Source organism: Carettochelys insculpta, chromosome 3 (genome assembly GCF_033958435.1).
Source record: "Carettochelys insculpta isolate YL-2023 chromosome 3, ASM3395843v1, whole genome shotgun sequence".
NCBI lineage: Eukaryota > Metazoa > Chordata > Testudines > Carettochelyidae > Carettochelys > Carettochelys insculpta.
The window spans coordinates 31,249,715-32,324,838 of NC_134139.1; the positions used below are offsets into that span (position 1 = coordinate 31,249,715).

Genomic DNA, 1,075,124 nt, shown 5'->3' on the forward strand with positions numbered 1-1,075,124 from the left:
CCTGGGTTTAGCAGGTCAATGCTCAAACCACTGAGCTCTCCCTCCCTCTGTATTTAACTGGTGTGTGCTGGGATTGAGATTTAGCGAACAAGAAAAAAAAATTCACTACAGAGATGTGTTTGTAGGGCCAAGTTTTAAAATGCATTCCATAGGAAAAATATGGCCATGGATCTGGCGATGTGGCATTTACTGCCCAGTTGATCCTGAAAGGGTGGCTTATGATTAAAAGGTCAGGGAGGGCTACATAAGGAGAGATAAAACTCAGCCATGGGGAAGAGAGCCGACTGTTCTCACAATCCCCACCTTTTTTTTTTTTTTTTTTTTTAATTATGACTTAGAGTTCTACTACACTAAGATCAGACTGTCATGATGCATGGAGCAGCTCCTGGCCAGGGCTCCCTGTAAGCTGAGTGCCTGGGAAGCCACTTGAGAGATTCAAATACCACCCCAATGATTAGCATGGTACCTACAGTGAGGTTTTTTCATTTCTACAGTTGTGACATGTTTGCATAGACTTTGGTGCACAGAATTTATTGCACACATGGATGGAAAAGATTAGAGGAAACATTGCTCATAACTATGAGTGCCACCTCAAGGCAACGAAGGGTCCTGTGGCACCTTATAGACTAACAGAAATAGATATGTGGACAAAGTTGGCAATGTGCCTTGTTGCAAAAGTTACTATATGACATGGTAGAGGTAGAGGCCAAATCTCAAACCTCCCTGCTCAGAGTAGTGGGGGCCAAAGTTGAAGCCCAATGGCTTCAATCAAAGGCTGGGGAGCCTGTAACCTGAGCCCTGCTGCCTAGAGTTGAAACCCTCTGGCTCAAACTTTGGCCATGCACAGCAGAGCTCGGGGATCAGCTTCCGTCTGGCCTCCAGTAAGTCTAACACCAAACCTAGTGACCCCCTTAAAACGGGGTCATGCCCCAGTCCAGGATGCCAATCCAGAGTTTGAGGAACACTACCCTAGATCTTACACCAATACCAACACTTGTAGCCAATCTAAATCTTTTAAACTAGGAAGGAATAAGTTATTTAGAGGTTAAAACAAGGAAATATGAACAAACAAGTGACAGTCTAAATTCTAAGGCTAGGTCTAAACGTGAAGCCAACATCGAAATAGCTTATTTCGATGTAGCGACATCGAAATAGGCTATTTCGATGAGTAACGTCTACACGTCCTCCAGGGCTGGCAACGTCGATGTTCAACTTCGATGTTGCGCGGCACCACATCGAAATAGGCGCTGCGAGGGAACGTCTACACACCAAAGTAGCACACATCGAAATAAGGGTGCCAGGCACAGCTGCAGACAGGGTCACAGGGCGGACTCAACAGCAAGCCGCTCCCTTAAAGGGCCCCTCCCAGACACACTTGCACGAAACAACACAAGATACACAGAGCCTACAACTGGTTGCAGACCCTGTGCCTGCAGCATGGATCCCCAGCTGCCGCAACAGCAGCCAGAAGCCCTGGGCTAAGGGCTGCTGCCCACGGTGACCATAGAGCATCTCTCAACCCCTCAGCTGATGGCCGCCATGGCGGACCCCACTATTTCGAAGTTGCGGGACGTGCAACGACTACACGGTCCCTACTTTGACGTTGAACGTCGAAGTAGGGCGCTATTCCTATCCCCTCATGGGGTTAGCGACTTCGACGTCTCGCCGCCTAACATCGAAGTTAACTTCGAAATAGCGCCCGGGGCGTGTAGCTGTGACGGGCGCTATTTCGAAGTTAGTGCCGCTACTTCGAAGTAGCGTGCATGTGTAGACACGGCTTAAAAGTGACAAAGTTGAAATGATCTGTCAGTTGAAAGTGAGTGTCAGGGCAGACCCTTGGGTAATCCCCGAGATTCTCTGTCTTCAATTTGGAGTCTCTAGCCCTGTCAGAGTTCAGACAGCCAAAAATATGAAAAATCTTTACAATCAACTATTTTTAGGGATGCCAAGTGACTAAAAATTAATCGTGAGTAACCACAAGATTAATGATGCTGTTAATCAACAACAGAATAATGTGTATTTAAAACAACAAGCAGTCTTTAAGGAGGCGCGGGCCTAACAAATTTATTAGGTCATTTCATTAGGTCAATCGTAGCATGTGATATAGAAGTGTGAATATCAAGTGGCAAAGGGGAGAAATTGCCCTTGTAATAAGATCTTAGCTGTCTAACTCATTACAAGGGCAATTTCCCCATCTTTGATAGTCATGCTTCTAAATCACCTGCTATGAATGAGACAGACCCACATCCATCTTAATTTGCTTAATTTACTGATCCTATTAATGACAGGTAACTTTTTTTTCCTATACAGTAGACCCTCACTTTGTGGGGACTCAACTTACGTGCTTTTATATTGACAAGTTGAGACTGGGGGGGACCCTGCTTTCTTGTACGGTGCCTTGCCACTTACCCCAGCACTGCCAACCAGCTCAGGGGCTCCTTAGGAGGCAGCTCCTGCCTTGTGGCTGCCCGGTACAGCCACGCTGGGGACAGAGATGGGCAGGCAGGGCTGGAGCTGCCCAGGGCCAAGCCATGCTGCAGCACGAGCTGCCTAGGGCTCCAGCACTGCAGCTGGAGTTGCCATTGCCCAAGCAGTGCTGAGGCCCAGCTGCACCGCAGCTGGAGCTGCTGCTGCCGCCAACTGAGCAACACCAGGACTGGTGGCTGGAGCAGAAGACTCCCTGCCCTGCCCCTAACCCAGCCCCCCACCCACAGGGGAGTCAGAGCCTCTGGCTGGAACAGAGGCTTCAGGCACCCGCTTTCCCCCAGCCAGGGGAATTCCGGGGATCTCCCCAACCCCACCCCAATTTACGTGGGATTTAATTTACACAGAGGTTGCCCAGGATGCAACCTCCATGTAAATCAAAGGTTTACTGCATGCATCTTGGAGTCTGTAATTTCCACTCCAACTCATTTGATGAAGTGGGTTTTACCTTCAAAAACTCATAACCTAATAAATCTATTAGTCTCTACGATGCCGCAGGAACAGACCAACACCTGTCACCCGTTGTGGAGGGCACTTTTAAGGTGGCCAGAAGTAAGGAGCATAGAGCTCCACTAGTGCTAGTCAGGGCATCCCTACACACCAGTATGCCTCTTTCAAAAGATGAGCCCACAAAGCATCTACATGTTTTCTTTCAAAACGGTCTTTCAAAAGGCGGCGCTCTTCCTATCTGGGACCAGGAGAGCACCTCCGAAAGGAGCACCACTTTTTGATTTACTTTAAAAAGAACGTTTTGTGTGTAGCTGCTCCAGGAGATCTTTCAAAAGAGCCCAAGTTTTTGAAAATACTCATTAGTGTAGACACAGCCCTACTGTTTTCATTTCCCGCTTCCAGCATTCAAAGTGAATGGGATGAGGCCTTCTGCATATATTCCTTGATTAATGTGATAGGACCATTAAGTAAGTCTTTGCTTTGTGATGTTTCTTGATGGACTATCTAATTTTGATAGTCCTTCTGGGTAGTCTGGGTGGGACCAATTCCTGGGCCTGAGTTCAAATGTTCAGAGAAAACATTTTCAAAGTTATGAAGCAAAGTTTACATATTTTCTTACAACAAAAGAATCAGATAGTACAAGTGAAATTAACACACATACAATTTACAAGCACTTCATGGAGTCAAATATGAAATACATTCTCATAAGACTAATATCTGTTTTTACCAAAACACATGGATTAGGGTTCCAACTACAAGTCTGTTAGCTCATGCCTGCCAAGGGGGCAAGAGCTGGCTTCTGACTTGCCAACACCTTCCAGATGACCTGATTTCCATGGTGCAGGCTGAAACATATCAAATTATGATGCAAATAGGCCTGACTGAACTGGCTGGGCTAGCCCCAGGCCTCCTTGCACTTAAAAGGGGTGGGCCATCCTAAAATACCCATCTAAAAAGGTGGTGTTCTTCTGACGTGTAATTAGTAGTTGGCTTGTATCTTGGTGTACAAAAATTTATATTTCTTATGCATTTTTATAAAAACTTTACCTCTATCAGACTAATAGCTCATGGTAAATATGAAGTTTTGATGAAAATCCTCCACCTGAACAAGGAAATTATCTAGATCAACAAGCCCTAGCAGCTCCAGCACCAGAAAAAATACAATAAACTAAAGCAAAGAAGCAAATGTGGAGCTGGTTGGTGCAACAGAACCCTGGGATTTAAAGACACACACACACACACACACACACTTATGCACTAGGAAGCCAGTTATGATCCTTTAACACTAGGAGATGTACTAGGCATGTGCTCTGCAGATGTCACACATAAGGCATCTTACACGAAGAGCAAACAGGTATGACTCTGGGGCAGAAAAAGTACTCTTAACAACCACCAAGAAGTCCTAAACTGACTATGAATAAGCCTCAGCTGGGGAGGGCTAGACAAGAGCCTGAGAGGTAGTAAACTGGTTTTGAGTCACTGTTTCTAAGTGAAAGAAGAAAAGCCTTGAGCAACGGAACGGAACGGAACGGAACGGAACACTTGTCAGGGCTGAGATTTCATCTTCCACCACTGGTACATCTGGCTATCCACTCCTATTTGGCACGCATACGTTTCCCAGTAAAGCATTATTTTACTTTTAAGAAGGATCAAAAGAACAATTTATGAGTTAATGTAACAGATGATACTGTAGCTTTTTTTTTATTAGGCACAGTCAATCTACACTGATCACACACAGTTTACTAGTTGTGTTCAAAATGTAATTAGTAAGTACAGAATCAAAGCTAAATGCTTTAGTACAGACTGACAAGAAGGCAGATTTTTAATTCATTCAACTATTTATTGCTCCTCAGTACATATGAAATTTAAAGAAAATGCACTGATAACTTCAGATTAAATGCCGCTGCACTTCACCCGCAGTATTAGATGTAGGTGTTATAACTCAAAAGACAGCATCTCTTAATAAAATAAACATTCAAATGTATTCACAGTTTCATTTCTTTTAACCTAAAATCACTGAGAATTGCCTACCACTGTAAGAATCATTGCATTTTAATTCTTCTTATCAAGAACAAAGGAGCTGAAGTTACATATATGTAGTTATTTGTTATTCCATTCATAGATCCAACACCATTTTAATTAAAGCTATTCATTCTCATTACACTTTTTACTTAAAAGGTAAAATAAGAAAAATAAAACAGAACAGTGAAAATAGTCAATTTGCGTTAGAAACAACTGATTTTCCATTTTGTATATTTTATTCAACAAATGCAGTTTCGCTTTAATTTTAAATTGCAAAACACAGCAAATTCAGTAGGTTCATGAAGGTTACATAACATACTGATATAAAAATTATGCTTCACTTACTCCAGTGAGTATTTAATTTACCACTCTGCATCTCCAATGGCTTTTGCGAACACATAGTCTTTACCCCCAAAGCACATCACTCCATCTTTCAAATAGAACTTCCATTTATTCTTACTTCGATGAATCTGATAAAAAATGAAAATCAGTGCCTCCAAAAGTGTTACTTGAACATCTTCCAAAAAACTGATTAGTTTCTAAAAATTAAACCCGTTAAGGCTGTTAATGCAGATACGGGGAGAGGATGAAGGACTGAACTTAACCTTTGCTAGCACTGAATACCTAAAAAGACACCACCTTCTCTGAACAGAACTCCAATATGGAGTACTGTGAAAGTTTGACACCAAGGAAAAGATTGAGACATTTTCAAATATCAACACCGAGATTGCATAAGTATCCAGTCATGAAAATGGGTATTTGTGGGTGAGCTCCTCACTTCCATGTACTGTATTCTGCACACAGTACTACACATGGTAGGACAGTAGGAAAAGGCCAAAACACAGCAACCAAAAACACAGCTAACAAGAATGTGTGAAACATTTAAAGTTGATATTCATAATTTTAAGTCTGCTAATATTCTGCCCGATACTGTAGACCTGTAATAAAAGTTATGTGCAAAACAAGTTCTTTGTAGTTCATCTTAAAGGGCATGGAATTAAATGGCTTTAATAGACTCCTCAGATTCTCAATCTGAACCCGCTTTCAAGCCCAGGAAACAGAGTGCCTCCTGATTTTCTGGTAAAGACACTCGTGATAGAAGAAGGTTGGTTTGCTTTTTCCCCCACAAAAGAGGTGGTCCATGTTAAAATTACTGTCCTCCCACTACATTTAACAGCCCTGAAGATAACTAAACAGAATTACACAATAATGCTATTCCGCCTGTCAGCCAAAGGGACCATAGTTTCAATCACTACTCCCTCCCTTAGAAATTTTTTTCTAATAAAACTGATCTGTCTGGGAAAAAGTAGCCAACATACTATTTTGCAGTACAGGTTGAACCTCTCTAGTCTGGCACCTCTCTTGTCCAGCAACATCCATGATCCAGCATGATTTCAGTTAGCCAGATGTCCATTAGGCATGCTGCCAAGTTTCCCGTGGTCCCATAAAGTTTGTTTACACCCACCAGCCCTGCTCTCAGTGCTCTGTGTAGTTATTTAGCTCTAATTTTCCATTAACTGTCTTCTAAGAGCCTAGTAAGCAGTGGAAGTATTTGTAATGCTGCTAGACAATATTAACCTCCTGTGGTTTGAAAAATTCTCTCATCCGGCACTAGTCAGGTCCTGACAGTGTCAGACTAGAGAGGTTCAACATGAACTGACTAGTGCCGGATGAGAGAATTTGCCAAACCACAGGAAGTCAATATTGTCTAGCAGCATTACGAATACTTCCGTTGTTTACTGGGCTCCTAGAAGGCAGGTAATGGAAAATTAGAGCTAAATAACTGCCCAGAACACAGAGCAGGACTGGTGGCTGTAAACAAACTTTATGGGACCACGGGAAACTTGGCAGCATGCCTAATGGACATCTGGCTAACTGAAATCATGCTGGATCATGGATGTTGCTGGACAAGAGTGTGCCAGACGAGAGAGGTTTAACCTGTATTAAACAAAAAACAATATGGACTCAGATTTTCATTTCAATCCATAGCTCTCAATTTCTCAATCATGTCAATTATGAAATCCCTGCATGGCAACTCCAATTTCAAGTTCATGTATGTATTTTAGAGGCGTGCATCTGTCTGCAAGTCCATTTGGTCAAGAACTCCTCTAAGTGGCAAGAGCTAGGACCATCAAAGTTGGTATGCAGCTTCCTCTTATTCCAACGTAAAGCAAGACCAGGATTTGGTTGTGCCAGGAAAATGGGATGTGCCTGGACTACTGTTTTCCAATACGGCAGGGTGGCCACTGGGGGCAACAAGAACATAGGACAGCTGTACTGCAGAATGAGCACTAGGGATTGCCACACCAGAAGGAAGCCACCAGCTGAGGACAGGGCTCACCATCTTCCCAGCCACTGGCCAAAGTAAGTGCCCTTGCCACTGCCCCAAAACCCCTTCTCCTCCCTGGCCCTCAGCTACAGCACCGGATGTAGGGGAGAAGCCCTGAAGGCCCCACTACCACCGTCAGTCAGCACAGCCCTGGCCCCCTCCAAGCACTTCATCGCCAGGCCACCCACTCAGCCTGCAAGTCTCCCATCCCATCTAAAGCTGCTCTGTGAAGTTCAAATGAGAGATCTGCACAGCCTCCCACCACACCTCCAGGGCCATACCTGGGCAATGCTGGATAGGTCTTTTAGTTTAGTATAAATATATTTCAAACCAAGTGTTCCATTCATCCACATAAAATCTTATTTTTAGAGAGGAACTTTTCAAAATTCTAGCATTTATAGTATTCTTAAAAGTCTTGGGGAGACTAATCATAGCATCACAATACAAACAATGTATGTCAGATTCATATGAGCTTTCTACACAAATTCTGACCACCTAAATTTTTCAAAAGTGACTAGCGATTTTGGTGCCCAATTTGTCATACCTTAAATGACCTGATTTTCCAAGATGAAGTGTTCATCACTTTCTAATCTCGGATTTCTTGAAGGCATTTCAAGATGGGCAGCTAAAAACTGGTAATCCCTTTTAAAAATGTAGGCCTCCATTTCCAAAAGCCACATATTTGATAAAATTAAATTTGTTGAAGATTAAAATGTCCCATGCTTGATTTCAAGATAAGATGTAATTCTAGCTAAGTTTGGTATTCCAGTTTGAGTTCAGTTTGAGTTTCAGGGACACACACACACACACAGTCACATGCATTCTAAAGGTTTTGTTTGACCACCAACAGTTTATAAAGAACTTCATTACGATCACCACCACCACAAGACAGGCCCTTTGTCTTCATTAAAAAGTTAACTGCTTTATTTATTTGAAAAGATGGATTTATGTGAGATGGGGGTTTTTTTAAGTCACCTTAGTAAGATTTTTATTACCAGATAAAGAAACATACATTTCAATTCTCCTTCCTATTGCCCACTAAAAGACCCCAATCGACACTTAACTTTACTCTGAGTAGTTTTATTGAAATCACTTGGATAATTCATCTAAAATTTAAGATATTGCATGAGATTGCTGCACTGGGATCTCAAACACCCCAAAACATCAATCTGAAAACCACAAAAATCAAACACAAGCAGGACAGACAGGTAAGTTGTCAGTGAAAACTTGTAATAACCAAGAACAAGCTTAGTCAACAAACACTCCGAATAAAAGCTATCACATCCCAAACAGCAAGTATGTAACAGCCTGCTCTGAGCAGTTGCACACCCACACCATTCCTTATCCAGGAACAGGAACACTGAGTTCAGGAATCACACACACAAGTCAGTCATCACAGGATCTTATTTTGCACTTTATGCTGCACGATTTGGTATCCTTCTCCTTTCACAACCCTCGTAGGAAGTTTCACCTTTCACAGGGAAAAGAGATGAATTTTCGCATAATAGTGCAAAAAAGTTTGATATTTGTAGTTTCTATACATGCATTTCAACCATAATTAAATGATATAAAATGTTGACCAAAAAAAACCTTCCATATTTTCCATACACATCCCCAAAAATAATTCTTATCAGAAATGGACAGGCTAAAATTGTTTTAACTTTCTGGAAAAATTAAGGAACAAAACAGCTATATACTGTACCTTGTCATACTGACACACTACTACGTTATCCGTGTCAAACAAGTCTGGTATGTCCTGCTCACTGACATCATCCCCAGAATTTAAGGGGTCCTAGAGATTAAAAGTCACCACATTTAAACCTCATTTGTTATTGTCTTTTTAAAAGTCTAACGTACTTGATAGAACAGAAGACACTGGGTACAAAACATTCCCTTGCATTTAGATTCCCACGAAATTGACTCAGATCTATAATTACAAGAAAGAGACCTGAGGCTGACAAAGTTAGCCTGACCTTCTCCCAGAAATTGAAACGCTAATCAACATCCATTTGTCAGGAGAAAGAACTTTCTGAAAGGTGCTTCAAGGAGAAAAAGTCATAATACGTATAATTGTTCTGTAAATAAGCATTCTTCAGCTGTCCTCTGTCTCCTGGGAAATACACAATCTGCAGTATGCACAGCCTAATTTCTCTTCCAATTTTGTGTAGTGTTTTAGAAGAAATGGAAACCCAGGATTCATAGATTTAAAGTCCAAAAGAGACCACTGTGATTTCTAGTGTGACCTTCTGGTTAACACAAATCATAGAACTTTGATAAGACAAGTGCTTTTCGCTTGGTTTGTTTGTTTTAATTTGCTTTGTTTGTTTTTTTTTTAAATCCAGTCTTGATTTAAAGTTTTTGAGTGGAGAATCCATTACGAACCCCATTAAACTATTCCAAACATTAATTGCCCTCACTACTATTTTCAGTCTGAATTTATCTAGATTTAATATCAGGCCATTGTTGTAGGCTCATGTCTACTAGACTGAAAGGCTATTATCAAATTTTGTTTCCCCTCACAGGTACTTACAGTCACCCCTTAAATTTTTCTTGGTTAAGCTAAATGTACTGAACTGCAACTGTCTATTACTATAAAGCTACATTGTACCATTCTTTAAATCATTCCTGAGGCTCTTATCTGACCACCTTCAGTTATCAACATATTACTATAATTGTGGATATCTGAGTAGCACAGCAGTCACACCAGTGTTTGTTAATGTAAACTCTATATTCCCCAATTTACACATCCAAGGATTACATTGTCACTTTTGGCCACAACACTGCACTGGAAGCTCGTATTCAGATGATTATCCACCATGACCCCCAAAATCTATTCCCACAGTCAGTGTTTAGCAGGGTAGAGGCTTAGAATGAAATCTTAATCATACTTAAGCCAATGGCAAAACTAAATTCCCTTTGATTACAAAGAGGCCAGAATTTCATTTCTAGAGCCAAATTTCAGCAATTAAAAGCATGTTAATTCCGCCAACAAGCAGCAGACATCACAACAGCGCCTTTTATTTTTCATGATCTGCAAAAGAAGCTCCCAGACCACCCCTAGCATTTTATTTTATGCTGCTCTGGAAACACAGGTTAACTATGTATTCTGCCTCAAACTTAAAATGGATATTCTGGATCGAAGGTGTTGTCTAAACATACCAAAAGACTGGTGCTATCGGGACTGGTCCCCCAGGGGTTGATTTAGAGGGTCTAGTAAAGACACGCTAAATCAACTGCTGATCATGCTCTTGATGACTCCGGTACTCCACCAGAACAAGAAGCATAAGGTTTGTCAATAGGAGAGAGTTTCTCCTGTCAAACCCCTTTCCCCCTGTAGTGGAGATGACCAGTAACTCAAAGGCTTCTATACTACTAGATAAAATTGAATTTAAAGGAGTTAGCTCGACTTTAAAACATCACTGTCTTCAACGTAAATGTTGTTAGCTCAGCTTAGTCTGCCCTAATATCGATAATAAAATGTCAATATTAACAGACAGGTATAACCTTAATCTTGAGTTTAAAATGTCGAATATAGGCTAGTGTGGAAGCACCATGTCTTTCATTTGACTTTACTAGCCTCCACAAGTGTCCCATATATATCTCACAAAACTATGTGCTGCACCTGGCTCCCAGCTCCTCACTACCACTGGGAGCTGGGAAACAGAACAAGACTGCTGCTCTGTCAGTCTCCCAGGTCCTACAGCTTTGTTGGAACCAGGAAATTGACCAGGGCTGCTGTGCTGTCAGTTTCCCTCATCTCCTGAAGCTGTAGAGACCCAGGAAATTGACAGCACTGCTGTACCTGGGTCCTGTCTCAGCATGCAGGGCTGAAGGAACTGTGGGATAGATTCCCACCATGCACTGCTGCAACAGTCCATGTTTGGTGATTTCATTGTGGAAGCAATGTGTTGAATTTGTTGGGAGCCTATGGAAAGTGAAGATACTCAATAAAATAAAAAAATTATAAAATGGATTTTTAATACATTTAAATTTATCTTGTAGTACAGACATAGCCTAAGGTACACTGATTCCATCTATGCTATTCATGTAGCTGTAGCTGCATACTTTATAGTTCAATATTGCCACCTAGTGTAGACCTGGCCTAAGCAACCAGACATGTATATAGGCACAATACTCTGACTTGCTTTAGAATGTTTATGTTAATTACCTCCTCGATTATGTCTATCTGGGGCTCTTCAACATCACTGTTGCTGCTGGAATCAGTATTTGAAATACTGTCACCTTCTTCCTCCTCCTCCTCCTCAAGCACTTTCAGATCCTCTGCATCAATAATACCAATAAATTCATTCTCTTCCAGATCTCTGGTATCTTCTATTTCTTCCTTGGGAAAAACATCATCAGTTCCATCTAGCTGAATGATCCCTTCAATGTCACTGCAGATATCCTTTTCTGGGTGTATATCAGATTCCATCTGTACAGAAGGTTCCATCTGACAGCAATAAGAAAGTTGAATGAGAGCTTGAAATCTAATGTCTCATTTTTACAAGAATTTTTTCACGATAACATCCAATAGCTCCCATTTTTCTCTAGATCTATAGTGTACTAGAAGTTTGAAAAGCCTTTCGCCTTAAGTTTTTAAATGGGAGTAGACCTCTTCTTAAGGGTGGGGGGGGGACCACACATCTAGCCCCAACCATAAGTGCTGGTCATAAACACTTTTTTTTTTTTTTTTTTTTTTTTTTTTAAATGAACCCCATTTAAAATACTTGTTCAATAATAAGGAATCCATTTTTTCCAAACATGATTTTAAAATATGGTCTCTAAACAAGCAACTTTCCCTTTAAAAATAAATACTAAATATTAGAGCTATTCAAAAATCAAAACCTGTTCCAAGGAAAATTCTGACATATTAAAAAAAAGCCATCTAATTCACCATAAAAAGTAATAATGCTAAAATATTAAAGTTGTTAAATATAGTTTCCAAAAATATTTAACAATTTTTTAATATTTTAACATTATTACTTTTTATGGTGAATTAGATGGCTTTTTTCAAAATATCAGAATTTCCCTTGGAACAGGTTTTGATTTTTGAATAGCTCTAATATTTAGCATTTTTTTCCCAAAAATAATTTTGTCAGGTTAATTGAAATGTTTCATTTAGATAAAAATCTCATTTTCATTTGATTTTTTTCAGATTTTATATTTTACAATATTTTATCATCTTACAAAAATTGAAGTTTTGTTAAAGTCATTTTGGAAAAAAAAAAAAAAAAAAAAAAAAAAAATCACTTCTTTCCTAAAACAAAGTTTTGTTAAAAATAAAAATGCTCCTGTGGAACATTTCAGTTTCAACTAACTGAAAAATATTTTAGACAAATTTTCCATGAGAAAAGATACCATCCCAGCTTAAAAAAAAAACAAAAAAAAACCAAACACACCAACATGTATTTCTATACAGGCGTTCCTTTGGTACCAAGGCATTCAGTGCGTCAGCTAACACTAAAGACTTTCAGGAATAAATACTTCAGGGCTTGTCTTCATGCACAGAGTTACAATAGCAGAGATGTACTACTGTTGCGCATTAGTAAAGATACCGGTATGCCAACTGGAGAGCTTCGCCCACCAAAGTAGCTAATCCACCTCCGAGAGGTAACAGCTTCTCCCATCAATACAGCCCTCTTTACACCAGGGCTCAGTTGGTATAACTGGGTCACTCTGGGGTGTGAATATATACTGATATAGGTCTATAGTGTAGACCAAGCCTAGGGCCACATCTGCACCAATCGCTCTCAAGCTTTCCAAACCACTGAACCCCTTTAGGAGTATAATCTGTCTTGTGCATCCCCAAGTTTCACCACACTTTAAGATTGCTTGCTTATAAAGAAATCAGACATAAAAATACAGAATTTTCATAGACCACTATTACTTAAGAAGTTTTTTACTTGCTTGTTTTTAATCAGTTACAATATTCATTGTCAATTGATTTATATGTTCAGATTATAGTATATAAAGCAGTATAAATAAGTGTGAAATTTTAGTTTGTACTGACATCACTACAGATTGAACCTCACCCAGCACACTCAGGACCTGACTGGAACCAGAAGAGAGAATTTGCTGGCTGACAGGAGCACATTACTAACACTTCCACTGCTTACTGGGCTCTTAGAAGATATTTAGGAGTAAATTACAGCTAAACAACAGCACAGAACACTGAAAGCTAGGATTGGTGGCTGTAAACAACCTTTAATGGGACCACAGGAAACTTAGCCACATCCATGGTAACTGGTTGTCTGGTTAACTAAAATCATTCTGGATTATGGAGTTCGCTGGAAGACAGAGTTCTGGATTAGAGAGGTTCAACCTATAGAGCTTTTTATGCAACCTGTTCTAAAGCTAAGCAAATATCAGAATGAGCTGATGTACCACCTGGAAGACCACTATGTACCCCTAGATGGCCCTTCCCATGTGGTCTTGGCACAGCTATGACTAGGCAGCTCTTTATGATACTAAACCCACAAGTGCCACCTTGCAGCTTCCACTGATCAAATTTCCCAATCAATAAGAGCTGTGATGTCAGTGCTCAGGGTGAGGGCAGAGCAGAGGTGCCTAGCCATGCCTCTGCCAGGAACAGCATGCTATCAGGAAACTGCTCAAAGCGAGCACTCCCCACATCTGACACCCCAAAACCTTTTGCAGGCCCCTAACACCTGTTCTTCACCCACTCCCACACCTGAAATCCCACTCAGAGCCCACACACCTCCTGTGCCCCAACCCCACATCTTCTCATGCACTCTGAGCCCCTCATAGACATTCCTCTACCTAAGAGCAGCAGGAACATGTAGCCACTTCCAGGAAGCAGCAAAGAACTTACCAGCCCCACACCAACTAGAAGATAACCAAGATTTTCTATGAAGATGAGAATCATAAGCCCAAGTCATCATTTGGCACTTCAATCACCCTGACATCTGCAGGGAGACCAATACAGTTGTATACAGACAATCTGGGAAGTTTTTGGAGAATTCTGGGGACAACGCCGTGGTGCAAATGCTGAAGGAAACAACTGGGGCCATGCCCAGCTCAAGCTATTGCTCACACATAGGGAGGAATTGATAAAAGAAGTAGATGTGGGTGGCAACTTGTGCAGCAGTGATCATGAGATGGTAGAGTTCAGAACCCTGACCAAAGGAAGAAAGGAGAGCAGCAAAACACAGACCCTGGACTTTCAAAAAAGCACACTTAGTGCCTCTCTGGAACCTGACGGGCAGGTTCCCTGGGATACTAACATGAAGATGAAAGGGGTCCAGGAGAGGTGGCTGTATTTTCAAGACAACTTATTGAAGGCACAGGAACACACCATTCCAAGGTGCAGCAAGAAAAGCAAATAGGATAGGTGACCAGTTTGTCTTAACAGTGAAATCTCTGGGGAGCTTAAACATAAAAAGGAAACTGACAAGAAGGTGGAAACTTGGACAGATGACAAGGGTAGAGTATAAATACACTGTTTGAGCATGCAGGGGCATAATCAAGAAGGCCAGAGCACAGCTGGAACTGCAGCTAGCAAAGGCTGTGAAAGGTAACAAGAAAGGTTTCTAACAGATTAGCAATAAGGTGGTGGTCAGGGAAGGGACAGAACCCTTTCTGTATGGGGTAGATAACCTAGTGACAGATAATGTGCAAAAAGCTGAAGTATACAATGCCTCTTTTGCCTCCATCCTCAGACAAAGTCAGCTCCCAGACTGCTGCACTGGGCAGCGGTATGGGGAAGAGGTGGGCAGCCCTCACGAGAGAAAGAATAGATTAAAAACTATTTAGAAAAACAATTGGGAATAGTCAACATGGATGATTCACCAAGGGCAAGGCATGCCTGATCAACCTGAATGCCTTCTATAATGAGGTAACTGGCTCTGTGGATATGGAGAAGGCAGTGGATGAAATATACCATAACTTCTGCTAAAGTTTTGATACTGTCTCCCCCAGCATTCTTGCTAGCAAGTTAAAGACTGGATTGAATAAATGGACTGCAAAGTGGAAGGGGAAAGGAAAAAAAAACAACCTTCTAGCTCATTAGGCTAAACAGGTAGATATCTACAGCTCAATGTCTGGTTGGCTATCAGCATCAAGCAGATTGCACCAAGGGTTGGTTTTGTTCAACAGCTTTATTAGTTGCCTGGATGACCTCACCAAGTTTGCAGATAACATTAAGTTAATGAGAGAGGTATAGGATGGAAGGTAGGGATAAAGTCCAGAGTGACCTAGGAGTTATATGTTAGTACTTTTAGCAGCAGTGCTGCAATTAAACATATTTCAGATAACAGTGTATCAGTAGAAAGCAAAAGATTTAAAAACACCCAATAAAACCATTTCCATAGATGGTTTTCTAATAAGCACCAACAAATACCAACAAGACACCATAGATCAGTGTTTGCCAAATGGTGTTTCACAGAACCCCAGGGCTCTGCAAGAAAATTCCATTAAAACAGCTGACTCCTCTGCAGCTCCCTGCCCTGCTGCAGCTGAAACAGTAGAACTAAATTTAATTGATTTAACAGCCAGCAGGGCAGTGAGAGGAATCCAGCTGTTAAAGCAACTGAATAGTCCCATTAGCAATAGTTCCATTATTTCAGAGGTGGCAGGGCATCACAAAGAGCCCCTTACTTGCCCCACTACCTGAGCAGCCACACCACTCCGGGGCTCAGCTCACCCCTGCCAGCGGAACACCTTCACGCCAGCCTTCCATCTGCTGAGCGCATGTGGCTGCCCAGTGTAGGCTCCCCAGCCAGCGCCCTGGATGAGTTAATCCCGGGAGCCGGTTTGGGGCTCAGGTGGGTTAATCCTGGAGATAGTGGGGTGTAACTTTTGACAGCAACTTCTGTCAACAGATCACTCTAGGGTAGACATAGCATTAAAAGTAAAAAAATTGAAAATTAAAAAAAAAAAACCACAAAGTTAAAGGACAGCCGTCAGCTGGCAACTCAGGAGACTGCTGCAACTGAAAAAGTGTGATAAGCTTATGTAACATTTAACATTTTATTTAATAAAATGCAAGCACCATTATGTTTGTGTTTGCAATTTGGTTCTTACAATTCCTAGTGTGATGACACAGGCAGTGAGTACTGTGTACTATGTCCTAAATTAATAAAACTCAAGATATCTAAAAAAATTAAAGCATACTCTGATGTTAACTTACATCTCAGTACAGCATTTTACAACATGTTTTAGAGATCAGCTTTGCACCATTGTTTAAGAAATATGCAAAGTAGTATCAGTGAGAAATGATTTAATTAATTTTTTTGGCAATTTAAAAATCGGTGATATAAAATTGACATGATTTAAATTAATCCGTCCTACTTAACAGTAGAAAGGGATAAGTATTTAATGTAGTCTGTGAAATTATATGCATTGAAAAAGCCTACCCAAAACAAAAGGTCAGAGGGGTCAGGTTTGCAACCTCTTGCAATCTAAGCATGAGTCTCACAAAATATGGTGTTTTAAATTGTTTAACACAATACATGAGAATTTCATTTGAAACAAACAAAAAGTCCAGGTTTTTAATCACTCGTGGACATGGTGAAAAAAAGATTGAAAATGTGACCTGAGCATAAACAGAATATTGTACAACTCAGAGAGCACCATCCCTCCTACACCCTGAATAAAGCGAGAGTCCTCAACAAAAAGCAGTCTTTAATTATAGGGTCACAAGCAATCAACGCATATCGTATGCACAAAGGGTTACAATACACAGCCTTCTTTCTTACTTTTCAGTGCTTGACTTTGCATGTGTAATGTTCTTGTCAGTTTTTGTTTGCTGTATGTAATCATTACACTTGTTTAAAGGTTTCTGCTGACTTGAGACATGAAACCCAAGCTTGGAGTTACCTGCTTACATGAACAGAACCTTACTTTCATTAAAGTTGTGGACTCCTACAATAATAATAACTTCAACCAGACCAGTACTGTATTACAAAGGCAAGGTTATTAAAAGTATCTTTTAAATTTTTGATCATAGCATGAAACATCTTAATAGGAGCCTGATCTTCAAAGGATAGGCATTCCGCATTTTCTGAAAAAAAATCAGAACCCTTGAACAGTGACATAGCACTTTGAATGATTTAGTACTAATGATTATAAGAGCTAAATAAGGGGGTGGTCCACACCTTCAAATCATCTAGAACCATTTAGGCTGTCCTGTGACGTCAACACTAAAAGATGAAATCCTACACAGATACTTCTAAGATCATACACTGAAGTATTATTGCATTATTCAACATCTCCAGAAGCCTTCTTTTCAACCATTCTTCTCAGCCTTCCAGATTATATTAGTTTGTTTAAAAATGAAGATTCAGTTAGAGCTGGCTGAGTAATTCTGAATGATCCATTAGTCTTTACTCATATTTTTTCCAATGATTTTATAGAATACCCATATGTGGTACAGGTAAATATTTCAGTGTTTCAGGTTTTCCTACCAACAACTTTTACCAAATGCAAACTGGAAATTTGCACACAGGATCATTCTAACTAAAAAAGTCTCTTCTATTCATCAGATTGAGAAATAAAATCAAGACCTCAGGGCTTATGTGACCATGTCAAAGCTTTAAGTTTGTAATCAATCCACAGAGTACAACATTTGGACAATTCAAACAAATTCAAGAAAATCACAATGTGCTTGTGGCTATTCCATAAACTGTAAAAGACACTCAACAAGGTTAGTTATCTAATGCAAATTATTTGCACGTTAGTTGAATCAAGCACAGGCCCCAACTCTATTAGTATACTCATCCCTCGCTATATGAGCACAATTGGCTCCCAACTTTCTGCTCACAGGCAAAAACTCTTAAGAGGGACACTAAATTACATTAAAATACATGTAAAAGTCTCTGATTGGTTTCTAGTGCTCCTAATTGGGGGAAGGAGTGGCAGCATGCACCTTGAAAGGTAAGTAAACTTTGGGGGGGGGGGGGTGAAGGGGGGTGTTGGAAAGTTGCAGTATCTGTGGAGGATGTGGTGGGCTGGGAGGCTCCAGGCCTGGATGGGTGTTGGGAGCTGGCAGGGCTCGGGGTGTGTGGGGAGTTGCAGGCGAGGGGTGTTGGGAGTGGGCCAGGCAGGGCTGCGGGTCTCCCCGCACCCCAGCCAAGGATCCTGCAGCTGGCTCCACTCCAGCCACAGGGCTGCGGGTCTCCCCACGCCCCGGCCAAGGGCCCCCTGACTGGATCAGAGCCAGCTGTGGGTCTCCCCACGCCCCAGCCAGGGACCCCAGAGATGGCTCGAATAAGCAGTAGAAGTTCACTCTTTTGGTGAGCAAAGGTATATATTTATGTCCCTCGTTTTAGTGAGTACTTGTTAAAAAATGAGGGATGAGCGTACTCTGAGGCTGAAGTGCTCATTAAAAAAAAAAAAAAAAGACGAGTGCACAGCACTCACCTGCAGCCAAGCTGCCTCCTGATTTCCTCCTCCCCCCACTACCTCTTTTGGGCTTGTGGGCCAACTGATCAACTCCCCTCCCTCTGTTCCAGTGTCTCCTGCCTGCCATGAACAGCTATGTCATGGCATTCTGAGAGCGAAGAACAGACCACACTTAGGGAAAGAAAGAGGTGGGCTTGGTGGAGTAGAAGTGGGAACAGGTGGGGTGGAGACGCTCCCTGGGGCAAGAAGGGAAGTCAGCGTCTATGATCATGATTGTTTTTAATTGAAGAAAATGCATTTTTTCTTCCATGTTTTCAGTCATATCACAAAATGCAAGTTGTAGATTCTGAATGTAAACACAGTCCGACAGGAGCTCCTCCTCATTTGCTAGCCAACCTCTCTTCAAAAGGCTATTTGCCTGCCATCGCTTGGATCTGACCTACAATTTCAAGGTGACAATGATATGGCAATTTTTCAAGAGGTCATTGGCATGAATGTTCCCATTTAATCTAAATATTTCACCAGTGTTAATGCACAAAAATCGGAAAGTAAAAATGAGCAGGTTATTCCTGTTGTCCAAATAGAGTGAAGTATTTGGAAACAAATATAATTATGTAATTTGTTTATGAAAGTTAGATTTTTGACTTCCATTTAAGATGTAGAGACGTTGCTACTAACACTAGTTTGATTGTGCCCTTTTAATATATACCTTCTTCAAATAAGTATTTAATGAAAGTAGATATTTTCATCAAGTTAAAATTAATTCCAAATTTTTAACAGTGAAAGTCCTACCTCTTCTGTGACAGAAATCCTGTCCTGCTCTTTTAGAAGGACATTGGAATCCAAGTCATTACCCAGAATGATCATCTCAATGATATCATCAGACACCTGTTGCTTCACTGAATCTAGAGGCTCCGTTGATAACTGGTCTTGCACACTCTGAATTATGCTGAATGAACTCTTTACTGCTGGTTCAGTGGTGGAATCCACTTCAGATTCTGAAGTAAACACAGCTGTTTCAAGGTTGGTGTACTGGGATTTTTCTGTTGAGTTTGTCTCATTTAACATTGTGTTAGTTGTAAGTTGCTGCTGCCTCCTGTCAGTTTGCTGTAATACAGCAGCATTTGCAGAGTTTTCTAAGCGTGTTCCTTCCACTCCCCTTTGCTGGCATACAGTAGGCTGCTGGAGTATGGCTTCCTGAGTTTGCAGTCTTTCTGCAGTTGTCTGAGCAGAAGAGGCATTCACATTTGCAACAGTGGCGATACTGGCCTGCAATACAGAAGGCTGCCCAAGCTGCTGAAATATTTGCTGAATAGGATGCTGCAGAATACTTGTACCTCCTGGGGCATGTGTAACCATAACTGGCATGTTTACCTTATAGAGGTGCCCTAAAAAGAAAAATATTAGCAGTGGATTATTAAATTACCTGTTAAGACCTAAACTGATGCTCACCTACTGTTATCAATGCTAGAATTCAGATACCAGAACTCCCTATTCCCAACTTCATTCAGTTGTAAGGTCTATTCTGCCCTCAAAACTGTATGACACTAATATACACACCAAGGTGGGCAAGAAGCACCCACAGACCAGGCAATTTTCACAAAGGTTAGCTCCTGATGGGCTGCTGGTCACTTATTTACCTGTGTGTCCACAAGTATAGCTGCTTGCAGCTTCCACTGTCAGGGGTTTGCTATTCCTGGCCACTGGAAGCTGTAGGAAGTGGTGTCGGCCAAGCTACTGCTTCCCACAGCTCCAACTGCCAGGAGCAGAGAAACCCAGCCAATGTGAGCTGCCATACCTGCATATGCATGGGTAAATGGACTTCCAGGTAATCAAACATTCTAGAGCAAGGGTCAGCAACTTTTCTGACATGGAGTGATGAAATTTGACCTTTTGACCTCTATGGTCCAAGTGCCAGTGATGCTTTTTAAAGTCACTAATAGTCCTAGTTACAACAGCTTCCTTAATAAATTAAGATGCAAAGCTTTATCAATTAAGTGGTGATCAGTAGCGTTAGCTGATCTTTTGTTACAGGGGAGGAGGGGCAGAGCTAAGCTCCTGCCACATGTGCCGATGAATCTCTATACCCATGCCGGAGGTTTCTGCTCCCTGGTGTAGAGTAAGGCCTGGGTTTACACTAGTACAACAATCTCAGGGAAAAATCCTCACCTCAAGCAACAAAGATATAACAGCCTAACACCTGAGGTGGACCTGACCAGGAAGAAGGAAGAATTCTTCCATCAGCCTAGATACTGCCTCACAGGGAGGCAATGATGGCAGAAGCGCCCTGATCAGCATAGGTCGGGTCTACTCTAAAATGCAAAAGTGGTGCTGCTGCACCACTGTAGCATTTTACGTTTGTTAAAAAGGTATCCCGAGGCAAGAGACAGAACTGCCAACACTTGCAGCTCTGTTTGCACGGGATACTTTAAGAATCTCAGCACCTGATCTTAGAACCTGAACTATCAATGTATTTTCTCTTAGTGATGGGAAGTGTTCCCTGTAAATTATACATTTGTGCAACCACTCAAGAGATTGAAATGCCACTAGCTGATTAGCGGAGTGCCTACAGCTAGGTTTTTGGTTTCTATTGGTGGTGTATGTTTCTCAGTGCACGTGAAATTAATTCTGCCCAAGGATGGAAAAAATCCACACATGGATGGGGGGGTGGGGATTATCAGATGGAGCGGTCCTGGTGGGCTATGTAGGAAGTGTTCCAAAGTGCTGGAGTGGCAAAATGTATGGGTATTGCTGAAGTCCATAGGGTTAGGTAGATATGGAGAAAGAGTATGTCCTTTTACATTTCTGTTCTATTCTGAACAACAATTTAAGAGAAAAAGCAGTCCAGTAGCACTTTAAAGACTAACAAAATAATTTATTAGGTGATGAGCTTTTGTGGGACAGACCCACTTCTTCAGACCACAGCCATACCAGAACAGGCTCAATATTTGAGGCAGAGAATCAAAAATAGGAATCAAAATTGACAAATCAGAATCATCAAGGTGAGCAAACCAGAGAGCAGAGGGGCAGAAGGGAGGGGGAAGTCAAGAATTAGATAAAGCCGAGTCCTTATAATGGGCCAGATAATTGCCATCCCAGTTCAAACCACATGTTAAAGTGTTGAATTTGAATATGAGAGAATTCAACAGCCTCTCTTTCCAAATAGCTGTTAAAGTTCCTTTTCAGTAGAACACAGATTTTCAGGTCATTAACAGAATGGCCCACTCCATTAAAGTGCTGGCTGACAGGTTTATGAACCAGGAGTGTTTTTAGGTCTGTTTTATGCCCATTAATTCTTCTTCTAAGAGAGTTTGAAGTCTATCCAATATATAAAGTATGTGGGCACTGTTGGCACACTGGCACCCTTACCACCGGACTATACAGTTATGTGGACTCCCTCCTCAAACCCTATGCCACCAACACTCCCAGCTATCTCTAAGATACCACTGACTTTCTGAGGAAATTACAAAACATGGGAAAGGTTGCTGACAACACCAGCCTTGCCACCATGGATGTAGAGGCTCTGTATGTTAATATTCCACACCAAGATGGATTACAAGCGATCAGGAATACCATCCCTGATGTCACCACAGCCAAACTTTGTTCTCACACACAATTATTTCTGATTTGGGGATAACTTATACCTCCATATTAGTGGAACTGCTATGGCCACTGACAGCCCCACAATATGCTAATATATTTATGGCTGACCTGGAACAACGATTCCTCGGCTCTCGTCCCCTAGTACCCCTCCTTTACTTATGATATATCGATGACATCTTTATCATTTGGACACATGGTATAGAGACTCCAGAAAAATTCCACAGAGACTAACAATCTGCACCCCACCATCAACTTATGCCTTGACTACTCCACGCGAGAGATACATTTCCCGGACACTACAGTACAAATCAAATGATGGCCTGATCGGTACCACACTCCACTGGAAACCCACTGACTACTATACTTACCTACGTGCTTCTAGCTTCCATCCTGCACACACAGCTAGAACCATTGTTTACAGTCAAGCTCTTGGGTACAATTGCATTTGCTCTGATCCTACTGACACAGACCAAAAACTATAAGATCTTTACCAAATATTCATAAACCTGAATTACCCACCAGGACAAATAAAAAAACAAAATTGACAAGGTCAGACAAATACCCAGAGACCAGCTACTCCACAATAGGCCCAAAAAAGCCAAGAACAGAACACCACTGGTCATTACCTACAGCCCCCAACTCAAACTATTGCAACACATTATTAAAGACCTACAACCTATCCTTAATCAGGATGCCACACTCCAGAAGGCCCTAGGTGACATGCCTGTTCTCTCCTACAGACAAACTCCCAACCTTATGAGGATTCTCACCAACAACCACAGACTATACCACAAGAATACCAATATTGGAACTTTTCCTTGCAACAAGCCCCATTGCCAAAATTTGTCCACATATCCATTCTGGAGATTCTATCACTGGACCTAAGCAGGTTATTCTCAGAATCACAGGCACATTCACGTTCCTCAACTATCATCATACATCATGTGTCAACAATGCCCACATGCTTTGTATATTGGACAGACTTCAAAAACTCTTAGACAAAGAGCTAATGGGCATAAAACAGACCTAAAAACACTTCTGATTCACAAACCTGTCAGCCAGCACTTTAATGGAGTGGGCCATTCTGTTAATGACCTGAAAGTCTGTGTTTTACTGAAAAGGAACTTAACAGCCATTTGGAAAGAGAGGCTGTTGAACTCTTTTATATTCAAATTTGACACATTAACATGTGGTTTGAACTGGGATGGCAATTATCTGTACCCATTATAAGGACTTTTACATACTTTGCTTTACCTAATTCTTTACTCCCCCCAACCCCTTTTGCCCCTCTACTCTCCGATTTGCTCACCTTGATAGTATTTTTCTGATTTGTCAACCCTGATTACTATTTTTGATTCTCTGTGCCTTAAATATTGAGTCTTTTTTGGTATGGCTATGATCTGAAGAAGTGGGTCTGTCCCACGAAAGCCCATCACCTAATAATTTATTTTGTTAGTCTTCAGAGTGCTACTGGACTGCTTTTTTGTTTTGATAGTATATAGACTAGCATGACTATCTCTCTGCTACAATTTAAGAGAAAGTGGTTACACCCAGTAGTGTAGTTTGACGTATTATTATTCTAGATTTTGGGTTGTGTTGTTTTTTTTTTTTGGAGTGGGGGAGGGCTCCAGTCAGGTCAGTGGAGCTACACTGAGGGGCACAAATTCCCCATCTGCTCAAGAGTTGCAGACTGGAGGGGACAATGCCCTGTCTACCTCCTAAACTATACCCATGTTTGCATGACTGAGGGCTGCCTTCCCCTCAAAGTGTTCTGCTGAGTGCAGAGAGGGTTAATTTCCTCTACAAAGCCCTCTAGGCCATAGCATGTAATCTTGCCAGAAATTTAAAAAAAAAAGTGGGAACTGGGGAGATAGGATGAAGGCAGCTGATCAAAACCAAGTAGTTAAGAAAAATCCACCCTGAGATGACTGAATCTGTCTGGACAAGCCACTGGGCTTTCCATGTCTCCCTCAGTCAGAGAGGAAGACATGCCCACATCTGGGCTAGCACAGGAGAACTTACAGACAGCACACAAATAGAAAGAAAATGGTGTCAACTGGGAATGATGTTAGATAGCATCACAGAGGTGCATTATTATACATTTCAGATTTACCAGAGACTCTGGAACTGGCCAACAAAACAACATTTTTTATAAGCAGGTACAGGTTCAGAAAAAAAGTAAAAGAAAGGAAGATAAATTCTTTTGTCCACCTGTGCTTTACTTTGGCAACCAGTTTATACCCATATACTTATCTTTGATATCTGTGTGCAGTCTATATATTATAATTTGTGTTTCAGCTCAGCTTTTCTTCATCTTACCAGATGCAGTCTGTAGCGTGACTCCAGCAGGTACATGGATAGGATAAGCAATACCCGAAGGCAGAGTCAAAGCTGAACCAGTTCGTGATGCACCCTAGACACACAGGAAATTTACTAGGAAAATTAAATTAAGCTTTGTGCTCTATCCTTTAAGGCCCTACCAGTCAGACTCAGCAAAATTCAGATCAAGAAACCTAAGCTACAATCTTTCCCCATGATCCTCCATATTGAAAAATGGTTTTAACCCTTCGGCTACAGCAAGGTAGGCAGTGTTTAGTAATTGAGTACTTAAGAAAACTAGACATGTGCGGAGTACCTCCCCATTTATGTACTCCCCACCATGTGTGCCCCTTCCCAGCTGTTATTTCTTTTCTAGGGAAACTCCCCCTTGCAATCCCTCACACGCACTCCAAGCACCAGTGTACTACTTCCCTGCTCCCATAATATCCAGTTAGGAGAGTCTCAATGCATTTCAAGATTAACAGTATGTGACTATGAGGCAGCCCTACCATCACCCAAATAAAACATGTCCCCTCCACCCACCCACAATGCATATACACAAAGCCCTCTACTAGGGCAGCTGAACCTATTCTCAGAGCTCCCCACTTCACAGGAATATACCCAAAAATACACAGGAATACACCCAACTTCTAAAAATGGCAGTCATCCCTTCCACAAACTTTCAACAGTTGTCCTACCAGCACAGAAGAACACCCATCCACCCCCTTCACTCTTCTGGCAATGGTGGTTGCTCTGAAGATGGCTAGGATTCCATCAAAACCACAAAAGCTAAATTTTCTATTTATTTTTTAAATGAACACAAATGCAGCAGATACTGAATTCATACATCCCGCAAAGATTCCTTCTCTCATGTACTGCACAACATGTAGTGCATGAACAAAATCAAAGCACTGTTAGGAACTGAAAATTGCCCATGGGCTGTCTAGACCTAGACACTAAAAATATTCCACTTCAGCCTCTAAGTCCTTTAACAAAAGCAGAGAGCCCTAACTTTAAAGTATTAAATAGTGTCAGGTTCAAAACAAAAAAGCATTAAAGCTACATACCAGGTCTGTTGTTGTGAATTGTTGAATACCTCTGCCACCAGGGATCACTAAAGAAGCTAAACAAAAAATAAATAAATTATACAAAAACATTATGATACAATAAAATAAGAACACCACAACATTAGCATTCAATAATTTCATATGCCTTCCATCAACACAAATGACACCAAGCACAAGACAGATTAATTTATATATGGCACCAAACCAGTAAATATATTGAAGTGAACTGTGAATAGCGTTCGATACATTTAGAAGTTCAGCAAATCTATTATACATTAGAAGTTTCATAAAACCTTGCTGAGTTAAGCAGACTGTAGAGTTATATTAAAAGATTTTAAATTATCTACAGTGCAGAAATTCAGCATTTCCATTTATTACACCACAATCTAACCTGACCGAATATATATCAAATGCATTGCATTATGAGCACTGACAATTATAAGCAAGTTTCCTGAACCATGGCAGCTCCAACGGTGCTAGTAGCAGAAGGATAGGATTTTTAAAAGCAATCAGCATTGATTTATCTGCTGCCATTATAATCAATGATAAAACTCTCAAAACAACAAAATGAGTAGAATTAAACCAGTGCTGACCGCTTTTAAAACTTCCACACAAAGCATAAACAGAATCCATACTTTTTTACAGTTGTGTTACATTTAATGCAGCCATTTCTACTTTAAGTATTTCCCACATCCACAGAAAAAGTTAGAAGATACTGCTTCCAATAGTGAGTTACTCTAGAAATCAATCCTCTTGGGCCATCTGTACTTTAAATATATAAACGTATCATTTTTTATAAATGAGATTATAAGATGAGGTTGCCTGCAACTCACAGGGGACTGGACTCAATGGCCAGGAATACCATGTCCTTATATATTATTATGATGCCCTAAAACATTAAGGCTCCACAAGCAAGCACTCAAAAAGTATGAAATGCTGGAATCAAAGTTGTCTATTCAACTTTGAATTGATCACTTGAGTATATGCATTATGATACAATCTTGACTTACGTATTCACATACAGGTTAAACCTAATCTGGCACCCTCATGACCTGACCAGTGCCAGATGAGATAATTTGCCAGATCATGGGAGACCAATATTGTCTAGCAGCATTACCAAAACTTCTACTGCTTACTGAGCTTCCAGGAGATGTTTAGGGATAAATTAAAGCTAAACAAACAGCACAGAACACTGACAGCCAGGACTGGTGGCTGTCAACAAACTTTACAGGACCATGGGAAGTTTGGTCACACGCTGGGTAAGTGGTCATCCAGATAAATAAAATTATGATGGATTATGGACGTTAATGGATGAGAAGTTAAACCTGTACTCTTCTTCCTTCCTGATCCCTGCCCTATTAATGTTCTGTCATACTAGGGGACCCCTCAGTTGTTCATCTAGGCAGCTTTAAGTACTCTTGGAATCACTGGAATAGTACAGAGGTATTTAAAGGACTAAGAGCTGGCCATATACCAGCTGTATTTTGTATTACACAAAGCCTCTTTTTAGCATGAATTATTCAATGCTGGAAGACTATTAAAAAAACCAGAAGCTGAATTAGAATTAGACGACATTTCTTACAGAAATGCTACACATTTTAAAAAGATGTGTTACACCAACTGAAATCCAGATATTTTTTTCAGTGAAGCTATTTCAGATTTGCACTGGGGCCTATGAGGAGAGGAGAATCATAGCCCTCTCTCCTTTAGGCCAGAAGTGTATCAGAAGATGACTTGCTCTTCAGTGGGTCAAATTCTGCTTTTAGTTTCATAGTGTCTCACTGTCACTCTGGATTAGCATGGATTAAAAAAAAAAAAAAAATCGGTGATTTAAAAAATCCCATTTAAATAAAATCAGATTTTTAAAATCATTAAAACTGAATTTCTCATTTTAAAAATAACAGCTACAATCAAATCACAAACATGCAACACATACATTTATGGTGTCATAAAAAGGAATTAATGTCTCTAGTCTGTCCAGGCTAACGATCAGCTCTTGCTTCTTGAAAGTTCTGGTCTTTCAATTTCTGTTTCTCAGCAAACTAAAGTAGCACGTGCATAGAAAGACCCAGGCTGGACGGGATTGTTGTTGGTTTGTGCTTATGCGGTGGTGGATCAGGCCAAAGCACAGCAGAGGAGTCAGTTAAGACATGGTCTTAAAGAGAAAGCGAGAAAGACAATATGTAGGAAGGGACAGAGGCAGCATAGAAAGGAACAGCGGAGCACCTGGAACATAATGGCCACGGTAAGTTTATTCTCTATTTTAAATGGTAAGTCTATTTTCCCTGTTTTACTTCAGCATAACTCAGCTTTCCTACAGCAACTCTGCATCTGACTAAGCAGGACTTTGTCCACAAAAGCTTATGCTACAAAATATCTGTTCATCTATAAGATGCCTTCTCATTGTTTATCCTAGCATTTATGTAACATTAAGATTTAGTTTAATAAAGTATAATTGCTACTGTGTTTGTGTATGTATGATTTGAATGATCTTATCATTCCTAATGTACTGCTGCTGGATCTGCAGCTTGACACAGGTAATGAGTATTATGTACCCTCCTAAATTAATAAATATCAAGTTACCTAAAAAATTGCTGTAATTATATCCTCTTAGATGTTGTAAAATGATGTACTGAGATGTTAATTAGCATGTTTCAGTGACAAGATCTGCACCATCATTTAAGAAATGTGACATAGTATCAATGGGAAACTTGATTTAAACCCATGATTTAAAACACCTTGATTTAAACCAATCACCCTGTTCTTGATCTACACAAAGAGCTCAGAATGTTGCCTACAACACAATAATCAAGTGAAGAAGTTATTAAAATGATATCCAACCTGTTGATGTCTGAAATGTGCGATGTAAACTGTGTGGCAACTGCAAGGTAAACTGGGGTGAATGGTGGCTATGTTTAAAGAAGCCTTCTGTCGCTTTAGACTGCGTCACCTTCGTTTCCCAAACCTGTGAGAAAAGATGTTAATAAGAGTAATTATTGAGCTGCCAGAATCAGTTTTCATCCATTAATATACAGTAGACCCCTGACTTACACAGAGGTTGTGTTCTTGCACCACCCTGTGTAAGTCAAATTTCAAGTTACTCGGAGGAGCCAGGAAACTGACCAGCACAGCAGTGCTGGACAGTTTCCTGTCTCATGTGAGCAAGAGCAACAAGGAGCTGGGAGCCAGACTTCAACTCCACTCCACTCAAAGGAGCAAGGAAACTGATCAGAGATGCGGCCCTGATCAGTTTCCCCACTCCTGTTAGAGGCAGCAGCCTCCCTGCTTCTGTTGGTGGTAAGAGTCAGATTGCCACTCCTCATAGAAGTATCCCCAAGTCCTGTCAGCAGTGACAGCCAAGGGTCAGGGGCAGCAGCCTGATTATCACCCCGACAGGAGCAAGTTAGGCTGCTGCTCCTGACAGGAGAGGTTTCCCTGCTCCTGTCATGGGCAGCAGCTCGCTCCCGCTCCCCCCCTCTCTCCCCCTCTCTCAGTAGCAGCACCTGACAGTCAGACTGGTTAGTTTCCCAGCTCTCAAAACCACGCACCACCTCCCCGCTGCTCAGAGTCACGTTAACCTAAGATTCGTGCATCTCATGATCCTACTGTATTTACAGTTTTCATGTACTTTAACTATTCAGGACAATCCTGAAAAATCAAAGGGTTGAATCTAAGAAACCATTTATCAGCATAATGTTAAGAACAAGAACAAGATTTAGACTCGTATTTCTCAAGATGCATATATCTACAACTGAATTTGATAGTGGGTACTTTAACTTGTGGGATCTTAGAAGAATAAAGAGGAGCATACTAAGACATCCCAAGAAAAACACATTATTTCTTCCACTCATAATTACCCAACAAACCTGCTTCAAGTCTTTCAAAACCTGTTCCTCCACACCTTCTTCTGCAAAGAGTTCCCGGACACCTTCAATCACATCTTCAATAATCGATCTGTAGAGTTTAGGCTGAACAAAACACAATTCAGAGAATTCAAAACATAGGCTGACGTACTATAACTCCAGGTGAAGTACAGACTCTAAGTAGAGGCATGTTTTATAAACTGGCTTTATGAACCACAGCAACTGCTAAGAGAACTACAAAAACCAGAATATTGAATTTTATAGATATTTCTTTTAGTTTATAGTTATTTTAAAATCAGCCTCCAAGGAAGGGCCCCAAAACCATTACAAGAACAATTCCAGCATTTTCTCAAACTAGCATGCTCTATTTCAGACTAGCTTTGCAGTGTAAGACCATTAAAGTAGCACTGGCTGAAAGCTGCATAAAGAAACACTAGACAGAGATGAATAATATATGGAAGAAAATGTTAAGAACATCACCCCGTTTGGCTAGTTTCTAGAATATAAGCAGCCACAGTTGCAAGCTGAAAATAGAGGGTGGAGGTTGCTTGCTTGATGGTTAATTGTAATACCAATTATTCTGCTAACTCATGCTATACAATCTTTATCACAAGATAACTGTAACGTGGCATTTTCCAAAGGTGCAAAAAAAGTGTGATTTGAAAGTAGTTACACTAAAGTCAGTTGGGTTGAGCAATTTCAAGTATCAGGACCAGAGCTGGAGAAGATTTTTGACTCCCTGTTCAAGCCAACAGTTTGTCTCTATAGATCATGATCCTACAGTCAGATTAAGGTTTTTTTTTTTTACATTGCCAGGTGAAAGGAACCAGTAAGGCAGGAAACAGCAGAGTGAGGGCACATTAAAGATCTTGGAAAAATTCCAAGCACATTTCAACATATCAGCTGTAGGAAAAAAATAAAGAAAAATCTGCTCTTCAACAAATTATTAGCAAAACTCCAAATAGCCCATGTGCCAAATGTCTGCCATCCTCTGCCAATTCAGTAGATATCTTGAGGTTGAATTCCTTAAAATCACTTCACTTTCAAATGATCTAATTCTCAAAGGAAACTGACCAACATATATTTTTATTACAGAAACTTTACAAAAAGTCTCAGTCTGATAAGTTTCAAATGCGCTCCTATAAAGCAATCAGAGGCACCATTTTGGCATGACAGGACTGCGGCTGCATCTGTACATACTGGGAACACTGCTTGCTCTTCTTGCTGTTCCCCTACCAGGGAGTGAGGGAAAGTACACAGCTGCTGTGCATTCCTCTCACTCCTGGCAGGTGAGGGGTGGGGCAGAGGAAAATGTCACACCTTCTGTATGAACTAGATCAGTGTTTCTTAAACTTCTGAAACAGTGGAACACCCATGAAAATTTTCTTCAAAAAAAAAAAAAATGTCAGACCAAAACAAAAAACATAAACAAACACAAAATGAAGTACAGTAATCAGGTATCACAGCAATGAAGCAGAACATTGCATCTGATTTTAACAACAGAAAATATAAACCATCAGTGTAGGATACCAAAAAGCATCAGATGCTCCATCACACCAGCAAGTGGTTGATGGAACATACTTTAAGAACCACTCTGGTACATACTTCCAGATACACCTGGTGCTCAAAGGGGAAGCTCAAAAACAAGGCAGGAGAAAAGTAAGTTTGAGTGGCATATTCAGCTTTCTCACCCGGCCCAGCTAACCAGGGAAAGACTTAGGAGGCATTCACCCAAACCAGGGCACGTTTACTCTAAGGCAATGGAATTACTACCAACAGCCCAGTCTGCCACCCGCGTTTTGTTTCAATAAGGGCGGCTTCCAGGCCTTCACCTCCACTCCAGTCGCCAGACTGACACGGCCCATTTTAACTTCAGCAACACCAAAGCAAGGCAGTCGCTGGGTGAAGAGCCGGGCTGCTTGCCCGCCCCTGGCAGTGAGGGGGACTTGGATGTCGTCCCCAGGCGGGAGGCTGAAGCTGGGGCGCTCCCTTGGACACTCAGCCCGCACAGGGTTGCTCCGCACACAGCGGGGAGGGGTGCTGCCGGCACCCGGCTTTCCCTCGGCCGGCCGCGGGCCACAAGCCCGACCCTGGAAGTCTCCCGCCGCCGGCAGCGTGCGCCGCGCCCAGCATATCGGGTCAGGCCGTGGGGGAGCGGCCTCGTGCAGGGCGGAGGGCAAAGCCGGCCGGGCCGCGCCCAGAAAGCACCAATATCCCGCCGCGCCCTTACCACGGGGTTGGCGTGTGCCATGGTTACGCCGGCCAGGCCCACACCCATCCCCCTGCGGGCTCCCCACAGATAAAGCCGCGCGCGTAACGCCCGTGCGGCTGCTCCCGGCCGCCCCTGCGGTCCCCATGGCAACCGAGCCAGAGCGTGGCCTCGGTTGGAAATGGCGCTGCACTCTCCTCCAGTGCGCAGGGCGCCAGGCACTGGGCTAGCTACCCCGGCCGGCCACGGGACAGCGGCAACGCCCCTGCGCACCACGTGGCTCCGGCGGACCCGGGGCCAGCGATGAAGCCCCAGTGCAGGGCTCGCCAAAGAGAAATTGCCACTACGTGGCTGTCTTGTAGTCACTGTTGTGTTGTGGTGCAGCATCCCACAGAGACCTTGTAACACGCCAGGCCACCCTGCAGTCACACTCATGCACCTCTGTGTCAGGACATCCCACAGAGACCTTGTAACACACCAGGCCACCCTGCAGTCACACCCATGCACCTCTGTGACAGGGCATCCCGCAGAGACCTTGTAACACTCCAGGCCACGCTGCATTCCCACCTGCACACCTCTGTGTGACAGCATCCCACGGAGATGTCACACCTACATACACACCAGGCCACCCTGCAGTCGCACAGATGCACCTCTGTGTCACGGCATCTTGCGGAGACCTTGTAACACGCCAGGCCACCCTGCAGTCACACCTACGCATCACTGTGTCACAGTATCTACAAAGATGGCTTCACACCCAGATACGCGCCAGGCCACCATGCAGTCACACCTGCGCACCTCTATGCACATCCCATAGAGACATTGTCACTTCCAGAGACATGGTCAGGCCACCCTGCTGTTGTACCAGTGCACCTCTGAGTCATGGCATCCTATGGAAACAATGTCACACCTACATGCAAAGTAATCAAGGAGGTCTCTTAGGGACACAGGAACCATGGGAACGCCCCACCATTGTCCCAGGTGGGAGCCCAGAGTAAGCCCCCCACCCTTGCAGGGCCTGCCTCTGCTTTGCCTCCTCCCACCGCTTGCTCAAGCCCTGCCCCTACTCCACTCATTCCCAAGCCCCACCCCTGCTTCACCACCATTCCACAGTTTTCTGTCCCCATTGCACCCCTTCCTCGAAACCCCCCACCTGCCAAGCTGCATGACCTGGTGTATTACTGGGGGACCTGGCAGGGAGCAGCAGCAGAGGTTGGGCCCCGACACATTCACCATGGCAGCAGGAGCCACAGCAAGAGGAGCAACCTTTCAGCTTCTTCTGCACCCCACCAACTCCCAGCTGATCTGCTCCACTTCACCACCGCAGTGGGAAGCAGAGTGCCCCACCTGGCTCCAGCCCACTCCACTCCCTGCCAAGCAGGGAGCCAAGTAGAGTACAGCACCCTCATGCCTGGGAACGCTGGTTCCCGCTGCTGTGGTGAGTGCAGGGAGAGCCTGATCTCTGCTTCCACCCCACACCAGCCACCTGGGTAATCCCTTAGATTGCTCTGGGCCCCGCAGTTAATCAGTCAGGGGCACTGTCCCATCCAGATGACCATTGTAGCTGCCCCAGTGTCGCACAGTGTATGGGGGGGGATGCTCTGGCTTTGATGCCACCCTGCTGTCGCACCAGGACACTGGTGTGCGATGGCATCACATGGAGACATTGTCACACTCAGATATGCTGCCATCCTGATGTCACATCAGTGTACTTCTGTGTCCTGGCATCTAACAGACAATTTATCGCACCTAGCTATGGCTGCCGTGCTACCCGGCTGTCACACCAGCACACCTCTGTGTGATGGTGTCACAGAAGGACATTCTCACATCCAGATACTTTGCAATGCCACTCTGTAGTCACACCAGTGTACCTCTGTGCAACATCACACAGATACGTATGCTGCACTGCCACCTTGCTGTCATACCAGAACACCTGTGTATGATATTTTCACACCCAGATATGCTGCCAGACTGCCCTGCTCTCACACCAGGACACTACTATGTCACACTGTCACACCCAGATAGGCTGAGATATACTTTGCTATCATACCAGCACACCTCTGTGTGATATCTTGGCCTGAAAACATTTTCTGCTGTCACACCAGCACGCCTCTGCATCATAGCATTGCATGCAAACATAGTCACACCCAGATACCAGGCAATGCCAGCAGATGTCACCCCAGCTCATCTTTGCATCATGATGTCACACTGAGACATACCTTATTTTCATTGTCCGAAAATGACCCAGCCAGACTTGGTTTCCTTACCTTCCTCACTTTGCAATATATGATACTGAACCACACCCTCTATAACCAGTTATCCTTTCCCAGCACCAGAGCAACACACTGCACCATGCAGCTGTTGCTCTAAATGAGGGAGATGGAGCGTGCGGCTGTATATCTGGGCTGTGATGGCATTGTATTTTGCCATCAGCTTTTTGTTTTCCTGATATTTTTTATCATCGATTCACTTTTAATTCAGTCACCTGCACCTTTTAAGGTTCTAATTTGACCATTGAACTCATGGCTCACAATTGCAGTACTATATAGCAGTACTTTCTTATGTATTTTATTTTTAGGTACAGGTTTACAACGCATGTACCTTTCCTATAGCCTACTAAATTTCCAGAAAGCATCCTCTCCAGTGAAAGACCCCTCCTGCCATGGGTTTTTTCCTTCTCCAAAAAAGGATACACTGTTTCTACAGAAGCTTTATTCAGCTGCTTGTCCAAGTGGTTTCAGTACAAACACAATTAAGCTCCTCCATTCACACTGAGATTCTTCAGCTGCTCCCATCTTGACCTTCGTATTGAGTTCTCAGCAGTCCGCAGCCCACATTTTCCAGGGGAGTGGCTGGTAGTCATACCTCTCTTCCTGCACCAGAGTTGTCACAATGGAGGCTTACACATTTATCTGGAGCAGGCAGGTAGGACATCCTGAAAATCCTGTAAGAGGTGCTGCATGGGCATGAGGCCTTTTCCCATAATGACAGTTTAGACTCCAGGAATTCCCCAGTAGGGACCCCAGTTCTGGTTTGGGGGTGAAATGAACAAGACCTGCCTGTTCCTTCAACAGGTACACATGGTATTTGCACATCCTTTCTTCAGCGTGGCAACCTGATAGTCCACAGGTCCTATATGACAAGACACCTCAAAAGGGCCTTAGGTTTTGTTTCTGTAGAGCTGGGGGGGGAGAACCTCTAGCCCATGGTTTCCCAAACTGGGGGACATACCTCCCTGGTGGGGGCTTGAAGAAGTTCCAGGGGGTCTCAAGGCAGCCCAGCCTCCCCATCACTCCCCCAACCTGAAGAAAGAGCTGGCCTTTGCTTCGGACTCTCAGCCCCTCCCATTTTACATGGGTGACCTGGAACAGCCGCTATAAAAAGCAGGCAGCTGGCGAAGGCCCATGTGGAGCTAGCTGCCTCTTGAAAAGTTGAGTGAATGTGGGTTGGGGGAGGAGTAGGAGGGGGTTAGATGGGGAACTGGGGGTGCCTGTTTTGGATGAGGGGGATGGGGTAAGAACAGGGGCCTGGTGGTGCCTGGCTTTGTGAGAGGGGAGGGGATCCCATGGTTCTCTTGTGGGGCTCAGGCAGCTGGCCCTGGAAGCGTGGTGCTTAGGCAGCTGGCCCCTGGCAGCACGTGGTTCAGGCATACTGGGCTAGCATGTGGGCAGATGGCCCCAGCAACGTGGGGCTTGGGTGGCTGGGGATGGTGCACGGGGTGGCTGGCCCTGCCAACCTGGGGCTTGGGCAGGTGGCTCGGGCAGCTGGCCTGCAGCTGAGGCAGGTGGCTGGTGGGCGAATGGCTGGCCATAGTGATGCAGGGTTTGGGCAGGCGGTTCTGGCAGTGCAGGTCTTGAGCTGGTAGGTGGCTAGTGTGGGCAGCTCTGGTGGATGGCATGGGGCTCAGGGAGCTGCCCAGCTGGGGCTGCACCAGGCACCTGCAAAGTGCCAAGAAAAACTATTTGTGCTTATTTTTAATTTTAAATAACATTTTTATATCAAGTCTTTGTGTTTATTTTAAATTATGTATTGCATTTTTTGTTAAAAGGGGTTTACAGGTTTATTGGAAACCACCATCTCTTTTGAGGGGATTATGTGTGATGTTTCATCATTGTTCATTGATTAAAACCTAAAACAGAAGCCCTAACTATGAAACATTGTGAGGACACAATGCAGCTACACCAGCACACATCTGTATGATAACGTCACATTGTCACACACTGATACATTGGAATGACATCACATTGGCATATACTGCTCCTGTGCTGATGGCACCATATGTTCACATAAGCATATCACTGCATGATGGGATTACTTTGGCACATTGCCATATACTTTAAAATGGCTCTGTGCCAGCACATGGTGAGTTTGCATCTGACATCATATAAGTGAATTCCCAGCAGACTGATTGAAGGTACAACAGTGGGGATCAAAAGTTAATTAATTAATGTTTGTAAAACACTTTGAAGAAGAAAATTGCTATACCCAGTAAACTCTTTCATATCTGCCACTCTGTCATTTGGAACTCTCAAAGAAACAGCATTTTACCCACATGTAAACTTTAGTTAAGTTTTTTGTAAGTACAGTATAGTGAAAGTAAATACAAATAAATACAGAAAATACAGTATAAGTTTACACTGTACAATACTACTATTGTTGATAAGTAAAATACTCTACTTACTTTTTTGTTTGCTTCTTAATGTCTAATCTTGTTTTTCTTTAGTGTTATGCATTGCTAGATATACCTCTCTGTTGTCCAGAATATTTGAATATTCGGCAACCTCCTGGTCCTGGGGCTGCCAAATATGAAAGAGTTTACTGTGCATGCAGTATTACAGATTGTCTGTCTTTCTGCACATTTCAGCAGTGCAAAAATGAAGCAGATGGGAATGATGAGTAGATATACTGTGGCATCATTTACAAAACACATAATAAAGCAGCCACTCATAAATTTGCACTGATGAGTAGGAAACCTATTATGCATCACCAGAGTTTGTAAATAAGCAAGTAATAAAAACCCCAAATCCCTTAAATACATCATTATGAGCTGTACTTTGTTCATTTATTTTGATACATGTAATTCAGTTTCAATTATTTATAATACTATTTACCAGGACAGATGTAAATGTACTGGTGTATGTTTTGCATAAGGTATGGAATTATGGCAGTGAAAATCCTGATGACAGCCGCTGCCATCTGCACTTTACTGAAAAGTGCCAAAACCCCAGAGCTGACTTTTTTCTTCTTAAGTACCTGCAGCTGAGCAAAATTAAAATGTAATGAGTTGGTATCGTAGCTAGTTCAGTGTTTCCAATTCTCATACTTTTCTCATGTCACCTTATATCTTTTTCCAGAAGCCCCAGGTTCTAGAATTATGTAACTGAGTGAATCTCATTTTTTAAATGTAAGTATTTGTCTAGGTTCATGATGGTGTATAAAAGTTTGAAAACAAGATCCAGATGCAACCTAAACATTCAAAAACCAGAAAACAAATGCTTATGATTTCGAAGCAGTCCTGTGGCATCTTAGAGACTAAAAAAGTTATTGTGTCATGAGCTTTTGTGGGTAAAACCCACTTCTTCAGCTGGACATGGAGAGAAAAAAAAACTGAATCCAGCGTTTATATAGTAGGGAGGTGGGAGGAGGAAAGTTGATTTTCAGGGTAGAATTTCAGCCTTCCACATAGAGAAAGGGGATTTTGCTTCCAAAATAGAAGAATTGTATGGGATTTAGAAAGATTATATTATCCTGGGGTAATAGTGATGGCCTCAGAATTTAGCTAACAGATAGAAAGACATCTGATGCTATTATTTAAATAGCACCAACCTCATATTACTGCATAAACATTATTGCCTGTATTTACATCAAGCTATCTGTTTATGAATAAATCAAATTTATACATGTAGCTCTTCTGGGAAAAAAGGTGTATTATTCTGATATACATACACACGCACACATATATATAAAGTTTATCTAGACTATTCTCAGGAATCCCATGTCATCTGGTTTTCCTTTTCCTTGCTTTTAGGATTACTTGATAGCTAAGTGGATATAGTGCAATTTGGCTATACGAAGACTGAGTGAAATTTCAGATTAGGTTCAGTTTTTAAGACTTAAAAATGAAGGGATTTTAATGAAAATGCTGGCAGACCCTTATTATATAGCTAGAATGATACCTGCAACTATAACAAGAACCAATACCCATAATACTATTGCAAACTGAAATCTCTCAAATGAGACAAAGAGAAAATGCAATTTTCTACTGAAATAATCTTTATACTGCAATGGGATATATATAATGACACTGACAACTTGTGGAATTAAATGGTAGTTGTTTATTCAGGTGTTCTTTATGTCCCACCTCAGAACAGCAAAAAGGTAAGCATAGTATTCTACTTACAGAACAAGTTAAATAATAAAACACATTTTTAAAGCCATCTGGGGCAATGCACATGAAGGACATGTCTCAACTACAGAGTTATTATTCCAAAATAGGATAACCCAGAATAATGCATCCACACTACAGGGAAGCCCCAGAATTAGCAAAACTTATTCTAAAATAGTGCATCCACACACGGTTCGATACCTTTCACCAGCGACTCAACAAGCATCTCAATTATCTTACACATTAGAAGGACAATTTCCCACCTTTGATATTCATGGGGATGGCAGACATCCCACTGAAATTAATTTACACTTCCCAGGGTTTTTCTCCTCACCCGCTCTTCCTCTCCAGACCCTTACTTTTTAATTTTTATATTTAGCTGATTTCTTATTTTCCTCAGTTTTTCCTCTCAGTTCTGCTCCAAAATCTGAAGAAGTGGGTCTTTCCCATGAAAGCTCATTACCTAATAAATAATATTGTTAATCTTTAAGGTGCTACAGGACTGCCTGCTTTGTTTAGTGAAGAAATGTTGTATAAAGCCTCCTCTCAGTCCAGCACAATGCAGGTATAAGTTCTGTAACCTTCAGTCATCACTAGTTTTAAGTCTTGCAACTTTCTGTAACCTTTGTTTTGTAGCAGCTGCTACATCTATATTAATTACTATAAATAAGTAAGAAATGGTTTGTAGATGCCCTAAATCTGTAAGAAATCCCGGCTGTCCCTTTGTAAAAGAAACTGCTTTCTCTGAAGTGAGCTTTCCTTTGTGTGAGCGAGGAAAGTGTGAATGTGGGTGCGTGCACAATGAAATCAAAGAAATCTGAAGATGACCAGAGACTACAAAACAGACTATAAGAGCTGAGCCCTGCAAAAGACCCCACCCAAGAAAGAGAAAGAATCCCCATCAAGAGAAGATCAATGTCCCATCTGCTCTTAGCTGATGGCTCATGATCATACAGAGTCCTGGGGCAGGTGGAACATATAGATATATATGTAAGATGGATTGCAAAGCTATAAGGAGATTCTTCCTGTCATCACCACTCTGCAGGTGCTAGTCTCAGCAGGCTGGGGAGGCAGGAGGAGGCCTTGGCCCTGAGCCCCTGCCCCTCTCCCCAGGATGGAGAGAACTGACTGCTCCTGATACTACCCTGACAAGAGAGCAAACTGACTGGAGGGTTGTGTGATCAGCTCGCTGCCCTGGATTCATAACTGCAAGGAGACACACTGGACCCACTATGTTTTGGATTCCTCTGCTGTCTCTATTCAACTCTTTGCCTGCGTGAGTTCTCCCATGTTCGCATATGAGAGCAGGAGGGTATGAGTGTGTGCCTGAAAGCTAGTTCCCCCCTTTTCCTTTAATCCAACAGTGATTAATACATTTAATAAAATACATATGAGTGTCACCCTGTGGTGGTTTCTTGTGAAAGTAAGGTCATAAAAACAAGGCCTCCTGGAGAAAATATGACAAAGAACTTTGGAAGATGAGCTAAAAAGGCACAGGGCACAGATGGGGAACCATTGAAAGGTTTGCCAGAGACAGGCAAGAGTGGATGAACTTCATCTCTACCCTGAACACCAGAGGCAGAATGGGAACATGATGATAATTAAAAATAACAGAATAATAGCCAAAAGGCCTGACAGATGTTTTAAAGGGGCACTCCTCATTATAGAGCCATTTATGATTTTATGGGGCTCTTCAAAAAACTTTCTTATTTTGCTTTATTAAAAGAAAGCATAACAAAAGGCTTCCATGAACCCTTCACTCTTCCTCTTCCTTTGAATAACATCATAACAAGGGCTCGGTTTTACACTATGCTGAGTACCTCCAATTTCCATAGGTTTCTAGGACATGAGGGTGCTCAGGAGCTTACAAGAGTGTACAGCAGATCACAGGGCCTAGATTTCTTGTTATATAAATTGAGGTAATGGTGCTCTGTTTTCATACCCAGGAAGGAGAGGATGATTGCCTATACTTGTTCAGGAATAGAATATTCCCCCCTCCTATGTATCAGTGCTCAGTAGCTTTGCACAACTTGTCTTTTTCAGTAGGGTTCCCCCTTCGCTCTGAAATGCTGGAGACTGGCCACTGCTGCAGACAGGAAGATGAACTGGGTGAGCCACCTGTCCAATCTGGAGTGGACAAAACTATGTTTCTTCACACATTCTTTTTGTTGCTACACACAGAGCAAAATACAGTTCTTTAGAAAAACTTCATTGGATAGTTAAATCAGTAACCACCTCAGTACAAAGCAGAGGGAGGCTAGCATTCAGGGATTCTAATCATTAGTCCATAAAATAGGAATTAAAGAGTTAGGGTCAATTTTTCAAAGAGGTTAATCTTGCAATTGTGTACCTACTTTATGCGTGCACTTATCATAACCAGAAGTGTAATTTGGTTTGTTAGACATACAAACAGTTGCATGGTCAATGCAGTAGTAAAATATTTGCCAGCCTAGCTCACAAAAACTGAGCTGTAGTATGAAGAGTTAAAGACCAAGTTAAGCTATGCAATCTGACAGAGAAGTCTGCCTTTGATCTTTGCAATTCTGAAAGGGGCAGTTGTATTTTGTATTCTACTTCTGAAGAAGCATGTTCCATCAAAACTTAAAACTAGGACCATGCTTGCCTTGATAGTGGCCTGATAACTGATACCTTTTCTTTGTGTCCATAAACTCTTGCAGGATTAGATGTCAGCTTTAAAGGCAAAATTCTAGAACTAACTCAACTCCTGATAAGAAGCACCTATATATTTGCATCGCTATGACAATGTGTTTGCAGACAGTGTCCTGTACTTGGACTGCCATATCCCTCTACAAGACTCATGGTCAGCAGTGGGGCTGGGTGTGAACATCTGTGCTGGGTCACAATCCCTGGCCTCTTGACCATGCACCACAATTTCTGTAGAACCAGCTTTCTTTAAGACTTCTCCATGCCACATCACAGCCCTGATTTATCCTGCCCAGTGGTCCTTCCCCAGCCTTGATCAACCTTGATGTTTCAGAGGAAGAAACCCTTACCAAATACAGTGTGTATGGGAGGGAGTGGCTTTAAGGGATTATGTCACAGTTCAGAACAACTGCATTAGTATTTCCTACTTCTGGTTCAGCAAGGTTATCAACTCTAGGTGCCCAACTCCTGAGTAGTCACCTCTCTTGGTCAGAGACCCACAACTCTCTTCCTCCTTACTGGTGTTTCTCTAGGCTATGTACCGTGAATTCCCCAGCAAGCCGGATAGCCTAAATGGCCAGTGTCTGCATATTTGTTTCTCCTCAGAGTCTATAAAGAAGATAATTGCCCATAGGAAACAGTTATCTCATAACCCTTTCCAAGCAAGCACATTTATTCTTATGGTGGAGTAATGCCAAAAGAAAATATACTAAACCAATAGAAGAACCAAAGAACACATGCTAATAGACTTGGCAGAAATCTTCCGAACTCCAGCAAAGGTTCTGGCAGGTGATCAGCCCTTTAAACCCTACCAAGGGATTTTTCTGTGGTTACAAATTCATAACAGCTTTAAACTCAGAACAAGCACACTCATGAACCTGTGAGTCAATCCTTTATACAGATTGGGCCTTTAATCTTGGGATTCTAGGAAAAAGTAGTCAGCAAACAATCACTCTCTCCTCAGGCTGTAGCTTCAAAGGGCTGGCTATTAGTATAAGAGGGAGTGGGAAATTTTTCATTCACCTCTCCCTAGAAATTACCCAAGATAATCCATTTCACACATTGTCCCAAAAACTCATTCTTGTCTAGCATGTTGTTGAATGTAGTCCTTTGATCAGCCAGGCCCACACTAATACATAACCCTTGTACTAAATGTATTACATCCAAAGTTACTTAAACTTAACAAGAGCTCACGGAGATATTGCAGGAAATTGATGTATCTGTCACGTCTTGCTCCTTGGTAAAATGTGGGTGGTGAATCTTACCTGCACTGGAAAAGTTCTTTGTAACTAATGGATGAAAAAGCAGTGTGTAAATGCTAAATATTCTAGTTGTTATTTATTATTATAACATTATTATTCCTGGGCCGCTTTTAGTTGTGGAGTTATAAGATTTGCTGAAAATATCTGTTCAACCTAGTACATATTGGTACTTTAGTTGCATAATATGATTTATTTATTTTTGCTGTTATTATTTTATATCTTTCTTTAGAGCTCCTATTTTGAAACTCCTATATTTTTCATCTTCAAAAGATTGAAAAGCAATTGAAACAAATCAGTTCTCTTTAATGGAAGTGATAATAGTGTGACCTCCTCTATATCGCTGGGCAAAAATTATACCCTACATCTGTGCTCTAAAGCCAACAACTGAATGGCCATGTCTACACATGCCCCTCCCTTTTGGAAGGGGCATTTAAATGGCATGGATCTGAACTGGTTAATAAGGCACTGATATGAATATTCAGTGCCTCATTAACATAATGGCAGCCAGTCACGCTTCAAAAGTGCTGCTTTCAAAACTCAAACGGGCCATGTAGATGTGGACATGTCTAAAATAAACCCCAAACTTCAAAATTCCCTTATTCCCAAAATTAATTGGGAATAAGGGAATTTCAACATCTGGGGGTTATTTTGAAGTGCCCACGTCTACATAGCCAGTTTGCGTTTTGAAAGCAGCACTTGCAAAGTGCGACTGGTCATCATTATGCTAATAGATTGCTGAATGTTCATATTAACACCTCATTAACCAGTTTCAGTCTGTGTTATTTAAATGTCCCTTTTGAAAGGGAGAGGCACGTGGAGACACGGCCAATGAGACAGGAAGTATTACAACCTATAGGAGACTAGACTATTATACCATAGGCAGATAACAGGAGGGACCAAGAAGCATCAGTGCATGAGGCTGTCACAATGTCAGGGAAATGATTAAGTGAGATACACTCAGACAATCCTGGCAAGTGACCCACACCCACATGCTTCAGAAGAAGGTGGAAAAAAAGCCAAGGTCATTGGCGGTGTGACCTGCAGAAAAAATTCCTTTCCGGCCCCACATATGGTGATCAGATAGACCCTGGTCATGTAAGCAAGAAATAGCCAGCCAAGCACCTGAGAAAGACTTCTCCATGCCACATCACAGCCCTGATTTATCCTGCCCGATGTTCCTTCCCCAGCCATGATCAACCTTGATGTTTCAGAGGAAGAAACCCTTACCAAATACAGTGTGTATGGGAGGGGGCGGCTTCCGGTCCCAAATTCTGAAGCATGAGCATTAGGAACATCGGGCATATGCTGGAAGTGAGCCCCAAGGCTGTGGAGCCATGTGCCTACCATCACAAACATGGCATGCAATTATGCACATAAACATATTCAGCTCTCTCTTCAAATCAGGTAAGTTGTGTGCCCCCCACATCTGCTATTGGATGCTGTTCCAGAATCTCACCCCCCTGACTTGGAAAACTTCTTCTAACTTGCAGCCTGACTTTGTTCATGGTCATTTTATATCCATTGTGTTTGTGCCAACATTATCCTTTAGCTTAAACAGCTCTTCTCTCTCCCTGGTATTTTAGTCCTGGGGAATTCTGCAATTTTACTATGGCTCCAAATGCAACAGTTGCAAAACTCCCCCTGGGCTAGCATTTACTGCCCTAATGTATTTCTGAAGAGCAGTCATATCTCCTCTCAGCCTTCTCTTTGTCATGCTCTTCCATTGGTCAGGCACTCCATCCCTCTAAACAAGCTAGCTGTACTTCTCTGCACTTGTTCCAATTTGAATGGATCTTTCTTGGACATGGATGAAACCTCAAATCAGTGCCTTGCATATTAGCATTTATTCTTATTTGTCTTATTAGGAAATGCATTGCCTCATACATTTTAGGATTGCCATTGACTTTTGCACAGATGACAAGCATCGGTGGTAGCTGTGTTATTCTGCATCTCCAAAACCAACAAGAAATCCTGTGGCACCTTATAGACTAACAGGTATTTTGGAGCATAAGCTTTTGTGGGCAGTTCTTTGCCCACGAAAGCTTATGCTCCAAAATATCTGTTAGTCTATAAGGTACCACAGGACTTCTTGTTGTTTTTCACAGATGCTTCACATTGGTTACTCATAGTCATCCTCATGGCCGATGTCATGGTGGGGAAGGACAAATGCCCCAGTTCCTAGTGATTTAAAAGGGCCTAGGTCTCCCATGTGCTGCCACTACTACCATGGCAGCAGCAATGGCCAGAGCCTATAAACTGCTGCTGAAACCCCAGCCCTCATGGGCCAGGCAACTCTGAAGAGACTCTGCCCCTTCTGCTGGAGGCACCAGGTACTATTTCTTCTCATTTCTGTCATTCCAGTCTTAAGGTTCATCCAAATCAAGGATTTCAAACTCATGGCCCATAGGCCATCCATGGCCCAAGCATTTTTGCCATCCAGCCCGGGAGTCCCTATGCCCTGCATATGTATCTGTACACATTCCCCAAGCCCTGCACCTTCCCAGCATCACCTTGCCCTCTCCCCGCATTGCACCCTTTCCCCCAAAGGACATAGCCTCTGTGTTTACTGGCGCACTGAAACAGGGTGGCAACAGGATATGATGGAGTGGACTCAAGCTACAAAGTGGGCTCAACAGGAGCCTGCAGTCTAGTGGACTCCAGTGAAAGTGGCTGATCAGACAGGGCTTTCTGATGCACTCTATCTTCCTCCCTCATCCAAATTCCTGTTCTGCCACAATGCTAGTGTTAGCGCCTGTACTACAATTTTCTCCTAGAGCTTGGCAGCCTGCCTGTGCTTTCCACTTGCCATGAAGCCTTAAGGATTGTGTTTGCGGGTGGCCTGCATCTTTCTGCTTAAGCCCTTTCTGCCTTCTCAGTCAATCTATACTTTGGAGGACATCAGAATTCTTGTGGCCCTAGAAAGGCAAAGGCATATTTTATTCCAAGCTGCCTGTGGCAAGCCAGGTGTGCATACCATAGAATTTTTTAAACTTATGGCAGCTGAACAGCACTTCTACAAGTAGAGTAGGCTGGTCACATGCTGAGGTGGCTGTGAATAATACACCCTTCCTTCCTTGCAGTGTGACTACCTATCTGGTGATGTTGGGGTGATGGAGTGCTAAGCCCCTGAAGTACAATACACCATTAGTTGACATATGCTGCTACCTACAGCTGATGATAAGTTTTGCACTGGTTTATAAAAATCAGAAATCCCTGCTGCTATTTTTATAAAAATAAAGATGGAGCCTGAAACTAATGCAGTTCCGAGGTGATTTCTGCCTCTTCCATTTTTGCTGATGCTTCCACAATGGGCTGTTCTGCTCCAGCTGAGCCAAAAAGTGCACAGTTCAGCCATTCATTACTATCATGGGTCCATTCAAGGGGCAATGATGCACCTTTGGCCTTACAAAGATTGTGAAGAGCACAGCAAGCCACGGTGATGTGGATAGCATCGATAATTCTGCCGTCCAAATGGGTTCGCATCAGTGGGATTTCAGCCTGACAAATATATAACACTTAACCACCATTCTACACCTGCGGGAAGTGCAGTGAAACTCTGTTTTACCAGGCCCTCTGAGATCAAAGTATAGTTTCATAAACCAAGGCAAAAGCTGGTAAGGAAGTTCCCACAAATAAAAATGGAGCAGTAATTCTTTTTTATGACAATGTTATTTAGTGGAAATGGTATCCTATCTTTTCCATAAATGTGGTTTCCTGGCTAGTGAAAAGTCTTGGCATCATGAATTTTTATGGTACAGCCCAAATTCACATCAATCAGTTAGCCTCTGTGGTCCACAAGGACCTGCATGACAATGGAGTACCTGGGTGGTCCAAGTACTAATGTGCTTCTGGAGGAAGGCAAACTGTGGATACTTGAGTGCCATCAATAGCCCTAGCACAGTTTTGAAAGCTCCTTCTCTGCAAAACAACAATTACTGCAGGGGTAATGTTTATGCTCGGCACCTTCGTAATAAATAACATGCCTGTCTCAGAAATGTGCACAACCACTTTACCCTGTTTAGTTATTGACTTCAGTGAGGCCAGGATTTCACTCCAGGTGCCTTTGGTTTCTGTTTTCCCTCAGGAGTGACAATGTAAAAAACCCAAATCTGGAAAGGCAGTGTGATTCAGTGGACAGAGGCACTGGGCTGTGACTTAGAAAACCTGGATTCATTCCCACTATTGAGCTATTGAGTGACTGTATGCCAGTTACTCACCATTCTGGACCTCTTCCTTTTGTCCTTCTTCTGTATTGCCACTTTAGCCTGTAAATGCTTCTTTTATTGTTTGTACAATGCCTAGCACAATGGGGCCCAATCTCTTTGGGTCCCTGATCCTGATTCAGGAAGATGCTTAATTGTGAATATAACAAGTCCCACCCACTTCAACAAAACATTTAAGCTTATCTTTAAAAATAAGAATGTGCTTAAATACTTTGCTGAAAGTTATTTACTTTCTGAAATATGGCTCTAAATGGTACTGTAACAGAAATAAGAAATAATAGTTATACTAATAAGCTTTTCAATCTAAAGTGAAGATTGTACTATTTAATGTGGGACTCCTGCTATTCCCCAACACATGTAAAGCTGGAAGAAGTAGGTAGAAATCTTGGCTACGATAATGCTTTCCTTTGAATGTTCTCTGTGTCCATACTCCAGTTTTGTTTTGATTTTTTTTCCATTTTCTCTGCATTTGTTTTTTTCCTTCTGCTTATTTTTCACTTTGGTTTCTCCTCCCCACACAGGACTTTTCTCTCTCTGCTGCTTTCTGCTCCTTTTCAGACAATCTAGAATGGGAAGAAGGCAATTGTGGTTGTGTCTACACTATGAAATAAATTTGAAGTTAAGGCAGTTAGCTCGATACTACCACATGACTGTCTTCACTGTAAATACCATTAGCTTGATTTAGGGAGCACTGATATCGATATCATAACATTGTTGGAACTGGCTGGGTGTAGCATCAAGTTTGAATTTAAAAGTTCAAATTAAGGCCAGTGTGGAAGTGCTACATCCTAAAATCGAATTTATTAGCCTCCAGAGATGTCCCATATATACCCCACAGTGCCCCACAGTGCTCTGCTCTGACCGCTTCCATCTCCACTGCTCTCCAGGTACGCAGAAATTAGGAAACAGGAAGACTGTGAATTTTAATTTGGGACCAGAAAGCCCATGGCTCTGGGGTCATGTTTGTAGGACAGGCTGAGAAACATCTTTTTATCTTTGCTATTAACGCTGTGAGCACATCTATCCACTACAAATAGCCCAGCTCAACACGGTTCTGTCCCTGCCTCTGCTAGCTCAGCACTTGGTTGTTGGGTTTTTTTTTGTGCTGCCTGGTGCCAGCCTCTGTCCCACCACGCCACATGGCAGCAAGGCTGTTGTGGAGGTCATGCTTGTATGAGAGGCCGAGAAACTTCTTCTCAGTGGTTTACATTTGTGCAGACCCTCCCCCACAGGTGCCATGCAGTCGGGGTCTTTCCTACATCATGTGGGTAGCCTCTGACCCAATAAAAGGACTTGCCTGCTGTTCAGTGCTGAACATGTTGCCAGGCAGCACCATGTCCTGGCTTGTGTGTGGTGAAGGATACAAGGGCAAAAAAGATTTTCAGGGGCTTGTAGACTCCCAAGGGAAGTCTACCCTGGTGGCTAAGATTTTCAGCGGCTGGCAGCTGCCCAGGGGGCCCCCCACCAAAAATATTTTCAGGGCCTTGCTACCACTGGGGGGAAGTCTCCCCTGACAGCTAAGAATTTCAGGGACTTGCAGCCACCCAGGGGGATGGCTTCATCTGGCCGCCCCACTCAAAATGCCCACACCACCCACCACAACAAGGACACTGGGGCTAGCTGTCACCAGGGGGAAGTCTCCCGCTCAGCAGCTACGAATTGGCTGCCACCCAGGGGGAATGGTTCAAGTGGCCCTAGAGCCATGGACCTCACACACCACCACCAGAAGAGATTTTTGGGGGCCATGTCATGTGGCTGTTCAGCCTCCCAAATACACATGGCAATGAAATTTGGTGAGCCCCATCCCCCGTGCTGGCAATGTCTGTGTAGTGAAAAGGGAAGCCACAAATCTTTTTTCCTAATCTTTTCTATTGTCTTTCTTCTAACTTTGGACCCCTTCACGCAGGGAAGAGTGGGTGGAGAGCTACTTGAGAACACAGGCTGGGCACAGAAGCTGTATAAAGAACTGGGAACCCAAAAATCCACCCTCAGCCACTCTCTTTTTTCAAAACCTTCACTATCTACTCTTTCTTCAAGCTTAGCATTGTCCCTGTGTTATTTTCAGGGATCAAATGTACTCAAGGGAGTGGGAACAGTGGGCGCAGGGCCAGTTCAGAAGACACTCACCTGCTGCTTTTTATAAAATCTTTCATAATTCAGTTACAGCTACAGTCTGAAAAAGCAATTCAGTTATAGAAGAAAGAGAGTCCTCTGAATTTGTCGATCTTTGTTGATGCACTAGTTTTCCTTCCTGCCACCTGGAAAAATGGACGTTTGCTTACCACAGGAGGGGAATGAGGGCAGTGCAATGTGGGAAGATGATGTCAAATACATATAACCACTTGTGGGGCATTTTCTTTCCCATGCTGCACCAGCAAAAATACCCAGAATGCTATGGGGATGAGAGAATTGTGGGACAGGTGCAAAAGTCGATGTTTGCCAATTGAGTGTGGCAGCAATAAGTTGTCTTTGTGAGGAGCACGTGGGGAAGTGAAGATAATCAAATCTGAATTCATAAAATCCAGCATTACAAAACTGATCTTAATACATTTGGATTTATCTCGTAGTGTAGACGTAGCCTGTATGTGCAGATAGCTGCCTATGCAATCACCCATCTCTGCTTGCAAATGTGTGTTTATAAAATGTACATTTTATGGACACAGTTTTGAAATTTTTCTCTCAGACAGGAATAGTACCAACCCACACTGGAAATGCATCCACCTCCAAGAGCAAAAGCAGCTCTTCACCCCAGCAACAATAGACCAGAGTGGTTTTAGGCATGACTTACTTAACTGAAGGTATCAAGGAAGCAGAATGTAGCACTGAAAATGACATGCTAAGTGCGACTGAGTATTTACTTGGGGTGGCTGAATAATGCATTGGTATAAAAGAGAGCTGTATTCTCCCTAACAGTTTGCTACGGAAACATTTTCTACTAGTGAAACTAAAAAAACTGGTTTAATTATTAGCTCCATTGCTAGCATGCTGAGTTCAGCATGCTGCTCATGTCCTCCAGAGATAATGATGCTCAGCCACACCCAAAGGCTTGCACACAAAGATGTTCATTACAATGGAAAGCTATGGGCAGACATTTCTCTTTAAAGGGCTGTGTCTAACTGAGATAAACCCAGGTTTGGGAGTGAGGGCAGGGGTACCTTCGCAAACCCAACTATGGGAAGTGCTGCAGTTTTTTATATCCTGCTTGCTGGGAGGAGCAGTCTTAATGGTCTCAGTATCCAAGCAGTCCCAGAGAGTAAGGGTAGATGCCCTTCTTATGTATTGGGCTTTCTAGGTGGAGCACCAGATGTGAAACATGAAACTGACCCACATACAAGCTTTGGCTTAAATGAGGATATGTCAATAAGGCTACGACTACACTGTTGCCATGACTCAAAATAGCTTATGCAGTTTGCATTATTTCAAACTCAGTGCCGCCCAAACAGCACCAAAGTTCAAAATAAGGGGCTATTTCGAAGTTTCCACTTCCCCTCTCATGATGAGGGGTAGCAGAAATGGAATACTGTGCTCAAAATATTTTGACCGCCATGTTTAGCTCTAAAGTTGCTATTTCAGAACACAATTGTATCCCGAAATAGCAACAATAGTGTAGCCATAGCCTAAGTTGGTATCTACTCTTGAGTCTAAAGCACCACAATAGGCTATGCTTTGTTCATTATTGGGAATCTAAGGATGGAATAGCCTATGTCCTCCTTGTGGGGAATCTGTATGAGGATTTATCAAAGTTCAGCCCAACACTAGGCACCACTTCTAATCCCTTTCTATTTGCCAGGCAAGTTTGATGCTTGAGATTCTGGTTGTGAGAAGGCTGGCAAGCAGACAAATGTATTGTCATTATTATTTGTGTTACTGTGGCAATGGACCAGGATCCAACCATTCCAGCTGCTATACAAGCACAACAAAAAGATAGTAACAGAGAGAAAGCCATGCTAGTCTATATACTATCAAAACAAAAGAAGCAGTAAAAGCACTTTAAAGACTAACAAAATAATTTATTAGGTGGTGAGCTTTCGTGGGACAGACCCACAGAGAACCAAAAATAGTATTATTTTTGGTTCTCTGTGCCTTAAATATTGAGTCTGTTCTGGTATGGCTATGGTCTGAAGAAGTGGGTCTGTCCCACGAAAGCTCACCACCGAATAAATTATTTTGTTAGTCTTTAAAGTGCTACTTTACTACTTTTTTTGTTTTAACAAAAAGAAAGTCTCTGCCTTAAAGAATTCACAATCTAAGATGAGACAACAGCTGGATATAGACAGGCTGACAGGGGAATTGCATGAAACAAGGAGACAATATTGGTCAGCATGACAGGCAGTGGTCTCTGCACACCAGCAGCCTAACTGCTAGCTCCATATGTTGGTTAAATGGCAAATGTGTTACTGGGAGCAGATACTGTGTTTGACTGACAAAGACCTAAAGGAGAACCCGGTATAGCTTGGAAGCTTGTCTTTTACACCGACAGAAGTTGGGCAGTAAGTTATTACCTCACTCACCTTGTATCTCAAATAAAGACCTCGCTCCTCATTCTCCACCATCACCAGAGCGTACAAAGATAACCATCTTGACATAAACAGACTGTTGGTTATGCAGGCAGGTGGGGTGGCGGGGGACGTCTTGGGCATTCACTACACTGTAGCCTGGGAAAGGGTTTCTGAGGCTGAGAAGGAATTAATTAATTAATTAATTAATTAAGCAGATAAGCCACACTTGAGGAGAATTAGGTGACCTAAGGAACCCCTGATTGATGATGGAGCCCAGATGAGCAGTAAGCAGGGCTAGTGTAAAGCCAGGAAGCTGAATATTAGAGAGAGGAAAAGAGGAAATGGGGAGGGAGGGAGGAAGGAAGGAAGGAATAAGAGCTCTGAAGCTCCAGGCCTGGCTTGAAGGGTTTTCCCAAAGGTGTGGGGAGAGAAGGAGCAGGAAACATAGGCTTGAAAGAGGCAGAGTAGGAAACGACTCAGGGAAATAGCAGTGGGGTAGGCTGTTGTAGGCTTAGGCCACTGATTAGAGCTGTTATGTCCAATACATTTGCTCCTAGCCACTTGTGGTGAAGAGGACACTGCACTGTGGTGAATATGGGGGTTGGCCAACCCGCATCCCTTAGAGCCTTTAAATGTGATTCCTTCTGAGAGCTGCACACAGGAGCTGCGTCTACACGTGCACGCTACTTCGAAGTAGCGGCACCAACTTCGAAATAGCGCCCGTTGCGTCTACACGCGTCGGGCGCTATTTCGAAGTTAACTTCGACATTAGGCGGCGAGACATCGAAGTCGCTAACCTCATGAGGAGATAGGAATAGCGCCCTACTTCGACGTTCAACGTTGAAGTAGGGACCGTGTAGACGATCCGCGTCCCGCAACGTCGAAATTGCTGGGTCCTCCATGGCGGCCATCAGCTGGGGGGTTGAGAGATGCTCTCTCTCCAGCCCCTGCGGGGCTCTATGGTCACCGTGGGCAGCAGCCCTTAGCCCAGGGCTTCTGGCTGCTTCTGCGGCAGCTGGGGATCTATGCTGCAGGCACAGGGTCTGCAACCAGTTGTGAGTGTGGAGTGTGGAGTGTGGAGTGTGAGTGTGGAGAAAGTGAATATAGAGTGTGGAGAAAGTGAATATAGAAAAATTATTTACCTTTTCCCATAATACAAGAACTAGGGGACACCAAATGAAATTGATGGGTAGTGGGTTCAAAACTAATAAAAGGAAATTTTTCTTCACACAGCGCACAGTCAACCTGTGGAACTCCTTGCCCGAGGCGGCTGTGAAGGCCAGGACTCTATTAGGGTTTAAAAAAGAGCTTGATAAATTTTTGCAGGTCAGGTCCATAAATGGCTATTAGCCAGGGATAAAGTATGGTGCCCTAGCCTTCATAACAAGGGCAGGAGATGGATGGCAGGAGATAAATCACTTGTCTTCTGTTCTCCTTCTCTGGGGCGCCTGGCATTGGCCACCGTCGGCAGATGGGATGCTGGGCTTGATGGACCTTTGGTCTGACCCAGTATGGCCATTCTTATGTTCTTATGTTCTTATGTTCTTATCTTGTGTTGTTTAGTGCAACTGTGTCTGGGAGGGGCCCTTTAAGGGAGCGGCTTGCTGTTGAGTCCGCCCTGTGACCCTGTCTGCAGCTGTGCCTGGCATCCCTATTTCGATGTGTGCTACTTTGACGTGTAGACGTTCCCTCGCTGCGCCTATTTCGATGTTGGGCTGAGCAACGTCGAAGTTGAACATCGACGTTGCTGGCCCTGGAGGACGTGTAGACGTTATTCATCGAAATAGACTATTTCGATGTCGCCACATCGAAATAAGCTATTTCAATGTTGGCTGCACGTGTAGACGTAGCCAGGGAGTGCTATCTGCCTGCTCTGCACACATGCCCCACTGCTCTGTGGGAGAAGAGTGTGGTGGCCCTGGCAATGACTCCAGTGGCTCTGGTGAATCACCAGCATTGAATTAGAGTGAGGGGGGTGAGGGTACCTGGCTCTAAGGGCAGTATTCAGTTAAGGTGGGGAGGGCTGGGAGTGCCTGGCTTTAGGGGATGGGAAGGGTGAATGTGGTAAATATGAAAAGACAACAACCACACATGTATTGACCTTTGAATTCCTATTGGACATCATTGGATTAGAGGATCTTTGAGCCTGGGTTCTTCTACCAGCCACTGGGAAAGTGGCACAGTTAGGACAGTAGGTTTGAAAATCTCCTAGGACAAACCTTTGTTGGATTTTGATAACCCAAAAGGGGGAAAACCCTATAGTGACCTGCCTGGAGGACCAAGGCATGAAGATAGAGCCCATAGAGTAAGAGGCTGTATCAAGAGCAACTGACTGAAGAGAGCATGAGACCTGGGCAGAGCTAATCCCCTGAACAGACATGAGGAGGCAACCTGGATGTAAGTAACGATCCCTTTACAGTGTGGTTAAAAATTTGGATCAGCTGGAGAGTACAGTTATGAGGCCTTCATGAATCCACTCATTAAGTGGAACCTAACTATTTCCTGTATCAACCTATAGCATCATGCAACAACTTTGTAGGACAGTCCACGTCCTGAATATTTAGGTACAGTACCAGAGTAACACTACATATAATTAATGAGATAAGTTTCTATTAATTCAGAATGAAACACTACAGCAACAGATATGACCCATTAATAAAATAGAATTGAGTAAGGGTTTGTTAAGATCTAGCATTTCAGAAGAGAAATGCCTTTGACACCATTAATAACACATTCTAGAGGACAACTCACTGACAGTTGCCAAAGGTAGCTCTAAATTGTCCTACTGGTGAGCTCCCTCACACAAATAAACATGATAAATATGGTTCACAAGACCGTAACCCATTGCATTGTAATCTGGATGTGTAGTTGTGATCCAGAGTCATTTAAGCTGTTATTCTTGGTGCCTCCATGATGGCACTGAGGCACCAGATGTTCTGAGTATCAGAAGGGCTGGATCACATATTTCACAGGTTAATTACATGGGGACTTGGTGAACAAGTCCTTCTGGCGTGGCTACAATCAGCTCCATATTCTTGAGGGCTAATGTTTGCCTTGTAATCATAACAATGGCAGTCCTGTTGCATAGCTTCTGCAGAAGCAGCTGAACAGTAATTAATTCTCCTGTAGTGTGGAGGCTCTCTTCTCCAACAGGCAGTCTGTGTTTTCACAAAAGATGAGACAGAAGGATCTGAATTAGTTCTGTGATGTGCTAAAAATGCCCCTTGGGGCAGGGAGATCCTTTGAGCTAAGGTTGCTATGTAGTGTCAGCTTCAGAAATCTCTCCTGAGTGGACAGATGTCTCTGGAAGAACCACATTTTCACCCTGCAACTAGGCAAATAGATTTCTCTGATGCTTATTTCAGGTCCACCATGCAGACCTCATGGATGTATGATTTACTATTTAATGAAGGTAAATATAAAGTAGGGAAATTCAAGTTGTGCTCCAAGGTACATGCCATTCTCAATCACCTTTTTACTATATGGATGGCTTTATGAACTGTATAGAAAAGCAGTGTCAGAGGTTTAGAACAAGAGTTTTAAAATGGGATGCTTAAAGTTAGGCTGCTAAAAACTCATATAAGTGCTTAAATGACAGGCCTGATTTTCAAATGAGTGCTCTGAAGCTCTGAAATGCAGGCTCTGGGTCTAAATATGGATCCAGGTGCCTACCTTTAAGGGTTAAAGTTTTAATACATTGGCCTTAGTTTTTACGGTCTCGTTTGAAGGTCACAGCGAAAATGTCACTGCACTGCACTTCTATCTACCAGGCTGCTGAGAATGAATAACTGAACTTGCTAGGATCTGAAGCTACGGTCCTAGGCAGGGGTGTAAGCATTCCTTATAGCTGCTTAGACCCGTAAGTCACTCCTATAGATGTTAGAGCACCTCTCAGCTTCTTTCAAAGATAATCAGGGAGAATTATTATTTAACAATGTGATTTATTAAAAATATGACAATGGACTAATCACTTCAGGAACAGGATAAAAGTATTACCCACCAATCAGCAGAAAGATAGCTTGTCTTTACATACATTCAATATTTATAGATTTCCCTCCCCCATGTCCCGTTGAATCATTATTTGTCTTTCCTGAAGAGACCAGATGATTGAATGTCATCCACATTTCCAAACTAAGTAATTCTTTTCTAGAAAGTGATTAATACAGGGAATATAGTTCTATTTAGAATCTAATTCAAAATGGACAAGAGCTCAAACTGCCACATAATAAGTCAATAGCTCTAATAATTTTGGAATAATTCTGAACTTCATAGCTGACTGGAGCAACAAATTTATTATCTAATACATTTATTAGGTCATGTGAGATTTTGTAAGTAAAACTACTTTATCAATGACCCCAGAGAGGGACCCATGTGAATCTTATCTCTACAAAACAAATAAACAGTCTTGTAGCACTTTCAAGACTAACAAAATGATTTATTAGGTGATGCGCTTTTGTAGGACAGACCCACTTCTTCAGATCTGGAAACTCTGTACCCATTTCTGCAGATCTGGAAATTTCCAGATCTGAAGAAGTGGGTCTGTCTCAGGAAAGCTCATCACCTAATAAATCATTTTGTTAGTCTTTTAAGTGCTACAAGGCTGCTTTTTTGTTTTATCAATGACAATAATCATAGATTGGGTCTATATTTAATTACGGCAGATGGTCTGGAGGTGTTGCAGACTGTGACATGCAACTTAATCAAATGAATAGATTACTAACAGGAACACAAGCTGATTAAATCTAATCAAGAAGGGAAAATTCAAAAGTTGTGAATGAATCATTTTCTCCCGCCTCGTAAGGGTTAGGAGTTTAAAACAAAAAGTAAAATCCTATCTCAATTCAAGTCAATGAGCGTTTTGCCACAGACGTCAATGGAAACTGAATGTCACCCAGTGTCTCCTTGAAAGTGGTAAGATATGAAGAGCATCTAGGCTGATAAGAAGAAAAAAATATAGCTGTTAAAACCACAATTCAAGAAATCACTTAAGCATCTGTTTTTGTCTAATCCCTATTGAAGAAAGCACTTACACATTTTAAGCACATACTTGAGTATTTTTCCTGAACAGGGATGCTTTTGTGAATTAGACCTACAGATGGGACTGAAATAGGGCTATGTGTGTACCTGATTTACTTTTCATTTGTATTGTCTTCCATCACAATACATAAACTTGTTCACGTAGACAACTGTAGAATAAATGCTGCTGTTATCGCTGATTGAGTATAATCCAAAGGTACAGTTTAAGGGCATCTAACTGAGATGTTGCCTACAGGAACAGCAATCTAAAATGAACAGTCTCTGAATTGGAATAGACAGTCATGTTTACCGAACACAGTCCCAAAAGCCTCTCTTAGAAGTAGACAGCTCAGGTGGCTGTGCAGAAGAGGAACAAGTGTCCATAGTTCTCCCCAGCCCCCAACACACACACTTTTTATTACGAACATGCATATCTCAAAGACACTTTAGGCAAAATATATCCTGAAGCACAATGTTTCCCAAACTTAAATCATTTGTAAACCACTTTTGGGACTTTGGCCTTATAGGTGTATCCCCTCTCCCAGTGCCGTCCCCATGCTTATCTCCTGATTCTTAGTAATTTATTTTCTGCCATGTACCCCTTGAAATCCATTCATGTACCACCAGTGGTACACATACCCCACTTGGGGAAACACTGCTGTAGCATATCATTTAAATGTTATGGTCTGTTGAATGTGTGTATTCTATTTCTGTGTCTGCATTTTGCTTGTATGTGAAGTTAGAAATGTGAAGTCTGAATCTGTTTTAAAAATCTAATGAGGACCGTAAGTGATACTTGGAAAACATAATGGCTCGGTGCTCAAACCAATGACCTGTGAATAATCTGACTTTTCCTACAAGCCTGGGTTGTCGTTGGTCCTGCCACGAAACATGGCCAGGCTAGCTGATGATAGAACCAATTTTGGATCTTGCACTTGTCTCCCCTTGAGTGGAAAAGTTTGAACTGAACACGAAGAATCCCCTTGGGCAAAGGGGATATAAAAGTGGGAAATTAAACAGGGGAGATGTTACATACCAAGAGACCTGCCCTCCCCGCCTCCACCTGACCACACAAGAAGCTTGCTGGAAACATCCAAGACTGAAGAGAGGGAAGGATCAGGCTCAAGCGAGGTGGCTGCCTAACTTCTTTAAAGATCAGAAGTACTGTTAAGGTAAGAATTTGCATATAACAAGTTTCTTAGTGTATTAGATTTAGCTGGGGTCTTTTGTTTATTTTGCTTAGTAACTTTGGTCCGTCTGTTATGACTTGAATCCTATTTTTCGTACTTAATAAAAACACTTTTTTCTGTATTATCAAACTAGTGTAAATAATTGATACTGGGAGCGGGGAGCAACTAATGTGCACACCTTTTGTTGATACAGAGCAAATCTCATCTTACCCCATTTAAAACCTTATACATTTATTTTGAGGTTTGGTCCTATTAGGAGCTGTACTTCTGGGTGCTGACAGATCCCTTTAGCTAAGTCATCCAGAGCTGAACTGGTTCAGTATCTGTGTTCCTCTGCCGTAGGGCTGTTACCCCAATTCTGTGTCTTTGTTGGGGGAGACCAGAACTTCTGGCCCTGCAGGACAGGGTGGGGAGTGCCCCACAAGGCAGGTGGGCCCAGTGATATGATCAGCACATGGGGTGATAGCCCCAAGGGGACCTTGTGATCTAACTCATCTCACACAAGTCAGTAGACTGAGGACCAGTGTTGATAGAGCATAGAAGAATGGATGATTATCAAAAGGAACCCTGGCATTATCTCTGTAGCATCACAGCACCTCCCAAAGTTTGTGGGTGAAATCCTGGCTTCACTGAAGTCAGTGGTAATTTTGCCATTGATTTCAGTTGGGCCAGGATTTTACCCCAAAGATTTGATTACTGCATAAAATACAACCTAATGTATGTGTGTATAGGCATTGGAATTTCAGCCATGTAATTGCAACATCAAACCACAACAGAAATTTTCTGTCTCTGCTCTAAAGCAGTGGTTAATCAATCTTTTCACTAGTGCAGATCCCCAATCAGCAACTCCCACTGCTTATGGACTCTCATAAAACTCAGTTCCAGCTGCTTGGTACACTTCATTAAATGAAAAAGGAAACCACAACATAGATTTTTCAGACAGCAATTAATAACATAATAGGAAGATAATTCATTTTAAAAAATTGTAACATTGCAATTTGTTTAACTTATTTTCTATGAGCACTTATCTATCTTTTATTTTTTTCATGGACTCCCTACAATAGCCTCACAGACCCCCAAGGGTCCTTGGACCCTATATTGGGAACCACTACTCTAGAGGCTTGTGACGCGAGTGTCACCTTTTCATGAATGGCATAGATGATGCAATACTTCAGATGGCTGAAGTCTTGGCACAAATGACTTCTGATTTGGCACAAATGTTCAAAGAAAAATAAATGGATTTATTTACAGAGCAAATAATGCAATAGTTCTTTTCTTTCCACAGCTTGCAGCTGCTTTTCGATATTTGTGGAAAAGTCAGCTCTTTCAATGGAATTCACTGCAAAGCACTTTGCACAGTAACTGGCCAAGAAGCTTTTAGTGTAGACTTCCTATCTAGCCAATGGCCAGAGGGAAACAAGCCAGAGGTGAGAGATTCTGAATTATTCTCCTCTTGAAACACAGGTAAAGTTCCTGAATACATTTGGAAACTGTTTTCTTCACAGGTGTGAAAGGGAAGCAAACTGTGTAGATCAGGGGTTCCCAAAATTGTAGCATCCCTGGGGCTGTGCAAGATATCTTGGGGGTGCGGGGGAGGTAAATGGGAAAACAATTGTGTAATGGGGGTTTATTTACTAATTTTACTTCATTGTCATAATAGGCGAGTCAGGCGAAACTAAAACTGTGGGAAATTGTTATATGAAATAGAGTAGTTATCATACTTCAAGACATACCAGTGAGAACACAGAGATGCTGATGTACAGAGCCCTCACCTGCTGTCACCCTACAGTGCAAGTTCAGTTGCTCAGCAACTGTTCAGTTTAACTGAGCTCAGAATTGAGAGAGGTTTTTCTTTCAGTTGTATATATTGCATTGTACATCTCTCAATGACCAGGGTAATCCTTCCAGTTTATGGTGCCCTATGCAGAGGTGGGCTGAGGGTTGGAGAGGTGTGGTACTCTAGGAGTTAACTCAAGTAGGGAAAAGTGATCTCCTGTGAGCATACCTGAATATGACTCAGATCTGTGCATTCCTACTTAACCTGCAATTTATGAGGCAGTCCCATGGATTTGTCCAATGCCCTACAAACCCCAGAGTTAGGGTTTACTCCTTTTGAGATCAATGCAATTTTGGAGTCATACTTCTGTTGCAATGGGGAGGAATGGCAGTATGTGGCAACCTAGTTTATGGGAATGATATTTGGGGTATGTTCAAAGAGATGCAATATTGTGAGGAGAAAAGGAAGTGGCAGTACACTGAAGAGGGTAGATACATTTGCCTGGCATCTGTGTTAAGATCTTTTCTAGTTTTGACGTCTGAGATCATGTAACTTGGATTGTGGAGAACTAAACCCTTAGGCCTTCTATACACATCAGAAAGGAATGAACAGACCTGCTGTTGGGGGAGAGGTAAAAGGGGACAACTGCTCAGGTCCCAGCAATTGCAAAGGGCCTCAGGCTCTGCAGCTGTGGTGTCTGGAGCTCTCGGCCCTTTAAATTGCCACCAGAATGCCATGTGGTACTCTCCACATGGTGGTGGGAAAGGTTGACAGAGGAACATAGCGCCCAGCCCCTCTTCTTCTGTCTGAGGTCCCACGAGATTCTTTTGGGAGTTCTGAGCCACTTCCTCAGCTGTCCATTGCCCAGGGGCCAAACGATCCTGTCAGATGCCCAGGGGGTGAAGAAAGGGCTTCAACAATAGGACCATAATGTTTAAAACTAGAAGGGACCACCAGATCATCTCTGCTCTTCTGCTGTTTATCATAAACCAGCAAATGCCACCCAGCCCCCTCCTCACCAAGTCCAACACACAGAATAAGATTAGTTATCAGAAGAGTGAACTTTTGTGTGCCACAGGCAGAGGAAAGCAAGGTGCACCAGTGTCTAAAGTCCTTTGAATTCCAGGGAACTAATTAAGTGAGATGCAATTAGAGAGGGTTTCCACCATGCCCAACCACATCATTTACACCCTCCTTTCCAAATTATCATCAAGAATTCAGAGACTAAATCATCCGGGATCCTTTAGCATTTGTTTTTCTGGTGGGGCCTCATAACTGTACTCTCCAGCTGATCCAAATTTTTAACCACACTGTAAAGGGATCGTTACTTACATCCACATTGCCTCTTCATGTCTGTTCAGGGGATTAGCTCTGCCCAGGTCTCATGCTCTCTTCTGTCAGTTGCTCTTGATACAGCCTCTCACTCTGTGGGCTCTATCTTCATGCCTTGGTCCTCCAGGCAGGTCACTATAGGGTTTTCCCCCTTTTGGGTTATCAAAATCCAACAAAGGTTTGTCCTAGGAGATTTTCAAACCTACTGTCCTAACTGTGCCACTTTCCCAGTGGCTGGTAGAAGAACCTAGGCTCAAAGATCTCTAATCCAATGATGTCCAATAGGAATTCAAAGGTCAATACATGTGTGGTTGTTGTCTTTTCATATTCACCACATTCACCCTTCCCATCCCCTAAAGCCAGGCACTCCCAACAGAAAAATGAATACCTATTGGCCACATCTACACAGGCAACCATCCAATGGAGTTTGTCCAGTCCCAAGCAATGTCCAACTACTATTTTCTGAGTGCCACAGCTGTAGTGAACTCTGAGAGTTCAGTCTCATAGAAGAGCTGAGATCACGGGAGGCAGAGAATCTCTGCATGTAGAAAAGATTAACAGAGACTATGGCTACGCTAGAGGCATAACCTGAAATAACTTATGCAAATTGCATAAGTTACTTTGAATGAACTTATTTCAAACATGGTGTCATCCCAATGGCACTGAAGTTTGAAATAAGCAGCTATTTCGAAGTTTCTGCTATCCTTCTCATGACAACGGGCAGCGGAAATGGAATACCATGCTCAAAATAGCAGTGTTTAACCGCAGGGCTGCTATTTCAGAATTTTAACCATGATTAAACATCATGCTCAAAATAGCACTTCCGTTCTGAGCACAGTATTCTGTTTTCCCGTTTCCATTTCTCTGTTTCCACTACTCCTTGTCATGAAAGGGGTAGCAGAAACTTCGAAATAGCCGCTTATAAGTGTATCCTGAAATAGCAACCATAGTGTAGCCATAGCCAGAGAGATTTTGTTTGTAGGATACACCATTAACAAGAGAATGGATGAAATGTTGCAATCAGAAAGTGCCATGGCAACAGGGGGTCTTTTATATATAAAACAGATTTATTTGGAGATTTGGTCCTCTTTGAAGCTGTACTCATGGGTGCTGAGAGGACACTTTAGCTGAGTCTTCCAGAGATGAACTGGTTCTGTGTCTGCATTGTTCTGCTGGAAGTCTGTTATCCCAGTTCTGTGTCTTTGCTAGGGGAGACCAGAATTTCTGGCCCAGCAGGACAGGGTAGGGAGTGCCCCAGATGGCAGGTGGGCTCAGTGATATATTTTGTTTCAGGAAGAAGGGTTCTTTCAAAGATGGGGTTTATTTTTGAAAGAGCCCCATCTACACTGCTTTTTTTTCTTTCAAAAGAATCTCTTCCAAAAAGAGATTATGCAAATGAGGCATGAGATTTGTAAATAAGTGCCTCATTTGTATTTTTTATTTCCCTCATTTGCATTTGTCTTTTGAAAGAGGAATGCAAGAGTAGATATAGCCTAGGTGACAGCCCCAAGGGGACCTTGTGATCCAACACATCTTACACACACAAAACAATACAATGAGGGCTAGAATTGACAGAGCATAGAAGAATGAAGGATTATGAAAAGAAACAATGAGATTATCTGTCTTTGTCATTGTAGCATCATAGCACCTCCCAAAGTTTATGGATGAAATCCTGGCTTCACTGACATCAGTGGGAATTTTGCCATCAATTTCACCCCAAAGGTCTGATTACTGCATAAAATACAACCTACTGTAAGTGTGTGTGTTTTATATATCTACATCTATATCTATTGGCAGGGGACCTTCAAGAGGAATTTTGTGTGTGACTGCTCCAGAAGCTTGTGGCTCAAGTGTCACCTTTTCATGAATGTCATAGAATGATGCAATGCCTCAGATGGCTGGAATATTGGCACAAATGACTTGTGATTTGGCACAAGTATTCAAAGAAAAATAAATGACTTTTTTACACAGCAAGTAATGTAATAATTGTTTTCTTTCCAAAGCTCACAGCTGCTCTTAGATATTTATGAGAAGGTCAGCTTTTTCAATGGAATTCACTGCAAAGCACTTTGCATACTAACTAGCCAAGAAGCTCTTCGTGTAGTCTTCATTTCTAGCCAGTGTCCAGGCAGTAACAAGTCATAAGTGGGAGATTCTGAATTTTTCTCCTCTTGAAACATAGGTAAAGTGACCGAATACATGTGGAAACTGTTTTCTCCACAGATATGGACAGGAAGCAAACCCTGTAGACCAGGGTTTCCCGAAATTACAGTATGTGTCTACCCTTGAGGGGGATGAGATCTCTCCGGGTCCATGGCAGAAATTGTATAATGGTGGATTTTATTTACTAATTTTATTTCATTGTCATAATAGGCTACTCAGGTGAACTTTAAATCTGTGGGAAAATTTGTATATGAAATACAGCAGTTAATTTAATTTACCTTTCACGTTCATTGTGAAATTCATTTCAGGACACAGGGACCATGTTACTTGGTTAAGTGAAAATCCAATCTGGAGAGGATCAAAAAGTGGGGGGTGGAATTTAATGAAAAAAATGAAATTCCAAAGTTATTTTCATTTCATGTGATTTGAAACAGAATAATTGCTGTTTTCTACATTTATTTCTGATTTTTAAAAAAGATATTTCAAATTTGAGGTTTTCCCTTTCTCTCTCTTCATACCTCCTTGCATGTAGAAAAAATAGACGCAGAGGCTGTGTCTATGCTAGACACACATCTACAGAAGTTACTGTCAGAAGAGAGGTTCTGACAAAACTTCTGTCAACAAATTGCATCAGCATATAAAAGTGGGTCAATCTTTTGATCTGCTGTGTTGACAAAAGTGTCTACAAGGCTTTTTTGTTGACAGTTTCTGTCAATGAAACATATTTTGTGTGTAGCTGCTCTACTAGTTGTGTTGACAAAACCCATTTTATCTACGAAACTCTCTAATGTAGACGTAACCAGAGAGATTTTCCTTGCTGCTTTTATTAAAGTGGTGAGCTAAATGGTTTGGCAGATATCCCATAAACAAGAGAATGGATGGAATGTTGGAATCAGAAAATGTTATGGCAGGTTGGTGGCTTGGCTATGAGAAATGATGGTTGGGTTGAGTGGGCTATTAGGAATAACACTAGTGGTTGGCTGTTGGATCTGGCAGGTGAAAGAATGGTGATTGGATTTGTGAGTTTATGGAATGGCCATTTGAACTAGTAGCTTGAGGCTGGTTCTACGTGGAGCTCTGCCCAGCACTGCTGCTGGCAGACCTATGCAAAGTGAGCTTCTCAGGATTGCAAATGGCTGCCATTTCCATACTCCCAAAGCTCATTACCATAGCCATGCAAGTTTGGTGCCAGGAGAAGCAGGTGCCAGCACTGCACAGGCTGTGTGCATGTGCCTCTGCTGGCTAAACCCCCCTCTGGCGCCAGTCCCTTATGCCAAACTGAGGCATAAGGGACTGACGACAGAAGGGGGTTTAGCCGGCAGAGGCATATCCACATGGCCTCTGCAGTAGCGGCATCCCCTTCAGCCAACACTGAACTTTCCTGTGCCTATGGTAATGAGCTTGCAATCCCAAGAAGCTCACTTTACATAGCTCTGCTGGCAGCGGCGCTGGGCAGAGCTCCATGTACACGTAGCCTGAGTGGTTGGTGGTTGGCACCTTCTGACTCATAAGAACAGCTGTCATGATGAGGTTCTTCTGGTCAAAGGGAAGAGCTGCCGATGGCTAAAGTAAGAAGTAGCATGTGCTATGTCTTAAGTGTCTTATGACACTCTCCAATATACGGGAGCCAGCAAAACTATCTACTAACACACTGCAAACCAGTATGATTAAAATATTTTAAAAAAGAAATATTTCAAAAATAGTAACAAAGAGAAAGCCGTGTTAGTCTATATACTATCAAAACAAAAAAGCAGTAAAGTAGCACTTTAAAGACAAACAAAATAATTTATTATTTGAGCTTCCGTGTGACAGACCCACTTCTTTAGACCATAGCCATACCAGAACAGACTCGGTATTTAAGGCACAGAGAACCAAAAATAGTTTTGGTTCTCCGTGCCTTAAATATTGAGTCTGTTCTGGTATGGCTATGGTCTGAAAAAGTGGGTCTGTCCCATGAAAGATCACCAAATATATTATTTCAAAAATAGTTAATGACTCACAGGAGAGAGAGAATTGTAGGAATGATTTATGATGACCAGGGGCCAAAAGATTCATTTATGTGGCACTTGTAGTCTTTGACCTTCTCCACAACATCCAGGTCTCCAGTTCAACCCCAGCTACGTCTCAAGATACATATTCTAGCCCCATAAGCCGACATCCAGTTGTGCATGAGCACTCAAAGGCCGCGTCTACACGTGCACGCTACTTCGAAGTAGCGGCGCCAACTTCGAAATAGCGCCCGTCACGGCTACACGTGTTGGGCGCTATTTCGAAGTTGAAATCGATGCTAGGCGGTGAGATTTCGAAGTCGCTAACCGCATGAGGGGATGGGAATAGCGCCCTACTTCGAAGTTGAACGTCGAAGTAGGGCATGTGTAGCCGATCCACGTCCCACAACATCGAAATAGCGGGGTCTGCCATGGTGGCCATCAGCTGAGGGGTTGAGAGACGCTCTCTCTCCAGCCCCTGCGGGGCTCTATGGTCACCGTGTGCAGCAGCCCTTAGCCCAGGGCTTCTGGCTGCTGCTGCTGCAGCTGGGGATCCATGCTGCATGCACAGGGTCTGCAACCAGTTGTCGGCTCTGTGGATCTTGTGTTGTTTCGTGCAACTGTCTGGGAGGGGCCCTTTAAGGGAGCGGCTTGCTGTTGAGTCCGCCCTGTGACCCTGCCTGCAGGTGTTCCTGGCACCCTTATTTCGGTGTGCTACTTTGGTGTGTAGACGTTCCCTCGCAGCGCCTATTTCGATGTGGTGCTGCCCAACGTCGAAGTTGAACGTCGACGTTGCCAGCCCTGGAGGTCGTGTAGACGTTATTCATCGAAATAGCTTATTTCGATGTAGCGCGCACATGTAGACGTAGCCAAAGGATGAAAAGATACAGAATGGTCATTGTGAGAGTGAAAAATCTTTACACAATGAAAACACTTTGCAGTTTGTGTATTAGGCAAAGAGGGAATGTTTGTTATTATTTTAATTTATTTATGGTTCCGTTCTTTCATACTCATAAGAACAGGAACAAATGTTTTGTTAAGAATCAGTTACAGATTTAAGGTGCAGTGAGCCAGAAGCGCAGATAATTTCTATTCCAAGTCTGCCCCACTGAAGGTAGGTAGGCAGGCATCCGTCAGTCCCGGAGGACTATGGTGTGTTGTTGCACCCGGGGTTGGATCGACAGCACCATCTAGTGTGGCTGTAAAGTCCCCCTGAAGGCCAACAAACAAAAATTTCATGCTTCTCCGTTTCCCCAACTTTGATGCTTCATGTAGGAAAGTGGGACTGCTTCACATGAGCATTATCCCAACAGGCACCGCCCGCCGGGGCGCCGCACACGAGCACTCCCAGACCGGGTCCCTGACGAGGAATGAGGGGTGAGAAATGACACAAGCTGCTGTGTCCGCTGTGAATTGCCGCAGGCGGGCCGGAGACACTGGCTGCGCTGCAGACAGGTGTTATGGCTGTAGGCTGGGGGCGATACAAGGGCCCCTCCGGCTGCTGTCTGCGGTGCGCGGGTACTGCCCCGTCAGAGGAGCCGCGGGGAGGCGACCCCCGGGAGCAGGGCTCGCTCTGATGGTCTCAGAGGAGCCGGGGCGGGGGTGGGTGCTCGGCACGCAGATGAAAGCGCAGCTCCCTCCGCGGGGCCTCTCGCCCCGTTTGCAGAAGTGGGGGCGGAGGGACCCCGCTGGTGCCCAGTGAGGGGCAGGGGGAGCCGCCCCTCTCCCGCTGCTGGCGCTGCTTTCGCCGGGTGGGGGGGATACTTTGTGCTCTCCGGGCCCCACGCGTGGGCGGCCCGGCCGGCTCCAGCGCCGCGGGGCTGCGTGCAGACGCTCCCTGGGTGGGGCAGCTTCCCAGCCGAGGAGCGGCGCCGCACTGGGGAGCAACCGCCTCAGGCCTGGGCCGTGTGGAGAGCGGGACCCCCTTTTGCACCAGTCCCGCAAACAGCTTCTGGGAAGGGGTGGAACTAGCGAGACACCGCAAGAGCGACAGACAGAAGCAGCCAATTAGCTTTCTGGCTCCGCCTCATTGGCCTCCTCCCCGCTTCTGCCCAGGGAGCCGTGGCTGCCGGAGCCAATGGGCGCTGTGCAGGGGCGCGGCTAGCCGCTTGTCGTGAGGGCTGCGAACCAATAAGAATGGAGAGGGGAGGAGGCCCCTCCCCTCGTTGCCGGGGCCACAGCCAATAAGAGGCGAGAGGGACGGCCGTAGCGAGCTGGGGTTCCGTGTGGAAAGAGTAGGGGGCTCGGGTGCAAAGTTTCGTTTCAAACCGTCTGCAAAGCGTGGCCGCCGGGGGGAAGCTGGAGCCGCCCCGCCCGCCTCGCTCTGCTGCCGCCCCTTGCTTTTAAGTCGCGGCGCGGCTCGCCGGCTCCGCTGAGTGCTGTATCCGCCGCCGCGTCTCCTCGCTGCGCCCGGCTGCCTCTCGGCTCCCTTCCCCAGCCCGGGGTCGCCTGTCAGCCCCGCTAGGGCGGCCAGCCTCCCCTGCCGGGCGTTGCTCCCCGCCGAGGCGGACGGTCCAGCATGGCGGGCAGTGGGGCGGGCGAGCCCCGGCAGCCCCGCTACCGCCGGGTGCGGCTGCTGTGCATGTTGGCGCTCACCTTCCTCTTCTTCGTGGTGGAGGTGGTGGTGAGCCGCGTCACCGCCTCGCTGGCCATGCTCTCGGACTCCTTCCACATGCTCTCCGACGTCATGGCCCTGGTGGTGGCCCTGGTGGCCGTGCGCTTCGCCCAGCGCACCCGCGCCACCCACAAGAACACCTTCGGCTGGGTGCGAGCCGAGGTGATGGGCGCCTTGGTCAACGCCGTCTTCCTCACCGCGCTCTGCTTCACCATCCTGCTGGAGGCCATCGAGCGCTTCACCGAGCCGCACGAGATCCAGCAGCCGCTGGTGGTGATCGGCGTAGGCGCGGCGGGGCTTGTCGTCAACCTGCTGGGGCTGTGCCTCTTCCACCAGCACGGAGGTGGGGGCCATGGGCACTCGCATGGGGGCAGCCAGCCCCACCGCCATGGGAGCCGGGCCAAGCTGGAGCGCTCCGCTGGCGAGGGGGATGCGGCGCTGCGCAAGGAGGAGACCAACACTCTGGTGGGAAATTGCAGCAGCACCAATGGAGTCAACCAGGAGAAGCTAGGTAAGCAGGACTGCCTACAGTGGGAGCTCTTCCTTAGCCTCAGGGCTGCAGGGGGAAATCCTCCACTATACACGTAGAAAGGAGTGGCTGGGGGAGGTGAAGTAGGACAAAGTGAGGGGCACGTGACTTTGTCAAGTAGTGTTGTAGAAATGTAATGACGTTCCATAATAGCAGTGGATTTTGGAGATAACCGACATGTTGGTGGAAAAAAAGGTAAGTGACTGCCCTATTAGTTAGTAGTTTACTTGGTAATTTCTTTGAATATGGACAGAGATAGCTGTGTTTGACTGTTTTCGTTAGAATACGGACAAGTAGCACTTTAAAGACTAACAAAATAACCTATTAGGTGATGAGCTTTTGTGGGACAGACCCACTTCTTCAGATTACAGCCACACCAGAACGTATCTCCATTAGCTAGCCAGGGAATCTACAGATACTCCCCTCCCCTGACCTGAGGTACTCTCATGCACCTGCCTTCTCCAGCAGCTTCCTTTCTTCCTTGTGCCATTGTTAGCAGCCCAGGATACTTTGTGTTGTGAGGGAAATTCTCCTGTACCAGATGCCTGTCAGGTAAACAGTGAATTACTTTAGAGACTTTTTGTTCTCTAATTAGACTACGGCTACGTTGGAGCCATAACTCAAAATAACTTAAACACAGTGCTGTCCAAGTGGCACCAAAGTTTGAAATAAGCAGCTGTTTTGGAATTTGTGCTATCCTCACAATGAGGGGTAGTGGGAATAGAACAGTGTGCTCGAAATAGCACTGCTATTTCGAGCCTGGTGTTTAGCTGCAGGTTTGCTATTTTGGGTTACAAGTGTATCCCAAAATAGCAACCACAGTTTAGCCACAGCCTCAGTGTCTAGCGTTACATATATCAATAAGCCACTGGTAGTAAAGTTGGGCTGTATTGCTAAACTATAGGATGGGTTTTGTGAGAATATGGGATGGTTGCTGTAGTACTTAATCATTAACTTGGCCACTTAATAAGCCTCAGTGCTACATCACTTCATGGGTATGTATTATAGGGCAGCTCTAGAATAGGCAAGTAAGTCCACGGTAGATAAGCAACTCCTCACTATGGCAATTGCATGGCTAGGGTCAACTTATCTGCAATTGACTTAACTGGCCCTCTTAAGGAAGGAGGTCCACGGGAGAAACTCTCCCATCAACCTCCCATATGCTTCATGATGGTGAGGTGTACAGGGGTTGGCTGATGAACCCAGGTATTTGGATTTTGCACACTTCTACCAGGCTCATGAAATTGAACTCTGGAATATTGACCCTGGTCAGGTCAATTTTCCACATAGTATAGCCATACACCTAATTGCAACATACATTAAACAATTTGGGGCTTGTTAGCACTGGCAAACTATTACACGGTAACATTTTTCACTAAGGGTGTTTAAAAAAAAATGCACACCCCAGTGCGGCATGTTACAGTGTTGTAACACACCAGTCTAAAGAGGGTCCAAGTGCTTTTAGCTCGTCCTCTCAAGTAAGTGGCTTACCTAGAATAGGGGTGGGGAATCTTCTTGAGGTTGGGAGCAAATGACCTGCAGAAAAATGAGTTGGGGGTCACACAAGTGAGCAGCAAAAATAACTAAGACGCATCACACTCACAACTCAGACCTGGTATGGGGCTGGAATGTGAGTGCTGCCTTGTCTCACTGCACGAGTTGGGGGAGAAATGAGCCAGCCCCAGGTGAGGCTCAGACTAAATAAGTGGAACAGGGGGGCATATGTTCCCCTCCCCAACCTAGAATGCTGGGAGAGCTCTCTCCCAGCATTGCAACTGTGACTGCACCAGCGTTTAATAGTCTGTGTAGACAAAGCCTGGGTCAGAGACAAGGTGGATACAGTAATATCTATTTTTTTTTTTTTTTTTTTTTTTTTGTTGGCTTGAAATATGAGCTTATGCAAAGGTTTCTCTTTCTCAAACCCGAAGAGTTCTGTGGAAAGGTTTGTCTCTGACAGTTAATGGTCTGCTAAGCATATTACCTCACCCACTTACTTGGAATAAAATCTTATGGCAGTTAAAGTTGTCTTTGATAGAACTTCATTAGAATATTGTAGTTTGTGACCCAGAAATGCTTGGAAATACAGAAAATTTACTTACATTTCAGGAAAAATACTAACTTTTTTGTCTTGTTATACCTGGACACTGCATACCTTTTGCAGTTTTGAATCGGTTGACCCTCTAGTCCAGCACCTTTGGGACCCGAATGGTGTGAACAAGAGAATTTGCCAGATATGGGAGGTCAATATTGTCTACTACATTACCAACACTTCACTGCTTACTGGGTTCTTAGATGACATTTAGGGGTAACTTACAGATCAATAACAGTACAGAACACTGAGACTGATGTCTGTAAACAAACTTTCTGGGACCATGGGGAAACTTGGCCACACCCATGATAAATGATCGTTTGGCTAACTGTAATCATACTGGATTATGGGTGTTGCCACAAAAGAACGTGATGGAACAGAGAGGTTCAACCTGTAATATCCACTAAGTGCATGCTATCCTGTCATAGGTCTTTACAGCACTAGAAAATGTCTAATGCTGATGTCAAGCAGGACCACCTGAAATGTAAAATGTGTAAATTTTTGTTAGTTAACATGTTTTAACACTATCTTCCAAAATGTATAAAATACACATGGTTATATATTTTTTGTAGTCACCTCTCACAGTTCAAACTCTGAATTAACTGCAACACCTCTCCTCTTACCTGTTTTTATACAGGCATATCCCTTCTACTAGAGTGCAACAGTTTCACAACTTAAATCTGTTTATTTCTGTCCAGTGTTCTGCTATAAGTTACAAGGACACAAATTGAATTGCCAGAATATAACTATAGTGAATCATAGGCTACGTCTACACTAGCCCCAAACTTCGAAATGGCCATTTCGAAGTTTACTAATGAAGCGCTGAAATACATATTCAGCGCTTCATTAGCATGCGGGCGGCTGTGGCGCTTCAAAATTGACACGGCTCGCTGCTGCACGGCTCGTCCCGACGGGGCTCCTTTTCGAAAGGATCCCACCTACTTTGAAGTCCCCTTATTCCCATCTGCTTATAGGAATAAGGGGACTTCGAAGTAGGTGGGGTCCTTTCGAAGACGAGCCCTGTTGGGACGAGCCGCATCAATTTCGAAGCGCCGCGGCTGCCTGCATGCTAATGAAGCACTCAATATGTATTTCACTGCTTCGTTAGTAAACTTCGAAATGGCCATTTGCGTGGCCATTTTGAAGTTTGGGGCTAGTGTAGACACAGCCGTGGTGTGGTAGAAGATTTCAAAAACAAAAACAGAAGAATTCACTTTGCCTGTCATATTTCACTGTAATAGTGTGGTTTCTAAATGTATTGTCAGTTAATACCATAGTGCAGTAAACACTTAGTCTATAGTATCTGATATTGTCATAATATGTAACTGTTCCACTGTTTACCAGGTGACATGGTGAAAGATGGCAAGGCAGAACTACAAGCAAATGGGAGTGCTGGTTCTCACTCTCTGGACATGGAGGTTGAAGACTCCAGTGGACAGCTTAACATGCGTGGAGTTTTTCTGCATGTGCTTGGAGATGCTTTGGGTTCAGTGATTGTGGTGGTGAATGCTTTGGTCTTTTACTTTTCTTGGAATCCATGCCCCAAAGATGGGCCGTGTTTGAATCCATGTGTCAATAGCCATTGTATGGAAAATGCTACTATAGCTCCACCTCTTGACAGTGCTGATCTGCTCAAGCAAGAGGGTATTCATGTAGCTGGTCCCTGCTGGGTGCTGTATTTAGATCCCTCTCTTTGTCTGATAATGGTTTGTATACTCCTTTACACAACTTATCCATTGCTTAAGGAATCTGCCCTTATTCTTTTACAAACTGTTCCCAAACAAATTGATATTTATTCTTTGAACTTGAAACTACGTAAACTTGAAGGAGTTGAAGCAGTCCATGAACTACATGTTTGGCAGCTGGCAGGCAGCAGGATCATTGGCACTGCTCACATAAAATGTCACGATCCTGCCTCATACATGAAAGTGGCAAAGCACATTAAAGAGATTTTTCATGATGAAGGGATCCATGCCACTACAATTCAGCCTGAGTTTGCCAGTGTAGGCTCTGAAACAGGTGTTGGCAAATGTGAGTTTCCCTGCAGAACTCAATGTGCGCTGAAGCAGTGTTGTGGGAGTGCAGAAAGCAGTACTGAGAAGAAGACAGCAAAGACCTCTTCAATTGCGATTTCATGTTCAGAAATAATCATTGAATCTCCACACCACAAAACTAGGAGGACTAAATCTGAAACTATACCAGCTGTTAAGCTAGAGGCAGATGATGACCAGGACACAGAATTTGAATCATCTTTGTAATTCCCATAGTTGGGCTATTTTAAGTATTGATGGCTTCAACTTCAGCTTTATTGCAAGAGGAAGAGACTAATATGAGATACAATTGTCTCAAACAGTGTAAATGCTGATTTCTTTTTTTCCTGTTCTTGTCACATTGCTAAATCTAGAATGCTTTGTTTTAAAGAACAAAATAACAATGCCATGACACAATGTGTTTGTGTTGACTTGGTAATAAGCAGCACTGAAAATGTGCCTGTGCTGGTTTTTTTTTTTTTTTTGGAAAACTACTTTCAGTGTTTCAGCAGAAGTTTTTGTTTCAGTTTAAAATATTTTCTCCCCTAAAAATTTACTTGAGGATAAGTAAATTGGAACATAGTTTGTGTTGGACTTCTCGTGGGAACTTCTTTCCTTTCATATTTTATTTGTAGATATTTTAATATATTGTTTGTAACCCCATATGAAAACCAAAGTTCATAGAATGTCTTAAGGATATTGCAACATCAAACTTGAAACCATGTTGTCAGTTTCTTTCACACTTTTCTGTAAGTCTTTACAGTGAACAATCTCAGTGCTTTCCTCATGGATTTATTGCATACCATAAATAGTAGTATATTTTAAAGGAAATGTATCAATCACGTGATTGATACAAAACTGTCCAATTTTTCCCTCCATTGGGATTGTAAGAACTTTTAATATTGGCTGGTTTTTGTTTAAAAAAAAAAAAAATCCAGTTAAAGTTGTTCTATTAAAATGTAAGTTCAATCTGCTGAATGCTTCTCTGATCAGACTGAGCAGTAAAATAATTCTTAGCTAATTCATAAAATATGCAGTGAGTGTTCTTCCTTAAGTTCAGTTGCACTCCTGATTTTGTTAAATTATTGCATAAACGTAAGTTTGTGAGAACCTTTAAGTTCCAGTGCTGTAACATTGGAGTTGGAGCTCTTATTTTAAGGACATTTATCACAATAATGCCAACCAACACTTTTAAATTGAAGTGTCTGTCAACATTGGCATAATTCCTGGGTTTAAATTGAGTACACTAAAAATTCACTTGGATGAAATTTTGCTGAGAGTCTCAGTGCAGGAGTAAGCCCTTTTTGCAGTGGGTGACAGCATGGCCCATTGTCAGTTTAAGCTTTTCCACTCAGTGGGGCCAGTATGTTTTGCCCTTTTTAAAGTAGTGCATGTCAAATAATTTTATCCATGGAATTTTTAGCTTAAAAATGTTTAATGGAACTAAATAATGGACGAGTTCTGAAGAAGCTGTTAGTGTGCCATCAACACATACTTTCTCGAACTGTATTATTGACTGTATTGGAGAGAACAGAAGGTAATATAAATGGGGACAAGGTAGGACTTTGATCCCATGTCAAGAGTCATGTCTCAGGCCAAAATGGACCTTTAAATCCACCTTTTGAGTTATATATATGGGAAGTAATTAGTAATTTAGCACAGGATTGAGAGTTTGAAGATTTGAGTTTCTTTTCCCACTTCTGCCACTTACATTCTGTGATGTTGACTTACTTGTTTAACCTCTCTGCCTCATTTTACCAGTTTGTAAAACATTGATAATACCTACCTCAAGGGGTATCGTTAGGCTTAATACATTCGTTTCTAAAGAGCTTTGAGTTTTTCTGATGGACAGCACTATAGAAGTGCAAAGTTTTTTGTTGCTTATTTTCCAACAGTGGCTCCTTTTACATATGTGCAGGCACAACAGGATTATTTGACAGCTTTGGCCTTATTTATAGATTTGTGCATACTGTGTTTTTGAGGTTTTAAACAGTATTTAAATTAATATATTTTATATTAAAATGTTTTGGTTAGTGAAGAAAATGCAGGTTCTCTCTTTTCTCAAATATAGAGCTCTTCACTAATTTGCACTTCTCTAATGTTCCCTATAAAACTCACTTGTAAGTGGTTCACAACTTACTGATACCCATCCAGGGGGAGACCAGGCCTGGTCAAGACAGTGGGCTTACTCAGCTTCTCAGCAAAGCATTATAATGAGGTCTTATGTTAAGATTGTCCAATGAATCATTGTCAAACTGCATCTCTGAGATGAACAAAGTGCACTTGAAATCCTTGCTTTTTTCACTATAAGCTGTTTCACTAACTAGTATGCTTAATGGGTTGTATTGATCTCCCAATCATGGGGAATTTGCAAGGTCCTGTTGTAAAACTATCACTAACACAATATAAAAGTTTATTGCTGAAAGTACAGTAATACCTAAAGATGACAACCATATCAGGACTAGTAGCCTCCCTCTATAAAAGGAAAACAAATGGTCATGAATTTTAGTAAGTCAGATAAATACATAGCCATTTCATGTAAAATACTTAATCTGTTTGTGCCAGAAGTCCTATTTTTCTAGTGCTGTGTCCATTGCAGGCAATGGACATGTCCTTAAATAAGAGGGAAGAGTCCCTCTCTCTTCCCATGAGCTTGGGTACAGTATATATTCCATTAATCCCAAGATGGGAGTTGCACAGCAATGGGAGTGTGGTTTGTACATTCATTGTTGCTGTAAGGAGCCCAAACTGTATTGCAAGTTATCAGGCTACATCTCAATCTTTTAACCTGATTTATGCAGACTTGATTTAATTCTAAACACTGTAACTCCAGAATACTCTTAGCTTTTTTGAATTAATTTTTTAAGCATGAAATTAATGAATCTCCTATGAGTAAGCACATCACAGGTAGGACAAGAAAGCAGCTAATTGTCTGGTGCATTCCTTTTGTTTCTTATAAAGGGCTTGACATGTCAATGTCTTTTTGCCCTTCCTGTAAAATGTGTCACATACTCTACCAAGTAACATTGGATATATCTACATCTGGTAAAAGGTTTCATTTATAAATATCCTTCCTTTAGAATAGACTACTTACATGTGTGTAGTGTACAAATAGTGGTTGAGACAGCTTGAGCAAAACTATGTAAGGGCTTGATACGGCAAACATTTAATTTAGTGAGTAGCTCTGAACTCGGAGGGAATACTTGTCAGGGAAGTTACTTGCCTGTGAATGTCTGCAGGATTGGGCCCTACATATGCAACAGGGGATAGGGCTTTTCTAAAGTATCAAAAGCTAGTAGACTTTTAGTGATTATTTTTAAAATCTGTTTAAAATGGGTGGTACTTACAGGGGGGTTTTCTCCTGAAAATTGTTCATGGCTTTTAGCTTCTAACTCTGGGTCTGACTCTTACAACTATTGATCACTCAGTGCTTGTACTGACTTCAGTTGGAACGGAAGTTGCCTAGCACTTCTGAAAAGTAGGTAATTAAGTAACTCAATGGATAGTTAAGAAGGAAACATTTCTTTCTACAATGCACATTCTAACTTATTTGGCAATAGGAAACAGTTTCTGGATTTTTGTACCTAGATATCCTGATTTTTTTTTTTTTTCTTTTGTGTGTGGCGGGAAGGATAAATGCTCTGTTTAGAAGTATTTAAAGCAGCATACATATAATGGATTTATTTTGTAATGCAGCATCAGTTATTTAGCCTCCTGATTTTTATGTTGCTTACTGAATTCTGTGATGCTTAATTTGTCTTTGTACCTCATGTGCCTGAGTGAGAATGTCCTAAAAGCTTTCCAAGCCTGATGCAGCCTTACTGATAAACAGGAGACGTGATTCTTCTTTGACTTTCAGTTTTGTGAAATTAACTGCCTGTATGAGTTACCTTTCAGCCTTGTATAAATGTAAGCCAGGTATCTTTTTTCCATTAATTGTATAGCTGAATAGTCACTTTAAAAATGCATCACAACACCTTTTTAGGTTGTATTTCTCAAAGCATATGGGTTTAGTTAGATTCTTTTCTCGCACCAGGAGTCTAAATTTGTAACCACTGTGGAGAGGACTTAATTGATTATATTTGGATCTATTTCAATTTTTTCAGTGAAAAAATGGCTTTGGCTTTTATTAAACAATGTTAAGAGAACATACTGTAAAATTGTGAAGTTGTGTGAGAATGTATCTAATGTGAAGCACTTAATTTCTGTTTGGCTTACAAGTGCAGGCTTCTTGACCGAAAGCAGTATCCTTTATATGCATCCAGTCTTTGAAGATGCGAACACTCTAAGTCGAAACAGTTGGGAAGTGAGTTGTAAAAACATTGTACTTCCTGTCATGGCTTCTGGTGCAAATATATGAATACTTACTGAGTTTGTCTTCACAAAGCAACTTTCAGCACTTTTTTTCCTAGAGGTAGAATTGGAATCTTCAAATATCAAAATCTCCCCACATCACTTCATAACAGTAGTTAAACTTTTAACACAAGCTTTCTGTCAAATTTAAGATAGGTTTGCGAAATTGCAGGCTAGCACGCTTTTTGCTTTGCTTTAAAAACTTGTAGATTTTAATAACTAGCACACAACACTTTGTTCTATAAGTTCAGTTTTTCAGTACAAAAATATAGCAGTCTAAAGGAGTTGTTGTGAGAAGGGGGACTGCAGCAAAATGTATGTAGCACCCATTGATAGTCTTAGGGCATGAATGCTCTTAAATTCTGTCTTTAACAGAAGACTGACATGCATCAGTATGTTCTTCATGAAGCCTTTATTTTATGCAAATTTACTTTTTGTATGGGGAAAAATTATGCAGTTTTATGCAATTGTCATCCCCCTAACCTCAGACTTGTATGTTTGGGTTCTTTCACTTGAAAATGTTGTGATGTCTATGAATATATGTAATAGTGCACATCATTTTACACTGCTGTTTCTACCTCCTGAGGCTTTGTGAACTGTTCATATTATAAATGTTCTGAGACAAGCTACTGTGGGTTTTTTATATAAAAGTTCAGTGGGAAGCTGTAACTGTAGTCTTGCAAGTGTGGCTTTCATCCCTCCAATCCGGGGTTGTGCCCAGTTGCTATTTAGGTGGGAAACCTAGAGAAAAATGTTGCCACAACCAGTGGTAATTGTAAATTAAGAGCCATTTTCATGGGTATTGTGACAATACCCTAGCATAGTGGTAAGGAACAGTGTACTGTTGTGAAGGTGCAAGATATACTGACCTCTTCAGTTTGTGTGGTTTAAAAACCAAAAACAATAGTCATTGTAAATCCAAATTTTAAAACAGGACAGTCTTCCTTGCTGTTCTGATTAAATCTTAAGGGAGTGAGTTAAGTTTGACAGGGAGACAGCAAGTGCATCTTACCTAACTTGTTAGTAACTATAGCAAAAAGACCCCCCATCTCCTATTGTAGATGTGGCTCCAATTCGGTGGTGGATGTAGTATGTAGATCTGAGTGCATTTGTATAAATCTGGGTAAAGTGCCATCCATTTGGCCAGAGGTGAGATTAACAGTGCCTATCATTGGAGGCCTTAACCTTTTCTTAGCATGTGAGATTGCAAAATAAAAAAATCATATTTAAAAAATGGAAACAAGGACAAACTACAAAGGATAATATAGGCAAACAACACAAGAATGCAGGAGCAAGATTAGAAAGGCTAAGGCACAAAATGAGCTCAAACTCACTACAGGCATAAAGGGAAACAAGAAGGCTTTTATAAATTAAAAACAAGAGGAAGACCAGGGATGAGGTCAGGCCATTGCTCAGTGAGGAGGGAGAAACTGTAACAGGGAACTTGGAAAGGGCAGAGATGCTTAATGACTTTGTTTTGGTCTTTACTGAGAAGTCTGAGGAAGGATTGCCTAACATAGTGAATGCTAGTGGGAAAGGGTGAGGGTTAGAAGTTGAAATAAAAAAAAAAGTTGTCTGCAAGTCACCAGAGTCTGATGAAATGCACCCTAGATACTCAAGGAGCTGATAAAGGCTCAGATATCTCCTCTATCACCTTTGGAAAATCATGGGAGGCAGAGACTCCAGAAGCCTGGAAAAGGGTATACCTAGACTTTAGTAAAGCATTTGGTAGGATCTCACATGATATTCTTATCAAAAAACTAGACAAATACAACTTAGATGAGGTCACTATATAAGGTGGGTGCATAACTGGCTGGATAACTGTACTCTGAGTAGTTCTTAATGGGTCTCAATCCTGCTGGAAAAGTATAACAAGTGGGGTTCCGCAGGGGTCTGATTTAGATATTGGCATAGAAAGTACACTTACGTTCCCAGATCATACCAAGCTGGGAGGGGCTGCAACTGCTTTGGAGGCTAGGGTCATAATTCAAAATGATCTGGAAAAATTGGAGAAATAGTCTGAGGTAAACAAGATGAAGCTTAATAAGGACAAATGCAAAGTGCTTCACTTGGGAAGAAACAATCAGTGTCACATACAGAATGGGGAGAGACTGTCTAGGAATGAGTACAGCAGAAAGGGATCTAGGAGTTATAGTCTGGGATGCATTAACAGGTGTGTTGTGAACAAGACAAGAGAAGTCATTCTTCTCTACTCTGCACTGGTTAGGCCTCAGCTGGAGTATTGTGCCAGTTCTGGGCATCACAGTTCAAGAAAGATGTGGAGAAATTAGAGAGGGTCCAGAAAAGAGCAACAAGAAAGGCCGAAAGAATTGGGCTGCTTTAGTTTGGAAAAGAGAAGATAGTGGTTTTCAGGTATCTAAAAGGGTGTCATAAGGAGGAGGGAGAAAACTGTTCTTTTTGGCCTCTGAGGATAGAACAAGAGGCAATGGACTTAAACTGCAGCAAGGGAGATTTAGGTTGGACACTAGGGGAAAAAGTTCGTAACTGTCAGGGTGGTCAAACAGCGGAATAAATTACCAAGGGAGGTTGTGGAATCTCCATCGCTGGAGATATTTAAGAACAGGTTAGATAAATGTCTATCAGGGATGGTTTAGACAGTACTTGGCTCTGCCATGAGGGTAGGGGGGCTGGACTCGATGGCCTCTCAAGGTCCCTTCCAGTCCTAGCATCCTATGAAATCAGGCGTCAGTCACACATTCCTCTTCAAGCAGATAGTTATTTCTAACTTTTCAAAGATATTGCCTGGTACCTTAGCCCCATTTATTAGTAGGGATGAGCATGCAAACTTTCTAGCTGTGCTTTTTGAACATCTTCCCTGTATACAGATACAATTTCCCTGCCCTTCTGGACTGTTTACTCAGACACGCTACAGTCTCAAAGAGCAGCTACTAAGACCGGTCAGCTCAAACCTTCTGAGAACAAGGGCAGGCCCAATCCATCACATTAGCCCTTGAACAACCTCTTACCAGCTAGTCTTCTTGCATGGGAACATCAACCAAATTTTTACTTTGTTACAATCCTAGACATAGAGGAGAGGAAGGGATTTCAATAGGTCATCTAGTCGAGTTAGCTGCAGTGAGGCAGGACTGAGTGTTTTCTAGACCATGTCTGATCTGTTCTTAAAGATCTCCAGTGACAGACTCCTCACCCTCCCTAGGGCAGGGTTTCCCAACCTATGGGGTGGGACCTAAATGTGGGACATGCTTACATTTGAACAGGATCACAGACTGGGCTGGGGGGCTCCACAGGTGGCTCTTAAGAAGCCATTCACACTGAGGTGGTACTCAACTTCTTCCTTAGATTAACAACTGTCAGGCAATTAAGCCAGTCAATTCAATAGAGAACTATTTCAGCTGCAAGGTAGAGAACTGCATACCTGAGGAGCAGCACTCAGCTCAGGGGAGGGAAGCCTAGGTTCAAGGTTGAGAGGGAGGGCAGAGCTGATCAGCTCCCTGGTTTCCAGCCTCTGCAGGAAGTGGGGTCCTCCAGCAGGGGTCTTACAGCTGACACTACCAGTGGGGCTGTGCCCCAGCCAGCTTCCAACCATGCCCCAGCCCCAACCAGAATTCCTCCCCTTCATTGTAGGGGCCTGTCCCCTAGCCCCAGATGTGGTTCCTGAAGCTGGTTCTACTAGCTAGGGTTCTGCCCTAGCCAGCTTCCAGCTGGGTCTAGGGTCTCCTCCTGGCTGGCACTCCCTGCTGGGGCTCTGCCTCAGCTGGCTGACAGCCATGGAAGGTCTGGGTCCCTCGCCTCGACCAGGCTTCCTGTGGCTGGCGCTCTGCACCCTAGCTGGCTTCTGACTGAAGGGATAGGAATTTCTCCTGTGCTGGCCAGGGGTCCTCTGGCTGCTGCTGACAGCCCAGGGCTCTATACACCAGCCTGCTTCCAGCTGCAGGGATGGGGGTGATTCCCCTTCCCCCATACAGGCCAGGCCAGGCCTCCCATGGCTGGTGCTGATGGCCCAGGGCTCTGTGCCCCAGCCAGCTTCCAGCTGTGATAGTCCCTGTGCCTCCCCTAGCCCCTCAGTGTAACAACTCTAGCCCCTGATTGTGGGGTTTAAGCCAGTGTAGAGCAGTTTGAGGATGTTTCTTTCCACTGCCACAACTCTGATTAACTATGGTAAGCGTAGTGTTATTATTTAATATATTTTCCCTTTTCTGTGAAATAACTGTTACCCTCCTCCCCAATTTTTGAATTGCCTTGGGTCACCAAGTCTTCCTGAATTGTCAAAATGAGTCTTAATTACCCTGACTGGTATAATTCCCTAATCTCCCTTTCTGCAATTTAAGCACATTACTGTCATCTGTGGTTAACAATAATGAATTATTGTCATTAATGACCCTTAACATCCTCGAAGACTTTCATGTCCCCTCTCCCCATTTTTCTCCAGACCAAACAAACTCAATCTGTCCTCATAGGTCATGTTTTGTAAACTGTCACTATTTTGCTCACTGATGGACTCACTTTCCCCTACCCCTCTATTTGCACATCTCTTTTCTGAAGTGTAGTACCTGGAACTGGACAGAGCGTGCCAGTTGAGGCCTTACAATGCTGAGAAGAGTGCAAGAATTATAGTGTCTTGCTTACAGCACTCCTTCAACCCAGAATGTTCGCTTTTTCTACAATAGCAGTACAACATTAACCTATGTTTAGGTTGTGATCCATTATGGCTCTCATCTTTTCTGTAGTATTCCCTCTGGGGAAGTCAAAACCTCTTTTGTTTGGGATTGGGGTTTCCCGTCTAGAATGTACCCTCTAACATCTACAGGAACGCCTTCTCTGCAATGGTCTACTTACATTAGGAGAGAGAACTTTTCTTGGGTGTCAGCCTTCTCTCCTGAGCTCCATGTTTTCTAGCTTTTGCATATACAATGGGTATGTTCAAGAAATACTGTGTCCTGGTGCCATCTTAATGCTCTGAAACAACAATGGGTCAGTGTAGGAGTGAGGCGTCATCAGTCTGGCCTCTTGCTTAAACAGCTCTTGATTGTTTATGGGATCCTTGGACATATTTGCTGCTGCTCCTAGTAAGGGGCCAGTGATTTAAGATCTTAATTCTATCATGTACTGATCTGTGGGGATGTTGAACTCCTGACAGGCCCTCTCAGAATTTAGAAAGAAGTCTTCACATTATCTCCACCCTGGTACATGGGGAATTTCCTAGGGTGGTGAACACTAATTGGAGCAGGAGCTGGGGCAGGATGGTTGTATAGAAGTAAGATTCTCCATGCACCTCATCTCTACTTCTGCATTGCTTCATTTGTAGAAAGAACTCCATCTTCTCCTTAGGCAGAGTTCTGTCCCCCTCCTTAAGGATATTCTCCCACCTTGAGGACAGAGATATGGGGGGTGAGAGGGCTGACTGCCACACTCTTCTCCTACTCTAAACAGTTATTTCCACCTGGATTCAGGGACATTCCCCTGCCCCTCCTCATTGTACAAGTCTTTCCCAGAGTTGGACATCTGCCCTGATTTGAGGTTGTCTTTGCCTTGGTGTGCTGCTTTAGGGGGGTCTGGTCTGTCTCACATACCGACCTTACAGAGGGATTTGTTCCTTCTTCCTTCTAATGCACAGTCTCAACGGTGGACCAGGAGGTGTGGTGCTGCAAATCAACAACTCCTGTGAAGGCAGAGGAAGACGCCCCACTGCCTTGTGGGTTATCCTGGGAAGGAGTAAGGCTAAGGGAGTAAACCCTGACAGAAAATCCAGAGGGGAGTCCTAAGGCGGTTCTGTGTCAACTTCTGGCATTGTCCCAGCAAGTTCTGCAGCTGAGCGGGTACCAAACATAAAGGTTATCCTCTCCTTTGGACTATATCAGTAAAGCTGAGAGGTGCGAGCTGGTGTCTGGGCAGCCCAGGGTCTCCATAAAAATTGCCCAAGCTCGCACCTGGAGAGGTACTCCAGCATCGCTTAACAGCATTGAACCAACACGGGAGGCAACAGATACTGGTTATAAGCTCTTGCTCAACTGGCATAGAGAACGAGCGCCAGGGGTTGCTTCCAACGGTGGGAAGAGATCATCGCATCTCATTGGACAGCCACCGCCTGCCTTAAGCTGGGCAGCCCCCAGCCAGTAGGTTACTGTCTCACCACAGTTCACTTGCCTCACTGGGTGCATGAGGCTTAAGGTTCCCAAACCTGACAAGTGACTGAAATGAGCACCAGATAAACCAACAAGAAAATTATTAAGAAAAGGAAATCATCAACATTTCAAGCTTACTTGTTGGAATGTACGGACCATGTTGACCGGTTTGACTGAAGATCTTCAGGACGTCAGTGACACCCGAAAGACTGCTGTCATCAACGAGGAACTGAAGAGGCTCCAATTTGACATTGCCACTTTGCAGGAGATGCGACTCACAGCTTCAGGATCCCTAAAGGAAAAGGCGTACACCTTTTTCTGGCAGGGCAAAGCCCAAGAGGAATCCAGGGAGCACGGTGTTGGCTTTGCCGTCAGAAACACCCTTTTGCAAATGGTGGAACTAGTCACGGGTGGATCAGAAAGACTCCTTCAGGTCAAACTTCAAACCTGAGCCAGTCCCGTCCACCTGATCAGTGCTTACGCTCCAACCCTGAATACCACACCAGAAGCAAAGGACAAGTTCTATGACAAGCTCAGTGCTGCCATAGTGCAAATACCTACTCGTGACCAATTGTACCGTATGCATGACTTCAATGCAAGAGTTGGAGCCAATCGTGACTCATGGCCCTCTTGCCTAGGTCACCGGTGTGGGGAAAAATGAATGACAACGGACAGCGTCTCCTCGAACTTTGCACGTACCACAATCTGTGGATCACAAACACATATTTCCGAACCAAGCCACAGCACAGAGTATCATGGAGACACCCATGCTCGAAACACTGGCACCAATTAGACCTGGTCATCACCAGATGAGACAACATCAAAAATATCCTCCTGACATGCAGCTACCATAGTGCCGACTGCAATACAAATCATTTGCTAGTCTGCTCCAAGCTCAAGCTGAGACCCAACAAGCTGCACCATTCTAAACCAACTAGAAGGCCCCACATTGATGCCAGAAAGACGGCAAACTCAGAAAAATCTGAAATGTTCAGAGAGACTCTTGAGGAGAATCTGCGCAGCAGCCCTGGGGGTGCTGATGCAACACCCAGATGGCAGCATTTGAGGGACACAATCTATAATACGGCCTTGTCAGTGTTTGGAAGAAGAGCTGGAAACACAAACAAATGGTTCAAAGCTAACTCCGATGAGATGATTTCAGTCATCGAAAAGATGCACTTCGGGAGTATAAACGATCACCCAGTCAGAGTACCCTGCAAGCACTCAGAGTAGCCAGAAAAATAGTACAGCAGACAGCCAGGCACTGTGCCAACAACTACTGGCTTCAGCTATGCAGCAGTATCCAGACCTGTGCCGACTCTGGTAATCTCAGGGGAATGTACGAGGGCATCAAGAAAGCAATGGGACCCATCCAGAACAAGACAGCACCTCTGAAATCCAAATCTGGTGAAGTCATCACTGACAAAGCCAAACAGGTGGAGCGCTGAGTCGAGCACTACTCCGAACTGTACTCATGTGACAACACTGTGGTTGATACAGCCCTCAACGCCGTCGAGCTCCTGTCAGTCATGGACGAGCTGGACCAGGAACCAGCTATGGTCGAATTGAAGAAAGCTATTGACAGCACTGCAGTAGGAAAGTCCCCAGGCCAGGTTGGTGTACCACCAGAGGTAATCAAGTGTGCCTCGGACACGCTCCTGGAACCCCTACATGAGCTGCTGTGCCTGTGCTGGAGGGAGGGTGAGGTTCCACAGGATATGCGGGATGCCAACATTGTAACCTTGTATAAGAACAAAGGAGACAGAAGCGACTGCAACAATTGCCATGGAATCTCCCTCCTAAGTATCACTGGTAAATTGTTCGCTCTTGTCATCCTTGGCAGACTCCAGAAGCTCGCTGAGAGGGTGTATCCTGAATCCCAGTGAAGATTCTGCGCTGAAAGGGCTACCATTGACGTGATCTTCTCCCTGAGGCAGCTGCAGGAGAAATGCAGGGAGCAGAGGAAGCCACTCTGTCGCTTTCATCGACCTGACCCAGGCTTTCAACTCGGTCAGTAGGGATGGACTGTTTAAATTGCTCTACAAGATAGGGGCTGCGTCTACACGTGCACGCTACTTCGAAGTAGCGGCAGTAACTTCGAAATAGCGCCCGTCACGTCTACACGTGTTGGGCGCTATTTTGAAGTTGAAATCGACGTTAGGCGGCGAGACGTCGAAGTCGCTAACCCCATGAGGGGATGGGAATAGCGCCCTACTTCGACGTTCAACATCGAAGTAGGGACGTGTAGACGATCCGCGTCCCGCAACATCGAAATAGCGGGGTCCTCCATGGCAGCCATCAGCTGGGGGGTTGAGAGATACTCTCTCTCCAGCCCTTGCGGGGCTCTGTGGTCACTGTGGGCAGCAGCCCTTAGCCCAGGGCTTCTGGCTGCTGCTGCTGCAGCTGGGGGTCCGTGCTGCATATACAGGGTCTGCAACTAGTTGTTGGCTCTGTGTATCTTGCACTGTTTAATGAAAGTGTGTCTGGGAGGGGCCCTTTAAGGGAGCGACTTGCTGTTGAGTCCGCCCCGTGACCCTGTCTGCAGCTGTGCCTGGCTCCCTTATTTCGATGTGTGCTACTTTGGCGTGTAGACGTTCCCTCGCTGTGCCTATTTCGATGTTGGGCTGAGCAACGTCGAAGTTGAACATCGACATTGCCAGCCCTGGAGGACGTGTAGACGTTATTCATCGAAATAGCCTATTTCGATGTCGCAACATCGAAATAAGCTATTTCGAAGTTGGGTGCACGTGTAGACGTAGCCAGGCTGTCCACCATGGCTACTCAAGATGATCCAGTCTTTCCACGAAGACATGAAAGGAACCATCCAATATAATGGCACATCATCGGATGCCTTCAGCATCAGGAGTGGCAACAAACAAGGATGCATCCTTGCTTTGACGTTGTTCGTGATCTTCTTCACGCTCTTCCTGAAGCACGCCTTTGGATCCTCCACAGAGGGCATCTTTTTGCACACAAGATCTGACAGGAAACTGTTTAATCTTGCAATGCTGAAGGATAAGTCTAAGGTACGGGAAGTGCTCATTAGAGACATGCTGTTTGCAGATGACGCTGCTGTAGTGACACACACAGAAGGCCAGCTTCAAAAACTGCTGGATCAGTTCTCCAAAGCATGCAAGGACTTCAGGCTTACCATCAGCCTAAAGAAGACAAACGTACTTGGTCAGGACATTGCTAAACCTCCATCAATCAGCATCGACAACTACACGCTACGTTGCTGAACCTCCATCAATCAGCATTGACAACTGTACGTTAGCGGTCGTCCACAAGTTCGTTTACCTCGGGTCCACCATCACTGACACCCTGTCATTGGAGACTGAGCTAAACAGGAGGATTGGAAAAGCAGCCACAACTCTGCTCAGACTTAGCAAGAGAGTGTGGAACAACAACAAGCTGTACACTCACACCAAAATGCAAGTCTGAAGAGCCTGCATCCTCAGCACCCTCCTCTATGGCAGCGAGTCTTGGACCCTGTATGCCTGCCAGGAAAAGAGGCTGAATGTCTTCCACTTGTGCTGCCTCAGGCACGTTCTTGGGATATCATGGAAGGACAGAGTGCCCAACAATGCCATCCTCAAGCAAGCTGGAATTCCAACCATACCTACCCTCCTCAGGCAGTGGTGGCTCTGCTGGCTTGGCCACGTCCACAGGATGAATGATGGAAAGATCCCAAGAGACATCCTGTACAGCGAGCTAGCCTCTGGCAAAAGACCTCCCGAATGCCCCCAGTTGCGCTACAAAGACGTCTGTAAGAGGGACCTCAAGGAGGTAGACATTGACCCAAATAGTTGGGAAGAGCTGGCAGATGACCGCAGCAGCTGGAAGCAGGAACTACACAAGGGCTTTCAGAAGGGTGAGATGAAGATCAGACATCTGGCAGAGGAGAAGCGAGCCTGTAGAAAGGACAGCAAGGACCTGCCAGACACCCACTACATATGCAGCAGATGTAGCAAGGACTGTCACTCTCGTGTGGGCCTCCACAGTCACAGTCAATGCTGCAAATGACAATCTTAAATGGAGTTACGAAGGGCACGATCCATAGTCTACGCAGACTGAAGTATGCCTTGGAGCTGCTTTAGGAAGATTGGTTGTTCCAGAGCTACTCTGCCCCTTCAAGTGCACTGCAATTTCACGAACCAGGCTGCTTCTCTGCCCTACTTTAGCCTAGTTGTACAGTTTCTCTGAAAGCTAAGAAAAAATACTGTTTAGGTTGGACTGTGTGGCTTTACGGGGTTAGCCTTCTGTGTGCCTTTCTCCAAGGCAGCTAAAGAAAAGGGCAAGGAGGAAAACCCTTCAAAGCTTGCAAGCAGTCAAAAGAAAAAAAGTGTGTCATTGTAAAATTTTGGGGTTTCAAAATGATCCCACCTCACAGTCCACAATGTCACTGCTGATTCCCCACCCTGGTACTTCAACTGCAGGTAATGGGGGGCCAGCTACCCAAATAAAACACTGCTACACCCCATCTCTGCAGTTCCCAGACACAAGTGTCCTGATTTCAGTTTTCCCTAAAATTAGCTAGTAGCTGCCACCACTAAATGTACAAAATTCCCTTTCCAAGAAAGAAATCACTCCATCTCTTCAGCGTGGAGAATCAGCCCTGACAACTTTGTATGTGTGCAACTGATTATTCCTTCTTACATGTAGTAATCTGCATTTGTCCTTACCGATTTTTACCTCATTTACTGCAGATTGTTTTTCCAGTTTGTCAAGGTTTTTAATTCTGTCCTCCAGAATGCTTTCAACTTCTATAAGCTTGGTAGCATCTGCAAATATGAGTAGGCTGTATGCTGTTACAAAAAATTGTTAATAAAAAAGCAAAAATCTCTGAAGTTCACTATATGTCTTCCTTAGTAGAGCTAAACACTTACCAAGTAAATTGGATACCGTGATAACACATGCTATAGAAAGATTTCAATATTTTCTTTAAATTTCACTTGGATTTAACATGTCTGGTGTGGATTAAGGGCTCATGCACCTTCCAGAGGGAAAAATAATGGTATTTTATTTTCTCATTGGTGAAGTTTATAATGGGATGCAAAGTGTTCCACTTAAGTAAGAACGATAGCAGACTTACAGAATGGGAAGTGACTGCCTAGGAAGGAGTACAGTAAACCCTTGATTTAACAGACTAATGGGGGGAGGGGTGCTTGCTATTCCCAAAAGTCCATTAAATGCGAAAGTTCAGTGCCCACCCACCTCACCAGACTGCCCCAGCCCCCATCGTCCTTCCTCAATAAACCAGAGCCAGACCCACTGGCCCTCACCCCGCACACCTGGAGGGACCTCACCATGTATGGCCAGAGGGGCCACTGCCAGAACTGCCATGTGCTCCTCCCACCAGGGGTAGGGTGTGTAGACGAGTGCCAGTCTGCCCATGCATGAACCCAATGCCTCGTGGGAGTAGGACATGGTGGGTTCAGTGGAGGAGGAGGAGGTGGTTCCTTCAGGCCATGGCAGCAGTAAATCTCTTAATTTGGAGGAGGGGGTGATTTTATGGACTTCACTGTACTTTGGAAACAATGGGAGGACATCTGTTGTTCTCAAAGTCTGCTAAATCAGGGTCCATAAAATCGAGGGTTTGCTGTACTGCAGAAAGGGCTCTGTGGGTCTTAGTGGAACACAAGCTAAATATGACTGGTTAACACTGTTGCAAAAATCATCCTGGAACGTCTCAGCTGCAGTGCTCTGTGCTGGTAAGGTCTCAGCGGAAGTATTGAGTCCAGTTCTGGTTGATACATTTCAAGAAAGATGTTGTCAAATTAGGGGAAGTTCAGAGAAGAGCAACAAAACCAATTTAAGAGCTAGAAAACATGACCTGAGGCATGGAAAGTGGATGAAGCTTCCCTTTGGTACCAGGCAGACACAGTCTGGTTTCATCTCATTGCCCTGGGGGGTAAGTGTGAACTGAAAGAAAATTGTAACTGCTGTGCCTGATAGATACCACATAAAGAATCAGATCTGGTGCTCATGGGACATGTGCACACTTAGTTGGATCCACACGGATGCATATGCTAAGAACAATCTTGTTTTCTTCCATGAAGCATTGTCATGAATGAAAATGAGATTTACCACTGTAACTGACTTGATAAAAGATGTGCACAAGTTATAACAATGGTTAAAGCCTGCCTGCCCACTCTTCTGAAACCACTAAAACTCTGAACATTAATGTATTTTATTATTGGCTCCTTGTTAGCGCTCATCACTGTAGTGTGCAAATGCATCACAATTCTTAATTAGTTCAGCTTCACGACATCTCCGATACAGAGCAATACTACTTTCCAGCTGTGTCTACACTATAAAAATAACTTCGAAATTGCTTACTTCGAAGTACAACTTCAAAGTAAGCAACTTCAGAGCTGAGCATCTACACACACCCTACTTTGAACTTAAACTTCAAAGTAGGGCACTACTCCATTCCTGATCATGGAATAAGGACTTCAAAGTTGGGCTCCCTACTTTGAAGTTAACTTCGGAGTAAGGGAAAATGTGTGTAGGCTCTTCTGGCTACTTCAAGGTAGTGTCTAACTTCAAAGTTAACTTGGCAGTTAGTTCCTAGTGTAGACACACCCTCTTGTTTACCAGATGGGGGATCTAACCCAATGAAATAAAGTGTGTTGCCGGCAATACTTGAACTATAATCCTAGTCTTCTTGCTCAAAGGCTTGTACCTTAAGCATAAGATCATCTTTCTGCTTTCAAAGACCCTGGAAATTCTTTGTACTTGAGCAGCAAATGGGGAATCTGGCTATTAATGGAAAAGTTCCACTTCCTTACTGGTAGTGATGGCTGAATGCATATGCTCCTCCACCATACTATCCCATCCCTTTATCAGTCTAGTAGTGGCTGCTCCTTACACTGTTTTACTTACTTTTAAAGTCACCACCAGAAAGTGATGCAACCTTGGGTAGCATAGAATCATAGAAGATTAGGATAGGATAGATCTCAAGAAGTTATCTAGTCCAATCCCCAGCTCAAAGCAGAATCAACCCCACTAACTCGTCCCAACCAGGGCTTTGTCAAGCAGGGCCTTAAAAAGCTTTAAGGATAGAGATTTTGCTATCTCCCTAGCCAACCTATTCCAGTGTTTCAACATCCACCTAGTCAAATAGTTTTTCCTAATATCCAAACTAGACCTCCCCTACTGCAACTTGAGACCATTGCTCCTCAGTCTGTCATCTGCCACTGCTGAGAATAGCCTGTCTCCATCCTCTCTGGCGTCCCCCTTTAGGTACTTAAATCCCCTCATTGCCTTTTGCAGACTAAATAAGCCCAGATCACTCAGCCGCTCCTCATAAGTCATATACCCTGGCCTCCTAATAGTTTTTGTTGTCCTCTGCTGGACTCTCTACAATTTGTCCACATCCTTTCTGTAGTGGAGAACCCACAACTGGATGCAATACTCCAGATGTGGCCTCACGAATGCCAAACAGAGGGAAGTAAGCACTTCCCTTGATTTGCTGGCAACATTCCTATTAATGCAACCCAATGTGCCTTCTTGGCAACAAGAGCACACTGTTGACTCATCATCATTATCATAAGTTTATTTAATTCCTGTTATGTTACACAGCATAACTAGATATGTCAGTTTGCGGTGAGGAATACAGCTTTAATTCTGCTGTGTGAGGATTTAGACACATTTCATTAGTTTGCATGGCAGGTGAAACTGGAGAGACAAGGTGAGTGAGATCTTTTGTTGGACTTATTTTTGTTAATGAAAGAGACAAGGTTTGGTCTTTGCATAAGTTTGAGAGCTTGCCTCTTCCACCAACAGTAGACGGTCCAATAAAAGATATTACCTCACCCATCTTGTTTCTCTAATGCCCCCGAACAACAGTGGCAACATAGCAATAGCTGAAACTCCGGATTCTGCAACGAGCTGAGACTGTATCTCAGAGTTGTGCAATAGGAGAGTGTACTCATTTTTTTTTCTCTTACCACAAACAATAACACTCTGGCAGTATTTTCACTGAACCCTGCGTTTTGGTTTTGAGGAAGTGGATTAGATTAATTTTTAAAATCTGCTTTTCAAGCATTTGTAATTCCACCAACCAATACACTCTGAATGCTGCCCTCCAGTTGTTGGAATTACTAGAACTAGAGGCGCCGATGCCCCAGTTCCTAGGGTGTGCTTGATCCCAACTCTGCCCTGGGCCGTTCCCCCAAACCCAACCCTCCCCACATCTTTTTTCTCCTCCATCTCTTCCTTCCCCCTTTCCTCCTCCACTTCCCCCTCCCCTCCCCCAGCACCTCCTGAATGCCATTTAACAGCTGATTGTAGTGGGAGATGCTGGAAGGAAGGTGGAGGGGCCATGATGGGTGGGAGGGCTGGTAGGGGAGTGGAAGGAGCTGATTCACCACACTGTCACTATTTTTGTGCCATCATTTCTCAGTCCTGGAGCACCCACAGAGTCAGCAGGTATCGAGAACAAGCTTCCTGTTTCTTAAAATTAGAGCTAGAATTACAATGAAATTATTGTTTTCATAACACTGAAAACTTTGATTTTGCTGAGAGTCATATTTTCCAGCAAGAAAATCTAAATGAAATGTTTCCTTTTGGATCACTTTGACTCAAATCAAAATTTTCATTTTTGCTGAACTGTTCCAAAGTGTTTAGTTTCAAATCAGTTCAGTAAAATTATAACCTGCATTTTCTCCCCAGTGCATGCCTTGTGGGAGGTATAATTCAAGCCCACATTCTCTCTTATGGCCTGGGCTACCTGGAGGATTTTATCTTGCAGAATGCAATAGGGAATCCCATCTTACTGAGCTGTGTGGAACAGCATAGGATTCACAGGCTTCTTTTCAATCTAAAAATCGTAATGAAATGTATTGATGTTTTCATCATGTTCAGATTTAAACTGTTCAGCATTTCTGTTCTGCAAAAAGCTTCAAATGTTCAGCTTTTTGTCCTGAAGTGGAATGAAACATTGAAATGTCAGACTGACCTGAGAGATTGAAATTCCCAGTGCTCTGCTTAAACAGTACAGAAGTAGGTATCCAAAACGTGGTGTCTGGAGCACTCGCTAAATATGCGCAAGCTCTCCTTATTTCCAGTGGTGAAAAATGTCCTTCCCTGATACTGTTTTTTCCAACTAAATGATAGCTGTAAAAACCATAGCAAGAGAGGAGGTGACCCATATAGAAGACCACCTACTGACGGGGAAGTAGGACCTATGTTGTGTCTCCTTTCCCTCCACCCCCTCCTTCCATCTGGCACAGGAGAAAATGGCAGGGAGGAGACAGCCAGTGATGCCAAAAAGTAGGAAATGAAGCTGTGAATGCTGGGATTACTGCACTAGAGAAAGAGGGTAAAATGGGTCCCAGCCAGGGCCACCAATCCTTCCAGAACTTCCCAGCCCAGAACTGTCTAGGAGAAACACCCATCCCCCCATTTTGGGGTATTAGGACTCAGGTATTGTCTCCCTCTTTCTCCCCAAGGTCCATCGGTTGAGGGGAGAGGGGTGACTGCACAGAGGGGTTAACCAGAGACTCCAGCTGTCAGGCACAAAAGCAGGGACCTAGAGAAATTCCTCTTTTTGACTAGACTTCCTCTGCCTTGTGCAGGTTGGCAGTTTGTGCCAATGTTTTCACTTCTCAGTCTCTTCACCTCTGCTTCTGGGAGTGGGGGGTAGGCAGGAGCAGGGTGGGGGCGGGTAATGATGTAGGGGTAGGGGACAGGAAGGGAGTGCGATAGGGGTCTGGGCAGGAGGGGTTGCCAGAGCAGTCGAAAGATGTGGAGTCTGGGCAATGGGGGTGCAGCTTACCTGGACAGCACCTCCAGATGCATATGGCTCTGCGCCTTCTCCCCACCACTCTCAGGCACTGGCCTCCATTGCTCTGACTGGCCAGAATTTGGCCAATCAGAGCAGCAAAATAAAGCTTCCAGAAGTGCTGCAGCTGCCCCCCCCACCCCGCTTCCCCAACTGGGGGATCAGCAGCAAGTGGCAACAGTGCCACTTGTATCCCCTTCCTGCCCCGCTACCCCTGTTCCCCAGCAGAGCCCATGGCCTGGATCTGGCCCTGCCTTGCCTCATCTGGTCCCCCAGGCTCAGGGATCCCCACCCCACATCCTGCCACAGGCCAGATGAGAAGGGGAGTCCCGAGCCTCAGGGTCTGGGTCCAGGGAAGCCATGCTCTGCATCTGGATGGCAGGCCAGGGGTCACCACTCCTGCAGTAAAAGTTGCATCTCCCTGGTCCAGCCCTTGGGTCAATGCTCCCCTGCTGTCTGCAGGCCTAGCTCCAGGGCTCCCCTCTGGGTGTCATTTCACTTCTAGCTGCCAGCCACTGACCCCTCAGCCTCTGGCTTCCCAGCTCTCGCTTCGCTCCTGCTTCCCAGCTACCACTGGCTTCCCAGTCCTGCTCCCAGCCGCCACAGCTCCCCAGCTGCATCAGCCTGGCCATGGTGCACTGGCCATGGTTGCGGCTCCCTGGCAGCAGTGGCTAGGTCCCGGCCATGGCTCCCCAGTTGCTTTCCAGCCCCCTAGTCACAATAGCCAAGTCCGCACTGGGTTTCTGGTCCGCACCAGCTCCCCACCCTGGCTGCAACTGCTTGGACATCGCCAGAGCTTCCAGCAGTGGGACTCACAGCTAGTACATATGTAATTGTGCATGCTGTGCAGCTGGACTTCATCAATAAAACTTGCAGTTAGTTGGTTAAATACTGAACCACTGGGCCTGATAAAAGACTATTGAAATCAATGGAAGTCGTTCCACTGATTTCAGGGCCTTTTGGATCAGACTCTGGGGAGTTATCTAACCTTAAAGTGCCACAATATCACCATAGCACTTCCATGTAGATATTACCTATGCCAGTGGGAGGGACTCTTCCATCAGTGTAATTAACTCCCCCCCCGCCCCCAAGGGAAGAATTCTTCTATTTACCTTGAGCTGTGTATGTTGGGGGGTTAGGTCAGTTTAACTATGCTGTTCAGGGGTTGCATTTTTCACTCCGTGGTGCAAATAGTTAGGTCCAGTGGGTTTTTTTTTTTTTTTTGGTACACAGCCAGCTCCCTGCTCCATCCCCCCAGCCAAGCCCATGGCTGAGGGTACTGAGGTGCTAGTACTAGTACTGGCAAGTACCAGCACAAAAAAAAAAAAATCACTGGTTGGAGCAACTTAATTTTCAAGTGTTGACCAGGCCTTAGAATATTAAATTAGGAGTTGAACTTCTAAGACACCCGAGTCCCACATCTATTTAAAAACAACAAACAAAAAAAAAAGTAGGTGACTATTTTCAGCTAATTTTATTTTTCTTTCCTACCTTTCAGTCCTCTGAAGATGCCTCTTTGCTATTGCTTCACCATCAGATTTTAGGAGGTGTGAACCAAAATTTGAGGGAAGGAGAAAGAACTACATCGAGGCTTTTCAGAATTTGGTTTTTACTTTTTTTTATAATTTTGATGAAGGAGATTGATTATTTTAAGCATTTCTGTTTTATCTATTGATATTTTCACAGTTGTAGTAAATGGTGGAGGGTCAGACATTTGGAGAAGTCAGATAATTATTGATAGCAGACACTGAGATTTAAAAAATTAAACTGCTAACATACATGTCAAAATATAAAAAGTAAATATTCCTAAATCAAACTGTCACTGCTCATGCAGCCACATTTTCTTTACTTTGCCTGCTTGCGAAGGTTTATTAACAATGGAATACATTTGTGTGTGTGTGTGGGTGTGTGAGAGAGAGAGAGAAATTGATGTTTATGAGCATTTACTGATAAAAATCTAATCCTTCCAAGCTAAACTATATCCTCTCTCTACATGGAGTGTCAATCTATTCTACTCCTATTAAAATTACACAGGTGCATGATTAAGTGTGTTTATGATTTTTATTTGATTTTTGGCAAATTTGTGAATGTTAGAAATTGAAAGCAGCATAAACGCTCTGGCATAGCAGAATTCTATAAATGCTATCTTCTGCCACTAAGACCTTGTATGTATTAGGAAAATGCACGCGTCTAATAAATTAGAATTTTTAAAAATCTAGTTAAACCAGCACAAAACTCTAACATAAATGCACTTAAAATGGTTTAAGTGTTGTTTATATGGATCTAAAATGTGTAAGTTTCTGATTTTAAGAAAAATTGCTATAAGCAAGAGTTAAACTGGGTTGTGTGTCCTATGTAAAGAGTTTAAAATGGTTTAACAAGATTGATTTGAAACTACTGCATTTTTTTAGACTAGATAAGGTTAATTACAACTTTTAAATCTATCTTTCATATATCATCATTTCCAGTGGCTGTGAGAAACTTGAAGGAAATAACTGCTCTTAGGAGCAGTGGAACAACTGATTTAAACTATATAGTATATAGAGTCTTATGACTAAAGCTACTGATTGGTTTGGTCATCTATGAATTGTTCACGCATCTAGTTTATACTAAAATATTCTCTTACTGTTACGTCATCTTCACTTAATCTTTTCTCCCCACCACCAGCTTTTTTGTCTCACCTACCTCTTACATCTTGTCTTTGAGAGGGGAAGGTCTTGGAACTATCACTTAGCTGTACAACGGAACTCCAGCTTGGTGGAGACCTCCAGGTGCTATCCTGCTACACATTAACACTAGTGAAAGTCTCTTGCTATCAGACGCCAGGACTAGTTTACAAACTACTTACTAAATGAACAGTAATTCATGCCAAAGCCATGGTATCCATGACTATAAGATGATGTCAGCATTGACCTTCTATGCAGCATTATAATGAATAGCTTCCAACAAAAGAGCGAGAGGGGGAGAAACCTATGCTTTTGCATATAGTAAAGCTGTACTATTGCAACACCCGGGCAGAAAAACAGGACAGAATGAATGTAGCTTCCCTTGATAATGGAAGTCAAGCTGGCACGTAGGAAAGAAAGTTTATAAACTCTTTTTATTTGCATAACTTCTTGGTAGATTTGCAAAAACAGACTTCTGTTATCTGTTGATTATTAAAACAAAGAAAAGTCTTGGAAAGAAGTTGTTTGTGGACACGGGAGGATTGCAGGATGCTTAATAAATACTCTGTTATAATAGCTCTCCTTTTAGCATTAACAACCTCATGACTTTAGTTGTCTCATGATCAGAGCTGTGTTTGCAGATTAGAGGACAGAAAGCTGGGTGGACTTTTCAAGTAAAAGTGTTCTGCACAGTGGGATGCTTTAACCTTTCGCATCCGGAATCCTGCTGTAAAGCAAACAAGCTGGAAGGCATACTGGGGAAGACTGCCACGTCGACAGAGCAGGAGGGACACTGAAACAGCTGGGCTCTGCATGGTTTTTATTCTGTTTAACAGAATTGGGTTCTCCCAAAGATTCTACAAAGATTCAGCTCTCTTACCTGGAGAGGCAATTTCTTCAAAAGGCTAAAGGAAATGTACGTTCTAGGTCATACGCTGCTGCTGTAGCTTGGTGCTGCTCCACTGACTTGAAGGGCAGGATATCAGCCTAAAGCAGCAGGAAGTGTGCCCCAAGACCTTTATTCACTGTAAAACAATGTTACTACGCAGAGTTTTAAGCACCAGAAACAGCAACGTAACACCAAGTCCTGGACAGCTACCCCACCCCACCTCCTCTAGTGTTCTCTTATACCTCCCTTGCATAAGTGTGTTTTCCTTTCTAGAAGAGAGAAATATTTTTCCACATCACCTGTCATTCTTCAGTTTTGTTTGTGATCTTAGAAGGTGCTCTTGGGAAGCAACTTCTGCCATGTCAATGTGATGAGAATGCGCAAAGAACCTGTGCGGGAGAATGTTTAAAGTGGAAAAGCCATTGCACAGGGGCAGTTCCACTCTCTCAACCTCAGAAGCCTGGTTCCAGTGGTACGAAAAGTCGTCACGGCTGGGACTTCCTAGGCTGCGGTGGATGGCCATGCCCTCTTTGGTGTCTTGTCATGCCCTTCGCTCTCCACAGAGCAGTGCAGAACCGCCTCCCTGGTCATTGGATCTTGCTGTTGATCTCATCCGCCCAGTCCACAGAGGCCAACTTTGCACGCTGGGATAGGCAATTCCCTATCTCACCGCAGGTTTCAGACCTGCTGGCTACCCTCACCTGGTTTAGCCACCTGTTGAAGCGGTTTATCGGGGTGTGGCTGCTGCATGCTACAGCTTCTTGGAGCCACAGGTGAGAGCTGGGTGCCAGGTGGGTTGTCAACGTATCCACCATTTTAAATTAATTTTGTGTATTTTGGCCTCAGTGCCCTGAAAGCTGTTTGCAACTCACATATATGGTGCAATGAACAGAACCCCTCTGATATGCAGCCTCATAGATAACAGAGAGAGGAAAGAGATCGTAGTCACTGCACTAAGGCAAACCCTACTCTTAGGGAAAAGCGCATTGGATCTTGACTTTGTAAGCAGAAGAGACAGGACCTATGTTTCGAAAGTCTCATCAGAGAGTTCCACACCTAGTTAATTGCACAGTGTTCAGTTTAATTCCCTTAGGTTGATGAACAGGTAAGTCTTCAAATATGTTAAATGCTGTTATGAAGAGGACAGTGATCAATTTTTCTTCATCTTCACTGGAGGCAGCAATAGGCTTAATCTTCAGTAAGAAAGATGTAGTTTAGTTAGAAAGTTTTCCCTAACATCTAGAGGGTGGTTCAGCTCTGGAATAAGATTCCAAGGGATATTGTGGAATCCCCATCACTGGAGGTTTTTAAGAACGGGTTGGAAAAATGCCCGTCTGGTCTGGTCTACATTTTCCTGGTCCTGCCTGTGCACTGGGTGCTGGATTTGATGAATTCTCAAGGTCCCTTCCAGTCCTGTATATTTAAGAAACTGTCCCATCTTGCTGAGTGTCCAATGCATGGTTCAAAAATATCTAAATACTGCAGAGCTGGGGTAACAGAAATGCTCAAAGGCCAGATTTTCAAAGGCATTTAGGCTCTATAAGATGCAAATAGATGTCTAGTAGGATTTACAGAAGGGTCTAAGCAGGTTAGGTATCATGCGGGTTAAGCATCTGACCTGCTGAGGCACTTTGGAAAATCCCACTAGATGTGTATCTACTTCTTTAGAAGCCTAAATACCTTCGTAAATCTGTCCATAACCTGTAGAAGCCTAAGTCCAGCTAATTTTCAATGAGAATTAGGCTTCTTTCAAGCAACTGTGCAAGTCTGTTTTTTCTCTGTGTGTTTGCAACTTCTATTACTGTTAATGAAATGAGGGTGCACTGAGAGAATGGAACTCTAACTATGTATTTCACTAGTTGCATTAACATCTTGCAGTTAGGGCTGGGGCATAATATCTCAAGGAACACATCTAGAGCCATTCCTTTCAGTGCAATCAGCAAATAAATAGGCTCCGGCGGTATGGACTTGAATGCCTTATAAGCTTGTGTTGTTCACCATCATATCTGTATGGGTAAGTGGCCACAAGCAGATTCCTTGCTGTGCCAGTTCTCTAGGGCAGATCTCTCTCTAACTGCTTTACAGCTCACTAGATCATACATGGAGTCAGAGGATGGATTGGAGCTCAAGCAGCTGCGTGGAGAGCAATGGGGCAGAAGGGCTCTCAGTTGAGAGGGGAGGAAAGTAGCATCATGAGAAATGGTTGGTGTATCTGGCTAGAAGCTGGTGGAGCAGGAGGCTGAAACACTGAATGGAACCCACAGGATGGGCTCTTTTGATGGGGCTGTTCTTTATAGAGAGTCTCCAGAATATTTTGCACCCCAAAGACGTTTGCCTTGGAGGAAGGGCTCACCCTGGAATGCTGATACATCGGTATTAAGGCAGTACCACACAGTGCTAGGTGCGCTGCATATAATTACCAGGAACCTCCCCCCCACCCCCGCCCCCAAAGAGCTTTGAATACTGATGTTTCAAGTCCAGGAGTGTGAGAGCAGGTGGAGCAAAGGGAGACAGGTGAAAGCCCTCCTGTCTGGGCATCAGGAAGGCAGTGATATCCGAGAGAGAGGCTCAGAGAACAGGTGCCTGGAGCTCAGCAGAAAGATGGTGCCTCTGTGGGCCTGGCTGGTAACAGAAGTAGAAGGGGTGAAGCAGAAAGGGGACCGTGCTGGAATGCTGATATTTGGGGGTTGGAAAGGTTGTGGAAGCTCAGCAGGGGGATTTGTGATGGGAAGTAGACCAGCCCCTGGGGTAGCGGGATTGTCTTTTTGCTCTGACATTGGAGAAGTGGAAGATAGTAGGAGGATGGGACAGGCTGGCTGCTGGTGTGGAGGGGTCGAGAGTTACAGGCAGCTCACTGGAACAAATGGACTAGAGAACCTGTGTTTGGAGATGTGCAGCTCAGCAGGATGCTGGATCCGGAGCACTAGTGTGTAAAGGTTAGGAAGCAGGTGACAGGGGACATGGACTGGTGTTACAAATGTTTAGGGTAATGTAAGGGTAAGTATCACTTAAGCTTCTGGGATTGGCCGTGCAATCACTTGTACTAAACCTCCTGTGCATGGCTGGTGTCAGCTGGAACCCAGATGAGCAGCAACCTGCTAAATGTTCCCCTAGAGCTGTACCCTCCCTCTGCCTAACTTGCCTCCAGCATGTTTTCAAATATTCCAGAGAAGGGAGCGGCACCTCAGTGTGAGGTGTGGCTGTGGTGTTGTTTAGTGACTGTAAGTCTAGGTTCACTGGGGGAGTTTTGCTGCTGGGACAAGTGGTGTGCACATCACAGTTGTGCAACCCTACCCAGACATGACCTGTCCTTACACACACTATCAATCCATTACTCTACCCGGGGCTTGTCTGCTGGAATCGCCCAGCAAACGCCCCAGAAAACACAAACACCCCAGTGGAGTCCTCCCATAGCAGAGTTCTTCAAATACTTGGTGACTTTGAGCACAGTAACTGCCGTGGACATGGTGCTTATGAGCAAACAGGGCTCGTCTACACAATGGGGTAATGCGGTCTATGGGGGCGTGATTTGTTTTAGAAAACTAATGTGATGCCCATTGGTTGATCCACGCAGCGCCTGCCGTGTCCTTTAGCACAGTGCTTTTGGAAACAATACTCCATGAAAGCATGCTAGGGAGCCTTTAGTGCACCCAGCAGGATTTGCACTGATTGATTGGACTTTGTGTACTCCAGCCTGCCAGGCTCATTGAGGCTTCATTTGTCCTTTGAAGAAGAAAATAGCCAACAGCAAACTTGTTACTCTAGCTGTTGCCAAAATGCTGTAAATTGCTTCTTGCAGAAATGAAACTATTGCCAAATGCATCTGAGGAAGCTATCTGAGCAGCACAATAGGCATTGCTAGTGGGAGAAAATGGGCAGCACCAGTTACTAATATAATTAATTTCTACAGAATCAACAAATAGATCCATAATCATCTACCCAATTTTTGGAGCAGGGGTGGAATGCAGCTCTCTCATCAGCCAAGCCCTAACCTTGGCTCCAAACCCCCATGAATTGTGGGAAAGCTGGGAACGGATCTGCATCTGAAGTCATGGTGTCAAGACTGACAGTACTAAGAATGACTGACAGTACTAAGAATGAAACTGCCCACTGGCTGTTGAAGAGACTGGATTCATCAGTGCCAGTTGTTCAGGGAGCTGTCCCAGTTCATTTATTGCTACAGTACACACTGAGACAAGGACTGTGTCATGATTATCTGCAGGAAGGTGGTGAGGCATTTAGAAGTAGATGGAAAGGTGTTCACCAAAAGAGGAGGAGGAGGCGGGAGTGCCGTTTCTCACCTCAGCAAAGCACGCAACAGTGCATGGGCTTCAACCAGAATGTTGGTTGAGAACACCTTTGAACCACAGGAAGGGCTGGATCTGGCTTCATTCCCAAGCATAAACTGACCCCTGTTCTTTGCAGGCCCTAAGCAAAATCCTAGGTTTGAACACACATAGATGTTGTGTATGCTACACTTGGGCTGAGCTTTGCCTGTTGTGCTCTTCTTGCTGGGAAATGTTCAACCCACAGACATGCACATACTAAACATCCTTCTGCCTTTCTTATTGCATCACCCTAGTTCCTCATTGAAAAAGTCCTTTTAAATAGTGATTCAGCTGGTAATATTCTTAAAAAATATTTCAAACCCCTCTATGTTTAACAGAATCATAGAATGCCAGGACTGGAAGGGACCTTGTGAGGTCACCAAGTCCGGCCCCCTGCCCTCATGGCAGGACCAAGTACTGTCTAGAGAATCCCTGATAGGCCTTTATCTAACCTGAATAGAGAATAGTTTTACTTAACTCAATTATAGACTGATGATATTATTTCTGAAATTATACTGGATGATTTTGCCCCAAAAATCTATACTAAAGGTTATGATTTTCACTTCAGGTCTGTAGGATTTTCCCATAAGAGGCATGCTGAACTTTCTCTATTAGCTGCAATGGGCGATTCTATATCTGTCCTGCATTATGACTGGTTATTTGATGCTTCAGTAAAGAAGCCCATGGGCATGTTAGGCTAACCTAGTAGGTGACTGAATCCACGTATGCCCTGTGCTCTAAGATAGAGTGGGAGAAATTGAGGGAGTGTGCCCATAAGACTGTGTCTGAATACTCAGTATGGTCATGTGGTTACCAGTAAAGAGAACTGAGTGGGACGGATGAGAAGTGAGGAAACCGCTGGCAGCTGGAGGAGGCAGACAGCTGGCAGGAGGAAGTCTAGATGTTTACTAGAGAAGCTGGTAGCAGCTCTGAGAAGCCTGTATTCGGTGGAAGGGATATGGTAGAAGCAGCTGGAGAAGGTGCTATACTTCTCAGGTGGGATTTCCAGAAGCACTCAGCATTGGCCTAGCTGCCCCCATTGAAATCAGTGAGAGCTTTAGTCTTGATTTTAATGGGAGGAGAGGGCCAGTGCTGAATGATCTGGGAAGTCCCACCTTACAGGGAACTGCAGGTAGCTGGAGTAGAGGCAGATTGGCAAGTGCAGGTGACACTCATCTGAAATTCCAGCTTCTTTAAAGCTCTGGTGTGATAGAGCCTCAGATGGCACGTGAAATGACTTGCCTTGGTGGCTTGGCAATAGGATGCCATGCAAAGGGTGAGGTGTGGCATCAGGAAGAGGCTCCTCTATTACTCCTTGTAGCAGTAGGCAACAAAGGATTATAGAATGAGTTTCCTTAGCAGAGCCAGAAAGAACAAGTATCTTTCTGACTAAAGACTTCCAGGGTGGCTGCTCCCACCACGGCTAGAGAACTGGTGTTGATCTCCAAACACAAAGCACTTCTGTGGGAAACAAAGAGCTTTCTCTTCTGTTGTGTAACCCTGACATGCATGTAGGGAAGGACAGCAGCACTGTTCCACTTAATGCTCCTCACAGGGAGAAGAAATCCATAGACAAAATTTAGTCCTGGCTTAGGCTGTCACTACTCCCATTAAAGTCAGTGGGAGCTGTGCTTGTTTACACAAAGATGAATTTGGCCTTTTGTGCCTAATAGGAAAAGGAATTCCCTTGAAAGGAAGAGGAGGGGTAAGACTGGGTAGAACACAGTAGACCCCTGAGTTACACAAGGGTTGCGCTCCTGGGCACCCTCACATAAATCAAATTTCACACAAGTCCTGGGCTTGCAGGAGCCAGGAAACCATTGGTCAGTTTCCTGGCTCCCACCATTCTTGGAGCCAGGCGCATCTTCTCCCCTGCTTCCCCAAGCTGGGGAAGACAGGCAGGCAGGCAGGCAATGACAGCAGCGCAGCATCACAAGAAGCCACACTGGCACAGCTGTCTGTCCACCCAGGTTCCCCCAGCAGGAGGAGCCGGGTGGTAGACAGCCACAGCAGAGTGGATTCTCTCTGACTTCCCCCAGCTTGAGGAGCTGGGGGCTGGATTGGGGAGCTGGTGAAGAAGCTGTGCTCCTGCCAGTCCCCAGTTCCTGGGAACTCTAGGACTTCAGCTTGCACTTAACTCATGTTAACACAAGTTAAACACAAGTGAAAGTCCTGCATATCGGGGGTTTACTGTACACGGTTGGGTGTGGTAAATACTTTGATGCTGTGGAAAAAGGAAAAGATGCCTCCAGTTTAAGGGCTGATTTCCAGGTCTGTTACAGAGAGGGATATATCATCTTTTTCTTAAGATATTCTACACAGGCAATGTAATATGCTGAGAAATATTCAGGCATTGCCCATTTGGGAATTTTGCAGTTGTCCGGGGGTATACTGGGACAGAAATTTTGGGCAGGTTAGGGCTGCTGCTAAATTTCAAGGCAGTAAGTACTTTTGCTCAATGAAAGCATCACAAGATTCATTATAAACCTCACTGTGCTGGAGCAGTCAGCTGGATATCAGAGGCATTTCCAATGACTGACAGCTTTTTAGCAGGCATTGATGAAAGACTTAAGGATTGGTTCTTCTTTGCATTAATCATCTAACCTCTGACTGTTAATAAGATTTTGTTTTTCTGTCTTGGTATGTTTAAAGAAAACCAAACATTTTTGCTTAAATGCCCTACTGAGAAAAACAGATTAGTATCACAGACTCTTGGGAGTTAGAGCAATTTGCCCAAGTAAAGACTACAAGATTATTATGTCTCATATTTATAAATTTAAAGGAAAAAGCTACATTCACATTGTCCAGGGACCCCCAGGCAAAAATATTCCCTCAATTTATATTTCTTAAAAATACACTCCAGTCTAGTTTTAAATGACTCAGGAGCAGACCAGAACTAATAGGTCAAATGGGTGAGTAATTAGATTCCATAACTGCATGGAAGCTATGTCTCCATTGCCTTTGCAGTGTGACAACCTCAAGGACATACTGATAAGATATAAGGCAACTGGACTGTTCTGATTAATTGTGATTCATGTTTATTTGTAAGAGAGTGTGGTGCTTTACAATATCTAACAAGCCCAAATTCCTGCTGCAAATGTTTTACAAGCTAAAACAGACCTTATGTAAAATTGTTGTCTTTGGAGTTGAGTCTGCAGACAAAAGCACATGTGTGTTGGAGCTGACTTCTTTTACTGAATAGTGCAATCAATTGTTTAATTTAAATCACACGATCCTGATGTCAAAGTCAATTGCAAAACGCCCGTCGACTTTAATGAAGAAGGAGCAAGCCCTTAGCTTTTAAATTGCTTGAGACAAGCCGAGCTTTTATGTTTTACCCTGTGCTCACTAAATGAGGATACCAGGAAGGACTGTATTTCTAGCCCATCTGTCTGAAAGCTCGTTCTTACCAGACTTTCCATCCAGGTCTGCAGAGATAAGATTCTTCAGTGGAACATCTGGGTACACACCTGAGCTGAATCACTTAGGCTGGGTCAGCTGCTCACAGTTTCCTAATTCCAACACACAGGGCTGAGAAACACTTAATCTCCTGTACGTTTCCAACATGGGGGTGCTGAGAGAATGGAAAAGGTCATTCATAGAGATGACTAGTGAACACTCATATTTAGAAATACGAGTAGTTCCTCTGCCAATAGGGGACAACTGCCCCAGGGCCTAGCACTACAGAAGGGCTCAGAGCTCCTGACCACCACTCCTGTGGCAGCTGCTAGAACCCTGGGCCCTTTAAATAATCAGAGCATAACTGCCCCCAGGTGGCCTCAAACCTGGGATCTCTTGAGCTTTAGGCAGGCAGCTCTACAGCTTGAGCTAGAGGCTGGCTATTGTGGATGCTTATTCTTTCTTTGTTAAGTGACCTAAGTTTACGACATAGGACAGTTAACCACACATAGGTGTGTGGGTTACAAGAGCACCACTAGCTGCATGGTGCTGAGAGCTACCTAGCCCCACCCTTTCCACCTGAGGCCATGAAGCAGGGTGCTCTCCTGCCTCTCTATGGGCCCATGAGGTTGTTGGCCTGGCCCGCCATACTTCAGTTGACTCTCCTTCCTGTAGCACATATGTGGCATCTTGCTCAATGATACTGAAACCCTGCTGATTTACCTACATATTTTTAATGTACTGATGGCCCAGTTGCCCATTTCTCAGCTTTTCCACTGTGTCTATCGGGCTTATGGGAGCAGACAAGGGGAGGGTGGGGGAGCTTTTCAATTTTTTCAGTCCCATAGGTAAGAATCAAGTGGATTTCATATGCTTCAATCCAAATCATAGGCATCTCATTGCTTTTCTAATTACTTTGTGGAGGATGGATGCTAATGAGGCCAATTCAATAGAGACTGGGAGTGGCTAGCTCACTACAGAAGGTAAAATTCCCTCTTTTGTATTCATAGCTTCTCATCTATTGTTGGGGGTGTGTAACACATCCTGTGACGCCCAGCCCCTTGGTCTAGGGCGGGCAGCAACAAAAGAGGGGGATTAGGGCACCAGCCCGCACTCAGTTCGGGCAGTCAGCGGCTCACCACTACCCCCGTACAGGCCCCAGCCCTCAGTTTGGGGTGGGGCAGCAGTTCACAAGAGTTATATAGTTCTGAGCTCAGCCCTCAGTTTGGGGTGGGGCAGCAGTTCACAAGAGTTAAGCACCAGCCCAGCCCTCAGTTTGGGGCAGGGCAGTACCACAAGGGAAAACACCAGCCCAGCCCTCAGTTTGGGGCAGGGCAGCAGCACAAGGGCTACAGACAGGCTCAGCGGGGGCTGGCCCTGTCAGGGAGGGGGGGGGGGGGGGTCGCAGGCCCTCCCACTCCACTGCGACCCGGCCCGGGGGTCGCTCACATGCAACCCCAGCAGTGGGGATCCAGACCGCAACACACTGCCATTGGTTCGTGAGCAACGTTCCCCAGGCCACTTCCTACCTCACCCTCTGTTGGTGGCAGGTCCCAGTCCATCTGGTTGAGGGGTCCTCCTAGGTCAGTCTCCTCTGGGTCATCCACCTGTGGGGGCTCCGGCCAATCGTCCATGACCACGTCGTTAGGGTAGTCAGGCGGTGGCAATACAGGAGATGCAAGGCAGTCCTGGGTCTGAGTGTTGTAGGGGTCTGCCAGGGCTCTGGGGCAGCCTGCTCCCGGGGCCTTTTCCACGGCAGGGGGTCTCCACCGGCAGGAAGGTCCTGGTAGGTCCGGGAAGTCTCCTTGGGGCATACAGACCCAGGGTTGCGTGGAGCCTCTGGGGGCCTGCTCCTCCTCCGGCCTGGCCGAGCAGCCGCAGGCCCTCTCCCTTTGGCCCTGGGGAGCTCGTGCAGGCACGTTCTCCCTGCCCGGAGGTCCAGCACTGACTGGCTCCCGAGTCCCGCCTTTGGCTCTTCTAGCCCTTGGCCCCGCCCTCTGAGGGGCGGGCCTCTGGTCTCCTGACTCCGGCCCCGCCCACCAGGGCCTCTGCATAGCTTCCCCGGCCTCCGGGTCTGCAGGAGGCCATACTGACCCACTACAGGGTGGGCCAGATCTGCCCTGACTGACTAGGCCACCTTAGCTCTGGTCCTCCACATAGTGATACAACACTCGCTTTGTATGTCACACAGCTGATAAAGTGGTTCCAGCCCATCAAATCTTGTGCTCAAATAAGCAATAGCTTTTATGAAGGGGCAGCTCAGTGGTTTGTGCATTAGCCTCCTAAACCCAGGCTGGTGAACTCAATCCTTGAGGAGGCCATTTAGGGGCCTGGAGTAAATAGATTAAAAAAAAAAGTCAGGGATGGTGCTTGTTCCTGCAGAGAGGACAGGGCACAATAACCTCTCGAGGTCCCTTTCAGCTCTATGAGATATGCATAGCTCCATATTTTAATGTTTAATTTTTTTAAGGTGCCAAAGGACTTCTCATTGTTTTTGTGATATAGACTAGCATGGCTCCCCCTTTGAAAGTGTTTGACAGCGTTCTTTTTTAACCTGAGGTTAGTGGTGGAGACTGGGTTAGATCAAATCTCCAGCCCTAAACTTTCTGTCTTTGGCCTTGTCCACACTATAAAGTAGAACCATTAACATTCACAGCACTGAGTGTCGTTCAACTGTAAGTGTGGACAAAGAAAACCAGAGTTCACCACTGTATTAACTAGAAGTTGCTGTTAATCCTTGGTGGAAAGCAGGATTAACAACATTTAGCTGACACAGTGATGAACATGTTCAGCTGCAGCAGGTATTAATTACTATTTACAGAACCATATCTAGGTGAGGGTGTAGACAGTGCCATTGGGACAGGGCGGTGCTTACTCCAAACACAATTAGAACCCAATCATGCAATAGGATTTTTTCTATAGACCCAAATAGGCATCTGACTAGGCCACTAAAGAATGAGGTTAAGAATTTTAAAACTGTTTTAGCCCTGGCTTACACTTCAGAATTACTTTGGTGCAACTATATTGCTCAGGGATCTGTATAACCTACCCCTCTGAGCAATATAGCTGTACTAACCAGAGCTTCTCCTCCTGCCATAGCTACCTCGTCTCATGGAGGTGGATTAACTAAACCAGCGGGAGAACTATCTCCCATCAGTTTAGAGAAGGGTTTCCCAACCTATGGGTCGCAACCAAAACATGAGTCATGATTATATTTGAAAAGGGTTGCCAGCTGGGCTAGGCAGCTCCACAGGTGACTCTTAAGAAGTCATTCAGGCCGAAGTGATACTCAGCTTCGCAATTGGCTTAACAGTCAAACCAATCAATTAAACTGAGTACCATTTCAGCACTGCAGGGCAGAGAATCTCATAAGAAAAAGGAATAGGGGAGGGAGCCAAATGAGTAGCCCCCTGCTCAGGTGGGGTGGTGGGCTTGGGTTGGTGTTTGGGAGGGAGGTCTAAGAGCTGATCAACAAGCCCATGAATATGCCCCAATCCCCAGCATGGTTCCCATGGCTGGTACTTCCTGGCTAGGACTCTGCCCCAGCTATCTTCCAGCTATGGGGGGCTCTGGCCCAGCTGGGATTCCCACAGCTGGTGCTTGCCAGATGGGGCTCAGCACCCCAGACACCTTCTAGGCACAGGTGTCAAGGTTCCCCTCCCTGGCCTGGCTTCCTGTGGCTGGTCCTGGCTGCCTAGGCTCAGGCTCAGCCCCAGCCAGCTTCCAGCCCCAGGGGTCCCTACATACACCCAGCTGGGGTTCCCAGCCAGCTTCTATCTGTGGGGGTGGAAAGCCTCCCTGTACCCAGATGGGTTTCCTGCGGCTGGGGCTCTGTGCCCAAGCTGGCTTCCAGCCATGGGGGGTTGGGGGTCCCTGTGCCTCCCCTAGCCCCCTGCAGCCCCTCAACATGATACCCCTAGTCCCTTCCAGCCTCTGAGTGACTTCTAACCCCTGAATGTGACTCTGCTATCCTCCAGCCCCCTCCAGCCTGACTGTGACACTTCAACCCCTGAGTGTGACTCCCTTAGTCCTCTCCAGCTCCTGAATGACTCCTGGCCCCTCAGTGTGACTCCCCTAGCCCCCTCTAGTCCCTGAGTGTGACTCCCCAAGCCCCTGATTGTGGGGTGTAAGCTGGGGGAGCAGTTTGGGGATGTCTTTCTGCCACCACAGCTGTGGCTAACCATAGTAAATATAGTGTTGTTATTTTATTACTATTTCTGCTTTTCTATGAACTAACTATTACGAATATATGAACAGGAGGGGGCACGATTTTATATTCTTGCCTTAGGTGCAAAATTAGCTAGTTACGACCTGGTGCATGCCCCCTGCCCCCACCCCTGTTCCTGAATTGCATTGGGTCACCAAGCCTTCCTGAACTGTGAAAATGGGTCCCTGTCTGGAAAAGGCTGGGAACCACTGGCTTAGAGAGTTTTCATTAAAGCACAACTCAATGCAGCTGTGCCACTGCAGCATTCTAAGTGTAGACCTGCCCTTAAAAGATTTATATTGTCTATGACAATGAAACAAGAAAGGAGATACTACATGTCTTAGATGGTTACACAAACTTCAACATACAGGGCTGCACAAGTCCCCAGTATCTTAGCTTCTCCCTTCCTTTTACCACAAGGATCAAGAGTTTTCTAAATAGTCAAGTCTTTGAGATCACCTGTACGCAATCACAGCTGAAATATTTCTCTGGGTCTGTTGATCCCTGGCTATTTTCATCATAATAACATCTTGATTACTATGTTCTGCCTGCAAGTTATATTTGTAACTCTCTTTGGCACATCCTGCTTTCGGGGTGGAATTTTCATCAATATTTTCCTGGGCTCATACATTGAGGAAAGTAATTGAGATTGAAAAGTGGGACCTAAACCACGATCTAATGAGCTGTTAAACTGAGTCCTCTTCTGTGGATAGGGAAAAAAGGGAATCCCTTCTCTCCCTTTATTCTTTCATTCTGTATTACTTTTGTTCTCTGACTCAATTAAATTATCTAAAACAGGAAAATGGGTCCAGCAGTGCAAGGAAAGTATATGGCTCAGAGGCTGGGGGAGAAGTGACAGTACAGTCGGCATGAGAAATATGCTGACTAATACAGAATCTTTTAGGTTTGATTGCTTATAGCCCTGTGACTGCTAATGAACTCGAAGAAGGTTCCTTAAAAGGAGTTGTCATAAGGTTTCATTTCCCATCAACAAATTCTCATATCCAAATGTTTATGCCCTTCCCCACTGCATGCCTGCTAGCGGCAGTGATTGCTTTGAACATAGTGGCTGGATTGTGCAGCTAGTTGGCTGATGGTAAAGTTTTGTAAGGTGGAAGCCTGTAGACTTAGCCTGAATAGGTATGTGGAATCGTTCTAGAAAATGTGTTACGTAAAACTAAATACACAGAGCAGTGCCTGAGTTTGGGGAACTGGAACACTTTGTTCAGTTCTGAAATACGCGCAGTCAATTGTGGCTGCTTACCCAATAACAACTCCGATAGAGGGCTGCTACAGAGTACGGAAAAGGCAGTCCCCAAAGGGTGAAAGACATGCTAATTAAGGGTGGAGAGCTGCAGGACAATTAGGAGCATCTGGCAGGGCAGGGCTGAGCAGTCCACACAGATTGGGGCCAGCTGACTCTACTTCAAACCTGCAGGAAGTCTTTAAAAGCCTCTCCAGTTAGAAGGAAGGAGAGCCCATGCGCAAGTGGCTTACAAGATGCCAAGAGTTGTTGAGTAGAGACAGTGGGGGAGGGAGTCTCAGGAGGAAGTGGCTGGCCTCCATAACTCAGAAACCAGCTGCTAGCCCAAACACTGGCCAGGGAGAGAGGGACCATTGCCACACAACCCCTGGGTGGGGTATTTCCTGAGAGGTGATGATTCCATGGAAGGATATGGGAACCAGGTTCAGTGACTGATCTATAGTGTATAGCACCTGAGAGCCTATATACCTTTGTGGATTTGGGCCTAACCCTCAAAGCAACATGGAGAGCTGTAATGGTCTGTGCCTCCGAGGCCATGTCTACACTAGCCAAAAACTTCGAAACGGCCATGCAAATGGCCATTTCAAAGTTTACTAACGAAGCGCTGAAATACATATTCAGTGCCTCATTAGCATGCAGGCAGCCGCGGCACTTCAAAATTGACGCAGCTTGCTGCCACGGGGCTTCTTTTCGAAAGGACCCTGCCTTCTTTGAAGTCCCTTTATTCCCATCTGCTCATAGGAATAAGGGGACTTCGAAGTAGCCAGGGTCCTTTCGAAAAGGAGCCCCACCTGGACGAGCCACGCAACAGCAAGCTGCATCAATTTTGAAGTGCCGCAGCCGCCCGCATGCTAATGAGGTGTTGAATATGTATTTCAGCACTTCATTGGTAAACTTCGATATGGCCATTTGCATGGCGATTTTGAAGTTTTTGGCTAGTGTAGACATAGCCCTAGTTGGTGAAGAGGTGCTGCCATGGGATGTGGGAATCTGGTGTAACAAGGAATGAAAAAGTTAAAGCAACCTACAGTCATGGCAGAGGAGAAAGCTCACCTTGGTTTGCTGTGGGGGCCCTTGTTTTAACAAAGTTTTTTGTTTGCTTGTTTGTTTGGTTTTGGGGGGGTTCATACACATAAGGGGGAAAACCCCAACAGATTTATTTAATCTCTTGTGTAGCAAAACTGTGGGTTTAGCCAGAGCTAATCTTGCCCTTTGTCTCCTGGAGTCATTAGTACCCTCCCAGGCAATAGAGGTATCCCAGGTGATATAATGTGAAGACAATCCCTAGCCACTCACTTCTCCCACAATTAGCAGAACTTTGAACTCTGTTCTCCTGTTTGTTATAGTGACTGAGGCATTGAAGGTAATATTTAAAGCTGGACTGCATGGATTTTGTGAGATTTTGCAAATGGAAAAATATCTATAATTATCACTGAAACTTTTTACAGAGTTACATTTCCCTTCAAAGCCTGCCTGAGGCAGCTGAGCTGTAAACTTCCTGGTTTCTTTGCCAAGGCAAATGACTCTATAGTGATTGTCAGTGGGGAAGGCTGAAAGAAAATCTTCATTTCAGTTGCTTTTGCTTATGGTGGTTCTGACATGATGCATTCTGACAAGGAATCCACGGAGGGTCCAGCTCAGACTTTTGGGATCTTTGAACAGTAACATTGTGAAAGTGCAGAGGATACTTTTCAATCAAGTCTTTGGGTGCAGGGATTCTTTTTGGGCTTGTGTTTATACAGCCCCCAGTGCAATAGGGCCCTGGTTTATGACTCGGGCAATACAAATAATAATTACTGCCATACACTTCCCCTCTTCTTGAGTCTCAATGACAAATTTTATAACACTGCGCCACGCCTTTGCAATTTACCACTACAGTTGCATGCTCACTTCTACTCTGGCACAACACTGTGATTTAAACACTGGGCTGGCTATTGGGAATGCTGAAATCTGTTGCTGGTTTTGCCATATCATTCCTATGTGCACTCATCCCCTTCGGCCCTGTCATTTTGTAAGGTAGGAAAGCAAAGCTAATTTTACCTGGGGGAGAGAGAGGTTGTGTTGGAAGAAGAAGGTATCTGGGTGAGAGATGCTGCTGGAGCCAATCTCTCAAGTTCTGTGGCATTTTAAAACATCTGTCAAACATTTTGTTTTTTTGATCTCTGTCCACTGCAGTTGACAAGGGTGTAACGTCACTAGAGGAATTGGAACTCAATGACAGGCGTAATTATTAGTTCCATAATGCTGTGGGTGTGCAAGAAATAGTTTAAAAAGGAATGAGAAGCTGGCAACTATTGCAAATGGCAGAGCACACTAGCTGAATCTACAGGCCTACAACACCCCAAGGATTAGAGCACAAAACTTCCCTTCCAAATTAAGAGCTACACCCCCTGAAATACAATTGATAAATGGCCTTGGGGTTCAAACAGAAGAAATGTCTAGAGACAACTCCTGTGACAACCGCATAGTCACAAGTTTCCATCTGATCATTTGGTTTTCGGTCAGTGTTCTTTGCTCTTCAGTTATGTGCCAATGCACTCTTAAGGCAATTGGGTTTAATGGATGTAAATGATTTATACTGCCAAGGTAATCGTCGTTAATTTCACTGGGTGGACCCCTTGGGTTGGGGCGTGTGCACGTTATAAGAACTGCCTTTCTTCAGGACAGGAAGAATTTTAAAGGGCCAGGGGTCTCTTTAATTGATTTTGAAGATATTTTTTATTTGTTTAAAGATATAGGTGATGTTTAGGCCTAGTTTACACTTCTGGCAATGCAGGACTGCCAGCCTTGGCCTGGAGTCTCTGGGAATTAAAGATCTATCTTTACGTAACGATTACATCATTCAGAGGAAGGCCAGGGCTACATCCAACCAAAACTGGCAAACCTAGAGTCCACCTCTCCTACTCAGCATTTTTGACCAACATAGCTATACAGCAAATGTTCTAGGATAAACAGTTTTGCTGACCGAAATGTTCTTTTGATAACTCCATTTAAGAAACTGGCATAAACTATACTGGCAAAGGCACTCTGTTGATTTAAGCTTTGTCTCCACTTGGCAAATTTGCCATGTAAACAAGGTCGTGTATCTATATTAGCAACCCTTTCCAAATGTAGACAAGACCTTAAACAGGGTGAGCGATTAGGCTATCAACCTACACACCCATAACACAGCAGGATTTTTCCTCAGCTCATGTTTGTGTGCCCCTATCTGGGGAACTGGTTTAAACTACATATGCAGTCTGAGGAGCAATCTTGCAGTGGTATGGGTGTGCAGGTTAGATAGCCTAATAAGCCACTTTGGCCTGCTTTCAGGAGTTCTTTATGTAGGGCCTTGCTGATGCTGGAAAGAATTTGCCAGTATAGATATGCCAGCATAGGTACGTGGCAAATGCACCTAAAGGAGACACAGTTTATACTGACAGCAGAGTGCCTTTCCCTGTACAGTTTTACTCGGGAGTAGCAGGGGTGGAGGAAATCACACCCCTAACCAACACAGCTATGCCAGCAAATCTGGAAATGTAGACCAGGCTTATGTTCCACACATCTTTGAAAACAAATTACAAATATTTTCAAAGTATGGTCATTAGCATCCTGGGCCTGTGAAATCTACGTGCCCTGCAGAAAGGCAATGTCCTGTTGCAGAAATTCATGTTAGTCAATGGACTTCATCCTCTAGTGCAGGAGAAATTTGAAAGCTTCCAGGCTTGCACTTACATGCAGAGAGCCAGAGTCACCAATGCTGTTGCAAAAGGAGCCGGAGGGCAGGCAGAAAACACTCCTGGGGAATAGCCCTAGCACACAGGGCTCTTCTCAAGAGGGTGAGGCTTGTGGCAGCTTCTCCCCCACTCTGCCCTCTTAGCTCCTTCCCCCAAGCAACAGGCCTGGGAATTACTGGGGCTGGGTGCCAGGCAGTGGAGGCAGCAGGGGTAACCTCCTTTCCCCTCCTCCCACCTGCACTCATCATACCTGCTCTGCCCTGCTGCACCATGCTGCCCTCCTGGCCTCCTGCAGGCAGCGGGAACCAGAGGAGTGCACTGTAATAGAAGAGAGGGTGGGAGGGGAGGCAACCCCTGCTGCTCCTGCCACAGCCAGCCCTCAGCCCCAGGTAACCCCCTGTCCCTCCAATCCATAAAACGGTTGGGACTTCCGCCCCGGGATCCCCTGAAGCAGCTGCCCTAGCTCATCCTATGGAGGAGACAGGTCTGCTAGCACAGAACGCTAATATGCTGTGCTCAAAGCCATCTCTGTGTTGTAGTGGACGCAGGCTCCTGGGCTGCTCTGCTATGGGGCATGGCCAAAGAAAGCGGAAGGGGGTAGGCATTGGCTTGAGGACAGAAGAGTTGTGCTGACAGTGAAGGGTGGGCCTGGCTTTTGGAGTTTCTATGCTTCTGCTGTGGCCCATAAGGCTGTTCCAGTCTGTGCTGGGGCTGATGCAGTCCCTGCAACCATTGAATAGGGCAAGATCCAGTCCAAGCACAGGGATGTATCTCTCCACTGAAGGGTCTTTCAGAACCCCCTTGGCATTATCTGCTAGTCTCCAAAGGTTCATAGTTTTCTAATGCTATTTCCTAATATTCAGCCTCCATTTTCCCTCCTGCCACACAGTCCCATTACTACAGGTTGAACGTCTCTCATCCAGAACTCTCTCATCTGGTAACATCCATAATCCAGCATGATTTTTGGTCACTGAATGGCCACTTAACATGGGTGTGGCCGAGTTTCCTGTGGTCCCATAAAGTTTGTTTACAGCCACCGGTCCTGGCTCTCAGTGTTCTGTGCTGTTATTTAGCTCTAATTTACCCTCAAATGTCTTCTAAGAGCCCATTAAGCAGTGGAAGGGTTGGTAGTTCTGGTAAGCAATATCAGCCTCCTGGGGTCCAGCAAATTCTCACTTCTAGCACTGGTCAGGTCCTGAAGGTGCTGGACAAGAGAGGTTTAACCTGTACTACTTATTCTGCTCTTCTTGATGAGTGGGTGTAAGTGACCTCAGCCTTATTTGGACATACTCTTTATTCCAGATGGACAATGCTCGTATGCCCCCTCTGCTTCCACTCTCTTCTGGAAAATGGCTTCTTTCTTAGCTTCCCTCAAAGCTCCTGATTACCATTTGCACCCGTGCAGTCACTTGTAGGATTGGGCCTGAAGGGCTGATCCTAAAAGGACTTGTGCACACATTTAGCTTTCTGCACTATGGTTCACTTTCCACTAGTACACTTACAATGGGGCTGGGTCTATGCATGTGTATAAGGCTTTGTTGGGTCTGGATGCAAAGAACTGTCAAATGCACAGAGGACACAGGCAGCAAAAAGAAATAGGAAGGAAAAATATTTTCTAACTTCTTCAGTTAGGTTAATCGCTGGGGCCACAGGAATCAGTGTAACATATTCAGACAGAAACGCGACTTCCAGCCAAAGTTTTCCCATCAATATATATTTTTTTTTAAATCTCTACTGGAATTCAGCAGGCAAGAGGGATTTTTGGCCCCCATCCTGCAATTTGTTCCCCATGTAGCTCCAGAGGAAGAGTGAAGTCTCTGCTCTACAGTCTTGTCTGAGGGCCAGTGGCCCTTTAGCTCACTTGGCAGAGCACAGGGCTTTCACCCCTCTGGTTGTAGGTTCAAACCCCTCTACCAATGACCCAGGTCCATTGGCATTATACCTGGGTGCAATGAAGATTTCAGCAGTGCTTGTACAACTGCAGCAGTCCTTCAGCACACAAGTTCCAGGACTGAGCCCCTTGCTGGTAATAAATGGTCTCAAATGTAGCCCAGTATGGGTTCAAACCTTCCTTGGTCTCCCCACACCTGCTCCATCTATTTCAATGAAGCTCCAATATTAAAACATCAACTTGAACAATATTTCCTTATTTTTCATTACAAACATAGCAGTACCCTTGACCAATCATGCAGGAATGGGGCCTTTTGCTACATGGGCGGGTGCAAAGATCCAGGGCTCCTGCTCCCCAGGCTTAGACAGGTGCCTGGCTGGAATCACAAAGTCCTATTCTACCATTAAACTTCCTGAGGGCGTAGTCCTCTTTCCCCGCAATAAGGTGAAATCTATTGTTTTCGTGCCGTCTTCTGCTGACCTCAGTGATAACGTGCCTAAAGGAAAAAAACTCACTGTGCTGGCTCGCATATGTAGGAGTTGAGGCAAATGTTTACTCAGTTCAGCTCATGTAGGTTCACGCTCAGAGAAATATGATGTGCTGCTGTACTTTGAGATGATCTTAAGCAAGGGCTGGGATTTGGCAGCGTCATTGCCAGAGACGCTGAACGTAACAGGCACTCAGGCAGCACAGGCTGCTTCCCATGCTCAGGAGGAGCAGCAGGCCTGCCTTTGAATGTCCTGGTAACCGAGGAGGAGTTGGGGTGGGCCTGTGGAAAATACAGGAGCAAGCTTTGAAACAGCAGGGGGATCCAGGTACAGTGAGGTAAAGAACAGCGTTAGCTCAAGTTTACCACGTGACTGTCTTCACTGTAAATACCGTTGGCTTGATTGAGGCTGCACTAAGCTCAAGATTTCGAAACCGCACTTAGCTGACGGGTATACCATCAAGCTCGAATTCAGAAGTTCGATTAAAGGCCAGCATGGAAGTGCCGCATATTACAAGTGAATTAATGAGCCTCCAGAGGTGTCCCGTATGTAACCCACAGTGCTCCACTCTGGCCGCTGCTCTCCAGTAACAGGACGACCGTGAATTTCCCGGCGGGAGCAGCGAGCTTTTAGGTGTGGGCTCATGTTAGTACGAGAGCCTGAGAAATGTCTCTCTTTGCTATTAGCGCTGCGAGCTCATCTGCCCATTCAAATAGCCCTGCAGGGAGTTTGCAGCTCTCTCTGTACACTTAGTTTTTTCTGTGCTACCTGGCACCAGCCGCTGCCCTGCTGCACCACATGGCAACAAGGCTGTGGTGGGGGTCAGATTTGCATAACATGCCTAGAAACTACTTCTCTGCGGTTGACATTTGTGCGTGAACCCGCTTCCCCGCCCCCAACAGGCACCCTGCAGTCAGGGTCTTTCCTGTGCTCTCCCACATCACGTGGGTAGCCCCCAACCCAGTAAAAGGATGTGCCTGCCATTTGGTGCTGGCCGGGGTGCTGCCAGTCACGCATTTAGGGCTCCAAGGGCAGGAAAAATACTCAGGGCTTTGCTGTTGCCATGGGGAAAGTCTCCCTTGGTGGCTAAGATACTGGAGGCTTTGCTGCTGCCATGGAGAAGGGCCACTTCAACAGGCCCCCCACACCCATTGCTGCCACTGGGGGGAGATCTCATGAGCTGAGGGGGATGGTTTCCCATGAAGGGACCATGTCAACTGGGCCCTCAGCACTTGCCCTCCCCACCCCCAAAAACACAAGCTGTCCCCTCCCGTCACTGAGCTGCTCCCGCCCCGTCACCTTGTTATACCTACAGTGACATTTTGTCTGTGTGGTTCTGTTTGGTTCCAATGATCCCAGTAGAGAACACAGTTGTTGCCCAGAAGCCTTACAGTGCACCAGAAAGCGAAAGGTCTCCCCAGCAGAAAGGTGATGAGGGGGAAACCAAAAATTCTCTTTTCCTGCACTTTTCTGTCCTCTTTCGTCCAACTTCAAGGGTCCCTGCATGATTTCCAGGGAGCTGGGGGGGGGCAATGAGGAAAATGCAAAGGGGGAAGATGGCATCAGACTAGTGCACATACCCAAAATGCTATGAGGTAGAGGGACCTGGGGGACAGCTTCCCACAATGCACTACTGCACTAGTCTATGTTAGCCAATCTAAGCATGGTGGCAATGGTTCGACTTTGTGAGGAGCACGTGGGAAGTGAGGATGGTCAAATTTGAACTTATAAATTCTAGAATTACAAAATCAATATTAATAAATGCAGCTTTATCTCATAGGGTGGACGCAAGTCAGTGTCCTGCAGAGTTACAAAAATCTTGGAAATCATTCATACGGTGGGGGCGAGTGCCCCATTCCTACAAGAAAAGGGCTAAGGCAGGCTTGAGGGAGCCAGCATAGCATCCCCAGCCAATGGGCGAAGAGCAGCTGGGGGGGAGCCAATCAGACAGCAGCTTGTTGGAGCAGTCCTGCATATAAGGAGCTGCTCCAGCAGAGCTGGGTTGGATAGATACTGACCAGGGAAGATGCAGGATCAGCTCCCAGTATGAGCAAGCACCTTAGTTAGACCTGTATTGGGTAGGCTAGGGGGAGCTAATGAGAGGCTCCAGCTCAGTGCCTGATATCTGTCCAGCTACTGGCCCTGACAGAGAGGCCCTGAAGGTGCAAGGGGCTGCAGGGGAAGTGTCCCAGGAAGTAAGGCAGCAAAGGGGAGAGAGAAGAGGGGCAGAACAAGGCTGCTGCCAGAGAGGCCCTGGGCTGGGACTCAACTTAGTGTGTGGGCCTGTGTCCCTTCCCTCCCCCTTTGTACCACACGTAGCCACAACAACTGTGGCCGCTATGGGCTGTGGCTTGTGCTTGAGGTAGGGGCTAGATAGAGGCTGCAGCTGGCCACACCAGTGAGGACACTGAACAAGGGCTGCTGAGACCCCTGGAAGGAGGCAAGGGACTGTAGTGGGCACAGCTGGAGGGCAGTGCCCCGAAGAGGACTCAGCAATCCTGGGAGTGACACAGACTCTGAGGTGAGCACAAGGTAGAGCGGGGAGCAGAAGCAGACAACACACCCGCCCGAGGAGGGTGCCATGCTGGGGAACAAGCTAATTCCCTGAACAAGCAGCAGGAGGAGCTGTGGCAGTGAGTTTGCCCCAGGACAATTCCTTTTTAGCCGGAGGAACATAACCCTGTCTGAATGAGTCTCAGTTTGGAGGGATCACTCGGACTCAAAGCACTGAGACTTGACATTGCGATACATGGCTGGCGTCTGCACTGCATAAGGAGCCACAGAGCACTGGCTAAACTACTTGGCCAATTTTATCCATGGTGCAACTCCACTAAGGTGGATGGAAATACATCCAGGGAAAATTAAGCCCAATCTTCTTATCATGGCGTGCCCTGGGCAGTCTCCTCTGTGGCATTGTGCTGGCCTACGTATTTTTCGGGGACGTTCGTGAATGTTACTTAGGTGTACCAGGTTTTGCAGTTCTGCATGTTCCCTTCTCTGGGCTTCCACTACTGGTTCCCCAAGCTAGTCACTTTTCCTCCCAGATTTATGAGAGCTGGTAACAACGCCACTGCCAGGCCCTGTGCTTTGCCAAAGCTGGAATGCCACGGGAAAGAGGTAGCCACTGTGGGCAGGCAGGGCAAATTCATGCATCACCCTGGATAAATCTTAATTATCTGAGGACTTCATTGCGTCAAACGAACAAGTGCTTGTGTGTTATTGTGGGGTCTGAAGGACTGATTCTTACCTGAGCCCTGGCTGGAGGTGGGATGATCTCTGGTTAGCTTATCAGCATGTGTGTAGGGTCTTTCCTCATTTGAACGTTTTCCATATTACACTTCCACCTTAAATAAACTGTGCGTGCATTGCACAGGCTGCCTGTGAACTTCTAACTGTGGGCAATTGTACTGTTTGTAACAGGTAAGGAAAAGGCAAAACGGGCCTGGTTAGGTCATATGACTTGCTGGGGAACTCAGAGTGTAGGCAGGGAGCTCTGCAGTCTGGAAGTACCCCAGTCAGGTGGGGTGGGGTGGGGAGAGAAGTGTGTGTCTCTGCCCAAGAGAGGTGATGGCTGAAGAGTCAGGAGCCTAATGTACGTGCCTTGGGTGGACCACAGGAGGAAGGATAGGCACCGTCGCCCAGGAGTGTGGCATCTCTGTGCAGCACAGCCGTTGGCACGTTTCGGGGATAGCTCTGCGCCTTGCTTATTTCAAGTCCTGGGCAGGACTATGGTGGGAGATTTCCCCCCAGTATTACAGGCACATCAAGGCTCATCTGACAGCTTCTGTGGGCATCCAGGCAAGGTAGGGGTGGGGAGGGCCCAGCCTCATGACCACAGAAGGGACAGAGCCTTTGACAGAAGGGACGGGGCTGGAGGCCGTCAGTGCTGCCTGGAGTGTGTCTCCAAGCCCTTCCTTCCCACAACCGAGCCCTCAGAGCCATGATTTAAAAGGCCCATGGCTCTGGCCACCACAGCTGCCACAATAGCAGTGGCAGCTGGGAACCCCAGGCCCCTTTGAATCACAGGGTCCCAGGGCAGTGCATACTTTGCCACCCATCCACCCCCTGTCAGCAGGCCCAGGCTTGTCTGGTATGCGGGTCTTGGAAACCCCATTTGGGAAGACAGACATAGAAGAAGTGGCTTGAAGGGCAGTTCTTGGAACAGGGGACCAGGATGGCCACATGTGGTGTGAGCTTCCAGGAGCACCAGGCCACCTGGCAGAGCTCATGGAACCACTCTGCACTGTCAGGGTTGCTACCTTTCAAGGTTATTCCTGTGTCACTATGAAACTGCCTGAATTGAGGCATTACTTACCTCCTCAAAGTGATTAACCCCAACAGATCAAGAGGATCCAGAATTCCCTGTGCACACAGAATAATCCAAATTTCCAGAGACAGAAAAATGTAGCTGGAACTCAAGGCCCTAATTCATCAAAACATTAAAAAACACAAGTTTAACTTTAATTTAAATGCTTTATTTCAGTGGGATTTAAGCATGTGCTTAACAGTAAGCATGTGCTTAACCACCTTGTTGAATAGGAACAAGATTACTCAAATGCTTAATGTTAAGGATCAGAGAGGTGGCCGTGTTAGTCTGTATCTTCAAAAACAAGAAGTCCTGTGGCACCTCATAGACTAACAGATATTTTGGAGCATAAGTTTTTTGTAGGCAAACACTCGCTTCTTCAGCTGCCTGACAAAGCGCGTCTTTGCCCACAGAAGCTTGTGCTCCAAAATACGTTTGCCTATAAAGTGTCATGGGACTTGCTAATGTTAAGCATGTGCTTCTGTGCTCTGATGAATTAAATTCAAAAGGAGCCAACTTCTCTGAGGTGATTTTATGCACCCTCTGTTTTCACATAGCCCAGAGGTATAGTTAGTTTATCACTGGGATTGAGGCAGCCCCTGTAATCTCAGGACCACTGCTGAGAGGGCATGAAATCTCTGCTCTACAGTCTTGGCTGAGAGCCAGCTGTAGAGCAGAGACCTCATCTCCCTTGGCCAGGGTCTTGGTGCCCCCAGAGTTACATACTTCCTTCAACTGAGAAAGCACTTCTGAAACTTTGTAGCAGTTTATCTCTGATGAGCCCCCCCACTTGTAAGGCTGATGGACCCAGGTCATCAGCAGGAGGGAATGAACCCGCAACCTTAGGGGCTAAAGCCCTGTGCTCAACCACATGTGGTGAAAACCATCTGGCTCTTAGCCCAAGCTGTAGAGCAGAGACTTCACTCCCCCTTGTCAGTGGTCTCCATGCCCTGGGGTTATACAGTCTAATGCCCCAACCAGGACAGGGACTTGTTGTGGTAGAAGCTCTACACATACCTCTGTCTCGTGTCATTCAATCACTTCTGTTCATTATCTCCAAATGAAACAGATGTGCACAAAAATAATAGCAGTGTTGTTAAAAGGTTCAGTTGAACTCTTGAACCTCAACAAAGTTTTTTCAGTATTGGTTTGATTTGAATTCTAACAGGAGATTCAAGTGTGCATTATAGCTAAACTGACTTTTTATCCCTCGAAGATGTGGTGTCACTTCATCGCTTAAATCCTTCATTCCCTGAGACATGTCTGGAAAACTTCTTTGCTTAAGAGGCAACTCTGTTGTCCTGCGTGAAGCTTGGCTATGGAAGAATACTGCTGGCATCTCTTGAGATGGGTTTAACTTAGTATAACACAAAGGAAGCAGCCTTCAGCTTCTTGATGGACTGGAAGGGTTATGGGTCTAGTGAGCATTTCTAGCACTTCTAAATATTGTGGGTGTACAGCATGAGTCTAATTGCACTGAATTCTCCATGGGGCCTTTGGAGCGGTATAGTTAATTACCGATGTTGTCCTAAAGGAATTGCTAGTGGGATGTGGTAAGAAGAGACTTCTTTTGTTTAATCAGTTTGCCTATGGTGCCATGGTCTATAATGATACTTAGAGATGAGTTAGTCTATCAAGAATATATTTCCCAGTGCAAATGGTTGTCTATATGGACAATTTCAGAACTTTTTAACTTGAAAACTGGTGATTTTTTTTCTTTTTTTTTCTAAAATAAAATTCATATTAGCTCTCACCATTTGTTAGATCTCTCACAACAATTAGCTTCAATCAGAAAATCATACGGACTTTGACCACATTGTGACCAAGTTCCTTTATGAATCAGCTTCTTTTCTGTGCTTTGGACTTCCTACTGAACATATGGTTCAATGAGCCCATCAGCAGACCCACACACCTTTTCTAAATTCTGGTCCCAGTAGGCTTCTTCCTTTTGAGAGTGCCAGTGGTTTAGTTGTCATATGAGCACAGTACTTGGGGAAACCCCGAGGTTTTAATCTTTGCTTTGACACAGACTGCCTGCGGCAAATCACTGTCCAGGATTCAAGATCATGGTGCTGAGTTGGAGAGCTCTTTCCTGAGGCATGGCCTTATGAGCACTTGTGCAAAAACATAGCTATTAGCTATGGCTGGAATGTCTTATAAATATTTCCTAGTGCAGACAAGGTCCCAAAGAGCAAATCCATCCTGCAGTTAACCTGTGCAAAGTCACTGATGTCAGTGGGATTGTAATTATGAACAGAATTTGGCCATTAAACTCTCTGGTGGTGCTCTTCAAATTTTGAGGCTTCGCGTTAGTCACTGCTAAATGAGTGACGATATTTTCAAAAATATTAAGCACCCGTTGACTTCAAAATTTGCTATCAGTGATCAGATTCAGGAGCCTAATTTACACATCTGTGTGTGACAATCTAAGTTTCTGTCTCAGCTTCTTTTCAAAAGACTCGACCACTCATAGGGATGTCATGAAGTTTCATTAGTTAACATTTGCAAGTTCTTTGCAGATTGGAAGAGCTAAGTCTTGATGTTGTTCCTTTCATTTGAGCCACCAAGGCCCCATTTTTTGTCATGCTTCCTTCTTTTTCCCAAGGCTGCAAGCTCCTGGACTGAATCATTGCCATGCACATGGAGGTCAATCAGGCTATCAAAAATGCTTTAAGTCATGCCACCGGGGTGGTGATACTCTGGAGATTCAATGATGGTAGAGAAGTTCATTAGGCAATTAAGTGTCACATGCTTTGATAACATTCGTACAATGGCGTAGCCAGAGGGGCCCACTTGGGTGGCCGGTTTTTGATTGGATAGGCAATAATGGAGCGCAGCGGTTAAGCCCCAGAGCTGCAGCCCCTTTCTGCTGCAGGAGCACTTGGTAGAGTGGGGTAAGCCCCAGTGGCCTGGCCTGGACCTTCTCCATGGCCAGATCACCAACTGGAGCACAGCCAGCATTGGTGCCCCAGCCCTACTCGCCAGGATTATGGGTAGGTCTGGATGAAAAGTGATTGGGCCTTGGACCGCTCAGGCCCAGCTATGACTGCACCACTGCCTTCACGCATCAAATATGAGTTTCTGGTCACATCCTTCAACATGATGCCGAACAGCAGCAGAGCTGAAGAGGCTGCAGTTCAGCTGCAAGCTGAGGATGCTGATAATGATGAAGCATTGCTAATAGCTCGTGTCCTATAAACATCCAGGTGTTTGTCCATGTATGCCATAGTGTGAAAGTTTGAATTGCCTGAGACATTGCTAGCAGTTACTGACAGGAGCTGTGCATCTGCCCATCCATCCCTCTAGCCTTTCCTCATGGAATTTGTTTCCTCGTGCTATGAATATTTACAAAATCTGCCTTAACCTTCTCTGCAGTTTTTTGGGGGTGTATTATCCTTTCTCTGCATGTTGCTCCCTATTATGCCAAGTGAACTCTCTGAATGTCATGTGAAATGTACTGTCCACTGACATATGCAGTGTGGGTTCTGTGACGTTTACCCCTCTCTTGATATACAGTGCAAATTAATACGTTGATAAAAATAACCACAACGCTTATTCTGTGAGGTGCCCATCACCACCTGTGCAGTACAGAGCCCCCTTGTCTCCTTAGTTGTTGAGGTTCACTTCCCACATCACAGGAGGTTCAGCACTTGACAGCAGTGGGGCCCACCTTTGCAAAGGGGCTATTTTAAGCAAGTGAAAATAACACATCTATTTCCATTTGGCATCACACTAAATGAGATTGAGTCCACTGAGAAGTACAGGTGATGGGCCAGAAGTCGAAACCCATCAGACAGCCCCTTTGAGGACTTGGGGCGAACTTGAATCTGTACAGAAAGGCACAACTGGCTCCTTGTCAATTTCATGGACGGATGGAAAACCCCAAATGTGAATACTGCTGAAGCTTTGTGTAGCTGAGATCCAGTCTGAGATCTCAATATACGCTTGTCTGCTTGGAGCTATCCCAAGTATTCATGGTTTTGCTGAGGCACTGGTTATCAAATGCTGGTCCAGCAGGTAGCTGGCTGGCTCAGGCTTCTGGCTCTCTGCTCTCCAGCTGCTAAATGGCATCAAGAGAAGTTAAACAACATTAAATATTTCCTTTGGTATTCAGCTTCCATGTAATCAATATATGTAGTTGCCCCAGGATGCTGCAAGGTCACAAATGGGAAGAGGGTTGGTTGACATGCTGGCTAATGAGAGAGGAAGTGATCCATAGCTAGGTGATTGTAGCTTAATTTCTCTCCCTCCACCCCGCCCCCACACATGCCTCACAAGATATTTTTATGGAATTTTTCCCTTAAAAAGCACTTAAAGATGCATTTTATTTTAATTACACACTTTATTTTATTTATGCATTTTTATTTTGTTTGTTCATGAATTATGTATACAATTATCCCTGATTTCAAAACAGAGCCCACCCTCCCCCATATGCTAAGGGACAGACAAACTGAAAGACATAATAACTCGCCTTGACCAAATACTACAAGGCGAGATTTTTTTTTCTTTTTAAAAAAAGGTCTAAGCATAGTGGATTACTTCACTGCACATGTGTTCTTGTCTTTAGCAGCTCTGCAAGGCCTGGTGCTTGTTGTGGCCAGTGAAGCAATACCATGTGCTATTTCTGGCTCAACGGGAGGCAGGGCATTCCAGGAATCTCACAAAAGAATCCACTGTTCTGAAAGATCCACCCTCATTTTGGAAACTGACAAGGTCCTGATGATTTTGCTAAATGACACAAGCAACCCGGGGTTTACTATACCACAGCCTTGCCGAATTCTGTCCATCCACTTGTCCTCAGTTATTAGCTTTTTGATGAGTGAGTAAAATGTGTTTAGGTTTTTTCCTCATTCCCCAGCTGTGAGTGAATAATGTAATGTACTTGGGCTGGTAAATGTTTGTGATAGTTGTGGGGAGCTGCCATGTTGGGTCAGCGCATCCAGTCCGGTAGCCTGTCTGCTCCCAGGAGCTGATGCCACATGCTTTTAGAGAGAATGAGTAGAACAGTGCAGTTTATCAAGTGCTCCATTTCCAGTTGTCCAGTCCCAGCTTCTGGTAATCCGAAATTATGGGAACTCCAGAGCACAGGATTGCATTCCTGACTATCTTGGCCAATACCAATTAGTGGCATTAACCTCCATGGACTTATCTAATTCTTTTTGGAAGACAGTTATACTTCTGGACTTCACAACATCCCCTGGCTGCCACTTCCAGCTAGTCCCTGCTTCCCGGCACCTGCCAGACCACAGATATTGCCAGACAAGAGAATAGCAGATTTCAGAGGTGTAACCTATATTTAATTCAAACCTCATCATTTTGCATGTGTAGCTGGGATTATGCTTTGTAAAGTTCACTACTTTGCATTTATTAAGAGATTGAAATAACTGTCAATATAGGCATTTACTCCTCTCAAAACCAGGACTAGGGCCTGTATTCTAGCCTGTATTCAATTTCATCAGCCTTTTTGTTTCCCAGTCACTCAATGTTGTGAAATCCCTTTGTAACTCCTCTCCTAGTTTTAGTTCCCGGAGGAAGTTTAATTACCCTTCCCCAAGTGGCTGGAATACAAGCCTAGTCCTGGTTTTGAAAGGAGTAAATGCCTATATTGACAGTTATTTCAATCTCTTCATAATCAGTTTATTCTGGGGCTTTTCTGTAGTGTGGATATGTTAGTCTGGAATAGGTTAACTCCAGAATAACCCTATAGTGTAGACATGCCCTAGGTCAAATAGATATATACAACATTTATAGGTGCACCAGTTGATGACTAATCCTTCAACCCATCTTGTCTGGTACATCTCAGTATAACAGTAATTTAAAGTGTTCATGCTCCCAAGATCTCACATCTGTCACATGTAGGTCTTCAGAGTCTAAGAAAGCCTTTTTTAATTTCTAATTATTGCAAGGGTGCATTAGAAGTTATCACTTCCCCCTTTAACAGAGAGGATCAGTCTGTAGTGGATTTTCTTTGTCCTTTACTTTTGTGCTTTTCAAGTTCTCCCACTTCTCTTCCCCCCACCTTTTTTTTGCATCTGAAGATCTTGGGTTACATTAGATCTGGACCCATCAGCAGTGGATGTTTCCCATCTAACCCATGGACACTGATGTTCTCTTTTTAGGTTGAGAGTCTGATCTGGGCAACAGAATAGCCAGAGGACTCAAAACTTAACCATGTCAAGTCTGAAGCCTCGTGTTCCACAGTCCAGCTCTTGGTGATCCCAGCTGAGCAGAAAGGAGGGTTTTAGAATATCACCAGTGGTTTTCTGCTCATGCAGTTGGTTTCTTTTAATTAGTCATGGATATATCCTAATGGATGGATAAGACAAACAGCATGCTGTGGGGAAAAGAACAGAGCATGACCTTGGATGGAGTAGTAGTAGTAGCATCCTTCAGTCTATGTAGACTATGGATCGCGCCCTTCGTAGTTCCATTTGGGATCATCATTTGCAGCGTCGACTGTGACTGGGAAGGCCCACACGAGGGTGACAGTCCTTGCTGCATCTGTTGCATGTGTAATGGGTGTCTGGCAGGCCCTTACTGTGCTTTCTGTGGGCTTGCTTCTCCTCTGCTAGCTGTCTGATCCTCATCTCACACTTCTGAAGGCCCTTGTGTAGTTCCTGCCTCCATCTGCTGTGATCGTCTGGCAGCTCCTCCCAGCTGTCCAGCTCAATGTCTACCTCCCTGAGGTCCCTCTTGCAAATATCTTTGCAGCGCAACTGGGGGCATCTGGGAGGTCTTTTACCAGAGGCTAGCTCACCATACAGGATGTCTTTTGGGATCCTTCCATTATTCATCCTGTGGACGTGGCCAAGCCTGCGGAGCCACCGCTGCCTGAGGAGGGTGTGCGTGGTTGGGATTCCAGCTTGCTCAAGGACGGCGGTGTTGGACACTCTGTCCTTCCATGATATCCCAAGGATGCGCCTGAGGCAGCGCAAGTGGAAGACGTTCAGCCTCTTTTTCCTGGCGGGCATACAAGGTCCAAGACTCGCTGCCATAGAGGAGGGTGCTGAGGATGCAGGCTCTGTAGACTTGCATTTTGGTGCGGGAAAACAACTTGATGTTATTCCACACTCTCTTGCTGAGTCTGGACAGAGTTGTGGCTGCTTTTCTGATCCTCCTATTTAGCTCAGTCTCCAATGACCGGGTGTCAGTGATGGTGGACCCGAGGTAAACGAACTCGTGGACGACCGCTAACGTACAATTGTCAATGCTGATTGATGGAGGTTCAGCAACATCCTGACCAAGTACGTTTGTCTCCTTTAGGCTGATGGAAAGCCCAAAGTCCTTGCATGCTTTGGAGAACCTATCCAGCAGTTTCTGAAGCTGGTCTTCTGTGTGTGACACTACAGCAGTGTCATCTGCGAACAGCATATCTCTGATGAGGACTTCCCGCACCTTAGATTTAGCTTTCAGCCTTGAAAGATTAAACAGTTTCCTATCAGATCTTAGCCGTGTCTACACGTGCACGCTACTTCGAAGTAGCAGCACTAACTTTGAAATAGCGCCCATCACGGCTACATGTGTTGGGCGCTATTTCGATGTTAACATCGACGTTAGGCGGCGAGACGTCGAAGACGCTAACCCCATGAGGGGATGGGAATAGCGCCCAATAGCGTTCAACGTCGAAGTAGGGACCGTGTAGTCGTTGCATGTCCCACAACTTCGAAATTGCGGGGTCTGCCATGGCGGCCATCAGCTGAGGGGTTGAGAGACGCTCTCTCTCCAGCCCCTGCGGGGCTCTATGGTCACTGTGTGCAGCAGCCCTTAGCCCAGGGCTTCTGGCTGCTGCTGCTGCAGCTGGGGATCCATGCTGCATGCACAGGGTCTGCAACCAGTTGTCGGCTCTGTGGATCTTGTGTTGTTTAGTGCATCTGTGTCTGGGAGGGGCCCTTTAAGGGAGTGGCTTGCTGTTGAGTCCACCCTGTGACCTTGTCTGCAGCTGTGCCTGGCACCCGTATTTCGATGTGTGTTACTTTGGTGTGTAGACGTTCCCTCACAGCGCCTATTTCGATGTGGTGCTGCGCAACGTCGATGTTGAACATCAACGTTGCCAGCCCTGGAGGACGTGTAGACATTATTCATCGAAATAGCTTATTTCGATGTCGCCATATCGAAATAGGCTACTTCGATGTAGGCTTCACGTGTAGACGTAGCCCTTGTGTGCAAAAAGGTGTCCTCTGTTGAAGATCCAAAGGCGTGCTTCAGGAGGAGTGTGAAGAAGATCCCGAACAATACCAGAGCAAGGACACATCCTTGTTTGACGCCGCTCCTGATGCTGAAAACATCTGATAACGTGACGTCATATTGGATGGTTCCTCTTATGTTTTCGTGGAAAGACTGGATCATCTTGAGTAACCATGGTGGACAGCCTGTCTTGTGGAGCAGTTTGAACAGTCCATCCCTGCTGACCAAGTCAAAGGCCTTGGTCAGGTTGATGAAGGCTATGTAGAGTGGCTTCCTTCGCTCCCTGCATTTCTCCTGCAGCTGCCTCAGAAAGAAGACCATGTCAATGGTAGATCTCTCTGTGTGGAATCCGCACTGTGATTCAGGATGCACCCTCTCAGTCTCCTTTGTTCTTATACAAGGTTACGATGTTAGCATCACGCATATCCTGTGGGACCTCTCCCTCTCTCCAGCACAGGCACAGTAGCTCATGTAGGGGTTGCAGGAGGGTGTCCATGCCACACTTGATTACCTCTGGTGGTATACCATCCTGGCCAGGGGCCTTTCCTGCTGCAGTGCTGTCGATGGCTTTCTTCAGTTTGTCCACAGTTGGTTCCTGATCCAGTTCGTCCATTACCGGTAGGAGCTCGACAGCATTGAGGTCTGTATCAACCACAATGTTCTCGCGTGAGTACAGCTTGGAGTAGTGCTTGACCCAGCACTCCATCTGTTTGGCTTTGTCAGTGATGACTTCACTAGATTTGGATTTCAGAGGTGCCACCTTGTTCTGGGTGGGTCCTAATGCCTTCTTGATGCCCTCATACACTCCCCTGAGATTACCAGAGTTAGCACTGGTCTGGATGTTGCTGCATAGCTTGAGCCAGTAGCTGTTGGCACAGCGCCTGGCCGTCTGCTGTACTGTTTTTCTGGCTGCTCTGAGTGCTTGCAGGGTACTCTGGCTTGGCGAGTGTTTGTACTCCAGGAGTGCAGCGCGCTTCTTTTCAATGGCTGGCATCATCTCATTGGAGTTAGCTTCGAACCAGTCATTTGTGTTTCTAGCTCTTCTTCCAAACACCGACAAGGCCATGATGTAAATTGTATCCCTCAGATGCTGCCATCTGGATGTCACATCGGCACCCCCAGGGCTGACGTGCAGATTCTCCTTGAGGGTCACTCTTAACTTTTCGGCTCTCTCTGAGTTTGCTGTCTTTCTGGCATCAATGCGGGGCCTTCCAGTTGGTTTAGAGTGGTACAGCTTCTTGGGTCTCACCTTGAGTTTGGAGCAAACTAGCGAGTGATCTGTATCGCAGTCGGCACTATGATAGCTGCTTGTCAGAAGGATGTTTTTGAGGTTATCCTGTCTGGTGATGACCATGTCTAGTTGATGCCAGTGTTTCGAGCGTGGGTGTCTCCATGACACTCTGCTGTGGCTTGGATTGGAAAAATGTGTTTGTGATGCACAGATTGTGGTATGTGCAAAGTTTGAGAAGGCGCTGTCCATTTTCATTCATTTTTCCCACACCGAAGTGGCCTAAGCTGGAAGGCCATGAGTCACGATCGGCTCCAATTCTTGCATTGAAGTCACCCAAAACGTACAGTTGTTCGTGAGCAGATATTTGTGCTATGGCAGCACTAAGCATGTCATAGAACTTGTCTTTTACTTCTGGTGTGGCGTACAGGGTTGGAGTGTAAGCGCTGATCAGGTGGACAGGACCGGTGCAAGTTTGAAGTATGACCTGAAGGAGACTTTCTGATCCGCCCATGACTAATTCCACCATTTGTAGAAGGGTGTTTCTGATAGCGAAGCCAACACCATGCTCCCTGGGCTCTTCTTGGGCTTTACCCTGCCAGAAAAAAGTGTAGTCCTTTTCCCTTAGAGATCCCGAATCTGCGAGTCGTGTCTCTTACAGAGCAGCAATGTCAACTTGGAGCCTCTTCAGGTCCTCACTGATGACAGCGGTCTTTTGGGTGTTGCTGATGTCCTGAAGATCTTCAGTCAAACCGGTCAGCATGGTCCGCACATTCCAGCAAGCAAGCTTAAAACTTTGATGGTTTCCTTTTCACGTTGATTTTCTTATTGGTTTGCCTGGTGCTCAAATTTCAGTCACTTGTCAGGCTTGGGAACCTTAAGCCTCATGCACGCAGTGAGGCAGGTGAACTGTGGCGGGACAGTACCCTACTGGCTGGGGGCTGCCCAGCTTGAGGCAGGCAGTGACTGTCCCACCGTCGAAGGCAACCCCTGGCTTTCGTTCTCTATGCCAATCGAGCAAGAGCTTATAACGTGTATCTGTTACCTCCCATGTTGGTTCAACTGTGTTAAGCGATGCTGGAATACCTCTCCAGGAGCGAGCCTGGGCAATTTTTTTTTTTTGGGACCCTGGGCTGCCCAGATGCCAGTGTCCCCCTCTCTGCTTTACTGATATAGTCCAAAGGAGAGGATAACCTCTACATCTGGTACCAGCTCAGCTGCAGGAGTTGCTGGGTCAATGCCAGAAGTTGGCACAGAACCGCCTTAGGACTCCCCTCCGGATTTTCTGTCAGGGTTTACCCCCTTAGCCTTGCTCCTTCCCAGGATAACCCACAAGACAGTGGGGACTGTTGCAGTTACCCCCGCTGTGAAGTCTGTTAACTCTGAGTGGTGGTGGGTGGAGGAATCTGCACACTAGAACGTGTAGCTGCTGGGGAAAAAAATCTGGAAACAAAATGTAACTATTTGTAAACGATCAAGATCACCATGTAGGCATCTGCAGAGCCTGCACCTACATAGTCAGACTCTAGTGTCATTAGTGATCAAACGTCACCAAATCATGGCTGCTAGATGCTCTTGTTCTCGTGCCTACTGGGCTAATGTTCCACCACAGCTAGCAGTCTCAGCAGCAATATCAAGGACTGAAGGGATACTGAAAGCTGAATGCCCTGCTCATTGCTAGAGGACGTTCCCTCTGAAACAGATTTGAGGCGTATTGTTGGACAAGTGATATATGTCCATCCTGCACTTGCCCCATGGGGAAATAGATTACTTCACACTCCAGGGATGTCAGCCTGATGTCTTTCATGAGTACCAAATTCACTAACTTTAGGGTGCTGTTCTGCACCTATAACGGATGAAAAGCCCAGTGCCTTGTCACCTGTTATTTCAGGAAGTCATCAGTTGAAGGGCTGAACTTGTAGGTACTTTATTTAGCACGGGAATGGGGCTGAAATATTCTTGCTTTAGGATTCGCTGACTTAGTTGGTTCCATAAGGTCTATTCTAACCTTAATTATGGTCCTCAGGTTTACAATTTCTATTTCTTTTGGGCAAATAAGTGATACCAAGTGCTTTTGGGATTCAAATCCAATCCAGCTGGCATTCTCGCTGCTAGAATCTGAAAATGTGCCCATTATGTGCCTGAGGAGTGGATGGCATATTTCCCAAGACGAGTTAAAAAAGGTGGCAGGACTGGCCTGGCCCACAGAGTTACATTTCTTTTCTTCCTTTTAAATTCCCAGAATCCAGAGATGATGCCAAATTGTTGATAGTGGTGGAGGGGCCTGCACACTTAAAAGGTTCTGGAGGTACTGCAGGGCAGAAATGGAGGTGGGGGCACATACTCCTCCTATGCGTTGCCTTTGTCAAAGTTCTGGTCTAAACTGGGAGTGTAAAATAATCCCAGCAAGCCACAGGCAGTGTCATTTTCTGCAGCCAGTTTTGCTCAGCTGACCAGTGACCAAATGTTCATGAGTCTTGTCAGTGTTTGGAAAATAAGCTTGTCTTTAGACATCTCCAGCACTCAAGGAAGCATCCTTGGAGCATCAGGCTGGCATTTACAGGTACTTCTTCTACACACCAATATTTGGGTGGCAACTGAATGGGAGCAACTTGATCTGTTGCAGATGGCTGAGTTCTTCCATGCATGTGACTAACATGAAAAAGTCAGCATGGTCAGGAAGAAAGAGCAAGGGGAAGCACCAGGCAATCCTGTGTTCTTACCCTGGCTCTGCTGCTATGGGCTTTTACACCTGGCCAAGAACCTTTCTGTCCTCCCTGTCCCATAGTAAGGTAACAGGTGATACCCACCCCCAAGGCACAGTTGTGAGGATCAGTTAAATAATTTCAATATTGTGGTTTGATTTGTATAAGCGCTTGTCCTTCGATCACCGACAAGGAAACTACTCAAGCATCATTTGGACAACAGAGGCCAACAGGGCTGCATTTACAGCCTCGAGTGTCTGTAAGAACCTCAGTGCTTTTGGTTGCTGTGGCACCAGCAGTGTCCATACTCTACCACTTTGTAGTCAGCACCTAGACAGTTTAGTTGCATTTGCTTTTAAATAGGAATGTTATGCTATAGTTAGGGCTCCACAAACCACTCAGGAAGCCGGATGGCCTAGCGGAGAGAGAACCATGCTGGGCTCTGGGAGATGTCCAGGTATATTCCGGATTTAAAATTCATGAATCTATACTGAGAAAAGAGAGTCAAAGGCCTGCAAATGGGCTACGCATGCAAATTATATACAAGTAGAGGCCTCCTGTTAAAACTAGAAAAAATTAATACAAATAGGGATTTTCCCCTTCTTTCTGCTTAACCATCATGGCTCAAGTGAAAATATTTTAAAAAAAATAAAGTGCAATGCAAACAAATCACCTGTAGTGGGGGAAAAAGCCCAAACTTAAAAACCAGGCAAGCATTCTGCTTAAGTAATCTGATGTGGCTGGTTTCCAAGCAGACAGGAATAGATAATCAAAAATGAGCACACATGCTTTAGCTCAAGATATTGCTGCTGTTCACAGCTCTGGCCTTGCAGAATTAGCTGACGTGCCCCAGACAGCTCTTAATGAATCAGAACAAACACTTGTTTCAGTCACTAGAACAGCTAGATTCAAATGCTGCCCACATGCAGGCCCACCGATGGCGGGGGAGGGGGGACAAAGGGGGCAGTTGCCCCATGGTCCACCATTTCAAAAGGGGCCTGGAGCTCTGGCGGCTGCTGCTGCTGCTGCTGCTGCTGCTACTTTACCTTCCCACTCTCCTCTATTTAGATTGTAAGTTCTTTGGGACAGGGACTGTCGTTCACTGTGTGTGCACGGTGCCCAACCCAACCTTTGTTAGGGTCTTTTGACAGTATTGTAATGTAAACAATTGTGCTGATAATGGTTCCAGCAGCTGATCATTGTTTGAAATACCCTATTCTAAAGCCTAAGGGGAGAAGAGGTTTTCTGGTGTTCCGTGACTGGAATCATTATGGCTGTTTGCAGCTTTAGAAGCAGAATATAAGTTGTCGTTGACTTCAATCCATGGCTACTGCATGACCATCATAACTATGAAAAAAGATGCACTATGTTAGCTGTCCTTGGCCCCAGCAGTCAGTTAATCAGTTACTCTGGAGAAACTGCTGCAGTAACACAGTGACCTAAAGAACTGCATAAACTTATGTAACCTTGATTCCAGCAGGGTAGGAAAAAAGGATATTTTTTTTAAAAACAAATAAGCTTATTTTGTTCTCCTGTTCTATTGCATTGCTTGAACTGCCCGCTGCACACAGTCCTTGCCTCTACCAATATTCCATGACTCACACAGGTGCAATCTATCTGCCACAAATAATTGAAGTTGTATTGTATCAGCATAAATGGATTGTAGGGCACCACTGATACAATGGTAGTGACATTTTGACTAATGATGTATGAGGACCCTAAACATAAGTAAAAGGGCAGAGCAAAGCTTGGAGCAGCATTTAGCCAGGCCAAAGATCGGTGTGTGTGTGAGACCACACTTAACCAGTGAAGTGTGATACTTTATTATTGTTAACATTCGCACTTATTCTCTGTATTACAGTAGCTGAGAGGTCCTGTGCAGGCTGGGCCCCATTGCGATCAGAACGGCACAGATTATAGCAAAAGATAGTCCCTGCCCCAAAGAGCTGATACCTTTAAGACAGTCGTTTGTTTCACCCTTCTGCAAGGGACTAAGTTGGAAGGTGGTAGGATGTGGGAGGAGACCTGGGATAGCATTAATACAGATGTTGCTTCACAGTAACCATGTGGTGCCTTTATAGGTGTGGTAGTTTTGTTGATGTTAGTGCTTGTTTTGTGTAGGCATCATGGTAGAAGTAAAGCTTCAGGAGGGACTCAGAGGAAGATACGGTAGTGGCTTAACAGATTTTTGGGCAGGAAGGCATTCCCCGCAGAAGGGACAGCGTGCAAGAAGAGGCAGAGGTGCTTGTAGGAGAATCAGTGGGCAAAGGAAGATCCCACTGAGATGGGCTTGAGCGTAAATTCCTTATGCAGGGAGATTAAAGGCTCTTTTGAATAGAGGACCTGGATTGTTCTTCTTTTCCTCCCATTTTCTTTAGCCAATCAAGTTTGTGGAGCACTGGGATTAGCTGGGAGGTAGGAACGGTGTCTTTAGCCTCTGTTTGTCAGAGGCTGGGATTGGGTGATTGGGGAGGGAATCACTTGATTACTTGTTCTGAGACACCTGGCACAGGCTACCATCACACAGGATACTGGGCTAGATGGACCCAGTATGGCTGTTCTTGTGCAGACTTTTAATTCAAACACTCTCTACAGTTCATAGACAGAGGACCAAATGCTGTCATGTTTTTACCTGCTGAGCCCCGAATATAACTGCTAAAAGGATGACACCAAAGAGCTTCATCTGTGAGCACCCCTCCCCCATGCTTGTCTTTTTAACAGCAGAAGAGCCACGCAAGTCTGGCTGAGTGCCCACAGCCTGTATGGCACAGCCAGCACATCCCACAGCGCACCACTAGATGTCACTGCGGCTTAGAATTCAAGGCAGCATTTGCAGATCAGATGAGGAGGGCTGCTGGTGAAATGAAAGGGGGAGGCGGAGGTCAGTAAATGGCCCAGATGAGCCTCAGAAGATCTGAGAGGATGGCTCAGTCCAGATAAAACCCTCTGTTAGAAATCCTTTCCCAAGACTTATGGATCTGTGAAAGTAGCCCAGAAATCTCAGGACAACAGGCTTGCCCAGCAGATTTCCCCTGTTTCTTGGCTCTGGGCAATGAGCGCCTTAGTTCTGTGTGGTCTAATAGCCTCCTGCCATTCCAAGGATCTGCACACTGTGTGCACATCCTGTCTCAATTCCCTGGGTGCGGAATAGTTTGACAGCACTGCCACAGCAGAGGCTGAATCCCCTAGGGTGCACCCTTACTGGAGTAGAACAATTGTGAATTGCAAAGGAAGAAAAATCTGCAAATGTCTCAATCTGTCTTTGAAGAGCTGACCAACAGGGGAGAACCTTCATATATATAGCATATGCATGGCCCAATCGCCTCTACTGAGCACTTTGTACAACGTGGGCCTGAAGGGAGCTGTCAGACGTGTGGGTAAAGTGTAGTGGAAGGATATGGTGGAAATGCCAGCAGGACTTTACTGTATGCCTGGATTTCAGTTTGCCTTTGTTACAATATTTACTGATTCCCCCCGCCCCTTATGCCCTACTGTGGGGTTTATAACTGCTATAAACATATGCAAAAAATCCCTTCCTTGTGTGCTTGCTGCACCTCTCATGTGACCTTACCTCATTTTAGTCCCACAATGCCTTGTATGTTGACCAAAGCTGCTGTCCCCTCATACCGACTGACAATTTTATCAGAAACAAAGCATCATGACTGAGGTTCTTGAGGGAGCTATTTATACCTAAGGAAACCCCCCTTGGCATTTTAAGTTTCTTGCCTGAATATTTTTGTGTGCACGATCCTGTTGCAGCTGTGTTGGTCCCAGGATAGTACGGAGACAACAGCTGGGCCAGTAAAAGAGATTACCTCTCACCTTGTCTCTGTTTTATGTCTGTCCTTTTGGGTTTAGGCATGCGTTGCACCCTTCTTTGAGCTGTGGCAGGCTCAGATGTAATCTTACCCACCTATGTGTAATTTCCCTTAAGTTCTAATTTCTTTGACTACTCTCTGCCTCTGGGTCTCAAAACATGGAGAGGTCGGTTTTGGAACGTAGCCACTGGTGAAAGATCTCATGATCCCATAACAACTCATTTTACGTGATCGCCAGCCAGATGCTGAACTTTCAGCTTCTTACCAAAGAGCCAGTTGAGCCTGGTGACACTTCCCACAGCTGAACCTTTTCTCCTGTCATGGCAAACACCTGTCTGCTGCAGTAGCCCCACTCTGGCATCGTTCAGAGGCTGTGCTGAGCAAGGCAGCATCCTCTAGCAGTGTTTAGCTTAGATTCCCTCTCACCAGCTCCTGTTGATTTTCAGTTTCTTGTTTTTTCTACTTCCCCTGAATTCAAAATTTCTTCAGATCGTTACAAAACCTTAGGCTGGCTTCCTCTGCCAGCTGTCTAAGTTACCAGATGGAAAAGAATATGTAATGGGCTCTGAATCAAAGCACTCCTGGCCACACAGATGCAGTGAAGAGAGAGCAGAGGTAAGCTTGCAGAAGGCTGTGAGGCACACTGTGTGTGTGTGAGAGAGAGAGAGAGAGAGAGAGAGAGGGGGGCGGGGATTTGATGAAAGAGAAGAGTTAAAAGGATTAGAGCAGATCAAAGGACAGCAGGAAAGAACAATGTGCTTATTTCCTAGTCATCACACACCATATTGTGGAATAGGAGGGAGGAGGATTATCAAGCAATCACTCTAATGAAGCTTTCTGAAGGGTCATGCCTTAACTGCAAATCTCACCAGGAAAGGGTAGCTTCTGGAATCCTACACAGGCTCATCTTTTGTTGTTGCAGCTTCCTTCCCATCTGCTGGGCTTTAGCCCTCCTTCCGAGATGAATTTTTCCAGCAGTTTTGTCTCATGAGACTATACGTAACTCCAGAGCAGCTAGAGGCACCAGCAGCTCAACAATACTCTTTTTTCCATGCACATGTGGAATAATTTTATGTGCACTAAGGCATGTGCAAATGTGCACCGCTAGTAGAAACAAAAATCCTAGCTGTGGGCACTTTGCTAAGCAGCAGGGCCACATTTGAATTGTTCCTGAGTCTTTGCACATACCCATAGTTTACAGGGAACACTGTCACCTGTACCTAAATTCTGGCAATACAAAGGTTGGGGTGGGGGAGACACTTCAACATCTCAGCTGATCAGATTGCCCACCAAATGCTACTCAGGAGGAAGATTAGAGACCAACTGGTCATCACTGCTGCACATCCAAGACAAAGGGTGAAGAGAGGCATGAAAAGAGAATTGACTCAGCCCAAATCACACAGCAAGGACTAGAACCCAAGGCTAGTCTGGCCCTTTACAGACATACGTGAGTTGCTCATTTTGAGGGTGTTTGGGTGTAGCTCTCTCCTGGTTCAGGTCAGATGCTGATTGCCTTACTCTTGTGAAATAAGTCGCACCTTCCCCCTCCCTGAGGTCCCCCCTCCAGGCAAAGTTTGGCAAGTACTAGTCATTAGTGAATGATCTCAGGACCTTAATCTCCACAGATGTTGTTTCTGAAGAATTAAAATCAGGCTTGGATTAACCCAAAGCCATGTGATCAGGAAGGGCATAGTTAATGGGAAAGGAAGTAAGTCCAAACAGAGACATACAAGATTGACATTTATAATTAACAATTGATTTATTAATAAGGATTCCAGTTTTCCCTGCAAAATGACTGTAATGTTTTACAACATCCTAAAATCTCCTTGTATAAATGAAACCAGTACAGGGATAGACCAAACCAAAGAAGGAGAGGAAAGAAACGAAAGTGGAATTGGTCAGACAGATACGAGATCATTGAATAGCAGCACGTGAGGAGTTGGGGGAGCATATTCTAGCTGAATGAAGTGGGGAGCAAGCTGCACACCCTGTGACTAAGCACAGCAATGACCAATCACCTGCTCCTCACAGGCCTGCAGCAGGAATCCAAAAGCAGCGAAGGACATCTGAGTGCAGATGCTCACCAGTACACAGCTCACCAAGGATGTTTCAAATACAGACAGGGGCTACCCCGTCGAAGGTTTTAAAAGTCAACATTGCCTGCTCCAAGCCAACGCCCCACCACTCCCATATATATATGGCCATGCATATGAATCATGCAGGGTGCTCATAATATGCACCCTACATCCCATGGGCTCAAACCGCCAAGTAAATGTGCCACTTCATTCTGCGCAAGCTGGAAGTGTTGTTGAAGCTAGGTGGTAAGCCGTGCTCAGAGGGAATTACAGTAATCAGGCCTTGTGGGCATGAGGGCACGTCTGCCTGCTGGGAGAGCTTAATAGGATAAGCAAGGGCACAGCCTGCGCATATTGATCAGCTGACTATAAATTCACCTCCCAACCATGTGGGGTACGTGGGGCTTGCCAGGGAAAGAAAGTGGGTGAAAAAGAACAGCATGATGGCACTCGAATGCTGACCCTTGAACTAGTCCTCCTCAGTGAAGCCTGGAGGTCTGACTCCTCCTTTTTACAGCCTCCACAAAACATCAAGACTTCTTTGGTGTTGAGAATGTTTCCTCTTCGGGGTCAAAACCTGAGGCAGCCACAATTAGTAGTCCCTGTTGAAAAGATTGTCTTTGGCAGGAGAAGACTGAAAGTCCGTTTCTTTGCACTGAAAGGACTCCACAGCTGCACTGCACTATAAGCAGAGTCACTCTGTCAAAATCTGTTTGTGCTTAGGTCCCACGCTACAGAGCACATTCCACGCAGCTCTCGGGGTGGGGAGGTGGTGCTTCAGGTGGTGATGAGGGCTGACTCCTCTGGACCCACCCAAGTCCCAGTCCTTTTGGGAGCTCGGCGCCAGCCACCCCACTTTGCCCAGGGGCTCGGCATGGCTGTTGCCCCCCTGACTCCCAACCCCCTGCATCTCCACGGCAACATTGAATTATGCTGTTATCACCACATGCACCAGTTTGCTGTATCCATTTGGTAATTTTAATTTTTCATAGTCACACATTTGAATGCCAGAAGGGACCATTCGATCACTTTGCCTGACATCCTACAAACCACAGGCTTGCTGTGTAGTTACTCCTGCATTGAGCCCAGTACCTTGCAAGAGAGGTTATATTGAACTTTGTAGCTGGCTAAACTAAAGCATTTCTTCCAGAAAGCCAGCCTTTCTTGACTTGAAGATTTCAACAGATGGAAAGCCCGGCAACCTCCCTTGTCACTCTCATTTCTGTGCCTTCTAATATGAATTCGTCTGACTTTAACCAAAACTAAGCTTCTGTGAAAGGTTAATATGCAAACACAGCAAAATGCGTGCTCACTGTATCATGGATTGTTCCCCAGTCCTTCCTTTTACTGGCCTACTTCCCAGCAATCAATAAAAGTTTAAAATATAACCTAAAATATGAATATTGCCCATTGGTTACAATTAAAGCATGTGCATGCATACGCCCGCACGCGCGCACACACAGTGTAATTGTCCCTTTGTTCTACCTTTGGTGAGTGCATCCCACTATCTGAAATGAGAACAGGGCCGACCTGTTAACTAACTATTATCCTACAATTCGGAATAATGCTGCTAAAAATGAAACATAAAATTACGCTGTCATTTTTCTGTCGCTCACTCGAGACATTAAAATGCTCTGCAGTAATGCTCTTAATTTCCATTTGAATACCTGGCTGACAAATGCATATCACTTCAGCAATAACCGGAGCTCCGCTGCAGGGTGAGTTCTGACTTCAATGTTTGCTTTCATGCACCATGCAGATCTGTGGTCATGCAACTGTCTGGTCATTTGAAGGAAAACTCCGCTGCTTCCACCACAGGTGGAGAAGACCTTCTTGGAGCAGAACAAGTGTAATTGCCCTGCTGAGAGCATACAGGATTTCAGGAGGCTGTGAGGGGGTTGCTTATGCCCAGTACAACTAGAGTCTGGCTATACAGAAGTTCCCTGTATGGCCATAGGCAACGGATTTGGGGTCAGCATTGATGGATTCAATGTTATGTGGATCTTCCAGTCCACCTAACCCACTACACTAATAAAAGAAAGTTCTTCACTCAGCACATAGTTGACCTGTGGAACTCCTTGCCAGAGGAGACTGGGAAGTCTAGGACTATAACAGAATTTAAGAAAGAGCTAGATAAAGTCATGGAGGTTAGGTCCATAAAAGGCTATCAGCCAAGGGTAGGAATGGTGTCCCTGGCCTCTGATTGTCAGAGGCTGGAGACAGCTGGCAGGAGACAAATCGCTTCATCATTGTCTTTGGTCCACCCCCTCTGGGGCACTTGGCACTGGCCACTATCAGCAGACAGGCTACTAGGCTGGATGGACCTTTGGTCTGACCTAGTATGGCCATTCTTATGGGAGGGACTACAAGGGCTACTGAGGCTACCCCAGGTGTTCTGTTGTGTTGTACTCCAGTACACCACTGTGAATGAGCCTGTCCTGCCTGTCACACCCATCAGAACTCCAAACACAGGGGCTGGACGGGGTAGGTGGCCACTTGGAGGAAGGTGCTTTAACAATTAGATATTATGCCGCTGCTCTAAGCCACTGAACTTCATTAGCCAGCAGCGATTCAGTACCAAGCAGAGTCAGTTTTAAAACTGTGGGCAAGATCTGTTTGGCTCAGCAAAGGAGGGGCCTCCTCACAGAATGGCCCCTACCCCCGAGTTTTCTGTCTGTCTGTCCTGCAGAAGGCAATGGTGCTTCAGCCCCGCTCCTCTCTCCTGCTTGGCAGTCCCCTTATGCTGGGCCCATGACAGAGTGGTTTTTATACCAGCTAAAAACCTCCCACTCACTGAGAGAAGTCTCAGATTGGCCAGAGACAAACAGGTCTGGCTCCTGCATGGTGCTGAGCAGCACCAAGCATTTGGCATGAGGAAGAAAATCTGGCCCAGGATTTCAATTTGTGCCATCTGGATGCATCTATCCTAGCAAAAATCTTATGTGCAGTACAGCACCACCTGTGGTTACAGTAGTGGAAGCTTCTATATAGGCGGAATTCAAATATTTTTGTCATGACAGCACCTAGAAAAGAGAGAGCCTCAATGCCCATGCGTGGTCAAGTACCAAAGCAGCAGGATGGTAACCCACTACACTGATTCTTGCCCACTGTGGACCCAGCCCTTCCTTTGTGTATGCAGATGACATCACTGACCTGCCCACAATGCAGGAGAACTGAACACAGGTGAGTTTTACACATGTAATTCCATCTGTACTGCGCACAAGGGATAGAGTGAAAGAAAGACACAGGCTAGCAACTTTGCATGCAGATAAATCTCTTGTGATGGTACTTTGAAAATCTGGCCCTCAATATTTTCACTTCAGGTGACCTGTCAAATTTGATCAGTGTTTTCATCTGAGTTAAGGTGGTTGGTGTTTTCCCCATGTGAGTAGTGTTTGAATTTGGCTGGTTTTGTGCCTGAGACAAGTATTTTTGTTCTGATTCATTAACAGATGTCTGGGGCAGGTCAGCTAATTCTGCAAGGCCAGAAATGTGAACAGCAGCAGCATCTTGAGCTAAAGCATGTGTGCTCATTTGTGATTATCTATTCCTGTCTGTTTGGAAATTGGCCACAGAAGATTAATTAAACAAAATGCTTGCCTGTTTTTTCTCCAGGAGGTTTGTTTTCATAGCACTTTAATATATCTTTTAACATTTTTTTTGAGCCATGATGGTTAAACGTAGAGAGAGGAAAAAAATCTCTTATTATTTTTTCCAGTTTTAGCTGAAGAACTCTACTTCTATGACTATCCTTTGCATGCACAGCCCATTTACAGTGTTTTGAATACCTTCTATCAGTATAGATTAATGGATTTTAAATCTTAAATTTTAAATCCAGAATGGACTGTTTTGATGATCTAGTCTGATCACTTGCAAAATACACTGAAGAATTTCACCCAGTAATTCTTGCATCAAGCTCATATCTTGCGTCTGACTTGGACTATATTTTTAGAAATACTGTCAGTGGATCTCATCTTCACCTCTAGAAAAGGTCAAACTTAAACTCCGACTCCAAGTGTAACTGACTCCTCTTGAATTGTCAGCAAGGTTTAAACCTGGACCTTCAGTGCTGAAAGTAGGAGCTTGAACCTCTTGAGCTGAAAGACTAAGGCCCTTGAGGCTTATCTATACTTCACAATGGATCTTCCAGAGTTCAGTTTTGCACAACTGGTAAAGATGTGCAAAACTGGTCTGTCTGGGATCAGCAGTCATCCCTGGTACACCATGCTATTGCATAGAGTAAGGGAGGTTGATGGGAGAGTACTAGAGGCTAGGTCTACTCTAGGGAAATAAGCCAATCTGGAACATGTCAATTTTAGCTACCCAAATGCCATAGCTAGAATTGCATATCTGAAATTGACTTATTTCCATAGTATAGACATAGCCTTAGCTAGTTGCTGTAGAACACCACTAACCTCTTATGGGCTGTGTCTACACGTGCCCCAAACTTCGAAATGGCCATGCAAATGGCCATTTCGAAGTTTACTAATGAAGCGCTGAAATGCATATTCAGCGCTTCATTAGCATGCGGGCGGCAGCGGCGCTTCGAAATTGACGCTCCTTGCCGCCGCGCGTGCGTCCAGACGGGGCTCCTTTTCGAAAGGATGCTGCCTACGTCGAAGTCCCCTTATTCCCATGAGCTAATGGGAATAAGGGGACTTCGAAGTAGGCGGCGTCCTTTCGAAAAGGAGCCCCGTCTGGATGCGCCGTGCGGCGGCAAGGAGCATCAATTTCGAAGCGCCGCTGCCGCCCGCATGCTAATGAAGCGCTGAATATGCATTTCAGCGCTTCATTAGTAAACTTCGAAATGGCCATTTGCATGGCCATTTCGAAGTTTGGGGCACGTGTAGACACAGCCATGCAGCCCCAGCACTACAGGGAGACAAGAACACACTTTCCTAGCATGGGCCACAAAATACCACTGAACTTTGAATTTGAACTGTTTGCATCTCAGACCAATTCTAAACCACCCCTTTCATAAGCCCCAAAAATTCACTCTCAAATTTTAAATATATTATAGCACAAAACAAAAGCAAAGAACTCGAGTGAAATTAATCCTCCTATTTTTACTCCAGTTCCTATGTACATGGCTGCACTCATGGTCTGGTGGGAATAATGGTGACATTTCCTAATGTTAGACAAACTCCTGCTCCCATTGAAAGCAATTAGAATTTTGCCACTAACTTCAGTGAGAGCAGGATCAGACCCTTGCTGTGACTAAGAGGCATTCAGGGACATGTCCTTATCTGTCTGTCACTTGCACAGACATGTTCAAGCACAGGGCTGCTGCCTGGTAATGAATATTTGAGCCCTACACTGTTATGAGTTCAAGCTTCATTTTAAATGAACATGGCTGTTCCTAACAATGCTAGCAAGTTCAGAAAGTGCTACGAACAATGGAGTGAAAAAGGACACATGAGGAAGGTTTTGTTGAGAACCCAGGCTGGTGTTTGTAAAAGTCCTGACAAGTGGAGGATGAATCGTGAAACCCTTCCAGTGGCTAACAGTCTGTGCACCTGTTGTCTGAAGTTCTCCACGAGAAAGCTTGAACCTTCTTTTAGGAGCTATACCCTTGGTTCTAACACCATCATGTATGTTTGCGCGTGTTTAAAAATGGTGTGACTTTGGTGCTTCTGACAGAGAGAGCAGAGTAAAAGTTGTCTGGGGTTACCAATGCACCTTGTTTTTTGACCTGTAATATTCTTCCTGACCTCATGCTGTATTTTTCTCCATCAGATATTGCCACTCGTGTCAAATTATTTGAAAATATTATACTGCAAGTAGATAACCACCAAGGATTGAGGCTGTTTACCTCACTGTCATCTCTAATATGGGTTCCCTCAAGACAGAATGCTCTTGAACGCTCACTGGTGCTTTGCCAATGCCCTAGCTCCCAGAAGAGAGTGTCAACAGCAGTTCGAAACTTGGGTTTAGAGAGAGACCCATGCTGAGACATTTGAATTAAAGTGCCCCCAAGCACAAGGGAGTTCAAAATCCGTTTGGTTTAGAGTCCATTTGAAAGGAGAGAGGCTCCAGGTACTGCAAACCAAGGTTCTGCCACTAAGGAAGTAACTTAACAAATCCCCTAAAAGTAATTGAAAGTTGTACTTCATGTCTGATCACCAACACAAGTTATTTTTCTCAGTTTCATTCCATGCCGTCCTGAAGCCTGAGTTAGATTTTTCTGGTTCTAACACTCGGATGTTATGAATGAGTACGATGTGCCTAATCAATGAAGTAAAGGAGCCCAGGCTGAAAGCCAAGCACGAGACTCTTCAGCCACCCTATCACAAGCTTCCAAAGGAGAGCCATGACTCATCTTCCTTCATCCTGCGTCACACCTCCACACACCTGCTTGTGTGCCGGTGATGATAACACTATGTTTATTAAGTGAGGTGAAGCAGGATTTGGAGTATTTCTGCCGCTGGTTAATAACATTAACCTGTCCTAGGACTTAGGGAATTGTTTTGACATTGTCAGTAGTAGTTTAAGGGGGAAACTGCCCGGCAATGTAGGCCCTATGTTAAAGATTACATTGTAATTTGGACTACATGCCCATGCAGAGAGGAAAAGGGAATTAAAAGCCATCATCATACCCCTTAAGAGATTATAAGGCCAGTTCTGTACTCAACCCAGGCCAGAGCGTACATGCTTGAAGCAAGGTTCTGGGCTATGGGTGATATCATTCTGAAGCTCAGGCAGTTTCCCATCACCATCACAAAAAATTGCGTATGACTTTTAGGACATTTTGTTGCATGCACTTATGTGGCATGCAGCATGCCAGGCCCAGACTTTCGCCTCTCCAGGAGTGGCTAGCTTTAGTGTTTTGGTCGGTTTGGGACAGTTTGGACAAGGTCATGGCTCTGCCTCTCTGGGTATCCCACTCCCTTTTGTGGTTGCTCTACTCGTGACTTGTGTGTGCTGGGGTTCCCTTTGCTAGCTCCCAGCCAGCTCTCTCATTGGTGATAGAGGCAGCAGTCTTGGGCTGGGGAGCACATCTAGGAGACCTCAAAACGCCAGGCCTCTGGTTGAACAAAACTTGCTCTCCACATCAATGTAAGAAAGCTGAGAACCGAGTGCCTGGCATGCCAGACTTTCAGAGCCCACCTAACAGAGAGATGTGTATTGGTTATGGCAGACAAACCCACAGAGACATTTTTATATCAACAAGCAGAATGGTGCATGCTCCTCTCCCCTGTGCCAGGAAGCCCTCACGCTGTGGGACTTCTGTGTAGAGTATTTGATACACCTGCAAGCTTTGTACCTCCCCAAGGTGGAGAATGTTGGCAGACCACCTCAGCAGGTTGTTTCACAGCCACAAGTGGTCTCTCCATCTGTATGTTGTGCATTCCCTCTTCAAATGGTGGGGCTTTCTCCAGGTCAACGTCTTTGCTGCACAAATCAACAGAAAGTGTCAGCAATTCTGCTCCTGGGACCATACTCCAAGCTCCACAGTAGATGTGTTCCTCTTAGCGTGGGGACACCATCTCCTACATGCATTCCTACCAATTCCACTCCTTTACTTCACAGGTGCTTCTCAAGATACAGACAGAACAAGCTTTGATGACACTTATAGCTCCAGCCTGGCTCTACCACCACTGGTACACATCACAGCTGGAAATGTCTGTGGAAGCCCCAGTTATGCTTTCCCAGACCTAATGTCTCAGGCTCAAGGCTGCCTTTAGCTCCCAAACCCCGAGTTATTGCACCTCATGGAACATGATGGAGCTTGCCTGCTCCACCCAGGTTAAACAAATCCTCCATGGCAATAGAAAACCCTCCACCAGGGCTAGCTACCTTGCCAAGAGGAAGAGATCTGCCATTTGGGTGGCGCAGCATGATTCCTCCCTGAAACTCACCCCTACACAGCTCATTACCTCCTCCATCTCAAACAGCAGGGGCTGTGCACAAGGGTGAAAGTAACTTACATTTCTTAACAAAAAGCAGTCAAGTAGCACTTTAAAGACTAGCAAAATAGTTTATTAGGTGAGCTTTTGTGGGACAGACCCACTTCTTCAGACTATAGCCATACCAGAACAGACTCAATATTTAAGGCACAGAGAACTAAAAACAGTAAGCAAGGAGGACAAATCAGAAAAAGATAATCAAGGTGAGCAAATCAGAGAGTGGAGGGGTCGGGGGGGAGGTCAAGAATTAGATTAAGCCAAGTATGCAGACGAGCCCCTATAGTGACTCAGAAAGTTCCCATCGTGATTTAAACCATGTGTTAATGTGCCAAATCTGAATATAAAAGCCAGCTTGGCTGCTTCCCTTTGAAGAACAGTGCGAAAGTTGTTTTTCAGTAATACACATACCTATAGGTCATTGACAGAATGCCCCATTCCATTAAAATGTTGACTAACTGGTTTGTGGATCTGGAGTGTTTTGATGTCTGTTTTGTGCCCATCAACCCTTTGTCTAAGGGAGTTAGAAGTCTGTCCAATGTACAAAGCATCTGGGCATTGTTGGCACATGATGGCATATATGATGTTAGTAGAGGAGCACGAGAAAGTGCCCGTGATTCTGTGAGTAACCTGGTTAGGTCCAGTGATGATATTTCCAGAGAAGATATGTGGACAAAGCTGCAGTGGGCTTTGTTGCAGGGAAAGGTTCCAGGACTGGTGTTCCTGGGGTATAGACTGTGGCTGTTAGTGAGGATCCTCATAAGGTTGGGAGGTTGTCTGTAGGAGAGAACAGGCATGTCAGGCAGGGCCTTCGGGAGTGTGGCATCCTGATTAAGGATAGGTTGTAGGTCTTTAATAATTCGTTGCAGTGGTCTGAGTTGGGGGCTGTAGGTGATAGCCAGTGGTGTTCTGTTCTTGGCTTTTTTGCGCTGATCTTGGAGTAGCTGGTCTCTGGGTATTCGTCTGGCCCTGTCGATTTGTTTTTTTCACTTCTCCTGGTGGGTAATTCAGGTTTATGAATATTTGGTAAAGATCTTGTAGTTTTTGGTCTCTGTCAGTTGGATCAGAGCAAATGCGATTGTATCTAAGAGCTTGACTGTAAACAATGGATCTAGTCATGTGCAGGATGGAAGCTAGAAGGGTGTAGGTAAGTATAGCGATCAGTAGGTTTTCGGTGCAGTGTGGTACTGATCAGGCCATCCTTCATTAGTACTGTATTGTCCAGGAAAAGTATCTCTTGCGTGTTGTAATCGAGGCATAAGTTGATGGTGGGGTGCAGATTGTTAAAGTCTCTGTGGAATTCTTCTAGAGTCTCTGTACCATGGGTCCAAATCATAAAGATGCCATCAATGTATCTTAAGTAGAGAAGGGGTAATAGGGGACGAGAGCTGAGGAATCGTTGTTCCAGGTCAGCCATAAATATATTAGCATATTGTGGGGCCATGGAGGTGCCCATAGCAGTTCCACTAACCTGGAGGTATAAATTGTCCCCAAATGAGAAATGATTGTGTGTGAGAACAAAGTTACAGAGGTCAGACACCAGATTGGCTGTGGTGGCATCAGGGATGGTATTCCTGATTGCTTGTAATCCGTCTTTATGTGGAATATTAGTGTACAGAGCCTCTACATCCATTGTGGTAAGGATGGCGTTATCAGGAACTTTTCTGATGTTTTGTAATTTCCTCAGGAAGTCGGTGGTATCTCGGATATAGCTGGGAGCGTTGGTGGCATAGGGTTTGAGGAGGGATTCCATGTAACTGGATAGTCGGGTGGTAAGGGTGCCAATACCTAAAGTGATCGGATGTCTAGGGTTTCCAGGTTTGTGGATTTTGGGAAGTAAATAGAATAATCCAGGCTGTGGCTCAGATGGTGTGTCTGAGTTAATGAGGTCCCGACTAGCAGCAGGGAGTTCCTTCAGTAGTTGTTGTAATTTCCTTTGGAATTCCAAAGTGGGATCAGCGGAGAGAGGTCTGTAAAATGTGGTGTTGGAGAGTTGTGTGGCTGCCTCCTGTTCATAGTCTGACTTTTTCAGGATGACAACAGCACCCCTTTTGTCAGCTGGTTTGGTTATGATGTCTGGGTTATTTTTGAGACTGTGGACAGCATGGCGTTCAGCATAGTTGAGATTGTGTCTCATTTGGCATTGTGTGTGTATAATGTCAGCCTGAGCACAGTAGCGGAAGCACTGTACGTAGAAATACAGACTTTCACTACGACCCTCAGGGGGAGTCCACGTAGAGTTCTTCTTCTTTTGTTGTTGGTAGGGGGGGTCAAGAGAGTCAGACTGTTGTTCATAGGTGTGCTGGAAAAATTCCTTTAGACGGAGGCGGTGAAAGAAGGCTTCAAGGTCACCACAGAATTATATTAAGTTCATGGAGGAGGTAGGGCAGAAGGAAAGACCCCGGCATAAGACAGACTCCTCTGCTGGGCTGAGTTGGTAGTTTGAAGGGTTAACAATGTTGTTGGTTGAGCTGTTGTTATTGTGGTTGAAGTATCCTGAGGAATGAAGTAATGAAGAAAATTTATTCTCTTTTCTTTTTTGTAGAAAGTGGAAGTGTGTTTTATAAATATCTTGTCTGGCACTGGGAAGCAGCCGATCTGGCTTTTATATTCAAATTCGGCACATTAACACATGGTTTAAACCGGGACGGGAACTTTCTGAGTCACTATAGGGGCTCGTCTGCATACTTGGCTTAATCTAATTCTTGACCTCCCCCCCGCCCGACCCCTCCACTCTCTCATTTTCTCACCTTGATTTTCTGATTTGTCCTCCTTGCTTACTGTTTTTGGTTCTCTGTGCCTTAAATATTGAGTCTGTTCTGGTCTGGCTATGGTCTGAAGAAGTGGGTCTGTCCCACGAAAGCTCACCTAATAAACTATCTTACATTTCATACAGTACCATTGTATCACAACCCGCCCTTATGGGAGTGAAGGGCTCAGGGTCTGGGGTTGGGATGTGGCCAGGTGCAGGAGTCAGTGCAGGAGGTTTTGGTGTGGGCAGTGCAGAAGTCAGGGAAAGGGGATGGAAGGGGTTGGGGACTCAGGGCAGGGGGCTGAGTGGGTGTGAGGGGTGCAGGAGTCAGGGAAGAGGGTGGGGTGATGGGTACTCAGGGCAGCAGGTTGTGGGTGCGGGGGGATGCAAGAGTCAGGGCAGGAGCTGTGGAGCAGCTCGGTCTGGGTTGTACATGTAGAGGGAAGTGTGGGGGGTGGGGGGAATCAGGGCGGAGGTAATCGTGGTCACAGTCAGTTACCTGGTCCTGGCCCCACACTCTCCTGTTCCCAGCCAAAGGGAGTTGTGGCTGTGGAGATGCAGTGCGGGCAATGGCAGGGGTATATGAAGATCCCCTGCCACTCTCTTCCCCTCTCCCCAGGGGGCTGAACACCACAAAGACAACACATGCCAGCACAGTGCGGGGCCAGCAGCAAAAAGCTGGGAGCTACACCAGGAGCCCAGCCAGGAGCATGCACCCCTACAGTGCCCCCAGCCAACCCTTTCATGGTACACACTTGCCTGCTGCTTCCAGCCAGCAGGGCACAGGACAAACAGGACAGGCTGGGAGTCCCATAGGGAGCTGGTGGGAACCCAGCTGGAAGCATGAGCTTCCACCTGCAGTGGAGCACCACCAGTGCCAACCCCTTTCTTACCAGGGCTGTGCCCTGGGGTACACCAGCCTGCTTTCACTTTTGGCTGTCCATGTCATCAATATACACCAACCCTCTGGTCATAGCTTTCTGAAAGGTCTTGCCAGGCTATATACACCTCAGGCAGCTGATCCAACCTTGGGACCCTAACTTGGTCCTTTCCAAACTGATGGGTCCACCCTTTGAATCATTGGCGACGTGCTCCCTGCTCTGTCTCTCCTACAACTATTCATGGCTGTGGTGGACAGGATCAAAGGCAATGTCCTATCTCTTGTCAAAGGATCTCTTCATGGATCAAGTCAGGTATACATGAATGCTATAGTCCAGCAAGAGATGTTGCCACTCCAATTACTGTGCACTCCACAGGCCTCTTCAGCTGAATTTCTGGCACAGATTCCTACTGGAAAATTTGCACAGCAGAGATGCGATCCTGTATACATACTTTCACCATGCACTGTGCAATCACCCAGCAGGCCTGAGACAGTGCAGCCTTCAGTAGAGCCATGCTCCAATTAGTGGGTGATGCTGGCTCCAGCTCCTGAACTTGGGCTTGTGAGGCCCCTGACTGGAATGTCCATGCCACAAGCACTCAGACAAGAAAACCGGCTACTCCCCTTCTCGTAACTGTTGTTTTTCGAGAAGTGATGTTCATGTCCATTCCAACACCACCTCCCACCCCTGCATCAGAGTAGCCAGTAAGAAGGAAATGAGGGGTAGTTGAGTCAACAGACTCTGACACTGGTGCCATGAAGGCATGACTTCAGGGAGTGTCTGGGCCAACCCTGTAGATTCTGCTAGCAGGAAAATATTCTGGCTCTTGTGCTTGCAGTGTGCATATAACTGATTGGCATGGCCATGAACAACACATCTTGAAGAACAGCAGTTACAAGGCAAGTAACCATTTTTTCCTGGTATTTCCTTTATTTTCAGGTTATCCTAGCACGTACACTACTGGGCTTCATAATCATTATGTAACCCCAGAAGCACTGAGACCATTGACAAGGGAGAGTGAAGTTTTTGGTCTACAACATTGGCTGAGAGGCAGGTGGCTTTTAGCTCATGCCGTAGAGCACATGGCTTTAGACCCTAAGGTCAAAGGTTCATTCCCGCCTCCTGACAACCCAGGTCCGTCCACCTTACAACTATGAGAGTAATCTGCAATTCTTACCATGACTCAGTCAGTGTAATTTCTGATTTGCTGGCCCGTCAGACTGTCACAGCCTACCCGAATTGGTGTCTTTGTCTCCAGTTCATCCATAATTCATGTAGTACAGTTCCTGATTTCCAGGCTACTTGCAACAGTTTATCCCACAGCTAGCTCATTGCAGGCAAATGTTATTTCTCAGCCCTCTGCCTTTACTTAGAGGAGGGTACAGCTATATAGTCTGCTTGCAGAGTGTATCATGTAGGCACTGTTTATGTGCCTTCTCCTTTCCTAGACAAAGCATCATGAACCCATTCAAAGGCTTAGAAGGCCTGTAGGAAAAGTGTTCATTACAAATTCCAATGCGAACACACTGAGACATCACATCTTAGGGGGTGGCACACAGATGACCATATGCACCCTTCCCAGTGGTGACCTCCCGCCACATTCTCTCTCAAAGCTGCTCTGTTCTGATGACTGCAGGGATGGTCCCACCCCTCCCCTGCAGCAGTGCAGCCTGAAAGCAGAGCCATCTTCCTAGCTTGCACTATTCCTAGGCTGCATGGCTCCCTGGGAGGTGGGGATCTGGCCTGCACTCACCGGAAGCAATGCAGCACTTCTGTAGGAAGAGGCAGGCAGGGCTGGAGAGAGATTGGGGACATGGGCAGAGCAGGGGCAAGAAGAGGAGGGAAGGGGTGGGACATGGGTGGAGGGGGGGCAGGAGAGAGGGATAAGGGGGCTGGAGGCAGGCAAGGGGGTAATGTGGCTGGTGAATCACTGCACCACTCACCTCTGGGTTATATAAAGCGACATAGCACACTTACCGAAGAACAACATTGTTATTCTGCTCCTGCTGATTGCAGAATCAGAGAAGTGGCATGCTGGGACAGATCCTCACCTATTAAAGCAGGGTAATTCTGCTGAGCTCATTGTAGCTACATCAATTTATATCTGTGGAGGATCTTTCCCACTAACTAGGGTGCTAGTCTCCGTCTTTCTTCTATTGGATAGGTGTCCTCGGAATGGTGCCTCTTATTGGCACCACTGTTGACAGTCAAGTGGAGAGTTCAGGGACTGAGTGTTAGTGGGAACTGAATGATGACTCTGCAGGTCGTCTCTCCAAGTCAGGGATCTGAAGAAGTGGGTCTGTCCCACCTAATAAATCATTTTACTACCCTTTAAAGTGCTACATCGCTGCTGGTTTGTTTTCTCCAAGTCAGGGTTGAGGCACATGTTGAAGGCAGGAGTTGCCCATGCTGGACCTATTCTGTAATAAAAAGAGGACTGGTCTTTAGCATGATTAAGCCTTCCATGAACACTTTCATAATGAAACACACATAAGGAACCTAATGGCTCTAACAGCAAGAAAATTTCTTAAAAAAAAGTCCTTGGTTAAATCCTGTCACAAACTACATCTGATTTATGGAAGCTCTGAAACCCTAGGAGATTTAACCAGTCGTGTTGCTGCTTAAGATGGCATTCCTCTTTCTTACTATTTCATTTCATTTGTTCTTGTCATTCAGAAATCTGCTTTTCCTGCCTTTTGTCTGTCAGAGATCAGTACACCAGGGCAGAAAAAATAAAACTCTATTCTGTGAGCTCAGTGAACTCTTCTGCTTAATGAAACTTCAGGTTTTCTTCATGCTGCTGCTGCCTTTTATGTTCAAATTTTGAACCTTGTATTTTAACATTACAACAGTGAAACAGCGTCTGCCTGTTGGCTTCTTTTCTACACTTTCAGCATTTCACACAAAGGACTCAGTCAAGACTAGTAGGTGTAGGAAAACCAGTAACAATCCCATAGTAAATGTCCAGTGCCTTCAAAATGACACCAGCTGACAATGCTGGAATAGAAAACTAACTCAGTCTGAGCTGACAAGAGAGCTGGACTCAGCACTTTCAGTGCTAAAAGCACATACTACGGGCACTTGTGTTAAAGGGTTGAGAACCTGATTCAGTGCTCACTGAACACCATGGAAAGCCCTCCACTGACTTCAATGGACTTTAGATCAGGCCCTTATAAAGAAGTCTGTACTTTATTCCTGCCCTTCTTAGCTCTTGCATTTCAACTGCCAACGAGGCACCATGGGTTTTGAGTGTTGCATGTGATCACATATTTAGTGCATTTCTAGAAAGGCTGCTTCTAGTTGCTGTTTGTCTATTTTACACACAGGCACAAGGGCTGGTTCTCTCACCAAGGGGTACAAGCAACTCCCATTTGACTTCAAGAATCGAGCCCCAGGATTGAGCATGGCATTCCATGTGCCTTCCCAATGAAGTGTTTCAACAGCAATAATGAATTGTTCTGCAAAGCGTTGTACGGTTTCTGGGATACTGGACTCGGACATTACCAAGCTAATCCTCCTGTAGCTTTCTACTCTCTCACTGAGAACACATTAGAAGTTATTTCTGTCGGCATTTTAGTAGCTGAGCAACTGTGCAGGGATGTTTCATGCGCTGCCTGACTTGTGTTTTATGATTTGTTATAAGCCCTTCAGCAGAGAGGATCATTCCAATATTTTGTTAGTATCTCCTAAAGCATCAGGGGTGTGGTAGATGAATGTTTACAGCAGAGAATGACACAACCCAAGAAATACAGCTCCAGATCCCAATCAAAAGTTCAAAGGGGTTAAATCTTGGCATTCCATTTTGGGCTCATCTCTAATCTACAGTTTACCTGGGATTATGACAGACAAATTACAAGGCAACAGTGTTGGCAGGGATGAAACAGCAGCAAGGGAGAGAGAACACAGGCCAAAAATAACCCTGAAATATAGGCTGTGACCCAGATTCATAGTTGGTATCAATGAACATCAGCCAGTGGAGCTGTATGATTTACACCAGTTGAGGATTTGACCTGTGGTATCGCTAATTACCAGATACAATGCATGTCAATCAGAAATATCCTGCATCAACAGAACCCGATAACTCAGTTATAGGTACCAAATTCAGCCCGAATAGAACAGCTTTGACTTCTGAGATGACTCTCACACACAACCCTCCCTCTCTCCCAAACCGACTTGTTTCAAACCAATCGCTAACTGAAGCAGACTTCTGCCTTGTGTGTTCTGGAGTGTCAGCTCATACTTAGTTACTAGCTTGGCTGAAAACATTAACAAGGACTCACAGCTCATCTCCGCATGTATTTGAGGGCACTCCCCAGATTTCTCTTTTGTTTTGATGTTCATCTTATTTGTATTAGCACTCTGGACCAACCCAAGAAAAGGACCAGAAGGCTCCACATCCAAGCACAGCTCTGACCATTTACTGATAACCAGAAGAAACTCAACTTACAGACATTCAAGAAGAAGGACGACAGAACAATATTTCTTGGGCAGAGGGTAAGAATGGGGACCAGTATTTATAAGGCAGTGTGGCCAAACTGTGACTGCCTTTTGTACACAAGCACATGCCAGAAAAACATGACAAGGGGAGCAGACACTGCTAATTTTTGGCACCAACACCTTCCAGTTCTAGTTCTCCCCAAAATATATTGCCCTATGCAGAATATGGGACACCTGGTAAAATTACTCCTCTTCAAGTGAGTTTGACAGTAGTTATTCAGAACCATAAAGTGCACACATTCAAATTAACATCAAATTGAGCTCTCTCTCACACACACACACATACACAATCTGGTACACTTCTCTCACGCTGGGGGTGACTGACCCTCCTTTCCCCGCCAAGTGGTCTCTGCTCTCCCTGCCTGGCTGACAGACCCTCCATTCTACTAGTGGGAAGGGTTGAGAGCTGCTTTCACATGAAAGGAGGGGATGGGAGAGGGATGATCTGGCCCATGTCTTTGCAAAGATCATCGCTTCCCTCTGTGCTGGAAGCAGCTTGTTCCTTCCTGCCCACTGTGTCGAAAGGAAGCTAACGCATCCAGGCTGCTGCTGGCCACCAACCTCACCCAGCCACCTCCTAAACCCAAGCTATAGCACAGGCAGGAAGGGATGAAGCCCTGAGGGCGTGTGGTGTACCAGGACCTAGGGAACCTGACTGCATGGTCTGTAGCAAATGCTGGCACTCATTATACCACTTTTATGTCTGTCTTAATGCCACTGACACCCAAAAACTGTGATAAGAGGTGGGGAGAGGGAATCAGGCCCTTATGTAAATTTGTTATGATGAAAACTGGATTCTCATTCAGTGATGAAAAGAGCTGAACTTCCAGTGTATTTCTTTAAGCTCTGTTTCCAGAAAGAACTTAAGTACATGCTTAAGTGCCTAAGCAGGAGTAAAGGTTCCAAGGGTCAGTCCTTTGCTCAGCACATCTTGTTTCACACATATATAAATCTGTTGAATCTTCCAAAGGAAAGGGAGGGCTGAGAAGGCACTTCCCCTACAATGGGCTCTGCAGCGTAACAATGGTGCTTTGCACAGATAAGGGGGAGAGTGACAATTTTTGACATGTATCAATAAGAGACACCAGAGCACTGAACAAAACTGAAGAAAATAATTTAAAAGGGCTGTATTTGGAAACACTAATGTACCTTTTGAATAGCTACATCTCTGCTCAGAACAAGAGCATTTCAGAAAGTTGCCAAGCAACACAAAAGCCGTACATTGTAAGCACTACATAACCTAGACACTTGTGCCTAAAACAATACAACTCTGAAGGACAAACCTGGAAAAAATATCTTCTTTATGAACCTTTGATGTAGTTTCCTCTCTTTCTCCCACTTTTCCCACCCCCACAAAAATTTCCTGAGGTAGGTACAAAGAAAATCACTCTCCAAGTGCAGCAAAAGAAGAATGTATGGACAATGTTCAAGCAATACTACGATGTTGCAGCTTGATAATAAGGCAATTCCGACTACATTAGGTGCTAGTAATCTGGTATGGACTGTAGCGTTTCCAACTAAGTCTTGGTATATACACAATGAGTGAAATTCTCCCTTTTGCAGCGGGACAGCACAAGTCCACACACCCTTTATGTGCCCAGGAGCCACAGAGTGCAAAGGTGGTAGCTACATTCCTCAGGAGACTTGTAGCTATCCAAGATGGGGTTTTGCTGGAGCTGGTGAGGGGAGCATGGAGGGAAGGATACTACAAGATGGGCAGGGAGTATACTATCATTTTACAACTGGATTGCCAGCTCGGAAAGTACAGACCAGGATTGTTTCTTAGGGATAATACGGGAACAGAGCTGGACAGGAATTTCATGGGAGGGAGGAGTCAAAGGAGGACGTTGCTGAAAGTAGGCATTTAATGCTAACTTTGCACCTCCTGCTGCTTCCAGTCTGACTTAGTTGGCTGACTCGGTCCACTATCTAAGATGACAATTGCCGGGGCTGACTGCACTGAGTTTCTTACACATTACCACACACCCAGCTGAGGCTGTACTCCTACAAGCTCTAACTTCAGTCAGTTGTCTGGCCAGCCTGTCAAACAACTGAGGTACTGAGAACACAAGGTGAATTTCAATCTATCAAAGGCAATTACAAGTCATTGTATCAGAGGGATAGCAATGTTAGTGTGTATCCACAAAAACAATGAGAAGTCCTGTGACACCTTATAGATTAACAGATGTATTGGAGCATAAGCTGTCATGGACAAAGACCCGCTTTGTCAGATGCATATTTAATATGTGTATAATTAATTGATCTGTCTGAGGTATGCCAGGCCAATTCAAGTGGAGAAACAGAGTACATGAACATCCTAGAAATGTGTGTGTCAGGGGAAGGGGGAGTTAGTTTCACCCTCAGGCCGAAAAGGATATTAGAGAGACAGGGTGTGTGAGGAAGTATCTTTTACTAGAACAACTTCTGTTGATGACAGAAATGCTTTCAAGATACATATACCTCAAAGGGCTCTGTGATCTGAGGAACAGCCCTGTGTAGCTTGAAAGCTTGTCTCTCGCCAACTGCAGCTGGTCCAGTGAAATCATTTCACTCACCTTGTCTGCCTAATAGAATAGCGGAACAGCTGTTCTCCTGGAGCTTAAGCAGCAGGAAGCCTTTACGTCAATCTGTTCAATCCTTTCAGTGCCTGTGAGGTTCTGAATGGTCCTTGTGAGCAGCATGGCTAATGACATAGGCAAGAGTTCCTGTGTGCCTGTGGATTGTTCTGTACGTTGACTCACTGGCCTAGAGAGCACAGTGGATCCCTTGTCTTACTGATTGAAATGTCAGCTTCAGGTACTCTCTATCCCTCTTCCTGACCCAAAGGCAACAGTCTTTTCAATAAACCAAATACTCCGGGAACCTGGATATTACTCAGCCCCTCAAGAAAGGGAGTACAAGAGAAGAGCATCTGCTCTTCACCCCAAGACCTCCATTCCTGCCTTGCTCAAGGAATCCATTCTGCTCTCACCTCCTCACTTAACATGCCATTTGAAGGAAAGTCCCCCTATTTAGAGGAACTGACAGGTGTTTCTCAATCCCATTTTCCTTTTTGCCAAGACCTAATAGAGTTGTTACCACCTCTCTCTCTCTTTTTCTGCCGTTCTTTTTCCCTTCACAGCTTCCCTTTCTTTTTCTCTGGTTGCCCCTTTTCTTAAGGGCTGACACAACTCTCTTTCCTTCTCAACCTCGGGTGTCTCTATCTCATTACCTCACACACCATTAGATGACTCTGGGTTGTTTTGAGGTGTGGCAGTTTCTTGTCCAGAGCCAAGAAAAGAGATGTTTGGGCCAAAAGACCATTGCCTCTGTAGTCCTGTAGATGTGAAATGCTTATGTGGCCGGCTGAATTAGGAGTTATGGTGCAAACATGGAGGAAAGTACATAGTACATGTGCTGTGTGTGTCAGGGAAGGGAAGGGTTGACCTCCAGTCATTATCCAGCTTGCCCCCTCCCCCACTGCTCCTCGCTCGACAGCTCTCCATAAAAGAATGGCAAGTGAACCCTGCCAAGTGGAAAAGCACTATCTAAAGTTCTCTTATATTGCAATTCCTAATAACTGGTAACTGAAAGTTCCCTGTTCTCCTTCTGGCAGTTACGAGCTATCACACAATCTATATTTTTGCTAACTTTGGTTGCTGTATGTGAACTGAAGTGCCAGAAGAAGAAAGCTGAAAGTCATTAAGCTCCTAAGTGTGGGTAATCTTTGGAAAAATACACTTTGAACAGCTCACAAGTTGTCTTGTGGTTATACAATAAACAGTCTGCCAGTTGTCTTTTGCAGATAATCACTGATTTCTCTGAGATTAGATCTTGAGCAAAGCTCTAATGTAACTGCATGCCTTAGTTCTCCTAACCATCTTATAGAACAGCAGCTTGCCATTACTGGTACAGTAAACTATTTCATCTCTGGTACCCTTGGGTCCAGGAGGTTGCTGGATGTTCAAATATTCTGGATAAATAGAGAGGTATACCTAGCAATGTATAACACTAAAGAAAAACAGCAGTAGATATTAAGAAACAAACAAAAATGTATGCAGAGTATTTTATTTACCAACAACAGTAGTATTGTGCACTGTAAACGTATAGGCTGGGTCTACACTTGTCCCCAATTTCGAAGGAGGCATGTTAATCGGGGTGATGGGAGATTACTAATGAAGTGCTGCAGTCAATACGCAGTCAATACGCAGCACTTCATTAGGCTAATTCTCCCCTGTGGCAGGTTCGAAATGTCACATTTCAAAGTTCTCACATGTGTGTAGCCGCGGGCATTTTGAAGTGCCTGCAGCTAAACACACGCCAGCATTTTGAAGTTTTATGCTTCGAAATTGCCGCAGGGGAGAATTGGCCTAACGAAGTGCTCCATACTTACCGCAGGACTTCATTAGTAATCTCCCATCACCCTGATTAACATGCCTCCTTCAAAGTTGGGGGCAAGAGTAGATGAGCCTATAGTGTATTTATTTGTATTTACTTTCACTATACTGTACTTATGGAAAACATAACTGAAATTTACTTATGGTTAAAATGTCATTTATTTGAGAGTTCTGGGTGATAGAATGCCAGTTTTCTGTAAATAGCTTGTTTAATTATTTAAAATGGCAACAGAATTCAGAAAGCTGATATGATACAGTGACAGGGCAGTTCCCTGGCAATTCATTAAATGTAAACATGTCTTCATCAGATTGAAGGGTTGTATCATGCAGAAGATTTAATATTTAATATATTAGTAGTAATAGTAGTGGTATTAAATATTCAATGCATTAGTTGATCTCCACTAGCCAGAGCCTGCATTATCCTACATATAGCTTTGATAATTGCTGATCAACAACTGTTACGTATTTCACTTCCATTTTCAGCTTTCACATTGCATGTATATATCTTTACATTCCAATGGTATAGTGAGTTATGGCACAATGTGATACCCCAACTATGCCTGCATGTAAAGCTTCAGAACAAATGACTGATTGCACTCAAACTTAATGCCTGCTGCAAGGAGTACAGTTTTGTCAGAGGCATCTGATTCCTTAAGTCAGTATCTATTTATGAAATTGGAAGGGAATGTCATTGCTGAATAAATGTATTTAACTTCTTCACCAGCGCAGCCATTTTGGCACATCCAATGATGTTTCACTGGATTGTTGGGTCATTGGCACATGACATGGGAGAGCATGGCAGAAGATGCAGAAGAAGGTGAAGAAATTGTATAACCTAATTTAGAAACCAATCAAACATCACAAGCTCTAACTTTAGAATAAACTTCAGAATTTGGGGAATCACAGTTTTAAATAGGACCTCTGTTTCTATGGTTGCATAAATTGGTACATGCAGTTCATATGATATATATCCATGAGTAACTGATTAATGCCTGCAAACTATAAGTATTTACCATAGTATAAATTTCACTGCACTCTATCAGCCTGTATTTCAATTGCAGAAATGTGGCTCTGGCAATTAGCAGATCAATAGCTCTGTTGCTACGTTACCAAATCCTAGCAGAAAAATTAGAACCAATAACTAATTTTCACCTGGAATTTCCACATGGATATACATCTACATGGCAGAAAGAGCAGCCAAGCTGAGGTCTAAACATTAGACCAGTAAGGTTTCAGCCCAGAGCCTCGAAGGTATTAAAGTGCCTAACTGGCATTACTTTTAAGGAAAGTTTGACATGTAAGTACTTTTAAATGTCTGGGCCTCATCTAGTTGTTAGATTAATTCCTGCTGACTCTGGTATGATATAAAGTCAGAGTCACAGACATTTTTTTTAAAATACAAATACAATCATAAAGCATGCAAATCTTGGTTATTTTCGACATCGGTGTACATGCAATTACTCCATTCAAATTGTATTTTTTGCACCTCCCCAACCTACATACTAGTGTCATCAATTAATTTATCAAGCATCGTCTGTGTTATAATATTTAATGCTCTGTTTGTGTTTCTACATATGTGTTGTTACTGAATATTCCATGACATTTTGCCATTTCCATTGGTGCTGACAAAAAACATGGAACCAATACTTATTTGGTTAAGATACCAACAAGAAGTCTTGTGGCACCTTACAGACTAACAGATATTTTGGAGCATAAGGTTCCGTGGAGAAGACCCGCTTTATCAGATGCATGAGTGGGGGATGGTGGTTACACAGAGGTATTTAAAGAGTGGGGTCCCAGAACAAGTGACGGCCAGAGCTGACAAGGTCTAATCAGCAAGGTGGAAATGGCTCATGATCAACAGTAGGTATCAAAAGAGGAAAAAACTAGTCAGATCAGACAGGGGCATATGAGCCATTGTCAGAGTCTAATGGGGAGATCTTAACACCCAGGGCAGAGAAGCTGCCTTTGTAAGCTGCGAGCCACTAGTAGATGTGCAGGTAAAGGAGCCCCTGATGGTATGGTTGATGTTAGGTCCTGTGATGATGTCACTGGTATAGATATGTGAGCAGAGCTGGCAGTGAGGACCGTTGCAGGGGCTGGTTCCAGGCCTGTAGCCACTGGTTTGTCATTTGTAGAGGCTGGTGAGGATTTGTTTAAGGTTGGCAGGCTGCCTGTAGGCGAGGAGAGGCCTGCCTCCCAAGGTCTGTGAGAGTGAAAGGTCATTGTTCAGGATGGGTTGCAGATCACTGATGATGTGTTGGAGAGGCCTTAGGTGGGGACTGTATGTGATGGTCTGTGGTGTTCTCTTATTCTCCTTGCGAGGCCTGTCTTGTAGCAGGTGGCTTCTGGGTACCTGTCTGGCTCTGTCAATTTGTTTCCTCATTTCCTCAGGAGGGTATTGTAGTTTGAGGAAAACTTGGTAGAGGTCTTGTAGATGTTTGTCTCTGTCCGATGGATCAGAGCAAATACGGTTGTACCTTAGTGCCTTGCTGTAAACAATGGGTTGTGTAGTATGTCCTGGAGTGGCTCCTTTACCTGCACATCTACTAATATAATATATACCATCATGTGCCAGCAATGCCCCATTGCAATTTACATTGGCTAAACTGGACAGTCTCTCCATAAAAGAATAAATGGACATAAATCAGACATCAGGAACAGTAATGTACAGAAGACTGTGGGGGAACACTTCGATGTCCCTGGACACTCAGCAGATTTAAGAGTGACAGTCCTGAAATAAAGAAATTTCAAAAATCAAATGAAGAGACAAATCTCTGAGCTGCAATTTATTTGCAAATTTGACTCCATTAACCAAGGATTAAACAGAGACTGGGAGTGGCTCGCAATTTACAAAGGCATCTTCTCTGCCCTGGGTGTTAAGATCTCCCCATTAGACTGACAATGGCTCATACCCCCTGTCTGATCTGACTTGTTTTGTCCTCTTTTAATACCTACTATTGATAATGGGCCATTTCCACCTTGCTGAATAGACCTTGTCAGCTCTGGCCCTCCCTTTTTCTGGGACCCCATTCTTTAAATACCCCTCTGTAACCACGCCCCCGCCAACTCATGCATCTGATGAAGCGGGTCTTTGCCCACGAAAGACCTCTTGTTGTTCTCAAAGCTTCAGACTAACACGGCTACCTCTCTGATACTTGGTTAAGATAATTATTAAATGCCATCAAGCAACTAAACAGTTCTACTTTTGCAATCAACAGACATTAAAATCCTATTGAATGACTGTTTAGAAGAGGTAACAGAAATGGGGAAAAGAAAGACTGATTCTTCTAATATTGTACACCAAAATCTCTGGTATATAGCCCTTTATGGGGCTTTGGTCATGCACAGGGGCCAGAAAGCCACAGGCTGTTCCCTGCTGAAGATATCACCTATTCCTACATTATCCACTCTACAGCCCTCAGCTCAGAGGATAATTTGGGGCTGGAAGGACATGCCCTGTGCTCTGGTAATTCTCCACAGACAAAAGGGCTCTTTTAGGCCATGGATAACCATCATATATTAAAGCAGCCTCAGACCGTCCTAAAGTATAGCAGGGTCAATACACAGCCAAACCTCTTCCCCATGCCTGATGTGCTCAGGCTCCTTTGAAGTATGCAAGGTCAACATATGGCAATAGCTGGGCTCAGTAGACAATAGATGCAGCTAAGAATCTGCCTGATTCATTTTTAATTCCTAGCACCATGGAAGTTAAAGAGAGAAGTCGTCCAGTCCATCCCCTTACAGTGAAGCTCCACTAGATATTTTTCTAGTATTTAGTCAGGACCTCCATGAATGGGACTTCCATACTTTGGAAATTGTTCCCCAGTCATGTAAATCTCATTGTCTGAAACCTGGTATCTGCCAAAGTTTTTCTTTTCTGAATTTCATTTTGTTGTGTTGAGTTATACCTTGTGTATGATGCCACATAATCCCACCATAGCCTTCACATTTCAGCATTTCAGGCCCTTCTTTTCTGTGAGTCCATCCAAACAATCTCACACATTCTAACTTGGAGCTGGAATAGCGCTACAGACGCTGCTGGAAATGGAAGAAACAGTAACTGTTTTTTCAAGACCTCCCTTGTTTGTTAGCCAAAGATCCTGTTGTTTTCCCCTACAAGAAGGCAAAAGAAGACCGAATATCCAGGAAAGGTATAACCAGTGTATAGCAGGACACAATATCATGTCTATTCCTCTGACTCTGACGTGGGCACTAGAAAGAGGGGAATTCAGCCCCTTGAGAGAACTCCTCTTTCCAGGACAAAAGAATATGCTTATTTGAAGACAAAATACCCATACTGGGCATCTCTTCTGTTAACAGGTCCCCACCTGTCTGTTAACAGATTATTCTGGAAAGGTCCATAGTTCAACGCTTCATCCAACTCTGCCAGAAGGTGAGGTTCCACGAAAGGCCTCTTTTGCAGGATTCAGTGATATGAGACAGTGATTCCTTTCTGAGCTGATGTTTCTCTGCATCATCTAAAATGAATGGATTTTTCTCTTTGCTGATAGTGTGCTTTTGCATGGGCAGACTGACTGGATTTGAACCAGTTAACATGAAGAAATGCTTCTCTGTGAATGAAAAGACACCTTTACTGAGAGAAAATAAATGCTACAAAAATACAGCTCTGGATTTGGTGCCTTTCACAACTACAGGCTTTAAACTTTGAAGTAAATGTTGCCCTAGTCCTACTTCTTCCCTTATACAGTGTATTACATTTGACTAGTAGTGAACCCAGGGGTAATTTTGCCCCGCCCGATCCCTTCCTCAGTGGGTCCCATTTTGTTCTGACTTGTAAACACAGTATAATATCATGTATGAATAAGTACGTAAAGTTGCCCTTTTGTGTCTGTGCCCACAAAGAAGATAAAGACCCTACTATTTCGTCTAGTTAAGGGAATCATCCATTAGCTCCAGCTTTTAAGGCCTGTGCTCTTGGTGCTGAAAACCAACGTTCTATTTTTAACTCCATAAGGCTGTGGTTGTACAAAATTTGATTAGCTGCTCAACAAACCAACAAAAACAACTTTATAGCTACAGTTGCACAATAGCATTCTGTGGACAGAAGTCACTGTCGGAAGAGATTTCCCGACAAAACTTCTGTTGACAGAGTGCAGCCGCACACAAAAGCCAATTGGAAGAGTGCTCCGCTCTGCCAACAGAGCAGTTGGACGGCCTGGCTGCTCTCTCAACAAAACAGGCACCTGGAAGCACAGCAGGTAAGGCTGCCCATTGTTGTGGATGCCTGGTCTGTCGAGAGAAGGCCCCTCTGAATGTCCACACAGATTTTTTGTCGCAGAATCTGTTGACAGCAGCATTACACCTCATGGATGAGAGGCAGAACACTGCTGGCGAAAGTGCTGAGTTTTGTTGACAAAATGCATTTTGTGTGTGCACATTCCACCAGTTTTGTTGACAAAAAAATAGCAGGTGAAAGGGATTTGAATGATTTTTCTATTGTGAGACCCCCATATGTTCCCAAAGAAAGTCATAAATTGTTCCTGAAGCACAGATATTTGTGATTCCTTGCAGGGCATTCCTGGGAATACAGCACATTCAAAGTATAGCTACTATTTTATTGGGCAAGTCGAAGTTTTTAGCCAGGGTATGTTCTGCAACTGAGAGGCAGTTAGAAACACTGACTTTTTTAAGAGATTTTTGTGAGTGAAAACCGAAAAGTACTTTTGCCATCTATGCGCTGGATGGAGCATATGTTGAGTATTGTTATAAAACATTATGTACCAGGGAGTTGGCTGGACTGGATTTGAGGTTGAGGACAGATGCATAATCCTCCCTGATTAATGAGGGCAGAAGACTCTGATAATCTCTGTTAGTCTGATTGTGGCATTCAATCAAATAATAAACAGTACTTAATTAAAAAAATCATCGTGTTATTTTTTTAAATTTCACGTGTACAGTATATTGCTACAGGGGGACTGCTTAGCTGGTCTGAACCTTAGGTCATCCAATCTCTTTGCTTTAAGCATATCCTCAGAGTCTGTAGTGATGTACGCATTGGACCAAGTAAGGACTTCACAGTTTGGGCCCTGATTCAGGGAAGTGCTTAAACATGCACTTAAATCCATTGCTGTTCAAGACAGCACAAAAGCATATGCTTAAAGTCAAGCACATGTTTAAGTCCCACATCTGCTTAAAAGATATTCTGAACAGGGATACTTCCCTGAATCAGGACCTTGGCTCAAAGTGATTGTTCAGCCTAATTTGGCTTCCCCTGAAGTCCATGGGTGTCTGTTCACTGACTTCAGCAAGAGGAAGACTGGCCCCTTAATGAGTTTTCAGTCTGCTGTGTGATGCCATAAATGGTCTGTGTATCACACAGAAAGTGAGAGCCAAGCTGTATGGGATGGAGACATGCCATATTCTTCTCCCTTTGTTTCACATTTGCCTGCTGTGCCTTCCCTGCACAGGATACAAGGTGCTTGACAATGACTAGAAGACCCTTGTTCTCATCTGACTCCACTGAGAACTCCAGTCTCCTTCCTGTCTCCCAGACAATATCAGTGTCACCTTTGACTGTCCTCTCTCCTGTCACACAGTTGGTCTCCTGCTAAATCTGGTCACTTCCTCATAGGATTCCCTAATCTACACATCTCTTACTCTCCCCACTGCTCCCTCTCCCCCTTGTCCACTTTTAGGTCATCTTGATTACTGCCTTTCCCTCACCCCCAATGCCACCTACATCACCTTTCTGCTCTTTTCACTCAGACCACATCACTATCCTTCACTCCATGAATCCCTCCCCTGGTTTCCCATCTCCAACCACATCCAGTCCCAACTTCTTGCACTCAGCTGGTAGGTCCTATGTTATCTTTCCCCCACTCCCATCTCTGCTGTCATTCCTCCACAACCCTTCTCATTCCCTGCTCTCTTCTAATCATTCCTGCCTTCTGCACCATGCTGCCCCTCTGCCAGGAACAGCCTCACTGCCTTCACCTGCCAGGGACCTTTAATCCTATTCCTCTTTGTATACTTCCATCTTCAAGAAACTGCCTCCACCTGATCCGTTATCCTGAGATTCTCCCTGTTCTGAACTGTTGCTATGGCCCTTGCCTGTGTTTTTCATAAAACAAAACAGCAGAAATGTGGCATTTCAAAGACTAACAAAATGATTTATTTGATAATGAGCTTTCATGGGACAAACCCACTCATAGACAGTATTCTGGGGTGCGGGCAAATGTCTATTTCTGCAGACCAGATTTAGCCAGGCTCCAGCATGGGAGGAGGGTTATTAAGCAGGAGGGACACACAGATGGCTCTCCACACTGAGTAAATGTGCAGTGATACAGAAATGTTTTAAGCTAAACATAATCCTTTAGATGTCATTCTCCATTCCCCCATCCCTTCCAGACACACCCACCTTTCCAGAGCTCCAAGCCCCTACTCCTCAATCTCAATGTCTCACTGCCTCTCTCTCATCCTTGCCAGCCCCTTCTGTTTCTCCGTCCCCAGTAAAAGATCTGATCAAGTGACCTGGCAATGCTGCATTCTGCAAAGCTGTAGCTGTGTGTTATTAAACACCCTGGATGAAAAATTATGTCAATTGACTGAAAAACCCAGCTGGTCTGTCCCATTGTTTTATCACTGTGTTGAAGCTACAGGCAGTGGTGTGGGGTGGGAGGGCTGTACTTTTTAAGACTGACACTGGGGATATAGACCTCAGACCACAGTAACTGGTGCCTTAGCAATCCCTTGGCTGCACAGATGTTAACAGTAATAGCACCACTTCCTCCCTGAGTGCTGAGGAATTTAGAGATGGTCTCAAGTCCTCTATCAATCCCCTCGCTCTGAACAGTTCCCAGTGGTGGGAGTGTCTGAGTGCTGACCTACAACCAGAAACCAACTTCCCCAATGGTCCCAGGCAGGGGTGAAAATGACAGCACTATTCAAGTCAGTTACACAATTGGGGCTCATATTCCTGTACGACCACCAATGCAATACGTGCCAGCAATGCCCCTCTGCTATGTATATTGGACAAACTGACAACCACTTTGCCAAAGAATGAATGGACACAAATCAGACATTAGAAATCTGAATACACATAAGTCAGTCAGTGAGCATTTCAATGGAGTGGGCCATTCTGTTAAAGACCTGAGAACATATGTCCTACAGCAAAGAGACTTTAACACCAGATTACAAAGGGAAACACCTGAACTGGAGTTCATTCTCAAATTGAAGTCCTGTGGCACCTTATAGACTAACAGATATTTTGGAGCAGAAGTTTACTTGGGCAAAGGCCCACTTCATCAGATGCATGAATGTGGTGGGGGGGTTCAAATAAGGATTTAAAGAGGGGGTCTCATTAAGGGGGAGGGCCAGAGCTGACAAGGTCTATTCAGTCACACTAACTCAGCTACCTCTCTCGTAATTCTCAAGTTGGATACTTTATGCCTTGGTCTGAACAAAGACATCAATCACCTTACAGGTGACAAGGACAGTTTCCCCATCTTTGATCTTCACAGTGGCTTCAGGCAACTCACTTAACAGACACTTGCAGTAAGTAAGTTTCTTCCCCTCTCCTGGGCAGCTGATTCCTCCGTTTTCATTTCAGGTTTCCTATCTGTCTTTGTAATTCTCCTTGTCTCAGGATTCCCCAGAGCTGAAGACGGGGATCTGCGCCTCCAAAGCTGGTCACCTAGTCACTCCTGGTGTCAGTCTCCGAAGAGCCACAGAACTGCCTTTCTGTTTGGGGAACACCCTTACAGGCACTGTCCTCTTGCAGCCTGGGCTCCTGCCAGCTCTTTAACTAGCTCCCGGCCGGCGCGCAGGGAACTCCCGCTCACTTTCACCTCTAGCCCGCCCCTCAGGGACCTGCACTCGGAGCTGCCACGCGAGGAGGAGAGCGCGGGGAGCCCCGCCAGGCGCTAAGCAAAATCAGAGCCCGCCCCGCAGCTGGCGGGTCCCACGGGAGCGGCGCGGCACCTCCCCCCCGACACCCAGCGGAGCAGGGGCCCCCCGCCTCGCGCCCCCCAGGCTTAGCTCGGTCTCTGTGGCAACCGCAGCTGGGGGGAGAGGGGCCGGGCGCTCAGCGCCAGCTGATCCCGGCTGCAGCGGCCCCGCGGGCGGGGCGGGGCGAGACAGGGGGCCGGCAGCGCCTCCCACCTGCCCCCGCCGCGCCTGTCAGTCGGAGTCTGCAGCCGGGCTCAGCGCACCGCCCGTGGCCACCGGGCTTCCCGCCGAGCGGCTCCGCGCGCCGGCCCGGGTAAGCAGCCGGGTCCCGGGGCCGGCGCGTCCCGTCCGCTGACGGTGCAGCGGCCGGGCTGGGCCCAGGCAGCGGAGCGCGGGCGGGGGGCCGGGGCGGCGGCAGCTCGCGGCTCCCGAGCTGGCCCGACCCCAGGCGGCGGGGCGGGGCGCTGCGCGGCGGGTCCGTCAGTCCCTCTCGCGCGCCTGCCGGGAGCCCGGCGCTGGGCAACGGGCGGTGCGTGTTCGCCGCGGGCTGGGCACGGAAAGTACCACGGCGTAGCTGGGGGCGGGGGAGGCTTCCCAGACCGGCCCCAACAGGGGAAGCGGCGCTCCCGCCGGCTTCAGAGCGCGCAAGGGACGGTACCGCCAAGGCAGTTACAAGTCACGGCTCAGCCGCTATCGCAGCCCGGCTGTCGCGACAGTCCCTACCAGGCGGCCCCTTTACCTCGGGGTCACGGCGCTCGTGCTGGCCCGTCCCCTGGGCGCTGTCCCTATTTAACAGGATCTCCCTGCCAGAGACGCCAGTGTTTTGCAGGCACCACCCCGCCAGGCGCAGTGAGCAGCGCTCCGCCTGTGAAAGTGGAGGGACGGAAGAGCTGGGGCCGTAAAACATGTGTTGGGTTGTTGCTGAGTTGGCGGAAGGTAACGAAATGTGGTTTTCAAGGTAGCGCTCAGCTGCTTTTCAAGTGGAAGCGTCTTTAGGACTTCTGTGAGCTGCATCACCAGAGGAGCTGGCAGCCCTCTGATTTAGCTTAAAAGCCGAGATCTCAGTCCGTAAATATGATAGGTCTGACCCAGAGCCCTTGAAATGCACAGGAGTCGTTCCCCTGTCTTTAACTGGGGTTGGATTGGCTCTGTCATCTGGTGTTGTCAAGAGAAAATCAGTTAACGACGCCGAGGTTATGATTGAGCTTAGTTTAAATCGTGGTCACTCTGATGCTGGTTTAAGCGCAGAGTAACGGGTTGCATTGACAGACAAGGAACGCTAGAGAAAAGCAGTGTTAGTTAATTGTTTGGTTTTAGATGTTTGTACAGAGCCGTAGGCAGCTGGTGTTTTTACACACTCCAGACCAAATCTGCTCTCAGTTACACCTGAATAAATTCAGAAAAATTTCACTTAAGTACGTTGTGGTATTCTGGATTTATACCATTATAATGGAGGGATAGGGTGTGCTCTCGTCTTGCATTGCTAAATACCAGTTAAGTTTCATCTTAAGTTGAAAATGGTCAAGAGCAGTTACCTCCTAGAAGTCTGCTCGGTGTCTTGGTGGACAGGTATTACTGTCCCAGTGGCCACTGTGGATAGGCTTCTCTGCAGAGAAGCCCAGGACTAAATGGGCTTCACAGAGTAAGGGAAGCTGGCCCTTTGCTCTCTATGCAGTACTTGTTCTGTGGAGAGAAGGGTCCAGTTTTCAGTGCTGGAAATCTGGCATTGTTGTCATGAGTGTTAGTTTATGTATTTTTAAGAGGCTACTGTACTACACCAAACTTTGAGACTGAGCCTGGTATCCAGCAATATTGAAATAGACAAAATTCCCATGTAGGTTAATAGGAGTTTTTGTCTGTCTGGGAATGAGTAAGATCTTCAGGAATTAGCCCACAGTAAATATTGTCAGCAGGAATTGTATAACAGTGTCTTTGCATTAGCTCTATTGTACCCAGATACATATGCTGCTATGAATGTGCATTCCCTCCATGTGCCACCATGGTATCTGTTCTGAATAAAATATCTGTCTAAAATTTTCCAGATTATGGATTAGTAGTAGAGTGCATACTGTTCCATCTGCATATTCACAGCACATAGTCTGCTCTGTGCTGGGAGTATAGGAATAATACAGGAAACTGGTGACTTTAACAGGTCTATTGATAACGTATTGATGTGGAGTTCTAGGACACAGCACATGAGCAATAACTCTTTCATTTACATAAAGATAAGCCAAAGCACAATGCGTAATGTTTAAATAGCCATGTGCTGTAAACCACAATGCAAGGGATCCCTGAGCTGAAGTTGCATCCTTGACTCACCCTTTTGTGGAAAAGGAATACTGTTTCAATAACTAAGGATTACCAAAGGATGAGTCAGGGATGTATATTTAGTTTTAATTCTAAAATCCTTTTACATTGTGGATTTATGCAAGATCCTTGACATAATTTGCACATAACTTTGCAATTAGGTAAGACACAAGATGATAGGAAAGTCATGTTGCTCATGCTATGTATTCTACTAGGGTTCTTTCCTACCTCTTATTTGCCTCGTGGAGAAGAACAATTTTGTCCATTGAAGGCATAACTGGGTGCAATATGATAGTCTGTGTTATGCAGAAAGACAGAGTGCATTATATTTTCTAGACTTAAGGTGTTTGAGCCATGTCTGGGAAAAAATTGACAGTCCTTAAGCAGCAAACATCACTGTTATCCAGCCGTTGGCCCAGTAGTCTGAGAAAACAGTGTCTGTCTTAATGCTGCACTTCCTAGCTTACTAGGCTTCTGCCACTCTACTGATATAATTTGTAAATTTTAAAAATCAAAACAAAAACCCTTTTGCTTCTGCAGATGCCATAAAGGTTATCTTTTGTGGAGATTCCCAGCCATAGTTAAGATATTCTCCTGTTGGCCTTTTTTACTTGACATATATAGGTCAATTACTGTAAAGCAACATCCTCTTGACTTCAGTGGAGTTATGTGGATTTACACAAGTGATATCCATTAAGGACAGTGGAGCAAACCTTTTATATCATCTGCAGATCAGGTATAGATACATATATTTTTCTGCTTGGTTGCACATGTTCCTTGTTATATTTTCCCATGACTGGATGAAACATGTGCTATCTTTGTAACTTCTGAACATGACCATACCAGTGTTCATGCCACAGTCCGTGTCATGTTCCTTTACTTTCTTGTAACTAAAGTGTATATTGAATGCATATTGAAAAAGATTTTCTTCTATAACAACAAATCTCTAGGAATAAAAACATTTCAGAATTATGACAAGTATCAGAGAGGTAGCTGTGTTAGTCTGTAGCTTCGAGAACAACAAGAAGTCTTGTGGCACGTTATAGACTAACAGATATTTTGGAGCATAAGCTTTCGTGGGCAAAGACCACTGATGCATCTGATGAAGTGGGTCTTTGCCCGCAAAAGCTTATGCTCCAAAATATCTGTTAGTCTATAACGTGCCACAAGACTTCTCATTTCAGAATTACGCAAACGTTATGGAAGGTCATTTGCTTTTAATTTTAAATAAATGTTCCTTATGTAATCTTATGGTTATTGTTAAATGTAGAAAATACTAAACAGTTGCAATATGACTCTTTCCCTTTAAATAAATTATGCCTTTATATTCCCTGGTTTGTGTTTAGCCTTTTATCCCATGGCACATTGTGTAACATTTTCTTGTTCTTCATTAAATTACGCTTTAAGTGGTACAATATACTCTGGGCCAGAGCCTTTCTTCAGTGTAAATACATGGACTCCATAACATAAAATACAAAAAATCATATGCTGTACTTGGAGCTACTCCTCACATGCCTCTGAAAGTTAATTAGCCACGTCACATCTCTATCAAATGCAACCTTATATAATGCCAGGGCCCAATCCTTACACTGACTTGTCCTATTGATGTTACTGACTACACAACTCATTAAGAGCTACTCATGTAAGAAAAGGGTGGGAGAATGGGGCCTTACCTGGCAGCCCATTGCTAGCAATCCAAACTGTCATCTTCTGATTAGCTCATCCACAGAAATGTCAGACTTTTTACAGCCCCGCAAAGCCTATAGCCAGGAAGACTGATAAAAATATTTAGACCTGGTGTACGCTTAAAATTGACCTGGCTACGTTATGTGTGAAAGATCCACATCCTTGAATGCCAAAGTTAGCCTGACCTAAGCCCCAGTATAGGTAAGGTTAGGTCAATGAAAGAATTCCTTCATCTAAATTACCAGTACTCTGGGAGATGGATTAACTACAGTGATGGAAAGTCCTCTTCCACCAATGTAGGAAACACTTATCATACAGACCTATAGACTCCAGCATGGCCTTTTAGTGTTATACTTACAGGCAGCTCAGTTATCCTGTCGCCCCTGGTATTTGAATCAGGGTCATGTCCTCTGGCACCTGTTAATTACAGGGAGCATTCCTCTTATATCCTATATATTGTGTCCTCCGTAACACTTGGATAGTCCAGCTTTGAAAGCAAAACAAAGAGTATTTTATCCATTGTGGTACAAAGCAGACTAACTGAAATGTGTGCAAGAATTATGTCTTTTAATTCCACTTGTCAGGAACAAGAAAGATGTTGCATAACTCATTATATTTATGCTGCTATAGGACCTTGTATGTGAGAAGGTCAATGTGCTTTATGGCACTAACAAATTAAGCTTCACAACATCCCTATGGGACAGATACGTGAGTATGCCCATCTTACCAGTGAGAAAAAAGAGAGGTGGGCGTCCAGTACAATGTCACACGCAGGAAATCTGTGGCACAGCCAGAAATATGATGAAGATTTCCTGACTTCCAGTCTCTCCTCTTAAGTAAAAAACTTTCCCTCTATTTTTATGGTTTGCTACATAGATTAGAGGTTGCGACCCCAGTTTGAGAATGCCATAGAGGTTGCAAAATGGTATCAGAAGGTCACAATCACTCAGCCTATTTCTAAGTATAAATGTGAGAGGGTCTCAGCTAGATCCTAGGTATATGGAGAAAGGGAGAAGGTCCCAGGGAATGTGGTATGGAAAAAGAGGTCTCAGTATGGAAAAGGTAGAGAAGTACTGATGTATTTCATTCTACTGCAAACTATGTCAGGAAGAAAGCAGATATTTTTATTACAATGGTATGGTGTGTTATATAATTAATATTACAGAGGCGTCAGTTGCAAATTCATAATTAGGGCTGTGCTGTGCTTTTCACTTAAAGCAGAATTAAAATTCCCATTTCAGATGTCAGTGATTGAATGTAGTCTCCAGATTTAATACTCACTGTTCAGAGGAGGGTTGGATTGATGCTGGGTGTTTGGAGAAGGTGGTTATTAACTTTTCCTCACCCACTTTTACTTTATTGCCTCCCTGTGACCCACTGTCCCTCAAAACTATCTCCACACATTTACTCACAGATTATCATCACATCTCTGACACTAGGCTTGTCACAGTCGTAAAATGTATCTCCACAATTTAGCCTAACTTTTCACAAACCCTACGGAATGCCCAAAGGTGCCTCAGTGTCTGCCAAGCACCGCCACCACCCAGTTGTCTGCTCTCTGAGGCTGCTTCTACACATGCCGTCTCCCATCAGAGGTGGCATTGTAATGAGGCAATTTGAAGCAGGCTAATGAGGTCCTAATGTGCATATTTAGTGCCTCCTTAACATAATGTCAGCCACACAGATTTCAAAGTGCAGACTTCGAATTGCAGATGGACGGTGAAGATGGGGGCAGCTTTGAAATAAGCGCCCCGCTGCGACATTCCCTTGCTCCCACAGAACTAGATCGGAGTAAGGGAATGTCAAAGTGAGATGCTTATTTCGAAGCTGCCCCTATCGGCACTGTCAATCTCCAGTTTGCAGCCTGCACTTTGAAATTTGCCTGGCTGCCATTATGCTAACGAGGCACTGAATATGCACGTTAGCACCTCATTAGCCTGCTTCGAATTGGCTCATTACCATGGCACCTCTGATGGGAGGTGGCATGCGTAGAAGCAGCCTGACTGCCTAGTGTCATGCCTCAGGAAGTTCCTTCTCCCTCAGTATCCTCAGAGCTGGTGAGCTAGCAAGGCAATCTGCGCAGCTGGGAGCATTGTGGACTCCCAGCCCATTAGTAAGCCAGGGGCTGTGTTTTGCCAGGCTAATAGGTTGATAATATAGGACCAGATCTGTAGCCAAATGAGGTCAGTGTGAGTCTTTTCATTGATTTCACTGAGCTTTGAAGTAGCCTCATAGACAGTCATCCAAGCCCTTAACAGTAGAGTTCCTCCTCCCTCCTCTATACATATCCCCCAGACTCCTGCAGGCCAGTAGATTTTGCTGGTGGCATTCCTGTACTAACAGGCCTGTGTAATGGGTTGGTCCGTCAATGTGCCTCAAAGATCCACGCCCAGCTTTTCAACCACATTTGACTGCAAATCTCTCCTTCTGCCTCCTCCCTCCATTTTGCTTTTGGTGTTGTCTTCTCAGCATATGTGCAACATGCCTCAGATGGCATGTGACCATGGAATCATCACCGAATTCAGTCCGCTAATTGGATCATTAGCTGCCCTGACGTGGGCTGGGTGCTGACAGGAAGTACAGTGTGAACACTGGTCCACACCCTCTTTTGTTGATGTTACAGGCTGCGGGGGGGTCCATGCCTGAATGAGAATGGGAGACATTTGCTTGCTGAACTTGTCTTTCTGCCGTGGAAGCACATTCTCCATCTAATGAACCTCCTGCGAGTCACCACTGAGCAGACCTCCTCTAACAAAACTTAGCAAGTGTGCCAGACCGGGATGCGCAATAGCTGAGCCGAACTGATCTGCAGGAGCCTGAAAGGGATCAGGGTCTGCCAAGCTATATGAGCAGCTTGGTCAGAATACCCAGCCAGCAAGCCAAATAAGTATACACCAGAGCCTAGGAGAGCAGAGGGAGTGGTAGAGAGCAGACTAGGAAGCCCAGAAGTGATACCACTATGGGCTTGGTACTTCCATAGCTCCTCAGTTCATTGTCTGCCTTGGCATCCTGGTTGATTTCCTTTCTCTCTGGCCCTTCCACTTCCATAGGTATAAATGTTTGCCATAGAGCGCAATGGGGAGCATTGAGGGAGTCAAGGGAGGGAGGCTTGGAAAAGGCACAGAGGCAACCACAGGAAACTGATGGCGATACAGTGGCTGGAGCAGCGGGAGGATGGGGAGAGAGGTCTAGTACATATAAAACGGGGACACAAGGTTGGTTGGAAGAAATGCACAGGCAGTTGATGAGTTGGAGCACAGACGTGGTATTGAGGTGCAGGTTAGGAGACTTCATTTTATTTATAGCTAGCAGATGTACAGGGCATTGCTCAGGCCTTTACCTGAAGTAATTTTCTGAAAATCAATGAGAAATGTACATGCTTTATTTCAATTATGGCATTTTTCAAAAATGAAGAAGAACGAAGCCGGAGTGAGGGGTCGGGGCAAGGAACAGCAGGGTGCCTTAGGGCATAGAGTTGGGAGGTGTCAGGAGGCTCAAGATGGGAGGCTCAAGGCAGGGTGTGGGAGGTGCAGAAGTCAAGGCTGGTGGGAGGTGCAGAAGTTAGAGCAGGGGTCTCAGAAGCAGGGGCTCGGAGGTGGGTGGAGGTTACTGGGGCCACCCATGGTAGGGAGGGTGCTGGTGCTCTGGGATCTGGGGCAGCACTCCCCAGCCAGCAGATGCTCCTGATGGGGCTGGAGCTGCACTCCCTGGTGAGCAGCTCCTACCGGGAGGGAAGCATCTGGGGCTGTGTGATAGTTGGGTGGGGCTGGTGCTCTGCAGGTTGGCCTGGACCTCCAGCTGCCCTCCTATGGCCTAAATGCTATTGGTGGGGGCAGACTCCTGGTGCTGACTCCTATCCAGCAGCTCTCCTGCAGCCTGCGGGGTGTGGGGTGGGGCGGGGTGGGGAGGCAGGCTTTGCTGGGATCTTCCCTCCAGCTGCCTCCCATGGTCTGCAGACTGTCTGGGGAGGCCAGGCTCTGGGGGCTGCCTCTTCACTAGCTGTTCCCTTCCCCTTCAGCATCCCCCCCACTGCCTGCAGGCTGTTCAGGTAGGGCTGAGTTCTGGGGGCTGCCCTTGGCCTCCAGCACCCCCTCCTGTGGTCTGCAGGCTGTCTAGGGGCTGACTCCCTGCTCCAGAACCCCTCTGTGGCCTGTAGGCTCTCCTCAGGCTCTGAGTTTGGGGCAGGGGAGCTACTGACCTGGTCTTTGTGGTAGGCAAGATGGCAGAGCCCCAGCCCTGCTGGCCTCTCTCTTGGTGCTGCAGCTGCTCCGGGTAGCCACTCTCACTATCACATCCCTCCTGTCTGTGCCCCTCCCTTTTGCCCCCCTCACCCATTCTCTTTCCATGTTCTGGAAAACAGCCCCTTCCCAACACTTCCCAATTTCCAGGCGCAGCCAAACCCGACCTCAGTTTAAGTTAAGGTAATAGGAAGCTGCATACCAAATTTCATGGTTGTTGCTCTTACAGTTTAAGAGGAGTACTTGAACAAACCTAGCACCAATCGACAGATGACCACACTCTAATCTATATGTAACTCCTGCTCAGGTGTTAGTTTACAGCTAAGGTTACTCAGATGCATTTCCTCTTCGCGCAATCACTGAAAATTAAAGAAACGCCCATTGGTGCCAACATTAACACCTAGTTACAGGTATATGTGTAGAGGTATTGTATAATGCAGGTATGTGTACAACCAGACGTGCATAGTTATACATGTATTGAAAAAGTCATCTTGTAAAATATATTGGCTAATATCAAACATGGTCAACTCTGAGAAGGAGGTGGTATTTGAAAGGGAAATATAGAATTTACTTGGCAGAATTCCTGAAACTCTGCACTACTTCTGGGGTAGCAACTTTTATAAACAGTTTTATATTTTAAGTTATTAGTATTTGACCAGTTTATAACCTGAGCGTGGTCAAAGCCAGCTCTCTGAAATGTGATTGGACTCTACTCTGATTAGCAACAAAGCTGACTTACTGTCCAGCGAAAGGATTTGTATACAGATGCACTGTTTTTATTTAATCCCGATGGTTGAGCTGCACTTTAGCTCTTTTCCCTAGAAGGGAGCCACAGTGAGCTCCCTTGGTTGCCCACATCCAGCAACCTGACTGTAAGCCCTGGTCCTTTGTGCCTTTCCTAATAGAAAAGATATTTCATGTTGTGTACTGATTAGCCCCGGTGTGAACTTTAAATTAAAAACAGCAGCTGCAATTAGCGGAGTGCAGGGTCCCCTCCGTGGGCTGCAAAGACCAATGGCTGGATGAGTAGGGATGGCTTGTCAGTTCCATCGAGTGCATGTGGCCAGTTTCCAGCAACAGAGAGGAAGTTAGGATAAACAGTTTCATGCAAACAAGAACCACCCAGGGATGACCAGCCCTGGCTGCTGCTGTACATGAGATGCTTGGACTGGATTTTCCTTCTGTTAGAAAACAATGTAAATAGAAGGTGATCTGCACTTCTGCCCTGTGTCCTTTTTATTAGGGTGTGCGATGCTTCAAGAGCACCTGTGACACTGGGGACTACAACCCCTATTGAAAGTCTCAGGGACACGTGCTCCCAAGTCAGTGAGGTACCTTGTGGGGGCTGGATAAATCATGCTGCAGTCTTTGCTCAGGCAAGCTGCCATTGATGCCAATGTGCCTGAACCACTGGCGTAGAGGAGGTAGTGGTGGGATGCAAGGGACCCCTGCAATAAAGGGAGGGGGAAGGTAGCACTTGAAGAGCTTATTGTGGGGAGTGGAGAGATGCAGGAAGCCTCTGGTGCCTGCTATGCATTCAGCTGGCAGACACAGTGTAGTCTGTGACCCCCGCAACCCACCATTTAATCAGGCCTCACAAGCTGCTGTGGGCAAATCAGTCTGATTTCACCATTTTACAGATGTACAAACCAAGGCACACAGAGGGTGCATGACTTGCCCTAGGTCAGACTGCAATTCATGTCCACACCAAGAAAAATCTGTTTGTCAACCATTGGCCCACACCACACTGCCATTAGCTAGGAGGAATTCCTTAGGACCAGGGCACTAAGAGATGCCATTGGGTACAATAATATGCGGTGTTCATTAGCAGCAGGGAGCAGCTCACACCTCCAGTAGGGGACCACAGCAGGAAGAGAAGGGACTGTGGCCCAAGTGAGTGCAAGATGTACTGGTTCAACACACTCTCTCAACCTGCTGGCAGGACTCCGGACCCCTGGCTGAAAATTGGAGCTACCTCTGCCAGTAGAAATTCTTGGGGAAAGTGATGGTGGTAACATAACTTGTCCTCCTTTGATGCAAATTCTTCCTGGGGTGGAGGCTTCTGCTGGAACCAAAAGGTGTGACTGGTAGGAAGGAACCATAGTAATGGTTTTGGTGTTAAAAGCATGAGAGAGAGAGTTAGTTAGTCCAGGAGACTCTCAGCTTTGCCACCGTCTGCTCTCTGAGCTTGGGCAAGTCATTTTGCCTTTCTGTTCTCCAGTGGAGGTGATCATTTTACCTGCTTTTGTAAAGCACTTTCCTAGCCTCAGATTCTCAGTTGGCCAGATGGGAGCTATCATGATACTCAACACCTCTTTCCACTGGCACCAATGAAGCTGTGCACAGCACTTGATCACCTCTTGAGAGTTTCTGCTACTAGCTGACATCTGCACCAACAGCCAACGCCCAGCTGCAGATTGCGTGTGGTGTGAAGTTGCTCTGTCCCAAAAAGAGCTGGGGAACAATTGTCCAATAGGGCACAGTCCCTCTCTCAGCTCTCAAATGTGCAGAGGGTTGGTGCTGGAAGCTGCTCAGGCTTTGGCCATGCCCCTTCTCCCTTTTTAGTGTAAGAGTCTTCCCCGTGTTAAATGAATAGAACAGATAGTGTGCTCTTCTAAGCTTAGACATTAGGCATGTGACTACCTGGCCCTTTAATGGGCATAGTGGAGGGGTCATGTCTCCTTCCACCTTCCTTCTCCTCCGTCAAACCTGCACAAATGCCAGGCACAATGTGGCCCCCATTGGTGAGACTTTTCAGACATGCACAGTCACATTTACTGGCCTGCATGGGGAGCTTCCTGGTGCTGAGGGACTGGAAAATCCAGCACCGCAAACCAGAGGGGTGCAGCATACGCAGTGAAAACTTTAACACTAATGTATTTTTCTTGACAGGTAGAAAAATTGGGGCAGCATGTCACTGGCTTCCTGGTTCAGATGGAATGAGCCACAGAGCCAGATTTCCCAAAGAAATCCCACAGAGATGGTGGTGGAAACGCTAATGATGGAACTAGGCTGGCAGATCAAGCAGGCAGAGAAACAGCAACGAGAGCGAGAGAATGAGTATCGCAAGATAAAGACAGGCGTGGACTACGGCTGGCTGGTTAGCTATCCAAAGAACAGCTATGATATCAGCCCAGGGGAGCGGCTGCAACTGGAGGACATGTGTGCCAAAATACATCCCTCCTACTGTGGGCCCATCATACTCAGGTATCATGGACTTTGTACTCACAGGACTGCTGCACATCCCACACAGTGAGGCAGATTTGCTCGTGGTTACAACACAGGCTTGGTAGTTGGCATACCTGTGTTTTAATGTGGGCTATCCCAGTGACTCATTGTATGACCGCTGTCCAAATAACCATTGCGTATCCTTTTCCCCATATGTGAAACAGGTATAATAATGCCTTGCAGTGTTGGTCTGTGAATCCGGTGCTTTCCGAGGCTACGTCTACACGTGCCCCAGACTTCGAAATGGCCATGCAAATGGCCATTTCGAAGTTTACTAATGAAGCGCTGAAATGCATATTCAGCGCTTCATTAGCATGCGGGCGGCAGCGGCGCTTCGAAATTGACGCGCCTTGCCGCCGCGCGGCGCGTCCAGACGGGGCTCCTTTTCGAAAGGACGCCATCTTCTTCGAAGTCCCCTTATTCCCATGACTGGGAACGAGCTCATGGGAATAAGGGGACTTCGAAGAAGGTGGCGTCCTTTCGAAAAGGAGCCCCGTCTGGACGCGCCGCGCGGCGGCAAGGCGCGTCAATTTCGAAGCGCCGCTGCCGCCCGCATGCTAATGAAGCGCTGAATATGCATTTCAGCGCTTCATTAGTAAACTTCGAAATGGCCATTTGCATGGCCATTTCGAAGTTTGGGGCACGTGTAGACACGGCCTCGATACTGTCAAAAGATGCTACTGACAGGCATTGTTTATTATCATGAGAACCTTGTCTTTTGCATTGGCAGTCAGAAAGCGAAACTATCTGTAGGAGCTCCATGATATTTATTGCCACATGCCACAGGTGTTTATTTCCAATGGAAGCAGCATGGGATGCTAGGCGAGACGGAATAGTTTAGGGTCAAACGCTATTATTACAGGGGTGAGCTAGGAACATACTTCCTGCTGCTTCCCTTTATTTAATGGGAAGAAGGATTCTTTCAAAGATGGGGTTTACATTCGAAAGAGCAGCGTCTATGCTGGCTTTCTTCTTTTGAAAGAAGCTCTTTAGAAATAAGAATATGCAAACGAGGTGCCAAATATGCAAATTATACCTCATTTGCATTTTCGATTTGCCTCATTTGCATACCTCTTTTGAAAGAGGCATGCAAGTGTAGACGCACCGCCTGTGTGTGGGAGAAGGCCCCCCAGAGCATCCACACAGCTTTTTTGTCAAGAGAACCTGTCAGCAAAAGGCACTCTTTCTCATCTGGGAGAGGCAGAAGGTTGTCGGCAGAAGTGCTGACTTTTGTCGATATAGTGTCAACAAAATGCATTTTGTGTGTGGAAGTTCCACAAGTTTTGTCAACTAAACTGTTTTTTTTCTGCGAACTCACTAGTGTAGCCATAGCCTACCTGTTTGGCTAGTCTCTTGCAGAAGGTGAAACTGACTAAAACAAAAGTGAAACCACCAACTCTGTTTTCCTTGTCCAAAATGGAGAGGAATGTAAAAAATTTCATACTTACAAGCAACTCAGATTCTACTAAGCTAAGGTATTACAGCCACAGGTTTTTAACGTGTTATAATTTAATACGGACTGTCAATAAGGAAGCAGATTTCATAGTTTATTTGACACTGAATGATAAATGACTGAGATCAAAAGTTTATTTATTTACAATTTACTGGCTTAGCTACAAAGCTGATTTGTTTGGAGGATGAAGGTTGGTGTGAACAATGGAATCTTTTGAACCGTAAGTAGTGTCCTACACTGAAGCTGTTTATTGCTGCAATATGTAACCAAAATATTGTTTAACAAAATAAAGTGAGGAATCACCTAGAAGCAAATCATCAGTGTTTAGCAGTTAATCATTTATTCAAGCAATTCAAACAACTTATAGCACTTAAGCACTTAAATCCCCCTGAAACGTACTTACAGTGAAGCCTCATATTTAACTGCACTGCTGAACTGTGGTCATACAAGTTCCATAAGCAGGCAAGGTTGTTTTGCTCATAATATGGCTGATGTTCAACACCACCTGGACTAAAACCAACTTCCTCTGCTAAATTCCCTGTCCTGTGAAACTGCTTTTAGCCTCTGAGATAGTTTAAAGAACTGCTTTGTTTGATTAATCATAAAAGAGTGAGCACTTAAGGTTTGACAGTCTCTTTGAGGTTGCTTAAGATAGGTTTCACTGCTGTGTGAGTGTGTTTAAGATTTGAATAGCATGTTTCAGATTAATTACCATCAGCATCAAAAATTATGCTTTGTAAATAAAGATACAATCTTCTGATGAGTAAGAGAACGCTTTTACCTACCCAGCACCAGGGGATTTTGCTAATCGTAAAGGATTGCTTTGACATTATTCTCTGAAAGAATGCTAGGGTGATAACCAGGCTAGAAGACTGGTGGATCTGGCAGTCTTGTGAGTCTGATTCTAATGAACATCTGCATGTAAGGACTCTGTTCTCTAGTGTAACAATAAACCCTGGAACTGATGGATCTTGACCTCTGTGCCCTGTGAAAACAATCTTACCACTACTTCTAGGTCATGCTTTTTACACTGAGGCAGGACTGCTGGATCAGTCAAAACTGCATTCCACTTTCACTGACGCTCCTGCTAACCTGACTACTGGTAGGAGGATGCTTAGTAAATGATGTTCTCTATATCTGAGAAAAGATTCAGGAATGCCCTAAGTGCAATTCTTTATAACATCAGAGATACCGACTTAGGAGATATCTGAGCATTGATTATTTTTGAAAAGTCAAGGAAGATGGGAGAGTCTCCAGAGGACTGGGAAAGGACATATTCAGTGTCCATCTATGCACAGGACAGACACAGGAGTTAGGAACCAGTGAGCTGAACTGTAGTACCTAGAAAGATAATGTCACAAATTAATAAGAAATCAGGCTGCAGATACCTAGAAGATAAAGTGATAAATAACAGCACATTTAGGAAGGAACAAAGTGGGAAAAGACTGCCTAGGAAGGAGTACTGCAGAATGGGATCTGAAGGTCAGAATGGATTACAAGCTAAATATGAGTTAACAACATAACACTGCAAAAAATCAAATGTTATTCTCAAATGTATTAGCAGACAAGCAAAATATGAGAAGTAATTCTTCCGCTCTGCTCTGCACTGATGAGACTTCATCTGGAGTATTGCATCCAGTTGTTGGTATCACATTTCAGTAAAGATGTACACAAATTAGAGAAAGCCCACAGAGTAGCAAAGAAAATGACTAAAGGTCTAGAAAAACGTGACCTAGGAAGGACTACTGAAAAAAAATGTTTGTTCAGTTTGGAGATGAAAAGACAGAGGGGACGTGATAACTATTTTCAAGTACATGAAAAATTGTTGCAAGGAGGTGGGAGAAAACTTGTTCTCCCTAACTGCTAAAGACTGGACAAGAAGCAGTGGCCTTAAATTGTAGCAAGCTCAGTTTAGATTTGACATTAGGAAAAGCTCCCTAACTTTAAAGATAGATTTTTAAAACCAGTTTAGAAAAACACCTTTCAGGGATGATCTAGATAATACTTGAATGCAGGGGCCTGGACTAGATGACCTTTTAGGGTCCCTGCCAGTCCCTTGAGGCTATGTGCTTGTTTTGATATGTAATGGAGCCTAAACATTTTAGGGAGAAAACATAATAATCACTGTGCTTAAGCCACATGCTCTGGGCAACCTCTGTAGCAAATGTCTCTGGTTCTCTCCAGGCATGAGATGATACCTAGCTGACCATCCTTCCTTCTGATGTTGGTGATGGCTCCTCTTCTGCAGCATCCCAGTGAATATGACTGGGGAGACATGCAGATGTCTTACCACAAGAGCAGATTGTTAACCATATGCCAGCTAAGCATGAGTTCCTTTGGCAAAGTCTTAGAGGGTGGGCAGTGGTGTTTAGCGTGGAATATTCTGAATCCCTTATCATCCTTCCTTCTTATGTTGGGAACTGTCAGAATTTGATTTTTCCACAATTACTGTGTAGTCATAAGACGGTATCTTTAATTGGTGCTGAAGAAGTAGAAAGCCACGTGAGAAAAAGACACATAAGCCATGGGTGCCAACTCTGTGGGTGCTCTGGGGCTGCAGCAAAAAATGGTGAATGCTAAGCACCCACCAGCAGCCCTCCCGATCAGCTCCTACCCTCCCACCAGTGTTCCTTCTCATTTTTTCCACCCATAGGCAGAATAAATTGTATGTGCACCAAGGCTATGACTACACAGCAGTGTTATTCCTGAATAAATTATTGCTGGCGGGGTAGTCCGGAATAGCTTATTTCAAAAACACAGCTACACCCAGAGAGCGTTTTGAAATAGCGCTTAGCTATTAGGCCATCTACACGCAATAGCACTCAGCTATTAGAGCAACTACACACGGTGGAGCCTATTTTGAAACAGTGCTATTGGACACACTATGGCCTATTTCAAAATACGCTCTATTCCCGGTCTGCACAGCCCCTATTTCAAAATACCTATTTTGGAATCAGTGCTATGCCTCGTACAATGAGGTTTACCAGTTTTGACATAAGGCAGCTGGTATTTCAAAAGAATTTTGTTGTGTAGTGCAGACTCTCACATGGCGAGTTTGCAATAGAGGCTGTTTCGAAATAACTTTGCGGTGTAGACACACCACCGATGTGCACCAGCACAGACAACACATGCTACCAGCTCTGGGCGCTCTGCTGATCAGTCGGGCAGCACCTGAATGTCTCCTGGGTGGCTGTCCAAGTGCTCAGTTTATAGGGAACACTGTCTCCCGCCTGCCAGCGGTCCTGTGAGTCAGTGCCTCCCCTTCCCTTCCAGTGTCTCTGCCCACTGCGCTCAGCTCTTACGCTGCATGTAGGAAGCACTGTGGGGAAGGAGTGAAGGTGGCTCATGCTTGAATACGGGGGGGTGGAATGTGGTGCGAAGAGATGGGATGTGGTGGTTTGGGACAGGGCAGGAAGAGGCAGAGGGTAGGTGCTTGGGAAGGGGTAGAGTGAGGGTGGAAGAAAGGCCGGCACTTGGGAAAGGGATTGAATTGAATGCAGTCTGGGGCAGAGCCGGTGGGTCAAGCTTCCCTCCCCGCAGTATATTAGAGAGTCGCCACCTCTGGCATAAATCTATGATATGAGTATGAGAAACAGAACCTGACGTGGAAACCATGAGAAGTCCTGTGGGACCTCATAGACTAAGATATTTTGGAGCATAAGCTTTCGTGGGCAAAGACCTGCTTCGTCAGATGCATCTTACAAGCGGGGCTTTGCCCACAAAAGCTTATGCTCCAAAAATCTTTCAGTCTATAAGGTGCCACAGGACTTCTTGTTGATTTCTGCAGATACAAATGAACACAGCAGCTCCTCTGCTACTTAGAACCTGATGTGGAAAATTGCCACCCTGTACACCAGTTATTGATTGCAGCCTAGTCATTTGAGGGACCTCTCAGAAAGATACCAATTCCAGGTTCAGTCCTGCAGTGCCAACTCACCAGGCTCTCCTACAGAATTTTGCCTCTGTGAGAGCTGAGGATTCCTAATTGCCTTACCATAAAGAGCCAACAAGCAACACAGTTAAATCACAGGGAAGGTGGAAAGGAGCTGCAACAGTGATAGTCAAAACATATTTTTTAAATTGGAAAAAATTACAGAAAGGTAAGTTTTGCAATAACAAGCTATTTACTACAGGGGCTTATGAATGAAAACATTATTAATTAGCTATTGTGAGCTATGCCATATCCTTGAATAAGGTTATCTGTCTCAGAAAGAGCAGGTGTCGCTCTGGTGATGCACAGGTTGCCATGGTTAATGTATATTTTTGCCCAGCAGTAGCATAATTAGATGTAAACCTCAACTTCTGAATGAGCTGGCTCCTGCCCTGAGCCTGTGGTACCCTGCCCACTCTTCCCCCTGAGACACAGTGACCTCTTTGTTCCACACAACATATTTTGCACCTTATAGGTAGGACCAGGCATTACTTTGCAGATCCTTTTTCTGCATTATGTACACCTAGCATACTGTCATTTTAAGGGGTAGAGTTAAGTGTCTCAGTCTTAGGGCAACTGCATTGCCCTGTGGCTAATACGGGACACTGGCCTCTGGGATGGGTGGGGGTGGTCTGCCATGTCAGGGCTCCTCAGTGACAGGGTAGTAGCCCTACAGTGAGGCACTGGGAATGGGTGTTACACAGCCTCCTGAAAAGGGTGAGTGGAGAATGGGGGGGCTCCACAACCTCCGAGCAGGGAGGCACCAGGGAATGAAGCGGCTGCCCCGTGGCAGAGCTCACCAGCAGTAGGGGCTGCCTCCGTGGGGTGCCAGGGAACAGAGCAGCCACTCAGCGGAGGAGCACCCTGGCAGTGGGGGCTGCCACCTCAAGACACTGGATGCCAGGGAACAGAAGCCCAGCAAAATATGGCACAATTTGCCCATTTTCTTAACAAGTCAGGACACTGGTAAAACAGCTTAAGTAAGGGACTGGCCTGGGAAAAATGGGCTGGATGGTCACCCTACTTAACCCACATTTACATTTTGGTTAAAACCCCCAAAACCTAAAATAAATTAATTCAATTTTTGAAAAAAGATCAGTGAAAATGTCCTTTTTGGGGTGGGGTTTGTGTTTCTGTTCATTGAAACATGCTCCTGCTCAGATGCTGTAAAAGTCAGAAGTGAAACTAACCATCATAGTCTCATTGCCCATGCTGTCCAACTGACAGCCAGGATGGTGAATAGTTAATCTCAGTTAGAAAATTAGTTACTAGTCAGAGGTCTGAGTACTAATACAGGAATGTAGCATCAAATTCATTCTGGTAGGTGAATGAGTCCTGGAGGACGCTTCTCCTGCATGCTGATACTACTTCACTGGTGTGGAAAGAATCTCATGGATAGTCCCATCTCTAGAAGTTTGTAGCTGTAATAGAGAGAATAAAGTAAATCCCGTTGCTAGATGCATCTAGCAAAGAGACAAGAACACAGCCTGAGGGCAGTGCTTGAAAGTGATGCTTTCTCAGTGTGCCAGCAAATTGTCTATCAATTAACACCACTACACATTAACACATAAGCATCATCCTGTCCCCCATTTGTTCAGTCCCTGCATCCAAGTCTGTTCAGCCTTTTATTTTAAATTGTAAACTCATGCAGCTTATGTGGGTTCTAAACATTCATGTCTTTAGGGGTCGGTGAAACCAGGCCCTCTTAGCCCACCTGGGTGTGTTGCAGTTCTCATACCCTCTCATGGGCAAAGTTCTAAGGGTTTTATTGCATTAAGGAACTGCTCCAAAGTCACTGAAGACAATGGGAGATCTTCCATCCACTTCAGCTGGCTTTGGAGCAGACATTTTAGACTCAGTCTTGTAATGCCTGTTAGCGTTCACTGGGACTGCACTCTGAAAAGGTACTGCGGAAGCACTGTTGTTAAACACCCTGTTTACTGTGTTACCGTTGTAAGAGAAGCACATTGAGATGTTTGCCTGAGTAAAAGTATTGTTAAAACAGCGTAGTCATGCATCACAATAATATTCTTACATAGGAAATGTCAAATAGCTTGAATTTACACTTGGATTTATTTCAGCCCACATGGAAAAGTCCTTTGAAATACAACGGAGTGATAATCTTTCTGTAGAATTTCAAATCAACTTGTATAATTCTATACCAGAGATATAATCCACAGTATATTCAATAGGATGGTTCCAAACATTAGTTTTTTTAGAACAATTTCTGCAGCATCAGAATTAATTTCTATAGAAGCCGCTCGTTCTCGCCACTATTAAATTCTACAGAAGGATCTGGAAATATTTTACAAGCATCATACTATTTTTATATTAGCTGCAGCGCTCCGCGTTAAATGCTTACATTCATCTGTTGTTGATGAGTATACAGCAATTCACTAGCATTTGACTAGAGCTAAAATATATATATGCTACCACTGTGTGAGTCTGGGGTGTGGAACTGCATGCGCTCCAGGCACAGGTGGGAACACAGCCTAGGGTTAGGTCATGGGGGTTGGGATTCAGTCTTGGGTTCTGCTGTACCTAGTTCTGCCACTGATTCACTCTGTGGCCTTAGGTAAGTCATGGCTTTTCGGTGCCTCAGCTTTCCCACCATGCAAATGAAATAGTACTTTCCATCCTCCAGTTAGGGAGTGAGGCTAAATTCATTAGTGGCTGTGAACTGGTTTGAGATCCTCCCTGAAGTTACTGTAGAAGCTTCATAAACACATCTTGATTTGCAGCACAGACCAGCACTGACTTAGCTTTGTACTGGATTAACAACTGTCTTATAAGCCATTATGGGCGGAAGAAATAGCCCCAAAGTAAAGTGCTAGAAGTGACCAACTCCATTCCCAAGGGGAGTTGAATTTCTGTATCGAATGGTGGACGACTGGGCAGCTTTTTAAAATTAAAGTTGTATATTGATTGTACTTTTTCAGGTTCCGGCAACTTATTGCTGAATATGAGCCAGAGGTACAGGAAGTAGCCCGGCTCTTCCGCTCTGTCCTGCAGGAAGCCACTGAGAAAATCAGAGAAGAAGAAGAGGCCAAGAAGCTTGCGAGGCAATGGAACACAAAGCACAAAACCAGCCTCTCCCTCATGACATTTAAATCCCGGGCCAGGATTTCCCCATTCAGCAGCAACATCAAGACCATTTCAGAAGATGTGGAGCGAGGCAGTGAACCAACCAGACGAGTGTGGAGTATGCCAGAGTTTAGGAGTGCCAAGGATTACTGACTCTATTACTAACCAGAATGAGATGAGGGAGACACCTGGGCTGGTTTTCAAGGAGTTAACCATCATCAAGCCATATGTGATTTCACTTTTATCCCAGTTTGCACACGTTGTCTGCCTCTCTCTCTCTCTCTCTCTCTCTCTCTCTCTCGGGAGTTGAGGCCATAGTGACGGATGCTGCGACACATTGTTTCATCTCCCATACTAGCTTTGACTATAATTTAGTGGCTTACAGTAAGTTGATAGGCAGTAGGCAGTTCTTATTTCAGTTTTATTGTTTCTGCTTGGTGGAGAACAGCTTGGTGCATTGCCACCACTCTTCCATATGGATGTCTGCAAATGCAGTTCACCCAGTCCCAGGACTGTTCATATGAGTAATCCCATTTAACTAAGTGGGGCTATGTGCATCAGTAAGGCTTGCAGGTTCTGACCTATCATGTTAGGGTCCCTTGCTTAAATGCTGTTCATATCTGTGCTGTAGAGAGGCCTCTTAAATCAACACTGATTCCAGCTGATTTTTACTCAGTTTGATTGTGAACTAATCTGTCTCTTCCTGCAGAATAATTAACAAACTTCCTAGCCATGACATCGGGGAGGGGCTCACATGTTCCATAGCAGTCTATTTTTGCACAAAATTGAAGATGCTCAGTTTTTTGCATGCACACTTTTTTCACAGGTGCAGCTCACTCAGATGTCTATCAGCTTTGCAGACACTGCTGTGTGCGTGCACAAACAAGGGCTCTGGCACATGTAGCGCCGGACACAAATACAAAGCTGTCCATTAAAAGCCTCTAAATTCCTTTTAAATTTCATTTTTTGTTGAAAGATTAGGGTCTAAATCCAGCTATTAGAACTCAACTGGATCAAAACTCTCACATAGAGACTCCCAGGCAATTCCAGTAAGTGCTGTAGCTCATATTCTATTTAATAAGTAGATGCACTGAAATGACTGGCAAGGCTGAGCCAGAAAGCAGATTACTGGCGTATATAACCAGGGGATGGGAGGGAGAATTGGTATGCACATGTAGAGATCGTTCTGTGTCGCGGAATGTTAGAGGTCATTCCGTCAAATTGCTGAGGTGATTTATTTCTGCTGTAGGGACAGAACATAGGTTCATTTCTAATATGTTTGTCCTGGCTATTAAGGAGAGCCTTTCTGTATGTAACGGGTGGCTGACCAGTCAGGCAATAAATCTTTTCAAGGAGAACTAACCTCACAGCCTAAAGCAAAACAGAAGGTCCCGAAAATACCAAATGATGATTTCTGAGCAGGCCCCCAACCTGCCATTCTTAGGAAGACCTCCTAGCAGAAGGGCTGGTTGGGCTGCCTGTGACGTCACCAAGGCTGTGTCAGGTCTAACTGACCATTTAGAGGGAAAACGCCAAGGGAAGGATATGAGGGAAAGAGTGTCCCTGCAAGTTTTGCTGAGGGCAGGTTGCCCCAGATCCGCATGCTGGAAGGACGGTTTGCCCTACTTCCAGAACATGCTAGTCACCCGACATTGGCTGGGGGTGGTGGTTAGTCTCCAAGGGCCCTGTGGCACTAAACTCTGTTTCCCCTCCAACCCACACCTTCGCAGTGGGGTTTCCCACACTGTCACATGGTCCCAGAACTCCTCGAGCTGGCATGCCACATGGGTGCCCTGAAGACGGTAATGCCAGTGCAGGGTATATGAACTCAGGGCGTGTTCCATGAAAAGGCTCATGCCCCTTGGTCAACCTCTCCCTATACAAATATGGGCCCTCGGACTACCTCTGGAGGACCACCTGGCACACAGGGCAGGGAAGCGAACTGAAGCCGGGGGGGGGTTGCTCTGTGCGCAGTGGTCCCTCCCTTGCTGAGCCCTGGGGAAACACTCCATCTTTTAGACAGGGTACACCAAGCTACTGAGCATTTTCTTCCCATTCACACAAACAGGAACAGCTTAAACCAGTCCCTAGGGGCAGGCCTGCATACGGCAAGGGCACGTGCAGCGCATAAGCTGGCTTTGACCAGAACAACTGAAGCAGAAACCTGTGGTTTTCATAGGCAATATGGTGTACACTGAGCAGGTTAGCGCCAGCACAGCCTGGTTTGGTCACGGGGCTGGTTTTACACCATTGATACGAAGCACAGCCAGCGGAGCCGGGGGGTCCTGGGCAAGCTGTGGGACAGGTGGCAGCCATGCTCCCAGAAGGGGCAGGGCCGAGTGCAGACAGCCCTCAGTCCTGCCCAGAGACTGATGTGCCCCCCACCCCAGCCTTTAGCGCTGCCGAGCACGTACAGCACAGCACAGCACAGCAATTTAAATGGCCCCGGGGCTCTGGCCAGCACCACTGCTACCGTAGCAGCAGTCACAACTGGAGCCCTGGGCTCCACTGCATGACTGGGGCAACTGCCACCTTTGGCACCCCCCCCACGCCACCCCTGCCAGCAGGCCTCAGTAGAGTTTTGCTGGTGACACGCCCCCCCCGTCCCCCACTGCTAGCAGAGCATCGCTGGCACAGTAGACTGGTTTGCCTACATACCGGTGAGTTGTGCTCCCGGTGTGGGCACAGCCTGCAGCGGGGGGAGGAGGGGGGAGTGAGCACGCGCGGATGTTATTAAAAGCAGCTCTTGCTAGCTGTAGAGTAAGTTTATCGGCTACTGGCGCCAGGGGCTGCAGGGCCCAGGCTGGTGGACCGTGCTGGGCTAGGTCTGACTTAGAGCATTAATGCTGTGGCTGACTTGAGTCATTTCTGCGACCTCGAGCCGCCTTCCATCGCTTTGGGAAACTTGTGCTCTCCCAGAGTGCTGGCGCTCACCTTGCCGTGCTGCCTGTTGAGCGAGGGGGCAGCTAAGCTGGAACCAGCAGCACTGGGTGCAGGAAGAGAGCAGTTTGACTTGGCTGGGTCACCAAGGGCATCTTCTCTCCAGTGCCCAGAGAGTGATGGATATGGCTGTGGTGCTCACTTGAGCACTAGGTGGAGGAAGGAAGCAGGTGGGGAGTGGGTCAGGAGGCACCTCTGCCAACCAGCACGAGCCCAAGGTGGAATGGGCAGCCGTTGGGACCACAGCCACCTTCCTGAGTGCTCTGTGCAAACAGGGCCCAGCCTGCCAGACTCTTACTCGCATGCCCAGAGCCCGTGAAGGTGGTCCCGCATGCCGAGCTGCAGTTAGGCTGCAGGGAAGGAAGAACACCCAGCACAGGCTGCCTGGTGCACGCAGCATTTCTCTAGGGCCCTCCATGTAGCTGTTGTGCCTACACCAGCACACTGGGTGCCAGAGTTTTGCCCAAAGTGCAAGTGTAACATTTCAAATCACGAGTTAAAAGCAGAGCTGAGGAGGGCAACAGAAACCAAGGTCATGGACCATATCTTCAGCAGCTGTCCAAATATGTACTATCATAGCCCCTAGCTTAGCTCCGTGTGAACCATGTTAGGCTGAGTATTTGGGCTAGATGCCTGCTTTTGCCCAGTGCTGGAAATTCAAGTCTCTCTTTAGATACATGGCCCCTGGAGACAGAGCACCAGGGCTGGGGTTGTGTTGGTGAAACTCAGAGCTTCCAAAAAATGAGATCCAGCGTGAGCTGGGCTCCTTCCACTCGGGATCAGAGAGAGCGAGCAGAAAATCAGAGCATTGGTTTGTGACTTGGTGTTGTGTGAGTAGTCCCAAGTGATAGTGTGTGTTCTGGTTTTTTTTTAAGCTCTACATTTTGATGATAGAATTAGCTTGATCTTAGCTCTCTAGTAGCTATAGACTGTGAACTAAACCTAAGAGAAAAGCACTAATCCAAACACTTTTTAAAAAATGATCATCACCTTTTGTATGTATTAGCAAAACTGCTTATTGTATTAAATGCTCTTTGATTGCATCCTCTGGCACTGTAGTCATTTTCTAGACACTTCTATGTTCTGTATTAGCACCTTCAGTACTGGGTGTATTAATGCAAAATGTCATGGATTTCTGAGCAGGAAGGGTGTTAGCCGATGGCCAAGGATGTTTGGTGAGGTGCCAGCTATGCCCGTTTTATACCATCCGTGACTTTAACCGCTAGGACGCACTGTCCCTTCGCGGCGGGCAGCCCGGGCTAGGCTAACGGATGCCCCAAGGTCCTAAACACCCGTGACTTTAACTGCTAGAGCTCAGAGCTCCTTCGCAGTGGGCAGTCAACACTGACTGACAGGTGCCCCAATGGCAGCACTAAGAGCCTTTCCACACCCGTGACTTTAACTGCTAGAGCTCAGAGCTCCTTCGCAGTGGGCAGTCAGGATTGACTGACAGGCGCCCCAAGAGTTTGCCCCGTGGAGGCGGCACAACTCAACGCTAGGCTCTTAGTACTCTCACCTAATGGCCAGGCTTTATAGCCAAAACGGCTGAGGTTCTTTAATTGTGTTGGCTGCTTTACAGTAAACCAGAGAAACAAGTCAGGCTTATGCACAAATGGTTACCAAAATTTATTAAACTAGATTCTAATCATGTGGTTACAAAATTGCTAGTGCCTACTTATTTAAATGTATAGATGTTACACACACAAACAAGTTACAAAGCTGAAGCCACAATCCCAAAGAAAGAAAACAAAGTATAGAGCTCTATTTCAAAATATGTGTACACTAAAGATAGGAGATCAGGTGTGGGTGCTTCTTACCCTCCTTGCATCTCTCGATTCCAGTGGTGCCAAGCCAGGATCGGTCACTCAATTCCGCGGAAAGACGAATAAGGGACAAGGCTCAGGGACCCTCTTAGCTGCAGAAGCCTTGGGAGGCTGTCACTTATCTGACCAGCAGATAGATAGTGAAAAGCACTCAAAAATCATGGTGCTGTAGGTCCCATACTTATACCTCTGTACTCCTTTATTCTCTTTCTCCTTTCTTATGCCAAATTGGGGCTGGTCTGTCTGGGCGACGCCAGCTCTCGCAAGAGTAGTTTACACTTGCAAGGGAGAGAAACAATAAGTTTCGACTACTGGACATTCTTTTATTAGGGTAAATATTTTCCCACCTAGGATGTGGGGGTGTGTGCATCACGTTATTTAGTAGGGGCTAAGAGCCATGTCTGTCACAGCTTCTCTGTCTGCTGTGAGCCTAATCGTTGTATATGTTCCCAGAGGCACATTGTAGCAGCACACCTGTGCTTCTCACAGCTTCAAAGGCTGTGCTGGAATTTATGTTAAGTGCCCTGTTGTTTTGGCTCCCTTGTGTTCCCAGCAATGCTGGTCTGAGAGGGGGCTGGCTGTCTGGCTACAAAGGGGCATTCAGAAAAAATTATACATGGCTGCTATTACAAAACAGATCATGTCAGTAGTGTACTCGCTCCCATAGTGGGAAACAGCTCACATTCATCTCCTCACTCATCAAGCTAGAAAAATAAAGGACAACAGTAAACAGGCATGTATGCTTGCAGCAATTTACAAGGCATACACAATCCCTGAGTATGTGAGTACTGACATCATCAGAGTACACTATAAACTTACATTTGCATTAGAACCCTTGAGAGATGGGTAGAGTTTCAGTGGCTTACTCAATCCCACAGCTGGAGCCTATGTTAGACCTGACTCCCTCCCAGGTTAGTATCAGACCCCTCGATGATTCTTCCATTCTAACCACAGTGTCTATTTCCCGCATAAGAAAACAACTCTTCTTTTCCAGCAGGCCCAACACTTGAGCTTACCTTTCGCAGGACTCCCATTCACTTTACAGCTGATTCGCTAAAATCAAGACACGCAGATGCCAAAAATGTGAAAGTCCAATCACTGGGCAAGATCAAACATTTAGCGAGGAATGAATAAATGAAGTGCCAGATTCCTTCCAGGTGTGATCATGTAGGCTGTGTCTACACTTGCATTCCTCTTTTGAAAGAGGCATGCAAATGAGGTAAATTGAAAATGCAAATAAGGTATACATTTGCATAGCTGACACCTCATTTGCATATTCTTATTTCAAAATAGCTTCTTTTGAAAGAAGAAAACCAGTGTAGATGCTGCTCTTTCGAAAGTAAACCCATCTTCGAAAGAATCCTTCTTCCCTTTTTTATGGGAAGGATTCTTTTGAAGATGGGGTTTACTTTCGAAAGAGCAGCATCTACACTGGTTTTCTTCTTTCAAAAGAAGCTATTTTGAAAAAACATGCAAATGAGGCATCCGATATGCAAATTTATTCCTCATTTGCATTTTTGATTTACCTCATATGCCTCTTTCAAAAGAGGAATGCAAGTGTAGACACAGCCGTAGCTGGCCACGGGGTTAGAGCAGGGCTGGGGGTTAGGCCACTGGACCATGTTTGTACACCTCCTCTAGAGAGATGGAGAGGCAGCCAGGAGGGGCGTTGAGTACATGGCTGTCGTGCCCTGCTCCTGGCTTGCCTAAAGCTCAAAGAGCCCTTCCTGCGTTGGCATGCTACAGTCACAGCTATGACGAGCTCGTTTAGGGCATGGTCAACTTGTTTTAGCTGATATGGACCCAGGCTTGCCCCTAATGTCACAAACATTTCTCCTCACCACAACGTCCCCTTCTCCTTTCTCATCCAACTGCCTCTTCCAGCCCCTGACCCCCCCGCATCCTTAACACCATGTGCACCTACAAACTAAACTAGCACTAAAGCCAGATCACCATGAGCCAGGCAGGGCAACCACAGGCAGCTGCATGGTCTTATCCCTGCAACACAGCCTGCCCTTCGTCTAGGCACACTTGCCCAGGTTTGCCTCTTTGGAGCAGGGCCAGGGTCTGCCTCCCTGCAAAGTGCCATGCACACTTACAGAGCCAGCTAAGCAATAATAAACAGTGTCAACAGGATAATCCTACGTGTGAATGACTGCACAGTAGCAGGCCCAAAGCCAGCATGCCCTGCTGGAGCGCTCTGGGCTAGCTGTGGGCTGACCCAAGGGTGCTGCATTCCCCACGGTTCTGGGAGAGGAGCAAGAGCATGTGTGGCCCTGTGGTGCTCTGAGGAGCTGGCGGCAGGGTTGAGGGTGGTTCTTACTCTCTTGTGCAAGCATGCGGCTCAAGTAGCACACTAGCCACGCGCAAGCACTGGGAAGGGAAAAAAAAGCTGCAAACGTCTGTTCTCGTAGCAACAAGAAGTCTCGTGCCACCTTAGTCTATAAGGTGCCACGAGACTGCTTGTTGTTCTCGAAGCCACAGACTAACACAGCGACCTCTCTGATACTTGTTCTCATAGTGTTGGCCGTGTGCTGTTTTCCACCATTAAATGCAAATGACATTTAAAGAACAGTAAAATGCAACCTAAAGTTTTCTTGTTGCTAAAGAAAGGGGTGAGATATCGGACTGGAATCTGGCTACAGCCAGCACAAAGCAATTAAATAGCAGCAGAAGCAGGCAGGAGTGGGTAACCTGGTTCCAGTTCAGGCCTGCCAATGGGAGGAGGAGGGTAAAGGGGGCAATTGTCCAGGGGCCCAGGCGATTTAAAAGGACCTTGCCCGCCCCCCCCAGCCCTCAGTAGTGGCAGTGTAGTGGGGGCTAAGGCAGGTCTCCCACCTGCCCTCACACTGCACCACTCCCACAAGCAGCTGATATGTTCCTGCAGCCCTGGGGACGCTGTCTCCACACACTGCCCGACCTGGGCACCGGCTCCATAGCTTCCATTGGCTGGGAAACTGCAGCCAATGGGAGGAGTTTCAGGAGCAGTGCTTGTAGACAGCAGTGTGCAGAGCCATTCTGTTCCCCACCCCCGGAAGGCACTGCCGGAGGGGTGTTATGGGCACTTCTGGGAACCGACTGAGGTAAGCCACATCTCCCCTCCTCCTCTCTCATCCTACCCCTGCCCTAGCCCTGAGCCTGTGCCCCTCACCCCCTCTTGCACCACAACTCTCTGCTCCAGGCTGGTGAAAGGGTGGGGGACAGGGAGCAAAGGAGGAATGGAGTGAGCGGGGGGGCAGGAGGGAAATGGCCAGGGCCTCAGAGCAAGGGACAGGACATGCATGGGGGTCTCTGGGAAGGGGCAAGGTGGGGTCTTTGGGTTTGTGTGGTAGAACAGTTGGCAACCTCGCTGGGCAGGCACGTCGGAGCCCTGGCTGTGCCAGAAGAGTGCAACCAGCAGCGCAGGCACAGCGCTGCCCACGTCAGGCAAGTTGCGGCCACGTGGGCATGACTTGCGTCTACATGGAAACCCACTGACCATTCTGCCTGGGGCCCAGAATTACTGTCGGCAGGCCTGCGCCAGCAGGACACAACATGCTCTCAGCACAGTGTGTCTACCTCCCCGTGCTCCACTTTCCCACGTAAGCAGGGACAAGGGACACATACAGATGTTGAGATTTAAGGAGATAAACCGTTAAGAGTAAACAACTGCAAAGGAGCTGAAATTCTCCGCCACTAAAGGGCTTACACATGTAACCCAGCATTTAAATCTGACAAAACCTGTTACCCATCATGCCTGTTTATGTTCACTGATGTACCCCAAAGTGGGGTGTTCATTTAAGTGACTAAAATAATTGGTTTTGAAACCAATAATGGGTTCTCCTCTACACTTGGTTAATAGGAGGTAGCGCAGAGGGCTCTGGTCTCAATAGTACAACCAAAAGTGGGGAAACAACAACAACAACAGGAAGTCATTAGAAAACAAGCTCAAATAAGCAGGGGTCAAAGCCCTGTAGTAAAACTTCAGGGGTTTCAGACAAGTTTTGTAATAAGGAAAAGAAAATCCCTCTTACAGTTTAAAACATTCCCTAAGCATCAAATGGCCAAAGATGCCCTCTGCTGGGGCACTTCAGATATGTCACCAAACAGAAACAACAGTACCACTGAAAACTAACTACTGGCAAGAACTGTTTCACTTTTTTAAAGTACAGATTCTTTTGCACTGAAATAACACGATAGCTAATTTAAGCATTGTGCATCTCTACTGTTGCTTCAGCATCAATATATTTTCTGTACTGTAATGTCTTCCCCCGACAAAAAACTGTTTGAAGTCTGAAAATATATTTCATTATAGTCACATGAAGACCTACATCCCAACTTCCACCAAAAATTCATTTACTAAAAATAAAATAAAATAAAATAAAATAAAAATGGACACCTTTGAAATATTTGGGTCATTTTACAAATATAGACCTGAGCAAGAATAATCCCTAATCTTCTAAAATAACCCTTTATGAAGCCTGATCTTCCCATCCCATATCTACACTCCCTTGTTTCATTCCATCATGGAAATAACTGTGGGGTATAGACAGAAATTTCCTGTTTAGGATTTTTGTTAAGGCCCAGATTTTTCAAGAGATCTAAAAGAAGTGGCTGAATTTTCAATAGCAGTTAGCATCTCTAGCACTCTGAGAGCAATTACGCATTTTTTAAAATCTAGCCGCTTCATTCAGTGCTTAAATGAGATGAACTTTTTTGAAAATGCAGCCTTGGCTGTCAAGAATTTTTGAAAGCCTGTCCCTTTATATTAGTAAAGATTTCAAGAGGAATATGTTTCCTAGGAATATAAAATAATGGCAGAGTGCTCTATGTACTGGTTAACACAGCATTGGTCCAGTATGAAATTGTAGCACATATTGTGCTATGGTAGAGGGGAAGTGTGTGCTTTGAGCGGGACACTATCTGTTGCCAGTAGAGCTGTCAAGTGATTAAAAAAATTAATTGTGATTGTGTGATTAATCATGCTGTTAATAATAGATTACAATTTATTTAAATATTTTGGATGTTTTCAACATTTTCAAATATACTGATTTCTATTATGACATGGAATACAAAATGTAGTGTTCACTTTATATTTACTTTTTATTCCCAATATTTGCACTGTAAAAACAATATTTATTTCCAGTTCCTCCACTACAAGTGCCGTAGTGCAACCTCTTTTTCATCAAAGTTGAACTTACAAATATGGAGTTATGTAAACAAAATGCATTAAAAATAAAGCAATGTAAAACTTTAACACCTACCAGTCCACTCAGTCCTATTTCTAGTTTCACCAGTTGTGCAGACAAAGAAAATCAATCTGCTGGTGGCATCTGACTCAGAGGCTAAAAATGAATATGCAGTGGTCTGCAATGTTTCAGACTGCTAACAAGCAAAATCTGTCATCAGCATGGAAACATGGCCTCTGGAATGGTAGCCGAAGCATGAAGGGGCATACTGTTATCATATCTGGCACACAAATATGTTGCAAAGCTGGCTGCAAAAGTACCTACTGAACAGCTGTTCTCACATTCTGGTGACACTGTAAAAAAGCAGGACAGCATTATCTCCTGTAAATGTAAACAAACGGTGTGTCTCAAAATTTTAAAAAGCTCCTAAAATGATTTTTAACAGCAGGACTGGGAAATTTCTAAAGCAAACAATTGAGGGGAGGATCATGGCAGCTGGATTTCACAGAACCAATGAAAAAGAGGATAAGATTAAAACTCAAATTTGTGTCTGGAAATTACTCCATTTTTTTTTTTACCACATACTGGCAAGTTTAAATCTACTGGTTAGTTGTGGCCCAGGGATGCGAGTGTGGGGTGATGGCACAAGTACGTAAGAAGCTTTTGTTCACACTGATGACTTTAAAGTTTTATTACCAGTAAGTTGTACATCTTTAATTTTTTTAACATAGATAAGTGTCTGACATTTCCAGTCCCCCGGTTATTGCAACTCCATACATATTGTCTGTTCTGTACTGTAGTAGAGTCTCAACAGTTGTGAGGTTCTGTGTTGAGAACCCTTGTGAGTGCTGAATTCCACGAATATAGCTCCCGCCTGGAGCCCAGCTGCCGGCGCTCCTGCCTGAAGCCCCAGGGGAAGCGGCCGCTAGCAAATAATTCAATTCGCGAACATCAAGTTCATGAATCTTGAGACCCTACTATATATCTGTGCCCACACTAGCCAGTCTCATAACCCTCTTTATTGCCCTATCCTCTTCTTTCTCTAGGACTACCCCCATTCTGAGACCAGGTGCTCCATACCACCCATCTGTATGCCCAGGCTCCCTCCCCAGGTCACCCAGTCCCCACATACACGCTCAAGTAATTTCAGCCACTTCCAAGTTTCATCCAGCTCTCTTACCCTACATTTCATGCTCCCACCCTTCCTCCAGTTCAACCCAGTAGCTGCAGCAACACTGACGTGCATATCAATGTTTATATTTACAAACCTTTGAAATATCTGAATGGTACACAGTACCATATGGATGTGACACAAGGTGACCATTTGTCCTGTATTAGACAGGATGGTCCCATATTTGGAACACCAAAAAGATGTCCCTACTTATTTTTTAAAAGGGACTAATTGTCCCATATTTGGGCCCTCCATGGTGACCTTTTCTGCAGGCAGCTGCTGGAGCAAGTCACTTCCCCGAGCCCCAGGGAAGCAGGGGAGCATGGGCAGCTGCCGCATCTCTGGGGCTTTCTTGGGGTTTGGGGAGCGCAAGCGGCTGCTGCTTCCCTAAGGCTTCCAGGGAGGGCCAGTGGCTTCCCCTTCCCAAGCACTGGGGGCTGCTGCTTCCCTGGGGCTTCTGGGGAGGGCCAGCGGCTGCCACCTCCTTTCCCAGCTCCCCGGGGGTTGGTGGAACCAGGAGGAGCTGCCCCTCCCTCCCATATTTTCCAGTCCCATATTTGGGACAAAGAGATATGATTACCCTAATGTGACCCTCACGGCAGCCTTAGGTAACCCATGGTGTCAGCTCTTGCCAGGTATGCTTCACTTAAAGCCCCAGCTCCTGGATGTAAGCATGGACACTGGCTGGGTGCGCTATGCAGGACCAATGGAATGATTCTGTTGTCCCTTGTGGCCTTCAACTCTTGACACAAGGAACTCACAATTCATTTTAAAAAATATTTATGTTCCTAACAGAGAAAAGCTTGGACATGTGACCAGGGTGAACCCTGTAAGCTCAGAAACACCCCCCCCCCCCCAAAAAAAAAAAAAAAAAGCCCCTTGTTATTTAACCTCGTGTGTCTGACTTCTGACCGCAAACACTGGGGGACAGCAATACCACACCACACACACCACACAGAGAAACAGAGAAACACTACAGTACCATGTTATTATGGCAGAGCTTCCCCTGTGCAATCCTTCCTGCACTAGTCCAATAAACAGGCAAACCAAATTAGGCCTTCAACAAACCTCACACTCAGGGCACAACAGCACAGGCAGGCTTATTTTAGATGGGATTTGAAACACTGAAATACTTTAAGGTTTTTTTAAGCAGTGCAATCCTATATAAACAAGATGGTCAGTTTTGTCAATTCCTTCTAGCTTCTTGATCTTTCTGAACTGGGCTAGACACTTTTTATAAGGGTCTGACCCCTTTCCACTGCTACCTCTTCATCCCCCTGCTCTAATAAGATACGAAAGGGGGCTATAGGGTTGGATCTGTATGACCCATCTTTGCAGTTTTCCCACTAATCCTCCCAAACAAACAAAAATAATTAAACTCTCCTCAGCAAGCCTGACAAGACAAAGATGGAGTCTGGAGGTACTGAAGCCCTAAACTAGATTTTTACCAAAAATCAATACCACAGCTCCTTAATTTAAAATGCTGCTCTCCCCCCATACTTCCCAGAGAAATGATAGCCTTCCATATAACATGCCTGTGAAAGTGCAGGGACTTGATTTCTTAGGGGAATGGGACAGAAATCAGAATTATAATGAGAAGTCAGTTTCAACCTTAATGACCGAGACTTTAGTGCTACTCCATACTTCTCTGCACTTCTACCATACTCTTCAGAGTAAGCAACAGAACTGAGCTTTCCTAATCCTCAATCTCCTTCCCTAGGCCCCAGTTCAGAACAGCAGTCAAGTATGTTTAAAACACACTGAAGCCAACAGGACTAGGCACCCACTGAAGTACTGTTCTGAATGGGGATGGACGTAAACGTGTTCTCAACAATTTTTGCTACATTGGGATTCTAATCACCAGCGAATTACAATAAAATTTTAACATCAAATACTTTCTAAAACTGGCTTCTGGATCGTACTAAGATTTCACAAATGTATTCATATAAAAACAAAATTCTCCTTGGAACACTGCTGTGATTCCTCAGGTGTCAAACCCTGGCACGCTAGGCCCACCTTTGCCCCAAGTGTTTTTGCATGGTTGTTTTTTTAATCTAAGGCCCGTGTATCATATGACCATTCTACATGTGAAACGCCCATTGAAGTATAATGTCCTTAACATTGTTGCAAAGTACACTGGGGCCTCTCCCCCTGAAGCATCAGCACCTGTACAAGTGATTAGAAGTTAGAATGCATAGCTATCGGTATACAGCAAGGGTACGCAACAGCATAGTGTTCAACACATAATGGATCTGGGCCAGAGGAAGAGTCCTTTCTGCTTCTATTACAGCATAAAATATACAGGCAATGGTTTTATTACTCCAGAATATTTTAATTGTAAATTTGTTATCTAGCTTGTGACAAATGGCAACACATCAGAAGGCTCAAGTCTCAAACTTTTTGAGAAAGCAACATATTGAAGAATGACTAATAAAAAGAGATTAATTTATGTACAGGTACTATTCACAACGAGTCATCATGATCTTTAGAACAATTAAATAACTACTAAAATAACTACGGGAACATCTAATTTTTCAAGCCAATGACTTAAGCAACTAGAGACACTATAGATGTCTGAAATTCCAAGTGTGCCCTGCATTTAGCTCTGGGATGTATCTAATATACTCAAGTACAATAATATCATTTCACTTCAGATTGGCAGCAACAATGTATTTTAAGCACTCACACAACATTGCAAATTGGCTTTTACTTTAGTATCTTAAAAGGAGGACGTTGATATTAATAAACAACTACTATTCGTTCTGCCAATTATGACGGATTGTCCAACAGCACAAGAGTCTGGACTTGTCACAAATGGGGCCCTTTTCCCTGAGTTTCCTTTGTGTTTTGCTAGGCATGATGACCGGTTGGCTTGTGAGACTGACAAGTCCTTGCTCAGCATTCTTTCCATTACAAGGCAGAGTTTAGGAAATCAAGGAGTTCCGCACGGTTTCGGTCTCTCTGCAGATGAGAAAAGCAGTTTTTACAAATCACGGATTTGTTCAGTAAACAATTTCCTTATTTAAGAAGTCAGCTTAGAAGTGTACATTTCCATCACACAGAACCTTAAAGGAGCAACCCAGAGAGACAGACAGATTCTTCTTGTCACTGGTTTTCTCACAGATACTAAACAGTACTGTACTCAACGGGCCTGACACTCCACTGCTTTGCGTTCTGTGTAGTAATTTACACCCAGGTAAAGTGGATATCAACTGCTACCAAAACCAGATGCCTGGATATCACGTATATGTGTTGCACAGATATATGGCTATACTGGGTGCAAGGCATTGGAGAATGAGGCCAGATATGCAGTCTCAAGATGCCTAGTGAGGGCGGGCCCGTATATGGATTTCACTGTTTTCCTCAAAATAGCAATAGCTATTTTATGAAGAGTCACAGTTTAGAATGCCATACTTATGAGCACAACTTTTACTGCAAAGACTAAATTGTTTGAACAAGTGGCACAAATGTTGTTCTAACCTCATCAACAGTAGGTATTACAGCCACTCTAAGGAGTCACATAAGGAAGTATGAAGTACATCATCTAGATATCAGGCAGCTTGATTCTTAGGATAAAATGGCAAAATAAAGTCAGATTTGGCATAGCATGAGGTCAACAATAGGCAAATGAAATAGAGAGAAAACCATGCTTGACAAGGTCCTGGCTGTGATGACTTAGTGGCGGTTGATCCTGCTTGAAGCAGGGGGCTGGACCAGATGAACTCCTGAGGTCCCTTCCAACCCCAGGATTCTAAGATGCTATGATCCAGCTATAAGAAAAACACAGACCTCAGGGCTACTTACTTAACCTAGACAGGCACCTTTTACATGCCTACATATCAAAACAATCCATGCACACATCATAAAACTATTTCATGATCAGAGGACTAAAATCTCGTCTCTGTCTGATGCCACATAATTACATTAAAACTGCACTCAATTTAAAGCTCTTGAAATTTCGAGTAACTCATGTAGGAAATGCAACTGTTCTAGGAAAACACAAAAACATACTGTAGTGTCTCTTTTGGGACATGCAAACCATTATCAGCCATTACCTCTTTATCCTTTTTACTCTTCTTTATTTTCATTTTAATTTTTTTTCCTGTTATCATACTGTAGTTTTCAGTCTTCTTTTTGTCCTTAAGGTACTAAAATGAGATCATGCACTGTGATTTGGGATACTTTTCAAAGATTAAAAATATACCCATGCTTTTCTAAACAATACTATATTAATAAGCACATTTTAGCATCATGCTGGAACAGACACTCATTTCACTGTCTTGAAGAGCAGAAGCTAGGGATGGGGCAGCCAGCTGTATTCTATTTACAGATGGGCATTCTATATCATAACTTGCACATGAGGAGGAATGGGAGTGTAACAGGGCATTATGAGACAGATACCAGAACATGTACCTTGGAAAGCTGGACAGGCCCTGATTTCTCTTTCTTCTTTTTCTTTTCTTTCTTTTTCTTCATCTTGCTCTCTTTTTTCCTCTTCTGCAAGTACGAGACATTCACACAAAGTTCACACGTTTTGCAAAAGCATAAGATTTAAAAACCAACCCAAATATGTATAAATTCACAAACTGGCTGCTGTCTTGGAAGCTGCTTTTGCTACAATACCTGGCATCTGGGCCAACCCTTGGAGATACTGTATATTAACTGGGGAGGAGGAGGGGGCAGCAGCAAAGAGATTGATAATTGTGAAAGCCTAGTGACTTGCATGATCCCAGGAAACAGAAAGTGGTGGTGGTGTTCCTGGACCCCATTGGTGGGGCGTCTAGTCCTCCCTCACTAAATATCTGAAATGCCAGAGAAAATGTGATAGAAACAAAAAGTCTAAGACAATAACAAATGCAGATAACATTATTATGCCTGAACTGCTGATATTTTCTTGACTATCACAAGCTCATTAAGCTTAAACAGAATTTAAGATACGGAGTGTGTTCCACGTGACTTTCAAAAGGTACCATTTGTTTCTGACGCCCATGAACATTAGGTAGAATCAAAACTAATGCCCTTCTAAACATAATACTGACTTCATTCTCTTTTGGTGCTGCAGAATGATGGGGAGGGGTGCAAAAATATAGTCCAAAGGCAACTGCCTTTACCCATAATCCCAATTTGGCATTTTTTTTACTGCAGCAAAGTTACTACAGTAGAATTAGATGCTGTTTTCTATAGCACTGGTCACCTGAGGTTCCCAAAGTGTTTAACAAGACATTTTATAAGAGTAGTGCAGGAACTGCATAGAAGACACAGCAGCTCAGTAGTATAATTCATAACAGGGACACAAGTTTCTCTCAGAGTCGCTTAAATACCTACACCCAGTTCAGAGACTACAATAAGCTCCATTTAATTTCTCCTCTGAAACATTTAATCTATACATTGACACTATTCATTTAACATCAACGCAGAAATGTTTCCTTATAAATGAACAGACAATTATGTCCTTTATTTGACTCTCAGATGAGTTTCAATCACACCAGAATACAGAAGCATCTAAAATTTTCTCCCTGGATAGCTCTTTGTTTCTGCCAGTAAATAGTTACCTTTTTGTTATGTTTTTCTTTTTTCCTTTTCTTTGATTTAGACTTGGGAGACTCTTTAAAAAAAAATAGGATTTTATTGATTATTCACAGCTAAAACCCTGAAATGAATACAATAGAAAAGAGACAGCATTGCAAGCATGAGTAAGAAAAGAATACTGAAGTCTAACTAAAATATATGAATCTTGACACAAAATAATGCAAAACACTAACTCAGTTTGCTGGCACCTCATGATAGTGCCAAAAAGTGGAAGATGTTGCCCAATGACATAGACAACTATTTCTGGGTATCCCCTTGCTCCTCAGTTGTCCATGGACTTTCTGGTGCATTTTATGGCTACGTCTACACTAGCCCCAAACTTCGAAATGGCCACGCAAATGGCCATTTTGAAGTTTACTAATGAAGCGCTGAAATGCATATTCAGCACTTCATTAGCATGCGGGCAGCTGCGGCACTTCGAAATTGACGCGCCTCGCCGCTGCGTGCCTCGTCCGGACGGGGCTCCTTTTCGAAAGGACCCCACCTACTTCGAAGTCCCCTTATTCCCATGAGCTGATGAGAATAAGGGGACTTCGAAGTAGGCGGGGTCCTTTCGAAAAGGAGGCCCATGGGGACGAGACACGCAGCGGCGAGGCGCATCAATTTCAAAGTGCCGCAGCCGCCCACATGCTAATGAAGCGCTGAATATGCATTTCAGCGCTTCATTAGTAAACTTCAAAATGGCCATTTGCGTGGCCATTTCGAAGTTTGGGGCTAGTGTAGACACAGCCTATACGTGCAAGCCACAACTGGACAGAAGTGAATGAACACATGGGATACATTTGTCTGTTCTATATGCTAGTATTCATTGCATTGATTGAGATTTGCTCTTATGACAATGTCTTATTATAGTCAAATTTGGGCTCCAGTATGCCCATCGTAGTTCTATTTTGTATGGAACACTTTGTTTCCGGTATTTTTGCTTGTAATCATTTGATTCTGTTCTTTGTTCAATAGAGCAATACTAGCTTTCTCTATAAACCAATCTAAATGCTGGGTGTTGAGTGGAGCCAGGCTGTGCAGTGTAAGTGGTGAGCTGTGAGGTATTGTTCCTTTGGGTGCTGGCTGTTTGGAGGACTTGTGGTTTGGCGCATGCCTATCAGGAGCCTGTCTACAAAGACCAGGGCCCACGGATGCCTGGAAGGGAGTGCTTGTGTTGCTAGAGACTGGTGGTGTTGGGGAACTGATCTCTGGCAGGCACAGACAAGTCTTCCCCATGCTAAGGCCAGGTGACAGGGAGCTGCCTTCCAACCTATGTTCCCTCTAAATTTTTGTGCAGAATGAATTTTGCAATGCACACCGAGGCCTGTGAAGATGTGCACCATCAGTAGAAATGTACGCTGTCAGAGCTCTGCTAATGAACTGGGTGACATTTGAATCTCTGCTTGGTGACTGCCTAAGTGCTCAGCTTACAGGGTATACTGCTTACAATGCTAGGTATCCCCAAGAAGTGTTTCACAAGGGGCATGTCTGTTACAGAATCTAACCATGTAAAATCTAAGCATCTGGAGTTCCTGCTCTGTGAGTAGTTCACATTTGGCACCAGCCAGTGACAGGTGAAAATTCCTGATACAAGGACGTGCTGATTTAACAAGAGATGTAGTACAACCTCCTTATAAGCACTCTGTGTCTATGAACAGGCATGGTTGACTACCAGCCAAACAGATGCCTAACACAGAGCCATACTGCGCTGTAATTTGGGTTCATATTTAGTGCAGGTATGAATCAAATACATATACACTGGTTTTGTTGACTCAGTTTACAGGCAGTCCAGGATAGTGCAGGTGCAGCCTATTTATAAGCTGCATTGTATAAAACAAGGAGGTTACATGAGCTTATTTGTGGAACTCCAGCCTAGACTTGTAACAATCAGCAAGTAACTAGTTATTGTTCATGCTGCTTGTTTAACCCTCCTCCTCATTTCAGGGCATCCATTTTGAATTCCATGTGGTGTTGGAGGGAAGGAGAGTAGCAGACACTAGGGGAATGATGTGAGTTTCACACTGAACAGAAGCAGGCCAAACCCCTGGCTTATATTTATAATTTAACAGGATCATAAGCCAAAAATTCCTCCTGTCAATATAGCAACAGCAGCAGACATGGCAGGAGAAACTTACTAGGCTCCAGCACTTGTTCTGATGCTGCTTGTGCTAGGGAATGGTTCCCAAGGCCATCTTCAAACAGTTCCTCTGAGTATAGGCCTTTTGTGTTTTACCTGCTCAGGTGACACAGCCTCTATGGTTACTAGTCCAACACCAAGGTAATTTCTTAACCTTCATTAGGTAACACCTGCGGCTGAGAAGTTATTAAGGTGCCATCCCTGCTCAGGAGGTTGTGATGCGCAGCACTCATAGTTCCTAGTCCGCACAAGAATGCCTCAGAAAAGAGGCAAAAAGACAGGGCGTTCCCATAAGTACCATTAAAATCTTTGTTCATGTCTACATTACAGACTTTTGCCACACCAATTTACCTGAGCATAAAGCCAGAGCAGCTAGCTAGCTGGCAGCGTGCGTAGGCACCAGGAGAGCCTGCATGGGATTATCACTGTCTGTCACTTCTGACGGAAGCATTGAACCTGCACAGTTCTGCACTATTGTCATAAGCCTTGCAAGCACAAGATGCACAATCCTTTGGTACCTGCACAGGCACATGGAATGTGATGTTTTTGTGCAGGGCAGATTACTACGGGACATAATGGGAACCCACTCAAGATTATTGGTAGCATTCATGGAGCAGCTGTAACTCACCCCAGACTTCAAATGCAAGGATAAAGTAAGAGCTTCGTGGTCAGTGGAAAAGTGAGTGGAAACCTGCAACATCAGCTTCCTACTGGACAGTGGAAAATCATTTTAGAGTTGGAAAATCCACTGCGAGAGCTGTTGTATGCAAGTCTGCAGAGATATTAGTTATCTCTTGACATGCAGGACCATAATGGACGAATTCCCGGTGTAGCCAGACAGAACCCCCACTTTTGCTTTACTCCATCTTGCCTTCCCTAGGTGCTTCAGAGCACGAAAGCGTTAAAAGGAATAGCCCAGCAGCGCAGATGGGCTTATCTTAGCCAGGGTCTTTGAAGCTCCGGAGCAAAGCTGATAATAAGAACAATGGGCTAATTAACAGCCGGCCTCGGGCTGCCCTTGGCTAATTACCATCAGTTGATTCACCTGCACCCTTGGTCCCAGATGAAGAAAATCTCCAGCCCATTAAGAAACAAATGCCCTCAATTGTCTCTACCTTGCAGGTGTGAACTAAACCCTTGAACTCCCTGTGAGAGCCAGCATTAGACAGTTTAATTAAAACAAGGAAGAAGCCTACACGACCCAATGGGTATAAAAGAGGGGTCCGGCAGACCCTGTATTTGAGCTCCAATCATCTTTCCTGCCGGACAGGAGGGTGTGGTCTCCCCAGGGACGCCTAACTCCTGGAGAAAAAGGGGCAAAGGACTTCTTCCCAAGGGACAGAGAGAAACTGGCCAAGCCACGTTGGTAATGCAGGGGTGAGACTAACACCTGCTAGGTATTTTACTTTTTATTTCTTTTGTGCGCATTTAACAAGTATGGATCTATGAATTAGAGTGTATGCTAGCTATTTGTAATCAAAGTATAAACCTTGTAACAACAGTAACCACAAGAGCTTAACTTGCTAGGTAAACAAATAAAGCAACATTGTAACAGTAAGAGATTAACTTGTTAGATAAATAAATAAAGTAATTGATTAAGTGGTAACCTGAATCCTCCTGTTACTGTGCAAACCAAACACATACAAAGAACCCAGCTGCTTTCAGCTGCTCTAAGCCTGGTCACCAGTGGGCTCTGCCCCAGCATTTGAAATCTCATATTAATACAAGGGCATAAGTGGCATCTCACCTGACCATCAGCTAACACCCAGCAACAAAGTTCTTGCACTTCAGTGGAGAGAGAAGACAGCACACATACCTATTTTGATACCAGATCACCTTGGCACAGAGTACATCAACAAAAAGTAAACAGACACATTAACATGTGGTTTGAACTGAGACTGTAATTTTCTGGGTCACTATAAGGGCTCATTTGCATACTTAGATTAAGCTAATTCTTGACTTCCCTCTCCCCCTTCTGCCCCTCTACTGTCTGATTTGCTCACCTTGGAAATTTTTTCTGATTTGTCCACCTTGATTACTGTTTTTGGTTCTCTGTGCCTCAAATATTGAGTCTGTTCTGGTCTGGCTATGGCCTGAAGAAGTGGGTCTGTCCCACAAAAGCTCACCTAATAAATTATGTTGTTAGTCTTTAAAGTGCTACTTGACTGCTTTTTCGTATCAACAAAAAGGGCTATATTTCTACGTTTTTTTAAAGTGCTGGTCAACCATGGGGAATGCTTCTCGGGAAGAGCTGCCTGATCATGGGAGATACATAACTCTTGCATCATTAAAAACAGCACTGTTTAGGAAGGTACCAAAAAAAAAAAAAAAAAAAAAAAAAAGACATTCCTTTGTGACCAGCTGAACTACCGCTTTTCTCTTGTGGCTCATGAAGCCATACACCAGAAACACTGACAGTAGCAATGAATGCATCAACAATGAGCTCAAAAGTTGCAAAACGACCACTGAAAATGCTTTTAGAAGATAAAGGGTTGCTAGTGCTGCCTTTTTAGCAGGTTAGATCTCAAAGAAGAAAATAACACATGTATATAACAGCCTGCTGTGCTCTATATAAGATTTGCAAAGCTAAGGGTGAAGTTTACCAGGGTTAAATGTTGAAGCAGATTGCCTGGAAGCTGGTTTTGAGGAGCTCAACAGAGGACTACTTCAAATCATAGATGCTCTGAAGAAGCATTTTGACAAGGAGTCTCAGCAATGTGTCTTTCTGTAACGCAGTGGTTCCCAAACTTTGACATGACAGCCCTGCCCCTTTTGGTTTTCACTAAACCCTCATGACACCCCTCCCCCTACCTTTTAATTAAAATAAAAAATTAAGCCTTTGAACTCATTTATAGTATTGTTGATGATCAACTAACTTTTAATTTTACCCTTGTATCTGGTGTATATGTGGAAGATTCAATAAAATGAAATGTTTTTATACATTTTTTCAAAATTTCCAAACAAAAATAATGTCAGTGTATATATTTTAAAACACTTATATCAAACATTTCAAATTCAAACCATTTCAAAACTACATCTTTGAATGGCAGTGAACACAATAAGACAGCAACATACCGATAGTTCATGGTTAACCACATGACTTTTCTAGTAATTAATGTAATAAATTTCTGTTTTTCCAAGTTTGCTTTAAGCAAATAAAAACAATGAGTTGAATTAATTTAATGAGACATACTGGTTTTCCCTCACAAGCTCAAATTCTAGGTTTCAAGGATGAAAAAGCACAATGCAAGACATTTTTTAATTCCAGCTAATAGTGTTATTTTGCTTTTAATAAACATTGGGGGTGGGGGGGGGGAACAGCTTCAGAAAGATAAGCAGAAGAGAATGATCAAATGAAGTGCTTCTTCTCCAGCTTTGTGTGAAAGGCGGAGGTATTTTAACAAAACTTTTCCAGACTCATGGTTTCGAAATTATCCTTTGCACTTTAATTACAGTTCAAGACAATGGCTTGTTCTTGCATTTGGCAACAAATCCACAACATTGTTGAATTTCCAATTTCCAAACAACTATCCAAAGGTGGCTCCTGGAAAATAGTGTATAAACTCCTCAGCAAGGCAATCAAAATGAGAATTTTGTTCTTTTATTCCAGGGGGTAATGCTGATCAAGATCTTCCTATTCAGTTACAATTTCATTCATTCCAACTTGGGTGCCAAATTTAATGAATGTCCATGTTTTAATTAAATAGTTATAAATGACTGAAAAGTGCTACACATACAAACATGGTGAACTATTATGGGCCTCTAATTGCTATTTAAAAGAGTAGAATTTACATTCTGCTGGAAAAAAGAACAAACAGATGCCACCCTGACAATGAGTATCAGCACACTCAGCAGAACATGTGACTTGAAGAGGATGTGAGTGATTTTTCAAGAAAGCAACTGAAAGGCGGAGAACATTGGTGTCTGTAGAAATGTCATGATCATTCTCTTCTACAAGGAAGTTAGATTTAGGCTGCCCTGTTAAAATAATTCTCTTCCTTTTAAAAACAGATAGATGCTACACAGTGCTCTTTCTCTGGTGATGAATAATGCTGACAAATGCCAAAATTTAACTGCTCTTTTTTTTTACATTTTTGGAATGTGTTAACATATCTGATGCCTACTTACAGAACAGATGATTAAATGCAGCTAAAATAATTGAGTATGTCAAATTCAGATGATTTTTTTTCCTCAGGGCCCCTCCTGACCACTTTGGGAACCACTGCTGTAATTCATTCAGCCAATGTTTACTTGCTGTCTTGAATGACCCTCATAAGGATTACTGCTGAAGCATTAAATGTAGTTTGTAACTACGCTGACTGCAACCATATATGAATTTCAGCAGCAACCAGTGTGTGCAGAACACCACAAAAAACGATTCATTTTATTTCTAAGTCTACATTTTTATTAAACAATTCAGATTTCCATTTCCTACAAGGGACGTGACCATGAAGAATACTCTCAAATGAGGACCTCAAAGCTGTGTACTAGTCCAGTTGTCATTATGAAACACATCTCAAGGGAACAAGTAAAAGGGGTACCACAAGAGGCGGGAACATGCAAGGATGTATGTGGGAGTCTGGGGACAGCATGGAATACAGTTCTGTAAGGGCTACAGAGGATGTTGAGCACGGATGTGCTCTGCCTGCAATGCAATCAGGGATCTCAGTATCTCTGTTTGGTCCTCCATCAGCTTTATCATCCGCTCCTGCCCTCGTCTCCTCTCCTGGCTCTCCATTCTGAGTTTTTCATTGATTGTCTCCATCCATGCTCTGCTCTCACTGTCTGCAGCATCAGTTGATTGTAGCAGTTCTCTAAATACGTCCTCTTTACTCTTCCTTGTTTTCCTCCTTGTCTGACGGAAACCCTCTGTCCGTGCGTAAGAAGTGGTCCTCAAGGGCACATCTGCAGGAACAAAACAAACATAGGAGTACGTTCACAGCCTGAAATCGTAGAAGTTACATACATCTCTGCTTCACCTTCCCTTAGCAAGCACACAGCATATTGAGAGCTCAAAACACAAAGAATTTGGTTTGGGGTGGGGGCAAGATGGACAAAAGGTGTGGGTGGTTTCCAAAGGGGATCACTACAAGCACCTATGAACACTATTTTGAATACTGGCACCATTTTCCATAGGCAGGAGTGATGTAAGCTGATATCTCATTCCTGAAGGTAACAAAAGATGCAAAGGTGCATCTCCTACAAGCATATGGCTTCAGGATGCTGCCTGCCTGCGTGCTGTTTGGTACCTGAAGTAGTAATTGCCAACTTGTGTGGCAAAGTCTCCTACAGCGGGGAAAGAAACAAAACAGCTCTGCTTAGGAAACTATCTTCAGGAAAGCATCCTAGAAATCACTATGGAGGATTCCCCGGACATCCTGGTATGTATTAAACTTTTCCACAGGGCTCCCAATGCACAGCTGCACAGGGAATGACAAGTAGATGCAAAGAGTATCTAGTGTTTTCTTCTATCCCTTATGCCACTTTTACCATGTTTAAAAAAAAAAAAATAATAATAATAATGCAGACTTCAACCTCCTGGCACCATGCAGTATCAAAGCAAAAATGAGTACTTACCAGAGCTCCCCTCTCCTGCATCAGGCATGCCACAGCAGGGGTGCCGGGACTGGATACACCCCTATGGAGTCAAGAAAGAGGTCCTGTCTTGGCTTGCCATGCTATTGGATGACCCTGTCAGATGTCCAACATCCTCCTCCAACTCCACCTCCTTGTCCACCACTTTGTCCTCAGGATTAACTCTGCTGGCCACTGCCTCTGGTCCCTTCAAAATATCCTAGGGACTCTTGATGATGGCAGAGGGATAGCTGCCAAGGATGTTGTGCAGCTCCTGGTAGATGTGTCAAGTCTTCAGAACTGCACCAGAGAGATGACTAGACTCTCTTGCCTTCTGGTACATGTGCCTTAACTCCTTGATCATAGCATGGCACTGTTGTGTGTCCCTTTTGTGTCCCTTCTCCTGGATGCCATGAGCAATCTACCCATAGATATTGAAATTAGTAGAGCTAGAGTAGAACTGCAGTCACCATGCCTTCTTTCTCCACAAACCCCACAACTCCAGTGTATTGCAGGCAGCAGCACATTTGTTCCAGAGAGTTGGCACACACAACTGTGCATTCACTATGTGAGCTGTCCATGCTGAGCAAAACAGGAATTCCTGGGGCTTTAAAGGGGAAGGGAAGCACGCTTGGCATACCCACAGGTCAGCAAAGCTCAAACTGCTGACTAGAATGGCCATGAAGCTCATTGTAGAGCATATTCTGGAGACCAAATAGGGCAACATAAGCAAACACAGCGCTCTTGCGAGCACTGCACTGAGTTGCAAAAAACTCTATGCACCTTATCGAGTTAGTTTTATTATGTCTGCAAAGCAGAAGAGTTAAATCGGTTGGAGAAGCGTTACAGTGCATACACCATCACTGTTTTGCCAACAAAAGCTGCCTTTGGTTGACAAAACTGTGTACTGCAGAAAAGGTTGAAAGGTGGGTGACACTCTGGGAAAGGAAAGCTGTATATCAGCACATCTCTTTGTACATCTCAGTAGACACCGTTCAAATTCTTCAGGCACTCAAGGATCCTCTTGTGAAAGGAACCTAGTTGGTACCAAAAAGGCAGGGCACTGAGTGGCTGGTTAATGTGAAACTGATGTTACTCTGGAAAGTACAGCAGGATGATCCATGTGATCCTTTACCCATTGCCTGAAGAAGATAGTTTCTTCAAGGAGCACCTGTGACTGGGGGACTTGGAGAAAGGTATCCATGTCAGTGCCTAATGGAGTTGTTTACTGAAAGATTTCTCAGAGAGTACCTTCTGCAGATGATCTTCAAGGATGTAGGAACCTAAGCAGTACTCACGCCAGACATAAAGGCTAACTGGTCCCTGATTTCAGGGACAACTTCAGGTCTCTTAAGCCCTCTGAAGCTGGTCCAATGTCTCTGCTACTTGGAGTAAAGAACTGTGAAAATTGTCAGGCACTCAGGCTGTCTGAGGCCAATATACAAGAGGGCCTGAAGAAATGCTTCAAAGAAGACTGAACCTGTCATTCTGCTTCCTAGATGTGCTCTTAAAACCTGTGCAGACTTTGGACTTAGATGCAACACGTAACTCTGCAATAGTTGGGATGTCAATAGTTAAGGCAAAAAGACCTACTATGGGTCTAGCTGGGTTTACACAGCCTGAGACTTTGGGCATACCCCAAAACAGAGAAGGCAGAAGACAAGATAGGGCCAAACTTAGCTGTGTGTGAGGGAGAGGTGGGGAATCCCCAAAGCACATCATGTGTTTGGCAAATTAATAAACCAAAACAAAATGAAGATAGATAAGTCAGTTAGTTAAAACTTTGAAGCAAATGGATACCACAATGCTTCCATTTCTAGATGCAGGTCGCTGAGAAGGAACTAGGAGAATGGCAGGCCTGCCCTCTGTATGTTCTCAGATTGCACCACATGGTACAGATGTGGACCCCACAGACTTTACTACCAACTATCTCTTATTGAAAGCAGAGATGCCTAAAGTGGAGCATGCACGGGGAGAGCGACTCAAAAGAATATCTGCATACCTACTTAAAATTAATCACAAAAACAGGGGGAGAGAAGAGGTACTATCTTTCATGGGACCAAGTTCCATTAATGAGACAAGCTTTCAATCCACAACTTCATAAGAGTCCTGTGAGTAAACTTCACACCTTTAAGAGTTTGAGGACTGAGACCAAAATTCAGATTTAAAACCAAAAAAAACACCCTTTGATCTGGATGAAGGGGCAAAGTAGAAAAAACCTTCACATTGTTTTAAAATGAACGTGGCATTATCTCAAACCTTACCTGTTACTTTGAGCGAAAAGAATTCATATCTAATGTAATTTAAATTAACAAATGAACAGCACCTGCAGCATGAAGAAAGGCACTTGAGTAGCTACAGGAAGTGGTTACTTGAAAACAATCTGAAGAAACAGAGACTGAGAAGGCTGTGCACTACTCTGTACCGTTATTTCCTGGTAATTAAGATACATTTTAAAGTAAGTCTCAAATGTGTGTAGCAGCACTGTCAGAATGAGTAAATACGCATTGATGTGCTGTAGCGGCAACTTACCTCTGCCACTTGAACTCCTTCGACTACTTGAAGAAGGGGAAGATCCTGATGACGAGCATGAGGATGATGTAGTAGTATTAGATGATGTTGATGAGATGGATGATGACCTGCTTCTGCTGCGTTTTCGCTTTCTCTTGTCTTTCCCTTATGAGAATACAAGACCTGGTTCATTAGGTTTCAAAGAAGGATGACATACAAGCTAGTAAATCAAGCCCAGAAGACACATTTTTACAAAAAATTAAAATTCAAGACAAGCTTTGGTGACTTCATTTAAAAGTCTGCCTTTTGTCATTTCTAACATAATTTAGCTAAACAGAATGCCAAGCACAGCAGTTTAACCTTTTTTCTCATGCAAAGCATATTACAGAATACGGTGTGTTATCTGGCACTCAGCAATTATTTCTGGTATCTCTCAATACAAGTATTTAATCTAGTAAACAGGACAAATTAATATTTAGCATGCTATGCAACTGCATATTCTGCACTCTACTTCTATTCAAAAAAGAGGCAGAAGACAACTAAACAAACTGACAGTAGGGATTTATTTTAAAAAACAGTTTCCAGGTTGTGTCACAGGATCATTACAGATTGAAGGACAAAGATCCTAATGACACTGTGCAAGATTCTGGCCACAGTCTTTGTTCAGAACCTTTAACACAAGCCTAAACACAAAGAAGGCTGGGGCCTAATGAACAAGTCATGGCACAGGTAGTAAAACAAGCCTTTATTTGTGTAACTTGACATTAAACAAGAGCGGATGCAGGATAAACGTTGGGTGTGAAAGCATTAATAGGGGCTTATTTTGAATTATAGCCTCGTAATTCATTGAAGAGGGACCTGGAAGTATGCTCCCCAGTTGAGGGAGAGATAACATTATGTCTTCCTCAGCTTAAGCTGATGGCAAACATGGTCATCATAAGTGAAAAGGTTTAGCATATCAGTGTAAGTGATGTTGTCTGTCCTTCTCAGATGCCAATCTGAGTCCTGAAAGGGGATAGCATTTATAATTGTGCCAATATATGCACTACTTATTGCTCCTTTATGTCTCAAGGCTATGTAGGAATATACCCACGGAAAATAAAAATCAGAATGTGCTATCTGACATTCCTAAATACCAGGAATTGGAATTAAACCTGTCTTCTACAAGAGAAAACTTAAGGGATAAACACTTTTGTATTCACATGTAAACCTGACCCCTGGGCAGAGCACTCATGCAATCTTTTAGACCAGGGTTTCCCAATCTGTACATAGTTGGGACCCATTTCTTTTCAGTACCTCTTTTTGTGGCTCAAAAATATAAACACATTTAAAAAAAGAATAAGAAATTAATAAATTCTGTTTATTATTTATTCATAACAACAACAGTGGTAATTTGTATATTTTCTAAGGACCGGTATTTTTTACCCCCACAAGGGCTGGTACTGGGCCACAGACCACACTTTGGGAAACACTGTTTTAGACTACTGGCTTTTTGTGCTCATTATATCTTGCTGCTAGCATCTGTCCCAAGGGGTTGGGAAATCTCACCTAGTTGTTACCCTCCACCCACTGACCCACTATATGATTCATTGTAATCAGCTGTTTGTCAGTCTCACAGACCCTAACAAGTGAAGTGACACTCTGCCAGCTGTGTGTAATAAAGGCCTTGTGCTTGAATCTACATGGCATCAAACTTCTCTGTTCCTTCACAGATTCAGCCCAATCTCCGACACCACCTACGAATACAATAATAATTGATGTTGATAATAATGACCCTGAAGCACTGCAAGATCCTGAAGTGCCTTCTGACTCACAAAGATTAAGTTACCTTCAGTACAAATTTAGTGCTAAGTGTATTTTCGGTGACCTGGGTGTACCTCATGTGCTGCCTATAGTAATATGCAGTATAAAAGTAACCCACTGTTTTTAAAACCTTTAAATGTATACACCTAAGTGTTTCGAGAACCCAATCATTCTGCAGTGCAATATACTACTACTGGATTGGTGACTATATGTATACTATTTCATAATTTATACATTTTATTGTTTTTGAATTCTTTGAAAATAGGTGTTCCACTGATAAAGTTTAACTCTCAGTTAACCAGATTAACTGACAGCCCCCAATTCCCACCACATGCTGCATAACAGAACTTTTACTGTATATAATACAGGTTGAACCTCTCCAATCCAGAACTCTCTCATCCAGCAAACTCTGTAATTCAGCATCATTTCAGTTAGCCAGACCAACACTTACCATGGGTGAGACCAATTTGCCCCATGATCCTACAAAGTTTGTTTACAGCCACCAGTCCTGGCTTCAGTGTTCTGTGCTATTATTTAGCTGTAATTTACCCCTAAATGTCTCGTAAGAGCCCAGAAAGCAGTGAAACTGTTGATAATGTGCCAGAAAATATTGACCTCCTATAGTCTGGAAAGTTCTCTCATCCAGCACTGGTTGGGTCCCGAAGGTGCCAGACAAGAGAGGTTCAACCTGTACACGAGTCTTTTTGCAGCAGCTATTGTCCTAGACTAGAATTTGATTTCATGACTCCCACCTCTGACTTTCATCTCTTCTCGTGATGTAGCACATGGAGTTCCACATTTCTCCTCATGTCTGTTATCCATATCTAGTGAAAAGAAACACATTGAATAATAGCTCCAAAAACTTTCTTTGCAACATACATGTACAATGGAATCAAGATCAGGGAATATGTTCATGATCAATCCCTATTATTTAGTTAGGGGAAGAAAGAAATATCAAAGACCCTACTCCAGGATGACACATGCATGTAGGGTCTAATCTTATGCCAGGACTGGCACAGCTCCTCCCATGTACATATTATTTTTCTGATATATTTTATTATATGAATACACACACACACACACACACACGCGCGCGCGCATGTAAGTAAAAGCAGTATGAATACAAATTTTCTTTACAGAATTTAAGAACATTGTACCTTGATTAACGCTAAAAAATCCCGTGACAGTAATTGTTCCAAGTATATTTTAAAACAAATTTTGCAGACATTTAAGTTCATACATAATTTAAAAAAACACTATATCCTGCCTTCTATTCAGAAGTCTCACCACAAAGAGACATATGCTAAACACAATGCAAAACCACTGAAATGCAGTCAAGTTTAGTGTGAAGTTCTGCAGACAGATATCACAACAGGTAATTTTACGCCAAAGGGATCTCACAACATGAATAACCATACACATCTCAAAAATGTATGCACATTAGAGCTAACTTAAACATGTCAGGGCTGACAGCCCCCAAAATTAACCTATTCTAATTAAATAATAATTTTCCAAAGCTTTTAATAACAAACATTCGTGCTGAGGTACTCAGAAGATTCTGATGTTCAGCATTTGATAATAGTGGCTTATGTACAAATGCAATCCTGAAAAATACAGTAAACCCTCAAGTTATGCGGGGGTTGCAGAAACGCAACCCCCGCAACCCCCCACATAACTTGAGTTTTTGCACAAGTTGAAGGGAGAGAGGAATCAGGCTGCCATCTGGTTCTCGGCTCCCAGAGTGGCAGAAAGCCAGGAACTAGGGGGCAGCCTGGATCCCCTCTCCCTGCTGCTTGTGGGACTGGGAAACTGACCCGCTGGCCAGTTTCCTGGGTCCTGCAAGTAGTGGAGAGCTGGGAACCAGGCAACAGCAGGCTCTCAGCTCTCCCTGCTTGCAGAGAGGGGAAAATGAGCAGGGCAGCAGCCTTGATCAGTTTCCTAATTTCAGCCAGGCAAGAGGAGCCAGGAACCAGGGGCAGTCTGGCTTCCTGCTCCCCTCCTCTTTGGAGCCAGGAAACTAAGAAAGGCTGTTGCACTGATCAGTTTCCTGGCTCTGCAAGTGGAGGGGAGCCAGAAGCCAGGCTGCCACCTTGTTACCAGCTCCCCGCTACTCTGGGCTTGGGAAGCCACTCCTGTAAGACGTTGCAGCCTGACTCATGGCTGGTGTCCCACTCCTGTCAGGGGTGGCAGTCATGTTAACCCAAGACATGCACAACTTGCTTGTGCGTATCTCAAGTGTTTACTGTATCAGAAACCAAAATCAAACCAAACTGCTCTTCTTTGCTAGGCTAAGTAGTACACAGTGCAGGTTCATTTACATTTGCAGATGTGCAGGTGCATGGCTTTCCAAGAGGACTTCTAACATTTAAAACTGTTCTTAACCCAATATATGCTGTAATGGAAAGCATCCCACTTTGTGGGCCATGAAATGCAACTCATTTTTTGAGAGTAATGACTGACAATATATAGATTCAGGAAGATTAGCTTTACAGACTTTCAATCCCTTTTTGCTACTATAAAGATGGTCTTTCAAATACCAGTTTTTAAGGAAGCTCTATCAACCGCCTCCCAACTAGTGAGCAAGTTAACAATATGCACAACCACAACGTGCCCAACTCCAGCAACATTCGGTGCTCCAGTTAAAACCCAGGTCTACGACTCGGGTTGTTACAAGGGAATCTCGGCTCCCATTAAAAGAGCAAAGGTTTGGCTCTCAGGGCTGCAGGGAAATACATGACCCCAGGAACCCGTAAAGCGGCTGAGAGCAGAAGACAACACAGGGTCCTCTCCTCCCCTTCCAGCCCAATTTTGAAACCCACAGTGCGTTGTCTTGCGGTTCGAGTCGGACGCTGTGAACGCCAGGAGTGACCACCAAGCATCCACGGGCGGAGCGGGTAATTGCAACCTGAGCCTCCGGGGCAGGCACGTAGCCGCTCCTCCCCTCTCCGCAGCCACATACAGGTCGACGCGTACGCTAAGGCCGCGCTGAAAGCACCTCAGCGCCGCGCTTCCTCCGCCTGCGGTCGGCACCAGGGAACTCCAGCAGCGGGGGAATAGGGAGGAGGCAGTCCGGGGCCGCGCGCGGGGCTGGGGCGGGAGGGGTACGAGGAACCGGCAAGCCGGCGCGGCGCGGCGCGGCCCGGGCACCCTGCAGTTCTGGCGGGGCGCGAAACGCCGCGCGGGAGGAGCGGGGAAGAGGCGCAGAAAGCGGGCATGGGGAGGGGAAGCAGACGCTGCTTCCCCAGGCGCGAGCACTGCACCGCTCGCAGCACTTACCGAGACACAGACTCCACCTCTTCGCCTGAGCTCCCCAGGCACCGGAAACTCCGAGCTGGCCTGAGCCGGAAGGGATAAGGCGGGATCTGCATCCGGGTAATGCTGATGGAGAAGGGCGGGACTAGCTCCCTTGTGGGAGGCGTGTCTCGACCACCGCTCCTCTAACTTGCGCGCAGGACGGGCGCCTTGTGACCGCCTCAACGGGGAGTGGGGGGCGGGACTCCCAGGGGCGCTCGAGGGAACCCAACGGGCGTGGGCGTCGTATGCAAATGAGTTACGTAGGGCCGTTAGTGCGGCCCCTCCGGTGCCCTGCTCGAGGCAGGATGCTGTGGCCGGCTCCCCACAGTAGCACTTCCTCGCGTGCCCGGGTGTGGTAGCGGGCCCAGTCCGGCGTCTCCGGCTGCCTGCCTATTTAAATCTTCCCGGCTCCGGGGGCGGGGCCGGGGCTGGCGGTGATTATTAGTCCGCGGCGAAAGCGCTGATAGTCTCTGCAGCCCCCGGCTACCTGCGTGAAGGGAGACTCTTGAGCTCGGCGCCGCTTCCCAGGCAGCAGCCTGTGCTGTATGGCTCATTCAGGAGGGCAGTGTTTGTAAGGGGGCAGGGACCAGGAGCAGCACTGGCATTCACACGTCCTTCTAAGAAGCTGCATCTCTTCCCTGCCTCAGCGCCGCAGGCATCTGCCGAAAGCAGCTTTTGGGGAAGAGATGTTGCCGAAAAAGCTGCTGCTGATAGGCTGCTTCTACACGCTAAAAAAACGGCAGGAAATATGCTAATGAGGCACCGATGTAAATCCGCCACGCCTCCTTAGCATAAGGTCGCATGATTTGGAGTCCAGAAGACGCTCTTCTGGACTCCAAAACAACGTGTAGCAGCGTGGTCCCCGCGGGGGCGGGGCGTGTCTTCCGCAAGGAAATCCTCGTCCGAGAGACCTCTTCCCAAAATGTTTTGGGAGGGGGCCTGCGGAAGGAGGACTTCCTTCAGGAAGACTCCTCCCCCCCACCAGGGCCACGCTTCTAAACGTTGTTTTGGAGTCTGGAAGAACGTCTGCTGGACTCCAAATCATGTGAACTTATGCTAGTGAGGTGTGGGGAGTTTGCATCCGTGCCTCATTAGCATATTTTGCGTCATTTATTAGTGGTGGCATGTGTAGAAACGGCCAGAGAGTGTATCCACCAAAGCTGGCAGCAGGTCACCAGTTCTTTCCCAGTGCTCTTGGTGGAGCTTTGTGCAGACATGCTGAAATGGGCCCCGCTGGGCAGCCATTTCTCTGCTCCTGCTGCAAGCTTCCCTGCCTCTTTGAGGGTCAGCAACATTCTTGCAGTGCCTTCTGCAGTTGCCCTTTATGTTTGGATGCCACAGCTTTCCTCCTAGTACTATGGAGCCAGAGCTGCCCTGAGCACGTGATGGCCCCACATAGCCATGTTGCAGTTTTTGCTGCACTTCCTGTTCCTGAGCGAGCTGGACCCCCCCTTCATTCTTGGGACCCTCTCCCTGGCTGTAGGAACCTGGCAACTGCCCGCCATGTTGGAGATGCATTTCTAGAGCTGCGACACCAGTTCAGTTGTGGGACTGGCTGGTCATGGAGCAGTGGGATGACAGAAATGGCTCCAAAACTTCCCCATGCAGAAGACTGCCTTTTTGGAGCTCTATGCCTGGGTTGACCCTGCCATCCATAGATATGACACTTACCCATAGCCCACCATGCCCCTGGAAAAGCAGGTTTCAATCGCCATCTAGAAGCTTGCCACCCCCAACAGCTATCAGTTGGCAGGCAACCAGTTTGGCATAGGGAAGTCCACCTTTGGGACCCTCGAAGGCTGTAGTCTCTGTGGTGGGGGAGATTACCAGAAAAGGGGGACCCTCAGGAAAGGGGTTGTGTGTGAAGGGGGGTAGGGGAAAAGTCCTGTCCAGGGTGGGGGTGCTGTCCCACCCTCATACAGCCCTGCTACTGTTGGGGTGTCCCCAAGCGGGGGTGTGTGGCTCTGGGAGGGCTTGAGTGGGGGGAGGAGTGAGCAGCTCTCAAGGGCTCAGGCACTCCCTCATTCCATCTTGTGTATAGCTTTCCATGGGGCCTGCTCACACACCTGCAGCTCGCAGTGCCTGTGTGGTATGTGTGGCACTCCTCTGTGTACCAAGAATCAGGCCAGCACCCTTGTAGCTATCCAAGAGGTGCTTGCACCCTGCCCTATTTTGCTAAGTACATTAATGGGCTGCAGTCTTCCCCTAAAGCATGGGGTATAATTTGCTCCTGGAGACCTGGTGGATTGTTAGTCTAACAGAGTGAATTATAAATTGGTATGTGCAGCTGCTTTAGTATGTTAAAATATGGTTCTTGGACACACAGCAAAAACTCCAGGATACAAACATCGAATATCCTATTCTCTTTAAAAAAATAAAAATTCTGGCTGCAGTACCTAATACCATAGTAACTTTAGAGGGATACTGAAGTTCAGTTTATTTTGTACATATTTTACTGGTACAAGTATGACAATGGAATAGAAAAATGACAATATATTAGTAAAGAGTTATCCCAAAAAGCTGAAAACTGGTCAATAAATACTTTAAAAACATACCAGATGTTGCTGTAGAAATGTTATATACTTATGTTAAATATCTCATACATTTGCACTGAAAGATTTTTGGTGTTTTCTATGCAAGTTATAACTTGTCTAACATCTATGCTATGCAACATTCATTCTTTACTAAGAAACAAATGATAGCTAAACTCCACTTTATCAGAAGTAAAAAGTCTGAAAAAAATTCCAACCTCAACTGTTTTTATAAATAACTTGATTAAAATGCAGTCACCATTAAAAATGTAATTTACTTAAATTCTTTATAAAAGAGGCAGTCTTTTAAAAGGAAGCTGATACTGTAAACCCAGAATGGGTTGCTTGTGCTTCAGCATATAGTTCTTTAAATTATTTTTAAAACTACATTCATGGCAAAAAAGTAAATATAGTCAACAATTAGAGAATGAGACACTGAATATGGATTTGGATGGTGGTTTAACATGCTTTAAATTCTGTCCAAGAACACTCTTAACATTTAGCAACATCTCAAGACCATCATCTAATCTAATAACCATTTAAAATAGAGTTCTAATCATACTTCGTTATTTGCATACTCAAAACGCGTCACAGCTATCTTCTAATTAGATCTCACAACCTTGTGATGTAAGTTTTATTCCCATTTTACAGTTGGTGAAATGGAAGCAGAGGGAGTTAAGTGACTTGCTCAAGTCCAGACCATGCCCTCCCCTCCTCCCATCTCTGGGTTTTATCCTACTTTTACTACTAACATTCTAGGGGATGTATGGAAACAGAGGGTATCACTTCCATCAGTCCTAGTAGTCATTATTCATGTTAGATCATTTTGAAAGTTACAGCACAGAGGTTACTGTAAAAATCAACTTTAGATCCACTTCAATGCACCATGTTGGGTCACAAAGTTCTAGCATTTTGCACCTTTTTCACACAAGCCCACTCTTCTCAAAAATTATTAAAGATAGAAGACCAAATCCTGCTCACTAGTACAGGTGCAGCCACCATTAAACTCAGTAAGAGGAGCAGTTATAGAAATTGATCCATAATATCTATTTCTGAGAACATCTAGAATACCAATAATAGTCCAGTATATACCGGCATTGTACACAATAACATCAAAATTGAAATATACCACTAACGTGGAAAGGTAGCAGCATGTAAGGAGAACAGATATTTCATTTTAATCCAACATTGACAATGTTCCTATCTGGACAATGTCCCATAATCCATCTGAGAACACCAGAAGTTACATTTCTACCAGATGAAGGCTTCATCTGGGAAGATGAAGGCAAAACTATAATGTTTTATGCTAATTACCTAAAGCTACAACATTCAGCCCATATTAAGATTTTCACATGAAATGTCAGGGCACATAAGTGATTTTACCCATCCTAGTCCTTTTTCTGCATTTTCTACCTTGTTCCCTACAGCCCTCACTCCACTTTGGTTTTTATCTTCTCCCCACAGGCTTACTCGAATTCCTTCCTCATGTCTTGCTGTCTTCTCAGAACAGTGCTTAAATTTGCCCCAGCTGTTGGATTGCAGACACATCTCTACCAATCTGATTTGCAAGTGAAGAGACAGATATATAAATTCTGTTTCTTGTACCAAAAATGATAATGGATGCACAATTCGAGCCCTCCTAAAAGTGTCCATAAAGCTCCCTCCTTCATAGTTGTTCCAGTATTCCTCAGTGCTTTAACTTGGCTTGTTTACACAGCTAGTGAGTCTCCAAGAATATGCCAAATTCACCTGACATGGAGAGGGAACTCAGACAGTAAAATTCCTCTCTCCCACTTCATCTGAGCTGCAAAACAGAGCCCAATAGTTAAATTTCTAAAGTACGGAGTAGCCGCAGTTGGGGCTGCATTTTCGTAAGACCTCAGCTCCCAGTTAGGCTTCTTAGATTGTGAACTCTTTGGGGCATGTAAAGGCTTTATGTTTTGTGTTTGTATAATACCTAGTGCAGTGGAGGTCCTGCTCCATAAGTAAGGCCCTAAGCTCTATGGGAATACACATACTAATAAATGAAGTGTTCAGATTTCCAGAAGTGGTCAGCACCTCACAATTCTGTTTGAGGGCTACAGTACATGGTGTACTTTTGAAGAGTTCATTTTCAATTTGAAATAATGCTTCTCCACATACATCCTCTTCTCTTTCTTTGGAGAATGCTGCATGTTAGCAGAAAGCCTTCAAGTGCAGCTTTCCAAAGTTCCAAGCCATGTGGTGCTAAGCCAGAAAAAAACAAATCCTCTACAGGCACCAGAAGAGTGAAAGTTTCAGAGCCCCTGACACTGCCCTTCAGTAGTGAACCCAACTGATACGCTGCTCTTGGAGGTTAGTAGTGTGAAACCCCCATAACCACCATACCCTGGTAGGTAATAAAGCAGTGTTTCTGTTGAGATCTAATGGGGAGTTGGAGATGCTTATCACAAATCAGGATCTGGCCCAAACCAAAGAGCAGGTGCACAGGGGACACTAATGACATGACTGGGAGTTGTGAGTACTCTCTACAGCTATGCAAGCAGGCCAGAACTGTAAGGCATCTTCGTCCAGATTTTCCAATAAGCAGGAGCTCTGAAATCCGCTGGATGTTTTTATTACCTGGATCAGATTTTTCTCCCTCAGTTTGCAAAAGTAAGGTGCTGCTGGGATCAGGATTCAGCTCTTCACATTTAGTGCTGAAATTATTCCCTTTCAAATGTATAAGAAATGCACATAGACACCCTTATGATGGGGAGTCCTATTGATGTTTGTGATAGTGACTGGAACCCAAAAAGCTTGCCTTGGTTCCACATGGCCTATAGGGTAAGTAAAATTGTGGGCAGGCCCCTTCGGTTGGTGGGGGGGGTTGTGAAATTTTGAAAAAGGGATGCAGCATGACTGGTTGTTGGGTCTCAGGCTTATCTATCTCATTAAAAATGAACTATGATTTTGTTTTTCTGTGCGAGTATTTACATTTATATACCAAATAATAAATAAAGATTTTTACATTCTACATACTTACCTTACACATGCCGAAAGGGTTTTTTTTCATATGAATATAAGTGAAATTTCTGTCTGGATTACATTAGACAGGTTGAGGGAGGTGGGTGTCTGCTAATTGCAGGGATGAAAAGTGGGGCCCAATGTAAAAAGTCTGCTTACCCCATGTAAAAATGCCAATTTTGAGATATAAGCCACTCCCAAAATATATTGGCCAGAGTCAAAATACTGGTTTAACTATGTATGTCTGGTTCACACCATCAAACTGGACTTACGGGTCCCCTAAATACAGTTTCAAAAAAGTAAAGGCTGGTGCTTTGGCAATTGAGTAGCTATTATTGTGCAGTCAAAATATATGAAAAACATCAATAGCTGGACAAATGGCAATTCACTGTTCTGTGAAATTGGCCAACAGTCACCAAGAGAAAGTGTTTTTATAATTAAAACAGTCCTATCCTCCAGGTATTTTATAATTCCTCTAGGTCAGTTAAATCCACAACAACTTTCAAGAACAGAGTGTCATCTTTGACATACATGTTCTTTGCATTTTCCAGCACAGCATGTGCCACAAATTTTGGACACCCAGTGGCAATATTCATTTCTCCATCTGGCCTTTTGAAACTGCTGCTCTGAGGGTCAGCTTTGAAGACTTCAACAATGTGGTTTCTTTTCCCACTCTGATCCAGAAGCATAAGTGTCACTTTTTGCTTGAAAGGCCATGGTAACAATGAGTCAAACTCCCCTCTCATCACTACGAAGTAGAGGGAGACATGTGTCCCTTTTCCTGAGCCATCCCCATTTAGATATGCTCTGGCACATAACCTGTACCCACAGCGGCTGGTGTAAAAAGGCTGGCTGAAAATAGAGACAGTGCGGCCTTCCATGGCTTCTTTTTTCTTTATCTTGTAGTCCATGATTTTCCAGATTAGTTTTCCATTGTAACATGTACCCTCCAAAAGCTTAAACCGCTCTTCATTTTTATTGAGCTGTGCTTTGTGAATACTGATGTGGACATCATGTTTGTTGGACTGGCCTTCCAAAACAACTGGGGAAGGAAGACACATGAAACATCCAGTTAGGGAAAACTGTCATTGAAACAAAGTAAATTGTAGACCAGGGGACAGAGTCCAGAGATTAGGAATAACTGAGGAATCACAGGAACTACACAATGACAATTAACTTTGTGACACTGGCCATTTCAGTTGCTCTGCTGCCATTAACGTACTTTGAGTCAAAAGAATTCTCATAATTCCACCACAGAAGACCCTCCTTTGAAGACTGCAGATACACATGCATCCTAGAGATGCAAAGTTTGGATGTGGATCCCAACTTCCCTCAAGTTTGGATATGTTTATTTATATGACAGTCTGGTTCAGATCTTTTGGATACCCACATCTGCGTTCTACAGGTGGAGCATCTCTCATCTGGCACCTTCAGGACGTGACCTGTACCCAACGAGAGAATTTGCCAGACCATGGGAGGTCAATACCATCTATCAGCATTACCAACACTTCCACTGCTTAGTGGGCTCTTAAAAGATATTTAGGGATAAAATTACAGCTAAATAGCATCACAGAATACTGAGAGCCAGGACTGTAAACAAACTTTATGGGACCATAGGAAATGACCACACCCCAAGATAAGTTGTTATCCAGCTAACTAAAATGATGCGGGATTACAAATTATGCCAGATGAGAATGCTGGATTAGAGAGGTTCAAACCTGTAGTTGTTTATTCAGAAAGCATATTTTTGTAATTAGAATAAATCATGCGTTTTAGCAACTTTTTGTAATTCCTTCAGGTCAGTTAAATTCACAAACTTTCAGGAAGGGAGCGTCATCTTTACTATGGGGCCTAATTCTGAGCTCACAGCTGAGAGTGAGAAGTTAACACCACAGAAGTGAAAGAAGAACCAAGCCCCATGTGTCCTACCATAGCAGAACATTAGAGGCTGTGCTACAAAAGCAGTGTACATAGAACCATGTTCTGCACAAATTTTCTGAGCCTGACGTAACGATGCAGTCCACTAGAATTTAAGGGAATAACGGGATAACAGATGGCAGCATAAGCACCATGGAAGTTACCAAAAAGTATAACGTTCCAGTAGTGTATTTCCCCTAAGACTCTCAGACAAATATTTTAAACTTCAGAATCTTATAACAATTTCAGCGTAAGATTATTATACTTTCTGGTGACTGCTAAGACAGTTGCAGACATTGTCATCCAAAGGGCTACATACAAAAAAACAATGAAAAGTTATGGTCAGTAGAAGACTGGACAGAGGGTGCAACTGAATGCAAGTTACTGCAAAGATGTGCCTGTCATCCACATCAAATATCAAGGATATGTATTACAGAAACACCACAACAGTTTGATTTAACCTTTTGCTTATGCTGATGTTCATCTTCAAGCTAATGTGTGCAAACAAGGTGATAGTGAAGGTGATCCAAACTGATTTAAAAAAAAAAAAAAATCACAGCCTTTAGTAACATCAGCTTTTACTTAAAAAAACAAAAAACAAAAAACAAAAAAACCAAGTATACCTAAACGCTGATCATATGTCTCCATAAAGGCAATCTTCTGCTTTACATTTTCAATAGTCTCCAACAATGGCCTCAGATCAAATTTACTTTGCTGCTGGTTTGCCATTTGTATTAGTTGCCTCACTTGTGTTTCCAGCCAAGCAGATTTATCAATATGACTGGCAAGAGTCTTCAGGTTTAATGCAAGAGGAGGGGAATGAACACACATCAATATAATTAATAATTTCATTTTAAATTAAAAATGTCTTTGTACAATACAAATAATACACATTACATTCAAGAATATTCTTGTTTGCCTTTGGAATCTTTCAAATATTTCCTCATGATTAACTCAGCATTCTTTCATTAAGAATCAAGTTCTAATTAATTACCATTCACCATTTATTGCCTCAACTGATTTGATTACTCAAATTTACACCAACATAACTAAGATTGAATCTGGCCCTATGAGTCCTAGTCAGCACTCCTTCCTTACTCTAGCCAAAGTCCCAGAGAATCCCCATATTAATTTTTATGGGAAGGCCCTATGTACTATATTTTTAAAAACAATAGTGGCTTAAATCCATAGATGGGGTACAATGCATTCCAAAGATCAATGCAAATTCATGCAATAAAAGGTCTTTGAGACCCAGTGCTTGTTATTTTCCTAGAACTAATGACAACTATTGCTGGATAATGGTATTCCAGGCCATAAAAAAAGCAATTTGCCAGAAAGATAAATGTCTCACCTGGGTGCTTACCATCAAATTGCTGTTTTTACCAAGCAGCTGTGCAAACTGTCTGAATTCCTTTTCACATTTTTTAACTGTGTCTGCTAGCTGTTGGATTTTAATCTCTTTGAATTCCAAACTCTTATATAGGTCAGTTATCTAAACAATGGAAAATGAAGAGTGAAAACTCAAGCTTAAGTATACAGGAAGCAGATTAAAATGTATGGAAGGTATATAGGTACAAATGGAAGGGTTTATTGATGTGACTGCATTAACGTGCCTAGAGGTAACTATTTCCATGTTTAAAAATGTTGACCTGGAATCGCTGAATAGGGTAGTAATGAGGATGGAATCCCTGCCTTCGTGTCTAAAAGAACCAGATTATTTTTAGTTCGGATCCTGTAGGGAACTCAGGCCAATAAATGCTGGCTAGCCACTAGAGGGGGCTAGAAAGGCAGGGCGTGTTAGAATGGATTAAAAATGTACTGCTCTAATATTATTGGTGTCCAGTCAGAGTGGCAGAGGAATTGAGGTAACTGTTGGCTCCAAATATGGCAATAATATGGTACAATGTAGAATCCTGAATCATTTACTGGTTTTGCTCCTTTCTTGTCAAATAAAATGCAGACAGTGGTCTGAATTCATTCCAAGGTTTATATTGCCTTCCATTGATGTAAGCTCCAGGTGCTGGTTCCCAAACAATGGAATATCTCTTGGGGGTAAACAGCAGCTGGTCATTGTGAATTCCAAGGAGGTAGCCTGCAACTTTCATTACACTGGTAGGGGGCAGTACTGCCCATAAATATGGCCTGAAGATCAACAGGGCACCTTGCCAATGCATATTTTCAACCTTCCTCCCACTCCTTACTGGAGAGTCTACTATGGAGCCCCCAGACAAAATATAAGATGCTATCTCCACAGCTCTTCCCCCACAAAGGGAGAGTGTGGGGTGCAAATCAGCAAGGACAGCTGTGGCAGTGAATGCAAAAGAGTCAGTGCAGAGGGGGGTTAATCAGGCTTACTGATTTCACTGATAAGGGTTTCTGACTGGGTTGTAAAATGTGGGGTGAAAAGATTAATATTCTTTAAAAATGGAGGCTGGGCCAATTCCAACACATGTACAACCTGAACTCCTCCTTTTACTAGTTAAAAACTGTTCAAGTGTTCATTGCATATGAATTACCTGTTCTTCCAATTGGGAATTCTTATCTAAAATTTGTAGCATGTGTTCCCTCAGAGCAGCATTCTCATGTTCTGCAAGCTTTCCTCTTTTAATCTGTGGATGAAGTTGAAAAATAAAGTACAACCCCAACCAAGAAAAAGATAAACAGAATTGTTAAATAGGAAGGCCTATTGGGACAAATGGTTAAATGTTTCTTTGCATGCTTCAAAAAGAGATGAACAACTGCCATGTGATAATTTGATATCTTAAATCACATTTAAAGAAACAGGACAGAAAAATAGCTATTTAGGCTACCACGGTTTAGTGCTTTTGCAGGCAAATCACAATCACAGTACAAATAGAAGTCTAGATTACAGTACCTTTACAGGACAGCCATATTGTTTATAGGGACAATCTACTTCTGCCTCAGGGCACACAGAGAAGTGCTTATCGATCTGCAAGTATTAACAAAATAAACCGGTAGTGATAAAATTATTAAATACAATCATTGACTCTAAACTCCTGTGTAAGGGGTGAAAAAGAAGAAAGTGGTATTAAGATATTACTGCACTCATTAGGCCTCAGCTGGAGTACTGTGTCCAGTTCTGGGCATCGCAGTTCAAGAAAGATGTGAAAAAATTAGACAGGGTCCAGAAAAAAGTGACAAGAATGATTAAAGGTCTTGAGAATGTGACCTATTAAGAAAGACTGAAAGAATTGGGCTTGTTTAGCTTGAAAAAGAGAAGATTGAGGGGAGACATGATAGTGGTTTTCAGGTATCTAAAAGGGCATCATAAGGAAGAGGGAGAAAACTTGTTCTTTTTGGCCTCCAAGGATAGAACAAGAGGCAATGGACTTAAACTGCAGCAAGGGAGGTTTAGGTTGGACATTAGGAAAAAGTTCCTAACTGTCAGGGTGGGCAAACAATGGAATACATTGCTAAGGGAGGTTGTGGAATCTCCATCGCTGGAGATATTTAAGAACAGGTTAGATAGATGTCTATCTGGGATGGTTTAGACAGTACTTGGCCCTGCCATTGGGGCAGGGGCTGGACTCGATGGCCTCTGAAGATCCCTTCCAGTCCTAGTATTATATAATTCTATGATATTATTGGTCACATCCCATGGAAGCTGATTAATCAGCGTCAACAAACAAAACAAATGGTTTACAATAATACAACGTGAAAAAGTTCTGCAAAGCCTGGCACATTCTATGATATACTTTGGTATGGTAATGTACCAATTTTAGGAACCAACCAAAAGTAGCATCTGGAGGAATGAAACAAATTCATATTATGAAATGTGGACCAGTAACCCTATGATGCAAGTTCTAGTTTTCACAAAACTATGTAATTTGCCAATTTACAACAGATGATGAAACAAATAATACCTCCTTTTTCAGAATTATCTGAGAACAGTTGTGGAAACAAGACACAGGATAATCAGGACAATCATTCTTCTCATGGTTCTGAAAAAAAAAAGATTGATCAGGAGTTGCTTATACATCAGACATGTTACTCATAAATAACTCAATTTTTAAAAGATTGTACAGTGCATGCAAAGTAAGAATAGGCAAGATATATATTCTTCACAGAAGCACATACTTACCATCAACACACCATTGCTGGCACTTAAAATAATTACATACATACACACATATACATACACCTGGACAAATGGCATGGTTACAAGAAAATCAGTCATTCAATCGCCTTATTTCAACCCTCAGACTCATTCAGAGGGTGCTTGGGCTCCCCAAAGGGAACACTGCCAGGATTTTTTAGTAGGAGCAACAACATACTCTTCACTAGCTTTGATATCAAAAATTACTAAATCATTTTTGCTGAAATAGTTACAATCCAGATTTAGACATCTGTGGTCAAATTTTTCCTTTCTGTAATTTCCAGACTGAGGGGACAAATTTGGCCCATTGGCTTCAGCACATGTAGAAAAAAATTACTAATTTGTCAACAAGAATATGTGTAAATGCTTTTAAAAAATATTTTTAAAGGGAACAAACGAAAGCGGAAGTGAATCCAAGTTTATACCTTCAGTTATCAATAATGTTACAAGATACATGTATTATATATCCTGCAGACACTTAAATGAATTTGGTTTCATAAGCATAAAACCTCATAGCAACTTTGGAACATTTTTTCCACAGTATTTTAAAAAGCTGAACTTATACAATGGGTACTTGGAAAATCCTTCATAATCTTACCTTTAAATTAATCAAAACCACGTATTTGTTACAGTACTGGCACATTTCTTCTCGAAATTTACAGTGCAAAATTAAGTGATCTTTTAAATCTTTCCGAAGAATTTGATCATGACATCCATCATTAGTGCACTGAACACTTTCAAACAAGCACTGCTGAAGGTGATCCTGTACCATGCAACAAAACAGCATATTGTAAAAGTTACATGAGTACAGAATATACTTAGTATGCTAGAATTGTGCCCTCACTTAAAATACCAAAACGCTATATCTACACTACAGAGATCTTTTGAAAGAAGCCCTTCCAGAAGATCCCTTCCAAAAGAACTTCTTTCAAAAGAGTGTGTCCACACACAAAAAGGCAGATCAAAAGAGCAATCTTATCTTTCGAAAGGGAACATCCACACAGCCTCCACTATTTCAAAAGAATAGGCCAAGGATCAAAAAATCAGACCCTACGAGGACTGCTCTTTCAAAAAATAGGGCCTGTGGAGTATCTACACATACTTTCTTTCGAAAGAACCTTTCGAAAAGGGACGCTCTTCCTGCAATGGAAAAGGAAGAGCGATTTTGAAAGGAGTGCCGCAGTCTCTCAGTTCACTTTCGAAAGAACGCTTTTTTGTGTGGACACTCCCCGGGATCTTTCAAAAGAGCCCCCTTCTTTCGAAAATCTTTTGAAAGAACTTGCTAGTGCAGACACAGCCAAAGTGTCTGCTAGAGTTATTAATATACTAAATAGGTTGGTTTGAAGAAAACAAAAATCAACACTTTCCCAGTAATGGTTCCTGTAATTGTAGTCAGAGAAAGGTTGGAGATTCAGAGCAAGTATTTGCACTGGATTTCTACTCTTTGTTCAGTTAGTATCTCAAACAAACCAAGTTGAATCGATTTATGTCAACAAGCAACAGCAACATTTGTCTAGGTTCTTAGAGATTATCCATCACCATGCAAACTACATCCTTGGCCATTTCTACACAGGCCACTTCCTTAGTTTCTACACAGGCCCTTCCTTCCTAAAAATTTTCAGGAAGAAGGGGCCTCCAGCAGGTGAACTTCCTTCTGGACGCCCTCCCCGGGGCCACACTTCTACATGGCATTTTGAAGTCCAGAAGAACGGTCTTCTGGACTCCAAATCATGTGATGTTATGCTAATGAGGAGCAGGGAATTTGCATCTTTCACTCCCTGTATTAGAAACGGCCCTTGAATGTCCTTTCCTCTCATTTGCTACAGAATTTTTTTGAACAAAATTACTGTTTTTTCTCTTTCATAGAAGCAAAGAAAACCTTCTGAATGTAACCAAATGTAGTATTCTTACGGGGTCAGCTGAAAGACAGATATTGGCACAAAAACAAGGGATCTGTGTTAACAGGAGTCCTGATAAGCCAATTACTTAAAATATAACTCATATGGACTTAACAACTGCACTTGGTTCAGCTTAGTATTTAAGTTTCATGTTTACATATAGACTGCTTTTTTGTGCTGGCATTTGCCAGTACCGAGTACCAGGACTTCTGCATCCCCAGACATGGGACTGGCTGGGGTGGAGTGGGAACCCAGCTGAATACCGGCGCCTCTGTCTGTACAAACAAGGCACTGCATATATTAGTATAACAAACAGGTCAAATCAAGAAGTATGTACTTCTGCCAAAGTCCAGTTACAATAATCTCAATGATGTAATAATGCTGAAAACAAATGACAATATCTTAAAGGGGAAGGATCAAATTAATTTACGACAAGTCAAAGTTTTGATTGACTAATGACTTCAGAATTTTGACCAACATAAATACAGATACTTTAATACTAACCTGGTATCGTCCCAGAATTATTTTTGAATTGCATTCAGGAGCATTTTTGCAAAATACTTGCAAGTTGAGAACTTCTCTTTTACAGCAATTGTCTTTGAACACCTGCAACGGAAGCAGCCTACATTCACAAAATACACCAGCTGGCATCATCCAGAACACAAAGGACAGCAACCTACCACATTTAACCTTTTCAATGAGAGACATCCACTCCAGCTGCTAGTGTGGGTCCAGACAATGTCAAGCTGAAAACATATACTGAGAATAGCCGTAAAAGGAAATCACTGACAATACCAGGAGACTAAAAACAACAGTGGAATGCTTTGAAGCATGAAATAAAAACAGGCTGATTTTATGGATTATGCATTGAGCTACCTATTGCAGCTCTGGAAACCCAGCATTGAAGCTAACCTTGATCTTTCATTCTAGGACCTGCATTGGCCTGAAGCTGTTGTAGAGGTGATGCATTTAGCTTTTGGGAAGAGGGGTACAGTGCATGGCTCCTTAAGTGTCTTCCACTTGTTGGATGAGAGCCAAATTAAGCTCTCAGAGCAGACTGTCAGCCTTCTTTTTGCGATCTTCAAATGAGAAGCACGAAAATAAGCACAACGTATTACTATTATATTAATGATCCAAAATCGTCTTTTGTGTTACTGTTGCCACCACACCTTGTGCATACAGTAAAAGGGGATGGGGTTAATCCAGTGAATAAAATTGTGGGTGAAATACCTACAATATCCCTGGCATGCAGAATGACGGGCACGTTCTAATACCCTAGTTCCTTGCTAGGTGGAAGATTTGAAATCCGCTAGGAACACACAATGGCAGAAACACATGGGTTGATGAAACGCTCGTGCTCAAATTCTGGGTCTCAGCACTGTAAACAGGGACAAATAAATATATTCCAAAGAGGATGTGGCTTAAAAATCAGCCATTGTGTATGCTTTCCCCCTGCCCCCAAAATAATACCAAAAAATGAAGTCTGCGGTTACTGAGTTACACTGAAATAGACAAGGAGCCAGATTATGTTGAAATTAAAACACAGTTAAATGACAAGAATAGGATGAGATATTAAAAGGATAAGAAGCTCATTCTCTTCTCTAAATACATTATAAAGCCAGACACACCTGATGAGTCCACGAAATCTGTGAGTATAGGCCACATATATACAGTTTAAGGCAGGACTCCCAATACAGAGTACTAAATGGCTTTATTTTGGGGGGGCGGGGGGAAATCAGTGAAGCATGAGGTAAAAGCTTCAGCTATAAAGGCAATACTATCTTACTTCGGCAACAAAGCAACACCAAATTAAGAGCTTCCTTCCACATTGTTTCCAGAGCTGCAGGTGACAGTGCCCTGAGTCTTACAGGGTCAGAGCTGCATTTGGTCCCCACTTTATCTGTTGATTCTGCTGGAGGCCTTTCCCCCCCCCCGAAACAGACTAGCTGTCAAAGCAACCATAACAAGTAGAATTATTCCTTGTCTTACCTCATGCACTTTTATTGTTTCTTTGTCTACAGGACAGGTGGGTACTGCATTCATTTCTCTGAATTTAAGACAAAAAGGGAGAAAAATATTAATTCATAGAAGGTTTAATTCTGTCTACATAGGACTGGCCATCCAGATTCAGACTAGTGGTTTATCAACTTCTCCTTATCTCACCAGCCAACACCTGGTGGTTCAGGGGAAAAAATGGAAAATGCCTCATAATGTACCTTGTTAATTTTCAGTACTGCATATGGAGATTAAATAATGCCGGAATAGCACTTTGAAAATGTATTATGCTAAGAATTATAAAGTCAAGTTCTACCCCCAGATTAACTGGGAACTGGATTTAATATGAGCAAAATTTATACTGTTTTTAATTGACAGGATTTTATTACCCCATGACTATTCATTGCTGGCAAACAATGTTGTATCTGGGAAAAATCTCACAGTGTAGGTGAAAGATTTATTCTCTTGGTCAATTCCGATTTCAATATACCCCCGCTGTGCAATTAGATCTGTGTGGGTGAACCCCTTTTACCTGTGCTTAGTCCCCATGAAGTTACTAGACACTTTCCCTTTACCGAGATGATTGCAGAATTGGACGGATTCTAATTTCATATCAGATTTATAATGGCATAACTCCATTAAACTCAATGGAGTCACAACAGTGTAGAGTGAAATCAGTGTAACCACCACTACAAACAACTGCTAACTTCCTGCCACTACAGGGAAGGCGGTGGATGTGATATCCCTGCACGTTAGCAAAGCTTTTGATATGCTCTCTCACTGCACTTTTGGCAGCAAGTTAAAGAAGTATGGTTTGGATCAATGGACTGTTAGATGGATAGAAACCTGGTTAGATCATTGGGCTCAATGGGTTGTGATCAATGGCTTGATGTCTGGTTGGCAATCTGTATCAAGCAGAGTCCCCCAAAGGTCGGTCCTGGGGCTGGTTTTGTTCAACATCTTCATTAATGACCTGGACAAGGGGATGGATCGCACCCTCAGTAAGGTCATGGATGACAGTAAGCTAGGGGGAGAGGTAGATATGCTGGAGGGTAAGGATAAGGTCCACAGTGACCTAGAAAAATTGGGAGAGTGGGCCAAGAGAAATCTGCTGAGGTTTAACAAGGGAAGTGCAGACTCCTGCACTTAGGACACAAGAATCCCAAACATTGCTACAGGTTGGGGACCTACTGGCTAAGCAGCATTTCTGCAGAAAAGAACCTGGGCATTACAATAGATGAGAAGCTGGATATGAGTCAACAATGTGCCCTTGTAGCAATAAGGCTAATGGCATATTGGGCTGCATTAGTAGGAACATTGCCTACAGATCTAGGGAATTGATTATTTCCTTTTATTTGACACTAGTGAGGGCACGTTTGGAATATTGTGTCCAATTCTGGGCCCCTCCAGTACAAAAAGAATGTGGACACATTTGAGAGAGTCCAGCAGAGGGCAACAAAAATTATTAGGGGGCTACAGCACATGACTTATGAGGAGAGGCTGAGGGATTTGGGCTTTTTAGTTTACAGAAGAGAAGAGGGAGGGGGGATTTGATAGCAGCCTTCAACAACCAGAAGGGGGGATTATAAAGAGGACAGAGATAGGCTGTTTTCAGAGGTGACAGATGACAGAACGAGGAGCAGCGGTCTCAAGTTGCAGTGGAAGAGGTCTAGGTTGCATATTAGGAAAAACTATTTCACCAAGAGGCTGGTGAAGCACTAGCCTAGGTTAGCTAGAGGTTCTTAAGTCCCAGCTTCAGAAAGCCCTGACTGGGATGATTTAACTGGGATTGGTTCTACTTTAAGTAGCAGGTTGGACTTGATGACCTTCTGAGGTTTCTTCCAACTCTATGATTCTATGAGCCGCAGGTAATGGCAGGCATCTAGATATTATGGTGACAGGCAGTTCTATGACTGTTCAACTACTCTGCTGCACATTCTCCCACCTGTCATATCATACAGCTTAAAATCTCAAAATTTTTTATCGGAAAATAAAGACATCAGACTCAAAACATGATTTATTTTCTTTGCGATTGCCAGAAAGATCTCATGTTCTTTACCACCAACAACCCGAAGGCCGTGCCTACACCAAACACAACTTCGAAATTTCAAAGATTACTAATGAGGCACTGAAATGCATATTCAGTGCCTCATTAGCATGCCATCAGCTGCGGCTCTTCAAAATTGCCATGTTTTGCTGCTGCACGGCTCATCTGGATGGCAGTCCTTTTCAAAAGGACCCCGCCAACTTCAAAATCCCCTTATTCCTATCAGCAGATAGGATCTTCGAGAAGTTTTGTTTCAGTGTAGACGTAGCGAAACTCTACTAAGGACCTTTTAAAAATAAATGCTGAAACACAAAACACGTATGTGCACCCTCCTTGATCCCCAAATAACAGATGATACAGTGAGACGCATGTATCTTTAGGCCAATGGCAGTAAGTGCCATTGCCACTTTGCTTTCAAACACAGCCGGCATGCTCAGTAGGTTCCAAGCAATTGACCAGAATAAGGCTCAGCTCAACCCTACTGTGTGGGTTTAACCGCTTCCAATGTTGTCTACTTCACGATTCATTCACACCCTGTCCCTTGATTCTCAAGTGTCTCCCATATAGCTGAGGTTTTATCTTCACACAAGAGTTAAACAAATTTAGTTAAAATTATAAGGAATCTGAGGTAAACTGTTGCACCCCTTTTTCTGTGTACACATTTCAGGTTCTAAATCGATTTAATTCCATCAATATAACTTTTATGTTTAGAGAGCACCTCAGAAGCAGTGTTTCCTCTATTTTTCATGTCCATGTGCCAAAGGACTTTTGTTGTGTGCACCAATATGGAGGTGATATATCACAGAGCAAAAGTCATTCTGCCTATGGAAAATGAGAGGCATGAGTGGCACCAAGGGTTTGTACTGCGCAAGGAGGCTCTGACTGGGGGTGTGTGTTCTGGGGTGGAGCCAGGGATGAGGGGTTCCGGGCACAGGCTGCCCCATGAAGAAAGGGCTACCCCCAACCCTCTCTCCACCACAGCAGCTTGGGCAAGATGAGAGGCATCTCTCCATGGATGCCATAGCTCCTGTGGGCACGTCCAGGGGAGGGGTGCCTGTTCCCCAGCCGGGGCAAGTCCAGGTTAGCCAGGGAAGGGGAACCTGCTCCCCAGCAGTGGCCACTCTAGAGCAGCTCTGGTTTGGGTGCTTTGGCTGGGTGAGAAGCCCCATCCCCTGGCCCCAGCGCAGAGCATCCAGGGCTGGGGATGGAGGATAAAAAGGAGGTACCCCTCCTAGGCCCCAGCACAGAGCTGCAGTGACTGGGGGAAAGGCACCCCTCCCCTCTGGCCCCAACATAGAAAGGGGTGGGGCACTTGTGTCCCAGCCACTGCAGCGCTGGGCTTGGACTGCCCAAGAGAAGCAGAGCTCTTTGTGACCACCGTGAACCCCTGCATGGGGCATGTTAGGCTGCTGCACAGCCACTTGGCTACACAGTATAAAGGGAACTTAGCTCAGAGGGGTAGCACACTGCCAGTCTCTGTGAGTGAGCAGAACCAACTTAAGCCTTCTCCTGAATATCAACATCTTCTACTAGACCACAATGTTTCTGTCTAATGTTGCCAACCAAGAGAGACTACATACTATTACATATGCACAGCACCTTCTCATATAATTTGTCTTGAGGTTTGGTATTAAGCCCAAGGTCATGGCAGTCAAGAGTCTAGGAGTCTTTCCGATGACCTCCACTGGCTTTGGATTAAGTCCTTAGTATTGTCATGGCATTTGCTGTTGACTTTCTTAATATGTTGTCTATTGTTAATTGTTGGGGAAAAATTATTTGTAGACGGAAGAGAGAGAACTTTATTGCTCTTACCTCAGAGAAATAATGCAATGCTGGCAAAATCTGTGACCACATCCTGTCTGGTGAGGATTGTGAAGGACTAAGTGGCAATAGGCACATTTGTACCGTTCTTCTAAGGTTTCAACAAACTGGTAGTCAGTGGCAGGTTCAAAGTCTAGAGAAATGCCGCTGGTGGAATTCTGGCGTGCGCAGCTGTTTGAGAAACCTGTAAGTTCTTCAGAGGCCATGGAAGTTATACTGGAAAGTCAAGGAGAAAGTTTTGATTGAAACACCTTTGTGATGAGTCAAATCATCTCCACTGCAGTTTGCAAGATGAATATTAACATGTTTTTGGACTCACTCTCTTGCTGAAGATTTCAGATTCAAATGCAGGATCTGTATTAGCAGTACTAAAATATCAGCAATACAAAAAAACAAGGCACTCCAGCACACTCAGCAAACGGACAAAAGAATGATGATTTTACTGTAAGTACCGATTTCACGGGAGGTCAAAAACTTGGGGCCAAATACTTCTCTTTATAATTAATCACCAGTTTATATAGTTCTAAGTTTCAAAATCTTCCTTTAGGTATTTGTGTCTTATTAATTGCATTAAGTCATGTCTGAAAAGCAATAGTGAGAAAAGCATGTATGCAATCAGAATAGTAACTTCAATTTTTAGCTCTCTATCTTGCCACAGTTTGAAATAGATACACCATTAATTTCCAATCTAAATGGTTCAGAAAAAAGAAATTGGACCTTAAAATCTGTCTCAGTCTACCAGTAACTTTTTCCAACTGATCTAGGCCTGACAATAGCAGATCCTTACCCTTGAACATAATTTTTATTACTTAAGAACCAACATTCATAAGAATTTTTGTTCTGCTGTTTACTGAACAACAGAAAAGTTTACTTTGTAATGTTAACCTAAATAAATATTGGTTACTATATTTAGCTCTGGAACGCATGTAGCAGCAGAACATACCTGTCACATTAACGTAGATTGAAATTACAAGTTCTTCTCACAACACTGTTGGCATTTTTCTTTTTCTTCCTAACTCTTAACATAGAGGACAATTAACTCATGCAAACATGCTTTATGATGGGGGTTTTAAGTGTTTACTTTTCATTTACCTCACTGTCTGGAGGACAAAACTGAAATACAAGTTAAATAACTGTGTATCAGTTTGTAAGAAACTCAGCCAAGATCTTATCTCCTACCTAGGGCTGTCAAGTGATTAAAAATATAATTGTGTTTAATTAAGCAAATAAAATTAATCACCATTAATTACACTGTTAAACAATTATAAAATAACCAAAATATTTAAATAAATGGTATTGTCTACATTTTCAAATTCATTGGTTCCAGTTACAACACCAAATGCAAAGGGCACAGTACCCACTGTTTTTGACAACTACTTGCACTGTAAAAAACAAAATAGTGTTTTTTCAATTCACCTAATACAAATGCCGTAGTGCAATCTCTGTCATGAAAACTGAACTTACAAATTACAAACAATGTAAAACTTCCAGAGTTTATGAGTCCACTGAGCTCTACTTCTTGTTCAGCCAGTCGCTCAGACCAACTAGTTTTTTACATTTATGGGAGACACCGCTACCTGCTTCTCATTTACAGTGTCACCTGAAAGCAAGAACAGGTGTTCACATAACATTGTTGCAAATGGTGTCACAAGATATTTACGTGCCAAATGCAGTAAAGCAAGCACATCAAACATGCGGACTGCAAGCCACATGTAGCCCAAAAGAATTTTTTTGTATCCCATGACAGAGGAGTTGGGGTGATGTGCGTGAGCCAGCAGATGAGTGAGTTGGGCCCCAGCAGACAGACACACACCCACATGTCATGCAGCACCCCTGGCCTGGCCCCACCTCACTGGAACATGCTCAGCAGCCACACATTAGCAGGCACACATGGCTCAGCTCATCCCCCTAGCAGCAAACACAATGGAAAGGGCAGGCAGGGCTGCATCCAAGCCTGGCACTGCAGCCTGTGTCCTCTGGTGCTGGGGGGAGAACCACTTCCGAAGTCACCCTGTGCAGGCCCTCCTAGGTGCTGTGGCACTGGGTCTCCCATGGCTCTGCCTCCTGCCAGCCAGCCGGAGCCTTAGCTCCTCCTGCCTGCAGTGCTGGTTACACCCAATGCTGCCTTGTCGCCACATCGGGAGACTCCTGTCAAGGTCGCCTCACACCCCCTTGTGGGCTGTCCACCAACGTCTTCCCCACGAAACTGGGCATGGGGAGCCACCCGTCTCCATGGTAGGGTCAGCCCTGCTCTCCAGGGCTTGGGGAGGGAAGGGAAGAGGGCCCTTCTCAGCAGCGCTAGACTGAGGCACACGTCGGAAATTGTGTGTGTGTTTGAATGGGAGAGGGGTCAGCCAAGAGTTGCAGGGAGGTGAACCCTAGGGAGGCTGCTCAGCTGGTTCTGAAGCAACTGCCCTGGCCTGTGGCTGGCACTAGCAAAGCTGGACATGGCTTAGGGGCCAGTATCAGTGGGAGACACATTTGAATCACACCACTTCACATGCAGTGTGCACATGAGGTCATGGCAGTTAGTGCAGGTGTGATCTTGAAAATTTTATGCATCACATAAAAATAATTAGAGTATCTTCAATTTATATTTAAATTAAAATTATTATAGATGAGCAAATAATTTTACACATCAAATTTTGTGAGTTGTTAATAAAATTATAAAACAATAACATTCATATTAAGTATTAAATTCTCAGTTAAAATTATTGTATTGTATTCAAACAAAACCTGAAAAATATTATAAAATATACCTAAAACATAATCTACAAAAAAAATAATTACACCTCTCCAACAGAAGTACAACATTGTCTTCGGTGGCCCTGAAAGCTATCCATTTTCATTTAAGCAGCCCTCAGTAGACTTTGAGTTTGACATGCTTGCAGTAAAGATTCCTATGTTCCTCCATGCTTCAACCACAATGCCAGAGGACATGCATCTATGCTGATGACAGGGTCTGCTCAACAACAATCCAAAGCTGAGTGGACCAACACATACTCATTTGCATCATCTGAGACAGGTGCCGCCCGCAGAAGGCTGAGGGTGTTTTTGGTTTTGTTTTTTGTGGTGGTTCTGGTTCTGAAATTTCCGCATCAGAACTGCTCTATTAAGACTTCTGAAAGCATCTTCCCAAACTCATCCTTCTCAGATTTTGGAAAGCACTTTACATTCTTAAATCTTGACTGCTGTAGCTATATTCTGAATAGGAGCTGCAAAGGAAAGCCTAAATCTACCTGGAAAGCTGGAAAGGGTTAAGCTAAACTGCCTTTGAGGGAGGGAGCTAAGGGGAAGGTGGGAAAGAGCCTATGGGAGCTAGCTAGCTAGCTAGTTCCAAACCTGAAACTGAATCACAACAGCATCTTCTTGGTTAGAAAACAGAGACATTAAAAAAAGAGGTGGATCTCTCTAGGAACAGAGGGGAAGAAATAAGCTCTTCCTGAACAGATCCCCTGAGAACATCAGAATGAGTGAGTAGGGAAAAGTTTATGTAGTCACTTAAGGTTTACCATTTTCCTTGTTTGGGGGGTTGGAAACTATGTTTAAGCTGCTTATTTATTCCTTTTGCTCTCTCCTGTAACCAAGCATAAAACCCAGGGTTAAAAAAACCCTGTGTTTGCTCCAAGTCATGGCTTATAACACCATGCTATTTACAATGATTGCAAAGACAGTCTTGTTTTAATAACGGCTTTTCAGTCTCTGGGAACAGTAGAGACAGAAGTGTCATGGTGGCTGAATCATCTGCGACAAGTTATTTTTAGAAACCTCACATTAGTACCTTCTTTGCATTTTGACACATCTGCTGTGAAAGTGTTCTTATAATGAATCTGTGCTGGGTCTTCTTCCGAGGTGTCCATAACATTAAATATATGGGAAAATGCAATTAACACAGAGCAGGAGACATGCATGCTCTCCCTCCAAAGAGTGCATTCACAAATTTAATTAATGTGTGGGTTTTTTTAACAAGCGTATCAGTGCTGAAGCATATCCTCTGGAATTGTGGATGAAACATGAAGGGACATACAAATGTTTAGTATATCTGGTACATTAATGCCTGCTACAAAAGTGCCATGTGAACATCTGTTCTCACTTTCGGGCAATATTGTGACTAAGAAGCAGGCAGCATTATCTCACATACGTGCAACCAAACTTATTTGTCTCGGAGGAATAAGAAACAGGAAACATATAGGCACTGAAGTTTTACACAGTTTTGTTTTGGAGTGCAGTTATGTAACGAGAAATGTTTATATTAGTATATAAAATAAAAAGATTGCATTACAGTACTTGCATGAAGTAAACAGAAAAATAGTATTTGTTTATGAATTTTACTATGCAAATAATAGGAATAGAAAAAATAAAGTGAGCACTGTGCACTTTGTATTGTGTTGTAACATAAAATCAATATTTTTGAAAATATGAAAAACATCCAAAATATTTAATACATTTCAATTGGCATTCCATTGTTTGCAGTGCTATTAAAACTGTGAATAATTTTAATCATGATTGATGTTGAGTTAAATCACTTGATTAACAGTTAACTGCAATTAATCAACAACCCTACTTCTAGCTTCAAAGGATCCAGCTGCCTCAAAGGAAAGTGAAGAATCACAAGGGAAAAGTATGGATAAAACATCCTGCAGGGTACATTTCTTACTACCTCTGTCACTTAATGGCTAGAGTGCACAAAATACTTTTTCCTCTGATTTTTAAACCCTTCTCATTATCTATGTATGCACCCAATAATTTTTTGAATCCTACTATGCTAGAATAAGAATCCTCACATGCTAATGAATTCCATGGGTTAACTGGATGTTGTGTTATAAAATACCCCACCATCACCTCCTTGTATGAGTTTTAATTTTGTGGAGGCTTTTACAATGATTGTACTTTTGTATTTCTCTTCTCTTGTCATATTTTTGCCCCTTAAACTAGAGTTTCTCAACAAGTGGGTAACAAAAGGAAAGAAAGAGGATGAAAACTGTATCACAATCTATGCCAGTAAAATAACATTTCAAGAGTAAATATTGGGTGGCCAACATTTCTAAGTTCGTAGGGTCAAACACAGAAACTGATAAATTTTTTTTTACTTTTACAGTACATGCATTTTTTTAGTACTATTTCAAATAAGCAGTGTTTCTCAACCTTTTCAGGTTGGCCACTACTCCATCCTTTTCCATTTTAAATCATTAGGAAGTCTCTAACATTTGAAACTACCTGAATTACAGCCAACACAAGAAATTATCCATCATGCAGGCATTGAAATCGAGAGGATTCACATCATATTAAATCAGAAAAATGTTAACAAAACTAGAAGTAATCATCAACAACATAACACAGCAAGCCGTCTCTTAGCAAAAATAACCAGGAGGTCTCCAGCACAGGAAAGTTTAATATTAAATAAACCTTGGCACAGACCAGTGAATAGAACAATAGCTTCCAGGCAAACAAGTTATTGGTAAACACAGTAGGGTCTCAACATTCGCAAGGTGTCCATGTTGAGAACCCTCATGAACGAATTTCACAAATATGGCTCCCACCTGGAGCCTGGCTTCCGGCACTCCTGCCCATGGCCCCGGGAGAAGCGGTGAATGCTGGCGCTCCTGCCAGGGACCCCGAGGGAAGCAGTGGCTGCCTGTGCTCCATGCCCCGGAGCAGCAGCAGCTGCCAGCGCTCCTGCCTGGAGCCCTGGAGGAAATGGCCGCTCGCAAATAATTGAATTTGCGAACATTAAGTTTGCGAATCTTGAGACCCTATTGTACACTAAAGGGAGAAAGGTCAAGACTTGAAACAGAAAGTCTACAGTATGAATATAACTACTCTTGTGAAAATATCCTGGAGTTACAGCCACAACTACTGATAAACCTCTCTATATTACATAGACTTACAGGAATGGACATCACATCATCTAATCCAGATCCCTGCACTTATGGCAGGACTGAGTGTTATCTGTTCCTGACAGGAGTCTGTCTAACCTGGTCTTAAAAAATCTTCAGTGATGGACATTACAAAACCTCCAAGCAATGCCTGACCACCCTGATACTCAGGAAGCTTTTTTGTTAAAAAAAAATTAAGCCCATTACTTCTTGTTTAATACTTGGCAGTTAAGATGGTTACTCATTTTTTGTAATTGTTATTCTTTGAGATGTGTTGTTCATGTTCATTCCACTCGTGTTGTGTACGTGCACACATGCGCAAGAGCTTGTAGACTTTTGCCTAGCAGCGACCTGTCAGGTCAGCTGAGGCGTCCAATATATAGCTTTGCTGACCTGCTCTCCTCATCCCTTGCAGCAACCTCTTGCCAGCTACTCTGAGAGAGGGGAAGGAGGGAGGGTATTGGAATGGACACGAACACCACCCAGGTATGGAAATACTTGTGTCACTCGCATAAAAAGGCCAGAAAGACTGACATGTATTTTGTGAAAACTCGAGGGGCTGAGGACAAGTCGAATGGTAGACAGGTGAATTGGTAATGAACATTTTTCACTAAGAATCTGAGGTCTTTCCTGTTAGGCACTATGATTGTTATATGTATGCATCTTTTAAGTCAAGGGCAGCACACCAGTCTGCCATACCCAGGGAGGGGATGACTGAGGCGAGAGAGACCATGCGGAACCGGAACTTCCTTATGAACTCGTTGAGTTTCCGCAGGTCGAGAATGGGTCTAACCCTGCCCTTTGCCTTTGGTATTAAGAAATACCCAGAAGAAAATCCCTTGTCCCTGTATTCCTGAGGAATGTCCTCTATCACCCAAATGCAAAGAGCAACTGCACCTCCTGTACAAGGAGCTGCTCATGAAAGGGAACCCTAAAGAGTGATGGGGAGAGAGTGGGAGGGTTGATAAGAGATGGTGAGGGGTGGGGAAGAGAGTTGGATAGAATATCCCCGTTCCACCATGCTGAATTCCCAGCTGCCCAAAGCAATATGGAGACCAGACACAGCAGAGAGGGCATAGTTGGGAAGTAAATGTCAGATGACCTGGATCTGGGGAAGGAGCTGGTATGCTGTCCTTGGGTGCACCTTCAGAAAGGTCTTCTTCAAGCCTGACAGCCTGATGGAGGCTTATATTGGCCAGAGGCCTGGCCAGAAGATGAGTTCTGCCTCCTCCTACCACTACAATTCCTCCTACAGAAATGTTCCTGACAGTCTGAGGATTGGAGGGAACATAGTGACTGAGATCTGAAACGTCTGTGTTGTAGGGCAGGCGTGTGTATCTTAGGACTTAGAGACTTCAGTGTGCAGCCTTCTTTCATTTTTTTCAGAAAATAAAATTGGGTCCTGCAAGGTTTGCTGGACCTCAGAGGGGAGGCCTGAAACCTCGAGTCAGGAGCTCCTTCTCATCCCTGTTTCCAGGGTTCGGGCTGCAGGGTCTGCTGCATCAAGAGCCACTTTTAAAGACGATCTCGCTACTAATTTGCCCTCTTCCACTAGGGAGGTGAACTCCTGCCACGAGTCCTGCGGCAACAGTTCAGTATATTTAGAAAGGGCTGCACACATTATGAGCATAGTGACTGATCAAGGCTTGATGGTTTGATATCCTAAGTTGCAGACCTTCTGTGGAATGCTCACTAACTTGTGGGACCCCAGTTTTGAGATACCTAGAAGCCAATTTTTAAAAGTGCCACACACTCACAATTTAACTGAAGTCATTGAAAGTTTGTGGCAAAACCAGGCCCAGATGTCTCAGAATTAATATTTTAAAAACTTTTGAAGTACTGAAAATTAATGGACACATTTAAAAATTTTGGCCTAAGCAATTTCGCTGAAGGCCCCAGGAGTCAATGCCAGACCAGAGATTAGGACTGTGGAGAACCCACTACTCAATACAGTGTTCAGGTCAAAGCCCACACCTCCTTTTTCAAACACTTCCAGAATCCACATTTGATTGTCTTCAACCCTTCCCCTACGCACCTGAAACAAAATTCTCTCACCAGATTTACATGGAGACAATATCAAACAAGATAAATTCTTCCCATATGAACTACCAATAGCTGTGTGGTATCCAGGAATGTCAACAGACACACAAATCAGTGATAAGAAAAACCACAAGGCTAATTTTACCAACAAAAACCTTAAAACAATACACTAATTAGAAATGCAATTGTGATCAGAAGTCGAATCCAAATACTCATGCATAAAACTCTCTGTCAATTAATTCAACAGCACTAGTTTCCATCTCCTCCTAAGAATTATTTCACCACTCTAACTTCTAACTACTTTGCTGGAATTAACATATTCCCTTCTTCAGGCATCTTTAAAGAGAACATATAAGATCTGAAAATCACTACTTTTAGCAAGGTAAAATACTAATGGCTTGTATACACCAGCAAGTTTTGTCAAAGAAAAGGGCCTTTTATTGAGCGTTCAAACTGTAATACTTTTGTTGTGAAAAATTGCTGGTTTTGTCAACAAAAGACTTCCAGTTCCAGAGGAACTTTTGTCTTTTTCCTTCCCTGTGTTGTCAACAAACATGCAGTACGGACACCTTGAGGCATTTTGTCACTGATTCTGCTCTGCATGTAGTGGTCTCATGGTATCTTCCCTGATCATCACACCAAATGCTCCCCAGAATGAACCACCACAGAGCTGTTGGATCTGACCAGTTTACAGGGAGAAGAGTCTGTCAGATTGCATCTGCGAGTGACCCATAGGTACTGAAACACGTATAGGCACATTTCTAAAGACTTCTATGAAAAAGAATATGAGAGTAACACACTGCAGTGCACATCAAAGATTAAAGAACGGAGACAAGCCTGAAACCAAGAACTGCGATAAGTCTCGTGAGGTGATCTGATGCTCTTTTGCGTCACCAAAGACCTACCATTTCCCCGAACGCAATTATAGGAGGAGACCCTACCTCTACTACCTCACGAGCTCCATGGATACTTCGGAGGACACAGAGGCAGTGCACAGAGGATCTAACCTGGAGGATGACAATGTAGATGAAAAGACTGAGGTAGCTGAGAACTAGGGGCTCTGCCTAGGTCACCGACTGCGTCTGGCAGCCAGGAATCGTTCTCCACTGTTGGCAGTCAGTCAGTCTAAGCAGCCTCCTTTATGGAGAGCAGGAACAAGGGACGAAATGCAGGGTAAGTTGCTGTGACTTGTGGAGTGTAGGGATGAGGCCAGGGAAAAGTGTGAGGCTGGCTGTGTTTCTGTGAGTTGCATGTATCTGTGCACAGCTAACCCATACAGCTGAGCAGCACGTTGATGCTCACCCTGATTTCAAGGGAATCCTGCAGAGAAAGGCTATCAAAACTTTTGGAGAGGTATTTGTAGATTTTCTCCTTAAGATTCCATGGCAGTGCTGCTCTGTCTCCTCCTCCACTGTAGGAGACTTGCCTGTACCACTCGCCAATCATCTGTGCAGGAGCCAAAGCAGAGCACAGGTGGACTGCATAAGAACCAGAGCAAAAGCCATGAGCCTGGAGAAGTCACGCCCTCATTTCCTGGCTTACTCTGAGCAAGGAGATGTCTGCCATGATGTTACCTACCTGAGGACAAGTTGTGGCATAAATTAGAAGTACATTTGTTACTACAAAGGGAATTTTCTAGCCCCGGTTATAACGTATGTTGCCTGTATGCAGTGATTACACCAGTGTTTCCTCTCACTCACCATGGCTCAGGTGCTTTGTGAGATGTGTTCCTTTCAAGGGCCAGTGGGACACTGCGTGAAAATGATGGAAAAGAGGTTTGCACAAGTGAAAAGTTAGTATGTAGGACTCAATGTTAACAGACTCCTTTTTGTATTTTGTATCTGATACCAGAGATTTCGGCAGCCCCATCGCACACCGCCTTGGACTGCTTGCCACGAATATGGCAATGCCTTCATAGAAATAAGGATTTGGTTTGTGAGGTGCTATATCAGTCATCTAAGCTGGGTCTACACTAGAGAGTTTTGTTGACAGAAAGGGCCTTCTGGCCCTCGACAGAACTAGGCATTTGAGTCAACAGCATTATCCCCCAGAAAACTGAGGCAAAACAATCAGTCGACAGAGTACCATCGACAGAAGTGCGGTGTACACACTTCTGTTGACAGTAACAGAGAGGGAGCCGTGCTAGTCTATACACTACCAAAACAAAAAGCAGTCAAGTAGCACTTTAAAGACTAGCAAAATAATTTATTAGGTGAGCTTTCATGGCCAGACCCACTTCTTCAGACCATAGCCAGACCAGACCAGACTCAATATTTAAGGCACAGAGAACGAAAAAAAGTAATCAAGGAGGACAAATCAGAAAAAAATGATCAAGGTGAGCAAATCAGAGAGTGCAGGGGTGGTGGGGGGAGGGAAAAGGTCAAGAATTAGATTAAGCCAAGTATGCAGACAAGCTCCTATAGTGACTCAGAAAGTTCCCATCTCGGTTCAAATCACGTGTTAATGGGCCGAATTTGAATATAAAAGCCAGCTTGGCTGTTTCTCTTTGAATAGCAGTGCGAAAATTTTTTTTCAGTAACACGCATACTCTTAAGTCATTAATAATGTTGACTAACTGGTTTGTGGATCTGGAGTGTTTTGATGTCTGTTTTGTGCCCATTGACCCTTTGTCTAAGGGAGTTAGACGTCTGTCCAATATACAAAGCATCTGGGCATTGTTGGCACATGATGGCATCTATGATGTTAGTAGAGGAGCATGAGAAAGTGCCCATGATTCTGTGAGTAACGTGGTTAGGTCCAGTGATGGTATTTCCAGAGAAGATATGTGGACAAAGCTGGCAGCGGGCTTTGTTGTAAGGAAAGGTTCCAGGACTAGTATGGGAGGGGTAGCCGTGTTAGTCTGGATCTGTAACAGCAACGAAGGGTCCTGTGGCACCTTATAGACTAACAGAAAAGTTTTCTGTTAGTCTATAAGGTGCCACAGGACCCTTCGTTGCTGTTCCAGGACTGTTATGCCTGGGGTATAGACTGTGGCTGTTTGGGAGGATCCTCATAAGGTTGGGAGGTTGTCTGTAGGAGAGAACAGGCATGTCACCCAGGAATCACGCATAGCACTTGGAAAGGGAACTTAGGATCTCTGAGAACAACCCAGCCTTTCCCAGGCAGGCTAAAGAATGCACAGACGGTCACAAAGGAACAGACTGAGATCACAATGTGCTTGGTGAAACAGCACAGTTAGCGTGGGTTGGTCCCCCTGCCCTGCAGCAGATTCAAAATTCTGTGTGCAGCAACCCCCCCCACACCCCCACCCCTGCCTGCCATTTCCTTTCATTCTCTGGAAGTACAAATTTTCCCATGGTCTCCACGGTTTGGAGAAGGTTTCCCCTCCTCCAACTGTAATTATGATACCTGGACTTACACATGGTCACAAGTTGTGACCCTTTGCTCGTATATTCCTTACCAGAGGGGAGGGAGAGGGTTCATTGCGTTTCAGTGCACTGCTTTCTAATGAATAAAGGAATGCTTTCAGAATGAGTCAATGCTTTTATTTTCTGCTTACCAATGTTACATACCAGTCAGCACACTCTAAGTGCAGGCATTAAAGGCATGTTCCCAATTATGCATTGCAATAAAGGGGGAGTGAGGGAATGGAAGCAACTATTACAGAGCTTAATACCAATGCCCTTCATTTTCAAAGTGCACCTGGCAAAGGCTCCCTGATGTTGACGCAGCCGTTTGAGCTTCTCTGAGAGCTCTAATGTCTGGCTGCTCAAACTCTGCAGCCAAGCACTATGTATGTGTGCTCCATCCCTGAGCAAACAATGCCTCCTTACTTTCACACAGATTATGCAAAGTACAACACACTGCAATAACCATGGAAATATTGTCCTCAGTGAGGTCCAGCCTGCCATAGAGATATCTCCATCTGGCCTTCAATCTCCCAAAGGTATTCTACCACCATGTGGCAACAGCTCAGCCTGTTGTTATAATGCTCTTTACTGCTGTCCAGGTGCTCTATGTATGGTTTCATCAGCCAGGACTGCAAGGGGTAGGGTAGGTCTCCCACGATCACAGTGGGTATTTCCACATCCCCCACTGTAACCTTGCGGTCTGGAAAGGACCCGACCTTCATCTTTCAGTACAGCCCAGTGTTCCTGAAGATTTGTTTATCATATTTCTTTTCCCATGTTGATGTCTGTGAAATGCCCACAGTGATCCACAAGCACCTGCAGCACCATCGAGAAGTATGACTTCCTGTTGATGGTAGCAAGGTGCACGGGCACTAAAGTCAGAAGGTGCGTGCAACCTATGCCTCACCAACAGTTGGGAAATCCCACGTCCACAAACCCAGACACAATGCCATATAAACTTTCCAGAGTCACAGTCCTGCACAGCAGAATGCAATTTATTATCCTGCACACTTGCAGCAGTACAGCTCCAATGGCAGACTTCCCCACTCCTGATTTGTAACTGACTGGTAGCAAACTGGGAGTCATCAGCTTCCAAACAGCAATTACCACAGGCTGCTGCATGACAATGCAATTCCACCATCAGTGCTGGTTTCCCTAGTCCAGAAGCACAGTCTACCCTGCATAGCTGCTCTGAGTGCCAAAAGCAATAACAGGTTGCCACTGTCCACATCATGTGCACTATCAAGCTTCTCCAAGTCTTCCTCTGTCAGTAACTTCAAGATGATGTCCACTGCACAAGAGCTCTGTAATCCATTCTTTCACTTGGCAGATGCTGGAGTGCACAGCAGGAAACAGCAATGTGGCGGGGGGCTTGAAAGGATGCCAGAAGACCTGAACAAAGCAGTGCCTGATGGGACATTTTGTATGGCCCTAAGATGCCCTGCACTCTATTCTGAGGTCTCGTAACGTCTACTAACAGATGGTGTCACCAGGCACTATGGGATACACACCCATAGTGCCTTGCTCCTGCTGACAACCAGGGAGCTTGGACATGGACACAATCTGTAAACAGAAGGCACAAGTGTAAAAACACTTTAGCAACTTGGTTTTTTTGACAACTTCTGCATGTCCACATTAGCTTCCTCAACAAAAGTTGATAGTGTAGGCATACCCCAAGACTACATCCCTTCCCTTCCAAACCTCTTTTTTCATGACGTCTTCTCCTCCATTTCAATCTTGCTTTAAGTTATAAATTCAGAGAAAATTAGAATAGTGCAAGTGTCCAGTGAACCATTCTTTCCTTATGTATGTCTGCTCTCAGAAATGTCAGCTAAGAAGTCTGCTTGATCCAATACAGCCTAAGCACATATAGGACCACAAAGGTAAAGTATTCTATCTGCTCCCTCTAGGGGATGGGTAGGGGAGCTAGTTGTGGCTTCAGGTTCAGCACGTAGTGATGGGGACAAGAAGCTGTGGTAAACATGGCTGCAATTCCTTGTCCAATAAATTCTGCTTTTATTTTCTCATCTAGGCTTCTATTACTAACTAATCCTTCAACAAAAGCTGACTATGAAAGGAGTCACTATCTGTAGCCATCCAGGTCTTGCACAGCTCATACAGATCATGGATTCATGTTAGAAGACTTATCCCTTCACCCTCCCACTTCTCTGGACCTTCTCATGTGAACAGAGAACAGCAACACCATCAGTCCAGAGACGCTGATAATTTGATGTTTATTGGGATTAGCTTTCAGCAATCATGAATGAAGTTTCCTTTTTTCCCCAACTTACTTGCCGTTTGCCCGCAATTTATATAGTAATAGCTATACCTTAACCAATCATTTTACTGAAATTTAACTAACCAATCCTAATATATTGTAAAACGATTATTTAACCAATTTATCCAAAAACTTTAACTGATTTACACCAAGTAAAATTACACAGCAGACGACAACAAAGAACCAGTCAGAGATCACACAGATAAAAAGTAGAAAAGTGGGGACCATAATGACAAAATGAAGAAATGAGGACTTCACAATCCCAACTATTGATACGTGGATCCTTGCCAGCCAGAAAGCTATAAGCCTAAGGTTTCTTTAATTCTTCTAGGCTCTTCCCTTTATCTGGATGTGTCAAAAGCAATCCGGTCTATAACAGCTCAAAATTGCCTTCTTTCAATGTGACTGGTTTAGAATGGGAGGATGTGACCATCTGCTTCCCAACTTATCATTGCTCCTGCTGCTTGGCCTAAGTACAAAAGCCTCAGACTCACAGTGAGATAGGGGCAGACTGTGATTGTGATTATTTGTTACCTTTATTACTAGATAAGTGATAAGAATACACCTAAATTCTTAAAGTAAAGGCCTTCACAAGCAGGCTATAGTCTAATAGTTCACACTCCTGAATTGAGGCATAAGGGCCAAATTCACTTTTGGTGTATTTCACTGAGCTGCACCTATTTACATCAGAGGTGAATATGGCCCAGCGTGACTTGTTCAGCAGTAACAGAGAGGTAGCCATGTTAGTCTGTACTCTTAACAAAACAAAACAGCAGAAATGTAGCACTTGAAAGATTAATAAAACTATTCAGTGATGAGTTTTTGTGGGACAGAAGTGGGTCTGTCCCACAAAAACTCATCACTGAATACATCATTTTGTTAGTGTTTAAAGTGATACATTTCTGCTGTTTTGTTTTGTGAAGCAGTGTAGCTATACATTACTACTGTGTAAACAAGCCTGTTCATAAAGATCATTTAACATGATAAGATCTGAACAATTACAAATAAATATGATGCATATATAAGTGTGTGCGTCCTGTGTAACTTACACTAGACACAGGAAACGAGGGTGGAGAAACTGTAATTCCACTTCCGGCTTTAGATATCTGATGCCTGCTTTCTTTCAGCTCACAACAAAGCAGAACAGGCAAAGGAAAAAGTAATCTTTGCATTATATAGCACTCTGGGTTAAATTAAATAACTTCCTGCTTAAACTGACGTCTGACTAACACAGTAGGTACTGTATGCATTAACTTTTGCACATCAAGCAGCTAAATATGCAAAGTGAATGTATTGCAGTATTACAATGCAAACACACCCCATCAGCACCTTGTTTTAAAAATATTAGATGGGAGTGAATAATATCTGGACACTTGCATCAGAAGGGAAACAGACCCAAAACATACCCGTAAATAGACTTTCATCATGTCACTACAACGAAGTAAAACAAATTAAACCTTTATATACACAATAACCTTAAATACAAAGAAGGATTTGATTCAGATTAATTTCTATATATGGTATTAAATAATGAATTTTGACCCTACCTTGCAAAAATGGTTTAAATAGTGGTCACTAAGCCCATGTCCGATATTAATGATTGCTGTTACCCCTATTTTTTTGCTTTTATCAACTCAACCCTGTAGCCACCATAATAAAAGCCAACCTCACTGAAAGCATTTAAGAATTTTAGAATATTGCCTAACTAGGATAAACACATTGTATACAAAATGCTGCATACAGATGTTATTTTACTATAGGTTTCTCCTTTTCGTAAATCTTTAAATCACACTGTTTTGGAAAAACAGTATGGGAGGTTTTCACTATAAAAGAATAAACCATCTCAAATCAAGGCAATTCCCCTTTAACCAGCACCAGACCAAATACAGCTATGCATCTTCCATTTATAGGGACCATGTGTAATCTAAATAATTTATTTATGAATATATGCAGAACACACAATAGCGCTGTGTCTACACTTGCATTCCTCTTTTGAAAGAGGTATGCAAATGAGGGAAGTCAAAAATGCAAATGAGGTACAGATTTGCATACATGGCACTTCATTTGCACATTCTTATTTCGAAATTGCTTCTTTCAAATGAAGAACACCAGTGTAGACACTGCTCTTTTGAAAGTAAACCCCATCTTCGATAGAATCCTCCTTCCCATAAATAAAGGGAAGGAGGATTCTTTAAAAAATGGGGTTTACTTTCAAAAGAGCAGTGTCTACACTGGTGTTCTTCTTTCGAAAGAAGCTATTTCAAATAACAATCTGTAAATGAGGTGCCAGATATGCAAATCTGCACCTCATCTTCATTTTCAATTTTCCTCATTTGTATACCTCTTTCGAAAGAGGAATGGAAGTGTAGACGCAGCCTAGGAGTAGAACATGGTATGACAGTCAATCAGGATGATGCTACTTCCCAAAATGTTGCCTTCATACCAACAATTATTGAAACCAGTCAACCATTCCACTCAACCTTCAGCCTTCTACTCCATGCGGTGGGTACTCCTCCCTCCCTCCACCCATTCCATCCCTTCCTCCAAGCCCCCCATGCCCGCCCCTCTCTGCCACATCGCACTCTTTCCCACTAAGGCCGCATCTCACCCTTTCCTCCAAGGCCCTGTTCCAGACCTGCCTCTTCCCCACCCCACCCTCAAACATTCCACATCTTTACTACTCACCCTCCCTCTCAGTGCATCCTGTGGCATGTGGGAGGCACTGGGAAGGGGACGGAGGAGTTGTTCAGTGGGACTGCCACCAGGCAATGCTGGGGAAACAAGCTAGGCCAGCAACCAAAATATGTGACAAAAGGCCAAAGTGTGGCATTCCTATACTGTGTGCACCATCACTGATATGTTTTAACTCTAAAACTGGTTTTCAGTGATGGTCTCTCACAAAGTAAATTAAATATTTTTTTCTGTTTTCATTTAAAAAAACCAAATTCAATCACATGCAACCACTGAGTCTGCCTGTATGGGTCATCAGCTGGATCTGAATCCCAGATCTTCAGATTCTTCTACCAGTTGAGCTACACACAGTAACTGTTTCTCTCTCTGGCTGGGGCCACACTAGCCGCTGCTTTCAGAGGGGCTATGGTAATGTGGCACTTTGGAATAAGCTAATGATGCACTGCTCTGAATATGCAGCACCTCATTAGGATAGTGGCAGACATGTGCTTCGAAACTGTCAGTTTCGAAATGCACACCACCCATGTAGTCAGGGGCCTTTCAAAATGACCCTCTGATTTCAAAAGCCCCTTCTTCCCAAACCAAATGAGAAGAAGAGGCTTTCAAAATCAGGGTGCCATCTTGAAAGGTCCCCAGCTGCACAGGCAGTGTGCATTTCAGAAAAGTCAGTTTTGAAGTGAGCACAGCCACCACTATGTTAATAAGGCACTGAATATTCATAGCTATGCCTAATTAGCATATTCCAAAGTGCCACATTACCATAGCCCATCCGAAAGGAGCAGCCAGCATGGCCACAGCTTCTGTGAACCAGCCACGATAACTAGCAGTAGAACAGCCACTAAAGTAGTCCAGATTTTGCAAGACAATTCTTATTTTGGCTGGAATAGCAGAGATCAGGAATTCTGGTTTCAAGGCTTAGTGCTAAGATAGGAGAACGATATAATCATTTGAGAGAGGATAACCAGATCACATTATTTGGTACATGCATTCTGAAAGGTGTTGTGGCTTAGTGTATATGAGTTGCATCTCCTATACAAGAGAACTGGATTCTATGCTCAAATCTCGTTTGTAAACCTTGCTTTTTAAGGTTAGGGTGTCAGACACTGCTCAGCAGTAAGGTCTGTAAAGTACATGGAAGCATAAACAACCATAAGAGATAAAATTTAAACCCATGATCTCTTGGCATCCACCTCTGTATATCCCCTTAGCTCCAAGACTATTTGGCAAGGCAAACACAATCTCTCTGTCCCGCCATAAGAAAATGGTCTTCCTCTGTGGTGCAGAAGGACAGAATACCTGATCCAGCCAAAATGTGGAATGCCTTGCAAAACCTGGTATACTTTAGAGGTCTAAGATCAATTCACTGCAGTGGAGGTGTGAGGAAAGGAACATGAAAGAAAATAATGGAATATCACACATTAAATTATCCACTCCAAGTGCCTGATGGGCAAAGTGATCAAACTGACTCCATTACTGGGCTATACAGTTATAGTATTCACCAGTGTGATTTACTGGTAATTTGGAGCCTTTGCATACAGTAAATATAGGGCACAGGGGACAAGAGCGTGCTTGAAATGAATATAAAATGGATTAAAGAACAAATGCATATAATTAAGTACAATTTAAAGGTATGGCAAATTATACTGAATCACGAGAAAATAACAGCTAGTCATACATGTTGTTTACGTTGGATAGGCCTACAACATAGGAGGAGCAAATATTTTAAGCGCTAGCAATGCAATTTAGATCCATGGATCCCCACAGCTCTGTGGAGTCCTCTCCATATGCAAGGAAAGCCTTCTGGATGTGTAACTTCTCACTTTTGTGTATCCATGAGGAAGAAGACCAGGCCTTCCCCACTGCACTGGAGGGCTGGTTCCCATTGCATAGTCTTCATAAGCTACATATTCTGCCACTGAACTAAGCCCTTAAGCCATGTCTATACATGCCCCTCCCTTTCGGAGGGAATAACGAATTGGGAAAAGGGAATTTTGAAGTGTGGGGTTTATTTCAAAGCACCCGCACCTCTCCAGCCAACCTGCATTTCGAAAGCAGCACTTTCGAAGCGCAACTGGCTGCCATTATGCTGATGAGGCACTGAATATGCATGTCAGCACTTCATTAACCTGTTCCAAAGTGCCTCATTAACATGCCTCTCCCTAAAGAGAGGGGCATGTGTAGACCCACCCACAGTGGCCACAACCGATACACAAGGGCTAATACTTCTAATAGCAATAATTCCTGATTGGATACTGGCCTAACGGCCCCTGGGGAATGCTGCAGCAGAAAGCACAAAAACTAAATCAATTCACTTTGTGAAAAACAGGTTTTTTAAATCAAACCTGAAATCCAATGTCCCCTTACTGTAAGCTCACAGTAAAACCTCATCAATGATGTTTGCTAATCATCAGATCCAAGTTCTCATTAACACCCTGCAGTTTCACTCTACTTTTTTGTGACAATTCAACAGCCAAATATTGTACTGACAGCCCATAAGACTAAGAGTTTCTTATTATTTACAAAATACATTATGGTTGATATTATAATTAATTCAAACAAATATACGTGTAAAAAACCCACTCCAAAATACTTTTTGTGCTGCAGTAGTTCTGAGTTTGTGTTTCTCTGCTGACTTGCTTATTTGTAATGTTTGTAATTTACTAAGGATCTCCCAGTCATCAATATTAATTAGTGAAAGATGGACTCTGTAATAGATCTACATTGTTATATTTGGTGATAATGTGGCCAGGATTAGTTTTAAGTATGCTGTTGATTTTTAAACCAAGGAAAAGAAATTTGGCCATAACAGCTAGTAACAGTTGTAACTATAACAAGGTAATACTCAAGAGCTATGAACTAAGTAAAATTGGTACAGGTTGAACCTCTCTTGTCCAGCACCCTCATGACCTGACCTGACCTGTACCAAACGAGAGAATTTGCTGGACCACGTGAGGTCAATACAGTCTAGCAGCATTACCAACACTTCCACCGCTTGCTGGACTTTTAACAGTCATTTAAAGATACATTACAGCCAAACAACAGCACAGAACACTGAGAGCTTATAAACAAACATTATGGGACCATGGAAAACTTGGACACATGCATGGTAAATCCTCATCCAGCTGGATAACTGGATGTTGCCAGACAAGAGTGCCGGATTATAGAAGTTCAACCCATATTACGTTTAGTATATACTGCAGTAATCCAGCCACTCATTAAAACACTTTCATTTTCCTACTAAGTCTCTCAAGTATATTGAATACAACATTAATGTTATCAAACTGAACACTGATAGAAGAGTAACCTTTCTTGCTATAACATGGTGAAATTTAACAATTAATCCTTTTCTTTTCTACATTCACTTTTAAATTGCTGTTCCAAGGCATGGGTGTCTTCGTGTCTCTTCTGGTAACAACATAATTTGATATACATTCTTAAAGGATCATTGATGATACATACTAGTATTGCTGGAACTGTATGAATATACTCATACTAAACCATTGTCAGCACCCTTCAAATTCTGAAGCTTTACATTACCAAATCTACACATTATTTAAACATTGGATTTAAAAAAAGTTAAATGTTTGAGAAGTGTTTTGAAGATGGTAAGTATTACAAATATCATTATTAGTCTACTGCTAACAGTTACAATATTTTGATATTTTCATACCTGAAAACAGTAGTTGTTCCTGAGCAGAAAGTGAACTGTTCTGTGGTTAAAACACTACTATGATAGGGTTTAAACAGCAAGAGAGTGGAAATCCCCCACAACTAACTTTGCAAAGATCATCTCTACAAACAAAACAACAAACACAGAAAATGTTAGGAGAAACCGGTAAACCATTTAAGATTATTCTCCTTTAAACTAGGGATGTAAAATCCCATTTAATTAGTTTACCCTTTAAATGTTAAATTTATCCAAGTAAACAGAGCAGGGGTAGGGCTGTTTCTGCAGATCAGGGCTGTTCCAGTCAGGCTGGAGCCCCGTGCCTGTCATGCACACTGGGCCGCCATGGACAGGGGCTGCTCTGTCTAGGCTGAAGTGCCCCACCAAGCTGAGCATACTGCAGACAAGGGCTGGTCCAGCCATGCCGGAGCTACCCCTCACTACGGCAAGCTACCTGGGTCTGGAGCAATTCCTGGCTCACAGTGGATAGGGAGCTGCTCCAGCCCCCACCAGTTAACTGTCAAATATTAACACTCCTACTTTAAGCTACTGCTGCATTGACTGAAATAATACAGCCTGAATTCTTGTCTCTGGAGAAACATAAGCTTAGAAATACCTTTTTCCACATTTATAGCTTTCATAAAAATGTAGCCAGTTGCAGTGGAGCTGTAACTGATTTGACAAGTCTTTGGTCACAAGGAAACATGGCATTCGTTAAGGCATGCACAAAATGAAGGGCCCAGTCTTGCAGTTCCCTACTCAATCAACCCTTACTCGCACAGGTAGACCCACTCACATTATGTGAATAAGGATGTGTCAACAAGGGAAATTGCTACCAGTTTAATTTAAGGTGCTGTTGTAAATGGCTTTAGGTAGAGCTGTGCGAAAAAGCTGTGTGGATATTCATATTTTGGTTTAAATGAGACTTTTCAATTTAACTTGTCGACTCAATCAAAACAAGAGTCTATAGCGGAGTTTGCACTAGTTTAACTCAGTTGGTTTAGAAACAAATTTAAACTAGACGTGTGCACTGTTGTTCCTGCCTACCAAGCTAAATGCATAAGCTGAGGGCTCCTCTCACTCCTCCATTACTCACATCTCACCAGCTTCCTTTGTGCTTACCTCCCAACTAAGGCTGCTTCTAAGCTGCCTGGTAGCACAGCGGCTCACTGAGGGCTGTCTAGCACAGAGCCGCCTGGCTGGGGGAGGGGCACTTCCCCTTCAGCTACAGAGCAGTGTGGAGGTATAAGGAGGAAAGAGGGAGGAACGCAGGCAAGGAAGAAGGAAGGGAAGCAGAGGAAATTCAGGAGTTCTGTTTTCCCAGTTAAATTGCAGCTGCCAGGAGAGGAGAGAGACTACGCAGATTACAGCAGATTTTGAGAAACCCACCACTCTCTCCCAAGACTCAGCCTGCATGGGGGACAGAAGGGGTGGGTGGGTGCTGGCCTGGCTGAGTTGAGGGTGGGGAGTTTGCGGTATGTTCTCTGACTCCCAGCTGGGCTGCAGCAGCTGATGCCTGCAGCTCTGAGGAAGAAATCTCTTCCAGCCCCCAGCTGGGCAGGGGAGCAGAGTGCATGGGGGTGGGTAGGGTAAAGAGGGAGTGGGTTTTCGCTTCTTTGAGTGCTTGGTCATATGTATTCCAGTTAGGTGACTTTACAAGCCAAATACAGGAGGAGGGGCTGGAGTCACCGCATGGTCAACTCAAGAACAATGGCCCCAAAAGGCTGTCTAGGCTGTTGCACAATAGCATAGTGTGACATAGAAGTGCATGCAGAGGACCATGCTGCAGCTCGAGGCATTTCCTGGAAAGGCAGACAAGCCAGGAAGGAGGTTGAAGAGGCCAGGACTCACTCAGAGTGCACTGTAACAGGTGGCAGGACAACCGTAGCGAGGTCATAAGATGGTCATATAAGGAAATGATCCAGAAGGAGAAGTGCCAGGACAAAAGTGGAAGCCCTTTAATGCAATCAGCAACTAGCACAAAAAACTAGGTCTGGCAGAAGGGCTTGGTCCATTTGATGTAGGAGGCAAGTGTCTCTGCCTCATGGTGAGAATGCAGTCACTGCTCCTGCAGGGAGCCATGAGGTGTAGGATAGAAAACAGGAAGGAAAATGTTCCGAACAGTATGAAAGCTGGAGACCACATTTGGGAGGAAAGCTGGGTGAGAGCAGAGTTGAACCTTGTCCTTACGGAACACCACATACGGAGGCTCTGACATGAGGGCCTGGAGCTCAGACACCCTTCTGGCGGAGGTGACAACGACCAAGAAGGGCTATTACCAGGAGAGGTAAAAGAGGGAGCTTGTGGCCAAAATTTCAAAGGAGAGGCCCTTTCCCCCCTGGACACCAAGTTAAGAAGGTTCCAGGTCAGAACAGAGGCAGGCAGAGGCAATCCATGCCCTTGAGGAAGTGCCCCGCCATGGAGTACACAACAAGAGTACCATCCTTCCCTGGATGGAAGGCTGAGATACTCACCAGGTGGACCTTGAGGAAGAAGAGGCAAGATCCTGCTGCTTGAGAGAAACAAGGGAAGTCCAGCAACTGCGGGACACAGGTAGATACAGGAATGAGGTTGTGATGACGACACCAGCAGGGGAAGCACCGTGTGCATGAGTGGGAATGAGGGGAAGGTGTAAACCGGCCCTGAGTTCCACAGTATCAGGCATGCATCCATTAAAGAGCCAGGGCTGAGGCTGCAGAAGGAGCAGAACTGAGGACACTTGTGGTCACTCCAGGACATGAAGAGGTCCAGCCGCACAAAGGCACACTTTTGGAATACAGAATGGAGGATGCCCATGAGAGTCAATCACTTGAGCGTGCGGAACCAGCAACTGAAGAAGCCCACCAGCTGGACTGGGACCACCAGGAGATAAGACAACTCCAGGTGGATAGAGTGGGCTATGCATAGTTCCCACAGGCACAGAGCCTCTGAACAAAGTGGGAAGGAGCGTGCACCCTCCTGACAATTGATATAGTGCATGGCTTTGGTGTTGTCTGTCAGAACTGCCACACAGCAGCCACAGAGGTGAGGTAAGAAGGCAGTCTTTGCCCACAAAAGCTTACTCACCAAAATATCTGTTAGTCTATAAGGTGCCACAGGACTTCTTGTTGTTTTTGAACACACAGACTAACACGGCTACCTCTCCAATACTATACAAGCAAGGTGAATGGCCCAAAGCTCACGTACATTGATGTGGAGAGAGAACTCTAGTAGTAGTAGTAGTAGTAGTAGTAGTAGTAGCAGCAGCAGCAGCAGCACCCTTCAGTCTACGTAGACTATGGATCGTGCCCTTCGTAGTTCCGTTTGGCATCCTCATTTGCAGCGTCGGCTGTGACTGTGAAGACCCACACGAGAGTGACAGTCCTTGCTGCATCTGTTGCATATGTAATGGGTGTCTGGCAGGTCCTTGCTGTGCTTTCTGTGGGCTCGCTTCTCCTTTGCTAGCTGTCTGATCCTCAACTCACCCTTCTGAAGGCCCTTGTTTAGTTCCTGCCTCCATCTGCCGTGATCATCTGCCAGCTCCTCCCAGCCGTCTGGCTTGATGTCTACTTCCCCGAGGTCTCTCCTGCAAACATCTTTGTAGCGCAGCTGGGGGCATCCAGGAGGTCTTTTGCCAGAGGCTAGCTCGCCATACAGGATGTCTTTTGGGATCCTTCCATCATTCATCCTGTGGACGTGGCCAAGCCAGCGGAGGGGCCGCTGCCCGAGAAGGGTGTGCATAGTTGGGATTCCAGCTTGCTCAAGGACAGCTTCATGAACCTAACCAAGGCCTTCAACTTGGTCAGCCGGGATGGACTGTTCAAACTGCTCCACAAGATAGGTTGTCCACCACGGTTACTCAAGGTGATCCAGTCTTTCCACAAAGACATGAGAGGAACCGTCCAATACGATGGCACATTATTGGATGCTTTCAGCATCAGAAGCGGCATCAAACAAGGATGCGTCCTTGCTCCGACATTGTTCGGGATCTTCTTTGTGCTCCTCCTTAAACACGCCTTTGGATCTTCAACAGAGGGCATCTTTTTGCACACAAGATCTGATGGGAAACTGTTTAATCTTGCAAGGCTGAAAGCTAAATCTAAGATGCGGGAAGTCCTCATCAGAGATATGCTGTTCGCAGATGACACTGCTGTCGTGTCACACACAGAAGACCAGCTTCAGAAGCTGCTGGATCAGTTCTCCAAAGCATGCAAGGACTCTGGGCTCTCCACCAGCCTAAAGAAGACAAATGTATTTGCTCAGGACGCTGCTGATTCTCCATCAATCAGCATTGACAACTATATGTTAGAGGTCGTCCACGAGTTCGTTTACCTTGGGTCCACCATCGCTGACACCCTGTCCTTGGAGACTGAGCTAAATAGGAGGATCAGTAAAGCAGTCACAACTCTGTCCAGACTCAGCGAGACAGTGTGGAACAACAAGCTGTACACTCACACCAAAATACAAATCTACAGAGCCTGCATTCTCAGCACTTTCCTTTATGACAGCAAGACTTGGACCCTGTACACCCGCCAGGAAAAGAAGCTGAACGTCTTCCACTTGCGCTGCCTCAGACGCATCCTTGGAATATCGTGGAAGGACAGAGTGTCCAACACTACCGTCCTTGAGCAAGCTGGAGAGAGAACTCTTCTGCTAGCCAAACTGCCTGAGTGGCAAGATGATCCAGATGGGCCGCCCAGCACAAAGTGGACTCATCGGTTACCAGAGACATGTTAGGTTGTTGAGGGGGTGGGGTGAAAAGGAATGCCAACCAGCATGTTTTGGTGATTTGGCCACCAATGGGGGGCACTGTAGACATGTCTGGCAGCATGATGACTATATCCATGCCATCCCAACCAGGGCAATACACCAATGCCTATCATACCTGGAGAGGGCAAAGGCATAGCCTGGCAAATGGGACTAAGTATGTGCATGCCACCAAGTTGCCCAGCAAGCAGAGACACATCCTGACCGTGGTGACGGGAAACTCGGACAGTGAGGGCAAAAGCTGAGCAAGAGCCCAGAAATAATGGTTGGGAAGAAATGTCCTTGCCTCGATGGCATTGAGAACTGCCCCAATGAACTCTATGTTTTGGGTCAGGATCAACAAGGACTTGACAAATTGAGCAAGGAGTCCCAGCTTGTCTAGAGCTTCTCTAGTGAAAGCCACTTGGGCCTCCACTTGGTGGAACAAATGGCCCTACAGGAGCCAATTGTCCAGGTACAGGTAGACCTGAATACTGTCGAGGCAGAAGAAGGCCACCGTCATCACCGTACATTTGGTGAACACTCTGGAGGCCATGGAGAGTCCAAAGGGAAGGGCCATAAACTGAAGGTGCGAGTGACTCACAGTAAAACAGAGATAGCACCGATAGGAAGGCTCGATCACGACATAGAAATGTGTGTCCTTTAAGTAAAGAGTGGTACCAGTCCCCCAGATACAAGGAGGAAATAATGGTGCCTAGGGAAAGCATGTGGAACTAATAGGAAACAATGAACTTGTTGAGTTCCCTGAGTTCCAGGATAGGCCGTAAGCCCACTTTGCCTTTGGGACTGGAAAATAATGGGAATAGAACCCTTCATCCTTGTATTGAGGAACGTCTTACACCACCCACAGGGCCAGGAGCGACTGTACCTCCTGGAGGAGGTGGTCATGAAAGGGGTCCGTGAAGAAGGACAGGCAGGGAGGCAGGAAGGCAGAGAAGAATGAAAAGGGATGGCATAATCTGATGTGACTTCCCTGAGGACCCATCGGTCCAATGTCACAGCCAACCAGGCTGAAAGGAATGGAGAGAAACTATAGAGGAACAGGAGGGAAGGATCTGGCGGTACCTATACTCTGATCTCAAGCACACCATCAAAATGACAGCTTAACCCTGGAGGAGGGCTTGGACTGGCACTGGTTGTCTCCAGACTGAGCACAGGAGGGCTTACAGTGGAAGGAGCGAGGCTTGCAGTGGTAGAAGACTGAGCACCTACAGGACTGGAAAGGCCTCAGTTGGGGCTGTGGCTTTAATGGCTTTCACTGCATAGCCAGTGCATGCACACCCAAGGACTTTATGGTATTCCTGGAGTCCTTGATGCTATGCAGGTGAGAGTTGGTCTGTTCTGCAAACAGCCCTGCTCCATCAGAAGGGAGTCTGTTTGATAGCTAGCAGAAAACCAGATGGCTGCAACCGGGCCATTCAACACATGGCAATGTCTGAAGCAACAGTTGGGCTGCTGTATCCCCAAGTCCAAGGAAGCCTGACGACAGTTACGGGACATCATTTTACCTTCTTGCAAGATGGCAAGGAACTCCTCCCACAAGCGGTCGGGCAGAGAGTCCTTAAATTTAAGGAGAGAGGCCCAAAAGTTGTAGCTGTAACAGCTCAAAGTAACCAGCTAGTAAGCCATCCTGAGCAACAGCCCCCCGCCCCACCAATGGAGTGCAACTTTCTTCCGAATAGGTCCACATACTTAGTGTCCTTGGATTTTGGGGCTGGAAATCCACAAAGGAGCAAGGGGGAAGATGAGTGTACAGGTTCTCAAACCTCTTGACTGACCTTAAGTATTTGAACTCCACCTCTTCAGCAGCAGGTGGGAAGGAGGCCATAGTTTGCCAAATGGTGGGGCGGAGGACAAAATGGTCTTGTCAAATGAAAGGCCACATGCGGAGGACTTTCTGAAGTGAGGATGTCTATCTTCCAACTCAGTGACTTCCACCATGAAAAGGTTGAGGCTGGTAGCCACCTGAAAAGCTGTAAGGAGCTGCTTGGACTGAAGATATTGAAGTCGACAGAACTGGTGCCAATGACTTGGGCATCTTGGAGGATTGGAGACTGGAAGTGGTGCAACACCTCAGAGAATGCTGGTGCCCAGATAAGTCCTTTTTTGGTGCTAGGCCCTGAGTGGATGACAGCACTGAACAGCTGAGCGTGGACCCTTGTCCTGGAGGTTGAAGTGCCGACTCCACGTCAATTAAACTGGTGCATCTTCTTCATAGACAAGGCCTAAAACTACTAGCATGGTTAAAGTTTCTAGGATCAGGACTTAGACAGCCCCCCATCCCCCCCAACATTTTCACAAATGACATCTGCCCTCAGAACATATGATGACTGGGCTGGAGAGTAAGTGTGACTTTGCACTTGTGGAGATCAGAACAACTGCACTTACATAGATTTTTCCCCAGAAGTCTGATAGATGTACAAGGAAGTGATACTCCTACTTTATTTTCACTTGCATGAGATAGCATTTGGAGGAAAACAATATTATGTGAGCACACCACCAGAAAGTGTCATCTGCTTCTAGGAAAGCTTTGGGGGAAGGCTCTGAACAGAGAAGTTGACATGGACTAGGATCCTAGCTTTAGTCACTCTCACTCTGCAAATGAGAAAAAAGCACTAGCCTCATGCTATTGTTCACATACCCTTTTCCAACTTCTACAGCTAGAAGTATTTTGCAGAACCTATGAGGAAAAAGGACAACAGAAACAGTAAAGGATTGCAAAGTATCACCAAAAAAGCAGTCCTGTAGCATCTTAAAGACTGACATTTGTATTTATTTAGTCTTTAAAGTGCCTCAGGACTGCTTGTTTTTTGTGAAGCTACAGACTAACACAACTACCCCTCAGATTATGTTAAGTATGTGGGGGAGAGGATGAAGTAAGGGAGCAAAACAGACAGAAAAGAGATAATGAGAGAGAAAAAAGAAATGTGGTAGGAAACAGAATGAAAATGGGAAGTGTAGTGGAATTAAAAGAACACAGGAGCAGGAAGAGAGAGAGAGAGAAGAAAAGGATTATGGGTGACAAAGAAAGGTCATAACACAACATTTAAAAATATCAAATTGAAGTGCACAAGAACCAAAGTAAGGAGTCACTTTCACAAACAGACAAGCTGTGGTTTTAATATAATAGAGTTCTTAGGGATGGGCTATCATAATTTGTCCATTAATTCACTGACAGCTACTGTACAAGGCTTCAACTAACCATCTAGTAATGCAAGGCCTTAAGGACTTTTGTTTTAAAATGTTCACCACTCTTGACAACTTTATTTGGACCAAACATACTATCTAATCTGAATGTGAACAGAAATCCCAGAGTCAACTCAGTTTATTCACTACAATAAAGTTAAATTCTTATTCTAATTTACCCTGACAAAAGATTGGCTTCCCCGCTCCATTACGTTATTAATGGTTCTTTCAGCTCACTCTTCTTCCTGAGCTCTTTTTTCATTCAGACTCACCACTATGTGTGATGTGACTAAGAAAACAGAGAGAAAACTTTTAACATTAAGAGATTATCCAAGGTCTAAAAACAAAAGTGATTTTCAGCAACAGAGCCACGTGGTATCAAAGATGGGCTGCTCTTAAAATGCTGGGAAATATTAGGCATAAAAAGAACCAAAGAAAATCAGATTCAAAATACCATGCATGGTGAACAGAGAAGGATATAAAAATTTTCTTATTAAGCATCCTACATACTGTATGATAACTCTGCCATGAAGCCTCTATGAGTTCCATGCCAGTCCAAAGCATGGATGAAGGAAGAGGGTTGGTCAGATGTGTGTCGATGTTCTGATTGTCAAACAACAGTACGAATGAAATCTGATGCCAGTGCAACTAAATGATAAGAGATGCTGGCTCAGATGTTGCCTGGATAAACAAGGTCCACGATACCAATCAAGCAATCGGAATTGGGTCGATAAGTTGGCTACTGAAAGAAAATTACAACTAACACATATGCTATCCATTGGAACATGGAACATCTGAACACTGTGGGCAACTGGAAAAATAGAGCTGCTTCAGAAGGTGATGGAGAGATACCAATGCAATATACTTGGACTGGCAGAGATGCATTGGACAGCATCAGGAGAGCTATGCGGTTGCGAAGTCATTTGGTCAGAAAACAAAACGAAGCATGAAGCAGGACTTGGATTCCTTCTTAGCCAAACAGCTACAAGAGCGTTATTAGAATACAAACCAGTAGGTGTAAGAATGATGGTAGCGAGATTCAAAGCAAAACTGTTCAACATCTCAGTCATTCAGGTGTATGCACCCACGTCGGACAGTACGGAGGAAGAGACTGAGCTATTCTATAACTCTTGACAAAGACGGTAGAGGAGATACCGAAGAAAGATGTGTTGCTCATCGGAGGAGATTGGAATGCAAAGGTTGGAACAGATAACGAAGGTTGGAAGAGAGTCATGGGAAGGTTTGGAGAAAGAAATGACCGAGGTGAGAACCTATTAGAGTTTGCTACAGAGCACGAGATGGTAATCTGCAACAAAAGAGTCCAACAAAAGGACTGCAGGAAGCGGATGTGGCGATCACATGATAGGAAGTCCAAGAACATAACAGATACGATTTTGATAAGAAGAAGATGGATAACATCAGTACAGCAGTGGCAAACTTTCCAAGGAGTGGATATAGACTCAGATCACAGTCCTGTGATCACAAACATCAAGATAATACTCAGAAGAAAATGTAAGACACAGTTTAAGAAAAAAAGAGATGTGGCAAGGCTATATGAGGAAGAAACAGGGAATACATACAGAGCAATGCTTGAAGAGAAGATTAAGAATGTCGCCACAAAGACCTAGGTAACAGAGTCGCAAGGATAGCCATTGCTATAGAAGAGGCAATTGAGCAGACGGTTCCAGAAGAAGAAAAGATCAGTAAGAAGTGGATTACCCAGGAGACCCTGAAGCTGGTTCAAGAGAAGAGAGCATTGAAGATCAGAAGAGATGTCTCTAAGATGGCAGAACAGAAATATAGGGTGAAATGCAATGAGGTAAGGAAAGCAGCCAGAAAGAATAAGGAGAAATGATTAGAGGAGCAACGTGAAGATATAGAGGTATTACGGCAAATGTAAGACCAGGGAGGTGTATAAGACAATTAGGAATATTAATAGGAAATGGCAACCGAAGCAGATGGCGATCAAAGATGAGAACGAAGAAGTGCTCATGAACAGGGAGCTTCATGGGAGCTCATGAACAGGGAGAAGATTTGTGCAATATTTTGTCCATCGCTGTACAATCTATACAATGCACAGTTGGACCCAAGTGTCTCAGAGGGACCAACTGAAGAACTGAAAGAGAGGTCTCCATTGATCATCGACAGCGAGACCAATATTTTGAAGGAGAAAGTAGAAAAAGCAGTGAAATGACTAAAGAACAACAAGAGCCCTGGAAATGATAAGATCACAGGAAAGATCATCAAATACAGCGGAGAAAGCCTGATTCAGGAAATACACCAACTACATAATATAGCATGGAAAGAAGAGAAGCACCTAAGGAATGGACAAGATCTGTGCTAGTGACTGTACCCAAGAAAGAAAATACATTGGAGTGCAAGAACTACAGAACGATTGCCCTAACGAGTCATCTAGGCAAGGTACTGATGATAATACTGACTGAGAGACTAAGATCGCAGATAGAAGAACATATAGCAGATGAGCAAGCGGGGTTCAAAAGAGACAGAAGAACCATACAGCTCATACTGGCATTAAGACTGATAGTGGAAAAAGCTCGACGAAAGAACAAGAACGTATACACTTGCTTCATCTATTTTCAAAAGGCATTTGACAGTATAGATCAGAAAGTGCCTTGGGCGGTGTTGGAGTCATACGGAGTGGATAGCAGATTGATACGGTTGTTGACGGATATCAATGAAAATGCGGAGGCAGTGGTGAGAACATGTGGGGAGTTGGGAAGTTGGTTTAAAAGAAGTAGAGGTACAAGACAAGCAGATCCAATATTGCCAAGTATCTTCATCGTACATCTGGAGAGAGTGATGGACAAGACCAAGGAAGAGGTAGAAGGGATATCCGTGCACAGGAAAAGAATTAACAACTTGAGGTTTGTGGATGATATAGTTATCATTGAGGAAGATGAGGAGAAGCTAGCAAAAACGGTGCAGGTGTTAAACGAAGAAGGGAAACGGTACGGACTGATTATGAACATTGATAAGACAAAAATAATGGTATTTGGAAACAAGGAAATAGTAAGGAAGAAGCTACGACTACTTGGGCATATTTGCAGAATGAACGATGAATGAAAAATCAAGACCCTGGTGTTCAGTATAATGGACAGTTCAAATAGGAGAGGCAGACCCCACAGAGAATGGATCGATATATAATAGATTGGTGCGGAGCTAGTCTACAGAAACTAAGCCACTCCACACTGGACAGGGAAAGATGGAAGGAAATAGTGAGAGAGGCATCAGACACCAACGGGCGCTGAGCCCACAGTTGATGATGATGATGATGATGATAGGAGGAGGAGGATACTGTATGATTAGATGACTATAACTTTGCTATCATTTACAGACCAAAAGCAAGCAAGTTATTCTGAGCAAATCCCTCCCCTTAGCAGCCAGTACAAGAAATTTGACTGGGCACCAGGGACCTCTGGAGGGAAAACAACAACAAATCTTTGCTGCAAATTGTGCAGCAGGAAGAGAGATCCACACTGTGGAGGTAGTTTTACTGTTTTGTACTATAAGGGATATAACGTTTAGATATGTGGTTCTCAACTCACAGCCACATCCCAGACATGAACTAAAAAAATTTCAAAATTTGTGGCTCCAGCCTGGTAGGGGGTGGGGCTGATTGGGGGAGACACAACATCTGGCAGTCTGATGCTGGTGAGTGCAGATGGGGTGAGGTGGGCTTCGGGGCAGGTTTTGCAGTTGCTCTAAGGTCTGGTTATGGTCTGAAGAAGTGGGTCTGTCCCACGAAAGCTCACCTAATGAACTATTTTGCTAGTCTTTAAAGTGCTACTTGACTGCTTTTTGTTTTGCTCTAAGGCAGTGTTTCTTAAACTTTTTGAGACCACGGAACACCAAATAATAAGATTTTTAAGCAGAACATGTATGAAAATTTGCTTAAAATACCTGTCAGATCAAAAAAAAACCATAAAAGCAATATATACAGCAAAAACAAAAATGAAGTCATTTAACTAGGTATCATGGCAATGAGGAAGTAGCATTGCATCTGGTTTTAATAACAAATATCACTAGTGTATATCAAAGAAGTGTCAGACACTTGCAGCACACCTGCAACTTGTTCCCAGAACACCAGGGTTCCACAGAACATAGAAACACAGATCTGAGGGGTGGGGAGGGGTGCTGGGAATTAAGAGGTTTACAGGGGCTGAAGCATGCCCAGATCCTGGCTGTTGGCCCACACCGAGCGCTCTGCTCCTGGCCAGATGCTGGGTGTCCAACCTCCCCAGCCTGGGGGGTCTGCTTTCCAGCTGTCCAGCAGGTTCTGGGACCCAGGGTCCAGATCTTGCTATGGCAGGGCCCAGCTGCCACCTGGCTCCATACAGTGGGTTAACCAAGGTCCAGCTGCCACACGTCCCCACCCAGGACTCTGCTCCACTGGGTGGAAAGGTCTTGGAAGCTGGAGGTCTAGATATAGGGGCTCAGGAAATTTGAGGTGCGGGGCTGTGGGTCTCAAACTGCAGCCTACAATGATAAATAGGTTGGGAGCTACTAATTTAAGATATGGTGGCTCTACCAACCTTCCTCTCATTGGTAAAGCCCTGCAGATCCACAGATATCTAAAACCACCAATGTGGACATCAGCAGACCATTTTTGCAGATATGATGCAGATACAAAATTTGTGTCTGCTCAGACCTCTACTCATTGGGAAGGAAGACTTCATTCTCAAGTGACCTCCTCTGGCTGGCCCTGGCACGGTACTGATAAGGTCTGACCATTGATCTTTAAGGGAAGAAGAAAAGCCATAAAACAGAGGCTGAGGATAGTGGTCATCGCTGAAATAAATAGAGGTGGAGTTCACTAGCAATAGCAAGTAGTCTACATTTGTACACTCATCCACTAAATTTCTGATTTAAGTGGTTGTAAGATATACCTGTTATATTTGGGGGACAATAACCCTCTTTTAATTTACTCTTTTTGATATATCATTAAAGGCCTGTAGTGTCTATATAGGCACAAGTTCAGTTACTCCAGATTTAACTTAAGCTAGAGTATATCCTAAAAAGTCAGCGCTGAAAAACTCAATATGATTGCGCGTTTGTATTTTATAATGCATGTGTAGGATGAAACTTGTTTGTAAGTTGCTCTGCTCCTTGTGGTTTATGTAGTCAGCAGGGGTTTTTGTGTAACCATTTTATTTTGCATCACAGCACTACCTTCCACTAAATTATCTCAATGCAATTTACAGTTAATGAACTTCACCTCCACACACCCACAGGAGGTAAAGAACACACACACAAGAAAAAACTTGCTTAACTTGAACTATGAGCTGTCCCTATGAAGTTAACCAGGCTCGGACTGCACAAAATTTAGCATGTCTTTGCAGGACTGCGGTCTATGTATCTAAATGATTGGCCAAGGTCATCTAATCAGTACGTACTTCAACTAAAACCAGACCCAGATCTACCTCCTATTTCTCTGCTCTCACCACAGATTCCTTTTGTTTTTAAGTCACTCTTGACAGAAGGGTCAACATTAAGGAAGTTGTTTTAGGTTGTTTTAGACTGAGCATATCATTTGTCAAAACAAAGGAACTGTGCAGTGAAGTTATCTGAAAACAATGCCAATGCAAACAAGGTATTTATCAAAGAGGGACAGAAAACTGAAGTTTTCATCTTGCGTGTTAATTTTTGCACTATGGTATTATCTTAAGTCTTCAAATAGAATGGTTTAAAATAGAAGTGTGTATTACTGCTCCCAGTCTAGAGCCACCAACTGACCTGAATACCTTGATAGAATTATTTATTAGTAGACAAACCACTTGAACCTTTCATTAATCCCATAATTAGCAGAGGAATTTATGAAAGGAAACATTATACTAACCAATGTCAGCCAAAACCAAAAACCAAAGCAGTACAAGCTTCGATACGTGTCGTAAGGCCAGCTCCCATCTCTGTTGGTTCTCAGATGAAGCCTTGTGCCTTACAAGTAAACATACCTCTTGCATACCTGTAAGCAAATACAGGCTGAACCTCTCTAGTACAGAACTCTGTCATCCAGCAACACCCGTAATCCAACATGTTGTTAGTTAGCCAGATGACCACTTATCATGGATGTGGTCAAGCTTCCCATGGTCCCATAAAAAGTTTGTTTACAGCCTGGCATTCAGTGTTCCGTGCTGTTATTTGACTGTAATTTACCACTACATGTCTTCTAAGAGCCCAGTAAGCAGTGGAAGAGTTGGTAATTCTAATCTCCCTGGTTAGGGAAATTCTCTTGTTTGACACCAGTTAGGTCCCAAGGGTGCCAGACCAGATGAAAGCTTATGCTCCAAATTATCAGTTTGAAGTTGCTTTTCTCCCCTCATCTGCCAGAATCCATATCTGTTAACCTTCAGGGCATGCTGATGCTACAAAATACACTCTTTTTCTTTTGCACTTTAATGGAGAAGGAGATGAACTACACTCACAGGCTTTACCTACTTACATGCCTCCAGCTTCCATCCAAGACACATCACGTGCTCCATCTCTACAGCCAAGTCAACTGTATCTGCTCTAATCCCACTATCACAGATAAAAACCTACAAAATCTTTATCAAGCATTCTTAAAACAATTTCCCACTGGGAAAGTAAAGAAACAAATAGGCAGATCCAGGCGAGAACCCAGAAGTTACCTACCTCATGATAGGCCCAATAAGTAAATTAAAAGAACACGGTTCACGTCTGCCAACCTTTCCTCCCCTATATAAACTTTGGATTCTGATTTTCCACTCCATTCATCCGCAGAAGTGAGTTTTATCACGACCTCATACATTTGTTAGTCCCTAAGGTGCTCATTATTTTTCTTAAACAGGAGATATTATGCCTTCCCTGGCATTTTCTATTTTGTTGGCAGGTAGGGTTCCATGCCATTACGTAACTTAACACAAGAAAGAGACACTTGTTCGTTTTCATAAATAAAAAAGAAAATTAGGTACTGTGGTGATAAAGGGATTACAAATACAAAGAGAAGATCAAGAATTTCTAGTAAATTACCTGTGTTCAGGTTATGGTGACCTCATCACACTAAATGCCTTATAAATACTATTTCTAAAGTAATGAGAAAAGACGAGGAAACGTGTTTGAGAGACCTTTTATACTGATTGTCTGAGCTATAATCAAGAATAAGTGACAATCCCGTAGGAAGCCGCTAGGGCTGGTGGGGATGCACACACCAAGAACAGGAGACGGTATCGCCGCAAAGTAAAATTTTGCTTAGAAACAAACGAGGCTGCATGTCTGTGCCAGTTTAACCTGAGCCCCTCCTCACCGCACTTCAGGCTGTCTCAGCCCAGCAACCCTGACACTCCATCAGGAAACCTTGATCCCTGCCAGGACGTACGGAAGCACGAGCGCCGCTAGAACCGGGGTTTAACCCTAACCCAAGGGTGCCAGAGTTGACTTCACAGCAAGTTCCCAGCTTTGCCCGGCTCCGCCACCCCGGCAGCAGCTGCGTTTCCTGTGCTCCCCCGCCAGGAGACAGGGGTGCCTGCTGGGGACCAGTGACAACCAACCTCCAGCTATGCTACGGGAAGCGGCAGAGCCGCCCCAGGCCAGTTCCGAACCCCGGGCAGCGGGGCTCTGAGGCGCGGAAGGATCGACGCTCGCAGGTGGCGACAATTCGGTTGCGACCCGGCGGCCCCGCGGCGCGCGGCCGCAGTAGGAAGGCGCCGGAGCGTTGCTAGGGGAAGCGGAACTTTCGCATTAGCGCGCTGCAGCTCCTGGGCTGGGGCTCGCACCCGCGAGCCACCCCCGCCCTCCCACGTGGGGCAGCGCTGTCAGCGCAGCCGGGCTGGGCTTTCTCGGGCCGCGGCCCCCCTCAGTCCCGCTCCGCGCGATACTCACCACGAGCGGCTCGCTGGCACCCACCGGCTCCGGCACTGCAAACTTTCCCGCCCGCCGAGCAGGCTCCGGCAGCCCCCGCCCGACTGCGGCGGCGCGGCGCCGAGAGAAGCCGGGGCTGCGGCTCGCTGCTTTCAGTTTCACGGCAAGTGCGCCCCCCGCTGCCTCAGGAGCCGGGGAGAGAAAGGGGCCGGCCGCCGCCTGAGCCCGCGCGGGGTTCGGCTCCCCTGGGGAGGGGCCGGCTAAGCCGCGCCACGCAGCGGGGAGGGGTTTAGAGGCGCCAAGCATCGCTTACAAAGCAGCCTCGCAGCAAGGCATCACTGCGGCTTTGTTCCGGCTCGGCTCTAGCCTCACCCGCCCGAGGTGTGAAAAGCGCGTTTCCGGGCCGGACGGCTTGAACCCCACAATCGCTGGAGAGTGCAGGGAAATGCCGGACCTCAGACAGCTCCCCGCCCAGCACGTGCAGGCGTGGCTAAGAGCAGAGCTCGTCCTTGGTAACATGCTCTGCGGGCGGGGGGAATGGCCAAGCATCAGAGAGGTACCGAGTTAGTCTGTATCTTCGAGAAGAAGATTAACATATTTTAGAGCATAAGCTTTTGGCGAAGACCCGCTTTGGCAGATGCCAGTAGATGCGCCTGGACAAGCAGGTACCTTTCACTAACATCGCCGAGCTCCTGCTCCGGCTAGACTCAGACAAGTAAGGTGTTGTGGCTCAGAGCCATTTTATCAGGCTGGAGCTTCCCCTCTACCAAACCCATAGACCAGCCCAGAACCTAGCCCCTGTACATCCACTACTGCCCCTCTGCCATGTATATTGGACAAAGCAGACAGTCCTTGTTGTAACGGATGAATGGATGTAAATATGACAAGCATTAGAAAATGCAAAGCCAGAGGGGAAACACCTCAGCCTCCCTGCACATCAACAATGGATTTAACAGTAGCCCTTTTTCTATAAAAGAATTTTATCACAAGAAGTGGAATTCATTTGCAAATTTGACATTTTAACTAGACCTGAATCAGGATCTCAAGTCGCTTAGGCATTACAAGGGCAATTTTTCTTCGATAGTCACAGTAATAGAACACATCCTACTTACTGTGCTTTATCCACTGGTCCTACAATCTTTCCCACACTATATGAACACTGCATTCTATTCTATTCTATTTTTGTCTGAAGAAGGTTTTACCCGTGACCTACTTAACTAGTAAGTCTAACGTGCAATGGGACTGGTGGTTATCTCTAAGGCATTCTGAGAATTTCAATTTTTTTTTTTTTTTTTTTTTTTTTTTTTAAAAAGAGGAAAAAAAAAAAACCAAGGCAGACAAAGGCTACACTATTTGCCCTTGGTCTACTAGCACAACAAATGCAGATAGGAACAGAACCCAGCTCTCATTCCCCATCTGGGGCTAACACCACCCAAGCTCCCTTTCTAAACTAAACTAAACAGGACTTCCCAATCGAGTGGAGAAACATTTATTAACCTTTGTACTCCATCTATGAATAAAAGCAAGCAACAGGATAAAAATATATTAATATGCACCTTACTAGAATTTAAGCCCAGTAGCTTTAGCTCATTACGGCTATTTGCATTTCTTTTCTACAGCACCTTTTTGTCCACAGCTTCTGAAAGTGCTTTACAAACAAACCTTAATCTTGCACTAAGATCTGTCTGAACAGGCCCCTAAATATACATGGGCAACCCACACAGATCCAGTTGCATGGGGGGGGGGCAGAAATCCAGTTAAGGCCCCATTTCAGCAAGAGCTTAAAACATGATTGTAACTTCATTCACATAAAAATAGTTCTATTCACTTACATGGGACTACTCCTGTGTAAAATTACATAGCTGTTAAGTCCTTGTAGCTATAAGGCCAAAATTTCAAATCTCACAGAAAAAGGGTAATAAGTAGAAAATATGATTCACCCATTTCCAAAATGGAACATACAGTAAAGCTAAACAATGGCAGCATTAAAGCATCTAAGTATATTAGCAAGGTGAAGCTAGGTAGCCAAACACCCATTTTAAAACACAAACAAACTTACATTTAAGAATTAAAGCAACAGTATACATTGGTAAATAACATATGGAAATGACACCAATTTCTTAATTAAATTGAAACCGCTATTAGTCTACTCTTACTATGTGCTGTTTAGAGAATATTCACTTCTATCCCTGAAGTTACTGCTTTTCAATTATGAAGTGCACCCAGTATACATATATACATACTTTTAAGGTATTGAACATTTTGGGATATTTGACTGAAAGACATTATGTAGTACATAGCAATGCAAAAGCACTGCCAGACCATCAGGTTGATCCCCCTGCAGAGGCTGAAGCATGTAACATGCTGAAGAAAAGTGAATTGATTAACACCTTGAATCTCCTAGTAGTTTTCAGGCACCCTAAAGAATTGAAAAATTGAAGAATGGACTTCAGCAATCTGAAATTAGGCACCATTGCTAGAGGAGAATGCTACTGAAGAAGCAAGCTCTTCAGAGGGCTAACTCACCAAAGCTTCATTAATGTAAAGAACATTTAATAAGGTGAACACAACAGAGCATATTTTTAAAAAAATGCAGGTTCAATTTTTGAGATGTCAAAGCTGATAGCATCCTAAGAGCTGTGCAGGTAACTTGCATGCACTTCATAAAATATCCCTTTAACAGTACTCCCTTGTAAAAGACTTAAATCTGGCTTCCCATTCTTCTCTCCATTTAAACAAGCAAGCAAAGATTCATACTAATTTGTACCAGTCTATAAATACAATTTTAACAGGACATACTGTACAGAATTGACAAGTTTGTCCATTAACCTTCACTTACTATCGTGCTCTGGGAAGTTTATCTTCATGACACCCTGCAACTACTTTTGCAAGCCAGCCAAATTCAGCTCTAATTTTCACTTTCAATTAGACCTTCCACTGAGTCATGCTGACATTTAAACAAAAAAAGCCACCCAATTTTTAGATTAAAATAATAAAATGCTTGTTTTGTACACTAGTTATTTATTCCAGCACACTATTTGCTCTTCATTTGTTTTAAAAAGCTTCCAGAGCAATCCCTCAAATGTCATCACTGGCTTTCCAGTACAGTAAGCCCTTGATTTAAAGGGCTAATCAGGGGGATGGGGTGTCCATTAATGCTGAAGGTCCATTATATCCAAATAGTTATACTGCATGATGATGCACTGATCTTCCCAGCCCATCACTCACTCCTGTCCTCTGACACCCCCACCCTGTTTCCTCCACACTTCCTGCCTTATTCTTCCCCCACACCTTTATCTCCCTCTCCCAATTACCAGGAGAGGAGCTGAATCCTTCCACCTCCTGCAGCTCTCAGCACCGTGGCTCTCCAACTCCCAGCTGCTCACACAAAGGTAAAGTGTGGCTGCCCCCAGCCTGCCAGCGGGCAGTAGTCTCTGATACCATGGGTCCACACACACAGGGCTGGGGGAGGAGAGCTCCTGCTCCCTGCCACAGCCTCTCCAGCCCCTGGTGGCTCCAGCTGCTGCAATGGTCCTTCCAGCCCCAGCCACTCCAGCAGCTCCTCCAGGCCCAGCAGTGGCTCTGGGGAGTCTCCAGCATTTATTTAGGGGGAAGAGGCATACAGCATCCACTATTTCCAAAGTCCATTAGATCAGGATCCGTTAAATTGAAATTTTATTGTATAAACACAATTTTGAAGATCCTTGTCTTTCCCATAGTTTCTCCCTTATCACAAGCAAAACCTATTTTTGTTTCTCCTATCATTCCTTACTCTGAGGTTCAGACATTCTTTCAAGCTGCTCCTTCTCTTTTACTGGCAAGATGCACAAGCCCACTCCAGTCATCTTGATATGTGAGGCACACTTTTTCTCCAAGAGATCCTCTTACAGTTGCAATGTCACTATGGGGTCCATCTGCCCTTCCTCATAACTTAATGGCTGTCCCATGTTTTAAATTCCAAGTGGGGACTGTCTTGTAAATGCTATGTACACGTCCTTGATATTAACAAAAGGTAATGTTCCAATTCGTAATCCATGTGATTTAAAGCTGAACAACTAAGACTGGAGCATTGTGTGCCTCATTCCATTTCTATGAATCAGATTCTTGAGCTTAGAAACATTTGGTTTCAGGTCATTCCCTGTACTTTTGCCATTTATTTTTAAGTTTAGATTTATTAAATGAAAATAAACTGAAGTTACATAGTTCAGGAACAAAAAGGCAGTCAGGTAGCACTTTAAAGACTAACAAAATAATTTATTAGGTGAGCTTTCGTGTGATACTCACTTCTTCAGACCACAGCCATAGCCATGGTCTGAAGAAGTGAGTCTGTCCCACAAAAGCTCACCTAATAAATTATTTTTAGTCTTTGAAGTGCTACTTGTCTATATACTATCAAAACAAAAAGGGCAGTCTAGCACGGCTTTCTCTCTGTTACTGTTTAGGAACAATGTAGGATACACTTTCTCTGCCAAACTTGAAGGTGTGCAACCATTCTATTTCTTAAAAGTAACAAAATTAAGACAGCCTGAAAGTTAGTTGAGTACATTTCCTAACGTAGTTCTAAAAAGACAAAAATCAGGAGATTAGTGGTATGGCAAAAACAAAATCTCCACCGAAATTACCACCATTGTATAACTTTATTTCTAATTAAAAAAATAAGTGAATTTAGAAGATAAATCACAGTATAAGGGCCCTAACATTTCAGACCATTACAAGGTACATAAAAATAGAAGACACAGAGTCCTTTAAAACTTTAATCCTTTGATTAAGCAGCAAGCATATTACTCTTCCAGGCAAAAACACTGTTTAAAAACAAACCCCACCCCCAAAACAAGACGTGCAAACTGTATGCACATATTCTGCAAAGCACACAATAAAAAATGACATTTGTTTAGTATTACAACGGCTACGGTTTCCCTACTGTGTGCCAGTGTATGTAAACTAAAATACACTACACCCTTGCCCCCAAATACAGCTCCTTTGCCCAGTTACAGAATATTTAAACAGGATAAAGTTGAATTACAATGTACTGAATTGTTTGACAGCAGTCAGTGATGTCTACCTGTACTGCAACACCCAACATTTTGCATAATGAAATTCTACTAACAGACAAGACAAAAGTTAGCAAAGGCACAGTACACACACTAGGGAGACTTGATATCAATACTTTAAAAAAAATACCGAAAGATGCATTCTACTCAGGTAACAATTAAAAGCAGATATTTAAACAGTTATGTCAAAACGCACAAGACAGGGTTCTTGTCAGCTGGAAAGTCTGGAGGTCTGCCAGACTTCACGTAGTTGCTTATGGGGGGGGGGCTTCTGACCCCAAAACAAAAAGTTCCAATGATCATGAAGAACTCTTCATAGTTTTATAATGCTGTTTTTCTTTCTGGAACAGCCACTATATAAGGTTCACATGGTTGCTGAGAATCTAATTTTGATGTGAAAAAATCCGAGAAAAGGATTTCTGTATTTAGAACTAAACCACATTAGCAGAGACAGATGTTTCAAAAACAAACAAACAGTCTTCTAAGTGTACCATTTCTGAAAAGTGTTTTATATAGGGTGCACATCTTAAATCACAATTACGACTGCACATCTGATTTTAATATTAAAGTTACAAATGTAATAGGTAAAAGGCTGCACAAGAACTTCCCTTTGCACAGACACAAGATTTCAGCAAAACTGTTAAACCTCAAAACATCAGGACAGTTGAGCTACTGAATCTATAAGAGACTGAGAAATTTTCAATTTCAAACTGAAGATCCAGTTAAAGGCCCAGTGTCTATTTGGATAACAACAGAGTTGTAGATGAAAGAGAGACAGTGTTTAAAAGCAAACAAACACTTTTCTATAACCAGCCCATGGTGGCTACCAAACAGCATTTGAGAGCACTAACATTAAATACTTCCTTACCTTAGTTTCTGGCCTAGGTTTTGTCAGGACAGCTAACAAACTTATAATTTCACATTTTATCTTTTGTCACTAAAGATGAAAAATTATATTTTCAGATAACTGGGGTATTTTAAATTTCTCCAGTGAAGTCTCCCAACTCCTAACAAAAAAAAAAAAATGTAGAAGGATCAATAAACATCAAATGCAGACCAGCATTCCTATTTAGTACACGTTAAAAAAAAAAAAAAAAAAAAAAAAACTAAACAAAAGCAAAACCCAAACTCAGAAGGGAGAAAGATTAGCTCAGATAACCATTTAATAGTCTATGAAATTAGGTTGTTTCATGTAGTCTCGCTGCCACAATATTTGAGGACACATTCCCTGCCAATTGACATTACCAGTCTTTCAGTTAAAGCCTTAAGTAAAGAGCAATAATACAGAGTGTGTAATTCTAGGTATGACCATTTACAAAGGGATTCAAAACCACTGTACTTCAGCTGTAAGCGTAATAAATGGAGTAACCACATAGACAGTGATATTTTTCCATCACGTCCTTGAACCTGGAAGTTGATAGCACATCCACTTCCTACAATTTCATATTAAGAAATCAGATGCCTAGTATCAAAAGTCTTATAAGATTAGAATACACACACGCTGCTAGATTTAACGTTTGGTACACTAGCTGAGCAGATCTTCAGATTACTCTTTCAAAAGGAGTATTTAATGAAAAAGTATATTGTTAAAGAAAGTAAAGTCTGTTTTGAGAAAGCTATAAAACAGTCTATAGTTTAAAAGTGCATGAAATACTTCTATTCTCTCAACTGCAGCTAACTATTAATTCTTGCACTCCTAACATAGGAAAACATTAAAATAATCCCTCCCACACACAATTTCTACAGTCAGTTAAGAAGTTGTCACAGTTCCTAAATTTGCCACTCTTTGCATTTCTGTACTAAGATGTTTCAATATAAAGAACTTTAATAAAATAAATAGAGTAAAAATCAGGTAAAACAAGATCTTGGTGCACAGAACATTTATTTGCTTAAGAGATTAGCTTCCTTTGACAGTTATCCATATGAATAAAGGCTGAACTGTAGCCATTGCTGTACAAGTTTTTGCACAGATTACTTTATACAGATGGTCATTTATGTGGTTAGATGGTTGTTCATAGAATTCCACTGCTAAGATTAACAACTTGCTCCTTTGTGTAAAACTGCTTCACAATGCCTTTGAAGGCTTGTTGTTTTCTCCCCTCATTAACTGTGAGTAGTGGACATTGATAAAAATTTATTGAAGGAGTTATGATAGTTCTGCTCTATTGCACTTTTTAGTGCAGAGTGGACTGCGATTCTGTCTGAATTCCAATAAGTGAAGGTGGCTGTTGGCCGCTGACTGTGGATAATACCGGCCTTGGATTTAGGCGAGGAGGCATAGAATTAGCTGGGCGAATGAGTGGTGGAGGGGGCTGATTTAGGGTTGGTCTCGGCTGAATAAATCGAGCCTGTTGCTGAAGTGGTGGAGGCTGACGATGGAGAGCGGGAGCAGCAGGAAGCGTTGGACGAAGTAACGGAGGAGGCTGGTTCAAAGCTGCTACAGGGGTTGCTGGAGCTGGAGCAGATGCCTGGGAGGGAGGTGAAGGGCCTAAACATTGAGTGATCTGCGTGGCTTGTCCCTACACAAAAAACAAAATGGTACGTTAAAATGCCATCCTGCCCAGAATAAAATACACTTTGGGTTACCAATGTCCACTATATAGAAAGCACAAGCTTTTTTTTGACATTGAAAAACAAAAAAAAGTTACCAGTCATTTTAATTTCTAAACTGCTGTACAGTGGAACTAAACAAAGTATTGAAGAAAAAGTGAAGTTTTCTTTTCTACAATCAGATATCCTTTATGTTAATATTGTCACAAGAAATTCACTGGTAGAGGCCCAATCCACTTCTCAATGAAGCTGATCTAAGAACAGGTTCTCAAGTACATTTGTGTATCACCAATCACGTCAACCTCATGTTATATTTCACTGAATTAAGTGCTATTCCTCTACCCATGCTTACTATTTGTGATACACAAAACACACCTCATCTTCTTCATCAGTGCTCTTTCCTGATGGTACATTAGAAGTATTTTTTGTGTCCTCCCCTAAAGTAGAAGCATCACCATTAGAAGCCAGGGTTCCTTGTTCAGCTTCCCATTCCTGCAACACCTCCTCTAAGTTAAACCGACGCCTGTAGTTTACAAAGAAGTTCTTCACTTGACCAACAGTCTTGTTGCCAATTACATCTGCAATAGCTTGAAAATCTTTACCATATTTGCGTACACCTGAAAGGCAAAGTAGAAGGCGAAAGATTTATACGATCTGAAGAGAAACCAGAGTACATGTGTGAAAGATCAGTCAAGCAGAACTATTTGTAAAGTATGTATACAAAATATGGCTTTTGGGGGCTACAGCTAAGGGCTTACCTTAATTCTGAGCACTTCTCAGGCAGAAGATAGACTATGGCTCACATTTAAAATAAATACAAGTTTAAAAAAGATCCCCAAGACACAGTGACTCTTCATTATAAAGATAGCCTTGAAAGAATAAATCATTCACTAAGGTTAGGATTTTTAGGAAAAATCAGTGACAAATCCTGGTAGTTGGTAGGGACCTCCATGCAGCCACACAGGGCTGGCCTCTGATGTATGAAATAGAGCCTTTCATACTTTAGAGGGGGAGACAGCACTCTGTGAGCTTCAGCTGATAGTTATCATTACAGGGCTTTTTGGTAGGCTTCCCACAGCTAGCCGTATACTATGCTAGCTCCTCTTCCAAGAGCCCACGTGGCATCTGACCCAAAGGAACAGAGAATTCAACACCATGAGTCTGCTGACTCAGCACAAAGAAGAACAAGGACAGCAGAGTTTGAATCCTTGCTCTGACAGACTGCTCTCCAAAAGGAACACCTTGTTCTTTAGCAGTTTATTAAGTGGGGGGGGGGGGGGGGGAATGCAGGTGGGTTGTGGACAGACCTCTGAATATAGGACAAATTGGCAGATATGCCCTGGGCTTATTTCAGACAACAACTGCCCTTTTAAAAAAAAATAAATAAATAAGAAGCGTTGGCAAAATAAGTCCGAGCAAAAGCAACTTAGATCTAATTCTTCTGCAGTGGAAGGCTAAGAATACCTTAACTCTTTCCTTTTTCATTCACTTTATGGCCGTATCTACACCAGCCCCAAACTTTGAAATGGCCACGCAAATGGCCATTTCGAAGTTTACTAATAAAGCACTGAAATGCATATTCAGCGATTCATTAGCATGCGGGCGGCCACGGCACTTCGAAATTGACGCACCTCGCTGCCACGTGGCTCATCCCGATGGGGCTCCTTTTCGAAAGGACCCCGCCTACTTCAAAGTCCCCTTATTCCCATGAGCAGTTATTTCATATTAGAAAATCTCAAATGTATGCTCTTAGTAACTTGATAAAAATTACACAGAACTTTGCTCTTTCTACTTTTCTTTTTGAAAATGTTTCTGATGTACTGTATTGTGTTCAACCAGAGAAAATTCAGTGCCAATAAGTAGCTCAACTACAGCTGAAGCAAAGACAAAGCTTTCATTTTAGCCACTAAGGGACAAATAAAATTATGGGCGATTCCCCATGTATACACTAGTCAGCTCCTGCTATCCAGTTAGAGATCTGATGCAGGGGCGGGGGGGAGAGGAGAGATGGAATCTAGCTGCAGGGAGTCACAGTGTGTCAGACAGAGCAGTACTACTGTCCCTAAAGAGGGACAATCTGAACAAAAAAGAGTGACAACCATTTGGCTCAGTTCAGTGGCATGGGATGTCCGATAAAGTCAAACTATGTTCCTTCCCTTCATTATTCGATCCTTTGCCAGGACAGCGTCATTTAGGATAGGTCCTCACCACCACTTACTTCATAACTTACGTTGCTCCAGGTGTGAATATGCCACTCTCCTGGGCAAGGTAAGTTACAAGTACCTAAGCACCAGTGCAGCCAGCACTCTGACAGTGGAAATTCTACTGCCAACAGTTACCACGTCTTGCAAGATGGACTTACTATACTAACAAAAGAACTCTGTCCTGTCAGCATAGAGCACCTTCATCAATCATGCTGCAGTTGCACAGTGTTCCTAGTGAAGGATATCTAATTCACAATGACGACTAGAAGACTCACTGTGACTTATTTACCAATTTACAGAATTCACTAAGTGAACAAAAGGATAACAAAATAAAATACATCTCTCTCATTTAATCACTGCAGTTCAGGTTTCTTTCAGATTCCTTAACAGACCAGTATCCAATAGCGTTATTGAGACTGAGTCATACAAGACTTCAGTACAGTACTCTTAACTCTTCATTGGCAAAGAGAGGAAAACCTAACATACTGACAAAGCACAAATTTACCTTGACCAGGACTTTCCTCTTTCTAGGTCATAACTGCAAACTAATGCACACACTGCTCATCATTACACAATCAAATTTCAAACTCCACCATAACTTACTTCCAAAGCTTTGCTCCTCACACCCAGAAGACTGACTGAACTTGATAACTTGTCTGGTCTTATAAAATAAATCTCAAAAAAGCAGAAATTTTAGCCCCCGTCTGGAAGTCTGAATGACAATGAAAAAGGCCTGCTGCTCAAGCCCCATGATCCCAAGCTAACTGGCATGGGCCAGCCCTGGCTTTTAATTTGCTGTATAGACATACCCTAAAAGGGAGCACATTCTTAGGAGTGAAGTTAAGCCATGATTTGGCACAGCATTTAAATAGGTTCATAAAGCTAAGCACTCACTGAAACCAATGCTTTGCCAGACTGGACCCTTAGTGAGTGGCATGAGCAAGTAATTACTACTCAACATATCACTCTACAGTTACTGGACTAGAACTAAAATTGTTGAGGACAATTGGCTAAACAGGCAATGGGAGCGGAAGCTTCAGCACAGAGAGCACAGGCCACTGGCTGCACAGAGGTGTGGGGCAGGGAGGAGTCACCCTGTGGCCTCTTATTCCCTTTAGACATGTAGTGGGCTGTGAGGTTGCACCCAAACCTGATGCAGTGCAAGGGATAGGCCTGAACCAGAAACACTCTGGTTCTCTGTCCCCTGCATGCCAGGTACTCCCCCAAGCCCCAACAGTAAGCGAGAGGGACAGCATCTCACACCAAGGCCGGCCCTACCACCCGATCCAGGTGTGGGTCAAGCAGGATCAGCCCAGCAGGATGCCAGTCTGGAGGAGCACACTGAGGGGTTCCAGGCATGAGGTGAATGGGTTCTGTGTGGGGCAATTTGGGTGTGAATGGCTCCATGGGGCCTCTGGATGTTTGTGTGGGAAGGTGGAATCTGGATGCACAGGGTCCAGATGCATGGGGCTCAGCAAGAGATAGGGATCCAGGTGAAGGAAGCTGGGATTCAGCAGGGGGATATGGATGCTTAGGGCATGGGACTTGAGGGGTGAAAGCCCAACTGCAGTTGGCTGGGGCTCAGTTGTGGTGGTGGGGGCGGGACTTGAATGCAGCGGTCAGGTCTTGGACCCAGGTGCATGACAGTTGGGGAACAATGAGGGCAGGAAGCAGAGGCTGGTGTGTGCGTGCAGAGCTTCCTGCAGTTGGGGGAAAGCTCCTGGGGCTGAGTCTGACCTGGCTCCAGGAACAGCCTGGGCAAGTGAAGTGGAAATTCTGTACCCTTGCCAGGATTAGCAGCTGGAGTCCGTTACAAAGAAGCAGCAACTGGCCAGGTATCCAAGGCCTGCCCCTCTCTTGCCCCAGGTACACTGTGTTAGCGAGCAAGAGAGACAGACAGTCTTGTATACATGCCCTGTCCCACCCCCTGAGGAAGCGATTTACATTTTCTCTGGCCACTCCTGAGGTCTAAACCAGACAGTTGAAGACCACTGCCCAGGAGGGGTGCGTGAATCAATTATCCTGCAGTGAAAACGTTAAATCTGCAGGGGACATTAATTACCACCCCCAAAGTAGTCCCAGGACCAACATGCCAGTGGTGCCCTAACTTTTCCACCCGCACTCCCCTACCAATAATGGAATCCGTTTGCATCCCTTCTCCATTACTGCTCAGCAAAGCAGCTTGGGCTGACAGCAGAGCTAGGAGCACAACTGGAGATGGGGGACCCTGCAACTGGGGACTCATCGGCACCTGGAGCATGTCTGGCAATGCTCCCTCCCTTTCCCCTTAGGCCCTGCCTGCACCCAGTCTTCCACTGTGACCCACAGTTTGAGGGCCACTACAGTATATATAAAACAAAACTTTCAGGAAGAGTTGGTACTGATCTTATTTGGGTCATTTCTCCTAAGCATGGAACAGATCTAGTAGTTTATGTATTTGCAACAATTTGATTTCAGAAAGCTTGTGTCATGGAAATACAACACTTCAAGTTAGTGTCATGGCCCCTTCAAGCTGTATCAAATGTTAAGTTTGCAAATGCAAAACCCTTAAGTTTTTGCAGACCAAACTGTAGGACAAATAACTGAGGAGATCTCAGCCATTTCAAAACTATGTTCTACACAGAAATATTAGGACTTGCTCAAAATAACCAATACTGAACTAGAATGCAGTGGCTTATAAAAGAAAGAGACCATTAAACTTGAAAAAATCCTAAAGCCTGCAGAAGGTGTCAAAATACTAAACAAGTTATTGAATACTGAATGATCAGCACATTATAATACACTATATTCTAACAAAAGATGTGGTAAGTTAATTAGTCTAAGCATTATTTTAAGCAGGTGAACAATACAGAGCTTGATTATTTCAGTGGTGTAACACTGGAAAGATGTATTTTCTGATACTACTATATAAGAGAACTTCTCACACTTGAAGTTACACGAGTTTCAGTTTTATATTCATATTTCCATCTTAATGCTTTTTTGGGACTGTGCAGTGCACTGTTACAAAACAAATCGAAGATTTTGTGCTTAGGTAAGAGATTACTGCATGTTAACGACACACAGTATTCTGTTCGTAAAGTGCATGGCTAGCCATTAAGAAAATACTAGTAAAGCATTGTTCTTCACAGCAGGATGTGTGATGGGAGAACTGCATCTTGTCTCTTCATGCCTAGTTAAAGGTGACCAGCAAATGAAATAAACTGTGCTTCTGCCTTTTTGCCTCTTTTTGGATGTATAAAAGCAGCCTGAAAAAATATTTTCCCCTACTTGTTTTCTATTTAATTTCACATTCATAAAAAAGGAGGAGAAGAAAGGATTCAAGTCTCACAACGTCAAAGATGAAAAGAGGCAGGCAGCAGTGTCTGCAGCCCGGGGCAGTTGAGAGGAACTGAGCACATAGTCAAAAGAGCGTGAATGGAGTAACGCAGCAACCGCGCATACATGGACCGGCTGGACACAGCTTTGAAGAGTCTCCGATCTGCAGCACCAGGATGAAGGACCCACGGGCACATCACTCGAAGAAGTGTTACTGTCTTGCGATGGTGTAGGTTTATACATTCAGAGAAGGGATTTTTAGTCAGAACAGTGGGCTTAAAAACAAAAACAAAACAAAACCAAACCACAAAACCCCCCAGTCTCCTAACTTCAACAACTAATTAAACTTTGACTCTACTCAAAGTTCAGCAGGTCACACCCCTTCTATTAAAGAAAGGGCTTGCAATAACATCATTGCATCCTCCCACCACTGGTCTTCCAGCGAAGTCAGAGACTTCACATTCCCAACATTTCTAGGTGGGGGGAAAAAAAGGGAGCAAACTCCCTCCTTTGGTGCCTTTTTAAAAGAAGGATAACAGAGAACTTTTACGTGTTCTTTATATATAAAGCAGAAAAAGGGCACAAGCCCAATTTAAGAAATCTGCGGGTCATTTAAGATTTAATAGTTAGCACTCATTACTACTTTCTTATAACATACCTTGTACTGCAAGAAGCTGTTCTTCTGTGGTCCAACGGGCATTGATTTTCTGATTCAACTATTAAAATTAGAGAAAATGCATACTGAGGTCATTCCAAAAACGTTGTAAAATATCTGAAAGTTATAAAATATTTTAATGATTGAAACTGATTGTCTTACTGTAAACAGGGAAGATTATCTAAAACCATTGTTACAGAGTAGTAATAATCTTCACAAACCTAAAGACATTGTTCCCCAACCCTAATACTTGTGACATGTTGATGAAAGTAGAAACTAATTAGCTGACCATTTTACCAGAAACGATGGTTCCTAATGGCACATGATCCAGCTCCTTAAGCCTCAGATGTAACTACATTAACCTCACTGCCTCTGTTGTCCCTCTACTCACTGCCACCTACTTCCCAAGTTACAAGATGGAGGAAGTCAGCAAAATATGATTTGCTCAAGAGGGAACCCATACACAGAACTGCAAGAATTTTGGGTATTCCAGTAAAATTGTTGCTGAAATACCAACAGTGCAGTAGCAGATGACTCAGACCTGTGTGTTAATGTTTTCTACCAATCCAAGTGCAATGCTACATATTCTACTACATTATATTAATTCACCTCAGGAGGTTTGAATTCTTCAATCCCACCTTCCATTTTCTGTTTCAGTGCACTGTTTACTTGTTTAGCATTCTGAACCTTGATTTTTTTTTTTAAAAAAAAAAAAAAAAGAAAGAAAAAATTAATCAGATCCACAAACAAAGCTGATCACTTTATACAAACATCTTCACTAGGATTGCCATACTTATGCATCTTAATGCTCTAATGCTTCTCTACTTTAAACTGCTGATTCACAGACAAATCATATTTTACCCTGGACAGTGAATGAGAGAAGAAACTAAGAAAGTATTCTTTGAAAGGCTGGTTAAGATTTCCACCAGGATTACGATAAAACGGAGGAAGATAAAAAGCTAACTTTTATAAAATTACAGGTCTGTATAGAAAAAGGAATATTACAGGATTTTCATTTGTTTCTCTTACACTTTTATTACTTGAGAATAATTCTACACACAAGTTATTTCTCAGGCTAGGTTTTTCCTTCCCTAAATAGAAGTCTAAAAAGTGGTATTTCTTGTTACCTTCTTGTTGCAGACTGCTTTTTACTGACTTTAGATTATGATATCCTTGATATAGTTCATTTTGGAATTATGACACAATTAAGTTGGAGAATAATTTTTCTGTACAGTGTACTTTAACTCATCACTTGCACATTACTAGTAACAAATTAAAATGGGCTGAAGCAATGCACAGGTGAACACACACATCAGAAATTGGATTTGCATGGCTAGTTTGACAGCATGTAAGTGCTTGTATGCATGGAAGAGCATTTAGCAGTGATAGGAAACCTAAGCAATGAGTGAGTCACGTGAGTGGCCCACCTCCTCCTCAGGGGGCTGCATGATTGTTGCAAACAAGAAAGTCTTTCAGGATAAGGTAGTTTTGCTAGCTGCACTTGAGTAACTCAAATTTGTGGAGCGTACTGATTGAACCATAGCAGTGCTCTGATCAGATGCAGAGCGAATGCATGGCTCAGTCAATGTTGCCCGCAAGAAACATGTACCTCATTTCACGTCTTTTATGTGCATGTCACCAGCAAAACTGATAAAGGAAAAACACCTACGTGGATGGAAACCTGCAGATTCTGGCAACCTTGCATAAGGGCAACTGTAAACAAAACATCTGGTGGGCCACACACAGAACCACAATGGGCCACGTATGGCCTGTGGGCCCCAGGTTGGCCACAAACGGCACAGACTATAGAAATAAAATCCGTTGCATTTGGTCCCACCACAGAAAGAGCTGCACCCTTCTAGCATTTAAAAACAGATAGATACATATGGATCCATGATTTTCCATTGTTTTGACAATTTCCCCATCCTCTACACACTAAAAAAAGTGAATATACAATAAATGTATCACTTGCATGCCCATTAGATTTTATTCACCTTGAAGTGAGATAAAGTGTTAAAATGCAGTAAGTTTGATTCACTCCCATCTAAAAATTAAGTAAGTGCTGAGAAGATTAGTCCTTTACAAGAATTAAATGTATAGTACATGTGTTTTTTTTAAGAAAGGAAGTCCTACGTGATTATAGCCTCAATAGTGGGCAATGGTAGCATTAAAACAGGAGAAGCTATTTTTAACCTACAACTTATCAGTGAAAAATTAAACAACATAGGAAAAATCAGTTCAGGTATGTGTTGAAGCAACAGATATATGGATTTCAGAGATCTCATAAAGAGAGGGATTAGGACAGTGGTTATTCACTGGTGGCCCAGTCAGCATACAGCAGCAGCCCTGTGACAGACAATCAATCACAGGAACAAAAAGAGTTCAGTGCAAACAAAAGAAGACAGGTGACCCAAAATACCTGGCGCTTCAATGAAATTAGCTCCATGTCCAGCTGTCTAAGAATTGTGTTGGCTGCATTGGGGCTACAGGAAACCGCTACCACATCTTCCTGAGTCAGATACATGCCCTTCGGTGGACGACATTTTGAACGCTGAGAGTGATGGCGATGCTGTAAACTCTGATACTCTCTTCTACCCAGTCCTATTTTACTGGTCTGAACAGGTTGTTCATTATTGCCCTTAAAAAGTTGGAAGGGGTAGGTGATTAAAGTATTCAACTTTTAAATATAATTCAAGCATATTTTACAGTTTACAAAAAACAAAAACCACACACCCAGGCCATTTCTACAGATATCTGAAAAGGGCATGAAAGCTGTACAATCCAGTTATGTTCGCACGTTAGTTGTTGGATAGTCTTTGTCAATCTTTAACTTTGTAACATTTCTTTCAAACCTTACAGAGTATAGTTTCATTACAAAAACTATATTTTCAGTTAGGTTAGAGAAATGTTAGCACACAAAACTATGAAGAATAATGAAAAGCAGGACTGTAAAAGGGTTCAGAAAGAATTAGATAAATTCACAGAGGATAGGTTAATCAATGGCTATTAACCAGCATGGGCAGGAATGGTGCCTCTAGCGTCTGTTTGTCAGAGTCTGAATATGGATAGCAGGGAGGGATCACTTGATGATTATCTGTTCTATTCACTCCCTCTGGGGCATCTGGCATTGATCACTGTTGGAAGAAAAGATACTGGGCTAGATGGACTTTTGGTATGACCCAGCATGGCCGTTCTTATGTTAGTGGAGTTTCTGAATCAAACACTTTTTTTTTTTTTAAAGTTACAGGTTATAAGAAATGCTGTACATAAACGGAGGCTCCTGAATCTCCATATAGTCCGTATAAAAATAAGGTTACGAAGACAAGCATAAAAACTAGTTAAAAAAAAAAACTATCAAATTATTGTCTTGCTGCAACAGATATGTTTCACATGAAGATTTCTAGGTCCAGAATGAACTCTGTCAAATTATGAGAGCACAAGAAAGAAACACACTCTACATAGCTTGGTGGTTAGAGCTCAGGTTCAAGTCCCCTATATTGACTTGAGAACAGAGTTTCCATCCCAAATTACTCTGCGGGCATTCTAATTCAGAATGAACAAATTTGGAAACATTTAATTATTTAATGAAATGGAACTGTTTTCTGGACAGCCCTGCCAAATTCCAGAACGAAACATTGCCTGTGCAACCCTAATTCTTGTCCCCACCCTGTGTCTGTGTGCATTACGACGCTTCCTTTAATAATGTGATCACAAGCTGGTTTTCCTTCAGGACACCCTGCTTCATTCAAACCACAGGATTTTATCTTCATTGTTCAGTGTGTGGCTGTAAGCCAAGGTGAGGCAAACTGCAGCCCATGGGTCACCTCTGTCCATCAGCTATTTTAGTTGGACCCCTGAGCTCCCATTGGGAACTAGGGTTGGAGGCTTGCCCTGTTCTGTGGCTCCACAAAGCAGCAACACTTCCCCCTTCTGGCACCTATATGTAAAGGCAGCCAGGATTCTCCATGTGCTGCCCTGCTCCAAGCAGCACCACAGCTCTCACAGAACGGGAACCCAGGCCAAAGGGAGCTCGTGGCGTACATGGAAAAGCCAGAGCAGCTTGGCCACACCTCCACATGGGAGCCAGATGCAAGGGGGACATACCACTGTTTCCAAGAGCTGCCTGAGGTGGTAACTATTGCCTGGAGCCCTGCACCCCAGTCCCCCTGCACTCTCATCCCTTTCCAGCCCTGATCCCTCTACTGCCCTTGGAACCCCCAGTGCCAGCCAAGGGCTCCCACCTACATCCCAAACCCATCATCCCTAGCCCCCCAACCCCATTTTCACAAGCATTTGCAGCCCTCCAAACAAACAACTTCCATAGCCTGGAGTGGACCATGGACAAAGAAATTATGCGTCAACCTCTATGGGTCTCATTTACAGCATACTATTTAACTCTTACTATGAATACAATTAATTTCCTTATGGGCTTTTCTGAAGTGCTCATATATACAGAGAGATCTTGGATACACAGTATTCAGGAGCTTCACAAACAATTTATTCTCACAAAATTCTTGTGGGTTGAAGTATTAACCCCATTTTACAGATGGAGCCTAAGGTCAAAGGGTAAAAAATAAATATTCAGGTGCCAATTAAAGATTTTTTTTGCATTGTACAGTACCTGAGACTTTCTAATCCAGTGTCTATTGACTAATGCAATCAATGTACATCTGCAAATTGGGAACACCTCATTAGAAAGCATCTTTGGAAATATTTAGCTAAAATGATTTGCTCAGCATCACACAGGATCTGTATGGCAGAGGCAGGGATAGAATTCAGGGCAGCATTCAATAATAATGCTTAACATCTGAGTACTAAAACCATCCTCTCTAGTCCTGCAACCCCCAAACTCATGCACAACACACCTTTCAACTTCTACAACAAATGAGGCAGGGGTCCTACAGACAACAGCCTCCTTTACTACACAACTCTGATTCATCTCCAAAGCAGGCCCATCTGGCACACTGATGGAATGAGGCAGAGTTCCTGTGGAAAAAACAGTATGTCATCTTGTAACTGAAGTCTGTCAATGCATATGCACAAGACTGTCGAAACAGGATTGTGTGGACAATCCTAATTCAGGCATTTCCTAACTTAAGTGTGTTGGCTTTTGCAACTTAAATAATATTTTTAAATAGTTTGCAATTTCCTAGGTTTTAAAAGGAACACCAAAAAAAAAAATCCATCAAAATCATACACCATGGCTCATCAGCCAAGTTGGAACCTTCTGATTCATCACAGAGACCACTGCCAACTATGCTGAAGTAATGACAGTAGTGATAGGCTGTCATCCTGTATGTGAACACACACTGGAAGGGAATGGGATCCACTGTCAGATATTCCCCGACATCAGAAGACTAGTAAAATTCAAGGAACTCCAATCTGACTTCAGATGTGCGGGGTGAAGGGATGTCCTAGAGGGCACAGACTTCTGCCCTTATTCCCGCAGGCCTGATCTCTTTTGCTCAGTGTTCTGTAACCTACCCTTTTCTAGTCCAGTCTTTTCACCCATCCCTGGCTCCTGAACTCAGTCCCTTTCTCCTTTGTGTACTCGGCCCGCTTCTACTCTTCAAGCTTCCTATCCCAGTCCCATTGCAAAAATCCTCTACCTGCCTCTCTGCACTGACTGGCTCCTAATTCCAGTTTCCCTCTCTAGGATCCTAGCCAAATCTTGCACTTCTAGCACCTTGTCTAACTTTGTCCAGCCAGTGCCAAGTCTCCCTCCACATGTCAGTTCCTTATTTATTCAGTTTAATGTTCCAATTTTTCAAAAGCTTGTAACTTTGCAAAATGTGCATGGAATTTCACAGGCACAACAAAAAAAGTATCAACTGCTTTATTTCAAATCCCTGCTTACAAAGCACAGGGGGCACACAGGACTACATTTTAAAAGGTACTTAGATTACCAATACTGAGCATAGCAGTACTTAAGGCTGTGTCTAGACTAGCCCCCAACTTCAAAGGGGGCATGATTACCAATGAAGCACTGCAGTGCATATGCAGCACTTCATTAGGGCTAAATCTCCCCCTCAGCAATTTCAAAGTGCCCACTTGCATGTAAAGGAGTACCTGAGGAGTAAAGGGACTTCAAAGTAGAAGCTACGCACAAGCCGGCACTTCTCCCCTGCAGCAACTTCGATTTAGCCTAATGAAGTGCCCTAATTTTAGCCTAGTGCACTACAGCATGTCATTAGTCATCTCCCTAAACCCTCATTACCATGCCCACTTCAAAGTTGGGGGCCAGTCTAGACACAGCCTAAATGATTTAAGAGCCCACACTTCAGTTTTAAAAAGGAGTTAGGCACATAGGAGTCGAAATCTGACTACACCAAGGACAGCAACACCTAAATACTTTAACAACCCTGGCCCTACAGAATTTAAAAAGAGGTCACCACATTATTCCCTAGTTTTGGTCTCTAGACTAGCTGAACCATTTTGGCTAAAAATTTTCCAAAAACCTAAGGCAAAGACCCTGGATGTTTTCCTCTTCCTCTGCAGCATGGGTCACCTGCCAGTTTAAACTATAGTAAAGGGGAGATTCTTTGCAAACTGAAGTCCATCAAACCATGATTTAAAGAATTAAGTAACTCATCCAGATGTTACATATCTATTACAGGGATGGGTGGGAAAGGTTCTGAGGGCTGTAGTGTACAGGAGACAACTACATGATCACAATGGTCCCCTTGTCACCTTAATGTCTGATGGCACAGCTGATAGTTTCATAGTCAGCTATAATTATATACAGAAAAAGTTGCAGGGTCAAGTACTCAAAAGCTAGGAAGTGCAAAAATCAAGGCTCAGAAGTTAGTGCTGTCAGAAAGAAACCTTAGACTCTGCAACCTAATGAATGTCCTTTTAACTCTGCATTTACTAGGCACTTCTCTATTATCTTAGTTAAAGACTATTAAATTAATTCCTGAACTGCTCTACAGGTGCTGTGGGGGAAAGGGGAAACTCGAGCTCTTCTCAAATCAGCTTACCTACTTCATCATTTATAGGACTATCACTATTCCCTTTCAGTTTCCTGCCATCCCATATTGTATTTTGTATCTGCATATTGTATTTGTTCCTACTTCCCTCTCCTCTAAGTCTAATATAGATTTTCCCCTTCAACTAATACGTTTGTCCAACCCAAAAATCAAGATTTATTTTGTAGTCTGTTTCTAGTTCTAGCTGGCCAGTTCCTACAAACTTTTTAGTTATTCCTCATTTAATGGCTCAAATGCAGTAATTCATGAAAACAAATGCAGTAATTCTTTAAAAGTAGCTTGCCCTCTTACTGAGGTGCAATGTCCAAAAGAGATGACATTAGAGCACCTCCCCCATTAGGAAGGGAGAACAAGAGAGGCAGAAAGAATTTCTCCAATAGATTTATGCCCTACCACTTCCAACAGCTGCTGAAGATCACACACCACCACCATACAGTGGCAAAACTGGGACATAAAAACCCACATTTCTGGGCTCTCAATCCAGTGCTCTGTCCTGTTGGACCACTCTGTTTCAAGTTATTTTTGGCAGAAATATTAAGTCGCATGAGCAGCATGATTCCCATGGTGTCTTTAAAACAAAGACTTGCTAATTTTAGATGTTCTTGCTTGCACTCAAAAAAACCCCATTATTTTCTTAACAGCACATATTTTAACATTTAGAAAATGTTCTCTTCTCTGTGGTATGGAAGATCCAAACATGATCAAATAACTAAGGAAACTTATGACGCACAAAGTGCTGTAAATTTGTATAATTCTTCCTCTAGATTTTCTGTTTTAATAATCTTTTGAGTCTTATTTGCAAGAACAGCAAGTAAAGGGACATCATTTGCTAGAGGAGGCTGTGAAGGCCAGCACTCTAACAGAGTTTAAAAAAAAAGAGCTTGATAAATTTTTGGAGATTAGGTCCATAAATGGCTATTAGCCAAGGGTAAAGTATGGTGCCCCTAGCCTTTAGTCAAAGGCTGGAGACAAATCACTTGATCATTGTCTTCGGTTCACCTCCTCTGGGGCACCTGGCACTGGCCACTGTCGGGAGACAGGATACTGGACTGGATGGACCTTTGGTCTGACCCAGTATGGCCGTTCTTATGTTCTTACTCTTCTTACCGTAAAGTTTTCAAATATTAAAGATACTTTTTCAGATATCAAAAGAATTTCCTTCCCTCTTAAAAGGGCAAAGTAAGATCACATCAACCATAATTTCTACTAGAAAAAGGTATTAAAACAAGTGAAAGATAGATATATCTTCATTGCTTTGAATGAAAAGAACATCTACTGTGAAAAATACCACATTGTATTTGGTATGTAGTTATTCGGCATTGGTAAGAAAGCGGAAAGAGTATTTGACAGGATAAGACCTGAGCTATTCTCTGAAATTTCTTCTCACTGGCTGATCAGCAATTTATTTCTCTCACCAAAGAGGGATATGCTACATAAAAACATAGAAATGTCTCAGCAAAAGAAACAGTAAATGTTAGCTTCATTCAAAATCTTCTATATTTTAAACATGATATGGGACTTCACCATGTTGCTAGTTACCTTCTGTACAGAACATACAGAAAAATTACCAATATCAGTTTTAAATTAGCATGTTACCTCCTTTTTGGTTTCTTTTTTGGGATCATAATCACTATCGTTTCCGTCCATTGGATGTGCTTCTTCCACATCATCATCACTGAGGACAGACAAGAGATAAGTAAACACAGTGCTATTAGCCCTGTTAATCCACTATTTTTGCAAATGCTATCATACCACTAACACATGCTCTCAATGTTAAAATTATACAACAGATCTGAGTTACTATGATTTTGGAATTTCTTTTTAAGATGTTGCGCACCCTCGAAATTCTTTCCTTTTATTGCTTGTGTACGGTACCACAATTAAAGCAACAAAATCAGAAAAATGCTACAGAAAAGACCTGGATCCAAGCTCATACTATTCAAGCAGTAGCACTTCCAGTGAAACGAAGAGGGACAAAACCCCACACAGGAAGTTCAGTATGTCTCTAATAAATGAAAAGTCTAACTAGACAAAGTAAACTGATTTGATTTTGCAGTATTTAAGTGACAAGGTCCCTAGTTATTTTGAATTTATTTAAAAGGCTTGCCTCCTTAGGATGATATGTAGTCAGAGTCTTTGCTGCTATTAAAAAAATCCTAAACAGACCTAAAAACTATATTTATCATAAAAATGAAGAACGGTAATTGCATGTTAAGTTTTTTTTAAATTGAAGCTAGTTAAAAGGTTTCAAACATAATAAACCACATAATACAAGTAAAACAGTATTACTGGACACCATCAGCAATTTGTATTATTACCTTTTCCTTCCTCACTGATCCCACCCCCAATCAAAAACTTCCACATCTTGTTTCACAGGATTTTTTTTCCCCCACAAGATAACTTAGTAACCAGCATTTTGCCACATTTGTCAAAGAGCTATTTACTTCCTAGAGCTTAAGTTTAAAACAAAACAGTTTGTCTGATGAATGCCAGTAAGACTAAACTAGCATACGCTCACCATTAGAAATGGTCCCTCCAGGTTAGAGTTGAAGCACATCATCAGGAAATGATGCTATAGCCGTACTTAAACAAAGAACTTAATTCTCAGGCAATTATGTATATAAAAGTGCTCAACTCACCTGTCACCTTGATTATTTCTGTTAGCTAGTTTTCGAGCCTGCCGATCCATCAAGCTTGTCCTAGAGCGAGTTTTTTTCCATGAATAGTAATATTTTACGAGGCTTGCAATAGTTTTGTCTGGAAGCTAGAAGAATTGTTTCAAATAGTAAAAAAGATAAACTATGTAAACTAGCAGCTGAAGCACAAATATCTCACAAAAATTCTTATAAATACTTTATTAATTTTCCAGGCATTTAGAGAAAAATGTTTTCCCATTTAAAAAACTCTCATGCCACTTTTGTAAATAAATTGAGAGAGTTTTGACAGCTGTAAGGGTTGAATAATATAGATGCAAAAACCGAATTTAAGTTTCTTAGACTATGTCTACAATACATGATAAAGTCAATTTTAAGGCAGTTAGCTTGATTTTACAGTGTCACTGTCTTCACTGTAAATACCATTAGGTCAACTTCAGGGAGCACTCTGGTTGATATTATAACACCATCAAAAAACACCTTGGGAGTAGTGTCAAGTTTGAATTTAAAAGTTCAAATTAAGACTAGCGCAGAAACACTATGGCCTTTCAGAGGGGCTATGGTAATATTGCACTTTGGAATATGATAATGAGGCACTTCCAGGAATATGCAGCACCTCATTAGCATAATGGTAGCCACACGCACTTTGAAACTGCCACGTTCAAAAATGCACGCTGCCAGTATAGCCGGGAGCCTTTCTAAACGACCCCCCTGATTTCAAAAGCCCCTCCTTCCCAAAACCAAATGGGAAGATGGGGCTTTCAAAATCAAGGGGCTGTTTTGAAAGGCCCCGAGCTATACAGGCAGTGTGCATTTTTGAACGTGACAGTTTCAAAGTATGTGTGGCTACCATTATGCTAATGAGGTGCTGCATATTCCTGGAAGTGCCTCATTATCATATTCCAAAGTGCAACATTACCATAGCCCCTCTGAAAGGCCATAGTGTTTCCGCACTAGCCTTAATTTGAACTTTTAAATTCAAACTATGTTTCGAAACATGCGCAGCTGCTAATATGCCAATGATCTGCTGCAAATTCATGGCAATGCCTCATTAGCATATTCCAAAGTGCCACACGCGCATAGCCCCTCCAAAAGGAGGAGCTAGTGTGACCACAGCTGCAGTCTTCAAATCAACTTTATTAACCTCCAGAGGTGTCCCACCTGTATCCCACAATGGCCCACAGTTGTCAGCTTAGGCCAGTTCCATCCTTGCTGCTCGGGAAGTCAGTAAAAGGAAGCCCACAAATTTGAATTCAACACCAGCAAGCCCTGGAAATCTAAGAGATGCCCGGAAGCCTGAATTTCTTTTAGCCATTGCATCACATCAGTAGCCATCTCTTGCCATCATGAGTAATCAGGTTTGTGATCTCAGTTCTCAGGGTCAAAAGAGAACTCCAGCATGGACCCATAATAAGATCATGGATCTCCTTGATGTTTGGAGAGAGGAGTCAGTGGAGGGCAGACTTCGAGTGTCCAAGCACAACATGGGCACTGATTAAAACATTTTTTTTTAAAATGGGATGATCGACAGAGGTTAGTCCTGAGATGCCCAGCAAGGCCAGGTGAGGATGAAAGAACTCTGGCAGGAGGAAGAGGACAATGGAGAGAAGGACAAGGGAAACCAGTGGGGGTCTAAGGAAGCTGTTTCCCACGGCTTGAAGCTCTTCACCCTTGACCTCGAGCTGATCTCCTTTACACCATTCCCTGAAACTCCAGGGCCCAGCTGCTCTGGTGGGTATTTTCTTCCTAGAATGCTACAAGTGGCTTGCAGCTGGATTTAGATATAGGTTTTTCTATGGATCTATGCTCCTCAGAACAGCATTTTAATATTTCTGAGGGGGTAGATTGCTTATCCTTTTTGGAGATCTCCAGGAAGGCTTCATCCAGATGCTCTTGTATTTTTTTCCCCACAAGGTTTTTCAGCCGGCCTGACTTATTGCAACTACCATAATAGCCCACTTTGCGATGCCAGGCAAAGCAGATAATGATCTGATATCATGGCACCACACAGCATTTTGGCAAATCTTCCAGGCTTGAGCTCACACAGTATGAGCACCTCTTCTTTTCTGCCATCTGTTATTCCTATGAGAGTGATGGCATCTTTGGCAACCTAAAGGAACACGTGAACTTAAAACTGATTTCTTTGTAATGCTCCATGACCTTTTACATTTCCCTGTACTGCACTGCTGCATCACGTGGCTGGTGGGCGCACTATCTTCCCGCCTCCACGCAGCTGGCAGGTTCTCCTGGCCTTCGCCCCTCCTATCACTCTGCTGGCTTGATTGGGAGCCACCGATAAATGTTTTTTCGCCCGTGCCATGTGTCTAGAAAACTTTCCCCCACCTTTGTACTTTATATGGATCCCTCCCCACCCAGCTGGCCATGCAGCTGGAATCAAACTCTTCCCCCTTACCACACAGCTGCCAGGCTCTGTGGACCCTGGCATGTCCAGCACAGGCAGGTTTTCCTCGCAGAGGATTGCTCCAGGGACCGCCAAGAAAACATTTTCCCCTGCTCCCAGACACCAGCCAGCTTCCCCTGCTTTAACCCTTCCCGCCACACCTCCAATAAAGTAGATGATAGCTTACCATTCCCCCAATGAAATGGCATGGCTAAGTGATGGCTTGTACAATGCAGAATTTGATCCTTGTCACCCTTAAGAAGCCAAAAGCAGCCTTGCCAAAAGAAAATGTCACTGATTGTAAAGATAATGGGTAAGTGCTTTACGTGAACTATATCTCAATTTTGACCTTTGTTTTCCAGTAGACATCCTCAGTGTGGGAGACAGGGCAAGGAAGCACTAGAAGTCCAAGCAGAACCTTATCCCGCAGTAGCTGGAGCTGGCTGAAATAGCATCTGCTGCCAGCCTGAGCGCCACAGCACAGCAGCAGAAGAGTGTCCTGGAGTTCAGGAGAGAGCAATCAGCACTCCTGGGAGGACACAGCACAGTTCCTCATGGCTGTGAGACCAAACCGAGGTCCTGCGTGCCTTGCTGGAGCTGCAGAGGGACTCCCTAAGCAGTATTCAGTTTGCAGGCTCCACTCCCTGCTGCCTGGACTCCCCAGAATCCAGATTGCCCACCGTCCCCCCCCCCAAAAGACACACACACACACTGTCACAGTCCCTGAATGTGGGAAGTAAGGGAAAGGACAGTCTGCTGCTCCACCCCCAAGACCCACTGCAAAAAGTTGTTCCAACTCCCTTGACACCCCTTCTTTTCCCTGCCACTTAACCCTCTCCTGCCAAATAAATGTACTCTTTCATAAAAAGACAACCATGGTCTGATTTATTGGTTCACATGTGCGGTAGGGTGCACATATCATTGCAAGTAGGCCATCAAAGGGATCTGGACAGAGGTGGAGAGGGCTGATAGCACAGCTGCCTGCCGTTACGCAAAGGTCCACAGAGGACTCATGGCAGACGGACGTGGGGGGGGGCCCCGCAAAAATCGGGTCCGAGAGTGGGTTCTCGGTGGTGCCTGCAAATCACAAAGTTCCATAAAAGCGGACTTGTGCATGCGAAAGTTCTGCACCCACTGCTGGTCGTCCCAGATTTCCCAAACCAATGTAGTCCCACCAGTGTGTGCTGGTTTAATGAATCCAAGACGGCCGCTCTACGTTCAGCAATGCATCCAGGGCAGCTAGCATTCCTAAGTTCAGGGTCTGCAGTTAACTGATCTCATCTCCACCCTTTTTATCCACAACTATCATCTCAGCCCACTGCCCTCATTGAGGCAACGGTGTGACATTACTCGAAGTGGTCATAATGGCCTGTGCAACGACTTGAAGCATTCAAGGATCCATGCTCGAGCTCTGCCAGGATCTTCTGTTCACTTTTTGCATGGTTGGTGGGTGCTCTAAATTCTGGAAGAGTGCTTTGCATTCTGAGATAGCAACAAATACCAACAAACAACTCCCACCTACCCCCGCTGCAAAAAGTGGTACAAAACCCCCAGAATGCAACAGAGCTAAAGCATTGTGGGATAGATACCCACAATGCACTGCTCACAGTCAAACTTGAACAAGGCAATGTAGCTGCGGTAAGTCGACACGGAGAAATGGTAAGTCAACTTTCCAGAACATTTGTGGATAATTAACTTTGAGTTTATAAGATTGAGATTAAAAAGTCAAATTTATTAAAAATTGATTTCATAGTGTAGACATTGCTTAAGTTGTTTGGAGTAGGGACCCTATTTTTAATATTTATATGGTACTTAGCACAATGGGGCTTCTGTACTGGTATAAGCCTTCAGACTTTTTATTAAATAGCTATAAACCAGAAATATTACCTTACCATTTGCTGGATCCTATGAAAGCTCTTCCCATGAAAACTAAAAGCTTGTTCAAACAGAACTTTATCTTCAACTGTCCACTCATCAGGGAAAGGAGTGAAATTAGGGAGATCAGCAAGGGACTTCTCAATATTATGTTTATGCCAGAACAACATGCCAAGTGCCTTTGGAAAAAAAAAATCTGTTTTTTATTTTAGCTTATTTGCATCAAAGCTCCTAAGAAACCTATGTTAAATATGACTAAGTATCTAACATAAGAACCACCACTCTTCAAAGGAGTTCACATTTAAGCATCTCTTTTATTGTGCCTATGTAATATCACTTATAAGATTCTCTCCACAGATATTTTGCATTTCATCCATGCTGCAATACCTGGACCAAATCAGTCAGTCGGACAGCATCAACTCTATATTAGCATAAAACAATGGGAAGCTCAAAATCTGACAACCTTACTCCCTCTATGAAGAGATATATCCTATGCAGTTGTTTACAGATACTCATGGGCCAAACTTCATGCACACTCAAATAAGAAGATTTCTGCCGTTCAATGACGAGAAAGCCACCAAGCACTCTACTCTCACCTGCTACATGTGCACATGCAGTTTAAAAAAATATTCATTAGGGAAATAAGGCATCTGCAGTTTTAAAAGGCTGACCATGAGCAAATAAACATGAATTTGAAATTCTGGATACATCTTCAATGTCCTTTTTAACAATCCCCCACCAGTCTCAAATAAAAGAAACTGTATAACTTGCACGGGCACTTCCATTGTCCATGAGTGCGTATGAAGCACCATAAAACAGAATTTTAAATACATCTCTTTATTGGGTGTAAATAGCATGCAATTTCTTTGTGTTTTCTGATAAAGACTCTAGAACTGACGACTTTCCTCTCTCAAAGAACCCCCACAACCTTCACAGAATTTACAAGTCTTGTTCAGGACTTTGGAAATACTCCATCAGAACTAAATCAGTTCAGCACAAGTGCATATGTGATCAATAGCAAGCTGAGTGACTTGATTTAACAGCTCTACCAGTTTCCCATTTCACAGTAAGCACAAAGCTACCATTCCTTTGAGCATGCAGACTGACTTATTTAAAAGACACAATAAACCCTCGAGTTATGCAGGGATTGCGTTTCTGCAAAGCCCATGTAACTCAAATTTTCATGTAAGTTGAGGAGAGATGGGAACACAGCCCAGTTCCCAGATCACCTGGGCTTGCAGGAGCCGGGAAACTGTCCATCCCACCAGGGAGGAACCAGGGAGCAGCCTAGTTTCTGTCTCCCTGCCGCTTGCAGGACCCAGGAAAATGACTGCTGGTCATTTTCCCAGGTCCTGCAAGCAGCAGGGAGCTGGGAACCAGGGAGCAGCCTGGCTCCCAGCTCCCCTTTGCTTGCAGAGAGGGAAAACTGAGCAGGGCAGCAGCCTTGGTCCGTTTTCTGGTTTCAACCAGTGGAGGGGAGCCTGGAACCTGGCTCCCAGCTCCACTCCTCTGAACCAGGAAACTAACCAGGGCTGCTGCCCTGCTCATTTTCCTGGTTCTGCAAATGGAGGGGAGCCAGGCTGCCACCTGGTTCCTAGCTCCCCACCATTTCAGGGATCGGGAAACCGCTCCTGTCAGGGGCGGTAGTTGTGTTAATCTGAGACATGCACAATCTCAAGGGTTTACTATACAGTGTTCTTAAAGAGCAATGCAAAACACAGTAGAAGCTAAAATTTTTTTAAAAACATTCTGAAGACCATAACATTATCTGCCTCTCCTTCCAGCAGTACAGACCTCAACAGCCAAGTATTCCAAGGATTTCTGATTACCAAGGTTTCAGTATTATTTGTGCTACTCTTCCTCCAAAAGAGGGTTATGAAACAGGATGCTTTACTAGTACATCAGTAAGTAAACATGTTTTTCCCCCCCCCCCAATACCTTTACTTTTAGTATATTCATTCATTTGGTAATGTTTAATATACAAACGTGCTATAGCGCAGTTGAAGTGTGAACTACTAATGTTTATGTATACTATTTTTCATGGGGTAGTGGTTAAACAAACAGCAAAACTAAGTAGTTACAGAACTTTAACTACAACCTCCAAACACTGCAGGTACGTCTACACTACATTCCTCTTTCAAAAGAGGAATGCAAATGACGGAAATCAGAAATGCAAATGAAGGGCTGATTTACATATCACACTTCAGTTGTGTACAGTAAACCCTCAAGTTACACAGGCAGCTAGACAGGCTAAAAGCCTTCTCCCTGCCTTCCTACAGGAGTACCCTGGTGCAATGGTCAGTTTCCTGGATCCTGCAGGTGGCAAGGAGCTGGGAACCAAGGGGCATCCTGGCTCCCAGCTCCCCTCCCCTTGCAGAGCTGGAAAACTGACCAGGGCAGCAGCCCTAGTTAGTTTCCTGGCTCCAAGGAGTGGAGGGGAGCCAGGAAGGCAGACAGAGAGACACAGAGCAGCTTCATGCTGTGCTTAACTTGCGTTAAAGCGAGTTACACACAACTTGAAACTGTGTATTTTGAAAAAAGGAAAAAAAGCAGACCAGGTTCTTTCAAAAATAAACCCCATTTTCAAAAGAACACTTATTCTTGGGTTTTTTTTGTTTGTTTTTAAAAAGAATGAAGGTTCTTTCAAAATTGGGGTTTATTTTTGAAAGAAACCCACCAACACTGTTTTTTCTTTTTGAAAGAATCTCTTCCGAAAAGAAATTATGCAAATGAAGCATAAAATATGTAAATCAGCCCTTCATTTGCATTTCCCGTTTCCGTCACTTGCCCTCCTCTTTCGAAAGAGGTATGTAGTGTAGACGTGGCTTGCAAGTTTTGGAACTTTGATAGTGTTTTTCCTGCTTTGAAACATGCCAGCTGAATTATTTTTGTATGACCCCACAGGCTGAAATGCTCTGGAACTGCAAAATGGAGAGTGCTGAATCAACATGAACATTTAAAATATTTAAGTTCAAAATGCAATAGCCCATACCAAAAATTGCTTGCCCAAGAACACACAAAAAAAAACCAGGTTACATAAACACACAGTTACATGACATACACAGTGTACTGAAACATACCAAATATTTCAAAACTGTGTATTATAAACTGAGCATGTCATGAAAATAAAGAGCTCAATCTTTTGCAGACAGTCCACACCACAACAGTATGCAGATCCATAAAACTGCAGTTTGCTGCTGCACCTGAAGAGAAATAGCATTAGTTTATGGAAGCCATATGAAAAAAAAAAGTGAGTTGTGTGCTATACAGCAAACATCACCTTTAAAAAAAAAAAAAATACCCACCACACAACACAGTCACATCTTACCTGTTCCACATTGTATCCATGTTTTTCCTTTGCTATTGCAATATATTCATCTACTGCAAGAAAGCAATAACAGAATTAATTTCTCCAAAAGTGTTAGTTCTGCTGTAAGACTTCCAAAAGTTTGAACATTTGCTACTTTTTACAACCTGCTTGTTTTCACAGGGTTTGATTCTACAAAAAATTATGCACGTGCTTTACTTTGCACACTGCAAGCACTTCCATGGAAGTCAGTGAAGTTTCCTGAAGTGCGTAAAATTGAAGCATTTCAAGAACTATTTTCCTATATACAGTACCTGTAATATAGGCCCTACAGTTAAACTGTACATAATGGTATCCAACATATTTATATCAATTTTAAATATTTAGTCAATTGCCACAGAGTTGTTGATCAAGTGATCTTGCATATCTCACACTGCTGGGGGACTTTCAAAGAGAGGAAAAGGTTTCAGAGTGAAGAATTGGGAGATACTGGCTACGTCTACACTTAGTATTCTTGGATCTGGGTATTAGCATGGCCATTTTGAAGTTTTTACTAATGAGGCGATGAATATGCATTTCAACACCTCATCAGCATACCGGCAGCCACGACACTTCAGAAGTGCCACATTTCGCTGCCGCATGTGTCGCCTACACCAGAGTCCCTTCCTAGGAATAAGGGGATTTCAATGTTAGTGGGGTCCTTTCGAAAGGGACCCTGGTGTAGACGAGCCACGCAGCAGCAAAATGCAACACTTTTGAAGTGCTGCGGCCGCCAACATGCATTTCAACGCCTCATTAGTATTCTTCAATCTGGCCAAATTTTTACTAAGTGTAGACGGCCACTATGTTAAAGAAAACTTTGGTAAACTTTAAAAAAAAGTCAAAAGAGAGAGAAACCCAGCAGCAGCCATATAATCTCACAGGTCTTGAGTTTATTTCTCCATTTTCCTTGATTTATTAGCATTATTTGTACCCACCCAGTGGAGTCAATTGTCTGTAGAAGTCCAACCATTACTTTTCCAAGAGTAAATTTGTTATACTCTGGTTATGCCTAGCCAAACTGCTTGGACCAAGCATGTATAACAACCTTAAATAGTCTTCATTATTAATTAACCCAACCACACAACAGAAGAATAAAAGGGACATTCCTTGTATTAAAAAGATAAATTCAGAGATTTGGAAAGGATATAAATCACCAAGCTCTTGGGCATATCTCCATCTGCTACTAGGAGAAAACTCTGGGGTAGAGGTTCTCATAACTGCCTACTACACGGTTTCTTACTCTGAAGCATACACAGTAAACCTACGAATGCATGATTTCAAGTTGTGCTTAACATGCATTAATGCAAGTTAAGTGGATCTCAAAATCTCACCTCCCCTGGCCCTGGTTCAAACCCCCACTCCCAGCTATAATCACCCCCTACACCCGGCTCCAGCTCAACCCCCAAGGCCTCAGTTCATGACCCAAACACAGCTCCAGCTCACCACCCCCACGCATGGCTCCAGTTCAGCCCTCCCCCACCCCGCCCCGGTTCAAACACCAATCCCCCCCCCCAGCTCCAGCTTAACCACCTCAGCCCCAGTTCAACCCCCCCACAGCCCAGTTCACCACCCAAGAACAGCTCCAGCTCAACCCCCCATGCCCTGGTTCAATAGCCATCCCCCTCCATGCACGGCTCCAGCTCGCCTCCACTCCCTGCAGCCCTAACCCACCCCAGGCTGAACCCCCTGCCCCCCTCACATGGTCCCAACCCACCAGCAGGTTTAATCCTCCCCAACTACCCCACCCGCACCCCAGGACTTACCTCTCAAAAGGAGCTCCAGGTGCTCCTGCTGCTTCCCCAGCGGCAGAACGTGTGTTCCATCAGGGAAGAAGCTGCCCCCTGACTTATGAGAGGGTAGGTGGGAATGGAACCCTCGTGCAAATAGAGGGACCACTGTACAGCTAGAGGCAGGATACTGGGCAAGACTGCCATTGATCCTATAAGATGGTTCCTACATTTGATTATCTGCTTTGGTGATATGGCATGCTAAGGAGTACTTTGCCAATAAGAGGGCCACAGGTACCTATTATCATCTTTCCCCTGTACTGGGCCCCTACTTCATTTCACCCAGTAACTCATCCATGAACACTGCCATAGCAATACCTTTTCTCCTGGCCGGGTACAATGGAAAAAAAAGTCTCAAAATGGCATCTTTTGCTCCACTATGAATATACGTTAGAGAATTATGATAATAGGAACATTTCAAGAAGTTTAAAAACTTAACTAGGCATCAAAGCCTTCTTCCCAAAAAGATTAAATGTGGAATGTTTTCTCTTTCCCCAAACCCACTGAATGAGAAATACGTGGGAGAGGAGACATCAGCTGTATCGTTTCATACAGTGTAATTTATACAACATTCCCACACTGAAAGACGATTTATGTTCTAAAAAAATTAGAAATGGACTGTTCAATATCAGAAGCAATTACTCTGCTCTAGCTAAGAGTACAAATTTCCTTAGGAAAAGAGAACTTACACTTGGCATCTGGAATACTATGGTACGGAGACCACACAAGCATCCCTCCATTGTCTTTATCAGTGTATTTTGTAGCACCTGTAAGAAAGACTGTCTTTAGTGCTTCTTAATATGACCTAAATAACAGTGTATTCACAGTTATTGTCTTGCACATATAAGAGGAATAGAGCCACTGAAGCAAACAAGCTGCCATTCACATCTGGATATTACATTATGCCAATTAACCGAATTTGACACAAGCTATTTGCCAGGGTGGGACTGCATGCATAGTTCAGGGTTCACAATGCTTGGCTGGTTACTTCGCTAGTTGGAGGCAGTAATAAGTGCATTTGTTTCCTTGACACTGACAACATATCCACAGTCTGATGACCACATATTGACTGGGCTCCTTTAAAAGGGACTAAAATACTTGCTGAATGTAGCTGCTGGATGATGCTTGCCACTTAGAGCAAAAGAGCTACACTGACTACTGTATTCGTACACAGAACAAACAACCCCATACATAATATAAGCCTTGATAATTGTCTCTGCTTCTAAGTTTCTGCCCAGCAGTTAGAATACATGCTCACCTGCTTTACAGAGAGTCATTTTCCCTCAGGTTGTGTCTACACTTCCATTCCTCTTTCAAAAGGGGTACGCAAATGAGGTAAATAAAAAATGGACGAGGTACAAATCTGTCTGACACCTCATTTGGATATGCTTATTTCAAAATAGCTTATTTTGAAGAAGAAAACCAGAGTAAACACTGTTCTTTCAAAAGTAAACCACATCTTCAAAAGAATCCTTCTTCCCATTAAAAAAGGAAAGGATTCTTTCAAAGATGGGGTTTACTTTCAAAAGAGCAGTGTCTACATTGGTCTTCTTTCAAAAGAAGTTATTTTGAAATATGAATATGCAAATGAGGCATCAGATATGCAAATTTGTGTCATTTGCATTTTACTTTACCTCATTTACATACCCCTTTCGAAAAAGGGATGCAAGTGTGCAGACAGCCTCAAGGAGCAGTCTTCCTGAGGAAATCCAGACCCCTCCCCATCTCTCCTTCCTACCTACTGAACTATTTAAATTAGTAAATTAGTATTAGTAAATTGGTTCCTCCTCAGACCCTACAGATTCCTTCCTTTTTTCTAGCTAGTAGGCAAATGGTAATTTTACAGGAAAGATGAACATAGTATTTTCTGGATGTGAACTATACTTAGTATTCTTCATTTAGATTAGTAGCATTTGTATTTGGTACTGTCTTTAGCGACTTTACATCAACGTTATATCAAAACTTAATAAGCAAATGTTTCATTTTAAATACAACTAACATTCATTGTTTAAAAAGTCAGTTCCTTACAACCACTTTCTACTCAAACTATAATTCAGAAACGTGCATCTGTCTGTCCATGGCTGTTTGTTCAAGAACTCCTCCTAAATGATAAGAGCTAGGACCAACAAATTTGATGCACAGCTTCCTCTTACCATAACTTAAGGAAGGTCAGGACTTGGTTGTGCCAGGATCAGAGGATGTGCTTGGAATCAGATTGTTTCTCATTAAATGGAAAGGAGTCTGAAAGCATGGACAGTTATGTTCCTTTATGACCACAGGGGGCAGTAAGCACAGGGGACAGTTATACTGTAGCACAGAGTGACAATGTGGGGAAGGGAAGGGGGAGTGTCCTATCAGTAAGAGTGACAAGCTAGGGCCAGGGTGCCACAAAATGCAGGCCACTGGCCATGAGTAAGTGGCCCCCTGTCCCAAAGCCTCAGCCCAAACTCCTCCTCCTCCCCTTCGCCCCAGTGCCAGTCCTGGGGAATGGAAGGGGATACTACTGCCCAGTGCCCAACCTACTCCCAGAAAGAAACCTCCAACCAGGACTAGACAGCACAACCTCAGCTGCCAGGGCAACTCCCATGAGGGAACACCACCAGTAAGGCAGCACAGCCCAGGTCAGCCCAGGAAAAAGCCACTGGTCAGGGCCAACCAACGTAACCCTCAACACCATGGCCTTATAGTTTTTCCCCCCCTACCCACCCGCCTAAACAGCTGCCAGTAGGGTAGCGCAGCCCCAGACACCTAGGGAGGAGCTGCCATCTGGGACTCAACAGCGCAGGACACGCTGCTGTGGCTTCCCTGGACTCCAGCTGCTGGCTGGGCCCCAGCTGGTCTCACAGGGCTCAAGCAATGCCAGATACATCTGCTAGTTGTTTATAAGAAAGAATGGCATTTTGAGTTAATATGAATACAAGTAACGTCACATTTAGGCTGTGTCTACACTAGCCCCAGAACTTTGAAAGGAGCACGATAATGAACCTAATTGAAATATGCTAATGAATATGCAGTGCCTCATTAATTAGTTGCAACCGCAGCACTTTGAAAGTGCTGTTTTTGATTGCGTGTGGCTAGTCTACACGGGGTCCTTTTTGAAAGGACCCCACTCACTTTGAAATCCCCTTATTCCTATAACCAAATAGGAATAAAGGGGATTTTGAAGTGTGCAGGGTCCTTTCAAAAAGCATCCCATCTAGATGACCTGCACGTGATGGAAAGCAGCACTTCCAAAGCGCTGTGGCCGCCATTATGCTATGAGGCACTGCATATTCATGGCAGTGCCTCATTAGCATTTTTCAGTTAGGATTATTATCATGCCCCTTTCGAAGTTCTGGCGCTAGTGTACACATAGCCTTAGTTTTACAAATATATTAAAGCTATTTCCTTCACCTACAGCACATGTCAAACATTTAATCTGAGCCAACAATAGTAACTGATCTCTTGTATTCAAGGTAATTAAGTACATTGAAACGAGAGGACTACCAGAATACGTGCTTGTGAAATGCTTACGTTTAAAATTGACCATAAAATATATATATCAATTTATGACCAGAACACCGACAGCTATTACACAAGTTTAGACGAAGATTCAAACCTTGAAGTTATCACAGAACTACAGAAACGTAGGGATGAAAAAACACTTGAGAAGTCATCCAGTTCAGCTTCTCCATACTGAAAAAGGGCCAAGTAAGCCTAAACCACCTTTAACAAACAAGTACCTGTCCAAACATGGGGTTCTTCTGCGCACACCCATAAAAGCTCCAAAACTCAATGGAACAAGTTTAGGTTGTAAGCCTTGATGAATTCACAAAAAAAAAAAAAAAAAGCAGAAGTCTATCAAATTCAGCAGAAAAAACTAATAGATTTGGTACCTCCTTTTCCCCTCCTCTTGCAAATACCCTCAAAACCTTCCTCTGCTGCCCACCTCCTTTCTTTTCTTCATCAAAAGTATATTCAAACTGATTCATACATCACATTTTCCATCACAGCAGTTTCTTTATTCTGTCCTCCTGGAGGAACCCAAGATTTAGAAAAGAAACCTGATTCATGATATTGACACTGCTATGGTGTCAGGGAGGTACCAGTAAAAAACAGGGGCATGGTTGATATGGGATTGCGGGCATGGAAGACAAGGAAAAAGGCTTCTGTTTTAGCAGAAGTAGAAAACAGAATGAGTAGTTCCAGTGATAAACTAACAGAAGATAACAAAAATCTGGTTCTGTTGGGCAGAAGAAAATTAAAAATAGATTGTTTACTGGTAATCAGCCGATTTCAGAATTTAGGCCAGTTACTTTATCAAATACTTCTCCCATATAATACATTTCTCTTATTCCTATTAAACATCTAAAACGATACAAGAATGTCTCTTTCAGTGACAACTACACTATGTCTCTCCACTGTTCCATTTAAAGATAACATACATGTAGTTTTCTTCAATCATACAATACTATTTCAACATTAAGGACAAACATTTAAAAAAAAAAGTTGACACAGTAATCTCTCATGCTATTCTGCTCTCAACCAGAATCTCCTTTTCATGTTCTATAGTCACATGACAGCATCAATACTAACCCTGAATATTATGACTAAGATTTAATGGAGTCCACCCAAGCAGAACACTTAACATCTAGTTTACCATTGCTGGAGTGTCACAACTTTAACATATTTTGTCATTTAATACAGCTATCTGCAACAATATATTTTTTAAAAAATTGATCAAATAAAGCTCAGGATTCACTACTCATACATGTTTTCAAAATCCATTTGTTTTGTGGCACTGTGTACAACTATCAGAGGGCAAAGTTGGGCCTTAGGCTTTATATGCAATTTTAATCAGCCACTGATTTTTCCCCTCACTGCTTTAACAGAATGAGATTTTAAAAATCAATTTGATGGCTACCTGCTTAAAAAATCTAATGGAGAGCACTCAATTAGAACATTTAATTAATACATTAATGTACTCTTCATAAGAGATACCTTAATGCCAAGACCAAACACAACAGAAGAGACATTCAGCTTTAAAGCAGCAGCGTTAAATACATTTATATATTTAAATATAATATACGCATCATAAAACATAAATTGTCATATTTGCTATACACAAAAATGTTTGTTTTCTTTAAAAAAAAAAAAAACAGGACTCACTCCACAGCATGCACATCTTTTTTCCAGAATGACGTCTGGCTGTCAAATTAATGATGCCATAACCCCATATCAAAAGGAGAACAGTTGTTCAGGTAGATTTATAGGGCCACAACTCTTTCGGTAACACACAGCCTACTGAGGTTCACACTTATTCTCACAATTCATGGGAGCAGTCATTCCAAGTTCAATATTAAATTTTGTAGTACTAGTATCAAGACAAGACAGGAGATAGTTTAGCAAGATTTCCATTACTAGATCAGAAATAAAAGAATTACGGTTCTTTTAATTACAAAGATTTTCTGTAAGTTGATATAAATTTTTAAGTCCCTCTGTCCAGAATTTTTGCCTGGGAGGCAGAAGTATGCATAAGCCTAAAAAAACATTCCTTTATTTTTGATTATAAACACATTTAATATAGTATTTAGGGTTCCCCCCCACACTAACCAACAGCAGAGACCACTTCTACAATGTCTCCCATGCACTTATAAGAGTCCCAAATGCATACAACTCAGTTTTATGCTAGTAGTTTCAAATCTACTGCATGTACGCATAATACATACACAGTTTACAAGCATTTTAGTTGCAGAATTTTGTTGTCCTGTGAAAACTGAAACATGTTCTCTTCACTGCCCTGTTAAAGTATTAAAATAGTTGCTAAAGGTTTTGCTACTGTAGGTGATCTGTTGCCTGAACAAAACTAAACCTCATACTGGGGTGATCATTTTTGTCAGTTAAAACCAACATGTTTAGATTTACTGATGTAAAACTAACAAGCTCTAACGATAACATTTGTTAACACAAACAGAAACCTCAGGTATGAAACATGGTACTAGTTTCCAGAGAAAACCTTTTTACATGCCCCAAAATCCTAATGGATGTACCCCGCTCCTAAGACAAAATCATTTTCAAAACTGCTTCCAGACCCAAGAACCAGGCTAAGGGCAACTAGTTCCCAACGACAGAAGCTCCAACTTGGGAGGTACCATGGGAGGAGCTCTGGCCCAATCCTCTTCCCGGCAGGAATCATCTGACACCAATGGAGCCTGTTTGGAGAACAGGAAAGTAGACAGGCTTCACTGTGACCACCACAGCAGGACTGACAGATGCGCTTAACACATTATTATTATTATAAATGCACATAAAATAGGTGTCTGATATTTAGCTCATTAACACATAATGTCAAACTCTGTCTGTCTAGCCAATATCCCTTTTTTCCTGCACCTACTGTGTGGGCAAGCAAAGCTATCCAGTCTGCAAGATTAGAGGTCTTGAGACTACCCCACCTTACACAAAAAGGCACTTGAAAACCAGCCAAACAAGTCTATATTTTATAAGTACCAGAATAACCAGGTATCCACTGTTGTTCCCAAGATGCAAGCCTTCCCAACTCAGTCCAATAGATACCATATTAAGAGCATTATAAAACAAATATTTTTCCCCAGTCCCCCCTATAACCTGCACCTATCATTTAGCACAGGTGGGAGAAGAAGAGGCACTGATGCTTTGTCTGTAGCCCTACCAGTCCTGGTAAATTAAGCACATTTTTTCCCTTTCCAATGTCTTCCCCCTTAGTTCACACAGAGCAGATAATGCCCCTGCAATGCTCCTGCAACTGACACAAAATAGCAAACACAAAGCCTAAATAAAAAAAAAAATCCACCTTAACCTTTGCAAATTCGATGTGTCCACACAGTATTCAAGTGAAACGCACAAAGGAACACCTCGCTATTATAAACCATAATGTTAACCCCCATTTTCAAAATAGCAGCAACAAGATGTCAGGTTATAGTACAAAAGCTATTTACCAGGATCAAAGTCGGGGATGCGAGCTTGATATTCTGCTCCGACCCGCATTCCTACATCTGCAATGCAAGAGAAAAATACATTACTGGGATTTCCTCTTTAAAGAGCGGGAGGAAGGGAGAATGATAGTGAAATGAAAACAACTGTGATAATTCAATGAGCTAAACGGACTGGGCTCCATCCGAAGCTACCAACAATCTTACAAATTCAAAGGCTGCCTGCGACCCCACCTCCTCCACCAGGGATGCAAAACAGACCCCTCCCCCACCCTGCGGCTTAAAGTCTATTACTTAGTGAAGGTGGGAGTTATTTACGGGGCTTCGGGCGGACCGCCGCAGACGCTCCGCGCCACTGCACCGCCACCCCAGCCCCACATGTGTAGTTGCAGTGCAAGGCGCGCGCGCACGCGCTGCGCACACGCGAGCCATGGCAAGGCACCGCGCGCCCGCCCTGCACGCGAGCAAAGCGCCGAGATGCGCAGCCTCCCGCGGTGGCCGGCGCGGCGCCCCGCCCCCTCCCCGTGGCTCAGCCTCGCCCCGGCCCCACTAGGCCCGGCGGGGAGTCTGTAGCTCGCACCGTGCTCGTCGCCGCTGTCGCCGCCTCCGCTCTCCGGCTCCGAGTAGTGCCCGTTGGAGGGGCTGTTGCTCTTGGTGCCGTTGGGGGCCGCCCGGCTCTTGCCCCCCAAGAACTCAGCTCCCTTCTCCATCATGCCCGGCATGGCGGGGCGGGGAGCAGCGGCGGCGCTGCCTGATGGGGGGAAAGTTAAGACAGAGCCGCCATGTTGCCCCTCCCCGCCCCCCCGCCTCTCCAGCCGGCGCCTCCGCCCCCTCACGCTCCCCCCGCCTTGCTCGGCCCGGCCCCTACGCAGCCTAGGACCGGAGATCCCTCCGCCTCGGCCTGAACGGATCTATCCCGAGAAGCAGGGGCAGGGAACGGCGGAAGGATTATGTCTCGCGGGGGCGGACTGTGGCTAGGCCTGTCTGCTGCGTGCGTGCGATCTGCCGCTGGCCGGGCTGTGGGGACTACTTCGCCCCCGGCCGCGCCCGAGGCGCCGGGAGGGGTGGGAGTGCAATGCTCGAGTCGCGTCGCAGGGAGAGCGCGGCGGGAGGTGCACGCTCTGCCCGCCGTATGGGTGTGTTAGGAGGGGAGGGGAGGGGAGGGGAGCCCGGGCTCGGAGAGCTGCGCCCTGGGGAGTTCGCGGTGAGCTGGGACACCTGGTCCCTGGGGAAAAGGGAAGAGGTGAGTTATGATGTGCCAGGAGGGTGCTACAGGCGCGGAGTTTTTCATTTCCTCGGGGGCCAGTGGATCTCCGCCCTGCCCTGTCTCCTGCGAGCTCCATCCCCGCAGTGCTTACTTAGTGTCTGCTGCTGAACAGCTGATCTCCTGGAGGAAGGAGAAGGAACTTCCCAGCTCGTCCTTCTGATCGGCGCTGAGCTGCCACTATTGCTTTTTCTGTGGGTGCTTCATCCCTGGAGCTCCCCCATGGCACCTATGGGGACTGCTGTAGGCTGGGGGAGTTTGAAAGGAAAGTCGGCGAAGAAGGTCTCTGTACAAAGTAAGGTAGTGGGTCTGAGTTCCACCCAGCAGGGGAGAGTTGAGCATTACTGGAGTAGGTGACAGCTGAATAGGTGGTGAATTAAGCGAGGCCTAAGTGTGGAACCTGCATAGAACAGGAGGTTGGTCATGGCCTGCAGAGTTGCATTCAAGGTACACTGCCCCTTGATGACTTAGTGGGGCTTGAGATGACTTAGTGGGGGTTGATCCTGCTTGAAGCAGGGGGCTGGACTAGATGAGCTCCTGAGGTCCCTTCCAGCCCTATGATTCTGTGACCTAGACGTATGATTTTCAGCTCCAGATGACAGGGGGGTAAACTAGTGGGCTAAAAATACAAGTGCAGTAGCAGTGGTGAGAGGAGTTAGTGGCACTGAGTAGGATTCCAGCCAAGAAATTAGATGTGAACTCAGGCATCGAGCCTGTCCAGTAATGTGCTGCCACAGCTATACTTCTATTTTTTAGCCCACTCATTCACCAGAACTAGCACAGGTATGTTTCCTTGAGCTGGAAACTTCCTTTAGCTCAAAGTTCAGGCTAGCCAAGAGCTCTGCAGAGTGGAGGCAGATGAGCAGGGCAGAGGTGAAACGCAAGAGTTCTGCACAGCATCGTGGCCAGCACAGAGCTGTAACAGCTGATGGGTGCACAAAGTGTGACTGAGTAGAACTGGGATAAAGGAAGGGAAGGAGCAAGCAGGTAGCTAGTTGCACAAGTAAACATACTCTAGATAGGTGTTTCTCACAATGGGGTCCACAAAGGAATTCTAGGGCCTCCAGTGTCCTATTAATCAACTTCTCCCCCTCTCACCTCTTCTCCCTCAACTCCATGCCCCACCCCAAGTTAAGGAAGGCTCCCTAACTGCTCTAGTCTTGCCTCACTTCTATAAGTGGCACCAGGTCCCTGTGGCCATTAGGTGCATGAGCATCTCTAGGGATATCTCCTGCTGCCCCAGTGAAATGCCAGCTCCCATTGCCTGGGAACTATAAACAAAGGAAGCTGTGGCAGCAGCACCTGCGGGTGTAAGGGCGCTGCATGGAGCCTCTCTGGCTGTCCATATGCCTGAGGGCCACAGGAACCTGGGAGCCATGGTAAATGCCACCAGGATCTTACACCCCTCCCAACACCTTAACCCTCTACCCTAGCCCCTTCCTGCACCCCAAACCCCTTGTCCCTGGTCACACCCCAGGGCCCATACTGAACCTGGTGAAAATTAGGGTGGGAGAAAGTAAGTGATGTAAAAGGGAATGGAGTAAGAAAGGGGGGTGGGGTCTGCAAAAAATTGATAAAAATGGGGGGCCTTAGGTTGCTAAAGCTTGACAACCACTGGTTTAGATGCCTGTTAAAACTCCACATCTAGGGTATGGAGTTAGGCAGAGCCTGATGCCAGAGCACTTGCCCAAAAGCGAGAGGAGTAAATTAGGAAGCTGAAGGGTGAGAGTAGATCACAGTTTGAGAAGTGAAAATTCCGCAAAGGGATGTGCAAGTGCAAGAGGGAATGCTGAATTGGGCATACAGTGAGAATGCCTCACAGGAGGGCAGCAGAGACTCAGGTGAGATGTGCATAGGATCTAAGAGGGTGACTGGATGATATACAGTAAAGCACTGGGCAACCTGCTACCCTGACAGGCTGCTTGTGTCCCATATGCCACTGGTGGGCCTCCAGACAGTCTGTTTACCCATAGGCATTACCACCCACAGCACCTATTGGCTACAGTTCACTGTTCCTGGTGAGGGCCATCTGCAGCTTTGACTATGTGTGAATGAAAGGTAAACAACTTGTCTAAAAAACTGCCAGCAGCTTGCCCTGAGGAGCCATATGCAGGTTGCCCACCACTTGGTCTACAGATTTCAGATATAGAGCACAGCACAGTAAAAGCTGTGCAGGCCAGCATCTGCCAAAATTAAAACCATGGCATCAGTGAAAACAGGATTGTGCGAAGGATAGGAGTATGGAGATTTTTAAATTTACATTGCTAAGCTTAAGAACACAATGGAGGTAGGGAGCTTTCTCATAACCCATTTCTTTATGATATGGTAAAAATTTATATTCACTTTGACCAGATTTAAATAACTACGTAAGTTACAACTGTGGAGAAACAGGCCTGGAAAGTTTTGTAAAGCATGGGTGAGCTGGTGAGCAGAAAGAAGCACAGCAGCATCATGAAAATGAGTTAGCAGACGAACAGTTCCAAGTGACGTACTTTTTTTGCATGAAGCATTTCTTTATTTGTCTTTCCAGGCTCTGCATGTTCTCTTTATTATGCAGAGCTACTGCTCCCAAATTCTTTGTTACTACTTTCTATTCCACGTGGGCATTTGCCAATTTCAGGATGATCAAAGTGAAACTCCATAGAGATTGAACTCCAGAAATGCTGGAAGTGCAATTTGTCACTCAGTCTAAAACACCAGAGTTTTTTTGTCTTCTCCTATCCCTTGTTGCATAAATAAATTTAATATAGAGATGGTTATGATTTGCATTTCTTCCATTTATCTATTAAGGGTTTTTTTCTTCTCAATAATTTTCGGATAAACCTTGACTAATCAGCAACATCATTTTGGATGCTATTTCACGTGAGCCATATACAGCTTTAAAAAGTGTGCACATGGGTTTGCTTGGCCTGATAACCGTGAATGAAAGTGGTTCTAGCAACGTAGTGGCACGTTAAAGCTCTGCCTGGCATGACCAGAACTGTACATTTCCATTTTTTCAATGTCCAGCCATGTCCATGGTCTATGTTCCACACTACAGCTTTTTTCACGGTACACACTCTATTAATACAATGGGATTTGGATTGTCTTGTATGTACATGGAGAGAGAACAAGTGCGCAAGAGAGAGGAAGGTAGGACTATGATCTGGACTAGATTGGGTGACATCAGCTATATCTACTGGCATGTTTAAAACCGTAAATGGATTAAAGCAGTATATTGGACACCTCTACAGAGGTGTGGAACAAACTATTTGGGACCTACTATGTCTTTTCCAGCTGTGTCTCTTATTCTATTAAACATGAATATAAATTTTCCAGGCTTCCAATGACTGTTCATGAGGGAAGTTAAAAAATGGAAGAAAATCAGGACTCCAGCATCGCTAAGTAACACACCATTGCAAAGAAGCATTGTGGCAATGTCATAGGGTTAGGGTTATAAGAATATTTAAATGTTCTGCAGACTAAGTTGAGGAGAGTTTTCCATGAATAAGAATAGGAATTGAAGAAAGGTGGACAAACTGGCACTGGAGGCTGGGATCTTAATGCTTAGATTAGGCTCCTGTTAACTAGTGCACCATACCAGCTCTTCTTTCATTGTTCTTCAGAATCTAATCTTTATTTTAATAAGAGTCCAGTCTCTCTTCATTACAGTTGCTGAGATGCATTTTTCATTTGAGGAACATGAAGGAGTAGTAAAGAGGAAAGGGAATGCAGTGAGATGGGATGGGGCCTGGGGAACGTGGTTAGAACTGGAATAGAGGGAGCTGTTTCTGGTGAAATGCTGAAAACTGTGTGGGAGATGGGTGTGACCAGTACTTTATATCATCCTTTCTTGCTGAAGAGGGATTAGAATTGAGTGTTCACCATTGCAGCTATCTTGAGAAAAAGATTAGGAAAGAGCAGGGGCTCTAAGAGATTTACAGCAGGTTCCTGAGGTATTTTGGGAGGTTTACTTTTTGTTGCACAGTTCCCCTATGCTTCAAGGAGGCCTTTCAAAATTTACTGGAAAAAACTGTCAGAGCTGTGCAATAGGTACTCAGCAGGCAATGCAGTTGTATAATGTAGACCAGCAGGAGTACAGAGGTGTTGCAAAACTTCACACGAAACAAAGTGGCTAGTTTATAGATACACTGGATCTCTGTTATTTGTATTGATGTTGTTCTACTGATTCAGTTACAGTAAACTCTTTCATGTTGGCAGCCCTGGGACTGGGAGATTCCTGGATCTTCAAATATTTTAGCTAACAGAGAGGTATACTTAGCAATGCAAAACACTAAAGGAAAACAAGATTATATATTAAGAAACAAACAAATATATGCAGACTACTTTATTTGCCAACAGTAGTATTGTACGCTGTAAACTTGTACTGTGTTTACTATATTTATTTGTATTTACTTTCACAATACATTTACGGTACTTACAAAAAACGTAACTAAATCTATTTATGGTTAAAATGCCAGTTATTTGAGAATTCTGGATAATAGAATACCGGATATGAAAGAGTTTACTGAATTTGTGATTCAGTTCTCTAGTATAGCCAAGGCCAGAGAGATTCTATTTTAAGTATGTCTGAAAGAGTTATGGATTGGACTAATGTAACTTGTAGTTATGATATTTTGCAAAAATAATTTTTTCCTATTTGTAATTAACATTATAAAATATTGTCATAAGATCTTTCTAGGAGCTGTTAAAAGTCTATTTTTAAGTAAACAATGACTAATAATTTTGGGAGCTTATATCTGCTGCTTTCAAAAATAATGTTTTTTCTGTACCCTGTTTGTGAAGAGGGATTGGTCTGTGTGTTTTGATTCAATCTATATTATACTAAATTAACATATTAAAATGCTGGATGGCACCAGAGAATATTAGAAGCATTGAGATCTATAATTCTGCACTGTTGACAGATGAGTCCTCGGGGATGCTGCACAGGTGCCCTGGTAGACACCCTGTCCACACCAATAAATGCTCTGTGTTTCCCATCTCCAACCCTTCTTAAAGCTGCGGGGAGCCTGGGGAACCCCATGACAGGAAGCTAATAGTGCTGCAGCAGCAGAGCTACAGACTGCTGAGTCCAACACCCTCACAGCCACACTTTTGGTGAGAGTTTTGGAGCTGGCAGAGCAGCAGGGAGCCCAAGACGCCCCCCCCCACAACCTGGCCCTCACAGGAGCAGCCTCAGGGCTGCCAGGACCCTCCCCAGGGATCAAAGATGTGGGCCCCCTCTGCCCTGCCCACCCACCTGAAGTGAATATCCATCTGGCCCAGAGATCCAGGCCCTCCTGGATCTCTGGGCTGATGAGGAGACCCTCCAGGACCCCCGTACCAAGCACCAAAACACAGATCTATGACTGCATTTCTGAGGCTGTGGCCAAACGGGCCACCCCTGTTGCACCCCCGAGCAAGTGAGGGCTAAAATAAAAGAATTCAGGCAGGGATACATCCAGGCATGGGACAGTGTCGGCTGGTTGGGGGCAGAACCAGCCTCATGCCCCTACTATCAGGAGCTCAGCTGGATTGGTGTGGGAGAGAACCTCACACTCTGACCTGAGCCTCAACTCTCTGCTCAAGCCCCCCTCCCCATCTGGGCAGGAGCCTGTGGAGCAGGAGCAGCCAACAGAGGGCCAACCCCCACAGCAGCTGGACTCTGAGGTGAGTAGCCTTGTGATATCACTGGACTCAGTCCCCAGCAGCCAGGCTATCTCCCTGGCATCCTCCAAGCTCGGTGAGGGTCCCTCGTGAGTGCCGTGTGTGTCACATACCCAAGGGCATGGAAGGCAGGTGCAGATGGGCCATGCTGTGAGCGTTGCTTGGCCAGCTTGGACAGGACCTCGCGCTGTGGTCCCAGCATGTGGAACCACACGTGGCAGCAGTGTACGCCACCCAGGCTCAGCAGACAGCCCGAGGGCACGGTTGGCATTCTGCTGCCAGGCTCATGGGAGGCCAAAGAAGCATCAGGCCCTGAGGGTGGGGAGGCCCTCAAAGCACCTGTGGTGACTGAAAGCAGGCTAGCCTCAAGGGTGCTGGCCTGACCCCAGACATGCCAAGAAGTATGGCAGCCAGGCAGGCCTGCAGTCATGAAGCAGCACCCGCCCCCACCCCACACTCCTGCTGTATGTGAACTGTCCATGGTGGTTGACCAGAGCCTGCAGCGCCCTGGAGAAGTAGCCCTTCTGGTTGATGAACTGGGGCGCATGATGTTCCAGGGCGCAGATTGGGATGTGGGTCCCATCGATAGTTCCGATGCAGTTTGGGGACCCCATGGCAGTGAACCTGGCCACAACCTGGTCAGGGTACCCCAGACAGATGACCCTCTGCAGCTGGATCAAGTTGATGGCCCTCATGACTTGCAACTGAGCACACGTGACCAGGACTGAAGGAGGGAGTCTCTGGCCCCGTCCTGTCCATTCCCCCCAAACGCTGTGGGAGCCCTCCCTTTGAGGCCACCCCGGCAGCTGCAGGGCTCTATGAGGGCAGGGCAGCACAATCCCCCAGGAACGGGGCTTCCCCGCCTCACACCACCAATCCTGTTGCCCAAGGGTCCTCCTTTAGTGGGATGCCCTCCCCCTACCCTCTGTGGGAATTGCAGCCCCAGGGTGTGTTAGGGCCCTGACAGTGGACTTCCCCCATGCCAAACTGGTTGCCCACTGACTGGTTGCTGTTGCTGTTGGGGTGGTGAGCTTCCAGTGGGCGATTGCGACCCACTTCTCCATGGGGATGGCGGGCTGCACCTGGGTGTTGCATCTCCGGAGGACTGGGGTGAGCCAGGAGCAGAGCTCCAAGAAGGTGGCCTTTCATATGCAGAAGTTTTGGAGCCATCCCACTGCTCTGTGACCATCCAGGCTCACCAATGTGAACTGGTGTGATGCCTCCACAGCCACCTGTGCACCGGGGGAGGGGGGGAGACGGGTGGGGAGAGGAGGCAGGTGCAGGTGTACAAATCCTGCAGCCAGGGCATCAGCCCTGAAGGTGCTCTCAGTCATCTTCGCTGAGGAACAGGAAGGCAGCTGCCAGAAAGTTCAGCACCAGCCGCAGCACGCCTGTGTGGGGCCATCAGAAGCAGGGGCAGCTCCAACAGCATGGCAGACAGGGACCAGCTGTGTCACTCCCAGACTCAGGGCAAGCACACTGGGCACTCGGAGAGCTCTGCTGTTCCTCACAGTTATAGGCAAGCCCCCAGCAAGCTCAGGGAACAGCTGTACAGAGGGGTCCTTTAAGTACCCATCTCCAAAGGGCTCTGGCAATGGCTCCCAGAAGGAACTGACATGGTTGCAGGTGGCAGTTTTGCCAAGAGACGTCTGGCCAGCCTCTGTTACCAGAGCAGATCGCTCTTTCAACGCGCCTTGGTGTCTGCACGTGCTCTGTCGACAGAAGTTTTGTTGCAAGATATCTTCCAACACAAACGTCTGCCAACAAAACCCTGCAGTCTAGACTCAGCCTGAGACTTATGGTTCCTCCGTGAGTTGTGATGCCTGTGCTGACCTATCTTGTGCAATTTTTTAAAGTTATAGATCCTAGTTAAATTTTCTGCTGTCTTCTATTGTGCCACAGCCTATGCCCATCTTTTGGTGTAAATGAATACATGTGGACATTGAGGGATGCATAAGTTTTGGAGTTCTGATTCGTGTTATGCTACACAAGCACTTTCATTTAGTACAGGAACATTTGTGACAATTAAGTTGGATCTATTTTATTTACTCTGTGTCACACTGGTCATATTGTATACAGAGGAATCCTCTTATTTATAACATTCTGAATTCATCTAGATCATCTATATTTAAGGACTGAACACCTACAGATGAGAGACTCTTTATAAACTGAGGTTCATGATCATAGTTGAGCTAAATATATCATAAAAATTAACCAGGATTAGAGAATATATAAAAAAGGTACAGCAGACAGCCCAACATCTACAAAATTTGTTACTAGATCTGAGTTGAGGTTAGTTAATATTACTCACTAGAAAGCAGTTGTTCAGATGAAGGACTGGAAAAATTCTATTAAGATTTCATCAGAATCTCAGTAGTTGAAGAACTTGTGTCAGTACAGACAGTGTCAGAAGAACAGATAGATCATTTTACAATCAGGTGACAGTCCAGATTTGAAAGAAAATTGGATTTAGCTATAAAATGTCTAGGTTACTTAAGAAATACAAATTGTGGTATTTTATAAGCACTTTGATGACTTAAGTGCACAAGCCGCCTCAAAGGCACCATTGAAAATTATCTTTTAATGAGACTTCTGCACCTAAGTAATTTAGGAGCTTTTGAAAAATACCACTTACTACCAAACAAAGAAGCAGTGTTCTGCTTACATACAAGGGAGATACTATCAAAAGCACGTTCACATCTCAACATGAGCTATAAGAGGTAAAAGGTTTAATGAAATGTAAAATCAGCTAGATATTCAAATTAAGTGAGTAGGAAGAAAGCAAAATACAAGCTTTGCGAAAAGTAGGTGTTATTTAGGCACAATGTTTTTGTAATTTGGTTTCCATGTACTAACTAAAAAGAGAGAAATTTTGATCCTAACTACATATATAACTAGCAAAATAGTAAAAAGACAGCCACTTCCTAATCTGTGTGTAAATATATATAAACCTTTAGAACAAGTTTGCAAATATACGTAGTACCGAATTTATGAAACGTGCTGTGTATGCATGAATTTCCTCTTTTACTGAATACTTTCTGTATTGCTAAGTCCAAGGGAGCTCTTAAGAGAGGACTATAACAATATAGCTCTGGAAGTTTCCTTATGAAAGTCAGATTTAAAGTAGGTACTTTTGTCCAGAGGATTCCACCGATGAACAATATGGCTTCCTTAACTTTTTTTCAAATGACACTAATTATTTTTGGATATATTTGTTTTTGAGATTATCTGCTAAGTAAAACCCACCACAAATACCAAGAACATGCCTGCAGAGCTTGCATGACATTTTCTAGACTTTAAGTATTAAAAAAAAGTTAAAATTTAAAGGAAGTATTGCTGTTGTGATGGAGTGCAGTCATGGAAGACCTCCTGGGTTGTTCCCCTCTATATTGATCATGCCGCTGACACCTGCCTTCTTTCTTTTTGGGGCTCCCCACTACCCTGTCTCACTGGGCCAGATCATCTGGTCCGCCCAGACAAGGCACTGAGTGATACCATCCACCTGGAAAGCAATGCAGACACTAACTTCAGCTCTCGGATGACACAGTTTTAGAGCATAGCACCCAGGAAACCAACCAAAAAAGGGATCAAACCCCAACATAAATCTGTCTCTGTGCATCATCATTGAGGACTTTATCAATAAAAGGGAGATATGCAAAGTGATGTCCCCTCACATGTGAATTATTTGAACTGGGCTTGATCACAAGAGTGTTTATTAAGCAGAAAAAGAAGGATTTAAGTGGTTATAAGTGAAAACAGATCAAAGTAAGTTACTAAATTCAAATGAAAAGAACGCACATAGCTAGTTATAACTTCACTAAGAAACTTATCACAGGTAGATGCTTACCCTAAACAGCTGTTCCCATATCCAGTAAAATCTTCAAAACAGAGCTGTTCTTTTACTCTGATTTGGGTTAACAGCCTTTCATAGTTCTTTGTTTCCCCTTAGGGAGAGTCAGACAGATAGTATTTCAATGGTGTTAAAGCTCTCTCCACAAGCTTGGATATTTTCTGGAATCTGGATGTAAAAATGCTTTTTGCCAAGCTCATGCTGAAATCATGACCATATAGATCAATTACTTGTGGAGTTTACTGTTATATATTACAATCTGGGGATTGCTCTAAGCCATTGGTTGCCAACTTGGAAGTTAGACAAGATGGGTGGAATAATTTCTTTATTGGATCAATATCTGTTTGTGAGAGCCACTCATTCTTGTTCAGGTGTTCGAAGCTCACAAGCAAGATATAACTAATAGGGTTCAGCAATGTTATCTTCAGCAATCCTTGACTTTAACAGGAGTCATGGCAGATAAGAACTACAAGTTCCACTATGCAATGGGTGCAGGGTTCTTAGATCAAAATGTACATGTAATGTCAGTTTGCTGCGGCCTAAATACTGGAGACAAAATATCAGAATTTTCGGAAGCCTCTTCCATTCATCACTAGTTTGCACACTGAGCAACTGACCAAACAGTGATTGGCCACTCACCATCTGTCTACCTTCTTGCTTGTGATTCCGTATTATAATGATTCACTATCATTCCTTACATGATACTGTTTGCAGTTATTTCCATCTCTGTGCCTGATGTGACCAAAATACATAAGTTTTCTTCTGTTGATTTCCAGCTGCAGAGTCTGTCTCTCTACAATACTATTTCTAATAGAAATGTTTGTCATCTTTTCCATCCATGAGATACAAGGGTCTTTGACAGAATCACAGTTCAAAGGGTTTAGCTTTCTTCTTGTCAGTAACATTAGCTTCAGAGACACACCTCTGTAAGTCAATAGGAAAAAAAACCAGACAAACCTTTGATCAGTTGACCTTTCATATATGTCAAGATGCCATAGTTTTTCCACACTTTTGTAACAGAGGCTACAAATAAGTTCATGATCAAAATCATAGATAAAAATACAATGTGGCACTATAGAGGTTTGTCATTAGTTCAGCATGTGCCCCTACCAAAATATGGGGAGCCCTGCATACTCACATTTCAAGGTTTGGCTTTCAGGTTCTTAAGTGGGTTGCCTCAGTTAAGTAGTATTTGGGTGCCCCTGGGCTGGAATGATCCAGGCTTAGGCAGCCTAAAGAAAATTCAAAAACCACAACAGAAATGCAAACAAAAATCTTACTGGTCCAGAAACAAAGCAATCAGCAGCAGATTTCCCTCCATTAGACCACACAGCTATGTGCCCTCTCAAGTTTTTATTTTGAGGAAAAAATTCTCATGCAGAACATGACTTGTTTAAAAAATATTCTTTTCCATGAAAAGCCAGAGAGTGTTCAATAATTCCCAAACTGAAAAAAAATCTGCTTTTTTATTTTGTTAATTTCTCATTGTCATTGAAGTATTTTTGATAATTACTTAATCCTCAGTCTTGCAACCCTTTAGCATGTGAGTAATCTCATTGAACTCAGTGGTACCACTCAGATGAAGTTATTCACATGTATAACTGTGTGTGGGATTGGAACCCTAGTTTGTAAACATTCTGGATTAGGGACCCTTTCAGGACTGCTGAGTACATTATTGGGCCTATAAATAAATCACTGAGAATTAAGCTATTTTACTTTGTTTTACTTTATAGTGGCTTATCTATTCTCAGAGTTCAGCTTTTATTTCTTTCCCATCTTTATGAGACAGCAATATAGTATCTTTTACAGTTTTTGTATTTGTAGTTTATTGCTCTGTCCTAGTGAAAGCCATATGGCAGTAGTAAGTCAATTCAACTTGATGTAAGGACCCTGTAATGCAGTTGGGGAGGACCATGCATGGCATGGGGTAAGTGCATCCATCTTACTTATGGAGTGCACCTAGAATTCCATTCCATTGTCGATAGGCTCACCCACAGGCATGTGGCTGGGTTGCTTGCCGCCTGCAGCCAGTAAACTAGTCCACTCAACAGGGTGGTGTGGCCTAGTGGGCCAAGTCAGTACATTCACCTCACTCAATAAGGTAGCATGGCTCTCTGATTAGAAGTAGGAGAGCAGTTGTGAGGTTTATATCCCCAGTAGGAGGAGTACAGCCCAGGGCCCTGTTAATGGCTGCAGCTCCAGCAGGGAAGAGCTCTACCCAAAACACGCTGACTGCCAGTTGCAGCTCACTCCTCAATTGACCATCACCTTCCACTGGGCTACTTCCTGCCCTCAGCTCCCAGCTGCAGTGCAGGTCGTCATCCCCTTCTTGGTCTGGAGCTGGCCCACTCCTGTGAGTCTCTAGTCCCTGTAAGCCCTCCAGGAGCTTCTCTCCACCAGCCTGGGTTGCAAGCCCCCAATTCTGGGTTTTCACTGCAGCTTGTGTGGAGCAAGCAGTGCATGTCCTCGGCCATCAGCCTCAGCTGAGCTGCTTATTTTATACCTGTGCAGCTGAAGCATGTCCAGTAAGGCAGAAGGGGCATTGCCTTCTCAGGTCTCAGTGCAGGGTTAGCTCTCCCCTGCGCACTGTAAGGTAAGGGTACCCCATCCCAGACCCCTTGATTTTCAGAGTCAGTGGTTGTTTATTACATATTTAATGTTGTTTGAATTTAGGAGTTACTTTGTTTAACTTGGCAGATAAGTTGTGTAGAGAACAGTATGGATCAGGAAAATGCTTTTCAATACAAATGATTTAGATTCTGAACATGCAGGGCTTAATTAACCATTGCATTTTTCCATTAAAATCAGTGTTACGCTGGTATAAAAATAGAGTAATATAGTCCCTGGGCCTCAAATGCATTTAGGCCCATAACTTCCATTGCTTTCAATGAAACTGGGAGACTGTATACAAGGGCTATCAAGCGATTTGAAAAGCAAATCACAATTAAGGGCATGATTAATTCCCCTGTTAATATCACCATTTAAATATTGTGGATGTTTTCTACATTTTCAAATATTGATTTCAATTACAGCACAGAATACAAAGTATACAATTCTCACTTTACTTTTATTACAACATTCACACTGTACAGTTGAAAAATAGAATTTTTCAGTTCACCTAGGTACCATAATACAAGATTGAACTTACAAATATAGAATTATGTACAAAACAGCTGCATTCGAAAATAAAACAATGCAAAACTTTAGAGAGAGACTGAAGTCCAGTCCGTACTCCATCTTGTTCAGCCAATCTTTCAGACAAGTAAGTTTGAGTCACAATTTACAGGAGGCATTGCTGCATGCTTCTTATTTACATTATTTACAGTGAGAACAGGTGTTCACATGTACTCTTGTAGCCAGCATTGCAAGATATTCACCAGCCAGATGCACTAAAGAGCATTATGTTCCTTCATGCTTCAACCATTATTCCAGAGGACATGTCTCCATGCTGATGGATTCTGCTTGATAATGATCCAAAGCAGAGGAGACTAATGCATGTTCATTTTCATCATCTGAGTCAGCTACCACCAGCAGAAGGTTGATTTTCTTTTTCAGTGATTCAAGTTCTGAAGATTCTGCATTGGAATGTTGCTCTTTTAAGACTTCTGAAAGCACTCTAAACTGCATTTCTCTTAGATTTTTGATGGCACTTCAGATTCTTAAGATTTTAGATTAAGTGCTGTAGTTATTTTTAGAAATCTCACATTGGTACTTCTCATTTTGTCTAATCTGCTGTGAAAGTGGTCTTAATATGAGTATGTGCTGAGTCATCATCTAAGACTGCTATGACATGAAATGTATGGCAGAATACAGGTAACACAGAACAGGGAACATACAGTTCTTCCCCAAGAAGTACAGTCACAAACTTAACAAATGCATTATTTTTAATGAGCATCAGCAGCGTGGAAACATGCCCTTTGGAATGTGACTGAAGCACGAAGGGGTATGTGAATGTTCAGTGTACCTGGTACACAAATACCATACAGTACCCGCTACAAATGTGCTACAACACCTGTTCTCACTTTCAGGTACCGTTGTAAATAAGCATGACAGCATTATCTTCTGTAAATGTAAGCAAACTTGTTTCTCTTAGTGGTTGGCTGAACAAGAAGTAGAAATGAATGGACTTGCAAGCTCTCAAGTTTTACTGTTTTATTTTGAGTGCAGTTAGATAACAATCTATGTTTGTAAGTTGCACTTTAATGATAAACAGATTGCTCTACAGTACTTATAGAAGGGGTGTATGGGGTGTACAGGGAGGGGTAGTACCTCTGTTGGAGGGACTTGTTGTACCCCTGTAGCCGGACAGACCCCCCCCTTTTGCTCTACTCCATCTTGCCTTCCCTAGGTGCTTCAGAGCACAAAAGGATTAAAAGGAATAGCCCAGCCCTGGAATGCCCAAGAGCGCAGATGGGCTTATCTTAAACAGGGTCTTTGAAGCTCCGGAGCAAAGCTAAAAACAATGGGCTAATTAACAGCTGGGCCTCGGACTGCCCTTGGCTAATTACCATCAGTTGATTCGCCCACACTGTCCCAGACACGAGGAAAATCTCCAGCCCATTAAGAAAGAAATGCCTTCCATTGTCTACCTCACAGGTGTGAACTACGCCCTTGAACTCCCTGTGAGAGCCAGCATCAGACAGTTTAATTCAATTGAAACAAGGAAGAAGCCTACATGACCCAATGGGTATAAAAGAGGAGTCCAGCAGACCCCCTATTTGAGCTCCAATCATCTTTCCTGCCGGACAAGAGGGTGGGGGGTCTCCCCAGGTCCCTGGGGACCCCCGACTCCTGGAGAAAAAGGGACAAAGGACTTCTTCCCAAGGAATTGAGAGAGAAACTGGCCAAGCCACATTGGTAACGCAGGGGTGAGAATAAGACCTGCTAGGTATTTTATCTTTTTCTTTTGTGCGCATTTAACAAGTATGGATCTATGAATTAGAGTGTATGCTAGCTATTTGTAATCAAAGTATAAACCTTGTAACAACAGTAACCACAAGAGCTTAACTTGCTAGGTAAACAAGCAAGCATTGTAACAGTAAGAGATTAGCTTGTTAGATAAATAAACAAAGTAATTGATTAAGTGGTAACCTGACCCCTCCTGTTACTGTGCAAACCTGGAACAAACAGTGGCTAGCTGTACTGGATGGATGTAAAGGACATGTTTTTCATGGTCCCCCTACAGCGTGCAGATCAGGACAGATTTGCTTTCTCCTGGAAAGGCATCCAATATACTTTCACTAGGATGCCACAGGGATTCAAACATTCACCCACAATATGCCATGGTGCATTATCAAAAGTCCTAGATAGTATAACCATGCCACATAATGTCCAAATATTACAGTATATTGATGACATTTTGATTGGTGGGGATTCATGTGAGGAAGTACAGGAAGTCATGGCAGGGGTCACAGGCAAATTACACTCCATATGAGAAAGTGCTCCTGGCAGCCTACACGGCTTTAAAGGAAACTGAGGAACTGACTCAAACTCGAAACATAACTGTTCACACCCCTCTTCCAATTATTAAACCCATATTGGAAGGAAAGGAGCTACCACCAGGTGTGGCACAGAAAAGGACAATTCAAAGGTGGGCACTGTACATACATCACAGGGTAGGTGATGCAGACACTGCACAAAACCCCACCATGATTAAAGAATCTTTATGGAAGGTGGGCATGCCCGAGGAATACCACCTACCCCCACAACCGTCTCCTATTAAAGATGTGGCTCCATTTAACCCCTCTCACCCTGAGGGAACATGGTTCACTGATGGGAGTGCTAAATTAGTTAAGGGAAAGTGGAAGGGAAAAGCTGCAGCAGTGTCAGCAGATAACTCCACCACACCCTCAACTACTACGAAGGGTCCTGTGGCATATTATAGACGAACAGAAAAGTTTTGAGCATGAGCTTTTGTGAGCACAGACTCACTTCATCAGATGCTGGACCAGCATCTGATGAAGTGAGTCTGTGCTCATGAAAGCTCATGCTCAAAACTTTTCTGTTAGTCTATAAGGTGCCACAGGACCCTTTGTTGCTGTTACAGATCCCGACTAACACGGCTACCCCTCCGATACTTGACACCCTTAACTACTGAGATTGACGGCTCCGTCCAACTAGCAGAGCTGGTAGCAATTAAACTTGCTTGCAAAGCTGGGGCTCACACTGTATATACTGACTCGTATGCTGTGTGGGCAGGCGCCACCCAGTGGATAACTAACTGGAAGAATAATAATTGGGAAATAGGAGGAAAGCCTGTAAGGGGACTGGAATACTGGAAATGGCTTTATAATCATGCCACCCACCAACCCCTAAGCACAGGACATGTGTCAGCCCACCAAAAGAATAGAACTCCAGCTGCACAGCTGAATAACCTGGCTGATGCAGCAGCCCAGATCTTTACCACCCAAGTAGATTGGGACCACTCATACATCTGGTTACATGAAACTCTGGGACACACAGGGAGTGAGGAACTGGTACGGCAAGAACATACCAGGGGGTGGCTCATTACCCACCAACAAGCCAGAGACTTGGTACAAGCCTGTGCCCTATGTGCTGTAACCAGGAAACACATAACTGAAGGGCAGCAATTTGCCAGACTAAGAGATGGAAAGACTCTGTGGGCAACCTGGCAAGCCGATTATATTGGTCCACTACCCACCACAAGGCAAAGGTGGAAATACATCTTAACTGGGTAGAAGTCATTTCAGGAATTGGTTTTGCTTACCCAACTCGATTAGCAACAGCACTGTCAACCATTATGGGACTAAACCGCCTAACAGCAATCATCCCAATACCCCGAGAAATCCAATCAGACAATGGCTCACACTTTAAGAATAAACTTGTACAAGAGTGGGCCCTCCAGAAAGGAGTTCAATGGGTCTTTCACCTCCCATACCGACCCCAATCCAATGGCATAGTTGAACGATGGAATGGGCTACTAAAGCACCACCTACAGCCCACAGACGGTACATGGGAGAGCAGACTAGATGCAATAGTGCAATGACTGAACAATCGGCAAACCCCTGCGGGTAGCCCGATAAGTAAAGGATTTTTCCCTACAGGAAGAGCTTCTCTGACTCAGACATTGCTCAAGGATTCTAAGTATACACCTGGAGACACTGTTGTGATTAAACACCCTAGCATGGGAACACAACAGGTGTCCTCCAGTCATACAGAGGAAAAGGTGTATGGACCACCTTGGATCTGGAAAGGTGCCAATAACAATCACTGAGGCTTGGATTGTATCCAAGACCGGTTGAACTTGTGTTCTCTTCCAGGGGAGATAAACGCAATTACTAGCTCAAACAGATATACCTCAAGGACTCTTATCTTATCTGTGTAGCAGACCTCAACCCGGACAACAGCATGATGCTCACGCTTGTTATGGTGCTACTGGTAATCCCAGCGGTCTCCACTGTACCCGAGCGTCCCCGCAAGAACACTATCCAGACCATCGCCTCTGCTGCTGGTGCCACAAACTGCTGGATGTGTACCCTGCTAAACTCCTTCACAGGACTGGGAGTTGAATTTGTTCCCTTAAACCTAAATGACTGGTGGAACAAGAGCGACATCTTCAGGTGGGGACCAGCCTGGTTTAATGATGGCAACAACCTTCAAAATGACTCTGGGAAGGGACAAAGGGGGCAGCGCGGACACTGGCAATCCACAGTATGGGGCCAGCCACTAGAATATGTAACTGGAACCCCTAAAGAAAATGGTAATGGTACTGGACCTCACCTAGGGTGGCTGGAGGACCAACAATGCACTCACACTTTGGCTTTTAATAACAAAATGGGAATTGGAATATTTATACAAACTCAGGCAGCACAACCCCTCACGGACACTTAACCTGTTGGGGACTTCTTGTGAATGTCTCCCTTGGAGGTACACCTGTACATAATAATGTTACCATTGTTCCCCCAAATTTTAGCCAGTACCCCAAGGGGAAAACCTGGCATAATAATTCTTTGTATATAATTCCTACTACTGGACATTATTTTGTGTATTGTTAAACTTGTAGTTAATGTAGCTATATCCTCTGCGCATGTCCGATATATGGCATTGGCAAGTGATCCTGATCAATCCCTTGACTGTAAATCACCTAATCAGGCCATCCCTATAGGCCGATTTTAGTTTCCTCCAAGGAGAGCAAGAGGTGCTGGCACCACCACCACCTTGAGCTCTGGGACATAGTGAGGCGAATCAAGGGGGTGGAATGTAGCCAGACAGAACCCCCACTTTTGCTCTACTCCATCTTGCCTTCCCTAGGTGCTTCAGAGCACAAAAGGATTAAAAGGAATAGCCCAGCCCTGGAATGCCCGAGAGCACAGATGGGCTTATCTTAGCCAGGGTCTTTGAAGCTCCGGAGCAAAGCTAAGAACAATGGGCTACTTAACAGCCGGGCCTCGGACTGCCCTTGGCTAATTACCATCAGTTGATTCGCCCACACTGTCCCAGACACGAGGAAAATCTCCAGCCCATTAAGAAAGAAATGCCCTCCATTGTCTACCTCATAGGTGTGAACTACGCCCTTGAACTCCCTGTGAGAGCCAGCATCAGACAGTTTAATTCAATTGAAACAAGGAAGAAGCCTACATGACCCAATGGGTATAAAAGAGGGGTCCAGCAGACCCCCTATTTGAGCTCCAATCATCTTTCCTGCCGGACAGGAGGGTGTGGATCTCCCCAGGTCCCCGGGGACCCCCGACTCCTGGAGAAAAAGGGACAAAGGACTTCTTCCCAAGGGATTGAGAGAGAAACTAGCCAAGCCACATTAGTAATGCAGGGGTGAGAATAAGACCTGCTAGGTATTTTATCTTTTTCTTTTGCGCACATTTAACAAGTATGGATCTATGAATTAGAGCGTATGCTAGCTATTTGTAATCAAAGTATAAACCTTGTAACAACAGTAACCACAAGAGCTTAACTCGCTACGTAAACAAACAAACAAACATTGTAACAGTAAGAGATTAGCTTGTTAGATAAATAAACAAGGAATTGATTAAGTGGTAACCTGACCCCTCCTGTTACTGTGCAAACCGAACACAAAACAAAGAACCCAGCTGCTTTCAGCTGCTCTCAGCCTGGTCACTGGTGGGTTCTGCCATAAACAAGGGCATAAGCAGCACCTCACCTGGCCATCGGCTAACAACCCCTTTGGGGGTAGTCCGTCCACTTTGGTCCCCGCCTGTCACTCAGCTCTCACTTGTGGCTCCAAATAGCTGCAGCATGCGTAGCGGCCACACCCTGGGCAACGGCTTCAACAGGCCGGCCGAACCAGGTGAGTGTAACCGATGGGGCAAAAACCCTTGGTGAATTTGTGGATGTGCCTACCCAGCATATGAAGTCAGTTCCGTCGGACTGGTTGGAAGGGATCATTTAGATCCAACGGCCAAAAGGGAAGTTCTGCAACGCTTTGTGGAAAGTGAAGGGCTTGACAAGGCACGAAAGACATCAAGGCCATCCCCTGCAACCAAAGAAGTTACCAGTCATGACGATTCTACATACCACTGGTGCCTGGCCTCCAAGGTCGCAAGAGTAGGATTGCTCCTGTGCAATGGCTCTACCACTTAAAAAGCTTTCACGCACAGGTCCTGTGCAAATCATCATATCGTCACATCACCCAAGTCCTGCTGTGATGGGGGAGGGGCGAAGTGACAGGTGGAGGTTACCACTGGGAGTCGTAGTCCCAATCCCGCACGTAGGCAGCCTGTGGACAAGTGGTCGTCCAGCTCTGTACCTGGGGCAGCAGAGTTGCCCGGCAGCATCCCAGGCATCTGAGCAGTCCTCTTTAGGACAGCACTGCTCACCCTAGTAAGGGAGGGCCTAGAAAAGGTGGCCTAAAAATTGCCTACCCTACAACAATAACTGGCCAGCAAGCCGCGGCTGGCAGTTCAACCCTACTTGTGGTTGAAACCAAAAGAAAAATTTGAGAAAACTTAACATTGGTGTATGGAATGTTCGTACTCTCATGGATCGAGAAGCTGTTGCAAGACCTGAGAGAAGGACAGCTCTCATTGCTCGTGAACTAGCCTGCTATAACATCGATACAGCAGCATTAAGTGAAACAAGATTGTCTGGGGAAGGTTTCTTGAGTGAACCAGGAAGTGGTTATACCTTCTTCTGGAAGGGTAAGACTGAGACAGAGGATAGAATACATGGAGTCGGTCCGGCAATAAAAACCTCATTGATGCGTCAACTCCCAGACCTTCCCGTGGGTATCAATGAAAGATTGCTGAAACTACGCTTCCCACTAAACACCAAACATCATGCCACTATGATCAGTGCATATGCACCCACTCTAACATGCCCTGACAACTCAAAGGAACAATTCTATGAAGATCTTGACAGACTGATCAAGGCCACACCTGCAACAGACAAACTACACCTACTTGGAGATTTCAATGCCCGAGTCGGGGCTGACAATGAGAACTGGAAAGGGGTAGCTGGGCCACATGGTGTAGGCAAAATGAACAACAATCGACTACTCCTTTTGAGCCTTTGTTCTGAAAATGACCTGACTATTACTCACACTCTGTTCCGACAATCGGATAAATACAAAACGACATGGATGCACCCTAGGTCTAAACATTGGCACCTGATAGATTACGCCATTGTCAGAAGGCAAGACATCTGAGATGTACTGATCACCAGAGTAATGTGAGGCACAGAGTGCTGGACAGATCACAGATTAGTCAGGATGTCTCTTCAACTTTACATCGCTCCCTCTTGGCACAAATGCCTTAAGCATGTGCGACCTGCCTGTAACATAGCCAAATTGAAGGATGCCCAATGTTTAAACCATTTTCGGAAGAGTCTTGATGACAAATTAACATCCCACAGTCAACTGGTTGGTACTGTAACCGAAAAGTGGGATCAGTTCAAGCAGATAGTGACTGACACAGCAATAACATCGCTTGAACCAAAGAAAAGAATACATCAGGATTGGTTTGATGAGAACCAAGAAGAAATATGTTCAGCACTGGAAGAAAAGAGAAAAGCCTTTGTTGAATGGCAGAATGACCCCTCCTCAGCCTCCAAAAGGGACCATTTCAAGCACCTTCAGAGCAAAACACAGAAAGACCTCTGTCAGATACAAGACAGCTGGTGGGAGAGCAAAGCCAAAGAAATTGAGCACTATGCTGAGGCCCACAACTCAAAGATGTTCTTCAGTGGTATTAAGACTGTCTATAGACCTTCTAAACCAAGGACTACCTCATTGCTCTCATCAGGCAACACAACGCTGGTCAAAGACAAAGAGGGCATCAACGAAAGATGGCGAGAACACTTTAGCAACCTCCTTAACAGACCATCGACCGTGAATAACAACGTCCTCAATGAAATTCCACAACAACCCGTCCTGACAGATCTTGACTTTCCGCCCACTATAGATGAAATTAAGAAAGCTGTTAGCCAGATGAGTTCAGGTAAAGCTCCTGGAAAAGATGGGATACCAGCAGAGAGATATAAAGCGACAAGTCCAGCAGCACTAGTAGCGTTCCATAGCGTGATCATTAGCATCTGGGAGGATGAAAACATACCACAGGACCTCCGCAATGCTATTATTGTCTCCCTTTTCAAGAATAAAGGCAGCAAAGCAGAATGCGGAAACTACAGAGGCATATCCCTCCTCTCCGTTGGAGGGAAGATCATTGCCTGCATCATCCTGAACTGCCTAATAGCCAGTATTTCCAAGGCAAATCTACCTGAAAGTCAATGCAGTTTTTGACCTGGCCGGAGCACAGCCGATGTGGTGTTTGCTCTCAGACAAATACAAGAAAAGTGCATTGAACAGAACGTGCACCTGTATGCTGTCTTCATAGATCTGACAAAGGCGTTTGATACTGTCAACAGGGAAACCCTTTGGGCCATTCTAATATGACTTGGCTGCCCAAGAAAATTCGTCCAGATTATACTCCTTTTCCATGACGACATGACAGGCGAAGTACTGTCTGAAGGAGCCACATCAGCCCCCTTCACCATCACCAACAGTGTCCTTAACCATGCAATGAAAGATTTGGACCGAGGTATATACTTGAAATACCAGCATGATGGTTCACTTTTTGACCTCCGTTGCCTGAACGCAAAGACTAAGACAGTGCAGAAACTCCTTTCTGAGGCACTCTTTGCTGATGTCTGTGCCCTTATGGCTCACACTGAAAACGATCTTCAGTACATTGTCAACAAGTTTGCTGGGGCCTCGCAAATTTTCGGGCTATCTGTCAGCCTCAGAAAGACAGAAGTTCTCCATCAAACTGCACCTGGATCAAATGCTCCTGTCCTGAGTATCTCCATTGACGGCACTCAGCTTAAAGTAGTGGAGAACTTTAAATACCTGGGTAGTGTCATATCCAGTGATGGATCACTGGATAATGAGATCAACGCGCAAATATCCAAAGCGAGCCAGACATTTGGCTGTCTGCGTGTCAAAGTTCTAAACCACCATAACATCTGGATGTCAACTAAACTGCTTGTGTACAGAGCTGTTGTTCTTTCATCTCTTTTGTACAGGTATGAAACACGGACACTATATAGGCGTCACATCAAGCAGCTCGAAGCATTCCACATGTGCTGCCTCCGTAACATCATGAAGATCCGCTGGCAAGACAAAGTGCCCAATCTTGAGGTCCTCAAGAGAGCCCAGATGACAAGCATCGAAATGATGATTATGAAGTCACAACTACGTTGGACTGGTCATGTCAGCCTCATGGATGCCAACAGAATCCCTCGCCAGCTTCTGTATGGTGAACTCTCCAAGGGCATCCGGCGTATAGGTCATCCACGGAAACGCTACAAGGATACCATCAAAGCCAATCTGCAGTACAGCAGTATCAAACCTAGGGACCTTGAGGACGCCACCAGTGACAGAACACAGTGGCGTGCAACAGTCAGAAATACCTGCATTGCCTTTGAGGAAGACCGCTGCCAGCATCCACAAGAGGAATGCAAACGATGTCACAGAGCATCAGCAATGCACAACCCACAGATTGCAAACTTCCCATGCACCATCTGTGGCAAAATGTGCACCTCTAGAATCGGCTTATACAGTCACCAGAGGGCACACCATAAGACCAATAACAGATGATCTGCACACATTTGTCATCATCGGACTGATGGACTACCGTTATTACTTACAGAAGGTGAATTGAAAAATCCTATTTCAGAGAATACTAGATTTGGACAGGAACTCAAAAGGTCATTAAGTCCAGTCCCCTGCGCTCACAGCAGGACCATCTTGACCATCCCTGGCAGATGTTTGTCTAACCTGCTCTTACGTCTCTCCAATTATAGAGATTCCATAGCCCCCTTAAACAATTTGTTCCAGTGCTTAACCACCCTGACAGGAACTTTTTCTTAACGTCCAATCTAAACCTCCTATGCTGCAGTTTAAACCCATTGCTTCTGTTCTATTGCCAGGGATTAAGGAGAATAATTTTTCCCACCTTCTTATAGCACCTTTTTAGGTACTGAAAGCTCAGTATTCTCTTTTCCAAATTAAATAAACTCAGTCAGTCATCTCTCATTGGTCATGTTTTCTACATCTTTAATCATTTGTATTGCTCCTGTGTGACTTTCTCCACAGCTTCCAGTATTTATTATATCTACAGCTTCTACAACTTATTATATGCTTTGCACGTGTGTGACGTTGGAGTGCCCAAAAGTTCATCTTTTGCAGTGTAAATTTTAGGTCCGATTCAGTCTGTTGTATCACGATCTCCCAGCTAAGTCTGAAATGGCTATTGGTTTACCCATGTGTTAGACCCTTGTAGCTTTTGGTACAAAAATTAACTACTGGACAGAGCAGAACAAGAGAAACAAAAGGCCATAGAACAGGCCAGAAAACACCAATGAGCAAATTGTTATAGGCCTAACCAGGAACCATAAGGTAAGTGGCCTAGATTAGAAGAAGGCCTAAATTTCCACAGTTTTATTATCTGGTTTAATACCAATTTCTGCCTTCAAATGCACTTTTGCAACTTTCATTGATGTCAGTGGGAACTGTGCACATATCCAAAAGCAAATAATGGCATCAGACCAGGACAATCACATCACTTTTATGTATTCATCTCAGTGGTATCTGCCTATGTGAAATTTACTCTACCTTGCGTATCAAGTACTTTCACATTACAGTTAGGAACATAGGCTATGTCTACAGTGCATATCAAACCTGTGCCTTATCATGTTGATGTGTCTACATGTGCTACGCCCACTTAAGCAATGTGTTTGGAGGCATATTGCAATGGATCCCAATGTTCCTATCACTCTTGGCAACTGTAGCTGCTGTAGGGCTTAGTTCATAGTGGATTATGAGAGAACTTGTCTGTTTATACAGTAGTCATGACTGGATATGGTTTAAACTTGCCATCACCACATGCAGCTGAGCCATTCTTGGATCTACACACTTCCTGAAATAGGGTTCTGACCCAGTGGAAGAACTTCTCCAAGCTCCAACTGTCAGTCCTTTTTCAGGAATCAGAGCTTCTGAAATTCTCATGAATATTTTCGTGTTGATATGCGACCTACCAACGTCACCACTGAAAGGTGGGTATTGACATACCGGTCATGATCCTGATGCTGCTGCTCATGACTGGTGTTATAATCTCATATTGCCCAGGAATAGACCAGTGGTTCTGGAATAGGGTTGTAAGCATAGACTGGTGGAATTATAGTCATGCAGAGGTAGGATAAGAGGAATAGCTCCAGAACTTTTGCATGAAGAGGCAGACATCCTTGGAAGTTTGTCATCTGTTTTACTCTGGTCTTCTACAAGGAAATATACACGAGTTTATGTCAGTCCAAAAGTGGGTTGCTGGAAGCATCTAGAAGATAGCTAGCATAGAGCATTACATGTCTGTTGCCAACCCCCAAACTGGTTAGCAAGTCAACTGTGGGAGCTGTTTTGGCAGAAATTTGTAATGCCACAGGGACTTCAATGTAATCACAGGTGGTGAGCGTTAAACATTTTCCTGAAGTAATGGCTGGCTTTGAGAGAATACACTTACCACACTGTGCCAGGGCCATTACTGAGATTAATGTCCCTAGCTTGCCCTCTGCAAGGAGCACATGTATATATAAATGGCAGAGAATGCTACCCCATTGTTATGCAGACCCTGGTCAGCCACAGAAGCTGTGTGAATTGCATGGACACCAGTGTGCAATGCACTGGCACTGTTGCCTGAGAATTTTTTGGAGATTTTTCTATGAACAAACTGGGACAGTATTCCCACCAAATTACATTGTTATAAGCGGTGTCCCCACTGTTATTTGTGGGGCCCTGCTTACCCTCTTTTCAGGGGACATAGCAAATGAAATTTCAGCTACACACTTGGTAGGATCTTGATGGAACGTGTTCAGCAGATTGAAATCCCACTGATACTTTCTTCAGAACCATTTGGCTTCCAGCGTCATCAATGCCACATGATGATTGCTGTGTTGTGTGCAATGACTATGAGGACAAAAGACAAGTTGAATCTTTTCACTAGGGTTGAACTCTGTATATTTCTGAGATTGCTGAATTGGAACACACAGCCAGCAAGCGCACCTGATAGTGGGGCTGGATTCTGGGTGACTTGTGCATCCACATAATGGATTTGCAAGGTCCCAGGCATGGGAAACCAAATAGTATTTGTAATAGTGCTGTTTCTGTGTGTGGCAGTGCTGAGAAAGGGATTTTTAAAAATAATTTATATTATTAATTTTGTGAACACTTTAGTTTGCCTCTACCCACCATGGACTGCTCAATGTGTTGAAATGTATGATCATCTTTAACACATTTTATAAAAGCTGACCATGTACTTCAACTCCTAGCAGATGGATTATTGTGATTACTTAATTTTGAGACTATATATTTCAACCCCAGGTTTATAGGTTATTGCAATAAAGTTCCGCTTCATTACATCCAATAAAACTTGCTCTTGAAACTTTGTTTACACATTCAATACTTTGTACTTACATACTTGTTTAACATGGCAATGTTAAAAGTCATACCAGCTGTCATCCAAATAAACAAGATAATCAAACCTAGCACAAAAACTGAACAGAGCCTGTTAGTACATGAAATGGAGAACTATTTCTGGGAGTCCATGTCCCTTGGTTCTCCTTGATTGTTAGTGTATTTTGCTGATGTGGGCTGTGGCTGGAGTGGAGGTATGCACAGGGTACAATTATGATTGTAAAAATGTTGCTTGAGCTCCAGCACCTTTTTCATCACAAATTAAGCACTGGACATAACTCCATGCTTCAGTGTCCCTCTGCCAGACACTGGGACTGGATGACAGGGGATGGATCATGTGATGATTCTCCTATTTTATTCATTTCCTTTAAAGCACCTGACTTTGGCCACTGTTGAAAAACAGGACTACTGGGCTAGAAGTACCATTGGTCTAACCCAGTGTGACCATTCTTGTATTCTTACAATCCTTTCAAGGTGGAGCAAGCTCTAGAAAATGTTATTTGAGAGGTCCCTGAGTAGAAGTACAAACTTTTCCAGGCCAGTGGATGACAGATCTATATATGCAGAGGAGATTTTTAGGCACACAGTGACAGATCAGCATTTCTAAATAGAGGGAGATCATGAGCTACAGAAGCAGCCTTAATAAGCAGAGTAACATTGCACAGAGTAGGAGCTCTGGATGGTCAGTTAAGTTTGCATCGTTACCAGCCAGAAACAGATGACAATCATGGTTAAAAACCAACCAAACAAAAAACCAACCAAACAAAAAAAAAAAACACACCACAAGCTGCTCATTTAGCATGGAGACATAACACAGCCCTCTTACAAACATCCAAACAAAAATCCAACCGACTTGCCCCATGGCAACTCCTTCCACAGACAGGCGAGCAAACAGCTTGTGCTATAAATCTGAGTGTAAAAATCACAGGAATCTGTGGACTAACTACACAGTATTGTATTTCTTGGGCTGATGTTTCTGACAGCTATGGGCCAAATGCACACCCAGTTTTGTTTTTCGGGACTGCATGCATGTGGTCAATTTACAAGGTATGCTGCATTTGCAGGGAGGGGTACATAAAGCTTATGGGTGTTCTCCAACCCATTTTTCTAGCAAACAGTGGGTAGTAAAAATTTCATGGTACGTACTTGTATAATTTTCCACCTTATAACCTTATCCCTGTCACAAACATTGCTGGAAGAGAGCAAGATGAAGCACACAAAGTGACCCAGTGCTGACACTAGTTCCTGAGAAGGTTATACATGCAGGTTACCTCCAGCACATCCTGAATCTATATTGAGAGCAGCTGTTGGGGGACAGTGCTCGGGAGCAGCACATAGCTGAAGTTTCTGGCAAGTTTCCGCTTTCATGATTGTTATTAATGTTTGTCTAGGAAGGATTTCTGGTTCGTGGCCCTATGAAATTATTAACACAAGACAGGGTCATAGTGTGATACCTTCATGGTGGAACACCAAACACACAGAGTTCAAAATGGACACTGGTAACTGACAGGGGAGAGGGAGTTAAAGAGACATTCTGCAGGGATTTCTTGCATGAGAGAACGTGCGTGAGCTGTATGAGAAAGAGTACAGAGAGAGGCAGCTGGGGAGAGTGCTTAAATTTCTCCATACAGAGAAAGAAGTAGAAAGAAGCTTCTGGAAGTTTCCTGTGAGGACTAAGAATTGCCAGTGACAATGTGAGGAGACAGCAACGAAGAGTCCTGTGGCACCTTATAGACTAACAGAAATGCACAGGGCATCTGAAGAAGTGAGTCTGTGCTCACAAAAGCTCATGCTCAAAACTTTTGTTAGTCTATAAGGTGCCACAGGACCCTTCGTTGCTGTCACAGATCCAGACTAACACGGCCACCCCTCCGAAATGTGAGGAGAGAGGCTCAGAGAAGTTGCCCTGGAACTCGCTATCCTGCCAGAGGGACAGGCTAGCTGTGAAACCCAGCCTAGCTACAACAAGAAAGGCTTGGGAGGGGTGTACACCAAATGTCTAGGGAAGGCCTTGTTTTAAGTTTCTTAACTTCTCAGGCTTCTTCTAGGGAATGCACTTTACTATACCCAGAAGGTGAAGCTGCATGAGATGGGAGAAAGGCTTTGGTAGGCAGTAAACAACAGGGGTCATGTGAGAACTCTGAAGGTATGACATCTAGACTCTCCTTTCAGACTATTAAAAGAAAAAAGCAGTCATGTAGCACTTTAAAGACTAGCAAATTAATTTATTAGGTAATGAACTTTCATGGGACAGACCCACTTCTCTCAGACTATTGTAGTGCACATTTGAAGTTTGCAGGAAACTAAAAGAGCCCTCACTAGGGGTGGCTTTTGTGGAAATCTTTGCCAAGTGCAACAAGAAGTCTGGTGGCACCTTATAGACTAACAGATATTTTGGAGCATAAGCTTTCGTGGGCAAAGACCCACTTAATCAGATGCAAGTTACAGGACCTGCAGGGTCATGTTTCTACCACAAGGTGGCATCAGGAGACCTCTACCTGTTACTACAAACCCTTGTTCTAGGATTCTGGAATGAACCTTGTCTGTGCTCACGAAAGCTCATGCTCAAAACTTTTCTGTTAGTCTATAAGGTGCCACAGGACCCTTCGTTGTGAGAGACTGTCAGTGCTAGGGCCTACAGCTGTTAGCTGGGTCAAGTAGCAATCCACTGTCTTGTGTTCTAGCATCCTAGAAAAGCTCTAGTCTAAAATCTACCTTTCTGACTGATTTTCACTGGGAGGTTTGATGGGGAAGGGCAAACTTTGTCACACGTATAGGCTAAATAAATATTTACGTGGTGTATAATACTGGGTAATTATCTCACTCACTTAAAATAAAGGGGGTTCCAGATACTATGCTTGTATCCCCATGTTTAGGAACAAGTCTTAAATTTGTACTTTGGACAGAATGGAAGGTCACTGAGCATAATACATACCTGAGAACAGTTCCTGTTAAAGATTAATAGTTATCTCATCAGTGAGCTGTTTAGTGTCTCTTCCAGATGTTTAGTATATCTGTGCTGAATACTCTTAAAGACATTCAGTTTCAGCTCTTATCTGGGGAGAAGAGGGTTGTAGAAATTATTTATTTTTTTCCACCTCAAACAGTTGACAATAATAGCCCAGTGAAACTCAGTGAATGTTCTTATTTTGCTGGACATGTTAGGCAGTCTGGTTCACGGACAGCTGGTAGCTCTAAGAGTGGGGAGGGTCAAGCTTATTCAATTTTGAAGAAATGCCTAAATGCCTTTACTGAACAAAAAAAAAACAAAACAGTGCCTTTTTTTAAAGTCTTAAAGGTACCTGCATAGCCATCTCTTTGGGGGCCATTACACTATAAAGACAGTCAGATGATCCAAGCAACATATTTTATCTGTTTGCAATATTAGAAATTTCTCTAGAAAGTACTGATTTATATACAAAAGTTGGAATGTGCAGTGTGAAAGTACAGTGCCCCTATTAACCAAAGGGAAATTCACTTAATCTACTTGAAGCCTGAATAGTCAGGTTTCATTGCGGGTGAAGTGTGGAGAGGATAGGCAATAAAGCAGGGATTCCCAGCCCATGCGTTGGGACCCAAATATGGATCACCATTAGATTTTCTAAGGTTCACCAGCAGGGTGGCTCTGAGCTGCATGTGGCTGTTTATGGAACCATTTGGGGCTCCTGCCGCTGCTGCCTAACTCCTCCTCTGTCTCTCATTCCTTACCCTGCCACACTGAAATGGAACTCAGTTTAATTGGTTTAACAGCCAGCAGGAGGGAGCTGGCCATTAAACCAATTAAATTGAGTTCCATTGCAGTGTGGCAGGGTAGGGAACTGCCTGCACTGCAGGTGGGGGAAGGGAGTAGGAGTGCTGGGGAGAGCCATGAAGAGGTGGTGGCAGCCCAGCAAAGGAGCAGCAGTGTCAGTGCATGGAGTTTGTGTGAAATGGGGAGGGGGCAGTTTTGGGGCTGAGAGGGGTTTAAGCCAGGGGTGCATTTTTCCCAGGGGAGAACCTTCCCCCACCCAATCCATTTTGAATTGCCTCTGGTCACAAACTCTTACTGAATTGTCAAAATGGGTCCCTGTTTCACAAAGGTTGGGAAGCACTGCAATAAGGAGAAGACTGCTTGCTTTCCACCTAGCACAGTGCAGAGTTAGAAAACTGATGTAATCCTGATAGTAGCCTTTTGTGCTGAATCTGTATAGAGTGGGGAGAGCACGCCAAGAATTTGGAAAGTGGTCAAGGGCTGCTCTCATACATGATGATGGAGGAATGTGGGGTCTGTGACTGAGAATGGATGCAGAAAAGAGCTTGGGGCAGGGGAATTGAGGTGCAGGAGAATGTATATGGTCTGGAAGAGAGTTTGAGTGAAGGGCAGGGCTGTGGCCTGGAGCAGTGTAGAAGAGAGTGCAGGGTCTGGGAGGGGCTTATGACCTAGGGAAGGACTGCAGGAGCCTAGGTGGTCATCTGGGAGGAGGTATGAGTGCAGGAGCAGGGGTGCAGAGGGTTAGAGTGTAGCCTGAGTCAGGAATGGGGCAGAATGTGGGGAGGGAGATAGAGGAGTGCTAGAGTCAGGCTCTGGCCAAGAAACACTTACCTAGGCAGCTCCCAGACATCAAGGCCTCTCAGGTAGGCTCTCTGCCTATCATGTTGCCAACTACAGAAGCTATGTACTTCCCTGAGGGATGCTGGGACAGGCTTTGTGGGTTTCTCCTGCCTCAGGCACAGACTTGCAGCTCCCATTGGTTGTATTTTGCCCATCCTTGGTATAGATGGTAATAAGTAGGTTATAAAAGTTTTGAAAATCAATTCCTTGGAGGGAAGGGAATATTTATTTGCAGAATGAATTAATGCCCAGAACCTTAACTGCAGTCAATTATGCTTGGTGTAGTTCAGAAAGGTAGAAGTGTGTGAGTTTTAGACTTTACCTGTTTGCTCCTTTGATCCTAGGTCTGCTCAGCTGTGATACACCTGCAGCTAGAGATAAATGGACATGACTGGGAAGGGGAAAACCTGGGGAAATATTCTATTGGCTGAATAAAATGTCTTTAGAAATGCTTTATGCTCCTGGTGCTAACAGGAGTGGACTGTATTTTAGTACCTGATACATGAATTTGAAAATCCCACTAGGCATTTATGTGCATATTTAGGTACTTTTCCTCTAAAATGGGGTCCTTTGAGATGACAAACATAAAATTCCACAATGCTACCTTCAATGGCGTGATTCTTTATCATGGAGAGTGTGTGAGTGAGAGAGAGACTGGGGTGTGTCCTATATACACAAGGAAGCAGAGTCTGAGGGGACTGCACTTTGAAGGCATTGTAGATAGTAAGAGTCAACAGCATTAGAAACAAGTAGCATTGTAGATAGTAAGAGTCAACAGCATTAGAAACAAGACATGTATCTTTTTCTCTCAATTTTCTTTCAGACAGCTGAGTATGCCTTTGGTCCCGTTTATCACTAGAATGGTAAAGCTAGGAGAATAGTTTAATCCATTAAAGAGAGATCTTTACAGATGTTTCAAAGAGTTTGATCTATCAAAGCTCACACTATTTAAGTATCTCTTCAGTCTAACTGAGCTGATATTTAGTCACATAATATAAGCCATCCTTTTAAAATAATTTTAGGAATGAAAACCCAGCATGATTACTAAATGGAGAGGGTGGGGGGAAGACTCCTCAGCTGCTCTACTAAATGGGTGTAGGTTTGAGTTCAGCTGAGGATCACCTGGCCTTGTGACTATTCTGAAAATCACCCTGTGATATCTCAAATTGGGCATCCAGCCTAGAATTAGTCCTTAGCTTCCAGACCTTAGTTTCTCCAGCTGTAAAAGGGGATAGCAACTCTCAGTTCCCTCGGAGGTTTGTTGAGGGGCTGAGCGTTCCCAAAGCTATTGATGTCGCACTTTGGTCCAATTTCCCCTCTGCGATTGTGTGTGCCTGGTGGAGGTGAGCAATAAGGCTGTATTTATTACTGAGCTCCGGTGGGGGAGCAGAGAGGGTTACCGGCCATTGTTTGGTGTGGTAGTCAGTCCTTGTTACTCTTCCTGACCCCCGCGGTTGATTCCCCGCCTTATGGGGGCCTTATAATGCTGTAACGCCGGAGGGTGGCTCTGTGCCCAGTTTTACCAGGCAGTGTGGCTGCTCCTGCCCTCTACCGTGGCAGACTAGATTCATGCCCTAGGTCGGACTTCTTGCCTCTGCTCTCCCCCATTCAAAGCAAATTCAGGCGAATTTGTGATTTAAGCGCCTGACGTCCCATCACTTTCACCCCCAGCTCTGCTGGGACCTGGGGCTGAAGGGCCGCCCTAGCAATGCCGGTGGGAAACCCCCCTTCCCCTTACGCGGCTCTTTGCCGCCCAAGGGCGGCCGGCGCCGTATTGCGGCGCGTCCAGGCGAGGGCGCTGCAGCACAGGCGTTGGCCGCCTCCTCCGGCCGCCTGCAGAGCTCGGGCACAGCATCGCTTGGGCGTCGCTGAGATCGCGCTCGGCAGAGGGCGCTGCCGGGCCAGGCGGGGGCAGAGCCCAGCCGGCGCCGCAGGGATGGATGCGGTGTGGGCGGCAGTCGGTAGACGCTGATGCTGCAAAGCCGGGGAGCATGAGGCGCTGCGAGCGGCAGGAGCGCGGAGCGAGAGCGCTTAGCTCCGCGCAGCCCTGAGCGAAGCCTGGCCGCTAGACTCCCGCAGAGATGACCATGGCTGGGGGCCGGCGGGGGCTGGTGGCGCCCCAGAACACCTTCCTGGAGAACATCGTGCGAAGGTCTAACGGTGAGGGGAGCACCGGGCACCGGGACGGGAACGCCCGGGCGGATCCGCCCCGCCCCGCTGCGGACGTGCGGGGGCAAGGGCAGAGAAAACGCCCTAGGTCCCTGCCGCGCGGGCACCTCCTGCCAAAGTGCTGCCGAAAGTAGCGGGAGAGTCCGGCCAGACCGCCCCGGGGGAGGGGGAGGAAGCCCAGGCGCTCGGGTGGCTTGATCCAGGGATCGCTCTGCAGGAGAGCGGCGGGGGCGGGAGGTTGGGGAGGCTCGCGCCTGCTGTCCCAATGGGGAGCCCTCCTCACTCACTCGGCCACCCATCGCCCGCCCCGCCGCGCGCCGCTGGGGCTGCGCCTGGACCTCGCCGCGAGCCGCTCCCGCGCCGGCGGTGGTGCCCCTTGCGCGGGGTCCGCATCCCTCCTGTCCACTGCGCCGAGGTGCTGCTCCAGGGCCGGGGAACCAGCGTGTCTGTCTCGGCAGAGCCCGCTAGCGTTGGGCAATCGGCGACTGCCGTAGTTTTAATTTGCGCTCCGGGGAGAGAGCTCTGTGCTGTTGGCTTAGTTCGCCTCTGGCTCTTGGTGGCTACCAGGTGCTGCTGGAATCACAGAGATGAGCCGTGGGTCGGTTTAAACGAAGGATACAGCAAAGAGCCCGTTATGTGTCTGTAAGGATAGAGGCGAGTTTCTTAACGCACTCGCCTTACACACAGCAATGTATGCAGCATAGCTCCTCTGCCAGCCATGCACCACACTGCTCTGTTGGATCAGTGTAGCCCTCTGTCACTTCTCCAGTAGTAATGGGGGGAATAGGAGTTAGGCTGTCTATGGGTTGGCCATTGAAAATGTCACAGCTCTTCTAGAGCCAAACCTCAAAACCATCACCTCTACTCTGGGCCTGATTCTGCCGAAATTACTCACTCAAGTGGTTTACACTCACCCAAGGAATGTCAGGGGTGTCAAGGAAATACAGGGGATGTAGGAGATCGGTTGACTCCCAGGGGAATTCGTTTGGTCTAAGAAATTCCTTTTGAATAACTAAATGATGCAGAAATTCAAGACGGTCTCTAAGGGGTGGGGTGGGGGGGAAGAAAGGACAAAAAAAAGAAAGAAAAGCTTCAGTCATCTTGAAAGATAAGGGAGGTGTGTCTTACTGAGTTGAAATTAAGTTTGTCTTTTAAGTAGAGAAAATCGTATCAGCAATTTTGTGAGGCAACAGGTGTATTCCCCCCACCCCCAGACAACAGTAGTCAAAACATTGGTGCAAGGGGAAATGTGGAGAATTGCACAACTCCATGTGAATGTTATTTATGTGAGCTGGGTCTTACTAAAAGGCTGTTACCTCCAAAAGGCATCAATCATGCTAACTTTACACACAATACTTAACTAAGAACATGTATGTCTGCAGGATCTTGCCCTAAGTTCTGTCAATTTTTAACTCTCCTTCATTTCACTGGAGATATTAAATAGTAACAAAGAGGAAGCTGTGCCAGTCTATACACCATCAAAACAAAATGCAGTCAAGTAGCACTTTAAAGACTAGCAAAATGGGAAAGCTCACCTAATAAACCATTTTGCTAGTCTTTAAAGTGCTACCTGACTGCTTTTTGTGGAGATATTAAGCAATTTAAGGGCTTGATAAATAAGTTGGATTGTAGAATCAGGTCCCACACCAAGAAAACACAATTAATGAATTACAGTATTTTAAAAAAACCAACTACATTATAGTAAAGCAAAGAAAGGCAATTCCACATTTGCTGTATGGCTGGAACTTGGATGACTTTGTTTATCTAAAAAAAAAAAAACCAATCAACCAAATGAAAAAAAACCCTGGAGGCTCTTGTTGAAGCAGCAGCCTTTGGGAATGCCTGAGTGAGAAGAATCTGGGTATTAGGCATGCCTCTTCCCTCATAGCTGTGACACTCTAAATAGGTAGCTTTCCACCGCTCTCTAGAGAAATGTTTGATTACTGTATTCTTAGAACAACAACAACAAAAATTACCCATCCTTATTGAATATCCTGTTTTAAACCAAACTCTTCTGGCTCGTGATGAAATAGAACCAATAATCTTCCCACTTTAATTACTTAAACATTAGCCTAGAGACTGTCTTGGGTCTTTGAATAATTACATCATTAGAAAAGTCAATTTCATTTTATTCAGCAGAATAAATGAGTCATCTGCTTGAACATATGGTCAGTTTTCCATCCCTACAACTTCACAATCAATTGAAGCAGTGTCAAAATTTACCTGTTGACACTATTATTTGTGTATCACTATGACTGAGCAAGGTAGTTCATGGGACAAATAGACAGGTCCCTGCTCTCAGGTGTGCATTAGTCCCTGAGGGCTGTAATACTATTAGACTAATAGCAGGAGTGGAAGGCACATAGCTGCACCACACGAAGGACTTGAGGAAGAATTTGACTCAAATTACAGTCCCTTCCCTTGCTCTAAAGAGTGTGTAACTTAGTGCAGTCTTTTTCCCACCCGGTGCTGGCTCAGCTATGCCAGTGGGTTTAAGGGAGGCATGGAGAGTCCAGGCTCCTCCCATTTCCTCTTCCACTGTACCTTTTTCTGACCCCCTTGAAGGCGAGTATAGATTTGTGTGCCTCTTACTCCAAAGCTATGAGGCAGCAGGAGCTAAAGTGAGTATAAAGAAAGTTAAGGGTTTGCTATTTCTTTATTCCCCTGCTTTGTCACATTTGGCTGGGTCACAAGCTTACTGACAAGAAATAAATACAAAATGATGGGATTTGCCATTGAAATGTGGGGAGTTTTATCAAACTCCTACTTAGCTGGCAGCTCAGAGCAGGTTACACACTGCCTTCAACTATTGAGTGGATAAACATACACAAGTGTGTGCTCTTGGGAATCTGTTTTCCCACTCAAATGTGGAGGACTTAGCATTGATGTTAGTTCTATGGCTAATTGTGATGTCTACAGACCTTGCTGTGAAGGGGTGTAGAGTAGATCTCACTGTTTATATCAGAGATACAAACAAATTGAGGACCACATTTGTACTCTCTTTAGAGACACATAGAAGCTAGCTACCTAAAGAGACTAGATAGCAGTAATAAAGCAATTATCTGCAACCATTTATTGGGAATAATAATCAAAATAGAAAACTAATTATGTCATTTCACCAGGAGTTTAAAATGTAATTCTATTTGCAGTATTTCATATGAGATGTAAGGCTTAAAAGCTGATGTGTCTCCATTGCCAAATATAGCTCAGAAAGGGAATATGTGTGCTTTGAATAACTAGTGGTTTTACTGCACAAGTGTGTTTGGGTCTTTTCATTCTTTCTTAGTACAGTAAAATTCCTTTAATCTGGCCTCTGGTGGTCTGGAAATCCTGAAGGTTTGGCAATGGCAAAAATAGTCCCGTTTAAAGAGATAATCTGGCAAAATTTGATGGTCTGGCATACAGGAATCCCCCGCTTTATGTGGCTTCACATTGTGCTGGGCTCTCGGCCTGCCCAGCTTTCCACAGCTGCCAGCAGCTACATTGGCTAAAAGCCCCTTCCCCCTCTATCCCTTTTAAAAAATAAGTGGGGACACCTTTTGGAGTCCCAGATACGGGACGGTTCTGCCCAGTATGGGCTGGTTGGTCACCCTATGAAGCTGCAAGAGTGCGGGGGTGGTGAAGAAGCTGCAGGAGTGAGGGGGTGGTGAAACTGAGAAGTGCAAGGTGGTGAAGAAGCTACAGAAGCGTGGGGTGGTGGCGTCCAATAGTCTGGAAAATTTGGTAACCTGGCACCTGTCCAATCCTAGATGTGCCGGATTAAAGGAATTTTACTGTATTTTACTCATCTATAATGTGTCTTCTAGAGGAAGAGTGTCACTCCCAGGTGCAGTGATTTAGGGATTGGGAGTTTGAACGTCTCCCCACCCTCACACGTGCCTTCCCTGAGTTGCCACCGCAGATGCAGGAGAGAGAGCTGTTCTGTAGTTCATTGCTGTCTCCCCAGCCCTGCATAGGAGAGGACTGAGACAGGCAGGGAAGGGAAGAAGACTCCTTGTTTCCCTACATGTCACCCAGCGGGCTGAGTCAGAATGAAGGGGATATTAACATTTAAATAGCTGCAGTAAACTACTTCCCTCATAGTGGAGAAAGGAGGATCCCTCCCTGAGTTGATCCTGGGATATTGTAGGCATGCACCACCCCATACATATGTTGTTTACAATTCTGCTTGTGAGCAGCTTGTCTTATGTTTAGTATTTTAAAATAGTGCTTGTGAATGCAAGCTATTGATAGTTAGGGAAATGTGCATAGGATTTAGGCTTGGTAAACAAAATTGGTTGGGGTTTTGCTTTGTTTGTTTTGGTTTTGAGGAAGTAAAAAGCCAAAAAAAAAAGGGGGATCCAGAGCAACCCTTGGGGTAGAAAATTGCCTATACTGTAAAATAGTTCAGTATAGAAGGACAAACTAGGCTGCTAATGGATATTACTATTGTCATATTCATGTTGTTCCTGAGACATCACACTATTCCCATGGTATACAACTTGCTACAATGGTATCACAGTTATCATCTTGGTCTGCAGCCAATGTACTTCATTCAAATGATGCAGTATGTTCCAGGGAATTAATTTTTATAAAATGATATGTTAATGCTTTATCAAGAATCTAGTGAAAAATCCTTTAAGATTACAGAATTATAGACCTAAATTTTGCTATCCTTACTGTGGCAAAATTCTCATCAAGGTTAGAGGGAGTTTTGCATTATAAAAGCTACAGAGTCAAGCCTTATAGTTCACACTATTGAATTTCAGTAGAGTGCAGACACGTATGCTAAATATTAACAATAAAGTAAGGAAATATAATTGTGCCTTGGAGACATGTTCAGATTATGACATAGCTAAACAAAATATTAAATAAGAGATCTGTTCTAAATCTCACTTTAGATCATACAACCCTAAGGCCAGTGAGAGCCGCTAGGGGTTTCAACCTTTGAGTTACTTGTATTATGCAAACAAAGATTGGCAATGACCTTGAGCTAAAACTAATGATAACATATTGAAATACGGCAATCTATTTTTATGCTAACAGATGCTGGTGTACCTACCTGAGTGTAAAAATTAAGCTCCAATATGCATGGATTTACCTATATATAGAAATAATATTTTACAAAGTATTTTGAGAAGTCTGTGTACAGTAATATGGTGCTATATAATACAGTAAATAAAAGTTGCATCAAATACTCATTTGTTTTCTTTTGTATAACAATTTTGCTTCAAATATGTATAGAACAAATTTAACAATTTTTATACATCTCTTATTGCCTAAACATTATCTTACATAACAATTTTTATGCAAGGTAATGCTTAGGCCTGTGGTGTACAATACGTTTGCCACTCGCCACATGTGGTGAACAGGACAGCATGGTGTGGCAATTCCAGGCTCCAGAGCCGTATGCTGTTCTTGGAGCCACTAAATACAGCTCCTCAGAGTCACACATGTGGAGTGCCCTCTGTCCACCCCGCGTATGCACCCCACCGCTTGGTGGGACAAGCACGTGGCAACAGCAGCCCCTCACATGGGCTTGTGCAGACATGGCTCCTACGGCCCCTGGCATGGGTGGCCATGGATCCTGTGGCCCCCAGCATGGGAGATGAGGGGGCTGGGGGTGCCAGTCTCTGGGGGGAGGAAAGGGCATTGTTAGAGCTGGGGGAGGCTGAGGGTGCCTGGCTCTTGGGGAGGCCATTGATGGAGCATGGGGGTTCTGCTAGGGACCCTGTCTGGGGGAAGGCATTTATTTAGAGCTGGGGGTGGGGGGGGCTGTGGTGAATACGGAAGGATGTCAACCACAAGGGTGGCAATCCTTGAATTACTACTGGACACCACTCATTTAGGCAATAACATAGATGTATCTTGTTTTTGAAAAGGATGTACCAAAATTTTATGTATAAAGTTTCAGGCTTTTGGTTCTACCTAATTACCCTTTGAGCCAAAAGTACCTCAAACTGAGGCCTAGCACAATCAGCTTTTAGTTGTGGTCTTGAGGCACTACTGTAATGCCAATAATATAAATAAGTCATGTAATACTGAGAGGGGGCTGCTCTAATGGGAGTAGCTTAGAGCTGCCCAGGCATTGCTCTAAGACCTAGAGAAGGATCTTTCTTTCCCCCTGGTTCTGGGACTGCTGGGGAGATTGAATGTGGCTTTTGGGCCCCCTGTCCTTGCTCACTGTACCTGTAGGACAAGGCCCAGATCCTCAGCTCCCACATACCAAGATTTCCCACTGTCATCACTGGTTTTAAGAGGGTCAGCTTTATAAAAATCAGTTATGTGTTTGTTTTTTCCAATGGGGGTGTTTTATGTGTTTTTAATATTAGGTATTAAACAATGTTTTAAAAACACATATATTCATGCACAGGTAACTTTTTCTCCAAAGCAGGCTGTTAAATCTTCTTTGTGGTCAGATAACATTAATTTGGGTCAGGCAATTAGTCCAATTAATAGAGAGAATGAGACACTGAGAAGTTTTTGGCAGTGGTGCTGGAACAATTTTTGGGGAGGGGATGCTGAGTTGCTCATGCCGACTCTCCCAGACTGGTCAAATCGCATGCTGTTCATGGCAATGTGTATGATCAGGAAGGTCTGGGAGAGCTGGAAACCCTACTTGTCTTACTGTCCCCAGGGTAGAGCCACAGCTGGGGCTACTGCTGAGTCTCATGGTGAGGCCACAAGCAGAACCCCAGCCTGGTGGCAGGACCCTGAGCTGCTGTGGAGCCTCCAAGGCCAGTGGTCTGGACTAGTGGGCTGTGGAGCCCACGAGGGCAGGGCCTGTGGGCTACAGGACCCCTGAGTGCTGGTGCAGACTACGAGGATGGCGTAAAGTGGCAAATTCAGTGGGGTCAGCAGGACCCTACAGGAGCTACTTGGAGGCCAGGACTTGGGGCTTGTGTAGCCAGTGGTGGGTTGGCAGAAGAGCCGGCCCTTGGGTTCAGAGAAGCTGGGTGAAAAACCTGGAAGTATTGCAGCCCCCTCTTCCCATCCCTACTTCCCATGCCTATAATATTTGGTCTACACAGACTTTTTTGAGCTAAAATGTAGCCAAGCAGGAGAAAATAGCATGATTGTGGATAGTCTCTCTTAGATTCACAGGTAAAGGAGACCCTTCCCATATGGATCTCTCCAGTCCTGTGCTGAAGTCACTGGGTCACTTCTGAGGCATCAATTTCCCCCTTCCCATGCTCCTCAGGACCTCGGAGAGGATGCTGTGCAGGTCTAGGATGTCTGTGGAGGAACTGGGGCAGAGCTTGGATGGAGGATGACAGAGGTGGGGCCAGGGACAAGCATTTTGTGTCCTCCAGGAAAATTCCCTGGAAAAAAGAATACAGGTTAGGGCTCCTATCTCTTCCAGGGTGCCCACTTCCCATTACCAGGCCAACGAGAAGAGTCCCTAGTAGCACTGCTTTAATGGAGCCAAGGGTGGGGGGTGGGTAGGAGCTGAAAGAATTGCTGGGCCCCTGGGCAAGGTCTGAGGGGGGCAGTTGTGCACTCCCAGAAGGGCTGGGGCCTGGGGCAGTGGTGGAAAAAGTACCCAAAAGTCACTTGAGTAAATACTGCTACTTTTGAAAAAAATGGAGCTAAGTACAAATGAAAGTATACTTCTGGAAAACTACTTGGCTATGTCTATACTTGCGCTGTTTTTCGAAGGGAGCGTTGTAATCGGGATGATGGGAGATCACTAATGAAGTGCTGCACTGAATATGCAGCACTTCATTGGGCTAATTCTCTCCTGCGGCAACTTCGAAGTGTCAGACTTTGAAGTGCCAGTATGCCACGTAGCTGCAGGGAGTAAAGGGGAGTTCTTGGGGGAGTAGAGGCACTCCGAAGTAGCACGGGCACTTCAAAATTGCTGCAGGGGAGAATTAGCCTAATAAAGTGTTGCAGATGCATCGCAGCACTGCATTAGTAATCTCCCATCAGCCTGATTACCAAGTGTAGACATAGCCCTTGAGTAAAAGTGCGAGCATGTTGTAGCTTAATTGTAGTCAAGTATCCAGGAGTTAAAAAGTAGCTGTCCTATGATAATCTGTGGTTAACCACGAGTTAGCATAGGCAACCGTTATTTTTCACGTATATTTAATGTATACATAAATGTATATGTGTACCCACATGTGCATACACACACATTCGTGTGTGTACATATCATAAAACATTAGAACTGGAAGTGACCTCAAGAGGTCATCCAGTCCCCTGCCCTCGCAATAGGACCAAGCACCATCTATATCATCCCTGTTGAATATTTATCCAACCTGCTCTTAAATATCTACAATAATGAAGACTCTATAACCACCATAGGCAATTTATTCTTATACTTGTACTTTAATTTTATTCCCCCCCTCCCCTCCTGTACTTTCTAGCTGATTCATCAGTTATTTCATTTTTTCTATCTTTCTGTTAAATGAAAATGGAGATGAAGGGAATTTGTCAGAATTTTCCAGACCTGAAGAAGTGGGTCTGCCCCACAAAAGCTCATCGCCTAATAAATTATTTTGTTAGTCTTTAAAGTGCTACAGGATGGCGTTTTTGTTTCATTTAAACAAAGTCAGCATCAGCATGGCTGATTTACTACCCATTAATTAAAGACAAATGCATAAAACTGACACTACTTAAGGACCCATTTCTGCAAGTCTGTGTGGACAAGATTCCATCCAATGAGAGATTTTGCTTGGGCAGGGTCTTTAGGATTGGCCTAGTGGCTCTGATTAAAAGTATTTAAGCATGTGAGTCGGCCCTCTGGGGCTTCACCAGAACTTCTCAGCTGCTAAAAATAAGACTATGTTTCAGTACCTTGCTGAATGAAGGCCGATGTCATGAAACAATGGGTTTTCCCTTTACCTTGCCAGGTTTCAAGTGGAAAAAAATAATTAAATTGGGAGCAGTACAAACCAAGAGTTAGTAACATAACTAACTTCTATAGTACGCTAATGCTGTCTCAGTTTTGCCCAATGTAGTACTAATGCTTTTCCTTGCTGGTTATTACTAAGCTAAGAGTGTCTATTTTTTATAGTATTTGGAAATGTATGACCTGATCTAGTAAGAAAAAAGAATAAAATGTAAGGATGGTGGATATACTTTCTAAAAGTAACGTTCTGTAAGTCCCAAAGTTTCCACCGTAGTAATTCAACTCTTCAATCCATTTCTATATTAAATCCTAGAATAAGATCATAAAATAAATCTTAATGAAACCTGTTTGCTAGAGAATTTAATGGATTTTTGTAATATATATAGTTAAGACCCTGTATAAAATTAGGTATGGTCAAATGTTTTTAAAGCTCTCGATGGCTGAATATGTCAGTAAATCAATTGAAAATAACAAGGAGTCCCATGGCACCCTAAAGATTTATGCCGAAATAAATCTGCTTGGCTACAGTTACATTACAGCGATCTGTTGACAGAAGTCACTGTCAGAAGAGATTTTCCAAGAAAACTTCTGTCAACAAAGTGCCGCCACACACAGAACCAATCGTAAGAGCACTCTGCTCTGTTGACAGAGCGTCTGGACTGCCCAGATGCTCTCTCTACAAAACAGATACCTGGAAGCACAGCAGACAGGGCTGCCCATTGTTCTGGGTGCCCTGTCTGTTGAGAGAAGGCCCCGCAGAGCGTTCACACAGCTTTTTTGTTGACAGAACCTGCCTACAAAAGGTACTCTTCCTTGCCTGGGAGAGGCAGAAGGTTTTCGGCAAGAAACTGTTGACAAATCCCATTTTGTGTGTGGACGCCCCACTAGTTTTGTCGACAAAACCAGGGTTTTACCGGCACAAATCGCTAGTGTAACCATAGCTTTTGTTTTTTGAGGTGTCACAGGATTCCTTGTTGCTTTTGCAGATACAGGCTAATATGGCTATACCTCTGAGTAAATTGTCTATTTTAAACTATCCAAATATCCATAAAACTAATGTTTGCCCAAAACTAATGTATGCCCATAAAACTAATATACACTTTTTAAGAACAGAAAGAGAAAAAAACAATTAAATGATGTCTAATTGTTAAACATTGTCTTTGTTAATCCAAATAGTACATTAATGGTTTGTGCAACTGTGTGTAGGGTGAAGTTTTAACATTAATTTTGACTAACTTTAATTTTGGAAATTTACTTCATTCTAGATGCTATAGTTTCTTTAACATTTTTTTTTTTTAAAACAACACCTTTCAGTTTGGACATTATCTTACAGACATACAGGTAGAGAATTATACTATGAACTATAAACACTTGACAGCTTTGGTGCATTCTGTCCATTTCAACCAATACTTCTCTATTGTTCTGTACCAATGTTTTTTAATTTACAAAGAGGGAAAAGTCTTGCCAAAAGTGTTTTTTTCCCCCTTAAAAAAGGCTATTGTGTAGACTTGATTTGATATTTGACTGTTTTTCTGAAGGCATGTAATCATCAAAAGTACAAGTACAAGTGCTATTGCTGTTGGTGGGATGTATTGCTCTTTGCCATTGAAACTCTTCTGGTGGTAGAGGGCTATTGTGAAATGTTTACTGTAGCAATGTAAAATAATAAATGTTGGCATGGAACTATTAATCACTGTGAAGTGCTGGCTGAGAGTAGCTTTCGTTTTCTCTGATTGTTCAAATGGGGATATTTGGAGTTGTTTTAGTTACTGTCTTCTTTGTTTTTTGTGCAAAGTATGATAAAAAATGTCTTCTGTGATTCTTTATTCAGGCTTTCTCTATTCCGTACTCTGTGTGCAAATAGCAGGCTTAGAATGCAGCACTGAAATGTGTGCACTGCACCAAAGCTTTGCTCATGCCCTAGCAATGAAACCTTAAAACTCTTTTTGTCTCATTAAAGTGTGTATTATGTTAACACAATATATGTGTGCAAATGGCCATATTTAGGATTTTGTAATATGTAGTTTTGAACCGTAGAAATAGTCTGTAACTGAAAATAGCCCGAGGCATAAAATTGAAGACTTAGGGTATGTCTGCACTTACAGGAAGATCAACATGCTGTTGCTCAGTTTAGCACGCCTAGTGTGGATGTGCTAAATTGAACTGTCACGGCAATGCCATTGACCGTGGGACTCCTGGTAGTCATGAGGAGTAAGGGAAATTGACAGGAGAGTTCCTACCATTGACCTCCTGCTGTGTGGACAGTGGCAAAAATCAGTTTTAGATAAGTTGACTCCAGCTATGCAGTTCTCGTAACTGGAGCTGCATATCTAAAATCAATTTTACCTCCTACTATAGAGCGGGCCTTACATTATACCAGCCATAGATTTCAGTATTTAGCACAGAAGAACCAGGTTAATAGGGGAAATCAGGGAAAATGTTACTTAATATGATTAAATATCAACCCGTCCCCATCTAATAAATAAGTCCAGTAGATATTGAGTCGTCATATGCATTCATGCAACTCCGTTGACTTCAGTGGAGAAGCATGGATGTGAGAATAACACGTTATCCCATTGGCTTTACTCTGATACATCAGTACGTAGACAGCAATATAAGTTGCTAACCTGCATTTGAATAAATAATATTTTATTGAGGGCCCAGTACAGGACAGGTTGAACCACTCTAGTCTGGCACCCTCAGGACCTGAGGGGTGTTGAACAAGAGAATTTGCCAGATCACGGGAGGTCAATATGGTCTACCAGCATTACCAGCACTTCCACTGTTTGTTGGACTCTTAAATGGCGTCTATGACTAAATTACCGCTAAATAATAGCACAGAACCCTGCGAGCTAGGATTGGTAGGACAATGGGAAATTTGGCCACATTCATGCTAGATGGTTGTCTGGGTAACTAAAATCATGCTGGATTATGGATGTTGTTGGAAGAGAGACTGCTGGTCTAGAGAGGTTAAACCTGTACTACTTATTCAGGCAAAAACTGTGTAGTCAGTAGCTGTGTCCCCTCTGATCTGAACCTAAGGTTTACGCCCTAAGCCACCTGTGCTCACAGATGTAGTTATATATGTTCTTGGAGTTCTTTTCAGAAAATTAATTTCCTTACCAAATTTTCTTGATGTTGGGCCTTATTCTGCCTTTGATGGACCTATCCTCCATGAACTAATCTAACTCTTTTTGTTAACCCAGTTATGCTTTGGTCTCCATGCCATCCCAAAAGATGTGGCATCCTGCTATTGGCTGTGACGTGCCATCTCTGTAGTTCAACACTCAGATAACTAATGTAGCATACGCTAAGTGCTTTGTCTGGAGCTAGGACAAGAAACTGCTGCTGATGTCAGTGAAGAGAATTACTCTTTTATCTGAAAAGTTGAGGTCCATGCTTTTAGCACTGGACATCTGGGTTCAGAGTCTACTGAAGGCCTATGAAGAGTTATCATAACAGCATGGGACATAATAAAAGTCAGGTGACCACAGAGTGGTTACCTGTAGTCTCAAGTCCCAGTCCTGCATAGCTACCCACCCAAGGTGCTCTTAATCAGGGAAATAGTTCTATTGATTTCAAGGTGCTATAGATCTTCACTGGATGACTTCTAATGGATCTGCTCAGCAGAGTAACCATGCATCTCTTTGGTTAGAATTTATAAGTTCCGTTGCCAAATAAGGAGGAGACTGAGTCTGTTCTCTTGTTACATCTCCGAGAGCTTTGTGCCTTATGGATCCAGGATGTTCCAGACTGTGTATGGCTTGTAGTTCAACGCAGAATCCCCAGAGTGCTTCCAGTTCCATCCTTTTGTGGATCACAAGGGGGAACCGTTAGAGGTCTTACAGCATGTGCTGTGTCAGTGGCATTTTTGCCCTGCCAGCTGCTGCTGCTGCTGCTGCTGCTGCACAGCCCTCTCTGGCACTGCAGTGATGTGTAGAGAATGCTATGTGGCCAAATTAACATTGTGATAACACCTGGGCCTGATTTACCAATATATTTTGCAGCATTTCCCCCATGCAGAACATCCCTAAACATAACTTAAGTTGCCAGTGGAGGATTCTTTGTCATACCCTTTTGCCTCCCCTCCTGGTAATTGGCATACGTGTAGCTGGGAAAACCCTTTGTCCAGCTGCAGAAATGGTTCCAGTAGGGAGCTGGCAGAAATGAGCCACTCTAATCTACACTGTGGATCGGATTGGTGCCCAGCCAGCTCCAGGACTTGGCGTGGGGGCAGGGCAGGGTGGCTTGGGAGCAGAGCACGTTTGCTGTCCTGCTGAGTACTCCTCAACCAGACTGAAGAATTGGGGTCCTGACCTCTTGGGATTTGAACATTTCATTTAATAAACCTTGTGATACATCTGAGCTAGGGCTGTGTGTGATGTGTGTCCTTCACTGCATACTCACATGTGGAAATGGTGCCCCAAATCCATATAACGGGTAAATCTTGCCCCTGGGAGCAGTCCAAAGAACCAGTCTAGGAGATCCCCTTGGGTGGTGAGAGAGGAAGCCTCACAAAGAGCTGTCCCTCAGCCCCTACTGTAATCTCAGGGGTTCAGCAGCTCCTGTGCATATTTTTACACCCCTTCTATGAAGAGATGTGACATATGTTTTCATCTAATCATATCCTTCTTATTGCCTATTCTTTTCCTGGCCTCACGCTCCCCTTGGAAGTTCCTAAAGATCTGTAATGTGGTGTATGGGGGTCCACCAGGAAGTCCCTCTTTCCTGTCAGATGGCAACACCACAGCAGTTCCACTGCCTCCAGGACCTGTGCCCCTTGCTGACAGGAAGGCAAGGCTTGCCTCCGTATATGATGTATGTCGTCTTAGGTGAAGGAGAGAGTGCTTAGCTGATTACCAGCTCTTTCAAAGCAGTGTCTTGTCAGAGGCCTCTCAGAAACATAAAGTCAAATCACTACAACTGAGTACTGAATGTATAGCATTGGTGCTGTTAGAAGGGCTGTGCTCAGCTGCCTAGGGGCTGTTGATTAGAAGATAATGTGCAGGGTAGGGCCCAAAAATGGAATCCTGCAATCCTTTGAAAATGCAGCTGAGACTTTACATGCATGGAGGGCCAGACAGAGCAGGCCCCAAATTGCCACGAGCCCATTTTGTGGCAGGTGGGATGTGGAGAGGAGGGTTGTACAACTGAAGACAGAGTAACTTATATTCTTCTGAGTGCTGCCCCTTTGGGTGCTCTGAGCTAGGCGTCAGGGCGTCCTTGCACCGATAATTGGAACTTTTTCCTGGCAGTGCCTGGCCACGTTGCATATGCACATTTATCTTGTGGTGTGGTTGGTGCCTGTTTCTCACACACACAACTTGGCTCCCCTCAGTCCCTTCTCTACCGTTCTCAGCAGCAGATGGAGCCCTTGGAGTGCTGACTTCTTCACTCTGAAAATCAAGCGTACAACTTAAAACCAGTTATTTCCTTCACCTAACCATAATCCTAACTTCCTTATTTATTTTTTTTTCCTTTAAACCCCTGAATGTCCCTTCCTGGGGTTACAATCCCCTTCAACAGCGCTCATCCTGCTGAGCTCTCCTGGTTTCAAGAAGTGTGACGCTTGTCAGATTCCATGCCAGTCTTTGATGGACACGCCTCCAGTGTCTGGTGCCTTGGGGAAGACCATATTCCCTGAAAGTGCTCGCACTGTAAGAATCTTAAGGTGAGAGCTATGTGCAACAGAGAACTCTACTTCAAAATGATACTTCTCATGATACAACCTACTGAAGAGAACTCCTTCCATGGGCTCGCATAAGACTGCTGGCAGAGACAAGGTTCAAATTTTCCTAGTTCCAGGAAGCAAGCTTCTTACTCTCCTAACCAGGACTCTCCCAAGAGAAGAGCATCCCTGGTGAGATCCCTGTCCTCTAGGCTGAGCTCCTTGAGAGTCGAGACATTGAGGCACCACGTACTTCTGGTACAACGACCACCAGTAAGACAGAGCAGCAACATACAACAGTCATCGCTGATGTATTTCCTCCACCATATGGATATGAAGATTAAGTTGGGACCACAATACCCACTCCTTGGCATGGACCATTCACCAACCCACAGAGAGGACCACTTACCTCTCTGTGCTGCCCTCTTCCTCACTCACAGCAAAACAGGAGCTAGGGAGAATGGTGGCAGGTTCCCATCTCAGCACTCCTTGCCCACTCAAAAAAGACCTCCCTGGGAACCTAGCCATACAAAGATTGCGCAGGGGTTCTGGTGCAACCCTGATATGGACAATCATGGTCATACTCACTGTTACCTTACCCCAGGCATGGGCCACCATAGGATGCCTGGGCAAGCTATTGACACCACTACACAGCTCCATCCACATCAGCCAGATGGGTAATCAGATCCCCTCCCCCTCAGACCACCAAAATAGTTTCTGACATAGGGGATGAAGAACTCCATCAGGACAAGCAGATGGACTGCACCAAGAATGAGGAGGTGTCCCTAGCCAACAATTCTTCTTCACCAGATGAAGCAGTCATACCACCTACACCAACAGCAGCAGATGATCTAAAACAGTTCCAAGAACTGTTCAAGCATGCCATGGCACAGGAAATCACACCACAGGAAAAACAGCACAAACTGGTGCAGATCCTCCAGCCATCTGTCACAACCAAGACCACTCTCCCAATAGTTGAGGTGATCATGTTACCTGTAAAGGCAGTCTGGCAAACACCCAATTCTGCATACTCTATTAATAAACAGGCAGTCAGGAAATACTTTGTTCCAGCTAAGGACATGGACTTCCTTTTTTCTCACCCACAGCCAAACTCCCTTGTGGTTGATGCTGTGCACCACCGACCAAAACAGCCACAATTCTGGTCTACCCTCCCAGAATAAAGACTGCAAATGTCGCGATCTGTTCAAACATAAAATATATTCATTGGCCACCCTCCAATTCCAGATTGCCAACTGTTCAGTGATCCTAGTGAATTATGACCATTTTAATTACGGCACACTGCAGGGCCTGCTTGACCGCCTGCTAAAAGAGAAACACCCATAACTGCAAGCCATCATTCAAGAGGGCTAAACAATAGCATGAACTGGCCTCCAAGTGACCATGTATATTGCAGACATAGCAGCTCAAACCACTGCTGCAGTGATTGTCATACACAGAGCATCACAACCACAGGCTTCCAGGATCCCTAAAGAACTACATATGAAGGTGGAAGACCTTCCCGTCAATGGGACACATCTGTTTGAAAAACTTCATGTGTTTTTATGCATACCATGAAAGACTCCCCAGCCACAATGCATGCCCTGGGCATCTATACCCCACCATACAGGAGATACCACTACACACCATACCAGAGATCTCGCAACACTTCATTCAGCAGGCAGCACTAATGCCCTTTTGACCAACGGGTAAAACGGCATTCCCAGAGGTGCAGAACATCACACGCGCACGCTAAAACAACTCAGTACTCTACTTTGCAACTACAGTTTTGAAAATTTGGCTGAGGGTCTGAATGACCTCTCCCTAGTATCAGAAACAACCACCTCTCCCAGCCATGTATTTGGCCATTGCTTCCACCCATTTTACAACCCATGGGCCAATATGACTTCAGACCACTGGGTATTAGAGATCATGCATTCTGGTTACTCTATTCCCCTTTATCTTCCTTCCCTGTCCCTCATCAGAGACCCCTCTCACAAGCACCTCTTACAACTAGAAGTATATCACCTCCCTCATACAGGTGTTGTGGAGGCAGTTCCAACCCCATACCATGGGAGGGGATTTTACTCCAACTACATTTTGTCTCTCTCAAAAAAAAAAAAAAAAAAAAAACCAAAACAACAACAACAAAACCCCAGAGGCTGGAGACTGGTTCCAGGTTTCAGAAAGCACACAAATTTGTATGCAGCCACAGATTCAAGAAGGTCACCCTCACTACAGTTATACCAGAACTGGACAGGGGTGACTGGTTTTCAGAGCCTCAACCTTCAAGACACATGCTTCCATATCACAATCCATCCTGCGCACAGATGCTTCCTCAGGTTAATGGTAGGTCTTCAACACTGCCAGTATCAGGTGCTACCATTTGGTCTTTCCACTGCCTCCTGAGTCTTCTCAAAGACACTCACAGTGGTGGTGGCACACCTTAGATGACATGGTGTCATATTTCTCTATGTCGACAATAGCCACCTCCAGGGCACCACACAGCATGAGACTAATTCTGCACACAACTGTGGGCCTCCTCCAATGCCTTGGCCTCCAGATCAACACACACAAGTTGCAAAAACACAGGAGTTCCCAGGAGAACTCCTAGATCGCGCACAAACCACAGGAGTACTTCCCCAGCATAGATTAGATATACTCATAGCCAGTGCTTTTCTTTTTTTTAGTTTTTCCTGGTGCCAGTACTTGCCAGGCTGAGTACTGGCACCCTCCTTTTTGTTTTGTTTTGTTTTTGTAAAGGCACTGCTCCTAACTACAGTTACACACAGCCCCTATGCTATGGCAAGAACTTGCCTCTAAATCTTAGGACATATTGTAGCTGACATATGTGGCAAAACATGCCGGATTTCACAGGCGCTGCCTTCAGAGTTGGCTCATTACAGAATATACACCTGCCTGTCACAGCCTGAGCAAGAGATTCATGCTTCCATCTCATGTATTCACTTCTCTGCACTGGTGGACACAACCTGGGAACTTGCTGATGGGCATCACCTTCCATCTGGATCTTCTGGGGTGCGTTATTACCACAAATGCCTCCTTTATGGCTTGGGACACTCACCTAGATCACCAAACCATCCAAGGCAAATGGTCCTCACAAAAGTCCCAGCTGCACACCAACCTCCTAGAATGCTATGCAGTGCAGAATACATGCCAGCCCTTCCTATCATTAATACAGAACGATATGGATTCTCAGAGACAATGGTGTATGCATGTTCTACATCAAATGGTGGCGAGGGTGGGGAGGGAATGAAGTCTTATTCCCTGTGCATGGAAGCCCTCAAACTATGGAATTGTATCTGCCAAACATAATTCCAACTGCATCCTATCTCCCAGGGTCCCAAGATACCGTGGCCGACAACTTCAGCTACCACTTCTGAGAGCAACATGAATGGGAGATCGATCCCACTGTGCTTGAGTTGATATTCCACAAATGGGGGTACACTCAGCTCAACCTCTTCGGAACTCAAAAGAATTGCAAATGTTGACAATTCTGTTCCAGAGTGGGATTCAAAGCAGGGTAACTGGGTGTTGTTTTTCTTAATTACGTGGAACACAACACTCCTCTGTTCCTTCCTATACATACCTCTCCTCCCACAAGTCATACAAAAGCTTTTCACAGCCCAGGCATACATTATCCTCATCACACTGACATGGCCTAGATAGACCTAGTTTCCTTACCTAAGTGATTCACATTGTGTGATCCACACACACCATCCTGTCGACTGTATCTCCTATCACAACCCCAGGGCCTCATAGTTTACCTGAATCCAGTGACTCTCTGACTCCAAGCTTAGCTGCTCCATGGTTCCAACTTGGAGAATAAACCTTTTCTGACAGAGTAAAACAAATATTACTAAATAGTTATTTTACCATAATAAGACGCTTACTTGCATAAGTCTAAAAGATTCTCCCTATGGTGCCATCAACACCAACTGTCTCCTACCACAGTGCCCCTCTCTACAATACTCGACTACATGTTCAGCTCTCGCAGAATCAAGCCTATCCCTGGGTTCCCTTAAAGTTCACCTAGTGACTGTCACAGTCTTACATGAACTGATAGATGGCTCATCCATCTCTTCACTCCCACTCTCCAAGCATTTTTTTCTGGGTATCCAAAAATGTGTCCCAAAGCGTGGAACCCTATGCCACCTTGGGACCTTTTAAACACGTCCTAAAGATCCTTGCAAGAACTCCACTCAAACCCTTAGCCTTGTGCTCCCTTCTCTACATGTCCATGAAGGTGGCATTCCTGTAGTGATCATGGCAGCCAGATGGGTGGGAGAAATGGAAACCCTTATGGTGAGCCCTCCTTACACTGTCTGCACAGATGATGGAATCCCATTACACCCACACCTGAATCTGTTGCCAAAAGAAGCTTCCACTTTCCACATCAATGAGCCCATACATTTACCTGCATTTTTTCCTTGTCTATATTAGGATGCTCATGAAGCATCCCTCCACATGCTCAATGTCAGATGGGCCATTGTCTTGTACTTCAAAAGGACTAAATCTTTCTGCAAATCCACAAGACTACCTCCATAGCAGAATGATGAAAAGGCACAGCAATCTCTTCCCAAGAACTCTCTAAATGGATCCCCCCAAATATACACCTGCTACACAGAACAATAAATACCTCCCACAGGCAGTCACAGTGCATTCCATCTGAGCTGTGGCATCTTTGATGACATTCTTTAAGATGTCTCATTAACAGATATATGCAGAGCTGCAACTTGGTCACCTAAACGCACCTTTGCAAACCATTATGCTACCACAAGCAGCCCCATTTCTACTGTCAGTCTTGCTGTTTTCTCTTCCATGTCTTGGTCATGATACCAAAGTCTGCTGTCTGTGCAGAGGATAGTGCTCCACAGATACCTAGACTAGACCACCTACTGGGACAGCACTCAGAGAAGTTCCTCACTTCATGCAGTACTGACGGGTCTTCAGGATGTGTCCCTGTGGGTGCTCCACTATCCACCCTCCTCCCCTCTACTTTGCAGTTCACCTACTGACTTCTGAGGTAGAAAAGGAACAGAGGGGGCTGTGTCACGCATGAGAAGTGGAAGCCAGTAGCACCATGAGATGATCAGTATGCATGTGCAGTGAGGGAAGGCACTGCTAGGAAATAATGCATGAGAATGCACTGACATCTAGAATGGAGCACCCAGAGAGGCGCACGTCTTGAAAAAACATCATTACTGCACGAGGTGAGTAACTTTTTCTGTGATGCTCCATTCCTTTCTGTGAGGATGAAATCTATTTGCTCATGGCCTGTGTATGGGAAGACGAAAGAGTTTGGTCAGACAGAACCCCTCTCTCAATTGAATGGGCAGGATGCTGGGGTGCTGCTGTCCCCTGTTGCTGCCTGCACCATGCTTTCTTCACACTGCATTGACATGGGCAAATATTGAGTAACTCTGCGTGCAGTCTGCTTTTAGCTCTCCTCCTGCACCCCATATCTTCAGCCAGTGCACAGCTGACCTTCCTCATGCATGCGGGCCTCCAAGTGCTCATTGCATGTCCACAGCCCCACGGTTGGGTACTCTGGGGTTTCTGTGATGTGCAGGCTTTGTGTGGGCTCTTCACTGACAGATCTCTTGCCTGGTGAATGCAAATGGAGTGGGACAAAAGAACTGGCTGAGGAAAGGAAGGATCATCCAGTGGTTCTGGTGCTGACCTAGTACTTAGTCCAACAGGTTCATTTCCCAGTGCACCACTGTCTTCCTGAATGACCTTGAGCAAGTCACTTAGCTCCCCATCTGCAAAATGAGCATTGTGAGTTTGAAGCACTCATGTGACAATAATGGTGGTAGTGGGGTGGGGTGAGCACGCAAATACTTAAGATAGAGAAAAAGTCAGGTCCTCTAGTTATAGAATTTATCTGGAGTCCAGTTTTGTGCTCAGATGCATGGGGAGAGCCACCCTATAAACTAATAGGAGCCCTGTACACAGCCCTGAGAATAGAATGTCCTTTTTGGAAAGGGGAAATGATACTCATTTTAGTTTGACTGGGCAAAGTCATCAAAATCATCGATGTTGGGACAGAACATAACCTGAAATTCATATTTGCATATTGCACTGCTGCTTCTTATGTTTCCTCATGAATTTTTAATAAATGTATCCTGATAAGATGCAGTATTCACAGTTTAAAAAAAAATGCTCAAAAGTACTTTGATTCAGCATGACTCATAGTAAGGGGTAAAGTACATGTATTGCTTGTGGAACAAGCTGCTTTGACTAAGAAAAAAACAGGTATTTAAAATGGCTATGGGAAACAAAGCAATTAAAATGTTCTGCATATATATTACCAGCATATTTCACACTCATGTTCGTATAAGGATACTTCTGTTGCAAGTAGAATTGGTCAAGGAAAATAGGACAAATAAGTGGTTTTTATTTGAACAATTTTATGCTTGCTACAAAATACTGAAAAGGGGAAAAAGAAACCTCCTCTTCCACAACTGATAGTTAAATTGTGTTAAGTCTTTCACTTTTGGGAATCCTTGATGACAGCCATGTATATGTTATTGGCCAGAGAGTGCTTTAAATACAAATATGGAGAACTTACAGGTAACCCTTTTCATTGTGTGTTTAAATTCACATGGGTATCCAGCTACTCTTTGCAAAAACCGTGGGTCTCATTCTCCCTTCACTGTCTCCTTGTGTCATCATTGATATCTGCAAAAATTCAGTACTGACATGATTGCTCCACTCACTCATGTAGAGAATAGTGTTTTTGATCTCACTTTGTGCAGATGTAGCTGACTGTGCAAGGCCCAACACTGTGGTGAATCTGGCTGTATTCACAGCAGTCCGTTGTGAATTATTTGAATGGTAAAGCAGTGTCCAGAGACCTAGTAAGCATGAAGGCTTGAATCCTCACTGTCTCTGTGCTGGGTGAAATTCACCCTGGCATGGATGGACAGCAAAAGGCCTTGAAGGCCATGTTCCATCTGCTGGTAAGGCTCTGGGCCCTGTTCGCCACGGAAAAGGATGTTTTATTCAGTCTCGGATAGGTCCACACTGACCACAGCAAAGGATACAGGCAATAGGATGGGCCACTGAATTCAGATTCAGAACACATGCCACATATATGTTGCACAGAGGTCGTGGCTGTTAATCCAGTGGATGGGGCTGAATTGCGGGGTTGTAGAGGAGAAGAAGAGCAGTATTGTAATCCCATATGTTACACCTGGATTGGGGATAGGATTCATCACCTTACACTGTCTAATTTTACTTGAATAAAGTCCAGTCATTCAGGCTTTGTGTTAGTAAGGTGACTGTAATTCACAAATAATCCTTTTGACTCCAGTAGGAATAGTATGTAAGCAGTATTGCATCCCAAACAAATAAATATATATAGGAATGGTGCCCCTGAACTGTCTAACTGATGATGTGTTCTTTCAAACAGATACTAATTTTGTCTTGGGTAATGCCCAGATAGTGGATTGGCCCATTGTATACAGCAATGATGGATTTTGCAAGCTATCAGGATATCACAGAGCAGAAGTTATGCAAAAAAGCAGTACCTGCAGGTATTTGAGTGCAGATTTATTTTCTATTAAACAACTTGTACTATTGTGTTGTTGCTTGAGAAAAAATAATCTGTTAATTCCATTTTTCTCTTTAATTTCCCTAAAATACATCTGTCAGCTATGCTTTGCAGGGGAACTAATAGGACATACTCAAACAAGGGCAGTTTTTGGCCCTGTTTCACACTGTAAGCAAATGGCTTTGTTCAACTCTCTGGCGTCTTACTTGAATTCCTTGTTTTGTTTGCAGTTTTATGTATGGGGAGCTGACAGACAAAGACACAATTGACAAGGTCCGGCAAACATTTGAGAACTACGAAATGAACTCCTTTGAAATCTTGATGTACAAAAAGAACAGTAAGTTTTATTTTCTAAAGGGATAGGGGAGTGTTGGTGAGGGGGAGGGATTTTTAATTCTTATGAAAGCTGCCAGTTTGCCAGCCTGGGAACTACAGTCTTAATAAGATTAATATCTGCAGACTGATCCACAAGGGCAAACTCTTTCACCTGCACAGTGTCCCAGCCATGTCAAGGGCTCAAGGGTCTTCCCACATTGCAGGATTGAGGCCTTCACTTGTTTACACCTATAATTTTACAACTACTTCAGCTTCCAGAAGAACATTTAGGGTGTCAACATTAGAATTGTATAGCTAAAACGGTATGAACTTTCCCATGATGATGACAAAACCCCACTGATCCAATCTGACCACTCTAAACACAAATCTATAGAGGTTCCAACTTGGAATTCACCAGCTCAACTCTATCCCAAATACCCAATTTAAAAAAATTATTTTATTATTTTTAGTTAGCCCAGGTATTTGATTGTAGCATTCAATGGGGAGGAAGTCATCTCCTTTATTCACCGAACAAATACAGTAAAGGCTGCTGCAATGTAACTTCCCCTACTATGTCTTGCCAATGCACATCCACCGTAGCAACAGGAACCAGCCCTTTGTGGAAGAGTAATCCAGCTGCTCTGTGTGGATGGTCCTTGGTCTCCTGAAATCTAGTGCCAACTGTGATGTAGCCGTCTGAGAAAATCAATCACTTCATGTAGGCCAGTGAAGGGTAATAAGCAGGCCCCATCACTGTCCATTCTGGTCAGTTTCATGGCTGCAGAATTTTAAAAATTGTAAATGTCATGATTTCAGCTATTTACATCAGTAATTTCTGATCCAAAAAGAAGTTATGTGTTTGAAGGGTCGCAAGGTAACCTAATGAAAGATCCCACTTTTTAGACATAAAAGGCAGCCGATCTTATTTTGTATTGCTTTTTAGGATGTAATATAGGCAAGATTACAAAATTGTACATTTTTCAACCTTTATTCATATTTAAAGATTTTTGATCTATTGAGGCACAGACCTTGAGAGAGAACATATACATCACTAGAACCAAGATATAACATAAGGCAGAAGATCTCAAATCTTTTTCACAATCTGGGTTGCCTCTTAAAAGAAAGATTGCTTTGTGGCTATCTTGCTCCCTCATTCATTATTACAGAGACCACAACCCTTTCTCACCTGCACATCTAGCCTCCATTTGTGATCACATAGTGGTGTGGTGTAAATACAGCAGTTGCCTATTTGGAATAATAATGTGAGATAGATATTGATGTAGAGCTGATCAAACAATGGTGAATATTTTATGAAAAACAGAGAAACTTTCAAAAGGGTTTTCTTTCAGTGGGTTTTGTAAAGGACAGGGTTCCTATCCCCCCCAACCTTTTCACAACAAAGTTTTGGCTTTGAACACAGGATGTTTATTTTGTTTTGTAGTCTTCTCTTTTTCTTACCTTTTAAAAACCTGATTTTGTTCTTTTTGTTGCCTTTTTTCCCATTTAGCCACTGAAATATGGTCTGGAAAGGAAAAATAAATAGCTCTCTTTTTCTTACTGAATAGACAGAATATTTTCCAAAAATGAAAGAAAATTTAGAAAAGGCTATTAAACAGTTTTGTTTGAAAAGCGTAACTTATTTCTAATTTATTCTTAGTTGCTTTTAAATATAATTTATGAACTGGAAACAAAGAATACAAAACAGCATTTTCAGATGGATCACAAGTGTCTATTGGGGACTAATTAGCATGTTGGCATGCAATCCATACACAATGGCTTTGTGAATGTGAGCAGAGGTGGGATTACTACTCTGGTTTTGCGGAGATTTATGTCCTGGTCCTAAACCATTGATTTTTTTACAAATGGGAGCGGGAGCAGGCATATAGTCAATAGATAGAAGTCATTTAATAATTTAACCAGAGCTGGTGTATGCTATTGGCACCACAATCTCAGAGGCAGTGACTATAAAGCAAAAGCACTCAAAAGCAGTGTCAATATTTACTTATCAGCACTTAAAAAAAAAAAAAAGACCATTGTAGGCAAGTTCATACGATCATTGTGCTAGCACAGTAAGACTGTGAGCTTGCGCTGTTTCACAATAATGATTTAGCCTCTTGCATTCTATGATGTATCCTAAAGACAGCGAGTGTGTATTTTGCCTTCATGTGAATATATGTTAGTACTTTTTCTCAAAGTATGCAGGATTACTACTCTTCACTGAACTTTAATGTTTGGAGAGGAATTCATAGACTTGTATGGGTTTTTAATTTTGCAGCATGTGTATGTGGAACCATATAGTGGTTATTTAAGATACTGCTTTATAGAACTGTAACTGCAGGAAATCTATGAATGAAATGCAAGGAGTTAAAATGATCAGGTGTGCAGAGACTATCTTCCTCTTAGTCACACTGGGGAAGACCAACCGAGGAGCACTGGTGGATCTGAGGGGGGAAGCTGGCCCTTTGAAGGTAATTTGTAAACTCAGACTTCCCAGAAACAATACACAGGCTTACAAGAACATGATGAAAGACACTTGAAGAGCTAAGGTACTGACAGAACTTGAGAGCTCCTGCCTCACTTCTGCAGAATGTCAGCATCCAGAGGATCTAACAGAGTTAAGACCTCTTTGGCTGGGTCTACACGTGCCCCTTCCTTTCAAAAGGGGCATGTTAATGAGTGGTTTCGAAAGATGCTAATGAGGCACTGCAATGAATATACAGTGCCTCATTAGCATAATGGTGGCCGCAGCGATTCAAAAGTGTGGCTCTTCGAATCGCGCACCACCCGTGGAGACAGGACCTTCCAAAAGGACCCTCCCCCCCGTTTTCAAAAGCCCTTCTTCTGATCGCCAGATCTGCTATCTGCTCTTGGGAATAAGGGGACTTCAAAGTAGGCGGCGTCCTTTCGAAAAGGAGCCCCGTCGGGACGAGCCGCATGGCGGCAAGCCACGTCAATTTAGAAACGCCGCAGCCGCCTGCATGCTAATGAAGCGCTGAATATGCATTTCAGCGCTTCATTAGTAAACTTCGAAATGGCCATTTGCATGGCCATTTCGAAGTTTGGGGCTAGTGTAGACGTAGCCAGAGTGTCAGAACTGGAGTAAGGGTTACCTAGACTGCCTTTACAACTGTTAGCATGTTTTGCCTTATGAAGGCCCATGAGCTTGGCATCCTCACCTCGTGGTACTCTAAAGGATATCTACACAATACCAGTCAACAAAGGCATCTTTTTCCATTTCTGGCCAATGACCAAGAAGATTTGGCTGTTTCCTGCTGCTGCTGGCCTAGATACAGAGAGCTAGAAACTCCACCTGGCTCTCAATAAAACATTTAGAAAGAAACAGCAGCTGGTGCATAATTTGGGAAGCTAGGTCATGAGGAGGAATGTTACTGGCTATGTTTGCTTCCAGTTCACGGCCAGATCCAGTTCAAGTATATGGTAATGATCTATAAAGCCCTTAGAGATCACACTGTCTCAATGATTCCTCTTATGAGACCCACCATTGTAGTTACTTTTTGGCATTTTGTCATTGAAAGGACAGACATGAAATTGAGGGTGTCCAAGTCAGAACCTTCTTGATGGGTTGGGTATAGCTCCACAATCAGGAAAATTTCTTTGGCTCGTTCATTTTGTGCTGTAAAAATCAGCTCTTCAGTACCTTGTTCCTCTGTAGGCAAAAGCAGCACATATCAGACAAGAAACCACTATTTAAACCTGAGTAGGAGGGTAAATTCCCTGTGTTTTCTGGGGAGAACCCACACTTTTCTACAGCTTGTATACATTATCTGAATGCCTAGATGTTTTAGAAATGACAAATGGACGTGAATGTGGATGTGTAACACAAGCTAAATATTAGGAAGGTTTAAAATAAAGCCTAGACCATAGCAATAGCATGCAGTTCAGCAAGACAATTTGAGGCACCTCTGGCAGGGCAGAAGCACGAGTGCAAAAGCTAGGGATTGTTGGCTATGGGAAGAGATTGGCTTGCTTCCAGCTGCACTGTAGGCATACCCTGAGCATTCAAAGGTGTAGGAGAGCCTGGAACACAAGTGACTGAAGATGGACATGGGGCGTGATGGAACAGATGAAGGTGTGTCTTGGAGAGCTGGGTGTGTGTTTGGTCAGTTGGGGGCCAATGTGTGTAAGTAAGTAGGAAGAAGGACAGCTGTGGAAAGGAGGAAGGAATGCACTTGAATGGTAAACTGGGAGAGATAGGGCTATGGCTAACAGAAGATCAGTGTATAGAAATGTGAGTGCAATGGAAATAAAAAACATTGCAAAAGGTACTGACTTCCCAGTAGATGAGACTCTTCAGGTTAGTTAATAACGTGCTAATTATATTTACTAGGACTCTTATTGTTGTCACTCTTTTGTTACTGCTCTAGGTTTATTTGCCTAAGGCTTGCTCAGGTATTTTAGCACCTTTCTTAAAACAGAAACCTTAAAATTCCTGTGCCCCAGTCCTCCCCAACCATGGCCTTCAGTGACTCAAAGTCCATCTGTTGGCTTACCCTGCTTTTTGATTTGAGAACCCTGCCTTAATTACCCTGCAGTTCACAGGACTTGCAATGCATATGGTCTGTAAGCTCATTCGATGTATAAAGCTGTTTGCAGTAACCAGGCATAGCAGGATATATCTAAAAGTTGAGTTTTTTCTATGAGAATTATCCATGCACCTCTGAGTTTCCCTTATCTTCAATGGCACAGGAAGACAGCTACATGAAGAGGCTGGAAGGAGGATAGGTGATGCATTGAGAGCAGCAAGCTCCAAGTACATTAGCACCATTGGAAAATTGCCAGTTGCCTATTTCAGTAAGCAATCTGTGAACTTACTGATCATCTTGTGCTCCTGGGGCAGCAACAAGAGCCATAAGTAGCCACAGTTATTGCTACAATCTGAGTGAATTATGGACTATCATGTAAATACAGTTTGTACTGTGGAAAAAATCCTGGATAGCTCAGATGATAAGTAATGTGATCTGCATCTCTCCAAGTTGCTAGAATCAAAAGAACTGAAAGAGGGTAATGGTGGGGAAGGGATGGTACTCTTTCAAGCTACCCATGCCAGGTGCAGAAATAAGATGCTGCTTGCTATACCTTGTGCAGATGGTCAAAAAGTAATTGTGTAGCTCTTTAATCTCCACTTGTGTCCTAAATTTCGCTTCCTGAGGTTGGCTTACCTATGTCTATGGGCTGTGTTTGGGTCATTGGGCTGAGGTCCTGCTTGACTGAGGGGAAAAAATAAATAGTAGTATCTCCTAAGCACCACCCACTTGTGGCATCAACATGGGACCTCGCTGACAGTGAGTTGTACGGATCTGTGAATCCTCCATTTGCATTCTTACCTGCAGGGCAGAGTAAGTAGTGACTTCTCAGTTACCCGTCTTGGTTAACTCGTCAGTGAGATGACTGGGGTAGCTCACACCTTTCAGAGCTAAGGTTCCAGGTGCTCCACAGGTTCATGTGGACATCTCTGTATGGATTACACTTGGTTTGCTCTCTTGAGGTGTTCATCATAACAGTTGGGAGAAGTTCTCTTCCTTTTAGAAGAGCTGTGATTCTGGGGGAAAAAGGCTGCAATTTCATAGAGGAGGCGATGTACTGCATGGGCACATAGTGGCTCTGTTTTGAGCCTTCAGGTTGCTAACATCCCAAAGTCTGTAACACCAGACAGCTGTGGTTTACGTGAAATGAGTCTGTTGATGTCAGTGTGGTGCTAGTGGACAGGGATCCCATCACTACAATAGACATCATCTTGGCAGCTTCAGCAGAAATACCTGGGATTAAATGAACCTGGGGACTGAATAATCTTTTCCCCTCTACGGATGGTCTGTCTGTGTCATAGTGGAGGCATGCTGGCAGAGAACCTGGTCTCACTTCTGTCTGTGTGATAGCCCTACTGTGATACTGACTCCAATCAGAGCTGTCTTTAGCGCTTAACACAGTTAGGTAATTACAAAAGCAAAGCTATATTGAAGAGTTGCTTACTCTTATTCACAATCTGTGGCGCTGATCACGTGCACACTAGTGGAACTCCAGTGGCATGACTGGTGTTACTCCCACTTTATAGTGGGCGAAGCATGAGCATTGTCAGAACGAGCAGACTTTGAGATGGCCTTAGTGGCCATTTCCTTTGCACAGATGACTCAGGTAGCACAGAGCTAGCAAAGCTACTTCTATGCCACCATCCTCCCAGCTCCCGGCGTTGGAGGTGTGGCTGGATCAAGGCTGTATTTTGGTGCTCCCGAGCTGTCCAAATGGCTGTCTGGGACTCTTCTAGGTAGGCCTAATGTAGAGCCAAACTGGCGCTCCTACCAACCCCAGGATAGGATGTGAGGTGTCAAGGCACCATGTAGTCACCTTTAGCCAGGTCCTCTGCATTGAGAACAACTCGACTGGTCTCGGGGATTGAACCTTTTCGTTTGGAATGTTTTCATCCATGGCTCTCAAAGCACTTTATAAATGGGGGTAAAATATTGTAACTATTTTGTTTCTAGGAAATCCCAGGCACAAAGATGATGAGTGACTTGGCCAAGATCATACAACAAATCGGAAGTAGAGTTGCAGCTACAGCCATCCTGGTAGTTGCTCTGTTGATTTTCATTTGGGGTGTTTGCAAAAAAGTAATATTCACAAGTGGCTTCTTTTAAAGTCTGAACGTCAAACATGCCACATTCAGTGTGCTGCCTGCTATTGACCAACTTTTTGACATTTTTTTTTTCCAGGGACACCAGTCTGGTTCTTTGTGAAAATTGCTCCAATTCGAAATGAGCAGGATAAAGTGGTTTTATTTCTTTGCACTTTCAGTGATATAACAGCGTTCAAACAGCCCATTGAGGATGATTCATGTAAAGGTTTGTGGGTTTTTTTGTCCTATAATTGTGCATTGTGCTGCTTCTCTTGGCGTGTGTTGACCTTGAAGTAACTGAAAACCTCTAGTACCCATAGTAAAAACTGGACTTTAAAACAAGTAGCAGCCATGCCATGTCAAATACAGCCCCATGTGGAATGGCTGAAAACTTTAGAGTGATCTAAGTAGGACTGGCTCAGGTGAATTTTTGGATGACTGACCACAAGGGAACCACTGTTGGAAGTTGGCACTGGGGCTCTAGTGGTGCTTTTCCTTTTAATTCATTGCTGACCAGTACTTCAGCATGGTATTATATGTGCACTGAGCTGTTACAAGTGCCAGATTTTGGATGAGGTGCAAAACTGAGGTATTTACCACTTATAATTAGCACCCTGCATGGATACAAAATTTGTATTTGCATCTGCAAAAATGGGACATGAATATCCACACCCACATTCATGAATGCGGCTACCTGTAAATATAAGTAGATATCTGCACCTTTGCAGGGCTTTAGTTATAGTTATGGCTAATAAAGGGTGCCCAGTCCCTTGTCTGAGGCACTCAGCAACCACAGTCCGTGGTGAGAACAGGGGCTGTTCAGCGTCTCTCAGATCCCTTGGCTCTCTGTGCAAGAGCAGAGGCATTAACTCTGTTACTCAATCTAGCCAGACTTGAGTAATTTCATTCCACCTGTCCAAATGAGGGCCTGATCTGGTTTCCACAGAACTCAATGAAAAGACTCCCTGTAGGAGCTGGATCAGGCCCAAATCCTAAGCTATTAGGTGGAGTTGTTGCATGTTAACGTTCATTGCTCAGTTTCACACCCCGCCCCTCCCCAAAGCTGTAGTCCTTCAGCAAGGCCGTGGTCCTGTGCGTTCATGGGTAAGGCTCTGTGCCCATGCAGAGCTGAATATGAGCTTGCAGGAGAAGAGTTTATAAAGCAAGATGGATCCTCAGAAGTGAGAGGTATAAAAATCCAAGTTTTCTTGTTGACTGAATTTCTTTTTGATGTTCAATACTATCTGTAGTGAGAAACTTAAAAGAGAGTTGCAATTATTTACATTTGATTTTAAAAATGTACCACTTCTCAAAATGGAAACAATTGTCACCATCACTAATGAAGAACAGCCTTTAAAACAGATTCTGCATGGATCCACTGCTATGTGGTTTTCTTTTGTCTTTGTTGCTCTAATCAAATTAGAAAATAAGTTTTGTAGTCAGGAAGGTCTGACCCATGGAAAATAGGTGTCTGCCAGGCATCTGGTGATCTTCACTTCACTCTGACAAGAACTGACTGCAGAGATAAATCAGTATTAGGAGTAAAACTAGCTCTAGCTTATTCACTGGCAATGAAGGCCACGCTACATTTAACCAGACAATGGAGTGAGTTTCAGGAATAATAGCCTGTAGTTATCCCCTGCACTTCTGTTGAAACCAACATTCTGCCAAAGAGCCTAATGTGCTAGTAAGTGATAGACTTAGAGATTCCTTTTCTTTCTGAAGATAAGGACATGTTTGTCTTTGTTTTCTTTAAAGAGGAGTAAATAGAGGAAAGAAGACTCTAATGTAACATTTGAAGAATTTATAGTGGAAATGATGATACTTAGCAGTTTTATGGGCAAAGAAATGTAGAGATATTAAACTAATTAATCCACACAATATCCAAGTTAGGTGGGTATGTCCATTTTACAATTGGGGAGACTGAGGCAGACAGCTAAGTGCCAGTTTTTTGAAATGTGAGTGCCTAAAGCCAGGCTTGGAAGTAAAGGAGGTCTGATTTTCAGCAGGGCTAAGGGCCTGCAACTCCTCCAGAATCCATCAGTTGTGGATGAAGTGACCTGTCCAAGGTCACACAGTGAGCCAGTGGCACAGCTGGTATTAAAACTTGAGAGCTGCTGACTCCCAACCTTATGCACAGATCCCAGACCTTGCTGTCTCTTCAGAGAACCAAAGCCACATGATGCTATTTGTAAGTCTTTCAACTATTAGTCCCAAGTCTTCTGAAGTCAAAGAAGTTCTACCAGTTTTATGTTTGTCATGAGTAGAAAACCCATTATTACTAACTGTGCATGTCAAAAGATGTGATACTATGGAAATGAAGCTTCAGGAACTGTGCAGCCTTAATTTCCCTCCAACTCTCTTTACTCCCTTCTACTTATTCTTCCTAGAGGATTACTCCTCCACACTGTTGCTATGTACAGTATACTTGCAATGATTTGATGTATTAGAAGCCCAGTGCTTTGCAAAGATACATATTGTCAGACTAATGGAATTTATTGAGCCTTTATTTCTTGCATTAAAAAGTTGCATGTCTGATAAGTTGCTCAAAGTTTTGTGAAAGGGAATAAGAGTATTTTTGGAAGATGTGAGGGGTAGAAAAATCGGTTATGATTTCAGAAGAACCTTAAAGGCATAACATTAGGGTCTTAGTTTTGAAAAGATCACATTATTTGGGCTCCATTCAAACTTGTATTGCATTTACTCTAGCCACATATTTTAAATGAAAAATGTCTTTCTGCAGAAAATTTTCATTTGAGTAGAAATTTTCCTGATTGTTTTCTTCAAAAAACAGGATACCTAAAACTGAATATTTTTTTTTTATTGAAAATGACTTTTTTGGTCTAAGCTTTATGTTGTTGTTTGTAGGGAGGGGAGGGAGGCAATTGAAAATGCTTAGGACATGTTGGAAAAATAATTTCTGGCTATGAAAAGCTGCTAATTTAGCGCGAGTGTGCATCCAGATTTAGGTATTTCATGTGCAAATCTCCACTTAAACACCTAATGGTCAGTTTACAAATGCAAAGACCTCATTTGCGTGTGCAGTAATGTTCAGTTTCATATGCGGTGGATGTGTAACTCTCAGGCTTGATCATTTGAAATCAGGCCCTGTAGGTTTGCTTACCAAAGTAATGCTACTTTGTGCAAAAAAGCAGCGCTTTCTTTATCTCTACAGACTTAGGCTATGGCTACACTGTGAGTTTTTAAAATAATTTATGCAATTTGAGCATATAATATATTCCAAACTTGGTTTCATCCAAGCAGCACTGAAGTTCAGAATATAAGGGGCTATTTTGAATGTTCTGTTACCCCATGTACAAGGTAGGGACTGGAATCAGAATAGCACACTGGCAATAGCAGCCTGCCCTGTAGCCATTGCCTTCAAGATCATCTTATGGCTTGGTCTTAGCACACTTAGCTATGAATGTCTTAGTAGCCCGCTACTGAATGTTTACTTTCAAGAATATTTTTAGAGCTGTCAGAGTCTTTGGCTACATCTACATGAGACTCCTCTGTTGACAGAAGTCACTGTCAGAACAGATTTCCCAGCAGAATTTCTGTTGACAGATTGCATCTACGCAGAAAAGCAGATTGGAAGGGCAATGTGCTCTGTTGACAGTGCTGCCAGACTGCCTGCCCCTCTCTCGACAGAATGGCTAACAGGAAGTTCTGCAAGCAGGGCTGCCTGGTGAATCGGAGCGTCTACACAGCCGTTTTGTTGACAGAACACTGTTGAGAGAGGCGTTGTACCTGAACAGGGAGAGGTATAACACTACCGATGGATGTGCTGAGTTTTGTCAACAAACTGTCGACAAAGCGCATTTTATGTGTAGACGCTCCACGTTTTTTTTCCAAATAAAGCCCATTTTTCCCAGGAAAAGCCTCTTGTCTAGACATAGCCGTTGTGATTTAGTGACGGATGTGTGGCTAGCAGTGATGACTGGAGATTGACAAACGATCAGGCATCTTTTATCAGAAAATGGTTAGAGGAAGGCAGAGAAGAAAACAGTACTGAGATCACCAATTCATATTTTAAAAAACTAATCACAGGCATTAAAAAGGATGGAATTTGAAAAATGAAAGTCTTGTACTATGCACACTTCTAATTATGGGCTCTTTTGGTTTTTTTGGATCAAAGAACTCATTCACTTTTAATAGCTGCATAACTTATGCCTGCCGTGGAAATTAAGAAATTTGCTTTTAAACATAACTTCTTTAAAATAGTATAAATAAAATATAGCTACAATATCAGAAAAATAAAATGTCAGTGGTTTTTGAAGATAGAAATAAATAAAAACTCTTGCTCCCCACACACATTCCCCTTAAAGTTGTTGGGGGAAAAATGTAGCCCTTGTGCAAATCCAGTCAAGTCAGCTGAGTTAGAATTGGCTGAATTTCGTACTTGTTGCTTTATGTGGCCCTCTAGAATGTGTGATCAGGTTGAATCTCTCTAGTCCAGCACACTCTCGTTCATCAGCATCCGTAATCCAGTGTGACTTTAGTTAGCCAGAAGACCACTTATCATGGGTGTGGCCAAATTTCTCGTGGTCCCATAAAGCTTGTTTACAGCCACCAGTCCGGATATTCAGTGTTCTTTGCAGTGTAGCTGTAATTTTCTCCTATATGTCTTCTAAGAGCCAGTAAGCAGTGGAAGTGTTGGTAATTCTGCTAGATAATATTGACCTCTTGTAGTCTGGCAGATTCTCTCATTCAGCACCAGTCAGGTCCCGAGGAAGTTGGACTAGAGAGATTCAACCTGTATATCTAAAACTAATCTATTCTTTTGCCATCCTGGTTTATGATGACATGAGGTTTGCAGCACTCCAATTGGCAAATATTCAAAATGATCTCTCAGTTTGAATATGGTTTTATGGACCTAGTAATTTGTGCATGAAAATGGGATTTGTATGTACATAATGAACAGTCAGGCGTTCAGCTGGTTGGCAGGACCATGCAAAGGGATATGTGCAAAGGGATATGTGCAAAGGGATATGTGCAAATTTTGTGCATGAAAATGGGATTTGTATGTACATAATGAACAGTCAGACGTTCAGCTGGTTGGCAGGACCATGCAAAGGGATATGTGCAAAGGGATATGTGCAAATTTAGGGTCTGTGTTGAGGTCCATTTGAAAGAGGAAAGAGCTCTGCTGCTTAGATCCAATCTTTTGTTTTCTTTCTAACATAAACTGATATTGGTTTTAACAGCTATGAGCCCTGTAGGGAAGTCTGCTAGACTTCTATCTCCCAACCGGCTGTGTTTTCATTATCACTACCATTGCATAAGAAGTTTTATTTCACTTTGTATTTTATAATCCTTTGAATCCGAAGCAGGCTCTGGAAGAACACAGCTGATTTTGTTGGCTTGGTTTATTTTCATTCAGAAAATCTTTATCTCCGTAGCATTTTCTGGCCTTGGAGGTTTTTGTCTTTTGTTTGGGGATGGAGGGGAGTTTTTTTTTTTTTTTATTAAAAGTATTTATGTGAATGTAATTTATATTTGCAATTTTTTTGTTAATAGAAACATTAAGTTTTAGTTTCAATTTCTGAATGAACTTTATCTTAAAAAAATCAAACAGGGAAGTGATTAAAAACAGACTCTTGTTTATGTTGCTTAGTTCCATTAGGGCTATTGAACAAACAAGCAGTCCTGTAGCATTTTAAAGACTAACAAAATAATTTATTAGGTGATGAGCTTTCCTGGGGTGGACCCACTTCTTCAGATCTGGAGATAGGACAGTTAAGAATGGTCCAGAACTCTCTAGAAACTTAGAAGATAATGATTAATGAACAGTCATTGATGATTAAAGGTGTCTGGTGGATGAAGTCAGCTGTAATTGGAGATTGCACGGAAGAGCATGTGTGGAAGTGAGAACTATTCCGGAGCTTGATTTGCTCAAGTCTAGACAATTCTGAATGCAAATGAGGCATGTGATAATTTAGTTACCTGATCATACAAATCTGTAGATTCCATTTTACTCTTCCAGTGTTCACAATCAACGTTCCCTGTAAGGCGAGTGCTTGGGCAGCCGCCAAGGAGAAATTCAGGTGCCCCGCAGCTGATTAACAGAATGCGCATACCTGGCCAGCATGTGTTTCTCGTGGTGGTGCACATCAGCACATGCCCTGGTGCACACAACAAAATTTATTCTACCCACATTTGGAAAAAATTAGAGGGAACACGATTCGCAATGCTGGAACCACTTCCTTGTGAACTTAATCCTAACCCCAGTAGCTGAAAATTGTTAATCAATGGTCCAACTTGACTAGTATTTTGTAATTACTGTAATATTCAGACTATGAAAGGATGTGATTCATCTTGAGTAAGCTGAAGGAAGTAGTAGGAAATAACTGAACGAGTTGAAATAACAAAAACTGATAATTCTTGAAAAATAAAATGTAAACATTTCCATGTTTTTGAAGCAAATTACAAAGGATTCCGGTTCCTCTCAACATGCAGAAAATTGGCCTTTTCAGATTTTTTCGAAGATGAAATGTGTCATTGAATGAAACTTTATCTCTTAAAGTTGAAGAGGAAAATGTTGCATTTGATGATCCTACAAATAGATCTTTTCAGTGCTGTTGTACCCATTGAAACCTTGCGGCAGTAATAATGTAAGTCCCTGTTCCAGGCATTCCAGCAGCTCTTTCATATTAACTTGATTTAGGAGAGAACACTCTTCTCTTCAATATCCTAAAAGCAGCAAAGCTCCTTGGTAGTGATGATGTAAACACAAATGAAAGGAACAAGTTGGTATAATAGAGCTTGGAACTTCTTTTATGCAGAGCTTCACCTTCAGTGTAGCACGAATCAAACAATCTAAAGAAACGACTGAAGTGTGCTTCATCACATGTCAGCTTCTCCAGACTAAATGGAACTCATTGGTCCACAATCCAGTGCTGCAAATGAAGAAACAGGAAGAAAGCAAAATGAACAGTTTAAACAAGTAATATTGGCACTAATTCAAGATGGTTTGTTGAACCTGAGAACTAACCCAACAACTCATTTGGGGAAAAATGTATTTCTACTCAGCGCTACAGATTCTATATCTTAAAACAAAGCCACAGAGTATTGTGTTCCAGCTACCGAAAAAACCCTATATTATAAGCACAAATGTTGCTGCCATTTTCTCAGAGAACAAAAGCTAAATTGAAAAGATGAGAAGATTTTTAGGTGTTCTCTTCCTCCATTACAACAGGGATTCGGAGTCACTAAACTTGTGGAGCTCTGCCCTGGAGCACCTCTTGTTTCCAGAAGTGATATAGACCTATATTCCTTTCTCTTAAGGACCTTGCTTGTGGAACTATGCATGGAACTTGGTGGAGAGATCACAGGCAGCAGGAGGGAAGATGGCAGTGATGTCAAGAATCCAGTCTATGTGCAGACGGCTAGACTGCTAGCTGCAGCACCTCTGTAAATAGTCCTCTTAATTAAAATCCCAGTTTGTTTTAGAAACAGGGAGTCCTTTCCTGTACCCAGCATATGGCATATAAAATGTCAAATGACGCACCTTCGGACCAGCGGGTTCTGGGTTCATCTAGTGAGTCAATGCATAAATTAACAGACAACTGCTATGACCTCTGGATATTACAATGTGTATTTACAGGAAACCCAGGACTGGCAGACATACTAGTCACAGAATGTACAGCAGTATGTTAACGGAATGTAAAGGGAACAGGCCAGGGAATCCAGAGAGCAAATAATTAAGTAACCAGCTAATGCCTCAGCAATGAACATGTGCAATGCCCACAAATTAAGAATACCAGAATGCCTCAAAGTCTCCCACAGGCTGCAGCTATTGGAGCTCATTGAAAAGGTCTGGCATGCCTTCCTGGGAAGCTAATAGTTCTCCCCTTCCAAATTGAGTGGGTCCCAATGCTGAGGTGGCTTAGCAGGCACAGCTGGTAGTTAGACCTCACAAACAAAGCAGAGTCTTGCAGTTCAGTCTCTCCTTTGTGGGAGCTGGAGGTCAGTCCCAAGCCCTCTGAGCAGGGGAGACAAAATGGAGTTTCCCATTCTGTTGCATGGTGAAACTTCTGGGCTGCATTCCCTGCGGCTGCTATAACCTGACTTCCTGTTTCTGGCTGTTTTCTACAAAGCCTCCCCAGCCCAGTCCCAGTTCACAGGTGCAGGCTGAGAGATGCTCTTTGGGGTCTGCACTTGCATGGCAATTGGGCTCATCTCAAACATGTGGTCCGTCCAGGCTCAACTCACAGCTCCAGCCAGGACAGTCTTTCTGGTGCCTGCAGTTGGTTACAAGGCTTGTCTAATGGAGCTCCTGGTCTGGCCCTCACAGACTGTGCCTCTCAAACAGCTGAGATCAGCAGTCCATGTACATAGTTTCTATGCTACAACTGGGAGAGAGCCTTCCAGCAGGGTCAGAGAAACTTGGGCTAGTGGGACTTGCACTAATATACTAAAAATGACTGCCTGGATGTGGCATTCCCAGCAGTTGCACAGTCTACCACCCAAGTTTAGACCAAAGTGAGAGGGTGGGGTTGAGCATGGGTAGCTAGCCTGAGCCTCTGCTGGTGCCACAATTTACATGTAATTAATTTTAGTGTGCTCGCACTAATCCCACTAACACAAGTCTGTTTACCAAAGTGGGAGTCTTCACCCCATGTGTTATAGACATGCACTTGGGAATTGTTTCTCTCATGCTTCTAAATGGCTAGCGGATTTCACTTACAAAAGCAACTGAAGTGGATTTAGGAGGAACTTGGCAGGTCACAATTGGAAAACACTACTCTTGTGGTCTCAGTGTAAATCCTGGCTTGAGCTAGTTAACAACAAAAAATGTAGAACTCCACAAGAACTAACTACAGAACACAGCAAAGTGGGTTTAAACCGTTGCCGTAGAATACTATCATCTCTTTCTAAATAAGGGACAGAAATGAATAAAAAAGTGAATGAATCTCTAGCTTCATAATAGCTAATGTTACTTTAAAAGGATAATATAGGGTTTGGCCATTTTGATAAGCTTGCATCCACATGGCATTGCTTAAATTGCTGTAAAAATTAATCACATTTACTAATCCTTTGTTCTACCATAAAAATGTCACTAAGCTCAGCTGAGCTGAAGGCATGTGATCTTACTTACCATGTGTTCTTCAGGCACAGGGCCCAATTCATCTTCCAACTACAAATCAGAGTAATTCCATTGAAATTAATAGCTACAATGATGTAAATTTGGCATAAGAGGAGAATTTGGGTCTATAGTCTCATTATAGACAACGCTTCCCGCTCTGCTTAATATAATTAAGTTTGTGTGCAACTTCTCTTTACATGATGCTGTTTTCGGTTGCTTATAACTTTGCCAAATATTAACTCTTTGAACTGAAATTGTCATCACTAAGTGTCTGCCACAGAATGATTTTTTTCCAGAAAGTTTCATCCCCAATCATTGAGCCCTATCAGAGAATGAGATTAAGTTAAAATTATGTTACCTTGACAATGATTCAAAAATCCTGTGATTGTTTGAGACATTCTAATGCCTTCATGCTTTGGAGCAAAGACTTGAAATTTGGCAGGAGAATTAATTGCTGTGGGCCAGATATTTGCCTTTTGTCATCCCCATGAAAATAGCACAAATTGGACAAATTATAAACTCTGTCTGCATATGCTCAACAGAGACTTGTAAAAGTTTATCAACTAAATTCTTGGAGGGTTCTATTTGTACTGGGCATACTCCAACCCAGGGCTGCAGGGCTCAGAAGGACTTTGGGCAAGGAGCTTGGGGGTAGACTGGGATGTGGAGCCTGATGTGAGAAAAAGATTGGGCCTTGGATAGGAAGGCCAGAGAATTAGAGTGGGATTGGGATAACAAGGTAAAAGTTGGGGAAATTAAATCAGATGCTGCAGTGGGGCAGTGAGGAAAAGACACTGAGAATAGGGGAAGACTGAGAGAGACACTGGCAGAAGGTGACCATTAAAATAGACTCACCTCCTGAATGTGGACTGGAACCCCAGATTTCCAAGTCACCTCGTTCTTCTGTAGTCAGCAAATATCTGTGAATCCCACAAGCAAGTTCATCTGTCTCTACCTCTGGTTTACATAAAGGATGACAACTCACTACTGCTACTGGTAACTTCACTAACTCAAGGGGCAGATAGCTGCGCAATGGATCTAAATACTGGAATCTCACTGATCAGCTTTGTGGGTGTCAATAGGATTCCACTGTTTGTTTGCAATCTCCTTGGTTTTTAACAAAGCAAACACACAGGCAGGGCAGAATTTGAATAGCTGGAGTAAACAAGGCCTAAGAACACATTGTTCAGTGAAGACAAAGTAAAACATTGAATAGCTACTCACTAACTGAATACTGTCTACCTTGTGTACTGAATGAGGCGGGAATCCTGGTGGTAAAATTGTGTGTGATTATGTAATTAAAGACGGTCTTAATGCATATGGACAATGGAGTCAAATAACTTTTGTATGGACAGCCTTAATACTGGCATTTCCTCACTATTGCCAACTTGGTTTTGCAACATTAAGATACTTTGTAACATTTGTATGTTTGTAATCTTTACATGCTGTACAGTATCCCTCATTTCAGCACCATGGACAGCATCAATTGCTAATAATACTCATATGGTGTAATGCTTTACTCAGACCCCATACTGAAAATCTAAGCCCATAAACCCATCTGACTGTATTTACTGCTACTCAGATGAATTCTCCCCCTATTTATATACACCACTGTAAATTCAGTGATCTTGAGTCTTCACTGACTTACATCACTGTAAATCTGGAGTAACTCCAGTAAGGTCAACAGTGTCGTTCTGGTATCTAGGTTACATCAACGGAAGGTCTTAGGACCAGATGCTCAGTTGTTATAAATAAAAATAGACCTTATAAAGGTAATGGAGACAAAACAACTTGCACCAGATCCATTAGCTTCAGAAGATCTCTGCTCATTGGCATTTATACCAGCTGTGGAGCTGGTTCTTATGCGTAACTTCCCTCAACATGTTCTCAGAATAGCTGCTGACCCACTCAAACTTTTTCCAGAATAAAAACTAAGTAATGGCTTCAGGATTGGGCCTACTAATGTTAATTGGACTCATTCTTGGGAAGAATATTCCTGTAGAAATGTGCTGTTTTAAAAAGTGCCATGAAAATTTATCAGTCTGAGTATTGTGTGAAAAAAAAAACAGATTTGAAGCCAATTGCTATAAATTGAGGTCATGACATTGGAGTAACTAGATCTGTGCTGGTTCACCTCAGCTGAGGATATGCCTCTGCATTTGGAAGGGTGATCTTTTTTTCTCTAAAGCAGTGGTTCCCAACCGTTTCAGTACCATGGCACTTCGATGACACAAACAATTCCACAGCACACCCACTTTTTCCCTTGTGAGAAAGTCCACCATGTTAGGAGTAATGGCTAAATATTGCAGAGGTTATTTGATTACTTGCAGGAAAGGAGGTGGCTCCAGAGAACAAATTCCTCCCTCTGTCAGCCCCTTTGAGTCATGGCTAGTCATTTTCCCCTCCCACCTCTCTTTGCAGAATCTCAACAGTGGAGCGAGGGAATTGATGACCCCGCACCAGGTGGGGGCTCAAAGAGCAAGGCTGCCTGAGTCCCAGTTGGTGCATTGTCAATTTCCCTCCTGCAACTGCCTTGCAACCCTTCTGCAAGGGGAAACTGACCAACCCTTTGCCAGCTGGGAATCATGCAGCCTTTCTGCTTGAGCCCCAGCCAGCCCAGGATTGGTTAATTTCTGCTACCTTCCCTTTGCAGTGTGTGTGTGGCAGGGTGGGGAACTGACCACCCAACTCCAGCTGGGGACACAAGTAGAAAGGCTGCCTGATTCCCAGTTAGTGCAGGGTTGGTCAATTCTGCCCTCAGAGTGGCTTTGCATAGTGACTCCAGGATTGAAATTGATGACTCTGCATCACCTGGGACTCAGGCAGCCTTGCTGCTTGAGCCCTCAGCTGCCATGGGGTCATCTAAGTGTGCCCTGAAAATTCATCAGCCGCCCCACTACCTTGGCTCTGAAAAGAGCTGTGGGGAGGGGAAATTGATGAAATTTCCACAGCACACTCCAACAGTTCTTGTGGCACTGCTCTAAAGAGATCTCCTTCTTTATGGGGTAAACACTGTGCTTCATGCTCCAGTGAGATTGGGTGCAATGGATGAAAATGAAAAGTCTAATTATTGCTGAATTCTACAGGAAATAAGTTGATTCCAGTCAGCTCTATCCATCATACCTCCTTTAGAAAAATCTTCAGTGCTGGTTTTGTAAGAAGCATTCTTTGCCTTGATAAGCATTTCTTTGTCTGATTCCACCCCTTTTTTAGGTTTGCTCCTTTGCACTTTCCTTATGAACCATGTATCAAGTCAGCTTTGCAGCCTCAGGCTAAGAAGGTTCAGCTGAACAGCAAATCAACATAATTTGTTTCTTTCTTGTGCCTCCACTTTATTTAGCAAAGATGCAGTTCAGCAAACACTTTCACAACAGAGCATTGACAAGAAATACTCAAAGTGCTCTACAGCACTTTAATCACTCAAATCCCAATTATTTTAATAGGGGACTTGCAGATTAGCAACCCTTATTGCTTTTTAATAGTATAATTTTGTCTCTGAATGGAGTCAGAAGGTTATGCAGGCTTTCCTAGGACCAGAAGCATATTAAGGAAGACAGTCTGCAAGGTGCTAAGCACCGCTAATGAGAAAGGGGTTTGAAGATGGTCAGTGACTCCTAGAGGTCACTAAGTACCTTGCAGGATTGGGACCTAATAATTTTTGTCTTTTAGGAAGCTAGAGAGGTCCAAATGCAAGTTATGGCTGAGTTTCTGTGGTTACTTTGCAATGACCCATAAAGGTCATTGTTACTGCTAACTCTGTTAGGGGCCCTATATTTTGAGGGGTTTATGAATCCATTGTAAAAAAATTGTTCAGGCTAAAATACAGCATATAAATTCTTCTGTCCCAAGCAGCTAAACATTTTCACAGAGTTTGAAACAAAGTATTTGTTTTTTTTCCTTCCTTTGATCTTCAGAGGTCATAAAATACATCCCATGTTGCAGATTTAATCTACGCTTTTTGTTTGACCAAGTAAATCTGGTCTGTTCCCTTTGCTTACATCCACGCCATCCCCTACATATGGGGTCATAGTTACGACTTGTTATAAATCTCAGTGTTCCTGATTCTGATCTCTCATTTGGATAGGCCAGGAGCATCTCCTCTATTGTTGTGAGAGCTGAATCAGATCATTTCAAGAGGTGATTATTGCAGGGCAGAATTTTGCTCCCAGGACAATATCCAATCTGTATAACCATTGAGTGACCACAGTTTTTTAGGCCACAGACCACATTGACATCTGTTTCCTGACTTGCTTCCACCTGGTATGTGGTTAAATTATACCACCTTTATAACTGCTGAATTTGATCCCATGAGTTAAGAGAGTCTTCCTGAAACACAATTGCTTATTGTAACCATTGTGTAATCTCTGTTGTGTTTTCTCAAGGCTGGGGGAAGTTTGCTCGCTTGACACGAGCCCTCACAAGCAGCCGGGGCGTCTTGCAACAGCTTGCTCCAAGTGTGCAGAAAGGAGAGAACGTTCACAAGCATTCTCGACTTGCTGAGGTAAAGTTTCATTTCCCTGAGAGAGAATAAGGCACATGTCACAAAGTTGTGAGTGCTGAATCAGGATGCCTGTGGATGGTTGTCAGGGAACAAGACTCGTAATCCTAAAATCACAGTCTTCTAGTGCAGTTTACAGATGACCCACGTAAACGCACTGTAAGTCAATTACTTCCATCTTTACTGTGTGGAAGATGGAAGTAAATCTCATTTTGTCCCAGATTACCAAGACTTTATGGAGAAATTATACTAGACCTAGTCTACATACCTTTTGCATAAGGTGATGAGGAGAAGGAAAGTGAGATTCCCATGGAAAAAAGGGGCTCTGAGAGAAAGAAATGCCTGCATAATATTTCCATGTCCTAATGTAGCCGACAAGGTTCTCCCTCTACTAACTATGTGCCATCTGGGCTCTTTTTCCATGGGAATCAGGCTAGGCAAAGGGAAGTCACTAAGATCCCCTGGGCAACTAGTCAGTAAGTATTGTTCATAAAATGTCATGTAAACTAAGCATAATAGGGACATCAGAGAGGTCATGAAAAAGTTTGGCTTAAATTTCACCATTTTCCCCAAGGATCTAAAAGTGTAGGAAGGGATGAGAGAACATACAGGAGGAATCTGGATCTGTGGATTTGTGGTCTTCAGAAGTCAGATGGCATCTTCTGTGGCTGTTCGTCAATACTGTAGCCATCCACCCTGGCCATTAATTTAGGAATACATTTCAAAAGTGCTTGTCATTTTCTATCCAGTTCCACATATGAACCTCTTTCCTTCCTCTGAATCTGTTAAAGTAAAGAGTTGAATAGGGTGGCAGGTGTTTTTAACACGTATCCCGTGTAAACAATGCTTGTTAGCTCTTATAAAGTGATTTTTATCTTTGGACCACAAAGAAAGTCGAAGAGAAGGTGCATATCTTTAATCCCATTTTACAGGATGTGGAACTGAATGACAAAGAGATGAAGTGATTTTGCTCAAGATTACCGAGCTCATCAGTAGTAAAACTGAGATGAAAACTCAGGACTCCTGACTCTGAGGCCAGTGCCCAATCAGTTAGGCTACGCTGCTGTTGTTGTGTAGAAGCTTTAGAAGGTCACTTTGTCTATAATTGGCTCGGTGGCCTTTTCACTAATCTGCAGGGTCTGAGATTGCCTAAATATATTTATGCCACTCCTATGGAATTAATTTAATTTAGAAGGGGAATTCTGTAAGGGAAATGGTTAGATTCTGCACAATAATTTTCTCAGTCCTGTTAAACTCCACAATATTATGATAATAAAGGAGAGAGAAATCTTGTGTCCTTTGGTAGCAAGGACCTGTGTTGAGTGCACAGCTTTATTATCTGGGGAACCCCTCTACCTCCCCTACAACCCTGCTGCTATTGGTTACTGATGTCTGCAGTTCATGCTCCCAGTATTGTGCTCTTAATCTTAAACATATACACAGCTCCTGGAACATAGTTATGCCCTCAGGGATACAGCTCTTCTTCATGCCGTTTGGAATTGCACCCATGTAAGAATCTGACCCAACGCCCACTGAAGTCCTTTACAAATAGTTGGTTTTTGATCAACAGAATCCTGAAAATTGTAGACTGGTCATAAACTATGCATGAGTCACTGCCAGGGTGGACAGAACCAGCTGCATAACTGCATACAGCTTAGAGAAGTGAAGGAGACTTTTGAGTTCACCCTATAAATAATTGAAGGAGGTAGAGTGTCAGACAAGGATTTGAAAGAAGTTTAAAGGGCATCGTGAAAAGGTCAGTTGTGAGGTGGGCTTTAGTCAGTGCAGATGGCCAAGTCTAGAACTTACAGCCATCTCCAAAAGCATATACCTTTGCCATGGGGACTTAAGGAGAAGGTAGTAGCGTCAAGGTTTGTATTCTATTGATAGAGCTCTAGCCACGAGAGGGAGAGACAGTCACAAACATCCTGCAGTGGGTTCATGAGCTTTGTCTACACAGGGACGTCCAGCATCCATTGTCAGCTGCAGGTGAAGCTGCACTGGTAAGGATAGCACTTTAGAGAGGGTCATCTTGATGTGGTATTGAAAGTAATTTGAGCCCGATGTGCCCCATTATGTCAGTCAACCATATGGTTGGCTGTCAGTACCAAGAAAATTGCCACAATTGCTCACAAGGGCTGCGTCTACATGTGCACGCTACCTCGAAGTAGCGGCAGTAACTTCGAAATAGCGCCCGTCACGTCTACACGTGTTGGGCGCTATTTCGAAGTTGAAATCGACGTTAGGCGGTGAGACGTCGAAGTCGCTAACCCCATGAGCGGATGGGAATAGCGCCCTACTTCGACGTTCAACATCGAAGTAGGGACGTGTAGACGATCCGCGTCCCGCAACATCGAAATAGCGGGGTCCTCCATGGCGGCCATCAGCTGGGGGGTTGAGAGATACTCTCTCTCCAGCCCTTGCGGGGCTCTGTGGTCACCGTGGGCAGCAGCCCTTAGCCCAGGGCTTCTGGCTGCTGCTGCTGCAGCTGGGGGTCCGTGCTGCATATACAGGGTCTGCAACTAGTTGGCTCTGTGTATCTTGCACTGTTTAATGAAAGTGTGTCTGGGAGGGGCCCTTTAAGGGAGCGACTTGCTGTTGAGTCCGCCCCGTGACCCTGTCTGCAGCTGTGCCTGGCTCCCTTATTTCGATGTGTGCTACTTTGGCGTGTAGACGTTCCCTCGCTGTGCCTATTTCGATGTTGGGCTGAGCAACGTCGAAGTTGAACATCGACGTTGCCAGCCCTGGAGGACGTGTAGACGTTATTCATCGAAATAGCCTATTTCGATGTTGCAACATCGAAATAAGCTATTTCGAAGTTGGGTGCACGTGTAGACGTAGCCAAGAGGTACAAAATGTGTTAGTGTAAATAAGACTTCACTATATCTATATCTGCCATGGTTTAATGGGAACTGGGGGTACTCTGAGAACCTACTACAAAATGTACTGTGATCTCTGTTGAAAATAGGTGAGCTCCTGGTCATTATCTGCCCTATAACTTAACATGAGCATGAAATGCACTTGTATGTGACTGTGACAATGCAGACTAAGGAGTTGTGTATTTGGTCTTTGGTTCTTCTCTGTGCTCAGATAACCTAGAATGAAAAACTGATGTCAGTAGTAGTCCTATATGGCTGGCACCACTGGCAAAAGTCATCACCTTGTGGCAATTAGGTATTGCATAATTTCAGGCAGCTTCTCTCCCACACCTCTGCCTTTCTTGCACACTGGAATCAGTCACTATTTCCTTCACTCCAGATGTTTGCCTTTTGCCACTTTGCTTTAAAAAAACAAGGCCAGTTTCTCATCTCACTGAATAATAATAATGTCATAATGTCATAACTGTCATATAGCACTTTTCACTGGTACAATTCCTTGCTGAATAAGGTGCCCAATAAGACTTTGTACTGTTGCAGATGGCAGGGAATTATTGTATGTATGTAAAATGAGTTTCTTTAATTACCACTTGACTATTGCCCCTGTTGTTTTAAAATGATCATGGGGTCTGATTCTGATCTCAGTTACCTCATTGTATTTTGGGTGTAATGGCAGATAAAAATTGTTAAATTTATAATGGCTTAAAGAGGGGTTCACTTTCATTCTCAACACTCATTTTCAGGGATTTTTAATTCATTAATATCTCTCTCAAGTAGAAATTGAGAACCTAGGTGCTTTGCCCACTAGCTTTGGGTTTGTGTGAGTGTGAATGAGTGCAAATGGGACATTTGGCTGAAAGCATAATAGGTCTTAAAATAAATTACAGTGGTAACTTGTCGATTAACTTTGAGAACTGACACTTGGCACATTCCCCATTGCTGTAACAAATCTATGTTTAAACATTTTTATATTGTGGTATGTTAAAATATTAATACAGCCTGGCAAATTTTGATGAAAGTTAGCACTTCTCCACTTGAAATAATATTCTATGGTTTTAAAGAGCTATTAAGACATCAGGCATTGTTACCAAAAATAATATACACAGATGATATTATGGTAGTAACTGATGAGCCATAAGTAACTGAGGGCAGTACTTCTGTTAATAATTTTCTTTTGCTGTGGTATAAACCCTAATTAGAAAAAGCCCTCCTACCAACAGGACTATTTCATTTATTTAGATAGGTATTTCTGACAGTAAAGAGGTATTTACTTACTACATTATTGGACTGCAACCAGCATCAGTTGCTTACATTTTTTCCCTAGCTATTTTTAAATTTATTTCCTCCTCCCTACTTTTTGCCCGGGAGCAGAAATGCATGGCTACTAGCTGGAATAAGATTGTTACACATAGGCTGGTAACTACCACGGATACTGGGACACATCTCCTGGGTGGGCGCTCCAAAGAGGATTGTGCTTCAGGGTGGCACGGGCCTTTCCAGAGCTCACAGATGTGCAAGGAGAGCATCCATGTACACTGGGGTGAACAATAATTTTTGGTTGAGTGGGGGAACTCCAAGATACCAGTAAGTGATCAAGGGCCGCCTTTTTCTGTGGAGGGGTTCAGGGTCTGGGACTGAGGTTGGGTGCAGAAGGGAGTGCAGGGAAAAGGACTGGGGTGCAGGATAGGGTGTGGGGTCTAAGAGGGAGCTCAGGTGAAGGAGGAAGTTGTGCCCTAGGGCAGGGGATTGGGTTCAGGGTCTGGGAGCGGGGTATGGGTGCAGGAGAGGATTCTGGCCTGGGGGAGAGATGTGGGGGTGGTGGGTGGAGAGACAGAGGCAGACGCTGGATGGGAAGCACTTATGTGAGCAGCTCCAGCCATCAGCGCTCTAAGGCAGGCTTCACAGACCACCTGCCTCCCTGTGCTGTGGGGGAGTCGATGTATGCTGCTTCCCATGCCCCTCAGGAACATCCCTCACCTCCTGTTGGCCCATGTTCAGTGCTTCTGTGGGTGTCCAGCCATTAGGGGGCAGAGAAATGTTGTTTGCGGACAGGGACGGTGTGCAAAGCTCTCCCCTAGTCGCAGGCCAGATTAAATGGCTTGGTGAGCCAGATGTAGCCCATGGGCTGGATTTTGCCCACCCCACTATGCATAATCCTTTAAGCTGGTGCATCACATGCCTCTGGTATGGTTGGCTGGCTTTGCTGGCTGGTGGAGAGCATGTGGGGACAAAGCCCTGCTCTTGTATGCTCTTTTGGGGTGACTTGCATTCTTGGAGGCATTTTGAAGGCATGGTTAGGCTGTGCTTCGCCGCTCGTATGAGGGTCCCAAGGCAGGAAAACAGCACTTGCCCGTTGCCCATATACACAGCAGTCAGGCAACATCTAGCCCTTTGATTGTAACCTTCTTGGCTCTTTCTGTGTTCTTACTACAGTCCTGGACCCGCTGCTGGTGCTTAATGACCTAAGCAATCCTGTGACGCATTTCGAACACTCGAGTTCATTAGAGGGTTTATTCCTCCTTCAAATATTTTTTTTAAAGTTTGGTGCCTGTGAAAGGTTCCAGGTTGGCAGCTCCAGGCACTGAAGGCGTTTGTTTATTTACAGAACAGAGAGCACTGGCAAAAGCAGTGCAAGCCGACTTACTGCTGTACTCTGTCTCCACGGGTTAGAGTAGGGTCGGGGCTAGGGTTCAGTCTCTGCCTGTGGATTTCCTTTGGAGAAGGGCAAAAAAGCCCCAGATGTTCAGATGTTTATCTGCAACATGCATATATCTCTGTGAGGAACTCGGCTAAACCTGCAACTAGCTACTAATTTAAACATGTCGTGCAGCCTTCAGTTGTTAGCTCTGTTTGGTACTTATCAGCCCGAATCAGCTTTGAATCGGACACCTAGACGTGAAATATCTTTTCCTAAGCCCCAAGTCTTTCGGTCCGGTAAAGAACAGCACGATCTACAAAACACAAAGGAAAATCGACTTAAGTTCATGTATTTTTATTTTGCGTGCTGAAGTCATTGGGTTTCCCCTAATATATAAGGGGAGAATAATTACATTGATAGTTAATAATATTAAAGAAAACTGAAACAGTCAAGTCGTGTTGCTTCATAATGACTTAAGCCCCATGGTCTGATTCTCCTTATACTTAATTCAGTTGTGTATCAGCATAACTTCCCCTGACTTTTGCTGAGGTTACTCCTAATGTACATTAGAACAATTGGGACCAGAATTTGGCCCTTAATTTCTAAGTCAGACACAGATAGAAACAAAGAAAGGTAAGAGCTATCATATATATACCTGTGTGAATACATGAGTAAGCGTTTTTCTAATATCAGAGGGGTGGCCATGTTAGTCTGTATCTTCGAGAACAAGAAGTCCTGTGGCACTTTATAGATTAACAGATTATTTTGGAGCATAATCTTTTGTGGGCAAAGATCCGCTTCATCAGATGCATGAAACCCCTCCCTCATGCATCTGATGAAGCGGGTCTTTGCCTGCGAAAGCTTATGCTCCGAAATATCTGTTTTTCTAATGTATATAAAACAAGATTTTCAAAAGCTCTGAGCATTAATTAAGAGCTGGAAGTTTTACTGTTGAATTTAAGGAGCTCAGAATTAGGCCAGTCCTGATTGCCTTTGAACCTGTAGAACCTAAATACTAAAATAAAATTTACTCAGTTTCTGTGGCAGTTGGGACTGCATGCCTGACCTTTGCTCCTTTGATTGCCTTTGATCAGCCTTTCCCTGTGTGACTCACACGGGAGTGGGCCTGACCTAGGCCAGCAGGCTTTAAAAGCCAGAGACAAGTGCGACCAGGGGAGCGAAGCGGACAGGGAGCTGCATACAAGGGAGTTTGGGAGGGAGTTTGACAGAAGGAGGCCTACGATGGTTAGGAAGACCTGCATCACCTATGCCAGCACTACAACTGTCTCCTTCACCTGTTCCTGTAGCCAGACAGACTGCCTGACCATGGACGCCTCTACCCAGATCCTGGTGCGGCCTTGCAGGGACTGTGGCTTGTCATTCCCACTCACTGATAGCCAGGCTGGGGGACCATCCAGTGCGAAAGGTGCCTGCTGGTGGAATCTCTCAGGTGACAGGTGGAGGAGCTACAGGAGGAGGTGGCCAGGTTGAGGAGTATCCGACTCCACGAGCAGTTCCTGGATAGTATTCATGTAGAGACAGGTGAGGTATCTGTCCCAGTACACAGGACAGCTGATAAACCACTGGTGAAGGAGGAGATAGATCAGGGTGGACACTGGCAGCTTGTTACTTCTGGCAGTAGGCAGTGTTCCCCCCCTGCTCAGAACCCTCCCACCATGCTACTAGGAAACCGTTATGCTGTACTTAATACACGAGACAACGAATCACCCCATACAGCAGAGGAGAAGCCTCGTACCCCCAAGGCTGGGAAGTCTGCTGCCACCACTGTGAGGAGGAAACGTAGAGTAGTGGTGGCCAGGATTCTCTTCTGAGGGGGACGGAGGCACCCATCTGTTGCCCTGATATTTCATCTCGGGAGGTATGCTGCCTGCCGGGGCCCTGTATCTGAGACTTTATGGAGGCGTTGTCAAGGATTATCTGGCCCTCTGACTACTATCCCATGCTTCTCATCCATGTGGGCACTAATGATACTGTGAGGTATGATGCTGAGCAGGTCAAGAGTGACTTCAGGGTTCTGGGGGCACGGGTGAGGGAGTTTGGGGCACAGGTGGTATTCTCCTCAATCCTGCCTGTCAGTGGTAGGGGCCCAGGCAGAGACTGGTGCATCCTAGAGGTGAATGCCTGGCTTCGAAGATGGTGTCGCCAGGAAGGCTTTGGCTTCCTTGACCACGGGATGCTATTCTAGGAAGGACTGCTAGGCAGAGATGGCGTTCACCTTTCAAGGAGGGGAAAGACCGGATTTGGACACAGACTAGCTAACCTAGTGAGGAGGGCTTTAAACTAGGTTCGACGGGGACAGGGGAGCAAAGCCCACAGGTAAGTGGAGAACATGGAAACCTGGGAGATGGGTTGGAAATGGGAGGGAACATGGGCTACAATGTCAGGGTAAAAAGAGGGTCAGGGCAAAACAGGGAGGCAAGATCAAGTCAATATCTTAGATGCCTATATACAAATGCAGGAAGTATGGGTAATGAGCAGGAAGAATTGGAAGTGCTAATAAATAAATACAACTATGACATTGTTGGCATCACAGAAACTTGGTGGGATAATACACATGATTGGTATATTGGTATTGAAGGGTACAGCCTGCTTAGGAAGGTTAGACAGGGAAGAAAGAGAGGCGGTGTTGCCTTATATATTAAAAATGTACACGCATGGGCTGAGATGCAGATGGACATAGGAGATGGACGTGTTGAGAGTCTCTAGGTTAGACTAAGAGGGGTAAAAAACAAGGGTGATGTCCTGCTAGGGGTCTACTACAGGCCACCGACTGAGGTGGAGGAGGCTTTTTTTAAACAACTAACCAAGTCATGCAGGGGCCAGAATTTGGTGGTGATAGGGGACTTCAACTATCCAGAAGTCGAGAAACTAATACAGTGGGGCACAGACTATCCAATAAGTTCTTGGACTGCACTGGAGACAATTTTTTATTCCAAAAGGTTGAAAAAGCTACAGGAGGGAAGCTGTTCTAGATTTGATTTTAACAAATAGGGAGGAATTGGTTGAGAATTTGAAAGTGAAAGGCAGCTTGGGTGAAAGTGATCATGAAATCATAGAGTTCACAATTCTAAGGAAGGGTAGAAGGGAAAACAGGAAAATAGAGGTAATGGATTTCAGGAGGGCAGATTTTGGTAAACTGAGAGAGCTGGTAGGTAAGGTTCCATGGGAAACAAAACTGAGGGGAAAAACAGCTGAGGAGAGTTGGCAGTTTTTCAAAGGGACATTATTAAGGGCCAAAAAGCAAGTTATCCCACTGTATAGGAAAGATAAAAAATATGGCAAAAGACTGCCTTGGCTTAACCAGGAGATCTTTCATGATCTCAAAATAAAAAAGGAATCATATAAAAAAATGGAAACAAGGACAAATTACAAAGGATAAATATAGGGAAACAACACAAGAATGCAGGAGCAAGATTAGAAAGGCCAAGGCACAAAATGAGCTCAAACTAACTACAGGCATAAAGGGAAACAAGAAGGCTTTATTTATAAATACATTAGAAACAAGAGGAAGACTAGGGAAAGGGTAGGGCCATTGCTCAATGAGGAGGGAGAAACAGTAACACGGAACTTGGAAATGGCAGAAATGCTTAATGACTTCTTTATTTCGGTCTTCACTGAGAAGTCTGATGAAGGAATGTCTAACATAGTGAATGCTAGTGGGAAAGGGGTAGGGTTAGAAGTTGAAATAAAAAAAGAACAAGTTAAAAATCACTTAGAAAAATTAGAGGTCTGCAAGTCATCAGGGATGGATGAAATGCACCCTAGAATTCTCAAGGAGCTGATAGAGGAGGTAGCTGAACCTTTAGCTATCATTTTTGGAAAATCATGGGAGACAGGAGAGATTCCAGAAGACTGGAAAAGGGCAAATATAGTGCCCATCTATAAAAATGGGAATAAGAGTAACCCAGGAAACTACAGGCCAGTCAGCTTAACTTCTGTGCCAGGAAAGATAATGGAGCAGGTAATTAAAGAAATCATCTGCAAGCACTTGGAAGGTGGTAAGGTGATAGGGAACAGCCAGCATGGGTTTGTAAACAACAAATCATGTGAAACCAATCTGATAGCTTTCTTTGATAAGATAATGAGCCTTGTGGATAGGGGAGAAGCTGTGGATGTGGTATCCCTAGACTTTGGTAAAGCATTTGGTGTGGTCTTGTGTGATATTCTTATAAAAACAATAGGCAAATACAACTTAGATGAGGCTACTATAAGGTGGGTGCATAACTGGCTGGGTAGCCATACTCAGAGACTAGTTGTTAATGGCTCTCAATCCTGCTGGAAAAGTATAACAAGTGGGGTTCCACAGGGGTCTGTATTAGGACCAGTTCTGTTCAATATCTACATCAACGATTTAGATATTGGCATAGAAAGTGTGCTTATTAAGTTTGCAGATGATACCAAGCTGGGAGGGGTTGCAACTTCTTTGGAGGATAGGGTCATAATTCAAAATGATCTGGATAAATTGGAGAAATGGACTGAGGTAAACAGGATGAAGTTTAATAAGGACAAATGCAAAGTGCTTCATTTGGGAAGGAACAATCAGTGTCACACATACAGAATGGGGAGAGACTGTCTAGGAATGACTACAGCAGAAAGGGATCTAGGGGTTATAGTGGACAACAAGCTAAATATGAGTCAACAGTGTGATGATGTTGCAAACAAAGCAAACATGATTCTGGGATGCATTAACAAGTGTGTTGTGAACAAGACACAAGAAGTCATTCTTCCAGTCTACTCTGTGCTGGTTAGACATCAGCTGGAGTATTGTGTCCAGTTCTAGGCACTGCAGTTCAAGAAAGATGTGGAGAAATTAGAGAGGGTCCAGAAAAGAGCAACAAGAATGATTAAAGGGCTAGAGAACGTGACCTATTGAAAAAAGGCTGAAAGAATTGGGCTTGTTTAGTTTGGAAAAGAGAAAGTTGAGGGGGACATGATAGCGGTTTTCAAACATCTAAAAGGGTGTCATAAGGAGGAGGGAGAAAACTTGTTCTTGGCCTCTGAGAATAGAACAAGAGGCAATGGACTTAAACTGCAGCAAGGGAGGTTTGGGTTGGACATTAGGAAAAAGTTCCTAACTGTCAGGGTGGTCAAACAGTGGAATAAATTACCAAGGGAGGTTGTGGAATCTCCATCGCTGGAGATATTTAAGAACAGGTTAGACAGATGTCTATCAGGGATGGTTTAGACAGTACTTGGTCCTGCCATGAAGGCAGAAGGCTGGACTCGAGGGCCTCTCAAGGTCCCCTCCAGTCCTGGTATTCTATGATTCTCATACTAAGGGCAAGTTTATTTTTACTTTCCAGGGATTTTTGCTTTTGAGATTCATGTATTTGTTTCCAAATTTAAAATCTGGTTGTCAGGAGGTTTGTCAGATTTCCTGCTTGCGGCTATATTAAAGTAACAAGGTCAGTAAAAATTAATGTAGATATATGCCAAAAATGACAACCCTAGTCTCCAAGGACTTTTTGATGGCATAAGTAGTATGGCCCAAGAAGCACCCTTGTGTCACATGGCAAAGAACCATCTGGCATATGTACCAGTGAGTTTCAGCTGGTCTAACCCAGACAGTGTACCCCAACTCATTTCCATGATTTATTTGAGATATAGATTAACATTCATGAGCTGGTGACACTCATGATTAATGCCATTGTGAAATGTATGTGTAGACACTAGAGTTGGAATTATGGCTATTCACTGTGTTTTCAAGTCTCTGGTCAAACAAAGGGAGAGTATCCATTTTTTCCCAGGCAGGAAGAAGACAGCTACTTACCTGTCTTTAATCATAGGAGAATTAAAATAGTGGAAGCCCAATTTACACATGAATCAGGAGAGAGGGAAACCCACAGGAAGGAATGACATCATCCTGAGCCTGCGGACAAAAAAGTGAGTTTAGGATGATATAAGGAGTGAGAAGAAGCCAGTTTGACAATCAGTGCTGGACAGACACCAAAGGCCACAGCTCTTGTAGGATGAGCAACATGGGTCCTTTGGCCAGGAGTGTTGAAGCTTGTGGGAACAGAATGTAGGGAAGAAACCTCTTAGGCAAAGCCCTTTCACCTAGGAAGGCAAAGGAAACCAGCACTTTGTTCTTCTGTGGAAGGCCCTGACAGAGAGACAGTCAGTCCTGGTTGGAAATAAAGATTGGCAAGAAATCTACTATGAACCAAGGCTGTCACCTGTCAAATTTACATTTTAGACTTCTAGATGTCTTTACTTTTGTTTTTAACTGTGTCTACTTTTATCTTTTACTTGGTATCACTTAATCCATACTCTTCTGTTTATAAAATTGTTATTTTTACTAGAAACCAATTCAGTGTTTGAAACAAAGGGTGTGTTTTACCCCCGTTAAATGAATAAGATGTGATGTATTGACTCCAACAGGGCTGCAAACTTGCTATCTTCTGTGAAAGCACAGTGGTAGGGGCTGTGCATTGCAGAGGAGCATCTCTGAGGAGCCTGGAAGCTGGTGTTCACTGATGATTACGCCCCCCCCACCCCCGACAACATCTGGACTAGGAGATCCTTGAGGAGTTTGTCTATGAGGAAGATGGATTGGTGTGGGTGTGGCAGGGAAGTGAGAGACAATATAGTCATCAGCAAAACTCATTCTTGTTTAAGCGGTGACAGCACGCAGTGACTCACAGCTTTAGGAATCCTCAGCAGTTTTGTTGCAGGAAACAATTGTGGTTTTGCCCTGCATTTAAAAAGATGGTAAACATGTTTTAACTAAGGCTGGTACCATTAAGTATAGGAAGTAAAATCTACTTAACTGACCTGCAGAATGTTACTGTTCTATACAAGCAATTGGCAGAGATGGTATATGCATGATGACCAATTATTAATGGATGGGTAATCTGGACAAGTTACCTTGTCTATCAGACTTAGGACTCTATCTTACCATTGCTACTTGTGCAGAACTCCCACTGAAGCCAATAGTTGGCTTCATCCACAGCGCTTCCAAAGTGTGCATCCATAGCTGTGTTCCAAAGGGGAAGGCCCGAGGTATTTGCAGTGCTGCCTCTTTGGCACAGGTTTTGTCAGAGGAAGACACCTCATCATTGTGGCTGAAGTGCTCTGAGTCCTGCTGGCAAAGCTGTCCGTGGGATGTCCTGAATAAGCTCATCTGTGGGCACCTGCCCAAACTGCTGCTTCACCCCATACCTTGGACTTTGTGGGGGGAGAAGGGTGGGAATGGTCAGCTGCAGCCTCCTGACAGAGAGGGATTCTTGCCACCTTGCCTCACCTCAAGCTTCTCCAACTGCCTGAGGGCAGATTTCTTGTCACATGGGGCCTTCAGTGACTGAGGTCCAGGACCGGCAGGATATAGCTCCAAGGAGGCTTTGTGATAGGTGGATCAAATCCTAGCCTGGAGTGCTCTAAAAAGCTTCTAATTACCACCTCACACACTGACCCTCTCCATGGCTGTTGATGTTGCTCTGTTTGATCTTGGGCTGTCAGTTTCGAATCTGTCTATGGCTCAGATCAACCCATGCTGCCTCCTCCTGGAGAAGCTGGACTTTTATAATCCACAGGCCTGATTTTTCCACAGCCTTGCACCTGGTGTGGTCATTTTCCTCAGTGCAAAAAGAGAGTGAAATGCTAACATGGGGTGCGGTGCAGTTTTCCACTCCTTCCACACAGGTATAAATGACCATAAATGGTGCAGAACAACAAAGAATCAGGCCTTAGGCTGCTTATACAAATGGAATCTCAGAGCTGATTGCTTTCCTTCCCTCACCCCGCCCTTTGGTGTAATCTATTGGAAATAGCCATCAGTTCACAAATGATAACTTTAAAAGGCTCAGCAAAGGCTGCAAATAAGTCTGCATATAAATGATATTAAACAAGCTGATGTGTGGATAACTCCTGCTCAGGCATATTGTCTGATCTCCTCCTACAGACAGCAGCAATGTTAATTTCTTTCCCCTCATTCCTGTTGCTCTGGACCATTTTTCAAAGCAGATTAATGGGCATGCTTACCAGTAAACAGGAGGAAGGAATGCAAGATCCAAAATACTTTCCTAGACTTCTCTTGTTTGCACTGACTCACCTTCATCTGGCAATGGCTTTGTCTTCCTCTTAATATTCACCTATCGCTGAGCCAAGGCAAGGCTTTTCATCTGAGAAAAATAGGAGGGGCCTGATTCTGGTCTCACTCTGGTTTTGTGCCTGCGTGTACACACATTGACTCAAATGGAGTCACTCTTGATTTACACCAGTGTGAGAGGAGCATCAGCCCAGTACCTTCTAGACTTGATTTTATTCGGTCAGTTCAGTATGTAACAGGTAACCCTAAGAAAGATAGTGGAGTTACACAGGGGCAAAACCTATCCAAAGTCCCATTATTGAAAATGACTTGACTTGCAGCTGAGCATATGCTCAATGGGCTTTAAGCATATGCTGAAAGTTAAGTCTTTGCTTTAATGCTGTGCTGAGTCAGGGCTTATAGGAGGTCATACTCAGATCCCACGCCTTCAGGTGTTCAGAACTCCTGATGTCTGTATTGTTTTAATGGAAAGTGAAAGTTAAATCCGTTATAATTTATTGGGCTAATGGGACAATTTTGTGGTGTTTGAAGGCAAAGTGAACTTTACTCTTATACCCCACAAAGTAGCACAGCAAATGGCAATTAATTCATGCTACTCAGTACAGAATTAAATCAACAGTCTTGAGAGACAGTGTAGTCTAGTGGCTGTAGTACTGGGCTGGGAATAAGGAGGCTCGGAACTATTCCTTGTGTATGCAACTCCTTGCCTCTGCTCTTCCTTTCCCAGCTTTTATCTGTCTTATCTGTTTAGACTCTAATTCTTCAGGGAAGAATGCGTTTTTTGCAGTGTGTTTTCAGAGCCACGTGCAATGGGGCCTTATAATGGGGCTGCCTGCCCCCTTAGGTACCTGTAAAGTGCAGCAGGGAGTGAGCCCACCAGCCAGGGTACAAATGTCTGTCTAGCTGGGCAGGGAGCTCTCCCCCAGCTGCGAGGGAGGTGGGCCCGACAGACTCGTTGGGCTCTGGACAAGGTGGGTGGGGCAGCTCTGCAGAGCCTCCAGTGAAGGGGGCAGGGCTGGGGGCAGCCAGACCTCAATTTTGCCTGGAGTACACCCCACTGGCTCCCACATCCAACAGCTAGCCTTGAGAGCTGGCCAGAGCATGCTGCATGGTGCTCTGGAGGCAATAGAAAGGGCCTGGCTCCAGCACTGGGGTCCTTTTGTGGCAGAGGTGACAGGAGAGCCCTTTTGAATTGCCAGGCCCTGGGGCAACTATGACCTATTTTCCTCCCCCTCGGCACACACACACACACAGGGGCCTGCATGCAGCAGCAGTACAGACTCAGGGCTTGTCTACACAGGCATTATTTTTGCAGAAACAGTCTTTTGTCTGGAAAAAACCCTTGTGCCCACACTGCAAAGCTTGTGATTCTGCAATAACAGGGCATTTAATGCAAAATAGTAACTCCACCAAAACAAAATGCTGCCCCCCCCACCCTCAATTTTGAAATTGACAATTCAGTGTATGCTAAGCAGAGGTAATTATGACTTAATTGGCCTCCAGGAAGGCATCCCATCATTGCTGTTATTTTGAAATTGGGCTCTCTTGTGTGAACACTCGATTTTGAAATGCTCTGGCAGTGTGAATGCTCTTTTCAGAGAACTTATTTTGATGTTCTAAAGTCAAAATAAGTTATTGATGAGAAACCCTGCAGTGTAGACAAAGCCATAGTCTGCGGGCTCTAGGGGATTAGGTTAGCCAGCCCTGTTCCATTAGGCTTGCTTCTGCCTCCTAGCCCCTGAGCCCTGGACCTGTTGGTGTCAGGTGACATTGAAATACCTGGGCCTTGTGGAAAAGCTGAGGAAAATGAAAAAGAGAAAAGTGAGTTTGTGGGAAGACCCATAGGAAACAAGTTGAGCTCTTGTGGGAAGGTCTAAAAGGACTCCAGGGAAGTAGTTAGCATTGTATGGGTAGCTCCCAGTGGTGGTGAGACTGCGAAGGGAGTACAGGGAATCATGCTCCACACCAGAGCATGGAGACTCAAAGGGAGCCAAGATAGTGCTCAGAAGAAGAACCAAGGTGGGGCAAAAGTACTTCTGGATTGTTCAAACTGAAATTTGAATGTGACCTTGCTGGAGGACTGAACCACGTGGGTTCCCTGTGGGAGAGACAAAACCTTGGTTATGGGAAAATGACACAGAGTGCCAGCAGAAGTCACACTTGGCCAGCAGAGTTGTTATGGGGCAGCTGTGCCATGCAACAGACATTGTTGTAGGTTTGGCATCAAATGGCTACTGGAATGCAAATGGGAAACTACAACACTATAAAAAGTAGTAGAGAAAGGGTGTAAAAGTAACTGGTTTATATAAAAGGCTTCTGTTTTACTTGTGTAACCTACATGCCCAGGTGTGGTTCACTGTCCCAGATACTGGCACCTAGGCCACTTATGCAGAGAGAAAGAATGAGTCTCCTCTGCAACCTTAGCTGGGAGGCAGCTGGTTTTTAGCTCAAACTGTGGAGGCCCAGGTACTAAGCTCCAGAGGTCCCAGCTTCAAGTCTGCCTCTGGGTGGTTACACTTGCAACTCTAGTGTTAAAAGGAGCCATGTCTTTTTGTAACAGGCACTATTTCTATGAAATGTTTTGCTGCACTCAATCAAAAAGTGAAAAATATTTCCTTTTTTCTGAAATATCTGTCACTCCAGGTACTTCAGCTGGGCTCTGAAATCCTTCCACAGTACAAACAAGAGGCACCAAAGACTCCACCACATATCATTCTACATTATTGTGTATTCAAGACAACCTGGGACTGGATCATCCTGATTTTAACCTTCTACACGGCTATTTTGGTCCCTTACAACGTCTCCTTTAAAACCAAACAGAACAACGTGGCTTGGCTGGTGGTAGATAGCATTGTGGATGTTATTTTTTTAGTAGACATTGTACTTAATTTCCATACCACCTTTGTCGGGCCAGCCGGAGAGGTGATCTCTGACCCAAAGCTTATCCGCATGAACTACCTGAAGACCTGGTTTGTGATTGATCTGCTTTCATGCTTGCCATATGACGTCATCAATGCCTTTGAGAATGTTGATGAGGTTAGTATATAAGCCTCATTTTCAGTGCTTAATTTTTTCTTTTAATTTTTGTCCCTCTGCCTCCTCCCTCCCCCTTAAAGAAGGAACGAATACTTGTAAATAGTCTGGTTTAGTGTCCGAGCATGTATCCCTTTAGCAGTTGTCCACAATTACTGCTGCTTATTCATAGTTAAGCAATGTAATATATATGTTCTCTTGCACATACTACCTCTATCCCAGGGCTGGGTATAAAGGTGTTGCAACCCAGGGTGAAAAATCATTTTGGTCCCTTGCCCTAAGCGGACCAGACCACTATGTATGCCAAGAAAGGGGAAGTGATGCGGTGCCCCTAGAAGTTAGTGCTCAGAGCAACAGCCCTGATTGCTGGCACTAGCTCCCTCCATTAGTGATTGAATAACATCCCTTTGGCAATTAGAGGAAAATTTACAGGGGAAAGCAAGAAGACATCCACTGTTTTTATCCACCGTCTTTAATGTGATGTAACAGCTAGAAAGGAAGAGGGCAGGCAGTATGGTTTGTCTACTGAGCTCTCTGCCAACTACTATTAGTCCATGCACCAGGGTTTGAAGGATATGGCATACCAAACATTGATCTGAAACTACTGTTCTCCAGCCTGTTTTCTTGACTTAATATCTAGGGAAAGGCCAGAAGAGGGATCCTGGCACCCTCCCTCCCTTCTCACTCAGCTTCCTTGGGGCCAGCCACAAGCCAGCAGGGAAGCGAGACCCCTTCTTGGGCTAAACCCACCAATGACTTAAAGCTACAACCTACCCCTAGTTTAACAGTTTTACTTCTTGTCATTTCGACTAGACTGCATATAAAACACTGTTCACCTTTTATATTAGATACATGTACAAACAGTTGATAAAGATTAGTTAAATAACAAATAGATCTTTTAATAAATGGTTAATTAGTATAGATGAGTTCAACAGGTTGTTTATAACCAACTCTGACACTATCTAGCAATGTGCTTATAACCAGACATAACACACAGTACTTAGAGTGGTCAGAACGGGGTTAATGGGATTCCACGACATGTTATGTGCCAGAGCCATGGCATGTCCCCTTATTTAGTGGGACTTTCTCCCCCACGTTCTGTTGTGATGCAGTTAAATAAAACAGCAAATTTACAGTCTGCAATTCCTGTGAGTAGACTTATTTTTGTTGTATTGAGGAATCTCTTTACAAAATGACTCATCTGTAGCATGTGTCTACCATCTATTAATTGTTTGTTCATCCCTTATAAACCATTTTTAAACAGAACCTCAATGTGAAACGTGACCTATCTCTGCCATGCAATCAGGACAGTCCTTAGTGTCCAGTGAAATATCAGGATAATAGCAACGTTACTTCTTGTATAATTACATCAAAAAGCTGCGAGGGGACAAAAAATCATTCATCTAATTAGATCTTTATATAATACTTGTTTTTCCCCCCTTTGACTGGAGATTGGTGGACAAACTATAGAGTGCAGTGAAGCAAATATAATGGTATGTGAGATTTAATTCCCTGAAGATAGTTTTTGTTTTCCCTATAGCCACAGACTGAAATAACAAAAATGAAATTGCCCCCAAAACCTTGTAAGCTCTGTGCTTAAAATACTCATTAATCACAAATTGTGTCAAAGGGAAGATTTATGAGCAAGATGTGGACATTTTACTATTGCAGATAATTGTGGTAGTGGTAAAGCCCTAGAAATATTGGTCATCTGGTCAGCAACTACCATCCACAGTAGAATTTATATATTTGTGTGTCATCTATAGTAGAGTTAAAAAAATAAAACCAAACAACTAGACACCTTTCTTTACATTCCTAGGACAGTAGCAAATCATCGCTGAACTGCTGGAAAAGCCCTGGATCACCTGAGCTCTGATTCTGGCAGTATGGCTTCCAGAACACACCCAGGTGTGAATGTCTTTTAGAGGTTGTCACCCTGAAATGAAAAGCCATAAATTGAACAGAGAGATGCACATAGTTACTGCAATGATTTGATGGCATCGTTATTACTGTTATACTTGGAACTTGGTTCTCCAGCATCCTAGGATAAAGCTGCCATTCAGATGGGAACAACTGCTTTCATACCCTGAGATTATCCTATGGGTCTTCAAACAACTGCTTAATCAGAAAAACACAATGTTATTCCTTAACATTCTAGGTATCAAACTCAAGCAAAGAAAAAGGGTAGTGATGCTCAGTGGTCTTAGGCACTAGATTTAGGCTCTAGTATCCTTGGAGGAGTTGGTTCAAATCCCCCTACTGCCAACTCTTTAGGCACTTTCCTCCCTCCCACTGAACTAGCCATAAATACACAGCCTCAGACAACTCAGACCTGTCTATCAGTGACTCCACTCTTAACCTCTCCTGTGCCTGCACCAGGCTCTGTTTAGGGGGGGAGGGATAGCTCAGTGGATAGAGCATTGGCCTTGTAAACCCAGACTTGAGTTTTCAGCCCTTGAGGGGGGCCTTTCAAGGGTCTAGGGGCAGGTTAGATTAAAAAAATGAGTGCAAGGGAGTGGACTCAATGACCTCTCAAGGTCCCTTCCAGTTCTATGAGATATACATATCTCCTTGTTTCAATTACAATTAGTGTGTGCACAGTGGTAAAACCACCTGTGGGTAGAGAAGTGTGACTTGTTACCCTGGTAACATGATCCTGTCATGAAATCTCATGAGAATAGTGGACTCCATTCACTATATGGTTCACTACCCCATATAACTCTCTAACAACTGAAAGTTTATAGTGGAAGTATTGAAGGGCCTTAAACTCTAGCTGTACAACCATGAACCGCTACTCAGTTATTAGCTGACATTAGCTAAGTTGAGAACCATCCATCATTCATATGCAAGGAGGTGACAGATATGCATACTGAAAAGTCACAAGGAAAGAGGTATTAACGATAAATGAACTAGGGAAAAATCTAACATTCAGGCAAAGAATACATAGCAAGGAGTTTTGATGATGAAGTGGAAAAACACAACCCAGGAATAATGGAAATAGATGAAATTACTTGGCATATTTCAAGGGAGCTTGAAAGCTACACAGTGAGTCAGGAGAGTGAAAAACTGAATCCATTACTGATTAAATGATTGCAAAATTTCTGTATAAAACAGCTGGTAGCATGTTAATTTGGCACAAAAGGTGCTTTAGTAGTAGAATTGTAAGCAAACCAGCTGCATAAGAATCACTGGAGCAACTGTGGTTGGAAACATGCATCATCCCTGACCTTGAAGAGGATAAAAATGTAGATGTTGAAAGGTATAATTTGGGCTCTGCGACAGGGTGACCTGTCCCTTTAAGGACCAGAGTCCTGGGGCCACCCAGTCCTGTTTATCAATCAGACACAGCTGAGAAGTGGGGAGGGGGAGTTATCCTTTGTGAGAAGCTGCAGGAGAGGAGTGGTGGTCTTTCTTCAGAAAACTCTTGGTAGGTGGGCAGAAAGCTCCAGCGAGAAGAGGTTGTTTTTGGTTTGAGAGTTGTTTGGTGTTTTGGACAATAATTGGAGTCTAGAGGCAAGAGCTAAAGACTGATTGGAAAGCAGCTGTGAGTGCCCTAGGCTGGCCAGGAAGGTTATCAATTTACAGGTTGAAAAAGGAGCCAGCCTGGGAAGAAAGGACTTCAAATCAGGTGAGTTATATGGAATCTTGCTAACTTTGAAACATTCCAGATGCTTTTAGAAAGATTCTTACAATGACACTTAAGTAGTGTGAAAGTTACAGGAGCATGTAAGTGGATTCCTAGTTTGTTCATCTGCTTTTCCTGTTTATTTCATTTTTGGCAAGGAAACAACAAAGCACTTTGGATGTGGGTCATATGATAGTGGTAATTAAATGAATCTTCTCAAAGACCATGTCTACTTACAGTGCTGCGTAGAGTACAGACACTGCACGGCAGGGCCAACTCATCTGGGTATAAGTAGCAATATGGATGGTGAGGTACTGCTGAGTTGAGGCACGTCAGAGCCTTAGGATATATCCTATGCTGCTGTCTACCAGTAGAGAGGTAGGCAACCCCTGCCCTCCAAAAAATGGGTGGGAGAAGGGCTCCAGTAGCTCCTTTCACTGCCATTTGTCCATACATACCATAGCCTAGGCACAGATTGCCTTTCACAGTAGGGCGTTAAACGTTATGCATGTCACTGCCATTGTAGACAAGGCGTAACTGTGTGGCTGAACAAAGCAAAAGGAAACCAATTCCTAGCTCAACTTCCATGTTGTTATACAAGAGCCACACAATGCAGTTCATTTCTTGGGTGTGCATCTTGGGAAATGGATACTGGCTGCACTAGACATGGCTGGAATCAACTGGCAGTGCAATGAAACATTTAAACTGTTATCAAGGAGGATGATGTAAGTCTATCCTGTTCTGCTGTGCTCTTAAACATTTCCTTCCTTACCCTGCTTCTCAAGCTCCTATAGCCCCCCCACCCCAACATCACTGGCGTTTTGACACCTCTCTCTCCTTTATAGTATGAACGCCAACTGAATAGCAGTGTTTGCAGTGGGGTGAATTTCACTCTTTACTGCATATTGCACTTCAAAACCTGGAAAACAGGCAGGGTCACTACCAAGGCCCTCTAAAGAGTACAAAGCAGGGACTTCTTCACCTCCCCACCTTAGAATATGCTGGGGTGTTTTTTTACCAGTCTCAATTTTGTTGGCTTTCAGATACTTTAGTGGAATCTTGATTCAAGCTCGCTCTTTCTCTTCTGACTTGCCTCTGCCAAGCCCACATTCCAAATGAGCAACAGATCTTTTGGTCTCCTGGACCTCCAGTGTAACCCAAGAGGAGTCAACAGAAATAACCCAAGATAATTCTAATGGGGAATTTTCATCAGGGTATATTAGAGGGGAATTGAGGTCTTACTTCATATTAACAAGTAAAAGTGAAAACATGGTAATTAGCTCAACTCTTACAGGCTTGAATTACATGTTAACAATGATGGCTGTATGTGAATAGGGAAATCACAGATGGTATCTGTTTTTAAAGTTCTGAGCATTAAATTGTCCAGTAAGTGGAATCCTACATTCCTCACAAACAACTAGCATATAACATGAATAAATCATGATACTGGCATCCACCCTTCCCTCTATCTCTCAGGTATGTTTCCGACAGTCAATGAATCCAATAGAACAACCAATTTACCCTCAGAACTACCATTGACGTATGTGGGGAAGTTTACAGTTTCTGGTTGCTATTGTGTTGACTGCAGCTTTAAGGTTTGGAAAAATTGTGTGTAGCAAAGTTTTGAAAGAACCTTATCAGCTGGAGCTGAAGTTACGGAGCATTCTGGTCTGGATGGAACATTACGGCAAAGATCCTCTCACAGAGCTAAGTTGACAATTTTCATTGCAGGTTCATTTTTTGACTTTTGATTTAACTGCGAACAATTTAGTTGTAGGCTCAGATTTGGGTGGCTTTTGTTCTGTGTGTTGTGGGAGGGGGGCAAGTAGCAGCAAAAAAGCAATTTACTGTGGAAAACTCAAGTTTTATAGCCAGGCTTTGTTCTGATACTCCACTGTCTGCCTGGAGAAACACCACTAGCTGGAGTTATACTGCTGTAGGTCATGGGTAACTGAGAACAGAATTTGGTCCAGGGACTATATTCTTATTGCTCAAATGACATTACTGGTGGCTGTGATCAACTGGAAATGTTCTACTTCATGACTGCATTGACTTCAATGACAAAATAACTTCTCAAAGGAATCTGTTTAGCTGGCTCCCCTCAGGAGCAACTGCTGTGTCCGTGCTTAAAAGCAGAAACAACTAATTTGTTAAAGCTGAGGCTTGAGCTTTTATTTTCATTTAGGGCTTGATCCTGCCCCCACTGAAATCAATGAATCCAGTATTAAGTAAACAAATGCCAGATGAAGAGAGAGCTTTGACAAAGATGCTATTATACAGCTCAGTCACTGGGCTAGGTTTTGCCTTCTGTTGAACTGGGGAGAAGAACATGGGGGAATTGTCTTCCCCCACCACTCTAATGAATAGAAAAAGATCTCTTCAGAGCCACAGGGGAGAATACTGGTGAAAATGCCAGTGTGTGCACTACAGCACCATGTGGATGCAGTTGGGTGGTAAGAGGACATATTTAGTTATAATTAGCAACATGCATTAGCTGGTAACAGCAAAGAATAGCCTACCCTGTGCCCCTGAGACCTGCTCTATGGACTCCTGACTGGCAAGATAACTGCATCAGCCAGCATCCCCTGCTTTCCCTTGTAGTTCTGGCCTGGGTAGGATTTATCTCCAAGTCACAGATAAGCAGGGGTGTAATTTATACATTGGGTGCCAAGGCTACTTTCTCAGATCTTGATAAAGCATGACGTGATTTATCACACTGCAGAAGAATGAGTAGCTGATGTGGGCTGCTATTCTGTCTATATAAAGCTAAAACATTAATATATCAAATTACATCTTCAGTGATAAGATGGTGATAGCCTTTGTCAGAGGAGAAGAGCTAATTGAGCTTGTTAAATTTTGCATGACTTCAGAAAACTGCTGTTCGAGTGATACTTAAACTGCTTAGAAGGGGAAATGTTCTAGGCAACTGGAATCAGTGATCCTGTTTTCTTCAGTTGAGAGTGTATTTATTGATCTGAGGCAGCAAGTCAGATGAGCAGGCAAAGTGTATTTATTTGAGTAGCTGAATGGTTGCTTTATTAGCTATTTCATATCACGGATCAGATTAGCATTTCAGATGGACTGGTACCAGATGCCAAAAGTAGTTCTAACCCTAGATATGGGTTGGACATTTTTCTTTCAGAACAGGGAAAAAGCTTCTGGAGTTAACTTGTTTTATACCACCATCCCTGCAACAAAGGCCAATGGATCCATTAATTTGAGGCTGACTTTTTGACACTGACCCTCAAATTACAATGCTTAATGAAATATTAGTTTAGTGACATACCTCATTTATTTTTGTTTTACTGTGATCAGTGTAAAACAATATGTAACTTTTCCTGGACATTTTAGCCTGTGATCAGTTTTATACCTGTCCCTGCATTTACTTCCCATGCATTTTCTGTTTTCTTGATCTCTCCTTTCCATCTCTGTATTGTGGGCATGGTGGGTGCCCCGTGTCTGTCTGGATGCTGGAAAATCAGTCTCAGAGCTCTGACCAAAACAAGCTTCATGGATCTTAGATCTCCAGCTGTTCCTGTATTGAAATCCCTCACAGTAACCAAAAGGCTTAGGCTTTAATTACAGCTTGTGAGAATAATGTTATCTCATGACTTGACTGCAAAACATTGTCATCTGTAGGAAAGGTCATGTTCAATGACTTAATTTATGACAAATCAGAAAGTGAATAATGACAAAATGAACCATTCTAATCCTGTGTTATTTAGTAAGGGCTATCATGACACTTCAGCTGTCTAAAGCTGTGCATTGGAGAAAATGAATCTAGAATCACATTCAGAATAATGGAACAAGATTGGCTTCAATAGCTGTAGCTCCAGCTATGCTATTGGGGAATTTGGCCATCTGTAATTTTGCACAAACGACTCATTTACTGTTTCTCTAGCTTTCCTCCAATCCTTATAGTGGTTTATTCTGTGACCTCCACATCTCACTCCACTGGTATTAAACCTCCTCCTTCCCATAAACCTCCCCTTAGCTCTTAAGCGTGGCAGACAGGATTTTCAGAAGTGGCGTGTTAGCCAGTTGAAAGTAAGGCGGGGGGCAGAGTCAGGCTAACAATGAAACATCTTTAAAAAATGGTGTTCTCTGTGCGTGGTTAACATGCGGTTTCCAGCCAGTGTGCCTCTAATGAGAGGGAAGCATATTCCTGCATTCTGTGCAGGAAGAAGGCTACACAACATTTTGAATAGAATTGGGTGTCTGCCATCCTTAATGTGTCCTCCAGGAGATATAAATAGAAAACTATTTCCATGCGCCCCTCAAACTACTCATCCTCCATCACGCCATGAGGGAATTATAAAGTAAGTTCACTTTAACTGAAGTGTGTTTCTTCAAAAAAAAAAAAAAAAAAAAAAGTGATTTTAAAGTTATTTACATAAAATACTATTTTCATCAACTAGAGTCATGTTCTCCAGTGATTTCAGGCCTGTGTAAGCTTAATTATGGGAGAAAAAAATCTCTCTCTCTCCCATACAAATTAATAGCAACATGTAATGTTTTGCAAACTGAATTAAACTTCCCTTTACCCATGTGAGCTAGAGATGACATGTATCTCTGTTTTACAGATGGGGGGAAATGAAGACGTGAGACCTTGTGTGACTTACCTAAGGTCTCGCAAGGAATCTGTTGCAAAGCCAGAGCTAAAAATCTCAGTCCTGTGAATCACTCCAAGATTGTTTTTATGAGATGTGAAACATACTGGGTCCTTGCATCACACACACAACTGAAAAGAGTGAGGAAAATGAGAGCAAAACCTTGCATTATATGAAGCAGTGATGCACAACTGGAAAATCAGGTGCTCATGGTTAGAGTACCTAATGAGCGGCTTTAATTTGTGGCATCTGACTACCAAAATGTTATTTTGGCAGCATTTCAAGTATAATCTTTTCACTAATTCTTCTTGGCCTAAAAAGCATGAGTCATAAGTGTGTTTCTCTATAGTACCAGCCTGGCTTGTCCGTAAGCTACACGTAAAGTGTTTTCTTCTGCTGTAGTTTTAAGCTGAAAAGTGATTTTGCAAAAGTGACATCACCGGGCTTCATGTTTGTAAATGCAACAGATCTTCTCAGGAGATACTGAGAGACAAAAGTGAGGATTTTTTCCCTTTGAACACCAGTGCCATACACTCACCCTGACATCAGAGGAGACTCAAGCTGAACTTGTTCTCATGAATCACCAATAACAAAAACAAAATTTCAGCGGGTCATGTTATGCTGTGATGAACAACTGTGCACCTTTATCACCTTCAGTGTGTTTGCATGGCTGGAACTTACTCAAACTGCATAACTGTTGTATCAATACTAACAAAGAGGAAGCCGTGCTAGTCTGTACACTATCAAAACAAAAAGCAGCCAAGTAGACTTTAAAGACTAGCAAAATGGTTTATTAGGTGAGCTTTCGTGGGACAGACCCACTTCTTCAGACCATAGCCAGACCAGAACAGACTCAATATTTAAGGCACAGAGAACCAAAAACAGTAAGCAAGGAGGACAATCCTTGCTTACTGTTTTTGGTTCTCTGTGCCTTAAATATTGAGTCTGTTCTGGTCTGGCTATGGTCTGAAGAAGTGGGCCTGTCCCACGAAAGCTCACCTAATAAACCATTTTGCTAGTCTTTAAAGTCTACTTGACTGCTTTTTGTTCTATCAATGATACACTAGTAGGGAGGGAATCTGGCTTGCTCTCAGTTGCATTGACTCTGTGTAGCAAACAGGACTAAAGCAGTTAAAAAAGAATCCCTTATTTTTCCTTCTCCGCCTTGGTTACTTAGAATGCACTGACTGAATGATGAGGTGCAGTTTTTACATAGCTGTCTAATAGTGTAGTGCAATCTTTCTCTTAAATTATTTCCAGGGAGTTTTCCCACAGGGGATTAGAATCTTATCCTAAACCCATGTTGTCTGTATGGGTTTCCCCTCTCGAGGCTCCTTTGTGGAACAGAAATTGGTGCTGATGTGCAGCACAGGCCAGTTTCAGATAATTAAAACTGGAAATTATTTCCTTTTTGGCAGATGGAACTCAATGTATATTTCTTAACCTGTCCCCCAAGTGTGTATATGAGCAGTAAAATGGAGAGAATTAGAAGCATCAAGCAGGAGTATATTGAGTTCAGGCATCTCTCTTGTGTGACCTTTTTGAAGCTAACCAGTTGTCTGCGTATGATGAAAGAGGTTGTTTCTGTGTCGATAAGAGCAGCATTAAAATTGACAATAACTGTAAAGTGCTATTTTACTCTGGAACATGGCAATCAAAAATGGCACATTCATAGCCAAGCAATTGTATTTGTGCACATTCAAATCTTACCTGCTGACCTCAGTGACAAAAACAAGTCTTTACTGCTTTACGGCAGTGCAGCTAAGATAGACCTGGGTTCTATTTCTTTTACTGCACTTATTCTAAAGCAGGGGTCTGAGAACCCTTAGGTACACAGGCAGGTTTTGGGCATTCACCAAGCAGGTTAGACTCATTGAGGCCCAGAGCAGAAACTTAACACCCCACTGCATGGAGCTGAAACCCAGGACCCTGAACCCTGCCACTTGAAACTGAAGCCAAAGCCTGAGCAGTGTAACTTTGCAGGGGTTCCTGTGGCTTGGGGAAGGGATGCAGGGAGTTGTTCTGCTTACACTGCCTAATGCCAGCCCTGTTCTTGTATTCAGAAAAACAGTTATTGAGGCACAAGTGGGCCTGAGAGGAGCAAGGGAGTCTGAGCTCAGAAAGAAAAGGTTGAGAACTCATTTTAGTGAACGAACATACAATTTTTACTAATTTCAAATTACTTGCACACTTGAAAATTGAGAGCACAATGAATGTGAATCTTTCTTTGGTGGATAGTCACAGAAAGGTAGCTGTGTTTAATCTGTATCTTCACAAAACAAAAAAGCAGTTCTCTAGCACTTTAAAGATTAACAAAATAATTTACTAGGTGATAAGCTTTCGTGGGGCAGACCCACTTCTTCAGCTCTGGAATTACCACTGAAAATGAACTGGTACAACAAATATGTAACAGTATATTTGTTGTACCTGTTCATTTTCAGCGCTAATTTCAGATCTGAAGAAGTGGGTCTGCCCCATGAAAGCTCATCCCCTAATAAATTATTTTGTTAGTCTTTAAAGTGCTAGAGATCTAGTTTATTTTTTTATGTCTTCCTTAGGTGGTTTCTTTTAATTTTGTTTTGTTTAAAAATTAGATGCAAAAATATGCTTTTATATAAAACATGTTACAAGAAGCAAAAACTGATATTACCATAGGAACTTCTAGCTATTCCATTTTGCACAGTACACTTTTAATATCCTATATAGTAACTAAATGTATATTCAGTATGAGAACACGAATGCTAGTATAAAAACAACATTAGCAAGAGCTAGTCTGAAATTATGGAAGATCTATTTTCCACAGATTGGTGTGGATTTACCCATTTTTCATTTTGGAGTAATGAACGGAGAATGAGCTGAATGAACTGTTCTTGGTTTTTTTTTTGTTTTTTTTTTGTTGTATTATGAGGTCAAAATGTTTTCGGTTTTGTCATTTGCCTACACAGGCAACGCTGAATATTTTTGGTGTTTTGTGCCAAGTTGGAATGAGGCCACATTTTGAAATCTCCATCCTTTCTGAAACAGAATTTCTGCATTCAAGACAGCTCTAACTTCAGGATTTTGGAACTGGTTTTTCAGTGATGATGTGTAATTTTTTTTATTCCCAATTTTACACAAACTGTGTTAATCTAAATCATATTGCCTATGCATCTACTCTATGAGATATATTTGAATGTAAGGCAGTTAGCTTGATATAATCATGTGACTGTCTGCACTGTAAATACCATTAGCTCAAATGAGGGAGCGCTAATATCAATATATGTCATTGGTACCTGCTGGGTGTAGCATCAAGCTCGAATTCAAAAGGTTGATTAAAGACAAGTGTGAAAGTGCCACGCCTTAAAAGTGAATTTATTAGTCTCCAGAGGTGGCCAGTAAATAGCCCACAATGCCCTTCCGTGCTCTGTTCTGGCCACTGCTCTCCAGGTATGTAGGAATTAGGTAACGGACTGTGAATTTCAAATCGGGACCTGGAAGCCTGTGGCTGTGGGCTCATGTTTGTATGGGAGCCTGAGAAATGTCTTTCTTTGCTGTGAGTGCATCTACACATAACCCCAGCATGGAGTTCATGGTTTTGTCTCTACACCTTATTTTTTTCCCCCGCACTGCCTGGTGCCAGCTGCTGCCCTGCTACACCACATGTCAGCAAGGCTGTTGTGGGCGTTGTGCTTGCATGAGGCCAAGAAACTACTTCTTCTCAGTGGCTTACAAACCCAGATGCGATGCAGTTGGGGTCTTTCCCGTGGTCAGCCACATCCCATGGCTAGCCCTGACCCAATAAAAGGACATGCCTTTGGTTTGGTGCTGACTGTGCTGCCAGGCAGCACCATGTCCTGGCTTGTGCATGGTTAGAGCTCCAAGGGTGGGAAAGATTTTCTGGGGCCTGCAGCCATCTGGGGGGACTGCTTCAACTGTCCCACACCCACCAAAAACATTTTCAAGGCCTTTCTGCTGCTGGGGGAATGTCTCCCCTGATGGCTAAGATATTGGTTGCGGGGGGACTACTTCAACTGGCCCCCAACCAAAAATATTTTCGGGGCCTTTCTGCCGCTGAGGGGAACCTCCCCCAGCGGCTAAGATATTTGGGGGCTTGGTGCTATCAGAGGGAAGTCTCCCCTGGTGCCCAACATATTTGTTGGGACTACTTCAACTGGGCCCCCACTGAAACCCCTCTGTACCATAGCAAGGATCCAGGGGGCTTGCCACTGTTGGGAGGTGGGGGTGTGTGTCTCCTCCAGTGGTTACGATATCTGGGGACTTGCTGCCCTTGGAGGGAGGGGGAGTCTCCCCCAGAAGCTAAGATTTTCAGGGGCATTGGAACATTTCAACTGGCTCTGCAGACGACATCTTTCTTTCTTTCCCTCCCCGCCACCAAAAATATTTTTGGGGCTTGCTGCCCATTGCAGACACCTGCTGCTGTTTTGCAAAATCTTTGATATTTCAGTTTATAAAATCTTTTCCCTAACCATTCCTATCGTCTTTCTTCATGTTTTGACCCCCCCCAAAACACAGGGAACAGTGGGTGGAGGACCAGCTGAGATTCCTGTTTCTGTTATAAGTTCAGTGTATGAGATTTTCCTGCAATCACATGTTGCTAAAGTCTGTGTAGAGAAGAGGGAAGACAGATCTTTTTTTCCTCCCTTTTTCTATCCTCTTTCTTCTGAGTTTGCACCCCTTCACGCAGGGAAGAGTGGGTAGAGGGCCAGGTGAGAGTACAGACTGTCTCTGTGTTGGGATCAGATGCAATCAAGAGAGAGGGGATGCTCAGTGGATGGCCCGTTGAGAACAGACTGTGCACGGAATCTGTATAATGAACTGGGAAGCCAAATACCTACCCCTCAGCAAGTTTTTTTTTCTTTTTTTCTCTTAAAATTTTACTATCAATGCTTTCTTCAAGCTTTTCAGGTTCCCTGTGTTATTTTCAGGGATTGGATGCAATTATGGGACGGGGGAAGTCTGTGGTTGGCCAGTTGAGAAGTTGCTGCTTTTTATGAAATCCTTGATAATTCATTAACAGAAGAAAGATTTCTGTTAACTTTGCCATCTTTGTTGATGCCCTACTTTTCCTTCCTTCCGACTGGAAAAACGGACGTTTGCGTAATAGAGGAGGGGAATGAGGACAATGCAATGTGGGAAGGTGATGCCAAATACCAGCGAGCATACCCAGAATGCTGGGGGGATGAGGGAACGGTGAGATAGGTTCCCACAATGCACTACTGCAATAGTCGAAGTTTGCCAAGTGGCAGCAATTAAGTTGACTGTGAGGAGGTGAGGATAGTCCAAATTGAATTTGCAAATTTCAGAGTTAAAAATTGATATTAATAAATTTGATTTTATCTCATAATGTAGATGCAGCCTAAGTCTATGTAAGCTTCTATTTGTTTACGCTTGCAATGTAAATAGCTAAAGTCTCTAAACCTTACCAGTTGTAGTCTGCATTTTATTGTGAACACACAACTGAAGACCCGATTTATTTGTGTATGAACAGCTGTGCCTGAAATAACTGAGGCCCAGCTGTAAATCAGGTTTTGAATAATAATGGTATATTACATTAATGGGTTTTGCATGTATAACTATTACAACAAAAAAAAAGGCTTTTGGTGTTTGGGGTGGTTGTGGGGGGGACACAGAGCTGTGTCTTTTCATCAGAGGAGAGATATTTAAAGAAGGCCTATGCAAATAATTGGCTGGAAGTGCCATTTTGTTGCAGCTATTTCTGCAGAGCCATCTGTCACGTCTATTTTGGACATGGGGCCTTATGTGTCTTCATGTGTTTAACCTTTGAATTTCAAGCCACTGATCATGCTCGTGCTGTCAGTGAAGTAGAGCTAAGAATGGCACAAATGGGGAAAAGTGAATTTAACCTGTCCTCCTGGGGAACAAGTCCTGCGTGTACAGCTTTGAAAGCTAATGGGATTTGCTTTATGGTTAGAACTAATAAACATGAATGGAACACATTACTTTATGGCCTTATACTAAATCTCTCCTTCGGATTATTTTTGAGCAAAATAGGCAGAAGCGCTTGAATTTTCATTATTTGTTAAAGTACACAGCAATGACTGCATATGTCACTTTTTCAAAAGGAGTAAAGGTAATCTTGGTGTTCACAAAAGAAAAAAATCATTGCTTCATTCGTCAAAAGCTGTACATTAACATGTAAATAGCATATTAGTAACTAAATTAATTTTTCTCACTAACTTAAGCTAAGCTATAGGTAGTCATGACTGAACAACTTCCAGTAAAACCAGATAACCAGAATTATGTAACTATGCATTTCCAGAAACCTATATTAAAACAACTTAAAACTTTATCTTAAATCTTTTCAGTAAGAGGTAGTTCCCATGTCTGGTAAATCAGTTCTGTGCATTCCCTCAAAATTCAGGCTTTTCAGTTTGCCTTCTATAAACCACTAGTGTAAATCTGGATGATGATTATGATACTGAACAACAATATGTAGTGCTTTAGACATGAGATTTTCAAAAACACTGCAGTGTTGGCCTATCTGTCGTCCCATTGAAGCTTTATCTTATCTGTTACAAAGATGTGTCACGAAGAATATTTACTGAAGCTTTCAAAAGTGACAAGATGTTGGCAAGCGGGGGCAGAAATTGTTTGGTGCAAGATCAACTTAGTTAGTGAGTTAAAGCCTGTTATGTCTGCTGGCCTGTAGGGCAGCAATGAAGGTACTCCACTTCTGTCTGTCTTTGGCCATTTTCTCTGGTGTGTCACAGTTGTAGTTCATTCTCTTCATGTCTGCCTCAACAGTAAGCTGCCATGTTTTGGGCGTCCCACGTTTCCGTCTCTTCCTTCAGGAGTCCAGTGAAGTGCTAGCTCTGCAATGGCGTCTGCCTCCCTTTTCACCACATGCCCTATCCATCTCTGGCTGTGTCTACACGTGCCCCAAACTTCGAAATGGCCATGCAAATGGCCATTTCGAAGTTTACTAATGAAGCGCTGAAATGCATATTCAGCGCTTCATTAGCATGCGGGCGGCAGCGGCGCTTCGAAATTGACGAGCCTTGCCGCCGCGCGGCGCGTCCAGACGGGGCTCCTTTTCGAAAGGACGCCACCTTCTTCGAAGTCCCCTTATTCCCATGAGCTCATGGAATAAGGGGACTTCGAAGTAGGCAGGGCCCTTTCGAAAAGGAGCCCTGTCTGGACGCGCCACGCAGCAGCGAGGCTCATCAATTTCGAAGCGCCGCTGCCGCCCGCATGCTAATGAAGCGCTGAATATGCATTTCAGCGCTTCATTAGTAAACTTCGAAATGGCCATTTGCATGGCCATTTCGAAGTTTGGGGCATGTGTAGACACAGCCCTCCAGAGTCTTCTCCTGATCATAGTGGTCATGTCCTCCAGGTGGCATCGCAGGAGCAGGTTGTGCTTGGAGATTCTTCAGCCAAAAGAGGCAAAGTACCTGGCAAAGGCTAGTGGTGTGAAAGGATGAGAGTTTGACGAGGTCGCACGCTGTCATCTGCCAGTACTCTGACCACTATAGTAGTGTTGATATGACACAGCTGTGGTACAGCTTAAGCTTGGTGTGGACAAATTTTCAGAGTGGAGTCTCCAGTTTCAGAAAATCTGGCTTCTTTAAAATGTTCTGATGGGCATCCCAATATTGAAAAATCCAAACTGTCTAGACACTTAACTTTTTTACCTTTTGTAGTTAATCTTTATGGCAAATCTGAGGTAGATACGGTAAGTATTATCCTCCATGTCTTCCAGAAGGAGGAGCCAAGGCTGAGAATTGAAGCAACTTGCCTGAAGCTACACAGTAATCAGTGTCAAAGCTTGGATTAGAACTAAGGAGCTCTTTGTCATCAAACATTGAGCTCATTCCACTACACATGGATTTGAGATATGCTATTTGATTTATAAGACCAACAATAAAGAATTTAGGCTGGTCTCTGTTTCTAGATTATGACTGAACTGTTCATATTCTGAGTCATATCTAAAGTCAGCTTCTAAGTAGTATCTAAATATTTGTAGCCAATATCATGATAAAACTTGAATTGCAAATGAGACTTCCCTATCATATAGATGCCTATGAATTTATAGTAACAAAGAGGAAGCCATGCTAGTCTATAGACTATCAAAACAAAAAGCAGTCAAGTAGCACTTTAAAGACTAGCAAAATGGTTTATTAGGTGAGCTTTCATGGGACAGACCCACTTCTTCAGACCAGAACAGACTCAATATACTGGTCTGGCTCTGGTCTGAAGAAGTGGGTCTGTCCCATTTAAGCTCACCTAATAAACCATTTTGCTAGTCTTTAAAGTGCTACTTGACTGCTTTTTGTTTTGACTATGAATTTATAGTAAGGCTAAGACATAGTTTATATTTTATCAACTCTATCTTGCTAATTTATGCGTTGTGAAGCTGTCTGGAATGAGAGAGCCAAAGAGAAATTCAAGGCATGTGAAAGTGAACCAAAACAAAAGGTAAAGTTTTCATGTTCTCCTGAAAACACAAGCCACTGAGCTTTGAGTGCTTCACTTCAGTGTTGCTTTATAGGCAGGTATCAGCAGCAAGTTTTAGATGCCTAGGTTATGAATGGTGTTGATAGCAAACGTAATAATGAATTCTAATAGCCTGATCTGCTTTATTCTTTTAGGGAATCAGTAGCCTGTTCAGTTCACTGAAAGTAGTGAGACTTCTTCGGCTGGGTCGTGTGGCTCGGAAGTTGGATCATTACATTGAGTATGGAGCAGCGGTCTTGGTTCTGCTGGTGTGTGTGTTTGGTCTTGCAGCTCACTGGCTGGCCTGCATTTGGTACAGCATTGGAGATTATGAAGTTATCAACGAGGATACAAACACAATCCGAGCTGAGAGTTGGCTCTACCAACTAGGGGTGTCCATAGGAACGCCTTATCGGTTTAACACAACAGGTTCAGGAAAATGGGAAGGGGGGCCAACCAAGGATTCTGTTTATATCTCCTCGCTGTACTTCACAATGACTAGCCTCACCAGTGTTGGATTTGGGAACATTGCCCCCACTACAGATGGAGAGAAGATCTTTGCAGTTGCTATGATGATGATTGGCTGTAAGTACCAGCAATTTCATTTTTTTCCCCTCATAACAATGGCCTATAAATTCTTTCTCTGCATGTAAACCTTCATAAAAATGTTGTAGGCAGTATCCTAAGGGTTTCTAACCAATTTTTAAAACTCAGTTTTGTGACAATTTGTGTCAAACCTAATGATTTTTTCTAGTATGGTATTTTAAAATCAAGGCTGGGAAATCTTGTGTAAATGTTGCACAATGCTAAAATTGGTTGTTTCTGAAACAAAAGTATGGTTGAATTTATGCTACAGTTAGAACATGTAAGTTCTGTGTATTGTAACTAATCAAGTAAATAGTCTTCCTAAATTAAATTACCAAATCTATGCTAAGCTAGGAAAAATATGCTACTTGACATTAGAGAGAACTTTTAAAGGAGAGTATTGATATTGATTTGAAGTAACTCATTTTGTTAAAGAAAATTAAGTGAAAAAGTAACTAAACTTAATATTAACAAAACTCTCAGTATATAATAGAGACACTAGATCTGATCCTGCTCATTTATGTTGAAGTTATGTATAGAGCATTACATAAGTGTCTAATGGACCAGGGCTGTTATATATTTGGGAGGCGGTGAGGGAGTTACAAACTAGAAAAAGGCATGCTTCCTTTATTAAGTGCTATGATTTTCAGCTGTAAAAATATAATTTGCTTTTTACTCCCAAGTACTTCTTTTCACTGTTAATGTTTAAATGAGCTGTTTAAAACAGCAGTAGTGGACTTTCCATAAACCCTGCAGGCTGTTATGCTGCTGCCTTATGAGAATATGCTATATAGGCAATGTAATGAACTGAACAATGTAAAACTGACTTCAAAACATCTATCTTTTTATTTTTTTAAAATATACTTCTTTTCAATACTCGCACTATGAGCTTTGACTCTGCTTATGCTCTGAAGCTGGCTTTCCAAGGGGAGGGGGAACATTTATTGGGTGATAACGCACAACTCTTTAATAAAATCCAGCATTTTAATGGGCCTGTTTAGGAGATGCACATGTTTAAATTAGTCTCAAAAGCAGGGTGCAAAGTAGTGATTTGTGGAAAGTTGTTATATGTAGATATACTGGTTCTGTATTCTAAAGCATGCTTTTGTAACTCAGTAATTAGAAGTAAGATGTAAAAAGGAAACGCAGAATGTGATCATGTAATTAAAGACCATATATATGCGATCAAGAATTAAATGTATTCTTTGTTGAGGATTCTTAGAAACTAAGTGCTCAATCCTGCAAATGTTTATATGTCTGAATAACTTTATTCTGTGAATGGTTGCATTGAAGTCAGTGGGACTATTCATGCATGTAACACTAGTTGTATGTGTAAATGTTTGCATGATTGGTATCTATGTAAATAATTTCAAAAAATATCTTTAAATTCACTACTGCTTGGATTTTACAGTATCTAAATCCTCTTGTATAGCTCTGGTATTGAGAGCTGGAAATGCTTCCTTTACTGTCTTATACAAATCAGACTCAAGATACCAGAATAGAACCTATGATAGCTGAGTATACAGGGCGCCAATAGCAACACACATGTTCAAGTTTCCTGACACTTTTCCCAAATAAAAGAATGTTGCAATTCCTACCCCCACCCCAAAACCTTTAACATCTATAGTGTTTACAGATGGGCTTTGAAATCAGAGAGATTGAGGGGGGCAGTTAAATGTATTTTGTTACACTGACAACATTTTATGTAGACAATTTTCAATAGTTTTAGAACTCGCATGAAATTTCATTCAACTTTAATTATTAGTCTAGTGTCTCGAATAGTAACGTTCTAAAGGAGAGAAACCTGTGCTGCTGCCAAAAGTTTAACAGTACAAACTGCACTGTGAACCGTGGCAGCAGACAGCTCCTCTCTATAATGGTGAGAGAGAGCTGGGCTGAACTCCCCTTACAACCTACCTTGGGCCATAGTGGTCCTTGTCACTACTCTCTCGGGGTATCGCACTGGGCAGCTACTGCTGCTTACAGATCCTGGCAAGGGAGGCAGATAATTGGGCCTGGCTCCTTCCAGACCCAGTACAGGGTGCAGCAGCATATTTCAAACTTTGATAGCCTCCTCCTGCTGTCAGCTAATGTAATCTGTGCTGGAATGTCAGGGCTCAAGCCCTGATGATTGATGGGCATGGCGGTAAGGAGAAGGGAATGGATTTGGAGTAACTGCTGATTGACTTTTTCACCCTTTTCTCCCCTGAGTAAAATGAGGCATAGAAAATTATTTAAGTCTTGTAAAGTTTTGTTTTAATTTTAAGCTTTCAAACTGCTTGTGCAGCCTTAATTCAATCTCCTTGAGGATTATGATATAGTCTTGATTGCATCCTGTTGTGTTGCAGAGGATCCCTACCTCACTCAGCATGGACCTGCTTTCGGGGTGAAGCAGGGCTATGAAGTGAATTGTTCTGTTTGATTGATCCCTGCCTCACTTGTTGCACAAGTCAGAAGCTGTGAAGTAAATGAATTTACAGCCTGGATTCAAAAGGATGATTGCATGGTTAAGGCAGTAAAACACCATGCAAGAGAATTCAGTTCTATCCCTGCCTATGTTGCAGAGCTCTTATGTGTGTGTGGGGGGGGTGCAATTCCCTTAGGCCAACATTTGGCAAGTGGATGCTAACTGTATTGTGTAATTTATGGGCACCTAGACTGAAAGAGCTGGGGTTTGATTTGCAGAACTGCAGATCATTCATACTTACTGCTGAGCTCTGTCAGGCTGTGGGTACACTGCACCTCCAGAAGTGTAGTCTGGAGAAATGAGTGAAGAGTTGGGTTCAGGCAGTCATGAATTCTCATCTTGGTTGTGTGGTGGTGTTTTGTTTTTTGACACTGATTCATCCAACTCCTACTTGTCTCCATTCTTCCACCTGTATAATAAAGAGTATAGTATGTGGAGATTAATATTTGATTTACTTCGCTGTAACAGTAGTGAGCATCCTAGAAATTACGATGAAACAAGTAATTCCATTTTTGGTGCAAGGTTTTGGGTAGTGATTGGTAAATAAAACAGGGGCTATGTGCTGGATGATAAAAAGAAATACTGAACATGCACATTCCTTAATTACTATCCATCCTGAAGATAGAATGAGGCAGGTTTCTTGGGGGGCGGGGTGAGAAATAATAGAGGATCACGGAATTAGACTATCATTGTGTGTGCGCATATGAATGGAAGGGGGTTCAGTTTGGGAGTAAAGGCACTTCCAAGTAGCATGGGCAGTTTGAAGTGCCGGCAGCTACATGGCATGCAGGCACTTCAAAGTTTGACACTTTGAAGTTGCCCCAGGGAGAATTAAGCTAATGAAGTGCTGCATATAATGGGAAGAAGTGGATTTCAGAATCAGGAGGTTATTCTGAAAGGCCCCCATCTGCATGGGTGGTGCGTATTCAGAAAGCAGCACTTTCAAAGTGCGTATGGCTGCTGTTATGCTAATGAGGTGCTGCACATTTGGCAGATGCTAGTAAGGCACTGCCATGAAGTGCCTAATTATCGTTCCCCCTCCAAAAGAAGGGGGCTAGTGTGGCCACAGCTTTAGACTGTGTCTACATGTCTACACTTGCATTCCTCTTTCAAAAGAGGCATGCAAATGAAGAAATTGAAAATGCAAATGAGGTGCAGATTTACATATCTGACATCTTATTTGCCTATGCTTCTTCCAAAAGAAGGAAAGCGGGGTGTATGTGGCTCTTTTGAACGTAAACTCCATCTTCGAAAGAACCCTTTTTATGGGAAGAAGGGTTCCTTCAAAGATGGGGCTTTGCTTTTGAAAAAGCCATGTCTACGCTACTTCTTTTGAAAGAAGCATACTCAAGTGAGGTGCTAGATATGTAAATCTACACCTCATTTGCGTGCCTCTTTTGAAAGCACAATGATAGTGTAGACACAGCCTTAGAGCGTATGCAGATAATCACCATGATGGCTACTGCCAACTCCACTGGAATAGAAGAATGGTGATGTGCACAAAGATGTTTTTTGGTGGGGACCTTTAACTGTGTAAAATGGAACCCTGGGGGTGAGCCTGAATGACAGCCATAAAAAGAGATGAAAGGTTAGCTTGAGAGGCTGTGGGATTTGCTGAATAAAGGAAGTGAGTTAATGGGGCATTGCTGAAAGAGGGCTGAGCCAAGGCTGCAGGGGCAATCTTGATTATGCATTTCTTGGTTTTCAGAAAGGCAAATGTCTGCCCAAGCTGATGCTCTGACAGAGGATGGCATGCCGCCAGGCAACCGTAACTCTGTGTTGACAAAGTGTTTTCTCATTGGTGTTTTCTAGTGGCTCTTTTCTTTTTTAACAGGAAAGGATGTGGTTTTGGAAGGAGTTTGTGGTCAGGCAGTGGTAAATATGCTATCCTTCAATTTGCATACAGAACCAGCCCAGTCCCCCTCCCACAAATCACCTATGGTCCTAACTCATTCCCTGTGCTTCCCCTTCTAGTCTGTCCCTCTCAACACTACTGTACCTAGCCTTCTCTTTTCTCCCTTTTTCCCCTTCCGCTGTAATCAGGAATGCCCCGCCTTGCCATCCTAGCTGCATGGTACACAAACATTTCTTTTGACACTCTTCCTACAACCCAACTCGTGTGGTGCCTGGAGTGAAGGAGAAACATTACTATGCAACTGTGTTCCTGGTGGTTTCAGAACGGTTGGAGAGTGTCAGACTCAGATGAGCTAGGCCCAGCTACTGGCCTGCTCCCTGTCTTGGCAGCTGGGCAACCAATGTACTGTCTTGACTGTCACCTTTGCACCTCATAGGTGGCTGATGGAGAACACTGGCCGCCACCTCGGCTCAGCAGTTGCTCAATGCATGGCAGGCCTGCATATGTGCTTGCCCTTGTTCTAGACCCTCCTCCCCTCCAGCTTTGGATACCGACTTTGGGCTCTGCATCTGCCTCTAGTTTATGGCTCTAGCTTACCCTTCGGCTCTGGCGTCTGGCTTCTGTCTCTTAGCTTGTTTCCTGTTCACTGCCCACCCTAGACCCATCTCTCACTCACAGATTAAATTTTTGCTTCCATCACTAGGACTGACTGCCTGCAGCACAGTTGGCTATAGTAACTCATTGCAAAGTCTTTGGACCCAACTCAAGCCAGGTTTTTTCCGAGTGGAACTGGGGATTCAGTTAAAGGGCTACTGGCAATGAAAGCAGCATTTGAGCAATGGCCATATGGAAGCTGATAGATTCCAAGTCCAAGTTCTTATCAATCACACAACATTTCTGCACTTAAATCCCTGCCAGGTCTACTGGCCCTGCTTTTTCATGCTATTTGACTTTTTTGTGATCTATTGCCCCATGAGCGGTAAAAGGAGGGCAGATGCATTAACCTGAAACAGGGAACATAGTGAACGTGACCAGTCATGATTCTCAAACATTGTTTCATATCTGGTATGACTCTGTGTGACCTGTTACCCTCAAACGTTCCCTGCTTCCCAATGATCTTTTTGCAGTCACATCACCAAGCCCTAGACTAGGGTCTGCAACTGAAATAGCAAGAAGAGCCAGTTTTTTCAAATTCAGTTACAAAATCAAGAGCCACAATGTATGTGAATGAGACAGTCCCGAAGAATTAATGTCTATTTATCGCCCCTGTTTTAAGATTAGTGCACACACAATGATTTGTACCAGTTAGAGAGTCATTACCTCATCTCCAGGCTTTACTCCCATTCTGCAAACCCACCCCCATCCTCTGGATTAACCCCTTTTGAGCCCCAACCTCACCACGCCTGCCTGCAGGCTTAACTCACCTCAGCGCATGCAGTTTTGCAGTGGCCATGGCTGCCGCCTCCCTTCGTGGCTGCCTGCCGTCTCTTCCTCGGCGTGGTTGCATGACTCCAGCGGGTCAGGCTCAGCCTCCCTCCCCTCAGCTCTTCTACCAGCTTAGACTTCACCGCACATGGGGCAGCTCCCTGCCCTGCTGGCTTTCACTTCCAGACTCCCTGCCACAGCAGACTGCTCAATGCCTCCAGCTGCTGCCACTTGAACAGCACAACTAAATTAAGTTGTTCAAGCAGCGTCAGCTCCTTGGAGTCACAAGTGGCTCCGGAGCCCTAGGTTGCCAACCCTTGGCTTAACTCCATCCTCTATGGTTCCCCCACTTCTGGTAGTTGAAGGCTGTTGTGAAATCCCTTCCCTCACTCTTCTCTTCTGTAGACTAAATAAGCCCAGTTCCCTCAGTCTCTCCTCGTAAGTCATGTGCCCCAGCTGTACTTCTTACCATCGCCTAAAAATACCTTGAAGTCCCAGGCCTAACTTTAGCTTTGGGGTCCTCTGTACCCCTAAACCTGGCTGTCAGTAGGTTCACCAGGAGAAAGGCTATAGTTACAAATGGTGGCACTCCCTAGATAAAGGATGAGAGGGTAGGGCACCCCATTGCACAGGGCACGTGAGTTTCATAGATTCCTCAAGTTACTGAGGACCGGTTCTGCCTGGGCCAGGTTTAGGGATACAGAGGACCCCGAAGCTAAGGTTAGGCCTGGGGCTGCAAGGGGTTTTTGGGTGATGGTGAAGAGTAGAGCTGGTAGGCATGTCAAGACTATTGTTATGGTTGCTGAGAGTAGGTCTGCCAGGGCTAGGTGCAGGTAGGGTTGTGCACCCCGGGCTAGGAAAGGTTTTACTCTTAATCACTGATTGCTAGGGTTAGGCTTGGGTCATTATAGTTCCCCGGCATCAGTTAGTGATACAAAGGTTATTGGTTACCAGGCAGTGGTTAGGTCCCGGAAGAGTGAGTTCTCTTGGCTTGGTAAGTTATAGAAGTCAGGGCTCCTTGAGCAAGGCTTAGAACTGAAAATAGTTTGGGTTGCTGGGCTTGGTGTTGGAAGTGAAGGAAGAGAACAAGCAGTACAAAGGTTTAAAAATGAAAATTATTATGCTTTTAAATTAACTGTCTGACCCATCTCCTATGCCGTTAGATGTTAACTGGTATTGTACACTGTTAAGTGCTATCTGCAACCTCCTTTCCCCATCCCTGAATGAGTGCAAAAGGATGATTGTGGTAAACGAAAAGCCCATGGGAAAGGTCTGTGGTGACCAACAGGTGCAAAATAACAAGTGGTCAGCAAAAGGCAAAATGACAAATGTATATGGGGCACGTGCATACCAAATAAGGAATGAGCAGCACTCCATAAGAGAGAGAGGGATGTGGTGGTGGGGGTCAACCATCAAGCAGAACCTCCTGATGGTACCCTCTCTGCTCAGATTGCCTGGACAGCAAACCAGCTCAGGAGCTGCCACGAGAAGAGAGCATGAATCTCTTCCTGCTCATGCAGGAAGTGTGAGTGAGTTTGAAAGTATGAGTGAGTTCCCTTGTCCCCTGCCAACATTTATACAATCAGCAAACCCTTTATGCTTCTGTAAGGTGATCCCTTGTCCTTGGTGCCAAAAAGCAGTCACAACCTTATCCCTTGCAACACTTCGGTAAGCTGGGGCCCCTTGGGTTCTCAGCTGGGTTCAGCGTTACACACAGTATGGCTCTTGGGACAAGGGCTAGAGTAGGCAAGGCTCCCCAGACTAGGGCTAGGGTAACAGTGGGTTGGGTGGGGTTCCATGGGTAAAGGTGAGGTCTAGGGCCAGTAGGACACTCTAGCATATGTTTAGTGTTACAAAAGATAGGGCTGCTCTGGCTTCATTGGTGTAGGGTCTCCCTGGGCTAGTGTGTGGGTCACCAGTGAAAGGGATCCTTGGGTTTGGGTTGGGCCTGGAATCAGTAGGGCTTTCTCCTTCTCCTCTGGTTATGGCCAATTCTCTGGAGGCCAACTTGCTTTCAGGGAATTAGGTGTGGGGTATTTTGCTGTTATCCCTGGAAGCAGGCATTGAGCCACGTTCACTTTGATCCTCTTTTCCTGGGATGGTGTTTGTGTGTAAACAAATGAAGCTCTGTTTAGACTAATACATAGATTTATTTTCTCTTCAACTGAGAAGTTGATCTCAAAGGCCTTGGGCATCTGCTTTGGCTGAGTAGCCAAGGGACACCAGTCTTGGAAGAAATGATAAGGATATGGAAGGTATTTAAAAGCGTGTTATTTGTACTTTCTACACTAAAAAAAGCTTATTTTCATGATAGTGTGCATAGTACAATCTCTCCTCTTGTAATAGTCACACACCAACCCTTCCTTTTCTCTTCTCCACGCCTGTTTGCATACACTTCTCGACATTGTTCCCTACATTTTTGCTCTAACACAATTGATCTATAAATCTCCATAAACCATTCATTCTTTATAGTGGGACTCTTGACCAAGCACTTTGTAAATGGATTGCAATTGCCAAACATGAGCAGCCTGTGATTAGTAAGTGAAGAGAGAAAATTTAAGTTAGATCAACCACATTGCATTTTCCCTTTTCCTTTGTTCTTTATTTTGTACACGGAAATGTAATTACCAAGAAGCCAATATGTTTATTACATCACATTCCTGCTTTGCTTTCTTTTTATTGTAGTTTGCCATAGACCAGGCAAATGTTTCAACAGAATGTACAGAGATATGTTCTCTTACAGTTTACTAGGGCCCAGTGGGAGTTCTGAGTGGGCAGGAGCTTCGCACATACAGCACATAGGGGTTACGACAGTACATAATAAAAGGAAGTGATTAGAAATTTATAAATACCTGAGTACGATGGCTGAGTAGGCAAGTGTGTTGATATATGTAAGAACTGATACATATGTCATTTAGCCACAGAACATAACTAAGCACCTTCGTCTTCAGTTTGAACAACTTTTTTACCAACTAAATCTCAGGTTTTACCAAAAGTGGTATTGGTTTTATGCTGGTTTTCATCCTACTTTTCTGTCATTCAGATATATTTAAAAATGTTTTTATTAAGAAAATACAATACACTGAATGAGGTGTAAGTATCACAATGCATTAGTCTGTATATATGCACAGCTGCGCATTGAGGTAAGGCTATGTGTTAGCCAAGAAGATGGACCCATGTGCATGCTTTGAAATGTGTGCACAGCTGAGCATACTGATGACTCTTATCTCCACCACATACACATTTCAGCGTGTTAGTAGATCTTTAAACCATTATCTCAAATCAGAAGAAAATGAAAATCTGTATAGGAATAATTTCAGAACCCGGGTAAATTGATAAAAACAAAAGCAGGAGAAAAGGATGAAGTTGAGTGTATATACCATAAATGGTGTGGCCCGATTATTACATGTAAATATTTATAGGCTAATGGTTCTAAGTCTACAACGGTAAACTGTTTATTCAAATAAGGGGTTTTAATTTGGGAATTAGAGATGTATTGTTTTCTTAAACTCAGAGGTGGCATTGAGTTTTGAGTTGTTTATAGCTCTGCAGTAAACCACACTGAATTCCATTAATCAAAGCTCTAATCTACTAATGCTTTTCTCCTCTGTCCTTCTGTCCATAAACATAAAAGCAATATTTACCGAGAAAAATTAAGATTTTTTTGATCCATTTTGTTATTTTAGTAGTAATAAAATCAGATAATTTCTTAGGAGACATTTACATAAAACTCAAAAATAAAAAGCCCTAAACACAGTATAAATTACTCCTGGGGTAATTCTGTGCCCCCAAAATGAAAATTCTACAAACACTATTTTAAATTCTGCACAAGTCTGTATTTTATTTGTCAAAATAATAATGTAATCACACTCCTGCTCTAAGCCCAAGTTGCCTGTGCCAGGAGTGGTCAGCAATGCTGGGGGTTATGCAAAAATTCTTCAGGAAAACAACATTTTGCTGGGAACTTTAACTCTGTATAAATTCTGCATCGTGCAATGCCACAGAATTCCATTAGGAGTAAAATTATTTTGCACTAGAAGACATTTAATTCCCCTTACTAAGTAGTAGTAACTCCTGAGGTTGTGGTAAGTGATAGTTCTATAAAATATATGTTCTCTAAGTATGTTGATTAAATTGACCTGCATACATTGATCTCAGGATATATTGATGTAACATAGTCGCTGACAAATATTAAAGCTATTGATAGAGGAAATGGCTATTGATTTAACTTCTCTGCATAATTGCAAATCAATCAAAATAAATGTTTGCTACTCCCTTTGCATGGGTAACAAAATACTTGGAATCCAGTTTGTCTTCCAAGTACTGTCAGTTCCTCTGGAATACCACCCTATAAAATAAGCCATTTTAAAGTAACTCCCGGGGCTGTGGGGAAAAAGAAAGTTCACTTTAATACTGAGGAAAAAGTACTGTTTCACTTTCTCTCCTCCCCAGGCCTTTGAGAAACCATTTTTGTATATATTTATTAGGTGAAGCTGCCAGGCTTACAAGGACTTACAAGGACTTGCTTACTGTTTTTGGTTCTCTGTGCCTTAAATATTGAGTCTGTTCTGGTCTGGCTCTGGTCTGAAGAAGTGGGTCTGTCCCACGAAAGCTCACCTAATAAACTATTTTGCTAGTCTTTAAAGCGCTACTTGACTGCTTTTTGTTTTGGTATGGCTATGATCTGAAGAAGTGGGTCTGTCCCACGAAAGTTCATCACCTAATAAATTATTCTGTTAGTCTTTAAAATGCTACTGGACTGCTTTTTTGTTTCAATAGTATATAGACTAGCACAGCTTTCTCTCTGTTACTATTCTGTGCCAGTAGTTAGTGCTGGCTGCGTCTCTTTTGCTGTGTTGAAAAGAGGATATAGAACTATTAGAGAATATCCTTAATTCTCATTTTGCTAATTCATAAACGGTCTGCACAAAAAACAGTGTTCTCTCTTGTTGACAAAGATTTACTAGTCAAGCACTGTGGAGAGGACACGCAGGGAATATACTCAAGCACGTTTTCTAGCAAGTGGTAACATAAGCAGCTAAAGTTAATCCACCTTTATCTAAGCACATGGAGCATCTTACGATGTGATGGCTTTGGCATGCATTTTAAATCCTAGTGGTTAGCTTACTTGTAAATTTTGCTCGGGCTCTCTCTGCCATTTCAAGAAATAAGCCAGATGCACATGGGTTTGTGAAAGGTGCATTTAATGCACCAGTTAGGGTTAAAAATGTTTTAAAGATCAAGTAATGAGGTGGTGGTTGTGGGAGGTGGGAAAAGAGCCCAGGGAGCCACCTTTCTTTGAGTGTGTCTGTGTAGCAAAGTTGTTTCAAAATAATGGCTGCTATTTTGAAATCACTTTGTGAATGTCTCCACAATGCAACCACTATTTCAAACTAATTTTGAAATAATGGTTGGCTTATTTCAAACTTGATAAATCTCATTCCACGAGGATCATAGTCTATTTTGAAGTAGCGGTTGCACAGACAGGGAATAAGGGCTCTCCAAACTCAACTATTCCAGAATAGTTTATTTCAAAATAAAGATGCTGTGTAGCCATAGTATTTTGGATTAGAGCCCCCGGAAGCATGCTATTTCAGAATAAGTTTTGAGTCAACTGTGTGATGCTGTTGCAAAAAACCAAACCTGATTCTGAGATGCATTAACAGGAGAGTTGAGAGCAAGACGCAGCCGTTCTTCCACTCTATGCAGTGCTCACTTGGAGTATTGTGTCCAGTTCCACGCACCACCTTTCAAGGAAGATGTGGAGAAACTGGAGAAGGTCCAGAGAAGAGCAACAAGAATGATTAAAGGTCTATAGAACATGAGCTATGATGGAAGACTGAAAGAACTGGGCTTGTTTAATCTAGAAAAGAGAAGACTTAGAGGGGCTATGATCCTAGTTTGTCAAGTAACTAAAAGAGGGTTTCAAGGAGGAGGGAGGAAAATTGTACTCCTTGGCAGCTGAGGCTAGGACAAGAAACAACGGGCTTAAACTGCAGTGAGGGAGGTTTAGGTTGGACATTCGGAAAAAACTTCCAGTGTCAGGGTGGTTAAACGCTGGAATAATCTACCTAGGGAGGTTGTGGAATCTCCGTCACTGGAGATATGTAAGAGGTGTTTAGATAGATATTTATCGGGGATGGTCTAGACAGTGCTTGGTCCTGCTGTGAGGGCAGGAGATTGGACTTGATGACCTTGTGAGGTCCCTTCCAGTTCTAGCATTCTATGATTATTTTGGGGCTTAGAGCACGAAGAAGGGGTTTCACCATGATTGCACCTTGGAGCATGTGGTCTGATTCCATCAGTACATATAGCGAGCCAGCCAGTAAGTGCAGTCACTGCATCCTGGATACCACAGCCAGAGGCTCTGTTTACTCTGTAGTTGTGTCTAAGTCAAGCCCTGGCAGAGACTGAATGGCATTAGCAACCAGCTGTAGCAAAGGGGCTACGTTCATTCCTTTCCACATGACGTTGGACTGTCATTGATCTCTTCACTGGTAATACTTCAGCACAGAGGCATCCATTATTTGCTTCAGCATGTCAGATGCTTGCTGTTGGGGTTCTGCTCTGTCCCGCTCAACTTCCTGCCTTGTGAGTTGAGATATGGCTTCTTCCCCTGTAGCCAGATGTGGGCAGCACCTGAATGGAAAATGTTGTCTTCTTGGACTGAGCCGTTGATCAACGGATCTTATCTTCTATGATGCTGTTGGTGAGAGACTAAACCAATCTTTGATCAGCAGAGCCGATTGCAGATATTGCATAAAAAGACACCAACTGCAGGGATTGTACATTCTTTTTGGATCCTTTGCTTTTCCTGTAGTGCCTGGATATTCGGACTCTCAAAGCAATTAAAAGCCTGTACAGTAGTTTGCCGCCAGGACAATCTGTCCTGAATTAGAGTTGCCAGATCATTGGGAGATGTGCTGCACGACTTCACATTGGCCTTTGAGACTTTCCATGAGCAAGCTGGCCATAGGAGACCATCGTTGGTATCATCCATCCTCATAGTGTGACCAATCCCATGAAACTGTCCGTTCATAAGCATTGCTTCCATGTCCATCACATCACACGGCTTAAGAACCTCCATGTTAGGGGTTTAGTCCCACCAATTCACGTAGGCAGTTTTTCTGCAGACAGTGCATATGGAACTGATTGAGTTTCAAAACATGGTGCTATATTGTCCATGATTCCAAACCATAAAGCAAGATATTCAAGACAACTGCCTGAAAAACCGATATCAGGATATGGTGTTTAATACCACGGTCATTCCATAGGCATTTGGCCAATTTTCCAAATGGCTTTGGCTAATTGAGCAGATCTGTCATGATCCACGTTTATGCTAGAGGACAGTACCCAGTGGAGCTGGCATGTCTCAGACTGCCTTGATTTTGTTTGGCTCTGCTTTCAGCCCTAATGCTGTGAGCAGTTGTCCAGTCTGTGCCATTTTATGTGAAAACAAAAAGCAGTCAAGTAGCACTTTAAAGACTAGCAAAATAGTTCATTAGGTGAGCTTTCGTGGGACAGACCCACTTCTTCAGACCATAGCCATACCAGAACAGACTCAATATTAAAGACACAGAGAACCAAAAACCAGTAATCAAGGAGGAGAAATCAGAAAAAAATGATCAAGGTGAGCAAATCAGAGAGGGGAGGTGTGGTGGGGGGAAGGTCAAGAATTAGATTAAGCCAAGCTATCTTTTGTGGTTTGAATCATTTGGGGGGGTTGTTCCTATGTTTTTATCCCTGCATTGGTGTAGCAAAGCTTTTGTCATTTTCTGTCATGGTTTCTTTCCGCTTCTGTATATCACTCCCTTTGGCTACATTGAGGATCTTGTCTGCAGTTATTTTCTCCCCAGGCAGTCCTTGCTGTGCTTGTGGGAGTCATCCTCTTTGAAATAGCAACGAAGGGTCCTGTGGCACCTTATAGACTAACAGAAAAGTTTTGAGCATGAGCTTTCGTGAGCACAGACTCGCTTCATCAGATGCTGGTCTTGGAAATCTGCAGGTCCAGGTATAGGCTTATGCTCGTTGGTAGGGGTCGCCATCTGTAATGACCAAGCGGTGTTGCAAAGGTTGTCGACTTTGTGGCTTATGTGCCAAGAACAAAGGCACATCACAGACCATAGAGTATTTGGAAAGTTCTGGCAAGATGTCATCAGCTGGGGGCAGTAGATAGTGGCATCTTTTCAGTGCCTGATTCAGTGACTACTTTGGGTCTGTGCAGAAGTACATTTTCCTGATGGCTTCTTTAACACCACCCTGTTGCTTAACCAGGTTGTACTGGCCTCTAACGATGCCTTTATGCTGCTGTTCATCAGACTTTTAAGCACTTTGCATATTGGATTATGTAGTACTACTTTGCAGTAGGCTCACATCTTCCACTCTAAGGGTTACTTCCAGTTGCAGCTTTCCTTTAAATCTTCCCCATATGCTTTTAAAACTTTCTCTATTGTCCATGGGACTTTCCCTTTTTGTCTTCTTGCCCTGCAGCTATAGATTTCTGGTATTGCACCCTGATGAGAACATGGCTTGGGTAGTTGTTCCCCAGGAGGGGCCTGTGGGGTTTACCATCCACCATCACAACCTTCAGGCATTAGTACAGTCTATTGTTTACCTACATCCTGCCTTATACTCTCATTGTACATTATTAAATCATGCCTGTTCTTTTCAGATGACTGGGTTGAAATCCAGTTAACTCTGGGACTTTTACTTTTGTTAGCCCCACTATTCCAGCTGAAATCACATGGGGAAGGTTCTCTATTATGGTTTTTGCATGCATGGAAGGGGGTATAGTGTCCCTAGTTTTCCTGTCCCAACAGCCTGAACTTGACATGCACTCAGACTTGAGGAGACAATCAAGATCTCCACTGGCTGACAGTCCATCCTGCTCTCATACCACTCTTTTCCTGGGACTTTCCTCAGCTCTTGCTGCTAAAATAGTTCAATTTTTCACATTCTTGCAATGCTGGCCTGTCGGGGGGCAGTTCTCCTTTACCCACTCCATGCTGTGTCTTGAAGTACATGCACCTTGCTATGGTTGTGAAACCCGGGCCACTTGCCCTTCTTTGCTGTTGTTCGTTGAGTGTATTTCTGGTGGTGTTGTGCCTCCTCCTGCACTTATCCATTCTTTTGGGGCTTCGGCCACATGCCCCAGGGCTCACGCTGGCTGCAGCACTGCAGAGAACTGCTGGTTCAGGTGCTGCCAGGATGTTTCCTTCACAAAGAATGATGCTGAATACAGACTCAGTTGAGCAAGTAAAGCAGGTGAAGGCAGAACATCTGCTGCATTCTGGGTGTTTGTCTTTGTTTCTGTCATGAGTTCAGGTGCAATCTTTCAGATCATAACCCTGACCTAGATGGGCAAGAAACAGAAGGAAGTCCTGCTGTAATAAATGCTCTTTAGTAGATTCAGCCCCTGTTGGGCTGTCTGGGTTTACAACAAACATCCTATTAAAAATTTCAGCACCATATTTAAATTTCAGACATCTTTTTAACTACTGAAGTTTGACACCAGCTGACCGTTTCTTAAAATTAATGATGGCTGCATTGGAGGATCTTTCAGCTTCTCTCTCTGTCCTGTTCCAGCATCACTTAAAGCTTGTGCAGCAGTTTGAATTTTCTAAGACCTAGAATTATTATTCTTTACCAATAGTGGCTTAGACTGAAGGGGGAGCCCTGACTCCTGTCAGACCTAGTGTTGTGTTCTCTGCTTCACTGTTGGTTTGCTGATGTCTGTCAAGATGTCTGACAAGCTGGTGCAGGCTTCAGTATAACTACTGATAAAACTCGTGGGTGGGTGGTTTGTTTGTTTTTTTGTTTTGTTTGTTTGTTTTGTTTTTTGTTATGCCAGCATCTCCTGACTCATCCGTTATCTTTAGTCACGTGATTCACCCTATGTTATATGCTCGATTCTCTGCTGTGTCAAACTTTTGGCTTGGTGCTGTAAATAGAGAGTGACCTTCGGAGAGCTTGCAACAGCTCTGATTTCAGGTCAGAGCAGCCTTGAGGACGAAGCCTCTTTGGGGCTACCAAGGGGATGTATATTACAGCAGGCTTTTGGCCTAGGTACATGATGTGAAAAAGTGATCCCTTTTTAAATGTTGACCACCAAGTAATTTTCTTTTATAAATTACTGAAATGGTTTAGTGAAAAAAGAAATAGTAGTCCTATACTGACTGACTATTTTTACCAACATCTCAGGTATGTGACTCACCTGATCTTAGTGAGGTCTTATACACAGTGGAGGACACCCACGTTAAAAACAAGCAAAATAGCCAATATCGTTAGCAAAGCTATATTATTAAAGAAAAGCAAAGAAAACATTATACAAACCAACTCAAGTGCCAGAACACAAGTGCCAGCCAATGGCTAGCGCCCCATGTCTGTAATAAAAAATGGTAACCACATCTACAGAAATGATCTGTGGCTACCTGCATCCATGTCTGTGAATGCAGACACCTGCAATTTTTAGGATTCTAGGTACAATACCTGCATCCATAGCTGTATCTGTGAAAATGAGCCACGAGTACCCACATCCGTCTGTGCAGATACTTGTGGATATAGAGTGGATAACAGGTGTCTAGCAATGGGTACTTCCATTACAATCTCTTCTGTATGTCTTTCAGTAGACAGCATTTTAACAGAAGTTATACTCTTGAGCATGAAGATCCTCTGGGGAATGTTTTTCATTTGGTAAGTCATTGTCTTAATGCAAGTGTGATGTGCCTCAGGTGGCATGTGACCAAGACTCATCACCAAATTTTATCTGCTGGTTGGATCATTAGCTTCTTCACCTTGAGCTGGGTACTGACAGGAAACACAATGTAAATGCTGTTTTAAGTGTATTGCTTTTTGCAGAGCTATAGTGAGTATATTCTTGGTATCTCATAGATACTTAAATTATTTTGCTTGTTTCTAAACAGTTTAAGGGCAGCTGAGTCTTGTCTGATTATTATTAATAGAGTTTATGCTTGTGCAATATAAACAATCTTAAGTAAATCCTATGAAATCAGACAAAATATTTTACATCACTTGTTTAAAACAGTCAATTTAAGGAAGTGTCGAAAAACAGGCCACTTTAGAGGAAAAAAAACTTAAGTCCAATTAAATCCACCTATTTTTGTGTTTATAACGTTTAGCCCCTGTCACCTCTAGAGGAATGCATAGTCTTACCATTTGGTAGCTGACAGGAGAAACTGTTAATATTTGTAAGTTACAGCTGCATTTCAGTATCCCAATGAAATCAAACTATACATTTACCATTTCAACATTTAAAAAATAATAAACAAAGGTTTGAAATATGTAAAACATTTCCACATGGCTGCTGGAACTTCGAATTTTTTTTTAAATTGCTCCAGGAATATAAAGAGAGAGCTCCCATTTTTCAGTCCTCCTTCAACCTATGAAAATGCCACATCAAATGCTTTCAAGTTATGTAAACAGTCAGCTCTCAGCGAGGTTGCTGCTCCCAGGCTGGGACTGCCTGGCCCAAGTTTCAGCTTCTTGTGAACTTGATTATAACTTGGTGACTTGGCTAAAAGCTCTGAAACACAGGTTTTAGACCAGAAGTGTTACCTGTTTAGTAACTACATTTGTGCTGATATGAACAACTGTATTAGTGTACTGAACTCCATACAGCATGATAGAAAGGATTATCTATGTTCAAATGCTGTGTTATTTTGAAAGTGTCATAGAAATAACGTATTAAAAAAAACTTTATTATACACTCAGTTGCACTTTGTTCCCTGGCATGATTTCTGGAAATGTAAATTAATTCTAGGTTAGAGATGACTTCATGCTACTCAGAATCAAGCAACAAATACCTGTTTCCCTTTTCATTAGCAGATCCTATTATGTTAGGATTTTTTTTTTTTATAGTGAGCTTCTTGTGGAAAAAATACATCAGTTTGTGGAGCTTCTCACTACTTTTCATCACCTCCAGGATGTAATTTTAATACACCAGACATTAGCTTTTTAAGACTCTCTAGCAAAATAAGTAAGTGTTTGAAATACATTAACGTGGCTGAAATTGTAACTTTCTGTCTTTTTTGTTTTCCTGCTCTCACCTTCTGTATATCCCTGCACTGAACTCCTAACTCCACTTCATAGTGTGAAAGTGACTGGATGTCTTGTCTTTTTTTTTATGTTGTATATTAGTGATATGAGGAGATGATGTGCAACACAACAGGTCACTGAATCTAAAAATGACTTTACTGTGAGTGCTGGGAGATAATGCAAAGTGATTTCACATGTGGGATAATTTAGTTACTGTCTTAATGGACAAATTTCGAGTCCATGAGTTTGTCACAGTGACCTGGTGTCCTTCATACTGCAGACCTGTGTGGGCATTTAAGCTAGTCCAGGAGTTTGCCTTTACTCATTTCATTAGTATCATTGGTCTTCCTCCACTAACAAGTTCCGGGCACTTGAAATAACTCTTTCCCAACTTTTCTCAGGAAGTCCTGCCAAGTCTTATGATACTGAGGGAGCAGCACTGTCTGTGTTTGATACATGCAAAATGCAGGCTTAAGATGAGGGGAAAAGACACAGAGAAAAAATTCAGGAAAATAACCAGGCATGCCAAAGAATTGTAGGACTGGGAGGAACCTCAAGTGGTCATCTAGTCCTGTCCCCTGCACTCATAGCGGGCTAAGTATTATCTAGAACAGTGTTTTTCATATGGAGATCTGTGGACCCCTGGAGGCCCTCAGGAATACTCCAGGGATCTGCCAGCCCTATCAACTCTTCCTCCTACCTCCCTCAACTTCTTTTGCTCCTTCCTCCTGCATGCTGGGGAGCAGCTGTTCAGCAGTATGCTGTTTAGTTCTGGAAGGGAGTGGGGAGAAGCAAGAACAGAGTGCACTCAGGCAAGTGGGTAGGAAGAGGCAGGGAAGAAGGTAGAACAAGGATGAACCCCTGAGGGTAAGGGGAAAAGTGGAGGCGGGGCCAGGGGCTGAGCAAGGGCCTTGGAGGCCTGCAAAAAAATTAAATAAAAATGAGGATCCTTGGATTGCTAAAATTGGAAAACTGCTAATTTAGACTATCTCTGACAGTTGTCTTGTCTAACCTGTTCTTAAAAACCTCCAGTGATAGAGAGTCCGCCAACATGGGACATAACATTGTTTGTTGTGAAAATAAAATTTAATACATTGTGGGGCTGATTCTGCTGTACTGACTCAAACAAAATTCACACACCTCTTCCAGAGGCATGCTGATATTTTGTACCATTAGAATAGCAGTACTGCTGGAGGTTCTTTGGTGTTTAAGCCTCATGGCATCTAGGGATACTTTGCGTGGTGAGGATTGAAGGTTAGGGCTCAGTATGTGATTTCTATTTAAATTGCTTCTTCAAATTATATTGTCAGATGAGTTTGGTTAGATTCTACCAGTAGAAATCTAGAATAACTTCTACAGCTTTTAATGGAATTAGTTCAGATTTATGTTGGCATGAATGAATCAGAATCTGGCTTGGTACTAGTGTTACAGAAATGAGTTGTAAGACAAGAAGTAGTATCCTTTCCCTCATGACTGACCAGCAATATTCAAAGACCCTAAATCCAGGGGGACATTTGATGGATGGAAGTGATGACTGATCTTTGAGCATTACAAAAGTTTAATTAGTAGACATAGGCCCACCTCAGAATAATGCAAAGCTGTTAGATGGGGAAAAAGGTAACTTTCTCTGCAAAATAGCAAATCCGGTCAATAGAGTCCATCTCTTATCCAATATGTAGAACGTGATAGGAAACCTGGAGCATTTTTCAAATGCCTTTTTATATCTATTGTAAATAAGCTTTCAAAACAGCCTGGTTATTTTACTTTCTAATTGTTCCCAGTCTCAGCCAGACTTGCTACAGGCAACAAAATGTCAAGCAACGGAGACAAATTTTAGCACTGTAATATTTAATTATGTGGTTTATGGATCATGACTTGTCCCTCCCTGCTCTGATGTGCTATCAGTGTGCTATATGTCTAGCTTGAGAATGAATAGGAATTAGTTTTGCTTACCAGATCATGGGTTTCAACGCATTTGGCTGCTTTTATTTTTTTAAGGTGGAATCTTTCAGTTTAACAGAATAAATAAGGTGCAAGCCGATTTAGAGTCTTGTGGGTCATGGGCAATTTATCTCTCAAAGCTGAAAGCTCTCAATATTTCTGAAAAATTCTAGAGTGAAGGTTAAGTCAGTGTCTCAAGAAATATCTTCCCTTCAACTGCAGCCTGGTGGCATAAGCTGTGCTCTCCTAAAAAAGCAGCAAACATATTTGAAAATGTCAAAGCCTTGTAGTTTGCTTTTTATCCACAGTCCACTAACTTCACTGCAACCAGTGTGAAAAAGCTTCAGGGAGACGAGTAACATAATATAATATCTTCCTGACTAGGATCCAAGACCTAAGACAGCCAGTAGGTTCTAAAATGTTAAATATCTTGTAGGAGAGAGTGAAACAGTTGGTAATTTGAAATCTTAAGGCCTTAATCTTTTCTGATTTATTCAAGGGTGAGCTGGGAGTATTTCCTTGTATTAACCGAGAAAACAAGCATAATGGTACATGCAAATCTCTATGGTGAACTTGACTCAATGGACAAGCAAAAGAATTTATCATTTTAGCTTCAAAATCAAGAGCAGACTCAAACAATTTGATCAAATCAGGAGAATGGGATGAATCATGATCACCATTTGTTTCAATGCTGTTTGTTAATGGGATTTGGAAGGTGTAGAGGATTTCAGACCTCCGAAATAGAGGCTAGAGATAGTGACAACTACGAATTAGCCAACAAAGGGAGTTTTTAAAAGGGCAAACTAAAGAGGAAATCCTATTGCAGTGTCATGTTACCCTCTGCAATTAAGTCTAAATTGGCTTCCCTAACTAAGTGGGGAGTGTTGAGCTTTGCTATAGAAAATATGAAAAATAACACAACTCTTGGAGAATTTCTGCTCCCTGAATATATTTGAAAGATGTGGGTCCTTCCAGCCCATTTATTTGTAACTTGAAAGAGCCTAAGTAAGGGTGTACGTACAGAGAAAAATCAAATTTCATTAAGCTTGAATGCTTCCAGAAAAAAATGGCATCTTGTATAATTCAAGATTAAGTCTTTGGCTGTTATTACTCATTAGGAAACCATGATCCCACACACAAATTAATATTTCCAACATCAGAACCTGTCTTTATTTCTAACAGCGTTCTAAGCGTGGTTGTGCATTAAGTGGCTACTGCAAGACCATTTTAGAATGAAGAAACTTGAGAGAGTTGTTTATGCACTAAGTGAAATGAGTGGTGTTCCTCTAGGTCAGTGTGTTTTATTGTCTGTATAAGCATTGTCAGTATTGAATATTATGTCATATACAGTGGGTGAGATTCTGGGCCTGTTGTGCCAATGTAAATCCGGGTATCTCCATTGATTTTTCAATGCAGTTACTCCAGGTTTATAATGGCATAACTAAGATGCAACACCTGATCCTCTTATTTCCTTATTTGTATTGAACTAGCAAAAAAGGGGGAAAAAAAGCTTCTCTTAGGATTGTGGCTTTATCTTGTTAGCCACAGTACAAACTCATGGGAGGACACGGTCTCTCTCCCAAGGAGTTTAGGATTAATTTGAAACACATCCATAAATGAATATAATAAATATGAGAGAAGAGGAGAAGGAGGTTAATAAGATCCCCTGGTCACATAGCTTAGTGATGTACACACGTTAATGGTTCTAAAAGTATTTGAAATAGAAATCACAGTGAAACGTTTGAGGCTTTGAGACATTCTGGGAAGCAAGGAAATCAGGTGAACCAGAATATTGCTGCAGGCTTTGAGCTGTTTGCTAGTGTTTTGTAGTTACAAGGAACAGCAATATCGGGAGAAGATGACCATTTTGTATGATTCAGCTCACTACACGGCACTGTTGCCCCTGCTGAGATACAGAAACTCCTAACCTTGAGCATTTTAAACAAACCTAAAAAATCCATTTTGATATCATTGTAAATTTTACCTTCTAGCAGTTTTCACCGATTCTTTGTAGTTATTAGGATGACAAGACCTGGCTGTGATGTGTTTCCAGCTAAGATTTGAAATGTGATGGACTAAGGTCTGTGATTTGGAGAAGTATGAGGAGGACAGCCCAGTGGTTTGAGAGGCAGAACAGGGACAAGATTCTCACTCCTAGACTAGAAAGTTTGTGCTGTAGCTTGTTGTGGGCAATTAGATCCAGTAGTTGGAGCCAGAGTCTGTACCATGAGATAGGAATCAAGAGTAGGCTGGGTCAGGTACAAGTAAGTCAGAAGCAGGAGACAAATTGGAGATCAGAGCCATGAGGCTGCAACTAGTGTCAGGCCAAGTCATACATACCAGAGTTTCTAAGGCAGGAGACATATTGAAGGTTAGACACCAAATGCAGGTGACAGGAATCATGCAAGGTTGAGATGCCAGGAAGACGAGCTGGGAGAACAGGACATACAAAGCATGTTTTCCAGAGCAAGGTGGAGCCTGCTGCTGGCTTATCTAGGGACAGCAGGCCAATCAGCTGCTCTGGGACTGCACCAATCAAACCTCAGAGGTGAATGCTTGTACTAGGGCTGGGAGTTGTTGGTCTAGGCAAGCAATTGTCAAGAGGCTGCCAGAGGGAAGGCTGGAGCCTGGGTGCTCATGTAAACCCTCTGGCTCAAGGTGCAAGACCTACGACAGGTGTCAGAAACCCCTGGCACTGGTGCCAAGAGTGGCACATTAGCCTTTTTTCATCTGCACGTGGGGATAGAGCTCATCTGTGTCCCCTGCCCCGTGCAGCTGGGAGTTACTGTGGATTAGTAAAAGACCAGCTAATGCTACCAACCGCCATATAATCAGTAAAGCTCTGCATCTTAATTTGTTTGTTGATGCTGTTGTAAGTAGGACTGTTAGTGACTTTAAAAAGTATCACCAGCCCTCAGACCATACATAGAGGTCAAAAGGTCAGATTCTGGCACTCCATCTCAGAGTTACATCACTCTCACTCCTAGTACTGCTCTGTAGGTGATGTGTGTCTAAGTTTCTCAGGGTGGATCCTATGGAATACAGAGTTGGGGGCAGGGGGATGTGAATGCTGTCAGCTGGCTCCCAAGTGCATTCCTCTGGGCTGTAGGCTTCCCAATCCAAGACCATAAATCGACCCACTTGATCTTAGAGCTGAGGACTTTGTGATCAACATGTTCCTTCTGTCCCTGTATTTCCACTGTTGGGGACAGTGATTAGACTGTATGGAGTAAAGTGCTTGTGGTGCATGTCTTCAGAAGTGAGATGTGGAATATGGGAATGAGCGAGTTGGAGCTCAAAGGTGGTCAGGCTGATTTGTAGCCAAATCTGGGACGGTCCAAGGAACTGTTAGTCTAGTTTCCAAGGGAATCTGTCAGTGCAGAGGTGCTCTGTACAAAGCTGTCACTGTTGTCCTACAGGAAAGGTGGGAGCCCCTTTGTCTACACTTCTCTGCATGATTTTTGTGCTCCTTAGCCTTTTCAAAATGGCTTTTCACCTCTTCTTGTGTAATGGATGTGTTTTACAAAGTACAAGACAGGTGTTTTACAAAGTACAAGACAGATGTTTTGGTGGTGGGGATATAGGTAGTTGTGAGTGAAATTGGGAATAATACCCATAGCTGATGTGTGGGCAGACTACTCACAGGAAGTTACAAAGGACTCCATTTTGGGGCACACTGGGGACCATGAAAAGAAATGAGAAGTTGTCAGGTTTTATATTGCCCTTAGCCTCCTGCCAATGTAGAGTTATGGTACAGTTGAGGAGGTGTCACTCTTGCAGGTCCTGGTGGAACATAGATATATAAACCCTTACAAATTGGGTCCCCTCCTGGCCACCATGTGGTTCTCTGCTGACAATGACCAACTTGTTGGGTGAAATTCCAGAGACGGAGGAAGAGTGGATGAGTCTGAGCTGACACTGGCAGTGAGTTGCACTGAGGAAATTATGAAACTTGAGAATGTGGGCTAGTTCCAGACAGGGGCTTCCTGGACTGGAACCATATGTTTGGGAAAAGTTGATAGAGTTCGTACCCTGAACAGAAATGGCCAGACAAGATAAAGTTGAACCATGAGAATAATGGGGTTCACCAGAGTGGTCTTTGACTTGGGGCTTTATCCCTGTGCAGCTAGTCCAGGTTCTTATGATCAGGGAACACTTGGAATGGATTATGGTTCCCTTCCAAGTACGGTCACCATTCTTCAAAGACCCTCTTAGTTGCCAGGTGCATCTTGTCCAAGATCTCATAGATTTGCTCATCAGGGATAAGCTTCCTTGAGTAATAAGTGATGGGGTATAGTATTTGCTTGGGTCCATGCCTTTGGGAGATATCTTGCTCAGTGACCCTAGTAGAGGTGTAGGTTTCCACAGTGGATGCTAGTGTCGTATTTGAGCTGGCCAACACTTGAACAGAAGCAAGCTTCAACAACTCGAATGTGTGCTGGGCCTTGGGTAATTTATGTAATTGGAAACAAGCAGTCCTTTAGTACCTTAAAAATGAACAAATTCATTTATTAGGTAATGAGCTTTTGAGGGTAAGACCCACTTATTTAGATTTTCAGTCATACCCACAAAAGACAATGAATAAATTCCTTAGTTTTTAAGTTGCTACAGGATTGTGTGTGTGTTTTTTTTTTTTTGTGAGGCCACAGACAAACACAGCTACCCCACCAAGACTCTTTATTTATGTAATGGAGATCTTTTCCCTCAAAAGAGGGTGGTAAGGAAATCAGCTTGTTTTGAAAAATTTGAGATGAACCTCTGATAGACAGTCACAAAGTTTTTTTTTTGTGTTTTTTTTGTTTTTTTTTAAAGAAAGTTATAGGCATGCACATTGTAGAGGGATGCCCTTTTGCAGACATCCTTGATCTTGTGTTGATCTATTTTGATGCCTTCTGGGGTCAGGAAGTTGGCTGATGTCAGGTGAAGGGTACACTGCTCAAGTTTCACATAGAGATCTTATTCTTAGAGTTTCTCCAAGACTGTGGATGTGAGTGATATAATGGTTTAGATCTAAGAAGACTAAAGTACACCCTCACAACAGGTCCAGTAGATTTCATAGTACACCATTAGTGGAGTGTTGGAATGTCATTGGGGCATTCATCAGTTTGAACTGCATAACTAAATGTTGGAAGTGGACATAGAGGGTCCAAAATGCCCTCTTCCATTATGTCCTCTCTTGGGTACCAATAACACTAAATTCTCCAGAGATCCAGTTTAGTTAATGTGGTCAGCCTTCACATGACCCCACAGTTCAGGGATCAGGATGGTGGGCAGTGGGTCTAGATTTTTATCTGATGTCGGGCTCAATAATTTCCAGAGGTGCTGGTTACCATCCTTTCTTTTTTAGGAAAAGGATTGGGGCACCAGATGGTGAAGCTGACTTGTGAATGGAGTAAATATTCTCACAGTGCCACCAGTTCAGGCTCCAGCATTGCACATATCTACCAAAATGGTATCTTCAAGCATGGCAGAAGGTGTATGAGCAGTCACTGTCCATTTCTCCTGAATAAATTAAGGTCTGCTTGGATTCCATTAGGGGTCTCCCAAGAGACTCCGCTGGACAGACGTCTGTGGCTACATCTACACTAGCCCCAAACTTCAAAATGGCCATGCAAATGGCCATTTTGAAGTTTACTAATGAAGCGCTGAAATGCACATTCAGCGCTTCATTAGCATGCGGGCGGCTGCGGCACTTCGAAATTGACGCGCCTCGCCGCCGCGTGGCTCGTCCCAACAGGGCTCCTTTTTGAAAGGACCCCCCCACTTCGAAGTCCCCTTATTCCCATGAGCTCATGGGAATAAGGGGACTTCGAAGTAGGTGGGGTTCTTTCGAAAAGGAGCCCTGTTGGGACGAACCACGCGGCGGCGAGGCGCGTCAATTTCGAAGTGCCGCAGCCGCCCGCATGCTAATGAAGCGCTGAATGTGCATTTCAGCGCTTCATTAGTAAACTTCAAAATGGCCATTTGCATGGCCATTTCGAAGTTCGGGGCTAGTGTAGACACGGCCTGTAAAAGATAAACTTCTGGCTAAGTATGTGTCATTGAGGACTAGGGAACAGGGACGTTCTCCCATTTTTCATTTGTTTTTAAGATCTGGTTCCCCCACTGTGCATAGGGTAGCTTTTTTACCATTACTCCTCATCATTTATACTGGGCAAGCTGAGGTGGTATTCTAGGTTCACTGCAACAGAAACGTAGGTTGTACTGATACATACTTTTTTTTCCTTTGGGTGTGAGTCAATGACAAGACAGCTGAGTGTGCACAGGTTTTTCAGGCAATACAGAAGATGAGATCACAGAACATATGTAAGGGGGCAGTAGGGACCCTCCTTTTTTGTCCCTTCACTCTGGCAGCCAATTGCCTGTAGGAAGGCCCATAAGTTTGTGTTTGAGTCTCTTTGGTGTCTTCCCACAAGTCCCACTGGAATTTTTTCCACTCCATGTCCACTGTGGGTCAGCAGAGGTGCATGACATAGTGATCAGTGTCTTACTCCTAACAAAGACCCCTCAGGACAACCTCAGCCATTTGAGCTTACTGTTGATCATCAAATAGGTTAACATCAATTGGAGAGAGAGCATTGGTCTGTGGCCTTCGAGCACTGAGGTGGCTCAATCTAATACATCTCCTGTTAACAGGCTGGTTAGCAAGGCCCGCTTGGCCAAGTCAGCAACAGAAGGCAGCTTTGGTTTGTGAAACCACAGAACTACCAGTGTTTCCCATCAAACCATTGGATCAAAGGTACTACAAGCTCCTGTTTGGGACAAGGTGCTGCAGTCTGTTGTTGCAGTGCTTTGATGTCTTTTTTTTTTTTTTTTTTTTTTTAAACTTCGTGCAGTCATTGTTATCTGAGGTCAGCTGTGCAACTTGGTCCTGCAGAATAGGATTATCTGTTTGGAGGCACAGGGGCCATTCAGATGAGTCTGACTATGGTGGTGCTGCCATGTTCAGCCTTCTCACACCAGTCTGAGTACCACAGGGTTATTGTGATCTGAACAAGCTATTGCAGCCAGGTCAGGAATGGCCAGTGCTAGCCGTAGGCGCTAGAGTTGAAAACTTCTTGACAGAAGTCAAAAGTCAGCTGGCTCATGACACCAGCTGGACAGAAGCTGGAAACATGCTGGAAGTCAGGAACCACAAGTCAGATACTAACACTCAAACTGGTCAGGGTGTCTGGAAATCAAGCAAGGGGCATGGAGCACTGTGGAGCCCTGTTGTCTGGATCGCTCCCACTACCCCTACTTCTGGTTTAAGTAGGGCCAGTGGGTCTATCATCCACTCTGGGACTCTGCTGATTTGACCTCAGTGGTGGACCCTCGCCCTGGGGTTAGTCTTTATGAGCCTTGGGTAAACAATGGTCAAACAGTAGGTTGAAATGTGGCTGTTCCCCTGACTCCAGCGGGCCTAGGTTTGAGACCCATGGGTGATGGTTTGGATCAAGGGAATGAGGAAAGTAAGAGTTATGTAAACAGGGAGGTGGGGGAGAAAGTAGTGAGAGACAAAGGACAGCAAAACCTGTGGAAGGTTTTTGAACTTATCAGGGCAACTTTCCACTGGCTCCTGAAATGGAGTTGATTGGGGATTGAGGTGAGGGAGAGCTTATATGCAAGAGAGACTGGTCAGTGATGTTCTCAGTCAACTGGATTCAAAGAGCTGGGACTTGGAGAAGGGCATCATAGAGGTCAGATCAGTGGATGAAGGTATGGCTGGGGATTCTGTCAAACTAAGGTACATGGGCAATGCAGTGCAAGTGTTGACCTGCAGACAAGGAAATGTGGCTGGCAGAACCATAAAGCTCTAAGCCTGACCATACTAGTTTATTTGTCCTGCATCCATAACCTTGTATTACTGACGTCTGTATCTGTAGCCTAGTGCTGCAAAAATACACACTACCTTACAATCAAAGATTTCATTTTTCTTATGTAGCAGTGCCCAGAATAGATGACGCACAACAATCTTTTGCCTGGGGCATGTGCAGTCCAATTCACCCATCCCTGATAACAGAAAAGTTCCTCTCCTCAACAGTGAGTTGGCACTTGGCTATACAGAGTTGTTGTATTTATGTTTTTACATGCTATGCGGGGGCATGCCATCCAACCTCTGGTTGCATTCCCCTTCTGGTAGAACCATCGCTTTCCAGCTACAGCAAGACTTTTTTCTTTTCACTGTTTGAAATACCCATTAATTGCTGGTCATTTTAAATGCAACAGGCATGGCCACATCTAACAATTCAGTGGAATGTATCTGCATGCAAATGAGAACTCACTTGCTGTAATTATATCTGAAAAGCAGCATATTGCTGTGCCTGGTCCTAGCAAAGCTCAGTAGTAAAGAAAGTTTGCTGTCCTCTGCTCCAGTGCTGAAGCTGATAGTGGATAGCTGCCTGGCCTACTCTTAGCCATGCACTCATTTGGGGGGACAGTATATGCATAAGCGACATTGAAGGAGATGATTGACAATCAGACCTGATTCTCTTCTCTCACCAGTTTTAACTCCATTGACTATGACGCACCTCTTGACCCTTTCTGGTGTGGATGAGAACTCTTTGGGGCTCTTGAGCATTTGCCATTGGGGCTTGTTCCTCTTCCAGCTGTTCTGATTAGAGAGAGACAACCCTGTTCACAGACTGGGTCTCTCCCAGGCTTTTTTAGCTGCAGGAGTCTGTTTTGCAAACTAGTCGCCCATCCTCACTGAACATGTAAAAGTCATATTTTCAAATGTGAAAAGTTGTGCCTGTTCAATTAGGCAGATGTTGAGAGTTGCTGAGATCCTGCAGCTCCTATTGACTTGAGCTCTGAAAAATCAGGTCATTGACACCTCAAACTTGGTACCTAGAAGTTGGACAGCTCAAAAGCAGTTGCCCCTTTGGAAAATGTTGGCTATAAAGGACCAGGAGAATAACATTAATAAAATCACATAGTTACATAGGACACTTACATACACAAGAACAGTGGAAGTGCAGAAGAAAGACCTTAATGTTGCTGAATAATACTGTGAAATTAAAATGTAAATGGGCAAATGAATTACATTAATAGGAAAAAGTGGTAATATAAGGCTGATTCGTCGGTTCGAAACCTTTAATCAGCTGTGAAACAACTGCATTTTGACATGTAGGGCATTATGCTAATATGCAATTAATTTATCTGGTCTAGACAGGAAAGAGTTGCAAGTCCCAGAAATATGGTGTCCTTAGTGAAAGAGAAGAATGCAGCTGGCTGATATTAGTTGACAAATTTAATGCTGTTATCTCTGGCATAACAAAACAGTGCTCTGCTTGTATATTCCTAGAGCAATCCTGATGCTGTTATTTCTTATCACTGTGTAGCGAATACACGGGTGCACTGCAGCTCAGGCGTTGGGCTTTTAACATTTCAATCAGATAAGTAAACAGAGAAAGAAAACTATGATCAGCAATTCATAGCATCTTGATTGACAAGTATCTTTCTATTGAAAGAAAAAGACATCTGTAAAAAGTTCTTTGTTTCAGTGTCTGGTTTCTGCCACACATTACCAAGTATTTTATGTAATTGTTGGGATTTCTGTTCCTTCTCATCACTTCTGATTTTCTTCTGTCACTATTCATCTGCTACTGTCATGGTATTTATACAAACAGAATAATAGTGACCTGTATCATTAAAGTTGCGTAAGTCTGTTCATTTTTATGTTGCTCATACCTTTTAGAATCTTTCCTCTGTCCAGCTGAAATTGTCAAAGCCTGTTCTCCGTGTGTGTTTATATTTTAAGTTTGCACAAAAATGGCATAGCCACTTTTGGGAATGAGGACTTTGGAGTGAGGGAGGGGGGAAAATATAATCTCCCATTTTATAAGGCAAAATGTTGATCTCTCAGCACTAGTGTCAAATTTATTGTGTATTGAAAACTGTGTTCAGAGCTGTAGGCTTTAACTTCAATTTGTAGAAATAACCAAGAGCTTATGTCCAAACTCATCAGTCAGTCTTTAAGGTGTTGTAAGACTCCTTGTTTTTGCATATACAGACTAACACAGCTACCTCTCTGAGATGTTAATTTGTACAAAATTCTCTTGTCATACTTGCATGAATATAGGGAGGGTTGTAATCAGAACCAGTGAAATGGAGTGAGTTGTGCTTCTGTGTTAGGGAGCAGCCTGCTTTTTCGCTTTCTGGTTTTGGTTCTTGTATAATTATAGTTCTAGATTTTAAGAAATGAAGTACTGTTACATCGCAGTCTTCCTGGAAGAGTATTTTGTTTTTTCTTCCTTCTCTGTTTGTGTGTTGTGAGCATAGCAAAATTGAGTGCGGCTAGAAAGCTGACATTTTGGCAGGAAGATAGTCCTTAAGGAGAAGAGGTGGTGTGTTTTTATTTTTTTTTTTGGCATCCTGGTGAAAGTTGTTTCCATTTAGCTGAGTTAAAAGGGTTTGAAAAATCATAACTGAATCTTGCAGTTATTTTTTTAACAAATCCGAGTGTTTTTAATAACAATCTTTTCATGCTCTGGTCTGAAGGAAGGAGAAATGGTTAAAAACACCAACAAAAAACAACCCCCTACGTGGGAGAAACAGTCTCTGCTTGCTGACAATACTGCTGTCTAGGACTGGGGATAAGATGGTGTGTATGTAGCAGTATCAATGTTGGGACAGTGCAGAGCTGCAGTGTCCAATGGTAGTCCTGGCAAGGATTGTGCTTGGAATGTAGGAGGTCCTGCCTCCTTCCCATGCACTTTGGGCCAAATTGTGTCCCAAGTGAAATTTGCTTGGATTGCAGTTTTCCCAAGCCTTTGCCTGGGGCATAACATGGGAGATGGGCTTCTTATTTTGACTCCATAGATCAGCTGTACAAGGGCCAGACACTTGGAATGAGATTCACACTTGCCAGGTACATTGCTTTAGTCCTCTGAGACAGTGAAAGTGCTGCTTTTCCGAGTGGCTGGCATTTTCTTCCCACCTTGCACTGGTGGACATGAGTGCACAAGATCTCGGGCAACAGCAAATCCGGCTTGGCTCTTAACAAGGCAGGACTGCTTTTTAGATGTTCCTTATTGCGCCTTGTAGTTAGTTATGGTCACCTGTCCCCTGGCTGCCATGCCTCAGGGATTGAAGTGCGCACACTCTGTATGCCTTGTTGCTGCAGATTAGATTTATGGACAATGTAGCAGGACACTGCAGGGTCCTCTTGTTCCTTGCCCCTGCCATGCTCACATAGTCACTCCAAGACCCTGGGGTTCAGTTACCACTGGTGCCATTTATTTACAAGCTGTGCTCCCACCCCCGTTTCACCATACGCAGCTTGGGTTCTAATGTCTGCACCCAGGAGGGACAGGCTATTGCTCAGCTTCCACTCCCTCACTCTTATCTTGACTTCCTTCCTCCCAGTCTTTTGCATAGTTGTAGGCTAATTAGTCAGGCAGTTATCTCCCATCCACCAATCGGGTGCAGGTTTTCTCTAGCCAGCTCCAATTAGCTTCCTTTAATAGTAGCTGTCTTGACAGAAAGCTGACTCAGCAGTTTTTGCCGAGCACCGTGCTACAGACATCCATGAGCAAAATCTGTTTTTCGTACTACCCTGCCCTTTGCCTCCACCTCCTGCCTATTTGGAAACCAACAAAACATGTAGTGTTACATTTATCCCCCTAATTTAATGTCATTTTCATTGTGGACTTACACTAGGGTTAATTTTATCTCACATTAATGTTAAGAAGTTTTCCCCTCTCTGATATTAATAATACTAATGGGAGAGGGCACCATATGCAATCCCTAATAACTGGGGGCCCTGTACTTGCTGTGTCCCCTAATCTTGGATGGTATCTGACCTGAAATTCCAATTTTAACCATTAGGTCAGACCCTCACCTGGTGTAAGCTGATGTAGCTCCACTGAAGTCCCTGGAGTCACACTGATTTATAACAAAACAAAAAAAGCAGTCCAGTAGCACTTTAAAGACTAACAAAATAATTTATTAGGTGATGAGTTTTCATGGGACAGGCCCACTTCTTCAGACCGTAGCCAGACCAGAACAGACTCAATGTTTAAGGGACAGAGAACCAAACATAGTTACCAAGTTGATTTATAACAAGTGAGACGTTGATGAGCAAAGCTTTGAGAATAGCTTGGTACAATGCACTCACTCTCTAGTGAGATGCAGGCTATCATGAATTCTTACTTGCAAAGCTGTGAAACCAAATGGTGTAGAAAAACACAGGATTATCAGGTATTAGCTACTTGTTCAGCAAAAGGGACCCAGGAACACTTTGCACTTGATATATTATCACCTGTAAATCCCAAGTATTTTACAGAGCTGGATAAAGAGCCTCTTGTCCATTTCACCAAGAGTGTAATTTGGGCACCGTGAAATTAAGGCTGTCTTTCTAAAAAATGCCCTTTATTTTGGGGTGCCCAACTTGCTGCATCTAGGCCTACGTCCAAAAAAAAAAAAAACTGTCCAAGCCTAAAATGTAGGCATCATGGAGATCCTCAAAACCTTGGCTAAGCCTAATTCCATAGGAGCCTAAAATCACAGGGGGAGGGGGAAACATTGAACCCAGTGGGTAGGGTACCTACCTGGACAGTGGGAGATAACAGTTCAGAGCCCAGGCCACTCACTTGATGAGGAGAAAGGTGAGGAACCCTCTTTACAGCCTATCAGGTGAGTGTCTGAACAACCTGGATTATAGGGCGCTTCTCACTCTGTCTTTGGTCCGGTGTGTATTACTTGACTATAACAATAAAGAGATCACGAGAAGTCCGGTGGCAACTTATAAGCAAAGCGGGTGTTTGCCCATGAAAGCTTATACTCAGAAAAATGTTCGCCTATCAGGTGCCACAGGACTTGTTGTTTTTGTGGATATAGACTAACATGACTACCCCCTGATAATGAAGAGACTGAGATCTGAACAACCTGTAGCTCAGTGGTTAGTGCCTCAAATCAGAGTTGAGAGAGAGCTGTTCAGATCTTTCCTTTCTCCCCATCAGATGGTGTTTGTATGCGGGGCGGGGAGGTAGGGCAACGAAGCAGAGTCTGTGTGAGTGTCGAACTGTTGGGCTAAACATTACGAAGGACGTCATCACTTCTTCCCTTTTCCCCAGTTTATGTACAATTAAGTATACACCACAGCTATTATTTCAATAAGTGACTTAGGGCCCTGACCCCAGGAGATGGTTCCTGCCTGTAGAGCGAAGGCAGAGACAGGCACCTTTCTCCCGCCCAGAGCTGGGTGTCCAATTCCATGAAGAGGTGCCCCTTTCATCAGTATTTCCCACTGTCCGGCTTAGATGAATCCCTGCCTAGCGAGCTTTGGGGTTCTCTGGTGTCTCTGTCTCCGCATTATATCGAGTCTAGTGTGTAACCCAGGCTTATGGATTCCACAGGGTGGCAAGGTGCCTGTAAGGTCTAGTCTAAACGACGAGGTCAGGTCAATGGAAGCTGCCTTGTGGCGGCTAGTTGTAGATGCCTTTCCAACTGTGTAAGTGCTGTGTTGCACTGGTGTAGAAACACCAGCTCCCCAAGCAGTGTTTGAATCCAGGCCAATGCATGGAGGTCAATGCAGCATGAGCGTCAACATTGCCTTACTTACATCAACCCCAACTCCAGCAGCTGTCCCACAATGCCCAGCGCTGATCACTCTGATTACAATTGTGAAGTCTACTGTTCAGCAGCCTCCCCCACCCCCATCACTGAAAACCCTGGTGAATGTTGTGAAATTTGTCCGGCTTGGTGAGCACACCTCTGTCTGCTGCTCTGCATTCTCATGCACAACTGCCCAGGGACCATGCCAGCTAGGCCCTCCAGACACACCTGGCCTGGAGTAGCTGAGAGATTGGATCTCCTGGGCCAGTAGAGAGAAGAATCTGTGTAGACGACGCAACTCCGAATCCATCATAGAAATATCGGCATCTGTGGTCAGATTGCTCAGGGAATGCAGGCACAGGAGTGCAACAGGGGCCTGAAGCAGTGCTGTGTGAAAGCCAAGAAGCTGCCACAGGCCTAGCAGAAGGCCAAAGAGGCCCACAAAATTGATCTGGTATTGAACCACAGACCTGCTGCTTTTACAAAGAGCTGAATGCCCAGCTTGAAGGTAGGCTCCCCATGGCCCCACACTGCAGTGGATGTCTGAGAAGCCTGACAAGTCCCCTGCTGTGAAACGTGAGGAGGAGGAGGAGTATGGGGAACAGGCAAGTGAGGGATGCTGCTGTCTCATGATCCAAGACCTGTTTTTGACTTCACTGCAATCCAGCCAGCCCTTGCAGTGGAGTACTGGCAAGCCCGAGGCACGGGAAGGAGCATCAGGAAAATATGTAAATAAACTCTCCATTACAGTTATGGCACTCCTAGCATATCAGAACATAGCTGTCAACTTTTCATTCATTTACTCATACTAGAAGTTTGGACAATCAGGTGCCAAGTATAAAAACCAGGGCAGGGACTGGAAGGTAATAGTGGAAAAAATCCTGAATATCAGGGCTGTCTTTCTTTTTTTAAAAATCAAGATATTTGGTGACCCTAGAAGAGGTACAACAATGAATGGTAGAGTTGCTGTCTGCCTTCCATTCCCCAGTAGAGTTAGGTCGGCGGGGAGGTGAACCATGAGGACCAATATGTTTGTGCTCAGCATGCCCCTTGAGTCCTCCTAAGAGATCTTGATGAAACTTCCGTGGAGGTACTGTGCAATCCTCTCTGGATGGTTTGAGGGATTGGCAGCTTTCTCTTTTCCTCTGCAGTAGCACACTTTCCTATGCCCGTCCATGATAACTTCAGCAGGCACCATTGCAGTACACAGACAAATGGTACATGGGCTCAGATGACTACAGGAGCAGCAGCTGTGATGTTTGTTACCCTCCAGTGTGAGAGATGACCTGAAGTGACCACTAGTGCCAGGATTCAGTACCACTGTGCAATATTCAGTTTTATGCAACTGAGCAATTCCCTCATCATTTGCCACCCCCAGTGGGTCATGCTCACCATGGCTGAGAGTGGCACTGGGCATAAACAGTTCAAATGATGTGTCCATAAGCTCATCTTAACAGTTGAGTGGAGCCAGGGAAGGTCTTGAGTTTCCCTTTCTGTTCCAACTACTGTATACTGAGAGGTGAGACCTGTGTGCTTTAGCTGTAGCTGGAGCCATGGCAGCCATGAGGAGTTCTCTCCCCACACCAGCAGAATGACTGACTGACTGACACCCCAATAAGGAGGAGGGGGAAAAAAGGATGCAGGAGGACTTAATGATACCTTTCTGATTTAGTAGCCTTTTACATGCAGTTAGTACAGGTGCAAATGATTATACTAAGTGCAAGGCTGGGAAGAACTGGGTCTTCCAGGCCTGATTATTCAGAGGTGCTGGGTGCCCACAGATTCCACTGAGTCAAACCAGAGTTGCAGGTACTCTGTGTTTGTGAAAATTTGTCCCATATGAAGTCTCTCAGTGTGGGCACCTACAAATTGATGTACCCCAAGTGGTAACCATATTTGAAACCTTTGGTCTAGGCCACGATCCTCAAGTGCATTTTGGCTCCTGACTCCCAGTGTAGTCAAAAAGAAGTAGTAGATTCCTAATTCCCTTTTGAGAACCTGGACCTAAGTGATTTACCATGGAATAACTAGGAATTCTGTGGCACTTTACAGACTAACAGATTTATTTGGGGCATAAACTTTTATGATTAAAAACTACTTCATCAGATGCATGACTCCGTGCAGATAATGAAGTGTGTTTTACCCACAAAAGCTTATGCCGTAATAAATCTGTTAGGCTTTAAGATGCCACAGGATTCCTTGTTGTTTTTGAAGATGTAGCCTAAGATGGCTATACACTTAGTCACAGCCAGTGCTCAAACCTGCTTTTCTTGGTAGCCCACTCTCGTCAACGTGTGTCTTCGCAGCACTTACCTGAACAGGATCCTGATCTGCAACTGCTGCTTCCTGCTGTTACTGCAAAAATCTGTAAACATGCATTGGAAAATAACGCTCCTTTTTGGGTAGGTGTAATTGGGCCAAACACTGCCCCCCACAAATCTCTGTGACCACTTTGACGCCTAGCCCAAGTTATGTTACCATGATCTTGAACAGAATGAAAGGTGTACTAAGAAGGAGTGAAAGTTATGCTGGTCTGAGCATTTGTTTGGTGACAGCTGTGCTGTATTGCCATTGTTTGTAATGTTGCCACCCCATATTTGGAACTCTGTATTGTGTTTCTCTTTGTGACCCTCCAAACTGTGGTGTTTTGTCTGCTTCTCCAGCCCTGCCTAATTCTTGGGGGTAGAGTTCCATTTTGTGTTCCCTTTTGATAAGTGACACCAGGGGTGACGGCATCTGCTATTAATTGCTATCACTGTGCTTATTAGTTATGCAGGGTTGGCAATTTGTAAGCTAATTGGTGATGCCTGTTTGCTGCGATTAACCTCATTATGATTTTGATTACATTAATTAAACTTTTGTTCGGGACAGCAGCTGGTTAATCATTTGCCTTCAGGCTGCCCCCTTAGTGGGGTCATTCGGAAACCTGCTGCTTTTGTCTGTGACAGCAGAGGGTGGGAGGACAGGCGCGGTGAACGGGAGCAACAGTCAGGAGAAAGAGCCTTGCGATTTTTGTCTCGACTTTGCACTTTCTCTTAAAACCACGACTCAGCCCTAATGCGGAATGTTAACTATTGATTGGTCTTTGCTGCTGCTATTCTTAGACACTGCTGAAGGTGTACATCTTCAGAGCTGGCAGGGAGAGCTGATCAATTTGCCCTTCAGCACACACACAAATTGCATTCAAGTTAATGGGTGTTATGTGGGATGCACTCGCATGCAGAAAGAAGAGTGGACTTCTTGGCTTTGCCACGGAGCTCAAAATATGTCCTTTCCATGGCTTTATTTATGCCATCCTCCACCACCTCCCCCCATAAAAAAAGGAAAGAAAGAAAAAGAAAAGAGGGGGGGAAACAAGTTGAAGCTCAAAAGTCATTTTGGGGAAGAATCTGGATGTCTTCTCCATCACTACCCACTGCCACCGCAGAACATAACAGCATGAAGAGGGAGGTAGGGTGTGGGAAGCCTGTGTGAGGACATGGGACGTCCAGTGGGATGTAAAGCTTAGCATTGTTTGCGTGACCTGTGGCCTAGCATGCAGCTGGGATGTGAGACTGGAGGGAGCAGACAAGGCTGGGCGTTGTGAATATATCTTTGTGAACTTGCTGGGCATTCCCTGTCCCATAAAAGGGGAGTGTGTTGGTGAATCACAGGCTGCTCCAGCCCAGAGTAGCAGCTGCAACTGGCTTAACTGTACCCTGTGTTGTGGAAGGGAATGATTTCTTCAGCCCAAAGTAGATCCTCAGTCCCCATTACTTAGACTATGCACTGGGAAGTATATCTGGAGCAACTGAAATTGAGGATAGATGGCCTAGCCAGTGACAGAGCCAGGGAAAGCTGACACAGAATTCAGCATTTTGTAGACTAGAAATCTCCTTTGGTATGTGGTCTTCTCCATCCCTCAAACAGCCGCTAAATATCCCAAGGTTCCAGCAGAATTTTATTTGACTTCGGTTACTGACTCTTTTTACTAAACTCCATGTTTGGGGGGGGGTGTGTGTGGTGGTTTTTTTTTTTTTGTGTCTAGTCCTTTGGGCAGCAGCTTCAGACAGATCTTGCTGTACAAGTGAATGCATTTTAAAAGGAAACCGTTTTTTTTAACCTGCCAAGATCCGAGTTCAGAGTTCTGAATTTCTCTTGTTAGAGGCAAAGCTGGCCCCTAAGGCCCAAAGCAACAGACTGTGGAACTGCTTTCTTCCCTTTATAGGCTGTTTTTGATGCAATCAGTTCCAGCAGGGGAAACAACTATGAACTTGATCCTGGCAGGTATGCATATAAGTTAATAAAAATTCCCACACTTTGTTTTCAAGCAATATATGTTTGTCACTGATTCCACACTTAAATCCATTAGTATTGTGGAACTTAAGTAACTTTTTCTAGTTATTTATAAAGCACTTACTGCCCTAGATTTATTTTGGTATTTCTCAGTACCTGAAATCTTAATCTTTAATTAAATTAGTGTTTCATTATTAACATTATTAGTGTGGGAAAGCTTTGGTGAAGACGCAACCAAGGAGCTGTTAAGAGGGCAGGAAGAGATCGTAGAGAGACTGGCTCTGGTCTAATGTCATGTGCAAATAGGAGCTCCGGAGCTCTACCTGGAGCTCAAGGAAGTATCGGATAAAATGCTTATGCTGTCTTATACATCATACATTAAAGAGAGTATGGTCTGGGGGTTGGAGACTTGTCAAACTTCCCTGCCTTGCTAGTGTGTAGGCTGCTGTCAGTAGCAAATGCCAGGAAGCAGCAGGTAGGGCCTGATGAGTGGGAGCGGGAGCAGGCCTAAAGTTCTGATTCTGTAAGGGAAGACCCCTTATTACATGAGAGCCAGTGAGGCTGTGTATGTGCACAGGAGTCTACCTATACAGCTACATCAGCAGGACCTGGTCTGTCTGCAAGCTTCAAAAGCCATAGGGGACTTACTGTGCAGGAATCAGTGTTTGAACTGTTGATATTTTTTCCAAAACTTTTTTTTTTTTAAAAACTGGTCTGTAAAATAAACTCCCATGCAAAGAGTCTGTACCCGATAATGTTTACAACTGAGTAGAAAACAACACACTAGTTGCAATGTACAACATTTATTAGCTGGCTATGCCATTTTGTTGGTTTTTTCTTTCTTCATGAGAGATGGCATTTTATTCCACTTGCTTTGATTTCAGATGTTATCTAAATTAATATTTGACTAGAGTTTTCATCTTTGTATAAGTCACCCCGTAGAGATAGAAATCTGCAAATGTTTAGTACATTCTAGATGAATATTTAAGCTGTAATTCTTAAAACACCCTCTATCTGTCTTGGGTAAGGTTGTCAACCCTCCGGGATTAGCCTGGAGTCCCCTGGCATGAAAGATGATTCTTTATTCATAGATTATCATGTGATTTAAATCTCCAGGACTATGTCCAATCAAAATTGGCAATCCCAGTGTTGAGTATGGCAGCACAGATGATCCTTTGTCAATGTCTGATCCAAAGTCAGCAGACGTCAATGGAGGTCTTTCCATTGATCTCAATGAACTTCAAATCAGGTCCTCAAAGAATGTGACAAGGCTGGGTAATGTAATGTTACAGAAGACTTGGAAAATGTAGGTCAGTTCCACAGCTGGCATAAATTGTTGTACCTCCATTGACTGAAATGTAGGACGGCTGATTTATACCAGCAGAATATTTAGCCTGTAGATGTACTACAATGAGGTATTACATGGTTTATAGCTGGTTGTATACTACTCCTTGGGACACCATTTTAGCAGCGCATGCTCCTTCCAGTTCACATGCAGAAATCCCACTGATGTCAGGAAAAGTTCTGCATGTGGGATAAATGATGGCTGTGCCCTGTGCAGACTTTTAGGGTCAGATTTTCTGGTGTGATGAGAAACCACTATTCACATTCACCTCAACTGAACTTTAAATGCTTTCCATCATTCAAGGCCATGTAGTGCTCATTGACCACGACATACACAGCTCAAGAACAGAATATTACTAGGCTTGGCAGGATTATTTGTTGCCAGTAAATGAGTACACACAAACTGATGGCTAAATATTTCTATTGATGATGAATAGAACTTAGGCAAAATAAAAAAAGGGCTTGAGTTACAGTAACCACTTGAAATATGCAGCTTCCAGTTGCGCATACCTTGCTTTAACATGAGTTATGCACAACTTGAAGCTACTCTGTGATCCCTTCCCTCAGCAGCACTGCTGTCAGCCTGACTACCACACTGCTGGAGGAAAGCAGGGGGAAGGCTTTTAGCTTGCCTAGCTTCTCGCAGGGGTGTGCAGCTAAGCAAGCTGAAAGCCTTCCCCCTGCTTTCCTCCAGCAGTGCGGCTGTCACCGTGCCACTGGAGGAAGGCAGAGAGAAATAGCCAGGAAATGAACCAGCCCTTGTGGGCTGGTCAGTTTGTCAGTCCCACAAGCAGAGGGGAGCTGGGAACCAAGCAGCAGCCTGATTCTCAGCTGCCCTGTGCTGGTAGAATTGAGAAACTGACAAGTCATGAGCTGGTCAGTTACAATTTAATTTAATAATTGGAGGTACACATCTCCTAGAGCTGGAAGGCACCTCAGGAGGTCATCTAGTCCAGTCCCCTGTCCTCTTGGGAGGACCAAGCACCATCCTTGACATCTATTTGCTGCAATCCTTAAATGGCCTCCTCAAGGATTGAACTTTCAACCGCAGGTTTAGCAGGCCAATGCTCAAACCACTGAGCTACCCCTCCCCCCAGTTTCTTGGGTCCTGCAGGGGGCAGGGAGATGGGAACCAGGCTGTCCCCTGGTTCCCAGCTCCCTACCCTTCTGGGAGCCAGGAAATTGACCAGCCCTTGCGGGCTGGTCTGTTGCCCAGCTTTTGCAAGCCCAGGGGATCTGGGAACCAGGCAGCAGGCTGTTTCTCTCTCTTCCCCCCCCCCCAACCCCAACTTGCATCAAAATGTGAGTTATGCAGGGGTTGCAAGAATGCAACCCGTGCGTAACTCTAGGGTTTACTGTACTTACCCTGCTTGGGTTTAAAGATAATTAGCTTGCGTATTTCAATGTGTTGACTGCTTGTGTTTTAACAGTTGAAAAGCTTTAACTTTTTTTGAATCTCAGTGCCCTCTCAGGGAGCCAGCAGCCTCCAGGGGCCCCTGGGCAAAGTGTGTGTGTGGGTGTGTGTTGGGGAGGGCTCTGCTCCTGTAAGGGGCAGGGCTGAGGCCAAAGGCAGGCAGCCCTCAGCACCACCCAGAATGCACCCTACTACCTTTCCCCTCAGCCCTTAATGCTGCACACAGTGTACCACTTAAGAAGTGATAAAGGGATCAGGGCTGTGGTCACTGCTACAGTGTCAGCAGCAGTGGTCAGAACCTCAGGCTGCTTTGAATTGCCAAGCTCTGGGGCAACCGCCCTTTTTGCCCTCCATTGGTGGCCCTGGACACCCCCTAATTTCCTGCAACTCTGAAAATTTAAATAAATAAAAACCTTTTAAAAAGTTTAAAATGTCAGTTACATATTGAAATTATAAATAAGAATGAATGAATGAATGAATGAATTCTGCTAAGCTGCTAATGCTTGGGAATCAGAAGGCCATTGTTCAGTCTGCACAACCAGCAATCATTCTGACATTTTTTTGCTTAAAAGGATTTGTTTCTAAGGCCTAACATTGTTCTGATACTTTTTCTTTTAGGGCAGACCTTTGATCTTATTTTGAGGCTTCACAGCTCAGCATAATTCCAAACCCTTGAATAGGCAAAACATTACGTACTGCTAATGTTAACAGCTGAGAAAGTTACACATACGTACATGACTTCATACTTCCAGCAAAGAAAGGGTGTGCAGATAAATCTGCTAAAAGTGAAAAGCAGGTGCTCTGGAAAGTGTTATTCCTCTCTCAGCCAGGGAGAGATTAAAAGCTTTAGTTTGGGGAGGTGCCTAAAGACACAGCGATAAAAGACTGGTTACCCAACCAGGAAAGACCAGGGTGTTTCAGAGTGAATTGAAGATGGAATCTTTTATACCAATAACACCTGTTCCTGTAGTTTGCATTTTAAAAATGGGTCCAGTTTTCTAGACTGTGGACTTTAATAGTAGGACCAGATTTTTTCACTGCCTTGCACCATGTGTAATCATTTGTACCTGTAAAAAATGCTGCTCTTGCAGCATTTTACATTTGCTCTGGAAGGTGTAAATAACTACAGTGGAGAATTAAACATTTTAACTCACATGTACCTCTGATGCAAATAGTGGCGTTGCTGGAGTTAAACAAGGACAAACTGGCTTTTATTGTGTAGCTGTATATGGAGTGTTCTTGGAAGAACAACCTCAGTAAAATCCGAACAGTTTACTTATGAATTCAATGAGAGCAGAACTGGGCTGGGATTTGTAAATCAGGAAATGTTACTGTTTACGGAGAACTTGAAATCAAGTCCTCTTCTCACAGTGGCTTCAGAGGTAATTGGAAATACTCTGCAGCTCACAGGATCAAGCCTTAGGTTGGTAAGAGATACTGTTTATAACTGAGAAGCATTTTAAACTGATGGAGCCTATGCAGTGAATAACTTCCTAGAAGGCAGAACAGCAGCAAGCCTACAGAAGTCGATTCCTTCATGCATGGAGAGCCTGATCCCTTGTGACTGCCTCTGATGATTAAATAACTGTTTTAGAGTAGAATGAAGTTGAATGTCATTTGCCTGGAGCCCATCCTCCTGCAATGCTTCTTTTTAATGAGCATCCACACTTCTGACATGCATCTTCTGGCAATTAAAGCTTTTCTTACAAGATTTACTTTTATTTTAAGGTTGTTTTTCTTTAAGATTCTCTGGTATTTGTAATTTAAAATCCTTTTGCTTGTGTGTTTGTAAAACATCAGGTTAAGGCTGGTAAAGGGCTTTAGTTTGATTTGTAAGACAATGGAATTATGTTACACCGGTCTCATTAAAGTTACAGCTCTGTCAGTCTTTACAATGATAACATAATATAGAACAAAATTTGCGCTTTCATAGTCAGTCTGCTTTTCAAACGCTAATCTTCCCACCCCCCTGTGACCACACATTCCCAAAGTAATGCAGCAGCCCCATACAGTAAGTATTAGTCCCACCCTGGAGATGAATTTACTGAGGCAGAAAGGGTAAGTGACAACAAAAGAGAGTTGGTTTTGGCACATTGTAGAAATCCTTGCTCCAACAGCACTTCTTCTGTCAGTGCTTGAAAGGGGGCCTATGTCATGTGTTTTCAGTAGCAAATTAAAAATAAATTACTGTTTAAGGAACTCATTTATATCACAGATATGATGGTGATACCCATATGTAGTACCCAAAGGCAGTGACACCTCATTTGTGGGGAGTGAAGTCTCTGCTCTACAGCCTCAGCTGAGAGCCAGCTGGCCTGTATCTCGTGGTAGAGTGCAGGGCTTTAGCCCCTATGCTCACAGGTTCTAGCCCTTGGGCCAGCAACCCAGTTCTGTGGGCATTACACATATAATCAATGTACTTTGATTATGCTCTTATTTCCCTCATCTGCACTCTGCTCACTACACCATCTGCCCTAGGAGTGTTGCTAACATTCAATATGTGAGGAACATCAAACAGCCAAGAAGAGAGCATGTGTGTGCATACACACATGATTTCCTCTCTTCCCCATCCTTGCTCTTGGCTACACTGCTCTATTCTCTGAAGTCCTCTGCTGTCATTTTTGGCTTTAGAAAATGGATTTCTTGTCCTCCACACGAAAACCTATTTACTTTAGCTTTTCACAAGCAAAAAGTTTTGGGCTTTTCTAGTCTTGTTCCAGATGATCCACCCTCTCTCGTAAGTCCCACGTGTTTCTTGTGCTGCTCCCTTGGCTTGAGTGAAAATGTTCATTCTTGGCAACTTTCTGTTTTATCCCTTTGAGGAAGTTGAAATTGTGTGGAAAAAACCCCTACAACTTCATTTGTTTTTATAAAAATATTCAAAATGAATAATTTTTGTTTATTTAGCCTTTAATGAAGGCCACATTTTCCTTGTGCTATCATTATTTCAGCCAATAACCTTCTCCGTTTTGACCATGTAGTCCAAACAGAGAGAAACATCTAGTGCTGTGATCATATCACTGATACACTTTCAAACAGAGCTTTCAGGGAAGGTCATTAACCATATCCTGCCCAGCCATGGTGATGTCATTGCTCTTAATTAAAAAAGTATTCATTCAAATGGTTTTTGCATTCCATAACATCCATTTGTCCTAGGGAAAGGAAGATACAGCTTTGTCTTTGGAAAAATTTCTATCTTTTTCTTTTCCTCTCCTCTGGGAGCTGATTATCTAAATGTACAAAGAAAATAGATGCTAGTTAGCTTTTACACATTGTAGAAAGGATCTTGTTTTCCTCCACCACGTGTAATCTTTAACCACTGCAACACATTATTAGAGACCTACAACCTATCCTTAATCAGGATGCCACGCTCCAGAAGGCCCTAGGTGATAGGCCTGTTCTTTCCTACAGACAGCCTCCCAACCTTATGAGGTTTCTCACCAACAGCCACAGTCTGTACTGCAGGAACACCAGTCCTGGAACTTTTCCTTGCAACAAAGCCCGCTGCCAGCTTTGTCCACATATCTATTCTGGAGATAACATCACTGGACCTAACCAGGTTATTCACAGAATCACGGGCACATTCTCATGTTCCTCAACTAACATCACATATGCCATCATGTGCCAACAATGCCCAGATGCTTTGTATGTTGGACAGACTTCTAACTCTCTTAGACAAAGAGTTAATGGGCAGAAAACACACAAAAACACTCCTGATCCACAAACCAGAATTTTCACAACAGTCTTAAGAGTTCAGCAGCTTCTCTTTCTTTTTCAAATTCGACACATTAACATGTGGTTTGAACCAGGATGGGAGTTTTCTGGGTCATTATAGGGGCTCTTTTGCATACTTGGCTTAATTTAATTCTTGACTCCCCCACCCCTCTACTCTCTGATTTGCTCACCTTGATAAATTTTTTTTCTGATTTGTCAACCTTGATTACTATTTTTGGTTCTCTGTGCCTTAAATATTGTGTCTGTTCTGGTATGGCTATGGTCTGAAGAAGTGGGTCTGTCCCACTTCTGCTCACCTCATAAATTAGTTCATTAGTCTTTCAAGTGCTACTTTACTGCTTTTTTGTTTTTTTCACGTGTAATCAAGTTGGCAAAGAGAGAGCTAATTCTAGAGGGACTGAGCAGAGTGAAAAGGTCCCACCCTTTAACTCATTAATTCCAAAAAATAAAGCAGGCATATTTGAATAGTAGCATTGTATATTGGATAAACCACTGTTCTACACTGGCCATGGAAGAGCCGTTTAAGTCAATATTCTGGGATGCTGTTTCTCACTTGCGCAGAATGGCGCATTCTGGGATCATTGTCGACCCTAGAACGCTTTGCAAGCCACACTGATTAAGGAATATCAGAGGGAGGAGCATTCTGCAGTGAGGACAGGGACCAATGTAGACAGCAGCCAAATCGATTTTTAGATATGCAATTGAAGTACCTAAAATTGTGTAGCATCCATCATCATTCATGGTAAGTGTAGACCGGCTGTACAGAAGACTTGCAATGTTACCTTATCCAAATCACATCTTCTCTCTGTGCTTCTAATTACTGTCTAATCTTTAATGGTTTGTCCTTTAGATTGTAAGCTCTGTGGAGCAGAGTTTGTGTGTGTTCTATACAAGGCCAAGCACAAAAAGACTTCACTCTTGGGGGGGGGCCCCTACGTGTCACTGTCATACATAGTAAGCACATTAATCTCTTTTCTTACATAAACCTTGACTTATGCATTCCTGTTAAACTTATACAAAATTGCATATAGACCTTAAGAGCCGTGATGGGTTTCAGGGCATTGTTTCACTGCGGTTGACCTTTGTTTCTTATACTGGAATTGGTTCAGAAACGGGCAACAGAAATTATTAGGGATATGAAACCGCTGACATAGGAGGGAGAGACTGGAACTTTTCAGCTTGGAGAAAAGATGACTATGGTGGGAAATGATAGAGGCCTATAAAATCACAACTGATGTGGAGAAAGTGAATAAAGAAGTTATTTATTCCTTGCCATAACACAAGAACTAGGTGGTCACCAAAGGAAATAGTAAGCAGCCGGTTTAAAACAAAAAGTAATGTTTCTTCACATAGTGCATAGTCAACCTGTGAAACTCCTTGCCAGAGGATGTTGTGAAGGCTGAAGTGTTAACAGGGTTCATAACAGAACTAGATAAATTCATGGGGGATAGGCCCATCAATTGCTACAGGCAAGGATGGGCAGGGATGGTGTCCCTAGCCTCTGTCCCAAGCTGGGAATGGGCAACATGGGATGGAATCACTTGATGATGACCTGTTCTGCTCATTCCCTCTGAGGCACCTGACGTTGGCCATTTCCAGAAGACAGAATACTGGGTGAGATGGGCCTTTGGTCTGACCCAGTATGTACGTTTTTACGTTCATATTGCTTACGCCACCTTTTCTTCGGTCTGTGGGGAACTCACTGTCAGCCTCACACTTAGTCATCACATCTCTACAGCTGATGCACAAAATTCTCTCTCTAACTCATTCCCTTACCCCACAACCACCTATACATTTACTTGTCTGAATTCTGCTAGCTCCTACTTTACTGTAACTTCATGCTGCCAAATACTCTAAAGCTCTTTCAGTGTCACTTTTTTCACTTAGTTTAGGTCTTTATTACAGCTGCACTGAATTTAAGTCACAGGGCTAAAAACCCTGGGGTCCATCTCCCTGAGTTCTCCACTCTTCAGTAAAGCTGATTGGGAGTTTGTCCACTACTCTGTTTTGCCACAAAATGCTGATTTTGACAAATCTTCAATGAAGCATACCAGTTTTGTCTAAAGTTTGTTGTGAAGGGTTTTCAGGCTCTGAATGTATGAGAGATGGGGAGAAGCTGACTCCATAATAGTCAGTAGTCCAAAAGATAGGACCCTCATGGGGGAGGCAGACCTCTATCTGGAAGGAAGCCGAAGGAATAAGAGGAGCTAGCCAGCTGAAGCCAGTGGGATCTGATTGTTGAAGAAGAGTAGGGTACTGGGGAGTCAGAGAGAGATGGAATTCAAAACCTCAATCACAACCTTATCGCTGAATGTCAGTAAGCACATCCATCCTTAGGGTGGATGAGGGTAACCCCAAAAGGCCCTCCTGCCAAACAATGTTGCTAATTCACAGGTAGCGTGCTGATGATTGGCAGAAAAGAACGTGCTTTGAATTGGAAATATCCTCAGGAATTTCAAATGATCTTGGATTAGTAAAGCGTTTTCTTACCATTGCCTGTATTCTTGCTGATTACAACAGGTGAAAGCTGAGTCTGCAGTCCAGAGTCCCTAATATCTGGCAGCAGATAGTAACTATTAACAGCCACAATTTTTGCATTAGTAAAAAAAGGGATTCCATCAGCCTTAGACTCCTGCCTGAAATGAAGAAAGGAATACAGACACTAGGATGCACAATATATTAACAGTGTTTAGCTTCATGTTGTCAGCCCTTAAAACAAGAACAGGCAGCTTTATTGCCAAAATCAGTTAAGAGCTAAAATGTATTTCTGCATTTTTATTGCTTTACAATTTGATAACTTCAGTGCTTCTAAATGATGTGAAATATATTTGTCACAGTCATTTGCCCAACTCACGCTGTTATGTTTGTCAAATACAGTGTGAAGCTTAAGTTCGTGACATTGCTTCTAATGACTGTAAGAAACTTGGGATGATTTTATGGCAGTCTATTTAAGGGATGATGTGCATGGCAGGGTTGTACAGAAAGCAATAAACTGCCTAGGTAGGTTTAAATGCTGATGTGAGGTGAAGACCATTTTAAACTGCAACAACTCGTGTTGTGAATATGCTCCATCATGAACATTTTATCCAGTCTACTAAGAGTAAAGACAGAAATTTCTCTAGGTATAGCAGCAGGGTAATGGTGCATTTGGACAGGCAGGATCTCGAGCTTTACAGTCTAGACTCATAGATTTTTTTTTTTTTAAGGCTGGAAGGGAGTTGTGCTCCTCAGCTATGTCTACAATACAGTGATCTGTCAACGGAGTCGGTGAAGAGATCTTCTGGCAAAACTTCTCTTGACAGATCACATCCACACACAAAAGCAAATCAAAAAAGCAGTCTGCTCTGTCGACAGAGTGTGCCCAGACTGCCTGGGCGCTCTCTCGACAGAGTGGCCAACCGGATCAGCAAACAGGGCTCCCTGGTGAACTGGAAGCCCTGTCTTGCAACAAAGGCCCCCCCTTGCCCCAGAGTGTCGACATGGCTTTTTTGTTGACAGAAACTGTCAACAAAGGTGTTATTCCTCACCGTGGAGAGACAGAACCCTGCTGGCAGAAGTGCTGAGTTTTGAGTGCAGACGCTCTGTAAATTTTGTTGACAGAACTCTCTGGTGTAGTCTTTAGTCTCACCTCCTACAGGCCACAGAATTTCACGTAAGTAATTTATGCCCTGAGTCCAGTGTTTTGTCACTGAACTAGAACATAACATTTAGCTCTAATCATTCATTTCCTTGTCCTCCATGCTTCATCTTCCCAAACCAGTATCCCAAAATTGGAAATCTTGCAAGTAGGAGTTGATTACATTACTTTTGGCTGAATGAAGCTTCATGGACATCCTTCTGTGAGTACTAGCCAGCACAATTTTCATAATATCTAGCAATAGGTTCTGTAGTGATTTCGTGCATTTTCATAAACGTTCGGTGATTTCTGTTAGGTTTGCTGTCTGGCCCTGGGATCTTGCCAACCAATACAAGCACAGAGAGCTGAGTAACCCTCTGGATTATTCAGCGTCTGAGTAGCTTTCCACTCTGGCACCCTGTACTGCTGCTCTGTGAGGGATTTTGATATGTACAGATTCCCCAGAGGGGTTAGTCATGGAATTATATCACCTATTATAATTTCAGTGCAGGTATGCACTGATGTAGTTTGTTTCTGTCCCAGGCTATTTGCGAGACAATGTGGTTGAGGTTTTGTTTTTAGTTGGAACAACTTCTGGTGGTGAGAGACGAGCTTACGCCAACCTTTTCTTCAGCTGTTTCTTCTGACCTGAAGAAAAGCTCTGTGTAGCCTAAAACAAAATGGTCTAGTAAGAGATATTACCTCATTCACCTTGTAATGTGTGCACTGCGTTAAAATCAGAGGTGGAAAAAGTACCCACAAGTTACTTGAATAAAAATACAGCTGCTTTGGGGAGGCAGGAATGTATTTACGTACACTCATCCCTCACTGTACAAGCACAACTGGTTCCTAACTTTTTGTTCTTAGGCGAAAACTCTTAAGGGGGCACTAAATTCCCATTAAAATATGTGTAAAAGTCTCTGATTGGTTCCAAGTGCTCGGAGTGGCAGCAGGTGGTGCTGCTGCTTTTGAAAGGTAAGTGAACTTGGGGTTGTGAGGGGGTAAAGGCTGGGAGCAATTTGGGGGCAAGAGTGGGAGGGAGGGTTAAAACCTGGTGGCAGGTTGGGTCCACGGGGGCTCGGGGTTCAGGCTGCTGCAGGTTAGGTCTGTGAGGCTGGCGGGGGGTGGATAAGGCTGCAGTGGTTCGAGTGCAGAGAGCCAGTATGGGGTTTAAGTTTCAGTGGTTTGGGCATGTGGGGGTCAGCTGGGGGGGGTAGGTTTTGGCGGTTCGGGTGCATGGGGCCAGCAGGGGGATGGTAAATTTTGGCAGTTTCGGTGCACGGGAGTCAGGCTGCAGTGGTTTGGAAACGTGGGGAAGGGGTAAATCTCGTATTAGCGGGGGGGATTTCACTGGTTGAGTGAACTAGGGGAGGTATGCGTGTCCCTCATTTAAGCGAGTACTCATAAATAAATTACTCATTTAACAAGCGATGCGTGTACAAGTCCCTGGTGTCCCTCTGGAAAACAACTTGAGTAAAAACACATACATGTGCACACACATGCACAAATATGTCACATCTTTCTTGTACTCAAATATTCAGCAGTGAAAGCAGCTGCACTTTTACTCAAGTAACTTTTTGGGTACTTTGCCCACCTCTGGTTAAAATAAATATATCAACATGTGCCCTAAATGTGCTTATGAGGCCCTGAACTTGCAGACACTTAAACATTTGTAAGGTTAAGCTTGAGCATGTTTGCAGGATCAGTGTGAAAACAGACAGCAGCCATTGTCCATTACTTCCAAGGCAAGGATACAATCCCCTTGACTGTTTTGCAGTGGACTTGCTCCCTCAAGCATAGCAATGCACAATTTGTCCTTTAAAATCCAAAGCAGATGATTCTGGTTCCTTCCCCCACCTCTCCCAAGTGCCCCAAGCCTCATTGTTAATTTAACTTTCACTCTTCAGTACACCACACGTCCAAAAGAAGCCACCCAACATTGAAGTCTGTCAATTATGATGTTTTTTCCATCTTTTATTTTTGTATGCATCGCATGCAGCTGTTGATTTTAGGCTGTGGGTACATTTAATGGTAATGTGTGTGGGATGATTGTGACTCATACCAAAGTCATTTGAATGACTGAGTCTTTTCAGTTACCACAGATGAATCTTGAAAAGGGGAATGTCTTTATTTTTATTTCTATCAAATTCACTGGACCGCCAGCCATGTTGAAAATTTAATCGGGTCATTTTAAATGTTAAGATACTTTGGTGGCTTTGTGTTTGCATTCTACATGTATGTAAAATGAATCTTCAGCATTTTCCACTGAAGAACACACCAAAAGGTGTCAAAGAGAGATGCTGGTTATGGATCCAATAGGCCTCATGTTTGTTTGGAAGACGCTTGTAGACATCCTCCAAAATATGGACTTTTATATTGATTATGCGGGGGGCCGGGGGGACGAAGGGAAATGCTTAATAGGGATTGTGATCATCTGGTGCATGCTGGAAGGCATCCCAGAGTCCTGCAGTATCTCTAGGCATCTGCTTGCTCAAGACAGGACAGCAGCATGATTTCTATTGCTAAGTCCCAGCAGAGGTTTCAAAGGCCTAGTCTGCAAGGCCTCTCTGAACTGAAACAGTCAGTCTAGCTGAACCTGCTTAAGCAAACAAGCTGTGACTTCCCTGGCACAAAAGCATGAGTCTTGGGTCATTTTACATGAGAATAACATGTAATGGTTATTTCACTGTAGACTCTTAAGTAGAGACAAAGTACTTGTAGTTTTACATATGCTTGTTGTACTAGTACTGCCCCTCTTTGCCTACTGATTGTTGCTCTGGCTTTGTTTACCTCCATGTTAAGATTGCAGTGCTTGGCCTCTATTATGATTCCAGCTTTCCAATGCAATGGCTTTTTCTCATGTTCGGGACCCAACAGCCAGTATTGCTTGTGTGTTTCCTACATCAGCCTCACATAGCTAAGTTTGAGAAGCTGAAATTTAACTATTCCTTTGTGAGCTTTCACCTTATTCAGTTAAGTGCATAGTCCCCCAACTCAGCAGGACACATCCTTAATTTTAAGCACATGCTTATGTCTCTGCAGAAGACAGCTGGGATTACTCATATGTTCAGAGCTATACAGGTACTCAAGTGCACTGCTAAATTGTTTGAGCTCAACAAGAAATGAGTGTCTGTAACTCCTTAAAGGCAATAATGGGTGTTCAGTATCCCTCAGGATTGGACTACGGTAAACCCTTGATTTAATGGACTGATGTCAGAGGGAGTTGTCTGTTAATGCCAAGAGCCCATTAAATCCAACAGTTTACTGCTCCGCCAGCTCCGCCCCCAAATAAATGCTGGTGACTCACTAGCGCTACCACTGCTGGAGGGGCCTGTAGTGGCTGGAGGAGCTGCCACAGCTGGAGCCACAATGTGCCCTACCCACCAGGGGTGGGGCACGTATGCGAGTGCCTGGTGGCTGCTCCAGTGGAGACTCCAGCTCTGGTGGCTTTGGTGAGTCACCAGCATTTATCTTCTTTGTTGGGAGGAGGCTAATGGACATCCATTTTTCCCAAAATCCACTAAATCGGGGTCTGCTGAATCAAGGATTTACTTTAATTTAATTCAGATAATTGAAAATGGTCCATGCATTATTTTGTAGAAACTATAGACAAAAAAATGATACCTTTAAATGACTCAGTCATCATTTAAATGGGGATCTGTTCATCAGCGCAGAGGAATAAAATGGAAATCCACTTTAATTTTCAGGACAATTTCATTCTGATTGTTCATAAAATTCTGTAAAACAGTACAATGGTGCCCCTTCTTTTTAAACTGCAGGGGATTTAATCAGCTCTTCTACGACTTTAATAATTCTCCCTGTGATTAAATCTGCTAGTGAATACATTGAGCCAAATTCATCCCTTGTGTCAGTGAAATTATCCCAGCAGTGGATCTGGCTTATTCTTGGAATGCAGATGTTCTCAGATCTCTTTCAGAAAACTTTTGGTACTAAATATTTGTTCTGTTTATACGGTACTGAACAGAGGGGCAATCTTACTGGCTAATAAATCCAAATAACTTTTCATGTGACCCAGAATTTGGCCTGCCTGGAAAGATGAGTACTTCAGCCCTTAGGAAAAGTACCCAGGAGTCACTAATGACTCAGTGCTTGTACCTTTCTCTTGCATCTTACCCAAAAGACTCGCACCTCTGTTAGGAAATGTCTGTCCCCTGCTGTGTCCCTATGTCTGCTTTGCTCCTTCCTATTGAAAGCGAAAGCAAAGAGATGCAGAAGCAGCACCTGCGGGGTGGACTTCCTGAGGCACCAGCAGTAAGTGGAGAAGGCCCTTCAGCAGGAGGCTCAGCCAACTAACAAGACAGTGATTATATTTTGATGCCTGAGGCTACATCTACACCGAGATGCATTCAAATTTAAGACAGTTAGCTCATTATTGCCATGTGACTGTCTTCACTGTAAATACCATTAGCTCAATTTAGGGAGCATTAACACTGATATCATAACGTCACTGGTACCTGCTGGGTGTAGCGTCAAGTTCGAATTCAAAAGTTTGAATAATGGCCAGTGTAGAAGTGCTGCATCTTACAATCAAATTTATTAGCTTCCAGAGGTGTCCCATATGTAACCCACAATGCCCCACAGTGCTCTGCTCTGGCCACTGCTCTCCAGGTGTGCAGGAATTAGATAACAGGAAGACCGTGAATTTCAAATTAGGACCAGGAAGCCTGTGGCTGTGGGGTCATGTGTGTATGAGAGCCTAAGAAATGTCTGTCTTTACTGTTAGCTCTGTGAGTGCATCTACCCATTACAAATAGCCCCAGCACGGAGTTCATGGTTCTGCCTCTACACTTGGCATTTTTTTCTGCGCTGCATGGCACCAGCTGCTGCCCCACTGCACCGTGGGGCAGCATTGTGGTTGTGGGGGTTGTGCTTATGTAAGAGGCCAAGAAACTTCTCAGCAGTTTACAGTTGTATGATCCCTGTGTCCCTCCCCAACAGGTGCCACACAGTCTGGGTCTTTCCCGCACTCAACCACATCAGGTGGTAGCCCGTGACCCTATAAAAGGGCGTGCCTGCCATTTGGTGCTGACCACGCTGCCAGGCAGCCCCATGTCCCGGCTTGCGTGCAGCTGAGGGCTTCAAGGGTGGGTAAGAATTTCAGGAGGTTGCAGCTGCCCAGGAGGAGTCTTCCCTGGTGGCGAAGATTTTTGGGGCCTTTCTGTCACATGGGGCAGCTACTTCAACTGGCTCCCTCATCAAAAATATTTTTGGGCCTTTCTGCTGCCGGGGAGAAATCTCCCCCGGCAGCTATGATTTTCGGGGGCTTGCTGCCATACGGTGGGGGGCTATTTCAACTGGCCCCCCACTGAAACCACTCCCCACCCCCACAAGGACACAGGGCAAGTTGCCATGGGGGCAAAGGGAAGTATCCCCCAGCGACTAAGATTTTTGGGGCATTACTGCCATCCCCTGTGTTGGCAATGTCTGTGTAGTGAAGAGGGCAGACAAAAATCCTTCTTCTTAGCCTTTTCTGTCCTCTTTCTTCTAACTTTGCACCGCTTCACACAGGGAAGAATGGATGGATAGCCAGTTGAGAATACAGATAATGCACAGAAGCTGTATAATGAGCTGGGAAGCAAAATACCCTTTCCTCAGCAGCTCTTTTATTCAAAATCTTTAATATCTACTCTTTCTTCACGCTTTTCATTGTCCCTGCGTTATTTTCAGGGATCAGATGTGATCAAGAGTGGGGGGCCCAGTCTGTGGATGGCCAGATGAGAAGGGACACCCCTGCTGATTTTTATAAAATCGTTGATAATTCCATTACAGAAGAAAGAGATTTTTGTTAATTTGCCATGTATTTGTTGATGCCCTACTTTTCCTTCCTGCTGACTGGAAAAATGGACTTTTGCTTACCAACGAAGGGGAATGAGGGCAATGCAATGTGGGAAGATGTCAAATACTTGTGACCATACCCAGAATGCTACAAGGATGAGAGAACTGAGATAGGTTCCCACAATGCACTACTGCAACAGCTGATGTTTGCTTATTGAAAGTGGCAGCAAAAAGTCCACTTTATAGGAGCACGTGGGGAAGTGAGGATAGGCAAACTCTAATTTATAAAATCCAGCATTACAAAATCAATATTCATAAAGTCAAATTTATCTTGTAGTGTAGATGTAGCCTGAAAGATTGGGAATGGAAAAGTGAGGAAGGGAGCTCAGTCAGGAGACAGAAAGGGGAGGGAGAGAGCAGGTTCATGGCATGACTGATGGTAACTAGGAAGAGAGATGGTAGCTTAACTTTCTCCTGATTTAAAGGTTATAATTAGTGCTCCTGGGCAAGATGCACTTTTCATTGGTCCCATTCAAACACTGTATTCATATAGTTTGTTCAGCTGAGATGCAGATTTTCTGATCTTGTGTGCTCTAATTTAGAGCCCTAAAGGTGGAAATGCACAAATTTTGCTCCTGCACTCCTTGGCTGGGGAATCTATTCCCTCTCAACATGCAAATGCACTAGGTCTGTCACAGGGCTTAGGAGTCATGAAAAGAGGCATAGGTTTACTGCTGCTCTTTGGAAACGTGCTTAGAATAACGTCCTGATGATGATCTACTGTAGAAAGCACACCAGCGTTCTCTGAAGGATGTGCTGTGTATGCAGCTTGTTGTTTTTGCGATGTGTAGTTCATTTTTGCTTTTCTTTTACAAGGATGCAAAAATGTCCAAGGTCATGGGGTCAGATGATTCTTTCTGTTTGCACTTGCAGGAGCTGCTGAGGTGGAGGTGCAGCTTCACCCTGACTTGCAGCACCAGTGGCAAAGGGGACCTGGGTAGAGTTGGAGCGGAGGGGGAATGCTACCTCTGCGGTATCACCTCCCTTTTCTTCAGACCCTCCAACAGTCCCCTTTTTTCTCCCCATACCATGCTATGGTTGTCAGAAGTCAGCTGGGTGTGGTGTCCTGACAGGTTTCTTGCTCTGCCCAGTGATGACACATAACTATTTGACTGCATGCTAGGCCCCTCTGCATATTGTGCTTGTTTTGTGCAAATAACCAACACAGTAGACTCTGAGAGAAGTCCCAAAGACCACAAAATCAAATAAGGATTGAAGGCATCAGGCCAGGTTTACTATAAGCAAAGCACAGTATTGGCTTCCCTGATCGGATCTCTACAGGTAGGCTAAGAATGTGTGCCCATGACAGTGGACTTGACTCAGGCTTATGTCTACAGTAGACATAGAAGTCAACAGCCAATACGCAACTTTATCTACGCCAGTTGTGTAGCTAAAATCAATTTGTCGATGATTGAATTTCATGTCTGTGTGCACGGAGGAAGGTTGATGGGAATGTTTCTCCCTTTGACCTTCCTTATTCCTCACCTCTTGCGAGGGGTTCAGAGATCAGCTTTGACCTCTGGAAGCGTCGTTTCACTTGTGTGCAAAATGAAATTCTGGAATATCAAGCCTGAGTGGGTCGATCTTCCGTGGTAGTGTGGCCATAGCCTCAGTCAGTAGTCTGATTGGACTAAGATAGCTTCCTTGGGGTACATGTTTATACATAGGTACAATCAAATTATGCATTGCTCCTTGGATATCAGATTGCCACCCTCTGGCTTTATCTGGACATTGCCCATTATCTTGTACATGGGTGTTCAATCACTATCTACCAGGCTGTCATTTTAGACCTTGTCCTGGACCTGGGTCTGTGTGTGTGTCATTTGTGGGGAGTGTATTGAAACCCAGCTGTTTCCTCACAAGGTGTTCAGTTATGACTCCTTTGGAATATGCTTCCCACCTGTGCCCAGTGCTGTTTGCTGTTTTTTCACCATTAACCCCATTTGTGCTAGATTGTGTGAGCAAGGCCTGCCTTCTGCTCACACTTCAGTTTGCTTTATAGCTGCAAGATCTTGGTGTTGTAGCCTCGCACCAGGCCTGTGATGGGCTTATGTTTCAGGCCCTTATCTTACCACACGTGACTATGTTGCAGGGATTAGTCTGTCTGGGGATGTTCTTTTTAGGTAGTCTAATTACAGCAAGACTTCACACATCCACACCTTGCCAATATGCAAACTGAAACCCTTGTCTCCAGTGAGATGCACAGGAGCCTGTTTTACACAATATGCTACAGAGCACTGACTAACGGAACATGTTCTCATACTTAATTATGCTGCACACTAGCCTTCGGTGCCTACAGCTTCATCTGCTAATGGTACCTCTTCCTCTGCCTCTCTCCTAAGCTTTTACTCCCTTGTTTCATTTCATCAGGACTGAAATCAAGCTGGATTCTGCAGTAAGTTCCGTGTTGGGTAAGACTGAGGCCCGAGGCCATGATCCACCAAAGACTTGTGGAAGTGCTTAATTGTATGCGCTGAAAGCAGTCCTGTGGCAATCCAATGGATTGTTCAAAGCATATGCAGTTATGTATGCGCATGTGTGTCTGCGGGATTGAGGCCACGGAGATGCTGGGGCAGTGATCCAATTATCTTAACTTGTTCTATGAGGTACCAAGTATACTTTTGCATGCAATGTATAAAATAATGGTTGTCCCTTTTGGCTTGAGTGTTCTGGATTTTGTGAGGTTGAAAAATCAGTTACAAGTCAGCGTTGGATGTTGGCTCAGTCCTGGCTCAGAGAGAAGTGTGTCACTGGGAGAAGGGTGACAGGTTAGTATTAGATCTCTTTCTATTGGCTGTGGTTCACATTTTGGTTTTGTCCAGCTTTTTGTGCATTTGGATTTTGTGTATGCTTTCCTACACTCATTTGAGCCCAATGGGTGGAAGCCATTACACTTCCTGGTGTAATCTTGTACATTTGTTAAAAAAAAAAAAATAGAGACACAATCCTGTTTCCCTGAACACAGGAGAAACTAACAGGCAGTTTCCATGCTCAGAAATCCCCAAAACTGCCATGCCAGTGAATTCTGTGCCCCAAATCCTTCCTCTTATCTTTTCAGGGTCATACTCACAACTGTTTCCCAGGGCTTTCTGCCTCTAACACCAGAACTACCTCCAGCCCATCTCCAAGCTTCTGTGGTATGTTTAAACCACTGAAGATAAGATCAAAACATGGGTGAGCATACCCATCAGTGTTCCCTCTAATTTTTTCCATCCATGGATGGAATAAATTTTATGTGCACCAAGGCATGCGTGGATGTGCACCACCAATAGAGCCCCAGCAAAGTGTCATATGTCATAGGCATCAACGCCCAGCAGTGCCATTGGTAGAGCTCCCATGAGGCTTGTAATGTGCAGGGCCAGAGGTGGGGCAGGAAATGCAGGACACCCAGAGTCCCACACAACAGGGGTCAGGATTCTAGGCATGGAGAAGGGCAGCAGTGAGCAGTGGAATGTTCCAACCTCACACAAAGCTGATGGGATCCAGGGGTACGAGGACTGGGTCGGGTATGAAAACAAGTAAACAGGCTTGGATCAGAGTTCCGATTGGCCATGGGCTAGTTGGGCTCAGATCAGGCTTCAAAATTAGGCCCAAGAGTACCTCTGCCTTGATGACAATTGCCGTGGGCGGTCTCCACAGACTCTGGCCAGTTTTACAACATAAGAGGGAATGCTTCTTCCTTTTGAACTTTAGAGAGTGCTTGGCAAACCTCTTGTTTTGAATGAGGTTTGTGATTGTCTTTGGATCTAAGACTCATCTGCTGGCAACCATTAGCACCTTTCAGCATAAAAATAATTAATACTAAACTGCAGCTGTCAAAACAAATAAACCTGGTGTATTTTGTGAGGCAGTATCCTTGTTTTAATTGGCTGTGCCTTAAGTGTTTTGCAGTGTTTTATCTAGTGATGGTCATAAATTACTGCGGTTCTCCTGTACCCGAACTGGCACTGGCCCATGGCACTGAAGTGAAGGCCTGCTTCTCCTCCTGTACAGCGTGTGCTGGGGTCTTGGTTTTATCTCTCATCCAAAATTCAGCCCCTTGCTCATTTGAATCCCGCGGGTGGAAGCAAGTCCAAAATAGAAATCTTAGTTAAACTCTGTGAAATGCAAAAGTGTTTGAGTGGCTGAGAAGACCACCTGCTGTGGCCCACTGTCCCAAGTTGTTAAAACCAAAATGAAACTTGACCTTTGAAAGCTGTGCTTTAAGTAGAAACACCAAAATTCAGTTTTGTTGAAAGGCTCCAGGGTCGGAATTGTGTTTTGCCCAAAACTGTGTCATTTCCACGCCCCCCCACCACATTAAACCAGAAATTAGCTGAATTTTCAATAATTTTAGGCTTTGTGGTGACAGTTGTTTGGCAAAGTGCCTTCTTGTCTGCAGTATCTGCCACCCTGAGCCTGTCTCTTTAGAAATGTCCGAGGCAAGAGTTACTCGTATCTGTACCTTGGCTTTATTCCTAAGAGGGTCTGAGTCCTGTGTTTCTACTGCAGTGCATTACTGGTAATCTGTTTTAAGGTGCACAGGTGTTTCAATTGCTCTGTCCCCTGCTTCTTTCCTAAGTGGCTTCTCTGAGCAGCTGTTCTCGTGTTTGTGTCCTGGCTTGTGCTACTCACGTTTTCAATAGATTGCATTGCTCTTTGCTTTGGAGTTGGAAGAAGAGAGGAAATAAAATCCTACATCCCTGTTGCTTTGTGCTTTTTTTTTTTTTTTATTCTTTTTCTTTTCCCCCGATCAGCCATATTTTTACTACTGGAGTAAACTTTATGGGCTGTGTTCCCACAGAAGAGCTATTTTGATAGGTGTGGAAGTGCAGCTTGCTTCTGCTGTTCCATTAGTTATTAGCAGAGGCCACTTCTCCAGTAGAACACACAAGTATGAGTGAACTGGTGAGAGGCCTCAACTCATCCTGCAGCACAATTGGTTCCAGTCTCTCCCCCTCCTTGGAAGGAGGAATATAGCTTCTCCTCCTCTCATCAAATGAGGCTTCTTATAATCATGAGGACCTGCCCTGGGTTTCCAATTTCTTTGCTGCTGGCCCTACTCTTCAAACTTTCTCAATTAACACAATGGCACACTTCCTCCCTACTCTTGCCTCGGCAAGTGCTGCAAGTTGCCTCTGAATTGTGCATTCCCAGCCTGAGGTTGAGATTGTGAACTGGCAGTGGAGTTAGGTGAGGCAAGCCACAAGTGTGTGTGGGAGAGAGATGGGCGGTCTCACAGTGACTGGAATTTCCTCTTCTACACAGTTCCAGTAGTTGTTTCCCTTGAATCTGGAAACAGTTTTTCAGAATGTGATTGCAGGATTTCATGTGCTGATTCCATAAGAACTAATATAAATATTTTTATCAAGTGATACTATTAGGGTAATTATGGAATAAGACATATTGGCTGAATAATTTTTTAATTGACCAGTTAACCAACCATACCACATTTCTCTGGGAGTTTTTTAATTTTGATTTGCTTAACTAAAGAACAGACCTCAGAATTATGCATTGAATTATGCAGCTTACTGCAAGGTATGAAACCTTACTTTTATCACCAACTTTTAACTTAACTATTCTGGGGAGATGATATCAGGATCCATTTGCAACTACGGGATTTTAATAAAGTTTCTTATTCATTTTGCCATTCAAGCTTATATTGCTCAAAAGTTAGGGAGCTCTTAGGGACAGTTCAGCCAAAACTGATTCTAAAATTAGAAATGTAAACAATTACTTACTGAAATGTCAGCTCAGTTTGAAATTCCTCCCCAGATTGTGATAATATGCAGCCAGCAGTTTCCCTTTCACCCCTGTGCACAAATATCCTACACTAAGCACAAGTGCGTATTTAATGATTCTAAACTACTTCTGGTTTATTCGGGGACTCCCAGTATACACAAATAACTGGTAATCATCTTGATAAAGGAACAGATCTAATGTAATCCTAATCATGCATTAAAAACAATCAGCCTTTTCATTTACAGTTCATACATTCATTAGTTTTTTTTGGTGGATATGATGTGAATTTTGTGTGATATCACAAATCCTTATCTGAATAATCAGTGGATTGTAATTGCTTAAGTCAGACTCATTTTTTTCAGCTAATTTTTGATTGCATTCAGTGTCCTGTGAGAAGTCATGCTTTGCTGAACTAGTGCAATGAATATTTCAGGCACAGCTCCCGCTCATCCATGAAACATACATTATACATTTTAATTGTTTACTGGCTTGTAAGCACTTAGAAGGGTATCCAACATAGAACAGCCTAGTCAGTAACTGAGTCTTTATTACTTATCAGGTGGAACAGCTATGCAGACAGATTCTCCAGCTCATTTTGACAGTTCAGTGGCTGGTTTCTTGAAACAGGCAGTTCAGTATAGAATTGTAAGATGGTGGGAAGAGCGTTGACTCACAGACTTTGATCAGATTTGTTGCTGTATAGTTTGTATGCATATAATCTGTTCCTGTAATTGATCTGTACAGAAGACTTTTCTTGTGCCACAGTGGGCCATATTCACTCCTGTGCTGATATAGGTAAGAGGGTGGAAAGGAAGCAGTTTGTGCCTCCCACTTAGGGGCAGCTGGGGAGGATTCAGACCTTGGTGTAGGCTGGGAAAGCCCTCAGGGTTGTCCTAATTTGTATCCCTTTATAGGCCAGTCCTGGGCTATGGTTCATCCTGCCCCCTTCTGCAACCACCACACACCCCTTGCTCAGGTCCTTCTCCTTTGTTTCCTGCCTCATCTCCACTCTGTTCCAAACTCAACACACGTTCGGTGCTGTTGAGGAGGCAGTGCAGAGCCAGACAAAGCCGCTGTAGAACGACAGTATTGTACGTCAGGCCCCATGCCACCAGAGAGCTCCCCCTACATCAGTCTAGTTCCAGGCCATCGATAGTGGCTTAATGCAACCATTTAATCTGCAAGTTTAGGGTTGCCAGTTTGGATGGACTTTATTCCTGGAGGCTTCATCACATAACATAATCTTTGATTAGAGATTAACTCCTGGAGACTCTGGGACAATTCTGGAGAACTGTCAAACCCTTCTGCAATTTAGTTCCATTTGAAAACAGGAGTTTATTTTTGCCCACCAGTTCTTTGAAAGTGAGAATCTTTGAGTTCTTTCTGTGACTCTGAATATCTTATGATGGATTCATTTCATTATTCTTGTCAGAAGAAGTGAAGGTATGTAGTGAGCTATCTTCTGTAGAAACATGATGGGGCAATATGCAATGTGCTAATGTTATAGTCCAGACTGAAAGAAACCTCATCCTTCTTGTGCCCACTTAATTCTAATCAAATGGTTAACTAATGATATATTAAAGATCATCAGATTTGGAATATTTTTAATAAAAAATTCATGTATGCAGCAATAATTTCCGTTGGCAAGGTAATTGTAATATTGGAACAGCGTGGCTGCAATTAGCAATTGAAATAGCTGTTTAATTGCACATACCACGCTAATCAAAAAGAAGGATTGGGTTTTAGTTTTCACCAGATGTCACAGAGATTTGGGTTCAATTTATGCCTAGGGGCCAAGGGATTGTGAAGTCCTGTTCCCTGAGCTAGCAGGGGTCACTGCTCCATAGGCAACAACAGGCAGAGTTTTCTCCAGTAAAGGGCCAGTGGTGGAAGCTGCCCAGGGGATATCGAATCCACAGCTAACTTTGGTGACTGCCTCAGTGCCAGCAAAAGTGACCAGATGTCCAGTTTTTAAAGGGACAGTCCTGTATTTAAGCCTTCCTGCAAGTGTCCCAACTTTTTTAATAAACCACAAGTTGTCCCATATTTTCTCTTCCTCTCCTCCCACCTCTGTGTCAGCACCGTTTGGTCCTACTGTTGGCCAGATCCTTGTGAGCAAGCCATCATCAGCCACCGGCCCACCAGTGATGAACAGTTTGGGGAAGGGGGATCCAGTGGCAGATGATGGAGATAGACATGCAAAGCTGGTGGCGGGGTCAAGCAGCAGCGTGCATGGCTGGTGCTCCTTTCCAGTGCAGGGCTTGCTGTGTGCCGGCTCTCAGCCGGAGGGGCCCTGTCTCCAGTCACGTTTTCAGGCTGGCACTAGCTGACTGCTGTGAACTGGAGTCTGTTGCCAGGCAGCGTTTGCTTATGTCAAACCTCTACTGCCTACCCATCAGCCCTTCATGTGCTCCCCCTCTCATTGTCCTCTCTGCTCTTATCACCCCCAACCCTGCTGCTGCTCCTTATCCCTCTGGGTGTGCAGCACCCCATTCCCAGCAGCGTGTGGAGAACAGGCCCCTGATTAGCTCACCTCACCTACCGCCTGCTGGCAGGCTCCCTCCGTCCCCCATTGCCTCTGGCTGGACCAGCACCCAGGAAAGCCCAAGAACTGGACCAGGAGGAGCTGAGCCCTTCAAGTGCCAGTGCTGTGTGGCTCTTGCACTGTGGCTCTGGCTTGCGGGGGTGGGGGGGCATGATTTCCAGCCTGTTCTCGCCCTTAACCTGCAGGTTCCACATTGTGTGTGTGTGTGTGTGTGTGTGTGTGTGTGTGTGTGTGTGTGTGCGCGCGCGCGCGCACACACGCACACACGCACACACGCACACACACACACACACAAGCTTAGCACCTTCTTCACACACTTCCACCACTCATCATGGGCCCTGCCCCAAGGAGCGAGGGGCTGTGCCATCCCCTAGCCACCCTCCTTTGACAGAAATCTGGGGAGGGTATGTGACCCCACATACCCCATTCCCAGTATAGCCTCGGGAACATGGGGCACCAGGTACCAGGAGAGTCAGGTCTGCCCTGGAGCCCCAGCCAGGCACGGAGGGTGGGGAGCTTGGGGCAGAAATGGGAGTTTCAGCCAGTCACTCACACCCATGGCCCAATGTGAGAGAGGTGTATGGAAATGTTTGTGTGAGACTCTCCCATATGTGAGCGGGGCCAGGGGTTGGGTGGGGGGTGGTCTGTCACTTCTCCTGTCATGAGCCCTGTAGCCTTAAAGATGAGAAGAAATGCCTTAAAGATAAACAAAAGGACTCCAGCTAATCAGTGTTTGTTTCTAACAGGGCCTCAGTCAACTTGGTGTTTATTTGAATGCTTGTACTGCACTGTTCAGATTGCTTGCTGTTTATCCTGCTTGAATACAAATAATTTCACCAGGGATCCTGTATTCAGCATAGGAAATATGGTTACCCTAGTGCCACCTGTTTTTGGGACTGTATTGCCTGGCTGCTGGTTCCCTAATGGAAGAGGGTTTATAAATTGCTTGGGCTGTCACTGATTCCCTCCAGCTGGACTCTCCACTGCTGAGGCCCCTGTGTTCAGCAGTATGCCAGATAAACCAGCAAAAGTCAGAGCTGAATCTAGCCCATGATCTGACTGGTTGCATAATGTGCTGCAGCATATGCCGAAGGCTGGATTTTGATTGGTGCAAGAAAAAACATTTAACAAGTACGTGAAGTGACATGTACTGTCCAATGTTTGTAGCTGTAAAGGGTGGGGCAGAATTTGAAGAGCTCATGAAGGAGGTCTGCTCTTCCAGCACACCAGATCTCCAATCAGGGTTTTCTTCATCCCTGTGGTACAGGTTTGCCTGGAGCAGGAAGTATGGAGCCTTTGGCTCTTCCTGCTCTTTACAAGAGGCATCAGCATCTCCCATACCGCCATTCTGTGTGATGCCCATTTACCTGGAAGTGGTGAAAAAAGTGGGGAAAGAATCTGGGTCTATGAAAGCTGAGATGGACCAGAACATTGCATCGGCATGCGAGCTGAGGGCCAGATGTGAGGATTGAGTCTCTCTCCTTAACAGGCTTATTTGGGAAAGTGTGAGCCTGTACTTGAAACAATCATGTTTAGGGGTCTCTGGATCCATGGTCTGCTGGTCTGACTTTTATATAGATATAAATTTGGGATCCAGACCTAGAGTTGGATCTGGTTTTGATTTGGGCCTATCACTACAAGGATTTGTGTTTTCTAGGTCCATAATGTACTTGGGTAGGGGCTTTGCTCCATCAGCGAGGTAGGTAAATAGGACCCAGAGCTACCTTTTTTTATACTTTTCAGCATGAAGTACAGGTTAGGTCATACTCTGACGTGATCACTGCTTGCTTCATTCCATTTTCAATTTAGTTATATCTTTTTGTATTAATAAACAGTAGCAGGGCCTGCCCCTTTGTGGTGGTTACCAAGCCAGGAACTCAGCGGCAGCCCTGGGGCCAAGAGCTGGTCAGGTTGTGGAGCTACAGCGTGTGGGGGTTCCCCTGACAGCCTTTGGGCTGGGAACCAGCAGGAGCACAGAGCTCCCCTGGCAGCTCTGGGATTGCGGGAAAACCTGGCAGCCCCCTTGGCAGCTCCAGTCTCAGGGATGACCGGGGGAATCCCAACAGCCCCAGGGCCAGCAGCTGGCCAGGATGCAGAGCTCTGCCTGCAGCTCCAGCCCTGGGGATCCATCCAGGGTCGGGGGATCCCCAGCCGCCCTGTGGCTGCAAGCTGGTTGGGGTGTGGAGCTCTGCCGGCAGCTTCAGCCCCAGGGACCCATCTTGACTGGGAAAACACCGGCAGCCTCGGGGTTGTGAGCTGGCAGGGACACAGAGCTCTGTCAGCAGTTCCAGCCCCGGGGATTTGGTCAGGGCCAGGGATACCTCAGCAACTCCAGGGCCAGGAGGCCACCAGGGCACAGATCTCCATTGGCAGCCTTGGGGACCTGGCCAGAGCTGGGGGGAACCCCAGTGGACCAGGAGCCACCTAGGACTCAGAGCACCATTGGCAGCTCCATCCCCGGAGACCTGGCCAGGGTGGAACTGATGACGCGTCCCCTTTTGTAATGATACAGAATATTCTTGAAAGAATAATTCTACTTCTACAAAACACTGTATTCCCACTTGCCATATTTTGTGGGATGCCTTCTGCTGCTTGTTGGCCTGAAAATATTTTTGTATTGTACCACCAGCAGAGAAATCACATGATAAATGTTGGCTCTCAACAAGTGGTTATAGTGCATGAAACAGTGCAATTGGATATTGATTAGATCTCCTATTTAAAATGATATATTTAGTTTACATTCCCTGATTGTGTTGTGCCTTGTGATTTTACAACATAATGTAATGCAATATAAGGTAATTATCATAGGTGTAAAACCCAACAGTTAACATAACCAGAGGGGGAATTGGATCTGTTACCTACTATTAATTTCAGTAATAACAAAACCTCATTCTGCCGGGGCAAAAATTTAGACCAGAAAGTTGTTAACTTTCCTATTGTAGGAAATGTAAAAAGAATGAGGAAAATGCTAACAAGTGGCCAAATTCCTTAAGTCCTCCTTCAGTGTTTATTCAATGGAAATTCAGGCAAAATTCCTAATGATTCGTGGTCTTACCTCCCTGCATAACACAGGCCCATTGGACTTCCCAGAATTTCTGTTTCAACTAGAGAACGTCATTCAGAAAAAATCTGATTCTGATTTTAAAATTGCCATTGATGAGGAATACACTAGAAATCTTGGTAAATTGTTCCAATTATTTGTAACCATCAAGGAGATGAAAAATTCTTTTTTTTCCAATTTGGACCAAAAATTCAAATTTTGTTTGTCTCTGGTTGACCAAAAACAATTTTTGCTGAAATAAAATTTCTAGTCTAGTCTCAATTTGTTCAATGTGCTCTGAAGCATATTTTAATTTTGGAGGTTATTTTTATACTTTGAGTTAAAGCAGTCTAAATTAAACATTGTTTTGAAACAAAGAGTTCAAATGTTTCTCTTAGCAAATGTTGCAGCAGTGTTTTGATGTTTTTGAAAAAAAAATCTTAGTTTTTCTACCAAAATTATTTACTGGGTCAACCTGAATTTGTGACCATTTATAGTCAACTAGAAACTGCAGTTTTCATCAAAGAAACTGCTCTTTGAAATACTTTTTGCACAGCCCTAATTAAAATTTTTCTTTTTTTTTTTTTTTTTTTTTTTTTAAATTTTGCCATAATCTTGCTACATACCTTTCTGTTCTAGATTGAAGAGTTTTTGTAGGTACTGAATGACAATAAATCACTTCCTGACTTTAATGGAAGGGTTTGTCAGATAGAGGCTAAATAAACACTGATCATGAGATGCTCCAAGGGGTAGGTCCAGAGTTCTTGGTTATCTGACTCAGAAAGCTGGCCTTTGTGTCTTGCTTTGTGGTGGTCTGCTGTGCTAGTTCTGTGTGGTTAAGTTAGCAAATATATGGTTACGTATAGTTATGTCTGGCCAAATCCTGAAGACCTCACAAGGTTTTTAAATAGTGCTTATCCTAAGGCACTATGGATCCTAGTAGAGATGTGATTGAATTGAAACTGAGTAAGGACATTTGGCCCATGAATACATAATTAATTGAGCTCCCATACTTACAAAAGGGCACTTGATCACTGTGTATATAATGATGATTGAAGTAGATGGAGTGATCTGGTTACATTCCTCAACCCCTATTCACCTGTGCAAAAGGGCAGGTGGAAAATGGACAAGCTGGTTCAAGCAGGGAGGACTTGAGATTTGAAAATGGTTGTCTTCAAGGGGGCACTTCCACACATGGCATGTTCTCTGGAGAAGGCTCTGCACTGGGCTAAATCTAGATAAAACCTGTTCATTCAATCTTAGAGGCCTAGAGCAGTGGTTCCCAACCTTTTCACTTGTGTGGATCCCCCAGTTACCCCCCAAACTGTTCGTGGACCCTCAGTCACATCCTCAAACCATTCACTGACCCCATCAAAACCAATTCTAGCTGCTCTGTACACTTCATTAAATGAAAAAGGAAACCACAACAGAGAATGTGAATTGAGTGTAACTGGTGCTGACTGAGTTCACAGGCTGTCTGAAGCAGTAACCCAAATTGATTTGAGAGCTATCCCATTCACCTTCCTGGGTTGTTAATTCTGACAACCCCTATCCAATTGCCAACATGAGCCCATTGAGGATGCTGTTTATGGAGGCCCTCACAGCTGCCACCCCATCATGGCTCTACTGTGCTCGCATTACGAGCCCCTCCCCACTCACGCCCTGGTCCTTCCACCTCTGGGACAGACTATACTGTGCCTGAATACAGAGGACTGGGGAGGCCCAGTCTGTCCAAAGGGATGGTGGTTTATGCCACTACCACTTCTTGGAGGGCCAGGACCACAGCTGTGGGAGTGTGGCCCAGGGGTATGGGGAAGATCAAAGCATGACCTCTGCATTGTGGAGTGCTTAGACTCCCCGATTGTCTTAATCCAGTCCTGCTAAACAAAGTAAAGCCATTTAAACAGGCCTAAATGAAGTGATTCCATCTTGGAGCAGTGAGGGCAGAGAGAAAAAGGGAAAGAAGACCGGGAGCAGGGGAATGAAAAATGAAGAAGCAGAGGAATGGGGAGGAGAGGTAGAATCAGGGACCTGCTACTCATTTAGGATTCAGTCAGTGCTCGGATACCCTCTCTGGCTGATTGTTTCCTTGGTTGTCTAATCTACTCTGTTTTCTCAACTCCCCTCACATTGAGCTGATCTGATGTGTCTGTATGTGCCACAATGCACCTCAGGCCTCTTTTCCAGGTGATAATTACATACAGGTAGCGTGGGTAGGGCACAGAGATGAAGAAAGAGACCTCTGACCTGTAACTTCCGGCCAGTAGAATGCAAGCATTCAGGTCAAGATTCACCCCAGCTCATGCCTTGGGTGAGTGGATTTTGAAGTGCTGTGTCTGTGTCTGACTCTAACCTTAAAAAAGAAATAAAAGTACCCCTTTTTATCTCTAACAAATTGAGTAAATAAACCATTGGGCACTGTAAGTTAAGTGACTGTAATGAGCTGAAGGCATACCGCAGATTCTGTTTGGGGAAGAGGATTGCTCTCATTCTCATTCTTTCCTGAGACCTTCCTGTTCCTTCTTCCTGAGGAATATTAAAACATAATAAAAAAAAAAAACCTGCCTTATTACACTTGCATTTATAAATCACTGACCCATGGTAGTCGCATATTATATTCCACCTTGCGTTCTGATGCACTCTTGTTATCACTCAGAGGAGGATAATGATGGCATGTCTGACTACTCTAGTAATGCATTTAAAGCTGGAAAATCTGTTACTGATGACATTTTAATGCAGGAACAATAGACCATAGATAAAAGTTTTCAACTATTTATTGTCAAACTATTTGTCTTAATTTTGTGATCTTACTCTTTGTGTTTATATGGTTTTTGAAGCTACTGAATTGTTTGATGGACAAAGACAAATGTATAGAATATGTTTCAGCAATTCCCCCTACCTCCCAATATTCACCATCAGAAATTATTCCACCCTCCTGAATGTGTAGTGCTACAGGTGGTACAAAGATGTTTGGCTTTGTGTGTTATAAGGATCTACCGCCTAACTTGAAGTGATTGCATACACTTCTGTGGACCTGACATTACCGTTGCCCTTGAACATATGACCCATAGACACCATAAGAGGGTAGATACCAGCATAAAATATTATTATGTAGCTCTCAAGTCTGCTGCTTTGTAACACTTAAGGAAAACGCCTACCTTACTACTTTTTTTTTTCCCTTTGTTTGTAGCACTTCTGTATGCAACCATTTTTGGGAATGTGACAACTATCTTCCAGCAAATGTATGCCAACACAAACCGGTACCATGAAATGCTGAACAGTGTCCGGGACTTCCTTAAACTCTACCAAGTGCCCAAAGGTCTGAGTGAACGTGTGATGGACTATATCGTTTCCACGTGGTCAATGTCCAGGGGGATAGATACTGAAAAGGTGAGAGAATGCAGCCTGAAGGAAAGAGATTGGCCACTGAAAGCTCTTCCACGCTTGCTCACCATTTAATCCCCAGTATTGATACGCTTAGCTGTTGAATTATTTAGATGGCAAGATTACATCAAACAAACAAAATTTGCATCAATGGTGATTGGCTTGGCAGTCTCAGAGGGTTAGAATGTACGCGGACCGTGCCTGAGGATCCAGGAGGACTGGGCACAGGCAGCGGTGCTTTCCTTTCCACCGTCATGCTGGGGGCCTGGCACTCTTGCAGGGCGCTGCACTCAGAGGCTGGCCCTTAAGGGATGCAAGCCACCCAAAGGGAGCTGGGGAAACAAACCAGTGAGACAGGGTCGGGCCAGAGAGTTAGCTTACAAAGGGAGAGACAGCTCTAAAAAGCAGAAACAACCCTGGCTAAGCGGGTACCATCACAGGCAGAGTGGGAGCAGCAGGGAAAAGGCTGCTATAAATCAAAAGCCAACTGGTCCCACCTGAGGCTGCCACGGTCCTTTTAAAAGCCTTTAAAAGTAGGGAGGCAGGAGAGAGTGGAAGAGGTTGGAGAATGGTGAGGAGACTAGAGCAGGTGAGGAGAGAGCTGGAGTGGTGAAGGAGAAAACCACCAGCACCGGAGGCAGCAGGGGAGGTGAGGAGCTCCCACAGGGAGTGTCTGGAGCACCCTGCCCCTGGTAACCTCGGGGCTCAGCTGTACACTGGGAGGGACTGGTTGTTCAGCCCGATCAGACCAGGGGGCTCCTACCTCCTCCCTTTCAGGCTAAGGGACCAAAGCCCAAACCCTGGCAATTGCAAGCAGGTCGCATACCATGGGACTCTGGAACAAGCAAAGGTCTGGGGCCCAGGGGTGGTACTGACCCTGTCACACAAAGTATCACTTCTGAAGGGAGCTGCCTCACTTCAGAGGGGCATGTTGCAACTATATGGACCTGTGCAGAAAGCACACAGTCGGTTCCTGTTGTGTATTATTGGTTAGCAAGTAGATATACAGGATGTAAGCTATTAATATAGGTCAGCTATTCTGGAAATAGAGTAGAGTTTAAGATCTACATTTTACTAATGAAATTTTCTTATCTGAATTCATTGGATTTATAGACACAGTTCCCGCTGAGTGTAGCAAAAGAACAAATACCCCTTCACTAAAACAAAAAAAAACCCACAGTATTCTCTTTATTACTTTCCTATTAGGTGCCTACTTTATGGAAGTAGATATTGTTTTCCTTTTGTAAATAGTGAAAGGAGCATGATGTGTTTTCCAGGGCTGTTCATTCTGGAAATTTACAACAATGGTGCGACCACCAGCCATATAGTTGGTTGTTCAAAATAGTGGATGCTGCTATTTTAAAAACAAGCAAATTCATTGCTCCCGAGCTTTTAAGATGTTGTTCAAGATGAGAAGATACAGTCTGGAGATAGGACACACATACTGCTTTCTGTGGGATTCAGGGAATAATATAAAACCACCTGGGAAGGATGGTCAAGTAACACTGAAGGCACATACAACAGTAATTCTGCATGTAAAATATTCAAGATTCATCCTTGGCTTCCTTTGCTTAAAACAGAAACACTAGATTCATATTGCTGAGGATACCTTCGGAAGTAGCAGGACACAAATTAAATCACATCTGACTCATTTCTCCTTCTAGAATTATTTCAATACCAAAAAAGTCTCCAGTTATCAGAATATCAAAGAGCAGATGATATAGGTTTCAGTAACTGCCATTTTGGAAGCTTACGTGCCAGTATTTATTGTTCTAAAACCAGCATTTTATATCTAAGACCCGTGATATACCACTGACAGTTGTACCAATTCATAAATTCCCAAGTCTGCGCACCATTGGTTTTTTTTTTTGCATTCATGCACAACTTCAGAATGCTGCACAATGAATAAAATATGGTATCAAAAACACATTTCTGCACAGCTGCCATTGTCAGTGTGTAATGTAATGCAACCCACTATAAGTAAAGCAAATATTTAAAGGCAAACTTATCCTCAGAATCAACCTTTGTAATACAGTGCTTGAATGGTGCTGATGGTACATAAGTCTGGGGATGAATAATGAACTAAAACCAAAGGCAAACCTGCAAGACTTGCAAATGTCTTTCTAATCAAGCTTAACAAAACTAGTGTCAAATATTAACTAACCATGATTATCCACTTTTGGCTTTTTTGTGTTATTCACACTGATGGAAAGCTGTTTACCACCCCAGGAATTCCCAGGTATGTTAAACCTACTTTAGATACCCTGGTTTCTCTGAAACTCTGAAGGCAATCCCGAGAACATCTCTAAAAGGGAGCGAGAAATACAAGAGTCTCCTAGTAGATGAGGGACAAGAAGCATTTCAGACTAGAGTTTCCCAAAATGATAATTTCCACCAAAGTTATCAGTAGATTCCAGCCACTTGTTTTAAGCTGCCATCGAGCCCTGTTGAGGAGTTGCTTGGATGAATTCATATACCACGGTGTACCGCCATCTCCGTGGATGTCCACTGCCTCTGTCTCCATCCACTATTTCCTTACACAGCCACATTAGGCAGTCAGTAATGGAGTTATTTTAGAGTACAGAAAATCCTCGAGATATGCACAACTTGGTTGCACATGTCTCAGGTTAACGCGACTGCTGTCCTTGACAGAAGCGGGAAACCGCTCCTGTCAGGGGTGTCAGCCGTGAGTTAGGCTTCTGTCCCTGACAGGAGTGGGGAAACTGCTTCTGTCAGGAGCAGCAGCCTGACTTTTGCCACCCCTGACGAGTGGTTTCCTGTCAGGAGCGGCGGCTACCTGACTCACGGCTGTCCCTGAAAGGAGCAAGGAAACCGCTTCTGTCAGGAGCGGCAGCCTAACTCTTGGCTCCCAGCTCCTCTCCCCTTGCAGAGCTGGGAAGCTGACCAGCAGCCCTGGTCAGTTTCCAGGCTTCAAGCAGTGGAGGGGAGTCAGGAGCCAGGCTGCCCCTGGTTCCCGGCTCTCCTCCACTGGCTGGAGTCAGAAAACTGACTGAGTCTGCTGCCCTGGTCAGTTTCTTGGCTCTGTGAGGGGAGGGGAGCTGGGAGCCAGGCTGTTGCCTGGTTCCCAGTTCCCCACTACTTGTAGGACCCAGGAAACTGACCAGCCAGCTCCCTGCCACTCTGGGAGCCAGGAAACTGACCAGCCCTACAAGCCCAGGGGATCCGGGAACCACCTCTCCCCTTGACTTGCATGGAAAGTTTGAGTTATGTGGGGGTTGCAGGAACACAACCCTCGTGTAACTTGCAGGTTTACTGTAATAGGTAAACCCTTGTAGTTGGTACCTTTTTTGATGACTGTAGTTACTGTATCTTGTCTTTAATGGATGCCATAATTTGTTTAGTTTGTTCAACTCTGCTATGCCTGGATATGGTGCAAGTAACTCATTTAGAATATTTGCAGCTTTTATTCTAGTTGCTTTATCAGTAACCATGTCTTACAAGCATAAAACAATATAGGTGCCATGAGCATTGTACGTGAACTAGTTTTAGCTGTCATGGCCTTGGCAACTTTCAAACATTTTTATTCAGGTACACAAGTGTTCTCCTGGTGGTATCTATTCACTTGTCAATGTCTTCTTCATAATGGGTGTCATGTGTTATGATGGAACTTAGGTAGCAGAAATTCTTCATTTGTTCAGTGTGTACACTGTTAATAGTTACCTCTTTCTTCAGGTTTTTTGACTTTTCCATTGGTTTGGTCATTTAATCCCTATTCTGCAGCTGTTGTGTATAGGTTAGTTGTGACTTCCTGGTTCTATTTCTCCATCAACATTGCCATTATGATATTGATTGCAAAGTCAAGGTGACTGGTTGTTTGCCCTGGTACTCTGTGGCCTCCACCAATGTTGTTAAGGGAATTGGAAAAGACATTTTCTAAGTATGGTGCGAAAGGTACTATACTGAGGACGCATACTTAGTTGACTCCAGTTTTCATGTCAAATGTTAGATCGCAGTCATCTGTACTGCAGATTTGTATCTTACGCCGTCATAAAATCGTTAGCAGAATCAGAATATTCTTATAATTGAGGCAATTAAAACAGCACATAACAATAAGATAACTGGAAGTGTGTGCACATCATGTGCATACACACTTCCTCAGCTAACCTCTGGCAAGTTTCTGCAAATATGACATGCATGTGTGAAGGTAAACATTGCAAGTGTGAATTGGGTAGCTGCTCTGCTAATTACCTCATTTGTGAATGTGCAAGCCAAATGTTTCCTCACTCCTAATGTGGGAGTGGAGAACTTGAACAGTTGCTGCAATACCATGGTTCTGCTGCTAAGCAAGGGGTAGATTGGAGAGCATCAAATAGGGTCCACATCAAAGCACCATGGAAATGTATTTCTCAGCCTGGGGTTGCATCTATGGTATTTATTTGTTCTTGGAAGTGGGACTAGGACACTTACCCTGTGTCTACACATGCCCCTTCCTTTCGAAAGGGGCATGTTAATGAGCGGGTTCGAAAGATGCTAATGAGGCACTGCAATGAATATGCAGCTCCTCATTAGCATAATGGCGGCCACAGCGATTCGAAAATGTGGCTTTTCGAATTGCTCACCGCCTGTGGAGACGGGACCTTCCAAAAGGACCCCTACAGTTTTCGAAAGCCCTTTTTCTGATCAGCAGATGGGAAAAAGGGCTTTCGAAACCTGGGGGGGTCCTTTCGGAAAGTCCCATCTCCTTGGGCAGCGCGCGCTTCAAAAAGCCACACTTTTGAATCGCCACGGCTGCCATTATGCTAATGAGGCGCTGCATATTCATAGCAGCGCCTCATTAGCATCTTTTGAACCCGCTCATTAACATGCCCCTTTCGAAAGGAAGGGGCACGTATAGACCCAGGCTTAGAGTTTTAGTGGCTGTAGATGAATTTTCCTCTGGCACACTGCATTGTTATGTGTAGAATTCATCCCTCCAGTTCTATGTAGGACCCATGACCAAAAGTCTGGAATCTAAATTTTGGCCAGTGATAAAGATTTTGTCTTGGAGGCATATTTGCACCCACAACTAAGAAGCTGAGTGCAGAGATGCATGCACATAATTAACGTGCCATGTAGGTGTCTACCTTTGGAAAAATATAGGCCTTGAAACTGAGTTTTGTACTGTTGTGACCCCTTAATATGGGCTCTGATACAGTCTTAACTATTTTCTGTTTTACCTTTGCTCCTAATACCGATGAGGTTTTGTACTGAGACCACCATCTTTCTTCCATCAAGGGAGGGATGTATGGAAGTAAATTTTGGAGCTCATGAAAGCTGTTCCTTAAAGTTAAGCCTACAGACAAAGAATTGTGGTCATCCTTGCCAGCAGATGAGTTGTTTGTGTTGCTGTAGTTGTTGGTCACTATGAGTTAATGCACTTAGTGGTCTAGTTAACTTAGTAACAGAGGGGAAGATTGGCTCAATTTAATTCTTGACCTTCCCCCCAACACCTCCACTCTCTGATTTGCTCACCTTGATTATCTTTTTCTGATTCGTCCTCCTTGCATACTGTTTTTGGTTCTCTGTGCCTTAAATATTGAGTCTGGTCTGGTCTGGCTACGGTCTGAAGAAGTGGGTCTGTCCCACAAAAATTCACCTAATAAACTGTTTTGCTAGTCTTTAAAGTGCTACTTGTCTGCTTTCTATTTAACTTAAAGGAATCGGATTTCCCCTTACTTCACATGCTCCAAGTAGGTAATGCCCTATGCAGATGTGTGCAGATGTTTTCATGAAATTTTCCTATTAAGAATGAAATATCTATTAAATACAAGCCCATGGCATTAGCAATCTTTCCTACAGCAGCTTTGGGCCTAGCTGTCTTGTTTTAAAATCTGCAGTATTTATTCTAGTAATTCAGTGTCCAACAGAGAATGCCGCTGAGATAAAACAGTATTCTCTCTCTGATATTGTAAAGTTGGTTAAGTTAATGTTACGGAGCATTTTGAATCCAGGGTTGAAATGTCGGAGAAGAATGTTGTGGTTCTTAAACTCTGCTATAGTTTAAAACAAATAGCATAGCACAGTGAAGACCTCCAGCTGATACAATGCTCTAGGACTCTGGCACAGAAACTGATGATCTAATCTCCTTTTAGGTTTTACAGATCTGCCCTAAGGATATGCGAGCAGATATCTGTGTGCATCTGAACCGCAAAGTTTTCAAGGAGCACCCAGCATTCAGACTGGCTAGCGATGGGTGCCTTCGAGCCCTGGCCATGGAGTTTCAGACTGTACACTGTGCCCCTGGGGATCTGATCTACCATGCTGGAGAGAGCGTGGACAGCCTTTGCTTTGTGGTTTCAGGGTCTTTGGAAGTAATCCAGGATGATGAAGTTGTTGCTATTTTGGGTATGTCTCATCGTTTATAGTGTATTCGTGTGTGTGCATACATAATATAATGCTAATCTCCTGCATTTCTATAGCACCTTCCATTAGTGTCTCAATGTAATTTCAAATCATTAATTAACTTAGCCTGACAGTATCCTGATGATGTACCTGTGTGTTATCCCTTTTTAACAGAGGCAGAGAAGAGATTGTGACTTATTTGAGGTCACTTAGAACCAGGTACACAGGCATAAGAGCACCCTTTCTGCCTTCTGTGAGTCTGTAAAGGTTCATCTGCATCACCTGTGACAGTTCTTCAAAGTGCTCAGGATGGTTCTAATTCTGTCCCACTGGAGTCAATGGGAGTTTTAACTTGGCCTTCAGTGTGAGCAGAGTTAGCTCAGCGCTAAGTGCTTTTGAAAATTATGCTTATAATTGTTTAAACTCAGGAAACAGTGTTCTGGTTTCAGCATCTCAATAATAATAAAATGAATATTTTAAAATTAAAAAGAGTTCTTATGGGATGACTCAGGAGAAGGTTTACAGACAATGCTGTCACACTTAACCAGGTATGTGTTACAGTAAGCAAATGCTAATGTTTATAATCCCTTTTCAAAAGAAGATTCTATCTCTCAAGGTCAAAATAATCTAAAAATGTAGAGGATTTGAACTAGGAGTGGCACATTCGGTGGGAAGCATTAAAACCATACAAAGGGCTTGCAGTGATATGAGCAACACTCCGAAGCAAGGCTAGGAGAGAGACAGCTAATCCAGTAGACACAGTGAAATCACGAGGTGACTAGAGCATTGAAAATGTGGTATTTATCTCTTGATTCTGTCATACCTCTTTTGTGATAAGGTAAAACCTGCTGGTGGCTTCAATCAGTATCTGTCACTCGTACCAGCCTTAAAAACAATAACCAAAAATTCACCAACCTTGTAACTTTAATTTTTCAGAACAAATGTACTGAACTCTTCTATGAGAAATGTCTGCTGGCAAAATAAGGCTACGGTGCTGGGCTCTGTTCACCACTGTACCAGAGCAGAGCTGCATAAGTAGTGTGGTTAGCTTAGAGGCCTGGAGAACTTTGTAATGTTTACACAGTGCTTATTTTGTAAAAAGTGGGGGAAAAAAACCTACCGTGTTCCCGCAGCTGGGGCTACAAGAGGGGTAGTGGGAGCTCTGGCTCCCAGCTCTATTTTGCTGTGGAGGCTCTGCCTCCCAGCCCTATGGCAGCCTCCCGGTCCCCACACTCCATCAGGGCTAGTGGGGTCTCTGGATCCCCAACTCTATGAGAGCCTACTGGCCCCTGGGTTACTGCAGGGCCAGTGGTGGCTCCGGCTCCCAGCCCTGGGGCTGGTAGGGGCTCTGGCAGCTCTGTGGCTGGGAGCCATCTGGAGTGCAGAGCTCTGCCGGGAGCCCCAGCCCTGGGAACCCTGACGAGGAGGTGCCAGTACACAATATGGGCACATACGGCCTCAAAAAAAGCCCTGGTTTTACATGCATTTTTGAATATGAACAAAATGAGTAAAGGCAGTGATTTAATCAGGTCTATTTTGTTCTATAGCTAAATAGCTCACCTATCATAACTAAACAGCCCACCTTTCAACTGTAAATATCAAGTATCAAATAGGAAGCCATAGACTAAATGAAATTTGTGAAAAACTGCTTAGGATCATTTTAACTAATGAACACGGGGGAAATTAAAATGTCCTCATAGTTATTCCAGGAACCCCTCATCCTCCCAAAAGGTAAATTTAATAAAATAAGTTTTGCAGTTAGGAATACATGCTGTGTCTTCATTGCAATAGAGACCTAAGTTACATCTCTAAATTACTCTGTGTGAATGTTGCAAAGTAATATCTCAAACTAGGACAAGCCACCCTTCATCTTCTAAGAAGCTGAACCACTTTATAGCCAACATTTTCTACTACTAAAATTGTTTACTCTCGAAGGACAGCATATTAAAAGTATGCTCCACATCCATGACATTTGGGGTACTTCGTGTTCTCTTGCATAAAATCACTGTAAATCAAATTGTGTAATTTCCAAATACAAAATGTGGTTTCAGCTCAGACTCATCACAGAATGGAATTATTGACTTCAAAATGGTTGATGCAAAGACTGGCATAAGAGAAAATTAAATACAAGGCAGAAGAGGAGAATTTGGCGTTTTCTGTGGCCATCTAATTAACATGCATTCCTTGGTATTTAGAAGGGGAGGGAAAGGCAGATAAAGAGCATTAATTTTCAGGATTTAATTTATTTGCAACATTTGATGTAAATTGTCAAACAGTTCATACATTTTATAGGACTCACAGTTTGTGATGCTAATTTTTGTTTGTTTGTTTTTAAATTTTCTTGTGTAGAAACTTTAATGGAATTCATATAACCCGATAACTATATGACACATCACAAAAATATATGAAAAGAAGGTCCCTGGAATAGAAAACTTGCCATAAACTCACTCACTGCTTTCTGTGGTTGATGTCATAGCTGGGGAAAGGGGAGAGACAGCAGGGAAAGCCACTGTTTGGACAAGGGTTATTTTGTATGCTTACGGCGTGGTTTTTTGGTTTGTTTTTTTTTAAGAAAAAGCAGCCATGAGACCAGAGGTATGTAGATATGGTGAGAGTGGAGATTATCTGGGTAGCTTCCCTAAAACTAGCTTTTGCAAATAGTGTTAGACAGATTTCTCAACCCTTAGGTCCTCTGATTGCCTTTAGGATCTTCTTTTGTATGGGAGTACAATTTGAAGTTAAATTATACCTTCGGATGCATGCATAAAATGCCATAGACAGTCAAGCATATACCTTGCTGAAATGAGAGCATAGAGTCTGGCCAATCATATTTTTAAATGTTCTGCATTTTTTCTGTCTAACTTTGTTAGTTGTGTTTTTTTTTAAAGCTTTCTGTCTGCTCCCCATGTCATTACTTAGTACTATGGGGGTACTCAGTAAATTTACAGAAGGCAGAAAGTGCCAGACAAATAACAGAATGCCTGCTTGGAACAGTAGTATAGGTAGCGCATGTAGGGCTTGTCTATACGTACTGGGAGATTGACCTGTTCAGAGTCGATCTTCTGGGGTTCAATTCTGCGTATCTGGGAAAGATGTGTAAAATCTATCTCTCTGGGGTTGATAGTTGACCCCCGTACTCCTCCTATCACAAGGAGAAATGGTCCCATCAACCTCCCTCAGTGAGGACAGACCTTACAGTAAACTTCTGTAGTTAGGATTGCACATCTGGAGTCAGCTGTAGTGTAGACCAAGCCATACCCTGACATCTCATTGTATCCTCTTGCAGTTGCTTATAACTTTGCTAAATTTTAATGTTTGGATCTGAAATCTTCAGTGCTTGATGTTTTCCTTGGGCTGAATTTCTCAGAAAAAATGGTTCAACTCCCTCTCAGAACAAGGCTGGAGAAAAGTACGTTTTGTCCACGTAAGAAAATTCTTACAAGTGTTTTGCTGAGGTGTGCTACAGCCTGAGTGCTATGGAGTCCGAGGACATGAAATTTGGCAGGGAGATAGTCTCTTGTTTTCCCAGTGAAAATCTGCCTGAAGCTGGCTAAGATGCAGGCCTTTGAAGAGAGCAGAATTTGAACATGCTCATAGAGACTTGTTAAAGTTTGGCAGCAAAATTCTTTGAGGAGTCCAATAGTACAGAACAAGGTCCAGTCTAGGACTAAGCAAGACTCTTCCTGCAGTGTGTGTGGGGGCGGGGGGGAATAATATGTAATTATGTAATTAAATTCAGTGTCATAATTACTTACAAGAGGGCCAAATTAAGGTACAAATGCAGTCTAGTTTCTGGTATTTCCTAATTTTTAAGTGATTGACTTTGCAACTTTAACATGCATTTAGTGTAATTGCTGCATGTAAGACAATTTTGCAGGCAGGCAGGCATGCAGTCCAGTCTGCCAGTATGACTCATACATAACTTGAGAGCCCTTGAGGAGTTGTATCTGGAATACTTTATGGGGAGGCTGGGCTTTGATGGAGGATTTGGAAGGAAGAGAAAAGGCTGGCATATGTTAACCAGGAAGATGCCTCATGCCGAGGCAATGGCACGAGACAAGGTTTGTAGTTGTAAATAGAGGAAGGAGAAAATGTTTGTCTACTGTTAGAGCTGGCAGTGTGATCCCCAGCCCTCATGGAGCTAGTGTGCTAAAAATCGCAGTCTTGATTTGCACTGGCATTGGCAAGCAGCAGAAGTGACTATCTGCCCTAAGTACATACTTGAACACCTAGACCAAGCTGCTGCCCATGTTACTGGGGTTACCCTTTTCAGCACACTGTAGTAGGTAGTCTGTCATGTCCAACGATGGCGTCTTGAGCTTGCATGGGCTCATCGGCTGTGGACTTCCATGTGGCTGAGGAGTCCAAGCTTTGAACGGCATGGGTGTTCACAGTGGGGTGCAAGGGAATTGTCCTGGCTCTGTTGGTGCAGCTGCTTCTGTTGCTTTCTTCCTCTCATGAGCATCAATGAGGTGTACGTGTCGTTGCTCTTCAAAGTTGTCATATGCGTGTCATACGAGAGCATGCCAGCCTGTTCGGTCTTTTGCATGCTGCTCTAGCTGATCTGGTTTTAAACCAGTATGAGCATTGTTGGCCTTCACGCAGTCTTTATACCTCTTGCAAGGCTTGCCTTGATTCCTTCTGCCCTGGGATAGTTCACCGTAGAGGAGTTGCTTAGGGATTCTTGACTCCTCCATTCGTATGATGTGCCCTGTCCAGTGAAGCTGGGCTTTCAGAATCATGGCTTCAATGCTCGTGGTTCCTGCTCTGTCTGGACTTCCAGGTTCGTAACTCTGTCCTGCCATTGAATGTGCAGTATTGACCTTGGGCTGTGTGTGTGGAAGTGCTCCAGCAGTTTTACATGTTTTCTGTACAAGGTCCAGGTTTCACAGCCATACAAGAGACTGGTCAGGACTACAGCCTTGTACACTTCCAGTTTAGTGGACTGTCGGATATTGTGCTGATTCAACACTCGCGCTCTCGGATGTCCTAGTGCCCGGCTGGCCTGGCAGATTCTGGGATTGATTTCTTTGTCTGGGGAGCCATCATTGGCTATCACATTGCCCAGGTACTTGAACTCCTCTACTGTTTTTAACTCTGTTCCTTCAATAAAGATTGAAGAGTGGAGAACAGCGGATCCTGGAGCAGGTTGAAACAGTACTTGGGTCTTTCCTATGCTGATGGTCAAAACAGAGGCGAGTGGTATCAGCAAACTTGTTGACGATGAGCTGGCGATCAGATTCCTTGTGTGCCGTAAGTGCACAGTTGTCAGCAAAAAGGGGCTTCAAGGATGAGCCTCTCAAGTTTCTTGGTTTTAGCATTCAGATGACAAAGGTCATCAAGTCTGTATTTTATGTAGACTCCATGGTCCAGGTCCCTAACTGCATGGCTCAGGACACATTGAATAACACTGGGGCCAGCATGCACCCTTGCTTCACACCATTGGGTATCTCAAATGGATCTGAGGATTCGCCATTTGAAAGAACAAAGTCAGTCATGTCATCATGGAACAGGTGTATGAGGTTAACAGATCTTCTCGGGCAGCCGAGTGTTGACAGGATAATCCACAGGGCTTCTCTGACGGTGTCAAATGCCTTGGTCAGGTCTATAAAGACAGCATACACATCCAAGTTCTGCTCTATGCACTTTTCCTGGACCTGACAAACAGCAAAGATCACATCAATGGTTTTGTGGCCTGGGTGAAAACCACACTGGGCCTCTGGTAGGTTCACCTCTGAGATGGTCGTGATCAGATGGTTGAAGATGACTCGAGCCAAGATCTTCCCAGCAGTACAGAGGAGGGAGCTGCCCCAGTAATTTCCACAGTCAGCTTTGTTGCCCTTGTTCTTGAAGGGCGAGATGATTGTGGCATTCTTAAAGTTTTGGGCATGTTGTCGTCTTCCCAGATGCTGATCAAGATGTTGTGAAAGGCTTCAAGTGACACTGGTCCTGCCGCTTTGAAAATTTCAGCAGGGATACCGTCCATCCCAGGGTCTTTGCCAGAGTTGGTCTGGCTGATTGCCTTTTTGACCCCTCATTGTAGGGGGCGGGTCAAGACTGTCTATTGTGGGTTTCTGAGGAATCTGGTCTAGGGCCACAGGGTTGACAATGGAGGGCCTGTTGGGAAGGTTGCTGAAGTGCTCTCTCCACCTATTGTTGATGCTGTTCTTCTCCCTCTGCAGACAGGAGAGGTGTAGTGCTTGACTTTGAAGGTCCATATATAGCTTTGATAACACTGAACAACATCTTGGAGTTCTTGGTGTCCGTGTAGTATTGGACTGCATCAGCTTTACTCTCCACCACTCATCTTGCATTTTGCGAAGTGCTGTTTGCGCCTGACTCTGAAGGTGTTTGAAACCATCACATTTGGAGATTGAGGACTGATCCTTTTGCCATAGCAGAAATGCATTCTGTTTTTCCTCTAAGATCTTCAGGACAGCTGTGTCATTTTCATCAAACCAGTCTTGGTGAACTCTCTCTCTTTTTCAGTCCTAATGTTGACTTGGCTGACTCTATCACCAGGGTTTTGAACTGGTCCAACTTTTGTGTTGGGTCTCCAGTCAGAGGTCCATGGAACATCAGCACTTCATCAAGGCAGGCTGCGAATTTCTCACGATGACCAGTATGTTGCTGCTTCCCAGTGGTGAAGGAGGGTCTGACAACCTTGAGCTTCTTGTGGTGCAGTGGTATGATGTGCAGCATAAGGACTGATCTGATGAGTCTATCATCAATCCAGCACTCAGCTCCCCACATGACCCTGGTGATCTTAACATCTCAAATCTCCTGCCTGCGACTGATGACATAGTCAATCAGGTGCCACTGTTTTGATCTCGGGTGCATCTACTTGGTCTTGTATTTATCGGCTTGCCTTAAGAGTGTTGGTAATCGTTAGGTCGTTTTCTGCACACAAGCTCAGCAGAAGGCAGCCATTGGCATTCATGTTACCAACACCATGATGCCCCAGCACCCCTTTCCAGGTCCTATAGTCCTTGCTGACCCTGATGTTGAAGTCACCCAACAGGAGAAGCTTGTCACTAGGAGGAGTTGCTTTCACAAGGTGGTCAAGGTCCTCATAGAAACTTTCTTTTGCTTTGTTGCTGCTAGTCAGTGTGGGGGCATAAACGCTAATGACTCTAACATGGCGAGAGGTGTTGAGGGAGAAGTGGAGCTTGATTTAGATGCTCACTGATGCAAGTTGGTAGGTCAGGAAGCTGGTGCAGAAGTGATGTCTTGATGGCACGACCCACTCTGTGGATTCTGTCTTCATTTTCTGGCCTGCCTTTCCAGAAGAAGGTGTAACCTCCTTTTGGTTCGCAGATGGAGCCTTCCTCTGCCAGCCTGGTCTTGCTCAGGGTGGTTATGTCAATGTTGTAACATGCCAGTTCTCTTGCTACGAGGGCTGTCCTTCTGTGAGGCCTCATAGCATTCTCCCTGTCCAAGAGGATGCAAACGTTCCATGCTGCAAATATTTCTTTTCACTGTTTTTCGACCGCTGTTAGGGTAAAACTGCCAGCTGCGGCATGCTGGCCATTTTGGTTGGGACAGGCAATTTTTGGGACACCTTTTCTAGTCCCCTCCCTCATTTTGAGGGTGAGCAGTGCTGTTCCTAAAAAGACCTGCTCAGTCTCCTGGGATGCTGGCGAACTCCTCTGTCATCCCAGGGTCAGAGTTGAGAGACCAAAGTCCACAGGGCACCTACGTGCAGGCTTGGAGCTACAACTCCCAGTGTTCACATCCACCTGTTGCTTTGCCCCTCCAAAAACGCCATAGGTAGACAGAAGTGATGAGAATGTATGCAAAGAACCTGGGTGGAAGAATGTTTAAAGAGGAAAAGCCATTGTACAGGGGCAGTTCCACACTCTCAACCTCAGAAGCCTTGTTCCAGTGGTACGAAAAGTCATCACAGCTGAGGCTTCCAAAGCTGTGGTGGATGGCCATGCTGTCTTTTGGTGCCTTGTCATGCCCTTTACTTTCCACAGAGCATTGCAGAACCGCCTTCCTGGTAGTTGGATCTTGCTGTTGATCTCATCCACCCAGTTTGCTGGGGGCCAACTTTGCATGCTGGGATAGGCAATTCCCTTTCTCACTGCAGGTTTCAGACCTGCTGGCTACCCTCACCTGTTGAAGCGGTTTATCAGGGGGTGGCTGCTGCATGCTACAGCTTCTTGGAGCCACAGGTGAGAGCTGGGTGCCAGGTAGGGACTCAAAGGTGCACAAACTGTCCTGAGCAGACACAACAAGTCCCTACACCAGAGGTGCTACCCCTCCCTGGACACCCCAATGCTTGACTAAGTAGTCACCATTAAGAAACACACTACCACATTCTGCTTCTATATGTAACACTGACAGACTCTGGTCACTGGCACCAGGGATTGAACCTGTGATTGTAGGGTCTAAAGCCCAGTGCTCTACCATGTGAGCTAAAGGCCAGCTGGCTCTTGAGCAGAAACTTCACGCACCCTGGTATGAGGTCTCAGTGCCTCTGGGTACTACATATGTATGGCTCTCTTTGTCTGCCTCTTCAGTGCTCCTTCCTGATTCCATGTGAGAAGACAGAACTGCTGCTTTCTCTCCAGATGTTGTCCAGATAGTTTCTGATTTTTATAGCTAACCACGTAGGAACAAACCTACATATTTATAAATAACTTCTGTGAAGAGACTAGCAAATAATCAATGCAGTGCTTTCTTATAAATGTCTGTATATGTGTTCAGTCCAAAGGCAGTGCTGGCCCGTTGGGACCAGAAATATTTTTGTGGGCTCCCCACACAACACATATTAAAGAAGTCCCCTAGAGCTGCTTGGGGCTCTAAGCAATTGCTTGGTCTGCTTACGCCTAGTACCAGATTTGGTTAAGTCTCTACAATGATGGAGTACATACAGATCTAGATTAAAAACTATCAAGAATGCAGTCTATCTTTTAAGTAGTAGTCGTAAAGGAACAATGTTGCCTAAATTTGACTTGTTTGACAAGAAAAGTAGAATATCAGGGAAAACCCCAACTTATTGGAAAGTTTGAAGGAAACTGTACCAGCAAAAGCTGCTGGTTTTATTGGACCCAAGCTCTTATGCCCAAAGATGGGGTAGGGGATTGGGTTACTAGGGCCCAAGGGATCAACAAAACCCTTTGTATATCTGGGAGTTGATCAGCGATAGGCAGCAGGAGGTCTGCAGAGCCTTGGGGAAGGGGAACTGAGAAATTGGTCTGGTAGAGACTTTAACCTGAGATTCCCGGGGTGGGTAATGGTCTAGATGAGTTATATGGTTTAAAAGGTTTAATGAGTATAGCAAAATGTCTGAACTGCATTGGGTAAATACTGTGGAATAATTAACATAGTAGGACCTGATATAGAAAACCTTTGCTCCAGAGAAAATTCAGTTTTATTTGCACTAGTAGGCCTGTTGTTTATGGTGGGCTGCCCGTCTGTGTGAGACTGCAGAACTGACTGTAAGTCTGTTACCAAACTCCTAATATCTCAAGTACTTTAAAACACTTAATTGAACAAAGTATTTTGAGTTTTGTTTTTAATTAGCACCCCTGAAATACTCCCAAGATAAACTAGTGCTTTTTGTAAGATTAGGAAGCATTCAAACAGATCCTTTACTAAGCAGTGAAAGAACTGTGCAGCACTGTGGTAGTCCATGGATATCCCTGTATTTTCAGAGACTCACTTGGCATTTAGCTATGCAGCTCCCACTGGCATAACAAAAATTCCATGGATCAGTGGAAGCTGTCTGGCTAATTCTGTTTGAGCCTTTGCTAGTCACTAATTCTTTGTTACTAAACTGACCATGTTTTATTCTTAACCTAAGAAGGCTGTGAAGGAGGGAGAGCTCAGTGGTTTGAGCATTGGCCTGCTAAACCCAGGGTTGTCAGCTCAATCCTTGAGGAGCCCATTTAGGGATTGGGGCAGATTGATGTCGGAGATGGCACTTGGCCCTGCTAGGAGGGCAGGGGACTGAACTAGATGATCTCCCAAGGTCCCTTCCAGTTCCAGGAGGTATGTATCTTCAGTTATATATATTTGTTCACCCAAAGCTGTATGCTACTGATTTTAAGCAATTATTGTATGCAGTAGACATACGCAATGTGATAAAGCTGTAACTGTCTTTGATGCTAATGATGAAGGCCAACATTTCCCAAACTGGCAATATAAAATTGCTCTAATTTTCAAAACCTTTCCAGTTCCCATTGGAATCAGGGAGAATTGTGGGCGATAGGAAAATTTAAGTACTTAGGTATTTAAGTACTTAAATAAGGAGTTAAATGCCTAACTTTAAGCACTCGCTTTCTGGAATTTTTGAATTGCATTTTCAAATAAAGGCATGTAAGCTAAGTCCCCCACCAGATATGTGCAGGAAACAACTGGGTTTTTGTTTATGCCTGTAGGGGAAGTGTTTTAATAACTGCCTGCTTGTCTATCCAACCATCTGATTCTCTGCACAGAGTCCACGTTTGCCCATGTGTGGGTGCGATTTTGGTGCCCAACTTTTCATTTAAGCCTATGAGTTTGTCTCAGTTCCACTATGTTTATCATGTTCTCACTTTGCATGTTTGAGCTAAAATATTTTACTCTTGTGCGCATATTGTTTTTGCCTTAGGAAAAAGGCGTGAATGGCTAAGCCCTCTATCTGTAGCAGAACAGTGGCATTAAAATACCACAGCAATGGGAGCCACACTTATTGAATCTCCACTGGGACCGATAGGTTAATGGGAATTGATGGAAGTGGATACCTCTACAAATGGACTGTATTTCTCCATAAAGGATTTGCCTGAGCTTTCAAATAAGAAAGTATAATGGTTTTTCTGTGGTTCACTATTGGCTGCTGTAGGATTTTAGTTCAATAGGCAGGTTTCTTTGAAAAAGAAAAGCTAGTTGAGCTACAAATTGTTTGTTTGCATTCTGCAAAAAGGCCAGGAAATGATGATGCCTCATAGCAGAGTGGTTAATGCAACCTCATAATCTTGTAAAGCAACATACATTTTCTTTTGTGTTTTCCTCTTATACAGTTCCTGCCACCATAAAGACACATTTTATAACATTTACATTTTTGTAGAACTGTAGGGTTCAGAACGTGTTTGCTGACTCATGTAACTGGCAGGTGGTTGAAGAAATAGTGTAAAATATTATGGAAATACCATGCACATGTTACTGCTTAAATACACGTCATTTGAATATCAGTTGTAAACAAGAAAATAGGAGGCTAGATATTAATTTTCCCTGGGTTGTACAGCCTGTACCCTCAAATCCCTGAAAGGGACTTACTACCATAAGAAATACAAGTGGATATTGACTTTGTTTCCTTCTGCTAAGTTCAAAAGGCAAGGAACAGCTTGCAGGCTTTGAGCTGAGTGCACCACACATCAAGTGTGCATGCTGTGGATGAGCTTTTGAAGAGACAGGCATGGAATGAGTTCACACCAGTCTCTTTTCCCTCCCCCCCACTATGCCCCCCTGCTCCTGTGATTGAAATAGAGGTGAGGCTATGTAAATAGATGCCAGGTAGGAGAAGCAGTCTCCACCATTAAAGCTGGCCCTGTCACCCTCTGAGGTATGTATGTCTGGTTGTCTGCAGCCTCAGGAAAGAAGAGAGTTTGAGGACATGGCACCACTGCAGCCTTCCCCAAGCATGTTGGAGATTCTTACCCAGGGTTATTATTGACAAGATTTTCATTTTTAAATCAAGCATGAGAGACCGAGTTGAAGCTAATATTAATTGACGTTGTAACAAACAGCATAAATGCATTAATTGATGGATTGAGCCATGGACTGGCCAGCCATAATATTGGGATCCAGGAATTCCTGAGTTCTGATTCTGCCTCCAGCTCCAATTTCCTTGGTAGCCTCGAACAAGTCCCATAGATACCCTGCTTTGATTTTTCCCATCTGTAAAATGTGATAACTATATTAGCCTGTGGTAGATAGCGTAGGGCAATGTTTCTTAAATTTTTTGAGACCATGGAGCACCAAACAATATTTTTCTGAGGAACACCTATGAAAATTTTCTTTAAAAAAATCATTGTCTGACCAAAAACTAACCAAACAACAACATATATGGCACAAACAAAATTAAGTAATGTAAACAGGAATCATAGCAATGAAAGAAGTAACATGGTATCTGGTTTTAACAACAGAAAATATAGACTATCTGTGCATGATAGCAAAACAGTGTGAGGAACTTGTGGCTCAGCTGTGAGTCGTTTATGGAACGCCAGTGTGTTCCGCAGAACATAGTTTAAGAAATGCTGGCCTAGGGTAAACTGAACTTTCATGGCAAGCTAAAGTCTCTGCACAGCTCAGTTTTCAGTTCAGTCCAGAACCAAGGGCCGAGACTTGCAGTTCAGAGCTACAAGCCTCCCAGCAAGGAAGGCAGACTCTGCAATAAGGGACCTGAAAGGAACGTGCGATGGGTCTCTTTTGACCTGGATGGATGTTAAAGGAACTGTGTGGAGCTGTTGGGATGAAGAAGAAAGGCCATGGGGTGTTGGTATTTTTCCCCCCTCATATTTTGAAGTTGCTCATGGCGGCAAAGCTCTGGCGAGAGCAAAATCCCAGGAGAAGGCCAAGTAGTCCTGAGCAAACAAGTAACATTGAGAGAACTGTACAGGGCACATGCTACTTGTTCTTGGGGCATGAGGCCAGAGCTTCAGGTAGAGGATGGGATTAAAATACCATTAGCCCTTGGACTCAAATCACACAAGGGAGATGAACTTTTGTCACCCATGTAATTTTGATTCAGCCAGAAGTCTAAGTAAATGCATTGATTGTGGAGGCAAGCCACCGCTACAGCACCTCAGATGTTGACAATGGAAACATCACAGTTAAAGCCTCTTATGATAGGGATGGGCAGTACTTTTTGATAGGGGTGCAATCCAAGGATTTGGAAAGTGTCGGGATCATACTCTTCCATGACATTAACGGAGGGGGTGCGGGGTCTGGAGTGGAGGATGGGGTAAGGGATTGTGGGGCAGCAGGGGGCATTGGGTCTGGAGGGGAGTTTGGGTGAAGGAGATGGTTGTGACCTGGGGCAGGGGACTGTGATGCAGGAGGGGTGCAGGGGTTTGTGTTAGACCTAGGGCAGGGGTTGGAGTGAAAGAGGGGGATGCAGAGGGTTTGGGTGGAGTAGGGGCCTGGATGGAGGGAGGGTCTGGGGTGCCCGAGGCAGAATCTGGCCAGGAGACTTAGCTGGGCAACTCCTGGCCAGCAGTCGTGCAGGACCGTGAGGGGGAGTGTCTGCTTGCTGTGGCCCCAGATAGTTCAAAACTGCTGCCTGTTCCATGTTGCTCGCTCCTCTGGATGTCTGGGAGAAAAGCTGTACAGAAAGCCCCTGCTCTCCTGCCACCAGCAAAGTCTCTCAGCTCCCGTTGGTCAGATTTTGTAAGGGGCTGGGAGCAGTCTGGGAAGCTGCCCCCCACCCGCTGGCATCTGGGTCAGAGAGCTGCATCGAGCAGGAAGCTGCTTACAGCAGTGGCTGGGTGCTCTGTGCCTGAGGTGATCTGCAGGCCAGATCCCATGGCTTGGCTCACAGATATGGCCCACCCTGTCTTATGATGATGATGATTACTTCTATGAGAGCAGATGGAACATAACAATGGAAAAAATTGTCAATGATTCTGTATATAACCCAAGGTAAGTCTGACATTCTGTATATGGAGTTTGGAAATTGTAATCCAGGCTTGGCTGCTTTAATTTATTTACTGCGGCTGGGGACGGGCTCTGTGCATTCAGGATGTACATTTATTTACTTTATTTAAAATTACCTACTGGATAGGGGAAAAGTACTGTTCACGTGTCCTCAAAAAACAAGTTTTTATTATTTACACAGCTCTAACCCTGAGGAAGAGACTGCTCTCTTAAAATATCATGTGAGCTCAATGTGTCGCATTCTGTTTCAGAAGGACATTTAAATGCTCCATTTACTTTGGGTGGAGAAATTCCTGCTGACTTAATTTTATCTAATTGCAATTTTAAAGGATACAAACAGAATTGTTCTTAAAATGTTCTTTTGAAATTGCTTTAATTTACTCATTTAGCCATCAGCTATTGTTCCTGTTTGAGCTCAGAAGGCTTGATTCTGATCTCAGCAGGACAGCTTCCTTTCCTATGCAGGCAAAGCAAAGCCCTTTACATGAAGTGTGGTGGCTACACAGGAGGGGTAATCTGCTTTGGGGAAGGCAGCTGTAAAATCTGTTGGGTGGCCCACCAGCAGTGTCTCCCATCGTGCATGTCACTTTGAAGTTGATTCTTCCAGCTTGCTTGGCTTCACTTGCTGGGCAGCCCCACCTAGTTGCTGTACTGTGTTGAGTGGTTCACCCTCCCTGACGGAGTGGTCTGTGCAGATATTTTGTGCTGCTGTGCCCTCTTGCCACAGTGGTGTCCGTCACTGGAACATGGTATTTCATTGTCAACAGCTGATTCTGGCATAGTGGCTAAGGCTGTGTCTACACTATATGAGATAATATTGATTTTAAGTCAGTTAGCCTGATTTTTCCAAGTGCCTGTCCTGTCCTCACTATAAATTCCAGTAGCTTCATTTATAGAGCACTAAAATTGACATAATATCGATATTGTAATATCATAGTCACCCGACGGGTGTAGCGTTCAGTTCTAATTTAAAATTCCAAATGAAGGGTAGTGAGGAAGTGCCATGTTTTTAAATCAAATTCATTAGCCTCCAGACATATTTCGTCTGTGCCTGACAGTTCTCCACTCTGGCCTCTTCCATCTCCACTGCTCTCAGGTGCAGAGAAATTAGGCAACAGGAAGACCATTCCAGTTCAGCACCTGGAAGCCCATGGCTGTAGGGTCATGAGAGGCTGAAAAATCTTCTTTCCTTTTGTTTGCTAGTATCACAGCTGTGCGGGGTGTGGTTCTGTGTATGCCCCCATAGCTTCCTTTTTCCTCTGCTCTGCCTGGGGCCAGCTGTTGCACCCCCCATGTGTCGGCTTGGGTGGGGGTCATCCTTGTCTGATAGGATGAGAAACTTCTTTTCAGCCATTTACGTGTTGTCCCACCTCCCACATCCTGTATTTTCTCTCTCTCCGGAGGTTCCACAAAGTCAGGAATATTCTGCACCCAGCCACATCACATGGCTTGACCCTGAACCAATAAAAGGATGTGTTGTGCAAGGTGCCAGGCAGCTTGTGCATGGTGAGGGTCACAATTTTCAGGTGCTGGCTGTAGTCTGGGGTCTTTTAGCCACCTGGGGGTAGTCTCCCTTGCCGGTCATGATTTTTGGGTGCAGGCTGTAGCCAGGGATCTTTTAGCTACCCAGGGGATGTCTCCCTTGGAAGTCATGATTTTTCAGTGCTGGCTGTAGTCTGGGGTCTTTCAGACACCCAGAGGAAGTGTCCCTCAGCGTTCATGATTTTCGGGGGGTGGCTGTAGCTGGGGCTCTTTTAGCCACCCTGAGCCATAACTGTTTCAGTGATTCACTGGAGTTTCAGTATAGCACCCATGTCTACATAGGGTCTTCCCTTCCAGGAGGCCTAAATCTAGAAGCAGGTCCAAACATAGTCAAACCCTAGGCATGCTGTTAATAGGGGCAGGTGGTTGGGCTCCCTGGGTGGTCATGATTTTCGGGGCTGGCTGTAGCCAGGGTCTTTTATAACCATCCTAAGCCATAACTGTTTCAACACTGTCACACTGGCATCGCTACCTATATATAGTTGTTTCAACATTAGTGTGTCGTACTGGCATTGCTATCTATACATAGTATAAACAACTGTTATAAACTGTGCATCTACTGGGCAGATTTGCCAATATATCTATACTGGCAAACCTTTTCTAATGCAGATCAGGCCTTACTGTGATTTACACCAGCAAACATGAGAACAGAATTAGAGTTGGATTAAAATCTACTGTGGGGGGAAAAAAAACTAGTAGCTATCAAAACAAAGAACTTAAAATCTTTAAGGAAGCAAAGATAATGTCACAAGAGCACCTAACCAACGTAGGAGCTAGGTCCCTTTTACAAAAGGGACTTAGGCTACTAACTTTTATGACTATTACCCCACATATCTACTTTATTCTCCAGCTCAATTTAAAATGTTTGTTTGCTTTCACATTATAGGATTTTGAATGAAAACTATCCAGCTGCTATCTAAGTATCAAGAAATAAATTGTGTGAACTGGATTACAGGATGTTAGTGAGGTTCCTTGAACATCTTAAAGTAACTAATGTCTCTGTGCTGTGATAAGATGGCACTTTACAACTTCAACAGTAATTTATTTTTGAAAGCAGAATGACTAATTAAAACCCAACTCCATCTATTGGTACAGGTACGTGGGTCTCTTCAGAATTGCAGGCCTACTCCAATCCTCCCTGATGCTAGATTGCTAGCCTTGATGCAGGTTGTTCAGAGCAACCAATGGTCTTTGTAATTGCGTATTCAGTGAACATCACTGAGGAGAAAAATCTGGTTGGTCTGATTTTTTTTTTTTAATCCTACATTTGAGATGTAACCTACACAAGAGTCTAACGTAAAATTAGTACACAACCTGAAGCTGATCTTGCTTCTATTGTCTCAGAGCAGGAGCTGGCCCTACATATGTGGATTTTGTCCTTCTAATGAAGGATAGAAAGTGTGCAGCAGTGCAGCCATTTCTCATTGGTCACATGCTTAAGACACCTAGGAAAGAAGTACTGCTGGTATTGGGAGTCTCCCTGGTTTGATAGTTTGTCTGTAAATCTGTTGTTGGTCACTATATTTCATGCTGTACCAGAAATTATAAGTCCTCTGTCACAAAAATATCTATTCCTTGCTTAAGCCTGCAAATAGTGTACAATAAGAGCTGTGCAGAATGTGTTGATATCACACTGTTTCCAACCAACTGACAAATTGTTCCTCGGAGCTCCTAAGACGAGAAAAAGAAAAGGTCTTAGGGCAAAGACAGGCCATGTTCGTGAACCTCAACCAGTTCTTTTAAGGAAGCTGGGCTGAATTTTTGACACCTGAAACCAGACAAACATCATGTGGCTTTGTTTCATAACCAAAAAAAAAAAAAAAAATGCAACTCTACGTAAAATACCCTCTGGTTCTGTGGGTATGCTGAGCTGCCAAATTCACTTCATTATTTCTGGAACTACTCCCTTAAGACTACTGTACCTGTGTGAACAGCACACAACTGCAGGGCTGACAAGTGCTCTAGTTACACAGGAGAGGCAAGGCAGGGGAGATAGTGTCTTTTATTGGACCGACTTCTCTGGTGAGACGAAGTTCTGACTGACAGAACGGGCTCTTCATGAAAACTCCATTACAAGTACTCTAGTTACACATGGGCAGTTTTTAGTAACATGTGGGTAGTGTATTGATCAATGATGTACGAATACACCAGCACCCAAATTGTACAGTTACTATTACATGACCAAGAGTTGTAAGAGTCTAGAGACACTGAACTCCTTTTCAGTTGGCAACTTTCAAGAAATGGGTTACTACTAAATAGATGTTGTTATATATAAGCATTTTTAATATAAGAAGTGGTTGAAAATAATATATCTTGGGAAAAGTTTCAAAAATAGTTTGTTTGGGTTTTTTGACAAAAATAATTCAATAATGTAATTGAAGTTTTTTCCAGTGGTCAGAAGGAAAAAGGAGAAGAAATGGAAATGGAACATCTAAAGGGGGACATAAGGGAAAACTGGAAAAATTGCACCCATTGCAATCATGCAGGCCAGTGTCTGAATACAGATATGTAGCCATGTATGTGTACCTATACCTGCTATCATATATTCATTTTCCATTAGAAAAGACACCCTTGAATATTATTCTGAGCCTTTTAGCCAAGGCTGTGATCCAAAGCCCATTGAAGTTGACTGAAAGGCTTCCTTTGACTTCAGTCAGCTCTGCCTCCGAATGAATCTGCAATGCATTTTGATTTAAAAATAAATATTAGTACCACCCATCCAATAGCATAGGATATTGAGTTGGATTTGCAGAAACTGTGCTCCATATAGGCAAATGCAGATAATTCTGGATACTGTTGTGGGCCTGTAATTTTGATCACTTGCATACCTAATTCTGATTTGTTGGCTCGACCTATGTATTGCTTAAAGTTGTGCCACTTTAAACATGCTGAAGTAATAAAAGTGGCAAAAAGCTGCTAGAGTAGACGCAGTTATGTTGGTATGAGAATGCTTGTTCTCCTATATCTTATTCCAGTTTTGCAAGGTGAAATTGGCTATACTGGTATAATTGAATCTCCACTAGGGCTTATACTGGCAGAGCTATTTTGATCCCCCTCCTCCACAAATCACAGCCCTAAATAACATAGCTATCCAGTAAAACTTTTGTGTGTAGACATAAGGCCTGATCTTATGAGGTGCCAAGTGCTTCTCTAATATTTTCATGCAACATTAAAACTGATGATCAAGTTCTTAATAATCTGGTAATTCACAAAAGTAAGGATTTTATTGTGAGCATTAACTCAGCTGTGCATGTATGATGTTTTCCTGGATAACTGTTAAAAACACATAGGAACACATAGAAACACATTCAGTTTGCAGCTTAAGAAATTGCAAAGTCACAGTGGAAATGGTGATTTTTTTTTTCCTGATGGTGATCTGAGTCATAAGATGTATTCCAGTCTCTTTCTTAGAGATAAATAAGTGATAATAGCAACATAAACTTCTAATATTAGAGGATGCTAGGTCAGGGCACAGCTTTAGAGCAAGTGTACAATTTTTCTCTGTTCAGGGTGGTCTTTGTATTAGTGGAAATCTAACTGATGATGCAGTACTGTACATGCGTTGAGGAAAACACTGCATACCACAAGTTCTAGTGCCATAGATAGTAAAGGTACTAGATTACATACAGAAATACAATTACATAAGACATTTATTTATGGTTTTTTTTAAACTTACAAACTATAAACTTCTTGGTTTGGTCTACAATGGATATATTTTGAGCATACAACAGAAATTTTAGATTTCTGTAGGATTTAAGTACTGGTTAAATCTCTCTAGTCCAGCACTGTTGGGACCTGACTGCTGTAGAACAAGAGAATTTGATGGACCATGGAGGGGTCACTGTTACCTAGCAGCATTACCAACATTTCCACTACTTATTAGACATTTGGGGGTAAATTAGAACTAAATAACGTACAGAACACTGAGAGCCAGGACTGGTGGCTGGAAACAAGCTTTAGGGGACCACAGGAAACCTGGTTGTCCTGCTAATTAAAATTATTCCGTATTATGGTGGCTGTTGGACAAGAGAATGCTGGATTAGAGGAGTTCAGCCTGTACCTCATTGTCCCAACCACTCGTCCGATGACAAAACAGTGGTTCTCAACCTGTTTACCATTTGGTTCTTCATATGCAACTCTCTATATGTTAGGTGAGCTGCATCCATACAATATAATGTGCACATGCGCACACACACACTACCTGTATGGCCCTGAGGATGTCTCACTGGTCTCATCAGTGGGCTGACAGGGCTGTATGGCAGGTTGAGAATCTCACAAATAGAGCATGTTTGTGTTGAAACGTGGAATGCTCAGCTCACAATGAATGCCTATATAATCCCAAAATGTAACAAATTGCTTCCAATTCATGCTGCTCGGGAATGTTGTCAATTTGTCTAATTTTAGAAAATCTGGACTAGGGCTTGTGTGGAAAAATAATGAAATTACAAAGTATCCTTCTGTCTGAGGAGTTAATGTGAGTTTGGAATATATTGTCTCTCCTATCATCTAAGACACTCTGTTTTCTTTGACTTGCTCTTCAATGTAATTGTAAAAATATTTACTTTTTGTCTGCAAATCAGACCCAGAGCAGATCTCTCAATCCAGTCAGCTACAGCTCTTGAAACTCAAAAGTTAGCAGTTTTTCTGTAAATATACATGAGGAACTACCTCAGAATATTCAGCATTCTATTTCAGCATACATGAATTTTTTTAAATATGTAAAATGAGAAAATGTGCATGCTCATTTTTAAAAGCTGACATTTTATGTGCAGTTTATGAAAAGCTAAGTGCGCTAGAGCAAAGTTGCTTATATTTCCTTTCCAAGAATCGTCATACTACCGGCTGTTTTTCTATGAATCTATTTGGTATGCATTTTAGTAGGTCTAACTGGCCGCACTAGGTTTTATAAAATTGGAAATAAAGAACCTACCAGAATAAAGCATTCCACTGTGCAGACAGTTCTCTCCCTGGTACTTGTCGTTTAATGTAATATACTCTCATAGTACAATAATGATGATGGTGATGAGCCTATATAAAGTAAAACAGAACTATATCTGGCCCGTCACTGTGGTATTTGGGCCCCTAAGTATAAATAAGGGGAGAGGGGATCGACAGCTATAAAGAACAATTTTTCTTCATGCTAGCTCTGTGAGATTGCAGCCAAGAGTGAAGGTTTTTCAGCTATTCACCCAAAAAGAGAGATTTATTTCATGGATGTTCTGCGGATCATTTAATAGTCATAGCTGCCACATACATGCTTGAAAAATTAACTCTGTCTTATGTTCCATGTACATGTTTTGGCAAGAATGGTACCTTCCCTGAGCCTTGGGTGACTGTGGGAAAAGGCCCTGAAGCTGTAAGGCACAAAGCTGCAATAGATATCAGTAGTTGTGATTGGAAGAAGCAGCCAGCAACAAAGGCAAATCGCCTATCTGTTTAAATGGGAGCAGGGAATGGCCCTTTTCTGTGCGCGGAAGGGAAACTAAAAGGTGATAATCTGGCTACAGCCTTTTCCCATTGTTAGAGTGTAGACAGAGTATTTAGCTAAGGCCAAGTGGAGGAAAAGGAAGAGAGAAATGTCATGACATAGGACTGGAAGGGAAACCTTGAGTCACTGAGGTCAGTCCCCTGCTGTCACAGGCAACCCCCAGCACATAATTTATCACCAGGCCTGATTTTAAAAATGAATTAGATGGTTCCCCACCCCTCTTGTATCAGGAGGCCTTTCCAGGACCTTGGTCCTCTGATGGTTGGGAACCTACTAATTTCCTGAATTTATTCATAGCTGGTTTATGCCATTTGTTCTCGTGCCAATGCAGTCCGTTTGATTAAATAGCTCTTCTCTCTCCCTGGTGCTTACCACTCTGATGTAGTTATAGAGTGGAATGAAATCCTCTCTGTCTTTATTTTGCAAGGCTAACTAAGCTCTCTTTGTCTCCCTTCATAAAACAACTCTCCATTCCCCCTTATCATTCTAGTAACTCTTCTCTACATCCGTTCTACTGTGAATTCAGAGCAGAACCCTGGCTAGTAGAAAATAACACAGATCAGCTCAATGTTTGAATAGTGATTGGTATCTTATTACTGACTTTGAGCCATAGCCTACTAGCCTAGTATGACAAATCACCTTCATATGCCAACCCCTGCCAAGGGTATTTTGTTGGACAACCAGAACAAATGTCCCTGCAGTGGCTGTGAACTTGTGCAGATGGACAGTTGGGGCAGGTAATATTTTCTCTCCCTTCCCCTAATATTGTGTTCTTACAAGAAAATCGTCACTGGCGTTCAAGGCTTTTCTGATGCCTTTTCACTGCCCTCAAGTTATGTCAAAAGAACAGATTTGCCCATGCCCCAATGCTTGTAATTGTCTTCGGAAGTTCCTCGGAAGTCCAACATCCTTCATGTGAAAATAAGGAAAAAGGTGTTTGTTTACATTTCTTGGGAAGGTATTTAATCCAAGCTGCACATGCAAAAAGAGAGCCCTTTGGGGCTTGATTTCTGGTCTTGCTTACATCTCTGCATTATCCTTATAATGCCACTGAAATTAACAGTTACATATAAATACAACTGTTGTGAGAGCAGAATCAGGGTCGACTGCCCCAGGCTGGCTTTTAGTCCTCTGCCCTCACTCTAACTGGAGGGCATAATTAGAGCAGGACCAGTACGCAGAGACAGTAGATATTTTTTAACATGAGAACAATGTTTTAGTCAAATACTTACACAGAAGAGAATCACGAGGGGGCTAAGGGTTTTCCCATTTTTGGCCTTACTTTTATTTTGCATTAGTCTGAGCCTTCGTTTGTTTGGATAGAGAGGAAAAATCCTGCAGCCTCAGCTCTATGAAAGCCTTTTGTTGAGGATGCTCTGTGTGGATTGTGCATCTTATCAGCACGTGTGTAATTCTGGTGAGTTTCAGAGACATCAATATTTGCTGAACACAGAGCAGTATCAGGAAGCTTCCACAAAATTGCACCACAGCGTCCTTGGATCATTTCAGCACACTATCAAACACAATAGCTGTAAAGTGTCTGGCATTTTTGGATCATCTCAAAAGCAAGTGGAAGCTTAATCTCATATGTAATAAAGAACTGACATCAAGCCAGATTCTGGCCTCTGGTGGTGTAATACATGAGTAGCTATGTTTACTTCAGTGTGGTTCTAACATGAAGATTCTGTTAGGTATTCAATGTGTGTTAGATCCAAAGCCCACTGAAGTCAAAGGAAAAATGCCTCTTGACATTAACAAGCTTTGGAGAAAGTCTTAAGATGCAGAGCCCTTTATATCTTTTGCCGCTAGGCCCCAACAACAGGATCAAGACAAAGGCATGCAATGGATCCAATAATTTCTGAAGTTTGTGGGGTTCTAAATTTACACCTAGAATCAAAATTTGCAGCATGTCTCCTACATATATTATTCAGCTACTGAATCTGTTGCCTGCATGGTTTTGAATGATGTCTGCTTGCACTACTGTGCAAACCAACTTTTACTTTTATTAACACTGCAGAGCAATATAGCTATGGGAAGCTGAATTCTGTTCTCTCTAGCACAGTAGCAATAACATAATTAGCAAAGTTCCAATGACAGCCTTGTCATTAGTGAGGCTGCTTTTGAGAGGCAGAAAACACACAGATTGAGCGTACAGTGCTGGTGGTTGAAAAAGAATCCTCTTTTGACTTGTAAACTGAGCAGAAGATTTCATATGCAGGCACTGGAGGAAAATAAATATGGCATAATGTTGTGTCAGTTTTACTGCATCACTTTTCAGAGTCTACATATGCTTTAAGACAAACAGCAAGCACTGAATTATTTGGTTTTCTGCAGAATGCTAGTGAGTGGAAAATGGAAGAGGGCTCCAGACACAATACCTAACAGGTATATAAATGATTGATGGTAAAAGCTTAGGTCATCTGCTTTAGGGCTGATTTGATGTCCCTGTGTGTGTCTGAAATGCAGTGAAAGAGGGGTGTGGGGTAGAAAACATTGTGGCAAACTTCTCAATTTATTTTTCTAGATTCTTTATCTCAGGAATTGAAGTGGTGGGGTAGGTGAAGAGCGTGACTAGTCTATGCATACAAACCACAGTCAATCTGTGGAACTCTTAGAAAGAGGATGTTGTGAATTTGAAAACTATAAAAGAGTTCAAAAAAGAACTAGATACATTCATGGGTAAGTCCAACAATTAGCCAGGGTGGGTAGGAATGGTGTCCCTGTTCTTTGAGGCTGTGTCTAGATTGCCAAGAACTGATGGCAAAATATAAGCAAACTGCACAGTGCTTTTACGTATCTTTTGCCAACAGTTCTGTCTATCCAGGGCCAAATGTCAGACCCCGCCCCCTCGTCACGACATCCCTGCTTCCTTGTGGAACAAGGTGTACAGGGATGTGAAAAGAATGCTCTCAACCGGCAGATCTCTTCTCAGAGATCTGCAGTCTGGACATGTAGTCTGTCAACAAAAGTGCTGTTTCGTTGATAGAAGCCTGAAGTCTAGACATAGCCTGAATGTCTTTAGCTGGGAATGGGTGACAGGGAATGGATCACTTGATGGTTACCTGTTTTAGTCATTTTCTCTGGAGCATCTGGCATTGGCCACTGTCGGAAGACAGGATAATAGGCCAGATGGATCTGTGGTCTGACCCAGTATGAGCCATGTTTACGTTCTTGTCCCTCTGCTACCCTTATACTCTTCTTCCCCAAAGGAAATGGACTGATCCATTTTGTTCCTTCTGTTTGATTTTCCTTCCTTTTAAAATTATAGATATTTGGCACAAAACTCAGCCATGTAGGTTATGTCTACACTAGCCCCCCGCCCCCTTTCGAAAGGGAGTTGTTAATGAGACAATTTGGGGTATGCTAATGAGGTTCTACAATGAATATGCAGTCCCTCATTAGCATAACTGTGGCCGCAGCACTTTGAAAGTGCTGCTTTTGATTGCGTGTGGCTCGTTTTACAAAGGCTCCTTTTTGAAAGGGCTCTGCACACTTTGAAACCTCTTTGGTTACAGGAATAAGGGGATTTCAAAGTGTGCAGCATCCTTTCGAAAAGGACCCCATGTAGATGAGCCATGTGCGATCAAAGGCAGCACTTCCGAAGTGCTGTGGCTGCCATTATGCTAATGAGAAACTGCATATTCATTGCAGTGCCTCATTAGCATCCCCCTTTTGAAAGCGACAGGATAGTGTAGACATAGCCTTAGTCTTGCCCATATTTACTGATCACCTTGCTTTACTGAGAGAATGAGAAGGGGACACATATATGGATGTGGAAATGTTAGGTAGTTGTGAGTAAGACTATGATTATTCCTATGTGATGTGTCTAACTCATGGGTGTAAGTAAGTTTCTGCTTCAATGGGACTTTTCCCTAGCCTTCTCTTCTGACAATTTTTTTTTCAAATTTGGTCATAATTCCCCATACCCACTGGATGTCTTCACTTAGTTTTGAGGCTAACAGCCAATGGTAGACACTTGGGCTTTGTAAATTGCAGGAAAAAAATAATTGAAAAACCCATGTTCTTGACAGAAATACAGCAGAGTGGAACTTGCTCATGAAATGAGCTGAAAAATCAAACCCGGATATGTTAGAGATGTTGGACCACATCGTTGGCTGATGTAAATTGGCATAAGTCCATCAACTTCTGTGAAGCCATCGAGTCATGAAGATCTAGCCAATTTTTTTTTTTTTTTTTTTTTTATTTAAAGGGAAGGGGAAAATTCCCTGAGATGTGCCATTTTAATGACAACACTGGAATTTTAACCTTCAGGAGTTCCTCATTTTGCTCAGGCTAGTAGGCAAACATTCTGCCAACGCCACCACACTTATTCTTGGTAACATCACGTGGCCTTACTTTTGAACAGTTGTTCAACTAATTGCATGTGAAATTCTGGATCCAAAGCACATTTATTACAGAGGTCAATCAGCCCCTTTTACCCAGTGAAATGCATATTTCTCATGATGCAAAAACATAAGTACTCTTCAGTGACTGTTGGGAGTAAGTGCCTTCTGGGCAATGGTCTGTATTTAAGTGAGTGGATGCCATCTACTTATGAGGCTTGGGATCATGTCTTAATCATTAATCTTGATTCAGAAAGCAGATTCTTCAGACAGAAAAAATATGTAAACAATGAACACCATTGTTATTAATAACAATAAAACTATTTACTGCCTCACAGTATTTAATGTTACCATGGTATTTGCAGATCCCCTATTGTTACAATTTGCAATCAAGCAAACAAGGTGGTAATTATACTGCAGGTGGCACATAAATACCCAGTTTTAATAACGTGCCTGGTTCTGTTAGGAGAGTAGTGAGAAGTGGAAGGAGAGGGAATGAACCAACATGGCTCCTTGAGTGATGCTACTGGCTCTCACTCTGGGGAAACCAAATTGTACATACAAAATAGGTGGATTTGGAGCATCCAAGGATGAGTTCAATATATAGACATTTGAAATATAGCAGACGTTTATACTTTAGTGGAAAAGAAGGAGAGCTTGTGATATCCCTCAGTTCTAGTTTGCTGGAGAAGTCTTCTTGATCTCTTATGTGTTTCTTCATTCTTAACTCTCTCTGACATAGAGGCCCTTTGGGTGGTTCACTTCTCTTGCCGGACCTAATGCACTGTTGTCATAATCTGTATGCAACAAGTGTTGAGTAAGAGATTGGAAAAGTAATGACTCACCAATATTTAGTATTCTTGTGTGATGTTTGTGTGGGATGAGTACAAAGGAAATTTTCACATTACATTTTTATAATTGTGGCTTTGTGTTTAGGTGTGTGGGGGGTTCTTCTGAACTCCCGTAATTTAACATAAAAATGAAGAAATGGGAAATGTAAAAAAAAGTAACTTCCACAAAAAGAATCTGTAATAAAGTATGTGCTTTATTTAGGTGTGCAGCTGAAATTTGGAGCGCGGAGTATTTTTATTGCACACGTTGGCTTGCAATGAGTGACCAAGTTCATTTCAGCTTTTGGTGACCCTTGTTGCAGACCTTACCTGGCAGTAATGATACTATCATGCTTACTTCTCTCTCTAGGCAAAGGAGATGTTTTTGGCGATGTATTCTGGAAAGAAGCTACCCTTGCTCAGTCCTGTGCTAATGTAAGGGCCTTGACTTACTGTGACCTTCATGTGATTAAAAGGGATGCCTTACAGAAAGTGCTGGAGTTCTATACCGCCTTTTCTCACTCCTTCTCCAGGAATCTCATCTTAACCTACAACTTGAGAAAAAGGGTAAGGCGCTTCATTTGTAATGCATGGATTCTACAGATAATAACTTAAGATTGTCCCTGTGACTAGAACTCCTACTGCTTTGAATTTTGCCATTCCTCTTGCTCTGCCATAGAGGTGTAGTCTCAAAGGGGTAGCTGTGTTGGTCTGTAGCTTCACAAAATGGAGCAGTCCTGTAGCACGTTAAAGACTAACTGTTTTTTGCTAAGTAATGAGTTTTTGTGGGTAAGGCCCACTTCTTTATATGTGGAGCAAATAATAAGAATTCAGGGTTTAAATTGTGGGGGGAGGGGAGGCAGGAGTTGGGGAGAAAAAGAAGGCGGGGGGAGGGAAGGAGGGAGAGTCACCTGTCATTATCTTGCACATTACAAGGACAACTTTCCCACCTTTGATATTCCCAGGAATGGCACTCAGCCCACATAACTTAATTTATTTCTTCCACAGGTCCTATTACTCATAGGTGATTCCCCTTATTTTTTTTCTTCCTTTTTTTCCCCTCTTCCTCCTCCTTCCTTTCCCTCCCTCCCCCCGCCCCCACTATATAAACCCTGGACTCTTATTATCTGCTCCCAATCTGATGAAATGGATCTTTCCCAGAAAAAAACTCACTGCTTAACACAATTGTTAGTCTTCAAGGTGCTACATACAGGACTGTTTTTATAGAGATGTAGATGAAGTTTGATCAGTGACATTGCTTGAGTCACAGAGTCACAGCCGTATGTGTATAATTAGATCTGGGTATGCTAAAAAGTCCTTTATTTTATTTTGTAAAAAGTGGTCTCAGAAAAATACTTGTAAGTTGCCATGCTGTTGTGATCAGTTACTCATTTTTTTTGCACTGTTGATAAATGACATTCACTGAATTCTACTGCTTTATCATAGCAATGCAATTAAAAAGGAGGGGGAATTATTAATCAGTTATGAGAGAATGAGGAAAAGGCATGCAATCTGATAGATGGAAGAAAAATTATTACAAGTTTGTAATTCTACTGTTTCAATAGCAATATAATGTAAACATGAATGATTTTGTCAGGAATTGTTTCTTTTAGCTACAAATACATTTTGGGAGTCATTTGCTGACTTAACTGAACTGTTTGCTCTCCCCACTTTTTGGCTTTTATTTCCTCAATTTTTCTTATGCTATTTTAGATCCAAGGCTTTCTGAGTCAGGTACAAATTATGAAAAAACATAATATGCCATTTTTAATTACCTAAGTAGTATCAGCGAATCACTGTTGTGGAATTTTTTTAAATCATAGAATATATAGTTCAGTTAATATGATTCTATAATACAGTGCAGAAGAGAGAGAAATAGGAAATTTTGTGAATAATTTGCATACGCTGGAATTCTTCTTAAAATAATATTTTAACAGAAAGAGGTACATAATCCCCTACTATGTATTTTTGGTAGATTTTTCTTACTAAGAAATTTTTCCATGGTAAGTATCATGTGCCACAAAACTTGTAGCTAATTATAGTTGAATACATAGCAAAACTCTTTTTCAGCCTTTTTGTAAATTGATTGCAGTGTGAGAGTAGAATTTAACCCCAGCTGGCTAATTCTGGACATGTTGAAATTTCTAATACTTTGCACATCAATGACATATTTCACCCATTTTGCCAATATCAATCAATTTGGGTCCCCAATATGCTATATGTATTACCCGCTCCCGCTTTTTTTTTTCCAAAAAAAAAAATTAAAGCAACAGTGTCGTTCTCATTACAAAATTAACAAGCCAACTCCTGCAGAAGGAAATTCTATTTGTTTTTGTGGGAATCCTTATCTCACCAGGTGAATTCCACTGAATGGCACTGAGTTTCTGTCACAGATATTTGTTTCCTGTAGGAGTAGGGGGAATGTAAGGCTACATAAATGTTAACTAATCTCTCTCCTTGTATGTATCGGAAAGGTAGCTGCATTCATCTGTATGTTCAAAAACAACAAGAAGTCTTGTGGGACCTTATGGACTAACAGGTATTTTGCAGCATAAGCTTTTGTGGGCAAAGACCCGCTTCGAAGCAGGTCTTTGCCCAAGAAAGCTTGTGCTCCAAAATACCTGTTAGTCTGTAAGGTGCCACAGGACTTCTTGTTGTCTTATATGGTTGCACTTCAAATTGCCTGGGTATTGGTTCTCATATGTTGTGGCTTTAATAAACCCCTCTCACTACTGAGATCCTCTGAAGTCGATACCCTTGACTCCATGAAATGAAAGAGCCATAGACACAGGTTTTTGTTTTTGTTTTTGTTTTGTTTAAACAAGTATTATGGTGAGAAATAAGAGATTGTGTTAGAACTTTTACCTCAGCAACTTGAGAGTCGGATGTCTGGTCTAAAGCTGTGGGTCTATCCACTGACCCTGATGGGACTGAATTGTGTTCCTGATTCCTGACTTGTATTACAAGACAATCTTTAACCACAAAACACCCTTCCTTCTCCGTCAGGTTCTTCTATGATGCATTCTGTGATAGCAATTTCCATCAAATTACAGAGTTAATTGGATTTTAATTGGGTTGCAGTCAGTGGAAAAATTATGCTGATTGATAGTAGAAGTAAGATTCAAATGATTCTAGGTTAACAGGCTGTATTTATTTATTTATTATTCTACTTGAAAGCAAGCTGATTGCAATCAGAAGAGCAATCATAAATAACATAAAGAATATACATTTCTGGGGACTCACTGACGGGGTGAGATTTTGTAATGGTCATGCATCAAATCCCTCAGAAAGTGACTTGTCAGAACCTGGAATATTAAACATTTGTTTTTATGCGTCATCCATGAATTATTGTGAAGCGATCACTGTTTAAATACTTTTATCCAATTTATAGAGGGAATGCTCACTAAGCTTGGCTTTCTAACATTCCTCTGTATTTTTTTCTGAAAAGAAATCACAGCTGGAAAACAGAATCTTACGTGAAATATCCTTATGACAGTCTTCAAATTACAAGTATTATAATAGTACTTTTAATTGCACCAGCACTTTTCATCTGGGAATGTCAAAGTGCTTAACCAGCTGAAGGGTACCTACTGTATGTGCCCTCTACGTTTGTACACTGTGAAAGTTACTTGGATATTAAACAGCAATTTTCATGTAAAAAAAGAAAATTAAAGTGATCTCCAGAAAGGTCTACAAGCCCTTTAGAACGTGGCTGGAATGGAGCTGTCAGTTTAGGGAGGGCTGGGCATCTGCTTCACCTGTAACCATGACCTTCCAAGGGCTTTAGACTGTCGCTGCAGACAGTTACTCATATCATGCAGCAGGAACATTGGTGTTCAGAGTTGCTATACAGAGTCCCAGATCCAGATGTGTTTCATGGTAGAAAATTGTCAGAATTAAAGTTGCTCAAAGCAGCATTAGTTCCCCCTCTGAACCCACAGAAAAGGCTATTATGCAAAGACATTGTGGACAGGGGCTTAGCCAACGGCAGTATAACTCCAGAGGGGGCCATGATAAAAGAGGGAGAAAGTCCATGGGTGCACAATGGAGGAACCCACTGTCACCAGGGAAAATGCCGGCATCCTTTCACAAAAAGATTGACAGTGTTGGCGAGTACAATAAGGTCCCCGCATTCGTGAACTTAATGTTCAGGAATTCAGTTATTTGCAAGCGGCTGCTTGAGGCTGCCACTTCCCAGGGCTCCAGCTGGGAGCGCCAGCAGCTGCCACTTCCAGGGGCTCCGGGGCAGGGAGCACAGACAGATGTCACTTGTCTGGGTGGGGAGTGCCAACAGCCGCTGCTTCTCCAAGCTGCCCCCCACTCCCATGTTCACGAAAATCAACATTCACGAGGGTTCTGAACATGGAACTCTCATCAATGTTGAGACCCTACTGTATAAGAAGGGTAGCTGTGTTGGTCTGCATCTGCAAAAACAAGAAGTTGTCCTGTGGCACTTGATAGACTAACAGATATTTTGGAGCATAAGCTTTTGTGGGCAAAGACCTGCTTCGTCAGATGCATCTGATGAAGTGGGTCTTTGTCCAGGAAAGTTTATGCTCCAAAATATCTGTTAAGGTGCCACAGGACTTCTTCCTGGTTTTATTGATGATGATGGGTTTCATACTCCCATTAGGAGTACAGAAGCTTTTGTCCTCATAGGAAAGATGTGGAGGAAAGTTCATATGGAGAACTTTATGGTGATCAGAAGAAGGACTTTTGAAAACTGTGGGGGGGTCCTCTTGAAGGTCCCATCTCCATGGGTGGCGCACTTTCAAATTGCCGCAGCTGCCATTATGCTGATGAGGTGCTGCATCTTTTGAAAGGAAGGGGCACGTGTAGACCCAGCTTGTATGTGTGCATGCATGCTAACCCATATTCCCCCTGTATCAGAAAGGGTATGTTTTTCTCCTTCCACTCTAGTGTAGCCATAAATGGTGTTATATCCTTGATTGTGCTGCATATGATAGAAAGAGAAATTTCACACGTTTTGCTAAGTTGATCTCTTTAGTAGTGCTTTGTGCCTTAAATCATCTACTACACCATTTAAACATTAGACATTTTAGCTTGGATGGGAAATTACACAACTGCTTTTTGAATGCAGTAGAACAGCACAGTTCACAGGTGGAATGGTCCAGCATTTTAATGTTGCCCAATAAACTCATTATGAATGCTTGAAAGGTCTGGATGGGCAGTGGGGTGAGGAGTTTTCTATATGATCACAAATTTGTGTCTGAAGTAAAGGAAGAAAACAAGATAGCATAGATTTAGACAATTAAATGTAGCTACACATTATGTTAGAGTTAATTCATTCATTCGTGCCAATGCTGATTAGAGCAGGCGATCATGGCGATCATGTAAGAGTTACTGGACTGAATAACATGGTGCAGAATAATGTCAGCATATAAGCAGAGTGCACATGAGCCTAGTGCCGTAAAGCTCAGAACTCTGAATGAGAGTGATTGTGCAGTGATGGAAAGACCTATGTGTCCATCTCTGTGCCAATGTGGAACTGTGCCCTGTTGTACATTAGTGTTTTGCCCCATTTGGTTTTATATGCGCTATTCGGTTGGGACACCTGCCAGGTCTCTTGAGATTCTGTTCCCAAGATTTATCACTTGCACTTCCTGGAACTTTTCTTGATATTTAGCCTAAATTTCACCTTTTGTCAGTTCTAGCTAGAGTGACTGCTTTGCTCATTGGACACTGTGGAAGCTGGGTTTGGGCAAGAACCTTGTGCCAACAGTCTCTTGGCTTAAATGTGAAGGGGCTAGGAGATGGGTACCTTCAGAAGGGGACACATGGTGTGCACATCACTTTCCTGCTGGTTAGTCACAACCAGTTTGCCAATCTTCAGTTTGTGCCACAAGGACTGTATGAGCTAGGGATGATAACAGCTGACCAGTAAGACACAGCCTAAATGGATGAGGCTTACTGATACCAAGTAACGCGTGGGGGCTGGAGCAGCCCCTCACCCACTGCAGGCAGGGCTTTGTCCAGCCCCTCAGGGTTGCCACAGGTGTGTGTTTTGTGTGTGGGGGGGGGGGGTGCTCAAGCCACTCCCCCCTCCCCTTTAGTTGGTTAAGTGGGTAAATGGTAAGTTACATTTCACATCTCTAGTGTGAGCTCCCAAGATATTTTTTTAACTTATGAAGAGAATTGAGTGGATGGAAGGCTGTGATGAGACAATCTTCATTTTTATGAGGGATTCTGGAGGGTCTGAATGTTTGTAGCTGTATAATATTTATTGATACATTTGATACGGCTGTCTACATATTTGTTGGCTCCATTTAAATAAATGCTTTCCCTTTCCACTAAATAAAATTCTTCCCTTTCCACCTTATTTTTCAAACCCCTCAAATATTCATATTTCCCCTCTGTTGGACTATATATATTTAATTCTTCTAATATTTCCTCTCAAATAATGTCCTTTGTTGTGCTTTTGCTCTGTCAGACTTTGCATGGCCTTGGGCAAATCGTTTAACTTTCTGTGCCACTTCCCCCTGACTTTTAAACGAGCATAGTAAGCCTTCCTAGTTCATAGGTTTGTTTGCAAATCACTCTTTGAGACTCTTGTTTGAGGGAGTGAAGGGAAGCGATAGGTGGTTCTACATACCCAAGCCCATACAGAATAGTTATAGAACTCAACTGGGTGCCCTGCATGTTGGATTTCTTCTATGTCCTTTCCTGATTTCATGGATCTTGTTATCTCAAAGCCCAGTCAGGAGAAAGGATTTGGTCCAGTTTGAAATAAGAATAAACTTTCTATGAATAAGCACACAATTATTGTTCTGCAGAGTTTGAAGCATTCCTAATTTTGAGTTAAGCATAACTTCTTTACCTCTCAGAAAAAGTGAGCAAAAGATCAATTTCCCAGACTTTTTCATTTCAAAGACTCATTTTCATTTCTGATCATGATTCTAAAATGATGCATATGTTTGTGCCTTAGGGTCCTAGTTTACATTGTAGTGGGGTGGGGAGATGGTTGCGAATACTAATGATATTTTACTTAGTTTGAATTTCTGTGAATAATTGTGCTGTTGAGTTAATAAGATGTGTTAGTGATCAGTTTTTGCTTTATTATGTGGAAGGTGTATTTTAACTTGAATGTCTTCCATAGCTGATTATATGAGCAGTTCAGAAGTGTTTATGTAAATGATCTGAAGAAGTCATTCCTGTACTGTTACATTTTAATATGCTCTGTCATGGTTCTTTAGTCTAGATTATATGTAATGCTAAGGTATTTTTTATATATTTAGATACTAGTTTAGCAACTGTAGAACTGTCACCCAGAAATAGTTGTTGCTATGCAGAGGCAATGGTTGCTTTCTGAAAGGAAAAAATTATGTGAGACAATATAAATTGTTGAAGTTTATATACAGTGTAAATCATCTGGGGAGCAATATCTGTTTTAGTATGTGCCGCTCTTCCTCACCAGAAGAAATTGAGGGAAGACCAGCTGTTGATGGCTTTTTGAATTATGGTTTTTATAAATTCTATGAATTGTATCTCATCATGGGATGCCTTTATATGGCAAGTGTTATTAAAAAAATCAGTACTTAGCTGCCCTAAAGCATTTGCAATAGAGTGATAATCCCTGTTCCATTTTATCGTAAGTACCTGGAGCATATGAAATGCTACCCCTGCTTGTCAGTCTGAAGTATTTGATACCATCTGGTGGAAAACTGAAATAGGTGTGCACATTGTGATTGCTGGATTTATTCAGTCAAATATTTCTCGGTTTATTTTATAACAAGAGAGCAGAATATTTGATAGTAATTGAGAACAAAAAGATGCAAGAATGACAGGCAGATCCTGGTACTATTTAAGTTAAAAATCATCCTTTTTGATGAGGACTAGAATTCTGTACAAGGTCAATCAAGTTTTGATTAGAACAGTTTGAAATGTTTTGATTCTACACGTTTTTTTCTTACATTACTAAAACCAGCCCATATAACAAAAAGCACAAAGCCTTTACAAAAACTGAAAAAAAAAATCCTATTTTTCCAAAAGTTTAATTGAATGTGTTTACCAATGTTTTTCACTTATTCTCATGCCCAAAAAACACAGTTTTGGCTAAATGAAAAATTTCATTAACCGTTTCAAGTAAATTTGAAATAGAATTTTGATTAACAGTATTGCAAAATATTTACAATAGATCCATTTAAACTCTGGGAACTGTTTTCCAATTAGAAAACAGCAAATAAGTGTTAAAGCCTCACTTTCAGGCTTTTTTAAAAAATCTTACCCCACTTATTTTTTCTCAGTGGGGAAAAAAAACATGATGGGTTTGATTCAGTAACCCAATACTCAAGTTGAGTAGGATTTATAGGAGTAATCGGAAATTAGTGAAATATCAGTCCGTTACTGCTCAAAAAAGAGCAAGGGTCCCTAAGTGGGAAACATTCTAAAAATTATTTTAAGGGTCTGAGGTCCTTTGTACCACCCTCCCAAGCATCTTGACCTCTGGTCTGCCCTTACCTTGCTATCTAAACAATACACACACCATAACATTGGTGTTGTGATTCGTTCTCACAGCTGACTTCAGAAACGCAAAGAAAACTTTTCCCCAAATAATTTTGTAACAAGTTAGACCATTTATGGTAAAAATGCCCAGAGTAATATCCTTGCCCTGAAAATGCAGGGTTACATGCCCTTTTAGAATACATTTTCCTGTGATTCTTTTAAAAAAAAACCATGAAAACTGTGCCATTTAATGAGAAGACAGCAGATGCAGCTCTTGTTTTATTAAGGTGACATTTCATGGAGACCAAAAACATATAAATAATCACCTCTAGTCTCCAACGGCTTCATTTTCTTTTCAGCTACTCAGAAATTTAATAAATCATGGTGTCAGACCCTCTACCTGCACTTTGAGCCATCACATAAGTGAGGCTTGTACAGTCCTCCTTCAAGTAACAGACATTCATTAATTGCTCTTCAGGGTTTCACTGTCACCCAGCAGTAGCAGATGAGATTATTTATGGTGGCTTATTATCTTGATTAAAGAACATAAAATCATTGTCTGTTTCCATCATGCACTTGTTGAAGTAGCTTAGGCTTGAGCAGGAAAATGATGACACCAATGATAGTGTAGCTCAGGCTCAAAGTACAGCTGCGAAAGAACAGCAGGAAAATGTGACAGAATCTAAGCTATAAAGGACAGCTATTGGCTTTGCTGCTACTACCTGAGATGTAGCCTAAAGATGTCTTATTGGGCTTTGATTTCCTTTGCTTGCGTCCATTTTATATCGCTCATCTATCAGTAAGTCAGTGCAGCTGCCAGTAAGGATTTTAGTTCCCAGTTCACTGGTTTGCAGGATTGCAGTGAATCCCCCTCTACCTGGGGATGAGGGGCATTCATTGCATTTAATCCAATGACATATGCAGTGGGATAAGTGAAAGAAGCACTCACAGAAAGCTTTTAGTTGGGATGTCATTTGGAAACAGTTAACATAAAAGCTTTGTGATGTTCTTTATCAGTAACATTCAAAACTGTAATTTGCTTTTGACAGTCACAACATGATTTAGTAGTGACCTTTATGTTTTCTTCCTAGACCCTGCTTTACTGTAGATTTGCATCCAGGAAGGGTAGCTCAGAAAGCTACCTATAATGCTGTGTTTCAGAAATTTGTCTAATTTTTTTCCACTGTTTGTGTTTACGTCTTAACATACAAAGACGTCAAATGGAGAAATGACCTTGGCTATATCATGAGTTCTGGCCAATACATGAATTGATGTTTTCTTGATGGTAGGAGTTCTGGGAGTTTCCTTCCACTAAATTTCCCTTTTTTTGCAGCCTGAAAGTCTTGCATTGGACTAGTGCTTCTTTCCAACCAGGGTGACCCTCTAGACACCATCAGTATCACCTTGGAGTTGATCAGGGGATTGCTTGGAAGAATTCTAATGCCTCTGCTGAATTACCTTTTATAGCTAATTGGATCAGCCTCTGCATTGGCCAGAACTGTATTACCCAGCATATTGAGATCCATGAATATAATGTTTGTCATTCAAGGCTCTATAAGCTTCAGAGTCTTCCCAGGTGAAATCCCAGATGATCCCCTACTTGTAATGCTAACAGGCAGAATCGAACCTAGGACCCCTGGAGCTTAGAATATGAGCCTCTGCTGTATGAGCTAAAAGGCAGCTGTCTGTTAACTAAGGCTGTAGAGTAGACTCATTATTCCCTCTGTAAGTGGTCAAAGTGGGATGGTATACCACGCCCAGAAAGTGTGTGGGTCATGCACACATGACCCAGATGAGTGTAGATGAAACTTTCCAAATGAAGGTTCAGGGCTGCACTGTCACCTGAAGTGAGCACTCTGAGACACCCATCTCAAAAGCTTCAGTTACTACATGGAGTAAGTAACCTTCTGTTTAAGAATAGCCTTGCGAAGGAACTTCCACAAGGTGTTCTGGTGGGGGAAAGCGTACCGAGTCGAGGGGAAGGCTTGACAGAGATTGTTTGTTTGATCTGAGTGAGGGAGGAGTTGAAGGACTTAAGGATTTGTGAGGAGCAGGATGACTTTTTTTTCCTAAAACGTCATGTTTCACCAACAGAGGTGGCACAGTTTTGAGGGAGCCTTTTGTTAAAATTTTGGCAGCCCATCACTTGGTCCAACTGATGTTCTCACCAGAAGTGGGCGTGCTGCCAAGGGTGCTTCTTTCCATCATTAATACTTTAATAACCCTGACAAACAGTGCAACCTTCCAACAAGAGTCTTGCTGAAGCTTGTGCCTTGTGCCTATTCTTTGTGCCTTTTGTCCTGAATAGTCTGACTATTGCAGATCTGTGTTGGGCATAGGAAAAATGGTTTCTTCACATTTTTCCTTTTGCTTGCAAGAAAACTTACAAGAAGATGGACATTTTAAATTATTGATATTTTTCCTACATTGCATTGAGCCAAGTCACCAAATGCCTGAGTTCACGGACAACTGCCTATTGCTGGCACATATAATTTTCTACATTGCACATGTTAGTGTGTGTGTGTGTGTGTGTGTGTAGAATGTAGAAAGGAAAGGAAAAACAATTTTTATTCTCCTGTTAGTTATGGTCTGGTGATTGGTCTGTCGAAAGCAATGAGATCAAATAGGAAAGATCCCTGCCAGATGTAATAAATATCTTCAGTGAGGTATCTGTTTGGTGCATGTCACCATTAAGTACATAGGCAGTGAGTGCCACACAAGTTATGTTAATAGACCCTACACTCAGGCACATCTTGTTGAGTGATAAAGGCAATGTAAACCCAATGGGTGTGGCATGCAACTGACTCGTAATACTTGTGCTTGTGTGACACTGATGTGGAATGGCCCTAGAGAGCTCCACGATTCTGTTTTTTTTTTCCTCTGTAGAGGAACAGTAATGAAAAGTAAAAGTAGCAAGACTAGATACAAGCTAGTGTTGGGAATAATGATCCTGAGATGTCCTGAATGACCCTGGAAAAGTATCTTCAATTCCTCTGGGACTTCAGTGGTGGTGCTGGAAGCATTCCTCACATTGCTGAATTTCTTAGCTATTTTAGGATTGGAACCAATATTACCAGGTTTTTCCAGCCTTTTTTAGCTCAGTGGCCTCTTCATTCCCAATATTCATCTTGCTCATGTAGCATTCCATTTATGTGCGTAAGTAGGAAGTAGGCTTCCTTTTTCATTTCCACACGGCGTACATCTGCTGTAACTTGCATTCAGCATTCTTGTTATCCCTGATAGCTGGCAAAAGAAAAGAGATTGAAAACAAACAAGAGAGGCTTTGAGAGATCTTTTTCCTAATGTGATGTAAATTGATGAAGTTAATTTTACTATCCATTATGTTAAATAGTCTTTGGGTTGGTTTTAATACAATAATACCAACAATTGTTCATAAATATTTCAAGACACTTAGAGTAATTGAAAATTAGCCTATTTGGTTTGTGTTTTTGCATTCCAATCCAGATCAGACAAATGAGAGAGTTGAAACAAGCTGTTCACCAGATTTCTCAAATGAAGCTGATAGAGGCATTCTGCCTTTCCCCTGCTGGCCAAGCTAGCCTGAAATACTTTGGTACACCCTATGTTCTCCTATCAGGATTGCATATGGCTCCTTTTCCTTCCTTTCTGTTTCTAATGTTGCTGCCTGAGTTGTGATGTGATGTTTTGAAACTCATGCTTTTTCAGAGAACAGGCTGCTTCTGAGATCTGGGGTAGATTTTGTTGTGAGAGTTGCAACAAAGGTGCTTCAGAAGAGCTGGTGCATTTAGAAGACAGCAGCTTTTCAGACCTGTCACTTTTAAGAACTCCCGCCTCCACTGGGATGTACCTTTTCATTGTGGTGTTGAAGCTGAAGCCGCTGCAAGCAATATTTAGATGTATTTGAAGAGACAAGTCTAACCTTTTAACAGCACCTCACAGAAATCAGGGTTTTGATGAGTGAATGCAATGCTGTGAAAAAGCACTCTACTGCATGTTGTTTCTAGTCCTTAGCAGGGTGTTTTCTCTTATTCCAAAACCTGTGGTCATCAGATTTTCATGGAAACATCAGAATGGGAGCCTCAGCTAGGTGGAGAATGACCCTAAATAGGGTAAAGGAAACATGAGTGCCTTTTACCTGGTGGCTTATACTGTCTAATTTGGAGGAGGAGGAGGAGGAGAAGGAAAAAAAATTAATCTCTTGCATGACAGATTCAATTTCAGTCTTCCAAAATGCTAGCAATAACCCATTTTCTCCTAAGTTGTTTCATTTGTTTGGTTATACTAAAAAATTACATTTGCCAAAAATTCATAATCTGGATACCTGAAGTTCATCCTAAATCCACCTACTGGTTCCTGAATGGAGGTGGCTGCCACACTGCTTGATATGACAGACAGCTGCGAGCACCAGTCTCATGTCAGACTGCTGGAATGTAGGGCATACACCCAGAGCCACTTAATGAGGAGGAGCAGCTGGTGCTTTAAAAGGGCCCCGGGGCTCCCAGCCACTGCTACTGTGGCAGAGGCACCAGCCAGAGCCCCAGGTTCTTCACAACGCTGGGGGAGCCCTGCGTGGCATGCTATGGAAGCTAGTGCAAGCCCTGCTCCTTCTGCCAGAGACCCTGGCCTTTCCAAGTGGCACAAAGCCAGGCTCCCTCCCATCTTTTCCAGGGTATGGCAAGTCTCTCTCTAGCCCATGTATTACTCCCGACTGGTGGTATATTCTGTCATAACATCTCACAAAGCTGATAACAAATCTGGTTCCAAACTACTATCCTGTGAAACCGCAAACACTTCCTTCCGGCCCTCTGGCTGTTCATGCGTCACACACAAACCCATCTTCTGTGGTAGTTACTGAAACCAGAAATTGCATATATTCGGTTCTTCTGGTTCCAAAGAACCAGACACTCACCACAGGTCTGTAGGTGCCTCAGGAGCTCACCAAACACCATGCTGAACCAACCCTCTGTTAAACGAACTCAGTAAATATTGATTAGAAAAGAAGAGCGTTGCTGAAGTGTTAACATGAACCATATATGCGACAGTTGATTTCAGCATCTGTAGATCAAAATATTGGCAGTGATGTTAAATCTGCCAATTCGTAAAAGCAGGCCAGCCAAAGGGGGTTGGAGGGTCAAGGGCGCTGTTGCCCCTGAGCCCAGCGTTTCAGAGGGGTCTAGAGCTCTGGCTGCTGCTGCTGCTGTTACTTTGGCAGCAACAGCTGGAGCTCTGGATCCCTTTGAAATACTGTAGCAGAGCTGCTCTGGCTGCATGTGGCTGGGTGGGGGCGGGGGCAGCAGTGCCACAGTCTGGGTGGCAGTGAAAGGTAACTGCCCTTGGTACTGCCCCTTCTGGGGCACGGAGCCAGGCCCCCCTCCTGCCTTGCCCCAGGCCCATGGCGGCTGTCAGCCCTGCTGCTAATGAGTCTTCTGCATCTAAATGACTGGTGTCCACAGTCCATTGTTCAAAAGTCCCTTTGGTTAGAAGTCACAGTTCAGAGAGGTGGAGCAGCAAAGAGGCCAAGAGGTGATGTCATAGTCTCCATATATTCCCAGTCCACCTGTATAGAAAAATACTGTCATAAACATGGAATCATGGATCACATATTCTACCTGCCCTGCCAAGTCATGGGTCTCTGTTATCCATATGCCCCATGTGGCATCCTCAGGAGGTGTCCAGTGGAAAAACTGATCCTCCTTAATGGCTCATCAACACAAGGCTTGCTGGTCTTGATGTCAGTCTGCCATGTTGCTGTCCGCTTTAGTAACAAGCATATAGAAAATTGTCATACCTTCCTACACAATGGTGGTGCAGACATTTCAACAGGATAATAAAACTTGGAAGATTATAACTTTTCCATTGATACCTTGCAAGGCATGCTTCGTGCAAGATTTATCACAGTTGTATAACATTGGTGATGTAATAGTGCAGATGATCAATTCTCTTTCATTGTCACATCGGTATCGCCTCAGAAATGATCAGTATTCCCAGAATTCATTGATGTCATAGAAGCCATAGTGAAAGATCATATCTTGCAAAAAAATTGTATCAAAATGTTTTACAGATATAAATAATTCAAGCATACTAACTGGAATGGTGGTTTTTAACGAATAAGTTAAGTAGTTGCAATAGTCAACTAAATACGTAGCTATAATTGGTGAATGTCACTGTTTGTGCTATTCAAGGTACTTGTACGAATAGATGCAGGATGGGTACAAAAAACCACTGCAGTTACCCTGGTAACTTTATCTTAGCTTTATAACTGGCAAGTTTGTAAGAGCTATCACTGTAGTTTAACACAACTAACACATGAAATCAGCTAAGTGACATTTCAGCTTCCCACAACCTTGCATGGTTTGGTCTCAACTACTCGATGCTTAAATCTGCAGTACAGTAGTTTTCCAACTTACTGATTCACAAGCAGAAATTCTTTTCATAGTAAGATAAAATATCTTTTGGGTAAGCCAGGTAACGCCAGAATAGCTGAGAACCTGACTTTCTGAGCAGCAGCCTGAATATTGTGTTTGGGCTGAGGTTTAAGACACAAATCAGGAGGAAAGCATGTGAAAGAAATTGGCTGGAGGCTTAGCACACTGGATTTGCTGGAGTTCTAACTGAATTGAAGGCAAGTGGTGGCGGTGGTGGTGGTTGTTCGTGACTGTTTACAACAGTAAATCAGGACTATAACCACAAAGTAAAAAATAGATTAGGAAGAAACAGCATTAGCTTTTACATGCAAATCCTCCTGTTCACAAAGTGGAATAACCTGCCGACAACATCCAAGTTCTTCTTGACTGCTCAGCCTGGGGTAAATTACAGAAAATAGTGGGTTATGAAGATTGCAGAGGGAATTGTCAAAAGGTTTGCCCATGGGATCTGTGGCAGATGTGCCAGGAAAGCTGTAGGTCAGTCTGGCCCAGAAGTGGATGCACTTAACACCATGTTGAGGGAAAATGTTCAATAGACAAGTACTGAGCCCTAAAATTGTGTGATTTTTAGAGGAGTCGCTCATTTGCTTTATCATTTCCTCAGAACGGCCATGAATGTGTAGAGTAGAAAGGAGGATGTGACCAGAATTTCTTGTGTAGTACAGGAATCCACAGAAAAGATGTGCTCTTTTGACTGTCTTCAGACAAGGCCAAAGCCCCAAAGCATTGATATTACATGTCTGTCATGTTGCCAGGAGCTGCCTTCAATTCCTACCTAGCACAAAGGGAGCCAGCAGCCCCACAGGCACCTGGGCAAGGTGCAGGGGTGGCTCTTTACTCTCAGAGCTGCCCAAAGCATACCGTGCCACCCACGCCCCAGCCATTAATGCTGCCCATAGCATGAGATGTGGCACTCCAGCAGCTATTTAAAGGGCCTGGGGCTCTGACTGTTGGTGCTGCTACTGCCCCAGGCCCCTTGGAATTGCTGGACCCTGGATCAACAGTCCCCTTTCCCGCCCGCCCCCCCCCCTCCACCCAATCAGCACGCCTGCCAAGCACTCACTGCCCCCAGTGGTGGCCAAAAGGGGGATGTGTGGGGCATGGAGCAGGTACTAGTGTTGCTGAGTATGGCAAAAACATACACCAGAAAGTACATAATACGTAATATATTCTGAAGGAAAATGCTATATAAGATATGATAGAGGTAAGACTGCCATGTCTTTGCAGAGCTGAGCTTAAGCATAGAGGCAGCTGTGTGATGGGGGAGACAGCCATGGAAGTGGCTGCTTCTCTGCCATGTCTACACATAACCCTGTGTGCTTCCCTCATTGTTGATTAAGGGTGGGGAAGCATATGGCCCAAAATTTTAGCTACTAGAATGTTGGCAGCTGTTATGACAGGGGAGCTGAATCTAGAACCTCTCATATATGGGTTAGTGCTCTGGAGTAGCTTTAAAGAAACGTAACATTTTCAATCATAAATTGCACTTAAAGTTGTCTATTCTCCAGGCACCATACTGTGTGTGCTTTCTGTTGGCATTGCATATAGAAACATGTGTCAGAGGAGTAGCCATGTTAGTCTGTATCCACAGAAACAATGAGAAGTCCTGTGGCACCTTAGAGAAGAACAGATTTTTTGGAGCATAAGCTTTTATCGGACAAAGCGGGTCTTTGCCCATCAAAGCTTGTGCTCCAAAATACCTGTTTATCTGTAAGGTGCCACAGGACTTCTCATTGTTTTTGTGGATACAGACTAACACAGCTACCCCTCTGATACTTGCTACTTCAACAGTTGCATTCAGAAACATTAGTGCTGATGCCAGTTAAGCTTCCACTTATACAAACAAGGGGTAGGTAGTGTCTTTTTTTCACCTGTTGCCAGCATACATTATTTAATGCCTGAGAGAACCCCCAAGTGTATGTATAAGAGTGGCCCTGTTAGCTGACATTAGTGGCAATCTGTTTGCTTTGCATGTTTTCCAAGCCTTTTAAGGATCCTATAACACTTCACATAAAGTCACACAAAAGACTATATAAACTGTGTATTAACCCTGATTTTATTTTAACTATTGTATATGCATTGGTGGTATCTCCAAAGTAATCCTGTAACCCAAGACTATATATACAACAATAACATTGGCTATTGTGACACCTACTGGTAAATCAGAGTCAAACAGGAAAATGCCTCCAATTATCCTTATTTCCTACTTCCACTTTCTTTCAATATTTATATTCCCCTTGCTGTCCTCTATGCGCTCCATGTAGAAATGTCCTAGCCGTCATCTGGAAAGACCAACATGTCTTATCTTCTGCAGCAAGCGTGGTCCTTTGTTTTTTTAATTCATTAAATCCAACTATTTTTACTTTTCTTAATTGCTTCCTTCATCCTTCTCTCAATAGTTTTTTTTTTTTATATTTATCCCCTCCGTTTCATCTTTTGTGGAACTTTCTTCTATATCAGTGCTAACAAAATGCTAGAAATTTTGAGGAAATCGCTTTTGAAGTTTTCTCTGACTTGTCTTCTCTCTAAAATAGCTCATCTTTCATGATCTGGGATTGTAACTTTAATCATGAAGACACATTATCATTCTTATTGCTCCCTATTAGACATCCCGCCTTTCAAGAGTACAATGAGACATTTATTCAGTTCTTTACATGAAAACTGTTCATTAAGCAGGTTTTTAAAATGGCTTTAGAGCTATGGCCAAAAATGAGCTTTCGTGTTTAACTATGTGATAGGGATCTTAACAATGTCTCTGCATATCAGCCCATTTCCTCAGTCCCTGAAAGAATAAATCATATTTCATAAGTGAAGCAAAATTTACAAAGTGCTGGGTTTTTTGCTTGTTTTTGGTTTCTGCACTCAAGGAGTACCATAGCCTTCCACAAGTACATTGCCTCTTGTGCATTATTTCTTGAATATGATTTTACTCCAAAAAAGACAGAAACAGTGGGTGTCTTGGGATTTTATTTTTCAGTACCTTCATTTAAAATATGTTCCCTTTATCAAAAAAGAGGAGTTTTCATATCTGTCAACCCTGCAGACGCCCCCTCAGATCTAAAAGTTGAGTTAGATTCTCTCTACCTCTTCCTTTCCTACAAATACAGTTTCTGCTATTAGATGTTAGTTGACAAATTTGTTGATGGTGCAAGAGGCCCAACAGAATTGAGAATTCTATTCTATATTGGTTCTTTCAATTTATTTTGAACACACATGCTTACGCAGAGCTATATGGTTATATTGGATGATGAGGTCAAAAATGCACCTTGTATATGGAGCAGATTGTGGGGCGGTGGGTGAGACTCCTCTGGGACATTATTCCAGTCTTGGATGGGGCCCTCAAAAAGCATTGCCTGTTGTACATGTGAGCTTTATCCTTAGTGAAGTTCCATTGTGCTAGAGAGAAGTTGTTGACATAGTCTTCAAAGATCTTAGATGATCTTTTACATATCCTCTGCCCAATCCATTAAGTTCCTTGATGATAAAGCCTGGGACCTCAAACCTCATTTGACAGTCTATGCTATGGGAAGGCAGCATAGAGCATGAAGAGCAGGTCCAATATGCTAGCAGCAGCCTGTGTTGTTGAGGAGGTCTGCAGTAGTGTTGCGTCCAAGACGGAGCTTCTGGATCACTGAAGGCTTCATGACAAGATATATTGTACTGCAGTAGTGCAACTAAAAGCTGAGAGAGGCCAGATCATCATTTGCCAGGATGGAACAGAGACTCCTAACCAACTAGAGCTGGTAGAATGTGCTACATGGATTACTAGCAACCCACTCGCAGCTGCATTGGGCCTATGGTGCCAACAGAAGAAACTTGATATCGTCACTAAAGTGACCATCCTTCCTTACCAGCAATTCTTGGGATTGGCCCGTTATGACCAAACTCATAGTGAGTGACCTGCCAACCAAGTGGTGCTTCCATCATGCTCTGTTACTGATTCACACAGATAAAGCTAGCATTGCTTTGCTGTTTTTACAGGGTGTTATTCCCATAGTGGCATACTACTAAAATCTGTCATTTAAAATCTTGAATGACAGACCTATTGGAATGTTCTGGTCTCATCATAATCTTCACTGGTGAGCTCTGTGCTGAAATAATTGGCCTTTAAGTTTTTCTGCAGTCGCTCTTTCAGCTTTGGATTTATAACTTGTGTTGCCATCAGGTATCTCCTTGTGGAGCTTTTAAGAGTGGACAACTGTAACTCACGTGATGCCTAAATTGCAGGCTTCGGTCAGCAGCCTGTTGGAGCATTCTGCCAGCATACCAGTCACCTCATTCTCAGCAGAGAAGGGTTTTTCTCGAAATTTCGCCCCATGTGGGCAGACCAAATGTTGACAAACCCTCACCCATAAGAACTGTCATCAGGAGAAATGTAAATGCGTTGTCCAATGCGTGTATCTTTTGCTGACTGTTCTCTGCAATATAGACATAGCCTCAGTTCCATTCTTTCCTTGCAAAATCATGGTGGTTTGGCTTCATCCTCTGACACAGGGCTCTGAAGCCTCTCTGTGCGCGTTATGTGGCCACATCTTTCCTTTGAATCCTTGTCATTGGTCTGTAAGCCCCAATATGTAAATTACTTTGAGGAATTTATTTACTGAGGGCTTTCATGGGGTTTTGTAGGTCTCCCATTTATTTGTAGATGCAATGTGTGACCAGGTCAGGCCAGAGGCAACTCGGAAAAGCAGAAACAGCCCTGGCTAACCAGGTGTGTTATCACAGGCAGTGTGGGAGCACCGGGGGGAGAGGTTGCTATAAATCAGTTAGGACCAGCTGGTCCCACTTGAGGCTGCCATGGGCCTTTTAAAAAGCCTTCCCCAGTAGTGATGTGGGAGAGAGTGGAGGAGGAGGCTGGAGAGAAGTGAGGAGATTAGAGCAGGCAAGGAGAGAGTTAGAGAGTAGCAGAGGAGAATACCACCAGTACCACAGATGGAGGAGGTGAGGCACTCCCCCGGGGAGTGTTTGAGCTCCCTGCCGCTGGTAACCTCACAGGTCAACCAGAGGCTGGGAAGGACTGGTCACTCAGCCCAATCAAACCAGGGGGCTCCTACCTGCTGTCCTTTGGCCCAAGGGACTGAAGCCTGGCGAGGGCCATTGGGCCCCATACTGGAGGACTGTGGACTGAACAAAGGTCTGGGGCCCAGAGTGGTACTGACCCTGCCACAAATGATACTGGCACCTACCCTTTATCTATTTGCTGTTCTTTGTGGCATTATGTTTATACTGGAAGGGCTGTAGCCCCCTCTTCAGGGAACACCTGTGAGCAGCAGTTGTCAGTTATGGGACAGGTGCATATCCTTTGAGTTTCATCATCCTAGAGCCCAAGGATACAAATATCCTTTTCCTTGTAATTGTTCCTCAGTTTCTCTGAATATCAGCTGGAGTAGTCCTGTTCTCTTCCACTGCATTTCACTGCCACGCTGCCATAAAGACATCTAGTTGAAATTTTCCTTAAAGGATCACACCTCATTCTTCTATCATATTATTGTGCTTCTTCATTGTAGCACAAACTGTGGTGACAAATGAACTTTGAACATACCATGGGCTCTTGCTGCTTTCCTCTGAAATCTTGCTGTGATTAAATACAGACAATGCAGTAGAATGGAGCAAAGAAAAGCACTTATGGGAAAGGCTGGGAGACTGAACAAATTTGAAGGACTTTTGAGGTCTTTTCTAGAAGTTGCAAGTGTCCCATTGAAAATGAATAGGAAACTCTCAACTTCATAAAAAAAGAGCCACAGAACTTTTTGTGACACCTGCTATGAGGCTTCCCAGTAGGCAAAAACTGACAGGGAGACCTGCTATATCATGCTTTTTCTAAATAATGTTTTTAACGTGCATCATCACATTTGAATCTCAAGTTTCTGCAACAAAATGTACAGGTTGACCCTCTCTCATCTGGCACACTCGAAACTTCACAGTGCCGAATGATAGAATTTGCCAGACCATGGGAGGTCAATACTGTCTGGCAGCATTACTAACATTTCTGCTGCTTACTGGCTCTTAGAAGACATTTAGGGGTAAATTAAAGTCATATAATAGCACAGAACACAGACAGCCAGGACTGGTGCCTGTAAACAAATTTTATGGGATCATGGGAAATTTGGCCACACCTATGATAAGTGGCCATCCAACTAACTAAAATCATGCCAGATTAAGGTTATTGCTGGATTAGGAAGGTTCAACCCATATTCAGTGCTGTGCTGTGGGCTCAGATATAGTATATCTATTAACCATAAATTCCCTCGATTGAGCTGCTTTTTCCTCTCCAGAAAATTCGAAAATCCTAATCTCAGCTGTGCCGGAGTCAGTATTTCATGCACTAGTTCCCATTTTTGTGCTTTTTATTCTTCTCACATTCATAAATGGGCTATGTGAACTTCTTTATTCTCTAAATCCAAACCAGTTCACAAGTCTGTGTCTGTTCTATATTTAGACAGGTATGTGAAGTAAATCATTGCAAACTAAATCCATAATAGCTTTCCCTGAAATGTTTCTGCTTCCACACGCAGGACCAGGTAGTCAGATAGAACTGCAGGGTCTCAACGCATAGATGACATTGGAAGGAGAGGTTTAGATTTATTAGGAACTGGGGAAAAAGGGAAGCCTGTACAGGAAGAATGGTCTCTGCCTAACCTAAAGTGAAATAAGATTGCTGTCACTTTAAAAAAAGGTTGTAGAGTAACTTTTAAACTAAGGTCTAGGGAATGTCAACAGGTGCAGACGAACATGTGGGTTGGACAGAGACATCCCTTAAGGGAGGATCTATTTATAGAGATTCTCTGTGTCCTAGTAAGAAGGAGCGTATGGAAGATGATGGCTTCTCATCAGATCCTATCCGTAGCTATCAAGTGAAAGCCCAGTTCAATTGCCTTATGTGATTGCAGAGAACCAAAAGTAATGATTTTTAAGTGCTTCTATACAAACACTAGAAGTGTAAACAATAAGATGGGTGACTGTGTCTCATATTAAGTGAGGTTATTGTTATATTAGGCATCACAGAAACTTGGTGGAATGAGGATAACCAATGGTGCACAGTAATACCGAGGTACAAAATACACCAGAAGAACAGAGGCCATACTGGTAGGTGAAGAAACACTGTGTTTGAAAAAAAACGTAGACTCAAATGAAGTGAAGAGCTTGAATCAGAGTGGGGAATCACCAGCCCACAGGCCAAATCCAGACCACGGCTTGCCTGGATGCAGCCCAGGAGGCTCAGGGCTCCCCTGCCCAGCATCCAGCCCACGGTGAGTGGAGGGTGTGGAGCCCTGTGCCTCTCAGGCTGCAGTCAGGCAACCTGGGCCAGATCCAGCCCATGGGCTCTGCCTGTTGGGGGACAGGAAGTGGCACCGCCACTGCTCCTTCTACCGCTTCCCAGATGGGGGAATGGCAGAATGTCACTGCCTGGAGAGAGGCTTCCCTTACCACTCTGGCCAGAATTCCAGCCAATCAGCACAACAGGAGTGGGGCCTGGTAGTGACAAGAGAAAAGGCTCTCCGGGAAGTTTTTCTCTGTGCCACCATTCTCACAGCCAGGGGAGTTGGTGGCAGTGGCACATGGCAGTAAGAACTCCACCCTGCTGCTGAACCCTCTTTCTGGCCAGACCTCCACCCTGTTCCTGCACCTCTCTCCTGCCTGAACCCCCACCCTCAGCCCTTTCCTGTACCCTACCTCCACAACCATCCCGTTCCTGAATCCCTCCCGCCCTCTTCCTGATCCTGCACACTCCCTCCCACCCAGGCTTCTTACCTCCAACCTACTCCTGAATCTCCCAGTCTCTGACTCCACCCCACTCATGCACCTTACTTCCCACCCAGATCCCCAAACCCCCATCCACTCCTGCACCCTCCCTTTCACTCAGATTGCTCACCCTTAGCCTGTTCCTGCACTGTCTTTCCCACCCACGCTATGGCTACGCTAGAGTGATCAGTTGACAGATGTTTCTGTCAGCAGATATCTTCTGACAAAATTTCTGTCGACAGATCGTGGCCAGACTACCAAGCAGATCAAAGGAACGATCAGCTGTGTCAACAGAGAGCAGCTGGACTGCCTGGCCACTCTCTCGACAAAATGGCCAGGAAGAAGCACAGCATATAGGGCTTCCCAGTGTCCCGGAAGCCCTGGCTGTTGACAGAGGGCCCCTGGGAACTTCCAGACTGGCTTTCTGTCAGCAGAAGCATTCTGCCTCACAGGGGAGCAGCAGAATGCTGTCAATAGAAGTGCCGTGTTCTGTCAATTTACTTCGGAATGTGGACACTCTGCGGGTTTTATTGACAAAATTTTGTAATGTAAACATAGCTCCAGACCCCAAACACCCGCCCACTCCCACCAAGACCCCATGCCTGCTCCCTAGCAGCCTCCTCCCACGCAAACAAACCCTGATTTTTCTGTGGGACTGTGTCCCTCTAGCCAAAATGGTCCCCCACCACTCTCTTAAATGAAACAAACCATACCATAGAATCTCTATCAGTAATAATTCCATTCTCAAATAATAATATAGATGCAAGGATATATTAATAACCATCTTATCAGGATGGTAGTGACTGTGAAATGCTCAGGGAGATTTAGGCTACGTCTACACGTGAAGCCAACATCGAAATAGCTTATTTCGATGTAGCAACATCGAAATAGGCTATTTCGATGAATAACGTCTACACGTCCTCCAGGGCTGGCAACATCGATGTTCAACTTCGACGTTGCGCGGCACCACATCGAAATAGGCGCTGCGAGGGAACGTCTACACGCCAAAGTAGCACACATCGAAATAAGGGTGCCAGGCACAGCTGCAGACAGGGTCACAGGGCGGACTCAACAGCAAGCCGCTCCCTTAAAGGGCCCCTCCCAGACACAGTTGCACTAAACAACACAAGATGCACAGAGCCGACAACTGGTTGCAGACCCTGTGCCTGCAGCATGGATCCCCAGCTGCCGCAGCAGCAGCCAGAAGCCCTGGGCTAAGGGCTGCTGCCCACGGTGACCATAGAGCCCCGCAGGGGCTGGAGAGAGAGCATCTCTCAACCCCTCAGCTGATGGCCGCCATGGCGGACCCCCCTATTTCGAAGTTGCGGGACGCGCAACGACTACACGGTCCCTACTTCGACGTTGAACGTCGAAGTAGGGCGCTATTCTTATCCCCTCATGGGGTTAGCGACTTCGACGTCTCGCCGCCTAACGTCGAAGTTAACTTCGAAATAGCGCCCGGTGTGTGTAGCCGTGACGGGCGCTATTTCGAAGTTAGTGCCGCTACTTTGAAGTAGCGTGCACGTGTAGACATGGCTTTAGAGAGGCTGGGGAAAAAAAACCCTTAATTATAATGGGGGTTTCAATGGTCCGCATATTGATTCAGTATATGTCACTTCAGGGTGGGAAGGAGAGAAAGTTTCTTGATTCCTGAAATGACTGCTACTTAGAGCAGCTAGTCCTGGATCCCACAAGGGGAGAGGCAATTCTTGATTTTGTCATAAGTGAAACATAGGACCTGATCCAAGACGTGAATAGAGCTAAAGTGCGGAGTAATAGTGACCACAGTATAAATTAAACAACTCTCTGTCAGGAAGCCCACCACATAAGCCCACCATGGTAGCACTTAATTTCAGAAAAGGAAACTAACAAAAATGAGATGGTTAATTAAACAAATTAAAAGGCAACGTGAAATCCTAGCAAGCTGCACAAAAGCTTTTTAAAGAGTCTGCTGTACAGACACAACTACAATTATATCCCAAATTAAAGAAAACATATTAAGAGAACCCAAAAAGTGTCACTGTAGCTTAAAAGAAAGTGGGGAAAAAAGCACTGGGAGGCAAAAAGGCATCTTTTTAAAAGGGGAAGTTTAAATCCTAGTGAGGAAAATAGAAAGGAACATACATTCTGGTAAGGGAAATGTAAAAATATAATCAGGAAAGCCAAAAAAAATTTGAAAAACAGCTAGCCAAAAAGTAATAGCAATTTTTTAAAGTATAGCAGAAGCATGGACTGTTAATCAGGTGGTAGAGCCTGCATTATCAAGATGTTAAAGGAGCACTCAAGGACAACAAGGCCATTTCAAAGAAACTAAATGAATTATTTGTATCAGTCTTCATAGCTGAGGGCACGAGGGAGGCTCCCAAACCTGAGCTTTTCTTTTAAGGTAACATATTTCAGGAACAGTGTCAGACTGAGGTGTCAGAGGAAGTTTTGGAACAGAATGATGATAATAAATCATCAGGGCAAGATGGCATTCCCCAAGAGTTCTGACAGAACTCAAATGTAAAATTGCAGCACTACTATCTGTGGTGTATAACTTTATACTTTAAATCAGCTTCTGTACCAAATGTCTAGAGGGTAAACTAATGTGATGCCAATTTTTAAAAATGGATGATCCCAGCAATTGCAAGCCAGTAAGTCTGACTTCAGTACCAGACAAACCAGATTAATCTATATTTAAGAACAGAATTGTCAGACACATAGCTACACTTAATTTGTTGGAGAAAAGTCAGAGTGGTTTTTGTAAAGGGAATCATGCCTCACCCATCTATTAGGCTTCTCTGGGAGGTCAACAAGTATGTGGGCAAGGGAGATCCAGTGGACATAGTATAGTTACGTTTTCAGAAAGCCTTTGACAAAGACCCTCACCAAAGGCTCCTAAGCAAAGTAAGCTACCATGAGGTAAGAGGGAAGGTTCACTCATGGACCAGTAACTGGTTAAAATAGAGGAAACAGAGGTAGCAATAAATTATCAGTTTTCAGAATGGAGAGAGGTAAATAGTGATGTCTTTCAGGACTCTGTGTTGGCACCAATTCTATTCAGATTGTTCAAAAATGATCTGGGGAAAGAGGTAAATCTGTGAGATGGCAAAATTTGGAGATGGCACAAAACTACTCAAGATAGTTAACTCCATAGCAGACAGCAAAGAACTTCATGGGGATCTTACAAAACTGAGTGCAGAGGCAATAAAAATGGCTGATGAAAATCAGTGGTGATAAATGCAAAGTAATACACCTTTTGAAAACTAAATCCTAACTATACATATAAAATGGCGGGGTCTAAATTATCTCTTACCACTCAAGAAAGAGGTCTTGGCGGCAGTGTGGATCATTCTCTGAAAACATCCACTCATTGTGCAGCAGCAGTCAAAAAAGTGAGCAGAATGTTGGGAATCCGTAAGAAAGAGATGGATAGTAAGAGGGAAAATAGCATATTGCCTCAATGTAGGTCCACAGTGTGCCCACATCTTGACTACCGTGTGCTAATTTAGTAGCTCCATCTCAAAAAAGATGTGTTAGAATTGGAAAAGTTTCAGAAAAGGGTGACCAAAAGACTAGGAGCATGGAACAGCTATCATATAAGGAGAGAGAAATGAAATTGGGATTTCTCAGTTTGGAAAAGAGACAGTTAAAGGTGGATGGGATAGAGGTCTATAAAATCACAACAGGTGTGAAGAAATAAGAAAGTGTTGTTTACACCTCATAACACAAGAACAAGGGGTCAACAAATGAAATTAATAGAGAGCAGGCTTAAAACAAAGGAAAGCAAGTATTTCTTCACACAGTGCACAGTCAACCTGTGGAACTTTTTGTCAGATGATGATGTGAAGACCAAAACTGTAACAGTGTTCAAAAGGGGACTACACAACTTCATGGCACACATGTTCATCGATGGCTGTTATCAAGGATGGGCAGGGAGATGGTGTCCCTAGGTTTTGATTGCCAGAAGCTGGGAATGGGAAACAGAGGACTGATCATTTGATGGTTACCTGTTCATTTTATTCCATGTGGGGAGCCTGGCATTGGCTGCCCTCAGAAGACAGGACACTGGGCTTGATGGACCTTTGTTCTAACTTAGTGCAGATGTTCTTATAACTATTTGTACCATAATAATTAGGCACAGAAAAACCTCATTAAAATTTACTTCAAATTTGAAGAAAAAATCCAGCTTGGGAGCAGGTGCAATGTACTGTATACTCGCTTGGATGTAACTGCACAGCTCATTCCCAGAGCGGTGGGAATACAGTTACTACATATGCCTGAACACATGAGGTGTTTTCTATTTAAGTTGTTGCAAGTGTGTGTAGTGTATAGACATTTTGACAGTTCACCCCTTATTCATTCCACTACTCAGGCTGGGGTAGGAACCTGGAAGTGCTGGCTGAGAATTAATGGTAACATTTCTGAGGGATGGGGGTGTTCCAACCTGTTGTCTTCCGTGTCACAGTAGTGCCTACAGGCCCTACTACATTCATACTCTGGGTACATAATCCCTCACAAACTTCCTCCTTAACCTCAACAACCACTGCTCCATCGTTTCTACTCTTCATTGTTACTCTCAGTCCTAGTCCTCGCAGGAATTCTGCACAGCCTCTTTAAGCAATTGGCCTGGAAACTTAAATTCATAGCTTGCTAGCCGCTAAAAATCATGGTCTTAATAAAGATACTGGGTTTATGGCTTATTGTAATAAATGGTGCTACTAACCCCTAGCTTTTTGTCAGGTGACTACAATACGAGGAGAGACCAAATCAGCTTGAACCATCCTTCAGAATATGTGTTAATTTCTTACACTAAACAATCAGTCCCATTTTGTATTCAGATGCGATGAGTGCCTTTGTAGACCTGAAGAAGAGCTCTGTGGAGCTCCAAAATTTCTCTTTCAGCAATGAAAGTTGGTTCAGTGAAAGGTATTACCTCATCCACCTTGTCTTGCTAATAGCATGAGACCAACACAGCTACAATACTACAAAGAAAAATGAACGATTTTCAGTTTATACTCCTGCTTCTTCTCTGCCATCTAGGATACACACTGAAGTGCAAGCCCACATTTCCTTTTTGTAAAATCAAGCTTCTAAACAAACCTGAGACCAATTATGCAATTTAAGGCCTCATTTCAGCAAACCTTTTCAGGAGGCAGTAAATGTTAACCATACTGACATTCCGTTCTATGGACTTGAACATGTGTCCCATAGCCATAAATGAGGCTTCAGAATGTGCTTAATGGTAAGCACATACTTCAGTGCCAAAAAGAAATAGGGACATAAGAACATACTTAAATGTTTTCAGTCATTACAGGCTAAAATATCCAAAGGAAAGTGAAAGCAGTTGTTTTTAAATAGCCATTCCCCTGCAGTGTTTGAAAGACAAACATCACGGCACTAGGAACTTGAAAGTAAAATAGACAAAAAAGTGTGAATCGCTTCACTGATTATTTTTTTCTCTTATCCAGACTGGGAGAAATTGAGGGTCCAAAGCTATGTAAATGTTTTTTTCACATTTAATAATTTAGTTATGACAGAGATACACTCCACTTTTGTATGTTGTAAACAAATTTCTGTATTTCTTTAACCTCGTATCCATTTCAAGAGTCAATAATCACAAATGTTTATGGTATTGCTTGAACACGTCTCTTCCTCACTTAGTTCTGCTGTATATGGAAATTTTTCAATGTCCTGCTCAGCACAATAATGCCACTCAAGATTTCAGCAGGTGTTTCTGCTGAATGCATCAGTGGGAGTTTTATAGACTGATTTTCCTTTGAGTACAAATAACAATGTTTTCAAAATATGGAAGGCAGCCACAAAACACCGAAAGAATAGTTCTTGTTAGTCGAGGTTTTTGCAAGACAATCTGCAGACAAATGAAATAACTGGCAAAATATCATGTGACTTAGGTCTTTTCTTGAGGTTATCAATTTATTTTGGGCTCTTCAAACCACAGAAAGATATTTATAATCCCAAAATACATTTTATTGGTATGACAAATGAAGTTTACTGGTATATTGTCCTTAGAAAGCAAATCAGCTATGGCCTTGTTTATTAAAATATATGGTTGGGTCTACACTAGAAAGTTTTTTGTCAACAGGAGGGCCTTCAGTTGGCATACCTCAGAGAGCGTGTACACTCTTAAAGCTTTGTGTCAACAGATTCTAGACAGAACTCTGCATCTGCCTCGACAGTATGATCCCTCAAAAATTTGAGGCATAACCCCCTCTGGATAAAGGAAAAAAGCAGTCCAGTAGCACTTTAAAGACTAACAAAATAATTTATTAGGTGATGAGCTTTCATGGGACACACCCACTTCTTCAGTTCATAGCCATCCCAGAACAGACTCAATATTTAAGGCTCAGAGAACGAAAAATAGTAATCAAGGTTGACAAAAAATCAGAAAAATATTATCAAGGTGAGCAAATCAGAGAGCGGAGGGACAGAAGGGGCTGGGGAAGTCAAGAATTAGATAAAGCTGAGTGTGCATAAGAGCCCCTACAATGACCTAGAAAATTCCCATCCCTGTTCAAACCACGTGTTAATCTGTCGAATTTGAAGAGAGTTCAGCAGCCTCTCTTTCCAAACTGCTGTGAAAATTCCTCTTCAGTAAAATGCAAACTTTCAGGTCATTAAAAGAATGGCCCACTCCAGGAGTGGGCCATTCTTTTAATGACCTGAAAGTCTGTGTTTTACTGAAGAGGAATTTTCACAGCAGTTTGGAAAGAGAGGCTGCTGAACTCTCTTTTATATTCAAATTCGACAGATTAACACGTGGTTTGAACAGGGATGGGAATTTTCTAGGTCATTGTAGGGGCTCTTATGCACACTCAGCTTTATCTAATTCTTGACTTCCCCAGCCCCTTCTGTCCCTCCGCTCTCTGATTTGCTCACCTTGATAATATTTTTCTGATTTTTTGTCAACCTTGATTACTATTTTTCGTTCTCTGAGCCTTAAATATTGAGTCTGTTCTGGGATGGCTATGAACTGAAGAAGTGGGTGTGTCCCATGAAAGCTCATCACCTAATAAATTATTTTGTTAGTCTTTAAAGTGCTACTGGACTGCTTTTTTGTTTTGATAGTATATAGACTAGCACGGCTATGTCTCTGTTACTATCCTCTGGACAGAGTACTGTCAACAAAAGTGCTTTGTAGACCCTTCTGTCGACAGAGAGGGCTTCCGGTTGCCGGGCAGCCCTTTGCAGAGCTGCCATTCTGCTTTCTGGCACCAGAGGGCAGTGCAGTCTGGCAGTTCTCTGTCAACAGGGCAAGTTGTGTGAAGATGCAATCTGTTGACAGAGGTTCTGTCGAGATTTCCTTGTTGACAGTAATTTCTGTCGACACGTGCTTGGAGTGTAGACATAGCCTATATGATTTCTACCAGAGAGGTAGCCGTGTTAGTCTGTAGCTTCGAGAACAACAGGAAGTCTTGTGCCACCTTATAGACTAAAAGATATTTTGGAGCATAAGCTTTTGCGGGCAAAGACCCACTTCATGAAGCAGGTCTTTGCCCACGAAAGCTTATGCGCCAAAATATCCGTTAGTCTATAAGGTGCCACAAGACTACTTGTTGTTCTATATGATTTCTATCTACTTCATTTGTTTGGCCTACAGATTCATAGATTCTAAGGCCAAATTTGTGAACAGTTACCTAGAAACGGTACTTGCTTTGTTTCCAAACACAGTTAATAGAAAATCTACAAGGCTCTTCCAGACATGTATATGAAACTAAATCTAGTACAGGTTGCCTCTCTAGTTTAGCATGCTATTGTCCAGCAATATCCATAGTTTGGCCTGATTTTTGTTCGCTGCACAACCACTTATCCTGGGTGTGTCCAAGTTTCCTGTAATCTCATAAAATTTGTTTAAAACCACCCGTCCTGACTCTGTGTTCTGTATTATTATTTAGCTCTAATTTACCCCTAAATATCTTCTGAGAGCCCAGTAAGCAGTGGAAGTGTTGGCAGTGCTGCTTAACAATATTGACTTCCTCTGGTCCAGCAAATTCTTTCATTTGGCAGCAGTCAGGTCTTGAGGGTGCCGGACTAGAGAGGTTCAACCTGTAAAACAGACGAGCCTGTATTACTGACACTTGCTCTTAATAACTTTAGGCAAGTCGTTCAGGCCAACATTTTAAAGATGCCTCTAATTCTGTATAACAATTGTTTGCATGCAGCTGGAATTGCATTTAGTTCTGGGCACCTAATATTAAAAATATAATTAGGTAGATAAATGAAGGAAGCTCAGAAAAGCAGCAAAGTGTTTAAGTAGCTGGAGGGACTTATGAGAAAATAAATCTTAAAAGCATCCTTTGGGGGAAAAAATACCTCACGTCTTTCAACTTCGTGCATGGCTGCAATAAAAATGGTGAGCTGAAGTCTTGAAGGGAGCAGGGTGGAAATCTGCAGTCAGAGAACAAATGAAAAGCATCTGCAGCTTTTACCAGGCATCTGAAATTGAGAAGGACATTATTACTCTAGAGACAGCATAGCCTGGCCTGGTGCTTGGTTTTCAGTGCATGTATCTCAAAGTAAAGCTAAAGAGATTGTCTGTAGAGAAGGGTAGAATTTAAAATGAGCTAACCGAGGCTTTCAGATTTCTGACAAGTTGGTAGTGTGGAGCAAGATACATTGTTTAGAGTGAAAGGTTGAAAACTTAGGTAGCACATAACAAGTAGGAAATTTTCAAAAGTAGGGGGGCTATGATAAATTTTTGCACTAGGGACCAGAAAGGTGTAAGCACGTATGTGCTCAAGGACATCTTTGTGCCTGTGTCTTCATGTTGTTTTGACTCTACTTAGGTGTCCACCATGTTCTTGAAATTTTGTTCCTGTGTTCTATGTACTTCCATTTACTGATATGCCCAACTTCTGTAGTGAGATGGGCGGAGAGGTTGAGCAATTGGGGAAAGGGGTGGGAGAATGAGGGGACAGAAAAAAAGCAAGAAATGTCCAAGAAAGGAGCAAGATAGTTTCAAGAAGAGCAAAGATGACCAAGTGGCTTAGGAGCTAACCTGCGACTCATGACATATGGGTTTAAGTCCCTGAACCACTGCAGGTATCCTCTATAACCTTTGGCAAGTAATTTATCCTCTCTGGGCATCATCCTCAGTTCTCTATCTTGCATAATAATGATCCATAGCTATTGTGTATAAAGCACAGTAGAGTAGACATGCTGTCCCTCAGCTAAAGCATTTACAGGTTTTTTTTACGCCACACGCCACATATTTTATGATTTTAAAATAGACATGAGTGCAGGTTGAATTTCTCTGGTCTGGGTCTCTCTGGTCCAGCAATATTGTGGTGCCGTAGGACCATAGATGTTGCTGGACTAGAGGGCCCCTGGACCAGAGAACCACAGGCTGGGAGTCTGGTGGTGAATGGGGCGACACTCTGAAACCCAGACCGTGGAAGCTCAGTCAGGGCTAGCAACAGAGCTGATTCTGGAACTGGGGAGCCAGTGGCCCAGAGCCAGTGCCGGAGCAGACAGCCTGGCCAGGGCCTGCAGTGGAGCCTGATAGCTGGGACTGGCAGTGTGATCAGTGGCTATGAAGAGAGCCTGGCCAGAAGGCTGGCAGCCCCTGGGGAGAAGGGAGAGGCCAGCAGCAGAGGGCCTGGAATAACCATCCCTGGTCCAGCAATCGCCCTTGTTCAGAACCATCAGGTCCCAAGGGTGCCAGACCAGGGAGGTCCAACCTATACGAAGTCAGATCCATTTTTTTCATCTGTTTATTTATGCATTTTTAAACTGGATTCTGGGCACTCATTTCAGAAATGCTATGAAAATGTACCTTCTTTCAGCTCAATGCATGCACTAAACTCTGATATCCAGCAGCCATAGGACTAGGAGGTTGCCGAACATTCAAATAATTCTGGATAATAGAGAGGTATACCTAGCAATGCATAACACTGAAGAAAAAACACAATTCGATATTAAGAAACTAACAAAAATGAATGCAGAGTATTTTAATTTTCACCAACATTGGTATTGTACAGTGTAAATTTATGCTGTATTTTCGGTATTTATCATTTACTCTCACTATACTGTACTTGTAGGAAACATCACTAAAATTTACTTATATTTAAAATGCCAGTTATTTGAGAATTCCTGACAATAGAATGCCGGAGTTGAGAGAGTTTACTGCAGTAATTAAATTTTAAATAGTTGGGCAAGTAAGAGGCCAAAAGTAATCTGTACACTAGCTGGAAAGATGAAAATTACTCTTGTAGCCTGCTCTTATATCCAGTTTTATGTCTTTAATATTTTACTCACTGTTTGGAAAACAAAAACCAAAGTATATCTCGTTAAAAAGCAGGCACAGTGTCATTCAGCAATAATGTGTGAGATCATTGAATGGACTAGAGAAAGTAGAGGGGTTTATTTTAATCTGAGTTGTTAATTACACTACACTGCTGACCTTCACAGTCATTCTTTCCCTGATTCCAATTAGAAAGATGCAGTGGCTGAGTGGTGAGTGGGTGTATCAAAGAAGGCATCTGGTTGTTTTTTAAATCAAAGGAATATTATTTTTTCCTTTCTTTCCTTATGTAACTGTGGGTTTTTCCTAAAAGTAATAGAACACCTTTTTCCACTTTCTTCTTCAAACATTGCCACTGCACCTTGTATTGTGGACAGCCATGCTCTCATATCAGGAGGAGATTGAGTCTAGATAGATGTGTGCATTGACTGGAATCAGATCTGTTTTGCTAGCACTGGAAGAAACAAGTGGGCTTCCTGAAAAGTACCACGTACCCAACATTTTCCTTCTCTGATCAGGATGAAATTGTTAGCAGCAGTTTGTTGAATGGCACAGAAACACCAAGAAAGGGAAGGTGTTTGAAACAGGTTAAGGAGAGGTAAGCAAGAGAACTAGGATAAAATTAAGTAAGGAGCATTTAAACCATATAGGCCAACTTCTGAAATGCTGTTGCTCTGGAGAATTTGTATGTCTGAAAACACATATGCTTAAACTGTGTGCCTTAGAAATATCTTTCCCAGATCTCTGCAGAGGAATGCAGAAGTGTGGAAATAAGCATGCTGCTCACTAGTTGGTGGTATAGCACTGAGTGGATAGCTGGACCTCTACCCGTCGGCCTTATCAGCTACCATCTCTTCCCTGCACGTAACCAGGTATAGATGACCCTGGGCAGGAACGCAGATATTCCATGCCTGGGGGCCCTATTAAGTACCTAGATAAATAGATATCTGCCTCTTCATGAATTGGAGGGGATGGAGATCCCGCCCTACTATGTTTCAGTGTGGTCTCAAGCAAGCAAAATCCTTCTCCTTGCAGTTTGCAAATATTTTATTTACTCAGTGTTAGGCCCACTCGAGGTGGGAACTTGTTTGGCTGGGTAATAGTCCGATGGGCTAGATGTGGCCCATGGGCTGTAGTTTCCCCACCCCTCTCCTAAGGCAACACTACTCTTGGATATCACAGAACTACACAGAAGAAGTTAGTTAAAGAAGTTGCTTCATGAGAGTTAATATTATTTAATCCCCAGTGGAGTTGTAAAGGGGATGCATTTTGCCTTATCCTTTTTTGCTATGATCTGGACAGCTGATAATCTTTCCTGATCATGCACCCTTTTCAGGTAGTGGCTACATTCCTACTGTAGTCAACAAACGGAGGACCAAGCCTGAAATTCATACAAAAATGTACAAAGTTTCAGCCTGCTTCAAAGCAAACCTTTCATTACTAGTTCTATTTCACTCACAGGCCAATTTTATTTCTATACCACCATGTACTAAACTGTAAGTTAATTGTCACTTCGCTCTTCTGTAAGACAAGTGCTGTTGTTTTAAAAGTGGTCATGTCTTTGCTAGTTAATGCTTCATAAACAAATATCTGCAATCAGGTTTGCTATGAAGCTGTAGACCATGACCTACTTCAAATATTCAATACTAGTGTTGACTGGAAAATGTAATTTCCTCCCCACCTCACGCTAACAAAGCAAACATCACTTGTAGGTGGTGGAAATATTTTGTTGGAAAAAGTGTAGATATTCCCTGAAAGTCCTATGTTTGCAGAGGTGATAATGGGCCCTTTGCTTTGAATGGACCCTATAGCATACGCTAATTTCTTATGCCAGACAATCTGCTCCATCTTGCACTTAGCTGTGATGCTTGGAGTATCTTTTCCAGAGCTGAAGAACTCCATTGTCTGGCTTGAAAACTTGTCTCTCCCTCACCAACAGAAATTGGTCTGATAAAAGGTATTCTCTCACCTGTCTTGTTTGTGTAAAAACTGACGCACACCCCAAGGGTGCAAGTGTGAGCATCTGTTTAATAAAGAGTAGATTTATATCACTTACTGATCACATTTTCATTCCCTTTAAAAAAAAAATCCATTCCACTCCTATGACAGTGTATTATTTGCAGTCTTCAGCCTGTGAGAAATCTGCTCACATTATAAAAGAGGTGAAATCTGTGCTTGTGTCTTCTAGTTTTGAGAAGTTAACTTATGGTACCTTTATTGTCTTTAAGAAGCGCTCTCTCTCCCCAACCCCAGAAGGTCTTTTATATAGTTAAAATGTGAACAGCTGTCTTATCATTGGGCACCAGTTTATTTCTAGGAGCATGTTACATACATCAGTATTCAATGTTTACAGTGCAAACAAAATGAAATACAGAGTTGTTTTGTGGCCATTCCTAAATTATCATTATATTGCATATTAACTGTGAGCCTTCACCAATTTTTCACATTGCAGCCAGAGGATTGTATGGGCTATTTGTGTGATTTGCTTTTCCTACCAGAAGGGCTTTGCATGGCCATAGTGGGGAAATAATAATAAGGACAAATGTAGAATTATTAAACCATAGAGAATGAAATTAAAAAGACCTGACAGCAAAGTTGCCTTTTGTACTTGTTTCAGAATAATTTAACATAGCAGGCATCATGTCGTACATACTTTTTCTTGAAGGGTAAATCATAGTCCTCATAATAAAAGCAATTAATGTGTTCTCATGGATGTTGCTTAGATATTTGTTATATGGAGTATGACCATTTGCTTTATGATAGGCTCTGACACTTACAATTAATTAAACCTGTATATAGCTCATCAGTATTGAAAAGGCCACTCACTGCATTATCTGCTGACTTGACTGATTTATTCATTTGAAGAGCATCTAACAATATAGCAGCTACGCACTTAGGTTAAATTAATTCATGATTGTTTTTATTTAGTTACTATCTACTGGGGGTAACATTTAAATTACAACCTCTTTTTAGAATAATAAAAACAAAAATCAGACAATAGCTAATGTCTTCCAATGTTAGAGATTTGGCGGGCTGCCAATGGACTGTAATCTGTATTTGTAATATCTTAGCTCACTTGTAAGACAGGCAGCTGCATTCCAAAGCACTTGGAGATGCTAAATGAATAGTGCACATTCCTGTAGTACAGCCTTAAGGTGTTGGGTGTGGACAACTTACCCTACTTCATTCAGCACCAACCCTTCTCTCTTTCCATATTCTCCCCTGTTCCTCCCATTCTGGCCCTAACTTCAACCTTGACTGCCTCTTTCTTTTCATCACCCGCTAACAGTGTGCCCTTTAATTTTTTTTTTCCATCCATGGGCAGAATAAATTTTGTCATGTGCGCTAAGACCTGTGCAGACGTGCACCACCAATAGAAACAGCATGCTGCCCACTGTGGGCAGCTGCAGGCACTCTGCTAATCGGCTGGGCTGCACCTGAATCTCTCCTGGTCTCAGCTTACAGGGAACAGTGCCCACTAAAACCTCTGCGCCATCTTTCATATCACCCTTGTCTGCCCCAGTAGTGAGCTTCAACCATGTTCATGAGGAGACAGCCGCTACACAACATGATTTCTGTGTTGTGTGCTTTCCTTCTTTTGTCATCCCAACAAGAGTTGTGAATTCAGTGCGATCAGTAGTGCAGTATGGGAGAAGGTGTGATCATTGAATGATGTAATGTGAAATATGGGGCTATCATAATTCCTGTGTTAATCTGTCAGACAGAGGATGTGAACTAGCCCTCTCTAGCAATCTGGCCCGTCTCTAGTTGGGCTGAGTGCTCGGGTGCCTGATTGTTTGTTTAAAAATGTTCTGCTTTCTTCCCTAAAAAATTTCATCCATCCACTTATCACTACCCACAGGAAATATTGCTCTGTGATGCTTTACAGAAGTTCATCTTCAAGATGCTCAAAGTGCTGTGATGTGGCAGGCTTCTTTTTTTTTTCTTTTGTGAATTCATAAGAGAACTAATATTTAAAGCTTTCATGAATTATTAGTGTCAGATGTGCTACTGCCTGAGGGTGGCAGTCATTCATCATCCTAGCAGGTGTTTTCCAGAGCTATAGACCTTATTTTAGGACCAGCTCCTGGGGTGGAGGTACATGGCATGGAGCCCATGGTTCCCTTGCCTAGGAGGCTGACCTGCTGCACTGGCCTCATCTCAGCCAGCCCCAGCAGGGAGCTGACACAACTGGTTGTGGTAACTCCCTGTCGGAGCTGGTAGGGACAGACCCCTGTTCCCTGGCTACAGCTGCTGCCTCTTGGGGCTGGCGGGTAGGGGCACTTCCCTGCTGGCTATGTCTGCTCACTGTTGGGGCCAGCGGAGGTGGGTGTCTCCTTGCTGGCCACAGCAGTTTCTGGGCTTGGGGAGAGACAGTTCTCCCCACTGCCGCCCTGTGTCGCTGCACAAGCCTTCATGAGAACCTGCATAGGATCTTAGGAGTGGTCAGTAATATGTCTGCAGGCTCACTTCAGGGTCTTTTCCTTGGTGTTGCCTTTGAATCATTCATGTTTTAAGGCTATGATTAGTTTTCTATGTATTTTTTTTTAATTTTCTGTTTGGGAGATTTATACATTTTGCTTCTGTCAGGAAATAAAACCAATATTGTTTTACATATTTTTTCAAGCCCTATGTTAGGACTTGGTATATATGTGGGGTATCTAGATCCTGGGGACCTTGTATTTGCCTCCACCACTGCCTATATCACACTGCCACATAAACTCTGAACCAAGAAAACATCCACAAAAGTGTCGATGAAGCCATATGTTAATAAAGGAGCCTGAGAAGAAACTGTGGAATGTACCCTTAGCTCTGCTGGGCTGCTTCTTCATCTTTCCTACAGGAGTTAGGATTCAAGGACAGGAGCTGGAAGATTGGAAGATGTCTGTGGATCTGCATGAACAGCTGCAGCCAACGTTGAAAAACAACACTGGGAGCCCCTGTTAGTGTAATGATGCAGAACTATTAATACCTATAGTCCATCTAGCCTAGCTCTGCAAATTGTTCCCCTTTCCATACCCTTCTGTAGTTGGCCATGATTCCAGGAGCTGGGGCTTCAGAAAGATGCTCAGTATTGGAACATTACACAATAACATGCCAAGAATTGTGGTCGTGCCAAGTTTTCTGATTTTTTTTAAATGAGTCTCTGAATGTTCAGTGGGTTTCTAAGGCCCCTTCCTGGAGACATATAAACATAAAAAAATTCAGTGTTTAATGGGAAAGTTTTAACTTCTCTTGGGTAAAAAAGCTTGTAAATGTTGGCTCCTAAAGTCTCAAAAGCAATAAAGCAAATCCGAACTCAAAAGTTGTGAAAGATGTGATTATTAAGACAGTCTGAGGCATTAGCAATACTGGCATTGAAACACTGACTGTTCTCTTATTAGTGAGAAGAAAGGAAATGAGGCAGCAATTTTCTGTAGTATAGCTTCAGGGTCTCTAATCGGTGTCATGTACTAAGTATCTGCAGTGTTACAAGTCTCCAGAACAAGCTGTTTTGTAAGCAAGCTGTGGAAAAAGCACTAGACAATTTTCCAACTTCAGTACCAGTTTTTTCTGCCTATCTTTAAAATAGCTTATCTCAGTAATCTCAAGTTTTTTTAAAAATATCGTGCATTTGGTGACAGCCCACACATGCCACATTTCAAAATAAAAGAGAATTGATTGGGGATTTTGTAGGCAGAAGGGCAAAATTGTTTTTACAATGGAGTGGATTTTGCTGTTCTGTTTGGTAGATTTTGTTTCCTAGGGATGGCCATGTTAGTCTGTTTCAGCTTCCACTTCATGTAGCTAAATTCAATGCCTTGCATGGTGACAAGTTTCAGAGGGGTAGCTGCGTTAGTGTGTTTCAGTTGGTTGGTCTTTAAGGTGCCACGTGACTTCTCATTGTTGGTGTAGTTATTGCCTTTTGCTGGATCATTTTCTCTACTTCTTCATGTTAACATGGTGTGCTTTTATGGACATCAGGATTTAAGATCTTATTAGGCTTTAATTGTTCATGATCCTTAGAAGTTCTTCACCTTTATTTAGAATCCAAGCAAGAATTCAGGCTACCATGTTATGGTATCTTACACAACAGCCTGTGTTAGGAATATACTGTAGTAACAGAACAAATCATCTGACTTTTATAATCAGTGAGTACAAATAGCACAAAATAAGAGCCATCTGAAACAAGCACGCAGAAAAATTTCTGCAGTTTCCAAGTAATAGGGTTCTTCTAAACTGGATTAGCTACTATGGAGCAATCTGATTGCCAGCTGGGTGCCTGCCCTGGCTGGCAAAACTAGCAATTTTAGTACCCTGTTGTCTTGCCAGCAAGGGGCACTTCACAGTTTGATCAAAGACAATATGCTCTCCATCAACACATTTTTCATTTTTTCATCCACTTTTTGAACAATGTTCTTCACACTTGTCCTGGGCTGACTTGCACCTGCCTTGCTATCGGTAAGATTTACTTAGCCCTCCCAATTCCTGGATGCAAAATCACACTCTTTGCACCCATCATCGGTCTTATTCCACATGGCTGTTAGGGAGAGGAGGTCGAAGTGCTTCTGCAAATATGCTTGGGATCGATGGTTAGCGTGTGATTTCTGCTGAGTTGTGCAGCTGAGGAGTTGGATGACCCAATCCGCAGAGCCCCACAGGATCCGTAAGAATTTCACAATTTTTCACACCTGAAGCAAGTCCATGTTACACATACATGTAACACATTGGTCCTGAGCATCTTAGTAGACTTTGCTTTTCATGCTAATGACTAAGTGATTTCTCTCCATATATGTCTGCTTATTTATTTTATCAAGCATCAGCTCTAGCTAAGCCTCTGTAACCTACACAGCAAATGCCCTCTGTGTTTATTTGCTACTATCACTCTTGAATTATTACAGTCCATTTACAAACAGCCTGTTAGTTGTAATTGCTTTCATGAACAATTAATCTGAATTGAAACTTCTGCCTCCTTTTCTGCCTGATTATGCAGTGGATGACAATAGATCACCACATCAGGAAGGGGGAAGTGGATGGGGCACTTGCAGAACATAGAACAAAAATATCCATAACACAAGACCTAGTAGTAATGGGGGACTTAAACGAGCCAAAGATCTGTTGGAAAAGTGACACTGCGAGACAAAAAATTTCCAGTAAAGTACTGAAATGTATTGGGACTCTTTTATTTTTCCAGAAAGTGAAGGAAGTAACAGCCATTTTAGACTTAATTCTGATCAACTGGGAGGAACTGGTAGTGAGTCTGAAGGTGGGGAAACAAAAGTGGGTACAAATGATCAGGAAATGACAGACTTCCTGATTCTAAGAAAAGGTAGGTGTAAGAGGAGTTGAATAAGGGCAGTGGCTTTTAAAGAAAGAAAGAAAAGCCGACTTTAACAAAACCAGAGAACTGGTAAATAGGAAGAAATCTAAGAGAAAAAGCAGTGCCCAAGAGCTGTCTGTTACCAAGTGGAAACCATGTTAAAGGCACCACTTCTGACTACTTCAGTGCACAAAAAAGATAAGGGCTACACTAGAGGGTTTTTCGACAAAAATGGCGTTTTGTTGACAATAGCTGCAGAATGCCCACGCTAAAAATGTGTTCTGTCAATAGTAAATCGACAGAACACGGCACTTTTGACAACAGCCCTCTGCCTCTCCTCCAGGAGGCAGAATGCCTTTGTTGACGGATTCTGTCAAAAAAAAAATTGTAGACGCCTGGCGGACAGTGGTGGTGGTGGTGGTGGTGGTGAGCTTTTGTTGATAGAACAGTCCTCTGTGGTGTTGGCCAGCTGATCAGGGTGACGCCCTGTCCACAGCAATCACAGCTCTATGCCTCCAGCCACTCTTAAAGCCACAGGGAGCCCCAGAAACCCCATGGCAGGAAGTTGAGAACATTCAAGGAGCAGAGCCACAAGCTCCTCATCTTGTTCACCTTCTCAGCCACTCCCCAGTGTCACCCACAGCCATGGCTGACGATTAGCAGGCCCATGACACCCTGGGGCTGTCATCAGTGACACAATAGGGTTTCTAGGAGCCCCACCCAGAGCAGCAGGCGACAGGGCCCCTCATGGACCGGGGCTGAGATCCAGGCTGTCATTGGGCTGTGGGCTGAGGAGGACATTCTCTTGAACCCAACCGCCAAGAGGCAAAATGCCCCAGCCTGCAGCCAGCTTGCCACCACCCTTGCAGCATGGGGCCACCCCATCCAGACTATGGAACACGTCCAGGCAAAGGTCAAAGAGTTGAGGCAGGGGTACAACTGGGCCCAGGATGCAGCCAGGAGGTTGGGGGCAGGACCGACAACCTGCCCCTACTATAATGAACTCAACACCTCCTGAGGGCCGCGGACTTCTGCCCCCGCAGTTGTCTCTGTGGACACGGCCAAGGAGCCCTCCCCCGCATACTCCCCATCTGGGAGCCAGAGCCAGAGCCGGGCACAAATGGTACCTAACAAGGGACATAAAAGGCAACAAGAAAAGGCTTTTTAAATACATCAGGAGCAAGACTCAGGTGAAGAAAATCATAAAAGGAAGAAAAGTTATCTGATGCCATTAAGAAAGCTGAGGTGTTTAATGCCTATACTCTTTTAGTCTTTACTAAAAAGTTAATAGTGACCAGACCCTCAACACAATGTTTACAAAGAGGAAGGAACACAAGCCAAAATACGGAAGAATAAGTTAGACTATTTAGATAAGGTAGATGTATTCAAGTCAGCAGGGCCTTGTGAAATTCATCTTAGGATACTGAAGGGAGTAGCTGATTAAATCTTGGAAACTTTAGCAGTAATCTTTAAGAAGTGGACAGTTGAGGTGCCTGAGTGCTGGAGAAGAGCAAACTTACTTATCTTTTAAAAACAGGTAAAGAGAACCAGTAATTATTAAGCAATCTGCCAAACTTAGATATCTGAAAAGGTACTGAAACAAATTATTAAACCATCAGCCTCTAAGCACCAGGAGCAAAGGTTCTGACCCTGTGGGAGCTCGTGGGCTGGAGCACACACAGGGAAAAATTAGTGGGCGCGCAGCACTCTCTGGCCCCTAATCTCCTGCCCTCTGCCTCCCTGCCCCCACTGGCACTTGCCTGCTAGTGGCCCTGCTGGCCAAACTGCTCCCCCTGTCCTCCAAGCACTTCTGGAGTGCTGTGAAGAGCTTATTTGCAGCATTCAGGAAGCCTCTGGAGGGAGGGGACAGGGTGTGTTTTGGGGGCACTTTGGGGAAGAGGTGAAATGGGAGGGACAGGCCTTGGGAGACGGTATGGAATGGGGGTGGTCTGGGACAGACAGTAGGTTGAGCACCCACCAGCCAGAGGGGTTGTCAGCACCGATGACCTCAGTGACAATATGGGTGTAAGAAGGGATCATAGATACCTGTTTGTTACAAAATAAATTCAAATTTGCTTTTTTTACAGGGAATCTTTAGCTTTTACATTTTGTGGAAAAAATAAAATTTATGAAGTATTAATTAAATTTTCCTGAGCGTACCAATGTCATTTATTCAGTGCGCACAGCCCTCCCTCTTCTGGGATTGATTTTGGAATGTGCTTTAACTATGCCTACCTACACAAATTCCAGTAAACTGCTTCTGTCATACAGAGGTTACCCTGTGGTCTGTACGGTAGTTTGTGTTTTAATGCATCTCAAAGTTCATGACAGCCTTCAGGTCTGAGTCCAATTAATGTTATGAAAAGATGCTGAAAACTTTAAAAATCACAGCTAAAAACAATATCACTGAGTTTGGCAAGGACAAATTTCATGTTGACGGTAATACGATGCTCTCCTCTTTTACATGAAGCAAGGTTGTAGTTGATAAATTACAACTCTATTTATTTTAGTTTATTATAATTGATGGCACTGGTAGATTTTAAACTTGTTTAAAATTATAAATATATCAGGCTGTGTCTACACTAGCTCCCTGCTTCAAAGGGAGCATGGTAAGTAGGGTGTCAGGAGATTATTAATGAAGTGCTGCAGTGCATATGTGGAACTTTATTTAGCCAATTCTGCCCTGCAGCAACTTTGAAGCAGCAAACTTCGAAGTGCTGGCATGCATGTAGCCGTGGCTAACCTGCCAGTACTTTGAAGTGCTCAGGCTACTTTGAAGTCCCTTTACTCCTCAAAATTTTAGCCGTGGCTACATGCAAGCGACACTTTGAAGTTTGCCACTTTGAAGCTGCTACAGGGGATGATTAGCTTGATGAAGTGCTGCATATGCACCGCAGCACTTTGTTAATAATTTCCCGACACCCTACTTACCATGCTCCCGTCAAAGTTTGGAGCTAGTGTAGACACACCCTTTGAGGAGTAAAGGGACTGAGAAGTTGCCCAGGCACTTCGAAGTACCAGTGGGTGAGCCGCGGCTACGCGCAAGCCCGCACTTTGAACTTTAACACTTCAAAGTTGCTGCGAGGGAGAATTAGCTTAATGAAGTGCTGCATATACAGCGCAGCACTTCATTAATAAGCTCCCAACACCCTACTTACCATGCTCCCTTCGAAGTAGGGAGCTAGTGAAGACACAGCCTCAGTAAAAAGTACTGTTCAACTGACACCCATATATACTGTAGCTAGGAAAATTAAAGTTCAGTGTTCCATTATAATCATAAAATCCCAAATGATTTTCATGTTTTCATCAGAAATATATATATTTTTGGTGGGAGGAGGTTAATCAGGAAAACTAGGATCCCTGATTAAAAGGAATAGCCATAAGGGATTTGTCGAGAAGTCATGACACAACATCATAATTTCCTTCTTTGACAAGATTACAGATCTAGTGGATGGGAAAAGAGAGCTAGAGAAAAAAAAGTGGGATACAATCCTGATTTTAGTAAGGCTTTTGATATGGTCCCACATGACATTCTCATAAACAAATGAGGGAAATGTGGTCTAGATGAATTTAGTATAACATGGATACACAACTTGTTGAAAGACCATACAGAGTAGTAATCAATGGAGTGAGTGGAGAGTATGCCTATAAAATTTGTAGATGTCACCAAGCTGTGAGGAATTCTAAACACTTTGGAGGACAGCATTACAATGCAGAAGGACCTTGACAAATTGGTGAAGTTGTCTGAAGTCAATAAAGGCAAGTATAAAGTACTTCACATGGGGGAAAAATAAACAAATGCACATCTACCAAATATGGAATGACTGGCTATGTGGTAATACTGCTGACAAGGAACTGTGGAGAGTAAGTCATGCGTTGACTTTGAATCATAACCATGATGCAACTGTAAAAAAGGCCAATCTCATTTTGGGGTGCATTAATAGTAGTATTGTATGTAAGAAAAGGGAGGTAATTGACTGTTTCTTCTTAGCACTGCTAAGGTCTCAGTTGGACTGCTCTTGATAGTTGTGTGTGCCACCCTTTAGGAAAGATGTGAACAAATTCAACATAGTCCAGAAGAGAACAACTAAAATGATGACAGGTTTAGAAAACTTGACATATGATGAAAGATTAAAAAGCTGGGCACCTTTAGTCTGGAGAAAAGGTGACTGAAGGAGGAACTTGATAAGTCTTCAAGGGGTGTTATGAAGAGCACTGTGAGCAGTTGGTCTCCTTGTCCACTGAAAGAAGACAAGAAGTAATGGGCTTAATCTACATCAAGGGAGTTCAAGGTTAGATATTACAAAAAACTTTCTAAGTAAACTAAGCTCTTGGAAGCTTCCAAGCAAGGTTGTAGAATCTCCATCATTATAGGTTTTTAAGAATGGGTTGGACAAACATCAGTAAGGGAAGGGATGATCTAGGTCTGCTTAGTCCTACACCAGCACAGAGACCTGACCTTGATGACTTCTTGACATCCATTCCAGCCCTGTATTACTATGAGTCTATGAATAACAGTGGTGTATAAAATGGCCCTGCAGTGCTAGTGCTGCCTGTGTAAACCGAATGTCTGGCCTAGGACAGTGAAGAACAATGAATAATTATTATTATTTATTATAATAATAATTATTATTATTACTAGATGAATAATTTGATAACATCTTTCTTTAATGTGTTACATGGTTACAGGTGCAGTAATCTGAGTTTTAAAAAATTTCATTAAAAGAGGCAAAATCTGAGGGCTAAATCTAGTGTAATGTTAATGGGTGTTATCACATTATCTGGTGGTGTATTATAGTAATGGAATATATAACCTCTTTTGAAAACCACTTGTAAAAGTCTCTGGTCAACATTTACAAGTACTGAATTGTAATGCAAAAATTAGTTTATAATGTATTCATACATATATTCATTAGTGGAATAAAGGCAATATAAATAACACCTTAATAAAACTGGGAATCTTGGTAAGAGGGTAAATCTTAACAAAAGGAAATATAAAAAGAAATTTACTCCAGGGAGAATAGAGTTAAACTCAAGACAGTGATGTGTTGATAACAAATATTAACCAAGGCTTGTTTGCGATGAGACTTAGCAATGTCTTGCCGAAAATGGTAGTGCTAACTAAGATTTTTGGAAAGCAGGCATTTTAATGGAGTAAATTATTTTCTATCATTTGCCCATGACAGGAAAAGTCAAAGTGAATGTATGCTCTGTTCCACACTGTAGTTATCATAACAGCAAAAATGTCTTAATCTTGATGACTCTGCCTTAGAAAATAAGAAATCTCAGCTGAATATTCATTGAAAGTGGCAGTCCAGTCTGCTAATTTAAACGTATTCTGTTGTTTTGGAGGTAACATAGATGTTGTTTTGGAGGCTTTACAAAGATTACAAAAATGATGAGTTTTTGGGTTTTTTTTTGTAACGTATCTTCTTGTTGATTGGCTAAATGAATTGTGTTTTAAATTAGAGTATTTAAAGTATGACCATTTGGAAATCAGTTGGGGAGTTTATAAGCTGGTTTTAACCATGAGCCTCTTAGTTCTAATAAACACATTAGCACTTCATGCATAGAAAGCCCGTAAAGTGTATTCATTTAAATTATTCATTGCACAAAACACATTTCTCCAGCCAGGAGGCGTTTTCTGGGGGTAGGGGAGGGCATTTTTAACAGCCTGCCATGTTCTGTAATATTCTTTGAAAAACAACATTCCTGATCTTTGGAAATGCTAGAACAGGCTGATAATTTAATGTAATAAGGGACTAATGTTTAGAACAGAGGCATGTGCACTTGAATGCTTCCCCCAGAGTAATGTGTGGCTTTGCAATGCTCTTGATTGAGCATTGAGTCTATTACCAAAAAGGATTATAGAACTAACTAAATGATAAGCTCATTAGTGGAGGTTGTACGTGTTGGTGTCTGGAATTATTCTGTACAATTTAATGGAAAATGTACGTCCTTTTCATAGAATTTTATGGGATGTTCTGAAACTTAAGTGTAAGACATCGTTCCCTATTAAACTCTATAACTCTTTAATTTCTGAAGAGCTCTGCTGTTTTTATAAAAAATCTGTTGCTTCTGTTAAATTATATAGACATTTTCCACAAAATTAAAGGCTACAAAAGATGTCAATATGAATTTCAATGTGTATCTATTACGAAGCGGGGGTATATTTCAAAATTTATGGGCAGTGAGTGGCTGAAGCCCTGCCATAGATTCATATCTAGATCAGATAAGATATATTTACAGTACAGTGAGGCATACATATTTAGATTGATATTGATAATGTCAGGTCATTTGCAGTGGGTCAAATTCTGCTCTGTTATGGAACAGAATCTCTAGAAATCTGGAGCAACTCCACCAGAAGAAAATCTGAAAAGGAGAATGGTTTCCCAAAGCATGTTACACGTGCCACCCATGTACACAAAAGGATTTCAAGGGGTACACAGCAGGAAATAAATTACTAAAAATCAGGAGATCGGCACTGGGAGAGGCGGGTGTGTCAATAAGGCCAAAGTCCTGATAGGAGTACACAAACGTTTTAAGTCTGGGAAACGCTAGACAAAGTGTAATTAGCAGAAAACAGAATAGGCAGAGAATGAAGCTGTAGAAATGAGAGATTCTTCTGATTTACTGGGGGTTCTGAAACATTGGAAAAATTTGTTTTTGCAAATAAAAAAATTCTGAAAAAACTCATTTTGCTTTTAGCCATTTTCAACACACTATAGTAAATGCAAAGGAAACTTGGAAATCAAGGGCTAGGTTTAGAAGAGAACTTGGGCACATCCAAATAAAACTGTTAAGGTGTTGCTCTGCTGCCTCTATACATGATAGCTCAATGTGGAAGATCCCAGGTTTGTATTCCTGTTCTTGTTGCCTTGGTCTCCATTCCTAACCACCGGGGCTGCTATAAAGGCTATTCTGCAATGGAAGCTGTGTCTCATCTGCTGAAGCTGTCCACTGTGTATGAGTAGTCACTGGGTCTGAGAGCGTACGCGTGAGTCTGTAGTCTGGTAGTTATGGCATTTGTGTGAGAGTGGGGAGATCTGGGTTCAAGTCATTGCTGCAGGTCAGGATTCAAATCTAGATCTCACACATCACAAGTGAGTGCCCCAATCACTGGGCTATTGGGCAGAGGTGACCAGAACAGAAATTCCAGTGGAGGTGGGGAGCACTGGCCATGAGCCCTTGTCCATGCGCCTGCATCTCCTTCCCCTGCTGTGTTTGAAATTTAATGTGAGTAAGTATAAGGTAATGCACATTGGGAAAAATAACCCCAATTATACATACAATATGATGGGGGCAAACTTAGCTACAACAGATCAGGAAAGGGATCTTGGAATTATAGTGGATAGTTCTCTGAAAACATGCACGCAGTGTACAGCGGCAGTCAGTAAAGCAAATAGGATGTTAGGAATAATTAAAAAAAGGGATAGAAAATAAGATGAAGAATATCTTACTTCCCCTTTATGGTATGCCCACATCTTGAGTGCTGCGTGCAGATGTGGTCTTCTCACCTCAGAAAAGATATATTGGTGTTAGAAAAGGTTCAGAAAAGGGCAACTAAAATGATTAAAGGTTTGGAATGGGTCCCATATGAGGAGAGGCTAGAGAGACTGGGACTTTTCAGTCTAGAAAAGAGGAGATTGAGGGGCGATATGATAGAGGTATATAAAATCATGAATGGTGTGGAGAAAGTGAATACAGAAAAGTTATTGACTTGTTCCCATAATATAAGAACTAGAGGACACCAAATGAGATTAATGGGTAGCAGGTTGAAAACTAATAAAAGAAAGTTTTTCTTCACACAGCGCACAGTCAACCTGCAGAACTCCTTACCAGAGGATGCTGTGAAGGCCAGGACTCTAACAGAGTTTAGAAAAGAGCTTGATAAATATTTGGAGGTTAGGTCCATAGATGGCTATTAGCAAGGGGTAAGGTATGGTGACTAGCCTTTTGTCGAAGGCGGGAGATGGATGGCAGGAGACAAATCACTTGATCATTGTCTTCGGTTCACCTCCTCTGGGGCACCTGGCATTGGCTACTGTCGGCAGACAGGATGCTGGACTAGATGGACCTTTGGTCTGACCCAGTATGGCCGTTCTTATGTTCTCATGTTATGTTGTCATGTTCACACCACGCCACTCCCCCCACATAAATGCCCTTCCCTTCCTGCCCATTATTCGCAGCCACTTGCTGCTTTTGATGAGTGTGGGACTGCTCTCGGGCCACACCATTCCAGAGGACGGACAGGACTGCTCCCTAGCCAGTCCCTGGAAGTGGCGCAGAGCTGATGATGAGTCCTGGGGGGGCAACGCTGTGGAGGATGCATGTAGCCCCCAGCACACCCCCTATTCATTGCCTATGCTGTTGCGTATAAAGGGTAGGGATGTAATAGTATACCTGGTTACACAGCTAAAGCATCTACTCATCGGTTAGTGCTACTGATTACTTGCAGCCCACCCACACCCAGGTAAACAGGGCATGGCTGGCTCAGCCTCTGTCCCTGCTTGTGCGAGGATCAGGGAGTTTCCCCTGCTGCTGCTCTGCATTTAAAAGGCTGAGACATTATGCAGGCTGGCTCGGCTTCTGTCCCCATCCCCACCCCTGCCTCTCTGCATTTAAAAGGTTGAGGCCACACGCAGGCTGGCTCAGCTTCTGTCCCCTTCCCCACCCCTGCTGCTCTGCATTTAAAAGGGTGAACTGGAACACAAATTTTAAATATAGAGCGGCAGAGGAGCAAGGAAGAGCCTGATCCCCATGGCAGGGGCAGAAGCTGAACCAGCCTGTGTGCTGGCTCAGCCTTTTAAATGCAGAGCAGCAGGCGGTCTGTGTGCGGGGGGAAGTGAGGGGGCAGTTAACCGAGTAACCAACAGAAATTTTGGTGGTTACTTGGTTACCAGATTGCTCGCTCTTTAACATCCCTAATAAGGGGGTCGTCATCACCTTTTCTGTGTTTTATGAGTGAAGGATACATCTCCCTGTGCTTCTAACACCCCAGACTGAAATGTGTCATTTAGGAAATGTTAGAATGAACTTTTTTTGTTTGTTTGTTTGTTTGTTTTTTCTGAATTCCCCCTCCCCCCAACTGAAACAATCCTCCAAAATAGACATGAATTGCTGATGTGATTTGGTGAAACCTAAACAGAATATTTTTTGGCAGAAAAGTGATGGATGAACAATTTTGCCCAGCTGCAAAAGGGAGGCAGGCTGACAAGTAAGTAGAGACGAAGTTGCAAATGGCTCTGATGGCCAGAAAAGGAGCAAGAACTTTCTTCAGGAGAGCAGAAGCCAGGTTTTGAGCAGAGCAATGATATAATTAAACAGTGTAGGATGAATATGAGCTTTGCGGCTATACGTGAGATTGTCTGAAGATGAGGGAAGCGTAGACCTTTATACTTTTTATTGATTATATTTATATTACCATGGCACCCAGAGCCTCAGTGAGAGTCAGGATCCTGTTGTGTAAGATGATGTACAAGCATATAGGAAGAGCCAAAGCTTGTCTGGAGGAACATACAATCTAAGCACCTTAATACTGTATAGTCAGTGAAACGTAGTAAATGACACCCAGCTATTAAACTGTCCATTTGCTACATGGATGCTTCAATTCATTCAGACACAAACGCTTTTTTGGCCTGTGGAGATCTGTCAACAGTCAAATATAAAGTGTTGCTTGTTCTTGAATGCATTACAAATAAATGTGTTTGAACCTTAATGCAGCGGGATCGGCTACATGCTGGCTATGAAAAATAAGAAGGAATGGATAGTGCCATGCTCATAGGCAGTGACTCCATGGGTGCTCCAGGACTGGAACGCCCACAGGAAATATAATGGGTGATCAGCAGCCTCCACGATAAGCTTCTCCTACTGCCCACCAGCCATCTGCTCTCTGGAGGTGCTGGAGATAGGAAGAGGAATGGGGGCTGGAAGAGGTGGGGAAGGTGTGGAAAAAGGTGGGGCAGAGCACAGTGGGAATGGGGTGGGATTTTAGGGGAAGGATTAGAGTGGAGGCTGGGCTGGGGTAGAATGAGGGTTGGGTACACTGGGGAAATTAAAAAGTCGGTGCTTCTGTCCACGCTGCACTTCAGTAATGGGAAAATAAAGACAGCGGTAGGTATGCATCTTTTACGACACTGTGGTAGAAGACATCACCTTATTTCTGTTTTAGTCGTGTGTGTGTGAGAGAGAGAGAGAGAGAGAGAAACCTCCAGGCAAACTGCTTAGAAGGCAATAAGCATTAGAAAAGAACTATTTGTTTCTTAATAGTTGAAAGAAGCCTTCTCTATGTTATCAAATCTGTAACGTCATGTAAATAATATATTACTGCTTTCTCCTATAATTAGCATCCTGAAACTGTTGGCAAATTATTCCTGCCCTTGAAATATCATGATGCTATTCTGCACTGTGCTCTTGAATTTGCACATCAAAAGTTTGCTTTGCTGACAGCCACCATGGGATTTGTAATTTCTTTTGTTACTGACAAAGTTGGAAGTTAATCCTGGAAGGAAAGCCACCAGCCCATGGCTTGGCATAATTGAAACACAATCTTTTAGTGATGATCAGGCTTGCAGCAGGCAAACGTTTATAGGCAAACTTTATTCAGATAGATCCACGAGCTGTCAGAAATCCACTGCAGATGTGGGAACAGATTTAGTCTGTGATTGGGACCAGCAACTCTCATCTTGTGTTTGGTCCTCTGACCTGTTTCATTGTGTTTGCTTTATGACAATACGAGTTTTTGAGGTAAGGACATCTATTGTCCGTGTGTGGGCCAAAACAGAGAGGGATGTGCTGATTTCAAAAGCAGTTTAACCATCACTACCATTCCATAGAGACTACAGGATTCTCTTTTCTCTGTACATGTCTGTGTGAAATTACCCAGGCAGCACCAATTTTTGCAACACATGGGGCTTCTCTGCACTTGCCCCCAACTTCGAAGGGGGCATGTTAATCAGGGCAATGGGAGATTACTAATGAAGTGCTGCAGTGAATATGCAGCTCTTCATCAGCCCTAATTCTCCCCCGCAGCAACTTCGAAGTGTCAAACTTCAAAATGCCGGCATGCGTGAGGCACGGGCATTTCGAAGTGCCCAGGCTACTTTTTGAGGAGTAAATTTTGAGGAGTAAAGGCACTTCTAAGTGCCCGCGGCTACACACATGCCAGCACTTTGAAGTTTGACACTTCGAAGTTGCCGCGGGGGAGAATTAGCCTAATGAAGAGCTGCGTATTCATCTCAGCACTTCATTAGTAATCTCCCATCACCCTGATTAACATGCCCCCTTCGAAGTCGGGGGGGCAAGTGTACAGCAGCCATGATGTTTTAAAGTTAGAGAAAATGGAACAAAAATGAAAGAAATTGTTTGCTTAACATTTAGATTTGCCCATCTCATCAACTCAATTGACAGACCTTTGCTCTGTCAAAACTTGGAAACCTAAACAGTTCAATTAAGAAATGCCTCTGTGGTGTCTCATTAGTGGTCATTTTCTCCCATTCTTCTCCATCAGACTAAAACTCTCATGATTCTTCATAGTCTTCCATTCTCACCAGGCTGAAGGTTCCCTTTCAAATGTCCTCGGAAATACAGTTTGTAGGTTTGAGTATTTAAACTACATGCAACTTTGTTTTGTCTCCTTTTTTGTTGCTTTGCATAAATCTCAGCGCTTTGTGCCCAACTGTGCACTCTCATTTGTTCCAGTACTAGAAGATTGGTCCAGATAAATATGTATCATTTTCCTCATTTCCTATTTGTACCTTTTGTAATTTGTTAATTTGAGAAGCAGATTATATGTCATCTTATTCTGTTGTGATACATTCCCAACCATCTTCAGAGGCCTCCTTAAATTGTCCTGTTTAGTTAAGAGTTTATTTTTTTCCACTTACTGCCCATACACTTACCTAAGGCCATTTTTGTAAATTGAAATCCTGACATGGTTGTTGATGCCAGCAAAGGGGAGAGAAGTTCTCAGACACACATATATTCACTTGCCTGATGAATTCTGGGATCACAGACCAGTGAATGATAAAAATACACTGTGCAAGACTGCATTGTCTTGATCTGTTTTTTGTCCCTTTCATAAGATTGACCTTGGGAAATTAATTACTAGTGTGGCATTTTCTGGACTAATACAGCTATTCTAAGTCAGGCATCTCTAAGATATGGCCTTCTTTATCTATCCAAACAATTAAACTCTTGTCTAATAGCTCATCATCTTGTATCATGATTACTGCAACTTCATGATACGGCCTTGACAAATGTCATTTTGGATTGCTCCTCTCCATTCAGGATGCTACTGCAGAGATCATTTTCCTGCCCCATTGCTTTCACCCTGCCACTTCTCTTTGAATCCTTCTACTGAGACTTTTTCTTTTACGTCATTGATAAACATAAATTGTGTTCCCTTTCAAAGCCCTTCATATTTAATCCCCATCCTAATGATCATTTCTCACTCACTGTGGAGATGTGGATGCTGATCTCTGATCACACCAGCCTCCACGGCCAACTTTTATTATGTTTTCAAACAAGAATCTTTCAGTGCTGCCCCACATGCTTGAAAGAGGTCTGCTGTAAACAGCAGCAAAGATACCTCGTTACCCACCTTCAGATCCCTCCTAAAATTCCCTTTGCTGTGACAAAGGTTAAGCTGCTAGTGTGCAAAGACCACTAGCTAACACACTGACCAATGCTTTTATCATTGTTTATTCAAACTTCCCCACCAGTCTATCTTCATTCGTTACCTCAAGTCTTATACTGAGATTGCAGGTCACTGGTGACTCGGACCATGCATTTGTATGTTGTCTAGTGCAATCGAGTGCTGACCCTGTCTCTCTCTTATGGCTCCAAGACCTGATGGGAATACAAATAATAATAATTAAAAAAAAAACTATCACAGGCTGTAACAATGACGAGAAGTCCCGTGGCACCTTATAGACTGACAGATTTATTGAAGCTTCAGCTTTCGACATGCATCTGACAAAGTGGGTTTTTGCCCATGAAAGCTCATGCTCCCATAAATCTGTTAGTGTGTAAAGTGTCACAGGACTTCTCATTGTTTCTGCAGATACAGACTAACACGGCAACCCCTCTGATACTTATCACAGGCTCTGGTCTCCACCAGACTTCACAAGTTAGGTGTTGGTGAGCCTGGTCATTTGGGTGAGAGATACCTAAGGAAAGCTCAGTTTCTGAATCTGGATATGCTGTTCCTTTACCCAAAGCTTAACCATTAGGCATCACTCTGGTGCAGAAAGACTCATTTTGTTTTATACTAGACCTTGATGATATATGCTCATTAAACCATGGTACTTCTCACTAGAGTATCTTGGGAAAATTCTGACTTGAGTAACTGTGTTCTGTCTCCTTAAATACCTCCTACGCTTAGAACTGGATAATACAACATTTTTTCATTTTCTGTTATAAACTTTCAGGAGTACTGCTGAGTGCTGTTGAACAGCTGCTCACTTTCACACTAGAGGTGACTGAACTCCAGTAGGGAATAAAGCAATACTTGCAAGGTGCTAGGGAATCTTACAAAATATTAGTGCAATATGTTTAATAATACTCTTATTTCATAGGAATGAATGGGTTGGCAGGATTCAGATTTTAGAGATCCACATTTTTTGTGTTTTAGCAGATTAAAATTAATAAGAAACAACCATATGTAGTGTTTTCTTACTGAGGCTGTGTGTATACTAGATATGCTAGTTACCCCTATGCCAATTGTGTAGCTAAAATGGACTTAGCAGTGGTTGACTGCTATGGCTGTCTATATAGAAGAAAGTCGATGGGAGCATTTTTCCTATCAACCTTCCTTAATCCTCACTTCTCACAAGGACTTCTGGGCTCAACTTTTGACCCTGAAACACACCATTTTGCACATACACAAAAAACAAACAAACAAACAAACAACCATGGAAGATCAACCCTAAGTGGGTCCATCTTCTGCAGTAGTGTGGCTGTGGGCCGATGGGTTATAGTCCCTTTCCACCTTGCAATAGAGTTAAGCCTAAAGAAACTGAAATCACTGAACAGAACAGCAGTGGGAGGACACATGGACTTTATAATGTTTATTTTTATCTTAAAAACATTCTGACAAATATTTCTCTTACTCTAACACCAAGCATGGCACTGAAAACTTGACTATCAGAAGGAAAGTTTGGTAGGTGGCATCTCTGGTAGTATCCTCTCATTATCAGTTTTCCAGCAAAAATGCACCTTAGATATACTTTACTTTGTATTCTGCCTTTCGAAGGAATTTCCTTGTTCTGTCCAGTGCCATACCTTCCATCCATTTTTTTTTTTCATGAAAAGGTGAGAATGCATAGGGCCCTGATTCAGTTCATCCCTATTGAACAGGACTGATCCTCCACCCCTTAAAAACAATAGCATTGAAGCACACCACTTAGGACTTGGTTGAATACAAATGGACGTAATCACCTACTTAAATTCTGTTCTGATTTGGGAAATAGATGGCAACAGTAGGACTGCTCAATTTCTTAAAATTAGATATGTGCTTCAGTAGCTTTCAGAACGGAGAGCCTGAGCCTTATTAAATCAAAAGGTCTGCTGTCTATCAGACTAGCAAATCATATTTTCTGATGGGAATGTCTGTGTTCTCTGAGCAAGCACAGTGTAGTAGCAGAGACAGAAGCACAGACATATGCTGAAGATGTGGCTGTGCCTTTGATTTAAACATAAGGCAGCAATACACTTTTTCTGAGTTAAGATGTAGGGGCCCATACAAAAAGGAGCTATTGGAAGAGATGTTCATCTAGATTAAACCAGTGGTTCCCACACTGCCATATCAGAACTCCCCTGAAGCCCTCTACCATCTAGCAGGCATGGAACTGGGACAGCCCTCCCATTTAGCAATATGGAATGGGCAGAATGGTTGCAACTCCCCTATGAAGAACCCATGATTTGGATAGGCAGCAGAAAATTTGTTACATCTATACTTTTCCTTTGCCCTTTTATGTGGTGATTTTGACAAAGGCCATCATTTACCATACAAGACCTGTGTCACTCAATTTTGATGCTTTGAAATAACTTTAGTTTGTGTTGGGGAACAGATAATGAGACCTCATGAAAAACCCTTCAAAACAAAGGGCAAAAAACAACCTTGTCTTATGAAATGGTTAACCAGTGGTGGATTGCATGGCGCAATACTGCCATGTTTGTAAAAGCCTTTTTTATTATTATTTTAATGGACAATTAACATTCTGGATTGTGGCATGTATCTACACACCACAGTATACATTTAACAATCATTTAAGCGTTCTTCTGTGACATCCTTTTTGTTTACGAAATACTGAGAGTAAAAGTAAATAGATAATTTCACTTGAAACTGTTGTCGCCCATTATCTGGTACACCATATTAGTGAAATCGGTACTACATTCTGCAGCATAGCACATACATTAGTGCTTGGCCCAGCCAACAATTATGCTTTGTTATCTGTTGCTGTGAGATGCCAGAGCACAAGAAGGAATGAATGCATAGATGGCAATTCTGCCTTTCAATTTTGCAACTTGTATAATCATTGCAAAGCTGATGAATTCAACGGCAACGACCTGAAGAACAGGTGACAATCCAGGGTGGAAGAATACATAACTGAGATGCTTCATTTTGCATCACGAAAACCAGCAGCTGCGTAGTAAAAAGACTTAACAATAGCAAAATGCAGCTTCAAGGGGATTTCCTCAAGAGGTAAGTAACATTTCTACCCAGAAATCAAAAGAACTCAGCATGAGAACAGTGGCACGCTGGGTTATGTAAGCAGAAACAGCCTAACAGAAAACTCCCCCAGTCTAGGGGTTCAGTCCAGTTTTATGATCCTGGGTGTAGTGGAGCTCTGCCTTCCTGCCGATTGTCTCCTGTCTTGTTTGCTCAGTGCGTCAGGTTATGTTCCTTCTCCTTGAGCACCTCTGCAAAGAGAGGAGGTTAATTCTTAGTAAACTGGGGAAGGGGTAGTGTCACCGCACATGATTGCACCAGTAATGTGTTTTCTCCAAATGAAACACTTGATCTGATCACATAATACCATGGCATAGCAATCCCAAAGTTGTATGAGCAAGTACATGTTTTTCTGTGTTCCTTAAAATGCATCACTATACTCCACCATGAGAACATGTTCATGCTGAATTTTTACTGAGGTCACATATAGCACAGAGGGTGCATTTAGTTGATTGTGTTCTTCAGACAGCATCAGTGTAAAAAACAGCCAGCAGAGGTAGGTTTCAGCGCTAATTGTCATTTATGATTAGTGTTGTAGACCTCTGCCTGTGATTTAGTCTGTTTGTTAAGGAGAGAAATATGTAGCCATTGCAAATTGTCTATAATAATTAGTTCGTGATTGGAGAATTATACCCTGGTGATACAATGCAGAATCCTTGAGTACATTTGTACAGAAGACATTAATGTGTCTAAATTAAAACAAACAGAACTAATTCTGTTGTTGATTTATATTTTATGTTTATCTTGTAAACAAATCAATCTTGCTAATGGCACAGTAAACAAGATATAAAAATTTTATGAACGAAATTATTCAACAATGAGGCAAATGGAGAACTCCTACTTTTTTAATCTGTGATGTATCTTTCAAAGGAGAACGCACCCCCTCTAGAAGAGAGCCGTGTCTTTAAAACAAAAGGACTCCATTTATTTTGCAAGCAAACTATTTCTTTTCTTGACTCAGGTCAGCAATTAAATTGCTAAATAGTGATCCACAATTAAATCTAAAATGATAGGAATAATGCACAGAACCTTTATTAACATCTCTCCAACCAGGTGGTATTTCTGATGTGCAGCTTCAATCCAAGCAGTTGTGCACGTGGTTATTTGATGGTTCTGGAAATGGTCGTCGCTACGAAGCAAAGAGTGGATTTTGAAAATATCTATCCTGCTCATTTTTGAGGGAAATAAATTTGTCCACAGCTCTCAGGGCCATCTCTGTAACATACACATCATGTGGAGAAAGTCTCTAATCATCTCTCTCTGTGTGAAATTCAGCATGTTGCTGAAGGTGCGTGGAAGGTCCTTTTCATGATATTAAACTTGCCATGGAAGTGAGAATGAGTTGGCTGTTATCCTCTATGGGGACCAGCCATTAGAGGGGTCGTATGACGTGCTTTGGCAGAGGGTTACACAGTGGTTTGTAAGACAGCAGTGGGATGCTGAGTTAAAGATTCCTGAGTTCTGTTCCAGGCTCTGGAGCAGAGTGTTGTCTTGTGGCTAGCGACAACAAGTTAAGCGCATATTTGGTATATTCTCCTTGTAAGATGATGTTGAAGAGACTTGGCTCTGCTATAGCTGAGACCTGGTTCTGTTCCTAGTTCTGCCTGAAGCAATGTCTCAGTTGCCTGACATGTCAGATGAGTGAAACTTGTCTGTCCCCTAGGGAAGGGACATGCAGGAAATGGTTTAGGATCTCGGTCAGTGAAGCAAAGGTTAACCCTGTTAACAGGGGGCTTATTTCTGCTCATCATTAGCATTGGGATGTGGATAAAAATATGAGAAGAGTTCCCGGTTTCTGTTAATGGGAGTTTAACGCCCTCAAAGTAGCTTTAATTAAAAATGTTAAATGAGTTTTACAGGGAATATTCAGAAGAACTACATGGTGGGACGGAAGAACTTTGAGGGAAGATGTTAACAGAGCTATTTTGGGTAAGAAGAAAACTGTCCTTAGTGCTTAGTCCTCTTTATAGAGCTCACTGAATCTGGCGTCTTTAACACACAGAAAAAAAGAGATGGAAGAAGTGAGCTGGTGTCGTGGTGAAAGGAGGTGCAGCAGGTGGCCGGCACAGTGCTCTAGGTGAAGGAAGTAGATTTGCAGTGTCATGCAGCGTTTCAGTTCTATGGCTGTCACTGAATTATGGGAAACCAGGAATTGTGATTCCAAGCATCTCTCGAGCAGGTTGCGCTCACTTTTAAATAGTGAACCTCAGCAATGCACTTTCTTGTGAGCGGTCAGGAAATATTCTCTGTTCACTGCCATCATCATTCACTCCAGGGTTACAGCGATAGTTGATCAGAGGCAACAGATGTGCCCTTCTGTTCTGAAGCTACAGAATGCTGGAACATCAGATTTCCTTTGAGACTGGACAGGCCAGATACTCTGTTCATTATGTGCTACTGGCACTACACGTTTTACACACAAAGCAGTTTCTCTTCTCAGACGTGCCTAAAAGCCTTTCTGTCTGACACACCTTTATTGTCCTTCTCAGAAGGGTGGTGGTGTCCTTGGACCACCAAAAACTGGTCATGAATATAGTTGCAATTCTGATTCTCTCCTCTGAGGACAGAGGCTGGCCCAAAGCCACAGACTACGTGGGGAAGTGTTGAAAGGAACTGTAGGGGGAGCCCCCAGGAGTTTTGGTTGACTCAGGGTATGTCTACCCTGCACTCAGGAGGTGGGGCTGCAGCTTTGGTAGATACACCTGAGGTTACCTTCATTCAGCTAGATCACAGCTAGCTTGGATATGTGTGTACAAGCTGCAGTCCCATCTGTGGGCTGATTGTGGCACAGAAGACCCTCAGATTCTGAGGGCTCCTTGGGAGTGTACACTATAGTGGAACCCCCACCCCCCACTAGGCTTGCTGGCTCTCTAGGATCAATGTTCCTTGTAAGTTGTGCACTTGGGCAGCCACCCAGGAGAAATTCAGTTGCCACCCAGTTGATTAGCAGCGTGCCCACCGGGCCCACAGCCAGCAGCATGTGTTTCTGTTGGTGAGGCACAGCCACACACAACAAAATTGATCCTGCATTTGGCTAGAAAAAGCAGAGGGAACATTGCCCAGCATCGTCCGGGAGTCCCCAGAAATTAAAGATTATGTCTTGTGACGAAATGTCCAGGAATGTGTCCGACCAAAATTGACAGCTGTACACCACCCTTTAAAAGGGTGCAGCATATATTTTCCCCTGGGTTGGATCAGTAGAAAATGAAGAGAAAGCCCTGGCCTTGCCCTCCATGAGCCTATTACTGCCTCCCCAGCCTGGAAGTAGTTCTTGCATTCAGAGAGCACAGGGACTGCTTATGCTCAGCCCCTGCATTGTTGGGTAAGCTCCCTGACAAAGGACCAGTCACCATCTGGACCATCATGATCATGCAAACTACAATATCTCTCTCACCTCAAATCTATCCATGCGTACTGCACGTACACAGAGCTTGGGAAAGAGATCGTGTGTGTGTGTGCATGTGTGGTGGGGGAACCTCTTGACATGACTAAATATTGCCTGATTTTATTTCTTACTCTCCAATAAATATGGTGGTAGCCAATCTATTACACAATTCTTGAATCACTAAGTCATACATGTTGTTTATATGTTTGTGCGTGTTTATCCCACCCAAGTTTTCAGGGCATAATCCTGCTCAAGTTGAAGTACTTTAGGCTCCAATCCTGCTTTCAGTCAAGTCAGCATAATCAGACTAAGGCCTATAATGACCCCAAAGTTAGTTGACTGACAGCTAAAGGTTACTGGTACTTGCTGTGGAGATGACTCTTAGGTGGTAGCCTGGGAGGTGGAAATAAACACAGGAGTAGGAACAGTGATCAGGATATTTATGGTAATTAAACAACAAGCCAAGTGACAATGAACATAAATTGATAATACACTGCTGGCACTAATATTGGTTACTTTTGTCACAAAACAAAACGAAGGATACCGTTTAAAATTTGGTCTCTAATGGTTATTGTAACAGGCTTACAATTATCCACTTAAAACATTTAGGTCTGGTTTTCAGATTTTCATATCCAAAACTATGTACGTAAGTGGGCATGAGCTAAATTACCAAATAGCAAAAGCAAAACCTATAAAAAGAAATTGGATATGAAGACAAGGAAGGAAATTACTATCAATATATTGAATATATGAAATGATGAAGGGTAAGGGGGTTTTCTTGTTTGTTGTTGGTTTTTTATCACATTTCACCTTTCTGTTAAAGACCTGTAATCTGTCAGATGATCATGTGCAGTACCCTGCTCTGGGAGTTGCCCTAGGGATTGTCCTTCTGCCTGCTGGAGTCCATGCCTGCACTGCATATGAGTACGGGTAGTAGAATATGCTCTTAGATTGAAAGACCAAATTCACCTTGCCCTCTATGAGGAGTGACACACAGCTGTGCTCCCAGAGGAACCCGCAGGAAAGAATTGTGACTCAGAGAGGCACATCGCCACTCCTCCTTGCTCTGGGGAGGCGTATCTAGGACTGGTCCTGACCGGTAGTAGATTACTATCTCTGCTGTTTGCCCCCCTGCACTGGCTGTGCTACTCTGGCTGGTGCACTGGGACAGGAACTGGAGTCACTGCCCCATTTCTCTGGCCCACCCACTCAATAAGGGAATGTCAAGCTCATGGTTTGCTCCTATACACCCATGCTCAAGGCCAGGGGAGGTTGCACTGGAGAACTTGTGACATTTTATGTCCCTCATTTGGCTTTACAGCTTAGGCCACAATCTGGCTCTTTGGGAAATGAACTTGTCATTTTATGTACTTTTGTAAAGTAATCAGCATGTTTTGGTGCGATACATAATCAACAGCAATGATGCTGGCAGGTGGGATTCTGATTCTAAGCAGGTTTTAAGGGATTTGCAGTCTTACATCGAAGAGAATGAAAAGCAATGCCAAAGTGCTGATGATGTTTCTGGAATTTATAGGTGGGATGGACGTTGGTAGATTTTGAGGCCAAACTGATATTCCAGGTTTTTTTAGATCATAAACATAGATTAGAAAAAATGTTTAAAATGGAGAAATTGATTGAATGAAGAGACTTTGCATTACTGTCGTGTTTTAAAAAGCATTTCGGTTTAACACCAGCCACTGAAGCACAGCCATTTTCAAAGCCAGCTGTTTCCTCTCTGCATTTCACAAAGAGGCAAGGGGCATGCAGAAAAGTTGCATCCCTATGTGCTGCTTGTTTATAAGGTAGGGCTCAATCTATAGTTATGGTCAGAAACGTGCAACTGTAAATGACATCTTGGTATTGAATATCTAGTCTGCTTCAATAGACAAATGCTAAAATTACTTTCGCATAGTCTAGAAAACATATTTAAAATCTCCAGATTAAGGGTCATTTGCTGCCTTCATTAAGAAAGCAGTTCTTAACCTGAAAATATTGATGCACCAACAGAGCAATGTAAGGGCATTGTAGGTTTCATCTGAATAAATCTTGTGGCCTTCCCAGATTTGGGTTTGCTAATATAGCAGTGGGAATGGAACTAGAGTTTGGAAATACACTCTGCTTCTGATTGGTAATCCGGTAGGTATAGCTGTGTCAGGGTGCAGAGAGTAAGCCATTTCGTCTGATATGTTTAGATTGGAAGTTCTTTGGGGTGTTCCATCTCTTATGGTGCATTGAGATGGCCTCTAGCACAATATGGCCCAGAAGCTCAGTGTGGCACCTTGGTGTTATTGCAGTATAAATGATAAGAGGTCTCCTTCTGCTTTTGAAATGCAAAATGGACTCCTTAGTAATTCACTGATCTGCTTCTGAACTGTGGGCATCATTTTCTGAAGCCCATGTAGAGTATATCTGTCCCAAAAATCCAGTTTCCCAAGCTGTAATCCAAGAGATCAGTTAATGAAAGACTGTGTGGGTTGGGCTGAGAGAATAGCACACGCTCTGGCAGCGTAATGTGAAGTGTAGGGCAGTCTAATGCGCTAGGTCTGTAAAAGGTTACACAGACTTTGCCTAAAGAGCCGTCTTGTGTGCCTTCTGCATTTTCAGTATCAGCAAGGATGCTTTTAAATCCTGAATTATTTATAACTTGGTAATATAGTATATTTGACCTTTCTATATTGTAGCATTATGCAGCAGCAAATGCAGTATTTTACGGCAATGGCTCATACATGTAACTGCAGAGCAAGTATTCTTGTATGCATGCTTTTTCGCTTGTGGTAAGTCATGATGTGTCATTGCCAGCTTCTGACTTACATCGCATCGGTTTTATGGCTTAAATGAAAAGCAGGGGCTGAAAATACTGCACCCCATCTCACATTTTACACAGGCACATTCCATATGGCTATGTGGGACCACATCTGGGCCGTGTCTACACTAGCCCCAAACTTCGAAATGGCCATGCAAATGGCCATTTCAAAATTTACTAATGAAGCGCTGAAATACATATTCAGTGCCTCATTAGCATGCGGGCAGCGGCGGCACTTTGAAATTGATGCGCCTCGCCGCCGCACAGCTCATCCCGACGGGGCTCCTTTTCAAAAGGACCCTGCCTACTTCGAAGTCCCCTTATTTCCATCTGGTCATAGGGTCATCTGGTCTGGTGTTACAAAACCAATTTGAGAATTGTACCCATTCTGGTGATCCCAGAAGGCTGAGGTTTCTAATAGTGCTTATAGTTGCCAGTTGAGTCATTGTGAGTGACATCTTTTACTCACATTGATTCGAGAGTGTTGGTCTTAGGAAAATGGGCCTTGTGTTCCTTTGAATCGCAGAAACAATAATGAAACAAGATCCTATCTATAGCAGGTGAAATTACACTGTATACTTGTAAACCTTTTAATTCATTCTTTGTTTTGTGGATCAGCGTTCTAAAGGGGTGTAATAAATCATCTGAGTGTGAGGTTTTGCATTTAATGTCTGAACTAGTTGACTGATATGTAAAATCATAGAAAAATATATACAGGAGGCTCAGGAGAGTTAGTTATTTGCTATTGTCAGCATTAACAACCTAAAACTTTTCACTTCTAATTACTAATTGTCGGGGTGTAGACCTGCTCACTTTAAAGAGTTCCTATGAACTACTAATTCCTCATACTTCAGGTCAAACTGCTTCCTCTTGTGTCTTTGCCAGCACTAAAGTGGAAGACACATTGGTCTGCAGATCTGCCTTATTTTCAGGACACTGCACCATGCAGAGGATGCTGATGACCTATCAAGAGTTACATCTTGATTGCTTCCTGCTGCCATTCACACTCCTGGAGGAGCCTGACCCAATACAGTGGAAGGCGACGTACAGGACTGGGAGATATTGGGAGGGGGAGGGGCAACTCCTCCCAGGTCCACCAAGCCCCAGGGAGCCGGGAAGAAGGCGGCAGCCGGTGGCCCTCCCTTGCTCCCCTCCAGGGAAATGGCAGCTGCCAGCCCTCCCCCCCGAGCTCTGGGGAAGCGGCAGCCGCCAGCACTCCACCTGCCCCCAAAGCTCCGGGGAAGCAGCAGTTGCCGGTTCTCCCCAATAGGGAAGCAGAAGCCACTGGCGCTCTTCAGCCCCGGGGAAGCAACAGCCAGCAGTGCACACCTCCCCCCTCCCCCACCAGCCCCAGGGAAGTGGCACAGACACAGCAGTCAGTGGGTTTGCAGGGGGGAGCTCAAATACAGGACAATTAGTCCCTTTTAAAAAATAAGTAGAGACGCCCTCCAAATATGGGAGCGTCCCATCAAATACAGGATGGATGGTCACTTTAGTGCAGTTCCTCAATGGAAGGAAGGCAGGAGCCGGAAACCCTGGGTGCAGGGGTTCCTATGTTCCCCTGTGGGTATGTCTGCACAGCTACTGGTTACTTCACAGGGCTCGGGCTGAGGTGCTGTTTAACTGCGGTGTGGACCTATGAGCTCCGGCTCTAGGATCAATCCACAATCAAACAAACCATTTAGGCTAAGCCCCATGAGCCCAGGCCAGATGTGGGGTTTTAATTGGAGTGTAGGTGTATGTTACTTCTCTGCAGCTCATCCACAAAGCCTCTTCCATACTGTGAGTGGCAGACCTGTGTCTCTGCTGACGTCTGAGCTGTTATACTTGCTGAAGGGGATTCCACTGGCTGCCATGCCAAAGTCATTCAGTGGCGTAGGGTGGAGGATTCCTTCTGTTCCTCACATCCCATGGACCTCTGCACTTTGAAATGTGATGGCTAGGGCTACGCACAACTATCAAGGGGTTTCATCTTAATGCATTTAATACATCCAGCTTCAAGAGATCTGCAGTGGAAACCTGAGAGTAGTTTCAAGCTCTCTTCATGCTTTAGGTAAAAGGGGCAAAGACAGCTCTGGTAGAGAAGTGATAGCAGGGCTGAGGAATACACAAAGAAACTACAGCATCTGTTCAAGACTGTCCCTATAAAAACACAGGAACAGATTTACACAGACACACTGCTTGAACTGTACAACAGATCAGGAAAGGGATCTTGGAGTTATAGTGGATAGTTCTCTGAAGACATCCACGCAGTGTGCAGCGGCAGTTAGTAAAGCAAATAGGATGTTAGGAATTATTAAACCAGGGATAGATAATAAGACAAAAGATATCGTACTTCCCCTATATAAAACTATGGTACGCCCACATCTTGAGTACTGCGTGCAGATGTGGTCTCCTCACCTCAAAAAAGATATATTGGCATTAGAAAAGGTTCAGAAAAGGGCAACTAAGAAGATTGGGGGTTTGGAACAGGTCCCATATGGGAAGACGCTAGAGAGACTGGGACTTTTCAGTCTGGAAAAGAGGCGATTGAGGGGTGATATGATAGAGGTATATAAAATCATGAATGGTGTGGAGAAAGTGAATATAGAAAAATTATTTACCTTTTCCCATAATACAAGAACTAGGGGACACCAAATGAAATTGATGGGTAGTAGGTTCAAGACTAATAAAAGGAAATTTTTCTTCACACAGCGCACAGTCAACCTGTGGAACTCCTTGCCGGAGGAGGCTGTGAAGGCCAGGACTCTATTAGGGTTTAAAAAAGAGCTTGATAAATTTTTGCAGGTTAGGTCCATAAATGGCTATTAGCCAGGGGTAAAGTATGGTGCCCTAGCCTTCAGGACAAGGGCAGGAGATGGATGGCAGGAGATAAATCACTTGATCATTGTCTTCTGTTCTCCTTCTCTGGGGCACCTGGCATTGGCCACTGTCGGCAGACGGGATACTGGGCTGGATGGACCTTTGGTCTGACCCAGTATGGCCGTTCTTATGTTCTTAACTCAAACCAAGTTTATTTTACCTGCTACCCAAGATCCATAAACCTGGGAGTCTCAGATGCCCCATCATCTCAGGCATTTGCACCCTCACCACAGGGTTGTCTGGATATATGGACTCTCTACTTAGACCCTATGCTACCAGCACCCCCCCCAGCTTTCTTTGAGATACCACCGACTTCCTCAGGAAACTACAATCCATCGGTGACCTTCCTGAAAACACCATCCTGGCTACCATGAATGTAGAGGCCCTTTACACCAATATCCCACATGAAGATGGATTCCAAGCTGTTAGGAACATTATTCCTGATGAGACCGAGGCACAAATGGTGGTGGAGCTTTGTGACTTTGTCCTCACCCACAACTATTTCAGATTTGGGGACAAATTATACCTTCAAATCAGTGGCACTGCTATGGGCACCCGCATGGCCCCACAGTATGCCAACATTTTTATGGCTGACCTGGGACAACGCTTTCTCAGTTCTTGTCCCCTAGCTCCCCTCCTTTACCTGCGCTACATTAATGAGATCTTCAACGTCTGGACCCATGGGAAGGAGGCTCTTGAAGAGTTCCACCGTGATTTCAACAGCTTCCACCCCACCATCAACCTTAGCCTGGACCAGTCCACACAAGAAATTCATTTCCTCGACACTATTGTGCAGATAAGCAGCAGTCACATAAATACCACCCTATACCGAAAACCCACAGACCGCTATGCTTATCTACACGCCTCCAGCTTCCATCCAGAGCATACTACACGATCCATTGTTTACAGCCAGGCACTAAGGTACAACCATATTTGCTCTGATCCATCAGACAGAGACAAACATCTACAAGACCTTTACCAAGCTTTCCTCAAACTACAGTTCCCACCTAAGGAAGTGAGGAAACAGATTGATAGAGCCAGACGGGTACCCAGAAGCCACCAGCTACAAGACAGGCCTCGCAAGGAAAACAAGAGAACACCACTGACCATCACATACAGCCCCCCACCTAAGGCCTCTCCAGTGCATCATCAGTGATCTGCAACCCCTCCTGAACAATGATCTTTCCCTCTCACAGACGTTGGGAGGCAGGCCTGTCCTCGCCTATAGACAGCCTGACAACCTTAAACAAATCTTCACCAGCCACTACACATCACAAACCAGCAACTCTTGGCCTGAAACCAGCCCCTGCAACAGTCCTCGCTGCCAAGTCTGCTCACATATCTATACCAGTGACATCATCACAGGACCTAACACCAACTATACCATCAGGGGCTCCTTTACCTGCACATCTTCAAATATAATATACACCGTCATGTGCCAGCAATGCCCCACTGCGATTTACATTGGCCAAACTGGACAGTCTCTCTGTAAAAGAATAAATGGACATAAATCAGACATCAGGAACAGTAATGTACAGAAGCCTGTGGGAGAGCATTTCAATCTCCCTGGACACTCAATGGCAGATTTAAGGGTGACAGTCCTGAAACAAAAAAAATGTAAAAATCAAATGGAGAGAGAAATCTCTGAGCTGCAACTTATTTGCAAATTTGACTCCATTAACGATGGATTAAACAGAGGCTGGGAGTGGCTCGCAGCTTACAAAGTCAGTTTCTCTGCTCTGGGTGCTAATATCTCCCCATTAGACTCTGACGAATGCTCATATCCCCCTGTCTGATCTGACTTGTTTTTTCCTCCCTTGATAAGTACTGTTGATACTGGGCCATTTCCACCTTGCTGAATAGACCTTGTCAGCTCTGGCCCTCCCTCTTACTGAGACCCTGCTCCTTAAATACCCCTCTGAAACCACCCCGCCACTCACGCATCTGATGAAGTGGGTCTTTGTCCATGAAAGCTTATGCTCCAAAATATGTTAGTCTATAAGGTGCCACAAGACTTCTTGTTCTCAGGGCTGATTTGGACACTGCAGTCAAGCAGCCTTTCTTACCTAGCTAGGATGGCAAGATAGGGCCATGTAAGCGTCAGGCTGAACACAATGCAAATGTGAAAAGCCCATCAATATATCCTGGGCTGAAACATCATTGTCCATTAAAGTAGTACTGTGGGTGTTGGAGGAAAAGCGCAGAGAGCAGAAAAATTACTGCATTCAGACAGACGCAAAGTCACAATTAGGAGTTAATAGTTTGGAAAATTAAAAGAAAGATATGTAAAGTTGAGATTAAGCCTTTTTTCTCTTTGACGTTTTTGCTATAAAAGCTGTGAAGCTTCAAAAGACAGGCTGCTGGCTTGCAGGTAACTTTCTTCGCAGCGGAATTTCAGTGTTATTCCTGCGCACAGCATTTTTGGCTGTTTTGTCTGCAGACTTCAGTTTATATGCAAAAGATGCTGGAAGTAAAGCTTTAAAAGATACTGTTGCAGCTTTTAATTTTGTGGTCACGAGCACTATTGTAATCCTACCTGACAGCCATAGACAAGGCGGAGAATTGTGATGATGCTGGACTCTGAAGTCATTGAGGCTAGACACTCCCCCACAGTTATGCAGCTGTTGTCTTTTATTTGTTTGTTGTTACTGCTAATGATAGTGGAGCTGAATGTGACGTCTCACTGATTTTCTATCTGTGTAATTTAATTAGCGTCATTAACGTTATTCCTGATTCTTGTCTGTGCGAGATCAGAAAAGAATGAGAGCTTTATGCCAACTTTTTGCCTCCCTGATTCTGGTTGCTGTAAGGGCTGGAGAGAAAGCGTCCCCCTCAGAGCTGTGTGCTATGTGCCCTATGACCCAGTTTGGGAGAGGGTACTCAAGCAGCCTTACTGTCTTTTGTAGCTAGCTGCTGTCATCCACAGCTATCTGTCTTCTCTAGTGCCTGTACAAAGGGAATTTCCCTTAGCTGGAAACACAGATTTTAAGTCCCCTTTTCGTCACCTCAGTACATTTACCTGGCCATTTAGGGGCTGGAAAGGGGCTGACAATCTCACCCTACGCCTTCAGCATAAAGAGCCTACACAGAGACCAGTTTATTATTCAGCAGCTGAGTAAGTTATATAGCTTGGAGAAAAATGCCCCAGATTTATAATACAAGCACAGCTGAAAGATCAAAACAAAGGGGACTAAACGCAGTTGCCCTTGCATAGCTATTCCACAAAGTGGATTAGATGACCAATGGGGCTGTCATCTGTTTGTGTCAGGCACCAAGCTCCTACATCATGGTCAATTGACGTTGCTGCAGAAGGCTGGGATTCTTGCTTCACCCAACATGCAGCAATTTATAGGCTACTCTACTTCGTTCTCTGGTTTGGGCCTTGGATTCTACTAAATAACAATGCCCCAGGCAGAGTGTTGGTTTTAATAGCATCGTAGTTTTATATGACCACTCTACAGTATGAAATCCCAATGACAGTTTTCTAGAGATTCACATAATGAAAGAAAAGATGTGAATTTAAAACCAAATCCAGAGACTAGAGGTGTGTGGAAAAAGGAAGTCCCTTTCTGCCAGACAATTGTTGTCTGAAGGGGACTTGCAGGGAAATTCTGTCATGGGTAAGGCAAGTTTCTGCTGACATGGGCTGTGGGTGAAGCTGCTGCTTGGGGAGGCAAGCTCCCCTGCCTAAGGCCCCACCCACACTCCACCCCTGCACCTTCCACACCCTGCCCCCCATCACTCTCTCCACTGTCTCCCTTTTCCCTCTGTTCGCCCATCCAAGCAAACTTCCTGAAGCCAAATGAGCAAATGACATTTGGGGGGAAAAAAAGACTTCTAAAATTTCTTTCTGAAGAAAATGGAGCATGTTTTCCACTGCATAGCAGATTGTGAAGACCGGGCATGCAGAAGTATCAGGGGGTAGCCATGTTAGTATGTGTCTGCGAAAACAGCAAGAAGTCGTGTGGCACCTTATAGACTAACAGATATTTTGGAGCATAAGCTTTCATGGGCAAAGACCTGCTTCATCAGATGCAATATCTTGTAGAAGATACTTAATTAAAACTACTACTGTAGGAATTGGGGGTCAGCCGCGTAAGAGTGGGGTCACGTACTCTGGGTTTGCGTACTCTGAGACCTTACTGTACATTTATTCTATGCCCTAGAATGGGTAGCCTTCATGGGCAACTTGTTTGGAAGGTACTATCCAAGACAGAGATAATGAAAATACTGTGCAAGTGAAGAAACAGTTATGAGCTGATGGGTTGGATGTTAGTGATGCGTAAAGAGTTTCATAACCTGCTATACTATACTCATTACTTACTGAAGCGACTATAATGGGAGCACAGCTGTCTTAAGTGATCTGAATATGAGAATTGTGTCAGACGATAAACTTGGCTAAGTTAAGCCATTTGTTCTCTTGAAACGTTCTGCCTAGTTGTTCACTCGAGCTGGATTTCCATAGGATTGAAGAGTATTCCGCAAGGTGTGCCTATGTGAGCTGTCAGATGTCTTTTGAAAATCAAAGAAATTGGTCATAGGGGGAGCCTGCCATTCTGTACAGCTATGTGGCCGTGAGTGTGAATACCTGACCTACTCAGCTTCTCTTGGCTCCATCCCTACTTCCCTCAGCTTTGCATCCACTGCCACTTCCATCCCGTGGAGTATCCCATAACAAAAGACTTTTTTAATACAGCAGATAGTTCTTATCTGACTGACTGTAAGTTATATGTAGCTATTACAGTAATATATAACACCCTTTTTAGGCATTCTGACAATTATTGCATGTTTCTGGTAATCAAAAGGGTATCTCTTCCCTAAACTTCATTGAACAGCTCTGCTCATTTCATTAGTGTGGTAGTATCCTGTGCTTTTACCATGTCTGCTGTGATTTGATGGTCTCCTGCTGTTTCTTGTAGTTTTATTCAGCTTCTTGACTGCAGGCTGTCCTTCTAAGGTCCCTCTGACTGGGACTAGAAACCATTCTTCCTGAGTCTGAACACTCCATTGCTGCCTAGCAAATAGGTGTGAAAACCACTGGCAAAGTGTGGGTCTCCCGCTCTAGTGGCAAGTCAACATCAATGATGCCAGCCTTTCCTCTGCTTCCAGTTACTCTGCTAGCTCAAGGGCTAGAGGCCTGTGATATGGATCTCAGGATGCCACCTCAGGGGAGGTGTTCAATGTGGTTCCTGTGATAAAATTTTTGTTTTTCAATTATATTTTTTATTCTATACCAGAGAGGTAGCCGAGTTAGTCTGTCTCTTCAAAAACAACAAGAAGTCTTGTGGCTCCTCATAGACTAACAGATATTTTGGGGCACAAGCTTTCATGGGCAAAGACCCGCTTCATCAGATGCGTGAATGGGGGGCGGGGTGTCAGAGGAGTATTTAAAGAGGAAATCTCAGTAAAAGGGAAGGGCCAGAGCTCACAAGGTCAATTCAGTCAAGGTGGAGGTAGCCCATTATTGGCAGTTTGGGTGGAGTTGTGAACATCAAGAGAGGAGAAATCAAGTCAGTTCAGTCGGGGGGCAGGGGAGCTTTTGCCTCTCTTGAAGTTCACAACTCCACATTAACTGCCGATAATGGGCCACCTCCACCCTGACTGAATAGACCTTGTCAGCCATGGCCCTTCCCTTTTACTGAGACTCCCTCTTTAAATACTCCTCTGAGACACTTCCCTCCCACCTTCTCCAATCATACATCTGACTAAGTGGGTCTTTGCCCATGACAACTTATGCTCCAAAATATCTTTTAGTGTATAAGGTGCCACAGGACTTACTGTTGTTTTTTATTCTGACATCTGAGGTTGAAGTTACAGAACTGCTGAATACCCACAATTGCACTGAGTTCAATATATAGTGATTTGAATATATGAAGTGTGGTATGGTGCGAGGCACTCAGAAAATCAGGCCCTGGGGTTCTCTGATTGCGCATGCAGAATTATCTGATAATTTGACAATTTTGGCTTTAATCTCTGTGCTTCAATTCCTTATACAAAATGGGGTTAATAATAATACCTCACGTCAGAGAGGTAGTGGGGGGGGGATCAAATCATTAATTAAAAAAACAAAACAAAACAAAACCCCAAAGGAAACACCACAGAAAAGCCCATGAGGAAATAACATATTCAATGTATGGTTTGAACAGTGTGCAGTAAATAAGGCCTGGGGCCCCACATGGGAATTCAGAAAGCATGGTCTCTGTGCACTGGGGAAAAACTCAGTATGTGCTTATGCATTTATAAACTGCATCATGTGCACACAAGGGGGCTAAACTAAAATTGCATTCACTCCCTTAATTCTAGCATTTCCTCACTTTTGAGATGCTGTTGCTGTATCTTAAATGTTCATTTAATATAATTATTTTGAGCGCATGTGTGCCCATGTATAAAATGTAAGTACACAAAGGATTTAGGCCAGCATGGCGAAACATAGGTGCCCAAGTTAGCCAGATGTTTTGCTAAATGCTGGGCACTCTATAATTCCATTTCAATTAGGATGTTAATCTCTGTTTGGACACTAAAACCTGGTCTTCACTAGATCTTAAAGTTGACTGCAGATACACAATTCTAGCTAGATTGTGTAGCTAGAATCAACATATCTGCAATTGACTTTAAGGTCTGTCCTCACTGAGGGAGGTCGATGGGAGCGTTGGTAGCGAGGAGTACAGGGACCAACTGCTGACCCCAGACAGATCAATTTCATGTGTGTCTATCAGATACGTGAAATCAAACTCTAGAAGATTGACCCTGACAGGGTCAATGTCCCAGTAAGTACAGACATACCCTCAGACTAACAGCAGCCTGAGTTTCAGAAGTGCTGTAGTCCCATTAGCTTTAGTGTCTTTTCAAGATGATAGAGGGGAGAGTAAATTGCATACAATTATACACTGTATTCTATATCTAGAAGAGCATAACTGAGATTATATTCTCTTTTGCCAAGCAATTTATATGGTATTCTTAAGAGTATTGCAAATCCATTGGATCTGCAACCTATTCCAGGTAACTTGTGAAAGTGAGATCAGCTTGCATTTATTTAAAATGAATTTCTTTGGGATCTATAAGGCTAATAGGGGATCATTCAGATTTTTTATCACACAAGTAAGACCCAAATAATTCCTGATTTCAGAGAAGTTATTAGTGATTACATCTATGTAACTACATTTAGGGCTAGGCCCAAAGAATTCCCATCCTGTTTTTCTTTGCTTAGAAGCAGTGATATACAGATCACCAAGAATTAAAAGAAACCAGCTGTCATAAAATAGTAACATTAAATAAGATTTTGATTTCTGTACTATAATCACGGTATTCGAAGAATTTTTACATTATTTCAGTCTGAGAGGAAGGGCATATCTGTGACAAAAGCATATGACTGTGTGGCAGGAGAGCTTGGTTTATTCCTATGTCTATCACAGCCTGCTTTATGATCTTGGTCCAGTAACTTAATCTTCTGCACAATGGGAATAATAATTATTGTAAGCAATCATTATTAATACTTCACTGCTTCTTGGGCTATCATGAAGTTTAATTTATTTAAGAGCTTCAGATGAAAAGTGCTGTAGGAACATGAAGTTACAGTTATCCTTTACTGGGCACAAAGTGTATGAGGAATTTTTTTTCCCATTTAGCCTCAGAACAAATCCTCAAGTGATTTGCTTGAAAAATGGCTTCAGGGTCCAGCTTTGTGTTCTTAAGTCAGATGATGGTCTTTTGGAATGAGGGAATCTGTGACATTTCCGGTTGAATCAAAGAACGGTCTCCATTTCAGCATACTTTAGACCTATCATTTTCCAGGTATGCTTTCAGTGTCAGAAATCAGGTCATACGTCTAGACTGCAGAACTGCACTACATCTTTAAAAACTAATTTTAAAATTTCTAAATACATATGCATTCTGTTCCAGATTATTTACTGCTTCTCAAACATGTCAAGTGATATAATTAACAATAACAGAGCTAAGGGCAATTGAAAAAAAATAATAGACCTAAATCAATAACAAATGCTAATTTGATACATTTAGAAATCATTGTGCAAGAATAGCTAAAAGTAATGAAGCTAACTATGAACTATCAGTTTATTTCAATAATTGATACTCTGCTACTGCATATAAATGTTTATATTAATCTATATAAGATCTACCATACTCATCAGCCAGATTCATCTGGCCAGGTATCTAGCTTATGCTAGTGGCCAGTACCTGCATAATTGAAGAGATGATACAGTCCTCACGTTATCTTTGCTTTGCTGAAACAGCTGCAGCTTTTACATTGCTGAAGCCCACAGGCTGACTGTTGAAATAACTTGTTTTCGGGGCCAGTGAAACTCAGGGCCCAAGACCATTGTAGACCTCCCTGTAGTACCTACCATGCTCCGTCTTGATGGAAGCTCTTCAGTGTGCAGAACATTCTGACTTGACAGTGGGGCTGAGGGCGAGTGGTTGCCTGAGTGCAGTAGTTGGTGCTCTATTTAATTGTGTCTAAATTTAATGTGCAGCCTGCACTGGAGAAAGTTCTAGTCACCTGGGGCTAGACTTTATGCAGGCACCAAATAATGAAGATAAGCGCCTTAAAGGACTTACAAAAAATGCCTAAATGATTTCAGAGCCTAATCTGCTTGGCCACTTTGAACATTCCATTAGGTGCATGTCTGTATGTTTAAGTATCCAGTACCTCCGTAAATCTATCCTCACACCTTTAATCTTCTCTTTCCTTCCTTTTCATTGTAGCTGAAAAAAGATCTGCTATTTCTTCCTTTCCTATGGCAAAGGGATGGCTGGGGTCAGGTGGTGGTGGTGGGGTGAGAATCCCAGTGGTTGAGCACAGAATGCTTTCGGCTAGATGTGGCTCAGGAGGTATTTTATTGTATTATAGTTTCCATATTATGATGCTTGAGCACAGCAGTAGAAAACCAATGACATTACTCTCTGGCAGGGTTGTTTTGTTTGCAGCTGTCAGCTTCTGTTAGTTTATTTCCCAGTTTTGAGTTCTTTTCCCTTTGCTAGAAACTAGGAGTTAATGACAAAGCTGGGTCTGTCTCACATATACGGAGCATGACAGTGATGTTTTGTCAGTGCTCATTAGGCTTTCAGCAAAATGAAAGATTTCACACAGATGTACCCTTACTTCCCCACAATGTAATTATACCTTTGGACACTCATGGATGCTTTTTGTCCTGGGATGTCCTGGGAGGTTTAGATTAGAAGCCAGATAGGGACTTGTAGCTGAGTGTAGTGTTCAGAGCATTTGAAAAATATTTTGCATGAAGGGTGTTTAAACTAAAGCTTTTATTGTTGACTTAATACATCTTCATCTGTTAAAGTCCAGCCTCAAATATAAAATTAGCTGTACCACAAATGTCTCACTTAGAAAAATGTTCAGCATTCAAATATCACTTGCAAAAACAATTACCCAAACCTTATTTTATTTGCAGTAATCCTCATTTTTTGTTCCTTCAAACTGTTGCTTTCACGGTGACTCTTTTTATATTTGTGCACATGGCACAGTGCAGGGGATGTTTAGATTTCAGGATGTTTACAAAGTTGACAGCAAGTGGCCAGAAAAAGGGATTTTATGGACAATGTTTATTTCTTGAGTTGAGGACTGAATGTTTACCTTGTATTTACATTTCTGAGCTTTTTGTTTGTCATACATACTGCCTTAGTTATTTTAAATATAATTTATCTGTTAAAATGATTTTGGTTGTCTGGATTCTGTTAATTTTGGGTTATGAATCTTAATAAAACTGTGAAATGGTTTCCATCATCATCATTTTTAAACCAATGAGCAAGCCAACACATGCAGCTGTGTGATGATAGTGCCTTTTTTATATTTCAGTGTTGTTGAAAGGATGCCATTAGCTGGGGCTCTGATCTGGTAATGGACTGTATAGGAACTGTCTGCCGCATTTGTGCAGAGGCCCCCTAGAGGGCTCTGCCTATGCAGATCTGACTGCAGAATCAGGAGGCTCTCTGTTAATAAATGGAGGTTTTTACAAGACCTAAACTGAATAACAGTCTTGTCAGAGCAAAGTAGGTCCCATGGTTGAGGCATTAGTTAGGACCTGAGGACTGGATTCAAGCCCCTCTGTCTGTGTGACTTTTGGCAAGTCACTTAACCTCTCTGTGCCTCAGTTCCTCATAGATCAAATGGGTGAAATGGCACTGCCGTGCTGTAAAAGGGTGTTGTGAGGATAAATACGTTAAAAATTGTGGATTTCCCAGATACCACAGTCATAGATGCTTATGTTGCTCTTGAGAGAGGCATGTTTTAAAAAAAAAATAATTAAATGAAAACGATTTTCTCTATACATATTAACACTTAATATTTTCCATCTCTAGACTTCAAAATGCTTCATCAATGTGAGTTTTGATTATCCTTCCCCCTTTCCTACTACAGGGATACCCCAAACATTGCACTGCTTTGTGTTGTCACATGAACCACAACTGACCAGCAAGAGAAGTGAAATCAGCCTGTCTGAGTGAGTGAAAAGTGTAAACAAAGAACATAAATGTGGCGAAAAGCAATTGGATGATTACAAAGGGGAGGGACTTTAATACACAAAGCTGATAGCACCAGGGAGGACTCTGCATCTCTGAATTTTGAATCTCTTAAATATATGGATTTGATCTTCACAGTATCGCTTTTAACACTTCTTTTGGAAACCATAAGAATGTTGTAGCCAGAGAGCAGCATGTATTTGCATTCTCCTGGAGTAACGTAAGGGGAAAGAGAATGGCCTTGCCAGTAGGGGTTCCCATTTTCTTGAGTCTAAGGGGCTTTACTGGAACTGGAGTGCAGTCATGTGGCATCTGTGATGTTTGACTGGGCAGTGAATTCCTGCATTAAGCTGGTGAGACAATTTTCTCACACTGTTGCCCGTTATGTTTATAAACACTTAAAACAGAACTTTTGAAAACAGCTCTAATAGGGTAGCTTTCTTGATTGATATTATTAAAAAAAAGATAAATTTTGGAGTGTCTGAAAGAAAGGTGGTAGATTTTTCCCTCACCAATCTCTTTACTTTCAGTAATTGCTTGCAGTATCCTTGTCCTTGAACAGTTCTTGAATATAAATAAGTCTCCCTGAGAACCATGTACTGTACAATAGAATGTATAAATACCTTAGATATTGCCTGGCAATCTCAGAGTGATTCATTGCTTCAACACATGGGCTGGAGTTCATTTTGCAAATTGCAGTTTAAATAACCAACGTATGGACAAAGTCCAAATGTGTTCCGATGGTGAAGGAGGTCAAACGACATGTAGATGGATTCGGTATAGAGAACTGCCAAAACCTCTCTCAGTTCCTGCACTGAGGTAAAGCAGCACAACACTCAAGATCCTACTTTTTTACAGATTATTACAGCTGTTTGCTGCTCCTGACGTCTGGACAGTCTATCATTTATAGGTTGTCTTGTCATTCTGAGTGATATCTCATCACAGCTTTGGTGGTGATTGTAACGGATGCATGATGGTTCAGTAATACAATGAAATGCAATATGATAAAATATTTATTAAATAGGAAAAAATAGGAGGAGTTCACTATCTCAATTCCTTTACTGCTGAGAGAAGCAAAAGGTAAATACTGCATTTAACCCGGCCAGCCTCCATACTGCATGAAATAATTTGAAATGATTGAGAAGTCCAGTGCAGTTTCTGTTCTTCTAGCTAGTCATTCTGGGTCCTGTACATCACACCAGCAACAACCTGACATCTGCAACCAGTTATGCAAATCTGGAGCACTTTGCAGCATGGTGCCTTAATAACAAGGATAAAAGGCTTTACTTTTAATCATCTGTTTACCTAATGCAGGCTGGAAGATATAATGCAAGCTACATAATCATCCAAGAAAAGGCTATGTAATCGTAATTCATATATTCCACTTCAGTTTCATATGGCAAAAGATGTCAGACTTCAGTTTCATACAGTATGTGATTAGGAGGGCTAAACCCTGGCTAGAATGGAAGGAAGCATAGTTAAGGTTGTTGCTAGGTGTTTGGTTGACTTTCCAGATTTCCAGGGTTTAAAATTACAATGTTCTAACGAGGATCTTTTAAAGGGCAACATCTCCTGAGTGTTTTAGTCAAGTCTTTTATTCTGTGAATAATCGTCTTAATAAAGTAGATTATTTCTAAAAAGCTGTGTATTAAAAGAGCAAATGCTAAGTGAAAGGAAGGAACTGAGTACAAAAGAGAAAGCTGGTTAGGACAATGGATCTGGCAAAATTTTCTGTTATATTAATTGAGAGACTGGAACTTTTTTTTGTTGGCTAAATGAGAGAAATTTGAGAGCAGACTGATTGATTTGCTCATCAAAGTGAGCAGGACTTCTAGATAATTTTAGTTTAAGATAAACTTCTGAGTAATCTCAACACTACAAGTGGCAGAGGGTCACAGGTGAGAAATACTTGGTTACTCAAGGCATTGTTGGGTGTTATGTGCTCCTTTACTTTACTTGTCCAGATGCTACTCGCACTCAGCAGCAAAAGCAGAATCTGGGAGATAATAGTGCTTCTATTTATTTCAGTCAAGCAGGCTTTTGGGCCAGGCCTGCCCACTACTCTGGATCCCAGCCGCAGGATCCTACAAATAACATCTGTCTACTGTGTCCATTCATTAAAGTCCCACTGCTGCTCTAATTTCCTGCACTATCTTCATCCTTCTCTCAAGGCTTTGTCCCAGTAAAGTCCAAGCAGCCAGCTCAGGGCTCCTTTTCATTCTCCCCATCTACTGGCAGCATCACCCCTTCCAGAGCTCTGCCTGCTATCCATCCATCCACACTCCAACAGCTCGGCCGTGTCTACACGTGCACGCTACTTTGAAGTAGCGGTGCCAACTTCGAAATAGCGCCCGTCACGGCTACACGTGTTGGGCACTATTTCGAAGTTGAAGTCGACATTAGGCGGCGAGACGTCAAAGTCGCTAACCCCATGAGGGGATGGGAATAGCGCCCTACTTCGAAGTTGAACGTCGAAGTAAGGCACGTGTAGATGATCCGCGTCCCCCAACATCGAAATAGCGGGGTACGCCATGGCGGCCATCAGCTGAGGGGTTGAGAGAGACTCTCTCTCCAGCCCCTGCGGGGGCTCTATGGTCATCGTGTGCAGCAGCCCTTAGCCCAGGGCTTCTGGCTGCTGCTGCTGCAGCTGGGGATCCATGCTGCATGCACAGGGTCTGCAACCAGTTGTCGGCTCTGTGGATCTTGTGTTGTTTAGTGCAACTGTGTCTGGGAGGGGCCCTTTAACGGAGCGGCTTGCTGTTGAGTCCGCCCTGTGACCCTGCCTGCAGCTGTTCCTGGCACCCTTATTTCGATGTGTGCTACTTTGGCGTGTAGACGTTCCCTCACAGCGCCTATTTCAATGTGGTGCTGCCCAATGTCGAAGTTGAACGTCGACGTTGCCAGCCTTGGAGGACATGTAGACGTTATTTATCGAAATAGACTATTTTGATGTCGCTACATCGAAATAAGCTATTTCGATGTAGCGTGCACGTGTAGACATAGCCCTCCAGGACAGCTCTGGCCCAGCAGCTCTCTTTATACTAGCTTGCTGGGATCTGACTGGCTGCTTTTCACACAGTCACTCCAGAGAGCTTGGAGGACTTCTGCATGGCATTTTTCTATGGCAGGTGTGTCAAGGGCACAAAGCCTCTACCAGCAATGTTCCTGTATGAACTGGGAGGGAGCTTCAGTGCCTCCCCATCCCTGAATGGCACTGGGGGTGGAATCTCAGTGCTGGGGCAGTCCCGGCTGGGGTGTGGGTGGTGCACCCTCAGCCAACTCCTTTCCCCTGCCTGGTAATTCTGTCTCTCTTCTGTATGGTTTTATGAGAAACAATCTCATTCCAGGCACATCCCATTTTCCTGGCCTTGCTTTAAATTATGATAAGAGGAAGGTGAATAATGAGTTTGGCTCTTACTGTTTAGGAGTGCTAGACTAGATAACCTCCTAAGGTCCCTTCCAGCACTACGGTTCTATGAACAGACAGACTCACATACAAATGCTCTCAAATATATAATAGAAGGAAGAGCCCTCTTAGCCATCAGCCTCCCTCACCATTGGCTGCATACAGTAAACCCTCAAAATATGAGCAACTTACTGCCACCCCACTTGGCTTCGTGGCAGCCAAGAGTATTTGTATGCGAGTCTGTCTACCTGTTCATAGAATCATAGACTCATAAAATAGTGCTGGAAGGGCACCATGGCTGGCAGTTTCCCAGGTCCTGCAAACAGCGGGGAGGTGAGAACCAGGCTACTGCCTGCTTCTCAGCTCCCTGCCACTCCGGGGACCAGGAAACGGCTCCTGTCAGGGGTGGTAAGAGTCAGGCACATGGTTGGTCAGTTTCCCAGGTCCTGCAATCAGTGGGGAGATGGGAACCAGGCTGCCCCTGGTTCCTGGCTCCCTGTCATTCTGGGAGCCAGGAAACTAACCAGCCTTGGTGGGCTGGTCAGTTTCCCTGCTCCTGCAAGCCTAGGGGAGGTGGGAACCAAGCTGCAGCCTGGTTCCTGTCTCCCTTCAGTTTTCATGAAAATTTGAGTTACGTGGGTGTTGTAGGAATGCAACCCCTGCGTAACTTGAGGGTTTACAGTACTATGGTGTAGTTAAAATGAATGGGCGAGATAACACCTGCTCCGCTCCACCCACTCTAGGCTCTGTTCAGCTTTGGGAGAAGTGGGAAAAGGGAGGTCTTGGCCACAAAAGTGTGGTTTATGTTTGTTTGAAGAACCAATAGGGGAGATTTAGTTGATTGGGTGTGTGATTCCTGTGACCAGCCCCCACTAGGTTTGGAAGAGCTGAAGTGGGGATGAGAAGATGCTTTTTTCAAGCAATATAAGGCATAATGCTGAGAGTGAGAGGGTGGACAAAGAAGACTGAGGAGAGAAGCTTAGTCAGAGCACAGGAGTGGAGAGTGGGTGGACAATGAGGGGAGCCAGACATTGTACATAACCCATAAACTGTTGATCGCTTGAATTGCAGGCTCCCTCCCTGCCATTTAAGCAGCTTATAAGGATTTTATTCAATGGTTGTCTTTGAAAACAGTGTGAACTTTCTGAGGCCAAGGGAGGCTGCTTGGAGGCCTGGACATGTAATTTCACTGTTCTTTACGAAGCATATAGGGATCAGTCAGGTGGAGGAGAAACCTAATGTACACTGCCCGGCCCATGTACCTTAATACAGATTGGGAGAGGGGGCCAGGAGGTGCCAATTCTGAGCCCATGGCTTGTTCAGTGTCTATAACCACTCAGTCTTTGGCATCTCGCTGAAGCCGTAGGCATCAGTTGAAGTGGTGAAGTTTGTTTTGTGAGCCCTGCTGCTCATCAGGACCAGAATACGACAGGCACAGAAAGATTTTGTGGTCCTCGTCCAATGAAGGCAAAAGTTGCCCCCTTCTCTGTGGCCAGGAAGAGCGCCGCACCCAGAATAAATATAGGTGGGTGGAGGGCAGGATTTGAAGTTATGCAAGTGGTGCATATTCCTTGTGCCCCATGCAGACCAGGTCTACGTGCACTGCTTCTGCGCTGCACCAGGAGGTCTATTAGATACACAGGGAGAGGTGTGGGCCCTGTGGACCAGCTGTCATTGCTCACACACAGGGCACATCTCGACTTCTGGGAAGATTGACCCGGGCAGGGTTGCTCTTCCAGAGTTCAGTTTTGCGCTTCTGATGAATATCAATCTGGGGTCAGCAGTTGGCCCCTGTATTCCATGCTATTGTGTGGATTAAGGGAGGTGGATGGGAGAAACACTTCCACTGACCTTCCTTATTTAGGACAGTCAGGTAAGTCAATTTATGATACATCGATTCTAGCTACGCAATTGCCATAGCTAGAATTGCTTATCTGAAATCGACTTATTTCCCTAGTATGGACAAACCCACAGTATAGGGGTGTTAGTTGTGGAGGCTGCTGCAATCACAAGGCTGGCCATGGAGCAGCCAGAGGCTGGGAAAGTGTTTGCCTTCTCCCCTCTGCCCCCAATGCACAATTTAGCTGCTCGTGGTGAGCACTGCGACCAGGACTTCAGTCTAAAAGAACACAGCTTGACTAACCAAAAGTTCCTCTGCTTTTTCCCTTCAGTGTATTTTAGTCCTTTCCTCTGCAGGCAGCAGTGAGGAGCTAGTGAGGTTGAAACATCTGTAGATGTTATTGCTGTTTGAAGGAGTTGGGTGGTGGTAATTTTCAGAATGTGGATTGCTGTGAGGTCATGATTCTCAGCTCCCCTCGAGGATCTGGGGGATTGCAACCCTAAGCCTTTTTCATAGCATTTATTCAAAGGGCTAATATTTCACAAGCAGCCTCTTCTAGGATGGGTGCAGTTTTTCACTTTCAGGTTTCAATGCACGCACCTCCCTGCAGAATTTGAAAGCAAAAAGCCTAGATGTGCAAAACTGTCTATAGTATTTAGAGACAACATTGAGGCCTGATTGGAAATTTAGCCCACAACTGTTATGTATTGGGTTTACTTCTGTCTCAGGCTTTGAACATGCATATATATTTCACGTCCTCATATAACCCCCCCCCCCCCCCGCCCAGTGCCTTTGGTTTCAAATTCCCAACGAGGTTACTTACAGCTGGTTTACCTAGGATATCAAGAGGCCAATTAAGAAAACAACTTGTCCCCTCATAATCTGCCTGTGGCTGAGTACATGCCTGGGACTCAATCCCACTGAATTAGCGCAAAGAAAACTCCCAAAGGTCAAATTTCATAACTCCGCGTGGGAAAGCTTGCTGACCCCTGTGCTTGGCTATTTCAGGCTGAGCCTGAGACCAGGTATCTCTGAGACACAGGAGGAGAAGGGGAAAGAAAACACAGAGTCCTGAGAGAAGGGCAGCCAGTCTAATTATATGATCTAAAGGCTTGCTAGATCCTGAGCCTTCAAAAGTGACCCAGTGGATATCAAAAGTCTCCTGTGCTTGCTCTGCAGGAGATGAGAGTCTGTTTCAGACACTATTTGGGAGCTTTGGCCTCTCATCTCAGGCTCAGGCAGGCCCCAGTTCTTATGTCTGGAGCTCACCAGTTTAATTTTCATTTGACCAAATTGGTGGTGGTTGTGTATGTGGGGGCTTGTCCAAAATTGCAGTGTCTGCAGGCCTCAGCTGATCAGGGTGACCTTCTTCCGCTGGGACTGGAACAGACAAAATATCTGCAGCTAGGCACAGAGAGGACCTATCGTACATACTTGCCCATTGATTATATGCACATTTAGGCATACGCTTAACTCTGGGGACATAGGTAGTCCCATTGTGTTCACTAGTACAGAGGTACAAAGGCCTGGGGCCGTAATCTGTTGTTTTTGTAACATCCGATGCCATCGTATTTTCATTGCTCACATGTAATCTCTCTTGTAGCAAACAGTCCTTCTTATTCCAGTGAACGTTTGTTTACTTTTCTCTCTCATGGACAACCTTTTTTCCTACAGTAGAATCACAGAATCCTAGGGCTGGGAGGGACCTCAGGAGGTCATCTAGTCCAGCCCCCTGCTTTAAGTAGGATCAACCCCAACTAAGTCATCCCAGCCAGGACCTTGTCAAGCCAGGACTTAAGAACCTCTAGGGATGGAGAATCCATCACTTCTCTAGGCAACGTATTCCAGTGCTTCACCACCCTTGTGGTGAAGTAGTTTTCTTAATATCCAACCTACTCCTCTCCTCCTGTAACTTCAGAGCTTTGCTCCTTGTTCTCTGCCATCTGTCACCACTGAGAACAGTTTCTCTCCATCCTCTTTAGAGCTCGCCTTCAGGAAGTTGAAGGCTGCTATTAAATCACCCCTCAGTCTTCTCTTCTTTAAACCAATTAAGCCCAAAATCCCTCAGCCTCTGCTTGTTTTGTGCTCCAGCCCCTTAATCATTTTTGTTGCCCTCCACTGAACCCGCTCCAGCACATCCACATCCTTTTTATGCTGAGCAGCCCAAAAGTGGACATAATATCCCAGATGTGGCCTCACCAGTGCCAAATAGAAGCAAACAACTACTTCTCTAGATCTGCTCCAAATACTCCTCCTAACACGCCCTGATATGCCGTTAGCCTTCTTAGGTACAACAGCATTTAACTTAAATAAATTTACTGTGCTGTTGCAGAATGGCCCCTCAAGTTATCCCAGGATATTCTGGAATCTTTCAAGGTAAACTTCGAACGGATTATAAAAGAGAGCAGAAATTCTTCTGCAGGTAACACCTCTAGCAGCTCAGAAAGCTTTACTTGCCCAGCAATGGCTGCTTGTGTTTTCTGTGTGGTAATGTTTTCACATGAAATAACCTACTTTGCTGCATTTTTTGCTGCTGTAGAGAAAAAGTGTAAACTCCCTCAACCTCCCCAAGACAGCCTTACACTCTACTCCAATCCAGACAAATAACGGTGGTGGTGATGGTAGCATCTACACAGTGCCAGGGAACGTTATGAGGACTAATTAATTGATTACAAAACACTTGGAGATCTTTAGATGAAATGCATTGTCACAAGTTCTGTCTGCATGTTTGGGCATTTAGAGGTGTATTTTTTAGGACAGCACTGCCTCATTTTACAGAATAAAAACAGATGAAACAAGCTCTAGAATTTAATGCTATTTCAAAGCATGGTCTCTGACAAAATCTGGGTGATCTGACGGCTTTGTCACCTGTATAATTAGCTCACCTGTACATTTGCCTAATAAGAGAAATCTGGCAGCCCTGAAACTAGACTAGGAAGGAAGGTTCATCAGTGAAACTCAGCTGGAACCAGACTTCAACAGTGTGTCAGAAAGCTATTCCCGAGAGCAGCTAGTTAAAAGCAGTTTCTTATAACAATAAGATTATCGCGTGCTATAGACATTTTGCTTTCTTCCCCCATGAAGTTTTAAGCTTGGGGCCATTAAGGCTGAAGAGATTTGATAGCCTCTAGGGGTATACCAGAAGCTCTGCTGCAGTATGCTTTTTTTATTGCTCATTCTCGCCCTGTCATTAATATTTTGTTTCCTTCCTATTTATTGTCTACCCCAAAGTATTCTTCCACATGAAAAAGGCAGAACAGCCTGGAATTGGTTCTCCAGTTAAGTCTTCGTAGGTTGCTCACAGCTACAGTAAATAGGGGAGTTAGGCTGCCTAACAAATAGGGTTTATTTCCTTTTCATGTAGCTACAGTGGGTTTTTTTTTTAATGACACCAAATTTTAAAGCATGTTAAGGTATTGAAATATATGCAGAAAAGAATTCACTCCAGCTCAGGCAGTCTATGCAAGGTCCTTTATGCCAGGGTGAATTTCATTCATAGGGAATAATTTCGTCAGTCACACAAGGCAAATAGAATAATAATTATATTTTACTGTAGGAATGTTTGCATGGATTGATTAAGGGGGGATTTTCAAAAGCATTAAGTGAATTATGAGTACAAGCCTCATTGAAATGTAGTGGATCCTGGGGCTGCTTTTGCAAATGCTATCTGATGTTTCTTTGGAAGGTGCAGCAGATCTGAAATGGTTGATAGATAATGACAGAAAACAGGGAACAGAAAGAGCAGAAAAGAAAGGTACAAGAAGAGCAAGAGAGGGAGAAGAAATGATATAAAGGGGGGAAGCCCGTGTTTCTGAACTGATATTATGAACAAAACAGCGTCCAGGTTGAACCTCTCTAGTCCGGCACCCTCAGGACCTGACCGGTGCAGAACCAGAGAATTTTGCTGAACCATGTTTAGCAGCATTACCAACACTTGCATTGTTTACTGGGCTCTGAGAAGACATTTAGGGGTCACTTACAGCTAAATAACTGCACAGAGCACTGAGAGCCAGGACTGGTAACTGTAAATCATCTTTATGGGGCTATGAGAAACTTGGCAATACTCATAAGTGGTCATCCAGCTAACTAAAATCATGCTGGACAACAGATGTTGTCGACTAGAGACGTTCAACCTGTAATTAAATATCATTTAAACACATCACCTCATCCACAGATCCTACTGAAGCCTCCTCAATCAATTCAGAATTCAGTTCAAAAGTGCTCTTCCTATGTTTAAAAACTCCTGTGGGCTTGTTCCAGTTTCTCCCCATGAACTTCTGACGCTGTAAGGGGAGGGGAATTCTGCTTTGTGTTCTCCCCTTGTTTCCTGGCTTGGGGTGATGGTGGAGAGTGTTCTGCTCTTCCCTCTTGGCTATGGAGAGTGTGTGTACATGCAATCTCCATTCTTCTTACCCCACCCTCTGCCTCCTAGCTCCCACAAAGGGGAAGTGGAGTTTCATGAGTTAGCCTCTCACCTACCCCACATGCCCTACCAACATTGTGAGATGAATTTTAAAAAGGAATGACTGAGACAAAAATAATTGTTTCTGTGTTTTGGTTTTTTGCATTCTCTGTGTTTGAGCCTTTTGGGACATCTCAGGCCCATCTTCGGCTATTTGGCTACACCTCCAAGGGCTAGAAACTTACTTCTTAAACAAATTAAAGCTGAGATTCTCCTGTAATCCCTTGAGTTCAGGAGCTTTAGGAAGATACATCGCAAGGGTCATAAGAAAATCATGAGAGCAGCCCTGAGCAGGCAATGCAAAGTTTTGGTTCCTGAAGTTATTCAGCCCCTGCTGCGGTATTTTGTATTACTGTGTGTCATGGTTTGCAGTGCAAGCTGCACCCTGGTCCCCTCCTTGTGCTCCCTCTCGATGCCCCCGCTCCAGGCCTAGGTCTCATGTCTTTGCCCATCTTGAGGTGCCATTCTAGAACATCCCCCTCTTAGTGTGGCCTCTGGCAATGGTACTTTGTGTATTAACCATGGTCAGCCAGCAGAGCCCACTGGTTTTGGCACATGAGGCCCTTCCTCAAGGGAGTCTACGACGAGAGGTGTATGTAGAGATCAGATGGCCTCTTAAACCAACGTACTGTTTATCCTAACAATAGGAACAAAGCATTTTGAGAAAAAAGGATTTCAAAACAACAAACGTGGTAGCCCAGGGAGCCTCTGACAGGAAACTGTCAGAAAAATTTTGACTAGCTCTACTCAGAACATCTGTGCTGCAGTCAAGTCAGGCTTTTAACTATAAAGAGGAGGGCATTCTCTCATCTCCCGGGTTTGATTGTATACTACTGATGTAGCTTTTTGCAGTTGGTGGTTTAAATATGTTTAGATTGTTTTCACCAAGTATCGAGAACATCTTTATAATCACTAACATAATACTGAAGTCTGAGTGTCTGGCACGCAGCAGGCCCCAATTTAGTGTTTCCTATTTTATGTTTGCCCAGTTTTCCTAGATTAGCAAAGGCAGGAGGTAATAATAGCTTATTCTGAGAAGCAAATATGTTACCACTGAGGAAATGCAGTGTTAGCACAGTCTTTACAATAGTTGGTTCTCATCTGTAACTAGAGGAGTGCCATGGAATGTATGACCGTAAAGCCGATCCTGTAAACGGTTGGCTATGCCACTAGTCTCGTTTAAGTCACTGGAACGTTTAGTGTGAGTAAAAGTTGCAGGATCAGTCCTAACGTTTGGAGAAGATGCTGTGTGTATGAAAATGAGAATGTCCATGGAAAAATGACATTACTAGTGATATTGGGTATTCACACTCCAGACCCACTTCTTTAGTGATTAAAGAGATACTTGGTGAGGGATGAAGCTATCGTTTGGCCCTACTTCCAATGGTAGTGTCTCATTTTGATGTTATTTTTTATGAAAAAATAGCTTTTCATTTGGGGGCATGGCAGTACACTTTATCTGCGGAAACTTAGAAAACTCTGCTTTCAGAAAGTGTGTGATGTGAGAGAGCGGTGCTCATGGAGGAAGGAACAAAGCCTGACTGTTGCAGTCTTGGCTCTGTCTATGTTCGCCTGCAGTACATGAAGTTAGAATTGAGCTGGCTTCTAAAGGCACATGGAAATCAGAAACTAAGAATATTGCTCACAAAACAAAAGCAAGCAGGAGAAGAAACAGCAATTATGGCAACATAGCCAATTTCTGTCCTTGAGCCGGTGGACATGAAAGGAGACGTTAGACATTCTTGAAATCAGAATGGGAAGCCTACGGCATTGCAAGGAGGCTGGATAAAATGAAAAAAAAATAGAGCAGCCACACTTTTAGCTGTAATGAATTAAGGCTGTCACATGCTCCAACAGCATTGTTACTATGTCAGCAGCTGCCCGGGAGGAATCATGTCAAATTTGCAGAAGCACTCAAAAGCCTTTTCAATGAAAAATAAAAATAACATTCAGGAAAGTATCTTTTTAACAAGTGTAATCAAAAATCTGGTGAAACAATAGCTCTGTATGTTGCCACACTGTGCAAAATGTCTGATTCATGCAATTATCAAATCTTCAAAGATGAACTAATTTGTTAGACAAGGCGGGTGAGGTAATCTTTTATTGGGCCAACTTCTGGTCACAAGAGAAGCATGTTTCTGAGCCACACACAGTTCTCTCTCACCCAACAGAAGTTTAGTCTAATAAAAGATATTACCTCACCCACATTGCCTCTCTACTAGCCTGGGACTGACACAGCTACAACAATGCTGGATAGAACTAGTTTGTGACAGATTAGTAGAAGGAATGAAAGAAGCAGGGGCTCAAATGAAAATGATCAGAGCCCACCCTAGCTCTGCCAACTTGTTCAATAGTGAGTGAACAAGTTCATGTTCAAACGCGGAGCATAAATGGAATGCAGAGATAATACAACTCATGGCATGGGGCAAGGGTTGGCACCTTGCAGCTCCAGAGCCGCATGCAGCTCTTTAAGGAGCCACTTGTGGCTCTGAGTGCTGCCACCACTGACTCCTCTTGCGGCACCAGCGGTAGCTGCTGCTTAAACAAAAAAATAACTAAATTCAGTTGCCTGCCGTTAAACCAACTGAGAGTAGTTTTGTTGTTTAAGCGGTGGCAATCTCTGGAGCCACTGAGCAGTTAGATGCGGCAGGGAGCCTTGGAAGGGAAAGGCAGCAGGGCAGGGAGCCACCACATGTGGGGGGAAGTCTAAGCTGGCAGAAGAGCTGGGGGGCTTATGGCCATGCCTGCCCCTGCTGAAGCCATGCAGCTGTGGAGGAGTAGGTGGTGGTGGTGGGGAGCAGTTGGGAGGGGGGAGCTGCATGTGATGAGATGAGTTAATCCTCAGGATGTGGTGGAGGTTGGGGCTGAGAAGATTAAGTCTGGGGGTGGTGGGTAGGTTTCAGGCTCAGAAGGGTTAAGCCTGAGAATGGGGGAGGCAGGTTTGGGGCTCAGAGGGGTTAAGCCTGTGGATAGGTTTGCAGGATGTAGGGGTAAACCTTGGGGATAGGGGGCAGTTTGGGGGCTGAGGTGGGGAAAGCTTGGAGATGGGGTAATAGGGTAAACAGGGTAACTTTCTAACGGGTAAAAATGATTGTGTGTGCACTGTTCTTAAAATAGGGGGTGACACCAAGTACGCTTTGATGTTGTTTGTAAGGACTGTCTCGTATTCACATACACTGTGGCTCTTGAAGGATTGATTTTGTAACTGAATTTAGAAAAAATGGCTCTTCTCACTATTTCAGTTGCAAACCCCTGGTCTAGGGAAATTGTAAATATACAATGGAGAATGCACCAACATTTGTACAAAAGGAAATGCACAAATAAAAGGCAGAGATAAACAAAATGCAAAAAACAACCTGTGGAGAAAACTGTAATAGAAAATGCTCTGCATATAGTATTGTATGCAGTAATTGAGGCAAACAAATCATTTTGGCAAAGTCTGTAGACAAGAAAAACAAAGAAACTGCACCAAATTAAGGAAGCAAGCAGTGACTCAGCAGATGAGATTTTGCATGCGTCGTTAATACAGTGCAAAACAGCAACAGTAAAATGGCTTGTAAAGCTCGGACAAGAACCAGATTCAGAGACAAGGATATAGCATACAAACAGAAAATAAAATGCCAAATAGTTGGACATCAGTAAATATGTTATTCTTCAAAGACTTTCTCTGTCATGTCTGAGATACAGCAACACTGCAACAAATCGAAGCTAAATTTCGTTGGGGTTGGTGCTGCTTTGCACAGGGGGTTGAACTAGATGACTTCTTGAGGTCTCCTCCTACCCTAATCTTCTAGGGTACTATGGAAAGTATACAGACTGAAATGTGAAGTTGTACAGACAACACTGAAGCCACTGCTTTCAACTAAAATAAGTATATTTACAGGCCTAGTCATGCTCAAGGTGGGTCTATGCTTAAAACGCTGTAGCAGTGCAGCTAGAGGGCTTCCCTGAAGAGGCTACTACATTGGTGGGAATACTTTTCCGAATCCACCCATCTGTGAGGTGGTGGCATGGCGATGGGAGAAGACATCCTCTTGACATGGCGCCGTTTGCCGAGGGGGGTTAGGTTTCTGTAGCAGCTTTGATCTGAGGTGTGGATTTTTCATACCACTGAGTAGTAGTTATACTGAGGAAAGATATAGTCTAAGGCTATGACAGATGAGTACTATAAGAGACCAGTGGATTTTAGACTTCAGGTTGTGAGACATTACGCATCACCTTGCTCATCACTCACCCTGGCAGCTGGCTAAAGCTGGTTTGCAACTCACATCTTGAAAACTACTGCTAGTTCCTACCTGTTGTGACACTGCTTTACACCCTGGAAGTGGCGTGCAGCAGGTCCAGGTACTAGGCAGAGACACCACAGGGCTTCTGCCCTGCAAATCAGCTGTGTACTCCCATTGGCTGGAAACTGGCCAATCAGAGTAGGGGGTGCAGTGCCTGCAGGTGAGAGCTTCTTGCACACCTCTGCCTAGGACTGAATGTGCTGCTGGCTACTTCCAGGGCACAATGAGATCAGGAAGCCTGCCTGTGCATCCCACTGCATTGCTGACCAGTAGATGCTGGAGGTAAGCATCCAAGTCCCTGCCTCAGCCCTGAGACCATTGCAAACCTGGAGTCTCCTCCTGCACTCCAAACCCCTCATCCCTAGCTCAGCCTAGAGCCCTAGTGCCCTTTAGCACCCCAAACCCCTGCCCCAGCCATCTCCCACACCCTTAACTCCTCATTCGTAGACACACCCCTCACCCAAACCCTCTGCTCCAGCCGTAAGCCTCTCCCCTACTAAACCCTCATCCCCAGTTCCATGGGATCATGGACATCAACAACTTTCTTCAGCTGGTTTGCTAGAAAAAGACGTTTGAAAAATCACTGTAACAAACACACAAGTACCCAGAGCAGACAATACAGCTCTATAGCAAAGCCTGCTTTAGGAGGGGGAAGCAGCAGGGCTGGGATGTCGTGGATATAACAGTTCAGCCAGTACAAGTATTGCCTCACAGAGCCCATATGTTAGAGAAGCAGCATGAGAAACCAGGCAAACCTGGAGCCATTCTAGCAGCAGTAGAGCGGGGCAGTCACTCTGAACATTGCCCTTGAGGTGATGTCAAACTACTGTGATGCTGATTTTTTTTTTCCTGCTCTGCTCTGATTGGCTGGCATTTTATTTTTGGCTGCTGGAGAGGTGCCAAAAATATTTTCCACCCTGTCTGGCAAACTGGTTCCCCCGCAGGCAAGCCACTTGCATACTATCAACCAATATATGCAAAGCACTAAAAAAACCTCAGTACCAAATGCCTATGATGAAACAAATATTACCGGGCTTTGCAAAAAGCAAAATTATCCTCAGTACTTGATGCCAAAGAATGGGAAGTGCTAGTGGACTGAATTCAGCTACCTCACCACACTGTGGACCCCAGCCGATAAAGATATAATGGCTGTGAATACCACATGGGATCAAATCTGCAATGGGAGAATTTCACCATCCCCAACAAGACATAATACCAGGATTTTCAGAGATCAGCATCATAGCCAATGCCGTTCTGGTGTACAGACATGGAGACAGCATGGTGGAAGCTGTGGTGGGCCATGACCACAACCTCATCTGTCTGATAGAAAATGGCAGGGAAGTGACATTTTTTCCAAAGTAGTAATTCCAACACTTTCAATATTGTTACTTGTAGGGGCCTTGTGGGAGGGGCTGCAATTATTTGCCAAATTTGATCTGAATTAGTGTCTAGCTTCAGTGTCCCAAAAATGCATTTTTTTGGAGACATTGCTATTTGAAAAAAAAATTCACCCAGTTCTACCCATTGTACATATGACACAAAGCTGAAAATTCTCTAGGTAATTTTAAAAATCACTGTGACTCCCCTGTGTTAAAATATTTTCCCTGGCTAGGTTTAGCATATTTTCCACCAAAAGCATTTTGTTGAGCTTCTTGGTCATGTGTGGCAGTTTTTATTCCCCCTCAAAATAATCCAGTGCTAAAGGGTTTGTAATTGATACACACTTTATCAGCTTATTCATCTTTGCTTTTGCTTTGTAAGTTAGAAAGACAAGCGCACTAGAAAAACAGCAGCCGCACTTAATTCTTATCTACTGTGAGTACCTAACAGGGATGATGATCAGGCGCTGAAATTTTAGGTGTATTAATGTTTAACTGTATTGTTAGTGGAGATATTTGAATATATGTTTTTAACAAGAAAAATCATCCTGATGACTCATACCTTGTTACAGAGTCTGTAATTTGTAGATTGTTATACTAGCTTCAGCTATTTTTTTCTCTAGTAATCAAACTATATATAATGTTACCTTATTTCCCACATTATTTTGGTCAAAAGATTTTTTTTCTTCTTATATGTTATTGTATAGAGAAAATGCAGCATAGCCTGTAAACATGAAACAATAAGTATGAAATGAGGGAATTAATTGTCTTTTAGTTTGTGCAAATTCTGAATAAATACGAGTGACTTGAGTGAAGAGTAATATCCAAATCCACTCTTTAATAGCATATTTAGTTAGCCCACAAAATATCATCTTGCAAAGAAGACACATACAGCATCAGTGAAGCTAATGAAATTCAGGCTAATAACATTTAGCTCATTCACTCAGCTTCAGATACTAACTCTCAGTATTACTATTGAATTAGACACATTCAAACAGCTTGTGTATACTGTTGTAAATCTGTGACTTCAGGCTTTTTGTGGTGGTGATTATGTTGAATGTGTTCTTACAACTTTGGAATTTTTTGTAAGTTGAGGCCCATTTGTGCCTCAGTTTCCCTTACACGCTGCCTTGTTGCCCAGTGGGGAGTGGAAAAGGGCTGTTTGCTCTCTGAGCAGGCTGAAGTGTGTGTGTGTCAGTCCCCTTTTCAACAGAGCCTTTGAAAAGTCAATGGCAAATCCAGTGTGCTGGATGTTGACACCTATGAACCAGCACCCCAGAGGGCGTGAGATTTCACTGTTTCCCCCTGTGGCTTATCCTAGAGGAGAAGTGAGACACCTGTAGGATTTGGCACAGGGAAGGGTTTCCTCCTCGGTACTATTCCAAAGCCAGGCGTTGTAGCTTGGATCTGTGGACACGAGAAAAGGCCTGACTTTTCAGAAGAGAGAAGCACTGACCATTCCATCGAGAGGAATCGGGTTTTCTCCTCTCTGTCACAAAGAGGGTCCACACCCAGCATCCTTGGATCTTGCAGAGGTCCATTCACATGTTGGCTTAATACCTCTATGCACTGACTCTAGGGCTTTCTACCCCTGGTGTCAGGATTCCTGGTAACATGATTCCTTTGGAGACACGTTGCTAGGGTCATTCATACCTCAGTTTCCTTTAATTTTGCAGTGCATTTCTCCTGGGGGTTGTTGGGGAAGGTAGTGTCATGATCTCCTTTGTTTCCAAGAAACTATCACAAAAACTGGGGAGAAAGTCCATGTCCCTGCACAAACATCTGCAAACTAAGGGGCTGAATTCTATGGTCAAGGAGACCCATGTGAATCTGGAGTTAACATACTGATCTGAGTGGCATTTCTTTGGATATAATCTCTACTGTGATATCATCTGACCCATGCACAAAACAGCTGAGGCAAATCACAGTGGGCACTGCTTAAATAGCATCAAAACCTGTGGATGTTGCCTTGGAAAATCTGCACAGAATGCTATTATATGCAGGCTTACATGCACATCTGACAGTTATTTGCCTGATAGAATTTTTATACCTGTTTTTGCTATAGATGAACCCTGAGTGCTTATAATGTTTCTGATTAAAAACAGGCTTCAGATAACCCAGAGCAGTAGCAGCCGCAGTATAGCATAGAATGGAGATCTATCATAGACTGTGTGGGGAAGTCCTGCAATTTTGTGAGAGGCAAATTCACTTGAAATAATCCCCTCCTGCCACAAATCCATACTAAAGGACACCAGGCATTATCTCTGCTCCAATTTTATTCTGTGTGTGGCCTCTGATGTTCCCAGTAAAACATGCTGTGGTGATTCTCTACCCTACTGTATTAGGTTGATGATATGCAGCTTTAATTTTTTTTAACAGCAGATCCTCATGCATTTTTGTTGCTGCCAGTGTCTGTCTGGCATTTTTTTAATAGATCAGTTTCAATTTCTTCAGTGTAACATAAGCCTGAAGATATTTTCCAGTCCCAGCAGATGCTAGATGGGCTGGATAGCAATAAATGATCTCTTGGTGATTGTTGGCACTCGTGCGTAAGTCCATTTTCTATGAGAGCCACATCAAGTAATCTAAGTTTTTAATTGTTGCTGACATCTAGGGCTTTCAGACTCTGTGGGTGTAATTGTATGTTAAAAGAGAGTTACTAAGCACTAGAGCACAATACTAGCATGCTCTGCAGCTAACAGAACAGCCAAGGAAGAACTGCCAAGTCCTGGCATAATCTGTGTGTTTAATAGAGGTGGGAAGATGAGGGTAGTTAGCATTGTAACATCCACAGCTAGTGAGAAACTTCACAGCTGTGCATATGCTATGCCCCATGGTGACACAGGGCTATGTCCAGAGACTTCCCCCTGATTTCAATGGGTCTTGGATCAGGCCTTCAAAGCCACAGGGGCCTCCTGCTTCAAAAATACGTCTCCTCCACTTGAGCCAGAGACTCTCCAGTAATTAACAGTCTGGGATCTATGATACACTGTTGAACAATTCTGATTCCATCCGGTGGAGGGCTGTGTACAATACCGTAGCCAATTCATTACAATATCTAACATTGCCAGTGGAGCACTTCTGTGGATGATGGTAAATGTGAAGAAACTTGCTCTCCTTGATTTTGTTGATGTGGTTCTATTTGTGCTGATCTTTGAGGCTGGCTATGTGTTTGATTAAGTGTGGAGTAAAATCTCCCAAATGATGGTGTCTGTGCCTGTAAAACATATGCGGTGTTGTAGCCTTGTCAGTCCCAGCATATTACAGAGACAAAAAGGGTCTGTTAAATACATTTTCACAAGTGGAAGGTCGTTTTTTTAATTGTTAAATTCTATATAAAATGACTGACCAGCATCTGTTCCTGTGCAGTTCTAGGATTTCAGCCACAAAACTGGAATTTCTGTACAGCATTGTGTGAAGTCACACTGACTTAAGAAAAACTGGCTTGCCCATTCCTTTATCTCTTTGTGTGAAATATTAGATGGACCAATAAAACAATACACTCCCAGACTGTGTGCAAGTCTTTCTGCCTCCAACCAGACCTAGGATTTGAGTTATTCCATCCAGGCTGGACAAGCTGCCCAGCTGCGGCAAGGCTGCTTCCTGAGCGTATGTCTACACAGCAGCCTTATTTCAAAATAATGCTGCTACAAAGAAAATGCATTTAGAAATAGCCCTTTGCTACTTTGAAATAGAGTGTCTGCACAAAATAGAGCACAATGGCTTTTTTCGAAATAGACTCTATTCCCTGTCCACACAGCCCCTATTTTAAAATAGCTATTATGAAATAGGTCAAAATAGGCACTATTCTTCATGGAATGAGGTTGACCTGTTTTGAGATATGCCAACCACTATTTCAAAATCATTTTGAAATCGCAATTGTGTTGTGTAGGTGCTAGCAAAGTTACTTCAGAATAAGGGCTGTTATTTCAAAATAACTTTGCTATGTAGGCATGCCCTGAGGCTGTGGCCACACTTGGTAAAAACTTTGAAATGACCATGCTAATGGCCAAATTGAAGAATACTAACGAGGTGCTGAAATGAATATTCAGTGCCTCATGAGAATGTTGCTGGCGAAGTGCTGCTTTTCGCTCGGGCGTGGCTTGGCTACACGGGTGCACCTTTCAAAATCCCCTTGAATTAAAATCAGCTGATAGGAAAAGGGGATTTTGAAATGTGCAGGGTCCTTTCGAAAAGGAACCTCGTGCAGCCAAGCCGAGTGATTTCGAAAGCAGCACTTCTGAAGTGCCACAGCTAGCAGCATGCTAATGAGGCGCTGAATATTCATTTCAGCGCCTTGTTAGTATTCTTCGATTTGGCCATTAGCATGGCTATTTCGAAGTTTTGGCCAAGTGTGGCCACAGCCTGAGTGTTTTGCATTAACACCTATATCATACTCTCTCTCCCCCTAGCTGTAATTCTTATCAGTGCATGTGCAGACCAGGGCACAATGTTGTATATCTGGCTGTCTTGAAGTAAGTGTCTGAGAAGGCTGTTTTGTCAGAGGTTCAGCTCTCAAAGCCCTTACTCAGATTTTCATCTGAATTTTATTTAGGCAATGCAGTACTTCCATGAGCTGCAATGTAACGTTTCTACAGTTTGGACCATGTCAGTACTTCAAGGTTTGTCCACAACAATTGTTTAAAGGGAAGAAAATATCAGCTACATGTTCATATCTTGGTGATTGTCTGATCTAATTTTCCAGATTTTAGGAATTCCTCTAATGAGAGGATCTGTCTCTCAGTAATATAGGCCCTAATCTTGCAAAGGATTATGCGTGTACTTAGCGTTACTTACTATGGGTAGTACCGCTGGGTTATGGCACTATGTGAGTAGTCTGACCCACCTTAAATACCTACCAGGCCTCTGCAGGACAGCAGGCACAAGACTGATCATTTCTCCCCTAGCATCCTGAAGTTTGACATTACCAATTTTTTGCTTTCTGTCAAATTGGGACACCAAGGAGCTGATTGAAGTAAATCTCCTACTACCTTGCTCAATGGGAGGGACTGAGATAGACTGAGCTGCTCAAAATTCCTTATTGCTTAGAGTACAAACATTGGGACAATTTTTGACCTCTCTTGTAGCAAAGTATTGATGTCAATGGAGTTATCCTAGGTTAGATTTACACCACTGTAACAGAGATCAGAATCTAGCTCATAATCTCTCTTCTGTCCATACAGCCTCATGTGCATACCAGCAGTGTCTGAGTAAGGAAAAAAGTGTTATAGCATTAAATAAAGAACATATAAAAGCCAAAGGACTCACTCTTTCTTCGATCTTACTACTCCAGAAAGGGGTGGCGGGGGAGAAGGATGAAATAAAAGCTTTGTTAAAATGTTTTGCAGGTGAAAGGACTGTGTGTGACATTTGAGTTCTGGCTGAAATAAAGCCAGATGGTGAGATGATACCTTTCACTGGACCAACTTCTGCTGATAAAAGAGATGAGCATTTAAGATACACAGGCCTAAAGATAAGCTCTGCGGAGCTCAAAAGTCTGTCTCTTTCACCAACCAAAAGTGATCCAATAAAAGATATTTCATCACCCACCTTTTCTTTCTAGTACCTAGCACCAGTACTGCTAGAACAACACTGCAAACTGCCTACAAAAAGGCATTCCTGGCGGTCCTCCTTTTATTAGGAGGAAGGAAACAGAGTTTCTAAAGTTAAACTCCTCCAGTACTTTTAAGCCTTAAATGCAGCCTATGAATATGAGGAAGTTGAAGATCTTACCTATTTTCCATTGCAAACTCTCCCTCTCTCTTTCCCACTTCACATGTGAGGATGAACTGGATTGTAATGGCTGAGGTATAGTAACAGTCAGTGTATTGTTCAGCTGGATTATTGCTGATGTGTTTTGCAAGTTTAGGGACTAATTCTACACCTACTGGAGTCCCAGTTATTTGACCCTTGCTGCAATGAGAGCCGAATTGGACCCTTAGGATTTTTCCAGATGGGTGAGTTATCTTAAGCTAACAAACAAGCATTTGTGAAGTCCCTCAGCAATTATAAGAACATAAGAATGGCCATACTGGGTCAGACCAAAGGTCCATCCAGCCCAGTATCCTGTCTGCCGACAGTGGCCAATGCCAGGTGCCCCAGAGAAGGAGAACAGAAGACAATGATCAAGTGATTTATCTCCTGCCATCCATCTCCTGCCCTTGTACTGAAGGCTAGGGCACCATACTTTACCCCTGGCTAATAGCCATTTATGGACCTCACCTGCAAAAATTTATCGAGCTCTTTTTAAAATTCTAATAGAGTCCTGGCCTTCACAGCCTCCTCCGGCAAGGAGTTCCACAGGTTGACTGTGCGCTGTGTGAAGAAAAATTTCCTTTTATTAGTTTTGAACCTACTACCCATCAATTTCATTTGGTGTCCCCTAGTTCTTGTATTATGGGAAAAGGTAAATAATTTTTCTATGTTCACTTTCTCCACACCATTCATGATTTTATATACCTCTATCATATCACCCCTCAATCGCCTCTTTTCCAGACTGAAAAGTCCCGGTCTCTCTAGCCTTTCCCCATATGGGACCCGTTCCAAACCCCTAATCATCTTAGTTGCCCTTTTCTGAACCTTTTCTAATGCCAATATATCTTTTTGGAGGTGAGGAAACCACATCTGCACACAGTACTCAAGATGTGGGCATACCATAGTTTTATATAGGGGAAGTATGATATCTTTTGTCTTAGTATCTATCCCTTTTTTAATAATTCCTAACATCCTATTTGCTTTACTAACTGCCGTTGCACACTTCGTGGATGTCTTCAGAGGACTATCCACTATAACTCCAAGATCCCTTTCCTGATCTGTCGTAGCTAAATTTGACCCCATCATGTTGTACGTGTAATTTGGGTTATTTTTTCCAATGTGCATTACCTTACACTTACCCACATTAAATTTCATTTGCCATTTTGCTGCCCAATCACTCAGTTTGCTGAGATCTTTTTGTAGTTCTTCGCAATCCCTTTTGGTTTTGCCTGTCCTGAATAACTTGGTGTCATCTGCAAACTTTGCCACCTCATTTTCTAGATCATTGATGAACAAGTTGAACAGGATCGGTCCCAGGAGTGACCCCTGGGGAACACCACTAGTTACCCCCCTCCATTGTGAAAATTTACCATTTATTCCAATCCTTTGTTTTCTGTCTTTTAACCAATTCCCGATCCATGAAAGGATCTTTCCTCCTATCCCATGACTGCCTAATTTACATAAAAGCCTTTGGTGTGGGACCGTTATTATTGCAACGGTTGGGTTGGCTGCATTTCCCCTCATCTTAGCTCCTTGTGAGAGTCCCTCCAAACTCAACACCCTGGGCTTTCTCTGATGCTGTGATGCTGATGCAGGGGCATAGCCATGGGTAGGCCTGAGTGAGCCATGGCCACCCACTTACCATCCAGGTCCAGTGCACCCCTGTTCCAGCTCGGCTTCTGTCCCTGGGCTTGCCCCACTCGTGCCAAGCGGTGCTCTTGCTGAGGAAGGGGGCAGGGTATAGGGACTTGCCCAGCCCCAGCACTCCATCTGGGGAAAAGGGATTGGGGTACAAGGCTTGCTTTGCTCAGTCCGTCAAGAGCTCCCACTGGGGGCTGAGCTCCAGGCATGGGCCTCGCCTTGCTCCGTCCACCTGGGGCTCCAGCTGTGGAGCTGGCTTGCAGACTTGCTCTGATACTTCTACCCAGCACTCTTCTGGGGAGTGGATGGAGTCATGGGGCTTGCAAGCCCCTGACTCCCACTTCCCAGCTGGGGCAATGAAATGGGGCCAGCCTCCATGCCCTGCCCCCACCCCTCCGCAGGCATGCTGAGTGGGCAGAGCTGAGCAAGTCGCCACCTCCCAACCTGACTCCCTGGCTGGGCTGTGGGGGGTGGAGTTGCACTTTTCTTCAGCCCCATCTTCCCAGGCCCCTGCCCAGATCATCTGTTGCCCCCCAGTGGATGGGAGGACTGGAGAGGGGCCACGATGGCTCCAGCATCTGCCCTCCTCCCATTTCCCACCCACCCTAAATCAGGGCTCACTTGAATGTCCAGGTTTCCTTCAGCACCGTGCTAATGTTGAGCTATAGGTACCGCATGTACTCAGATCTGCACACAGGGACACTCCCCACTGAGTTACAGGAATGATCTCCCTAGCCACTTGTGACCAAACAACAGGGAGGTTCAGCCAGTCCCCCAGCTCCCTTGTGTTGCACCCCAGAACTGTGCTGTCTTGCACTGGTCAGAACTCTGGCGGGGTAAGCTCATGACCCAGTTCACCAGCTCTTGGACATGGACCTGCACCAGCCCTTGTAATCTGACCTAAGATTCCCCCCTGCCCCCAAGAATTTCAGCCCAAGCACACAGTTTAGGTAAAATATAAAACAGGTTTATTAACAACAGGAAGACTTTAAGTGATTCTAAGTAGCAGGGTTAGCCAGCAAGTTGGTTACTTAAGAAATAAAAATAAATTTACAGTCTAACGTCTACAAACTCTGCAGGGTTTCAATCAAGCCGTGCCTCCTGCTAACAGATGGTACAAGCAGGTTACAGTTCCTCAATACACAGGCTGGGGCCGACTGCCAGCCTGGCACCACCCAACCGCAGTTCAAAGTCTTTGTCTTCCAGGTGTTGAGAAGGGAGGAGGAAGGCCAGTTAGGATGTCACTCCCTCTTTTGTGCTTCCTTCTAGCTGCTAGAGCAGAGGTTGGCAACCGCTGGCACACATGCCACTCTCCGCACGCCAGCGGCTTCAGACTGACACATGGCGGGAGCTCTGACCCCACCCCTCCTCCCCCATGCAGCATGGGGAGGGGTTGGGAGCACGTGGCCCGAGACCAACCATGGTGCAGGGCCAAAGCCCCCTTTTCCTCCCCCAGACTTCCCCTCTTCCCGTCCGCGCCTCCTCCACAGGGCTAGGGTCCTACTGTGGCACAAGGCCGGAGTGTGCAGCCCCCTCAGCGGGGCTGGGGCCAGAACCACCTCCTCCCATGGGAGCCTCCTCTTCCATGGGGCCAGAGTCCTGCCACAGCAAGGTTGGTGAGTGAGCCCCTGCAGTGGTGCAAGGCCAGAGCCCCTCCTTTTCTCCCCATAACACATGGATGGGTCCAGGGCTGGAGGCCTTCCCTGGAGCCCCAGCAGCAGTGCAGGGCTGGGGCCAGAGTCCCCCATTCCTCCCCCTGAACCTCCTCTGTGGGGCAGGGCCAGAGCCTCCCTCCCCCAAGCCTCCTCTGTGGAGCTGGAGCCGCACCCCCCCAGGAGCCTCAGCTGCAGGGCTGGGGTCCCTCTCCCCATAACCCCTCTGTGGGGCCAGGGACAGAGCCCTCTTCCCCCAAGCCTATTGTGTGGGGCTGCAGCTGGAGCCCTTCTGCAGAGTCGCCTGCTGTGGGGCTGGGACTTCAGCCCCGCTCCTTGAAGCCCCCTTTGCAGCGGGGGCCTGGCACCAGAGGCCCCCCGCTCCGCAGAGCCCCCTCTGCAGTGCAGGTTGAGACAGGAGCTGCCATCCCTGGAGCCCCCTGTATGCTTTAAGTAGGACTATTAGTGACTTTTTAAAGTATCACTGGCACTCAGGCCATACATAGAGGTCAAAAGGTCCAATTTCGACACTGCTTCAGAAAGATTGCTGACCCCTGTGCCAGAGAGATCTGAGCCGTGGTGTGGGCATCAGGCAGTCTACATCACATACCTGCCTTCGCTAAGGGATAGTAGGTTCTGTCGTTGCTGGCCCATCCGTGCTGTCTGGCCTTCCTTTGTTGTAACTGAAGGGCTGGCTTGTGGCCATTCCCAACCGCGTACCAGATGTCAGTAACACATACAGCAATATTTCATATTGTCCCATACCCTGTTAGTATGCGCAAGCCAACTGAATAGTAATGTTCAGCACATCACAGCTTTTAAAGTGATACCTCACAAGGCATACTTTGTACAAAGCTGTCCCAACATCTCAGTGGTGAAGATGAGGTACCAGGGTGCTACTCTGAGGTACGGTGTGTGACACTCCTCTAAAGCTGTATCCAGATAAGAATTTTCCTTGCAATTTTTTTCCCTTTGGTAATTTCCCTGCTGTGTGTAAATAAAGGTCTGTGTGTGTTATTGCTCTTGCAATAACACATAAGATACAGAAAAGAAATACAAGTCACGGATTTATGATTTCTGAAATAATTTAGAAGATTGTTCAGTGTGCCAAGGGGAATATGGGGTTTTGTTAAAGCCAGACAGTTATTCTTCAGCAGTTCTGTCAGTACTTAACTGCAGGTATTTACTCAGCTTCATCAATATGATATTTCCCTGGACTGCTAGACAGGGATGTTGTTTGGTCTTGTGTATAATCCATACATGAAAACTTTTTTTCCTGCTGATCATTTGATCTGTGATATTCCACTAAAATGTGACAGAGAAATAAAGTTGAGAGCAGATAAGTTGAATCCAATATTGGTTTCTAAATATTTTTCTAATTTACTGGCATCTACTCTGTTTCCTGAACTGGGGCACGTTTTTTTTTGTTTGTTTGTTTGTTTGTTTTTTTTTTGAAGAAAGAAATTTATTTGTAGGCCAATTTAGGAATGGGAAGTCTCAGTAAGGAGCAGAAAGCTGGCCAGTGAGAGTGATTGATGGTCAAGGATAGTTTTTTAAAGGTGATCATAAGCTTGGTTAGACCATATAAGTACTTTGTGTGGATAGTAGGGCTTTGCTGCTGCTATTTTGGGTTGAAGATGATGCTGGCTGAGAAATAACTAACATCTCCAAAGCTTTTGTTAGAATAGAAATAAAATCTGCTACTAAGTTCTAAACTTTCAGGCATTGCTCATAAATTATCAGCAGTAAGAAGTTGTCATTGTCAAGTCTAAAATTGTTCCTGTTGTGGTAGTATCTACCTGCCCATGACACTGTGGCTGAGATTTTCAGAAATAAGAGCCTAAAACTAGGTTCCTAAGGATAACATTGGCGTTAGAAGCTCAAGTCCCTCTGACAGTTGTAGTGGCAGGTGCAATACTGAGGCTTTTACGTAAGTGGCCTGATTTTCAGGTGCTGTACACCTCACATTTCCTGTTGACTTTCATAGGAATCATTGGGCAGTCAACATTTTTTGAGAATCGGATACTTAAAGGGCCTAAATATGAAATTGAGGCATCTAACATGAGACACTCACTTTGGAAATGCTGACCTTTGTCTCTCTGGTATGTCTGTAATGCAAAGAACACCACATGGCACAAGACTTACTTAAGAGGAACAATTCACTAAGGCCAGTGGGGCTCATGCTGAGGGCCTAATAATAGCACTGTACATGTTCCTGCTTTGGCTGGAGCCTGGGCACAGATGATACCTCTACGCTTCAATAAAAACTCCACTGCTGGCCCATGGCAGCTGACTCAGATTTGCAGGGATCAGGTCAAGAGGTTGTTTGAGGTTTGAGCTCTGGGACCTTGGTTTGAGCCTGAATCGAAATCTGAACACTATAAATAAACAGTCCATCGCTTGAGCACTGTAAGTTCAAGTCAGCTGGCATGGGCCAGCCACAGATGCTGTGTGTAGACACACCCTGAGGGCCTTACCTCTCCCAAGGTTTCAGAGGCTGAGCTGGAATGTCTACACTTATTTTTAGCTCCACAGCCTGAGCTTTGTGGAGATTCAGTGCAGTGGGTCTTTATTGCAGTGAAAACATTCCCTAAGGGTTAAACACTGACCTTGCAAGCAGAGTCTGAGTAAACAAACTATGTGGGCAAAACCAAAACAGCAGTCCTGCAACACCTTAAAGACTAACAATATTGTTTATTAGATGATGAGCATCCGTGGCACGGACCTACTTCTTCAGATCTTCTTTGAGACTTCTCTGAAGCTAGGTGGGGATTGTGCTAAGGGTGGGGGACAAAGAAAATCTACCAAACACTTGAAAGGTGTTCAGGCAACCTCACAAATGATTACTACTGGAGCATGGGGAGGATAATGAATGTAGCCTCCTGTTTTCCTTATGGATCCCTTTACTCTGCATGCTGAGGTACAGGCTGATGGTATTATGCATAGCCCTTGCATGTATTTGACCTGCCTTTTTTTTTCAGTGCTTTGATCAGTAGTAAAAGAACTGTCAATGCTGACATTTGGAGAATCATAATTACAGTTTTGTTTACAGAGTTATTGTATTGTTGGTCCTGAGATATTAGACACAGTGGGTGAGGCACTATCTTTTATTGGACTTTGCCTCCGTACTAGGACATGTCAGTAAAAGCCTTATTGAGATGACTGGAAGCAGTACACCCATCTGAGCTGTTTTTCTCCGGTTGTCTGCAAACTCAGCCTGACAACACTGCAGTAGTTATGCTCCTGGCTGATTTTAAGATTGATTTATTTATTTATTTTGTTGCAACTATGAGAGCCAGAACACTATTTTTAAATGAAAGCTGAGATTCTGGAATATGAGATGGCAGCTCAGGGAGGTGGAGTTATACCAACGTAACCCCAAATGGAGTCCTACACGAACACCCTCCATGACCTCAGAATTCAACCTTCAATTTCTTCAAGATCTAATATCAGTTTGAGCCCTCTGGATAGGACAGGCTTTTTCTTTCCTTATCCGTATCATCTCTTTTTATGCACCCTGATTCCTTCCTCTGATCCACCGCCCCAATATAAATGTCTAAGTAGGTGAGGAGCTACTGCTGCAAACCTTTCCCCACGTTCACTGTGTGCTCCAGTGCCTGAAGAGCACGAGGTGCTGCAAGAGTGTTATGCTTTTATGAATGATGCATCCAAATGGTGCAGCTATTGCCAACATTTTAACAGCTGCAGTCTCCCAGGGGAGTGTGAAATTCAGAAGTCTACCAATGAGCACAAGCTACGCTGTGCCCCAGAGAGGAATACATTTCAGGTTGGTGAAGAGGGGGAGCCGGTGCAGTGCGCATGTAAGATCCAGCCTGGAGTCTTTGCCCATTGTCCTGAAATATGTTTTAGTTCTAAACGTGTGAAGTTCTGCCTTGGTTAAAACCATTTTCTGTGACTGAAGTAGATCCCATAATGAAATGCTATAAAAACTTCAAGTATTCTCCTCCTTTCATTAAAAAAGCCACTTCTGGGGCTCTCAGATTTATATTATTTGTGTGTGTAGACCCATGCTTGAACCTTTATGGGATGTTTCCAATAGTGTTTCTCCACCATCATTGTTTTTAGTGAGACTATTTCTGAAGCCGGTATGGTCCCTACTTATTGAATCCATATACTTCCATTTTCATTCACGCTTTTCTGCCTGGCTACTTCATATACAACATGGTCTGACCATTACCCATTCATCAGGAGAGAAATTCGGGACTACATACATGATCATAATTACACATTTTTGAATGCCAGGATATTTAACTGAATTCCAAGCAACTTCAATAGAAAACCACTTAGGGAAATTGCTACCCTCAATGGGAATAATGGGGAGCAGACACCAGAGGTACTTTAGACTGGTCTTCCAATCAAGCACATTTTACTTAACTTCTTTTTTGCTGGGTTACAAGAGAGCTCTGAGATTCCTTTCCTAAAATGACAATCTCACACTTACTGTGGGTCCATTCCATGAGTGCTCAACTTTTGAAGCTGTGGAAACATATCCATCTCCTCCTATGTGAAAGAGCCTACCAAGTCTATATTCCAGGCCATAGTGTTTGAACAGAAGAGTGTCTCATGCTGCACAGTGGAGGGGTTTTTATTCAGTGGTTTTGATCATGTATCATAGCGCAGTAAGCATGGTATAGCATTAACATGTGCAATCCTGTGGAACTTCTACAGGGTGTTGGAACAACCTCAGGATTGGGTTAAAATATATGTGTAAAGTGCAGCAAGCTGAAGATTGCAGACAATATAGGTAACAGAATTAAACAGCAAATGTAAATAGATTCTGTACATTCATTGAACCAATTTAAGATAAAAATTTCTTGTGTGAGAACCGCTAAAATGAAAATACGATCTATGCAGTGCAGCAATTCTTACTTGCCATATTAACTTGCAGCATTTTAAATTACTGCAATTTTGAAATCACCCAAGAAGGACCAATTAACTGTTCATTAAAAAGACGAACTTAGGGCCAAAACTTTACTTTGAGATAAGAAGTAACATTTTTTTAAAAGTGTCTAACTGTCTTAGGAGCAGTAAGGTCCATTTCCAAAAGTGATGTAGGCTCTTTGCAGCCTAAATCCTTTGACTTTCAAGAGACTTAGGCTCCGAAGTGGACATGGAACACCTAGTATTCCTAAGTGTTAAACAAATGTCTCAATCATCCAAGGGATTAGTGATGGAAAATAATCAAAGGCATGAAACTAATTCCATATGAGACCTGTCTGAAAAGATTCTCCCTCGGAGGAGGAGGAGGAGGCTAAAATGGGACATGAGTAGACAATAGTGAGCACACTCTCCCAGCCTCAGTTTACACAGTAGTGTCTAAAAGCACAATCTAAGCCCGAGTGTGGGCTGCTGATTTATTTAGCAGAATGCCCTTTTCAAACTGGAGCATGGGATTTCATACAGCTGGTCCCTCCAGGAAAGTAGTCTGTCCTGTGCTAGTGGCAGTAATTTGTTGCTTTGGCTGAAATCCTTCCAATCCATTTAGCAAAGTATGCAATGCTGCACAGGTATCTAAGGATGGAGCATCTGTCTTGGCACTTGGCTTGCGCCCAGCAGTACGAGATTTGATCATCCATGAAAGGGATGACAATCATCTCCTTTTAGTTAAGCAAAAATACTAAATCTTCCAATGTATGGATGGGATGTTTCCAGCATAATTCATTATGAATGACAGCACAACATATAAAACAAGCAATGTAGCATTCGGTAGAGCCTGAAATATAGGGTGAGAGATTGCAGCTAGGAGCTGCAATCCAAGTTTGCTTATTAGGCTCAGTCCACTGTAGCATATCACTGTCATTTCTGTTAGTTAACGAGGTAATATGAATGCCTCTGGGTTGCACACTTGATAAGATGACTCTGTACTAGAGGATTGATACAAAATTTTAGAGCAACAAAAAATAAAAATGATCTAGACCCCCATATAGTGTGTTTGTTTGTATCAGTCCATTGTCCTCTTTGCCTCAGTACTGATCAGAAAACGATCCACTGCGAGCAGCAATTTGCATGTTTCATTATAAACAGTTTATCTCCCCTTCAAAACAAGTAAGAGTCCCATATGCAGTCCTGACAAGCCTCCTGAATTACCACATCACGTCGAACAATTACCATAAGGCTTCAGTGGAGTCATGCAATGCAACCCATAAGTAAGAAGCAGACGTGAGAAAGTACAGCATTAGCCAAGCTGCCATAGTAAAGGATATATTGTGACACGTATCTGTGCATTGTCTTACAAATTTAAAAAGCTGAGTCTCAATTCTTACCAAAGGCTTCAGCTAAAAGAGCCAGCACTTGGGTGTCCCCAGAGAAACACATTTCAGGTTTGACTCTGCACAGTACGGGTACATCTACACTTGCAGTCCTCTTTAAAAAGAGGTATGCAATTGAGGTATAAATTTGCATAATTGGCACCTCATTTGCATATTCAGGTTTCAAAATAGCTTCTTTCGAAAGAAGAAAGCCAGTGTAGCTGCTGCTCTTTCAAAAGTAAACCCATCTTCGAAACAATCCTTCTTCCCTTTATTTAATGGGAAGAAGGATTCTTTCAAAGATGAGGTTTACTTTCAAAAGAGCAGCGTCTACACAGGCTTTCTTCTTTCGAAAGAAGCTATTTCGAAATAAGAATATGCAAATGAAGTGAAATACGCAAATTTATACCTCATTCGCATTTTCAATTTACCTCATTTGTATACCTCTTTCGAAAGAGGAGCGCAAGTGTCGACGCGCCCTTTGGGGGTGGAGTACTGCACACAATTCTGTCAGTGAACAGGGCAGGGAAACCAGGGGTTCAGATGTTGCCTTTGGAGAGTACCTCACAAATAACGCAAAGTGTAACTTGTGCTCTGTGTAATCTGGAAGCTTGTCACTCTTACCAACAGAAGTTGACCCCATAGAAGATATTCTCTCACCCACCAGGCCTCTTGCAGTTGCAAACAGGTAGGCTGTGTCTACACCAGCCCAAAACTTGGAAATGGCCATTTCGAAGTTTACTAATGAAGCACTGAAATACATATTCAGCGCCTCATTAGAATGGCGGCAGCCACGGCACTTCGAAATTGACGCAGCTCGCCCAGACACGGCTCCTTTTCGAAAAGACCCTGGCAATTTCGAAATCCCCTTATTCCTATCTGCTGTTAGGAATAAGGGGATTTCGAAGTTGCTGGGGTCCTTTCGAAAAGGAGCCCCGTCTGGATGAGCCGTGCGGCAGTGAGCTGCAGCAATTTCGAAGTGCTGCGGCTGCCGGCATTCTAATAAGGTGCTGACTATGTATTTCAGCTCTTCATTAGTAAACATCGAAATGGCCATTTGCATGGCCATTTCCAAGTTTTGGGCTAGTGTAGCCATAGCTGTAGTGAGGTGCTTGACTGGGATAAAGGAGGGGAGCTCATGCATCAGCCAATGTCTCAGACAGTCCTACTCTTTACACGTATGTCCACATTACTGGGGACTTTTCAGGAATGGATGTGCATTGGAGCTTGAGACACCATGTGGAGAACTGTACCAGTGGCCACATTTTCAAGAGTTCAGTGCTCAACTGGTCCCATTTAGATACCTGAATGACAAACAATAGGAACTGCTGGTACTGACCACTCCTCAAAATCTTCCCTATTGTATCCACCTTCTTGGGCCTGCTTGTAACTTCTAGTCACTCTCGGCCTGAAGCCCAGCACCCTTGCATATCTTTCCTGTGCATCAAGCCAGGACTTGCACAGCTGGGATCTGGACATGCTGCTGCTTCCCAGAACTCTCACTGGTTGATTCAGCACCTGTGCGCGTGCTGTGCTAATAGCAGCGTCCATCAGATCTTATGTCAGATGGAATTACAGTGTCCAGGCATAAACACTGTGAGACAGTCCCCATTTGCTGTGGGAACTTTGGTCTGTTGTTGAGCAGAACCAGCATTTGCAATGCTCTCCTTTCTTGTTATTACAGCCCACTTCTTGTCACCACTTTCTGTGTACGTTCTGCACCTGTGGAGAAAAGGTACATGCTAAACCAGGCAAGTCAGGTTTCAACTTATCTCGGAACATTCACGTGTGAATTAAAAACAGGTTAGCTAAGTTGGTTTAAGTGGCATAACTTTTGTCTGTGGACAAGCCCATATTTTGGGGCACGGTATTAATTATTTATTCTGACTGGGAGTGACGCATTTTGTTTTGCAAAGCAGACTCCTTTGTCCCATTTTTATGGCTCTACTCCAGGGTTTCCCAGCCTATGGGTTGGGACCCAAATGTGGGTCGTGATTACATTTCAGAAAGGTCACCTGTTGGGCTGGGTGGCTCTTAAGAAGCCATTCACACTGAAGTGGTACTCAACTTCTTAACTGGATTAACAGCTGTCAGGCAGCTAAACCAATCCATTAAATTGAGAACCATTTCAGCTGCAGGGCAGAGAACTGTATACCTCAGGAGCAGGGCTCAGCTCAGGTAAGGTGGGGGCCTGGGTCTGAGGTTGGGAGGGTGGGGGAGAGAGAGAGCAGAGCTGATCAGCTCCCTGGCTTCTGGCCTCTGCAGGAGGTGGGGGTCCCTAAGCCAGGTTTCCGCAGGACTCCTCTAGCCCTCTCCAGCCCGTGTGTGACTCCTTTAGCCCCCTACAGCCCAAGTGCGACTCCCCTCACCCCTGAGTGTGACTTCCCTAGCCCCCTGCAGCCCCTGAGTGACTCCTCGCCCCTGACTGTGGGGTTTAAGCCAGGTGGAGCAGTTTGGGAATGAGTGTCTTTCCACTGCCACAACTCTATTAACTATAGTAAATGTAGTGTTATTATTTTATTAATATATTTTCCCTTTTCTATGAAATAACTATTACAAATATATAAACATGAGGGGGCACAATTTTATATTCTTGCCTCAGGTGCAAAATTAGTTAATTATGGCACTCTGCTCCCTGCCCCCCATTTCTGAATTGCCTTTGGTCACCAAGTCTTCCTGAATTGTCAGAATGGGTCCTCATCTGGAAAAGGTTGGGAACCACTGCTCTGCTCCAAGCTGACTTTCCTAATTATTGCCATTTCCTGAAAGGACAGTGGCAAATACTCTTTCATGTTTTAATAAACCAAACAAGCAGTTGTGTAGCACTTTAAAGACTAACAAAATAATTTACTAGGTGATGAGCTTTTGTGTGGCAGACCCACTTCTTCAGATCTCCAGATCTGAAGAAGAGGGTCTGCTGCATGAAAGCTCATCACCTAATAAATTATTTTGTTAGTCTTTAAAGTGCTACACAACCGCTTGTTTTGTCAGAATACAGACTAACACGGCTACATTTCTTACTATTTTTCATGTTTTGTTTATGTTTAGCCTCCTCTCTAAAGCTTGAAAATGAAATGTCCTTTCCTACTAATTTCAAATTTTCACACTGGCAAATTTTGAATAACAGGCTCACCATTAAGTTCCTTTCCTTTCTGAATACGCAGGAATTAACGCAACTGCTTTATGCATGCCTGCACAGCTCTGAGGAACAAGTACAAGCATGCACATTGGCTGTGGCTACACTAACCCCCGCCTTTCAAAAGTGGGATACTAATGAGCCACTGTGGCAGATGCTAATGAGGCATTGGTATGACTATGCAGCGCCTCATTAGCATAACGGCAGCCATGCATGTTTCGAAAGTGCTGCTTTCAAAACGCATGCTGCTTGTGTAGACGGGGGCCTTTTGAAAGGACCGTCCTGGATTTTGAAAGCCCCTTCTTCCCAAAACCAAATGGGACGAAGGGGCTTTCAAAATCCAGGAGGGTCCTTTCAAAAGGCCCCTGTCTACACAAACAGCTGTGTTTCAAAAGCAGCACTTTCAAAATGCATGTGACTGCCATTATGCTAATGAGGTGCTGCATATTCATGGTAGTGCCTCATCAGCATCTGCTGAAGTGGCTCATTAGCATCCCCCTTTTGAAAGGGGGTGCTAGTGTAGCCATGGCCCTAGTGTGTGGTGTGAAAACAGTACCGCCTCTTACCACAGATTGCACCTCTAAAATCTGGTACTCTCTGGTCAGAAGCATCCATGGTCCTACAGGACCACGGATGTTGCTGGACCAGACAGCCTGGGAGCCAGCTGGGAGTCAGGATGCAATCCCGGCTAGGCTGGTGACAGAGTGCTAGGGGAGCCATTGCCGTGGTCCAGGAGCCAGGGAACTGAGACCAGAGAGTCACTGCCTCAGCTCCCAGCCAAGCCATGGCAGCTCTGTCTCCCAGCCCTTCTGTGGCTGACACAGCAGGGTTGGAAACCAGGGAGGCTGGAGCCACTGTGGAAGGGCCAGTGGGGTGGGGCAGCCCAGCAGGCACTCTGGCCAGGGCCATCAGCAGGGTGCCAGCCAGCTGAGGGGCTGGCAGCAAGGAATCACCCCATTCTGGCAAACTCCCTTGTTCAGGGCAGATCTGGTGCTAGACCAGGGAGGTCCACCTTTTATTTTAATATAAATTCCTCTGTGACAGGGAGTTGGGTTTATTTGATCACTTTCAATTGACAATCACAACCTTGGGTATTTTTTGCCTCATTACAGTAACTTTGGACTGGGTTCTATTTAAGGAACCAAAGAGGACTAGGCACCCCACTCCCTTGATTTCAGTGACAGCTGGGTTCTTGACTCTTTGAAAACCTCACATTTTGGAACTAAATTATTTGAATACCAGATTTGAGTGAACCCTATTGTCTTGCTTGGAAAACACCAACAATGATAAAGAGTTCCACAGTTGTTGAGGGGACCAATCACCAGTCAAGTTAGAGCAGCCTTAGACCAGGTCTGGCACAGATCAGCCCACAAGCTCAACAAGTTGTTAGTAGAGCTGGTAAAGAAATGGGCTGACTTTGATGGAAACTGTGTCCCTTTTTGATCAAAGTTTAATTTCTGAAGTTTTTCCAACTAGCTCTAATTATCAGCTCCATGGCAGCCCCCACCATTTCAATGAGCAGAGCACACTCATCATTCTCCTATTTTGTCTATCTACTCAAACTCCTTTTATCCTCCAGAGTAACTTATCAGCATTCATCTCATAAGAAAATTGTTACAAGAAAAGGAAGAGAGAAGACAATTTTTGTAAAGTACCTCAGAGACAACAGTAAACGAGCATGCCTATGAATTAATCTTGGTAGTACAACCCTACTTAGCCATCTGAGCCGCACTAAAACAATTAGGAAGTTCGCGTGATGAGCAGTAAGTGAGCTCAAGGACAAGCATGCCTGAAAAACATGAAAGTGGCTATTCGTAATAGTGAAAAATGGGTACACTGATGAATCCCAAGCCCCAATAGTATAGTACCTGTTAGAAGAAATGACTGTGATTGTCAGAGTTACACTTGAAGATTTACCCTGCATTGCTGGGTTCTTTAATGCAATTCATTTTTGATTTTTTGGAAAATAGAATGAAAATGTATATTTCCTTTTACTCCTTGTTCTGGGGTGGGGCTGGGGATGAGGGGTTCAGAATGCAGGCAACCACAGCCCTCTCTCATTCCAGCAGCTTGGAACAAGGGGAGAAGTGCCTCTTCATGGCCACTGCAGCACCAGTGGGCCCAGCTGGGGCAGGAGTGCATGTCCCCCCAGCTGGGGCAGCTCTGGGTTCATCTGTCCCAGCCAGAATAAGGAATGAAGGAAACAGAGCACATCCCCTTGCTCCCTGATGAAGGGGAACAGCTAGTAATGGTCCTGTATGCACTGGGGAGGAAGGTGCTTCACTCCCCTGTCTTCCCTAAAGGGAGTCTGGGATGTAGGAGGGTTGGGGCTGTCCCAGATGGAGGTGGGGGCGAGGAGATGCAGCCAGCCCTTTTCACCTGCTTGGCAATTTTCTCTCGTTTTGGTATGGTTTTCTGAGAAGTAGTTTCATTCCAGGCACATCCCATTTTCCTGGCACAACCAAACCTTCATCTTGCTTTAAGTTATGGTAAGAGGAAGCTTTGTACTAAATTTGGTGGCCCTCGCTCTTAACATTTAAGACGAGTTCTTGAACAGGTAGACAGACAGCTCACATATATAGCAGATTTAGAGTGACACCATCTCATCTTGCCCCTTGGAAGGAAACAATTTATTTCCCAATATTTTTGGAATCATATAAGCTACATCTACACTAGAAATGTCTTGTCGATAGCGACGTGTCGACAGAGTGCATCTACACGCAAAAGCAGATTGACAGGGCAAATCCACTCTGTTGACAGAGAGCAGCCAGACTGCCCTGCACTCTGTTGACAGAAGGGCTGAACGGAAGCTCTGCAAACAGGGCTGCCGAGTGAACCGGAAGCCCTCTCTGTCAACAGAAGTGTCTGCCCTGCACTTCTGTCGACAGGAGCGTTATTCCTCACATTTTTGAGGGCTAACACTGTAAAGATAAATTCGGTGCTCTGTCGAGACTGTCGATAGAACACATTATGTGTAGACACTTGCTGAGTTATGTTGACAGAGGGAGCTTTCGGTTGACACAACTCTAGTGTAGACACAGCCATAATGTACAGAGCATGCTTCTAAATACCAAGAGATCCCACATTATACACAGTATAAGCCACCTAAGGCTTCAAGCAGTAACATTAACATAAACGTGTGTTGCTGCTGCGGTAAGCTGCATTTTACTTCTAATTTTGTTAACAGAGATCAAGCTTCTCTAGTCCTCTTTCTTCTCCACTGTGATCTTTATGTAATTCATAACTGTGTGAAATACATTTCCTTTCTGCAGATTGTGTTCCGGAAGATCAGCGATGTCAAACGTGAAGAAGAAGAAAGGATGAAAAGGAAGAATGAAGCACCTCTGATTCTACCACCAGATCACCCGGTCCGTCGGCTGTTTCAAAGATTCAGGCAACAGAAAGAAGCCCGTTTAGCAGCAGAAAGGGGGAGGGATCCAAATGATTTGGATGTGGAAAAGGGCAATATTCTGGCAGAGCACTCTCGCACTATTGTGAAAGCCAGCATTGTAACAGTCAGGGAGAGCCCTGCAACTCCTGTCTCATACCAGTCTGCTTCAACATCCGGCGTGTCTGATCTTGCCAAACTGCAGGCCCCTACATCGGACTATGCAGGCTGCAAAGTGTCTGGTGACTACCCAAGACGTAAAGGCTGGACCAAATTCAAAGATGCTTGCGGAAAGGGGGAAGACTGGGACAAAGTATCCAAAGCCGAATCCATGGAGACTTTACCAGAAAGAACTAAAACGTCCGGAGAGACTACACTAAAGAAGACAGACTCTTGTGACAGTGGCATTACAAAAAGTGACTTGCGCTTGGATAATGCTGGGGACACCAGGAGCCCTCAGGACCGAAGTCCTGTCCTTACAGAAGTCAAGCATTCTTTTTATCCTATCCCAGAACAGACTCTTCAGGCTACCATGCTGGAAGTAAAGCATGAGCTGAAAGAGGACATCAAGGCTTTAAACACAAAAATGAGCAGTATAGAAAAACAGCTTGCTGAGTTACTGAGAATATTAACCTCAAGAAGAAGCTCTCAGTCACCACAGGAGCTGTATGAAATATCAAGGCCCCAGTCCCCAGAATCAGAAAAGGACATTTTTGGAGCAAGCTGAGATGTTTCTTTTTAAAACCATCAAAAACCCCATACAAATAAACACCCTCCCCCAACCATTTTAAATTTATCCTTTCTTGATGAAAACCAATGAGGGATCAGTTCACTAAGCATGTTCCTTGTCTCTAAAAAGGTACAGTAATAGAAATTGCAACCTCATGTCAAGACGGCAGCTGACATTGAAGTCTTTTTGACAGCAAGGGTACAGTTTATAATGTTTTTTTTTGTCCTTCATTGGTGCATCTTTTCTTCTACGCTTTATGGTATTTGGATAATCATTTTTAAAACAGCAGCCATTCCCACAAGCATTAGGTGACCTCAGAGAAGTTTCTAGAGCATGCCTTACATACCCAGCTTATTTTTGTATAGATAAATAAGGACTTGCCAGGGTGCTTACATTCTTTACCAATCTTTTTCTTTTTTGCTGATGCTCTCTTCATCACCTGTATATGTTAAATATCACAGTATACTTTCATACTGCAATGATAATGTGATGATATGTAGGCAGTTCATATGTTTTTAATTTAAAAAGAAATATGCACTACTCAATTTTGAAAGGTATCTGTGGGTGGGGTTATGTAGCACCCCCGAAAAAGCCTGAAACTTCCTACATGTTATTTAAAAATCTAACACATAATGTTAAAGAAACTGTAGTAGGCAAAATCCTCATATATCCACTGTACTGAAGATGAGGTCTTCCAAGTCTTCAATGGCAGGGACATTGGATTCTCCAAATCTAATAATTTATAAAGATGCAGTTGTATGTTGTTAGTTTTGCTCTCCTGTTACTTGATGTTTTTTACATAAACTGCAGAGGACAAAGAACTGGGAATGAAGTATACTTGTGCATATTGCTTCCTAGAATATGAAGCACTGCAATATATCAGTGATACTGCCCCATTCATCAGGTTGCCAATTCATTATGAAAATATACTGTGCCATTTATTAGTCTAGTCAGAAAATTATCCTTCAGAAGTTTCTATTCTGCTATTGTTCTTTCTTTGTTCATAGTTGAAGGCTCTCACAAGCTTTTTTTTTAAGAATTTAGATTGTTGCAGTTCTCTGTTTTCTCTCAAAATCTAAAGTTATTGTTCTTATGCTAATCTTGCTAGCATGTCCACACAAATAATAAACAATAGGACCAGGTTTAGCATATGCTAGTGCCAAGGGACACCCCCTACCCAAAAAAGAAAAAAAAATCTGCTCCTTAAAGGAGGACTGTTTCCAAACCATACACTTGATGATGCTCGTGGGCGCAGATACAAGCACTTTACCAAAGCTAGTATATAACATCAATCATCAGATAAGGTAGTTTAGCCAGCATCCTGGCCTTGATATGTAAGGATACAGTTAGAGTGAACACTAACATTGCATTTAGCAATGCTTTAGGGATCTGATATGTGATATAACATTTTCTGTTCATTTCTATCTGATAAACAAGTAGTGACTTTATCTTTTGACAGTACAAACTTACTTCCAAAGGAAATGTGACTTTTGTGTAAGGTTCGATTCTTAGTAGATAATGGGGCTGCGAGGGAAAGCAAGTAATTTGAAAGGGTTTCTGATGGTACATCTCTGAAAATATTTCCATTAATTGCAATATTTTTGAGAAGCAACTTTGTGGAAACAATTCTTTTGGTGGTTAAGAATGAAAACATATCAGCAAATCTCACACAGAAGCACAAGGTGCCATTTTGCTTACTTCATTGAGGACTCTGTGGTTAGTTTTCTCTAGTGCTAATTGGTGTCTGTGCTGTACCAAAGACATACAGTATTAGGGAAAGCTTTATTTGAGCAAACACTCACTGTATGATTGCAGACCTATTTTTAACTGCTGCTTTATAGCAAATTTAAAAGTAATAGCTGTGCTGTGATTAACAGAATAAATTCAAACACATGCACACTTTTCAGTTTAGGACCACTAAGTGGGTTTTCATAGATCAACTATCACACGAGTTAATGGATTTATTGATTTTAAAGTCATATTAATGTTTAAAGCCTAAAATTACAATCATTGAGCCAATGAATCATTTATACTGGGCTTGATGGTCCTGAAAGCCCCAAAAAATGTTTTGGCTGCAGGCAAGAGTTTAACTTCTATATCTGTTCCAAGTGGGATTTGCTTATATTCCAAACATTAGTTTTTCTGGGTAAAATTTTCAAAAATGCTTAACTCACATTGAAAATCAAAGCAACTTTGGGCTGCTTGAAAAATTGACCCATCCATCTTCCACTGGCAAATACAATCCCTATGTTTCTATTTGCTGGTGAAGTACTACAATATAGGTACAGAAGAATGAGAGACACAATTGCAGTTATTTAGCTTTGTCTAACTGATAGCTGATTCAGCCCACTCAGTTAGCCTAATGACATTTGTGTTAGCCTAGTGACTGTTTTGATGTTGGTGTTGCTGAGGGTCTAATGTTGGAGGGGCAGGGCTAGAACTCAATAGCTCTGTAATTATGGTACTGAAATGAATGTGGGTCTGCACTTCTTGTAGTTCAATACAATCACTGCCTGAGGCCCTGCCCCTCTGAATTACAGTCACAGAGCCAGGAGCGTTCTTCTAGAAGGTGTTTGAAGCTAAAGAAGGTTTATCTGTGTTATTCTGTGACGTATGAAGACTTCATGAGTTACAATGTGCTTTAGAATTATGGTTAATATTTCATCACTGTATGGTCCAAATGGAGCTTTCTTACACCCATATAAATCCAGAGTATCAATCCTCCAGGTCAGTGAATGCGCTCCAGACTCACCTAGCGTAATGGACACCGGACATTGGCCCATAAAGGCTGTGTGAACGGTCAGCTATTCAGTCTAGTTGTAGGCGTTAGTTACAGCGCTCAATGATTCCCATACATGGCAAAATAATTTTTTAAAAAGTTTCAGAGAGGTAGCCGTGTTAGTCTTTTTCAGCAAAAGTGAGTCCTATGGTCTCAGAAGCATCTGGTGAAGTTGGCTCCAGGCCATGAAAGTTCGTTAGTCTTTAAGGTGCCACAGGACCCCTTGTTTCTTTTTTAAAAAGTGGCTGTGTAGGATCACAGTCAGTCAGTTTTTAGAGACGCACGCTGGCCTGTGAACAAAAGTTGTATAGTGTTCCTAACACCAAATCAGAGCTCTGAATTATTTCTTGCATTTTTTTTTCTGCTTCCTTGTTTATTAGTGATTATTTTTCTGGAAAACTATTTTTAAATATCCTCATTTTATTCATTTTTAGACCCGGAGGAATGCTACAGATCGAATTCTATTAAGCACCAAACATTTGTAAATACTGTAAAGACAATACACACCACCTTCTGGTACAATATTGCTACAGTATTACAACTTGTTGATAATCTTCATTGACCTCTGCAGAATGCTATTTTATACTTTTTTTGTTTTTTTTTAACTTTAAAGTTGTAATTAGGTTGCAAATTGAATGCAGGTAGTTCAGATAAAGTAATATGTTTTGGTTAAAGTGGCAGGTTTTAGGTGTCAGTACTTAAATTATGTGAATTATCCCTAGTGCTCTAGGATTTAAAAAAAAATCTCTGTTCAGATACATTTTCTTCTGTCTGATATCACAGTATGCTACTAAAATCATCATTCTTGCTTTAAATTTTATTCACAGTGCTGTCCCGATTTCCAGAAAACATCAGTTTAACAGCTGCGAAGGTGATGTTCTACTTCTGCAGTACTTCACTTTAATGAACCGAAAGAGCTATTTGCTGTGAATATCCTGGTGATTTTTTTTTTGACTCGGTGATAAGTTTGTGGAACAACTTTAACACAATTTTTGTCTTTACTCTATAAAACTCAGTGTGTATGATTACATATATACGTGTACACGCACGCACACACACACATACATATTTATGTATGTATAGATAAGTCTTCGGATTGGATATCAGTCAAATAACAGCACATCTTTCATTTAATGATAAAGGTTCAAGAAGGGAACATAGGTTTTCCACAGTAGGTATCCACTGAAATGTTCTAAGCTGGTATGTTTCTGTAAATCATTAACCTTTTCAGGCCACAGCATTTCTTTGGTTTCTCTGTTAGGTCTGAGGTGTCTTAAGCTGACTAGTTTATGATGTTGTGACTAATGAGAACTGGCAAACAATGTGACAACCAGAAATTAGAAATACGCATGAGGCTCAAAAACACTTTGGCATAATTGCACCTGGTTCATAATCCAAAGCTTGTTGCCATTCATTGTAACTCTAAAGCAAAGTTGCTCTAGTACTGGTTCTCGTTTATTTCCCTAGGATGGAGTCCAGAATAAATGCTTTTGTCTTCTGGTACCAGGTGCTGTCTCAAAGGTGCTGAGAATACTATACTTACAATGGATCAGTGTCTTTGAATGACTTGCGTCTTAAACATTTCACTGCACCTCTATTTTCTTACCGTAGCAGGGGTGGGGGGGGGGGGTAGAAATGTACTTGCCATGTTGGTCTCTGAATTCTTGACTTCAACACAGAGGAAGCCAGTAGACAAAGGCTATCTCCTGTGAGTATATAGGCAATAAAGTCTGTATTTCACCTGTACTTCTGAGTAATAAAGACACACATCTCACAGAAAGCCCCACAAATTCAATGTGAGAGGTACGGTAAGTACTGAGGTTTACTGTATTATTGTTCTAGACCACACTGTTGTGGTGAACATTGATTCAATTAATTAAAACTAAAGCTTCCTGCAATAAAACATTCAACACTTGGCCTTAAGACAAGTGAGTTCAACTGTGGTTCAGTTCTGTAGTGTTTACAGTGTTGTCTAAATATAAAGCACTTTGATTAGCTTTCTAAGTCTAATGGAAGTCACTTGTAGGTAATTACTTATTGCCTTCTTCTTAAATAAATTACTCCAGCAGCCCTTTACCCAAACAAAACATTGTCTGAACAATTTTATATATCAGGGAGCTGACACATCCTGTCACTGACGTGTTCGTGTCTAGGGTTTGTTTTTTAAGTTCAGTAAAGCTGATGTGACTTTACCTGAAGCTGTTATTTGTTTCAAACTGATGTGTGTTGTGTAAACATATCTGATGTGTAATCCCAGAGCATCTCTGTAACTGGATTTAAATACCCAATGTTAATGAAGTAGCTCGGGGTTTTCATGAAACTGTTCTGAAAAACTGGTGAGTTTATTTATTTGTTTATTTAGTCTTATTCCCACTGAATACATCACTATAGCTGTGTCTACACGTGCACGCTCCTTCAAAGTAGTGGCACTAACTTTGAAATAGCGCCCGTCATGGCTACACGTGCCGGGCGCTATTTCGAAGTTAACTTCGACATTAGGCGGCGAGACGTCAAAGTCGCTAACCCCATGAGGGGATAGGAATAGTGCCCTACTTCGACGTTCAATGTCGAAGTAGGGACCGTGTAGTCGTTGCGCGTCCCGCAACTTCGAAATTGCGGGGTCCGCCATGGCGACCATCAGCTGAGGGGTTGAGAGACACTCTCTCTCGAGCCCCTGCGGGGCTCTATGGTCACCGTGGGCAGCAGCCCTTAGCCCAGGGCTTCTGGCTGCTGCTGCGGCAGCTGGGGATCCATGCTGCAGGCACAGGGTCTGCAACCAGTTGTCGGCTCTGTGTATTTTGTGTTGTTTGTTTAGTGCAACTGTGTCTGGGAGGGGCCCTTTAAGGGAACGGCTTGCTGTTGAGTCCGCCCTGTGACCCTGTCTGCAGCTGTGCCTGGCACCCTTATTTCGATGTGTGCTACTTTGGCATGTAGACATTCCCTCGCAGCGCCTATTTCGATGTGGTGCAGCGCAACGTCGAAGTTGAACATCGACGTTGCCAGCCCTGGAGGACGTGTAGACGTTATTCATCGAAATAAGCTATTTCGATGTAGGCTTCACGTGTAGACGTAGCCTAAGTTAGGGAAAGAATCACTTTAGCTGTAGTGGGGAAGTTCAATAATCTTGTATCAGGATTAACTGCTATATAAAGAAATACAACTTTTTCTAATGAATGTGCTATAGTACTGTACTACATAGAATCAATATTTGTACATCTGTTGGAAATCTGTCTGCGTTTAAATATTTAGCCACCACTGCATGGACACTTTATGGATATGCAGTTATGCAGTTGCTCTGGCGCTTTTAAATGTGTTTCACTTGTTTTCATTGCCTCAGAAACCCACCAAATACTCTCATATTTCTTTTTCTTTGCATTTGTCACTTTTAGTCAAGCATGGATTAAAAAAAGAAAAAAAAAAGAATGGGTAGATACTATTTTTGTGGTCAGCAGAAAGCTGCCAGTAGAGATACTGCATATCTCCTGTTTTGGAATGTTCAAATACAGTTGCAGTCACCTACATTACTATTTCCTTATGAGCATTTTTAGACAAGCACAAATACTATTTGTAAAAAAAAGTTTAATTTTATTTATTACAGTAATAAACTATTTTATACATTAAAATGTGTGTCCTTTTCTGTGTGTTAAGTATTGGCATGGACAAATGACAAGGGGTCATTTACTAAACATTTTGGCTTGATTTCTTCATTTGTTAGATAGCTGACTACAGTTTGTTCATTTTGATGTATTTTTGAGCTCTGCTTTAGAAACTATAATGCCAGTTCTTGGTCAATTGTATTACAGCTCATAAAGATCATATAAAGACAAGTATTATGTTTCATGACAAATAATTGAATTTTTCATTTAGTGGTGCACCATTAAACCTGACAGTAATTTGAATAGTACCAGAGTCACTATACATTAAAATCAAACAACTGTAAAATAAACCTGGAGTCCTATATGGGTGTTTGGATTGGGAATGAAGCACTAAGCTTTTACCTTTTTTCCAGCTTGTGATGAATTCACTGGTAATTGCAAATTGAAACAAAGTTTCAGTTGCTTTGATTAAAAATTGGTGACTCTACCTAATTTTGCTATGCTGATTTCAAAAATGGCATCTATTTTGTTCTATCATGTAAGGATTTTTCACAAATCAAAAAGAAAAAATGGACATTTTTCATGCTTTTTATTCCACCTTATGCATTAAAAACTTGGTAAGTAGTAAGTTATAGTTCTTTTAGGAGGTCTGTTGTAAGTCCTTGTTTAAAGAACAAAGGAGCAAAGTGTGAAATTTAACAACTGAGTAATTTTGAATGATTAGATGTGACTGAATCAATGCTTTTTTTTTTTGACAACTTTTTATGCATTTCACCAGCAGTCTCTCTTTTCAGGGATTAGCAGTAATCAGACGTCATAATGACACCCTAGTGTCCTTGATCTCTCTTTTCCATTGTCTTGATATCCTGATGAAATCTTTCCCTTTGCTCTTCATGGAAATTTCCAAGATTTTCAGGAAAATAATCCAGATGGGAGTACAAAAAAATGAACTTTGAAGCTCATGTTGCATCCAAGTCTTTCACATTTGTTTAGCATGTTGCCGACAATGTTTTTATTATCAGGATCTTTGTTATTCCCTAAGAAGTTTTGTATGACATTTCTGAAGGCCACCCAAGTATCTTTCTCTGTGTTATTCATGATTTCTGCAAAGGTAGTGTCAAGAATCAGTTTCCTAAACTGAGGACCCACAAAGACACCTTCCTCAACTTTTTGGTAGCTCAAAGCTGGGAACTTGTTGCAAATGTACTTGAAACAGTCACTGTTCTTGTTTAATGCTTTCACAAATTATTTCATCAAGTCTAGCTTGATGTGGAGTGGAGGTAGCAGTACCTTGTTTGGCTCAGTCAGTTTTTCATAAATTATATTCTTGGAGCTGGGCGTCAGACTCTTCCTTGGTGGCCACTGTCTCCTTACCCAATGAAGATCTCTTGCTCTGCTATCCTATTTGCATAAAAAGCATGGCATTTTTATGAAACGAGCCTGCTGACTAAGCAGCATACACAGCACCTTCAGATCTCCACATAGTCCATCCATGCACTGGATAACTACCTTTTCAAGGAGAAGCTCAAGATTTTCGTAGGTTTCTCTTAAGTGAACAGAAAGGGGAATAGGTACAGAGGCATACTGATTGCCATTACTGACTCTTCAGAGACGAGCCTAAAAGGTGTTCTAGTTCATAAACAGTCTCCAGTCACCTGGCTGGTAATCTTTCCCCAAGCTTTCTATTAATCCGTCATTGTTACTGCAGTATACCAACAGACTACCCATAGAAAAATATGGAACCCAAACCCTTACTCGCAGTTCCTGTACCAAGCAAAACTTGTCCCAGGGGAAAGCAAATTCTTCTCTTGAAGTCTGGATCCCAAAACCTCAGCAGAATTTTTAGGCAGATCCAGGCCTCTCACCAAGTCTTTCAGTTTACTTTGGGTGAAAAGTTGTGGCTCATTACTGGCCTGTTCTGGTCCATACTCAGTATTACCTCCAACATTATCAGCATTGGTGTCAGAACATGACATGAAATTTTCAGGACAATTTGGTGGGTTAGGGATAAGCACATCAGTTTCATGTGGTATTGGCTGGATTGCAGAAGGAAGGTCTAAGTAAGAAATACCATGCTTGCTTCTGTATTACATAAACAGGAATAACAGTCAGCCCTGTGACTCAGGCTCACGCCAAACCATGGGAATTGCAAATGCCATGGACTTCTTTTTTCCTCCTCTCCATTGTCTCAAAGATTCCACACATGATCAACACACTTTATGAAGGGCCCAAGACTTGTCTTGATCCCCAATTTTTTTCCAGAGTAGGCGTGATATACGTTTCTAACAAAATCTGTTATAATCTGTCTTTGCTTCTTTGGAACAAAACTGCCACAAATGTAACAAAATATGTCTGGATTATTCAGGCAACCTGGAGATGCCATGTTAGGGGATTATCTGAAAAATGCAGAAAATACAGTACTAAATATAATTCAAAACTTAAAACAATGAAAACATTCTGTTTTGTTACTCCTATAATATATAATAATTTGGCAATCCTCCAACAAAATTAAGCTAGATGGCATTCATTTTGACTAATGCAATCAATTAGAGGTGTTTTTGCGTGCAAGTTCTTGAAAATAAGTCGCTGCATATAATGTATAACACATTATAACAACACTTTTTGAAAAAGTAAGACTGCAGTTTTCAGAAAATCTGTACATCATGGGCAAAAATGGATATAGCTTTTGAATTCAGCATCCCAAAATTAGTTAAGAACAGTTATTTGTTCTCAAACAACAGAACCCATGCAGAATGAGTCATTCTCATCTGAATACTGGTTGGTGACCTCTTTGAAATGATCAGGTGGTTCCTGATGCCAGAGAGTGAGAATTCAAGTAATGCATATTGGAAAACATAATTCCAGCTATACATATAAAATGATTATGATTAAACTAGCTGTCACCACTCAGGAGAGAGATCTTGGAGGCATTGTGGATAGTTCTCTGAAAACATCCACTCAGCATGCAGCAGCAATCAATAAAAACATACAGTGCTGGGAATCGTTAGAAAAGGGACAGAGTAATATAGAAAATGCCATTAGTAACAGGTACAGCTGTGGTAGATTTTTCCACCCTGATCTATTTTATGTGCAAGTTGGAATGCCCACTTCCTGAAAACCAAAGCCTTGTGAGTTGCATAGTCAATAAAGAGCCCTGTAACTTCAAGTAATGTTACAGTTTATATCTGTCATGGACACGTAAAATCTCAGTACTATATAAAACTAGTATTATTAAATTTCATGGGGCCACCCTACCTGCAAGAATGTGTTATCTTCACACCTATCCTGAGCTGGGGGAGGGGAAGGAAGAGACTCTCTTCCTGAGAACAAGGTTTTTCTCACAGCAATCAGAACCCACCATTTGCCTTTGGACCAGAAAGTATCAGGAACAGAATCCCCAGCTCCTGCAGGGAGGGGGCATCTCCTCCACTGCCCCTAGGTGCAGACACAATTGTACCTCCCAGAGGAGGGGCTGCTTGTGAGAAGGGTCCCTGAAGGGAGACAGGTGACGAGGATGGAGAGGTGGAGAGGAATGAAAAGTGATGGTGGTATCCTGATGATATAGTCCTGAGGACCCATCAGTCCAACATGATGGCTGACCAAGCTGGGAGGAAAGGACAAAGTCTATTTAGAAATGGTAGGGTAGGATCCAATTGGGCAGGTACTCCAATCTCAAGCACAGCATGAAGAGGAGCACTTGGAGGATTTGGATTATCTGCGACCAGCCCTGGACTGCTGATGAGGCGGCTGACCGTGGGAGTAGCATGCCTTGTGCTGGTAAAAATCCAAGCACTCACATGGTTGAAAGGGCCTGGACTGTTGTTGGCGATGCTGAGGCTGTGGCTTGAATAGTTTCTGCTGCAGAGTTGGCATAAGCATGCTCAAAGACTTCATCGTGCTACGAGAGTCCTTTGGAGGTGGGCGTTGGTCTGCTGAGTGAACATCACCACAATTAAATGGGAGGTCCTGGATTGTTTGCTGGACCTCCGGAAGTAGGCTCAATGGTGAGAGCCAGGCCACCTTGCACATGGATATGTCTGAAACAATAGAATGGGCTGCAGAGTCAACCATGTTGAGTGCTGCCTGTAGGCAGGTCCAGGACACCACCTTGCCCTCCTGCATAAGGGCCAAGAATTCCTCCCTCAGGGTCTCAGGTAAGGATTTCTTAAACCTGAGGGCCATGGCCCAGGAGTCATAGTTGTAGTGGCTGAGGACGACCAGCTGGTTAGCCACCTGAAGCATCAGGTCCCCCACACTAGTAGGCATCCTTCAGTCTGCATAGACTATGGATCGCGCCCTTTATAGTTTAAATTGAGGACTTCATTTACAGCATCTACTGTGACTATGCAGACCCACACGAGAGTGACAGTCCTTGTTGCATCTCTTGCAGATGTGGTGGGTGTCTGGCAAGTCCTTAGTGTGCTTTCTGTGTGCTCGCTTCTCCTCTGCTAGCTGTCTGATCCTCACCTCGCCCTTCTGAAGGCCCTTGTGTAACCCCTGCCTCCATCTGCCGCGGTCGTCTGCTAGCTCTTCCCAGTTGTCCAGCTCGATGTCTACCTCTCTGAGGTCTTTCTTGCAGACATCTTTGTAGCGCAACTGGGGGCATCCGGGAGGTCTTTGCCAGGGGCTAGCTCACCATACAGGATGTCTTTTGGAATCCTTCCATCATTCATCCTGTGGACGTGGCCAAGCCAGTGGAGCCGACGCTGCCTGAGGAGGGTGTGCATGGTTGGGATTCCAGCTTGCTTGAGGACGGCAGTGTTAGTCACTCTGTCCTTCCATGATATTCCAAGGATGCGCCTGAGGCAGCGCAAGTGGAAGACGTTCAGCCTCTTTTCCTGGTGGGCATACAGGGTCCAAGTCTCGCTGCCATAAAGGAGGGTGCTGAGGATGCAGGCTCTGTAGACTTGCATTTTGGTGCGAGTGTACAGCTTGTTGTTATTCCACACTCTCTTGCTGAGTCTGGACAGAGTTGTGGCCACTTTTCCGATCCTCCTATTTAGCTCAGTGTCCAACGACAGGGTGTCAGTGATGGTGGACCCGAGGTAAACGAACTCGTGGACGAATCAGGTCCCCCACAGAATAGACCTTTCTGCTGAAAAAGTCCAAGCATCTACCATCTTTGGACTTTGGGACCAGAACTTGTTGACTCTCTCTTTTTCATTCACCGCCTCCACCAACAAAGAGCAGGATGCAGGGTGGGCGTACAAGTACTTATACCCCTTCACTAGTGTGAAGTACTTGTATTCTACCCTATGAGCAGTGGGAGGTAGAGAAGCTGATGTCTGCCAAATAATGGAGGCAGTGGTCATAGTAGTTTTGTTGAAGGAAAAGGCCACATGTAAGGGTCCTTCTGAGGCAAGAATGTCACAGGTCAGACTCAGCAGCTCCTCCATGGGAACATTTAAGACTGGTGGCCATGTGGCAGAGAAGCTCCTAGAGCACTCTGAAGTCTGTGGGCGGAGGCCCCAGGACCAAAGCACCTGCCACCACCTATTCTGGAGAAGAGGTGGAGGATAGCATCAGAGGCACCACTGGGGGTGGGGAGGGGGCTGCTTGAAGCCAAAGTCACACTCCTTATGAGTCTGGGGCTTCAGACCACTGCAGATACGGCACATCTGTTTAACTTCACCCAAACACTGAAGGCAGGAGCCATGGGGGTCGCTTGTTGGCATAGACTTTAAGCAGTCAGAGCACTGCTTAAAGCTACGAGACTTTTTTGTTCCCTTAACCCCCAGAGGTGTAATGGTAGAAGAAGGGGAGACCTTTCCTACCCCACAACTACCTAACACTAACTGAACGAAAACAATAGTTGTGCTAAACACAACTACTTACAACTCATCTGCACAGAAAGCTAGGGAACTGTGGCAAAGCAACAGGTACTTAGCCACACAATAGGAACAGCTTCATGGGTGGTAACAAAGGAAGTGAGGGGTGCTGGGTTGGCTGGGTCATGTATAGGCTTCACACAGGCACCACTCCAGGGGGCTCCCCACCCAACCCAGCTGGTAGTTGCTAGGGAAAAGCTTTCCAACAGCCATGCATGTGCACACACCTATCTCAAACAGATATGGGCAAGCACCCAAAGAAGAAGTGGATATCTGGCCAACTAAAATCATGCTGGACCACAGACATTGCTGGACTAAACAAGTTCAACCTGTAGTAAGTTAACATGAAAGGAATCTGAAAGGAACTGCTATTAGAGGGCTAATATCTGCCTTATGACATATCTACATCTCGGTGAAGTCAGAGGAATTTTTGTGTACGCGCTGAGGGCATGCTTTGGCTCAAAGTCGTGGATAAACCCCCATGGTCTCACTGCTGTTACATGCTAACCACAGGGGATGGTACAAACTATCTAGAAAGGATAATTTGGTTTCCTGTTCATATCCCAAGCTGACCAAAATACTTGGAAAGCAGCAGATTAGCACATTGAGGGGTGTATGTGTGTGAATGTTAAGTTGTGTTAAAAGGTTGAACGTTGACATTTAATGCAACAGGCATTACATGTTTAGCAATAGCTCAAACACTGCTTTACAACTGTCTGTTCTTTGTAAGTAAAGGTTTAGGATGAATGAAAATGTGGATTACTCACAATCCCTTCTAGTGAGCTGATTTTGTAAAATTCATTTTACAGCTAAGGAGCTCAAAATATTTCAAAGGAACTTCAATGCTGTTTGTAATGGAGAAAACTTATTATAAATCACCTGTTTGAAGCTCCAGAACAGACTAATATAACAGTGAGCATATGATAAAAAGTGAGGCTGGGGTGTGTGTGCATGTATAAGCGACAAACACCTTTATGCAGATCAACTTCTTCAGTTTTCGAACCAAAATTTTCTTGATAAATATGGACCCTAACACCATTAAACAATTCCTGTCTTGATGATGATTAAAATAAAACATGGCCCTTCCTTGCACTCCAAATTTCATATATCTTACATTAGTCCCGGAAAGATTTTAATTCTTCCAATGGAGTAAATTTCTGAACTAGCAGTGCCTAACCTTTCAATGTATCAAGTACGTTGAATATAAAATAATCCTGACTGCCATACTTGCTTTATTTTTTTTTTTTTTACAGACTTTTAAATATCTCTTTAAATTATTAAAACAAACAATCCTTTAAATTTTGGGGGCCAGCTTTTCAAAAAGTGATCAGGATCCACAATTGGGCCCAGATTAAATAACATTTACCAACAGGTACTGGCCTATAGTGGTAGACACTGTAAATAATAGCAACTGCATTTGACCGCATAACATAGTTTCCCTTAAGAAATTATTTTGGTACATTACTTACCATAACACTTTTTAGGTGTTTGTGTCTTCAAATCCCAACCCTATCTGGGTGCAGACAGACTTTGATTTAATTTTTTTGAAAAAATAAACACAGACCCCCCATTCCCCACAATATATGGACAATGTCTACTGTAAATGAACTATGCAAAGAAACCTTCCCTGTCTCTTCTCCACATGCACTGGGGAATCCAGGATCATATACTTTTGATTAGCCCTTTAGAAATTCCAAATCATTAAGCATCGCAATAGTCTTATGTAGTAAATTATCATCACCCTCATTTTGAGGCATCTCTGAGGCACAAAAGGGTAAAGTGACTTGTCCAAGATCACAAAGAGAGTCTAGAATTCACTTTATGATGAGGGCTCATAGGCCCTACAGGAATAATAGCTTGGAGCAGGTCTTCGTTTCAGCTCCCATGCTTAGGCTACCACGTCAGGGGACACATGATCAGCCTGCAGCTCTGTGAAGACCAGAGTCAGAATGAGCAGGGCCTCATACTCAGAAAATACAGAATGAGGAAGCTCTCATACCTACAGAAGTACAGAAAAGCACATGCTTTCTACTTTCATCTGTGAGAATTCCCTCTGCAGTATATAAACAAGGGGATGGATCCTGACACATATAGGACAACACACAGGAGTTGGAACTGCTACTAGTGGAACTGCTATGGGCACCCGCATGGCCCCACAATATGCTAATATATTTATGGCTAACCTGGAACAACAATTCCTCAGCTCTCGTCCCCTATTACCCTCCTGTCCTTATGATACATTGATGACATCTTTGTGATTTGGACCCATGGTATAGAGACTCTAGAAGAATTCCACAGAGCCTTTAACAATCTGCACCCCACCATCAACTTATGCCTCAACTACTCCACGCGAGAGATACATTTCCTGGACACTACAGTATGAATCAAGGATGGCCTATCAGTACCACACTCTACCAGAAACCCATTGATCACTATACTTACCAACACGCTTCTAGCTTCCATCCTGCTCGCACAACTAGATCCATTGTTTACAATCAAGTCCTCAGGTACAATCACATTTGCTCTGATCCTACTGACAGAAACCAAAAACTACAAGATTTCTACCAAATATTCATAAACCTGAATTACCCATCAGGAGAAGTTAAAAAAAAAAAAAAAAACCAACAGGGCCAGACAAATACCCAGAGACCAGCTACTCCAAGACAGGCCCAAAAAAGCCAATAACAGAACACCACTTGTCATTACCTACAGCCCCCAACTCAAAACCACTGCAATGCATTATTAAAGACCTACAAACCTATCCTTAATCAGGATGCCACACTCCAGAAGGCCCTAGGTGACAGGCCTATTCTCTCCTACAGACAACCTCCCAATCTTATGAGGATTCTCACCCACACCCACAGTCTATACTGCAGAAACACCAATCCTGGAACTTTTCCTTGCAACAAGACCCATTACCAACTTTGTCCACACATCTATTCTGGAGATTCCATCACTGGACCTAGCCAGGTTATTCACAGAATCACGGGTACATTTTCATGTTCCTCAGCTAACATCATATATGCCATCATGTGCCAACAATGCCCAGATGCTTTGTATATTGGACAGACTTCAAACTCTCCTAGACAAAGAATTAATGGGCATTTAACAGACATAAAAACACTCATAATTCACAAATCTGTCAGCCAGCACTTTAATGGAGTGGACCATTCTCTTAATGACCTGAAAGTCTGCGTTTTACTGAAGAGGAATTTTCAAAGCAGTTTGGAAAGAGAGGCTGCTGAACTTTCTTTTATATTCAAATTGAACACATTTAACATGTGGTTTGACTCAGGACAGGAATTTTCTAGCTCATTATAAGGGCTCTTTTGCATACTTTGCTTTATCTAATTCTTGACTCTCCCCCACCCCCCTGCTCTCTGATTTGCTCACCTTGATAATATTTTTCTGATTTGTCAACCTTGATTACTATTTTTGGTTCTCTGTGACTTAAATATTGAGCCTGTTCTGGTATGACTATGGTCTGAAGAAGTGGATCTGTTCCACAAAAGCTCATCATACCTAATACATTATTTTGTTAGTCTTTAAAGTGCTACTGGACTGCATTTTTCCCTACACTGAGGATTGCAGTCAGACTTGTGCTGGCCTTCTGCACAAGTTAGACTGATCCCCTCTTTTGAAGTCTTTTCATTTTCCCATTTCAGGATGTATATCTGAGGTGAATACAGCCTATCACTGATAACCTAAACCTCCAACTTTCCTCCAAGTTCTGGGAGGATGCAGAAAGCCGGGTGCATAAGGGGGTTGGGCTCTTGTTCTGACACAGGCCTGGTAAGAGCAGAAGGCTGAGGATAGAAGGAGTAGCCAGAAATTTATGAATTCCAGTCCCATCTGAAACACAGGCCATTGAGAATCATTTCAGATTTCTGTCTCTCTCTCTATAAAAGAGATACTAGCAAATTGTAGTACTTACATGGCAACATACCAGGGGCTAAAAGGTTAATGAGTAAATGTAAAGTTGGAATCACTGTATAAATATTATTTATCTTTTGCACTTGGGGAACACGGCCTCTGCATGATAGTGGTTCCCGGGACAGCGCCTTGAAATTACACTACTACACAGTTAAAAAAATAGGGGACATTTTTCAAAGGCACAAAGGAGAATTAAACTTTCAGAAGAAGTTGGGCACCGAACTTTTTTTTGCCTTTGATAACCTCCTTCTGTAAGCCTTCCTTAAACAGTCTTAACCCCTTCGGTAAACCTGCTTGTAGCATCATTTGCAAATCAAGTGCCTCCACCCCAAATCTTCCTTAAAATCCTTTACCAACAGGTAAAGGGTAGTAGCTGTTGATCTTTAAAAGTGGCTCCCAGTACTTTATGTGTAATCCAGGTTTCAAGCCCAAAAAGAACTCAACTACCAAATGCATTAATGCAGGGATAGCAAATCCCTTGGTCCATAAAACCTCATTAATATTGCCAAGACAGACATGCTCCAGTGCAAATGCTAATACAATTTCAACTTCACAGGTCATATAGGAAGTTATATTGCTTGATTATTCATTCACTGAACTTTTAGTGGTCAGATGATACATTCGCCTGCAGTAATTCCCTATCACTACCCAACACTGTGCAGGAGTTTTGTGTAGGCCACATATAACACTGATTATTTTTTAACCTATTTGTTGAATAGCTTTCAGAAGATCCCATACTGCAACAATTGCACTTAAAGAGCATATGAGCTACTTCTGAATGTAGCTGATCACCACCACTTAAATCAATAGGGTCTTCTTTAAGAAGAAAAAGTGACAATGCCACACTTGCTTGTGGTCAAAATGAGCTAGGAATTTGCACAGCCGGGCTCTAGTCTGTCTCACCTTACTGTGACATCCAACTTAAGCAAGGCAGAGGTGGAGAATCCTTCAAGAATGTAAAGCATGTGGAAGGACCTCCGTTGTCTCAAAAGGATCTGGTCCGAAGTTACTTGCAACCAGCCCATATGCTATTGAAAGTAACAGTCCCGATTTATGCTTGGTGCTAACACATAGTTAACATCCTATAAATTAATCTGTGTTGTACCAGAGTATCATTTTCCAGTGTTGATAAGCTCTGTAGGGACGAAGAGCCTGACTCCTCATGGAGCAATGACCTCGTACTCAAGAAGCTGGATTTATCAAGACAATTATGTTGATGCCAAAATTGCAGTAGCTTTGCTATGGCTGATTAAGGAAGCCAAAGTACAGGTGGGAAAATGTGGGCCTAAAGTTCCTCAGCTCAGTCATCTGCATACAGTTTTTACATAGCTGAGCAGGTAGAACTGGGTTTCGTTCCCCTCTGGGCTGCTGGGCCGTGGTAGGTGGCGGTGGCAGCCTTGAAAAGGTCTCATCCTGCGATGAGGCACAGGAGGCTCAAGCCATGGTCCAGCCACTGTCAAGCTCCTGGTGCAGGTGAATCACGTCTGTAAGCAGCTCGGACATAGCACCTGAAAGCAAGTAATCACACTAAAAGCAGAAAAACTCAAATGAAACAGCTGTTGGTGATTTTTAGTGCAGTGTGATGATGAGGGCAAAAATGAAACTTTAAGACCAGCAAAATGTTTTAAATGCAATACATGTGAACCAACCCCCTAGATATCAAAGCCCTTGAGGGGAGTCAGTTGAGAAGAGCAGTATGCGCAGTAGCTCACAGAGGTCCCTTGGCAGAAGGAGCAATCTACTGTAATGCAGATTTCCCCAACCTCCTCCCAAGTTTTCACAGCCTGAGCATCCTCAGCAAGACTCCCAGGGAGCAGTATTTCAACTGTCCCCACTGGATTAAAAGAGAAGTCTTGGCTAATAATATGCTGTGCACCTAGAGAATTACTTTCCAGTAGACAGGAGCATGGCTGACAGGAGAGTGAGCTATTGAACTCTACTGGGAGAGGGGATGAGTATCAGTATAACATGACAGCAGAAAGCTATGATAAACTGTGCAGCTCCATCCTTTTTGTCTTCACAGCTACATTAGACAGGCAGTTCTAGAAAACTCAAGGGGGCAAGCCTAGGGATAATGAATGAGAGAAGCAACAAGCCCAAGGGGCAGACTCCACGGAAGACAGTTTTCTTTGGAAAGATATGAAGGTATGCAGGAGTAGGAGGTGGCATTTGCTAGTGTGATGAATGACTAAATCTGCTTTAGGTTTTTATAGCTAAGCTGTTTTTTCTTTGACCTGTCCCAAGTAGATTAGTTCAGCTAAGCTTCTTTTACTTCTCAGCTCTAAAAGAGATATGTGAGCAAAGCTCTCTGTGCCATCTGCAATCAAGGCAGAACTGATTAGCGTAATATTAGAGATACAGTTTCTATACAGGGTGGTGTATGTTGTCTTAACTCAAAACAAAATATTTGTGAGAGAGGGGGTTGTGTGAGAGATGAGGGCAACTTCATTTTACAGATTCTTCCCTGGACTTGTTGAATACATATATTCAGTGAGGGTACACAGCCTGTGTACAGCTTAGGATAATTTTGAAACACATGCCAGCAAATATCCTATGAATCCTTATAGGAGTCAAGCACAGCATCAAGTACTCTAATTTTAATTCAGCCTCATCATCAAGGACACATAAGCACTTTCAAAGGGCATTTGATTTATACAACAGCTCACCACTCCTAGGGTCCACCATCTTTTGATGTAAAATGGTAATATGTTTGTGGGCATTCCATGTGCTTTAGGAAAATATGCTTATGCACATGCACATGACATAACTGGAATAGGCAAGATATCATAGGATAATCTGTTCTATAATTTACTGAATGATTTTTCCCATTTGTATGCCTGTACAGGTTGAATCTCTCTTGTCCTCAAGACCTGACTGGTGCAGGATGAGAGAATTTGCCAGACAATGGGACATCAATATTGTCTAGCGGCATTACCAACACTTCCACTACTTACTGGGCTTGTAGAAGACATTTAGGGGTAAATTACAGCTAAATAACAGCACAGAGCACTGATAGCCAGGACTGGTGGCTGTAAAAAGAGTTTATGGGCTCACAGGAAACTTGGCCATGCTCATGATAAGGGATCATCCAGCTAACCAAAATCATGCCAGATTATGGAGTTTGCTGGCGAGCTTTCTGGATTAGAGAGGTTCAACCTGTATTATCTTTATACATCATCTTGTAAACCAAGTTAGAATATGGAGAATAAACCTGTATTATTATTAATGTAGTCATGCTAAGTGAGGACCATTAGTCTTAGTTAGTCTTTATCTGGACCTGTAGGTCAGCCTGTGAAGCATGGATCCAAGGGGTCTTGTAGAGACATATAACCATCTTAAACCATGTAAGCATTCCATGAGTAACTGGGAGGGGGTCAAAGAGAAACAACCAACTCCTGTCTTATGCAAATCTCATTTAAGGATGAAGCATTGTTCGAGCTGAAAGTTTTATTCTGTTTTATTCTCCTTATATTTTGAATTTTAGGTTTAATAAGGTAGCAATGTAAATTAACATCTTAACATTTTATTGATTAAGTTCTTTAATTAAATATACATCTCTTTGTTTTAAAATTTAGTGAGTTTAGTAGGTAAAGAGACGGCGCTTTGGTAGTACGTCTTTAATAAGATTAGAGGGATGTTGAAGGCTTAATTGTTTGATTTATAATGCCTTTTGCTCTGCTTTTCTCTGAGAGTCCGTGTAAGAATTGTTTACGTGTGGAAGTGGTATGTATGTGTCAAGATAAAGGTGTAAAGGTTCTCCCCAGAGCCAGATAGCTAAGAAAGGAGGGGCAAAGCATGGGTGGAGACAGACTTAACGACCTCAGAGAAGGACCATCAGTGCGTACCCTGGTCAAGAAGTGATCACATTGGCAGATTGGAAATTCTAAAGCATGGAGCAGGCATCCCTAAAAACAAATGATTACAGGCTGAGCCTTTCAGAGATATTTTGAGAATGATTGCTATCAAAAAGACAACACAACGGTCATGGACTGACACAACAAAATCCATAGACTTCAACAAAGAAAAAGGATTATAAAAGCATGGTGCTTTGCCATGGGACTTTGGGTTCGTCTTGCCACCAACTCCAGGAGCGCACTGGATCGCAACCAACAAGGCCCTGCCCCTCCCCGCCCCGATCTATCTAGCTGGCCACTAGATTTATCCAGGCTCTGGATTGGTAACTATAAAAGATCTCATGTGCTTTGTTTAAGCATAACAGAGTGAGGTAATACAGTCATCAGTTCTCCCTGGCTCTCAACATGACTGTTGGAAACATCTAAGACTGAACTGGGGGAAGGATTGGGCCCAGACTGGAAGGATTTACAGTCTGTGAAGGATACTTATTAGAACAACTTTGAGGGTGAGATATTACACGGAACTAGTCTCTTTAGTATATTAAGCTTAGTTTCTGTGTTCTGTTTTATTTAGTAACCTGCTTTGTTCTGGCTTCTATCTCTTCCAACCACTTAAATTCTACTTTTTATACTTAATAAAACACTTTTATTTATTAATAAACCCAGTGTAAGTAAATGTCAGATGGAGAGGGCAAGCAGTGGTGCATTTCTCCCTTTTCACTGAGAAAGAGAGGGTAAACAACATGAGCTTACCCTCTATAAACCCTCATACAGAGTCAAATGGATTACTCTGGGGTTCAGGTCCCATTGAGGATGTGCTTTTGGGTGCAGAGGTAAGTCCACTTGGCTGAACCTTCCCAGAGCTGATCTGATCTCTACATCTGTTTTATACTGCAGAGGGCTATGACCCCATCTTTGCATCACTCCCGGAGGAAGCTGGAGGGCCTGGCTTACCAGGACAGAGTGGTGGTGTGAGCATGAGGGCAGGGAGGTGGGCTCAGTGATATTTGAGCACATCAAGTGACATGCCCAAGGGCGTCCCAGCAACTGAATGTGTCAGTGCCACCTGGGGAACCTGGAGAAATTCTTCCCCTCAGAACCTGTTACCTAGCAATACACATTCACCAATTTCCAGGCCAGAGAATGCATCTTCCCTTCATCTCCTTATTTCTCTGTGACTTACATGAGTTATTGCTTGCTAATTAATATGTTGACCTTAGTCTGTGGTTCCAAACTTTTGCGCAGCTTCCTCTCCTCTAGGAGTTTTATGAATAAATTGGTTGTAAAATGGCACCTGATGGTGCCACTTATGACACAATTGAATGCGTCAGTTCTGCTGACAGTGGCACATGGGTATGGGTGAAGTGATGCCTTTGGGACCTAAGCAGGCCAAGACAAGGTCTAGAACTTCTGCTGCAGATGGTCATGGACATTGCCCTAGAGAGAAGGTCTGGAATCCCACCAATAACGATGAGTGTAATCCAAGATTCTGATGCCTCATATGTTGGTGCAAGGCATGTGGAACTGATGGGAACTCTCACATATCTTAATTAGTGTCCTTTAATTGGTCTGATTATAGGAATGTTTAACATGGAGAATGGAGCTCCTGAGACATTGGTGCTGAAGAAAACCTATTCTCAAAAATCTACATGGCTGGAGAAGAGATACGTGGGTTTTTACCCTAATATTAATTACAAAGGTTTAAGAGTGGGATTTTTCACAAGATCTCACAGTGGTATAACGGCTGCTCCAGTTGTTAGTTTGATGCTGGTGCTTTTGAAAACTCCCACCTTCAGGGCATACCTTTTTGGAAATGGTTCCAGGCACCCTCTCAACTACCAAATATATTACACTGCCTTTTAACTAAATGGCTTTCAGAATAATTTGTACTTCCAGCTCTGCAACCTAAAACTTTTTTGCTAAGGAAATAATTCAATTCTGATCGGAAAAAAAAACAGGTTTTGACCCTCGCTAAATATTTACAACCAGCACCACAATAGAACCTCACAAACATTAACAAAGTTATACTCCCAACACTCTGTGAGAAAAAAAGTTTACTATCCCTTTTTAACCAATAGGGAATAGAGGTACAAAGATCTGAACTGACTTGGTAAAGCAGTGGTGGACATCCTGCCGCCCACACATGGTTTGTCAGAGTAAGCTGCTGGTAGGCCACCAGGCAGGTTGTTTATGTTGCATCCACATGGAGCTCACAGCTCCCATTGGACTTGCTTGAATGCTGCTTCCTGCAGTTTCCATTGGCCGGAGGAAGTGAACCATGGTCAGTGGGAGCAGTGGGTGGCCATATCAACAGACGCAAAGTAAAATGCCTGTCTGGTGGACCACCAGCAGCTTACCTTGATGACCTGTATGTGGCCTCTGGGCTGCAACTTGCCTACCACGGCACTACAGGTCACACAGAGAGTCTCTGGCAGAATCAGGACAGGAAGCCAGCTCTCAGGCCAGAGGCTTAGCCATAAAAGCCAGCCTTCAGAGTTAATTTGTTTCTAAGCAGGGAATAGGTAAGCTTTACTGGGTTCAGTTCAGGCAGACCACATAAACCGGATCCTGGATCATTCATGGTCATAGGTACTGTTTGTCTGCTGCAAGTTATTCTGTAAGGTTCAAGTTCCACAGAACCCACCAGTCCACTCCCCCTTATTCCCTACATAGAAACAGAGGGCATCCTATAATGAACCAGAGATTGCAGTTGGCCAGGGGCAGAGGGAAGCTGCAGCCAGAGCTGGACTAGGAGCAGAGGGGAGTTGCAGAAGGGGTTGACGCCGGACTGAGGTTTCTGAGGTTTGACGGAGCTGTGGCAGGGATGGGCGCTAAGTGGTGGCAGGGGGAAGCTGTGGCCAAGGTTGAAGCTCTGGCTGAGGTCAGAGATGGGCTGGGGGCAGAGGGAAATGGTGGCTGGGGTTGTAGGCAGAGTGCAGGGGTCAGAGCTAGCAGAGGACAGAGGGGAGCTATGGTTAGGGGTAGAACTGGACTGCCCCCTGGGGAGTGGCTTGGGCCTTGCTGTGCTTCCCCCTCCAACATTCCTTCACCTCCCCTGAGGGTGGTGTGTCCCACAGTTTGGGCACCACTCAGAGAATCCAACAAAATCTTTTACACATTTCCAGGCATCACAATCAAATGCTGGTTATGATCCTGAGATATAACGTATGGAGGGCAATTTGGGTAGACTTCTGGTCTTTGATTTGTGCCGTGGAAGATCAGGATGTACTTTCATTTGCAATATACTTAAATTTAATCCAGACCAAAAAATAATAGGAAGATGACAAAAATTTCTCTCTCCCTGGTAGATATGGGCCAAGAATAGGAAGTACATATATTAAACTACTCAGTTTGCACATAAAATTTCAAATAATTCTGAAGTAAAAATAGTATCTAAAATGACAAAAGTGCTTTAAGAAGCCAGTGTTTATAGTTCAAATCATTTGTCCATAACAGGAATCAGCAACCTCTGGCATGGGTGCCATTAGGGGCATGTAAGCCAATTTTCACCAGCGCAGAAGGTGGGAGCTCAGTCCCGCCCTCTTCACCCATGCAGCCAGCAGCTTGCTTAAAGCTGTTCTACCTGTGGATTAATCAAAGACCAGCTAATGCTACCAACCATCACCTAAATGATAAAGCTCTGCATCTTAATCTATTAACGAAGCTGTTGTAAGTAGCATTATTAGTGACTTTAAAAAGTACCACTGGCACTAGAACCATACAGAGAGGTCAAAAGGTCAAATATCAGCACTATGCCTCATAAAGGTTGCTGACCCTGGTGTATAAATTGGCTTCCAGTTTTTTAAGTAGTTCATACAAGTATATTTACTAGGGAATATTTTCCTGCAGAGTGACTGGCATGTACATCCAATGGAGAGAAATCAGAATGTGTGTATTCCCTGTAGGAAAGATTTTACAATAACCTTGTACACTTCTTTCTAAACTCACAGGTCATGAGGACATACCTTTGTATAACTGCGTGCTAATTTGCACAGTGTGTGCGATCCCATTCAATTCCAACATGAGAGTAGCAGTACAGGAATCCAAGAACAGACAGGGTTACCCAGGGCCAGCCTGTGAGCAGAAAAAATAAAAAGATGCTAATCAGAGCAAATAATATAATTAATGACTATGGCAAGTTGATGGAAATATATCAAGAAAACATGTCACTGGGTTGAATGTTTAATGGGTTTACATGGACATTGTTGTTGAACATTTAATATTAGAGGTAGAGCCAGGCCACAGGACGTCAAACCAGAGCCTGGAAAAACCAAGGAAAGTAGTAATTGTATCCTGAGCTGTTCAAAGAAAACCCTGGAGAGTTGGCAGAGGTGTCTAGGCTTTACTTTGACCAGCTACATACAACATAATAGCTATCTTGTAAGACGCACTTTTATTTCTAGTGAAGACACGGCCAAAGATAGGCTGTTAGTGTTCTTGCAGGTACATCTTGCAAATCCTAGTCAGACAACTTTCTTTCCCCATAAAATTGGGAATGTTCTAACCATCTAACCACCTTTCTGGGACAATGGGACCTGAGGGAAAGTGGACAAACACACAGCCTCTTCCACTCCACTGCCATCTCTCAGGCCAGCTCGGTTGCCCCATTTCACCCCGGTGGCGGGAATTGGAGCACCCTAGCCCCAATCTCATGGGCAGAACGACTTTGCACACACCTCCCCTAGGTCACAGAGATCTGACAGTAGTGGTAACTCCTACATCCAAGCAAATCTGTAAGTACTGGATCACTTTCACCCTGAAAAGTGAGAATGAAGGGTTCACACCTCCTAACTGCAGTGCCCTAGTTTCTCAATAAAATATAAAACAGAGTACTTGAAACTTACATAGTAGGTTCCATCTTCAAGGGACTTTCCAAACATTAACTGACACTTTTTCACAACATTTATAGGGTAAGTGAGACTTTGTGGTCCCTGCAAAAAGGTGTGTTCTTTTACACTGAGACAATTAACTCCCTGTAAAATCCAACTGGAAACATGGCACTGAAGTTTCTACCACACTGCAGGCAGGCAAAGTCAACTCTATGCCCCTTCCTGGGATTAACATTGATTAGCTGCACTAAAGTAATAACTGTCTCTGTGTAGTCTCCACTAGGACTTTCCAACAAAATAGCTCTCTTGGCATAGAAACGCCACAAATTTTTCAGTGAATACAAAGCATGAAGGTTAAATAGCCACACTGGCCAGATTTTAAAAGATATTAAAAATCCTATTTGGCCAGATGCAAATTGGTGACAAATAGGATTTGTCAAAAGCACCTAAGTGCTTGCGTTAAGGTACACAGGTGCTTTTAAAAATCCCCGGGGTAGGTTCAACCTGTACTTCCTTTGCCTCTAAAATTCAGGACTTTCAGTGATATTCTTTGGACCTACAGAAGGTAGCACCTTTCATCCAATAAACTCAATGCTACACTTCAAAGTGAGTCAACACACATATGGGCAAGGGTGATCTAATGGATGCAATCCTTGGAGCGCAGATGTTCAGAAAGCCTTGACAAAGGCTCTTAAGGAAAGTAGGTAGGTGTGGGATAAGAGGAAAGGTCCTCTCATGGATCAGGAACCTATTAAAAGACAAGAAACAATGGGGAGGAATAAAGAGTCAGTTTTCAGAATGGAGAGAGGCAAACAGTCTGGCAAAAGGAGTAAACAAGAGGTGGCAAAGTTAGCTGATGATACACAATTATTCAAGACAGTTAAGCATAGGGGGTCCCAATTTATATTAGGGCCAGTGACATTCCTCAAATTCTCCTAGAAAGCACATGGGCAACCCCTCTGGCAGGGCTATGGCAGAGAGAGTGGGGACTCTGTGCATCCCCCCCACCAACCTCATCCTGTGTGTTTCCTAGCCCAATTTGCCAGCCCCCTGCTGCTATCCCCCCGCCCCCACAGCAGCACAGTGGGGCTAGAGGGAAGGTGGGAAGAGGGAAGCACAGTGAGGCAAGGTATGCAGTGAGGGAAGGGAGAGGGTGGAGCAGGAACGGAAAGAGACAGGGAGAGGCTAGCACGCATGCTGGGCTTGGAGGAAGGATAGGGACTCCCACTCTCAGGACAAGAGGGATTCACATATTGGTGGCTGCATGTGGGGTGAATTATGGAACTACTCAGTCCGCAGATGGCCCATGGACCATGAGTTTGAGAGCCCTGGCTACAGTTACAAAGGGATCTCGCAGAACTGGGTGACTGGGCAACAAAATGACAGATGAAATTCGATTTTAATAAATGCAAAGCAATGTATATTGGAAAACATAATCCCAACTTTGCATGCAAAATGATGAACTCTAAATTAGCTGTTAACGCTCAGGAACAAGATCTCGGAGTTATAGAGGATAGTTCTTTGAAAACATCCTCTCAATTTGCAGTGGCAATCAAAACAAAAAAAATGCTAAAAGCATGTTAGGAACTATTAAGAAAGGGATAAAAAGTAACACTGTACATATAATAATGCCACCATATGAATTCATAGGAGGCCAACACCTTGAATATTGTGGCAGTTCTGGTCATCCCATCTAAAAAAGATTTATTTGAAATAGAAAAGGTACAGAGAAAGGCAACAAACCTTATGAGAGATATGGAATCTCTTCCGTATGAGAAGAGAATAAAAAGGCAGGATCTTTTTCAGCTTCAGCAGAGACAACTAAAGGGAGGTATGATTCATCTGTCTAAAATCATGGATGGTGTGACGGAAATGCATAAGAAAGAGTTAATTATTTCATAATATCACACAAGACTCAAGAGTCACCCAATGAAATTCACAGACATCAGGTTTAAATGAAACAAAAATTCTTCTTCACGCCACCCATAACCTGTGAAATTTACTGCTGTGGAATGTTGGGAGGGACAAAACTGTAATGGTGTTAAAAAAAAGAATTAGATAACTTCATAGAAGACCAGACCATACATGGTCATTAGCCAAAAATGGTCCACAATGCAACCCTTTGCTTTTTGTGTCCCTAGTCTCTGACTGCTGGATGATGGGTCTGGATGACAGGAGATGTCTCACTTGATAATTGCCCCGTTCTGCTTATTCCATTTGAAGCACCTCATTATGGACACTGTCAGAAGACAACATACTGGAATAGAGGGACATTGGTTGGGTAGTATGATCATTCTTCTAGGCACCAAGCACATTTTCAAAAGCAGGAAAACACCCAGATTGTAAAGGCATTTGGGTGTTTTAATGCCTAACTGGTTTAGGAGCAGAAATATCATTTTCAAGAGGGGATATAGGAGACAACATCCCACTGACAACTGATGGAATTTAGTCATAAATGCCTATACATCATATTTGCAAGAGAGATTTAGGTTTCTAAATTGGGTGAGCTTTGCAATGCTGAGCAAAGCAAATCTGGACATGTTTACAAATCTGGGCCATAATTCCTCTAATCAATGGGTGTTAGGTACTTAAGAGTTTTAAAAAATCCCACTTGGTACCCAGCTTCCTCTTAAACACCTAAATATCTTTAAAAATTTGGTTCTAAGTGACTTTACCTACATGCCAAATATTGCCCTTATCTGCCTTTGTGATCCTCTATTAAGTAGAGTCTGTTTCATTCAATGGAGGAGAAAAGAAGTAAATGACTTCAGAAGTAAATCCTTCAACTCAATGGCAGAGCCAGGAATAGCATCCAGATCTTCCTAACACCCTTTCCTCTTCCCTAACCACTTCACATGCTTTCTTCCTTCCTTTCAATTAAAATGTATTATAAATCCAGCAATAAACAAGCACTTGTGTTCTCCTGAATTGCCATGGAAGGATAGTTTTACATGATGGAAAAGAAAAACCAACTGACAGTTAATCCAGAATGAGGTCACCCCTGGATTAATTTTACACTGATGACCTATGTGTCAGCATGTAACTTCTGTAATCAAATAAAAGGAAGTATGAGACACTTCTACAAGAGTCATTTCAAGGGCGCTTTTGCTTTGGTTATAACACTTGGTCCTTGCAAACCCAGACTGCCAAAACATAATGAGGTACTTGATGTAAATTTTAAAGGGAACGACTCTCTTTTTCCTCTTGCTCTAACACTGTAAGTTATAGTCCCTGAATCCTTTTGTTCACTTTCATTCTGACCTCATATACAAAGATATTTCAAAAGGTTCTTATTTCTGCCCATCATTCGTTTCCCACCCCATAAAGTTACACAAGGTTTTAGTCTGAGGGATCAAACAGAAAATCTTCCAGTACAAAAATTCATTTTCTGTACAACGTTTTCCAGTTATCCATTCAGAAACAGAGACATACATTTTATATCAGCAACGAAGGGTCCTGTGGCACCTTATAGACTAACAGAAAAGTTTTGAGCATGAGCTTTCGTGAGCACAGACTCACTTCATCAGATGCTGGTCTTGGAAATCTGCAGGGCCAGGTATAAATAAGCCAGAGCAAGGGTGGGGATAACAAGGTTAGCTCAGTCAGCAAGGGTGAGGCTTACTACCAGCCGTTGTTCTGGAGGTGTGAACACCAAGGGAGGGGAAGCTGCTTCTGTATTTAGCCAGCCATTTGCAGTCTTTGTTTAAGCCAGAGCTGAGGGCGTCGAATTTGCAGATGAATTGTAGCTCAGAAATTTCTCTTTGGAGTCTGGTCCTGAAATTTCTTTGCTGTAGGATAGCTACTTTTAAGTCTGCTACTGTGTGGCCTGGGAGATTGAAGTGCTCTCCTACAGGTTTTTGTATATTGCCATTTCCGATATCTGATTTGTGTGCGTTTATTCTTTTACGTAGAGACTGTCCAGTTTGTCCGATGTATATAGCAGAGGGGCATTGCTGGCACATGATGGCATAAATTATATTGGTAGATGTGCAGCTGAATGAACCCACGATGGTGTGGCTGATCTGGTTAGGTCCTGTAATGGTGTTGCTAGTGTAGGTATGTGGGCAGAGCTGGCAACGAGGTTTGTTGCATGGATGGGTCCCTGAGTTAGAGTGACTGTGGTCCGGTGTATAGTTGCTGTATATAGTGTATAGTGTGTAGCAACTATACATCGGACCACAGTCACTCTAACTCAGGGACCCATCCATGCAACAAACCTCGTTGCCAGCTCTGCCCACATACCTACACTAGCAACACCATTACAGGACCTAACCAGATCAGCCACACCATCGTGGGTTCATTCAGCTGCACATCTACCAATATAATTTATGCCATCATGTGCCAGCAATGCCCCTCTGCTATATACATCGGACAAACTGGACAGTCTCTACGTAAAAGAATAAACGCACACAAATCAGATATCGGAAATGGCAATATACAAAAACCTGTAGGAGAGCACTTCAATCTCCCAGGCCACACAGTAGCAGACTTAAAAGTAGCTATCCTACAGCAAAGAAATTTCAGGACCAGACTCCAAAGAGAAATTTCTGAGCTACAATTCATCTGCAAATTTGACGCCCTCAGCTCTGGCTTAAACAAAGACTGCAAATGGCTGGCTAAATACAGAAGCAGCTTCCCCTCCCTTGGTGTTCACACCTCCAGAACGACGGCTGGTAGTAAGCCTCACCCTTGCTGACTGAGCTAACCTTGTTATCCCCACCCTTGCTCTGGCTTATTTATACCTGGCCCTGCAGATTTCCAAGACCAGCATCTGATGAAGTGAGTCTGTGCTCACGAAAGCTCATGCTCAAAACTTTTCTGTTAGTCTATAAGGTGCCACAGGACCCTTCGTCGCTGTTACAGACCCAGACTAACACGGCTACCCCTCCGATACTTGACATTTTATATCTGCAGCCATCCATGTACCTATAATGGCATACAAAAACCTACTTTATTAAGGTTACAAAGTTAAGAAATGGCAGAGAGAAGTTGGCTCATGCAACCTCATTTCACCCTGTTTTTACCTCTGTATATGACAGCCTTTAGTCATTTGATTTGGGACTGGTCGTCTCCATTTTGCTGACTGCACCATCTTTTCATCATCTTTGCACAACAAAAAAGAAAAGATGAGTGCTACATTAATTTATACAGTCTGCAACTAAAGGACCCAAAACTTAAACTTTTACCCACATGGTTCATTTTGTTGAAGTCAGATGGACTGTTGTTTTTAGTCAGGAATACTGGCCTGAGCAAGGTTTGTAAAATCAAGGGCATGTTCAGCACCAAGTCAGGTATATACTATGTATATACCAAGGAGGAAGCAAATTTCTGAGGAAAGAGGGAAAAATGATTATTCATTCTTTTCAGACATTGTAGGGTGTGCCATCGGCCTGTTGTTCTTTGAATACGTAGCACTCAATTCACTCCCTTTCACTGGCTTTCCCAATTAAAACCCAATTATGCAGGAGACAATGCTCTGTTATCTGATGTCCAAAGAGCTTCTTGATTTCAAATTCCATACTTGCTGCTAACACCTTATGCATTAGAAACATCTAGAATTACTAACCACGGCCCGTATTTGTTACCCAGTCATCGCACAGCCAACACAACTACTTCCAGCGGCAATTCTCAAAGAAGCTACTGCATCTGCTCTGCCCACCCTTCCTTATGAAATGCTTCTTTCTATCAAAGGACAAGACAGGAGCACGCAACTTCAAAGCAACCCATGCAACACGCTTTTGACTTTGATTTCTGTAAATAAAAGAGCGTGCCATCCTCCAAACAAGACTTGAACTTAATCTCTGCTCCAAAAGCTGGCCAGCCATGCCCCCATCACTGCACTACAAATAATCTCATATGATATATTTTTAAAATGCTTTCAAGCCACCTTGTCCTTTACAGTGATGAAGATGAAGGACTCAAACCAGTACAATCAACTAAACTCAATCAGGGGAAATGATGACCCTCAGTCGGGGTCAGCAGCCCCCAGCATGCCTGCCCATGGTGGCACACGAGCCAATTTTCATCAGCACACGAGGCAGGGGCTCAGTCCCACCCCTCCTCCTTCATGCAGCCAGGAGCTTGCTTAAAGCCATGCTGCCTGTGGATTAACAAAAGACCAGCTAATGCTACCAACCACCACCTAAACGGTAAAGCTCTGCATCTTAATTTATTTATTAATGAAGCTGTTTTAAGTAGGACAATTAGTGACTTTAAAAAATATCAATGGCACTCAGACCATACATAGAGGTCAAAGGTCAAATTTTGGCACTCCGCTTCAGAAAGGTTGCGGATCCCTCTCCGACGTCATTGGTGGGCAACCTGGGGCCAGAGGGCAGCATGTGGACCATTGGGGTTCTATGTGACATTTTGTTGACCGTTGCCCATTCTCAGGGCTGCCATAGTCCAATGGTTTTCTCCACAAGTTTTTTCTTCCCCATCAGCATTACAAAAGCTACATGCACTTAAAGCGAGGGTATACAAAGTGAGGTGCACGCTGATTACACACAACGTTGTGAGAGCCACATGCTCCCTCTGCATCCAGCTGCTATCTAAGTCCCCATACATGCTGAGGACAGATTTATGGAATGCAAGATGAATTTCTTGATGGGAGACTTGTGCAGAGTTACTGAATCAAACAGAATAAAAAGCAAACAGAAAATAACATGTGAAGTCAAGTGTCCTTCCCTTGTTTCTAACACTGATGCTGAGCTTTTTATAAAGACATCAGCAATGGCACATTTTTCAATGAACATAGTGTCAGGAAAAACCTACCATTCAAACCTGTGTGTGGCATATGCCGACTGTTGTTCTGCTGCATCTACATTAAAAGTTTACACTACAGTAACTACACTGGAACCACCTTAATGGAGAGAGGGCCTAAATATCATAGAATCATAGGGCTCAAAGGGACCTCAGGAGGTTATCTAGTCCAGCCCCATGCTTCAAGCAGGATCAACCCCCACTAAGTCATCCGGATGTCAAGCCAGGACTTAAAAACCTTGAGGGATGGAGAATCCACCACCTCTCTCGGCAACATACTCCAGTGCTTCACCACCCTCCTGGTGAAGTAGTATTTCCTAATATCTAGGAAAACACCTCTCCCTCTTCAACTTCAGACCATTACTCCTTGTTCTGCCACCTGACTCCACTGAGAACAGTTTCTCACCATCCTCTTTAGAGCTCCCCTTCAGGAAGTTGAAGGCTGCTATTAAATCACCCCTAAGTCTTCTCTTCTGTAAACTAAACACGCCAAATCCCTCAGCCTGTTCTCATAGGTTTTGTGCTCCAGCCCCTTAATCATTTTTGTTGCCCTCCGCTGACCCTGCTCCAGCACATCCACATTCTTTTTATACCGGGGGGCCCAAAACTGGACACATAACAGCACCTCCCTCACCCCCTGCCCATTCCTAGTCACTTAGCAACATATCATTTATACCTGTCCAGCTTCTGTGTCACCTCTAAATGTTTTGCTTGGTCAGGACTGAAATTTGACATGGGTGTAAGCCTGGTTTAAAGTACTGACTCTAGCCATCCCAGAGTGAATTTCTATATTGCCTAGAGAAGTTGTTTAGAACCCATGTATTGGTGGGTTGCATCCCTCCTTCATGGACTCTCAATGAATTTTTGGTCAAAAGAGGGTGCACCTAACATGTCTTACCTGGACTCACTCCTGAATTTGGCCTCTATTTTTTATGTCTGTTTTAGACAACAGGCTCTTAAAAAACTGACCTGCAAGAAGCTCTGAAAAGCTCTGCACAACCTTGGCTCTAGTGGCAAGCCACTTTTAAAATCGTGCTCTTAAGAGCAAATCAAACTTTGATATGTTTATTTTTATTACGGTTGGAAACTGAAATTTCTAATCTCCATGTTTTAAATGTAAAACTATGAATGTATTAATGCGTCTTAACAGGGCACTTTACCAATGTCTGTCCCAGTCCTGGACCAGCAGTTCTTTAATTAATGGCTATCCTATCCCATATTAATCTCTGGAACCAATCATCTTTCTTTCCTGCAGATATTTTACTATTGTGCACTTCAGACTAGATGTGTAGCCAAAAATTTCATGTCACTGAACAAGCTTACGCTATTGATAACTGCAGTGTGGTAAACTGGCTGCTGCAGAAAGAAAAAATTGTGCTTCAATGTAACTTGCTACCTGAAAATTCGACAAGAGCCCTAAAGGCTGCGCAGAGTAAGGAAGCCTTTGAAACCAAAAATAATAAAATGAACAACTGCTAACACTTTTCATAGGTAGCTACAGTGATGTTGCAGTCAGAGGAAGAAGACGAAGGGAAGTGAATTAAGTTAAAAGGCATATTCATTAGGAACAAGATCCTAGCCTGTGATTTAAAAGAGGCTGCCCATCCTGGTGGTTAGTTCCAAACCCCCAACCTTTTGCTTTGGGTGGAGATTTCTCCTTCAGCTTCAGGGAAGGCAGGAATACACCCAGAAATTACTCCAGTGCTGTCATCAGTAATACATAATAAATTAGCAGCAAACACACAGTCCTCCTGAACCCCACATCACTAATGAGAGGTCTTCTTCCCTTTGGGCTCTGCTTGATCATTACAAACAGAGGGTCACACACTCAAACTGCTCCCTGGGTCTGTCCCCCAGCTCACAGCTCTGACTATTAACCTGCTCTGGCCACTGCCCATGCCACAACAGATGCTGCATGCATCCTTTCCAGCCACCCATGAAGTTCCCTCTTCCAGCCCCAGGAGAGATGGCAGTTCTCTAGCCAACCAAAGCCCTGAGAGGGTGGAGAGACCAGATCACAACAGAAGATATGAAAAATATTGCCTTTTTGGGGGGAGAACACGGGAAAAGGTGTGTCTTATATCCTTCTGTCTTTGTTTCTTCCCCCCACCTGCTCTCACCCCAACAACCTGACTATGAAAGTAAGAAGCCTTCCATCAGCTGAAGCCATCAGTTCATCAATAGGCAATACAAAAGCCTTATCTTGCCTAAAAGAATGCTAAGGCTGAGTTAACAGGAAGTACCTTCAAGGAGTCATCATACTGAAAAGTCTTATGATTAAATGGTTTCAAATACTTTCAACTTCATTCTGAATTTGGTGATACCAAGAGAAATTCAGGGTAACCACCGACAGCAGCAGATTTTACCAGTTAGCACTTCTATTTGTGTGCTGAAACGCTGTTCCCTTCATTTAATGGGGGTGCGAGTGGTGTAATGGGCATTGGAAATTTTCCTTTTGTAATGTCCCTTTGTAGGGGCAATTCTAGCATATCAGTCTATGTTCACTGTACACAACATGTAAACAGTCCCGAGACCAGTGTGCAGTTCATAGCAGGCCCATCAGAGCACGCTCATCAAGTGGTAACTAACTGCAGCAATTCCATTTCTTTACAATTGGGAGTCACTGAACACACAGCCTTGTGTTGTCATTATTTTTCTCACAGATCAACTAAAGTGGGAGCCTCTTCCATAGAAAAAGTGAATTCACCAAAACAATTTACATTTTAAATGCAAAAAATACTGGATCTGTACAATACTAAGATTGAACTGTGATAAACATCAAAAGACTCAGAGCCAGGGTGTTGTGATCCAGCGTTGAGTACTGAATGACTGCTTGGACCTGTACAAGACACATGAAGAAATAGTCTCAACCCAGAGAAACTTGCCATTTAACTATGTGGGTAAACAAAAGAACACTAGGAAAACCTGACAGACGGTATTAACTTCGAGCTTTCTTTTTGTTGTTGTTTTTAATGGCAACCCAGATATGTTTTCCACTCTATGGGCTTGTCTACACTAGCTCCCTACTTGGAAGGGAGCATGATAAGTAAGGTGTCGGGAGATTATAATGGAGTGTTGCCTTGCATATGCAGCACTTCATTAAGCTAATTCTCCCCCGCAACATCTTGGAAGTGTTCAACTTCAAAGTGCCGGTTCATGTGTAGCCGCAGCTAACCCACCGGTATTTTGAAGTGCTTGGGCAACTTCCCTTTACTCCTTCAAAGTACTGGTGGGTTAGCTGTGGCTACACGCGAGCCAGCACTTCAAAGTTTAACACTTCAAACTTGCTGCGGGGGAGAATTAGCTTAATGAAGTGCTGCATATGCAGCGCAGCACTTCATTATGAGTCTCCTGACACCCCACTTACATGCTCCCTTCCAAGTAGGGAGCTAGTGTAGACAAGCCCTATATGTTTAACAACATGTATTTAATAACAAGACAGGAACACAGCTCTCTTTTAAAGGTACTGAGCACCTGCAGCTGCCACTGACTTAATCAGAATTTGTGCTTATGACACTTCAGCACATAAGGGAATAGCATGCCACTATTCCAAAGCAGATCAGTCAACTGAAACCAGTGGGGATTTGTGCTTAAAATGATTGACAGATAGGCTTCTAATATATTAAACCACACATGTAAGCAGAGAAGCAGGAATGGATGATAAGTTTGTGCAATGCAGCCAAGTTGTTGCTGGATTCTAATTTTCTTGGCTGTCTGTGGTTTTAACTTATCCATGGTAAAGCTGTATTAAAGATTTTGACTTCTGATTTCATATGAAAAGCAAGACATTTAAAATTATTTTGCTTACAGTGGTAGGAGATGCCACCAGCTGAGCCAGTCAATACCTTAACTCAGAAAGCAAGGAACTGTAGATAATCAACACAAGTCCAGTCCCACTCTTGCTAATGTAAATCTGGGGTAACTCAGCTGAAAGCAACAGAATTAAATGAGTGCAAGGTCAGAATCTGGATCAATATTATAGAGTGTGGACCTATGCAGTGGTTAAAATTTGGCTTGATGATGATGGGTGGGTAAGAAGGAAAGAACCCAACTTACATTTCTGATTTAAAAATTAATTTTCAAGCCGGAAATTCAGGAGAATGCTTTTTTTTAAAAGCTAAAAGAACAAGGAGTCCAGGGCACTTTAAAGACTTACAGATTTATTGGGGTGTTGGAGTATAAGCTTATGCCCTAATGCCCTAATAAATCTGCTCATTTAAAAAATGCCACTGGACTTCTTTCTATTTTTTCAGAAACAAACTAACACGGTTACCCCTCTGAAATCTTTTTTAGCTGTAAAGTGTAGAAATTTGATATGGAATCCATGAAGCATTGTAAATATAGAACCCCCACAGTGCTACCGTACTACAGTCACATTTCAGAAAAATCACCTCCTTTCACAAATATTCAAATCATCTGCTAACAAGCCAAAGGATCTACCCTTTTGATGAATGATTTTGCTAAGAAAATATAACAAATGAGAGCAATAGCACGTTGGGAACAACTGTACAATTATAAATCCATACATAAAATCTACGTACCTTACTTAAATATGGAAAAAAACCCACTTATAAATGTTAAAATTTTAGGCTACTTCTTACTTGCAATCACCTAACACAAATAACCCACCTAGCTCCAATTCCTATCATGTCTTCTGCCAACGGCAGATGCTTCAAAGGGAATGAATACAACAGGATAGTTATCACTGGTCCAGTGATTCACAGCACTTGGGTTCTAGACAAAGGACAGGGTGACACTCTTGATGGACCTATCGTCCATGAACTTATGTAATTCTTGTTCAAACCCAGTTATAATTTTGGCCTTCAGAACATCCCATAACAACAAGCTCTACAAGTCGACTGTGTATTGTGTGAAAAAGTACTTCCTTTTGCTTTGTTTTTAATTTGTTGCTGTTCATTTCCTTAGGAAACCTCCAGTTCTTGCATATGTGAAGAGGCAAGTAACAGCTACATACTTGTTCTTTTTTTTTTTTTCTTCACATCACCTGTGATTTTACAGATCTCTATCGTATCTCTTTTTTCAAGAAGAACTCTCCCAGCATTTCAATCTTTCCTCATATGGAAGCTAATGCATATCCTTAATCACTTATACTGCACTTCTCAGTACTTTCCCAATCTTTAATGTTCAAAACTGCATGCAGTACTCAAAGTGTGGGTGTACGATGGATTACATAGTGACATTAACATATATACAGTTTTATTATGTATCCCTTTTCTAAAGGTTCCTAACATTCTTTTAGCTTTTTTGCTGCTGCTGCCCACTGAGTGGATGTTTTCAGAGAACTATCCACAATAACACCAAGATCTCTTTCTTGAGTGGTAACAACCTAATTTAGACCCTGTCATACTGTATAGATAGTTGGGTTTATGCATTTCTTTATCAACATAGAATTTTGGCTGCCATTTTGTTGCTAAGTCGTTCAGTTTTCTGAGATTCCTTTGTAACTCTTCACAATCAGCTTTGGATTTAACTTTCTTGAGTAATTTTGTATCACCAGCTAACTTTGCCACCGCACTGTGTATTCCTTTGTTCAGATCATTTATGAATATGTTGAACATCACTGATCCCAGTACAGAACTCTGGAGGACATCCCTATTTACCTCTCTGTGTTCTGAAAACTGACTTTTTATTCCTACCCGTTGTTTTCTGTTTTTCATCCAGATACTGATCCATGAAAAGATCTTCTCACTTGTCTCATTACTTTGCTAAAGAGCATTTGGGAGAGAACTTGCCAAAGGCTTTCTGAAAGTCCATTACTCTATATCCATTGGCTCACCATCACCCATGTTTGCTGACCCCCTTAAAGAATTCTATTAGATTGGTGAGGTATAATTTCACTTTACAAAGCTACGCTGACTCTTCCCAAATCAGTCATGTTCATTTATGTGTCTGACATTCTGCTTTTCTTTATAATTTCTACAATTTGCCTGGTAGTGAAGTTGGCCTGGCCTGTAACTGCACTCAGATCATCTGCTAACAAGCCAAAGGATCTATCTTTTTGATGAATGTTTCAAAAACTTGCATCATGTTAGTTATACTCCAGTCACCGAGTATAGAAGCTGATTTAAATAATAGCATACCACAATTCTGCAATTTCACATTTGGTCCTTCAGAACTCTTGAGTGAATATCATCTGGTCCTCACGACATTATTTTATCAGTTTGTTCCAAAATCCCCCTATATTGACACATTGATCGGGCACAGTTCCTCAGATTTGTTACCAGCAATGAATGGAATAGGTGTGGGAATCTTTCTCACTTTCTCTGAGGTGACGACCAATGCAACGAACTTATTTTGCTGCTCTATGTTTTTTTCTTCTTTAAGTGCTCCTTTGGTATGCTGATCATCCAGTAGCTCAACCATGTTTGACAGTCTTCCTGCTTCTGATATACTCTAAAGAACAATAACACTTTTGGCTGTTATTTTAAACCTTTTGCTAGTTGCCCTTCAAATTCTTTTTTGTCCTGTCTACACTTTTATACTTGACCTGTCAGAATGTATGTAAGGTCCTTTCTATTTTCCTCATAGAATCATAAGGCTGGAATGGACCTCAGGAGGTTATCTAGACCAGCCCCATGCTTCACGCAGGATCAACCCCCACTAAGTCATCCCAGCCAGGAGCTGGGATGTCAAGCCGGGACTTGAAAACCTCGAGGGATGGAGAATCCACTACCTCTCTAGGCAACACATTCCAATGCTTCACCACCCTCCTGGTGAAGTAGTTTTTCCTAATATCTAACTTACACCTCTCCCTTTTCAACTTCAGACCATTATTCCTTGTTCTGCCATCTGACGCCACTGAGAACAGTTTCTTACCATCCTCTTTAGAGCTCCCCTTCAGGAAGTTGAAGGCTGCTATTAAATCACCCCTAAGTCTTCTCTTCTATAAACTAAACATGCCCAAATCCCTCAGCCTATCCTCACAGGTCTTGTGCTCAAGCCCCTTAATCATTTTTGTTGCCCTCCGCTGAACCTGATCCAGCACATCCACATTCTTTTTATACTGGGGGGGCCCAAAACTGGACACAATATTCCAGATGTGGCCTCACCAGTGCCAAATAGAGGGGAATAACTACCTCTCTAGATCTGCTTGAAATGCTCCTCCTAATGCACCCTAGTATGCCTTTAGCCTTCTTGGCTACAAGGGTACATGGTTTACTCATATCCAGTCTTTTATTCACCATAACCTCTAGGTCCCTTCCCATTGTACTGTTGCTGAGCCAGTCAGTCCCCCAGCCTATAACAATGCTTGGGATTCTTCCAGCCCAGGTGCAGGACTCTACACTTCTCCTGGTTGAACTGCATCAGATTTATTTTGGCCCAGTCCTCCAATGTATCCAGCTCCCTCTGGATTCTCTCTCTACACTCCAAAGTATCCACCTCTCCCCCTAGTTTTGTGTCATCCGCAAACTTGCTGAGGGTGCAATCCAGTCCCTCATCCAGGTCATTAATAAAGATGTTGAACAACACTGGCCCCAGAACCGAGTCTTGCGGCACTCTGCTTGAAACTGACCACCATCCAGATATTGAGACACTGCCCATTACCCGCTGGACCCAACCTTCAAGCCAGCTTTCTATCCATCTTATAGTCCAAGGATCCAAACCATATTTCCTTAACTTATGGACTAGACTGTTGTGGGAGATTGTATCAAAATGTTTGCTGAAGTCAAGGTATATCACATCCACTGACTTCCCCATGTCCACAGAGCCTGCTACCTCGTCATAGAAGCTAATCAGATTGGTGAGGCAGGACTTTCCCCTGGTGAATCCATGTTGGCTACTTTTGATCACTTTCCCCTCTTCCAAGTGCTCCATAATGGATTCCTTGAGGATCCCCTCCATTATTTTCCCAGGGATTGAGGTAAGGCTGACCGGTCTATAGTTCCCTGAATTGTCCTCCTTTCCTTTTTTAAAGATGGGCACTACATTTGCCTTTTTCCAGTCATCTGGTATCTCCCCCAGTCTCCAAGTGTCTTCAAAGATCATGTCCAAAGGTTCAGCAATGACATCTGCCAATTCTCTCAGTGCCCTCGGGTGCATTAAATCCAGACCCACGGATTTGTGTACATCTCATTTTTCTAGATAGCTCAGAACTTGTTCCTTCCCCATAGATGGCTGCCCTCCATCTCCCCATACTGCAATGTCTAGGACCGTCATGCGGGAGTTGACTTTGTCCGTGAAGACTGAGGCAAAAAAAGCATTGAGTACTTCAGCTTTTCCTACATCATCTGTCACTAGGTTACCTCCCTCATCCAGTAATGACCCCACACCTTCTCTGATAACCTGTTTATTGTTAACATGCCTGTAGAAACCCTTCTTGTTACTCTTCATATCCCTTGCCAGCTGCAGTTCCAAATGTGCTTTCGCTTTCCTGATTACTGCCTGGCATTATCCAGCCCTGTGTTTATACTCCTCCTGAGTCAACTATCCACATTTCCATTTCTTGTATGCATCCTTTTTGAGTTTAAGCTGACTAAGGATTTTCCTGTTAATCCAAGCTGGCTGCCTACCCTGTTTGCATTTCTTACTATGCAGGGGGACAGTTTGTTCCTGTGAACTTCAGTAAGACCTCTTTAAAGTACTGCCAGTTCTCTTGAACTCTTTTCCCCTTCATCTTTGTTTCCCAAGGGATCCTGCTCATCAGTTCTCTCAGGGAGTTGAAATCTGTTCTTTTGAAATCAAGGGTCTGTATGTTACTGCTCACCTTTTTTCCTTTTGTCTGGATCCTGAAATGTACAATCTCATGGTCGCTGCAGCCCAGGTTTCCACCCACTTCTATTTCTTCTACTAGTTCTTCCCTGTTTGTGAGCAGTACATCAAGTTGCACACAGCCCCTGGTCGGTTCCTTCAGCACTTGTACCAAGAAGTTATCCCCAACATTTTCCAAAAACTTCCTGGATTGTCCGTGCGCTGATGTATTGGTATCCCAACAAATGTCTGGATGAGAAGTCTCCCATGAGAACCAGGGCCTGTGATTTGAAAGCTTCACTTAGCTTCCTGAAGAAAGCCTCATCTATCTCATCTCCCTGATCTGGTGGTCTATAGCAGACACCAACTACAACAGCACCTCTGTTACTTCTGCCTCTAAGCTTAACCCAAAGACACTCAACTGGATTTTCTCCCTCCATATACTGGAGCTCTGAGCAATCACACTGCTCCCTCATGTAGAGCACAACTCCTCCTCCTTTTCTCCCCGTCTGTCCTTCCTAATCAGTTTATAACCTTCCATGACCGTGCTCCAGTTATGCGAATCGTCCCGCCAAGTCTCTGATTAAATCTCAGTAGGATCTGGGGCTTCCATTTTTTAAAGATATATTTTTTTGCCTCAACCTGCCTTTCTTTTAACCTACTTAGCCATGGTGGCTTTTTTTTTTTTTTTTTTTAAACTCCTTCCTTTAAAAAAAAAAAAAAAAAAAGAACCTTTTGGGAGTATGCAGATCATTTGAACCTCTACTCTGCCATTTTAAAAGTCTTCCATGCAGCCTCCAGGCATATCACTCTTACGAATATTCTCTTAAATTCCTGTTTAACTAATGTCCTCATTTTTCTTTCGCTCCCTCTTCTAAAGTTAATTAGTTGATGATGGCATTACAGCTGACTGATTAAAACATCTGAAATAAAAGCCTCTATTCATTACAGTTATATATCAAAATATGAGAACAAAGTAAATTGATTTATAGTATAAAATGTGTTTTTAGGGTAAATTAATCACTTCTTCCTCCTAAATCTAGTTTTCTTTTCTTCCCTTCTAACCTTCACATTTTAGCAATTCATTTCTTGACAGTTCTTCACTGACTTATCTAAAATCAGTATTTATAGTAAGACAAACATTGTGACAAACTCCAACATCATTCAATATCAACTATTGTAGCTGTAGTCATCATGAACAGATCGGATTATGAATAGGAGGCGCCCAGGCTCCAACACCACATTCTACAGACCACATCATCTGCTCCCACTGATGAATACCAAAAGAATCCAAACCATCTGCTCAAGAAACTCCCAGCAAAATCACAGGAACAACCCTACACAGAAACACCTTTAGACTACGGGTATTCCGAATCCCTAAACCTGGAAAGTTCTACATAGGGTTACACAAAGAAAGTGCAAACACATTAAGCGATGCACCATTCGGGCACTCAACGAACTTTTATGTGTCATGTAGTAACATTATGCAACACACAAATGAATAAAGCATATTAATGTATCTGGTCTCAAAATAAATTAAATTGATTTTGAAGAAATTTTCCATATTTTGTTTCCCTTCAAGTGTCACTACAGGGCAGAGTCAGCCTTTTAAACACTGATCACCACCACCACAAAACCTTTAAAGAGCACTGACTAGTCAGCCAGTGGGAACTACTGACATATATGTACAATCTCCCTCACATCGCTGATGCATTACAAGCAACATTACTGCCGTATAGTTTAGCCAAACAGAAAGGGCAATGTGTGGTTGACTTACTATCAATATCACAATAGTTCAACTTATCTGAGCTGTTGGCCTGACTCTGTGTTAGCCTACAGAAACATGGCAATTAGGTACAATAATTGTTTATGACTTAGGCTTTGTGTGATTAAGTTTCTGCAAGATTTCAAATAATTTAGCTATGTGACAAATTGAAGATTCTGTAATATTTTGTTATTGACAGAGACAGATTTTAAATTTCTTAGATGTCCTAGTATTTAATTAATTTTTACTCTAATTAATGGATGTACTTGTAAATTCTGAGAACGTATGTTCTGCACTCAGCAGCTTCTCTAAGTTTGGTGAAGAGACATTGTACATTTCATACATAACAAGGCGATTTTATGCCTGCTCTAAGTGCAAAATGGAACTCAGCTTTCACAAGAGATTAATGATCAGCGTCTCCAGTAAGGGCTTGTCTACACTTCTGTGAAGATTCACCTGGTCAGCATCAATATTCTGGAGTTTGATTTCGCGCATCTGGTAAAAACACGTGAAATCAATCTGTCTGGGGTTGCCAGTCGACTCTTGTACTCCTCACTATTGTGAGGCCTAAGTGAAGTCGATGGGAGAAACGCTCCCATCAATCTTCCTTAGTGAAGACAGTCACATAAGTTGATTTCTGATACGGCAATTCGAGCTCACAATGGCTGCAGCTAGAACCATGTATCTGAAATCAACATTCAGGTCTAGTTCAACCTGGCCTAAGATTGAAAAAAATTCTGGGTCTGGACCAGTATCCCACACACTGATGTTTCATGAGCTTCTGAAGCACAATGCAGATATTGGTCAAATTCTAAAGGTTCCTGTGCAAATTAGTAAGCAATATTAGGACATTATGTTTGATTTTGAGGCCAGCCTGGATCACCACAGAGACTCTCACAGAGATGACGAACAGTGAATTGTAGGTCTGGGCCACAGCAGCACAACCTTCTCACAGTGACACGCTAATGTTCTGCAGAGCAACCTTATATGATGGGACTACCTAAAAAGGTGAGGGTTAATTAAACGTTCACCTCCACCCAATACCAATGCTATTTGCTAAAACAGCTGATTGTGGTGGCATTTTTTTTATATGAAGCCTGGGAACTGGAACGAGCCCACCAAGCTTCCATCAGCTTTGACAATGGCTAATCTGTGTGAGATGTGTACTCCAGAGGCGGGCCTGTCCAGGGGAGGAGAGAGTGGGCAACTGCCCAGGGCCTCCAGTGATTCAAAAGGGCCCGAGGCTACTGTCCTCCACTCTTGCTACTGTGGCAGTGTAACCCACACACCTATGCATGGTTAACTGTCCCATGGAGTGGCACCTAGACCACTTCACAGAGAGAGAATAAGTGTCCTCTACAGCCCAAGCTGGGAGCCACCTGGACTTTAGCTCAAGCTGTAGAGGCACCTGCCCCAAGCTCTAGAAGTTCTAGGTTTGAGCCTATCCAAGGGCAGCTACAGTAGCACCTGGAATGCTGCACAGTGTGCTCCAGGCAGCATGGAGGGATGCAGGAGGGAAGCCTGTCCCAGCCTTGCTCTGGATGCCAGAAGTGTCCCCCCCTGCCCTTTCCTCCCCCAGTGTGGGCAAGGACCTGGCAAGTCTCTTGGCCCCACTGTCTAGAAGTGAAGGTCTCCATGGACCAAATCCATAAAGGGACTTTTGCTGTGAGTTGAATTTTTAAGTACATGGAAAAAATCACTGGAATAAGTTACGTGCCCAAATCTTCCATGCTTAGGCATTGAGCTTGCCACTTGGAGGAGTAGGTGTTGGTTCTGCCTTTCAAATTTTATTCCAGTGGGAAAGTCTGATTGGATTCTCCCTGTCTGTCCTTTTGAAATTATTCGACTTTTATAAAACAGGGTAGGGAAGCCAGCACCTTGCCTGGATCTGGCCTGTAATACCCTTCCCCTGCCGCCCCACATACCTCTGCCCAGCATCCAGCACACTGTGCGGTGGGGGTGGAGTCCCATGCCTTGTAGGCCAGGGTCAGGAAAGACATGGGCCAGCCCACAAGCTCTCCCTGGTGGGTGGAATAAGTGGCTCCAGCCACTGCCACTCCCACTCCCAGACCCCACATCTCAATCTTGCTTCCTGACATCCCTCTCCCACACTGAACCCCCTCATTTTTAGCCTCACCCTAGAGCCTGGGTGAGCCCATAAAATCTACTAGCTCTGGGAGTTGTGCTCAAGAGAATGAGGGGAACATATTTTTTTCTGTTTTTCAGTTGAGGATCACTTACGGGTTTTGGTGTTTTTGATTTTCACTTGTGCACCCTCTGACTGATTTTGTTCTGTGGGTCGATGGCCCCTGGACCAATATTAGAACTGGAAAGGGCATCATGAAGTCACCAAGTTCTGTCCTCTGCACCCACAGCAGGACCAAGCACTTCTGATGGTGTTTTGTCTATCTTGCTTTTAAGTATCTCCAACAATGAAGATTCCACAACTGCAGTAGGCAATTTATTTCGGTGCTTAAACACCCTGACACTTAAGACGTTTTCACTAATGTCCAACTTAAACCTCCCATGATGCAAGTTAAGACCATTGTTTCTTGCCATACCCTCAGGCTCCATCTTCACTAGCCACAGAAGTCAGCCACAGATATAAAATTTTAGCTACACGGCAGAAGGTCAGCATGTGTGTTTCTCCCTTTGACCTTCCTTATTCCTTGCCTGTCACAAGGAGCACAGGGGTCAACTTTGACCCTGATCTGGTTGATCTTCTGCAGTAGTGTGGCTGTAGCCTAAGGTTAAGGAGAATATTTTTTTCTCCCTCCTTGTAACAACATTTAAGTATACATGCTTAATAATCATTAGCCCAGAAAAAGTAACAATTTGACTTTATAGCCTGGTGGTCAGGGAACTCGTGGGAGGCTGGAGACCCAGGATCCAGTCCCCCTGTTTTAATAATTGTTTATGTAGCCAAAGTGGAACAGCTTGAACCGGAGAAATTGAGGAAGACCCACAGCAGAATAGCAGGCACCTGTTACAACAAAAATTGGGGCAGCAAATTAAATTTAAATTTGGGCACCTATTAAAACAAGTACAGGATTAGGCGTGTGCCAAGTGGGGATTTTGTGGACTGCAATGGTGCCAGAATCCGAGATTTGGGTGCATAAATCTCTTTGAGATGCTGTGCCTCGTTTTCTTCACCTGTGCACTGGAGATTATAATCCTGACTTTTGGAAAGTGCTTTCAGACCTACAAATGAAATCCGAGCTAAGTATAACTCTTCTGTCCTAGCCTCGATCTTCGCACTTTCCCATTTTAAGAAAGAAAATGCTTTAGAAACTGAAATAACTGCTGAGTTGCAACATGCATCGTAAGCCTCCCTCCATTTTTTCAGACGATTAAGAGTAGTGCTTACGGTGTTGATGTAAATTGTAAATAATTAGGTATATCAAAGTATTTCCTAAAAATATCATTCAGAGGTGCCTTTAGGAGCATAATCTTTCTCAAGGAAAACAGAGAAAACAATAATCTATTTTGTTTTACAACAAAAAACCCAAGAAGTAAAAATAGTAAGATTATGCTTCACTTAAAAGGGTAATGCCAGTATTTAAATCATCTTATTTAAGTGCATCTTACTGAGATTAGATTTAAGCCTTCCATGAGCTACTTTATACCTAGCTAATTTTACTGGGCATTAGCTGACCCCTCCCTGCTAAAATCCAAATTAACATCAAAACTTAATGCACTTTTGCAGAGGTCTGACATGACCACTAGTGGTGCTTCTATAAATACCCTGCTCAGAGAAAACAGAAATGTAGCTTGGTTCCAAGGTAATGAGTGACCTGTTTACATGCATCCACCCTGTATTATTATTCAACTGGTTTCTTGTCTCCTTGGCAGTCAGCAACAAAGCAATACTTTTAATGTGTCCTTTGTAAATGACAAACGGTGAGGGTCCAATTCTGTTCTTATATTGGTGTATTCAAGAATTACTTCACTGAACTACGTGGAATGATAGCGGTATAATGAAGACTACAATCAGGATGTCCAGTCGTTAGAAGCCAGATGCAGCCACTTCATCGTATTAGCAGCAGACTCAAGTAAAAATGTTTAACTTCCCATCTGAGATTAACCCCACAGGTACACTCACAATGGGTATTTCTCTCAACACTAATTCTGCATCTCATGAGGAAGAAAGGGTAAGATTATGGCTGTTTTCTCTTTCTTTTTTTTTTTTTCTTTCCTGGAAAAGAGATTATGCTGCTAAAGGCACAACTGAACATGATTTGAAAAAAAAAAAAAAAAAGAAAGAAAGTTACCCTTGTTGCTAATTATATACTCAGAGTTAAATTTTCAAAAATGGATAACATGAATGTGTCAAAATACATGTGAAATCACTGGGCATCACAAATCTTATCACTGGCAGGGACAAAACAGGCACATGCAATGGGTCATATGAACAATAAAGTGACAATTTACATATTCTGGAACCTGAGTTACACACAAAAATCTACATACACATTTTTATTTCACTAGTCACTATATCACTAAACACTATATTAATTGTCTTTTTAAATTCTATCCAAATAGAGGACCTAAAACGCCCATTTGAATGTACACAGGCACCTGCTGTAGCAAGCTTTAAAAATTCTGCCCTTCAGATCTGATTTCGCCCAAAACAAACAAGCAGTCATGTAGCACTTTGAAGACTAACAAAATCAGATGTGAAGGGCAGAATTATCTGAAGGGCACAAAATAATTTATTAGGTAATGAGCTTTTGTGGGGAAGCAGATCTGAAGAAGTGGGTCTGCCCCACAAAAACTCATCACCTAATAAATTATTTTGCTAGTCTTTAAAGTGCTACAGGCCGCTTTTTTATTTTGTGATGATACAGACTAACACCGCTACCACTCTGTGATTTTGCCCATTCACAGTTATGTGTGAGATTCTTAGGGTCAGCTCATACAACAACCCTGTGTCTACATGTGCCCCTTCCTTTCGAAAGGGGCATGTTAATGAGCGGGTTTGAAAGATGCTAGTGAGGCGCTGCAATCAATATGCAGTGCCTGATTAGCATAAAGGTGGCCACGGTGATTCAACAGTGCAGCTTTTCGAATCGCAAGCTGCCCGTGGAGATGGGACCTTCCGAAAGGACCCCCTGAGTTTTTGAAAGCCCTTCTTCCTATCTGGTGATCGGAAGAAGGGCTTTCGAAAACTGGGGGCGGGGTCCTTTTGGAAGGTCCCGTCTCCACGGGCAGCGCATGATTCGAAAAGCTGCACTTTCGAATTGCCGTGGCTGCCTTTATGCTAATCAGGCACTGCATATTCATTGCAGCACCTCATTAGCATATTTCAAACCTGCTCCTTAACGTGCCTTTTTCGAAAGGAAGGCGCACATGTAGACCCAGCCCAAGGCTATGTCTACACTAGCCAAAAACTTCAAAATGGCCGTGCAAATGGCCATTTCGAAGTTTACTAATGAAGTGCTGAAATACATATTCAGAGCTTCATTAGCATGCGGGCGGCTGCAGCACTTCGAAATTGACGCGGCTTGCCACCGCGCAGCTCGTCCCGACAGGGCTCCTTCTTGAAAGGACCCCACCTACTTTGAAGTCCCCTTATTCCCATCTGCTCATAGTAATAAGGGGACTTCGAAGTAGGCGGGGTCCTTTCGAAAAGGAGCCCCGTCTGGGTGAGCCTGACTGGTGCCGGACAAGAGAACATGCCAGACCACAGGAAGTCATGTTGCCTAGCACATTACCGACACTTCCACTACTTACTGGGCTGTTAGAAGACATTTAGGGGTAAATTACAGCTACATACTAGCACAGAAAACTGAGAGCCAGGACTGGTTGCTGGAAACAAACTTTATGGGACCAGGGAAACATGGCCACACCCAGTGGTCACCCAGCTAACTAAAATCATGCTGGATTACAGAGTTTGCCAGTTGAGAGACTTACGGATTAGAAAGCTTCAACCTGCATAGCCATGGAGAAACTCACTTCTTTTCTTCTTCTATAGTTTCAGTGAGCATTGAACTGAAATAAAGGAGTCAGATGAATTCAAACTATTTCTAAAATAGTTCTTTGTTAGTTTGAACAGAGTGACAGTTTTTCTGGCAGCGTCCGTAATCTGCTTGTTATAAAATAGTTAAACCCAAACCAAAACATGGTGCTTTATTAAAAAAATTGTGAAAGTTTCTGAGTCATCCTCGTAGTTGTATTTAAACTGCATTTCATTTTCCAAGGTAAATACATTATTCTGGAAGTAGGACATAATTACAAACATACCAATGTTCCCTACATTCTCCTTTGCTAAATTCCCTGGATACTTTATGGTTCTATGCTGACAATCATTTTTCCTATTAATCAAGATAAAGTACCCTCTGCTCTTGCCAAGCCTTGGCCCAAATGATGCTTGGTGTTACATAAAAAATAGTGATAAGAGAATATCAGAAACTGTGGTGTTTCTGTTCTGATTTCCTATTCGAAGTATTGTGCACGGCATAGGTAAAGGTTTGGAAAGGGGGTAGAAACTGACAAAAAATGGGGATCAATTAGACATTCACATCTCAGGACTCTGAAAAATAAACATCAAAGACTAAACAAAAGATTACAATGATCAAATGAGTCTGGCAGTCAGAAAGAAAGGGAGCAATGGCAGAAGAGAGTGAATGTAAAATGGCAAACTAACAGGAGCCTCTGCAGCTGAAAAGGGGCTCAGAGAATAGGAGTACAGCACATAGATTTTAACATCAAAAAGCTTCTGCAGAGCATAAAGGTCAGTTAACATCAACAGAAAAACATTTAGCCCAACAATCAGAACAGGGGTGTGCTTTATCCAGCATATACTAATATGCAACAATGAATTGTCTCAAGCCAACAGTCCTTTGCAGTGTTCTGTGAGGGTAGGTGAAACACTTCAGTTTTGTCATTGTTTAATGTGCCCATTTCCTGGGAAGAGGGACGGAAGAGAATTTTTTAATAAAATTATTTTAAAATGTTAGATATGTGGTTTTCAGCCTGTGGGCTGAGGACCCCTACAGGTCTGCAGATTACATCTAAGATTTCTAAAGGTGTCCACCAATGTATTACATGCATTTTCTTACTTCCAACAGATCCTTCAGAAGTGAAAAACCACACACTAATGCAAATTTCCTTAGACTTCTCCCAAGTGAGCCTCAGTGCTGCCATGAAGGGACCACGTTCAGCTATGGGACCGATCACTTATTCCTTGCCATGTAGTTTCACTTGCTGTAATAATTTTGTGTTATGGACATTTAGCCTATAGAAACTGAATTGAGACTTCAGATTAATATGACTCTGTCTTCCAAACCATCTTCAGTTAACATCTTTGGTCACTACTGACAAGTGGTAGATTTAAACCATCAACAGAGGGGTCCAATCCTTGGATCCACTGCTGCTCCCAATGTTCAGATACCAATGTTTCAATGGAAAAAGACCTAAATTTTGCTCAGGCTGAAGGTCTGCAGGGACAGTGCAAGTTAATCAAAGGCTCACTTAAATCTCTAGCATGTGAAGGAGAAACCTTATTATATATAAATAAAAATAAAATACACCTAGAATTGGACCTGTACCCGAATCAAACTGAGCAGAACAATAAAAAATGCTGTCAGTAGCCAACTTCTTTAGAGAACGCAGCAGTGCATAAAGCTGATTGTATAATTAATGAATTTACTGTTGCAGAACCCACATGATGGAAGATATTGCTTGTACAAAGGGAATTTTTCCCTACAGTAAGTAAATGTCAGCAATGTATTCCCAACTGAATCATTGTCTAAATATATATTGATTTTGGATGGTCTTAAAAATACATCCACCATTGTAAGAAATGCAAATGTTTCAATTACCAGAACTGATACAGATATAATGAAATAACACCTGAATTAAGTTTCCTCTTATGATTTACTCTTACCTCGGTGACAAGAGTGCACATAAAATACCTATCCTTGGCTAAGTACAGTATTTACACAGTATCAATTTCAGGAGAACTGATAGGTCAGCAGTTGCTATAGTGACAGGAGTACAGCAAAGTACAGTTACTATAGGAAACCTTTTTAAGTTGTTATGTACCTCACTGTGCAGTTACTGAGATGACGGAACGTAGGGAGATTTTATATAGTGCCAATACTGAGGTTACACATCGTGAATGAAGCAGGCCCACCAGGGCAAAGACTTAGTCTATTTATTTAAAAACACACTAGGGATTGTTATATTTTGAGAAATGATCTTAGCTTCTTTGTTGTTGTAAGGTTTTCATGAGCTGGTGGCGAAAATACCTGCCAATATTATAGCCTGTGCTCTTGCAACCCTGGGTGCAGCTGCAGCGCTGCTGGCATTTGCTGTGATACTATTACAGCTTGAAACATAGTTTGGGTCTCCAACTAAGTCTTCTATTCTTGCCAACAGTCGAGCTGGGCACATGGCTGTCCTTCTGCAATGCTGTTGGTACATTTCCCCTAGCAGAATGCACAGGCACCTAGCAAGTACTGTGTAGTTATTTTGGCCGGTCCTCTTTCCTTTCAGCTCGCTAAGCAGTCACACATCTCCAAGTCACTGGCTCTGCTCCATGTGCTGCTGCTATGTCTGTATGTCCTCTGGCCACTCTATTTCCTGTTTACATGGTTCCTACAATGTACTGGTATATATCCTGTCATACAGGGTATATAAGAGCTACATGTTAAGAGCTGAACATAAACAGTCCCTTGCAATATACAAAAACAACAGGATTTATTGGCCCTACAAACTCCATGAACAATACTGCATGTTCTTGAGGTCCACCTTCTGGTATCTTAGCTATTGACTAGTTACACATATTAAAAGCAAAATCTGCATTAAAAAAACCTTAAGCTAGACAATGCCAGCATTAAGGAGATCTGTGCAACATTACTTAGGTCTCACTGGCTGTGTCTACACGTGCACGCTACTTCGAAGTAGCGGCAGTAACTTCGAAATAGCGCCCGTCACGTCTACACGTGTTGGGCGCTATTTCGAAGTTGAAATCGACGTTAGGCGGCGAGACGTCGAAGTCGCTAACCCCATGAGCGGATGGGAATAGCGCCCTACTTCGACGTTCAACATCGAAGTAGGGACGTGTAGACGATCCGCGTCCCGCAACATCGAAATAGCGGGGTCCTCCATGGCGGCCATCAGCTGGGGGGTTGAGAGATACTCTCTCTCCAGCCCTTGCGGGGCTCTGTGGTCACCGTGGGCAGCAGCCCTTAGCCCAGGGCTTCTGGCTGCTGCTGCTGCAGCTGGGGGTCCGTGCTGCATATACAGGGTCTGCAACTAGTTGTTGGCTCTGTGTATCTTTCACTGTTTAATGAAAGTGTGTCTGGGAGGGGCCCTTTAAGGGAGCGGCTTGCTGTTGAGTCCGCCCCGTGACCCTGTCTGCAGCTGTGCCTGGCTCCCTTATTTCGATGTGTGCTACTTTGCCGTGTAGACGTTCCCTCGTTGTGCCTATTTCGATGTTGGGCTGAGCAACGTCGAAGTTGAACATCGACGTTGCCAGCCCTGGAGGACGTGTAGACGTTATTCATCGAAATAGCCTATTTCGATGTCGCAACATCGAAATAAGCTATTTCGAAGTTGGGTGCACGTGTAGACGTAGCCACTGTGTGTAAGCTTTATGTCGGAGTCTTCAGTTCCAGGTTCACATACCAGTTCTTCCCTAGGACCGCTGCCTCATTCATTACACAGGATACACCATGCACCCCGGCTCCATTCTCCACCTCCTCTCCTAACTCCACAGCTTCTCAAGTCCAGTCTTCTTATTTAGCCAGTCCCAGTCTCATTTCCATGTCCTCGTACAAGCTCACTTCTCCCCTTTTCTCTCCCCAGCTTCCAGTCTCCTTGTCCAGCCAGTGACACAGTTTCCCTGGCTCTGGGACCCAATATTCTTGCCCAGTTTTGCCTTCAAGATCCCAATGTCTTTGCCCTGACAGTCCTGGTCTACCCACAACTCTCTGTCCTACTTTTCCTGTCCACTCCTCATCAGCCTCTGGTGCCTATCAGTCTCTAGTTCCCTTCGACTCCCCATCAGCCTCTAGTTAAAAAAGCATCCCTGGACCTTCCCCAATCACCCACAGCTTCCAATCCCAAACATCTCCCTGCCTCCTGGGTCCAGATTTTGCCTCAGCTGCATTTGAATCTGGCAGTGGCAGCTTTCTCCTCCATTCTTCCTGAACCGACGAGGATGCTGGAAGCACAGGAAAGAGGCTCATCGCCTTGCCTTGTTCTGGTTCAACCCAGAGTTGCAGAGCTCTGCCCAGGTTGGATTTACTGTGAACAGATGCTTCAGGGAATTTGCCAAATCTAAAGAATTCTCTACAGAGCACGTGTGCCCTGCAACTTTTCAGAGGCTTACAACTTGGCCAAATTTGGATGAATTTTCACAAGAAAAGGACATCACTGACACAAGGACCATCTCCCCTGACAAACTTCAAGTCCCTACTACAAGTGATGGAGGTGCTAGAGTATCCTAGAAGAAAGGCTGCTCACGCTCGTTTTATTCTTGATAACAGCTGAAATGTTTTGGCTGTAATTTTCTATAAAAAGTCATCCAAAATGGTTGAAGTCTGGCAAAGGTAAAAGCAAATGAAATCAGAGTATTATACTGGGTTACGTCAGACAACCTTATTAATAGGTGGCCCCACCAAGTCTATTTATAATACATCTCTCTCACCTGAATGGATTTAAAATGATACTCTAGGGTGCCAATACAGTCTAATATACAATCTGATCCACAAGTACATTCAAGTGTGAGTGTGGATAGCTGAGACAGACACTTTGCTTGAAAAGAAGGTGGGGTGGGAATGGAAGAATTTATTCTCCCCTCTAGCAGGCAATTTCTCCACTTCTAAGAATGACAGGTCAGGAGAGCACTGGCTACCCCTCTTCAGTTTCTCTGGCTATTGACGCAGCCCCTTCCTTTAGCACTGATATAGTGTGCTGGCCTAAGTAATACAGAAGTCAGTTTTGCAATGAGGGACAGCCGCATTGCTTATTTTAGTGCACAGCAGATGTATGTGTGTTCGGTAAGCATTCGTGGCATTTTAATGAGAGCTCGACCTGCCTGCAGCCCAGCACCTATGGAACAACATGAGATGTGCCTCCCTCATACAAACACAAGCTGATTTGACTGATTTTGCTGCACATATGTAACGCTGGGGTCTTTCAGATATTCAACTTAAGAAATACAGGAAAACAATATAGTTAAAGCAAGTATTGCTTCCTCCTCCACCCTAGTTACAAGTATCTCTCCCTCCCCCCACACATACACATCATCTGTGCTATGGAAGATCTTGTACTGGGAGGGTTGGGAACAGAGCACATCACAAAGCTTGTGTGTCACAATTTGCAAACCATTTGCAACTTGAGGCCACATTGCTATCCTGTATCTGGGAATTTTAACTGGAAAGAAAGAAAGAAAAATAAAGGCAGACTATCACTATATCAAGCAGATACAGAACTGAGCACAGTCCTAAGATATAGCCTCACTATTCCCATTACTAATACCACAAGTTACTTCACAAAACACCAAATTCAGCTTTGCATGGTAGACCTTAGAGTACTGCCAATGGAACACTGTGAAATTCAACGTTCTTGGCCTTCTGGAGGTGAACCACTGTGCCCTAATGTGACCACTCTGGCCACCACTTTCAGTTTTCTTTCTCTCTAGGCATGCAGAAAACGGCTAGGGAAAATTTGAATTTCATTTCCTGTTTGGCCAGCATAGTGAATGAAGCAGACAGCACATCTGGCCATTAATTCCCAGGGTCACAGACAAGCTCCAGCATAGAGCCTAGGAGCTCAGGCAGGCATAACCATAAGACAAAGGAAGTAAATGGACATTCCAGGTCATTGCCACCAACATGCCACTTCTATGAGCAGCCGCATGGGACTCTAGAGGGGACCCAACCATTGTCTCCAAAGAGTCTGTGGATACTTTCAAAAAGATTCCTCAGGAAGCGTCTGGCTACAGGAAGAACATGGATGACGAGGAGGCGGAGCATGAAAATGGTCAGCAGGCAAATGGAGCAGTTTATCTCATGGACAGCCAGGAACTTCCTCTAATGCTGGCTCTCATCCCCTCCTCCCAGGGCATTTTGCAGCCAGACCCTGATGGTGGAGAGGGGTCCCTCAGGGAGCTGGACCCTGGAGGAGAGGGGACCTCTTGTGAGTTCACATTTTTTAATTGTGCTACAAGTGGGTTACGGCAGCTGAGTATGAACCATGGCAGCTGCTGTACCTACACAGCCCAGAGCCCCAGAAAAACTTACTAGTGCGCCTGGGGACAGAGAACCAATCCTCCTTGCACAGCACCATAAAGCTCTCAGACAGGGCACAGTTAAATGGGGGGAGGAGAACTATGCTGGAGGAGAGGTGAGCTGAGCAGAGCCCTAGTGCAGCCCATGTGGAACCACATGCCCTCCTCTCCTTGTTCCCTAACCTCCCTCCATCGGCACCCCAGAGTGCAGGTGGGGAAATCAAGGGCACCCTTGCATTCCACTCCCAGGAACAATTCTGAGAGTAGAAGGCTGACATTCCCCCACACGTGGTGACATAATGCCTTTGCTTACCCACCCCAAAAGCTCCTGCCATGAACTCCTTTACTGTCCCCTGAAGTAGGCGGGGTCCTTTCGAAAAGGAGCCCCCTGGGGACGAGATGCGCGGCGGCGAGGCGCATCAATTTCGAAGTGCCGCGGTCACCCGCATGCTAATGAGGTGCTGAATATGCATTTCAGTGCTTCATTAGTAAACTTCGAAATGGCCATTTGCGTGGCCATTTCGAAGTTTGGGGCTCGTGTAGACGTAGCCTATGAGATGTATATCTCCAATCACAGATGCCAGAAACTTATATAGGAGTGAAATGGCCTGAAAAGAGCAGAGATACTGATTTCCTCTTTATTCCAGAAATACATAATTTGCTTCTGATAATTATCAAGAGATTTTATACATTTCCATTTCCCATACCTCACTTTTCCCTTGATTTCATTTCAACCCGCCACGTAGGTGTAACTCCTCAGTAAGTGCTTGGCACTGGTGTCCACATACTTTGACCACATGTAGATTGCCATCTTATTAAGTATAAAACATAGGATTTAAGTGGTTACAAATGAAAACAGACAGATCAAAACAAGTTATTAAATTAAAGTGTACAAAAATGCTTATCTACTTATTAAAAATTAAGAAACTTGTCACATGCACATTCTTACCCTAAATAACTGTTCTAATCTCAGGCTAAGCCTGCAGAGTTGATTATTTACTTTGGCCCCAGGTCTAGAGCTATTCAAAGTCCTTTTGTATTCTCACAGGATGGGCCAGGCAATTTCAAAAGACAGCTGAAGATAAAAGCTGACTGCTTTCCACTGCTAAAACAGCCCTTCCCCCCAGGATGGGGGCCCTTTGTTTGATGTCCTCCCTTCCCAAGGGGGAAAAAAGCAGGTTCAAAATGGATTCCCATACCAACTGGCTTGGTCCCAAGTCTTTCCAGGACCAATCTTCATTTGGGCTTACAAGAAAAACAAGACTATTTACTGAGTCATGAAGTTTCTGGGGCACCAGTAACGACCCTCCTTAGCACACTGAGAACTACAAACAGATCCACACTTCATTTTCTAACTTCATATACAAAACCGATACACGAACAAATATAGGATACACAGATCCAGCACATTACAACTTTAAAACTGATATGCTACATGATTTGTTTTTGCCAATTTTCATAAGCCATGAGGGTTGTGACACAGGGATTCAGAACCAGTTCCCTGTGACTCCCTTTCTTCACTGTTTCTGAGTGCAGCTGGAACTCAACCCTCATACTTTTACCAGACCTTCACCACTTCCCATTGCTCCCACCCCACAATAATTTCTGTTTATTTTCATTTGGACATACGCCACTCAGATCTGGTAATAAGATGACCAGAACAGAACACAGTAGCTTGCTTTATGTTGCACTGCTGATGGATTTTGGCTTTAAAAGTGTTGTAGCCACCTGCAGTAGGATCATCCCTGTGCAGGAGAAATCCTCCAGCAGTGTACACTCAGTATAGTAAAGTACCTCTCTTCCCCTTCCTCCCTCCCTTCCCCATTCTCAGTGCACGACTGGGTGAAACAGACATCGCTGAGGCTTTATTATAGCGCTCTATTCCCTTCACCCCTGTACTGGCCAGACAAACAGCTGGGATAATTTAGAGATGCCTGAAGTCTGCTCTAAATTATGCTACAAGATCTGCCTATACATAGCCAGCCTAATACCAGGTGAGCTAGAAGTTCCTCTTTGTGCTTGCTCTCCGCTGAGCTGCAGCAGTACTTCTCAACTATCCCACAGTACCTGGGCCGATATTCTTTGTGCGGTCACAACAAATGGATTAGAAGCAGTCTTCTCCATAATGCCCAAAATCACATATACACTCCCCAGTTTTGCCGCCTGTCTCTATTGCAAACTGCTGCCTAATTTGCTGTCTGTAAGCACCCCTATATTTCTTTTGGGATTTATGCTTTCCAGTTTCCTCCAAGACTGTCTCACATTGCTTCTCACCCAGAAGCTCCAGTTTGCACTTCTTCCCCCAAGATCAGTTTCATTCTGTTATTGTCATCTAATCATTACTGCACATTAAGAAGTTAGAAGGAAGCAACAATTTTACAGGAAAACATCAAACAGAGAAGCTTAAGAGCACAGATGGAGTCAAAGACAGAGCTTCAATTAAAACTCAGGAGTTTCTGCCTCATTGTCCTTTTGCACATGTCTCTTTCAGGAAGTCTCTCATGCAGGAAAACCATGACAATATTATCTTAAAATACACATTTCAGAAAATGTACATAAAAGAAACCTAACTTTCACCTCCATCTCACGCTACATTCTACAAATTTCTTCATCTATTGGATTAGTTTATGCTACAAGATTAAAATGAAAAATGAATTTATAATCTCTTTGCTTTTATCCCTGGTGTTGGTCCTCTCTGCTCCTATACTAAGTATATTCATAAATACACGACTAAACCATACTTATAGCTAAATTACATATATAAAAATGCAATGCAACTGAAAAATACCAAAATCAATATTTGTATTGCTGAGAAACATAGTATGTATCTTAATATAATCTGAGGAATAGTAATTTGGTTGGATCACAATGGCAAAAAATTTTATTGAAAGAATAATAAGACTGAACATAACACTATGCAAGACACTTCTGCTAAAAGTAACATAGAGAAAACATCTGCCATGTGAAATCCAACCTTTTACCTGAAATGTTGGATGTCTGACAATAACAAGCCAATCTCATGGGCTATTGGTAATAAGACTCAAGTCTAAAGTAATGTTTTTTAAAATACTGTGAATCCTGTTTATATAACATATTGAGATATAGTGAAAATCCATTAAGGTACCGGGTGCACAAACTAGATGAGATAAAATATGAGCTGTCTCTCTTACTCTTCATGCTTTTGAAAAGAATTCACAGTAAATTTCTCTTTAAGTCTTATATGTTTCAATAAGGCTTTTTTCACTTCTGGATTACAAGGGCCAGAAGTGAGAGGACTGAAACTCCACAGTAAAGCTTGTTTTAGGGTACAGGATCAGTCTTATGAGACCACAGCCTATCAGTTGTCTCCTGTCTTAGGCTCGGTCTACACTTACCTTGAACAGACAGCTGCTACGCAATTTTAGGTATGCTAATTTGAGTACCAAAAATTGATTTTGCAGCCGTCGATATCCATCCCTATCCTCACTGCAGAATGCTGACGTTCCTTAATCTTCGCGGCTCACAAAGAGTTTTGTGGTCGACACTGATCCCGGAACACGCTGTTTTGCACATGTGCGATATGGCACCCCAGAAGATTGAACCTAAGCATTTGATCGTCTGCAGCAAGTGCAGACCCAGTCTTAGAGCACAGACTGTCTGGGGCTGGAACTGTTCTTTGTTCTGTGTCCAGCACACAGCATAACAGGGGGTGGGGGACACTGAGCCATGACTGGAGTTCCTATGCATTACAGTAATGTAAATAAGGACATGTCTGGTTTCAGGCAAGGGTTGTAATTTTCAGCCATCCCATGCTAATCTCTCAGAGCAAGAGGTCCCATAATGCTCCAGAAGATCACGTCCATTCTTTGGGTTTAATGCTGGCCTGGTCATGGTATTTTTATTTGAAATAGCCACTTGAAGGGTCAGACTCTCTCAAGAAAGCCCATTAAAGCTGAGATTGCCATGTAGCAAGCATGCATGTATGCGGTTTAAGGGTGGCACTGACATGCTATGAATGAAGCAACACCGAGCTCCTTATTTAACTTTGGCTTTATTTAACTTAGAGCCTTCTCCTATGATTCTTATGCCAAACATGTTGAAATAGGGCTCTCTGTCCTCTACCAAGAAAGGCTCTGACAACATCTCACTGTGCAACACCACTGTGGGGGGAAAAACCCTCAAATTACACTGTTCTGAAGACTCGAAGCTTGCTATATTTAGATTGGAACAAGGTCCAAAAAGCTGTTTTAAGGTGCTACTTAGTTTTAAGGTTAAATATCTTAAATCGTCAGTGATACACATCTTTCCTACAAGATAAAGCATCCACTTCTAGTCTTGTATCATGAGATACTAGACCGTGAAATCATTATTTTTATTACCATCTTAATTTCTGCTTCCCCACATAAGAATTCAGAGAATTTTAATGGGCAATGTAAAAACTGCTATCTCAAGAACTGCCAGAGGTGTTTACCTCCTTTTAATAAGCAGCCCTTCAGCTCTGGCCATTTATTGGACAATAAGGTTAAAAATCATATTGTGGCATGAATGGGTAAAAAAAATGGTGTTGACTCTAATAAAATGTTTTAAGCTTTCATCTTTATAACACATAATTCATGATGATTAAGTAAAATGACTTTTGATTGGAAACCTCCCCAAATCTCATATTTTTTGCCACTGTTTTTGGCCATTAAAATTAACACTAAAAATATGAGATGGTTTAATACTGAAAACAATCCTAAAATTTCTAGTTCAGCTCTGGGATAAAAAATCTAGCACAAAACAATTCAATAATTCATATTGCAAGATATGTTAGAGGCACCTTTTAAGCAATTTGGAGCAAGAGAGCACACTCCTACTCTCTAAGAAACTGAGAAACCACCTCATCAGCATCCTGTACAACAAACAGGACAACATCAAAAGAAAGCTCTCAAATCTGGAGAACCTCATAAATGAACAATCTTCCACACAAACCTCCACATGGCTGGACTTTACTAGAACAAGACAGTAGATTTACAATACGCATTTCTCTTCTCTACAGAAGAAAAAAGACTGTAAACTATCTAAAATCCTACTTTCCACATGGGGCTACAATAGTGGTACCCCTAACTCACCCAGCAATATTGTCAATCTATCCAACTACACACTCAGCCCGGAAGAACAATCTGCCCCTTCTCGAGGACTCTCTTTCTGCCCCACCACCCTCACAAACTTGATACAGTTCTGTGGTGATCTGGAAGCCTTCTTTTGCTGTCTACGACTCAAGAAATACTTCCAACATGACAGAATAGTGCACTGACCCACAGGTACCCACCCACCCACGGTACAAGAAAAAGAATTCCTCATGGACTCCCCCGATGGTCGAAATGACAAACTGGACCTATAAGTAGAATGCTTCTGCCGGTGTGCACAGGCAGAAATTGTGGAAAAGCAGCATCGCTTACCCCACAACCTCAGCCATGCAGAACGCAACACCATCAACAGCTTCAGAAACAACTCTGATATTCTCATCCAAGAGGCCGACAAGGGAGGCGCTGTTGTCATCATGAACAGGACAGACTACCAAAAGGAGGCTGCCAGGCAACTCTCCAATACCACATTCTACAGGTCTCTGTTCGAGAATCCCACTGAGGAGTACACAAAGAAACTACAGCATCTGCTCAAGACCATCCCTATAAAAACACAGGAACAGATTTACACAGACACACCCCTTGAACCCAAACCAGGTTTATTCTACCTGCTACCCAAGATCCATAAACCTGGAAATCCCGGACACACCATCATCTCAGGCATTGGCACTCTCACCACAGGACTGTCTGGATATGTGGACTCTCTACTTAGACCCTATGCTACCAGCACCCCCAGCTTTCTTCAAGATACCACCGCCTTCCTCAGGAAACTACAATCCATTGGTGACCTTCCTGAAAACACCATCCTGGCCACCATGGATGTAGAGGCCCTTTACACCAATATCCCACATGAAGATAGACCCCATGCTGTTAGGAACATTATTCCTGATGAGACTGAGGCACAAATGGTAGAGGAGCTTTGTGACTTTGTCCTGTGAAAGTAGAAAGAATTATATTGTAAGAGAGAGATGAATTATACTGTAATAATAGTATAAGTTCAAGAGCAGGAAACAGAAGATTATGTTAATGTTGTTTGTAGGTATGCAGGATGGATCACAGTGGAGCCAGGTGTGTCTGGGATAACAGAAAAAGGAACACTAGGTGTTAGACAGAAAGTAATTGAGATAACCAGGGACATATGGACAGCAGATTGGTGAGGCTTGATATGGAAATGAAGATGTGTGACTAGTCTCATGGGAATCATGTGAGTCCTGCACCTTTTGTAATCTTCTTAATTTTGCTTTCTTTCATCTGTATAAATCAAGGGGTTTGCGACCTGTATGGCACTCACATTTTCTGGGTGCATTAGCAGAGCAGCTTTGCCAATAAACAGAGTGGTCTGACAAATTTGTGAGTCCTGACTGTGACAGTCCTCACCCACAACTATTTCAGATTTGGGGACAAATTATACCTTCAAATCGGTGGCACTGCTATGGGCACCCGCATGGCCCCACAGTATGCCAACATTTTTATGGCTGACCTGAAACAGCTTTCTCAGTTCTCGTCCCCTAGCACCTCTCCTCTACCTGCGCTACATTGATGACATCGTCATCATCTGGATCCATGGGAAGGAGGCTCTTGAAGAGTCCCATCGTGATTTCAACAGCTTCCACCCCACCATCAACCTTAGCCTGGACCAGTCCACACAAGAAATCCACTTCCTGGACGCTACTGTGCAGATAAGTGATGCTTATCTACACACCTCCCGCTTCCATCCAGGACATACTACACAATCCATTGTTTACAGCCGGGCACTAAGGTACAACCGTACTTGCTCTGATCCATCAGACAGAGACAAACATCTACAAGACCTTTACCAAGCTTTTCTCAAACTACAATACCCACAGAAGGAAGTGAGGAAACAGACAGAGTCAGACGGGTACCCAGAAGCCACCAGCTAAAACACAGGCCTCGCAAGGAAAACAAAAGAACACCACTGACCATCACATACAGCCCCCACCTAAGGCCTCTCCAATGTATCATCAGTGATCTGCAACCCATCCTGAACAATGATCTTTCACTTTCACAGACCTTGGGAGGCAGGCCCGTCCTTGCCTATAGACAGCCTGCCAACCTTACACAAATCCTCACCAGCCACTACACATCACAAACCAGTGACTCTAGGCCTGGAACCAGCCCCTGCAACAGTCCTCACTGCCAACTCTGCTCACGTATCTACACCAGTGACATCATCACAGGACCTAACACCAACTATACCATCAGGGGCTCCTTTACCTGCACATCTTCTAATATAATATATACCATCATGTGCCAGCAATGCCCCACTGAGATTTACATTGGCCAAACTGGACAGTCTCTCTGTAAAAGAATAAATGGACATAAATCAGACATCAAGAACAGTAATGTACAGAAGCCTGTGGGGGAACACTTGATCTCCCTGGACACTCAGTGGCAGATTTAAGGGTGACAGTCCTGAAACAAAAAAAATTCAAAAATCAAATGGAGAGAGAAATCTCTGAGCTGCAATTTATTTGCAAATTTGACTGCATTAACTATGCATTAAACAGAGACTGGGAGTGGCTCGCAGATTACAAAGGCAGCTTCTCTGCTCTGGGTGCTAATATCTCCCCATCAGACTCTGACAAAGGCTCACATCCCCCTGTCTGATCTGACTTGTTTTTTTTCCTCTTTTGATAAGTACTGTTGATACTGGGCTATTTCCACCTTGCTGAATAGACCTTGTCAGCTCTGGCCCTCCCTCTTACAGGGACCCCACTCTTTAAATACCCCTCTGAAACCACCACCCCCCACTCATGCATCTGATGAAGTGGGTCTTTGCCCATGAAAGCCTATGCTCCAAAATATCTGTTAGTCTATTAGGTGCCACAAGACTTCTTGTTGTTCCCCCGGCTTTTGTAACATTTCTAGTTTTGGACTGATGTCCCAAAGCATGGAAGATGTAGCACCATTCATAATAGCCTGTAATAACATTAATTTTCTATAATTTTGTGTCATGATCCCACTGCACACAAAATAAATGCAATTTTCCTTGATAATGAATGGATCTCCACAATCAATATCTATTGGCTACGTTCATTTGACCAAGTTCATATAATTTATTGCATTCTCATGCATGAAAGTGGATTGTCACCAAAGATTTAGCTAGAATGCTGAGTCTTAGCATTTCATTATTACAAGTTTGAATTCTCATAGGATCCTTACTACAATCAGGCCTTAAGAATTTTTACTATAATAAATTGAGGCAACCAGTAAATATTAAATCAGAACTGTAATGTGCCAATTTTATGACTGGAATGTCAAACTTCACAGTGTATTGTTCATTAAATTGCCATACTGAACAGAAATTATGTTGATTTGAAAGGATTATAGTGGGATAAAAGAATGGGAACAGCTGGGGCAATTTAACAGTCTTTCTTACATAAAAAGGCTTGCTGGAATATAGTTTTTTTCTGCTCTCTCAAGTTGCACATATATTCTACTGCTACCTATGAATTTAATTATTACTGGGCATACTGTGCATACAGCAGCAAATGCTGTCAAAGTATTGCTTTCAAATTTTCTTCTTCCCAAGACTCAGTGAAGTGGTTTGATTTCCCTTTTCGGCATACTGCTGGTCTTTTGGTCTGTCCCAAGCATGGTGTTCCTTTTAAATTTTGGAAACTATATGCACTGCCAATTTCCAGTTACCATATACACTAAACCGCTGTGTATTTGCAATGAAAAATAGTAGAAATAGTTTCATTTAGCCGTGAATGCAGGTGCATTCATGCAAGGAAAGGCAGATTTAACTAGAAGAGCATGAGGAAGTAGGTGAAGATTCTGAAGGTGACTCTGGCTGCCAACAGCCTTTTCCTGGGGACTCTGCTCCAGCTCTTGAAGTCAGCCCCATCCCCTTGGCACCTTCTCTGCCCCACAAGCTGCATGTAGCTCCTGCTCACCTGGAGGCAGTGAGTGGCCTGAGAACAGGTTGAAGGCCTCCAGAGGAACAGGAGGTGGCTGTGCAGCTGGTGGCTGGAAAGAAGTGGTGGTTGCCCCTGGAAAGTACTGCTTTTCTAAACTGGCTGGCTGTGTGACCATGATTTTAGTCTCCATGCCTGAAATCCTGCAACTTTTCAGCAAACACTGAGTTCACTCAAAGATATAAAAACAAAAAGCAAGTAGTTACACCAAGACTATTGTAAACCAGCCTTATACTCTGTCTGGTCATTTTTAAATGTATGAAAGCAATCAATCTTGAAGGCTGAAACCAACTCACTTCCCCCACATCAGGGATTGAAAGAGGCCCTATTTTAAAATGACAGCCATAAAAATTTGTTGTGCGTCAGTAATTCCATGTTATGCTTGACACATTAACAACCATATGTGCTGGTACACAATGGAGGGGGGAGGGGAAGAACAACCTTTGTACATCTCTCATCATATTAATGACACCAATTACATGTTCAAGGGGACTTAAAGTACTAAACCAAGCAAAATAACGTTATTTTAATTAGTTTTTCTTCAAATCTGCATCTAAAAATAAATGGAAGTTATTAAACTGATTTGCATATGTTTGCCTCTCAGTCCAAAATGAATGTGTGAGTCCCTCCCCCTTTTTTAAATTTACATTAAGGAATAGACAAATTGTCCTCCATCAACCTCTCATCCTTCTATGTCTCTGTCAGGGATATTGTGTTTGTGGTGAGAATGGTCAAATTAATTAGGGAATCAACAATTCAAATTATTTAACTGCAGCTCTTCTTCACTTGCTGATAAGTTAAAGAAAAATAAGTAGCATTTTTGGGAAGTGGCAGTTTGAAACAGGGACATGGCTAATGATCAAACAGAACAAGAGTCAGGAGTTGAATTGGTAACAAATATTGCTGGAAGGTTTTCTTGGTACATTTTCAGTATTTATTAGTAATAATTAGACTCATCTTTGTCATGTATTGATACATCTGTCATGATCTATTTTAGCTCAGGAGAAGGTGATTTAATTATAAAAATTACACCATCTGAATTTTAAAATATAGTATTTATAATGCACTGGATGTTTGGGGCAAAGTTCCAAAAGGTGACATGTTTGCTTGGACTTTCAGTGCTAATTTAAGGCTGTAATTTCAACAATGCTGAACTGGGACAGAGAGTCTCTTTATTTGTGTAGGGAGTAGTTCTACTATAATAGATGGTAATAATACAGTATATCTCTATAGTATCGTTCATCCCAGAGGATACCAAAGCATTTTAGAAATTAACAACCTGATCTTGCCCTAGGATCAGTTATCCTGGATCTCTGCAGGAAAGGAACTTAAAACAGATACAAAGTGACATGTGGATAATGTTTCATTCATCACAAACTCTGGAGTGAAACACAGGAGTTGTTTCAGAGTACTTAGTAACATGACACTCAACAACAGTTCAATCATTACAAACCAAAGGACCAGTAACTTTCACTTACAAATATAAGGCAAGGAACAGGAGCAAAATCAGCTTGGTTCCCATCTCTGCCTTTCACTCCTCAACACTGTCAACATTCCTCCTTCCTTCTCAAACATGATGCCTCCCTGACCTCTACAATTCACTCTTCACATGCAGCAAGACTTCCACTCATCCTGTATCCACCCAGTAGTCTGCTCTAACAGGGAGTCGCCTTGGGGTCCAAGCCAGCCACTTCCCAACCATTTCTTGAAACCATCCAATAATTACTTCTCCAGCTGAGGCAGAGTGAGTCTCTTATCCAGATCATGAGTTAAAGGGGACAGGAAGAGTCAAAACTGAGCAGTTTCTAGCCATTGTCTTCTCAAGACAACTGGACCTTGTTCTGGCCAGTGCAGTGCTCACTAGTGGCTCCCCCAAACCCAAGAAAGTGGACACTCTGGATGGAGTTCTGTACCCCTTCAGGACAGGCCTCTCCTCTGGGTTGATACAGGAAGTGAACGATACTTTAGGGGAAACTATAGCTCAAACAAGAAAGGTCTACATCAAAGTGCTAAGGGTAGGGTCTCCCTCCCAAAACACAGTATCCCAACTCACACCACTGATTCACAGGGGAAAGTACTGATCTGACCCGATGCTCCTTAACTTTCAAAATCTGCTAAAGGCAGAGCAAAAATAAAGGTAGGAAAAAAATGAAATTATAAAGAAGAACTTACAGTATAGAGCACATGGATTTAAAACACTTTTTAAAATTAATATTGTAAAAAGATTGGCGAAAGTTGAACATACTGAAGGTTACCCAAGTGTTACAAATATTCTAGTGAGGAATACTGTTTCATTAACTGTCTCTTTAAGGCTATATCTAAACAGCAGGCTTCTCTGGGAGCCCGAAGGGGTCCCAACAGAAGTCTTCTGTTCCGGGAACATTCTGCCGACACCCTGGTCATTCTCATTCCATGGGGAAGAAGGGATGTCTCAGAAGAAGGGACAGGCCAAATGTTGGGGAAGCCTCTCCCAACAGAACTATCGGCAGGAGATACACAAATTCATTGCACAATTTCCATATCTTTTGCCGAAAGTTCTTGGCAATCTAGACGTAGTTTAAGAGACAGATGTCTCTGCAAACTACCCATATCCATTCTACTTGTCTCCAACTTCTGTCATATGATTTAGTTTGATCTAGGCTGAAGCCAGTCATACTGAGTGCTTTAAGAGATGTATGCTTCTTACTCTCTTGCCTTGGGCTGCTGTGTATGTAATCTGATAAAACATTAAATTTAAATAACAGAGTGGGATTATTGACTATAACATTCAATTCTCTGTGCCATGAAAAAGGGGTGAGAAAAGAGTGTGTGCATGCACACCACATCTGCTTTGCAAGAAGTGAGAAGGATACAGCTGCAATTTTGGCCAACATTGGCTATCTGAGGAGTTTCACTGTAACAAAAATCTTGTGTTAGGGAATGAAATTCAATAGCCAAAGAACATATAATCTCCTTGCAGGAAAATGATTCAAGCCAGGTTTATGAAAGGTGGAAGAGAAATCAAAGTGATAAACAGAAATCCAGACATGTACTGCAATGCATTCTCACCAGATTGGAACCAGTATTTCTCCAATGCTTGTTAACATCATGTATATTGTTCCAACATCTGATTCTTCAAAATTTCAACTGTTCCAACTGAAATATTCTTCAATAATCTTCTCTCATACTTCCATAGTATTCTACATCAGTGTAATCGGCTAATAATAATCATGCAGTGTATTATCTCTTTTATGTTTAAAAATGGGTACCATAGTGCTTTTAGTCCATTCATCTGACATTTCCTCTTTCTTAGGCATATAATTGAACACAATCGTAAAATACATCCACTGTATACAATCTATGATGCTTCAGTACAGATTCTACTTTCTTACTTCCTCCCTTTGGTTTTCTTCATTCATCAGGTTTTCAAAGTAATCACTCCAGTGTTTGATTCATTCACCATTCATCTGCTATACCATGTTATACCATGTTCATTTCTAACATAAGTAAATGTGTTCACATATATTTTTCTTTGTCTTTTCTTCCTACTTGGTTACATAGCTTATCACATGCTAAATCATTACCTTTTAGACAAAATGTTTGGGGCTTTTTTTTGCCTCCATATAAGTCATCTTATTCCTGCTCAAGCCACTGATGTGCCTTTTTTTTAAAAAGTTACCCTTTTCTTCTCAATGGACTCTTTAATATGAGAATTCTACCATCAAACCTCCCTTCACATCCTTTTCAGCCCTGGTTTCATCATTTATAGGGTTTCATGTGTTTTCTGGCAACATTAATTTTACCAGTTATCTTCCATGCGACTCCATGTACAAAAGGGAAGTCTGTGCAAAGAATTTTTCACTCAAGCTTTTAATTTTCATTCTTTGGGCCTTTGTGGTGCCTAGAGAATCAGGTGCTTCTAGCTCTCTGCATTCTAAAGTTTGTAAGAAGTAGTCTGTGCTACTTCACAATGCACTCAACGTGTATTATCTTACAATGATTATTTGTGATTTATAGTTTCTTCTTCTTCCTGTTAAAAAGAAATCAATTTCTGATTTCTGTCCTCCCCTAACATAAATTATGCGACCGTTTCCCTCTTCTAAAAGTGTGTATTTGCAATTAACATGCTACAAAGTGCTGTGAAAAGATTGATGAAAAGGATCTGCATGGAACAGTTGAAATGTGCATTCATGCCAGACAGGAGAACAATTGATGCCATTTTCTCTGTGACTTCTATAGAAAAGTTCAGAGGAAAGTGCTATCAGCTAACATAGCCATGAGAGAAGCTGTAGACTCGAACACAGCCCACAGATTCTCACTGCTGCTGCTAACCATCGTCTCGCGAGATGAAAAGGGGCCATAGTACAGTCTATTCTTTCTCTGTGCTTATTTAAATCCCACTGAAAGTAATTACTGGGAGCCATGGGATAGGGACAACTGCATACACCTCTTTAATCTCCAGGAAGTCATTATTTCAGGAAACATTATTATATGCAATGCTGTACTTGATATCTTGACTGCTGAGCATGGATCAATCAATCAAGTTCAGAATTTTACTTGGTAATTATGCTTGACAAAGTCTCCAGGTTCATGTCAGTCACTGCACTGTTCCATGAAATGCTAAAACACATACCATCCATAAAACACCTGGCATTAAGGTACATGCTTAGTAATACACAAACTCTGGGCATTGTAACTAATAATGTTCACCTATATCCTCCCTCAACCGTTATAGAATCACTGACACAAAAGAAAATATCTTGAAATGCATTTTGCTTAAACCCCATTATTCTATCATGCCCTTTTTCCAATAACTCTCATTCCCATCATTAGTAATTCCCTAGCACAGAACTATAGCTTGAAGAGAAATTTTACATTTTCTAATCTGCTGCCTCCTGATTCATTCCCCAATTTACATTCTGTTGTATGGGGCAGCATGACCCCATGGGGATGATAAATGATCAGGTTCAGTACATTGTGGAACTCAGCTAACATTTAAATTGAAAAGTAGAAACATCATAAGGTACTATAAAAAACGACATAGAACAGTATGTTGTATTAAATATTAAACTGTATTATGCAAACACCTTAATGCATTTATTTTATCATACAGATAAAAGCTTTTCTCTAGCATTCATGCTGTAGTAGATCTACTTTCTAAAATTCAGTGATGATTTACTATACATTGATTTCCATATACCTTTACCACTTTTAAAGTATTTTGCTAGTCACTATTATTCTAATCAGAGCTGGTAGCTCTGCTGACAGTTAAGGTAGTTAACACTTCCTATTAAAAAAACTTGTTTTCAGTTGCATATAACTTTGCTAAACTTTAACTCTTCAGGCTGAAATTTTTCCTCATAGGTGTCTAATTCACCAATTGTTTCCACAAAAATGTTTCAGCAGTTTTTGGAAATGAACTAAGTCAAAATATGTTTCTTTTCTAATACAAAAATTTTACGTATATTATATATATATAAAATAAATCATGCAAACATTTATTTGAGGAGCTCCAGAACCCTATGCATTGGAGGGAGGACATGAAATTTATCGGGGGGTGACCTTTGTGTCAGGGATACATCTTTGTTGTTCCCATGAAAAACTGCTCAAATTAGTTAAGATAGAAACCTTTATAAAACTGAAATTTGCACATACTCAGAAAGGGCATGTTAGATTTTAACAGTGCAATTCTCCAAAGAGTCTACTTGTATAACCTGCAGAGTTATGACCAGGACTTACCTGCAGTTGCTGTCCCTGCATGCATGCTGCCTTAATTTGACTTGTGCATAAAATGTAACCTTTAGTTAGATTAGCACATTTTTTCACATTATCCCTGTCTCACTCATGTGTTCTGTGAGCTGGGCTCTGAATATATAAAGTGCTATACAGTCCAAAGCATGCCCGAACAACCCACCCCTTGTTTTTTCAAGCTGAGTGTTCAAAATTAATTGACTCTTTTTAGTTTAATCCCTCTAACCCTCAACTCCCCATCTATAAAATGGGGAAAATACCACTTACCTCACAAGGGTGCTATAAAAAGATCTATTAATGTTTGTGAAGCTCTCAGGTGAGCTCTCAGTGATGAGTGCCACAGAAAAGCCCATGAGAAAATTAATAATTCTGATCTCTGGGCAGGATTTGAATATTCTGCAGTAAATAAGTGCTAGGGCCACACACTGAACAACAAAGAAAATACAAAATATAAAATAGCATTCTGTAAGTGCTGTCCGCATTGTGCACATAATGAGGCCTATTAAAAAAGAGGATGTGATTATGCACAAGCAACCTTAATTCAGGCAGGGTCTAACTTCTGAATGCTTGACTTTGCAACTTTACAGTTCTTTTGGATGTAGCTTTTTCTATGAAATTATTATTATATACTCTGGGTTTTCTCTAAGGAGCTGCAGCACAGGAAGCTTTCCACAAAAAATCAATGTAGTTTTCAAATATAAAAGCTGGTATAAAAGTCAGATTCTAAATTTTTACAAGTTTTGCCAACATGGTGTTTAGAATGGTCTTTTAAAGGTTGAGTGCTGCTTTGGGCTCTGATTTTACCTGCATTGTATGTTTGCTTTGTTTGTGCACAGAAGTACAACCAAAGAGGATTTATTTTTCACATAGTCTTCTTTACTCTGAATTTTACAATAAGAGAAATTCACTACAACGAGTCCAAACCCTACTTTTTTTTTTGCCTTATATGCATGGTTCTTTCCTACCACAATTTAGAAAAATAGTAACATCTTATCAGAAGCAACAGAATTCTAAAGATTATTGCAAGTGTGACTAAGACAATAGCTGCAACTGTAAAAAATGCACTCTGAGAAACCCCTCTTGCTTAGTGGACAACACACTGTCCTAGAGCTCAGGAGAGCTAGGTTCCATTCCCAAACTACTCCTGACAGGTGGGCAAATCATATTGCCTCTCTGTTGTCCATTAATATAATGGGGATAATGACACTGACCTACTTATAAACTGCTTTCAGATCTAATGCTAATTAAGAGTCCCTGAGGTTTTATAACATTAGTATCCTGAAACAAGTAGTCCTGTTGCACCTTATAAACTAACATTCATTTGCTTTCAACTGTTTGTTGTTTTTGAAGTTGCAGACTAAACAGGGCTACCCCTTTGACGCTATTTGTATCCTGGAAATCCCAGGGATGACACAGGAAGCTGGCAGAGTAATGTGTGCAAAACTGAAGAATAAGAAGATATGTGCTAAACATTTCTAGTATCCCTGGAAGGTACAATTACTACTGCCTGCTTCATTTATATGCCCTAACAAATTCACAGCAATGAAAAATGTATTATGGGACCATGAAATATGTTCCACCCTCCCCATGAAATCTGATGTGTGTGTGCTTTAACACTATAATAAACATATTTCCTGGGGCAGATCAGTGTTTCCTTAAAATGTGGGTCCTGACCCTAAATAGAGTTGTGGGGATGGGGGGAAGGGGTGTCACAACGTTATCTTTTGGGAGTCACAATACTGCTATCATCACTTGTGTGTTGCTTTCTTTGGCACTATCAAAACAAAAAGCAGTCAAGTAGCACTTTAAAGACTAGCAAAATAGTTTATTAGGTGAGCTTTCGTGGGACAGACCCACTTCTTCAGACCATAGCTATGGTCTGAAGAAGTGGGTCTGTCCCACGAAAGCTCACCTAATAAACTATTTTGCTAGTCTTTAAAGTGCTACTTAGCTGCTTTTTGTTTTGATAGTGTATAGACTAGCACAGCTTACTCTCTGTTACTTTTCTTCGGCACTGGGTGACTTGAGAGTGGCAGCTGCTAAACGAGGGCCCAGTTCTGCAAGCAGCAGCCCAGAAATAAGGACAATACCATACCAGCCTTCATTACTTCTCTCCTGCTGCTTAGTGCCCAGCCAGCAGTCATTACCCCCCAGCTTTCCCATTCTGGGAGCAGTGACCCCACCAGCCAAACTAAAAGAGTAAAGCAGAAATACTTCCACCCCACCATAACCTTGCAACCCCCTGTACAACTCTTTTTTTTTTGGGCAGGGCTCTGACAATTACAACACCAAGAAATTTCAGATATAAGTAGTTCATACCATGATATTTATGATTTTTAAAATCTTATGATCATGAAATTGATCAAAATGGACCATGAATTTGGTAGGGCCTTATTCATTGAGTATATTGCCTCTGCTCATCTTAAGACTTCCAGCAGTGCATAGGAAAGGCTGTGTAGGGACAGAATTATAAAAATGCCACTGTGTTTGAAATGTCACAGGCCGTGACCCTCTAAGCAATTTACATTTAGGAAAGGGAAGATTGCTTAAAACAAATGCACTTGAGCAGGTTTTCCCCCTTCTAAAAATGAGGTATTCTCCTGGATGCCACTTGTGAGAATCCTGCTATGGCCACTCACACTGCCATATGTGCCAGATGCTGGTATTATAATGTATTCTTTACTCAGCCTTCGCATGCAGCTGGCTCTGGAAACATGCTCAATGGCACAGATGAAGAGAACTGATTATGCCTGACTTCTTTGCTCTTACACATTAACTAGAACATTAGTAGATTTCAATAACGTTTTATCAAAGATTTTTTTCATTTAACACTCATAACCTGAAATAAAATGGAGAAATCTCAGTTTTCATTAAAAAAAACAAACAAACAAAACTGAATTTCTAGCCTTTGTGGTTGTGGAAAACCCTTGAAGATGCGACCTGAGTGCGTCCTGAAGCAAGGGTACCATTTCAGATCTTGTAGTAGAGTGTTACATGCGCATACCATGACAGCTGAAAGGGTGGCGGGAGGTGAGAGATGGCATGAGGGTCAGACTGAGGGCAGAGGCTTCAGCATGTCACTGAGCATGCTCAGCACAACTAAGCAGGAAATCGGGCGGGGGGGGGTGACAGGTGAGGGACCCAGTCGACCCACGCACCGACTCATATCACTTCTTTCAAGGGACTACTAAGGCCATTGAAAACTCTAGTGTTTTGGTAGATAACTGAGCAATTAGCTGACAGGAGCACTCCATCTAATTCACAGACAAAAGAAAGAGACAGAGAGAAAGAGAGATCGACCCTTTCAGGACTCCTGGGCTTTATCTCAGCTCTGGGAGGGGAGCAGATCTAGTGAGTTACAACACGGGACAGACCTATCTGGATTCCATATAAGATCAAAGATCCATTTAGTCTAGTATCCTGTCTTCCAACAGTGGCCAATTTCAGGTGCTTCAGAAGGAACAGAACAGGCAATCATCATGCTCCATCCTACGTGCATTACTTTGCACGTCAACTTTGAATTCCATTTGTCATTGTTCTGCCCAATCACCCAGTTTTGTGAGTGCTGTTTGCAACCCTCTGCAGTAAGCTTTGCACTTAATTATTGTGAACAATTTTTTTTATCATTTGCAAATTTGCCACCTGTTTGTTGACCCCTTTTTCAAGACCATTCACGAAGACGTTGAACAGTGCTAGTCCCCCAACACAAACCCCTTGAGCTCCCCACTATTTATTCCTACCCTTTGTTTTCTATCTTTTAAGTGGCCTACCTGCCAAAGTTTTCATGACAATCTAGCAATCTTTCAGGTACTTGAATGACAGACGGCAAGAATGGTCCTAACTAGCTGAAAACAGCATGGAGAGAGAAGAGAAGCTGGATTTGCAGTTCTTAGCCCTGAGGGCAACTGGCTGTAGCAAAGATGTTGGCTGGATCCTTAAGGAGTGAGGCTGAAGCACCAATGCAATAATTTGCCTAAGGAGTGTGTCTAAACTACCAGAGGCCTACATGACAAGCCAGGATTATTCACACCATAATACTATAATTACAGCACATAACAAATAGTGTCCAATATAAACAAAGATTTTATTTTAATAATTCCATCAGATTTAAGTCTAAATTTAAGGCATAAGGGAGAGAAAAGGCTATTGACCAAATCAAATCAGTGGCAACAGGAGGAGTGATTAGGCACCAATTCTTATCAGACTAACTGAAGGTGACAAAAGGAGGGAAATCTGATTTAAAAAGGAATGTTGGAAGAGGTCACCCTAGAAATAAATATCCATGACACAAAATGGACTTACAAAAAGCCTTAAACTCTAGTAATAACCAAATATATAGATGAGGAAAATATAAAACATTGACCACGTTTAAAATCCTCTTATTAAAAATCTATGCTACGCTTAGCAGAGATCTCTTCCCAGTGTTCTGACCCTATTGATCATGATTATTTATACTTCTCTCTTCAATACTTTACTATTTAGAACAAAAAGCAGTCAAGTAGCACTTTAAAGACTAGCAAAATAGTTTATTGGGTGAGCAATAAACTATTTTGCTAGTCTTTAAAGTGCTACTTGACTGCTTTTTGTTTTGATAGTGTACAGACTAGCACAGCTTCCTCTCTGTTACTATTTACTATTTAGCAACTTGTGAACAATAAGCTCCAAGATGAAGGTAGTGGGTGGGGCTGGAGGGGGCTTGTTTTTTTTTCAGCAACAGAAAAGAGGAAGCTAATTTAAAATCTTTCTGCAGAGTTAATAGGAGTGACTAAAGAGCTTCATCTTTATGGTAATTGTGAGAAGTAAAGATGTTATATGTAAAGCAATAAAATTCCAGATGAATGATCTTTTGTTGTGCTGGACCTTGCTGCAGTATATTTGACATGCTAGGGCAAAGAAACTGAGCAATGAAGTATTACAGACTTGAATCTTAGTCTCTCATCAACCTACTTGCTTCTATTAAATCATTGCTTTAAAGTACAAAGGAGTTCTAGAAATTACTTTCATTGTCACTGCACCCAAAGAAGCTGCTGGTTTGTTTTAAAGTCCAGCAGATTTAAAAGAATATAAACGAACAGCAACTGGCAGAGAGGTTCTGCTGAAATTCAGCACCCAGAGAAATGGTCTTACTCAATTTAAAATGAAGAGAGATGACTCCATGTTATTACAGCAGCACTGCTGAGATAAAAATGGTAGCCCAGATTAAAATGTTGCAGTAGGAGAGGGAAAGAGGACTCAGAGAAACTCATAAGATGAACCTTCCACTATGTTTCCAACAGTGTGTCGTCCTGTAGGACCTGTGGGAACAAAAGTTCCATCCTTGCTGCTCTTGTGGCACCAATACCCCTTACCTCAGCTCCCCTCCTCCCCTGGGATGTGGCAGAACTTTCTATTATGGATTATTTGAACAGCATTTACCCTTATCCTGGTTATTCTGGCAAAGGCCTACTGGCTCTTCATGCACTCGCACAGAAAAAAGGAGGACTGTCCCTAAAAAAAACTGTCCTGACAGACACATTTGGGTTACCTCCTAGAAAGAAAGTGTTGTGAAGGAAGAGTGGGAAAAGGTGATGGCAGAGAAGGGCAAAGAAAAAGTGAGACAGGAAAGCAGGCAAAAGTCATACATCTCAGGAACCCCGAGAAGGGGCAAGAAGGTGAAGAACATGGGGTTAAGGGAAAAGGAGAACAAAAGGGAGAGCAGGTGCTGTGGAGGGGGGAAGAGAACAAGGTTAGAAATCGTGAGGGGCAAGGAGAGATGAGGATATATAATTTTTGCACTGTCAATATTCTTATACCACATTCATCTCTATGGTATTTGAAATGCGGGCCCTGACCTAGCAACCTTTGTGATTCTCAGTTGCACTGTTTCGTTATGTTCATAAAGATAATGTTAATCTTCTCTGTATTATCCCTACCCCAAACTGACAGCAACTTTAAAAATGCTGAACAATAAAAGGGAAGAGATAAGCAGTTTTATCTTCAACACTCAGCTGCAAGCATCACTGAAGAAGAATTAAATGTGTCTTTCACTTTTATGTAGGTACGCATGGTGTTACAAGCTGAAATGAAATCTGAAATGCTAGAGGGGGAAAAAAATCTACCCAGCTGGTTTCAAGTGTCCTAACAGCCCAGTATCACAGAAGACTCAGAGGTACTCCAGTCCCCGGCAGACTGATCTTAAGTTCCCACAGAGTTATGAGTACTATGTTACCGCAGTAGCAATTTTCTCACCTCTGAGTAACTTACAAATGATGGGTCAGACCCTTCAGCCCTGCTTAGAACTCATTCCTAAAGGTTGGGTCTAGTCCACTTTATGGTTGTGCTGAAATGGATGTGCTAGCAAGAGGTGGCAGAAAAAATTCCCGCCCAGCACACCCATGAAGGAGGAACCCATAATGTCCTCATGGTAGTAGCATTCAGTAGTACAAAGGCAGGCTGACTAGCAGCACTGTATCCACAGATGGGTATATTTTGGGATGGGCTGATAATAAAAGAAAGACTGACCTGGATTCCTTGGACATATGTAATTCATATGTAACAAGTATAAGAGCATCTAATGAATGTCATGGATCCACACCTACAATTTTAATTTCAGCTGCCATTGACTTAGGCTTTCTGGTTTATACACTGGAACGCATTACCTAGAGAGATTGTGGAATCTCCATCCCTAGAGATTTTAAGTCCTGGCTTGACATAGTTCTAGCTAGGATGATTTAGTTAGGGTTGATCCTGCTTTAGGGAGGGGACTGGACTTGAAGACTTCCCGAGGTCCCTTCCAGCCCTATGATTCTATGATACTTTCCATTTTCCCATGCATTCTTTTACATGCTATTTATAAACTATAATTAACAAGATTGCTTTGCTTTTTAATTATCTAAAACCTTCCCTGATCTCCTATTGCTGCAGTTTAGCAACTATCATTTATGTTTGGTTGAAAATCAAAACAGCTTGACAGAAAACTGAGTAATTGTTAAATGTATTTTAAAATAAAAAGTGCCTATTTTGCACATAAATTTTTGATATTTTGACAAAGAAACTAAATGTGAATTCTGCTGAAAGCTGGACACTTTCCACTTAAAACTTTACTCACTCTACTGCCTACTAACACATGCACAGCATGAGATGAAACACTGGAGCAGTTGTCCCTGCATGGAATCTTTCATCTGAAAGAGCTACACCAATAAAACAATTGATGTGAATGAAACATCAAATGTGATATTGGTAAACTTATTGTGCATTGATTTTATTTTCTCAGTTTTCTGTGGAAGACAGCGTGCAGAGGTATCCACTGGTTCAGATTATATACCTCCTAGGCCTTTTAGGGTGGTAAGGGAATTCATTAATTTTCCAAACCACTGACTTTTTTTTTGAGAAGTCGTGAATAGAAATGAGAAAAATTTGAAAGAAATAATTTCCAGCAATATCATATAAATCCAACATTAATCCTTAATAAAATAATGTGACAAATATTAAGGGACAATACTCTACAACCTTTCTGATAGTGAAAAGCAAAGGAGCATTAAGCATTTGTGGGTTTAAAAGCAAACCAATCATGTCAGACAAATGTTACTGTCTTTTGTTTTAAGTTTTACAAACTTTCTGGTCACAGAGAACAATGGAGATGCCCTAAATCTAGATGTTATTGAAACATTCTGAACTGGGATACACTTACTGTATCTTGCAGTTCAACACTGGTGTTGCTGTTACTACATCACTGAGAGGGTAAGCTTTCCTGATAAGATAGCGTTTCTCAACCAGGGGTACATGTACCCTTGGGGACACATCAAGGTCTTCCAGGGGGTGCATCAACTCATCTAGTATATTTGCCTAGTTTTACAACAGGCTACATAAAAACATTAGTAAAGTCAGTACAATCTAAAAGTTTATTCAGACAATGACTTATTTCTACCGCTTCATATGCCTTATGCTGATATGTAAGTACAATATTTCTATTCCAATTCATTTATTTGGTAACTAGATGGTAGAAAGTCATCAAGTTTTCAGCAGCAGTCTTCTGTGATATTTTTGCATGATTTTGTAAGTAAGTAATTTTTAAGTGAGGTGTAACTTGGAGATATGCAAAGCCAATATGACTCCTGAAAAGGGCACGGTAAGCTGGCAAGGTTTAATGGTTTTTGTTTCAAGATCTCAGATTACCTAAGGACTATGCTTCTCAACCGGTGTTACACGTACCCTTAGGGGTACAGGAGAGAAGTTGAGAAACAATTTTTTTAAAGGGGTGCTTCATAAAAAAAAAAAAGTTGAGAAACACTGTGATAAGTTACTCATATGGAGTAGTAACAGAGAGGAAGCCGTGCTAGTCTATACACTATCAAAACAAAAAGCAGTCAAGTAGCACTTTAAAGACTAGCAAAATAGTTTATTAGGTGAGCTTTTGTGGGTCTGTTCCACGAAAGCTCACCTAATAAACCATTTTGCTAGTCTTTAAAGTGCTACTTGACTGCTTTTTGTTTTCGTATGGAGGAGGTTATAATCTACAAATGGGCATACCGGAGGAGAAACACAAATATTAGAAACTAGAAATAGCTAAAGGGCTACATTTGTTATTGTCAGATACCACAATGACTGATAATCTGTACCTATCAGATTCCATACAGCTAGGGTATAATGGAAGCATAGGCAGCAAATCCACAGCTAAGGTGATGTTGAACTTTTCTCACTTAGCAGGACTTTAGTCAAGACTACTATTATCTCTCTTTCCTATTTATTTATTTATTTATCTGTGAATAGATGGCTCCATTGAAATGTAATGAAAGTTTTGCCTTCAGGTTAAACATTTCACCTATGCATTCACAACCAAAATATTTACACTTATTCTTCACATGCGAATTTAGTTTCCCAACACTTCAAACTGGATTTTTCTTAAAAAGATATAACACCATGTGGAATTTTATGAAAATTTGCATGCACAGTCTCTTGGTTAATTCTTTTATTATATCATAAAAAATTCTGTAACACAGCACAATAAAGATGTAGACACAGTAAAATCTTGGTCCCACTGAAGTCAATGGCCATCTTACCACTGACTTCAGTGGACCCAGGAATTCATATTTGAAGAATAAACCACTTACAAACACTTCACACAACTGTATTTTAAACTTATGGGCTCTTGCTTTGAAGATGACCAAAAAAACCAAACAAACACTCTTTCATCCCCAATAACTTTCTTTCTATGGGCAGACAAGCCAATGGAAATGTGAACATTCACCAACTAATTCTGAATAGTAACAAAGAGGAAGCCGTGCTAGTCTATACACTATCAAAACAAAAAGCAGTCAAGTAGCACTTTAAAGACTAGCAAAATGGTTTATTAGGTGAGCTTTCGTGGGACACACCCACTTCTTCAGACCATAGCCGGACCTGGCTATGGTCTGCAGAAGTGGGTCTGTCCCACGAAAGCTCACCTAATAAACCATTTTGCTAGTCTTTAAAGTGCTACTTGACTGCTTTTTGTTTTGACAACTAATTCTGATTTCTGATGCCTCAGTCTCTCCACTGCTGAACCCATCAATGTAGATAGACCAGGTGTAGGTGAACACCCTTCACAAAAAACATTTATAAAACCCGTGTTCTAAGAAGATAACACCATGATCATCATTACAATCGTGCTTTGTATATCCATGAAAAAGATGTATTTGTTTTTCACAGTGTCAGTAATGATGCTATAGGTAAAGTTACGTTGATATTTGCACTTAAAGCTTGAATAAAATCTCTGTGTTACTTTTCAATGTTTGCAGTTAGTCAACAAATCTGCCACAAAAGCTCCTCAGAGGACAAATACATATTCCCCGGCTATCACTGTATGGAAGACAATCATCCTCAAACTCTGAGGGATTGCAGATAAGGACATATTCCTTTGCTGCTGGTGGCTGACTCATTTTGTTTTTTGGCTGTATTTGTCAGGATTTGTTGTTGGCTTCTTGAAAAAGAGCTACTAAGTTTTACAGGGGAAATGTTTAGAAAGGATCCCTTTTGGAATTTCACCCTGACAGTCTTGCCTTTTGTGTCCCAATGGATAAACAACCACAGAACCCACAAATTGCAAACTTTACATGCACAACTGTGAATGGCACCTCCTTCATAGCCGGGATGGGCAGTTGGCCTGGGTTAGCCCTGCCAGGCCACCAGCACTTTATTTACCTGCACCTCCATAGGTACAGCCACTTGCAGCTCCCATTGGCTGTGGATCCCCTTTCATAGCCAATGGGAGCTGTGTGAAGTGGTATCCCGATTGCACTGTTACCTGCAGGTCCCATTGGCCAGGAACAGTGATCCATGGCCAATGGAAACTGCAAGCAGCAATAGCTGCTGAGGTGCAGGTAAATAAAGCACCGACAGCCTGAAAGGGTCTAACCATAGTGAAACACCTCTGGCTTGCAGGGAGCTTACTGCCCCTTCCTGCTCTAGACAGATCCACAGAGTAAAGCCATGCAAAAGCAGAACTGTCCTCATGTTACCAAGAGCAGGAAGTTAATGAGGTAAAAACTGTAGAATTACAGACCAGGAAGCCTTGCATCTGTACATGGCAGATATCTGACAGTGTGGGGAGGCTAAGCTTCATCAAATGGGGCAAGAAATGCTTAACGCTGCGCACTTCCCTTTGGAGGCATGGCAGCCCATGGCTTTTGGAGTGCCACCCCCCCCCCAAAAGTGGGGGCCCACAGGTGCCTGGATCGTGGCCCTACTCCTACTTAGCCACTTCCCCTGAAGCCCCTCCACTTCTTTCCCACCACACTCATGCCAGTCTGGGGAGGGGCTGGGAAGTGCAAGTGGTGGATGTGGAAGGACTTTGTGGTAAGTGCAGAAAGGTGTAGGTGTGGTGGGCCTCAGGGAAAGAGAGAGGAAGCAGAGGGGAACCTAGGGGGAGCGACAGAGAGGAGCAAGTGGCAGATGCGGGGGCTTCAGGAGAGGGGATGCAGAAGCATGGGAGGATGAGTTCTGAAAAGGAGAGGAATGAACAGCAGCTGGAGAGAGCTCAAAGACAAGATGGAGAAGAGGTGTAAGTGGTGAGTGCAGGGGCTGGGGAGGGGATGGAGAGAGAAAAGTAGAAGGCAGAGAGAAACATAAGAAGTGGGCAGAGAGATACAAGTGTGGCGGTTTGGGCAGAGGAGAAGAGTGAGCAATGAGATGTGGACAGGTGCAGGCAGGGGAGCCTTTGGAGTAGAGGGAGATTGGAGGTGGAGCCTCAGAGGAAGAGGAAGAGACCAAAAGGGGACAGGGCCTCAGAAAGGAGCAAGGAGTTGGGTTACAGGTGGCAGACTCTCTCCCCACTTCTAGGGAGCTTCTAGCACTTGTGTCCAGACTCCTCAAACACAAGAGTCATGCACTGCTGAGAGTGTCAAACTAGCTGAAATAACTGCAAACAGACTAGAAAAGCAACTGAGAGATCATTATCTGATAGGGTCTAATAAACACTGTTTCTGCAAAGGAAAATCTTGTGTCAGTAAACTATGAGAAATCTTTGAACATGTCAATAAATTAGTGGGTGAAGGAGAACCAGCTGACATACATAATTTATTCAGACTTTCAAAGATCTCTTCACAATGTCCTTGCTAAGCAGTCATAGAGTGAATGCCAAATTATTGTCATAGATCATAAACTGGGTAAGACAGAATGAGCACAGAGTTGTATTTAAGAGTAAATTTTTATGTGGTAAAAGTTGAAAAGTCACGTGCCCCAAGTTCTGTACTAGGCCCTACGTCGTTTACTATAGTACTAATAAACGGAAAAGGGAAGCGAGTAGTAAAGTACTAAAATACGCAGATAATAGGTTACTCAAAGACAAAACAGACTGAGAAGCTTCAGAGAGTTCTAACATGAAGTATATGGGTTATGTGATGACAAATGAAATTCAGTGTTGACAAATGCAAATTAATGCACATCAGATAGGAAAATTTAAACTACTCCTATGCCTTTCAGGATTTTAAGTTAACTCTATCAATGCCAAAAAAGGACTTGAGTATCACTGTGGACAGTTCAGTGAAGACCCCTGATTAGTATTATCATGTGCGATTGCAGTTAAAAAGCAAACAAAATGTTAGGATGCATAAGGAATTGGATGTAGAACAAAAAGGAAAATTCTGAAAGAGATACAGGTCAGACCTCCCACATGTGGCACCCTTGGGACCTGACCAGTCCCAAACAAGGGGATTTGCCAGACCAATGGTGGTCCCTTGCCACCAGCTCCCACCCAGCCTCTGCTCTGATTCCAGGCTCAGCTGGCCCTCCTACCTCCAGTCCTGGCCTTGACAGAGCCCACTGCAGCCCCCCTGCCACTGGCCTGGCCTTACTGCTGCTGCTGAGGGCTCTGGCTCTGGCCAACGCCCTGCTGCCACCAACCCCAGCCAGGCTGCCGGATGCTAGCTGGCTGTCGCAGGCTCCAGCTCAGGATTCTCTGGTCCAGAAATATTCATGATCCATTGCCAGACCAGAGAATCCAGTTTTTAGGATACAACTTGTATTAAACCTCTTGAGTCAAGGTTTAAGCCACTCTATATTATACAGGAAGATGACACCTACTGTAGGAGACAAGGAGAGTGATATGACAGGTTTTATGAGGGGAAGCGGGGACGGGGAGATAGCCCCATATCTGACCACAACCCATAGTGTAACAACTTTCAGGTGAAGGGTTTTATTTCTTCCTCTGAAGCAACTGGCTCAGCCCCATAACCTCAGCCATGGAGAACACAATGCCACCAACAGCCTCAGAAACAACTCTGACACTATAATCTAAGAGGCTAACAAGGGAGGTGCTGTTGTCATCACTAACAGGATAGACTACCAAAACGAGGTTGCCAGGCAACTCTCCAATAGCACATTCTACAAGCCACTGTCCTCTACTTCTACTGAGGAGCACAAATCTACACAGACACACCCCAGCTGGGTTTATTCTTTCTGCTACCCAAGATCCATAAACTTGGGAATCCCGGACGCCCCATCATAACTGGCATTGGCACTCACTACAGGATTGTCTGGATATGTGGATTCCCTACTCAGACCCTATGCTACCAGCGCTACTAGCTTTCTTCGAGATACCACCAACTTCCTTAGAAAACTACAATTCATTGGTGACCTTCCTGAAAACATCATCCTGGCCACCATAGATGTAGAGGCCCTTTACACCAATATCCTGCATGAAGATGGATTTCATGCCCTTAGAAACAGTATCCTTGATGAGGCTAACGCACAACTGGTGGCAAAGCTTTATGACTTGGGCCTCACCCACAACTATTTGAGATTTGAGGACAATCTACACCTTCAAATCAGTGGCACTGCTATGGGCACCTGCATGGCCCCACAGTATGCCAACATTTTTATGGCTGACCTGGAACAACACTTCCTCAGTTCTGATTCCCTAGGGTCCTTCCTCTACTTGCCCTACATTGATGACATCTCCATCACTTGGACCATGCCTCCAGCTTCCATCCCGAGCACACTATACAATCCCTTGTATATAGGTACTAAGGCACAACTGCATTTGCTACATCCCTCAGACAGAGCCCACAAGACTTTTACCAAGCTTTCCTAAAACTACAATACCCACCAGAGGAAGTGAAGAAACAGAGTGACGGAGTCACACGTGCACCCAGAAGACACCTGCTACAAGACAGGTCCAACAAGGAAAATAACAGAATACCACTGGCCATCACATACAGTCTCCATCTAAAACCTCACCATTGCATTGTTAGTGATCTACAACCCATCCTGGACAACGATCCTTCACTCTCACAGACCTTGGGAGGCCGGCTCATCCTTGCCTGCAGACAGCCCACCAACCTGAAACAAATAAATTCTCACCAGCAACTAACTCAGGAACCAACCCCTGCAGCAAACCTTGGTGCCAGCTCTTCCCACATATCTACACCAGCGACAACATTGCAGGACCTAACCACAACAACCAGACCATAACGAACTCATTCACATTAACTGCTGAAAGTGGGCCACATCCTCCTTGTCTGAATTGACCTTGTGAACTCTGGCCTTCCTCTTGATTGGGGCTCCTTCCTGTACATAAGCCTGTATAATTAGACCCTCCTGAAATCCCCACTACAGGCATCTGACAAAGCGGGTCTTTGCCCATGAAAGCTTATGTTCCAAAATACCTATTAGTCTGTAAGGTGCCACAGGACTTCTTGTTGTTTTTAGCACAGCATTAGTTTCTATCACCATCACAGGAACTCAGGAAAGGAAGATGAACATTTTGCAGCCCAAATGCTACCTTCAGTACACACTGTATCAACTTCTCTGCTTGCCTCTGGGGAAACCCTGACTTCCAAATTATGTATGTGGTCCTGTTTTACTCCCGGGGGAATTCTGAACCACTGTGTATGCAGAGTTTGAGAGAAATTTATGTTTTCTGTGTGGAATTTCCTTTTTTTCCAAAAAAAAAAAAAAAAATTCTGGCCATCACTAAGGGCCTCTGCACAGCTCACATGTAGAAGACACTGCCTGAGGGATAAGGCGGGAGCTGGAGGGTTCTCTGCAGCTGCTGTCTCAGAATGCTGTAAGGAAGGAGGAAGCACAAGCAGGAATTTCCACAAACGCCCAGGACCCAGCATCAGACTGATTCGCTCTCTGGATCTCTGAATTCTGGAGTGGGTAGGGGACATGGAAGGCGTCAGGGCTAAGGGTTGCCACAGCTTGGGTGGGGAAGGTAAAGGTCGTGGTCCCTGGGTTGGAGGGAGGCTACAGGTGGAGTCTGGGGGTGTGTAAGTGTCTGAGCTAGGAGGCATCCATGGCTGGGCTCAGAGGGGTAGGAAGGGGACACAGCTGAGCAAGAGGGTGCGGGGATAAAGGGTGCATGAGAGTATCTAGTCAGAAAAGGTGTCCTGTGGCTGGGGTCTGATGGGGAAGGGAGGTAGATGTCTAACGGCCCCTATTGGCCTGTGGGGGGAGGTGGCATAAAATCAGGAACTGAAATGTAGGCGTTTCCTTAACTCTGTAATCCTGGAGGAACTTTTCGTGCCTGTAGTCTTACAAGACATAGTTGCTGACACATATTTTGATATTAATTACCAAAATAATTAAAACTGGTGTGATTGTACAGTGATATTTTGACAAATAATACATGCAGAATTTTAAAATATCGTGTACAGATATTTTTTTCCACAGAATTCCTCCAGGACAACTGTTTATGTTCTGTAACATTTTCTACGGATTTGTTGTTGTAGTTGTTACAAAATGGTTTAGTTTTAGCCCGCATGTCATGCTAACTACACATATTGGGAATACATTTCAGCTAAAACAAGTATTTGTAACCAATTAAGAGAACACAGTAACAGTGATTAAACCACGATCTCCCATCCCCCTTCTTGAATCTCATTACTGATTTACTTTCTCCTCAATACATTATCAAGAAATATTGCCAGTAATGTCAAATAAATTATTTGATTAATAATTTCTATGACATTCAACTTTCTCTGTAGCTGGTCAAGTTCTGAAATATATATTGCAGAGGAATAATATTATCAGAGGAATAATATTCAACCAGCTCTAATTATGAAAAAAAACCCCTCATCTGTATTTATACTGTGTAGTATCCTAGATCCCAGATTGCTACCAGCTGACAGAAATCTGTACCAGGAAGACTGCTGCTATACAATTCTGAATGACACTAGGGTACAACATAGTGAAATGAGCAAAATAAGAGGCCGCAGATTTGTTTTAATTATTTTGGAACACAACTACAAATATGCCAGTCAGCTAAGACCAGATGTCACACTTTTTATGGGCCTGAGCAAATTCTGCTGTCTTTTAATCATATTTTTTTAAAACTTTAACTACTACTTGGTTTCTAATGCCTAAATATCTGTGCTGACAAAAGTAATGAAAAAGAAACTGATAAATATAGACAAATGCTGCACTTGCTGGAAATGTCATAAAAATTTGGCCATTAAATTGCCTTTTTTCCAAAAAATTAAAATATGGATAAAAGAACAAAGTGATAAGTGCACAGTATATGCTTCCACGCCTTACAAGAATGCTGTCTGCTAACCTAAATCATGTCAGTATTTTCTAGCTAATGCAGACAGAATATCAGCACAAGCAGAAAACGGTGAAAATTAGTTCTATTGTATTTCAGGTGCCAGTGAAAAAGTAGGTATTGATAAGTTAAATCTCATTAAATTGCTTGGAGTCAGCACCATTGGCAATAAGATTTATATATGCATGAAATTAGGGGACAGAAAGGTTTTTTAAAAGGGTTATGGCCAAATGCCTTTGGTCTCATGAGGAATATTTGATAATTGTTTCATTTTTTTTTGATAAACACCAGCAAAAACTCAGATAGTTTCAGAAAATAACAGCAAGGTTTCAATTCCATAAAATAAAAATCAGAGATTGTCAAATATGGGTCAGGATTTATTCAAACCTGCAGTAATTTGTACGAGGAAAGGTTTGGAAATACATGAGAGGGGACAAATTCTTAATGTGGGAATCTTCAGTAACAGACTCCTGTGATACCTGCTCAGCTCTTGGGAGATCTGGGTTGTGGCTTGAGCATACTGCATTCCATGATCTTCAGCTGGCAGGCAGCCCTTGTGGGATTCTTACCAGCCAGCAGAGTTAGAGCAGTCTGGAAGCTACTCTAAACTCTGCCAGCAATAAGCTCTGCTTCAAGATGCTGTAGACACTGTGGTCTGGAATCTTTTTGTATGTTTATCAAATACAGACAAAGCTGGTGCTTCAAGCTTTTAATCAATCCTTTCCCCTGGACATTAATTATTCTTAAAAGTAACACAGGTGATTAGAACTGATTCAACACCATTTAACTCATACTTAAATGAAAAAGCAGCATCAGATGCAGGAGCAAGAATGTAGTAAAGCAAGGCATTTCAGCACAATCTACTTTAGCTTATAAAGAAACAGCCCAATGCTCCCACTAACCATGATAATCAGTACGCAGTGCACTGGGCATGACTGGAGCCATACTAACGAGAGAAAGACACGCTTCTCCCACAGGCTACCTCTGCCCATTATTTCTGTAATGCGAAAGGTATGCTTGTGGTGCTATGGACATACAAAATATTAATTTACTGGCAGTCTTGAGGCACTTATTAATGTTTGCTCCTACATACTGCAGTTGGGCTGCCAGGTCCCTTTCCCTTGTTCACTACAAACTCTATCAAGAGAAGGGAAATCTGTGTCAGTACCTATAAAGGTAGAACTGCCAGCAGGGCTGCTCTCAGGGGGGCAGAACCCAGCACCCCCCATGCCACAGACCCCTCCCCTTTCCTGCTCAATTCCCACCCTGACCCCCACATGGGGTGGGGAAGGGATGGCAGCAGCAGCCACAGGCAGTTGCCCCGCTCTGGCCTCCCTCCCTCGCACTCACCACAAAGCAAAGTAAGCTGTTGCACATGCCACTCGGTGAATGCAGGGTAGGTGGAGAAGGCAGAGGGGAAGTGACCCCCTCACAGCAACTGCTGTCACCATTTGACCCCGCCCCAGGTAATCCTCTCCTCCCTTTCACAGGGTGGCTGCAGCAGCCACCGTAGGGCCCCCAAAAGCATGGGGAGGGGATGGCTCTGACTGCCAGCACAGTCATTTAGAACTATCTATTGCTCTGAAGCCCTGGTGCCTTCCAAAAAGAATCACTTTAGAGGATGGTGCATGAGAATTCAGACACTGAAGTCAATGGAGAATTGCTGGAAAATGTGGAGCACTTCTCATACCTTGGAAGTCATCCTTCTGCTAAAGCCAACACAGATCCAGAAACCCAGCATCATCTGAGCCGTGCAAGCTCTGCTTTTGCTCACCTGAACAAAGGGTCTTTGAGAACCGGGACATCTATCCCAAGACAAAGCTCCTTGTATACCATGTAGTGGTTGCTCCAATGCTACTTTACACAAGTGAAACCTGGACAACCTACAAGCATCATTTGAAGGCACTTGAACAATATCTTCAACACTGCCTCAGGAGAATCTTTACTATCTCTTGGGCAGATCAGTGCACAAAAAACTAGCATCCTGGAAGAGTTGAACATGACCAGTATTGAAGCCATTATCATTCATCGATACCTTCGTTGGACTGGTCATGTAGCTCAGATGTCTGTCAGCGCCTCCCAAAACAGGTTCTGTTTTGTGAGTTAAAGGAAGGACACAGGAGCACTCGGGGGGTGGGGATGGGGTGCAGAAGTGATATAAGGATATGCTGAAGGCATCAAAAATTGGCTCCCATCCCTACCCCTCCAACAGTCACCAACACCTGCCTCTTCTATGATATGATCTGCAGCTCCAGAATCAGGCTGATCACCCATCTATGGCCTCACAGATAGGAAGGTGACATGAAGACGCCCTACTCATTACTGAGTGATCGCCAAGTGATACTTTCTTTGGTCTGTCAAGATCTGCAGGGTTTGGCAGAAGATCACACACACACACACCCCAAAGTAAATCCACTGGGATTGCTCCTCAGCCAGTAAAAATCAGTGGAGCTATACCGATTTTGCCACATCATAGGACGTGGCCCAATAACTCTGCTGTAGTTACTTGTGTTTTACTTTGGTGTAAAGGAGAGGAGAATCAAGTGCCAGCTATTTAAGAAAAGCCTATTCATACATAATTCTTTATACTGGAGCAACTGAAAATCATTCTTCCTCTTGTTCAGACTCACTGCACTGTTGCCAAGGTCAGTTACCCAGCTTGGGTTATCCTCAGCAGCCATGTAACTGTCAGACACGTAAGCTAAAGCAGCCACCCAGGAGACTTGAATTCGCACAGCCTGCTTTGCAGATTTTTCAGTTCAATGCTGGTCTGCGTTACATTTCTAAATGGATTTAAGAATTTAATTCATTTTCATTCCCTGTTACAAGCTGTCCCTTTAGAGCCGTCCTCCCCATTGTATCTCAGCCAAGTCCTCCCTACTGTGCAGTGAAAGATTCAACCATTATTTAAGCAAGTCAAATAGAAGCATTGTGTCACAGGGAAAAAACATTACCTTCATGTGGAGTAGTGCTTATGTCCTTTACAGGTGCTTTGTCTGCTGAAAGAGACCTCCACAGTCAGTGGGGGATGCCCCGATGGCAAAAACAATCTTATTTTTTGGCACTGAGATCCAACAAACTTGGTGCTTTATCTTGCTTTTTTCCTCCCTTAGCTGGGTCCATCTTGTTTTCATCCCTATTTTCTCTGTCCCCCACTCTTGTATTCCTGCTCTCGTCTTTTTACCCCTTCAAGGGAACTTAGTGGACGGAAGCTGTACCCTAACTTCTCAGAGGTAGCTTACGTTTCTCCAGGAAGACAAAGAATATTAACAGGCTGGGGAATGGAAGTTGCCATTGTATTGCCTCAATTCTTTGCTTCCTTAGCTTGGAGTACCAGAAAAAATGAACCTATGGATTCTTCCATCAGGTCGGAAAGGATGAGGAGTAACCAAATAAAAATTTCAAAGTCCTCGAAAAATAAATCTTTCCCCAACTGTTAAATAGGAAATTCACTTTTACTAATGCAAGGAGGTGTAATATATACCCCACAAAGTTTGCCTACCTTATTGTGCTGCAAGGAGGATACAATGCAGGGAAATAAGTGATAGTTATATCACCAGCTCTCCCTTTGAGTTTCCATGAGGAAAGAGCAGCTTTAATCTCTGCCAGGAGCTGTGTAACATCCTTCCCAAGGGAGTCTGTAACTGGAGTATGTTAAAACAACCTCACCACATCCTTCCCAACTAATATTAATTAGTTTTGGGGTGGTGCTGGCTACTGGTATAATGGGGCTATGCTGTAGGTTTGCCAGAAGCAACTAGCATAACCCTCATACAGAATCTATCTGAAAGCCTGCAACAGATTTAAAGTTAGTCAGCAAGCAAACAGCTGTTGTATACAGCAGCATATGAAGGTTCTTGAGAGTGACTTGCAGCCTTGATAGGTTATGAGAGCAATGAACTCCAAAGCTTCCTTGTAATATTTAAATGATTGGTCTGATAATACACATTTGATTACTACACTAAGGGAACTACCACTTTCTCTATTCTCCTGATGTGTTTGCCACAGCAGAGTAATATCTATCTTGAAAACTGTCCTTCCCAGAGACCGAGATTGTTAGATGTCTTAATATATGATACAGCTGATATGACTAGAGACTGCGATAACATATAAATCACTAAGTCATATTGTAAATACATTGTTTGCTTGGAAGCAGGACACTGGTTATATCAGGAGAGAGAGCATTAGGACTCCTGGTTCTGGTGTCTGTTTCTGCATCTGATTTACTCTGGAACCTCAGCCACGTCACTCTGACATTTCACCTGTCATCACAAAGTGTAGTGTGTGAACCCACTTAATATAAACAAGTGCTGTATATGACATCTACTCTAGCGAGTAATGGCCCTAGTGAGGTTTGCAGACTCTGAAGACAAATACCATTCAGTGCTGCCCCAGTTTACTGATGGCGTAGCAAAACAGGATGATCCATGTTTTGGTTTTGAGCACTAATTCACACAGTAGGCCCTATGGCACTGCACTGGTTATATAGATCTGCCTGGCATACTGATTACTTTTGACCAATTAAGCAGTAATGAAAGAGACCAGTGTATGGAAAACATGATCTCCATATGTTAAGAGTACTCTACTTCTGTCTGGGACAACAGTGATTGGATTCAGTCCGATTTTGCTGCTGGAAGTAGTATGAAAACTGACGTGAGCAGAAAAGCAGCAGTAGGAAAAAAAAGGAAAAAACTGAAACCTTCTCTTTATTCATAGCCTCAGCCCTGAACTAAATGGACCATGTTCCACAATGGCAGGATCATCGTTCAGTCTTCATGTTTATTCTGTGCTGAACAACCTGGAGAGACTATAAGATACCATCTGTGACATGAACTAACGGGTCCAACAGCAGCTGAATTCAACCCACCTCCTTAGTTCTTGGATCACAAACTAGTAAATAGCTGTCATAAACTTGTAGTCATCTCTGACTTGGAAAGAGTATGAACTCACGATGCAACAAAGGGTTGCACAGTCCCTTAGCACTGTTTTGAGTTATTCAGTTGTTTTGTTTTTCACACTTTGAACCAGGTTTCAGCTAGATCATTTTTAAATACTGAACATTTAGGAGATTCGTTAGGTTGGCAGAGATTGGCAATTAATACTGTACATTGAGACTAGAGTGAAATGTCAGGACTTTTTACCTTAGTTTGAGGTATAATAATGGGGACAAATGTCTTATTCAGGTTGCAGTTTCATATGCATGTTCTGCAGCTTCAAAAATGCCATTCAGTGGGAAATGTGTTATGTATGATTCTTGAAAGTGTATAAAAGAAACTAAAACAAATAAATACATAGACCTGCATCTGAAACAACTATGGCAAAATACATTAAAAGTTTAAGTCAATATTGTATAGTGGAATGCTATGAGTCTCTAGAGCCATGGTTTTCTGCTGAGTCATAAAAAGAGAATGCTTGAAATAATTGTATGACAAAATGAGTTTGTCAGTTGCAAAGAAAATTACTCATAGCCATAATATTCAAATATAAACACGTTTTGATTATTTGCAAATTATTTCTCTCTGGATGCTGGATTTTAACCCAGAAACAATGGGTTAAACCACTCACACTTTTCTTTCAAAATTAAAAACTACTGTAGAAGCCACCTTCCAAACTGAACAAGACAACTTCTCCAATCCCCTTTCTTTGATGTCAGTGAGGAATAAAGTAGTAACAACCAAACATAAAAATCATGCCCCAGTGTTTCTCTCCTCCCGACAATTTAAGAATAAGCTACACGGCTAGCTCCAGAATTTATGAATTTCTTCTACATATAATTCATATTGAACATCACAAATAAAGAAATCTGCATACTAATGGATTTCTTGGCTGTTAAGTGAGAATCTGTGCAGAGATTATTACATTGAAAAAAAGGCATGAGAAAGCAGGGATGGGAGAGGGACTTGTGTGGGAATCAGCAGCCAAATGTTATAATGTTGCTGGGAGCAAGGGTTTCAGTATTATAAAATCTGATTTTTCATGTTACTCACTGTTTGTTACATGCAAACTGCAGAAACAGGCAAATGTTTTTAAAAATTAAAACAAATTATTGTCATCATCATAAAGGATGCACTCTTATTAAGGTGATCAAATAGTACTAGATGGCACAGTGACTACAAAGAACTTAGGGATTAGTGTTTCACCTTTAATGGGAGTAGAATTCAGCACACAAATCTGACTGCCATTATGAGCTTGCCAGGAAATAGATGCAGGAAGCGAACAAAAGCCAGTGCTAAATTCTTGTAACAGGAAGGCTGAGATACTCTTCAGCATGCTTACCTTCTAACAAAGAAAGGAAATAAAACTAATGAAAGCAACCTCTCTTTCATGGTTTGGTTAGCCAGCTAAGCAATGTATCACTCCTTGGCAAAACATGACTACAAGATCACTTCAGGGGGCTCTCACCTTTCATCACCACTGGGTCTCAATGGGTGTTCTCCTAGTTTCAGGGATTCCACAAATAACTAAATGAGAAAAGGGGATGGAAAAGAGGAAGAGACATTTTTTTCTGGAGTGGTTAGTCTTTTTTCCTTGGGTGCACAATGCCAATATTTTAAACCAATTTAATTATTCCCTCAAATCAATACTATTCAATGAACAGAAAGCATCACAGCATCAAGAGAGTGTAAGGATGCCATATCCAATTTTGGTGGAGGGGGTGACTTGTGCATGCTGTGAAGGGGGGCGGGAAGAGAGTGACAACACGGCAGGGGCAGACTGAGGACTGTGGCTTCAGCAGTGTTACTGAACATGCTCACTAAAAGTGAATCCACGAACTGGGGGAGAACTGACTCCATCCAACAATCCCCCAGCACACATGTATCACCTCTTTCCAGGGGCTACTAAGGCAGTAGAAAATTCTAGGGTTATTTGGCAGATTACATAGCAATTAGCTGACAGAAGCATTGTATCTAATTCCAATATAAAAAAAAAGAAAAATAAATAAATAATTAGACTCACTCAGCTTTAACATACTCTGACATCTTGTAGAAAAGTCACTTAAGGGACACTGATTAGCCTTAACATTTTAATAAATTCTTTCTTTGTCACGAACACTGCAGACATTGAGAAAAACCATCAGAAGGACAGGGCTACATCTCAGCTCTGGAGAGGGAGTGGGGTCTAGTGGGAGCAGGGGCAAATAAATTTCAGCTCCATATAAGAACATCAGAATGGCCACACGGGGTCAAACCAGTGGTCTATCTAGCTCAGTATTCTGTCTTCCAACAGTGGCTAATTCCAGGTCCTTCAGAAGGAATGAAAAGAACAGGCAATCATAATGCTCCATCCTGTTGCCCATTCCCAGCCTCTGGAAAACAGATGATATGGGACACCATGCCTGCCCGTGCTGGCTAATAGTCCTCAGTGAACCTCTTCTCCCTGAACTTACTTCATTCTTACTGGAACCCTGTTACAGTTTCAACCTTTGCACCACCCCCGGCAAAGAGTTCCACAGGCCAAGTGTGAGCCGGGCAGCTGGGGAGGGTGGCTAGGATAAGGGCAGTCAATTTGGACATGGCAGGGGCAGGGACGGGGTGACAGGGGGGCTGGAAGTAAAGAGAGCAGCAGGGTGCTCTGTCTCGAGACAGGCAAGGCTCTGGAGGTCCGCAGCCACCTTGCCCCAGATCTCCCACTGCCAGGCCCTGTCCTTATGCTCCATCAGGAGCCACCTGTGGAGGACAGCCGTCTGCTCCCTTATGGCAGCGGCGTGTGCTGCAGCAGCCTCATTCAGTCATGGCAGCAGAAGTGGTGAGCCCGCCAGGGCTGGGCGGGCACTGGCCTGGGCAGCGGGGACAGGGGTTTCCCAGCTCCGTCAGAGGACGGGTCCGAACTGCAGGCACCCAGGACAGGACTGTCCTGGCCCTCAGAGGATGATGCTGTAGAGATACAAGGGAGAGGCCACCTATCAGTGCTGCTGGACAGCCCTGGGGGCCCCACCCTGCTCACTCGCCTGACTCCCCCAGAGAGTCCTATGTGGCTGGTGGGACCACACCTGTGGGGCGCCCGCTGGATGCGGTCTGGCCCCTGCCTCCCTTCCCAGTTGGTAGGGTTGTGGTGCTGTCCACGGCTGCAGGTGCTGGGGTGCTGCCACACCTGAGCCTAGGATGCAGCCGGAGGATGCAGGATGGGGTGCTACTCCCCCAACCCCTGGCCCAGGCTGCCCAATCCACCCATTACCTCCCTGTGGCTCTGGAGAACAGATCCAGGGACACCTGCCTTGAGAGTGCCTGTCTGGAGGTGGTGATGATCACCAGGGGGCCTTCCTCTTCCAAGGCGCTCTCTGGCTTCACTGCTCTGGTCTGGCCCGATGGTCCTGGCCAGTCCTGTGCCTCTGTTTTGGGGTCCATCTCAGGGCTGGCTGTATCTACTGCCAGTGGGTTCGGGGCATCCTTGGGGCCGAGAAGCCGGTGTAGCTCCTGGTAGTGCGGGCACCTTGGGGCGGGACCCCTGCCCTTGATTGCCTGCAGGTGGCCTTGGCCCAGCTGTAGGCCTGCCTGAGCTCCTTCACCTTCGATCTGACTTCACAGGCTGTGCGCTGAGGGTGGTCCCGCTTCCACAGGCCCAGCAACAGCCAACTGAAGGCCGCAGCATTCTGGGGCCACCCGGTGCTGTGTTACAGCACATCTTCATGAGCCCAGAGGCCGAGGAGATCTTTTATCTCGGTCTCCCTTCAGGAGGGGCCCCTCCTCTTCTGGCCCTGGCTCATCTCCAGCGATCCCTCAGATTGGGTGGAGGGGGCCCTCCAGGGGGTCCCAGGGATGTGGGAGGTTCGCCATCGGGCCACTGGGCTGTTTGGCTGCAGGCTCAGAGCTGCTGGAGGGCGTGTCTGTCAGAGCTCATGCTCCTGAGGCTCTGGGCACATTCTCAACTTCCTGCACAGAGTTTCTGGGGTCTTGCTGCTTTAAGTGGTGGGCCCCGGACACCACAGAGCCCCGCTGTAGCTGGCGAGAACATCGCCATGCTCCCTGCAGCCACTACCATGGCAGACCCACTATTTCAAAAGAGCAGCTCTGGAGAGTCTACACGTGCCCTATTTTGAAAATCAGTTTAAAAATGGGCCCCTCTTCTTGAAATCAGATAGGAAGAGCTATTCGAAATGCGCACCCCTTTCCACCAAAAACAAATTTCAAAAGAAGCTATTATGTGTGTGGATGCTCTGCGGCCTCTTCCGAAATTAGGCCCCTTTCAAAATTGATTTCCAAATAAGGGGCTAGTGTAGATGCACCCTGAATTGCATCTGCCCTTTTTTCACCCAATCAATCAGTTTTCTGAGTTCCCTTCTCAACTCTCTGCAGTCACATACGGACTACTTTGAGCAATTTTGCAGCAGCTGCAAATTCTGCCATCTCACTGTTTGTCCCGTTTCAACAACATTTATGAGAAAGTTAAAAGTAGTTGTCCAAACGCAAACCCCAGTCGCACATCACTCATTCCTGCTCTTCCCCCACCTCATCTTTTAAGTGGAGTACCCAACAATGTTTTTTCATCCATGATCATCTAACAATCATTCAATTACTTGAATGACAAGCCTTTTGTTACTCCTAATCATGTTGCCTTCCTCTGTTTAAGACAAACTTCCCGTGGAAGAAGCTCAAACTCTGGTGCAGTTAAAAACTGCCTCTGGAGCTAAGGCACATGCCTTAAGCAGATGTATAAAATCCAGGGTTTCAAACTTTGTGTTGTGGGGGGGAGGGTACTGCCTCTCCTAGTCCCCTATAAATGGTGCCCTTAAGGCAGTGTGTCAGAACCGATTTGCCAGCCATGCAAGCACTAGGACAGTGTCCCAACTGTGCTTTATAGATGAGTTTACTATTATTAGTCCTTGCTGTAATTCTTCTTCAATTTAATCTATTCCTTCACCAAAGAATTGTCATGTGTACACAATCTCTTGCCCTCCATCTGCAGAATAATTAAAATGGACCCATAGTCCAAGGAACTCTGTCATTAATCTGATAAAATCAAGTACCCTATTTATGGAGCCATTCTGTTTTGCACTGTAAATCCATCAGGTCTCACAAGCTACATACAGCTGGACCAGGCTTGCGATTTCATGGCAGATTTCTGAAGTCTAGGACAATGCAGGACAGTTTTGCTGGAAACACAGCCTTTGTGGTGATATAAAACTGAGCTATTGATGGATGGAACACTTAAAATACCCCATTGCAAGTCTCAGAGCACAGATCTGTTAATCCTGCTCTCTTCTTCCACTATGGTACTTAAACTCCATCTATTGTCCACCTGAAGTTTCAATTGGATAGGCCAATAGGATAATTACCACACATCCTCAAAGGCTGCCCTGTATCCCTGTGCAGTGTTACTGTGCATCATGGCTTTACCGATGGCTGCCATGCTCCCTGGACAGCTGACACACCAGTGTGTGAATGACTTGGGACCCTTCAGGGTATAAGGCACATTATTCATACATAACCTTCTCCCCACTTTCAGAGGTGCAGAAGAAGGACAGATACAACTTCTCTTCCTTATTATACACCCTAAAGGGAAGACATTGCCCAAAGAGAGCAGAGAAAAGCAGAAGCCACAGTTCTTTCCACAGCCACCCCCTATAGCAAGTGCTACACCACAGACAGCAAGGGACATTGTACAAGGTGGTACAGCAGCACCTGTGCCACATCGGAAGGCATGCAGGCATTCTGGGTCCTGGTATGGTGAAAGACTGATCCTAACACAGGGCTGTACCTCACAGATTTGACCCAACCTCAGTGAATCAACATGTCGTAAATGGTTAAGCCTTCAAGCACACAACACTCAGGTAGCCTAGAACCAAAAACCCAATCTGAAAAGCCCCAACCTTTCGGAAATTTTGCATCCAGATCTAAACCTCAGGTTTGCTATGCACTTGTGATGAAACTGTTAAGTGAGCTTAAGCATAAATTTTAGCAAAATGCAGCGAGTGGCGCATTAATCAGTCTTGTGAAGCTGTCAATATGAATGATGTAACACGCTAAAAACTAGTTTACCAAGTACACATACACATTATCTTTAGAAATGTAGGAAATGTCAACTTTCATCTAAAGAACGTGAGGCGAAGAGCAAAATATCATCCAAGGGATCCAGCTCATCTGAGTCCTTTGCCAGGTTGTACATTTTGGGGGAAAGGAGATGAGAGAGGCAGGATGCTGTGGTAATACCAGCAAAGCGCAGAGATGGTGAATTCCCCATAATTGTTATGATGTTTATATACAAAGTTTTGTTAACCCCCATGATTGCTAGTGGACGTGGTGAATACTAATGGTAGCCTTTTTTCCAGCTTCAACTGCTGGCAAGCTAAGCACAATTACCACTAGTATGTTCCCTTTTTTTTCCAGTGAAGGGCCAAGATCCTGATAATATTATGCAAGATTCTGACCACAGTCTTTGTTCAGAATCTTTAACATATGCCTAAGCCAAGCAGGCCTGAAGGTGAGGGATTTGGCCAAACAGATAAGACATGGCACAGATAACAAAACAAATCTTTTGTAACTAGGCAGGGAACAAGAGCTGAGACAGTATAACCTTGGGTGTGAAAGCAGTAATTGGGACATATTGCATTACAGACCTATAACTCACTGACCAGGGGCCTGGAAGTCTGCATCCCCAGTTGAGGGACAGATAACATTGTGTCTTCCTTGAATACTAGCCTCAGTTCAGGAAAAGGTCTAACATGTCAGCATGAGTGATGGCATCTACCCCTCACAGATGCCAATCTGAGTGCACAAAGGGGCAGAACTGATAATTGTGTATTATTGCCAACGTATGCACTTCTTATTGTTCTTTTTTTACCAAGGCTATATAGGAATGTACTTGTGGAAAAACCTGTTGGAAGGTGCCATCTGGCATTTCTAAAGACTTGGAATTGGAATTTAACCTATCTTCTACAAGAGAAAATTTAAGAAATAACACCTTTGTATTCACGTGTAAACCTGAGCCACGGGCGGAGCACTTATGTAATCTTTTAGACTATTGACTTGTTGTGCTCATTATGATTTGCTGCTAGCATCTATCTAGGGGCTCGAACTCCCACTCCACTGTTTCTCTCCACCCATCACCACCCTGTATAATTCATTGTTTTTCAGTCTCACTGAGCTTAACAAACAAAGTGACACTCCACCAGCTGTTCCTTCATTCAGTATTAACCTGCCACATGCATTGTACTGAACAGTTCAGTCAGTAGTACTTACAAGAAGGGCAAAGAGGGCAACTGCATAAGGTCCCGGTGGACTTCAGGGGCGTCCAGAACGGTGTGTGAAAAAAGCCCAGAGACTCTGTCTGCTTCTCCTGCAAATTTTCTGGGTTTGACATTGGGGACTATGGGATGAGCTGGGTCCAGCAGGCTGCCGGCAAGCATCTGCAGCTGGTCTTAGGCATATATTTGGATTTAGAAAAAAAATATTACACAGACTCAATCACAGGGCAATAAAAAACCTCCAGGGACAATTTGAACAACCTGCTGCAATTACCGTGCGAGAGAGAGAAAGATACCGATATAGAGACTCACAGTGAGAAGCCAATCTGCACTCAGAGGAAAACCTGCCCTCGCTGTCTAAGGACAAACTCCTACAGGGGGCTCTGCAGTTCTACAGCTCGGAGTGGGGAGACAGTGAGCCTGAAGCCTCCTGTCCTTGTCTTCCCTTCTGTGGCTCTCACAAACAGCGACTGACTGCACTGTTAGAAGAGGCCCACTTTCCATTAATATACTCAGGGCCTCACTCCTCTGCTCCCTGCCTTTCCTCACTCCTCCCTGAGGCTCCCAATAGCCCTGGCTGATAAAACCAACAGAGAAATGTATGAAAAGATGATAGCTAAAGGCTCAGATACCTCCTCTATAGCTCCTTGGGTATTCTAGGATGCATTTCTTCAGGCCCTGGTGACTTGCAGATATCTAACTTTTCACAGTAATTTTTAACTTGTTCCTTTTCCCCTCCATCCACTAGCATTCACTTTGTTAGGCATTCCTTCACCAGACTTCTTGGTGAACACCAAAACAAAGAAGTCATTAAGCACCTCTGCCATTTCCAAGTTTTCTAATATTGTTTCTCCCTTGTCACTGAGCCTACCCTGTCCTTGGTCTTCCTCTTGCTTTTAATATATTTATAGAATGTCTTCTTGTTACTCTATGTCTCTAGCTAGTTTGAGCTCATTTTGCACCTTTGCGTTTCTAATCTTGCCCCTGCAAAACTGTATTGTTTGCTTATATTCATCCTTTGTAATTTGCCCTAATTTCCACTTTTTAATCGGACTCCTTTTGGTTTTGAGATCATGCAAAATCTCCTGGTTAAGCCAAGGCCTTTTGCCATACTTTCTATCTTTCCTACACAGCAGAACAGCTTGCTTTTAGACCCCTAATAATGTCCCTTTGAAAAATTGTGAACTCTCTTCAGTTGTTTTTCCTCTTAGTCTTGCTTCTCCTGGGACCTTACCTACCAGCTCTCTGAGTTTATCAAAATCTGCCTTCATGAAATCCATTGTCTCTATTTTGCTGTTCTCCTTCCTACCACTCCTTAGAATCACGAACTCTATGATTTCATAGTCACTTTCTCCCAGGCTACCTTTCACTTCAAATTCTCAACCAGTTCCTCCCTACTTGTTAAAATCAAATCTACAACAGCTTCTCCCCTAGTAGTTTTTTCCACCTTCTGAAATCAAAAATTGCCTTCAACACAGTCTAAGAACTTACTGGATAGCCTGTGCCTTACTGAGTTAGTTTCTGAACATATGTCTGGATCCTGCACTTTGGATGATTTTGTTAGTTGCTCAGAGAAAGCCTCATCCACCACGTCTACCTGGGTAGGTGGTGTGTAGTAGACCCCTGGCATAACATGACCCTTGTTTTTACCCCATTTAACCCTCTGATTGAGGGGTGGCACTCTGGGTTTGCCTGAGTCAGGGTTGATATGTGGCTCTCTGCACGAGGAGTACATGGGGCCCACTGATGGTAGTGCCTGGGGGCCCAGAATTCCTGTCAGCAGCCCTGAGTTCACTCAATGCATTGTACAGATTGTTCACTTTGATGCTTCACTCTGTGTTTGTGAGGCCAGAGGCAGCTGGTACTATCCGAATGTAGATAAGGAGCACTGAGCAGTAGAGGAACATTCAGAACAGAGCAGTAGTTGATTGTCATATGAATTAAACCAAACCAGGTTAGGCAATGTCTACCTCACCTGTCCTGAGGACCTTCACTGCTGGGTGTTGGATTTACTAGCACACTTTCACTTTGGGTCCATCTACACAGCAGTTTGGGGGCTGCAGTGTAGAGAACTTTATAGGAACATGCAGGTTTGTTCTAACTCTGTTTTAATATTATATTTCCATTGTAATTTGTTCAATCAGTTGTAAAAAAAGTGAGGCACATTATCATTATTGTACCGCACAACCAAATCCTGAAAAGTGTTGAATAATTACAAACCTTCATGTGACACAATCAGAGCTGCGAGTCTCCAGCACTTCTCAGGATCTGGAGAGTAGTGTTTAGATTTTTGCCTGGGATGTACAGGGTTAGAAATGTAGCATTAGTGCAAAGCTTCTGTCCTACTCCTCCTCTGAAAGTTTTCAGAGGGAAGTACTCTTGTATAAAGAACATATATAATTGACGACTACACAGACAATCTTCAGTGATTTCACCCACGAACAATTTACTGCAGCACATTTCTCTTGTGCCCTTTGTCCCTGAGAGAGAGACAACTGTAATAAGCTGTATAAAACTGAGTATGTTGTAAGATAGTTGCAGATAGCTATACTAGATATCAAAGGACCCAATTCCAATGTCCGGAAATTGCATGAGTCCGAAAGGTTATCACAATGCAAAAACTGAGTGTATACATACTAATGTAATTTGCTGGCAAGGAACTTTATATGACTAAACAGACTGACTTTCGAACAGTCATAGGCTTAACATAATGGTTCAGGAAGTTGAGATCCAGAGTTATCTAAATATGTTTACAATGCTGGAAAGTGGAAAAAAGAGATGAATAACAGCTGATGAAGACAGATGCTAGTCAGTCTAAAGTTGGCAATTATATTTTTGTCTGGGATACACTAGAGCATGATTATATAGAAAAAAGTGACACTATAATGACACCTACTTATTCAGCAGAGCTCTTGGCTGCATGGCTCTTATCTAGTTATGCTACTTTAGTGACAAAAATAAACTATTAGTGCTATTTATTTCTGGTGGCACTGCAGAATCAACACAGCCATGGGAGATCAAGTAGATTTTTTTGCATGGTTCATGCATCTATGTGACAGAACCGGCAAGTACATTTGACAAACTCTCTGTGACAAAGGATGCATGAGTCAAAGAACACAGCTTGATTTGCAGAACTCAGGCCAGTCTGAAGGGCTGGGAGTTGAGGAAAAAATTTCTTCCATTATATAAAAGGGGGGAATCTGATCTGAATTTCATTGGCAGACAACATTTAAAGAGCCCCAGCAAGTCATTTTAGAGTCACTTTTCAGAGAATAAATATGTTTGGAAAAGCTGGCATTCAATTTCTCACTGTTAGAGAGTTACTTTCTGTGTTTGTGAATCATTCACTAAGTAAGCATTTTAGCAAAGAAAAAAAAAAGTTTACTTGTTAAGATTTGAACAGATGAAAGTGGCTGAGACTAAGGGGAGGAAATGGGTATTTCCTTATGGGAAAAGGGTGGCAATTTAAGAACCAGAGACATCCCATCTACAGGATGCCGTACTTTTCCTACAAATCCCAGTAAACAGAGTCTAGTGATATATGAGAATTGAAAATACCATTTAATATAAAACACTGTGTTGATATTTCACACTTAATTGCAATGAAATTTGCAAAACATGACCTTTGAAGGCTTAAAGAAACGAGACAAAAATAACTTAAAATGTATTTAAAATAAACTATTTTAAAGCCAATTTCACATTGCTTTGGTCTGACTCATAATTTTTGAACTCTTTGGGATTGCCAATACAGTGGAAGCTTCTTTGATAAAAACAAAAGACATGCCAATGTAGAACATTGACCCACTCCAACAAATTAGTTGCTTTAAATGATGCTAATAGACAAAAGTTACTTAACCTTCACTTAGAAACTGTTGGTATACATGCAAATTTAATTAAAGTCAACACAATCTAGTTTAATTACAAAGCACATATAAAATTAGCTCTAAATGCACACACAAACACACTTATAAGTATGGACATACTCTATTTTTGTTATCTCCACTTGTAGTAGCTTGGACACACAAACATTTAACATAAAGTACAAAATAAGAACTTACTGATGAAAGGCTGCAATCAGATGAGTGATGGCAGATCTGATGTCAGATGTGTAAGGGCCACTGTAACAAGCCACAAGACTTATCTGCATCAGACTGCAAGATCAGGACTTCTTATTTTAAAACAAATTTGTTGAACTAAGTTCACAAAACACTTCTAACTTTCGAACTGCAATGCTTCGTATCAGTTTTAGATAAACCAGAAGGCCAGCTGCAACTCTGCTTGCAAGTGGAAGTTGGGCTGGAACGAAGTTCTAGACAGAAACTTCTTGTAATACATATTCAAAGCATATAGGCCGGGGCCCCATGCTGGCCGGGGAAGGGGAGGGGCTCTGTCGGGGGGCTGGTCTGGTCCCTGCACTAGCCAGGGGAGGGGCTGGGGCTGGGGCTCGCACAGTGCAGAGGGAAACATAGTAGAACCTTGCCCAGACAGACAGACAGACAGACAGACAGACATGGATCTAGCAAAAATAATAAGATGCATATCCAAAATAATTCAATTCAACAGAGAACTGTGTGTCCAGGTTACCCTGGTAAAAAGCATACTTTCTTCTTTCAGCTCTTGAAACAGCATGCACATATTTGTTTTTATAAAAGTTCTCACTCCTAATGGAAAATTGCCAACTCTAAACTCATTGCAAATTGCCATGAGAAACAGCCAAGTTCGATTTTCTTGGATCTACATATCAATGAAATGCACACACCAAATAAGGCTGTAAAATAAGCAGTTGTAAGAGCAAATATCGTTTGTGAGTGAAGAGGTATGAATCATTTGAAAGAATGTGACATCTGCCTGTGGTGACACATGCTGCTATGCAATCTTTTTTTAATTTATGTAATCCATCAATATAGCATTCCTAGCAGTAGTTTGAAAAAGATGGCTTTAAGTTGCTGAGTGTAACAGGAGCAAGAGTAAATTCTCTTCCTCTAATACTGAACAGGATGGCCTGAAGAAGAACCAAAATTCCAGAGAACAAACCACAGAGGGGAATGTAAAACAAAGTGGGCTACACAACTGAGACCTGAACAGGAAAGATCAGTTTAAAGAAAAAGAATGCAAAAGTGCAGCAGAAGTCGCTGAGCAAGGACTAATGACGTGGAACTAAATGGCATTCACTTGTTTTGAATGAGTTCTCTCTTTGAGTTCTAAGGTTTATTTCAATCCCAGATTAAAGCAAGCATGAAGGTGGTAAACCAGCCAAACCTAGCCTGAAGAAACAATTGCACAAATCCCTAAAACAGAAGCCACTACATTTCATACAGCTGTACTTTGACGACATTCTGAGAATCTCAGAAGTCCACTGAAAAACAGTCTCTTGGGTAAACATGTATCCTTAATTCTATGAATGATAAACCACAGAACTACTCCTCTTTTCCTTGCAACACGGAGAAGTATAGTCAGTGCATACAGGGATGGAGCATGACCTGAAAATACAGGGGATCCTCTTTATCCACTGAGTAGATGAGAAAGGACTATGCAGACAGTGGGACATCCCATATACTAGGCTCTGTGGTCTGTCTTAGGGGGTGTTACACACCTATTTACATCCCTCTGTACTGTGGGGCTCATTACACAACATTTCTGCTCACCCAAACTCCCCTTACTCAAAAACGTCAGATACCCAAATCCACGGTGTGTCTCCCATGTACCCAGTTAATCACCTGCTAACAACTCTGTAATGAGCTTTTTTGTGTCTATTACAACTAATCAACAACTTTGTACTTTTAATACTTAATGTTCTGTACTTCATTAAAGAGCAAAACAAAACAAAACCCTTGAATTTATTATAAACACCAGAATTGTACTGTATTTAAATCCATTCTTTTAAAAGCATGTCGATGTTTTAAGAAACTCAATACAGGAATATTTTTACTTGTAAGATAATACAACACATTAAGCATTAGAAGTACAAACCACTGAAGCTAACTGAGAAATTATTAGTGAATGAATAGCTAACAGAGTTTTATGCAGTGAGATGGCAGCTCAAAGTGGACATCCGTTCATCGGAATCTCAGTTATCTGAACATTTTGGATGTTCCCCCGCAAGCCATTTGGATAAAATGGAGTGTACCATACTTCCAATAATTTATACATTCATGCCTTACCTACCACCTAACCCTAATGACACATTGATAGAGTGTAATTTAGGGCCTGATCCTAGGAAGTACTGAGCATTCTCAAGCCTCACTGAAGTGACAGAGAGTTTATAATCCTCAACACATCCCAGTGGATGCTGAGCACCTAACTAGCTTCAGCCCATAGTTTTTAATCTCTTTGTGCAGGGATCTGCCTTTTTATTTGCCTCTGAAGTGGCAGATCAGGGACACCATAAGAACAATAAATAGTAACTCATGCTATTAGAAAAGATTAGTTTTGATATACAAAGAAAGGAAGATCAGCCACTTGCAGTCAAGTGACTTTCTGTAGAAAGAAAGACCATATCCTGCTCCCACTGAAGCAAATGGCAAAACTCCCATTAGGAGGTTAAAGCCCTGAATGATTGCAGTATTCAGGGAGTCCCCTCAAAGTGAGATTAATTCATCATACAATTTCCGTAAAATGAAATAAATACAGGTTGTGGGAATAATTTTCAGTGCTGTGATTTAATGTAATTAAGAAATAATGCCATTTGAATGTAATGTTGTCACAGGGTGATGCTCTCCTGCTGCTAGACAAACACCAGCATTTACTGGAAATAAAAACATTGCGGCGGAGGCTTAAACAAGTTTCAAAGAAATATCTGTCTGGGACCACTTCCCACAGGAACGTGTGTTTTTGTTACACCAAATGATGCAGCAGCTCTCATTTCATCTGACAAATACTGGCATGTTCGTAGAATGGACCAACTCTTTGCCCTGTATCTTGGAACCTTCCTTTGCGAGAAAAATCATGAGAAAAGAGAAGAGCAACTGTGTGGAGAAGCCTGAAGCATTCTGTCTACACATGACAATGACAAGATGCCTCAGGATGTCCTTGGAGGGCATGCTGCACACTAGTAAACTGCCAAATCCCTAGCAGATGCAGAAGTTGGGATGAGGACAGACTGACTTGCAACTTGGCTGGGCACAACTGGTTTATAGTTTGTCTGACTCCTGCACTGGCAAGAGGCTCTGGAAGAAACTCCCTAAACCCTTTTTCTTGGTGAGGGTTGCTAAGCCTCTAGGATTGTCTTGGACTCTCCAGGAATTAAAGACTGATGTTTAATTAAAGATGTAATTTGATGAAACCTCTGGGAATATTTCCAACTGAAATTGGCAACCCTATTCCCAGTGCAGCCATGCAGGGGCAGACAATTTCACCTTGTAACTAAAGTGAACAGGTAAATCCTGAATAGGTTTATACATGATCTTCTTTAAAAAATAACAAAAAAAATGTTTCACCTGTTTTTATTTAGATAAAGGTTTCTCCGTTCACAACAAACATCAGAAACTGAGAAATCAGGTTTGGTTTTGTACAATATTTTTAACTTGCATTCAGTTAAACTCAACTAATTAAATATTTGTATGCACACAATGCTGGATCTGGGGAGGCCATAGGTTCCATGATTCCTTAATGTGAGGAAAACTAGCAAATCTGAGACCAAGCAGGGTGTCTCATGGAATATTTTAACGTACTATATTCATCCCAGTTAAACTATGCCTTCTTTTTCAGTGGTTCTCAGGTATTTTTCACAACAGATTGTTACTTACAAGTGCACAGAAACCTTATTTTTAAAATGCTAATGAAAACTGTTGATTTACATGCAATAACGCATCCCCTAATTCATTTGAAGTGAAATGTAAAATACAAGAAACATACTGTGCTACAAATTCCTTGGCCAATAGCTGAGTAACCCAGGAAAATGTACTATACTTACGTGACAAGCAGAAAATTCACAATTGTACCAGTTAGTGAATCAGACTTCTGTACCCTAGTGCCAATATTCTTGCAAAAAAGTCCCTTTACTTGCCTCATAATTTATTTATAACAATTGCTATTGTACAGCTCACTTTTAAACATGATCACTGCCATTCTAAAGTGTAGTCAAAAGACTTGCTTTGTATTTGACTTAAGATTAGGTACATGTGGACACCCGCTTTACCGATTTTGCTGTAAAAAAAGGAATTGGTGATCACAGAGATATTCACACAACAATAATTGAATTTGCCTTTCACCTGCACAGGGAAGATGGTAGGAAGAGTACTGTCATTTGAGCAGCTTTTAAATAAGCTTTGCTTTTCAGTAAAAAAAAAAAAAAAAGCAGTTCCCCCGAGAGGAAACTCCTGATAGTGCTGTGGTACAGCAGCTGTTATTGCACCTTGGGTCCAATCCATTATTAATGCTTACTCTAGCTGACTCCCATTAGAGATAATGGTAGTCTGCCCAATAAGGGCTTCAGGACAGGATCGATTAAGAAAGTATTTCTAGTTTATTCTTAATGAAACTGTATTACTTTAGGTCCTGATGCTGAAAAGAAATGTATTAGCAGACGCCTCTGCCCACATGGAGCTGTGGAGAGTACAGTGATTACCCACACACAATTCACTTCGGAGGACTCACACCATACAGACTATCAGTCTTTAAATCTCTGGGATTCAATTTAAAACCACTGGACTGCACGCATGTGCATGCTCGCACACATATACAGTTACTAGATTTGCTGGTGGATTTTCACTGTGTGGAAGGAGGTTGTACATCGGGGCAGGGAACCTATGGCCCCCAGGCTTAATATGGCCCTCAGCCTACTTTGTTCCAGCCTGAGGCAAGATTCATGTCTTTCCCTCACAGTGGAATGAGCCAGCACTCATGCTGCAGACCCACGGCAAAGTCTCCAAGCCTTAGCAGGCATGCACACATGCATGCATGTGCATGCACACGCGCACACACACACCCTTGATGCCCCCGATACCCTTGGGACTAGAGTGCAAACAGATCCCCAGTCCCCCTGAGTTGGGTGTGAGCAAGATGAGCATCTCTCTCTCTCTCTTCTTTCTTTCTTCTTATTCGATAGCCAGTTCAGTGAGTGCCCCTCCACCCTACAGGTGGGGATATTGCTTCTCACTTGTGCATTTGGTCCCTGATGATTTTTTCTATGGATCAGGGGCTCCCTATCCTTGTTGTAGATCTTGCTTGGAATGCTTTCACCACACCACAAAACGTGCAAAGATAGAAGGTGCATGGAAAATAAACCTATGAAAATCAAAAGTTCGAGCTGGCAGCCTCAATTCAGGTTCTAGAGCACAAGTACCCACAAACATACCCAAGAACACAACAGATCCCTTTGGCAGCCTCAACAAAGGGACTGGCAAGGAACAGGCTCATGAACTGCCTTCACAACACGATTGTTGTTCCAGCAAGTTTAAGGTTGAAGTGCCTTTGGTTGGGCAGCCCTGAGGATGCTTGAACAGCAACTGCTTGTGCTGTACCTGTTCTGCAGATAGAACATTTCAGTCCAGCAGCTTTTATACAAATTTGCTAATCTATTTAAGAACAGAACTCAGATTTCTTGAAGTAACATTCTGATCACCATGATTAGATGTTCTGCATAATACCCACAATTATAGGTTGTTATCACAGATTGCCACACAGTGGGTGTTTTTTACATATTGCCATTCCAAGATTTATTTTACCTGTCGGAGCTGACAATTCAGTAATGCCTGTAGCTGTAGCTTTGATATTTGCATGGAAATATAGAATGGTACTAAATCATTCAGGTTCACCATTTACATTTTGAATAACACAGCAATCAACTTGGAAAGATAAAAGAGGTGAGGATTCATCTCTCTGCCTCCTTCTGACTACTCCCTGCTGCCCAGATGGGCACATACAGAGTCTTACTATTTGGTATTTGTGCACCGAATTCTGAGGGTTTGTAGACAGGAAGGTACAGGTTGAATGGCTAGAGCAGAACCTCTCTGCAGACCCTAGCTCATCAATTCCACAGTGTGAAAGAGGAAAGCACACATGTGAACTTCACATTGCTGGTATTGTTTGGGATACAAAGGGACAAAAAAGGAATTTTCCAAATAAGTTTGGAACGTTATGCGTGCCATTTCTTATTTTACATGCTTAACCATACAAATTAGAGGAAAAAAAGACCTGTTAAATTACCTAGTCCATCTCTTGCCCAGACAGCATATACTCTGCTTAATATTCAAATACCAATAAATAACACTTGTAGCAAATCTGCCTCTTTCAGTGTTTTGTTGTATTTCCTTAGGTGTGCTTACTTTGTTGTTTGCAGGATTGTTGCAGCCATGAGGGTCCCAGGATATTAGACAGACAAAGTGGCTGAGATACTAATCTTATGAGCTATTCCGAGCTCTTCTTTAGAGCACCAGAAGAGCTCTCTATATCTTGAAAGCTTGTCTCTTTCACCAGCCGAAGGTGGTCTGATAAAAGATATTACCTCACTTACCTTGTCTCTGTAACTGTACTTATCTTAAACATCCAAGAACAAGTAAACCAACCAACCAGTTTATGAGATAGTAAACTAACTCTTTAAACTTTTTCCTTGAAAATACTGAACAGCAAGGATGTAACACAGTGTCTGCTTTGTGAGTGCTGATAAAGAAATAAATATAATATTTCACTATATTTTAGTCAAAAATATTTATGTCGCTTATCTTCATGTACTTTGATTGTGTTTAAGTTTTGTGGATTCATTAATTTACCCCCCAGACTTGACTCATGTTACTATAAAAAACGAGTAGGCCGATTCTGCGCAAATCAGGGATCTACTGCATAAATATCAGCAAAGCATCTAGATGGCATGTGGGGATGCCCAGGGGACCACATGTGCCCCCTCCACACTCAGCATGAGCGGTGCACTGCTTGCAGTGAGTACTGGGGGGCGATGCCACTCCCTAGGCTGCACCACTCCAGGGAAGGAGGAGACTGCCCTGCAAGCACTGGAAGCGGTGTGATGCTTTTGCAGGAAGAGGTGGGCAGGGGCAGAGCAAGGATGGACATATGCAGAGCAGGGACATTCAGCTGGTGCCCCCCTAAAATGCCAGCCCCAGTCAGCTCTGAAAGCATCCACCAGGCAGATCAAATATCACAGCAGCATTTAATTATTACTGCTCAGCTCTGATCAAATGGCAGCACTTGCTGGACAAAGGGCCTTAATCTCATTTTTGTTCCTTTCACAGAGAGCACACACTGCGCAGGATTTGGTAAGATGTTTGTATGGGATGTGCCAATGTTAAAGTCGGGGGGAGAGGGGTGACTTCCAGCCTGGTCAAATGAGCATGCCTTGGATATTTGTTCCTCTGTGTCCGCTTGGCACCCAGGAAGGGGAACTCTCTCCTTCAGCCTCTGATGCTAAAGACTGACACCCAAGTGAAGGAAAACAACTATTAAAACAATCCACTTGGAGGTCTTTAGATTCAGTAGGCTACTGTTAAAGAACTGCTTCTGATTTTTACCAGGGGGTATTGACATAAGTGTCAAAGAAACATTGGAAAGCCTCATCGTCTACAGCAAATCAAAATAACTTGCCTTCCACAAAGATTCGGTTCCAGTAGATTCTTCCAACTTGACTTCCTCCAAGAAACACTAGATTAGACAAAATCAGCATTGAAGTGGAAAGAGCTGCCAGTGCAGCGTGAAGTCGACGACAAATTTTCAGTGAGAAAAAACGGTCCTGATGAGAAACAAAAAAAGAAAGATAAGGTAAACACAAACATAAAACTCCTAAATAAAGAATCTTTAGTTGCCACTACATTATTACAACTAACTTGGGAAAATACAATGTAATGATGGCAGATAAGCATTCGGAGTCAAAGCCTAGTCATAATGGGACAAATCCTAACATCCTTATACTCTGGCAAAACTTCCACTGACATGACTGGAAGTAAATAACAAATTCAGGATTTGCCTTATGACTTTATTATTTCAATTAATTAATTTTCATTATCCTCAAGGTATTTTGCTAGCAAAGTGGAGCAGCAAAAACACCTCCCTATATGGCCAGTGGTGCACAACAGATAGGAACAGCCTATTAGTTTCAAAGGACTAAAGATATTCTTTCCAAATATAAAGGATGTAAAGAGACACTGACACTTGTGGCTAGGAAGTAGTGAGTTCATTTTTGATGGGTTTATTAGCATTCATCAATAGATACCACAGTTAAACCAGAATAGTTTAGTACAATAAGTTCCCTTATCAAAATAACACTTGGATGGGGAAGTGAATTAAAATATAAGTTATGACATTACTGCTCATAATTTTTTCAGAAGTAAACCTAGGGATTGTATAATTACTAAAATTGACAAGAGAGTTTTTGCTGAGTTAATGTTGCAAATAAATCAAGCCAATCTGCAATAAACTTGGAGCAGACTATCACACTGCAAATTAATTCTGGGTATACAATTTAAAAATGTTTTGTCTTCTTTAGATTTCAACTGTTCACATGAATTATAAAGATTGCATTATGGTAAATCAGATTAAGAAAGCAATATCTTATAGTTACTGTGTTGTATAAGGAACAGCATACATTGTACACCCATTTTCATATTCAAAAATAACTTTATTCAGGGATTCACACTTAGACTTAGAATGGTTCTTGCAAAGTGGTGAACGCTCTGAACTCCCACAGGATTTATGGACACTAGCCTGGAGAGAATCTGCCTCCTCCAGCTATTCAGAACTTGAGCCTGTATGTTGCAGCAAAGGATGATGAGTCTTTTATTACTGTAGAACCAATGAAGAGCATCACTTTGTTTATCTGTAATAGCCATACTGGACCAGAATTAGAGCGCAGACACCAGAAACACGAACCTTTACAGAATGGCCCTACAAATTTGACTAAGGAAGTAAACTGCTAGCTTTGGAAATCAAAGGCCCAGAACTCCAAATAAATATACAGGCCTAAAAATAATTAAAATGTAATTGTGAACAGCAGCTCTTTTGTAATGCATTTTGGCCAACCTAATGTGTGAGTCAGCACTACTCAGCAGAGAAATGATGGCTTATATTCAGCTGAAAAAAAAGTGACAAAAACTCCACATGCATACAACAATGGACCAATGAGACGCAGCGTGAAATGTAACAAATATTGGTGACTCTCCCCATACAATTCCAGGAAAACATGCACTGACTATAAAGGCCGGGATTTTCCTTTGAACATCTGAGCCCAAAACGATGCCATTACAGAGGGAAATGTGTGAACTAGAGCAATATAAATATTACCCCAATACTGTGAGTTATTTAATAAAGCAATATTTTACAGTTAAGCCGTACCCTTCTTCTCAAAGTATGTCCAAGAGATACCCAAATTCTCTGCTCAAATACAAGTGGAACTCCTAAGGATTTGGCTGTGAGTATTGTGTATACAGTAAATCTCCAATTTAGCAGACCCGCATACAGCAGACTTTGGGAACAACGGACGTCCGCCAGCACCCCGTTGCTCCTGAAGTCTACTGAATCGACCAGCCCCCCCACCAAGAAAATACGTAAATGATGGTGACTCACTGGAGCCGCTGCGGCTGCAGCCCATGAGAAGTTGCTGAGGCTGCTGGAGCGACTGCAGTAGCTGTGCCATGGCTGCAGGACCCGTGGCTGCAGGATCTGCTGTGCCTGGAGCTGCGGCTATAGGTAGCCATAGGTGCAGGAACTGCCATCTGCTCCTATCACCGGGGTGGGGTGTGTACGTGGGCAGAAAGCACTCGCACACGCACCCCACACCTGGTGGGAGGAGTACGTGGCAGCTCTGGTTGTGGTGGCTTCTCCAGCCCTGGCAGTGGCTCAGGACCCAAGGAGGTTCCAGCAGCGGTGGCCCCAGCTGGGTGGCTCCAGCAGCTCTTGTGAGTCACCCATTTCACAGTACTGGGGGAGCTGGGGAAGCCTGTGGAGGACACACTTTGCAAATAAAAGTAAACCCTCACATTTAATGGCCTTTTGGCATTAACGGACACCCCCTTCCTCCCATTAGCCTGTTAAATCAAGGGTTTACTGTGTAAGGCATAATATAGAACACAAGCTCTATAGGGTTAAATGAAAGCAGGATTTTAAAAATACAGACACTCAAAATTCTGCTGTTTATCCACATAAATTCATTGGTTTTATGGTTAGAAGGAATCATTATGAACATCTAGGTCTGACCTCCTGTATAAGACAGGCAAAATTGTACGCAAGTCCATAATTTCTGGTTAAACTAGAGTTTATCTACAACACATGACAGACCATGGCACTTGTATCTTCTCTCACCTCCACCCTCAAGACTGGAAACATAGCAGTGGCTCCACACGGTACAGTAACTGTGAACAGTAGTTTCAAGAAGGGGTGTCCAGCTTCCTCCCATGCCCAACAAGCTTTAAAAACTCCACAGCCCACTTACGCCATGACAGCTGGTTTTGTCCATATAAAAGCCAGGACCAGCACTGGGAAGCAGCAAGCAGGGTGACTGTCCAGGGCTTCATACCACAAAAGAGTCCCCATGAAAGTTGCTCAGGCTTGAGGTTCTGCTCTTGCTGGCAGCAGTTGGGGCTGCAAGCTTCAGGCACATGGAGCAAGTCAATTCCAGCTCTACTAGGAGACCTCCTGAAACCTGCTCACAGCTCTCCAGACCTTCCTCAACCTTTGTTGGGGACGACTGGTTTAGAGCAGGAAGCAAAGACACAGACAACACTGTAGGGAGACCTGAGATTAGCAAACTATCACCTACATTGGAATTTGGCCAGGTACCCCAACCAAGTAATGATCAAGCCTACTGCTGCCTAGCTTATCCAGTCTGCCTGGTTCACAGCCCAAGACAGCGTGAGTACAGTGTGTGTAACAACCTTCTTTCATTAAAACAAAATTAAAGATTTGAGTTTATTATAAATAAAAATGGATTACTCTTACAGAGAGGAAAAAAATCTATAGTGCTGTATCTACTACAGACACTTGGTATTGTTTAAGTATGTGGTGTTGGTCATTTATAAGGTATAAGAACATTTCAGCCTAGAGGCAGCTGCTTCATCAAGCCACCTGAAGGCTATGCTGGAGCTAATTTGCATTAGTCAGCTCAGAATTGATCCACAAAGCAATAACAATTTCCTTGGGAGCGTTTCAACTTTCTACACATCCATAACACAGATAGCAAAATCAAACTAATTTTTGAAATGCCTCATGCCATCCAGCAAAATCTAATTATGAAAGTACCTGAACAGCTACTGTGTCCAAATTAACATAGGGGAGCAGTAATTTACTGATCAGGAAGGACTGAAGTCAGCCTTGATTAACAGCAATAAAATTTCTGATTTAAATATTTCCATCTTGTTGATTGTTCTCAAGATCTGACAATTTATCTCCATAAAAACGATTTCAAAATCTCCTCACTGTGTCACTCTCTTCCACTGCTGAAAGAAAAATGCCAGCTGTTGCTGTTGCCACAAATTCTGACTTCAGCTGTGCAGTTTCTTGGGAAGCTGGTTGGTGTTCACCTGTAGAATATGAATTGCTCATCTCCCCTTTTTCCTCCTACCAAGAAAGGTAGCATTTAACAAACTGTTTGGTGTTAAAGTTACAAAAAAGTTGCTAGCTCGGAGGTGGTATATTGAGTTGTAAACATGTATAACAAAGACTAAATCACAGCCTTGTGAATGTTTTGGATGAGGAAATGTGCCAGGAAGGCCATTGAGGATGGTTCAGCCCTGGTCGAGTGGGCCATTATTATATGTTATATCCATGCAATGGTGCTGCTCAAGCCAGCTCATAGAAGGTCCAGATGCAGGTAGTGATCCAACTGTAGATCCTCTTCAAGGACACAGGGAAGCCCTTCATGCAGCAGCAGTAAGGTTTGAGTGACCTGGGGAAGGGTCTGGTGCTTTCCAGGTAGAACACTAGGACATGCCAGATATCTATAGTGTGTATCTGTCTCTCCTCACTGGTTGCGTGTGACTCTGGACAAAACCCCAGGAAAATGACATCCTGGTTCAGATGGAAGTGAAACTTTATAAGGCAGATATATTGGGTGGGGCCACAGCTGGACCTTATCCTTGTAGAATGTGGGTCAGCAACCACGGTACGCATGTCAAAAATAGTGTTTGAGCCGATTTTTGTCATCATTCGAGGCAGGAGATCAGCCCTGTCCCTCTTCCCCTGTGCAGCTGGGTGCTTGCTCAAAGCCATGTCACCCGTGGACTAACAAAAGACCAGCTAATGCTACCAAACACCACCTAAACGGTAAAGCTCTGCACCTTAATTTGTTTATTAATGAAGCTGTTGTAAGTAGGACTATTAGTGACTTTAAAAAGTATCATAAGCTCTCACACCATGCATAGAGGTCAAAAGAGGTCAAATTTCGGCACTCTGCCTTGGAAAGGCTGCTGACCCCTGTTGTAGAAAAACACGTAAGGGATGCTGAAGTGATGGTTTTATTTTGGGGACTTGCCTTGCTGAGGTAATGGTTTCAAGAAAAGCTATCTTTAGTAACAGATGTGAAAAGGAGCCAAGAGACCAGAGGCTCAAAGAGAAATCCTGTGATCCTCAAAAAGATGAGGTTACGGTCTCATTACAGAACTGGGTCCCAGAGGGGTGGGAAGAGCCATTCTATTCCTTCCAGGAATTATATGGATATGTCATGCAAGAACATGGTTTCGTCCTAGTGGAAAGCTCTTTCCCTCCTGGCTGGTGCTGGGGAGAAGGACTGGTGGCAGTCCGAAGACAGCCCCAGTGGAGTGCTCTTCGCTGATGCTGCAGTACCGGGAGCAGAGTATAACTTGGGTGGCTCTGGGGCTAACGCAAGCGCCCATTCCATACAGAGAGCCCTGAGAGGTATGTCCCTCTCCTTTTTTTGTCCAAGGTTTGAAACTCTTTTATATACACCATTTGTCACTGACATGAGTCTCTCCTAGACACCTCAAACATCTATTATGAGGATTGCGGATGGCCACTGGTTTCTTACAGCAATCAAGCCTTGGCATCAGGGCATGCCCCATCCCTCGGCCGAGTCCTGTCTTAGACAGGCTAATTACACAATGGGAAGCTATTAACAACTTTAAATTATTTACAGTGGAGAGTTCACATCAACAGATTGAGAACAAAAAGGCATGCAGGAGCAAGACATTCCACCACAGTCACTGGCACTAAGGATGGAGAGAACTAGTGGTATTCCCTTCTACTGTGCCATGCAGACACCTCTCCAAAGGCTGCCACTGCTGAAGGAAAAACCTCTGGCACCAATACAATGCCCTGAGTCCCCTCTGGCACCCCAAACCCAGCATCCCCAGCCCCACCTAGACCCCACATTCCAGCTGGAGCCCTTGAACATCTAATTTAATGAATGCCAGTGAAAATAAGGTAGGTTTGGGAACTAAAATAGGAAAAGAACAAGTTAAAATTACTTAAGTTAGATGTTTTCAGGTCACTAAGGCCTGGTTAAATACATCCTAGAATACCCATGGAACTGACTGAGGTGATATCTGAGCCATTAGCAATTGTCTTTGAAAAGTCATGGAATAGAGGAGAGATTCCAGAAGACTGGAAAAGGGCAAGTATCGTACCCATCTATAAAAAGGGGAATAAGGACAAGCTGGGGCTTTACAGACCAGTAAACTTAACTTCTGTATCTGGAAAGATATAACAGTAAATAATAAGCAATCAATTTTCAGACAGTGAGAAGATAATAAGGTGATAAATAATAGCATGAATTTGTAAAGAATAAATGGTGTCAAACCAACCTTACTTTGACAAGGGTAACAAGCCTTGTAGATGCGGGGGAGGGTAGCAATAGACATGGTATATCTTGATGTTAGTAAAGCTTTTGATATTGTCTTGCATGACCTTCTAATAAACAAATTAGGGAAATACAACCTAGATAAAGCTTTTATATGATGGGTGCATAACCGGTCAGAAAACCTTTCTCAGAGTGTAGTTATCAATGGTTCACAGTTAAGCTGCAAGGGTGTTTACTACCATTCATTTCTGAGACAATTGATGGAGTTTTAATTGATTTGTAAAGTCAGATGGGTTCTGGATACCTAAGAGTCCTTCTCGCTCTCGCTCTCTCTCTCAGCCAGTGTGATCAACATTGTCAAGTAGACACTAGGACTGCCTGTTTTTTAATTGTACAAAACAAAACAGCACTGCCTAGCCCCGCCTCTGCATCAGGTCTCACCCCCGCCACATCACACCCCTTTCCAAAAGCCAAGTCCTTCAAGTTCTTTCCCTCTTCCTTCCATCACCTGCTCTCCACAGCCCTCACTCACTGGACTTGACTGCAGCAGGGGATTGGAGTACAAGGGAGGGAGGGAGTACTCCAGGCCAGGAGGTTTGTGTGGGGGAGTTGAGGGCTCCAGCTAAGGGTGCTTGCTCTGGGGTGGGCTGTGGCTGAGGAATTTATGAGGTAGGAGGGAGCTCAGGGCTTGGAGGGGGCTGCAGAGTGCGGGGGAGTGGGGCGATAAGGGCTCCATCTGGGGATGTGGCATTTAGGTGGGGCTAGGGATGATGGATTTGCGGTGCCAGAGGGGACTCAGGGCTGGCATAGGGGTTAGGGTTTGGTGGCTTACGGGGTGCAGGCTCTAAATGGGAGTTTGGGAGCAGGACGAGATTCTGATCTGGTGCAGGGAGGTGGGGATACGGGGTTCTCGTGGTGCTTACTTTGGCTCCCAGGAAGCAGTTGCCAAGTCCCCTGTGGCCCCACGAGTCTCCATTCACATGCTGCCCTCATGCCTGCAGATGCCACCCCCCACAGCTTCCAGTGATCTCAGTTCCCAGCCAATGGTAGCTGCAGAGCCAGTATTCAGCACAATACCCCTGGCCTGAGTGATGACTCTGCAGCTCCCACTGGCCAGGAACCACAAGCTATGGGAGCTGCATGGGCAGTGAGCAGATAAAACTTCCTTACATCCAGGGGCGGAAAGGACCTGGCAGCCACTAACTGCCTTAGCTCTGGGCCCCACTGTGCCACAACCTTGACTTTTAACAGCTGGTAATGCCAACTGGAGCCAACAGGGTCTCTTCTCAACAGGGTGTTCTTGTCAAAAACTGAAGGCCTGGCAACCCTACTAGGCACTTTTCCTTATGCTCCCATAGATTTGAAAGTCTGAGTACACTGTAGGTAGGGGGCTATCAGCACCAGACGTCACTCCCTCATTTGATCCTGCAGAATCCAAATTATTTGACCTTGCAACATAAGGCCCATTACTTAGTCTTTTGACTGAGATGATGGCAGTACTGAGATCCCAGTAAGAGGCATCCTGGAATTACAGCCTATTAAATATTTTAAAACAACGTACATTATTCTTACCCTGTACACCTGCTCAGAGATAGGGAAAGGGGATAAACCTTCGAATAAAATAAGATTTCAGTCCAAATAAAGGATCACCCACTATGCATAAAATATTACTGGAAATATCTTTCATTTAATAGAACCAATATATGTTACAAGAAAATGCACAAGTGCATACACAGTTCTGTCATTTAAAAGGGAAAGGTTTAGATAGGGAGTCTTGACCCTCATATGGTAAGTGACGGAAAAGTTTATATCCAGAAAATGAAGTGATACATTTCCTTGATAATATAGGTCATGAAAGCTTAGTACATGCTAGAAACTAGCTATAAATGTTTTAATGTACTATCAAGACATGTACTCATTAAAGGCTTAATCCAAAAAATGACTGTGGGATCAGTGTTGAGAGGATATAACTGAGTTTCAGATGTTGTAGGGGTCATTTAGTTACATGATTTCACGAAACCTTATTTAATGCAGATGAATTTCTAATGAATTTTCCTTTGAACAATGCACTGTAAATTATTTATCTTTAAAGGACTAAGTTAATGGGTGTTCTTCCATTGGCTTTATTGGGTGTTGGATCTGAACTTTACACCCTGAATTAGCAAGCAGTTAACAAATGTGCCTAACTTTACCTGTATTATTGGTCCCACCAACTTCAAGAGGACTAATCACATCAGTAAATTTACATGTATGTGTAAATGTTTGTAGAATAAAGCCCAATCCTGACAACACCAATACATATGAGCAACTTAACTCAGGATTTTAATGGACAACTCCCTGAGTAAACTTATTTACATCTATATCTTTACAGGCTCAGTCCAAAAAAAAAAAAAAGACATCTTAATGTCTGCAGATTTCTTAAAGCTCCAAAGACAGGAATCAGAGGTGGCAAAGTACACTATTTAATTTAGAGAAACAAACAAAACCCCACTGTTCTTAAAACTGCTAAAATAAAGCTATCTTCAAAGCTGCCAATACGAATGTCACTATTCTTGCCACAGATCTCCAGTACTTTAAGAGTTATTTTGTTATGGAGATAAATAGGTGACATTTATTTTTATACAAAAAGCAGGCATAAATGCAGATTTAAGAAAACTTGGTGACATATTTTATGCTTGCCAAAGACCAAAAATTTATATAAAGGGACAGTGCCTGCCACTGTAACAATGCTTTTTAAAGTATCAATAAATGGACTATTCCAGGCTGATTCACTTCTAAGCTTAGTTCTTTAACAAATCATAGGTTCATTAAATACAGTCTTTTTTCCCTAAAGTTATATGCCAATTAGTTATAGTTTATTTCCTAGCCTGACACACAAATATTCCATTTTCATGTGGAAGAAATAGAAATCTAAATATGATGGTTACAACTGAGATTGAAAAAAATCTATATAGCAGAAACTGTTTGAACCCAAGAATGCCTGACAGCATCTCCTTACATTATTTTTACTACTGTTGTTTGTAATAGAATTTTTAAAAGCCATCCATAAGATATAGTGAAGTGCATCAAGTAATAAGTTATTGAAATAATCTTTGAAGGGGAGACAACAGGTTATACCTTAAATAAATTCAAATGGTTTATCTTCTTTTCAACAGAGCAGACTACATCACAGAATCCTAGAAACCTGCCTTTTTAAATGGCCTGATCCTGCTTTTATTAATATCAATAGAAATTCTGTCACTGACTTTAAATGGAGCAGGAGTAAGACCTTTCTTCATGTATAAGGGACTAATTTAGAAATGTTGCTACACGGCTCTATAACTGTGTTCGGCTTAGTTTCAGGTCCCCCAAGCAATGAGAATAAGAATAAAAGAAACAAGGGTTGCTAAAAGCCACAGGGTCTGCCGAGGTTTTATTTTTACTTTGATAAAAGTGCCCTGGACATAGACCACTGTCTCTGAGCAGTAGTTATTATTGTTTCATCTGCTTTGAAAAGAGAAATAAAAGTGCTTTGATAAATGGACTAAAATATTGAGAGTTTTATGGTAGTTTGTTTTAGGGTATTTTATTTTTCCATAAATGCTTCTTGATAACTTTGTATACCAATATTTCTCAGTGAATCACAAAAACACAAACAAACCAACCAGTCTGACTGGGGGACAATGCACTACAGCTGGATTCATAAAACACAGCACTATTAACAGATAACTAACCTGAAAAGAAAACTGACCTGTTTCAGGGTGGGTTTTTGTTTTGTTTTATATTGTTTTGTCTGGTTTTGTTTCTGTTTTTTTAAGACAGATCAGGTTTGTTTTTTTTAAAAAAAAAAAAACCTTTCAAAATGGTTTCTGTTTGTGTCGTTTCACTCTCCTCAAATACTGCACCCAGGTCAATTTTAGCAGAAACTGGGGGGGAAAACCTCAAACAATACCATCAAATTTCATTTAGAGCTATGAAAACAACATGTTACAGATTGTGTTTTTATTTCAATGTGTCCAATTCACCCTCAGTCCAGTGCAACTGTACTTGTTTAAACAGGAAACACAGGACCTGATTCTCCTTACGTCTATATGTCTTATGTCTCCTCAGCACATGAGGAGCAAGAACACGCTAAGGAGGGGTCTCAGAATGCTTTAGAATACTTGCAAAAGAGAATGCAAAGAAAAAGTGATACAGTGCCATGAAAAAAAATTCAAAAGAGATGGGTTATGAACACTCAGTATTATCCCTCAGTTCATTTTTTTCAGCAAGCCAGCACAAATATTTAAATAGTGACCAAACTTTAAATTCCATGAGTTTTTAAATCCAATTTCATTTTGATATTTATAATATAAGGTTTAAAGCTCCTGAAAGACTGAACCTTAACAAAATCTTAACTACGCTGCAAGCATAGGGTCAGCAAAATGATTGTGTAAAAATGGTAGCCAGACTTCCCTTGCTACCTGTGTTTATTCAGAATCACATATGGTTTTTTGTGTCACAAAAATAAGCTTTCACTTTTTACAGCTATTAGCCCCTGCAGATGCAACACAGCCAAGGGATTCACAGATTCCAAGGTCAAAGACAGCACTATGGTCACCTAGTCTGGCCCCTTGTATAGCACAAGCCGCAGAACCACCCCATGTTGAACCCTAGGAGCATATATTTTAGAAAAACATCCACTCTTGATTTAAAAACAGTCAGTGATGGAGAAGACATCCCAACACTTGGTAAATTTACACTACTGTTAAAATTTCAGATCTTATTTCCAATCAGAATTTGTACAGCTTGAACTTCACTTCCCATTATTCCTTACGCTGGAAGAATACATTGGATTCTGTTCTGGTTTATGCATCATCAACAGACTTTCAACTTAGATCTGAAGAAGTGGGTCTGTCTCACAAAAGCTCATCACCTAATAAATTATTTTGTTAGTCTTTAAAGTGCTAGATGACTGCTGGTTTGTTTTGTCAAGACTTTCAGCTGAAAAAAAATCTCTACACTGGTGTGCACCTCAGTTGCACTATCAGTATTTATATTGCATGTGTTTGAGATGGGGATTCTGGTCCTGCTAAACAGTTACTAATCTTTCTGCAACTGTTCTTTGAGATTTGTTGCACGTGTTCATGTTAGGTGGATGTATACTGTGTTAACAGTCCCTGAAATTTTTCCTTTAATGGTGTCCATCAGGTCAGCTCTAGCATCTTCTGGTGCCATGCTCACATGCACTAATAGAAGAGATCCAGACAACCTTGCACTCCCTCAGTTCTTTCTTGCCAGTCAACACTCTCTCTCTCTCCCTCCCTCCCTCTCTCTCTCTGTGTGTGTGTGTGTGTGTGTGTGTGTGTGTGTGTGTGTGTGTGTGTGTGTGTGTGTGTGTGTGTGTGTGTGTGTGTGTGTGTGTGTGTGTGTGTGTGAGTGAGAGAGAGAGAGAGAGAAGCAACCAAGGCTGGGTTTGACATCTAGGGGGTCGTCTTTACCCATCTTACATAGAACCGACTCGAGCCCCCATCCAGTAGCCTGAGAAATTCACACATCCCTGCACACCTTGGAGAGGCAATGCTTCCCCACTCGCAAGCCTATGTCTGAGTGTAGAAAAGAACATTTTAATGAAAGAGGCAGAGAAGTCATATGGCATAAACTTGGGAAAATACCACATCCACCGTTCATAACCAGTCCTCAAGCAACTGTCCCAACTCAAATGGATTGCACCATGTCCTTTGCCTCTCAGGCTCACCAGTACAATACGGTAAACAGCCAGTCCACACATCCAAATTTTCTCCGTACTCACCTTACAAATGCCCCACTTACAACTCTGCCCAGTCCGTACAGGCCCTGACGCATCACCCTGATGCACTGCCTCATTGAACCTGAGGCAATGCCACCTTTGTGCTAGTCCAGCATTCTGCGTGCCCCCTGCCAGCTGCCCGCCAGTTGCGCCTGCTGGCCACCTGCTGCTCTTCTTACCGGCCGGCTGCCGGTCTGCTGCTTCTCCTACCAGCCGCCCGCCATTTGTTGCTCCTCTTACCGGCTGTCTGCCAGTCATGCTTGCTGGCCACCTGCTGCTCCTACTGGCCAGCCACGCCTGCAGGCCATCTGCCACTCCTCCTACCAGCCGGCTGCCGGCCGCTCCTACCGGCCATTCATTGGTCATCCGTTGCTGTCTTGTGGGTTTTGTTGTAGGCAAAACCCTGTGATTCAACTACCAGTGATTTCAGCTCATAGTGGCATTCAGCTGCCACCCTGTGATTTCAGCTCTCGGTGATTTCATTCTCAACCTCAGCATCCACTAAAGCAGAGTCTCATAAAAAAAATACAAACGCTAGTATCCGGTTCTATCTTCAAACAGTGGGGGGAAGGGCTGGTCAAACCAGGCTTACAGCAATATGGCTGAGGCTTAGGCAGGTCCAAGGCACTCACCCAGCTGTTTCAACCAGTAACCCCTCCCCTTTTCCACTTCACAGTGCTTAGAGGAAGGGAGCCCTGTGCAATCCATGTCTTCCACAGTGATAATGACTGCTCCGTACCACCATAACAACTTCAGGCATTGGTGAGACTTCACAATTCTTTCATTGGGTGCTAGCATAAATTGTGATTTTACAACAACATATTTACAACGGACAAAAACCCATTGCTTCCTTGCTATCCATCAAGCTTTGTTTACAAGGTATTACATATGCACACCTTTGCATTTTCATACAAGTGATCTCTAAAAGACACACTCATTTTGTGTGTGTGTGTGTGTGTGTGTGTGTGTGTGTGTGTGTGTGTGTGTGTGTGTAGAAGAGTGGGTTGTACAAGATGCATGTGCAACATAGCTCAGAGAAAACAGGGTTATTAACCATCTTTTCCTCAAGTGTTTGCACATGGGCATTACACATTAGGTGACTCCCATGCAATATCATAGGTGGTGGGACAAGTGTTCCTGGACATGCTGACTGCAACACAACTTGAGCGAGGCTGGCATCGGCTTTACCTTGCTGGTTGATGGTGGAGTGGAACAAAAATGTATATATTGACAACCAAGATGCCTCTTTGCAGATGTCCTGGATCAGGACCTGGGCCAGAAACGGCACTGAGGAAGCTTGTGCCCTGTAGATGGGCCACCACTATATTGATGGTGGGTCCCTGGCCTGCTCATGACATGTTTAAATGCACAATGTGATCTGCGATTAAATCCTCTGATTTACATTTTGTTTGTAATGAGAAAAGACAGGCCTAGAAGAGAAAATAAAAGATACACAAATATAAAGGAAGGACCTTTATCCTGCTTGTCACTGCTGCAAAGAGTTCATAGGTTTACAGACATGCCTTGTGCTCTCAATGCAGAAAGCCAAGGGACACCTAATACTCCGAGTTCTCTTGCATGTTTGCATATGGTTTCAGAAAAAAATATGGCAGGAAAATAGTCAATTACTGTGGAATTCTGTGAGGATGAAGCTGTACCTTGTACTTAAAGACAGTGGGTACGTGGGTTAGGACATAAGGTCCCTGAACTCTGAAATCCTCTTGGCTGAGGTGATAGCCAACAGAAAAGGCCACCCTCAAGGAAAGGTACATGAGGGGATACGTTGCTAGTGGCTCACACTAGGGGACCTGTGTATTTTGTCATGACCAGGTTTACATCCAGAGGTGACTGCTGGAGGGACTGCATGAGGCGGCACTGCCCTGCTCCTGCTCTGCCCTGCTCCTGCTCTGCGCGTGCCTGGTCACCTCCCTCGCTGCTCCAAAGAACACCTCTGGACTACTGCTACCCCTCAAAGTTTGGTAGCTGACATACTGCACATATTCTGTTATATAGTGGAGGCAGACTTAAAGAACACAAGTGTACAGAGATTATAACATAAAGACCCTGAACTCCTGGCTCTGGTGATAGTCAACAGAATGGCCACCAATCACTCCATCCATTAAGTGCTAGGTTTAATATAGCTCTACAAAAATAAAATAAAAATTAAAAAAATAAAATCCAAACTTCAATTCAAAATGAAAATGAAGCACAAGGGGTTTTAACTTACAATTAAGTCTTGAACAAGAGAAATGGAAAGTAGCCTCTTGACTCCATTTTCTGCAATTACTCCAAGCCAGTTAAGTGATGCCCAGAACCAAAGGTAGTTATGGCCTCCATGCCAATAGCTTACAAAAGAAAAAGTGATTGCTGTGGAAAATAACGTCGTAAACACATTGCCATGGGATCCTCCCATTGGGATGTAGATGTACCTGCAGGGGAAATGATAAATAAGAAAAGTTATTAAGACTTTATTAAAATCTTGGTAATGTATAAACTGCAAAATAAATTTGATTTTAGAGAAGTGTTAGTACTCATTTGACTAATGACCTGACATCTTCCATTTGCAGTACTTCGCATAGTTTCTGGAAAGCTGCAGACAACTTCATGAAATGTTGACACGCAGCATTTGTCAAGAAGATAGACCTATCTATGGTCAATGGTATTTTGCATTAGGCAAACACACTGGCTAAAATCCACTTCTACTTCAGAAAATGGAGTATGTTCTAAAACAGGCACAGTGGCAACTCAATTTATGTAAGAAGGAAGTTTATATAACTTACCTCCCAATAATTTAGCATAAAGATTCTCCCCCAAAGAGTAAAATGTTAAATGCATGCATTTTAAAACATGTGTGTGTTACTTATGCAATGTCTGATGACTTTTTTCACATACTTAATGAATCAGAACTACCAGAAATTTTGTTATATATTTTTAAACAAAAATACAGCCTTTTCATAACCTAAAACTATAATCTACCAATTTTTGGCAAAAAGACATCTGTCATTTTAAAAATATAAATGAAAAATGTACTTTCCTCCCAAAACTTTGTGTAGAAAATACTCAACATTTTCCAGCCAACTTTAGCATTCAATTGTCTTGGTCATGCCTACCTACTCTCCTTCCATGGTACAAGTTGTCTACATACAGACACACACAAATAACCCGTAACTAGCCATTTTCTGTAATTGATGTGACTCTAGAATTTACAATCCAGATGTTTATTTTGTACTAAAATACCTACTGTAACATAATCATGAAATCTGACATTGTATTTCTGAGGAAGGAAGAAAGGTAAGAAACGCAACAGCTCAATTTTTCCATTACTGAGGTCCATCAACTCCCACTGACTTTAGAGAAGACATTAAGTCCCTCTATACTACCCACTTTGAAGAATCAGACACAACATTAAAGGACAGAGGACTCTCAGTCAAGGAAGGTATAATTTCTGTTTGTTTATGTTAATGGTAAGCATATATTAAAGCTACAAAGCCTTTTATTTTTTTCTTCTGTTTTTGTTTTAAGATTCCACTGGAAACTCAGTTTAGTCATCCTGCTTTCAGGGTGAGAAATTCTGTACTAATCTATTTATATCCAGCAACTTAATCAATAGCACTTCTCCAGGGTAATTTTGCTGTTTCTTTATCAATTTTAGGCTCCGAAACATTATAGCATAGATTCTAATTGGATGCTTATAAGGTAGATGAACCTAGCATTTTACTCTTAATCTTTGATGTCATGGATCCAACTATTGGATGAGAGCTAAGGTAAATGATAACTATGATTAAAGATAACAGAAATGAAAAAAGTGATGCAGTGATTTTCAAATGCTACCATTTCACTGTAGACATAATTTATTAATATACACTTGTGTGTACATGGAACACTCACTACCGAGAAAATCTTATTACATTTGTATTGATTTCATATTCAAACGCTTTCATGAAATATTTCTAAAATAAATAAAAATGTATTTTCTATCAACAGCCATACACCAGTTATATCTGTGCATCTATTATTTTCTGCTCTAGTCCTGCCTTTTCTCATTATAAACAAAATATAAACTGTATTTTAAAATAATACACATTTATAATTCAATTGCCTTGTTTCAAAATTCTGCCCTACATAGCCATGTGCTACAGGTCAAAGAGGCATGTGTTCGGAATCAAAACAGAAAGATTCCACGGGGAGCTTTTATTATAACTTGCTACACCAGAAGTAGCAGCAATATGACTGTTTCGAACATTTGACAGGTGTCTGCATAAAAACTATTTCAAAACAAAGGATTACAGGTTTGGTATGGTTCATTTGTTCTCCTTAGAAGCAATTTTCAGGATGGACTACAACAACAGTATGAATCCCTTTTGATCAGTCTGTATTTTCGGATAAGACTACTGTTAACATACTACATTTACTTCCTATCATGACTTGCTGACAGGGATTGTTGATAATGGTCTCCTCCATGAACCGCTCTTATGGTTTTAGAGAGAGAGACTGTTGTAACCTACAATAGACAGTCTCATCCATCAAGGCAGGGGAGAGGGAGGTGTCTCCAAGCCCTACAACTCACAGAATGCCAGATTTAGGTCCTAAAAGCCAGCATCAGCAAAGCAGATCTCTTGGTAAATCCCTAACTATTTCACCGAGACCACCTCTTACCTTTCACAGACAGCACCTAATCCCACTGGGATTTTTAGCAGGCAAAACTGAAACAGTAGATTACTGGCTCAGGAGATTTCCCCTCACAACTCAAAAAGGAGCATATACCCAGTAACATCATCTTAGTGATGTGTGACATCATTGATAATAAATCCAGCACTAAAGACTGAGAAGGAGCTCAAGGACACCACTCTAGACACTAAAGATCCGATTCTGTAGCCATTGACATCAATCAGAATCTTTCTATTGACTTCACTGCAAGTTGTGTAGGCAATGATTAAAATTTTCCATGCAATAAAGGCTTCTGACATTCCAGTAGTATAGAACCAGTTTTATAATCTCTTGTGCTGGGCTTCTATGGCACTGTTAGCACAAATAATTATCTGTTTTCATCAGGGTGGATATTACCAGTATGTAGGGGTTAGAAATGTCCATTTTAATTAAAACACTGTCTTTCAATTACTGATTAGTTTACATGGCCACAAATGACTCACACAAGGTGAACATTCAGATTGCTGTGCCGAGAAAAATGGACAGTTTCTGAGGTTTTGTGCTTAATGTCAGCAGTTGGTTAATTAGCAGTGTTAGCTCAAATTTTGTTTCAAAAATCTCTAGTGACTTTTCAAACAGTCAAGTGATGTTTTAGTTCAATGATTCCTACTGATTCAAGTAGTAATCATGTGGCAAAAGCCTTGCATTCTGCTTTAATATTATTTAAATACTGTGGTACCTTGAACATTGTGTGTGAACCATAAACTGTCTCTAACCTTGGCAGCATTTAACTTGTCATGATAGAGCTGCATGCTGCCTACCCATGTGGGGGGGTGGGCTGGGAAAAGAGCACAGAGCCTCTTCATTTCCTAGCACTTACATACCCAGGTAAGAATATACAAACACTAGAAGTCTAAATAAAAAGATGTGGTAACTAGAGTGCCTCATATTAAACAAAGACATAGATTTCCTAAGCATCACAAAATCTTGGTAGAATGAAGATAATGAATGGAACACAGAAATACCAGATGCATAATGCATTGGATGGACAGAACGGGTTGTGGTAATGAAGGAGTAGTACTATATATGAAAGAAGGCATAGAATTAAATGAAGTAAAAAATATATAAACTGAACTGTTCCACAGAATCTCTATACACAACAATTTCACATTCTGATAATAAGTAGGTAATATCAGGATGGTGATAGTGACTGTGGAATGTTAAATGAGTTTAGAAAGTCTATAAAAATGAAAAACAATAAAAATGGGGGATTTCAACTATTCCTATATTGACTGGGCATATGTCACCTCAGGAAGGGATGCAGAGTTTCTTGATATTTAAATGACTGCTTCTTAGAGCAGGTGGTTTTGGTTCAAGAGGTGCGTATAATTGGACTTTTTGGAAACAGTAACCCTTATACAATTAAATGTAACATGTGCTGGGAAAAACACCACAGCAGTCCAACATTGTGACATTTAATTTCAGAAAGGGAAACTGAACAGAAAGGAAGAAGTTAGTTAAATAGAAATTAAAAAGGTAAAGTGCCCGCCCCCCAAAAAAGTAAGAAAACTAAAAAATGCCGCCCTGGCTTAACGATCAAGTAAAAGAAATGAGAGATAAAAAGGCATTGTTTAAAAAGCAGATGCTAAATTCTAGTGAGGACAATAGAAAGGAGTGTAACAAACAAAGTGTAAAGAAAAACAGTGTGTAAAATAAAGTGTAAAAAGATATTTAGGAACAACAAAAAAGAATGTGAAGAACAGTTAGCAAAAAACTCAACAAGTAAAGAGTATTTTAAATCTTTTAAGTATATTAAAGAAGGAAGCCTGCTGAACAATCACTGGGGACAGTGAACAATGTAAATGCTAAAGGAGCACTGAAGAACAATAAGACTATCATGGAGAAACTACATGAATTTTTTTGTGTCACTCCTCATGGCTGAGGATGTGAGGGAGATTCCCAAACTTGGGCCTCTCTTTTTAGGCAACAAACCACTATGCTGTGGTTTGTAAACTACCCTTTAAATCAAGTTCTGTGATAAATGAATGGAATATAACTAATGTGATGCTCATTTTTTAAAAAGGTTCTAGAGCTGATCCTGGCAATTACAGGCAAGCATATCTAACTTCAGCAATGGGCAAATTGGTTAAAATATAGTGAACAACAGAGCTGCCAGACACACAGAGGAACATAATTTGTTGGGGAAGCATCAACATATTTTTTGTAATTGGAAATGGTGCCTCACCAGTCAGCTAGGATTCTCTGAGGCGACTTACAAGCATTTAGACAAGGGACATAATACAGTCGGGGCGCGCCTACACTAGGAACTAACTTCAAAGTTAACTTCGATGTTAGGCACTGCATCAAAGAAGCCAGCAGAGAGTCTACACACATTTTCCCTTACTTTGAAGTTAACTTCCAAACAGGGAGCCCAACTTCCAAGTCCTTACTCCATTCCTGGAGCAACTTCAAAGTTATTTTTGTTGTCTAGACACAGCCTTGGATTTCCAAAGAGCCTATAACAAGGTCCCTCACCAAAGGTACCAAATGCTAAGAAAAGTGTTCCTCTCCTGGACTGAAAACTCAGTAAGACAGGAACCAAATGATAGGTATAAATAGTCAGTTTTCAGAATGGAGAGAGAGGCAGGGATCTGTAGTGGGGCCAATCCAACTCAACATATTCATAAATGATTTCAAGAGGGGGGTAAACAGAGAGTTGGCAAATTTTTCAAACTGCTCAAGATAGTTAAGTCTAAAGCACACTGTGAAGAGCTTCAAAATGATCTCACAAAACTAGATGACTTGGCAACAAAATAGCAGATGAAATTCAATGTTGATAAATGCAAGTAATGCATATTGGATAACATAATCCCAACTATCCCTATAAAATGATGGGATTAAATTAGCTATTATCTCAAGAGAGAGTGGTTTTGGAGTCACTGTGAAAAGTTATCTGAAAACATGCACTCAATGTACAGTGGTAGTCAAAATAGCAAACAGAACATTGGGAATCAATACAAAAGGGATAAAGAATAAGACAGAGAATATCTTATTGCCTCTGGATAAATTCATGGTATGCCTACATCTTGAATATGGCGTGCACATGTGGTCACCTCATCTCAAAAAACATAGCTTGGCATTACAAAAAAGTTCACAAAAGGACAACAAAATTATTAGGGGTATGGAAAGGCTGATAAATAAGATTGGAACTTTTCAGCTTTGAAAAGAGATGAAGAAGGGAGGATGTGATAGAGACCTATAAAATCATGACTGGTGTGGAGGAATTGAATAAAGAAGAGTTATTTACCCATTTTCATAACACAAAGCTTGGCGCCACCAAATAAGTTAATAGGTAGCAAGTTTAAAGCAAATAAAAGGAGATACTTTTTCAGATGATGCACAGTCAACCTTATTAGAAAAAGTTGTGAAGATGGTGTGAAAACTATACTAGGGCCCAGAAAAGAGCTAGATAATTCATGGAGGATATGTCCATTAGGTCTTGTGGCCAGACTTTGGACCACTATTCCAGCTTTTCTGTACAGCTTGATAAGAACAGTGACGACTTGTAAAAGATACCACCATAAGAGTGCTATTTCATTACCAAAAGTACTTTACTTATTTGTAAGCGTGGTGATCATTAAGACAATTTTTTAATCTCTCTCTCCATTTTCAAGTCAGTATCCATTTGCTATTAAACAGCCATCTTTATTATAGACAATTTTAAGGGGGAGTAAGCCAGTGAAAGATTGTAACCAGTGTAGAAAGCGAGAGGCATCACATCAGCTTAAGCCTGTGAAGTAACAGTAATTGATAAGGAAACCAATTTACCTCTACGTTCTGAAAAAAAAGTTAAACAAAAGTGAAACAGAAAAAAGTAACTGGCCGATAACTTACACTGCAATTACTCCAGTCTCAAAGTAGATGTAAGAGGTTCCTAGAGTGAAATCCAATGCAATGCCAATGCAGGAGAGGAAGATAAAAAGCTACATGTGCAAAGTAGTTTGAAAAATAGAAAGAACCACCTAAAGCCACCTTGTTTGTACATCTAAATCTGCAGTACACTTGAATTTTGGGCATTCAAAGACTGCAGGATCAGACCACCAGAATTTAGTTGCCTGTTTTGTGTCTTCCACTTTGTAACTGATGCTCTTTTTCCTGTGTTACTGCATTTGCATAGCTCTTCCACAGACTAGAAACTTGGCAGTAGGTTAAATTCAGATGAGGAAAGTTTGATGTTAGGCAAGTATATCCTAGCTATATAATATCAAAACTAATATCTATAATATCTAGTATCTAAACTTTCTTGTGTCATAGCATGTAATCTTTGCATTCACTGTAGCAGCTGGTTCTGAATCTAGTTTTAAAATTCAGTGTTAAGTCTCATAAAATGGATACACCTGAAACCTGAACAAGTAGTACTGGAAAGCTTAAAAAAAAAAAGGGAAAGGAAGTGGAAAGTTTTGTACAGTATTTCAGAGAACTGTAAAACAAGACATCAGATTATTCATTTACTAACCATTCAGATTTCTGGGGAAGACAGAATTGTTGCAATTTTTATAAATAAAAAGCGTTGTTTAGTTTTTCTTGTTGTTCTTACTTCCTCTTAGGCTTTTGCTGTAAGACAAAAGACGAAGGCCACAGCAATTTTATGTTCTAAGGATGTGGTTTTATTCTCCTTTCACCCGTTTTCCCTTATGACCAGTGTTTCTTCCTTGCTACAATCCACTCAAGAGCTCTTCTTCATATCTAACCACAATATTGAAAGGGCCAAAGATAGTTATTTAGGGAGATGTTACTAATCAACAGTAGGAGTTTAAGCATCACTTCTGGTTTCTGAGTCCAATTCCACACACTTGTATTAACTTTATTCCAAAGCAGAATTATCAATGGATCAGTACCTATTCACAGGGGTCTATGTGCATGTGTACATTTCTGTGGTCACACATGCTTACCTATAAATATATTACAGCATGTTGGCCTTCTGTTTTACCTACGTAATGACCAAAGTAGTACAATACTGGATATAATTCTGTACTGAAGTACCGTACCATAGGAATAATATCACTGCTTCAGATTGTTACTTTACTTCCTCGAGGATATGTCTACACTACTCTCCCTGTTTTCAAAAGTGGGATGCTAATGAGACACTTCAGGATGTGCTAATGAGACACTTCAGTGAATATGCAGTGCTTCATTAGCACAATGGCAGCCGCAGCACTTTGAAAGTGCCGTTTTCAGTCGTGCATGGCTCATCTTTTCGAAAGGACCCTGCACACCTCAAAACCCACTTATTCCTATAACCAGGATCAAAAGCGGCACTGTCAAAGTGCCACAGCTGCCATTATGCTAATGAGGCACTGCATATTCATTGCAGCACGTCATTATCATATCCCAACATGTCTCATTAGCATCCCCCCTTCAAAAAGGCAGGGCGAGTGTAGACAGAGCCAGAATGTTACATTTTACTCTAACATCCAAAAACATTTCTTTAAAAGTTACCACTTGCCAATAACTACCATTGAGTGTCTATCCTTATTTCCTATTCTAAGAGGAGGGATAACCCTGGTAACTCAGACTGCGGTTTCGTCTACACTATAAGATAAATTTGAATTTCTTAATATCAATTTTATAACACTGGATTTTATAAATTTGAATCTGACTATCCTCACCTCTCCATGTGCTCCTCACAAAGTCAACTTACTGCTGCCACACTCCATCAGCAAATATCAAATGTTGCAGCAGTGCATTGTGGGAACCTATCCCACAGTTCTCTCATCCCAGTAGCATTCTGGGTATTTTCAATGGTATTTGGCATCATCTTCCCACATTGCACTGCCCTCATTCCCCTCACGTGGTAAGAAAACGTCCATTTTTCCAGGCAAAGGGAAGGGAAAGTAGGGCATCAACAAAGAATGGTTAATTAACAGGAATCTCTTTGTTCCATAACTGAATTGCTTTTTAAAACTGTGTAGATGTTAACTAAATTATCAAGGATTTTATAAAAATCACCAGGTGACCATCTTCTCAACTGGGTATCCACTGACTGTCCTCATTCCCTTGATTGCACTTGATCCCTGAAAATAATACAGGGGCAATGAAAAGCATAAAGAAAGAATAAATAGTAAAGATTTGGAAAAAAGAGAGTTTCTGAGGAAAGGATTTTTGGGTTCCCAGTTCACTACACAGTTTCTGTGCACAGTCTGTGTTCTCAGCTGGCCCTCCACCCACTCTTCTCTGAGTGAAGGGGTCCAAAGTTAGAAGAAAAAAGGATAGAAAAGGCTAGGAAAAAAGATTTTTGGCTTCCCTCTTCACTACACAGAAATTGCTAATGTGGGGGATGGGGTCAGCTACATTTCATTGCCAGTGGGGCCGGGGGGGCGGTGTTTGGAAGGTTGAATGACCAGTTGACGTGGTCCCTGAAAATCTTTTTTGGCTTTGGGGTGCAGGGTCTGTGGCTCAAGGGCCACTTGAACTGTTCCCCCGGGGTAGCTGCAAGCCCCCGCAATTCGTAACCTAACCACCGGGGATACTTCCCCCTGGCAGCGGAAGGGCAGAAAAAATCTTAGCTGCTGTGGGAGGCTTCCCCTCTCCCCTGCCCCGGCAGCAACAATGCCCTGATAATGTTAGGTAGCCTCCTGGCTCCTTGTTGGGGTGAGAGGCATGGGGGAGTTTCAGTGGGGGGGCCAGTTGAAGAAATTCCTCCAGACATCTGCAAGACCCCAAAAAACGTAGCTTCCAGGGGGAGACTCCCCCCCACATGGCAGCTAGCTCCCCGGCTCTTTGTTGGGATGGGAGGGTTTCAACGTGGGGCCAGTTGAAGTAGTATCCCCAGGCAGCTGCAAACCCCTCAAATTTGTAGCCACCAGGGGAGACTTCCCACCGGCAGCAGCAATACCCCAAAAATCTTAGCTGCTGGGGAGACTTCTACCTGGTGGCAGAAAGGCCCTGAAAATATTTTCTGTTGGAGGGGCAACTGAAGCACTCCCCCCTGGACAGCCGCAAGCCCCTGACAATCTTTCCCATTTCTAAAGCCCTAACCGTGCACAAGACAGGATATGCTGCTTTCTGGCAGCACAGTCAGCACCAAATGGCAGACACATCCTCTTATTGGGTCGGGGACTAGCCATGTGATGTGGCTGAGTGTGGGAAGGACCCCACTGTGTGGCACCTGTGGGGCAGGGAGGGTGGGGCACACACAAATGTAAACTGCTGAGAAGAATTTTCTTGGCCTCTTATGTAAGCACGACCCCCACAACAGCCTTGCTACCATGTGGTGCAGTGGGGCAGCAGCTGACACCAGGCAGTACCGAAAAAAATATCAAATGTAGAGCCTGAACCATGAACTCCATGCTGGGGCTATTTGTCATGGGTAGATGCGCTCACAGCGCTAACAGCAAACAAAGACATTTCTCATCACCCTCTCATGCAAACATGACCCCACAGGCTTCCTGATCCTGAGCTGAAATTCACAGTCTTCCTATTACTTAATTCCTGCACACCTGGAGAGCAACAGCCAGAGTGGAGCACTGTGGGACATTGCGGATCATATATGGGACACCTCAGGAGGCTAACAAATTCGATTTTCAGATGTGGTACAATTCCTCATGCAAAGAGGTTTACCTATTTCAACATAAGCCAACCACTATTTCAAAATTATTTTGAAATAGCAGTTGCATTGTGTAGAGGGCTGTTACTTTGAAATAACATTGCTGCGTAGACATACCGTAAATTTCTACTCCCATCATCTGAAAAAATGGGTTTTACCCACAAATGCTCACGACCCAATAAATTTGTTAGTCTTGAAGGTGCTACAGGACTGTGTGTTAATATTTCTGAAGCCACACACTAACAAGGCTGGCCTCTGAGAGTAAAAGCTCTATTACTCAACCCTCAATTAGCCCAACGGTTCAATTAAAAAGCATTTCTGAAATCTCCCAATACATATCTTCACTCCAGTAACAGGGGCTAGCGTGCTGCCCAGCATGTTATGCAAGTGCATATTCCCCACTCTACTTTTAGGCAAAAGAAGAAAACAAGTAAGCAAGCTGAAATCAGGGATTTACTGAAGAAAGCAGCTTCCAAGGTGAATCAGACCACTACAGATTCAGCCCAATTCCCTACACCTGCTACATATACAATGATCTCATGACGACTCTAAGGCACTGCAAGATCAAATTATGCTCACTATAGTATTAGTATTAAGTGTATTTTCAGTGATGTACACCATGAGCTGCCCACAGTGATACGTACTATCATAAGATAACCTATTGTACAGAAAATTTTACCTTTACACATAAGTGCTTCAAGAAACCAATCACTCTGCCATGCAGTACAACTACTGGATTGATGAGTACCTGTATATTATATGATACATCATTCATTGTATCATATTCTAATACTTTACAAAGTGATATTTGATTGGTAAAGTGTAATTCTCAGTTAACCAGAATATTTGATTGACTGGCACCTGTATGCCCCCAACAGACCAGACAACAGGGATTTTATTTGCTCTCTCCCAGATATCATCTGCTGGCTGCTATCTACCACCAAAGATATTATCAAAACAGGTTTTATTTGCTGTGGCGCATCACAAAGCAGAAGGTTGATATTTAGGGGAGATTTTCTTTGATATTCTGATCTATGCAAACTGTTCCCATATACCTCAATGATGTTTGCAATACCCACAAAAATAGCTTAGATTTTGTACAAGATCTTGACAGCCATTTAGAAACAATTTTCATGTTGCATTATGCTTTAAGAACTTGACCCTTATGATGGGTGAATGTTTTTCACTAATGACTTTGGATACATAATGCTCAAAGTGAGCATGAATGGCTCTAACAGCATTGTTTTCTTTTGGCTTTTGCACTAGACAGCTCAGACTCTTAACATCTCAGATATGCAGAGGGTGAAAAAGAGAATAGTGTAGGCATGTACAGCTTTTCCTGAGGTCTATCAGCCTGTTTGATGGACTCTTTAAGTAACCTTGCAGAGTCATGACATGATTAGTCATGAAGCTAGTGAACGTGATTTGTTTCACATACCACATTGCAGAACCAATTCTTTCAAGCCAAATCCCTTGAAACATTAAGCATTCAGCAACGGTGTGTTATTTGTTCTTGCAATTGCTGCTACTCCTCAATTTTCCTCTTTGTTTATAAAGAGCATTTGCTTTTCCCTTGTAGGTTAAACCAGTAAAAACAGTTTGTACCAACAAAAGCAAAATTTTAAGAAATAAATACTCAGGCAACCTCTAAATTTGCTCTCCCAGTATTTGCATTTGTAAGATGCTTTTCGAATAACCAAATATGGGGCGTATATCCACAGATCAAAAGGATTTGAATTTGACCTTAACTGAATGTTTCAATGTGGCCAGTGTGGCCGCATGTGGCTCTTTAAGGACTTTTTGTGGCTCCCAACATTATAATTGCAAAGTAAAAGAAAAAAACTCCTGATTATTTTCCATAAATGGTGACCGTCTAAAAGCCCCACAATGAACAACTCATATCTAAATACGTTGGACAACCCCCCTTTTAATATGTGCAGTGCATTGTGGGATATGATACTGTACCTATGTTTTGATCGTATTGCTCACAAAGTCTTGATTTTGAAAAGGGAAAAGAAAGCTTGCAGCAGTCGTGCTGTGAAGGGCAACACACATTTTAAGAAAAAAACTGAAATTAATTGTGAAGTAAAAATGGCATAATTACTATGGAGTTGGAATGGCTTCAAAAAAGAGAAAAATCTATGATGAAAACAGAATTTAAAAATTAATGGACCCAATCCTTCGCATTTGTATCGAGTTATGCTGGGAGTCCTTTGTGTCTCATTTGCAAGGAGAAATTCACCAATAATAAAAAATGCAACCTCAAAAAACACAGTATGGTTTGACATTTATTAGTGACTGTCTCTTCTTCACATGCATTGAGGCTCTTGAATTACTGAGATTTTTACCAACCAAAAAAAAAGTCTCTTCCTGTTATTTTGGTTGCCAACCCCTAACATGGCCCGCTTGGGAGTGGGGGTGAAAATCAAATTAATATAGTTAGGTTCTTGACTTCTTAGGGATTCTACGAGACAAGTATAAAGCCAACTTCAATTTTCCACCACATTTAAAAAATGAGCCCTCAAGCACATATCAAAATACACACTTAGGCTGTGTCTATACTACCTCCCTACTTCGAAGGGAGGATGGTAAGCAGGGTGTTGGGAGATTATTAATGAAGTGCTGTACTGCATATTTAGCACTTCATTACGCTAATTCTCCCTCACGGCAACTCCGAAGTGTTAAACTTCGAAATGCCAGCTCACGTGTAGCTGCAGCTAACCTGCTGGTACTTCAAAGTGCCTGGGAAACTTCGAAGTCCCTTTACTCCTCAAAATTTGAGTAAAAGAACTTTGAAGTTCCCCAGGCACTTTGAAGTACTGGCAGGTTAGCTGCAGCTACATGCAAGCTGGCATTTCGAAGTTTAACACTTCGGAGTTGCCATGAGGGAGAATTAGCTTAATGAAGTGCTAAATATGCAGTGCAGCATTTCATTAATAATCTCCTGACACCCTACTTACCATCCCCCCTTCGAAGTAGGGAGGTAGTGTAGACAAGCCCTAATACCAGAATCCTACCACTACTGGTAATATTAATTAGGATAATAAAGAAGCTATCCAACAAAAACTGTATTTGAGCAGGTTCTACTAGCAGATGCATAATTATTTAGCAGACAGGAACACTATCACTGACTCAGAATGTAAAAATTTATACACCTTGAATCTGGGACAGACACAGTAAGAGCAAATACAGTCTCTGCTGATTTACCCTGACACTAAATATTTCACAATATCTGCATGATATCATCTCCAGTAGCTGTGTCAGGAAAAAAAAAAGATACATAATCTTAAAGCAGGCGTGCAGGAGAATGTTCCCTTTCTCCTTCTTGTCTAGATCACATTAAGTGGTTTTATCTGTTGAGGTCTGGGAATAAACATTGGGCTTAAGCATTTCAGACACTTTTTGCATCCCAGGATATTCACCCTGTCTCTTTGCCACTGCCATATGTAAACACTGATGGCTTTGACCCAGTCACTTTTATCTCTGTTTGCACACTAGTTCAGTTTCAAGCTCAGTTAATTTTAACAATGCCTACAAGTTACCTCTTTGAATACATTTTTGGCTCAGAGAAGTCAGGATTAGTGTTCCATAAGCAGGTCAGTCTCCAGCTTCAGCACCTCTCAGGAGATTGTGGCATATACTTGGACATAAAAAGTTCCCATGGAGCCACCAAAATTCTTGCTGAATAGAATGTGTGGGTACAGAAGCCAAATTTGTGATGTTCAGCAGGGCTTAGCCCTATATTTCATTCTTATTATTTTGAACTTTTTGTAGGCAGTTTTCAGCATATAAAATAAATGTGTATGCACCTACAGTGCTAGCCCAATAATCTAGTGACTGCTCTATGTGCTACTGAGCAGAGGATCCAAGACTGACAATTGAACTTGGTCCTGAGCCAAGATGACCATGTTTTAAAAAGCTCACGGGGCAGTCAAAAGTGGAACTACTGAAGACAGGCTAAGAAAAGAGGAAAAAGTCAGCCTAGGCATCCCCAGATGAATTTTTGCCCCCCACAGATCGTTTTATACCATCCCTTTACCAAACACAAACTTTTTAAAAATTAGTGCATCGTTTATACATTCTATTAAATAATAACCTTTTTAAAAAGAAAACTCTACATCTCCTCTATACTGGTCTTTTCCCTTCACTCTATGTTTTGTCCCTTTTCTGTGACCCTTTCACATGACTTAGAAGCAGCATGGATAGCTTCTGGATGGCATCATCCATTCAGTCTGCCTTTATTTGAATACGTCTGGACTTCAGATGGAACCTTTCATGGCAGCAGACCAAAACAGGGGATGAGGATAAGTATGATACATTTTATATCTGTACAGTTGTCACCACTGAAACATTTTAAAGGCAGCTAATTGACCATTTGGAACATTTTAGCAAGGATGTGATCGACTATCCAACATCTATAATCTTGAAATCAAAACTGAAGGTCCTTCTAAAAGATAAATTTGAGTTCAAACAGACTTTATGGGCTTGATGCAGGAATTCCTTGGGAGATCAGTGTGGCCTTTGCTATACAGGAGGTCACATTAGATTGTTAGAATAATTCCTTCTGGCCCTTAGATCTATGAATCAATCTTTGCAAAATTATCACACGCAAGATACCAGATTGACACAGAATTCTGTTGCAATGACTGGACAATATTCACTTTTTAATGGCTCACACTATACAGTGCATCTCATCTTGAAAATCCTAGAGTATTCCACAAACAAACCAGATTACTCACATGCTGAGTATCAAAAAAAACATTTCAGAGGTTGTAATTCTGATTATTCATCTAGGATACATAAGGACCTGTGTTCTGGCCCTCAGAAGGCAGACTGAACAAAGGTAGCAATCCATTTGAATGGAAATTGCTCCAAACCATGAATCTAAAGCTACAAAGGTCAGAAATACTTAAGTTTATTATTTTGGGGGCACTCTGAATATGTCTATAAAGTAACTAAGCACCCACAGGTGGACCAAGTCAGATGACTTGGGGGTGGGGCTGTAAAACAAGTTGCATATGTTTGCTTCGGGCTAGAACCTGAAAACCCAAAAGCTCAAATGTCTACATTACAATTTTACAGCCCCACAACATTATTAGCACAACCATAAATCAGCTTAAATGCTGTGTAGACATACCCTCTAAAATTAATTATAGCATTTTTTAAGCAGAACAGACTTGTTAGGTGTTCAATTCTTATAAAACAACCTCAGCTTTCAGAGAAGTATTTAACCATACAACTGTGCAGGAGGAGACATCAGACTGAGGACTATTTCACACCACACAAACACTACAGTAAAGTCTTTCATTTCCAGCAATCCCAGGACTGGGAGGTTAATGGATATTCAAATGTTCTGGGTACTAGAGAGGTATACCTACCAACGCATAACACTAAAGAAAAACAAGATCTGGTATTAAGAAACAAGCAAAAATGTATGCAGAGTATTTTATTTACCAACAACAGCAGTATTGTACACTGTAAACTTATACTGTATTTGCAGTATTTATTTGTACTTACTTTCACTATACCATACTTGTGGAAAACATAAGTAAAACTTACTTACGGTTAAAATGCCAGTAATTTGAGAGTTCCAGATAATAGAAAGTCAGACATGAAAGAGTCTGCTGTGCTTATTGGGGTCTGACCCTGCTTCCGCTGAATTTGCCATTGACTTCAATGGCAAGGAGCTCTGACACACTCCTTTAACACACACAGCTAAACAAAAAATAAACAAGGCCATCTTCCAATAACAAAACTCCTGCTTTGATGCAAAACCAGTGTTAACATTCAGATCATTCCATTTGAAATATGGAAAGAAACTCCTTTGAAAATGAGGAGTTCCTTACCAGATCAGGTCTGTCATGGCTTGTAAGTGGTTCTTAGGGAGGAGGGCTCTGGCCCCAGTGGAACTGAGGACCACCCTGATGACCTCTATGTGATGCACCCCAGAGCTAAAGTTAATCTTGTTTCATTATTTAACAAACCTAGATTGTGACCAGTGGAGCAAGCTGGACTGAGATGCCATTCCACCTGATCCCGGGATCATCCCTTGATGAGTCAGTCACTGACGCACAGATAAATCTGAACACCCTGATGCCACAGGTGAGCAACCACTGCACCATGCACTCTGTGAACTCTCTCAAGGCTGAGGACAGACCAAAGAGTATCACTGTGACTTGGAAATGGCACTGGCACAGCACAAAACAGAACTTCTGTTGGGGGGTCACTAACTGGCACTGGCTTTTTACATGATGAACATAGTTAGAAGTCTGGAAAATGAAGCCTGCCCACTCCCGGCTGCGGGAAGGTGGTGGGGGGAGGGCCACTGCACAGGGGCACACAGTAGCTACTGCAGCAGCGGCTGTGGCCTGGTCCCAGAGCCATGTGCCAGGTGGCACTAAGGACTGACTGCCCTCAGCCCTGCCCCTTGCACCTGAGGCTCTGGCCCTTCCAGGGGTGTGGAGTAGTCGCCACCCCACAGCTTGCCTTCGGGCCTCCGGTGGCTGTTGGGACCACTGTTAATACATAACACTTAACCCAAATCTGAGAACTATATACAAAGACACAGTCCTTAGGCGGTTAAGAACCGCAAACACTCTTGCAACGCAAGGTAAACTGCCATCCTTCGAAGCAGTAAGAAGGAACTGAGAGAGCATAGGGTCAGCAGAGCCTAACACACTGATGTATGAGCAGTGCTGGGGTTTTTTTTGCCAGTACTTGCCGGTACTGAGTACAAGCCTCTCCCAAGAGGCTTGTACTCAGTACCGGCAAGTACTGGCAAAAATAATCCAGCTGGATTAGCTGGGCGAGGACAGGACAGGAAGCCAGCTGAGTACCGGCTTTTTTTAAAAAAACACCAAAAAAAAGCACTGTGACTGAGTATCAAGTATTGGAGGGGTAGCCGTGTTAGTCTGGATCTGTAACAGCAACGAAGGGTCCTGTGGCACCTTACAGACTAACAGAAAAGTTTTGAGCATGAGCTTTCGTGAGCACAGACTTGTGACTGAGTATGGCACTTCAGAGGGTGGCACTCCAAAGGGCACCACTGCTGACCCTACAGATACCACCAAAGCACAAATTTCTGATGACTGTGCACATAGGTGTGCACACACCTAAAATGGAATTAACATGAGCAAGAACTTGAAGGAGTACGTTACTTTTTTTCCTTCTAAATGACTAGATTTCAATTTTATTATGTTCCTTTAAAATACAAAAGATAAACAGTGTATGTGATGAAAATAAATTCATCTGTAAAACTGGTAGATTCAATCATCCAAAGTATAAACTGTAATGTGCACAAGGGTTTTTGAACACTTTTTTTTTATCTAACATCTCTAAAATTATTCATATGCATTTAACCAAATTAAATACAATTCACATAATGGTTTACAAAGACCTCACTGCTCTGAATATTTAATGGAATGGACAGAAAACTGCAACTCTTGTGTTCCAAAAAAATGTTACACCAAAAAAAATGCAAACATAGGACACTATCACTTTTCACCTTCAGTAAACCCAGGCCTTTTAGTATTAGATGGAAAAGAAGTTAATTTCTAGGAGCTGTGTGTATTACTCTTACTTCAACTCTGAAGAAGATAAAACCCTCAAGCAAATCACTTCCAACTCCAAGCACATAATTCTACTGTTTCAAAAGCTTATTTTTTAAGCTGAACAGAAGCTTTTAAATTTTTTTGGCTGTCTATGAAAACTGACTATATAATATTGGCACTGGCACCTTCTTACTCAGTTGATCTGTTCCTTGTGTGTATTCAGAGTCAGATTATTTACTCTAATGCCAAAAAATGAGGGCTTTTTCATTCCTGCGAAGTCCTGAACAGTTCACTGAGAATGAATTGAAATATTCTGCTCCCAGGATATAATCAAAAGAATTACTTACCAAGTTCCAATGAGTTACAGTGGCATAAATCCACTGAAAACAATGAAATTGTAGAGGTGTTACCATGGGTGTAATTTAAAGACAGCAGATTCCCAAAGATGTAGCTCCTCAGAGTAAACCCAGAGGGTTATATTAGACTCTTTCTTCCACACATACAGAGCCCTCAAATTCATAGTGCTACAGATTTCAATCCACTTGATTTTGTGATGCCATTCAGAGCTGAAGAGATAGAAAGGACCAAGTGCCTGCATGGAACAGTCAATACTCATATCTACATGCTTTTTAGACTTTATGTAAACTGTTTATCTGCCAGCTTTCTGAGGCCTAGCCAAAATCAGTGCATATAGGAAACAGAGCTGAAACTGATAAAATGGAGGTGCTGCTGAAGAGGAGACAAGACATGCTTCAGAGAGCTTGCCTCTTTCTAAGCTGTCTTGCCACAGACAGTTACGGTCACTTGCAACACTGGGTTTTTTGGCCTTCTTAGTGGTACTGGATGCCTACATAGCCCCAGTGGCAAAACCCAAAACATTTCCCTCTGTAACTGGCCAGAATATTTTGCCCTGTCCTACCAGACGTGTTCATGGCCACAATGACTTATGAATCTGTGATCCTCCCGGACTTGAATTTTGCAACTCATTATGCCTAGGAATACATCCACAAATCTGGAAGATCTCCAGCTGGTACAAAATGCAGCAATATATCTGCTTAGAAACACAGACCACCATGAACACACTACTGCACTAGCTTTCTATTGAATATAGAGAACAGGTCAACTCTTGTATCAAAATACATCGCTTATTATGGGATAGGCCCTACCTACCTGAAAGACTGCACCTTGCTTTCTGATCATAACTTCCCACAATGCTTATGTTCCTCTGGAACAAGAAAGCATCAAACAAAAGGGAAGATACCTGAGCAGAGAGAAAAGATGCCCAGGAGCTGGACTTATGCTGTGAAATTCATGCTTGAGAGAACCCATAATGAGCATGACTCTCACCACCTTGAGAACTAAATGAAAAACCTCATTTCTTTTAGTGTCACCACAACAATGTAGGCTTTACACATTAAATACAAATCAAGCTGTTTCCACCACTCTTCCCATTTTTAATTTCTTCCATGTAAGTTACAGTGCAGTTTTCTCAGATCTCACCGTGGAAAATGTCCAATTTCAAACTCCATAGGATCAGCTATAAATTACTTAACTACCTGGATACGGCTCAGTCCCAAGGTGCAGAGCCCCAATGGCAGTTCCAGACCCAGGGACCCAGCTGGGGCCGAGGGAACACCCTGGCAGCCCCTCCGACAGCTCCAGCTCCCAGACCTGGACAGGTGGCAGAGGGCTGCGCCAGATCCAGGTGGGTATGGTGGGGAGCATTTTGCAAGCTGAGCACCTTCTCCTTTTTTTAAAAAACAAAAACAAAAACAAAAAAAAAAAAAGCACTCCTCATAAGCACCATCAAGTAGAATTTGCCATCCAAGTAACCAGTAGGCCCAACTCTAGCTTGAGAAAGCTTTAAAAAAAAATCATAACCTTGCAAGGCTTCAAAAAGACTTTAAAAGACTTTGGCAACATTAACACATTTCCCCTTTTTTTGGTTGGTTGGTTGGTTTTTGTGTGTGCACACTTCAGTTAGAACAATAACTCCAGTTGAACTTTTGTCATGTCCACAGCAATGTTTTTACATACTACGTTTCTGAAGAGCATTTTCCAAAATGCTATGACCATTACATTTTTGCTGCATGCTCATCTTCTTCTAACATCTTTCTGAAGACTTATTTTGCAGATTGTTTCAACATGATGTTCAGCATGGTCAATTAGATAACCACTGTTTAGTAATAATTTAAAAAGCAGCCAAACATTAGAGTGCTCTTATAGCATTCAGCTGTTTTGATCAACTAAGCAGAAAAAGAAATTCAGAAGCATTACAAGCAACATTAGAGTCTTTTTAATGAGGACGATTTTTTTAGTGCTTCGGCAAAAGTATCAAGAATGCTAAATCCAAATATCTTCATGTGTTGAACCATAACACAATGCTGATAAATTTGTAAAACAGGTGGTGAAACTGGAGGGACTATCAACTGTTATCTCATGCTGAATTAAAGACTGGAACTGAATAAAACAATCTCTGAGAGTCCAAACCTGCTCCCATTGAAGCCAATGGGATTTTTCCTACTGACTTGTGGGTCAGGATTTGAACTTCAAATGATTTTAGTTGATCCAGAAAGATGCCCAATATTTACTTCAAAAGACAGCTTCTATCATCAGGAAGGGGCCTGTATGTAAATCGGCAGGATTGTGACAAGTCTGGGTAGGGGGTCCAGCTGATAGCTTTTAAACTCATTCGTGTTACATTGATTTTTTTAAATAATATTTAAGATTTTATTTAAATCCTCAAAGCAGGTGCATGAGCCAGTTAAAATCTGTCCACAGTGAGCTCAGCCAAGAAGACTGAAAAGGCAGACATTTTAAATGGACCATTAAAAAGTGGTATAATTTTAAAAATATTAAAAATTGTCTGACCATGACAAAGGCTAGGCTTCTTCCATACCAATAAACCCTGCTATAACATACATCAGCTCTTCTGAACCACAGACACATCTCTTCCTAAAATTTGTGACGAGCGCTTGGGAAAGTAGCTGGAGTCTCTGAGACTGATAACTGCTGCTGAAGCATCCACTGAGCACAGGAACTACAGATTTCCATAGTGCTGTCTTGCCCACAGATTGATTTTTTAAATTTTATTTTAAGACATGGCAAAATCTGCTGAGTTAAGAACATCTGAGTTCTAATCCTGGCTTTGGTACAAATAGCCTTTGTATGACTTCACACCTCTATCTATCCCAGGCACTTACATAGCCATCTTCCCTGCTGTATCTCAGCACCTAATAATACTGAATGAATTTATCACCATAACACTCGTATGAGGTAGAAAAGTACTACTCTCCACATTTTATAAATGGGAAACAAACTTAAAAACTCAATGACTTACCCAGGGTGAGAATGCTTGTGGCAGATCAGGAAATGAAGCTAGGTCTCCCACAGCTCAGGTTAGCACCCTACTCCCTGTACCTTCCTTCCTCTTTTCTACAACTGCAAAATGGGCCTGGTAATAGTGACCCACTTCCCAAGGGTTCTGTTAGGATTAATTGATGTTTGCGTATCACTGCTAAAAACTATTACACAAAATCCAAGTAGATGATTCAAAATGTGACACTGAAAGATACTGACAAACATCAGATCCTGCTACAAAGATGACTACTACAGTGATATTAGGTAATAATGTCGTAACATGTCAATGGAACAACAGCTGATATTATAAAGTGGGATTCTTGGGAAGTCAGGTGTCCAATTTCCATTCCAGTTCAATAGAAGTTGGATGCCTAAATTCTTTGAGGTCCTTTGAAAATCCCTGCGATTAATAAACACAGGCCCTACAGGTTAATTGATAACAAGTGGCACAAAGGGCAGAACGTTAGACTTTTTGTAACAGCAAGATGGGTGATTTTACTCTTGGAACAGAATCAGAAGCTTCTTAACTGCATCTACTTCATCCTCACTCTTCAGAGCTAGCAGGCTCAGAAATGACACAAGAAATTGTATCCTCAAGGAATTAAAAGGAACAATGACACTAACGTGAAACGTCTGACCTGAAAAAAACTCAAGAAAAAAAATACAGAAGATTTTTTGAAGACAAATCAATGGTAAACTCTTAAGATTTACCACTAACACTGATGATGAGTGAATAAGGTTCAAAGAAGAAACTTCTGTTTCGCTTCAAGACTGCTGGAATTATTTGTCAGCCCTTTAGGGGAATATTTTATAGTTAATGATCAGTTTCCATTTCTTTAACTTCAAAGATGCAAGATTTCACATGCAACTCTAAAATTCTCTGCCTAATTCAGAGCTATGACAAGTGATGGGACTAAATGCAAATACAGAACAAAAAAAACCTAGTCACTTAGATTTTTGTCACTGTTGTTCTTCAAGATACATTGTTCATGTACATTCCATTCTAGGTGTATGCACCCTCGTGCACAGTCATTGCAGATTTTTGCCTTATTGGTATCTATATGTCTGTTCATGGTTTCCTTGAGAGTGTCACACTTAGGCGTTTGTATACGAGGTGACACTGGCCCTACGCTGTTGCAGTTCTTTCTTGCTGGCAACTCCAACAGAAAGGGGACAGGAGGGTGAGTAACAGAATGGACACAAGCAACACATCTTAAAAAACAGTTTTGAAAATGTAGGTAACTGTTTTTGTTTCTTCTAGAGTTATGTATCTTGATCCCATTTTAGATGGCTCACAAGCAGAATCAATGGAGATGGGCTTAGAACTCCAGAGTGTCAGCTTGCAGCACTGCTCTACCAAAGCTAGCTTTGGCTTGGGTCTGCTGAGTGAGCGCATGATGAGATGAGAATGCCAGGACACACGACTTGGCAGCAGCCCTGCAGATGTCCTGAATCAGCACTTGTACCAGGAAGGCCACTGCTGAGGTCTGTGCTCTAGTCAAATGGCTGGTAACAACCCCCGCGTAGAGATGCTTTTGCCAGGCCATAACAGAAATGGATGCAGAAGGTGATCTGTAATGGGAGGCTCTGGGCAAACTATGGACAATATTTCACCCTGTTCATGATCACAACAAACTACACCAACTTATGATATGGCTTGGCTCTTTCTATGTAAAAGACCAGATCAATCCTGACATGCAGAGAATGTAATTTGCACTCTTATTTTGACTCATAAGAAGACAAAGAAATATCTATCCTGGCTTGCATTAAAATTGTGAAACTACCTTGGGGAGGCAAGCCAAGGTCAGGCAAAGTTGAATGTTATCCTTGTAGAAAACTGTGTAAAGCAGCTCTGAGTTAAGTGTGCTAATCTTGGAGACCTTGTGGGCACATGTGATCACCACCAAGAAAGAAACCTTCCAAGGGAAGAGCAGAATGCAGACTATGCCAACGGCTCGAAGGAGGAACCCATTAGCTGCAACAGAATGAGATGCAGGTACCAGACACGGGGGTAAAGTCTTTCTAGACCTTTCAGAAACTAAACTGTCATGTCAGGAGCAAAGACCCACCTGCCTGGGAGGGTGGAAGGCTGAAATAGTGGCCCAATGGACTTTGAAAAAGGAGACAGTCCCTGAAATTTGAGAGGCAGTTTGAGTCTGCAATCTGCAGTGATTCCTGCTCTGGATGGATATTCCGGCTCAAGGCCCAGTACATGAACCACTTCCCTTGGCCAGGTAGGTCATCCCTGTGGAGAGCTCAATGCTGCCCGACAAGACTTGCTGGACATGAGTCAAGCACTGTTATTTTTGCACATCCAGCCATGCCATAGCCAAGTCTTCAGGTGCACTTCTGCCGAGTTTGGGTGCAAACAGCTCCAATGGTTCTGAGAACACAAATCCATCCAGAGTGGCAGTCACAAAGATGTGGCCACCAAGAGGTCCAAGAGTATGTCACACCAGTGTTGGCAAATCCTGGGCAGAACTACCAGGATAGCACTCACCATGGCCTGTTTGTTCTTCACCAGGACTGTGTGAATTGATGGCACCAGTGGAAAGGTGTACATCAATGGAGCAAAAAAGGCATATGATGGGGAACCATAGTCAATTCCTTGAACAGAGCAGAACACATGACATTTCCTATTCTGATTGGAAGCAAAGAAGTCAACCTGGTAAGTTCCCCACCTTTGGAAGATCACACTGACCACCTCCTAATGGAGAGGCAAGATGAGTAGAGCCCTGCATATCCACAGACCGTTTTCATAGGTAGTGGAGTGAATGCAGATATAGGGCTCTCATCCCACATACACTCTGCCTAGCCAGGGTGCTGAGGGAGGGGCAGATGCCAGCACCTGTTTCCTCACACACACCAAACAGGAGCTGGCCCAGCTAAGCATTCCCACCCCAACTCCATGACCCAGCTCTGAGTCTCCTCCTGCACCCTAACTCCCTCCCAGATCCTGTACCCCAGCCCTGAGCCCCCTCCCACACCCTACATCCCTGACTCCCTCTGAGCCACCTCCCAGGCCATCTGGCACCTCCCCCAAAATGGTGGCTAACTCCTGACCCAGGTCCAGGAACTCTAAACTTTATTAGGGAATTTATGTTGTATCTGAGCAATAGGGCTTGATGTTTTGACACAGGATGCTTGTGGCAGAGAAGCAAATGAAATTAGGTCTCCACAGCCTAGGCTAGTGCTCTAACGACTGAACAACACTACTCCTCTGTAACTGACCACAGTTTTTTCTCAGAAACATCTAGTCTAAGGATATGTCTGTACTTAATGTGGGTTCAACACACCACGACAATCCACTGGAGTTCAATTTTGCAGCAAAACTGATCTCTTTGGGCTTAGCCATCAACCCTAGTACTCCACATGGAGTAAGGGACATCAGCAAGAGCCCAAAACCCCCTGATCTTCACTAGGGTACAAAGTCGACCCCAATATGTTGATTCTAGTTATGCTAATGGCATGGCTAGAATTGCATATCTGGGATCTACTTTGATCCCTAGTGTAGACCAGGCCTAGGCGCACCCAATCCACATAACAAAGGTAAGCCACGTTAGAGGTTCCCAACGTAAGGTTTGACACAGATTAATTTATTTCAACAGAATGTTCAATAGACAAAGTTCAAAGAAAGAAAGAAAGAAGGAAAGGAAGAAGAAGATGATGATGATTATTGGGAATCATACAGCACTTTTCATTTCCTAAGCACTTTACTATCTAAAATTAAATCTTCATGACATAACTAGATGTAGAGGTCATTATAAAAAGGCAAAGTTTAGAGGAGACTTTAGGTTAAAAGAGTGTTGGTAAAATTACTGTATAAATAAAAAATTCAAGATTAGGCAGTAATCTTTATTTCACGTTACAGACACTATACCTCTTACTCCCTCTTGAAACAGGCTAGTTAAAATGTTAATTTGCCTTATTAATTCAACTCTGAAACACTGAAGCTTTCACTGTTCATAAAGCTGTTGAACAAGTAACTTAAAAAGTTATCTTTTCAAACAAAGTAGACCTTTATTTTGTGACCTGTGTTTTGATTTTAAAAGCTTAGCTGATCTTGTTGCAAAGAATGAATAGTGCAGTTAACTTTTATAAGAGACATCTGATCAGCGTTTTTTAAAGAGCTGGTTATCTATCCTTATACCTACATTCTCGCATCACCAAAGCCCGTAACAGCCCAATCTAAAATCCCAACATTCAGTTTAAACATATACACAAACCAGATGACAGAAATTAATTCACATTGCTAAAATATTCCTAGTAGCAACAGCAGATCTTAGACTACTTTCTTAAAAAAATAAAACCAGCTTATATATTGAGAAGTTATTCTGATATCGCTGAACTTTTTTGAATGCAGGCAGCATTGGTTCATCTGCCTTTAAGATGACAGGCCTGGTGCTACTTCCATTTCTGTCATTGGAATGTTTGCCATTGAACCCAAGGGACACAATACCAGGCTGCCTATCTTCTTTTTCTCTCTTGAATCCTTTTCTCTCATGGCCTTGGGCAACAGATGGAGCCATTACTATTTCTACAGTGTTTCGAGGGCAGGTTGGTCCAGTTAACGAGACATCTTGTGTTTCTAATGATTTTAAGACAACAATACAGCTCTCTGTTGTTTCATTAAAAAGAAGAATGTAATGCACAGTTCTGTCTCTGCACTGTTATTTTTATGTTTGTATACACTAGTGTTTACCACACCAATACCTTGTGGGACTTGGGGGAAGGGTTGTTCATTTATGAAGAACTAGAAGATTTACTTTGTATTGCTCATGCCCTTCTGGGCAGGGGGCTGGGAACGTGTGGCGTGAAGAAGAAAGGGCATGGTGTGGGGGCAGCTGGCGCTGTTGCTCCCTGGGGTTGGTTAGGACTGTGCTGCCTGGCCACCAGTGATGCTCCCTGGGGCTGGTCTGGGGTCACGCTACCTGGCCTCTTGCTACTCTGCAGCTCTCCAGGACTGGTTGGGGAAACGCTTGTTGTCTCCCCAACCCCCGTGGTCATTATGGAGTATAACTGCCCCAATACAAGATTCCCACCCCCATTTCCATTCAATGAGAAACAACTGCACTCTAGGCACATCCCATTGTCCTGACACAAACAAACCGGGAGCTTGCTTTAAGTTATGATAAGAAGAAACTGCATACCAAAGTTGATGGTCCTAGCTCTTACCATTTAGAGGAGTTCTTGAACAAACAGACTCTCAGACTGGCAGACAAATGCAAAAATTCTTTCAAATATATGGTGGAGTTACATTTCACTAGCCACTGAGACAAAAATATACTGTTTCATAAATCACTACATTTCTCAGTGTAATGGATTCAACAATGTGAACGTGGCAGACAGTTTTAGTGTTTTTTCAATTCTAATAAAAATGACATACTTGTTCATTAAAGTTCTGAGGTAGATTCATATGTAATAATTTCCATTTTAATGGAAAACCAGTACCTCTTATTTGTAGAATTAAGGTATTCTCTATCAAAGAGCCAAAACTACATTGAGATACTATATACACTTTGTTTCCTGTGCAGCAAAAAACTTCCAAAACAGATTGTAAATAAGCTGTCCAGGTCTGTGTCTACACATATGATTATTTTATACTGTATTCTCTCAGCTTGGGAACGTGATAATCACTGCACCAATGAGCTACCAACATGAAATTTTCACATAGTAATTTAGAAGTGATTACTCTCCACATATGGGAGGAACCATCAAGTATGTACTGTAGTCCTTGAGAGAAGGGACCTCATTTACACTGTAATATTAAGACTAAATCAGTTGGATCCTTATTTTGAATATGCACGTCCTTCTAAGGACTGGTCTACACTAGGGGACAAGACTGAATTAAGATACATAACTCCAACTACATTAATTGCATACTTGGAATTGACATACCTTGATTCAAGCTTTTGCAGGGTCCCCACAATGGGAGCCCAATAAGATAAATGCTCCTGACAACTTCTCTTATTCCTTGAAACTGCATGGACTACCAGAGTCAGTTGGAGTGCTATCAACATTTGATTTAGCATGTCCCAACTAGACCCGCTGAACTGAACCCCAGAACAACCTCCAGAGTGCCAATCTGCAGGTGAGTATGCCCTACATGCCCTAAGTGCTCTCATGCACTTGCAGAGGAAGGTTTGTGTTCAAATACTTCCAACAACATTTTAGGTGAAGCCTTACTCAGAGCTGAGCAAAATCTTACATTCTGTGGCTATCCATCTAAAGATAAAGTTTAAGAGTGGCAGTAATTTGAAAGAAGACTTATGCTCTAACAAAAGCATGTTATCAGAGAAGAGGCACTGAAAACATAATGATGTCATCTCCTAAGTACTTGGATCTCATTGCTTTTCATCATCAGCATCATTATCACTTACATATGAGGAAATTGAGGCCCAGCGAGGTGAAATGACTTGCCCAACTTCTTCCAGAATGAAAGTTTTTGGAATAAAAGGTAGGTCTTCCGACCCTCATCCAGTACTCTACCCAAGTTATATTGTCTCATCAATCCCATCAATAGCCATTAAATGGTGTGTTTCTGCGCACAAGGGAGGGATTTTAACCTCTAGAAAAGAGTGCCTATGTCACTCAAGCATCCAGCTTTGTGCACCGTGACGTGCTACATAAAGTAAAGCAGAATTCACACTTTTCAGACAATACCTCTGTAGCCAACATTAAGTATTCAGCTATAAAGTTTGAATGAGGTTTTCGATGTCACTCATGCACTGCACTCAAACAAATTACACAGTTTCATTTCCAGTATGTTCACATGTTGTCTTAACTCACCTAAACTGCATATCAAAAAGTTACTGAAAATATTACTTGCATACCCTGAGAAAGAGGCATTTCCTATAAAAAAGATTGTGGCAATCTAAGGAGGACTGTGGTCATGTCCCAGAAACTGTAAATACTGCTGAAAACACAGAGGGGAAAAACGACCCCCAGGTACAGTTCTGCAAAATGCCACTAAATCAGATTTCTATGTTACTGAGCTGCTAAGCAGTGAGAACAATTAAGGCTGTATGTAAGGTACAATTATAACCTTCTTTTCTGTCTTCTCAACTTCAGCAAGAAGCCTGCTTCAGCCTGGAAATGGCATGCTAATTCCTAAACTAAGGAAGACCTTTTTGGCAAGGTCTAACCATGTTTGAGTAAGAGGCAAGTACATATTTATACTGCTTTCAAATTTTGACAGGAATATCTATTACTAGAGCTCAAAACCAGTTTAATTTCAAACTACCAATTTTACATGCTTGTCAGGCCAAGAAAATCAGGGTACAGTCTAACTTTGAGGAAAAATGTTTGAAAATTGGCAAAAAATGGCTAAAGAGTTAAGATTTTTGGGTTTTGTTTATTTGTTTTGCTAACTGGCTCATTCTGCATGAACACCTGTGTGGACAAAACCTTTCATCAACAATTTGGCAGCTAAACCATTAGGTGTCAGTGGTAATCTCAGGTTTCATTAAAAATACCATTTCTGAAGACTCTTCCCTCGCCTTTATGTCATCTGAGCGTTAAGGCTGAAAGTTTATCAGTGTAATTTTTCCCAGCTATCCACTATTCTTCTAGATGTGTCTTGTTCCACATTCCTGAAACCTAAGTCACTGGCTGCCAAAGCTCCTACTTACTGTTCCTGTTGGCTACCATCTCTCTGCCCTGAATATACATTGGTACCTCATAAGAGAAGGCAGAGAAATTAAATGGCCAAAGAGGAAACAAAAGGCACATTTCAGCAAACCTTCACCCTTGAGAGCTGCAAGGATTAGCAAAGTCAAGTCCCACCCACTCAACCACAAGTGCAACCTTGCCAGAGCCAATGCACAAATACCATGTCCAGACTTCTAGGTATTTGTTATTAATATACAATGTTATTTAGGCTCTTTTTAAGTAGGGCATAGTTTAGTAAATTACCAACTTATTGGGAAAGACGTATGTTATAAATAAAATGTTACTTATTTGTTACAATTTGAAACCTGCAGCTATCAGTGAGACCAGATAACTTAAGGGTCCTATACAGGATGTTAAAGCTGAATTTGGGTGCATATACGCTAGGAAGTAACTTCGAAGTTAACTCTGAAGTTAGACATTACTTCACAAAAGGCAGCAGAGAGTCTAAACACATTTTCCCTTACTTTGAAGTTAACTTCCAAGTAGGGAGACCAACTTTGAAGTCCTTACCCCATTCCCTGGAATGGAGTAGCGCCCAACTTCGAAGTTTAACTTCAAAGTAGGGTGTGTGTCAGCAACGTTGAAGTTATTTTTGTAGTGTAGGCAGAATCTTTGTGTTTAGGAGGCTTCTGTATCATGAACCAAAGCCAAAATGCCAACCTCAATGTAGTCAATGGGACCTTTAGTCAATGACTTTAGCAGGACCAGGACTTCACCCCAAGTTCTTAAATTCTGGGCCCACTCCTGTCCCCAATAAAGACAACAGTAAAATTCCTATTGATTCCAATTGAATCAGGTCCTTTACAGACTTACATTTCACTTACCAACAATCCCTGTGACCATTAACAACTTAGCTCAATGGGAAATGTTTCTCCCTTCTTGTTCTACTTCAACAACAGAACACAGTCTTGGATTTTACTTTTGCTGAAATAGTACATGCTTAACCAATACAACAGCATGCGCTGTTATCTTGTACCTGACACTGGTTTTATTATGCTCTTTCACTTCTAAAGGAAAACAGCAATATAAAAAAGAAAACCCTTTATCTTCTTTGCTTAAACTTAGTGATTTTTCCAAGGAAGACTTAAAAAGAAAATGTTTGCAGTGATCAACATTCCTAGAATCAGTCTCATGAGCACAACACAAACACAAGACAAACAACACATATAGGTTGAACCTCTCGAATCCAGTGCTCTCTCATCCAGCAATATCTGTAATCCAGCATGGTGACAAAGAGATAGCCATGTTAGTCTGTACTCTTATCAAAACAAAAAAGCAGTCATGTGGCACTTTAAAGACTAACAAAATAATTTATTAGATGAGGAGCTTTCATGGGACAGACCCACTTCTTCAGATCAGTATGATTTTAGTTAGCAGATGACCACTTATCATGGGTGTGGCCAAGTTTCCCATGGTCCTATAAAGTTTATTTACAGCCACCAGTCCTGGCTCTCATCTTCTATGCTGTTATTTAGCTGTAATCTACCCCTAAATGTCTTCTGATAGCCCAGTAAGCAGTAAAAGTGTTGGTAATGTGCTAAACAATATTGACCTTCCATGGTTTCGCAAATTCTCTCATGTGGCACCAGTCAGGTGCCCAGGGTGACAGATTAGAGAGGTTCAACTTGTATTATATTTGGAAGAGATAACATGGGCATAAAGAGCACAATCAGGACATTCACATAAGGCTAGCTACTGTTTATGATAAATGCCCACATAATGAAACCTTCCCAAGAAAGATCATGGCGGGTAGCATGGAACCAACACATTTTTATTGGGGGTTGGGGGGGGCAGATTATAGAGACAAAGAAATAGAAAACAACTACACACAGCACAGCAGTATCCACACCTAAATTTATAGTCTTGCTGGAATTAACATCGCTACACAGAAATCTGGTCAAGAAATCCTAAAGCTACCTAGATAAAGTTTCACAATGCTTAACACCTTTGCTTCCCGTCCACTGTTTCTCTTCACTGCACACAAACAATATGAAGACATTTAATGTAGTTTTTATTTATTGTGTGACCTCCGTAATCACTCCATAGCATTCCTTTAAATAGCAATGTGCTTAATTGATATTCTGGTGGCATACAAATTTGAAATCCCACAGGCTGTCTCTACATGGGCACATATCTTCAAAATAGCCATATTTCGAAGATTACTAATGAGGTGCTGAACTGAATATTCAGCGCCTCGTTAACATTAGGATGCTTCCGGCCGTGGCGCTTTGAAAGCACCACTTTCGAAAGCGCGCAGCTTGGCGCGGCTACACGGGGGTCATTTTCGAAAGGACCTGCACCTTTTGAAATCCCCTTATTCTGATCAGTGATCAGGATAAGGGAATTTCTAAAGGTTCGGGGTCCTTTTGAAAAGGACCCCTGTGTAGCCGCACCGAGCCGCGTGCTTTTGAAAGCGGTGCTTTCGAAGCGCCGCGGCCAGAAGCATCCTAATGCTAATGAGGTGCTGAATATTCAATTCAGCGCCTCATTAGCAATCTTCAAAATGGCCATTAGCATGGCCATTTCGAAGATTTGTGCCCGTGTAGACACACTCCCAGTGCACAGGAGTGATTTGGACATGATATTTCAGTAGGACTATCTCTGGTAATTAAGAATGAAGATTCCTTTTAATCAGTTGCAAATCTTCTCTTCCCAAAGTCAATATAACAAGAAATGAAGGGGGGAAAAAATCAGTCACTGGAACATCATCTCTCTTTAATTCAAATTTCCCACAAAGATCAATGACAGGACAGAGACCTCAATACTAAAAAGTGACAGAGCTACAGATAATTCAAACACCAGATGCTGGCTTGCTCAGAGTGCATAATATTTATGATAAACCTCTCTCTGGAACGTATTTCAGAAGTTTCTAAATGGCAGAACTACCAAAAACTAATATTCTCAATAACACTACAAACACTAGTTTTCTGTTGTTGCTAATCTTCCAAGTTGTTATACATGAAGCCAGTTAGTAAACTACATCAACTTTAATTGTAAAAATCTGTTTCCATTTCACTGACCTCAGAGTAAGCCTGTGCTTAAGGGCTTTGCTGAATATTAGCTGGTAATCTATGCTCTTCATCTGTCATTTTTCAGAGACTGATGGGCCATTTTTCATAAATCAAATTTCATCTTATTCATCATATCTGAATATCTCTTACAGCCAAAACCCTGAAAAACCTTCAACAAAACCAGCAGCCACAAGATCTAAGGGCTACAGACCAATTCAGTATTTACTGTAGCAGCACATGCAACCACCTCATATTTCCTTTTATAGATGTCACGCAATAGGACAATGCCACCAAATACACAGTAAATCTTTAATGTCATCACAATTCAGCATCTCTGGCTGAACATCACATTTCTGCACTTTGCTAGGGGCCCAATAAGTTTTAGACAAGAGTTACAGAATTAATCCAAGTCTCAGATGTAAACAACATTTTAAGATGTGGCTGCCTATAGCCAGGTAATCCAAGAGCATTACCTGGAGGCAAGGTGCAGGGGCAGGTGTCAGCTGCAGCAGCTGCAGGGAGTTGCGTCCCTTTGGCCTGCCTCTCCCAGCCCCCTGGCACTCATATGTTGCAGGCAGTAGCCTGATACATGCTGCCACACCCTCCTGAGCCACTGAACCCCACTACATCGTGCATTGCAAGGAGAAGCGGGTCTCAGCGGGCCTGGGAGGTGCAGTGGAGCACCACTTAGTGAGGAGAGAAAGGAAATTAAACACAGAGAAATGGAGGAAGACTTTCTTTCCCTTCTCTCAAGACTCCCTCCCACACCCCAACTAAGCACGAGACCAAACCTGCTAGAACAGGGGGAAGGGTGATTTGTGGCCACAGACATAAAGATCAGGAATATATTAGCCATCATGATAGAACTGAAATGGTTTTATCACTCTCATGGTAATTATGTTTTCAAACTACATCATAATTATTCACATGCAATTGACCTGCTGGGTGTAAATTTTAACCACTGCTCTTGTAATAAAGAAAATAAATATATTTTGTGTTTGTTAGCTAAAATGCATTGTGTACATAAAGCTGAAGCCATGCATTCCAAACAATAATGTGGTCTGAGTCAGGGAAGATGCAATAACAAAGGCAAGGCAGGATTAATTAAGTTTCTTTATCAATTTGATGTTGTAAAGCATTATAATCATTCAGTATTACTATTACTGCTACTAATGTGTGTGTACCCAACTGTTGATGGGCAGGAATAAAAAAGGGGGATGAAACTGGTGGGAACACTTTAATGTCTAAACACTTTAGATTATTTTAATTATGTGGTGACTCCTCTGATACCAAATACTGATTGTTGAAAATAATATCTCATGATTTTTTAGAGGAGAAAGTCACTCCTGTGGAGAGAGATCTTGTGGAACTACCACACGAGAGATTTTTAAAATATACACATACACCCTCACTGGTATTAATATAAAAAAGCATAAAGTAAAAGATATTCAAATACAATCTAATTAGGTTCAGCTGGTCCATGTTCTCTTGCTAGGGTTGAATAAAGCTTCCTATCTATTCTCTGTATACACAAATGCATCCTAACAAGGCAGCTAATGAGGCAAACAAAACAAAACAAAACAATTAGTTTTGTCATGGCTCCATCGAACATAATTTGCACTGTCAAAGCTTCATCTTATATTGCCATAGACAATAATTTTGTATACTTGGTGTTGAACGCCACTTTAAAATATATTGATCTAAGTTAGTTTCTGTACATACCAAGAATGTTACAGTGCATTCAAAACATGACTTGTGTAATTCTGTAATGCAAACCATCTAATGGTCTCAGAGTATAGTGCATGCTGTGAAGGTTCTGGTAGAAGTCATTGTGCGGCATGACTAACCTCTGTCACATGTGATTTGTTCCCTCCCCAATCCTCTCCTCGGGGTAGGACGGGGTGGGGTGGGGGATGGTGAGGAGAAATGTGCATGCTGTATCGTGGTTTACTTGGGTAAGGTTTTATTTACACCGTGCTACATATTTTGTTAGAGAAGACAATTCTGCAAAACTTTGCCTGACTCTGAGGGATGATGGTGTGATTTATAATGGACCTTATTTCCTGAGGTAGTCTGTTTTACTGTCTGGAACAGATCCAAGAAAGCTCAGTCTTCTCCACAGATAAGTCTTACTCCCAATAGTAAAAAGTTCCACTGTGTTTGAGAAACGGGTTTTTGACTATGGTCCTTATCTTAGCAGATCTCATCTTTCAGATATCCTAGACCTTAGCCATTGGCACCCTGAAGATAGGAACCAAGGTCGTGAACTTCACTTGACGTTCTGGAGAAGTCAGCATAGACCTCAGAGGACAGGCTTGTGGTGGTCTGTGTTGTTGAGATGTGTTGGAGTTTCCCAAGGGCAGAAGCCACTCACCAGAGCGGTGGAGACTGTGTGTGTGGAGACCACACAGGAAAGTTAGTTCGAAGTAACTGCTGTTCTTTTGAAATAACTATCCTAGCGTCTACACAACACAACTGCTATTTTCAAGTAATTACGAAACAGCAGTTGACTTATTTCGAAATTGGTAAACCTCATTCTACGAGGAATAGTGCCTATTTTGAAATAGGTACTGTTAAGACAGGGAATAGACATTATGTCAAAATAAACATAACGTGTCCAATGGCTCTATTTCAAAATACAACCTCTACACACATAGGAGCCTCTTTCGAAATAGTTAAGTGCTATTTCAAAATGCATTTTTGTGTGTAGCATTGTTCTTTCACAATAAGATATTCCAGAATAGCTCATTTCAAAAGAAGGCTGCTGTGTAGTGGTTTGGTCTTCCTGATCCCCAATGCTAGTTTACTAGGACTGCTGTATTTAGGGTGGGTTTCCTCATTATTGGCTAGAATATTGTGTGTTTGAAGGAGGAAGAGAAAATTCCTTCCTCGAATAAGGCATGACTGTTTTTTCATGCATTATACCAGTTGCTCATGACTCTTGTTCACAAGCCAAGAAGGGCATGAGTTGGCTCAGATTCACAGATCTTGGGCTGAAATTCCCATATGGTGGCTAATGCTTCTTGAAGAGTCAATGTCCTGAACATCAGGAAGGCAGGTAGGAGCCATATGGCAGGTACAGGGAATAGGATCCATGCTGGTGGAGAAGCCTGACAACATGATATTTTAAGTGGAGGAGGATGATAGTTCTTTGAACCATTTGGTGCTGATATGGAGGCTGCAGCACTAAGCAGCAATGAAACCCTTTACTATTCTGGATAGCTCCTTAGGGTGAGTCTTGGCAGCTTTAATTACAAAATTAGGCATGTTGTCTTGGCATGAGTAGAAATGGAGAATATTAATGACTCAGTACCCAGCACAGCCTGTGAAAAAGGTAAGACTTATCCCTATTTTACATATGGGGAGAGAGAGAGAGACACCAAGGGTGCGTCTACACTAGCCAGCCACTTCGAAGTAGCCAGCATAACGTCAAAATAGCACTCGCCGCATCTACACGCGCCGGGTGCTATTTCGACATTGAAATCAACGTTAGGCGGCGAGACGTCGAAGTCGTTATTCCCATCCGAGGATGAGAATAGCACTGTACTTCAACGTTGAACGTCGAAGTAGGGTGCGTGTAGACGATCCGCATCCCGCTACTTCGAAATAGCGGAGTCCTCCATGGCGGCCATCAGCTGAGGGGTTGAGACACTCTGTCCGGCCCCTACGGAGCTCTATGGTCCCTGTGCGCAGCAGCCTTTAAGGCACCACGGACCCGGATTTCCTGTGGCAGGAAGCTAAGAGCATGCACACAGCAGCCTTCTTTTGAAATGAGCTATTCTGGAATATCTTATTGTGAAAGAACAATGCTACACACAAAAATGCCCTGCACGCTTCTCAGAGGCCCTGATCCCCATTGCCTTCACCCATGGCCTCCAGCCAACCCCCCGAGCGCCCCCAGGGCTCCCCTCCTAAGGGGACCCAGGCACCCCCAGCAGCCAAGCGGGGGGCCAAAAGGACACGGGGCCCCTCCTGGTTAGAGGCCGAGCTCCGAGACCTGCTGGGGCTCTGGGGTGAAGAGGAGGTGATCCACGTGATGGGAGCAAGCAGCAGAACGCAGAAGCATTCGCCCAACTGGCCAAGGGCCTGGCCGCCCGAGGTCACCCTGCCCACACTCCGGATCACATTCGAAGTAAGGTGAAGGAGTTGCGGCAGGGGTACGCCCAGGCCCGGGACTCGGCCAGGCGGTCTGGAATGCCCCCGCCACTTGCCCCTATTACAGGGAGCTCAGGGCCATCCTGGGCCCCCAGGACACCTCCTCCCCCCCAGCCACCCTTGACACCACGGCCAACGAGCCCCAGCAAGCCTGGGAGCCGGAGTCCAGCCCAGAGGCCAGCCCCACACCCCAGGGCCCACCCGAGGAGTCCCCCCTCATGACAGCGGAGGAGGGGTCCAACAGCGAGGAAGGGGGGCTCCTCATCGACCTCCCCTCCTGGAGCACCAGCCGGGCATCCGCCCACCGGGCTTCCCCCGACTGCGGCAATGGACGGTCATGTACATACCCCACAGAGCACACACCCATGGGCCAGAGGGCGAGGGCACCAGCCATGACCAGGAGCCTCACACCCCCGCAGTGGACCCCAACCCTTGAATGCAGTACAGTCCCACAATGGCGGCACGGCCATCAGCGCCCGTCAGCACCCGTACCCATGGACAGAACTCAGTCTTGACCCCGGGGGTGGGGGGGACAATGCCATGGCGACAGCCAACAGGGACATCAAACCCACCGACGGGGACGGAGACCCAGCACCCAAGGGTGGGGGAGAACGGGCCCCAGGCCAGGGCACTGTACTAACAGCCTTCCCCTACCTCTCTCCCTCTGCAGCATCTGATGCCCCAGGCAGCCAGGCACCCTCTGTTGTCCCTGACAGCCCGCCAGAGGTCAACCACCATCAGCGCCCGGAAACACCCCCAAGGCCAGCGGGACGGTCCCGCCACCGCCGGACTCTGGGGATGGCCCTGGTGGACCCTCACGTCCTGGCAGCTCTCTGGTGGCAAACAGAGGTGGCAGAGGAAAGACTCTGTTTTGAGCGGAAGGAGTCCACCCGGCGGTGGGCGGCATGGGAAGACTTTATGGGGGTTTTCAGGGACATAGCCGGGTCGACCCGGGAGGCCATCGCCTGGCTCCTGCCCCCCACTGCCCCCTGGGCCGCCCTCCCCCGCCACTCCACCCACCTCGCCACCTGCTGCCCTGCCTGCCGCCCCACCCGCCTCACCACCGGCGGGCTCCACAGAGCCCACTGGGGCTGAAGACCGGCCAGCGGAGGCATCCCGGCCATACCTGCTGGTCCCCCCAGCCGGCCATGCCGGGGACCACAGACATGGGGAGGGGGGGTTTGCAAACCGTATCCGCCGGGGCTCGCGCCCCTTTACCCCCACCCCGGACTGATGAGGGCCCAGCGGACGGCTTGGCTGTTGGCCCATGTATATAGTTGTCCCCCTTTTTGTATATTAGTTGCAGTTTCTTTGGTGAACCAAACAAGTTATCCAGTTTTAAAAAAAAAAAGGTTTTATTTTCTAAAAAGCTGGAGGCGTGTGCTTGTTGGGGGGGTGGCGTGTGGGTGTTGGGGGCGGCATGTGGGCAGTGCGGGCTGTGTGTGTGGGGGGGGTCTTCTGGGGAAGGCCAGGGAGGTGCTCAGGGGTCTCCCTGATTGAAGTGGGCCCGCAGGGCCTCGCGGACCCGTATCCCCTCATGGTGGGCCTGGCGGCTGGGTGCGGCAGCCGGCTGGGGGAAGCCCGTGCCAGCATCAACCGCCCACTCCTGGACGAAAGCCTCCCCCTTGCTCTCAACGATTTTGTGGAGCGTGCAGCATGCTCCCACAACCTGGGGGATGTTCTGGAGGCTGAGGTCCAGTTGGGCAAGGAGGCACCACCAGTGGCCCTTCAGACGACCAAATGTTCTCTACACCACCTGGCGGGCGTGGTTCAGGCGGGCATTGAACCGCTCCTGGCTGGCGTTGAGGTGGCCGGTGTATGGGCGCATGAGCCAGGGCTGGAGGGGGTAGGCCGCATCCGCCATGAGGCAGAGGGGCACGGTGGTGTCCCCCAGAGGGATCTCCCTCTGGGGGATGTAGGTCCCCGCCTCCAGCCAGAGACACAGGCCCGAGTTCCTAAAAACATGGGCATCGTGTGTGCAGCAGAACCAGCCCATGTACACATCCTGGAAGCGGCCCCGACTGTCCACCATGGCCTGCAGGACCGCGCAGTGGTAGCCCCTGCGGTTGATGTATCTTCCTCCGCTGTGGTCCGGGGCACGGATGGGGACGTAGGTCCCATCCAGGGCCCCGAAGCAGTTCGGGAACCCCATGGAGGCGAATCCGGTGGCGGCTGCATCCAGATCCCCGAGTCGGACGACCCTCTGGAGCAACATGGGGTTAAGCGCACGGACCACCTGTTGGGAGGGAACACAGGTGCCCAAGAGGCTGTGCAGGGCGCCCCAGGGCCCTTCCCCCAGGCCCCCCTCCCAGGCACCTCCCCGGGTACCCCACTTGCCCAGCCCATCCCTCCCCGGTACTCCTCCCTTTCCAGCCCCACACCCGGCCCCCTCCCTCCCTCCCTCCCCAAGCCCACACCCAGCCCCCCCGACCCCCCAGTGGGTGCGTGCCCGGGCCTCCTTACCTCCATGACGATGGCCCCGACCGTGGCCTTTCCCACTCCAAACTGGTGTCCCACGGAGCGATAGCTGTCTGGAGTGGCCAGCCTCCAGACGGCTATTGCAACCCTCCTCTCGACGGGGAGGGCGCACCGCATCCGGGTGTCATGGTACCTCGGTGCTGGGGTGAGCCACTGGCAGAGCTCAAAAAAGGTCTGCCGATGCATGCGGAAGTTCCAGAGCCACATATCGTCATCCCACTCCCACATGACGAGCTGCTCCCACCACTCGGAGCTGGTGGAGTAGCTCCAGAGGCAGGGGGAGCAGCCGGTGAGGGAGGAAGAGGGGAGCCCAGTGGTTGGGGCATCCCTGTCTGCCTCCATGGTGGGCTCCTCTGGCAGGAGCCACTGGGCGACCTCCCGGGCAGCACCTAAGCAGGGCGCTTGCCCCCTGGGTGTCTACCTGGAGGGCCTCCGCTTCCTGCTGCTGCTGCTGCTGGGTGTCCATATCTGCCGTGACTTTGTCTGCGAGAGAGTGGCTACTGCTCTGCAGACCTCGTGCTGTGCAGGCCGGGTGTGTCTGGGAGGGGCCCTTTAAAGGAGTGGCTTGCAGTTGCCCCAGAAGGGCTAGTGTGGTCTGTGACCCGGTCCGTGGACTTTCCTGGCCCCTTATTTCAAAAGAGGGTGCTTGTGTGTGTGGACGCTCCGCATTTCCTTCCAGGGCGGCTCCCTTCGACGTTCCCTGTCACTACTTCGACATTGAACATCAACGTTGCCAGCCATGGAGGACGTGTAGACGATAATCGTTGAAGTAGCCTATTTCGATGTTCTTACTTCGAAATAGACTACTTTGACATACTGTGCTAGTGCAGACGTAGCCCAAGTGGGACAGAGTAAGAAAGAAAGTTTATGGCAGAGCTCAAATATTGTGTATTAGCCCCCAAAAAATCCTTCCAATCCAGAAATAGTCTATACCAGACAATAACATTTCTGAAATAAGAATGTACTTGTAAAATAACAAATGAATACAATGCAGCTCAACACTGTGACCACAAATAAGCCAGATTTGGGTACAGACATGAAGTAATGAGCAAGGTAAAAAAAAACCTTACGTAACAATAGAGAAGTTGTTTAATTACCCAGTTTGCTAACATATGCAAATCCTATGCATATTTTATTTATTTTCTATACATTATCGAACTTATAAAGGAAGTCCCTTTCTTACATTATAGTCCAAACACACATGAAATACATTAAAATACCAGTAATTATCTATAAATAGGAAACATTCTTTCCATGGGAAGTATGCATGTGAGTCCAAAGGTCTATTAGAACAACTTAAGTCAGAGGGATATCAGAAAATAAGGAAACTCTAACCAATTTAATTCTTTCCTCCCTCTTCACTGGAAGAATGAGGGATAAACACTCCCAAGGTTACCCATCTGGTGTAACCAATCATTAGCAATTAGTTATTTGCAAATGCAACTATAACATTTTCCTCGAGATGGTGGTGAGTTTGCAAAACAATTTATTGTGGCCATCACTGGCGTTAATCAAAAAAATTGCACTGATAAATAACGAATGGGCAATGAGAGCCATATGGGACCAAATATACATAGCTCAATATAGTCAGGATCATTTTTAGTGAGGCACCAATATGTTCATCAAAATCCATCAACACTTCCCACAGAGCATCCTGGAAAAATCAAATCAGAGTACAGGGATGTGACACACACTTCCAAGCTAGCAACAATATTGTATGCATATCAAAACACACCAGCTTCATTCTTGCTAACAACCGTCTTCTAAAAGGTGACAGTCAGCTGGAGTTTCAGAGCTGAAGATGAAACATCAGAAACAATGCAGAGCATACTTTTGATTAACACAGAATGAGCACTGTAATTAAATAGTACCATTGGTCATATTCAAGAAAATAAGCATAAGATGGCATTCTGAATATTCAAGGTGTTTTTGGATTCCCAGTAATTAGGTGTCAGATTAAAATGTTTGGATGTTTACATTCCGCTAATTTTCAATATACTAAAGAATAAAACAGTAAGAAAAAAATCCTGATTTGTGCAGTTTGTAAAAATTACACAGCTATACAATGAAATAAGTAAAATTGTCATGACTAGTCCAGAAAGTTCTAAAATATGACATTAAATAACTGCTTATACATGCATAGGAAATGTATCGTGTGTCAAATTCAGACAGGATGCTCTTTTTAGAGTTACTGTACATTTAAAACTATACAGGCATAGTGTAATTTAGAATCGTAGAACTATTGGCTGGAAGAAGCCATCACCTCCAGCCACTGTGCTACGCAAGACCAAATAAACATAGACCTTCCCTGGTTAGTGTTTGGCCATCTTGTTTTTAAAAGCTTCCAATAATGGAGAGTCTACAACCTCCCTTCTAAGCCTAGCCCACAGCTTAACTATTATAGTTGGAAAGTTTTTCCAAATGTCTAACCTAAATCTCCTTTGCTGCAGATTAACCCTGTTTCTTTTTGTCCTATGTCACGGACAAGGCAGACAACTGGGAAAATTCAGAAGAGACATTTTAATAATTATGTCATCAGCAATTATTAAGTAATAAATGTCTTGATGCAGAAAAAAGCCACACAATGTACAAATCAGATCATGATAAGTTTCACAACAAATCTAATTCTAAATGGTAAATTTTTGAAAATCTTTTGGTAGGACATTTTTATGCTCTTATTTTGTACTTAAAAACACTTTGCTCTCCAGCTTAAGGCACAAAAAGTCAGTCATATGCAGCTCTTACTCTCTACTAATTAAATTCTGGGAAGCACTTACAAACCACTTTGCTATCAGGCCATTGCAGTTACAGATTCTTAGCCCTGCTGCTGGTGATAGGAATGAAGTAATAAGCTCCCACATTTTTGCATTCTATCCCTATGCAAGACAGTGCTCATCCTTACCATCTGGCTCTTCTGCAATATCTAGAAGAAGGGTACAATGTGATGGCATAAAAGTCCCAGGGTGTTCGTATCTGTGGGCTATGCCCACATAGCGCCTCACTAAATTTGCTTTGCAGGTGCTTCATTTGTAGCCTTGGACACGATTCTAACTGTGGAATGAGAAGTCTCCTGAATATTGAGACAGTGAAGTAAAGTGCAGGAAACTGAGACTTAATACCGGGCAAGCTACACTCGTAGGATTTGGGTGTAAGAATATTAGGAGAAATATTTGATTTGGAACCTGACAGCAAAATTTCAAATCTGTCAGGAATTAGATTCAACTAACTGCTTGGAAATTTGCTTGTAACTATCTAAGATTGCTCTTAACTATCTTTAACAACAGTTTGTTTCCTCCCGTTCTATCAGTGTTTCTTCAGTGCTCCTCCTGTGGAGAGAGTGAGGGAGGAAGCCAGACCACCCCAGCAGTGCTCCCATAAAACAGTGCTCCGCATCTGATTATGTATTATTTGTACTGTGATCTATAGTACTGAAAAGCAGCCTGAACATGAGCACAATCCTGGTCAATTTCAAAATGGCGCAGGCACAACATAGAAACTTCTGCAATGTAGGTATGCAACTGGAGCAATTCACTATTGTATATTGTCATCTGCTTCCAGGAGAATAAAGGGAAAAGGAGAATGAACTGCTACCAACAAATGTCTCAACAGCTGTGAAACTCCTAAGTAAATCAGGACCATCCTGAAACTCCGGCTTTCTTGCCATTTGAAGAAAGACACAGTGGCAGACAGGAAGATGACATCTTCTGGAAGAAAAATTAGTGCCCTGGTTCTTATGCACCCAAGCAGTCCAAAAAATACCTGTATGCCAAAAATAATGATGAAAATGTAAATGACATCCCACCTGACACAGATGGCCTGCACCAAGAGTCTGCTGAAATGCTGCCTCATTAGCAGCAAAGATTCCTGTGGTGGCACAAGGCCAGCTGAACTAGCATCAGCTAATGGCCTTGTTCCAGTCACCACCACCACTACCACAGTAGAGATAAGTCACCTCCCTAACAAATGAAAGAGACACTTGAAGTTTCCTGTCTTCACTGACCATTCCAGGGCACTTCACTCAGTCCTGGTATAATTTAACAGTTTAAAAAATAGCCACTGTAAATAAAAATGTAAAAGAGAGATTAAAAAAATCAGAAGAATTTAATGCAATAATGGTATGGACAAAGCTTCTGTATATGTAACATTGTCAAGGTTTTAAACTTGCTCCTTTGTAGTCAAATGATGTAGTCTCTGAAAATCAGCTTTCTTAATATTGCTGTTATATTTATATGTCTTTATAAAAAGACAAATGCAAATATGACAATGCCCCAAAGTTTAAGGATCATAAAGAATCTACTCCATCCTAATGCAAACAGGAAAATACTGTCAAGTACAAAGAGAACACGACATATAAAGCACTTTAAGACATTTGTATCAACAACATTTACTTGGCCAGATGGCAGCCTTTAAATAAACTAAATCAGAGCAATGACAGAAGAACTCTCCAAGCACCTAAGAATTTCAAAACCACATAAAAAAGTCAAGATGAAGGTGGGGGGAAAACAGAGTGAACAACATACCCCAACCATGAATAGTAATGTGCAATAGATGAGAGTCATTAATCAGTGACTTTGGGGTTTGATACTATATTACCCAATGAATTAAGGAATGCATCTTATTCCAATAATCTCTGCTTTGTTTGGACTTCTCTTATAAGTCTCATTTGTGAGTGTATGTGATCAGTCCTGGAATATGATGATTTAGGGCCATGAGATTGGGGTTCAGGAGGGGGAGTAGGGTTTAGGATGGGGGTTTGGCCACAGGAGAGGACTCTGATGTGGAAGTGAGGTGTAGGAGCGGGTGCAGGCTCTGGGAGTAGATTGTGACCTGAGAGATGAGTGCAGGAGGGTTTGCAGAGAGTTTGATTTGTGACCTGAAGCAGGGAGCTGGGATGCAGGAAGGGGCAGAGTGCCAAGGGCAGGCTCCAGCAGGAAGGCATTTACCCCAGATGGCTCCCAGCCAGCAGGCCAGTGGCACCCTTGGGCAGGTTCCCTGACTGTCACATCCCCACATGCCACTCTACATGGGCAGCTGCAGTAAGTGACTTCATCTCTGCACAGCATGCCAGGCGGGACACTGTAAACTGCCTGCACATGCAAGCATAACCCAGGTACCTCCCATTAATTGGTTTCCAGACAATGGGACTTACAAGGACTTTACTGGGAGTGGGGGCAGCATGTGAAGACTCCCGTTCCCGCAAGAGATGCACCCCCAACGCACAGACACACACACTGGCTCCAGCAGCTGGCTGCTTTGACCAGAGTGCAAGGGCACAGCAGGCAGGGAGCCCGCCCAGGGGTCTTGCTGGGCTGCCAGCTGGGAGTCAATCATGGGAGCTGGGAGTCAATCATGTAAGCATGGGACAGGGTCAAGCATTCCTCAGTTAGAACAGAAGCCAGCACCTATGTTTATGGTGACGTCAATGCAGTTCCAGCCAGGCACAAGGGGCAGACTGCAGGATTGGGGCCTATATCTGTGTCATCTTAGCCGTCAGTAACAAAAGCATTTTTTCAACATTTCAAATGTTTACAGTTAATTTAGTGCTTGTGAAAGATGGCAGATTGATGGCTTTGGAACCAACATCCTCACTCTACAAAGCAGAAGAACAATAATACAAATTTCCCCACATTGTCCCACCAGCATCCCTCAAACGTAGCCTGCAAGGGGCACCTGCACGGATTGGGGGGTAGATCAGACTCAGCATTCCATAGGACATCTTTCTGGAGCCATCCAGTGAAACATGAGTAGCACCCTAAGGGATTTTCACTGAATGAGAACACTGGATTGCACTGGTGCTTAAGTTTCTCTCACATAGTTCAAAGCAAGAGTTACTTGTTCACCATAAACTCACAAAGTGGGGTTTTGTTGGTGAAAACTATGTAGTGTTATGGCTCACATAGTGCCACAATATCCAGGTAAAATGGATTGTGCTGAGGATGCAGTAACAGATTTAGCTCTTCTTGCCTGAATGCTTCAAATCTGAACTCTTCACACGGCTTCCTTTTTAAAAGTGAATATTTAGTGTGGCAGCATTTTAAGAGCATGTTCTGCAAACGGAAGAAAAGATACTTAAAAGTAACTAGATAAAACATGAATTGTTCCATTAATAAGACAACATAGTCTAAGAATTTAATTCTTAAAAAAAAACTGCCTTAACTGAGTGCTGCATTATCTTCATGGGCAACCATCCATTAGTAAAAAATTCAGTACGCACATCAATTTGAAAGACTGTATTTTAATTCGGTTTTTCCAAATACAACAAATATACCAATTCATAACAACACACAAAGTAAATGAAGTGGGGTAGGATAAAGGGAAGGGAAGTGACATATCTATCTCAAGGGTCCACATTAAAACACAGACCTTTAATATGAGAGTCCAAATTACTTCAATTTTTTGGGGCATCCCCTTTCTGTAAAATGCTAATGTCAAGTTTCCGGTGAGGTCAGCCATATCACAAACTGAGGCATCAATGTGCGTCTTGGATTGAGCTTTCCACTTTTTCAGGATTAAATTTTTCAGCAACCAAAGCTGTAGATTGGAACCATGCCACCAGGTAATCTCCAGGTATCACAAACGTATCCAAGCAAAAAACCAAAAGGGGGTGGTTCCAATTCAGCATGCAATATCAGACTGGTCCTTTCACCCACCTCACACCAGAAATTCTTTATAAAGGGACACTGCCAAAATATGAGCTAATAATGTAGCTAACAGCAGTCAATGTAGATATTTTTAAAAATGAACCAAAAGGTGTAAAGAATGTGCATAACACAAGACTCATTTAGTGTTTTTAGGAGACAAACATATTTCTCCTTTTAGTAAATGGTTTATTTTCCATACATACAAGTATGTGACTTGTTAAAACAAAAGGAGAGTGAAAACTGTTAGCACAAAGCTGACACCGTAATGTTTAGATATCAGTCCTAGAAAGTGAACTTTAATTCTGCACCTACTTCTGTACATAAGACAATTAGAGTAACAATTGTCCTTCAAACACTCTCCAAAATTGGTTTCATATAAACAATATTTTTCTATGGAGTAATTACTGCTAGCACTCCCAATCCCACTACTGATATACATATTTTAATACTTTGACGTTTTAATGCTGTCTGCCACTTAGGAACACAAGACACTAAAACTACCAAAATTTATTCCAAATACTATGTACATCCTCCAAACCACCTGACTATTTTCCAAGAGTCAGAGTACTTGATTCTCCACTGCCTTGCTCCCTGTGTGATCATTTACACCTGGGCCAACTGGGTGTAAAATGCTCCCAGATCAGAATGACAGCATTTTATATCCACTTGGGACACATGTAGATGATTACAATAAACACCTGGACACAGAGGGAATTAAGCTCAACATCATTTGTAAACATTGATATTTCAGCCTCTAGATCTTTTATGTGCATAACAGGAGTAAACCTCACCATGATTGGCCTCTCTTCTCTCCTGTGAGAACAGAGATGGAAGACAAGAATCCACAAGGCTCTCCTTGCAGCATATCTCGCAAATCATCTAGTGGAGGGGTGTGATTTCCCACTCCGAAATGAGCTGCAGTTCCACATCAAACTCTGCACGTGAGGAAAATTTGCCTTCCACTTGCACAGGTACTCCTAATCTCTCCGTACCCACTTCCCAGCAGCACAGCTCTGTCAGTGACCCTCAAGCCCCATCTTAGCCCCCAGCTTCTGCTGCCCACAAAACCTTCCTTCAGAAGAACTGGCTCAGTAAAAGAAATCATTCATTCCACTTTGGGCTGTATTCCCATCACTGATCTGGGGGAGAGGGTCACATAGGCCTGTATGGCTTGCCTTCTCCAAGCCCAAACTCATTTGTTCCCTAGCACTTCCCTCTCATATTGCTTGGAGTCAGGAGCCCTGGGCTCTCCACTGACCTTCTGGATGAAATGGGGAAAATCTCTTTGCTTCAATTTCTCCATCTGTACAGTGGGGGAGATGATATTGACCACCTTTTGTAACATGCGTTGAGATCTAAGACTACAGACCCCCTACATAACTGCTACTATATTAGGCATTCTATTACTGTACTGTTATAGACATTTGATCGCTTCTGTTTTGTACATGGAAAAGAGGCAGTCAATGATTATCGCAGCCTAATCCTGATTTACTTAGAGAAAATTACCATTGGCTTCATGATCCACCTCCATATGTCAGCCCATTAATAGCTTCTTGCTGAAACCTAGTGAATTTAAGATTTTATTTTTTCCTAGATGTCCCTAGTTCATTAGCTATGCCAGAGGGTTTAAAAAGAAGATATGACCCAAACAAGCAATTTTATACTCTTTTTCCTTAATTATGTTGTGAAAACGTAACACAAACGCATTGTCACGCACTGTACATTACAACAGCAGTCTCCACAACAGTAAGTTGATATCTAGATACAGATATGTTTAAAAAAAACAAAAACGAATAGCATTCTTGGTCATTCAGGCCAAGTTAATGTTTCAGGAAACTATAAGCCTACAAATTCAGACATATTAATATGGGAAATTCACATTACTTGGATTATTTACACATCATGAATATTTTAGAAAAGGGATACAATGTCTGAAATATCCATTTTAAATTGTGTTAATTAATTCTTTGCCTCTGACTATCAATCATTTGTTTCCCTTGCAAGTGATTCTCCTTCTATCCCTCAAAGCAAAGAGGACAGGAGTATAATTCTCTGAAACTAGTGTTGCCTGCCTGACTTTGGAAGCATGAAAGTCATTTTGTAGATTTCTAATCATAATAAATCTCACCTGCCTGCAGTACATCTCACAGACAAATCACAGGTACCTGGAGTCCTACATTTTTTCTACTCCACTGCCTTTGGTCCAGCATACCAGGATGTGTGTTACCTGGTCTTGGGCATGTACATATTCTATATCTTGGAGCTATATAAATTACTTTCTCCTAACGCAAAGATGCATGTAAAGTCAGCCTTAGTACAAGATTTACACAATATCCCCCCCACACACTTCAAAAGCCTTTAATTTCATGATTATAACGGATTTTAAAAAGGCAGTCAAGTTCATACCACCAGCCAATAACATTACCATTTTATCTCCAAATGCACACCGCATACTACTGAAAACAAAAACGTTATAGATTCAGAACTTGACAGACTGAACAAGCCAAAGTCTCTCTCACAATTGTATTCATTCTTTACACAAAAGGCAGGGAAATATGCTAGACTAAGGCATGGTCATTGGCATCTGGGTGCCACCAGTACCACTGGCATCCTTCCTAGACAATGCACTAAGTTAGAGGCAGAGTTGCAGGTGCCACACAATTCAATGTAGATGAGGGATCAATGGTGAAGGAATCTCTTGGTTTTTATGTTGCGCTGTATGAGAATTTTTAACTTAAATGAATTGAGGTCTGCTGTATTTTTATACAATGACCTCAAAATGGTTTCATAAACACAGTAATCCACTGATGACAAAAAAAGCAATTACTGAAGTTTTCTATAAAGCTCCTTAATACAGGGGCAGTAACAGTAAAGGAGATACATAGAGAACAGTGGATCTATTGATTTCTACATTTCTGTAATGAACTGTACTCCAACTTTGATTATTAGAAACAGATGCAGAAAACACCACATATTGATAGGATCAATTAATAATCTTTCACATTTCACAAGTATTTCATGTCCCAGATGACAGCAGCTTGCAAACACACACATCCACGGGGTTATCTTACTTGACCTTATATCACCTTTTCTAAAAGGTCTTAAAATCAGAAATATAGTACAGTCATTCATACTTAACCTTCTGCTGCAAATGCAGAACAAGAAGGAAAGAAAGCAAGTGAGTGAGAGAGAAAGAACTACAGAACTGTCCTGGACAATCAATATACAAGAAACAGTCAATTTCTCTGTTATCAGAATTCCCAGAGCACCATTCCCCTGTACGATGCATTAAATCAGAACACTTGCAACCACTGTCTATCAACAACATTGGAGAGTGATAAACCATGTTCCACCTAAGTACAGTAGCCCCTCAAGTTACATGAGGGTTCCACTCCCATGCACCCTCGCGCAACTTGAATTTTGCATAAGTTGGGAGTGGGGGGGGGGGACTTCTTCCCCAGTGGAACACACGGTTGGCAGCAGGAGCACCTGGAGCTCCTTTTGAAAGGTAAGTCCTGGAGTTGGTGGGGGTAAATTGGGGAGGATTAAGCCTGGCAAGGGGTTGGGGCCATGGGAGGAGGACGGGGCATTAAGCCTGGGCTGGGTTAGAGCTGCAAGGGGGATGAGGGGTGGAGTTGAGCCTGAGCCGCATGGGGGGTGAGCCGGAGCTGTGCAGAGTGGGGGTGAACCAGGGCTGTGGGGGATTTGAATGGGGGCGGTGTTATGGGCGTTGACCTAGGGTGGGGGCTGTTAAACCGGGGGAATGGGGGATTCAGTCAGGGCCGGGGAGAGCGGGATTTTGGGTTGCTCTCAACTCACCTTAATGCAAGTTAAGCGCAATTTGAAATAGTGCATTTTGAGGGATTATTGTATTTTCCCCAACACTCAAGAACATCAACATAGCACTGCCCATTTAGTTGGACTGTGCACTGTGCCAAGGATTTATATTTACCCATGCTGGGATAAGTAAGGTGACCATCCATCCCGTTTTCAGCAGGATAGCCCCATAGTTTGGGTACCATTCTGCCATCCCCATTTATTTTGCAAAAGGGGCTAATTGCCCCATATTTCACAGGGTTCACTGGCTTCCCCCACCTGGGGGAGCCAGAAGCTGGGACCCAGATAGTGTGGTGGCTCAGCTGTCACCTGGCTTCCCCCAGTCGAGTCTGGAGCTGAGCCAGGGCAGCGGGGGTTGTAGCAGGAGTCGTGGGGGAGTAGGGTGTAAGCCAAGGCTTCCGTGGATTTGGATCCGGGGCTTGGGTGCAAGGGTTGGAGCGGGAGCTGGGACTGGAGGCAGAGCTGCAGGGGGTTGAGTGGAGCCACAGGGGTTGCAGCAGAAACCTGGGCCAGGGAGAGTTGAGGGTTGGAGCAGGGCCGCTGGAGCCAGGTTGCAGAGTTTGGAGTGTAAGCCACGGCCGGGAGGGCCTTTGGAGCCACAGCCGCAGCCAGGGGGAGAAGGGGTTGAGTGGCGCGGGGAGGTGAACCATGGCCACAGTGAGGTTGGAGATGGAGCTGCCCAGCTTCCCCCAGCTGGGGCAGCTGGGAGATGGACCTGTGCGGCAGTGCAGCTGCCACCCACAGCTTGGGGAAGGCAGGAGCTTTGCTGGCAGGGTGGCAGCCCTGTTCCCGGTGCCCCAGATAGGGTGACAGTCTGTCCCATTTTGGCTGGGACAAGGTCATTCCCCATGTCCCTTATTGGCTGGGGGACATATGGTCACTGTAGGCATAAGGAGACTGGGGGATTTTCAAGTTGTACAACCGTTTCTCACCAAAATGTGACCAATAATGATTTTTAAGCCAATGGGCCTGTTCCCCACAACATCAATATCAACAGAACTCCCATTGACTTCAGCTGGAGAAAGGCTGTACTTGTCGTAAGTGACTGCTCCTCTTCTAGAGTGCCTGACACTGGGCAGCAGCTTTGAAAATAGGAGGGGAAAATACTGGATTTAGCACATGCCACTTGAGTAAGGAAGAAACAATCAGTTTCAATGATGTGTGCCTATAAAAGGTCACAAGAACACAAAAGGATCATTAATAGGCGAGAATACAGCACACATGAACCTCCTTAATCCAGGAACACACACACACAACCCACCCCCTGGCTTGATTTTATAATAAGAAAATCAAAATAAATTTAAACATAGGGCAAAAAAACAAACAGTTTATATAAACATTAGATAACTATACACACACAATTTTGAGTTTACATACACACACACACACACACACACACACACACACACACACAGAGTGCTGTCTAGCAAGTTCAAATACTGTGCATTAAAGATTTTTCTTGACATACTATATATGTACAATACTCTCTAATAGTTTGTAGATATACAATTTTTCCTTTTTATTTACCCTTCTTTATGGTGAACACTTATGGCATAGAAAATTCCATAATCCCGCATAGCCTGTTTCCCAAAGTTGCTGAATTAAAGAGGTTCAAGTGTATTAGCTTATGTTAAATCAGCTATAGTTCCGCAACTATATGTCAGAAAATGTGCATATCAAGACACTGTTCCCAAATCCATTTCCCTCACTATGAGCTCCTTCACCTATTTTCCAGCCATAGAAATGACAAGCAGTATTTTCCATTCCTATCAAGGCTGCACTGCTGCTCCAAAGCTCCCCTGTCTGCATTCTGCCACTAACTATTACTATTATGGCCTGAGCTGTCTCAAAGTTGGCAGAGCTTTCACAGAAAGTACATTCCAAGTTGCCAGGTGCTTGAGTATAAATATTTAATTGATACCTTTTTGGTTTCCAGCAACAGCACCAAAAAGCACAGATGGACTGAAATGAAAATTATAAATTAATTTCATGGATACACACACTCACATACACGTGTGTGTGTGTGTATATATATATATATATATATATGTATTGCAAACTATAACATAAAAAGAATGCAAACTAGCTATATCTTCTTTAGAGCTTCATTGTCACTCTTACTCACTCATTCATTTGCACAAAGGAATAAGCGCTGCAAAGATTAAACAATTTCCAAAATAATAAGGCTGATCAAGAATGACAATCTAGATCAGTGCTTCTCATCCTTTTCTTAAGTACCACTTTTCAAAAAATTACAAGTACGCTCAACTTCTTTCACATACCTCTAACAGTATGTGAGCTACTGGTTGAGAAACATGGACCTATGGTAATCTGTGATCTTGAAACAAGTACCATTCAACATTTCATGATGACTGTACCCTATTCAGGAGTCACATTTGGTCTTCATATTGGCAAGTTACACCTCACTTAAAAAACAAAAAAGCAGTCCAGTAGCACTTTAAAGACTAACAAAATCATTTATTAAGTGATGAGCTTTTGTGGGACAGCCCCACTTCTTCAGATCATAGCCATACCAGAACAGACTCAATATTTAAGGCACAAAGAACCAAAAATAGTAATCAAGGTTGACAAATCAGAAAAATACTATCAAGGTGAGCAAATCAGAGAGTAGAATGACAAAAGGGGCTGGGGGAGTCAAGAATTAGATATAGCAAAGTATGCATAAGAGCCCCTATAATGACCTAGAAGATTCCCATCCCGGTTCAAACCACGTGTTAATGTGTTGAATTTGAATATAAAAAAAGAATTCAGCAGCCTCTCTTTCCAAACTGTTGTGAAAATTCCTCTTCAGTAAAACACAAACCTTCAGGTCATTAACAGAATGACCCACTCCATTAAAGTGTTGACTGACAGGTTTGTGAATCAGGAGTGTTTTTATATCTGTTTTGTGCCCATTAATTCTTTGTCTAAGAGAGTTTGAAGTCTGTCCAATATACAAAGCATCTGGGCATTGTTGGCACATGATGGCACATATGATGTTAGCTGAGGAACACGAGAACGTGCCTGTGATTCTGTGAATAACCTGGTTAGGTCCAGTGATGGTATCTCCAGAATAGATATGTGGACAAAGTTGACAATGGGCCTTGTTGCAAGGAGAAGTTCCAGGACTTGTGTTCCTGCGGTATAGGCTGCAGTTGTTGGTGAGAATCCTCATAAAGTTGGGAGTTTGTCTGTAGGAGAGAATAGGCCTGTCACCTAGGGCCTTCTGGAGTGTGGCATCCTGATTAAGGACAGGTTGTTAAACAGAAACTAAAAGGTAGAGTAACTAAACTAAAATCCCTGGAAGCTGCATGGAAACTGTTTAAAGACACCATACTAGAGGCCCAACTTAAATGTATACCCCAAATAAAAAAACACAGTAAGAGACCTAACAAAGAACCACCATGGCTTAACAGCCATGTTAAAAAGGCAGTGAGAGAGAAAAGGGCAGCTTTTAAAAAATGGAAGTCAAATCCTAGTGAGGAAAATAGGAAGGAACATAAACACTCCCAAATTAAGTGTCATAACGTAGTAAGAAAACCCAAAAAAGATTTTGAGGAACAGCTAGCCAAAAATTCAAAAAATGATAGTAAAATGTTTTTTAAATACATTAGAAGCAGGAAGCCCGCTAAAGAAGCAGTGGGGCCCTTGGACGATAAAGATATAAAAGGAGCGATCAAGGAAGACAGTGCCATTGCGGAGCGATTAAATGATTTCTTTGCTTCAGTCTTCACGGCTGAGGATGTTACAGAGGTTCCTAAATCTGAGCCAGCCTTTTTAGGTGACAAATCTGAGGAACTCTCCCAGATTGAAGTGACATTAGAGGAGGTTTTGGAGTTAATTGATAAGCTGAATAGTAACAAGTCTCCAGGACCAGACGGTATTCACCCAAGGGTTCTGAAAGAACTCAAATGTGAAATTGCGGAGTTATTAACAGTGGTTTGTAACCTATCCTTGAAATCTGCTTCGGTACCCAATGACTGGAAGACGGCCAATATCACACCAATATTTAAAAAAGGCTCCAGAGGAGACCCTGGCAATTATAGACCGATAAGTCTAACATCAGTACCAGGCAAATTAGTAGAAACAATAGTAAAGAATAAAATTGCAAGGCACATACAAGAGCACGAATTGTTGGGCAAAAGTCAGCATGGTTTCTGCAGAGGGACGTCGTGTCTAACTAATCTATTAGAATTCTTTGAAGGGGTTAATAAACATGCAGACAAGGGGCACCCAGTGGACATAATATACCTAGATTTCCAGAAAGCCTTTGACACGGTCCCACACCAAAGGCTTTTATGTAAATTAGGCGGTCATGGGATAGGAGGAAAGATCCTCTCATGGATCAGGAATTGGTTAAAAGACAGAAAACAAAGGGTTGGAATAAATGGTAAATTTTCACAATGGAGGGGGGTAACTAGTGGTGTTCCCCAGGGGTCACTCCTGGGACCGATCCTGTTCAACTTCTTCATCAATGATCTAGAAAACGAGGTAAGCAGTGAGGTGGCAAAGTTTGCAGATGACACCAAGTTGTTCAGGACAGTCAAAACCAAAAGCGATTGCGAAGAACTACAAAAAGATCTCAGCAAACTGAGTGATTGGGCAGCAAAATGGCAAATGAAATTTAATGTGGGTAAGTGTAAGGTAATGCACATTGGAAAAAATAACCCAAATTACACGTACAACATGATGGGGTCAAATTTAGCTACGACAGATCAGGAAAGGGATCTTGGAGTTATAGTGGATAGTTCTCTGAAGACATCCACGCAGTGTGCAGCGGCAGCTAGTAAAGCAAATAGGAGGTTAGGAATTATTAAAAAAGGGATAGATACTAAGACAAAAGATATCATACTTCCCCTATATAAAACTATGGTACGCCCACATCTTGAGTACTGCGTGCAGATGTGGTCTCCTCACCTCAAAAAAGATATATTGGCATTAGAAAAGGTTCAGAAAAGGGCGACTAAGATGATTAGGGGTTTGGAACGGGTCCCATATGGGGAGAGGCTAGAGAGACTGGGACTTTTCAGTCTGGAAAAGAGGCGATTGAGGGGTGATATGATAGAGGTATATAAAATCATGAATGGTGTGGAGAAAGTGAATATAGAAAAATTATTTACCTTTTCCCATAATATAAGAAGTAGGGGACACCAAATGAAATTGATGGGTAGTAGGTTCAAGACTAATAAATGGAAATTTTTCTTCACACAGCGCACAGTCAACCTGTGGAACTCCTTGCCGGAGGAGGCTGTGAAGGCCAGGACTCTATTAGGGTTTAAAAAAGAGCTCGATAAATTTTTGCAGGTTAGGTCCATAAATGACTATTAGCCAGGGGTAAAGTATGGTGCCCTAACCTTCAGTACAAGGGCAGGAGATGGATGGCAGGAGATAAATCACTTGATCATTGTCTTCTGTTCTCCTTCTCTGGGGCACCTGGCATTGGCCACTGTCAGCAGACGGGATACTGGGCTGGATGGACCTTTGGTCTGACCCAGTATGGCCATTCTTATGTTCTTATGTACAGGCAACATTCCAACGCTAGCAATCTAATTTCTAAGATCGTAGTGATAATGCAGTTCATACAATACATAATTACTGAAATTTAACTCTAGTACACAGAATTTGCTTTTATACTACTGGATTGAAATTATTTGGTTCATCTGCAAAACAAATAGACCAGGGACTCCCCCTGCTGAATTTAAGATTGAAAATTGCATACTAATATTGAATCTTCTTTAAATATTAACCTAGTGTTAATAGAATCTGCAGTACTATCACAAGTAAGTTAATATTTTTAGGTACGTCTTTAAAGTACTTTTTAGACTTAATACGTACTTAGCACTTATGTTTATTTTAATGTTGTAACAAAAAAATAACCAAAAAGGAAAACAAATGGTCTTTTAAATCATAGACACTTTCAGTACCAGGCTGTTAAGATCCCTAACAAGGCAAATTAACTAAATTTTAATATTCCAATTTTAGATACTGCAGCTCCAGCGTTAGTCACCTCCAAAAGAAACATTTGGCTATTTTACTGTAGGCCATAGATACATTTACAAAACATACTGGTACAGACGTCCATGAGACATTTTACTGATTGAAAGTTCACAAACAGTGAAATTCACAATCATGCACATGGCCTAAGCACCACTTTGTTTCCATGTAAATCTTATTCTAAGAGCTTATGTGGGATTTACTAATTACAAAGAGTTCCATCAGCCCCACAGTTCTGAATTTCACTTGTACTGAATGGAGAGCTAATATCAACTGCCAGACTTTTTTTGTTTTGGGCCACTACATAGAATTGAAGTTTAATTGCTACAGCAGTCAATCTCTTGTAAAATAGTAAGAGTAAGGTCAAATGGCATCCCAAATCAGTGGCCAAATGTCACATAATAAGCCGTCAACCACTGTCTGCTTAACTTACATATGGAACTTTCTAGGTTAAAATCTGAGAAATAGGACTGGTGACCTCTGATAAGCTTCATGTCTTCAAACTGGAGGTACAACAAACAGTCCAACCACTCCCTGAATAAAGAAAGATAATTTTTAATTTTACTCTAATCTATAAACTGACATGAGAATAACTGAAAGCCAATAAAAATAACAATTTCATGGTGAGTTATGATGAAAAAGGTCCGATTTCACATTTTTTCCTCTAAATTTTGAAGACCATAATGAACAAGTGTCTCAAATTTCAAGACTCCAGCAGGATTTGTGTCAAAGCATCTGTAACATGCTATCTGACAGGTTCTTTTATACTGACTAATTTATGCTTGGAAAGCCACAAATGAATGCCAAGTATACATATGTACTACTATGTTAGACTAGCCATTATGTATATCCTTAATATTAATTTTTAAAAAAGCCCAATGAGTCCAATTCACAAGGAACAACTGTGCATGGAAAAGCAGCGATACATCTGGCATTAATACGCACACCAGCAGAAAACCACTGGTCTAGGGCACACTGGAAAACTAACATGTCACAGCTATTTTGGGTCAGAACATTTAGCTCTCTTTTCTTGGTTGCCATTCACAAATGTATGCACATATGGGTTTTCCCATACTACACATCCATAACAATGCCACAGCATGTATTCACCACTATGTTTGCAATAGTAGCAACAGAGCCACAGAGTCCAGATTAACATATGCAGGAGCAGACAGAAATGGAATTACAGATAGGATACTGATGGCAGGAAGGTGGGACTAAGTATCTGACCTTGTGTCTCTAATATGCTGGGACCTCTATATCTGCAACAATACCGCATATCAGTATCCTAAGATATTACTAGGTAGAGAATTTACAGGCAGAAGAGCTAGATAGCATTGTGCACACCTGAATGCCTGCCTTTAATCCTGGGAGTGAAAAGCAGATGTTTTTAAATGGTCACATCTGTAATTAGTGATGAGAGCACAGAAATTAAAGATCTTTAACACAAATGACATCTAAATTTATCACCAATGATCAAGAACGGATACACAGTTCGAGCGGGGGGAAGGGGACTGAAGGTGCCTGTCTCTGGGGGAGGAGGGCATTCATGGAGGGCAGGGGTGGCTGTGGCAAATATGCAAGGATCATAACCACAAGTGTGGTGATCCTTAAATGATTATTGGACTCCATTGGACTCAGCATCTATCAGCCCCATCCCTCCACCCAAAATCTACAAGGCCTCAAAGAAAGATAACAATTTCATTCCAGATGTCTGCGTTATTTTCAGAAACTGGAAGTCAGATATGCACTTATTCTTTTTGTGAAATCACCCATCTGTGAGAGCAGCAGTGCACAATACAAGTGTATCAAAAAGATAATGCTCAACATTTTATCTCAGCAAGCCATCCACCTCCACTGCACTCTGATCAAGACCTTGAGAGTTGTCAAACCTTTTCCACCTCTTTGCCTTCCAGGGCACAAACTGCTTTCAGTGCATCAAAAAGCAATTACACAGCAACCCAACATTTTGTTGATCTCATATGAAATTCCTAGCAGGAAACCCTTCATGTCCATCCCAGTTTTCTTCAAGGATTTGGTGCTTTTGTCAGTCAGGTTGAATATTTCAGAATGTTACCAGCAGTGAATCCTAGTGATCCAAGCATTGACTTTACAAGGAAACACAAGTTCAAATGCTAGCCAGGAGCAAACAGTCCACTGCTGGGGGAAGCCTTAAAAAATAAAGTTATATCTAAGCCATATAGATGATATGGATTCCATGGTGCTTTTCTTAACAGCTGTGTTTGCTGTTGTGTCCTGGGACAAAAAAGCCCTTCATACCAACTGCTCTGTAGCGATGATTATATTTCTGACTGTCAGCATCTAGTTTAGAGGCTGCTTCATTTTACTCTTATATGTTACTGCATATGTACATTCATAATGTAGTTTCTCCCCCCACCCCAAGGAAAAAGTAGTACCTGCAAGATAATCCATCACTAATTAACTATTTTCTTAATTATAAGGATGAAAACATCTGTTGCTCTGACTATCCATGAATTGGATGACAGCAGAGAGAATTTCATCAAGACCACACAGAAATCTGATATTTGCAACCAAATGTGAAATGCTGTTTGAACAATTTATAGCCTATTTCACAGTATCACTGGTTCTTCTTTCTCACACTTTTAGAAAATATTTAATACATTTTAACAATATTTTCCATGCATCTGATAAGTCTCAAAGAAATATTACAGGAGGTTACTTTGATCACTTGATGACAAATTCCCTCCTTACCCTTTGTTCAAAATCTTAAGGTCAATGTTTAATAATAAGATGTTTCAGTAAATGGCTATAAATGTCTATATTCAATGTCTTAAACACAGTATTACAAACCTGCTTAGAAAGGCACACCTTTCAACATATCTAAGGCTTTAAAACAGTCTTTAACATACTCAAGATACCACTCTAAAAATCACTGACACAAGACAGTTCTTCACCATTTCACTTACAGATACATATTGTTATATAATCTCCCTAAAACCTAGGAAAAATTACAAAAATAATAAAATACAGCTATTGCTTATAATAACCTGCTCTAACACATTCAAGGCTGAATTCTTCTTTGTATCAATCAGACTGGTATAAATCTGGAGTAACTCCACTGAAGTCATTTTGCTATTTACATAAAATGCAACATCTGATGGTGTCTGAAACGCACAGATATTTTTCAGCTGTTCAGCTAAGGGCTACTTTTTTTTAAAAAGGATTAACAATTTCCAAGTCATGCTTCTTGCAGGGAAAGGTTGAGGCCACTTCAGGAGAAAGTAAACAAGGAGCTGTAAAGGTTTGCTAACAGATGATAAAAGCACTATCCTTTTGTTTCCATAACCTTAGCACTTTCTTTCCACTGCACTGAAATGTTTTAATTACCTCTAGGAATATAGCAGGGACATCACCAGTGTGGGTGAGATCCAGGACAACATCACAAGTGCCCCAGATGTGGGGCCCCCAGGGACCACCTCCTGGCTCTGCCCTCACCTTGGCCCCTCCCCCACCAGCCCGGGCATTAGGTGGGGCAGAGAGCAGGTAGCAGCAGCAGCAGCAGCAGGAGCTTGCCTCTCCTCACCACCTCCCACCCCATGCACTCACCAAGTACGAGTGGCAGCCTGCTCTGCTCCATGGGCTCTGCTACATCGCACCCTTCCAGCCCATGGAGCCCTGCTTCTCTGCGGGGGAGGAGTGGGGGAGTGGAGGCTGCTTCCCAGTTCTGCAGAGAAGTGGGGCTCAGAGGGCCATAGGACAGCAGGCTTCTCTTCCTGCCCTATGATGAGTGCAGAGGGGTGAGGTGAGGTCACACAACCCCCTGCTGCTGCTGCCTCTACCCCCGCCCAGCCCCAGATAATCATCCCCTCTCGCAACTGTAGGACAGCTAGAGTGGCCACCACGGGACTCCCAAAAGCACGGGGCCCAGGGCAGCCGCCCCACCTTGCCCTATGAATGGGACAGATTTGCTAGGAAGCCTACACGATTTCTTTTACCCCCCCGCTACTTTCGGCATTCAGCAAGAACACAGAAAACTGACATTTTTGATGTCTCATTTCCTAAAATATCTCTGAGACAATTATCCACTTCAGTGTATTTCAGGAGGAAAGTCCCGTACATGTGACTTTGTTCAAAAAGGACCCTACTCCATAGTTTATTACCAGTTTGTGACCTTATTTCCACACTAGCTAGTCTAACTTGGAGGAGACTGTCATCTACAACCCTATGTATCTTAGACCCCACAACTCTCAGAAAAGGTGGCATTGCTATGACTTACGCATAATCTGATCCTTTCTTTATTCTCTCTTTTTATGGTATTTGTCAAAATTTGCCCCAGTAAAGTGGTTTCAAACTCTGGTCCATAGATTCCTGAGGTGCATAAATTAAGATTTTCAAAGGGGTCTTCAACATCCTTTGAAACTTTTGGGGGATTCGCAAATAAAGAAAAAGATGATAAAAAGGATGAAAACTACTCCCTGAGTAAACATCATGAACATTGTATATATGGATTGTAAAAAAGTTTCAGTTCCCTTTTAACCTAAATTTCAATGTGCGGTGGGAAGACAGTTTGGCAGTTACCTTCTGTTTTGTTACATCATTTTGCCCCTTCTGTCTTGTAATCATTGTACATTTGCATATTTCACATAAAGTATTAAAAACTTAGCTCTTACATAGGACTTTTTAGTTAGTGGGTCTCAGAGCACTTTAAAAAAGATCATTTTAGGAGGTTAAGTTAAGGCACAGAACCTATTAAGTTATTTGACTAAAATCACAGAGCTGGTCAGCTGAAAAGATGGGACTAGATCTCAGGTCTCCTGACACACAAGAAGGGCTGCTGATGTGGGGATGGGATTGTAAAGAGGGCAGCTGCCTGTGGGCCAGGCATTCCAAAGCAGCCTGGATCTCCAGCCACTGTTATTTTGGCAGGCCCCTTTGAAACACAACAGAAGTGCTGCTCTCGCTGCCTGCAGCTGTCAGGGAGTGTATGTATGCCCCTGAGAGAGTTACACATTTGGGGTTGAGTTCTGGAAGAGGGTATCTCAGGGAGTCACCACTGGTTTCAAGTGGGCTGAGGAGACATTTCCAAGAAGGGATAACAGTGTCCAGGAAACACGTCAGAAGCCAAGAGAGGAACCAGTGGTGTAACTGGTTGAGGCTCTTGAAATACCCCAGGGATGTGGAGCAGCAGGGGCTTGGATTCCCTTCAAGCAGTCTTGTGTGTGGGTAGGAAGGAGAACTTGCTAGATTCCACATCGGGAATTTGTTAGAGAGTTGGGAGTAGGCAGAGCTCCAGCTGGCCCTTAGATATTTCTTTGGGGTCCAGTCTGCCACTGTAAAACCAGAGCAGCCCCCAGACTGCTCTAATATGTGCTTGCATAGAGACTCTGGAACACATGACTCAAGGACCATGTAGCTGCAGCTGACTACCTTGCAGTTTCTTTTCTCAACTGTGCCCACAGAAACTGAGCACCTAGTGATACCTGTAAAATAAGCTTCATAAAATTATTCACCAAAATGTTAATACAAGGGCCCCCTCTGCTGCTGACAATGTAGCATAACAAGTAAAGCAAAGCAAATGCTCCATAATAAAACTTAAGACAACATGGCTACCCCCTGAACATTATGCTCTCAGACTCATCCTAAAACTCACATATAAAGGGAGGGGGGGTGAACTGCATGCCCCCGTGGAAAAGATACTTCAAGAAAATAGTACTGATCAATGATTTATTTAAGTAATTGCAAGGCTGTCAGAGAAAAGGCCTTAGGTGTTCAAGAATGCATTATTTTTAGATGTCCTCAGACAAACATTAGAGGTAAATTATAAGACATTTATCTTCAAAAAAATAAAGATGAAATGTAACTGTGGAAGTGCTAGCTGTTCAGAGTACAAAAGTTCAGCATAATCCATATGGTGGGCAAGACCTTGCCTATGGCAGATACACTGTCTGGGCTTATTTACCAGAAGCTGAGAGTAGCAGACAAAAGTATTTTCTTTCTAATGGCATTTTTTTCCAATAGTGTCTAAAGCTAAACCATCACACAAATTTGACAAGCTCCTTTTTGTATCTTACCTAAAATGTACAACTCTGCTCTCAATTCTTGACTTAGTACTGAGTGGAACACAGGATCTGGTCCAAGACGTAATTATTACAGGACCGCTTGGAAATATGGCCATAACATAACAACATTTAATATTCCTGTGTTGGGAAGAACACCGCAACAGTCCAACACTCTGGTATTTAATTTCAAAAAGGGGAATTACACAAAAATGAGGAGGTTAGTTAAACAGAAATTAAAAGGTAGAGTAACTAGAGTAAAATCCCTGCAAACTGCAGGGAAACTTTTCAAAGACACCATATTAGAGGCCCAACTTAAATGTATACCCCAAATTTAAAAACACAGTAAGAGACCTAAAAAAGAGCCACCATGGCTTAACAACCATGTAAAAGACGCAGTGAGAGATAAAAAGGCATCTTTTAAAAAGCAGAAGTCAAATCCTAGTGACCAAAATAGAAAGGAACATACACACTACCAAATTAAATGTAATAAGAAAATCCAAAAAAGATTTTGAGGAACAAGCAGCCATGAATTCATAAAACAATAGTAAAAGTGTTTTTTAAGTACATTAGAAGCAGGAAGCCTGCTAAAAAAGCAGTGGGTCCCCTGGATGATAGAGACATAAAAGGAGCAATCAAGGAAGATAATGCCATTGCAGAAAAACTAAATGATTTCTTTGCTTCAGTCTTCACGGCTGAGGATGTCAGAGAGATTCCCAAATCTGAGCCGTCCTTTATAGGTGACAGATCTGAGGAACTTTCCCAGATTGAAGTGTCATTAGAGGAGGTTTTGGAGAAGAAGATAACCAATGCTGTGAACCCGTGGAGCTATGGATATTGTCCTTGACTATGATGAAAGCGTCCCCAGTTCAAATCACACTAGAGACAGCCGTTCAAACGTCTGATCAGTTCCAATAAGAATGAAACTGGTCATGTGCTAACGTGGTTTCATTGAAACGTTACGCTAATAAATATATTCACCCTCAACTGGGGCATGCTTACAGTTCACTCACTTGTGAACGTAGCACACGTGGCCAACAGTTGTTGGTGTAATTATCTGGGAAAGTGATCAATCCAACTGTTCTATATTTTTACACACACACACACTTCCCATATTTCATGCAAACTGTCCCATTCCATCCCACCCTGTCAAATAGTCTAGTAAAACTGTTATTACAAAATAACCTGAACTAAATAAAAATATATAACCAATACAGAAAGTTGCATACTTGGTGCTTACCAATGGCAGTTCAAAATACTTTGGAACATAAACTGTTTCAATTCACAGCTGAGGGTGCACATAAACATGATGAGAGCTGTACCCTGTTAATTTCAACTTCCCTGTTCCAACTATTTGTAAATTAAATGTCAAATTCACCTGACATTTACATAAGGATGTGCTTTTGTTTAACCAGAACTTAGCTTCATTTTTGAAAAAAACCAGTTACTCGCCCTTGTAAATGTTGTTCTTTGAGATGTGTTGATTACAGCTATCCAAGTTAGGTGTGTGCGCACATCACATGAATGATTGTCAAAAATTTTACCCTAGCTGCTTCCCCTCAGGTGGCTGTGGAGCCCCCTGGAGTGGTGTCAGTGAGGAGCCCTATATATGACCCTGCTGACCCAACTGCCCCTCTGTTCCTTCTTACCAGCTACTCCAACAGTGTGGAAAGAGGACAGGTTTCAAATACATACAAGAGCAACACATCTCGAAGAACAAGAGTTACAACAGTGAGTAACCATTTTTTTCTTCTTCAGCTGCTTGTTCATATGTATTCCAGTCAGGTGACTGACAAGCCAAACCCAGGAGAGGGGTCAGAGTCAACACGTGGCTGACTCAACAACAGCAACCCGAAAGGCCGCATCCGGTATTGACTGCTGCACAATAGCACAAATAAAGAACTATTTACAACTATTTACACAGTGAAGAGCGAGGGAGACGGACTAACAACAAGTAGTCAGCCACAGTTCCAACAGTAAACACAAGCAGTTAGATGGAACTGTGGGGTAGTCAAGTCAGCAGGGTCATTTGTAGGGTTCTGCACCGGTGCCACTCCAGGGGGCTCCACAGCCAGCCAGCCAGGTAGCACCTACAGTAAAACTTCCCACCATGCGTGCAACTTGAATAGATCTGAGCAAGCACTAGAAGAACAACAAACTCAATCATCAATTAATTATAACACAAATAGATTGTATTCCACTGCTCTAAAAACGTGGTTTACATTCAATTCTGTAGGCTATAAAGGGAGCTTGGCAGCTGCTGAGGGATTTATCATCATTCTTCATTTTCGTATGGTCAAGCTTTTCTTAAACAGAAATTTTGATTTTACTACATATTGGCCGCAGCCACACTAGCCCTCCTTTAGAATATGCTAATGTGGTGCTGGTATGAATATGCAGTGACTCATTAGCATAAAGGTGGCCGTACACTCTTTGAAACTGCCGGTTTTGAAACGCTTGCCGCCTGTGTAGCCGGGGGCCTTTCGAAACGACCCCCCTGATTTTGAAAGCCCCTTCTTCCCAAAACAAGATGGAAAGAAGGAGTTTTTGAAATCAGGGGGCTGTTTTGAAAGGACCCCGAATACACAGGTGGTGTGCGTTTCGAACCCGTCAGTTGCGAAGTGTGCACAGCCACTATTATGCTAATGAGGCACTATATATTCATAGCAGCACTGCATTAGCATATTCCGAAGTGCCACATTGCCATAGCCCTTCTGAAAGGAGGGGCTTGTGTGGCCACAGTCATTCCACTTTACAATACACAAAGTTATAATTAGCCAGTTCCATAATTCAGTTTTAATTTCACATAATCTACATTGGGAGACAGTCAAGAAAAGCTAATATACTCTACTCAGCAAATGGATGTTCAATGAGCCTACAAATTCTCCTCACTATAGATTAAATGGGAGCCAGACCATTTCAGAGGTGTTCAACAGACCTCACTCTGCTCCCTATGAAGTCAACAGGAGTTTTATCATTGACTTGAAGAAGAGCAATTAGGCCAACACTGAGGACTTTTGACATTCACATTCAATAGGTCTGCTGAAAAACTTTTTACAGTTTCTTGGGAAAGAAAATACAAACCAAGTTAGTGAGCTGATCTGTACCTTTCCTGTGACCATTAGTTAGCATTTTACCACATCTTAACATGGAAACTTTTCAGCAACATCATAGCATACTAGGAGTGGCCAAATTTTAGCCTCAGAGAGAAATGCGGCCTGTTGCTAATACAACATCTGATAAAGAGTTATAGCCCTGGCTATTAGATGTAGGGCTCTACATGAACAGACTGATTGCTGTTCTATATTTTATACCAATATCCCAAAGTCCTAAGTTGAAAGTCCATTTTGCACAGAAAGGAAAAATTGCTATAAATGGTTTCCAGGATAAATGTAATGTTTAGTCACTGCCTTCTTTTAGAGAAATGTGTATTTGCATGCTAATGTGATGTCCAAGCTGGATATCAAGCAACTTTGCAGCATCTTGAAAATGGCTACAACTAATTCTCTGAGCAACCAGATTATACTGCATATGATGCAATATGTACTGAGCATCCTAATTTAATGACCTGTAGAGCTTCAAAATGAGACTCTCTACAGAGGTCCACAAGTGACTTTCTATGGCTGTATTCTGGTCCTTTATCCCCTTCCCGCCCCTCCTGGCTACAGGTGGCTTGGTGTGAGGTGTTCCAGAGGAACACAGATATCCAGAAGGGACAAAATTAGTCAAATGGAACGTGATGAAGCTATATGTAAAATAGGGAAATACAACCTAGATGGAGATACTACGGTTGTGGGTATAACTGATTGGATAACCGTTCCAACTTTGAAGTTATAAGTGGTTCATAATCAAATTCTAAAGGCATACTGAGTGGGGCCCTACAGTGATCAGTTTTGGGTCCATTTCTGTTCATCAATGTTTTAGACAATGGCATAGAGTGTATACTTAATAGAGTGCGAAGATGATACCACACTGGCAAGGACTGCAAGTATTTTGGAAGATAAGATGAAAATTCAAAATGATTTGGATGAACTGGACAAATGGGCTGAAATAAATAGGATGAAATTCAGTAAGGACAAATGCAAAGTGCTCCACTAAGGAGCAAACCATTAATTGCACACATACAAAATGAGAAATGTCTGCCTAAAAAAGGAGTACTGCAGAAAAGTAATCTGGGGGTCTTAGTAGATCACAAGCTAAATATCAGTCAGCAATGTAACACGGTTGTGGGAAAAAAGCAAACATTCCAGGATATGTTAGCAGAAGTGTTATAAGCAAGACACCATGAGGAAATTCTTCTTCTACTCCACACCGAGTAGGCCTCAAGAGGAGTAACGTGTCCATTCTAGGCACCATATTTCAGGAAACCAGAGAAAGCCCAGAGAAAACCAACAACTATTAAAAATCTAGAAAAAATTAATATTGACAGAAGACTGGAAAAATTGGACTTATTTAGTTTGAAAAAGATAATGGCTTTCTTCAGCCTTCTAACAGTTTCCAGGTTCATAAAAGATTGTTACAATGAGTAAGAGGAGGAAAAACTGTTTTCCTTAAAATGAGGATACAACAAGAAGCAATGGGCTCAAATTACAGCAAGAGAGGTTTAGTTTGAAGATTAGGAAAAACTTCCCATCAGGGTGGGTAAGCACTGCAATAAATTGCCTAAGGAGGTTGTGGAGTCTCTGTAATTGGAGATTTGTAAGAACAAGCTAGACAAACACTTGTCAGGGATTGTCTAAATATATAGACCTGCCATGAGCTCTGCGGACTAGACTAGATGAACTCTTGAGGTCCGTTCTAAACCTACGATTCTAGCCTGTGCTGACACACTACTGACTTTGAACAACTGCTACCAAGGACTGGAACTGAGATCATAAGCAGAAATCGTGCCAGACAAGACAGACTCAAAACAGCTTTTACTGTTTTCGCTTCAGACAGACATGCTTTACCAGCCAAAGCCCTTGCACACACATTAAGTCCTAGATACTGTGATAAACCTGTCTGAATATGACAAATGTAGGAACCAGCAAGGCTTAATTCCTCTCCAAGTGGAAAGTTAGGAAGTTTCCTAGCAAGCTGCACATATAATAAAGCATTTTGTGCTACTGGATTATGGTTAGTGATCAATCAAAACAGCACCATGAGGCTCCGCATGACTTTGGTGATTGGGGTTGAATGTCAGCTATTCATTGGCCAAGAACTGATCACTTTGAGGCATTGTGACATCCTCCTGATGGCCTGGATGCAATGTGGAAAGAGAGACATATAGCTGGCCATTCATGGGCATAAAGTTTGGCCAGGGAGTATAGAGTATCTTGCTTTTCCAAATAGACGTATGTAGACATTAAGAGTGTGGGGGGAAATGATAGATCCTTGTGGGTTTCCAAAACAAAGGTGTTCTTAGAGAGAAGCAGCACATACCCATTTGCCACTGTTGGTCATGTTTGAGGAGGAGTGATGGATGGAGAAGCTACCTACTTAGTGCAGTAATGATGGGTCCACGAGATGTGTCCCTGCCGGTGCTCCACTCAGGGTCTCAGCATGTCCCAGTGCCGCAGATCAGAACACTTTTCAGAGCAGTGCCCCCCCCGCACCCCCATGGGCCATGCCTGTGCACTGAGCTGCCACCACTCCAAGGAGTGCACACAGAACACAGCCCTCCTCTGGCTCCTTTTCTACCTGAAGTCCCTGAAGACTCCAAGCAGAGGGGAGGATGAGAGGGTAGTGGAGCACCCACAGGTACACATCTCAGAGACACATCATTACTACATAAAGTAACTTCTCCTTCACCTTTGAGTGGCCCCTGTGGGTGCTCCACTCAGGTGACTCCATGGCAGTACCCATTTGGTGGAGGTGGGTATTGGAGTCTTTTATATACATGGAGACAGGACCACATCTGCCACATCTGTGGTGGGTATCGGCCCCTTTTGTAAAGCATAAAGTTGTGCAAACGTATGGTGTGAAGACCACATGGCCGCCCTCTGGATGTCCACTGATGCTACATTACTGAGGAAGGCCATTGTAGCAGCCATCACTCACATGGAGTGAGCTCCGATAGTCTGTGGCAGCTGTTTGCCTCTGAGTTGGTATGCAGCATGTATGGAAACTGCAACCCACTTGGATAGGTGTTGTGCCAAACAGCTGTTCCTGCATGAGATCCTGACCACACTACAAAGAGTCAGCCTGATTTTCTGGTTGCTCTGGTTCTGTCAAGAGAGAATGCAATTGCATGTCTTGTCTCAAGTGTGTGTAATATCACCTGTTTCGAGGATGTAGGCAGTTTAGAAAAGTAAGAAGGTACATAACTAGGCTAGCTTGCATGAAAGTCAGATATGATCTTCGTGAGAAACCTTGGATGGAGCCTAAGTATCACCTTATCCTTGGCGAAATTGGTGAAAGGTGAGTCTGTGACAAGAGCTGCAATTTCTCCCACCCTTCTAGCAGATGTTATAGCCACTATAAAAGCCATCTTCATAGATAAATATTGAGGAGATGTAGTGGCTGATGGCTTGAACGGTGGTCTGGTGAGTGTACCTAGAACTAGATTTAGGTCCCACAGTGGTATCAGAGGGCTCAGATTTGGACACATTTTCTGCAATCCCATGAGGAAAAGCTTCGCCATGGGGTGTGTAAAGAGAGAGGAGTCTACCGACTCATGGAAGGCCATGATCGCCACCAGGTGCACTCTGATGGAGACACTTCTGCCGCTGAGGTCCATGAGGTAGTCGAGCAAGGTAGGTATAGGGACAGTACTAGGATGTAATTTGTGCATACTGCACCGTTGTTGAAAGCGTGCCCATTTGTTCTGATAGGCGCTTCTGATGGAGGGACGATGGCTGTTTAGAAGGACATGTTTAACCCTGTCCAAGCAGGTAAGTTCTTCATTTCAGAATCATGAAGAAGCCATGCTGTGACTTTCATGGTTTTGATGTTGATGTGGCACATGCTGCCACAGCGCTATGTCAGGAGATTCGGCACCAACAGAAGAGGGCTCAGTAAGGGAACCAAGGTTGTCTGGGCTAGACTGGGGCTATTAAGATTACAGTGGCCCAATCAGATCTAATCTGATCTTGTTAATCACCCTGGCAATGAGCAGGATTGGTGGAAAAGCACAGAGTAGGGAGGGCTGTCCAGCAAATGGTGAAGGCATCCCCTTGTGATCTCTTGCCTAGTCCTGCTCAGGAGTGGAATCCATGACATTTGTGATTGTGTGGTGTTGTGGTTGTAAGGTGTCACAAACCCTATTTGTGAAAGATTGAGAGAAGTATATTGGTATTGATCTCCCACACGTGCTGGTCTGAGACATATCTACTCAGTCTTTTGGCCCTCACATTCTGTTGTCCTAGAATGCACCCTGCTGTCGGGGTTACCTGATTTTTGATGCACCAGTTCCAAAATCTGAGTGCTCTGGCACATAGAGAATGTCATCCAGCACCCCCTATCGATTGACACAGAACATAACAGGTATGCTGTCCATGAGGACACTGATACTTTTGCCCCTTAACAGAGGAAGGAAATGGGTGGAAGTCCTGTGAATGGCCCTGAGCTCTAGGATATTGATATTAAAGTGTCTCCATTGGTGGGTCCATGTTCTTTACATTGATCTTGAAGAAGAGTGGGCCCCTCAGCTCATGAGGAATGCGTCTGTTCTTATAGTCACTGAAGGACCTGGTTGGTGGAAGGGTTTAACAGCAAGGAGGTTGACTGGAAATGTCCACCAATCTAGAGGCTATAAGACTGGTGGGGGAAGAATGAGGCACTGCGAAAGACTGTCAGTTTGGGATATAACTGTGAGCGAGCCAGTATTGTAGGCAGCACATGTGTAGTCATGCAAATAGAACTATGAATGTTGTGGAAGCCATGTGCTCCAATAATTGGATTCAAGTCCAAGCCATGGAGAAAGGATACTCTAGCAGTGCTCCAATGAAGGCTACCCTTATGTGGCTCTTAAGGTGGACTTTAGCAAGATGAAGAGGAGGACAAATAGTAGCTGCCATGAAAGTAGTTTGCTGATAAGTAGGGCTCTTTATCAGACAATCATTGAGGTAAGGGAAAACGATGACATTTTGTCTTCTGAGAAATGCCATAATTACGGCGAGTGTCTTTGAAAATACTTGAGGGGCTGTAAAAAGGCCAAAAGGGAGAACCCTGTACTCGTCATGCTCTTGGCCCACAATAAATCTGATAAATCTTCTCTGGGACAAGCGGATAGGCACATGGAAATATGCATCCTGGAGGTCAAGGGCTCAGAACCAGTCCCCTTCATCCAGTGCCAGTATGATAATTACCAAGGTTACCATTCTGAACTTTGCATTGTAAATGAATTTGTTCAGTTTCCTGAGAGCTAAGACTGGTCTCCATCCCCGTTTTCTTGACTGTAAGGAAATAATTGGAGTGGAACCTCTTGCCCCGGTGTTGGTTGAGTACAGGTTCTATTGCCCCTAAGGTGAGTAATTTTTGCACTTCCGCTTACAATAGGGGCTCATGAGATGGGTCCCTGAAAAGGGATTGGGTGGGTAATGGGTAGGAAGTGTGGAAATAAATGGGATATAACTCGATCTGATGATTTCTAGGACCCATTTATCTGTGGAAATTTGGGTCCATTGTTGGTAAAAAGGCCTGAGATGGTGATGAAAGGTAGCCTTGGGATGCACTGGACTTACGGAGTGGTCAATCAGACCCCGCTCAAAACCTCAAATTTGTTCTTTGTGAGGCGTAGAGTGAGTTGTAGAGGAGTGATTTTGCTGAGTCCTCCTCCTGTTGGAGTGCTGCTTGGGCCTGTTGTTGCCTCTAATGGCTATATAGTTATGGACCCTGAGCCTATGGTAGAGAGTGTATTTGTGTTTCTTATGCAGTGGGGTATACCTCCCCAAAATACAAAAGTGTTGCTCGAGAATCTTGTATCGAATGTAGGATCTCATCTGTACTACTAGCAAAAAGCTGCTTTCTGTCAAAGAGGAGATCCTCCACCTTTTCTTGCAATTCCCATTGGATGCCAAATGATGGTAGTCACAGCACTCTGCGCATTACGATGGCTTGACTATAGCTCTAACCACGGTGTCAGCAACATCCATGGCAGCCTGAAGAGCTGTCTTTGTTATTGACAGACCCTCCTGAACAACAGACTGAAGCAGAAGTCATTTATTGTCCGGGAAGTTCTGCACTAGGTCCTGTAATTTAGCACAATCAGCATGGTCATAATTTGCTAGAAGAGCTGTATCATTTGATATGCGAAACTGGAACGTAGCAGAAGAGTAACCACTATGGTTGAAAGTGTCTAGCCACTTAAATCTATGCCCATTGACAAAGAGTGTAAATTGTGGGTTCTTGGACTTATGATTTACAGTCCACTACTAGTGAGTTCAGTTGTGGATGGGAAAAAACAAACTTCATGTCTTTTGCAGGGACAAAACATTTCTTATCTGCTCGGCAGTTTGTGGGCAAAATAGGTGCTATTTTTGAGGATGCTGTGGGTTGTAATATAGTAAGCAATCTGTACTGTTTATCTTGAACCTCTTGTAACGTGATCTCTTGCGTGATTGGGCGACTCACTTACGTAACTCCTGAAATTGTTTCAGATCATCTGCCAGTGGAAAGGTGCGATCCGGAATACTGTTTCATCATGCCTAGATTTAGGCCTCTGTGAGGATCTCTCTGAGTCTGTGTGAGTTAAGTCATCAAGCTCATTGGAAACCGCGTGGGAGATCACTGAAGGCTGCACAGCAGGTGAGGAGTACACAGAGATTGTGGGTGAGCACCTGGAGGTGTGCTGATGCTGAGGTGAAGAGACAGTGCATCTTGAATGGTAGGTATGAGAAGAACGTGGTGAGTAGCGCTGCCACGCATCCCAGGGGCCCCACCCATGGCTGGTTGGCCCAAATGGGATGTGGCAGAAAGGAATGATCCCCTGTGTGAATACCAGGAAGCCAGAGAAGGGGAAGGAGATGAGCAGCCTGATGAACACCTGTTCCTATGCCCGCTACAATAATGGGATCTTGGGGATAACAGTGTAGGAGAGTGTGGGGCACCCTGTAGGATATTAATGTGCCTTTGCATTATGGGGAGTGGTAAAGAAACTAGGGCTCTTGTGTCAGGCTGAAGACATTTCGGTAAGTGCCACACCTTGCACAGTGCTTTTCTGTGTTGTGGTGTCAGTCATTCTGGCACAGAAGCAGAGCTAGTAGGAGCTGATGGTAGAGCCATAGGTGGCTTTTCCAAAGCTGATGCCTCAATAGTGCCAACTGGCATGGCTCACTTGGTTTCTGCCTCAGTTCTCCTGGCTGAGGTGGACCTGCATTTCTCCATGGCACCAGATACTGATGGCACCAGGGAACACAAGACTCTGGGCAATGCTGATAGAGCGCATACCAGTGAAGCTCTTGTGGCTTGAGTGCTGTAGAGAGGTAAGTGATCTCCTCCTGGCTCAGAGGCGGAGGAGGCCTCTCAGAGACCTAGGTGGGCAGGCTCAGAACACCTGTGCCCCACCCCACAGAGAGCAGCACCTGGGACCAGAAGTACCAGGGGTGGGGCTCAGGGAGCATTAAAAGGCTGGCCTCTGAGCACTGCAGGGGTTCTGATTGGGCTCCTTGGAGCCGGAGCCAGGGGACCCAGGCCAGACCACCAGGCCGGCAAGAGCCACCAGCCAGCTACCCTGACCAAGTCGGAGGGCTGCAGCCAAGCCTGCCATTTGCCAGACTTTCCTGATCTACCAGGGCCCTTGGGCTTGCAGCAAACCCCACACCCCGAGGCCTCACCAGAGCCAAAGAACCTGCCCATAGCCAGCTACCCCAGGGACCCAGACGGGCATGGACCTAGAGTCCTGCCTGCCGCCTACAAGGCCAAGGCCTTGGACCTGCCGGAGCCCATGGTCCTGTCCCCAGTATACTATCCAAACGATGTGGAGATGCCCGACTGGCCAGACCTGCCAGCTGCTACCTACCAAGAGGAGACCTGCCTTCCTGGGCTGGCTGAACACTCTAAGTGGGACCAAACACTGATGGAGGTACAGGTAGGAAGTGACTCGGGTAATGCTCCACCTGAGCCCATGGTGGTGTGTTGAGACCTGGATCTCCACTACCCAGCTCCCGGTGACAGCTGTAGCTAGGGCCCCGGGCCAGGACACAGTGGAGTGGAAGGGCCAGTGTCCCCCTCCCCAACCCCTGGAGAGGCAGCACCTCACCTCTCAGCTTTGGTGGCTATTTGTTTGCCTGTTGCCTCTCCCAAGCCACACCACTTTGGTGGCTATGTGTTTGCCTGCTGGCCTGCCCTGAACCAAGGGCCAGGCTTACTGACTGTTAAAGGAGACAAGACCCCAGGGAGATGGCCATTGGCCCCAAGCTCAGCCATACGCAGATTGGGGCAAGGTGTGGAGGCCCACACTGACCAGAGAGGGTGCCCACTGTGAACCAAGGCTATTACAAGTGCCTTTGTGGGGAAATAAAGCTGCCCTATCAGAGGACTTTTGCTGCACCTGCATATCCCCTGGTTTGTCCCTGGATAATAAGGACTTTTCCCAGAGCACAGCCTTCAGAAACAAGTCATGTGAGTCACGCTTCTTTACTCTGCGAGAACCTGGCATGTTGAAAGGAGATAAAAAGCCATTGCGGCAGCAGCTACCACTTCCCCCTGCCGCCCCCCCGCACAGATAGCATATAAAAGGTAGAACTATTGAATATATAAAGTGAAGAATAAAGCTAAAGATTAATTTCTACTTGCTTTTCAGAGAGAAGAGCTGCTCTGAAGTCCACCTTCATCGTGGGACAGCTGAAAAGGAACCGAGGAGGGCTGCACCATGCATGCACTCCTTGGAGGGGCAGTGGCTCCAGAAGCTCAGTGCACAGGCGCAGCGCAGAGGGAGGGGTGCACTGCTCTGAAAAGCATTCCAATATGAGAACTTTGGTGTTGGGCTGTCTACCCAACCATACGCATATAAGACTGTCAATAACACTCTGTGGTCAATTGTGTCAAGAGCAGCACAAAGACTGCGTAACATTACCATTGACATGTGGCCTATGTTCATTACCATGAAGAGACCAGGCTGATTCAAAAGCATCCAGATGTTGATTGAGGTCACGTTCTGTTGGAGCATGGGATCACTGCCTTTTCACTGACTTTGCTTAGGAAGGAGACTTCAGGCAGGACAAGAGCAAGAAAGATTGCTTGCACCAGATGTTAGCTCTGAGGACTGGACAGACTACACTATTTTTCAGAGAAGTTGGTAGGTTTGTGTCTCTGGAGAAAACACGGAAAGCATTGTTCTTTGCTGGCTTTCACTAGCCCTGAGGGGAACATATCTCTTCAGCTGGTGCTAGTTCAGATATTTCACAGAGGCTCTTCAGTGAGTGGCTCTACTTCCCAAAAAAGTCACAAGTAAATAGAGACTGTTAAATGTTTTAATAAAGAAATTGGATGTCTTTTGGAGGGCATTACATGCAAGTGTAAGTGACAGAAACGGGTTTTTTCTTCTATTTTTCATGATGCTGATCCCCTGCTCACCTTTCTGAGCAAACAGTGCCGATTAATCAGGGACTCCCTCGTTTTTTAATTCAATGAACAAGCCACTGATCAACCCAGCAGATGGTTCATTATCAAAATTCTGTCAGTCTTTCGGTAGCATTGACACGAGCAGGACCCCGTGGGAATCCACAAAGAATGAAAACAGGAGATGTATAGACAAATGAGCAGACTTTCCCTTTTAATCCTCTGGCTCTTTGTAACAGTCATATTTACAAGTCTAAATGGCTTTTTCTTCTGGGGTCAATTCTGCCCCCCAGATACAGGTGTCCTGGATCTCACCAAAACCAAAGGGAGTTGCATAGACTATTAAATATTTGATCCTATGAGCCAAGTTATGGGTGGTTCTATGTAAGTGTGGTAAAGAAGAGGATTAAGCTAGAAGCCTTTCCCTCCTCGAAACTGAGAGGCATGGGGTAAGCAGTTCGTGTGTCTGGCAGAGCTGGTGGCTTCAGAGGGGGGAAGCCAAGACAGGAATAGGGATTGTGCTGCTGCTGCTGCTGCTGCTGCTGCTGCGTGCTGCAAAGGTAAAGCAAGACCTGTTTCCTAGCATCGCTGTAGGCATTATGCTTTTTCAGAGGCCTGATGTCTCCTGGTACTGCTGCTCAGGCAAAATAACTCTGCTACCTCCCACTGGCACAGCTCTTCACCAAAGGAGACAGACGTTAGCATTATTTAAGAAAAGATTTTTCACGTGTTCAGGATCTCATTTAACCAAATTCCCTGTTTTCAACCGGACTTACTTGCTTTATTAGTTTGTTTCCCCAATGCCTTGACAATCTCCAACATTATGAAAATTTGGTTAGGAGGGGGATCAGCTAAATGGAAGGAGAAGGAAACAGGGGTGGGAGGGACACGACAGGGAAGACAATAACTTGGACCCTATGGAATGAAACTGAGTTAATCGCACTGATTAAGAGAGGGTTGGAACAAACTGTCGGCATAGGACAGAGAAAGTTCAGTCAAAACAATAGACCAGTGGTTCCCAACCCAGGGTCTAGAAGGGTACTGCAGGGGGTCTGTGAAAAAAAATAAAAGATAAATAAAAATTATCATAGAAAATAGAACTGGCTTTGGTGGGGGTCTGCAAACAGTCTGAAAGGAGGAGCTTGGGGGTCCACAACTAGTGAAAAGGTTAGAACCACTGCTACAGACCATTCCCTAAACATCCAAAGGTGCCTCTTCAACTACTTCTGTTTCTACTGGCTAGACAGTCTCTCTCTGGCGTCTTCTCTGAAGTATTTTTCGGAGGGAAGCACCGAGTCCTATACCTCTCCGAGTGGGGGTGTCCCCTGAACAGTTTGTAAAGGGACAACCAATGGGAGAAATAGTTGTCTCAATTTAGCCCTGTATTCCCTTCTCCACAACTGTGCAGCCGTCCCTGCTGGCTGGAGTCTCTCAGATGGAATTCACTCTATCACAACCTCCTCCCCACCTGTACATTTAAAATGTGTCACTTTTACACCTAGTGTACCTTAAACCATTATTGAAAGATTACGTCAAGCACCCTGTGCCCAGAAAAGAAAATTCCCTTTTCAAACAACTTTAATTAAACATACTGAAAAATATTTGCAGAGCTGAAATCCTGTGCCATGCCTCTAAAAGACAGGTTGCTTACTCAGTCAAGTCTACTGGGTATATGAATGTTTGCAGCGTTTATTTTTTCCTCTTTAATTAGCATTCTAATAAGTGATTAGGCAAAGCTTGTCCTTTTAGCTGGGACTGATTATATCTCTGATGGCCCAACACTGTATTTCATACATTCCTGCTACACTGTGCTAGGCAGTTCTCCCATTTAGAAATAGTATCATCTGATTTTTTTTTAACCTGGGGATTACAGATTTTAACATGTTCCACAGCTTTTATTATTATTAATTATTATTATTATTTGTACTCTAGTAGTGCCTAGACACCCCGACTGTGACTGGGGAATCCGTTCTGCTGGGTGCTGTGCAAACACATAATAGGAGACAGACTGTTCCCCAAAGAGCTTAGAGTTAAAATGTCAGTGCAGGTGACTTACAAGCTAGAACAACATGACCACGAAGAGAGGAACTTGCTTTGATCACACACAAAGCTGGGAACACTACCGAGGTTCGAGGCTTTGCAATCACTGGTCTGGTGCCAGTACCTGAGAGCTCCCTGACACCATGCAGGAAAGCAACAGGCTGGTTCGCGATACCAAAAACTTTGAAAAACTCGGCACTAGACCACACTGCCATCCCAAAGGTCTAAAGCTCCAAGAATCAGCAACCATCCTGTCACTAAGGACAGAACAACAAATTACTGCAGGAGACCCTCTATGTAGCATTGAAGTATGGGACCTCAAACAAGTAAGAAAACATTCAACTCATTCAAATTCAGTAGTTTGCTGTGCAGTGATTATACAGGTTCAATCTCCCTCGTCCCTGGCACCTTCAGGACCTGAGCAAACCTGGACAAAAGATTTTGCCAGGCCAGCTCTCAGCCCCAGCCACCCCTCCCATCAGACTCCCAGGGCTACAGCTTCCTGCATGGCCCCAGCCACAGCTTCCAGGGGCTGCGGCTTTCAGCACAGCCCCAGCCAAAGCTTCCCAGGGCCACACCTTCCCACACAACCCGAGCGATGAGACACCATGAGCCTGGGCTGCCAGCTTGCCAGCCCGGGCCACTGCTCCCTTCTGCTCCTGTCCCAGGCTCCCTGGCTGCTGTACCCCGCTCTTCCGCCAGACCAGCCCTACCCTGGGCTTCTACCGCTGGTCTGGCCATGGGCTTCTCTGGTCCTGCAAGATCTGGGGCCCTCCTGGATGTTGCCAGACAAGAGAATGCCAGATCTGGGAGTTTTAACCTGTACAAAAACAAATAGCAAATTCAATGTTACATCTCAATGGGATATAAAATACTGTTTTATTTTTATGAGTAATATCTGATTATATTCCTCAGTATGAAATGATTGAAAGTGACTCTCCTGTAGGTAAAAGCATTGCTATTTACTTGTTTTTGATACAGCTTTAGAGTAGATGTGGTATTAGTCTTGCTGATGAATTGTTTTCACAGGAGATCCCATTGTTCCTAATCCAAGGAGACAATCCTCTTGCACCAGACGCATACATGTGTTAAAAATGACTATGCTGGGAGTAGGAGAATACCAAAATACGTTTGTAGAATGCATGGTGTTATTGCAATGAAATGCAGACTTGATTTCAGCCCTCTGTGCTAAGTGAACAACTACTGCATCCAAAAAACTACATTAAGAATAGCAATAAGTTTGCAAAGTCAAGCATTCAAAAGTTAGAAATGCCAGAATTAAAGTTGCCTGTGCAACATTAATTCAGACCCCTTGTGAGACTGTCTGATCAGAGACTTTAATTACGTGTTCACATTCCATTTTTGCCAAAAAACCCTTGTCTCTCTCATTCAGTGATAGATGGTGCTTACTGAACAGCTATTCAATATTTCTTTTTTGTTCTCAACCTTCAGTGTGTGGCTCCAGATACCATTTAATGCAGACTATTCAAACCCTTTTCTGAACCTCAAATTATTAATTTCTGCATGGGCTTTTCATGGTATTCCCCACCAGAGTCTCTGAACACCTCACAAACATGAATAAATTTATTTTCATTCATGTACGTCTCTATGTCCCTCTTTTTACACATGCGGAACTGAGACACAGATATTAAAAATAAAAATACTATCTGATTTTGGGTTCCCCATTTGGGACGTTCGGGCCTGATTTTTCAGAGTGCTGAGCACTATGTAGCACTTTGTGTGTCAAAAGCACAGCTCCCATTCACTTCATTTGCAGCTCAGAATGTTTGACATTTCTATTAATCAAACTTTCATAGTTTCAAAGTGGGCACTCAGAAACTGAAGATCATACAAGTGGGCCACCGGTTATAAGTCCGATTTAAGTATCTAGTCCAGAATCATAAAGGAACTGTCTGCCAGAGGCAGAATCCAGTTCTCCAGGGTGGAAACCAAGTGCTTTAACTATGAGAAACCCTCTTCTGTAAAAACAAAGCTGGGTCTACAGATAATAGCCTCCTTCTCTGTCCAACCATAAGTCATGTCTGAGCACAGTCTACCTTACAGATTGACTAATGCAGGTTTTCCAGAGGGACAAATATGGCCTGCCAAAGACAATCACCTGTGAAATTTCAAGTTCTTCTACCAAAGCACTAAGAGACTGGAGCTTTTCAATTAAGTAATTATAAGAGCACCTTGTTTTGCCATGTTAAATACATGTATTTTTGTCTTCCCGCATTCTCAGAAATGTCTGAACCATTTTTACTCAGATTTTCAAAAGTCACCCTGAAGCAAAAAGCCAACATGGAAAATTTCAGGCTGAACAATTAAAATTTGGCAGTTATAAACAGTTGAAAACAAGATTTTGTAAGAAAGACTGCCATACAAACTTTAAAATAGGTGGCACTACTACCTCTGCCTAAACTAAGAAACTTGCTGTTCACTGCAGTTCTATGGCAGTTTAATGATAATTTAGCTTACCTGATCAGAAAATGATGCAGTCCCACATCAAAACTTCTGAAAAAAAATAAAAAATTACAACCGTGATCAATATTACAGAACATAACATCAAGATAATCAAATAAATGTAATAAACTACAATAAAACAACTTCTACATACACTGCATATCTACAAATAATGCCCAAGAGAAACAGAAGTACTGTAAACCCTTGACATATGCAGTTTCAAATTGCACATAACTCGCGTTAACGTGAGTTAAGTGCAATTTGACACTGATCTGCAGCCCCTTCTCCCTGTCTTCTCCCAGATGCGCAGCTTTCAGCCTGACAGCTGCACCACTGGGGGAAGGCTTTCAGTTCGCCTAGCTGCCCTCAGCCATGTGTGTCAAGGGTTTACTGACAGCTGCACCGCTGGAAGAAGACAGGAAGAAGCAGCCAAGAGACTGACCAGCCCCTGGGTGGGCTGGTCAGTTTCCTGGGTCACTAGCGGAGGGGAGCTAGGAACCAAGCAGTAGCCTGGTTCCCATCTCCCCACCGACTTGTGTGAAAATTTGAGTTACATGGGGGTTGCAGGAATACAACCCTTGTGTAACTCAAGGGTTTACAGTGGAATATACGGTTTGATGTAATTTATGCAACAACATACATGAAATGTCAATCGTCCAAAGGAAAGATATGAATTTACTTATAATCAATTCAAGAACTTCCTTGACCCAATGTCTGTTCAATAAGTCAGCACCACAAAGGATGATATAGCTCACGGGGGAGACAAATCTGAGTCCTACTGTTGACACACATTTTTCTCATAGCCCTTTCATAACAGGGAGGTCTATTCGGCTCATGTTGTAAAGAGCAGCACATCAGGGCTGGGCAATAATTCTTGATGGGGGGAAGCACTCCAAGATTTTGGTAAGTAGTCAGGGGCTGCACTTTTCTATGGAGAGGGTGTGGAGTCTGGAATGGAGGTGGGGGGCAGAAGGGAGCTTGGGTTACACAGGGTACTGGGGAGCCGGAGAGGCTGTAGGGGCGGAGAGGGAGTTTAGGGGAAGGAGAGGTGGTGCAAAGTCTGGAAGGTTGTATGGGTGCAGAAGAGGATTCTGGCCTGAAGAGTGGTATTGGAGAGGGTGCAAGATCTGGGAGTTGAGGTGTGATGCTGCAGGCAGGCTCTGGCTGGGAGGTACTTACCTAAGCAGCTCCCAACCAGCAGCACACTCAGACAGGCTTCCCTTCCTGCCAGCAGCCATGGCCTCCTGGCTGCTCGATGTGGGGCTCTGTGCTGTGGAGTGAGGAGGGTTTTGAAGACCTCCCCTTGCTTCCAGCAAAATCTCTCAGCCCCTATTGGCCAGAAACCAGCCAACAGGAGCTGAGAAATTGGGCTGCACTGCTCTGGCCCTAGCAAAGTCTCTCCACTCTCATTGGTCAATTTGTAGCCAATAGGAGCTGAGAGATTTGACAGTGGCAAGAGCAGCATGCAAAGCTCTCCCCGACTCCATCTGACTAAGAGGGCATATGTCTGGAGAAAGTGTGCCTGGAGGTGCTCCACGAAGGGTACTCCATATCCATTTGATGGCTACCTGGTGAAACAAATCTACAGGCTAACCACACTCATGCTACATTTTCCTGAAAGCATCCCCCACCTTCTACTTTGTAAGACAATGTGAAGAGTATACAGTTATGTTTCTAAATTTGTCTTGTTTGGACGCCCTCAAGATTTTCCTTCCTCACTTCTCTAAAACTGTAATAGTCTTAAGCAGCTTTAGTCTATTTTAATTGTGTATAAAATGCAAATTGAATTGTTCTGAAAGCCTTTCTGGCCAGGAATAAAAACTAAGCGTATTGGAGCTCAAGGGTGAAAGACGCACTCTGTGACTCTGGAAAATGGTAACAGGATAACCAAATCTCTCAACAGCAGGTCATCAATGCAAAATGAGCCTGGGGTGGTAGCAGCCAAAGCTGTTATCATCTGGTAACTACTGGACGTCCTATGTGAAAAAGCACCCGTGACAGTCTAGTTTCAAGTGGGTAGAGACATGTATCATGAAGCTGCCACTACTTTTGACACTGAATAGTCCCCATATCACAGAAGTCGCAAAACAGAGGATAAGGGCAAGAACATGCATGTGCTGTCCACACAGTTCTAGGCGTGCTACATCCAGAACAAGCTTAAGGCACGTATCTGGAAAGACTTCTGTTGATTTGTGTTATACCTAATCTATGGATAAATTGGAGGACTTTTAGCTTCCAGTAGTCTCCAAGCAACACTGTTCACAGTAATAGCATGTATGGAGTTTAAAGACACAGAAGAGACAACTCATCTTCATTTTGTTGATCTCTCTCCTGTTGAGAGCATTTACACGATTTAGGAAAGTTAAAATGAAAAATGAACGCACAGAAAGACAGTAAGTATAAAAACTGGAAAGGGAGAAGAAAGTTAAACTGAACTGGTATAAATCAGCATAGATCCACCAGACCTTTGTAACCTATATTCTGATCTTATTACACTGGTAAGTTTTCACTGACTACCGCAGACTCTGTATTCACACCCGTGTAAAGCAGGAGCAACTCTAGTACAGTAAGTGGAATTACACCACTAAGTAAGATCAGAATCCAGGCACTGTTTGAAGATATGCCACTGTACATTTTTGAAAGCATAAGAAAATGGACTACACGCCAAAGCCTAAATGTGAGCTAAGATTTGAGGAAGCTGGTTTCTGACAAAAATGTACCAGTGATAAATGTTGCTGATTGTATATTTTTAAACTACAACCTGTATTTTTGCCCGGTTCTCACATGAAACAAACCAAGCTGATTTCACTATTACTGATCAATGTCCACAAATTAAATGGGGAAACGGAGAAAATAGAGAACTGTATCACAGCTCTTCAGTTTAATACTTAGCAATGTGAGATAACACCTGTAAATAATGAGAATAAGTAATCATACTGTGCTGAATTAATGATATAATCATTCTTGTTCAACACTACTTGAATCTAGCAATCAGAAACAAAACCAGGGGCAATAATAAGCCTATGGTGCACATCTTGGATGCACTGAAAGCCACCCCATATGACAAAGTAATCAGTGTTTCCATCCTAAGAGAACTGCACCCACAGCCTGTTGACAGCTGTTACATAATTTGCTATAAACTTAATTTAACCCTCTAATACAGGCCTCAGAGGCCCAGTGGGCTAATGTGTGCCTAATTTCCAATGTCATACCTTCCCTCAGGAAAGGCTTTCAGCCCATTTCCTAACCTTTGTACACAACTCAGCTTCACCTCAGGGTTTTCAATGTTCTTAATCTTACCTAAAGGGGGCATGGGCTGGAAAGGAGAATCATGCCTCTCCTGCAACAAGGGCACTGACAGGGACCCTGAGCCCTCCCACTCCACTGAGCTCTAATAGGGCCCTGAATTGGAGCCAACAGCATCAGGTATTCTGCAATGCCTTGGAGTTGCTTCCGTGGGTTGCATCCAACCCTCCATCTCCAAGACGAACATAGGACAGGGAAATTAAAAACAAATAAACCTTCAGCCTCAAATGGGCTTAGTAAGCAGTCTCCTCCCTGTGAGGGAGGCTTCTTCAGAACATTTCTTCAGGAGCCCGCATGGCAGGTCTGCCTTCCCTGACCACCTGCCCACCCCTTCTGAGCTGCGTTACTCATTCCTAAGCCTCTTCTCAAGCTGTAGCACACTCAGCCAGGCTAGACGGTCAGGGGTATGTAGGCCCAGTATTGTCCTTTAACCCTATTGGACTCAGTGTAGGGTTTGTACACTCCATAACACTTTTGTCATAATTTTCAATGTTCCCATTGGGATTCTTGATACTTCCAGTCCCAGTTATATGACCCCAGAACTGCCAATGTCTTTTGGATCAAGTACAGGTGGAACCTCTCTTGTATGGTACCCTGGAGACCTGACCAGTGCTGGACAAGAAAATCTGCCGGACAATGGGAGGTCAGTATTTTCTAGCACATGAGCAACACTTCCACTGCTCACTGGGCTCTTGGAAGACGTGTAAATTAGAGCTAAACAACAGCACAGAACACAGAGCCAGGACTAGTGGCTGTAAACAAACTTTATGGGATCACAGGAAACTTGCCTACATTCACGATAAGTGGTGGTTATGGATGCTGCCGGATGAAAGAATTCCAGGCTAGATCCGTTCAACCTGTACACTGAATACAATACAACAAAAACAAGCTTTTGAAAGAGAGAACTTTATTAGCCTATTTGTTTTACTGTGAGAATTTTTCTTATTATAAATTAAACCTGTCTATTATATTCTGTATACAGGTCGAGGTTATTATGCTATATCATGGTATATTCTCTTCTAAAAATCAAAAGTTATGGATGTAAATCCCTGCTCATTGAAAGGAAACAGACTACCTTTGAATGGGTCACAGTCAAGCCCAACCAGTGCAAAAAAAGAGAAATGGAGATGCATTTGTTTTAATGTCACAGTCCTCTTACTCACTAAAGATGATTTGATTGCATTAAATAAATTACAGTGAAGAAAATAGCAATGTATATGAGGAACAGCAGGTACAAACCTGGAAGTAAATAGTGAGAGAAGCATCAGACACCATGCTGAGCCCATGGTTATTGATGATGATGAGGTGCAAACCACACTCCATGCCGTTTTACTGCTGTTGTAATAAATATGTTCTATCTGCAGCTCTACTACAATAAAAAATCAGTTATAATCCTTAACAGTCTAGCCTCCCTCTTGGTATTACATTAAACTAAAATTTAGAACTGGCCAGCACCCTGTTCGTGTAACATTAGCAAGAACTTTAAAACCATTGGTAAAATGTAATCCTTGAAATCTAAATAGCTGCAAGTCTGTGTTTCTACTTCAAGACATTTTTAAAAATTACAAAATTATTTTCTGCTCTAAAAGCTCAAGCTGCACAACATTAAGGTGCTTACTGATTTGAATTCAGCACACAGTTAAATAAAACCTTTATGGCTATGTCTATACTAGAAGCATCTGTCAACAGGGAAATCTCGACAGTATTCCGTCGATGGATTGCATCTACACCCAACTTGTTCTGTCAACAGAGACGTGCCAGGCTGCACGGCCCTCTGGTGCCAGAAAATGGAATGGCAGGTCTGCAAAGAGGGCTGCCCAGCAACCAGAAGCCCTCTCTGTCGACAGATGTGTCTTACACTGCACCTTTTGTCGACAGTATGCTGTCCACAGATTATTATGCCTCACATTTTTGAGGGATAATACTGTTGAGGAAAATGCAGAGTTCTGTCGAGAGAATGCTTTAACTGTGGACGTCCCCTGAGTTATGTCGACAGAAGGCTCCTTCTGTCGACAAAACTCTGTAGTGTAGACCCAGCCTATACGTACAAGAGAAGGGTGAAAAAGTAGAAATGCACTTGTACAGGCAGATAAACTCCAAATAAAAAGCATTAGTGCATTTAGTGAAAACGCCATGTTGCCATTTCTCAGGAAAAGGGTAGTCATATATATCTGAAAGCCAAGAGAGGCACAAAACTGGAATTAAGTATCGTGCAATCAGCAGGTGAGCCTCTCTTGTCCCATGCTTGTTTAGAACTTTGTTTTGATGCTTCTATTTCATTTGCAGAACTCCCTTCTAGACTTTTGTCTTCCGAGTATGCCCATTTGATTCAGTACTTGTACAATCTGCCTTCCACTGAAACACTGTTCATTTTACCTGTTCAATTGTATTTGCTTACTATGGGCCAAATCCTCAACTAGTGTAAATTAATGTAGCTCGTGACTTCAATGGAATTATGCTAATTTGCACCAGTGGAGGATATGACCCTAATTTTAAATCTTCCCAGTATGACATATTACGCTTCTGAAGTGTTCATTATTTGTATTGCTGAAGTGCACAGGAACCCCCTAGACCAGGTCTTCACTGTACTAGGCACACAGACAAATACTGGGTCTCATCCTGAGAGCTGATGAGCACCCACAGAGAATCAGGTCCTCAGTTACTGCACTAGCTGAAAACTGTGGGTGCTGAACACCACTCTGGACTATACTAACTGTGACAGGCCAAATTTAAAGCTGGTAGGTGAACAACAGACTTTTCAATAATACAACCATTAGCAGGATGGTTGCCTTACTCTCATTAACAAACCCTGGAGTCCTTTATTTTTCAAAACACACTACTTCAGTGTGCTGTGTCAGGGCCATTGTCACTCCTCGGCCCCAGACCTCTGCTCATTCCACAGTCCTGCAGTACGGGGCCTGCTTGCAGCAGCTGGTAGGAGGCCCCCTGGGCTGACCGAGCTGAATGACCAGTCTCTCCCAGTTTCCAGCTGAGTCCTGGTGCTTACCAAGGACAGGAAGCCCAAACACTCCCTGCAGAAGCTGCTCACCTCCTCTGTTCTCTCTGGTACACTTGGGGCTTGTCTACACTACCTCCCTACTTCAAAGGGAGTATGGTAAGTAGGGTGTTGGGAGTTTACTAATGAAGTGCTGCAGTGCATATGCAGCACTTCATTAAGCAAATTCCTCCCCCGGCGGCAACTCCAAAGTGTTAAACTTCGAAGTGCCGGCTCACGTCTAGCCGCAGCTAACCTGCTGATACTTCAACGTGTCCAGGGTACTTCGAAGTCTCTTTCCTCTTCAAAATTTTGAGGAGTAAAGGGACTGAGAAGTTGCCCAAGCACTTCAAAGTACCGGCAGGTTAGCCACAGCTACACACGAGCCAGCACTTCGAAGTTCAACACTTTGGAGTTGCCGCGGGGGCAGGAATTTGCTTAATGAAGTGCTGCATATGCACTGCAGCACTTCATTAGTAAACTCCCAACACCCTACTTACCATCCTCCCTTTGAAGTAGGGAGGTAGTGTAGACACAGCATTGGTGTTCTCCTTGGTCACTCTCTAATACTCTCCTTGTCCGCTTTACTCTCCTCACTTCTCTCCAGCCTCTTCCTCCACTCTCTCCTACCCTTCCTGTTGAAGGAAAGCTTTATAAAAGGCCCATAGGAGTTTCAAATGGGGACAGCTGGCCCTTCTTTGATCTATAGTAGCCTCTTCCCCACTGCTGCCATTCTGCCTGTGATACCTGATTAGCTGGGGCTGTTACTGCATTTTTAGAGCTGCCTCTGCCCTCACTCCGTCACAGTGCTGTGAAAGAAGGGTCACTAAATAAACCAACTGATGAGCTGGAGGCTATGTCTAGAAACAAAACAAAAATTAGGTGCAAACATAGCACATCTGGGAAGCAACTGGTCATTTCTAGTCTTCAACAAAGATCAGAACAAACAATTATTATACAGTCATTACTGAATACATCACACAAAGATGGTCTGCTAGTTTATCTCTGTATGAGGTATCCAGTGTAAAAACAGGGAGATACAACTCAGACAGCCGATTGTCTCGTGGATGAAAAATGGTTACTTTCATCACAAGTGAGCTGTCTCGATATCCTCTGCTCATGTGCATGATCTGGATTCTGACACTTCTGATGGCCTTCAGCACTTCTTGATAGCTTTTGTTGTTAATGCCACTGCACAACTTTGGGTGAGGGGACAGAGGGCAGATGCTTGATCTTTTCATTCTAAAATGTGGCAAATCTATTTCTCTGCGCAATTGGCAGAAAAAATGAATCACAAGGTCTCCATAAAACTGCAGAATTATAAGCGGTTCTGACTCAAACCTACTCTGTTTCTCCTGCTCTTAATATACCACATGCAGGAAATATGAAAAACAGAAGACTGGTCATTTCTTGTACTGAGATTACAATAAACATGGACATAACCTGAGACTGGCACAGTCTCCAGATTTCTTGTTGACCTCAACAGGAATCGTGGCTGCTCAGCACATCACAATATCAGGCCATACATTTCTAAAATAGATACAGATGATGGGGAAACATACATTCCCCTTATGTTAATGGATACTATGTGCATGTTGAATGCTTTTCAGAAAGTGTTCAAGAATCCCGGATTCCAGTAATAGCATTACCTCTGTATCTGTATATTCAGTAACTATGTAGATTCTGTCTTAGGATCATGCACTTTTTCCTCAACAAAATTTCAGCATGTTCCCTGCCTCCCCCAGCAAAAAAGCAGACATTTTTTGCTCTTCTCAGGTAGTTTGGTACATGTCTTATGAATTATTTTCCAGCAGATTTGGTACACTGACAACAAAACCACAGGCAGCTCTTTGCACTCAGAATAGCATCTTTGTTCAGGCGTGATTTAAAATAAAAATGAGTTGTGCAGTTGAGGTGTCATTTGTAAAGAGGCTTAAAGTTAGCTGTAAGGTTTGGTATGTAGGAGACTATATAACATGCATTATAGAATACACATTTCTGTAGAGTGTTGGTGTATTTCAGCCAGTAGTCTCCCACTGGAAGTTAACAGTTGTGCAGCCTCCACCCCACATGTGTTAAATGGAAGGCTGTAAATTCTACAGAGAGGAATAGATTTCAAAACTAGTGTAACCCTTCTGTTAACGCCAGATGCCTGCCAGAAGGGCCGGGTTCAACTCTTGTGGGGTTTTCCTATCAAGGATACAATCAACCGGCTCGAGCCCCCACCCAGTGGCCTGGGACAATTTCACCCCCGTGCTGGGTGCCTGTAAGGCGGTTCTCCCCCCCCTCGCAAGCACAGAGTCTGAGATAGAAATGGCTTGTTTAATGACCGTAACCTACCCCAAGGTTACAGCGACCGATGCAGTATATCTCAGCACAGAAGAGACAAAACCCCTTTTACCCAGATACCATCCCCATATGCAGTAGAACCCAGTCTCTTGCTGGGGCTCTTGGCCCTTGTCCACACACACACAGTTACAGGGTGTACCCTCTGCGGTGCAGTCCCAAACTCAAAGCCCACAGATACATCACCAGGGCAATACTAGCTGTCCACTTGTCTGTAGCCTCCCCTTGCTGTCACCAGCCGTCTGCCGGTCGCCGTCATCCACCGCCGCTCCTACCGGCCGGCCGCCGGTCGCCGTCGTCTACCGCCGCCGCTCCTACCGGCAGGCCGCCGGTCCTGCTGTTGTCCGCCAGTTCTAACCCCACTGCTTGGGACTGCCCTAAGGCAGAACCCAGTGATTTCAGCTCTGTGTGGCCTCAGCTGCCACTCTGTGATTTCAGCTCTTGGTATCTCTAGTGTGGGGTTTCACAAACACCCTAGTATCCAGCTCTATCTTTTAACAGGTGGGGAGGGTTAGTCAAGCCAGGCTTATAGCTATATGGCCAAGGCATAGGTAGGGCCAAGGCACTCAGCAAGCTGGCTCAACCCATACCCCTCCCCTTGCTCTCTCACAATGCTTTAAACCAGGGAGCCCTGTGTAATCAATGTCTTACACAGCTAAGGCGACTGCCCTGTCCCCCACAACAACCCAGAGCATTGGTGAGATCTCACAACTCCCACCTTAAATTGTGATTTTACAACTACATGTTTACAATAGACCAAATCTCATGGCTTACTTGCTACCCATTAGGCTTTGCCTGAAAAGGTATCACACATGCACACCTTTTGCATTCTTATGCAGATGACCTCTGGGAGACTCATTCCTCCCAGCCTTCAGCAGCACTGCATTCCTTCTGCCACATTCCTTACACTAGCATTACCACATATTCACTAGCTAGAGAAATCTTAGTCCTCATGTCTTCAGGCACAACTCCATTTAATTGAATAGAGCTGGTTACTAAATAAATAAATTATATGTAGACATGCATATTGCACTGAAGTGGAAGGGACCTTGAGAGGCCATATACCCCAGTCCCCTGCCCTCACGGCAGGGCTTATCACCATTCCTGATAGATTTTTTTTAATCTATTTGCCCGAGATCAGTCCCTCAAGGATTGAGCTCACAAACCTGGGTTTAGCAGGCTAATGCTTTAACCACTGAGCTATCCTTCCCTGCAAAATTCTGGTGATAATGCTTCCCACATCCACAGATCCACCTTAACATACGTAACAAATTTTCACTCAGTGGTGATTCTGGCCAGTTGATTAGTGTGTAACATATTAATATTTTTCTCCCCTCCTGTGCTTTTGCTTCTCCTAGAAATTTCAGTGCCACTCCCTTCATGACATTTCAACATTTCCCACCCACCCCTACTGTTCTAGATGTGTTTCAAACAATGCAGCTCTTCTTGAACACTAAAAAATCCCAACTAATTCACCTATATTCAGAAAAATCAAATTATGATTACTAAGAACCAACATCTGCACACCCAGGTACAGTATGTTTACGTAACACAGAATGGCATTCAACCACCTGAGCTGCTGACTAAGAGCCCTTCCACAAAGAGTAATTTACATTTACACCTCAATCTTATTGAAATATGGTGACATGTTACTTATAATAGATTGGGTTCTCTTTTCCTCCTTCTTAGGGCAAGACTTGTGGCAGTGATAACCACAAGGAAGCACAAACAAGAAAAAATTCCTTTGAGAGAGAGGCCCAGGATTTAGCATTTCTAACCTACTGTTTCCTGCTTCTTCTAGTTTGCTGATTACTCTTGCTATACTGCCTATGGCAAACATTTAATTGGTAATCCCTGAAGAATGTAAGTCCCCAAAACACAAATAATTATGAAATTCTACAACTATGCAGTGTCAGTTCGGAATATATAATTTAGCAAATGTCTGCAAAATAAGAGGAGTGTGAGAAAAGCAAATGATAAAACCTGGTTACAGGGTTTGTTGTTGTTGTTTGTTTTGTGTCCCAGTGACTGCATGGTATTGAAACAAAACAAAACAACCTGCTAGTGGAGTAGGCAGCCTAGGGGAGTGGAGGCATATAATGATAAAACACTTGATCTTAGCAAAACAGAATATTAGCAAGTAATGAGCTCCACCACTGAATACAATTCTTGATAAAATTTTAAAAGGTTCCATTGCCTATTTCTGGTATGAAAGGAGAGATAGGTTCCCTGCCCCCATCACCAATGTGGAGCAAACATTCAGATGTGAGACTAAAATGTCACTGCAGAGTTCCCCTGTTCAGTAACATGGCACAAATATTCTCAAATATACAGAACAAAGATCATTTAAAATGTATCTACTAGCTCTGCTAAGGCACTTGCCCACTAAAACAATGAATATTATATCAAATAAAATACATAATATAAAAGCCAAATAAACTAGCATAATTATAAAGCTCAGAGCATACTATTTGCTGACCCTCTTTACAACAAAAAGTAGCTCTGAAATATTGTTTCCAGTTTTAACAAGTGGGTAGAGAGCCATGAGATTATTCAGATAAACTCATGTGAATTCAAACACATGCTGTAATCCTCAACAAATGTCCATCAAAATGCAAGAATAATGTAGCCAAAAATCCAATCTTTACTAAGACCAATGAAGTCCCATTGAATTTTGCCCAAATATGGGTTTTAAGATCAAAACTTGTCAATCCTTGGTTATGGGATCTCTAGCGTTGGGGAGAGGGAGAAAGGAATCACAGCAGATGTGTTACACTTATTATGATGGTCTAATAATCTCATTGTCAGGGCCAACAGGGCTATCCCATCATTACTACTTTGCACTGAGCCTTGTACTATGGGGTCTCAGGGCACTAACACAGAAGTTATATTGTCCTGGTCAAAAGAGAAATTTTTCCAATTTTACCATAAATATTTAAAATAAAAGAAAACAGTTCAACAATATGAGAAAATTTCTGCTTCAGGGAATTCACTGTACTTCAAACATCTTTATCTTAATAGTCAGCTTGAGCCTAGATCTCTAGCTTCAGTGAAGAGTGTCTTTTCTCTGTGAGTGGTGATTCCAACGCTTAAGCCAACTGCAATGCAGCAAACTCTGGTATTGGCTGCCTTCATTTCTTCTCAAATTAATACATGTAAAACACAGGGGAAAGACAAATATGAAGACTATCCAAAACTTTTATTGCATGTTCTTAACAAGCCATTTCTTGTTATGGCCACAACAAATACGGAAATAAAGGTAGTTCAGGGAGATGTAGCTCAGTAACTAACTATTAACATGGATGCAGGCCTGTTCATTTGTGATTCAGAGAGATGATGTGCTTTGTATTTTTAACATCAAAATATCAGGATGAGTTATCTAATCAGCTGCACCACATGCAACAGATTTCATTGCCATTTTGAAAAAGATTAGCAATTTTTTCACTCAAAATAATTAAAATCTCCCCCCACTAGGGAAGAGGGATCAGCTAGACAGTCAAAAATCTCTCCACAAGTCACTCACTGATGGATGTGAAAGAAGAGGGAAAACATAACAGGTTCAAGCAATTGGTTTTATAAAGCTTTTACCACCTTGGTCTGGCCCCATTGGGACCTGCATGGTCCTGAATGAGCAAATTTGCTGGAACAGGGAAGGTCAATGCCAACTTCTCTGCTGCTACTGGCTGGCACACTCTGCTCTGGTGGCAGCAGAGAAGAGTTTCAGGGGAAGGGATAGCTCAGTGGCTTGAGCACTAGCCTGCTAACACTGGGGTAGTGAGCTCAATCCTTGAGTGGGCCATTTAGGGATTGGGGCAAACGGATGTCAGGGATGGTGCCTGATCCTGCCACAAGGGCAGGGGACTGGACTAGATGACCTCCTGAGGTCCATTCTAGATGTAGATCGTGTGTGTGTATATATAATTTTTTTTTTTTTTTTTTTTTTTTTATAAAGAGGAGCCACACTGACCAAATGAGGACTGAGATGCGGGTACTCAAGGGAGGAGGCAGGATAGCAGCAGAACTCCACAACCAGGATCACAACCCCACAGGAGTGCACCAAGCCCAATAGCACGTGGGCTGCACTGGCTGCTGGGCTTCGCTCCTGGCCCTCAGCCAAGAGGCTTTGCAGTCACCCTGACTCTTTCCCCAAGGTCCTGCCCCCTCATCAGTTTCTGCTTGATCAATGTCAGCCCCACTGCTGACATCAGCTGTGGAGCTCCACTCTTGCAGCAGAACATGGGCCTGCACTAACTGAGTGGGAGGCAGGCCACTGGTGAAGAAAAGAGAGGGTAGGTGCAGACCCTGGGAGTGCAGCCCCAAAAGAGTACATCACTGGGAAGAGACAGAGACTAAGAATATGTCGCTACAAAGGGTTTTAAAACCCACAGATGACACAGGTTCATGCATCAGCACTATAACCATCTATGTAAACCCTGGGGCTCGGGCTGCAGGTTAGAACATAAGAACAGCAAACTGGGTCAGACCAGAGGTCCATCTAGCCCAGTATCCTGTCTTCCAACAGTGGCCAATACCAAATTCCTAAAAGGAGTGAACAGGTAATCATCAAGTGATCCCTCTCCTGTCATCCATTTCCAGCCTCTGACAAACAGAGGCTAGAGCCACCATTCCTACCATCCCAGCTAATAGCCATTAATGTACCTAACTGCCATGAATTTATCTAGTTCTTTTAACATATTTTTCTGCTGAAATCCTGGTCTTCACAGTATCCTTTGGCAAGAAGTTCCACAAGCCTATCATGCATCGTGTTGGTTTTAAACCTGCTGCCCATTGATTTCATTTGGTGACCCCTACTTCATATGTTATGGGAACAGATAAATAATTTTTCCTTATTCACCTTTTCCCATACCTGTCATGATTTTATAGACCTCTATCACATCACCCCTTAGTCTCTTCTTTTCTAAACTGAAAAGTCCAAGTCTTTTTAATCTTTCCTTTGTACGGCACACATTCCAAACCCCTAACCATTTTTGTTGCCCTTTTCTAAACCTTTTTCAATGCCAATATAGCTTTTCTGAGAAGAGACAATCACATCTGTATGTAGTATTCAAGATGTGGGTGTACCACGGATTTAAATAGAGGCAATTCAATAATTCTGTCTTATTCTTTACCTCTTTTTGAAACCCCACCCCATTTCCAGGTTTCACATAGGATCCCCAGCCTGAGCCATAGCATCTGATCAGCCCCTTATTACTATGAGCCCAGGTCTGAGACTTGCTGCTTCATGCTTTAAAATGCAACAGACATACTCTTGAACTCCTTGGGGGAAGAGGGAGTGAAGCATCAGGAAAGTCACATCCAAGCACAGCTAGTGCCAAATAAGTTAGCTGTGATTAATGAGCTCCAAGGAGTTGTCAAGTTGCAGGTGGTCTTAGAATGTCCACACATAGTTTCTACTATGCTGGGGTAACTGGTGTATAAAGCCCACTGATTTCAAGTGACAGTAAGAAAGTAGCAGCTACAAGCAAATAATTACAGTAATTATGCAGTTGAGAGTTGAGAGGCATTAGGGACTTCATTATTACTCCTTTTTATATTCCAAAGATATAAATAATACATTTTTCTCTACTGAAGAGATTTAATGAGCTTTTCAAAGCTTTAATATAATCAGCAAGTGAAGCTGTACCATAGGTAGGAAGAACTGGTGTTCACGCTAATTTAATTGACGTCAAAAACAGTTAACTTCACTGTTGATTTCAATGGGAATGACTAACCAGAGCAGAACAAAAATGGCTTTCATTTACTCAAGTGACACAGTGGCTCAAAATAGTCCTTTACATATAACATCCTAAAATTTGATAATAGTTAATAAAAATGCAGCAGATAAGAAATCAGGAGAATGAAATAATTATTCTTTCTACTTAGAAATAGGTCACTAAACTTGCAAAAACATTCCACTAATTCAGTGATTAATTCCCCTCACAATTTTAGGTACACACAGGTTGAGTATTCTGGTACTGACAAGCTGAGTTAATATCTGAAAGCCGTATTTATTTCACACTATGCACACCCACCCATATGTTGAGCAACAGAGTAATTTCATGAAACTAACCTTTTTCTTTCGACAGGTTAGTCATAATATGAAAAGATCCAGTAACGGTCAATGGAATTGGAAAACACTTAATTCAAGGCTAGAATAATACCATCCTTGCTCATCTTCTTCACTCCAGCTGTCCCATTCAGTTCAATGGGATTTGAAGGCATGAGTAAGATGAGCAGAATTTGGTCCAATGTTCTAGTATCACCAAAAACTTTAGAACTGGTTCAAAAAAACCATCTCCTAAAATGTATTTTTCATAAGCGCATTCAACAAAACATGACTTAAATGCATGTATAATCTTGAATAACCTGGAAATCACATCACAATAGAACTTTAATAGCAGTCAGTGTTTCCTGTATCTAAATTTTCAAGAACAGCGTATTGCAGGAATTCTGGAGCTGCACTTACGGGTTGAAGGGAGGTGCCCCTGGTTCACAGGCCTTGCAGTGAAGAACAATGCACAAATACTTGTCATTTACAGCTGTCTTCCTTTTTGGATCCTCTTCCTTGGTCACCTTTCCTAGTGAGCTGCCTCATCAGCTGCTCTGAGAAGTCGTCTCCCCTTAGAGCTCTCTCTGCCTAAGCTCCCATAACCCTTTATAAGGCCCAGCTGCTCCTTACCTAATTGATGCCTTGTTACTTAGATAATTAATTATGTCCAGGTGGGTCTGGGTTGGCTCATTCTTCTTAGCATAGTCTATCATAGGTAGGCTATGTGTCTGCACCACCTCTACCTGCCCTTGCCTCCCCATTATTGCTCTAACAATTCTGGATCTTTTTTTTCACATGCAAGTTATTACAGACAGAAGGCAGAATTTTTCCCCTTCCAGAAGAATTTTCTTTAAAATAATAAAGACTACTGATGTGAATTCAGTATTTTGAATGCAATGAGTGATAACGATTGCTACAGATATTTAAATATTTTTAAAACCCAATTAATTCAAGATAAAAAATATACATTGGTGCTTGGATGGTTATCACTCTTCCCACTTCATATACCAAGCTTCTCATTAAAAATATAGTTCAGTAAAGCTCAATCAATATTGAGCTAGTTGCAGTGACGTGCAGATTGTTTTCTAGAGAGATTCTTCACTTGTAAGCTTCACTTCAGGAAAGCACTTAAATAAGTGCCTAAATCCATTCCTACTCAGAACACACTTACGCATATGCTTAACTCTAACCACACTCTCCTAAGGCTCAGTGATTTTAATGAGACTTAAGCACGTCAAGAATCTGTCTAAGTGCCATGCTAACCAGGGCTGCTTTCCTGAGCAGGGGCTCTCAAATCCTATGATGAAATACAGGGCTCACTGAACTCAGAGTTTTGCCATTGACTTCACTGTGGTCAAGATTTCACCCCTTTCTGCTTATACGTGGTATAATAAACTAATCATTTCTCCAAATATTCATTATTTTGCACTTCTGTACCATCTATCAGTACACAACCTAAACTGAATACCTTTCTATCTTAATTCCCATTGATTTCAGTGGAGCCAGCATGTCACCCACTTCCTTTACTATTTTAAATGTTCCATGGGCCATGAACAAATTTCAACATTCCACTATCTACTTTGTTCTTACATATAAACATTGACTTAACTGATATGCGGTTTTGCTCATAATTTACATTTTCTAGCTAATTCACTGCCTTCTGATTGTTTGAAAAGAACCTATATATCATCATATCCAAAATGACTATAATCCTGCAAAGAAATGTGTCACATGAGCCGTGTCTACACATGCACGCTACTTCGAAGTAGCGGCACTAACTTCGAAATAGCGCCCGTCACAGCTACACGTGTTGGGCGCTATTTCGAAGTTAATATCGCCATTAGGCGGCGAGACGTCGAAGCCGCTAACCCCATGAGGGGATGGGAATAGCGCCCTACTTCGACATTCAACATCGAAGTAGGTACCGTGTAGTCGTTGCGCGTCCTGCAACTTCGAAATAGCGGGGTCCGCCATGGTGGCCATCAGCTGAGGGGTTGAGAGACGCTCTCTCCAGCCCCTGCAGGGCTCTATGGTCACCATGTGCAGCAGCCCTTAGCCTAGGGCTTCTGGCTGCTGCTGCGGCAGCTGGGGATCCATGCTGCAGGCACAGGGTCTGCAACCAGTTGTCGGCTCTGTGCATCTTGTGTTGTTTAGTGCAACTGTGTCTGGGAGGGGCCTTTTAAGGGAGCGGCTTGCTGTTGAGTCCGCCCTGTGACCCTGTCTGCAGCTGTGCCTGGCACCCTTATTTCAATGTGTGCTACTCTGGCGTGTAGACGTTCCCTCGCAGCGCCTATTTCGATGTGGTGCTGCACAACGTCGATGTTGAACATCGATGTTGCCAGCCCTGGAGGACGTGTAGATGTCATTCATCGAAATAGCCTATTTCGATGTCGCTACATCGAAATAAGCTATTTGATGTAGGCTTCACGTGTAGACGTAGCTATGCAGTGACAAATAAGATGGAATCCAGGCCTCAGTGAAGGCACGGCAGTTTCCCACTACTTTTACAGGGTCAAGATTTCACTCCATTTATTCTTCCTTCTCAAAAATGTTATTGAGTAGCAGGGTGAGAAAGAGAAATGATGTGGTTCTGTCCCCAGCACACTGCACATTTTAAAAATGGTAAATTCACTGAATAACTTGGCTGAAAGCCTGAAATCTAATTAAATGTAAAATAAACAGCAACCTAAAATTACTAAATTCATGGTTAGATTATAAAAATCTCTCTGTCAGTGCATGCCCTTAATAATGCATTACATCAGATATTAAAAGACATACTCTCGTCACTAATGGAGTGATGGACTGTAATTTGAAGGATTATATTTTGCTGCCAATATGATAACAGCATAATGGAAGTTTGTCTCCATTCTGCCTCAGTAAATCACTGTAAATGAGCTGAAAATCTCAAACACTATGGAAAAGAAATGGATCTCAAGCGATAAGAATAATACCCGTCTCAAGAGAAATAAAAATTAATTGTTCTTCTCTGTGCAAAACTCCCCCCAATCCTCCCATGAGGCAATTATGGTTCTCAAAAGGGCTTTGCAATTTCATTTAATGTTTAACTAGCAAATGGTACAATTACAGACTAGAAGTAATATTTTCAAAAACTGCCTAAAGGCCAGATTTGAAAGACATGTAGGTGCTTAATGCTCACTGATTTTAATGAGCGTTAGGTACCTAAATATTTTTATAAATATGACCTAAAAAGACTAAGTCATTTTGGAAAATGTGATTTTCGCTTTTAAATCATTTAGGTTTTTTAATCTTAGATCTCCTTTGTCCTAGAAAATACTACTCACTCCATTGCCTTATTAATGCCACAGGTGACGTGAACAGAATCACTATTCAACATCAGGAATAAACCCATCAGTTGCTTGTGTCAAAAAGCTCTAAAAAGCTAGCACACTGTCACATAACTTGCCAGCAGGTCTATCTGCAGGCCTGCAGGCCTTGAAGAGCAACCTGCACGCCTCAGAGAGCAAGAGTGGAAACTTCCATTCCTGTAGTAAAACCAAATTCCCAACCCTGTGTTACAGCCTGTTACAGCCGTAAGCCCCACAAACAAACACCAGACAGCCCTGTCAGCCCTGACACTTACCTTTGGGCTAGGAACCAGCAGAAAGGGTAGTACTGGCTTCAGCCTTGTGCAAATACTAAAAGTTGCAGTGAGCCAGTGTGTGCAACCCCAGTAAACAGATAAGGGATAAAATCACTAAGATCCTGCCCCTAGCTGAGTTCCACCAGGAATTCCAACCTTAGAGGTACCCCAGGTTGATTTCCCCCAGCTGAAGCCATATCTGCCGCAGCCCTGATGTGAGGTACTTCAGGACTGGGACTCCCAGTGGCAGAAAAGAGCAAGCATTCCAAAGCACCTCTTATCTGGCTGAGTACCTTGTCCTGTTGGATTGCTAATGTGTACCTGTGAACCTGTAGTAGCTTGAAATGGTGAAGCTTAAAGAAGTCCATTATGCCTAATCAGCTCTGTGTTGAAACAAATCCCATAATCCTGTCCATCCTTGGTCTTGTGAGTTGACATACATGTGGAAGAAGTCTCCTCACCAACCAGACAACTTGTGGTCAGGTTACAGAAAGATCTGACAGCCAAGTCTGCTGTTTTCATGAACCAAACCAAGATCAAAATGTTCCTTGGGAAACAGTCTCTCACAGTCTCTAAGCAAATACTCCTCCCCAAATCCTAAACCAATTTAACAAAACAAAATCAAAACCCTTTAATTAGTATAATGGCACATAATAATCTCAGAATGAATTTCAGAAACAGCAGATGTGGTCTATTTCTTTATGACATCATATTATATAGTGTAACCCTTCTGCCCGGTGGTTAATGTCAGCAGAAAGGGCAGGATTCAATATATCCAGCGGTGTTCCTCTTGAAGAACAACAACTCAGCTGGATTGAAGCCCCATTAAGAAAGTTAAGAAAATTCACATAGCTGCAATGGGTGCCTTGAACAGGCAGAACTTTCCACTTACGAGCATTACCCCAACCCCAAAGAAGAAGTACAAACAAGAAAATAAGTATAGGGAAAAGAAAAAACAGTCAAACTGGGGAAAACACAGTAACAGAACATATATGTCAAACAGTAGACTGCCCTACTCCCTTCCAATAACTTTGGCAGTCATCCATTTAACTCCCTACCCATCTGTCAGTAATTTGTCCCACAAACAAGGCCCTTTGCTGCCGCACCTCTTTCATCCACCAAACCTGGTTTATGGTTTGGATCAGCAGGCAGACGTATTCCAAATACCTCTTTACAAGTCTTTCTCCATTGCCAAGGGAGCTAGGCTGATTCACCTGATATCACTATCTAACCCAGTTGGTGATGCAGTGTTAAGGTGACAGACAGGGCACACCAGAGCTCAGCTCTGCTGTCACTTTCCTCATTATCTGTCACAGTGAAGTCCCTAAGGAGGAAAAGCCAAGAGCGCTTCAGACCTTTAAACAGAGTCCAGGCTACTTCCTTTTTCTGATAAAAAAAACAAAAAAGCAGTCAAGTAGCACTTTAAAGACTAAAAATAATTTATTCGGTGGTGAGCTTTTGTGGGACAGACCCACTTCTTCAGACCATAGCCATAACAGAACAGACTCAATGTTTAAGGCACAGAGAACCAAAAAAGTAATCATGGTTGACAAATCAGAAAAAAATTATCAAGGTGAGCAAATCAGAGATTAGATGGGCACAAGGGGTAGGAAGTCAAGAATTAGATTACAAGGGCTCTTTTCCATTCTTGGCTTAATCTAATTCTTGACTCCCCACCCCTTGTGCCCCTCTAATCTCTGCTTTGCTCACCTTGATAATTTTTTTTTCTGATTTGCCAACCATGATTACTTTTTTGGCTCTCTGTGCCTTAAATATTGAGTCTGTTCTGGTATGGCTATGGTCTGAAGAAGTGGGTCTGTCCCACGAAAGCTCACCACTTAAATTATTTTGTTAGTCTTTTAAGTGCTACTTGACTGCTTTTTTGTTTTGATAGTATATAGACTAGCATGGCTTTCTCTCTGTTCCTTTTTCTGAGTTTCTCTGGAAGCCCACTACCACTCAACATCCAAATTCCTAAGACATGGTGACTCCCCAAGCGTTACCAGAGGAATTGTTAGTAGTCAGCCTATGCAAATGACAGTCCCACTTTCACCACTTTTTCCTTTTCAGCAATACAGGAGTGTAAAAAAAAGAGTTCCCTCTCTTCCTGCCGTCCCCTGTTTCTGGACACAGATCTTAAACAGGAAAAATTTTCAAAATGCAAAATAAAGCCCTGCATTCCTTAAACATATCGGCTGTGCCCACACTTGGCCAAAACTTCAAAATAGCCATGCAAATGGCCATTTCGAAGATTACTAATGAGCCGCTAAAATGCATATTCAGCACCTCATTAGCATTAGGGCGCTTCCGGACGCGGCTCTTCAGAAGTGCCACTTTCAAATGCTCGCGGCTTGGCGCGGCTACACGGGGGTCCTTTTTGAAAGGACCCCTCACATTTCAAAATCCCCTTATTCTGATCAGTGGAGAGGAATCAGAGGATTTTGAAATGTAAGGGGTCCTTTCCAAAAGGAACCCCGTGTAGCCACGCCAAGCTGCGAGCGTTCAAAAGCAACGCTTTCAAAGCGCCGCGGCTGGAAGCATCCTAATGCTAATGAGGCACTGAATGTTCAGTTCAGTGCCCCATTAGTAATCTTCGAAATGGCCATTTGCATGGCCATTTTGAAGTTTTGGCCAAGTGTGGCCACAGCCATCCCAATTAACTACAAGTAAATGCACATACAAACTCTCCTTGGAAAACAATTTTTATATACTATCAAAGGGGGAGCTGTGCTAGTCTATATACTATCAAAACAAAAAAGCAGTCAAGTAGCACTTTAAAGACTAACAAAATAATTTATTAAGTAATAAATAAGGTATAAATTATTTTGTTAGTCTTTACAATGCTACTTGACTGCTTTTTTGTTTTAATTTTAATATACAGTTTCTACCACTGGTCCCAGGTCCAGTTCTTCCTCTCTGTCTCTCTCACACACCCTCATTCACTACAGTATGCATGTATGCGCAGGTAAAGGCTTCACATGTCTCAAACTTGAAAGAATTTGGGTTTGTTCCCTCTCAATTTGGTAATGTTTATTTCTTCTACAATAAACTCTTTCATATCCGGTAGTCCTGAGACCGGGAGGTTGCCAGATATTCAAATATTCTGGACAATTGAGAGGTATACCTAGCAACACATAACATCAAAGAAAAACAAGATTTGACATTAAGAAAAGACAAAAATACATGAAGAGTACTTTATTTACCAACAGTAGTACTGTACACCGTAAACTTATATTCTGTTTGTCATATTGATTTATATTTACCTTCACTATGTTGTACTTATGGAAAAAGTTACTAACATTTACTTATAGTCGAAATGCCAATTATTTGAGAGTTCCAGATAATAGAATGCCAGATATGAAAAAGTTTACTGGTATTTGAGGATTTTACACACTATCACCCCTTAACTGATGGATAAATTACTAAAACTAGGACATTTCAGTCTTATAAGCGTAATTCTTTCTAATCAAAAGTTGCTTTGAAAATAGCCTTTTGCTATGTTTAGGGGATCATCTGCTTTCTGAAGATTTAAAAATAGGTTGAATTTTTGTTGCACATATCGCTCTCATGTTAACACTATTAAATAAGAGTAATGAGAATTCACACATTTTATTAGCAGGACAGAGTCAAAAACATTCTAAATAATTATAAAACTTTTACCAATGATGAATCTGGGATAAACTGGAAATCTTCCACTATTAGCCTTTGACCAGAGACTAGCAGCCTGAAAATGAAATTCATAATCTGTGAGGAACAGGGAAGGAAGCACAAACTTATCTTGTCTTTTGTCATCTTTTCCTTTTAGTTGCTGGTTAACTCTCAAGCTGCATCTATAGTACATTCCTCTTTCAAAAGATGCATGCAAATGAGAAAAATCAAAAATACAAATGTAACACTGATTGGAAGAGATTTTTTTCTATTAAAAAGCAGTGTAGACGGTGTGGTTTTTTTTGGGAAAAATCCCTTTCGAAAAAACTTATACGCATTTTTTCTGGAATAAGGGTTCTTTCAAAAAATGAGGTTTTTTCCTGAGGGAACCCTGTCTACGCTGATGTTTTCGTTTTTGTAAAAGTCTCTTCTAGAAATGTGATTGCGCAAGGTTAAGCAAATCAAGTGTGAGATTTGTAAATCAACACTTCATTTGCATTTTTGATCTCCCTCATTTGCATTCCTCCTTCGAAAGAGGAGTGTAGTGTAGATGTAGCCCACTTGTGTTCCTGTAGGTAACACAATTTAGACTGAAAACAATCATCTAGTAAAAGTAAAAGATGGGGCTTGGGGGCTTTTGTTTGCTTTGCATTTTTCTTCCAAAATGTCTCACGCACCAATGTTTATAGAGAACACTCACAACCAGAAATAATTAAATATGTTAGTTCACAGATAGGATATGTGTACTGAAAAATCAGTTCACATCCATCCAATGGATTTGATGTGTTGCTATGAAAGCCATATGAGTGGCAGACTTTCCCATGGCTACGGGTGAATTATGGGTCAATTTCAGTATCTAAGTAATCTCACAAAGCTTGCCCTCTGCATCCCCTGAGTTATGATTCTCTCAGACCCTTACCGTTATACTCATGAATCACTACTATCCACGGGGCTGCAATCCTTTTTATACGTTCAGTATCTTATGCAGAAATATCACCATCAGAGGTGGAAGGCGGAATAACAGCCTTAAACTATCTCAGGAATACCTGATCATCTCATCAAGAATTTCAGTCATGTACCTTGGGTTGAAAGGAAGAAATAACCTGTGTTGTGAGGTCTGGGGAACAGTGGTTGTCTAATTCTGATACAAACTCTATTAATTTGTGCATTACCCGACTTCAGTGACTACCCTCAACAACTGTGTCAGAAAATGACCTGATTCAAATTACAGCAAACTCTATCTTAACCGGCATTCTATCATCTGGAACTGTCAAATAACTGGCATTTTAACCCTAAATAAATTTCAGTCATGTTTTCCCTAAGTACAGCATAGTGAAAGTAAATACAAATAAATACAGAAAACACAGTATAAGTTTACAGTTTGTAATACTACTGTTGCTGGTAAATAAAGTACTCTGCATATATTTGTTTCTTAATATCAAATCTGGTATTATTTTTTCAGTGTTATGCATCACTAGGTATACCTCTCTGTTGTCCAGAATATTTGAATATCCAGCAACCTCCTCATCCCGGGATTGCCAGATATGGAAGAGTTTACTGTACTGAGACCTGCTCTTAATCGTGTGCAACATGAAGACTTGCACCAGAATCTGTCTTTATGGAACAACAAAAATCAGAGGCTGGTGAAGGCTCTTAAGGCCGCCGTGGGGAACAGAACATCACACAATACAACAAACGTAAACAGGACCTGGAGAAATGCTCCCCTTACAAGCATCTGCAATGTGGCAGAGACCCTTTTTGTTCCTGCTTTGCTTGGATTTGCTAGATTTTCAGCAGACAGAGTGGAATTTTGCAGACTATAACCAACTTCTTTTCAATACAATATGCTATGTTTGAATTAAATGCAGGGATAGCTAAAATATGGCTACCAATGTTTATAATTTTGTGGGAATACAAAAAGGTGGGACGGCACTAAATTGTTCCAAAGGATAGGGCTCACAGCAGAAAGAATCATGCTAAGCAGTGGCTTGACTTGCAGAGCCCGTGGAGGGCACCATTTTACTTCTAGGAAGATCAACCCGGTCAGGGTTGATCTTCCAGAGTTCAATTTTGCGCACCTGGTGAAGACACACAAAAACGACCTCTCCGTGGTCAGCAGTCAACCTCTGCTATCGCAAGGAGTAATGGAGATTGATAGAAGAAACACTCCAGTTGACCTTCCTTAGTTAGGACAGTCAGGTAAGTTGATTTCTGATACATCAATTCTAGCTATGCAATTACTGTCACTGGAATTGCATATCTAAAACTGACTTATTTCCCAATTATAGACTAGCCCTGAAGAGATGGGGTGTGTGGGAGGGTTATTCTGTTAAGGAGGCTGCATACTCCCCTTTGCCTGGACAGGTTTGACCTGTTTCTCCCGCAGCTGTTCAAACAACTCAGCTAAACAGGCATTGAGAGTCTCTTTCTTAATTGGGCTGGAGTTAGTTGTTCTTCTACCCTGCTTGCTAAGAGCTGAAATCACTAGGAGATGAAACCACTTGAGACTGATGGGCAGAAGTCACAGTCAAAAGGTGGATGGCAGCAAATGGTAACAGGCAGACAGCAGTGAGCAGACAGATGGTGAGTGCTCAACAGAGTAAAATTTCTCTGTACCTTCCCCCTTCCCCAAGATGGGAGGTGAACTCTGTGAATGCACAGCTGAACTCTAGGTCTCCACTGACCAAGGGCAGCAATCGTGAGTGGAGTGTGGAGGAGGGCTGGCTGTGTGAAGGGGACATTTAGAATGCTAGACTTGGGAACCAAAGAGGGAAAGGACATTGACTGACCTACCTGAAGTGAGACTTTCACTCATGACTTAGGTTTATGACCTCCATTTGTGTTGGTTTCCCAAATTAAGGGCAAGTTGCTTCCCTCTCTTTTATTAAAACAGTTTATTTTCTAAACTCAAGACTCTGTACTTGCACATGGAGAAGTACTGCCTCTCAGAGGCATCCAAGGGTAGTGTGTGAATTGCCCAGGTTACTGGGTGGGGGCTCAAGCCAGTCCTGTGTTGGATGGATGGAGAAGAACCCTTAGATATTGAACCTAGCTTTGGCTGCTGTAGGCTCCACCTGTCAGAAGGGTTATACAAACACAAAGCAGAGCATAGTGGAGACAAGCAGATGCTGTCAGTGGAACAGCAGTTAAAAGATAGCATTGCGTGAGTGTAAGAGCATGATGATACTTGCATTGATAGATGCAGTCCCTAGATACAGTAAAGTGTGAGGATATAGACATTAGGACAATTCTAATGTCACACATGAACAAAGATACCAACTGAGTAAGGATTTCACTACATATTGTGCCAGGTAGGTTGGACAGATTCATTTTGTTCTTATATCAGCATCTGATGTCCTTAAAGGGGCCTGGGTTGCAGACTCATGAAGGAATTCCTAGTAATGACTGGTGCTGGCCTGTTTTAGGGTGTGATGCAGAATGTATAGACAGTCTTGGGACCAAGAAGGTAGGAAAATACTATGATCTGTTAAAAATATTAGGAGAGCTCAAGAAACAAAGACGACTACCGAAAAACAATCCATGTGCTCCTTTATCCATCCAAACTACATATTGCAAAATGCATGCGTATGAAGAAAAACAGCAATAAAAGAGGTGTATCACTCTCTTTATTTACAGTTGACTGTGGCCAGTTTGCACATAATTAATCCAAAAATGTTTGTCTTCAGAAGAAAAATCAGCAGTCTCCTTCTAGCTCTCATCTAAGACACAGCTGCTGGATGTGGCATTGAAGTTTTATGTAACTAATATGTCACTGATTTTAATAAACATTTACTAGCACACTACGCATAAAGTGAGCAGGTGTGGCCACTCACTGACCAAGAGGTGGAAGAACCCCTACCTGAGCCCTGGTGAGAAGAATCTAGCCCCCTGACTGGAAGGCACAGGAGCAGGACTAGCTGTATAAAAACCCCAGCCAGAAGCCTTGTTGTGGCCCAGCCACCAGGGAAGACAGATGCCAGTCATGAGCTTCCAAGGTGGGAGGCCAGTACAGCCCTGCTGGAAGCCAAGGACTGGCCCAGACTGCCAAATCTCACCGTTACGCAATTCTGGATATGAGAGATACAGTAGATAAGGAATCGCCCTCTACAACAGAATCAGAGAAGCCTTGTATCTCCAAGACTGGGAGGTCTGCTGCCATCTGTATGAGGAAGAAACATAGGGTAGTGGTGGTAGGAGACTCTCTTCTGAGGGGCACAGAGGCATCTGTCTCCCTGACATCATCCCTGGAGGTATGCTGCCTGCGAGACTTTACAGAGGCATTGTCGAGGATTATCCAGCCTACTGATTATTAGCCCATGCTACTCATCCATGTGGGCACGAATGACACTACAAGGTGTAGCCTTGATCAGGTTAAGTGTAACTAAAGTGCTCTGAGAGTACACGTGAGGGAGTTGGGGGCACAAGGGGTGTTGTCCTCAATCCTTCCTGTCAAAAGGTAGGGGCCCTGGCAAAGACAGATGCATCCTGCAGGTGAATGCCTGGCTGTGAGCATGGTATTGTCAGGAGTTCTTTCGCTTCCTTGATCATGGGATACTGTTCCATGAAGAACTGCTAAGCAGGGAAGGAATTCAACTTTCGAGGAATGGGAAGGATGTATTCAGGTCACGACTGCCTAACCTAGTGTGGAAGGCTTTAAACTAGGTTGGACAGGGACAGGAGTCCAAAGCCCACAGGTAAATACAAAACCTGGAGACCTGGAAGTTGGGTTGGAAACGGGAGAGCTTATGGGCTATAACAGCAGAGAAAAATAGATAGGTAACAGCCAGCATGGATTTGTAAAGAACAAATCATGCCAGATCAATATGATAGCTTTTCTGGACAGGCTAACACGTCTTGTGGATAAGGGAGAGGTGGTGGATGTGGTATACCTAGACTTTAGTAAGGCATTTGACATGGCCTCTCATGATCTTCTTATTGATAAACTAAGCAAATACAACTTAGATGTGGCCACCATAAGGTGGGTGCATAACTGGCTGGATAACCATTCCCAGAGAGTAGTTATTAATAGTTCACAGTCATGTTGGAAGGGCATAACAAGTGGGGTTCTGCAGGGATCTGTTTTGGGACTGGTACTATTGAGTATCTTAATCAACAATTTAGATATTGCCATAGACAGTATGCTTATTAAGTTTGCATTTGATACCAAGCTGAGAGGGGTTGCAACTGCTTTGGAGGATAGGCTCATAATTCAAAATGATTTGGGAAAAACTGTAGAAATGGTCTGAGGCAAACAGGTTGAAGTTTAATAAGGACAAATGCAAATTACTCCACTTAGAAAGAAACAGTCAGCTTTATACACACAAAATGGGAAGCAACTGTCTAGGAAGGAGTACTGTGGAAAGGGACTTAGGGGTCATAGTGGACCACAAGATAAATATGAGTCAACAGTGTGGTGCTGTTGCAAAAAAAAGCAAACATGATTCTGGGATGCATTAACAGGAGTGTTGAGGGCAAGACATGGGAAGTCATTCTTCTGCTCTACTCAGCGCTCATTAACCCTCAATTGAAGTACTGCATCCAGTTCTGGGCACCACATTTCAAGGAAGATGTAGAGAAATTGGAGAAGGTCCAGAGAAGAGCAACAAGAATGGTTAAAGATCTATAGAACATGATCTATAAGGGAAGACAAAGAACTGGGCATCTTTAGTTTAGAAAAGTGAAGCCTTAGAGGGGACATGATAGCAGTTTTCAAGTACCTAAAACAGGGTTATAAGCATGAGGGGGAAAAATTGTACTCCTTGGCCTCTGAAGATAGGACAAGGAACAATAGGCTTAAACTGAAGCAAGGGAGGTTTAGGTTGGACATTAGGACAAATTTCCTAATTGTCAAGGTGCTTAAACACTGGAATAAAGTGCCTATGGAGGTTATGGAATCTCCATCACTAGAGATATTCAACATCTATATGGGATGGTCTAGACAGTGCTTGATCCTGCCATGTAGGCAGGTGACTGAACCCAACGACTTCTTGAGGTCCCTTCCAATTCTAGTGCTCTGTGATTCTATGAAGAGAAGCTACAAAGCGAGCACTGAGACTCCACTCACTCTGCCCAGGCTTGGAGGAACCTAACCTGTGGCCCCTTGAGGTGTGATCTGGAGGGGAGAGTCTGGAAGTGGGCCCAGGATAGCTGGATCAGCATGTTACATTTTGGATCCCCAATGACCCCACTGGCAGACCACTCTGCTACTTTTAGGGCCCTGGGCTGGGGTACAGTGGAGTGGGTGGGCCTGCAGCCCTACCCTCCCACCCTGCCCCCTCTTGCTGTTCTAGATACAGACATGGATTTATCAGCCTCCACCTTGAGAGGAAGCCTGACCTTTTTGAACTACTATTGTTTGCTGCCCTGCCCTGAACCCGGGCCTGGGCCTAGCAAGGCATAAATACAATCCTGAGCCCCAGGACTAAGATTTGTTGATTGATAATTGCAGTATTATAATAAATAATTGAAACTACTTGCATTTGTGAAAACAAGGCGATATCCAGACCAAGACAGAGTAGCTAACTGGGTAGTATTAACTGCAATTCCCACTTGCAGCCACAGGAATCAAAATGCACTTTGTTTAGAGAACTGGTGAGATTATAACAACATCCATGCAGCTAAGTACAAGCGATTAGAACCAGTATTGTTTGGAGGGTTAAAAATACTTAAATAAATCCTTCTAGGCTAATGCTTGCTATGCAGCTTCTTAGGCTAGAAGCAAACTGTTCAGCAAAACTAGAAGAGACCAAATTCCTTTGTGGCTGTAACAGCTTCACCCTGACTCTCAGCAATTCTGGTTGGAAGAGTGCCCTCTTAGTAAGAAACACATGTTTGAGGGTCTGAAACTAGGGATCTAATAGATAAATAATATGTACTAGAACACCTGTTAATTTCAAACACAGTAATATCTGTTTTTGTGCTGATGATCAATTCAGTTTATACCTCAACAGCAAAGCTCAGATTCCAAAAAGAGTAAAATCTGTACAGCAAGAAAACACTGGTTTGCTGGGTCAAACTCTGCTTTCAAAATCCAGCCAGACCAAAAGATGATGCTATCAGCTCCCAGGTTGGCAAAATACAAAATCTCTTTTTCAATCTTAAGGATCAAAAGTTTCAAAGGAGAATCTAATCAAAAGGGGTCTTTCATTAGTATGTCAGATTTTAAATTATTTAAAAATGTCTTATTTATTTCCCTCCAACCTCAGCCATATAACCCATTCCCTTTTTGAATGTGTTCTACTGCCACAAAATAAAACCCTGATTAATGATTAGTTTTCTTTGTTATGAATCGCTTCTGTCATTAAACGTAAAATCACACAAATCAGCACTTATAGTAATACAGCATGCAAGGCTACTGGTTTAAAAGAAAGGGGGAAAATTAGCAAGCATTACAACTGTACAAAGGCCACAACAAGCCTCATCATGCTGTACCCTGTAAAACACAGTAAAATATGAGAGCTGGCAGCCTGACACTGAAGAGTTGAAAGTCTTAATTATTTAATGCAATTTCTACATTTCACAATCCCTGGTCTCATTCTGATTGCCCATGTTTACTCATACCTGGGGTAGACCAAAATCTCATGCTAAATTAAGAGCAAATACTGCTTTTAGCATGCTAATGCTATGGAAGTTTTTCTTCACATATACAATTATCTTCCCATTAAAGTTTTATAACCTACACCTTTCTCGACAGGATAACTAGTCAAGTATTTCTTATCCTTCTCTGAATGAGTTTCCAACTGAAGAGTGGTTTTTTGGACCAAACCTGAAAATTAAATTGTACGTCACAAATATATAGAAAAACTAGTCAGCTCAGTAGAGTTAAATGGCCTGGATCTAATTCTAATCATTAAGATGTCGAAAATCCTGGAAGACTTCCCTTTACCTCTGAGGTATGGAAAAAAATATTAAACTGAAGGTGTATCAAAGGATTAAAAGTTAAAGAATAGTTCAGAACACACCAACCCGCCATCAATGCGCTGAAAAATTGTCTTCTCAATATGAAATGTACTGACCTCCACATTCCAATGAAACTGTGCATAGTGCTCACACAGCGAGGTAGAGCTGGAGGGTTGAGTCCATCCATTCGAATAATTAGAGTAGGAATACCAAAGAGAACCAGGTATTTCACATAAAAAAATAACACTTGAGCTAATGCCAGGCCACCTGAAAGAGAATATGCCAATATCTTACAAAAAATATGATAATGAAAAATGCATTTTTAAACGTTACTATTTTTCCTCAACCAAATGATCCATTATCCAAAACACAAAACATTTCTTTAATAAACTCTATGACTCATAAAATGTATATGAGCTATAAAAAAATTAATGTTTAAGATCCATACCTTAACTGCACACACAACAAAGTGGCATTCTTTCTAGTACGGAGACATAAAGCATCAGCAGCTTTGGTTTCCTCAGGTCTAGATTATTATGATAATGCAATTATTGACTTGTGTTAAGTTGGAAATCAAGATGTATTGACCCAGGAGATAAAGATTTACCTCAAGGGACAATAAATCTTGATGTCTGACAAAACAAAGTCAATACACAGTGTGTACAGTATTATTACATACACTCTCCAAAGTGGGTACAAACTACTATTACCTTTATACGAGCAGGCCCAGAGAGAACCCACAATGTCAGATTAATTTTATTGCAAGTCTTGTGATACATGGTGTCCATAAATTCTCCTGTATTTCAGCAGCAGCTCACCAGCCCCATCTAGTCCTTTCCAATATTTTTAACCTATTGTACTCCCCAGTGGCTCTCTGCATCAACTCTCCTCTGCTGCTCCTGTTCCCCTCTCTGGCCCTCTTATCCTCCTCACGCAACCCACAACTTTCCTGACTTCTTTTAAGCCCAGCAGAGTGGCATTTAACAAGTCACTGATGCTCTTTTTTAAAAAAAGAGCTGGGTCAGCTGAAAGAGGCCTTAAATACCAGACAGTCCCATTAAAAACTGGATGGACGGTCACCTTGTCCTTCAAACTACTATCTGATATCAGAATTTAAAAATTCACTGGTGCTCTGGGACCCTGCTCACACTTAAAAGGCTCAGTTACCCTGTGCCAACCAGCCTCATTCCAGAAATGCAATCCATGAAAGTACAAGGGATGGTAACTTTTCTGTGCAATGTACTTTTGTCATTCTGTTGACTGAGATGTACTCTGGATGATACTCCAAAGGTAACCATTGCTATAAATTACAAGGCTATCTAATCTGGGCAAAATCCTGGTCCAAAATTTCCATTGACTTCAATGAGATCAGGATTTCATACCTATAACCAAAAAAAATTAAATTCTAATATCAGATAGTAGTTCTATGGAGACAACCCCCCACCTCTGGCTAGATCCCCAACATGCTCCTCCCCCTAGGCTGAAGCCATTATCCCTTTTTCCCCGCACTCTCCCCTGCCAACGAAGCTGGGAGCTACAGGACTGAGTGCTAAAGCCCAGGCAACCTCTGTGGGGCTGAAACCAAGAGCCAAGGGGCTGAAGTTCCATTCCCTCCGATTGAAGCAAAAAGAGTGTCAGGGCTGAATTCAGGATCCCTGGTGCTCTGCATGGAGCGGAAGCCCCCTCCCTGAGCCCATGGGCAGAGCTGGGGGGACTGGAAATGTGCCCCCAAAAAACTTAAGTAAAAGTGCAGGGCAGTCCCAGTGACTCCCCTCTCCCTGCTTCTGACCAGCTCCCAGCCCCCTTTTCTCATACAGCTACACATCTACACCTAAGCCCCCACCCCACTCAGTCCAGATTCTCATGGTCCCCCTTCCCCATGGGCCCCTGAAGGTTTTAAAGCATGTTGGGGCAGGGCTTCTCATAGGTCCAGAGAGTCCCAGGCCTCTCCCAGCTTTTGAGGCCCCTCATCATAATACAAATAAAAAAAAAACTATACATGAAAACAAAATAGGGTTACAAAAACAGTGAGGACAAATTGGAATACTTCGTCTTTCACAGATGTTTTTCTAGCCTATCAAATGCTAAAAAAATTAACAAGTGTCTAAATCTCACATCCCCTTTGAGCTTGACATCTGATTACCTCTGATTGGTCTGAGTTGGGGGAGGGCACTGCAGAGTTCTCATTGATTGCCAGTGAAGTTTTTTGAATCCGAGCAATTTTACAAAATGTCCCGTATTCCTCATTGGGAAATGTGGTCACCCAAAGAGGCATGAGAAATAAACAGAGATGTTAAAGCTAGATATGAACCTAGAACTGTAGAGTTCCTTACATAAAATGAAGACTACAGCACTTTCCCCATAGAACACAGTAGCCCAGAGTAAAACAAAGAACCCAATTCTCTTTGGATACCAGCCAGCAAGCAACAAATTAGATTACCGCTAAAGTGGTCTACAATGCTACCTGTCTGGTTTAGTTCCTGTCTGATTCAATTTCTCATTTCTGTTCTGGCAGTTTTTATTTTAAGATCTAAGCTATGACTGCTAAGTGCACAAGTATTTATGGAAGTTACCGCATGTTACGCTGTACATCCTCAGCAAAATTTGCTGCTTGGGAATGCAATAATGGGTAATAATGCATTCTAGAATATCCCAATGTCTTCATCAAATGATACATCACAACTTCTTCATGACCAGCTCTGTTAGCACAGTTTTAAAGACAGCACTGTCTGACTCCTGACAAAATAGGCAAAATTAAAATCAAACCAGGAGCTTGAGATACCTAAGTTGTATTTCTCCTGAGGCATCATGGCAACATTTCCAAATCAATATATTTTGGTTTTCAGCCAATATATTTCAATATTCAGATTTCTGTCAAAAAGATAAATTAGTGCTCTGAATGAACAGGAAGCAGTCAGAAGTATAAGACTGGTGAATCTACCCTTACCAATAAAAATTAAAAAGTGATTGAAAGTTGCTCTTAAATACCACCCACTCATTACCAGTATCGTTCACCTTTGGATCTTTTGGGAATAAGTAAGAGAATGTTTTTTGAGTGCCAGGACTTGGCTCTCCCTGCAGGTACCATAACTGGCCTCTCAGGCCCATATTAACTCCCTTCAGGGCCTGTGTAAGGTACAAGCCTGTCTATGACAAAACACCATGAAGACTGCAAGTACTTTTCCTCCTCCATGAGGCCTGCCCGCTCTTTGAAAATGGCACTAGCTCATGAAAACAAAATTATCGATGGGAGGAAAGGACAGTGTAGGATGGAAAATTCCTGAGGCAGGCCATGGTTTGTGCTAAAGACCCCCTATTCGATTCCTAACGTCTGGAGTAGGCCTATAATCCTATAATAAGGAAACCCAGTTAGCGTATGTGTAAAAGATACCTCACTGGGTGCCCACCCCCACCCCACTTCATCTCACTCAGAAGACGCAGTGAAGATCATCCCAACTCGGACCGGACCTTGGAGTCTGGCAGAAGGGACAGTTGCCCCAGCAACCACATTCCAAGACGACGTCATGCGAGAACCAGAATATAGCACTATCCCATTTGCTATCCCAGGCTGGTGCTCAAAACAAAAGGTGCTATTGCTCTATGCTGTTACTGCCTCTTTTGCTTTAATCTTCTAGATAAGCACCCTGGATGTGCCTGTGAAAAGGCGCCATCATTGCTCTTGTAGATGCATCATCCATTCAATCAGACATATAGATGTTACTGCACGTCTGCTTTACGTAACTTGTTTAGGAAAACCACTCGTACTAGAGATAAAATGATCTATAAACAATGGGTGGGGATACTCTAACCTTTTTTAGATTATTGGCTTATTGTGCTCATTTCGTCTTACTGCTAAGGCCTATCCAGGCCTGGGTAACACCCATGCCATAGTTTCCCCCCAACACCTGCCCACCAATAATCTGTATAATCAATTGTAACCTATTGTCTGGCAGTGCTCCACTGAGTCCTGATGGGTGAAGTGGCATTCCACCATCGATATGTAGAATAAACCCTCCTGCTTGCTTCATACGCTGTATCCAGACTTTGTTCCAACAGACAGCAATCATACAGTTCATTTAGTTTGACCCTCAGGCCCCGAATTTCTGGATGCTTTCCCCACAGAGGCAAAAAAAAAAAAAAACCCTCACAACGGGTAGACCTTAGCAGAGGTTCGTTGCATGAGAGGATGTCTACCTAGAATGCTGAGCACTTGTTTTGAAATATGTGGACATAATGATCCCAAAAGGAAGGAGCTTAACTCTGGTTAGGAAGGAGGGGTGGAAGCACTATTCCCTCCACAGTTGTTGCAGACCCCATAACAAAAGTAAACAAAATCTGAAATTCCTTTGAAGTGTAGACATCCCCTAAAAACCTACCTATCCCTCGTCATCTTACTATATTTGGACACTAAAACATCTGCAGTTAACATGTGAGTAAACCAAAAAAAAAAAAAAACAATAACCACGATGGGTATGTGCTTTATAACAGAGCTGGGCTAACAACCAATATCTGCAAGAGCCTGCAAAGGGGCTTATAAGAATTTATCTTTTTTTGTTTCTTTTTATAAAGTAGTGAACTGCCCGATGTTTTAGAGGAGAAAATCTCATTAAGTTTGCTGGCTTATGTATGTACTTCCAGTTTTCAAACCAGACGTCTCCTCATCATCTTGCAGGATGAAAAAGAAGAAAAACAAGCAAACAGATGACTTTGTTAGCATTTCATTACCATTTAGATGGCTGCACGGACACCACTATTTCAATAGCAGAACTCTATGTTCCTCTTACGAATGAATTCAAATTCCTTTCTTGTTCATGAGGTTATCAGAAAGACAATCATAACACATTGGATACAGTACTCTAGCATCTAATTTACACAGAGCAATATGTCACTTTTATATGAAATATGTATGACATTTCACTCTTTAAGGAATCAAAAAATCCTACTGGCAATAAACCAACTTTCAGATAAAATATCACTAACCTCTTGTATTATGTTATTCTACATTATTTAATATAAAGACTCACACTTAACTACAAAGGAATATCTAGTCAGAAGCCTATTGAATAACGACAGCAATGGCAAACAGTCAACTGTAATCTTGAACAGAAAAGACTGCACATAGAAAAGACTAGTTAGACACACAGCTGTAGTACAGTTACACTAGCAGGTTTTGCCAGCAAAACCTCAGTTTTGTTGACAACACTCATGAAGCGTACACATACAAAGTGCATTTTGTCTACGGTATCTGGACAGAACACAGCACTTTCGCCGGCAGCGTTCTGTCTCTCTGCCCCGAGGCATAACGCAGCTGTCAACAGATTCTGTTGACAAAAAGGCCGTGGAGCCGCTTTGGAGCGCATCCACAACAAGGGGCAGCCCTGTCTGCAGTGCTTCCGGGTGCCTGTTTTGTTGAGAGAGCAGGTGGGCAATCTGACTGCTATGTCGGCAGAGTGAAGCACTCTTCCAATTGGCTTGCGTGTGTGGTCACGCTCTGTCAACAGAAGTTTTGTCAGGAAATCTCTCCCGACAGCGACTTCTGTTGACAGAGTGCTGTAGTGTAACCATAGCCCTGACGTAAACTGACCCATAATACATTTTGAAATTGGATATGCACCCACACAGGTATACAATGGCAACCATGGCTGTAGATGAAGTTCCCTATAAGCTGTGGGGCCATGCAGCTGCCTAGTTAGTGTCATGTAAACATTCAAGGCACCTGTGCAAGGCAGGAAGGAAAGCAGTCCCACCCCCAAACAAACCTACATGCTGGCGGCTGGGGAAGGGATGGCCTGAAGCAAGCGCCTCTCCCACAACCAGAAAGCAACAGTGACTGGAGCAGCCCACCCCCACCCACTTTACCAAGCCAAAGTGGTCTGAGCAGCTCAGACTCTCCCTGCCAAGGTCAGAGCAGCCTGCAGCCACGCCCCAACACACACATCACAGCTAGAGCAGCCTAGCCCCAGACCTCCCTAGCTATGGTTGGAGCGGCCTGGTACTGAACCCCGTTGCCATAGCTGGAGTGGCCCAGCCCCAAAGACTCCTGCTGCTGCCACTGAAGCACCTCAGCCCCAGGCAGCCCAGCCCTGGAGATCCTCTACCATAGCTGGGGCAGCCCAGCCTCAGAACCCCCTCTGCCAAGGCCTAAGCAGCCTGTTCCCAGATTCTCCCCGCACTGCAGTCAGAATGGCCCAGGCAGCCCTATCCCATACACCGCCACCGCCCCCACCACACACTGCACCCAGACTAGCCTTGGTCTAAACCTGGACCCACTCCTGCCATAGCTGGAATGTCCCTACCCTGAGCTCTCCCCCACCCCCAACACGCAAGTGTGAAATGGCTAGGGCAGTGAGAGCCCAGACACATGCACACACCCTGCCGCAATAAGAACGGACCAGCCCCAGACACCCTTCCCTTCCCACAGCTGAAGCGGACTAACCCCACAGCCCCCATATCCAGGCTGGGCCCCAGAGGCCCCCCTCACATCCCCACCTTCTGCACTGCCCCAGCTCCACCCCAGAGCCTGCACCCCCAGTAAGAGCCCTTACACACCAACTCTCTACTCCCTTCTCACACTCAGAACTCCTTGACACCACCCTCACCACGTGAAGTTTGTTATGTGCACCAATAGCAAGGTGATGTGTCATACATCACCTGCATACTGGTTCACATAACAAAATTAATTCTCTTCGCAGATGAGAAAAATTAAAGGGAACACTGTTGGTGGATGCAAAAGGAATTGAACCAGGGGTCTGCAGGACTAAAATTTTGAGTTGTCACAACTTGAACTTAAAGAGTCAAGCTTTCTCTAAAAACTCTGTTCCTATGGGGATCAGGCACAGAGGGAGAACCGGTAACACACATTCAGAGGGCAACACATACACACAAATACGCATGTGCACGCGCGCGCACACACACACACACCCCCCCACAAAATCAAGTTAGCTGCAATAGAACTGTTTAAAATTACATCATGGCCCTTTCCAGAAGCTGTATCCCCTCCTTGCCACTTTTCAGCTGAATTTTGGCTACTGCTACCTCCTATATGTAATTCATGACACTCCTGTCAAGCTTTTATCTGATGAGATGGAACAGGAGAAGTGTTGAGTTACCATTATACGTACCTATCCTTTTAAAAATAAAAATTTAACAGAGTACTGTAAGTATACTGAAATCAACTCTTTGTAACCCCAAGTTTTGGGAGTCAGATTATAGGTAAAACCCACATCAGTGAATTCATGAAGTGTAGTAATCATGCCCATGTCAACAGAATAGCAGAAGTCAATACTTTCGCATAATTAGCTGTGACTACAGCAGTATAGCTACAGTTCTGTAGCTCTACCAGCTTAAGCCCAAATCATATATGCAGCCTATGGAATCATATATGCAGTAATGGAAAAGTTTTTCAGTCACAATAGAAACCCCACCTGCCCAAGTTCAATGGAAGCATAGTTCTACTGACTTAGCTGCTTCTACACTGGGGTGTTAGGTTACACAGATATAGTCCTCGGAAGAGCAAATTTTTCACACCGCTGAGTGCTATAGCTATGTCTACATAAATGTAGGCTACACTGTGACAGGCTGTATTCTTACATTCACAATTTTTGCAAAATTATGATAAATTCTATACAAAATATGCCCTGAAAGGTATCACTGGAATATTCACAGTTTGCTGAAAATTATTGTCCTGGTAAAACATGTTTGTCAGCACTGTATGTAAAGTTCAAGTACATAAAATTCTACTGTATACCTTTACTGTAACATGCTCCAAATTTTATAAAAGCAAACCCAAGCCAGTTACTCAGAGACAAAAGCTAGTAAGCACCTCAGCCAGGTGTCAACATAGTCAACTGGATAATCCCATAGTTAAATGAACCATCTATGGCAGGAAGAGGGAGGTAAGCAAGAGCTTTACATGTTGACAATAGAATAACTGGTAGTCCCATGTATATGGACTGGCTACTGCCTGAATGCCAACTGGAAACAGTGAGGGCAGGGAGAATGGTATAAGAATAGAAACCACACGCAACACAAATTTACTCCAACATCTGAAGCAGCAGTGAATAGGGGAGGGAGGGGAGAGGTCGTGGCCTGAAAGGTTCCAGCCAGTAGAAACTAAAAATATATAGTGAGAAAAAGCTTAGCTCTGAATCCATTTAGCTTTATAAGTTATATATATGAGCCTGCATTTTATTTTTTTATTTGTAACCAATTCTAACTTTTTGCCTCATTACTTATAGTCATTTAAAAACTATCTTCCTGTAGCTAATAAAATTGCTTTATTGTTTTATCTAAACCAGAGTGTGTTTGGAAAGCTGAGAATCCCCACTTGAGATAACAAGATTTGTGCTTATTTTGCATTGATGTAAATGATGGACCACTGTCAAGTGAACAGGGGTGGGGGGCTTGTACAAATTCCTCATTTCTGGGAGAGAGTCTGGGACTTGTAGTTTAGTGGTGGTGTTCAGCATGCAGCTCATGAGTGAGCAGCCGAATGATTCATGTAATTCAGCTAGGAGTAATTTTACCTGCTACAGGCTGCACATGAACTGGCCACAAGTGGTTGTTCTCATAGCAAAGCAGAGTAAAACACACCCACAAGTGAGGAATCGAAAGAACACAGCTGTTCAACAGTCCTGATTGTATCCCAGGGAATCCTAACAAGGACAGCTGGGACCAAGATTCAGAGTAGGGTCAAATTTGAGATTGTGAGTAGAAGAGAGGTTCATGGTCCAGTTCCAGGCAAACATTGATACCAAGAGTCAGAATCCAAGCCAGATTTCATGGTCTGGAACCAAGGCAAAGTCCAAATCAAGTAAAGTTTGAAACCAGGAGTTCAAAAGCAGGAATTGTCATAACAGCTACGGATATCTGTGCTTTTGCCCAGATGCCTCCTGGAATGCCACTTATGTTTATATAGGGCACAGAAAATCAGGAGCCATGAGGCAGCTGCCTGTCCAATCTCTTAAGGTGGGACTTCTGCGTCAGTATCTAGAATGAGTCATGGGTAGTAAAGCATATTTTCACATGCGAATAATCAACCAATGAAACAATCTACTAAGACTCAAGGTAGAGTCTCCATTACTGGTCACTTATCTGTCTCACTCAATATCACGTCCATGCTGTCTTCTACATCATCTCACAAACCATGGTTTAGATTTCTGATAAGCATTCTCCAAATGTTCCTCCTATCTCCACTCAGATATTTTCTAAATCCCAACTGCTCTACAAGAACTATGTGCGCTAAAAACCACATGCAATATTGCTCTTTGCTGATTGAACTGCACAGCCAACAGGTGATGGTGCCGGTTATTTGAGCATTCCAGTTGAATGAACACTGGATAAGAGTCAGTTTACTGTATATCTTTTTCTATTTATAAATTTACTGCATTTTAGTTTCAACAATCCCTTATTCTTGTATGATAAGAAAGGAGAATACTTTCTGTAAAGTATTCTTTATTTTTATTTAACTTTATCACATTCCTTCTTATTCATCTCCTCTGTAAAAGAAATTCTTACAATATTTTCACTCATTTTGTCTACATTTGGTCTTCCATCTCTGCAATCATTTTTGTCACCCATCTCCATCTTCCCACTACATCTGTTATATTCTCTTGTATAACCTCTTTCTGGTTCCTGTTTCTGATATACTTCTAGAACTCATTGTTAATTTAATCCTCTTCAAATTTCATCAAAGGCTTTTCCTTTTATATTTCGACTGCTGAAGTTTGTGCTCCTTTCGACTGGCTACGCTCACATTTTAGAGAAAATGGTCTGAGACAAGAAAAGACTATTTTGTCCTTTACTTAGCTGAGGAAAGAGACTGGAAGGTATCTAGCAAATGAAAGATCAGGCAAGGCTACACAGTTTGAAACCCTTAGATTTTAATATTCTTGAAGTCTCATAGCACGCATGTCTCATCATCATCATCAATAACCGTGGGCTCAGCGCCCATTGGTGTCTGATGCCTCTCTCGCTATTTCCTTCCATCTTTCCCTATCCGGTGCAGAGAGGCTTAGTTTCTGTAGACTAGTTCCGCACCAATCTACTACATCATCTATCCATTCTCTGTGGGGTCTGCCTCGCCCATTCAAACCATCCATTATACCGAATACTAGGGTCTTGATTTTTTGTTAGTTTTTCATTGTGCAAATATATCCAAATAGTCGTAGCTTCCGTTTTATAACCTTCTGCAGCAAGTTCTCTTTTGGCTGTATCTTCCTATATAAAATTCTTCATTGGTGACCTTCTGCATCCATCTTATTCTCAGAATCTTTCTATAAAACAACTCCTTTCGAACGTCAATATTCTTCTTTTCAAATCTTTCATTATCACCCACGTCTCACATCCATACAACATGCTGCTGAATACACACATTTTCAAGATGACCAGCTTCATTCTTAAGCTAATTGCTTTGCTTTCCAGATCTTATCCATCACCTTCAAACTCGCTCTTGCTTTTGCTATTCTAGTCGCTATTTCCTTCTTACAGTCTAGATCATATGTTATGTTGCTCCCCAGGTATGTGAGCTTCTCTACATTTTCTAGTTCAATATTGTTGACACTGATCTTCCTTCCTATTTCCTTATCTCCAAATACCATTGTTTTTGTTTTATCGATGTTCATAATTGGTCCATGCCACTTCCCTTCTTTAACACCCGCACCGTTTTCGCTAGCTTCTGCTCATCTTCCTCAATGATAACTATATCATCTGTGAACCTCAAGTTGTTAATTCTTTTCCCGTGCACAGATATCCCTTCTACCTCCTCCTTGACCTTGTCCATCGCTCTCTCCAGATGTGCAATGAAGATACTTGGTGATATTGGATCTCCTTGTCTCGTACCTCTACTTGTTTTAACCCAACTTCCCAACTCCCCACACATTCTCACCGCTGCTTCTGCATTATCATCGATACCTTTCAACAACCGTATCAGTCTGCTATCCACTCCACATGACTCCAACACCACTCAAGCCACTTTCTGATCTACACTGTCAAATGCCCTTTGAAAAATCAACGAAGCAAGTGTATACATTTTTGTTCCTTCATCGAGATTTCTCCACTATCAGTCTTAGTGCCAATATCTGCTGTATGGTACTTCTATCTTTTCTGAACCCTGCTTGCTCGTCTGCTATATGTTCTTCTATCTGCGAACTTAATCTCTCAATCAGTGTCATCATCAGCACCTTACCTAGATGACTCGTTAGGGCAATCGTTCTGTAGTTCTTGCACTCCAATGTATTTCCTTTCTAGGGTATTGTCACTAGCACATATCTTGTCCATTCCTTAGGCACCTTCCCTTCTTTCCATGCTATATGACATAGTCGGTGTATTTCCTGAATCATGCTTTCTCTGCCATATTTGATCATCTCTCCTGTGATCTTATCATTTCCAGGGTTCTTGTTGTTCTTTAGTCATTTCACTGCTTTTTCTGCTTCCTACTTCAAAATATCAGTCTCGCTCTCGATGCTCGGGGGAGATATCTCTTTCAATTCTTCAAATCAGTCTCTCTGAGATACTCTGGTCCAACTGTGCTTTGTACAGATCAGTGCAATATCTCATCCATCGCTGCACAATCTTCTCCCTGTTCATGAGCACTTCTCCGTTCTCATCTTTGATCGCCATCTGCTTCAGTTGCCATTTCCTATTAATATTCCTAATTGTCTTATATATCTCCCTGGTCTTACATTCACCGTAATACCTCTTGATATCTTCACATTGCTCCTCTAACCATTTCTCCTTATCCTTTCTGGCTGCTTTCCGTACCTCATTGCATTTCATCCTATATTGCTGTTCTGCCATCTCAGAAACATCTCTTCTGATCTTCAACGCTCTTTTCTCTTGAACCAACTTCGGTGTCTTCTGGGTAATCCACTTCTTATTGATCTTTTCTTCTTCTGGAACAGTCTGCTCAATTGCCACTTCTATAGCAATGGCTATCCCTGCAATTCTCTTATCTAGGTCTTTCTCTGTGGCGATATTCTTATTCCTCTCTTTGAGCACTGTTCTGTATGCGTTTCCTGTTTCTTCCTCACATAGCCTCACCACAATTATTTTCTTAAACTGTGTCCTACATTTTCTTTTGAGTTTTATCTTGATGTTTGCGATCACTAGACTGTGGTCTGGGTCTATATCCGCTCCTTGGAAAGTTCAGCACTGCTGTTCTGATGTTATCCATATTCTTCTTACCAAAATCATATCTATCATTTTCTTGCACTTCCCGTCATTCGATCGCCATGTCCACTTCCTACAGTCCTTTTGTTGGAATCTCATGTTGCAGATCACCATCTTATGCTCTGTAGCAAACTCTAAAAGTTTCTCACCTCGTTTGTTTTCTCTCTCCATATCCAAACCGTCCCATGACTCTCTTCCAACCTTCATTATCTGTTCCAACCTTCGCATTCCAATCTCCTCTGATGATCAACACATCTTTCTTCGGTATCTCCTCTACCATCTTTGTCAAGTCTTTATGGAATAGCTCAATCTCTTCCTCCGTACTGTCCGACGTGGGTGCATACACCTGAATGACTGAGATGCTGAACGGTGTTGCTTCGAATCGTGTGACCATCACTCTTGCACTCACCGGTTTGGATCCTAATAATGCTCTTCTAGCTGTTTTGCTAAGAAGGAATCCAACTCCTGCTTCATGCTTCGTTTCGTTTCCTAACCAAATGACTTTGCAACCACATCTCTCTCCTGACCCCATCAAATGCATCTCTGCCGGTCCCAGTATACTGCATCAGTATCTCTCCATCTCCTTCCGAAACAGCTCTAATTTTCCAGTTGCCCACAGTGTTCAGATGTTCCATGTTCCAATGGATAGCATGTGTGTTAGGTGTAAGGCATGTCTGCATTGCACAATTAACTCACAGCAGAGATTCTCACGCTCTGGATCAAGAAATTTAGACTCATGGTGTTTGTGCAATGGGGCTGAAAACAGCTGCAGAGACCTTTAGGCTTGGGATGGAATCCAGGCTCTGAGACACATCCCCTGCACTGGTGATGCTCTGGAAGAATGCAGAACATATATCCTTGGAGGCAGCTATTCACAGAGTTGCAGAGTTCAGCAGAGAAAACAGCAGTATGTCAGGAGCCAGCCGTCTGCACAGGCAGCTCCTCCAGCTTGGCTATATCGCCATCGACCTCACCCACCTGCTCGGGTGGGCAGCAGGCTCATGGGCACCTCTCTGTGTTCACAACTGGCATGTTCACAGAAAGCAGTCCCTTCTACACAGCGGTCTGAGTCTCCTGTCTAGGTGCATGCAAACTATTTGCACACACTAGCAACTGGGGACAGCTGTCAATGACCCTGGTGCTCACCCCTGTTGACAGAGCCAGAGGCAGTTCAGCAACAACAGAGAAGCTATGCATGTCGATGCTTTCACTGCTGCCATTTCGGGCAGAGCACAGCAGCTCCATAGATATCTGCTTTACATCCACAGATAAAAATGTTGTATCTGCACAAGGCTCTTGTCACCACTGGTGGTTTCAGAGTCTTCGCTCCAACCTGACATCCTAATGTTGGCACTGCTATTTTTAGCCCTACAGCATAAGCCCAGCACACCTGAGTCGGCTGACCCAAGCTCTGAGATTGTATGGTAGATCTAATTTTTTTTTTTTTTTTTTTTTTTGCAATGTAGACACACCTACCTAGAGAGCTTAGCTCAGCAAATGTAGGAGATGCTTTTGCTCATAAGATAGGTCACTGATGGCATTCATGGAAACAGATCTGAGAGAAGATCAAAATGAATAAGGCTGTGGAGCTGAAAGTGAATCAATAAGGAATGAGGTGGCTTAATTCCAGGAACATGTACTGTGACAATAATTCAGACAAAATTAGTCGGCACTGATTTATAACAAAGATAGCTGAGAGAGAAGGAATCAGATAATCTTCTGAAGTTTCACCCAGATATCTGCATAGGTGGGATCACATATAAGGACTTAGCCAGCAAATGAGCAGATTTAAAAGACAGAGCACAAATCCATTAACTTCATGAATCCTGAAGTGTAAACACTTCTCAGGGTGTTGTGAAGCCAAAGCTTAAAGGTTTAAATGGCATTCAACAACCTCTGTGTGCAGGTATCTAGAATATTCACATTCCTCTGTGCAGTACTGCTTAGAGAAGCTTACTTGCCTAGTTTCCTACTACAAAGGAGACAACATTTGTCTTGATGATGGATAACTGCTTGTCCCAGGTGCTACTTTATTTGTTAGCTAGTCCTATATATGTGTGAAAGGAAAAGTCAACGAATAATGGACAATGTACTCCAGGTAATGTTAACATTTCTGTGCTGTTCTTGTTAATTTTTTTTAAATTACTGTGTATCATTTACAGTACATCTGTGATACAGCAGAAAATCATTCATATTTTAAATGCTCTGACATTTTAAAATTAGTACCGTTACTACATAAACCCTTTTTATGCTTATAGGTGTACTTTACAGGGACATTATACTAAACCTTTTTATGTCCAAAAAGCTATTCTGCTTTATGCTCCTCTAAGGTGAGCTTTTGACCTTGGAAAAATCTCCCCAAAATATACTGGCTTACCCTTTTCTCAAGTTTTAAGCTCTGCAGCATCTGCCAACATTGACAGGTTTCATTGTATATCAGTGCAGAATATTCAAAAAAAATTGGAAGGGCAATAGTAACATTCAAGTTATACATATTTTCATTAACTGACCTAATTACATTTTATTTCAATCATGTCTCACATTTCATTTTGAAGTTTACGAGTTCATAGGGACAAAGGTGCAATGTCTGATACACACAAGATGATACCTACAGATTTCAGTCTGTCAACGGCTAAATGGATATCAATCAGAAAATAGGAAAAAAGGAAAAGAATGGTGCAGGAATCTTAATATACCATGCAGTCAATCCTTGACTACAGTGGTTTTCAACCTCCAATCCCAAAGGTATCCACACTTCCATTCAAAACTTAAGGATCCACAGATCAAAAGAGAGTGAAAACCACAACTTCAGTTTCTACATTTTTTTCAATCACTCTTTAATGTAAGCAGTTTGAGTACTACAGAACTTGACAAAGGTACATCTGGATCTGAATAAGGAACAGTAAAAGGGTAAATAAAGTTATAACTAGGAAAGGAACAGAGGGGACACAATCACGCAATTTAAGCCTAATACTTCACGTGTCTTAAGTCTGTTAATGTATTTAACTTAGACATGAAGCACAATCTATCGTCTATCAATATCTTGTGTATATTGTCTGTATGTCTGTCTGTCTGTCAATGCGACACTTGGTCAAGAACTCCTCTTAAACTGTAAAAGCTTCAACAATGAAATTTGGCATGCAGCTTCCTCTTAGACTAACTTAAATCAAGATGGGATTTGATTGTGCCTGGGAAGTGGGAAATGCTTGAAACCCCAGGATTTCCCAGAACATGGAAAGGGAGGGGCACAGATAGAAAGGATGTGATACTGAGTGTGGCAAATGGGAGGCAGCTGCAGCACCAAGAGAGAGCCCAGCAGGGCTGGGGCTCTGCCATCTTGCCTACCTTGAAGACCAGATCAGTAGCTCCACTGCCGCAAACCCAGATACTCCCCCATCACAGGGAAAGCCTACTGGCTGCAGCAAGGGGTTCTGGAGGTGGTGGCAGCCTCCAGACAGCCTGCAGGCCACAGGAGGGGATGCTGGAGGCTGGGGACAACCACCTGGAACCTCATCCCACCAAGACAGCCTGCAGGGGGAGACAGCTAGAGAGGTGGGGCAACCCCAGAGCCTGACCTTCCCAGCCTGCAGGGCCCAGCTGAAGGGGGACAGCCCCCTGGAGCCTGGCCCTCCTCAGACAGACAGCAGACCACTGGAGGGGAACAACCACTGTAGCCTGGCTCCTGCCCACACAGCCTGCAGGCAGTAGGAGGTATCTGGAGGCAGCAGCCCCTAGAGCCTGGCCCCTCCCCAGACAGCTTGCAGGCCGCAGAAGAGCTACTGAAGGGTAGGGCTGTCCCCAGAGGTTGGATCCCGCCAGACAACCTGTAGGCCACAGGAGGTACTAGAGATGGGGGAAGATCAGGGAAGCCCCCACAACTTGGTTCTCCACCAGACAGCCTGCAAGACACAGGGAGACATTTGTAGGTGGGGGTGGGGCTTCTCCCACAAAGAGCCTGCAGACTATGGGGTTGGGGAGCCTGTTGGGGGCAACTCCAAGAGCTCTCCCCACTGCCTGCAGGTAGAAGGGGGCTACTGGAGGCTGGGGACAGCAGCCTCACTCCCACTTCAACAGCCTATAGGTCTTGGAGGAGGTCTGCAGGCGGGGGGGGTGGCAAATAGCTGCAGATTGTCTGAACTGGACAGAATGGAAGCATTTAAAGTGACATTTTTACTGGTACATTCAGCCTTGAAAACTTAACCAAACCATACTCTTTAACTATCTTCATTAACTACACTGTCACTCATGATCCCTCTGTGGGAGTGCACTATTCCCCATTAATCACATCTCTTCCAGAAGTAGGCTCTCCAAAGGGCAATTTTACAGTCCAGATTTGCTCGGCAATAGACTTTCATCATCTGAACTTGCATTTTAAGCGTTTTCTAATCACCAGTTGTAAATGAATTTTAGTTATTGGAATAGTGGTACTGGTTGCCTAAAAAGAATGTGTCAGCAACCTGAGCTGCTTCTCAAATAGTACATTTTATTTACTTTTTCAATATGGTTGGTAATTTACACACATGCACCCAATATTCAATAGTTCTCTCTCATTCTTGGAGTCCTGCACCTATTAACTGATCAGCATTTGATTTAATATATTCTACCACTTAACTCTATAAAGCTATTACCCTCTGAATACAGATGGCATCACCACCAAACAGGATTTAATTGACTGAAGAATTCTTGTTTGGAACAGGAAATGCTAATTCAGAATCTCCTTTTACAAATGCTGATTGAGTTAGTGAAGGAGAAAAAAGCATAAAGGAAAAGTGCTTATCTTTCTGTCATATACAGGCTAACTTTGAGAGAACATGCACCAGCGCCCTCTGCTGGAAGGAAAGCAACCTGGTCCTGATGAATTCTGCTCATAGATTCCAAGGTTGGAAGGAACCACTGTGATCATCCAGTCTGACCTACTGTATAACACAGATCAGATGACCAAAAATAAGCCACAGGACTGTATATAATTTACGGTTTTGTGTACCACTGTCCTCTGCTGGTCAGAACTAGCTCTTCTTTTATGTCCTTACAAAAGGTTCACCTAACCACTCGAGGTAGTGAGAGGCACCTACTTCGTTTCAGTGAGGAATAAATCTTACTTTGCTAAGCCAAAGTTTAAGAGTTTGTGGGAAGGTTCCCAAACTGTACATGTCACAAAACAGCAGATCTTAGCATCTGTATATAAGAATACAGCTTAAATGTGACCACTATCAACAATTTTGCACTGCAGTCATTATTTTAATATTTAAGCATCTACCATCAAATTATCATATATCCACCAAAGAGAAAGAAAAAGAAACTGGGGGGGGGGAGAAAAAAGGACAGGGAGAAAATGATTGCAAAATACTAAACATCTCTCTCTCTCGCTCCCTCTCATATACAAACTCGATGATGAGCATCATAAATTTAAGAGTTAACACATACATCACTGCCTTCCAGCCACCTTGTTTTCTTCTTGAATCCCTGGCTTTATCCTTTTAGCCTATTTTGTCTTTTTAAGTAAGTAGAACAAGTTAAAGGGGAAAAACCACGGTGGGCAGGAAGAACTGTAAAATTTTTCACAGAATGTTTGTCTCTTTTCTCCTCAACATTTCAAAAATTTCACACAGTTCTGCTGCTGGCTTAAAAATAGGGCGAAAATTTCACACACATTTTTACAATTTGTTTTAACTTTTTAATTCCAAGATTTCCCCACAAAGTCTGAAAATATTCAAACGATCCTAATTATAATTTTTGGGGGTGCAAACTCTTGCCATGTGTGTCTATACAACCCCTTTTGGACACTGAATATCTACTTGAACAAGTAATTAACAGGTATGCTCAAAGTTGCAGTTACACATACCTAAGGTCCAGTAGGACACTGCTCCCAGATGTGAAGAACTGCTGTATATGGCATGGATATACATGAGATGAATCATCAGCTCTGCCAACCACCACCAAAAGAAAATGCGAACTATTCCCAGCAATAAAATGCAAAAATTTTTCTTCAAACTGAAGGGTTCTTGTCTCCTCATCTACAGAAAGAAACCAAAATAAGTTACACGGTATACAAATGACCAGGTATTTCATTCAAATAGACTGTTATGCTGCTTTAAATTCTTACAGTTTAATTTCTTTTTGTTCTTCAGTGACACCAAGTGCACCATTTTCAGTGTGGTGTTTGGGGAATTCTCTAACCATTCACAAGTCATGGTTATTAATTCAGTTTATAGAAACAGTTGCGAAGAAGAATGTTAGTGATATGCACAACATATTTGCATCACTCCCCAGGACCAGACATAGTACTTGCAAGCATTCAGTTCCAGTTCTGCCTGTTGAGGAACTTGCCACATGATGTCAAATGGGGAAAAGGGACACTTCAGCTCTAGATCCTGTCTACACTACAGATACGTACTTCAGTCCTATTGGCTGAAGTTGCAGAAGTGCTGTAAGCCACAACAGTGCAGAGATTTTACATTAGCCATCCCAATTCAGGTGCATGAGGCTCTACCACCACACAGGCAGTATACTTTTGAAAATGCTGCTGGACCTATATATTGTTGTATCTATCCCACAATGCAGCTGTATCAAGTGTATTAAGTTTGCATCTGTTCACATTTTTTATTTGCCTAAATGGACATTTCAAATGGTTCATTCCTGCAGGGGTTATTGATGTACATCCAATGAGGGAAGAGATGTATCACCACTTTACATCCCCATGTTACCCATTCAGATATCCTGTCACCCCAATGCCAGATCAATTCTGAGCCTCAGGGCACCAAATATGTTGAACGCCATCATATCTGAAATTGCTTGAGGAGGGCCTGATTTAATTATAAACCTCTAATTTCTAAAGGGCTAAGGGATACAATTACATTTTAGTAAAACCCACATCTGGTTCTATAAACGATACCTTAAGTACACAATCCAGCAAAAGTTATCTGCTAAGAAATCAACATAAGCTCCTCAAAGAACACACCAAAAGAAAACTTTATGCATCTCTCAGCGTGTCTACCGCTGACATTTGTCGTTTTAGTGTCTCATCACACTGGGAACACAGGAATGAAAGAATTCACTGATCCTATGTCCATCTACTGCAGTATCCCATCTACAGAAGTGGCCAGCATCAAACGATCGGACGCAAAGCGCAATAACTCCACAGCAGGCAGAAGAAACTGGAAAACAGACTCCAAAAAAAAAAAAAAAACAGATCTAATGTGCATTTTTAACCACCCTACTTTAACCACCTTGTGGAAGTTCCCCTCACTGACACAAGCTAACAGACTTCACTCCAGAGGATAAAGAGAATTACAGGTTGAACCTCACTAATCCATCACCCTCAGGACCTGATTGCTGCCAAACAAGAGAATTTGCCAAACAGGAGGTCAAAATTGTCTAGCAACATTGCCAACACTTCCACTGCTCAGTGGGCTCTCAGTTAAAATATGCTGGAGTAAATTACAGCTAAGTAACTGCACAGAACACAGAGTCAGGATGGGTGGCTGTAAAACTTTATTGGACTGTGGGAAACTTGGTCACAATCATGATAAGTTGACATCCAACTAACTAAAATCATGCCAAACCACAGATGTTGCCAGATGAGAGTGTGCCAGACTAGAGATACTCAGCCTGTACAATGCATCTGATGAAGTGGGTCTTTGCCCACGAAAACTTATGCTCCAAAATATCTGTTATTCTATAAGATGCCACAGGCCTTCTTGTTGTTTTTAAAGATACAAATTAACTCGACTACCTCTCTGAGACCTGGACAATATCTTCAATTAATAGTTTGCTCCCCCTTAACATCTGTTGGGTTACCTTCCGCCCCCCAGGCAAAGCACTTGGCCTTCAGACCCCTAAAAAAATAAATAAATAAAAAATAAAAAAACCCTAAAATTAGAAAATTCTACTAAAATAAAGCCTCATGGGCATCCCCAGAGCCTGGCAGTGCACCATCAGGTACGTACCCCACAGGGCACACACCCCCTGAGCATAGGGTGGGGGCACCACTTGACCGGGGGCCCCCCACATCCCCACAACACCCCAGCCTGACATGGCCCAGGCAAACCACAGCACAGGGACGGTGCCACAGCCCCCAGTGCCCATCAGCACCTCCACCCATGGACAGTGCTGTGCCCCACCCCCAGTGGGAGGGGAGGGGGAGGGCCACTGGAGGGGACCACCCACAGGGGGATGGATGGGGTGGAGACACAGGCCCTTGTGGGGTGGGCCATGGGTCAAGGCTGGGTACTCACAGCCTCCCTTCCCCCTTTCCCCCTATTTCTGCAGCCGCACCATCTGTCGTCCCCGACAGCCCTCCCAGACCACCAGAGCACCAGCTGTCAGGGACACCACCTGCCCCAGTCCTGGTCCACTCCCGGGGACGACACCGCCACACCACCACCACCTACGACCAGGAGGTGGCTGCCGCCCTCCAGCGCCAGGTGGACCTCATGGAGCGGAGGCTCCAATTCGAGGAGCAGGAGGCCGCCTGGCACCAGGAGGCCTGGCGCGAGTTCATGGCCACCTTTAACTGGGTGGCCAATACCCTGGAGGAGCTGGTGGCCCGTCTGCCTCCCCCCCGATGTCCTCGGTCCTGCCCTCCCCACCGCCCCACCCGCTGATGTCCCACCCACTGCCCCACCCACCAGCTCCTCAGAGCAGGAGCCACCCGGGGCCATGGACCCACCTCAGCCATACCTCCCCATACTCCTGGCCCCCAGGCAGCCTTGCCGGGGACCCCGGCTGAGAGGGCGACCAGCCAGTCGGACGCGGGGGGTTGCACCCTTCCACCCTCGCCCCAGAATGATGGGCCAATGGGTGACCTGCCCACATCTCCCCCCTGTAAATAGTTGTCCCTACGCTTGTATATAGCTATTTATAGTTGACCCCCCGCCTTATAGTTTGTAGAGATGTTCCCACTTGTACATAGTTATTTTCATTAATCTGTTCTTTTTGCTAATATTATTATTTATTTGCCAAAAAGAGGTGACATTTTTGTTTTTCTTGTAAATAATGACAGTTTTATTTTTCCCAAAACCTGTGTCCCATGTGCTTTTGGTGAGGGTGAGGTGTGGGTGCCAGGGTGGGGTGCAGGGATGGCTGATGGCGGGGGGTGTCTTTCACTGGGCCCTCTGGTGAAAGTACTCCCTTAGGGCCTCCCGGACCCAGACCCCATCCTGGTGGGCCTGGCGGCTCGGGGCGGCAGCTGGCGGGGGGTAGGCTATTGCGGCCTCCTGTGCCCAGCCCTGCACGAAGGCCTCCCCCTTGCTTTCCACCAGGTTGTGGAGTGTGCAGCAGGCCCCCACAACCAGGGGGATGTTTGGGAGGCCCAGATCTAGGCGTGCCAGGAGGCAACGCCAGCAGCCTTTCAGGCGCCCGAAGGCTCACTCGACCACTTGCTGGGCATGATTGAGACGGGCATTGTAGCGCTCCTGGCTGTCAGAGAGGTGGCCTGTATAGGGCCGCATAAGCCAGGGCTGGAGGGGGTATGCCGCATCTGCCACAAGGCAGAGGGGTACAGTGGTGTTATCCCCCAGAGGGATCTCCCTCTGGGGGATGAAGGTCCCCGCTTGCAGTCGGCAGCATAGTCCCGAATTCTGGAAAACACAGGCGTCGTGGGTAGAGCTGGGCCAGCCCACACAGATGTCCTGGAAGCGGCCATGAATGTTGACCATGGCCTGCAGGACCACAGAGTGGTAGCCCTTCCTGTTAACATAGCGGCCACCACTGTGATCTGGGGCACGGATGGGGATGTGGGTCCCATCAAGGGCTCCGAAGCAGTTAGGGAATCCCATGGTGGCAAATCCCTCGACGGCCACATCCAGGTCCCCAACTCGGATGACCCTCTTCAGCAGCAGGGCATTGAGTGCACGCACCGCCTGTGGGGAGGGAACATGGGTGCCTGTGAGGGTTTGCAGAGTGTGACCCCCTCACCCAGGCCCCTCCCACCCAAGCCCCACTCCTGAGGCCCCTCTCACCCAGGCCCTACTCACCCATGCCCCCCTCCCCAGCAGGTAGTTCAGCCCCAGGCCTCCTTACCTCCATGGAGGACAGCACCGACTGTGGCCTTTCCCACTCCAAACTGCTGTCCCACGGAGCAGTAGCTGTCTGGAGTGGCCAGCTTCCCGACAGCTATTGCGACCCTCTTCTCGACAGGGAGGGCGCGTTGCATGCGGGTGTGAGCCACTGGCAGAGCTCCATGAAGGTCTGCCAGCTCATGCGGAAGTTCCACAGCCACTGGTCATCATTCCACTCCCCCACAACCAGGTGCTCCCACCACTCGGTGCTGGAGGGGTAGCTCCAGAGTTGGTGGGGCACCCGGCAGGGGAGGGCGAGGAGGGCCCGATGGTGGGGGGCGTCTCCTGGTGCGGGCTCCCATTCCAGAAGCTGCTGGGCACCTGCCCAGGCAACATCTAGAAGGGCGCCTGCTCCGTGAGAGACAGCTTGTAGGGCTTCCAGCTGCTGCTGGAGGTCCATGTCTGCGGGCTCGTCTCACCAACGCAGGGCTGCTCGTGCAGTGCAGGCCGAGTGTGTCTGGGAGGGGCCCTTTAATTGAGCAGCTTGCAGCTGCCCCAGAAGGGCTAGTGTGTTCTGTGACCCAGTTCGTGGGCTTTCCTGACCCCTTATTTCGAAATAGGGGGCTTGTGTGTGTGGATGCTCCGTGTTTCCCTGCGGGGCGGCTCTTTTTGATGTATCCCGGCACTACTTCAATGTTGAACGTCGATGTTTGCCAGCCCTGGAGGACGTGTAGACGATAATGGTTGAAGTAGCCTATTCTGAAGTTCTTACTTCGAAATAGGCTGCTTTGATGTTGTGTCCTAGTGTAGACATAGCCTATGTGTTGTTGAAACTCTCCTGTTCGTACCTAATATGCTGGATTTATTGCTCACAAACAATTTGCTACACTAAATGCATTACTCCTGTAACATTGCCATGGTCAGCAAGACCTATGGTGATCTGCTGAATAAGTGCTGGTCTTTCAAGTTTAAATCATAGAGGGCATATTTAATTTTTGCAGTTGGCAAGTTTCCTGGAACCAACAAACTCAAGGACATTAACTCTATTTGATGTATTCATATGCTAAGTCTCTTTCCACCTGCACCCTGAAGTAGGCTAGAACAGTGGCTTTCAACCATCAGGACATCAGTGTGCCATGAGAACTGTCCAAGTGTACCACGAAATGTGTCAATTTCCCCTCACTGTGGCTCTTTGCAGAGCCACTGCAGGGTGGCAGGGTACTAACGAACCCACACCAGCTAGGACTCAAGTTGGGGCTGGTGCAGGATTCATCAATTCCCCCTCCCACTCACACAGTGGCTCTTTGCAGAGCCACCATGAGGGGAAATGTCAACCCAGCAGGACGACGTTTGCACCAGAAGGCAGCTGAATGGAGTTGGGCCACAGTTTAAATGCTGTGTCCTGGCTCCAACAGGCTGGTGGGGAGGGGTGCCTGCTTTCAGTGGTTGCTTGTTTACTCAACATCCCTAACATTGCATTGAGCAGATTTTGAAAATGCATCTGTGCTCGCTAAAATGGTGTGTTTTGGGGTAGATTTGAAAGATGAATGCATATGGTCCTTGTTGAGTTTGTTGTATGCTCTACTATGTTGCAAACCTGTCTCGTAAGACTGGAACCATAATAAACGTGAAGTCTAAGAGCAATCAATTCAGCCAAAAAGAGTGGGTATGCCATGGAATTGTCTGTCTCACTGAAGTGCAACATGTTACTGAAAAGACTGGGAATCACTGGGCTAGAATGCACAGCTGATTGGCTTGTTCTTAATGAAGTCTAGAAAATTACCTGATAACTTAGTACATCTTTCAAAGAGCTTTCCAGATGCAGTTTCTCTTCTGACTCATCTCTCTTAATGACTTCTCACTGGCAGTGAGTACTTTGAAGAGACCAAGTTTCTTCAAAGTGCTGAAAAAATCACTTCACTCAGCCCTTTAATTCCTATGGCAGTCCTGTCAGTCATGGCTCAATGGAGTAACAGTGCATGTGTTCATTTTTCTATTCAAAGCCACAAAGGGGAACTGGACACCTGTTTCCTATTAATTTTAATGGAAAATGAGTGTCCAAATGTCTTTCCGGGTTTAAAAATGTCAGTCTATTTATGGACAAACTCACAGAAAGGAAAGCAAAGCTGCACACAGGCTAGCCTACCCATACTAGGCTGAACACAGCTCATGCAAACAACAATAGCAGCAAAGATACCATAGTTCAAGCTATTCTCCGGAGAGCACAAAGCCGTTAAGGACACTGGGTATATTCTTTTCTTGCCAGCCTGCTCTGCAGGTTATGCAGCACTGTCATCACTGCTGTCATTACCTGTAGTAGGTGGATTTAATCTAGCTCTTGCTGGCCAGCCTATACAGATTTTGCTGTAGACATACCCCACATTTAGTTCACTTCTAATGTTACTTTAAAGTGTAGGGTATTCTACTTTTTTAACCATATTTTCATTATCCATCTCTTTAGTTAGAAAGTCATCTTCTCCACTGCACTGGGTGGTAAGCGTCTCTTTTCCTGTCACAGAGCCCACCCAAGTCCACTTTAATATGAAAAAAATATCATGTTGCCAGGTGGTGCAGAGATAGACAAAGATTAACACTTAAGCTAGCCTTCAAAACTTAACTACATCCCTCAGTTAAGCGTGGGGGTAATGTCTAGCTGGTTACAATGGCACTCACTTGGACAGATCCATGCAATCTGCTTACGCTTATGGAGTTACAAAAGCACAGAGGCAATCCCCACTGTTTTTTTTTTCTTTGCAAAACAAAGCATTCAGTTTTCCATATAGGACTATATTAGGTTTCTGAGGGTATATGCTGCCCTGAAATTCCATATACACTATTGGTGTATTGGTGGCGGCTGGGGGGTGGGAAGGGGCTATTTTACAATTTGGTCTTCCCTTGAGTTGCCCAGCAATTATGTATTCAGAACTACATCTGTGCTAGACCATGTTCTTGCCTCTGTTCAATATCCTGGTGCACCACAAGCTGGCTTCTCATTGTTTCAATACCCATATGCTGTAAGTATCTTGACTTTTATGAAAAGTTACCGGTAAAGCATTGCTGTATTTAGTGACCTGCTGATATATCTATGCACGTACCTGGTACCTTGAAATTCTCAGTCTTTCACAGAACACTTACACACCAAGTCTAGGGTAGAAATAATTTATCTGCAATGGTTTCAATGAAGGTACTGGTTATTAAAAAGTTGCTGATTGGTAACACTGAAAACTATGAGATCTACGCTTATTAGAAGAACACACACAGCACCCACATGCACAGTGACAGCACAAGCATAGTCAATGCCATACCAATGTGACATGATATTGCCATGCTGTGGGAATACCATTGCCTTCATGCCATTTCTACTGAGACTTAACAAGGATGCCAATTGGTGCTAATATTGGCGAAGATTTCCGGGATATGAGCTTCTACCCATTCAGAAAACTGGACTGAGATCACCCACTCATTTCATGTAAGCTACCAGAGAGTCCTGAGATATGACTGAGCCAACTAATAACGGTTGCTTATTACCAGTCTAGGTTTTTATCTGAACTGGTGGGCTAGAAGTGAAATTCTCTTTTCTTCTACTAACCAAGTGAGGGTAGCCATGTTCTCCATCTCCAAAAGTGAGCGGTGTGAATGGTTAGTCACACCAGACGCTTAATTGTTCTCCAGAGTCTCAGCTCTCATTTCAGTCTTTACATGTTATGGTTCAAAGAGAAGCTTCAAACTGTGAAACAACAGTAACCAATGCAGAGACATCTGCATGAATTTGTAGAGCACCTGAAACAGCAGCTCTGAGATTTAAACTTTGCCATTCATTTGAATGGCTAGTAACTCATATCCTAGTGATGATATTTTAAACATCAATATTGTGAGTTATTTCACTGCTTGTCAAAGCATAAGAAAGGAGAAAAAGAATTATATCATGAAGAATTACAGCAGAGTCCCTGGCACACAACTGGTTCCTTTTGTTGTTTTGTTTTTTGGTTTTTTTAAAGTACTCAGCTTTCAAAAGTTTGGAAAACAGTTGTTCAAACTATCAGAGGCTTTCAAGACAGCATCACAGGAAAATGTGGGCCAATGAATGCTCAACAACTGCTAGTTAGGACATATTTGATGCAGAAAAATGAAGGATTTGCAAACTGCCGAAGGAATATTTTATCACCCATCTACACATAATGACCCTATCATTTCTGTTTCCACTACAACTGTGTGGGATAGTAGAAAATGTTTACCTTTTATCATTTTTCATATGCTACATATGGTCGAGTGTCCAGAAAACATGACTATATTAAGAATGTTCTCAATCTTTGGACCCCCGAATCTGCTGCATCCAAGACTTTCCAGAATTGAGCTTTTCAAAACAAACAACCTATGCAGAATTCAGTTCCCATATTTTCTGGGGACTAATACTGAAAATTCTTCCATTCTTATCTATACATATTTTTCTACCTGTTTTTGAAGTTGACTTTGTTTAGTATATAAGGTTGAACTAAGTCCAAGCACCAAAATATCTCTTGCACAGGCATCTGCTGTTTGGGAAAACAATAATACTGGAAGTCCACTCTTTGCATATAAGACCATTGCTCTGTATTTTTGCACAGCACTTAGATACTATGATGATGGGCATGTTAGAAACAGAATGGGAATGAATGGATCTATTGTCATGCAAGAAAAACAAAATAATAAAGAGCAATTTATTCATTTTCTGGTCATTTTTTCATTTGAATAAGGTGTATTGTCTGTAATACCCACAACAGAAAGAATCTAGTACCTGCTATCAGAGGCACTCTCATTGATTTGCTCAAAACTGACCTGTCTATGTCATTGATGTATACCCTGATGCTGTCAAACTCAGTGATAGATGTGTTGTTTAAAACAACTAAATTATTTCATTTTTCTAAAGACCATGGGGAAATAAAATTCCCTTGAACAGCCAGGAAGGAGAAAATCATATATTACACCCCCACTACCAACACTGGGCACTGGCGTCACTTAACACATGAATGAAGACCACTACCTTCCCACTGTTGGTTTTCTAAAGCATCTCATTGGTTGGAAAAAATGTGTGTCCATTTCAAAAAGGAACTAAAATCTTCATACCTTCAAGCCTTCACAGTCTTGAGAAGATAAATTTAAAAAAAGATATATGTAGAAAACTAAGGCTTAGAGTTTAAATCATCCCTTCTTTATCCCAATCATTAGATTTTGAGACCTATTTGGACATTTCTCTTTCAATCTATCAATCAGCCAATGAAACAGATGCTCCATTTTTAAATCAATAGTCTTTTATGAATTCAATATTATTCTATGGCTGATGTGTGAACAGGTAATACCTAAATGTACTCAGTGCACTGCTCTTTTCCACATGAAATGTACTTCAGGCCATACAAAGAAGAGAAAGAAAGATACATGAATATTAAGGACATTATTATACAATACGAATTTCTTATCAAGTAGATAACTGTAAAATAAACTTTCAACTAAGACTCATCTGCAAAGTGCATTTTAAAATACATTATGAGAATCATCTGAAGTAATGGATTTAAAGGAATTTTAAGCTCTACTTACCTAAAATATTCATCTAATTAACACCACCACCTCTCAAAAAGATGAAAGAATCTGCCCTTCCCGCCCTGCCCACATACACACAATCTCTCTCTGCCTTTTAATTTAATACAGCTTCAATACATACCTCCAGCAGCATCAGAAGTCACCAATTTATTTAGCAGCTTTTCAGAGATGATTTTCAAAATACAGCTTCAAAGTGTGGATCCAGAACCAACATCTTCTGAAGTTCAGTGGGTGTTTAATGATATGTATTTTTAGCTCACAGTCCCTAACTAATTTTCAAGCTTTCATCTTCCTTCTTTCAGGTCCCAATCTGACCAATTTATCAAAGTGCTCAGAGCTATCAACCCCCATATTAAAGGTAGCGTGTGTGGGTGCTAACAACCTTGCATCTCAGAGGATTTAGCCCTCAGGACACATTAGATGTATTGAACAACAAGTGCTATGTCATCTTGAAAGTGTTGTTACCTGCTTAGTAAATTCATTGAAGGTTATAATGGGTCCATTGTGGAACACAGGGTAGTAGAACATGTAGGCCAACATCCAAACAAATGAGTGGTGCCTCTTCTCAGTACACCCATGCCAGCAATATTCTAAGCTGAAACTAGTGTAGTAGAGGCAGCGAACAGTCAGGGTGAAGAGTAGCAAGTAGTATTCATTTTCAGTGTCATACCAGCCTCTCTGTAGAACGAAACAGACCATAGTATGATAGCTATGTTTATAACATAAGGGGTTTTAAAAATCAAGCAATCAACATTCTTACTGTCAAACAACAAGCCCTAAGGTCATCATCAATAAAGGACAGTTAATTCAGAAAGTCAGACTATGGGATGCACCTCTCTGCCATAGTAGAGAGCTGCTATTAACATATTTCCTCCGCATTTCAGGGTTTCAGGCTGAGTGAAAGCTAAGCATGGAGCTACTAAATACCATTGTGTAGCCTCACTTGCTATGACAAGACAGCAGTTCTGGCTGCCCCAACAGAGGCTGCTGCAGGGCTTGCTGCCTACTGCAGATGTTGCTGCCTGCCTGAGCGCAACAAAAATGGTGCAGCCTGCTTTGGTGGCAGCAGCTGCCTGCTCCTTTCACTCTCCTGCACCAGGGAGTGAGAGTCACAAATGTGAGCTCTGTATGGAGAAGAATGGCAGGGAATTCTCAGTGTAATTAACAGACTTGGTAAATGCCAACACTTCAGTGAACTGTTTTGGAAAGGAACATGACAACGAGAAGTCCTGTGGCACCTACTAGACTACCACAAGGGACGTTTCATTGTTTTGGCAGATAAATACTAACACGGCTACCCCCTGATACTTGTCATAAAGGGACATGAGTTTGCCAGTCCTAATAAAACTACCTTTTGCAGAGAACATAATGGAACAAATAAATCCGCTCAGAAGTGAAGAACAGGGATTTAAAAAAAAAAAAAAAAAAAAAAAAATCCATACAGCCAGTGAAAGGAAGTAGAGGCTGTAGATAGCAAAAGTGAGTCGATGCCAATAAGTTGAAAGATGGTTTGTGACCCTTGTTTTGGCATAAACCCAAGTGTTAGAGCAGTAGGCTTCATTTTCCAATTCAGAAACTGACACTCATGAAAGAGAAACTGCCAAGCTTGAAAAAGCAATTCTGGAGTATGAAACAAAAACAAAAACAAAAACAACAAAAAAAATCAGCATTTTGCATTAGAGTGATTACATCTCTCTTGAAGTAGAGATGTATTTACTGGAGCATTAGAGAAGCACTTGTATATCACACATTAGGCTCCATCAAAATAAGCTTTAAACATTAAAGCTACGTCTACACGTGAAGCCTACATCGAAGTAGCTTATTTTGATTTGGAGACATCGAAATAGGCTATTTCGATGAATAACGTCTACACGTCCTCCAGGGCTGGCAACGTCGACATTCAACTTCAACATTGCGCAGCACCACATCGAAATAGGCGCAGCGAGGGAACGTCTACACGCCAAAGTAGCATACATTGAAATAGGGATGCTAGGCACAGCTGCAGACAGGGTCACAGGGCGGACTAGCGCTTCCGGGACAACAGCTAGCCGCTCCCTTAAAGGGCCCCTCCCAGACACACTCAGCCTGCACAGCACGCGGTCTGAGGAGCCATAGGCACACAGACCCCGGGTGATGCAGGCATGGACCCGCAGCAGCAGCAGCCGCCGCCGCCGCCGCCGCCGCCAGAGGTCCACCCAGCCCTCCCAGCAGGAGCAGGGCTCGCCCTGATCCGTGCCATGTGGGAGGCAGCTGAGCACCTCCTTGCCATACCGGAGGAGGAGCTGCCCCCAGGGCAGCAGGGCTCAACCCCCAGCCCTGCAGCACCCCGCGCCCCCACCCCCACCTCACACGCTGCCGCCTGCGGAGCTACCCCACCAGCACCGACTGGTGGGAGCAGCTGGTGCTTGAGGAGTGGGACGACGACCGCTGGCTCAGGAACTTCAGGATAAGCCGGCAGACATTTATGGAGCTGTGCCAGTGGCTCACCCCCGCACTCAGGCACCAGGACACTGCCATGCGGCGTGCCCTCCCTGTGGAGAAATGGGTCGGCATCGCTGTCTGGAAGCTGGCCACTCCAGACAGCTACCGATCCGTGGGACAGCAGTTTGGTGTTGGCAAGGCCACCATTGGGGCTGTCCTCATGGAGGTAAGAGGACCCATGGGGGGAGGGCAGGGCAGGGCAGGGGAGGGGGGCCCGGGCAGGGCAGGGCCACGCACACCCTGCTCACCCCTCATTGGTGCTCCCCCATGTGCTTTCCCTGCAGGTCGTGCGTGCCATCAACGCCATGCTCCTCCACAGGCTCGTGAGGCTGGGGGACCCAGATGCCACCATCGCGGCCTTTGCCACCCTGGGCTTCCCCAGTTGCTTCGGGGCTCTGGATGGGACTCACATCCCCATCCGTGCCCTGCATCACAGTGGAGGACGCTACATCAATCGCAAGGGCTACCATTCTGTGGTCCTCCAGGTCTTGGTGGACAGCCGGGGCCGTTTCCAGGACATTTATGTGGGCTGGCCTGGCAGCACCCACGACGCCTGGGTTTTCCGGAACTCGGGCCTGTGACGCCGGCTGGAGGCGGGGACCTACATCCCCCAGCGGGAGATCCCTGTGGGGGACACCACTATGCCCCTCTGCGTCATCGGAGATGCGGCATACCCCCTCCGGCCCTGGCTCATGCACCCGTACACAGGCCATCTCTCCGCCAGCCAGGAGCACTTCAACCAGTGCCTGAACTACGCATGCCAGGTGGTGGAGCGCTCATTTGGCCGCCTGAAAGGACGCTGGAGCTGTCTCCTCACCTGCCTGGATGCGGGCCCCAACAACATCCCCCAGATTGCGGGTGCCTGCTGCGCCCTGCACAAATTTGGTGGAGAGCAAGGGGGAGGCCTTTTTTCAGGGCTGGGCTGTGGAGGCCGGCAGGGCCAACCTGCAGCCACCCGCTGCCCCCAGTCGCCAGGTGGACCGCGAAGGAACCCAGGTCCGGGAGGCCCTGTGGGCCCACTTTGATGATGAGGCCGCGGGGTGAACTCTGCCAGGCCCCCCACTGCCCACCCCTTCCTCCACAACACTCCCTGCCCCTACGCCCACACCACGGAGCACCCGACCGCACCCCCCACCCACTTTTCCTGGACAAATGACAGCACGCACTTGTGGCTGAACTTAAACTGGTTTTTCTTTTAGAACCGTTTTTTTTTTTTTTTTTTTAACTATAATTAAAACAAGAACAAACTATATACAAGACCTCTTCTAACAAAAAGTATTCTGTACAAATAAAACAATAATAAAAAAGATTACACATAATGGATATGTTGGTCAATAAAAAGAAAACCAGGGATGATAAGGAAGGGGAGAACTATTTACATGGGGGGGATGGGGCAAAGGGGGGGCACAAATATAAATGAAACGGGTCCATAACAATCCTCTTTTCTGACATAACTATATACAAGGGCGGGGGGCCACGTCCCGGGCCCCACGCCCCTAAAGTCTGGCACTGGGGGTGGGCAGACGGGAGCCCCGCCTTGGCCGCAGCCCTCTCCGGGGCTGGCTGGGGGCCGGGTGGACCGGAAGATATGACCAGCGAGTCTCAGCTGGCCCCAGGTGTCCCTCGGCGGTCCGGCCCTAGGTGGTGGGTGGCGGGGCGACGGCGGACGGGATGGCGACGTGTGGAGCAGCAGGTGGTGCGGCGGGTGGAGCAGGCAGGGCGGGCGCTGCAGCGGCCGGCGCAGCATGGGGGGCCAGGTAGTCCACGAGACGGTTGAATGTCTCCATGTAGGCCCCCCATGCCTCTTGGCGCCAGGCCAGCGCCCGCTCCTGCAGGTCCAGGCGGCGTTGGTCCACCCGCAGGTGCTGCTCCGTGACCTCCAGCTGCCAACGATGGATGGCCAGCAGCTGGGTGTCCGTCGCCGTCGGGTGCTGTTGCGGGGTCTGCCGTCTAGCCTGCCGTGGGGCCGGTTGGTCCTCCGCCGAGGGGCTGGCCTGGAGTGATGGCCCCGGAGGGGATTCCGGGACCACTGATGCCTCGCCGGAGCTCTCTTCCAGTCCTTCCAATGGTGCAGCTGCGGAACACAGGAGAAGGGGGGGAAGAAGAATGGAGACAGGCGTTAGTGTGGGCCCCGAGCCATGACCTTTGTCCCCCCACCCCTGTGCTGCAGGTTCCCCATCCCCGGGAGATGCTACTGTGATGGATGGGGTTCAGGGGTCCCCCTGCACTGCACCCCGTCCCCTGGCGGGAGTGACTCTCACTTCACTCAGCAGGGTCTGACAGGAGAGGTTTCTTAGGCCACAGATGCCCGGTTTCTCTCAGGAGTGACCGCACAGCAGTCAGAGACAGTCCTTCCAACCCGTCCTGGGGAGAAGACCCCAAGGGGTGCCCCTCTGGGGTGTGGCTTTCCCCGTCCTCAGGCTGGCTGCCTTCCAGCTCTCCCTTCCCCTAGCCTCTACCTGCGGCCCCCCGCCCCGATTCAAAGCCAGCTCGGCTCCTCCCTCCTCTTTGTTCAGGGCAGAGATGTCACCTGCCAGCTGTAGCCCCAGGATCATCCTTTGCCCCTGGGAGCTATTCAGCTTGTTGCTCATATCTAGCCTGAGTCTCCCTTTTGCACTCCCCCCACTCCATCACATGCTGCTGCTGCGGGGTGTCCCACCCCCTCCTCCCGGGGGCCCCTCGAGATTCCGCTCCCCCCTGCCCCGGGGATGGGGCATGGCACTGTCGTGCGGGGTGGGGGGGCAGGGGCTGATGCACTACTGTGAGGGACATGGCCCTGCTGTCCTTGGGGCCATGGCCATGTGGGGGGCCCTGGGCACATATCTATTACCCCCGCCCCTCAACCCCGGAGGTGTACACCAGAGGGGAGTACATACCTGTCGGTCCACTCCCACGGTCCGGAGATCCCTGGGGGGCAAACGCCCGGCTGCTGTTCTGGGAGGGCAGGAGGAGGATCTGCAGCCTGGACTCTGCAGAGGAGGAGCCCCCCTCCTCCTCCCGCAATGGAACACGGGTGGGCTCCAGGGGGGGCCCCCGGGGTGCGGGGCTTACCTCCGGGGCGGACTCCGGCTGCAGGGCCTGCTGGGGCTTGTCGGCTGAGGTATCAAGGGTGGCCGGAGGGGAGGAGGTGTGCCGGGGGCCCAGGATGTCCCTGAGCTCCCTGTAAAAGGGGCAAGTGACGGGGGCGGCCCCAGATCGGCTGGCTGCATCCTGGGCCCGGGCGTAACCCTGCCGCAGCTCCTTAACCTTACTCCTGACATGGTCAAGAGTATGCGCAGGGTGACCCCGGGCAGCCAGGCCCTCGGCCAGCTGAGCGAACGCATCCGCGTTCCGCCTCTTGCTCCCCATTACCTGGAGCGCCTCCTCCTCACTCCAGAGCCCCAGCAGGTCCCGCAGCTCGGCCTCCGTCCAGGAGGGGCCCCGCTGCCGCTTCCCAGCCTGGCTGCCGGGCTGGCTGGCCTGGCTGCTCTGGCTCCACGTGGGGGGGTCCCCTGGGGGCGCTGCCGGGCAGCCATCGCAGGTGCTGACCCTGTTCTGGGTGGCTGAGGGACGTGCAGGCCGGCCGCGTGTCTAGGCTGCCGCCTGCACGTTCCCTCAGCTTCCTGCACAGGAAGGGAGGGGGAGGGGACCTTTAAGGGGCCGCTCCACGCGGCCACCATTGAGCTGAGGGATTGGAGAGAGCATCTCTCAACCCCTCAGCTGATAGCCGCCATGGAGGACCCCGCAATTTCGACGTTGTGGGACGCACAACGACTACACGGTCCCTACTTCGATGTTCAACGTCGAAGTAGGGCGTTATTCCTACCTCCTGATGAGGATAGCGGCTTCGACGTCTCGCCACCTAACGTCGAAGTTAACTTCAAAATAGCGCCTGACACGTGTAGCCGTGACGGGCGCTATTTCGAAGTTAGTGCCACTACTTCGAAGTAGCGTGCATGTGTAGACACGGCTTAAGGCACACAATTTCTTGACACATTGGGCTTTATGCAGGTAACAATAATCAATATGACAAAGGATAATCCTCATTATTTCCCATGAAACAGTAGATATTTTATGTTGGCTTTTAAGCTAGAACTAAAATCCAAAAACACCAACAACTGGAGGTGTGGAGGGTGAGAGTTCACAGTCACACTTTTTAAATGTATTAAAAAAAATCTGCAGGCTTTGCATGCAAGAACATAGGTAGGTAACATACATAATTTATCCTCTTGAGGGATATGACACAAAACGAATTAGTTTATTCAAAGGGATAAAAACCAAAGACAGTGGAATGTCTGGGGTTGGGGTGGGCAAGCAGCCTGCAAGCTTGTGTGCCACTGGTGATGTACCAATCTATCCGTCCACAAGTAGGGCCACTTGCAGCTCCTCTTGGCTGGGAACAGGGATCCCTGGCCAATGGGAGCTGCAGGAATCAGTGTCCCAGTGCGCACAGCTTCCCGCAGCTCCCACTGGCCGGGAACAGTGATCTGTAGCCAAAAGCTGCAAGTGGCCATACCTGAAGAAGGTAAATAAATTGCCAGTGGCCCGCCAAGAGCTAACCCTACTGAACCTCCTCTGCTTACTGCCCACAACTGCATTAGTCTGTGGAAGAGAAAGTGGCAGAAGAATTCATGCCTTGTAGTATGCTTTAGGAGTAAACCTCAAGATGGCAGGCCAAAAGAAGGCCATGTAAAAATGCTTTGAAACAATGTAAATGGGCTCAGCCTTGGGGGCTGGAGGGAGAGGAACAGCCGTATATTTAAATGGTGCTACAATTAAACATTGTGAAGCACAGGAAGAAAAATAGCTTCCTCTTCCTCATCCAAACTTTAAAATTTGCTCCTTTTCCAAGCAAGATTGCCAGTCAAAACATTTGCTAAATTTCTTTCTCTGACAGGTAGGCTTTTGTTCATTTGTTTTTGCCAGATGGGCTGTATGAGATGTCACTGCACTGAAAATTATAATTAGTGGGTTACGAGCAAAATCCAGCAGCGGCCTTTACTCAGCTTGAAACCCTACTATGACAAGCACATATAAAGAGTCCAGCAGAGTATAGTCCTATGTTCAGCTGAGACCTCTTGTGAGTTTAGGTCTTGGGAATCTTGTCCCTTTTGGCTTCAGCACCTGTTTTCGTCCCGATTCCTCTGTATCAAGGTAGGTTTTCCACCTGCTGCACCACTTGGGGGATGATAGGGGAACGTGGGCCTGCCCCACCAAGTTCAAATCTGGGGACCAGGTCAAGCAAATGAGTTCTTCATATTAAAATGCAATACTGATGCCTTCTTGGATCACTTCCTTCTAGTCCCCCCTGCACAGTGGTAAAGCCAATAAGCAACAGAAATTGAAGGTAAAATCTCAGACCTTCCATGTGTGGCGATTCCCTTCTCAATAAGTCTGGCAAAGACACTATGGCCAGAGTCCTCAAGCAGCTGAGCTCCTGAAACAGGCCTGCTCTAAAGATGTGGCAACTCTTTATACCCTTTCCCACTGATGAGAGGTCTGTATATCCTTTCGGAGAAACCTTTTCCTTATGAAAAAGAGCGTAACATAGACCTGCCATTAATGCTTGCATTTATCCCACTCTGTAGGCAGGAGTAATGGCCTCCCAAATGTTTTTATACTATAATGGGAAAAGTAACTAGGGACTCCTTCATGGACCCCATCAAACCTGCTAATACAACATTAAAATGCCAAGTGGGAGTGGGGGGGGGCACATGTGTACCAAAACCTTCAGAAAACTGGACACTACAGTGTGAGAAAACACTTGTTTTTGTGGCTCTGAGGATGGTAAGCGGATATGACAACCAAGAGCACTGCTATCGAGCTAAACAGGACCATATGATTTTAGATGGAGAAGGAAATCCAAAATAAACGTAACATCTATTACCAAAGGGGAGATGTGTTGTTGTTCTGCCCAAAATGTGAATCTTTTACATATGACATCGCAAGTCTGGTTGAGTCCTTCCTATCAACAATCTAAATAACCCCCTGGAACAGAACTTCAAAATAGTTAAGTATCCAAGGCCGGGCCTTGGAAAAGCTCTTCCCACTGTCTCAACACCCCGAGACCAAAGACAGTGTTACTGGAATCCTTACTGAAACGTCAGGAGGACTGGAACCAGAACTGTTATAGCCAAGCAGTTGCTGTTGACATCAACATAGCAGCATTCTGCTTAAGCTTTCTCAACATATATGGAATGAAGGAAATTGGTGGATATTAGACATTACAAAAGGCATCTGATAGGGTTCGTGGATTCCACACTCCCCGATGCATCTTGTATTCAGCGCTGGCAAACAAGTGTCTGGAAGAGTTGTTTAAATGCCTGAGTCACATATGGACAATTCATGCTTGAAAGATGAGTGTCTGCTTAGCCAGTTTGCTTGGCTGTTCATTAAACATGTTAGACTAATTGCTGTGATGGAAATAGTATGACCAATCCCATGATTCACTACTTCTCATGGCACAGAGGGGAGGAAAGGCCTTCCCCTCTCTGCTTCTGCAGAATGTTGTGGAGTGCTGTCTATCACCACCTGTATAGACATGCTTTCGATTAGTGGTAAAAAGCATTGCATTCATCAGGTGATCTGTTTTCAAGTCCAAGTATTTATGTGAAGTCAAGAATAGTCTACCAACCAGATACCTTGAGTCTAATGATGATCCACGTGTTGCTCACCCAAGGTTGGAAGCATGTGTTAAGTATCAACATGGGACAAGAACAAGAATGGGACACCCCTGTGTACACGAATCAGATTTGTAAAGATGTATTGTTGGGGAACCCCTACCACATGGCTATGTGATGCCTTTTTTGCCTCAAAATAGACTTCAAGCAGGCCTGCGTAGAACAAAAATGAAATCTGACATGGAAAATGACAAACATGCACAATACCATGTGCCCCAGCATTCTTAAGACACAGTCTTACTGCTGGTGGTATCAGAAGAGATTTCTCTTTATTTACCAATTCCCACACTATATTCCTCATTTCTTTGGCAAAGTCTGAGGTCTAAAACTTTCTGAGACGTTCCAGTGCCAGTCATCGAAGTACAGGTAATATGTTCTGCTGCCTGAGAAATGCTGCTATAATCACAAAGCATTTTGTGAAAGCTGTTGCTGTTGACAAGCTGAGCAAGAGAACTCTATACTGGAAATGGTACAGAAACTGAATACTACTGTATTATGAGAGCCAGATGGACAGAAATATGTTTCCTGAAGGTTTAGAGCTGCAAGCCAGTCTTACAGATCTAAGGAAGGTGAGCGTCACCATTCTGAATTTATATCAGCAACTGAACGGCATCTTCTCAGGCCCAGAATTGCTTGCTTTTCTCCTTTCCTTTTGGGAATCAGGAAAAATAAAAATAAAAGCCCTTTTCCTCAAACTAAGGCAGATCCTCTTCTGTGGCTCCAAGATATAACAGTAATTGAATTTTCTGTTGCAAAAGCCTCTCATGAGAGGGTCCCTGAACAGGGACAGAGAAGGTGGGTGTAAAGAACAAGAATAATCTCAAATGAATGGATTATTCAGACTTCATATTCTCTCTGATCAGATGTAATATTGTTCCAGGTTTCCCAAAGACAATCAGACAGTCTCCAAATGGGATAGGGAATGGGAAAAAACCATAATGATTGGCTCTGAACAGCTCTTAACAAGACTGTCAAATGTAATGTCTCGGTTGGACAGTGGTAGGTGCTATAACATAGTGAGGATGAAGCAAAGTGACATCTCTTATGAAAGAGTTGCTTCTTCCTCGATAATTCAACTGGTCTTGGCTAACGATCAGACAGAGTCTGTGCAAGCTGTCTTGGCCATGAATGTTCTCTACACTGTTTTCTCTCCCATTGAGGAGCATATTCACCAAGTGATCTTAAAATGGCATGAGCGCGTCTTTTCAAACTCAAAGGCTATGTCTACACTACAGTGATCCTTAGAAAGAAGTTATTTCAGAAGAATCTTCTGAAAAAATGTCTTTCAAAAGATTACGTCAACACAAAAAAAAAAAAAGATCAAAAGATCGAGCTGCTCTTTCATTAGAGAGCATCCACACAGACCCTGCTCTTTCGAAAAAACAGGACAGGGATCAAACAAACAATCTGGCACCATGAGGATTGCTCTTTCTTAAGAGGGGCCTGCGAAGTGTCTACACATGCTTTTTTGAAAGAATCTTTCAGCAAAAGGAGCTCTTCCTCATCTGGGAGAGCAAGCAGGAAAAAGGGCCGCGTTCTTTTAATTTCAGATTGAAAGAGTACATTGTGTGTGTAAACGATCCATGGGTTCTTTCAGAAAAGGCCCGGTTTTTTCAAAAGAATTTGCTGGTGTAGACACAGCCAAAGTGTCGTCCATTTACTCCAAAGAATTAGTGCAGACACCCTCACAGGGCACCTTTCAATAGTACTTTGAACCTCACCTGGGATATCAGAATACTGTAGCCAAAATGCACATCTTGCTGTTATCGTAGTTGCCACTGAACGTGCTGAAGTATCCAAGGTGTCTACTGCTCCATGCGGTGAGGTTAACTGATTCTCTGTGATTCAACTCGACACCTCCCTGAACTCTTCTGTCAGTTTATCTACAAAGCCCACAAACTTTTGCCTACCAAAATAGCCCTGTTTGCAGAGGCATGTTTGCAATTAGAAATCCTCAGCCAGTCAAAGCACTTCCTTCCAAATTCATCAAGATGGTTTGGTTCATTCTCCTTTGATGAGAAGTTGAAGTTGGAGTAGGAGTTGTGTTGTTTTGTATGCATCTGAGCTGAGAAAAAGCACCACGTGGGATACAAAAGGGACTTGATATCTTTATTAGTCTTTATAGAGATAGAAGGTTGCAATTGGCAACAGCACTTGAGCTGATTTCAAGACTAGCCACACTGGGTAATGTGGGTTGTCGTTTTGGTAGAGATGCGCACAATAAATCTATTAGCTTGTGACATTTTCACTCACAATCTCCTTTAGGAAGTCAAGAGTCTCAGCTATCCTCTTTAGAATATTGTAAAATGTTTCATAGTCATCTGAAGGTAAGAAATAGGTGGAACTAGTCGGATGACAAATGAGATACAGCAGCTTGAGGAAGATCAATTTGGTGAAGTTATTCTACCTCAAGAGGTGCGCAGCTGCTGCACAGGAGCAAATGCTGTCCAGTACGAAGTCTGACAGGTTCCACCAGAGAAGGTGATCTTGTTCTGGACTGAGTAGATGAAACAGATTTTCTCTCATACTGAAGGCCTCAAGGAACTCATAAGGCCAGGCTGTGGACCATACACAAACTGTATAGGAAGCCAGGGAGGTGAATAGCAGGGAAACTATTTTCTGCTGTGTCTTTTGTGCCAACCGTAATGCGCCTGTGCACACTCCTCCTCAGATGTAAAGTAGGGTGTTAAAAAAGACCAGGTTGATGCCTTGAACTACCATTTGCAATTACCTGATGGAGTCATTTCTGTCTCCATTTTTAAGAGGGCATCTGAAAAGGTGGCTACTATTCATGTTCCCCAGAGGAACATGTACTGTCTGTCAGGGATGATTCCAGAGTAGAAAGCTCTGCATAAGAAGTGGAAGACGCACAAATCAAGTGGCTGTAGGTGCCAGTGCATATTCTAAAGATGATGGCTCTACAGGCAGAATGTCTGGAATGCCCAAATCTGAGACCATTCCTTCATCTCTCAGCCAAGGTTAACTAGAATTAACTTGCATCTGATGAAGTGGGTCTTTGCCCACGAAAGCTTATGCTCCAAAATATCTGTTAGTTTATAAGGTGAAACAGGACTTCTTGTTCTCGAAGATACAGACTAACACATTCCTCTCTAATACAATGTGCAGAGAAAGCTGGTCCTACTCTGCCCCTCTCGTGCCCTTAGGAGAGAGGCACACTTGGTGGCCCTTGGTCAACAGGCATCGCTGTCCAAAAGACAAGAATCTCTAACACATGGGGCAATGTGTACCAGTAGTTGAATACATAACAATCACTCTACTATAAATGTTAACGTTTTTATGTTAATCACTGCAGCAGTGCGGGCACAGAAATAGGTCTCAGGCCCTTTTCAGATGTGGAATGCCATATGAAAGGGAAAGCATGATCAGAAAAAAGTCCCACTCGACTCCAGGAAAAGACTCCTTCCAAACACAAAATTAATAAAGCATCTTTTATGTATTAAATTCCATATAGGTGTTCAACTTTTGCTTAATTCTGACTATTTGACTCCATCTCAACTAGAATCCCATTTCATCTATTCACCACTTTCTGCAAAAGGTCCCCAATTCTTTTTTTAATATGGTTCCTCTTGCACAAAACTGTATGACCTTTAGTTCTAGCTTATTCATCAATATCAAACAGGCTCTGCAGTCTTGACATTATAATAATACTTGACCAGTTTAAGCATTCACTATGTTGCCTCCTAACCTCCTCTCAGTACTAAATCCTGTTGCTTTTCATATGTAAGACCACTCATTTCATTCATCAATTCAGCTGCTCTTTAGAATCCCACGGGAGGAAAAGCATCATAAAAAGGTAATTTGAAGATAATGCTGACAATAATAAAAGATGCAGGTAAATGGTTTTGAAATCCACAGACAGTAGTTTTAATTAAAATACAGCCAGGGCTTAAAGAAAGTGGGTAAATCAGATTAGTTTGAGCATATAGTACAATTTATTGCATTCAATCATTTCATTTATTGTTTAAAAGAGAACAAATATGCAGCAACGGAAAACAAGGCTCTTCTATCTGTCGCCTAGTTATCCTCTCGGTTTACATCAACATGAATGCTACAGACCAACCACCTTGTTATACATCTAGTTATCTTTTAGTACTTGGGGACACAACAGCTCATGACAATACATATTATCAAGAGCCACTACTGGGAGTTCTAAGCAAGGTTATTAACATTTCCAAATGAGATGCTACATCCTCTGATTGTAGCAACACCTACTGCACTTTAACATCTACAGGAGGGGTGGGGAACCCACAGCCCCATGAATTGAATCCAGACTGTGGCTTACCTTCATCCAGCCCATGAGGCTCAGGGCTCCCCTCCCCACCCACAGCGGGGTGAGCCAGTGCTGCTGCTCTAGCCACGTGTTCAGTGCCGGCTCCCCATTGTGGAGGGAAGAGCTCCAAGCGTTGTGGGCCCAATCAAGGGAAGCCAACAGATGGATCATGCTGTGGACACTACCTGGAAGGGCAGGGGAAGCAATTCTGCATGCTTGCAGGTAAGCACTCCCTCAAGGCAGCACCCTCGTCATTGCCACTGGCCAAGAACCACAGCCAATGGGAGCAACAAGAGGCAGTGCCTATTGTCAGCACTTCCCTGCAGCCTGCAGATTGTGTGGAGCCACTTGTGCCCTCCACCCCAAAAACCACACCAAGCAGGCACCCCAATCCTATCCCATTGCACTCCACAGCCTCCATAATACCCAGACCCTGCACCACCACCCCCAGCCCCTTTGGCAAACCACCTCCCACCCAGATCTGCACACTGCTCCCTGCTCCTGCACTCTCACACTGCACCCTGCTCCTGCACTCTGCCCTCCCACACAGACTCTGCACCACCACCCCCAGACAAGTCTTGCACTCTACCTCCTCTCCAGACTCCCCACCACAGTCCACTCCTGTACCCTGCACCTCCCACTCAGACCACATACCCTTACCAGCCTGGTCCCTGGAAGCCCCCTCCCACACAATGAACTCTTCATTTATGGCCCCACCCCAAAGCCAAGGGAGCCCCACAAAATGAGCTAACCCCAAACCACCAGAAAGAGTTAATCTGGCCCTGGAGTTAAGACCTGAAACTTGGCCTCCTGACCTCTGCGAGGCTCCAGTTTGAGGGGAAGGTCTTTTTTCTGCTTGTCAGCTGGGGGCCACATCTGGGAGGGTTTGGGATTTTTTTTCTCCTTCTCCCTTGAGTGAGGTCACTGAGGGCTTTGGGAGTTTTTTGCTTCTCACTTGTGTGGTCCCCACCTGATTTTTCTGTGGGCCATGGCCCCCAACCCAAAAGAGGCTCCCCACCCCTGACCTAGATAATTCTTAAAAGCCATCTCTGTCTAGGAAAAACTAAAGGTGATTCTCCTGATAAGAGTTTTGCAATAAAATATAGTCCAAGTTCCTAATAAATAAATACCATACTTCTAGTACACTAATAAAAGTACCTTTGCTTCTTCCACAGCTGGTACCCGCAAACTTGATAACAAAATTAGAGAGCACACCCATGTCAGGCCTGCTGTCTGAAACTGAGCCACAGAAAATGAAATGGCTATATGTAGCAAAAGCACTGCCAAGCCATTGATTCCCAATAGAAACCAGCAGGCCATCATCCCATATGCCATTAGACACCAGGGTTTGTACTGGAAGAAAAGGAGAGAGGAGTACTTTCAGTTTAAAATAATATAAATAAAAGTTATGACAAACATGACATTTACCTAAAAAAACCCATGTTTCAATAAATGGCAAAAACAGACACAAAATACTAACTGAGAATTGTGCTAATATTACTGAAATAAACATAAATTTACTTTTTAAGACTGCATAATGATCAAAATATCAGGTGTGAAACACAAGGACTCCCTGGAACCAGAGGTTCAAATTCCTACAGGATTGACTAATTGCTTCTTTCTTCAAGTTAGAGAATGTGTGCTCCACATAGTTTCTGCTGTGAGGACCCCTCAAATGAGAAATTAACAGTGAAGCACTCTCTGCTCTGCAGGCATGTTAAAGACCCTTTGGCACTATTTACATGCTCAGAGGAACTCTCCCAGGGTCCCTGTCCAAATTGCTTTTCCCTCATTTTCTAATGCACTATGTGCAGGTGAGCCATACCACCACCACCCCGCTCCTCGTTCCCCCCGCCACCCATCCCCTCCTCCAACAGATTGATTCTTGGATATAACCCTTTGTCTCCACTACAATAAAAATGTATCTTAAAAATAAATCACAGTTTAAAATCCTGCAACATGACATAGCAGTTCTATGGATTTTTCTGTGGTCTCCCAGGAGGTTTTGAAGGCAATGATAATACAGGTTCAAACTCTCTACTCCAGGTCCTTTGGGACCTGACCACTGCTGAATGAGAGAATTTGCCAGATGATGGGAGGTCAATATCATCTAGCAGATTAGCAGCACTTCCACTGCTTACTGGGCTATTAGAAGACATTTAGGGGTAAATTACAGCTAAATAACAGCACAGAACACTGAGCCAAGGATGCTGGTTGTAAACAAACTTTAGAAGACCTCAGGAAACTTGGCCACCCTCATTAAAAGTGGTAGTCCAGGTAACTAAAATCATGCTGGATTACAGATGTTGCTGGATGAAAACATGCCAAACTAGATAAGCTCAACCTGTAATATGGGTAGTAAACATTCACTCTGAGAACATCGTTCTGGCATGTTCAAGGTGCATCAGCAGTTCTCTGAAGCTCTTGAAGTTGCATGTCTGGATGTCACGGTTTCTCTCTGCCTTTCTCTGAGCAATGTTTCAGGCTGCAAATAGTATCAGCAGCGTGCTAAGAAGAAACTACTGAAGGGATTCCAACTGTGAAAAAAAACTGCTTTCTGCTCTTTACATAATTTAAGATTATTTGAAATCCAAACAATGAACATAAGTTTATATCATTATTCATTATAAAGCCAAACCGAAAAACAGAGAGGCAGTCGCACTGAGAATCACTTTATCACAACAATAGCTGAGACCCTTTCACAAAATTGTAAAAAATGTTCTTCTAATGCATTTAAATTTTGGTTACTCTGTGAGCATTCCACTCTAATACTGATACTTTCTACTAGTGTGACTGTTCAGTGCAATTGTTAGATTCTCCCTTCTCTAGGTTCCTTTATTTTACATAATTTCTTCCTGCAGAGTATCACAAGAAAACTGAAGTCCATGTCTTTAGGACATGACAGTTAAAGAATCACAGAAATCCAATGAATTATTCACAGCAAGACATGGGGCTAATATTTAAGAATGAACAAATGTGACTGTAAATCAGCTACTCAAACGTTCCTTGATTATAATTAGGCTGATGGCTTCTTTTTCCATTCTATGTTATTAGCACCCATCATATTTATACAAACAAGTTAGCATATGCATTCCATCATAAATATTTATAAGGCTACATCCTCTATCTCTCGTGGACAAACTGAACAAGGAACTAAAACTTGCATATGTTTTTAATGTTATTCCTCCTAATGAGAACACAAGTCTTTCCCATCCCATGCATCTAGAGAACCTGTGAGTAAAGTACACCACACCTACAAGATTAGCTTTAACACCTTGCTCTGGTTTCCAAAATCCTAGAAGAAAGTTACCTGTAAAGAGGTATTTGAAGGAATAAGCACAGAGTACCTGCAGTTACACTAGCTAGGATGAAATTACCTGGGCCATCAAACCGAATGCTTTAGGGTAGAAAATGATTCCTAACTGGAGACAAAACATCATTTTCTGTTACGTTGTTGCACAATTAAGTATATTGAAAATATTCTTAAATATCTGACATGTCCTACACTCGAGACAAAATGAATCAATGGTCTATTCAACTTTGATGATTCCTGTGAAGCACATTTTCTTATTATGACTACTACTACTCATTCCCTGCCCTTAACCTGCCATTTTCAAAGACCGGTTCATCACATTCACCTTCTTTTTCTTACATGCACAGTATTCGTGCTTCTAACTTTATATTCAATTTACAATCATCCAAGTTCTAAGAAAAAGCTAGCACAAAGAAATAAAGGCAGTGATGCAAGGTCACAGACAGTATCATGACAAGATCTCTGCGGGGACTGCCTATTGTTGTTCCCCTGTGTTTCCAGTACAGATTCCATGAACCATAACCGTCTCAGGTGGGATGGAGATGTGACTGCTGGCAATCTGTTTAGGGACTCAAAGGAGCTTTATGAAACCTCTCAAGGAAAACTGCTGGAATACCTGGTGTTATACATACTGTATGACCCCAAAAGTATACATGTTTGGTATTCTATAAAGAAAGGGAGCAGTGAACAGATATTAGATTTGTCTTTTTAAAAAAAGAAAAAGATTGAATAATGAAGAGGATCACTAAAAGCAAAAAATGGGGCCACTGAATTGTTCTTTTCTGATACACATGATCCTAATTCAACTTCATATTCAAAGTTCCATGTAATTTCATCTCTTAATGCTAAGGAACTGTACATTGGTTCATAGAGAGAGAAGATGGGAACTAAAAGTATGATTTATTAAAAGGACAACACATTTTTAAATACTAGATTGCCCAAATTTTTCTCAGCTGGACTTGTAGTACCACCTATTAAGATTACAACACATTTCCAATTATTTGATCCTTATTTTAAGTTATTTATATTTTTGCCAAATGTTAACTACTTAAGCTAAAATTTTCTATTCTGAATGTCAGCGTCAGGCTGCAAGCTGAATTTTTTGGGAAATTTCAGCCAAAATAGTTCACCTATATTCAAGAACAAGGAATGACTTAGTAATAGAGGGATGAATTAATTTGATGACAGGAACACTGATGGAAAGGAATTAATCTGAACTCACAAGAGAGCTGAAACTGATGGATAACAGGAAAAAGAATAAGATTTGTTTTCACAACACAGTGAAGTAATATGTAGTGATAACCCAGGGAGTGATAGCATAGAGGAGACCAGGAAGATCTGGCAGAAGGACTGATTTGACCCAGAGAATGGAAATGATTGAGAAAAGACAGTAAGAGCTTTGCCTAGGGAAGGAATAAATGGATACCTGTACCTAAATATTTATTTCTTTATTTATCAATACCTTTATATAATTTTGTGGGGAATGGAAGGATGAACAAATCCATTATACAGGCTCCAACCTTTGGCAATCCTTATGTAACTTCTTTCACTGCCACTGAAAATTGATAGGATCATCACAGTCACTGAGACATTTCATACAGCCACTTTTTGCCCCCTTAAATCAAACTACCACATATATGTTTCTTTCCTTCCTCTCTTCCTCTCCCCATTTTTCAATCTTTCCTTCAAAATTACCATGACCCAGATTAGATAAAACTGCCTGAAATCTTATTCCTCTAGAACGAGAAACAATAATTCTTATCTAGCCCTGGAAGGCCCCAGTTACTAAACAGCAAAACTAATGCATTTTTATATACATCCTAGTCACCTTATAGCTTTAGAATACCTCCCTGCCCTCTGAGTTCTGAAAATTTGTGTTTACAATACTAACAGATTGGGGTTAGCTTTGCAGATTGAAGGTGATGAAACATATTCTCATTTGAGCTGTAACCAGAAAATAGAATTTGCATGTTCCAGGAACTTTGGTTTTTGTCCTGCTTCAGGAACAACCAAGGAAAAAAAGATAATATTTGTAGAATTAAATATGCCAAAAAATTGACATGCAAGCATTTAAATGAACTGTATTGACACTGTGAAATTACATATCCAAATGAAATGTCAGTTGGAACTGAAACATTCTAAATTTATATTTTACTTTAAAACAACATTTTTAGTTTAAAAATAAATTTGAAATTAACTGTTTCTATCTCAACTCCTTAAGTAGAAACTGTTCAGTTCAACCAAGCACTTCAAAACAAAGCAAAATATTTTGAACAAGCAATATGTGGGAAAACAAAAAAAAAAATCATTAAAAAAAAAAAATCAACAGTTTTCCAGTGTAAAACTTAGTTTCAAGAACTACATTTTCCAATGTGGGGAGGGGGGAATTACTGAGGACATCTCTTCACAGCACATACAAGAAAACAAAGTTGCACTGTACTGGATCTGCGGTGGTGTTGTCAATCCATATAGACCCACACTGGTTTTGCCTGTCATACACATTTGTAAAGCACGCTGCAGCTTTGGTCCCAAGTAGTAGCATCCTTCAGTCTACGTAGACTATGGATCGCGCCCTTCGTAGTTCCATTTGGGATCATCGTTTGCAGCACGGACTGTGACTGTGAAGGCCCACACAAGGGTGACAGTCCTTGCTGCATCTGTTGCATGTGTAATGGGTGTCTGGCAGGTCCTTACTGTGCTTTCTGCAGGCTCGCTTCTCCTCTGCTAGCTGTCTGACCTTCATCTCGCCCTTCTGAAGGCCCTTGTGTAGTTCCTGCCTCCGTCTGCCAGCTCCTCCCAAGTGTCCGGCTCGATGTCTACCTCCCTGAGGTCCCTCTTGCAAAAATCTTTTTGCGCGACTGGGGGCATCCGAGAGGTCCTTTGCCAGAGGCTAGCTCGCCACACAGGATGTCTTTTGAGATCCTTCCATCATTCATCCTGTGGACATGGCCAAGCCAGCGGAGCCGCCGCTGCCTGAAGAGGGTGCGCATGGTTGGGATTCCAGCTTGCTCAAGGACAGCGGTGTTGGCCACTCTGTCCTTCCATGATATTCCAAGGATGTGCCTGAGGCAGCGCAAGTGGAAGATGTTCAGCCTCTTTTCCTGGCGGGCGTACATTGTCCAAGACTTGCTGCCGTAAAGGAGGGTGCTGAGGATGCAGGCTCTGTAGACTTGCATTTTGGTGTGGGTGTACAACTTGATGTTATTCCACACTCTCTCGCTGAGTCTGGACAGAGTTGTGGCTGCTTTTCCGATCCTCCTATTTAGCTCAGACTCCAATGACAGGATGTCAATGATGGTGGACCCGAGGTAAACGAACTCGTGGACGACCTCTAACCTATAGTTGTCAATGCCGATTGATGGAGGGTCAGCAACCTCCTGAGCAAGTACACTTGTCTTCTTTAGGCTGATGGAAAGCCCAAAGTCCTTGCATGCTTTGGAGAACCGATCCAGCAGTTTCTGAAGCTGGTCTTCTGTGTGTGACACGACAGCAGCGTCATCTGCAAACAGCAAATCTCTGATGAGGACTTCACGCACCTTGGATTTAGCTTGCAGCCTTGCAAGATTAAACAGTTTCCCATCAGATCTTGCGTGCACAAAGATGCCCTCTGTTGAAGATCCAAAGGCATGCTTCAGGAGGCGTACAAAGAAGATCCCGAACAATGTCAGAGCAAGGACGCATCCTTGTTTGACGCCGCTCCTAATGCTGAAAACATCCGATCATGTGCCATCATATTGAATGGTTCCTCTCATGTCTTCGTGGAAAGACTGGATCATCTTGCGGAGCAGTTTGAACAGTCCATCCCTGCTGACCAAGTCGAAGGCCTTGGTCAGGTCGATTAAGGCTATGTAGAGCAGCTTCCTCTGCTCCCTGCATTTCTCCTGCAGCTGCCTCAGAGAGAAGATCATGTCAATGGTAGATCTCTCTGTGCAGGATCCGCACTGTGATTCGGGATACACCCTCTCAGCAATCTTCTGGAGTCTGCCAAGGATGATGCAAGTGAACAGTCCACCAGTGATGCTCAGGAGGGAGATTCCATGGTAATTGTTGCAGTCGCTTTTGTCTCCTTTGTTCTTATACAAGGTTACGGTGTTAGCGTCATGCATATCCTGTGGAACCTCTCTCTCTCTCCAGCACAGGCACAGTAAGCTCATGTAGGGATTCCAGGAGAGTGTCTGTGGCACACTTGATTACCTCTGGTGGTATACCATCCTGGCCCGGGGCCTTTCCTACTGCAATGCTGTTGATGGCTTTCTTCAGTTCATCCACAGTTGGTTCCTGGTCCAGTTCGTCCATCTGCTGTACCGTTTTTCTGGCTGCTCTGAGTGCCTGCAGGGTATTCTGGCTTGGCGAGCGTTTGTACTCCAGGAGTGCAGCGTGCTTCTTTTCGATGGCTGGAATCATCTCATCGGAGTTAGCTTCAAACGAGTCATTCGTGTTTCTGGCTCCTCTTCCAAACACCGACAAGGCCGTGCTGTAAATTGTATCCCTCAGATGCTGCCATCTGGATGTCACATCAGTACCCCGGGGGCTGCTGCGCAGATTCTCCTCAAGGGTCTCTCTGAACTTTTCGGCTCTCTCTGAGTTTGCCATCTTTCTGGCATCAATGCGGGGCCTTCCAGTTAGTTTAGAGTGGTACAGCTTCTTGGGAATCACCTTGAGTTTGGAGCAAACTAGCGAGCGACCTGTATCGCAGTCAGCACTACGATAGCTGCATGTCAGAAGGACATTTTTGAGGTTATCACATCTAGTAGATGACCACGTCTAGTTGATGCCAGTGTTTCAAGTGTGGGTGTCTCCATGACACTCTGTGCTGTGGCTTGGTTTGGAAAAATGTGTTTGTGATGCACAGATTGTGGTAAATGCAAAGCTCGAGAAGACACTGTCCATTTTCATTCATTTTTCCCACACCAAAGTGGCCTAAAGCAGGAAGGCCATGAGTCACGATCGGCTCCAACTCTTACACTGAAGTCACCCAAAAATGTACAGTTGTTCGCGAGCAGGTATTTGCACTATGGCAGCACTAAGCATGTCATAGAACTTGTCTTTTACTTCTGGTGTGGCGTACAGGGTTGGAGCGTAAGCACTGATCTGGTGGACAGGACCAGCGCAAGTTTGAAGTGTGACCTGAAGGAGTCCTTCTGATCCACCCATGACTAATTCCACCATTTGTAGAAGGGTGTTTATGATGGCGAAGCCAACACCATGCTCCCTGGGCTCTTCTTGGGCTTTACCCTGCCAGAAAAAGGTGTAGTCCTTTTCCCTTAGAGATCCCGAATCTGCGAGTAGTGTCTCTTGCAGAGCAGCAATGTCAACTTGGAGCCTTTTCAGTTCCTCATTGATGACAGCAGTCTTTCGGGTGTCGCTGATGTCCTGAAGATCTTCAGTCAAACCAGTCAGCATGGTCCGCACATTCCAGTAAGCAAGCTTAAAACTTTGATGGTTTCCTTTTCTTGTTGGTTTGCCTGCTACTCAAATTTCAGTCACTTGTCAGGTTTGGGAACCTTAAGCCTCACACACCCAGTGAGGCAGGTGAACTGTGGCGGGACAGTACCCTTCTGGCTGGGGGCTGCCCAGCTTGAGGCGGGAGGTGACTGTCCAGCGAGATGCGACGATCTCTCCCACCATTGAAGGCAACCCCTGGCGCTTGTTCTCTACGCCAATCGATCAAGAGCTTATAACCAGTATCTGTTATGTCCCATGTTGGTTCAACACTGTTAAGCGATGCTGGAGTACCTCTCCAGGCGCAAGCCTGGGCAATTTTTTGGGACCCTGGGCTGCCCAGACGCCAGTGTTCCCCTGTCGGCTTTACTGATGTAGTCCAAAGGAGAGGATAACCTCTACATCTGGTACCAGCTCAGCTGCAGGAGATGCTAGGTCAATGCCAGAAGTTGGCACAGAACTGCCTTAGGACTCCCCTCTGGATTTTCTGTCAGGGTTTACTCCCATAGCCTTGCTCCTTCCCAGGATAACCCACAAGGCAGTCGGGCAAATATCCCTGCATATCCAAGTCCTCATTATCCAACATAATTTTGAGTCTTTTCACAGGAAGTATTAAGTCCCTAACTATAGGCCCAATTCTCTTAACCTTACTCACAATGAGATGAGCTTTATTTATATGGATTCAAATGAGACTGCTTACTTATTTGAGTAAAACAAGCAAGCAGTCATGTAGCACTTTAAAGACTACCAGAATAATTTATTAGGTGATGAGCTTTTGTGGGGCAGACCCACTTCTCTAGATCCGGAGTGGATAAGCCCCATGAAAGCACATCACCTAATAAATTATTTTCATAGAATCATAGAACACTAGACTGGAAGGGACCTCGAGAAATCATTGGGTCCAGTTCCCTACCTACACGGCAGCACCAAGCACTGTCTAAACCATCCCCAATTAGAGGTCTATCTAACCTGCTCTTAAATATCTCCAGTGATGGCGATTCCACAACCTCCACAGGCACTTTATTCCAGTCTTTAACCACCTTGGCAGTTAGGAAGATTTTCCTAATGTCCAACCTAAATCTCCCTTGCTGCAGTTTAAGCCCATTGTTCCTTGTCCTATCCTCAGAGGCCAAGGAGTACAATTTTTCACCCTCCTCTTTGCAACCCTCTTTGAGGTACTTGAAAACTGCTATCATGTCCCCTGTAAGTGTTCACTTTTCTAACCTAAACAAGCCCAGTTCTTTCAGTCTTCCCTCATAGCTCATGTTCTTTAGACCTTTAATCATTCTTGTTGCTCTTCTCTGACCTCCAATTTCTCTACATCTTCCTTGAAATGTGGTGCCCAGGACTGGACGCAGTACTCCAAGGCTGTTTCTACACATGGCACTTTTTCCAGAGGATCATCTTCTGGAAGAGTGCTTCTAGACATCAAATAGGACCTCAAAAGAGCCACCCCTTCTTCCGGAAGAGTGCATCTACACTTGCACTGGCACTCTTCCAGAAGAACAGGGCAGGAAACAGCACAGACGGGGTCACACAGCCAGGGAGCCCTTCCAGGGCCGCCAGCCACATGGCCCGTTAAAGGGCACCACCTAAACAGCCCCTCCCTGCAAACACTGTCGAGGTCAGCCACGTCGGCGCACAGTAAGCCAGACCCAGATCCCTGTCCAGAGCCTGCTGACCAGCAGGCATGGACCCCCAAGCAGCTGCAGGACAGCAGGCTTGCCCTCACCCGCATGCTAGCCATCCTCTTGGCCACCCTCCTGTAGCCAGACATGAACCCCTCATTTGGCCTTTTCTTCTTCTCCCCCCACTGGGAGAGACAAAGAGAGAGACAGGCAGCCTTTGATGCCCTGGGAACGCAGGTGTGCTGTCTCACCCAGACTCTCTACCATACACAGAAACCAGACAGTGAATGGGCTAGCTAATGGCTGCCCTTCTGGCTGCTATCGGTAATTGACACGCCTGATCACTGCCCCAGGAAGAACGGGGAACCTCCGCCCATCACCTCCAAGGTGCCCAATTGTCCACAATTCATAGGTGCGAATTGAGCCTTGCACCTTCCCTGGGAAACCTGGGGTTCAAACACATGCTTCCCCGACTGGCTACTTGAGACCAGGAAGAAGCCTACGTGACCAAAGAGGTACAAAGAGGGGTTTGGCAGCCCACCCCCTTTGAGCTCCAATCACCTACACCTGCTGGCCAGGTCCGGTATTGACTCCCAAGACTGGGGACACCTGGTTTGTATCTACTTCTTCCCGAGGGATTGAAAGAAAGATTCTGGGTCACACTGGATCTATAAGGCTGGGGTAAGAATTACACCTGTATTACACTTCTTTCCTATAGGAATTGAGGGAAAGACTCTGGTTCCACCAGGTCTAAGAGGCAGGGGTGAAAATCACACCTGCAATGTGCCTTTCTTGTGTACACATTACTTGTATTAGTTTAAGCTAGCTAGTCTGTCTAAAACTTTTCTTAAGTTAAATTGTTTCTATCTTTGTATAAATAAAAGGTAATTGTTAAAGCCTCTAATAAGTGTAATTTTTCCTCTTGCTGCTGTACCCGAACTAAACGCAAACCAAAGAATCAGCCTGCCCAGGCTGCTTAGCGTAGCTGCTGGTGCAGCATCACCCCCTTTGTCCCACCAGACCTTTAGCTGGCACCTGGGCATTGGCTCACACCTCCTCAGCCTCCTGTGGAGGCAGAGGCCCAGGCCCATTGATCCTGCACCCCCACCACCCCTGCCGGGCCCCCTCCGACCAGTCCAGTGCGTCTGGACCCACGCCACCAGCATGGACTGGTGGGATAGGGTTGTCATGGGGGAGTGGGACAATGGCCGCTGGCTGCAGAACCTGCAGATGAAGAAAGAGATCTTCCTGAAGATCCACAGCTGGCTCGCCCCCATGCTACGATGCCAGGATACCTGGATGAGGCCGACCCTCTCCCCAGAGAAGCGCATGGCCATCACCATCTGGAAACTGGCCAGCCTGGACAGCTACCAATCTATTGGGCAGCAGTTCAGGGTGGGTACATCCACAGTTGGGGCCATTGTGGAGCGATTAAATGATGTCTTTGCTTCAGTCTTCACAGCTGAGGATGTTACGGAGGTTCCTAAATCTGAGCCAGCCTTTTTAGGTGACAAATCTGAGGAACTCTCCCAGATTGAAGTGACATTAGAGGAGGTTTTGGAGTTAATTGATAAGCTGAATAGTAACAAGTCTCCAGGACCAGACGGTATTCACCCAAGGGTTCTGAAAGAACTCAAATGTGAAATTGCGGAGTTATTAACAGTGGTTTGTAACCTATCCTTTAAATCCGCTTCGGTACCCAATGACTGGAAGACAGCCAATATAACGCCAATATTTAAAAAAGGCTCCACAGGAGACCCTGGCAATTATAGACCGATAAGTCTAACATCAGTACCAGGCAAATTAGTAGAAACAATAGTAAAGAATAAAATTGCAAGGCACGCAGAAGAGCACGAATTGTTGGGGAAAAGTCAGCATGGTTTCTGCAGAGGGAAGTCATGTCTAACTAATCTATTAGAATTCTTTGAAGGGGTTAATAAACATGCAGACAAGGGGCACCCAGTGGACATAATACACCTAGATTTCCAGAAAGCCTTTGACATGGTCCCACACCAAAGGCTTTTATGTAAATTAGGCAGTCATGGGATAGGAGGAAAGATCCTTTCATGTATCGGGAATTGGTTAAAAGACAGAAAACAAAGGGTTGGAATAAATGGTAAATTTTCACAATGGAGGGGGGTAACTAGTGGTGTTCCCCAGGGGTCAGTCCTGGTACCGATCCTGTTCAACTTGTTCATCAATGATCTAGAAAACGAGTTAAGCAGTGAGGTGGCAAAGTTTGCAGATGACACCAAGTTGTTCAGGACAGTCAAAACCAAAAGGGATTGTGAAGAACTACAAAAAGATCTCAGCAAACTGAGTGATTGGGCAGCAAAATGGCAAATGAAATTTAATGTGGGTAAGTGTAAGGTAATGCACATTGGAAAAATAACCCAAATTACACGTACAACACAATGGGGTCAAATCTAGATATGACAGATCAGGAAAGGGATCTTGGAGTTATAGTGGATAGTTCTCTGAAGACATCCACGCAGTGTGCAGCGGCAGTTAGTAAAGCAAATAGGATGTTAGGAATTATTAAACAAAGGATAGATAATAAGACAAAAGAAATCATACTTCCCCTATATAAAACTATGGTACGCCCACATCTTGAGTACTGCGTGCAGATGTGGTCTCCTCACCTCAAAAAAGATATATTGGCATTAGAAAAGGTTCAGAAAAGGGCAACTAAGATGATTAGGGGTTTGGAACGGGTCCCATATGGGGAGAGGCTAGAGAGACTGGGACTTTTCAGTCTGTAAAAGAGGCGATTGAGGGGTGATATGATAGAGGTATATAAAATCATGAATGGTGTGGAGAAAGTGAATATAGAAAAATTATTTACCTTTTCCCATAATACAAGAACTAGGGGACACCAAATGAAATTGATGGGTAGTAGGTTCAAAACTAATAAAAGGAAATTTTTCTTCACACAGCACACAGTCAACCTGTGGAACTCCTTGCCGGAGGAGGCTGTGAAGGCCAGGACTCTATTAGGGTTTAAAAAAGAGCTCGATAAATTTTTGCAGGTTAGGTCGATAAATGGCTATTAGCCAGGGGTAAAGTATGGTGCCCTAGCCTTCAGTACAAGGGCAGGAGATGGATGGCAGGAGATAAATCACTTGATCATCGTCTTCTGTTCTCCTTCTCTGGGGCACCTGGCATTGGCCACTGTCGGCAGACGGGATACTGGGCTGGATGGACCTTTGGTCTGACCCAGTATGGCCATTCTTACGTTCTTTCTTCCCTTTTTATAGGTGAGCACTATATTTGCCTTTTTCCAATCTTTTGGACTCTCTCCCGACTTCCAGGACTTTCAAAGATGATACCTAAAGGTTAGAATACCTCCTCTATGTGCTCTTCGAGTATTCTAGGATGCATTTCATCAGGCACTGGTGACTTGCAGACATCTAATTTTTAACTTTTTTTTTTTTTATTTTATCCTCTAAACCTACCCCCTTTCCACTAGTGTTCACCATATTAGGCATTTCTGCATCCAACTTCTTGGTGAACACCAAAACAAAGAAGATATTAAGCACCTCTGCCATTTCCAAGCATCCTGGTATTGTTTTTCCCTCCTCACTGAGTAATGGACCTACCCTGTCCTTGGTCTTCCTCTTATTTCTAATGTATTTACAGAACGTCTTTTTAGTCTTTTAAGTGCTATGACTGCTTTTTTGTTTTGTTATGATGCAGACTAACACGCTACCTCTCTGCCACTATTCATTTGAGTAAAGGTGACAACACTGGACACTGAATAATTATACCGCTTACATACAATTTGTCAAAAAAAATTTCTACAGAATATACTTTTCAACAATTTGTCATATAAAAAGTGCTCTATTTTTCAAGTTTCACAATTAATTAAAAAATACAAAGTGCATTCCTGCAAAGCACATGCATTCATACCTTTTCCATAAAGAGCCTTGACATCTGTGATACTACTAAATGGCCAAGCAGAAGCCATATTATACGTTTCTTTCCCCATTCCATCCAGAAGCTCCACTCAAAGTCTGTGGGATCCTAGAATGCACAGTGAATTGATTGAGACGTGTTTTAAAACTGTGGGGGAGAGAAAAGTGTATGACGAAACAGAGGAAAAAGTCTGAATAGATCACACAGGTTTATGATACAATGCCCCAAAGCACAGTCTGAATGGAATCTACATGGTTAAAGTAGCAGAGTCAGACTTTCAGAAGTGATAGCATCCACGATTCCAAATTATTTCAATTATTTTTAGAATTTGTTGAGCCATTTCTATTGGTCCTATGTTTTGTAAAACCTAAATTTGGGGGTAAATCTGGTTCAACAGTGACCCTCCTTTAGCTTTCCTCATGAAAGATTCAAGAATTTTCCAACTATAGAACATACAAACAAGCACATAAATATACACATCAATTCAGCTCTGAAAATGTAGGCACAAGTACAGTACAGAATTAGAGCCCTGTAAGATTCCTGATTTAATTTTCTCTCTCTAGTCATCTTTATTTATTTAATACCTAAGTGTCATGCTCATAGTAATGAGATTTCTTCAAAAGGCCTGTCAGAAACAATGTCCACTATGCAAGGACTATCAAATGGAATTTTCAGCGCATGGTAGTTCACCAATATCTGAACACAATTGAAGAACAATACAATAATCCCTCAATTTACACAGAGGTCGCATTCTGGGCAATCTCTGCGTAAACTGAATTACAGGTAAATTGGGGAGGGGCTGAGGGAGAGGGTGGCAGCCAAGTGGCCCCAGCTTCTCCTAGCTGGGGGGCACACAGCTGCTTGCAGTGCCAGTTCTCCCAGCTGGGAGTCCTGCGTGCAGACAGAAGCTTGTGGCACTGGTTCTCCCATCTGGGAGAACCAGCACCGCAAGCAGCTGTTTGTCAGGGATGGCACCCCAACTCTCGACTGGCACCCCAACAGGAAACCACTCCTGTGAGGGGCAGCACCTGCGAGTCAGACTGCTGCCCCGACAGGAGCAGGGGAATACCGTTTACTGCCCTTGACAGGAAAACCACTCCTGTCAGGGGCGGCAACAGTCAAGCTGCTGCCCCTGACAGGAGCCGTTTCCCGCTACAGGCAACTTGATTGCGTGCATCTCAAGAGTTTACTGTATGGTTTTCAACTATGCAGCAAATAACTTGCTTTAAACTAGATTACGTTACTATGCTGACCTTTTTGCATCTGTATATTTTGCAGCTTTAGCTCCATGCCAGCATACCAGACAGCAGCATAAAAAAAAGTAATCTATCTGGTAAAAAGGTGGTCCAGATAACTTCCCCTCTACCCCCACATGGAGCAAGGAAAAAGACTAGAAGGAATTATAACAGAGGCTTGGTCCATACTACTCTGGCCAGTGACCTACACTACACATACCTCAGATCAGCTTATCTGCAGAATCTTCACCACAGTAAGTCGATAGCTGACACTTTGCCATCGACTGCTTACTCTTCTCATTTTGGTGGAGTACCAGAGTTGACAGGAGAATGCTCTGGGATCAATTTATCACATCTATACTAGACTTGATAAATTGAATCCAGCTGGATCGATCGCTGCCTGTTGATCCAGCCAACAAGGAAGACATCCACTGAGCTTGGACTGTTTTCTGGGGCAATACAGCTATGTACCACCTTTACATATGGCAAAACAAAGTATCCAACTAACTCATGGAAGCACATTAGCTTTAACTTAATTGTTTAATTACTCTGATGAGTTTCCAGTTTTTGAATAATTTTTAATTGTATAAAAATCAAAGAAAATGCCTGATTATGCATTTTTTACATACAGTTTGGCTCATCTCCCATATACAGTTGATCTCAATCAACACTTTTTACGAAGCACAACCCTTTTTTCTTGTTGAGACTTGTCCATACTACTGATCATAGTATTTCTTGCTGAATTCACCAGCCTCAATGGGTCTCAGAGCAGTAAGCAATATATACTCATACTAAGTGAAGAAAGAGAACTTCATAAGGTAACAGTCTAAAAAATCTTCTACTCAGACCAAGAAAAGCACATATAAATTTTTCAGTAAGCTGAAATAAACTGAAAATCTTCCATGATAAGGCTCATCATCCATGAAATATTGCAGGAGATCACAATGAGTGTTTCCAACAACTCTTCTGGAATGGCAGTACAAATCACACCAGGATAAACTTCACATCAGTTTCCTGAAGCAAAATCCCACACTAACTTTTAGCTTCAAAGAATATTACATAGCTCCATCCTCACCATGCTATTGGTTCTCCCCAATATTCCAGTCTTTCCCCCATCTTTCCTGTCATTCTCACTCATCGAACACCTGCCAGTCAATGAGAGCCCATTCTTCACAATAACTTTTCCAGGAAGACAGGCTCATTCTTTTTCTACCCACCTATTTGAGACCCAGTCCTACAAGCCATCCCTAGAATTGTGTCTGCAGCAAATATGAGGTCCAGACTTGACGGGGCTTGTAAAACTCTGACACGGGCAGAGACTCTAGCAACTGAAAACTGCTAGAATTCCAGAACTCCCTCCTGCCACTTCCTGGCCAGCACAGATATCAATCTAAGATTCTCATACAGCCATCACCACCATAGAATCAGAGCACCTCAGAATCTTTAGTATATACGTCCTTGCAACACCCCAGGATGTAAGGAAGTGCCAATCAAGTGACTTGCCCACAGCACACAGAAGGTCTGTGATGGAGCAGGGACTTGATCCCAGATCTCTCAATTGATCAGCTAGTATTCTAATCAATCAGCCATCCTCTCTCTCTGTTTAGTCAGCAAGTCCCCGATGCTACAATGTTCCACAGAGGCAAATCCACAAGTGTGTGCTGAGTCTTTGAGTTCAATGTTGCTCCATGGAAGCACACAGGACCCCATGCACAGAATTTTTGCTAGACTCAGACCTTAGTTCCCAGTCTTACAACAACTTAGCCATAAATTATGTTCTACAAGCTTGTTCCACTGAAGTCACTGGACTACTGAGAAAGCAAAACATTAAGCATGCTCATATGTCTTTGTGGGAGCATGACCATAGTTTCCTCTGTTGTCTGTGGGTCACACAAGCTGCGTAAAGAAAGTCACCCAAAATAGGAAACTGAGTGCAGATTGAGGACACAATTTCGGGTACAATATCTCAAATTATTTTTAAACTACATTTTTTAAACTGACTAGCTTTTACATTGCTGGTGTCTCTGAGCCCTTCCTTGCCTATTAGTTGATAACTGTCCCACACATTAAGACTGAGTTCATCCGTTGTGCTCCCAGTTTCTATTGATTCCAAGCTGACACACTCAAATCTCCTACAGATCTCTGGTCTTGGTCCTGGCACTATTCTCCCAGAGGACCAGAATCCAAAATATAATCAGCATTATTTCCTTCATATTTAAAAAAAAAATTCTTGCTCAATTCTTAACCAAGATTGTCATTTCTCCATGGATTATTCTTCTATTTCTGCTGACCTCTGAAAAAGTTGAAACAGATTTATTTCCCTGCGCGGTTAAGCTCAAATTGGGTAATCAATTGGTTTTTATACTGCTTCTCTGAGAGTTAATAAAAGACTTGCATTTATATGTTCCTATTTACAACTGCAGCTTTCTGTGAAGATAAAGCATTCATATTCTTAAGCTGTAGCTGCTGCAAGGCCTGTTTTTTGTTGTACTAAATCAAGTTCTTAACATATTAGATATGAAGTCTAACCAGGGAAAGGAGCAGAAACATTAACAGGTTTATAAGAACATCTTGGACTCACTTCCATAAACTTTACATCTTCTAGTCTCAGGATCCGAATCTTCAATATTTAGAATTTATTTACTCTTAGTGGTTTCATGACCAGCAAAGTCAGGATTTTGCCCTTTCAGCATCTTAAATTAACATGAGCATGAGGACACAGAAAGGCCTTGTTAAAGGTGTCTTTTATTACAGCTTTGTATATTGGCTTCAGAGTAAACTCCACTTAACAGATAATGAGGTCATGAACTACGCACAGATGCACAATTTAACAGGACCCTACTGAGCCCAGAGCACAAATAATAACAATGTCCTCACAGGATGTTAGTTTTAACGCTACCAGAGTCATAACAACAACAAACACTGGGGGAAATGAAACAGAAAAACTCCCTCAGAGCAGCAAGAGCAATCAGGATAAAGGCATACCTTCCTTTTTTCTGTAACTCCTATAGAAGAGATGTGTCTACAGCCAGATCCACACTACAAAGTGTCTTCATGATTATGTCGGTCAGTGGCATGGAATGAACTGCATCTAATAGTGAATATACCTACACTAGCAAAACCCCCAGCACAGACGCAGCTATGCAACCAAAATGCTGCAGCATAGATAGTGTCATTCAAGGAAACGGTGTTATTTCGCCAATAGAAAAACTCTGTCAGCACAAAATGAATACACACTAGAGCGGTGTTTTTTTTCAGCCCATGTGCCACAGCACACTGGTGTCCCATGAGAACTGCACAATGCCTCTTTGCAAAGCCACTCTGGGAGGTGGGAATTGACAAACCCGACACCAGCTGGGACTCAGGCAGCCTTGCTGGAAATGCCAATCCTGTAGGAGCCTGTTCGCTCAAGGAGGTAGATGAAATGTTGCTTCCCAGACAAATGGACTGGCAAGGATCCTACTCCCCCTCCCTGGTGTGGCAAGGAGGAGAGGAAGGGCGGGAGACTGTTGGAGCTGGGATGCAGTTTAAATGCCACGTCCCAGCTCTAGCGGACTGGCAGGAATGAGAGCCTGCTCTCTGGACCGACCTCCCCACTCACAAGTAATTGAACATTTCAGCAGTTACTTGATTATGCAACATCCCATTTGATGCTTGTTTAGTTTGCTGTATGCAGCATTATGTAGCAAACCTCGCTAACACCATAACCACAATAAATGTAAGTAAATGTGACATTTATGAGCAATCAAGTCAGCTGAAAAAAAAGCAGGTGTACCATGGAATTGTTTGTCTCATCAAAGTGTGCCCTGTTACTGAAAAAGTTGGGAACCGCTGCACTAGGAGGTTTTGGGAGTGGAGCAGTACCAGTATAGCTGTAGCCTCAAAGCCCATGTCATGTAGACAAGGGCTACGTGTTCCTAAAAGTCAAATCCTGAACTCTCTCCCATTTACCCCCACCACGGAGAACGCTAAACACAGGGGAATGTTAAATCATCTATATAATACATACATAATCTATATATCACAGAGAGCTTCTTCTGCAGGAACAAACAACTTATGTTGATGTTCAACAGCATGAATCAGATGAAGCATCCCTGACGTGATGTTGCACTGGCAGCTTTCAACTAGAGCAAACAATGGAGAAAACAGCAAAAGCTGGCAGTGCCACACAGTACATGCCATTAATGAAGGACTAATTTTCTAATGTACCGAAGCTCCTAGTTCAGAAAAGAGTATTGTAATGGACTCTACCTCTTAAAACCCTGCACAAATGAAAGCCGGTGCTGAATACAGCAGCTCATTTGTCAAGCAAAGCATCTGGCTGGGAGCACATGACCCCAGAGCTCTGGGATGTACTAGCTGCCAATGGTATCCAAGTGTAGTTCAAGGTGCTGGCCCTCACCTTTAGAATTCCAAATGGCCTGGAACCAATTCAGAGGAGGGATCACCTCTCTCCCTGTGTCATGCTAGCACAGCTACAGTCAGCAGACGCACTCAAACTGGATTTACCTCACTATTAACGAGAAGAAACTGCAACTCAATACTGTGGATCTTGCTGCCCATTTTGACTGAAGCAGTTTGCAGCTGAACCCTTTTATGCACAATGCGAAAGCCATTTGAGAGACAGGTTATGTGAAACAGTTGAGATTATGTTGATGGCAGGGGAAGAGGAGTTACAAGGAGCTCATGTGTTTCTTTAATTTATAAACTGGCTAAGTTAGTCTGATACCCATGCACAAATATTTCATGACGCTGTGCTCTCAGCACTGTATTACCCAGTTATGAAACCTGCAGCTTTTGTCTGAGCCTTTACCCTTGTTTAAATCTGAAGGCAAGCGTGAAGCCTATGGACCACATAAGTTGTTAGCACAGAGTAATTTCACCCAAAGGCATTATTAACTTCTTTATCAATCTATGAAAGCAGTGTATCAAACATGAAGTGAGAATGAGCATATAAGGAACACTGTGCAGTGAGGGTATGGCCATGGACATGCTCAACCTTTACAATATGCATTTTTAAAGGAGGTTGATAAGCCCTAATATTAACCAAAATGGTTTCAGATTTTTAAAATAATTTGTGTCTAGTTGTTAATTCAGGCAACCTCCCCATGCCATAGCACAAAGGCCCACTGGCTCCTCTCCTGTGGCTTGTCAAACAACCACTAGGCACCTATTATTTTCAAAACATTTCTTCCTATTGTTAACATGAAAAAGGCTTATTTATACTCAGTAACATTCCTAACTATATGCCAAACCATGTTACATATGTTAAAAAATAAACTAACAACTAACCAATCTTAAAAAAAAATATTACAAGTAGTTTCAATCTCTCTAATCCAGCACCCTCTGGACCTGACCAGTGCCGGATGAGATAATTTGCCAGATCACGGGAGGTTAATATTGTCTAGCAGCATTACCAACCCTTCCACTGGTTACTGCGCTCTTAGAAGACATTTAGGGGTAAATTACAGCCAAAAAACAGCACAGAGCCAGGATTGGTGGCTGGAAGAAAATTTTATTGGCCACACTCATGATAAGTGGTCACCAGCTAACTAAAATCATGCCGGATTACGGACGTTGCTGGACAAGCGAGTTCCAAATTAGAGAGGTTTAACGTGTACGCCAGCATCTGAGTTAGCTTTACATTCAAATATTCCTATTATCAAAGATTATTCTCTCCCACATCACTGGGAGAAAGACTCACACAAAAAAGGAAGGAAACTAACATTGGCCCTGATCCTGCAGAGATTTATGCACACGTCTAACATTCTACTTTCTTAGTGGATCCCAATGACCTCAATGACATGGGTCATAGGACTAAAAATAAAATCCAGGTGTCTTAAGTTTTTGCAAGATTGGTATCTGAGGCTTCAGTCTTACAAACAGCTCTACACGTGCGCACACACGTGTCTGCAAAGAGCCTCACTGAGAACAGCCACACTCCATGCAGGACCTGAGGTCTGCCCATGTACAACTCACTGCAGGTTCAGGGCCCACCTAAGAGAGGCAGGATGGTCCAAGGTACCAACTGATAAGTTGACAGACTTGAGATCAGGTCCCTGCTCTACCACATACTTCCTATGTGACTTTGGGCAAATCACTTAGCCCAACTTGGTTTCAGTGCTCCATCTGAAAACTGGGGATAACAACATTCCCTATCTCACAGGAGTGCTGTAAGGATAAATATATTTCAGCTTGTTAGGTCCTCAGATGTTATGGTGACAGGGGCATAAAGAGCCTAACACAGAACAATGTAAACAATGAAGAAAAATGCATTTTTTCTTCTCTCTCTGCTAAAATAATCTTTGCCTTTACTTGTAACAGTAGTAGAAAATTTTCAAAGAGAAGCATGATTTTCAAATAAATGATGTTTTCACTAGACATTTATGCTTCAAAAACTATTACCCAGCAAACTAGACTGAAAAACAGTGTCAGTGACCTCAATGCTCCAACACAAATTTAATAAACTCATGAACAGAATTGTAGAATGGGGCTCCCTGCAGTCCCAAGGGATTGGACTTGATGTTTCAGAAAGTCCCTTCCAGTCCGGCATCCTGTGTAAAGCATAGCCATTAGCCAAACAATCAAATGACAAGCAAAAGGAAAAAGCATTGCTGGGGTGCACATAGAGATCAATGCTTTTTAGGATATACACTGACACCAGAGATTTAGTCAGGGGTGGGTACTAACAAGCCTGCAAGCTAGATCCAGCTTCCCTGGGTTAGCCCCTGGCAGACAGCCACTGTTATATTTACCTACTTCTCCACAAGTATGGCAACTGCAGCTCCCACTGACTACGGATGGCAATCTGCAGCCAATGGGAGCTGCAATCACCTGTACCTGGAGAGGCACAGGTAAACATAGTGGCAGTGGCCCAACCAGGGGCTAACCCTGGCAAATCACTGCTGTTTTATTGCCCACCCTTGGATTTAGTGATTCTGCTGCTACACATATTAAAGGGCAGCAATCAAGACAAAAACTGTAAAACAAAATTGGAGATCTGATCACAACATATCAGGTAAGCCATTTTTCCTCCTGAGGGATGGGAAAAAAACCTCAGGGGACAAATTTAATTTTATTTATAGTACTGATTGCTCTTGCAATTCTAAATCAGCCTCCAGGGCGGGCAAAAATCCCCTTTTGGAAATATTTTGTCAGTATTACATATTTGAAATTGAAAATGAAATTGGGGGAGGCAGGGCATGGAGAGGAAAGTGTGCTAGTAAAGGGCCACTTTTAAATTATTTATTTTGATCAAAAACATTGGGCCAGAATTCCTCCCCTCCCACAGTGAAACCTGTGGGAAATGATAAAAGGAAGGAACCTTCCTGTCACATTGGAGGATGTACTTTTTATGTATTTTTATGCACAGAAAACAGGCTATACATCATTTTAAGGGTTTTTAATATAGTATATTTATACTTATTAGTTTCTCTCCCTCTCTGAGTTCTTGGAATCAGCATATTAAAGGTGCCTGGCTTTACAGCTGGAGGCAGGCAAATAATAGGCTTCATAAATATCTGAGTAACTCTTTAAATTACCTTTAAAATAATACTCATCTGAAGAGAGGGAGCACCTTACAACATGTAATAACTCAGAGACTATAGTAATCTGTGACATGCATTCTACATCAGAGCAGAACATCGTTTAATACAGTAATCATAAAAGTTGGTCACAATTCATCTAAAGAAGATTTCCACTGAATTGCCAGAAATATGAACTTACACTACGCTTAGAAACTAAAATTATCAATAATATTTATTGACCTTACCTTTTTAAGTCCCCAAAACAGAGTGTCTTTTTCCAGTTCAAATTCTGTTTCAAGTTCCTCTTCATATTCTGCTGAGAATAATACCCCACATTAATAATGATTCACCAAGAAAGAGAGACAATGGGCCTGCGGTATTAGTCCTTAAACAGTATGAAGTTCTTTGTCTCTACCTCAAAAACATATACATACTGTAAAGCAGGAAGAGAGGGTGTTTATGCAGAAAGAAATCAAAATGAGTAAGGAGACAGAATCCATCCCTAATCTTCAGGTCTGAACAAAAACAGTCACTACTGTAGTCCCTGGTCCTCCTTGCACATCCCCCATTTCTGGCTGAGGTATGCATATAAATTGTGGACCACTGATGCTGTCCCTGTCCCCAGCCCTGAGTTTGATTCATGTAGGGGTGACGTGCAGAGTGACCCAATTCCACCATACATTCAGCATGCTGAATATCTAAGTACTGACAGCACAGCCATCAAACCATCATATGGCTGTGCTGAGATGGAGGCCTTCCACAGCTTTTTACCCTTAATACACATTTTATCTTATTTTCTAAAGAAAGCAAAGCATGAAAATACATTGGCTCATGGTCTGTTTCTGTGCTGACAAAGCCCATCGCCTCCATGACCAAAATCTAAACACGAGTATGATAACATGTTCAGCAGTATAATAAAAAATGAGAGATGGGAACCACTTTGTCTTACATAAACAAACTAAATATTACCATAATTGTTTAAAATTAAATACATACACATACGCCTCCCTAAACACTACTTGACGAATGACCTGTTCACAGCCATTGATTACTAAATACTATTAGAGACCTATTTTTAAAAAAGATAGATATATATTCTGCAAAAAGCAGATACAACCCCTTAACTACCTAGCAGGTCCAGCTGAACTATTCCCATGAGCGCATTCCAATCAGCTGTCCTCAAAGGCCACTTCAGATTCTGGCTGGTAAGAGGCTGCCTCATGAACTCAGGTGTTTATATATGTTTAGTTGAGAAAAGTCTTGAACTGAAAGACTAAATCCCTTATGATTCATACTTCAGCTTTTCTATGAAACTTCAATATCTAAAGTTCAAGAGAATAATAGTTTCTGCCTCTGACTTCACCATCATAATCCAGTTCTACCAGCTACAGAATACCTAAGAAGTTACTTTTACAGGTTGTACCGGAATGGAAACAACTGTCTGTAGAAGCAGCACTGGAAATATGGTCTTCCACAGATCTACACAAAACCTTGTCTTCCTAGAACAATAATGCTTAGCATTTTGAGATCACTTTATATTTTCAAAACACTGCAGAGACATTAAGGTCTGAATTAATGTGACCTTGCAGCAGCCCTCTGAGATAAGCAGGTCAGTATTATCCGTTATTTACGGATGGGAAGACAGACAAAAAGGTGACTGAACCTTGAAGTCACAGACCAAGTGAAAGAAGCAGGATTAGAACTCTACCCACATCAGAGAAATGCATCAGCTTCCATTTGGTAATTTAATTAATGGAGATCTATGCCATTCAGTGCAGTGTCTTCACGCAGATTCCCTATGATTGCCAAGGGTTTCTATTTCATCTTATAATTAGATCATTCAGACACCTAGAGAAACCATGACAGAATGGATTCCCTTCTCCCAAAACTGCAGTTATGGTCACAAGTTACATTGTCCACGACTTGGCCATTAACTGTGTCATCTTATAACTGTTATGCCCCTATTGTTTGCTGCACAGACTGTGTTGCATCTTGTTTTAACTTATACCCTGATCCTGCAAACTGCTCCACGTGGATGAACTCCTGCTCCTTTGCAAAACTTCTAGCCATGGAAGCTTTGTATACAGGCAGGGATTCACTCACAAAAGAACAGCTAGCAGGGCAAGGGCATTAGACTCCAAGACGTTCTGAGCAGGGATCTCCTCTTCCTTTCTTGTTTGTCTCACTATGCCAAAAGAAAAAGAGACGACATTTGATACAAGTTTCATCAGTCCATAACTTTATAAGATGTCTGGGTCTATCCAGCAGATAACATGTACAGTGCAGGTAACCCTCCTTTGTTCTCCCATAATTAAGGAGGGCTGGAGGCAGCGTCTTTACTAGCTTCCCCCCACACCCCTTTTCCACCCACATCCATCCAGCAGATCCAGTGCAGGGACCTTACAATCCCTAGGGGGAGGCTTCAACCAACTACCCCCTTCTCAATCCAGATGCCTGCAGCAAATCCACTGTTGACACCTTACCACCCACTTGTAGAAAGGGTAAGATACACTATAATAGCAGGGGATTGGCTTATGCTGTATCAATCACAGGCACTCCCAACTATCCCCAGCCCTCTCAATTACTGAGCATCTCCCCTTAAATCCTTCTTCCTTTACTGTATGCCTTCTTTTATAGAGGACTTGCACTGCACCATCCACTATACACATAAATATGGAGTTGCGACATATGGCCTACCACCAATCATGGCCCAGTTGAACCTGCTGTGAGGAAGGCAAATAAAACAACCCCCCTGTACCTAGGCCAATCTGGTGAAAAGGGAGAAAGTCCTTCCCAGCCCTCCTCACAATGGGGCAGCTTGCATACTGCCCACAGCAGATACAGCCAATAACCGGGTATATTTACCACCAAATAGGAGAGGGAGCATAGGTGCTGCTGACCCACTTTGTGAATCAGAAGGGAGGACCCTGGCATAGGCTGACCTTTAAAAACTCTCATTCCACCCCACTGGCCCCTTCCCCAGCTGTTTTATGCCTTCCCCTCCTCCTTTCAAGCAATCAGGAATTGCTCTCTTTTTCTACCCAGCCCAACAAACAACCCCTGAACTTAAGATGCAGGGCGATGATTCACAATCGGGTGCTGATACTGATAGGGGCATTACCATAATACAAATAATAAATTAGAAGAATAATTAAACAGACATTAATGATTAATTGGTACTGTAGCAATTCACACAGCAAGTCCTGGTCTACCTGAAGATGATAAAGATGCAACAAAAAAAAAAAAAAAAACACGCTCAGTATAATATTTGCAAATTGTAGAGAAAACAGCATGAGTTTATTTTAACCTCCAAGACTTCAAGAGCCATCCATGGGGAACAATTTGAATACTGCAGCAAAGGATTTAATTAAGCGAAAACTATTCAAGACTATCTTCCTATACAAAACATTTTGGTGCTAGGAATTATAATCTCAAATGGGGTTTATTTTATTAAGTAAAACATATAAAGTATCTATTGGTCTTCATTTCCAGGGTTTCAAGCTTGTTTGATACCTCCCTCTAGTGGGAAAAAGAAGACATAAGACGTGGATATAACAGTGCAATAATGTTCTTGTAAACCATTTTTGGAGAACACATCATGAAGAATCAGTTTAATTTAAAGTGCTTCAGTTTACCATCTTTATAGTAACTAGATCCTGCACACTCTTATATGCATACTTCAATTTACTCCCTTTCATATCAGTGGAATTACTCATCAACAACATTAAGCACAGGAGTAAATTGGCAAGACCGGGACATTACCTAACATAAAATCCACAACTAACTAAAATATAGTATGATTCAAAATGTGTTTTTCTATGGCCACGTCTACATTAGAAAAATAACTTTGAAGCTGAGTGTCCACACACACCCTACTTCAAAGTTAAACTTCGAAGTAGGGCACTATTCCATTCCCAGGAATGAAGTAAGGACTTCGAAGTTGGGCTCCCTTACTTTGAAGTTAATTTTGAAGCAAGGGAAAATGTGGGTAGACTTTTTGCAGGCTACTTGGAAGAAGCGCCTAACTTCATAGTGTAGACGCACCCCAAAAAGGACATTTCCCTCATAATAACAAAAGAGTATTAATATGCCTTTCTCAAGTGCTCATGCAAAAGCTTTCCTGGGCAGACACTGAAAGTAAAGAGAAGATATTAATTACAAGATTCACTGTTCTCTACTTAAAAAGCCCATTCAGACATCTAAACCTTAAAGATTGTTTAGTTCCACTAATGTAAAGATGCAGGACTAAGGACATTGATCATCCACTTCCTATCTACCATGGGTAGGTAGAGCAGCAGGAGATTTTATATTAAAGTCCCTTTTACTGTAGTTTTATGAAGTGTTTTTTCAAAACTGACAAGAGGAGAAAAATGATTAAAAGGAGGCCACTACTTATTACTGTCTACTTATTACTGTCAGTTGGTGATTTCCACTGCACACAAGAGAATTTAAAGCATCATTCCTCTCTCATGTAAAATGGTTTGACTTTCAAATTGGAAAAAACAAGCACACAAACAAAAACAAAATCACATAACTTGTACATGCTGTTAAAGAAGAAAATGGATACCAGGATTTCCTAAATACAAAAATCCCTGTGAAAAACAGTAATAGCAGCAGTACTGCAATCTGTCAAATCTACTTCATTAGTTCCACCAATTCATCAAGAAAGCTCAACTCACTCTTCACTCCACTGGATCCACTGTGGAAGACTTTAAAAATATCTCCTACTGTTCAGAAGCAAGTAAGGTTGCAAATGAATATTATTCCATGGGTACAGCATGTGAGCTGACAGTCCTGAACACCAAACCCAAAAAAGGCCAATTACAAACTAATACGTAATGCAACACTTTATGCTAGTTCAAACCACAATTCCCACAAAGCCTGTTGAAGTTTTGCAGCACATAAGTTAAGGATAAGAGTGAAAAGAGCAGGTGTTTTGATGTCAGCATGGACCTGTAATATAACTGCGTGCAAAAACACAATTTAATGACCACTATAGCCTTGAAATGATTCCCTTTCACAGTCTTAGTGCAACACCACAGCAAGTAAAGAACTAATGTGCAGCAAAACCCTCTACAGTGAGAAAATATGAGAGGAAATAACCTCACAAAAATTGCTTTGACTAAATAGATGGAAACATGCATACTGTACAGCTGTATTATATCACACTACATAATTGTATTGCTTAATTATGTGCAGAGGAAACACTAACATATAATATTCATTTAATTGTCTAAGAACTTTTCACTTTTGTAATTAAAAATGGCCATAATCTCTTTTCATCTTATACATAATTTATTAAGAGCACCATTTATATTATCTGAATCAACAATCACCAGATACAGAGGAGTCGTTTTTTCCTAAATGCCAACTTTTGAAATGCTCAGGAGCCATGGATTTCCAGAACTATCAAAGGCAGCGCTGAATGAAGAATAAACTTGGTGCACTTTCAATGTTAGTAAACAGATGCATTGGAAGCGCATCATTATGGTCCTTCCTCAGAATGCTCCCTGGGTCCCACTTTGATCCTTTGCACTCACCTGACCTCTAGTACATGGCATCTGGGTGGTCTAGCACCACAATCCAGTCACAAGAGGCCCAACCCTGTGGATGAGAGCTGCACAGTGTGCCCCTTCTGGAGCTGCCAATACCACAAAAAAGTAAACACAATTGAACTGTCCTATGGAGGTGGTAGGGCTCTCTTCCTTCAGTGGGCTTCTGAGAAGCCTACTGGGCTCACAGAAGAATAATCCCACCATTTCTAGCTGTCCTCAGAGCTGAGGAGTCGACAGACCCCCGTACTAGCTCATTTACCCCATGTTGCCCAGCGTGGGGTATGTATACACACTCCCACTTGAGAAGGCATTTGGGAAACTAAGGCCAGCTGTCTACACCCTCGGCGGGGAGAGGAATCAGCATGCTGGTCAGCCTTTCCAGCCTGCATTGCAACAGGAAATTGCACAGCTGGAATAAGAGGTATCAGTGCATAAGCCAAGGGTTTGTGTATCTCGATGCTCATCTACCTCAAGGAAGCATTATTCTCGGGAGGAATTCTGTGCCACTGCACAATGAAGAATTTCCCTCAATTCCCTCTTTCCTCTGCAGAATTTCTAACCAACACAAGGTGCTCTGGGACTCTGCAGAGTCCAGCTTACAATGAGTGTGGCACCAAGGTTGGGTGAGCTGGAGGCTGCAAGCTTTTTGATCCTCATTCTCCCAGGGATGGGAGAGGGACTGGGAGGCCCAGACAGCTCTGGCAAAGGGGAAGAAAAGGCCCCACCACACAATATGTCCCAGTATGAGAGTAAAGAAGTTGGGAGAGTAAAGCTCTGTGGGTGCTGGTGTCTGGGCTGGGCCTTTGGGAACAAGGTTCCCCTGGTAGGGCTCTCAGGGCTGGGGGTGCCAATAACTGGGCTCTGAGGGCTGCGGGGGTGCCAGTTTCTGGGCCAGATGGTGCCCCATGGCTGAGATCAGGGGCCAGACGGGATAATGGTATCTGAGCTAGGGAATTCCCTGTTACTCACCTTGACAGGGGTGGGTAAAAGGAAATGTGGGTGCCTGGACCTGGGGACGTTTTGCAGATGGCCTTGGGGGGGAATCCGCAAAGCCCACTCCAACACACACATGGAACTGGTTATTGTTAGGGGTTTCTTTAACTCTGCTCTTAGGAGAATCATTTTTGCTATTGTCTGCCACTGTTGACATACTTAACAATGGGGATTTTGAAATAAATTACTAAAATAACTGAACATGGAGTGATAAGATTGTATTATTTTGACAAATGAAATATGGAGAATTTTCAAATGTTCTGTACAGAATTTTTAATTTCTTGGTGAAGAACTCCCCCCCAAGCATAAAGCATGAACAGATTTCCTAGCAGACAATATCAGAGAGAAACTAAAGCCCATTTCACCATTAGTCCTTTGATTTTTGTCTGGAGGTATGTATGCTCTCTCTCAAACTGGGAAGCATTCCAGTTTGGGCCTGACCCCTCCCCTTGTTCAGTGCCAGGTGTTTGCAGCTCATATGGTAAAGAGGTGTCTCCTGGCATCTGTCCACAGCTGGCACACTGATTGGTTTCACACTTTTATATACCTGTTGCCAAAGGCCAGAATCCTTTGTGTTCAGTTTAAGTGTCACAATTCCAGTGGCAAAGTATAACATCCAAAATGGGTTTCAACACCAGGTGACCTCACCACACTTGTTATCAGGACCAACAATAGTCCAGGCTTACAAGAAAAACAAGACTATTCACAGATCATTGTGCTGTGTATCAGGCCATTATGCTACATGAGTACTACTAATGGTGTTCACTTAGCACATCTAAATTAGGTATATCTCCCATTTCTAATGTCAAATACAGGAACAGTCCATGAACGTAAACAGAATACACACATTCAGAAGATTATAACTTTTCTAATGATATGTTACAAGATGTATTTTGCAAAAAGCATATTCCAGTTCTGCATATTCAGAAGCATATTTCAATAAAGAGTACATGGTGCATCATCTACATGTCTCTCTTTTTCATAGGCTTGCTCCTGGGCCTGGTGAGCATTGAGATTTTCTTTGTCTTAGGCCCCCAGGATTCCTGGAGCTTTGGGATGTACTGTACAACATCCTCCGTTTTGGCAATCTGTTCTTCCCACGTCTCCTATACACGTAAACGGCAAGTAAAAGGGGGTGCAACTATCAGGGTTTTGGCAACCCTTTATGGCCAATAATCTGGCACTCAAGACATAAAATGCAGAAATCTGTGGTCTCTTGATGAACTGTGGACCCATAGAAGCAACCCAGAATGATGGTCAGGGTCTTCTTGCATGACCTCATGCCAATGAGACCACAAAACAAAGTTGTTATTGAAGATCACCTGCCTGTTGGCAGTGTGCCCTGTAACCTCAGCCCTTGAACAGCTACCCAGGACAGACTTAAATGCCGCCCAGATGATTAGCAAAGTGCTCACATCCACCCACAGCCAGCAGCATGTATTTCTACTAGCAGGTGCATACCCATACTTTATGGTGCACGTAAAATTTATTTTGCGCATGGATGGGGAAAAATAAGATGGAAGTTTGTCTCTTGGTTTCTCTCTTAATGGTACAATCACTCAGCCCAGACCTGACATCAGGGTGTATCACCAACAGCTCATCACAGCCCTGACTCAAGGCTTCATTTTCCCTCTGATCTCCGACAAAGGAACATAGAAATAAGATGACCCCTCCAATAGGTGCACTAGCATCATTTCATTATCAGGCGGAATTTAATGGGGAACTTCCCAATGGCTGGATCCACCTTCCAAGTTCCAACTCCTCCCCTAAATCTGCCGAAGGTCTTAGCCCATCATTTCTCAGGTTCTCCTAAATTAGCATCCTCATATACTCTGGGGATCTCTTAAAATCTACCTGTCATACCTGACAGATACTACCATTCCCACCCCAAGATAATGGGGTTGGTTAGGCCCCATTACAACTTCACATACATATCAGGATAAGGGTTGATACCCCTGTGAATACGCTGTAAGTGAAAGCCACTCTGTTAGGAACCAGGTGGTTCGGAATCAGGGGCTGCCTACATCTGGAATCCACCAGGCCCATATCCTGGGGTTCTTCCCCATTTATCCAGATATGGAGAGTCAGTTTAGCCAAATTTAATTTACAGGCTCAGCTTCCCACCATCCACACATGTCCATAACTATATTTCATACAGTGGCATCTGTGACACAGGCGCCTTGGACATTCATGTGAAAAATCAATGTCTCTCTGTGTAGCTTAAATAAGTAAGAGGGAGGGGCTGTGGAGCATGGAGCACACAGCATGCTGCTGGGCTGCTTCTTCACTCTCAGCTTCCTGGTCAGTTTCCCTGCTTCTCTGAGTGGTGGGCAGCCCAGAGCAATTCCTTTGGCTATGCCTTAGTCACAGATCTATATGGGCTAGCTGTCAGTTACATACTTCTTCCCAGACATGGAAGAATTTGCTCCTCAAATATGAAACAATAACAGGACACTTAAATTTGAGTGATTATTCTAAAAGGAGAATATTGTACAAGAGAAAAATATAATCCCCTTGCCTCACTAATTCTGCAAACTTGAGCTAGATTGGGCCACTTTCATTAGGGAGAATTTACTCATATGAATTGTGCTAGCAACGTTCCCAGGTTTCCAATCAGGTCTGATGAGCATAAATGTTTGCAAGAATAAGGACTGAGTGACTTTCTCAAAGCCACAGGAATAATGTGTCTGAGACTAGAACTCAAAAGCTCCTGGATTCTAGTCCTGCGTTCAGACCACTCATCTCTCTCAATTTGTAATATAAGTCCTTGCAAATAGTTGTGCACGTACAGTACAAATGTTATTATCCAGAATCCCCAGGGAACCAGGATATCAGATAATAAACTGTGCTGGCTATTCAAGCTGGGGACAGCAGCGGCCCCGCTCTGCACCTCCCCACCAACCCCACTCCAGAGGAACAGGCAGCCAGCGCCACACAGTCAGCTGGTCCCATGGCTGGCAGCCCCAGCCAGACACGCAGATAACAATGTGCCAGTTATCCAAATGATGGATAATCAGGCTTTTACCATACTAAGTTTTAATCACATCTATAGATTTAAACAAGACTACTCACAAGCTTGAACTTAAACTCTTGTATAAGCCTGCAGAAGATCAGAACCTTATTTCTCAGATGAAAAACATTACAAGACTATACAAAAAAAATCCATACTTACTCCTACACATATTTACCTATTAATATACCTACTAATGGCAAATGTCAAGATACTTCTTTTTCCAACTGCTCTCCAAACATCCTTGAATACGGGTTCTGCATATGTTTTTAAAAAAGATACCGAGCACAGCTTGCCCCCTCCTACTTATTTTTATACTGTTGGTTCTCAGTGAGAGACATGTGGGAGCATGGCTCATGTACAGGTACCTTCAAATAAAAGTCTCAGTGGGAAATGCCGCTGGAGTCTGCCTGGAAATACATTCAGTGAGAAAGGCATGATCATCACAGATAAGAAGCAATACAAAAAATAAACATGGCAACCTTACAGACTTACCTCTCGAGACTTTATATACTTCATTGAACGAATAAAAGTGGAAGCCAAATGAAAGAAGCAGATAAAGAAACATTTCCCATCGTGGCAGCATCACTATTTACAACACAGGTTTCTCTGGTCTCCGGTTCCCCTAGGTGATGTCGTTTTTGTTAGCTCCTAAAAATCAGCAAGAGAAATTACAGAATGTAGTTTAGTATGGTCTGTATTTAACAGCAAAAACCAGGGACATGGGAATAATGCTAATGTCATAAAGAAACATGCTTTTTGGTGATCAAGTGACACATTCTGTGGTTTTCTGAATCCTTCCATCATTTTATACTCAGTACAGTGGGGTCTCAGAGTACTTGAGGGTAGGGAGGATGGAACGGGAGCCATGTGTGAGGGGTTTGAACCAGTGCGGGCAGTTTAAACCAGGGCAGGGGTTGGGGGGTGAGCTGGAGCCAAGCGTGAGGGGTGCTAAGCCAGAGCCAGGCGTGGGCGTGCAGGGTGAGCCAGAGGTGCATGTGGGTGGTGAGCTGGCAGGGTGTTGAACCGGGACCAGGGACGTTGAGCCAGAGTCATGCCTGAGGGGTAGTGAGTTAGAGCCAGAGGCCGGGGGGAGAGTAGAAGCTACACGCCGGTGCTGAAAGGAACAGTGGGTGCCGAGCCGGGGCCAGGCAGAGCTGGGTGTGTTGAGCCAGGGACGGGGGAGGGAGTTAAGAGCAACGGGAAGTCGCGGTGCAGGGTTGACTATAGGAATCAGGGTCAGATGCATAAGAGCAGGGTCACATACTCTGAGTTCGTGTACTCTGAGACCTTACTGTATGAGGAAATGGAAGGGTACACCCATCAACCCAAAATGTCAGTTTGGAAATCCTTTTTGTCTGTCAAGCCTCACTCAAAGCTACATGTTAAGAGTGAATGGGCCTTTCCAGAGTAACTATTCTTGGGCTTGACAAGGAAACTTACAAAGGCTATCCATGTTCTGACCACTTGCTTTCAAATGACAAAATGTCTCGTGTTTATTTTTAATACTGGCTTTTTTGGCTTTTTGTATTGCTTTTCAAAAGTATTAATGTGGGAAGTAACTACCAATCATTGCCTTTCAATATAAAACAAGCCAATTTATGGCATTTTAATGTACAATACAAAATATTTAAATCTAACTTACAATTCAATCAACTACAGGAATCCTTCACTAAATTCCACATTCAAAGTATGCCAGTACTGCATTTATTCAACACTACGCCACAAAGAAGCAAGCAAACAGTTTCTTGGAACAACAATGGAGCATAACAAAAATGACTTGATATTTACAAGTTGAAAAATGTGATTTGAGTGATAAGGGTAATCATATACTTTTAGGATCCTGATGGAGCTTAAAAAACAAAATCTTACCTACATAAACAGATCTATGCCATGACCAGGGCTCCACTCACACATATGATCATCCAGGATCATAGATTCCTAATTCCTTAAAAGAGAACATAAATTCACTATTAATTACCCTGAACACAAAACTTCAAAATTTATAGTGACAGCACTTCACAACAGCTCTACATAAAACCAAAACATAGTACAGTGCCCTCCTGTGTAATGAGTATATTATTTCTACCAAATTCTGAGGCAGAAGTTAACGAAGGGGATCTTTTCCTTTCAAAGGCCAGATAAAATAAAACCATAGTCAACAAGTTTTCCAACAGCCTTCAGACAGAACAAGATCTCTGCAGTGTGGATGCTGGACTTGTCTTTTATCGTATCCCACAGACACAGGGAGTGATCGCATAACTATGTTTTCAAACTTTTTAGTATTTCAAAACTAAGAACAGTTTTCACTCTGCTAAACCACACTCAGCTGAAAATGCTGGACTACCACAAATCTAGTCTGGTGTGCAGTGATTTGAAGTACCATAAAACAATTGTCACTCCATCTTCAGATTTTTTCAGGTACAATGGTTTTAATGTTTTCTCAGCTAACACCTACTAAGTTTGGCCAAATTTTTTTTATTTCTTTAAAATCACAAAGGCTCGTTATCTAAAGCAGCAGGTCAAGCTTTTTCATTTCCCTCCCGCCTCCTTGATTCTCAAGAGTGTTTTATTCTGTAGACAGGAAGAAATGCACCGCAGACCTGAGGCAATCCATTGGGAACAATGTGAAAACTGCTATAGGCACTGCAGCACTGAGGGCCTGATCCAAAGCTCACTGAAGTCAATAGCAATACTCCCATTGATGTTAATAGGACCATTAGACCAGGCCCTGAAAAAGAAGCTATATGACTACATTCGATCACTTGAAGAAACATTTTAGCTCAATAGTAAGTCAATTGCCTTTTAAAGTTTTCCCAGTGAATATCCCAATAGGATCAGATTGCTCAAATTAATGTCAAGTTTGTGGTTCACACCTCCTTTGCAATGATGATGTTTTGTAAACCCTTGCTGAAGCAGTATGTGAGCAGACTCTGCTGTGTGGCACACTTGTGGTTTGGGTGTATCTATCTACACTGTACTCTGTCTTAACCAGCATTCTATCATCCGGAATTCCCAAAAAACTGCCATTTTAACCACAAAAAATTTTAGTTATGTTTTCCATAAGTACAGTACAGTGAAATACAAATAAACACAGCAAATACAGTATAAGTTTACAGTGTACAATACTACTGTTGTTGGTAAATAAAGTACTCTAAATACATTTGTTTGTTTCTGAATATCTAATCTTGTTTTCTTTAGTATTATGCATTACTAGGTATTTGAATATCCAGCAACCTCCCAGGGTTGCTACATATGCAAGAGTTTACTGTATCTATAGCTATCAATGGCCATGACTTTCTCACATTTTCCAAATCACTGTACTAGGTACAAAAAAAAATAAAATGAGGAAAGAAAGACAGGGGTCAAAGTCTCTCCTTAAATGGTGAACTGTTGAGTTTTTAAAAATAAACTATTAAAACACTGAGGGCTCAGTCCTATGCTATTCATACAAATTAAACTCAAACTGACTTCAACAGAAATGCTAAGTAAATTTTATGCAGGACCAGGCCATGAAGTTCCTCCCCCAAAGACCCAAAACTACAATTTACAAACAGTAGCAGGTACACAAACCATATAAGCCTCTCTATTTAAATTAGCTTTTTCCTATCATAGGACCTTCCTTATTTTAGCACTCTAGGGGCCTGGTCTTGCAGTCTTTACTCAAAAGACCCTCCCTCTGCCAAACCTCCCATTTAAACTAATAAAAATCCTTCCCCACAAAGACCACATGGTTTGATCAAAAAGCCTTGAGCTTGTAATGAGCAAAAGGTAGACACCCAGACCCCTGCATCCAGGCAGATCTCCTTGCAGTATTAGGGTCTAAAGCAGTGGAGTTCCCTTGCTGTATCATCATACATCCATGAATAAATTTCAGACTATAAAATACTGTCCACTAACCAGTACATTTAAAATAGCATGCCTGTGCTTGTAGTGGTTCTGTTTCCTAATGTCCTGGGTGTTGAGTACTGAAATAATGTTATTCAAAAACAACTGGGAAAGGCAGATGAAGTACCCTCATTGTAAACGTGGAGTGAAATACAACACATTTTTCAAATTTAAATAGAGGCACCAATCCTGAAATCTGACCCACAAGAACAAACTGTGAGAAGCATGCAGAGTCCCACCAAAGTCAACAAGGTGATGAAGAGGGTTTGCCCACATACCTACACAATGATGAGCCAACCCCTTGAAATTAATGGGACTACTCATACAGTGGTTCAAATGAGGCAATTCCATAAGCCTTTGCAGGATGGGATATTAATTTGTAGTAATTTGTTGCAACTTTAAAAGCTATTCTATTTTAAAACAGGACTTTGGACACAAAAGAAGAGCTAACATAGGCAAAATGTAAGTTGTGAAAACTCCAAAAACTTTGGTAAATAATCTGAATATCAAGTATGATTCACAACAGAACTCCTCAAATAATAATGAAAAACAAATCTGAGACATTTTCAGGTTGTTCAAAATAATCTGGCAGGAAGAGGAAATTCATTGCAATTTTATTTTGTGAATTATTTCTTCTACTCACTCAATGTACAGCACTTTACATGATTCAGTACTTGGCAGCAACAGACTCCTAGCCATATTACTGGAGCCTATTTTTTTTTCAAAGGCAGAGTCTATAGAGGGTCTGATCCAAATCCCACTCAAATCTATGAAAGGACCCTATTTGTGTCCATGAGCTCTAATCTCAGCCCCTTGGGTGCGTTCCAAAGCCAAAACTATCGAAACAACATTTCAGTGACCCTGATGAGGAACAGGGTTCCCTGTAAGCTGAGCACGCGGGCAGCCGCTCCGGAGAGATTCAGGTGCCAAGCTGATTAGCAGAGCAGCCGCAGCAGGCAGAATGTGTTTCTATTGGCGGCGCACAGCTGCCCATACCTTGGCACACAAAGTTGACTGTGCCCAAGGAAAGAAAGCATGAACGGGGGTACTAGTGAGGAGCACGGGCCAAAACTCTGAAATCGAGACAAATATAGTCAAAAGTACCTGGGTGAACCAGGGATAAAGCCATCCCAGGCATGCTGAGCTTAGCAGGGGTCAGGAAAGAGGAACTCCACCAGAGGAAGCATTAAGGTTACTGGTCCGAGCTCTTCCACAACACCTTTCTCCTGACACGCTCCCTGCCCTGGGCACTGCAGCGTACGCGCACTCAGCGGGATAACCACCCCTAGCCTCCGGCGCTCGGGCTCGGTAGCTCACGGGAGACGTCCTTCGGTCCTTTTCCCGCCCCGACGAGGCAGAGGCGCACGGGACATGCCTCACCCGCTGCACAACCCCTCGAGCAACGACGAAGCTGCTGCAGCGCCTCACGCCTCCCCAACCCGCGCCCCTTACCCGCGCCGCCCCCTCCCAGCCCAGTCTCACGCACGGCAGCGGGGCGGAACAAAGGCGCAGGCACAGACCGGAGAGTGAGGCGCTGAGCCCGCCTTGCTCTTGCGCTTCCGCCGGCACCTCCCCCTGGCAGGCGCTCCGCCCCCCACAGCGCGCGTCGCCGTTCGCCGGCCGCGGTCGGGCTTGCGCGCCGCCGCGGGTGGCTCAGGAGCGTCTCTTCCAGGCTAGGCCGGCTCGCGGGTAGCCCCTTCCCGCTGAGGATCAGGCCCCGTAGCCCTGAGTTTAGCTGAGGCGTGTCTGCATGGCCCGTCCCCACACATCATAATCCTGAGTCAGGCCCAGCGCGAGCCCCCGGCTTGCTAAAAACAATACGTGTTGGGAACTTTGTCTTGAGCCCCAGGTTGGGGCTCTCGGGGTACCAGTTTTGATTTTTTCCTTGCAGTCTTGAGGGGAGGGACCTTTGCCCTGAGAGCCGGGAGGCTCCTGCATCACAGGGGTTCAGCAGCTGGGGTTTAAGGAAACAAACCTCATAAAAGTTAAAGTAAAAGGAGCACATGGTGCTAGCCAAGCCCGCTATTATTTGCTTTGTTTACCTCTAACTCAAGGGTAACATCCTGCCTTTTGGAGCCAAGAGTGTTGTCACCACGCTGGGTGCCCCCCTGCACTCCCAAACAAATGGGGTCAATGTGCTCTAGCCCTTTGGTTGCAAAAATGTAGAGTGCATCCTGCTGCTCCAAGCTCTGGGCTGGCTTGGAGCCTGAAGCCAGAAGCTGCAGGGCTGGTCAGTTTCCCGGCTCCGCCAAACCCGGGGAACCAGGAACAAGGCTGCAGGGTTAGTGCAGCGAGCAGTGCTGCTGTACCAGCCAGTGGGCACACGGATTCCCCACCATCTTCGCCACGGCTGCCAAGCCCCTGAATTTTTCAGATGGGCAGCAGCAAGCAGAGGTGGGCCAGGAATGCAGCAGGGCCCAGTGGGAGGGTGCAGCAGCTGGGCAATAAATGTTGCTTTTGACTCATGTTATTCTAAGAAATGCACAAGTCAAAATTGTGTAAGTTGGGGGTCAACTGTACTTTGGTTTGTCCTTATTATTCCTCCTATTTACCTTAGACCATTTCTCCAGTTAGTCCAGATCATTTTGAATTCTGATCCTGTCCTCCAAAGCAGTTGCAACCCCTCCCAGCTTGGTATCATCTGCAACCTTAATAAGTGTACTCTTTATGCCAATATCTAAATTGTCAATGAAGATCCTGAATAGTACTTGTCCCCAAACAGACCTCTGTGGAACCCCACTTTTTATGCCCTTCCAGCACAATTGCGAACCATTAATAACTACTTTCTGAAAACAGAGCTCCAACCAGTTATGCACCCGCCTAAGCTGTATTTGCCTAGTTTATTGATAAGATCATATGAGACCATATCAAATGCCTTACTAAAGACTCAGTGTACCACATCCACCACTTCTCCCTTATCCACATGACTTGTTATCCTATCAAAGAAAGTTATCAGATTGGTTTGGCATGATTTGTTCTTTACAAGTGCATGCTGGCTGTTACCTATCACCTTATTTTCTTCCAGATGTTTGCATATTAATTCCTTAATTACTTGCTTCATTATCTTTCCTGGCACAGAAGTTAAACTGACTGGTCTGTAGTTTCCTGGGTTGTTCTTATCTCCCTTTTTATAGGTGGGCACTATATTTGCCCTTTTCCAGTTTTCTGGAATTTCTCCCAACTTGCAAGACTTTTCAAAGATGATACCTAAAGGTTCAGATATCACCTCTATCAGCTTCTTGAGTATTCTAGATGCATTTCATCAGGCCCTGGTGACTTGCAGACATCTAACTTCTCAAAGTAATTTTTAATTTGTCCTTTGTATCTTCTAAATCTACCCTCTCCCCACTAGCATTCACTATGTTCGACATTCCTTCATTGGACTTCTTGGTAAAGACTGAAACACAGGAGTCATTAAGTATCTCTGCCATTTCTAAGCTTCCTGATATCGTTTCTCACTCCTCACCGAGCAGTGGGCCTACCCTGTCCTTGGTCTTCCTGTTGCTTCTAATATATTCATAGAATGTCTTCTTGTTACCATTTATGTCTCTAGTTAGTTTGAGCTCTTTTTGTGCCTTTGCCTTTCTAATCTAGCCCTTTGTAATTTGTCCTAATTTCCACATTTTATAGGATTCTTTTTTGATTTTGAGATCATTCAAGATCTCCTGCCTAAGCCGAGGCAGTCTTTTACCATGCTTTCTATCTTTCCTACACAGCAGTATAGGTTGTTTTGGGGCCCTTAATGATGTCCCTTTGAAAAATCACCAACTCTCCTTTGTTGTTTTTCCTCTTAGTCTTGCTTCCCGTGGGGCCTTATCTACCAGCTCTGAGTTTATCGAAATCTACCTTCCTGAAATCCATTGTCTCTATTTTGCTGTTCTCCCTTCTACCATTTCTTAGGATCATGAAATCTGTGATTTTTATAGTAACAGAGAGGTAGCCATGCTAGTCTGTATTGTAACAAAGCAGCAGCCATGTAGCACTTTAAAGACAAACAACATGATTTATTAGGTGATGAGCTTTCATGGGACTGACCCACTTCTCCAGATCTCTATGGTCACTTTCTCACAAGCTGCCTTCCACTTTTAAATTCTCAACAACTTCCTCCCTATTTCTTAAAGTCATATCTAGAATTGATTCCCTCCAGTAGCTTTCTCCACCTTCTAAAATAAAAAAATTGTCCTCACTGCAATTCAAACCAATGGTTTTCCTCCAGTTTTGTGTTCACACTGCAATATAGGATTGCTGCAATTAAAGAAAAACCCTCTAGATGGCTGCACAATACAAGATGTGTCATGCAAAGCTGATATTGCATCTTAATATTCATGCAATTAGAGCTATAAACAGAGAAAATACATCTTACTTTTTCTAAGGGGACGATTGGAAAAAGCCCTGCATATACATTATAGGGGTGTCAGTCATACTTTATGGATAAAAGTTTATGAGCAAGTTAATTGCATCAGAACATTGACCAACTCTGATATCTGTAAGATTTTACTGTCTGGACTTCAAAGGTAGAAGAGATGTTCTCCCTCCCACCTACTCATTTAACCTCTTTTGTATAGGAATAAAGCTAGCAAATTTAGCTGGCCTTGCTGGGTCCCTAAGTCAGTAATGATGTGGGATTGTTGGAAAATGAAAGGAAAATGTACATGGTTTATTTAAAATTATTATATTTTTCAAAACCTGCTTCTCCATGCCTTCAGCCTCTTGCCTTGAGCCCCTCCTTATTCTGCAGCCTTGGCTCCTCCACCCACCACACACCAAGCCCCTACCCTGAGCTCCTCCTAGCCCCCTAACTCCTGCACCCACACAACCCCTGTCCCTGAGCCTCCCCATGGGCGGGCATGGGCAGAAAGTGTGTCTGGGCTCCATTGCCACTCGCTGCTTTTCCCCCATCTAGAGAAAAAGAGGGATGCCAGCAGCAACTTAGCAGTGCCGCCTGGATTCTTCATACTGCTGCTCTGATTGGCTGGTGCTTGGGTGAAGAGGGAGGGAAAGCAGAGCCATGTGCATGCGGGGCGGGGAGCAGATAAGTGTATCCCCCATCACTCAGATCCTGCACCCCTTGACCACTCCTGCACCCCTCCAATCCCCCTGCTCTAACAGAATGGGTGTGGATGAAAGTTAACTTGCTGAAACTCAATCCATACATGACAGGTATGGTCTGCACCACAAGCTTTTGTTAACATAGTGTTGTCACTTAGGAGTGTGATTTTTAAAATTGTTTTATAATGGCAAAAAACATACTGCAGATGCCATTCTAAGAGTACAATAAGTCCCGGTATAGTTTACGTATGCTGACATAGCTACACCAGTAAACCCTTTCTAATGTAAACAGGCCATTAAATAGTTATAAAACAAATGTAGGAAATTTTGGATGGAGCAGAAGTCGTATCAACATATCTGCATAGTGGGGCTTATCTGTTGTTTGTTTCACTACCTGGGAGTCTTTTTGGATCCCCAACTATTCATGAATTGTCTAAGTAGCAGAGGTTCTCTGTATGCCTAATACTTCAGTATGTTGGATAATTGGGGTGGGGAACAACACAGGATGGAAAGGGAGGCTGCTGGGAAACTTTTCTCTGTTGTGGGGCTAGGGGGTATCTAACTCTTGGTATCCAACATTCCGTTTTATCCCACACTTTCCATCCCTTACCAAAGCCTGGGGTGGGGTGGGATAAAACAGTGTTGGATAACCAGGGATCCGATTACTAGGGTTTTGCTGTATACGTTCTTTAAAAGAGACTAATTTTCTTTCAGAGGAGAACCTCACCAAGGTTATTTATTCATGTCACTTCAAAGTTAAATTGTTGCACTCTCAATAGGTCTACCTTTCAAAGTGTTTAGAATTTGCCAGTAATATAGCACTCTGCTGCCTGTTTAAGTGGTGTGGCCTGCCAAGAGTACATTGCATGTGCTCCCTGCTGATAACTTCAGGTTGAACCTGTCTAGTTCAGCATGCTCAAGACCTGACCAGTGCCAAACAAGAGAAGTTGCTCATCCATGAAAGGTCACTTCCACTGCTTACTGGGCTGTTAGAAGACAGTTAAGGATAAATTAGGGCTAAATAACAGCAACAAACACTGAGAGCCAGGACTGGTGGCTGTAAACAAACTTTTGGGACCCCAGGAAGCTTGGCCACACCAAAGATAAGTGGTCCTCCAGCTAACTAAAACTATGCCAGACCCAGATGCTACCAAACCCAGAGAATGCCAGACTAGAGTGGTTGAACCTGCAGTTAATATACAGGTGAAGTGTAAGGTGCTGATTTTGAGCTGTAAAATTCAAATGGTTTTGCACCTTGTCATGTTAGACATCTTCCCTTCATACGCCCATGCTGCTGTTGTGATCGTCAGGGACACTTGAACTAACAACTCCCCAATGTAAAGAGGAAGACCATGTCTGACAATCTTGAGAAATGGTCTTCAGTTCGGAATTTAGGTCTTGGTTGACCAGAAACTAGATTGGGCAACTTTCAGGACACACTGCAAAACACACCTGTTCCAAGGCTTCTGTGGGGGGGGAGGATGGGCAAAGGAAAAAACAGATGTGAAATTGAGGTCATTCTGCGATTATGAAATTCTGGTATTTTATGATTGAGAAAAAATGTGTGTAATGGACTTAGCATGCAAATGAATCATCAAATAAGTATCTATGAATGCAGTTCTAGAGATGTTACTAAGAACCCATGCTGATAGTCGTTAGCCTATGTTTTTTCTTTGAGGCCACAGATAACAGTATTTGATCGTGATTTCTGATTTTGTTCATCCAGACATTGTAAATCACAGCCTACTGCTGCATGACACAATATCCAAACAATAGACTAGCAAGCACCAGAGGAGCATTGTACAGTAGAAGATCTAGTCCTCCTGTGTTCTGCAGAGGTGTTGAAAGCAAAAAAAGTCTGAAAAGAAACCTTAATGTACCAAAATAGCAACATTAAAGCATGAAATAGTCAGAAATGTTAAAAAGGTGTGGTATTTACAGAAAGAGCCAAGTTAGTCATTGCAATAGCCAAATTAAATATGACACAAATCATGTTTTCTTAAATCCTCCCTACTGAGCTCCCAGGCATGGGATTATGAAATCCAGAGGGGAAATGAGCAAGTTTACCCCTTTTTTGTCTTGTTTAACTTGGCTTTTGGAACGGCTAACATTTTACTAAGTTGATTGGTATAGGAGATAGTCAGTTTTTTAAATGGCTGTTCCTCCTCTACCACCCCCATGTTTGGCACTTTGTGAATGGCTAAGTACTTTTGTCCTTCACCTTTAGTTGTGTATGTATACCCTGTTTATTAAAAGCTTTCACATCTATCTTATAGGTACCCTCACGTCTTTGGTTGAGCTTTAATGTACTTTTTGGATCTTAGAGCATTTGAAGCTGGAGGTGTCATGTTTTATATTGGGGAAAATAACTGGTACACTCCTCCCTTGTTTAACACGTACTCTACTTACGAGTATTCGCTAAAATGAGGGATGCATATACGTACCACTGTTCACTAACTGAGTGAACTTCCCCTGCTCATACAAGCTGACTGCGGGGTCCCTGGTCGGGGCGTGGGGAGACCAGCGGCCCTGCAGCTGTAGCTGAAACCACCGTGGGGTCCCTGGCCACGGGGTGGGGAGACCCACAGCCCCGTGCAGCCCAATCCCAACACTCCACCTGCAGCAACTCCCTGCGCATCCCCTTCCACCCCGCCCCGCCCAGTCCCAACATGCCCCCAGCCCACAGCTCCCCACGCATTCTCCCCTGACCAGCCCGCTTCCAACACCCACCCCATCCCCTTGAGAACGTCCCTGCCCACTTCACCGCTGCCCCCAGGTACCTCTGCTGCAGCTGGGAGGAACAAGCTACCACCTCCTCCCCAGAAGCTGCCTGCAGGTTTTAACCCTCCCTCCCACTCACAGCCCCAAACTGCTCCCAGCCTTTTAACCCTCTCCAATCCCCCACCTCCAACCCAAGGTTCACTTACCTTTCCAAAGCAGCACCACCTGCTGCCACTCCTTCCCTGAGTTTGGAGCATTAGGAACCAATCAGACACTTTTATATGTACTTTAATGGTAATTTAATGTCCTTCTTATGAGTTTTTGCCTACGAGCAGAAAGTTGGGAACCAATTGTGCTCATATAGCGAGGGATGAGTGTACATGTGTGGCTGGATTACAAAATTACCTGAAGGAAAAAGTGACATGTACCTGGTAAATAATGTAGCATAATTGAGCAGGTTATCTTTAGATGTTTCCTGAACATTTCAGAAGTTTCTTCTTAAACATGCTACACGGTCTTGTGGAACAAAAGGCTCTGAAAGTCATAATCTGTTCTTTATCAGAACCTTCTGGAGACTTTTCCCTCCTCTTCCCAACCTACGTAGCAGCAGCACATATAATAGTTCATCTATTAAATATGATTTATCCTTTTTTACCAAGACATCTGCTTAGTTTGGAAAGCTACAGAGTGAAACATCACATAAGATTTAATAGCTAGCATGGCAGCTGCTAAGTGCTATAGACGGGATGGTGCAATGCCATGGCCACGTAATTTTTAGTCAGTGGTGGGAAGCACTATTATTGAAGTATTTTAAAATATAGATTTGATTTTCAGTATCCAAGGCACCCTGAGGTCAGAAAGATGGGCCTTGTACAGGGAAGGCTTAAGGCATTCTTCTGGTATGTCACTTCAAACATATTTGTCATAAACTTTTTATGGCTATTGAGATGGAGCTCAGGTAGAAGGGAACGTCAATATCAAACTACAGATGAAATAATCTGTTACAAGTTATCACAAGACTCCCACTGACCGCAATAGGACCCAGAGCAGGCCCTAACTGATAAAATAAGTGATCTAGTCTTACACTGAGTGCAACTGAACATGTTAGTCCGAGGCACAAATCTGATCCTGACATACCTTTGTCTTTTCTAGTGACTGAAGAGATGGATACAAATCTGTGCCTATCTGTATACAATCCACAGTCCCATTCCTGAAAACACTTTTAAAATAGATCCAGTTAATGGAATAAATTGGTGTAGTAAAAACAAATCTCAAATTCTCATAGTTAAATCAAAAATATTTAGAGAGAAAAATCTCTCCCTGTATACTGAAAAGGGATTTTTCTAACCACTGCATAGTCAATAAGTGTCTTAATCAACCATGAAATCTTCTAAAACATCCCACACAATCTCCATGCTAGTGAGAGGATGGCTATACATTCCCTGTAGTCCAGCCACCAGGTAATCAAACCTGCTGGCAAACAGTGGAAAATAGTGAGGGGTTACATGGGAGGCCATTGGCTCAGTGAACTCCCCTCCCCCACCAACCAGAAGAAGGGCCGGGACATCCCTCCTTCACCCCAGGCCCTACCCCCTCCCTGCCTCTCCCTCTCCCCTCCTGTTCCCTGGCTTTGTTCAGCCCCAGCCTCCCACCACTTCCCTCAAGCAATGCAGCCTGGGGTCTAGAGACAGGTCTAGCCTGAGCTCATGAGCGAGCTTTATTTTGCTTAGAAATTTCTGCAGTAGGGTCCATTCTCCCACTTCTCAGGCTCCTGCTGCCAGTAAGAAAAGGGACCCCACTGTAGACCCCCTCCCCATGCCTGGGGAGGGTGAAGAACTTTAAGAGGTGCAACTGAAAGGACTGAACTATGGCCTAGAGGGCTGAAGTGAGGAGGGTGGGGCTAATGGAGTGGGGAGCTGTATTGATGGTGAATTGTGAGCAGATGGTTGAGTGCTGGGAAGGTAAAGTCAGGTCTGTGGAAGTTGGAGAGCAGAGAGGCTGAACTGATGGGGTGGTGATTAGACTAGGTGACAGGACTGATTGCTAGGCAAGAAATGGGGGGATGTATAGGTGAGAGCTCCTGTTGCAGGAGCTAAAAATCACCTTATCTAATACATGTGGGGAAGTGGGCAACGTTCTCAGATGCACACACTCTTGGGATGAGCTAAGTTCAAAAAAATCAAGAAACTGACTTAAAAAAACACAGTATTTTAAAGATGCCATGGTTCTCTAAGCCACTTGAGATTTTGGAATTCTGACTCGTGATTTTTGATCTCTTGAAACTGGCAATACAATATGCAGGGTCTGAAGGAATTTTCCCCAAGAACTAGCTGGGAGAAGGAGAGTCTTCAGGAGCAACCTCTATTTTCAGGAATATGCCGACTCTGCCAAGACAACCAGAAGAGAAGTGCTCTGTTCAAAGTGATTGGCTTTGGCTGGTGTTGGGTTACAAAAAACTTTAGTACTGAATGCAGGGGTAGTGTCATACTGTTATCAATGTTGTCATTATTATAAGAATAAAGGGGAGCAGATTTGTACTTAACCTGTCCCAAAAAAGGGGCCACCAAACAGAAGCTGCAGCTGGTGGGGTGGCTAGCTAGAACAAGTGCTCAGATGACAAAGCACGCAAGGTGCTTTCTTCCCTTGTCAGGAGGTGAACTGATACAGGTGACCCTCTGAACCTTGGGTCCTCACTGCCAAAGAACACCTACTGGGAGGGGAAAGATCAGGGAGGGGCACAGTAAAGCAACTTTAGGTTGAAGAACTCAAGAACATGATGCAGAAGACTGCCCCACCTACGCTGGGCTGGGTGTGCTGCTCAGTTTTATGTTTATGAATCCTGCTTGTCGGGTTTTCCCTAAATCGATGTCAGATGACTTCCCTCCTTTCATTAACAGTCTCTTTTCTATACTCAGGGAAGTGGGTAAGTATTGCCTCTTAGAGTCGCTGTGGGGTGGTGTGTAATGTTCCCATGGTTCAATTCCCTATGGTTCAATTCATGGTTCAATTCACAAATGTTCAATTCACTATTGTATTGTTGAAAAGGAACCTCTAGACAATGAACATGGCTCTAGGCACTGCCAGCCCCACCTGGCAGAAGAGTAACATAACAAAGCTACCACTGCCAATTCTGGCCTTCAAAGGCAACATGATATGCAAACATTTCATTGCTTCTTAAGGATAAGCTACAGTGAGGTGCTCTTTGCATTGAACTCACAGTGTCTTCCTTGACAAATCTGACTAGCTTCGAAGTAGGCCTCAAACCTTAACGATCATTGCTGTCATAATCTTAGCTAGTCTTCAGGGATAGGAGGAAATCTATAGTAAGAAAGAAGCAAAAAAAAAAAAAGTCTCTCAAGGCTTCTAAATGATCAAGATATGTTAGATTCCAGGAGTAGATACTGGCTTTTTGGGAGAAATAGCTGAGCACAGACAAAGAACTGAACCAGACTATGAATTAAGTCTCACTATTACAGTACCTCCAGAATATAGTTTCCAACTAAGATATTGTATAGCACAGAAAGAAAACTCAGCCTTATGTTTTCACAAATTGCAGCCAAAACAGCCATAAAAGTACTTTAAAAATTAATCCTGTTCTATTTGCATTTGTGATTGCATGTATTTAAACATTTTTTCCCTGTGACTCCTGAAGCCATCCCTCTAACTGCACATGATCTTTTTTTTTGTTCTGTCAGACATGCTGCAATCTGATCTGTAGCCACTTTCTGCCACAAAAGCAAAGCTTGAATGAGAGATGGTATGTGACCTAGTGATTTAAAAGCAATAGTGTGTGCTCTACCTTGTTCACTTGCTCATAGTGCCAACTCAGTCTAAATTGAAACTCTGCACTAGTTCTGGGAATGATATTACTGCTAAGTGTATATATCTTTGCCATTTCTGCTGCACTGTAAGTTAATGGTAGGGAGAATTTTTGTTTTGTATTGTTCCTGAGTATTTCTGTTTCTCAGAAAAAGAAATTGCAGTTTATTCTTAGGGACGAGTTTATAAACTCTGGGAATAGCTGCCATGGACAGTTGATCTTCATCGTTTATTATATTACAAAGAAGAACAATGTTGCTCAATTATACTGAGCTCTTATATTAATCCTAACACTTACAGTGCATGCCATCTTCATTCATTGCTTCACCGTGTCCTGTCAGCTTGGCTGGTAAACAAGTAAATATCACCATCATTTCACAGATAGAGGTTAAGTTGCTTGCCCAAGATCCTGGAGGAAATCATTGTCAGAACTGGGATCAAGAGGCTTTCAACTTTGTGCCCAGAACAACACATCATGCCTTTCTTTCTAAACTTAAGAATTTCCAATAACCGTCCTACTTCAGCAAGCAGCAGGTTATGCTACAAGACACATTTGCTTTCCTGAGATGAGAGAATGGGAGGATGACTGATAAGAAATCCTAGTAATCAGAAGTCTTCAGCTGCTGAGTTATTATATTAATGTTTGGGCAAAGGGGTTCTCCAGATGTATTCTATCTGGATAAATACGTTTAAGGTACCTGGGAGTGCCTTGAGAAAGGGATGGGTGCTCTTATTGCTGAATGCATATTTAAAGTAAAAAATCATCACTATTTTCTGTCAGAAACTAGTCTCATTTATGTCAAATGGGATGCACTTTCTAAATAGAGGCAAATCAGCAGAAAAGAGTCAAATCAAACTACTGCAGGGTTAGATATACATCTTCTTGGAGAAATTAAGTGAGGAAAGTGCACAAATTACTTTAGCTTGAAAGATAATTTATGTGGAATTTTTTTGAAAAGTAGATAAAGTATCATGATATTACTGTAAAAACTGCCTAAGGCAGCATACATATGCTCCCTTTGGAAAAGACATTTGCTAGCTTGGGTTCCTCAGGGTGTTATTCTACAAGTGGAACAACATTCAGCACTATCTTTGAAGAACTGAGATTTGCAAATGTATTTCAAGAGAATGAAATGTGATGGATTAGGTAGAGAGTTTTTCAAATAGTTTTGTTGAAAACAAACCTGTCTTTCTCCACTATCCTTAAATAGGCATTTTTTCTGATTAAGAAAAAGAGAAAAAAGTAAGTGCACCCAGTACAGTGGGGTGACAGCCACTGCAGGCCAAGGGACAAGGTGTGGGGCAGGGGGCAGCAACCAATATAGCAAGAAGATCCATTTTTTTCAAATTTGGTAAAAACCCAGTAATTCAAGAGCCGCAATATGAGACAGTCCTGAATAAATATGGTTAAACTATACTTCTTGTAACCCCTATTTTAAGAACCGTGCATATGCAAAGCTTTTTAATGCAATACATGTTTATTGATGGCTGTTCACAAACTTTTTACATGTTCTGTTTCCTAACACTTTACGGCTACGGCTACATGTGCCCCAAACTTCGAAATGGCCATGCAAATGGCCATTTCGAAGTTTACTAATGAAGCGCTGAAATGCATATTCAGCGCTTCATTAGCATGTGGGCAGCCGCGGCGCTTCGAAATTGATGTGCCTCGCCGCCGCGCGTGTCATCCTGACGGGGCTCCTTTTCAAAAGGACCCCACCTACTTCAAAGTCCCCTTATTCCTATGAGCAGATGGGAATAAGGGGACTTCAAAGTAGGCGGGGTCCTTTCAAAAAGGAGCCCCGTCTGGATGAGCCGCGCGGCGGTGAGACGCGTCAATTTCGAAGTGCCGCGGCCTCCCGCATGCTAATGAAGCGCTGAATATGCATTTCAGCACTTCATTAGTAAACTTCGAAATGGCCATTTGTGTGGTCATTTCAAAGTTTGGGGCTAGTGTAGACACGGCCAATGTCTTCAGACCCCAGTAAGCAGTGGAAGTATTGGTAATATAATAGAAAATATTGACCTCCCATTGTGCAGAAAATTCTCTCATCTGGCATTGGTCAGATCCCAAGGATGCAGGAAGAGGGGGGTTCAACTTGTACAGTTTTCCTGACTTTCACTCCTGAACCCACGCTAATTGTGACAATTTTACTTCATGTTTAAGTTCAGTTTACTTTCTTAAGAGGTGCTCCCCTTCACAGTAGTAATGCCGCAAGTTTCCTTTTCCTTTTCAAAAGGAAGACTATTAGCAAAATGATAAATACAGACACAGTATTATATCCCACAATGCACTGCACATACTAAAGGGGGAGTTTTCCAACATTTCAACATTACATACAGCTCAGAGCAGGAAGGACCTTTAAAGGTCATCGAGTCCAGTCCCCTGCCTTCATGGCAGGCCAAAGACCATACCTAAATTAAAAAAAAAAAAAAAAAATCTGTTATTTGCCCCGGATCCCTAAATGGCCTCCTCAAACTACTGAGCTGTCCACGGCAAGATCACATATAATTTTCAGGTTAGCTGTGTGTTCATTACTGGGCTTTTAGATGTTCACCATTTATCAAAAATAATCAGGAGGGTGGTGGGTTCTTTGTTTTGTTTTTTGTTTTAAAACTTTGCAATGTTAGTGTTGTGAGCCACAAAGAAGTCCTTAAAGAGATGCATGTGTCGCCAGGGGTCTGCAACCTGCAGCTCTGATGAGGGAGATGGGGCACCTCTACACCTCTGGAAGAGGCAGGGCCTTGGGTGGAAGGAGTGGGAGCAGCTGGCCTTCAGTACAGCCTAGAGTGCAGCAGCTCACTTAACACGGTGCTCCAGCTGTGCTTTAAAGGAGTCTGGGACTACAGCCACTGCCACAATAGCAGCAGCTGGAAGCCCTTGCGCCCCTTTGAATCACCAGACCTCAAGACAATTGTCTCTTTACCCCCTCCCCCTTGGTGGGCCTGACCCAATATTACAGGTGGGGGAAATTTTCTGCTCTTCTACAATTTTGCTGCTTGTGCTGTTGCTGTGGGGGAGGAGGGGGCGGAGGGGGAGAGAGGAACAGAATGCTGCTTGCTACTAGTAACAATTTTATCCTCTGAATTTCAAGTGTTCTGTCACAGACCTTGCATGAGCCAAGACGGACATTTCCAAATGGCCTTTTTGATTCCCATTCAAAAATCTGTAGTCACTTAAACCTCGCCTGCATGACAGTGCCCACACCCAAACAAATAGGACATTGTTCTCTATACATCATTCTTGGAAACCATGTATGAACTTGCACACAAAAAATCCTGTGGATTTAGCTGTGAGAGGGGTTTTTTATTATTAATATGGCCTGAAGCATAGTTTGTTAACAGCTAGGGTAAGTACAGTATAGTTATGTGAAGTTGGATGGAGTTAAAAAGTTAGAGCAAAATTTCAAAGTAGAATACACAAGAAAAAAGTGTCTGTACATCTGGGTCTAGTGGTTATATCACTGCAAATGAGTTCTTAGCACTAGTTTGGGAGTTAGTGAAAAGAAATGAGAAGATTAAAAAAGTCTGTTTTTCTTTTAGGTGGGCCTATTTTAGTAATTTTGGAATTTAGCTAATCTGTAGAACTATTCTTGCCTCATTAATTTTCATCCTATAGGCTCAGCATCACCATTTTTATATTCACTGGTAGTTAGACTGATGGTTGGACCTAGAGCAAATCAGACATCCCTGAAAAGAATTTGGATTGGAATGAGAGAGGTAGAATTCCAGTTTAACCGAGAAACATAATGTGTAATCAAGAATAGTCCATAATCTGGGACAGATAAATCATCATCTACGGATCCAGACTCCGTGCCCGAATTTTGGATTCTGAGGTAGAAAGAAGATGCTGATTGACTATTGGTTGGCCACCAGCGGCTTAGGTAACAGGAGTTAGCATTAGTTGGGCAGAGAGCCATCTTACAGTTTCTGTAAGGGGGCGGGGCTTTCATTTGTTTGAAGGGACCATTGATCAGCCTGGACCTACATCCCATTTATTCTTAATATACCAGTGTTCCAGAATGGGTGATCCGGACCAACAATTGTATCACAACCAATGCAGTTCCATTTAATTTGGATATATCATTCCCATGCCCGTTGTCAGATCTTGATAATTAAGAAAGTTCCTTCCACCAGAGGCCCCAAAATACACCCAGACCCAGACAAGCCACTCCTTCACTTAGGCAGGATTTTCCTGGATGCAAACTGTTTATTAAGGGCATTTCCAGTATTGTACTATCTCCAGATCTGAAGAACTGGGTCTGTCCTATGAAAGTTCATTACCTAATAAATTATATTGTTCATCTTTAAAGTGCTACATGATTTCTGTTTTATTTTGTCTGAATACAAACTGTAAGAGATGGAGATTGTTTTCATGTGTATAGGCAGGAAAGTTATATGGGTATGTTTCTAGCTCAGAATATGGAACTGCTTCCCCCGCCACACACATCTGGGTAGAGTTATTCCTTAATCCTGAAGAAGAAAGGCATTTTTTGGACGCGGATAGCAAAGGTGGCACCTCTGCTCACACAGACAAACCTACATAAAGGTATTTCTAGGAATGATCCAAGTGTTCCTTCACACAAATAGGCCTACATGGAGTTGCCCAGAAGACCTCTCTCAGAGAATTGATCTCTCTCTTCTGACCTATTCAATCATGCCTACTAGTGGTCTGCACACCCTGAAATATATTAAGGAGACACTGGAAATTTCTGGGACACCATTGGTATCTCAAAAGTTATTTCCTATGTACAGGTTAAACCTCTCTAGTCTTGCACACTCTCACCCAGCAACATCTATAATCTGGCATGATTTTAGTTAGGTGGGTGGCTGCTTACGGTTGCAGTCAAGTTTCCTGAAGTCCCATAAAGTTTGTCTACGGCCACCAGGCCTGGGTCTCAGTGTTCCAACCTTTTATTTCTCTGTAATTTACCCTAATTTCTTCAAAGAGCCCAGTAAGCAGTGGAAGTGTTGGTAATGTTGCTAGAAAATATTGACCCCCATGGTCCAACAAATTCTCTCATTCGGCACCGGGATTCCAAAGATGCTAGACTAGAGGGGTTCATCCTGGATTACAAAATAAGAGGTGGGCACCAAAGAGGTTTTTTCCCCTCATATCAGTATATATTACTGCCACTTGGGAAAGTGGGTATCATTGTGTAAACCTACCAAGGAAGTAATTCCCACCCAGTATCCCCCTAATAAGCAGACAGTTGTGAATTACAAACTCAGCAGTCCATCAGACATTTCTATTCCTATCAATGGCCATGAAAGCAAATTTTACGCAGTTACGCAGAGCCCTGAGGTGCAGTTAGCGAACCTAAAACATATATTTTCCATTTTATATAAGGGGATGCTTCCCAGAATTCCTTAACAAGCTCCTACTCATCCTGGCTCACCCATGAAGGCTGCCACTATCGCAGCTACTTAGCTTCCACTCATTGGCTCCTAGAAAAGGCGGAACACTAGACTGGGATTTCTCGGGACCACCTGGGCTTAATGCCTTCCCTTGGTGTCTTCACCATGCCCTCTTCCTGCATGGCACTACCCAGGTCAATATCAATATCCTATTCTTTGGTGAGAAGTGCACCCACTTCATGCAGACAAAAGCTTCCTGGCTTTATGGCCTTCTTCAAGGTCTGGGGAAGAATAAACCCACATTCAACCCAAGGTCTATCAGCCTTGGCCAAGAAGTATTTGGACTATTTTTTATGTTATGTATAATGTTTATCTAGTTCATTTTTAAAGGGTCAGAGGGGAAAATTCCAAAGCAAATACACTCATCCCTCATTAAACGAGTACTTTATTTATTTACAAGTACTCGCTTAAACAAGGGACACATACCTACCTTTGTTTACTCGATGAGTGAACTCCCCCCTGCTAATACGAGCCTTACCCCCTCCCTGTGGCTCCAACCCACCACAGTCTGACCCCCCCACCGGCCCCACACACCTGACCTATGGCAATTTAAACCCCTACCCCACCAGCCCCACACACCCAAACTGCTGCAACTTAAACCCCCACCGCCGGCCCCGCACACCCAACCTGCAGCAGCCTGAACCCTGCCCCCCCACCCAACCCGCCACCATGTTTTAACCCTCCCTCCCACTCATGTCCCCAAACTGCCCCCAGCCGTTAACACCCCACAACCCTAGGTTCACTTACCTTTCAAAATCAGCACCACCTGCAGCCACTCCAAGCACTTGGAACCAATCAGAGACTTTTACATGTATTTTAATGGGACTTTAGTGTCCCTCTTATGAGTTTTGTGCTCATATAGCAAGGAATGAGTGGAAGGAACACATTTCAGGAAAGCAAGTAGCACAATAACTGGAAGGCTTTTCTTGGTACCTCAAATAAGATATTTCAAGGAAAAGAGTCTAAAACACTAAAAGAGAACATTTGAAATTGATTGATTTTTGGCTGGATGCTTGCTAACTAATGATCAAAGTTGCTACAGATGGTTGGAATACCTAGAAATGAACATGAAGTAGTCAATGTGGTTTATACCAATAACTTTTTTGAAGGAACTTTGACAATAAAAAAATCAGCAAGAAATCAAATTAGCTACTGCTGCCTGGTAAAGTATCTTCAGAAGATCAGACATAACCATTCAGTTGTCCACAGAATGAGCAGATGAAATCTCTAAGTTATATAGCAGAAAGCTTAATAAATAACAAATTTTAAAAGCAAAGTAATGAATGCTTAAATCCCAGTAGCTTTGCATTTGTAGAATATTTAGCTTCAACCTGGCTAAATACACGCTTTCAGAGCTATGGTAAAATAATCCAAATTCAAATATTTAATGAGAGAGACATAGCAGGGACAGTAATGCAAAGAGATTTCAGGTTGATTGTACTCTCTACATTGCAACAAAACATACCAGAGCTGGCCATCTCAGATGACTCAGGCTTGGGCTGCTGGGCTATATGACTGCAGTGCAGACATTCAGACTTGGGCACTCTGTGAGCAGGTCAGATCCCATATGCCTCACAAGCCCAAAGGAGCTGACAAAGCTACATGGGCCCTTTATTCCTCTGTACAGCAGATGTAGACCATGTCAGCATGCATTAGGGTAAGATCATGTCTATGGCTTTGATATTAATGACAGTGGCGTATTGCACTCAGTTCTATGTCAATTTCACTAATAAAATGGCTCAAACTAGACAAGTATCAAAGTAGAGATTGATTTATAAGAAGATATTTTGAGGGCATTACTACTGTGTAGGAAGAAAAGTTACTAAATATTGTATGCTGGGTTATAAACTAAGACTAATGGGAAGAAATGGAGAGAGAACAGAAATGTCACTTTGCCCTTTGCCTACCCTCAGCTAACCTCACCATGAACAACAGTGCTTTCTAATCTGCAGATTAGAAGGCTGTTGAAGAATCAGAGAGTACAGACGTGGAAATTTGACCTCTGTCCAAGCCCAGAAGATCTTTGTGACTGTGTACCTGGCCTTTATGAGTCCATAGTGGAGGCCCCATGATCCTACTACAGAAAGCTAAGGAAAAGAGCAGCAAAAGAGGGTATTGTAGGACTGCCTGGAGGGGTCTCACTAGAGCAGTCATCTTGCAAGCTAGATAAACCTGGTGTCAGGGCTGAGCCCCACTCTGACACGCCAAGTGGAAAAGGTGGGAGCCCACAAGGGATCTTAAAATACCTTACCTCTACAGGTGCTGTTTTAAAAAGCTTCCCAAGGTCACAGATTCCCTGACCCTAGGAGACAGTTTCCACCACCCAAGAGAGAAAACCCCCTTTAAAGCCCTGGAAGACACACTTGGGATGTTTACCTGTGGGGTAAACCCAAGCTTTTAAGCCTCCCTTAGGAGGTAGGTTGAAAACTAAAGAAAGCAATTAAGATGCAGTCGGATAGCTGAGCTTTCAGTTTTAGGCTTGGATATACACATACATGCCTCTAGGGCACAGGAATGAAATCATTTTCTTAAAAAGTAATTAACAAAACAAAAGATAAAGTATGCCTAGAAAGTGATCCAGCACAGAGAATTACTTCCCTGGGATGGCAGGGAAGGGGAATACCTCAGCCAGCCTAAAAAGTTCAACACCAAACCCAAAATAAAAAAAATAACCTTATGACATCTAACTAAATGTTTCCTTTCTACTTACATATCTGTATGCCCAGGTTATATTGCAGCCTGAATATTTACTAGATTCGTTAAACCTGCTCAGGATTAAAATATCTTGGTCTTTCTGTTCCAACCAGACAAAAAAAGACCTACATCAGCAGGCAACTGCTTCATTTCAAAATATCTCTTTTGTCCCATTGGCTCACCTGGCTGCTAGCCAACAGAGAACCCACTCTTACTGGGTTTAACCCTTTACAGGCCTTCATTCATGACACCTGGTCCTCCAAGGTCTTGCAACAGCCAATCAGGGACCTGCTGATACAGGTAAAAAGAAGATGTGAAAGCTTAATTGTATAGTCGCCGGCTAGGACCAGAGGAGATGGACCTGGCCCTCCTTTCTGGCAACAGAAACTTTAGGGACAGCCAGAGCATATTTTGTGGCTGTATTTCATGTGGGAAGGCTTGCAGGCGAGAGAGCACCCAAGAATCTTAACCCTGAGATGAGGGTGAAATTAAAGGAGCCAGGTGGGAAGAACCCCTGGGAAGTAGCAGCAATGAATCAAAGCAGATTGTATGTGGACACTGTGTCTACATCTCTGGGTCTGAACCCCGAGTAATGGACAGGACCAGGTTTCCCCACTGACCACAGCTAATATGGCATCAGCTCCCTGAAAGGGAGAGTTTAATCAAGGAACAAAGGGCTGAACTTAGAGGGTGCAGGGCTGAAGAGCCTAGGAAGCCAAATTGACTGTTTTGCTTATTGGGTTCTTTGCTATCCCCAAAGGCAGGCATTTGGACTTTGTGACTTGGCTGGAGGGCCAAGACACTGACGACTCACCAAGGTCAGTCTGCAAGAAGCACCAAAGGTGAAGAAAGGACTGAGATACTGTACCCCACTGCTTGCAGCTGCTCCAGAGATGGAAGCTCTTTTAGAGCCATCCAGTGGTACAAAAACACTGCCTATATGCCATCTTACATTATGAGTGGTCCGGAGCTGTGAAGGAGTTTAGATGCAATTAGGTCACTTACAGACTTTGCTCAAGAATAACAGGCTGGAAGTCATTCAGTAATTCATGAGGTAGTTTGCATTAACTGTAAATGTCCTCCAAATTTAGCTGGACTGTTGCTTTTCTCAGCCTTGTGTATGCAGGGGAATGGTCCTGCTATTGGAAAGTTTCCTGGCTTGTACACCACCCCAGTGAAATGGGCTAGTGAAAGGATCAGAGTCCTCACTCCCACTTCCTTTACCCAGAGATCTTGTAACTCCAATAATACTGGGCCCAGGATTCCTGGTGGCAGGGGGCACTTAACCCCCAACCTTGTTGTGCTCACCAAAGACAGGGGCTAGGGTCTCCCCACTGAAAGGTGCTCTTTCCCCACTGGATGCTTCCCTGATGCACTGATCATTTCATACAGCTCAAAGCAAATGCAATTTTTAAAGAGCAATCGATTTTTAAAAGAATAATTAAAAAAGGGAAAGGCAAAAAGAAAACACGTCACGCCACTTTTTGTGGCAGGGGACATTACAAATAGCAGTCTCTAATGTCAGAGCAGGTCGCAGTCTGCTCTTTGTAGGTTCTAGGCCTCCTTCTGAGGCCCTGGCGTGCTGCAGCAATGCTTGCTGTGGTGGTGGCCACACACTTTCAGGCTCTATGTGACAGAACCCTTCCCCCGAGTGTGAGCCCCCAGTTGGGGTTACGGTCCCCCTCCAAGTCTGGCCTACAAGGCCTCTGGGCTGGTAGCATCTCCCTCTGCATGGCCCTCTGTTCAGGGTCCCCTCTCACCCTACCCAGATGCTGGGGAAAAGGGTCCTGCCACCCACAGCCTGAAAGTGTATGGCCACCGCCAGAGCAAGTGTCCAACACACAGCATTCCTTTAGCACAGTCTGGGACCTACAAGAAAAACTGTGCATTGCCCTTGCCTTCCCGAGGCTGCTGTTTGTGATGTCCTCATTCCACAAAGCAGGTTACATGTTTTCCTTTATCAATTCCTTTTTTCCCTTATTCTTTTAAAAAGTGATTGCTGTTTAATAAATTGCATTTGCTTTGAACTCTAACAAACAGTGGGTTAGGGAAGCATCCCAGAGCAGGACACCTTAGCCCCTGCCCCTAGTGACCACAAACAAGGTTAGGGGTTGAGCCCCCCCCCAGGACTTCTGAGTACAGCCTTATTGATGCTACAAGGGCTCTGCCACATAGAAGAGTGGAAGGGGAGGCCTCTGGGTAAAGGAAGTGGAAGCAGGGACTCCAATCCTTTCACTAGTGCATTTAACCAGGGTAGTGTAGTAGCAAGGGAAGTTCTCCTCAGTAGGGGACCATTACAGTGCTTACATAAATTCCAAATAGATCCACATCTGGAATAATGATTATGTTGCATTTATTTTTGGAACTGGTTTGCACCTACCTTCATTAGCTTTAATATGTAAGATTACTAATTAAATAATTTATAAAATATTATATGTGTAAAACTATGTTAACAGCCCATTTTAACAGGACTAAGCATTTCACCCATGTGCGATTATTGCTTACAGCTCTAGTAAAAATGCAAGTGTAGTTTTTAGGGCCCTATCTCATGCTCCTTGAGGCAAAATGGGTCCATTAACTGCAAAGATGTCGTGACAGTCTTGTCAAAACTGACACAGCTCTGACCAAAACCTTTTCCTGATTAGCGAAGAGTCCTGAAAATGTTAAACGCTTTCTGTCAATGAGAAATTAAAAGGAATTATGGGTGAGTAGAGTGAACAGGGCAAGCCCCCAACCCCACTCCCCAGATAAAGCATCAACTGGTGGAGTGGGACATGAGTTGGGTTAGCCGGCCATACAATTTCTATACACTGATTTGGCTCTCAGGCTAAAACGTTTGTCCATCCCTGCAATAAAGTCGTTTTACCTCTCGGCCCAAATTATTCAAAATGGACCAACTTCAGTAGGAACCTGAGGGAGCCCCACCTCAGAATATCCTGTAGTCGAGCGGGTAGGGTACTTACCTGATAGATGGTAAATCACCTGATTTGAATCCCTCCACCTCAGTGGCAGGGAGGGACTTGAACAGTGGGCCTTCCACATCTGGCATGATCATTGCTATTAGGGAGGTACTCCTCCCCAACCACCCTCAACTTTTGTGTGGAATCAGATGGTCTGATCAGACTAATGCCTTACATGGCCATATACTTCTCCTCTGGTTTGTGACTCATGAGGTAAGATAAGCACCTCACTGTAGCTCAGAACTCCAAGCACTGAACTGTAAGAGGGGATGGGGTTAGACACACCACTGTTCCAGGTATCTATCATTAGCTCATTTCAGCAGCTCCCTGTCTAGCATGCTGGCTTTGTAGACTGCATGCTAAGGTGCCTTTCTCTCCCCATTCTTTGTACAGGCGCCTAACTCAGGTTTTGTTGCTGGCAGCATTGATCCTTTGGTTCCTAGTATTATACTAGCCCAATGTTTATGTTTCTCTTGTGAATTCAGGCCTTTGCCGCTACTGATTTTTCTGCATCTCCATGGCAGAATTGGCAATGACACAAAGTGTGAGGGCATAGCTTTGTTTTTTTAACACAAAGCCAACCAATTGCTCAATGGCTGTAAATTGGCAGAGTTCCACTGAAGTGAGCCAGCTGAGAATGTTGCCCTGAATTCTGTCATGTGCTTAAGCATTTCCCTGAATCTAAATTAGGTATCACAAAGAATGACAAACAAGGGGAAGGAAAAGGAGTATGGGAGGATTTGCTTACACCAGTGAAATGATCAGGAGAGCTGCTCATTACACTCCTATTGGAACAAAACGAGTTTCCGGCACTCTCACCTCCCATTAAAGTCAATGAGAGTTTGACTAAGAAGACCAAGGGAGGTGAGCACTGCGGAAGGGTTTGAAGGATAGGGAGGTTTCAATGCTTAAAGGGAGGTTGGAGGGCTACCGCCTGTCTGATTTTTCCCACAATCTTCCTTTTCCAAGGGAGCCATACAGGGAATCCTGTGAGTACTCTGTACACACTGCCAGCTCTCCAGTTTTAGGGGTTCCAGATCATCTTGGACATTCAGAATTTTTTGTATCAGAGGTGGGAACCCTAATGAAGGCATGTTGCAGGAATAAGGGTGCAGCTTGAGAGAGCAGGGAACCACTCAGGAAAAAGAGGTAAAGAGTATATCAAAGCTAATAGAACTGGCAGAGCATAGCTGGCATGGAGGGGAATAAGAAGCAGATAGATATCAATGTCAGCGTGAGATGGCCCATGCAGGACCTTTGAAGACCAACCACTCAGTGGCAGTCAACAGCCAATCCTCATTTTAAACAAGGCTAAGGATACTTGGCAAGAGAGTTACACAATTTACAGCTCTCTGTTAAATTGCCTACCATAATGTAGGGTGTTTGAGATGCCGTACCAACTATTCAGGAAGGTACCCAAGCTTAAGTACCTCAAGCAGCATATTGATATTAGTTTAAATTGATCATTTCCCAGACCATTGCATCCAGCCATTGGGGAAGAGGATGAAGAAATTATAAAGGAGTTGCTGAGCATGTTTTTGCTAATCCACATTTCTGGAATCAATGCCAGGCTTTCATGACTCACAAGGAACCATCCATTATCTTTGTATGTTTGATGATATTCCAGTAGGAATTCCTTACTGGAAAAAAAAATCCAGATTATATATTAGTATGGGGAAAAGTTAACCTTATACACCTGTGAAACTCAAATTTCCTTCTGAAAAATCAGATTCTGCCTTGAGCCAGTGAAATTTGGTTCTATTATATAAATGATGCCTTTTGAGTCCACCGTCAACAGAGACCACTGATATCTTTTCCTTCTGCTTTAAAGAGTTGAAAAAGGGAGCAAGGTTCAAGACAGCTACTCATTCCCTTTGTGATGGGAACTAATTGCCGCAGTGACAGAAGCCAAAATGACAGGGAAGAGGAACATAAAAATCCTTACAGCAACAGTATTTGCTGCTAACCTAACATGGTTATACTATCTGCTGAAGAAGTCATGCTGAAATTGTGTGATATTCCAAAGTGTATTTGTTTTTAATGGGTTAAGGTAACATCTTGCTTTAATTTTTCACCACAAATGTCAGAAAATAAATGATTTAAAACAGATGTATAATTCTGGTGCACATTTTAGGGGAGCTCCGCTTTAACAGATGCCTTGTATTAATAGCGTACAGTTGTGACAGGAAATGTGGTTTGGATTCCTGGAAAAACATAAAAGCTAATTCTGTTACTCGTTTTCATGGCACCTACTTTCTCAAATGCTAAACTGGTTCTGATTACAGAGAAACCTTACAATAAGAATAATTTTATCAAGAGTATAAACTTATCTATGCTTCTTTCTGTGTATAGAACTATACCCTCTGACCTACATTTTGTATTAACTGCAAAGAAATCTAAAGCACAAAGCTACCACAGGATGTAATACCATATTGTTCTATGTTTTCACTGCTTAATATACAGTGTTTATTTTCTTATGAGATATTAAGTTGTTTTGTGGTTCTTCTTTTCCTGCTGAGTCACTGAACATTGTCCCCACGTCTTTCAGATTAAGACCATTTTAAAAAAGTCTTAGACTATAGTAACTAGATAAATGTTGGTAATAGATCTCTAGAGGGAGTATGTTAAAGGCCTAAGTGCTGTACTTCTGAGAACACTGCTGTAACATGCATTAAACAAAGGCTCAGTTTGTTATTTGTATTTCATCACTTGATACTTTGAGCAACTGGCTTGAAAATGGCTTTTTTCCAGGAAGACATCTTGGTGGATTACAGAAAGCACTGTAACAAAATTAATTGCAGTTATACTCCAGTGCCAGAAGATGCATATATCTTGCATGTCATTCTGTACAAAGAAAGGAATGGGACCTATTCAAAATACAATGGATGTTCTTATTGTATCTAATGGCCTATATCCTACATGTACCAGTAAAACTTCACTGAACATCCTGAACTCAAGAGCAAGATGCTGATGATTGCAGGAGTATGCATTAGCAACATTAATTTATTGCCAACTAGCAGTTGAAAGGATAATTTTGAACAACAGTGGACAATGGAACGGCTCAACACGATAGATGGTTTATATTGTGTTTGGCACAGAAGTAGGAGTCTGGAGGTGAACTGGAAAATTAGAACTCACTAAGAGCTTAACTGAATTACCCATAAAGGTGGCAGAGAGACTCTCTCCTTGTTCCCAAGGTTCATCACCCTAAGTTTTCCATCAGGGTATCAAGTGACATTGCACTCCCCTCCTTCTCATGTAGTCCATCAGTTCAACTATGACTTTTCTTCCTTTTCTATGGATTCTGGAGTGACTCTGAAGTCCGAAGTGTGATGCACATGATCTTGAGCAGATCAGCCAAACAACGTCATTTGTTAGCATCTTGGTAGCTACAGCAGTGGTATTCTACTTCTCTTGCTGCTAACAGTCTATTTTTGTCCACTTCAAAGGCTTGGAAAGCTCTGAGTGCTCTGTGTTGTGATGCTGATCTCTTTTGAGAACAAGAAGTCCTGTGGCACCTGAAAGACTAACATACTTTGGAGCATAAGCTTTTGTGGGCAAAGACCCGCTTCATCAGATGCATATGATGCATATGGAAGTCTTCTCACTGTTTGACATCCATGTGTCTAGTGTCCAAGTCTCAGCCATACAAAAGAGAAGTAGCACAAAAGCATTGTAAAGCTTCATTTTTCTTCAAAGAGTTCTGTTGTGGGATTTCAGGACCTCAATACGTAGCTTTTCTAGTGACTGAGAAGCTTACTGCATCCTGTTTGTGATCTTTGCCAAGAGATTCACCATTGGAAATGTTGTTGCCAAGACAGGAAATATTATCAACTTACTTTAGCTAGATTCCACTAGTGGATATGCGATGGCATTTGGAATGAAGTGGTGGAGAAGACTGATGCACCACCACAGTTTTCACTAGGCTGATAATGAGGTTGAACAATTTTGGTGCATCAGTGAAGTGAACACACTAGATATCTCCCTGCATGTGTGCTAGGAGGGCACAAGAGCCCATTTGTAGCGTGGTTGAGAACTTGGGTGGAGAGATTGAACTGTACAAGGGTAAGGTTACAGTCTTGTTTGACTCTATTTGAAATGGGAAAGGAGTCAATGAGATCTCAGGTGAAGAGTATCTGACCTTGCATCCCTTCATGGATGAAATGCAGGAGCAACACACAAGAGCTACGTCTATATGTGTATGCTACATCGAAATAGCTTATTTTGATGTAGCGACATTGAAATAAGCTATTTCGATGAATAACGTCTACATGTCCTCCAGGGCTGGTGCCGTCAACGTTCACCGTCGATGTTGGGCAGCACCACATCGAAGTAGGCACTGCAGGGGAGCGTCTACACGCCAAAGTGGCACACATCGACATAAGGGTGTCAGGAACAGCTGCAGACAGGGTCACAGGGCGGACTAGCACTTCCGGGGCAACAGCAAGCCGCTCCCTTAAAGGGCCCCTCCCAGACACACTCAGCCTGCACAGCATGTGGTCTGCAGAGCCATAGGCACGCACACCTTGGCGAAGCAGTATGGACCGCCAGCAGCAGCAGCAGCAGCCAGAGGTCCACACAGCAGTGCTTGCCCTGCTCAGTGCTATGCAGGAGGCAGCTGATCACCTTTTAGTCACAGAAGAGGAGCTGCCCCCAGGAGAGGAGGAAGCAGACCCAGACCTTGCTGCCCTCCACCCCCCCCCACCCCCGGCCGCACACGCTGCCGGCTGTGGAGCTACCCCACAAGCACTGACTGGTGGGAGCGGCTGGTGCTTGGCGAGTGGGACGACCACTGGCTCCAGAACTTTCGCATGAGCCAGCAGACATTCCTGGAGCTCTGCCAGTGGCTCACCCCCGCACTGAGGCACCAGGACAGTTTCATGCGGCTGCCCTCAGTGTCGAGAAATGGGTCGGCATCGCTGTCTGGAAGCTGGCCACTCCAGACAGCTACCGATCCGTGGGGCAGCAGTTTGGCGTGGGCAAGGCCACCGTCGGGGCTGTCCTCATGGAGGTAAGAGGACCCATGGGGAGGGGGAGGCAGCCCTGGGGGTGGAGGGCAGCCCTAGGGGTGGAGGGCAGCCCTGGGGGGGGAGGGGAGCCCTGGGGGGGGAGGGGAGCCCTGCGGGGGGAGGGCCAGACACACCCTGCACACCCCTCACTGGTGCTCTCCCATGTCCTTCCCCTGCAGGTTGTCTGCGTCATCAACGCCCTGCTCCTCCACAGGCTCATGCAGCTTGGGGACCCGGATGCCGCCATCGCGGGGTTTGCCAGCCTGGGCTTCCCAAATTGCTTTGGGGCTCTGGATGGGACCCATATCCCCATCCGAGCTCCGGAGCACAACGGAGGACGCTTCCTGAACAGGAAGGGCTACCATCTGGTGGTCCTCCAGGCCTTGGTGGACAGCCGGGGCCTCTTCCTGGACATTTATGTTGACTGGCCTGGCAGCACCCACAACGCCTGGGTGTTCAGGAATTCGGGCCTGTGCCGCTGGCTGGAGGCGGGGACCTACATCTCCCAGTGGCAGATTCCTGTGGGGGACACCACCATGCCCCTCTGCGTCGTTGCAGATGCGGCGTACCCCCTCTGGCCCTGGCTCATGCACCTGTACACGGGCCATCTGTCAGCCAGCCAGGAGCGCTTCAACACATGCCTGAACCATGCGTGCCAGGTGGTTGAGCGCACTTTTGGCCACCTCGAAGGGGGCTGGAGGTGTCTCCTCACCCGCCTGGATGTAGGCCCCACCAACATCCCCTAGATTGTGGGCGCGTGCAGCGCACTCCACAACCTGGTCGAGAGCAAGGGGGAGGCATTCTTTCAGGGCTGGGCTGTGGAGGCTGGCAGGGCTGACATGCAGCCACCCGCTGCCCCCAGTCGCCAGGTGGACCCCGAGGGGATCTGGGTCCAGGAGGCCCTGCGGGCCCATTTCGACCAAGCCGCGGGGTGAACAGTGGCAGGCCCCCCACTGCACACCCCCCCATCCTCCACAACACTCCCTGCCCCCACGCCCACACCACAGAGCACCCAAGAGCACACACCCCCCACTTTTCTTGCAAATAAAAATAGACCTGTTGTGAATTCTCTTATTAATACTATATATATATATATATGTATATACATATATATATATAGTGGAACAAAAGGGGGGAACTATTTACATGGGGGGCAGGTACCATAAAAGAACAGGGGTCTAACACAAACTATATACAAATATAATGGGGGATATGTACAAAGTGGGGGGGACACATCCTGGGCCCCGCACCCCCTACTGTCCAGTGCCTGGGGTTGGCGGGCACGACCGTCGCCTTGGCCTCAGCCCTGGCCGAGGCTGGCTGGGGGGAGGGCGAACTGGCAGATACGGCCGGCGGGTGTCCGCAGGCCCCAGGTCCCCCTCGGCGGAAGGCCCCGGGGGGGCAGATGGCAGTGGGACAGCAGTCGGAGGAGCGGGTGGAGCGGCGGGCAGGGCGGGCAGAGTGGCGGGCAGCGCAGCATGGGGGACCAGGTAGTCCACCATGCGCTCGAAAGTGCGCATAAAGGCCCCCCATGCCTCCTGGCGCCAGGCCAGTGCCCGCTCCTGCAATTGCAGCCGCTGCTCGTCCACCCACTTGCACCGCTCTGACACCTCCAGCTGCCGCTGGAGGGTCGCGAGCAGCTGGGGGTCCGTCTCCATCCTCTGGTGGTGGTGGCTCTGCCGTCGGCCCCGCCCTGGGGCTGGTTGGTGCTCCGCCGAGGGGCTGGCCTGCAGCGATGGCCCCAGTGGGCTCTCTTGGACCACAGACACCTCGCCGGCACTCTCCAGGCCCTCCGATGGTACAGCTGCGGAACACGGGGGGGGAAGAAGACTGGAGACAGCCGTTAGTGTGGCCCCCTAAGCCGTGGCTCTTGTCCCCCTACCCCTCTGCTGCTGGTTCCCCATCCCCATCCCCGGGAGATGCTGCTGCTGCTGATGGGTGTCCCACCCCACCCGGGGGACCCTCGGTTCCACTTCCCCCATCCCCAGGGATGGGGCATGGCACTGTCATGCTGCGGGGGCAGGGGCTGATGCACTTTTCTGAGGGACATGCCACTGCTGTCCTTGGGGCCATGGTCATCTGGGCATGTGGAGGGCCCTGGTCATGTCTCTTGTCCCCGCCCCTCAACCCCGGGGGTGTGCACCAGGGGTGGTACATACCTGATGGTCCGCTCCCACGGTCGGGGGACACCCGCGGGGCAGACGCCCGGCTGGAGCTCCAGGACGGCAGGATTATTTGGAGCCCCCGTTGCTGGAGGAGGATTCCCCCTCCTCCTCCTCCAGCGTCCCGGGGTGCGCTCCTGGGGGGGGCCCTGGGGTGCAGGGCTTACCTCCGGGGTGGACTCCACCTCTGGGGCCTGCTGGGGCTCGTCGGCTGAGGTGTCAAGAGTGACCGGCGGGGAGGAGGTGTGCCGGGGGCCCAGGATTTCCCTGAGCTCCCTGTAAAAGGGGCAAGTGACGGGGGTGGCCCCCAGATCGGCTGGCCGCATCCCGGGCCTGGGCGTAACCCTGCCGCAGCTCCTTAACCTTACTCCTGACATGGTCAGGAATGTGGGCAGGGTGACCCCGGGCGGCCAGGCCCTCAGCCAGCCGAGCGAACGCATCTGCATTCTGCCTCTTGCTCCCCATTACCTGGAGCACCTTCTCCTCGCTCCAGAGCCCCAGCAGGTCCTGGATCTCGGCCTCCGTCCAGGAGGGGCCCCGCTTGCCTTTTCCCAGGCTGGCTGCCAGGCTGGGAGCCCTGGCTCCCCTTGGGGGGATGCCCTGGGGGCGCCTGGGGGGGCTGGCGGGCGGCCATCACAGCCGGGGGGTGTCTTGGGGCTGCAGGGAGGTGTGCAGGCTAGTCGTGTGTTACTGCTGCCCGCATGCACTCTCAGCTTCCTGCACAGGAAGGCAGGGGGCAGGGAGCTTTAAGGGGCCGCTGCACGCGGCAACCATAGAGCTCAGGGGCTGGAGAGAGCATCTCTCAACCCCTCAGCTGATGGCTGCCATGGCAGACCCTGCTCTTTCAATGGTGCGGGACGCGGATCGGCTACACGTGCCCTACTTCGACGTTCAACGTCGAAGTAGGGCGCTATTCCCATCCCCTGATGGGGATAGCGACTTCAACGTCTCGCCGCCTTACGTCGATGTCAACTTCGAAATAGCGCCCAACACGTGTAGACGTGGCGGGCGCTATTTCGAAGTTGGTGCAGCTACTTCGAAGTAGTGGGCACGTGTAGATGCGGCTAAGGAGTGTGCTGGGGGGTGTATGGCACCACCAATGCTGTGGGTATGAAGAGACAAGGGGCCAGAGCATCTGGGCAGCCTGTAGGAATAGTGGTGGTGGGGCTGGAGCCTGCAACATGGATTGAGCTCCCCCACGTACTCACTGGCAGAGGCAGAGGGAAGCAGAGTGACACTGCTCTGCTCCCCTGGCTACATCATGTGGGGAGGGGTTGGACCACATCCTACACTCACTGATGAGAAGCAGAGTAACATGGCCAGCAGCTGGGGGCAGGGAGGGGCGTGGGGAGAAAAGCAGAACACGCTCTGTGTTTATCACCTCTGGCAGTGAGTGTGGGGAATCAACCTCTGCTGCTGGTGCCATCCCCACTACTCCCACAACTAGTCCCAAGCAGCATCGCTGGTGGGGGGAGTGATGGGGAGAGGGTGGAGCAAGGGTGGAGAAAAAGCAGGGCAGTCCCTGACTTTCCACAGGCTGGGGGTGGCACAGGGAGAAATCGGGGGGGGGGGGTGTCATGTGACCGGTGACAACCCCCTGTGTCCTCCCTCACCAATGGACCCTGAATAAATGAATGTTCCTTACTAGTTTTGATGAGCAACCAAGATTATTAAGTATCATCCACAATCCTTTTATACAGATTGTGTCAAATGCTTTTGTCAGAGCAGTGAAGATGCTGAACAGATCCATGGTTTTTTAAATACTTTTTTTTGAATTTGCTCAATACTGAAAATCAAGCCTATGGTGCTATGACCAGATCTGAAATCCACATTGAGCCTCAGGTAGTTGGCTGCTGAGACAGATGGTATCAGTTGGTTCAAAAGAGCAAAGATTTTTCCACTGAGAAAGAATCCCACAATAGTTTTCAGACCGTTTTACTGTCTTTGTTTTTAAATAAAGAAATATTTGTCTTGGCTGACTGTCCCGCCATCAGCCGCCATGTGTGACCTTGTGCCCAGCTCTGAAGTTCCATAGACTAGCTTCAGGAATGAAAGTACTTCTTTGTTTCAATATATATATTTGAGTGTCTTCTGTTACCTTCTCCCTACATGTCTTGAATTGAATAAACTGTCTTTGTCTTTCTCTGCAATGCTTGAACCTGTCTCTCAGAAATGGGCTGGATCTCATTGAGTTTTGGGAAGCCTAAATTTTTCCCTCCAAGAGTACTGAGGATTTTGTCATCATTTTCATCAAATCAGTCAGAGTGAGCCCTTTTCTTCCATATAAAGGTGTCAGCTGCAGGTTGTTTGTTTGGTCCTCTGGATTCCTTCAATGAGACAAAGCTGGTTTCTAGTGCACTTTGAAGATTCTCTTGTAGGATGCATGGTTTAATTTAGCAGTATCGGGGACATTTTGATTCTTTTTGGATGTTTCATGCCTGTAGGTACATTCAGTATTGACCTATCGCTATGATCTGTCAACATGCTGCTCCATGCATGGCTGTGATGATCCTGACATCCCTTATGTCACTTTGTCAGACAATGATATAATCTATTAAATGTCACTGGATCTTGGTTGCATCCATGTAGTTTTATATTTGTCTGCCTGTCTGAACTTGGTAATTTTAATTGTCAGGCTATGTTCTGCATTCATTTCTGTTTCATTCACTTTTCCAATATCACCTTGCCAGTTATCTTTACCTACACGTGCATCAAAATCTGCTAGGATGAGATTAATTTATCACTGTTTTGTTGACTTGATGAGAGAGTCAAAATCAGAGTAAACTATCCTTACCACTGTCAAGGCTTATTAAGGTGGTCACATGCACTGATAATAGTACTAATGAGTCACTAATGTTGCAGTTTTCTGGTTGACCCAAATCTACTTTTTCAACTTGATTAGTTGCAACTTCTACTCCATGGATTCTATTTTCGTATGCATCTTTTCTCTTCCAAAAGAAAGTGTAACCCCCTAGCTGATTCATGTACTAATGCCCTCGTCTCCCAAAGTCAATATCATACCAAGCTAGCTCTTTTGAAAGAACAGTTCTCCTTTCAAAGAGAGGAATTGGCTTTGCCTACCATAATCCTGATGTTTCAAGCAGTCCTCTTTAGTGCTTTGTCACCCACCCCCGTACTATCTTTGGTTTTCTCTTATGTCTAGGATGCTCTACCACTCCCACTAAACTGGTCAGATTTGTTCTAGGCAGTTTGAGACAATGCAACCAGCCAACAGAAAACCTAATTAGAAGCATTACACCAGACTCTAGCTGTTTGATCATAATATCTGGGGACAGCCATGAGAGCTTCTGAAAGTTGTCTGGGGGCTTTGTCTTTTTTAATTAGCCTTTTCAGGACATCTAGAACTGGATGAAATTTTGTGGTGGGGGGAACAACTTTGAGTTGAAAAAATGATTTGAATTAACCAAAAAAAAGGCAAAATTTGTGTCAATTTTGCAGAATTTCTGTAAAAGTGACAAAGATTGGGAATATTGAAACAAACTAAGAGGGGATATTCTGGAGCAGAACCCCAGAACCTAAACAAAACTCACAAAGAGTGGAGCTCACTGTCTCCTGTTGAAGGTATTCCATGCTATATAAAAATACTTGAATAGTCACTGGGCCAGGGAGTGAGAACAATTCTATGGCCTATTGTTTAAGAGACGTCTAGGAGCAGGAACACTAAGTTCCATTCCTTGCTTCACAAAAAGGATGTGAACCTAGGTCTGACATCCCAGGTTAGTGCTCTACCCACTTCAATTACTCATGAGGACCACCCTGCTGGGGGCTGTGAAGTACTCACTGGAGCAGCACAGAAGATGTGTGCATTAAGTTGGAACAAAAAAGCAGTCCAGTAGCACTTTAAAGACTAACAAAATAATTTGTTAGGTGATGAGCTTTCATCAGACTGACCCACTTCTTCAGATCAGAACTTCTGCTGATCTGAAGAAGTGGGTTGTCCCACGAAAGCTCATCACCTAACAAATTATTTTGTTAGTCTTTAAAGTGCTACTGGACTGCTTTTTTGTTTTGATAGTATATGGACTAGCACAGCTTTCTCTCGTTTACTATTCAGCATTAAGTTGGGTTTTCCTTTCCCATCACATAGTGGAGCTGCAAGGGGGCACTATGGTATCATTTTCCAGCTATCTTGTTGCTCAGATCCAGGAAACTGTCAGGTGCAGTGTATTTTTAGATGTTATTACTATAGCTTGAAGCTTTCTAGTCCGGCACTCTATAAACATCTATAATCTGGCATTATTTTAGTTAGTGTGACCACTTACCATCGGTGTAGCCTAGTTTCCATGGTCCCATAAAGTTTGTTTACGGCCACCAGCCCTGGCTCTCAGTGTTCTGTGCTGGTATTTAGCTGTACTTTACCCCTCAATGTCTTCTAAGAGCCCAGTAAGCAGTGGAAGTGTTGGTAATGCTGCTAGACCATATGGACCTCCTGTGGTCTGGCAAATTCCCTTGATCAGCTCCAGTCAGATCCCAAGGGTGCCAGATCAGAGGGATTCAAACTGTATGACGTATACCCCGTACACCTCAGACCAGCTCCCTGTAGGGAAGAGATCTGTGCACCTGCATGTTTTTCTGCACAATTGACAGCAATAAAAATAGCAAGACATAGTATATGACAAATATTTTCTGCAGATTACTTCTAAGAATATTAGGCTATGCTCAGCACACTATATAGGGCTATTGCTAGAGATAACCCTGTGAATTTGCATCTCCTGTCTGGGTCACACAGCCCCAGTGGGACTGGAGGCAGTACAGCTGCATGGCTGGAAGGACCTGTCAGTATGGGGCCCCAGCTCTTGGAAGCATCAACTGCAGCTTCCTCTTTTTTTTGCCACTGTGGTTCCCAGGAGAGCCCTGAGAGCAGATATCAATTTCTAACATAAGAACATAAGAACGGCCATACTGGGTCAGACCAAAGGTCCATCCAGCCCAGTATCCTGTCTGCCGACAGTGGCCAGTGCCAGGTGCCCCAGAGGAGGTGAACCAAAGGCAATGATCAAGCGATTTGTCTCTTGCCATCTGTCTCCAGTCTTTGACTAAAGGCTAGGGGCACCATACTTTACCCTTGGCTAATAGCCATTTATGGACCTAACCTCCAAAAATTTATCAAGCTCTTTTTTAAACTCTGTTAGAGTCCTGGCCTTCACAGCCTCCTCCGGTAAGGAGTTCCACAGGTTGACTGTGCGCTGTGTGAAGAAAAATTTTCTTTTATTAGTTTTGAACCTGCTACCCATTAATTTCATTTGGTGTCCCCTAGTTCTTGTATTATGGGAACAAGTCAATAACTTTTCAATGTTCACTTTCTCCACACCATTCATGATTTTATATACCTCTATCATATCGCCCCTCAATCTCCTCTTTTCTAGACTGAAAAGTCCCAGTCTGTCTAGCCTCTCCTCATATGGGACGTGTTCCAAACCCTTAACCATTCTAGTTGCCCTTTTCTGAACTTCTTCTAATGCCAGTATATCCTTGTTGAGGTGAGGAGACCACATCTGCACGCAGTACTCAAGATGTGGGCGTACCATAGTTTTATATAGGGGAAGTAAGATATTCTTTGTCTTATTCTCTATACCTTTTTTAATAATTCCTAACATCCTATTTGCTTTACTGACTGTTCTAGCCACAGACACCCACATCATGGACAGTCTGGTTCCTGTTCCTCTTGTTTGCCGGTGTGCATTCGGGTGCACACCTGCTCCTCTTCCCAAAAATGATTACTGCTAGCGACCTGCAGTCTTCCCCAGGAGCCCTGTCTATTGCCATGTACCTAGCTTTATACAGGCCCCACCTGTTCCTGCACAACTGAGCCGGCTTTCAATTAGTTCCCTGGATCCTCCTCCAGGAACAGCCTGTAGATTACATTGGCCTGCCTGGCCATTTTAGCCCCTTCCAATCCTGAGTGTGGTGGTTGCCACATCACAAACCCTTAAAGTGACGTATCCTCACTTCTCCCCTTTTCCTGTTAGGGAACTTGTGCAACATTAAGCAAAACTACTATCTATATATAATTAAACTGAGCTTGTTACAGTTTTAACAATTCTCAGTTAGACTGTGAGGTTTTCTGTGCACCTACTGGATCTGCATGACAACAGGCCTGTTTCTGCGTCACTTGATTCAGCGGAGGGCTGCTCTGTTGCATGCTCCACTACCCATTCTGTTTTACAAACTGAAGTTTCCTCCTTGACCTCCCTTTCTTTGGAAACATATTATAGATGTCCCCTGATCCTCCAGTAAGTCTGCTCTTCAGGAGTGACCATTTCATATGACCTTGGAGCCAGCGCACAAATAACTACTGCCTTCTGTTCCCAAAAAGGGGGATGGGGTAGGGTGCAGTAGGACAATACCTGTAAGAAATGTAAGGTACTTTCACCCCTGTTCCCATTAATTTCCATCACACATACAAAAAGTATTGTGAGGCTGCAAAACTCTAGTTGTCATGACCCCTCTGTCACAATATATTGTCTGTTTTTCTGTATCAGCTTTCTGCAACCCTTTTATATCACCACGTAAATTCTTATCATTGTCTACAAAAATTAGGCTATGTCTACACTGGAGCATACAGTCAATGTTAAGGCACTGAACTCGATTTTACAATGTGGCTGTCTTCACTGCAAATAACATTAGGTCAATTTTAAGGCACACTAAGGTCAATTTTCTCGCCCTACCCCTCCAATGTGGTGTAACGCCAAGTTCAAATTTATATGGTCAAATCAATGCTAGTGTGGTAGCAGGGTTACTTTAAATCGATGTTATTGGCCTCCAGAGGTATCCCACAAAGCTCCGAATGTGTCTGTTCTGGCCACTTTCACCTCTGCTGCTCTCCAAGTTTGCAGCAAGTAGGAAACAGGAAGCCTGGCAATTTAAATTCATTTTCTTTCTGGCCACTGGGGCAAACACATCTAGCCACGATTTCTCAGGGCCACACAAAAGACCCAGCATGGAGCCATCAGGAGGTCCAGGATCTCATTTCTGTGTGGGTGGATGAATCTACGCTGAGTTAACACCAGGGACGCTCAGCAGTGCCAGGTGAAAATCAAGGCTCCCCCTTCCCCCTCACAACCACTGCCACATCGCTGCCAGGCTGTGCAGACCAGGTCTGCACACAGCAGCATGCCCTGGCCTGCACAGAGTTTTGGTGCTTGAAAGGGCTTCTTCCCTGCACAGGATTTAGCAGGTGGGGGCCAAGAAATTTGTTTTCTGTGCCTCATATTTTTATGCCCCATCCCCACCGCCCCGAGGCACCATGCAGTTGGCAGCTTAGCCTCCTCCACTCCACCAAGTGGCTATCCCCCCCCTCCACACACACCCACACCATGTGGCTGTCAGGCAGTGTGGACCATGCTTCCAATGGCATGTCCTGCACTGTGCAGGGCTTCAGTGTTGGAGAGGGCAACATAATCATAAAGAGTTTGCAACTCATCTTAAAAGCTTCAACCTCTGGAATGTACAATATCACCACAAACATTTTATGGGGCTTGTCCCCCCAGGATGCCATGCGCCTGGGGCCTACCCCCGCCCCCGCCACCACACAGCGGCTGGGCAGTGCAGACAATGTCTGCACACCATGGTGTGTCCTGCCCTGTGCAGGGTTTCAGAGCTATAGAGGGCTTTTTCCCCGCACAGGATTTAGCAGAGTAGCCCGAGGAAGGTGGAGTGTGTCCCCAGTCTCAGCTGGCTCTCCCTCCCTTTGGTGGACGCATATATCCAGCTTCTGGGTGTTAATTACTCCATGCCCTTTATGGCGTGCCACAGAGACTCAGCTGTACAATTGACAGAGTGCATTTTTGACATGAAAGCAACAAAACCATGAAGAGTTTGCAGGGTGAAGGCTTCTTCCCTATGAGAAACTCATTTTCTCTGAATAGTAACAGAGAGGGAGCGGTGCTAGTCTATATGCTCTCAAAACAAAAAAAAGTCAAGTAACACTTTAAAGACTAACAAAATAATTTAGTAGGTGAGCTCAGCTAATAAATTATTTTGTTAGTCTTTCAAGTGCTGCTTGACTGCTCATTTTCTCTGCTTCACATTTTATGGGGCAGCCCCTGCACCAGGCACCATGCACCTGGCAGGCTAGTCCCCTCCCCTCGCCACGAGGCTAGCCCCCATGCAACGCACCACGTGGCAGCTGGGCAGCACGGACCATGCCTGAAGACAGCGTCATGTTCTGTCCTGCGCAGGGACAGAAGCCAGATGTGAGTGGGGGGCATACAGAGTACTCTCCCTTCCAAATCCGGTGGCTCAGGGGAGGATTTCCTATGATGGAATGGAGCTTATGGGCTCTCACTCTCTCCCTTCCCTCTCGCACACAGGCAGTTGCTAGGGCTAGAGCTTCTTTAGCAGAAGAGGCAAGGAAATGCCTTCATTCTTTCCTCAACTTTTCTATCTTCCAACGCTTCCTTAACTTTTCCTTCTCTTCTTGAGCCACTACTACTACTCATAGGGTAATGGCTCCTTCCTGCAGCCACTAGACACAAATGCCTTCTGGGTTTCTTTCCTTCTCTTCTATTTAGTTCTGGGGATTCATAATGAGTCTGGAGCTAATTCTTCTAATGGTCTCCTTGCCTCATGTTGGAGGTGTCAGTGCAGCGGCCTCCCTAGAGCATTCTTCACTTCTATGTGGTGACGACTCACAGATTTCTCTCTCTATCTCTCCACTTCAAACCTATCTCCTTCAGCCAGGTACACTACCATTGCACTACCACCTTTTCAATGTATCGTCTTTCCTTGAAGATAATATGAAGTCTGTCCCTAGTTGCATGGATCCTGTTTGGTGTATTTTCACTGGGGAAAGAGACACTAACCACTAGAAATTAATGCCCTCTGTCTTTCCTTCTCTTCTTCTGAGTAACTCTTCTAACTAGACTCCAATGCCCTCTGGGGTTCCACACATTTCCTTCTTTCCTTGAGAATAATATGAAGGTTTTCACTGGTTGCATAGACCTACTTTGTTCCATTTGGGTATCATGGGCTTCAGCTTCTGAAGTCCACCTGTTTGGTGTATTTTCACCAGGGGAAGAGACTTCCGAAAAATGGCCGGTCTTCACTTCTGTGTGGTGAAAACTCACAAATTTCTCTCTGTTTCTCTCACTCTCTCTAGTTCAAACCTAGCTCCTTCATCATCTCTCTCTCTCTTCACTTGTACTTAATGGCAACTTGAAGTTTCTTGAAAAAACTCTTTTGTAAAGGCTGCCTCTTTCCATAAAGATGATTTTCTGTTAAAAAATAAATAAATAAAAAGCTGCATCTTTCTGTAATGTAGACGACTCAAACAATTTCTCTCATCAGGAAAAGAGACTTCTGAAAAATGGCTGATTGTTTTCAATGGCAGATGGGAATGAGGGCAATGCAGTCTGGGAAGAAGACATCACACACCCACAACAATGTGCAGGGCATTTTTTTCCCCCATAAGGCATCAGCGAAGGAAAAAAAAAAAAAACACGGGATACAAGAGAGCTGAAGGAACTGTGGAATAGATGCCCACAATGCACTGCTGTAGCAGTCAAACTTTGACAATTTAGTGGGAACACACTAAGTCCACTTTGCGAGCACAGGTACAGACATTCAACTTTGACTTTATAAAATCTAGTGTTACGAAGTCAACTTTAATAAATGTAGACATAGACATAGCCTTAAGTAGTCTGGTTTTTAGACTTCCGTTAAATAGTATCTCTCCAGGGAACAACCTGGATCTCAAAACGTTGCCTCTAGTTAAGCAGTGCAAGTAAGAAGTGAGATTCTTTTACCCTTTTTAGTAACTTCCTTAGTGTTTTTATGTCATTCTCAACTAGGCCATTTAACTGTGGGGACCTAGACTTTGCTGTAACAGGCTTCAACTCACAGTCTCTCTCTCTTTTTTTGGCATTCATATCCTGCAAATTTGTGGACCATTGTCTGACATTACCACTGCAGCAATACCATGTCAAGCAAATGTTGATTTAATGCAGGCTGTTACATGTTTTGCCAAGATATTGTCCAGTACAGCAGTCTTGGGAAAGTGTAATAGCCCAAAATCAAAACAACCTGTGCCAGCAGTATTGAATAAACCAACACCAACATTATATCAAGCTGCTAAACAGCTTTATGTACCAGCATAGGCTTGTTTGCAGACTTGACTGGAATTTTTGACGTTTCTTATTTCGTATTTTTGTCCAACACATTTGTTTGAGGCCAAAACAGTCTATCTCTGTGCTTTTTTTTCCTTCATTTTCCAATTGTTAAACGTCCTTTATGAATTAAAGTAAGCATACTAGGCTGTAACACTTGGGGGATAATTGGTTGTCTCCAAACAAAATACCATTAATCACCAAAAGCTTTTATTGGAAATGAAGATATGGACTAGCTGTATAATGCCCTGGCAAACCTACTGTTATTTACTGGCCTGTGGGCTGGGCGCAAAGAACATTTGTCCCTCATCTTTCCTTGGGGCACTCAATTCAGCAGTTAGCCAACAGAAGCCATGTATCTTTATAAAAAGAAATACAAATATTAAACCCTTTCCACTCTGACATCTTGTGGCAAATCACTTCAGGGACACGTAGGTTTAAAATTTTAATATATATTTTTACTTTGTTACTAACTCAGTGGAGAGAGAGCCCCATCAGGACTCATGGGTTCCACCTCAGCTCTAAGGGCTGGAGGTCTAGCTACTTTTGGGTTCTATTTATGAACATCAGAGTGGCAATACTGGGTGTAATATGACAGGGTTTCTGGACACAGCTAAGGAAATCTAGGGTATTTTTGCTTAAAACCAGGCTACTTGCAGCCCCAAGCTGGGATTTCCTTCTCACTAAGACAAAAACCAACCAGCCACAAAAGTACCTCTGCCAGCCTTGCTGGCCAGCCGGAAGCAAAACAAGCAAACCTACAGATTTCCCAGCTGCTACACCAGGCCAGACCAACAGCCCGCTACTCAGATAAGGGGTTCTTAAAACCCATTTCACCAATACCAGAGAGAGTTGTCTGGGCCCCAAAGGATCCAGTCACAGGTCAATATATACTTGGATCTTACCCAAAACAATAAAGGTGCCAATCCTTTAGAATCTACAATCTAAAGATTTATTAAGAAAGCAAGAAAGAAAGAAAGAAAGAACAGAGTGAGAGAGAAAAATTGTTAAAGTGATACATTACATACACCAATTACAGTTACTGATGCAGGCCAGTGATGTTATCTGCTGATTCTTGAAAGTCTTTGCAAGCATCCTTTCAAGAGATAGGCCCTCAGTCTGGACAGGCTCGGTTCATGGTGGCTGAAAGAACAAGAACCAACATGGATCCTCCCGGGGCCCCTCTTGTAGATTTTTTTTTAGTGGAGGGAAAAGGTCCTTTCTCCTTCCCATCAGGCACAGGAAAGTCATGATCACCTGACTCAGGTAAGCTGCTGTGGCAGTCTCCCACTGGTTTTTGAGCTTTCCAGCACACCCCAATCCATATACATAGTAGCTGTGTCTACACTAGGCAATTCTTTCAAAAGAGCAGACCCCAGTTCAAAGTAGCGTGTGGTGCGTCTACACACACCACGTGCTCTTTTGAACATGAAATTGACGGTAGGCATTGCAGGAATCAAAACCGCTCTTCCAGACAGAAAAGAGGAAGAGGCCACCGTTCCGACGCCTTTTCTTCGATAGAGGCTGTGTATAGATGTGCCGCATCCTGCTTTTTCAAAAGATCGGGATCCGCCAAGGGGGCAATCGGCTGTTACATGGAGACATGCTGCTCAGCCCCTGCAGGGCTCTATGGTCCGTGTGTGCAGCAGCTCTTAAAGCCTCACAGACCGGGAAACTCCATTGCAGGAAGGTGAGACTGTGCAGGCAGCAGCCATCACACGTGGTGTCCCTGCACACCTCAGCCAGACCCCAGCGGCCACCAGAGCATCATGGCCACCTCTCAGCCATGCAAGGAGGCCTAGCCTCCCTCCCCACCCCCACCCCCCGGCTCAGAGCACCCCAGGGTCCAACCAGGTGGGGAAAAAGCACACCTCCGCCTGGACAGAGCATGAGCTCTGGAGCCTGCTGGGGCTCTGGCAGGAGGAGGAGGTGCTCCAGGTGATGGGGATGAAGCAGCAGAATGCGGCCACCTTCGCCCAGCTGGCCGAGGGCCTGAGTACCTGGGTCAACCTGCCCTCACTCTTGACCAAGTCAGGAGTAAGGTCAAGGAGCTGTGGCAGGGTTATACCTGGGCTCAGGACTCAGCCAACCAGTTGAGGTCTGCCCCCTGCTTCGTGCCCCTACTATCGGGAGCTCAGGATCATCCTGGACCGCCGGAACACCATCTTCCCACTGGCCCACCTGCACACCTCAGCCAGCTGGGAGAGGAGCAGGAGTTGGGACCATCGGTCAACCCCAGACCACCAGGGCCAGACACGGAGCCGGGTGCAGTGGCAGACTGGTCCAGTAAGGAGAGGGTCCTGTTCATTGACCTCCCCTCCCACACCTCCATCCGGGCATTGGCCAGACAGCCATCCCCCGACCTCAGTGGAGGACCATCAGGTAGGTACCCAACAGGCCACACATCCCAGATCATGGGGCAGCACCATAGATAACCGGAGCCCCCCCGCCACGCCCTCAGCAAACCCTGGCCTGTCAGGGCCCAGCTGGACCACGGCCCCAGGACAGTGGCATGGCTGCCAGTGCCCATCAGCACCTGCTCCCATGGACAGCACTGTGCTCTGCCCCCAGGGGGAGTGGCGGGGGGTGGACCACACAAAGGGGCCGGCCACAGTACCACACATGCTGATGGGGGACAGGGGAGGCGGACCCGGTGCCCACGGGGGGACAGGAGCATGGGCCACAGGGTTGGGGTCAGTACTCAGCCTATTCCTTTCTTCTCCCCATTTCCATGGCCACACCATCCAAGGGCTGGGAGAGCCTTGCCCCATCCATGATTCCAGACAGCCCCCCAGAAGTCATGGACGGTGACCAGCCAGAGCCACCCACAGCACCAAGATGAGCCCGGTCACGGCAGAGCCATAGGCAGCCAGTGGAGGACCTTCTCCCGCCTGACCACTGCCATCTGGTGCCAGGTGGCGCTCTCAGAGCGCCGACTCCGTTTTGAGGAGGGGGAGACTGTCTTGCGCCAGGCAGCCTGGAGGGAGTTCCTCACCACCTCCCAGCTCCACTGGGGACCCGGCCAAGGGGGTGGCGAGGGACCCAAGGCCAGCACGGGTCACACCCCTCCACCCCTGACACGGAGTGATGGCCCACCGAGCGGACCACCTAGGTTCCCCTTCCGCTGTAAATAGTTGGATCCCCCCATAAATAGTTGGAAATTCTGTTGTGTAACCACACAGTATTATCCACACATTTTTTGTAGTTCACAACAGACCCATTTATTTTTCCAAACCCCTGTGTGCGAGAGTTGGAGGAAGTGTGCAGCGGGTGCAGATGCAGGGTGTGCAGAGTGGGGGGAGTGTGCGGGAGACCCACCAGCGATGGCCGGGGTGGCACTCACTGAGGCTCCTGGTCAAAGTAACAGCACAGGGCCTCCCAGATGTGGATCCCGTCCTAGTGAGCCTGATGGTGAGGAGCGGCGGCTGGCTGGGGGTAGCCTGTGCCAGCCTCGGGCACCCAACCCTGCACAAAGGCCTCCCCCTTACACTCCACAAAGTTGTGGAGCGTGCAGCAGGTGCCCACCACCTGCAGAATGCTCAGGACACCCACCTCCAGGCGGGCCAGGAGGTAGCACCACCACTCCTTCTGAAGGTGCACTCAACCACCTGGCTGATATGGTTGAGCTGGCCATTGAAACGCTGCTGGCTGGGGGTTGGGTGGCTCGTATACAGCCGCATTGTCCTGGGCTGGAGAGGGTATGCTGCATTGGCCACCAGGCAGAGGGGCATGGTGGTGTCCCCCTGTCCCTCAGTGGGATCTCCCTTTGGGGGTTGTAGATCCCTGCCTTCAGCCGGTGGCACACAGGCCCGAATTCTGGAACACCCGTGTGTTGTGGGTGGAGCTGGGTCAGCCCACATACACATCCTGGAACAGGCCCAGCTGTCCACCATGGCCGGCAGGACCACCGAATGGTAGCCTTTCCTGTTTATGAACTATCCGCTGCTGTGCTCCAGGGTGTGGATGGTTATGTGGGTCCCATCAAGGGCCCTGAAGCACTTCGGCAACCCCAGTGCATCAAAGCCCTCAATGGCTGTATCCAGGCCCAGATGCGGGTGACCCTCTGCAGGAGCATAGCATTGAGGTTATGTACTACCTGCAGGGCAGGGCGCAGGCGCCCATGAGCATGTGCAAGGTGTGGCCAGCTCCACTCCAGCCCTGCCCCACTCTCCCAAACCTCCTGGCCCCCTCCATCCCCCCCTGCCCACCCCGCCCCCCGCTGGTGGTTGCATGCCCAGGTTTCCTTACCTCCATCACGATGGCCCCAACCGTGGCCTTGCCCACACCAAATTGGTGTCCCACGACGCGGTAGCTGTCTGGAGTGGCCAACTTCCAGACAGCTATCACAACCCTCTTCTCCACTGGGAGGGTGCACTGCATCCAGTTGTCCTGGTGTCTCAGGGCCAGGGACAGCCACTGGCACAGCTCCAGGAAGCTCTGACACTGCATCCAGAAGTTCCTGAGCCACTGGTTATCATCCCACTCCCCCATGACTAGTTGCTCCCACCACGCAGAGCTGGTGGGATAGCTCCGGAGCCAGTGGAGTGCCTAGGGGGGGCCCAGAAGACTCCATGGCCTGGGGCATCCCCTTCTGCCCCTGGCAGTGGGGAAGTGTCCTGCCAGGAGCTGCAGGGCAGTGGCCACCAATGCTATGGCCAGCAGGGTGCCCACTCTGCTGTTGGCAGCCAGCAGGGTTTCCAGCTGCTGCTGGTGCATGGCCTTTCGTGTGGGCACAGTGTCTGTGGGGCTTGTGGCAGCTCCGCAGGCCTCATGCTGTGCAGGACGAGGGTGTTGGAGAGCGGCCCTTTAAAGGAACAGCTTGCTGCAGCCCTGGAAGGGCTTGGCCGCCTGTCAACCCCATCCATGACACTTCGTGACCCGTTCTTTTGAAAAAGGACATGGGTACATGTGGACACTCTCTTTTGTCGGCCTGGACGGCCCCGTTTGACGTGGTGCATGGCTCTTCTGACGGCGCTCATCAATGGTGCCAGCCCCAGCCCATGTGTAGACGCTCCACTTCGAAAGGGTGTCTTTCGACTATTCTCTTTCAAAAGGCACCCTTTTGAAACAGCGCTGTAGTGTAGACATAGCTAATACGTGGAATGGATGTCTGGGCATCTGATTTCCGTCCCATTGCCTAACCCAAAGTCACCTGACCCAGGTGGGCTGTTGTGGCCCATTACCATTGGCTGCATCCCAGGAGAGGAGTCCCACATTCCTGAGATGTGTATTGGCTGTCTGAGCCTTTGTTCAGTCCCTCATTCTGGCTGGGATGGCAACCACAGCTCCTATTGTGAATCTTAGCACTAAAACATTTCTAACACAGCTACAGAGCTAAAATCTATAACTCCAACTACACACATAGCACAGACATACAAGTATCATACAGAGATTCAGGGCACCCTTAGCTTTCATTAGACACCTCACACAGCAGCCCCTTTGCCCCCCAACAAAATATTTGGTGCCAATAGACACAATGAACACATAAAATGGCTTCCTTATCCGACATAAAAATCCAGGCATGTCATACTGGATCATACTAAAGGGCCATGTAGCCTGGTATCCTGTCTTCTGACAGTAGTAAATGCTAGGTACTTCAGAGGGAAGCAACACGACAGGCAATCATGGAGTAATGCTAAATGACCAGTTCATCCCATTACCCACTCCCAACTTCTCGTAAACAGAGGGGAGGGACATGCAGAACATGTTGTTGGATCTGTGCCCACACTGGTTAATAGCCATTGCAGGATCTATTCTCCATGAATTTTTCCAATTCTTTTTGAACCCTGTTATAGTCTTGGCCTTTACAACATCCTCCGGCCAAGAGGTCCACAGGCTGACTGTGAAAGAATGACTTTCTTTTGTTTGTTTTAAATCTGCTGCCTATTTATTTCTCTGAGGAACTCCTAGTCCTTGTGTTATCTAAAGGAGTAAACAACACTTCATTAGTCTATTTTTCCACATAATTCATGATTTTATAGACTCTCTCATATCTTCCCTTTAATAGTCTCTTTTCCAAACTGAAAATCCCAGTCTTTTTAACCTCTGCGCATATGGAACGTTTTCAATACTCCTAATAATTTCTGTACCTTTTCCAAATCCAGTATATCTATTCTGAGATGGGATAATCAAATTTGCACCTGGTATTCAACATGTGGGAGTACCAGGGATTTCTACAGACACAGTATGATATTTTGGCTTAGCTATCCCTTTCCTAATGAGTCCCAATATTTTGTTAGGATTTTGGGGGCTGTGGGTTGGTTTGTTTTTCTAATTATTGTGACTAGGTATTTTCAGACAACTATCTATGATGACTCCCAGATCTTTTTATTGATGGGTTCAGCTAATTTGGACCCCATCATTTTGTATGTGTATTTGGGATTGTCGTTTGCCATGTGCATTACTCTGCATTTATCAACACCAAGTTTCATCTACCATTGTGCTACCCAACTTCGTGAAATCTCCTGGTAACTCTTTGCAGATTGTTTTGGACTTAACTGTCTTGCATAAATTTTGTATCTTCTGTAAATTTTGCCAGCTCAGTCTTCACCCTTTGTTCCGGCTCACTTTTGAATGTGTTGAACAGCACTGGCCCCAGAATAGACCCCTGGAGACACCACTATTCACTTCTCTCCATTGCCACCATTTATTACACAAGAACATAAGAACAGCCATCATGCTGGCTCATACCAACGGTCCATCTAACTCAGTATCTTGTCTTCTGACAGTAACCAATGCCAGCTGCCGCACAGGAAATGAACGAAACAGGTAATCATCAGGTAACCCATCCCCTAATGCCCATTCCCAGCTTCTGACAAAGGCTACGTCTACACTAGCACACTATGTCGAAGTAGCCTATTTCAACGTAAGAACATCGAAATAGGCTACTTAGACGCGTATCATCTACACATCCTCCAGGGCTGGTGCCATCGATGTTCAACGTCGAAGTAGCAATGGAGAACATCGAAAGGAGCTGCCCTGGTAGGAAATGCGGAGCGTCCACACACACAAGCGGTCCCCAACGAAATAAGGGGCCAGCAAAGCCCCAAGCTGCTCCTTTAAAGGGCCCCTTCCAGACACACTCACCCTGCACAGAACGAGATTCACGGAGCCGACAACTGGTTGCAGACCCCATGCATGCAGCATGGACCCCCCAGCTTCAGCAACGGCAGCAGCAGCCAGAAGCCCTGGGCTAAGGGCTGCTGCACGCGTCGACCATAGAGCCCCACAGGGGCTGGACAGAGCATCTCTCAACCCCTCAGCTGATGGCCACCATGGAGGACCCTGCTATTTCGACGTAGCGGGACGCAGATTGTCTGCACATGCCCTATTTCGACGTTGAATGTTGAAGTAGGGCGCTATTCCCATCTTTGGATAGGAATAGCAATTTCGACGTCTTGCCGCCTAATGTCGATTTCAACATCAAAATAGCTCACAGCACGTGTAGACACGACACATTTCGACATTGTGCCAGCTACTTCGAAGTAGCCGGCTCATGTAGACGCACCCAGACAGAGGCTAGGGATACCATTCCTGCCCAGCCTGGCTAATATTCATTGATATACCTAACCTCCATCTATTTATGTAGTTCTTTTTTGAATGCTGTTATGCTCTAGTCCTCCATAACATCCTCTGGCAAAGAGTTACAAGTGTTGCCCTGCACCGTGTGAAGACATACTTCCTTCGGTTTGTTTTGAACCTGCTACTTACTAACATTTTACATTGGGTGCAATAAACAGCACAGCTTTGACTCTGTTGCTGGCCTTCTGGCTCCATTCTCCTTTTACTTCTCGAGCGAATTCCCTTTTTGATTTTTTAAAAAAATCGTGCGGTTTTGGTTTTAGTTTAAAGAAGTCTAAAAATATTAAGTGTATATGTTACCCTCCCCTAAAACTCTAAATTCTCTCACAAAACTCCCGTTAGCCCAGCCTTTGTTTCCTGTCTTTGGACTGGAGTATCTGATAGGGCTTCCTTGGTTCATTTAAATTAAATCCTTTTGTAATCGTAATCACCCCGCCTCTGTTTATAAACAAACTCCCTGCCGTAAAGGGTGTGCTGCTCCTTGTTTCCAAATTCAACACCTATCGCACTCAGTCTGTGTTGCAGTTAAAGAGTTCTAACTGGGGCTGGGGTGAGTAGACCCCTGCTAGTTCAAAATTCCCAAAATAGAATCTTTGAACATGAAAGGACCTCAAGAGGTCATTGAGTCTCCCACCATCTCTGGCAGATATTTTTCTAACCTGCCCCTAGGTACTTGAATGCTGTTATCCTGAATGCATTTGAGGCCCCCAATAAAGATCCAACTGACAACCCTGGTGTCACCAGGCCAGTGTTCTAAGCACTGAGCTATTCCTCCTCTTTGCTAGTGGGCATGGGAAAACATACTCTTTTGCCATATTTGTTAAGTTCTCTAGGGTCTAAGCACAACCAAGGGCTTCTTTCTTTTCTGCAATTACAAATTAATGAACCCCTTCTGTAGACTCTTCTTCATTATTATCTCTGGTGCCACTGACATTTTCTGTTTCTTCTCAGGTCTAGAGGAACATTCCCAGGAGAAAGTATGATGGACTATTAGGTTCTATCAGTTCTACTTGATAGTCTTGTTGGCAGTTTTCCTATTCTTATAAAGACTCCTTGAAGCTGTTCCTGAAAGCTTGAGTCCCCCTGCCCCTCTAATGAGTACAGTCTCTGTGCTACCTGGAGCTTGACTTGTGTTCAAGCTCCACATAAGTAACTTTTTATCCTGGCACAATTATAAATTCCAATCTTATCTTTTAACAATACTGCTAGTTCACACATGCCCACAGAGCAGGAATGACTTTCCCCTGCAAGCCTTTAACTTCACCAGTGTGAGGTGATGAGCCACTCCCATGCTAGGCTCCAGTCAATCCACAAGCCAGGATCTGGTCATGTGACTCCGAGGCCAGGTATATAAGCCCCCACTGGAGAAAGAGCAGCTCAGTCTGCTCAGTGTCACTTTTAGCTCCTGTTCCAAGCCCCTAATCATTTTAGTTGCCCTTTTTCTGAAACTTTTCCAGTGCTAGGATATCTTTTCTTAGGTGAGGAGACCACATCTGTACACAGTATTTGAGATGTGTACAGTATTTGAGATGTGAGCATAACATAGATTTATATAGGGGCAGTAAGATACTGCTTGTCTTATTTTCTATCCCTTTTCTAATAATACCTAACATCCTATTTGCCTTTTTGACTGCCTCTGCACACTGCATGGATGTTTTCAAGGAACTATCCACAACAATTCCAAGATCTCTTCCTGATTAGTTATAGCTAAATTAGCCTGCATCATATTGTACATATAGTGGGGGTTATTTTTTCCAGTGTGCATTGCCTTACACTTATCCACATTAAATTTCATTTGCCATTTTGTTGCCAAATCACTCAGTTTGATGAGATCTTTTTGAAATTCTTCACAGTCTACCTTTGTCTTGATCATCTTCACCAGTTTAGTGTCATCTGCAAACTTTGCCACCTCACAGCTCACCCCCTTCTCCAGATCATTTATGAATAAATTGAACAGGATTGGTCATAGGACTGACGCTTGGGGGACACCATTAGTTACCCCTCTCCATTCAGAAAATTTACCATTTATGCCTACCCTTTGTTTCCTGTCTTTCAACCAGTTCTCAGTTCATGAAAGGACCTTCCCTCTTATCCCATGAGAACTTAATTTACAGTAAGAGCCTTTGATGAGGTACCTGGTCAAAGGCTTTCTGGAAATCTAAGTATACTATATCCACTGGATCTCCCATATCTGCATGTTTGTTAACCCCTTCAAAGAACTCTAACAGATTAGTATGACATGATTTCCCTCTGCAGAAACCATGTTGACTTTTGCCCATCAAATTATGTTCTTCTACGTACCTGACAATTTTATTCTTTACTATTGGTTCAATTAATTTGCCCGGAACACACATTAGACTTACCAGTCTGTAATTGCTAGGGTCACCTCTAGAGCCCTTTCTAAATATTGGTGTCACGTTAGCTATCTTCCAGTCATTAGGTATGGAAGCTGATCCAAAGGACAGGTTACAAACTAGTGTTAATAGTTCTGCAATTTCCTATTTGAGTTCTTTCAGAACCCTTGGATGAATGCCATCCAGTCTCAGTGATTTGTTAACATTAAGTTTATCTATTTGTTCCAAAACATCCTGTAGTGACACTTCAATCCGGGACAGTTCCTCAGTTTCATTTCCCACAAAAAACGGTGCAGGTTTGGGAATCTCCCCAACATCCTCAGCCATGAAGACTGAAGCAAAGAAACCATTTAGTCCCTCCACAATGGCTTTATCGTCCTTGATTGCTCCTTTTGTATTTGTATCGTCTAGGGAACCTACTGTTTTTTTAGCAGGCTTCCTGCTTCTAATGTATTTAAAAAACATTATGTTATTACTTTTTGAGCTTTTGGCTAGCTGTTCCTCAGAATCTTTTTTTGGCTTTCCTTATCACAGTTTTACATTTAATTTGGTAGTGTTTATTTTTCCTCTCTATTTACCTCGCTAAGATTTGCCTTCCACTTTTTGAAAGATGCTTTTTTATCCCTCACTGATTGTTTTACATGGGTGTTAACCCATGGTGGCTCTTTTTTCAGTTTCTTAGTATGTTTTTTAATTTGGGGTATATGTTTACTTTGGGCTTCTATCATAGTGTCTTTCAGAAGCTTCCACACAGCTTGCAGGGTTTTTGTTCTAGTCACTCTGTCTTTTAATTTCTGTTTAACTAACCTCCTCATTTTTACATAATTCCCCTTTTTGAAATTAAATGCTGGAGTGTTGAACTGCTGAGGTGTTCTTCCCACCACAGGAATATTAAATGTTATTACATTATGATCACTGTTCCCAAGCAGTCCTGTAATAGTGACCTCATGAACCAGATCCTGCGCTCCACTCAGTACTAAATCGAGAATTGCCTCTCCCCTTGTGGGTTCCCGTACCAGCTGTTCCAAGAAGCAGTCATTAACGGCATCGAGAAATCTTATTTCTGCATCTTGTTCTGATGTGACATGTATCCAGTCAATATGGGGATAACTGAAATCCCCCATTACTATTGAGTGTTTTATTTTGGTAGCCTCTCTAGTCTCCCTTAGCATTTCAACATCACTATCACTGTGCTGATCAGGTGGTCGATAATATATCCCTACTGCTACATTCTTAGTAGAGCTTGGAACTTCTATCCATAGTGATTCTAGGGAACATTTTGATTCATTTAAAATTCTTATTTCATTAGATTCTATGTTATCTTTCACATACAGTGTCACTCTGCTACCCACACGGCCCATTCTATCCTTCCGATATATTTTATATCCTGGTATGATTGTGTCCCATACATTGTCTTCATTCCACCACATTTCTGTGATGCCTATTATGTCCATTTCCTCCTTTAATACAAGGTACTCTAGTTCACCCATCTTATTAGTCAAACTGCTAGCATTTGTGTAGAAGCATTTTAAAGATTTGCCTCTGCTTATTTGTCTTTCCATCCCAGATGTATTAAATTCTTTTCTACATGATTGTTTGTCTGATCTAGCCCATTGTTTGATATCTCCCCTCCTCTCATTTTTACTAAAGCCTAGACTATCTCTATTGATGGATTCTCCTAGAAGAGGAGTTTCCATCCAATCCACGTGCTCCTCTGCACCAGTCGGCTTTCCCCCATCTCTTAGCTTAAAAACTGCTCTATGACCTTTTTAATGTTTAGTGCCAGCAGTCTGGATCCCTTTTGATTTAAGTGGAGCCCATCCTTCCTGTATAGGTTCCCCCTCTCCCAAAAGTGTCCCCAGTTTCTAATAAATCTAAACCCCTCCTTCCTACACGATCATCTCATCCACGCATTGAGACTCTGAAGTTCTGCTTGCTTACCTGGCCCTGGACGTGGAACAGGAAGCATTTCTGAGGATGCCACCTGAGAGGTCTTAGATTTCAGTCTCTTTCCTAGCAACCTAAATTTGGCCTCCCCAACGTCTCTCCCACCCTTTTCTATGTCGTTGGTACCAACATATATCACGACCACCACCTTCTCCCCAGCACTACACATTAGTCAATTATCTAGATGCCTTGAGAGTTCCGCAACCTTCGCAACAGGCAGGCAAGTCACTATACAGTTCTGTGGGTCATCACAAACCCAGCTATCTATGTTTCTAACAATCAAATCACCCACTACTAACACCGGCCTTTTGCTAACAACCGGCATTCCCTCCCCCGGAGAGGTATCCTCAGTGCAAGAGGATACCGTAAGATCCTTTGGAAGGAGGGTCCCAACTATGGGATGGTTTCCCTGAGCTTCCAATGGCTGCTCTCTTCCCCTGAGCCCTTCATCCTCCTTAAGAGCACTGGAGCTCTCAGACTGAAGGTGGGACAGTACTACAGTGTCCCAGAAAGCCTCCTCTACATATCTCTCTGCCTCCCTGATCTCCTCTAGTTCAGCCACCCTGGCATCCAAAGCCCGAACTCAGTCTCTGAGAGTCAGGAGCTCCTTGCGATGAGCGCACACATATGCCACATGCCCACAGTCATACATGTTACACTCTATGCAATAAACAGGATAGCCCTCCACTCTGCAGCTGGGCTTCTGCCTGCATTTTCTCTATTGAATAGTCTGAATCATATCATAGAATCATAGAACACTAGGACTGGAAGGGACCTTGAGAGGCCATCGAGTCCAGCCCCCTGCCCCGCTGGCAGGACCAAGTACTATCTAAACCATCCCTGATAGACATCTATCTAACCTGTTCTTAAATATCTCCAGCGATGGAGATTCCACAACCTCCCTTGGCAATTTATTCCACTGTTTGTCCACCCTGACGGTTAGGAACTTTTTCCTAATGTCCAACCTAAACCTCCCTTGCTGCAGTTTAAGCCCGTTGCCTCTTGTTCTATGCTCAGAGGCCAAGAAGAACAAGTTCTCTCCTTCCTCCTTATGACTCCCTTTTAGATACCTGAAAACCGCTATCATGTCTCCCCTCAATCTTCTCTTTTCCAAACGAAACAAGCCCAATTCTTTCAACCTTTTTTCATAGGTCACATTCTCTAGACCTTTAATCATTCTTGTCGCTCTTTTCTGGACCCTCTAGTTTCTCCACATCTTTTTTGAACTGAGGTGCCCAGAACTGGACACAATACTCCAGCTGAGGCCTAACCAGCGCAGAGTAGAGAGGAAGAATGACTTCTTGTGTCTTGTTCACAACACACCTGTTAATGCATCTCAGAAATATGTTTGCTTTTTTTGCAACAGCATCGCACTGTTGACTCATATTTAGCTTGTGGTCCACTATAATCCCTAGATCCCTTTCTGCTGTAATATAAATGGGCTTTTTATTTAGAGGGTTGGGATATATGTCAGAAGGAAATGACACCCTCTAACCTCCCCTCTCAAAACTCCCTCATGTTAGCAAGCTCCCTGGTCGCTACCTAGCAGAGTTTGTAAAGCTCTGGCCTTCCTGATAGCCCCTCCCTCTGGCTACAGCTCAACCAATGAACAGAGAGTTTTAGATTTCAATCCCAATTATGACTCACAGCTTCCAACTGCCACTCTGAGCACATGGCCTTTCAAACAAACAAACAAACAAACAGACAGCTCAGCACTCAAAAACCTCCAAACAAACAGACAAACACAAGCCCAGAATCCCCAAGCACAAAACATCACCCACTCCAGACAGCCGCTTACCTCAAGGTGCCGGAAATCGCTCCTCCTTCACCAGGAGGGACCCTCTCAAAACTCCCTCCTCTTGCAGTTGCCCTCTATAGTTCCTAGACTACTATAATGACACTGAACCAGCGATATTCTGAGAACAAAGTGCCTGAAAAGTTTATGGTCTGGAAGAATTCTTTATCAATGCAGATTTTGCTGATTGCCTCTAAAGTTATACAGAACATATGAAGAACAAGCAGCCTTTTGCATTGTTAAGGATGACACTGTTTGGCACTTTGTTATATTGTTTTTGCAGGAGAAGAACTGTAATGTTGCATTCCACCAAAGATGAATAGCGATGTTCTTTCTAGAGCTAGGTAACTTGTCTAAGGAGGAACACTTTCTGGTGAGGAGTCCTGCACCCTTTTTCTCCTCTTGCTTGAGAATCTCCTACAATACAGTCCTCCTGCTTGGCTCTTTCACTTCCAGAAAGTCTGTTTTGACAGGAGAAGTACACATTAGTTACCCTATAGGCATTGAAGTGCACCCCAACTGCATTAGATATTAATTACATTGCTTCTTGTAGAAGCCACAGGTGCTGTTAAATGTAATATCTTCTCTCTGACATTGATAGTGTGGCAGTGGTTTCTAATGGAGGACAGCTTCTGAGGAAGATACAGTCTATGAGATTCTCATTGTACATAGAACTGTTCTCTGTTGAGTAAGGGCTCCTCTGGCACTAGGTTAAATCAGGAGTAACTCCACTGATGTGAGAGAAGAATTAAGCCTTTAAGGTAAAATTCTGGCCTCATCAGCACAGAGGGCAGCAGCAGGGGAGGATCAGGAGACAGTCCATGGAATGAGTACCAGGCTGCAGTGCCCCTGAAACCTGTAAGCTGGCACAAAAGGAATGTGACTCAGTTCTAGCCAATAGGCTGGGGTGACAATGGTGAGGAGATGTGTGAATCTCTGGTTCAATTCACTACCCACTTGACCAGTGTGATGCTCGGGAACTCTGCTTTTATGCAGGCAAAGGCAAATCCCAAAGGCATTGGCTACACGCAGCATTCAGACTGACCTCAAAACCCAGCAGAGCCATTCTAATGGCAACTAACAGAAAACCTTTACCTGGTCCCCTGGACAGACCCTGTGCATTTAGCTACTCAACTGTAACTTGTTCATAGATGTGAGAACAAGGAGGCTGACAGCTGCTGCGTCCCCCAGGCAATGTGTGGCCAGAAGGGGTGTGGCCTTGGGCAAAAGTGGCGGGGCCAGGACTGCCGGCCCTCAGCACTCTCTGGCATGCGGTGCCGGCTCCCACTAGCACTCAGAACCACACAAAGCACCACGTTTCAACAGTGATTTAAAGGGAACAGGGCTCTGGCCACTGCCCCTGACAGAGTAACAGTGGCCAGGAGACTCAGGCCCCTTGTACTGCAGGGTCCTGGAGCCCACTTTTCCCTGACTTGTTGGCAGCTCCGTGTGAGCATATAGCAGTGAGTCTCTGCATATCCCACAATGTGTTACCTGGGCCTCAGAGGCCAGATGGCAGGGTAGTGGCATCCCAGGCCCTTCCCACATGTGTCTGACTGGCTGCCTGCTCCATAGCTGCCCCCCACTTTGTAGCTGCCCCAGTCACTCAGTGCCCCTCACCCCACACTGGCTGCTTCAGATCCTGCAGGGGTGGGTGACTACACTGGCTGCCCTCCACCTTGCAGGGCTGGAGGGCAGCTCCAGAGACTGGCTGCCCCAGGCCCCAGGGGGCTGACACACCACAAAGGGCCAAATGGCTGCCCAAGACACTGGCAGCCCCAGACCTGATGGGGCCAGCTGGCTGCTCCAACCCAGACTGCCCTGGACCCTGCAGGGATGACCGGCTGCCTCAAATCCTTGCCGTGCTGGCCAGCCAGCTGCCTGCATGGACCCTAGAGCTTACAAGGCCCCAACCCAGGTAGGCCAGCCAGGAGCCCTGCCCTCCTGACCCTTTGGGGCTGGCCAGGAGCCCTGACCCTGGATTCCTGCAGTTTCAGGCAGACTAGCGGCCCTGCCCCCACTGTCCTGCGCAGCAGGGAACCTGGGACCCCCAGGTGGTGGCTGACCTTCAGGGCGGTGGGTTGAGAACCACTGGAATATCTATATTTTAATGCCATAAAATAAAGCAATGATTTCCCACAAGGTGCTGCTTAGAAAGTAAAGGCACTGGAATACCAGTAACATTAGCATTTAAACACTAGAGAAAGTACCATAGTGTCACATGAGGCAAAAGATAGTCCTGGTTGGTGTTGGTATGTACGGTGGGTAAGAAGGTATAGAGAGCCTCTTGTGTACAGACTGAGCAGGGGAGGAACCAGCCACTGCACTAGGAGCAGGCCAAGCTAAAGTCTGAACCTAAAGACCACATCCCTAAGGGACATAATCTTCCAGGTGTGGAGAGTGTCCAGCTCCAAAAACCAGCTGCAGTTAGCAGCAAGCATTAGCAGACAGAGCCCAGACACACACCTTGTTCTGGTCCAGAGGAAGAGCTGTGCCTACCACAGTGTGGTATCCCAGCCCTCAGGATTACTGGGCTGCATCTGTGATCTCTCACTTTACTGTCTAGACCAGGATTTGGCCTGGCATCCTTGGTTTACTGTAATTTCCTGGGATTTGCCAGAAGCATCCTATGCAGACTTCATAGTGACACATGCAGACCTTAATAAGAGAGCAGGTATCATGGGAAATAGATATTTGCTGCTACGGTTTAGTCAAACAGAATGACCTTGTCATAAACCCACTGTAACTCTACTTCATCAGAATGCATCGCCCATTCATTTGCATGTCAAGCTTTTGTCACTCTTTACTCCAATATCCTCCAGTCCATCCACGCTGACCCTCCTGCTCCTGCCTTCCAGTGATGGGCAGCAGTAAAGGGTCTGCCATTGAACTGTGATAAGCATAACACCATTACGCACATGCATACTGACTGCTTCCTAACAGGAGCTGAGCTCACAGAAAGGGATTTAAATTTAGACCTGCCAGCATCCAGCTCAAGTGAAGTGAATATAATCCAAGAACTGAAAATGTTGTTAGATAAAATGTCTGCAAGCACCAACCATACTAAAGAATAAGCTCCTGACAGCTTTCTTAATGGCCCGTGAGTTTTTTTAAAGAGAGATATCCTTTTATTATACTAAACCTTGCCAGCATGAGCAAAAGCACACGCTCAGGATATGCTTGGAGCAACAAGAGAAGCAGAAGGTATCTATGCATGGAAATCTCAAGGCAGGGCAGGGTAGAAAAACAAATGATTGCAGGATTGTGAACATAGTTATTAAGGCAAAATATCATCCATCAGACGTATGTAGAAACTACCCTTTAAGGAAATGTTATCACCTCCATAGATCAGCCCCTAATTACAGGATTTAACAGGAGAAAAAGGGAACCCGATCCTATAACTGGAATTCAAAGTAAGAACTGCATACAGGTTACTGAAAATATTTCTTCCTGAGACCATTACAGCATTTCAATATATTGCAGAGAAATGGAGGCTGGTTTTTCTTCAGGGCCCTTCACCCAGAACAAGGGAATACTAGAGCTAAGGGCCCCCTGACCTCACAGGAGGACCCGTGTTTGGCATCCAGGCCTCCATTACGGATCAATAATCTCTCTCTCATTGCCACCCTACCTCCTGTGACATGCAGTGAGCTCTCTCCTGCACAAGCTTCTCCACCTCTTGAACTCATTGTCTTTATCAACCCCCTTCTCTCCAATCCAGGCATCTATATGGAGCACACCAGTAGGCTTGGTGTACCCTCAGGGTCAGCAGTATTTCCTTGGAGAAAGATGCTTGCCTTGGAAAGTATGATCTAGTTCCCCACGGTTCTTTGTCTTTCCATGGGGGTTGTGATGCTCAGCTTTTTCTTGCACTGTTTCTACTCTATACAAGAGCCAGAGGCCTCAGCACCCAGCATAATCCCTATTTACCTTCTCCTCCTCCTGTCTCTGTCAACATGTGCCCATATGCTGGTGGAGGAGGGACTGCAGATACGGGGCCAGACAGCCATGTCTCCCTCCTGCCTCCTATACATCTACAAAATCCAAGCAAAGGATCATCTTAGGTTAGGAGGCAACCAGCATGTGGCCAGTTGTTTGAACCTTGGCCATAGTGCTTGGCAATCTATATACACACATTTCTAGGGATCACTTTGCCCCTAACTAAACCACAGCTGCTTTGGAAAAAATGCAGTCAGCAACCTGGCAGTTGGGAACTGGCAGGGAAGAATGCACTGTCCCTTACCAAGTTTCCAATGCCACTTAGCATTATGTTTCAGCAGAGGTCTGGTTTTACCTGCTTCTATCAGTTTTAATCACCTTACCTGTTAAACTCTGTATTCAGAGGCCCACCTGAGCGCTTGCTCACCAGCAACCTATCTCTCACCAATGACTAGATTTCCTTCAAGTTCCTTCCTCCGCTCTGCTGGGGCTTGCTGGCCTCCGTGAAACAGATTGGAGACAATGTTGCTTATTAATAAGGCTTATTTGAAGGAAAACCAAGCATACTAGAGGCCGGATTTGGGTGGGGAAGGCCCTCTTACATAGTCAGGCTGCTCCAAGTTCTGTCAGCATCACAGGACACCACTCTGACATTGGAGGACAGGCTAGGGGACTATTTAGTCCAGCCCCACCTACTCCTCCCTGGTCCCAATGCATTCAATACTCTGCTCCCAAAGCCAGGGTGACGTGTGCGGGGGCACAGAGTCCTATTGTGGAGCGATCGGCAAGGGCCAGCACACATGTCCCATCCAGAGGCAACTGTCCTGAGCCCCAGGCTTTGGGGGATTGCCTATGGAGCCCAGAATGGCCCTGTGAACTAGTGGGGGCCTGGCATGTGGCCAGCAGTAGGGGCTGAGCCTGCCCCCACACTCACTGGCTGCATCAGAGGAAAGCAGAGTGACCTGGCCTCTGCCTGCTCTGTTCCCCAGTGTCCAGTTGGCTTAGATAAAGTAGTCATCTTTGTAGACTTTGTTGTTTTAAAAGTAGATTCTCTTATGTCGCGCCTTGTTACTATCATTAAAATTTAACAATATTTTGGTTTGCAAAAGCTCTCTAGTTACTATTTACACAGGTCACAAACTCTCAAAGGGAAGGCCTGCAGGTGCCAACCACATTCAGGCCTGCTTGGATAAGCACAATTCATCACGGGGGACTGTAGCCCAGGAGCCACGGATGACCCTAAGAGTGGGAGAATTGTGCAATTCCACCCCAGAAGAGATAAAGACTTGAGGCCAGAGACCAAGGGGGTACATTCAGATGTCAGAGGTGCTAATAACTGTATAATGGTGACATCATGATCTGAGTGAAAGCATGACTAACGAACGACTCTATGTGATGCAGCAATGTGATATTTAGATAAAAACTCAGATGCAGTCCAATCCCACAGTGGTTGGGTAGAGTTAATTCCCCCTGATTTCTTGAGTACTGTTTATAGGAAAGTAATTATGGAAAAAAATCTTTGCCAAATACAGTAGTACCCTGAGATAGACACACTCAGGTTGTGCGTATCTCAGTTTAACGTGACTCAGGGTGGTGGGGAGCTGGTGCCTGGCTCTGGACTGCCTGCCACTTAGGGGAGCCAGGAAACTGACGAGCGCTGCAGCACTGCTCAGTTCCTGTCTCCTGTGAGCCATGTGGAGCTGAGAGCCAGGCTCCAGATCCCCACTGCTCACAGGAGCAGGGAAACTGACCAGCGCATCAGATAGGAAACTCACCAGATCTTCTGTGCTGGTCAGTTTCCTGCTTCTGCAAGCTGTGGGGCACTGGGGACTGGTCAGTTTTTTGGCTCCCCCAAGTAACATGAAATTTCACTTATTTAAGTGGGTTGTACAGGAATGTAGTTTTCTTGAAAAAGAGGGGAACATGATTCTCACAGACAGTTCGTCTGGAAGATTTTGTTCCTACAAAAACTTTAGTTGCATGGAACTTCAGGATGACTCACTAGTCTCCTGATAAGCTCTGAAGAGCAAATGAAGAACCAAACTACCTTCCTAGGCAGAATGAAGTGGATGCAATTTTTCAGAATACTGTCAGTAAAGCATCTGGAATTCCCTCATACTCATCTAATTGAACGAACACATGACTTCTGCGTTTTTGCTGTGGAGAACTCATCAGGCAAACACAGGAATAGTTCACATTCTTAGTAACTATTTGTACAGTTTTCCAGAGATTATGTCAATGAAGGGAGTTAACATCCAAGTCTCACCATATGCTACAAACTGCCTGCACCACACTGTTAACATAATGTGTGGCTTTCTTGGGCAGTGTTGGTAGGGGCTTGGCTCTGAGCCCCTGAAAGCAGTGGGGCCTTGGTCAGAGGTGGCAGGGTTAGGGGCAGCCAGCCCTCAGCCCTGCCCAGACTACACGTCCACACTGGCAGCCCTCAGCGCCGTCCAGATTGTGCCATGTGGGGCTCCGATGGCAATTTAAAGGGCCAAGAGCCCCAGGCCCTTGTAATCACTGGACTCTTGGGCAACTACGTTCTTTGGCCTGCTGAGAGAGGAATATAGGGACTTAGCATAGTGGACCAGGACTGGACTACATCTAGTCCACCAGAATGTCTCTAATAATAGCCAGCACTAGTAAAGAAAGTACATTAGGGTTGTCAGTCCTCCAGGATTGCTGTGGAGTTGCCAGGAATTAAAGATTAATTAAAGATGTCATGTGATGAAACTTCCAGGAATACACTCATCCCTCATTAAACGAGTACAGTACTTTACTCACAAGTTCTCACTTAAACGAGGGACACGTATACTTACCTTGATTCACTGGACAAGTGAACTCCTCCCGCTAATACGAGCCTCGCCACAGCTCCAACCCATTGCAGCCCGATCCCTGCTCCGCTGCCAACCCTGCAGCCCCACCCTGCTGCAGCCTGACTCCCCTGCCAGCCCTGCAGACCCCAAACCGCCACAGCCTTAACCCTCCTACCGGCCCCGTACACCCAAACCACCGTGGCCTGAACCTGCACCCTCACCCTCCCACCTGCGCGTTCCATGGACCCAACCCACTACCAGGTTTTAATCATCCCTCCCGCTCATGGCCCCAAACTGCCCCCAGCCTTTAACTCTCCCCAACTCCCAAACCCAAGGTTCACTTACCTTTCAAAAGCAGCACCACATGCTACCACTCTTTCCCCAACTTAGGAGCACTAGGAACCAATCAGAAACTTTTACGTGTATTTTGATGGGAATTTAGTGTCACTTACAAGTTTTCGCCTACAAGTTGGGAACCAATTTTGCTGATATAGCGAGGGATGAGTGTATAGCCAATCAAAGTTGGCACCTCTAAAGTACAAAAAGGCTCCAGTAGCATTAGAGGGATTTCAGAGACAGGTGACAAGACTCCATCTCAGAAAGGATATGGTAGATTTGGAGAGGGCCAGTACAGCTGGCTTATCAAACTTTTGTGACACATGGCTTGGGCTGGCTTATGAAATGGCTTGTGATAGGCATTTCACATCATGACCTGGTTCATAGTACCTCTGCGGGCCTTTGTTGAAGACAAGGCAGCTACTGCGTGGCATGGCATATTATTTTGAAGTAACTGTTAGAATGCAGCTTAATTTTTCAGGAGTAACTAGGGACAGAATGGGAACAGGAGGAGAAAGAAACACAGGACAACCAACGACAGAAAAATTGACTGCCAAATCCTACACTTATTGGAGACAGTGACTGCTGACAGGCCCATCAATTTCTGTCACGATGACAATAGCCTTTTTGTTCCTTGGGAAATATCAAGGGCCTGGACAACACTGGATGCAGGGGCTATTTTCCACTCCCTTGGGTATGCCCCTGGGTATATTGTACAAATCTGACAGGTTGACAAGATTGTTCAGTGCAGTCGTTTATGTGGTAATGAGGGCCTGGTGAGGCCTTAACATTACTCAAGCCTTGCTATCAGGTGACCCTGCTTGCTTTTGGGGAGTTAGAATCGTCAGGATTATTGGAGTACTGTACTAAGAGCAGGGAAACTGGAAAATCAGCTTTAATTTCCCCTTAGTTAAAAATCACCACCAGCATCTATTGTCTTGTTAAATTCAGTTAAGAGAAGTTGCAGACTCTTGGCCATTTTATACATATTTTCGTGTCCGTTCCCCCCCAATCTCTTTGTTTCTTCCCCTTTCATTTTAAACTATAGACCTAATTTGTTTAATTTCTCATACGGGCATAAAATGAGTGCCTGGTCTGTCAGAGTTTTGGATAGTAATCAGCACGTGTCTCTGTGTTACATACATAGTGCCTGAGCAACTAACAGTTGAAGGCTTTAGCAATTGTTACAGTAGGGGCTTTATGATTAAGTTACGGCAATCACAGTTGTAACACTCAAATTGCTCCTTCTGGGGCTGAGCCTACACACTTATGCCTTACAGTGGACATTCGCGTACAAGGGTAGGGACTTATGCAAAAATGAACAGCATAGGAACATGAGAGCTGCATGGATTTTTTTCATGCCACCTAAGTAACAAACACTTGAAGTGTACATGTAATGGCCTTCCTTTAAAGAAAAAATAAAAGAGCGATACACTTTATTTGAGAAAAATTCATAGCAAGGCTGTTTTTACAGTTAAGTGCTGCAGTTACACACACTTAATTTATGCACACACCACACAAGCCCAGTTGCTTAGCTACCTGTTTTGCACATACTCTAATATCGAGTCACTTGGTATTTCAGCATTACTCCTACAAATGAAACAGAGAGATGGGTAGTGTGATACAAACTAAAAAGTGTACATTTCATCCATCAGCAAACTGATTTCTACCTAAAGGTTATGGGCCTTATGGGCAAAGTGAGCCGCAGGTCATACAACTGTGGGCGGTATGTACAGAGTAGATACAAGCAGCTACAGAACAGAAGTCTGCAGTGGTGCAGTGCTGCAAGTTCAGTCTCTTCTCAGACCTGGCCTTTCCTGCACCCACAAGGTTTTCCCTAAAGCTTGTCCTCCTTAGCCTTTCCTCATTCTTACTAGAATGTCCACCAGCTCCTTCTGCCACAAAGTCCTGCCACAAGAAAGCCTGCCAAGAAGGCTACAGTAGAACAGCCCATTAACGCTGCTGACATATTATTGTGGGACGTTCCAGCTAAGCCAAGCCTCATGTCTGAACACCACGCTGCTTCCTTCCACTCAGTAATGATGATGTCTGTCAGCCACACACACTTGCATACATCAGGGATTTATGCAGTAAGTGCATGGACGTTAACAAGGGCAACAGCTCCACACTCATGTGGCAATACAGCCTACAATGTCTGCCTGCTAGTAAAAGCTTGTCACAAAACTCACTATTTTCTGGCTTCCACCTCCTAGGTCTACGTGAAACAAGAATCACTCTGGTAGCACAAAGTGCACTGCTACGACTATCCTCAACTTCTTGATGCAGAAGTTCTATCCAGCGCTACATCTACACCTAAAATTCCCACTCAACGGGAAATGGGCAATGCAATGACTATAGAATCAGACCCAAACCTCTCTAAGGGCGGTGTTTTTCAAAGCAAAGAGCTTGACTGGGGACATGTGGCTCCACACTACCCAATGAGATAATGGGCTGGCAGTCTATCTGACAGACAGCATTACTCCCCTACTTCCCGGGCATGCACAAGGAGCAAACCTGCTGCTGAACGCCTTCTGGGGGTGGAGCATGCTCTAGCTATTGTGCTCCCTCCACAAACCATTGTAGAGGCAGATGGTAAGGGCCATGGCTGCCCTGGGGAATGTGGATGGTGAGTCCCTGCTCTTCCTGGAATGCAGCAGCTGCCATTGATCCTGGTCTTTATGCAAGCAGTGCCATACAGGGTACAGTTTCAACACTCTCCCAGCCACCCAAGAGCAGGGAGCAATTTGGCACTGCATTCTTAGGGCCAACTAAGTCATCAGAAATGCTATCTGGGCTCCTGGAACCTCCAGATCTCAAGCCTAGTTTTGAATGAGGTCCCATTTTGTCTAATCACCCAGCTTTCAACAGCCTGGTTCTTAATATGTCCTTTGTATTTTCTCCCTCTATTACTGACGACTTGGAAGTCTCATTGACAACTTAAACCTTTTTCTATCTGTAGCAATAGTTTCAGAGAGTCCAATCGTGTAGTCCTTCCTCAGGACAAAACTCCCACTGATGTCAGAGGAATGGATCAACAAATGGGAAAGCTCTTAATCTCGGTTTCTTCCTGTTCCCTGGATTTAGATAGTTGTATTTCTTTTTTGCTCAGATACAGATGTTTATAATGTAAAAGCTATGGAATATGGTCCATGAGTAACTGTTTGAAGCAATTTGAGTGTCAACGAACAAAGTATACTGCATTAATAGATGTTACTGTGGTGTATTTTTTGTGATGATGGATACGAACTTCCAGCAGCTTGTCTTTCATATTAATCAGGAGTGGGATTCTGTTTTAAGTGACTCATCTGTCAAGAAATTAAACGTTAATGCTCCAATATGTAATACAAATGTATTTAAGTAAAAAAATGGATCTATTTACACAGACATTAATGTGTACAGTGAGAAATTCATGTATTCCTTTGACATTTACCCTTATATAATGACAGCAAAACTAAATACCATGTAGCCCAGGTTTTCCCAAGGGTAAAGGGCCAAGCACAATCCTAAAAATTCTGTGAATTGCTAAGGATATTAAACACACAGTATAAGATTACAGAGAAACAATGCAGCCATTTTGAGCTGAGTTTTCCCACAGTGAGAGGTTCTGCAAGGCCCAGCTGGTTGTTTTGACTTCAGACACTGACTCAGGGATTGAAAAGTTGGATGCCAGGGGTGAAACAGAGAAACAGTTTGGCAGGCAGAAGAAAAAAATTAACCTTTTCAAAACGTGTGCTGCTTACTGTGCCTGAAACTCACAGCAGAATACAAAAACTTGGCTTGGTTCATGTATAGCCTTGTTTTAATAACATTTATCTGATTTTAATGTTTCCTTCTGCCCCCACTTGGCTTGCTGTGTTTCATCTTAAAATTAGAGGGTGTGAACTCTTTGGAGGCAGAGACTGTGACTTCCTGAGTGTTCAAATAGCATTTGTCATAGAGGGGCCTTAACCCTAGCAGAAACTTGTAAGTGGGTGCTACTGTAATAAAAATAACATATAGGAAATTACTGTAGATTAAACCTGCAAATGCATCTGTAGAGCCTATTTTATTTCAAAATTTTTCCTTGAGTTGTAGTTTTCATTATTTGGATTTTCCATTGATGACTTGACAGTCGATCAATAATCTTGATCATTTCTTAAATAATTTAACATCTGTTCACTATAGCTTCCTTCCTCAGTAAAATATAATCACTAGTTAATAACTTACACCGCATACATTTGCCTTCTCCTCCTGCAGTATTAGCTCCAGATATAAGGTGAATTTTTGCCCCCACTGAACACCTGTTCACACACAAAAATCTCTAGCTCAGGTTCAGTGTTGTGTTAAACCATAAGTGAGCTGCCCACGGGGGTATGTGAGTTGAGCTTCTCATAACGCTGTGAGGATACAGCTAACAGTGATGGCTAGAGTTAGCACAACCCATCAGCTGCTAACCCAAGTGCCCCGGGTTGCTAGTGTTGTTTTGCAGTGTGACTGCTCTTATATGAACTAAGCTAGCTTCGCTGGAGTAAACTGAGGCAACTGTTGCTTTAAGGACAAGCCCTCTCTACCTCTATTCTGAATACATATGGGGCAGCAATTTTAGAATTGCATGCAGTTACTGTGAGTGCATATGCACGCATGATAGCTGTGCATGCAAATATACAAGAGATACTTAACTGGCCATCTGTATGCATTATTATTGTGACTGTTTTGCACATTAGTTTTACAAAGCAGGCTCCTGGTGCTTGATTCTGTAGTTTGTACAATGCTCTATACCCATTGAAGCAATGGTAGTTTTACTTTTATTGGGCTTGTGGCATTGTAGCCTCCAACTAGGAATGCTATCAGCCAATGGCAAACAACAGTGTATTTCTTCTGATAATGTGGACTAGTGGATGCAGAAAGGGACCAAGTATCAGAGTGCGTATGTAGCATTCCTGGCTCTACCTCTACTTGCTGTGGGACAGTAGGCAAGACACTTTCTCTTGCTATGCCTCAATTTCCCCAGCACTTAATTGGCAATAATAATAATTAATAATGCCCTACTTCACTGGGTAGTGATGAGTCTTTAGTTTCAATCTGTAAAGCCCTTGGAGGTGCTTGAGTGAAGGGCACAATGGTAATCCTAGGATTATTAGTTCTAGAACTCAGCTTTGCCAGTATTAAAACAACAAGCAGTCCTGTGGCACCTTATAGACTAAAAGATATTTTGGAGCATAAGCTTTCATTGGCAAAGACCTGCTTCATCAGATGCGTGAGTGGGGATTTCAGCGGAGGATTTAAAGAGGGGATCTCAGTAAAGGGGAGAGCCAGAGCTGACAAGGTCTATTCAGTAAGGGTGGAAATGGCCCATTATTGGCAATTAATGTGGAGTTGTGAACATCAAGAGAGGAGAAAAGAAGTTAGTTCATCGGGGTGCGGGGGGAAGTGGCGGGGGTGATGTGGCCCATAGTCAGATGCTGATGTGGAGGTGTGAACATCAAGAACACAGAAACTGCTTTTGTAATGGGCCAACCACTCCCAGTCTCTGTTTAATCCTTGGTTGTTGGAGTCAAATTTGCAAATGAATTGCAGCTCAGAGATTTCTCTTTCCATTTTATTTTTGAAATTTTTTTTTGTTGTAGGCGTGGTACTTTTAAGTCTGTTACTGAGTGTCCCGGGAGATTGAAGTGTTCTCCTACGGGCTTTTGTATGTCACCATTCCTGATGTCTGATTTATGTCCATTTATTCTTTTACATAGAGACTCTCCAGTTTGGCCAATGCAGATTGCAGCGGGGTATTGCTGGCACATGATGGCATATATTGTATTAGTAGATGTGCAGGTAAAGGAGCCCTTGATGGTATGGTTGATGTTAGGTGCTGTGATGATATTGCTGGTTGTAGATATGTGAGCAGAGTTGGCAGATGGTTTTGTCTTAACATATCTATTTTTAGGAGTAAAGTATTTTGAGTAGGGAAGCCTCAGAAGCATTACCAGTGCTATGTAAGTACACAGTGCATATTTTCCCCTCTTTCTGAGGCACTAGTATTCAATTTTCTGTCTATCCACTCACCGGTTAGTGAGTACTGACAAGCATTCTCAATACATTAAGAAAGAATAAAGTTCTGTCTAGAATCCTTTTGCTTTCTCAAGCATGTTGCATTAGGAAAGCTAAAAAAGAAGCAGAGGGGAAAAAATGAGGAACGTTTCCAAGCATAACATAAAAGGTCTTGCCTTAAGACCATGGATTTCCTTTTTGGTACTTTCAAAGAATGTGTCTTTAGTTCTCTTTGGCTGTGTGACCAACAGTTGTGGGGTGTGTCAGTAGGGTTTTTTTCTCCCTTTTCACAGTAACTCTATTGTTCAGATACTGCAGCCAATTTATGGAAAGAGGTGGAATGTTTATGTAACTTACTTTGCTTTAGACAAGAAATAAAAAAAAAAAAAAGACTGATGGAGGAAGGCCAGTCAAAACAGGATTTTTCTTCCTTTCTGGCCACAGATGTTGGAAAAAAAACAACTCTGTCTTCATGTTCAACTAAACAGCATTTCCATTTTTAGGTCCTTTTTAAAAAAGGTAGGTCAGCAAAATAAAAATTAAGCATTTGATTAGTGCTGTAATTCTCCTTTTAATATATGTCATGTTTGAGAGCTGCTCTGTTGACATCCTTACCACACCATCAACTGGTAAATGAATATACTGTATTAGGATTAGACTATCCCTGTTTTGCCAGCACCTAGACTGTTGGGTCCCAAATGCAGTTGGCCAGTACTTCTAGACAGCAGATGTTGAGTGTCTCTTAATAACTAGAGTGGAGTTTCCTGACATTTTCAGATTAGATGGGCTACACAGATTTACAAAATGAAAATCACAAGAAGCTAGCCAAAAATTACTCTCTCTCATTTACTTGCACCTTCCTTTAGTGCTTACAATAGGGGAAATAAAGGTCATGGACTGTCTGCAATTTGTCTTTCCCTGTCTGGACAAATGGCTCCAAGATTTTTAATGCAAACATATATTTAATACTCCTTGGGCCAGATGCTATTTACCTTAATTTAGCAAGACTCTCATTGACTTCTGCAAAAAGATATTGCTAAAGTAAGGTTAAACAATTTGAAGCTGTAAGACACAAAAAATTATGCACAGGGTCACACCCTCTCTCAGTTAGAGTGGCATAACTTGCCTGAAACCAGAACATTATACTAGGGAAGCCTGAAGGTTTGGGCCAAACTATATGTAACAACTGCAAATCCCTGAGGTATATGCCTACAGCACTGTTTCTGCACAGCATGAAAGTCAAGTGGTCTGCATAGCCACAGATTGAGTTATACTTTCAATTCAACATTTGGTCATATGTTGTTTGAAATAATAAAACCCAGATCAGGCACTAATATGAATTGAAAAAGCAGAATATAGTCTGGAGATTTTAGATTTCAGGTGAACTTAGTGCTTTCTTTAGCCTCAGAAAAGTTATAGCACGAGCAGCAACTGTGGAAGCTTCCCAGGCTGAAGTACCTCAGCCTTGATTGGGAGGACAATTTCCAGGGGAGAGGACAGCTTCCATCATTATCTAAGTCTTAAACGTCTTTTCTGGGACTGTCAACTCAGCCTGGGACTGAGACCTTCAGGTACGCCTAATTTTCAGTCCCTTCCATCCTAGAGCAGATCCAGGCTAGCAAAGGACTCCTGTCCTCTCGCCAACCTCTTGAGGCATTTGGATCCATTGAAGACAAGTTGAAACAGTGTCATTCAGGAGAATTTGATCAATTGTCATTAGTTATTCCAAACATATTTACAGTTCATAATCAAACACGTATGGGACTGGGTGCTCATGGGGTTGAGCCAATGGTCCAAATTCTAGTCAGACTTCACCCCTTGGTTTCCAGCCAGCTCCTGTGGAATTGCATGAGCATGAAAGCAAAGTCTGGCACAAAAAACATATGGAGGCTACTGAGCAGGCATCTGTAGGACATTTAAAATGCTTTTCTACATAGAGAGATGAGTGCTACAGTCATGCATTCCACAGAGACTCAGTCTGCGAAGGGATAGAAATAAAACATGATTTGGGTTTTAGTTTCTTGGCCTTCGTAACACAAGTCTGAAAACAATTAAGGCCCAGTGCCATACCAAATCAGTTATGCAGGCGTTCCTGGATTTTCCCATGGAATTTTTATGCAAGAATCGGCCTGCATCTGATGCAAAGAACACACAAAGAACTGTGTTGGTCAAGGTCAGAGCAGCTTGTGGATATGTTTTTTTGCAGTTTGTGCAAATGCATGCAAAAATCAATGACAAACCCTCAGAAACACCTAGCTAAAGACTATTCACTTATTCACAGCTGGAATTTAGACAACAGCCTATTCACTGAACCTGGGTACTGGGAAGGAGGGGTAGAGAGAGCTCTGGAGTTCCCTGTTACTCAGGGGGAACAGCTGCTGCTGAGCCCCTACAAATAGCAAAATATCCTACCCCTGATATACTGTGCCTGCACTGAGCCACTGTGGACCAGGTGGGATACAGGCACTGCCCCTTCTGTCCCACTTGCCTCCCTTTGGAGGGCGCTCTGCTGTGGAATTTCATGGGGGGAGCAGGCCCTGCGTTTTCTCAGAGGGTGTGTGGACTGACTATGACTGGCTGATGAGAAGTGGTATGCGAAAAAGGGACTTTTTGCAGCATCCCCAGCCACTGGAGCTGAGAGTCACAGCAGATCCTGGGGCAGTGTGGGAAGAGGGTCTGGCTCCATGTCCCCAGAAGAGGCAGGGCCAAGGGCGGATGTGGGGTGGTGGTGATGTACAGGGGCAGTCAGCTCTTAGTGCTGCTCAGACCACAGCACTGGGCCCCCTGCCTTCTCTTACAGCCACGACAAGCATAGGAGCAGTGCTGCTGTGGCGTTTTAAAGGAACCCAGAGCTCCAGGTACTGCCACTGCCATAGAAGCTGCAGAAATAGCCAAAGCACCAGCCCCTTTGAAACACCAGGCCCCTTGGGCAACTGCCCCCCTCACACCCACTGTTGGCAGGCCTGTCCCCAACTCTTTGTGGCCAGCTGTGGCAGGGGTGAACAATTTAGCCCCAAAACAATATTGCTGTAATGCCACAACCAGTAACAGCATGGAAGGAAAACACCATCCAACTGATGCTGGACTAGATTATCACAACAGTACCTTCAGTCCTTCAAAATTGTGAATCACCTGCTGCACATTTCTCTCACAATACTACAGTAAACTCCTCTTCTTGTTGTACTCCCTTGAAAATCTGGTCATTTTCAGAAGCGGGGATTTTTGCGATTCCTTTAGAATCAATAACTTCCACCCACCAGTGCCAACGAGTGCAAAGAGACAGTGCAGTCATTCAGCTCCTCGTGAAGTACAGTCTCTATATAATTTGTATTCAACGGTGAGACCTGCTGCAAGTCAACAGAGTTTGTGGATTAGCAAGAATATCTCTTCTTGTTTTCAGGTGCCCTAATAATGAAGCTAATGCAGTTCTGTTCTCTTGCCAATTCAGGCCCACCATATCACTCCACCACCGCCTCCCCTTCTGAGGAACAGTGAGCTCTGTGCAATCTGGAGGCTGGCTCTCCACTGATACTTGAATATAGATGAATGACAGTAACAGAGAGGGAGCCGTGCTAGTCTATACACTATCAAAACAAAAAGCACTCAAGTAGCACTTTAAAGACTAGCAAAATAGTTCATTAGGTGAGCTTTCGTGGGACAGACCCACTTCTTCAGACCAGAGCCAGACCAGAACAGACTCAATATTTAAGGCACAGAGAACCAAAAACAGTAAGCAAGGAGGACAAATCAGAAAAAGATAATCAAGGTGAGCAAATCAGAGAGTGGAAGGGTCGGGGGGAAGGTCAAGAATTAGATTGAGCCAAGTATGCAGACGAGCCCCTATAGTGACTCAGAAAGTTCCCATCACAATTTAAACCGTGTGTTAATGATCCGAATTTGAATATAAAAGCCAGCTCGGCTGTTTCCCTTTCCAGAACGGTGCGAAAATTCTTCTTCAGTAACACACATACCTATAGGTCATTGACAGAATGCCCCATTCCATTAAAATGTTGACTAACTGGTTTGTGGATCTGGAGTGTTTTGATGTCTGTTTTGTGCCCATTGACCCTTCACCAAAGGGAGTTAGACGTCTGTCCAATGTACAAAGCATCTGGGCATTGTTGGCACATGATGTCATATATGATGTTAGTAGAGGAGCATGAGAAAGTGCCCGTGATTCTGTGAGTAACCTGGTTAGGTCCAGTGATGATATCTCCAGAGAAGATATGTGGACAAAGCTCTAGTGGGCTTTGTTGCAGGGAAAGGTTCCAGGACTGGTATTCCTGGGGTATAGACTATGGCTGTTAGTGAGGATCCTCATGAGGTTGGGAGGTTGTCTGTAGGAGAGAACAGGCATGTCACCCAGGTGAATGACCCCAGGGGCATTCTGTCAATGACCTAAAGGTATGTGTGTTATTGAAGAAGAATTATCGCACCATTCTGGAAAGGGCAACAGCCGAGTGGGATAGTAACAGAGAGGAACCCGTGCTAGTCTATACACTATCAAAACAAAAAAGCAGTCAACTAGCACTTTAAAGACTAGCAAAATAGTTTATTAGGTGAGCTTTTGTGGGACAGACCCACTTCTTCAGACCATAGCCAGACTGGCTTTTATATTCAAATTCGGCACATTAACACATGGTTTAAATCGTGATGGGAACTTTCTGAGTCACTATAGGGGCTCGTCTGCATACTTGGCTCAATCTAATTCTTGACCTTCCCTCCGACCCCTCCACTCTCTGATTTGCTCACCTTGATTATCTTTTTCTGATTTGTCCTCCTTGCTACTGTTTTTGGTTCTCTGTGCCTTAAATATTGAGTCTGTTCTGGTCTGGCTCTGGTCTGAAGAAGTGGGTCTGTCCCACGAAAGCTCACCTAATAAACTATTTTGCTAGTCTTTAAAGTGCTACTTGACTGCTTTTTGTTTTGATGGATGGATGACGTTTTTCAAGTATAGTAACCTCTAGCAGTTCTGCCTCACAAAGGGGGGAAAAAAAAAGACATTCCTTGAGCTTTAATCCTCGTTCTGCCTCACAAAGGGAAAAAAAAAAGATGTTCCTTGAGTTTTAAACCACTCTATATGTTTTCTGGACCTCATAATTTTTTACTGAGCCAGATATTTACCCACAAAATGCACTGAATTAATCTACAGGGATTCCCCTTTTAACTTGAAGCTTTAGGTGTGATCTGACAAATATAAATAATATTATTTCACAAGACTATAAGTATCTCAATGTCTAATCACTCAAGGGTGAGAATAAAAAAAGACAAGCACAACCCAAGTGACTTCCTGAGGTCTGTGTTAGTGTTTAGTTATCAGCAGATTTTTTTTTAACACAAACTGAAGTGCTTTTGTGGCCTTTATTCTGGCACTAAAGTTCACTCTTGCTTTTTTGGCTCTAAGAATAATTATGAAATAGTTATGAAATTGGTCAACAACATACAGCCTAACGTTGTAACTACCTATATCTACTGGGCTGGCCCAGCCACATAAGCCGTCAGCCAGGGTGCCACGCTTTAAGGGGTGCCAAAAACCTAGCCAATGGGAGTGTCAGGGGAAAAGCCTGCAGGGAAATACTTCCCTACACTGCCATTCCGCTAGCCGAATGGTATGGGGAGATGGGGAATGGTAGTATGCAGAGCTTCTTCCTCCTGCTGCCAGGCAGAGCTGGCCACACAGTGACTTCAGTGCCGGCTTCCCTGCTGCTTCACTCAACTTATTGAATTTGGGTGGGGGGTGCCAAAGTCATAGTTGATCTAGGGTGTGAAAAAACCCTGGGCCAGCCCTGCTAATGTATATATTTGTCTTCAACCTGCAGAGTGTTATCTAATTATTGCACGTGAGGAGAAATGCTCAGCTGAGCAGCTGCTGAAGTAATACCACTGCAACGCTCCTGGAGTTTTTTTTCTCCAGCAAGAACTTACTTGCGACCACATTCTCCCACCAGAGGTTTGCCAGGTTTTCAAAGCAATGTTCTATTTAAACAAAGGTTTTACCACCTTTGTAACTCTCATCAGGGTTTAGCTTCTTTCATAAATGCTCCAGTCTGTAAATCTGTGCTGGCCCACACCCTATACATTCCTATGTCACATACTAACAGCCTCTTCTTTAATTACAAGGTGTGGCATTTCTGGACAAGAGACAGCTAATCCCCCAGAAAAATGCTGTTTACATTTACCCTAGAATTTCTGCTCCATGCAAAGCTTTAGATTTGAAAATTCAGTTCAAACTTAACTGACAAAATCTTTAGCTCCTGGCCACACTTTGTTGCCACTAAATATCCTGGTTGAGTCACAGTAGCACACAATGGAGAGGTGTGCACAAGGTACAGAATTTGGATCCTGATCTGAGGTCAGAGAGATGTTTGGATCCAGCATTTTTATTCATATTCATCTCTATTATAAGATTAAACATCTACAAAGTTAAAATGTACAATAAGGGCCCAATGCAGCATGGTATTTAAAGTGCATGCCTGACTTTACAAGCCCTGCTGAATCGAAGCCTCAAAACGAAGTCATAGGAAAATTAAGCTGTTCATCATGGGCTGGTGGTAGCCACATCGTGATTGTTCTTTAATGTTCTCTGGACATATGACCCAGTGATGAGGAGATCTAGGACAGTTTAGAGCCAAGAATGTGTATTGGGATTATTTTTTTTATTGGCTTTTGTCATGGGCTGTAGACACACACGCTACTGTTGGAGTTCAGTTTTCACAAATAAGGGCAAATGCTGCCCTGGGACTTGTTCACACAGCTGCCATTGTCCCTAAGTCAGTCTGTTCTGCAGCCTTCAAAACAAGCATCTTTCAGCTCATAGTGACTAGAGGCTAAGATTCAGCCTTTGTCTTTCTGTAGCTTTACCTTACGTTCAATCACAGGATTACACCATCACATGATCTATGTGCACACATGACATACCTTATCTGTGTCACATGGTGAGGCTTCCACCATGCCCTGAGGTACAGGGCAGACCTGAGTTAGCATACCGAGTTTATCCAAAATTATTTCAATTAGTAGATGAAAGTTCTCTAGATTCCTTCTCCAAGACCCCTGGATATTCAGTCCTGTGTATTATAATGCCATTTACCTGTGTTCAGCTGCTGGTGCTTCAAATGTCTCTGCTCAGATCCTTGGTCCCACACTGCTTGTTCTTTCTCCAGATTCAACTTCATTCACCTCTGGAGATGCAGCCACCTGGTGAGAAGCTGACATGAGAATCTTGGTGCATCTTTGGCAAAGACCACTCCTGGAGTTGCTGAAAGAGGAACAAAGGTACATCTCAGCTCATGCAAACCAGACAGCATTTCATCTGGAAATGATGAAGGGGCTTGAGGTGAAATTTTTGAAAGGCCAGAGATAATTTCAAAGCCAATACTGCCTGACAAGCTCCCTGCGCTACAGTGAGTGAGACCATGTTCTGAGCAGCATGACGGGCTCAGAGCCACATTTCATCATTTTGGTTTCAAATTTGGTTGCTGCCTATGAGGACATCTCTGCAGCCCATCAGACAACCAGCCCAGAAAGGGAGAAGACCACATCCCCCAAATCACAGGTTGTCTTCCTGAGTCTGGACCAGGAAGAACAACAGAGTGGCTGAGCCACACAGAAAAATACCATGGGAAACATTGCAGATAGGGCTTCCATCCTATTGTTTTGAAGTACATTATGAAATAATTGGATGGGTTCTTAGCCTATAATTCTAGCAGCTGCTTTATTTGTGAGCAGATGCAGTGCCATTACGCGTGTTCACCACCGCAGCCATTAATCAGTCCCTCCTAGGGTTGCCAAGCATTTGGTTTTCAACTGAATGCCTGGTTGAAAAGGGACCCTGGTAGCTCCAGTGGCACTGCCAACCAAGCCATTAAAAGCCTGTTGATGGCACAGTGGGAGCCTGAAGTTAAGGCAGACTTGGTATAGGCCCTGGCTCTGTGTGGCTCCCAGAAGTGACAGTGAAGTCCCTGTAGCCCCTAGATTTTGGGAGGCACTATCTGCTGATCCCACCCCAAATGCCACTGCCACAGTTGCTATTGGCTGTGAACTGCAAGCAATGAGAGCTGCAGGGGAAGTGCCTGCAGGCAGACCGCAGAACCTACTTGCTGCCACATGCCTAGGATGGTGTTTCACCCCACAAACCATACCCTCCTGTCCCAGCCCAAGGTCCCCCACATACCCAAATCCCCTACTTTAGCCCAGAATCACACACACACACACACACACACACACACACACACACACACAACCCCTGTCCCAGACTGCAGACACATACTGCACCCCAAAGCCATGTCTACACGTGCACGCTACTTCGAAGTAGCGGCACTAACTTCGAAATAGTGCCCGTCACGGCTACACGCGTCGGGCGCTATTTCGAAGTTAACTTCGACGTTAGGCGGCGAGACGTCGAAGTCGCTATCCTCATCAGGAGATGGGGATAGCACCCTACTCCGACGTTCAACGTCGAAGTAGGGACCGTGTAGTCATTGCGCGTCCCGCAACTTTGAAATAGCAGGGTCTGCCATGGCGGCCATCAGCTGAGGGGTTGAGAGACGCTCTCTCTCGAGCCCCTGCGGGGCTCTATGGTCACCGTGGGCAGCAGCCCTTAGCCCAGGGCTTCTGGCTGCTGCTGCTGCAGCTGGGGATCCATGCTGCAGGCACAGGCTCTGCAACCAGTTGTCAGCTCTGTGGAGCTTGTGTTGTTTAGTGCAACTGTGTCTGGGAGGGGCCCTTTAAGGGAGCGGCTTGCTGTTGAGTCCACCCTGTGACCCTGTCTGCAGCTGTGCCTGGCACCCTTATTTCGATGTGTGCTACTTTGGCGTGTAGACGTTCCCTCGCAGCGCCTATTTCGATGTGGTGCTGCTCAACGTCGAAGTTGAACGTCGACGTTGCCAGCCCTGGAGGACGTGTAGCTGTTGCTACATCGAAATAAGCTATTTCGATGTAGGCTTCACGTGTAGACGTAGCCCAAATCTCTCATCCTCAACCTCATCACACAGTCCATACCCCCAGGCAGAGTCCTCACCTGCCTGACACCCCAACCCCCTGTCCCAGACTTGTAAAAGTGATTGAGGGTGGGAGAGAGCAAACAGGAGGCAAGGCCTCTGAGACAGGATGGGGCAGGAGTGCTCAGTTTTATGCCCTTAGAAAGCTGGCTGCTGTCTTCCCTCCAGTTCCAACCATGCTACTCGAAATGGCAGACAAGGAAAGACCCCCCTCAACCAGTGGCTTAATGTGATATTTTATTAGTGGAAAAGCAAAAAGCATTGTGGCCCTACTCCAGCCAAATTATAACTTGCCATAACATAGTCCTCAAAGGCACTGGTAACAAAATACTCCAGCACTTTAAGGCATCCTCTCACTAGCGCAGAGGCTGTTTTATTGCTGATCTGATTTTGTTCCATTTCTGAGAAGTAATAAAACAGAACTTTTTGCTCAGTAAAAATTCCAGGCCCTCTCTGAGATGCCTTCATAAGGCAAACCTTCCTGTGCTTCCCATGTAATGGACAAATCCTTCCCATTAATTTACTATTCATTTGTCCCAGAACACAGCCCCTGTGTCCACACGTGCCCCTTCCTTTCAAAAGGACCACCAGATAGGAAGAAGGGCTTTCGAAAACTGAGGGGTGGTCCTTTCAGAAGGTCCCATCTCCACCGGCGGCGCGCGATCCGAAAAGCCACACTTTCAAATCACCACGGCCGCCATTATGCTAATGAGGTGCTGCATATTCATTGCAGCGCCTCATTAGGCATCTTTCAAACCTGCTCATTAACATGCCCCTTTCGAAAGGAAGGGGCACATGTAGACCCAGCCAGAAAGATTAGTCCTTGCTGAGCTGGAAAAGCTCCTTCCCAAGACTTAGAATAGATAGTAACTTCTCCCTTTTCCATTATGGAAGCTCAAGCAAGACCAACTCTCGGAAGCAGAGACCTGAAAAGGTTTTGACATACTTGCCATTACTGCTCTGGTTCTCAGGATCTGGACACCCCCTAGGAACACTTCTGGGAGAACTGGAATGTAAAATTTACTCTTGTGATTCTTTTCCTGGGAACAGTCTTCTACAAAGCTTCACACCAGGCAGAATTTTGCTGAGTTGGAGAATCAATAAAAGAAAGCTCATTTTCCAGTGATAAGAGATGATGTTTTTTATTTGCAGCTGCGTACATTGAGAAAGATGTTTGAGAGGTTAGAACCTGTTTCCCAGATGTCTGTCAGGACCCTCTGAGACAGCAGATGACTCCCTGAAGGAAGGGAGGCCAGCAAGGAGACTGTCAGTGAAAGAGTTCAGAGTCAGTGAAAGAGTTCAGAATTTGAGGTCAGAGCAATGAAGGACCAGGGATTACTTGTTCATGGAGGTGCATAAGGACTGGTCCAGGGGCATCGGGGGGAACCTATCACACACCATAAAAAGGCAGTAAGAGGAAAAGAGAAAGAAGGGTGATGTGAAGTTGGAGAAGACATAAAGGAAGGAGAACAAGTAAAAATCCTGCTGGCAGAATTTCTCATCCATGACTAGAAGATTAAGGAATGACCTATGGCATTTCAAAGAGATGTTTGAGAGACATGAGACCATCCCAGCAAACCTCCATGACACCAATGCCACACCCACGGCTTCGCCTTTGCAGTGCCATGTCCCACAACCTATGGATGACAATGTCAATGGTCCAGAGAACTGCACCTCATCAGTAATACCTGCTGTACTCTGTGCCTGCCCCAGTGCAGGGGATGGAGATCAGCTACATGAAAACCTTGTCACAAATCAATGTTTTGTTCTTGTTTGTGGTTTTGTTGCACACCTTCGAGCCATGTTAGGGTAGCTGGTCTGCCCACATTTTTAGCTTCTTTAATTCTTGTCGTTCAAGAATACACAAAAAACATCCCTTATGGCCTTTGGTTTAACAGGCTCTGTGTTCGTACAAGGTACATTTGGTGGCTGTCTGTGAGCAGACCTCAAAACATCATCATCAGTCCATTCCATCCCACAACACTCCCACTGGACCGCACATATATTGTGAAGCACCCAACAAGCTACAGTTAAAGGTAGGCTGTTAAACATACTAGGAGTCCATAAGCAGTGCCCATCAACCTTAAGCACATTCCGCCACATTGGAAATGACACACCAGTGTATTGTTCACCTGCTGCTTGTCCAGGGTGCACGAATGTGGATAAACTTCACCAGAGTGGCATCAGCAGATAGGGTGGGGTTACCTGCAGCACAGTAGGCATGGACTCCCCCTTTATGACTATCATTAAGAGAAGCAATGTGCCAGCCTGCCTACCTTGAAACAGGCCAGACCTGAATACCTTGGCATTATGCACCCTCCCAGAACACGTAGTCATGAATTTGCCAGTGTCCACAAGGACTGGCATATCTATAGAGTAGTATTTTTGCCTACTAATAAACTTGCTTGAAATGGCAGGCAAAGTCCAGCCATGTGCTTGTTGTCACTCACACCTGCACTGCTCAGGAACCTCAGCTGTTCAAATCCTGCAATTATTTCAAGAGTATTTCCAACTTTTACTACCCTCAGGGCCAGCACACTATGAATTGCCTTGGAAGCCTCCATGCCCACAGTGCCAGCTGTGGAAATGCCTACCTCAGATGGGTTGCCAACAAATCTCTAAGAGCCTGGAGTTGCCAGCTTACACAAGGCAATAGCAATGTGCTTCTGGACCACTACTGGCTCTCAGTTGTCTGTTCTACTGCTTGAGGGCTAGGACGAATGCCTCAGACTGCTCCAGGAATGCGGCTTTCCTCGTGTGAGAGTTCTGGGCCCACTGTGATGTGATGCCATGTTTCCATCACAATGTGGTTCCACCATGGAGCCCTTCTGAGCCTAGTCCAGAAGCAACAGTTAGCACAGGGGATAGTCTGCTGTTAAGAATAACAGCAGCTCAGTCAGTGTCCATGTGGTCCTGGTCTGGTTTTGTTGTTGTGCTTCTGCCTATAATTGCAAGCCACTGCCTTCATCTCTGGGAAAAGAAAACTGCCGCTGAAAAACCCACCACTGTCTTTTGGCAGCAGCTTCTGCAGAGATATGCCAAAGAAATATCTGCCTAAGGAGCAGCAGCTGTTGGCCCTAGTTATTAGGATGAGCAGAATCCATACCTTTGACATGTAACATGAACTGGCTCTTGCCTGGAAAGAAATTTCCTGGACCTAATCCATTTCTTCCCACAAGCACCAGAGTGGGCAGACAAGCTGACCTACAGCAGCACCCTGTGAATACAGGCACATACTGTCCTTATTCCATGAGTTATGGATCACAGCGTCTGTGCCTATTATTGCTTCTAATGGACAGCTTCAGCACCAGTGTGTGTATGGGACAGAACAGCAGTGCACTGGTATCAACAGCGTAGTCATACCCAGTGGGTTAGGTTGTTGTGCATTGATTAACACTTGACTGTGTAACCCATTTTTTGCCTGCAGTAAGGACATTGTCCTACACTATGTATGGACTTGAACTAAAATGTTGGGATTCAGCTCAAAACCTCTTGCTTTGTCTCAATCCAAACAAAGATTACGATCTCTATTTTATCCCCAAGCTCAGGAGTGTTCACCTTCAGGATTTCAGTTCCACCCACTACAATGCTACAAAGTTTGGATGCAGATCCAGAATTTGGCTGCTGTTTTGGCTTGGGCCCCATCTCTAGTTTAAGCTTTGATATAATATTCAGACTTGTTCCATGTGGTGGAATATTAAGTTCCATTTACTAAATAACTTTAACAAATAGTTTGGTTACAAAAGAAATTACCTCACTCACTCAGCTTAAAAACAGGATCATAGAAACTAAGGTGGGAAAGGACTATTAGGTCATTGTGGTTCCTCCCAAAGGGCAGACCAAGAATTGTGCTTTATAGCATATGCTTCAGTTCCTTGTCCAGACTAGTTATAAATGACTCACACAAAAATCTTTCCAAGCTTCTCCTGATATTCAGCCTAGATTTCTCTTTGCTCATTTCATCCTACTGCTTCTCACTATAGCCTTAGTGCATCCTTAATAGTCTTTCTTCCCCTTTGGCCTTTACCCCCTCCAAACACCAGTAGAGTGTTATCTGTTAGTTGTTAGCGTAATTCACACGTTTGGACTTTTTGTCTTTTCACTGTAGGTCCACTGGCTTGCCACTGGTCTCCTTCACCAGCTCAGGAAGAATAGAAACAGAGAGGTTAGTCTGTACGCCACCAAAACAAAACAGCAGAAATGTAGCACTTTACAGACTAACAAAAGATTTGTTTGGTTGTGAGCTTAATTAATTGTGGGTGAGAACAAAGTTACATAGGTCAGCCAGCAGATTTGCTGTGGTAACATCAGGGATGATATACCTGATAGCTTGCAGTCCATCTTCACGTGGAATATTGGTGTAGAGACCCTTCAGTCCTATTTGATTTGTCAGGTTTTATTGCAATTTGTTTTGGTCCTCTGTACTTACAAATGTCAGTCTATACTGGAAATGAGATTGATCTGAAGAAGTGGGTCTGTCCCATGAAAGCTCATCATCCAAATAAATCGTTTTATTAGTCTTTAAAGTGCCACAGCTGAGGAAGAACACTGTCAAAGTTTCTGTTATGTTTTTATAATCTGGGACTACAAGGACGTACTCTGCACTTCAAAAAGAAGCAGTCAAATTCAAATCAAGTAAATTAAAAAAAGTTTAAAGCTGTCAGGGGTATTGCCCATCCTTGTCTCCCACAGCCATTCCCTCAGTTGTGTGCTTTCACAATTACATTTTCCTTTAAAAAAGATTTTTTTCCTCCTCTGTTGTTGTGTGAAAGACTCAAACCACAGAGGAAGCACTAAAATAAATTGTATACAAAGGACTGTCAAAGTGAACGTAATAAATAAAAATGATATGCAATCCTTTTTTCTCTCTAATCTCAGTTATAGAGTTATGCAAAGTTACTTGTAAAGGAATAGGTAAAACAATTCAGATAGATGAGTGAATTTTAAGTTGACAGCGTCCCGTTAACACCAATTTAAAGATTTGCCTGGGAAATAAAACATATGATCTAGTATAATTCATCGATGTAGAGCCTAAATACTAGGGTATTTTCAATAATCTTGTGCAATTGAACATGGCAAAGTGCTTCTGAAGTCTACTGCAAATGCTTGCTTAAGAACCATTACTTCTTACCGCCGTGCCTTTTCTTTGTCCTTGTCGGCCCAGGAACAGCACATCTTTATCTGCACATATTGCAGTTATCTTTTACAGGGATTCAGCAATCATCTAGTTTAATGCACAAGCAAGGCTGAGCCACGTGATCCAGGATGCTCTTTGCTTCAGTAGTGCTGTGTGTATCCATGTTTGACTAGGACTAGGCTATCCTGACACATGAAGTATAGGCAGGTTTCACATGAATAAATAGCACAACAGGGTGACAAGGCTTACATAGCCCCCCTGCTGCTATACATACTGCCTAGAGGGTTGACAGAACTAGTCTCCTAATCTAGGATTTACTCTTCTGCCCTGTCAGGGACTCTTGATCCAGAGGTAGGAGAGAAAAATCATATATACAGTTTAGGTTTAAAATCGCTCAGTCTGTGAGCAAGATGCATCTGTGCACTGCAAATCTATCTGACAGCCATTGGACCCAGGGGAGGATCAGCTTCAAGAAGTCTTACCACTGATCCCCTGCTTCTCTTGCTTCATTCTCTGCTCTATTCTAGCTCCTAATATATACCAGCTTGACAGGGAAAAACCTATACAGCTGTCACAAGACACTAGCAGAGGGTGCCAGCATCCCACAGGGGAAACAGCCCAGTTACGATAAGAGAGGCCAGATTAAAATGAAATGGGGAACTGCAGTGTATGCTCTACAGGAGTCACATGGCTTTAATAACAGACTCAATTCAGAATCCCAACCGCAGGCAAGAGGAGACATGTCAAGAACCGTGGCTATGAAATACAAAAGACAAAGAGAAGTGGTAGCAGATCTGGGGGGAGTGCCAAGGCTAGGGTCTGAGCAGCTGGATAAAAAGTTTACAGGAAACCCAAGTTAAGAACAAAATCTAGTCTCTGGGGTTTCTGGTTTGTTTAGTCAAAATAACACAAACCCAAAAAAATCTCTGGCCATATTCTCTGCATGCAATGTAAGTTTATTAAGTCCAAACCTAAGAATATTAACAGGGCAGTGCTAATAACTTGAGACTCTTGCTGCATAAATCTCTCTCACTGGGGCAGATCCTGGGCTGGTGTCAATTATCACAGCTTAGTTGTCAATAAGAGCATTGCAATTCCTTTAGCTTTTAGGAAGGGTGTGTGTGTGTGAGAGAGAGAGAGAGAGAGAGAATTAGTCTAGCACTATCTGGCATTCAGATTTATGTAACTTCCCAAAATGTGTCAAGGTATTTGAAAGCTCAGAAATGCACAGTGCAGTGCTATAATATGGCTCTTTGTTATGTTAATGATTTCTTCCCAGCTGCTCTTGCAAAGAGAGCCAGACAGCCCACCAAATAGGAATGAAACCAGCAAGCAACCTTTCTATTTACCTGCTGCTAAAGGTTTTCTTCTGAGGTGCAAAAGTCCACTCATTCTTGGCACCTATAAACAAAGCAAAATGGAAAAATACAACCATTATGCACCCACTGCCATGTGGAGTAATTTGTGGGGATGAAAAATTATGCCCCCCCCACCTACAGTGATTCTGTAATTTACATTTCCTCCTCTCCCCCGCACCCAAATCTCTTTATTCCCCTTGTCAGAAGTATGGAGAAGAGGCAGTGTGGCAAAATTACTCATAAACTGCCTGTAATCTAAGTACTTACATGGCCCCCCGTCAGTGTGTTTATGAAGACTTATAATTTTTATACTCATAAGCTTACCCCCCCAAATTTATGGTTAAGAAATTGAAGAAGCGAACACTTAAGTGACTTCCATAAGGTCACACAAGCAGTCATGGCAGAGTCAGGAACTCAATGCACATCTCCCGAGTCCCAGCCCCTAGAGAAGCCTTCAAGACCTCAAATACTCTGCAGCAGGGAACTCCTTACTTCTGAATAAAGGTGTCTGATTTGTGCCGTACTCCAGCAGGCAACTGGAAGTTGTTTCGTGGCTCCATTTAACTTAAAAATATTGAGGTTTTAAGTACATTCAAAATGTCAGTAAATAATCCCTAGCCCTTGTTTCAATATTAAATTAAACATACTTTAGACAGCCCCTGAATCTTCAGATTTTAAGAAGATTTTGTATTGGCAATACAGAACTGCCTGGCAGATGTTGATAAAAGGAAAAAAGGAGGTTTTGGCAGCTAGGCAGGGCTCAGCTGGGTCTTTTGGCTCCTTGGGAGGTGTGAAGCACAATCCGTATTGTGGGGTAAACCCATCAGGATGACTTATTTGTAATGACCAGCAGTGAAATAGTTAATATTGACAAACGCTTGTCTTCACTAGGTATAAGACTTAATAATTCATTTCGGATGGGTAAGTTCATGTGGCATAGCACCATTGGTTCACTCTGCCTCCTGACTAAAAAGAAACATCTCTGAACTAGTCTATTCTCAGGTCACGTTGTTAACTTGTCTTCATAATTGTGGGGACTAACATTTCAAAGTCAGAGATACTGAAGCATCGTTCTATGACGGGGACAAAGGCATGATTATATGGCAAATTCCATCACTGCAGAATCACCAGACACACTATTTTGAGAAGAAAACCAATCTCTTTAGATTACCGAATCCCTGTATAAAACTGTCAGATTTGTGATAATGGGGAAATGGACCAAAAAGGAATAACATTTACTCAGTCTCCAGGGATTCAGAATTAAAATGTACCCAATCCAAGATTTCAGAAGTTACAGTCAAATTTTAAGTTTACAGGAAAATGACATACAGTGAAGACATTTGAAAAATGCAGACAGCAGTAGATACATGGACTGGAATCTATTTCAGAGAAACTTGGGCTAAGCATGATGTGAACATTGTGTGACATGTACCAGATGAATCCACGCATCACTATTCCCAGTGACCAGAAAGGCAATCTGGGTCTGCCCACTTCTCTGGGTTCCAGCCCAGGCACACTGGCTGCGTCTACACGTGCACGCTACTTCGAAGTAGCGGCAGTAACTTCGAAATAGCGCCCGTCACGTCTACACGTGTTGGGCGCTATTTCGAAGTTGAAATCGACGTTAGGCGGCGAGACGTCGAAGTCGCTAACCCCATGAGCGGATGGGAATAGCGCCCTACTTCGACGTTCAACATCGAAGTAGGGACGTGTAGACGATCCGCGTCCCGCAACATCGAAATAGCGGGGTCCTCCATGGCGGCCATCAGCTGGGGGGTTGAGAGATACTCTCTCTCCAGCCCTTGCGGGGCTCTGTGGTCACCGTGGGCAGCAGCCCTTAGCCCAGGGCTTCTGGCTGCTGCTGCTGCAGCTGGGGGTCCGTGCTGCATATACAGGGTCTGCAACTAGTTGTTGGCTCTGTGTATCTTGCACTGTTTAATGAAAGTGTGTCTGGGAGGGGCCCTTTAAGGGAGCGACTTGCTGTTGAGTCCGCCCCGTGACCCTGTCTGCAGCTGTGCCTGGCTCCCTTATTTCGATGTGTGCTACTTTGACGTGTAGACGTTCCCTCGCTGCGCCTATTTCGATGTCGGGCTGCGCAACGTCGAAGTTGAACATCGACGTTGCCAGCCCTGGAGGACGTGTAGACGTTATTCGTCGAAATAGACTATTTCAATGTCGCAACATCGAAATAAGCTATTTCGATGTTGGGTGCACGTGTAGACGTAGCCACTATGTCCAGCAGTCAGTCTGCTCAAGCTCTGACCCTCATTGCTGTTTCCTTGAACTCCTTCCTACGGCTCTAGAACATGACTGTAAACCGCCTCTCTTCATCCTCTGGTTACACCAACTTCTTGTCTTTATCAGCCTGTCCCAGCTTCTCCCCACAGCTAAACTTTCATCAGCCCTGAGGGCTTGTTGGTCCTTGGCTCTCCTCCAGGTCTAGCCTGTCAACTGATTGCCCTGTTTTATCTATTCAGGTCTTGTGTGGGGGTGGATACCCCACCACAGATGGACATTGCTTTGCATTCCTCAAAGAAAGTGCTGCTCTCAAAAGAAGAATGAAGTGTACAGAACTCAGTGGATGTTTGACTTGTTTCTGCAAGACTGATATATCTGAAAAAATGTTCTCCGAACTGTAAACTGGACAATGATGTGGTGCCGTCAGAGATAAATAATTAGCAGAAGAAATAAGAGAGACAAGGGGTAATATATTTGGGGTATATATTGAGGTAATATATTTCATTGAACCAGCTGCTGTGAATGAGAGGTAAAAGCTTTAGCTTACACAGCGCTCTTCTTCAGGTCAAGATATTACCTCAACTACTTGGTCTAGCATCTTTGGACCAAAACTGCTACAACAACACTGCATAGAGTTGAAGAGACATAATTTTCCAACTAAAACAACATTTCTCACTGATTTTTCCTGATACCCTTCACCTGACAGCTTATACCCTTCCATTGACATAGCCGTGTTCAGTTATGGATCTAGAATGCAAGGGCTTTTGCAGCAGTTTACAGTGACTTTTGACAATTCAAACAGACTTGTAGAGTTGCATACATGGGCTATGAGACCAGCTGAATTTGGTGGGAAATCTTTTGCTTAGCTGAGGATTCATGAGAGTGAAGTCTCCACTGTCTTTTTGGAGGCATTTACAAAATTGGAACATTAAAATACCTTCAGACTCCAGGTTGCACATGCAGCATCCTAAGAGATCTACCGCATTCCGTGGCATAAAAGCTTGGGAAAAAACACGGGTAGCTGCACAGGCCTGTGGGCATTAGCGTCCGAATAATCACTCAGCTGAGTTCACAAGCCTGAACCGAGACATTCCACACCTCACCACAGGATTCTCTGACAAGAAAGCCACAGACCCTCCGTGGTATATTCAGTCTACCCCTACAGCTGCAATGGCTTTCTTTTACGCATCCTGTGGAGAGCCTAACAGGGTGGGGTTCTCGTTCCAGCCCCCCGGGAATTCGTCTGCACCCAAAAGTGATCTTTGTTCAGTTCGCCCGGGCTAAAACACTGCCTTACATGGCTTTAGCAACATAGCTCACATTTTCAAAATTAATCTGTACTGGATTAACTGATGCAGAAGCTCTGGGCAGAGTGCCGGAGTGATGTTTACATTAAAGAAAATGGACCTCACAGAGATCGTTTGCAAACATCACAAGACAAACTAGTGTAAACTCCCTTAGTTTAGTCATCTTTTTCCATCTGTCATAGAAGTTAAAAGCAATACTCCAAAACACAGGAAATTACTGTATATTCCAAGTCCTTTTGATTGGACTCATTGGCTGTTGTGAAAGACTTGCATCTTTATAACCTCCCACCTGATTCTTTGCAAGTACTTTTTTAATTGTGTTCTTCTAGCAAACATGCTGTCTAGTAACATACTGCTAGGAAATTCATTACTATAGGTTCTCAGTACTGTAGTATAACTTTATTCCTAAACTAAGTGGCCTGGATTTTATCTTCATAAAATAAGGATTCCACTTCTTATGAGTTGCCTGGAGATGAGTGGACAATACATTTGTAACTGTGACATTAATTTATTAAAAAAATAAAATTGGTGATTTCAGAGCAGTTTAAACTGTACATGGAAATAAATTTTCTAGTTCAATAAAATTTACATAAGCTTCTATATCTGGACATTAGTCTAAGTAAACTTGATCTGGCTTCAGAGTGGAGGGATGTATCAGCAGACCTACGCTGTTCCTTCCAGTTCTATATTTCTAGGCTTGTAAAATAAAAATTGCTTTCAGTTACACCATTCAATTTCTCTTATTTCAGGAAGTCGATGAGATTCCATAGATGTAATGGAGTGCAGACGTTAGCCTGTTTTGTCCACTTAAAACCTTGAGCTAGGTTTACCGGTATGCTCTGTCTATGTGTCATCCTGGCAACGAGAATTAGCTGAACTCCAATTTAGCAGACAGTTAAACTGGGCTTACAATTGCTTTGGATTGCCAGACTGGCACAAAGCAGACAGAATGTATTGGTGGATCTGGCCTACTGGTTTCAGTCTTTTTTTAAACACCCAAAGACTTCCTAAATCTTTGAATTTGTTCATTTAATCTGTTGTGCAGAACTGGATCGTTCTAAATATGGCAGCAAATGGCACAGCACTGGCTAAAAGTTCAAGATTTTAAATCAAAAGGTGATTTGATAAGATGTAAAAGAAGAAAAGAAAGAAAAATGACCATCAAACATAAGATCATAAGAATGGCCATTCTGAGTCAAACCAATAGGCCATCTAGCCTGGTATCCTGTTTTCCAGTAGTGGCTGGTGGTGGACGTTTCAGAGGGAATGAACAGAATGGAGCAATTGTCGAATAATAATCCATCCACTGTCATCCATTCCCACCTTCTGGTGGCCAGATGTTTAGGGCCACTTGGCGAATGCAGTTGTATCCCTAAACATCAAGGCTAATAGCCATTGAGAGACCTTGCCCTGGTGAACTTATGTAACTTTTTTGGACCCACTTATACTTTTAACATTCATAACATCCACTGGCAATGAGTTCCACAGGTTGACTGTCAGCTATGTGAAGAAGTACTTCCTTTTGCTTGCTTTAAACTTGCTACCTACCAATTTCATTAAGTGATCCCAGGTTCTTACGTTACTGTTCACTTTTTCTAAAGATGAAAGCACCTTTTTCTCTCAGCCTTTTGCTCTAAAGAGGATCATCTGTAGCAAGCAGTGAAAGACCAGCTTGGCTTTCATGGCTCATTCCGTTTTTGCCCTCCAGCTTGCCTATTAATGCCAATTATGCAGGAGAGATGGACACTCATCCTCTGCCCGTATTTAAATGCTCTTTCTGACTGCGCTTCCATCGCCTAAACAACTGCATCCCATACTATTTTTCCCAAAAGTTATCCAAAGAATGTACAATGCCAACTCTTCAACAAATACAATAAGTATGAATGCAACGCAATAGTGTTCGTGTGAATGTTTTGGGAAAGAAGTGCAGGTTTTTTGTTCCCAACTGAAATATATCATACATTTCACTGGGAAGTGATCCTGGAGATAAAACAGCACTTGGAGGCTTATCAACAGTACAAGAGCCATAACAACAGAAACACCTTGTTCTGTTTCTATTTTCCATTGTATTCTAACACTTGAGATAGAAGCATAGAATTGCCTGTTGAAAATCTCAGTGCTTTATAGTGTTACATTATATGAGTAAAGTATCTTATGATGCAGAAAAAAAACAATTCCTGATTAGATAAGAAGTTCTGATCAGGTCTTTCAAGAAGATTGACTGGTATCAAGTTGGGGAAGATGCATTAAACTCTACGTAAGACATAAAAAGAGAAGGGAATTAATATGATCTTTGAAACAACCAATTGTTGGAAACTTGTGCTAGGCACAAAGGTGACTTGGTACTGAACAGACATAGGGAAAAGATCCTGTCTGGTGTAGTCCTTAGTGTAACTTAAAGCACTAAAATACAAAAAGAAAACTACAAAAGTCACTATGAATAGCTAACTTGAAACTCATAGCGATAGCTATTATATATATTTTTGACAGTTTACTCAAGTTGTTCAGATCTCCTTCCCTTTTTCTTTCTAACATAACAACAGTTTGTCCCTTGAAAAACAAATAGTAATTTTTAATACCATATCGAGTTCTACATATTTACTTTCAGCTCTTGTTATAGTTTGTAAAAATGGGGCAGGGGAAAGACATAAAGAACCATTTAAATTCACATTGCAGCTCTCAAGAGAACAGATGAAATAACACCATCTTTGTATAAATTCTGATAAGTCTTAATTTTGTCCAACATTTAGACATACCAACATGGTAGATGGCTAAGAAATACATTATACATACAGAGATAATTAAAGAATAGTTTCAGATAATTCTACATTTCAACAGAGTGTAAACAAGACCCATAAACTAATACCATGTCATTATGGGTTCATACATTGGGTTCAGTTTTCTCAAATGGGCATCGACTGTGCAGAGAGCTGAACACAATAGGACTTGATGGCATTCAGAACCTCACAAGTGTTCACCACTCTGCATCACGGGGCCCTAACAGAATGGTTTAGTTTGCAACTTCGGCCCACTTCTGTCCTTAGTGGTCCAGGATTTCAGTCATATGCCAAAAACAAATCTTTTATGTTTGTTGGCATATCTTAACATTTTATTCCAATGTGTTCTAAAAATTGACAGCTTAGAATTCGGTATTAGTCTGCCTCCGTGGTTACAAAAAAACAGGCTGTAATTTAAATTTTTTCAACACTGGAGCAATTTGAGTAAATGATATTTATTTAGGGCAATCTGAAGGGAAGAATCCCATAGCCATTAAAGATGTAAAATCAAAATAAATTTTGGTCATTTTAATAAATATATACCAAGGAAACCTCACTTTACTACAACAACACAATAAAATACAAGGAGCTAATATCTATGCTTAAAACATTAAATGTTTAACAAATACTGAAAAAGCAGATATTACTGGACTAACTGGGTATAATACAAGAAAATTGACTTTTAAATAATTGGTCCTTGCGAACAAATGTCTAAATGATGATCCTATTCATACATTGTATGAATGAGATCTTTATTTAATATAATTATCAGTAATAAAAAAGCTTCTGTCTTGGAGAAATCAGGCATAATTCCTATTTCCTCTATTTGTTGTTTGATTCTTATCATGATACCCCTTACAGACACGCCAGTTTTATCTGAGATCACTAAATAAAGGTCATCTGAGTTTTTTTAAAAAAGTCCTGAAGCATTCAATAGCCTACCTGTAGGAAATGTTGTAAATATAGGTAACTTTATTTAACTATGTAGCTACGGCTTTTGGCAAGCTTCCAAGAATGACCAGAGGGAGAGGCATATAAAAGAAGCCCAGTTTGTAATCTTGACTATGGGGTACACATATTATCTACCATAAAAAAAATAATGGCATGGGAGGCGTAAGGGAGGCTGTTTGGAATCCATGGCCTACATTTTAAAAGGGACCCAATGCAGCAGAGAATCAGGACCTGATTCTGCATTATTAAACTCCATGGATATGCCAGAGTGAAATTTATGCCTGTGCAAAAGATGAGCACAAGCTCTGTGCCTCCCTTAAATCCCACTTACACCCAATTTGGAACAGGGATTGCTTCCATTCACTGGAGTAAATTTCACCCTTACGGCTTGTCTACACTGTGTAGTGGATTGACACTGAAGTGAGCGATCCACCAGCCATCGATTATTCGCATTTTGCTGTAAGACACGCTAAATCAATCTCCCAGCTCACTTGTGTCAACACCAGTACTCCCTCAGGATGAGAACAGTAGCTGGTTCTGAGCCCCTGTTGACCTTACCATGTGCAAAAGGCTGCAGTATGTCAACTTCAGCTACGCTATTTGAATGGATGGTGATGGTACTTGTAAGTGTAGACAAGGCCTCAGTAAACAATGGACAGCACAAACACAGCTAATTGTTCCTCAGGCAAGAACCAATGGCTGTGTCTACACTTACTGAAAACTTTGAAATGGCCATGCTAATGGCCAAACCGAAGAATACTAATGAGGCACTGCAATGCACATTCAGCGCCTCATTAGCATGCCGCTGGCCACAGCACTTCGAAAGTGCCACAGTTCACTCACACGTGGCTCATCTACATGGGGGGGTCCTTTTTGAAAGGACTCCGCCAACATCGAAATCCCCTTATTCCTATCAGCTGATAGGAATAAGGGGATTTCGATGTTGGCAGGGTCCTCTCGAAAAGGACCCCTGTGTAGATGAGCCGTGGGCGAGTGAATGCCCAGCTGCATGCTCATGAGGTGCTGAATATGCATTTCAGTGCTTCATTAGTATTCTTCAATTTGGCCATTAGCATGGCTATTTCAAAGTTTTTAGTAAGTGTAGACGTAGCCAATAAGAATGAGCTGTTGTTAGGATTCATAATGTCCCAGACAGAGAAAGGAAGCAATAAGGTGTCATCTCTGGTTTGGAGTTGGCTGGCATACACAGCCCATCTGGCCAGCTGGCCACGTGGGTGTGGAATCCATTAGTTAGTTGGTTCCAGGACCCGACATATTCTTACCAACCTCGGAAAAATGCATTATGTATGCTTTTAAAAATTTGTCTTTTAAAATGATGCACCTACAATGAGAACATTTTGTCTTTAATCATTGAAACTTCAAGACCTGATTCTCCAAAATAATCTTTTTTAACATTAAAACACATTTTATTCCTGATAAAATCTTATCGGCACATCATTTATTAACATTGTGCTTTTTGTTTTTTCTTAAATCAACAGCAAAAGTCATATAAAACCCCCACATGCTTTTGCAATCTAAAAGAGAGAAATTATGCTAAACAGAATAAAGTATAAAGCATGCCATTGGTTCATGAACTTCATTATATGGAAGAATTTTAAAAAAATATCCTCAGCAACAGACAGTTGCCATAGAAATGCTCAAGCATCTAGTGCTTGTTTACAAGCCACATCTCTCTATTGTTTCTTAAATCCCTTCCGAAGGATAGCAAATTAAAAAGCAATCAAGCATCAAAAAGGAAAAATAGAGATGTATGAATAAGAAGGTGAACTCAGTATTTTGAAGGGTACAGGTTTCTAATAATATTGATCCACTTTAGGGTTATTTTTCTGTTTTGGTTAAATCCCTGCTGTCGCTCAGATTTTATGCTTAATTTTCACATTGGCAAAAATTAAGATAAAAAGTAAGGCACCAACAAACCTGCCCTATATAATAACAAACCACCATAAGCCTCATCAATTATAACGGAGCTGAAAATATGCAAGTTACTGAGCTGTACATAGTATTTCTGGTTAAGATTCCAGAAACAGGTATTTCCTTACAGTACAACCTATCTTGGTAAATTGTACGAGACTGTTAAATACCAGTTTAATTTAACAATATCATTATGACAGTGCAGAAGCTGTTTAATCCCAATCCATTGTATCCAGTCTTTTGTCACAACAAAGATTGTGTTACAAGAAGCAGAGCACCCTTGCTGGCAATATCAATTTGTTTACCAAACATCTAATTAATTGGTAAACATAATAGAAGTTCCTCATAATTAATGGCAGACGCCATGGAGAGGGCACATATAAAAGGGTATGTTTTCGCCATCTGATTTATTGGTCTTTTCAGTAACAAAAGCTAAACTATAGTTGTAAGCAGTAATTCAACTGTGCTCTTTATGAAGTCTCCACATTTATAAATAGCTCACTGATGCAGATCATACAGATGCTTTATGCAATCTGCTCTCCAGTCATGTAAAACTATATGCAATGTTTGTGGCATGATTGTGTCTGTTGTACAAAACTATAAAAAATCCATTCAAAATAAAACGTTGATAGCTAACATTCTGTGCACGCTTCAAAGTTACAGCAAAAAGATGGCTCATATTTTACTTCCTTTGCTGCAACACATTTTATTACTTGGTAAAGATTCCTTTTTCCTTAAGGATTTTTTCCAAGATTCATTTATGTTGCTCTTGTCATTACATCCAGTCTCAAAATAATCATAAAATTTGCCTTTACATTCAAGAGCAAGGTTGCCTTTCATAGGTTCACAGTTTGGAGTGACCCCATCTGTTTCAGTTTCATTACCTCCTTTCTCATCATGTAATTTTGCCTTTTCCTGATTACCATGAGACGTGGCATTGGTAATGAATATCTCATTGGCAAGAATCTGGTCATCACGCCTGTAAACAGGGGTACTGCCGATGCTATAATCCACCTGGTGGGAACAACTTGGCAAAGATACAGGGCAGGAGGAGGAAGAGGAGGAGGAGGAGGAGGAAGAGGAAGAAGCATTCTCCCCATTAGTATTAACAGAGATGGGTAAATTTAAATAGTGACTGTCACACTCTTGATAAAAGCAGCACGTATGGAACTTCTGACATTCCTCCTTCGCCATCCGAAGACGTTTTCTATAAGGACAGTCTTGAGGCATAAACCACTCATGTGATGAGGGACCTCCAAAGGAGCAAGCAGAGAAACACCAGTTGTTTTGCATAATAATTTCTCCATGGATTCTTTTCATTAAATTGTTGATGAGGACAGATCTCCGTAGGTAGACTTCAGGATCATCTATAAATTTCAGCTTTTCCAAAGACATGTAAAGAATGTGCGCTCGCTCTTCAAAAACAGAAACGGTCTGAAAACAAAAGAGACAGATGAGGCAAAAAGGGGGTGAGTGGTTTGCTTTATGAAATAAGAAGAAAATTAAGCACCCTATTGGCAGTATGTAAACCTAGCTAGTATTTTGGGTGGGCCAAATTTCCATAGGGGTCTCAGCTTGGCCTCTGAATTTGTGCACTCATGCATCAAGGGACCCTATTCTTCATGGCCAGAACATCAGATGTGCAGTGCACTCACAGAGGGCAGACAAATAACTAAGTATTTGATCTGTGTAGGCAAACACTGTCTGCATGCACCAAGCCGGGTTTTAGAGTGATCAAACACAGATGTGGAAAACTGGCTTTCTAGTTGCATCCTGTGTAAACTGTAAAGCTACCATGCAATTTCCCTGAAATGTTTTAGTTGATGTGGGTTTTTTTATGTGACTAAAGCAGGGATCAGGACCTATCCACTGTTGGACTTCACCAAAGCCTCCAGACTGAAATTGATTTCTTCAGGCAGGCCCTCCATGCCCAAGGCCTTCTAAGGCTATCAGGCCAGCCAGGAACAACAGTGCAGACGGAATGAATGTCAGAACTGCCAGTGAAATAGGCCTCCGCAATAAGGAGCCTCTATTAGTCAAAACTCTTTTACTGTACGATTTGTAGAAAAATGTTGGTAGTGTGGTAAAAACAATCAAATATCCCTGCGGCATCTGGAGTGCAGCTGTTGGGCTGAGTACTACACCCAACAATCCCCGGGTCTGGTGGGAATGTGGCTGGGCAGGAACAAGGTCAGGAAACTAGAAGAGGCTGTAGATTTATGGAAAATCCTGGCCACAAGCTCACAGCTTTGCTCTCCCTTCTAGGCTCCAGCCAGAATTTCCTTCTCAACATTGGCAGCACGGTCAGGTTACTACTCCTGGGAGGCCCTGGGCTCTGCTCTGTGACCCCTACCTTGGGACTTGAAGCGGGGAGGAGTAGTAAATGGTTACTGCCAGTAGAATTAACTAATTTCCATTTTTAGCACAGAATTTAATCTGCGTAGGAGTGAAGCAGTACATCACACAGGCTACTCCAATTCCCCCCCAGCTGTGCTCTGCTTTTCCCCTCTTTCACCATTTGGCTGCATCATTTTTGCAGAGAAGGACGTGGTAGCTATGAGGACTGGGGCACTTTCAACACAGTTGCTTTTCTCTCCCCTTCAGCTCCCCTCCACCCCAGGGCCATGGCTAAGAGAATACAGTGCAATCTAACAGCAAAAATCAGCGACACTTTTCAAATGAGTTCACAGTCAAAGCTTTGCTCTCTAATGCACTAGTTTTCAACAATCTAACTATTCACGTAAGTTAATTTGAGCCACTCATACACTGCTGATGCTGATCTAAGGTCTTGATCAAAGAGTTAGGTTTGGCCTTTTAACCTGAACACCCCTAATTTGAGCCTCTGGAGGATCAGCAATGTCACGTTCCAGACACCTTCTGTTGTGAATGCTCTGCCATGGGTTCTGGAGACTGACTCCAGAATCCTAGAGCAACCCAGTGGCTCACACCCACTGTGACTAGACAAAAGTGAGAATTGTCTGTGAAGGGAGGAGGGGGAACATCTTTCTTTATACCATATGCATAGGAATGAGAAGAAAACCAAAGTGTCTGAGCTCTTCAATTAAACCCCAGGAAAGTCATCTCTTCTCCCCTCCCACCCATGTAATAATGAAAACTAGAAAATGTATTTATACTTGAAAAGAATAACCTGGTGACCTAATTCCAGCATTACACATTTTCTCAGTAGCAACAGAATGGTAAGACAAAATAGACTTATCACAGACCTCCATGCCTACTATATAGCTAGTCTTTACACTAGCCCTTTCTGACAAAGGCATACTCATTTTTGGAGGAAAGTGGGACAAGGAAATGCAAAACTATCTGTACAAGACAACTGAATGGGTTTAAAGTGCCAGGTTTTCAAAATATAATAAAGAACACTTTTTTACAGCAAATGTATTGTGTAGCTGATCCTGAGTTGATTAAATGTTGTAGGGGATTCATAAAGGGGGACAGACTTTCACATCTCAGAAACAGTTTCACTCCAGCTAATGCTATTAACTGGAAATTGGTGCCCTGCAATGGCTGTTTTGAGGTCTTTCTGAAATGATCTTCTAGTTAACTCTGCATTTCCAAGTGTGAAGCTGTCTGACATCATCACCGTAACTGGGCTCCTTTCTCAGTGACAGATAGTCCATGGTATGAATGGGAAACTGAACTATCCTCTCACCTCTAGGGTTTGCCTCTCTGGGCAAAGATTGAGATTCACTAGAAGCCTCTATGGGAAGCATGCACTGCCTCTGTCTTTGAGGCATTCTAGAGACAGAGAGAGGGCCTCAGTCGCACAGCCTGTCCAAGTGATACCTTTCAGAAGTATTAATTAAAACAGATTTTTGCAATAAAAGAATACATCAAGGGAAGGCGTATCTGTATCCCAGATACTAAATGTATGATGCAGCACAGCCAAAGAAATCAACCCTGATCCACCAAAGTGCAGGACAAGGAGCTCAGCACCTTGCAGGATTGAGCACTTAACAAACTGGCACGTAGTAAGTTTTCTAAGATGTCCTATGAACTGTTGAAGATCAGTGTGTGGTCACATGGGAAATACAAACTATAACTTCACCCACACCCCCTTCTAGAAAAACGATGCTGTCTGGGTTTTGAATTTGATACTTTTGTGTTGTTAGAAGTTTTCTTTTCCCTTTCTTTTATACAGGTCAGATTAAATTTTGTAGTCATCTATACTACTCTTTCAAATAATGTTGTTTCTAAATAAGATTTAGACCCTGATAGGTTATATTGAGCCCAACAATCCTGGAAAAGGAGTACTAAAAAATGTGAGAGCCTGGAGCTTACTCTTGTTAAATTTACTATCAAAACAAAAAAAAGCAGTCAAGTAGCACTTTAAAGACTACCAAAATAATTATTAGGTGGCGAGCTCAAAATAAATTATTTTGTTAGTCTTTAAAGTGCTACTTGACTGCTTTTTTTGTTTTGATAGTATATAGACTACCACGGCTTTCTCTCTGTTACTATTGTTAAATTTACATTATGTATTTTTGTGTGTAAGATCCAGAACAAGCTCCGTAAACACAGTGTTAACTGCTTATGAATAAAATGTGAGAAAAGTAAGTTATACAGTGTTTATATTTATTGTTATTATAGCTGAACCAAGCCCTTTGTTTCTTAAACTATGTGATGACAATAATAAAACAAAACCAAAAAAGTGTGAACTATTTGTATGCAAACAGCTGGATTCTTGTCATCATTTGGTGGAGTGTTTCAACTTCTGGAAATGAGTCAAGCAAGTGTTACTAAATATCTGAAATGCTCAGTTACGAAAAAAATGTCTGTAAAACATACTTTATGCGTACAGCTGCTGAGTGGTGGATGAAAATCCTCTTCTTCCACATATTTCCTTTTAAAGTATGTAATCTTGGATGTTGTTATAGGATTTGAAATTCCCCTGTAATGTGATCCTGTGGGTAATAAATCAGATATGACAAATGACATGTGGTTTGCCGGAGGTTCTCCAAACAAAATACTTTTCATTTCCCTTCTCATTACAAGATAAGTCTACCACATTTGTTTATATATATTGACAGTGGTAAAAAATAAACTTTTTATCTTACTAATAAATAGTTCATACGATGCAATAGGCTAACATGGGCAATCAAAAGTTATTGGGATAGACACTGTAGGATATTAGTTCATTTGGCCTACTTAAACATTCTTTGTATATTTTTCTTCAATAAAACTTTCATTCTGAGTTTACAAGCCTAACAAGTAGCAGCCTATTTGCCAGCACAGCCTGTTTGGATTCCAGGGGCTAGGACTCACAGAAGAAATTTTACTTTAGAATTACTAAATATATTCCATACACCTGGAATAAGATTTAGTAGCTTAAAACAATTTTTCAGAAGTTGATCATTTTGTGTTGCAGTGTAAAAAACTTACAGCAGACTCAGGCATAGTTCAGATATAGCCAACAAAAAGTAAAAAGACTGTTTTTACCTTTCATGGCAAAAATAGGTAACATGTCTTTGGACAAACATATTTTACAGCACCATTCACACTACTTGATGCTTTTATTAACTGGCACCCAGAAGAGTTACAATCCAAAATGTAATAATATTTTATCTTTACAACAATCCAAAGAAGTATGGGCATGTTTGGGCCTCTGTCTCCTTCCTCACCTCCCACCCTGCACCAAAAAGTTACCATCTCCATAGTTTATCGAAAGCTTATGCTCCAAAATATCTGTTAGGCTATAAGGTGTCATAGGACTTCTTGTTTCATCTCTCTATCGGAAGCCCAAGTCCTATTTTGGCCAATACAGAAATGCATTGAGGAGAAACATCTGGTTATAATAACCAGGTGTGCAGGTTTCCTTACAGTGTACAGAAAAGAAATGCCAGCTAGCCACAAATGTGTGATCTTTAGCCTTTCAGAGGGTGACAGTGTAGTATCTTGGGACTTTCTAAGGAAGCCTTTTGGATTTTAGCTAATCCAAGCATGACCCCAGATGCAGGGAGCCTTGGCTCCAAACCTGCGCACCATATGAATGTTCATTTCAAACGTGATAGCTTTAATCAACCTCCGACCTCTCTCTAGGCTTCCGCAGATGGTGAAATGGAAATGAGTGTGGGATTGCAGTAGCCAGGGACAGCCTGGGTAGGATGAAGGAAGGCAGAGCAGGGTGCCTTGCTGCATGCAGGAGCCGGGCGGAGGACTCCAGGTCTCTGTCCAAGGGCGCTGACTCGCTCCTCGGGGGCACTGGAGAGCGCGTGGATGCCATTCATTTTGCCCAGGGCACCCTGCCCTCCGGGGGACTGGTACCCCCACGCTCCCCACCCCCACCACCCACCCGCTGCCGCACCGCCCCTCCCCCCCCGGCCACCAGCCGCGCTGCCCTGAGCCCTACCTGGCGAATGGCCCGGTGCCCTGTCCGCAGGCTGCCGAGCCTGGGCGGGATCCGCGGGGCTCGCCTGCCGGCCGCAGTGCGCCTCCCACGGGCTCTGGTACTCCGCGGGCTCGGCGGCGGCTCCCGAGACAATGGGCCCGCAGAACCGCTGCATGGCCAGCACCAGAGCCATGGCTGCGCCGCCGACCTGCAAGCACAACCCGCAGCGGCTCAGCCGGGCAGCCGCCACCGCCGCCCCCTACCCGGCCCGGCTCCGGCTCCGGCTTCCCGCCGCGGGCACTGCTGCTCCGCCCCCGCGTCTGCTCCCCGGGCCTACGGGCGCAGCGCCGGGCGAGCCCTTGCCCCACCTCGGGCTCCGGCGGCGGTCGGGCTCGGCGGTCCCGCCCGCCTTCCTTGCCGCGGGCTATTGTTCTCCGCCCCCAGCCGGGGCCTCTGCACCCGCGTCCCTCGCCCTGCCCTCAGCCGGGGAGCCGCTCTCTGCAGCCGGGGCCGCTTCGCGCGCCTGGAGCGTCCCCGCCTCTCGCCAGGCGCCCGCCCCCGCCCCCGCCAGGCACTGACCTCCCCCTTCAGGCACTGACCCCCCCGCCAAGCACTGACCCCCCCGCCAGGCACTGACCTCCCCCTCCACGTACTGAGCCCCTCCGCCAGGCACTGACCTCCGGGACTGACCCCCCCGCCAAGCACTGACCCCCCCGCCAGGCACTGACCTCCCCCGGGACTGACCCCCCCGCCAAGCACTGACCCCCCCGCCAGGCACTGACCTCCCCCGGGACTGACCCCCCTGCCAGGCACTGACCTCCCCCTCCACGTACTGAGCCCCCACCCCGCCAGGCACTGACCTCCCACCCCCGCCAGGCACTCACACCCCCGCGCCAGGCACTGACCCCCCCCCCCCCCCCCCCCAGCCAGGCACTCACACACACACCCCGCCGCCAGGCACTGACCTCCCCCGCCCCCGCCAGGCACTCACACCCCCCCCCCCCCGCCGCCAGGTACTGACCTCCCCCTCCAGGTACTGAGCCCCCCCTCCAGGCACTGACCTCCCACCCCCACCAGGCACTGACCTCCCCCAGGACTGACCCCGCCAGGTCCCGAACGCCAGCCAGGCACTGGCTACCCCCGCATGACACTGACCGCCGCCCCCATGGGAAACGTGCAAACCAACCGCGCGCAGCTCCGCCGGGCGCTCGCCGCGGGCATGTACCAATCAGCCCGGTCGCTCCCCGGGCTCGCCTCGCGCTCTCTTCCGCCGCCGCCGCCCAGGCTCGGCAGGCGCCGCGAGCCCCGGGCAGCTGTTGGCAGCAGCCCGGCCGGACCGCACTGGAGCGGCCCCAGTCACAGCGCGGCGAGCTGCAGACACGATCTTGGCGGCGCTTTCACGCCGGGAGTTGCGGTCCCGCCGGAGCCAAGCACGCGGGGGGGGGCGGAGCAGCGGGCAGGAGCCGGGACTCCCGGGCCGCGCCAGCCTGCCGCCCAGGGCAGGCGCACCGCGAGCTCACCTCGGGCGCGGGGCGTCCGCTCCCCCTCCGGCGCGGCACCGGGGGCAGCACAGCGCGCGGCGCTCCGCCCCCAGCTCGCTGGCAATGAGCTGCCTCCCCCTGCGAGTCGGAGGTCTGCGCTGCTGCAGCCCGCCAGGGCGCCCCGGGGAGGCAGCGGGGAACCGGCAGAGGGGGCTGTCTGAGGTCCCCGCTTGCACCCGGCCGGCAGAAGCAGCGGCAGGAGCCGCTGAGAAGAGCCCATCGTTGACCTCTGGCGGATGCACAGGCAGTGGACAAGGGTGGCTGGGCAGGTAACCGCCACGGCTCCCTCCTGCAGCCCTCCCTCGCCCGCCCGGCACCTGGCGCCGTGGGAGACAAATGAGATCCCGACTGAAGTCTGCGAGCGTTTGGGCTGAGGGAGGACTGCGAGATTCAACTTCCCTGCGGAACCCAGATTGTTATGGGGCTTGGAATTCCCTTAAACACGGGGACAGACGCGGCACTTTTAGTTCTTGCGCTCCTGGGTAGGCTGTCCATTAAGCTTTGCTTTTACTGGCCAAAGAACAAGGGCCTGGGAATTCATAGAATCAGGGACTCCTCGGGTTGGAAGGGATCTCAGAAGGGCATCCAGTCCAGCCCCCTGCCTAAAGCAGGATCAACCCCAACTTAATCATCCCAGCCAGGACCATGTCAAACCGGGACTCTACAAGCTCTAGGGATGGAGATTCCACCACCTCCTTCGGTAACGCATTATTGGCCACGACCTACTCGCCTCCTAGATTATTAGTTCCTGTGTTTAACTTCTTTACGATTAGCGTGCCCCCCATGGCCAGGCTGATCCCAACTGAAAGAAATTCAGTGTCAGTCAGGACTGAGAACCAACTAAAATCAAATCTATGCTACAGAAACCAAGATTATGCTGTCACTGACCAGCCCGATCAACTGATCTACTCAATAATCTCCTCAGAGCAGTCACTCACATGGGGACATCCGCGTCCTGATGCTGACACTGTGTCAAGTCTTAGCGTCTGTCCTTAGATCAAGATATTGGAACTGGAGACCTGTGCTGTTCAGGATTCCTTTCCATTTAACAACTTCTTATAAACCAGCATCTCTCGCAGCTCGTTTTTCTGACAGCTGTTTGTGTTAGAATAACATTTGGAAGAAAAGTTTTCTGTCCCTCTTTTTTTTTTAAATAAATCTGTATTTAATTTCAAATTCAGCTTTCTGTGTTTGAGCACAAACACCCAGACAGCATACCTGAAAAGCACAACAGGCTGGCGTGCCTTCCACCCAGTTCTAAAGGTAGAAACAGACTCGGTGAGAAATACAGTTGTGCAGACCAGTTTTTAAGTACATTAACTGGGCCTGCTTTGGAACACACGAAATGCAGAGAGGTGAGTTGGTTTAACTTTTATAAACAGCCACTGGCCACAAACAATCTAGTCTCTCTAACATTTTATATTGTAATAAAAACAAAGAATAAAGCATAATACCTCACACTTACAGAACATTTCACCTATTGATCTCAAAGCACTTCACAAAGGTAAGTGTCACCATCCCCCATGTCGCAGCCGAGAAACTGCTTTACGTGCAGAGACTGGTGCCCGAAATTTCAAAGAGGGCCTCTAATTTGCGGTGCTGCTCCCTCCCCTTGGTTTAAGCAAGAGTTGCAGACAATAGTCTATAGGTGAGACTCCAAACTAGTCATTTCTGGGGAAAATGGTTTTAAGCATCACTTTCTATGTCAACCCAAGATAAATAATACCTCCCTGCTTCAACAGGGGCTTCATTCTGACTGCCTATAGGTCAGTATGCTATTCCACTGGACTAAGGATGATAGAATTTATCCCGAGTGCCTAGAGAAATAGAAACCACTTTCTCTAGTCTCCCAGTCACCCTCGCAATCCATCCACATCACAGTATCACCTGCAGTGGACGGATTTGAGCCAATTCCCATGTGGTTCATTGATCCTTTCCAGAATAACTTGTGACTGGCGAGCTTCCATTAATGCAACTGGCTAGTAAAAGAACTGAGGTAGGTCTCCCTGAGTGCCCAGCACAAGGACTACCCAAAGCTGCAGCAGAAGATCGACACTTCAGGCAGAATTCAACACCTAAAACTACCCACGTTGGAGCTGTTGGGTGGGCTCCGCAGCCTTTTCTATTGCTTCAGCCCATGATCCTTAGGCTACCACAGCTTTTCCACATTGCCAGCCAACTGCCTGCACTAGGCAGGTACATGCCTAAGGCACCTCCAACAGCCTGAACGTTAACATATCCAACATTTCTCTGCCTGCAGTGTTCTACAGTAGCCCTGCTAGGCACTGGTACTCTGCTCCGATTTTCAGTCACTATTCCGCCAGAGTCATTGTGATGTTAATGAGAGAGCTCTGACGATGCCATTCACTTTTGTAACAAGTCTGCTGCAGTGTCAAAGAATGGGGCTCTTTGTACAGTGGCAGAACACCACTAAATGCAGAAGTTCCATTTAAAAGGCTTGTTACAATAATACTGAGGGTCTCAGATCAATAAAGGCAAAGAAAAAGACTTACAGAGGCCTCTCCATTCTTAGCTCGCGATTTCCTTAGCCCTTCAGGAGCAGAGTGGTTCAGGGCCCAAATGTCAGTCTACACACCAGAGCGCCTTGAAGTTCCTGGCTGCATTAAAGGGTTGTTGAGTCACATACTTAGGATATGAACTTGCCCAACTTTTCTGGCTGTGCCTGGTGCCCAAAAGCCCAGTTGTGTTGGGCATTGTCCAACCCCCTGCCAATCCCTGCCCTGCGGAGCTCGCAATCTAAGGTTATGTCTACACCTCAAAACAGCTATTTTGAAAAATCTTGCTTCCAAATAACTACTATACCCAAAAGCCACATCTACACTATAGTGATCTTTTGAAAGATGATCTTCTGGAAGATTGTCTTTTGAAGGATCACCTCCATACACAAAAAGCAGACTGAAAGAGCTATCCAGCTTTTCGAAAGAGTGTGTCCACACAGTCCTGGGCTCCCTTTCATAAGAACGGGCCAGGAAATGCTGCGGATGGCGTCACTTGGGCAGAAAGCCCTTCCAGGGGTGCTGTGCGCAGCATTAAAGGGCCCCCTCCCTGCACATGCTGCTGAGGCCTGCTGAGCTGTTTACAGTGAAGTTGAGCCTGTGCCCGGTTTTGACACTCGCTTGCAAGAGCCAGGGATCCACAGCAGCTGCAAACCCACAGGATCTCCCTGGCTTGCCTGCTGGCGGCCATCCTCCACCTCCTGCAGTGCTGGAGACCTGGCCCTGAGGGACCGAACCCACCACAGTCCTTGATGTGCCACCTGCAGGCCACCTGGAAGGTCTGGACCTACCCTGTGAGTTCTGACTGGTAGGATCATGGCACTGGCTGCAAAACTTCAGAACGAAGGAGGACACCTTTGTGGAGCTCTGCAGCTGGCTCGCCTCCATCCCCTGATGCAACCAGCCCTCTCTGTGGAGAAGTGTGTGGCCACTGCCATTTGGAAATTGGCCACCCCGGACAGCTACTGCTCCCTTGGGAAGAAGTTCAGAGTGGGCAAGTCCACCTTCGGGGCTGTTGTCCTCAAGGTCAGGCATGCTCCACTCATCAGCCTAGCACAGGGAGTGGGGGAGGTGGCTGTGGGGCTGCACAGAGGATGGGAGAGGGGAGCAGGGCCACTCCAGGTCACACCCATGAGCTTGCCTGCTCTCCCTTCCCTCCAGGTCATGAGAGCCATCACCCAGGTGCTGCTCCGGAGGCTTGTGCACATCACAGACTTCAACGTGGCTGTCACAGGGTTTGCTGCCCTCGGCTTCCCTGATTATATTGGAGCGATTGACAGCATGCACAGCACCACCAGGGCACCGGACCACGGCAACGGCCACTATGTGAATAGGAAGAGATACCACTGCGTTGTGCTCCAGGCATTGGTGGACCATTGGAGCCAGTTCATGGATATTTATTTGGGCTGGCCAGGCTGGGCATACAATGCCCATGTTTTCAGTAACTCTGTACCACAGGATGGAGGCTGGGACTTATACCCCTCAGCGGGAGCACATTGTTGGGGATGTCACCATGTCCCTCTACCTGGTGGGAGACTCGGCCTACCCTCTCAGCCCTAGCTTATGCAGCCATACATGGGCCATCTCACACCGTCCCAGGAGGTCTTCAATGGCTGGCTCACACAGGCTCCCATTGAGTATGCCTTTGGCCACCTGAAGGCAAGATTTCGGTGCCTCTTAATGCACCTCGATGTTAGGGTGGAGAACATTCCCCCAGGTTATGGGAGCCTGCTGCGCCCTCCACAACCTGGTCAAGGCTAGGAAGGAGATCTTCTCCCAGGACTGGATGCCCAAGGACAGCCCCAGATCTGAGCAGCTTGCTGCAGGGCCTGACTGCCAGGTCCACCGCAATGGGCTTCACATCGGGGATGCTCTCTGGAAAGCTTTTGCCTGCAGGCAGGAATGACCCCCAGCAGAGCACCTCCCGCAGGCCCCTCCTGCCCATCCATCCCTCACCATTCCCCCTCCCAATAATGGGGGTACGGGGCTTGTTGGAACTATTAAGCTTTACTCAAACATAAGAATGTTAGAAAAATAAAAACTTTGCATTGAACTATATACATCGGTGAACAGAGGCAACTATATACATTGGGGAGGGCTTGGGATGGGGGGCAATTTCAACATGGATGGAGGGACTGAGGCTGGGGGGGCACTATTCTAGGCAGTGCTGTAACTAGGTAATTTAACACCTGAGGCAAGAATATAAAATTGCACCACCTCCTGTTTATAAATATATAGTCATTATTTCGTAAGAAAAGGGAAATAATAAATAACTAATAAATGATAAATAATAAATTATAACAAAACCACATTTCTTTATTATAGTGCTGAGCACCTCAGGCTTGCCCAGGACCTGAAGACACTGGCTGTATAAAATCTGTCTGGAAGTTAAAGAGTAGGTACAAAACATGCCAAGGCAGATGCAGTTGAGGAGAGCACCTTGCCTACCCCGGAGAAATGGGTAGGGCAGGAGGCACACTAAGCACTGAGTGAGCTGGCCGGCATGGATTACAGTTGCAGACAAAGTGCACTGTCCGGGTAGGGAGACAGCAAATTGGACATACTGCCTATCAGAATGACCCTGCCATGTTAAAGACCTAAGAATTTGTATCCTGGAACACAGAGAATTTAATAACAGATTAGAGCCAGATATTTGTGAGTTAGAGCACATATTCAAATTTAACACATTAACACATGGTATGAACAGAGACATCAACTACCTCATGCATTACAAGGACTGCTTCCCTTCCTTTGATGCCCATAAGCATCTCAGACAGGACAATTACCATCCCCCTACTTCTCACCCCCTTCCTTCAATCCTATTTGATTTGTCAGTTCTTATTGCATTTTTTTTTTTGGTCCTCTGTACTTATAAATGTCAGTATGTATTGAAAATGAAATTGATCTGATGAAGTGGGTCTGTCCCACGAAAGCTCATCACCGAATAAACCATTTTGTTAGTCTTTGAAGTGCTACATTTCTGCTGCTTTGGTTTGTTGGAGTACAGGCTAACGCTGCTACCTCTCTGTTCCTGCCATGAGCAGTTACTGGGACAGACAATTTGTCTGAGGGATTCGGGCAAGGAAGGGATTGAGCTCTGTTGGCAGGAGGCCCCCCGGGGAGGACTGTAAGAATGTTATCTGTGTGTTGGCTCTAGTGAGGGGGGGCATTAACCTACCCAGAGCCTAGACCAGGAGTCTGCAACCCAAATAGCAAGAAGAGACTTTTCTTTCAAATTCACTTTCAAAATCAGTACTTCAGGAGTCGCAATGCACGTGAATACAAGACAGCCCTTAATAAATAATGTCAAACCATACTTGTGTCAGTATCTCCTTTTGCAGGGGAGCATGTGCTAGTAGCTCAGCCATCCAGATGTTGCCACATCCTCCCTCACTCCCAAAGAAAACCCTATCAAGCAGATCTACATATCTCATAGAACAGGAAGGGAGCGTGAAAGGTCAAGTCCAGTCCTCTGCACTCACAGCAGGACCTATCACCATCCCTGACCCACTTTTTTTTTAATCTAAGCTGCCCTAGGACCTTGAAAGACCCCCCTCAAAGACTGAATTCACAACCCTGGGTTACAAGACCATTGCGCTGTCTTGTATTTGAAGAGAGGCAGCAAGCTGGTATGACCACATAGGGCCTTCTCTTTATGTAGCTCTTTGAAAACCACTTGCAATACCCCAGGGAGTAAGTAGTAGGCACTGGGGTGTAAAAAGTGGGTGGTATCTCTGTAAATAGTACATCAGCAAGTCAACGGTAGTCAGTGTGTTCTCTGTTTAACACCCAGCCACAGCAGCGGTGTGTATGTGTGACTAGGCCTTACCTGTGAGACACTAAGTAGAAAGTTATTTGAACCCCACTGTGAGGATGTGGTTCCTCACAGACAGGCGTCCCAACTGCTCTGTCCTACAGATAAGGAGGCAGTGAGGTAAAGTGAGTCACAGGAAGAGGCATGAGCCACACCCAGCAGAAGACAGCTCAAGTGACACAGGTGCAAGCTTCCTCCTCGCTCCACTGCACGGACTGGCACCCAGTCAGCTGGGCTGCAGCCAGAAGGACTGGCCGAGCTGCTGCACCCTCCATGGACCAGGACTGGCCGAGCTGCTGCACCCTCCATGGACCAGGGCAGGGAGGAGTAGCCAGGACAACAGGTAGTGGGGATAAAGGGGAGGAAGTGGCAGGGGGCAGACCGACCCCAGCCTTCTCCTCCCCTCTACGTACACACCGGCTCCCCCAAACCCAGCACCCCACTCACCCTGCAGCCCCCAACACCCCCACAAACCCACCTTCTCCTCCAAGGCCCAGCCACCCTGCAGCACCCCCCACACCCCCACAACCCCAGCTCCTCCCCAAGCCCCACTCATCCAATGATGCCACTAACCCAACTTCCTCCCCCGCCCCAAGCCCCACTCATACTGCTCAACCTTGGTGGGCAGGCAGGAGGCTGTCCCCTGTGGGCAGCTGCCCTGGCTCCTGACCCTGGGGGACAGGCATGTCCCAGGGATGGCCCTGTAGCAGTGGCACATGTTCCATGCATGGTGGCCATGCCGCACGTGGCTTCTGTGACACCTTGTGGATGGTGTTGGCCATGACAGGCTCCCCCGCCCCCCCACCCACTGGGGAGCGGGCTAGCAGGCCTGGGGGCGTTGTCCAGGCAAAGGAGATTCCCCATTTGGTTGGTGGGTGAGCTGATCACAGCCTGCCCCTTCCCACCCCGTTCTCCTCACACACGTGTGCAGCTCACAGGGCTGGGTGCTGGGTGTCACCTGCAGGTGTGCCCGCATGCCAGAGGTACACTCCAGGGTGGGATGTCCGGGGTTGGGCCAGTCCCCATGTGCCAGAAAGTGGGCGCACCTCCCCTCCTGCCCCAGGGTATGCAACACAGCATGCACTCACCAAGGGATCCCTCGAAAAGGTCGGGAGACACCTGGCTCAAGGTGGCGCAGCTGGAGGAGGCTGAGGACACCTCAATCATCAGTGACCCATCTGAGGCCTTGTCCCTGGATGAGACCTCTGGCTCCAGGTCTGGTTGGTAGGTCCAGGATGGTCCTCTCCTGGACCTAGCTCCCCCTCTGATGTGCCAGGGGCTCTGGGGCTGTGGAGTCCAGGGTGCTGCAGCGTGGGGAGCTGTCCTCACCAGCAAGGAGCTCCCATAGCTTCCAGTAGTACAGGCAGGTGGCCAGAGCCTGCCCTGACCATCTGTTGCCATCCTGGGCCTGCATGTATGCCTACCTGAGTTCTTTTACCTTGCACCGGACCTGGCTGGTGGAGAACCTCCTTATGTTGCCAGAGCCCAGGAGGTCCTGGAGCTCTGTCTCGGTCCATGAGGGAGGCTGTCCATTTCATGGCCCAGGTGGGCTCCTGGGACTCCTCCAAAGGCTTCCTGGAGGGCCCCTGGGGGTTGCAGGGCTCCTGGGTGGTAGCCATGGTGGCTCCGGACACTGCAGCGGTGGCTGGAGGGTATGTGGTGCAGCAGCCCATGTGCTCACTGCCTTCATGCTCTCAGCCTCCTGATGCAGAGTTTCTGAGTCCTTGCAGTTTTAAGAGCAGCTGGAGGCAGAAACCATAGACCCCTGATGGTGCTGGCAGGGGCCTCTCTGTGCATCAGCTGGCCGGCACCATGGAGGTCTACTCTTTTGGAAGAAGGGCTCACAAAGTGTCAACACACATTTTTGGGAAAGATTCTTTCGGAAGACGGCACTCTTCCTGGTCCGGGAGCGGAATACAGCCTCCAGAGGAAGCGCTGCATTCTTTTGGAAGGAATGCAAAGGAGCACATTTTTGTGCGTAGGTGCTCCAGCTGTTCTTCTGAAAGAGCCCTGGCTAATCTGAAAGAGCTTGCTAGTATAGATGCAGCTAAAATTCATTTCAAAATAGCACCCAGCTATTTCAAAAATTGCATTCCAGGTCCAAGCCAGGCATAGACGTGGTGGGCCAAAGACATACAGCATGCCACATTTGTATTTGCATTTACAATTACACACACATATGAAGTGGAACTCTGCCCCTCTCTCCTTTTCAGCTTAGGAACTGGCTCAGTTGTCTTGGCAGAGGTGCACGCTGGGGTGGGGAAGTGATGGGCCCTTGCAGATCAGGCAGAGAGGGTTGATCCTGGTGGAAAGCAGGGCTGGCAGCCTGGCTGGAGCAGGGCAGAACAAGAGGGAAGCCACTGAGCTGGGGAGCCCTTTGCAGGGGGCTGAAAGGCAACTAGCACTTGAGACAGGTCAGGAGCTGGGGCCAGGGAGAGGGAGGGCAGTGAGCTCCATCCATAGCTGAGTTTGAATGGCAGGAGGTGGCTCTGATCATGTATTAACTGCCACAATAGAGATGCTCTGGGCCTGGAGGAGAGTTAGCTGTCATGTGGATGCAGCAGATGGGGAGCGGATGTAGAAACACTGAGGAAGCAGCAGCCAGAACAAGGGAAGACTGAAAGAAGGTTCCCACACTAAGGGCTTGAGGGACAGTGAAATGGTTTTGTCCACAATAACAGAAACTTAGTCAAGTGCCACCAGGGTTGGTCATGATAAGCTGGGTAACAGTGCAGCTTGCAGGCAGAGGCAGCAGAGACCCAAGACTGCATGGAGAGACAGAAAGAGAGACAGACACAGACATATCAAAGTGGGAAGGGAGCTCTGTCTCGTCTCTGTCCCTTCATTGTGATCATAAACTAACACCGCTAGATAGTAGCCACACAAATGACCAGCGCATGTTACCCAGCTGGGTTTGGTGCTGGTCCCTCCCGTGCCCCACTTTCAATCCCACACCCGAACAAACACAACGGCACATGGCAAAGTACTTGACAGCAAAACAGCAGCCCTGTAGCACTTTAAAGACTAACAAAATGATTTATTAGGCAATGAGTTTAGGTGGGACAAACCCACTTCCGCAGATCTAGAAATTCTGAATGTCCAGATGTGAAGAAATGGATGTATCCCAGGATAAAATAAATCGTTTTGTTAGTCCTTAAAGTGCTACAGGACTGCTGTTTTCTTTTGTGAGGATACAGACTAACATAGCTACCTCTCTGTGACCACTTGATAGCAGCTGAGGTGAGGGAAGCGGTGGGGATTATTAAGGAAGAGAAGTAAGCAGTTGATTGAAGAGGCAGGTTTGAAAGAGGAGAGATAAGAAGTCATAGATCAGACAAAGGCATCTGATAGCAGATAGGAGAATGATGGAGTGGGGGGAACGAGAGAGATGAAAGGGAAAGGAGAAAATAAGACTCAAGATATAGGTGGGCATAAAATCACCCCAGGCCTTGCAGATGTGTGATTTTTCCATCCATTCATATGCACACTGCATTGGAAAATGCAGCTTAAAGCTACTGGGTATACATAGATGAACATGTGCCAACAGCAGAGCAAGAATTAAGTTACCTCTGAAATCCCTCTCCTGCCACAACAGAGTTACCTGCCAATAGGGTCAATTCAGCTCTTCATCCTTCAGAGGTAGATAAACAACAGACCTGCCAAGTCTAGTGTTTTTCCTGTACTTTTTGGCCCTTAATTCAGGGAAACTCAAGCAAGTCACAAGATTTTCTCAAGACGGACTCCCAGCTCTACATGGGGGGAATTCACATGAAATCAGAGCGTGATGGGTGTGTTTTTTTTTCCTTGACTCCTCTCCTGATTTAGGTTATCCAAATCCAGATGTCCAGCCTCTCGCACAAGACCTAATTCTATTTTCTCCCATTTCTTTAATAGACATGTGCCTCAGACTTTTTTTTTTTTTAAATTTAATCCCCTTCCTCCTGGAATTTTCTAATGTAAACTTCTTGAGGATACATTCGGAGGGGTTGGTGGGCCTACTCGCTTTACTCCCTGATCTCAGATAGCAAACACTTTTGTAGTAGAACAATGCACTTGTTGGATTTTTGATGGTTTTAGTGTATGATATTAAAATTTTATTGCCATGTAGCTGAAGAAGCCAGAACACAACTGTTTGAAAGGTTTTGGCTTCCTGTGTTTCCCTTTCACATTTGGGGTTTAGTTAAGTGATGATTAAGTATTACTAACAGAGCACTCCTCCCATCCATTGTCTTACTACTTGTCACCAGGCAAGGGGAGCACAGCAAGGAGAGCTTTTTTAATTATTTAATTATTGGGATTAAAAGAGCATATAATGCACCTCCCAGGCCTCCATCCAATTGTGTGTAAATCTCTCTGCATTGAGCTTCATTACAGCTAAACTTTAAAATGGGAAGGCATTACTTTATGTTGGGCTGTACCTGGACTTACGCAAACATATGACAATATATGCAAATGTGCTTTGTTAGTCAGAGGATTTTAGCAGGTGTGAAACCAGATTTCTCAAAGTCTATTATATGTGCTCCCCTCCCCATAAGTCCTTAAAAGCCCAGGTCCTGCTTGTTCTATGACAAGTGAGCAAAATTGGGGGCGGGCCCCCTTAGGAGGGCATAAAATTTCACAAGCAGGGGGTACAGCACGATTAGCTGCTGGGGCTCAGGCTCATCCAGCTCATTAAAAAATGTCGAAATGTGTTACTGTTTTATGTATGTGTATTCACATTTGTATGCTGATTAATAAAGTTTTTAAATTTACATTTTTTACACATGCTGAAAGGGTTTTTTTTAATATGAACATAACTGAAATTTCCATGGTTTGCATTATATTAGATAGGTTGAGGGGGAGCTGCTAACAACAGGGATCAAAAGTTGGGCCCGATGTGAAAATTTCGTTCATCCCTGCTCTATGAGAACAATAAGATGTCATAGTATGTTGTTAAAAATAAGAAGAGACGCTTCTTACAATGTCCTCAAACAAATTGTTTTTTTCCCCACTGCAATATGCCTCATCTCCACCATCTTCCCACTCCTGCCTCTAGTGAAGGTCAGGAAAGCTTAGTTTGCAAAACACTTTGGGATTCTCCATGGTGAAATGTGCTCCCATTACTGTAAACTCTCATTAATGTTAGTTAAACATAAGGTGGGGGTATTGTGATCATCGTTAATCTTTGTAAAGTCTGCTGTATCTGGAAAAGGCCTGGATATTATGATGATTGAGGTAACAGAAGGGGTCCAAGCAAGTCTGGATGCGTTGACAAAACAACGCAGTTTATTATCACAGAGTTTCAAAACTACAGTTTGGTTATCTTTATTTATTCTTTAAAGATGCACAAATTAAAATCACTTTCCGAGTTCACTTTTCACTCCACTGCATGAATGTCACTGGTACCAGACATTAGGGCTACATCTATACTAAAGAGTTTTGTTGGTAGAACACTTGCAGTGTGTCCACACTACAAATGCATTGTGAACAGTAAATCAGCATAATGCAGCACTTCTGTCTACAGCCCTCTGCCGTCCCCCCAGGGGGCCAAACACTTTTCTCAACAGAATCTCAGGACAGAGAGCCAATGTAGACATTCTGGAGAACCTCTGTGGACAGACAGGGCTTCCGGGACACCAGGCAACCCTGTCTACTGTGCTTCCAGTTAGCCGTTCTAATGAGAAAGCAGCCGGGCAGGCTGGCTGCTCTCTGTCGACAGAGAGGCTCGTCTGAGCAATCTGCTTTTGTGTCTGGCTGCATACTGTCGACAGACATTTTGTCAGAAGAGATCTTCTGACAGAAACATCTCTGGACAGCTCACATTAGCGTAGAAGTAGCCTAGGTGTTTTGTGGGATTAATGATGTTGCCTTCTTTTCAGTCAGTTTAAGAAAGTAAATAAAACAACAAAAGTTTTGGAACAAAGAGCAAGTTGTCTTCCAAGCTGCTGTGTGCATCCTTCCATGAAGAATAAGAGCCATTACTATTCTTTTACAAGTTTCCTTCTAAGGGAAATAAACACCCAAGGTAGCATTCCAAGGAAGTGACTCACAGGTATTGGCAACAGGCTTTGAAAACTGAATCCAGCCTTCTTCGCAAAAGCTCACCCTCACTTCAACATAAAGGTTTCAGCTAGGAGAGAAAGCTGTGTACGCCTGAGGCAGTGGAGCCAGACCCGAGCCCGCTTCTCATGGCTCGCCCGCCTCCCCCCAGCGCAGGGCTTCTGAGGCCATTTGTAGCTGAAAGCTGCATATTTTTACTGGCTGAGTTATCCTCAAGGGGAAAATAAGACGTGCTCGCTGCAAACGCCTGGGACGAGCACCGCAGGATGGGAAGAGGGGCGCGGTCACAGCCAGGACCGAGCACCGCCTCCGCGTGCGGTGAGTTACTGGGCGAGCCTGCGGTCTCCGCATTGCCCTGACAGGCTGCCGCGCAGTCACAGCCTGACAGCCCCCCCTCTCCCGTGGTGCTGTTGGTGTCCAAGTCTGCGGGCGGGCCGAGAGGCGCTGGCGCCATTTCACAGCCCCGGGGCCGCTCCTTGGACGCGCTCTTCCCCCGGGATCCGCTGTTTGTGTCAAGGGGCCCAGGCTGCCGAGGGGCTGGGCAGCGGGCCAGGCTCCGCAGCGCGAGGGCGACTCCCCTGCGCACGCCCCGTGCCTTGCGGCTCCGCCAGCTGCAGGCTTGGGAGCTGGCCGGGCCCGCCCAGGCCAGCCCCAGAGGGAGACGCCCCCCAGCTCAGCGCCCCTGGGGGCGCTGGCGGGGAGCCAGGCCGCGCGCTCTCCGCCGCCGCCCCGCGCGGCAGGTGTGGGCCAGCCCTGCAGGCGAGCCCGGGAGCTGGGCCAGGCGCCACCCCGCGCGGCAGGTGTAGGCGAGCCCGGGAGCTAAGCCAGGCGCCACCCCGCGTCCGCTTCCCGCGCTCTTGTTTGGGCAGAGGAGCCTGCGAGGCCGATCCCGAGCGCCCCCTGCTGCCTGCGCCGCCTCCCCGCTCGGGCCGCCGCGCAGAGCCCTGCAGGGCGCTGACACGTGCTCGGGATGGGGAGAGTCCCGGGGTCCCCCCGCCCCTGGCCGGCTCCGCTCCAGACGGTCGGCATTTGCGCGGCCTGGAGCAATAGGCTCCCGCCGGTCTCAGCGGGAGGTTAAATAGCAGTCGGGGCGGGGCATCCAAGCAACGCGCCCCGAGGCCGAGGCGTACACGTGGAAGGAGTTCTGAGTTGTCACGGAAGAAGATCCAGGCCCAGGGCGCCCGGCAGCGCTGAGCACAGGCAGCTCCCACAGCGCGGGGGACTCCAGGAGCTCACAGCAGAGACCTAGCTCCCAAAACCCTCACGTGGGTACCTGGCTGCAGTATTTCAGCGTGTCTGTTAGTTGTAGTAGTAGTAGGCATTCTTGAGCCTGCATAGACTATGGATCGCGCCCTTTAAAGTTTCAATTCAGGACTTCATTTACAGCATCTATTGTGACTATAAAGACCCACAGGAGAGTGACAGTCCTTGCTGCATCTCTTGCAGATGTAATGGGTGTCTGGCAAGTCCTCATTGTCCTTTCTGTGCACTCACTTCTCCTCTGCTAGCTCTCTGATCTTCAACTCGCCCTTCTGAAGGCCCTTGTGTAACCCCTGCCTCCATCTGCTGCGGTTGTCTGCTAGTTCTTCCCAACTGTCTAGCTCGATGTCTACCTCTCTGAGGTCTCTCTTGCAGACATCTTTGTAACGCAACTGGGGGAGTCTGGGAGGTCGTTTGCCAGAGGCTAGCTCACCATAAAGGATGTCTTTTGGAATCCTTCCATCATTCATCCTGTGGATGTCGCCAAGCCAGCGGAGTCGACGCTGCCTGAGGAGGGTGTGCATGGCTGGGATTCCAGCTTGCTCGAGGACGGCAGTGTTGGTCACTCTGTCCTTCCATGATATTCCAAGGATGCGCCTGAGGCAGCGCAAGTGAAAGACGTTCAGCCTCTTTTCCTGGGAGGCATACAGGGTCCAAGTCTCGCTGCCATAAAGGAGGGTGCTGAGGAACTAGGCTCTGTAGACTTGCATTTTGGTGTGAGTGTACAGCTTGTTGTTATTCCACACTCTCTTGCTGAGTCTGGACAGAGTTGTGGCTGCTTTTCCGATCCTCCTATTTAGCTCAGTGTCCAACGACAGGGTGTCAGTGATGGTGGACGCGAGGTAAACAAACTCATGGACGACCTGTAACGTATAGTTGTCAGTGCTGATTGATGGGGATTCAGCAACATCCTGACCGAGTACGTTAGTTATTAGTTGTTATTATCTGTTAGTTATTGTTGGTATTACTGCACCAGCTAGGCCCAAGGCAGGATGCCAGTGCTCTAGTCTAGGTACATGTACAAACAGGCAGTGCTTTGGGTTAAGAAAAAGAGGAGGTGCAGGAACTCAGCCACCTCCCTGTTACCCGTCCCCTCTAAGCCAATCCCAAGAGGCTGCGGAGCTGCCCCAACTCAGTACTGTCAACCCTCTGATGCACTTTATCCCCATACACATTAACACGAGCTGAAATCCTGCGGTTCCCAGGAGCTACTGCTGGCAGGAGTGCAGCTGCATCAGCTCCCTACTCCAGCCTCTGGTTCCCCCAGGTAAGGGCCGCCCAGGGAAGCTGCTTTGCCTTGTCTGTCTGCCTGCCCGCCCAGCTCCCCCCAGCTTGGTAAACTGGCTGGGCAGACAGTCACGCCAGAGCACCTTCCCCCGGCTGGAACAGCGGGGGGGTGACAGATAACTGTGCCACGGCAGCTTTTCCCCAGCTTCCCCTGGGAGAAGCTGGGTGGGTAGACAGCCATGCTGCCATGTCTCCTCCCTGGCTTCCTGCCATTGTGAGAGCCAGCAAACTGACCACCCCTGGTTTCCCGGCTCCCACAAACCCGTTGCCACCTGGTTCCTGGCTCCTCCCAACTTGTGCAAAATTTGTTACGCAAGGCTGCCTAGGAATGCAACCCTGGCACATACAAAAAAAATACCACCCACTGCAAAGAGGTGCTGAGAGGTATTGAAGCCTTGTATATAATGGACACCCCTGCAAGACTCGGGGTGCTGTAGCACTCCTGCCATGTCACCAGTTCCAACGCTTACGTGTACAAACAGAACAAAAAGACTGACGTTGGTATGGTTACCACTTGCACAGTACTTTTCCTCTGTAAATGTGATATACCAATTGAGCTTGATGAAGCATTGAAGAGCTAGCTAAGGCAGTTTAGACTGTCCTTATTAGACAAGCAACTGGAATAGACAGTTGTCCACATTTGCGTAGTTCTGCTGGAATAGCGGCTCTTTTAGTACATCTCTATAGTTTCCTCCTTCAGTGTTGGAAAGAAGGAAAAGCTCCTCGGGACAGATGTGATGCACATATTATCTTTTACAAAGCCAGAGGAGATAAGGCTCCGTTGCTACTTACACAGCCCTAAGTACTTGCTGAAAGGATCTACGCAAAGACACAATGTGGATTTTGAGAAGGTAGCTCTGTAGTGGAGATGATATCCTCTCTTTGCTTACTACAGGAGAGCAGTAGAGAACCATGGAAAACACTTTTTCTTAGCTTTTGTTGACCTGACCAAAGGTTTGACCTGGTTAGCAAATCTGGTCCCTACAAAGTACTGTGGAAACTTCAGTGTTCCTCAAAGTTCAGCAAAATACAATCTTTCCACAATGATACACAAAGCACAGTGCAATTTGAAGGAAACACCTCTTTAAGTTTGAGATAAAAAGAGTAAGGCTATGTCTACACTAGAGCATAAAGTTGATTTTAAGGGAGTTAGGTCAATTTTATAATGTATCTGTCTTCCCTACAAATATCATTAGGTCGATTTTAAGGTATCAGAAGGTCAACTTTTCTCCTCCAGCTTTTTCAGGAGGAGTAACATCAAATCTGAATTTACAAGGTAGACTTAATGCTAGTGTAGACATTATTTAATTTGATTTTATTGGCCTCGAGAAGTATCCCACAATGCCCCCAATGTGTCCATTCTGACCATCACTTTCACCTCTGCGGCTCTCCAGGGCTTTGTCTACACTAGCCCCAAACTTCGAAATGGCCATGCAAATGGCCATTTCGAAGTTTACTAATGAAGAGCTGAAATACATATTCAGCGCCTCATTAGCATGTGGGTGGCTGCGGCACTTTGAAATTGATGTGGCTCGCCCCAACGGGGCTCCTTTTCGAAAGGACCCCGCCTACTTCGAAGTCCCCTTATTCCCATATGCTCATAGGAATAAGGGGACTTCGAAGTAGGCGGGGTCCTTTCGAAAAGGAGCCCCGTTGGGATGAGCCGCGCGGCAGCGAGCTGCGTCAATTTCGAAGTGCTGCGGCCGCCTGCATGCTAATGAGGCGCTGAATATGTATTTCAGCGCTTCATTAGCAAACTTCAGAATGGCCATTTCGAAATTTGGGGCTAGTGTAGACGTAGCCTCGGTAAGCAGGAAGTAGGAAACAAGAAGCAGAATCAGCCTGGGCTCTCCAGCTGTCCCCTGCACCACACGGTTGCTGGGCTGTCCTCTGGCTTGGCGCCACCACCACACATTTGCCCTCCGCACTACATGGCTGCTGAGCTCTCCAGCTGTCCCCACCACCACCACACAGCTGCCAGGTCAAAATGAAATGAATCAAACTAACACTAAGAATATGAAGCATTTCAGAAATACCAAAAAACAACTTTTCAGTAGCTCCAAATTGAAATTTTTCAGATTTTTATTTCTGCATTTTACATTTCTCAGAACTGGCCGACTAGCCTCGTAATGGCGTGTGCCTGGCAGGCAGTAGAAAAGTGGTGTGAAAATGTATTTGACAATTTTTTACAACAGGAGCAGGGAGTGAGGGCAATCCACTCTGGGATAATGACATCAGACACCCACAACCACTTGCAGCATATTTTTTCCCCATAACACACTGGCACAGAAACCCAGAATGCAGGAACTGTGGGATAGGTACCCAAAATGCACTGCTGACAGTCAAACTTAGCAAAAGTAATGGGGACACACTGTGTCCACTTTCTAAATGTGTGGACACTCACCATCAACTATTTAAAATCCAGTGCTATAAAGTTAATAAATTCAACTTAATTTTCTAGTGTAGACATAACCTAAAACAAGGATGTGTCCTGGCTCCTACGCTTCTTGGAATGTTCTTGGTATTTTTGAGCTATGCATTTAAAAATGTAGAAGTCAATTTATCATCATCCATGATCTGATGTCAAGATTTTCAACCTTGCTAGAGTAACAGCAAAGACAAAGGTGCAGAAAGTTGAGACAGTTCCTTTATGCTGCTGCTTCTCTCTCTCATAGGGACGTTCACCTACAAGAGCTTGTAAATCACCTCCAAGATGCATGTCAAACTTTCTCACTCACCATCAGTGTGCAAGACAGTAATCACGGGGCAAAGTACAGAATGCCAGCTTTCCATTGCACTGAGTGGTACCAATCTCCAAATGGTGGCTCCTTTTGACACGCTTATTGGGAAGGCAGCTATCAACTTTGGTCACCTTACAAACCAAGCATGCAAAACTAAGATGCCTACAATGATTTATAAAGCCTGCATCATTGCCATCCTCCTTTATGGCAGTAAGAAATGGACTTCATGTAGTAGGCAAGAAAAGAGACTTAATAGTCTCATCTGTGGCATCTGACAACCATTCTAGGCATCACCTAGCATTGCAGTGTCCAACACAGTCCCTGTTCACCACATGTGGTGAACAGGGCAGCAGGATGTGCCAAATGCCGCTCAAGAGAGCTGCGCACATGGGGCAACACTCCTGCTGCTCCACACATGCACCCCCCTACTTGGTGGGACAAGCGCACTGCAGCAGCGATGGCTCCAAGCCACAGATTCCTGTGGTCCCGTGTGGCGGTACAGCTCTAGTCCTGGGATGCTCATGCTGCAACACAGCTCCAGTGAGTAATCTCCAAGAGGTGGTGCCTGGCACAGGGTGGCAGGGCATGAGAATTCATTCAATTTCTTTTGGACACCATTGACCTAGTGAGATAAAATCAGTAGTGAAAAAATGCTATTGAGGCACAAATCTTCAGCCTGACAGCTATTATTAAGCATAGCCATCTTTGTTGGTTAGGTCATGTGCACAGGATGCGAGATGGAAGAATCCCTAAAGACATCTTATATGGTAAGTTACAGGAAGACAGAGAGGATGACCAAAACTAAGGTTTTGAGATGCCTACAAGAGAGATCTAAAGTGCTTTGATACTGAACCACAGACTTGGGAAGTTCAACCAGAAGATTGATCAAGTTGGTGACCTAGTCCAGAGGCACACTGCAGAACATGGTAAACAGCGTCTCTCTATCCTCAAGACAAATAAAAAACTGAGCAACTAGCCATGTTCACCAGGAAGACTTTCATTGCATTAAATGTGATAAATCTGTGTCCAAAATTGGATTTTATAGTCATCAAAAAAGCTGCCACACTCAACTCTCACTTCACATTTGCAATAACCAAACATCTGTAAAGACAAACAGGGCTATTATTACAATCTGTAAATCTCCAAGTGATTTACAAAAGAGCGTAAGTACCATTGTCTTTTCACAGAATGAAAGAAATGGAAAAACTTTACAGCAAGTTTAAGGGCCTGATTTTTTTACCCATTGAAGTCACTCCTAAGCCACTGAGTTCATCATTGCAGGATCAGTCACTAAGGGACTTGACCAAGGTCACAAAATTACTGCTGTTTCAGATGTATGAAAAGACAACAATTCTCTAAAACACCAAGACTCAATTATTTTTTTAAACCAGAGATCCCAGGAATCACAAATTCAGAGCTTGAAAAAGTCAGACAACTGAGCAAAATCAAGGTAGAATTGCCGAAATGATCTATTTTTGCACTTTTATTTTTAAGACATTTAAAATATAGTATCATAAATGAGTTTTCTATACCGTTTGTAATACATATTCTAAAATGTTGATGCACTCTCACATTGGTAAGTTATTTAATCTTAAGGCAAATGCAGTTAATTAGATAAAAGTAACAGAATTTGATAAATTAAAATATTTGTGTTATCGAATGATAGGTCTGGAAGGAATCTCGTGAAGTCATGAAGTCCAGCTCCCTGGACTGAGACATTCTTTAAACCTAGACCATCTCAGACAGGTGTTTGTCCAAATGATTCCTAAAAAGGTCTAGTGGTAAGGATTCCACAACCTCCTTTGAAAGCCTAGGGCATAACTAGTGAGAAAGCTTTTCCTAATATCTAACCGAAGTCTCCCATGCGGCACATTAAGATAATTTCTTTGCCTACCTCCAGTGGCCACAGAGAACAATTGATCCCAATGCTCTTTGTAGCTTCCCTTAACAAATTTGATAGTAGTTAAACCCCTCCTGTATTTTCTTTTCTCAACGCTGAGTATTCTCAATTTTATTAAACTTGTCAGGTTCTTCTAAAGTTTCATCCTTTTTTTCCTCTCCTCTAGATGATCTCAGATTTGGCCACATCTTTCCCTAAGTGTGTGGCTTGAAGTGGGTACGGTACTCTAGCAGAGGCCTCGCCAGTGCCGGCTGGAGTGGAACAACTGGCTCCCATGTGTTACAAATGAGACACACATTAACACACTTGTCAGTGAAGTTAGCCCTTCCCCCTTGTGCCTCACAATGTGGATTCAAATTCAATTTTTGATCTAATATAACCTCTAGAACCTTTTCTGACCTACTGCCCCTTAGCTAGTTATTCCCCATTTTGTAGCTCTGCATTTGATTGTTTTTGTAAGAGATGTACTTTGCACTTTATTGAATGTTATTCTGTTGATTTCAGACGTTCTCTAATTAGTTGAGGTCTTTTTGAGTTCTAATCCTGGCCCCCAATGTGCTTGTAACACCTCTTAGATTGGTGTCATCTGCAAATTCTATGAGCGCACACTGCACTGCATCTTCCAGCAATTAATCAAAGTGTTGACTAGTACCGGACTTTGTTGGATCCCACCAGATACAGTCTTGCGATCTGCCACACAAGCCATTTATAACTATTCTTTTGAGTACAATCTTTTAACTAGTTGTGCATCCACCATGACACTCTGAGGTGCACTCCAGGTCCATGAAGGGTTGTGTCACTCCTGCCCTGCAACCTTTGGTGCCTGACAATGACTTGATGCTGTAGCTCCCAGCTGGGCAGCACACAAACAGTCAAACAACATGCCAATCACTGTACACTGTGATTTGTCTGGGTACAGCTGCAGCTTGCCAGCATGCTCCAGTTATACTCTGGCCGGCTTGAGTTACTGCACGCAGGGTGATCCCAACACAGTCCCAGAAAGAATCCGCCCCAAATGTGTTTTGTATTGCGCTGACTAGCCCTCTCCTAGTGTGTTCAGATAACAAAGGTATATTGTTTGCTTACAGGGACAATGGACAACAGCTTGCCACTTTAAATGGAGTCACCCACACAGTTCACAATACTAGATTAATTTTACTTACAGAACAAAAAAGTTTAACTGCAAAGAGAAAGGTTTTATGTGAGTACAGGTAATAAACCATTAAAGTCAAAATGGTTCCAAGAAAAATAAAGATAAAATGCTTTCACACATTGAACTAGACTTGGTTTAAAGTGAAATTCTTACCACAGGTGTCCAGCACTATTGCTGAACAAAGTTCAGGTTTGGATCTGCCTTCAAAGTCCATAGGGTGTTTGTCCATTTGTTGTTCTCGAAGCTACAGACTAACATGGCTACCTCTCTGATACAAAGTCCATAGGGTGTTTCTTCTGTTTCCTTAGGTAGAGAGAAAGGTAGTGGTAACTTGGGGTGGTTTTGTGCCTCACTTTTATAGTTCAGTTACCCTTTGAAATGCATGTTTCTGAGAGTAATCCCTAGAGAAAGCTCTTCCAGCTGGGAGCAAGAAGTCCTCAAGCCTGGTGGGGCGAGGTTTCAGGGCATTGTTTGTTAATATTAGATCTGTCTGTTCTTGCCATCCCTTTTTTTGCCAAAGAATAGTCACTTGGTGAGTAATGGCTATGGAGGTCACAGATTCCATGGCTTTCTCTAACTTCTGTGATTTCTGCAGCAGTCAGTGTTGCTGGCCCTGGGCCTGCCAAGAAGCTGGCCCCAGGGACAGACACACTGGCCACCACTGGAGTGGCTCCAGTGTCAGCCCTGTAGCCATCCATACCAGTGTTGATGGAGTGGCCCTGAGGCCAGCAGCACTGGCCACTTCTCAGGCAGCTGGCCATAGGGACCACAAAGCCACAGGCAGTACAGCTGCCCCGAGCAGTGGCCCCAGTAGCAGTGGCAGGTGGGTCACTCCAGGGGCAGCCAGACCAGCTGCTGCTCAGAGGTGCCCATTGCCGGGGGCCATTCATGTTGGTTTTGCAGAACCAGAAATAAAGCACGTTAAGGTTGTCCAAATGAATGGCAGGGAATACTTGGGGTAGAAGGCTACAGGGGCCCAGATCTCTCTAGTTAAGCAGAGTGGTTCCAGAGGCCAGTATATTGCCTGGACAAATCACTAGGATCGTGAGGTGGGTGAACCAGACTTCTTGTACCACTGGCAAAAGTCCATATGATGTAGGAAGGTTTGGAAAATGTTTTAAGTGGTGGGGGTAATGGAACACCTCTGCGCTGATGTGTTTCTAGATATTTTTTTTTTCAGGTTAAGGTATTTGCCTGCAGTGGGAGAAGTTTTATGCTGTGCCACCTGAGGGAGTGTGTGGGGCAGAAGTGTGGTGGGGTGGGGGACACAGACCAAGTGGCAAGTTATGATGGGGCCCAGCCCCAGGCCAAAAATATTACTGGTGTTGAAGCATCACAGGCCTATACAACTCACTGCCTGTGGGTTTGCGAGTGGTTGAGACCAGCTCCTGCATTGCCGCTGGGGGCAACACCACAATGGGGGGCGGGGAGATGGGTGTGTAAGGCCTGCCAGGGAGAGAACTGTCCAGGTTGCTAGCTGCTAGCAGGTTGCAGCTGAATGAAAGAAACCCCAGTCTGGGAGCGGGGAGGATGATGTCCCAGAAGGGAGCCCAGAAGAGGGTGTGGGGATTTTGGAAACTGTTGAGGTGGGTGAGGGTGGGAGGCTTGGGCTCTGAAGGGTTGGGCACACAAGGGCTGCGTCTACACGTGCACGCTACTTCGAAGTAGCGGCAGTAACTTCGAAATAGCGCCCGTCACGTCTACACGTGTTGGGCGCTATTTCGAAGTTGAAATCGACGTTAGGCGGCGAGACGTCGAAGTCGCTAACCCCATGAGCGGATGGGAATAGCGCCCTACTTAGACGTTCAACATCGAAGTAGGGACGTGTAGACGATCCGCGTCCCGCAACATCGAAATAGCGGGGTCCTCCATGGCGGCCATCAGCTGGGGGGTTGAGAGATACTCTCTCTCCAGCCCTTGCGGGGCTCTGTGGTCACCGTGGGCAGCAGCCCTTAGCCCAGGGCTTCTGGCTGCTGCTGCTGCAGCTGGGGGTCCGTGCTGCATATACAGGGTCTGCAACTAGTTGTTGGCTCTGTGTATCTTGCACTGTTTAATGAAAGTGTGTCTGGGAGGGGCCCTTTAAGGGAGCGACTTGCTGTTGAGTCCGCCCCGTGACCCTGTCTGCAGCTGTGCCTGGCTCCCTTATTTCGATGTGTGCTACTTTGGCGTGTAGACGTTCCCTCGCTGTGCCTATTTCGATGTTGGGCTGAGCAACGTCGAAGTTGAACATCGACGTTGCCAGCCCTGGAGGACGTGTAGACGTTATTCATCGAAATAGCCTATTTCGATGTCGCAACATCGAAATAAGCTATTTCGAAGTTGGGTGCACGTGTAGACGTAGCCAAGGAGTTTAGGGGGCAGTGGATAGGGGATGCCTTGGAGAACCTCCCTCTCGCAATGGCTGGGGCTTGCTCCTTTCCAGCAAAAGGCAACAAGCCCCCCTGGATCCAGGGCAGGGGAGGTGGCATCAGTGACTAAGGACGCTGTCCCAGTCAGCTGGTAGAGATTTGCAGCTGGACAAGGGACAGCTGCTTCCCTGGAAGCACAGAGAAATGTGTTTTAGAGTGGGGCTCAGAGGAGGAAACTGTGGAAGGAAAGTGGGTGTACAGGAATATCTCCCCACTGGTCACATGGGAGAGGGTGCCCAGCACCAAATGGCTGGTCAGCATCTATGCACCCAGGCTCTCAGCACTCAGATATATAGTAGACAGCCGTTCCTTTCTCCACTCCTGGCCCCCACTGCCCCAGAGGCATTATGGCTGTCCCAGTTCCCATCTCTGGCCTCTTGGTGCCCCCCTGTGTAATTATACAGTATAACAGTCCTTGCTAGCTGAGCCCTCCCTTTTCGTTTTATGAGAAACAACCATACTGCAGGCACGTCCCATTGCCTTGGCACTACCAAACCCTAACCTTGCTTTAAGTTACATTAAAGGAGGCTGCCTACCAAATTTGCTGGTCCTAGCTCTTACGGAGTTCTTGAATAAACTATCTCAAATGTGTAGTAGATAACATTAATATATTTTTAAATTGAGAAAATTATTATTTCTGTTATTTTGGGGCCACTTAAGGCCTGGTGCGCTGGACAACCACCTAGTTTGCCTATTTTGTTTATTAAGGGGTGTATTGTGCATAGGAAACTAGCCAGAGAAGACTTTCCCTATAGTCTCACTTGGAAACCCATGACAAACAGAAGCACAGGCAGGTGTTAGCGAAGGGGATGCAAAAATCAGACTTTTCCAACATTTAAAACTGAAGGGGCTTTTTTGTTTTTTTTTCCCCCCAAAAAACCTGTACGATATTTATACACTGTGCTGCTTCTACTTTGCAGGCCCAGTATGAATGTATATCATGCAATGTTTCTGGAGCTAAGCACTGTAAATTTCATTGCATCGTCTTATAGGTTTTATTCTTTGGATTGTTGCATTTACAAATAACCTTTATTTTGGATTACCTAGAGTGACAGCAAACAAGTTTATTCTGCACTTGTGACTTTTGTTGCAATAGATCTTACGCTGTCTGTCTTCCCTCTGGGAAAGCTTACAGCGAAATGTTATCCCTAATTACACAGGATAGGAGATAGACCAAGGCAAAAATCACTCCTCAAAATATTTCTGCCAGTAGAAGTCTTTGCCTCAGGCCAGATCACCCCATCCTGCAGAAAAACTCTTGGAAGGAGGCAAGGGAGGAAAACTCAATACAAGATGAACGGGATTGGGATCTGGCCTCTTTGGATCTCAGGGAATCATCTGGTAGCTTCTGCCCTCAAATTAGCTTTAGAGTTCCCCTGTCTCCTGTTTCCTTGTTGTGCAGCTCCACTGGATCCTCCACTCCATACTGTGTTACTCCCAACTCCCAAAGCTAGGAGCCAGCCACAGGAAAGGGAAGAACTCTGGGCAGTCCTTCTGTGAGACAGTTCCCATAGAACAATCTAGCCCAAAGGCAGATGGTGGGATGAGGCTGGACTGCCAGTTGCTTTTGAATGGACCTCACAAACTTTTCATTTACTTGTTTCCAAAGTTATTTTTAATTAGTTTCTCTAACCTTGAGCAAAATATTTGAATTTTTTAATTGATTATGCCTAATTTAGCCTCTTGAAAATAATGAGCAGTTTTTATTTTTAAAATTGGAAGACCCCTTCTTATGGAAGCTGCATAGAATTCAATAAAAATGTTAATCATTGTATACACTCGTTGAGCAGCATGTAAAACAGAAAAGAGAATTCTGCCCCAAGTGTAAATGTGTGGATGAGTCAAAAGCCTATAGAATGAATGACAAGTGGGGTGAGGTAATAGCTTTTTCTGGACCAGCTTTTGCTGATAAGAGTGTCATGGAGCTCTTCTTCAGGTCTGGGGAAGGTACCAGATCCTGCCATGACAACAGATGTAAAATCTGCAGAAGCAGTTCTACTGCTTCAGTGTTCAATGTACTTCCCCTAACCCATCTTTCAAGATCCATGGGTCCTACATATGCCTATTGCAACATGTGGTGTAGCTCCCTGAGAGCACTAACTTCCCCAATCATAATTTTGTGGGTGAGACTGGCCAATCGTTGCATTCTGAGCGAACTGAGGCAGAAGAATGATCCAAGACCAAAACACCAGATCACCTGTGGGTGAACACTTGTCACACAACAATCACTTAATATCAGACCTCTCCATCCTCATCCTCAACGGAAACTTGTGCAGCACCTTCTTCTTGTCAACGGGGGCAGAAGCAAGGCCAAAGCAATCTGCCTGAGAGCCAATCAGTGTCAGAGCTGGCATTAGAATTAAGGGGCTAGAAGTGGTATCTCCCAGCTAGGATCAGGGCATATTGGCCTTAGGCTATGTAGGACTATTTTGAATGTACACTGTCAGAATTGATGGCAGAATGTAGCGTTTTGCATAGTGTAATGAAACAGTTCAAAAGGTAATATTCACTCCTGCTTTTAAAACATACATATTCATGTCAATATGATCTTACCACCTTTGACAAGAGCATTTTCATTATTAATAAGATAAAATGTAAAACTTCTAAGTAAGTGGAAGACAAACCACTGTAAACTATACTCACAACACATAACCTTATTAAGGTCTTGTTTTAATAAATAATTTATCTAATAGTCAATTTATTTATTATGTGATCCTAGCTGATATTTCATTTCAGCTATATATCTTTTTTAGTCTAATTGATCTCCTTGCAGCACTAATTGCTTATACAGATCCAAAAAATTGTTTTTAGGATTGCCATGTAGAAAACTAACTATACAAAATGATTAAGCAGGAAAATTTAGCATCTCCTTTATTATTTTTGTGAAGGACTAATTTAAATTTAGTTGTAAAAGTATACATCTCAAGAGACAAGCATTAAAGTATAACTGCATTGGTGGGATCTAAACACCCAAACAGCTAGAGGAAAAAAAAGAATGCTAACAATTGGCCAGCAAGAAAAAGACTAAATAGTCCTTATTCACCAGAGTACCTGGAGCCACGTAAGTCACTATTTTAAATAGATTTTAGAAACTAACTTGAAATCCATAACATTAATACAACTGTGCAACAGTGTAATATGTTGCCAAATAGAAAACATCTGTTGAGAAGTAATGTAAGTTGCATCTGATAAGAGCTGTGAAAAGCTATCACTAATACAGTACTCAGAGGTATTCAATGATCCTGAACAGAACCATGTAATTCTGCTCTGTTACAGCCATGTAATTACACTGACCATAGGATGCTGGACAATATAACTGAGGGCAGAACTTGTCCCATGGAGAAAAATACACACCCTATTTGTGATCACTATCATGGCAGTAGTGTAGATATGTAAATTAAATGCACATAAACCAACAGATATCACATTGCATTTTTTCTTCTCTGCATCATGAAACTTCTTATTCCCCGCTGATCATATTTTCAGAGTGTCTTAAGTTCTCTTTTCTCTTTACACTTCTTAGTTTATAGGATTTGGGTGGATCACAATCACGCTGGTGTAGATGTCACATCGCAGATTATGTTCAATTATGAGCACAAGGACAAACATTTATTAATATGATAATAGTTTGTGCTTATACAAGATGGCTGGAGTCATGAGAGAGCTACTCAGCCATTGTAACCACCTGTCCACTTTTCTTGCCATATGCCAAAAACCATGGGATACAATAACTAGTGTACAATCCTGTCCATACACATGACCTACTGAACACCAGCTGGGCAAAAACTGGTGGGTGCATCAGCCGTCCCATCTAATAAAGACTGCATTACTCACTCTCTCTCTAGTATTTGTAATACTTTTTTCTACTACTGATTTTTCATATGCTCCTCACCTGCATGTTGCTGGCTATTCTCTACGATAGTCCTGGGCTACATGCCTCCACTGGCTGTTGGTCTGCTCTCCAAGGACCACCACCACTACCACTTAGTTCTTGCTCCACAGCCTTTCTGACCCTTATTTGCTGGAGTCAGGACAGCATCTAGATCTGCCTTCTCAGGCAAAGGTATTACTTGTCTGATGGCTATGTCATGCCAAGGATTGAGAGTGACTTATGTTGTTCTAAAAGTGCTTTATCCCTAGACATGCATGAAACTTCATGTGGATTAAGAGATCACTTTCACTCATAAAATTTTGCAAGAAGTCAGCATTAACACTGACAATACCAACCTTGACATACTTGCAGAGGTCCTGTGGGCTGCAGAAATGCTTACATGCGGCCAGGGAAATGGGGACTGATACAGCAGAAATGCACTTCCCCTTCTGCACTCTCTTGGCCCAAGCTGCCTGGATGATGCCACTTCCAGCTGCAGAACTAGAGGCAATGATAGGGCTCCTGATATTAAGTTGTCCTATCTTCTGACTAAAGAAAATTTTGTTTAATTTTAATCAAACCAATAAATTAATTTTGTTTGATTTTTTTGCATGAATGTCGTTCTGATAAAACCCCATGATTAAGAAGCACATAGTCACACAGTTTGTAAAGTACAGATACCAGGATGGCTCCAGACATTTTGTTGCGACATCCATAAAAAATCACTTAGAGAGCATTATGGAGCATGTGCATGTGTAACCTTCCATTATATATTTAAGTCAAATACCAACTATCTTAGATTATTTAACTCTGTCATTTAAAACTTTTCTATAACTTAAGCATACAGCAGTTCAGTGAAATCTATGTGTAAAATAAATTCCCAAATGCCTAGATGGGGGTCTATAAAAAGATATAGGAGCCTTTTTTCAGAAGGCAATCAAAATAATAACCCAAATATCCCTTTATTTGCATTTGGAGGATATATGGTACCAATGGGCTTTAAAAATTCTACAGTTAGAAGATTTAAGGTAAGAAACTCTTTAAAAAGATTGGAAATAGCACAAAAGGCCAGTGCACTATGTCCAGATTTAGCTTTGAGAAATTAAGATCTCATCCATTCCTGAAAACCCAAACTCCATCGCAATGGCAACCTGCTAAATAGCAGAGTTCATTATATCTGTGTAAGACCCAGTGAATTCCAAAGTAAAAGAAATACAATTAGTTACTACAACTGATTTTTCTTTCTTTCAAATATTTTCCCACTATTAAAGTTCAAAATGTAAAAGGTTTGATTCCTTTGATTTGCTTTTTAAGGAAAAAAGGATATCCATACAAATCTTGAACACAGCAAAAATGGTTTACATAGTAATCAATAGAAAATCAGAGAGAGAGAGATGGTAGGTAAAATTATAAATCCTTAATTACAAAAATCTCAAGCATATGAATAACGGTCTTAAAGCCATCTCTCTCTCTCTCACACACTCACACACTGTGTATTAGCAAAACAAAAAAGCAGTAAAGTAGCACTTTAAAGACTAACAAAATATTTATTAGGTGGTGAGCTTTTGTGGGATAGACCCACTTCAGACCATAGTCATACCAGAACAGACTCAATATTTAAGGCACAGAGAACCAAAAATAGTAATCAAGGTTGACAAATCAGAATTAAAACTATCAAGGTGAGCAAATCAGAGAGTAGAGGGGCGGGAGCGGAGAGGAAGTCAAGAATTAGATTAAGCCAAGTATGCAAAAGAGCCCCTATAGCAGCCCAGAAAATTTGCATCCCAGTTCAAACCATGTGTTAATGTGTTGAATTTGAATATGAAAGAGAGTTGACACATTAACACATGGTTTGAACCGGGATGCAAATTTTCTGGGACACTATGGGGCTCTTTTGCATACTTGGCTTTATCTAATTCTTGACCTCCGCCACCCCGCCCGCTCTCTGATGTGCTCCCCTTGATAATTTTGTTTTCCTGATTTGTCCTCCTTGCTTACTGTTTTTGGTTCTCTGTGCCTTAAATATTGAGTCTGTTCTGGTCTGGCTATGGTCTGAAGAAGTGGGTCTGTCCCACGAAAGCTCACCTAATAAACTATTTTGCTAGTCTTTAAAGTGCTACTTGACTGCTTTTTTGTTTTGATAGTATATAGACTAGCACGGCTTCCTCTCTGTTACTGACACTAACTACTAACATTTCTAGCTCATTTGGCAGATTCTTTCAAGGGTACATAAGTTTATATTTTGGAAATCAATCAAAAGTTATGAACGGATCCACTCAAGGTATACAGTATAAAGATGGATATAGGATTTTGGAAAGCACATTACTAAAGTTTCTGGATACAGTGGGCCAGATTCGTCTCCATGGATGCAAGAAGAAAGGTGAGGTACAAATTATATCCCCAGCTGCTACTCCTTGTGGAGGGCAGGTGGTAAGTACTGCTGCCACTCTTCCACCAACGGGTTTCTGCTGTGGATGGGCAGCTTTATTAGATGGCTGGAGCATCCTACAAACTCTCAGTCAGAGTCACACTAACGCTGAGAAGCTCACACTGTCCATGGAGGGACTCAGACATGGTATTTCTAATGGGGCATGTGATGCACTCAGTCCCGCCATTTTAAACAAGTAATTTTACTGAAGGCAGTGTAAATACACAGTAACTCCATGGCTGCAACCTAGATCTAAATCAAGTAGGTGAGTCTGAAGAGGTTCTACCAGGCCTGTGGCAGGGAAGAATTCCAGATCGCAGGGTACACAGGGGCAGCAGGAAAGCTTAAGACTACAGTAATCCCCACCAGTGTACCCTCTAATTTTTTTCCATCCATGGGCAGAGTAAATTTTGTTATGTGCACCAAGGCATTTGCAAATGTGACTGTAGGCAGCTGTGGGTGCTTTGCTAATCAGCTGGGTGGCACCTGAATCTCTCCTTGGCAGCCACCCAGCACTCACCATAGAGAGAACTCTGATCCCCGCCATTCAAGAAGAGGCCATGTCCAGTGGTATAGACCACAGCAAGTCCATGACCTCTGCCCCACCCGCATGGTTTAAATAGAGTGTGTTGGCACCCGAAGAGCAGTGGGCTTTTTAAGTGGTGTAACAACCACAAACTCTGTCCCCATGGCTCACCAACACAACATTCATTTTCCTATGTTTGGGTGGTGGAACAGAGTCCTCCAGGAAGGAACTAGACTTAACCACTGACAGCAGAATTTGACCCATACAACAAAACCCTGTTTAAAGGTGCCAAACTTATTTTTAATTCTCACGGGCTTTCCTGACATTTTATCAGGCATTCACTCAGTAACAAGCACCTACACTGTCCCCACAAAAAATACCAACAAACCAAACAAAAACTCTAACCTCTACCTACACTATGTTACAAAGTCTGGTAACAGATTTAAGAGATAACAAGGCCTAGTACCTACCTGGGCAGTTTATTTTAGTACTGTACTTTTCTGAATGCTGCAATTAAAGCAATCAAAAGGTTATTTTTATTAACAGTTAATGCTAAAGTAAAAGTAAGAATCCAGAAGCTGGAATTAATAGCACCAAAGAGGAGAGAAAAAAAAATTAAATATTTAAATTTGAGACTCAAACTGTCTCCTGCTAATTGGTTTTTACTTCCATTCATAATTGAAATCACATTTGGTTGTGTTGCAGGAATCATCTTCTATCAGTTTTAATCTACTGATCCTATTACTCTTTTGGGGTTTGGTCTAGTCTCCCAAATGTCTTTAAGTTTCTCTCATTAACATTGATAGGAATTAGGCATACATTTCAATAGGGGACTCAAACCCTTAGAATATATAAAGATCAAGCTGTTCCTGAAAATGCAACATAAGGGGAGAGGACAGTATGCTTTATTGACAAGCGATACTATTAGAGAACTGGTTTAGATAGGACTGTATTTCTCCAGAGAAGTGTGATGGATAGGTAAAGAGCCAGGTCCTGCACTCACTTAA

The 1,075,124-nt window shown here is 43.7% G+C and overlaps 9 protein-coding genes across 24 annotated transcripts; 3 read left to right on the forward strand and 6 right to left on the reverse strand.

The window, feature by feature from the left end:
- Positions 1-4,760: 4,760 nt before the first annotated feature.
- Positions 4,761-31,942, reverse strand: GTF2A1L (general transcription factor IIA subunit 1 like). The gene is made up of 9 exons (XM_074988511.1): positions 31,729-31,942; positions 29,502-29,603; positions 28,477-28,600; positions 25,636-25,691; positions 24,569-24,662; positions 19,439-20,034; positions 11,454-11,735; positions 8,988-9,077; positions 4,761-5,426 (listed from the first exon to the last, which is right to left on the reverse strand). Exons 1-9 carry the CDS (start codon positions 31,774-31,776, stop codon positions 5,319-5,321), a joined length of 1,500 nt encoding a protein of 499 aa, XP_074844612.1. The 5' UTR covers positions 31,777-31,942; the 3' UTR covers positions 4,761-5,318.
- Positions 31,943-66,123: 34,181 nt separating this feature from the next.
- Positions 66,124-76,438, forward strand: SLC30A1 (solute carrier family 30 member 1). The gene is made up of 2 exons (XM_074989562.1): positions 66,124-67,328; positions 70,780-76,438. Exons 1-2 carry the CDS (start codon positions 66,722-66,724, stop codon positions 71,691-71,693), a joined length of 1,521 nt encoding a protein of 506 aa, XP_074845663.1. The 5' UTR covers positions 66,124-66,721; the 3' UTR covers positions 71,694-76,438.
- An 89,989-nt stretch (positions 76,439-166,427) lies between these two features.
- RD3 (RD3 regulator of GUCY2D) lies at positions 166,428-188,553 on the forward strand. The gene is made up of 3 exons (XM_074988512.1): positions 166,428-166,506; positions 177,317-177,631; positions 185,976-188,553. Exons 2-3 carry the CDS (start codon positions 177,336-177,338, stop codon positions 186,271-186,273), a joined length of 594 nt encoding a protein of 197 aa, XP_074844613.1. The 5' UTR covers positions 166,428-166,506; positions 177,317-177,335; the 3' UTR covers positions 186,274-188,553.
- Positions 188,554-199,533: 10,980 nt separating this feature from the next.
- Positions 199,534-218,681, reverse strand: LOC142010924 (uncharacterized). 4 transcript variants are annotated; one of them, XM_074989566.1, is made up of 7 exons: positions 218,600-218,681; positions 215,571-215,642; positions 213,037-213,180; positions 202,775-202,827; positions 201,636-201,719; positions 201,278-201,370; positions 199,534-200,183 (listed from the first exon to the last, which is right to left on the reverse strand). In XM_074989566.1, exons 1-7 carry the CDS (start codon positions 218,664-218,666, stop codon positions 200,133-200,135), a joined length of 564 nt encoding a protein of 187 aa, XP_074845667.1. In that variant the 5' UTR covers positions 218,667-218,681; the 3' UTR covers positions 199,534-200,132. The 4 variants fall into 4 exon arrangements, with proteins under 4 accessions (XP_074845667.1, XP_074845664.1, XP_074845665.1 ...); XM_074989563.1 differs by lacking the exon at positions 199,534-200,183 and adding an exon at positions 200,198-200,992; XM_074989564.1 differs by lacking the exons at positions 199,534-200,183; positions 218,600-218,681 and adding exons at positions 200,198-200,992; positions 218,095-218,435.
- A 1,851-nt stretch (positions 218,682-220,532) lies between these two features.
- On the reverse strand, positions 220,533-273,753 carry TRAF5 (TNF receptor associated factor 5). Of its 2 annotated transcripts, none has more exons than XM_074989574.1 (11): positions 273,136-273,753; positions 237,415-237,639; positions 233,550-233,607; positions 232,065-232,166; positions 230,261-230,425; positions 229,430-229,507; positions 228,421-228,495; positions 228,062-228,154; positions 226,909-227,037; positions 226,169-226,337; positions 220,533-224,670 (listed from the first exon to the last, which is right to left on the reverse strand). In XM_074989574.1, the coding sequence occupies exons 2-11, from the start codon at positions 237,627-237,629 to the stop codon at positions 224,093-224,095; spliced, it is 1,662 nt and encodes a 553-aa protein (XP_074845675.1). In that variant the 5' UTR covers positions 237,630-237,639; positions 273,136-273,753; the 3' UTR covers positions 220,533-224,092. The 2 variants fall into 2 exon arrangements, with proteins under 2 accessions (XP_074845675.1, XP_074845674.1); XM_074989573.1 differs by having other exon boundaries at positions 226,897-227,037; positions 273,136-273,751.
- Positions 273,754-277,854: 4,101 nt separating this feature from the next.
- RCOR3 (REST corepressor 3) lies at positions 277,855-313,706 on the reverse strand. 6 transcript variants are annotated; one of them, XM_074989567.1, is made up of 13 exons: positions 313,472-313,706; positions 312,898-312,954; positions 306,634-306,711; positions 304,137-304,189; positions 300,826-300,987; positions 299,283-299,432; positions 296,518-296,642; positions 295,475-295,553; positions 289,309-289,527; positions 287,499-287,576; positions 286,893-286,950; positions 281,091-281,332; positions 277,855-280,684 (listed from the first exon to the last, which is right to left on the reverse strand). In XM_074989567.1, the coding sequence occupies exons 1-13, from the start codon at positions 313,611-313,613 to the stop codon at positions 280,340-280,342; spliced, it is 1,788 nt and encodes a 595-aa protein (XP_074845668.1). In that variant the 5' UTR covers positions 313,614-313,706; the 3' UTR covers positions 277,855-280,339. The 6 variants fall into 6 exon arrangements, with proteins under 6 accessions (XP_074845668.1, XP_074845669.1, XP_074845671.1 ...); XM_074989571.1 differs by lacking the exon at positions 277,855-280,684 and adding an exon at positions 286,248-286,448 and having other exon boundaries at positions 281,193-281,332; XM_074989568.1 differs by lacking the exon at positions 299,283-299,432.
- A 32,572-nt stretch (positions 313,707-346,278) lies between these two features.
- Positions 346,279-636,634, forward strand: KCNH1 (potassium voltage-gated channel subfamily H member 1). Its single transcript, XM_074988513.1, has 11 exons — positions 346,279-346,357; positions 368,300-368,423; positions 368,671-368,777; positions 375,481-375,609; positions 388,854-388,972; positions 405,195-405,587; positions 422,432-422,861; positions 490,879-491,078; positions 497,165-497,417; positions 523,632-523,828; positions 635,792-636,634. The coding sequence occupies exons 1-11, from the start codon at positions 346,279-346,281 to the stop codon at positions 636,632-636,634; spliced, it is 2,874 nt and encodes a 957-aa protein (XP_074844614.1).
- On the reverse strand, positions 578,895-946,109 carry HHAT (hedgehog acyltransferase). 3 transcript variants are annotated; one of them, XM_074988515.1, is made up of 14 exons: positions 945,948-946,109; positions 942,828-942,903; positions 941,451-941,606; positions 931,643-931,713; positions 922,631-922,744; positions 909,497-909,691; positions 895,373-895,585; positions 885,178-885,349; positions 867,284-867,434; positions 837,339-837,374; positions 759,580-759,781; positions 745,426-745,570; positions 660,593-660,701; positions 578,895-579,344 (listed from the first exon to the last, which is right to left on the reverse strand). In XM_074988515.1, exons 3-13 carry the CDS (start codon positions 941,539-941,541, stop codon positions 660,610-660,612), a joined length of 1,482 nt encoding a protein of 493 aa, XP_074844616.1. In that variant the 5' UTR covers positions 941,542-941,606; positions 942,828-942,903; positions 945,948-946,109; the 3' UTR covers positions 578,895-579,344; positions 660,593-660,609. The 3 variants fall into 3 exon arrangements, with proteins under 3 accessions (XP_074844616.1, XP_074844617.1, XP_074844615.1); XM_074988516.1 differs by lacking the exon at positions 578,895-579,344 and adding an exon at positions 630,416-631,105 and having other exon boundaries at positions 931,643-931,710; XM_074988514.1 differs by lacking the exon at positions 578,895-579,344 and adding an exon at positions 630,416-631,105.
- Positions 946,110-1,035,410: 89,301 nt separating this feature from the next.
- SERTAD4 (SERTA domain containing 4) lies at positions 1,035,411-1,044,588 on the reverse strand. 5 transcript variants are annotated; one of them, XM_074988521.1, is made up of 4 exons: positions 1,044,154-1,044,588; positions 1,042,655-1,042,841; positions 1,041,094-1,041,209; positions 1,035,411-1,037,721 (listed from the first exon to the last, which is right to left on the reverse strand). In XM_074988521.1, exons 2-4 carry the CDS (start codon positions 1,042,824-1,042,826, stop codon positions 1,036,963-1,036,965), a joined length of 1,047 nt encoding a protein of 348 aa, XP_074844622.1. In that variant the 5' UTR covers positions 1,042,827-1,042,841; positions 1,044,154-1,044,588; the 3' UTR covers positions 1,035,411-1,036,962. The 5 variants fall into 5 exon arrangements, with proteins under 5 accessions (XP_074844622.1, XP_074844621.1, XP_074844623.1 ...); XM_074988520.1 differs by lacking the exon at positions 1,044,154-1,044,588 and adding an exon at positions 1,043,859-1,044,109; XM_074988522.1 differs by lacking the exon at positions 1,044,154-1,044,588 and adding an exon at positions 1,043,820-1,044,109.
- Positions 1,044,589-1,075,124: the final 30,536 nt, after the last annotated feature.

Bases quoted from the DNA above. Each gene is read 5' to 3' on its own strand.
- GTF2A1L (XM_074988511.1), bottom strand. From the start codon at position 31,776: ATGGGTGTGGGCCTGGCCGGCGTAACCATGGCACACGCCAACCCCGTG. The intron at 29,604-31,728 runs GTAAGGGCGCGG...TGTTTTGTTCAG, and splicing joins TGGCACACGCCAACCCCGTG to CCTAAACTCTACAGATCGAT. The intron at 24,663-25,635 runs GTATGTAGCTTT...CTGTGTGTCTAG, and splicing joins AATTCACAACAACAGACCTG to GGTGCATCACGAACTGGTTC.
- SLC30A1 (XM_074989562.1), top strand. From the start codon at position 66,722: ATGGCGGGCAGTGGGGCGGGCGAGCCCCGGCAGCCCCGCTACCGCCGG. The intron at 67,329-70,779 runs GTAAGCAGGACT...ACTGTTTACCAG, and splicing joins AGTCAACCAGGAGAAGCTAG to GTGACATGGTGAAAGATGGC.
- RD3 (XM_074988512.1), top strand. From the start codon at position 177,336: ATGTCACTGGCTTCCTGGTTCAGATGGAATGAGCCACAGAGCCAGATT. The intron at 177,632-185,975 runs GTATCATGGACT...GTACTTTTTCAG, and splicing joins TGTGGGCCCATCATACTCAG to GTTCCGGCAACTTATTGCTG.
- LOC142010924 (XM_074989563.1), bottom strand. From the start codon at position 218,666: ATGAGCCATACAGCACAGGCTGCTGCCTGGGAAGCGGCGCCGAGCTCA. The intron at 213,181-215,570 runs GTGGGAGTCATG...TATTCTCATAAG, and splicing joins AGAAGAGATGAAAGTCAGAG to GGAAAGACAAGAGAAAGCGA. The intron at 201,720-202,774 runs GTAACTATTTAC...TCGTACTTGCAG, and splicing joins AAGAAAAACATAACAAAAAG to AAGAGGAAAAAAGAGAGCAA.
- TRAF5 (XM_074989573.1), bottom strand. From the start codon at position 237,629: ATGGCCTCTGAAGAACTTACAGGTTTCTCAAACAGCTGCGCACGCCAG. The intron at 227,038-228,061 runs GTAATTCATATG...TCCATTGTTTAG, and splicing joins ATTCCCAATTGGAAGAACAG to ATAACTGACCTATATAAGAG. The intron at 226,338-226,896 runs GTGAGACATTTA...TTAAACCTGAAG, and splicing joins ATTTGATGGTAAGCACCCAG to ACTCTTGCCAGTCATATTGA.
- RCOR3 (XM_074989567.1), bottom strand. From the start codon at position 313,613: ATGCCGGGCATGATGGAGAAGGGAGCTGAGTTCTTGGGGGGCAAGAGC. The intron at 306,712-312,897 runs GTAAATAGCTTT...TCTTTCTTACAG, and splicing joins CATCCCCGACTTTGATCCTG to GTGCTACAAAATACACTGAT. The intron at 300,988-304,136 runs GTAAGATGTGAC...TTTTTTCCAAAG, and splicing joins ATGGATACAATGTGGAACAG to GCACTTGGCATGTTGTTCTG.
- KCNH1 (XM_074988513.1), top strand. From the start codon at position 346,279: ATGACCATGGCTGGGGGCCGGCGGGGGCTGGTGGCGCCCCAGAACACC. The intron at 346,358-368,299 runs GTGAGGGGAGCA...TCTTTCAAACAG, and splicing joins CATCGTGCGAAGGTCTAACG to ATACTAATTTTGTCTTGGGT. The intron at 491,079-497,164 runs GTGAGAGAATGC...ATCTCCTTTTAG, and splicing joins GGGGGATAGATACTGAAAAG to GTTTTACAGATCTGCCCTAA.
- HHAT (XM_074988515.1), bottom strand. From the start codon at position 941,541: ATGCTGCCACGATGGGAAATGTTTCTTTATCTGCTTCTTTCATTTGGC. The intron at 922,745-931,642 runs GTAAGGTCAATA...TGTGCATTCTAG, and splicing joins TGTTTTGGGGACTTAAAAAG to GATCCCACAGACTTTGAGTG. The intron at 867,435-885,177 runs GTATGTGTAACT...ATTCTCTTTCAG, and splicing joins AGTGTCCTACTGGACCTTAG to GTGGCCTGGCATTAGCTCAA.
- SERTAD4 (XM_074988517.1), bottom strand. From the start codon at position 1,043,854: ATGCCCGCGGCGAGCGCCCGGCGGAGCTGCGCGCGGTTGGTTTGCACG. The intron at 1,041,210-1,042,654 runs GTAGGGCTCAGG...TATTACCCACAG, and splicing joins GGCACCGGGCCATTCGCCAG to GATCACATTACAGGGGAATT. The intron at 1,037,722-1,041,093 runs GTATGTTTTACA...TTTTGTTTTCAG, and splicing joins TCAGCAGCTGTACGCATAAA to ACCGTTTCTGTTTTTGAAGA.